The 1,125,069-nt window shown below is 38.1% G+C and overlaps 3 protein-coding genes, 9 long non-coding RNA genes, 1 other non-coding gene and 4 pseudogenes across 61 annotated transcripts, besides 52 other annotated features; 6 read left to right on the plus strand and 11 right to left on the minus strand.

The window, feature by feature from the left end:
• Nucleotides 15,441-15,520: a silencer, noted in NCBI's record as "silent region_17560". NCBI's record gives its function as "represses an Ori minimal core promoter by ATAC-STARR-seq in GM12878 lymphoblastoid cells {active_cell/tissue: GM12878}" and the evidence as "EXISTENCE:reporter gene assay evidence [ECO:0000049][PMID:35858748]".
• Nucleotides 15,531-15,590: a silencer, noted in NCBI's record as "silent region_17561". NCBI's record gives its function as "represses an Ori minimal core promoter by ATAC-STARR-seq in GM12878 lymphoblastoid cells {active_cell/tissue: GM12878}" and the evidence as "EXISTENCE:reporter gene assay evidence [ECO:0000049][PMID:35858748]".
• Nucleotides 17,943-17,992: an enhancer, noted in NCBI's record as "active region_25099". NCBI's record gives its function as "activates an Ori minimal core promoter by ATAC-STARR-seq in GM12878 lymphoblastoid cells {active_cell/tissue: GM12878}" and the evidence as "EXISTENCE:reporter gene assay evidence [ECO:0000049][PMID:35858748]".
• On the plus strand, nt 36,055-39,627 carry LOC105378010 (uncharacterized). 2 transcript variants are annotated; one of them, XR_943010.2, is made up of 3 exons: nt 36,055-36,174; nt 39,250-39,346; nt 39,529-39,627. It is a non-coding gene; the product is annotated as an uncharacterized LOC105378010 (long non-coding RNA). The 2 variants fall into 2 exon arrangements; XR_001743891.1 differs by lacking the exon at nt 36,055-36,174 and adding an exon at nt 36,591-36,753.
• Nucleotides 92,576-92,645: an enhancer, noted in NCBI's record as "active region_25100". NCBI's record gives its function as "activates an Ori minimal core promoter by ATAC-STARR-seq in GM12878 lymphoblastoid cells {active_cell/tissue: GM12878}" and the evidence as "EXISTENCE:reporter gene assay evidence [ECO:0000049][PMID:35858748]".
• Nucleotides 99,572-99,788: a silencer, noted in NCBI's record as "fragment chr6:135491500-135491716 (GRCh37/hg19 assembly coordinates)". NCBI's record gives its function as "represses an EF-1alpha promoter that drives an FKBP-Casp9 reporter gene in an ReSE screen in phorbol 12-myristate 13-acetate-treated (for megakaryocytic differentiation) K562 erythroleukemia cells {active_cell/tissue: K562(+PMA)}" and the evidence as "EXISTENCE:reporter gene assay evidence [ECO:0000049][PMID:32094911]".
• Nucleotides 109,637-109,746: a silencer, noted in NCBI's record as "silent region_17562". NCBI's record gives its function as "represses an Ori minimal core promoter by ATAC-STARR-seq in GM12878 lymphoblastoid cells {active_cell/tissue: GM12878}" and the evidence as "EXISTENCE:reporter gene assay evidence [ECO:0000049][PMID:35858748]".
• Nucleotides 110,187-110,236: a silencer, noted in NCBI's record as "silent region_17563". NCBI's record gives its function as "represses an Ori minimal core promoter by ATAC-STARR-seq in GM12878 lymphoblastoid cells {active_cell/tissue: GM12878}" and the evidence as "EXISTENCE:reporter gene assay evidence [ECO:0000049][PMID:35858748]".
• Nucleotides 110,307-110,526: a silencer, noted in NCBI's record as "silent region_17564". NCBI's record gives its function as "represses an Ori minimal core promoter by ATAC-STARR-seq in GM12878 lymphoblastoid cells {active_cell/tissue: GM12878}" and the evidence as "EXISTENCE:reporter gene assay evidence [ECO:0000049][PMID:35858748]".
• MYB (MYB proto-oncogene, transcription factor) lies at nt 110,518-148,382 on the plus strand. Of its 18 annotated transcripts, NR_134965.2 has the most exons (17): nt 110,518-110,746; nt 115,113-115,230; nt 117,044-117,115; nt 119,001-119,093; nt 119,337-119,557; nt 121,534-121,768; nt 123,048-123,128; nt 123,566-123,670; nt 124,170-124,291; nt 124,958-125,212; nt 128,118-128,260; nt 128,736-128,791; nt 129,295-129,409; nt 129,500-129,625; nt 130,849-130,959; nt 132,427-132,534; nt 147,074-148,382. NR_134965.2 is itself a non-coding variant. In NM_001130173.2 (16 exons), the coding sequence occupies exons 1-16, from the start codon at nt 110,724-110,726 to the stop codon at nt 147,188-147,190; spliced, it is 2,286 nt and encodes a 761-aa protein (NP_001123645.1). In that variant the 5' UTR covers nt 110,518-110,723; the 3' UTR covers nt 147,191-148,382. The 18 variants fall into 18 exon arrangements, 9 of the variants coding, with proteins under 9 accessions (NP_001123645.1, NP_001155130.1, NP_001155128.1 ...); NR_134958.2 differs by lacking the exon at nt 128,736-128,791; NR_134961.2 differs by lacking the exons at nt 124,170-124,291; nt 128,736-128,791 and adding an exon at nt 125,936-126,118.
• Nucleotides 110,587-110,636: a silencer, noted in NCBI's record as "silent region_17565". NCBI's record gives its function as "represses an Ori minimal core promoter by ATAC-STARR-seq in GM12878 lymphoblastoid cells {active_cell/tissue: GM12878}" and the evidence as "EXISTENCE:reporter gene assay evidence [ECO:0000049][PMID:35858748]".
• Nucleotides 111,686-111,765: a silencer, noted in NCBI's record as "silent region_17566". NCBI's record gives its function as "represses an Ori minimal core promoter by ATAC-STARR-seq in GM12878 lymphoblastoid cells {active_cell/tissue: GM12878}" and the evidence as "EXISTENCE:reporter gene assay evidence [ECO:0000049][PMID:35858748]".
• Nucleotides 112,006-112,055: a silencer, noted in NCBI's record as "silent region_17567". NCBI's record gives its function as "represses an Ori minimal core promoter by ATAC-STARR-seq in GM12878 lymphoblastoid cells {active_cell/tissue: GM12878}" and the evidence as "EXISTENCE:reporter gene assay evidence [ECO:0000049][PMID:35858748]".
• Nucleotides 112,226-112,455: a silencer, noted in NCBI's record as "silent region_17568". NCBI's record gives its function as "represses an Ori minimal core promoter by ATAC-STARR-seq in GM12878 lymphoblastoid cells {active_cell/tissue: GM12878}" and the evidence as "EXISTENCE:reporter gene assay evidence [ECO:0000049][PMID:35858748]".
• Nucleotides 112,846-113,065: an enhancer, noted in NCBI's record as "active region_25101". NCBI's record gives its function as "activates an Ori minimal core promoter by ATAC-STARR-seq in GM12878 lymphoblastoid cells {active_cell/tissue: GM12878}" and the evidence as "EXISTENCE:reporter gene assay evidence [ECO:0000049][PMID:35858748]".
• Nucleotides 113,376-113,555: an enhancer, noted in NCBI's record as "active region_25102". NCBI's record gives its function as "activates an Ori minimal core promoter by ATAC-STARR-seq in GM12878 lymphoblastoid cells {active_cell/tissue: GM12878}" and the evidence as "EXISTENCE:reporter gene assay evidence [ECO:0000049][PMID:35858748]".
• Nucleotides 121,001-121,295: a silencer, noted in NCBI's record as "tiled region #12483; K562 Repressive DNase matched - State 5:Enh". NCBI's record gives its function as "represses a minimal TATA promoter and a strong SV40 promoter by Sharpr-MPRA in K562 cells {active_cell/tissue: K562}" and the evidence as "EXISTENCE:reporter gene assay evidence [ECO:0000049][PMID:27701403]".
• Nucleotides 125,105-165,405, minus strand: LOC105378011 (uncharacterized). 2 transcript variants are annotated; one of them, XR_001744368.2, is made up of 3 exons: nt 165,230-165,405; nt 144,609-144,710; nt 125,105-125,210 (listed from the first exon to the last, which is right to left on the minus strand). It is a non-coding gene; the product is annotated as an uncharacterized LOC105378011 (long non-coding RNA). The 2 variants fall into 2 exon arrangements; XR_001744367.2 differs by lacking the exon at nt 165,230-165,405 and adding an exon at nt 146,091-147,102.
• Nucleotides 163,283-163,442: an enhancer, noted in NCBI's record as "active region_25103". NCBI's record gives its function as "activates an Ori minimal core promoter by ATAC-STARR-seq in GM12878 lymphoblastoid cells {active_cell/tissue: GM12878}" and the evidence as "EXISTENCE:reporter gene assay evidence [ECO:0000049][PMID:35858748]".
• Nucleotides 163,453-163,522: an enhancer, noted in NCBI's record as "active region_25104". NCBI's record gives its function as "activates an Ori minimal core promoter by ATAC-STARR-seq in GM12878 lymphoblastoid cells {active_cell/tissue: GM12878}" and the evidence as "EXISTENCE:reporter gene assay evidence [ECO:0000049][PMID:35858748]".
• A 2,964-nt stretch (nt 165,406-168,369) lies between the features above and the next one.
• On the plus strand, nt 168,370-168,466 carry MIR548A2 (microRNA 548a-2). Its single transcript, NR_030317.1, has one exon. It is a non-coding gene; the product is annotated as a microRNA 548a-2 (primary transcript).
• Nucleotides 178,972-180,171: an enhancer, noted in NCBI's record as "MED14-independent group 3 enhancer chr6:135570900-135572099 (GRCh37/hg19 assembly coordinates)". NCBI's record gives its function as "activates an origin of replication core promoter dependent on BRD2, BRD4, P300/CBP and CDK7 cofactors, and independent of MED14, by STARR-seq in HCT116 cells {active_cell/tissue: HCT116}" and the evidence as "EXISTENCE:reporter gene assay evidence [ECO:0000049][PMID:35650434]".
• Nucleotides 178,972-180,476: a biological region, named in NCBI's record as "MED14-independent group 3 enhancer GRCh37_chr6:135570900-135572099".
• Nucleotides 179,964-180,476: an enhancer, noted in NCBI's record as "OCT4-NANOG hESC enhancer chr6:135571892-135572404 (GRCh37/hg19 assembly coordinates)". NCBI's record gives its function as "activates a minimal SCP1, AML or CMV promoter by ChIP-STARR-seq in naive H9 embryonic stem cells {active_cell/tissue: H9 hESC(naive)}" and the evidence as "EXISTENCE:reporter gene assay evidence [ECO:0000049][PMID:30033119]".
• Nucleotides 181,114-181,614: an enhancer, noted in NCBI's record as "H3K4me1 hESC enhancer chr6:135573042-135573542 (GRCh37/hg19 assembly coordinates)". NCBI's record gives its function as "activates a minimal SCP1, AML or CMV promoter by ChIP-STARR-seq in primed H9 embryonic stem cells {active_cell/tissue: H9 hESC(primed)}" and the evidence as "EXISTENCE:reporter gene assay evidence [ECO:0000049][PMID:30033119]".
• Nucleotides 181,615-182,115: an enhancer, noted in NCBI's record as "H3K4me1 hESC enhancer chr6:135573543-135574043 (GRCh37/hg19 assembly coordinates)". NCBI's record gives its function as "activates a minimal SCP1, AML or CMV promoter by ChIP-STARR-seq in primed H9 embryonic stem cells {active_cell/tissue: H9 hESC(primed)}" and the evidence as "EXISTENCE:reporter gene assay evidence [ECO:0000049][PMID:30033119]".
• Nucleotides 185,979-187,178: an enhancer, noted in NCBI's record as "CDK7 strongly-dependent group 2 enhancer chr6:135577907-135579106 (GRCh37/hg19 assembly coordinates)". NCBI's record gives its function as "activates an origin of replication core promoter dependent on BRD2, BRD4, P300/CBP, MED14 and CDK7 cofactors, with strong dependence on CDK7, by STARR-seq in HCT116 cells {active_cell/tissue: HCT116}" and the evidence as "EXISTENCE:reporter gene assay evidence [ECO:0000049][PMID:35650434]".
• Nucleotides 193,079-193,281: a silencer, noted in NCBI's record as "fragment chr6:135585007-135585209 (GRCh37/hg19 assembly coordinates)". NCBI's record gives its function as "represses an EF-1alpha promoter that drives an FKBP-Casp9 reporter gene in an ReSE screen in phorbol 12-myristate 13-acetate-treated (for megakaryocytic differentiation) K562 erythroleukemia cells {active_cell/tissue: K562(+PMA)}" and the evidence as "EXISTENCE:reporter gene assay evidence [ECO:0000049][PMID:32094911]".
• Nucleotides 200,020-200,914: an enhancer, noted in NCBI's record as "OCT4-NANOG-H3K27ac-H3K4me1 hESC enhancer chr6:135591948-135592842 (GRCh37/hg19 assembly coordinates)". NCBI's record gives its function as "activates a minimal SCP1, AML or CMV promoter by ChIP-STARR-seq in primed H9 embryonic stem cells {active_cell/tissue: H9 hESC(primed)}" and the evidence as "EXISTENCE:reporter gene assay evidence [ECO:0000049][PMID:30033119]".
• Nucleotides 200,441-200,735: a silencer, noted in NCBI's record as "tiled region #8645; K562 Repressive non-DNase unmatched - State 23:Low". NCBI's record gives its function as "represses a minimal TATA promoter and a strong SV40 promoter by Sharpr-MPRA in K562 cells {active_cell/tissue: K562}" and the evidence as "EXISTENCE:reporter gene assay evidence [ECO:0000049][PMID:27701403]".
• Nucleotides 209,770-212,124: an enhancer, noted in NCBI's record as "VISTA enhancer hs1351". NCBI's record gives its function as "enhancer in: eye[8/9]" and the evidence as "EXISTENCE:transgenic organism evidence [ECO:0001131][PMID:17130149]".
• AHI1 (Abelson helper integration site 1) lies at nt 212,742-426,950 on the minus strand. Of its 23 annotated transcripts, XR_001743480.3 has the most exons (31): nt 426,793-426,950; nt 426,398-426,459; nt 425,024-425,108; nt 421,438-421,501; nt 419,833-419,957; nt 396,791-396,844; nt 395,024-395,583; nt 392,335-392,516; nt 386,704-386,923; nt 384,944-385,136; nt 382,551-382,646; nt 377,500-377,685; nt 376,218-376,370; nt 371,792-371,924; nt 367,585-367,708; nt 362,237-362,466; nt 360,418-360,524; nt 359,092-359,210; nt 357,839-357,969; nt 356,377-356,517; nt 340,558-340,754; nt 334,161-334,187; nt 323,986-324,106; nt 287,342-287,397; nt 252,372-252,534; nt 247,729-247,826; nt 245,112-245,250; nt 231,922-232,027; nt 230,618-230,749; nt 229,710-229,768; nt 219,696-219,735 (listed from the first exon to the last, which is right to left on the minus strand). XR_001743480.3 is itself a non-coding variant. In XM_011535910.4 (30 exons), the coding sequence occupies exons 5-30, from the start codon at nt 421,445-421,447 to the stop codon at nt 214,855-214,857; spliced, it is 3,591 nt and encodes a 1,196-aa protein (XP_011534212.1). In that variant the 5' UTR covers nt 421,448-421,501; nt 424,749-424,919; nt 425,024-425,108; nt 426,398-426,459; nt 426,793-426,950; the 3' UTR covers nt 212,742-214,854. The 23 variants fall into 23 exon arrangements, 19 of the variants coding, with proteins under 19 accessions (XP_011534212.1, NP_001337432.1, NP_001128303.1 ...); XM_011535910.4 differs by lacking the exons at nt 230,618-230,749; nt 231,922-232,027; nt 245,112-245,250 and adding exons at nt 212,742-214,857; nt 424,749-424,919 and having other exon boundaries at nt 219,633-219,735; NM_001350503.2 differs by lacking the exons at nt 230,618-230,749; nt 231,922-232,027; nt 245,112-245,250; nt 426,398-426,459 and adding exons at nt 212,742-214,857; nt 424,749-424,919 and having other exon boundaries at nt 219,633-219,735.
• Nucleotides 252,056-252,195: an enhancer, noted in NCBI's record as "active region_25105". NCBI's record gives its function as "activates an Ori minimal core promoter by ATAC-STARR-seq in GM12878 lymphoblastoid cells {active_cell/tissue: GM12878}" and the evidence as "EXISTENCE:reporter gene assay evidence [ECO:0000049][PMID:35858748]".
• Nucleotides 252,537-252,684: a transcriptional cis regulatory region, noted in NCBI's record as "LH13598/TSS87020/XLOC_042889 sgRNA range targeted for CRISPR interference". NCBI's record gives its function as "positively regulates MYB gene expression in K562 erythroleukemia cells {active_cell/tissue: K562}" and the evidence as "EXISTENCE:mutant phenotype evidence [ECO:0000015][PMID:27980086]".
• Nucleotides 252,594-257,175, plus strand: LOC124901407 (uncharacterized). Its single transcript, XR_007059783.1, has 2 exons — nt 252,594-252,644; nt 256,496-257,175. It is a non-coding gene; the product is annotated as an uncharacterized LOC124901407 (long non-coding RNA).
• Nucleotides 253,841-254,135: a silencer, noted in NCBI's record as "tiled region #12318; HepG2 Repressive non-DNase unmatched - State 24:Quies". NCBI's record gives its function as "represses a minimal TATA promoter and a strong SV40 promoter by Sharpr-MPRA in HepG2 cells {active_cell/tissue: HepG2}" and the evidence as "EXISTENCE:reporter gene assay evidence [ECO:0000049][PMID:27701403]".
• On the minus strand, nt 259,843-260,778 carry BTRCP1 (beta-transducin repeat containing E3 ubiquitin protein ligase pseudogene 1; annotated as a pseudogene).
• Nucleotides 355,147-355,347: a silencer, noted in NCBI's record as "peak6137 fragment used in MPRA reporter construct". NCBI's record gives its function as "represses an SCP1 promoter by STARR-seq MPRAs in K562 erythroleukemia cells {active_cell/tissue: K562}" and the evidence as "EXISTENCE:reporter gene assay evidence [ECO:0000049][PMID:32103011]".
• Nucleotides 365,637-365,837: a silencer, noted in NCBI's record as "peak6138 fragment used in MPRA reporter construct". NCBI's record gives its function as "represses an SCP1 promoter by STARR-seq MPRAs in K562 erythroleukemia cells {active_cell/tissue: K562}" and the evidence as "EXISTENCE:reporter gene assay evidence [ECO:0000049][PMID:32103011]".
• Nucleotides 393,814-393,923: an enhancer, noted in NCBI's record as "active region_25106". NCBI's record gives its function as "activates an Ori minimal core promoter by ATAC-STARR-seq in GM12878 lymphoblastoid cells {active_cell/tissue: GM12878}" and the evidence as "EXISTENCE:reporter gene assay evidence [ECO:0000049][PMID:35858748]".
• Nucleotides 393,957-394,157: a silencer, noted in NCBI's record as "peak6140 fragment used in MPRA reporter construct". NCBI's record gives its function as "represses an SCP1 promoter by STARR-seq MPRAs in K562 erythroleukemia cells {active_cell/tissue: K562}" and the evidence as "EXISTENCE:reporter gene assay evidence [ECO:0000049][PMID:32103011]".
• Nucleotides 394,588-394,637: an enhancer, noted in NCBI's record as "active region_25107". NCBI's record gives its function as "activates an Ori minimal core promoter by ATAC-STARR-seq in GM12878 lymphoblastoid cells {active_cell/tissue: GM12878}" and the evidence as "EXISTENCE:reporter gene assay evidence [ECO:0000049][PMID:35858748]".
• Nucleotides 426,661-426,720: a silencer, noted in NCBI's record as "silent region_17569". NCBI's record gives its function as "represses an Ori minimal core promoter by ATAC-STARR-seq in GM12878 lymphoblastoid cells {active_cell/tissue: GM12878}" and the evidence as "EXISTENCE:reporter gene assay evidence [ECO:0000049][PMID:35858748]".
• AHI1-DT (AHI1 divergent transcript) lies at nt 427,011-645,265 on the plus strand. Of its 5 annotated transcripts, NR_152842.1 has the most exons (6): nt 427,011-427,210; nt 427,614-427,727; nt 571,403-571,486; nt 601,504-601,639; nt 618,833-618,946; nt 645,032-645,265. It is a non-coding gene; the product is annotated as an AHI1 divergent transcript (long non-coding RNA). The 5 variants fall into 5 exon arrangements; NR_152844.1 differs by lacking the exon at nt 645,032-645,265 and having other exon boundaries at nt 618,833-620,048; NR_152845.1 differs by lacking the exons at nt 427,614-427,727; nt 645,032-645,265 and adding an exon at nt 447,803-448,040 and having other exon boundaries at nt 618,833-620,048.
• Nucleotides 427,071-427,290: a silencer, noted in NCBI's record as "silent region_17570". NCBI's record gives its function as "represses an Ori minimal core promoter by ATAC-STARR-seq in GM12878 lymphoblastoid cells {active_cell/tissue: GM12878}" and the evidence as "EXISTENCE:reporter gene assay evidence [ECO:0000049][PMID:35858748]".
• Nucleotides 497,714-497,763: a silencer, noted in NCBI's record as "silent region_17571". NCBI's record gives its function as "represses an Ori minimal core promoter by ATAC-STARR-seq in GM12878 lymphoblastoid cells {active_cell/tissue: GM12878}" and the evidence as "EXISTENCE:reporter gene assay evidence [ECO:0000049][PMID:35858748]".
• Nucleotides 529,286-530,485: an enhancer, noted in NCBI's record as "MED14-independent group 3 enhancer chr6:135921214-135922413 (GRCh37/hg19 assembly coordinates)". NCBI's record gives its function as "activates an origin of replication core promoter dependent on BRD2, BRD4, P300/CBP and CDK7 cofactors, and independent of MED14, by STARR-seq in HCT116 cells {active_cell/tissue: HCT116}" and the evidence as "EXISTENCE:reporter gene assay evidence [ECO:0000049][PMID:35650434]".
• Nucleotides 529,521-530,020: an enhancer, noted in NCBI's record as "H3K27ac hESC enhancer chr6:135921449-135921948 (GRCh37/hg19 assembly coordinates)". NCBI's record gives its function as "activates a minimal SCP1, AML or CMV promoter by ChIP-STARR-seq in primed H9 embryonic stem cells {active_cell/tissue: H9 hESC(primed)}" and the evidence as "EXISTENCE:reporter gene assay evidence [ECO:0000049][PMID:30033119]".
• Nucleotides 529,817-530,014: a silencer, noted in NCBI's record as "fragment chr6:135921745-135921942 (GRCh37/hg19 assembly coordinates)". NCBI's record gives its function as "represses an EF-1alpha promoter that drives an FKBP-Casp9 reporter gene in an ReSE screen in K562 erythroleukemia cells {active_cell/tissue: K562}" and the evidence as "EXISTENCE:reporter gene assay evidence [ECO:0000049][PMID:32094911]".
• On the minus strand, nt 548,177-549,452 carry GAPDHP73 (glyceraldehyde-3-phosphate dehydrogenase pseudogene 73; annotated as a pseudogene).
• On the minus strand, nt 557,997-563,891 carry LINC02524 (long intergenic non-protein coding RNA 2524). The gene is made up of 3 exons (NR_183501.1): nt 563,698-563,891; nt 559,167-559,643; nt 557,997-558,266 (listed from the first exon to the last, which is right to left on the minus strand). It is a non-coding gene; the product is annotated as a long intergenic non-protein coding RNA 2524 (long non-coding RNA).
• HMGB1P17 (high mobility group box 1 pseudogene 17) lies at nt 565,320-565,923 on the minus strand (annotated as a pseudogene).
• Nucleotides 651,666-652,865: an enhancer, noted in NCBI's record as "P300/CBP strongly-dependent group 1 enhancer chr6:136043594-136044793 (GRCh37/hg19 assembly coordinates)". NCBI's record gives its function as "activates an origin of replication core promoter dependent on BRD2, BRD4, P300/CBP, MED14 and CDK7 cofactors, with strong dependence on P300/CBP, by STARR-seq in HCT116 cells {active_cell/tissue: HCT116}" and the evidence as "EXISTENCE:reporter gene assay evidence [ECO:0000049][PMID:35650434]".
• Nucleotides 699,888-700,388: an enhancer, noted in NCBI's record as "H3K4me1 hESC enhancer chr6:136091816-136092316 (GRCh37/hg19 assembly coordinates)". NCBI's record gives its function as "activates a minimal SCP1, AML or CMV promoter by ChIP-STARR-seq in naive H9 embryonic stem cells {active_cell/tissue: H9 hESC(naive)}" and the evidence as "EXISTENCE:reporter gene assay evidence [ECO:0000049][PMID:30033119]".
• LOC105378012 (uncharacterized) lies at nt 725,609-735,381 on the minus strand. The gene is made up of 3 exons (XR_943034.3): nt 733,838-735,381; nt 731,774-731,968; nt 725,609-725,799 (listed from the first exon to the last, which is right to left on the minus strand). It is a non-coding gene; the product is annotated as an uncharacterized LOC105378012 (long non-coding RNA).
• Nucleotides 735,382-736,354: 973 nt separating this feature from the next.
• Nucleotides 736,355-739,067, minus strand: LOC101928326 (uncharacterized). Its single transcript, XR_245604.4, has 2 exons — nt 737,071-739,067; nt 736,355-736,528 (listed from the first exon to the last, which is right to left on the minus strand). It is a non-coding gene; the product is annotated as an uncharacterized LOC101928326 (long non-coding RNA).
• Nucleotides 754,649-754,840: a silencer, noted in NCBI's record as "fragment chr6:136146577-136146768 (GRCh37/hg19 assembly coordinates)". NCBI's record gives its function as "represses an EF-1alpha promoter that drives an FKBP-Casp9 reporter gene in an ReSE screen in K562 erythroleukemia cells {active_cell/tissue: K562}" and the evidence as "EXISTENCE:reporter gene assay evidence [ECO:0000049][PMID:32094911]".
• Nucleotides 755,637-756,136: an enhancer, noted in NCBI's record as "H3K4me1 hESC enhancer chr6:136147565-136148064 (GRCh37/hg19 assembly coordinates)". NCBI's record gives its function as "activates a minimal SCP1, AML or CMV promoter by ChIP-STARR-seq in naive H9 embryonic stem cells {active_cell/tissue: H9 hESC(naive)}" and the evidence as "EXISTENCE:reporter gene assay evidence [ECO:0000049][PMID:30033119]".
• Nucleotides 780,698-780,935: a silencer, noted in NCBI's record as "fragment chr6:136172626-136172863 (GRCh37/hg19 assembly coordinates)". NCBI's record gives its function as "represses an EF-1alpha promoter that drives an FKBP-Casp9 reporter gene in an ReSE screen in K562 erythroleukemia cells {active_cell/tissue: K562}" and the evidence as "EXISTENCE:reporter gene assay evidence [ECO:0000049][PMID:32094911]".
• On the plus strand, nt 780,911-1,124,784 carry PDE7B (phosphodiesterase 7B). The gene is made up of 13 exons (NM_018945.4): nt 780,911-781,229; nt 876,674-876,734; nt 1,037,941-1,038,024; nt 1,076,561-1,076,712; nt 1,078,297-1,078,360; nt 1,080,370-1,080,465; nt 1,083,285-1,083,385; nt 1,084,837-1,084,968; nt 1,103,007-1,103,098; nt 1,108,207-1,108,351; nt 1,110,437-1,110,533; nt 1,116,246-1,116,326; nt 1,120,824-1,124,784. The coding sequence occupies exons 1-13, from the start codon at nt 781,209-781,211 to the stop codon at nt 1,121,048-1,121,050; spliced, it is 1,353 nt and encodes a 450-aa protein (NP_061818.1). The 5' UTR covers nt 780,911-781,208; the 3' UTR covers nt 1,121,051-1,124,784.
• LOC101928373 (uncharacterized) lies at nt 783,246-810,050 on the minus strand. Of its 4 annotated transcripts, NR_187606.1 has the most exons (4): nt 809,979-810,050; nt 801,548-801,641; nt 785,445-785,504; nt 783,246-785,217 (listed from the first exon to the last, which is right to left on the minus strand). It is a non-coding gene; the product is annotated as an uncharacterized LOC101928373 (long non-coding RNA). The 4 variants fall into 4 exon arrangements; NR_187607.1 differs by lacking the exon at nt 801,548-801,641; NR_187609.1 differs by lacking the exons at nt 785,445-785,504; nt 801,548-801,641 and adding an exon at nt 785,817-785,946.
• Nucleotides 809,679-809,848: an enhancer, noted in NCBI's record as "active region_25108". NCBI's record gives its function as "activates an Ori minimal core promoter by ATAC-STARR-seq in GM12878 lymphoblastoid cells {active_cell/tissue: GM12878}" and the evidence as "EXISTENCE:reporter gene assay evidence [ECO:0000049][PMID:35858748]".
• Nucleotides 914,979-915,230: a silencer, noted in NCBI's record as "fragment chr6:136306907-136307158 (GRCh37/hg19 assembly coordinates)". NCBI's record gives its function as "represses an EF-1alpha promoter that drives an FKBP-Casp9 reporter gene in an ReSE screen in K562 erythroleukemia cells {active_cell/tissue: K562}" and the evidence as "EXISTENCE:reporter gene assay evidence [ECO:0000049][PMID:32094911]".
• Nucleotides 920,491-920,992: an enhancer, noted in NCBI's record as "NANOG hESC enhancer chr6:136312419-136312920 (GRCh37/hg19 assembly coordinates)". NCBI's record gives its function as "activates a minimal SCP1, AML or CMV promoter by ChIP-STARR-seq in naive H9 embryonic stem cells {active_cell/tissue: H9 hESC(naive)}" and the evidence as "EXISTENCE:reporter gene assay evidence [ECO:0000049][PMID:30033119]".
• Nucleotides 963,725-964,096, minus strand: COX5BP2 (cytochrome c oxidase subunit 5B pseudogene 2; annotated as a pseudogene).
• Nucleotides 967,014-967,514: an enhancer, noted in NCBI's record as "H3K4me1 hESC enhancer chr6:136358942-136359442 (GRCh37/hg19 assembly coordinates)". NCBI's record gives its function as "activates a minimal SCP1, AML or CMV promoter by ChIP-STARR-seq in naive H9 embryonic stem cells {active_cell/tissue: H9 hESC(naive)}" and the evidence as "EXISTENCE:reporter gene assay evidence [ECO:0000049][PMID:30033119]".
• Nucleotides 967,515-968,015: an enhancer, noted in NCBI's record as "H3K4me1 hESC enhancer chr6:136359443-136359943 (GRCh37/hg19 assembly coordinates)". NCBI's record gives its function as "activates a minimal SCP1, AML or CMV promoter by ChIP-STARR-seq in naive H9 embryonic stem cells {active_cell/tissue: H9 hESC(naive)}" and the evidence as "EXISTENCE:reporter gene assay evidence [ECO:0000049][PMID:30033119]".
• Nucleotides 973,062-1,002,037, minus strand: PDE7B-AS1 (PDE7B antisense RNA 1). The gene is made up of 4 exons (NR_149042.1): nt 1,001,759-1,002,037; nt 1,000,405-1,000,505; nt 999,434-999,541; nt 973,062-974,143 (listed from the first exon to the last, which is right to left on the minus strand). It is a non-coding gene; the product is annotated as a PDE7B antisense RNA 1 (long non-coding RNA).
• Nucleotides 996,869-997,413: an enhancer, noted in NCBI's record as "OCT4-NANOG-H3K27ac hESC enhancer chr6:136388797-136389341 (GRCh37/hg19 assembly coordinates)". NCBI's record gives its function as "activates a minimal SCP1, AML or CMV promoter by ChIP-STARR-seq in naive H9 embryonic stem cells {active_cell/tissue: H9 hESC(naive)}" and the evidence as "EXISTENCE:reporter gene assay evidence [ECO:0000049][PMID:30033119]".

A 1,125,069-nucleotide genomic window follows, 5' to 3' on the forward strand; every position in this document is an offset into this window, starting at 1 on the left:
ATGCTTGCATCACCTCTTTATAAGGAAATTTTTATAGATTGCAGCAAATAATAAACTATATCATACATTCTGATTTCCACGTGTAAAAAGGTGTTTGAAACATTTATCTTCATATTTATTTTAATAATTATTTTAGAATTGAAAATGTTGCCCATTTTTCTCTGTCTTTTACTATATATTATACAAATGAAATGTAAAGGACAACACAGTATCCGTTTCAAAGTTGTTTATAAGCAATATGTTCAAATTTGGACATTAGATAAAATGCAACAGTTATTTTAAATAACTATCTTAGTCCACTTTCTGTTGCTATAACAGAATACCATAGACTGGGCAATTTATAAACAAAATAAGTTTATTTAGCTCATGGTTCTAGAGACTAGGAAGTCCAAGAGCATAGCACCAGCATTTGGCGAGGGCCCTCTTGCTGCATCATAACATGACAGAGGACATCGCTTGGTAAGAGGGCAAGAGCAAGAGAGCCAGAGAGCTCACTTGTATAAGAAACCCACTCCCATGATAGTGACATTAATTCATTAATCCATTCATGAAGAGAGAAATTAGATTTCCAACACATGAACTTTTGGGGGATACATTCAAACCATAGCCATAGCCAAATAAATGTTAAAGGTGAAATAAATGTGTACTGGAAAATGGATGAAAGGAAATGTTATAGATTGAGTTTGTCACCCAAAAATTCATGTTAAAATCCTAATCCCCAGTGTGATGGCATTAGAAAGTGGAGCCTTTGGAAAGTAATTAATTCATTTGTTTGGAGCCCTCATAAATGGGATTAATATCATTACCAAAGAGATCCCAGACAGCTCTCTGGCCCTCTTTCTGACATATGAAGACACAGAGAGATGAACTAGGAAGTGAGCCCTCATGAGACACCAAATCTGCTGGCATCATGATATTGTTCTCCTTCAGCCTTCACAACTATGAGAAATAAATGCCTGTTGTTTAGGTCATCCAGTCTGTGGTATTTTTGTTTTAGCAACCCAAGTGGACTAAGATGGAGAACCATGAGAATCAGATGGTTACACACAGTGGCATGAAGACTGACAGTTAAGGACCAAGATGATGTAAGATGATGAATACCATGTTATAGAAAAAAACATTGAATATCTTGGAGCTAATTATATTAGAGAGTAGAAGGCTAAAGGATGACGTGACTGCTATCATCAAATAGCAGTCTAAGCCATCACGTAGCAATTCTAAGAACTATTCTATAGATTTTAGAATAACTTTATTTTGTGTTGTCCTAGAAGAGTGGGATTTATAAAGACAAAAGTCTCAGTTGAATTTGAGGGAAATGCACACAAAGCTTTTTGTTTGTTTGTTTTTGAGACGGAGTCTCGCTCTGTCGCCCAGGCTGCAGTGCAGTGGCGCGATCTTGGCTCACTGCAAGCTCCGCCTCCCGGGTTCACGCCATTCTCCTGCCTCAGGCTCCCAAGTAGCTGGGACTACAGGCGCCCGCCACCACGCCCGGCTATTTTTTTGTATTTTTTAGTAGAGACGGGGTTTCACTGTGTTAGCCAGGATGGTCTCGCTCTCCTCACCTCTTGATCCACCTGCCTCGGCCTCCCAAAGTGCTGGGATTAGAGGCCTGAGCCACCGCGCCCGGCATACAGAAAGCTTTTCAGCAATGGAATGAAGTGTCTCAATGAATTTCCCATTATGAGAAGCATCCTGTTGAGAAAATTTTAAGATTTTTTTTTTATTTGAAAAGACATTGGACCAGATGTTCTTTTAAGAGTTCATTCAACTCTAGCCTGTGATTCTATTTTTAATTAAATAGTAAGTTAAGGCAGGAAAACATCTTGAGCATAAAATAGAGAGTGAAAGAAAACTCTGCACTGGGAAAATAATAGGATATAAATGGGAAATTAAACAGAAAAGAGAATATGAAATAGGAAAAGACAAGATCAGTAAAGAAATTTAGCCAGGCATAGTAAAGCATTTTGACCTTCAGGATGAGGGTTAGGTCTCTCAAGAGTGTCCATAAGCCAAGTGAGAAAAAAATGTCAACCACTAAAAGAGGTCATATCCATGCTCCAAATTTCTCCCTTTTCATATATTGAGTCAAGGGGCTTGATACGCAACAGGAAGTTGACAGATTAACCAGAAAAGTACAAATAGAAAGTTGGTTTGTCCTCCTAGAGGATTGTGGTTAATGATTGTTAAAAGTGCCCTTGCTAACGGTAGACAGCATCCAATGAGTTTGAAGCAATCGAGGTGGGAAATGACAAGGATGTGGGCTAAATCCCTGACCATTTGTTTCTGTGTAATTTATGCCAATGAGATATATGATGGGGGAGAGAGAGGAAGACAAGAAGTTGGGAAAAATGGGTGGAAAGGGAGATGTGAGAAGCTGTTGTGAAGGTAAAGGAGAGCTTTCCAAAAGCCCTGCAGAGTTTCCACATCATGTTTTTGTACAATGTTACTTCTCCATCAAGAAAAAGGGAATCCTTTTCTGGAAAATAAAATAAAACCGGGGCCCTTTACACACCTGTACTTTAAAAGATCATACAGTACTTCAGTGGGAAGGTGTGCTAATACTCCTACATTTTGGTTAAACTCCAAGTCAAATAGTTTCATTCTATCTACCTAAATCCTCTACTGTTTAATTGAAGGAAGTCATACTTCACTCCACTTCCTTAAAAACTAATAAAACATGTCTGGAGTTGTTTACACTATTATACTATGTGGTATAATGTGATTCTTAGATTTTTAAATGCCTACAAACTCTTTATATCCCTCAAAAAAGGCTCTTTAACTTTTGGTTGTTAGCATTTTTCCCAGCAGTAACACTTTGGATCTTTATTATATTATTAATATATATTTATGAAGGATCATGATTAACAAATATAATAGGATTATTTTTATATAGCAATATAACATCTTCTCTAAAATTACATTGATGGGATGCATCTTTTCAACTTTTCTTGTATTTTATATGGTTCTCTTTGGAATGCTTTTTAGGCTCACCACAGAAATCCAAGAAAACATCAACTTTTGCTTGCTTCTTTACTTCACCTCTCCTTTGTCAGTTTTTCTGAATTCTCTTTATATTAAGGCAAGACTTAACTTGGTTTGGTTGTTGGAAAACCCTGGCATCACCTGGCCTCATAAGAGGGCAGAAATTTGGCCCTAATCCAATAAACTTTCATGACAACACTCTTTCAGCTTCATTTTGGTGACTTGATCTGATAGCCAAGAAGAAAAGAACTACTTAACAATATGTCAGCTTACTATGTAGTTTGGTTCACATGTCTAAAGTATAGAAATCTATCACCTATTGCTAGGATAAATGTCATATCTTGCGAAGACTAATCTTGTTCCAACGGACATACTTTTTAAATGCATAAATCTACTTGAAAACTAATCTGATAACAAAGACATGCCTGCAGAAGGATGATTCAGTTGTATCAATGTACTTGTCACTCAGACCTCAGCCAGAGAAAAATAATATGATGGGGCTGGTGGGTGTTAAAAGTATGCAAAGTCTTGATAATCAGACAACATTAACCACAAAATGAAAAGAAGAAACTTTTTTTTTTTAAGTTACAGGAAAAAAAGGTCTAATGAGTTTTTTTAGACTTTAAGACATGAGTACGAAGAGACAAACTGCCAATTTGCCTGAGAAAGTAGTAAATCTTAAAAAAAATGTACTTACTTTGGCTGTTATCATTATTTTAAAATTAAGATTATACATATCATCCTGGCTCATTCTCAAATGAAATTGGGAATATAACTCTTGAAATTGGGACTATACCTCTTACTTATTTCAAATATTAGAGGCATTTTTGTACACCAGTGAGAAGGGAGGGCTGTCTCTTTACTTACAGAAGTTGTGTTCTAGCTCCCCATCATTTCCTAGTTTTCTCTTATTTTTTTGCCTCAGAGACTCTATTTAGTTATTTGTGAGTAAATTTATAATATGGCTTTACTTCTAGAAACCACTGGCTAAATTCAATATCCTGTAATTGAAAGTAAAGTTTATTTTTGTAAACTCTTTAATGCTTTATTATTTTAATTTAACTATGTTCAATTTCAAACATGAGAAACTGTTCCTTTGAAATCTAATTAAGCAATTCTAAGGTAGAAACATTTTTAAAAATTTGAAAGTCTGGCCCTAAAAGGCCACATTTTCCTAATTAATTTAACCAGCTCCTCCTTATCTCAGAGACCAGATCCATGCATATATAATTAAACAAGAGTATTCAATTATATATTGGTTAGGGTACTCCTACTAGTCCCAGGACCTAATTTTTTAAAAAAATTACTGAATACTAAATTAGGATCTCTATTCTTACTTTGTAAATGGATAATTAATTGCTCTTCACCTGACTTTTCTCACTTGTGGTTGACCTTGGCGTGACTTTTTCATGACACTAGGTGGCAGGAATAGAAGTTTTCCTTCCTTCCCTCCCTCCCTTCCTTCCTCCTTCTTTCTCTTTCTTACCCCCTCCTTCCCTCCCTTTGTTTCTTCCTTCCTTTGCACTATGTACTCTAGTTAAGAAGTTAGCAATTTATCTAAAGCCCTTATTTTGTTTTGCTTTTTAGTGCTTTTTGTTTCATTAATTATTGATTATTATATGTTTGTGCTTATTTGTTTAGTTAGGAATTTGACTATGGAATAGTGAAATAACTCATATGCTATTTTATTATTATATTCATGGAATAACATTTCATATCTCACATTTTTAAGAATTTTGTTAGAAAACTTCATGTATAGACCAGTAAATAGCTTTCCTTTCCTCATGGCCACTTAAAATATGAACATAAAAGTATTAAATGAATTAAATGAATGCTTTCTACTTCCATTTTAGAGAACCGAGCAAACAATATTGATATTTTGTATTTGAATGTTTTAGGCAAAGCTAAAACATGACAACATCTGATTTCTCCTTTAGAGGTCCTGGACCTGGCTCAGTGAAACTTCACATATTAGTGTTGTCTCAAAATGTTCTATTATTGACTAAATATGACTCTATGCAATATTTCTTTTTAGGGGGTAGAATCTTTGGTGTATTTTTGTTGTTGTTGTTCATTTTGTTTGCTTGTTTGTTTGTTTTTGAGACAGAGTCTTGCTCTTGTTGCCCAGGCTGGAGTGCAATGGCACAATCTTGGCTCACTGCAACCTCCGCCTCCTGGGTTCAAGCGATTCTCCTGCCTCAGCCTCCCGAGTAGCTGGGATTACAGGCACCTGCCACCATGCCCGGCTAATTTTTGTGTTTTTAGTAGAGACGGGGTTTCGCTATGTTGGCCAGGCTGGTCTTGAATCCCGACCTCGTGGTCTGCCTGCCTCAGCCTCCCAGAGTGCTGGGATTACAGGCGTGAGCCACCGCACCTGGTCTTTTGTTCTTGTTTTTTAGCTGAGGTCTTGCTCTGTCACCCAGGCTGGAGTGCAGTGGCATGACCATGGCTCACTGTAACCTTGAACTCCTGGGCTCCTGTCATGGCCTCTCAAAGTGCTAAGATTACAGGCATATTTTTGGCTTTTTTTTTTTTTTTTTTTTTTTGGAGGCAGAGTCTCGCTCTGTCACCCAGGCTGGAGTGCTGGAGTGCAGTGGTGAGATCTCAGCTTACTGCAGCCTCTGCCTCCAGGTTCAAGGGATCTTCCTGCCTCAGCCTCCCCAGTAGCTGGGACTACAGGCACATGCCACCACACCCAGCTACTAGTTCTTTGTATTTTTAGTAGAGATGGGTTTCGCTATGTTGGCAAGGCTGGTCTCAAACTCCCGGCCTCAAGTGATCTGCCAGCCTTTTGTCTCCTAAAGTGCTGGGATTACAGGTGTGAGCCACCATGCCCGGCCAGATCTTTGGATTTTAAACTGAGCTTCCTAAAACCAAAATATCTAGACCTACCAGTATGAATACCTACTAGATGAAATCACTGTTGCCAAGAAAATCAATGAGTTTCAATATTTTAGGAAAAGGAAAAATACATTCACTCATACAGTTTTTATATATTTATTGAACACCTGCTATGTGACAAGTCTTTCATTGGAAACCAGAGACACAAAACCGCAAAAGGAAAAATAATATAAAAATAATGGAAAGGAAAAATATAATAATACAAAAGGAGCCTACAGTCTAGAGAAAATAATATTATCACTGAATATGGCCTATGCTGTACCTGGAATACTCTTCTTCACTCTTCCTTCTCCTAACTCCTCCTTTACTCACAACTGTCCCACATCCCTCTTCACTCCTCCATCCCACTTTCCATCACCTGCTTAACTCCTATCCCTCCTTCAGGTTTCAACTGAAACCTCACTCCTTCAGGAAGGCATTTTCCAACTCCATAGACTTGGATAAATATACTAGCTATAAAGTGGCCATTTTTCCATATCATAGCACCCAAGAATTTTAGTACATTACTTGCTTAATGTCTATCTTTGGAGATTTAAAGACGGAAACCATCTTGCTTTTGTTTGCTACCGTAACTCAAATACCTTGCACATTCCTGGGCCCATAGTACGTGCTCAGTCAATATTTAATGAGTGAATAAATGAATGAAAAGGTGTTGTTTAATATCTATAAGTATATTGTGTCTTAATATATAGTATACAAAGAAAAAATTAAATACTTTAATAAATTGGTAGAGTAAAATAGAATATCCTTTGTTTGTTTGTTTGTGTTTTAATTCCTGAGTCTCTGGAGAAGAATATACTTATTAAAGCAAAGGAAAAAAATGATAGTATTGTGACTCAAGTGTTACAATTTTGTGCCTGCTGTTTACAGTCCATATGCACTTTCAAGTCTCTTTCCACTATATCTTACAACTAAGTTCTATAACTCCATCTTTATTAATTTCTGATTGCTAGTTTTAGATTCCTAGTTTCAGATTATATAAACATCAAGTTAATTTGAAAACTATGGGCATATGTTCAAACTTTCTTTTTCACTATTAGTCAAGAAATAACTAAGTACATCTCCATATACATATTCAGGACAAAAACAATGAATACTTTGGATTCTGTGAAATGCCTCTCTTCCTAGCACCTAACGTCGTATCATTGAATCCCCAAGATTAGTCAAAAGTCCAGTTGGGATCACTAATAATTAAAAGCCGTGGTCAAAACTGTGTGTGTCCAAACCCACCCTTTCTACTCTGTTTTGTGATGCTGGGGCTAAGCCTCTGTAAAGAGCTTTTCTCTTTTGTCCTCCAACTCCCTGCTAGGCTTGGCCAATAGAAGATGCTGGAGGTGCCAGGTGCGGTGGCTCACACCTGTAATCCCAGCACTTTGGAGGCTGAGGCGGGCGGATCACGAGGTCAGGAGATTGAGACCACCCTGTCTAACACGGTGAAACCCCGTCTCTACTGAAAATACAAAAATTAGCCGGGCACGGTGGCAGGCGCCTGTAGTCCCAGCTACTCAGGAGGCTGAGGCAGGAGAAGGGCATGAACCCAGGAGGTAGAGCTTGCAGTGAGCCGAGAGCGCACCACTGCACTCCAGCGGGAGCGACAGAGCGAGACTCCATCTCTTAAAAAAAAAAAAAAAAAAAGATGCTGGAGGCAGGCAGGAAAGCCAGGTTGAAGAAAGGATTTGCATCTTCCTGTTTGTTCCACAGTGTTATTTCAGCAAAAGTCTCAGCCTGGCAGAGGCCATGTCTCCTGCCTTTCTCAGCACTCCCAGAGCCATCCTCATGGTGCCACTACAATGATACCACCAGGACCCAGTCAAAAAAATAGAAACTACACTAGTTTAATATAATGAATGAAATACAATGAATTTAGTATAATGAATGAAAGATTGATCATTTAACATAACGAGACCATTTAATGTAATGGATGAAAGACTGATCAGGTGTTAGAGAACTAAAGCAAAAAGGGAACACTAAGGTAACACAGAGATAAGTCACCCCAGGAAGAAGCTACCACTCTAGGGCAAAAAGAAAGACATGGGTCTTGTCAGAACCTAGAAGCCCAGAAGAAGGACCAAGCACAGCCAGGACTCAGGCCTCTGAAGAGGAACCACCGCAGGGCTGGTGCTGATGCCTGGAAGATCAGAGGGAGAGGTTTATGGACCTGAGACTCAGACCTTAAGGTGGGTGTGCTGCCTGACTGGTACACTATGTATACAGGAAATCTGTGTGAGCCTAGACTATGTCCACTACTGTGGTTCACGAATATCTAAGCACATTTACTGAGGCTGTAAGATGGCCCAAGAGAAGTCAATCTGTATAAGTTGATATATTTATTTATTTTGATTGGTTATCTATCTGCTTGTTTCTTTGTTTCAGCCCAAAGATGAGGAAATAGATTTTAGTGACTCAAGGGGGAGGAAATAGGTGACCAAGTACATAGGGAGAAAGATTGGAGAATAAAGAGCATAGCATGTGGTATGCTGTGCCACATGGTTTGGCTGTGTCCCCACCCGAATCTCATCTTGAATTGTAATCCCTGTAATCACCATGTGTTGAGGAAGGAACCTAGTGGGAGATGATAGGATCATGGGGGTGGTTCCCCCATGCTGTTCTCGTGATAGTGAGTTCTCACGAGATCTGATGGTTTTATAAATGGTAGTTTTTCCTGCGCTCTCATACTCACTCCCTCTGGCTGCCTTGTGAAGAAGGTGCCTGCTTCGCCTTCCCCCATGATTGTGAGTTTCCTGAGCTTCCCCGGCCATGCAGAACTGTGAGTCAATTAAACCTCTCTTCTTCATAAATTAACCAGTCTCAGGTATGTCTCCACTAAAAATACAAAAACTAGCTGGGCGTGGTGGTGCACACCTGTATTTCCCAGCTACTCTGGAGGCCGAAGCACAAGAATCACTTGAACCTGGGTGGTGGAGGTCACAGTGAGCCGAGATTGTACTACTGCACTCCAGCCTGGGTGACAGAGCGAGACTCCATCTCAAAAACAAAACAAAACAAAACAAACAAAAAGAAACACATAATAATAATAATACATAATCCTAGGATGAAATTTTGATTCTGCTAAAATATGTGCTAAATGAATTAAATATTGCAAATTATGTGAAATAAGGGAAATACAAGTCACAAGTATTGAGATGAATTTAGTATTTAATTTAATATAATAATACTAATTTAATATTTAACTTAATATTGTGCTTGTATTCACAATATCTCCTATTTTTTGGGAGGCTGTTCTCCCACTTACTTTCTCAGGTAGGGAACCACAAAAGTCAGCAGCTTTCATACACTAATCATGTGTTCTGCTATGAAAAGTGGTGCGCTAAGATCTCTAAAAAGAAACATAGAAGCTATGCCACCAAATTCTAACCATGAATTCCCCTTAAAACCTTTAAATCTTAGATTAAATACTCCTTTATGAATGCTTTTCATAGTTTGTATCTTTAGAAGTTTAATTCTAAAGATCATTAAATGTTTAATCATGCTTTGGGGTATACACAAAAAGACATAGAAAACAACAGAATATTTCAAAATGTTCTGAGACACTGCCACTCCATATGCTGGAGTGCACATTGCAGTATTATAATGAATTGTTGAAAGTGTGGACTCACTGTAACACTTTTTATAATAACAATGATATTTAAGCAGTCTGTTCAAGACTTCTGCCGGCTCAATTATTTACACTCTAAATCTAATGTAAGCCTAACACATTTATTTCTGTGAACAGCAGTATTTTACTGTGAAAAGAAGGTGTTTGTAAGCATTGCCACATGGTTCTTAGAATGTCTGAGCACAGCAAGATAGTCATTTTTTTAAATTGGAAAACAAACACAATGCAAAGACTTGAGGGAACCAGTGTTGGGTTTTGTTGTTTAAAGATGTTTCAGGGATTTTTACATTGCTTTTAATTTAAGAAACAGAAGATACGTAGTATAAAAAAGAATTCCTTTTTTACATAATAAAAATTCTCTATTAGAGTCAAAAGTGAGCCTCGACACACACACAGATGTGTGCATACACACGTGCCTGCACACACACACATAGCATAGCTTTTCAGCAAAGTATAGTAGATATACTATTCAAGGCATTAAGGAAATCCTGGATTAATCACTAGCTGACCACTAAGCTAAACAAGCAGAGCTTAGTGGCCACAAACAACAACAACAAAAGACTTTACAGAATTAGTTTGGAAAGTCATTAAACAAAGAAACAGCAGCAACAACAGCAAACCCTTAAAAGGGAGGGACTCTGATTACCAGAGTTGCCACAATGTAATATTTTAAATGCCGTTTTGACCAAAAAATATCACAAGACACACAAACAGGAACACATGGTTAATACACAGGAAAATAGTAGTCAATAAAAACTATCTCTGAGGAAACACAGACAGTAGACTACCTAAATAAAGACTTTAAATCAGCTATTGCAAATATGTTCAAAGGACTAAAGGAAACCATAGGTAAAAAATTAAGGGAAAGTATGAGAATGATGTTTCTTTCTTTCCGTTTCTTTCTCTCTCTCTTTCTCTCTCTGTCTCTCTTTCCTTCTCTCTCTTTCTTTGTTTTTTTTTTTTTTTTTTTTTTTTTGAGACAAGGTCTTGCTCTGTCACCCAGGCTGGAGTGCAGTGGCCAATCTTGGCTCACTGCAGCCTCCACCTCCCAGGCTCAAACGATCCTCCCACCTTAGTCTCCTGAGTAGCTGGGACTACAGGTGCATGCCACCATGTCCAGCTAATTTTTGTATTTTTAGTGGAGACAGTGTCTCACTATGTTGCCCAGGCTGGTCTCAAACTCCTGGGCTCAAGTGATCTGCCCACCTCAGCCTTCCAAAGTGCTGGGATTATAGGCATGAGCCACTGCTCCTGGCTGAGAATGATGTTTCATCACATTTTAAAAAAATCAATTAAATGGTAGAAATTATTTTTAAATGAACCAAATAGAAACTCTAGAGTTATAAAGTACTATAAGTACAATGAAAATTTCACTAGAGGGGCTCTAGCAGATTTATACTGGCAAAAAAAAGAATCAGTAAACTTGAAGATAGGTCAATTGAGAGTATCCAACCTAAGAAACAAAAAGAAAAAAGAATGAAGAAAAATCAACAGAGCCCCAATAACCTTAATTGTACTTAGCACAATTGAGTATCAATTATACTAAGTAAACATAATGGAAATACCAGTGGGAGAGGAGACAGAAAGAAGCTGAAAGAATATTTGAAAAAATAATTGTCAAAAAATTCCAAAATTTGATGAAAAACATTAATCCCCACATTCAAGAAGCTTAAACTCTAGGATAAATTCAAAGAGATCAACACCTACATATACACTGTCATAAAGTCAAAAGACAAAGACACAGTCTTGAAAACACAAGAGACAAGTGACTCAACATGTAGAAGAGATCCCTAAAAACAGTAGTATTTTGATTTCTCATCAGAAATCATGAAGACCAGAGGATGGTATGATGCCATATTCAAAACACTGAAAGAAAAAAATTGTCAACCAAGAATTTTATATCCAGTCAAACTATCCTTTAAAAACGAAGAAATGGAGACATTACAACATAAACAAAATACAAAAAATACTAAAGGTAGACATGTAAATTGAAATGAAAGAACACTAGATAGTAACTCAAATCCACATGAAGAAAATCCACAAGAAGGAAACTACATAGATTAATATAAAAGACAGTATATATGCATTTTGAGGGTAACTCTTTTCTTCTATTGGATTTAAAAGACAACTGTGTAAAGCAACAATTTTATAGTGTGCTGATGCTCTTATAATCTATAAAGATGTAATTTGTAGCCACGCAGGGTGACTCACACCTGTAATCCCAGCACTTTGGGAGGCCGAGATGGGTGGATCACCTGGGGTCAGGAATTCAAGACCAGCCTGGCCAACATGGCAAAACCCTATCTCTACTGAAAATACAAAAATTGGCTGGGCATGGTGGCACATGCCTGTAATCCCAGCTACTTGGGAGGCTGAGGCAGGAGAATGGCTTGAACCCAGGAGATGGAGGTTACAGTGAGCCGAGATCATGCCACTGCCCTCCCGCCTGGGCAACAGAGTAAGACTCCATCTCAAAAAAAAAAAAAAAAAGATGTAATTTTTATGACAATAATAGCACAATGGAGGGGGGAGGAAAAAAGATATATTAGAGCAAAATTTTTGTATTCCATTTAAATAAATCACTAGTAATTGAAATAAATTATTTAAATTTATATGCTAATTATGATCCCCAGGGCAACAATTAAGAAAATAAAAACATATAACAAAAAAAGAAGGATTGTAATGTTACACAAGAATATACCAATTAAACACAAAAGCAGGTAGTTATTAAATTCCATTTAACTTTCTGGTTTAAGGCTATGAAACTAAGTACTGAGTTCCTATTAGCTATGGTGACCATATAGTTCATCATTCAAATCAAAGTAGTTTGAGGACATTATTTCTATCAGGACAGATGACATAGACTCTCCCTGGCCAACTTTGATATAAGACCACCCTACTTTTAACAGAAAAGTTTAGGTATTTTGAACAATCAACTTAGTTTGCATTGTATCAAACACTGTTTAGTATTCATATTTGGCTACTAACTTGTAGGGCAAATTAAGCACTATGTTTTAGCATTCTGGTACAATCTGATTATGAGAAATTGTTTTCAACGATTTAAATCTGGTCACTATCATCAAGTAAATACTGTGTTTGGGATTGTATCGGTTCTATAGATTGATCTGAGGAAAATTTTTTTGTAGTTTTCATTTCATTATACAGGCCTTACATATATACTGTTAAGTTTATCTCCAAGTATCTCATACTATTTATGCTATTATAATCGGTTTATTTTCTACTTGTGTATTGCTAATGTAAAGACAGAATTGATTTTTGTATATTAACCTTATATCCTGCAACCTTGATACATTTGCTTATTAATTCTAGCATTTTTTTCCCTAGATTTCATTTTACCCTGTCAGGTAAGACTAAAATGTGAAAGTATGAATGCTTCCACTGGTGGGAGGCAGAGACATAGTATTTGGAAATGTGAACTATTAACAACCTTTTTGGAAAGCATTTTGATAGCATCTATTAAAATTTAAGTGAAAAAACACATTTAGTTTCAGCTCAGCAATCTCACTGCTAGGAATCTATTTTATAGCCAGCATAAGGATATATGTGCAAAGATGTTGATTGCAGTCCTCATTTGTAATGACAGAAACCTGGAAATGAAGTGAATGATCAATAATAGGTGAGTGCTTAAGTGGTGGTACATCCACCCTTGGTTTCAGCTGGCTTGAATGGGTTTATCAGACTAGTAGAAATAACCCATTTCAGTAAAGGACTATATAGTACAAAATAATATTTCATTTTTAGATATGGTTATGTATTGCTGAAAACTAAAAAGGTTTAAAGATCTATTACTGTTCAGTGGAACTTTCTTTATTCCTTCTAAAGCTTTGTCTTGCTGTGAGAAAGGTATCCACAGTCTGCAAAACAAGCCGTTGCTCCTTTCAAATTTGCATAATGTGCATGCAGTTACAGCCGCTCAATTTTTTTTCTTCAATTGCCAGAAGATTTCCATAACTTATTCAATAGAACTCACTCAAATACAGCAATTTTTATTTATCCTTCTACTTATCTTTTTAAAACTCTGATGGCTATGTCTCTGCCATTGTTACTTCTTTGAAAAACAAAATAAACAAAAAGAAAACATTATTCTGACAAATCATGAGATTACCATGATTTCTGCCTATTTGTACCACATTATTTTCATAAATACTTTTAACATTGGATGTGATCTGAAATTATTCATTGTATCACTGTGTATCACAGTAAGTGCCTATTTTATTGCTATAAAGACTTTATTGCTCTTTGGAGAAATGCACAAATACATTTGTAGTAAAAGTAAAGGAATAAAGTAAAGGGGTATAATGGTCAGATCTTCTGCAAGGCCATTAACAGCATACCGTGAATCAAGCATGACTTGACATACGAGAGGAATGATTTATAGCAAATTCTTGGAACAACTACTATCTGTAGGACCTAGGAGAGAGAAAAAAATACAAAGACATAAAAGAACTCAAAACATAAGCCACTTTTGCATAGTCATTAACTGCAGATTATATGACTTATGCTCTTACAAAGAATCGTTTGAAGCATCAGATGAAGAGGGAAGGCAGAGCAGTGAGAAGTCTTTGAATGAGACCTTTGAGCTTGTATTGCAGACTTGGGAACTCACCTCATGTAATGGGGAAAACAGGCTGATTATTTAGTTCTTTTTTATTAAAAAAACTCTATAATTATAATAAAACCCTTTTTAATTTATTTACCTAATATCCCCTTGCCTGAAATGTCTTTTTTTTTTTTGTTTTTGTTTTTTGAGACAGGGTCTGGCTCTGTTGCCCAGGCTGGAGCTTGGCTCACTGCAACCTCCACCTCCCGGCCTCAAATTATCCTCCCACCTCAGTCTCCTGAGTAGCTGGGACTACAGGCATGAGGCACCACACCCAGGTAATTTTTGTATTTTTGGTAGAAACAAGGTTTCACCATGTTGGCCAGCTGGTCTCAAACTCCTGGCCTCAAGCAATCCTCCCGCCTCAGTCTCTCAAAGTAATCCTTCAGTCTAATCACCAAAAGTAATAGCTTGTTTCTGCTGTGAAGGAAATCTACAATAATAATTATATTGAGTGTTTTCATACATTTGATTAGTATAACCAAATAATTTCAATAAGTATAAAGATTTAAAATGAACATTTCCTTAATGTTGTTTAACCTGCATTATAGGTTTTATTTACAACTCAACCCTTATCCATAAATAATAGTCTCAAATATTTACTAAAAGTCAATATATTTTGTGTATGATATCACAGCCATAAAAACAATCAAATTAGAAGTAGCATTTACAGTATTAGTCACAGATAGGAAACCATAATTTAGTGAAGAATAACAAAAATAAATAAATATAGATTGACAGATACATAGTTAGATTCTGAAATTTAACTTTGGCTTTACCCAACCTTGTTGAGAATGAAATCATGTATGCAGGGTGCCTTAAAGGCACTTTTTTCCTAAAAATTGTATATATTGGAAATAATTCACCAAGAAAATCCTAAGAAAGAAAAAGAGTTTATGTGATTGACTTTGGGTTATCAAAGCAAAGACTATCCAGGGTAAATAACAGGCAGAGGATAGTGATTACAGCTCATTTATTAAAATAGCAACATTGGTACATATCTGAGTCAAGCCTGGAACTCCCCCTCCCTCTCAACTAGACAAGTTAGGCTTTAAAATTACTGTAAAAATTAAGTCAAATTGCCTGTGAAGGTAAGCTCTTAGAAGAATTTTTTAGGTAGATGATCTACATAACAAGACATGCACCAACCAAATCTGCAGTCAAATATTGGGGGAAAAAAGCAACAACAGTAGGTTTGTGTTTATTGCGATGTCTGGAATATTTTAAAAATTAAGCTCCTGGCCTCAGCCTAGGGATTTCTAATCAATTCCAGGAAATGTACTGTATCTTTCCTTGAGGCCAGCAGGAAAGCCCCTTGGCAAGGGTGTCTGGAATGGCCACTTGACATCCCCAGCACACCTCTTGCCAAAGTTACCCATGGCTGCTGACAGAGAGACTGATGTGCTGCCACAGATTGACTTTAGGGATGAACAGATCAAGATCAACTAATCTGGGCAGATGCATTAAAGTGTTTCTGTGTATTTAAGCATACCATAGAAAGACAAATTCAACAGCTTTCACTTTGCTTTCATACAACGTTGTTCTCTTACGTGTTTTCTATTTTTGTTTATATACTAATTTCCTCTAGATTGACTGGGTTCTAAATTTATTATGAATTTGGTAAAGCCTCTGAACTTTGTGTTTCTATATTACACACCTTGTGTCTGTGACTACTGTTGTGGTTATACACTCGGGATTTTGAAGTCTCAACGATAATCACCATAAGTCATTTTTAGCAGCTCTGTTTAAAAGATTCCATCAGTAGAAATTCAGCACGGGTAACTTTCACTTAAACATTCCAGACCCTCAGAATCCTTTACATTTAAGTGATGTGTTAAAAACAATGGCACCTCTTTTTACTTAATTTCAGTCACATTTGGAAGAAGATAAGAAAGTTTATTCTGAACTCCATCACTCACTATTACTGAGTTTGCTTCATTGTTGAAACTAGGGAAAATTAGTCCGAGGTTTCAAAAAAGCAGCTAAACAATTTTTTTTCCAAATTCTTATCCACCATGACTAGACCATGGCAAAAAAAAAAAGAAAAAAAAAGAAAAAAGAAAGAAAAAAAAGGAAAAGAAAAACAATAAAACACAAACAAACAAAAAACCCAGAGAGACAAAAACACACTTCAGCATAGTAGAAAGAAAGCAGATATACGTAGACACAAATCCCCAAGCTCTCCACTTACTGGGTAAGTGGAGCTACTTAATATCACTACAATTCAGTTTCTTTATTTATAAAATAGAGATGACACCTCCTTCATCGCTTTGCTGAAGGATTACAGGATGATGGGTGAACTGTAATACTTGGTACATATTATACATTCAATATACATTAGGAGGACCCCTTTCTGCTCATTATGTGGACAGAGGTAAAGTACCAGGCCAGGGTATTTATGATGACTATGTGGAAAGACTTTGGCTTCTATGGGGATGACATGGTTATAGGAATCAAAACTTTGACATTAAAAACTTTCATATCCCTTTATGAAATTCAATGAAAAAGAAAGAGCTGTTGATGCTGTGGGCTAAACATGAGGACAGTAATGGTTGGATTAACACAGCTGGACCACAGAGTGCCAGATGGTGGAAGACACCCTTCCCCTTCCCCTTCCCAACCCATAAATCCTAGAACCCTGAGCCCCCTAGTGTGAGCTTTGTGCATTTGTGCTTGAGGCAGCGAGGTTCTCCCACCATAGGTCCCAGTTGGCATATCCACCAACAGCTCTCACCAAATCACACTTGTGTCCTGCCTTCCTTTCCACATCCGCCTGCACTCTCACCACCCCCAAAGAAGCACCTTTACTGTATATTACAGATATGTTTGATTTCTCTAAGCAAAATGTTCTCATATTCTACGTACAATTGCATTCAAAACCTAAGTTCCACTATCTTAGAGATGATTGTGTTGTTGTGTTTTTGTTTCCTTGAGGGAATATTACCTCTGTAAACCATATGGCAAAGGGACAAGATGGAACATGAGTCACTGTACACAAGGGAACAAACATCCAGACATGAAGGCAGCGTCACAACAACTCCAGAGGCTGGCAGTTTCTGGGCTTCAAAAGGAAAATAACTTTTTTTTTTAACTCTGCAAACCACAGCTACTTGTGTGGTTGATGTGTAGCTAAAGGCCACGGGTCTCCTATCACATGATCTCACACAGAACTGGAGTTCTTCCAGTGAGCAGGTGTTAACGGTCCCTGAAAACCAGTTTGTAAGAGATCGTAGCTGTCATCCCGGAGTGGTGTGTTTTAATAGAAAGAAACCCATGTTTCCCAGGAAATTGCTATCAAAGTTCAACAGAGATTCCAGTGCATGAGCGGAACATAATTTACCCACCATTTATCTTTAATGAGCACCTACTGTGTGTCAGGTACTAAGCACCTGCTAGCTTTGTCTATTTTAATCCTGCTGTTCCTTTAAATCTCAGGCAAACATCACTTTCTTACAAAAGCCTTCCCTTACTTCCCTGAGTCAGATCCTCCTTTTACACACTCTGGTAATATGACATCTCTGTCTTTCACGGCTCTTAACCATGGCTGAATTTTACAGTATTTATGGCATTCTTTTATTAACATTTGTCTCCTCCAGCAAGCTGTAAGCACCATGAGGGCAAGTACTGTGTCTGACTTTAGTCAGTACTATATCCACAGCACCTAGAAGGCACTCATGTATTTATCAACAAATGCAGGTCTTTATGTTGTCTGCAATCTTACATGCTCCTGAGGTAACAGTTCAGCTGACCTGATTTAGGGTCAGCTAGGATAAAATGAGTAAATATTAATTAGGAATAAAGTGCATATTTCTTTCTTTGGGAGACATAGATTACCCACACCAGTGGTGAACTGGTAAGCCAGCTCTCTTGAAATTAGTCAGTCAATCAATCAATAACCCTGACTGGTATTGTTTGCCAAATTCCTTGGTGCAAATACTCTCCCCATATCCAATTTCAGACTACCGGTATGAAGTTATTGGACCTGAGTTGGGAAGAAATGCACACAATCAGCAATCATGAGCCAATTTGAAGCAGCACTAGCATACACTGCCTCACACCCCACAGATACTCTGAACTATTGCATCACTCCCATGATTTGTCATAACTGTAGCCACAAGAGCAGCCTACGATACCTTGTGTCTTCTGGAGGCATGTAATTAGAGACCCCATGAAATAAAGTCACATACAAATGATTCACCAGGAAAAGCCAACATCACTGGGAATGGAATGTTAATTTTTTAATCTGCATAAGATTGAAATTACAGTTAAGATCCTGTTTGACGGAACATGGTTTCACATTTGAACTCTGGAGAAAAAATAACCTGGGGACATGGGTTCTCATTTTAGAATCTTATTGATAAGTGAAATGATAACATTTACTCTCTAAACCATTGTCTTGACCTGAATGGGTAGCAAAAACATCACCCTAAAAAGTCACCACAAAATGAAGACCTGAAGGCTTCAAATAGGAATTTTTTTGCCCTAGGGTGTACTCCTGAGATTCTACCATTAGGGGTGCTATTCTTTGATTTTTCTAAATCTTATCAGGACATTAAAGCCACTGTGAAAGTGAATATTCTCCATGGACAGCTGCCACTTTAATCCTTTATCAGCCAACACCTTCACTATAAGTGAGAATAAAAACCAGCAGAAATAGGCTTGGTGGGCCCCAGTGGATGGGAGCAGAGGCACTGGAAGGGGAATTGGAAATTTGCATAAACAAGTTCTGCTTCATGATATTTATTTATTTATGCCAAATCTAGCCAGTCACTTCTCTTTAGGTTTTTTGCCATGCCTGGTATTTTATTTTTAAGTCATGTATTTGTTCTAATATTTATTGGACAATTACAACTGCTGATAAAATCCAAAGGGGCTGGGGATTTAGATATAAAAGATGATTAGCTTTTCTCACAACTTTCATGCAAACATAACTAAAAATTAACACTATTGATTTTTGCTAAATAAAAGTACCAAAAACCTGTTATCTACATGACTTGTTTGCTTAAAAGCATTTGCCTTGGGAGGCAATTACTTTTGCACCAACCTAAAAACATCCACCAAAGCGTTTGGGGCTTCCCAGAGCCTCCATGTTAGCAAATCTTGGGCTAACATGAAGAGGATGTGATGTTGTTGGATATGGCCAATACCATATGAAGCTAAGTCTAGCTGAGTGTTAGCCTGGGGGATACTGCCAGGAACAAATGAGGCCCAGCTCCCAGTAATGGGATATGTGTCTCCTGGATGCACTCTGAGGATTAAATTCCGTGCGCTGACACACACTAAAGCCTCTAGCAAAGTCTTCATTTAATTAACTACAAACTTAGATATATGAAACAAAACCTCTGTAAAAAATCTTAAGGTCGAGAACATACTATATAATAGGCACAAGACTGAAGCAGTGTGGGGCAGATGTGATGATAGAGTCTTTGATGTTGATAGAAAAGCAAACTGGAAAATATTCATTCGTCCTCCAGAACCTCAAATCCACCCACACTGGAAATTGTCACTAACATACTCTTGCTCAGGAATAACACATACTCTGACTTGTAACGCTTGTCTTATTCTTTCACTTTTATCATAGAAAGAGGTCAAGGGGCAAAAAGAGGACAGATTCTAGTTCTAACAAAGCCAAGTTGAAAAACATCAGTACTTAACTAGGCTGAACTAATTCAGACACTAAAATAGAGAGAAGTTATGTAGCTTAGATTTTAAGCAGTCTAGAAAATCATTATCCCTCTCATATCCTAAGTCTCTATCAGTAAATCCTCTTGGACTGGAAATATCTTATATCCATTCTGAGAACTGGGCAAAATCCCCTTCACTTTAGTTGCACTGGTTGGTTTTTGGTAAAATCTTCCACATACATCTCAGTAATAACATTGAACATAGTTGTACCTACTCTGTGATAACTTCCTTTTTGGGGACCCATAGATTATCAATTGTTGCTTTGCTGTGGTCTTTGTTCAAAAGATGAATTTTTGTTTTAACACTGTGGTGAGCAGAATAATGGCCTCAATAGGTGACCGATTCCCAATCCCTGGAACCTGGAAATGTGTTAATTTACATGGGAAAAGTGAGTTTGCAGATGTAATTAAGGTTAAGGACCTGGAGATGGCAAGATTATCCTGGATTATCTAGGTGGACCCATCCCACTCACATGAGTCATTAAACTTGAGAACCTTTCCCAGGTCAGAGTCAGAGGGAGATGTGTAGACAGCAGAAGGGTTCCATAGATGCGATGTGAGTCTTCTACCTGCTGTTGCTGGCTTTGAAGATGGAGGAAAGGGGCCATGGAATGTGGGCAGCCTCTAGAAGCTGGAAACAGCAAGGAAACATATGCTCCCCTAGGGCCTCCAGAAAGGAACACAGCCCATCAACATCTTTATTTTAGCCCAGTGAAACCTCCATCAGACTTCTGACCTATGAAACTGTAAGATAATACATTTGTGCTATTTTAAGCCACTACATTTGAATAAATTTGTTATAAAGAGGCAATAGAAAATGAATGTGGTTAAATATCAAATGTATATCCCACAGGTTTGTTTACATGCCTTTCTTTGTACACACTTACCTTTACTTTCAATACATGCTCTTTTAAAAGACATCTTATATGGCAAGTAAATCATCACATGTAGTGTCAATAATGCATGTCATTAAATTGAATCAACCATAATACAAACAGCTATGATAATAACTTCATTATGATCGCCACCTCACTGGCAATGACTATAGGGTTATAAGATGCACCCCAATTGCAAAAAAATTAAAATGTGAACAAAGGCTGAGGCAGGAGGATCACTGGAGCCCAGGAGTTCAAGACCAGCCTGGACAACATAGTGAGGCCACATCTCTAATTAATTAATTAAAACGTGAACAATAGAATCTACGAAAAATGGAAGATAAGAATTAGGCTCTCCAGTTCACAGCAATCCCCATACCACTCCCTACCAACTCCCTATGCTCACTGCCTTTTCATGCCAGGTACTTAGGAGCTCTGGCTTGACCTCTCAGTTTCTTCTTTCATCGACAGGAGGAATGATAGCCAGCCTACAGGTCCATTATCATAAGAGTGAAGGGTGTAATCATATCATGAAAAAAGAGAGCTTTGAACACTGCAGAGTATTAGGCAGGTGACCCAGCTATCCTTAGGCATCTAGTCACCAGACTAGAACCTTGGTGCCCTCTTTGTCTTTGCTCTCCCCTCCTCAATCCACATCAGTAGGTCCCCACACTTTCCTTTATTTTTATATTTATATTTTTATTTTTTGAGATAGAGTCTTGCTCTGTCATCCAGGCTGGAGTACAGTGGCACGATCTTGGCTCACTGTAGCCTCTGCCTCCTGGGTTCAAGCAATTCTCCTGCCTCAGCCTCCTGAGTAGCTGGGATTATAGGCATGTGCCACCATGCCTGGCTAATTTTTGTATTTGTATTTGTAGTAGAGATGGGGTTTCACCGTGTTGGCCAGGTTGGTCTCAAACACCTGACCTCAAGTGATTCACCTGCCTCAGCTTCCCAAAGTGCTGGGTTACAGGCGTGAGCCACCATGCCCAGCCCACACTTTTCTGTCTCTCTTTTTCTTTTTCATAGCCCATTCCACATGCTAATGCTCAATTACCTTAATAGCCTCCTAATGGTTCTAACTCTGGCTGCTGTTTCTCCTCTCCTTCAGTCAGCCTTATCAAGAGCCACATGGCTAATTTTTCTAGAATAAAGACTTACCCATGTCTGTCCTCCATGACAGGCAACCCCAAGCTTCTAAATTTTGGGTGAAAAAGTACAGACTCCTTAGCCGGGTATCCAAGGCCCATAGCAATGTTGTTTTCTACCAAAACACACCATAAACCCAGCATACTTTACCAAGAGCATTCTCCCAGTCTCTCTTTCCCCTCTATGCATAGGTGAGGTCTAAAATTTCATTTGAATTGAGCTCTAGATTTAGATCCTCCATGGAACTTTTATCAACATACTCAGTTTTCAATGGCCCCCACTGATCCCCCTCTAACTCTCTGTAGAACACGTCTAATATCTCTCTGAATTTTTTGACATATCTAACTCCATGCCCTAAATCATACAAGATTGTGATTGCGAATGACCATGGAAATCTTCCCTTTATATTGTCCCTTGACTATGTTATGCTCATACTTGTATTGCAAATTGCTGATGCATTTCACTTTGCCTGAAACACCTTCCCCTTCCACGCAACCTGTCCAAATCCTATTCACCTTTCAAGGGTAAGTTTAAGTTTTTGACCTCTCTCAAGAACTTAACAACCACTTTAGCTCATGCAGTGTGCACTGCTTGAATTTTTAATTTGAACAATTGAGTTTGTTCTGTGCCACATCTATATTTATCTGCTGATGTGTGTTATTCATGATTTTTCCTTCAAGCTCTTTAAGATAGGAACTTTTTTTTTTTTTTTTTAGGCACAAGGTCTCACTCCGTTGCCCAGGCTGGTCTCAAACTCCTGGGCTCAAGCAGTCCTCCCACCTCAGCCTCTCGAAGTGCTGGGATCACAGGCGTGACCACACCTGGCCAACATAGGAACTTTTATTATACTTTTTGGATATTAGAATTCTGCCCCTGGCATATACTTACTCTGTGGCCTTGGGCAAGTCACTCAATCTCTAAGAGTCTCAATTTCCTCATTCGTTAAATGGGGAAAATGTACGAAAAGGGACCTATCAAAGTGCCTGGCATACAGTAAGTTCTCATTAAATGTCTGTTATTTACATAATAGTTTATAAGCTTCTATCGCATCCCATTCCTCGCCAGTCTGTCCATGTGTACATAAAGACTACTCGTTGCATTAATTATTTCATCCTTAGACTGGTGCAGTTCTAATCTTTAAAATGGTTTGTTGCTCACCACAGTGACCACAACTAATGATATGCTATCCAGGGGACAAACACTCCCACAGGCTGGTGCTTTGTAAGTGATATATTGAAGGAAAACATCGTCATCTTTTCCATGTATAATAACATCTGCCTCCTTAACAAGGGTTTTGTGAGGTTCAAATGAGATAAACCATGTGAAAGTGTTTTATAGCTATTATAAAGTACTATAATAGATGTTATTATTATTCCAATGTCCTTATATATAACTTTCTTTCAATTCAGTTGCTTTCCCAGATGCAGTAAAAGAGGCTGCAAACCATTCTCGAGGACCCCTCATTCATTCATTCATTCTCGTTGTTGACAGATCTTTACTGATCTCCTATTAGAGACAGAGTAAATGTGCTAGTCACAAGAGGGGCATATGAAGATGTAATATCTCAGCCGGGTGCAGTGGGTCATGCCTGTAATCCCACACTTTGGGAGGCTGAGGCAGGAGGATTGATTGAACCTAGGAGTTGAAGGCTGCAGTGAGCCATGATCGTGCCACTACACTCCAGCCTGAGCAACAGAGTGACAGCTTATCTCAAAAAAAAAAAAACAGTTATAATACCTGTACCCTCAAAACACTTCATATTATCCTTTTTTTCCTTCTCACCTTTTACCTTAAGCCATCCTGTTTATCAACTGAACATTTTATGTGTCTGCACATGAGACAGGATGGGGTGGGGAAAGAAGCTGAGTAGGTGACACCGAAGGGGACTCATCTATATGATCAGCCCTGTTGTACCATGTGAACCACAAGAACTTTATTTATAGGGTACTGAATCTTCTAGAGATGAAAAGTCTCAGCCCCAGAAAGCAATGCCAAATTATGAAAAATCTGGAGGAAGAAGAAAACCACCAAAGGGTATTCTTAAAAAAAAAAAAAAAGAAGAAGAAGAAGAAAGAAAAAAAGGTATACCTACTGAAGACTCTGACCACATATCATTATGACTCATAGTAAAATGGGTCTTGGTGATTCACTGCTACTTATTTGTTTTAAGCATGATAATTATCTTTACTGCTTAAATTAAGCTTTTCTTATTTCCAAAAACAATTTTTTAAAACCCTTGAGGCTTTGTTGGATTTTTATTCCATTGTTAAATAAGATTAAATACTCTGAGCTTTTCAGGTCTAACATTAGACTTGGTTACATTTTTGTAATACAGGATGTCTTTTGAGTTTCCATTCTAGATCACTTTTTGAAAGAATAAGATTTTTAAAATTTCTCATCAACTGTAAAATAGAATTGTAAAAGATATTGCTAAACAATGCTATTTCAATGTTTTTCCAACACTGAGCCTGTGAAGGTAAGCAAAGGAAGAGAGAGAAGTAAAAGGTGGGAGGGAAAAGTCTTTGCGATATTTTCACTGCCTTTACTTAAATGAGTATTAACTGATTTCAAAACCAATATCAATTTTACAGTAAATGAGTTTTGACATGTGCATGATTATGGTTATATTCTAAGTGAAAATGGCCTGGCCTGGGGCTGAGAATCTCCTGAGACACTAACCACTTCAGCTATTCTCACTACTATACCTGTTCTTTAATGGGTGAATTCATCTGATAGGTAGGTTGGATACAACTGAACTCTCCATTAAATAATTGGGTTTATGTTTTAAAATGCTAACAATTTCTGAATTAGGAAAAAATTTAATATACTCTAAAGAAATAGCAAAAGCCTAGCCTCCAAACACCAGATTGCTTCCCTTGCCTGGTCCTTGCTTTTGTAATTCTAGGCTTCTAGCATAGTACTTGGCACACACAGCTTGCTGTTCAATGAGCTACTTTCAAATTACAATGAAGTCATATAAAATGAGTGAAATTAAGAGATTAAGTATGTGTTTGTGCATATATATTTTAACAATCTCATCTGACTTGGCACAAAACTGTACTTTGCCAAGAATTTCATTATTTAATTAGCATTGCTGCTAATTTACACCATGCGCTTAACCAAGTGACTTACCCCTCTTTTTTTAAATATTTGTTTAATAATTCTCTCTTTTATTTATGAAATAGGACCGTCTTTTCTGCCTTTATAAATGTCTCAATATATTCTTTGTATTTGCCAACCTAGACAGGGACACATAATCAGAACTTTGTATGATGTTACAAAGTCATTGAAAGGCTAGTGTTCATGCATATGAAAGTGCTAAAACAATAACTACTCAGAATTCTGTAAAATTTTAGTAAAACGTCTATTCACATCATCTTGCATGTCTGGACCATACTTAAAAGAAACAGTGTCTCACACACTGAGGACACTATTGTGTTATTAAAAGTTAATTCTAGATTTGAACCTAATTATGATTTTAGTCCTTTTCTTTCCTCTTCAATCTCTGTGCCTACAGAAAGCTACTGAGTAGAAAATTAAATGATCTACTACTAATAATATACATATATTTATATATTTTTTCATATAAAGTGCTTTTAAATGTCTTCTATCATTTAACCTAGCCAATGAAGTAGTGAGTTTAGAAATGTTACCGATTGCATTTTTCAGATAATGTAACAAAGAGGAGGACCAGGTAATAAAAGACATAAGTTAGTTCAATATATACGCAGGGCCATCGCTCATGAGAAATGTGGCTAAAAGAAATTACACATGTATAAACTTTGAAGTAGACTAGTAGTTCTATCAGTGAATGCTATCAACATTATCTAATTAGCCACTAGATTGGTTATATATTTATATATTGTTTCATTAGCACATATCAGTACTTAAGAACACCAAATATCAGTCTCAGCACCATACATATAATTCTTTTAATCCTTGTAGTAAGTTTTGAGATGGTTATTAATCCTCTTCCCATTTTACAGATAAGGAAGCTGGGGCACAGTGAAGTTAAAGCCAAGGTCCACACAGCTAGTATGTGAAGCACTTAGGATTCATATCCAGAATTCTGGATTTTAAGCTTCTAAAGAGTGGACTATTTTCAACAATGGTGTATCTTGCCATAACTAACATAGTATGTTGTATTTAGAGGCATTTATTAATTATTTCCTGAATAGAATTATGGCAGCAGTGAAAAATTTTTGGTCAGAATAGTGAGCCTTTCTTTGTGAGCCACACCATTAGACCAATGCTTCCAAAGTAAACAAAAGCCGCTGCCTTTAATTGATGTTTACTGGGGCAATCAGAGCTTTAGTGAACTATACAAACTGAAAATGTCATCACACCTTGCTCTGCAACTTACAAGCTGGGTAATCTTGAGTAAGTCAACAAGCTCTCCGAAGCCCAGTTCTTTATTAGTAAAATAGGGATATTAAATAGCCTGAGAAAGAAGTTGTGAAGATTCGGGATAATACAACAAAGAACTACAGAAAGTAATATATAGTAACCACATGATTAATAATAATAATGCATGCGATCATTTTTATGGCGATGATTCTCATTAGCCCCAAAGCACACCTCTAACTGATGGAACAAATGGAACTGCAACCTAGTTCTCCAGATTTCTAATCTAGCCCGTCCAGACACTCATTGTTATTCTTCTCCTCTATGGTAACCGGAGCAAATTGAATAACTTTTACATCCATTTAATGGCACCATCATGGTTTCAGTGCATATCATTTTTAAGTTCTGGTTTTAGGCTCGGTTGTGAAAATAATTTTGTGATGTTGCAGAAGAACAAAGCAATTTGGTTTTCCCGATTAAGAAACTCTACTGACACAACATCAGGATTAAATTCACTCTGGACAGCAGATGTTACTATATCAAAACCACAAAATGTTATCAGGGCGGTTCCCTCAGAAGACACTTACTGGCAAAAACTTCTGGCATTTACTATTGAAAAAATTAACATTTTTCTCTTATAAGAGTTTATGGTAGAAAATTCAGAAAATACAAAGAAAAAAAAGAGTAAAATAGAAGTCTCCAGAAATACCATCACTGAGAAAAGCATAAGCCTGGGGTGGGTTTGGGGTGGGAGAAGAAATAATGGAATTATATTGGATTATATGCAATATTTGTAATTTGTGTTCTGCTTCTACAATAGACATTTTTCATGTCATTAGATATTTTGTACAACATCACCTTAAAAGGCGGTATTGTATGGATATACAATAATGTAATTAACTGAACATATGGTTATTTACAGTTTTTTCACAAGCAACCCTGCTGTATTTCTGTGCACAGATATAGTTAAAATCTTGGGATAAGTTCTGAAAGTGGAATCACTTGAACAAATGTTTTTAATGCTTGCCAAAGTGCTTCTGGCAGTGAATTAACCTTGTAACAATAAATAGTATTACTGAAAACAATCTTAGTCCATTTGTTATTGTTTTACTTTAAATGGTATCTTGCCAGGTTTTTAAAACTCTGTATTTCTTTTGTTACTAATGATACTCAAATTTTAAAATATATTTATCTTTTATTTTACTTTCTTTTGTGAAACACCTTTTCATATACTTCATCATTTTTATACTGGGCATTTTTCATTATTCATTTCTGTGGATTGTTATGTAGTACTCCTTTGTTATACATGTAGCAATGTCTTTATCAGTCTTTTTTCTTTTGATTTTTATTTTTTACTAATTTATTTTTGTTTGTCTTTGCTTTTTTTTTTTTGGAGACAGAGTCTTGCTGTGTCACCCAGGCTGGAGTGCAGTGGCACAATCTCATCTCACTGCAACCTCCGCTTCCAGGGTTCAAGCAATTCTCGTGCCTCAGCCTCCTGGGTAGCTGAGATTACAGGCGCATGCAACCACACCCGACTAATTTTTTGTGTTTTAGTAGATACGATGTTTCACCGTGTTGCTCAGGTTGCTCTCGAACTCCTGAGCTCAGGCAATCCACCTGCCTCAGTCTCCTAAAGCATGATTACAGGTGTGAGCTACTACACATGGGCAGATTCTTAATTTTTCATGTTTTAACATAAAACAGCTCTCAAAGTTTTAAGCTTTATGTAAACTAATCTGCTACCTTTGGCACCAAACTTAGAAATTCTCACTCTACCTGAATATTGTAAAAATATTAACAATTATTCTCTGGTACTCAAAGGTTTTAGTTTTAACATTTGAGAACATGATATCTCTGGAATCTGTTTTGGGGCATTGTTTGAGTTAGAGAGACACCTGTATAGGATATAAATAATATATTTTATATTTTGCCCTCAAATGATTAGCCATTCATCAAAACACTATCGAATAACTATCCTTTCCCCATTGATTAGAAATGCCATTTTGTTCATATACTTCATTCTTCTTTCTAGTCATGTCTGTTTATGGGCTTTTTGTACTATTGCTCTGTTCATACTTGTACCAGATTCACAGTGTTTTAATTATGATGGCTTTATATTCCTTTCTAAAAATTTATAGGACAATGTCTCCCATTGCTTTTCATTTTCTTAGCAAGTTTCACTCAGTTTTTCTTCCAAGTAAATTTAACAGTCATTCTGACATACACTTTTATAGCTAAAATCCACTATTTGTCCATTAGTGACTTAAATAGAGATTGTTCTTCCATAAAGATGCTTAAAATTGCAATAATTGTGACTGGTAAAAGGAAACAGGGTTGTAAATTACAGAACATGATACTAGAGACAGCCAGGGATTGTTTTCTCCATGTCTTTAATTGTAGGATAGAGTCATTTAGATGAAGAGGGACATGAAAACAAGGCATTGGATGCATTCTTTGTTAGTCATAAAGTTTCATTAATTTTCCCACACAGTATTTCTGAAAGTGTGACCTATGTTGTCCCAAAATCATGCTGTGTTTAAAATAGTGCAGCTTGTGAAGCAAGAATAATTTTTTTAACTCAAAACTCATGAAAGAGACACACAAGTTATGTCCAGATAACATTCAAGGTGCTGCTAACGTTCCCTCCATGACAGAAAGGCTATTCCCTTCAGACCTTGGCGTTCTCTTTTTCACTGAGAACTGAGATTAGACTGTCCCTTGGTATATATTGGTTTTATTGTTGAGGTGTACGTGTGTGTGTGTGTGTGTGTGTGTGTGTGTGTGTGTGTGTGTGAGTGTGTGTTTGGTGTTATATATATCCAATCTCTCAAGGGCAAATTGCAAACACCCTACCAGCCGAGTGTCCACCCGGAGACAGTATATCATCAACATATGTCCTTAAAGGGTCATTTCCAATCCTGTGATTCTAGGTTTTTGTTTTGTTTCCTCCAAGATTACGCTACCTTTTTTTTTTTTGGAGATGGAGTCTCCCTCTGTCACCCAGGCTGGAGTACAGTGGTGTGATCTTGGCTCACTGCAACCTCTGCCTGCCAAGTTCAAGCGATTCTCCTGCCTCAGCCTCCCAAGTAGCTGGGATTACAGGTGTGCACCACCACGCCTGGCTAATTTTTGTACTTTTAGTAGAGACAGGGTTTCACCATATTGACCAGGCTGGTCTTGAACCCCTGACCTCAAGTGATCCACCCGCCACGGCCTCCAAAAGTGCTGGGATTACAGGTATGAGCCACCGCGCCCAGCCTATGCTACCTATTTAACTGTAGTCATAATTTCATTGCAGTCTGGCATTGGTCTTTAATTATCGCAACACTTGTTCAACTTAAAATATCAAAACTTTTATAATTAATCAAGACTGATTGAGTCATGTCAGTATAGGTCATCCAGGAATCTTTACTGTGGAGATATTTTTTAAAAAAGACTTCTGGGAGAAAATTTGTGGAATAAAGCAGGATCACTGAATCTCCCTTCCAAGCAACAAAACTAGGAAGAGTGGATAAATTTGGATTATAAAAATTAGATTAAGTGGTGAACAGGAGAGAAAAAAAGATTTTAATGGGGCACAGCATGGCATTGCACAGCTTCTAATTCTTCCCAGACACAAACAGAGAGGAGTAAAAAAAGATGAGCTAAAAATTTTGTAGAGTGTGCTAAGTACGGGTGTCTCTCTTTTGTTTCTGTTTTTTGTTTTGTTTTGTTTTTTTGAGACAGAGTTTTGCTCTTTTTGGCCAGGCTGGAGTGTAATGGGGCAATCTTGGCTCACTGCAACCTCCACCTCCCGGGTTCAAGCAATTTTCCTGCCTCAGCCTCCTGAGTAGCTACGATTATAGGTGGCCACTGCCACACCTGGCTAATTTTGTATTATTAGTAGAGGTGGGGTTTCACCACGTTGGCCAGGCTGGTCTCGAGCTCCTAACCTCAGGTGATCCACCCACTTTGGCCTTCCAAAGTGCTGGGATTACAGGCGTGAGCCACCGCACTGGGTCAAGGGTGTCTCTTGATAGCGGTGGGAAAAGTCATGAAAAATTCCTCAAGAGTAGCAGCTCCTAAAATTATCTTAGAACCCAGATTGAGACAAAAGGCTGCAAGGACTTGCCATCTCACAGATTGCCAGGCTGTCTTGCATTGTGAGCCCATGGATGGGATCTACCTCTGGCTGATTGGGGTAGGCCATAGGACAGGACATTTAACATCCCCAAAGGACCCTGCAGAACAAGATTTGTCAGCCAGGACTGCACCAGCCCAGATTAAGCTTACTCTCTTTCTCTTCCTTCATCTCTTTGTCCCTACACCACAGAAAAGTGGATTGAAAGAATGAAACTATCCTCAAACATTAGCTCATAAGGGAAAGAACAAATATGTCTCAGAGGTAAGTTAAAATAGAGTTAGGGAGAACAAGCCACACTATATTATAGAAAGCAGAATTTTGAACTAAGCTTTAATTCAATTTCCAGTTAAATTCAGTATAAACAAGAGGAAAAGACTAAATTTACCATTTTAACCTTGTTTTTTTTGAGACGGCGTCTCACTGTGTCACCAGGCTGGAGTGCAGTGGCACGATCTCAGCTCACTGAAACCTCTGCCTCCCAGGTTCAAGCGATTCTCCTGCCTCAGCCTCCCAAGTAGCTTGGACTACAGGCACGTGCCACCACACCCAGCTAATTTTTGTATTTTTAGTAGCGACGGGGTTTCACCATGTTGGCCAGGCTGGTCTCGATTAAGTGTACAGTTCTGTGGCATTAAGTACATTCATATTTTGCAGCCATGATCATTAACCATCTCAGAACTTTTTCATCAGAGTTTCCCAAAATGAAACTCTGTATCCATTAAACAGTAACTCCCCAGATCTCCCTCTGCAGCCCTTATTAACCACTATTCTTTTTGTCTCTATGGATTTGCGTGTTCTAGATCCCTCATATAAATGGAATCATTCACTATTTGCCCTTTTGCATCTGGCTTATTTCACTTAGCACAATGTTTTCAAAGTTCGTCCATGTTGTAGCATGTATTAATTTTATTTCTTTTTAAGATGGAATAATTTTTCACTGTATGTATACACATTTTGTTTATCCATATGTTTATCCATTTGTTCATGAACATTTGGTTTATTTCTACCTTTTGATTACTCTGAATATTGGTGTACAAATATCTGTTCTAGTTCCTGCTTTCAATTCTTTTGGGTATAGATCTAGAAGTGGAATTGCTGGGTCATATGGTAATTCTATATTTAATTTTTTTGAGAAATTGTCACACCATTTTTCCAAAGCAGCTGCACCCTTTTACATTTCCATAAGCAATGCACAAGGGTTTCAATTTCTCCACTTCTTCTCCAACACTTTACAAAATATATACAATGAGCATTCTAATAGGTGTGATGTAATATCTCATTGTGGTTTTGATTTGCATTTATCTGGTGATTAGCAGTATTGAGCCTCTTTTCATATGTTTATTGTCCTTTGTATATCTTCCTTTTAGAAATAGCTATTCAAGTCCTTTGCCTATTTTTGAATTGAGTTGGTTTTGTTGTTATTGTTGAGTTGTAGTTCTTTATATATTCTGGATGTTAATCTCTTATATGAGATATGATTTGCAAATGTTTCCTGCATTGTGTGAGTTGCCTTTTCACTCTGCTGATTGTATTCATTGATGCACAACAATTTTTAATCTTGATGAAATCCAATTTATCTATTTTTTCTTTTTTAGACTGTACTTTTAGTGTCGTATCTTAAAATAACTGCCAAATTCAACGTCATGAAGTTTTTCCCCCATGTATGCATCTAAGAATTTTATAGTTTTAGCTCTTGTGTTTAGATCTTTCATCCATTTTGAGTTAATTTTTGTATATGATGTAAAGGAAAGCCCTCACTTCATTCTACTGCATTTAAAGTAATAACTTTTAAATAAATGTAATCATCTAGCAGTTTAACCTCTGACATTGAAGTCTTACCTGGGAGAAAGGTCACTGAGGACCTAAGTGCCCAGATGTACCACCATGACGTAGTGACCCAGAGCGTCCAAGGGGCTGGTCTTTCCATGGCCCCCCCTCATCACTTCCTGAAGCCTGCTGTAGACTGCTATAAGAGCGGCCCTCTCTCTCTCTTTTTTTTTTAAACAACTAGAGGCACCTGTTCTTTGAAGTGGGTGTCAGCTGCAGATGTAACACCCATTATCACATGACATCTGTTTTTAGTTAGTGAAAAATGCTGCGATGCTTTACTTATTTGCCTCCCTGCTTAAAAATCCACAAGCTTCAAAATTTCCCACAAGGGGGATCATTAATTTTTTTCTCAAATACTTTTTTTATTTTTTAATATCAGAAGACATCTTTTTGGTATTTACATGTACTGTTTTCAATCTCCTCTATTTTAAGTGGAAATAAGTAGAATGGCATATTTTAAAACAGCATTTTATATGCCATTTTTTCAGACAGGAAACATCAAAGATTCCTGGCAGCCTCCCAATTATACAGCCAGATGAATGATCAATTAAAAAGCCACTAGCAGCTAATAGGGCACATGCCACAAAAACAGAACATTACAGGTCGACTATGATGACAAATATGACTTTTTGGCTAGCATTCCATCAGTGTTTTTCTGTTTTTGTTCTTTTTTTTTTTTTTGAGATGGAGTTTCACTCTTATTGCCCAAGCTGGAGTGCAATGGCGCAATCTCAGCTCACTGCAACCTCCACCTCCTGGGTTCTAGTGATTCTCCTGCCTCAGCCTCCCGAGTAGCTGGGATTACGGGTACACACCACCACCCCCGTCTAATTTTTGTACTTCTAGTAGAGACGGGGGGTTTCACCATGTTGGCCAGACTGGTATCGAGCTCCTGACCTCAGATTATCCCCCCGCCTCAACCTCCCAAAGTGCTGGGATTACAGGTGGGAGCCACCCCGCCCTGCCATTCATCAGTCTTTTTCTAGTTAGCATCAACTGTATTTTTTCCTCTGAACAAAACAAACTATAAACTATATAGTTCATACATATGTATACACACACACACATATATATCAAATGTTTTCATATTTGTGCTAAGTAATTAGTGCCATGAAATATTACTAAATAACTTATTTCTGTTTCCAATGTGGCTGCATCTGAGACAGGAAATGAGCACTCTTAACTAAAGTAGACTGTGGGAAGACCCTGAGAATTTCTTAGTGAGCCAGCTCTTTAAGTCTTATTTCTCTCATTCTAAATCCTTAATATTCTATTATTCTTCCTGAACTATAGTTCTTGACTTTTCCTAAACTGCAGTGAGAAACTACGGAATGAACTTAGGCTTGCTTACGTAATCTGTGAGGCCCAGTACAAAATTAAAATGTGGGGCCCCTTGTTCAAAAATTATCAAGAATTTCAAGATGGCAACAGCAGAGCATTAAGGCAAACACAGGGTCATTCTGAGCGTGCGGTCTGTGCAGCTGCACAGGTTTCACACCCATGAAGCTGGCATTTTGTGTGCTTGTTTCTGTGTTCAGCCATTTCTAGGACTCAACTGCAGATACTGATTCTCAGATGCTGCCAAGGAGTCATTTTCATTTTCACCTTAATGTATCTTTTATTTCTTTTCCTTTTTTTCCCAACATCATCCTGGAAGTCCTATTAATGCAACCAACTTGTCTCCTCCTGATTGGTGATAGCGCCTTCCCCTTGCTGCTCAGCCAACTTTCCGTCATCTGTGAAACTATGCCCTAACTGCCCCCATCCAGCTTTTTTCTACACATGTATCCAGAATCTGCTATGAATATTTCATTCAACAATAACAAATATTTATTTTCTAATTGCCCCAAACAGACCTTGAGATAAGAATTTGAGAGTGAATTATTTACTTGAGAAGTAAAAACCAGCAGGGGAGGGGGAAATGATGCAGGGAAAGAAGGCAGCCAACACAGGTGTATTATTAGGACAGCTACCAAAGTCTCAGAACAACTCCCCTCCCCGCTTTTCCTTACTCCCATTCTCCTCCATTGAAGAGCAAGGCAGCTGTAGTATTTATGCATCAAATGATGAGAATCATTGATTGAGGGCTGCTCTGTGGTAGTGATGGTTGTAAATCCTGAAGTGTGATGCATAGAATAGGTAGAATGGTCTTATATATCATTTCTAGAAAGCGTCCTGGAGCTTGGAGATGCAGATACAGGCAGTTTGAAGTTGGCCAGAGCACACTTGAATGACAGAATCCAAGGAACCTAGGAGGATATGACAGCATCTGCTATGTTTGAATACCTACTTTGTCCCAGGTATTATTCTAAGTGTTGGGATATAGGCCATAGACAAAAATCCAAGCTCATGAAGTCTATATATTCTGGCTGGGGGAGACAAATGATAAACAAACATATAGCAAAAGATGGTAAGTACTATAAAAAAGTAAAGCTGGTTATGGGAATAGAGAGTGATGGGGGTAAGAAGGAAACCAGTTTAGAAAGCGTGGCTGGGGAAAGACTCTTTGTAAAGTGATACATGAGCAGAGAACTGAGTAAGTGAGGGAGATAACCTAGTAAGTATCTGGGGACAGGGAGATCCAGAGAGAAGAGTAAGTTCGAAGGCCCTCAGATAAGAGTGTCCCAGCATGTTTAGAAAAGAGTAAGGAGGCTAATGTTACTGGCTAGATTATAGGGAGAAAGAAAAAAATGGCAGCTGGTGAAGTCAGAATATTGGGTAGCAGTGAGATCCTGTAGGGCTTTGTAGACCACAATAAGAACGTGTTGTTTTATTATATTATGGTGTTATATTATATTGCAAGATAGATAGAAAGAAAGTGGAGGCTTTTGAGCAGAGAAGCAATTTGATCTGTGATGTTGCCAGTCAAAATTGGTGATTGCCATATTGTTTCTGTTCTTCACTCTAAAACACCAAAAATAGTAAAGCAAACACATGATCACCCATCCATTCATCCATACATTGAGAAAGCCTTTCAGAGTTGAGTAATTCCGGCTCCCTTTCTGCTACTGCCATCTGGGACAAGCTGCTGTGGGGAGGTAGTAACTGGGAGGTAGCTCATATGAAGAAGACAGGCAGAATGAGAAACAAAGACGAACAATGTTGGCCAACCCAATGATCACCACTCTTCATTTTTTTTCTTTTTCTTTCCTTTTCATTTCTTTTCTTTGAATCTCTACCTTAAAGAACTACACATAGTCCTTCACATCAGAAGGTGACACTATAGTTCTTGACAGACAGAAGATATTCAAGAAATATTAATGAACTCCTAAAATCTGTGTTAATTTATGGCATGTAACTGGTGCAGGGTTAAAAAAAAAAAGACCAATAATGACATAAAATGCACATTAACATAAGCAGCAGAATATACACAGGTTAAACCAAACAATCACACAGGGGATTTACTTGTGCCCTGGGAGGCTAAGACCATAGGCCAGGGATCACCATGGTGAAAGTTTATTCCTCTTTTGCTAGGAGGTTGGACTATCGTGCTCGTTGAAAATGGGGGCGAGGAATCAGGAGACAGAGTTGAGGTTTCCCCCTATTGCATTGTAAGGTATCTGTAGAATGTTCTATAGACACCTTTTCAATTCAATTCCTTGTTCCAGGAAGAACAAGAAGCATTTCCACCAGGAGAGCTACATCCTGAAAACGTTAAATTTTCATGGTGCAGAGTGGAATAAAAGAAAAAACCGACTTCAATTCTCTATTCCATCTGTGAGAAGAGAGCAGAGAAGTTTAAAGTGTGTGACCTTGAGACGGATTTTTCTTTTCTGTTCTCTGTCATCCGACTAAAAGCAGGAAAGCAGAGGAGTCATCTCTACACCTCTGGAAAAGAGCACCCATTGTGACAATGACAAAGGGCAGTTTTGTCCATCGCAAACACGGGCCTCGGGGCAGCAGTTCTGGTGAAGGGGAAAGGAGAAGCCCCAGAAAGCTTCATGGTCACGCCACGTATGGGATGCTCGGCAGCTGCCCTGGCTGGGATCTAACAACAGGAAGCCAGCGGACCTCACGGGGCCATTCCCAGGCTTAGATTGAAGGGAGTAAGTTGGGGAGTTGAGGGTAAAAGGAGCAGCAGTGAGGGTAGGAGACCTTGTCAGACTATAGTCTAGGATTTGCAGAGGAAGATATTTGAGGGGCAGCACTCTCTTTAGTAGTTTGCAAAATGCAGGGGTAAGAGAAAATTACCCTCTGCCTGGAATAACTAAGGAGTTTTGAGACGGAATCTCACTCTGTCATGCAGGCTTGAGTGAAGTGGCGTGATCTCGGCTCACTGCAACCTCCGCCTCCTGGGTTCAAGTGATTCTCCTGCCTCAACTTCCCAAGTAGCTGGGATTACAGGCACCCATCACCACATTGGGCTAATTTTTGTATTTTTAGTAGAGACAAGTTTTCACCATGTTGGCCAGACTGGTCTCGAACTCCTGACCTTAGGCAATCCGCCCACCTCAGCCTCCGAAAATGCTGGGATTACAGAAGTGAGCCACCGCACCTGGCCCAAGGATTCCTATTTGGATTGAATATCAAGGCTTGCTAGGAAAGACAGCCAACAAGTCACCAAGTTAATAGAAGGACAATGATGCTTCCTTTTTCTCCTCAAAATCTTCCTTCGCTACTAAAAGGTGTAGGCACATAGTTTCATCATGAAAAAATATTAATCAATAGAATCTCCTCTTATTTTTCTTAATCTTATTCAGCCGCAAACTTGATATATTTTTCCTAGGTTGTAATCTCTCTGGTTTTGCTAACTTTAGTCAACTTTCTGTTTTGTACAGAAAGCAGTCCAACAAGTCTAGTTCTCAAGTTAAGATTCCAATTGAAGACCAAACTGAAGATCACTCTGAGACTGCAAGCATAACTTCTTGTTTAGAAACTGAAGTTATAACACACATAGGTGAATAGTCTCCACCTGCATGGATATCTACCTCTGTTCTTATAGATACAGCACTAAGTTGGAAGTAGAAATGGAGAGAGAAGTTACAATGATAAATACCATTTGACAGCTTTTGTAGAGAGTAGAATTTCTACTGATAATAATAATAAAGTCCTAGCTAGTAATACACTTTAAACACACTGTTAATCATTTAATAGGGGAAGATCATTTCCTTTTTTTTGGGAGGGGGGTGGGGGGGTGGAGTTTTTTGCTCTTGTCACCCAGGCTGGAGTGCAGTGGTGTGATCTCGGCTCACTGCAACCTCCACCTCCTGGGTTCAAGCGATTCTCCTGCCTCAGCCTCTCAAGTAGCTGGGATTACAGGTGCCCACCACCATGTCTGGGTAATTTTTTGTATTTTTAGTAGAGACAGGGTTTCACCATGTTGGTCAGGCTGGTCTTGAACTCCTGACCTCAGGTGATCCACCCACCTTGGCCTCCCAAAGTGCTGGGATTACAGGCGTGAACCACCGCGCCCTGCCGGGAAGATCATTTCTGAAACTGCCTTGACTAAGCTATTTGTGTGTCTAAGTGACAACACATCTATATTACAGACAATCAGAATTTTTCCTTTTATTTTCATTCTTACAGATAAAAAGATGAATTCTTTTACTACTACGAGAAAGGCCTCTGTTTCTTTCCTCCAACAAGTTCTAGAATAAAAAAGGAATTCAACAGAGAAATATAGAGGGAAAAAAAAAGATCTTTGAATGTACTCCTCATATTCAAACTTTATTTAAAAACTTCCTCAGAAAGGCCGACTTGCATCTAAGTTTATATCATCATTATTTGTAAAAGATCTCAAATAGCAATAAAACATTTTCTTTTTATCAAATACTAGAAACAATAAATCAGAGTCTTTATAAAAAGCAAAAATAAGCAGCATTTGTTTAATAAGGTGCAGAAAAATCCACCTCAAATATGCATCATTAAGCTTACTGTCTCCATGGTCTTGGAACTACTAATTTTCTTGGGAATAAAGAAAAGAGATTGGGAAAAAAGTCCTTGGTTTCCTCCCGAAAATAGTGTGCGTGTCACGAGAGATAAGAAAATGAGGAAATGTGGTATGCGTTGACTAAACCCTTTACTTCTTTAGCGGAGGAACCATGTCTTATTCAATTTGTTCTTTTCCAAATCATTTTCTAAATTTCCCAATAACATTTATTACCTTTCTCCCTTAGATTTAAATTACCATATTTCTATACAAGTAAGGTTGAATTCTTGGTTACCAATTATTTTCTCTTTTTATGTCCACTTCAATGCCCATATCATATTATTTTCATTAGTAAAGCTTATGTTTTCCTCTATAGTAATGCAAGGTCCAGTGATTGTGATTTTCCCCCATCATTTATTACGTATTTTTGCATAATTTCTCCGTGAATTTTTTAATTATCTTCTGGAGGAATTTCTGAATTAAACCTTATTAAACATTTTGATAATATTTTAGTTATGATTGCATTAAACTTATACATTAATTATATAATTAAATTTTTTTTACAATATCCAGTCTTCCCATCTAAGAACATGGCTTATCTCTACATTTTTTTGAAGTCTTCTTTGACAACCTTAAGAAAAGTTTGATTTTTTTGGTTATAGGTGTATTAAAATTTATTATTATAATTATTACTAAGTATCTCATTTTTCATTGTTGCTACTGTAAATGGGGCTTTTTCCCTTTTATGTTTTCTTATATCTGGTATATAGAGCACTTTATTTTTGTATGTTAATCTTGTATCTGGCCACCTTAATGGACCCTTATATTGTTATTATAGTTCATCTATTGAGTTTTTTAATATCTGTATAGGTGATCCTATCTCCTGTAACTGGCACTTTTATCCCTTCCCTTTCAATATTCATATTTTTAATTTCTTTCTCTCAGAGTATTTTTCAGGATCTTCAGTACATATTTAATGGTGGTAGTTTTGCAAAAATCCTTGTATTTGTAGGAATTCTTCTGATATTTCACCAAAAGGATGCTTGCTACTGGTTCTTGGTAAAGTCCTAGGCTATTAAGATTTCTATCTTTATGAGTTCTTGATTGTTTACCAGTAAATGTTATTTTTCATATCTGTTGAGATAATTATATATATTTTCTTTTTATAGATTTGGTCTTAATAGCTTTTCTACGAGGTTGTAAACGTTATTCCCAAAGAGGTTTATAACTGGCACTTTTTCTTCTTTCACAGATCTAAGTTCGGGAAAACAATTGGTACAGGATGTGCAGCTTGAAGAAGCTGAGGGGATGAGTATACTAAATATGCCACACTGTCTGCACCATGCCAGGTAGTCTAGTATGTATTGGGTTCCATTGAGACTGATGCTGCATTGAATTCTGATGATACAGTTCGCTGCGCTTGTCCACTCTGGTCTGTAGGAGAATTGCCACAGTCTTATGAATATAAGGCTGGGTTTGGAGGGGGTCAGTTGAAATTTTAGGAGTTTTCATATGACTCTTACTCTTTCAGATTTGCTATCTGCAATTGCACATCTGCCAGTGACCTCTGTCTGTTACTGAAGAAGGCTGCTGGCTTCTTTGCTGTATATCCTGATCACGCTGACTTCCTTCTGCAACTTCTAGATAAGTAAATTTTTTTGATTTATCAGGAAGTGTCTTTGGTCTCTCAGTCAATTCGATTCTACTACTGACATTTATCAACATGGTGGGTGTGATATCTTTTAATCTAATGAGCTATATAACTGCATTTTCTTTTTGTTGTTGTTGTTGTTTTTTGAGATGGAGTCTCACTCTGTCACCCAGGCTGCAGTGCAGTGGCGCGATCTTGGCTCACTGCAACCTCCATCTCCCAGGCTCAAGCGATTCTCCTGCCTCAGCCTCCCTAGTAGCTAGGATTACAGGTGTGCGCCACCATGCCCAGCTAATTTTTGTGTTTTAAGTAGAGACGGGGTTTTACCATGTTGGCCAGGCTGATCTCAAACTCCTGACTTCAAGTGATCCACCCACATCAGCCTCCCAAAGTGCTGGGATTACAGGCGTAAGCCACCACACCTGGCGCATAACTGCATTTTCTAATGCTGAATGATTCTTGCATTGCTGGAATAAATCCTACTACTTTACGAGGTTTGTGTTTTTTGTTCATATGCTACTGAAACCAAATATAATTAGAAATTTATTACATAATAAATGTTCCTTCTCAATTCAGTGTGGAAAAGATGGGGTTTTCAATAAATATATGGTGTGGGGAAAGTGGATAAGATATGGAAAAATACTAAATTGGATTCATCTTTTAAATATATATCAAGGTACTCTACACATGTGTCAACAATTTAATGTACACTATGATACAAGAAGATAAAGATAAAAGAAGAAAATATTTATACATTTCTTTACAACTAAAAAGCCTTTCTAAACCAAGTCTCAAAATCTGGAAGCCAAGAATTAAAAAAAAAAAAAAAAAAGACTGATCAAGTAGACTGCATAAAAATGGAAAAATGCAACATGGCAAAAGACACCACAAACAACTGTACAGACAAATGACAAATTGAGATAAAGCATTTGAAATTCGTAGCAGAAGCAATACTCTAAAAGCCCCTCCATACCATCCCTAATACTTTAAAAGCCGCTAGAAATTGAGAAGAAAAAAAAAAAACCTGAAAGAAAAACTATTGTTCACAGAAAAGAAAATACAGATGGCCCTAACATATGAAAAAAATGTCCAACCTTGTTTATAACAAGAGAAACACACATTAAAACTACACTAAGATAACATTGTTCGCCTGACAGATTTGCAAAGTTTCCACCAGCAAGTTGGGGGAGAAGTCCTATTCAGGGTAGGTGTGCAAAGCAGAGCAACCACCATAAAGGGCAATTTGGCCAGATATAAGAAACTGCAAGCTGCACCCTACTTCTGCAGTGTTTTCTCACAAATACACTGGCCTGTATATAAAATTCTGTATTTACAAGGCTGTCCACTACATTATTATTTATTATAGAAAAAAATTAAATGGGACAGGCAGAATTCAGAAGAGAACTGCTAAACTCAGTTATAGTCAATGCAGACAATGGAAAAGCAGGCTATTACAAAAGCAAGTGAGGAAGCTTTCCTTATATTTGTGTGGAAAGATCTTCAGAATACATGGTTAAGTGGAAAATAGGCAAGGTGAGGATGAAGTGTATAGTATGCTACCCGTACTGGTATTAATATCAATCAGATATGGAAATAACCACTTCACAGCAGTGACTCTCAAAGTGTGGTCTGGGGTCCATGAGGTCAAAACTATTTTCATGATAATATTTAAAATGCAGGCTGGGCACAGTGGCTCATGCCTGTAATCCCAGCACTTTGGGAGGCCGAGGCGGGTGGATCACCTGAGGTGAGGAGTTTGAGACCAGCCTGACCAACATGGTGAAACCCCATCTCTGCTAAAAATACAAAATTAGCCAGGCTTGGTGGCGCATGCTTGTAATTCCAGCTACTTGGGAGGCTGAGACAGGAGAATCGCTTGAACCTGGGAGGTGGAGGTTGCAGTGAGCCAAGATTGTGCCATTGCACTCCAGCCTGGGCAGCGAGAGTAAAACTCCGTCTCAAAAAAAAGAAAGTATTTGCTCAGACTAGGCAAAAAGAACAAATCTGGAGGCATCATGTTACCTGACTTCAAACTATACTATAAGGCTGCACTCACCAAAATAGCATGGTACTAGTATAAAAATAGGCACACAGACCAATGGAACAGTATAGAGAACCCAGAAATAAAGCCAAATACTTACAGCCTACTGATCTTCGACAAAGCAAACACAATATAAAGTGGGGAAAGGACACGCTATTCAACAAATGGTGCTGGGATAATTGGCAAGCCACATGTAGAATGAAACTGGATCTTCATTTCTCACCTTTTACCAAAATCAACTCAAGATGGATCAAAGACTTAAATCTAAGACCAGAAACCATAAATACTTTAGAAGATAACATTGGAAAAACCCTTCTAGTCTTTGGCTTAGGCAAAGCGTTCATGACCCAGAACCCAAAAGCAAATGCAATAAAAACAAAGATAAATAGATGGGACGTAGTTAAACTAAAAGGCTTCTGCACAGCAAAAGAAATAATCAGCAGAGTTAACAGACAACCCACAGAGTGGGAGAAAATCTTCACAATCTATACATCTGACAAAAGACTAATATCCAGAATCTACAAAGAACTCAAAGAAATCAGCAAGAAAAAAAATGAACAATCCCATCAAGAAGTGGGCCAAGGACATGAATAGACAATTCTCAAAAGAAGATATACAAATGACCAACAAGCATATGGAAAATTGCTCAACATCGCTAATGATCAGGGAAATGCAAATCAAAACCACAATGTGATGCCACCTCACTCCTGCAAAAGTGGTCATAATCAAAAAATCAAAAAAGAGTATATGTTGGCATGGATGTGGTGAAAAGGGAACACTTTCACACTGTTGGTGGGAATGTAAACTAGTACAACCACTATGGAAAACAGTGTGGAGATTTTTTAAAGAACTAAAAATAGATCTACTGTTTGATCCAGCAACTCCACTACTAGGTATCTACCCAGAGGAAGAGAAGTCATTATACAAAAAAAACCCCACATGCACATGCATGTTTACAGCAGCACAATTCGCAATTGCAAAAATATAGAACCAACTCAAGTGCCCATCAATCAACAGGTGGATAAAGAAAATGTGATATATATATATATAATGGAATATGACTTAGCCATAAAAAGGAACAAAATAATGACATTCACAGCAACCTGGATGGAATTGGAGACTATTATTCTAAGTGAGGTATCTCAGGAATGGAAAACCGAATATCGTATGTTCTCACTCGTATGTGGGAGCTAAGCTATGAGGATACAAAAGCATAAGAATGATACACTGGACTTTGGGGTATTGGGGGAAAGTGTAGTGGGTGGCAAGGGATAAAAGACTATACATTGGGTACAGTGTATACTGCTTAGGTGATGGGTGCACGAAAATCTCAGAAATCACCACTAAAGAACTTATTCATGTAACCAAACACCACCTGTTCCTCCAAAACCTATTGAAATAAAAAAATTAAAAATAAAATGGGTGTATTTGCTCAACTTTGCTTTCTAATATTTAAAAAACATATCAGTGAAAAAATCCAGGAATAAAGGCAGCCTTGGGCTGATTCAAATTAATCTGGTTGACATTTCCCTTGCTCTGTCACTTACGCCTGTGCCATTATCATTGGCATTTAGGTCCAGCCGTGAAGAAATGAGTAGGCACTGCCAGGCAAGTCTAAGAAAACAGACCACAACCACTTGCTTTTTGAACCTTGTCTTTCCCATAAAGAAATTTACAAAAAGAAAAAGAGGATCACAAAATATAAAATACTCCCAGAAGTCTAGTCCAAAAATGTCTATCAAAATTAAACTTTTTTTTCCCTTCAGACTTGTAAGGGCAAAAGTAAAGCAGATAATCCATGTGAGTTCTAGATCATAATAAACAAAAATTCAAATGGGCAATTTATTTTTCTAAGTGACAAGTAAGTATAGATCTACTAAATATAGGATTTGTGGTCATTGCTATATGTAGGTAGGGACCAGATGCTTGGTCACAAGGGATACCGAATGAGAGTGAAAAGCCACTTCTACTATTCAGACACTCAAAAGCATGTGGCATTTGCTGTTTATAAAATGTTTTTCCCTTGTGTGAAATATTTCTGAACCGTGGTCTCCAGGGCACGCACGTTGCGCTGTTTTTTCCTGGAGTCGTGTTTCGTTTGCACAAACTAACCCACATTTTCTTCTGTGATTCTTCATATGACTAATGAAGCACAGCTCTGAGGTTATGATTTAGAGGAATATCTGTAGCCATCAAGGGTACAACACTGACTGGGCCCATACCCTGAGTATAAACATGATCTCACATACTTAGCGGATCAGCCTTCCTTCTCCTCTTTTCTTTTTCATTTTTGTTTTAAAAGATAGTCTATTTAGCTATAATTGAATGGTTTAAGAAAAAATGGTGTTTTTCTGCACTGGCTCTCTGACTTATGCCTCCGATAAAAATGTGTGGCTCATCATTTCTTCGGGTTCTGCTCAGGCTTTTCCCCAAGAGATGGCTCAGGCTTCATGGCTTGATGCTCCACCCATCTATCAGATCCTTGCATGCCACAGCTGTCCAAGACCACCAAGTAATTTGAAGAGACACTGCAGTATACACCTTGAGAATTTGTTTCCCTTCCTGCTCACACTCACCTAATTTACCCATCCTTGTATAACAGCTCCTTAAGTTTATATATCGATAACTTACTTGCATATACCAGTAAAATGAGTGCATGTGTTTGTAAATAATTTGTGTGTGTTTATTTGTAAAATAATAAAACAACATGAAGAGTAAATGCATTTCAAATTCAGAAGTTAATATACAGCACTCTTTTTAAGGATATATTAAAATCTTATTTGTATGTCTTCATCTATTTAAAAAAAGTACAAAGCACACAAAAACACAAAAGCTAATGGTTTCCTACAATTGGGACCTCCTTGTTCTTTAAACGGGTAGGATAATTATAGTATCACAAGGACCTCAGAGTTTGATTTCACAGAAAATCACCTTTCAGAATTAAATAACATTTCGATGTCCAGCACCATTCCATTTTCAGCTCCTCCGTGGAGTCTAAAATATTGTATTGTTTGTAGCATTTATTTTTAGACATTGTTTTAGAAAAGATATTGGGACTGCCTACATATTGTGAATGTTTGTGTGAATGGCTTAGTCAGGACTGGATTTATAATCTCTGACCTAAGATGGAAGTTTCTGAATGACACTGGCACTTGGTGGAGGTGATCTAATTCTCATGATGAGTCTGAACACCTCACTTAGAAAATGTGTCAATTAATTATAGAGAATCCAAAAGATACAAAAACAAGAAAAAAATAAAACCATCAGTTGTGATAAAGTGTATTAAATCTCATGCAGTAATCCTGCCCTTTACCAGACTATTATCCTGAAATTCTCACATCTATACTTTGCTTCTACTGTCTCCAGATGTAACTTTCTCCAGCAAAGCCTTCTATAAATCCTCTGTGTTAGGGACAGATAGGGCAACCCATAGTTCCTTTTCTTTCAAGGCTTCCTTACTCATCAGTAAGCTGAAGGTAGAGAGTGTTGCCACAATATATGCATATCAAGGAGTGAAATGAAAACAGTTGAGTTAATTTTGTGAAGCATTTCCACCTTTCTGGTAAGAATGAAATGCGTATGTATGTGTGAACTACAAACTACGAATTGCTCAATTTCGGTAATTCCGCAATACTAAGGCAATGCTCTTACGTTTGCTTGTAAGACTAGCCATGCACAAAATAAAAATGAGCAGTAAAATTCATGCTAATGATTTCAAGTTTTAATTTTTCTTTACATAGAATAACATTAATTAGAAAATAAAAAACATTGTAAGTAGAGAAAGAGGCCCTAGAAGAAAAGAAAAAGTCTTACATTTAGTACCTTTTACTGCACTTTTTCCTGCTTTTGGAACAAGGAATCCTGCATTTTCATTTTGCACAGGCCCCCACAAATTATGTGACCTTGGTTATAATGATGCATCAGACAAGATCCTTTGAGACTGAAAAAGTTCACTATCTTTCAGAATGCCTAACATATAGAAAGATCAGATAGTGAGATAGATATTGTTTGTTCATTATGTTAAAGCAGCTACTGTGCAAGTACTTGGGAAGCGTAAATACTTGGTCCATCACTTCCTTAGAATCTGCTTACCAATAATGATTGGCTTTATGTCGTTTATCGTTACAGGAATAGGAAGTTTTTTTTTTTTTTCCAATACCGCACCTGTGCTGGCCTTTCTCAGGGGCTCCAGGAGCATTTCATCACAGGCATGTAGAGTGCTCAGTGACCTTTAAGGGAAGATCAGGTGGTTCCTCTGTTCTTCACACGGGGGAAGGAAAGACCTGCTTGTAAAATGTAACAAATGTTTCCTGGGTTGAAGCCAATTTATTTTTGATCTTCATTTGATCTTTATTTTGACTAATCCTTTTCTCTTTGTGTGATTTCCTTTTGTTGATATGCCAACATTCTGCCAGCCTGTTTCCTTTCTCGAAAAGCCCCTCATTTCTGTTAAGTTTAATTTAGTATTCAGGCTTGTTTGCCAAAACTAAATTAGATTCCCTCTGCCCTAGCACCCACCCCTATTCAGGTCAGAAGAATATCTTTTAAAATATCTTGGAAATTGGGTCATCTATATGCTTATTGTGCCTTTACCTTTTAACGACAGTCATATGTTGGTCTTTATGGATGTGTTTAATGGAGGCGGGGTGAGGGGAGGAAACTCAGGATTTTCTTTCCAGTTATTCATTTTCACAAATAAGATAATATTTTCATGTCACTGTGGTCAACTATCCAGGTAATACATTCAGATTTCATTTGAATTAAACAAGATGGCTTTAATGTAAATTCAAGGATGTGATATAGGAACTTGGTTAATCCATTCCATAGGCTACTTAGAGGACTCTAGTTGGCAATCTGGCATTATAGGAATTTGTTGCAGGCAATCTATCGGCAAGCCCAAAGTCCTCTTGCAACGCTTTACTGAACTGTGTACATACTACAAGAAAACTTCTTTTTCCAGATGAAACCCTCTTCAGAGGTTTAAGCAGAGCAAGGTGAAGCACCAATTTGTACTGTTAGCTCAGCATTTTCAGCATGCAAGTTCTGCTTCCAAAAACCTCCCTTTGAGCCCGAGTTTGCAAGAAGTACAGATCTCCTGAGTTTCACTTTGAGTGTCAAGTTCAAGCAGAACCAAAAGGAAACTCAAAGCAAAACCCAGTTTGGACCCTTTGAGTTTCACCTGGCTTCTACCTGAAAGAAATACCCAATGTTCCCTTGAAACTTGGCCCACGTTCGCATGCAATTCAACTGAAATCCAATTCAGCATTGCTGAAAGGTTTGCAAACCTCCATGAAATGAGCTGTGAACTCAATGTGGCCTTTGGGTATCTAAGGAAGTTTCCCAACATTTCCAACAAACTTAAACAGGACTTTTAGGACCTGGTGATGACTCTGTTATATTTTAAAGTATAATTCATCCCCAGGAAATCTATGAATCACATAGAGTTGGCCCCCAGAGATAAGTTGTCTACACTTTGAAAAATTATTTTTTATCTCTGTATGCTCTTAAATTGGGAGAATTCTGGTTAATTGATCAGAAGTTAGGGAGCTTTCAATACATGCTGTTTTCACCTCACCACACCACTGCATACAATGAATTCCACAAGCTCGGACATATTAGGGAGCATTTGCTATAAAGTGGCCCCAAGAATCTACACATTTCTAATGGTAAACAGTTGAGATAATCCAATATCTTTGCCCAACACAATGGGTTGGAACAACCTGTCACATAAGACAAACTTCCACTTCTAATGAAGATAAAACTGCGCTTATTCTTTCATTCGTTCTTTAGGCAAAGTTCCTTCCCGTCTCATCTGTGCCTTGCCCTCCACCCTCTGCTCTCACCACAAAGCCCTACTTGTGCCTTCTGATAATCCTCATCCACTCTCCCTTCTCTAACCACTTAACCTCTTCACCTTCAAGCCATTTTCTCCCTCCCTCAATTCTGTATTACCTGCCTCACTCCTCTTCTCTCTCCCAGTCCCCCCTGCCCTTTCTTCATCTGCCCCTATTCTAAAGCCCCCTAATGGTTTTCCAACCAGCTTCCAACTGCACTGCTCGGACAGTGTTGTAAATGGGTCTCTACTACCTCTCTTCCACTGTTCCTGTGCCTGTCCGGGGCTGCTTATTTCCACTCTTGTGATCCTTATTTTCTGAACTGGCACTTTGGAAAGAACCTCTCAAGAGAGGAGGTTGTAAGGCTGTCCTCAGCCCCTGCCAGTGGAAACACCTGGCAGCAACTATGGATGACAGAGTGATTTTCTGTCCTATCAACTCAAACGCAAACAGGAGAGAGTAAGTAATATATAGTGAAACACGCATGGGTTTGGGAGTCAACAGACATAGGTTTGAATAGCATCTCTGCCTCCACAACCTTGGACAACTGACCTAACTTCTTGGAGCTCTGATTCCCTCACCAGTGAAACAGGGACACCAGTGTCTACCCCAAAGTGTTAAAGGAATAAATAAAATAACATGCTTCATAGGGGCTCAGTTCACATTAATTCTTTAACCTTAAGAGTTCATTAAGAGAAGATGCTGCATTTTATATTTTAAGCTTTAAGCAGAATGATTTAGTGGGAAATTTAAATACTGCTTATTTTTAGCCTGGAGAACAGGGAAGTAGTGTAACATCTCTGTTCAATGTCCTAAGCTACGTGGTGTTTTTGCACAGAGGCACAAAAGACACCAGACTCAAGGAAATCTCATTTTCTCATTTGGGATGCATTTTCCAAAGTGCTCATTTTGCTGGAGCTAGCGTGATTTCAGGCTATCTGCTTGATTTTAATTAGAGTACTTGTCTCACAAAGGAGAGTGTTACTACAAATAATATATCAATTACTCACATCTGTGCATTACTTTGCAAATAGAAACATTGGTTGTTAAAAATTACCTGAAAAGAAAATCAAGCTAAAACTTAATAGTGCTTATAATTGTATATAACTTAATGACATTATCGTTATTACTGTTAACATACTAATATTAAAATGATAAGACTCGTTCTGTTGAGGGTTGAAGTCAGAAAGACAGAAGTAAGGAATATTCAGCATTGTTTTTGACTGTGAGTTACATAAAAAGCTATAATTTTTTTTGACTCAACAAGGATCTTAATCTCTTTTCCATTCACTTTAACATACATTGTTTTGTTGTTGTTGTTTCCTTTTTTTTTTTTTTTTTGAGGCAGAGTCTTGCTCTTGTCTCCCAGGCTGGAGTGCAGTGGCACGATCTCGGCTCATTGCAACCTCTGCCTCCCGGGTTCAAGTGATTCTCCTGTCTTAGCCTCCTGAGTAGCTGGGATTATAGGTGCCCGTCACCACGCCCAGCTAATTTTTGTACTTTGAGTAGAGATGGGGTTTCACCATGTTGGCCAGGCTGGTCTCAAACTCCTGACCTCAGGTGATCTGCCCGCCTCGGCCTCCCAAAGTGCTGGGATTACAGGCGTGTGCCACTGTGCCCGGCCCTTTTTTTTTTTTTAACTTTATATTCCAGGATACATGTGCAGAATGTGCAAGTTTGTTACATAGATATATATGCGCCATGGTGGTTTGCTGCACCTCTCAACCCAACATCTAGGTTTTAAGCCCTGCATGCATTAGGTATTTGTCCTAACTTCAACATACATTGCTTTTCGAAACTTTATTTTTCTGCAAATGTGTGCACTTTAAGATAAGTCAGATTCCTCATGGACTTTTCAATATGTTTTGTGCAGTTTGTTGGTTTTTTTTTTTTTTTCCATTTTGGTAAACACATACAACCCCCAAATAACACCTGGGTGAAATGTACTTATTATTATTCAATTCTTATTGTGTCTGTATAAAGCTTCAGACCTAAACAGGGTCAAATGTCTGAATCAAAAATGGAGAACTCTGTTAATCATTCAGTTTTGTTTTGTTTAATTTTATGAGGACATCGTACTTAGAGCCAATGAAACAACGTGAGTCAGAGTTTGGTGCCATGTAAATTATACTTCAATTAAAAATGCCTGCTAGGTTTAATTTTGCACAAAAATTAATTATCCAGTATTATTTGAAGGGTGTTAGATGAAATGTATAACAATGTTTGCTTTCCCAGATTCAGTAGAATTTAAGAAACTCAAGGAAAAATAGGAATATGTGAAAAAAGAAAAGGTCTGCTACCTTTATTATCATGTATGGAGCTTGATACACTTTTGTTGAATGAATAAATATTATAATAAATTAATACTTGAACCATTCAGCCCAGGAGACAACACTGACCTAGCAAATGGCAGGGAAGGAGTGAGCTGGAGAGATGGCCATGCCCTCCCTGAAGCAGGTTGGGCAGGCTCATTGTAGGGCTCACTAGAGGACAATTAGATAGAAGCAGGACACAGAAGGTGTCATGAAGGTGACAAGGAGCAGATGCAGCACTGCAAACCCACACCAGAGTCTGGTAGAGTGAGCTAAAGGTAAGAAAGAAAAAAGATTACATAAAGATGCAAAGCATAAAGGGGTAGGCCTAGGAACAAGACTGTAAATGTGACAGGGAACCAAGAGCCAAGAACTATGGTGGAACTGAATTCTCAGGGAAACAGGGCAAGCATGCAAGGACAGGAAGATGACCTGATTACATGTTTTAGCTTTAGTCCCTCGGTCTTATCAGTAATGGTTTGTATTTTGGATTTACAAGCTGCCATAGAATTTCCTAGATGGAAATAAATAATAGAAGAAATCAGAGTGAAAGGGTCAAGGTAAAGGAATGGAGGGAAGATAGGAGAAAAGAAATGAAAATAGGAGAAGACAATATGAAGTGAAAAGGAAACAGACAGAGGAAGGTAAAACCAGAGAAATTGGACAAGGGCGGGAAGGTGGGAAGGAAAGAAATTTTCCAAGAATTAGGAGGAATCTTGACTATTTTCCCACTGGTCATACAGAACACAACAGTACATTAGTTCATTTGTTCACACGAATTTCCCAGTGTGTCCAGCCAGGCATCTTTGAGGGTTGTAGCTTTGGCACAGAAATGGCTCTAGTCTCAGAAGATAGCTCTGAAATAAAATGAGGGATGTTTCATTATAACCACAAATCCGTAAGAGTGAAATTCAAAGATAAAGGAAAATGAAAATATTATGTTTTGTTTTAAAAAGTCTGTCCTGAGGTCATTATCTAACAATGATTCATTTTACCCAGCAAGGAAAGTTAGGGGTACCCCTTTCATGAGTCAAAATCTTTTTCTTGTGGATTTTCTTTGTTTTGAATAGTTTATTTCTTGATCTGTCAAAAAAAAAATAGTGTCAGGTGACATAATGAAAAAGTAGTTGTGGCCATCACCACAAAGTAAGGTTAAACACAGGGGCATCAGTCTTGTAGGGTACAATTGATAAAGATCACTAAAATTTTTATCTTCTTTATCAATAAGTTGTTAGCTGGTAGACAATAGCAATAAAATGCTTTTCACACCACTACTAGATCTTTATTTAACTCCAGACTTCAACTTTCCACTGAGTTTTCGATATGTCACCTAGAAGATAACACTGGAGGAAAAAACTACTACTTTTATCTAACAGAGAGGAAGATAGACTCTTAACAGTGGCCTGGAATAATATAATGGCTTGGTAAGGACTTAAGAGAAAATAGTAAGTGAAAGATCCCAAAAGAACTCTCAGGAATAGTTGGGGACACAGGTCTTCCATAAAACAGCTCTTGGTGCCACTGTTTAAAATACTGGAATACCATCCTGAAAAGATAATTGTTATGGACCATTAGTACTTATGTTAATAATAATGTTAATAAAAATAATAGTTTATATTTACTGAATATTTGCTAGGCATGGGGAGCTGTTTGAAGCACTTTGCAAATTAATGCATATAGCCAATCCTGAGAACAACTCTAAGTGGCAGATTCTTGTTATTACTCCCCTCCCATTTTGGTGAATCTATGAGCCTAGATTCATTTTCAGTGAATTAATCAAATACAAGTTACCAAATCACAACCATTGTTAGCAATAATTATTATTGGTAATTCAGCAAGACGGTAAAAACTGAGATTATTAAGTTATGAAACTTTCCATTAACTGTTTTTTTAAAAAGCTCCTAAGAATTAGGATATAAACAGTAAATTGTTTCAAAATTTTAGAAGACTATATAGGAATATTTTGAATAAAACATTTTAGCAAGTATTCTTACAAAATCTCAGTGGTTTACACATGCACATCTGACCTAGGAGATCTCAATCCAAAGTTCAATATTTCCTACACGTGTGGTAACACTGGATCCTAGAGCTTGTTTGCTGAAAGTTGTGCTCTTGTTGAAAGAGTTCAGGTCAGGCACCCAGTCTCTAACGCTGTGGAAACACTGGGTTAGAAACAGGAGCCCTGAGCAAAACTCTTCTCTTCCAGCTCTGCTGTGTCACCTTCCTCTTGAAAATGGGGCATGACGGGCCAGGTGCAGTGGCTCACACTTGTAATCCCAGCACTTTGGGAGGCCGAGGCAGGTGGATCACGAGGTCAGGAGTTCAAGACCAGCCTGACCAAAATGGTGAAGCCCCGTCTCTACTAAAAATAGAAAAATTAGCTGGGTGTGGTTGTGCGTGCCTATAATCCCAGCTACTCAGGAGGCTGGGACGGGAGAATTGCCTGAACCTGGGAGGTGGAGGTTGCAGTGAGCCGAGATCACACCATTGCACTCCAGCCTGGATGACAGAGTGAGACTCCATCTCAAAAAACAAAAAACAAACAAAACAATGAGGCATAACAAATTTGTCCACAACTGCACAACTTTTTGTGAGAATCAAATGAGTTACAGATGCAAAAGAACTTCTTAAACCTTTACCATTTTCAATAATTCTAAGCATGAGCATAACATGATGGAGAATTAGGAAATACATTTGCTCAAAGGTGATAAAGATTTTGATTACTCTTTTTTTTAGCATTTAGTTGTGTGTTCATCTTTGATAAATGAGATAACTACTTATCTTGTAACTATGATAATCAATGGGTCCTGAGTTAGCTACAAGATGCTGTATATGATGTGATAGTTAAGTGAACATTTAAGCCAGACTTGCCTGTGTCCAAATCCAAACTCTCTACACTTACTACCTATGCAACTTTAACCAATGTTCTTAACTTCCCAGTGTTCTCATTTATAGAATGGGAATAATAATAATATCTATCTTATAGGGTTGTAAGAATTAAATGAATTCCTCAATGTAAAGCATTTAGAATTAATATGTAGCACATGAAATTCATTATATAAATGATTGCTATTATGAATTGTAACATAAATTCATGTAAAGGCAAGTTACATTATTATTTTCCTGAATTACCCCATACTCGTAATCATGACTTTCAAAGGCATCATTATATAATTGTTTTCAAGTCCTTTAAACAAACATTATTACACACATACTACTCACCGAGCGCTATGTTTAGGCACTACAATAACAACAATAACAACATATATAATCCAGCTGGGATCAGGGGAGGAGAAGGTACCAAATCATTGAATGCCAAAATAAGTTCTTTGGACACCAAAATAAAAAATCAGTATTTGTTTTGTGGTGCAGAAAAGAGTCACTATGGATTCTTGATCTTGAGAGTTACATAATGAAAATGGTGTCTGATGAAGATTAATCTGGTAGTGGGGTGCTCAAAGACCTAAAGATTTTTCTCCTGTATTCCCATACTTAGTTGGTGGCAACATCAAGCACCCTGTCACCCACCCAGAAACCTGGGAGCTCAGTCAGTCTCCAAATCCTGTGAGTGCGAGAACCCAAAGATCTTTGCAGGTCAATTCTACTCTGAATGAACTGCCCTCTCTTCTGTAAACCAGGAGCATGGCTTCCATCTCCTCACTACCTTCATGACCACCACACACGCCGTCTCTCGTCTGGCTTGGTGCAGTTGCTTCCTAGTCTTCTTGCTGCCTTTGGACTTCTCAAATCAAACTAATTATTACATATCATATACCTAAAATTTATATCTGACCATTCATTCACTCATTTACTCATTCATTTACTCATTCACAGATATTTATTTAGTGCTCACTGTCTACAAGGCAGAGTACAAACAATTGTTGAGCAAACACAGATATGGTCTATAAACATTATGAAGACCTCGCAGTGACAGACAATAATCAAATTATCCTCACAAACTAATGTTGAGTTTAAGACAACGTTGAATATCATTTTCTAAGCTTCTGGTTTCCCATATTTGAACAGGAGTAACACAGCCTACCTCAAGAGTTTATTATGAGGATAAATAAGATTACTGATATGAAGGACCACAGAGTGGATGCTTGATTAACATTTACTTTGCTCTCGAAATCAAATAGCAGCAGCTGGTCCAGAGGATAGCGTTACAGAGAAAGATCAAGAAGTCAGGGGTGGAGGATAAGTGGAGATAGAGCCATAAGAGTGAAATGAACTCTCCAAAAGAGAAAAAGTTAGGCAGAGAAAACTAAGATTCAAACCCTAACTCTAGTGAGGTGGAAGGAGGAAGAGGAGTCATCAGGAAGAGACAAATAATTTGTAAAAAGACGGCGCATAAAAACCAGGGTCTACTGTTATTTTGGAGCTATAAATGAAGGATGTAGTTCTCCACTCTGCAGTGGTTTGCTTCCACACTAGTCCTGTGCTCAATATTCATGACTTGTTGGGAAAGATTCACTAATTATCTTCTATTTGTTTGAGTTTTAGATGTACCCGTTCATATAGACAATAATAACCACTGAGTTACCATATGAAGGAAAAATATGTAAACATCATAAATTATGTCAGGACCCTTAGCTGGTCTACCAAGTGTTCCATGCAGTTAACTTTGACTCAACTCAGGCAGAGAAAGAGGCCAGTCTAAACTACTGAAAGCTATGAATTATATGATATTCTTTAAAAAAATAAAATTTTATTGTCTTATATCTATCCGATGATGTCCTCTTAGGCCAAAAAGAGTGCCAGCAAGTAGATACTCTCATAGACTTGCTTTCATAAATAACAAGAATTACTTTATTCATATATAAAATGAGAATACATACAGAGAATACAGATGATATCATATTCCAAACTTAAAAAATGTGTTCTCTGAAATAAATTAAGTATATCCTGGCAACTTTTTACACCATTTTTTGCTTACTAAATCCACTTGACACAGATAAGCCAAAGACAATCTTTATCTTAACCCCATCCCAACTACCAAAAGTTCTAAATCGGCAACCCAGAGTAATGAGTGAGGTTTTACCATACACAGTGCTCAGGCTAACCCATCAGTATTCTCCTTTGCAGTTCCATAGTTATATTTAAACTGTTTCTCTCTAGACCAAATTTTCTATAGCTAAGTGAAGATCTTGAACCCAAGAAATTTGTTTAATTTCATCAATGGTTTCTCTTATAAGAAATAGGGTATCTGTTCTAAGAAGGAAGGCTAGTACTTCCATTCTTTACCCTTCCCCCCAACCTCTTTCAGGGCACAGTTGGAGCACTATGTTTAGTTCTGAGTATGAAATTTTAGGACAAATGCTAATAATAAAACATAGTTTGAAGAGAATAAGACTTGGAGCTATTTCCTATGAGGGGCAGTTGGAAAAATTGGGGAAACGGTTTGGAGAACAGATGACATGGAGGAACAAAGAGATAACAATAACCTGTCTCCATCTATCTGAAGGACTAGGATGCAAAAGAAGCATTGGCCTCATTATTCCCTTTAGCTTTGGAGCACAGATCTTCAAACTTAAGCTTATGAAAGCAGGGATCTGGGCTCCACAACCACCAACTGTCATGCAAAGGGCCTCACATGGAGGGTGGAAAGACTTCATTTCCAGGAGAACCACAGGGGGTGCTTTCGGAAGCACTGTTTCATAAGGTGAACCAGTACAGTGGGCCAGGGTCACAGGATGTAGATTTCAGCTCAATATTCAAAGACCTTTCTCACCACTGGAGCTGCTCTGAAGTGAGGAGACTTGTTTCACATGGTTGTGCATTCCCTTCAATGGCCGGGTCCAACCAGACGCTGGTTGACCACAGTCAAGACATCATAGAAGTGAGTGTTCAGCGCTTGCTGCTGTAAATGCCACAAGACAGCTGAAAAACTCTGAAGACAAAAGACATAAGCTCTTGGGAGCTCTATGGCCCTGCCCATCACCTGGGACACCCGAGGACCCATTCTGGCCAATGTAGGGCAAGATTATATCCCCCTTTTACTACTGCGGCTGGTGCTGTATGGAAAGTGCCACTTCCTGACTGGAGGCCAACAAACCTAAGCCATTATAGCAACTCAAAACAGAACAACCCTGTCCCAAAGAAGGAGAAAACAACAGCTAATTCCACTGCCTGCAACACTCTGGCTAACCAGAGGTCCTGAGTCCATCCACATGACAACTTCACTGCTAGCATAACTAGCATTCAAGAAAACCAGCACACTAAACAAAACTACACCAAGGACTCCCAGAGTACACTTCACTCCCCTGCGACCTCTACTAGAGCAGGTGCTGGTATCCACAGCTGGGAGACTGAAGACAGATCACATCACAGGACTCTTTGCAGACACTCTTCAGCACCAGCCTGAAGGCCAGTAGTGCTACTGGGTGGCTAGGCCCAGGAGGGCAATAACAATCACTGCAGTCTGGCTTTCAGGAAGCCCTATCCCTAGGAGAAGGGGGAGGGGACCATATTAAGGGATCATCATGTGGGACAAAAGAATCTGAGCAGCAGCGCTTGAGTTCCAGATCTTTCTGCTGAAACAGTCCACCTAAATGAGAAGGAACCAGAAAAGTAATTCTGGTAATATGATGAAACAAGGTTCTATAACACCACCAAAAGATCACACTAGCTCTCCAACAATGGATCCAAACCAAGAAGAAATCTCTGAATTGTCAGATAAAGAATTCAGAAGGTCGATTATTAAGCTACTCAATGATACATCAGAGAAAGGTGAAAACCAACTTAAAGAAATTTAGGCCAGGTGCGGTGGTTCACGTCTCTAATCCCAGCACTTTGGGAGGCTGAGGTGGGCAAATCACCTGAGGTCAGGAGTTTGAGACCAGCCTGACCAACATGGAGAAACACCGACTCTACTAAAAATACAAAATTAGCTGGGCGTAGTGGCGCATGCTTGTAATTCCAGCTACTTGGGAGGCTGAGGCAGGAGAATCACTTGAACCCAGGAGGCAGAGGTTGCGGTGAACTGAGATCATGCCTTTGCACACCAGCCCGGGCAACAAGAGCAGAACTCCTTCTCAAATAATAATAATAATAATAATAATAATAATAATAATAATAATGGCATTTGCAGCAACCTGGATGGAGTTGAAGACCATTATTCTAAGTGAAGTAACTCAGAAATGGCAAACCAAACATCATATGTTCTCACTCATATGTGGGAGCTAAGCTATGAGGACTTAAGGCATAAGAATGATAGAATGGATTCTAGGGACTTGGGGGGAAGGATGGGAGAGGGGTAGGGGATAAAAGACTACACATTGGGTACAGTGTCCACTGCTCAGGTGATGGGTGCACCAAAATCTCAGAAATCACCACTAAAGAACTTATCCATGTAACCAAACACCACCTGTCCCCCAAAATTATTGAAATAATAAAAAATTTTTTAAAAATTTAAAAAAGAACTGAGTGCTTAACAGACAGACGATTGTGCTGCATGGAAGCCAAGGAATTCAATCCATTATGAGAGTGTTTATTTCTGGATTTATTAAGTTAAGGTGTCAGTTCTGACCATTATCCTTTATACAGAAGTTGCTTGGAAGTGGATCAAATAAGAAAGCAGAGAAAAAGAAAAAAAAAGTCCTGAAAGAACCCTAAATTAAATTAGAGGGTGATTATAATGGAAATATTAGATCTTTTATTTTATAATCACACATTATCTTTATCACAAAATATGAATTCTCGAGCCTTGTGAGTAACTTAGCATGTGTTGACCAAAGAGGGTTAGAAACCATTCCAGGAACAATTACCTGGAACAAAGAACTGAGCTTGTAGTAGCCCAGGGTGGCAGGGTGGGGGTTACTATACACATGTTCTATGAGGAGGGAGGCATAGAGAGATGAAGTGGAAAGAAATAAAGTAAAAAGCATCTTTTATATTTGTAAGTGGCTGATTTTTCTTTCCAAATTTCACTGCCAGCACTAAATTTACTATAAGCCAAGACTTCAAAGTCAACCTTAATTGTTTTAAAGAGAATGAAAAAGAAACAGGAAGAGAAATGACATCTTTTCACATCCTGAACAAGCCAGTTTTGACATTGATAGGGAAAGGGGGTTGATTCATAATAGGTCAGATGTGATGGGAAGCCAATAGTGAGACATTAGTTCCATTTGTGGTTTGGCTGTGAACTGCCAGGCTGCAGAGTGTGAGAGTGAGCCGCAGGCCCCGATTCTCGCCTTTTCCTCTTGTAATATAAAATGTCCTCATCTGTGGGACAAAAGTAGATGCATTTTAAAAACAGGGTTAAGAGTTTAAGGGAAGAAGGATATACATGCATCTCTTTATGTCTGAGAACAAGGAAAGTTACACCCATCATTGGAAGGCCTTTCTGAGAAGGTGACATTTGAGTTGAGCTCCAAATGACCAAAAAAAAAAAAAAAAAAGATATTTGAAGATCTCAAGGACAGTGTAGGAGACAGAGAGACCAGGCAGAGCCAAAAACAAATATGTCCCTCAAACACATACAAAAAAACTTTGCTGAGGGAGCAGCAACTAGTTTCTAGGTTTGAGAATATCTAGAAGAATCCAGGCTCCAACAATACAGCTCAGATTGTTCCTGTGGCTGTGAAGCCACAGCTGCCGTAGCCGCTGTAGCTAAAGAGGAAGGAGCCACCATGTAGGGCTGTGACTGACAGAGACCACTGGACCTGCACACTGGCTTGACTGGCCTTGTGGAGATTCTGGTTTTCCTAGCAGCTGCCCAGAGGGCCAGCTAATGCAGCTCTTACAGGTGGTGGAGTTCCAACTCCATAGGTCTACTTTGACCTATGAAAGAAAGGAGACAGGAAGGAGCCGACAGATGAATAGCTTGCTCTTCCTCCTTTCTGAGGGCCTGTTTCTAGATGTTTTCATACAGCCTTGGAGCAGTTCTGTGAGACCAAGTGATCAGGAAGACGGGCCAGCAGCGCAATGCACCCTCTGTATTTGCTCTCCCTCCTCTCCTGTCTTACATTCCTTTTCCCCTCTCTTGCCTCCTGGGATTGCACTCCCTAATAAAAAATTAACACAGAAGCTTTTGCCTTAGGCAGTTTTCCAAGGAACCTATTCAAAGACACATGCATTAATTCATTTCATCCTCACAGAAAGCTCATGAGGCAGGTACTCCTTTTTTGTTTTTTTTGTTTTGTTTTTTTTTTTGAGACAGAGTCTCAAGCCCACACGGTCGCCCAGGCTGGAGTGTAATGGCGCAATCTCACCTCACTGCAACCTCCACCTCCAGGTTCACACGATTCTCCTGCCTCAGCCTCTCGAGTAGCTGGGATTACAGGCAAAAACACCACCATACCCAGCTAATTTTTTGTATTTTTATTAGAGACAGGGTTTCACTATGTTGGCCAGATTGGTCTCAAACTCCTGACCTCATGATCCACCCGCCTCAGCCTCCCAAAGTGCTGGGATTACAGGCATGTAATCTGAGACAGGTACTCTTAATATCCCCATGATATAGGGAAAGAAACTTAGCACAACAGTTGTGCAACTTACCCAGAGTCCTGCAAGTGCTAAGTGGGCCAGCTGAACTGCAAACCCAGGTGATCTAGCTCCATAGCCTCTATATTGTACATCATGTAGACTCAGGCCACTCTCACAGTATAGGGGCTACATTCAAGATGGTCCTGCAGATGCTTTGACTTCGTAAATGAGCCTAGTATTCTCAGGGAGTGCTGCCCGCCTGTCCCTACCTTTTGGGAGAAAGGTCATGAAGTAAATTGTTATGACTCCTTGGCCCACATCGCTGGACTCGTTGCATTGGAAGGGACCTGGCCTGCATAAGTGTCGAATCTCTATCAGTGGTACCATTAACCTCTTAACAAACATCTATTCTGTGTGGAGTACTGTTTCAGGTTCTAAGCATTTCAACTAATCAGAGATGGCCATGATACTTACCCTCGAGAGTTAGGGAAACAGCAAATACAGAAAAACAGGCTAGGGCTAGGCACAAAATTGTCTTGTGCACCAAATTTAAGGTTGTGGGGGGTGTGTCATAAAAAACAAAGTCATCCAGGGAAATAATATTCTAATGAATAATTTTAGAAATCTGAATTAACACACAAAAAATCATGATGAACAAAATATTAAAATTTTAAATGCAGGTAAGATCAGTATCAGTGCCTTCCCAAACCATATTGGAGCCTGAGGCAAAAAGAATAATCAGAGGTACCCACTCCTCTCCCTAGTCCCGCCCTGTAGGAAGGAATCAATAATTCAAGATGCATATGTCCATTTCTTTGGCCCTCAGGGCCACACTCAATCCCAGAATAGAATCAAGACTCTCTTTTAATAACTTCAGTATTAAACTTCATTCGGATGCTTTATATAGCACTAAAATGGACAATTACCATCCATTCCCAGCATGATACTCTCCCACAGCCATCGTGTGGGCATAAAATAATATTCAGAATTGAAATAATCTAATTAACCTTATCTTTAAAAATGGGATAAACCACTATTTTCTTATCGATTTTTAAAAATCTTTGAGTTAAATAAGAAGTAGGATTACAGGTGACTGAAAATGTCAAGATTCAGTAATATTCTGTAAATGAGGAAACTGAAAATAGAATATAAGCACTAGCTTATATCTTTATTTTTATCCTATTATGATAAGTGATAACAATATAACTATATGCAATAATTTAAATTTTGAAATTCCCAAACTAAATGTAAAAAAAAAAACTATGAATTTCTAATGAAAAATGAAAAAGCTAAGCCATGTATGGTGGCACATGTCTATAGTCCCAGCTACTCTGGAGGCCAAGGTGGGAGGATCACTTGAGCCCAGGAGGTTGCAGTGAGCTATGATGGTGCCACTACACTCCACCTTGCATGACAGGGTAAGACCTTGACTCTGAAAAAATTTTTGGCCGGGTGCAGTGGCTCATGCTTGTAATCCCAGCAGTTTAGGAGGCTGAGGTGGGCGGATCACCTGAGGTCAGGAGTTTGAGACCAGCCTGGCCAGCATGGTGAAACCCCGTCTCTAACAAAAATACAAAATATTAGCCGGGCATGGTGGCTGGCATCTGTAATCCCAGCTACTCGGGAGGCTGAGGCAGGAGAATTGCTTGAACCCAGGAGGCTGAGGCTGCAGTAAGCGAAGATCTCACCACTGCACTCCAGCTTGGGCAACAGAGTGAGACTCCAACTCAGAAAAAAAATAATAATAATTAAATAGAGACAGGGTTTTGCCATGTTGTTCAGGCTGGTCTTGAATGCCTAGGCTCAGGCAGTCCTCCTACCTCAGCCTCCCAAAGTGCTGGGATTACACGCATGAGCCACTGCATCTGGACAAAAAAAAAAAAAAAAAAAAAAAAAAAAAAAAAAATTTAAAAAAAATATAGCAAAATACTATAAACTAGGGGGAAACATAACATAAAGAAGATTAAAATTACAAAGCTATATGTCTTTATGTATGCATATTTTGAGATAATCAGATGAGAAAATGTTCTTCTGTGCTTGTTATATTATCTTCTGGGTTGAGAAAAAAAAGATTCTTTGGATGATAAAGTTCTCCCTGAATTGTTGTACTATATTCAAATACATCAAAAACTTAGCTCAGGCCTGGATTCAGTCAAAGGTGGGCAGCCTAGGAAAAGGCTTATATGCAAGTTGTTCCACTATTGAGCTGGAAGCAGCAGGGGAAGCAAGGAGAAAGGTAGGGAAATTCCCACCTCTGGAGGACAAGAGGGAATATCCAGAGAAATCAGTGATAACTTGGCATAAATCTAACTTCCTCTTCCTAAACATGCCGAAACACTTCTTAAAATCAAAATAAAATAGAGCAACAACAACAAAAAACCCTTCTCTTCTTTCCTTTACAGCTGAACAACAGTGATAATTGTGAGACTGCTAAACCGTACTTTCCCAGCAGGTCAGGCTGTAACTTGATTTAACCGCTTTTGCACTGGGACAAACTGAGGGGAGGCAAGTACCCTTCCCCATGCCATCCAGTCTCTTCTGTGATTTGCCAGTTTTTATAAATATGCCACATTGTTGGTGCTTTCTTCTTACACCTGTAGCCTACGGTCATTCTGGAAGTTCTTTGGTTTTTCCTAACCCCTTTATTTATATGCCACAGAGTTGATAGGAGTCTTGAGTGTACCAAAAAGATAAACTCTCTTCTCGGTTTGGGGGGAAAAGTGCTTCTTAATGAACATTCAAAATGAGTTGAGCAGTGAGATTTCTATTATTAGGCTCCTGTGTGCATATTATAAAGGTTTGCTAATCAAAAGTCTAGAGCACAAAAATTAAAATAACTGAGCTTTGAGGTCTTTAGCTATTATGCCTTTGATTAGAAGTTTAGTCAGTGTAACTATTTCCTTAACAGCCAGTGCACACACATACGCATATATAAAAACATGCACATTTTTCAGAGTTCAAGAAAACCTCCAAACTTCTATTCAGAGCAACATTCTGATATTCAATGTGTCATTCTTAGTCCAGAAGAACAGTTTGAAAATTTTACGAACATTAATTTACCTGTGAGCTTACAGATTTTTCTCCTGATCTAGTCATACACATATGGTCCTAGAGAAAAACTAGGAGTCAAAATTTTAGCACTTTTGTTCCTGCACTTTTAGTGTCCTGAAACAGAATATTGAAAAAAAAAAACCACCATAATAAATCTTCATATTCTAATGAGTATATGTTTAAAAGCCTAGTCCAGATACATAGTAAAGCCTCCAGTTCTTCATGCCTCTAGTTCAGCCACAGAAATTCTTTCGGAATTCATCTTTGAGCCAAACTTACATTTACAGGGTGAGGGCAGGAATGTATGTTCAATTCATGTGTTTTAAGTTTCATAAAAGTTCTGCTCCATGAAAAGTCTCAAATATAACTTAACAAACCCAGTCTGGGCGCAGTGGCTTATTCTTGTAATCCTAGCACTTTAGGAGGCCGAGGCAGGTGATTGCCTGAAGTCAGGAGTTCGAGACAAGCCTGGCCAACATGGCAAAACCCTGTCTCTACTTAAACTACAAAAATTAGCCATCTGTGGTGGCACATGCTTGTAATCCCAGCTACTTTGGAGGCTGAGACAGAAGAATTGCTTGAACCCAGGAGGCAGAGGTTGCAGTGAGCTGAGATCGCACCACTGCACTCCAGCCTAGGCAACAGATCGAGACTCTGTCTCAGAAATAAATAAATAAATAATAATTTAACAAACCCAAAAAACCATAATACCTATATAGTGAGTACTCTTCTAGATATTTAGAGCCAAAAAAGAGAGTCCACACAAAACTCTGCACACTGATGTTTATAGCAGCTTTATTCATAATTGCCAAAACTTGGAAGCAACCAAGATGCCCTTCATTGGGTGAAAGGATAGACTCTGGTACACCCAGACAATGCAATATTATTCAGTGCTAGAAACAAATGAGCTATCATGCCATGAAAAGACATGGCAGAAACTTACTGCATATTACTCAGTGAAAGAAGCCAACCTGAAAAGGCTGTATATTGTATAATTCCAACTACATGGCATTCTGGAAAAGGCAAAACTGTGGAGACAGTAAAAATATGAGGAATTAGATGTTGGGAGAGGGATGAATAGGCAGAATACAGAGGATTTGGGGGGCGGTGAAAATACTCTGTATGATACTATAATAATGGGGACATATTATTGTACATTTGTCCAAATCTACAGAATGCACAATACCAACAGAGAACCCTAAGGTAAAGAATGACTACGGCATATCAATGTACATTCATTAATTGTAAAAATGTACCACTCTGGTCGAGGAGGTTGATAATAGGGAGCCTATCCATGTGGGTGGGAAGGCAGGAGATTTATGGGAAATCTCTACACTCTCTGCTCAATTTTGCTGTGAATCTAGGCCAGGCGCAGTGGCTCATGCCTGTAATTCCAGCACTTTGGGAGGCCGAGGCAGGAGGATCACTTGAGCTCAGGAGTTTGAAACCAGCCTGGGCAACATGGTGAAACCCAGTCTTTACCAAAAATATGAAAAATTAGCCAGGCATGGTGGCACGTGCCTGTGGTCCCGGCTATTCAGAAGACTGAGGTGGGAGGATCGGTTGAACCTGGGAGGCGAAGGTTGCAATGAGCCGAGATCGCACCACTGCACTCCAGCCTGGGTGACAGGGTGAGATCCCATCTCAAAAATAAAAAATAAAACTGCTTTAAAAATTTGTCTTTTAAAAGAAAAAGTGAAATCATTTTTCAGATGTCATATATCTGGCAGAAATTGAACAATTCAGTTTTGAATGCTGTCATTAGCCTTTCTCCCCCCAGAGGAAATAGTTTTTCATGCTAACAACAACAGCAACAGATTGACAATCTCACTTTATAATCTGTAACATTTATATCTCCAGATGTGGAGTTGGATTTGGGGCAGACAGACAGGATATAAAGGAAAAGGAAAAAAAATTTAGAATAATCTTCTTCCTCCACCTCAAAAAAATGATAATTATATGAATCATTGGAACATAGACTTTCCAGCTACAAATAGGGACATTGTTTGGCCTAATAACTGCTATAATCTCTGAAACGTTAAGTATGTGTGGTCAATGGATAGTTCTTTTTTATTTTCATTCTCATATGTTTGAGGGAAAAGAGGAGCTACTACAAACTAAAGAACCGATCACTCCCTAATAAAGTTAATTAAGTCCAGGAGCACATATGATTCATTGAAAACATTGAATAAAAAACTAACCTTTAAATCATGTTTTTATTTATTAACTTTGGTGTTTTTTGTTTGTTTGTTTGTTTGTTTACATCACAGTTCTCTCTCTCTCTCTCTTTTTTTTTTTTTTGAGATGCAGTCTTGCTCTGTCACCCAGGCTAGAGTGCAGTGGCACAATCTTGGCTCACTGCAACCTCCACCTGCTAAGTTTAAGTGATCTTCCTGTCTCAGCCTCCTGAGTAGCTGGGATTACAGGTGCCCAACACCATGCCTGGCTAATCTTTGTAGTTTTAGTAGAGACAGGGTTTTGCCATGTTGGCCAGGCTGGTCTTGAACTCCTGACCTCAAGTGATCTGCCTGTCTGCCTTGGCCTCCCAAAGTGCTAGGATTACAAGTGTGAGCCACCATGCCCGGCCCACAGTTATTTCCCTGTGGGAGAATTGAGAGGGATGGCTGTGCTCAGTCCAGGATTCAGACATGTCTCTTATTCTAGATTGGTTGCCTACTAGAAATCATTTAACTGAGAGTCTGACATACCTCTTGGAAGAAAATCCTTCCTTAAAAAAAGCAATTGAGACAAGCACAATACAGTCGTGATCCAATTTTTTAATAAACAGCACTAGTGATCAGAAGAGAAGCAGCACTGTGCTACTTCTAAGAGCAGCACAGTGATCAATCCTCAATTTTCTCCCCTGACCCAGCCCCCAAGTGCTATGTGGGTCATGAAGCCATTACACGATAACTTTGTGACATCAGGACACAGGAAGAAAAGCCACGGAGAAAGATGTAACCTGTAGAGAGGAAAGTCCCTGCCAGCCTCCACCAGCAATTCCAGCTCCATACACAGCTTGGTTGTAGTACTTTGAAAACTCAGAGAACACAGGGCTCTTAGGCTCCATGAGGAACCCAGCACACCAGCGGCAGTGGTGGCCATGCCTAGAGCCCAACAACTGTGCCTGGTGGAATGATGATCATGGGCAACACAGGCAGCTGTGGCAGGCACAAAGAGGTGAGGGGAAAAGCTTGAAAAGGAAGCAAATGACAGAACCATATGATAGCTAGTAGGTCTTCCTTGTGAGTACAAATGAGACTTCTCCTTAGGCCTCCTAGGAATTATAATTGTGTCTGAATGAGGGTCATGGAATAATGACTGAAAGAAAGAATCAAAGACACATGGATTTGTGCATACCTTTACTGCATTAAAATCATATAAATTCTATAGTAAATATAATGATGGACTACTTTGCATATTTTGAAATGAATCTGGATAATACATTTATTGATTAACTTTCATATTTGTACTTATGAATGTCAACATAATGGACATAAACTTTACTCTCTGGAATGTATGTGATGCGGACTATTTTATCATATGCTGTCACTTGAAAATGCATTATTTCATCTAATCCAGCAGTCTTGTGGGGCACACACTTCTAATATAGAATATCCTCTTTTAAAGAAGAGGAACTAATTCCAGCAGGACCAACAACTTGTTTAACATCACAAGTAAACAACAGAAGGGTTAACACTCAGCCCCTTGGGCTCAGGATCCTACTCTCCTTTCATAGCCCTATATGACCTGCCAGTTGTCTAACTGCTCCTTGATGATTCTGGGGTCAGCATACAAAAGCTCTGGGCCACCAATTGGGAAACCCCAAATTGAACCCTCCTGGCTCTTGTTCAGCTTCTCTTTGACCTTGGGAAATTCACTTAACTTTCTATTTTATTTCCCCATCTGCAGAATGGGTTGGGTATTAATAACACCTGCCCCACCCAACCTTACATGAATGTAAGAGGAAGAATTAGATAATGTCTGCACTGAGGTTTGCTCTCCTTAGAAGAAAGTCTCTATAAAACACAGGACAGAAATTCATTTGACTTTATGAGGGCTGATGAGATCAAAGCCTGTGGCCATGGGCTGGGGAAGCTTTTCCCTGCACAGAGAACATTTACTGCTCTATGCTCTAATAACATTCCTCCCTCAAGATTCTAAAATGATTTGCAGATAGTCACTAAGTAAATCTTGCTGCCCTTAAGCAACAAGCAATTTGCACCATAACAGCCTAAAGGTTTATGGAAATGAAATCTTAGGAAGAGCAAAGGTAGAACTTTAAAAAATAATCCAGGACTTATGATCCTTCAGTCTATTTTCTAATCACCTACTCTTTAGATCCACAAAATATCATTTATATTTAACTATTTAGTTTTCTTTTCATAGCAGCTAATAGCACCATTACAAGCAGATCTTGTAGTGGGAGAACCTAGGCATAAATAAAAGGTAACAAATACTCTTAAATATCAGTAACTTTTAAAAGCTTTGGGCAACTCTAAAGCTTTATATGCATCCCCAATTTTGATACTTGCCCTAACCAAAAATACTTCTCCCTTATTTTGTGTGCAAGTCCTTTCCTTCAGAAAGTGGATAAGGTCATCAAACCACAAAAGAACCCACTGTTCAGCTTTAGGGAATCCATCTTCCCAAAGCGTGAAGATCCACTAATCAGGTCTTGTGATGTTTGCATAATGTTGCTGTTAACCTCATTTTCTGATGTCTCAACTTGACTGCATTTCATTTTAATTTACTAACCTATACTGGCAAAGTCTCAGAGTAAAGTGCTATGCTATCTTATTTTTGAATCTACATGTTAATCATGTCTAATTGGCCTTCATTTCCATCTGCACAGATCTCTAGTCCTCATTTCTGGAATTAGTAGACCAAATTTCCCAATCCAACCCCAGTCATGACCTCATGACGTTTATTTGACTTTGCCTCAATAGTCTTATCAAAACCTTAAGATGTAAGATACCAGTGTGAGCAAAGACCAGGTAATAAAATGACAAGTTTCAGCATTTGTAGTATTTCTTGTTTGAATTAGATTTGTTCAAAGGCAAGGATTAATAGCACTGAGGACCCTTTATTTTCAGGCATGACCAACATATGCTGTGAGTGTTTTCATTCCTTTTTTTTTTTTCTTTTTTCTTTTCTTTTTTTGAGACAGGGCCTCACTCTGTCACCCAGTGGTGCAATCACGGCTCACTGCAGCTTGGAGTGGCTGTAACCACAGGTGTGCACCACCACACCTGGCTAAATACAAAAACATTAGCTGGGTATGGTGGTGCATGCCTGTAGTCCCAGCTACTCGGGAGGCTGAGGCAGGAGAATTGCTTGAACCCAGGAAGCAGAGATCGTGCCACTGCACTCCAGCCTGGCAACAGAGCGAGACTCCATCTCAAAAAAAAAAAAATTTTTTTAGAGACAAGATCTCCCCATGTTGCAGGTCTCCACCTCACTCAAGCAATCTTCCTGTCTCAACCTCCCAAAGTGCCAGGATTACAGCAGTGAGCCACTGCGCCTAGCCCTGTTTTCCTTCCTTTATGGCTGTTTTAGAGTTTATTGAGATGAGCGTTAGGGCTAGTATTGATGAGTAATACACATTTATATTAATAAAAGATTGGATAGAAGATACTACCTCCTTTCTCTCAACCCCTCTCAGAGATTTTACCTTAAAAAAGAGGGACCAATTCAATCTAGTTCTAAAAAGGGAAAACTGACTTTATTCATCAGTGCTGAATTCATTACAATAGGGACCTCTCTATCCAAAAATCACAAGCCTTCAATTTCTGCCCTCATATTTAGTCTCAAGGAGTGACCCACTGAGTGGGGAAAATAATTTCAAAGGTGTCACAAAGGTACCTTTTCTTTCCCTTTTTTTTTTTTTTTTTTTTTTTTCAGACAGAGTTTCACTCTTGACACCCAGGCTGGAGTGCAATGGCGCAATCTGCAACCTCTGTCTCCTAGGTTCAAGTGATTCTCCTGTCTCAGCCTCCTGAGAAGCTGGGATTACAGGCGCATGCCACCATGCCTGGCTAATTTTTGTATTTTTAGTAGAGACGGGGTTTCACCACATTGGCCAAGCTGGTCTCAAACTCCTGACCTTAGATGATCCACCCGCCTCGGCTTCCCAAAGTGCTGGGATTACAGGCGTGAGCCACCGTGCTCAGCCCAAAGATGACTTTTCAACATAATTCTTCTCCATCCAGTAATAGTATTTCCTTTAACTAAATCCTTTTACCCTAATGAAATGAAAATAGCTCTAGAAATGATAATGTATTAAGTCTTGTTGGTCATTTATACCTTAGTGTGAACGAATTGAACAGATTCTGTCGGGGTGGAAAAGAGACTGAAAGGGAAAGCCTAAGGAAGTCTGAAGCACCGAGAAAAAAACTCTGTAACTTTAAACTGGCCAGGTATTTTCTCAACAATAACACAGCCTTCCTTCTATTCCCTCTAGCAGCTTCTTTCTTTTATGGCTGAAATGGCACAGATAACCTTTTCTTTAAAGTCTACAGAGGAATTCTGTGTTAGGAGAATAAGAAGATGAGAAGAAGAGAAAGGTGCTAGGGTTAATGCTTCCCCTGTGCCCAGCAGGGATGCTGTTAATAGCTTGCAAGCTGGCTGTGATGGTGAAGAAAACCTGCAGCAACACGCCAGCAACCAGGGTTCCAGACCCAATGAGGGGAGGAGTGCAGAATGTCTCATTCTAATTATGCCAAGGAATCTAAACTAAAAAAAATAAAATCTCTGGCATGGCATAGTGGCTCACGCCTGTAATCCCAGCACTTTGGGAGGCCGAGGCGGGCGGATCGCCTGAAGTCAGGAGTTTGAGACTAGTCTGGCTAACATGGCAAAACCCTGTCTCTACTAAAAATACAAAAATTAGCCGGGCATGGTGTCGGGCACCTGTAATCCCAGCTACTCAGGAGGCTGAGGCAGGAGGATCACTTAAACCCGGCAGGTGGAGGTTGCAGTGAGCCAAGATTGCGCCACTGCACACCAGCCTGGGTGACAGAGCAAGACTGCATCTCAAAAAAACCTGTCTCTACTAAAAATACAAAAATTAGCTGGGCGTGTTGGTGGGTGCCTGTGATCCCAGCTAATCGAGAGGCTGTGGCCCTAGAATCGCTTGAACCTGGGAGGCGGAGGTTGCAGTGAGCTGAGATCGCACCACTGCACTCCAGCCTGGGCGACAGAGTAAGACCCCGTCTCAAAAAGTGAAAAAAAAAAAAAAAATCTCAGCAACACTGGAAGATTGTAAATTGCAGTCTAAAATGAACTGGCCTACCAACATTCAGTTCAGGGAAGAGATAGTGTTTCCAGCTCTCCACTTATGACAAACTTGCCATTGTGAAGGAAAATTAATGTTCAAACAATAAAAACCCAAGGCTCAAGATCATAGGTTGGTGAAGTAGTGAACACTGCTTAAAAAGACAATCTTGGCCAAGGAAAAGACAAATTATAATTACAAACATATTGTTAGTTTATCCTACTGCTGAGGGTCAATCTGGGAGACTTTTCTTTTGTTTAGCCAACAACATGGTGAGCTTTTGTGATATGCAAAGATACACATTGAGCCTAATCTGGAATAAAGTCTGCAAACTTAAATTTTCCAAATCCTATTACAGGAACCGGGGTATGGAAGGTGGATGCTAGGGCTTTGAGAGCCCCAGGAGGAAAGACCATCCAAAGCCAGAGCTTAGGGCAATAAGGACTTGAAGTTCAAGGTGGTTTCTTTCCTGTGCCTGGTGCTGGTGCTACTTTGGGGAATGAAAGAAGAGAGGTGTGCCGGGCGCAGTGGCTCATGCCTGTAATCCCAGCACTTTGGGAGGCCGAGGCAGGCAGATCACAAGGTCAGGAGTTTGAGACCAGCCCGACCAACATGGTGAAACCCTGTCTCTACTAAAAATACAAAAATTAGCCAGACATGGTGGTGCATCCCTCTGATCCCAGCTAGTCAGGAGGCTGAGGCAGGAGAATCGCTTGAACCTGGAAGGCAGAGGTTGCAGTGAGCCAAGATTGTGCCATTGTACTCCAGCCTGGGTGACAGAGCGAGACTCCATCTCAAAAAAAAAAAAAAAAGAAGAGAGGTAGTGGCCTTGAGATAGGTGATGACCTCGTTGGGGTAAAGCAGCAAGCAGGGGCAGCAGGCGGAAGAGTGCATAGAGAGAGGATTCAGCTGGAGCTCAAGGTGAGAGGGGCCATGAGGAAGAGGCATCCATCCTGGGATTGCAGGGAGGAAACTCGGCTTCCTCCAGTATTTGGTATGAATGTTGCGTCATTTAAATTTGTAACAACAGAAAGGGAAGGGAAGGGAAGGGAAAAGAAAAGAAGGAAAGGGTAAAAGCACAAGGGCAGAAGACAGTCCTCATACCTAACTAGTTTGCTCTGGCTGTATAAGGCATGATAAACACAGAAAGTCACAATCTTGCTATCTCCCAAGATGTGTCTCTTCCCTGCTTCAAATCTCAGACCCCAGACCATCTGGAATGGTTGGATTTTAAATCTGGACCTAGCTCCACATAGTCCAATCCAGTGGTGTGCTGTTTAACCAGCCAAGGGGGTGGAAAGGTAGGGGAGCTGGCTGATTTTTACTACGCAAATGCATCCACCTTGGCTAGTTTCAAGCTACAAACTTTACATCCCTGAAGGTGGAGCTGGGAAGAGATATGTGTGGAATCATGCTCACAGAAGCTAGTACAGCCAGCTCCAGCACACCACTGGCTCAATCCACATGAGGGTAATTCACTCCACTCTGTCACAGGACTGGCCACCTGGCCTTCTTTCAATTCCCTTTACTTGCTCTGCTTCCTCCTGCAACAGGACTTTTGTACTTTCTGTTCCTTCTGCTAGGATGCTCTTTCCTTCCTTTACACCTAATCAATGTCTACTCATCCATCTGTTCTCAGCACAACTGTGACTTCTTTAAGCAAGATTTTCTGACCTCCCTGGCCAGGTCAACTACCTTAATTCTGGACTCTTGCTTTGTACCATGCACCTTTCCTTCCTAGGGCATGTCAATTGAACAATTTTACACTGTTCCATTGATCATTTGATTAATGTCTGTCTCCCCTCCTTGATGGTAAGCTCTGGGAGGACGGGCCCTGAATGCTTCTGTTCCCATGGCATCCTTGTCACATAGCCTGGCAAATAACAGAGGTGTGATGACAATTTGTTGAATGAATGAGCATCACAGATCATCCCCAGTCCCAGTAAATCATCAGCTAGTCACTTTTTATTTGAAGGTGGAAAGTGTGAAGTGCAGAGTTAATCTTTCTGTCTTTCTTCTCCACCAACACCATACCTGACTGTGCTTCAGATAAAGGAAGCACTCTTTTTTTTTTTGAGGTGGAGTCTCCCTCTGTTGCCCAGGCTGGAGTGCAGTGGCACTATCTCAGCTCACTGCAACCTCTGCCTCCCAGGTTCAAGTGATTCTCCTGCCTTAGCTTCCCAACTAGCTGAGACTACAGGCCCACGCCACCACACCCAGCTAATTTTTGTATTTTTAGTAGGGACAGGTTTTCACCATATTGGCCAGGGTGGTCTGGAACTCCTGACCTCAAGTGATCCACCTGCCTCTGCCACCCAAAATGCTGGGATAACAGGTGTGAGCCACCACGCTCGGTCAAGGAAGCATTCTCTTGATCAGATTCATTTGAATGTGAGTCTAGTGAGTCTACAGTAACTTCTTCATCTGTGACGAACCACCCAGTAAACTGGCAGAGGTTTAGAATTCATTTTGTGTAATCTGGAGCTACATAACAATGTCTTGCATGGTTATCTGGTAGAATCTTCCTCAAATAACCATATTTTATTCATTCTTTTCTATCTACACATACTCGCTCAATACACTTGGATGTATCCAATTCAAATTAAATTGGCCGGGCATGGTGGCTCACACCTATAATCCCAGCATTTTGGGAGGTTGAGGCAGGCAGATTGCTTGAGCCCAGAGTTCGAGACCAACCTAGGCAACACGGAGAAACCCCATCTCTACAAAAAATCAAAAAATTAGCCGGGCATGGTGGCATGTGCCTATAGTCCCAGCTACTCAGAAGGTGAGGTGCGAGGATTGCTTAAGCCCAGGAGGTGGAGGTTGCAGTGAGCCAAGATCGCACCATTGCACTCCAGCCTGGGCAACAAAGTGAGACCCTGTCTCAAAAAAAAATTGATTTAATATGGAAAACAAGAAGAGAAATGTGTACTTTTTAGTCTACACAACTTCCACTCCTCAGAGTATTAACATTTCATTGGTGAAGTTACATCAGCATTTAAATAATGAAAGTGTATGTCATGTAGCAAATTGAAAGGACTTACAAAAAACTGTTAAATCATAGCTGAAGTTATGTGGAGTACCCATATAATAAATCCTCATACAACTTTATGAAGCACAGAAAGGTTGAGCTAAGGGTTCAAGGTCATACAGCCAGAAATAGTGTAGACTTGGAAGGCACTGACTCGGACACCGGTGCTCATGCTTCTGCTTACTAAGCTGTGCAGCCCAAGATCTTTCCAAGGGGAAAAGATCAAATACAAAATAAATACAGTGATTCCTCAGTCAGGAAAGAATAATACGGGTCAAACATGTAATAGAATTGGAAGAAGCCAAAAAAAAAAAAAAACAGTTAACAACCATGTTAGGGTAAGAGGCTAGGATGATAGGTAGATATGGATTTTTTTGTTTTTGGTTTTTGGTTACTTTTAACAGTTCATTTAAGGTTGTTATAAAGCAATTTTTGAAGGAAAAATAAACCCAGCTTGCATCATTTGACAATGGAGCATGCCCACACACCATCATTAGCATCTTGCTGAGGATTGTAAGAGAAAAAGTAGATTTTAGTTTATTCCTCTGTAGACACGTGAGCTGTATCCTGGCCTAGTCATAGTCGTAGGAGCATATTTTGGCAGTAAAATCGTAGTTAAATTTAGTTAAACTGCTTAGCTATGCATGAAAAGTCAAGAGTTGACTATATGCAGTTCAATTTAACTTTCTGTAAAGAATCCATTAGGGACTAAAGCCAGGCTTCAGCAAAAATTAAAAAGACATTTCCTGAAACCAATAAACATCACTCACTACAGTTGCTACTCAGTACAATTCCCTTTACCAATAGCAATTTTAACGTTCACAGAGAACTTCCCATGTGCCAAATGCTAGGCTCAGTGCTAGGGCTGGGTGTGCATGCTTTCTCTTCATTCTTATAAGCCCCTGTGATTTACCTGCTGTCATTGTCCTCCTTTTAGAGTTGAGAAGTGAAGTAACTAGCTCAGGTTGACACTTTCAACCAAAGGGAGAGCAGAATTGTGAATGAAATTATTTCTCTCTGATTCGCTGCACACATTTCATTGAAAAATACAAAAAGTTCAGGAGGAAATGTTCAGCTCTGACTGGCCAGTGGCAGGATTTGGTCATTTGGCCATGTTAAGTCTCGACAATTTCTCTCTGGAAACCCTTTTAGAACTATATTCCATGAGGGAGCTTCTGCTTTGTGAGAAACCTGACAAAAGCAGCCTCTTTGCTTACTGACAAAAAACCAAACAAACCAAAACAAAAACCTGCTCTAAGAAATAAAAAGCTGCAAAATCAATAGCAGTAGTTTTTAATTCTAATACATTTGAATCATCTGGAGAGTTTTGAAAAAATACTAATACTTGAGCCCCATCCCAGACCAATTAAACAAGAATTTCTTGGGGGTGGAGCCTGGGCCTTAGTGAGTTTTTAAGAGCTTCCTGGGTGATTGTAATGTGCAGCAAAGCCAGGAACAGTTTGCTTGCCTGTTATCAGAGTGCTGAGCTTATTCAAGACCTCGTATCTGTCTTCTCTGCCTCCTCATCCCTAACCATGCTAGGCAAAAAAAAAAAAAAAAAATGTGCATTGCATAATGAAAGTAATGGCAAATGAATTCGATGTTTTAAACAATATTTTTGCGAATAGGCTTAATTTGTAAACGTATACAACTGCTTGAATTGTTGTTTATTTTATAAATTTACCTACACTCTGCCACCAGAATTTTCTAATTTCAAAGTCATACCAAAAGGCAACAGTAGATGGCCCACCTCTCTCAGAAAGAGACAAGGCTGTTTGGCCTACCTGTGGAGTAGCCATTCTTTTATTCCTTAACTTTTATTAAACTTGCTTTCACTTAAAAAAAAAAGAAAGAAAGAAAGAAAAAGAAAGATCAAAGAGCCAACATTGTGTATTAAATGGAAGAGCCAAAGCTTTCCTTGTAAGTTAACGTGAGGTGGGAGGTGAATAAGATCAAAAAACATGATGAGAAAAATAACTCAGAGACTTTCTTAGAATAATTGAAGAGTGAGTTAAAAGAATCACTACAAAAATAAATGCTAGGAATGGAAATGAGCAAAAGTGATTCCAGGGTATGCAGTCTTTGATACTGATAATGAAAGTAGTGAAAGTTAGAACAGGGAAGTTGGCAAACCATAAAAATTGAGTCCCAGAGTTCCCGTTAATTATGGATATCTTTTTTCCCCTTTTTGGGTGAAAGTGGGAATGGAAGATTTGGGTTTATATGGACAACATCTGTGAGGAAACTTGGTTATGCCTTTCTCTGACTGCCAATGGGCAGCATACAGAAGGGTGAGAAAGCCCAGGAATTTTCCATTGCCTCATCTATTCTTAAAATTGTTTTCATTTTCACTTTCACCATTTGTATTATACTCCAGAGTCACCAAATAAACATACCACTCATTAGAAATTAACTAAAGTAAAAGTCTAATTAAAGACTAACTTCTATCTGGTTCATCTTCTAACATGAAGTATTTGTTATAATTAAAGCAGAGTTGAAGAGGATTGTCTTTTCTTTTTTATACAAGGGTAATTTTTAACCAATAAAAATAAGAATCGGCGCCATCAAGAACTTTTCGCCTGCCGATCTCAATACACACTCAAGGGATACTCACTTCCATCAAGTAGGAAAGTACAACAATTACTTCCATTTTACAACTGGACCAACTGAGAGAGAGACAAAAGGTGATTTGACAAAGACCTTCAAATGAAGTTAGTCTCATCACTCCTAATCCACAGTTCTACTTTTAAATGAACTTTCCTGCTTTATTACCTCTGGGCTGGTAGAGATTTGAAGATTCATTTTCCCCTTAAGGATAGTTATGTCCTAGTTCTAAGACCTACTATGACTAAATGCTCCAAGTATGATTTTAGTCATTAGTTTCAACTTTTGACCCTAAACTCTGTCTGGACCTGTGTAAAGCCAGAGACCCTACTTAAAGCTCCAGTGAAGAGGAGGCAAGAGAACACATCCCTCCTGCGGTGCTTATAACTCAGCTCGTAACTTGATGCCAGGAACATTAAACCCCACTACAAAGTCAGACTCCTCCATATACAAGACTGTAGATCATCGGAGTCTCATTTCAGCATGCTGAAGAAGGGGCTGAATTTTAATGTAGACCTACCATCTCGCAGTATGTGCAGCTATGGCAATGCATTGATCCTCTGGTAGAAATTAGAGATCTCTTTCCTTTAAGCCCATTCATTACCAGGCCTCGGCGTGTAGAGAGAAGGGAGTGGTAGAGTGGTTTAGGTTAGACAGTGGTGGCCAAAGCAATGCCAGTAGCCATGGCCATGATGCAGGTAGACAGTGTGTGATAGCCCAGTCACTTCCTTCTGGCATGAGGTCACCCCAACTTTGACCCAGCTCTATGCACAAACAAGTAAAAGTCTAAGGAAGTGTTCTGTTGTGTTTATTCTAGCTGCGCATGTCAAATTGCTTTTAGCAAGGCTGAATCTGTTTAATGCTGAGAATGGGAGGTGGCTGACAACCCTTTTTAACAGTACAGACAATTCTGGCTGAGTACCCAGTTTACACAATTGCATCTGTAAACACATGTGGTGGAGGTGGTGGTAATAGACTTGTATTATGGTTCGCTTAGTTCCTGAGTACGTGATTAATACTAATTGTAACTACAAACAAGTACTGAAGCTACTCCTCTGCAGACAAAAAAAAAATATATATATATATATATATATATATTTTTGTCTTTAAACCCATTTATTACCAGGCTTCAGTGAGTACAGAGTAGTAGGGTGGCCTGGGGTAGACAGCTGTAGCCAAAGCAATGTCTATGCACACTATCTCTATGAAGAGATCATATAAATCTATATTCAGAAATTTTTTAATACAAAAAATCAATTACTATTAACATTTTCACTAAGTTATAATAAATCCAATCCCAATGTTTTCTACATTAAATTGTTTATTGTTCTCTGTTACATTTAAAATGAAATCTAAACTGCCAGTATAAGGAATCCAGTATCTTTTACAAACTATCTCCAACATATCTCCCCATCTTTATCTTAAACCACTACCTACCAGCTCTCCTGTTCCCCAGAACACACTCCCTGATCGTGCTATCCAGAACTAACCATTTTCGGAGTGTGTTATTGGCCAAGATTGCCAACTGTAGGTCTGTGGGCCCATCCATCCTGCAGACATGTTTTGTTTGGGCCTGAGAGTGTTTAAAAAGATTTTTGTTTGGACATTTTACAGAACTTCTATTTTTCTCTCCTTCCTGTAGAAGATAGCTAATTAAAAAAAAAAGAACTTTAATTTTTTTTTGTAAAGAAATGGAAGATTCACTAACATTGGGCCCACATCCTGCATGGCAGCAAACAGTCAAAGCTAAGTAATTGCTGTTTGCTTGAAATGTGGCATGTTCTCTAGTTCTCTACAATCTCCACCCCTTTTCATTGCATCATTCTTAGCTGGTCATTCATTTTCTTTATCTGATTTGTCTCCATAGGGTCACACACTTTATAATTCCATATTGTTCCCTCATGCTAGTTCCTCTTTGGGAAATGTTCTGAGTTTCTCTCCCATATGCTTCTACTAGTGCCAACCCAGTATCTCCTCCTCTGTGAAGTCCTTCATTTGTGATCCTTTCTCATTCGTCTGTGATCCCTGATACACACTGTTAGCATAGGACTGACCACAATATATCAACATTCATTATAAACAACAACTCCCTGACTACTGGTCTCCTCAAGTACAAGAATCTCTGTTACTATTTATCTCTGTATCACCAATATTTAGCACTGATGATAATGAATGAGTAAGTATACAAGACAGTCATAACGTGATATAGAAAAGTCTCAATAAATTCCCATGACATTGAAGGGAAAGTGACTATTTTTTCTGAGTCAGGCGTCAATTGGGTTAACAGTGGTTGAAAGTGGAGCAAAAAAGTAGGGTAGCAATAAAGTTAAGAACACAAGCAGAATCCTTGCGTAAGAACAAATTCAGAAAGCAGTACATACCTTCCAAATACAGATAGGTAAAATAGAAAAAGAAGAAGAGAGGAAGGAGAAGGAGGAGAAGATGAAGGAGAAGAAAAGGGAGAAGAAGATGAAGACAACATGAGGAAAACTGTGAAGGAAACAGAGACATGAGGAGAGTATTTGTATTTACATTCTGTAGCTAAAACCATTTTCAAATGAAGTCGTATTGTTCTTACAATTAAGGAAAGTCAATTTCAGGAATTGTTTATAAACCAATTCCTCTACATTACAGAGATAAGAGGTTCAAATTGCCAAATGTATGTTATGGAAGGAAAAACAAAAACAAGGAGAAAGTAACTCCCATTTTTTTAAACCTTTCACTAAAGAATGAAGATGGGGACCAGGGGAATAGTGAACCCTTAACATCTGAAGGGTTTGACTGCTAGGGAGACCAGAAGTTAACTGTATTTTCCTAAAGCAACAATTAGCATTACAGGGTTTTAAAATCTCTTACGTTTGCATCTTAAATTAATTCTAGTAAGCAACAAAAATATGAAGGAACTGGTGAACAGTTGTTGACTGAATGAGGCACCTGAAAAGTAAAAATTATTTGCATGCATCATAACAACAAAACGAATACCCTGTGCTAGTAAACAGTCTTCTGGTGTGTGTAAAGCAGTTCTTTACTACTCTAAGAGGTACACGTGCTCTCATCTTCTTAGAGCACCTCCTTTAGCTTCTAAGCGAAGTACTCTGACAAATGCATGCCTACAGGTCTTTAAATGTATCCTTCATACCACCTATTATTAATGTACTCTGCCTTCTTTTCTATTAGCTGCTTAAAAAGGAAGAAGAAAGAGGCATGGAGCACTTGACCTAGAAGGACAAGTTGCCAATTTTTTAAATGAAAGAAAGGAAGTGTAGTGTCTGCAAGGTGACAGGTTTATGTGGGAGAGTTATTTTTGAATGACTTCAAGGTACCTCATATCGTTCTGGTATAACATCAACTGAGTGGTGTGCTCTTAATTTTTAAAAGTTTTTTCTCTCTTACAAAATCCTGTTGAAAATAGAAAACATGCACATGTAAGTATAAGCTACTAATTTCCTCAAGTGTCTTCTATGGAGTTACAAAACTCATGATGAAATAACAGCCTCTTTAAACACTGTGTTCAATATCTCTGACTTCAGTTTGTGCCGTTAGACGGTCCCCAGCATCCGAACATTCGTCCCCAATCCCATGCCCCCACCCCCAAAACCTCTGCTTTATAAGCAAATAAGACGTAGAAATGCTAAGAGGAAGAACTGAAATGGTTTCTGGGAGGAAGAAAGTATGTCTCCACATTATCATTCTAAACCATCTATGATCACGGTCAAATCCTTTCCTGTCACCAGTTTTTAAAATTAAATGTTTTATTTTACTTGAATGAACAGCAAACTGTATAGGTTTCACAGTCTATAAATATATATATTTTAAAACTGGTTCCTTGACTCTGTTTTCTTCATCCTAGGGATCTAAATTGCTTCCTTTGGAAAACTGACTAAAATTTCACCAGGACAGTTAAGACAAAGTAACATTAGTTGTAGTTTTATTTTTTATAGTTATATGCAATAGCTATAACTTATTATAGTCTGATTATAATCTTCTATTCCTGTTCTTTGCCATAAGCGATTTTGACTTTTAAGAGACTTTTGACTTGTAAGAAGAATGCAAAATTTATTATCTATTTTCAATAAATTAGTCAGAATAAGATCTTACCTATTATTTTCTTTTTTTTTTTAGGCATCCATTAATTTTATTCAGTAGCGAAAAGTACTTGGAAATAAATTTTGGAATTTTTCAGTTCATGCCTTATTTGGTACTGGATATTCTGCAAGTTTATCCAGGACTTCCTGGACTTTTTGTATCCTGTGCTTACAGTGGGATGTTAAGGTATGAACTATGACTCTAATAACACATGATTTCCCGGTTGTATCTTTCTTTTTTCTTTCTTTTTTTTTTTTTTTTTAAATTACACTTTAAGTTCTGGGATACATGTGTAGAACACGCAGATTTGTTGCATAGGTATACACATGCCTTGGTGGTTCACTGCACCCATCAACCTGTCATCTACATTAGGTATTTCTTCTAATGCTATCCCTCCCCTAGCCCCCAACCCCCAACAGGTCCAGTGTGTGATGTTCCCCTCCCTGTGTCCATGTTCTCATTGTTCAACTCCCAATTATGACTGAGAATACGTGGTGTTTGGCTTTCTGTTCCTGTGTTAGTTTGCTGAGAATTATGGTTTCCAGATTCATCCATGTTCCTGCAAAGGACATGAACTCATCCTTTTTTATGGCTGCATAATATTCCATAATGTATATGTGCCACATTTTCTTTATCCAGTCTATCATTGATGGGCATTTGGGTTGGTTCCAAGTCTTTGCTATTGTGAACAGTGTTGCAATAAACATGTGCATGCAAGTGTCTTTTTAGTAGAACGGTTTATAATCCTTTGGGTATATACCCAGTAATGGGATTGCTGGGTCAAATGGTCTTTCTGGTTCTAGATCCTTAAGAATTTGACACACTGTCTTCCACAATAGTTGAACTAGTTTACACTGCCCCCAACAGTGTAAAAGCATTTCTATTTCTCCACATCCTCTCCAGCATCTGTTGTTTCCTGACTTTTTAATGATCGCCATTCTAACTGGCATGAGATGGTATCTCATTGTGGTTTTGATTTGCATTTCCCTAATGACCAGTGATGATTAGCTTTTTTTCGTATGTTTCTTGGCCACATAAATGTCTTCTTTTGAGAAGTGTCTGTTCATATCCTTTGCCCACTTTTTGATGGGGTTGTTTGTTTTTTTCTTGTAAATTTGTTTAAGTTCTTTGTAGATTCTGGATATTTGCCCTTTGTCAGATGGATAGATTGCAAAAATTTTCTCGCATTCTGTAGGTTGCCTGTTCACTCTGATGATAGTTCCTTTTGTTGTGCAGAAGCTCTTTAGTTTAATTATATCCCATTGGTCAATTTTGGCTTTTGTTGCCATTGCTTTTTGTGTTTTTAGTCAGGAAGTCTTTGCCCATGCCTATGTCCTGAATGGTGGTGCCTAGGTTGTCTTCTAGGGTTTTTATGGTTTTAGGTCTTATGTTTAAATCTTTAATCCATTTTGAGTTAATTTTTGTATAAGGTGTAAGGAAGGGGTCCAGTTTCAGTTTTCTGCATATGGCTAGCCAGTTTTCCCAACACCTTTTATTAAATAGGAAATCCTTTCCCCATTGCTTGTTTTTGTCAGGTTTATCAAAGATCAGATGGTTGTAGACGTGTGGCACTATTTCTGAGGCCTCTATTCTGTTCTATTGGTCTAGATGTCTGTTTTGGTACCAGCACCATGCTGTTTTGGTTACTGTAGCCTTGTAGTATAGTTTGAAGTCAGGTAGCATGATGCCTCCAGCTTTGTTCTTTTTGTTTAGAATTGTCTTGGCTGTACGGGCTCTTTTTTTGGTTCCATATGAAATTTAAAGTAGTTTTTTCTAATTCTATGAAGAAAGTCAGTGGTAGCTTGATGGGGATAGCATTGAATCTATAAATTACTTGGGGCAGTATGGCCGTTTTCATGATATTAATTCTTCCTATCCATGAGCATGGAATGTTTTTCCATTTGTTTGTGTCCTCTCTTATTTTCTTGAGCAGTGGTTCGTAGTTCTCCTTGAAGAGGTCCTTCACATCCCTTGTTAGTTGTATTTCTAGGTATTTTATTCTCATTGTAGCAATTGTGAACTGGAGTTCACTCATGATTTGGCTCTCTGTTGTCTAGTTTTGGTGTATAGGAATGCCTGTGATTTTTGCACATCGATTTTGTATCCTGAGACTTTGCTGAAGTTGCTTATCAGCTTAAGGAGATTTTAGGCCAAGACAATGGGGTTTTCTAAACATACAATTATATCATTTGCAAACAGAGACAACTTGACTTCCTGTCTTCCTATTTGAATACGCTTTATTTCTTTCTCTTGCCTGATTGCCCTGGCCAGAATTTGCAATACTATGTTGAATACGACTGGTGAGACAGGGCATCCTTGTCTTGTGCCGATTTTCAAAGGGAATGCTTCCAGTTTTTGCCCGTTCAGTATGATATTGCCTGTTGGTTTGTCATAAATAGCTTTTATTATTTTGAGATATGTTCCATCAATATCTAGTTTACTGAGAGTTTTTAGCATTAAGGGACATTGAATTTTGTCAAAGGCCTTTTCTGCATCTATTGAGATAATCATGTAATTTTTGTCATTGGTTCTGTTTATGTGATGGATTAGGTATTTTGATTTGCATATGTTGAGCCAGCCTTGCATCCCAGGGATGAAGCCCTGGGATAATGGTGGATAAGCTTTTTGATGTGCTGCTGGATTCAGTTTGCCAGTATTTTATTGAGGATTTTTGCATTGATGTTCATCAGGGATATTGGCCTGAAATTTTCTTTTTTTGTTGTGTCTCTGCCAGGTTTTGGTATCAGGATGATGCAGGCCTCATAAAATGAGTTAGAGAGGAGTCCCTCTTTTTCTATTATTTGGAATAGTTTCAGAAGGAATGGTACCAGTTCCTCTTTGTACCTCTGGTAGAATTTGGCTGGGAATCCGTCTGGTCCCAGGCTTTTTTTGGTTGGTAGGCTATTAATTACTGCCTCAATTTCAGAAGGTGTTATTGATCTTTTCAGGGATTCCACTTCTTCCTGGTTTAGTCTTGGGAGGGTGTATGTGTCCAGAAATTTATCCATTTCTTCTAGATTTTCTAGTTTATTTGCATTAGAGGTGTTTATAGTATTCTCCGATGGTAGTTTGTATTTTTGTGGGATCAGTAGTGATATCCCCTTTATCATTTTTTATTGTGTCTATTTGATTCTTCTCTCTTTTCTTTTTATTAATCTGGCTAGCAGTCTATCTATTTTGTTAACCTTTTCAAGAAACAAGCTCCTGGATTCATCGATTTTTTGAAGGGTTTTTCATGTCTCTATCTCCTTCAGTTCTGCTCTGATCTTAGTTATTTTTTGTCTTCTGCTAGCTTTGAATTTGTTTGCTCCTGCTTCTCTAGTCCTTTTAATTGTGATGTTAGGGTGTCGACTTTAGATCTTTCCTGCTTTCTCCTGTGGGCATTTAGTGCTATAAATTTCCTTCTAAACACTGCTTTAGCTGTGTCCCAGAGATTCTGGTACGTTGTGTCTTTGTTCTCATTGGTTTCAAAGAACTTATTTATTTCTGCCTTAATTTCGTTATGTACCAAGTAGTCATTCAGGAGCAGGTTGTTCAGTTTCCAGGTAGTTGTGTGGTTTTGAGTGAGTTTCTTAATCCTGAGTTCTAATTTGATTGCACTGTGGCCTGAGAGACTGTTTGTTATAACTTCCATTCTTTTGCATTTGCTGAGGAGTGTTTTACTTCCAATTAAATGGTCAATTTTAGAATAAGTGCAATGTGGTGCCAAAAAGAATGTATATTCTGTTGATTTAGGGTGGAGAGTTCTGTAGATGTCTATTAGGTCTGCTTGGTCCACAGCTGAGTTCAAGTCCTGAATATCCTTGTTAATTTTCTGTCTCAATGATCCATCTAATATTGACACTGGGGTGTTAAAGTCTCCCACAATTATTGTGTGGGAGTCTAAGTCTCTGTAGGTCTCTAAGAACTTGCTTTATGAATCTGGGTGCTCCTGTATTGGGTGCATATATATTTAGGATAGTTAGCTCTTCTTGTTGCATTTATCCTTTTACCATTATGTAATGCCTTTCTTTGTCTTTTTTGATCTTTGTTAGTTTAAAGTCTGTTTTGTCAGAGACTAGGATTGCAATCCCTGCTTTTTTTTTTTAATTTCCATTTGCTTGGTAAATATTCCTCCATCCCTTTATTTTGAGCCTATATGTGTCTTTGTATGTGAGATTGGTCTCCTGAATACAGCACACCAATGGGTCTCGACTCTTTATCCAATTTGCCAGTCTGAGTCTTTTAATTGAGGCATTTAGCCCATTTACATTTAAGGTTAATATTGTTATGTGTGAATTTGATCCTGTCATTATGATGCTAGCTGGTTATTTTGCCTGTTAGTTGATGCAGTTTCTTCATAGTGTCGATGGTCTTTACAATTTGGTATGTTTTTACAGTGGCTGGTACCAGTTTTTTCTTTCCATATTTAGTACTTCCTTCAGGAGCTCTTGTAAAGCAGTCTCTCAGCATTTGCTTGTCTGTAAAGGATTTTATTTCTCCTTCACTTATGAATCTTAGTTTGGCTGGATATGAAATTCTGGGTTGAAAATTCTTTTCTTTAAGAATGTTAAATATTGGCCCCACTCTCTTCTGGCTTGCAGGGTTTCTGCAGAGAGATCCACTGTTAGTCTAATGGGCTTCCCTTTGTGGGTAACCCAACCTTTCTCTCTGGCTGCTCTTAACATTTTTTCCTTTATTTCAACCTTGGTGAATCTGATGATTATGTGTCTTGGGTTGCTCTTCTTGAGGAGTATCTTTGTGGTGTTCTCTGTATTTCCTGAATTTGAATGTTGGCCTGTCTTTCTAGATTGGGGAAGTTCTCCTGGATAATATCCTAAAGAGTGTTTTCCATCTTGGTTCCATTCTCCCCATCACTTTCAGGTACACCAATCAAACGTAGGTTTGGTCTTTTCACATAGTCCCATATTTCTTGGAGGCTTTGTTCATTCTTTTTCATTCTTTTTTCTCTAATCTTGTCTTCACACTTTATTTCATTAAGTTGATCTTCCATCTCTGATATCCTTTCTTCCACTTGATCAATTTGGCTATTGATACTTGTGTATGCTTCACGAAATTCTCGTGCTGTGTTTTTCAGCTCCATCAGGTCATTTATATTCTTCTCTAAACTGGTTATTCTAGTTAGCGATTCCTCTAACCTTTTTTCAAGGTTCGTAGCTTCCCTGCATTGGGTTAGAACACACTCCTTTAGCTCAGAGGAGTTTGTTATTACCCACCTTCTGAAGCCTACTTCTGTCAATTATCAAAGTCACTCTCCGTCCAGTTTTGTTCCTTTACTGGCAAGGAGTTGTGATCCTTTGGAGGAGAAGGGGCATTCTGGTTTTTGGATTTTTCTGCCCTTTTGTGCTGGTTTTTCCTAATCTTCATGGATCTATCTACCTTTCGTCTTTGATATTGATGACCTTCAGATGGGGTTCCTGTTGGCCATCCTTTTTGTTGATGTTGAGGCTATTCCTCTCTGTTTGTTTGTTTTCCTTCTAATGGTCAGGCATTAAGACCTCTGCTGCAGGTCTGCTGGAGTTTGCTGGAGATCCATTCCAGACCATGTTTTCCTGGGTGTCACCAGTGGAGGCTGCAGAACAGCAAAGATTGCTGCCTGTTCCTTCCTCTGGAAGCTTGGTCCCAGAGGGGCACCCACCAGATGCCACCCAGAGCTCTCCTGTATGAGGTGTCTGTCGACCCCTGCTGGGAGATGTCTCCCAGTCAGGAGGCACGGGGGTCAGGGACCCACTTGAGAAGGCAGTCTGTCCCTTAGAAGAGCTCAAGCGCTGCGCTGGGAGATCTGCTGCTCTCTTCAGAGCCAGTAGGCAGGAATGTTGCTGAAGCTGCGCCCACAGCCACCCTTCCCTCAGGTGCTCTGTCCCAGGGAGATGAGAGCTTTATCTATAAGCGCCTGACTGGGGCTGCTGCCTTTCTTTCAGGGATGCCCTGTCCAGAGAGGAGGAATCTAGAGGCAGTCTGGCTACGGTGGCTTTGCTGTGCTGCGGTGGGCTCTGCCCAGTCCAAATTTCCCAGTGGCTTTGTTTACACTGTGAGGGGAAAACTGCCTATTCAAGCCTCAGTAATGGTGGACACACCTCCCCCCACCAAACTCCAACATTCCAGGTCAATTTCAGACTGCTGTGCTGGCAGCAAGAATTTCAAGCCAGTGGACCTTAGCTTGCTGGGCTCCATGGGGATGGGACCCACTGAGCTAGACCACTTGGCTCCCTGGCTTCAGCCCCCTTTCCTGGGGAGTGAACAGTTCTGTCTTGCTGGTGTTCCAGGTGCCACTGGGGTATGAAAGAAAATTCCTTCTGCTAGCTCGGTGTCTGCCCAAACGAGTGCCCAGTTTCGTGCTTGAAACCCAGGGCTCTGGTGGCATAGGGAGCTGAGGGAATTTCCTGGTCTGTGGGTTGTGAAGACCATGGGAAAAGCATAGTACCTGGGCCAGAATGCACTGTCCGTCACAGCCCAGTCCCTCACAGCTTCCCTTGGTTAGGGGAAAGAGTGCCCTGACCCCTTGTGCTTCCCAGGTGAGGCAATGCCCCACCCTGCTTCAGCTCGCCCTCTGTGGGCTGTGCCGTCTAACCAGTCCCAATGAGATGAGCTGGGTATCTCAGTTGGAAATGCAGAAATCACCCACTTTCTGCATTGATCTCACTAGGAGCTGCAGACTGGAACTGTTCCTATTCAGCCACCTTGCCAGCTACCCTCTTTTCTATCTTACCTATCATTTTCTATTGAAATGAACCACCTCCCAAGTATAGCAGTGCCCACCATAATTCAACTTACTTAACTGAGCTTATGTTTTTTGATAAAAGGCTTTGTTTTGTTTTGTAGCTTTATTTATTCTGTATTGGAACTTATTACATTGCCTGTTAACACGTGGTCCAAACCATTTACAAGGAGCTCCAGTCTTACATATGGATATAGTTCTTTTTTTTTTAAGACAGAGTTTTGCTCTCATTGCCCAGGCTGGAGTGTGATCTTGACTCACTGCAACCTCTGCCTCCCAGGTTCAAGCAATTCTTCAGCTTCCCAAGTAGCTGGGATTACAGGTGCTTGCCACCATGCCTGGCTAATTTTGTATTTTTATAGAGACGGGGTTTCACCATGTAGGTCAGGCTGGTCTTGAACTCCTGACCTCAAGTGATCCACCCACCTCGGCCTCCCAAAGTGCTGAAATTACAGGCATGAGCCACCATGCCTGGCTGGATATATTTCAAATATAGATCTGGGTGTATGAGAAATGATAGCAGTATTGAGTCCCTTTAACTTACTAGCTGCTGTGATCTTGGCCAAATTTCTTAACTTCTTTAACATTCAATTCCATCATCTCAAAAGGAAGGGTATATAATACCTAAATTATAGTGTTACTGTAAAGATTAAGTGGGATAGTGTGTGTCAAGTTCCTGGTCTAATTCCTAGAGCATAAAAAAGTGATCAATAAGTGATAATGACAACAAAGATAATGACAACAAAGACAATAGTTGATAATGGGAGATAGAAAAAAATAGAAGAGGATGATTTTGGTTACTCCATATCCAACCCATGTATACTAGACAGAATTTACTAATTCTTCCCACTCAATCCAGGAGCTGTTGGGAAGACAGTAAGGGTTTTACATCTTTTTGAATGGTATCGAGGGATGACAGAGAGTCTATGGACAAGCTGTGCAGAAGTGACTGTGTCCTTTCTCTTCCTTCATTCATCAATTATTACTGTGTGCCCAACATGTGCCAGGCCCTTCTCCAGGCACAGGAGATACAGCTGGGGGAAACGATGCCTCCTGCCCTCTCAGTTTATATTCTAGAGGCAGGGGAGACAATTAAAAAGATAAATAAGTCCAAATAAAGTGTTTAAACGTTGAAGAGAAAAATTCAGCAAGGAAGAGGCATTGGGAATGTGGGAGCGGGGAGCTTAAATACTGATGTGTACAGGAGGATCATACAGCAAAAAGAAATTTGAATAAAGACCTAAAGGGGCAGGGTGTGGTGGCTCATGCCTGTAATCCCAGCACTTTGGGAGGCCAAGGCAGGTGGATCACTTGAGGTGAGGAGTTTGAGACCAGCCTGACCAACATGGTGAAACCCCCCATCTCTACTAAAAATGCAAAAATTAGCCTGGCATGGTGGCACGCACCGGTAGTCCCAGCTATTCGGGAGGCTGAGGCAGGAGAACCGCTTGAACCCAGAAGGCAGAAGTTGCAGTGAGCTGAGATACTACCACTGCGCTCCAGCCTGGGTGATGGAAGGAGACTCTGTCTCAAAAAACAAACAAACAAAAAAGACCTAAAGGCTGTGAGGGAGCAAATCACATGGATAGAGGAAAAAAACAAAAACATCCAGGTTAAAAAAAAAAAAAAAACGAGCCAAGGTCCTGAAGTGGGGCAAGCCCAGTAAGTCCAAATTCAGCCAAGTGGCCACGGTGATTGGAAGCCCTGAGCAAAAACAACAGAAGGAGGTACAAAACCAGTATGGTGGCAGCAGCTGGTGAATCATACATAACTCATTATAGGAACCTAGGTTTTTACTTTTGTTAGACAGGGTCTGGCTCTGTTGCTCAGGATGGAATGTAGTGGCACAATCTTAGCTTTACTGCAACCTGAGACTCCTGGGCACAAGAGAACCTTTCACTTCAACCTTCTGAGTACCTGGGACTACAGACGCAGGCTACCACGCCAGGATAATTTTTTTTTTTTTTTTTTTAGTAGAGATGGGGTCTCACTCTGTTGCACAGGCTGGTCTCAAACTTCTGACCTCAAGGGATCCTCTCACCCTGGCCTCTCAAAGTGTTGGGATTATACGCAAGAACCACTGTGCCTGGCCAAGTCCTATGTTTTTACTCTCAAATGGGAAGCCATCAAAAACGGTTTGAGAAGAGGGGTGACATGGCCTGATTTACCTGTTAAGAGGATCATTCTGTCTGCTGTGTTGAGAATAGACAGCAAGCTGCCAGTTAGAAGAACAGTATAATATTGTAGGTGGGAGATAACGGTGGCTAATAACAGAGCAGGAGCAAGAGAGGTGGGGAGGTGTGGTCATATTCTGGATATTTTTTATGGGTAGAGCCAATAAGATTTCTTAATGGATTATGAAGAGAGAAATCAAGGATAACCCCCAAATGTTATAACTGGGCGAATGAAGTTGCCATTCAACAAGCAAGAAAAGACTTAGAAGGAGCTGGATGAGAGAGAAGGGTTGGAAAATGAGGACCAGGTATTTAGCTACGTCAGTCTGGAATTGAAGAGAGAGATCCAAGCTGGCTTTGGGAGGCTGAGGCAGGAGGATTCCTTGAGGCCAGGAGTTCAAGCCTGCAGTGAGCTGTGATCGCTCCACTGTACTCCAGTCTGGACAACAGAGCTAGACCCTGTCTCAAAAAAAAAAAAAAAAAGAAAAGAAAAGAAAATTCAGAATCATAAGAATATAGAATGAATTTAAAGCCATTTGTAAGGAGCTGTAAAGCAAGGATGGGATAAACACCTAAAACAGACTTTGATCGAGTAGAGCAGAGGAGAGCAGGGGAAAAGAACACAGAAATGGAAAGCAATGGGTAATGATGGTTCCTGCAAGGGACTTCAGGGTCAAGCATGCCAAGCACAGCACACTGTGACAGGAAACTGGCCATGGGGGCAGGGCTGTGAAGGCAGATGAGCAATTCTGCCTCCTCTGTGCTCACCAGTGTGCCCCGATGATCTCACTTTACTGGTTCTTACACCTCGACCTACCCTCCACAGTCAAGGGACATTTGCTTCATTATTTAATTCTAACTTAATCTTTCTATTAAAAAGATAATAATTTTCTAAAGGGTTTACTATATTTTAAAAATGTGAAGAAAGCTTAGAAAGGAAATGTTTATCTACCCATTTCATATGGAAATAAAATTTCATGCTTAAATTGCCATTTGGTTGTGCTTGTTAGGAATCCCTAACATCCCTAAGGATTTATTAAAGCAGGATCTTCGAGGGGGTCTATCCTCAGTTATCATAACTCATGACCTGTGACATGGGGTGAAACTTGGGGCTTTGGGGGCTTTTTTGCCTGTGCCTGGTCTTTGCTAGCTTTCCCCTTCCTACCCTCAGGAACTCAGTTTTTGGCCCTTTTCCCTTTTCATCCTGTACACACACTCTCTCTGGGAACTCCAACACTCCATATAACCACCACTTATCTGCTGAGGCTCCTCATTTTGCCATTTCTCAGCACAAAGCTCATGAAAACAATGCTTCACCAGTTATCTCCCTTGTGTCACAGGCATCTCAGAAGCCACACATCCCAAACCATTCATTTTTCTCCAGACATCCTCTTCCTTATCCAGAATTCCCTCTCCCACAAGCTTCACCATCACTTATGAAGTCTCCAGAGCCAAAAACCTAGGAGTGACCCTAGACTCTTTCACTCTCCCCACTTCAACCTAGCATCCAGTTAGACTTGTTAATTCTACAATTTAAATATTACTTTCTCCCCTACGCCATTTCTGCAATTCCTGCATACTTTTTTTTTTTTTTTTTTTTGAGATGGAGTCTTCTTTCATCCAGGCTGGAGTGCAGTGGCGCGATCTTGGCTCACTGCAACCTCTGCCTCCCAGATTCAAGTGATTCTTGTGCCTCAGCCTCCTGAGTAGCTGGGGTTACAGGTACACACCACCACACCCAACTAATTTTTTTATTTTTAGTAGAGATGGAGTTGTGCCATGTTGGCCAGGCTAGTCTGGAACTCCTGACCTCAAGTGATCCACCTGCCTCAGCCTCCCCAAGTGCTGGGATTACAGATGTGGAACACCATGCCCAGCCCTCCTATATACTCTTATAATTCCATATATCCAAAGATTTAGCAATTATTTACTTGTATGTCTGTGTCACCTGTTAGACTGTGAATTCTTTGAGGGAGATTAGTGAATCTTATTGTGTAGAGGTGAACTAACTAATGCCAGATTTCTGCAGGGTGAGACCAGTTGGTAAAGATGAGGGTATAGACATCAGTGGCTGCAGCAAGAGGCACTGTAGAAGGGGCAGATATTTGTAACAGTAAAAAGCCTTGCAAAGTTGATGTTGGATGATGCCCCCTAGAATTGTGTGTATGTAGCCTGCACAATCGCATGCAGAGGTCCTGATTAAATATTCCTGAATCTGTGAATGAGAATTTACTGAATGCCTGATATCTGGTGGGAGATAAAGTATCAATCACAGTTCTTCTGTCCTCCAGGAGCTTCCATGTAGTTGGAGAGAAGAGGTGGATGCACAATACGTGACAGTGTAGAATTGTTTGATTTTCATAGTGTAGGCTGTGTCCTGGAAGATAAAAATCAATGAGATTAGAAATGAAAGGCTTCTTGCAGGAAGTAAACCTAAGAGGGGCTCAAAAACTGGTAAAATCCAGTAAAAAGGAAGACAAAAAGGAAATAAATACATGGATTTAGAAGTGTGTTCACAGGACAGTCAAGAGTCTGGCCTGACCAACAGAGAGGTCTCATGCTGTGGGATAGCAGGACAGAAAGTAGGGCAGGTAAAAGACAGAAAAATTAGGCAGAGCATGAATGTGCAAAACGATGAGTCATTGATTTAAGCAAACTGGAATTAAAATTTGACCCTATCCTCTACATAAGGCTGATATTTCTTTTGGCTCAGTTGGATTTCCTTAGGTCTTCTTCCACAAGAAGCACCAAGATATGGATCTAGTAGTCTGCAAAAGTAAAGGAAGTTAGAGGGCGTGCCTGATGTCAGCCAATGGAAACACACCAGCTGATTAAGGAGGGGCATTATTTCACTTAAAAAGGGGCTCTTGCTTCTCTCTAAGGACTCAAAGGCTGATCAATTCAATGAGAAAGACAACATTGAAAGGACTTGAGTGGTGGGTAACCAGAACTAGAACTCCACAGGAGAACATCAATTGTAGTCTTTACAAATATGTGTTTAACTACAGAAAGAGTGCTTAAAGGACAGTCCAAAGAAACATCTTTGTGTATGAGTGTGAAGGAAACAGAAGATATCAGTTAAAGAAAGGACAAGAAAGGAAATGAAAAAGAGGTGTGAGATTTGTCAACCTTTTCCCTAAGCGCCCTTTCCAGTTCTCAGTGAGTGCAATATAATAACTACCCAACATGACAAAAAAACTCATCATGAAACTTCAGCCAGTGGCAAAGCAGAATGAGCAATTTCATAGAACACAACCAACAACTGACATGAGGTCTGCAACAGAACTACAAAAGGAAGACAAGTTAACTGTTAAACCTCCAACAGTTATGTTCTGCTGGGTTAGGAACAACAAAATTTAGAGGCCACATAGTCTTACATTTTATCCCAAGATGTAAATGTTTTCCTTCTATAAGCTTGCTTAGAAATTGAACACACCAAACTATAGAAGATTTTTTCCTGTAATTTGTTGTGCATTATCAGCTATTTACGTAATTACTCTAATTAAGCTAGTTACAGCAGTTCCTGTAAATATGTGAAAGATCACTGAAACATGTAATTATGTCCTTATATCATTAATTAAACTGTATCAGCTGGGAAAATTACTATAACTATGTCTGGAGGTGTCATTAGTCTGTGTAATGGAGACATAGAATTCTTTATTGAACTATAATAAAGTGTTCTGCATTAATAATACATTTAAAACACCACTTGTGATTTTTTAAAGTTCCAGATCTCAGCATAAAAGAAATATGTATCTTTTACTCCACAATGATTTGAAAAACGGACGCAGGTTTTAGGCTTTTTTTATTACCAACTTGGGTAGAAGGCAAGTTGACAAGTGGGCCCAGTTCCCTAGTGGCCATTCTTGGCATTGCAGCAGGAGCGGCAGCATCAAGCCCTGGGCTCTTCCTCCTGGAAGAGGCTCAGCCAAAGCTCATGCTGGGAGAACTTCCCTGCTTCCCATGCTGAACCCGCCCCAACTGTTCCCTCCTAGGTTCTCATGCACCCACGAACCAACCTCTTTTCTCATCGTTTATATGTAAATAGATGTCCGAATGCCCCTAGCCAAAATATTAGATTAATAATAGTAAGAAAAGGAGTAGAAAAACTTCAAAGTAGTACATTTTTTAAAATAGAATTTCAGGCTGGGCATGGCGGCTCACGCTGGTAATCCCAGATACTCAGGAGGCTGAGGTGGGAAGATTACTTGAGCCCAGGAGGTCGAGGCTGCAGACAGTCATGATTACACCACTGTACTCCAGCTTGGGTGACAAAATGAGATGCTGTCTCAAAAAAAAAAAAAAAAAAAAAAAAAGAAAGAAAGAAATTTAGACATCATGAATATGATAAGTGCAGCTGAGAATCCAGTCTTTCATGCCTTCAAATCAGTCAGTTTCTGTCTCCTTCTGAGGCTGGCCCTGCAGTCAGCACTTGGAGATACCTCAAGCCTTATACCAGGAGGCAGCACCCTGATTCAGTCAAGAAAAAACGCAGATCGCTCTGCCAGGGGATGGCATACCGTGGCCACAGACACTCTTATTGGTTCAAAGGATGCTCAATATGAAGAAAAAGGTGCCTAGGACTGAAAAGATGAGGGGATCCCCAGAACTTCAGAAAGACACACAGGAAACCCCCTCCTTCAGAAAATAACAAACAGAGAAAGCTTTCAGTTCTTCAAGTGCAAAAAATAAAAGCTTATGACTAGAATTCTGATTCTCTTTAGTTTAATGTGTATTTCTGGGGAGAGGAAAAGATTAACGTTCTTATACCAAAATCTTACACAAGGTTTCATCTTTTTTTGGAAATCAACAACTACATTTTAAAAGCAAATTCTTTGAACTAGAAGTTTCTGACTTTTAGCAGAAAACTACACGATTTAATTTTTAATAATTATAAAATACAATACTTAGATTTGTCTCCAATCTTTGTATGTAGCAAATAACATACTTGACTATGGTTCCATCAAATTCACATTTATGGATGAAATAGTTGTTTAGAACTAGATTTAAATTAGTTGAACTTCTTTCAGCTTCATTCTGTAAGGCAGAATTAGGTTGATTCTACAAAATGGCACATAATAAGACACGAGTGACTCCTCACTTTTTGGGTCCAACAGTAACTTCATGAATCTAATGACTGCTATGGAAACTCTCGCCTTTAAAAAACGAAAACTTGAATATATTCATTGTATTTTACATAAAATTTTGTCTCCTAAAGTCTACTCACAGACCTAAAATATACATTGAATTTTTAATTTGTATGAGTGTTTTCTATCAGGAGCACTGAAGTAGAGTGAGAACTTAATTAAAAACGTTTATTTATTTATTTGTTTATTTATTTATTTAGATGGAGTCTCGCTCTGTTGCCCAGGCTGGAGTGCAGCGGCGTGATCTCGGCTCACTGCAAACTCCACCTCCCAGGTTCAAGCTATTCTCCTGCCTCAGCCTCCCGAGTAGCTGGAATTACAGGTGTGCGCCATCATGCCTGGCTAATTTTTGTATTTTTAGCAGAGACGGGGTTTCACCATGTTGGCCAGGTTGGTCTTGAACTCCTGACCTCAAGTAATCTGCCCACCTCAGCCTCCCAGAGTGCTGAGATTACAGGAATGAGTCACCGCGCCCAGCCTAAAAACTTTTAAGGAAAGAAAATCATGGCAGATAATCACATGCCACATAGAATACTGGCAATATTTTAATGTACACACTGGTCAGGAAATTAGACCAACTTTTAGTACACAAACACTGCAAATATTGCTACTTCTACTTCCCATCCTTCCTTCCTTCAATTAATTTTCATATAGGTTCAGAATGTTCATTTTATGTATATATACATACTTTTATGTATACATATATATACACATATACTATTACATATATATATATACACACATATACTATTTTATATATATTTCTATTTCCTAACATATTCCTGAGGTAACACTGTCTTTCCGATCCTGCAGGGTTGCCATCACTGACTCCCAGGTGATGCAGCCTCTGCAGATCTATCCGCTGGCTCCAGATTGTCAGCTTCTGTCTTTAGTTCTGAATTCCCCCACCTTCAGGAGTTATCTGGTATTCTCAAAGAGAAGGGTGGCTAAGAAGGGAGGTTTCTTTCCAAAAACTCCCCTTAGGCAAGGCAGGCAGAACTGTGAAGAGAAAACAGAAAATAGGAGAGCTTGTTCTTGTTTTCTGAATCCCAAAGAACGTCACCCCCAATGCTGTCACTCACTAAATGGAGCATCTCAGGAGGAGAGATGCTGCAGCCAGTCTCAGAGGAAGGATCTCAGTCTCCTGGACATATCTGTTGCTTTCTTTCACTTGGTGATAGACAAGCCACGATCTCATTTCAAAGCCTTCAGTTAGGCTATGGGATGCTACCTTCAAAATCAAGCTTCTCTTAGATCTATATAGAGGTGGAACACAACATGAAGATTGGATATCTAATATTGGCCTGAGGTTTTCTTTGTTCTGGGAAGTAATCACTGGAGCGACTCTCTTGGTATGACATGCATGGCTGCAGAGTTCCTCCCAGGAGACTGGACAGTCAATGGAGTCCCTCATGCCACAATGGATTCACTCATCTCTTTTAGGTGAGTAGTTGCTCTCAGAGAGCAGTTCAAGAGGCCTTGGCATGATTGTTTACAGTAAGGAAAACAAGAATCTATTTTTTAAAAAACTTTTAGGTTCACAGGTACGCGTGCAGGTTTATATAGGTAAACTTGGGTCATGGGGGTTTGTTGTACAGATTATTTCATCACCCATGTACTAAGCCTAGTACCCAATAGTTATTTTTTCTGCTCCTCTTCCTCCTCCAGCCCTCCACCTTCAGGTAGGTCCCAGTGTGTATCGTTCCCCTTTATGTGTCCATGTGTTCTAATCATTTAGCTCCTGCTTAAAAGTGAGAACATGTGATATTTGGTTTTCTGTTTCTATGTTAGTTTGTTAAGGATAATGCCCTCCAGTTCCATCCATGTCCCTGCAAAGGACATACTCTCATTCTTTTTTATGGCCACATAGTATTCCATGGTGTATATGTACCACATGGAAAATAAGAATCTAATACTACAATTCTTAAAGACTTCGATGATAGCCAAAAAACTATATGTCTTTGAAGAAATTATTTTTAAAAAGCACTTTATAACATGTTGAATATAACATGCATTTATGAGTACTATATTTATTAGAGAGGCAGAGCAAAACTGAAAAAGTCCTCTTTCCAAGGCTACCAAATGCAATACACTTGCTAAGATTTATCACCTACCTAATGAGGTTAATTGAGATTTTTTTACTCCAGAGTCTCATGTGGGCCTATTCTTGACCAAACCCCCGCTCAAAAACTAATGTACACCAAGAGGTAATGGTTACAAATGGATCAATGTGGTCATTTAATTCAAAGCAATGGTTGGAACAGGAGTCTGACAACACCCTAGGGTTATTAAGTGTCAGAACAACAGGGAAAGTAACTTTGCTCAGGGCAATCTACTGAAAACACTTAACATTGTGCTGTGCACGGTGGCTCACACCTATAATCCCAGCACTTTGGGAGGCTGAGGAGACAGGATCACTTGAGCCCAGGAGTTTGAGCCCAGCCTGGGCAAACATAGGGAGACCCTGTTGCTACAAAAAATAAAACTAATTAGCCAGGCATGGTGGCACACATCTGCGGTCCCAGCTACTCAGGAGGCTGAGGTGGGAGGGTCACTTGGGCCCAGGAGGTCAAGGCTGCAGTGAACTGTGATTGCGCCACCGCACTCCAGCCTGGGTGACAGAGCAAGACCCTGTCTCAAAAAGAAAAAAAAAAGAAAAAGAAAAGAAAAGCCTGGGTTACATAGGGCAAGTGCTCACCAACTTCTTACCTGGTTGTTGGAATTAAGAATAACCCAAGCTCCCTTGGACAGAACTTTATGCACCTTGTATGGTAATTACTACATGCTGGTTTCCTCCCACTAAGCACCTCCAAGGGCAGGTACTTGTCACACTCATCTTTTGTCTGCAAGCTCCTAGCAAGTGCTTGTCACAAAGTAAACCCTCCTTGAGTGTTTGTTGGCCTCCAAAGAAGTGATAAATTGGGAGGCCGAGGCGGGTTGATCACAAGGTCAGGAGTTTGAGACCAGCTTGACCAACATGGTGAAACCCCATCTCTACTAAAAATACAAAAATTAGCCGGGCATGGTGGTGGGCACCTGTAATCCCAGCTCCCAGCTACTCAGAAGGCTGAGGCAAGAGAATTGCTTGAACCCGGGAAGTGGAGGTTGCAGTGACCCGAGATTGCGCCATTGCACTCCAGCCTGGAAGACAAAGTGAGACTTGGTCTCAAAAAAAAAAAAAAAAAAGAAGAAGTGATAAATGCCCTATTTTTGTGATATGTCCAACACAGCACCATGCCAACTATGAATCTTGAAAATTATTTTTGAAATCCCAGAAGGAAAAATAAAAGACAGATACATTTCTTTTTTACTATATGGAGGCAACATAAATTTTCTAGGTCCTGTTGTTAGAGCTCCCTTGCATCCTTTTTGGTACAAATCAGTGATCCAGAGGATATCTAAATAGCTTAAATAAAATGAAAGCCCTACCTTTTGGATTTTTTGGAAGCTGATTTCAGCATGGTGATACTCAAAATATCAGAGGTGCTGATTTGTTGTTGATTCCCTTCATTGCCTTCACTAACACCAAGTCATATATTTCATAAAGGAAAAGCTTTTACATTTTACATGAAAACTGACCATAATACTACTAAATCCCAGTTGTTTTCTTAATTAGTTTATGCCTAATCATGGCCAACTAAGTCCTACAGCCCCAGGCATGACTCAAAGCCAGAAATGCCAATAATTACTGACCTCAGTAGGTCACGTATTCTTTCTTTGGAAAATTATCTGGAGTAAATTCTTATTCAAAAATCTCTGTGGAGTTACTCTTTATTCTATTTGTTGCAATGAGTTAACCCTCTTATAGGTCTGGAATTTCACAATCCCTCTTAAAATAAGTAGTATTCTCAGTTCACTCATTATTTGCAATACTCATAGATGAACTATTCAATTACTGAAAAGAAATCTAGGAATAATATCACTTTAAAAAAATCTCCTAGGAAGTCCCTAAGGTTTTGTGATCATAAAAGCCTGGGTTCAAAACCTAGCTCTAAACTTTAAAGGTTGTGTAAATTTGCACATGTACTTAAACTCTCAACTGCTCTATTTCCTCCTCAGTCAAATGGAGATAAGACTCACTACTGGCAAGGATGCTTTGAGGGTTAGCAATAGTCTAAAAAAGTGGCTGACATATAGCAAATGCTTAATAAATAGTAGCTATTAATCTAGTGTCTCAGTCTATTAATTACAAACCATATTTGTGTTCTTGTAGTAATTTATCCACAGGTTATGAAACACTTGGACATATATTATCCACTAGATCCTCACTCTGGTTCTGTGGGGTCATGCATAGTACACGTACCATTTCTCTTATATTGATGAAGATTTAGGGTCAAATATTAAACATTTTGCCCAAAGCTGCACAGTGAGTTTGGGAGCCCTAGGACTCAAGCTCAGGGTCTCTGACTCCAAGTCAGATATGTACGTCCTGCCCTCCTTCTACCCTGCCTGCTATCACTGACTCAGGCAGCCTACACATCCATTTAAGGTAAATGTTTATTGTTTGATCAAAAGCTGAATATCAAATGATCTAACTGGAACCTATTGGGATAAATCTTTTTATTTTCCAGCACTCAGGAATTCTACAAATTTGATCTTTAAGAAAATGATGAAGATGAGTATGAATAGCTTGAAGACAGCATAATACCTTAAGCCAAGGTATCTGACCTTGAACAATTCCATGCCCTACAGCTGTACTGTCTAATATAGGAGCCATAACTACATATGGCCATTGAGCAATTGAACTGCAGTTTGTGTGGCTGAGGAACTGAATTTTAAAATTTATTTATTTTTAATTAATTTAACAATTATTGATTGTTAATTTATTGATAGTTAATGACTAACTTATTTATAATTAACATTAATTAATTTAATATTAAATTTAAAACTGACAGTTGCTTTAGTTACAGGAAAACTTTTAAGTATAAAAAATTTTAAGTATGTTTTAAACAACTTGGGTATGCAATCTACTTTTTCAACTATACATTTTATGAATTCTAAATTTGTAAATAAAGTATTTCTGATGAGTATTGAGTATCTGAATTGAGTTGTGCCATGGGTATAATATATACACCAGATTTCAAAGACTTAGTACCAAGAAAAGAATGTAAAATATCTTCTTAATAATTTTTATTATTGACTGCACCTTGAAATGATAACATTTTGTATATATTAGTTTAAATAAAACATATCCACCCCTCTAATCCCAGCATTTTGGAAGGCCAAGGCAGGTGGATCACTTTAGGTCAAGAGTTCAAGACCAGCCTGGCTAACATGGTGAAACCCTGTCTCTACTAAAAATACAAAAATTAGCCCGGCATGGTGGTGTGCACCTGTAATCCCAGCTACTCAGGAGGGTGAGGCAGGAGAATTCCTTGAACCAAGGAGACAGAGGTTGCAGTGAGCCAAGATCACGCCACTGTACTCCAGCCTGGCAACAGAGCAAGATTCTATCTCAAAAAAAAGTATGTATATACATATGTATACATATGTGTATATATGTCATCACAATTAGGGATATTTGTTTCTTTTTTTTTAGGGATATCTGTTTCTTTTCTTCTTTTTTTAGCATGGCACAAAAAAATTTTAAGTAGATATATGGCTCGAATTGAATTTTACCTGGCAGCACTGTCCTAAAGGAAACCCAATGAGCTATGTAACCAGAGAAAATCACATATAATGTCACTTTTTATTTTATTAACCAATTTTCATTTTTGACAGGCCTGAGTCTCAGATTCTTCACTACTGAGGGTTTTCAAAGATGCTACTTTCTCTGAGACAGGCAGACAGAGGGCAAGAATGTGGGATTTTCTTTGGTGGGATAGGACTGGAGAAGTGAAAAGGCCTAAAAATACTGAAATTGACATAACTCTTGAATTAAAAGCTATGCTCAGTTTAATTCATTGCCTCAAACATTTATGGGACATCTACAAAGTGCAAGTGATTTGTTACGTGAAGGTTAATAGAGCCCAAAATTCCAGCCTCTAAGGTGCTTATATCCAAGTGCAGTATTTCTCAAGACGTGGTCCAGAAACCATCACGTCAGCATCACCTGATTCTGCCTGTTAAAAATGCATATTCTTAAGTCTTAGCTAAGCCTATTGAATTCAACTTCTGGAGATGGTTACTCAGGAGTCTGAGTGTTAAATGGTCATTCTTATGCCACTAAAATATGATTCCCTCTTTCAGAGGGCAAGAGTGAGACATGAAACAGTGGATATTGTGTAAGTACTCTGCTGGAGGCATGGGAGCATTCACAGTATGCCATGAAAGACCTTTTTGAGCAGCAGGTTTCTAAACGAATTTATAATGACGAGCAGGAATTAGTCACCAAAGAAGGCTGGGAGGAGAGTAGCAAGCAGAGGCTCAGAATGAGTGAGATATCTGGGCACAAGTCCTTATGGCATATATGAGGACCTATGAGAAGTGCACTGTTACTAGGGCATAAGTGTAATATGAGGCTATAAAAACCTTAGATGAAATGCTTTAATCTTTAGAGTAGGGGTTTTCTTAGGGTGAAGGGGACATTGGTGGAAGAAATAGGGGAGGCATGTGTAGTTTGAAGACAGTTTCCAGATGACACTGATATTCTGCTCAAGAGCCACTGCTACCAGCAGCATTTTAAGCAAGGAGTATTATAGCCAGGACTGTGTTTAGGAATTTTTCTGCCTGACAGGTGAGAGGAAAATGGCTTTGAGAGGGGCTAGCCCAGCACAAGGGAGTTGATCATTCTCTAAACTAAAGTGATGGTAAGAGAGATTAAAAAGGAGGGAAATAAAGCAGTGAACTTAGCAGGGCTTTGAACTTGACTGAATGTCGGTGAGGGGAGAGTTTAGGGCGACTCCAAGTTCCTGGCTTGACTACAACTGAAAGGGTGGTAATGCCATTCACTGAGAGAGAACGTCAACAACCAAGCCTGTTCTAATTTCAAAACTTTGCTTGGCATGTTCTTTTGAATGAGTCATTACATGCAAAACCTGTTGACAGTCTTCAAAAGGAACCAATGAAGACATAACATGGCACAAGATTGTACACCACTATGGAGGAACTGCATCAAGTTTTTATTAATAAAATCTGTTCCCATCTTATATTTTCAAAGAGACCTACTTATGACAAAATGTTTTGTGGCTTTTCATCAATATTATCATCATGAAAATTTTGATATTTACACACTGAAAGGTACCTTTAAGTGCAATAGAGTGAGGTTTTTTTCAGAGTTTTAAATATTAGTAACACCAACTTTATATACATGTACGTCAAATCATTGAGAAAAACATGTAACAGTGTGAAGGTAAAAGGTATCTTCTTTTAAAAAGTATTTTGCATAGATATTGTTCTTTAAATGTTCCATGAGGATATCCTTAACTACCAGTTATTTAGAAGAAAGAAAGAAGCAGCAAAAGAGTTTTCAAAGAAAAAAAAGTATATGCAATCTAAAAGCCAGCTAAGGTGCTATGCACACCCTCTAAGTCCCAGCTGCTTGGGAGGCTGAGGCAGGAGGATCACTTGAGCCCAGGAATTCAAAACCAGCTTGGGCAACATAGCAACATCTCATCTCAAAAAAAAAGAGAAAAAGTTATCAAAACTCCATGTAACCTAGATTAAAACATAATTAGAAATTTTATACATATATCAAAATGTCATATTGTTCCCCATAAATATATACACTTATAATTTATCAATTATTGATAAAGAAATAAGAGCTTTTATATCACGATTTTGGTGTACCTGACATTTTTCAAACAAATTCCGCCTTTTGGGGCCAAAGTGCTCTCTGTCAAGCTCCATACTAAAGGATCAAATGAGCCTCCCCAAGCTCCCAGCAGAACTAGCACTTTGGAACTTTGTCAAAATTTTAAGACAAAGGATTATAAACACTTTGATATAGTTTCCTTAGAGGCTGAATGTTTTGCTTAACACAAATATTTAAACCAAATTAAGATAACTCAAGAACTGATATGTTTCATAAACTGATTGTTTTTATTTTTCTCAGAACCGTTACCTTAACTGAAGAGTAAATTGGAATAAGCAATTTCTATAGATGTCAAAACTTTGTAAAATTGATTTTTTACATCATCCACAAACTTTGTATTTCTAGCAACAAATGTAAAAGAAAGAGTAGAGTTATGGTACACTTCATCCTAACAGGGTTCACATTTAAAATCATGTAGTCCACTTCTGTGAAGGGCCCAAGAAAAATAACTCCCTTAAATCCGTTCCTTTCTTCTTGTTCTGTTCGAGTTAAAAACTTTATTTTCTTAGACTTTGGTTAAAAAAAAAAAAAAAAAAAAAACAAGGAAAGACATAGTGGTGATTAAAAAACATGCCATTTCTTACCAAATGGTTTTCACAAAGCCTAAAAAAACCTACAGTTGCTGGAATTAAGCACTCATTCACTTATTGATTTTATGACTAATTTTAAAATGGATGGCCCATTGAGGTAAATTCAATATTATATAAAGATGTAGTAAAGTCAACAATCAGATAAATATACAATGATAAAGTAGGAGAGACAGAAATAAGATTCAGAAAAATAATATGTGAAACATCATGCTTTAAAAGAAAAACAGTTCCAAAGTCATATTGCCAAACAGACAGAAATCTATCCAAATCATAGAAATAAAGCACTACAAGTAAGCTTAAAATTATGATTTTGCTATCATTTGTAAGGTTATCAACCTTTATCTGAGGACAGAATTGAATCCCTTTGAAGGACTCACAATACAGGAAGAATTACAAGAACATAAAGGCATAGGAGTTAAAAGTTGAAGGCTGCCAGAGAGTAGCGGAAAGAACTTTGGATTTGGAACAAAAAAACCTTCATTTAAACAGTCCCAGCTCTGGTAAATGTTATCTGTGTGACCTTGTGCAAATTACTTCACCTGTTTCAATTTCAGTTACTTGACCTGGAATTGAGGAAAATAATACCTGCGGGGGAGACATAGGCAGAAAGGCATGAACTGCTGTGAGGATTAAATGATATAATATATGGCACAGCCTGTTGTAATCTCTAAAGCCAAATATAACGTGCTAATAAGTATATTAAATAAAAAATAAATAAAACAGCTCCAACTAGTTCTCATCAGTTGTCATCAGCACAACAAAGATTTATGTACGTACTTATGTTCAAGACCCCGTTCTAGGAACTGAGTAGGTAGAAAGGTAAAAGATACTGTCTCTCCTCTCTGACCTATAATGAAGGCTCCAGATGAAATAAGACACATTTATAAATAGATAGATAGATGATGCTTAGATAGATAGATAGGTAATAGATGACAGATAGATAGATAGATAGATAGATAGATAGATACATAGATAGATACATAGATAGATACATAGATAGATAGATGATAGCAAAGAAAGGTAACATAGGCCATACACTCAACAAGAGTCAGGGAAGGTAGGTATTAACACAACTCACAGGTGGGAGAAATGACTGTGGATTAGCAAGGTCCAAGAAGGCTTCAGAAGGAAGATTTGGACTTCAGCAGGGCCTGAAGAATGGGTAGCACTTACATAAGCAGAGAGGAGAAAGGAAGGCATTGCAGGCAGGAGGCATGCTTGTAACCAAAGGCCTGAGATTGCCAATGGTTTTTTGGGGGAGGAAACAGAGTGAACAGAGTATGATAAGAGATAAGGCTGAAAGGTAGGTTGTGTTCTAAGGCAAAATGGCATGCAGTCAGTGTGCCCGTCAAGCCCTGCAGGTTGTCTATAGCCAGGCCCACTCTGATTGGCCAATACATGAGCCACTTCAGGTATTAAATACTATCACCCCTGGGGGTAAGGTTGTCTGGGCACAGAGGCCAGAGCAAGCTCAGTATAGGGAATGCCAAGTTAAGGAGTTCAGATCTCTATCTTGTCAACATTAGGGAGCCAGTTAAGGGTATTTAAACAGATGACTAACATGCTAAAAGTGAGTATAATGAGATTATTGAGCAGTGGGATGCAGAATGCATGGGGGAAAAGTGGCCACAGGGTGGAAAATTAATTAGGGGGCTGTTATGGTAGTTCAGGGTGAAGTAATAATAGCCTAGAAGAAGGTGGTGACAATAGAAAGAGAAAACAGGCCCTGAATGTGCAGGAATCATCTAGTAAAAGTTCCACTTCTTTCTTTCTGCAGGCCCAAGCCTTGCACAGTGCCCAACACTAAGTAAACACATGTGTTTATCAACTATAAGGAACTATGGAAACATTGTCAGGGATACAAAGGTAAATTGAGAGACCTGAGTATTTAAGAAAGAAACAGAATATTAAAGACTGGAAACATTTTTAAAGATCTCTACTGCAGCCTCCATGGATTGAAGGTTTGAAATATGAGGCTCAGAGAAACTGTGTGCTGCTCATACATTTGATGAACCTGCCTTAAACACCCTGTTATTTGTTATTCCAATAAGCCCCTAAATGTTATTAATCTTTTGTTGTTGTTGTTTCTATTAGCATTTCTACTAATAAAAGCTTACTGTTTTGTTGACTAACTTTGAAAGCTGCTATTTTACATTTATAACATATGTGGGAAAGTATAGAGAAGGAGGGGAATTGACTAAGAACAGTTGTGAGAAGAGATAAGAGAGAAATTACATCTGTAGGCCGGGTGCAGTGTCTCACGCCTGTAATCACAACACTTTGGGAGGCCCAGGCAGGCGGATCACGAGGTCAGGAGTTCAAGACCAGCCTGGCCAACACAGTGAAACCCCGTCTGTACTAAAAATACAAAAATTAACTGGGCGTGGTGGCAGGCGCATGTAATCCCAGCTACTCGGGAGGCTGAGGCAGGAGAATTGCTTGAACCAGGAAGTCAGAGGTTGCAGTGAGCCGAGATCGTGCCATTGCACTCCAGCCCAGGTGACAGAGCTAGACTCCGTCAAAAAAAAAAAAAAAGAAAGAAAGAAAGAAAGAAAGAAATTACATCTGTAAACTGGTCTTGAAGAATTTCCCCGAAAGCTTTAAAAAGATAGGACTGTCACTTGGAGAAAAGTTAACGATTCCATAAAACAGATATTCTAAAGCAGAAAGAGGTAAGACCTTCATCCTCTACAGCAATGTTTTTCAAACTGCGATTCACTACCTATAAACAGAGCACGAAAACAACTTTGGGATCCTGACCAGAATGAAGAGAAGAGAAGAGAAGAGGTCTCAGATTGCATGCTTGGTAGTAAGGGGTAAGTATTGTTTTGTGAAACTTTTAAAAATTATTATTTAATAGGGACAAGGTCTCACTATGTTGCCCAGGCTGGTCTCAAACTCCTGGTCTCAAGCAATCCTCCCACCTCGGCATACCAAAAAAGTGCTGGGATTACAGGTGTGAGCCACCACACATGGCCAGAACTTTTCTTAGCTCTGTGTGTGTGTGTGTGTGCGTGTGCGTTGAGATAGGATGTAAGATGTGCTTCTTATCGTGTCACATATAAAAATATTTGAGGCCGGGTGCAGTGGCTCACGCCTGTAATCCCAACACTTTGGGAGGCTGAGGCGGGTGGACCACCTGAGGTCAGGAGTTCGAGACCAGCCTGGCCAACATTGTGAAACCCCGTCTCTACTAAAAATACAAAATATTAGCTGGGCGTGGTGGAAGGTGCCTGTAATCCCAGCTACTCGGGAGGCTGTGGCAGGAGAATCGCTTGAACTCGGGAAGCGGAGGTTGTCGTGAGCCAAGATCGCACCATTGCACTCCAGCCTGAGCAATAAGAGCGAGACTCTGTCTCAAAACATATATGTATATACGTATGTGTGTGTGTATTTGAAAGCCACCTTTTCCTCAAATAAATCAAAGCCTTTCAAAATCAGTTGAAAAAATACAGAATTTTATTAAAAGAAGAAAACATTTGTGTGTGTGTGTATATATATATATAACTTTCTTTATTCCCCAACAGGTCTCTCCACCCAGCCTCTACCTCTCAGTCTCAGCCCTGTCTTTTAACCTCTTAAATATTATCCAAAGACTTTCCCTTGGTCAGATCTCTACATTAGCAACTCTATGAAATAGCACAGTTGTTGCCTTCATGTAAATAAACTCTTAAATAAAGCATTTATTTGATGTGCTACTGGTGAATGTTTAACAATCAGTTTTCCAATAAGAAAAAGCCCTTATTTGTAGCACTTGCCATTTCCTGTGGTGTAAATACTCCAACTAGAGCCAATTTCAAGTTACTAACATTACATCACTACATATGAAATTGGAAAGAGATGCACAACAGCACATATTACATTGTGTGATAGACATAAATAACCTCAAGTATGTAGATAATAGGAAAATGTCATAAAATAGGAAGTGATGAGTTTTGAATATTTATTGTCTTTTAAAATAAAATATATTTAACTGTAAGTTTATATAATTTACTTTTTAATAATGGCTGTGTCTAACAATTAACTCACAAAATTTAGCTCCCGTGTATTCCTGACCCAGCTTGACTTCGCCAGCAGGCTCTGATCCCACACTCTCTACCACCTGCTGAACAACTCTACCCGGATGTCTTCCATAAGAAACCACAAATTTAACATACCGAAATCTAAACATGCTTTCCTCTTTGAATCTCCCAGTGCATACTTCTCTTCGCCTCTTGACTTCCCTATTTCTATTAATGGTGCCTCTAATATCCTTAGCAACCCAATCAGTTGCTAAGTCTTGAAGGCTCTGCCTATGTTCTTCTGATCTGCCTCCTCCTTTTCATTCCACTTACGGTTACTGTCCTACCCCAGACAATTACCTAGCCTCTTCCCCTTGTCTCTTCTCACTCCAATCTATCTGACAATACTGATAGATTAATCTTCCACACACACAGCTCTGATAATATAGCTTTGCTATTCAACGCACATACATGAATCCGGCCTTCAAAGCTCTCCTTGCTTCAGGCAATCTGGCTAGCTCCTTCTTTCCTGTGCTGGGAACATGCCTTGTGGATTCTGATTGTGTGATTTTGCTCTCACTTTTGACTTTCTCTGGACTGTCCTTCCCTCTTTATGGAAAGACTCATAACTTTTATACAAGACAGCTCAAACAACAATAAAAATATGTGGGTTGGTTGTCATAGGAATATGTAAGTTGATGAGAATCTGGAGAGCGGAAACAAACAAGAAGTGCCAAATCCAGGAATCATTTTAAAATAAAAATTTATTTGGTCACTATCTGTTATGGAGGTTCTATGAAACATACTACACTGTTATGGAGGTTCTATGAAACATGCTACACTGAGGTAGCACTTAGTCCACTGTCATTACTAAAAGATTTTCTGGGGGAGTCAACATGAGATTTATCTCAAAACTATGGATTTCAATTATACATGCCACAGCTTTTCTTCATTAACTGAAATAATTAAGAATTGTCTGCATTTTAACCATTTACTGTAACTATTTCCCTCTTAATGCCCTGAGCCAAACTGGGTTGAGTGGGTGAGGAAAGGTGGGTGGTAGAGACATGGAGCCCCTAATCTGGTCTGTTTTCACCATTGATGAGCCTGATTCATCTTTGGGATGTGGATCACGAGGATTAAAGATCCACCACGTGCCCAGGATTTCCCAGCAATTAGAAGCAAAGAAACTAGAATTTGTATCTTTTATATATATTTTGTCCTTCAGCCCTTCTCCAGTGCTTAGAGTAAAATAAAATCCCTTAAGTGCTTGCTTTTTTCAGCAGGAGAATCCTAATGATGAGCAGCATGTGATCAAGCGATTCCTTTTCCTTCAAGCTGAGGTTGAAGTTCAGTAGCGAAGGAAGAAGGAACAGGCAGCTACAGCCCTCTGGTCAGCAGCACCAACTTTCTCACGGAGTTAAATTAGTTTGGGTTATGGAGAGCCTGAATCTTTAGCCCAGGAGAGGTGAAAGTGAATGAGGGAGAGGAAGGCGGTGAGAGACAAATGGCAAAGGTAAAAGTGGGCTGGGTGCAGTGGCTCACAACTGTAATCCCAGCACTTTGGGAGGCTGAGGCAGGAGGATCAAGCGCTTGAGCCTAGGAGTTTGAGACCAGCTTGGGCAATATGGTGAGACCTCTTCTCAACAAAATATTTAAAAATTAACTGGGCATGGAGGTGCATGCCTGTAGTTCTAGCTACTTGGGAGGCTGAGATGGAAAAATCACTTAAGCCTGGGAGGTGGAGACTACAATGAACTGTGATGGTGCCACTGGACTCCAGCCTGAGCAATAGAGGGAGACCCTGTCTCAAAAATATACATATTTTTTTATTTTTAAAAAAGGTAAAAGTGTATCAAAGCAGTCTGCCTTCACTCTGATACTGAGATTATCAACCAGTGCTCTGCAGACCTTCCATGAAAACTACTGTTAAAGATGCAGATTGTTAGGCCTCATCTCAAACCTACTGAATCATGGTCTCTAGGGGGACAGCCTGGGACTGTGCATCTTTCATGGGTACACCCAGCAATTCTGATACACTCGAAAGCAAGTTTGTCTAACCTGTGACCCGCAGGCTGCATATAGCCAAGGACAGCTTTGAATGCAGCCCAACGCAAATTTGTGAACTTTCTTAAAACATTATGAGTTTTTTTGTGGTATTTCTTTAAGCTCATCAGCTATCGTTAGTGTTAGTATATTTCATGTGTGGCCCTTCTTCCAATGTGGCCCAGGGAAGCCAAAAGATTGGACACTTGGGCTCTAAAGATTGAGGATCACTGCTCTAGTGTTGGCCAACTACTCTAGTGTTGGCCTGCAGACTCAATACAGCCTTTGAGCTAAAAACGGTTTTTACATTTTTAAAGGGTTGTAAAAAAAGACAAAAAGAAAGACAGACAAGGAAAGACACAGAAGAATATACAACATAGCCTACAAAGCATTTACTATCTGGTCTTTTACAAAAGAGTTTTCTGACCCCTTTCTAGTGCACTGCAAATGAAAGGCTGTACCCAAATTTAGCTCCAGTGCAGCCCTGCCACAGCTGAAATAACTGATGTAGCAAGCAGATCTTAAAAAAAAAAGTGATGAAATGTGTAAAGTTGTCATCTAAAAATACTTTTGTAATAATTATAAATGGAGAGAGAAAATGTATAAATACAAACATTCTGTAATGAGTTTAAAAATATAGTTTCATCCATACAAGAATTTTGATAACTCCATTTGATTCTGTTTTTCCATAAGCTTATCAGATAGCAATATATCCAACATTAGCCTAATAAAATTACTGCATGTGAATTCTTTATTGGACTATGCATATTCCCAAACATATTATTGTCATACAACTGAGGGAAAAATGTAAAACTATATCTGGGAAATGAAAAATTATAAATTCTCAAAATGATACATAGGAAAATGATTTACAAAGAAAAAAAGGAAAACTGAACTTAGTATCTTTCTACTTTAAAGGGGTTCAAGAACTTAGGAGTAGTTACACACCTCCTAAAATCTTGAAAAAGAGGCTATGAACTCACTTCACAAAGGGTTCAGATACTCACATTGTGTCCAAGAGACTCAGCAATTGGGAATCTTGCCAGTTAGATTCATAAAGCAATCCGAAAGCCAGAATGCAATTTCTTTAGGGGTGGTTTCTAGATGTTTATTCTAGATATTTTTAAAAGATTTTGTTTATTTTTGATGTGAAGAAAGAAAATTATTATAGAATCTAGAAATAAATATTGGCTTTAAAAGTATTAATTTGCCTTGTCCTTTGTAATTGTGATCCGAAATATCTCACAATAATTTTGTTTCAGTGTTATTTTCTTCTCAGGAGGAAAGGAATGTTAAAACCTTACTAGCAACTAACACTTGATAAAGATTTAAACTATATAACAATTTTAAAGAAAGTCTAAAACACCAGATAGTCTTGAAACCTCGCATGCTTCACCGTTTAATAAAATTATGACTCATTTTAGTAAGAACATGCTTTTTTAGTAAGAAAAAATGCTTTCTGAGCTAAGTTTGAACTGCTGGGGCACATGGGACACCCACAAACCCAGTCAGCAGAAGTCTCAAACTCCTAAAAGATTAAAGGAAAAATACATTAGTGTGTACAGAGAATGAAAAAAAAATCCCCAATGGTTCTAATCTATAAACGGAAGTAAAACTAAAACTCCCCTAAAATCCCCCCAGTCATCAATCCTTATAAATTCAGCACTTATCTTCTTCCTTTACTTCTGGAGACCCTCATTAAACAACACGAAAGCCTTTGCTGACTTTTATCTCGTAAAATAGAGCCCTCAAATGACACTAAGCAGGGATACCGACCTCCAAAATCACAAACTGTTTTACTTCTAAAACCATGCATGCAAACGTGGGGTTTCCTGAGTTCTGCTAGGGGCGGGCTGTCTGGACCCCCGTGTATTTTTTTTTTTTTTTTTTTTTTTTTTTTTTTTTTGCAGGTGTGCAATCCAGGGTGCGCGCTCTGTGCAGGGAGGGGAGCAAAGGTGTGCGGTGGGCACCGCCTGGGCCGGGCGGGGCGGGGTGGGTGGGGCCCGGGTGTGTGCTGGGGTGAGAGTGAAGGACATGTGACAATACGACGGTGGCGGCTGCAGGATCCGGGAGGGGAGTGAAAGCTCCGCTGGGGCGCTCCATTAGTGAGCGGTGATGGTTGCCGCCCACTTGTATTGAAGCGTCCTTTGTCACTAACAAGTTAAATTAGAGATGTTATTTATTTAAGAAGAAGGAAAAAAAACCCTAGCCAAACAGCCTATGAATACATATGCTCACATCCCCTACTCCTCCAACTCCTAATTTCCCCGTCTCCAGAGGGCACAGTTGTAAACCTTGACGAAAATCCAATCTTCTGTGCGGGAATTTCCCCCCACCGCTTGCCGCCCCCGCGACAGTGAGTGGGAGCTGGAGGAGCTCTGGTCCCGCTGCCCGGGAGCACGCGGAGCCGGGCGACCGCGGTGCGGCAGCCAGGGAGGAGGGGAGGCGGCGGGACTGGGCGCGGGTCGGCGCCGCCGCGACCCGGGAGCGGGGTTTGCTCAGGAAAAGGCGCCGTCGCGGCCCCCGGCCACCCCTCCCTGGCCCCGGGCTCCCTGCCCGCGCGCCTCCCGGGCCTCGCGGCGCGCTAGGCGCACCGCGGCGGCGCGAGCGCCGAATGGGAGCGGCGACCCGGCCAGCCCGGCAGCCCCGCGGGCGGCAGCCAGGGCGACCGCGGAGGCGGCGGGCAGGGCGCGTGCGCACTGCAGGGGCGCCAGATTTGGCGGGAGGGGGAGTGTCCAAAGCTCTTTGTTTGATGGCATCTCTGTTTACAGAGTTTACACTTTAATATCAACCTGTTTCCTCCTCCTCCTTCTCCTCCTCCTCCGTGACCTCCTCCTCCTCTTTCTCCTGAGAAACTTCGCCCCAGCGGTGCGGAGCGCCGCTGCGCAGCCGGGGAGGGACGCAGGCAGGCGGCGGGCAGCGGGAGGCGGCAGCCCGGTGCGGTCCCCGCGGCTCTCGGCGGAGCCCCGCGCCCGCCGCGCCATGGCCCGAAGACCCCGGCACAGGTAACGGGGAGCCGGGCGGGCGGCCGAGGGCGGGGGCGCGCGGGGGCGCGCGGGGCGCCAGGCTCCCGGGAGCAGGTGGGAATTCGTTCCGGGATCATCTGAGGGGCTGTCAGACCCTCCGAGGACCTGGAGCCCCTGCCTCGGCAGCAGAAGCCGCTCCAGAGACTGATGAATGGAAGAGTCTTTGCGGGAAATGTATCCGGACGTTGGGAAGCACGCCCTGCGGCTCATTTTGCAAGTTGCATGGGGATACATTTTTCTTTAGGGGGAAAAAGAAAGCACGTTCCAGCCGAGGGCAGAGCGGTGCCCACCAGCCCCGGGGAGCCCACCAGGTGCCTGGCTTGATGCCGCGGGTGTCGGCGAGGGATCCGCAGCGTAATTGCTGGATGCATTGAGATATGTTTGGACTTGGAAGTGCAGAGCATATGGCAGATACAGGGAAAATGCTGGATTGTTTAGTAGCTGCAGGTAGTTCATTTAAATTTCATTCATTCTTTATGGAGGCGAGGACCAGTGTCAGCTGACAGGCGGCTGAAAAGCAGATTTTAGGGGGATAAAGGGGTCTCTACTTTTGCAAATTGTCTTAAGACCTGGTTTTGGAGGTTCGAATCATTTTTCTCTGAAAGGCTTTTACTTCCACTGCAAACATTGCACGCGCACCCACACGCGCCGCCGTCGCACATGTCACTGCACTTAGGGAGGCTCGCCGGGAAGATGGGTGCAGTCCCTTCACATTTTTGGCCGGACAGATGGGAAGAGGGAGAGGAGGAGGAGGAGGGAAATCCTCGTCCGAACTGTCAGTTGCTCGTTCCCCAGTCTCCACCGGCCTCTGGACTTTCCCAGCAGCACACGCCGGGGCTCCCTGCGAGCGGCGGGTGCCAGGGCTAGCTCGGCAGCCGTCGCAGTCGCCACTCGGCTCAAGGGGACAGAGGCCGGCAGCACCCAAGGCCGCTGCCGCGCAACCGGGACGCGATCCCCGCGGGCTCTGCCCCCAGGCGAAAGGTCCCTGCGCGGCGCGCACACGTGGATGCGGCTGAGGTCGCCGCGCCTTCTCGCACCCTCCTTCAGCCGCCTTAGGTCGCCCCGGCCGAGGCGCGGTGACCGGACAGACCCTCGCGAAGGAGTTCTAAGGCGAAGTCCATGGAGGCAAAGCAAATCCATTCGCCTTTCCTTAGATTGTTTGATTTTCTCCTACTGGTTTGTTGTTGAGCCTGCGGGCGCTGGTCCCCGCGCGGCGCTGGGAAGTTGCAAAGAGCGTGGGTGGAGACCCTGCAGCAGCACCCGCGGGCTGGGCTGGGCGGGGAGCAGCGCCGGGGCTTGGTTGGGCTCTGGGGACGAGAGGGCGACTTGGGGGAGCTCCGGGCTCCCTATGCCTACTCCGGAGCCTGGCCGCGCAGGACGGTGTGCTGCCCCTCGAGGGCTCCACTTTTCGCCTTTAGGACTTCACAGGACAGCTACCGGGGTCATCTGTTTTTTTTTTTTTTTTTTTTTTCGAGAGCTGAAACTGGCAGCAGGAGGAGGGAGTCGGGCAGGGGTGCTGGGAGGAGGCGCGGCAGCGGCTCCGCGCCCCGAGGTCTCGGCCGCCCCCGCGGGGCGGGGCCGCGCAGGTTCCCTGAGGCTCCAGGTAGCCCAGAGGGGAGGCGGCTGGGAGGGGCGGGAGCCTTGAACCTGCCTCAGGGGAAGAGAAACCCGACTGCGGGCTCGGAGCCGTTTCTTGCAAGGGCGAGCGTCAACTCGGCAGGGATTATATTAACCAGGTCAGCGAAATGAGTTTGAACCCCTCCGAATCACAGTAGCGGCCACAAGGCACTTCCTCCCGCTCCCCTCCCTCTTCCTAACCCCCAGCACCTCTTTTCTTTTTCGTTTCTTTGCACGGTTTGTTTCCTTGACAGAATGTAACATTCATAGTTGTACTCTTGTAACCACACCGGGTCTAGCAGGTGGGGAGTCGAGTGCATCAACCCTGAAATCAGCCTTTGAAAATCCTCTGACTGTTGGGTCTGAGATCTTGTCAGAGCAGATAAAGGAAAAGTTATTTCAGGTTCCTTAGTAGAAATTAATCATGCTTCTAGGACGACTTAGAGCAAGCAAATCGCATGCAAAGTTCAAAGGCGAGCCTGGGTGGCCAGCCTGGCAGGGAAACTCAGGAGCTGGGCGCGTGAGCAGCCCCGGACTCGCCCTGCTGCGTCCTGGCCCCTTCAGGTCCTGCAGAAGTCACTCTCCACCTTGCCCCCAAGACCTTAGTTTTGCACATCTTTGCCTCTGTGCTTAGCTTTTAAGAGGCACGGAAGGACATGGCATGGTCATGTATTAGCGCTGGAAAGTACCTTAGAAATAGGATCCAAGCAAGCCCTTATTGTAAAGGCGAGGAACTGAAGTCTTGAGAGAGAGGAAGTGATTTGTCCAAGTCATACAGCTAGGTGGAGGCTAGACTAGAACCTTTGCCTCCAGAACCCTAGTCCTGTTGATTCCCGTGCTCTCACCTGACGTTGGCTGCCCCCTGCGGGCGGCTGAATAGGTTGCTTGTTCCTGGGTTGTTAAACCGCTGCGGAGAGAGAGGTGCTCAATGACTACTCTGAAAAATGTGCTCAGTTCTGAAAATGTGACCTCTAGATCCAGCCAAACCTGAAAAGTTAATTCGACTTGAATCTATGACTGCAGTTTCAGATTCCTCTGGTTTTCTTGGTGTCTCTCACATTTCACAAGGGACTGCATTTGGGGTCTTTCCAAGGAGTTCCCTATGAATCTTTCAAAAGATGCAGACTTACACCTCTGGGCTTTATAGCTTTTTTTTTTTTTTTTTTTTTTTGCTTTATCATATCGTGTTTTACATTTTTGTAGTTCTTGTTCAGAAGTTGTTTAGTGCCTCCTGTTGACAGTGGAAACAGAACTAGGCTATTGTTTCAAAACACAGACACTAAATGAAAGGAATTATTACAGATTATAAATATATATTTCCTGGGATTTTATTTGGTGGTGGTGGTATTTTAAATTTGGATTACATCATGTCGCCATTCAACCTGGACTATCAGATTGTTGCTTAAAATAATAGCTTTAAATTATGAGAACCCCCAATTCAGGATTTTTGGTAAGCACTTCAGCTTCACTTGTAGGGGGCTGGTAATATGCATACCAGTGAGTTAGTTTGGGAAGACAAAACCTGTAATGAATATAACTTTTCTTTTTAAAAACAATGATTTACATTATGATATGGCTTTATATCATTGTTTTTATTGGTCTTAGTTTAATGGGTTTCCCAACATTGCAATGACAAATTTTAGTGAAGTTTCTAAGATAGTATTTTTCCTATTTTAAGTTTTATAAGAAAAACTATAAAATAAACCGTGTCTGTAAAATTATTGTCATCTGATCAGTTGATTAGATTAACAAACATTATGATTATGATTAACAAACAGTAAGCATATAGTTACTTCTTCAAAAGTCATAAAATTTCCTAGGTTAGGTTAACTAAATAAAAGAAAAAGCTTTCGAAAATAGTAATGGGTTCTTTTAAATCCATGGCTTTTTTCTGGGGAAATCCCTTCTGGATTAGGTTACATTTTATAATATTTCAAACACCATTCCATCAGAGACAGAAAAAACAAGAGTAAGTAAGACTCTGACTAACAAGTGGCCTAATTATTCACTTAGTTACTCTAGAAACTAAGTATTGTAAACATGGGCACAAGTTGGATCAACCAGGCCTGGAGTTGTGAGCAATTTGGTATTAATTTTATTTACAAAACATTAAAGCTTGATCACTCAATGTTCTTATCTTTGCTTTGGTTTTAAAATCCTTTCCTCTTAGATTCTCCTAATCCTCTAGACTTTATGGGATCACTATAATTCTGTTTTGCGCTGTACTACTTCTTGATTTTTTTCTTCTTTTAATAAAACAAAAACCCCATTGGAATAGCATAGTTGAATTGTTTATTATGTTTGAGAAATATTATTTAAACGATGTGACAGATGCCAAAGATTTTGAGTGTGCACTTATATAAAGGACATGGGTTCTTGTTCCTTTTCTTATCCTTAACCTTAAGTTTTCAACTTAAACCTTCACTGGTTGGAAGGTGGCCAAATGTGTAACTTGTCCCTGGTCTAATAGTAACAGCAGGTTCAGACATGCAGGGGAATAGGAAGGTGCCAGGTCCTTGGCCGTGTCTGTGGATACCCATAACAGCAGAACCAGTTTACAATACTAGAGCAACAGAATGCAGCAAACAATCTTGTTGTGCAAGTTTTCAAAGTTTTGTCTTCATAACCTTTGAAAAGATTGTTGAGGAGTTTTGTGTAAGTTTTGTAATCCAGTAGTAGTCTAAATCCTCTTGTTTCAGCCCACGTCTACCCATTCTTATTTCTGCAGCATATATAGCAGTGACGAGGATGATGAGGACTTTGAGATGTGTGACCATGACTATGATGGGCTGCTTCCCAAGTCTGGAAAGCGTCACTTGGGGAAAACAAGGTGGACCCGGGAAGAGGTAACTAATCATTTTATCAAGACGCAGAAAATAGATAGAGTGTATAATTTATAAAAAACAAAATTTCAACTAAACTACAGGTGCTCAAGCTCATTAGCAGGCTCCTTGAGATCTTATCCTAGCCCGCATGTGCAGCGTGCCCTATGCCCCCCACTTCATTATATTATCCATTTCCACACTATTTGCAGTTCTTTGAATGTCCTCTTCTCATTTTAGGCTTCATCTGTGTTTCCTTTTGCCTGTTGAGTTCTCATCCTTTTGTCCCACCTCTTCTTCCTACTTTTACATTACCCATGAAGGCATCACCTCTTCTGTGAAGCCATCCCTGGCTTCGCCGGACAGGATTGGATGCATCCTCCTGTGATCCCATGCATGGGTGCATGTTCTACTTTATTGTTGCTGGGACATATATACCTCCTCCAGCTGACTGCAAGTCTGTTGAGGGCAGGGCTCTTGTCTATTCATCTTTGTGTTTCCTGAATTCACAAATGCTTGGACCCAAAATAGGATATTAATAAATGTTCTCTCAATAAGTGAATGACTTGCTACTCCCAAAAACAAAACAAACAAAAGAATAAAACAAAACACTCAGAGAACTCATCTTTTTACAGTGTATTGATTTAATATCCTTGATATACTTAACAGAGCCATCTATATGAAGGTATGTTTTAAAATCATCCGATAATGGATGGAGACACATCTGCTTCTCCTGTTTCTTTTTCGGCTGGCTTATCAAAAGTTTGATTTTGTAGGAATGGAAAAATATTTTAGAAGCAAAATTATTAATATGTGGAGAAAAGTTTCTCTAATGTTCTTAAAATTTTTGCAACTAATTTTAGATGATTCATGTTACAATAAATGGTATTGGCTCTTCTTCAGTTTCACTGTTCTCTGCTTCATTTAAACCAGAGCTCCTTTTAACAGGCAGGTAGGATTCCCAGAGAGGCCCATAGGAAATTCATATTTTACCTATTAAGATTATCCACTTGGATAATCCTTATGATACGGAAATTCTGTTGTCAACATTGGTTTCCTAATTCTTGTGTCTGTATTGTACCAGGGACCTCCACTGTGTGTGAATGTTACCTTTGCAGAAACATAAGAAGGAATGCATTTATATACTTATGAACTGGTAGGATTGTGAACAGCATATAAACTAAAAGAACTGATTAGCTGGAAATGTTTAATGTCTTTTATGTTCTAACACATCTGGCCTATCTAAATCTAACTGATTTTCTTATATAGCTTTCAAATTTAATTTTAAAAATGGTCTTTATTTCTTTATAAAAAGTTAAACTAACTGGAAATATTCTATTTCTTGCTCAAGATCCTATTTATTACCATAGGTAAATGTGTACTGAATCTAGCACTGGAATGCATTTTTTCCTAACAGAGTAAAGCAGTTATTTATAATAAACACTCAATATATGCCAGGCATTATGATAAATGTTTTGCAAAATTGCCTCATGTAATCCCCAAATAACCCTGTTAATATCAGCCTCATGTTAATAAATTGCCCCATGTAATCCCCAAATAACCCTGTTAATTTCCATTTTATAGATGGCAATACTAAGGCCCAGAAAGGTAAAATGGTATACCCGCTTTACACAATTAATAGTTGAGTCAAGATGCCAACTCTGGTCTGATTCTAAATAAATCTATACTCCCAAGTCCGTATATTACATTAATATCTCCTGTATTCGGATACTTTAGAGAGACTTTTTATTCTAGATTCGTTCCCTCATTCACTTTAACTTGAACAGAGTTATATAGTAAATAACTGATATCCTAGGATTACCTTTAAATGTCTTAGGATGAAAAACTGAAGAAGCTGGTGGAACAGAATGGAACAGATGACTGGAAAGTTATTGCCAATTATCTCCCGGTAAGTTAGTAAGTTTTTCTTATAACGAAAGGAAAGCTTCTCCCAAAGATTTCTATAAAATATTCTAGGAGGAGTTATTAAGATAGTGTATAATTTACTCACATTTAAGAAGTGGGAGAAATGCCCTACCCATAACTTATATTTTATATTATAATGCATATAATTAAATTATTAGAATTTAGATTATTAGAATCGATTATTATAATTTAGATTATCAAATTTTAAAAACAGTTGCTTCTTGTTTTATCTTTTCATTTATAGGATAATTAGTATTTTGATGATTTGTTACATGGTAGTTGATTAAACTTGATATTTCCTCCAAGTCAGTTTTTCCTGAATTCCCTATTTTTGTCAATAGCAATACTTTTGGCACCAAGGTTTAAAATTCTGAAGACCTTTCTTGACTTATCACATTCCCCCAACCCCTACATCTAAGCAGTTACTAAGGACCCTGGAATTCCTTTATAGTCAGTCCCGTCCTTTTCATTCTCATGGCTGTGCTGAAGGTTGGGCTCCTGCCCTCTCATTTGGACTATCATATAACTTCCTAACTGGCTTCCCCACTTGTAGTTTTCCATTTTTCTTTCTTTTTTTTTTTTTTGTTTTTTGTTTTTTGTTTTTTGAGATGGAATCTAGCTTTGTTGCCCAGGCTGGAGTGCAGTGGCACGATCTCAGCTCACTGCAACCTCCGCCTCCCAGGTTCAAGCGATTCTCGTGCCTCAGCCCCCTTAGTAGATGGGATCACAGGTGCCCGCCACCATGCCTGGCTAATTTTTGTATTTTTAGTAGAGACAAGGTTTCACCATATTGATCAGGCTGGTCCCAAACTCCTGACCTCAAGTGATCTGCCCACCTCAGCCTCCCGAAGTGCTAGGATTGCAGGCATGAGCCACCGTGCCCAGCCAGTCTTCTACTTTTCCATTCATCCCAAACACCATTGGCAGGTGGAACTTCCTAAAATGCAGCTGTACCTTATCTTTTCAAAACCAACCACAGTGACAGAATCTCACAAATTAAGTAAACTGCCTTGACTTGGCACACAGAGGCCCTCCTCTATTGCCCCAACTTACAGCTCCAGTTCTGTTTCCTGCTTCCTCTCTCTAAGCAGGTTTGCTTGAATTTATTTCTGCTTTACCTCCTCTGGGCTTTTGCTCCTGGTCTTCCCACCTCCTAGAATATTCTCCCTTTATGTCACCAATTAAAGTTCTGTCCATCCTTCAAAGTCCTTATGAAGAGCTCTTCAAGACTCCTCCCAAGGAAACCATTTCTCCTCCTAAGAAGATGCTTCTCTCCTCACTTCAGTATCATTTTGCTTTGGTCTTTTCTTCCAAGTGAATCAAATTCAGCATCTGTGATAGTCAGTCATCTACTTGTCTTTTCCTTCTTATAAGTTTACAAACTCCTGTAACATAGGACCTATCTTTTATGCATCTTTTTTCTTTCTGCAATATAAATACTTTGGTCCTGGATTGAAGCACATCTCTTGTCTGAATGGGAAGCAAACTTTAGTCTTTTAGGGTGGTTTCCATGAAAGCCTGACAACATAGAATCTCTATCAAGCCTCAGGCTATGTAGATACTCTGCAAAAGTATCTGAGGTTAAGGTTAACTTGGCAGGCACATGTGTAGTATGATGGTCCTTTAGATCATGTGGCAGGAATGTTTCCCTCAGGAGGCAGAGTGTCTAATTTTAGATGCAACTTTGATATATTACTTGCATGTTCTGTAGCCTGTAAGTAATGAGGGATAGATGGGCTCTAAACATGCTCTAAAATGTTCTTAAATATTTTCACTGCATATGGTCTATGTGTGATTCCTATTACAACAAAAAATTCACGTGCTTATCACATCATATCTTTATGGTGGTGCATACTTTATTTGTCTAGAATCGAACAGATGTGCAGTGCCAGCACCGATGGCAGAAAGTACTAAACCCTGAGCTCATCAAGGGTCCTTGGACCAAAGAAGAAGATCAGAGAGTAAGTTCTTTCTTCATTGGTGTGTGACTCATAATTAAGAATATTCCCAAAATGCTAATATTTTCCTATTTGAGGAAGCAGGTAAAATGGGCAAACAGGAAGTAGAGGACTCTATTCCCATATTTCCAGTGAATGAAAGCAAATTTTGGAAATTTTCTAAAGATCTTGTAACACTGAAGAATGATTATACTGACTCATTACATAACTTTAAAACATAGGTTATTTTTGTGTGTTTATCTGAAGGTGATAGAGCTTGTACAGAAATACGGTCCGAAACGTTGGTCTGTTATTGCCAAGCACTTAAAGGGGAGAATTGGAAAACAATGTAGGGAGAGGTGGCATAACCACTTGAATCCAGAAGTTAAGAAAACCTCCTGGACAGAAGAGGAAGACAGAATTATTTACCAGGCACACAAGAGACTGGGGAACAGATGGGCAGAAATCGCAAAGCTACTGCCTGGACGGTAATAATATGTCAAAAAATATATTGATCGGGAAGAATGAGGGAGTGGGTATTGAACATTCTGCTTTAAATGTATGGTGAGTAAATTATATTTCATCAGTCGTAAGTGTTTTATTAGATAAACCAGCTACATAGCTTTTAGAGATTGAAGACATCTTAGAGTTTATTTGGTTGAGAACTTCCAGGATCCACCTGACAGTGAGCCCTGGGTGAAGACATTTAGCTTTCCCCAGCCTCAATTTCCCCATTTCCAAAATGAATCATACAGGGCCAGTGTTAGGATCAAGTAAAATGAATGTCAAAGGACTTGGTAAACTATAAAACTCTAAATGCATAGAAAGAAACTGAAGACAGTTTGTCTCTGGCAGTTCACGTAGCTGGTTAAGTTACTCAAAGGAACTCAGCTACCATTTTCCTGATAACCATCATTCATTTCTTTTATTTTTTTTAATTATTATTTTTTAGAGACAGAGGCTTGTTCTGTCACACATGAGTGACAGAGTGCAGTGGCATGATCATAGCTCAATACATCCTTGAACTCCTGGGCTCAAGGGATCCTCCCACCTCAGCTTCTTGAGTAGCTAGGACTACAGGTGCACCCCACTACACCCAGCTGATTTTAAAATATTTTTTGTAGAGATGGAATCCTGCTATGTTACCCAGGCTGGTATCAAACTCCTGGCCTCAAACAATCCTTTCACCTCCCAAAGTGCTGGGATTATAGGCATGGGCCACCATACCTGGCCACCAGTATTCATTTCATTATACCACTTTGCTTAATTTTTTACTTCATTGATTAAAGAAATAATGTATTTCTTGAATTCTCATACTACTTCCAGGTTTTTAAATAATGTCAGGGTAATAATGCTTTCTTTTTAATGAACAAGGCAAGAAAATGACCTCATTATGAGGGATAACTATGGAAGCTCATTTTGTCCCATTTTTCCCACTTAAGTAGTATATAACAGATTTTGTTCCTTTGGAAAGCAATACTTTTAATGATAAATCTTGCATTAAAATGATGTAGATCAAAAATATTAAAAATAGTTTTATTCTTGAGCTTCATAATCCAGGAGAAAGTTTATATAGTATTCTCTAGTGATGCTCCAAAGCATTTGCACCCTTGTGGTTCAGTATAAACTTAGAAATTTTAAGAGGTTGGTAAAAAAAGGCCTTTCCTCCCATATGGCCTGAGAGGATACACTGCTGATTCTTCTCAAAATTAACAGGGCTATTGAACTTCCTCTTTCTTTAGCATACATTCCCCCACCCCCATTGAAATAGAAAAAGGGAGACTTAAACGGTTTTTTTGAATTGAGAAACTGTTTTCCTGAGAATGGAAAGACTTTAGTAAAAATGCGTTGCCTTTTGAAAATATACTGGGGGTTAGGATCTTTCCCTTTGGGATCCCATTTTCCACTCTCGTCTCTGTCTGATTCAGAAAACAATTGGGGTGGCTTTCAAAGAGTAGGAGGTTTTTTGGTCTCAGAAGTTCTCACTAGTGCTTTGAGAGATAAAGAGTGAAGTATTCTTCATCAGCAGCATCTTATCATCCACCAGACTTCACCATGTCCCTCTCGTGGTGTGTAGGCCCTGCTGTGCCACATTCAAAGGAGTAATTTCCCCAAGGCAGCTGGAACTTTACATTGTGTTGGAGTCTTGTACCGCGACCGGTCAGAATAAACATGAAGCGTTATCGTATTGAAAATACTCCTTTACCAAGGAAATGGAATGGTTAAAAGATACTGATATTTCTAGAAAACGACATGCATTCCAGATTGTGTAACTAAGAGAAATCTAACTAGGCAATAGAGAAAGCCTGATCTCAGAGGGTGGAGAAGAAGGAAACAATTAAAAAGAGAAAACAACTAATAGGCCCAAGGGAAAGGTCTCTGTTAGAAACAGTTTTCTGTCAATTCACTTTAATCTGAATTGAAATTTTTGTTTGTGAAATTTGTGTGATATATTTCTGTGCAGAACTGATAATGCTATCAAGAACCACTGGAATTCTACAATGCGTCGGAAGGTCGAACAGGAAGGTTATCTGCAGGAGTCTTCAAAAGCCAGCCAGCCAGCAGTGGCCACAAGCTTCCAGAAGAACAGTCATTTGATGGGTTTTGCTCAGGCTCCGCCTACAGCTCAACTCCCTGCCACTGGCCAGCCCACTGTTAACAACGACTATTCCTATTACCACATTTCTGAAGCACAAAATGTAAGCCATTCCTGTGAATCTAGTTTAATGAGAGAGACGGTTAGTTTAGCTCCAGGTAATAATCATACTTTGCAGTTGTATACTTTTCAGAGAACTTTCCTGAGCATGATCATGGCCAGTCTTCACCTATGCCCTTTGAAGTAGATAGGGTGTAGGTATGGTGTGTTACCCCTGGTTTATGTCTCCAGAAACGAGGATGGTAAGCGCTTTGCCCAGGGTGACACAGCTCATAGAGATAGTGCTGACTAGAAAACGAGCTGTCCGATTCTAAATTGCTGCTTCAAATCTAATTTGAAGGCAACCTTTGAATGTAAATTTACTTAAGGTACTATTGAAGAATAGGGGAATGGAGTCGCATTTGTAGATGTAATGTTTTTCTCTTCCAAAACGAAAAGGGAAGGTAGTATTATGTTTAAAGAGGAGAGAGTTTGACACTGAAATTCAGTGGTTATGGTATGTTTCATTCTGGCAGTGATCAGGCAGACATGTCTTAATTTATTCACTCAGTAAGTGTTTACCTTCTTACTCTGAGTCAGGAGCAGAACTTTGTGACATTCATTTTCTGATGTCTCCTTTTAGTCTCCGTTGGATCAGTGTGATCCCTTCCTTATTTCTAGATATTTATATTTAGGGAAAGTGATAATCCATAATAGGTGGAAAAAGAAGAAGAAAGAGGAAAAAAATCGAGAAACTTTAATCTTAAGAATAACAATATTAAATGATAAAACTTACCCAAGAATAGAGAGCTCATATGCAAATTATATGCAAAACATGTTCATAAATAGTTTTTATTCTTCTCTGTCCATGGATTTGACTACAAACTTTACAGAAAGGTCTCAGATGAATAAATTATCATAAGAATTCCTGTGCTTTTTATTAAAACTCAAAATTATTCCAAGAAAAATATTTTTATTTACAAACAGCTGGTGCCATCAATTTTTCCCATAGAAACAATTTTGAAACATTCATTAATGTATTTTATAATATATTTTTTATTGTTTTTTTCATTGTGTTTTTCTCTAATTAAGGAACACTTCCCAAAATTTAAAGTGCTCATCAACACCTCCCAAGGATTTTTCACCATGTTCCTTTAGCTGTTTAGCCATTTTAAAGGCCTGGCTAAATTTCACATTAAAAGGTTTTAAAAATTTGTTTAGTGTATTTTATCAGTAAAGTGTTTTTTTTCTCTCAGTCCCAGAACGAAACCTCAGGAAGCCAAGTCCCCTGAAGCATATGTAGCCCTGAATGACGTGGCCTTTGTTTTGTCTTTTGCATCTAGGTCTCCAGTCATGTTCCATACCCTGTAGCGTTACATGTAAATATAGTCAATGTCCCTCAGCCAGCTGCCGCAGCCATTCAGGTAAGATCATTGATCATTCACTGTTCAAAGCACCACTTTTAAGAAATGCTTATTTCTTTCATCTAAACACATATTTTTACCTGAGCAACTAAAGTAAAAAGGAAAGGGAACATGGAGAGGAGAGCAGAGTCTTGGCCAGCAATCTATTAATCTTGTCTTCTAGAATGAGTTTGCTCTGGAATTTTCTGATTCTTTGATGTTGCAAGGTGAAATAACTCATCAGTCAGCATCCACTCTAGCCTGAGATTTCACATCACTCCCTTAAGTCTGAAATAACATTCACAAAGATTTCTGCAGGAGCCAAATTTGGTTGGTGGTGTTGTCACAGTGAGGCTCTTTGGGCTGTGCGGCACCTCATGACCATATTGGCTACACCCATTGTATTTGCAGCTTCCAATCAGACCTTTGTCTTTATTTCCCTTACTTTGTAATTTCAGAGACACTATAATGATGAAGACCCTGAGAAGGAAAAGCGAATAAAGGAATTAGAATTGCTCCTAATGTCAACCGAGAATGAGCTAAAAGGACAGCAGGTGCTACCAGTAAGACTGTCATCATGTGCTTGAATGAGGGGATAGCAGCTTTGCCTCAGTTTACCTAAGCGCTCTTCTCTTCTAAATATTACACTTAGCAAGGCTCCATATATCCATTCAGAATGTCTCAACACAAGAAGTTGCTTGTAGTAAAATGTAGTTGGTATCAGATTATATGCTGATTAAATTGGAAGCAGTCTTTTTGTAATTGCAATAAAAATGCAATATCCACTTATGATTGTTATCATCAATTTTTTTCTTCAGAAGGACTATAATCAGTTTAAAGACTAGCAAAGATAAAATGAATGAAAATCTGCATTTTCTACAGAGCTATGTATCTATATGGTACCATTTTGGTTTTTTTCTATTATTTTGTTAACCTATATTTTCATATTTTATAATTTCAGACATGATTTGATGCATGTTCAGTATATACATGTAAAAGGTTATATATAAAACCTCTTCATAAATAACATTAGCTGCTCTCTTTTATTTGCATGTGTGAAAGTTATGTGGGCCATTACTGAATTCTGACATCTTTAGCGACTGGGCAGCCAACTGGGATGGCTCCTTGTGCTTTGCAACATACATAGTTAACCAACAAAGACAATAAAAGAGAAGTGATGCCCAGTAGGTATTCCTAGGGGTAAATTTATTTTTTGTTAAATAATAAGATGTTTATGTGCACATGCTAGTTCGACCACTTTTTAACTTTAGTTAATGTTTTGCAATTTCTCCTGTTGTGTGGTCATACTGTAAGGAGACTTCTGTTAATTTGCTCTTCTGCTTTCCTAACCACGTTGATTTGGCAGTGCTTCACTGCATCAGTGCAATCTGTAGCATTAGAAAGGGATAGAAGCAACAAGAATATGTGTAGATCAAAGCAACTCTAACTCCTGAGTCCTCTAGCTTTTTTGTGGTTAGAATGCAAATAGGACAGTTCTTCAGTTCTTCACTCACAGCAAGCATTTATGGACCTTTGGCAAATTATATTAAAGTGGAATTTTAAGACAATATGATAATTATACTTCGAAATATAGACCTATGATTTGACATTTTTACAAAATGATAACAAGGTAATCATATAGGTACAACCTCTAGCACTATTAAAAACAGGGTCTTGCATTGATAAAAGGAAACATCTTGACAACTGTTTCATAGGCGTAAGTTTGGGATGATGCAACTACTCTTATCTTTCCTCCAACAGCATCTGATACCTTGTGCAACTTCATTGCTAAGTTCCTTCTCCCTTTCTTCTGTCCTCTCTTTATTTCTACACCCTTCCCCCTTCCTTAGACACAGAACCACACATGCAGCTACCCCGGGTGGCACAGCACCACCATTGCCGACCACACCAGACCTCATGGAGACAGTGCACCTGTTTCCTGTTTGGGAGAACACCACTCCACTCCATCTCTGCCAGCGGATCCTGGCTCCCTACCTGAAGAAAGCGCCTCGCCAGCAAGGTGCATGATCGTCCACCAGGGCACCATTCTGGATAATGTTAAGAACCTCTTAGAATTTGCAGAAACACTCCAATTTATAGATTCTGTAAGTAGAATTGTGAAGGGAAGTTAACGATTCTGGAAGATAAATTAGAAAACCCATTTCTTAAATCATTGCCATTTTCTATAGCCAAGCTGTTATTAGCATATATTAATGTAAAGGTAGAAGTATGATTTTCATCTTCATGAATATGTTTTTTCAAAGATCTGATTTCATAGCCTACCGAGAGAGACAAAAGTATTTATAAATACTTACAAAATAGGACTTTTGAAGGAAGAGTTTTTTTTCACATTTTCACACTTTTCCTTCAAAAGTCATATTTTTAAAAATAGTCAGATTGATGACTTATAAAGCAGAGCTTGGATTATGGGAACGGAATGGTGTTTGAGTTACTTTTAACTTTTTTTTTTCTTTGCTTACTTCATGGTGCTTCTCTAGAATTTTGTCTTGCTTTTGAACAGCACATTAATGATTTGGCTTACTCAGAGCTGAAAGCAATCTTTTAGTGTATTTGAAGTAATAATCAGCTCCTTGGTCATACCTGGCTCTTTCCACAAAATGGTGATTATTGATTACTGGTCCCATTGCTTCACTGAGATGAATCATCTTTCGTGAAACAAATTTGTATTCAGCACCTCCTCAGCGAACACTTGGTTCCTTTCCCAGTTGATTAAAAATCATTTATTGCACACTCATTGGTTAGGAGATGACCATTGCCGTAATATGCCATCTAGAAAAGGTCTTCATTTTGCTTTCCATTGCATGCAGATGTAGAGTGTCGGGAGGTCCCTGCAGCACATCAGAGGGCCAGCCTTGAGGCAGCCCACTAGACCCTGCTCTACTGCAGTATAATAGAGCAACTGCTCATCTTGAAGCTGTTGCTCAAGAAGCCAAACCAACGGGCCTAGTGTTTGCTTTGCGTTGAGCATCTCTCTCTCAGTGCTGTTTCAGGTGATGATGGCACACACTATCTCAAAGTTCTGTGCCTCCCACATTGTTTCAGGATTCTTCATCATGGTGTGATCTCAGCAGTTTTGAATTCTTTGAAGAAGCAGATTTTTCACCTAGCCAACATCACACAGGCAAAGCCCTACAGCTTCAGCAAAGAGAGGGCAATGGGACTAAACCTGCAGGAGAACCTAGCCCAAGGGTGAACAAACGTATGTTGAGTGAGAGTTCACTTGACCCACCCAAGGTCTTACCTCCTGCAAGGCACAGCACAATTCCACTGGTCATCCTTCGAAAAAAACGGGGCCAGGCCAGCCCCTTAGCCACTGGAGACTGTAGCTCCTTCATATTTGCTGACGTCAGCAGTTCAACTCCCAAGCGTTCCCCTGTCAAAAGCCTACCCTTCTCTCCCTCGCAGGTAGAACACAATTTCTGCACAGCTGTTACTCATTTTCAACAGACACCTGAGCCTTAATAATCTAGAAACTAATACTTCGGAACAAATGACTAATTACTGCTGCCTTTGCTGATTTCATTCTGTCGTTGAATCTAGCTGTTGCTAAGTTATACTGCCTCCCAAAGTTTAGGCTGTCTGCAGGCTAACTGTTGATTTTGGCATCATTCTCTCTCTTTTACTTTTGGGTGGTTTTGAAAGATAGTTGCATGAAACGTACTTTTATTTCCTTCAACACTAGAGTTTAACATTTCTGTCCCTTTCTTTTTCTCCCATCTGATCCCTCCCTTTAAAATTGTTAACATCATTTCTTCCTCGTTGTTCATTTATTCTTATGCGATTCACTGACCCAGGGGAGGAGGGAACCAAATTGTGTTTATATAACATTTGGGTTGCAACTAGAAAATTTAAAGCTAGAAAATTTAAAGGTTCCAATTCATCTTTAAATGGAAGAGTTTGGGAAGAGGATGAGAAACAAATGCTTAAGGAAAAGAACATATTTTTAATTTCAGTTTCTCAACATTGGCTCTTTTGAGTTGTGCCATACTATTTTACTAGTGCAGTTTTTGCCAAGGAATATTTTTATTTCATACAGCTTTTTTAAGGCATGAAAATCACAATTCTTATCAGAGATTTGTGTTCCTAAATTATTTAAATAATTAAATTAATAGATAATTTGGCACTTTAAAACATTTTTCCAATTGTATCTGTTGAATTTGTTTTAAGAACAGATTTAGGTATGATATAGGTATATACATTTGGGAAACACTGAATCAAACAAAGTTACAAGTAGGTTTCTTAGCTGGGCATAGTGGCATGGGCCTGTAGTCCTAGCTACTGGGGAAGCTAAGGCAAGAGGATTGCTTAAGCACAGGAGTTCAAGTTCAGCCTGGTGAACATAGCGAGATCCCATTTCTTTAAAAACTTTCTTTTTTTTAACTGCAGGCCTTCTCAGAGTTATTAATATGCCGTTGTGCCTTGTGAATTTCCAGGAGGAGATTATGATATGTTGTGTTTCCCAAATTTATTTTACCTTGGAATTGTTTAAGGAACACCTAGTTTTTTCCCAGAACTTTAGTGTTCTGAGAGACACAGTTTATTATTCAAGAATTTTCCATATAATGTAAACCTTCTGTAATACTAATTTTGGTTCATAGATTATTAAAGAGAAAAAACAAAGTATGAAAGGAAACTATTAATTATTAACTATTATTTTCCCCAAAATCACTAAAGCCTTTTAAATGTTAATAAAGAACACATCTCATTCTCTTTAATGACAAGTGTCATTTATTGAGAGTATTTTCTCACAGTTTTGCAAGTTTTTCAGCAATGACCCTAAATTTTATTTCTTGGAAACCACACCCAAATCCTGGGTGCTCAATTGAAATAAAACAATACCCTAGTCAATATAACATGCTTGTTAGCATCTTTATTATTTAATATAGTGGGTCAGGAAAACATTCTTGTTATCTAGGTGTGATTTTTAAATTGGGGAGAATAAAGAATTACCATCTAATCTAAGTATTTTTTCTTTCTCTCCATATTTAGTTCTTAAACACTTCCAGTAACCATGAAAACTCAGACTTGGAAATGCCTTCTTTAACTTCCACCCCCCTCATTGGTCACAAATTGACTGTTACAACACCATTTCATAGAGACCAGACTGTGAAAACTCAAAAGGAAAATACTGTGTAAGTCTTTGGTTCAGGAATAAAATGATTTATCTTATTTACTTATATTTAATTAATGGAATATAGTTCCCAGATGTCTGATCCACTTGTATGTGCATAATTTTACTGACCATTTATATATAATCATGTCTATTCCCACATTGAATATATCTGTCCTGGGCATATTACAACTACCTACAGGTAGAAGATGGGAAGATAAACTAGATTCCTTTTGTAACTTACTCCAAAATTTCCTATATATGCACAAGTAGTTTTCATAAAACTTTTCCATTCGGTTTGTTTGTTCCCTCCATAAGGCCTTCTTATGAAAGCCAGATTTTCAACCTCCTTTCCTCTCTAATTGTAAGCTTCAGAATAAGAACGAGTATGGTTTCTTACCTAGTTTGTATTTTTATTTAATTTTATTTGTTTATTATTTATTTATTTTTAGTTTGTATTTTTTAATCTTATTTTTTCTTTTTGAATTTATGTGTAGATAGGACCTCTTCTGACATCCCCAGGAATATTATATGATTAGAAGCCAAGGGATGAGTAAGCAGTCATTTTTATTCAATAAAGCCTTAATCAATTCAGAGAAATGGTAGAGAAAGTGTGAATTATCAGAAACCTTGAAAAGAAATGCACTGTTATTTCGAAGTACAAAAAGTAAATTTTAAAAGTTTAACATGTTTTGTAGTATGGGCTCTGTTTTCATGAATAGGGAAACCTGATTTGTAAATGACATCAGGTCTTCTTGATGCTCATAGTCTTATACAGATCATAGGCACTACATGTGTCTTCAGAGCCATTAAGGAAAGATGTTAAATCATTTAATGCTTTTAGTCTTCGAGGTATAATATTTTGAAATATTTGAAAATATGTGATATGCATATTCTCTTTTTCTTAACGAATAACGTGATTAATCAGCACACCCCAATTCCATATCCGGAACAGAGTTTATTGTATTCAGTGGAAAAATGTTAAATGTAACAGGTAAAGCCATGTAGGGACATTTATTCTTTTGTATTGAGCCACTGCTTGTTTTCTTTTTAAAGTTTTAGAACCCCAGCTATCAAAAGGTCAATCTTAGAAAGCTCTCCAAGAACTCCTACACCATTCAAACATGCACTTGCAGCTCAAGAAATTAAATACGGTCCCCTGAAGATGCTAGTAAGTTCTAGAAAAGTTTTTGGATTTCATTGGTTTATTAGTCCCATTAGGAGTTCTCTCTGATGCAAAAATACCCACTCTTCCGTTTAGCCTCAGACACCCTCTCATCTAGTAGAAGATCTGCAGGATGTGATCAAACAGGAATCTGATGAATCTGGAATTGTTGCTGAGTTTCAAGAAAATGGACCACCCTTACTGAAGAAAATCAAACAAGAGGTAAACACGCAACCCTTTGGAAGCAACAAGCTGAGAATCCTGCCCCCTTTATTCCTTGTGTGCAGCTTGATGTGTCTGCCATTGGCACTGTGCAACACCACGACTTTTCGTGCAAGATTTTCATACAAGGTGCAGCGAAAAGGTACTGCCAGACTGTAGGCATCATCAACCTTTCCTTTGGGAAGCCAAGCCATCTCTATCTACTTCATGTTTGGACAGAAAACATACTAGAGAGTATCAAGAAAAGGGAGGGAAAGAGGTTTTTAATGTACTTTTAAACATTACTGATTATATAAAGTTGATATTTCATTTTTAGATGTGAAGAATTGGAATTTAAATTAAAATAATAGTATCTTTAATTAATTGTATTAAAAAAAGGGAGGCTGGGCGCGGTGGCTCATACCTGTAATCCCAGCACTTTGGGAGGCTGAGGTGGGCAGATCACAAGGTCAGGAGTTCGAGATCATCCTGGCTAACATGGTGAAACCCCGTATCCACTAAAAATACAAAAAAATTAGCTGGGTTTGGTGGCGGGCGCCTGTAGTCCCAGCTACTCAGGAGTCTGAAGCAGGATTATGGTGTGAACCCGGGAGGCAGATCTTGCAGTGAGCCAAGATCGTACCACTGCACTCCAGCCTGGGAGACAGCAAGACTCCGTCTCAAAAAAAATAAAAATTAAAATTAAAAAAGAGAATCTAACCTGCAAGGATCAAAGTTTTAGCTTGTTGGCAACAGCTGTTTTCCACCAGGTTAGATACAGTGCTTCTTGAATTTATTTTCATGTAAAGATAAGTATTTTTTTTTATAGCTAAAAATCTGATTTGATTATTTAGTAATGGAGAATTTTACCAGAATGTGATTAAAAACCAGTCTTTTGTCACCAAAAGATCTTTTATGTCACCAAAATAAAATCCTTGACGGATACAACACTACTAGGTGTATCATTAAAATATATTCTTAATAGAATAAACACCTAGAATCAGAACATTGGTTGAAAACGTAGGAGCTTTACAGGGGCAGTAAATTTGGAGCTAGTCACATTTCAAATTTGCCATCAGTGTTTCTTTGTTGAATCCAGAAGATAGAGCAAATTGAGCTGATAGTGTAAGTTAGCAACATAGTTTTATAAAAGTATTTGAGGGACTGGCCAGAAATATACTCCTGACTGTACATGTTTCATAGGAAGTTCTAGAAACAACAAAGCACTTTCTATATGCTTTTAGGTGGAATCTCCAACTGATAAATCAGGAAACTTCTTCTGCTCACACCACTGGGAAGGGGACAGTCTGAATACCCAACTGTTCACGCAGACCTCGCCTGTGGCAGATGCACCGGTAAGTACGTGTGCACCAGCCCCCAAGTTGTTATGTGACACTGGTGCCTCATGAAATCCTGTGTGTGGCATAGGGCTGCTGCGGTTTCAGCACTCCCTCTTTAACACATCTTATTTCTAAATGTTCTCCTGCACATGATTTTTAAAAAATGATTATTAATGTAGAGTATAAAGTTGAGATTTTTTCATGTATTAGAAACATTGCAGACTTTTTCATTATTTGTTTTCTCATTATTTGAGTGCCTTGGCCATTTAAAAAAATCTACATGGATATAAAAACTATGTTCATTTATATATTTTCCTTTATTTGTCTTCTAAATAATATTGTCTTCTTGTTAAGTTGTCTCTTGTTTGGTTTGTGTAGCATCTCATATGGTATCAACCACGTTGTCTATAGTAGATGCCCAGTATTGTACCCAATTGCTTTGGGTTACTACCACCATTTTTAAAGTTTATAATTTGTGAAGGGTTGTCCTTATGTCTTAAGGAAAATCAGAGCTAATAACAGCTGCTAAGATTTATTTAGTAGGTACTAAGTGGTAAGTACTGCTCTAGGGGCTTTCGATGAATTGATTCAGTTAATTCTCACAATTATCCTGTAAGGTTGGTATTATTTTTATTAATTTTTATTTTTTTTGAGACGGAGTTTCGCTCTTGTTGCCCAGACTGGAGTGCAATGGCACGATTTCGGCTCACTGCAACCTCTGCCTCCCGGGTTCAAGCGATTCTCCTGCCTCAGTCTCCCGAGAAGCTGGGATTACAGGCACCCGCCACCACGCCCAGCTAATTTTGAATTTTTAGTAGAGACGGGGTTTCTCCATGTTGGTCAGGCTGGTCTTGAACTCCTGACCTCAGGTGATCTACCCGCCTCGGCCTCCCAAAGTGCTAGGATTACAGGCGTGAGCCACCGCGCCCGGCCAGGTGGGTATTATTATCATTTCTATTATGTCAACTGGAAAACAGAGGCACAAAGAGGCTTAGTCATTTGCTCAAGATTGTATACCTAATAAGGGATGGTGCTGGGTTGGAACTCAGAAGGTCTTGTTCTAAATTCCCTACTTTTCACCATTTTTTGCCAATAATTTATAGCTCTAAAATATTGATAGTTCTGTACCAATATATGAAATAAAGTGTTCTCTCCCCAGAACTTAGTAAATCTTCTATTTTGAAAGGCATGTATTTATTAATTCATTTAGCAGATGTTTTTTGAGTGCCTAACACATGCCTAGAACTCTGGGATCCCAAAGGAGCTTTGTGTTGTGGTGATGTTTGCCACAATGGGATTAAGGTTCAGACATAGTTGATTTCTCCTTTTAGCTCATAGTGGGGAGAATTTCTGGCAGATGACTGCATTTTTTTATGCTAATGTGTATCATCTCATAGTAATCTACTCTCCACAGTGTTAGAAAAATGTGGCTCTCATATTATCCAACCTCATTTAAATTTCAAATTATTCTCTTCCCTTTAGAATATTCTTACAAGCTCCGTTTTAATGGCACCAGCATCAGAAGATGAAGACAATGTTCTCAAAGCATTTACAGTACCTAAAAACAGGTCCCTGGCGAGCCCCTTGCAGGTAATTACTATTCCAACATTGGTATTTTAAAATTCATTCACTGAAAAACTGTCATCTTTGGTGGTGGTGGTGGTGGTGGTGATGGTAGTGCTGGTGGTCTGTTTTTCGTTTTCAACATTTTAGACATAGGGGAGTAATGCTTTTATACAATTCTTGATGTCTAGAAAAATCCAATAATTCCTTTTTGCTACTCATATGAGACATGCTAGAAATTTTTATCAGTGCAGATTCCCCAAAGCATGATGAAATGAAACATTTCTTACTGTGACTGAGACTAAGATGTATTACACGTGTGTCACTATCTTCTTCTGCCCTCAAATGTTTTATAAAAATATATCAATATAGTTTACTTTATGTTCCAAATTTTTTATTTTTTATGCTGTATCCCTAGGCAACCAAAGCTCAGAGACTGTTCCAATTTTAAATGAAGTCTGAAATTAGTCAGACAGAAAATAATTGCAATGTATTTGACTGTCAGAATAAGAAAGTCAACTGTCAATGTTGTGAGGCCGATCTGAAGTTGACCATCTGCTGTCAGGTTTTAATATCAAAAGAGATTTCCCTTGTAACCCTAAAGTGGGTGTGTGTTGATGAAATATAACCAATTCCAAATTAATCCTGAGCCAAATGTAAATAAGAATGCAAATTTTGCTTCCCTAAATTATTTAAAGCAGTTTCTGACATTAAATAGCCCAATACCCAGCCACCTGCAGAGCCCTCTCCTCCATCCCCCTGTGCCATGCAGAGGGAAACTTCATAACCCTAGAGGAAGTGAAGAGCCTGGATTCAGAAGCTGAAGGTCATATTTCTTGCTGTAAGTTAAATGGCACGATCATAGGACAGCAGCCTTTGAGTCTGCCCATTACCTTAAAGGGATTTCCCATTCTTGTGATAGTTTCTCCTTCCAAATTGTGAGAATCTGAAAACTTGCCCGGTAAGTATTTGTGATGCTTAGTTTTTCAGGGTTTTTTGTTGATGTTGCTTTGTTTTTTGAAACAGGGTCTTACCCGGTGGCCCAGGCTGGAGTGTAGTGGGGTGATCTCGGCTCACTGCAACCTCCGCCTCCCAGATTCAAGTGATTCTTATGCCTCAGCCTCCCAATTAGCTGGAATTACAGGTGTGAGCCACCGGCAACCCAGCCGTTTTTTTGTATTTTTGGATAGAGACAAGGTTTTGCCATGTTGGCCAGGCAGGTCTCGAATTCCTGGTTTCAAGTGATCTGCCCACCTCGGCCTCCTACAGTGCTGGGATTACAGGTGTGAGCTACCGCACCTAGCCAGTGCGTAGTATTATTGTAAAATAAGGATTGCAAGCACATTTTGTTTAATTAAATCAGATTGCTTCCTTCCTGGCCTCTCTCTGACAGCAATTGTTTTGGTAAAATGGCTGTGGACTGGAATGTGAGACAGGGAGTCAGTATTTATGGGGAATCTGGACAAGTTCCTGCGTCAGTGAGGCTGGAGTTGGCCCCGTGTGGAGAAGACTCAGAATACCACAAAGAGGCCAGACGCAGTGGCTCATGCCTGTAATCCCAGCACTTTGGGAGGCCAAGGCGGGTGGATAACTTGAGGTCAGGAGTTTGAGACCAGCCTGGCCAACACGGTGAAACCCCATCTCTACTAATCCCAGCTACTCGGGAGGCTGAGACAGGAGGATCGCTTGAACCCAGGAGGCAGAGGCTGCAGTGAGCCGAGATCATGACACTGCACTCCAGCCTGGGTGACAGAATGAGACTCCATCTCAAAAAAAAGAATATCACAAATAATTGGGAGATGAGGAAGAGAATGAACTCCACCCAGACATAAGAGGAACCCAGAAAGGGAGTTACAAAGATTTCAAGGCAAAGGGCAGCCATTTCAAAATTTTCCTGAAAGCTGTTCTTAGGTCCAGAAGAAAAGCTTTTGCTTTTTTTTTTTTTTTTAATTATTCCCACCTAAGTTACTTGGCTCTTGGTTTCTAGAGAACAGAATTCAACTACTGCTATTCGTGTTTTAATTAAGTTAGATTAAGTTTTGCATATATTTTCTAACCTAGTCTGGGGCCAACTTGTATTTGTAGTAGTACAGAAAAAGTCTGTTCTAAATTTCAAAAAGCCAACACATCAATATACTTGGGGACAATTACCATTACATAAGTTGAAACCCATAGTTCAGTATTGAGCTTTATCAGTATATTTGTATTTTATTTAATGGAAATATTGGTTATCTTTGAAACTCAAAATTAAGTTATAGCTCTATTTTATTAATCTGTATTCTCCTGTCTATCAGTGAGTCATATTGGCACTTTATGAATTCTAACATCTGTACACTGAGATTAAGTTGTGTATGGTGAAGGTAATATTTGTCAATTCTATCAAACTGAATAATTGAGACTTGAAAGTTAATTTTAGAGTCAATACTCCTGTCTAAACCATATAGTTTACTGGTTTACACTGACCAGATATATTTTAATAATCTGCTATAAAGCCAGGCTCAGTGGCTCATGCCTGTAATCACAATACTTTGGGAAGCCAAGACTGGAGGATAGCTTGAGACCAGGAATTTGAGACCAGCCTGGGCAACATAGTGAGACTCAGTCTCTATTAAAAAATAATTAGCTGGGCTGGGCGTGGTGGCTCACGCCTGTAATCCCAGCACTTTTGGAGGCCGAGGTGGGCGGATCACGAGGTCAGGAGATCGAGACCATCCTGGCTAACACGGTGAAACCCCGTCTCTACTAAAAATACAAAAAAATTAGCCGGGCGTAGTGGCGGGCACCTGTAGTCCCAGCTACTTGGGAGGCTGAGGCAGGAGAATGGCATGAACCCAGGAGGCGGAGCTTGCAGTGAGCTGAGATAGCGCCACTACACTCCGGCCTGGGTGACTGAGCGAGACTCCATCTCAAAAAAAAAAAAAAAAAAAAAATAATAATAATAATAATAATAATTAGCTGGGTGTAGTGGTACATACCTGTAATCCTAGCTACTTGGGAGGCTAGGGCAGGAGGATCCCTTAAGCCCAGGAGTTCAAGGTTACAGTGAGCTATGATTATACCCCTGCACTCTAGCCTGGGAGACAAGACCAAGACCTTGTCTCTAAAAAAAATTTTTTAAGGCCAGCCGTGGTGGCTCACACCTGTAATCCCAGCACTTTGGGAGGCAGAGGCGGGTGGATCACAAGGTCAGGAGTTTGAGACCAACCTGGCCAACATGGTGAAACTCTGTCTTTACTAAAAATACAAAAAATAGCCAGGCGTGGTGGTGCGCACATGTAATCCCAGCTACTTGGGAGGCTGCGGCAGGAGAATTGCTTGAACCCAGGAGGTGAAAGTTGCAGTGAGCCCAGATCGTGCCATTGAACTCCAGCCTAGGCAATAGAGTGAGACTCTATCTCAAACAAACAAACAAAAATTTAATCTGCTATAATAGATACTAATTTATTTTAAGAAATACTTAGTGAATGTTGTTCTACATACTTGCCAATTGGGAGGAAAAAAGAAATATTCACTAAATGAATGAATGTTATACACCAAGTATCTCCTTCATTTTATGTCATGGAGTTCTAGCTTCTGATATCACAGAAATATGTGATTTCTAAAATGTTTCAGACTATTGTGATAAGTATTGGAAAATGCATCAAGTGACTCTAAATATTTAAACATACATCACCTATATTTCATATAATCCTGATTCAATAATATTTCTATAGATTTTTTATGCAATTTGGTAATTTTGTTTGTTTGAAACACAGTGCTATTTCATATATTTCTATTGATAATCCAATTTGACCTAATTAGGCATATTTCTCACACATGGTATTATTGAACATATTGCACATTTATTAAATGATATGTATTTTACTTAAGAGTACTTTATATAATCTATAATTTTTGTAATTTGTACTTATAATAAATCAAATATTAAGTGGGATTTTAGCCAAACCATCTAGACATTTTTGTCATAATGTTTTTATTAAAACAGCAAAATAGGAGTTTCAAAATATTTTAAAATTTGAATACTTCTAAAATGTAAAATGTTTGCAACTGGTGTAATGCAGTTGATTGTCTATCCCTCTAAACTGTCTAAATAACTTAGGTTCAAGAACAGTTTATTGAAGAACATAGGAACTGCGCAATTCTGTGTTTTATCATTTCAGTTTTAATCACCCCGGCTTGATTATGGCAACAACATTTTAGACAAGCAATTATTACTATTTTTGAGGCCCATATACTGGGCCATTATGGTTTTGCTTCTAACGTACATATAAATGCACATGCAATATATATAAATTATGTTTGCTGTTTTAAAATTAGAAATGCCGAGAAGCTATGTGTTTGACATTTTATTATAAATTTTGTACACACATAGATGTATGGAAAATATACTATGTTCTAGAGTCAACAATTGTTATCATTTTGCCATATTTACCTCATCTCTTTTTTTTTTTTTTTGAGATGAAATCTCATTCTGTTGCCCAGGCTGGGGTGCAGTGACGCAATCTCAGCTCACTGTAACCTCTGCCTCCCAGGTTCAAGCAATTCTCCTGCCTCAGTCCCCTGAGTAGCTGGGACTACAGATATCTGCCTGGCTAATTTTTGTATTTTTAGTAGAGATAGGGTTTCTCCATGTTGGCTAGGCTGGTCTCGAACTGCTGACCTCAAGTGATCCACCTGCCTCGGCCTCCCAAAGTGCTGGGATTATAGATGTGAGCCACCACGCCTGGGCTACCTCATCTCTTTTTTATGAAGTTTTTATTTTTATTTTTTAATTTTTTTTTTAATTTTTTTTTTTTTTTGAGACAGCGTCTTGTTCTGTCACCCAGGCTGGAGTGCAGTGGCATGATCTCGGCTCACTGCAACCTCCACCTCTTGGGTTCAAGTGATTCTTCTGCCTTAGCCTCTCGAGTAGCTGGGACTACAGGCGCTTGTCACCATGCTAGCTAATTTTTGGTATTTTTAGTAGGGACGGGGTTTCACCGTGTTAGCCAGGATGGTCTCAATCTCCTGACCTCATGATCGGCCCGCCTTGGCCTACCAAAGTGCTGGGATTACAGACATGAGCCACTGCACCCGGCCAGTTTTTTATTTTTTATTTTTTTGAGACAAGGCCTTGCTCTGTCACCCAGGCTGGAGTGCAGTGGCAAGATCATGGCTCACTGCAGCCTACCTCCTGGACTCAAGCAATCCTCCTCCCTCAGCCTCCTGAGTAGCTGGGACTATAGGCACATGCCACCATGCCCAGCTAGTTTTTTTTTTTTTTTTTAGAGATGGGGTCTCCCTGTGTTGCCCAGCCTGGCCTCAAACTCCTGGGCTCAAGCAATCCTTCTGCCTTGACCTCCCAAAGTGCTGGGATTACAGGCAGGAGCCACCCTGCCCAGCCTGAAGTATTTTAAAGTAAATTCCAACTAATATAACATTTTATTCTCATGTACTTCCAGATGTGTCTCTAAAAATAGACATTTTTATATATAACCTAATACCATCATTACATATTTAACAATAATTCTTTAATCTTCTCATTCTCAGGTATATTTAAATTTTCCCATTAATCCAAAAAAGAATCAAAATTGAAACAATTTCACACATTGCATTTGGTTAAGCCTCTTAAATCTCTTTTACTCTCTAGTCCAGTGCTGTCTAATAGAACTTCTACAGTGATGTGAAGGAAATATCTAATATGCTGCTATCCACTATGATAGCCAGTGGCTTTTGAGCACTTGAAATATGGCAAGTGCTGCTGAGGAGCAGAATTTTCAATTTGAATTAATTTAAGTTGCTTTAATTTAATAGCCACATTTCCTTACTCTCTTACTGGAATCAGCCATTTCCCCATGGTGCTCTGAATCCTCTTAGTGAGAAATGGTACATAGACACCAAAATCAGGGTGCTAAGTCTGTCCATTGTTATGTGGTTTGTCATTGAGATACAAATAATTTTTTTTGTTTTGTTTTGAGACAGAGTCTCACTCTGTCACCCAGGCTGCAGTGCAGTGGTACAATCTTGGCTTACTGCAACCTCCACCTCCTTGGTCCAAGCTATTCTCCTGCCTCAGTTTCCCAAGTAGTTGGGATTACAGGCACCCACCACCACACTCAGCTAATTTTCGTATTTTTAGTAGAGACATGGTTTCACCATGTTGGCCAGGCCAGGCTCAAACTCCCAACCTCAGGTGATCTGCCTGTCTCAGCCTCCCAAAGTGCTAGGATTACAGGCGTGAGCTGCCACACCTAGCCAAGACTCAGTGAATTTTAATAATCCAGAGCTCTCCATGTATCCCCTAATCTATAATCTACAGTGCTTAAATAGAGGCTTTTATAAGCCATTATGTACACTCATGTTATGTTTGTTTTTTTAATTACTTAGTCTTTTTCCAAAAGGAATTTGCAACAGCTACATAATCTTATAATTGTTATGTTTCTTTTATATTTTCACAGTTGTTTTAATTTTAAATTGTAAAAGCAAACAGGATATTCTTATAATAAAAATGTTCTGAGATGTTTTTCATATTTGTGTCTTTCATGTGGCTCAGAATATATGAGATTTTCATGTCATATCATTGTCAGTATTCAGCCTTTTCTCCACATTGTGTGGGGTAGAGGATAGAGTCTAGAAGCTTATAAAATGGTCACAAATGAGGAAGTAGAGAAAACATTCAGCCTAGAAAGCGTGCATTTGTGGTATGAAAGGCACTGTGGAATGCTGCTGGATTCTGCCCTTCAGTAGTTACCCGAGAGAGACCGAGGCAGACGCATAGCTCCCTCCTCAGCAAGGAGAAAAGAGTTGCCTGCTTTCCTCAGCGTGCTTTCCATTTCCTTTGTTTTGAAAAAAGCACATTATGCTAATCAACTTTCCTTAAGGTAGACATTTTTATTGGTAGATCAAAAACCGTGCTTTAAGTTATAAGCCTTCTGAACTTCTGTATTTTTCTCTTAAATTATAATTTCCTTTTATTCCTATTTAAAACCCAAGTGTAAAAGATGTGTTCATAGGCTTTCTACTCACTCACTTGCCTCTTTTTCGTAACCACAGAATGACAGCCTTAAATTTTAATTTCCTGACTTGGCTTGCCCATGGCCTGACTTTTTTAAAACAAGGAGTTTAAGTTAAAGAAATTTCTCCAGCCATTATTATTTAAACACATTTACACAGTATCAAAGAATTTAAAAATGTTGCTAGCAGTTGATACTCCCCTCAGCTTTCGGTTCAGCGTGTTTTAGATTGCTCCTATTTTGTTATTTGTCTATGAACTTTTATATTTTTCAAAAAAATAAGGCAAGCCCTTTTTGCCTGATAGGCACTGCTGAGCAGTATAATAAACAAGCATGGGGGCAACAGAACCTGGGTTCCAGGCTAGACTCCACTGTTTTCAAACGGCATGACTTTAATTCATCAAGTGAACACAATTAAGCAAAGTATAAGTTTGGGACCATGGAATATCCTTCACTCATCACACAGGTTACTGTGAAGATCAAATGGATATAATATTGCTTTCAAGATGGCGGCACACTTGCCACTATACACAGGTGATATTATTAGGCAGAGTCGCCACATAGTCCCTGTCCTTGAAATGCAGGCAAGGAGCCCTCACCAAAGGCCAGGGTGGTTTTTTGTTTTTCGGGTTTTTGTTTGTTTTTTTCATTGTGGTATATTATTTCCTCTGGCATGCTATTCCCTGTCCCACTCTTACAGAACTGTGTCAGTGGGTCACCAAAAGAGAGAGCTGATTCAACTGATTCCTTGAAATAAAGGTAGTCAGACCTCGCGGTATGATGGAGATGAAGCAACTGATTTACTGGTTTTCTCTATTTTTCTGCTGTTCGTGTTGTCATTTAAACAGACATGGAAACCGTCTGCACACGACAGAGATCTTTCCGAGCCTTTTTCATCTAGTGTGCTGTGCTGACCCGCTCCCCTGGATGCCTGCACACTCATTTGGTTCTCCCTTTTGGTCACTTTTTTCCACTTACCCTGGCAGAAATTCACGTGGCTGTCAGTAGTAATTCAGTGACCTGCTTTCAAAAAATGTTATAAATTAAGCAGCTTTTCTGTGTATAGCTTTTGGGTTGAACTGAGAAGGGCTAAGTGAAGGGAGAAGCTATGTTGAGCTCAGAGTCAGAATGCCCTGCCCCAGACATTTTGAGATGTGAATTTTTCATTTGTTTTGTTTGGTGACACTTAGAGAGAATAAACATTCTGAGATAAAAATCTTCCTTGGGCAGGCCAGCAAAGATAGAATTGCTTTAGAGCAATTTGGCACTTGGTCTTAATCTTAATAGTTTGGAACTCATATGTGACTAAGGAAAAGGATATTGCAAAAAGTTGTGCCACCCTAGGCTATATGATATAAACTTAGAAAGTCTATCAACGTGAAAGGTGAAGAGACCTCTAGAGACATCGGGGACAAACTCCAAATTTGGGAAAGGTCCATCCACATTTGCAATTGTTAGTTAGGCTTGGGAAGTGGAGTCATTGGTGGATGAGGCAACTTCCAATCACCATCTCGATTTTTATTTCCCTAACTTTTAAGATTATTTTCTATAGAAAATCAGTAGTGCTGAAGTTGGAGTCATTTAATTGATTTGTGCCAACCTAGGGAAGCATTTACTCTCGAGAAAAGTTTGGTAACCATTAATCTTACCTTAGCAACATTTCAGTTTAAGCTTATCTCTGACTTTCCAAAGACAACTAAAGATTTCTACAGTCTCTCTTATAACTGATCCATTTTTTCAAAAGATGTCCCTTTGGGAAGGAATTCTCATTTTTAGAATTTTAGTCCAGAGGAAGTATTTTTTTTTCAGATAGGTGAAATAGAATAAGCAGAAAATTCTTATTTTTTACTGTTTTATATACCATTGATGCCTGCTTATTTTAAAACAAAACACAATAAAAACATGATACCATCTGATGAGTTGCTTTGGTTTTACTTTTTTTTTTTTTTTTTTTTTTTTTTTTTTTTTAGTTTATACAAGTTTCTTATTAGGTCAGCAAATTGTAAAACACATAATTTGCCAAGGCTTTTGAAGCCAGCAGATACTGGGTGAAGTTGCTGTATGAATATAATAATAAGAACCGTTTTTGTTCAGCTTGATGAAAAAACTATTCATGTTCTAAATGAAAATGTGAAGATCATCTAATTCTGACAGAAAACCACCTGTGGACATGGTCTTGTTTCTTTTTATTTCTTCTGTTTTCTACAAAAGATGGCAATATTTATTTAAAGTGCTTTAACAGGATATCCCAGTTAAAGCTTTGACAGACTGTTTATAGTTCACTTCTGCCCAGGGGCAATTAAAGGCACATTACAGGATAAGCGAGATGACTCCCCGGCCACAGGAGGAGGATGTGTGGGTAGGATTATTAATGTTGAAATGAATTATGATAGAGTGACATGTCTGCAAGAGCACCATGGGTTAGTAACTTAACAAGAATTCATATGCAGAAACCCATAATTCTCAGCAGTTCTTTAGGGTAAATGAAACTAAAGTTTAGGGAGAGAGAACAAGGAGAATTTGCAAAGATATGTATGACAGTATTTAAAAATGTTCTTCCAGCACAAAGACATTAATCTTCCTTTGTCAAAATAATTCTTTCTGCATGAAAAGTTGGCATGGGGCTCCCAGGCTTCAGGTAAGATGGGAGAAAGGGAGCGTTTCTTTTTTTTTGTACCAAAGTACTCAATCTTCTGATCTTCCTTGACTTTCACGACATAGGCATATGTCTACTCTGACCAGTTTGTTTCATTTATTGTGGTAAGATGTGCTTGTCTTGTGCTTTCCTGGTGCAGAAAAGGAGCTGCCTCGCTCATGCTTGGTGGCCTTTTTGTTCCTACACACAGTGGTTCTCGTACATGGTGGCTACCACATCCTGGTGTTTGTCTATACTGGGAGAATCAGGCGTTCCAAGTCATCTTGGCTGCCCTAGCTCTGAGCTTCAGGGGATATATGACTCAGAAATGCTATGCTTTCTGGAATTTGGATATTTCATTTTTATTTGTTTCTTGGTAAATTCTCTTTTGACTTAGGAGAAGCTAACTATTTGGAAAGGTCTCTCAGAACTCTAATTACAAATATATGGTACCTTCTTTATATTGATCTCATTTTTAAATACCTAGTCCTGGAGGAAGAGCTAAATATGAATACAGTGATGAGCTGTGTAGGGGATCTCACAGGAACACAGTCAGATTTCAAGTTGAAAATAGATTCAGTTGATAATACTTAGTACTAGATTCTCCTGAATCGACTTTGGGAATTCTGAGTCAACCTAAGGACTATATTACAAAGGATCAGACCTTGACTTTTAGGCCAGGTGTAGTGGCTCATGCCTGTAATCCCAGCACTTTAGGAAGCCAAGGCAAGTGGATCACTTCAGTCCAGGAGGTTGAGACTAGCCTGTGCAACACAGCGAGACCCTGTCTCTACCAAAAATACAAAAATTAGCCAGGTGTAGTGTAGCACCTGCCTGTAGTCTGAGCTACTGAGGAGGCTGAGGTTGGAGAATCAACTTTAACCCCGGATATGGAGGCTGCAGTGAGCTGTGATCATGCCAGCCTGGGCAAGGAGCAAGACCCTCTCTCAAAAACGAAAACAAAAAAGACACAGAACTTGACTTTTAACAGGAGGCATAGTAATAGCAAGCATAAGATTGTTTTAACATAGCATTTAAGATAATTTACGCATTTAGAAAATTAATTCTGGCTGGTTGTAGTAGCTTATCCTTAATCCTAACCCTATGAGAGGCCAAGGCAGGAAGATCACCTGAGGCCAGGAGTTTGAGACCAGCCTAGGCAACATAGCGAGACCCCCGCTCTCTACAAAAAATTTTTTTTAAAAAACATAGCTGGGCATGGTGACACACTCCTGTAGTCCCAGCTACTCAGGAGGCTGAGGCGGGAGGCTTGCTTGAGGCCAGGAGTTTGAGGGAGCTGTGATCACGCCCCTGCACTCCAGCCTGGGCAACAGAATGAGGCCCTATATCTAAAAAAAAGAAAAATGGACAAGAAAATTCTATATTGATTGAAGCCCAGCTAAATAGAAAAAAAAAAATTCTAATAGGCCATTTTAAAGACTTTGGAAAAATTCTTAGCTAGAGTAAAACAGAAGCAATCCTTTCTTTCCTGGTTCTCACATCTCCATTCTCACCTTCATTCCCCTTCCCCTCCATTTGTTTCAAGTATTTTTCTTTTCTATGTGTGTCTTTATGTAAATTTAAATTTACCTACAAGATATTATGATATTAAGATATTTCATTCTGCTTCCTGTTTTGTCACTTGTTCTTTAAGATCCAAGTCCTTGGCTCCATGTGCATCTAATCCTTGCCATAAGCCCTGCATCGTACTTCATATTCACCATATTGAACTATTCACCCTCAAGTAGTCACTATTAAATGTCACACTGTTGTAGCGACTACAAATGCAAGCTCAGTAACTGAAAAGATAACATTAAATTTTGTTTTTTAATTGGTTTCCTGTGTCAATTTCATGTTTCGGGAATTTGTATGGACAGATAGACACCAGAGAGATATGCGTATTTCACCTGCATGCTTGAGGCTAGAGAAACATGATTTATTCAGAACTATTTCAAATACTGTAACTAACCTGGTAATTTTGTTTAGGAAAACATTAAATTCGGAATAGAAGGCAATTCAGAATACCTGTCTGTTATCTTTGTCTTGTCATTTTTGAGATACTCAGTTCCTGGAAAATATTATGATAATCCATCTTGCTATGTAGTATTTCAAGTTATATGTTGAGCCTCTGAGCTTGCAGAGTGAACATTTCTATTCATAGACAGTGCTGTTGACATCAGTGGGGAGATGGCACAAGCTTTGTGCCCTAGGAAAGTTTAAAAGCTAGAACATTACACTGCAAACCCTATGTCAGGAAACTTTGTTGCAGCAACTAGGCAAGGAAACCCTACCACTGTACCCATACCTTGTTTTAGTAGAATTATGTTTCTTTGCTAAGAAGTCTGGTGACTCTCACACCCCATCTCAGCACTTTCCTGGATTCCAAGGCCCTGGTGCCCTGAGCACACAACTTCCCAGGTTCCTTTTATTGTTTCTGATAAGAACTCGAATTAGAGGCAGCGTCTGGTACTCACCAGGGGTGTGGTCCCATGGGTGACATTCTTGCTCCATCATTTCTTACCCAGGTAACCTTGAGTATGGCGCCTAAATCCTCTCTTCCTTTCAAATTGCCTGGTCTGTAAAATGGATGCAGTGAATGGTAGCTATGCCACAGGTGTTTTGTGTGAGAATTAAATGAGAGGAGTTATATCAATAACACTTAGAGGCATGCGGTGCCTATAGTGAGGGCTTGTTTTATGTTGTCGTTTAACCCTTTCTTTCTCAGCCCTCCCCCACTCCACATCCCCTCCCACTGGCAATGTACAAATTGCAGCTTCCTGCCTCTTTCCTGCTATCTCGCTCCCTGGATGACATCCCTGCGTTTCCACCTCTCTCTCCCCTAATCTTAGCTGTTTTCACCCTTTCCCCACAGCATTGCCTTGACAGTTCCTCAGTGTCCCATCCCCTCTTCCCATGGACAACACCACAAACCTGCGCACACGGCCTGTTATTATTCCTCCTGTTTCACCTGTGTCCATTCTGTCTCATAAAGGACACTGTAGGCTCTGAACAGCTAAGGCCTTTCTTATTCTTTTGTCCCATGGAAAATAATCCCTCCAGATAGCAATACCAGGAATAGTGCCTTTTCTAACCCACTGGTTTCCTTTTGAGCTTACAGCCACCAAATCTTATATCTGTTTGTTTCTGTTCCCCTCTCTGCATTGACTGCTAGAGAGATCAGAGTCAAGCAGGAGGTTACATCTAGCTGGGGCACTGTGCTTTATGCTGGTGTTTCGTGTGCAAATCTCATACCATCTTCATGTTACAGTTGTTCCTTAGTGTCCATGGGGGATTTGTTTCAGAACCCGCAAGGACACCAAAGTCCAGGGATGCTCAAGTCCCTGATATAAAATAGCATTGTGTTTGCATATAATCTACACACATCTTACCATATAATTTTTTTTATTATTTGTATACATTCGTGGGGTACAAGTGTAATTTTGTTACATGGATGTATTGCATAGTGGTCAAAGTCGAGGCTGTGAGTGTATTTATCGTTGGAATAATGTACATTGTACCCGTTCATTCCTGTATACTTTAAGTCATCTCTAGATTACTTATAATAGCTAATACAATGTAAATGCTATGGAAATAGTTGTTATATTGTTAGGGGATAATGACAAGGAAAACACCTATACATGTTCAATACACAGCAATTATTTTTTTCTGAATATTTTTGATCTGCCATTGATTGAATCTATGGATGTGGAACCCACAGATATGGGACCCACAGATGCAGAGGGCCAACTGTGTTTATTTTTTCCAAATTTGTTTCCCTGTTATGACTCTTCTTTATACACATTTTTAAACTCTGTTGTCTTGTATTTCTTTTCTAATCATCTTACGTCCTTTTGGAAACCAAGTGGGGCATAAATAGTACATGTTTGCATTTGAGGCAACACAGAGGCATCGCAGGAGCTGGAGACAGCAAAGTTCAAAGCCAGTCCACCACTTACCTACAGAGTGGCCTTGGGCAAGTTACCTCCATTTTCTGTCTCCATTCTCGAGCCTGTCTAGAGAGAGAATGAACCTGCCTCCCGAGGTGATGGTGCTGTTTTAATGAAATAATGCATGTGAAATGTGAAGTGCCACTGTCCCTGGCATGGAGATGCTGTCCTTAGATATTAGGTCCATCTTGTATCTTCTAGTGTATCTTTAAAAATTAAACTATACTGGCTTCATGCCTGTAATCTCAGCACTTTGGGAGGCCAAGACCGGCAGATCACTTGAGTCCAGGAGTTCAAGACCAACCTGGGCAACATGGTGAAACCCTGTCTCTACAGAAAATACAAAAATTAGTGGGGCTTGGTGGCACGTGCCTGTAGTCCCAGCTGCTTGGGTAGCTGAGGTAGGAGGATCACTTGAGCCCAGGAGGCTGAGGCTACAGTGAGCTGTGATTGCACCAATACCGATCAGCCTGGTATGACAGAGCATGACTCTGTCTCAAAAAAAAAAGGAAAAAAATTAAACTATACTGATAAATATTTCTAAAGTAATTGATGAAAACATATATATGACACTTAGCAGGTGTTGATCAATTCCAGTGCGTGCATGAGCTGCTTTGCACTGTGGCTACAGCACTCAGCAGTTTGCTTAGTGAGTAGATGGCCATAGCTCACTTTAGGTATCTGGAGAATAATGCTCATTCCTGTCTCCAGCTTTGTAAAATTGCCTAATAGACGGAAGGCATTAAAATATGAAGATGGGATTATATCTTATGAAGCTGCTTGGAATGGGTTTTCCCTCTTAACAAATAATTTCTGATCATCCATATCCCTTAAGAACACCGGATTTCTGGGGGCCAGGGAGGTAAGATTCTATCTGACAAAGCCTTCCTGGTGTCAACCACTTGCCATCTGTTGGTCAGTGCTGGCCCTGCTGGGTCTATAGAATGAGCTTCTTTGTCTGACGCTCCTGTTGCCATCCCTTTCTCCATCAGCCTTGTAGCAGTACCTGGGAACCTGCATCCTGTGGAAAGATGGAGGAGCAGATGACATCTTCCAGTCAAGCTCGTAAATACGTGAATGCATTCTCAGCCCGGACGCTGGTCATGTGAGACATTTCCAGAAAAGCATTATGGTTTTCAGAACACTTCAAGTTGACTTGGGATATATCATTCCTCAACATGAAACTTTTCATGAATGGGAGAAGAACCTATTTTTGTTGTGGTACAACAGTTGAGAGCAGCACCAAGTGCATTTAGTTGAATGAAGTCTTCTTGGATTTCACCCAACTAAAAGGATTTTTAAAAATAAATAACAGTCTTACCTAAATTATTAGGTAATGAATTGTAGCCAGTTGTTAATATCTTAATGCAGATTTTTTTAAAAAAAACATAAAATGATTTATCTGTATTTTAAAGGATCCAACAGATCAGTATTTTTTCCTGTGATGGGTTTTTTGAAATTTGACACATTAAAAGGTACTCCAGTATTTCACTTTTCTCGATCACTAAACATATGCATATATTTTTAAAAATCAGTAAAAGCATTACTCTAAGTGTAGACTTAATACCATGTGACATTTAATCCAGATTGTAAATGCTCATTTATGGTTAATGACATTGAAGGTACATTTATTGTACCAAACCATTTTATGAGTTTTCTGTTAGCTTGCTTTAAAAATTATTACTGTAAGAAATAGTTTTATAAAAAATTATATTTTTATTCAGTAATTTAATTTTGTAAATGCCAAATGAAAAACGTTTTTTGCTGCTATGGTCTTAGCCTGTAGACATGCTGCTAGTATCAGAGGGGCAGTAGAGCTTGGACAGAAAGAAAAGAAACTTGGTGTTAGGTAATTGACTATGCACTAGTATTTCAGACTTTTTAATTTTATATATATATACATTTTTTTTCCTTCTGCAATACATTTGAAAACTTGTTTGGGAGACTCTGCATTTTTTATTGTGGTTTTTTTGTTATTGTTGGTTTATACAAGCATGCGTTGCACTTCTTTTTTGGGAGATGTGTGTTGTTGATGTTCTATGTTTTGTTTTGAGTGTAGCCTGACTGTTTTATAATTTGGGAGTTCTGCATTTGATCCGCATCCCCTGTGGTTTCTAAGTGTATGGTCTCAGAACTGTTGCATGGATCCTGTGTTTGCAACTGGGGAGACAGAAACTGTGGTTGATAGCCAGTCACTGCCTTAAGAACATTTGATGCAAGATGGCCAGCACTGAACTTTTGAGATATGACGGTGTACTTACTGCCTTGTAGCAAAATAAAGATGTGCCCTTATTTTACCTACTTTTGTTTTCTCTCTTATTTGTCACTATGGACAACAGTTACACTTTAAAGAAAATGGAGCAGACTCAAGGCACTTTCCTCTAATAATTGCACACCATATGCACTTCGTGTGAAGAAGCCAGGAATCATTACAATGGAAAAGAAAGAACAAGCAAACTGAGTTAAATAGTTCACAAACAATCACATGGACAATGGGGAGGAATCTTCCAGAATGCATCAGTCAGGGTCTAGCGGCATTTGAGTGCGGATGCTGTAAGGGGAATTCGTTCACAAATGTACTGATACCACAGATGTGGGCAGGGGCTAGGAGAGCAACAGGGTGCAGGCCTGAAGGCACCTGGAAGGCCGCCTGGAGGGGGACAGTCAGGAAAGCAGGAGCCCTTGAGAGGAGCACTAGCCTTTGATGAGACCACTGCCATCGAAGGAGACCTCACAGGGAGGGAGCCAAGGGTAAACCCTAACTTTGTTTCCCCATTTCTCCTATCTCTGCCTAGGGGTCCTCACTGGCAGAACCAACCAGAAGCTGGAGGACAAGGGAGCTCCCATATGGGAGCCGGCCTGTGAGCCTTCAAGGGTATGCGGAGTCGTTTGTTCAAAATAGCCCCATTTCACAGATGAATCTCTACTGGCTCCATCTTCAGCTTAGTGTTCTCTTCACTATGCTGTAATATCCCTTTTAACATAAATTCCTTTAAATTTCCTTTACTCACTCTGTTCCAATTCTGAATTCTCATGGGCATGATACACTTGGTGTTCATAGAGCCAAGGATTTGTTACGCCTAATTACTAGTTTTTGAGTCAATTTGGTGGACTTTTACTGTCCTGCTGATAGATGACGTGACACGTCTTCCCAGTGTTGGGAAGCTCTTTATATTCATGCCCTCTCCGAGTATTTTTCCAAGCGCTGACTCTGCCACTTACTAGCAGTTTGAACTTAGACAAGTCACTCACATCTCTGAGCCTTTTTTCCTTATCTGGGCAATGAGTTCTTTCCCACAGTGAAACTTTTATTAAGTAATGCACTATACAAATGTTTGTTATTATGTACACTTTCCACAGTCCAGTGATGCTTGCTGTGTAGTGTGTTGAATGCCCATCTTGCTGATAATGTGCACTGCCAATTACACAGTTATATTGAGAGGTCACTTAATTATTAATGACAAGAGTGAACTCAACATCTTACAGAACTGAAATAGATATTTATATTTCCAACACGCTTGTAACCCAATAACTAGAGACTAAAAACCTAACTTCATGAAAAGGAGTGTAAATTTAGCTGTTATGGTCAAATACTCACACAGCACACCCAGTTCACAAGCATCTCCAAAACGTTGATTGTTCTGATCAATTTTGAAAATCATCCTGCTCTCTACAGCAGGAATTCAGGTAGTACAAGTGAAAACAGTATTATATACTACTTAAATGAAAGGCTGCCCTTGTGAGTTACTGTGTGTGAAGTTGCTTCTGCGTATGTCCATCCAGAGAACAGGAGAGACACTGAGAAGACTGATGTGTCCCCGACCTCTAGATGGGACTGAAAATTCAAGATAAGAGAGATGCCCAGGGATAAACTTCCTTCTTTCTTTAGAAATTATACAATATTAGAACTGAAAGGGACATTAGATATCATCAGGGCTTCCCATAAGGGGCTCACTGTCTTGCTTTATTGAAAGAAAATCAGTTTTGAAGCCAGACCAATCTTTTTTTTTCTTTTTAAATATAGGTGGTGTCTTGCCATCTTGCCCAGACTGGTCTCAAATTCCTGGGTTCAACCAGTCCTCCCACCTCAGCCTCCCAAAGTGCTGGGATTACAGGTGTGAGCCACCGCACCTGGCCACCAATCTTGATTTGAATTCAGACCCTACCCTTTACCAGCTGTGTGACTTTGTATGTTTTACTTAATCTCTCAAAGCTTTATTTTACTTATATTTTAATTATACTGGAGATAAAAATGCATTTCAAGTCAAGGTTGTTATTGTGAAGATTCTGCAAGTAAATACATTCTTGCATCTCTGTAAAATGTTGCCGTGCCTGTTGATTAGATAAGTCACCATGATGACTTATGATCAATTAGAGAAAAATGTCTGTTACCCAGCGATGGGAAAGTGAATACCTCCGAGACCCATGTCCCCAATTGTGTGTTAAAACTATTCTATGTTAAAAACTTACTTTAAAACTCAATTATATCTTCTCAAAATATTACTAATCATTCTAACATATTTTAGTTAATATGTTTCTCCTTGTACAAATATATATGTGGGAAGTAGAGGGCATATTTTTCCTTAAGCTTGCTGCTTTCTAATCCAAAAAAAATGTGATGTGCAGGTCTATTACACTCCACTTAAAATACTTACAACTTTGGGGCTTATTTTTCTCCTTTGAACCATTACTATTATAAAAATCAATTCTTCCTTAGTCACCAAGTCCTCATCCTTGAGGAAAGGAAGTCAGCTAAAATACAAATCTCTTTGTAAAAGTAAAGTTTAGCGACTTGGGAGGCTGAGGTGGGAGGATCCCTTGAGCCCAGGAGTTTGAGACCAGCCTGGACAACACAGAGAGACCCCATCTCTGAAAATAAATAAATTTCAAAAGTAAAGTTTACTTATATACAATTATACCTAGTAACTTTGCTCCCTATAGCAAAAGGAAGCTAAACTATAAATCTTATGGAACTTGTTAGTGTTCTGGTAATAAACAGTTAATAATTTTTTAAAATTAATATTCAGTGAAAATAATCTTGGCCAGGTGCGGTGGCTCATGCCTGTAATCTCAGCACTTTGGGAGGCTGAGGCAGGTGGATCACCTGAGGTCGGGAGTTCGAGACCAGCCTGGCTGGCCAACATGGCAAAACCCCATCTCCATTAAAAGTACAAAAATTAGTGGGGTGTGATGGTGCGTGCCTGTAATCCCAGCTACTTGGGAGGATGAGGAACAAGAATCACTTGAACCTGTGAGGCGGAGGTTGCAGTGAGCTAAGATTGCACCACTGCACTCCAGCATGGGCGACAGAGGAATGCTCCATCTCAAAAAAAAGAAAGAAAAGAAAGTAATCTTGATGCTAATATGGAAATGAAAGAGGTGGTTTGATATTTGTCTTTACACTATATTTCTTTAATTCAACTAGTACATGTCGAGGCTCTATTTTGTGCCAGGTGCTGTGTCAGAAGTTGGGGTTAGAGCTCAGAACAACATAGATCAAAGTCCCTGCCCTCTGTGAGCTTATGTTCAGATGGGAGATACAGATGAGTAAAGGTTACTACAATATAATCAGAATAGGGATAACGGAGACCACGTAGAGCACCAGATCAAGACGTGGAGGAAGAAGACAGGTTTCCTACAGAACTGACACCTAGGCAGGACTGACAGATAAAGTCAGGCAAAAGTTGGAAAGGACAGTAGAGTAAGATGTGACATCTTAAACTTGCTGAATAAAAACACCCAAATATAACAAGTTATCTTTAAATTCATGATGATATATTGTATTTGGACATTCAGGCAGTTCTACTACCTGAGTATATCTAGTTAGTAAATTTTTTCCCCATGCTCCAAACAACAGTTTCACACCCCTTTCTCTCAAACTCTCCATCCCGTTTCTACCCAGTCCCCGCAGATAACTTTGACTCATACACGAATGAGAAAAGAGAAGCCGTCAAGAGCCACACCTGCATGCCTACTCTGTCTCTTGTTAGCATGGGTGAGCATGCCCAGCTGCAGTCATGGACTGGCCCATCCATCTGGCCTCTGCAAGCCATTCCTCTGTATCCTCAGGGGTTTCATCTTGTGAATACTCTCTCTCTCCCCGACATCATCATTGTCTTCCTCTCTCCCAATTATTCCCTCACATTAACATGGTCTACAACTTCCAGCAGGAAAGACAATGTTCCCTCATCAGTATAGTTTAATTTTTTTTCTTTTCTTTTTTCTTTTTTTTTGGGGGAGTGGGGACAGAGTCATGCTCTGTCATACCAGGCTAATCAGTATTGGCACAATCAGGGTTCACTGCAGCCTCAGCCTCCTGGGCTCATGTGATCCTCCTACCTCAGCTTCCCAAGTAGCTGGGACTACAGGCACGTGCCCCCAAGCCCCACTAATTTTCGTACTTTCTGTAGAGACAAGGTTTCACCATGTTGCCCAGGCTGGTCTCAAACTCTTGGACTCAAGTGGACAATATCCCCTTATATACCCCATCATACCACCCCATTTATCTGCTCCTCAGCAAAACTGCTTAAGGGAATTCTGTATGGCAGGTCCCCACTTCCCCAGGTTGCCTCCCCTCTGCCCACTCCACATGAACTTTCATTGCCCCCACTCCTCCATGCCTGCCTCTTCAATGTCACCAGTGACCTCCACTTCGCCAAATGCTGTAGTCACTTCTTGGGCCTCATTTTACTTTACTTATTGGCAGCAGTCAACAGAGTTGACACCCCCTCTTTCTCTAACCATTTTTCTCTCTTGGCTTCAGGCATGACTCTCTTGGTTTTCCTGCTTCTCACTGGTTCCCTCTGTTTGCTGCTCCTCCTCACTTTGGGCCTCAAGTGGCCCTTTCCTCCTTCTCTCTCCATCATTCTTCCTAAAGGATTTCATCAGTGCTGTGGCTTTAAATACCATCTCTTCACCCCTGAGCCCACTCTGAAATTCTAGACTCCTGCAGCCTATTCCATGTTAACATCTTCCCCATATAAGCATCTTAGATTAAGTATGAACAAAACAGAACTCATAATCATTTAAATGCTTTTTTCTCATTAGCAGTAATTGGCCCTTGTATCTTAATTTCTTCATTTCTCAAGCCAAAAATTTGTCATCCTTGGTTTCTCTCTTTACCTTATTACCCTCCTTACACTCAAATGCTCAGAAAGACCTGAATATTCTATCTGCAAAATGTATCTTAAATGTGTCTGCTTTTTCTATTACCTGTAATAATCTTGTTAGTAATGACACAATATTTATGAAGTGCTCTCAATATGCTAGGGAAGAAGAAAGAGGGAGAGAGAAAAGAAGAAGAAAGGTGATGTCTGAGAGGTGAGTTTTGAGAAACTGAAAGAGAAACCTGGAGGAAAAAAAAAGATACGAGGCCGGAGAGAAAAGCGGTGTAAATAGAGCTTGAACTTTGTCCGTAGAGATATGGGGAGTTATGGAATGGTTTCTGCAGTGATATAAAATTACTTATTTATAGCTGATTCATATAAATAATTTTGTTCAAATCCCTTTTTCATAGACAGTATAAAATTAAACCTTAGGTTAGCAGGGCCAAATGCTGGCAGGGCCTGAATCTTATACTCAGTTAATTGGATTGTACATAGTGCACTTCCTACTGCTTCTTAATTTCAAAAGAATGTGCTTTAATCCCAGAAAAATCTTATTGAAAACATATCTTTTGATCCGAAGTTCATAAGGGCTGTTTTCACGTTTTATAGTCCATAAAGTAATTAGTTCAGGAAGAACTGATTACTTAAAACTCTTTTCTTTTTTAAGAGCAGAATATTATCAACAAATAATTTCTCTAAAAGTTTCCTCATCATTTTCAAAAGCCAAATCTTCTACTGAATTTTTCGTATGGAATAATCTGATTATATTTTGATATTTTGGTCATTAAGAAATTCTGCCAATATTTGTTCTTGAAGGTGTTCTTAGCTTAATTTTATATTTTCTTTTACTCTTTAATCTAGAATGCATTTGTAGAGTCAATGATCCTCAGAAACACATTGGAAATTTGTTTAAAATGGAGATTCTTGACGTCACCCTCGGATTCTGATTTATGAGTCAGGTGTAGACCTGGGAAGGTTTAACAAGCTTGCAGCTGATTCTAATGCAGGTGGTCTGAGAGGACCACACCAAAACACCCTGCCTTACTCCCCCAACCCTGTGTTTTCTGTCTAAACACTCCCCAATAGCTTTCAATTCCTTTGGGGCCCATAATTTTTAATTAAAATGCCCATTTGTCTATAGAGTATTAGAAAAATATTAAGACCCTAACTATAAGTAGATTTTCTTAAATCCAGGGAATTATTATGTTCCAGATGTTGGTACTAATAATGGCTAACCTCGGCCGCTGATCCATCTTTTGTTTGATTTTTATAATATATGGGGAAGCATAATTTTGTATATATCTAAACCTCTTTAGAAATATGGTTCAATTGCATATGATCTGTCATAAGGGAATTTATATCTCACGAAGTTAAGCGCATAAACAAAACAAGACCAAACACACACACACACACACACACACACACACACACACACATTTTCATTCAGAAATCCTTGGTTCTAAACCAGTCTCTAATCAACATGCCAAAAACCCTTGTTTCAAATCACTTTACTCCTCTGTGCTTTGGGATTTCTATTTAAATGGGGTAAGTATTTAATCCTGTATATAGTTACAAAGCCCAGGGAGAACCTCAGATCAAAGACAAAATTGAAAGAAAGCTTTAGTAGGCCAGAGACATTGGAGTACCAAGGATATAATTGTGAGGTTTTCCTGCTAGAAAACATCCTCTGAAATGAACTTATAAGTTAACAAATCACCCTTCGCCTGTGTTTGGGGGCAGATGTTAGGCAGAGTCAGGATTTGTTTCCATTCGGTCACTTTTCTAAAGAATACAAATCCATCCACCTATTCTTTAATGGTCCTAAATAGCTAACAATGGACAGACAACTCCCTTCCCTTCCTTGCCCAGTTTCCGAGTCAAGGCGCGCAGTGTTCAGTGTATGACCTGAAGCCTTCTGGAAAGTGGTGATTGGTTAGGGTACTCGCCAGTTTGGCCTTACTTTGAACATCCCAAATTTATTTCCTTCCCCATTTCAAATATTCCGAAATGAAAGACATTAGGAGCACGTATTCTGGTTAAATACGGTGATTGAAAATACGAATGAATGCCACTCCATCATGAAATTTCACTAAATGACAATGAGTCAGCAAATAAGGGGCATAAATATACAAGTTAAAGAGAACAACAGGTAAGAGATTATTTGTCAAGAGCCTGTAACTCATTTATTTATTCAACAAATATTTACTGAGCACCTCCTCTGCAAGCAACACAGAATTCAAAACAATTAAATATGTATTACATATACAGCATATATGTTTACATATAAACAATATATAACATATATAAAGTTACTGGCAGAGTAATATTTTCTTGGATAGTCACAGATGTATTAAGAAACAGGCTTGTTTCAAATTTGCTTTTTTAATAACCATATTTCTTTAACATATTCTTTTTCATCTTTTACCATTTCTGACATCAGATTGTGTCTTTAACATGGTCTGATTTTTCTTTTGTTGTAAACTTATTAAACCCATAGAGTCTTATAATTGATGATACCATAAAATAAAGGAAAAGCTTGGAAATTAACCAGCAGAAATTTCAGAAAGGACCCCTTAGGTTTCTTTTTTTTTTTTTTTTTCTTCTGAGACAAAGTCTCACTCTGTCACCCAGGCTGGAGTGTGCAGTGGTGAGATCTCAGCTAACTTTCATCAGTAATGAAACCAGCAGGTGTTCTGCTCCCCAAAAACTTTGTCCACTGTCTCCAGACACTCAGAGCCACATGCTTAACTGTGGCTCATGGGTTAATGCATGTCTGAACTTTTTCAGGGTGGAAACTCCCTTTTTTCTTTAGTGTCTAACCCAATGCCCAACATGACATAAGTGCTCAGTAAATATTCAGACAATCCACGTATGAATGTGGTTGAGCATCTGTGAGTGGTCTCACCTCCACCCTACATGTGTTACTATGGTCAACCACTTCATCTCTGTGGGTCTCTGCTTGCTCAGCTATAAATTATTTGGGATCAGCTCAGCCATAGATTCCCTCCAACTCTAATTATCTCTGAGTAAATGAAGTCATGAAAATATGGGAAACTGAGGCAGGAGAATAGGGTCTAGAGGCAGGGAACCTAGGGCTGATTCACAATTAATTCCTAGAACTAAATCAAAAGGAAAACCCCCAACTTGCCATGCCCAACTATCAAAAGGACCAGAGGCTACTCCCTTTACAACCCCCCAACTTTTTCCGCATGGCAGATGAAATATTGAAAGTACCTCTGATTGGTCCCCTTCTGCAACCAATCAGGTTGGTCATGGGTCAAGTCTTCATTTGCATAGGAGTATAACTTTGTATATACTCTATTTTATCCCCTCCCACAAGCAATCAGACTGATCATGGGCCACCACTTCATTTACATAGGGTGTACACCAAGTAAGCAATGGGAAACCTCTAGAGGGTATTTAAGTCCCAGAAAATTGTGTAACTGGGCTCCTGAGCCACTTGCTCAGGTCTGCTCCCACCCTGTGGAGTATGCTTTCATTTTCAATAAATCTCTGCCTGTGTTGCTTCATTCTTTCCTTGCTTTATTTGCACATTTTGTCCAATTCTTTGTCCAAGACACCAAGAACCTGGACACCCTCTACCGGTAACAAAACTACAGTGATTTTAGAGGGTTTGTTTGAAGTGTGTATTGCTCATGAAGGTAATGCCTTTGATGATAACATTTGCTAAACACCACGTAAAGGAAGGGAGGCATTTCCACACTTTGGGTCTCCTCCCATCTCTATCCCCAAGCCTTAAAATTTCTGCTTAAATGGGAGTCGAAGGAACCCAACAATACTCAGTTGTGTCACTTAAAGGCTGTGCAACATCGGGAAGCTTTCTGTATGTCTTACAGCTAGTTCATATCACAAGCCAGCCGTTTCATCATGCAAAAGTCTAAAACAACTTACACCTACTTTCTAACATTCTTACGGAAAAACCAATACTGTTGAACAGAGGTGGACAAATTATAGCTCCTGGCCAAATCTGGCCCACTTCCTGTTTTAATAAATGCAGTTTTATTGGAACACAGCCACACCCTTTTATTTCCCATATTATCTATGGTTAGTTTTCTGCTGCAATGGTGGAGTGAAATAGTTGCAACAGAGACCATGTGACCTCCAAAACCTGAAATATTTACTATCTGGCCCTTTACAGAAAAAAAGTTTGTGACCCCAGCCCTAGAAGAAAAGTAATCAAAAATCACAATGGCAGTATTAGTGGTGAAGATAATGGATTCTGCTTCAGTTAAACAGTGTAACTGAGCTTATGATTTTTCTTTTCCTTCTTTTTTTTTTTTTTTTTTGAGATGGAGTTTTGCTCTTGTTGCCCAGGCTGGAGTGCAATGGCGCGATCTTGGCTTACCGCAACCTCCACCTCCTGGGTTCAAGCGATTCCTGCCTCAGCCCCCTGAGTAGCTGGGATTACAGGCATGCTCCACCATGCCCAGCTAATTTTGGATGTTTGTAGAGATGGGGTTTCTCCATGTTGGTCAGGCTGGTCTTGAACTCCTGATCTCAGGTAATCCACCTGCCTCGGCCTCCCAAAGTGCTGGTATTACAGGCGTGAGCCACCGCACCCAGCCGTGATTTTTCTATTACCTAGGTCCTTTTGTTGGCTACACACCATGACTGCTTCTGTTTGGGAGTTGAGAACATCTGGTAGGTTAAATTGGCAATATTTGACTGATTTGACCTACAATATGTGGTCAACTTCATGTGACTCAACCTAATACTTTGGCTTCCTTCAGTGTGTTCAGTTTCAATTCCCCGCTCCCTTTGTAGTCTTCCAGCTACCTCAGTGATTCTTAATCTTAGCTGTGTATTAGAATCATCTGAAGAACTTAAAAAAAAAAAAATCAATGCCCAGGTCACACCCAGGACCAAGTGAAGCCGAATCTCAAGGGGGAGAAACCAAGCCCTTGGTAATTTTGGAAAGCACCCCAGGTGATTCTGAAGTGCAGTAAGGCTTGAGAACTATGGAACTACCAAGAGCTTTTGGCAATACGCATGTGCTAGGTGCTATAGACTCCTTCCAATTGGAGAAAAGAATGTGGACAATTGTAATAAATAATTGGGGCAAGCCGGCATAGTGGTTCTCAAACATTAGCATGCAACCAATCACCTGGTGGGCTTGTGAAAACACAGATTTTTGGTGCCAACCCCTCAGTTTCTGATTCTGTAGGTCTGGGTTGAGGCCCGAGCCTTTGTAATTCTAACAAATTCCCGGGTGACGTTGATACCATTGGTCCAGGACCCACACTTTGAAAACCACTGTACCATTACCATCTTCCGTGGGCCCAGTGCCTAGCTCATAGTAAGTCCTTTGTATGTGTTTGCTGAACAGATAATGGAATTCTGGCGGAGTCTATGCTGGCAATTCGTCTGTGTTAGATGCTAGGATATAGCAGTGAACAAGACAAACAGTATCTGTCCTCATGGAACATACACTCTAGAGAGAAATACATGACCTCAAGAGTGGGTATGAATGCTGCAAAAGGGAAGCATGGAATACTGTAGTGGCCCATAGAAATCACTGAGCCCAGGGCTTCCTAGCCTTCTGAAAATCCCTCTTTTAAATAGCATTTTGCCAAGGTCTATCATCACTAGGTCAACTGGAAAACAGGGAGAGAATGCTCACTTGGAAAGATTGTTGAGTTGTGTGGGGGCAGGAAGACAGAGAGAGAGAGAGAGAAAGCACGTGCACTGCTTGATAAATAAAAAGAAGAGTAAAAAGTGAGCCTCACCAGGAGTCAGATTTAGGTTCCTACTTTGTTCTTATTGCCACTGGCTATAAACATAGGCCTATTTAATCAATTATGAAATTAGATTGCCTCTAATATATCTATAGTCCTCATAATTCCCAAGAGGAAGGCTATGGAGGTGTGAGTGAAGATTATATAGCTCTTTCCTCTGCCCCCCTCACATACATACAGTGTCCAGAGTGCTAGCCCATCTTAGAATTAGAGGTCTCCACTTCCAGTTATTTGAGCTACTTAAGATTGCAAAGACCCAAGACACATTCAGACTCAGGTGGTCTCAGCTAATGGGGCCTTTCTGTAAGGACACAAAGAGAAGTGTGGGAGAAACAAAAAGGGTTTCAGCAGCAACAATATTCAGGCCTTGAGCTGGTAGGTTGGTTAGCTGGGATACTGCGGTGATTCTGATGGCACAATTTCCCCTTTAATCTTCATTTCCATGGCTCAGTTGCTGTTCCCTCTGCCCACGCAGGTCTACAGGCCCACTAAGAGCACCCCCTGTCTCTCAAAATGGTTACAGCCTCATATTATCTTCATAACCAATAGGATGACAGGATTGTTTTTGATCTGGGCTTAATTTTTGAATTTTTTTTTTTTTTCTTGAGACAGAGTCTCACTCTGTCACCCAGGCTGGAATGCAGTGGTGCAATCTCAGCTCACTGCAAGCTCTGCCTCTCAGGTTCAAGCGATTCTCCTGCCTCAGCCTCCTGAGTAGCTGGGATTACAGGCATGTGCCACCACACCTGGCTAATTTTTGATTTTTAGTAGAGACGGGGTTTCACCATGCTGGCCAGGCTGGTCTTGAACTCCTGGCCTCAGGCGATCTGCCCACCTCGCCCTCCCAAAGTGCTGGGATTACAGGCATGAGCCACCAAGCCCAGCCGATTTTTTTTTCTTTTTTCTTTCTTTTACAAACTAGTATCAGAGGCCCTCATGTTTTTTTTTTAAGCTAAAGTCCCAGTAATCTTGTCCACAGGGAAATCCATGAATAAAGTACTACACCAATAATAGATTTTGGTGGAGTAGAATTTTTCCTGACTGACTACTGCAAGACAATTAGTAAGTTTCTCCACAATTCCCTCCTTCCATCCTCTTCCCATTCCTCTAGTTGTTTTCCTCTGAGTGCTCTCTTAATAGGTATTAACATTTTTTAAACGTCTTCTTATCTCCAAGCAGGATGGTGGTGGTTTTAGCAGGGAGAGGAGGAGTTGCAGGACTACGCTCACTGGAGAAGCTCCCAGCAACCATAATCAGGCAGCCAGAGAGCTCACCCCACCCCATCTACAAAAACAACCAGTATATATTGAAATTTGTGGAGCTCCCTAAGTCACAAGTCTCAAATCTATTTATAATACTGATTATGGGGTCCCTTTGGTTCAATTATTATTTAAGAGAGTAGTCTGGGACATGAAGTAGCATGTGCTTGGGACATAAAATCAATTATAGGGCTATGTGGGCCTTATTCTAGTTGAAAACAGTTGTGGAGTATTTCCAGGGCCCCACTTCCAGAACTCTGCCAGAACCCCAGCTCTGTAGCACATGCTGACTGCTCTTCCTCCTAACTTCTATAATAGCTGAATCATTCTTCTGGAGTTGCCTTGCCTCTTCTCTCCACCACTATATGTGTTTTTTAGTTTTCTCTACTCAGTGGATTTCACCCTCTGTCCCAGATATCTAACCCCTTTGGCAGAGCCGTGAGATAATCTTCTACCCTTCTACAGACCCCTAGTCCATGATTTTCTTTCCTTATCTTTTATCTTTGTTTGTATCACTATAGAGAAGGAAGTCCCAGGAGTTTAAAAAAAAAAAAAAGAAAGAAAGAAAATAAAGACAGACCCAAAATATGACTCAGAATTAGAGCTTCAATGAAGGAACACTCTCTGGGCCACCAGGCAGGAGTTGCATTCTTGCCAACCCTTCCTATGAGCAGGCAGGCAATGCCACCATTCAGACTATGTAAGTCATTTTGAAACTGATTGCAGTTGGCGCTTTTATTGGTGTCCTTCCTTTGAAGTTGACTTACAGATCATTGGTGGTTTTGTCTGCAGAACCTGGTGCCAAGGTGAAGTGAAAAACCTTTGCTCACAAAGCAATATTCTTAACAGTCTTTTGTCCTGGGCTACCTACCTATCCAATTAAAGGTGAATACAGATAGGTTGGTGGATGGATAGGGATGGCTAGATGATTTGATGCTATGCTAGAGCAAGTAGTGTAAGATGTCAATTGTAGATCTAGGCCTAAGTGTATGGGTGTTTGCTTTAAAAATCTTTTGACTAGGAGCAGTGGCTCATGCTTGTAATGCCAGCACTTTGAGAGGCCAAGGCGGGCAGATCACTTGAGGTCAGGAGTTCAAGACCAGCCTGGCCAACACTGGCAAAACCCCATCTCTGCTAAAAATATAAAAATTAGCCGGGTGTGGTGGTGTGCACCTGTAGTTCCAGCTACTCCGGAGGCTGAGGCAGGAGAATCACATGAACCTGGGAGGTGGAGGTTGTAGTGAGCTGGGATCTCACCACTGCACTCCAGACTGGGTGACAGAGCAAGACTCTGTCAAAGAAAAGAAAAAACTTTTGATTTTTCTGGACTTTTAAAATATTCATAATAAAATGTTGACAGGAAGGGTGAACGCCATGCACTAGTAACGTTAGTGGTACATTATAAACATTTGAAAGCTGAGCATACAAGTAAGACTGGAGAGAACTTATGGGATTTTTTGTGGGGTTGTGTGTGTGTGTGTGTGTGTGTGTGTGTGTGTGTGTATGTGTTTGTGTTTTTTGGAGGCATGGTCTGGCTCTGTTGCCCAGGCTGGAGCATAGTGGCACTATCATGGCTCACTGCAACCTCTGCCTCCCAGGCTCAAGCTGTCCTCCTACCTCAGCCTCCTGAATAGCTGGGACTGCAGGCATGCGTCACCACATGGGGCTAATTTTTGTATTTTTTGTAGAGACAGGGTTTCGCCATGTTGCCCAAGCTGCTCTCGAACTCCTGGTCTCAAGTGATCCACCTGCCTCCACCTCCCAAAGTGCTGGGATTACAGGTGTGATCAACTGGACTTGACCTTTTTAAAAAATTAAATGGCTTATACTTATAAGTTAATGATTTCTTTACTCCGTATTTTCTAAATTAAAGACAGATGTTTGACCGGGTATGAAGGCTCATGCCTGTAATCCCAGCACTTTGGGAGGCCAAGGCGGGTGGATCACCTGAGGTCAGGAGTTCGAGACTAGCCTGGACAGCATGGTAAAACCCCATCTCTACTAAAAACACAAAATTAGCCAGGTGTGGTGGCGCGTGCCTGTAATCCCAGCTACTCAGGAGGCTGAAGCAGGAGAATCACTTGAACCAGGGAGGCAGAGGTTGCAGTGAGCTGAGATCGCACCATTGCACTCCAGCCTGGGCAACAAGAACGAAATTCCGTCTCTAAAAAAAAAAATGTGCAAGAAGAGAAATGATTAACATTTTGAAGGCCTTAAAGGAAATATACTATCTGATGCCAAACCTCTGATCATTTACTAACATGCGGAAAAAGGATGAGTTTTGGTGTCAGATGGTAATAAGAACATGCCCTGCCTCTTCCATTATGGGAAGTGACTTCATCTCTCTGAGCCTCAGTTTTTTTCATGTATCATGTGTGTTTTGTGGGGGAGGGTTTGGGGGATAATACCTACATCTTAAAGTTATAAGGTTTAAATGTTCTGTAAGAGATAAAGTAAAAAAGATAAAGTACCCTGTAAATATTACTTAAGAAAAGAAATCAAGTAAAATAATTTTTAACCTAAAAAGACTTTTTTGTTATCCAAACATTTCAGACACGACCCCCAAAATTTGGCCAATGCTGTGTGAATGGCACCACTAGAGGATTTTGAAAGATCAGAGGTCCTGAAGACCCTCAATTAAATTCTCCTTTAAGTCTGAAGCCCCTAAAATGTATCACACATTTAATGGTTTTTTTCCACTCTTAGGAAAAAGATGGAAATAAAATATTGTGGCTTTTAACTGGAGTTCTTCAGTAAATTACACAAAATCTGAGTGTGACTTTCACAGAAAGATACTTTGCCTGTTATTGAAACATATGGAGTCTATCATGCTCGTGAAGTTTCTGTGAGAAACCTTTGTCCCAGACTACTGTTTAATGTTGCTCCCAAGAACAGGGTGGGACTTATCCGTTTGACCTGTCTCCGAAGAGAAATGGAACTATGAGCATATTAGCAAAGCAACCCAAAACTTAGTGTCTTAAAATAACAGCCATAAGTTCCTTCTGGTGAATCTCTAGTTCTGCTGACCTCAGATGCCTTCCCTCAAGCAACTGCCATCTGCTCTGCCTCTGGATTGGGCTGGATGAGGAGCCTGGGCTGTTTGTTCACAAGGCAGCTCAGCAGAGTTTGAAAGGGGCAGGTGGAAGCGTGCATTGTCTCTAGAGATGAGGGCTCAGCACAGACAGTCACTTCTTTTGCAGTCTCTTGGTCTAAGCAGGCCACAGGATCAGCTGAGAGTCAAGCGGAGTGGACACAGACTCCACCACTGCAGAGGGAGCTGAATAATTGCAGCCACTTTTGCAAACAATCCATCAAAGCTAGCACCACAGCAATCCTCTGCACCCTGAAAGGTGCCACCAGAAGGGTCAGCATGTCTTCCCCTTTAAAGCATAAGCACAGTTGTTGAAACAGAATCCAGTTTCAAGATTGCTCATCAAAAGATGAGAAACCTGAAACAAGGAAATCTTGTGAGCAGATGGAAGGCCAGTAAGATAACATCTGAACATTCTATAATATTACTTTGGATGGAGAACAAAATAGCAATAGATAATCTGTTCACTAGTCTCTGAGTCTCCTGACGTCATGAAATTGATGACATCATGATGTCATGATTTATTTTTTAAATATTCAAAATTAGGTCTAACTCAGAAAACAGAGTTATTCCTGTGTTGGACATCAAAGGGCCTTTTATATTCTGCAGTACATTCATGTGCATATTCTAGAGAAACCTTGAGAAACAGCTTTTCCCTAGCTGAGATGTGTAAGTCCTGAGTGCCTGGTCTGCAGGCTTCTCCTCATGAGCAGGAAGCCCATGGAATCTTCTGGACTCCTGAGCTAGAAATAATCCTTCTCCCCTCTCGCCTCAAAGAACAGTTTATGAATATTTTCATCTCTCTTTACCCTTTATACACATACTTCATCTTCCTCACAAGATTTATTTATTTATTTATTTATTTTTTGAGACAGGGTCTCACTCTGTCACCCAGGCTAGAGTGCAGTGGTGCGATCACGGCTCACTGCAGCCTGAAACTCCTGGCATCAAGTGATCCTCCTACCTCAGCCTCCCAAAGTGCTGGGATTATAGGAATGAGCCGCCATGTCTAGCTTCTCATAAGATTTTTATGTCAGACCGCTTTTTTTTCTATTCATCTTGGTGTCTCCCATAGCACTTAATACAGTGCCTCCTATATACTGGAGCAGAGCAGGGCTGTTATTTAGCTGTGTGTGTCACTCATAGTTGGTGTCCCTTCTGATTGCTTAGTAACCATACCATATCACTAGTAAATAAACACACACACGCATGCACGCACGCATGCACACACACACGGGGAGGGAGAGAGATTCATTTGATTAATAAAGAATCTGTGGACATTGAATCTATTATTATATGGGATTATATACTCCAAAATGCCCTCCTAGTCCAATATAACTAGCTCCTGTATACATTTCAACAAACATACTTTTAAAAAGAATTTTTAGCCTCGGAAAAATGTAGGCGGAATCTCTAAACCTCCCACCCAAGGAAGACAAAAGAATAAGAGGACAGAGAGGCCTAGCAGACAAAATCCAAGCCATACGCAGCAAGTAACCCCAGAAGCGGAAGCCACCCTGGCAGAACATACTCTTACCATCTCTGGAACATGGAGACCTCCACATTCATCCGGGACCCCCAGAGGGGACTAAAGTGCTTCCAGGTTGGTAGCTGTGGTGCGCAGAATTCTAAAGATGACCCCTTCATGCAGAGTCCTGTGCCTTACTTATGCAAATGCTAAGCTAGGCACAGCTATGAAAGAGTTTTGCAGTTGTCACTAAACTCCCGAGTCAGCCACCCTGCATGAAGATCATACTGGTGGGCCTAGCCCAGCAGGCAAGCCCTTTAAAGCAGAGAATTTTCTCTAGAAAGTAGCAGAAGAGGAAGTCAGAGAAATTCAAAGCGTGAGGGGATTCACGCCTATTACTGGCTTTGAGGATATAGGGGTCCTCATGCAAGGAACAGAGAAGCCCCTAGAGCTGAGAGTCACTCCCACCTGACAGCCAGCAAGGAAGGGGTCCTCCGTCCTCACCAGCCACAGGATCTGAATTCTGTCAACAGCCTGAAGGAGGTCGAAAGCTGATTCTTCTTCTCAAGGACGTCCAGATAAGCGCGCCATCCAGCATCTGCCTCCATTTTGACCCTGTGAGACCCTAAGGACCCAGCCCTCTCCTAGCCTGTGGACCACATCCCTGTGAGCTCATAAAGGAGGGTTGTTTTAAGTGGCTAAGTCTGTGGTAATATGTTATGTAGCAACATGTGTGACTATGAAGTTTAAAGGTATGAATTTTAAAGGGGAAAGGGAATACAAGCCGCCTACTCCTGATAACTGGTTAAAAGGAAAACTGTCACCAGATAAAATCAAGTCTCAGTGAAGGGAAAGAGATCAGGCAGCACTGAAGTTTGACATGTGCCTGTCAAAATGAGAAGATGATAGGATGACCAGAAAGATGCTCACAAACACAGTTATCAAATATCAAGTTCTCCTCCCTTCCTTCCTTCCTACATTCCTTCCTCCCTCCTTCCCTCCCTTCTTCCTTCTTCCTTCCTTTCTTCATTCCTTCCTTTTCTTCTTTCTTTCCTTCATTTTCTTCTTTCTTTCCTTCCTTCTTTCTCCCTCTTTCTTCCTTTCTCTTTCTTTTTCTGTCACAGGATAGAAGATTACATTCATAAAGCTACATGAAAAGCACATATCTCTGCTTTTCATAAAGCAGAAAATACCACAGTCAGATGGAGGTAGATCTTCCTACTTCCCAAAAAGTTTCCCAAAGGGATATATAGCTGTAACTGTACATTCCTACCATCTTAGAGTGAGGATTCTGCCAGGCATGAAAAACTCCTTTGTCCCCTCCTGCCTGATGCTGATGGAAACCCCGCCTTCCTGCCTCTCCTAACACCTTCCTGTTTGCTCTAGATGCAGCGAGATGAAGGCAAATGTCCCGAGAGCACCGTGAGCAGGCTTAGCTTCAGGCTGGTCTGAAACCCAAACCCATAGTTGGTTTTTTTTCGTTTTGTTTCGAGACAGGGTCTTACTCTGTTGCCCAGGCTGGAGTGCAGTGGTACAATCATGGCTCACTGCAGGCTCAAACTCCTGGACTCAAGCAATCCTCCCATCTCAGCCTTTGGAGTAGCTGGGATGATAGGCACGTGCTGCCTCACCCAGCTAATTTTTTTATTTTTTGTAGAGACAGGCTCTCGCTATGTTACCTAGGCTGGTCTCAAACTCCTGCCCTCAAGAGATTCTCCTGCCTCAGCCTCCCAGAGTGCTGGAATTATAGGTATGAGCTGCCATGCTCAGCACCATGAGGGTTTCTTGATGGTTGAAGGGGAGCTTCAGAAGGCTCAGGGAAAACAATGTGAGGTGCATCTGAGAAGTGAACTAGCACTCAGAAATGTGGGGCCGGGTGCAGCAGCTCATGCTTGTAATCCCAGCACTTTGGGAGGCCAAGGCAGGAGGATCGCTTGAGCCCAGGAGTTCCAGGTGGTAGTGAGCTATGATTGTGCCACTGTACTCCAGCCTGGGCAACAAAGCAAGACCCCATCTCTAAAAATGAAAGGAAGAAAAAAAGAAATGTAGGCCCTGAACATGACTCTGTCATTTTGGGCCTGATGGTGTTAAGCCATTTAATCTTTCTGACATAATGTATTGTGTGGGGGGTGGGGTCAGGGTGCTGAAGGGGGCAGGGCAGGGAGAAGACAGGAGCTTTCCCAACTATGCTGAGAGAATTGTTGTTTTTTCACTTGGACACATGAAAAAATGACAAAATTCATAAACTCTAGGGGAATTGTCGGATTTAAGTCATAGTTCTATTGATCTTACAATAGTGTAAATATTTTTTCCCAATCAAAGATGTACTACAGTCACTTCCACGTTGCTCAGTGTGAGATGATAGGCCAGACACAGTGGCTCATGCTTGTAATCCCAGCATTCTGGGAGGCTGAGGTGGGAGGATCGTTTGAGGCCAGGAGGTCATGACCAGCCTGGTAAACATAGTGAGACCCCGTTTCTACAAAAAATAATTAAAAAAAAAAGAATGTGAGATGATAGTCCAATGGTCCAGTGATACATCTTTCCTGCCTCCTACGTTTTCTATTCATGTGAATATTTGCTTTTTTTTTTTTTTTTTTAGATGGAGTTTTGCTCTTGTTCCCCAGGCTGGAGTGCAATGGCGCCATCTCTGCTCACTGCAACCTCCACCTCCCGGGTTCAAGCAATTCCCCTGCCTCAGCCTCCCGAGTAGCTGGGATTACAGGCATGCGCCACCACACCCAACTAAATTTTGTACTTTTAGTAGAGACGGCATTTCACCATGTTGGGCAGGCTGGTCTCAAACTCCTGACCTCAAGTGATCTGCCCACCTCGGCCTCCCAAAGTGCTGGGATTACAGGCGTGAGCCACTGTGCCCGGCCATTTTGGCCATTTGCACAGTTTTGAATATGTACTCTGCTTGCACATACTTTTTTTTTTTAACTTCCTTATTTATTGACTTGATCAGTTGTGATTTCTGTGATGGTGACTGTGTTTACTTGGGGAAAAAACCCAAACAGAAGTCCTGTTTATTGTTTTTCTCAAAAACGTCTAAGAGATTAGCAAGGCAAACTCTGTTGTCAGGAAAAGTCATGGGCAACCCAGAAGTATTTAATGCTTATAAAATTGTAAGTGTATGTAAGATGCTAATATAGTTGAGCTAAACTATAAGGAATGGGACTGTGTACCCCTGCAATTGCATACAAAGTTATGTATAACTGTGCTTTTCTCCACGAAAAGGGTCTTTAGGATTTGAGAACTCTTTAGTCTTGACCCCTTTAGTTACGGTTTTCTTGGATGCAAATGACAGGAACCTAACTTAACTATCTCAGCCACATCTTCAGAAGGTAGGAGTGGGGATAGCCTCAAAGGCAGCTGGAGGCAGAGACTACAATAGCATCAGTGTTGTTTCTGCTTCTTCTGTGGGTCAGCTTCATTCTCTCAAGCCACCAGCAGCTTCAGACTCATATCCTGATAAGCTTGCTACCTCCCAGCTCCAAGTATGAACATCTCAGGGAAAGACACTCCCTTACTGGCCCAGCCTGAGTCCATGCTGCTTGGGTCAGGTTCCCTAGAAGTAGACCCTGCCATGAGGCTGTGTGTGCGCGTGTGATGTGTATTAGGTTTGTGCAAAAGTAATTGGGGTTTTTTGCCGTTAAAAGTAATGGCAAAACTGGCAATTACTTTTGCACCAAACTAATATAATGAAAGTGCTCTAAGAGAAAGGAAATGGGAGGTAGGGGGCTCGGGGGAAGTACAGGGAACAGGACAGGGAATGGGGAAGAAGCCAAGCAAGGGTATGATTTCAGGAAAATTCCAGACTTAGCTTTATCCTGCAAGGTCACTGTAGTGTATAAATGATGCTCTGAGTTATCCAGACACCAGACAAGTTTCCTGGGCTTTAAACTCCCAAAGCAGTCAGGCATTGGCCAAAGGCCACCCCAGGGAGCATGAATTTCAAGTGCTTCTGACTCTTTGCACTTGCCTGCAGGCAACGCATAAAGGCAAAGCATCTTCAGTAGCCTAGGCTAGACCTCAGAAAAGAGTCACAGATGTGAGCTCTTAGACAAAAAGCACATAGAGCCAAGAGCACAGGCATGCAGAAATGGGTACGCCAGTGGAGTGGCACAAAGAACCAAGAGTGTCTGTTACACGAGGCTTTTTCAAGTGCCTTGGAATTCCATGTATCCTCTGTTGATTCAAGGTCTCTCTTCTTGAACAGCGATGTGGCCAAGAATGTGGGGTGACATAAATGATGGCTGCTACCATTGGCTCTCATGGCTAAAACTAGGAGAAGAAGTTCCTCCAAAGGAATGTGATAGACAGGTAAAATATAATTGTCTACTAAAAATACTTCTAAAAGATTAAGAACATGAAAGCACTTTCAAACTGGAATTCTGCAGATAACATTGAAGTTTCAAGGAGTCTTGGTCTTGAGATCTAACATTGGAATACAGTATTATAATGGATGCAACATTCAGTTCTTTATGACACTTGTTCTTTTAAATATTTACTCATGGAGATGTCATTTGTAAAAAGAGTTTCTAATAGAAATAAAAAGCACTGGAGAATTTCAAAAACCATTCATAAATAAAATGTGTTTGGACTCATAGCAGCGTTTGAGTAAAGACAGATCTATGGGGAACTTATCTGGCTGTTCTCTGCTATCTTGATCTCGACTGAAGAAAATGGAATATACCTGAAATTTTTTGTTGAAAATATTTTAGTCTTAGAAAACAGTGTTTCACGTTAAGAGAGCATCATGTCTTCTTTATTTTTTTAAAAAAGCAATTTTGAAGTTGGAAAATTATTAAAGGTATATATTATGATTTACAGCTGATTCCAAGAGTACACATTTTGAAACAAAATATTACAGAATATTATAAAGCAAATGTTTCTTCAACCTATTAAAAAATACAGAATGAGGCAGCTGCAAGGAAAGAGGCATTCTCAATTTGCTGGAGATTTTTACAGAATTCATTAAACACTGAGATCACATTGAAGACTGGAGAAAGCTCAGAGATGCTTGGATTTCATTCATGAGGACAGTTTACAATGGATCAGAAAAGCTTATTTCCAGTTTACAAAAATGATAGCCAGGCACAGGACAATACTGCTAAGATGAAGGGAAAGTCAATGGAGTTGTAGAAAAGTTCCAGGAGGAAGAACCAAGGGTTTGCTTATGCACCAATGGCCACGTAGCACCTGTTTTCTGGTCTATTCTTGCTCCTTGGTTTTAAATGTCTTAATAGTCTTCGTACCTTTCAAGGCTTGACTCACTCCCCTTGGACCTGATTCTTGACATTTCTCTCTGATATGGATCTACAGTCCTCTTATTGGCTATGATGTATATTGGCCTCTCCTTTCATATCTGCCTCAGGCTGTTCTGAGCGAAAATTCGTGTAGTCCAGCTTGGCTCACAATATCCATTGCTAAAATATTCCAGTCATCGTTTGTTACTTTATCCCAGGTAGCACAAGAAATAATTTCTCAGGTTTAAAGCAATACCACCAAATCCCAACATGATGCTTTAAAGTTGATGATATGATTTCAAATTTCATTTAAAAGAAGGAATATGTTAAATATCAAAGAATATTCTAGAAAAGAAAAAGATGAAGAAAGCCAGCACTGCCCTATAAGGGAGCATATTCCAAAGCGACACTAAATGCGTATGTAGCACTGGGTTGAGATAGCTCTGTGTTTATAAGAATTTAGTATATCATAAGGGAGGCTGCATAAAATGACCAGGAAAGAAAGGAACAGTGGTTAGTGGTTAGTAATTGGAATAAAAAATCCATTTATACTTGTATCATATCCTACATGATATAGTAAAAAAAAAACTAAATATTATTTTAATTTATAGAAAAAGTTGAATATTTATCAAATAGTTAATCACTGGATTACTTTATTAACTTTGGAAGATGAAGTCACAATGCCAAAAGTCAATAAATTTAGCTAAAGAAATGAGCTGGGCATGGTGGCTCACACCTGTAATCCTAGCACTTTGGGAGGCCGAGGTGGGAGGATCTTGAGGTCAGGTGTTCAAGACCAGCCTGGCCAATGTGGTAAAATCCCATCTCTACTAAAAATACAAAAATTAGCCAGGCATGGTGGCATGTGCCTATAATCTCAGTTATTCAGGAGGCTGAGGCAGGAGATTCGCTTGAACCTGGAAGGCAGAGGTTGCAGTGAGCTGAGATTGTGCCATTGCACTCCAACCTGGTGACAGAGCGAGAAAAAAAAAAAAAAAAGAAATGTTGAGGCCTGGTGCAATGGCTCATGCCTTTTAATCCCAGCACTTTGGGAGGCCGAGGTGGGTGGATCACTTGAGGTAAGCAGTTCGAGACCAGCCTGGCCAACATGGTGAAACAATGTCTCTACTGAAAACACAAAAATTAGCTGGGTGTGGTGGCGTGCACCTGTAATCCCAGCTACTCGGGAAGCTGAGGCAGGAGAATTGCTTGAACCTGGGAGGCGGAGGTTGCAGTGAGCACAGATTGCACCACTGCACTCCAGCCTGGGCAATGAGCCAGACTCCGAAATAAAAAAAGAAGAAGAAAGAAAGAAAGAGAGGAAGGAAGGGAGGAAGGGAGGGAGGGAGGGAGGGAGGGAGGAAGGAAGGAAGGAAGGAAGGAAGGAAGGAAGGAAGGAAGGAAGGAAAAGAAATGTTGAAAGCATTTACATCTCAAAAAAAAAAATCTTCCTTAACCAAAGTAGAAAGTCATACAAGAGGCTGTGAAAACTGAATATAGCAAAAATGTTAAATACAGCAATTCTTTACTATTTAAAACCGTTATACAAGCTGGTAAGAAAAACACAGAGATCCTAGTAGTACAGCAATTCTTTACTATTTAAAACAGTTATACCAAGCTGGTAAGAAAAACACAGAGATCCTAGTAGATCAATGAATATTTCAACAAAAGAAGCATAATTAGTAAATAAAAGACTTAAATTATGAACCTCACTAAAAATAAAACATATGTGTTGAAGTGTGAGGATTTTTTGGCAATTCAAACTGTTAAAAGAGGGTGTGGAATTTGTTACTCTCATCTTCTGTTGCTGGCAGTGTGAATTGCTACAAATATTTTGGAAAACAATTTAACAATATTATATAAAGAACAGTAAAAATGTTTATTTGCCTTGAGACAATAATTCCACTTCTGGAAACTTGGTATAAAAATGCCAAAATAAATAAGAAGAGGTAGGATTTAGCACAGGAAGAAAGGAAGAAGACAGGATTTGAAGTTAAGAAGTTGGAAGAAAGGAAGAAAACAAGCTATATATTCAACAATAAGACATTAATTAAATTATGGTACAATGAAGCCATTTGAAATAAGACCAGGTGCAGTGGCTTACATCTGTAATCTCAGCACTTTGGGAGGCTGATACAGGAGGATTGTTTGAGCCCAGGAGTTCGAGACCAGCCTGGCCAACATAGCAAGACCTCATCTCTACAAAAAAAATTTTAAAAATTAGCCATGCTCAGTGGTGTACAATTGTAGTCCCAACTACTCATGAGGCTGGGGCAGGAGGACGGCTTGAGCTAGGGAGGATGAGGCTACAGTGAGCAGTGATCATGCCACTACATTCCTACTCCTGCCTGGGTGGTAGAGCAAGAACCTATCTATGTTTTAAAAATTATATCTATCTATCTATCTACCTATCTAGTAGCCTACAAAAAGGTGGTAAAATGGCCACTGTGAAATGTTCAGTAAAGGAACACAGGGTCTATCATTATGCACATATGAAATAAGCTACCATGTAAACAAATGAGAATGCCTAAGAACTAATATTAGATGGAAATTTTCAAAAGGGAAAATAGTTGGGATTTAGTGAGTCCATCTTCCAAATTTTCTTTACTGTTACTTTATATCCCTAACAATAGTAACAAATCATAGACAATGATGAGAAGGAAACTAATGCAAACCCCAACACCTCCAGGCCAGCAGACAGGACCCACTCTTCAGTGTTCACAAGGAGACGAGCAGCTTTTCATTGACCCTGCACATTGCTAGAATATGGATGACAAAGAAAACATAGGAAAATTAAAAGAAATAGACCTGGTCAGGCACAGTGGCTCATGACTGTAATTCCAGCCCTCTGGGAGGCCAAGGCAGGTGGATCACTTGGGTAAGGAGTTCGAGACAAACCTGGCCAACATGGTGAAACCCCAACTCTACTAAAAATACAAAAATTAGCCAGATGTGGTGGCATGTGCCTGTAGTCCCAGCTACTTGGGAGGCTGAGACAGGAGGATCACTTGAACCTGGGCAGTGGAGGCTGCAGTGAGCCAAGACTGAGCCACTGCACTCCAGCCTTGGTGATAGAGTGAGACTCCATCTCAATAAATAAATAAATAAAATAGATCTATTTATGTATTCATTTAAGCCAGGAGATGCTGAAACACATCCCCTTTCTACATACACATGGAAGAATATTATTCAGGTAAACGATTATTCATATTTCCGTGCAAGCTTTTAGCAAGCACCTGATAAAATCTTCTGACTAGGGATTGAGGATTGAGTCACTTATTGGCACTTTGTTGCATTAATCACCACCATCAAATAATAAACTATCAGTCACTCAGTTGTACAGGCTGCTATGCGGGCCTTTATCTGATAACAATGCACTTCACCGTAGTTACAAAGGTACTTTTTCGAAGAAAATAGGATAATTTGGCCTTTGAACAGGATTTCTCCCTCTTCCTATCTACCTTACCCTTGTTTGATTGCTTTGGTGCCTGAATTTGGTCAGAAGGAGGGGAGCAAACGGACTCACTCCCTGCTCTAGGTTTTTGCTGTTGGCATCAGGGAACAGGCTTTCCTTTGTAATGATTAATACCAACATGGTGGAATTTTCCTATTGTTCAGTTGTCATTTCTAAGCTCTGTGTTGCTGTCAGCCTGGCAGCCAAGAAAAACCCCTCTAACAACCCTAGAAACCACTGCCCTGGCTTGGAATCAATGGGCAGCAGTGTTTCTGAGCTGACAGTTTCAGGTGGAAGAGACAGCAGATTTTCAGCTGTACCTGCTTTGGCCTCCTCAACTGTGAAACGCTCCAAGTGCCTATTTCCTTTCAATACCTAAGCCCAAGACTACAAGTAAAAAAGGATCTCCATTTCCTGCCCCTACTTCTCAGGTTGCAAAACTGTCTTTTGACAGATTATTAGAATCTTTAAAGTTGAGAGGTGAGTTTGGGTTAATTTTTTTCACTTTTTCTTTTCCAGTGCTGACACTGATGGTTTTAGAACATCTGAAAATCAGGGTACAATTTAGTTTCTAGGATGGCATTCAACTGCGCGTCTTTCAGAATTCCACTGGCCCTGCGGTGGAGATGCTGGGAAGGGACACTTGGAGGAAGCTGTGGTTGTTAATTAGCAAAGTGTTACTGCAATCTGCGTTTTATATAAGGAATACGGGCCTTTAAAATACTTCTAGTACAGTTCTGGCTTCAGACTGACAGCTTGTTTACTGTTCTATATTGTATAGCTAATATAATTTGGGTCTTGGTAAATAATTGACTCCAGCTGGGCGCAGCAGCTGATGCCTGTAATCCCAGCACTTTGGGAGGCTGAGGCAGGAGGATTGCTTGAGTATAGGAGTTTGAGACCAGCCTAGGCAGCACAGGGAGACCCCATCTCTACAAAAAAAATAAAGAAATCAGCTGGATACAATGGTTCACACCTGTGATCCCAGCTACTTGGGAGACTGAGGTAGGAGGATCACTTGAGCCCAGGTTGGCCCAGGTGAGCTGTGATTGGGCCACTGCATTCCAGCCTGGGTGACAGAGCAAGACATTGTTTAAGAAAAAAGAAAAAAAGAATTGACTCCCTTGTAGACACTGATGTGAGCAATAAACTGGAACAAGACAAGAATCCTGACACTCTGAATATTGTGCTGAGGCCACAGATCATTTAAAACTTACGTATAATACAATGACAGGATTCAGGACATGCTCTCCTAGATACGGTACCTTGCTTGGCACTTGAGAAAACAGCAGAAGCAGGAAAGCCTCCCTCACCTTCCCCACACTCTTCTTTCTGTAGCAGGTCATAACACTCTCATTCCAGGGATGCTGTTCTATCCCATAGGGAAAGAATGTCCTTGTCTCTGAAGACACAAGGATATGGAGAAGAATCTGAACAAACAGCCCTTGCTAAGTTCCCCCCAGTTTATCACCATTTGATCATACCCCTTTTGTCCAATCTCTCTTCTCCACAAGGATCCACTTCTTCATCAAACTTAACATGAAAATGCACAGGTTTCCTTGTCTCCTTGGGTCTTTATTTCTGAAGCCTCCTGTGTCATATAAAACTTACATTAAATAAATTCATATGCTTTTCTCTTGTTAATCTGTCTTCTGTGTAGGGCCTCAGCCTTGAATCTTGATGTGATGAAAAGATATTACTTTTCTCCTCTACAGTTTCTGGTGCCCAGCGTGGGGCAATGGAGACATCACACTCCCTCTGAAGCCTGCAGAAAAGATCCTGAGACAACCGACAAAAAGCCAACAGAAGGTAGGAATTCTCACCTAGGTCAGCTCTCTGCATCTCTGTCTATAATGCCCAGTCAAGACAGGAGGTAAGGCCGGGTGCGGTGGCTCACCCGTGTAATCCTAGCACTTTGGGAGGCCAAGGCAAGTGGATCACCTGAGGTCAGGAGTTCAAGACCAGCCTAGCCAACATGGTGAAACCCCGTCTCTACTAGAAATACAAAATTAGCTGGGCATGGTGGCTCACACCTGTAATCCCAGCTATCTAGGAGGCTGAGGCATGAGAATCGCCTGAACCTGGGAGGTGGAGGTTGCAGTGAGCCACTGCCCTCCAGCCTGGGCGACAGAGCAAGACTCTGTCTCCCAGAAAAAAAAAAAAAAGACGGGGTAAAAATTTCTCCTAGAACCTCCTTTCTCAATTCAGGCCAGCAGGAGAAAACATTTGTTTGGGTTGTGGTATTAAATAAATCTGTCTGCTCTTTTTCTTGTTAATCTGTCTTTTGTTATAGGTATGTTAGGGTAAAGGGGTCTGGATCCAGATGCCAAGAGAGGGTTGTTGGATCTTGCGCAAGAAAGAATTCAGGGCAAGTCCATAAAGTGAAAGCAAGTTTATTAAGAAAGTGGAGGAATAGAAGAATGGCTACTCCGTAGATAAAGCAGACCAGAGGGCCGCTGGTTGCCCATTTTTATGGTTATTTCTTGATAATATGCTAAACAAGGGGTGGATTATTCATGCCTCCCTTTTTTAGACCATATAGGGTAACTTCCTGACGTTGCCATGGCATTTGTAAACTGTCATGGCGCTGGTGGGAGTGTAGCAGTCAGGATGACCAGAGGTCACTCTCGTTGCCATCTTGGTTTTGGTGGGTCTTGGCTGGCTTCTTTACTGCAACCTATTTTATCAGCAAGGTTTTTATGACCTGTATCTTGTGCTGATCTCGTATCTCATCCTGTGACTTAGAATGCCTAATCATCTGGGAATGCAGCCCAGTAGGCCTCAGCCTCATTTTACCCAGCTCTTGTTCAAGACAGAGTTGCTCTAGTTCAAATGCCTCTGATAGGTACCTCAGCCATGGACCTAGTGATGGGTGAGAAAAAGATTGGGTTTTCTCCCTTACAACCCAATCAGGCAAAAAGATGCAAAATTTTGTTTTTTATGTAGATTATCAGACACAATTCTTTATCTGCCTCACCGAGGCAATATTTTTTAGAAAATATTGCCTGCATTACAGTAGTCCCCTGTTATCCACAGTTTCACTTTTTGAGGTTCAGTATTCACAATAAGATGTTTTGAGAGAGAGACCACATTCACATAACTTTTATTACAGTCTATTGTTATAATTGTTCTATTTTATTATTAGTTATTGTTGTTAATCTCTTAATATGCCTAATTTATACGTTAGACTTTCTCATGGGTATGTATGTATAAAAAGAAACAGAGTATATACAGGGTTTATGCTATCCAGGGTTTCAGCCACACACTGTGGGGCTTGGGACATAATCCGCCAAGGATAAGGGTGTGAGGGACAGGACTAGCTGGCCGACTAAGAATCCCTAAGCCTAGCTGAGAAGGTGACCGCATCCACCTTTAAAAACGGGGCTTGCAACTTAGCTCACACCCGACCAATCAGGTAGTAAAGAGAGCTCACTAAAATGCTAATTAGGCTAAAACAGGAGGTAAAGAAATAGCCAATCATCTATTGCCTCAGAGCACAGGGGGAGGGACAATGATCGGGATATAAACCCAGGCATTTGAGCCAGCAACGGCAATCCCCTTTGGGTCCCCTCCCGTTTTATGGGAGCTCGGTTTTCACTCTATTAAATCTTGCAACTCTATTAAATCTTGCAACTGCACACTCTTCTGGTTCGTGTTTGTTACAGCTCGAGCTGAGCTTTTCCTTGCCGTCCACCACTGCTGTTTGCTGCTGTCGCAGACCCACCACTGACTTCCACCCCTCTGGATCCAGCAGGGTTTCCCCTGCGTTCCTGATCCAGGGAGGCGCCCATTGCGGCTCCCGCTTGGGCTAATGGCTCGCCATTGTTCCTGCATGGCTAAGTGCCTGGGTTCGTCCTAATTGAGCTGAACACTAGTCGCTGGGTTCCACAGTTCTCTTCCGTGACCCACGTCTTCTAATAGAGCTATAACACTCACCGCATGGCCCAAGATTCCATTCCTTGGAATCCCTGAGGCCAAGAGCCCCAGATCAGAGAACAAGAGGCTTCCACCATCTTGGAAGTGGCCCGCCACTATCTTGGGAACTCTGGGAGCGAGGACCCCCCAGTAACAGGTGGACTACTGTATTTAAATTTTCCCCTCTTCTCCCATAATGTAAACATCTCACAACATGCAGGTGCTTCCAAGAAATGAGAACAATTTCCAAATGGAATCATGACACTAAAGAAAATTCAGAAATTCAGAAATCTTTAGGTTCATATGGATACAATTTGTATTTTAGACAAAAGAAGTTTGGTTTCCCAGGAGCAACCACAGGATGTGCCCATGATGTCTTGGCAGCCTTTCCTGGTGGCTTCTTCAGTGAGGGCTGATGAGTATCTGCTTTTACTGGGGAACTTGACAGCTGACTTGGGCCTTCCAGGATCCAAACTCCTTATGTGAGGTTACTCAGGCCATCATTCCACAGGAGAGTATCAGAGAAGAGGCCATAAAGGGCAGGAGACCTCAGGATCTGCTCCACTGTGGGGCCTGCTCTGTAGCAGACCCATATACTTTCTTGTTCATGTTCCTTTCTCAATGTAGATGGGCCTCAGTGTCCTCTTGGGTAAAATGGAGATAATAATTCCACCTAGCCGGAGTGGTGGCTTACGCCTATAATCCCGGCACTTGGGGAGGCTGAGGTGGGCGGATCACCTGAGGTCAGGAGTTTGAGACCAGCCTGACCAACATAGAGAAACCCTGTCTCTACTAAAAATACAAAATTAGCCCGACGTAGTGGCGCATGCCTGTAAATCCCAGCTACTCAGGAAGCTGAGGCAGGAGAATCGCTTGAACCCGGGAGGCAGAGGTTGCAGTGAGCCAAGGTCATGCCATTGCACTCCAGCCTGGGCAACAAGGGCGAAACTCCATCTCAAAAAAAAAAAAAAATAATAATAATAATAATAATTCCACCTGATGTGATTGTTTTGAAGAATAAAGATGTTCCCATGAGTCAAACGCCTGGCACAGTGTATTGCCGATAGAACGAACTAAACAATAGCTAGAAATAATGAAAAAATGTAAATATTATAATCAGGATGTGAGGAAAGAGTTTAGTTAGAAAGTCTGTTCTATGTTTCCTACAGGAGATAGACAATCTTTTACAAATCTTGAGTAGAGTTGCGGTCGGTTGCAATACATAAATTTATTCTTACTTTGTACACCTAAACCTAGGGGCTCTTGAATTAAGATGAAAGGTTATGCAAAACTGTATTTTATTACCAGGGCCCAGATCCCTTTTTCTTTTTTTAAAGTAGAACTGCAGGATCCAGAAAAAGCTTAAAAAGACAAAGCACCCTATTCACTTCCTCCCACAGACCTTCCCATTTCCTCTGATTCCATCCCACAATAATTGAACAGCTTTTGTGCAAAGAAAGGAACAAGTGGGTCTCCTTCCTTCTTATCTCCATCGTGCCTGGGCTCAGCTCTGAAAGAAGAAAGTTCTTTTCCAGTAGGTTTGATCTCTTTCCTCTCCTTTCCTTCTGCTAACCAAGGCTTAGTCTCACTCATACCTTCCCTGACGTTTTTACAGATTTTATAGTGTTCGGATTTAAAATATCTCATTCTTCAGGAATCATCTTGCTCTCAAGGCTGAGTTAGAGTTAAAGTAAATGGATTTTGTATTCACGGTTCTGTGTTTTTAACCTCTTTTGGCTACTTTATTTTCTTCAGAGAAGTATTGTTTGGTTCACTGTCTTGATATTTTACTTTTCATTCAAACTCTCTTGTCAATGGGTTAAACCGCAAAGTGCAATTTACAAAATGTTGAGAAATGAAGTATTATTCACTAATAATACAGAGGATAACTGTCACGCACGTCTGTTTGAAGAGACCACCAAATAGGCTTTGTGTGAGCAACAAGGCTATTTATTTCACCTGGGTGCAGGCGGGATGAGTCCGAAAAGAGAGTCAGCGAAGGGAGATAGGCTTGGGCTCAGAGGCCTGACAATAACTAAGGTAAGTTTCTTATTTTGTTGAGCTGGTTCTAGAAGGTAAACAAAAGTTAGTTTAAGTACAGTGTTTCGTTCACATTTATGCAGGGCTCACTCTAGGTGGAGTTCTATTTTGGTGACTGTGGGAAATCACCAAAAATGTGGGAAAAAATGACCCACACACGAGTGACTCATGTAAATTAAATGGGGTGGGGACTTTCAAGAGAGTTTTTTTGCCCAGGTTCCCTATTTCTAAGTATGTCTATAGTTATGTCAATAAATAAGTAATGTCACCCGTGTTCCCCTGTCTGTGGATGAGGGATGCTAAAGTGCGTGATTGCATAACCGCTTAAGATTGTTCTGGAGTGAATGAAGAAGTGTGTGTGTGTGCGCGCGCGTGTGTGTGTGTGTGAATGATACTTGACCATGTGTCTACATCATTTCCAGGGGCTTCAGTGAAGGAGCCTCATTCATTCCATCTCTCTTGCCTCTGGTGTTAGAAACATCTCTGTGCAGGCCTGCCTTGAACAAGGGGTAGACACCGCCTTAGGGAATTAAAAGGTATGTTTTCCAGTGCTTGAGATATAGTGAAGAAATGTGTCAGCTGGTGAAAAAAGCTTGGTCTTCTGGTGAGGTCCCAAGTGGGCCCACAGGCCTTACGGGGGCAGGGCCAGCAGCAGGTTCTTTTCTGGAGAATGCGGGGAGGATACTCCCAGCAAACAAGTGAGGCCTCCGGTAATGCAATCTGACAGTGTTCCCAGTGATGAGTGGCCAGCGGGGAGGGCCAAGAGAGTGCTGGTAGTTAGGGAAGGATTTGCATAATTATATTCACCTGAGGGACTCCATTTACCCAACAATGCGTCTCATTGTGGTAAAGCCAGCAGCTGGCCATACAGTTAGAACAATGTGAGCTTTGGCCTTATTCTTCCAAAACAAATGCTTGGACTTTGAAAAAAAGTGACAATTAGCATTTCGAATGGTATAGAGTTATGAATAGTACACATGTTAGCATGATGTGTAGCACTCTGTATTGTGAGGCGTGCATTTGTATGCAGGACTTACGTTACTTCGCACTACAGCAGAAGGATTATATACTAGTAACAGTACTACATTCCTATGTGCATGACCTACACTGTATACATTTCATATAATAACATACCATATACTTGAGATTTATGCATTAAATGCCCATGAACAAGTGAGATGACTCCTGAAATAGGCATTCTCTCCCAATGTTTGGTAGAGTTAGATATTAAAGGCATTTTCAGTGTAAGGCACTTACTGTTTTAAGCTCAGTACAGTGGCTTTTGTTTTCTGACTGTGAAGGATTACAATGGATTTGAGAGATGTGAATCAGGATTTCGAGGAGGTGCTTTATTGAAGAGGCTGCAGGGTTCACACAGGGCTGGCTCTCTGGCTGGGGGCATGTTTACCTAAGACTCCAAATAGACAGAGTGGAGATATGAGGACCTAGCGCAAATATTGTGCCCGGCTCATTTCCTGGTATTGCCCACATTTACATTCAAAAGGGAGGTGTGGGGAGTGAAGGCTGTGTAGGTTAAGAGGCAATTCTTTTTATTATGCCCAGTAGTTGTTACATTTTGTCCCTCAAAATGAGAACGCAGGATGCATTTCTAAGGGAAGAAAGCCCCTAAAGGGGTTTGTCTATTCTCAACTTTAATGAAGTACACGTTTTAAATATTGCCTTTGTAAGCACAGCAGCATTGGAATTTCTTTTCAGCATTTTATTGAAAAGTAGGGAAATATTGGAGCATTCCAACTGGGGAAGGAAACTAAGCTTCTCCTTTGAAGCTCCAGCTGCACTTAGGTCTAATGCGAAAGGCAGTATTTGCTTTAGCCACTTCCTGACTTTCTGATGAGATGTGGAAACTAGAAGTCAGCAGGATTCCAAAGCTGGGAGTCAAACCCTACGTCCAATCCCTTGGCTCAGTCCCTGTCTTCCAGAGATGGCATCCTGAGTAAAGACAAACACCGCTGGTTTTTCTCTTCCTCCAGATCAGGTAGTGGAATGACAAGTGACTGTCATTCTGCTGCTATGGAGAATGTGCACTCAGAGGAAGAGAGCGGTAAGTCATACATTGCTGGATGGCGGGGCTGTGGTACCTTGCACACACAGGAAGCCTCCTCGGGAGGGCCCCATATGGCAGGCCCCGTCAGTTCTCAAGACCCGGCCTCCCTCTGTGCCTCATCAGCCTGCCACCACCCTGCCACCAAAGTGAGCATTCTCAAACAAAAACTGTCTCCTTGAAATTCCTGTGGCTCCATGACTTATGGCAGTGGTCCTGAATCCTGACCACACATCAGAGCCACCTGGACACAGCCGCACCCCAAACCGTCGCAAACAGAATTCTCAGGGACAGACAGGACACAGAAAGAAAATCTGTGTTTGTAGTTTACTTTTCAAGTCTTTCACCTTTTCGGAATCAGAGACATACTTCCAGCCACACAAAAGAACTCAAGCTTCCATGATGTCTATTTCCAGAGGAATTCCATTTTCCTCCTGAATTGCCTCTGAGGAATCCTGGGTTAAAGGAGGGGAGTGATAGTTCAATTTTCCTTGATTTTTTTCTTTTTCCTGTTACACCAGCTGAGACCTCCTGTCCTCAACTTTTTCCTTGATCAGTTTGGAGGTCTCGATATCTGTCTTTGTATCAATTTACCCTCTTCTTTCCCCAGGACATCCCCACCACCAGGCTGTCACTGAGCAGTGGTATAAAGCTTAACTAATAACCTGGTATAAAACTTAACTGAAGACCTTAAGGTATAAAGCTTAACTAATGCTGACACTGAGCAGTGGTATAAAGCTTAACTAATGACCTAATGATGAAAGACAGCAATAGGAAACAACATAATATTCCATACCAGACACCACTGCTCCTGCGTGACTTGGCCCTTCCCACCATTAGACAAGTTAGCGCCTGGCCATTGCTGTCCTGATGCCCTGACCTTATCTGCCCCCTGCCCCTTCTTCCCCTCTTATCTCCTGTCCTGTACTCCAGTTTCAAGGTCTTTCCCTTTCTCTCTAACCCAAAAATCATCTCCGACTTCCTCTGGGAACCACCCAGATGATGCCCAAGTTGAAGGCATCTTCCCCACGTTCTGACCACCACCCTTTGTTTTGCAGAGCAGCTTTGCACTTTTGGCATCAAGCTCCCCCTCCAGCCAAGCCCCTCTGAGCCTTGTATCTAAGAAACAATATTAGCATGCATTTCCTAAAGAAAGCATTCTCTGAAAACAAATTCTTTCATTTTCTCTACAGTGTCAGATTTTTAAAATTGCAAATATCTTTCTTGCCGGAACTGATTCTCAAAAGCTCTCCAGATGATTCTGCTACAGCTGATCCCCTGAAGGTGTCTGGGAACCAGGGCCTTCTTCTCTGTGGAAGTGTTACTGGAAAGGGGGTCCCTACCAAGACCCCAAGAGAGAGTTCTTGGATCTTGCACAAGAGAGAATTCTGGGCGAGTCCACAGAGTAAAGTGAAAGCAGGTTTATTAGAGAAGTAAAGAAACAAAGGATGGCTATTCCATAGGCAGAGCAGCCCCGAAGGCTGCTGGTTGGCTATCTTATGGTTGTTTTTTGATCATATGCTGAACAAATGATAGATTATTCTTGAGTTTTCTGGGAAAGGGGTGGAGATTCCCCCCCAACTGAGGGTTCCTCCCCTATTTAAGACATATAGACTAAGTTCCAGATGTTGCCATGGCATCTGTAAACTGTGATGGCACCAGTGGGAGTGTCTTTTAGCATGCTAATGCATTATAATTAGCATGAAACGAGCAGTAATGACGACCCAGGTCACTTTCATGGTATTCTTGGTTTTGGTGGGTTTTGGCCAGCTTCTTTACTGCATCCTGTTTCATCAGTAGGGTCTTTATGACTGACCTGTATCTTATGATACCAGTCCCGCCAACTTCTTATCTCATCCTGTGACTAAAAACGCTTAAACTCCTGGGAATATAGCCCAGCAGGTCTCATCTTCATTTTACGCAGCCCCTATTCAAGATGGAGTCATTTTGTTTCAAATACCTCTGGCAGAATATGCTAATGAGAGCCTAGGCCATCTTGTAGATGGACTCCTGCTTATCCCAGGAGAATTTTTTCCACCTTTTGCTCCATGTAACATCAATGTAACTTTTCCTTTTGTCACACTGCTATACTTTGTACCTATCAGTCTGGAAGCAGTCATCTTGCAGTAAGGGGATTTAGGGGTTGTCACTTTCAGACTTCCCAACTGGTCCGAGAGCACCTTGAAAGCAAGTCTTGCTCATTATGATGTCTCTGGCAGTTCAGTATGCTTGGCACAGAGGGGAGTCTTCCACAGTGTTTACTGAATGAAGATGTGGAATGATAATGCATGCTGGATTAGGCAATAAGGAGGTCATTAGTGACACTGGTCAGTCTCCAAGAGATGCTCACTAGGGACAGGCTGCTCCCAGAGCTGCTGCTGTTGGGACCTGTACACAAGTGCTTAACTGATGGGATCCTCCCCACCTCCACTCTCTAGCCACACCCTCTGATATGGCCTCAGCCCTAAGGAAGGATGTCATATACTTACTGATCTACACAGACGGTCATGGTTTTAGTTTGTCAGTGGGAGGAGGCCCCTGTGAACTCACTCAGAGGCACTGCCCCTGTAGCAGAGTCCTTGGCTGCTGTATTGCTCCCATCTCCTGAGATAGCAGTCATGATTAGAACCCTACTGCATCACTGTATTCCATTTTCTCTGTGAAGGGGATAAACCTATCACAGAGTGAAAGGAAGGTACTTTAGGAAGGCCATCATCACCTCACATCTGAAAAATGTTCAAAGAGCCCAAGATGTTCCACAGGCAATTCAAACTCCACATGTGCAAAACACAAGTCTTCACCTCTCTTGGGCACATCTGCCCTCCTCCTGCATGTCCTTCATTGGGTACACCTGATTGCCAACCTAGAAGTCCTTTTGCTTCACCACTCCTCTCAGTCTGCCCACAAGTATTACTGGGTTCACCTCAGAAGGCTAGTTCCCATTACCACCTCCCCTTCATTCTTCCCTCACTGCCCCGCCTTGGTCCAGCATCCTCCCGTGATTAGATAATGCTTTCCTCACAAGTTTCATTTCCAGATGCCCTCCAGATATCCTCTAAAAACAGGATCTGATTGCCCTGTGGTATGGTTTGGCTGTGACCCCACCCAAATCTCATCTTGAATTGTAGCTCCCGTAATTTCCACGCATTGCGGGAAGGACCTGGTGGGAGGTTATTGAATCATGGGGGCAGGTCTTTCCCATGCTGTTCTCATGACAGTGAATAATTCTCACGAGATCTGATGGTTTTATAAATGAGAGTTTCCCTGGACACAACCCCATCCCTGCACACGCTCTCACTTGCTGGCCGCCCTTCATAAGACCTCCCTTTGCTCTTCCTTCATCTTCCACCATGATTGTGAGGGCTCCCTAGCCATGTGGAACTGTAAGTCCATTAAATCTCTTTCCTTTATAAATTATCCAGTCTCAGGTATGTCTTTATTGGCAGCATGAGAATGGACTAATACACCTTGCTTTAAACACTTGCATGTCCCTTCTTTACTCTCAGCCCACTGGACGAGTCCTGACTCTCTAGTTTGGTATACCAACCCACTGACTTCTGTGCCCACCTACCCCTCTGGGCTTTTCAGCAGCGCCTGCACGGGAACAGTGCTTCAGCCAGTTTCCTGAGCATGACCAGCTCCTGCAGCCTCCCTGGCTTTGCACACGCTGTTCCCTGTGCCTGCACCCTCCCCCCTGTGTGTTGGACTCATCGCCAGCTGACTGAATCCCCCTCCAAGTTCTCTGTGCCTTCGCTGTGCAATTGTGCACACCACATTGTCACACTTAGTGTCCACGTGCAATCATTTATTTTATCTTCCCCACAGGACCTTGGTGTCATGAAAGGTGATGAGTTGTTCATTTTTCTCTCCCCACAATCTGTTGAAGTGTCTAGTATGTATTTGGTACAAAGTAAATCTTTATCAAATTGAAAGTCTATCGGGGCTGGGTGTGGTGGCTCACGCCTGTAATCCCAGCACTTTGGGAGGCCAAAGCAGGCAGATCACTAGAGGCCAGGAGTTCGAGCCTGGTCAACTTGGTGAAACCCTATCGCTACTAAAAATACAAAAAAATTAGCTAGGCGTGGTGGCATGTGCCTGTAGTCCCAGCTACTCAGGAGGTTCAGACAGGAGAATCACTTGAACCCGGGAGGTAGAGGTTGCAGTGAGCCAAGATTGCACCACCGCACTCCAGCCTGGGCAACAGAGAGAGACTCTGTCTCAAAAAAAAAAAAAAAAAAAAAAAAGTCTATCAGCAGGGACCTCAACAGCTGTACAATGGAATAATGGAATAGCAGGCAACTACCAAGAATGAGTTAGCTCCACACATATTGATGATAATTTCAGGGTGGTATTCACAGTGTACCCTTATTTTTTGTAAAAGTAGAAAAATAACTCTTTACATTTGCTTTTGCCTATCTGAATGTAGAGAAACATATGGAAGAAATGCTTGATTGACCCAGTGAGCGAGATTGGAGGAAGGAGAGGAAGGGTGATTTTCTTTATAACTCTATTGTTTGACTCCTCACAAAAAGCTTTATTGCTTCTGTAAAACCAATTAGGCAAAATCAAGTAAATGGTTGCTGGATGAGTAAATAGTAAACTTCAGGAAAGAAGTTTTCAGAAAAGGAGGAACACTGTTTCTGTTTCCTCTGAAGAAAACCAAAATTGGCAGAACATATAATTACAGTATTATTATTCACTTTGCAAAGGAATTTTCTCTCCCCTAAAAGGATCTTCGTGGGCTTCTTTTTAAAAGGCAACTCCAGTAAAGCTCTGACGCATTTCATCCTCTTCGTCATGACATTAACTGCAGTACTTGACAGAGGGTGGGGCTGAGAAAGAGAAAGTTTTAAGAGTCGGTGCCAATTGAAGATCAATCTGCAATGAGATAAGCTCCATTGATATTATAATGTAATTATGGGGGAAATTATTACATTGAAAAAATTCAAAGTTCACCTAGCTTTTCTGGAGGAGAGGCACCAGAGGAGCCCACTGGGAGGAGAAGGGAAGGTGTCCTGCTTCCCAGGGCTGGGGACCACAGGCAAGGCCATGGGCTTGAGGGCACTTCTCCAAACTCTAGCAGATAAATTATGCCCAAATCCCACATCTTACTGAGAAAGCAGGTGTCTGCAATTAGTCACAGAAGGGAGGTGGGTGGTCGTGGGCAGAGAAGAAAAAATTTTTTAATAAAAAAATAAAAATTAGGCAAAATAGAACTTGACAGTCACCATGCAAACAGAAGAAACACTACGAAAGTGACATCATTAGCATGGCTGTGGGCCTGTCTTATCCTTTGGTCTCTAAAGCAGGAGACAATGAGAGCTACTTACTGACTCATTTTTAGTATTTGATAAAAGAAAAAAAGTCAATCAATCAGGCTTACCTTATTGACTTACTAATGTCCTTGTCACTAAGGGATAATTTTAAAAAGGATTTTTCTATCAAAAGAAGAGAAATCAATTCATAGACCTCTTTGGGCTCCAACCCACAATTCGTATAGGATAAAATCAAGTTTAAAATAGAGAGTGCACCCATAAGGTTGAGAAGACATCTTGTGGTGACTCCTTTGCATAACATGAAACAAGGTTGGTTGGCCTTTCTCTGTAAAGAGCAAGATAGTAAATATTTCAGGCTTTCTGGGCCAAGAAATACAATCAAGGATATTATGTAGTTACTTGTATAACAAGAGCAAAACCATTTTTCCCCACAACTTTTAAAATAGATCAATTTCAAAATTTTATGACCAGTACAGTTTGCATTTTATATTGTTTTCATGTGTCATGAAATAATATTCTCATTAAATTTTCCTGCAAGCATTTGAAAATGGAAAAAGCATTCTTAGCTTGTGGGTCACATAAAAACAGGTTGTGGCCTGGATTTGGCCCTGGGGCCATCATTTGCTGACCCCCAACATAGAACACTTCTGAGTCATGTCAGGGTCCTTAATCAGTTAGGTCATCCAAGCTCAGATTGAACTGGGACATGGTTTCAGAATCCTTCTCAACACTGCATGCCTGCCATAATGTGGGTAGGGAGAGGCTGTTGGCTCTGCAGTAGCCACCTGATGGCTGCTTAAAGGACCGTGAACTCAGTTATCACCAGCATTTTCCCTACTCTTTCAGATCTGGGTGCAGTTGGCTCAGTCCTCCATCCCCAGCCTCGGGAAAGTCTCTCTCCCAGATTTCCGCTCCTCCTCAACAAGCTTGCATGTTGTGCCAAGGAGCAATCGCTTCTGCTGCTACGAATTCACTTGCCCTTGTGAATTCACGTGCCCTTCATCCTTGCCTCATCCAGAACAGAGAATACAATTATTTTAATATTTTATGTATTTTTTATAAGCCTACAGAGTTTTAATGGAAGTTTGGAGAGACAATGGCAGTTTACACAGCAGAAGTAACAGCATCTGCTCAGTGTCATTGTTTAAGTCATCATCATAGCTAACACTTCCAGGAAATTTATTTCTTTTGCCAGGAGGTTTTCACATGTTATTTAATCCTGCAATAATCAGTAGAAATAGGCTTTTTCTTTTTAACAGTTATTATCCTGTTTTACAAAAAAGAAATGAAGCTTAAGAGATTGAGCAGCTTGCTAATCACAGAGCAAGTTAATGATAGAGATGAATTTTGAACAGTCAAGTCAGGCAGTGACTTATGCCTGTAATCCCAGCACTTTGGGAGGCCAAGGCAGGCGGATCATTTGAAGTCAGGAGTTCAAGACCAGCCTGGTTAACGTAGTGAAACTCCGTATGTCTTAAAAATACAAAAATTAGTCGGGCATGGTGGCAAACGCCTATAGTCATAGCTACTAGCTAGGCTGAGGTGGGAGGATCGCTCAAACCTGGGAGGTGTAGGTTGCAGTGAGCTGAGATTGCTTCATCTCACTCTAGCCTGGGCGGTAGAGTGAGATTCCATCTCAAACAAACAAACAAAAACCACAATCAATGACCCAGAATGCAATCAATGACCCAGAGCCCATGCACCTAAACACAACACAGTTATCCCTCTACAGCACTTTAAGTGAACATCAGACTTTGTTGTTGTTGTTGTTGTTGTTGTTGAAAGTTCTTCTATCACCTCCCTGGGAATTCTCACTGGCCTGACCACCTCATAAAATGTCCTGGCTTCTACCCACGCTCCTGGCTCCTCTCCTTGCCCATGTCTTTCTCACCTCTTCTCCCAGATTGTTTTCATGAACTCTTAATACCTTGATCCAATTCTTTAGAGTAATTTAGCTCTTGCTAGCTCATGTTCCCAAACTGAGCTCTAGCAGAAGCCTTCTGAGGGACATAATGTCATTTTACAGGAAGAAACTATTGATTGGCCAATTGCATGTGGAAAACTAGGAGAAGGCCCATAAGGAGAAGGTGGAAGAAATGAAGCACACTAGAAAATCAGAAAATTGCGGGATGTTTTTCTTTCTGAGAGAGAAGAGGGACAGTAAACAAGTGAGAGTGCATGAAGGCAGAGAAGATGTAAGACTTTTTAAAAAAAAGAGGTTGCTTTGCCCCAAACTATTTAGTCAGGTCTTCTACACACAAAAATGCCTTGTGAGAAAATGGAGAATGTGGGAAATCAAGAAATGAAGAATTCGCTGGAGATAAATGGTGGGAAATGAATGTAAGCTCCCTGAGCATTTAAAGAAGTTCTGTAAACTTTCCATATTGGATTTTTGACACTGGACTTTCTACAGGGTACATTATTGTTATCTAAATCTTTGGAAACAGGGTGAATCTACATGATAGAGTGGAAGCCACAAAGGAAGAAGAAGAAGAGATTCTATCTGGGTATGGAGAATGAAAAAAAAAAAAGGTGTAAAGAGGGTGAGTGTACAGTCATCTGGAAGCCATGTCACAGAGAGGAGGGGAGAGATTAAAAGGGATCTGAATAAGAGCAGGATGGTGGGGCTTGAAAGGATGGGATGAACATGAGAGACGTGATGACACTGGTCAACAGAGATCTCTCTAGGGATGTCAACCAGAAAGGGATGTAATGTAGGAAATTAGGTGTTTTTACACTTCTTTAGGAGGGCAAGAGAAACGGGCTCTGGGCTGAACTCCAGGAATGAACAACATTGCAGAATGGCCCTCCTGGGAATTGCACCCCTGACTCAACAGTAGTAGGGTATCAGGAGACCACTTTTAGCACAATAGATTTCTGAAAGAACCCACCCTAGCTGAGGCAGGTACTGCGGTCACTGCAAGTACTAGCTGGAGAGCTATGCTAGGCTGCTCCATGTGCAACAGCAAAATGTGTAGAGCCCAGCCCCTGCCTTGCAGCCCCCATTGCAGCAGTGACTGGACACAGGAGCACCATTGTGCTTGACAGCAGAAACCAGCAGAGAAAGATCTCTTCCGCTTCATCCTGCCCTTCAGATTCCACACGAGTGCTTCTTATGGGGGATCTTAATTCCATTAAGAACCCTGCCCTGCCAAGCCATACTGGAGTCAGAGGCAAAAGGAAATGTCAGTAATACTGCGTTACTTTTTATTTTTATTTATTTATTTATTTATTTATTTATTTATTTATTTATTTATTTTGACAGGGTCTGGCTCTGTCATCCAGGCTGGAGTGCAGTGACTCAATCATGGCTCACTGCAGCCTTAACTTCCGGACCTCAGGTGATTCTCCCACCTCAGCCTGTCAAGTAGCTGGGACTACAGGTACACACCATCATTCACAGCTAATTATTTTGTTTTTTTTTTTTTTTAAATAAAGACAGGGTTTCACCATGTTGCCCAGGCTGGTCTCGAACTCAAGAACTGAGCTCAAGCAATCTGCCTGCCTCCATCTCCCAGACTGCTGGGACTACAGGTGCAAGCCACTGCACCCGGCTACTTTTTAATTTTTCAAAATACTGCATTAAGAGTATTTATCTTGGCTGGGCGCGGTGGCTCACGCCTGTAATCCCAGCAGTTTGGGAGGCCGAGGCGGGCGGATCACGAGGTCAGGAGATCAAGACCGTCCTGGCTAACACGGTGAAACCCCGTCTCTACTAAAAAAAAAAATACAAAAAATTAGCCGGGCGTAGTTGCAGGCGCCTGTAGTCCCAGCTACTCGGGAGGCTGAGGCAGGAGAATGGCGTGAACCCGGGAGGCGGAGCTTGCAGTGAGCTGAGATCACGCCACTGCCCTCCAGCCTGGGCAGCAGAGTGAGACGCCATCTCAAAAAAAAAAAAAGTGTGTTTATCTTGATTACTGAGTTTTTTGATGCCCCTTAAATTTTGTGCCTGGGGTGCCTTGCTTGCCTCATCCTAGACCTGGCCCTGTTAAGAACCCCAGTTACAAGGGAGTCTTAGAAATACCGTTTTTAGCTTTTCATCCTCTGTGGTACTGACGGCACCATGGAAGAGGCTGGGATGAAGGTAGCACCATCTACGAGAGCCCTGTCAACTTGGCTAGGGCTGTAGAATCCAGCTGTTTGGTCAAACACCAGTCCAGATGTTGCTGTGAGGTATTTTAAATAAATATTTTATTTTGTAAGAAAAATAACAAACTTTTTTGGAAACAGTCTCTCTCTGTCACCCAGGCTTGAGTGCCATGTCCCTATCATAACTCACTGCAGCCTGGAACTCCTGGGCTCAGGCAATCCTCCTGCCTCACCCTCCCAAGTAGCTAGGACTACAGGTGTGAGTCACCACAATCACCTAGTTTCTTCATTTTTTGTAGAGACGGGGTCTCGCTATGTTGCCTAGGCTCGTCTTGAACTCCTGGCCTCAAACAATGCTCCAGCCTCGACCTCTCAAAGCGTTGGTATTACAGGTATGAGCTACCATGCTGGCTGTTATTTTTTAGATGTGACTGACATTTAAATCTCTGAGTAAAGCAGGTGACCCTCCCTAGTGTGAGTGGCCTCATCTAATCAGTTGAAACCTTCCATAGAGAAACCGAGGTTCCCCTCACTCCTAAGAGGAAGGAACTCTGCCTCCAGACTGCCTTCTGGCTCAAGACAACATCAGCTCTTGCTGGAATTTCCAGTCTGCCCTGCAAACTGCCGGTTCCCACCATTGTATGAGCCAGTTCCTGAAAGTAAATCTTTATCTCTATTTCTATTTCTGTCTCTGTCTCTATTGTCTCTATCCCTATCTCTATCTCTCCTCTTTGGTTCTGTTTCCTGGGAGAACCCTGACTAATACACTTGGAGGAGGTGACAGAGGTGAAGGGCCAGTCTGCTAGCTCTACCACGGTGGAGATGGAAGTAACAATACTGGGTAAAAATACCCTTCATATAGTAGGAGAGAAGGAAGAGGCTAAGTTGGTTCCCAGGTTCCTGTGTGGGTGACCGCGATAAGGACGACAGATGCAGTACCAGATATCTCCATGAGAAAACAGAGCACGTGCTCGTCGTCTTTGGAAGATGCCATTCCCTGATCTCCCACATGCAGCTCTGTTCCAATGCATGAGATCCACCCTGTGTATTTCACACGTTGGTTGCCTGGGACAAGTAATTTGGTTATTTGCTTGCTTATTCATTCATTAAATGCATGCTTATTAAGTGTGTCCTGTGTCAGGTACTATTGCAGGCTTGGGAGAAACAATGGTGAATGAAAGCTGAGATGGCTTCTTTCATGATGTTTTCAATCTAATTCAGAGAGATGTGACAAACAAACACAACACAAACAAAGGGAACAGTGTCAGATAGCGATGTGTGCAGCCGGAACAGTGAAACAGGGCAGTGTGATGGAGGTGCAGGGAGTAGGTGCTGCCTGACACGGCCACTCACGTTGAATATGCCAGGACCTCCATTCCAGCATCACATATGGTCTAAGTGTGGGGGAACATTGACCTGTCCTGTGTGTAATCAGCTAGAATGAAAGGAAAGAGCCCCAGCTTTATATGACAAGTTACTAAAGGAGAACCCGAGCCCAGGACAAATGTCTGTGATGAACACCTTCTTCCTCTCTTAGTCTATTCAGGCTAAAGTACCATAGGCTGGGCAACTTAGAAATACAGACTTTTTTTCCTACCCATTCTGGAAGCTGGGTGCCGGCAGATTTGTTGTTTGGTGGGGGCCTGCTTCCTGGTTCCTAGACGGTGTCTTCTAATGGTATACAAATGTGGTGGAAGGAGTGAGGGTTCTCTCTTGAGCCTCTTTTATAAGGGCACTCATCCTATTCATGGGAGCTCCACCCTTATGACCTAATCACCTCCTAAAGACCCTGCTCCCTAATATCATCACCCTGGGGGTTAGGATTTCAACATGTGAAACTGCAGGGGACATAAACATGCAGGCCATAGCCGTTCTCCATGCTGATAGGTAATGGGCAGTCACTGAATGAGTCTCTGTGAGGCAATGGAGGGGGAGCTGGGTGGCAAGGCCCAGGCCCAGGCTGAGTCTACAAAGAGCAGCATCAGGATCTGCCGGGAGACAGAAGCTCTTTGGGGTGAAGGTGATGCCTCTTCGTTGTTGTGTTTCCAGCAGCGACACAGCATTTGGCACATGGCAAGTCCTCTGTAAATACTGGTTGATGAATTAAGGAATCCCTTGGCTGAAGGTGGAGGGGACCGGCTACTGCGGGACCAGGGAGCCTTTGCATTTTGGATGATTTCTTCATACTTGGGAGAAGTATTTTCCTCCTTCCATAAGACAAGTCCCAGAGCCTTCCAGGTGGGAAGGACTGTCTGGCCAAATGACTCTGACTTTGTCTTTTTTATTTCAACACTTGCTGTTCCCTGGGGGACTACGATTCACTTTAATGCTCCCACCAAAGTGAGGCCAGCTAGTCCTTCCCGTCTGGGAGGCTTTCCTTAGGTTTGCCACCTTAGCACAGCTGAGATGGCCCGGGAATTTAGGAAGCCTTCTTTAGCTGCGAAGGGAGTGGAAAAGACGACTAAGCCAAGAGCATGCATGAGGAATAAAAGCGGTCAGGTTTCTGCTGTCTGGTATTCCTCATCTTTCTATAATTTTCTGGCTTTGGTGCTCCATGCTATGCAGAAAGAACACCAAAAGATGAGTACAGTTTTTCAGACAACCTGACTCAGCCCTAGGCCCATCTTCACAAATAGGGAACAAATCTTACTTCCCTTCCACACTGAAACGGGTATTTGCCATTAAGAAAAGATCACCGGATTCAACAAATCAAAGTATAGGGCACTCAGTTAAATTTGAATTTCATGTAAATAACACAGAATTCTTTGATATAAATATGTCCCAAATATTGCAAGTTCCAAATGTGGCACGAGGCATATGTATCTTAAAAATGATGTACTGTTTATCTGAAATTTAAATTTGACTGGGAGTCTTGTATTTTATCTGGCAACTCAAGGAAAAGATTTGAACCCTGCCACTAGCATAGGGCCTTTCCATTCAGGGCTCATCCCGGGTTCCTGCCTGAGGCCTCCACACCTCCCTCCAGAGTTTGGTGGAACTTTTATAACTGTTCCAATAAGTGGCTTCTCCCTTGACTGGAGACCCTACCCACCTCCATGCCTACACGCGCAGGGGTCCTCGCCTGTCTGGACAGAATCTCAATATCTGAATCATGCATGGAGCATACCAGCCACACAACAGGAATTACACACTTCATCACAGTTTATCTGGTAGGCGTAGAAGAGCTTCGTATTTTTCTTTGGGAACACAAAGCTCAGTTCCCCCAATGACCATGCTGAAAAATCCCAAGGACAGTAAGCTTCATGACAGATACAGTGGCTATTCAGAGGAGAACACATCAATTTCTCTTACATATCAGAGGATTAAATAGTCAGCCAACCCTAAGACATGCCCAGGAGGGCCGGGCACGGTGGCTCACGCCTGTAATCCCAGCACTTTGGGAGGCCGAGGCAGGCGGATCACGAGGTCAGGAGATCGAGACCATCCTGGCTAAAACGGTGAAACCCCGTCTCTACTAAAAATACAAAAAATTAGCCGGGCGTAGTGGCGGGCGCCTGTAGTCCCAGCTACTTGGGAGGCTGAGGCAGGAGAATGGCGTGAACCCGGGAGGCGGAGCTTGCAGTGAGCCGAGATCCGTCTCAAAAAAAAAAAAAAAAAAAAGACATGCCCAGGAGCTATTTTCAGCTCTGTTTTAACCTGTTGAGCTCCAAATAGAAACTTCTATATTTTTATCTTATGTTACGCCTCCCTTGAGGGAGTCAGTCTATAGGGTAGTGAGGTTAAAAAGAAATAACTAACAACTTTCAAGAAAACAATCTAAAATAAGCACCTGTGTGGCGATTATAAAAATATACAAATTTCCTTTGCCTCTAGTGGTCATGTTGAAGCCCACACATTTGTGATGTGCATTGAGCCACACAGTTCTTTTCCATTTGCCCTTTTAGGTGAGATCTGCTAGATTTCCTCCCTCCCCCTCACATGATCAGTGCAGGATTTCTTGCTTTCTCTTGTTGAAGCAGAGTGATAATACTGTTTAACCCTTGATTCAAATATCCTGGGTAATGGCCACATGCCCCGTAATGAAATACGTCCAAAGATTAGCTGGAAGTCCCGGGCCTGCTTCTCTTACTAACTCTGGCTGTCTCAGTAGTGTTTACAAGTGTCTCTAGTTACCTCCCTTTCTCCTTTGCTTAAGTGGGCACGAGATTTTGAATTCCTTAATAGATTTTAAGTTCAGCAAGAACAAGGACCTTGCCTTGTTCACTGTTCTATTGGTTTGCTAGGGCTACCATATAAAATATCACACACTAAGTGGCCTAAGCAACAGAAATTTATTTTCTCACAGTTCTCATAGTTCTGGGGGCTGGAAGGCCAAGATCAAGGTGTTGGCAGGTTTGGTTTGTGCTGAGGCCTCTCTCCTTGGCTTGTAGGTGGCCGCCTTCTTTCTGTGTCCTTACATGGTCTTTCCTCAGTGCACGAGCCTTTGAGTGTTCTTGTCCGTAAAATTTCCTCTTCTTAAAAGGACACCAGTCAGTTGGATTAGGGCCCATGCTAACAACCTTATTTTAACTTAATAGCCTTAAAAATTTTATTATTATTTTTATTATTTTAGAGACATGGTCTCGCTCTGTCACCCAGACTGGAGTGCAGTGGTGCAACTATGGCTCACTGCAACCTTGAACTCCTGGGCACAAGTGATCTTCCCACTCCAACCTCCTGAGTAGCTGGGACTACAGGTGTGCATCACCACATCTGGCTAATTTTTAAATTTTTTGCAGAGACAGGGTCTCACTGTGTTGCCTAGGCTGGTTTTAAACTCCTGGCCTCAAGTGATCCTCTTGCCTTGGCCTCCCTAAGTGCTGAGCCACTGCGCCCAGGCCTTAATCATGTTTCTAAAGGTCCTATCTCCAGATATGGTCACATTCTGAGGTTCTAAGGGTTAGGGCTTCAATATATGAATTTCAGAGAACATGTAATTCAGCCCATAACAGTCACCATTAGTCCAATAACTAATGTAGTGCCTGGTACATGATAGATGATACATCTTTTTGTACTCATTTGTTGAGTGAGTTCAAAAACTTTGATAATGTCATTGGTGAGGCACATTTACTTAGAGCTTCTTGTTAAGCCAGAGCATCGGGTTTTTAAGCTTCTTTCCTTCCTACACACCTTAATGGTCATCCGTTGTGTCATGGAAAGTCATCTGGTCATGTATATAACTTGTATGACACCCTCCCTTCCACAGAGGATGCTGTATAGTAAGCGTGTGTCTCACACTCGCAGGCAGAGAGCCTGTCCTATCCACGTCGTTGCCACCTGCCCTACGTGCAGCAGGCTGCGATGGTGACCCAGGCTCCCAGCTGTCATTCTCCAGCCCTCCTTTTGGCAAATGCTTGACATGCATCTCCACATTTCCTTTATTTCCTTCAAATTGGGAAGAAAAAAAAATAGAATCTGTCAAAGATCTCCTGCTACTTGTGTGGGGAGAAGGGGAGCCTCAACAACTTACCCATTGTCTAGGCGTTGCTCTACCAGTCTTTCAGGAAAAAGAAAAAAAAAAGCCCCAAAACTTTGATCCCTGGGGAGGTGAAGCGGAAGTTGATCTTCACCATTAAATTTTTTTATAGATAGCAAAGTCCATGCTTCCACCTGCATCCAAAGCACAGAGGCAGCTGGCAGAACAAAGCACCAGAGAAAAATAGCTGACCAGAATCTCTTAAATTGCCTGTGTACAGGTGCAGCTTGTTTTTCATCTTGGTGGCAGCCACTAGTGATTGACAATGTTTTACCCAGAGGACTTAACCCTTTTTTTGCCTAGATGAGCCAAAGAGACCAGTCTCATGGTTTAGAAAACAGTTCATACCCCTCTGTAGGTTCTAAGCATTCAGCCCAAAGGCATGGGAACTGTACTTCGAACTAATGCCACCTGCAACAAAAGAAGGAATGACACGATGTCAGAGAAAAAGTTTTAAAAAAATATTGCTAGGTCTCTCCAGCTTTGAAGCCAAGGCTGGGGCATGTCTTATTTTTTTAATCAATAGATAGATGGAGACAGCATGTGACGAATGTGCCTCTGGAATGGGATGCGTTACAAGTTGAACTCTCTGGGTGTTAAGTCTTAAGCTACCTGTCCCAGAAAACCAATCCCTTTATGCCCTCAGCTTTTTTTTTTTTTTTTTGGATTACCATTAAACAAATTATTTTAGATGGTAGCAAGCAGTAGAGAGGAGACAACATCGTGCGGCCTAGTTTAAAAACCTCCAAAGACAGAGAACTGGGCAGCTTCACTGGTCCTGAGCTGGTTCGGTTGTGTTTCCCCCAGGATTCCCATTGCATCTCACCTGGGTTACTTTTCATAGTTGTGTGCAAGGACATTTGCCACTGGGGAGTCCCCCACCCAAGTGGTTGCATTTGTGTGGAGACCAGACAGACAGGACTATAGGGAGAATGCTCTCTCTCTGGTGGTTTTGAGGGAGCGTTGATGGAGGAATGAATTGGGAGATTACACTGGGATGTGGGCAATCTTTATTAAAGGAAGAAGCAAAAACTGTGAGTACTGCAGGAATGGCTCTCAGGACCATCACAAGAGTTAAACATTTGGAAAGAAGCTAAGCACAAGGGAGGAATAACCTCCTAAACACTGAGCCCTCCTAGGGAGAGAAGGGAAGTTGGTAACTGGTGATTATAAGCTAGCACTTCAAGGGAAGGCCCCAGAGCTGTTGGGGTGGGGGCGGAGGTGCTCCTCAGCAGGGTCCTGAGGCAAGGCAAAGAGCTTGCTTTAAAAATATATGTATTACTTTTTTTAGAGACAGGGTCTTGCTGTGTTGCCCAGGCTAGACTGCAGTGATGCAATCAGGGCTCACTGCAGCCCTGACCTCCCGAGCTCAAGTGACCCTCCCACCTCAGCCCCCCTGAGTAGCTGGGACTACAGGCATGTACCACCATGCCCAGCTAATTTACTTTATTTGTAATTTAACTTTTGTAGGGATGGGGGTGTCTGTATATTGCCCAGGCTGGCTTCCAACTCTTGACCTCAAGCGATCCTCCTGTCTTGCTTCTCAATGTGTTGGGATTACAGGTGTGAGCCACAGTGCCCAACCAAGAGCTTGTTAATGAAGTGTTAGTAGTGTGGATCCCATGGCTTCTCATTCTGGTAGCTGCATTGTAAATCACCTTCTCTCAGCACAAGGAACACTACAGATGACCATTCTTGATGATGAACATGCCCGAAACATACCGTAACACAAGCACAGAGCATGAGCTCAATAACTCACAGCCATGGAGCAGTGTTTTGGCTTCTGAATGGAAAAAATGACATGTACACAACTCTGATACTTCCTTAAAGAGGCTTAGTAAAATCATCACACTTGCCCAGCCAGGGAGCTCCCCATTCTATGTCTTTGGCTTTGACATGGCCTTTGAAATGAGTCCATGCGAGGTTGAAGGCATCTGTCTAGATGTTCAGGTCTCCATACTCACACCTGTTAACCTGGCAGTAAAATAATCAAAGGAACTCTGTGGCCTGGAAAGCAATCCATCTCATTGATAAATCAAACCTTTTGTATGAATCTTGATAAAACTGTGTGGCCAAAAGTGATTGAATTTAAAAATTTTGAATTTTCATGAATTGTTTTGATCTTAGACATAGATCACACCTGTTAGTGATTGTGCATGAAATAAACTACCAGGATTATGTGGGAATCATAGCCTTGGCACCATGGTGGTAATCAAAATGAGGCAGACGCTTGGATGCAGGTCAACTTCATCAGAACAATAGGTGCTGTCAACCAGACAGAGATACTGTAAGGAGTAGCCTCAGACATGCTACAAGCCGAGGTCAGGAGACGCACCTCCTCCCCGTCGGAGTCTAGGGTAGGCATATCTACACCAAGCCTCTGCTTCCATCCAATTCACAGAAGCTGCATGAATGGTAAGAAGATCTCTTTAAGTTCTGCTTCAATATTTATCCCTTTCACTTGTACTGCTGTCACCACTACAAGCTGGAAGCAGAGAACTCCCAGGCCCAGAGAGGCCCATGGGGACACTGAGAGCTGCTGATTTTCTTTTCCCTTTGGCCATTTTATGAGGGAGACACCACGCACATTCTAACAGATTCATGCACAAGGGGTTATAGTATGCTCTATATTCTTGGCCTTGAAAATTTTTTTTTTAAGTTTGTAAAGGTAATTATGATTGTTTACAGTACTGAGGGCAAAGCCCCACCCTGGGCTCCAGGCCAGGGGCTCTGGGAGTTGAGTGTAGTGGGGTGAGCCAAGTCCAAGACAAAAGCACAATTATGCTCACCTAAAAACCCACACTGGTGGTAGGGGGATGAAGGAAACACCTACACAAATGGGAGGTGTGTGGAGGGAGGGGCTTCCTTTGAAGTTTTGCATAAATCGTATTAATTTTTTTCCTATAGAGCTGGGAATGAAGATTCTTGGTTTTCATCCTGTATCTCTTATTGAGTATTGAGCTGTGCCATAAGGAAATGGGCTTCCTTCTTACTTGATTTGCCAATGTTTAAAACTGAACTTTAAAGAAAAGAATTTTGGAAGAATTAAGAGGAAAACAGGACACCTTGTACAAGGTTTCATAAAGCTTTCTTAATTTTTTTGGCCAAAAGAAACAAGTCAGCCCCGGTGCAGTGGCTAACACCTGTAATCCAAGTACTTTGGGAGTCCGAGGCAGGCGGATCACCTGAGGTCAGGAGTTTGAGACCAGCCTGACCAACATAGTGAAACCCCATCTCTACTAAAAATACAAACCAAAAACAAAAACAAGAACAATTAGCTGGGCGTGGTGGTGCGCACCTGTAATCCCAGCTACTCAGGAGGCTGAGGCAGGAGAATTGCCCGAACCCAGGAGGCGGAGGTTGCAGTGAGTGGAGATCGCATCACTGTACTGCAGCCTGGGCAACAGAGCGAGACTGACTCAAAAAAAAAAAAGTACTCAAGTCAGACACCAAAAGACTCTCTTTTTTAAGCCCATCTCCCTTCTTTCTGATCCAGGTCCGTTTTCTACTTATGAAAGTTTAAACACCACAGGGTGAAAAATTGTTGCTACAGTCTATTGGGTTCGCTGGGTCAGGAAATAATTAGCAAATACTCAACTACTTGCATACGTTACCTTCCTGTTAACTCTGCTGTACTTTTTCTGCCTGCCGGGATTAAGGCCAGATGATTATTTGTCCTAATGTTATGAATCATTGACAAGAAAAGCTTGTAATGGCAGTGTTGACATGCCTTTACATCCATTGGCACCACAAGGTAACCAGGAGCAATCAGTGACAGGGAAAACTGGAACATATTGTGGAGGAAGCGGGGGCGGGGCCCCCTCCCTGGCCTCAGAATGGCTGGAGCAGGAATTCCTCACTACCTGCTTCAGTTCCCAAAAGGCAGGCTCTAGAGATTTGGTACCACAGTTCAGAAGAACAACCACAGGGAGAAGAATTTTCCCCTTTAGTCCAGGAGGAATATGATTTTTAGGAAACAGACGCAGAAACCTGACCTTGGCTCACAGCCGCCTTGGTGAAGCCAAGGGCTAAGTTTCGGGGCACTGGCCTGCCCTTCATTGCTGCACACACCCAGATACACACACCTGAGAGAGCTTGAGCAATCGGCTCTGTACGCCCAGCTCTGCACTGCCTGGCAGCAAAGAGGAAAGGGGAATTACAGGCAGGCTTGACTTGAAACACTGCTCTGGCCCCACCTGAATTCCAGGTGCCCCAGGGAGTCCCTTCAACCACCTGGAATTGAGGCTGTTTCAAGGTACAGATGCAGTGTGTGTTTGTCTTGCTTTTGTTTGCACCTTCTACCAGCTGGAAGCCAGAAGGTGTGGGGCTCTGCAAACAATTTTGATGTAAATAAAGAGAATGTAAGAATTAAAAAGACACCTTGCAGCTGAGCCCAGGGCAGAGGGGCGGGGGTACAGGCTAAGAGAGGAGGGAGGTGGAAAGCGGGGAGGAGTGGAAATAGATTTCCTCTAGGAAATAGAAATAGACACAGGGCCAATGTGGGATGATGTGATCCTACTGCATATTTTCCATATGTTAATATCCCTCCATACGATTCCTCCTCAGATCGGTTATTGATAGATAGAAAATAAGCCTGTGGGCCTAGATCTGCCTCTGCTCTTTATTTATTGAATGTGCCTACTATGTGCCAGCACTAAGGTAAGCACTGGGAATAGATGTGAAAACACATTATCATGTGACAGACAGCAAATTAACACCTACGATGAGGCTGTTTATGGTGCAACAAGGGCTGCGAGTGACAAAGGGCCATCTCCGTCTCCTTAGGACAGTGAGAGAACATGCCAAGAAGGAAGATCTTCCACAAGGACCTCTCCTTTCATCCCAAAGCAACCCTAATAGTCATAATTCTTACAAGGGTGTGGAACGCATTGGGGATGGTCTTCTATTCACCATTCTTTTTGGACTAGGATAACTTCTCTGTATCACATAAATTTCGAAGAAAAAAAAAAGTTTACTTAAACGTTAAAGGTTTTTTTGTTTTTGTTTTTTTCTTTGTTACCCAGGCTGGAGTACAGTAGCACAATCACAGGTCACGGCAGCCTCGACCTTCTAGGCTCCAAGCGATCCTCCCATTTCAGCCTCCCAAGTAGCTGGGACCACAGGCACATGCCACTATGCCTGGCTAATTTTTTTGTATTTTTTTGTAGAGACAGGGTTTCAACCATGTTGCCCAGGCTGGTCTCAAACTCCTGGGCTTAAGCGATCACCCCGCTTTGGCCTCCCAAACTGTTAGGATTACAGGTGTGAGCCACTGTGCCTGGCCTAAATGTTAAAGGTTGATGTAAATATATAAATATTTCCAGAGCAATATGCAACCATGAGATCATTTTGATCAACCTATTTTGTTGAAGATTGTTTTGTAAAAGGTATTAGAAATTTGGAAAATACTAAATGTTTAGCTTGCTTCACTGTTTTTCTTTTTCTTTCTTTCTTTTTTTTTTTAGAGACAGGGTCTCACTGTTACCCAGGCTGGGGTGCAGTGGTGCGATCATGGTTCACTTCAGCCTTATTCTCCTGGGCTCAAGCAATCCTCCCACCTCAGCCTCCCAAGAATCTGGAACTACAGGTGTCTGCCACCACACCTGGCTATTTTATTTCTTATTTTTTGTGGAGACGAGGTCTCACTATGTTGTGTAGCCTGGTCTGGATCTTACTCATTTTTTAATAATAAAAAGTTACTTTTTGTCAACTGTGAGTGGAAGAAGCATTTAAAAGAAGCTAGTTCATTTTAAAAGAAATACAGTGTATAGTTTGGCACACTCAAGGGCAGTAACCTAATGATTAAGAGGGGAATTTTGGAGTCAGACATCCCAGAAATCTGATCCTGACACCCCAACTTAAAAGCTGTGTGATCTCAGACACACTGTTTAACCTTTCTGAGCTTTAGGGTTTTTGTTTTGTTTTCAAATGGAAGTAGTAATATCTACCTTGTAAGTTTATTCTGAATATTAAATGAGATAGTGCACATTTCCTAACAAGAATCCTAGTTTACCTAGTGTGTGCTCAGCAGATGCTAGCTATTATTAAAATTAGTCTATAATTATGAATAATTATAACAATAAACACTTTTTCTTTTCCTGATAAATTATGACTCTGTACATAGAACAAAGTAAATTGGAATAATGGCAATTATTTTGTGAACTTAATAGCTGCAGCCTACTAAAGTGGTTAAATAAATTTTTAAGCAGAGTGATGTGGTATCACTAAGAGTAATTTATTTATATTATTTTATTTTATTTTATTTTATTATATATATTTTTTGAGACAGAGTCACCCTCTGTTGCCCAGGCTGGAATGCAGTGGTGCGGTCTCGGCTCACTGCAACCTCCACCTCCTGGGTTTAAGCAATTCTCCTGCCTCAGCCTCCTGAGTAGCTGGGATGACAGATGCTCGCCACTGCACCTGGCTGATTTTTGTATTTTTAGTAGAGACGGGGTTTTGCCATGTTGGCCAGGCTGGTCTCGAATTCCTAGCCTCAAGTAATCCACCTGCCTCGGCCTCCCAAAGTGCTGGGATTACAGGCGAGAGCCACCACGCTTGGCTAAGAGTGATTTATTTAATATGATAAATGCCAAAATTACATTTCTCTGGCTGTGTAGACAGAGTGGGTGCCATAGTGAGGTTACCCACAATGGCCTCCATTCTTAAGGAGCTGACCAGACTAACATTGATACTTAGAAGTATAGTTACACAAATCCTCAGAAGGAGTATAAACTCAAAAGTTGAAAGCACATCAAGAGTAAATTAAAGGTGTTCAGCAGCATTGCTGTCAGTCACATAGAAACCCGAGTGACAGTGCCCTGACCATGAGCAGATGAGGCTGAACTAAACTAGTGCCAGAGGACGTTGAGTTCCATGTCTTTCCTCCATCCAGTCAGTATAAGCGTGACTTCTACACCTCTGCCTCGTGGTCATCAGGGTGCTCTTGAAACTTTTTTTTTTTTTTTTTTTTTTTTTAGATGGAGTCTCGCTCTGTCGCCCAGGCTGGAGTGCAGTGGTGTGATCTCATGGTAACCTCTGCCTCCTGGGTTCAAGTGATTCTCCTGCCTCAGCCTCCTGAGTAGCTGGGACTACAGGTGCATGCCACCATGCCTGGCTAATTTTTGTATTTTTGGTAGAGATGGGGTTTCACCATGTTGGTCAGGCTGGTCTCGAACTCCTGACCTCGTGATCTGCCTGCCTCTGCCGCCCAAAGTGTTGGCATTACAGGCGTGAGCCACTACATCTGGCCAAAACTTCTAATGTCAACACTGCTGGCTGGGCTGGATATTGGGCTTGCTTGTTGAACAAAGAGTTGTTCGAAGCTTTTAGATTTTTTTTTTTAGATTATAAAAATATGGGTGATGCAAAGGACTAGGTTCACTTAATGGCACGAAGACTAACCCAAGGAACTGTGAATCCTTATCGTTGGATGATCAGACTCAGCCACAGTGATGCTCTGGACTTTTGTTTATGAATCTAGGAATCTTTTCTCTCAGATAACTATTGAAATTGTAAATAAAAAAGTGACCGAGATATCAGATTCACAGGCAACAATGTTTAGATATACAAATTTTTAGAAGTCTTTTGAGGGCTATTTACCCACAAATGAATGAGAATGCAAAATATGATGCAAAGCAGATTTAACCTTCTGGCTAATTTGCCTCAATAAAAAAAGTTAAAGACATAAAAGGAAGATTACATCCCACATTTTAAGATTGTGTCTTTATGTAAATAAAAAGTTACTCAGCATGCACTTCAGGCATGAGTGAAGGTCTCTAAGTTCACAGCGTGGAAGGGACTGCCGTCTGGGATTCCCCAGCATCAGGAGCAGACTGAGACAGTGATCAGTAGTCGTGTTAATGGTTAAATTTTGAGTTCAGTGAATGCTACTGGCTGAAGTCAGGCAGAGAAGAAGAAAAAAGGGAGCCAGAAATGAGAAAAAAAGAGAGTGTGATATAGGGAAGAGAGAATGAAAAAAGAAAGAAGACAGCTGTGACCACGGGAAGCTATGGTAGAATGACTAATGAAATACTTTTAGATTTCTCCATAAATTCCCTATTCTTGCTGGGCATTTAGAATTTTAAAAAGATTATATTCCATTTGAGAACATTCTGTGATACTGAGCAATTATAAGAATTGTCTCAGGCAGAAAAGATATATTGAATAATACATGTTGATTGATAGATGGAGAATATTAGTAGATTGTTATTTCAGCCTTTCTATTGTGATCCACACCCAGGTCCGAACAGCATTTTCAGCCTCCTACTGTGTGCCAAGTCAGTGGCTGGTGTCATGCATACAAAGATGTGCATGATAGCATTTCTAACTTTCGTGAGCTCACAATCTATAGGTATGTCAGTTTCAATGTTCTGTGCTAATGTCTTGATAGGCATTAGGTGTAGGGCATAATGAGAACACTGGGAGGTAACTCACCCAACGTTAACAGATCAGGAAAGGAATCTTAGTGCATGTGACATTTGAGATGAAACCAGAATGGTAATACCCAGGAAAGGCACTGGGAAAAAACTGTTTTCAAGTAGCAAGAACTCAAAGGCTTGGAGTGTCAATGGTCATCGGAGGGAAGTAGTATGGTCCTGCTGCCATGTGAGCAGAGGACTTCCACAGCAAGCCAATGAACCTGGAAAAGCCACAGGAGTGGATCCTGGAGGCTTTTGTCCACACTGCTGAGCTGCTTGTACTTTTTCAGCTGAGATCGGGCACGTTCAGGGTGGTATGGCTGTAAACGATACTTGGACTTTTACAGGTATCAACCAAGTTTCTTAATTTTTCTGTCACTTCCAAGGTGACTGAATTTCATTTGTGGTATCAGAGGGCACAAAGATAGATGTATAGGAATTATTCTAGGCAAACAGGAAGATCTCAATGGATTTAGGATAATGGATGGGGCTTCAGTGTGGAGTTTTAAGGAGGCTGTGGTATGGTCAGGCTTGCATTTCATGAAGTGGTCTGTGGTACTTCCAGCCTGGTGAGTTGATCTAAAGAAGCCTTAGGTCAAACGGAAATATATTACCCCTTAATAGAAAACACAATTTATTTGCATTTGAACAATAACTATTGGATTTGAATATACAATGCATTAAATGATTGTGTTTTGTTTGGCTCATAAAAAGTTTTCGAAAAAGGAATTCTGGTCTTTTCTGCATATCTCTTTTTCCCATTTACAAAACATAAAACTTAAATGCTCTTACTTGATACAAAAACATAAACTGTGGAAAGGACACCCTGTTTCATAAATGGTGCTGGAAAAACTGGATAGCCACGTGTAGAAGAATGAAACTGGATCCATATCTCTCACCTTATACAAAAATCTACTCAAGGTGGATCAAAGATTTAAATCTAAGACCTGAAACCATAAAAATTATAGAAGATAATGTTGGAAAAACTCTTCTGGACATTGGCCTAAGCAAAGAATTCATGACTCAAACCCCAAAAGCAAATGCAGCAAAACAAAAATAAATAGGACCTGATTAAATTAAAAAGCTTCTGCACAGCAAAAGAAATAATCATCAGAGTAAACAATGCACAGAATGGGAGGAAATATTTGCAAATTATGCACCTAACGAAGGACTAGTATCCAGAATCTATAAGAACTCAAACAAATCAGCAAGAAAAAAAAATCCCATCAAAAAGTAGGCAAATGACATAAATAAACATTTCTCAAAAGAAGATATACAAATTGCCGGGAAACATAAATAAATGCTCAACATCACTAAACATCAGGGAAATGTAAATTAAAACCACAATGAGATATTACCTTACTCCTGCAAGAATGGCTATTATTACACTTGATCTTAGCCAAAAGGCTGAGAAGCGATAAGAATGGCCATCATTAAAGTCAGAAAACAATAGATGTTGGCGTGGATGTGGTGAAAAGGTAACAGTTTTACACTGCTGGTGAGAATGTAAATTAGTACAACCTGTATGGATAACAATATGGAGATTCCTTAAAGAACTAAATGTAGATCTACCATCAACCCCACTACTGGCTATCTACCCAAAGGAAAATAAGTAATTAAATGAAAAAACACATGCACACACGTTTATTGCAGCACAATTCACAGCTTCAAAGATATGGAACCAACCTAAGTGACCATCAACCAATGAGTGGATAAAGAAAATGTGGCATGTTGGGCTGGGCGCGGTGGCTCACACCTGTCATCTCAGCACTTTGGGAGGCCAAGGTGGGTGAATCACCTGAGGTCGAGTTCGAGACCAGCCTGGCCAACATGGTGAAACCTTGTCTCTACTAAAAATTCAAAAAAAAAAAAAAAAAAAAAAATTAGCCAGGCATGGTGGCAGGCGCCTGTAATCCCAGCTACTCTGGAGGCTGAGGTAGAAGAATCGCTTGAATCAGGGAGGCGGAGGTTGCACTGAGCCGAGATCGTGCCATTGCATTCCAGCTTGGGCAACAAGAGTGAAACTGTCTCAAAAACAAAACAAAAAAAACAACAAAAAAAGAAAATGTGGCATGTATACACCATGGAATACTACTCAGTCATAAAAAGGGACAAAATAATGTCTTTTGCAGCAACTTGGATAGTGCTGAAGGCCATGATTCTAAGTGAAGTAATTCAGGGATGGAAAACCAAATACCATACGTTCTCACTTAAAAGTGGGAGCTAAGCTATGAGGACATAAGGACATACAGTGATATATTGTCTTTGGAGACTCAGAAGGGGGAAGGTGGGAGGAGGGATGTGGGATAAAAAACTATATATAGGGTACAACGTACACTACCTGGGTGATGGGTACACTAAACTCTCAGACTTCACCACTATATAATTAATCCATGTAACCAAAAACCACTTGTACTCCAAAAGCTATTGAAATAAAACATATTTTTAAAAATTCTCTTATTTGACCTGTGTTGGGATTTCATATTTTAGATTCTTGCCTAAAAATAAAATACACAAACAGAGAATTGCAGCAAAAACACAAACATAAATGACTACAGGAAGAGACCATAAGTTGATTCCAAAAAACATATATCTAAATTAGCCTTACTAATTCATAGTTGTGTCTTACACAGGGAACACAGATTGGCTTGTCTTATAATTTATTTCCACATTTCTTCGATGTCAGTAAAGAATTTTCCTGTTTGGAAAAACATAGCACTGGGCAGAGGGCACCTGGGTTCTGATCAATTGTTGGTCTAGTCATTTGACTTCTTTGTAACTGGTTTTTAAAAGTGGGAGAATAATGCTTTTTTTTGTCTACTAAAGATTGTTAATGAGGCTCAAGTTTGGTAGAGTATGGAGTTCCTCTGACAGCCACTGTAGGGTGACAGCAGCCATAATAAATATATGACAATTTCAAGGTGAAACAGAGTAGAAGAGCCAAGGCTCCTGGTTCAAGTGTCTGTCAACAAACGGGCATTCAGCAATTAAGCTGTTGAGTAAGTGAATGTGTACACATTCACATTTTGACATACACATACATTAAAACACATATTTAAGTGTTAAAATTATTGAGGATCCTAAATTATAAAAATATATTTAGGAAAGTAGTCCTTAATTCCAGCTACTGGTAGGTAAATAGAACTAGTCACACTATCTGTATCCAGTTGTCAATATAGTCAAAAAATGAAAATAAATGGTGGGGAGGGCGAGAGGAGGGAGAGCATCAGGGCAAATAGCTAATGTATGCGGGGCTTAAAACCTAGATGACAGGTTGATGGGTGCCGCAAACCACCATGGCACACGTATACCTATGTAACAAACCTGCATGTTCTGCACATGTATCCCGGAACTTAAAGTAAAATAAAAATAAAAAAAAAAACCTAACATCCTCCCGCCATGTGTGCATAGAAATGTCATTTCTCCTGACTCTCTGATGCCACCTTGTTTACATTTTTTACCTACTTTTACCCTCATTTATTCAAACTCATCATTTGTAATAACCTGGTTTTATTTTTTATTTTTTTTTAATTTTCTTTTTTCTTTTTTCTGAGACAGAGTCTCATTCTGTCGCCCAGGCTGGAGTGCAGTGGCGCGATCTTGGCTCACTGCAACCTCCGCCTCCTGGGTTCACATGACTCTCCTGCCTCAGCCTCCCGAGTAGCTGGGATTACAGGCGCACACCACCACGCCCGGCTAATTTTTTGAGTATTTTTAGTAGAGACGGGGTTTCACTATGTTGGCCAGACTGGTCTCGAACTCCTGACCTCGTGATCCGCCCGCCTCGGCCTCCCAAAGTGCTGAGATTACAGGCGTGAGCCATCGTGCCCGGCCTATAATAACCTGGTTTTAAAGTGGGATTTATCAGAACATAGACCGTGTTCTATGAGGGATATTCAGTTTTAGTTGTGTAGGAGGTTGAGAAAATACAGGACTTTTCAGCATTAGGATTTGATGATGCCGCTTTAGGTGAGAATGTCCCCTAAACAGCGGGAGTTGGCAGGAGGAGGCAGGGTGCTGCCACGGGTGTCTGTGGTCCTGGACAAGTCACTTGTGTGAAAGAAGGGTCTTCGTTCTCATGTTTTTGGGCACACCCTCCACCTGATTTCCCAACTGTGACATGGAATAGCTCTGGAAGGGGACCTTCTGGTGGAGGAAGCAGGAGGCCACACAAGCTTCTCCTCCATGGTCTCTCATTTACGTTTCCCTTGAGCTACTCAGTTTGGGGATCTGCTGGATGCTTTTCTTTTAAAACTTAATCCCAAGCAACAAACCTCTTAGGTCTTCCGAGACAGGATCCGTTTCCAATAGTAAGGATAAAGAAAGAAAATACAAAGAACACACAACTAGTCAAGTGTTTACAGTTAACCTGTAGTAAGCAGGCTGGGACCACTTGAGGCCCCTTGCCCAGCTTCTCACCTCTTTCCCACTGAGCAGGACTCATTCTCCATCCCTGGGACCTTTCCCCAACATCTTTTCCTTCTCACTGAAATGTCCAGATTTAAGGTTCTCAGACCCCCTTGACTCCACTTGTTTGTAGACTGAGAAACTGATCTTCTCTAGGAAATGGGCAAGGCTGTGGACCGTCATACAATATAGATCTCACTTTTCATGGGAAGTAACTTCACTTCACTCCTGGAGCAAGAAGCCTCGTTTACTACATAGCTCCATCCTTAGCGTCAGTCACTATTTCACCTGCATCAAATTACACACATCAAGTCAAGAGCGGCTCTGTCTTTCACACTGATATGAACCAACAAATAACATATTGTTAGATAGGATCTATTTTGGCCAAAAACCCCACAAGCTTTACATTTTCTTCTTTCTCTGGATTGGATGGGGTTGGAGCAGGAATAATTTCTGTATCATTTGTACTTTAAGTTTGCAAATGGCAGGACTGCAGCTTCCAGAAGAGGCTGGCACACAGAAGCTGGTCTTGTGAGCTTGGCTTACAGGAAAAGAATGTGTTTGAGAGACAACCAAGAGAGAACTGATCTTCAAATCTTCCAGGAGAGAATCCATCCTATCTAGCCCGAGGGACACATGCATGGGAAGCGCTGACCAAACTGTATCGTTCCCCTTCCCAGGACTGTCCCTCTTCAGGAAAAGACCACACATGGCAGAGAAAAGACTGAACTCATGATTTCAGTCTGGGATATTTTCCATATTCTATATATTGTTATTTTGAAATTCAAAAATTACAATCTGTCCTTGGCTACAGGGTACTCTAAATATTAACAGCCCTATATTCATGTATGAAGGCAAAAAAAAAATCTACCTTCACTTAATGTGACTACAGGATCTCTAACAACTATAGTATAACAGTCTGTCGCAAGTGTATTGGATGTTTCAGTTTGCCAGACCTGTCATGATAAATTAATTACAGGATGTTGCAGAAATGGCAACGCTCCAGCAGCATCTTGCATAGTTTAATATAGACCCATTTCCCCATTTCAATGTATTTGTGGTTAGATAAATCCTCAGAAATTTACAGCTGCTATAGACTAGTTTATTATGTACTCTGCCTGCACACATGATAAGTATAAGAATTCGATGTGCTTAAAGTGCATAGATTTTACTGATATTTCTTTACCACCATGGAAATATTTAGTTGCTAAAAGTAGCTTCAGTAGACACGTCTGAACATTAACTTTTGTATAATAGGCAGGGATGGTTAAACACATTACTGTGCTTAACTTTTATTAAAGAATCATAGTTCAGGAAAAGTTATGTGGAGCATTTATACAGAATGGCCCTGTGAACAAATTTAAGACCAAAAAAACACCTTAACTACTGATTCTCAGCTGAAAACATCAAAAAACCAAACTGAAGCTACCAAACTTTTCTCTAGGGAACCTTCTTCCTTTAGTCTTGTGACCGCTTTGCGCAAGCTTCAGTTGCTTATTTTTGCCCTGGCAGCAAGTTATGTTCCTCAACTTCTTGCTTTTTCCTCCTTTCAGACTATTTTTTTCTTATCTTCACTAACATCTCCACTCCAAGCAATGTTAAGAAATCATCCTTTGATTGGCAATATTTGAGTTTACTTACATAAATGTTTTATAAGGAAACCATTCTTAAATTTTCTTCTATTCTTTCATTGGGCTCAAATCATTTTTATGAAGAAATGAACTACAGTGAGTAAAAATCATATTGCTTAGTACTTTTAGAAATAACACTGAAGTATGTATTGGAGCATTTTGACCTAAGTGATAAGAGGTAGAACATGAATTATGTGTGGTGTACATATCCCTTTTTTAGATTGACGAGAAACTAAAATTGATTCTTAGCAGCATTAGCCTCCCTAGCTTTTCGAGACGAAAATAACCCATCTATAATCAGTATGAATTTGAGGTGTTAGAAGAGCAACTTTAGAAAACCCACTGCTCACAACATATGCTTGATGTAGATTTGAAGGGGATCATTAGAAAAATAGCATTCTTTGTGTTTACAAAACAAATGTTTTTGTTATCCAGTTCCCGCCTTAGCTTAAAGTATTTCCTATTCACAATAATTAGAGCAGAAGGATATGAAGAATGAAGTGCCTCATTACCAAGTTTGCTTCCTGGGCCTCGGCAGAGAGTAGCTGTCTGCTTTTGCCTAGTTAGTCCATTGTTAACCCTAAATGATGCTGACATTCAATTCTCCTGCATATAATTGTGTCCATCCATAGAATGAGTTCTCCAGTCAACACAGCCTTTTGATTGACATGCTTCTTGATGTTTTTATTCTCTCATATATGACTGGAATGGCGCCTTTTCGGTTTCTTGAATAAAATGTTACTGTACATGTAATTAGTTTGATTCTACAGAATCTGTTTCTTAAGGAAACATAATTATAGTATGGAGTAAAGATTTACTAAAATAATTATGATAAACAAATGATCAGTTTTTTTTAAAAAAAGTTCACTCAGATATATTTTATTTTATTTAGGTCACTGTTGAATGACAAACATTTGAGATGTTTCTAGTCCCTGAGTGTGGTCATAGGCACATGCCAACTGCTTCCTTACTCTTGTGTGTGTTGTCATGTCCAAATATCAGCATTTTCCTCTCCACAGCAACTGAGATCCAGTACTTTACAGATCACCCAGTGGAGTCTGATATCTCCATTTGCAACTAGCAGTGGCTGGAGTTGTGCAGTTGGAGAAGTTACTTAACCTTCAGAACTTGGTTTCCTTAGTTCTAGAGCAGGGAAGATTTTATCTATCTCATAGATTTGATGTGAAGAGTAAATGAAGTCATGTACATAATAAAGTGAGGATTTGGGGACTATTTTCGGTACAGTTCAATTAAATAGAAACGAACAAATATATAGCTTAAAACATTTGGATTGCTTAAAAGTGTTTCCATAATTCACTAAACAGATATGGCCATCAGATGGAAATCATTTGAATACACATAGAAGTGTAAGGTCACAAACTTTTGTTATAGTTTCTAGAACTTCCTAACTCTTAAAAATATTTGTGGCTAAATATATGACTAAAGTGACAACATGTCACATGAAGCTATAAAATGGTAAGTTATTTCTCAAATATAGTCTTGCTGAGCTTCCTAAAGACATCTTTCTTTAATTAAATTCTTCTATAATTTAAAGATAATATTAAGGTCAAGTATTCATTTGTATGTGATAGAAACCCTGCACAAGATTTCAGAAGTACCAAGCGTTAGCCATTTAAAAGCACTGATTTCATTTAAAATATGCATTTTAAACATAAATTTGCATTCACTGTGTAAAATATTTCATGTTTTAAATCTTTTAAAAACTTGATTTTTATTCTAGCTTTCCAAGTCCTATACATAGTATCATTTCAATACTGAAGAAACATTAATCTTCAAGACAGAGTTGGATGAATAACTGGGCAGTGCATTTCCAACAATGGTTTAAAAATATTATTTAGATATAGAAGAAGACAGTGTCAAATTGTTACTTGTTTGGAGAAAAGAGATGACATGGGATAAAATTCAGTACTTTCAGAATAAAGATAAAACAAACCCAATTTGTTATAAGGAAATGTTTAATGCCGTACATCATCAAATGGATTCTGGTGTCTGATTTTCTGCTTGATTATCAGCTGGATCTATTGCTTGGAGGGCACTGTCATGATCTCCCCCACCCCATCTCATCTCAGATTGTGTGGTAAAGAAACATCTTTTATTAATCTATTCATGAACATAACCCTAGTCTTACTTTGTCAGCGAGACAAAGGGGAAAAGGACTGGGCTTTCAGTAGAGCCAAATTTTCCTGGTGTTTGCTTCAACTGCTATTTTTCTCTTTAGTAGTTGCAATATAAAAACAACCCTTTATTTTTCATATAAACATCAAGAGCTTAGCAAATGCTTAGCTCCCCCTGACATATTTTTCATTCATCTTAAATTATTTCTAAACTTGTTGAAATTCTTGGTGATTCAATCAGAAAATCAACACATATCTCAAAATTATTAGCTGAAACTGCAGAGAAACAGATATTTTTATTTTTAAATTATCAAGTGCATTCACAAGACAGAAAAAAACAAGCTTGTACAAGAGTGACTCAAGCTGGCTGGGCCCAGCTGTACCTGACACACAGACTTATACATCCAGAACAATGAAAACTCAGTGCCATCAGAACAGACTTTTGGGCGGATGGCTGTAGGCTTCACCAGTTATCAGTGCCACTCAACACTTTCAAAAATGCCTTTTTTTTAAAGTTCTACACAGCGGGACATGTTTACCAATTTTTATGCCTCTACATGTGCAGGGATAAGAGCCAAATATATTTTTATTAGAAGATATTTCACACTGGGTATACATCTGGGCAAAATTTACACCTCAATGCCCAACATTGTTTTTCTCACTTCTTATTTTAATGGAATTGACTGTCTAATTTGGATAGGTCTTTCTAATTTTATATTAGTTTTCACTTTCTTGGGGTTAAATATTTTATCAGCAGACCTTATCACACACTTGAGAAAGGAGTCAAGAAAAGAACAAAAAATGAATATCCCATTATAATATCAAACTTCAAAACATATAGTCTATAATAATGACACTATTATTCTGGAACTTAGAAAAAATAAATAATGCAATATAATAATGTAAAAATATTAAGATTAAAATAAATATTAAACAATGTAAGTCTACAAAATAGGTATGTGCTTAAATATGAAAAGCCTTTTTTAAAAAGTAAAGACATTGGGAACATTGTTGCCAGTCCAGCCAAAAATCACTTTTAATTTAGGTCTATGAAGTTACCTATATGATTTGATCTTAAGAAACACAAAATTTTAATTAGAAAGTAAATTGTTTTCTTTTAATGTCTTTGTTACTGAGACTGTTTTGAATGCGCCATATTCTAAAGCTGCTTATCTTTTTTGTTTTTTGGAGATAGAGTCTTGCTCTGTCCCCCAGGCTGGAGTGCAATGGCGTGATCTTGGCTCACTGCAACCTCTGCCTCCTGGGTCAAGCAATTCTCCTGCCTCAGTAGATGGGATTACAGGTGCCTGCCATGAGACCCGGCTGATTTTTGTATTTTTAGTAGAGATGGGGTTTCACCATGTTGGTCAGGCTGGTGTTGTTGAACTCCTGACCTTAGGTGATCCACCTGCCTCAGCCTCCCAAGGTGCTAGGATTACAGGCATGAGGCACCGTGCCCAGTCAGCTGCTTATCTTTTAAATAAAGTGAATTTCAAAAACAGATACTTCATATTCTGGGCATAGCATCACACATACAACCATTACCAATATAATAATATTAAATGATTACTTAACAGACATCCTAATAACGCAAACACCTTTTATTCACATTTGCTGAGTAGCAATTACAGTGTTTTCTTCATTAGTTTTCCAACACTGGTAATGTAATTATGATGCAATTACTAACAATATAAGTACCAATACTTTGACCAACAATAGTCACAATGGTTTATAACAACTGAACTCAAAGGCCACGTTGATTTTTCCACCCACAACTTGATTCTGATTTTTCTAGAGTCATTCATAAGAACAAGAAGTAGTGGATCCTTTCTTCCTCCTTAGTATCTGAAAATTCTGAACTCTGAAGAGAAATTCCATTTGGTTTGTCATTTTCACCTCTGTGCATTTCGGCAGCTCTTAACTTTTCTTCAATTCTTTACTGGAAAGAAAAATACACAAAATGTACTAAATAAACTTGAATAATGTCTTCTGACTACAACCAAATCTTAGTGTGCTCAGGCAACAGCACAGGTAATAAAGGACATTGTGTAAAACACAAACACATACAAACACAACTAAAAAAGACCAAAATACTAATTTCCTATCTTCTAGTTTGCCTCTCAAACATTGTTAGCATCTTTTTGTATCATTAGCAATTGTTTAAGGCCTGCTCCTGCATTGACAGGTTAATGTAAGCAAGAAAGAAATAAAATCCCCAAATATAGACACTAAAAACTCCAAACCATAAGTAACTTCCAGAAATGAAGAGCAGGCAATCAGAGTATATGAAATTCTTCATTGAATGGGAAAAAAAGTCCTCATGGATGATATTCAGGGTTAGTGATTCGGAAGGATACAGATAATTTTATTAAATAGCATTCTTTCATTTAGTCTATGGCTATGCCTACTTTTATATAATTAGGTTATTACATTTTTCAAATCAATTAAAAAATGGGCTGTCTCATTTTTGACCAAGATAGTAACAATCAAGCATCCAGATGTGGCTTTGATGTAAAACAAATTATACAATTCATAAAAATCAAGAACCAATATGCAGATGAAACAAGAAGTTGCTTCCTTAGACAGCATGTAGTATTTGCACTACAACTAGTGTGAGATAAATTAGTGGGGCTAAACCTAACATTTTTTAATGCAATCATTCATACAGCATTGATAAGTTCTGGACTTACACAGAAAGGTTACTGTCCTTCTTCTAAAGAGAAAGGCTTAACACCTGGTTGTCCTTAGAAAACACACGGCAGTTTCAGAACGATGGCAAATCTGGTTAAGGTAGCAGTCAACTCCATCGACCACTCCTGAGAAAAGTGACAGCTGGCACACTGTGGCAAGAAAGGGCAATGGCTAACCATTCCTGAAGGGCTTTCCCTGGGGGCACAGGAGGTGTAGGGGACACCTGTGCTTTAAGGAACAGGCCCAATCTTAAATCAATGGTCGCACTATCTTTTCATATAAAACACATTTACACATGAGGGGCAAAAATTCTTTATCACTTGATGTTTCTTGATTTTAAATTTGTTAAACAGAGCTACTCCAGGTAAGCTTGTATCATATATAGAAGCCCAAAAATACGTTCTAGTGAAGCTCATGAATGCACATGAAGTTGAGTATAAAAATGGTACAGAATACGGCATGCCAAGGTATAATACCACTAGGGGCAAAAAAAGTCTCCCTGTACATATACAGAAAAAGTACGTAAAACTTTCACCAAATTAGGATCTGATAAAAATGGAAAAGAAAGTAGTTTCAATGAAGGCTGGGCTAAAGTCACAGAGAGACATATAAACTTCTGCAAAAGGCAGTGAGGAGGGTAAAGGATCTTACAGGAAGAATAAGGCAAAACAAAGTGAGAGGAAGAGTTCATGTTAGTGGGAGGACAAAAAAGAAGAAGAAAAACAGAAAAGGGAAGGGGGAGAAGGGGAGAAGAACAGCTGGAAATTAGTGAGATGGATCCTGCACGTGCAGAAGATGTAGGACAAGTGAAATCAATCAGGTGGTGACTGCACTGTGAGAAGTAAACAGAGAAGCCAGACGGACCTTCAGGAGAAGAACCCAAAGAGAAATTCAACTCGAAAAATCTAAAGTAGGCAGCAAAGATAACATCTTTGAGGGAAATGATTCAGACTCAGAAGAGGAAGAAACACACTGGATAGAGAATGACAAAGATGGCGCATAAAAGGGAGAAAAGAGACAGAATAAAGATGGTCATGTGCACCCTTCGGACACTGGCGGCTCCTCCTGACGATGGGAGGAAAATCAAGAGTGGCACACTGGCTTGATGAACGCTAACAGCAAAAGGACCTGAAAGCTAGGAGACAGCAGGGATGTGCTGAAAGAGGGAGGAGAAGACATCTAACCAAAAGACAAGGATAAATGCAAAGCCATTCCTTCTCTATCTTCTCATAAAGTATCTCTGTAATCTAACAGAGGAAGAAAGTAACGAAGCAAAGCCCTTTTTAAAGGCTCTTGTGATGAAAAGAGAAAGAAACATTCTTCTTAGCAAGCTTATGAAAACAAGTATGAAACTAGGTTAGTGTTTGTGTGTATGTTATGTCTGGGGAATAAGATTCATAAAAATACCGGGCCGTGGCCGGGCATGGTGGCTCATGCCTGTCATCCCAGCATTTTGGGAGGCTGAGGCGGGTGATCACTTGAGGTCAGGGGTTTGAGACCAGCCTGGCCAACATGGTGAAACCCCATCTCTACTAAAATACAAAAATTAGCCAGGTGTGGTGGTGGGTGCCTGTAATCCCAGCTACTCGGGAGGCTGAGGCAGGAGAATCACTTGAATCCAGGAGGTGGAGGTTACAGTGAGCCAAGATCGCACCATTGCAGTCCAGCCTGGGCAACACAGCAAGACTCCCTCTCAAAAAAACAAAAACAAAACACAACAAAAAAACCTGGACCTTACCCCACAAGACATTCAATCCAATAGATCTTTCCTGAAGGTTTACTTCTGTGGCAAGACACCAGGCTAAGTGCAGGGGAGGAAAAAAATGTGAGTATGTATTAAATAATAGCCCCTGACTGGAAGCACTGGCCATCTAATCAGAGTTAATATACAAAGCAATGTGTAAGAGAAACAGCCCTGAACTTGGGGCAAGAAGATTAATTCCTAGTTCAGGTACTTTGTAGCTGTAACTTTGAAACCTTGGTTTCTTTAAATGTAGAAACAACACGCTGTATTAGAAAATTTCTAAAAATTACATTCATTTTGAAAGAAATGATCAAGTAGTAAATATACAGTAAGTAGATAAATTAGAAAATGCACAAAGTTAAAATAGAAGAAAAAAATTACCATAATCTTACTACTCAGATAATTATTCATGTCTTTTGATGTATATTATATAAACTATTTTATAATCATTTTTTACTTAAAAATCATAAACATCTTTTCATGTCCATAAAAATACTTCCATAATATGATGAATAACCATATGATATTCTGTTATATAAATATTTCATATTTTAATCAACCCTTTATTTTAAAAACACTGCTCGAAGGAGTAGCCTTTTAACTAAATCTCTCCATGTATACTTGAATACTTTCCTATAAGAGATTCCTTGAAGTTGAACTGTCAGGTCAAAGAGATGCACATTTTGAAAACAAAACAAAACAAAAAAAAAACCCTAACATATTACCTAATTATACTTCACAAAGAATGGATCAATCTTATAGTATTACCAGCAGTGTAAGCGGGAATCCACATCCCATTTTCTCATCAATACTAGGTATGTATCATAAGTTTGAAACTTGTCATTTTGAAAGGGTAAAATACCATCTCATTTTATTGTTTTAATTTTCATTAATTTGATCAATGGATGGTAAACATTTTTCATATGTCTGTTGCCATTTATATTTATCCCTTTAAGAATCCTTTAAGAATGTCCTGTGTATATCTTTGTCCCGTTTTTCTACTGGTGTATTTTTTTTCTTGTTGAAAAAGCTCCTCTTAGAGCTTTTTATTTGTTAAGGGTATTACTCCTGGCCAGGTGCGGTGGCTCACGCCTGTAATCCCAGCACTTTGGGAGGCTGAGGCAGGTGGATGGCTTGAGGTCAGGAGTTCAAGACCAGCCTGGGAAACATGGCAAAACCCTGACTCTATTAAAATACAAAAATTAGCTGGGTGTGGTGACACGTGCCTGTAGTCCCAGCTACTCGGGAGGCTGAGGCAGGAGAATCACTTGAACCCGGGAGGTGGAGACTGCAGTGAGCTGAGATTGCACCACTGCATTCTAGGCTGGGTGACAGAGCAAGACGTCTCAAAACAACAACAACAACAAAAAAAAGAGTATTACTCTTCCATGGGTAAATCTCTTCCATCCCAGGTTATTGTTCATTTAAAAATTCTATGACTTTTTTTCTTTTTGACCTGCATAATTTTAAAGTTTCCATTATTTAAGAATCTGTTTTATAATGTTTTCCAATTCTGGTATCAAGGTTAAAAATAATTCCTTAGCCCATGATTACATAACTATGCATCTATATGCTTCTGTACAATTAGATTTTAGTTTTCTACAATGGAAAAATAAAAATATGAAAATTTTGACTCTAGTTCCTACAAAATGACAAATTTATAAATGTGGACATGAACAGCTTCGTAACATTTCACCTTGAACAGAAACTTCACTTCTACTTAATAGAGAAAAGGCCTTCTGGCAGGCCTTCCCTATACCCCAACCCCTACCATCCAAACACATTTTCCCACTGGCGTATCTCGGTGGAAAAAGTGGCCCACTCTTGAGCTGTAATCCTCTGGAGTTCCTTAGGCCCCCAGGGACTATCACTCTGCTCCGACACCGCAGATGGCTCCTTCTCAAGTGGCTCTTTCCTCTCAGTTTGTAAATATTCTTGTCATTCCCCTCTTTATAAAGATCTTGTCTATACCCTGTGTTTTCCACTAGTTACTGCCTAGCTTTTTCTTTCCTTTAAATTCCAGCTTCTAAAGAGAATAAGACTATTCTTACAGTCTTTTTCCCTTTGGGCTGGAGACAATCTGATTTATGCTTCCAGGTTTCTCCATCAAAACTATCTTCTCCAAGGTCGCAAATGGCCTCCCGGTTACAGATCCCAAATGGGACTTGTCAGTCCTTATTTTACTTGCCTCTCTCTGGTATTTGTCCTTGCTGACCATGCTTTCCTAAATCTTTTCCTGTTGACAACATAGCGCAACTTTCTATTGGTTTTCCCCTTACCTCTATTAGAGTGACTTTTCTGCCTGCTTGCTTGTTCTTCCTCATCCGTGTATCCATTATGTGTCCTTGGTCCTCATGGCTCTGTTCTTTTCTCATTTCAGAACTATAGGAGGGAAAGATCAGAAACAAGGAGCCAGTAAAAGAGAGCTGAGCTAAAAGCTCAGATGAGGCTTTGATCTAGGGCCGTGGCAGTGGAAACAAAAATGGGGATAAATGTGAGGATATGACAGAGAAAAACATCCGGCAGAACTAATGAGTATACACGGGGATGAGAGACAAGGAATTGCTTAAAATAACGTTAACAGACAAACCTTTGGCTGGTTGGGCTCCTTCTTAGCCATGATAAAGGGACAAGAATAAAATAAATTTCAAAATCTTAAACAATTATCTGTGGACTTACAGAATAAAATAAATTTCATCTGTCTCAGAAAAATATTAGATGCCTGGGAAAAATCAGAAAGTTCTATCAACTTAGGTGGAAACACACACAAACACACACACACACACACACACACACACAAAAGTATAGGACATTCATTCATGACAAGAAAAGAAATGAAGGAAATTTATATATAAGAAAGCTGTAACATCCTGATCTGTGGAATGAACAATGTAGCTTTCCAAATGATTCAATGGCAATAGCAAAATATAAAACAAATGTTTTGTGGATGAGTGTGTAGTAATGCACTTTATATTAGGAGAAAGAAAACACAAAAACAATGAAAAAAAAAGGAAAACTGAAGAATGGAACAGAGTATCTTCTAAGTTGTCTAGGAATGGTGAGAAACACCACAGAGGAGCTTGAAAAAGATACAAGAATTTCAAAATCAGGTATTAAATAGGACTGAATAGAGATTCTTGTGAACCAAATGATATTTCCCCAAAATTCACATGTTGACACCTGAACTCCTAATGTAACTGCATTTGGAGACAGGGGCTTCTAGGGAGATAACTAAGGTTAAATGGGGTCAGAAGAGTGGGGTTCTAATCTAATAAGACTAGAGTCCTTAGAAGATGGAAAGATGAAACCAGAGCGTGCTCTTTTTGCACAGAGAAGAGGCCATGTGAGGACACAACAAGAAGGCAGCCACCTCCAAGCCAGGAAGAGAGGCCTCACGGGAAACCAATCCTGCTGGCACCTTGATCTTGGGACTTCTAGCCCCCAGAACTGTGTGAAAATAAGTTTCTGTAGTTTAAGCAATGAAGTCTGTGGTATTCTCTGTGGCACCCTGAATAGACTAATGAAGAAATGTGTAAGTAAGTGAAATGAAGTCAGATGACTGAGAATGAAAAGGTCAGAAATTACAAAGAAGAAAGGACAGTAAATTTAGATAGAATGATAAAAGAACAAAGGAAAGGTTAAGCTCTGAAAAAAAGCACTGATAGCACACAATCTTAATCTTTCTGAAGTGTACCCTTTTGGCCTTATTTCCAAGGAATCTATATTCTAGACTGATAAGGTGAATAAGGGAAGCAAGCCAAAGATAATACAGCAGAGACAACGATACAATGGACTGTGGCAAACTGGAGAATGGATGACTCATCTAAAGGAGGCAGTCTATCTCAGCTCATTGATGGATGTCATCAAAGAATGTAGAGCTGTGGTCCAGAACTCTGGATTATTTTCAAGAAGTCAGAAATCTGTATTTCTTTTAGGTGAAATATGTAAATATCTGGGCAGCTAATTACACACACACACACACACACACACATACACAAACACACACACACAAAGACCCCATGGATACTTGCTGGTCTGAGGGTATCCCAGGCACTGCCCTACTTTTGTGCCTTAGCTCCTGACTTCTAGGCCCTATTCTTCTTGTTTACCCCGTCGTGTCTATATGGTCTTAAATTCTGTCTTCATCTTTGGCTTTCTCTGACCACTAAAGCCCACTCTAGGAAGATCAGACTGTAGTGATCCTCTTTCTTCTTTTATCTCTCACAATCTATATACAATCTATCAAAAGGCTACCTTGAAAATACATAGAACATCTAGACCTTTGCTTGTAGCCCAGATAGAGTAGGAGGAACCACATTTACCTCTTGTCTAAAACAACAACAACAAACCTGAACAAAACACATGAAACAACAATTTTCAAGATACTGAGCCACAGACGATGAAGATCTGCAAAAGGTCCCCCTCAAGTATCCAGCAGTGAACTGATGAGTGCACACATCTGGGAAAATCACTTGAGGCCCGGAACAGTGTTTATTCCCACTAGCAATGAACAGAACTGTTCCCGAGGAAGCCCAGACACTGGCCTTACTAGACAAAGACTTAAAATCCGTAATTAAAAATGTGTTCAAAGAACTAAAGGAAATATGTATAAAGAACTAATGTATGAGCAATGTCTCATGAAATAGAGAATATGAATAAAGAAATAGAAATTACACAAGGAGGAAGTAATACTAAATCTACACAAACTATTCTAGAAAATTGAAGAGGTGGGAATACTTCCCAACTTGTTCCATGAAGCCAGCATTATCTCCTCATCAAAATCAGCTTAAGATGTTACAAAAAAATTACAGACCCATATTTCTCATGAACAAAATGCAAGAAGTTCTAAAGGAAATTTTAGCACATCAAATTCAACAAGCACTATCCTTTATAAAAAGGATAACACACCACTAAGTAGGTTTTATCCGAGGAACGCGAAGTTGGTTTAACATTTGAATATCAGTGTAACTCACCATATTAAGAAATTTAAAAACAAAAACCATAGATTACTTAACTAATGCAAAAACATGTTTGAGAAATCAAACATCTATTCCTGACAAAAACTCTTAGGAAAGGGAAACTACCTAATAAAGGGCATTTATAAAAAACCTAGAATAACATCATACTTCATGGTAAAAGATCAAATGCTCCTATTCATTTCCCACATGATCAGGAACAAGACAAGAATGTCTATTCTGACTAGTTTTATTCAACATTGTATTAGAGGTTCTACCCAGTGTTAACAGGGCAAAAAAAAAAAAAGAAAAAAAAAAAAAAAAAAGAAAAAAAGAAAGAAAGAAAAGGCGCCCAGATTGTGAAGAAAGAAAACTGTCTTTTATTTGCACGATTGTCTGTCTACACAGAATATCTCGTGGAATCCACTAAAAGCTATTACAACTAACAAGTGAGTTTAGTAGGTTCGCATAAAACAAGATCAACATACAATAATCAGTAGTATTTCTATAAACTAGCGACAATACCATTTACATATGAAACATGTAGGAATAAATCAACCAAAGACCTATACACTGTATGTCCAAGACCTATACATTGAAAACTAAAAAATGTTACCAAGAGAAATTAAAGAAGTTGTAAATAAATGCAAAGATATATCATGTTAATGACTCAGATGATTGAATATTGTTAAAATGTCAATTCTCTCCAAATTAGTATCTGGATTAAATGCAATATCAATTGGAATATGCTATAGAAATTGATAAGCTAATTCTAAAATTCACGTGGAAATGGAAAGAACCCTAAATATTAAATAGCCAAACCAAATTTGAAAAGGACAAAGTTGGAGGACTAATATTACCTGATTTCAAGACATACTACAAAACTACTCAGTAATTAAAATAATGTGGTAGTAGCATAAAGACAGAGGAATAGAAAAATAATGGGCTGGGTGCCTTGGCTCACACCTGTAATCCCAGCACTTGGGGAGGCTGAGGCGGGTGGATCACTTGAGGCCAGGAGTTTGAGAACAGCCTGGCCAACATAGTGAAACCCCATCTCTACTAAAAATACAATAAATTAGCTGGGTGTGGTGGTGTGCACCTGTAATCCCAGCTACTCAGGAGGCTGAGGCAGGAGAATCACCTGAACCCGGGAGGCGGAGGTTGTAGTGAGCCGAGATCATGCCATTGCACTCCAGCCCGGGTGACAGTGCAAGACTCCATCTCAAAACAAAACAAAACAAAACAAAACAAAACAAAACAAAACACCCAACATTAGCTTGTGTAGTGGTGTACGCTACTTGGGTGGCTGAGGCAGGAGAACTGCTTGAACCCTGGAGGCAGAGGTTGCAGTGAGCCAAGATCACGCCATTGCACTCCAGCCTGGATGACAAAGGGAGATTCTGCCTCAAAACAAACAAACAAACAAACAACCCTCCCCCCAAAAAAAACCAAAAGAGAAATAGAAAAATAATAGATAGACCATAAACAGACCCACATATATATTAAGAGCTGATTTCAGCAAAGGTGCAAAGGCCATTCAGTTGAGACAGAGTTGTTTTTCAACAAATGATGCTAGAACAACAGGATCTCCAAATGCAAAAAAAAAAAAAAAAAAAGAAAAAGAAAAAAAAGAAAATAAACTCTGATCCAAAACTCACATCACATATCACACATACAAACTAACTGAAAACAATTCATAGTCTTAAATAAAAAATTATAAAACTTCTACAAGAAAATATAAGAGAAAACTTTAGTGGCTTTGGGTTGGCAGAGGTTTCTTAGATATTATACTAAAGCATGATTTGTAAAAGAAAAATTTTGGTAAACGGAACTTCAACAAAGTAAAAAACAGTTTGCTCTTCAAAAGTCACTGCTAAAAGAATAAAAAGGCAAAACACAGATCAGGAAAAATATTTGAAAATCACATAGTTGATAAAGAACATATTTAGAATATATAAATGACTCTTAAAATTTAATAAAACAAATAACCTATTACAAATGAGCAAAAGATTTGAACAGAAATTTCACCAAAGAAGATGTATGCATAGAAGGTAAGCACATCAAAGGATGCTTAACATCATTAGTTGTTGGGGATATGCAAAATCAAACAACAATGATATATCTCTACATGTATTGGAATGGCTAAATTAGAAGGACTGACCATATCAAGTATTGGTGAGGAAGCAGAACTCATACATGTTGGTAGGACTGTAAAAAGGTAAAACCGTATGGAAAACAATTTGGCAGTTTCTTAAAAAGTTAAGCATAAACCAACTATATAGTCCAGCCATTCTACTTCAAGATGTCACCCAAGAAAAATGAAAGCATAACCTTCTTCAATGCCTCTTTCAGTGATATGATGTTAAACAAACAAAAAAAACCCCTATGTTCACACAAAGACTTGTATATAAATGTTGATATTAGCTTCATTTGTAGTAGCCACAAAAACTTGTACATAAATGTTGACATTAACTTTATTTGTAGTAGCCGCAAAGTGGAAATGATTCAAAGGTCCATCCACAAAGGTACATGAATAAACAAACTGTGGTATTTAAAACTCTAGACAGTGAGAGAAAGTAGATCAGTGATTATCAGGGGATGTGGCTCAGGGAAGGGAAGAAAGATGTAGGAGGGCAAAATTACAAAAGAGCATCAGAAGTCTTGGAGAGATGGGTATGCTCATTACCTTAATTGTGGTGATGGTTCATGGGTATTTACCCATGTCGAAACTTAAACCGTTTATTTTATTTAATTTCATTTTATTTTTTTGAGATGGAGTCTCACTCTGTCTCCCGGGCTGGAGTGCAGTGGCACGATCTCGGCTCACTGCAATCTCCACCTCCCGGGTTCAAGCGATTCTCCTGCCTCAGCCTCCTGAGGAGCTGGGATTCCAGGCGCCTGCCACCATGTCCGGCTAATTTTTTTGTATTTTTAGTAGAGACAAAGTTTCACCATGTTGGCCAGGCTGGTCTCGAACTCCTGACCTCAGATGATCCGTTTGCCTCGGCCTCCCAAAGTGCTAGGATTACAGGCGTGAGCCACCGCGCCTGGCCGCAATTTATTTTATATCAAGTGTATCTCTTTATAAGTTAGAAATATATATGCATACATAAAATCTGACCTCTTTTCACTAACTTCATGGCTCCCACTTTTTTCCGAGGCACCACCACCAAGTCTCACCTGGATAATTTCAATATTATTTTAACTGGTCTCTCTGATTCAACCCTTGTCCATTAATGTCTATTCTTATCTTAAATGTCAGAGGGATTCTGTTAAATTGTTAGGTCACTTCCTGTGTTTAATGGCTTCCTACTTCACTTGGTGTAAAAGCCAGAAGTCTTATAATAGTATATAAGGTCTTATTACTGTCTCTGATTTTATCCAATCTCTCCCAGTTTCTTACTCTACTCTAAAAAGCCTAATTTCCTTACTTTTCTTTGAGGGTAACAGGTATGCTTCTGCTTCAGGGCCCGCTGCACTTGTGTTCTACATACTCACATTACTCAATTCCCTGCCTCCTTCCACTTTTCTCAGGCCTTCTCTCATGCTCCGATTTACAACTGCAACCTTCATGTCTCCTTTCCTTTCCCCTACCCATGCTTTATTTTTCTCCATACTGTAGCACACATCTGGTATAATTAGACATTTTACTTATTTTGCATATAGGTAAATAAAATGTTAGCTCCTTATAGCAGGGATTTTTTATCTGTTTACTGCTGTACCCTCAGTGCCTAGAACACTGTGTGTGACACTGTAGGTGCTCAGCAAATCTATATTTAGCAAATGACTATTACGTGTCTGTCTTCCTTGCCACACTGGGCACTTCCACAATGTACAAGTTGTGTATCATATCATTCATCACTGCATTTCAGTACCTAGTATAGCACCTAGAACAGAGAGCAGATGATCACATTTTCCCAATTGGACTGATGCTCACAAATGAACTACTGACACCTTCAAAGGCTAATCCTGACCCTTCCTCTTTATGGCAGTAGCATCGAGGTCTAGGACAAGACCAAATTCTTGATACAGACAAATAATGTTTGCTCAGGCTCATGTAAAATGCTGGGCAAATACAGCAAGACATGTCTCCTGGCCCCACCTTCCAATCATCAGATGCCCTCAAGACACTCACATTGCATTCTTCTAGAGCCACAATCTCTATCCTGTTTTTTTCTCCCACTGCAATTCCCCAACTCCAAGACACTAATCAGTCAGTCTCCTCCCACTCTCTCCCCTCTCTTCATAGCCGTATGCTCCTTTAAACTAGTTCTTTCCCACATCACATCCAAATGCCCTCCCATGAGGCAGACAAAAACTCAAGCCTTACCTTTATCTAGAGGCCTTCTCTAGCTATGCATATTCCTCCTGCCTTCTCATTCAGCTCTCTTCTGTAATTACAATTTGCATCACATCATTTTGCACCTAATTATATAATTGGTTGCCTTCTAAATGCTTCTTATTTCTATTTCCTCATCTGACCTGTAATGCTTCTTTAATATCTCTCAATGCATCTAGCTCACTGCTGGGCACACTGTGAGGTCACACACATGACAATAAATGCCTTTAATTTTAGAAATTGGGGGTAGGATGAGGATTAAAAAAAGGCAGAAAACGGATAATAAAAGTAAAAATTTAGAAGAAAAGTGGCAAGTAGCAGGATTATTTTAGAAAAAAAAATGTGGACTATAAACTACCTCCTCATAAAGAGAAATGAAAGAGCCTGGAATGGTTATTATAAAGATGGAAAAAAATATACAGTGGAGTGACAGGATGCTTGGAATTGACATTTATAGCCGCACCATATTAAGAAGAGATTTCATTCATTTAGTTCAGATTTCAGGGTTAATAAGACTTTAATATGATTAACTATATGAATTAACCTCTCTCTGAACAAAGCTGTTAATGAAATAAAGGTTGCTATGTTAAAAAAAACCCAACAAAATTCAATACAGGCTATATTAGTTAACTATGGAACATTAATACTACTTGTTAAGGATGACAGCATATTTATAGCAGCCTCATTACCAACTCTGACTTAGGCAGCAGATAATATATGAAGAACATCACAGGGCATGCGGTACAAAATGTAGAAGTTTAAGATTTTCAGGAAAATACTTTTGTTAAATTAACCAATAGAAGTTTCTTCTAGATACCTTAAAAAAGAGAATGTAACTTTACTAAAATGTGTATAAATTGCTTGCATAGAAGTGACTGACATTTCTCAAAAAAAAAAAAAAACAAAAAAACAAGACAAGAAATTCAAGTGGAAAGTAGTAAGAGGCTGTCTATGTGGCTCATTTACATATATTGGTCAACCAACTAATAAGCAAAAGTTACAAACTCAAAGGCAGGGCTGCAAAGAAACAAAAAATTAGCCTCTGTCCATTTACTTGGGTACAAGAAACTCATTTAGGTAAATCAAAGAAATGACTTCTTTGTACATGCTGGGCTCTAGTGTTTCCACCATCAACTCGCCTACAGTTTTCAAGTCATGAGAAATCTATCTTAATTCATCCTTACTTCTAAGAAATTGTAAGTAGGGAAAGTCCAAAAGCTTTAGATGAACTTGGGCATTTAGACATATCTGAACTTCTCATGAAAATTTTTATTTTCAGAAGCATCTTCAAAAAGAGAAGCTGAGCTATACTGACATCCTTTAGAAGCTGAGATGTTTGTGAGGTTTTATTGAACTTTAATCTGGAGGGCATGACATGGATCTCTGTATCTCGTGAAAACTGGTATGAAATGTAGACCGAGTGAGGAGTATGTAGGAGACATTTTTTCATTTGCGTAATATTAAGTAAAAAGTTCTAAAAATTTTTATGAAATATGTTCAAAGACACCAAGAGCACTGTTCCCATGATGTGTTAAACATGGTCATTTTTTTTTGGTTGTTGAAACAGTCTGTGCTTATTGTTTCTAGTGTATTTTGTTGTTGAGTATACGCTCCTTAGGGTCAGTGACTGTTTATCTACTATTATGTAAAATTTTAAATGTCCAGAGACTGGAACTAAAAACATATCTGACTGATAACAGTAAAACAAGAAACTATAAAACCTGGAGAGATTATAGAAAGAATTTCTAAGGTATCTTCTAGATCATGATTCTGTGACTCTTAAAAATTACATTTGTCTTTCATCTGTACAATGAAATACTGTCTTGTTAAATGCTGCATGATTTTATTAGACAATTCCTGTAAATAACTGTCATCTGAATCAGAATTTTTGTACTGGAAGAGACATATTATTCTTCAAATTGCCAAAGCATATAGCAGGGTTAACTTGAACAAATATTTTCCCCAAGGAAGCTCAGCAGGGATTGTCTGTGTGCATGTGTGAGTAAGCAAGCACCCAGCAATGTACGTGGGGGTGGTGGTGATGGGATGGGAGGGTATGATAGCTAAGCTGTTCAATGCTGTCACACTTCCGTTATATTTTGTTAGTAATGTAATTTGAATATAAAGTTTGGACATAATGTTAGGTCCAAAAGATAACTGAAAATGATAAAAATTGAGAAATATGTTGGGAATGTTTTGATGTAAAATTTTTTTTTGAGGCAAAAGAGTGACTTTTGATGGGTACATTAAGTGACACAGCAAGTACTAATTAAAAATATAAAAACTTTCCAGAGTTCTTTTAAAATAAATACTTCAAAATAAATTACCCAAATACATTAAGCATTTATAGAAAATATATAATGACAATGTTCTGCTTATTAGCTTTTTTCTTAATGCTTCAAAAAAGGCATTCATAATTTTACTTTTAATACACGTTCACTTGTTTTCAGTTAATGTTATTTCAAAATAGTACTCAAATAAAAATAAATGACAAAATAGGTCCTCTAAAGTTTTGTGTGATACTAGTTTAATAGGATTTCTTATAACTTTGTAATAATACACATTCTCAGAGTCCAACTATTAAAATATTCATTGTTTAAACAGCCAGGCATGGTGGCTCATGCCTGTAATTCCAGTACTTTGGGAGGCCGAGGCAGGTGGATCACCTGAGGTCAGGAGTTCAAGACCAGCCTGGCCAACATGGTGAAACCCTGTCTCTACTAAAAATACAAAAATTAGCTGGGTGCGGAGGTGCGTGCCTGTAATCCCAGCTACTTGGGAGGCTGAGGCAGGAGAACTGCTTGAGCCCAGGAGGTGGAGGTTGCAGTGAGCTGAGATTGTGCCACGGCACTCCAGCCTGGGTGACACAGCAAGACTCTGTCTCCAAAAAAAAAAAAAAAGAAAAAAAAATCGTAAACAAGCTAAACTCCTTTAAAATCAACTATCTGAAATTTAACTTATAGTTTGATAATGTTATAAAAATAAGAAATGGAGAAATTATCCTTAAAAGAAAACCCCAACCATTTATCACTGCAAATTATTTTGAAGAAGTTGCTTACTGTGTCATAGATTCTGAGCCTAGTCTGAAGTCCTGGGACTTGTTCTTATTGATTGATTGCTGTGGAAGAAGAGGAAAAACAAGTAGTAAGTAAAAAATGAGAAAAGACAACACAGTCAATATTCACATGCTGAAAACCCACCAACTTCCTGAATGGGGAGAGAATATGCCTGTTCTGAACAGGAATATCTATGCCTGTCCTGAACATATATTGTCTATCAGGACAATATATTTGCTCCCATGAAAAACCAAGGAAGTAGTTCTCCAGAGAGTTCAAACACTCATTTATAAGTAAAGTCAGCTTTCAGGTATGTGACCAAAAAAAAAAAAAAAAAATCAGTTGTGAATCAGTTTAAATTAATCTCCCAATACAATGTGGTATATTACTTAAGCTCTAAATATATCTTTTAGCCTGCATCTTTCCTTCATATTCTTTATAGTATACTCTATATTTTCATAGTAATACACATTGATCTGTATGCAAGAGTTTGAATTTGAAAGCTCTTTAAATCTACAAAATGTGTTCAGTATATCTTGTTTTATTAATGGCACCTTCGTGAGAAAAACAATAAGCACTTTCAAGGGTACCAAATTTTACCCTGAGCATCGGATACTTCCTTTAGAATCTGAAACATTAACTTCATATTAAAGTATACTGTGGGAAATTGAGTTTGATATGATATATAATCTATAAATCAACCTAATGTTGCTATAAAACGAATTGCAATTTTTTTTAGAGATAATCACGTTATGGAAAGGATTCGTTTAACACTCACAAAGAAAATATAAATTGTTACTATGTTTAAGTTCAATAATATACAAATGAAACAGATATACCATATGTTCCTAATTATTTCAGTAATCCAGAAAACATAAAAACAAAATGAAATGAAAGAAAAGGAATACAACCTTCTCTTTCAGTCTTGTTTGAGTAACTGCTTTCCTGGTGTTATCTCTACTGAAGCTTGTTTGGCCTTTTTAGATTTCCTTCTTCACAATCAGATTTCTGCAAGATCATTCTTCAGCAAGATTTGGCACTATCTTTAAACAAGCATTACTTTTCTTACAGATTTCAAGAGGATATTATGCTTTTCTGGACCATAATTATATGATTATTACTGCTAGCTGTAGAGCTTTAAGTCAAGCATAATAAAAACAAGAATTAAAGAGCAAGGAGACTTTTTGGTGAAAGGTGAGTGTTGCAACAGGTGACCCATTTGGTAGAACAACAAAAGAACCCATGACATCTTAATTTTTCTCCACCAGTGGAATTGCTCTGACTCAGTTAAAACGTGTTTGGGAAAAAAGTACATACACACGGGAAATTTCAGATTCAACTACTAATTCAGACTGCCCTCATCCAATAGAACAATAAGCAAAGAAAATCATCAAAACCTCAGAAAGCACCATCATAACAGAAATTATCCTGTTTCTTTCCAGACTTGTGAAATAAATTCTAAACACAGCAGTCAAATTAAATGTGAAATGTTTTATTCTTTTCTTTTTTTTAAGAGATTGGGTCATGCTTTGTTGCTCAGGCTGGAGTACAGTGGCATGATCGTAGCTCACTGCAGCCTTGAACTCCTGGGCTCAAGCAATCCTCCCGCCTCAGCCTTCTGAGTTGCTGGGATTACAGGTGTGCGCCTCCATGTCCAGCTATTCTTTACAAGGTCTCAGTATCATTTTTCTCTCTTTGCCCATGGCAAGACCAGCAACTTACCATCAATATAGGTATATATGAAACTTGATAAAACTTTTCAAAAAACTCAACATTAAGGGCTCTAATCAGAAATTCTCATCAATTTGAACCTATTCCAGAGGTTGAGGGGAGAGAAGTCATACTGAACTATATACCAGTGTTAAGCCAATGTTACTTTTAATTATTTTTTGTTATCCTGAAAAATGAATAATATGTTGCCATGTGCAGGTCTTGCCAATTCTGCTAAGCCTGTTCATGTGAAATGGATGCTGTGATATCCTCAGAAAGTTTGTCTTAGGTATGTTAAACATGGTCCCTGCCATCTTTTCTACTGTGTATTCCTATCACTGGCATACCCAAATCCTTTTTAATGATGCAGAGGCAGCTTAGCCTGTGTTCAAATTATATGAATCCTAAGTTAGAAGGGGGTCCACATTACAAAGTTTACCACTTACTTGAAAAGGACACTTACTTAACTAGGACCAATATTTGACTTCCAAACACCTTTACTCACTCATTCCTTGGTCTCAGCAGCAGCACGTCATATAGGTAGTTACTCATGGAGGCAGAAGCAGGGGGAAGAAGGAGGTGTCTCTGTGAGCTGTTTTGTTTTATTTTACCTTTAAACGAAAAAGCCCCCAAGGCTGGTGTTCAATCAGCCCGCAAATAACCCCCACCATCGACAACGCCAAAGAACATGACTGCCCTTCTTTCCACACACACTTGTTAGAAAGTTGTTTTATGACTTTGTTTCCTCTTCATGGATATCATTGATTTAGAGAGGAGGGGATGAAGAGAGGAAAAACGAGCAAAGAAAAAGTGACGAGTGAAAGGACCAGAATCTAGAGACTTGCGCTTTCCAAACCCTCACAACTTGTTAGTGATGCTTTTAAATTTAAATGCAATGATAGTTAACATAAAATAAATGATTAATGGAATGATTAAATGCTTCCACTGATTATGTGGAAATTTATAAGGAAGAAAACAACTCATAGATAGCTTTGTAAAAGAGAAAGGGGCTATGCAAACAATTCCCCCAAATATTTTTATAAACTTGAAGAATGAATATAAAATTAGGTTAATGTTCAATTAATGTATGTTACATCTAGCACACGAGACTTAAATAAGGCAAATTTATGATACGGTATAGTTCTATTTTTACATGCGGCTTATATACCTCATGATAGATATACCTTTTCCATATAATTTCATAGTTTGTTTATATCTACTTTGTAGGAGTTTTTAAAAAAAGGATGTGAGAGAGGAAAAACAACTAAAGTTGGTGGTTCAATTCTTGTCTTGGTTCTGTCATTAACTCTGTGTGGCCTGGGTAAACCACTTAGCCTCTCTTGGGGTCTTTTTTTTTTTTCACTTGAAAGTAGGTGAGGGTTCAAAATAAAAACATAAGCATCATAGCACCATTCTCTTATTTTACAGACCAGGAATTGGAGGCCCAGAGTTACCAAGGTTATAGAGGTAGTCTGAAGGTTATACTAGTGTTTTTCAAACTGATTTAATGGCAAAACTATTTTCAATACAATTTTATTCAAAAGGCTCATGTATAAATATGTGAAAGAAGAAATACTCTGGGTGAAACTAGGTTTGCATGGCCTGGCACCCCCTGCTTCCCAACCCTATGCCCCCAGATCCCTGAGGAATAGGGCTCTGTAAATGACAGTTTACAAACTACTGGAGTATACAAGCTCTAAACAAGACTAGAAAGGTTTCTTTTATTGCTACAACTCTGTTTCCGGGAGCACAATTTTAGGATTTTAAATATTCACATAAGTTTGAAGTTTTCTTTGACTTTAGAATGTATGTATGTATATATTTGTTTATTCACTTACTTTCTAATTTGAGACAGGATCTCGCTCTGTCACTCAGGCTGGAGTGCAGTGGCGTGATCATAGCTCACTATGGCCTTGACCTCCTGGGCTCAGGCTAACCTGTGGGCTCAGGCCAACCTGTGGCCTCAGTCTCTTGAGTAGCTGGGACTACAGGTGTATGCCATCATGTCTAATTTTTTTGATTTTTTAGTAGAGATGAGGTTTCACTATATTGTCCAGGTTAGCCTTAAACTCCTGGCCTCAAGCAATCCTCCTGCCCCAGCTTCCCAAAGTGCTAGAATTATGGGCATGAGCCACTGGGCCCGGCCTGATTTCAGAATTACTGATAATGTATCTGGTTTACTTGATGTTAAATCCTCCAATTATAATGCTCTTCCTTAAGGGAAAAAATTCTTCTGTATTAAGATGCAGTTTCTAGAAGCATACTGTAACAAAAAGTGAAGACCGCCGGGTGTGGTGGCTCACACCTGTAATCCCAGCACTTTGGGAGGCCAAGGCAGGCAGATCACAAGGTCAGGAGTCCAAGACCAGCCTGGCCAACATAGTGAAACCCCGGTCTCTACTAAAAATGCAAAAATTAGCCGGGTGTGGTGGCGGGCACCTGTAATCCCAGTTACTCGGGAGGCTGAGGTAGGAGAATTGCTTGAACCCAGGAGGCGGAGGTTGCAGTGAGTCAAGATTGTGCCACGGCACTCCAACCTGTGAGACAGAGCGAGATTCCATCTCCAAAAAGTGAAGACCATCCTGATCACGATTTGTAGTTTTGGATACTAATTGTGCCAATTAAAAACAATAATAAATACTTATCTGTGGGGCAGCATAATTAGGAGGGTGTTTTGGAAGATAAGGCAAAATAGGTGAGAACATCTATTTAATCTTTGAGGGGTAAGACCTAGATAAAAACTTACGAGATTTGGACTTTATAGACAAATATGGAGCCAACTAAGATTTATGCACTGGTAAGTCACATGATTTGTTTTCTATTTTAGGAAAGTATCTTCAGGAGGCAGGTAAAAGGTGCAATGAAGACTGAAGAATGGGAGAATGGATACTGTTATCAGCAGAGACCAGAAGGCTATATACCAGGCAGTGGCTGTTACACAGAAATATCCTTCCCAAGTTCGTTCCCTTCAATTCACTCTAAAAAAAAATGGCATTCCTTAAGTCCCCGTCTTCTACCCTTTGTCATTTTCATTCTTGACACTCCTCTATTCCCGTGGATTCAGATATCAAGTTTTCTTCAGAATGTAACAACTTAGCAATGGTTAGTTTTCAGCAAAGCAAGTTTAAATATAGCAATTTTTCTGGAAATATACTTGGATTCATAAATTGTAATCAAAACTATCTTGCAAATATGAGTTTTCAGCAAATCTCTCTTGAGCCTCATAGATGTCTGCAAGGTATCTGCAATTGGTTGTTGCAGGTGCTATGAACTTTACATGTCTCAAATTGAAGTCCTTCCTACATTCTTAAACACTGAGATGTTTCAATTAGAAAGTCAGATTTCTTTTCCTTCACATGGATTTAGTCACCAATTCCTAGCTCCTTATTATTTTTGGCTTGAATTATTGCAACAGCCCCTTCTGGTCTTATTTCTTTCAGTAGGCTTTTCCCAGTCTTTCAGAGCTTCTAGAAGGAGCTTTTGAAACAACCAATATGATCATGTCATCCCCTTGCTTTAAATACTTTGATGGCTCCTTACTACCTTCAGGATAAAATTCACCTCCTTAACATGCCAGCCAAGGACCTCCTCAATCCTGTCCACTTGTTCAGGTCTAGCTTTTTCTGCTTTCAACCTTGCATCCTAAGCTGCAGCCATGATGAAACATTTCTGGCCACAGCAGGCTTTTGCACATGCTGTTTCTAATGCCTCAAACAAATCCTCCCACCCACCCGGCTCCTCTTAAAACCTAATTCATCCACTTCTCACCACATGGTCTCATAGTTTCCCTTCACTATCCTTTTATTGCTTTTATGTTTCATTTTGTGACTCTCTGATTAAAGTTACTTTCACCTGTTAGACTGTAAGTTCCATAAGTGCAAGGACTATTTTTGTTTTATTGACCATTATACCATCCAGACTGTCTTCTACTACAGTGCACAGAAAACCAGCAGGCACTCAAAGTATGTGTTAAATGAATAAATAAAAATGCCAATGCTGGTAGGTGAGTGGGGATGGGGATCACTGATTGAATAAGGACCAGAAGAATGTGAGAAAGGAAAATGACCAAAAGCACAACTGGAGAGGTCTGCCATAGAAAGGAAAAGCAGTTCCTTCTCTGATACCTGAAAACAGCTGCAGGAGGGTAAAATTACAGAAATATAGAGAAAGTAGGGATGAAAATGTGAGGGGATTCATATTATATGGCCTCTCTTCAAGAAAGCAGAAGACCAAGTCAACTTGGAGTAAGAAATCAGCAGCTTGAGTGAGAAACGTGGACATTCTTTTCTGACCTGCTGCTGTAGAGAATGGGGTAGAGTCAGTAGGGAAAAACAAAAAAGATGACCAAGACCACGGGCCTCGCTGAGGAAAGTAATCACAAATCTCATGAAGAGACAGTGTCAATACAATACTATAATTTTTACAAAAGCTATGGTTAAATACCAGAGTAGAAGTGAGAAAAATGGGCAACTTGTTGTGCCCCCACCAATCCTGGGCACTAGTGAAAGAAATGGACAACTAAATGTCCCCCCACCAGGCCTGGGGATTGGTGAGACAAGTGAAACACTCCAAGTGCTAATGATGCATCTGGCATCATATTGCTAAATAATCCTGCTTTTATTTCCTAGTGGTCTGAGAGGCCCGGTTTGAGAAGAATGAAAACTGATTGCAGACAACCACGGAAGCAAGAAGCACCAGAATGCACTCCCTTTCTTAGAATTCCTGCAAACTGAAGGGTCATTGGGTTACCCACTTCCTCTTTTGGGACTAAACTATTTCCTAATCTCTTATCACTAGGGAATAGTTCTTCCCAAACCAGGTCACCCAAATACAGTGGTGTGTAAGAGGTGGCTGCTTAAAAACGCCTATAGCAATGGGGAAGCGGTAAGAGAGGTAAAAAGAGAACAGACTCATTAAGTACAAAAAAATTCAAATAAAAGAGTAATAAAAGCAAATTTGTTCCAACATGTTGAAACATCTTTTATTGTATGCATGGCTTGTCTGAATAAAAGACACACTTAAATAAGAAAAAGTTCTTCCCTTTTTATGTACCTAAAGGGGAACCATATTAAAATGAGAGACCAATATGACCCATTACTGTGACTGCTAAGTAATTATAAAAATAATAGCATACAGTTGATTTTCCATAGTTTATGAAAAGATTAGCGTATGTTTAACTTCTGAAACAAAGGAAATTAACATTAGTCAATAGATATCTAAATTTAATTATTAGACATTTTATATATACTCATCACTTTGAGTCTCACAAAGCTGGATATATCTTTATGTAAAATTCTTGTTTTTAAGTAGGGTAGTCTACAGCTTGTTTTTAAGTAGGGTAGTCTACAGCTCATATACAACTACTCATATACTGGCAGTTAATGGAATAATGTAAGCAAAATTTCATTACAGGATCTTAAAATGAAAAGCTTTTTATTTTACTTATGAGTGTTTTTTCCTTTAATTACAATATTTATAATATGTAATTCCTTTAATACTTATAAGTGTTTTTTCCTTTAATTACAATATTTATATTGTAATTTATATATATTATACATAAAAATTAAAATATAGCAGTGGTTCTCAACTGGAGAGTGAGGGGTGATTTTGACCCCTGGGGAAATCTGGCCGTGTCTGAAAGACATTTTTGATTGTCACAAGTGGGAAGAGGTGCATCTAGTGGACAGAGGCCAACAATGGCACTAACCATGTTATAATGCACAGCATATTCCCAACAACAAAGAATTATCCAGCCCCAAATGCCAACAGTGCCGAGGTTGAGAAACCCTGGAATAGAATGGTTGACAAAACAAGAGGACAGCAGAGTTAGGGTGACGGAGAACTTCCAAAAAAAGGTCATGCTGCTTGTCGAGTCAGAAGACACAACGACTGATACTAGTCAATTTGGCCACTGTCTAAAGGACAATTTATGACTAGGAATGATGGGTGGGAAGTTCTCTCAATAACATCTTTCACATTTTAGATCTGTAGCAGACTTTTAGAGGGATGTTACTGATATTTAGGTTAATCCTCCGCTTTTTTTTTGTGACACAGAGTCTTGATCTGTTGCCCAGACTTGAGTGCAGTAGCACGATCACTGTTCACTGCAGCCTCATCCTCTCAGGCTGAAGCGATCCTCCCACCTCAGCCTCCCAAGCAGCTGGGACTACAGATGCACACTACCATGCCTGGATAATTTTTGTACGTTTTATAGAGATGGGGTTTCACCATGTTGCCCAGGCTGGTCTCAAACTCCTGAGCTCAAGCGATCCATCCACCCTGGCCTCCCAAAATGCTGGGATTAAAAGCATGAGCCACTGTGCCCTGCTGAACCTTTGAAAAAACATCATGAAGAGCAAATATGTTACCTGATAAAAACAAGCCTTAGAATTTGAGAATTTATAGTATTCTCTAAACTAAGTTTTAATGGAAGATCTGTGTAAGAAAATGAGATGTGGCAGAGACTAAGCTCAGAGACTCAAATCAGCTAAATAAGGAGTGGGTTGCTAAACAGAAAAGCAATTCATCCCTAGGTTATTCTGTGAAACTTTTAATTAACGAGAATTTAGGAAGATATCGAGGAAATGACACATTCCCTAAACCTTGTTCTGAAGTTAAACTACAGGGGGATTCTCTCATGTTCCTTTCATTTCAGAACCACTGGCAATTATCTAGGTCCTGCCTTCAGGCTGGATAAACTGAGAAGATAAGCAGCCTGCAGGGTCTCACCTTGTAGAGAGTTAAGAGGGTCCTGGAAATATGGAGAGCACTTGCCCAAAGTGGCAAGAAACAGGGCTGTTGTGGGAGAAGAGACACAGTAGGGGCTGAGGTACATATATCAAATACAATGGCAGAGGCACAGGTGGAAAAGAAGCAGTCAAACAAGTTGCCAGACCTTCAAGAGAATAAAGGCCTTATAAGTTCCTTTCGGAGTAGGAGAGAGTCCCTATTAATTTCTTGAGGCTTTGAGATTCCTCTGCGTAGGTCATTTCAGGACTCTATTGTTGGGAGTGGAATCTATGGGTATGAGGTAAAGGTAACTCACACAGGCTTTGCTGTTACATCACTGGGATACCACCCACCTTCTTTATGGGACACTTATCTCTCTAGACTCCAGAATAACACATATTATTCAAATGTAAATAACATTTATATGAAATTAATACTTTTTTCTCAAAATAGGTGTTATAAGTTATTGAAACAAATTAGGGGAAAGAAAAAACATATTAGTGCTATCTGCATTGAAATTCTTCCTGGGACACAAATAAGCACTTTAGTTTTTTTTTTTTTTTTGAGACGGAGTTTCACTCTTGTTGCCCAGCCTGGAGTGCAATGGCGTGATCTCAGCTCACTGCAACCTATGCCTCCTGAGATCAAGCGATTCTCCTGCCTCAGCCTCCGAGTAGCTGGGATTACAGGCATGCGCCACCACACCCAGCTAATTTTGTATTTTTAGTAGAAACGGGGGTTTCTCCATGTTGGTCAGGCTGGTCTCGAACTCCCGACCTCAGGTGATCCACCTGCCTTGGCCTCCCAAAGTGCTGGGATTACAGACGTGAGCCACCGCGCCCGCCCGCAGGTTAGTTTTAACTTACTTATAAGGTAAGGCTTCAGGTCAGTTTCATCACTATCCTTGATATATACAAAGTTAGTTTTGATTCAGTTCTCTTCAGATAAAGTAAGAAAACTTCAAATATTACAAAAAGTTTAAAGCAAATCCAAGCATAAATTAATTTTATTAAATATAATAGAAATAAATCACTGTATTTTCTTTGAACAGAATTACTAAAGTAAAAAAATACAAATTGATATTATTCTTTAGCAATAGAAAAGAAGCAACAATTATGACCATATTTCCAATGATTTAGTATATATTAACTAACTACTGGCTATTTGGAAAACCTGTTTCACCATAACAAAAATCTGCACTGTCTATTATAAATTTGTTGTTGGACTTAATATAATAATAAATCATATTATTCCTATGATTAACAATAATTCAGATTCATTCCTGGTACAGGGATCAGTAAATGGAAAAAAATTTTCTCTATAAAGTGATATTTGAAAAGTGTTATACAGCACAATTATTAGATACTTTGAAGACTAAGAAAAACACATGCACATTGAGGGCAATATATTTATTGCCTACCATTTTTCTGAGAGGCTGACAGATTTACCAATGTAAAATTTTGCGTGTATGTGTGTTTGGCTGGAAGAGGAACTACCATGAAGTTATCTAATGCTTTTGGGTTCTCTGTTCTTGTTTTGAACTAGGCAAGAAAGCAGCTGTTCCTGAAAATAACCAGAGTGTACACTTTGGTTTAGAATAGTCTGTCCTTTGGAATTAAGCCAGCATGCTCTTATTGACTCTACATGCTTAATAAAATAATGAAAATTATTAAGACATTCCTCTGCTCATGTGAAGATTAGCTATAATAGATATTTTTATAATTATCTTGAATAGCAAAACCAATAACTGTTATTCATTTAGTGAATTTTTAGAGAAGAATATAAGCAAAAATAACAGTAGTTTCTCCACATCTTCAAAAATAATCTAACATTTCTGTGCATACTTATTACTGTACATCTAGCATTTATATAAAAACATACTTGACTGTATTAATGTTGAAACACTAATAGAAGGTAAATAGTACTTTACTACTTTGGGTTTTGTTTTTTAGAAATAAAGAAAAAAGAAAACAGCATTTTCAGGAATTAAAAAAACAGATTTTAGGAATTAAAAAAAGAAAACTGGGTATTTTGGTACCTAAAAATGGTTAAAAAATAGGATTGTCTCTGCTAATAAGAAAAGAGGCCAGGAGTGGTGGCTCACACTTGTCATCGCAGCACTTTGGGAGGCTGAGGCGCGCAGATCACTTGAGGCTAGGAGTTTGAGATCAGCCTGGCCAGCATGGTGAAACCCCATCTCTACTAAAAGTACAAACATTAGCAGGGCATGGTGGCCCACATCTGTAGTCCAAGCCACTCGGGAGACTGAGGCAGGAGAATCACTTGAACTGGGAAGGCAGAGGTTGCAGTGAGTTGGGATCCCATCACTGCACTCCAACCTGGGTGACAGGGCGAGACCCCGCCTCAAAAAAAAAAAAAAAAAAAAAGATGTCAAAGATATATTGAAAAAAGAAAAAGCAGAATCTTAAGTATGATCCTAGTTTCATAAACATAAAAAATAGACAAAGACGTGTATTTATATATGCAAGAACATTTTTGTAAGCATATGTAAGAAACAGAATGAGCATAAATATTAGCAGGACAGAAGACTAATTTTTCGTTTTATACTATTCTTCACTGGTTAAAATTTTAAAACTATGAACATGTTATTTTTTATAGTAGAACAACTCTAGTAATTAAAACAAATTTTAGTAATAACTTTCCTCCCCAAATAAATGGATCATAAAGGTTAATGCTTAGGCTAGCAAAAATAAAAAGGCTAAAAAGCAAAAAAAGTCCAAAACACAAAAAATAGAACAAAGTTTGTCAGCACTACTCGTTTTCAAAGCTTCTGAGTTTCTCTCCTTCCTGATAATACTTATATTCTCTTTTCTGTTAGATGCAATTTGTAGCACACCTTGGTAAAAATGTTCTGGAATGAACTTGGAGGAAAACATTTTCCTGCTCCCACTCCCCTGTGGTATAAGTTGTTACTGATTTGTTTCGGGATGATTAACTCATCTCGTCCCCTCCTCCTCCAGTGAAGAGCCAGCAACAAATGCTGCCATCACCCACTAACATTTCAATGAACCAGATGAAATGCTGGAAGGTACCTGGCACAATTAGCAACAGAGCAGGTGTGTTCCACTTGGAAGAACATGTAAGATGCAGCAGCTGCCAAGCTATTAAGAGGTATAATTTTGCTTCTTATTCTATAGCTTGAAAATAAATAATTTTAAAAAGGAAAGAAAATGATTGAGGTTTGTTTCCTTTTTTCATTAAAAATATAGAGTACAATTCTTAAAACTTACACATGAAGAAGGGTACAATGAAACAAATACCAAACAGGGATGTGGGCTGGGCACGGTGGCTCATGCCTATAATCCCAGCAGTTTGGGAGGCTGAGGCAGGCGGATCATTTGAGGTCAGGAGTTCGAGGCCAGCCTGGCCAAACTAGTGAAACCCTGTCTCTACTTAAAAATACAAAAATTAGCCAGGCATGGTGGTGCACGCCTGTAATCTCAGCTACTTGGGAGGCTGAGGCATGAGAATTGCTTGAACTTGGGAGGTGGAGGTTGCAGTGAGCTGAGATCTCACCACTGTACTTCAGCTTGGCAATAGAGTGAGACTGTTTCAAAACAACAACAACAACAAAAAAAACCAACCAACCAACCAAGCAACCAAACAAAGAAAACAAAAACAAACAAACCAAAAAACAACCAGGGATGTAAAAAACCAGTGTGATACAGAACCTGGCTAACTGTGCAGGTACCAACTGTATGTGTGTGTTGCTAACTAGGTGGTGGAGGAAAATGGGCACTGGCCTGAGAATATGGAGGCCATGCTCCTAATTAGCAGCATCATTTTAAACGAACTTCTTATAGCTTCCCGGATCTCAATTTCCTGTAGAATGAAGGAGTTGATCAGAATCACCAAGGATGTTCTCTAAGGTCCTTTCCATGTCACTAGTTCTGTAATTCTATGAACTTAGATGCCCCACAATTTTAGTCACTTTATCACAGACGACTTTTCATGTTCTTTCTTAAAAAAAAGTGATAATAAAAATAAGACTTGAACATGAAATTAAATATCTGATAGACTCTGTGGGAGGTTTATAAGGTAAGGTCTTGATAAAATCAAACCATATATATTTTAATAAAGGAGCTAAATTTAAGAAATGCAACTAGCCAGGTGCTAAGAAGCTCAGTTACACGTTTCTCAAAAGTTGGCTGTTAGTTCCATGACTCAGAGTGCACTCAAATCATTTTAATTACTCGAGGCAACATTATATTTCTTAGGGGCTTCTTTTCCATAAACATAGATCATTTGTTATACCTTCTCTCACTGGGAAGTAAAATACTGTCTTACACACATAGCACATTCCTAAGAGAAAAAAATATATGCAGGATTCTACTCTAACACGTGGATTCAGATAGAGAAGATCAAATCATGTTCTTCAACAAAAGAAATCCACGCATCTTAAGATTTAAAGCCTAATTTGAGTTCCATATCCTCCATGAGAACATTCCTACTCCCTTGCCCAAATGGAGTTTTATCCTCTGCCACTCCTTTACATGACTCTAAATTCCTTAAATCTATTAGAATTAAGGTTTGGGCATCAGTGGGATTAGCCTGAAGTAGACCTCAAGGGTGACTGACGATGGTATCTGAAGAACTGGTCTGCTGCAATATGAATATGAAGGTATGTTTGAAGCATGGAGATCACTCTATGAGGGGCAAAAGTCATAGGAAATTTGAAAAATCAACTACAGTCTAAACTAAGACTATGATGCAGTGAGTCCACCTAAGTAGAGTGGCACAGGCAGTGAGAACTGGGAAGTTTTGGAAACAAGTAGGAGGTCCCTATCCATAAGAACACAGGCACATCAGGAAGAGGAAGGGGCAATACCAACTTCACAGGTAAGACACTGACAGAGTTCTTTATGTTTCCTCTGGCAGAGTCAATGTTAACTCAAGGGTAATAGAAACATACTAAGGGAGGGGGGGTCAGGTCACCTCAGTTTCAAAGGTTACCGTGTTGCAGAGTCAGGGACATGAGAAAAATCACAAAGAGTAAAGACTGTATGTTTCATAGCATCACACAGTTTTTAATACAGACTAAAAGTATTGTTAGCTGTCACAGCAACCCTTTACACCAATGTTATAAATGCTTCCACTGCATTAAAGGTTTTTATGTTGTAAATTTAGACCTCAGGTTTGTGTTATGTTTGTGTTAACCTTATGTTTATGTTATGGACCTCATGTCTGTGTAACCCCCAAATTCATGTGTTAAAATCCTAACTCTCAACAAGATGGTTGTTAGGAGGTATTTGGGAGGTAATTAGGTCTTGAGGGCAGAGCCCTCATAAATGGTATTGGTGCTTTTATAATGAGAGACACAAAAAAGCTTGCTTCCTCTCTCTGCTCTCTGCCCAGTGAGGATAAGTGAGGTTGCAAACCAGGAAGGAGACTTTCACCAGACCCTGGATCTGCCAGCACATTGATCATGAACTTTCCAGCTTCCAGAAGTGTGAGAAAAAAATTTTGTTATTTAAGCCACCCAGTCTACATTTGTTACAGCAGACACAACTAAGACAAGCATTTTCCTAAATTCTTAAATCTGCTGCTGAATTACAAACAATGGGTAATATTACACTTGTAACATTTGCCCATAATCAAATTCCTGCCAATCCTCTTGACTGTATCCCTTACAGTCCTTACATTGTTGTAGGCAACCATCACCATATATCCTTGCTTATTTGAAACTGATGTTTTACCAAGAAACCATTTTTCTTTCAGTTCCTTACAGCACAGGCTACTCATTCTCACATAGTTCATGGTTCTCTCATGAACCATGAGAGCCGGGAGTTAACAATGGCCTCCTCTTAGTTCCCTACTGCTGATTTTAGGGTATTGCAATGCCAAAGCACTTTTCCTTGGGTGCTCTGACACCTGGCTATTACATCTCCTGCTTATCTTTGCATCTGTGATCTGCAGACCTTGTGGTCATTCTAACACAATGGCTGTCAATATTGGCTGCACATTAAAATTACCTGGAAAGCTTTTGAAATCTGCCCTTGCCTACGTCCTATTTCACCAACTAAATGTATTTGAAGGGGTGGAGATTGTAATCCATATCTAGTTTTTTAACTGGTTTGGTGATTTCAATGTGAAGCCAAAGTTGAGACCTTTGTTCTAACCTAAGAATTAAGTATGTCAGCTCTTTGTTCATCAGTTTCCTCTTCATCCTAACTCTTGCTATCATCCTGGAATCTTAATGTTCAAGAGTACAACCTGTCCAACACTCTGGGTCCTAGTTCCTTGACCAGTTCAACTCTAATAACATGTTCCTCAATTTCACTTCAGCTTTTATACATACTTTATGAATTTATCATAACCTGAGCTGCCTGACATCTGAGATACTAAATAAGCAAAAGAGTTTATGGCCTTGAACTCTATAGTTCTAGCTTGGTGACTCCTTTTCCGTGTGATGCTATGCCTCTACCTGGGCCCCGGTAGCTTGCTGTAACCTTGTAGAGGAGAACGTGCTTTCTAACTCTGCCAATCTTCTGATTCTACGTCCTTTCCAAATGGATAATCCTCTATGGTGCATCACTCTGGTAATTCTTACCAATTCTATCAAGTCTCTCAACCTCTTGTGTTCCTTTCACATTCACAACTCCAATTATATATTAAACCAAATCTGCCTTCTCTACTGCTATGCCCTAGATGCTGAGAAGAGACTACTGAAGAAGAAAAAATCCAACTGTAGATTTATGCCACCTCCATTCTTATGGTATCCAAAAGAGCAGCTCCCAGAACTACTAAGAAATCTTTTTATATGTCCTAAATGAGCCCCTATTTTCCTTACTCAGATGGTTATTATTCTTCTTGTGCTCCTATCTCACTCCTTTGCCACTCGCATTAGAAATGAACCTTGCTTTTTGTTTTGGAGAACATAAAAATATCTTTAATTTCTAGACTTCAACCCTTTATTAACTTATCTGCATCCCTATCCACACTTACCTGTTTAGAGGGGCACTGCTCTAAGCTCCATCCTGTTGACATTTTTGGCCAGAGAATTCTTTGTTGAGGGGAGCTGTCCTCTGCATTCTAGGATACTGAGCAACATCCATGACCTCTGCCCACCAGTATTATCCCCCACCTTGTAGTTGAGAAAACAAAAAAACATCTCCAAACATTGCTAAATGACTCCTGGATGGCACAATCACTCTCACTTGAGAACCCTCTGCTTGGAGCAAGACTGATCTGTCAACCTGTCTTTCCAATAAAGTACTTCCTGCTTCCTCCAAGATCCACTGTGTCCTTGGTGTCCTTTCTTTATCTGTCTTCAACCTGAACCTGTCTATTGGCTTTGTCTCCTTAATATATAATTTTACATCTGTCCATTATTTAAAAAATCATTCATGGACACCAGACCTCCCTTTAGCCACTGAGGAATCTTTTTTTATTCTTCAAAGTGAAACTTTGAGAATGGCTTCCATGAGAGTTCACATGCTGAGGCCTCATTCCACCTTTACTCTGCTCTTTAATCCTTGCCACTCTATTGATACCGGTACAAAGCTACCAGGGTCCTCTTGATGACCAAATGCTTCGACAACCTAACTGCTTGGCTGTTTCCAACTATACTCTTCTTGAACCTCTCTACCTCTTCTGGCTTCCAGGGCACTTTTTTCTGTTTATTATTTTTTCTTTTTTTCCTTTTCCTTTATTCTTTCTTAATTTTCTCTTCCTTTGACTGTCCCTTAATACTAGTGTTTAATTAGGTTCTGTCCTTGGCCTTCTCCTCTTATAGCTCTATGACATACTTTCTGGGCTCTGCCTTCATTACAAGCTTCCACTTACTGATATAATAGAACTAACACACTAATTCTCATTTGATTTTGAAGCTCTACATTCTCTCAAATTCCAATCCTGCATTTCTGGCTCCCAGTGAATATTTCTATCTGGGAGCACTACAGATACTACTAACAAATTGAGATATCTAAAACTGAGCTTATCATATCTTACTCTGCAAGGAATGGTGATTCCTTTTCCCTGTCTTCCCAAATCTTTCTTATTTATTTCATTACTTCTATGGCACCACTATTTATTCAGTTGTCTAAGACCCTTAGCAAAATCCTAGATTCCAACTTCACTAATAAAATCCAATCAATCATAAAATCCTGTCAATTACAGCTTATGTCCCCTGACCTCCATCCCCCCTAGTTCAGGTTTTTGTATTTTATTTCCATGGATTCCTAATTTCCTTGTGCTAGGTCCTTAGCTACCTCAAATTCAGCAACTATTCTGCTGCACTAGAATGACCTTTCTAACATGCAAATCTGTTCATGTCATTCCCTGAATTACGTCCTTCAGGGGATCCCCTTCGTCAGGAGTATAAAATTTAAGTGTTTTAGTAGAGTATGCTACGCTCTTCTGTGGCCTGGTTCCTGGATTTCTCCTGTACTTCTCTCTATTAGAACTTATGCCCAGACATAATCATACCATCCCATAACTTACTCACGTTATTCCCTCTGCTGGAAAGGTTTTTCTAACTTCACTGACCTAACACATATTTTTGCATCCTAGATGCCTCAGGTCAAGTATTTCCTCCTTGGGAACTCTTCATGGACTCCCCCAGGGTATATTTAAGAGGCTTTCTTTGTATGTGTTCCCAATATACTGTGTACATATCTGCATTATAGTTTCTACCAGAGTCTACTGGACTTGCTTGCTTGCAGGTGTGTGCACCAGCCTGTAAGCAACTTAAGGGCAAGTGCCTTGCCTACTCCTGAAACTCCTGTTTCAGTGGGGATTAATAGAGCGCATGGATGAAGGCATTCAATAAAACATGCTGACTGACTGAATGATATACGTCAGGTTCAACTGTCAAAAAACTTTATTTTGACACTGTAATGATATGTACATGAAATGTATTTGTAAAAAAAATCTATGTTGGTTCATGGAATCAAGAAGCAGTGAGGTTATTCAGTGTAAGGGAAGAGCTAATTTAATATAATAAAACAAGTTTAGTAAGCAATATACATGATAGTACAGTGCTTATTAAACCTTTCTACCAAAGTACTGCTAACAACAGAAGAATACTGATTAATATCCCTGAAGGGTCTGATGACACAGACTAAAATACATGACATTTCTCTGGCTACTCTGGCTGGTAATACATCCACATTCATTTTAACGTAAAAACATTTTAAATTATTTGCAAGTAAAAGGAATGCTCCAGAAAGACAGAACTTCTTAATTTTGTGAACTCCAGTGAGCTCTAGCATAAATGTTTACCTCTCAGGTGGGGCTGATGACACTGTCAGTATCACAGTTAAAGAAATAAGTGCAGAGTAGAAACAGCACACCTAAAGCCACAAGTTCTACTTTGGGTCCTTGTCCCATCACTTAGGCTGTGACTTGGAGTCTACTTTAACCTCTCTGGGCCTCCTCAGTTTCCTTATCTGGAAAATGGCTATAACGTTTGCCTTATGTATTTCATAATGATGTTTGTACCAAGACATAAAAAATAATGTGAACAATGAAGGATAATAAGCATAAAAAATAAAGTAATATTTTATCCAGAGAGAGTGAAAATCAAAGTACATATGTAATACGTATGCTCAAAAACATTTACCTTTTGAGGAGCTGGAGATTTTTCTATTTTAGTTTTTTCCTCAGGGCTTAAAGGAGGGGATCGCTCCTTTATCTCAGGAGGCAGTTCTTGATACAGTGCTGAAATTGGAAAAAGGAATTCATGTAATCAAATTGAGGAGCACTGCTCCATGGGGGAAAAACAACGATGGTAGGGGCAAATATGAAATTAAAGAAATCGATATTCAATTCCTTGGTGTACCAATAAGATACCTAAAACTTACTTGTTACGGCAATTTGCAATTTTACTCATTAGTTATCAAAAGAACTATGATTGGAAAATTTTAATCATCTGGATTTCAGAAATGCAGAAGGTGTCATTTTCACTTATTATCTGGTCAGACAGATGCTTATTTTATTTTATCTCAATACACATTTACCAGGGACCTGCTAAATGCCAGGATATCTGCTAGGAACTGTTGGAGAACATATGGAGATCATCAAAAGATAGTCTTCATTAGCAAGGAGCTTACAGTCTGGTCAGAGAAAGACATGTTTACAAGTAACCATAAAATAAATGTGACATTATTTGAAAGTGAAATAATTACAAAGACAAACTCTGATGTGGGGATGGAAAATGCTTAATGGAAGAAGTGGTAGGTGTATCAGACTCTGAAGACTAGGTAGGATTTTACCAGTCAGAGGTACGCAGAAAAACTAATTTGGGGGCAGGGCGCGGTGGCTCATGCCAACACTTTGGGAGGCCGAGGTGGGCAGATCCCTTGAGGCCAAGAGTTTGAGACCAGCCTGGCCAACATGGTGAAACCCCATCCCTACCCAAAAATATAATAATTAGCTGGGCATGGTGGCGTGCACCTGTAGTCCCAGCTTTGGGAGGCTGAGGCATGGGAATTGTTTGAACCTGAGAGGTGGAGGTTGCAGTGAGCCAAGACAGCGCCACTGCACTCCAGCCTGGGAGACAGGGCGAGACTCTGTCTCAAAAAAAAGGAAATGATAATTTGGGAAGACGATATGAAATCAATAAGCATGGAGTTAGGACTATATATGATATTGAATCTATATACAGTGTTGAATTTAAGATTCTTACAATCCAATATTCTATATAATCTATTGAATCTACATAGGGTATTGAATCTAAAGAGCTATGTGCAAATTTTAAAGGGTTAAAACAAAAATATATTTTGGTTAAGAACATCTCTGAACTGAAAGAAATTGCTGAGATATACTTGATCAAAATTGTACAACTAAGATTATGAGATATACTAATTGTCTTTGTATGTGGAGTGATTTTATTATTGGGTTTATCTCATATTTTGAGGGTGTTAGATGTGATGGGGGAAGCTGATCATGTTGTTCTTTACAGTGCCTTAAGATACAAAGAGAGTAAGTTCCTTGTAACAGTGGGAGTACGAACTTCTTTTATTGTGTTGTTCTCTTAGAGGACAGGCTCTCTTAGAGTATCTGCTTGTATACTTCCTTAGATTCTGCTCTTATACTCCCTTAGATAATTCACTTTGCATAGTTGGCTTCAGATAAAGATCAAGGACAATTCTTCCTACTATTTTTAGACTAGAATATGCTACTGACAGTCATTTTTTTCTCTAATGTTAAAACTGGGCAATTGAGTTTTTTGTTAAATTCAGGTAAAAAAAGGATAAAAGGGAAAGGGAAATAACCCCTAATGAAGTGTGAGAGTTCAATCATTACAGTCGCAGATTTTTCTAAGTTTTTTTTTTTTGTTTGTTCTGGTCTATACAAGGCTTTTTAAAGCAGTGACTGATGCCAAAAGAAAACATAAATTATTCTGGGATACAATAAGGAATTATGGCAGTTGAAAGATGGTCATCATTGAGACAAAGAATTTATTTCTGTACGTAGCCATCAACTCATCACTGCAATATGCTTCAGAGGTCTGGCTTTGATCATCATGGAAGAAGAACAAATTTTATTAGCTTTTAAAAAAAATTTATCTTTTGTGGAGATGGAGTCTTGTTATATTGCCCAGGCTGGTCTCAAACTCTTGGCGTCAAGTGATCCTCCCTCTTCAGCCTCCTGAAGTGTTGGGATTACAGGTATGAGCTGCTGCATCTGGCCTCATTAGCTTTTTAATTCACTGTAGCTCAAATATCTATATCCTCTCAAGATCTGCAAGCCTAAGAGGTTATTTTTGTAAACTACATTCTCAAATTAAAGCACTTAATCCCACCCTGCCTAGAGATACACAAGGGAGAAAATTTAAAAAATATTTCCATTTGTACATGAAAAGAGTAATGGATTGTAATATTTCGTTAAAATGAGGCATACTCCAGAGTGACTACCATTGTGCCAGCAGCTCTTGATTTAAAAAGCTTGATTTAAACAGAAGCTACTCCTGTTTAACCTCAGCTGTTGACCCTGTGGGAGACCCAACAATGAGAAGAAGGAACTTGGCTATTTTAGATGATCTGGAAGTTAGAAGTGCTGAGCTTATGGAACTTATATGCTGTCTTATACCTACATGGGAATTAACTTGCCCTAAAATTTCTTCCTTTCATACGGCCTATGTTTTTTCCATTACACAACCTCTTCTAAACACAAAAATATACCTCTAACAGAGTTTAAGAGTTATGTGTCAAAATCAGCTGGGCATGGTAGCATGCCCCTGTAGTTCCAGCTACTCAGGAGGCTGAGATGGGAGGACTGCTTGAGCCCGGGAGGTCAAGGCTTTAGTGAGCCGTGACTGCATCACTGCACTCTAGCCTGGGTGACAAAGTGAGGCCCCGTCTCAGAAAAAAAAGAAAGAAAGAAAAAAAAAGTTATATGTCATTCACTACTTACAAGAAGGTAACTAAAACAGCTACACAGAAGACATTAAGAATTTTATGAGAGTGAGAAGTGGTACAATTTTTGAGACACATAGAACTTTTTAGGGGAGGAGTCTGCTGACTGTGGCAGATAAACTGAAGAAGGGAGCTGCAATGGGACTTAGGGCACTTGAGAGACTGGGGAGGGGAGCAATGGGAAGGACCTGGCTGAAGACAAGGTCGTGGGAAGGTGCCAAAGACAGATAATTTTATCTAGGCTTAGCCCAGCATCCGGTAATCACGAAGGAAATTCTTCCATTCCTTCATCTCTTTGGCTGTCAAAATTGAAAACTTAGGTTAGAATCAATAATATTTTTGTTTAGTCGTAGTTTTGGGTTAAACAGTTTCATGGACTAGCCTGAAAACCAATTATTATTTATAATAATTATTTCTTTGCAGAAACAAAAGACTTAAATATTCAAAACACAGATTGTTCTCAATTTCAAGGCTGCCTATACTACAACTTTTTTTTCTTTTTTTTGAGACAGAGTTTTGCTCTGTTGCTGGGCTGGAGTGCAGTGGCACGATCTTGGCTCACTGCAACCTCTGCCTCCCGGGTTCACGCGATTCTCCCGCCTCAGCCTCCCAAGTAGCTGGGATTATAGGTGCCCACCACCACGCCTGGCTCATTTTTTGTATTGTTAGTAGAGACAAGGTTTTGCCATGTTGGCCAGGCTGGTCTCGAACTCCTGACCTAAAGTGATCTGCCTGCCTCGGCCTCCCAAAGTGCTGGGATTACAGGCGTGAGCCACAGTGCCTGGCCCGCCTATACTACATTTTGAATCAGAACCAGAATTTTTGTGCTTACAGAAGAAAAGCTTACAGATAATATCATTTAATTCCTTCATTTTACAGAAGGTAACTGGGGCGTATGAGTGTAAGATGTTGAGCTGAGGTTAGAAGTCAGTTTTCCTGACCCCTGAGTGTTGTGCTTTTCCTAGCATGCTATCAAGTTAATTGTGGATAGAATGCATTCTTCTCAAGAAGCACTACTGTACTTCTCCCCTTTAATGACAGTTTTAAGTTATTATTATTTTTGTTTTCAGGCTCTCTGCGTTCGTTCTGTTTTCACCTCTCAAGGCCTAGTGGTGAATCTACAGCTTTCAGAAACTCATATTTAGATTTTCTTCCCTAGCTCTTTTTTTTTTCATTTTAAGCTATTATTTAATGAACAAAAACCATTATTAAAACACGAAGTAGAAATTAAAATACAAGAAAGGTTCATACAGTCTTGTCACATCACATGGTAAGTTCTAGGCTTTGTCAACACGTGCACATAACTTTTAAATAATTGTCATTTATCAACTTTGTGCTTACATATTTTCAGCTCTGGCTCATTTTTTCCCCCATAAATGAGGGCTAAATTTACTTGAGAATGAAACAACTTATTGTAGTTTTGTTTTCACAGGTAACCAGATAGGACTGAGGTATACAAAGTAAAAGAATGCAGTTGGGGAACTAGAAGCTCTTAAGATGCCAGTCAGCTGAGGAGGCACTGTGGCTAGAGAAGAACTGACAGAACTGTGCATGAGGCAGGTGGCAGGGTCAAATGAGTTGAATAAGAAAGCTGGTAGCTAGAGGGGCAGGGTCCCCGAGGATAAGAAGTCCATGAAACAAACATTCCAATCTCAGAATGGAGCAGCTTCTAATGTACTAGTGCCTCCTCTTTTTATTTTTTTACATCATGAGAATGAAAAACAATACCCATTGGTAAACATATGCAAAGGTTACAAAGACAGTAAATTAAAGACTAGAAAATGATAAAATCTTGGACTATCAGTTATACCATACTAGTAAACCAGGAAGGGAGCATAAAACTTACTTTCACTAGCCACATGATTAGCTGGAAAATAACCTTCCTGTCCCTTTCCTATGCTGCCATACCACCAGTCTTCATTATCTTTGAAAAACACTCGGATAATGTCTCCGCGATGGATGGTTAGTTCATCTGATCGATTCGCTGTGTAGTCATAAAGAGCCACTACCTAAGAGAGAGATAAGACCACCACAGCTTTATCACAACTGTACCACAGAGAAAACCCCCAACATTCACTTCCTCTTGCAGAAGAGCAGCTGAAACCAAAGCAGTACTTTGGTAAGTGTGAGGCTGTCTCAAGGTTTGCTAATGGGATGAGGGGTGGTGGGAACACAGCAGGAGAAGCAAGATAAAAGACTGTGGGATTGAGAAATGGTTACGAGCATTCAATACACTAAGATTAGCTTCAAAATAGCAGATGTTAATTTTTTAAAGTAAATTACTTGTGAAGCAAATAAAAAAAAGCTCACACACCATTTACTTTTTTAGAATTGTTTTATACTACCTTTATGTCTCATTCTCTGTGCTAAGCAGATGCATCTGAAAAAAAATTCTTCAGAAGGTCTACAGTTTTACAAAAAGGAAAAACTCAATGGAACAATCTGATTGTATTGCTTGGTTTACTGTTAATGTCTTTTTTTGAGATAAATTTCTCTACACACATACATATTTTTTGATGTTTTATATCAACAACTTAAGCCTTCTATCTTTAAAAAGTATCCATATAAGTTATTTTTACTTGATACGAATTTAAGAGGAAAAGCCTTTTCATGAGAATCCTCTTCTTTGTGTTACAATAATCATTATATTTGACTTCCTTTTCTTTTGAAAACCCAAGTCAAAATGATATGGCAGTGGCTGCACAGGCATTTAAAAATCCTTGGCTGGGCATGGTGGCTCATGCCTGTAGTCTCAGCACTTTGGGAGGCCGAGGCAGGAGGACTGCTTGAAGCCAAGAGTTAGAGATCAACCTGAGCAACAAAGCCAGACCTCCATCTCTATATAAAAAAACAACAAAAAAAATTAGTTGGCTGTGGTAGTGTGTGCCTGCAGTCCTAGCACTCAGGAGGCTGAGGTGGGAGGATCACTTGAGCCCCAGGGTTTGGAGGCTGCAGTGAGCTATGACTGCACTACTACACTTCAGCCTGGGTGACGCAGGAAGACCTTGTCTCTAAAAAAAAAGAAGAAGAAAAAAATCCCTTATAGTAGTTAAAGGCAGGAAGACCTCAATTCATTTTAGATTTAGATCTGATACACTGTATAAAGTAGGACATAATAACATCTATACTAAATAATACATTTATGCTGTTTTCCCCTCTACTTAAACAGTATCTGAAAATGTATAGGTTATACAACTACATATGTAATGGAAAATTACATATATAGTTATATATACATATATATATATATATATATATTTATAGCATGTCTCAGTGTGCACAGCACGTGAGAGTCCAGGGAAGAGAAACCTAAGAGTCCCATGTGGTGGGAACCCGGCATTAGACGTGAGAGCTGAGATAGAAGGTTAGGAGAAGCTGAGGCTCATGGAGTAAGCAGGGCTCAGATCATGCATGTTGATAAAGTTCAGACTCAATAATATGGCCAATGGAAAGGCACAGAAAGGTTTTAACCAGAGGATTCCATTACAGTTCACATAACTGTTTCTGATACCTTTTAATCCATTTAACAATATTTATTAACACATCAGGCAATTCTAACGAATGAGTTTGGACTTAACTGCTGTCACCATATAAGGGCAGTAATGATAATTTAATTCAACTGGCTCAAATGCAATGCCTATTGTACAGCTTAGCATAGTATCTAATTTACAACATGCGATGCAGGGTGTTATTTAAGGTTTACAAATTACAATTTTTTTTTTTTTTTTTGAGATGGAGTCTGGCTCTGTCGCCCAGGCTGGAGTGCACTGGTGTGATCTACACTCACTGCAACCTCCGCCACCCGGGTTCAAGCGATTCTCCTGCCTCAGCCTCCTGAGTAGTTGGGATTACAGGCGCCCACCACCGCGCCTGGCTAATTTTTGTATTTTTAGTAGAGACGGGGTTTCTCCATGTTGGTCAGGTTGGTTTCGAACTCCTGACCTCAGGTGATCTGCTCGCCTTGGCCTCCCAAAGTGCTGGGATTACAGGCGTGAGCCACTGCGTCCGGCCACAAGTTATAATTTTAGTATACTGATGTTAAGTCACTTACATACAAGCGGAACTTTAACTTTTCTCTTTGTTCTCCAAATTTCTCTTTCAGTCTCTTACCTGGTACTATCATAGGAGAGGAAAGCTAATTAAAATGTGCTGAGTGCTCACCATGTTCTCGATACCATGCTAGCTGTTTAGGTGTTATTCTGCTTAATCCTTATGACAACTTGGTCAGGCCATGTATCTTTATTTCCATTTTACAAAAGAGGTATTTGATGTCCAGAGAAATTTAGGAACTTCTCTAAAGTCAAGTAAACTAGTAAGTGATAGAATCAAGACTTAAACCCAGTCTCAATCTCTTTCCTTCCTTCCCTTCTTTCTTTCTCTTCCCCTAGTTCCAGGAAACTCTGTGATGGTTTGTTCCTGTTGTTCCTTATCCTGGGTGTGGTACAAAACACAACTTTAATGAGTCTCATGCAAAGATGAGATTAATGTATGCTTATTTGTCTGGAGCCCTAGGTGGCTGCTGGGAAGGATTCAGCTTAGGCAACAGAATCACTTACGAAATCCTACATCAGGCTGTGTCACTGTGTGAACCTCGGAAAGTCTGAAGCTTATCAAGTGAAGTCTGAAAAATTTTCCTGAATTTTACACACAGGGGTGTCTTGATAAAAGAATCCCTTCAGAGGCACAGGGGTCCAAAAAGCCTATGAGAGCCCACATTACACCTTTTCTATTACAGTACCTACTGATTATTCTCTTACAGAACCAAATACACACATCAATTTTGCATGGCCCACTAGTATCTGTAAACATGTTCTGCATTCTGTGACTGTTATGGACTGAATTGTGTCACTCAAAATTCATAGGTTGAAGTCCTAGCTCCCAATGTGAATGTATTTGAAGACATGGCCTTTACGGAGGTAATTCATGTTAAATGAAATCATAGGGGTGGGGCCTGGATTAACAGGACTGGCATTTTTATAAGAGGAAGATACAGTGAGAAAGTGGCCATCTGCAAGCCAGCAGGAGAGGCAGTAGGAGAAACCGACTGTGCTAGCACCTTGATCTTGGTCTTCTAGCCTCCAGAATTGTGAGAAAATAAATTTCTTCTTCTTCTTCTTTTTTAAAAAAATTATTTCAATAGCTTTAGGGGTACAAGTGGTTTCTGGTTACATGGATGAATTGTACAGTGGTGAAGTCTGGGCTTTCAGTGTACCTGTCATGTAAATAGTATACACTGTACCCCACAGGTAATTTTTTTTTTTTTGAGACAGAGTCTTGCTCTCTTGCCCAGGCTGGAGTGCAGTGGCGCCATCTCGGCTCACTGCAACCTCTGCCTCCCGGGTTCAAGCTATTCTCCTGCCTTGGCCTCCTGAGTAGCTGGGATTACAGGCACCCGCCACCATGCTCAGCCAATTTTTGTATTTGAGGTAGAGATGGGGTTTCACCACGTTGGCCAGGCTGTCTCAAACTCCTGACCTCAGGTGATCCGCCTGCCTTGGCCTCCCAAAGTGCTGGGATTACAGACGTGAACCACTGCACCTGGCCCCCGACAGGTAATTTTTCATTCTTCATCCCTCTCCCACCCTCCTTCCACTCTTCTGACTCTCCAATGTCCATTATACCTCTCTGTATGCCTTTGTGTAGCTTAGCTCCTACTTTTAAGTGAGAACACGTAGTATTTGGTTTTTTGTTCGTGAGTTACTTCACTTAGGATAATGGTCCCATTCCCATACAGGTTGCTGCAAAATACATTATTTCATACTTTTTAAAATGGATGAGTAGCAGTCGACATACATATACATAACACACTGAGAAAATAAATTTCTGCAAAACCACCCAGTCTGTGGTATTTTGTTAGGGCAGCCCTAGCAGGCTAGTACACTTTTAAACCTGATGGTGTCAGATGAACCACTTACTACCACCCCAGCCTAAAACTACAAATGTGTAATGCCTCACTTGTATCCATTTCAGGTCCTCAGCAACTTACAGAACCGTTTTCCACACTATTAAGCTGTCATCTCCGGATGTAGAAATGTCTTTGTCATAAAACTCTACAACCAGCATCCTTGGGAGGGTGATGACTGGTGAGGCTACGTTCTCTAAAGCAAAGAAATTGGAGCATGTCATCGTAATACCATTGTTGACATTCAAGTACACGCAGACCTCATTTTATTGTATTTCACAGTGTGGTGTTATAATATGTATTATGTTTCTGTTTGCAGGTCCTGGTTCATAACTCCCATATCCCTTGTTACAGTTTTTTGGTTTAATGGTGGGTATGTTAGGCCTTAGGGGCAGGCCTCAGAAAACAGAATGTCTCTGATCTCCTTCTGCTCTCCTTTTACCTGCCCCAAGGTAGGGCTCTAATCACCACCCCCTACCTTTCTGACTGTAGGTCTTATGAGCAATCAGAGGGTCCTTCCCCCCTCTACCCTGGAGGAAGGAATGCTGATGTCGCGGAGCTTCCACAAAAACCTAAGAGGACTGGGTTAGCAGAGCTTCCAAATAGCTGAACAAATGGAGGTTCCAGGAGAGTCATGCCCCAGGGAGGTCAAAGAAGCTTCCCCTCCTTCCTTCATAGATCGCTCTACGTATCTCTTCATCTGTTTCCTTTGCAACATGCCTTGTAATAAATCAGTAAATATAAGTAAGTGTTTCCCTGAGTTCCATGAGTTACTCCAGCAAATTAAGTGAACTGGAAGAGGGGGTTGTGGGAACCCCAACTTGAAGCCGGTTGGTCAAAAGTTCTGGAAGCCTGTACTTGTGAATGGTGCCTGGGGTGGGGGGCAGTCTTGGGGACTGAGCCCTCAACCTGTGGGATCCGACACTGTCTTCAAGTAGAGGGTACTAGAATTGAATTGGAGTACATCTAGCTGGTCATGGAAGTCTTCTGTGTTAATTGTGGTGTGAGAACACAGTGAAAACATGGTTGGAAAGTTTTTCCCAAACATGTAGATACTGCATTTTTTTGCCAACTGAAGGTTTGTGGCAACCCTGCATTGAGCAAGTCTATCAAGGCCATTTTTTTCCAACAGCATGTGCTTACTTGTGTCTGTGTGTCATATTCTGGTAATTCTTACAACAGTTCAAATTTTTCCTTTATTATTATATCTGTTATGGTGATCTATGATAGGTGATCTTTGATGCTACCAATGTAATTCTTTTGGGGTGCCATAAACCATAGCCATAGAAGACAATAACTTAATTGATAAATGTTGTGTATGTTTTGATTGCTTCACCAACCAACCTCCACCCTCTTACCCCCTACCACCAGGTCTCTCTCCCCTTCTCCTTGGGCTTCCTATTCCCTGAGATATAATGGTATTGAAATTAGGCCAATTAATAACTCTATAATGGCCCCTAAGTGTTCAAATGAAAAGAGTTGCAAGTCCTTCATTTTAAATAAAAAACTAGAAATGATTAAGTTTAGTGAGGAAGGGATGTAGAAAGCTGATAGAAGCAAAAAACTGGCATTTTGTGCCAAACAGTCAAGTTATGAATACAAAGGAAAAGTTCTTGAAGGAAATTAAAAGTGCTACTCCAGTGAACACATGAATGATAAGAAAGCAAAACAGCCTTATTGCTGATATGGAAGTTTTAGTGGTCTGGATAGAAGATCAAACAAGCCACAACATTCTCTTAAGCCAAAATCCAATTCAGAGCAAAGCCTTAACTCTCTTCAATTCTATGAAGGCTGAGAAACGTGAGGAAGCTACAGAAGAAAAGTTGGAAGCTAGCAGAGGTTGCTTCATGAAGTGTGAAGAAAGAAGCCATCTCCGTAACATAAAAGTGCAAGGTGAAGCTGCAAGTGCTGAGGTACAAGCTGCAGCAAGTTATCCAGCTCTAGGTAAGATCACTAATGAAGGTGGCTATACTAAAGAATAGATTTTCTCAATGGAGATTTAAACAGACTTATATTGGAAGAAGATGCCGTCTATGACTTTCATAGCTAGAGAGGAGAAGTCAATGACTGGCTTAAAAGCTTCAAAGAACAGGCTGACTCTCCTGCTAGGAACTAATACAGCTGGTGACTTCAAGTTGAAGCCAGTGTTCATTTGCCATTTCAAAAATCCCAGAGCCCTTAAGAATTATGTTAAATCTACTCTGTCTCTCCTCTATAAATGGAAGAACAAATCTAGATGATAGCCCATCCATCTACAGCACAGTTTAATGAATATTTTAAGCCCTACTGCTTTGTGACCTTCTGCTCAGAAAAAAAGATTCCTTTCAAAATATTACTTCTCACTGGTCTACCAAAGAGCTCTGATGGAGATGCACAAGGAGATAAATGTTGTTTTCATGCCAGCTACAACAACAACCATTCTGCAGCCCATGGATCAAGGAGTAGTTTTGACTTTCAGGTTTTGTTATTTAAGAAATGTATTTCTTAAGTCCATAGCTGACATAGACAGTGATTCCTCTGATGAATACGAGCAAGTAAGTTGAAAACCTTCTGGAAAGGATGCACTATTCTAGATGACATTAAGAAGATTTGTGATTCATAGGAGGACATCCAATTGTCAACATTAACAGGGGTGTGGAAGGTTTATTCTGACCCTCATGGATGACTCTGAGGGTTTTAAGACTTCAGTGGAGGAAGTAACTGGAGATTTGGTGGAAACAGCAAGAAAACTAGAATTAGAAGTGGAGCCTGAACACGTGACTGAATTGCTGCAATCTCATGATAAAACGAATGGATAAAGAGTTCTTTCTTATGGATGAACAAAGAAAGTGGTTTCTTCAGATGGAATCTACTCCTCGTGAAGATGCTGTGACTCTTGCTGAAATAACAGAGGATTTAGAATATCACATAAATTTAGTTGATAAAGCAGCAGCAGGGTTTGAGAGTACTGAATCCAATTCTCAAAGTTTTACTTTGGGTAAAATGCTATCAGACAGCACTACATGCTACAGAGAAATCTTTTGTGAAAGGAAGAGTCAATCGATGTGGCAAATTTCATTTTTGTCTTATTTTAAGAAATTGCCACAGTCACCACAACCTTCAGCAACTATCAGTCTGGTCAGTCAGCTGCCATCAACACTGAGGCAAGACCTGCCTCCAGTAAAAAGATGACTTGCTGAAGGCTGAGATGATCATTGGTATTTTTTAGCAATCAAGTATTTTTTTCACTAACGTATGTACACTGATCATTTAGACATGGTGCTACTACATACTTAATAGACTACAGTAAACATAGTTTTAAACATAGTTTTCTATGTACTGAGAAACCCCCAAATTTGTGTGGCTTGTTTCACTGTGATATTCACGGTATTGCAGTGGTCTGGAACCAAACCGGCAATATCTTCAAGGTATGACTGTACAGAATTGCTACGCAATGAGGAATCAGGGTGGTTTCACATGCTACCATCTGTCCACATGCCGGCAGCCGAATCTAACCATTCAGTTAGGATTATTCCCTTAACACACTGAAGGACAAAAACAGCGTGGCTCACGGGAATCTGCTTGTATTTCAGCGTTTTTATCCAATGTGCTGTGAACTTCTCATATGAAGATCACTTACTGTCTTCTGATCATCATATTGTATGTAGTAAACTTCTTTGCTTGTGTTAATTTGGCAGTGGATTGTGAGTAAATCATAACTTCCCTATGTCCAATTAGATTTTATTATTTCAATATTTTATAATAAATTAAAGTTCTATAAAGCAGTTAGGTGGCACAGTCCTATCCAGAGGTTTGTTCTGAAGTAACAGTCTATTTTCTCCTTGTTCAGTCAGGCATCACTATAGAAATATCTTTCTTGACCATTCTTTTGATGAGTGTCTTTTATAACATACCATTTCTTGCACCCTGTGGTTTGGCATGTAGGAGAATATCTTCAGCAATATGACTCAAATCTTGAGCTGACAGAGTAATTAAGAAATCTTTCTGTGACAGAAGTTTAAAGACACGAGCTAATATGTCCATCTTGGTAATGACAGGACTAGAAAAAGAGATGTTTCACAAAATCCACGTGGTCAAATTTTGACCACTGTTCACATATTTGAAATAGAGTTCTTCTTTTTCTCAAAGCTTGAGGGGTTGCTTGGTCATAATCATGGTCTCAGTGTCACTGGATTGGCAAGTTTTGTTTTTTTGACACACTATTTTCACTCTTTTCCAGCACTGCTGGAAACACCATTTCTTGATTTAGGCAGAGTCTGCCAGGCTGTTGTAAGACATTAGGGGAATTCCTTTCTGTATTATCTTTCAAGGGATTAAATATTATTATAGTGGTCTCTGAAGAATTCTCAGTGACGCCTGGTCAATGAAACCAGTGTACTGAGGGAACACCAACCAGTAGAGTTCAGCAGCATAGCTGTTCCTTACAGTTTTATCCACAATGCAATCCAATAATTGATGTTCGTAATACCTCCAAGTCATTCGACAAGCTAAGCACTGAATAAATTCACACGCTTGAGCACTTTTTCCTTCAGCCCTACTTCAATTGGGCCCATAATCATTTGGGAACTTCTCTGTGCCAGTCTAATAAGGCAATATGGCATCTGGATCCCACCACCTTCTTTATGCTTTCTCCTTGACTAACCTGATTTCAGACTCCGGGCTTCCAGAACTGTGAATGAATAAATGTCTTAGGTTTTAAGCCACCAAGTTTGTGGTAGTTTGCTACAACAGCCCTAGGAAACTAATAGACACGATTTTTACTTTGGTGAGTGCTGGATTTTCTTCTATTTCTTTAAAGAGTGTTGGACCTTGGTCTGGCATGCCATTACTTGATATCCGTTTTCAGGTTTAGGTTTTTTTTTTTTTTTTTCAGACGGAGTCTCACTCTGTCACCCAGGCTGGAGTGCAGTGGTGCAGTCTTGGCTCACTGCAACCTCCGTCTCCCGGGTTCAAGCGATTTTCCTGCCTCAGCCTCCTGAGTAGCTGGGATTACAGGCGTGCACCACTATGCCCAGCTAATTTTTGTATTTTTAGTAGAGATGGGGTTTCACCACGTTGGTCAGGCTGGTCTCGATCTCCTGACCTCGTGATCTGCCTGCCTCGGCTTCCAAAGTGTTGGGATTACAGGCGTAAGCCACCGCTCCTGGCCCAGGTTTAGGTTTTGATAGAGCATATTCAGAGAAGACTTTACTCTAGGGATAAATTAACCCCACTATCAAGGTGTGACCTTCCTGATGATTCTACCTGATGCCCCAGGTATATTGAATATTGAATAAAAATTACAAGCCATTGGACTAAGCTCCTGAACTAGGCCCCAACAGACCAGACTAACAATCAAAATGAAGTCACTCGTGCTGAAGTTCTATGTCATCAAACCAAAACTAACTTGTTAATTCACCTTCCAAGAAATTGGGAGAGAAAGAGAGCCAACTTCCCAAACAGGCCAGTTTAAATTTCCAACCAGTATGGTAATGAAGCTCCCTCTGTTTTAATCTTGACAACAAAAAGTAACCTGAAGTTAACCAGTTATTCTTCTGTTATTCTGTTTTCCTTTTCCTGATATACAAGGAAAGGAACTTTAAAAAACCAATCTGCTCTTTATTCTTTGTTTCTCCCCCCGTTCCTTCTCTGTCTATAAAACCAACTTCTTTTGCTCAGCTCACTGGAACATATATTCTATTTTATGGAATGAAATGCTGCCCCATTCTGGCAAATAAGCCAATTAAGATCTTTAAATGTATTATAATTTTGTCTTCTGACAGAAGGTTTATCATTCTGGCTATCAGAAATGCGAATTTTTGCCATCCTGTTGTTGTGTCTTCTACTCTCTGATGGTCCTTTTCTTACGAAGTTTTGCTCCACACATGTGCAGATCAGCACTCAGCCAAAGACTTCAGGGTACTCCTTAGGATTACTGGTACAATTATTACCATTTAATATAGAGCCAAATATAAAGTAATATTTTAGTAATTATTTAAAAAGTGAAATAAAATACGCTTTAAGAAAGTCTCATTTCTCAATAATGTCAAAGATAAAAAATATTTGTAGAAAACCAAATTTAACAATAAATCCTGAATTGTACAGAAGCACATTATTAAATATTAAAATGCTTCCTTTACTAATAGTGACACTAGGACTATATTTTATTTCATAAGAGGAATAAAGAAACATATAGCCCTATTTCTAGCATCATGTGGTAGAAACATACAGTCCCTTACCATTATATCCAGGGACAACCCTAAAGATATTTATAAAAAAGAAATCAAGGTCCTATTATTTTTAACTGATCTTATCTGGATAATAATAGATTAAGAAAACAAAGATAAAGAAAGTAAATAATTGCACACAGTTTATTGCCTCTGTATCAGATAAATGATCTGTTCCTATCTTGCTGTATAATGCAACGATAAGTGAAACTTAAAAACTTCAAACAAGCATTTGAAAGCATTTAATTCCAGATATCTTCTGATAAAATAATGACTAAAGGTGTTGGAAAGAATACCAAACTAGAAATCAAGAGAATGAGTTTCCAGTCCTGTGTAGGCCTCCAAGGTTTAAGTACTCAGATTATATATCTGTAAAATAAGAGGTCTAGACAAGATGATATATGGTATACCTTCCAGCTTTAAAATTTTACCAAACTAAGTACTCAATTATATCAAAAGAACAGCATTCATAGATTTTAAGGTAAATTGAAAATATTAATTTATTGGATAACATCATAGCTTTATTGTTTGTGATCACACATTAACTGAAAAAGCTTTTGTCTGATTGCTGCAATAATATATAGGAAAAGCCTCTTAGTAATATTAGACAACAATAACGATAAAGCATTTCCTCTGAATTCACCATTTGGAAATACTTTTCTTATTCTTTGACAAATAGGGATGACTTTCCAAGTTAGACTGAACTTGACCTTTGGGCTTCAAAAATAAAGCTACTTTACATGTGAAAGCTCATTTTTATATGATGGTGATATCATCTGAATGTTTGTGCCCCTCAAATTCATATGTTGAAACTTAATCATCGATGTGATGATGGGGCCTTTGGGAGGTGATTAGGTCATGAAGGCAGGAATGGAATTAAAGCCCTTACAAAAGAAACCCCAGAGAGCTTCCCTGCCCTTTCCACTTGTGAAGACACAGCATGATGATGTCATCTATGAACCAGGAAATGAGCCCTCATCAGACATCAAATCTGCCAGTCCCTTGAGCTTGGACTTCCCAGTCTCCAGAAATGTGAGAAATAAACTTCAGTCATTTATAAGTCACTCGGTCTATGGTATTTTGTTACAGCAGCCCAAACAGACTAAGACAATTGGTATGAATTAAACCTTTTCTTACTGCGAATCACAATTCACATACTTTATTATAAGAAATAATCGGTATTACATTGAAAAAGTTTCTAAAATAACATCTTTTTATTGGCTATTCCCTAAAAATAAATCAAGAGAATTCTGCAGACCTTTATACATTGGACTACAGATTTGTTAAGAGAAGAAAAAATCATAGTGTATTTTCATTTTCTTTCTTGGGAGGGATAATCTGCTCACTATAAAAAGAAAATTATGAATCACTGATTTAGATTAGGGTTCTCAAAACGTATTCCCCAGACCTGCAGCAGCAACATCACCTGGAAACTTGTTAGAAATGTAAATTCTTGGGCCCTATTCCAAATCAAGTGCATCATAAATTCTGGGGATGGCCCAGTAATCTGTGTTTTAGCAAGTCTTTCAGCAATTCTGATGTACCTAACGTTTAGTTAATACTTTATTTTACTGGTCTACTTTATAAGACATATATACTTATTTCTGCACATATCAAGTAGTAACTGAATGGGTAAGAAAGATAATTTAAAATATAAAGTCGAATCTTAGAATGTTACTGGCCAAACTTACGAAATTAACCTACTCTTGCTTTCTGAGTTATTAGCTTTACTTATCTTGCTTAGTTTCCCACATGTCACACTGAAATGCTCACTAGCTCCAGATTTGGTCAATTTAACATCTACTTTGTCATTTTTTTTCAACAATCTTATGCTCAAACTGCAACTAGGAGTATAGTATATAATTTTTAGGTTTCCTTACAATCTCTTAAAGATTAGCCAAATTTTAAAATAGAAAAATATGCAAACTTTAAAAATTGAATCTGTTCATCCAACAACAATCATCAGTTACCTATTATCAAATCTCTTACAGGCTAAGGAGAGAATAATGAATAAAAGAAATTTAAAAAAAAAAACCACTCTCAGAGAGCTTCCATTTTTTGGGATGTTACATTGTATTTGGTTTGGTATTCCTTTTCAAAAAAAAGGGTACCTCTAACATTTGTACAAGTTACTCTTCTGTTTTTCTACTTTTATGTTGCTAATAAATAGTACCAAGGTGCATGCAGATATATAATATTAAAATAATAATTTGTGCATGAATTATTTCAGAAAAGTATAATGAATTATTTTAAATTCTCTTAATGAACTGTAAGCTGTAAGCAAATGTAAAATTACTAGTAATAGACACAGACAATATTTTTAAATGAGAATAAATCCAAGTATTTGTAAATAACATCCTACTCATGATTTACAGATACAGTTTCATTAGTTATAAAACATTTTAGAAATATATAAACAGGACCGGCGTGGTGGCTCACGCCTGTAATCCCAACCTAGGTGGGTGGATCACCTGAGGTCAGGAGTTTGAGACCAGCCTGGCCAACATGGTGAAACCCCATCTCTACTAAAAATAGAAAAATTAGCTGGGCGTGGTGGAGCACGCCTGTAGTCCCAGCTACTCAGGAGGCTGAGGCAGGAGAATCACTTGAACCCAGGAGGCAGAGGTTGTAGTGAGCCAAGATCGCACCACTGCACTGCACCCTGGATGACTAGAGCGAAACTCCGTCTAAAAAAAAAAAAAAAAAAAAAAAATTCCATATTTATAAATACAGACATACACTACATAATAACATTTCAGTCAATGACGTACTGCATATATGACAGTGGTCCCATATGATAATGGAGCTGAAAAATTCCTATTGCCTTCTTACATTATAGCTGTCATAATGTCACAGCACAATTAATTTTTAAATAAATTTAGTGTAGCCTGGGCTGGGGGTGGTGGCTCACACTTGTAAATCCCAGCACTCTGGGAGGCTGAGGTGGGCGGATCGCTTGAGTCCAGGAGTTCGAGACAAGCCTAGACAACATGGTGAAACCCTGTCTCTACTAAAAATACAAAAATTAACCAGGCATGGTGATGCATGCCTGTAGTCCCAGCTACTTGGGAGGCTGAGGCAGGAGGATAGCTTGAGCCCTGGAAGTCGAGGCTGCAGTGAGCTGAGATCATGCCACTGCACTCCAGCCTAGATGACAAAGTGAGACCCTGCCTTTACAATAATCTCCTGTATCTTATGAGATATTCTGTTTCTTAAACATCTCATTTAGATGCTTTAATTTTATTCAACCAAGGTTTTAGAACTCATTAGCTCTAAAACAATCATACAGACCTCAGTTGGGTTTTCTCTCAGCATTGATGTTCATTTACTGTTACTATTAATCATCTGATACATTATAGACATGCCTGTGTATCTGTCTAGATATATTTAGGAATATAGGTATCTACCATTTACTTAATGCTTGCTATGTGTCAGGAAGGTGTTAACCATTTTATACTATACATATATGTGTGTGCACATATACACACACACATACACATATATTCATAACTACCCCATTTAGTATTTATCATGCCTTAGTTTCCTTAACTATAAACTAAAATAACTGTTATTTTTAAGTTACACAGTTTAGCAGAATAGAGATGTAAGCAAGTCTGCTTTTCTCCCACGTCTATGCTCTTCTTAATCACTAGACTTACATTATAAGCCCTCATGGAACCATGGGAACACAAACCTGCTTGGTTCACTGCTTGTCACTTTCCTTAAAATTATGCCAAAAAAAAAGGGTCTTAAAGACTTGGCATTTCTTTATTAATAATGAAGACACCTGAAGAAGATCAACAAAGTACTTTTCTTCATACTAATTTCTCACTCACAATTTGTTGAGGCCACCAAACAAGCAAGCTACATGGGAAATTGAAATTAGACCAAGGTGGCAGCATACATGTACCACATACACATATATGTATATATTAACATACATACATATGTACACATTAACATTTCTGTCCATTTGGTTACTGAAGTTGGTATTTAGGGTGCAGGAAATTACTAAAATGATAGAAGAAAGTTACTGTGGAAAGGCTGTGAAGAGGCCAAGTGCAGTGGCTCATGCCTGTAATCTCAGCACTTTGGGAGGTCAAGGAGGGAGGATCACCTGAGCCCAGGAGTTTGAGACCAACCTGGGCAACAAAGTGAGACCCCTATCTCTACAAAAAAATTAAAAAAATCAGCTAGGTGTGGTGGTGTGCATCTGCAGTCCCAGCTACTCAGGAGGCTGAGGTAGGAGGACTGCTTGAACCCAGGAGGTCAAGGCTGCAGTGAGCCGTGATGATGTTGCTACTGCACTCCAGCCTGGGTTACAGAGTGAGATTCTGTCTCAAAAAGAAAAAAAAAAAAAAAAGGCTGTGAAGAAATCTTGAGTACTAAAATTAAATGAGAAAGAGGATAGCCAGATATCAGTAATTAACTGCTTATTTTACTAAAATACCGAGGCTTATCTAATTCCAAAGTCAATCCAAATATTCTAGGAGAAGTTCGCGTACATGCATATGAGCATTTGGTTTATGGGGAAGAAGATAAGGATATAATAAGAGAAAGGATAATGAAGAAGCATAGTAGAAAACATCCCTGGCTGGGCGCGGTGGCTCACGCCTGTAATCCCAGCACTTTCGGAGGCCGAGGTGGGTGGATCACCTGAGGTCAGGAGTTCGAGACCAGCCTGGCCAACGTGGTGAAGCCCTGTCTCTACTAATAATACAAAAAAAATTAGCCGGCATGGTGGCGCACACCTGTAATCCCAGCTACTCGGGAAGCTGAGGCAGGAGAATCACTTGAACCTGGGAGGCGGAGGTTGCAGTGAGCTGAGATCGCACCACTGAACTCCAGCCTGGGTGACAAGGGTGAAACTCCATCTCAAAAAAAAAAAAAAAAAAAGAAAGAAAAAGAAAAGAGAAATATCCCTGCGTTAGCACGTTAGCATATAATTCTAATTGTGATACATAAGGAAATGTAGACAGTTGATTAGGGGACTCTAAAACTTATCAAAAAGCATTTTCAATGGCTAAATAGAAAGTAGCAAATAGAATCTTCAGAAACAAATGGAAAACTCTGAGCTTAAGGATAAATGAGTAAAGGGGAATCACTTCCAGAACAGTGAAGCAGTGAAATGGGCTCCTCCAACAATGCAAGAACACTGGGATTAACTGTCAAAATCAACTTTATCAGAACTCTGAAAACTAACTAAAGGCTTGCAATAATCTCAGGAGTGTGATTTTAAGAATAACAGCCAAATAACAGTAAAAACAGCAAGCTTTGTGGAATTTTAATTTTCTCTATTCTTATCATCCCCTTGCCAACTCCGTGGTATCCTTACAAGTCAACAATCTCACAACTATGGCTGCTGTGAAAACTAGCAGCCTAGCAGTTACTAGACAGGGCAGAATGGGTCTGGAGCACCTCTAAAACCCAATCGCAAAGAAATGTCACTTTATGACCTGTGTAGCAGCTCCCTGAAAAGCTCCATTCCCAGAGCTCATCTTTCCTTTTTTTTTTTTTTTTGAGACCCAGAGTCTCACTCTGTTGCCCAGACTGGAGCGCAGTGGTGCAATCTCGGCTCACTGCAACCTCTGCCTACCGGGTTCAAGTGATCCTCCTGCCTCAGCCTCCCAAGTAGCTGGGATTACAGATGCCCACCACCATGTCCCAGGGCTCATCTTTTTAAGATGTGACTCACAGCATGCTGTGAATGATTATATCCCTAGGGCATTTGTCAAAAGCAATTAATGGTAACTGTTTAACACTGCACCTGCCTTAGGTGGTGATATGAGTTAGGACTAGAGAAATTAATTTCCAGTTTGCCACATTATATAATCTCAAATATCCTCTTATCAAAAAATTACGAAACATGCAAGGAAAGAGGAAAGTATGTCTCCATATGGAGGCAAAATAGTTAACAGAATTGCTTCTGAGAAAGCCCAGATGTTGGACTTACTAGACAAATATTTTAAATACTATTATAAGTATGTTCAAAGACCTAAAGGAAACCTTGTCTAAAGAATTAAGAGAAAGTATACATGTACCTCACCAAACAAACAAACAAAAAATCAATATAGAGATATAATTTTAAAAAACAAGTGAAATTCTGCAGTTGAAAAGAACAATATTCACTAGAGGGACTCAATAGTAGGTATAAACTGGCAGAAGAATCAGTAAACTTGAAGATAAGTAAATTGAGATGATTTAGTCTGAGGAACAGAAGGAAAATAGAATGAACAAAAATGAACAGAGCCTCAGAGAATTATAGGATGCCATCAAATGTACCAACATATGCATAACAGGACTCCCAGAAGAAGAGTCAGAGAAAGGGGAAAAATGACCCCAAACTTCCCAAAGTTGATGGAAAACATTAATCTGCACATTGACAAGCTAAATCAACTCCAAGTAGAATAGATTAAAAAAGATCCATATCTAGACAAATCATGGTCAAATGACTGAAGGCCAAAGATAGGATCTCAAAAGCAACAAGAATAAAAAACTCATCACACAGAAGTGATTCTCAATAAGATTAACAGTAGATATCTCATAAAAAAATGTGAAGGCCAGAAGTTAGCGGGATGATGCTTTTGATATTGTGTTGAAAGCAGACTCAACCAAGAGTTCAAACCATCCAGCAAAACACTCCTTTAAAAAAAGAAAAAAGGAAGGGGCCAGGTGCCGTGGCTCACGCCTGTAATCCCAGAACTTTGGGAGGCTGAGGCGGGTGGATCATGAGGTCAGGAGTTCAAGACCAGCCTGACCAACACGGTGAAACCCTGTATCTACTAAAAATACAAAAAAATTAGCTGGGCGTGGTGGCACATGCCTGTAATCTCAGCTACTGAGGAGGCTGAGGCAGGCGAATTGCCTGAACCTGGGAGGTGGAGGTTGCGGTAAGCTGAGATCGCACCGTGCACTCCATCCTGGGCGACAGAGCGAGACTCTGTCTCAAAAAACAAAAACCAAAACAAAAACAAACAAAAAAAAAAGGAAGGATAAGCAGTGTCCTGGGTTACTGAAAAAATAAATTAAAAAAAGGTGAAATAAATACATTGCAAGATAACTGATAATTCAGAGAGTTTGTTGCTTGTGGACCTGCCCTTCAAGAAAAACAGAAGTCCTTCGGACTGAAATGAAAGAGCACTGACAGTAACTAAAATCCATTTAAAGAAATAAAGAACACTGATAAAGGTAACTACACAAAATATAAAAACCAGTACATATATATACATACATACATATATATATATATATATATATATATATATATATATATGTTTTTGTTTGTAATTCTTTTCTCTCCATCTAATTAAAAAAAACTTTGTAAAGAAATAGTTATAAAAATAAGTTGGTGGGCTTAAAATGTATAAAGATGTAATTTGTATAAAACCAGCACAAAGGAGGCAGAAGGGAAATGAACTATCTTGGAGCAAAGTTTTTATATACTACTGAAATTAACTTGGTATTAATCCAAACTAGATTGTTTTGAGATGTTAATTGTAATTCTAAGGGCAAACACTGAAAAAACTCAAGAAAATATACTAAAGGGAAAAGAAAATTAAAATTATATAGTAAAAAAATACTAATTTAATGCCCAAAAGTGAGTAACGGTGAAACAAAGGAAAAACAACAACGATAATATATCAGACATATAAAACTCCAAAACCAAATTGTAGACATCATCCTATCTTATCAGTAATTTCACTAAGTGTAAATAGATTAAACACTCCAAATAAAAAGCAGAGATTATCAGAATGGATAAAATAAATAATCCAATTACAAGCTATGTACAAGAACACTTCAGATTTAAGGATACAAGACTGTTGAAAAATGGAAAAAGACATACCATGCAAATGGAAATCAAAAGAGAACTGGAGTGGCTATTCTAATATCAGGCAAAATAGACTTTAAGACAAAAACTCACTCACTAGAGACAAAGAAGGACATTGTATAATAATAAAAGGGTCAACCAATCAGGAAGACTTAAAAAGTATAAACATATAAGTACATGATACAGTCTCAAAATAAAGATCAACATAAAAATAGAAGATTTAATCAATGCTGTAATAGATGTCTATAGGATGCTTCACTTAACAAAAGCAGAATACATATTCTTGTCCACAGAACATTCTCTAGGAGACAATATGTTAGGCCCCCAAATAAAACTTATTTAAATAAATAAATTTTAAAAACCTGAAAGCACAGAAAGTATGTTCTCCAACCATGATAAACTGAAAAAGAAATCATTCACAGAAAATTTCATAATGTATGGAACGTAAACAACATACTCCAAATAACCACTGGGTCCAAAAATAAAACCCCAGGGAAATTACAAGAGAATAAATGAAAAGAAAAACACGATACCAATATGTATGGGGTGTAGAAAAAGCAGTAATTTGATGAAATTTTATAGCTGTAAATGTTTTTATTAAGAGAAAAAGATATCAAGTGAATATTTTTACTCTGTACCTTAAAATTGTTAAATAAAAATTAAACCCAAAGGAAGCAGAGGGAAAAAAATTTAGAGTGGAAATAAATAAAACAACAAATAGAAAAAGAGTAGAGAAAATTAGTGAAATAAAAATTGGTTCTTCGAAAGATCAAGAAAATTGACAGAGCTTCAAATAGACTGGCCAGGGTAGAAAAAACAAAAGGTAAGATCCAAATTAATAAAATCAGGAATGAAAGAAGAAGTATCATTAACTACTTTAGGGAAATGAAATGGATTATAAGGAAATGAACTATCAATTGTATGTTAACAAATCAAATAGCTTATATGAAAGGGACAAAAAAATCCTAGAAAGATGCAACTTAAAACTGACTGAAGAAGAGAGAAAATGTGAATAGGCCAATAAAGAGATTAAACCAGCAATCAAAACACTGCCCAGAATGCATCATTGGTGAATTGTACCAAATGTTTAAACAAATACCAATCCTTCACAAACTTCCCTAAAATAAGATAGAAATGAACATTTTCTAATTCATTCCATGGGATCGGTATTACCATGATCCCAAAACCAGACAAGAAAATTACAGATCAATGTCCCTTATGAATACTGATGCAAAACCCTCAAAAATATACCAATAAACAGAATCAACATATGAAAAAGATTATATTATACATCATAACAAGTGGGATTTGTCAAGGGAATGACAGGTTGGCTTAACATATGAAAATCTACCAATGTAACAGACCATATTAATAGTATTAAAGGTAAGATCCACAGAACAAACTCAGTAGATATGGAAAATCATTTAATAAAATTTAACATCATTTCCTAAGAAAAACACTCAACAAAAGTAAGAACACAAGGAAATGTCCTCAACCTGATAATATATAATAACCTGATATATAGCCTATAAAGGCTATATATAGGCTACACACACACACATACATAACAGCATAGCTAATTTCATAATTAATGGTAAAAGACTGACAGTTTACCTTCTAAGATTAGGAAAAAGACAGGGACATTCATACCACTTCAACATTGTACTGGAGGTTCTAACTGGAAAAATTAGGCAAGAAAAAAAAAAGGCACCCGGATCGGAAAGGAGAAGTAAAACTATCTCTATTAGTAGAGTATGCAGACAATCTCAAAGAACTGATCCCCCCAACAAAATCTGAAAAAAAACAAACCCCAGAAAAACCTGTTAGAATATACAGATTCAAAAAGGTCTCAGGATACATGAGCAATATACAAAAAACCACTTGTCTTTCTATACCCAAGCAACAAACATCTTTACCTGAGTAATGAACAATCTGAACATAACACCAATTCCATTTGCAATGGCATACAAATAAATTTAACAAAAAAAATGCTGAAAACCACAAAACACCATTGAAAAAATTTAAACAGACCTAAATAAATGGACCCATGCTAAAAGACTGGGAAGACTTAATGTTTTCACAATTTAATCTATGAATTCAATGCAATTCCCATAAAAAATTTTGCAAAGGCTGAGAAGGTGATCATAAGATTCCTATGGAAATGCAAGGGATCTAAAATAACCAAAACAATCTCGAAAAAGAACAAGGTTGAAGGACACACCCTGATTTTAAAACTTCTACAGATACAGTAATTAAAACCGTGTAATGCTGACCATAGAATAGGCGTGTGTATGGATCAATGCAAAAAAATTCAGACTCTAAATATAAACTCTTACATTTTTGGTCACCTGATTTTCAACAAGGGTGCCAAGACCATTAAAAGGAAAAAAAAAAAACACCAAAAAACAAACTAACAAAAAACCCCCACTTTTTTCAACAACAGCTAAATGCGAAAGAATAAAGTTGGATCCTTAACTCACACCATCTACAAAAATAAAGTCAAACTGGATTACAGACCTTAAAGGTAACAGCTAAATATATAAAGCCCTCATAAGAAAATCTGAGAGTCAATCTTCAGATCAGGCAATGGTTTCTTAGATATAACATCATAGGTATAAGTGACAAAATAAAAAAGTAAACTAAACTTTATCAAAATCTAAAAAATTTTGTGTGTCAAAGGATATGATCAAGAAAGAGAAAAGACAACCTACAGAATGGAAGAAAATATTTGCAAATCATATACAGTCAACCTTCGGTACCCTTGGAGGATTGGTTCCAGGATTCCCCTTGGACAACAAAATCTGTGGATGTTCAAGTCCCTTATATAAAATAGTATTTGCATACAACTTACACAATCCTCCCATACACTTTAATCTCCAGATTTATAATACCTAATACAATGTAAATGCTATACAAATAGTTGTTATACTATTTTTATTTTCAAATTGTTATTTTTTTTCAAATGTTTTCCATTTGTAGTTGGCTGAATCTGTGAATGCAGAACCTACAGACACGGAGGGCTAAATGTATCTAGTAAGAGACGTGTATCCAGACTATACAAATAACTCTTACAAGTCAATAATAAACAGGTTAACTTAATTAGCTACAAATAATATAAATATATTTACATTAAAAATTTATATATATTTTACAAAATTTTACAATTTATTTTTATATACTATATAGGTATATTTATATACTATATGCCTGGTACATATTAAGTACTCAATAAGAGTTAGGTATAATTATTATTAAATTCCTAAGTTATTTGACTATTAACAAGGAATGATGTTTTCTGCAGAATGCCTATAGCTATGTGACCATATTTTCCAAACCAAATATAGATTTGTTAACTTCAAACCCTCCCTCCCTCCCTTCCTCCCTCCCTTCCTTTCTTCCTTCCTTCTTCCCTCCCTCTCTCTTCCTTCCTTTCCTTTTCTTTCTTTTTCTTTCTCTCTCTTTCTTTCCTTTTCTTTCTTTCCCTTCCTTTCTCCTTTCCTTTCTCTCTCTCTCTCTTTCTTTTTAGAATTACAGGAGAATCCATAAAGTGAAAGCAAGTTTATTAGGAAAGTAAAGGAATAAAGAATGGCTACTCCACAGGCAGAGCAAGCCTACTTCAACTCCATTTCTGAAAACCAAAAATTATTTCTCAGTTTATTGAAATAAGCTCTGATTCACACACACACACACACACACACACACACAGTATATTAAAAAAATCTAGTATACATAATTATATAACAAAACATAATTATAATCTCCCCAATTAGAAAATGAGCAAAGAATTTGAATTAGACATTTCTCCAAAGAAAACATACAAATGTCATTTCAGAAGATGCTCACATTATCGTCACTGGGAAATGCAAATGAAAATCATGAGGTGTCACTTCCTATCCACTAGGACAGCTATAATACAAAATCAGTAACAAGTTACGATGTGGGGACACTGCAACACTCATTCATGTCTGGTGTGATCGTAAAGTGGTTCAGTTGCTTTGGAAAACATTTTGACAGTTCCTCAGAAGGTTAAACAGAGTTACCATATGATGCGGCAATTCTACTCCTAAATATATACACCCAAGAGAATGGAAAACTTACGTCCATGCAAAAACCTGTACATGAATGCTCACAGAGTAATATTCATGGTAGCTAAAAATGGAAACAACCCAAATGTCCATCAGTGAATTAATGGATAAAAAATGTAGCATATCCATATACTTGATAATATTTTTGGTCATCAAAAGGAATGAAATTCTGATACATGCCACAACATGGATGAACCTTGAAAACATTACGGTAAGTGAAAAAAGACAGACACAAAAGGCTACACAGTGCGTTTATATAAAATATCCAGAATAGGCAAACCCATAGAGATGGAAAGTTGATTAGTAGTTGTTAGGGGTGAAGAAATGGAAAGGATCATTGCTAATGAGTACGGGATTTCTTCTGGGGGGGCAACGAATGTTTTAAAATTAGATAGAGGTGATGGCTGCAAAACTATAAATATATTAAAACCCACTGAATGGTACACTTTAAAAGGGTGCATTTTATGCCATGTGAATTATATCCAAATAAAGCTGTTATAAAAAAAGAACATCATGGAAATGATTGTTAAAGGAAGTGTAGTTGGTTATGATGAAGAAAGAAACAGTGCAAGAAAAAATACACGTAAGGAGACCATATTTCTCCATGTCAGAGAAGACAACCTTGATTCTGGCCATGGAAATGGACAAAAGAGGTGAGACTGTGGAAATATAATCAAAGGAGAAAGCAACATCTGTGGGATATAAGAGAACTAGCTAAGCTTAACATATTACACCAAAGTATTGCTCATAAGACCAAACAGCTGGTAGTACCAATGACAGAAAACTAAAGTGGAAAGGCCCAGTGAAGGTCCTGGGGAAGACAGGAGTTTTACTGAGCTGTGCTTATTTTTATTTTTATTTATTTATTTATTTTTTGAGACGGAGTCTCACTTTGTTGCCCAGGCTGGAGTGCAGTGGCGCGATCTTGGCTCACTGCAAGCTCCACCTCCCGGGTTCACGCCATTTTCCTGCCTCACCCTCCCGAGTAGCTGGGACTACAGGTGCTCGCCACCATGCCCGGCTAATTTTTTTTATTTTTATTTTTAGTAGAGACGGGGTCTCAGTGTGTTAGCCAGGCTGGTCTCGATCTCCTGACCTCGTGATCTGCCCACCTCGGCATCCCAAAGTGCTGGGATTACAGGCGTGAGCCATCATGCCTGGCCAAGCTGTGCTTATTTTTAGGTTCTTTAAATTACCAAGTGGTAACAGTCTAAGTATGGATTATAAAGATTTTTTTTCTAGTAAAAGAGAAAGAAAAGAATTAAGATTAGAATATGAGCTGGACAGTCATTCATGCTTGAACATGAGCTGAAACTTAAGTGTATACAGTGAGCTTACCAAGTAGGTCTCAAGGAAGAGATGAAGCAGCCCCATCACCTCATTCTTGGGGGATACAAACAATCACCTCCTCATTCCTTCACTCCTTTTCTTCAAGCAGCTGTCTGTGGCATGTGGGTAGCCTAGTTTGAAGTATAGCAGGTGTTTGTAATTTCCTTTCTCAAGGTCACAGGTGACTCTGCCAGTGCACTTCAAAAACCACAGCTTCTGGGCCCCTTTCTTCCCACCAAACCCCAAGATCCCCTTCTCACATCCAGATTACTCTGTTACTTACACATCTTTAACCCACTCCACAGCTATTAGAATTGAAGTGCCCCTCTTCCCAGGAAATTGACTAAGGTTCTATCCACTAGCCTCAGATCGTTATCTGTTTGAAACTTCTTTGTGGGCTGATGGAATGTTTTCCAAGAAATGTTTTAGAAATTGGCTTTCTTAGATAATTTCCATGGTGGATTTATTAAGAAGGAGGAAATCAAGGTCATCTGTTCTTTTTAGCTGCCATTCTGGTCAGCCTTTCCAGTGGTGCCTGTTGTCTCCAACCTTCATTATCACATTCCCTGCCTAATCCCATTGAAAGTTACAGTTATATTACAAAGATCAGATGAGATAATATATAGTATGTAGCAGGGCTTTTAAAAATATACATTGTTTCATACATGTTAACTGCTGTTAATACTACCTAAACTGCTCTCAATTTTCACAAAATTTGCCTTGTGCCACTGAATGACATTAGAGTTTAATGGTTTATTCAGATAAACTGATTCTGCTTTTAGAGAGTTAATATTTTTGGCTCATTTATCATAATGAATTAACATATTAAATCTAAATGGTTCTAGAAGACGCTTGAAGACCTTTTTTCTGTTTTCCCTTTGGCAAACGGTGATGATAATAATAATTTATCTCATAGAATTATTATGACATTCAAGTGAGATTATCTGCTTTGCACAGTGCATAGTAGGTGCCCAATAAATGTTAGGTACAATTATTATTCAATTCCTGAAGTTCTTCAAATTATCATAGAGGAAAGGTGTTTTGTAGCGAAATATTTCTGTAGAACACCCACAGCTATAAATGTGATCATATTTTCTAAATCAAATGCAGATCGACTAACTGGAATTCCTCTGCTGAAAACCAGGATTTATTTTCAGATTTGGTAAAATAAGCTCTGAAGCCAAAAAGTACTCCCAGAGAAGTCTGCATATGTTGCCATAAGATAGTGCCAGCCAGAGAGATTCTGACAAGAAAACTTTATGAAGTTTGATTTAAACTACAGAATAAGAAGGGTTTTTTCCCCCTCTACGGATTTATTTTACTTAATCTTTATGCATCTAGCTAATCTGTGACCCAATTATGTAGTTATACCAAGGGTGTCTGTGTTAGTGACGGCCGTGTGGCTATCTCTGTCAAAGACTAATCTCACTGCTGGGGACACTGAGATGACAGGATAGAGTATCACAAGAAGATGAAACTTGGTGAACTCACATGTTTATCACGGTAAAAAAACAATCTATGGAACATTAGTAGTGGCAGATGGTAGATGTCCATCTAGGCAGGAAAACCAGGGTACTAGCAGTTTGATAACCTTTGATTAAATTTCTCCCCAAATGGAAAGTAATGCTCCATAATAATGTGTGTTAAATTTTTTCTTTTCCAAATAATTGTTTCCTTCATTTCATAGCCTGTTAACTCAAGGTTTGCTTCCTGCTAGTGACTATATTACTGCTTCCTTAGAGTGGTTAAATTTTATTTTCCTTTTGGTAAAGGAAAATTTTAAGTAACCACTATATCTTATTTTAAAGGCATGCAGTAAATGCTTTGTTAAAGCACAATAAACACTGAAATTACTATTAAGTAGTAACACTCCTCATGCAAAATTACTTAAAAATAAAAACTTAAATTGCCTGCAGGAAAAAAAATTGTTGCCATTTTGATTTTGTGCACTGTTTAACATTTTTCTCATGTTTTTGAATAAAGAAAACTTGTATGAGGCATTATAAAACTCGTTAATGCTACAAAGTTTGGAAGGCAGCTATTAACACAGTTGAAAAAATCAAGATTCAAAAGAATTTTGACAAGCAGGGTAGCGAGTCAAAAATGAATCTATGAAATTCAGTAAAAAGAAATGGACAACATTGCAGTTAGGGTTAAATAGTAATAGCTAATGGCCGAGAGATTACTGTGTGTTAGACACAGTATTTAGTACTTGAAACAATAGAATAATATTAATAAGGCAGACACTATTATCATCTTCTTTCCAGATATAAGGATGGTATGAGGCACAAATATATAAATAATGAGAAGACTTGTCTCAACAACATATCTTTAAAACATCAAGGAGTTATGTTCAATAACAAACAAAATATCCAGATAATAGAAACCAATAATACCTAGTCTTGAACTCCTGGGCTCAAGTGATCCTTCTGCCTCAGCCTCCAGAGTGGCTGGGACAACAGGTGCGTGGCACTGCACCTAGCTAATTTAAAAAAAATGTTTTTAAGAGATGGGTTCTTGCTATGTTGTCCAGGCCAGTCTTGAACTCTTGGCCTCAAGCGATCCTCCCGCCTCAGCCTCTCAAAGTGCTGGCAGGCATGCGCCACCACACCTGCCCCTTTTCTTATATTAGAAAAAATAGTGAGAATTTATGAAATGAAGAAAAAAGATTACTGGGTGTTCATTCAATAGAACACTAGGCAGCCTGACCAGTGCCCTCCCTCTTTCACGCTATATACTACACGTGTTCTCCAACCCATCTGCTGGCTAAATTGCACAGATATCTGGATCCCACATCCCACTGCTTAGCATTGTTTATCAAGCACTGAGTTTATGAAGGTGGAGAGACTGGGCCCTATAGTGAAGAGACTTAGATTCTGATCTACTGACAACAACTAACCTATGCCCACTTATTAAGCGGCATGAAGTTTTCAACAAAAATGGTGGTGGGTGTTAACTGCCACATTATAACATAAGGAAGTGAATTCTAACTGAATCCTAAGAATAAATAAAATGATAAGTGAGCATTCAAAGGATCACCACTAGAGATGTGCTTCATTTTTCTGCTCTAATATATTGTCTTTGAGCAATAAGAGCAGCTGAAAAAGATGCATAGAACTTTAGACCCAAAAGTTGACTTTAAGATCAATTTTTTCAACTTTTGTCATTCTAGCAATTAGAAAAGTAAGTCCCTTGGCAAGAGACCTTGCCACAACTGACCTACTCTACTCCTTTGTCAAATGCTAAAACCCAGTTTGCATCTTTCTCCTGCCTCATTCATATTGCTGGATCTTTCCTTCCATCTGAGAAATATTTATTTTGAATGGAATACTGTTGTATAATTACCCAAACTGTACTTTTCACTTTCACAGAACAAGGAAAAAGAAATCTTTATTTCACATTCTATATAGGTTTATCTCATGGCAGTCCTTTTGGCAAAATGCTTTCTTTTCTGAAATAAGTCAGTAACATATCCACAGGGCTAAATTAATTGCTATTCTATTTTCCATCTCCTCTCATGACAAGCCTCTTCAATTGCTTCTGATTCATCATGCCTCCTAGTGTGACCATCCAGCTTCCTTTCTGGGCCCTGTTCTCATTCTCCCAGAGACAGCATAAAAACACACTCCATTTCCATACTTGCATTGGTTTCCGAGATGCTACATTATCCCTGATCTCCTGCCTCCCTTTCTACCATTTGTCTTCTTTGAGGGCTCTTCTTCCAGCTTTCAAAATATGAACATACATCTAGGCCGGCTCTCTGTTCTTACTTATTCTTACAGTTTCATCATATATACATTTATTCATTTAAGCAGTATCTACTGAAGGCCTATAAGTAGTGGTGAGTAAGATGGACATAGTCCATGCTGTTATGGAACTTACATCCAGTTAAGGAAGACCAGATAAGAAAATAAATAAAAAATTCCAAATTGGGATAACTGCTAAGGAAAAAAAAGAAAGTGTAATAATAAAGACTAATGGGGGTGAAGGAAGGTCTTTTGAAAAGTTAACATTTACCTGGGATCTCAAGAAAAGGCCTATTATGCAAAAGGTTGTGTATATTCAGGGGCAGAGAGATCAAATGTTCGAAGGTCTTTGGGTGAGTGGGAGAAAGGTTGGTTGTGTTCAAGAAACTCAGAACAGAGAGTACCATAGGATGATGCTGAAGAGACAGACAGACAGCAGATCATGCAAAGCCCTATAGGCCCTAGGAAAGGGTTTGGGTTTTATCCTAAACATAAGGAGAAGTTACTGAGGGTGTAAAGCAGGAGGTTATCCCATTCTGACTTATAGATCACTTTGGCTATCATGACTTACAGAACTGATGAATAAGGTGATCATATATTTAGGGTTGCCCGAGATAGTCCCAGTTCATGCCTATTGTCCTGGCATAACTGAACTTCTGCATTGATTTCAGGGAAGAGTCACAATATGCAATAAACAAATACATACATAAATAAAACAAAAAACAAAAAAAACAAAAAAAAAAAAAGAAAGAAAATTGACTAAGACACAAACAAGCTGTGGGAGGCAACATTCATCAGGTTTCCTTGTTCCTGATCTCCTTGACCTAACTGGGATCCTTCCTTGGGTGCTCCCTTTGATTCTTGAACTAGTTTTACTTCTCAAGCTTGAAATATGTTCTTGTCCTTAATATCTGGCTATCTCCTGTAATTAAATAATATTCAGCAGCTGGTATACACAAATATATCGAGTGAGGTCCTATTTGCATAAACTCATTCCTCATAACATTCCATGAAGTAGGTATTATCCCCATTTACAGATGAGCAAACTGAAGCACAGAGAGGTAAAGAAACGTGACTAAAGACAAACACAGCCAAAGAATCAGGACTTGACACCAGGTAATTTGGTTCTGGAATCAGTGTTCTTTACTTCTAACATTGCTTCTCAATGTGAGAAACCGTAGGCATATTTAGGAACTGCAAATAGCTCAGAGCGGCCAGAGTGAGTACTGGGACAAACTGGAGGTAAGTTTAGAAAAGTAGCAGAAGGGTTTCAAATGACATGCAAAACAACTAAGTTTTCATCTGACAGGTGATGGGGTACACCACAGGATCTTAAATACATGATCATATTTGTGCTTTGGATAAACAGCTCTGTGGAATAGGTGGAATAGAAGGTGGGTAGGAGGAGAATGGTTCCTGACTCAGCTTTTTCTAAAGACTGGACCTGCGCCTCCTTCCTGGATGGGGCCTTTGGATATCCATTGTGAAGAACCTGCATGCAATTATAATACATGACTTCCCACAACCTAGGCCTGGGCCTTCCAATGATGGGATCTCCCTTTTTAACTACAACTTTTCCTTTGAGTCCCTTTCATCAGCTCTCATCTCCAAGTCTTTTTATAAGCATACCTCTATTTCCACACTGATCCCGATAGTCTCCTTATTTAAATCCTTATCACCACAAATGTAGATTTCTGTAGCTTCACAGCTCAGTTACCTTCTTCCTAACGCCACCACCTGCAATTTCATGAGCTGCTTTTATTTTAATCCTTTTAAAACATTACTCCCTTCATCATATTATTCTCATGATCAAATACCTTACTATTGCTTATACAGATAGTCTTAACTGTTAACCTAACATTCAATGATCTTTATAAATGATGCCCAAATCACATTTTCCAATCTTCTACTATCTCATCTACGCTGCTGCAGTCAAATTTTCTACCCATCTATAAACTGTGTGTACACAGTGTGTCTTTCTATAATCTTTGGTCACACTGTTACTCTGGTCTAGCAAAACGCATTCTTTTAAAAATCCCATCCTTTCATGATCTGGTTTAGCACTTGCCGACTCTAAACAGCCTTCCTAAACCACTCCAGTGCTGGGAATTCCTACAGCACTCAAAGCCTTACACCATATTCCTATATTTGGGCACAAACTGCCTCAGTAACATGACATCCCTTCCGTTATTGCTCTGAATTTTTTATTCATTTCATATATTAGGATTTAGCTGTTTACAGGTCACTTTTCTAATGACATCAAGAACTACTCAAAGACACATTGTGTGTGTATATATATATACACACACACACACACACACACACAATATATATACACACACATATATATATGTGTGTGTATACATATATCTAAAGACCTATAAAACCATGTTTTGTGGGTTTTTTTTTTTTTTGGTATTTCTACTTTTCCCATAGTATTTCCATACCTCACCAGTGCTAGGTATGGTACTATCCTATGTATATTGTATACCTCATGTTTCTTGATAATTTAGAAAATTCAATTTATGCTGCTGTTATATCTTCCAGTAATATAAAATTTTCAGAATTTTAAGAGTTTTTCAGGTAGAAAAATTTAGCAAAACCAAAAGAGAAATGGAGGAAAAAAAGTCTAAGAAAAACATAAATGCCAGTGGAGTATGCTAATGGGAAAAAAATCAACATAAGCTTCACAATTTACAATGTCTGGAGAAATAAACTGATGTGCTTATACTTAAACATGTTATATTACGGAAGACTACAAGTGGTTGTTAAAGAGAACCTATTTTGCATTTATATTTGAATTTCGATAGAACTGCTTTGAATTGCTACTTTATTGATAAGGGAAAACAAGTTCTTTTATGACAAGTTATAAAAGCTTATAGTTTATCAGTTCCCTCTCCACCCTGCAATTACCTACAGGAAGAGATTGGCCATGGGTTCTATTTTATGAGTTTTATAGGGGCCCATTCACCCCAGTTTACATACTATGAATTCTTGGAAAATGCAATAGATTGTAGAAAATAAAGTGCTTCCTTTGAATAAAGGACATTTCACTTAAACTCATACATGTATCTACATACAAGCTGTCCCAAATATTATGTTAAAATATGAAACAGCCATATTTTACATGAATATATGTATAAAGTATACAAAAGTATAATACTGCAATAGGTAGCAATCTTGTCAATCTACAGAATTGGCTAAACAATGATAACAATCTAACAACAATAACAACCCAACAGCTATTGAGTAAGTACAGATATTATATAATCCAAGAGATTCAGGATAAAATTTAATTTATATGATTCAGATCAGTACATTTATGAATAAGTTTAGTGTTAATGGCAAACAATATTACAAACATCTCAGAAATATTTCAGAATAACAAAATAAGACTAACGCATATTAAAGTTTACTACTGATGAAATACCATGTGACAAAAATTCATTCAGCCCTTAGAAAACTTTGAAGAAAGGTAACTGCAGAAGGAATAAATTAATAGCTTTTAAAATTGGTCTTATAAATATGAAGAATAATGAATCAACATTTAAATTTCCAATCAGGTTAGAATGCTTTAAATTCTAATAATTAAAGGAATACTTAAGACACATGGCAAGCGTTTCATAGTTGGTATAATCCTGATGAGACAGTCTGAATTTTATTTCAACCTGTTGTGATAGATGTGTAGGCCTCTGTGAAAATGCAAGCTGTAATTTTATATACTGCCCAAAATCCATTTGCTAAAAGAAGCTTTGTTCTCTCTACCGGGGTTACAGGGTCACTGAATAAAAACTAAAAATATTAATATTAGTGTTACAAGTTTGGAATGTAGGAGCTTTACAAAAATTTAAGTTATTCATTCGAATAGGCCATATTGATGTCATTTGAATTTTATCATATTAGTTTTCACTGGAAGAGATTCAAAAACAGTACTCAAGACACTAGAAATTATATATTCAGTATGGCTTATCATGTTTCAATGTATTTTACATGTATATTAATTCTGCCAGAAAATATGAAAAGCTATGGGATTTGCCAAGCATATGACTGTACACTGAAAGGTAGATATGTTTTAACTATGTTCCAGGGGGAATACTTCCTTATGCTAGTTGCCATTTCCCTTTGATTTGCAAATAAGTCCTTCATTTAAAGTAAATACAGGACTCAAACTTGTGCTGACTTAACAATTAACTAACTTTTACACCTGCCTTTTAGGGTTCAGACAATAACCTCTGATTAATCTGGGCTGATATTATCCTTAACTTACTATAGGCGATAAGCAAGTGCAGAGGGACTAATTCTTAAAGTGGCATGATGTAAGTCTTTTCATATAATCTAACATCATGATTATCTCATGTCTTATTTACTTTTTCTATTATCAATAGTACAGTGTCTGAATGAATATCATTCAGGACAAAAATTAGTGAAAAGAAAGCCACACATTTAACCATCAAATCTGACCTAGGACATTAGGTATAAAGAAAATAAAACAATATCTATAATATACGAGCAGGCCACATAGGTTCCTTACACAAGAGAATGACTAGCAGTCTGATGTCCAATGTCTCTTCTGCAATACTAAACGCCAGAATGCAAAGATAATCAACTTCCACAATGTTTTGAGGAGAAAAGGTTAAGTTCAAGTAATTAAAAATCTTGGCAAGCTGTCTAATAGTAAAGGCAATTGACAAGTATTTAAAAATATGCAGACTCAGATAATTCACTTCCCATTTTCTAATTCTTGAAGAACAACTAGAAAATGTACTCTGAGGTATAAACAAAATGAAGAGCTCAGCATGCCAAAAAAATTAAGTGATTATAGACAGTTAAAAATAGAGGTTTGATTCTTTTTGACGAAAGGGGTGTCACATCATGTGGAGATTTTTTTCACTTTCTATTAAAGGTATCTCAAAAAAACAAATATGGTACTATTTGTAAGAAAGAAAAAAAAAACCCAAACAAAAAAATCAAAGTTCATGTAGTAAATGAAAAACAAAAAGGAAACAAGTGAATTAAAAAGAGAGTGAGAGGTGACATGGAACAAAGGGACAGAGGTGGTTTTGTTCTCAGGCTGATCTTTATTTACTGAAGGGACACTGGATTGTATTATAGTACTATAGAATCAAACTCAAGTTTGATTGACCATAACCATATATTTACTGAAAACTTCACTTAGAATTCCAACTTGGAATGTTAAGAAACATATCGGCTGGGCGCGGTGGCTCATGCCTGTAATCCCAGCACTTTGGGAGGCTGAGGTGGGCAGATCACGAGGTCAGGAGTTTGAGGCCAGCCTGACCTACACGGTGAAACCCCATCTCTACTAAAAATACAAAAATTAGCTGGGCGTGGTTGTGGACGCCTGTAATCCCAGCTACTTAGGAGGCTGAGGCAGGAGAACTGCTTGAACCCGGGAGACGGACATTGCAGTGAACTGAGATTGCGCCACGGCACTCCAGCCTGGGCAACAGAGCGAGACTCTGTCTCAAAAAAACAAACAAACAAACAAACAAACATATCTTTCCCTTGAAAAGAGGTCTGATAAATTCTCATTTGCTCACTTCCCTCACCCATTTAATGGCTGCAACTAGCATATACCACTCTCCTAGAACTGCCATTCATGGCAGTACTTGGAGCAAGGGGAACGTGGGCATGAAAATGGGTAAAGAAGTAAGCTGGGAATTGAGGGTTAGGTCTGGGGTCGAGAAGTCACTCAGGGTCCCAGCCTCAGCTATTCTAAAATCCTGGCCCACTCCCTTTCTGTTTTTTTCTCAGGCTCTAACAGATACTTAAATCATGGTATCTCTTCTTTTTTTGGGTCAGTAGAATACAAAATTTGGGGCTACAAATATTCCACTTTGATAATTTTTAGACTCCTTTTTTTCCTCCCTAAACATTTTCTTCTCCTAAGCCCTTTAAAGAAAATAAGAGAAGATAGGTTCAAGGATGGAAATTAGATAAAATTACATTTCTGTGAAAATCAGACTTTACTTGTCCTGGTCTGGGACCAGAGGGCACTGGGCAATAATAATGAACAGACTTATGATTCTATTTAGAGGTTATGGAGAAAGGGCAAAGATTAAGTGTTGGAAAGCCAGGGGCTGTTGGGGAGAGAGGTAGTAACATCCTTACTTTGTAGTAGAGACACAGAAGGAGAAGAGTAGCCAATCCTTCCTCAGAAAAATACATCAAAAAGGACTGAATATATTATTCAAATACATTAAAATAATAAATTTTTCTTAATTGCCATTCTTTAATTTTTTAATACTAAAGAATAAAATTTATATCATGTTATGGCTACTCTTTTAGCATACTTACTAAAGGATAACTGAAACATACATACTACAGTCAAGTTCTTTTTAATGATTATGCTAATTCCTCATGTACTGGTCTTTTCTAAAGTCCCACATATTAAGTTATCAAACATGTTAAATCAATCATAGGGATTTATTACAAATAAAAAATAGAGTCAATTTGCTACTGAGGCATATATTAATCATCAACACAATTCAAATACTTTAATATTACCTTTATTTATTTATTTTTGAGATGGAGTCTTGCTCTGATGCCAGGCTGAAGTGCAGTGGTGCAATCTCGGCTCACAGCAACCTTCACCTCCTGGGTTCAAGCGATTCCCCTGCCTCAGCCTCCCGAGTAGCTGGGACTACAGGCATGCACCACCATGCCCAGATAACTTTTTGTATTTTAGTAGAGATGGGGTTTCACCATGTTGGCCAGGATGGTCTCAATCTCCTGACCTTGTGATCTGCCCGCCTTGGCCTCCCAAAGTGCTGGGATTACAGGCGTGAGCCACTGTGTCCGGCCATCTTTATTTTCTTAATTGGTACAGTTTGACTATCCCTAATCCAAAAACCTGAAATATGAAATCCTCCAAAATCTGAAACTTTATGAACATTGACATGACTTTCAAAGAAAATGTTCATTGGGACATTTTGGATTTCTAATTTTTGGCTCAGGGATGCAGGAAGTGTAACACAAATGTTCCAAAATTTGAAAAAGACCAAAATCCAAAACACTTCTGGTCCTAAGCATTTTGGATAAGGGATACTCAACCTATATTACCAAATCTTTCTCACAATAGGAAATGGAGAATCACAGGAAGTACTTGGAAGACTTATGAATGCAAAGGATAAGAAATAAGAGTAGGATTAGGGAATGTACAGTGTACTCTATATCATCTTATGAGTCTTTCAATTGCAAACTAGCAACTAATATATGTTTCACACAAATATCATATTCAGAGACTAAAAGGGAAATCTAATAATTATCTTCCTTCTATTAATACAACTTTTTAAATATAGTGAATAGATGCTATAATTGTTAAATGCCTTTTGTTGAGAAGAAGGATAAAAGATAAGACTTCAGTTCTATAATAATAAAGCAAAGTAACCTATAAGAGAAATGAAGCATAATGGCCTTTTTTCACTATTATAAAACATTCACTTTAAATAATGATGCTAGTGCACAAAATAACATTCATTTTTAGAAGGGTAAAAATCAATTTGCACAAATACTTACATTACATTATCAAAACTATAAATTATTTCTAAGTTAACAACATTAATATGAACAAATCTTGCAGGGATATAACTTTTGGCAAAAAGGTTTTAAGAGTTTTCTACAATGGCACTGTAACTATAACCAGTATAATTTTGTACTTTCTTAACACTTTTAACAACGTAGCAACAGACTGTCTTACCGTTGGTGCTGTATCTACCTGATGGTTACAAGGCTTTCTTTCTATGCTGATAATCCCTGTGGAAAGAAAACATTGTGAGTATTTGGTTATTAAGCCTGTCCATTTTATGTTGAAAATATTCATGCCATTTTATTGGAAAAACATTTATTATGACTCACACAGCTTCCAAGAAAAAAGTCTCACTTGGAAGGCAAGATCCTTTTAAGATGTATCATGAATTCTTTGGTCAGAAACAGTTGGTCTAAACTGACTCAAGGTTAGCTAAGCCTTTTTTCCCATTCAAGTGATGTCTAGCAATAGCGCAAGATGTGTCCACATCCTGCTCTCAACTCAAAAATTACACCATTATCTGGGCTCTGCTGCTTTTCTTCCATGAAAGTTTTATTTCTGATTCAAGGATATGAAGTTTTTAAAAAGAAGTATCACAAGGGCTATGAAGTGAATCACTACTGTCTTATTTTCTCAAAAGAATAAATAAATCCATCTGAATTTCTCTTTGATCATCTGACTTCCTACTATGACATACTCTATTTATTCAATCACCATGAGTATCTGAAGAAAAATGTTCCCCTGATTCCCTCCTTTAAAATGATAACACAGATGGCTAATCTTGAGAAATATTCTTTTATCATGTGTGGATTTATCTTTTTGTTCCCAATGTTCTCTACTGCATTTCTTTGTAATAAACACCCTTTCAGGACGTGACACAGGGGATCTCATCTGTAAAGATACTGGTTCAAAGTCTAACTCAAGTTAAAAATGAACACAAGTGTGGGTCTTGTTTAATTCCTAATTTCTGGCCACCAGCAAACTAACATATAATTTAGGATATTAACATAGTTTGTTCAAACAATGCTAAAGGCTGTCATATGCAGGACAAGAGGCAAGAACTACAATGTCTGTTAATAGCAATTAGTAAAATTCCTAGTTTAAATGTTAGTTTCTCTTCTACAAGCATATGACTCATTTTTCTTAAAGTACGGTAAAGGATTAAGTGAGATCAACACAAACAATCACTTTTTATCGCTTTGCAAGAGTATTTTCAAAATGAATCATGAAACATGCAGTTTTTGTTTCATTAATTTTTTGTAACATTTATTGTTAGCCAGTGAAGTATAAAGCACTATACTACCTTCATTCAATTGACTAATATTTTTGAGTGGTTATTCTTGGTACTCAGTGATAAAAGATGAATATATTACAGTTTCTGACTATAAGAGTCTAGTAAAACATGGATATCCTTTTCTGAAGAATTACCACAGAGCAAATGAACAGAGTTTCATCTTAAGTGTAATAAAATCTTTAAGGTAATTTTGATGGAAAGACACTCTTATTCATAGAGTAACACCAGTTTTGGGTTAATTTTTTTTCAAAGGGTACAACATGCAGGCAAATAAGTAATGTAGATTCCTATTGTAAGATTTTAACAATATAGAAATATAGAGAGAATAAATTGAGAAATCCCAACTTTGTCAGCCCCTACAGTCTCACAATCCTAGCTGCAAACACTGAGAATAGTGTGGCATGGCAACTGGCTTTCAAATGAGAGTGGTCATGCCAGAGTTCAGCAATTAACAACATCTTACACACGTCTTCTCACTATTGTAATCTGACTGTTATAAAATTGACCTAGGCTGATTACTGATTTTTAAATTCTTATCTAAACAGAAAGTAATTTTAATTGGAGAAAAGGAACTTTAAAATAATAAAAACCAAAGCAAACCAGGCAAAAATCTATATATACAGTTTATACAATACCAAGAAAAAAACAAAAAAAACTCTACAGATTTTAGTGTTTCCATTTTAGGATAAGAATGTGTTGAAAATTAGAATTTCAAAAACTGGATTATCCAAAGTTATAATCTTAGTTTTAAATTTAGATTACATATATAAATAATATTTGGAAATACAATCATGCATGTTTGTTCAAGCTTGCAGTAAAAAATATATAGAAAGGAATAAACTTTAGAAAAAAATGTATCAAAATAACTTCCTATTTTAGGTAAATTTTACTTAAAAATCTGTATTTGTATCTCATTTCACTTTTATTAATGTATAACAATAATTGAAAGCTCATAATAAGTAGCATGCTATAATGGTTAGTATTATATGTCTACTTAGCTAGGCCATGGTACCCAGATACTTGATCAAACATTATTCTAGATATTTCTTTGAAGGTTTTAGATGGAATTAACATTTAAATCAACAGGCTTTGAGTAAAGCACACTGCCCTCCATGATGTTAAGTGGGCCTCATCCAATCAGATGAAGGCCTTAAGAAAATGACAACTCACCTGAGAGCGAGGGGATTCTGCCAACAGGCTGCCTTCAGACTGGAACTGCAACTCTTTCCTACGTCTCCCTCCTGTTGGCCTAGCCTGCAGATTTTGGTCTTGCCAGCCCCCACAATGTTTGAGACAATTCCTTAAAGTAAATCTTTCTCTCTCTATGGTCTTCCTACTGGTTCTGTTTCTCTGGAGAACCCTGACTAGTAATATACTTACTTTCTGGGACATATGAAATAAATAAAAATGCTATTGCTTATACTCTAAATTATAAATGTTATGTTCATTCAACATAATTGTGTAGGAATATAGTTAAAATGTTGATGTTAGTATGAAATATTTTAAAATCTGCATATATCCGAATGAACTCAGGAATATATAGATAGAATAAATCGACCTATCAACAAATAAAAATGAAAAAAATTATAAAAGCAGTCTGTCAGCAGAATAAAGAATCAATCTATCAATAAATATTACTGCTAGGTTGTCCAGTCTAACAATCTCTGCCTTTCAATGATTTGACTATTTACATTTAATGCAATTACTCATATGGCTTTGCTGAAGTTTAGCATTTTGCTATCTTATTGCATTTCTTTTTGTTCTTTTCTTCCTCTTTTTCTATATTCTTTTGCAATAGTCAAATAGTTTTACTCTTCCATTTTATGTCCTCTGATGGCTTTTTAGTTACATCTCTTCATATTTTTTAATGGCTAATGTAGAGATTACAACGTACCACTGTACTATACCTTGAATTAGGATTTCTTCTACTTCAAGAATAATATAAGCAACTTAAAACAGTGTTAACCCCATTTATTCAACCACCCTTTATGCTTTTGCTGCCTTATATTTAACTTCTATATGTTATAAACACCACAATATATTGTCAGTATTGTTGTTTTAAACTGATATATTTATCTTTATCCCTTCTTGCAGATCCAGGCTTTCACATGAGATCATTAATCCCCTGTTATTTTGTAGTGTAAGTCTGCTGGTGACTATGTTTTTTCCTGAAAAATCTTTAGTAGGGATTCATTTACAAAGAATGTTTTGCTGGGTATTGAAATCTAGGTTAATAGCCATTTTCTTTTAGAAAATGATTTCATTCCATTATTTCTTATGAGAAGGAAGTCATCATTCTTACTATGATTTCCCTGAACGTAACACTTTTCCCCTCTGGCTGCTTTTGTAATTTTCTTTTTAGTTTAATCAGGAGGTACCTAGGTATGGTTTCACACACACACACACACACACACACACACACACACACACACACACACACGTGTGTATATTTATACTCTAAAGGAATATAAATTTTTCATTTTCTTCAGTTTAATTAGGAGGTATCTATGGTTTCATTTATATATATGTATACGTGTATGTGTGTATCTTTGGATTTTGCTAAGCTTTTAAATTTTATTTTTTTTGATTTTATTTTTTATTTCAATAGGTCTTTGAGGAACAAGTGGTGTTTGGTTACATGGGTAAGTTCTTTAGTGGTGATTTATGAGATTTTGTGTATCTGTCACCCAAGCAGTGTACACTGTACCCAATGTGTACTCTTCTATCCCTCACCCCTGTCCCACCCTTTCCAAGTCCCCAAAGTCCTTAGAATAAGAGTCTCCAATTCTATCCAGGTTGCTGTGAATGCCATTATTCCATTCCTTTTTATGACTAAGTAGTATTCCATGGTGTGTGTGTGTAGGTGTGAGTGTGTGTATATATATATATGTATAAAGAAAATGTGGTGTATATACACATATATATACTTGGTGATTGATGGGCATTTGGGATGGTTCCGTATTTTTGCAATTGCAAATTGTGCTGCTATATATAAACATGTGTGTGCAAGTATCTTTTTTGTACAGTGACTTTTTTTTCCCTCTGGGTAGATGGTAGCGGGATTGCTGGAGCAAAAGCGCTACTTTTCTTAGGTTGGTGCAAAAGTAATTGCAGATTTTGCTAATTGAAACTAATGGCAAAAACTGCAGTAACTTTTGCACCAACCTAATAGTTCTTTAAGGAATCTCCACACTGTTTTCCATAGTGGTTGTACTAGTTCATGTTCCCACCGGCAATGCAGGGATGTTCCCTTTTCACCACATTTACACCAACATCTATTATTTTTTGATTATGGCCATTATTGCAGGAGTAAGGTGGCATCACATTGCAGTTTTGATTTGCAGTTCCCTGATCATTAGTGATGCTGAGCATTTTTTCATATGCTTGTTGGCCATTTGTATATCTTCTTTTGACAACTGTCAATTGTCTATGCATGTCCTTAGCCCACTTTGTGATGGGATTTTTTTTTTCTTGCTGATTTGTTTGAGTTCCTTGTAGATTCTGTATAGTAGTCCTTTGTCAGATGCATACTTTGAGAAGATTTTCTCCCACTCTGTGGGTTCTCTGTTTACTCTGCTGATTCTTTTGCTGTGCAGAAGCCTTTTAGTTTAAGTTCCATCTATTTATCTTTGTTTTTGTTGCAATTGCTTTTGGGTTCTTGATCATAAAGTCTTTGCCTAAGCCAATGTCTAGTAGTGTTTTTCCAATATTATCTTCCAGAATTTTTATGATTCTGGGTCTTAGATTTAAGTCTTTCATCCATCTTTTTTTTAAATTTTATTTTATTTTATTATTATTATTATTATTATTTTTATTGATCATTCTTGGGTGTTTCTCGCAGAGGGGGATTTGGCAGGGTCACAGGACAATAGTGGAGGGAAGGTCAGTAGATAAACAAGTGAACAAAGGTCTCTGGTTTTCCTAGGCAGAGGACCCTGCGGCCTTCCGCAGTGTTTGTGTCCCTGGGTACTTGAGATTAGGGAGTGGTGATGACTCTTAAGGAGCATGCTGCCTTCAAGCATCTGTTTAACAAAGCACATCTTGCACCGCCCTTAATCCATTCAACCCTGAGTGGATACAGCACATGTTTCAGAGAGCACAGGGTTGGGGGTAAGGTCACCGATCAACAGGATCCCAAGGCAGAAGAATTTTTCTTAGTACAGAACAAAATGAAAAGTCTCCAATGTCTACCTCTTTCTACACAGACACGGCAACCATCCGATTTCTCAATCTTTTCCCCACCTTTCCCCCCTTTCTATTCTACAAAACCGCCATTGTCATCATGGCCTGTTCTCAATGAGCTGTTGGGTACACCTCCCAGACGGGGTGGTGGCCGGGCAGAGGGGCTCCTCACTTCCCAGTAGGGGCGGCCGGGCAGAGGCGCCCCTCACCTCCCGGACGGGGCGGCTGGCCGGGCGGGGGGCTGACCCCCCCACCTCCCTCCCGGACGGGGCGGCTGGCCGGGCAGAGGCGCCCCTCACTTCCCGGACGGGGCAGCTGGCCGGGCGGGGGTTGACCCCCCCACCTCCCTCCGGGACGGGGTGGTGGCCGGGCAGAGGGGCTCCTCACTTCCCAGTAGGCGCGGCCGGGCAGAGGCGCCCCTCACCCCCCGGACGGGGCGGCTGGCCGGACGGGGGGCTGACCCCCCCCACCTCCCTCCCGGATGGGGCGGCTGGCCGGGCGGGGGGCTGACCCCCCCACCTCCCTCCCGGACGGGGCGGCTGGCCGGGCAGAGGGGCTCCTCACTTCCCAGTAGGGGCGGCCGGGCAGAGGCGCCCCTCACCTCCCGGACAGGGCGGCTGGCCGGGCGGGGGGCTGACCCCCCCACCTCCCTCCCGGACGAGGTGGCTGCCGGGCGGAGATGCTCCTCACTTCCCAGACAGGGTGGCTGCTGGGCGGAGGGGCTCCTCACTTCTCAGACAGGGCGGTTGCCAGGCAGAGGGTCTCCTCACTTCTCAGACGGGGCGTCCGGGCAGAGACGCTCCTCACATCCTGGACGGGGCGGCAGGGCAGAGGTGCTCCCCACATCTCAGACGATGGGCGGCCGGGCAGAGACGCTCCTCACTTCCCAGATGTGATGGCGGCCGGGAAGAGGCGCTCCTCACTTCCTAGATGGGATGGCAGCCGGGCAGAGACGCTCCTCACTTTCCAGACTGGGCAGCCAGGCAGAGGGGCTCCTCACATCCCAGACGATGGGCGGCCAGGCGGAGACGCTCCTCACTTCCCAGACGGGGTGGCGGCCGGGCAGAGGCTGCAATCTCAGCACTTTGGGAGGCCAAGGCAGGCGGCTGGGAGGTGGAGGTTGTAGCGAGCCGAGATCACGCCACTGCACTCCAGCCTGGGCACCATTGAGCACTGAGTGAACGAGACTCCGTCTGCAATCCCGGCACCTCGGGAGGCCGAGGCTGGCGGATCACTCGCGGTTAGGAGCTGGAGACCAGCCCGGCCAACACAGCGAATCCCCGTCTCCACCAAAAAAATACGAAAACCAGTCAGGCGTGGCGGCGCACGCCTGCAATCGCAGGCACTCGGCAAGCTGAGGCAGGAGAATCAGGCAGGGAGGTTGCAGTAGGCCGAGATGGCAGCAGTACCGTCCAGCTTCGGCTTGGCATCAGAGGGAGACCGTGGAAAGAGAGGGAGAGGGAGACCGTGGGGAGAGGAAGAGGAAGAGGGAGAGGGAGAGGGAGAGGGAGAGGGAGTGGGAGCGGGAGCGTCTTTCATCCATCTTGAGTTGATTTTTGTATAAAGTGAGAGATGAGGATCCAGTTTCATTCTTCTACATGTGGCTTGCCAATTATCCCAGCACCATTTGTTGAACAGGGTGTCCTTTCCTCACTCTATGTTTTGTTTGCTTTGTCGAAGATCAGTTGGCTGTTAAGTATGTGGGTTTATTTCTGGGTTCTCTATTCTGTTTCATTGGTCTAAGATCAGTACTATGCTCTTTCGATGACTATAGCTTTATAATATAGTTTGAAGTTGGGTAATGTGATGCCTCCATATTTGTTCTTTTTGCTTAGTCTTGCTTTCGCTACATGGGCTCTTTCTTTGGTTCCATATTAATTTTAGGATTGTTTTCTAGTTCTGCGAAAAATGATGGTGGTATTTTGATGGAAATTGCATTGAATTTTTTATTGCTTTTGGCAGTACGGTCATTTTCACAATATTGGTTTTACCCATCCATGAGCATGGGATGTGTTTCCATCTTTTTTTGGTGTCATCTGTGATTTCTTTCAGCACTGTTTTTTACTTTTCCTTGTAGAGATCTTTCACCTCCTTGGTTAGGTACATTCCTAAGTATTTTATTTTATGTTTTGCAGCTACTGTAAAGGGGGTTCAGTTCTTGGTTTGATTCTCAGCTTGGTCACTGTTGCTATTTAGCAGTGCTACTGATTTGTGTACATTGATTTTGCATCCAGAAACTCTACTGAATTAATTTATCAGATCTAGGAGCTTTTTGGATGAGTCTTTAGCGTTTTCTAGGTATACAATCATATCATTGGCAAACAGTGACAGTTTGACTTCTTTACTGATTTGAATGTCCTTTATTTCTTTCCCTTGTGTGATTGCTATGGCTAGGACTTCCAGTATTATGTTGAACAGAAGTGGTGAAAGTGGGCATCCTTGTCTTGTTCCAGTTCTCAGGGGGAGTTCTTTCAACTTTTCCCTGTTCAGTATAATGTTGGCTGTGGGTTTGTCACAGATGGCTCTTATTACCTTAAGGTATGTCCCTTCTACATCAATTTTGCTGAGGGTTTTAATCATAAAGGACGCTGGATTTTGTCAAATGCTTTTTCTCTTGAGATGACCACATGACTTTTATTTTTAATTCTGTTTAAGTTGTGTATCACACTTATTGACTTGCATATGTTAAACCATCCCTGCTTGATCATGGTACATTATCTTTTTGATATGCTACTGGATTTGGTTAGCTAGTATTTTGTTGAGGATTTTTGCATTTATGTTAATCAGGGATATTGGTCTGCAGTTTTCTTTTTTTTTTGTTACGTCCTTTCCTGGCTTTGGTATTACGGTGATACGGGATTCATAGAATGATTTAGGAAAGATTCCCTTGTTCTCTATCTTTTGGAATAGTGTCAGGAGGATTGGTAACAATTCTTCTTTGAATGTCTGATAGAATTCAGCTGTGAATCCATCTAGTCCTGGACTTATTTTTGATGGCAAATTTTTTATTACCATTTCAATCTTTGTGCTTGTTATTGGTCTGTTCAGAGTTTCTATTTTTATGCTGTTTTATCCAGAAGGATAGTATATTTCCAGCAATTTATCTATCTCCTCTAGGTTTTCTGATTTGTATGCATAAAGGCTTTCACAGTAGTCTTGAACAATCTTTTGTATTTCTGTGGTTTGGTTGTAATATCCCCCATTTCATTTCTAATTGAGCTTATTTGGATCTTCTCTCTTCTTTTCTTGGTTAATCTCACTAATGGTCTATCGATTTTGTTAATCTTTTCAAAGAACCAGCTTTTCATTTCATTCATCTTTTGTATTTTTTTGTTGTTTCATTTAGGTCTGCTCTGATCTTTGTTATTTTTTCTCTTCTGCTGGGTTTGGGTTTGGTTTGTTCTTGTTTCTCTAGTTCCTTGAGGTGTGACCTTAGTTTGTCTGCCTGTGCTCTTTCAGATGATTGTAGGCATTTACGGCTATGAACTTTCCTCTTAGCACTGCTTTTGCTGTATCCCAGCAGTTTTGACAAGTTGCATCACTATTATCATCCAGTTCAAAGAATTTTTAAATTTCCATCTTGATTTCATTGTTGACCCAATGATCATTTGGGATCAGTTTATTTAACTTCCATGTATTTACATGGTTTTGAGGGTTCCTTTTGGAGTTCCTTCATTTATGAAGCTTAGTTCCTCTGGATACAAAATTCTTGGCTGATGATTGTTTTGTTTAAGGCGGCTAAAGATAGGACCCCAATCCCTTCTAGCTTCTAGGATTTCTGCTAAGAAATCTGCTGTTAATCTGACAGATTTTCCTTTATAGGTTACCTGATGCTTTTGCCTCACAGCTCTTAAGATTCTTTCCTTCATCTTGACTTTAGATAACCTGATGATGTGACTAGGTGATGATCTTTTTGTGATGAATTTCCCAGGTGTTCTTTGAGCTTCTTATATTTGGATGTCTGTATCTCTAGCAAGACCAGGGACGTTTCCCTAGATTATTCCCTCAAGTATGTTTTCCAAACTTTTGGATTTCTCTTCTTCCAGGAACACCAATTATTCTTAGATTTGGTCATTTAACATAATACCAAACTTCTGAGAGGCTTTGTTCATTAAAAAAATTTTTTCTTTGTCTTTGTCGGCTTGGGTCAATTAGAAAGCCTTGTCTTTCAGCTCTTATGTTCTTTCTTTTACTTGTTTGAGTCTATTGGTAAGACTTTCCAGTGTATTTTGCATTTCCCTAAATGTGTCCTTCATTTCCAGAAGTTGTGATTGTTTTTTTTCATGCTGCTTCTCTGGAGATTTTTCCATCCATATCCTGTATCATTTAAAAAATTTCTTTAAGTTGGTATTCACCTTTCTCTGGTGCCTCCTTGAGTAGCTAAATAATTGACCTTCAGAATTCTTTTTCTGGCAATTCAGAGATTTCTTCTTGGTTTGGATCCATTGCTGGTGAGCTAGTGTGATCTTTTGGGGGTGTTAAAGAACCTTGTTTTGTCATATTACCAGAATTGTTTTTCTGGCTCCTTCTCATTTGGGTAGATTATGTCAGAGGGGAAGATCTGTGGCTCAAGGACTATTGTTCAGATTCTTCTGTCCCACGGGATGCCCCTGATGTGGTGCTCTCCCCATTCCCCTAAGGATGGGGCTTCCTGAGAGCTGTGATCGTTGTTTTTCTTCTGGGCCCAGCCACCCAGCAGAGCCACCAGGCTCCGTGTTGGTACTGGGGAGTTTCTGCAGAGTCTGGTGATGTGATCCGTCTTCAGGTCTCTCAGCCATGGATACCAGCCCCTGCGCTGGTGGAGGTAGCAGGGGAGTGAAGTGGATTCTGTGATGGTCCTTGGTTGTAGTTTTGTTTAGTGTGCTGGTTTTGTGTTGGTTGGTTTCCAGCCAGAAGGTGGTGCTTTCAAGAGAACATAAGCTGTGGTAGAATAGGGAGGGTACAAGCTTGCCCTAGGGTCACCTGGATAAGTATTCAGGTTTCTTAGGTGGTGGGCAGGGCCACAGAGCTCCCAAGAGATTATATCCTTTGTCTTAAGGTACCAGGACAGGTAGAGAAAGACCATGGTGGTGGTGGGGGGCACCCGCAGGATTAGGTATGTCTGAACTCAGACTCTCTTTGGGCGGGGCTTGCTGCAACTGCTGTGTGGGATGGGAATGTGGTTCTCAGGCTGATGGAGTTACTTTCCCAGGAGGATTATGGCTGCCACTGCTGTGTCATATAGGTCACCAGGGAAGTGAAGGAAAGGCAGTAGTTACAGGCCTCACCCAGTTCCCATGCATCCCAAAATGCCACTCTCGTTCCCACTCTACCCCTCAGTAGCAAAGAGTTTATTTCCAGGCAGCCAGTGAGCAGGGTTGAGAACTTGCCCCAGGCTACAAGCCTCCCTTCTGAGAAAGCAAGCAGGGCTTTTAGGTTTTGCACCTTCCCACCTGCTGTGGATTCTGTGCTCATATCTGCACTCCTCATTTGCTCCCTCCTTTGGATTCTGTCCAGGAAACTTTGCCTTCAGTTGAAATTGTTACAGACTTCAGCTAGAAGTTTCCTTCTCCTTGTTGTCTTTCTTCAATTCCACTGGCAGCCCTCCCCAAGGACTCCTGCAAGACAGTCAGGAATGCAGGAATGGCTTCCCTGAGGACCAAGAGTGCCCACAGGGCTCTTCCCACTGCTTCCTCTACCCCTATATTTCACTCGGCTCTCTAAATTTGTCTCAGCTCCAGGTAAGGTCAAATCCTTTTCTGGTGATCTGGACCTTCAGGTTCCCCAGTGAGGATGTGTGTTCAGGGGTGGACATTCCCTCTCTCACTCTTTGGGCACTAAGTTTTTCAGCTGTCTCACAGAGCATGTAGCAGCAAGCTGCCCCCTCTAACAGGTCTGTGGATTCTCTTGGCTTTTCTGGTAGTAGTTCTTGGAGCAAAAGTTCACAGTGTGATTCTCTGTGCACTGCTCTGTCCGTCCAAGTGGGAGCTGCAAGTTAGTCCTGCCTCCTATCTGCCATTTTGAGACAGCATCAACACAGTTATGGAAACAAGCTTTAAATGCTGATGACTGCTTCTCCTTGCTAAGCTTTTTATGTCTATAGGTTGTCTTTAATTAGAGGAAAACTACTAGCCCATTATTTCTTCAAATATTTCTTCACCCATATTTTCTGTTTTCCTTCTGCAATTCCAGTTGCATGTTTAATCCATTTCACAGGGACACACAGATATGACTCTTTCTTCTTCCCATGCCTCCTCTTCATCTTTGTTTCAATTTGAATAATCTGTATAATTTTTATTGTTTTGCCCTCCAGTTCAGTGGTCCTTTCTTTTAAGGTGTCCTATCTGTTGTTATCTGCTGTTATCTGTTGTTAGGTCCATCTAATGAATTTTCATTTTATCTGTTATAATCTTCAGGTCTAGACTATAATTCATTTATTTTTTAGGATTTCCATTTAAGAGAAATGGAAATCCTGACTTCCATGAAATTCTCCATCTTTGCACTCCTTTTGCTCATGGTTCCTCATAAGTTATTTAACATATGTGTAACAGATATTTTAAAATTCTTGCCTGCTAATGCCAACATTTTGATTATCTGTAGGATTCCTTTTATTCATTGTTCTTTTTCTTTGTTATGGGTCATCTATTTCTGCTAATTCACATGCCTCAGAATTTGATTATAGGTTAGAACTGCCAGACATGTAATCAGTAGACTGAAATAGCAAACGTCTTCCCTCAGAAAAGGCTCACCATTTCCTTTTTCAGAAAGCTAGGGTGAGGGGTAGATCTCTTTTCAAATCAGGAGCTGACTTGGGTTGGGACTGGGCTGTTGCTTAGTTAATTTCAATACACCTATTATAACTCTCCCCAAAATGAGATGAGTTATTCCTTCTAGGGGGACTTTGGGATTTAAACTTCTAGAGATTATGGGAACTCTCTCTGCCTTACTCCCAGTTTCCTGTCAGTGCTTAAGCTTCAAAAGTCCTCTTGGGGAGAACTGATAGGCGGAGAGGACTGAGTGACATTTGGGATCTTTCAGATTCCAATCTATCATGCCAGTCCACATAGTCCTTAGAAGTTCAGCTAATCTCTCCTTGCCTCAGCAGTAGCTCTGATTATAGAAGGCTTGCTCCTCTGTTTGCCTGGTTTCTATCTCAATAAATGTTCCCATGTATTTAAGTGACTGTTTGTCTTTACTTCTTTATGCAGTAGGGTTCATTTCTCTTTGCAATTTATTTTGTTTAGAATTCTCTGTGACCACATCTCTTTGATGGCTTTTTAGTTTATGTGAGGTCTTCTCAATAATATGGTAAGAGTGATGATCATTACAATGTACATATTAATTAGAAGCAAAACTCTACTTCCAATTATTTATATGGTTGCTTTTTAAAATTTTCTTGTTTTCGGTCTATTTCAGTGGATACTCCTTTTTTTTCTTGCCTGTTGATCTTGAATTCTTGTTTTCAATTTTACCAACACTTAAAATCTGCTATTAGTTCCCTTCTGGATTCTAACAGTAATAAATACATTTATTATTTATCCAAATAAATTTATGTCTAAACCTCTCTCCAACCAAGATACTATACATACCAATATCTCCTTGCTCCACATCAAGATTAAACTTTTAGAAGGCTTTTATTTCTCTATTCTTTTTATATAGTTAAGTTTAAAGAGATAAAAATGCATGGGAATTTGTAGAAGTGCTAAGTGTGAATTTATGAAACAAAATGATATAGTGTAAGAAAACACCTAATTTTTTCCTCTATGCCTAACAGAAAAATCTAATGTTTTCCTCTGTCTTGAGATTTCTGTTTCATTGAATTGTCATTTGGTTACAGTACTCTCTAAATCCTTGTATATCCAAATATGCCTTCCTTTGGATAAGAAACCCTTTATCTTGGTTGCCTATATGTTATTCCACTATCAGCCAGCTTCTAGTGTTTTAGATATGTCAGGTGCTCATGTGATTTTCTTTCCTATGTAAAGAACCTGTTCCTCCTCTATAGAAGCTTGTGATATTTTTCCTTTACCTAGGAAATCAGGAATTTCACTAGAGTACGGCTGAGTGCCTTTGTTATCATTAATCTTTTCCCGGGACTTGATAAACCCTTTGACCTGCAGAGTCTTATCATTCTTCTGCTCAGGGAAATTTTATTCTATTATTTAATTTTATAGCTCATCTTTACCTTCACAACTTTTATCTTCATGATAATCTTTTCAACTAATCTTCTATGTGAACATCCTTTCTACTCTAGAGATTTTAACATTTGAAGTCATATAGTTTAGTTTCTTTCGAAAGATCTACAAAGACTAAGACAAGAAGGCTAGCAAACCCTGGAGTATATATCAGAATGAAGTTTTCCTGGGATCTCAGTGCCAATATGTCAAGGCAAAGGGTTGGGGTGGGAGGACTTTGTTCTACTCGGTGTTGAGCAAGGATCTGTGCAGGGTAAGCAGGCTTTTTCCAAAGGTGTGAGTAGAAAATTAAGTTTTCAGAGTTCATTGAGGGCTTTCAGCCAGCAGAAGCTATAAATCCCCTTGGAAATGGGCAATATCTGTAAGTTTAATGTTTGTAGTACAATAAGGGCCTAGCAGATCCTATGAATCATAATAACCCTAAAAAGGGTCTATACACCTGGAAGAAATGGTTTCTGGAAGAACTGGCATTCAGTCCCAGTCATTGGGAGATGGCTGTAACTTGCAACTGATGAGACTTGAGAAGAGAGCCTTACTCCTGTGCCCCAGCAGAGGGGTATCAGTTGGGCAGGTTTGATTTTGCTACAACTCAGACTTCCATCAGTATAGCTGGGGCAATAGACCATGAAGAGGCAAAGAAAATAATTTTCTTCAAGAGCCTCAGTAGCCTGAAGAAGAAGAAATAAACTAGAACTGGTAGTGATACTGATGACAATAGAAGAATTAGAGAGTCTTTTAAATTAAACCAAAACAAACAAAAAACAACTATTAAGATTTCTTGCCAGGTGCAGTGGCTCATGTCTGTAATTCCAGCACTTGGGGAGGCTGAGGCAGAATTGTTTAAGCCCGGGAGTCTGAGACTAGCCCTGGCAACATAGCGAGACCCTGTCTCTACCGGAAAAAAAAAGAAAAAAAAAAAAGAAAAAAAAAATTAGCTGGATGTGGGTGTGCATGTGTAGTCCAGCTACTTGGGAGGATGGCTTGAGTTGAGCCTGGGAGGTCAAGGCTTCAGTGAGCTATGGTTGCACCACTGCACTCCAGCCCAGGTGACAGGGTGAGACTTTGTCAAATACACACAAAAGTTTAAGTTAATTACTAAACAACAAGATAACCCTATTTTAAAGGAAGGAAACAGTGGCTTTCAGAAAGTAAATTAGAAGGTAGGTAACATTCCTAAGGTCATATAACTAAAAGCAGCAGTACCTGGACTGACACCCACACCTCTAAGCCACAAACCCTTCAGACCCATTTATGTGTTTGTTTAGCCCCTGTGGTTGGGACCTGATTTTTTTCATCTTCATATCCACAGTGCCTAACCCAAATGCTTAAAATACAGAAGGTCTTCAAGAATTGACTCAAATATTAACTGAATGAATCTATTCTCCTATGCCACATTCACCAGATTCATATGCTACAATGCAGTGTTAGGTGTATTAGTCATCAGAATGCCTGAGTTAACGTACTAGGACTGTTTTAAAAAACGTTAATTTACCCTTTGGTAATGTTCCTAAACTTAGTGCAAAACTGAAATGTTTTACAGTCATGTGCTGAGTAATGATGTTTTAGTCAATGACAGATCGCATATACAATGAGGGTCTCATAAGATTATAATACTGCATTTTGCTGTACCTTTTCTATGTTTAGATACACAATTTTTACCATTGTATTACAACTGCCTATGGCATTAGGTATGGTCACATGCTGTACAGGTTTGTAGTGTAGGAACAGTTGGCCATACCATATAGCTTAGGTGTAGTAGGCTATACTATCTAGGTTTGTGTAAGTACACTCTATGATATTTGCATAATGAAAAAAATCACCTAACTATGCATTTCTTAAAATGTATCGCCACTGTTAAGCAATGCGTGACTATACTTAAACATTTCCCTAATTTCCCAGATACTAATACAGTCTAGAGAAGATAATAAAAGAAATTTTATGTTTCTTGGGAGACACTTTTAGTATTTATTTTGTAGAAAATCAGATCATGACATTTTATTCCATTGTACCTAATCTGAACAGCTGAAAGCATACATTTTTTAGTTTTCCTAAACCCTACCAACCTTTAACTCAGGACTACGATCAAAGAAAGAAGAACAAAGACAAACAGATAGGCTGCAAAACAAAAACAGACAGGAACATGTGCCAAGTTTTGAAGACAGAACATATGTCCAGCAATCTTATGTATCATTACCAAGTGGTTACAAGCTACTTGCTAAGCACAAGGCACTGTTCTGGGAACAGGAGAAGCTCTAACCTCCCTTTCATGACATCTTAAGAGTTACTTGTTTCGGGCAATATGATACCTATGCATCCTATGTCAGTTTTGGCAATCCCCGGGGATCTTTCTATATAGAACAGAGATAGAATTATGGTTTGATTATCTGTGCCTATGAAAACATGAGATTTATTACATTCCAGTAGAATACAGTTACTGAAGGCAGAGATCTTTTCTGCTAGTTTATATATACATATATATATATATATATATATATATATTTTTTTTTTTTTTTTTTTTTTTGAGATGGAGTCTTGCTCTGTTGCCTAGGCTGGAGTGCAGTGGCGCAATCTCGGCTTACTGCAAGCTCCACCTCCAGGTTCACGCCATTCTCCTGCCTCAGCCTCCCGAGTAGCTGGGACTACAGGTGCCCGCCATCACGCCTGGCTAATTTTTTGTATTTTTAGTAGAGACGGGGTCTCAGTGTGTTAGCCAGGCTGGTCTCGATCTCCTGACCTCGTGATCCACCCGCCTCAGCCTCCCAAAGTGCTGGGATTACAGGCGTGAGCCACCGCGCTCGGCCCTTTTCTGCTAGTTTAATGTGAAGAAGTTATCTGTACTGAGACTGCAAGCCTTTCTTAAGAACTGGAAAAGAAGGTAAACTATGTTTTGCAGATAATATAATTTTATATCTAGTAAGTCCAAAAGAATCAATGCTAAAATTAACACAATCAGTACCAGAACTAATAAACTGGAAAGTCAGCATCATATAAAATTTAATATACAAACGTCAATTTCTCTTACATATTCAAACAAATTAGAAGATACAATGAAAGAGAATATTTCACTTATAAGGGCAATATAAATAATAATATGAATAAATACAACAAAAAATGTGTAAAACAGTATGAAGAACACCTTAAAATACTTCTGAAAAACACAAAAGTCCAGGTGGCCCTTGACTTATGAAGGTCTGACTTAACAATTTTTCAACTTTACCATACTTTGAAAGTAACATGCTTTCAGTGGAAAGCATACTTTGAGTACCCATACAACTACTCAGTTTTTCACTTTCAGTGGAATATTCAATAAACTACATGAGATATTCAACACTTAATTATAAAATAGGCTTTGTCTTAGATGATGTGGCCCAACTGTATGCTAATGTAAGTGTTCTGAGCATGTTTAAGGCAGGCTAGGCTAAAGTATGATGTTTGGTAGGTTTGGATGCTTTTCTGACATATTATGGGTTTACTGGGCTATAACTCTATTGTAAGTCGAGGAGTATCTAGTTGGAACATCCCATGTTGTGTGACAAGACAATGTAGCATCATATAAATGTGAGCTCTCCCCAAGACAATATATAAATTTAATATGATTTTAATTTTTAAAAAGTTTTTTTTTCCAGCACTAGACAAGTTGATTCTGAAAATCATATAGAAGAACATGTAAGAATACCTTAAAAAAATCCCGAGGGGAAAAAAACGAGCAACCACTGGAAATAAACACTACTCAATATTAGTATATATCATAAAAAGCCTCTGTAACTAAAATAATGCAATATTAACACGAGTAGCCATGTAGATGAACAGAATAGATTAAAATGTTTAGAAAAAGATTCAAGTACATACGGTTTATGAAGAAGAAGAGATGTTTTCATATACATGGTGTTGGGACAATATGTTGGGGACAAGTGGATGGACATTTTGAAAAATAAATTGAATCCATACTTTGCAACATTTGTACTGCAAAGTCAAAAGCCAAATGACAAAATGGGAAAAATATTTGTAGCCTTTATTATTGATAAATGACAAGGCTCCCTATTATGTCAAACGAAAGCATACAAATATACAATAAAGACAACTGGGAATATCAATATAAACTTGATTTTGTAAAAATATATTTTCAAGTTATGTTCACTGAAAGGATCTAGAAGGAATGATTCCCCAATAGCAATGAGTGTACTTAGTCCCAGATTTTAGTTTCTAAATTGCATTACCTACTAATAGTATCAGAGTTCTTTGGAGAAATGACTGATTCCAGCTCTGGGGTAGGGATAGTACCAGATGAACTTAGGACATTATAAGCACAGAAGTGCTCAAAGGCTAACTGGTTCATATCAAAGGACATAAGAGCAGGAATGAATGGGCTCTCCTTTGCCAAATTGGGGACAATTTGAGCCACACTCAAAAAATGTTAGAAAAGTAGTACAACAAATTGAATGAAAAAAACCCATAGTACTCATATAGAAAGAAAGACAGGAATGGGGGGCGGGGCGGGGCGCAGTGGTGGGGGCAAAGAAAACACTCTACTGAAGAATAAGGTGATAACAGCACTAGAAAACACCATTTTGTATCCTCAGCCCACTACAATAATTATTTCAGGCTAGGATCATCAATGGACACTGAAATCACTAAGTAGGGTTACTAAGCCCACTAAGTAAGGAACACACACAAAGAACAAAGGAAGGTTGGGAACAAGATATTCACATGGCCTTAAAGTATCATTCCACAGATTATTCAACAATTACAAAGAAAAGAAAATTAATTTTTACAATGAAGAGATCTGGTGTTCACCACCTTAATTAAGGACTAAACTTGACAACACCAAAAGTGGGACAAGCTGACATGATATGCACCCGATATGATGCAAACCATTTACATGTACTTTGTAGATTTTTTTTATAGTATTTTTGCCAAAAAAGTTTAGCCTGAATATAATCAGGATGAAATACATTCAAAATGTTGGACATTTTATAAGACAGTGGGTCGAAGGCCGGGCGCAGTGGCTCACGCCTATAATCCCAGCACTTTGGGAGGCCAAGGTGGGCAGATCACGAGGTCAGGAGTTCGAGACCAGCCTGACCAACATGGTGAAACCCCATCTCTACTAAAAATACAAAAATTAGCTGGGCTTGGTGACGCATGCCTGTAATCCCAGCTACTCGGGAGGCTGAGGCAGGAGAATCACCTGAACCCGGGAGGCAAAGGTTGCAGTGAGCTGAGATCGCATCATTGCAATCCAGCCTCGGTGACAGAGCGAGACTCCATCTCAAAAAAAAAAAAAAAAAAAAAAAAAAAAAAAAAAAAAAAAGTTGGTCCAGTTTGACTCAAAAGTCAATGTCATAACAACCAAAGAAAGATTCTAGATTAACTGATATTAATGACACGACAAGCAATTTAAGTATGAATCTGGACTGGATGCTGAATAAAATAAGCAAGCAAACAAAAAACTGCTTGAGACTTATTTGACACAATTACGGAAATCTGAATACGAACTGTTTATTAGATTAGAATCTTGGTTATTTTTCTTAGGTATGATAATGGTACTGTGGTTAGACAGTAAAATATCCTTACTTTAGCAAATGTATGATGAAGTTTTGGGAAGGAAGAAGAAAATGCAAATTTAGGGGTTTTATTTTACATTTTTCCAATTTTTTATGGTTAAAAAAAATTTCAAAATAAAGTTGGGGAATAATAGGCCCTGAATAGACATTTAATTATCTTACAGTAGGCAAACTGAATCTTCAACAGTTTTGCCTGAATAGACGATTATCTTACAGTAGGCCACCGAATCTTTAACAGTTTTGAACACTGTAAAATATTCCACATAAGCAGAGTAATCTGGCTTTGAGTTATTTATTTATTTATTTATTTATTTATTTATTTATGATACAGGGTCTTGCTTGGTTGCCCAGGATGGAGTGCAGCGGCATAATCATGGCTCACTGCAGCCTTGATCTCCTGGGCTCAAGTGATGCTTCCACCTCAGCCACCCGAGTAGTGGGACTACAGGCATGTACCACCACACTCAGCTACTTTTTAAATTTTTTTGTAGTAACGGGGTCTCACTATGTTGCCCAGGCTTGTCTTGAATTCCTGGCCTCAAGCAATCTTCCTGCCCCAACCTCCCAAAGTACCAGGCGCATGAACCACTGAGCCCAGCCTGAGTTCTTATTTTAAAAATGTCTCAGCATTATTAAAAGCAATTAGAAAACAAATAGAGCACTCCTTCTCAACTCTGGATTTATCAGATCACCTTCCTAAACATAAGAGAAAGCTAAAAAATTAATGCATGAATGAATAAATATTATATATTTATATTCTACATGTTGACTGCTCTATTCAATAAATTTACTATGTTTATTGAAAAATAATGTTTTCTGGGAAAATTACTGTCCCAACCAGAGATATCAGTTATTTATAATTCTCCATGATTAGTATTTGTTCCTTTACAATTAGAAAAAAACATACTTCAAGGGATAATTTATTAGTATAATATGCCCTGACTCTGGGGCCATTCTGCATGTATTAGAAGACTGGCTCTGACAATTGTTAGATATGTGATCTTGGACTAGTTATTTGCAACTCACATCTCTGGGAAGACCTTCTTGGGCTATGCCAGTCTTTAATAATCTGTATTATTTATTCCCAAATATTAGTCAAAAATAAAATTCACTGATAAAATGAATACATAAAGTTAGCAGATTTAATAGACTTCTAAACTAATGCCCAAATAATTTAATTGTGCTAACCAATAATCAAATACCAACTATACTAATTTCTACCTAAAACCATAAAGAGTTGCCTACAATTTTTAGTATTTGATAAATTTCCTCAGTAAACTCTAATATGGATTGAAGTCTGTTCAAATCGTATCGTTTGTGACATGCTCTATATATTCTATCTGAGGCTAGCAGGATGTGTTCCTAATAAAGCCTGCCACATATTTATTACACTGGCAAAGCCAACAAACTTCAATTCTGTGTGTTCAATCCTTAAAATATAATTTAATATCTGTCTTTAACATTATTTTAACAATAATGTTATAGATTGAAAGTAGATTAACAATAGATTAACATAGATTTAACAATATATTATGGACTGAAAATCAAAAGTATAAATATAACAAGGATAAGAAAGGTAAATTTATAATTTCAGTATTTCCTTTTTACTGATTTGTTATTACAATGCAGAGTTAAAAAAATACAACAACAAAAGAAGCTTCTTGTATTTTCTTGTTTCCTCCTTTTTTTCCTTACTGTCTTTCTGGGTAAGAAACATCCAAGTTATCCACCTCATAGTCACCCCTAATAGTTCTTAGTTTCTTTTCACTAAATAGCCTCTTCCAGCTTATCTCATTAACTCCCATGGGCTCAAATACCACACATATACCAATGACTCCTTCATCTATACTTACACTCTAAGCCTATATTCCAAAATACACTGTATAGTTCCTAGCACAGGGCTTGACTCATAGTAGGATATTTAATAAATGAGGTTCAAATGATTGAGCAAGCTATTAGATATCGTGTTTCAGAAATGCCATAATATCTTGTAGGCATTTCAAACTTAATATATCTAAAATACAATTCATTATCTTCCTCTCAATATTCCTGTATCTCCTATTTTCATTTATGGATTGCTATCCACTCATTCACCTAAATTAGAAGCCTCTGGCACCCTCAAATTCTACTTCTCTATCTTCACTCACATTCTAGACCTCCACGTTAATGATTTAACATCTCCACTCTCTTACTTCAACCCCCTTCTCCTACCTCAATTATTAAATCACCTTTTAACTGGCCTTCCTAGCTGTAATGCCCTAACACCTTTTATGATTCTTCTCATCTTACAATTAGTTCACATACTGTCTTCTCTATGAGGCCTTATTGTCTTCTTTAACACAGAATTTGTTACTATATCATCTGCATTCTCTAGTACACTTTGTTCATTCCTTTTACAGCAAATATCAAACTATGCAATCCCATCTACCTACCTATTTAAAAATAGGTTTCCAGTGAATACTAGCAGTGCTAGGGATGGGGCTGAGTTCTGCACTTCATTCCTACAAGGTTCTGTACAATCTGGGCCTGCTGCTACCTCTCTGAACTTACTGTTTTCTACTCTCCTCCTTGTTCCCTCCAATCTAGCTATACTGACCTCTTTGCTGTTCAAAATGCATACCAAGTACATTCCTGTTTCAGGATCTTGGATGGGGATGCTATTCTCCCAAACAACTTACAGCTTCCTAGCTTCCTTCCTTCCTAGCTTCCTTTTTTCCAAGCTCCCTTCCCTTTCCTTCCTTCCTTCCTCCCTCCCTCCCCCAACTCCCTCCCTCCTTCCCCTTCTCCCTCCCTCCCTCCCCTTCACCCTCTCCCTCCCTCCCCTTCCCCTCTTCCTCCCTCCTTCCTTCCTTCCTTCCTCCCTCCCTCCCTCTCTTTCTTCTTCTTTGTCGTCATCTGAATTTTGCTTAATTCTCAGCTACTTTGTGAAGCTTTCCTTGACCACTCCATTTAAACAGCAACCCAACCCTACTCCTCAGGTGCAACTCCCTTCCCTGCTTTGTCGTTATAATGTTTTTATTTAACAGCCCTCTGCATCCATGGGTTCTGCATCCACGCATTCAACCAACCATGGATTGAAACTATTCAGAAAAGAAATGCATCTGTAATGAACACATAGACTTTTTTCTTGTCATTATTCCCTATACAATACGGGACAACTATTTATACAGCATTTACATTGTATTAGGTATTATAAGTAATCTAGAGATTATTTAAAGTATATAGGAGGATGTACACAGGCAATATCCAAATACTGTCCATTTTATATTGGGGACTTGAGCATCCAAGGACCTTGCTATCTACAAAGGGTCGTAAAACCAACTACCCAGATACTGAGGGATAACCAGACTACATTTGCTTAATGTCATTCTCCACTAGAAGGTAAGCTACACAAAGATGTGGAGTTTTACCAGTTTTGTTCACTGATACGTTCAGAGCATGTATAAAAGTGCCTGGGACACTGTAAGTATGCACTGGGTACTTACTGAATGTATAAATGCTCTTGCATTCCCAGTACCTGCATGTGTACAAATTAAACATCTTTTTAAGTAAAATAACCCCCCCCCCCCCAAAAAAAAAGTACAAAGTTAAAACAAGAAGGGATTTAATGGTGGAAAACATTTTTTGGTCCATTACATTGGTATGGTATTGAGAATGTGAGATGGTGTGAACCCATTTTTTCCAGGTCTTTCCATAAAAGAGACATTTTAAGTTCTAGGGAAAACTTTTAAATTTAAACTTTGAACATAAGCATGATGATTTAGAAAAAGATTTTCATATCCAAAGCAAAGAGAAGTTATTTTTAAAAATATGCTTATTATGTTATTTTTTCCCTGCAGTAGTTCAGTGAACATTAAGCACATTAATTTGCCTGTTATATGTGCATTTATATCTGCCTTTTACATTAGCTTTTAAAGTGTTTTACTTTCAACTCTTCATTAAATCTTCACTTCAAAATCAGACTAAAAAGACTGAGATAACATTATGCCTCATAATGTCACTACTGAAGAAGGGAAAAAAAAAGGAAAAGTGGACTCCCACAAAAAACAAGCTTCACTGATTCTAAGTTGGCCAAAACAAAACACCTGTTCATGCCCTATATTTCTCAGACAAATTTAACAGCAATGAGATGTAAAAGACTTGATTCCTTTTAAAAAAAGTGGCAAGTATACACAATAACACATATACATACAAACACCCATATAGACATTAATATGAAATACAAACACACCCACATAGACATTAATATGAAATAAACTGGAGTCCTACTAAGCATAAACTCACTTATTCTCAGAATGCCGTAAGATCCTTGGGAGGCAGATTTGAAGAAAGCATACTAAGATCATTATATGACTTGTGACACATGAGCCTTACAAAAGGCCAGCAACGAAATCCAGATTCTGAGTTCTAAGCTATCATTTAGAGAACTCCAAAATAGATGATACTGTTGTATACTGCATGGGCAAGATAAATTTCTAAACAAGGCCATAAAACTAAGTGCACTTTATAAGGATGATACATGTAATCGGACTTACTCTCCCCTCTGTGCTGCCACAGTGTTTTATACGCATGCCCTGTTGAATTTACCACCATCATATTATAACTATTTCTTTGCCTGCTGGACTCCCCAGATAGACTGGAAAGCCTCTGAGGGCTTTCATCTTCCATTTCTCGCAGTGCTTGGCAGAGTCTCTGTTACATAGTAGGCTCTCCATAAACAATGCTTGATGAAATGCTTCAATTAACTTTTGAAAATATTAAAAATGTTTTTATTTTTTAAACTGAATAACAGTTTTCATTAGAGTACTTCTATTAAAATGTGTTATTTCTGGTTCTTCTCAAAAAAAGGATGGAAACCAGTTAGAAATCATTCTTAACTTTTATTCCTTATGAATTACAGTTGAATGTTTTCTTAGAGAAAGTTGAGGAAAAAAGTAAATTGTCTGAAATAAGAACAATGTTCCACTTTTTACTTATTAACCATTTATAACACAAAAATCTCTTACATTGTTTAAAAAAAAATGACCAGTCACGCATATAGTCATTTGTCACTTTCCGTATTTCTCAGTAACTTTGCTCTCACACTGGTAGGCAAGTTGCTGACTAAGAACAACACAGTGATTCTTTACATTTTCATTCACTTTTCATTCAAGGAAAAGGCTTCTTAAAAATGTGCATTTAAAATTCTAGAAAATACAAATCAACATTATCTCTAAGTCTCTATCATTACCAGAAGGTCTGGTTCCTAAACCTAATTTCCATTGTTAGTTAACATCTTCAATAAGTGATGGATATTCATTTCCAGAAAACATTACCAGTAAATTCTATTATATCACAGACTGTTCACTATCCAGACCAAACTGACTAAACCACAAAATGCAAAAGTATGCACTTCACTTCTCTAAGGGAAACCTTAGGGCTATTCTGAGTATAGTTTTAGCAGATTATGACCTAAGGGTAAATGAGAGCTTAATTAGATAGCCTCCTTCTGAATTTCCAGAGCTTTCAGTAGACACAAACTAAAATGTTTAAAAACTAAAAATTTCTTGTCACAGATTTAATTTTTTAAAAAGTTACTCTGAGACATAAGGATTTACAAAGGAAATAAAAAAAACTGTTATTTTTGTGATACAAGTGCTATTTCATTTTTCCCCCAGAGGAGGAAACATGAAGAGCTGCTTGCTTGGTTCCAGGCGGTGCCCATCCTAAGCAAAATTAGTAAAAAAAAAAAAAAAAAAAAAAAAAAAAAAAAATATATATATATATATATATATATATATACATATAAAATAATAATAATTTTTTAAAAATTGGATCACTTACCACAGAATCACAGAATATAATGGCTGAAATGAACACTGATGTGAAATATGCGAAAACAAGTATATATGATTAATTTGGAGAAAAAGACCTTTTATTTTGTGAATTAAAATATTTTTCATTATCAGAAATGTGTCCAACATTTTGTATATATAAATATATACACTGTAATAGTGAAGAACTAAAGATGGCTTAAAATTATGATTGATTGATTCCTTCCTTCCCCCCTCCCTTTTTTTTTTTTTTTTTTTTTGAGACAGGGTCTTGCTCTGTCACCCAGGCTGGAATGTAGTGGTACAATCATGGTTCACTGCAGCCTCAACCTCCTGGGTTCAATCGATTCCCCTCTGCCTCAGCCTTCTGAGTAGGTGGGACCACAGGCATGTGCCACCACTCCTGGATAATTAAAAAAACATTTTTTTTAAAGAGACAGGGTCCCACTGTGTGGCCCAGGTTGGTCATGAACTCCTAGGCTCAAGTGAATCACCTGACGGGATTACATTGGTATGGTATAGAGAATATGAGATGGTGTGAACCCATTTTTCATACCCAAAGCAAAGTGTTGGGATTACAGGTATGAGTCATCTTGCTCAGCCAGAATGGAATACTCATTTTCTTCAAAGGCATGTATTAAGTGTATTATCAGAAAAAAAAAGTTATAGAAAAACCTATTTTAAAATCTAAGTATTTGGAAATATATTTTATAACAACATCATTTTATATGCCCAATTATCTTAAAAATTGAACTGTCCATTTCGATTTGAGATTACAAAATTATAAAATGCATTTTATGGTTGATAGTAAACTATATTAATGTAGTCATATCGTCAAACTATAAAAAAATAAAGTTATGCCTGGTCAAAATAATTTAGCTACTTTATAACCAACCCTCTCATCTCACCTGTTGCAGCCATATGGCATTGTTGTAATTCTTCCTTCAATTCTCACTTTTGAGTAAACTGATTACTGAGTTTCCTTTACCCTAGAGGCAAAGCAGTGAGTTGCAAAACATTTACTACTTTCACCACGGTATAAATTATGTTCCGATAAAGTAGCTGAAACCTTTCAAGTCTTCTACTTTATATAATAAAAACCACTTATTGAAATGTTTTCAACAGTATGCCTGAAAGTTATATTTAGAAATAATACATATGTACCACAGAAATATAGATTTTAACATAAGACATTTACTAGGTTTAGTTCTAAGAACATAGTGCTTTCCCTTTCTAAAATTTAGTGGGAAGTTAGATAAATTTAAAATAAAAACATTCAATGATTAAAGTAGTTCTGAATATAGTTATAAAGATACAATCTATTATTCCTATTGCACTGTAAGACAAACAAATTTTGGTATTTAAAACCTTTCACTTGTAGTAAACATTTTCCTGTCCTCTATTTTCAAATGACAAGTCTCTGAAATGAAATAATAACTTGCTCAAGTCACAGCATTAAGCAACAGAATATGGATCTAAATACAAATGCCTCTGACCTCCGGCTAAGTGCTACCAGAATCTCATGTATTTATTTAAATAGGAAAAATAAGACACTTCTAGAGTCCCTATTCAAGCTAATCAAAATTGCTTATTAATAACATCTTCAAAATCATGATGATGAAATGCCACCACAAAATCTTCAACATTAGGCAAGTTTTATTATTAAAAGTGTTATTTGCATTCAGTTTTTTAAATGGTAATCTATTCTTTATATTGTAACATCTGATTTGCTGGGAGTCAGATAATGAAGTGGATTTTATAAACTTGCACTGGCCCATATGGTACCTGCTGGCTAGATGTGGTTTTTAAAATGTAAATTGGACAGGCATGGTAGCTCACACCTATAATCCCAGCACTTTGGGAAGCTGAGGTGGGCGGATCACCTGAGGTCAGGAGTTCAACACCAGCCTGCCCACCATGGTGAAATCCCGCCTCTACTGAAAATAAGAAAATTAGCTGGGCATGGTGGCAGGTACTTGTAGTACCAGCTACTTGGGAGGCTGAGGCAGGAGAATCACTTGAACCTGGGGGACAGAGGTTGCAGTGATCCGAGATCGCGCCACTGCACTCCTGCCTGGGCGACAGAGCAAGACACCATCCCCCCCACCTCCCAAAAAAGTAAATTAATTAAAATGAAATAAAATTAAAAATTTAGTTCCTATGTTACACCAGCCTCTAGCTACCATGATGGATTGTGTACATCTAGAGTTCAGAAAAGAGGTATGGGTTGAAGATAAATATCTGAAAATCACTGGCATATGAGTTAAAGTCATGGGATCACTAAGGGAGTGGGCATATATAGGGAATAAAACAGGGTCAAATTGCAGTGAAACCATCTTATAAGACATGGAAGAAAAGAGGAAAAATTAGCAAAGGAGAATGAAGAGTGCCTAATGAGATAAGAGGCAAAACAAGAGAATGTGGTATCCCAGAAACCATGTATTTAGAAGTGATCCAATGTGTCAAATGCTGCTGATAGGTTAAGCAAGATAAGAACAAAGAATTGACCACTGGAATTAGCAATGAAAAGGTCACTTTTGAGCTTGAAAAGAAGAGATTAGAGATTTCAACAAATTCATAGAAGACGGAAAACGATTAGAAACATCTGTCTGAAAACATTATTGGAGGGCTGTAGTAGATATAGAAGCTATCTGACTATGAAACCTGTGAATTTGGAATCAGCATATTTGTATGGGGGAAAACCTGACTGAAAACCAGGAGAAGTAACAGAAGATTCATTTGTACAATACGTAAGCTAAACAGGCTGTGAAATCCCTGGAAAGTGAAGGATGCCCAGCATTAACAGCCTGCCACAAAACAAAAACAAAAACAAAACAAAACAAGGAAACATTGATTGATTTAGGAAGGTGTAATGGCAGAAATCAGTGTCTTTAAATTCTTTCTTAACTTACCCCAGACACATAAGTCTGAGGCTTTAATATATTCACAACATTTTTACCATTTTTATGATGTTATAGCATTTACCAATGGGAGAACACTGATCACACTGTAGTGAGTAACTGTCTACTTCTAACAAAAAACTGTTGACTCTTGAAGGCAGGGTGTATAATTTTTAATCTGAACAACTAGCACAAAACATATCGTCTGGCCTACTATAAGCAGTTCAGAAGCTGAATACAACAAGTGGTTTCTGAAGGATAAAGGCTGAATTAGAAATTTGGTGTTAATTCCTAATCTGAAGTTCATTCCTCCACGTATCAGTGCTTCTGTCAATAAACAATTGTAACAAAACATTTTTGGTAAAAAAAAAAAAAGCACCTTTTCTTCCATTTTGATGTTATCTACTATAGAAAAGTGTTTTGTTTTTTTTTTTCTTTTTTGAGACGGAGTCTCGCTCTTCCGCCCAGGCTGGAGTGCAGTGGCATGATCTCGGCTCACTGCAAGCTCCGCCTCCCGGGTTCACACCATTCTCCTGCCTCAGCCTCCCAAGTAGCTGGGACTACAGGCACCTGCCACCGTGCCCAGCTAATTTTTTATATTTTTAGTAGAGACGGGGTTTCACCGTGTTAGCCAGGATGGTCTCGATCTCCTGACCTTGTGATCCGCCTGCCTCGGCCTCCCAAAGTGCTGGGATTACAGGTGTGAGCCACCGTGCCTGGCCTAGAAAAGTGTTTTTTCTTTTCTTTTTTTGTTTTTTTTGAGACGGAGTTTTGCTCTTGTCATCCAGGCTGGAGTGCAATGGCGTGGTCTCAGCTCACTGCAACTTCCGCCTCCCAGGTTCAAGTGATTCACCTGTCTAAGCCTCCCGAGTAGCTGGGATTACAGGCGCCCACCACCATGCCTGGCTAATTTTTGTAATTTTAGTAGAGACAGGGTTTCATCATGTTGGCCAGGCTGGTCTTGAACTCCTGACCTCAGCTGATTGGCCCACCTCGGCCTCCCAAGGGGATCATAAGGCATGAGCCACCCCACCTGGCCTTTTTTCTTTTTTCTTTTTGAGACAGGGTCTTGCTCTGTCTCGACCTCCAGGCTCAAGTGATCCTGCCATTTCAGCCTCTTGAGCAGCTGGGACTATAGGCACATGCCACTACACCTGGCTAACTATTTTGTATTTTCTGTAGACAGAGCTTCGTCATGTTGCCCAAGCTGGTCTCAAACTCCTGAGCTCAAGTGATCTTACACCTCAGCCTCCCAAAAGTGCTGGGATTACAGGCATGAGACACAGCACCTTGTTGAAAAGCATTTTCTTAAGAGAGGAAAAACTACAGGTTGCAAAATGGAATTATATGAAGTATCTCAAGATTTTTTGATACCTCTGGGGATTATGTTCTTAGAGATGGTCAAATTCTAAGAGAAACAGAGGCTAGCAAATGGAGTTCTGTTGTTGCTTTTGTTCTATTTTAATGTCTGTGGAATAAAGGATTGTCCCCCAACCGAACCCATGCCCTGTAGATTTTGGCCAGATTACACAGATGAGAGAATACTTTGATTTTAATCATCTTAAAATCTCAATGTTATCTCATTACATGCCAAAGACGGCTTAAGGGTGGTACTCGTGTAGAAAGCTAAAGTTTGGAAAGTTAAGTGTTCTAGTGGATTACTCAAGTTTAAGATGCTTGACAACTTTCTTCTTGAAATTACTTCATCTTAATGCCTTTTTTGGCATGCTTCTAAAAATACTATATCCATTATTTGTCTCTTTGACATGTTCCTTTTCCTATAATCATCACTTAACAAATTTTATTAAGTTGTATCTTAAAATATCTTCCACTCTTTTGGCAATAAAACAAACTGTATAATTTCAAACTAAAAAAAAAAATCAAAAAAGCCTCCCATAACCTCATACTGTTTATTCTCCCAATATTTTATGAGTTTCAAAGTATTAAATGTATTGTGTTGATTCTGACAATTCTATGAAGTAGGAAATGTGGAGACATTTATCCGAAGAGAGAAAGTGAACTACCTAACAAAACAGTTAGGAAGTGGTGGGATCCCAGGTCGGCTCAGTTCTTCTGGCTGGCTGACCCTGAGTCTAGTGCTTTTTCCACCATAATATACATGTGTTGAATTCAGCAAAGTGACTGTCTGGAAAACAAATTCTTGTCGTTAAAAACTGCATAATAAAAACATTTTTGATTCTTTTTAGTACCATAAAAGACATTTAAGGGCATCTGCCTATAGAAATCAGTTAATTTTGTAGATTACCTATTAATCTACAATAGTGAATTAATGCCTTTTACCTATTGTACCACCTGAAACACTGGAATTTTGAAAGTCTGAAACCAGAATTAAATCAAACATTCTTTTTCAATTAACAGTTTAAAGTTCATGAAGTAATACTAACAGAAAGCTCTGCCAATTCTGACGAGATGAGAAAGTCTTTGAAGCTCATTTTACCTTCCTTAAAATGGAAACCCCCTTATACCATCAGCTGTGTTTATTGAGAGTCATTCTAATTATTAATTTTTGCCAAAATGTTTTTTCTTTGAAATACAAGAATCATCATGCTTCCAGCTTAGATGTAATCTACCTTCTACAATGGCTTATACAAGAATATCACAGAATCTCTGGTGAAATTATGATCCAGGATTCATTTCACATTTCAGTTGTCTAAAAAGTTTTACATTTCTCTATAAAAAATTAAAACTTCAATATACCAAAATCTTAAAAACAGTAAAAAATTTAACTGGAACAATGACTCTCAATTTTAAGAGCTGGTCAAGGGAATGTAAGTATATACTTTCAAAGACACACAAAATGAATGAAAAAATGCAGTTCTTCGACCAGATGCAGTGGCTCATGCCTGTAATCCCAGCACTTTGGGAGGCTGAGATGGGCGGATCACTTGAGGTCAGGAGTTCAAGACCAGCCTGGTCAACACGGTGAAACCCCGTCTCTACTAAAAATACAAAAATTAGCTAGGCATGGTGGCAGGCGCCTGCAATCCCAGCTACTCAGGAGGCTGAGGCACGAGTATCACTGGAATCTGAGAGGCGGAGGTTACAGCGAGCTGAGACCGCGCCACTGCACTCCAGCCTGGGTGACAAGAGTGAGGTTCCGTGTTAAAAAACAAAAAATACGGCCAAGTGCAGTGGCTCATACCTGTAATCCCAGCACTTTGGGAGGCCAAGGTGGGCGGATCACGAGGTCAGGATATCGAGACCATCCTGGCTAACATGGTGAAACCCTGTCTCTACTAAAAAACACAAAAAATTAGCCAGGCATGGTGGCGGGCACCTGTAGTCCCAGCTACTCGGGAGGCTGAGGCAGGAGAATGGAGTGAACCCGGGAGGCAGAGCTTGCAGTGAGCCGAGATCGTGCCACTGCACCAGCCTGGGTGACAGAGCAAGACTCTGTCTAAAAAAAAAAAAAAAAAAAAAATACAGTTCTTCAAATATTATTCAACATGTCGATGCACAAGAGTTAGCTTGACAGATCTCTTAACCAATACCACAGTCACTGAATAATTTTATGATCTTGTTTAAATCAAATATTTTCACTGTGAAGGAAAATAGGATATGGCAAAACATTCGATTAAATGGTTGGTTATCAAGTTTAACATAGTTTTACAAGGTCTAACGGAGAACACAAATAAAATTTGGAGAAGGCAGAAGCTATTCATAGTTTTAAAAAATCATGTCATCCCTATCACCACACTGTAAGTTTACAATTAATAAAGATAATATGAAGAGTGCATGAATAAAGTCATATTAATAAAATGATTCATTTTCTTTTGTTTGACTCGACTTATCGATTTAATATGAATTAAATTTAATTTAGAGCAATGCTGTGAAAATATATACAAAGTCCATAAAAATGAAATATGCTGTCCTTCAAATATAAACATGCAAAGATGATACAACTACCACATTGCCAGTAGTAACACTTCCTGCTAATTTCTCTCCCCTACCTACCCATAACAGTGATTTTTATTACTGAATAATCCACATTTTAAAACTTAGTTTTACAGCAAGCTTGTCCAACCCATGGGCCACATGATGACTTTGAATGTGGCTCAACATAAATTCATAAATTTTCTTTAAATATTATGAGTTTTTTTGTGTTTTTTTTATTTTATTTTTTTTAAACTCATGAGCAATCGTTAGTATTAGCGTATCTTATGTGCGGCCCAAGACAAGTCTTCTTCCAATGTGGCCCTGGGAAGCCAAAAGATTGGACACCCCTCTTCTATAGTAGGGACTCTTGAGATGGTTGAGTGTGATCTTGATTCAGATAAAATAACATAGAATAAAACTTCTCTGTACAGAGCCTGTTGTTTGGACTGGAGACTACATACCATAATTACTGGAAACCAAGCCTTAAAAAAGTCTAACAATTGACAAACATAATTATATTTAAAGGTTAAAGAAAGATGTAAGTTCATTAATCCTCAGGAAATAGGATGTCCTCCTTGACACCTCAGTCTCAAAAACCACACCTTTTCCAAAGAGTTATACTGTTTATATTATTACTTTGCAATATATCTTAGAACTCTAAAGCTAGTAAAAAAAAGAAGGTAATACTCATAGCCAGAGGGCCCACTTAGCAATGTGGCAGGACAACGAATGAAGGAGTGGCTCTAGACAGTCTCCCTGAGGGCTGTGAGCAGGGAGCCCACTTCATCTCCCTAAACATGTACCGTCGTCTAGGAATAGGCAGTTTGGTATGGTGAGGATAAGAAGTACTGAGCTAGACATGACTGCCACTAGCTATGTGAATTCTAACATGTCAGCCTCTCTGATTCTCGGTTTCACTGTACAGAAATTGAGTAATAAAAGTTTTGAGGTCCCAGAAGCTCTAAAATGATTTCACTCCCTATGATTTTCATGTTTACTCTACTTTTCAGAGAGTTTTGTTGAAGATCAAATAAGGATATATATGAAAGCACTTTATAAATTTTCATACAAATGCAAGTTGCTGTTATTGTTTCATAGATTTTCTTCATTACACTAGAAAAGCATGGAAACAGTTTTGAGATACAATATAAGATGTTTACTACATGGTAAGGCATTTAGATGGGCTATGCCCTAAAATTAAACAAAAAATGTTAAAATTGTAATTTTTTTCTTCTAAAAATTACTCAGGGAAGATGTTATAGTTTTAATTTTTATAGGATTATCTGATTTGTTAAGAACTTAGACTAATAGCTTAATGAACAGTTCCTAAAATAAGCATCTCATAGGAGCTGTATCCAGCTTTTCTGGATACAAGTAACCTATTACTCACATAGATGCCAGCTGTATTCAAAGAAAAAAATACATTTTAGAATCCCTTTCATATTCATTCCTTGGATAATTCTTTTACCTAGAGCAGCAGTACCCAACTTTTTTGGCACCAGGGACCAGGTTCATGGAAGACAATTTTTCCATGGACTTGGGGGCAGGGGATGAGGAAAGGTGAACGGTTTTGGGATGAAACTATTCCACCTCAGATCAGGCATTAGATTCTCATAAGGAGCTCACAACCTAGATCCCTACGTGTGCCGTTCACAGTAGAATCTAATGATGTCACTGATCTGACAGGAGGCGGAGTTCATACAGTAATGCTCCCAGCTCTACCACTCACCTCCTGCTGTGCACCTAGGCGTGTGGGTCGGGGGTCAGGACCCCTGATCTAGGGAATAAAATGTGAATTCCTCAGTGCGGTATGATTTGACCCAATCTACCTCTGCAAACTTAGTTCGCCTTAAACACATTCATCTCACCTTTTCCAGTCAAACCAAGACTCAAACCACTCCCCAGCCATACCAAGCTCTCTTCTAAGTATTGTTAAAAAAAAATTATTCAATGATACTTGTTAAAGCACAGTAAGAAAGACTTTATTCAGGGCTACTGCAGTAGGTACAGGGACTACTGCAATGGGATTTTGCAGTTGGGGAGAAAGATTGGCTGAACTCCAAATACAGCATGGGCAAGTGGGAAAGAGGAAAGTCGAGAGAAAAGGAGTAATCACGAGTGGCTCCTAGTTATCTCTAAACAACTGGGTGAATGGTGCTGTGGAATACTGGGATTAGGAAAACTTGGTAGTAGGGGAAGTGGAGGTGGAGGGAAGGGTTTTTGGGGCAAAAAACCCAAGAGTTCCATTGGAACACATAAAGTTTGAGAATATTTTAGCTCTCCTATTCCTCTTTATTCTGGTGACACTTTGTTTACACTGTGATTTCAGAATTTGTCACATTCTGACTTAATTTGGTGCATACTTATTTGTCTCCCTAGCCAGACTAGAGGTTCCTGAAGGCAGAGACTGTAACATTTACTCCACATGCTAAATAGATGGCCTTAAACAAGGTGGTCACTTAAAATGATTTTAGAATGAATAAATGAAGCATTCTAGAAATTGTGAGGAATACAAATCAAAGAAGAGAGAAATGCTTACTTTTCTAGCAGTCTCCGTTACCTAGAACTCACCTTGAAAAAGATCAATAAAAGTTACAACAGAACATAAACCCACTGCAGAGTCTAGCACTCTAGCATGTAAACCCACTTACATATATATAAAATCAACCCCTACTCTTAAGTCTCCTAGCATGAGCGCTAATGGGCTCATACTTACTAGCTCTGTGTAAATAGCTTTCTTTTATACTGTCCAAAGGCAAATATCGACAGATGTGACTTGTATATTTCAGATAGGTTTTCAGTGAGATTTTTATTTTTAAACATTCTATTTACATGATTTGTTTTTGTAGTCATGTATTTCAGATTCTAATAGATTATTCGTACAATCAACACTTAATTATTTATCCACTTTACAAACTGATTTGAACACTGAATAGAATCACAGAATTTTTAAAGCAGAAACTCACCATAGCCAGAGCCCTCATTTATTTGGAGGGATGAGAAAACTCTGGCCTGAAGAAACTGCTCAAGATTCCATGTTTAGAAATAGAGTTAGGTCTGAAAACTAGCTCACCTGGTTCCTAAGGCAGGATTTTTTTTCATAAACACTGGCTTCTTAATAAAAGAGATTAATTTGGCCATTTTGAGATGGACCACATATTATGCTTTTGAAATTTTTCTGTTCAGTGATATCTCAATGACATTTCTAAGAAAGATACGCCTTAAAATGAGGTTAGACATATTAGTAACCAAATGGCTTAATGGTCATGCTTCTGAGATAGTATGTGCAGGGATATAAATATCCCTCTTATGGCCTACATGGCCATGGAAACTGAAGCGAAATGGAGCCAATCCTATATATAATTGTGAAGTCTGAAAGGCTTGCCTTTATCATATCCCTCTTTCCCTTTAATTTGTCTCAGTGGTAATCCTTCTTCCCATTTCAAAGGCCTTCCTACCTATTCCCTCTGCTCTTTCCCTTTACAAAAAATGAAAAAAAAATTTGTATGTATTATCTATATCTTGTTGGCAGACAGACATAAGATACTGCTTAAATGAATTTTAAACAATATATTAACTCAACCAGATATTTACCTTCTAAGCTCTTAATCCTGAATTGTGGAATGAAAAGTTTGTTCCCAGACAGCTGGTAGGGATAGAGTGGTGGAGAGAGGTTCCCTCCCTCCTAGTTATAAGAATGACAAGGTCTGAAGCCAAGCCAAGTATCTATTTAGGGCGAAAAGAATAATCTAAAGAAGTAGTACATGACGCAGCTCCACTGGAAATAACAATAGCCCACACTATTACTTTAGTTTCTGGCAGATATCTGGAACACTAGAAATTAAACATTTCTAAGGTTTGAGATAACTGTTATTAATTATTATAGTGACTTGAAATTAGATTTCAAAGTAGTTCAAAGTTAGCTTACACATATTCATCATGTTTACAATATAAATATGTTATATTCACATAGCACCTTATGCTTATAGTGTTTTCATATGTGCAATCTCATTTAAACTTCAACAATATATAATATAAATATCATTTTCAGTTTTCAAATGAAGAGTCTAAGGTTTGCAGGTAATAAGGGTTATAAAAGGCACAGCCAGGGTTGAGCATAAGAGTTGTGAATCCAAGCATTTTCTCACTATAACATGTAACCTATACAGCAATATTAAAATAACTTGTATATGTAAGTTCCAAATACTTTCAAGGTAAAAAAGTGGTATATATTGTCCTCAAATTTCTAAGTAAATTATGCTGATCTTCTCATACGCAAATTTTCTTTTTCATATAATTTTTGTAAAAGATAATTGTTATTTTCAGCTTTCTTACCTTTCTAAAAGAATTCAGTAATAGAAAAAATACTGTCAAAAACATATAGCTAATGAACAGAAAAAGTCATCTTTCAATACCACAAAAACATTTCTCACTTAGATGTTTTTCCTTTGACATCCTTTAAAAACCTTATTGAAACTCATTTAAAATATTTGCCAAAACAATTGTATAGTTCACTTCAGTGATTCAGTATAGTTATGTAACAAGCTTTTTTGCATATTTTGTTAATTTGCCCTTTAATGGGATGTGATATCACTACAGGTTACATCCTATTTCTGCCAAAATGTATTTTACCTTGGCTTTCCTTGAAATGAATTATAACATGGGATTATCCATCTATGATGGGTTCTTTATCTAATTGGGAAACTGAATCAGATTTAACATCATGCAGGTTTAAAACTCACGTGTTTTGCTAGTTTTAAATTATTATCTGTTAATAGCACATAGGTTCAGTGTATCTACTGTTACCAATTCCAAACTTACTTTTGAAATAACCTTGGTGATTTTAAGGACAAAAGAGATGCTAGAATATAATTTGTCAAGTGTAAAAACCGACCATTATGAGCTTTATTTCTAAAGAAATAAGTGATATTCATCAACACAACAAGCATCTGAACATTTAAAAGAATTGTCAAAGTAAGAAAGGGGCTCACCGGTCTGAGTGAAACCAAACTGATGTAGAATCTCTTGAGCGGTCAGCATGTTTGACTGCTTTAACTTAGACTGTTGTGAGGAAACTGCTGGTGGTGAAGTAAATGAGAGATTTTTGTTGACCTGTATTAGGAAAACAAATCAGAAACTACAGTGTAATTTCCTGGATTACTAATGCAAAAACTGGATGAGAAATATTTGCTTATTATACAAACCAGGACACATGATAGGTCAAAAGGAGTGGTAATGATGTACATGGTTAGTTTGTAAACTTTACAAAAGAGAATCATTTTCATCAAGAAAAAAATATAATAGTAATTAGAACATAGCTATATGAAAATAAATCAGCCTTACTGAAGTTTACCATGGACTTGACATTATTAATAACTTAGAGTGGTCTTAAGTTATGCAAAGTAATGCAAGAAATAAAAATGACTCCTTGACTGGTTCAATTAAGGAAGGGTAAAAATGTTTCATATTCACATTTCCCTAGCATTTTAGTGAAATAGCAAGTACTTCCTTTTCAGAGATACACAGAAAACACCTGTACTACTCATGTTTATATACATCATGGTGACACAGATAACACAGCTGTAACCTAGCTTGCCATGTGAAATAGTATCCATTGCATCAAAACACCTTACTCAGGATACTGTTTAAAAATATCATTAAAATAAGAAGGAAAATTTCTGTAAGTAAATACAATGTTCTATAACATACAAAACCTAGTATGATTATCTGAGTGCACACTAGCCTCACAGAAATGAAATGCATAATAAACACAACATTTTAACTATAGCTCTTGTAGGAAAATAAATAGTTCACTGAAAAAGCTTGAAATGTTTATAGGCAAATTCATCTTGTAAATCAGAATTCGTTTCAGAAAAAAAATCTATCTTTTTTTCATTATTAACAAATCAATCATTTAATCTTTTTCATTACTTTCAAAAAGCACAATAAAATGTGATCTATTTTGGAGAAATTGACAGTCTGATTCCTAATTCACTTCAAAAATGTAATCTGTAAATAAACAAAATGATAATTTATGGCATATAAATATTACTATATTAAAACAGCCCCTTTCCCATTTTTTTGTTAAATAATGAAAACCATACAGAGGACTTCTACTGTGCAAGCATTTAAAATTTTCCTTTTGATGTTCTGTATAAGACAATACTGGGCTCTTGTTACATGCCCTTTATCTGATTCATTATTTACATGTTTGTAAATTTTTTTTTCTATTTTTTGCTTTTAAACAGTGATAATAAACAGTATATCTTAGTTTAGGTTTTTCTCTTAGAGCAGAGTTAGCAAATTCAGTGAAAAAGTCAATTAAGACCATATGTTAATATGGTTTTAAAGTAACTAAACTATTATGTCATCTCAATAAAAAATAAAAGTATTTTCCAAAGTAGTTGGGGGGGTCAAATACCACATCAGTCCTAAAATATCACCCAGCTTTAAAAATTCTATCAAAATCCATTAAATACAGATCAAAACTGACCAGTTATAGTGATACAATACCTAAAACAACAAACTCATTTGATATCTTTGAGCTTCACTTTCCATCTTTAAATGGAGATAAGAAAAATAATATCTATACTTCAATGCGAATGTGCCAGGAAAGCAATAATGATGAACGGGTATCATAAAGTGCTATTCATATGTTAACCATAAAGCACTAATGAACATTAAATAAGAAATAGATTAAATAGAATATCTTGGCAAGGGCAAACCATAAAGTAGTATACAAATAAGGTGTTATATTAGTTATTATTAACATCACTAGAAGTAAGGGTAATTAGGTATTTATGATGTCATATGATGATGTAGCCAATTTTTCAGAGTTCTGTGCTTTCAAATGGAAAAGAACATATTTATCACTTAACTATTTAATTCACTTCTTTTTGGAATCATTTCTCAGTTTTACTTCCTGAAAATTTTTATCTTAAAATCAAGTAATGCATTTAAAAATCTGGTGCAAACAAACAGGTGTATGCTGGAGAAATGAAGATATATCTATATACACACACATCTTTGCACACACACACACCTACATATATCCATATCTATAGATATAGATATATCTATAGATACACACAATAGCCATTTATAGTCTTCTTCTTCAGAAATTTGTGTTAAAAACAAAAAATACCTGGAAAGTTAAAATAGGATACTTAAATGCCTCTGTTCAAACAGAAAGACTTGTCATTCTTTTACAACAAAATTTTTTTTTAAAAAACCTGTAATCTATAATTATATGTTCTTCCTAAACATTTTTATAATTCTGATCTTTCTTGACATAGTTTTTTACAGACTATTCAAATGTCCATAAAGTGATGAGAGCAGCAACGTAACAGAGCAGATAATTTCTAAAGTTTGGGGTAACTGTTAATTATTACTGTTATTATTAGATATTTGTTTTGAAATTAGAACTCAAATCATTTTCAAAGCAAGCTCGTACATATTTATTATTCCATTTAGAGGAAGAAAAATAATAATAACCATTAAATAGAGTGAAGCAATATCTATTTTTGAAATATGTGCTGCGGAAAAGAATTGCTTAATAATTTTACAACAACAGAAAGGTTGGTTAAGATAGTCTACCCTACACCAATCTACCCTCTTTTCACAACACCCTTTTCTGTTTGCTTCATGCAAAAACCACAGTCTGCCAAAGTCAGTTTAATACCTCCATATTGGAGAAAACTAAAAGCATAAAAATTTAATGAAATTCATAATAAAGAAAAAAAATCATCTGGAACTTCTGCCAAGTTAATCATAAAACTGTTTTGCCTACTCTTTTAGGGTATAAGCAGACAAGCAAAATATGCAAATACTAATTCTCTAGACGGGGGTTAATTTTCATGTTAAAAAACTTGCTGCTCTGAACATGAAATTGAATGCACAATATTAAGCAAGCTGACAATTAGTTTCTCTTTTAGTGATTAGTTAAAATTTAAAACCTTTGGGAGATATATAGTACTCATTTCCATGTATACTTACAAGTCTACCCTTTTAGCTAATTTTAGATAACACGCTACATTCACCTGAAGAATTGTTTATGAAGTTTCAAGCTGTGATGATATCATATCTCAAGTTGGTTTTAAATTATAACCGAAAGAATGTTAATGCTGTCTGTATACTTAAAAGTTCACAAATTCATCTCTCTCCCAGACAGCTGTCATATTTTTCCACTAATATGAATAATAATGCAGATAATATTTTAATCTGATGGCAGTTCTGGTGGCATTAGAAAAAAAGAAACCAATAATACCCAGGATGTTTTTTTTTTTTTTTTTTTTTTGCAAATCATGTATCTGTTGTAAAAATTAAAATATCAGTATTAAAGAAAAAGTTAAACAGAAAACTTGAGCCAAAGTGAGGTTCAAGATATTTGAAGTCAGGTATCTTTTACATTCTCATAATATAAATTTTAAGAGTAGCTTATGCTCTTGTGATTTCTAGCTTAGTAAAGTCTAAGCAATGAGTAGTCTATGGTATTATAAAGAGCAATTCAAATATGACCCCTCAGTCCTCAGATGTTTTCTTTACAAGCCAGGACAGAGAAGTGAAGGATTTGGAAGACAACACTGTAACTGTTAAAGAAAAATTTCTACAGCAATAAGATACCAGAAAAATCTTACCCCCAAACCAGTTCATTACTACTACATTAGCTAAAACCAGTATTCAAATTTGAATCAGTCACTATAAAGTTTTTTGGTTATATTTAATCGTGATTTTTGACCCTCTGATAGGTACCAAGGACTGGTGGTTCACAGATTACTGATATGACACTTTCATGTCAATTTCAAAATTAAGATCTAGTCCTGGCTCAAACCAATTATCCAGCAATATTCTTTAGGGTAAAGCAATTTACCTCAATGCATCTTGGTTTTCTCAAAACCTTTACCTCCTTTTCTCTCTTAGTTCACTGCCTTGCTTCACAGAGAAAATTTGGTCTTGAACCCCTGAACTTCTCATTTCCAAACTTATGAAAGAATGGACCTCTCCCACCTATCCTTATGTCTTTACTTCTAGGGTTAGAGGAAGAGGAGCATTCTGTTCAAGATTCATCCCTCAGTCCCCTTAGGGTTATCCTTAAAGCTCTTCCAAATTCTACCTTCAGGCCAGGCCCAACGACTAATGCTTATAATCCCAGCAATTTGGGAGGCTGAGGCAGGAGGATCACTTGAGTCCAAGAGTTCAAGACCAGCCTGGGCAACACAGTGAGACCTCATCTCTACAAAAAAATAAAAAATTAGCTGGGCGTGGCAGTGCACACCTGTGGTCTCAGCTACCCAGGAGGCTGAGGCAGGAGAACTGCTTAAGTCCAGAAGGTCGAGGCTGCATTGAGCTGTGATGATGCTACTGCACTCAGCTTGGGTGACAGGGAAGACCCTGCTTCAAAACGAAAAATTCTACTTTCGAATTCCTACTGGCTATTTCCCTGCAGGTTAGAAGCATAGACCCTTCTATTTTAGTACAAAAACAAAGAGGAAACAAACCAACTAAAACTCTCCCTCTGATTCCGTTACTTCCTTAAGCTTCGTTAAAAGCTAAACTCCTTGAAAAACAGCACACAACTGCAATCCATATATCTGAATCCTTCAGTCTTCAACCGGGTACAACAAAGCTTGTCTCCATGATAAAACTAAATTGGACTTATGGTAACCCTGGACTTCAAATGATCAAATTCAGCAGATTCACTTAGGCCTCTATCCTTCTATCTTTGTTTCTGGGGAGCCATCTTCTCTTGGTTATCCTGCTATGTCCAGCCATTCCTCATCAGTGCTATTTGTTAGATCCGCTGAGCTCCTCTTCTTCCTTCACGTCACATAATTACACTGGGCAGAAACATTTGTTTTCATCAATTCATCTGCCTTCTAATGCTGATGTTTCTTAAATCTAAAACACATCTCCTGATCATTAAGTTCAAAACTAAACTAACCTTTGCCCCACTGTTTACTTTCTTAGGGAAAGCCATCATTCTCCACCTACTTGCCAAGGCCAGAAAGCTGGGACTCATACTAGATTGCTCACCACGCTCCACATATAGATTACTATAGTTTGTACTACTCTTCCAGTTAAGCCAGTCTTCCAAATAGTGCCAACATAATAAATCTTTTTTTAAAAACTCTTCTTTTAGGTCCAGGGGTGCATGTGAAGCTTGCACAGGTAAACTCGTGTCACAGGGACTTGTATGGATTATTACATCACACGGGTATTAAGTCCAGTCCCCAATAGTTATCTTTTCTGCTCCTCTCTCTCCTCCCACCCTTTGCCCTCAAGTAGACCTCAGTGTCTGTTGTTTCCTTTTTGTGTTTGTAAGTTCTCATCTTAATTTGCAGTTATCCAGTTTTGGAATGCCACGAAAAAATAATTATGTTTTTAAAAATTATTTTTTAAAAAAACCTTTCCAAATAATTGAAAAACACTATTCTACTCAAATCTCAAAAATATCCAAATATACGTTTTAAACAGAAAAATTAAAAAAATATTTTCTCTGGATTCTCTATTTTCTGAACCTTTAAAAAAATGTTTTCAGTGAATAATATGTTCCGAGGTGGATTCGACTACAATATACATTACCACTTTACCTTTACAGCACTCTTCCACTAAACATAACTCAATAAACTTCAACTTGGCTGAATTTATATTCATCTAGGGTAGGTGATGTAATACTTCAAAAAAAAAAAAGATGAAGTTTCCTGGCTTCAAGAAGCTTACAGAGGTGTGTGGAGGGACAGATACATAAAGATTAGAAGCGAAAGCAGTTATTATGTAAAATTTAAAGAGACAGAAAAAGAGAGTGTGTGTTATTCCTCCCTGAGGTAATTTATAATCTAATGTCAAAAAGAAAAAAATTAAGCTGAAAGCTAAGTCATTCAAAGAGTTCCTTTTCTTTTTATTCATAAGCAGATAGCTACAGATAAAAGGTTAAATATCTCCGCAGGTAGCTTTCATGTTCACCTTATCTTTTGAAAAGTGTCAATTTACTGAGTGTGAGATGAATACATAATTGACTATCCCCCTACATGCATCTTTTCTCTTGCAACTTGAGGATTCAGTAATGTGACCATACCTTTCTTTTCTCCTCCAGCCTGTTTTTTTCCCTTTAAATATTGAAGCCCCCAAAATCATCTTTGGAGAAAGGCAGACCCACAGACTGTGTCTGTGATTCTTGTTTTTTCTTCTGGGTCCTATCCTTAACCTCAGCAAAATAAACTTCTAAATTGTTGAGACCTGTCTCAGATACTTTTTGGTTTACAATTGTTTCCCCTTGCTTGCTCACTACACTACTTAAGCAAAGTGGTCTTCTTTCTGCTCTTTGAGCATGCCAGTTTTCTTCCTAGATGAGGATTTTTGCAGGACATGACTAGCTCCTTGTTAAGTGTTTCTCTCAGCAAGGCCTTCTATGACCATCCTCTTGAGAGTAGCTTCCCTTCCCAGTCATTCTTTGTCCCATGAACCTATTTTATTTTCTTCACATCACTTATTATCTGAAACTACCTTATTTGTTTCCTTTTAAGATTATGTGTCTCTCTACAATAAAAGGTTCTTGTTCACTATTACATTCCAAGCACTTAGAAAAATACTTGGTAGATACTCAATAAATACTTGCTTAAAGAATGCTAATGGAAAAAACAAGCGAGCCTTCAACAATATAAAAATACTGTAGAAGGGCAAAAACTTATGTAACGGACACTTGGGAAAAATTTATTATCCTAGATCTAATAGATGATAAACTGCATAAATACACTCTGTTGTTAAGATTAAAGATTTTTGACAAGGGTGCCAACACCAGTCAAAGGGCAAAGCACTCTTTTCAATAAGTAGTGCTGAGACAACTGGATAGCCTCATGCAATAGAATGAAAGTGGACCTATCCATCATACCATATACAAAAATTAATGCAAAATAATCACAGACCTGAATGTAAGATTTAAAACTATAAAAATCTTAAGAAGAAAACATAGGAGTAAATCTTTGTGACACAAGGCTAGAAAATGGTTTTTTATTACAACACAAAAAGCACAAGTGACAAAAGAAAAAATAAACTGAACCTCATAAAAAAACCTTTTTGTTTCAAAAGACATCATTAAGAAAGTGAAAAGACAATCCACAAAATGGGATAAAATATTTGCAAATCATCTAACTCATAAGACACTTGTATCTAGAATATATAAAGAACTTAAAAGTAAACAATAAAAAGACAAAAAATCCCAATTTTAAAACCAGGTGAAATATTTAAACAGACATTTCTCCAGAAAAAAAAGTACAAATGGCATATAAAAAACGCTCAACATCATTAGTCATAAAGAAAACACAAATCAAAATCACTATGATATAACCACTTTTCACCCACTAGGATGGCTATAAAGAAGAGAATACAAGTGTTGGTGAGGATGAGAAGAAACTGGAACCTCATTCGTACACTGCTGGTGGAATTCGAAAATGGTTCACATGCTCTGGAAAAAGTTTTGGGAGTTCTTCAAAGTGTCAAACATAGTTACCATATTACCCAACAGTTCCACTCCTAGATACATATCCCATAGAAATGAGAATATATATCCACACCAAAACTTATACACACAATGTTTGTAGGAGTATTATCTTAATAGCTAAAAAGTAGAAACAACCCAAATGTTCATAAACTGATCAAATATAACAATACGTAACCTATTCATACAATGAAATCTTATTTGGCAATAAAAAGTAGTGCAGTTGACCCTTGAACAACATGAGTTTGAACTGTGCAGGTCCACCTATAGGTGGATTTTTTTTCAGTAAGTTACACCAAGAGTGCCTGCCTCTCCTGCCTCCCCTTCCCACTTCTCCACCTCTTCTGCCTCTGCCCCCAGTGAAATAGCAAGACCAAACCCTCATTTTCCTCCTCAGGCTATTCAATGTGAAGACAAAGGAAGACCTCTATGATGATTCACTTTGCTTAATGAATAGTAAATGTACATCCTCTTCCTTTTAATTTTCTTAATAACATTTTCTGTTCTCTGGCTTACTTTAAGAATATAGTATATAATACACATAACACATAAAATATGTGTTAACTGTTTACATTATCAGTAAGGCTTCCAGTCAACAGCAGGCGATGAGTACTTATTTTTTTGGGGAGTCAAAAGTTATACATTAATTTTTGACTGCACAGGTGGTTGGTCCCCCTAATCCCTGTGTTGTTCACTGATATATGTTACAAATAGAGGAATCCTGAAAACGTTATTTTGAGTAAAAGAAGTCAGTTATAAATGACTACATACCATCTGACTCCATTTATATGAAATGTTCAGATTAGACAAATCTATAAAGCATATTAATGGCTGCCAGGAATTTGGGGTATGTTCCAAGAGTTTGTATTTGGAGTGTGTATGTGTAGGAATTGGGAATGACTGCTAAGAGATATGGGGCTTCATTCAGGGGTGATGAAAAACTCTAAAATCAGATAGTAGGGATGGCTGCAAAACTTTGTGAATATGGTAAAAACCAGTGAACTGTATATTTTAAAAGAGTGGGCATTACGGTATATAAATTATAGCTCAATAAAACTATTATAAAAAAAGAATAACTGAAGATACTAGTAAGGTTAATTTTTCCAGACACTGATTCATTTCCAAATTAATCATTTTTTCAATGAGTATTTATTCTACCTTTATTAAATACTAGGGATATGAAGATGAATGGCATGATCCTTCACCCTTGGGGAGTTTCCAGATTAGTAGAGGCTGTTCTCCATAAAGCCTTGCTCAATCTGTGCAGGACACTTTATTCTCTGGACATTCAGACAGCATTCCAAAAGAAGAGTATGCAGTACATTTGTTAAATAAAGAGAAATAGCTTTGAATTGCTAGTCAGAAAATAAATTGTATTTTTGCCTCTGATTTTATACACAATGAGTACTTCAGAAGGTTTAGTAATCTTGGAGCTACAATCATTACACCAATCATTGCTATCAGGAACGTTTCCTGAACATCTGCAGTACAAGTCAGAATATAGCTTGTTCTCTTTTCCCCCCTCGTCTTCCTTCCCCTTGTCTATATTCCATATCCTGTTGACTTGTGATAATTAGGTATAAAAGTGATGGGTTCTGTGACTGATGCTGGACAGCTCAGTGATGGGGTAAGTCTTGTATTTTCTGACATGTTCCTCCCTCCCTAACATGCCCCATCAGGAAAGCGACAATAGCCTATTGCATTCCAAGTGCCTACTACCAAATGGTAGTAGGTGCCCACTGAATTAAAAAAAAAAAAAAATTCCATTGCACTGACATTATATGAAGCAGTCTCTAAATATACTAACATTCTAATTCTTTCCTTCTGGATGTTTTACCTTCTCTTTGTGATATGTAATTATATTTGTTAAATGAATAGACGTCTAATTATTCAACTGAATTTTGGGAGTGGACAGAAGAGGGAAGGATGAACTCATGTTGCCATTCCAACTCCTTATTTTCCCAACACCTAAATTAAAAGTTACACATAAAATAACCTTGCTTGTAAAAGAGGAAAGCTGCTGTGTTGAAAGCATATAAGATACAATTTAGTTGAAATTGTTTACTAATCGAGAGCCTTTTTGTACACTACCATTTTTAGACTAACTTGGGACCTTGGGCAAATCACTCAACCTGAATAAACTTCAGTCTCCTCCTTTCTAAAATTGGAATAACAATTATATCTAATCCATCTCTCAGGATTATTATACAGTATAGTTAAATGAGAAAAGAAATGTGAAAGACTTATAAATGAAGGAGAGCATTATCAGTACAATAAATCATTTATGTACAGCTTGCATGCATTTCAATGCTTATACAGTTTACTCAGCATATACCTACTGGAACTATATTGACCGGTGTCTTATACAAATTAAATATCATATAAAATTTTTCTCAGAGAATGACATGACCTTGTTGATCCTTTACTGAAAGTATCTCCATCACTTAGTATTCTTAAATCTTTAAAAATGTGAAGCTACTTGCTAAATGATCACCCTTACTAAATTATCAGCTTCCAGTATTGTAATTCTGTGATAAAGCTGAGCTCCAATAATGAAAGTACACATCAGATTAACTCTTATAAAGGTTCCAAACTCTATGAATGGTGCATTCCAGTTCTTTGGAGCATCACTATACCTTTGAAGTTATCTTCCTGGTAATAAAAACTACTTACTTTTGCAGCACAGGAACGTATCACCTCCTAAAAGAAATACAATAAAATAAGGAAGTATTCATAATTTCATTAAATATTGACTGTTTGCAAAACACTCAGATGTTTATCTTCTAATAACCTAAATCAGCATTTGGAAGTTTCTTTATCCATTATCCTGCCGTTGTCACTCTGCATTGTTTCCAATGAAAGAGACTTAATGACATGTTCAAGGTAAATCTAACTTGCCCAAACAAATGGCACTGTGAAACTCCCGAGGGCTCACAGGTTATCTGCCTCAAGAAAAACTTGCTCTTCAATCAATAGAATAAAATTCTATACTAGAACACTAACAGGTGTAAAAGACACATGCTGAGTTAAATGCAATATATAATTATCTCTATAAATAATAATAGCCATAACTATCATTCCCATATTATTTGTATCAGATGAAATCTAATATTAAATAGTAAATACTACTAAATGATAAAATATATGACTATTATTGAAAGAGCTACAGAAAGGAACTCTGTACAATTCATGGTACACGGCCAAGAAAAGATCATTTTGAAAGAGAAACTAGTAAAAGTCGATGTATTATGGACAATTTGAAAATCTGCTGCTAAGGAGAGAGTAAAAATACTCAAGTCTGGCCGGGTACGGTGGCTCACGCCTTGTAATCCCAGCACTTTGGGAGGCCGAGGCAGGCAGATCACGAGGTCAAGAGATCGAGACCATCCTGGGCCAACGTGGTGAAACCCCATCTCTACTAAAAATACAAAAATCAGCTAGGCGTTGTGGCGCGTACCTGTAGTCCCAGCTACTCGGGAGGCTGAGGCAGGAGAATCACTTGAATCTGGGAGGTGGAGGTTGTAGTGAGCCAAGATTGCGCCACTGCACTCCAGCCTGGGCGACAGAGTGAGACTCCAACTCAAAAAAAAAAAAAAAGAAAAAAAAAAGAAAAAGAAAAAGAAAAAGAAAAAAAAATACTCAAGTCCAGTCCAATTAGGAGTTAGCCAGCATATAGCATCAGCCTAGTACAGTGCTAGTGAAAAATGGTCATAATCAACATGGAGTTTAGGAAAAAAAAGAACTGAAAAAAATAGATACTTCTCAGTTATTGGGAGCATTACCATTTAGTCATAATATAAATCATTTAATTATTTATCAGCATACTTGACTGCATGTTGCTGCCACAGCAATACCTAAAAGCATTCTGCAACCTAGGTAAGACCTCACAGGTGGACAGTACCTTGAGAACATCGGTATATCTCATTCTAAGTTTTTAGATCCAGAAATTTGATTTTATCAGTGCATCCACAGTTGCTCAAAATCTGGAATACCTATTAATTTTTTTATCTATAAATTTCTAAGAGCCAGATACTGTATCTAAAGCGTATCAGTAATTCAGTCACTAAAAGGAGACAGTTAAACTGACTGTGGACATGGGAGTCCAACTACCTGGGCTGAATCCCAGCTCCAGTGCTTACTACTTGTGTGATCTTGGTTATGTGGCTTGATCTCTGTAAGCCTCAAAATCCTCTTCTGGAAAATGGGAATAATACTCAACCCTATAGGATGGTTTGAGAATTAAATACAATAAAATGTAAAGCCTTTAGCACAGTGCCAGAAATATATCAATTATTACTAATAATTAAGCAGATGTTAGTTATCATTAATCAATATATACGGTGGTATCTCCTGTGGGGTAGAGAAAATTAATCTTTTTTCAAAATTGGCATAAAACATTTTCGAACCCATTCAATCCATACTCCTATGGCTCTACTTAGCAATCAACTCTGTGATCATTAGCCTGGGCTTCAGGTTAAATTTAGACAGGATGAGATCTTGAGTGTTCAGGCTGCCAGAATGGTCTACCTTTTATTATATTATAAGGTGTATTTTCATGGATTCTCATTTGTTAATCAACTTTTTGTAGGATTGATTAATCTTAATAGATACTACAGATTCTGAGCAACCCTGGATGCACTGATAAAATCAAATTTCTGGATCTGAAAACTTAGAATGAGATTTACCAACGCTCTCAAGATACCCGTGAAGTCTTACCTGGGTTGCAGAATGCTGTTAGGTATTGCTGTGGCAGCAACATGCAGTCAAGTATGCTAATTATGAAATAATTAAGTGATTTATATTATGACTAAATGGTAATGCTCCCAATAACCGACAATTATCTATTTTTTGTATCTTTTACTCATTAATGCCTAAACACCTATTATATACCTGCTGAACTGAATTTATTATGCAATTCACTCACACATACCCCACAAAAATTACACCCTAAACCTGTACCATAATTTATTAGAAAAACATTCCTATTGTAATAAAAAATAAATAAAAAAAGGAATTTGGGGTCTACTGAAATAAATGGCAAGAAACGAGAAAAGGCATAATGACAAAAGGTGGGAATTCAGTCAACCTAAATGTTTGCACAATATAGAATGAGGCTGCCATGGGAATAAAGACGACACTTTGTTTTTATTCCCATACATACTATGTACATTCTGAAAGAAAATACATTGCAGATAGCATCAGAAAAATAAATTCAGTGAATTCTCTCAACAAAGGAAAAATAATGGTTTTTAAAAACCAAAGCAAAACTTTCATTTCCAAAGGCAGCTTCTATCTACCTCAATACCAAAGCAGACATATTCTCTAAATAATTTTAAAAAGAAATGATATGCTAAAAGCTAAATAAAGTAATAATTCAAAGTAAATTTTTTTATAATAAATTATCAATTTGCTTCTCTCTTGCGTTTGATTTCATTTCTTAAAAAACATTTTTCTGCCGGGCACAGTGGCTCATGCCTGTAATCCCAGCACTTTGGGAGGCCGAGGTGGGCGGATCACAAGGTCAGGAGATCGAGATCATCCTGGCTAACACGGTGAAACCCCGTCTCTACTAAAAATACAAAAAGCCTACTAAAAATACAAAAAAAAATTAATCGGGCGTGGTGGCGGGCACCTGTAGTCCCAGCTACTCGGGAGGCTGAGGCAGGAGAATGGCGTGAACCCAGGAGGCAGAGCTTGCAGTGAGCTGAGATCGTGCCACTGTACTCCAGCCTGGGCGACAGAGTGAGATTCCGTCTCAAAAAAAAAAAAAAATTTCTGATTTTATTTTTCCTTTACATCTACTTTCTTTAGTTCTTACATCCTTTCATTTATCTGAGGATGACAGGTATATAAAATGAAATTAGAAAAAAGCTACAAGACTTAGTTGATTCCAGGATGTTAAGTTTTACAGAATAAAGACGGATAGACTGTAGGAAACTTGTTTTTATAAATCTGTTGGTGAGTTGTTTTTATGCCTGTAGATGAAGTTACTTTGCCATGCAAGTTTTTAGACAAGGAACACATTTTCTTTTTTTTCCTAGTGAAGAAATATGTTTCTCTTCATCTTTAAAGCTCAATGTATCTATTCAGACTTCCTTTTAAAATCTGGAACAGCATGCATTATTTGATTATATTAAAAATGTTAAAATACAAAGAACTGCAATATTGAAATAAATTTATTAATTTATAGTTATATATTCTAAAAGTTAACTAAGAAATATATATACTTTTCTATATTCCTACATTTATTCTGGGTTTAGGTTAAATCTAAACCCAGAGATGGAATGTAATCTGCATCCTGATACACCTTCAAGTCTCTAACTTTAGAAAGAAGAGAGAGGAAGAGAGCATAGTCAGAACTAAAGCTGTCTCAATGTAGTTCCTTGTATAGTTTAAAACTAATCAAGATATCTATCAAGGAAGCAAGAAAAGGGATAACATTTATTAAAGAAGGTAAGAATAAAACAATGAACAAGGGTGCACAGCCCCTGTCTTCAAGGAGCTCAAAGTAATTCTAATAAAAGGACTTCCACTTAATTCTACTAGAAGTATGGTCAAAGATATTTCTCAGGATGCTTAGGCTTCTTACTACATTTGACCATTTATCTTTGAGAAAAATTTTCTAGGAATTTTCACTAACAGAATGCTACACTACCTTTAACAAAGCATCTTCCTCCTCATCATTTTCATGATCTATTTTCCAATTTTATGGGAAATACCTGGTTTATGTGGTACTTTTCTTATGAGTAGTGAGATAGAACTTTTAAAATATGCCTATGAAACATTTCTATCTCCTCCTTTTAGAAGAACAGTTTATTTCTTTCACTCATTTCTTTGTTAAAGATTTACTATTTTTCTTCACTGTTTAATTATTTGCATGTTAAAAGGGCTGTTTCTTTAATACATTTTATATAAACATTTCCCCAGGCTGGTGTTTGTTGCACATATATGTGTGTGTTTGTATGTTTTGTATATACACACAAATATACACATCCTTATATTTTTAAACAGAGAAATTTAAAATTCTATGTCAATAATCTATTAATATTTTGGGAGAGGATCTTCCACTGCTTTTAAAATTAGTATGTTTTCATTCATTTGAGAAATAATTGCAAGTGTATTTCCCTAGTTTTTAAAAAGATCTGGATTTTCATATTTAACTCCTTGGTAAATGAGAATTTGATTTAGGTGAGTGACCTAAGATATATATGTAAATGGACTGTATTTTTCAGTTAACTCATAGTTAACAAGGTTTCCCAACACCATACAAGGGAACAATTCTTCCTTTCCCCACTGATTTATCTTTCTATCTTAGTGAATTTCAATTATACTACTAGTATTATTTCAGCTTCATTATTACTTTGGCTCTCATGGAGAAGTTCGAAGGTAGCTTAGTTCCTATGTAGATAACCAGTCTTTTTTTCTCCCCCCCATTATATCTATGATTTTTCTTTAAGAAATCTTTAAAAATCAAGCGATTTCACTAGGATATTTCTAAGATACTGGCATCTTTTCATTAATTGGTCTGGTAATAGATACTTTCATTTTATAGATTTTGGGACTTTAGCACAGGAAGGCCTTTTGTATTTGATCTTTGTTATCTCTTTTCACACATGCTGGTCTCTTCTTTAACAACACTGATCAACTATATGCACAATCTATCTCATATTCATCTCTTCTCTCATTATCAACAATAATAACTAACATTTATCAGTGGCACTATGTATCAGACACCCTGTTAAGAGGTTTACTTTTAGGGTCTTACTGAATCTTAAAAATCCTGTAAGGTAAGAAATACTACAATCCCCATAATGGCTCATGCCTGAAATCCCAATACTCTGGGAGGCTGAGGCAAGAGCACTGCTGACTGCTTGAGGCTAGGAGTTGGAGACCAGCCTGGGCTACATACCAAGACCCTGTCTCTACAAAAAAAATTTTTTTAATTAGCCAGGCCTGGTGGTGTGTGCCTACAGTCCCAGCTACTCAAGAGTCAGAGGCAGGAGAATTGCTTGAGCCCAGGCGTTCGAGACTGCAGTGAGCAATGATCACACCACTGCATTCCAACCTGGGCCACAAAGTGAGACCCTGTCTCTAAATTAAAACAAAACAAAACAACCAAAAACCACCTCATTTTATAGATGAGGAAAACTAGGTTTACTTAAACTTCTCCAGTCAAAAAGCTGGCACAGGTTGGAGCCTATGCCATTCCTATGCCTAAGCAGCTGGACCCCAGAGCTACACTCTAAACCATAGTTTTCACCTATCTCTTTTTTTCTGTATTCTTGCGTGCTTCTGAAATTAGTTCTCTACGCTACACTATTGATCTGGTATTTTAAAGTGTCAACTTTCTCTTTTACCATTTGCAATGTGGAATTAATTGAAGCTTACCTTTTGATTTTCTTTAAATTCATTTTATCTTAGATGTCTTTCTAAAATCAAAATCTTGGGACTCTCATCTCTTCATTAATAGAAATTCTGTTTTCTTCTATTTTACTGAGAACACACTCTAAATATTCTGTTTCTTATAGCAAAGCATTTTAAGATACGCTTTGCCTTTACTTATTTTCCTTTTTTGGGGAAGCAGGGACACAGTCTCATTTTGTCACCCAGGCTGGAGTGCAGTGGCAGGATCTCGCCTCACTGAAACCTCTGCCTGTCTGGTTCAAGTGATTCTTGTGCCTCAGCCACCTGAGTGGCTGAGATTACAGGTGTACGCCACCATGCTGGGCTGATAAAGTCACAGCTTCTCTTTCTTTCCTAGGAGATGGAGTCATACCTGTATGCTAAGTCCTAGGTGTGGTCATCTGGTTCAGAGCCCTCCCTTATCACTAGGTGCTGGGCTAGCCTTTACAGAGATATCAAGTCAGAACAGCATGATAGATTATCCTAAATTCAGGTTGTCTGTTGCAATTAAGGTTTTAGGAATAAGTACCTGAAAGGAACCATAAAAGTATAGGAAGGTCTAATTTTAAGTAATTAACTTACTTCATTAAATGAATATTTATTGGCATGGCAATGTAAAACAGGATAGAAATAGTTTTAAAGTTTCAACTGCATAAAATAAACTTACTGTGACAGTTTCAAGCCTCTGTTTTACTAGCTGCATCTTCGTTGAAGAACTTTCAGTGTGGACAAATTCATCAATCTGAAAAGAGCCTTGATGGGGTAGTTTTGGACAGGTACATAGGGCATCTTGACTTTGGTGTATTCCAGGTAATGGAAATGTTCCATTGTAGCGTTTGAACATTTCAGCCTCCTGCTGGGCAACTGAAGAAATGAATCCATAATTAGTTAAATCATCATAGCAAAAGCATAATCAAGCCCTAAAACTGTAGCATTCAACAAATAATCAGAAACTGCATAACACATCTTAAAAACTGGGTAATAATAAGACACCATAACTAGCAAAATTTGAAATTATTCAATGCTATAAAATCATAAGGAAGCAAATAGAATTTCATGTCAGGCAGCATTATAATTGAGCTGTGAAGGCCATGTAAACTGGGATGGGAGACTAACTTTAAATATATGTATATAGAAAAATAATACTAAAAAATCAAAGGCATAACAGAATTAAGGGAAATGCTAAAATAATATTTATTCACAAGCCTCTCTAAAACAACTATTTTCATATTTCTGTACCCTTCTTAATTTTTACACACACATTCTATATATCATAATGTAAATACAATTTAACATTTCTCAATTTAAATGCAAGTATTTCTTACATTTCTACAATGACGTAATTATAATTATTAAATGTTTTACAGTATCTCATTTAATGAAGCACCGTAATTTTTTTTTTACACATTCTCTTATACTGAATACAGTTGGTCCACTGTATCTGTGGCTTCCCTATCCATGAATTCAACCAACTATGGATAAAAAATATTCAGAAAAAAATAACAATACTATAAAAAATACAGTATGATAACTATTTACATAGCATTTATACTATATTAGGTATTGTAAGTAATCTACAGATGATTCCAAGTATGAGAGAAGATGTCCACAGATTATATGCAAAAACTATGACATTTTATGTAAGTGACTTTAGCATCCATAGATTTTTGGTATCCCCAGGGGTTCTGGAACCAGTCCTCTATAGATAACAAGAGATAACTCTATTTATAGTGTTCTCTGTTCTCCCTTATAGATCATGCAAGAATAATTACTTTCATAGCTAACTTTGTTTCTTAACATCATTCTTATTTTGGATTTAATTCTCTAGAGTGACGAAGATGGCTCAAAGGGTGAATGTTCTGATGATGACTGATCATGATGATGATGATAATGAGCATGGTAGCATCTGTGCTGCACTTTGTATTTTTTGGGGTGCTATCACATACATTACCTCATTTGATCATTTAAAACACATGAACTTGAAAAATATTAAATGTCTGTCTATATATACAAAGGAGAAAAAATATATAAACTCATCATTTAAAAAAGTATTTCCTTAGTTACATAATCTTGAAATGGAAAGCCTTCCTAAACATGACATGAAAGAAATAAATCTCAAAACAGGGATTCATAATATGGAATCAATGGATAAACCTTCAGGGAGTCTATGGACTACTGAAATTACTATGGAAATGTGAGTGTGTTTATATAAGCATTTCTGGAAAGCAGATTCATAATTTTTATCAGGTTATCCATCGAAGGATTACATGAGTCAGAAAAGGTTAATAATTGTCAACATTCTTATGGACCAATGAACAGATTTTGTAACATGAACATTTAAAGAGTCTTCATTAAAATAAAAAAACTTGCCAGGCACAGTGTCTCATGCCTTAATCCTGGCACTCTGGGAGGCTGAGGTGGGAGGATCACTTGAGCCTAGGAGTTTGAGACCAGCCCTGGCAAGATAATGAGACCCTGTCTCTATAAAAAATTGAAAAATTAACCGGGCAGGGTACCATGTGCCTGTAGTTTCCAGCTACTGAGGAGGCTGAGGTGGGTGGGAGGATTGCTTGAGACTGGAGGTCGAGGCTGCCACTGCATTCCAGTGAAGACTGGATGACAGAGCTAATGTGATTTTTAAATCATATTTAAGACTTAAATATATAAATAAACTACCACAACAAAAATTAAAAAGGAAATGATGTAATAGGGTTCTTCCATTTCTGACCAAAATGGAGTAGGGACTAGATTTACTCTGCTGCTTGAAACTACCAAAAAATGGACAAACTGTATAAAAGAAAAAAAAAAAACTGTCTTTGCAGACATGATTGTCTAGGTAGAGCTAAAGTGGAGTAAGGCAAGTGAGGCACACAGGCAGCAAAATTTAAGGAGGTTCTCACTCTGAGGTCCTGGCTCCATATCTGTGTAAAAATTCTAAATGGAATCTAAAAAAATAAGGCACTAGAATTGACTTTAGCAATGTTGTAGGATTGAGATCAAAACACAAAAATCATCTATATGTCTATATACAAGCAATTAAGAACCAAAAATTGAAATTAAAAAAAAAAATGCCATTTACTATGGCATAAAAAAAGTGACATACTTTGGGGAAAAAAAGGAGAAAGATGTGAAAGACCTGTATACTGAAAACTAAAAATACTGCTGAGAGAAACTGACAAAGCAATTTGTCATTGTGTTCATGGGGTGGCATACTCAATATTGGTAAGATGTAAATTCTCCCCAAATGATCTGTAGATTCAATGCAGTCCCACTCAAAATTCCAGCAGGTTATTTTTGGAGAAATTGTAAAATAAATTCTAAAATCGACATGGAAATGAATATTACCTAGAACAGCCAAAACAACTTTGAAAAAGAAAAGAATACCTGACTTCAAATCCTATAAAGCTACAGTAATCCACACAGTTTGCTACTGGCATAAAGATAAATAAACAGATCAACAGAATAGTATAGAGTGCCCAGGGTGTATAGACAAAGTATAAAGGCCATTCAGTGGAGAAAAGACAGTTTTTTCCAACAAATGGTGTTAGAATAGTTGGATATTCATATGTGAAAAAAATGAACTTTGATCCATACTTTACAACATGTACAAAAGTAACTCAAAATGAACCACAGATCTAAATGTAAAACCCAAAGCTGTAAGACTTCTAGAAAAAAACAGAGAACACCTTTGTGAGCTTGGGTTAGGCAAAGATTTCTTAGACACAACACTAAAATGCATAAAAGAACAAGCTGATAATTTGAACTTCATCAAAATCTCAAACTTCTGTTCTTTAAACTGTTAAGACAATTAGAAAACAAACCAGACTGGGGGGAAATACCTGCAAATCATATGCCTGATAAAATACTTGTATACACAAAACACAAAGAAATCTCAAAACTCAATAATCAGAAAACAAATAGGACAATTTAAAAAATGGAGAAAAGATTTGAAAAGACAATTTACTGAAGAAGCTATATGGATGACAAATAAGCATGCAAAAAAAGGTGCTCAGTATCATTAGTCATTAGGGAAAAGCAAATTAAAACCACAATAAAATAGCACTGCATGTATATTAGAATGGCTAATATTCAAAAGATTGGCCATTTCTTTTTTTAAATTTTTTTATTTATTTTTATTTTATTATTATTATACTTTAAGTTTTAGGGTACATGTGCACAATGTACAGGTTAGTTACATATGTATACATGTGCCAGGCTGGTGTGCTGCACCCATTAACTCGTCATTTAGCATTAGGTATATCCCTAATGCTATCCCTCCCCCCTCCCCCCACCCCACAACAGGCCCCAGAGTGTGATGTTCCCCTTCCTGTGTCCATGTGTTCTCACTGTTCAATTCCCATCTATGAGTGAGAACATGTGGTGTTTGGTTTTTTGTCCTTGCGATAGTTTGCTGAGAATAATGATTTCCAATCTCATCCATGTCCCTACAAAGAACATGAACTCATCATTTTTTATGGCTTCATAGTATTCCATGGTGTATATGTGCCACATTTTCTTAATCCAGTCTATCATTGTTGGACATTTGGGTTGGTTCCAAGTCTTTCCTATTGTGAATAGTGCCGCAATAAACATATGTGTGCATGTGTCTTTATAGCAGCATGATTTATAGTCCTTTGGGTATATACCCAGTAATGGGATGGCTGTGTCAAATGGTATTTCTAGTTCTAGATCCCTGAGGAATTGCCACACTGACTTCCACAATGGTTGAACTAGTTTACAGTCCCACCAACAGTGTAAAAGTGTTCCTATTTCTCCACATCCTCTCCAGCACCTGTTGTTTCCTGACTTTTTAATGATTGCCAAGATTGGCCATTTCAAAGTTGGCAAGTACACTGATATACTAATGGTGGGAATGTTAAATGTTAAACGGCACAATCACTTTAAAAAATAGTCTGGCAGCTTCTTAAGAAGTCAAACATACATCTGCAATATGATCCAGCCCTTCTGCTCCTAGAAATTTGTCAAAGAGAAATGAAGCATATGTCCATACAAAGACTTGTATGTGAATATTTGGAGCAGCTTTATTTGTAATAGCTAAAACCTGGTTACAACCCCAATGTCCATTGACAGGTGAATGGATAAACAAACTGTGGCATAGCCATACAATTAAACAACACCCAACAATATAAAGAATAAACTACTGATAAATGCTAAAACACAGATTTATCAAAGTAATTATAAGTGAAAGGAGCCAGATAAAAAAAGAGTACATGGTATATACAGTTTCACTTATATACAATTCTGGAAAATGCAAACTAATTTATAGTGGTTGCCTGGGATAAGGGTGAGGAAGGAACAGAACACAAAAGGGCACAAAGTAACTTTTGGGGATGAAATATGTTCATTATCTTGATTGAGGCAATAGTCTCCCAGGTTTATAAATGCCCAAACTTATCAGATAGTACATTTAAATAGTTCAGTTTATAATATGTCAATTATACCTCAATAAAGCCATTCACCAAAAAAAGCAAATGACAAAATTGTAATGAAAGGGGTAATTAATCTTACTATGCAGAGTTCCCATGAAATCCATTAAAAATTAATAATCGAACAGAAAAATGGGCAAAGAACCATTAAAGAAAATTCACAAAAGAACTGTGTCCAATAAAAATATATTTAACTTCACTAAAAATTAATTAGTAATAAAAATGCAAATTAGAAAGTGCCTTTTTTTTTTGCCTGTTTAACTGACCCATTGTACCTCAAGACATTATTTCCTGAGGAATGTAAGGGTAGTTAGTGTGTACTGAAGCACTATCTAAATGTTGAAAAAGATATAACAGTATAATTGTGCAACAACAGTTGTTTAAACTACGGTGTATTCATTTAATGAAAGGGAATTTAGCCACTAAAATTATGTATAGAAATGTAATTATCACAATGGAAAATTGCTCATATTATTCATTGGAAAAAATAATTTATAAAACAATATAGACAGTATATACAAAAGGACGACCACTTTTTCAAGTTATAGGCCTTGGTTTCATGAACTATGAGTCTGAGATGATGCATATAAACAATATTAGGTATTTGATCTTTATATTCATGTACTATTTCATTCAGGCACTCTAAATGAAGACCAGCTCAATAATAATTGGTGTTCTCTCCCTGCTAGTGAGTACCAAAGGATATTATCAAGGGAGAGGACCTGCTTACACTCCACCCTTTTAGTGATGTGCATTCCTCAATACTAATTACTGTTTTTAAACAGAAGTGTAGCCATTTCTCTGTAGATTGTTGTGGATTTGACTATTATTTTTCATTACACATTTTGAACTTTTCTCCAAAACAATCAGAACACTTATTACCCTCAACTATTCAAAGACTGCTTACAGAACAAGAGAAACTTTAAAGCTGTAAAAGAAAATAAGTGCTCCATGAACTGGAATTTGGAATGTTTAACATTAGTAGGTGGGTTTCAGGAATAAATAAATAAACAAATGCATATCATGTTTCATGATCTTTGTCTTATTTGCTTTTTAAAATTGTCCCTTCAACATTTAATTGTGTTTTGCTGCTATGAATGGAAAATAAAACTGGGTTAATTATTTAATGACATTTTTTAACTCCCTATATTTTCTCTGAGATTGTGTACCTACCAACCATGATTTCATTTTAATATGAGTGAGCGAACATGCATAGAAATGGCCCAGAAGCACATACACCTACGTAAGTAACAGTTACATAGGTTAGTAAGATTTCAGTATTTTTCATTTTACTCTTTTTGTCAAACTATTTTCTAAGTATTATAATATGCTAAACATGTATTATTTTTCTTTCTTAAAAATGACATTTTTAACTGGAAAAAAAAGTAACAAAAAGCAGAGCCTAATTATTTATCTCTTTATTTTTCCAGGTATTAATATGCCTTTCGGAAGGATTAAAATGGCCCAAATGGAAGCGGATAACACAAATAAATACAAACAATTATGAACACTTGTTTTTTTCATCTAAAGGAAATTTTCTATACAGAAGCCAACTGATTGGTATTCAAGGGGTCAAATTAAACACCCTATTTTATCTTTAACACCTTTAGTTCTGTGAAGGCAGCCACAAAAAAATCTGCAGAAATATTCATAAAGACTTAGTTTCTCAGATACTAGAAACAGAAGCCGTTCAGAAGTTCTTCTGCTCTTCCCCCTCCTCCAGCCTCCACAAATACATACATCAACTTGTATCAGACTATATAGATTTCATTGTAAAATATTAATAGGATTTAATACATGACTTCTGATATTCCTTCAAGCTCTATGCTTTTAACATTTCAGGGGTTTCTAAAACACTTTGACATAGGCCACAGTTGGAGTATAATTTTGCAATTAAATAACTCTTTCTTCATTTTGTCATTACTTTTTGTGTTAATTTAACTTTGCATATTTAAAATTTAGCTCTACTCTAACCTGGTATGTTTAAAACTCATAATTTTAACAGTCTCACTCCCATCTTTTCCTCACTTTTTGAAGAGCTGTCATGTACCATGCACTAAGCAGATTCTGGGAATACAGACACTGGCCCCACTTGAGGTTTCGACCTTCTGAAGGAGAATAAATTACTGCAAGGTGCTAAGTGGTATAGCAGAGGAATGCACAGATGATGAGAGCACAGAGATGGCAACTACATTTGCTTAAAGAAATGTTATATCCATCAAAATCCTTCTAAATTTACTTCTAATAGGCTATCATTTGGGATTCAAAATTTTACAAAATTAAAAAATTCTTAAAATGTTTTTATGATGGAAAATCCTTTGATTTATATAATAAGCTTGGTGCTTTTGTGTATGTTCTTGAGTTAAACAATTATGAAAAAATAATGTGGTTTTCTCAAGAGATTTTTATCTTTACAGGAGGAAGGACGGAGGAAATAAGATATTTTAATCCACTGCCCTTTGCATTTGAAGCAAATGCAAACTTTGCTATTATTACAATCTATGTACTTACATTATTGACTTTATAATGAAGTGAACCTGGAATCACAACATATTCTTTCTCTTACATTATATTAACAATAAGGTTCCCCTTTGGTTCACCGTTTAATTCCTTTGTTCAAGACATTTCATTATATATAGCCCTGTTACTTTATATGGTCATCTTACTGGATACCTAATTTCTTTAGCTATAAACTATTATATTTCCAGTTATAATATCATCCCTATAAGTTGGTAGTTCTACTTAGTTTCCCAGCATTTAGCAGTTATATAGCATTCTCCTTCTCTAACATCTGCAGTAAATGTTCAGTACTTATAATTTTTTTTTTTTTTTTGTATTTTATCTGGCCTGACTTGTTCCTCCTTCAGCTAATCTTGAGATACTGAGGTGATGGATCCAAGAAGTTCTATAGACTTAACACTTCAATTCTGGTAGCCTGTGTTTCAGGGCCTGTTAGCAATTTTGTATTTCCTTGACACACCTTGTAAGTCAATTAGAACTTTGAAGTATTACTAATAAAACTGTTCAAAATCTATAGAGTGATGTGTAGCAGATTCAAGTCTCACAGTCAACCAAATGAGACAGCATCTACCAGCATCTGGCAAATTCATTAGCTGGATATAAAAATTGAATCAACTATCTGCAAATTCCCTGCAGTACATGCTATTCTGCTCTTGTTGGTTCCTATTCCATTATCAATCATCACACAGAATGTTATCCAACTGAAAATGTGTCATACATACCCTGCTACAGAGAATAGCTACAATTTCCCGACTGCAGCCTAGTTCATGAACTCTAATAACACAGGCATTACTCAGAGATATGGCGGGTTTGGTTTCAGACTACTGCAATAAAGCATATATCTCAATAAAGAAAGTCATATGTTTTTAATTTTCTAGTGCTTATAAAAGTTATGTTTACACTATATTGTAGTCTATTAAGTGTAGCATTATGTCTAAAAAATCAATGCATTTACCTTAAAAACTATTTTATTGCTAAAAAATGCTAACAATCATCTATGTCTTCAGTTAATCATAATCTTTTTGCTGATGGAAGGTCTTGCTTTAATGTTAATAAAGGGTCTGCTGACTGATAAATGGGGTGGTTGCTGAAGGCTGGGGTGGCTGTGGCAATTTACACAACAATGAAATTTGCTGCACTGATTGGCTCTTACTTTCACAAAAGATTTCTCTGTAGCATGTGATGCTATTTGATAGCATTTTACCCACAGAAATTGTGTCCTCTCAAACCTTGCCATTGCTCTACCAACTAAATATATGGAATTTCCTAAATCTTTGTTGTCATCTCAACAATGTTCACAGCGTCTTCACCAGGAGTAGATTCTCTCAAGAATCTACTTTCTTTGCTCATCCATAAAAAACAACTCATCCATTCTAGTTTAATCATGAGATTGCAGTAATTCATTCATATCTTCAGGCTCTACTTCTAATTCTAGTTCTCTTGCTATTTTCACCAAATCTGCAGTCACTTCCTTCATTGAAGTCTTGAAGCCCTCAGAGTCATCCATGGGGGTTGGAATACACTTCTTCCAAACTTCTGTTAGTGTCCATATTTTGACTTCCTCTTATGAATCATGAATGTTCTTACTGGCATTTAGAAAGGTGAATCCTTTCCAGGTTTTCAAGGTACTTTGCCCAGCTTCATCAGAGGAATCACTATCTATGTCAGCTATGGACTTACGAAATGTATTTCTTAAATACTAAGACGTGAAAGTCAAAATTACTCCTTGATCCATGTCTTCTCCTCTTTAGCTATGAAACTACTGGAGGGCATCTTCCTCCATTAGAAAGCTGCTTCATCTCCATTGAAAATCTGTGGTTTACTGTAGCCACCTTCATCAATGATCTCAGCTAGATCTTCTGGATAACTTGCTACAGCTTCTAGATCATCACTTGTTGCTTCACCTTGCACTTTAATGTTATGGAGACGGTTACCTTCCTTAAACCTCATGAATGAGCCGCTGCTAGTTTCAAACTTTTCTCTTGCAGCTACCTCACCTCTCACAGCCTTCACAGACTTTAAGAGAGTTAGAGGCCTTGCTCTAGATTAGGCTCTGGCATAAGGGGGTACTGTGGCTGGTTTCATCTTTTATCCAGATCACTAAAACTTTGTCCATATCAGCAATAAGGCTGTTTTACTTTCCTGTCATTTGTGTGTTCACTGATGAAGAACTTTTACTTCGCATTCACAACTTGGCTAACTATACGGCACAAAAGTCTTAGCCTTTGCCCTATCTCAGCTTTCCCCATGCCTTCCTCACTGACCTCAATCACTTCTACCTTTTTATTTATAATGAGAAATGTACAATTCTTCCTTTCACTTGAATACTTAAAAGGCCACTGCAGGGTTATTAACTGGCTTAATTTCAATACTGTGTCTCAGAGAATAGGGAGGCCTGAAGAGAGGGAGAGAAATGGGAGAACGGCTGGTGGGTGGGGCAGTCAGAACACTGAAAACATTTATCAATTAAGTTCGCCATCTTATATGGGTACAGTTTGTGGTGCCCCAAAGCAATTACAATGTAACATCAAAAAGCACTCACCGCAGATCACCATAACAGACATAATAATGAAAAGGTTTGAAATATTTTGAGAGCTACGAAAATGTGACAGAGAGACACCAAGTGAGCACACAATGTTGGAAAAATGGCGCCCACAGACTGGCTTAACATAGAATTGCCACAAACCTTCAATTTGTAGAAAACGCAATATCTATGAAGCACAATAAAGCAAACACCAGTAAAACGAGGTATGCCTGTATTTATGCTTCATGCCTCATTTTATAGTTTCATTTTATCCTTTGATAAAAATATTGATATAAAATAGAATATATGCTATTCTAATTTTACAAGCAGAACAAAACAAGTGCAGAAAGGTAAATTATTTGATCAGGGTCAAATACAGAGTGGTAGTATTTTGTCTAGAATGCCAGCGCTCTCTTACTCCAGTCTTTGTTGTTGTCTATTTTACATCATATCATTCATGCATTAGTGCAATTAAAAACACCACTGTAAACATTAAAAAAAATGTCTTAAAGAGGAAGTCAGGGCTCTGGTTTATGCTCAAAACTATCAAGTTAAGTTTTCCATATGTCTTGAGTTCTTGAATGATATAAACTTTCATATCAAAGTACCTATTATGTGAATAATATTAAAATAGGTACTTCAGCATATAACCAAGAAACAGGTAGTTTTGGCATGTCTTAAAATGTGGCATTTCTATCTTTTAATTTCTCCTACCAGGCTAAAAATAAATATTTAAAATTCTGCCCTACTATTAGGTATATTTTAATGACATAATCTTGTATAAGTATGAGAATTATGTTATCTGAATGTGCTTTTGAACTATTCATAAGTATTACAAATGAATGCCATATAGAACGTAGAAAACAAATGTATTTCTACATTTGTAGATGTATCGTATGTACATCGTATTGCAAATGAATACATACAAATAGCTATCTCCAATATAGAAAACCACTACATCGTATCTATATTGTACAGAAAACTGTGGATATTAAATTTATTTCTACTAGACATTATCTGATTTCAAAAATATTGTAAAAGGAGTTATATTAAAATTTAATGAGGCCAGGCATGGTGGCTCACGCCTGTAATCCCAGCACTTTGGGAGGCCAAGGTGGGCAGATCACTTGAGACCAGGCCTAGGATTGTCTCAAACATGGCAAAACCCTGTTTCTACAAAAAATACACACACGAAATTAGTCGAGTATCCTGTGGTCCCAGCTACTCGGGAGGCTGAGGTGGGAGGACTGCTTGAACCCAGGAGGTTGAGGCCGCAGTGAGCTGTGATTGTGCTACTGCACTCCAGCTTGGGTGACAGAGCAGAGACTGTGTCTCAAGAAAAAAAAAAAATTAGTGCTATATACTAAAGAATATTTGTATTTTAAACTATATTGAGAACATAATGGCTTATTACATCATAATTATGTTACTCCTCAAAGTTTTATTTTTATGTATGTATGTATGTATGTATGTATGTATGTATGTATACATGTATGTATGTAGAGATGAGGTCTCACTATGTTGCTCAGGCTGGTCTCAAACTCCTGGCCTCAAGCGATCCTCCTGCCTCAGCCTCCCAAAGTGTTGAGATTACAAGTGTGAGCCACCACACCCAGCCACCCCCCACATTTTTAAGGGAGTGAACTATTAATAATACTAGATAAGCAAACTTCCTTTCTTAAGGGGTTCTCCTAAATGTTGAAATTGAAAACCAACAACACATTTTACCATAGGAATATTTAGCTACTTTTTAAATTTACTTCATGATCAGGAAATGCAAAGACTAAATAAGTGCCTAAGACAGATAGCTTAATGCACTGAGAACATGGACTCTGGAGTCAGCTTAGACAAAATGGTGGCTTTACACCAACTGTGTTACTTTAGGAAAATTATTGTTTTCTCTGTGCCTCCGTTTCATCATCTGCAAAATGAGGATAATAATGGGACCTACAATGAAGAGTTTTAGAAGGATGGTATGAGATAATATATGTAAAATGCTCATAAGATTGGTAGACACAGTAAATGCTTGATAAATGTTAGCTACTACTACCACTGTTATTAGCCCCAAATTTACTGATGATGCCTCTCAGCATATATTTTTATAAAATTTAAGGAAAAAATGCTATTCTATAGGATTTGTAATTGTTAATGCCAACATTTATTCATTTATTGCATATTAGTAACATGCCAGGTACTATGTTAGACATATGGCATTCTAAATATCACACGCTTCTAGGCAGTGAGCAACTTAAATAACAAATTTTATAGGAAACTAAAGGTACATGTTGCCCTGAACTCTGGTAAAGTGTGCCACAATATAAAAAATAAGTTTGTCAACAATGACAACGTAGGCTATCATTAATTAATATGAATTGTGTTAATAAAATCATGTCAGTAGTAGAAACTGCTTTTTGGTTTAAATTTCTTTTAGAAATGTAATCAACTACTTAGGAAGTACAAAGGACTAGAAAAAAGAATGGTAATCTGAGTCTGATTCCTGTGTTTCATAACACAGCTCAACTTGACACACAATAGGTGCTTAATAAAGATTTGTCTTGTCTAAGATACTATGACTATGTGTCCTCTGAACCAGAGTTGATACTCTGTTATTAACTCTGGTTAATATACTCTGGTTAATAAACTCAGTATTAACTCTGGTTCAGAGGAGACATTGCCACCTAGCGAAAAATCAGCCTCATTACCTAGAATTATCAGACAATGCTGAGAACTTCTCAAATTAGACTTGACTCCACTGACTTGACTCCACTGAAAACACTACATGCATATTTATTATGTGTCAGTATTCAGGGTAGGTACTAGTAGGAAAAAGATGAACAAGCTTCCATCTTTGCTTCTTACAACGTATAGAAAATACAAGGAAACCACATACTCCACAGAGAAACATAGAAAAAACTGTACTGTAGAAAAAACAAGGTTTGATTATTAGACATTTAGAAACTAGTATTTCAAGAAATTTGCTGAAAAGGAAATTTAGTGTAGCAAATAAGAGCATGGACTCCAGGAGCAAACTGCATTGATTTAAAGCCATGGCTCCTGTAAAGCGAGGATAACAGCCCCTATGTCATAAGATTATTGCAGAAACTTAAATATATGTAAGGTAAAATGCTTAAAACAGAACCAGGAACAAACAAAATGCTATGTAAGTATTTACTAAAATTATTATTAAATCTAGAACAATATCCTAGAGACTGAGGTGAATATTGATTAATAACAACACATTAACTGAAGTCTAGCTTCATAAATTTAATTCAGTAGAAGCCGTTTCTCTGACTAGTACTCTGTTATTATGGGAATCCTAAAAGTACATTATTTGTGGTACTCTGTGACTAAATTTTGTATTACTGGATGATTAACCCTTTCAACATCAGGCAAATAAAACTGCCTTCTGAAAGTAAAAATCATATTTCTTACCAAAAAAAGCAAAAAGTCAGTAGAATGAAAGACCCAAAAGACCACAACCTGAACATATGTTTACCAGGGAAAGATGCTTGCTAACTCTTCACAGATTTTGCTAGAACTGAAAGATGGATGATACATTTAGTTACCACTGTGGTCTCATTCACAACTTGTTTAGCTTATAAAAAAAAATAAGCTTGCTCCATTTTCCTGGAAAATTATCTGATAATTTTTTTTAAACACCACTTAAAAATCCCTTAAGTCTTTTGTGTTTTTTGAATTTTATACTATTAAAATATTTATGTAAAGCCATATGTAAACTTTATTTTCAACCAAAAAATTATGAGCAAAATATTCCTGTATTAAAAAATAAAACATAAGACAAAACTCTAATAGGTTGGTAATAAATATTATACTTTTCTTATGGATCTATACCATTCACAAGAACTCTGCTCAATCTTAGATGGCTTAAGATTACTTAACTTCTTCCTAAGCTTCCTCTTTTTAAAAATAGCAACGAGTTGGGAAAATGTGTTGAAACATTTTTTAGTTTTAATTTGTTTGTAAAGGTGTGTTTGCATATCAAAAATTGTGTTTGTGATATATTGCACAAATAATTTAAATTTAATGTGTCTACTATTTGAATATTTAGATTTCTAAAATGCTCATGGAAATCCTTCCTCTTGCACATTAAGATAGTGTGGAAATAACATTATGTTTTTAATTTTATGCATTTATATTCTAATAAATTGACCTGGAAAGAAACATACTTTAATAAATAAAAGACTGACCAACAGAGTAAAAGAGAGGAGAAAAAACTCTTCAACTGCTTTCCATATAGAGATGCTTATTAGCATATTAAAACAGAAATTCTTACATATAGTCAAGCATATATTGGTTGGATGGGCATAACAACCCATTTTATCTTTTGTTTCAATATTGTGCTTATCAATTTACCTAGTACTTTCACAGTCATGGTCTCATAGTATCTTCACAAATACCTCTCTTAGGTAGGACAGGTATTAGTACTGTAGTACCTTTTCATAGATAAGAAAATGGAGCTTCAGGAAGGCAAGAAGCTTGTGCAAGGTCACTAGAGTAACAGAATGGAGCCTAAACCCCATTTTTTTAGACTCCTAAAATGCTTAGCTCTTTCTCCTACTAGGCCTCTAGAATGGACTTCTTTGCTTACTGCCTAAAAACCAAACTGGCAAACCTAACTATCCTGGGCTACTCTGATGATAAAATCCTGTCAGTGACAAAAAATAAATTGCTTTAAGAAAAGATAGAGTGCAACTTTAATGTGTATGTGTAGTGAAAATTTCAAAGGCATAAAAAGCAAATTAGAAATTGAATGAAGACTACTGTAAAACCTCTTAAGAGTCTGAGGAAATAACTGTGCTGCCTATTTCCTGTATAACAGTTCCAAATATAAAGTACTTTGGTATAACTCTTCATTTATGTGAAGATTTAGAGTGGGTACAAAGAGAGAACTGTTTCAGGATACATGGTGAAACTAGACACCAGATTTGGACATTGAATGATTTGAGGAATCCATCTATTTTTTCCTATAATCAGGCAGTGTTTATCTTTGCTAATGTCTGCTTGTAATAGTAAATGGTACTGTGTTGCTTGGCAATTCTACCATTACTAACAGTGTTCTATAAATCTGAGTATGCATTGCAGAAATGATTTCTTCTCTATAAAATTCTTTAAAATAAGATTACATTTTGACTTTACACATTATTTTCTAGCATAATTTACCCTGGAAGGCATAATATAATCCACACTGTGATCAAGAACTTCAGATTTCTAACTTAATTGCCTAATTACTTAGTATTTATCACAACCATTAATCAATTCAATCTATATTAACTTAATACACTTAACTTTCCATAAGCAAATCAAAGAAACTAACAAAGACTTTTCATTTTTGTACAATACTATATGAAGAAAATAGAAATGCAATTTTGAGAATGACAGCACTAATAGTATAATATAGAAGAGTGGAATCCTAATTTCAGGATAGAAATTAAAGAAATATATGAAAACCAGCATATATCCAAAGAATTCTTAGAATACCATACTGTCCCTGAAAAATAATGTATCCACACTTTTTATTTCCTTATTATTTCTCAGAATGATAGAATAGTGTAATTGCGGACACGAAAGACATTAGATTTCTAATTCCAGGTGATGTTTTCACTGATGTGATTTTCCCCCTACTTTTTATGTTAAGAAACTCTCAAAACTACAATTTATTAAAACTATGTGCTTTAGTAACAACACAGGATAAAATATTAACTCAACAGTCAACTGAAAACATCAAAGATCTGTATTCCCTAAGTTTTATTTACCTTTTAAATTTAGTTAACATATTCCAAATAATTTTTAGGTGAATTCTATTTACTTAAATTGATTTACAAAGAAACTTGTGGCTAGCTTTCTGTGATTCCAACATAAGGGCACAATTATTATGTGTACTTTTGTCAACATTTGAATTCCAGACAGATTCCTGGTTTAGTCTAAATGTAAAGGTTACTCTAAAAATTCTTTACTTATCAAGTGGTAGACTTACCATGGAAATCGTAAATATACAGAAGAATTGGCTCATTTTGCCCAAATGCACAGAATGCAACCATATTTTCAAATGGATGATAAGAAATGTCTCGAATGGGTGACTTGAATGGCAAGTCAGAATACATGGCTACTTGTTCTCCTAAATAAAAAGAGAGATTCAAAAATGTATATCAGAGCATATCTGTATCGATAAATCTTCTCACAAGATTATTCTGCCATTTATTAGAAAATATTTATAGCAATGATGCTCACATTATTTATGTGAAAACCTCAAATATTTAAAAATGTTTGAGTAACAATGTATTAAATTATCTTTATTTTACATTCCACTGACCCTCCTCCTTCTACTTTCTACCTCTTCAATGAGGTTTTCAAGGCACAAAATAAAGACAAAGGGCACAGACGGAAGTAGAGAGGTATATGACTCTAAGATTGGAGATTGGACAGAGCTAAGCAAACTCCAAATGACAGAGAACTCTGGGTAGAACTACAGGAGAAATTACAGGACTCTAAAACTAAAGAAACTCTAGTTGGGTGAGCTTTGGTGAAGGATTAACTTTTCCATTTTTTTTTTCCCAGATGCTGTTTGAGGTACCCATTTGCTTGAAAGATACCTATGACTATGGCCTAAAAGATGTCTAAAGTAGAGATCTGTGGAATCCAGGAAAATCAGTCAGGAGTCAAAAAGCAAAGAATCTAGATTCATTTATTGAAGGCGAGACTTGTTGCTACTGAATTGATGCTAAAGCATCAAAACACGGTACAGGAAACAAACAATCAAACAAAAACCTAAGTTACCTGACTAGTCAAAATGCCTAACAGAAAGAATAAAAAAAAAACAAGGAAAAAATCAAATACTGTTCATTAAAGAAATTTTAAAGTTAGTTTTATGAAACTCTCTCAATTTCTTATTAAAAACATTCATGTAGCTTTAGCTTTTCTTTTGAAAAGCAAAGGTGAGGCACAAGTGAGCTTCCCAATGTAATTGTTTATTGGAAAAAAACTGAACTGCAGTATTTCAGGCAACTTGCTATTTAAGTTTCAGACATCAAAACTTTCACAGGTATGTTTCCGTTACTAATGAAAATATAGATGTTTAACAATTTGTCTACCTAATCATATTCCAAATTCAGCTTGTAACATTTTGTACTTTGTGTTAGCCTCCATTAAACGCTTTTCTAAGATCAGCAATGTCTCATTATAGGCCATGAAAGAACAAACCTTGAATTATAATGTGAAATTCTAAATCCATAAAGATATTAAAGCAATAGAGAACAAAATTTAATACAAGTTTAGACTGTAGCTGAGTTCCTTTAAAGGCTTTCTAATCTTAAAAAACATAATTGAAAACCCAAAATCAGAATTTCCTTGAAAATTATTCCATAAAATGGTAGAATTTTCACACTTCTTCAAACCCCTGTACCTCCCCAAATGATTTTTAAAGTTCAATAAACATTCACCTGTTTCTGGGTTCCAAACATACACTATACCATCCTCACTTCCAGCAAACAGAAAAGTCCCACATGGAGTCAAAGTACTATGAATCTTCTCCCGATAATTTGCTGCTCCTACAAACTTCCTTGCTACTAATCTACAAGCAAAAAAGATTTTACAAATGTAACTGTCTTAATCATGTAAATGACTGGTGGTATAAAATCTTTTCTCTTAAATACTTAATTTCCATTCAACAAACATTTTTTGAGAATCTGCCATATGGGAGACATTCTATAATATAATGGATGCAGAATAAAGGAGAGCTAGTCCCAAGAGCCCAGGGAGTTTATAATTTAGCAAGAGAGGAGAAACATGTCAACGTAAAATAGAAGGTGGATGTAGAACATACTGCAAAAGAAAAACAGAAGAGTTCTTTTCAAACTTGGACAAGAGAAATTAATTCTAGCTATAGAGCAAGAGAGACTACTTTATGGAAGTAGCATTTGAGCTGGTTACTAAACTAATGGATAGAATTTTTATACTCATATATTCTTCTGATGAATTTTTAAAATAATACAAGGAATATTTGATCTCTGAAAAAAAATTAGATAAAACATATTATTAAACCATCTGCTAAATATGGTACATAGCCTTCCATATTTTTTCACTCACGAAAAAATAGTAAACACCATTTCAGCACACACTTTGTGCCAGGTAAGTATTATTATCATCTCTAACATCAAACAAAAGTGCACTAGAAGTCCATGTTGATTTTCCCAGAACACTGCTTCCACCTTTTTCAGGAAGGATATTTCCCTACATTTGCGATTATTTGGAAATAAACAAAAAAACAAGGACATATAAATCAAAAGCCCTCTCCTGTAGTTATATCATATTATACTAATGCTGTAACAGTATCATAGTGATAATATCAGTATCAATCAATATCATTGTTGAAGGTAGAAGTTTCTTTTTTTTAATTGTGAAAATAAAAGCAACTAACTACATTTCAGCCTCAGAACTACTCACATTTTGGGCTGGATAATTGTTTTAGGGGGACTGTCCTATGGGCTGTAGGATGCTTAGCAATATTTTTTATCTCGACTCATTAGATACTAGAAGCAACATAAAAAAAAAAAATCTCCAGATACTGCCAGATGTTCCTTGGTGAGTGTGGGGACACTGCTTAGTTGAGAACCACTACCGAATTTTATAAATATAATTTAATTCATTACTTACTCTGTGAGTACTTATCCTGTCAACACTGAAATATACTTACATCCGGAGATCCATAATTCTCAAAGTACTGTCTTTGGTATGGATTAACAAACGTTTTCCATTGGGATGAATCTCCAAATAACTTATTGGAATTCCCTTAAACTCAGTTTCTTTAATTTCCTAAAATGATTAAAAAAAATACTACTACTGAAAAGTTTGTCTAATGTTAAACTTTTTTGGGGGTACAAAATTAATCTTAAAATATCATTTCCAATTCCACTGTATAGGATGCTTTAAAATTGTTAGCAAAAGGATTCTGAGTAACGTCAGTTTAGGGCTGAAAATAAAGCTGATGAATTGTATTTCTGTGTTGTTATGCAATGTGCAAATGCACATTTAATTAGTATGTGTTTTTGTAGTATGTTCACTTTCCCAAAATTTGGTCAGTCCCAAACAAGAAGTACTTCCAACAAACACATCTTGTAACATTACATTTTTTGTTTAAAATCATGTAAGAAGCTTCCAATTTTTATAAATTCAAAACCACATGTAGAAATAATTTTCAAGTTTCTATTCTTATTTAGATAAGAATTTCTAACAACAGAATGAACTGCTTTTTCAACAGATCTGATAGACTCAACAGATTTAACTAAAATTCATGGAAATTATTTTTCACTTAGGGTGTCTTTTTTCAACTACTATCATAATTATATTATGAAAAATTGAAGAAAAAGGTATAATATGTTAGGCAGAAACTGAATCAATTTATATAGAACAAATTCAAGTTTAATGATTCATTTGTATTTTTAAATAAAAAGTAAAAAATGTACACTAACAAAACTGCTTAACATACAAGCTGTCTTAAAAACACTCCAGCCCCCAAATGAAAGAACTTATTCATTTGTTTCTATTCGGCAAATTTCAAATGAAACAATTATTGTGATTAAATGACAGATCTTCATAATAACCGCATAACTCTGAAAGACACCAGTGTTGATAAAATACTGAGAACACTGTTTTTAGAGATATAATTGGACCAAGGAAAAAGGATATAATAGGAAATATAAATTATTACTTATCGATGGTAATATAACATACATCTCATTTTAGCATAAATGTCACCCAATGGATTACTGAATGCCACAGTGCAAATGGGGTATAAAAAAGTGAAATTAACACCTGGCCAAAATTTTAAATCTTCACTAAGTCGTTATATCATCAGTCAGCCATCAGGAGGGTGTGCTAATTAATTATTGATAACTAAGAAAAACTGTTAATTTTTTGAAATGAGAGAACAGAATGTCCTGACATCCTATCTTAAAGTCATGTGATTGGATTTTTCCAACTTCTTTAATTAAATCCCAAAATATAAAATATGATTTTATACCTTATTTATAGTCCAGTGGTGCACTGAATGTTCCAAATCATTAATCTTGACATAGGTATTCCAAACAACAATCACCCCTGTACAATCTCCTGAATACATATGATGACCTATTTAAAAAAATAAGATCACTCACTTATGAATGTCACACAGAGTTAGAAACAAATAATAGGAAATCGGGGGAAACTATACCCCAGTAAAACAGTCAAAGAATTGAAGGGCTATTAAAAGGTATTTCAGTTTAAAAAAGCCAAAAATCAAAATGTAACTCACAAACAAACCCCAATTATCTTTAAATGAATTCTTTACTCTTTTAAATTATTTTTGATGACTTCTTTCCCTTTTTCACTTACCTGAATTTAACTATAAAAAGAAATGAGCCTCTCAGTACATGTGTATATGGCTTATATTCCAAAGCCAAATAATTTGAACCATCCGACATGTAACATTATTTCTCATCTTTATTAACCCATAAATCTGTTTTGGATTCCTAGAAAAATACCTATATTCTAATATGCACCAGTTTAACATCAATTCTTTGGAGTCAAATAATCTTAAAATTGAAAGACCTCAGAGACCATTAAGTTCAACTTCATACCCACTCAGGAATATCTCAAACACCACCACTAACAGATGGCTGTTCAGCAACTGTGAATTCAGTATTTTATAAAACAGCTATTCAACTGGTGAACTGCTTCCTGTATTAAAATATTCTTTCTAATTCTGAACAAAGAAAATCTATCTTCTACAGCTTTGGCCCACCTCTACCCACTGGAGTAACATGGACCAATTTCCTTTTTTTTTTTTTTTTGCACATTTGGATATCGTATGGCCAAATAGTTGAAGAAAGTCTTTATGTCTCTTTTATAATCTCAACTACTGCTATTATGACAGAGTTAGTTTTCAGATACCTTTCTATTCAGAGTCTTTCCTGAATATGTTCCAAATTTATTAACATCCCTACAGCTGAACTGAGTAAATCAGCAGTATTATCCTTTTGATCTGGATCCCATACCAATTAATTATAGCGCTAGCCTACATGCCCAGTCTCTGAAATTATGTAAAAAGTGACTATTTAATAGATACAATAAATTTCTTCATTCTTTCAGATAATAAAATGATTTACGTTTTACATCTTTAAAACATACTACATTATTCTTTTTTTTGAGATGGAGTCTCACTCTGTCGCCCAGGCTGGAGTGCAGTGGCGCGATCTCAGCTTACTGCAACCTCTACCTCCAGGGTTCAAGCGATTCTCCTGTCCCAGCCTCCCAAGTAGCTGGGACTACAGGTGCATGCCACCACACCCGGCTAATTTTTTGTATTTTTAGTAGAGATGGTGTTTCACCGTGTTAGCCAGGATGGTCTTGATCTCCTGACCTTGTGATCAACCCACCTCAGCCTCCCAAAGTGCTGGGATTACAGGCACGAACCACCGCGCCCGGCCACCATATTATTCTTATATCAAGATAAAACTTTAAATAATTGCAAATTTCCCTTCTATATGTTTGCAAATTTTAAGGTTCTTGAAGAAAAAGTAAGAATGATAATCACCAGTTCAAAGAAATATATTTATGCAATTTGGCACATGACTGGTTGTTATAGCAAAGATTAATTGAATCTAAATGTTTAAGAATTTAAAAACTTAAAAATTACAAACAGAAGTCCCTTAGTGTCATATCTATCATATGACCTGCAAAATAAGCATAAACCTAAATATGCGCAATCATCAGTACATAACCCTCTCAAGCCTAAATAACTATTATTCTGGTAAAAAAAAATTCTTCACATAGCTGGTCTTCATTCATAGTCTCTGACATACCTTCAGTATCAAAACAAAGTGAGTTGATAAAACTTTTGTGAACATCAAACTGTCGGACCAATATGGCAGAATCTTCTCTCATCTCAACTTTCCATATCCGTATCATGGAATCATAGCATCCTGTAACTACTAGCTCTCTTACAGCTGGATGGAATTTAGCCGTGTAAACAAAAGAAGGATGAGGTAAAACTCTGAAAGTATTTGTATTGTTTATTTCATTTTTCCATATCCTGGAAAAGGATAAGAAGTTACATATTGCTTCTGAAAAGCAGAAGTTTCTTTTAACAGTTTTTCTAAGAACCAACACAGCCAATGAACCTTAAGCAAGCAAGTGACAACGACCAATGGTAAACCAAGTTTTAAAACAATGAAAAATATAATGATGATCTCATATTTGATGACTGGAATTTTCACATGTGACAAAGTTATTTGTTATAGTTATTATCCAGCATATTATATCCACTAATTGTAATCTATACTATAAAATTAATAACTTTTTAAAACCTACCTATTTTGCTGTTGGTTAAACACACATTGAACAGTTGGTAAAATATTGCATTTAGTACAATATACATAAAAAATATATAGGGAGAAACTTTAATGATTTCCCATTTAGGTTGTGTATACCACTTTTACAAAGTGTTTATTAATGGGGGTTTAGAGAATAGAATAGTCTATTAACTTTTATATTTGTAATTTCAAAGCCTAGATAGTAAAAATGAAGATCTCAAAGATTTAAGAGATACTAAAATTATTATATTTTGAATTCTCAAGTAAAATAAGATTAAAATAATTATGACATTTTGATAGAAAAGACTATCCTACATTAAGCACGTTCTTTTTGTTTAACACTCATTATCCTGTCCTCTAAATAATGGCTAACTAAAAAAAATTAAGATTATTATCACTGCTACAGTCTTGACAAATGAGTAAACCCTTAAGGGTTAACCTCTTAGATACTCTGCATTTCTAACAATGTATAAAACTAGGTGAAATCTACCAATATACAGGTGCTATATAAGTGTGAAGCATTGGATTTTTAAATATATTTTGTTAAATTATCAAAATTAGAAGAACATATTAATTTTAAATATGGGATTTGTATTCATCCTTTTAATTACTGCTTGAAAACTAAAGCAAATTGAGTCTGTTACAAGATTACTGATAAGAGAAAAAAAAACAGTTTCTATTCAAGAAAAATATTCTATGAGTTTCCTCAGCAGCTGCTTACAATATAGGATATGATCTTCAATTACTAAGAATCCAAACTAATAATAGAGGAAGTGAAAGAACATGTTTTCGAGTAAAAATAAAGCCCATGAATGAATCAATTGCACAAGCATTTTTACCACAGTGTATTCTCAATAAGCATATTTATATGAAATATGATGCCTATTAAAAGAAAAAACCACTAATTTTGGGAAAATATTAAAAAGATAGATGAAAAACTCAGTTGTTTGGTAATAAATCTTAGTAGCATTATTTAAAATACTATATAACAGGCAGAAATGAAGCAAATACATCTTCAAAACAGCTCAATATAATTAAAACAGACATAATATTAAAAAAATAAAAGTAAAGCTTTTTGTGTAAAAACTGAACTGGAATCAATGATGGTTTCTGTTACCCAGGCCATGGTAGAATCTGAGATTAAAATAAATATATAAATGGGTTTGGGGAAAAAAAATCAGACCAGATCATAGAGAACAAAGAAATACAAATTTGTAAAGACTGAATGAACACACACAAAAATTACTAGATTTGGGAAAGAAAAAACATAAAGTTAAGCCATATGTTTGAGAAAAGGGAATAGTGGGCACATATAGGCCTGTGTGGGAGCCATTACATATGGAAAAGCCTCTCTGACTGTATTAGAAGTTGTTGATTTGAGAAAAACACAGATTATTCCAGGGATAACTAAAGAAGGGTATTTAGGATAAACCCATATGGCAGAAAGCTAATCAAGTGGGAAATACTTAGGAGACACTAACAATAATATGTGTCAGGGATCCTCAGGAATAAAGAAGGAGAAGACATGGACAGAAATTCATACTTCTGCCACTTGTGAGCATTTGCAATTCTAATTCTCTTTCTTTGGACAACAGCTCCTTTATTACAAGTATTCCTTACCTCTTTCAAAACTCTCCTTGTCATTTTGATGCTAGCCACATGCTTCTCTTTTCACTCAGTTAATGCTTTCACAATACTATTTTAATGATGTAAAGAGTCCTAAATTAGTATCAGTTTTAAAGATAAATAAGGAAAAAATGTGTGCTTTAGCATAATATACTACATATTGTGTGCAGAAACCCAAGATAGCTTCAAGAAATAATAGAATTTGGGCTGGATTTTAAATAATAACTACAAACCTATGAGAGCTCACAAAAGGCACTTAATTTTTGTTGAATGAATAAGTTATTCAGGAAGGGTAGGAGAAGGTCATTTAAGTATAGGAAAAGTAGGTAAGTTTCAAAGGGCAGGAAGATGCCAAAGAAGATAAGATGCTAGGGTGTTTCAAAAGATTACGTGGGTAAAGCAAAGGGTACAAGGGAAGCGCATGAGAAAAGAATGTTGGGTCAATGAGGAACATGCCTGTTAGGCCATGCTAAGGAACTGGAAAATTTTTCAATGGGCAATGGGTAAAGTCTTTTAAAAAATTAAGGCATTATGAAAGATAGTTATGGAAAGATAATTTTAGCACAGCAGAGACAGAGGACTTAGAGACTGAACACTGAGGTCAATAGCAACAATTTAAGCAAAGAGTAATAGGGCTTGAATTAAAGCAAACGCAATAGAGAGGACGTGACAAAACTGTGAGCCTTTTAGGAGGGAGAATTGGCAGACTTTAGTGCTAGTTAGATGTGAAAGAAATGATGGGAAAGAAAGAAGAGATGAACACCACTCTGAGTTTTCAGCTTGGGAGATGGTGGATAAGGATGCCATTAAAATATATGTAAGAGAATTAAAAGAGGAAAACAAAATTTAAGGAGGTGGGTAAGTTTGGTTTTGGATTTGAGGTGGCAATGGGCCATTCAAATGGAAACGTGTAATAGGAAGTCAAATTCATAAAAAAGGTGTGCGCTAGAAGTCATTAGCATATCAGCAAGAGTCAAAGCTGGGAAAGGTAAGAGAAACTAGGATAAGCATATAAAACCAGGAGATGATCAGCTAAAGGATCCTGGGGATAAAACATATAGACGATCGGCAGAGGAAAATAAATCAGAGAAAGACAATGGATAGAACTGGTCAGAGTAATAAAAAGAGAAGAGAAGAGGTTGTCAATGAAAACTATGAATTCAAAATATTTCAAGACTGGTCAATAATCAATTACTACAGTGAAGGCAAGCAGAGCAGGAGTTAAACTGTCCAAATGGATTTAAAAATAGCAAGAAACTGCCAACCTCTGAAGAAAGAAGTTTATGTAGCATGGTGGGAAAGAAAGCCAGAATAACTGGGCTGAAGTAAAGACAGTATGTGTAGAATACTCCTGATGGTGTAGAAAAAGAAAAATAATGGGCTAGTCTAGAAGGCAGGAAGAACTGAAAATGATGTTTTTAAGATAAGGCAATTTGAGCATATTTCTTTTTTCTTTTTGAGGCAGAGTCTCAATCTGTCACCCAGGCTGGAGTGCAATGGCGCAATCTCGGCTCACTGCAACCTCCACCTCCCAGTTCAAGTGATTCTCTTGCCTCAGCCTCTGAAGTAGCTGGGACTACAGATGCAGACCACCACACCCGGCTTATTTTTGTATTTTTAATAGAGACAGGGTTTCGCCATGTTGGCCAGGCTGATCTCGAACTCCTGACCTCCAGTGATCTGCCCACCTCGGCTTCCCAAAGTGCTGGGATTACAGGCATAAGCCACTGCGCCCGGCCCATTTGAGCATATTTCTAAGATGAGAGGACACAATCAATAGAGAGAAAGATATTAATCAGACTAGTAGATGTAATACAAATTTTCAGGGACTGAGATGAAAAGTACAGGTCAAATAGCCTTTAAAACGTCAGTCACGTGCCTCTTTGTTAAAAGAGATGGACAGAGATTAAAAATGGACATATCTATGGATATTAGGAGGGAAATCAGAGGGAAATATACGAAGATCATGTCTGACTAAATTTCATCTAAATTGAAGATAGTCATCTAATGAAGTGGGAAGACTGTGATTTACTGTAGAGAATGTTCATGGTAAGTTTGGATCTGCTGCCAGAGGAAAAAGAAAAGGAAGCTGAGTAAAGTAAAAGGATTCCTCAGCAGAGATGACAGCTTAGGTGACATTAAGACTTACAAATCCAAAGTCACCCCTCAGCAAAGTTACATATTTTTCTCTAGTATGGCCTGGCATTGGACAGAATGGCTGTGCTAAAAGAACAGATCAGATAGTTTCTTGAGGATATTGTCAAAAAGGAGTAATAGTAGGTTCCCAGCATGACCAAGAAGGAAGTCAATTGTTACTAATTCTCATCTTTTTCATTTAAATAAAAACTAACCAATAATGGTAACATCTTGATTAGATATTTTATACAGAAAAGGAGGTTGGCAAGATCAGTAGAAGAAGTGGTCTGAACACTAAAAGTAACACGAAGTGTTAAGAGAGTAGAAGGCAGAAGTAAATGACAATGAATTCAGCATGGATCTCAACTGTTTACATGTCAGTTTCGTAGTGTGTGGAGAGAATAATGTCTTACCTAATAGCTGTAAGAATCAAATTAAGTGATGTATCTAAAAGCACCCTGAAAACTAACAGTATTTTTAGAACACATTCAAGGTAGAACAAGCAACTAAAAAAAGTATAAATGAAACTTTTAAAGTTAGCTTTTAAAATGTTTTATTGTGATACTTATTAAATTGAAAAGGGATAAATTATTTTTAAGATTGACATTCTGAAAAATGTAAATGTTTAACCAATCTATAAAACTGTTAAAATATAAGGTACATATTTGTTTCCTCTACTGTGATATACTGAGCACCACTGGATTCTACCCTCTGCAAATCCAGCCAATAGTGAAGACAGTATCCCTGCCACCAAGAGCTTATGCTCTAGGAAAAAATCTCAAGTGTTTAATAACCCCTAACCCCATCTCAAAGCATTAATCAGTTTACATAATGATCATTTAAAGATGGTGAGGACTAGAAATATTATATGCTACATAAATAAAAGACATTTAAGAAAAATGTCTTTAAAAAGTGTTACTATAATTTATGGAATCAGTCTGCATGATGCATATTTATGACAGTCCCTTCTTGGGAAAATACGACTGGAGCATAAGAGTAGTTACATCAGTTTATATTCTCTTTGCTTTCCTTGACAGCAAACAGCATGCACATAAGTACTTCTCAAGGATACTAACCTGGCAGTGCCATCAGATGATGAAGTAAGGATGTAGTGATCATCTTTTGACCAGGAAAGATCATAAATGATATTGAGGTGGCCACACAATTCTCTCATGAAACGTCCAGAAGGAATTTCATATACTAATGAAAATATTTAGAAATTAGGTTTCCAGACAGAAGATCCTTAATCCAATAATATACAAATATATAATTTAATATTATTTAGACATAAGCAGTCTATAACAAAATTATAACCAAAGACATTTGCAGCACAGAGAAAATTTCAAAATTTACTTAAGAATAGTTTTTCTTTTGCTTTACACAAAAATTCACATGCAAAATTTTCAGTTATAATTTTGCTACAATTATCAATTATTTTCATCTCTTTAAAGAAATCCCCTAAGAATCTTTAATAATAAATTTATATCAGTTGAATAATAACATTTACATTGCAATTCACTTATATTCTATAATTTAGGCTTTCATTATTATTTCACCTGAAAATCAACTAAATGCCAACCAAAAATTTAATTATTTGAAGTAAGGAGAAATTTAAATTGTGCTATTGTCAAAAGTAAATTTTAATACTAAAATGAACAGGGATAGTAATCAGGGATAGTATGGGAATTAACAATGACTCAATCAGACACACAAAGCACTGTGGTATTTTACTATATGTTTAAACATACAATGAAATCTAAGATAGTAACACGGAAAAACAAAGTTTCCAAGTCTCTGCTTCCATCTAGTGGTAAAAATCAATTGCCCTTTAAAATACTTAGCAGTTCAGAAATAACAGCAGTCCCCCCTTATGTGCAGTTTCACCTTCTGTGGTTTCAGTTACCCGCAGTCAACCATGGTCTGAAAATATCAAATGGAAAATTCCAGAAATAAATAATTCCTAAGTTTTAAAATGCACATCATTCTGAGTAGTGTTATGAAATCTCATGCCATTTAGCTCCATGTCTCCAGCATGTGAATTATCCTGTGTTCAATGTATCCATGCTATAGATGCTGTCTATCAGAAACTTAGTAGCTGTCTCAGTTATCAGACTGGTTGTCACCCAGTGCTTTTGTTCAAGTAACCCTTATTTTACTTAACGGTCACAAGGTGCAAGAGTAATCATGTTGGCAATTGGCATATGCCAAAGGGAAATGATAAAGTACTTCCTTTGACTGAAAAGGTGAAAGTTCTTGATTTAAAAAGGAAAGAAAAAAAAATCATATGTTGAGGTTGCTAGGATCTACAGTAAAAATCTTCTATCCGTGAAATTGTGAAGAACGAAAAAGAGGTTTGTGCTAGTTTTGCTGTCACACCTCAAACGACAAAAGTAATGGCCTTTAGTGCATGGTAAGTGTTTTGTTAAGATGGAAAAGATATAAATCTGTGGGTGGAAAGCATGAGCATACATGTGTTTCTACTGATGGCAATCGGGTTCAGTACTACTTGAGGTTTCAGGCTTCCACTGAGGGTCTTAGAACATATACCCTATGGAAAAAGAGGGACTACTGTACTTGTGGAATAGCAAAGTAAGAATCTTAGAAAAAATCTCCTCCCCACAGAAGCAACAAGAACACTGGCAAAAACTGGCAAAAATCAACATTCTCAGAACTCTGAAAATTAAGCAAAGCTTACAAAAATTTGAAGAGTATTTAAGAAAAATGGCTGAATTTGGTAAGAACATTGAGCTTTACGGTGTTTTAACTTGCTATGTTCTCATTCCTGTCTCAAACTTTAAAGGAGCCTTAAAAACCAATAAAAATCAAGAGACTGGTTGGGGCAGAACAGGTCTGATGCTCCCTAAAAGCCCCATCCCCAAAGACTTCTCACTATTTGACAGTCTGGCCCTCCAGGAAAGATCCACTGTCAGGGCCTGCCTTTATTTGACCTGGCTCACAGCATGCTCTGGGAGGACAGCCCTAACCCTAAGGTGCATGTCAAAACAACCCGTGGCATCATTTAATATCACAGCTGCAAGTGAGGCTAAGAAGAGGCTCACCAAAGAACTTAAAATAAAAACAAAAAACAAAATGAAACAAAACAAAACAAAAAACCGGGCATGAGATGTCCATAGGGGACACTGATAAACTCCAAAATATTCCTGGGTATCTAGAAGGATTCCCATCCATGTATGTGAAGGGAATATGCACAACCAAGAAAGACCTGACAGGCTTTACTTCTCACTCGGGCTGACGTGAGGAGGCTCAGGACAAACAGAAAGTAAAGCTAAGGCAGAGCTGTAGATTGTGTACCGAAGCATTGAAGGTATACCCCAACACACACAGAGTCTCTTGGCAAAGACCAGTAGACCTATCCACTCAAGTATTTAAAAATCTCTGTCTAACCACAACGGTGGTCTCTGTCTGACCACGAACTTAACCGAGCACAGACATCAATGGCAACACATGACAGACAGTAAAGACTACAGAATTAGTCCAAAATCACAAAGCTAACTGCAAAAATAATAAATCTTGGGTGGGCGTGAGGGGAGAAAGGAGGGCATCTGATTTCCAGAGTTGCCACACTGCATTATTAAAACATCCAGTTTTCAATACAAAATTATGAGAAATGGAAAAAACAGGAAAGAGTGGCCCATACACAGGGGAAAAAAGTCATCCACATAGAAACTGAGGAAGCCCAGACGCTGGGCTTTCTCAACAAAGACTTTCAATCCACTATTATAAATATATTCCAAGATCTAAAGAAAACTATATCTAAAGAATTAAAGTGTGAAAAGGATTTCCCACCAAAAAAGAGAGTATCAATAAAGAAATAGATATGATTAAAAAAAAAGTCCAACTAGAAATTTTACAGTTGAAAAGTACAATAACTGAAATAAATAATTCACTAGAGGGGCTCAAAAGCAGATCTAAACTGAAAGAATTACTAAATTTGACAACAGGTCAACTGAGATTATCCAGTCTGAAAAAAGCAGAAAAAGAATGAAGAAAAATAGAAAAGTTTCAGAGACTTGTGGGACACCACCAAGAGTACCAACACAGGCATAACGGGACTCCCAGAAGAAGAAAGAGAAAAGGGCCAAACAGAACATTTCAAGAAATAATGACTGAATACATCTCTAATTTGTGAAAAACACTGATCTGCATATTCAACAAGTTAAAGGAATTCCAAGTAGACACATCATAATCAAATAGTCAAAAACCAAAGACAAAGATTCCTCTTCCTCCTCTATTTTTGAGATTTAAGCAATATCTCAATCTACATAGCATTTTAAAGCAAGTTTATTTAAGCATAAAGTAACATATTTATCACAGAAGCTTTTAAAACATAAAATCGGAATAAAATAATTCTTTCACTATCCAAAAGAAATAAATTACTATTAATAACTTAGGAGCATTTCCTAAGAACCTTTTTTCCCTCTACATATGGGTTTTTGGTGAATTTTAAAAATAGCATAGTGGTAATCAAACGACACAAGTGATTTTTTATTTTTAAAATTTATTACTATTTCATGGGGAGCAATATCTACTTAATAAATGCCAATCAAGTCAATTATGAGTCCCTGATTAAAAAAAAGGGAATCAACCAATTAATAGCAAACTGTGTTAAGCTGAGGAAAGTTCAATAAGATCTAGTGTTTAGGGCAGATGCCCACAAGGAGCTGGCTACTTCTGCAGAGGAGAGCTGGTTTTATTATTGAGTCAGAAGTAAAGGAGAGAGTATTTAATGCTTCTAAGTCTAGAACAGTATGATAATGCTCACTTTAGAATGTCTCTAAAGCAACAGAAATAATTGCTTGGCCTCTCTGCTGACTTCTCTATCATAATGAGAAGTTTTCATCTAGGTACTCTTGAGTCAATTATTGGTATTCCACTACACAGCAAATCTGGAGGCTTTTGTAACTCAAATCATCACTGCTATCAACTAGCCACATTGGACTAATGTTCCCCATGAGATTTATTCATCCTTGTTTCCAAATTTCTATATTTAAAATACAAAATGTTTACAAAAATCCTCCTGCATGTTTTAAAAATAAATTTACCATCTTTCATTTGATCAATCTCATTCTACTTACGAACAGTTACTGTATAGAAAAGTGTAAAATTATTACAAAAGAACTTTCTTTGTTTGAAGAAATCCGTTTTCTTTAATTTAGTAGTACAGGGGATTACTCAAGTTAAGATTTCCATGAATTTAAAAAAACTAAAGAATGTCCTCCACGTGGACTACAATCAGATTAAACAGGTAGGATTATTACTCACAAATAATTGGATATCCATCCCGGCTGGCACAAGCTGCTGCTAATATTCTTCCATTGTGGGAGAAATCAAGACAAAAACATCCTCGTTCTCCTGCATTTAGTGAGAAGAGGTGTTTGTTTGGGATACGGCAAGCCTAAAAAACATACGTTTAAAAAATATAAATTAGCAAACATTAAAACGCGAAGGCTAGTTTTTAATTTCAATTACTGTAGTTCTTTTAAGTCCTTTTATGATGCAGAGAAAGAGAAAAACAAGTACGCAGAATGGTGAAAAACCATAGTAAATTGCTTTGTAAAAAGAGAATCAGTGTCCATGAAATTTTTAAAGTGGGTTTGTTCTTCATGTTTAAGTAGTACTTAATTCACCTAAATATGAATAGAAAAATTTCAATATCTGATACTCTAAAGCCATCACTGCCACACTGCTTCTATATAGCTACTAAAAGAATGTATGTCACAGCCTTATTCTATGACAGCACTAGTAAGTCACTTTTGTTAAAGTCACAAGCTTTTTTTAAGACCACAAGTACCTATGGGGCCTAGCTTAAGCCAGAATGTATGAATGCTTATTCTCTCTTTGCCTATCTTAAAATAATCACCTTTTGTGGCTGCCTTCCAAAATGTATTTTCAAAGTAATCAATCGGCCCTTATTGGTCTCTCATTCATTATTACAATTTCTTCAAAATTTTAATGTTTTCACCCTCTTCTACCAGATGAAGCCCAAATTTTCTGGGTATTAATGTCTACTGTAGAAAATACCAGTTACGTTTATTTATCCTAATTCTATCTCTTGCAACCTTCAGTGAGCCTTAGTTCTTCTGTTTCTTATAATTCAAAAAGTTGAAGTAAACATATACTGGGCTCTTACTATATGTCATGAAAGTTGTACTTTATTACAAAGGTCTTTGAATATATTCATCACAGCCACCCTATGAGTAGCTATTACTAGCTAAGAGTAACCATTATTAGCTCTATATGGCTAAGAGGGATTATTCAAAGGGTCAAGCCTAGCTTAATGGACCTACTCAAAGACTGTTACTTCAAGGGCATGCTTTCTAGACAGGTACCAGGTTTTTCACAAATAGTACCAAGATCTAGCAGTTCCTCTGGAGACAGCATTATGACCAGCTACTAGGAATGTGAAAAATTCAAAAGAATTTGTTAAGTGTCAATCATGTACCAGACTCCATGCTCCCCATCCTTTCTCTGCATTCTCCAGACTCCATGCTACCCATCTTTTCTCTGCATCCTCCAACCACATAATTAAGAAAAGGGAGAGGAGGGTAACAAGGTAACAAAAACTGAAAGAAATGTCAGGAGGCTTTATAACCACTTGCTGCTGCTCCTAGAGTAGGAAGTGTAATTAAGGAAAACTCTGTGCCCAATCACCTAGGCTGAAAATGAAAACATTGAACCCACTATCATGTTCTTTGTATTCTCAGGGTTTGACTCTGTGCCCTATCCACAACAGACACTCAATGAAAGTCTGATAACAACAATAAAGGTCCTCAAAAGCCTTGACTGTTTCTCCTCCTTTACTACCTTGTCAGTCACTAAATCATGCTGGTTCCTACTTTCTGTCTCTCGTATTCATTAGACCCTCATCACCTCACACATCAATGACTGCCATCTAATTCTGATGTTACTACTTCAAGATCTCCCCATGCCACTGCCTGCATTAATTCATCCTCAAATACAATTGTTATTTTTCTCACTCACCCGAAAACCTTCCATTATTCCTCACATCCCTCACAATCAAGTATTAGGCTACCATTTGAGACACTCCACAATGTGGGCCTCATCCAGTACACTACTTTATCTCCTCTTTTACAAACTCTGGTTTCCAACCAGCTAAGCTTTTGAGTGCCTAATGAATACAACAGGTCCTTTCCCACTTATTTGCAACTTTGCCTTCATATGAAATACCCGCCCTTGTCCCTCCTTCACTCACCCCTACCTTGAGCATCCTAGTCTATCTCAAGCTCCACTGTTGAATGAGCCCTTCTTCCACCATTGTAGTTCAGTCTTCATATCTGCAATTCTCAAATGTTTTTAGTTTCGAGATGCTTTACATTCTTGGAACATTTTTTTGGAGGCTATTTGGAGTTTTCATAAAAATAAAATAAAAGTAACTTGCTAACTTTAAATGTCTAGCTGAATAAAATCTAGATTTTCGTAAGTGCCTCTGCTCTCTTGTGATATCACGTTATTTAGCCTCTAGAAAATGCTAGTACATACTTGTAAGAGAATGAATCTGAATGAGACTAGTAACACCTTAGAATCATTATGAAAAGAAGTTGACTTCAAGAACCCCCTGAAAGGGACTCAGAACTCCCAGAGGTCTCCAAACTACATTTTGAGAACTGCTGATCTGTACAATCATCTTTATACCTACATTTCCTCATTTCATCAAGACTTCTCTGAAGCATATCTGAAAATAAACAACAATGTAACTGCTTTCTTTTCCCACCTAACTTGGAAGTTCCCCAAGGGCATAATCTAAGTGTTATTCTCTCCATATCATGCTTAAAGTATTCTAACTCAAAGTGATTTTAAAATGTATCTGTAAAATCAGCCTCAAAAAGAAAGTCAAATGTGATATAAAATATAGAAAATGAAGATGAATAAGTAAGAATAGTAAGCTCTTATTTCTACATTAGATGTTTGAATAAATTAAGATTTTGGATAAATTTCATCTGGTAGCAGCTCATATGCATAAAATAAACCACTTCATTCTTTATAAAAACAAGTAAAACATTGCAAAATTGTATCAGCAATGCTTCTTGCCACTGCATAAAATGCTAATCTAGTAAGAACACTTTAGTAAAAGCTTAAATTCTGCTCAGCTTGTGGCAGAAGTATATACATGTACATATCTCTATCAAAGTGTGATTCAGGAAGAAGCCAGGTGCTGTGAAGAATTTCATGAATCCATAAACATTAAGAGATATACATCTTACAGACATCAAAAAATTTTTTTTTAAATTTTTAATTCTTTTTCTTTTTAAAGAGATGGGATCTCATTCTGTCATCCAGGCTTGAGTGCAGTGGCAGAATCATAGCTCACTGCAGCCTTGAATTCCTGGGTTCAATCAATCTTCCTTCCTCAGCCTCCCAAGTAGCTGGGACTACAGGTGCATGCCACCATGCCCACCTAATTAAAAAAATTTTTTTTAAAAGAATGGGTCTTGCTGGCCGGGCACGGTGGCTCACGCCTGTAATCCCAGTACTTTGGGAGGCTGAGGCAGGCGGATCACGAGGTCAGGAGATCGAGACCATCCTGGCAAACATGGTGAAACCCCATCTCTACTAAAAATACAAAAAATTAGCCAGGCGTGGTGGCAGACGCCTGTAGTCCCAGCTACTCCGGAGGCTGAGGCAGAAGAATGGCATGAACCCGGGAGGTGGAGCTTGCAGTGAGCCGAGATTGCACCACTGCACTCCAGCCTGGGCGACAGAGCAAGTCTCCGTCTCAAAAAAAAAACAAAAAGAGAATGGGTCTTGCTACATTGCCCAGGCTAAAAATCTATGTTATCTGACTGCTGTTATAGGCTGAATTGTGTCCTCTCTCCTCCCACTCACACCCCCACCCCTTGTCACCCAAATGAATATGCTAAAGCTCTAACCCCTAACACCTCAGAATGTAACAGTATTTGGAGACATGGTCTTTAAAAAGGTAATTACATTAAAATGAAATAATTATGGAAGGGTCCTAATCCAATAGGGGGAGAGACAACAGGGGCGTGCATGCACAAAGATCATGTGAAGAGGCAGCAAGAGGGCAGCCAACTGTAAGCCAAGGAGAAGCCTCAGAAGAAATCAACCCAGTCATCACCTTGATCTTTGCTATGCACTGAATGCTATGTCCTCTCAAAAACTGTATGTTAAAGCTGTAATCCCCTATGTGATAGTATTTAGATGTGGGGGTCTTTGGGAGGTAATTTGGTCCTGAGAGTGAGAAGCTCATGAATCAGATTCGTGCCCTTATAAGAAAAGACGCGAGAAAGGTGATCTCTCTCTCCACCATGTGAGAATATAGTGAAGAGGAGGCGGGCTCCAAGTCAAAAAGTGGACCCTCACCAGGAACTAGGCTGGCTAGCATCTTGATCTTGGACTTCTCGGCCTCCAGAACTGTGAGAAATAAATGTCTGCTGTTTAAGCCACCCAGTCAGTGGTATTTTGTTATAGCAGCCCAAGCTAATACAATTGCCCAAGTGCCCAAAGAATGTAAGATAGTGCTTATATACACATGCTAGGCACTCTATTATTATTTGTCAAATTAATTAATGGAAAGGCAAAATTGTGGTTAAAAACAAGGATAAATAGCAAGCATTTTAAGTAGTAAGCTAGATATCCTAGGAGTTATTGGAGTTTTTAAGGTAATAAGTAAACATCTAAATAAATCCACTATTATCAAACACTTCACCTGCCCAGGGAGTCGTTTCCACTTTATTACTTCCTTTGACTCTTCTAATCCAGGTTCTGTGTCTACTGAGCTTGACTCATGGTGACGTTCACAATGCACTGGTTTACCTTTTTCCTCCTGAAGAGCCATCATAGAGCGGTAAGATGGCTTTATCTAAATATGCATTAAAATATGAAAATTTATATACCATGTTCACCTTTTTCTTTTTCTAGCATATAGTTTTTAAAATACTGAAACAAATAATATGAAAATATTTTCAAAATGTAATCCAGAAAAAAATTCTACTTTTATTTGTACATTATTCTAAATAAAATAAAAAAGCTGCTTAAAACTACAGTCCTGTAACCAAAAAGCCATAAAAATTTTGGAGGAAAAAATATGACCACAAAGGTCACATGAAATGATTTTAATAACTCTATCCTTTGTTTCTGCTTCTTCACCAATACTTATGAGTTATGCCATGGCTCTGATATACTATCATATCTCTGGCTTTAATATCACAAAACTAGTATCATAAAAATCTCAAGTTTTAAAAATCCTCATTTCTCAAATAATAGATTTAACTCCATCCAAACCAATGCAAATCAGCCCTGTGGTGACAGTACATATCAGCTACAGAACGTGCAAATGACCTGAAAAATTAATGTCTTACAAGAAACTAGACAAAAGCAAAACTTTTTTATTTTAGGGCCAATTCTTTGCTAAGATTATTTATAATATTAATCTATGGAAAACAGCAGCAGTAGAAACATTACATACTGATTATTTGAATAATATTGTGAAAAATGTGCCCAGAAATCAGGAGTCTGCAAACTGCAGCCCACACACCAAATCTGGCCTACTACCTGTTTTTGTAAATAAACTTTTATTGGAACACATCACACCCATTTGTTCAGTTATGGCCTACATATGTCTATGTAGCTATTTTCACACTATAAAGGCAAAATTGACTGAAACTACAGGGCCAAAGCCTAAAATATTTACTATCTGGCCCTTTACAGAAACTATTTTTCAACTCCTGCTTTAAATCAACCTTTTATCTTTAATTTTTGAAAATCAAATTATAACAAAACATTTTTCCTAATACTAAAAGCCACATTTCACATTTAAAATTCATTTAAGCATCTTTTAAATATCAGCTATTACAGGCTTAATATATAACCCCAGAAATCTATTAAAATTATTATTAGAGGCCTTATCTTTTTAGAAATGAAAAACATGCTATGTCACCATTTAATTTCAACACTAGATGATATACACTTAATATGTACTATTAACTTACACAGTCTGGAACTTTCAGTCCTCTTACAGTTACGTACAGTGTTGATGGGTAATGATTTCTTGGACATTTTGACCACCATTCAAATGCCTCAACAACACTTAATGGGGATCGAGGCTTAGTAGGTGGGTAATATAGCTGCAAGCGAAGTTTTGAGTTGATGTTTGCATTTCCATTGGCTCCCAGAAGCTTAAAATAAGAATTCATATAAAATGTTACCTTCATTGAAAATAAATATATCCAATAAAGCAATAGCATAAAGTCAGAAACATTTTTAAAAGATTAATATGGCATGCTGAAATTTCTTAGTTTTAAAAAGCAAAGAACATTAAATAGTTAGTTAAGCACACTTCCAGATCATTTTTGACAAAAGGTAGCCCAAATGGCTTTTAAAATATTTTCCTGATAGCTCTCTTTTCACGTGTACAACAATTTCAGACTGTCGGTACAGCATTTACATTACTGTGCCAGATTTCACGCTGAACAAAGGAAGTGATCAATACACATGTTTGAAATAATTATGATAAAGACTAAACTGTATATTTACACAAGACACAAATCTTCCATTTGTTTAATATCAGTATTTTTAATGGTTAAAATTTTATGTTTTAAATTTTTAAAAAGTTAAAATCATTTCAAGATAATTAAACTCATTCAAGCCATTCGTTACATTTTTTTCAGTATTTTAGTATATCTTCTTTCAAAGGTCTATTTTTAAAACCCTATTAAACAAAACTTATATTTAAGCTAACTAAATGGAGGTTTTTGTCTCTTTTTTTGGGCAGAATCTCGCTCTGTTATCCAGGCCGGAGTGCAGTGGCAAAATCTTGGCTCACTGCAATTTCCACCTCCTCTGGGTTCAAGTGATTCTTGTGCCTCAGCCTCCCGAGTAGCTAGGATTACAGGTGCATGCCACCACACCTGGTTGATTTTTGTGTTTTTAGTATAGTCAGAGGTTTTGCCATGTTGGTCAGGCTGGTCTTGAACTCCTGGCCTCAGGTGATCTGCCCACCTCGGCCTCCCAAAGTGTTGGGATTACAGTTGTGAGCCACCACGCCTGGCCCTAAATGGAGATTTTTATGAGAAACATAAAAATCTTACCAACTCAGAATACGTTCTCTTTCATTAGACCATGACTCAAAATAGGAAATGAAACGTCTTTCTAACCTTTATGTCTTCTGCAAATTAGGAGCAGAAAGATAGTTTGAACCCTTTGCAACAGTTCACACAAAACATGAAGTATCTTAAATTAGAAGAATAAGCACTGAGTGCCCGGAAGGTATTTAACAACTGTTACTTGTAGACTCATGTAACTTAATATCTTAAATTAGAAGAATAGGCACTGAGTGCAGGGAACACATTTAACAACTGTTACTTGTAGACTTATGTAACTTGGAAAGTAAAAAAAAACAAAGAGGCAAGAAAGGCTCTAAGATAGTATTGTCCAAGAGAGCTTTCTATAATGATGGGAATACTCTAACCAATTTGTGCTAACCAATACGGAATCCACATGTGGCTACCCTGCACTTGAAGTATGGCTAGCACAAATGTGAAAGTAAATTTTTAATTATATTTAATTTGAATTCAAACAGCCATGTGACTTGTAGCTACCAAAACAGTGTAACTCTAAGTTCGTAAATCTGGGAGAGTGGACAGATGGTGGTACCACCAATTGAAGTGGCAGAGAGAGTAGCACGGATACTCAGTTTGGAGGAATCTGACATATCTATAAGTCATCCAAGCTGAAATGTCCAGCAGGTGACTGAATTTACAAATCTGAAGCACAGGTGAGAAAAGTGGTTCCAAGAAAAGTGGGTTAAAGATGAAACCATGAGTAAGACTGATATTAAGGAGGTAGGTAGAAGACCATGAAGGAAACTCAAAGAATGGTATAAGAAAAATTAGGAGAGGATGGTGTCAAGAAAACCAAGGTAACAGAGTTTCAAGAGTGTGATATGTTAAATGCATAGATGTGACAAAATAACTAAAAAATGTTCAATATATTTAGCAAACAGAAATCACTAGTGATTTGGTTGGAGAAGCTTTAGTGGCAGAGGCAAAATTCAGAACGTTGTTCAGGAATGATAAGTTAAGGAATGATGCATCAACAAGGAAAAAGAGATGGCAAAATATAGCCCATCTTTTCCCCTACCCCTTTAGGAAAGAATGTAAAGACAATGGAGGTTATAAGCTGAGCGGGTGACATTGTGATTAGTGTCAAATGACACACAGGGGTAAAGAACCATTCCCAATTGAGTAATAGATATGTTCAGTCATTAAATCATAAGCACTCGAGACTCCCTTGATAAACTCTCCTACAGCTCCCCAAAGCTTATCACGGTAATTTTAAAAAGATATTCCCCAGCTTCTAAATCATACTTTCCATAGATTAATTTAAACAGGCAATTTAGTTTACATTAATACGTTGCTTAGCCTGAGTAAACAACTAAGATTCAGCCAAGACCCTGCCATTATGGTTATAAATTATATAATGTAGAGCTCAGATAAATAAGGCTTTATTACTTTTTAGTTTAAAAGAATAGCCACATATATGTACTAAAAGAACTGAAAGTACCTGAGAATCTGAGGCATAGCTGAGAATTAGGATAAAGTCTCATTTGAATTACTGTAATAACTTAACAATTATCCAAGACATCCCTCGTACCAACAGGATAGGTAATAAAAGATTTAAATTTTAATTGTCTTCATGCCACTTCCCTTTTTTTTTGAGATGGAGTCTCACTCTGTCACCCAGGCTGGAGTGCAGTGGTACAATCACAGGTCACTACAACTTCCATTCCCTGTGTCCAAGCAATCCTCCCCGCTCAGCCTCCCGAGTAGCTGGGATTACAGGTGCACACCACCACATCTGGCAAATTTTTGTATTTTTAGTAGAGACAGGGTTTCACCATATTGGCCAGGTTGGTCTCAAACTCCTGACCTCAAGTGATCGGCCCACCTCACCTCCCAGCGTGCTGGGATTACAGGAGTCAGCTACTGCATCCGTCATGCCACTTTCTTGAAGATGAATTTTATCCTTGCCACTCTTTCTATCATCAATGATTAATTCCCTCAATATATATTCACCAAACACTTTCTATGTGACATTAATATGCTGGGAGCTGGTGATATTATAGCATGGAGTTTCAAGAGAGTGACATATTAAATGCAAAAAGACCTAGTAAAATAAGGACTAAAAATGTTCAACATATTTACCCAAAAGAAGTCATTGGTGACTCTAAAAAGCTTACAGTCTAATGAAGAAGACAGGTAAGTGTTAGAAGACGTGAAGCACATAGAATACCTTACTCTTTCTGGGGGGTGGGGATGGGATAAGAATTCTTGACTGCCATTTTTGCCAATGGCATAAGATGAATAAATAAATAAAAATCCATATAGTACTTAGAGGTAGAAATGCCCTGAAATATGTTACTGCTTCCTAAGTGCAACTTACAGTAAATTCTGCAGGTCTGCACAAATCTTAGCATAAAAGAAATGCAGTTTCTAATAAAACCACACGATGGCACTGTTTACTATGTGAAAGTGAGTTTTTTGCTTTTTTTTTTTAATGGCTTTTTTTCTTTGCTCTAAATCAGTATGGAAGGTGTTATGGAAAAAGGCATTAACAGATTTATAAAAGGGTGATCATCGATAGCACACTGGACCAGGTGATTGCTAAGGCCACTCTCAAATTACTTACTCACCATAGCCAACCTGGTGGCTGTTCAGCCCTTTGACTATAAAACTTCTAAAATCTCTCTCTAACCTCCAATATGGATTAAATGTCTCAACTGGATTTTAACAGCATCTGTTCTATAGCACATAATAATGTAGGTAACAGGTCTGTATAGAAATTAAATTGGAGGGCAGCTATATACAATGTCTAATTTATCTATGAATGTACTGAATTTAGCAGACTGTCTCACATTTTATAGATCATATTTGTTGAATGAATGGATTCACAAATGAAAATGTTTTTATAAGATGGTACAAAATAATTACTCAAGACTTTTCATAATTTAAATTGATGTTTGAAGGAAAAGATAATTACAAAATTAAAATATCCTTTTTTAAACATCAATCTACGCCTTTCATCTTTGCTGAAACATCTCGTCAAAGACATCCTAGTCAGAGACACCTAGTCAAAGACAAATGTACAAAGACATTTTTTACCTAGACTACTGTTAAGAATTTCCTAATGTGATTTTCAAGTATCTACATTTGCTCCCTCTAGAATCTGTTCTCCACATAACAGAGTATATATCTTTCTAAAACACAAATCAGATTATTTTATTCTTTTGTTTAAAATCCCACAGTGGCTTCCCATTGCTCTTTAAATTCTATAATGGCTTCCTCTTGCTATAATGACTGAGAAGACCTCATCATAATTAACATCCCGTTGACCTTAGCAACCTCTTCATGCACCATTCTTCTCCCCTTAGTCTCTGTCCTCCAATCTTGGTGGCCTTCTTTTGATTTTCTGAATTAACCCTGCTCCTTCAAATATCAGGGTTTTTGCATATATTGTACCCTCTACCATAGACCATTTCTTCCCCACCGGTGGCAATGTGTCTCTTCCTCAGGAATGTTTTCCCTGACCCCACAGTTCATCATCCATCCTATACCTCTTTACGATATTTATAAAAATTTATAATTAAATGATAAATTGTGAAATCAATTGTTTTATGTTTGTGTTGCTGGAATATGAAGTCCAGGAGTTCAAGGAATTTGTCATCTTTGTCCACTGACAACAGTAGCTGGCACATAGAAAAGTCTTAATATTTTTTGAACTGAATAAATAATGGCATGGCTGTTTGTGTCTTTTTTAATGCTACATCCTCAGAACCAAATAGTGTAACTGGCACATACTGGGCCATCAATAAATATTTAAGAATCTGAATGAGCATAACCTGAGCTTGAATTAGTAACTCTTCATCCCTACAACATTACCTTAGATTCTAATTCCTTATATGAGACCAAACTGATTTGGGAGAAAGCAGCCAACTAAATTTGAAGACTAGTTTTAAAGTGTTTAAAATGGATGAAAAACATACCTTAAGAAATGCCCAGGCAATTTTCCGAAAGCCACATTCTTGGTTTTGAACCTCAGAATTATTCTTAATTTCATCCACGCTTAAGAAATCAAGAATCTGCAAATAAATTCACAGAAGACTAAGCTACCTAAAATTTAATATTTTCTAATGGTACATTATTAAAACTTTAAAAAATCATTTGTATAGTGCTTAAAAACATTAACCTTTACAGGGAATAAAAACATTTTTATCTCATTTCATTCACCTTAAAGTTAACTCATTCAGTTAGGGAGGGTCCATTTTCTGACTATTTTATCTTTCATTAATAAATACTATGATTTATTTCAAATCCAAAGCAAAGTGTTAATCACCTCAAATATAACCTAGGTACAAATATAATAGGCATAGAATTCTTAAGCTTTCATTGTTTTTTATGTATCACAGCAGACTTTAAAGGATTGTTTGTTTAAAAAACTCACAACCCTATTTCTGGGTCTTTGTCTTGGATCACCTTCCTGAAGTTGGGGTTTTTCTCTTTGGATGTATGTTATAATTAGGCTTCTCAAGAGGATTTCTTCCATTCCTCTATCCTGTCTGGACATTAAAGCTCATGGATTTGCAACCAACCTGCCACAGAGATCGTATTCTAGATATTTATCAAAGGCTATCACTTCAAACTTACTGGTGCTTATTAAAAGCTCAGCTGCGAAAATGAGATTTTTATAGAAAGAAGACTGCTTAAGAAATGATACAGACTCCAATCATCTGTGCTTTTTGGATACCTAAATCTTTTTTACAGATATAATACATGCTCAGTGAAAACATAATATAAAAAATATATAGATCCAAAGTAAAAACAACTTGTAATCCAGACCCATAGATGGTCACCATTAACATCTAGTTTGCAGGCCAAATCTTTTTCTGTGCATTCCTAAACATATGTGTGGAACTACAAATCTAATAATGCTATTTCACAAATTATTTTCATATAGTATGTAGTGAATATCTCTTCATGTCAATACATACACATGAATACCGTAATGTTAATGACTGCCTACTATTCTGTCACAAATACCATAAATTTAACAAAAATTATAACTTATTTAACCAAATCTCTTACTGATCTAAATGTAGGTTATTTTATCTCCCTAAAATTTTTGCTATTATAAACAGTGCTGAAATAAATATCCTTGCACACACATCTTCACGGACTTGTCATTTTTTTCCTTAAGATAAATACCTAAGAGTAAAATAATGGTTTTAAAGACTGTGAGACATTATCAAGTTGTCCTCAACACTTAAAAAACTGAGATCAAAAAGCAGTTGCATAGGCAATAACATATTACATTAAAACTTAAGAAGCAACCAAAAGCGTTTATAATACAACAATCTATCCTTCTTCATCTCTTAATACTAAAATGAATACAGAAGAAAATTGTAACAAATGACAAAGTTTGAAGACAAAAAATTCCTTAAGATACAAATTATATCAATTTTTCAACAATAACAGCTTTATGTAAATCACACACAACATAATCACAAATGTAAATATTGGAATATTTGTATCATAAATACAAATAGACAACCTGAAAGTCAAGGATCATAAAAACAAGTAATTCTACAAAATGAATCTTCGGCACTGGTTATGCCAAGTCCCCTGCTGTTCCCATGCTAAACTTCTCCATCTAGCTTACACTGGAAGGGGGCTTTCTCTATTGTCCTTTGCTTATGGAGACAGAACACATGATAGAGTAAAGAAATGTGGTATTCTAGGTTCAAACTATCTGCAAACGCATTTTTTTTAACTTAAAATTCGAGTAACTTTGGGGAAATCACTTTTATTCCAAACCTTGTTATCATTTTCAGTAAGAAAATTATATAATAACAACTAGTCAGCTCAAAAGCCATGTATTCCATAAAGCTTTCCCTGACTCCACTGACCCGCCACTAACCCTTCACATATAAGTTCTACATCATTTTTGGTTACATATTAAACTGCATTAACTGATCTGTGTACATTTATCTTTATTTATCCAGGTGGTACACATATTCTTAGGGTGCCTGACATGGTTAAATGAGTTTATGCTTTGTGAAATGGGTTTAAAATGGAGAAATGCATTCATATCGAGTGGATTCATCACTTCACTACAGTTAACAGTCACAGAGCTGTTGTAATTATTAAATTATACAAAGTAGGCCAAATGGTTAAATAGTAAACACTCAGCAAATATGCTATCACTGTTTATAAAAGGGCGTCTCACTTGATTCCACAGCATTGGAAAACTAAATCCTAGAGATTAAATTCTCACACAACTTTTTTTTTTGCCTTACTGGACTACTAAAAATAATAGCTTACATTTGTGCTATTAAATATTAACTATCGTTTAATTTGAATTGGTCCATTCAATTCATACCTCAAAGAACAGGATGACTTTAGGACTCTCATCAGAGCCTCGAAGCAAATAGGGAAAATTTTCATTAAATACAATTTGTTCTTCCCACTCTGGAAGTCTTGATTTTAACTGTTTAAAATCATATGGCTGGGTCATAATAGGAAGAATATAATCCACATTCTCTTTTTCATAGTAAGATGAAACAGGCCGTCCACTGTACAAAAAAAGATACTTCCATTAACACAATTTTCATAATTTTGAGGTGAGAAAAAAATATATAGTGTACAAGGTGAGGCAACCAGAAATAATGAATAGTCATAATAATACAAAAGGAAAAATTATTCTGAGTGTCCATCTAGAAACTTACAAATTTTATAAGACTTAAAAGTAACAGTCCATCTTATATTTGTCTACTATCAATTGGTTTCACATGATTATTTTATTATAGAAATATAAAGTGAGAAGTATGATTATACCTTTGCCATATAAAGCTGGGATAAACTAACTCCTTCAGAATTTTGTAAGAGTTTATAATAAAATAGACATTGCCAGGCACAGCGGCTCAAGCCTGTAACCCCAGCACTTTGGGAGGCTGAGGCAGGTGGACTGCTTGAGCTCAGGAGTTTGGGACCAGCCTGGGTAACATGATGAAACCTCGTTTCTACAAAAAATAGAAAAAAAGTTAGCTGGGCATGGTGGCACATGTCTGCAGTCCCAGCTACGTGGGAGTCTGAGGTGGGAGGATCACCTGAGCCCAGGGAGGTTGAGGCTGTAGTAAGCTGTGATTGCACCACTGCACTCCAGCCAGTGAGACGCAGTGAGATATTGTCTCAAAAAAAAAAAAAAAAGACATAAAATTGATTTTACATAAAAAAGGCACAAGACTGTAAACCCTTTGAGTTGTCATATTTTCTTTGTGTGCCCTAAGGCAAATGAATAGGTGAATGGGCTTTTTTTGGACAATCTTCCTGTTTCCATTCCCCACTGGCTTTCCAAACAATTTTTTAAAAAATTCTAGTATAAATGTGTATTTCATTGTACTTTTCATTTGGGATTTCAAGCATGCATTAGCTATAGAAGTACTCTTAGAAAAAACATTCAAGATTCATTTACCTTACCTGAAGCCCAGATAACATTACTTTCAAAAGAAAAATATGAGGTTAGACAATTAAAGCATTTACAATGCAATATAAAATATTTACAATGCAACTTTATGTCATAAATTACATCTACTAAGCTGGCAGAAGCTCTCTACCACTTAAAATGAATTATTCCCTTCCACTTAAAAGTAATTACTGAGCCAGGCACGGTGGGTCATGCCTGTAATCCCAGCACTTTGGGAGGGTGAGGCAGGTAGATCGCCTGAGGTCAGGAGTTCGAGATCATCCTGGCCAAACCCCGCCTCCACTAAAAATACAAAAATTAGCCAGGAGTGGTGGCGAGTGCCTGTAATCCCAGCTACTTGGGAGGCTGAGGCAGTAGAATCGCTTGAACCCAGGAGGCAGAGGTTGCAGTGAGCCAAGATTGAGCACTGCATTCCAGCCTGGGCGACAAAGCGAGACTCCATCTCGGAAAAAAAGTAATTACTGAATTAGATGTTCTCCATTTCTTCTACAACATTCTGATCAATGTTAATGACTGATGAACACCTACAACTAGTAGACTATTCTCTAATACAAATCCATAACTCTATTCCCACTGACTTTCAACTACCAATGGCAGAAAAAAGACTTCTACTAGTTTCAGTTTCAAGAATTAGTTGTGCAATTAAAAAAAATTACCTATCATCTTTCTTGACATATTGACCAGTATGCTCATCAACCACATGAATTTTTACCATTGGGTGAGAAATCATAAAATCTGACTTAAGTCTATCAGTTCGGTGAATGTAAACTCCCAAGACAAGGTCATCATCAAGCAAACATTTGGGATAAACCGGGCTATCTCGGCTTGTTATTTCATGAACACCATCACCATCAACATCTTCATTATTATCTGCAACTACACGCATGGAAAAAAAAATCAATGTTATAATTAGTTGTTCCCATAGTAGTATTTACATATAACCTAATCTTTAAGATCTGTGATGATCTCACTGTGTTCAAAGGAACTTCAGGGGGAAAGAAAGAAAAAGCCAGACAACAGCAAACCATAGTGTGAAAGTAAAATACTACATTTGCTAATACATTACAAATAAGGTGAAAAATCCTTGTTTATATTTTTCCTAATAAGTAGGAGAAACACAAAAAGAAAAAAAAGAGAGTCAAAGTCAGAAAAGTAACTTTATCCAGGTATTTTCTAAGTAGAATATATATGACAACTAGAATTTCTAATTCTGGGTGGGATGCAGTAGGATGCAGCAGGTAAACACTTTGGGTAACAACTGGAAAGAGCCAAATAAATTACAAATATCTTATTTTAAATTTTAAAGGCATCAGAAAAGTACAGAAAGAAGATATAGTAGACAGATTAAAATTCCAGAAAGGGAGAATCAGTCAGAGGTCAGCTGATGGACTGGCAGCTGTTTTTGTCTCTGGGGACATTTGCTGATTCAGGGTGTGAGCTGAAGATGAGAGTTTGGCTTAGGCAGAAAGTCACTGCCAGGAGAATGAGAAATAAGCAAAACTTTTAGTGATTCCACAGGACTAAAATGATAAAACTGGAGATTTGAGAAGCCTCAAACACATGACCAATTCTTCTCACAAAACTGAATTCTGATGCTACAGAGAAGCTAGAGAGGTAGTGAAATCTCCCAGGCTTGTGGTGCTAGCAGACCATGATCTGCCAGGGGAAGGGGACCAAAACAAAATAGGCAAAGGTGAAGCCCTGGAGGGTGTGGTCAATTTACACTAAGGACCAAGAGCAACTTTTCATCTGGGGTCATCTACCAATTCTGGTCACAGTTCTAGGTTGATAATCCAGGTGTGATTTCTGGCAGAAGGTTGCTACTGAGGGACAGAGAAACCAGCGGATATTTTGGCATGCTTGGGGGCTACAGTGACAAAAATGGATACCTGAAGGATGTCTAACATATAGCCAGTCTCCTGCTCAAAGAATTTGCCAAATTTTGAAGCAGCATGAGACAGAAGACTAAATGGCTAAGTGGAAAAGCACTGAAGGGCAAAACTGGATCTCCCATCGTATTTAGGGCTATGAATTATTAGAGATAAAGAAGGGCGCTGCATTATGATAAAAGTGATAACTTGACAAGAGATACAAGAAAAATAAACTGAAAATCGGAATGGAAATGTTAATACCTCTCTCAACAGCTGACAGAATAAGTAGACCAAAAAAATTAATAAGAAGAACTGAGCACAATTAAACTTGACCTAACTGACATACATAGGACACTGCACTCAACATTAGAAATTGCATTCTTTTCAAATGAGCATGGAATATTTACCAAATCTGACCATAAAATGGTCATTAAAAAGGCCTCAATAAACTCAGAGGATTGAAATCATTCATAATATGTTATCTGACAACAATGGAAGACAGAAACCAATAAAAGATAACTAGAAAAGCATCTGCTGCCTGAAACTAAGCAACATACTTCTAAATAATGATCAATTAAAATGGAAATTAGAAAATATTTTGTGTTAAATAATAAAAACACACAATATTAAAAATTTTGGAGATGCAGGTAAAGTAGTACTTAAATGGGAATTTAGTCTTAAATGCATATAAAAGAAGACTGAAATCTTTCTTATAAAACCCAATTTTAAAGCTAGAAATAAGTAGCAAATCAAACCCAAATAAGTACAAAGAAGGAAAATACAGTTACAAGAAAAAAAATCACTAAAATAGTACATAAATGTACAACAGAGAAAATCAAAGCTAAAGGTTGGTTTTTGAAAAGACTCATAAATTTAAAATCCTAAGGCTGATCAAGAAATTGAGAGAAAACAAACTGCCAATACCATGAATGAAAACATGGGACAGCCTTTCAGATGCTATAGAAATGCAAAATTTGGATGAAATAGACACATCCCTCAAAAACTACAGTATATCAAATAGCTGACAGAAGTAAAAAAAAAAAAAAAAAAGATTGATAATAAAGAGATTAAATCTTGATTTGTATCAAGGCAAGCAAAATGATAAGGCATAAGGACTGAAAAAGAAGCGATAAAACTATCGTTATTAACGTATTACATGATTGCATATGTAGAAAAATCCAAACAATGTAAGAATAAACTCTGTGGGCCGCGATAGCTCACATCTGTAATCCCAGCACTCTGGGAGACTGAGGTGGGAGAACTGCTTGAGCCCAGGAGTTTGAGACTAGCCTGGAAAATGTAGTGAGACCTTGTCTCTACAAAAATTAGCCAAGAATGGTGGTGCATGCCTGTAGTCCCAGCTACTTGGAAGACTGAGGTGGGAAGATCGCTTGAACCTGGGAAGTATAAGTTGCAGTGAGCTGAGATCACGCCACTGCACTCCAGCCTGAGTGACAGGGCAAGACCCTGTCTCAAAAATAAATAAATAAATAAACTCTTGCAATAAGTGAATTTAGCAAATCAATGGACACAATGTTAAAAAATTTTAAATACATTTCTACATATATGTACCAGCAACAAATACAAAACAAAAATTTTTTAAATGCCATTTATAATATCATTAAGAAACATCAAATCCCAGGAATAAATCTAAGGAGAGATTCTGCTGAAATGTATATTGCTGGGATATATTAAATAAGATGCAAATAAATGGAAGTGCATACCAAATTCATAGCCTGAGAATCAATACTGTGTAAAAATGTCAAGTCTCTTTAGAGAGTTGTTATGCTGTGACTCTTTAGATTCACCCAGTCTAGATCAAAATCACAGCTTGCAAGACAGAATGAGGGTAAAAAGGAAGAGGGAGAATGGAGAAGCTCTTCTAAAATCCATACAGAAATGCAAAGTAAAGAATAGCCTAGACAATGCAGATGAAGAAGGAAAAACCTAGAGTATAATACTAAATAGCAAGACCTATTAAAAAGCTACAGTATTTAGACATGGTAGTGTTGGTACAAACTGTCTAATTTAAAAGAATAGAGACTACAAAAACTGATCCACATGTAACACAGTCATGTTATTTATGGGAAAAGTGACACTGCAACACAGAGGGAAAAAGACACTCTCTTCAGTAAATGGTACTGGGTCAATCATAATATATATTCACATGGATATCTTGATCACTGCTTCCTATCATAAACATAAACCAATTCCTGATGAACTGCATATCTAAATGTGAAAGTAAAACAGAAACAGTAAAACTTTTAGAATAAAACTTTTAGAAAAATATCTTCAGAACTTAGGAAAGATTTCTTAAATCACAGCACTTACCATCAAAGGAAAAAAATGGATAAACTGGACAATACAAAAATTTCTGTTTTTCAAAAGACACCAATGAGAGAGAAATAATCAAACCAGAGTAGGACGACATTTGCGATATAAATGTGGGTAGGTATTTATATCTGAGAATAATCTCATATTGAGGTATATAAACCTATCACTACAAATCAATTAGAAAAAGACAATTCTGTGTTTTAAAAAATGCAGACAACTTGAATATATTTACAAATGTCAAAATCTAAGTAGTTAATAAACATGAAAACACTCAACTTCAATAGTTACCATGGAAATAAAATTAAAACCAAAATGAATATCACTATACATTCCTGAAGAATGAGGAAAATTTAGTCACTCCTAAGAATGACTAAAACGTTAAAAAACAGTATTACATGTTGGTAAAGATGTGGAGTGACTGGAACTCTCAAACACTGCTAGTGTCAACTGGTAAACCAACTTTGGAAAACTGGAAGTAATTATTAAAGCAAAAAATATACATAATCTATGACAGCAATTCTACTCCTAACAATATGCCCAAGATAAAGGTATGCATGTGCTTACCAAATACGTGACTGCAATGTGAATTACCGCTTTACTTATAATTGCCTAAAACTAGAAACAACTCAAATGACCATCAATAAAATAGGCAAATTAACTGTGGTATATTCACACAATGGATATCTAAATAATACAAAAACAGAATTAAGAATGAATAAGCTCAACTGTATGCAAGCAACAGTAGTATAAATCTTACAAAATTAACATTGAGTAAAAAAAGTCAGGCACAAGGAGCACAGTATTTATCATTCTATTCATATTAAAGTATAAAAATAAGCAAAAATAAACTCTGTTAGATGTCCAGGTAGTGGTTACTCCCACAGGGCAACTAACGGGAAGGTGATTTTTCTGGGTGCTAATGATGTTCTGTTTCCAAATTTAGGTAATGATTTTATAGGTATGTTCAGTTTGTGAAAAAAACTTTAAAAATATGTATATGAGTATACTGCTTAGTGCTTTATATATATAGAAACACATAAAACAAGTATACTGCTTAGTGCTTTTCTATATATATCTATATACACATTATGCTTCAACAAAAGATTTTAAAATTTTAATTATAGAAACCACAAAACATCATCACTTACATCTTCTAATGAATAAGTACTATAAAATCTAAAATTGCCCATTTTAATCCCAATTTTTGGCCAATCAAATGGAAACTGAAAGACTAAAAAAGGATGTATGAGTAGAAAAGAACATGTAAAGAAAAATAAGAGAAAACAAACAAGAAAAGAAGAAGACAGAAATCAACAAGGCAAAGAGAAAAGTTGAGAAAGGAAAGAAGTGGTATTAGGCTGACGAATTGGGAGGATACCATGTTGGACAGGATGCAGCCTTAACATCAGAAATGTTTATTGGCTGCTGACCATTTATAGCTTTCAACAACTGAGTCCTAACCATTTAGAGGATGTAAACTCAATGGTTTAAAGAAGAAATCCTCTATGACCCAATAGCAACTACAAAGTCAGTATCATTTTAGAGTTGAATTTAAAGTATGACAAGAATCAGAGAAGGTCAGGCATGGTGGCTCATGCCTGTAACCCCAGCATTTTGGGAGGCTGAGGCAGGTGGATCACTTGAGGTCATGAGTTCGAGACCAGCTTGGCCAACATGGTGAAACCCCGTCTCTACTAACAATACAAAAATTAGCCGGGTATGGTGGCATGCATCTGCAATCCCAGCTACTCAGGAGGCCGAGGCAGGAGAATCGCTTTAACCCGGGAGGTGGAGGTTGCAATGAGCCGAGATCGTGCCACTGCATTCCAGCCTGGGAGACAGAGTAAGACACCATCTCAAAAATAAAAAAAATCAGAGAAGACTCAAGTGATACAAACTCATCAGAGACCTACAGCTACAAATACATGTGTGCTTTAATCTAGATGAATTCAAGAACAAGTACCAAATATCCTATATTGAATTATTTTCAAGTATACCCATCAGTTTTAAAGGGCTAAAATTCCTAGAATCAAGTTATTTCTACCAACATACACAATTTTTCATTTAATTTGTATAGCAAACCTGCTTTAGTCTTCTTTTTTGTTTTTTTTGGTTTAGGTTTTGTATCATCTTGCATGCTGTCTTCTGTGCTTTGTTCCATTGAGCTTATTTCATCATCTTGATGAGAATCTGAAGAAACTGATCTAACTGAAGATTCTTTCTTTTGTTCACCTTCAACTGTGTCACCAGAGATGGTCAATGTACTACAAATATAATCCAAGTATCAGCCATTACAGATATATTATCATTATAATTATTATTCATGATGCAACAGAGTGAACAGTAAATAGGAGCAAAGATAATCCTAAAATCACTATTATTGTCTCTTGAGAGATGCATGTATTTTCTTATACACTAAAATGGTTAAGTGTCAAATAGGTATCATAGGTGGTATTTTATACTTCGTGAGGAGTTACACGATTCAACTAAAACTGAGCTCTAAACCCCAGGGGAAAGGGAAATTGTATTAATATTTTATGAGCAATTGATCTCTCTTTACATAGGACTTATCAAAGCATGCCCACCCTGCTGCCAAGTAAATGATTTATCAACCAATTTTTAAATTACCTTATTTAAAGGTATAAAAAGTATTCTAGGTTTGTTCCGTCTTCAAGAGGCTTCACATGCACAACTTTTGATTTCTCTTTTTTCTTTTCTTTTTTTTTTAAGACTGGGTTTCGCGCTGTCGCCCAAGTTGGAGTGCAGTGGTACAATCATAGCTCACTGCTGCCTCAACCTCCCAGGCTCCAGCAATCCTCCCACTTCTGCCTCCCAAATAGCTGAGACTACAGGCACCATACCTGGCTAATTTTTGTAATTTTTGTAGAGATGGACTTTCACTATGTTGCTCAGGCATGGATTTCTAGGTAAAAATTAATTCCTTGGTGAGTCACTACATTTTCAGAAGGCTATTACTAAAATTAAAATCTATATCACATGAACTAGTAAATGGTAAGAAGTAGCAACCCAGAAGCATACTGAGTTTAAAGAAAAACCAGCCTACTAACATTTTAATGTATCTAGTAAAAAATCTGCATGTAAATAATAAAAAATTAATTTCCAATATTTTTAGTCATATTTCAAAAAAAAAATGGGTTGAGGAAAGTAAGACTAGAGAAATATTTCAAATTAGTCATTCCAGAAAGCCATTCTATTTGATCACATCACCAAACCCTGTTCTTTAAGGAGAACAGCTACCCTTTGCGTGCCACTGTCACGTGTTATTAAAAATTCATGAGCTAACCCTATTTCATATTGACTATGGCTTACCAGTCTACCACAGAGGTGGTAGCTATGAGAAGGAAGATTTATAGTATACTATGGTAGGAAGCCTCTAAGATGGACCTTACTGATCCCCACCTCTTCATATTCATGTCTTTGTGTAATCCCCTTTCTTTTGTGTGTGGGCTGGACTAGTGACTTACTTCTGACAGACAGAATATGATAAAAGTAATGAATGCCACTTATAAGATTAGGTTCCAAAAAGACTGTGACTTCTGTCTTGCTCTCACTCTCTCAGAGCCCTTGGTCTGGGGAAGCAAGTGGCCATGTTGTGTGTAGACCATATGGAGACAGTCCATGTGGCAAGGAACTGGTATACCGGGCCCAAAGCCAGTCAGGACCTGAGGCCTACCAACAACCACATGAATGAGCTTAGAACTGGATCTTCTAAGGCCTTCTAACAGCTATGTCACTTGACAGATCCTCCCCCAGTCAAGGCTTGAGGTGACTTCAGTCCCAGCTAACATCCTGATTGCAACCTGTGATTGACAGAGACACCCAGTGAAGTCACTCTCAGATTGCTGGCCCACAGAAACTCTGAGACAGTAAATGCTTGTTGTCTTAAGCTGCTAAATTCTGGGATCATCTTTTTAATGGAGCAACAGATAACTAATATATACTATCATGTCCCTGCAGCAACTTGGTTTGCCGTATCTTTATTACCACCGGTCACCTAGCTTTTGAAAAGAGGGGAATTATTTTTGGCTGAGGGCTTTAGGGGAAATTGATGCTGAATGCCAAAGAATAGTCACATATAAAATGTTCCCACCTCAAGTTGTTTCTCTAGAGGAGAACTGCAGGGGGGAACAAAGTTAATTATAGCAGTTAAAAAGCATTTTTACCTTATTGTTTTCTCCAAATAGAAAACATATAAATATGTGTATGTTCACTTAACCTCACACTCTATATAGAAGTACATACATATATAAGCATCATATAGAGAAAAAGATTAGAATACCAAATTGCCAATAGTGATTATCTTTGAATAGTTTTTCTACAATGAGCTAATGTTATCTGTATAAGAAAAAAAGTTATATTTATATATCCAAACAGGTATTTGTAACTCAAAAAAGGGGAAGTAATTAGGTTTCTATTACTTTGAAAGCAGATGTAAGTGAGTAGTTCAGGGTAGGGACAAGGATCTGGCTCAGCCTCTTACTAGTTCTGTACTTCCATTTCCTCATCAGCAAGATAGGAAGAATATTACTTTTCCTTATAAGATTGTCATAAGAAATAAATGAGTTAATTCTCGTAAAGCACCTAGTACATAGTAAGGTGTTATGTAAAAGTTAGCTGTTCTTATCTTAGTGACAATGTCTCCAAATAAAAGCGTAAGAATTTTCTTTGTTAAACCACAGATAATATTCAAAACCTGAAAATAACAGTGTTTTTCTAAGAGGATATTTTACATTTATCAATGCAAAAATACCTTGTTTCAGCTTTAGAGAAGACTGGAACTTCCTTTTTCTTTTTCCTTTTTTCACTGCTTAGTTTGTCATCATGGAATAAAGTATCTGAGGGAAAGTAAGTCAACTGTTCTTTCAGTTTCTTTCTTATTTTCCTCTTAATCTCCTTTGCCATTTCTTCAGTTACATGGCACTGATATGCTTGCATCAATTCTTCATCCTCTTCTAAATCAGTCTCTTCTCTTCCCTCATTTGCCTTCTCACTTTTCTGATGATCAACGCCTGGCTGTGGCTTTGTATGTGTTTTCTGGTGTGTAGAATCAACCTTATTCTCAGGAGTTTCCGGTTTCAGGTCTTGTGTAGTCAACTGGGGCACCGTCTTTATCACCTTTTTATTTGGCTTTCCTTGTTTGTCTTCCTCTACACTAGCATCACCATTAGGATTTTCAGTTGCTAACTGTGTGTTCCTCAATTTGTTTTTAGTGACTCTCGTGCTCTTCTTCAGGTTGTTAGTGTTAGCAGCACTTACATCATCACTTGTAGTTTCTTTAATATGGGGAAGATTGCTTCTAATAGTGTCGGGCTAGGAAAAGAAGACATGATAACAAAGTTTCAGTTACACATAGATTAGTTATATAAAGAAAAACCTAATAATTAATATTTGACAATGTGGAATTATTGGGAGGATTATTTAGTTTTTCATCTGGACATAGTGACACTATTTTAGAGCATATGAGTACTCTCATAATTTATGCTTCCAGAATTTGATTAGTAATCTCTGAATGTAACTTCAGATTAAATGAGTTAATTGACATGGGAAAAAAGTACTTAAGGACCTATAAGAAGTGAATTAATTGCTCAAATCTCAAATGCTATTTTCCTCATACATATTTTCCTCATGATCTACACTCTAATAGATATTCGAGAAATTGCTAAAAGAGCCATTGAATGTGACATTTCAGGTCACCCAATAGGAAATATACATGGGTCATTTATTTTGCTTCATAATTACACTCTAAAAGCAAAAGTCTACAGCTCTAAGATCACCCTGCAGTAAATCTAAGTGTATCACTAAAATGCTGCTAAATATTACATATTAAGTTAAATCCAATGACAGACTAAGCACAATCTTGTACCTCCTTCCCCAATTAAAATTATTTAAAATGAGATATATTTTTAATAGAAAAAAATAAATAAGGATAAGAGTCAAGTAATACAAGGAAGAGGAGGAGGGGATAAACTAGAGGATGACCAATCGAGGAGCTGGGATGAACAGCTCTGTTTCCCACCTCCATTTGTGTTGACTTTCACCCATGGGATTAAGCATCCCAGCAAAGAGAGAAAGGGCAGTATGCTTCAGGTAGGTATAATTCCCATAAACTGCAGAGGCAGACCATGTTAAAAACAACTAACAAGGAAGAGAAGAGAGATTCTCAAATGTAAAGATGGCTTGACAACTGAAAATTAACAAACACTAAAGGAAGGTAGCACAATGAAGGAAAGCCACCAAATCAAATACAATAAATAAATGAACACCAAAGGAAAATACATATCATATGTAAGTATTTAAAACAAGTATAGTTAATATTAATAAAGAAATGCAAAAGCATACTGGAGCAAGAAAACCCAACTGCTGATATTAAAATAAAATTCTGAATGATAAAAATAAAAGTTTAACTGATGTGTTGAAAAACAGAATGGACAAAAACCATTGCTGACTGTGTATTCCTCAATTTGTTTTTAGTGACTCTCATGCTCTTCTTCAGGCTGTTAGTGTTAGCAGTACTTACATCATCACTTGTAGTTTCTTTCATATAGTGAAGATTGCTTCTAATAGTGTCAGGCTAAAAAGGAAGACATAATAAAGTTTCAGCTAAGCGTAGATTAGTTGTATCAAGAAAAACCAATAATTAATGTTCAACTATGTGGAATTATTGGGAAAATTATTTAGTTTTTTTACCTGGACATAGTGATACTATCTTAGAGCATTTGATGAGTACTCTCATAATTTATGCTTCCAGAATTTCATTAATAATCTCTGAATGTAACTTCAGATTAACATTTTGGATTAACACTTTGGATTCATTTTGTCATGCACAATGTCACATTGTAATGTATGCACCTTACATGTTAACATTCGGTGCTACAAGATGAATCTAAAATCAAAATAAAGAAATGTGCCAGAAATGAATAAACTTAACAATACATACTGGGGTTTGATCTTTGAAACTCCCCATATTTTAAAAGTAGTTAAAAAATATCCAATGTATATAAAAAGGTGATTTAAAAAATGCTGAAAGAACTAGTATCCCAATACATATCTAAGATTTTACCAACTCTAAGACTCTTTTGCTCACCTAAAATATATTTCCAAATTCTATCTGTTCTTTGAGGGTAAATTATGGTGCCACAGCCTCCAAAAAAATTCACTAATCAAATCTAATTATATTCACATGTTCTGTTTTAGAAGCAATATTTAATTTAAAACAGTAAAAATAAATAAATAAGGAAAAAAACCCCCAGAAAATACACACACACAAAACCCAAAGCTAGCAGAAGACAAGAAATAACCAAGATCAGAGCAGAAATAAAGGATACAGAGACACAAAAAACCCTTCAAAAAATCAATGAGGCTGGGCATGGTGGCTCATGCCTGTAATCCCAACAGTTTGGGAGGCCGAGGTGGGTGGATCACATGAGGTCAGGAGTTCGAGATCAGCCTGGCCAACATGGTGAAACCCTATCTCTATCAAAAATACAAAAATTAGCCAGGCGTGACGGTGCACACCTGTAATCTCAGCTACGTGGGAGGCTGAGGCACAAGAATCACTTAAGAGAAGAATCAAATAGACACAATAAAAAATGATAAAGGGGATATCCCCATCGACCCCACAGAAATGCAGACAACCATCAGAGAATACTATAAACAACTCTATGCAAATAAACTAGAAAATCTAGAAAAGATGGATAAATTGCTGGACACATACACCCTCCCAAGACTGAAGCAGGAAGAAGTTGAATCCCTGAAGAGACTAATAACAAGTTCTGAAATTGAGGCAGTAATAAACAGCCTAGAAACAAACAAGCAAAAAAAGCCCAGGACCAGATGGATTTACAGCTGAATTCTACCAGAGGTACACAACAGAACTGGAACCATTTCTACTAAAACTATTCCAAATAATTGAAAAGGAGGGACTATTTCCTAACTCATTTTATGAGGCCAGCATCATCCGGATACCAAAACCTGGCAGAGATGCAACAAAGAAAGAAAAAACAGTTAAGGCCAATATCCCTGACGAACACTGATGCAAATATCCTCAATAAAATACTTGCAACCAAATCCAGCAGCACATCAAAAAGCTTATCCACCACCATCAAGTCAGCTTCATCCACGGGATGCAAGGCTGGTTCAACATACGCAAATCAATAAACATAATTCATCACATGAACAGAACTAAAGACAAAAACCATATGATTATCTGAATAGACACAGGAAAGGCCTTTGATAAAATTCAACATTGCTTCATGTTAAAAACTCTCAATAAACAAGGTACTTATGGAACATACCTCAAAATAAGAGCCATTTATGACAAATCCACAGTCATACTGCCCAAAGTAATTTATAAATTCTATGCTATTCTTATTAAACTACCATTGACATTCTTCACAGAATTAGAAAAAACTACTTTAAAATTCATATGGAACAAAAAAAGAGCCTGTATAGCCAAGACAATCCTAAACAAAAAGAACAAAGCTGGAGGCATCACACTACCTGACTTCGAACTATACTGGAGTAACCAAAACAGCATGGTACAGGAACAAAAACAGACATACAGACCAATGGAACAGAAATAAGATCTCAGAAATAAGACTACACATCAACCATCCTGTATTTGACAAACCTGACAAAAACAACCAATAGGGAAAGGATTCCCTATTTAATAAATGGTGCTGGGAAAACTGTCTAGCCATATGCAGAAAATTGAAACTGGACCCCTTCCTTATACCTTATACAAAAATTAACTCAAGATAACTTAAACACTTAAATGTAAAACCCAAAACTATGAAAACCCTAGAAGAAAATCTAGGCAATACCATTCAGGACACAGGCACAGGCAAAGATTTCATAACAAAAATGTCAACAGCAACTGCAATAAAAACAAAAATTGACAAACAGGATCTAATTAAACTACAGAGCTTCTGCACAGCAAAAGAAACTATCATCAGAATGAACAGACAACCTACAGAATGGGAGAAAATTTTTGTAATCTATCCATTTGACAAAGGTCTAATATCCAGAATCTATAAGGAACTTAAACAAATTTGTGAGAAAAAAACTAAACGACCCCACAAAAAAGTGGGCAAAGGATATGAACACACACTTCTTAAAAGAAGACATTTATGGGGCCAACAAACATGATAAAAAGGTCAACATCACTGATGGTTAGAGAATGCAAATCAAAACCACAATGAGATACCATCTCACACCAGTCAGAATGGCAATTATTAAAAAGTCAAGAAACAACAGATGCTGGTGAAGCTATGGAGAAATAGGAAAGCTTTTACACTGTTGATGGGAATGTAAATTAGTTCAACCATTGTGGAAGACACTGTGGCGATTCCACAAAGACCTAGAACCAGAATTGCTATTTGACCAAGCAATCCCATTACTGGGTATATACCCAAAGGAATATATGTCATTCTATTATAAAGATACATGCATGCGTATGTTCACTGCAGCACTACTCACAATAGCAAAGACATGGAATCAACCCAAATGCCCATCAATGATAGACTGGATAAAGAAAATGTGGTTCATATATACCAATGAATACTAGGCAGCCATAAAAAGGAACGAGATCATGTCCTTTGCAGGGACATGGATAAAACGCAGGAACAGAAAACCAAACACTGCATGTTATCACTTGTACGTGGGAGCTGAACACCGAGAACACATGGACACAGGGAGAGGAACAACAAACACTGGGGCCTGTCAGGGAGTTTGGGGGAGGGAGAGCATCAGGATAAATAGCTAATGCATGTGTGGCTTAATACCTAGGTGATGGGTGGAGAGGTTTGTTACCTATGTAACAAACTTGCAAGTCCTACACATGTATCCTGGAACATAAAATAACATTTGAAAAAATTGCTATTTGTTTCAGAATCTTCTTTTTGTTTTTTATGACTTTTATTCATACCTCAATAACCTTGAATTTCCATTATGTTAAAATGGGGCATATGCAAATTTTTGTTTCTACTTTTTCAGTGAGTACCAATAATGTAGCACCAATATATACAAATTGTGAGGATACTCCTGAAAGAAATAATTAGAAAAAAGAGCTAATCAAGAATTAGAAAGAGAAGAAAGATTTATGGTCTCAAGGAAAAAATTTTAAAATTGAAACTCCAGGCAAACTAATCAGAAAAGGCTGTTTTTTGTTTATTTACCACTGATCTGTCAGCCTTTGCACTAATAACATTAATTTTATGACTTTATTATTAATTTGTCTTTTTCTTTAGTTCTGTTTTTTAAATACAGCAATGAATGAAGTTTCCAGAGTATCTTCAGTAGCATCTCTACCTTTCATAGCATTACACTGACATTTTCATTACTTTTTAAATAGCCTGATTTTGTGGTTTTGATTTCCTTTTTCCCTCTAACAGCTTTATGGGATAAATTCCCAAGTAGTTTGTAAATTATAAACTTTTGTTAACTTCTAGTTGTACTGTACTATTTTTTTTAAAAAAGTCTCCTTTGTGGAATTCAGCAGTTTCATGGATCAAATTATGTTTGAATTTTGAAACGTCCCAAATACATTTGTTCATTCATGTTCCTATTATACCTTTGCCAATTTTTTACCTCTTTAAATGATTCAGGTTTTTTTTTGCTTTGGTTTATCTGCTATTAAAATCAGCTTTATTAAGATATAGCTTACATCAGGCCGGGCGCGGTGGCTCACGCCTGTAATCCCAGCACTTTGGGAGGCCGAGGCGGGTGGATCATGAGGTCAGGAGATCGAGACCATCCTGGCTAACAAGGTGAAACCCCGTCTCTACTAAAAATACAAAAAATTAGCCGGGCGCGGTGGCGGGCACCTGTAGTCCCAGCTACTGGGGAGGCTGAGGCAGGAGAATGGCGTGAACCTGGGAAGCGGAGCTTGCAGTGAGCCGAGATTGCGCCACTGCAGTCCGCAGTCCGGCCTGGGCGACAGAGCGAGACTCCGTCTCAAAAAAAAAAAAAAAAAAAAAAAAAAAAAAAGATATAGCTTACATCAATAAAATTTGCCAATTTTAATTGTATAATTAAATGAATTTTGGCAAATGTATGCAGTCATGTGACCACCACCATAATCATGACATTGAACATTTCCATCATTCTACATGTCCTGTTACACAGTCAATGCCTTCCCTCCATGCTCTGACCCTACTCAACCACTGATCTGGTATCACAATAGCTTTGCCTTGTCTAGACTTTCACATAAATGAAATTATACCATCTATAGCCTTTTGTGTCTGGTTTCCTTCATTCAGCACAAAGCTTTTAGGATTCATCCATGTTGCTTTATTCATAGCAGTTTATTCCTTTTTTGTGGAGTAGTATTCCATTGTACAGTTATATGCCACATTTTGTTTCTCCATACACCAATTAATAGATGTGAATTATTTCCAGTTTTGTGCTAGTATTAGATATGTTTTCATTTCTGTTGGGTAAATACCCAGAAGTGGAATTGCTGTGCTACATGGTAAACAGATATTTAACTTATTAAACAATTGCCAAACAGCTTCTCAAACTGGCTGTACTATTTCGCATTTTTATCAGCAATTTCTAAGAGAGTTCCAGTTACTTACCATCCTTGTTTGCACTTAATACTGTCAATTTTTGTTTTGTAGCTGTTGTATTAGGTGTGCAATAGTACCTCAGTATTGTTTTAAACTGCATTTTCCTAATTACTATGACAGCAAGACTCTTTACATGTGTCTATTTGCTATCTATAGCTGTCCTTTCGTTAAGTGTCCAAATCTTTTGCCCTTTTTAATTAGGCTGTTTGTTTTCATATCAGTGAGCTGTAAGAGCTCTTAAAATATTCTAGATACAACATTGTATCAGATAGTGCTTTAAAAATATTTTATCTAAACCTATAGCTATAAAATATTTTCATTTTTGTAGCAATGCTTTCAATTTTCACAAAGTCCAATTTAGCCCTTTTTTCTTTTATGGTTCATGTTTTTGTATCCTGAGAAATCTTTGCTCAACCCAAGGTTACAATTATCCTATGTTTCTCTTATAAGTTCTACAGTTTTAGCTCTTAAATATGTCTTTGATCCACTTCTAGTTAATTTTTAAACATGACATGATCCCAAGTTTATTATATATGAATATCTGATTGTTCCAGGACCATTTGTTGAAAAGATTATCCTTGCCTTTAGTGAATTACCTTGGCAACTTTGTTAAGAGTCAATTGAACATATATATTTGAATCTATTTCTATACCCTATTCTGCTCTACTGATTTATATGCCTATCTTTATGACAATTCCAGATTGTATTCATCACTATTGCTTTATAATGAGTTTTGAATCAGAAAGTGTAATTCCAACTTTGTTCCTTTTCAAAATTGTTTTGGCTGTTCTAGGTCTGTTGTTTACAGTTCCCAATAAATTTCTGGTTTTTTGACTACTTCTATTAATTTCTGAGAGAGGATACTGACATATCTAACTGTAATTGCTGATTTGTCTATTTCTCATCTAGATTTTAAAGAAAAAGAAGTCTCCTGGCATTGATTAGGATTGAATTTAACAGATCATTTGTCAGAGAACGGACATTTGACAATGTTGATTCTTCTGATCCATGAACATGAATATCTATTTACTTAGGTCTTTATATTCAGCACTTTGAGGGGTTCAGTGTACAGCTCTTGCACATTTTTGATAAATTTATCCCTGAATGCTACACATTTTTTCTATTATAATTTTAAAATTTAATTTCAAGTGATTCATTACTGGTATAGAAATACAATTGGTTTTTACACATTGACCATATATTCTGCTAAGCTCCCTAATACAGACGGTCCCTGAATCACAATGGTTCTATTTATGATGGTTCAACGTATGATTTTTTTTACTTTATGATGGTGCATAAACACGCATTCAGTAGAAACCATACTTCCAAGTATCTATACAATTATTCTGTTATTCACTTTCAGTACAGTATCTAATAAATTATGTGAGATATTCAACACTTTATTACAAAATGGGCTTGGTATTAATTTTGCACAACTGTAGGCTAATGTAAATGTTCTGAGCACACTTAAGGTAGGCTAGGACAAGCTCTGATGCTTGGTTGCTTAGGCGTATTAAATATATTTTCAACTTACAATACTTTCCGTTTAAAAAGGACATAATCCCATCATAAGAACCACCTGTAACTTCTAGTAGCACTTTTTTTGTAGATTTTTTTGGGATATTAACATAGACGATTATGTCATTTGTGAATACACAGTTTACTTCTTCCTTTACAATCTGTATGCCTGTAAAAATTGCATTACCGCATTCGTCAGGGTCTCCAGTACAATTGTGAATACACACAGTGACTGACACATGCTCAGCTTAGAGCAAAAGCATTCAGTTTTGTGCCATTAAGCATGATGCTAGCTGCATATTTTTTAGATGCCCTTTATTAGGTTGAGGAAGTTACTGTCTATTCTTTTTTTTTTTTTAGACTAGTCAAATGCAGTACTGAGAGTATGAGTAGAACAAGGAGTTCAATCTGTAACTGACTGTGAAAAATCCCTTGAGATAACTCATTACCTTAGACAAGTCTCATCTATTGCTGGTTTAAGAATGAGTAATAAATGTTGTCAAGTCTTTTTTCTCCATTTATTGAGATGATCTCATGGTTTTCTAATTCAATCTTTGGATATGGTGAATTACATTGGATGCTTTTTCTAACACTGAACTGACAGTATATTCCTGACATAAACTCCAGCTAGACATGGGGTATTATCCTTTTCATAAGATTGATTTTCTAATATTTTGTTGAAGATGTTTGCCATCTATATTTAAAAGGATTTTGGTATGTATTTTTCTTGCAATCTTTGTCTGGCTTTGGCAGCTGTGTAATTATTGCCCACAAAAAGGAGTGGACAAGGATCACCTCTTATTTTACAGTCTGGAAGAGTCTGTATAGAATTGGCATTATTCTTTCATCAAATGTTTGAGAAAAGTTACTAATGAAGCCACCTGGGAGTAGTTTCCTTTGACAAAAGATTTTTAACTACAGATTCCGTTTTTTTAAAAGATATATAATGTTCGAGTTATCTATTTCTTTTTGAGTGAGCTTCAGTAGTTTGTGCCCTTCATGTAATTTACACATTTCATCTAAACTGCTAAATTTATTGTCATAAAGTTACTCATAATACTCTTATTATCCTTTTAAGGTCTGTAGCATCTAAAGTGAATACCCTCTTACAATCCTGATATCGGCAATTTGCGTCTTCTTTCCTTGTTTCCCAATCAGCCTGGTTACAGGTAGTACAGAAAACAGTTAATTCATGAGCCTGGGTTGCTAAAAAGCTGCAAATCCCAAGAAGGGCATATTTTTAGGACCAGTCCTTGAAATGTTGTGCTTGATAAGAGTGTTTCTAAATGCCTGAAGCCTTGGGCCACACTGTAACAGTTTTGCCAGAAAGCTTATGTTAGCAATGTGATTTATGGTGAACATGTGTTTTTGCTTTGGGGGTTTGGAGTCTGAGCAGCTGAGGTCGGTGACACAGGCACTGAATGCTCTGCCTCTACACAAAGCCCACATAGCCCTCTACACAAAACCATGAACATCAAGGCTTGGGTTGAGCTTCCCTGGGTGGCAACACTTTGCACATTTTGTCACATGTTGTTGGAGGAATTAAGTGAGTCCCTTGCAACTCTACTGGGGGGTGTACCTGAAAGCTTGCACCTGGTTTCTCCTGGGCTGTGTCCCATGCACCTTTTCCCTTTGCTGATTTTAATCTGTATCCTTTTACAGTAATAAATGGTGTGGGTATAACAGCTTTTGAGTCCTGTGAGTCTCTCTAGTGAATTATCAAGCCCGGGGGTGGCCATGGAAACCCCCAACACATATGATAACCAATTTTATTACTCTTTTAAAAAATTACATTTGGATTTACTGAAGGTTTTCTATTTTACTGATTTATACTCTTCTTATTTCTATCCTGTGTTTATTTTGTCTAATTTGTTCTTCACACTTTTTTAAGGTGAAAGCTTCAATGATGGATCTCAGACCATTCCTCATTTTTAATGTAATGCTACAAGTTTCCTTCTAAGTAATGCTTCAGCAGCATTCCATAAATTTTGATATGCTGTAATTTCATTTTTAGTTAGTTCAAAATATGTTCTAATTCTTTTGTGTTTTCTTCTTCAATACATTGATCTGGGGTCTTATTGAACTTCCAAATATTTGGTGATACTGCAGATAACTTTTGGTTAACTATTTCTAATTTGATGCTGTTGTGGCCTAAGAAAACATTTTGTATTATTTTAAAATTTTCTTTTACATTTAAAATTTTTATTTAATTTTTATATATAAAATAAAGCTATGTAGACTTGTTTTATGGGCCAGAATGATGTCTGTCTCGGTGAATATTCCATATGCACTAGAAAACAATGAGTATTCTGTGTTTGTTGGGTACAATGTTCCCATAAAACTCAACTCAAATTTGTCAGTTACTGAAATCTACATTCTTATTGATTTTTTGACTACTTGTTGTATCAATTTCTGAAAGAGGATACTAACATATCTAACTGTAATTGCTGATTTATCTATTTCTCATTTCATTTCTATAGGTTTTTGCTTTGCATATTTTGAAGCTTTGTTATGAGTTTCATACACAGTCAGTTATATCCTTGATACTGACACCTTTATCATTAAAAAGATTCCTTTTCATCTTTGGCAATATTCTTTATTGTAAAATATACTTTCTCTGCTATCAATATAACAACTCCAGTTTTCTTTTTACTAGTGTTAGCATGGTATATGTTTCCATTCTTTAAATATTAACCTACCTATGCCCTTACATTGAAAGCAAGTTTCTTATAGTCAACATATAGTTGGGTCTTATTTGCCAATCTGACACTTTCTACTTTTTATTTGGACCATCCACATTTAAATTATTCTTGATATTGCTGAGTTTAAATACACTATTCTATTATTTCCTTTCTGTTTGTCCTATTTGTTTTTTGTCTCTTTGTCCTCTTTTTTTTTTTCTTTTTTTTTGAGACAGAGTCTCGCTCTGTCACCTAGGCTGGAGTGCAGTGGTGTGATCTCGGCTCACTGCAAGCTCCACCTCCCGGGTTCATGCCATTCTCCTGCCCCAGCCTCTGGAGTAGCTGGGACTACAGGCGCCCAACACCACGCCCGGCTAATTTTTTGTATTTTTAGTAGAGACGGGGTTTCACTGTGTTAGCCAGGATGGTCTCTATCTCCTGACCTCGTGATCCACTCGCCTCGGCCTCCCAAAATGCTGGGATTACAGGCGTGAGCCACCATGCCCGGCCCTCTCTGCCCTCTTTTCCAACTATCTTTCTCAATAGATTTTTGTGATTCCATTATCATTATTGGCTTTTTAGCTATCCTTTTAAAACAAATTTATGAAGACTCTAGGTTTTATAATACACATATTTAGCTTCTCATTGTTGATATGGTTTGGCTCTGTGTCTCCACCCAAATCTCATGTTGAATTGTAATTTCCATGTGTTGAAGGAGGGGCCTGGTGGGAGGTGACTGAATCATGGGGACGGATATCCCCTTGCTGTTCTCGTGATGGAGTTCTTGCAAGATCTGATTGCTTGAAAGTGTGTAGCACGTCCTCCTTCGCACTCTCTCTCTCTCTCTCTCCTGCTCTGGCCATGTGAAGTCCATGCCCGCTTCCCCTTCACCTTCCACCACGAATATAAATTTCCTGAGGTCTCCCCAGCTATGCCTCCTGTATAGCCTGTTGAATTGTGAGTAATTAAACCTCTTTTCTCATAAATTACCCAGTCTCCGCTCTGTTGCCCAGGCTGGAATGCAGTGGTGTGATCCTGGCTCACTGCAGCCTCTGCCTCCCAGGTTCAAGTTGTTCTCCTGCCTCAGCCTCCTGAGTAGCTGGGACTACAGGCATTTGCCACCACACCCGGCTAATTTTTTTTTTATTTTTAGTACAGAGAGGGTTTCACCATGTTGGCCAGGCTAGTCTCAAACACCTGACCTCAGGTGATCTGCCCACCTTGGCCTCCCAAAGTGCTGGGATTACAGGCATGAGCCACAGCGCCGAGCCTCAGGTAGTTCTTTAGAGCAGTGTGAGAACGGACTAATATGAAAATTGGTACCAGAGAAGTGGGGCATTGCTATAAAGATACCTGAAAATGTGGAAGTGACTTTGGAACTGGGTAACAGGCAAAAGTTGGAACAGTTTGAAGGGCTCAGAAGAAGACAGGAAGGTTTGGAACTTCATAGAGACTTGTTGAATGGTTATGACCAAAATGCAGATACTGATATGAACAGAGATGGCCAGGCTGACGAGGTCTCAAATGGAGATGAAGAACTTATTGGGAACTGGAGTAAAGGCCACTCTTGCTATACTTTAGCAGAGACTGGCGGCACTGTGACCCTGCTCTAGAGATATGCAGAGCACTGAACTTGAGAGAGATGATTTAGGGTATCTGGTGAAAGAAATGTCTAAGCAGCAAAGTGTTCAGATGTGGCCTAGTTGCTGCTAAAAAACTATGCTCATTTGCATAAAGAAAGAAATGACTTGAAGCAGGAATTTATATTTAAAAGGGAAGCAGAGCACGAAAGTTTGGAAAATTTGCAGCCTGATCAAGAGGTTAAAAAGAAAAACCAGTTTTCTGAGGAGGAATTCTAGGCTGCAGAAATGTGCACAAATAAAGAAAAGCCAAATGTTAATAGCACAGACAATGGGGAAAATGCCTCCAATTCATTTCAGAGACCTCCACAGCAGCCCTTCCTATCACAGGCCTGGAAGCCTAGGAGGAAAAAATGGTTTCATGGGCCAGGCCCAGGGCCTCACTGCTCTGTGCAGCCTTGAGACATGGGGCCCTGTGTCCCAGCTGCTCTGGCTCCAGCTGTGGCTAAAAGGGGCCAAGATACAGCTCAGGCTATTAATTCAGAGGGTGAAAGCCTCAAGTCTTGGCAGCTTCCATGTGGTATTGAGCCTGTGGGTGTGCAGAAGGCAAGAGGTGAGGTTTAGAAACCTCTGCCTAGATTACAGAGGATGTATAGAAATGCTTGGATGTCCAGGTAGAAGTCCACTGCAGGGGTGGAACCCTCATGGAGAACCTCTACTAGGGCAGTGCAGAAGAGAAATGAGGGGTTACAGCCCCCACACAGTCTCCACTGGGGCACTGCCTAGGGGCACTGCCTAGTAGATCTGTGAGAAGAGGGCCACTGTCCTCCAGACCTCAGAATTGTAGATCCAGATAGTTTGCACCATGCACCCAGAAAAGCCACAGGCACTCAATGCCAGCCAGTGAAAGCAGCTGCAGGGGCTGTACCCTGCAGAGCCACAGGGTAGAGCTGCCCAAGGCCTTGGGAGCCTACCCCTTGTGTCAGGGTCGTCTAGATGTGAGACATGGAGTCAAAGGAGATTATTTTGGAGCTTTAAAATTTAATGACTGCCCTGCTGGGTTCTGGACTTGCATGGGGCCTATAGCCCCTTTGTTTTGGGCAATCTCTCACTTTTGGAATGGGATCATTTACCCAAACCCTGTCCCCACATTGTATCTTGGAAGTAACTAACTTTTTTTTTATTTTACAGGCTCATAGATGGAAGAGACTTGCCTTGTGACAGATGAGATTTTGGACTGTGGAATTTCGGGTTCATGTTGAAATAAGTTAAGACTTGGGGAACTGTTGAGAAAGCATGATTGTGTTTCGAAATGTGAGAAGGACATGAGATTTGGGAGGGGCCAGGGGTGGAATGATATGGTTTGGCTCTGTGTATCCACCCAAATCTCATGATGAATTACCACATGTTGAAAGAGGCACCAGGTGGGAGGTGACTGAATCATGGGTGTCAACTTCCCTCTTGCTGTTCTCATGAGTTCTCCTGAGATCCTGTTGTTTGAAAGTGTGTAGCACTTCTCCCTTTGCTCACTCTCTCTCCAGCTCTGGCCATGTGAAGACTGTGCCTGCTTCCCATTCCACCATTATTGTAGTGTCTGGAAGCCTCCCCAGCCATGCCCCTCCAATACAGCGTGCTGAACTGTGAGGTGACTAAATCTCTTTTTTTCATAAATTACCCAGTCTCAGTTAGCTCTTTATAGCAGTGAGAGCAGACTAATACAATTTTCTACCATTAAATAATGCCACTTCACATACATTTTAAGAAATTCAGCCAGGCGTGGTGGCTCACGCCTGTAATTGCACTTTGGGAACACAAGGCAGGAGGATCACATGGACCCAGAAGTTCAAGACCAGCCTGGGCAATACAGTGAGACACTGTCTCTACAGAAAAAAACAAAAATTAGCCAGATGTGGTGGTGTGCACCTGTAGTCCAAGCTACTGAGGGTGTGGAGGTGGGAGAATTGCTTAAGCCCAGGAGGTGAAGGCTGCAGTGAGCTGTGCTCTCACCACTGCACTCCAGCCTGAGTGACAGAGCAAGACCCTGTCTTAAAAAAAAAAAAGAAGAAAGAAACTCACAAAAGTATACTTCTATTTATTTCCTCCCATACTTTGTGCTACGTGGGTCTTACAGTCTGAACATTTGTCCTCTCAAAAACTCACGTTAAAATTTAGTCCTTAATTTGGCAGTATTGAAAGTTGGGGCCTTTTAGTGGTGATTGAGTAATGAGGACTTTGCCCTCGTGGGTGGATTAATCCATCAATGGGTTAACCAATTTATGGATTAATGGGCTAACAGATTAGGGCAGGGGTCCTCATGCCCCAGGCCTCAGACCAGTACTGGTCCATGGCCTTTTACAAATCAGGCCACACAGCAGGAAGTGAGTGGTGGGTGAGAGCATTATTGGCTGAGCTCCACCTCCTGTCAGATCAGCAGCAGCATTAGATTCTCATAGGAGCAACAACCCTATTACAAATGACGCAGGCAAGAGACCTAGGTTGCACGTTCCTTATGAGAATCTAACTAATACCTGATGATCTGAGATGGAACACTTTCATCCTGAAACCATCCCCCCCGGCCCACTCCATGGAAAAATTGTCTTCCACAAAACTGGCCCCTGGTGCCAAAAAGGTTGGGGACGGCTGGATTAGATCATCATAACGGTGGGGCTGGTGGCTTTATAAGAAGCAGACTTGAGCTAACACATTCAGCCCCCTTGGCATATGATGCTCTGCACTGCCTTGGGACTGTAGAGTCCTCACCAGCAAAAAGGCTCTCATCAGATGTGAATCCTTGACCTTGGACTTCTCAGCCTTAAAACCCGTAAGAAATAAATTCCTTTTCTTTATAAATTACGTTTCTGGTATTCTGTTATAAGCAACAGAAAACTAAGACAGTTGTTAAATCATTTACTTCTACAAATAAAGGTTGAATATCCCTTATACAAAATGCTTGAGACAAAAAGTGTTTCAGATTTCTTTGGATTTTGTATATCTGCATTATATTTACTGGTTCAACATCCCTAATTTAAAATTCAAAATCCAAAACGCTCAAATGAGCATTTCCTTTGAGCATATTCATGCTCAAAATGTTTTGGATTCTTGACCATTTTGGATTTCAGATTAGGGACACTCAACGTTTATTATAAATCCTATTAAAAAAACCTAATTATTCTTGCTTTTATAAAATATCTTTTAAAGAGATTTTTAAGTAAGAGAAAAATCCTTCTATATCACGTTTACTATTTGTTGTGCTCTTCTTTTTTGTAAATCAAAATTTCCACTTGGTATTGTTGTCCTTTTTTTTTTTTAACACTTTTTTATACTACAGGTTTACTGACAAATTCTTTCAGCTTTTGTGCACCTCAAAAAGTTTTTATTTCGCCTTCATTTTTGCAAGGAGACATATCTTGCAAAAATGAAGGCGAAATAAAAACTTTTTGAGGACCGAGAATTTTAGGTTGACAATTTTTTTTTCATTCAGTATTTTAAAATATTGTTCCATTGTCTTTTAGCTAGAATAGTTTCTGATGAGAAGTCTGCTGTCATTATTCTCCTATATAAAATGTCTTTATTTTCTCTGGCTACTTTTAAGATTTCCAATTTATCCTTCATTTTCAGAAACTGTAGTATGATTTTTTCATATTTCTTCATTTATGACCTGTTGAGCTTCTCTGATCTGTGGGTGTATTGTTTCCACACAGTCTACAAAGTTTTTAGTCATTATTTCTTCCAATGTATTCTGTCCCCACTCCTCAGGTTTCAAGTACACATAAGTTAAAATGCCTAATATTGTCCTATAGGTCATTGGTGTTCTCTTCCTCCTCCTCTCCAACTCCTATTCCAAAGGCCTTTTTTAGTGGTATGCTGTTAAACTCTCCAGTAAGGATAGGGCAGTATAAACAAAAAGCCTAGTCTAGTGTTTACCAACTTCCATGATGTAAGTATTCACATAAATAGCCAATTTCAAGTTACTAATGGTTTAACAACCAGTTTACAAAATTCCCTAATATTTAACAACCAGCTCTTATAAACCTGGACAGGCCATGCCAGCCCACCACTGTTTTTTTTTTTGTTTGTTTGATTTGAGTAATTTATATTGTTATTTCTTGACATTTACTGATCATTTTAATGCACTGTCCAGTATGCTAATTGCATACAGTCAATTTAAAATTTTGAATACTTTTATTTTTTTAATCTGTAGAAGTATAATTTGGTCTTTGAAAATATGTTCTATTTCTTTCTTTTACATCTTTTTTATGTTTTCCTATTCCTCTCCTAGAGTCTGTTTCTATTGATTGACTTATCTTTTGGTAATGGGTCGGGTTATCTTTCTTTTTTTAAATGCCTGGTAGATTTGACTGAATATCTGACATTATCAATTTTATATTGTTGGTGGCTGGATTTTGTTGGGAATCCTTTAAATACTGCTGGGCTTTGCTCTGGGATACAGTTAAATGACTTCAACCAGTATAATCCATTTAAGGCTTTTTTTTTTTTTTTGAGACAGAGTCTCACTCTGTCACCTGAGCTGGAGTGCAGTTGTGAGATTTCAGCTCACTGCAACCTCCACCTCCCGGCTTCAAGTAATTCTCCTGCCTCGGCCTCCCAAGTAGCTGGGACTACAGCTGCCTGCCACCACACCTGGCTAATTTTTTTTTTTTTGTATTTTTAGTAGAGACAGGGTTTCACTATGTTGGCCAGGCTGGTCTTGAACTCCTGACTTCGTGATCAGCCCACCTTGGCCTCCCAAAGTGCTGGGATTACAGGTGTGAGCCACCACACCCAGCCCATTTAAGGCTTTTTAAATTTAGTTACCCCCTGAAAACACTAGGGTTCTAAACTTGTTTTTGACACAGCCAAGGTAATTACAGATTTATAAGCTAAATCCAGGCCAGCACTTATATAGGTGAATGAACACATGAAAGATATTATTAATACCTAGGAAACCATGAAGATTTTCTACCCTTTTAAAATCAATTCACTGCACAAAACAAAAAGTTTGAGAGAATGTAATTCATAAGATGAAGAAGCTATCACTTCTACAAAAGAACTATTATAAAAATAAAGTGAGAGAGGATAAAATCAAGATAATACGGTATACACAATAAAAGTGAGGAAATTTTGGCTCAACTATCCCCTTTTAAAAGAATGTATACGCAACTTCATAAATAATTATAGCTACAATTTGAGTGCTTACTCTTAACAATTTATATTTATTTGTTCCAGTTACTATTGCTGAGTATCAAACCACTCCAGACTTAGCAGTGTAAAATAATAAGCAGTTTATTATGCTCTGAGCCCAGTATATTCTCTTTATTTATCAAGCCCCTCTTATCTAATTCCTGATGCTTTGATTCCACAATCCATCACTTCAATCATCACCCGCCATTTTCATGTACTTCCTATCCATACACTTGTCTGGTAAAACTGCAGGCACTGTTCAAATTTAGTGAACTTTACTTCCATAATTATAACCAGGCTATTGAATACTGCTGGAAAAACCTGAACCACTTCAAAGACAGTGTATTAGTCCATTTTCACACCGCTGATAAAGACATAACTGAGACTGGGCAATTTACAAATGAAAGAGGTTTAATGGACTTAAAGTTCCACATGGCTGTGGCCTCACAATCATGGTGGAAGGCAAGGTGGAGCAAGTCACATCTTACATGGATGGTGGCAGACAAAGAGAGAGCTTGTGCAGGGAAACTCCCATTTTTAAAACCATCAGATCTTGTAAGACTTATTCACTATGATGAGAACAGCATGGGAAAGACCTGCTCCCATGATTCAATTACCTCCCATTGAGTTCCTCCCATGACACACGGGAATTTTGGGAGTTACAATTCAAGATGAGATTTGGGTGGGGACACAGCCAAACCATGTCACATGTTGTACTGTTACCTTTCTACCAGCATTCTACCAAAAAGCCTTGCTCGCTACCTTACTACTAATAAACTTTTAAATACCTTTTTGATAAGCAAAAATATCTTGGTATTCCAATCTGAATCTCTTTTAAAATATTACTACATTTTATTAGTCAATGTTATTTTCTCTTGTATCTGGTTTTATTTTTTCATTCCTTTTGCTCACTTAGCTGTTATCTTAATATTTATGACATCAATTTATGCAACTTCTTTACAAGTTAACAAAAGGGATGAAACTTACTCATAATTTTGTTCCAAGGATTATAGGATAATTATAAAATACTCAGAAGGTCCTTCTTATTCCACATTATGTAGCTGCTCAATAAGTATTAGCAATTATTATCACTAGCTATATGTAAGACTATTAATGCTATGACTATAAAAATATTACATATTTTTCTCAGTGAGTTGGTTTTTGACCAAAAAAAAAAAAACTTATACATTAGATTTATTCATTCATTCAACAAATACTTATTGAGTCTTCTGTGTGCAGGCAGAAAATGCTGTCTTTATTTGGGAGGTCTTTTATCCCTTTTAAGAACAGAATATCTTTCCACACTGGAATGTTAAACCAGCCAGCCATTTTTAATTTCTTATGGAAATATCTGCCTATTAGATTTTTACATTTAAGTTTGTTAGTTATCTGAAATGTAATTTTTAGTTTGTGAGATAAAATTCCTTCCCTCAAAAGCTAAAGCAACCTAACAATAATATTTATTAATTATATGTACAATTTCTTTTTTTTTTTTTTTTTAAGACAGAGTTTCGCTCTTGTAGCCCAGGCTGGAGTGAGGTGGCATGATCTAGGCTCACTGAAACCTCCACCTCCCGGGTTCAAGCAATTCTCATGCCTCAGCCACTCAAGTAGCTGGGATAACAGGTACACAACATCATGCCTGGCTAATTTTTTGTATTTTTAGTAGAGACTAGGTTTCAACATGTTGGCCAGGCTGGTCTTGAACTGCTGGCCTCAAGTGATCTGCCTGCCTTGGCCTCCCAAAATGCTAGGACTACAAGTGTGAGCCACTGTGCCTGGCCTTTTGTTTTAAATATTTAAATATTTCAGTTAATCTTCCTTTTGTATTTTTCTGCATTAACTTTAGCCTAATTTTGCAACTAAAGAAATCATCCACTGGAAACCATTACAATTGGATTAAACCTAAAAATTAATCTGGAAACAACTGGTATATATAAAGTGCAACCTATGTGTAATATCTACTAATAAATTTTTTCTATTTGAATCTGTATTTTTGGAAAATTTACTTTTAAGATCTTTCAGGACTTTTGTAGTTTCTATGTAGGTGATATCTATCTGTTAATTTTTGTATTTTTCTCCAATATTTTCTTATTGTTTCTAGCTATAATCTTTAATTTTGTATACTTATTTTGTTCACACAGGTTGATTCACATAGGTTTTCTAATATTTGCATTCAAACCATCAATAATGATCATTTGTTCTCCTCACTAAGTGTCACATTATTTGTCCACACTGTACACTACACACTGGCATAACAGGGAGCCTGTTATGGCTCACACCTGTAGTCCTAGCATTTTGGGAGGCCAAGGCAGGCACATCACCATAGAATCAGTAGGACCTGGATTCACTATTATTAGTTATATGATCCTGGGTACATTTCTTAACCTCTGTGCCTCAGTTCTTCAGTTTATACTGATTTTATAGGATGCATGTGAGAATTAGATGAGTTAATACATGTAAAGCACTTATTATGGTGCCTGCTATGCAACAAATATGGACAAATACCTATTGAAAAAAGCTATCATATCTTTATGTTTCATGCCTTAACATATTTACTTCAAGATTATTAAACAGTTACGATGAAAAGACATCTTCCCTTGCAGGTCCTGATTTTAAAGGAAGAACCTGTAGGCTAGGTGTCTCCCTTTCCAAAGGGACCCATGGAAAACTATCGAAATCATACATAATATACCATGTATACTGTGGATTTAAATTTTCCTAGAACCCCACAGCATGCTCTAGGTTTGTTGCTCACATGTATGGTTTTAACACACATGAACACCAATGTTCTAAAAAATCCATTACTATCCTATTTCCAATTAAAATATGATAGCTTTTTTCCTTGTTATTTTTATATTATATGGTTTTATTCAATTTATTTGCACTAACATCTTAATATTGACTGATATCCAATTATTAAGCAGTTCTTGGGGGGAACTATCTGGCTGAGATAGGTTATTCTTTTAACAAGATTAATTTCAATGTGTTCATATATTTATATAGAGTTTTTTGTTCTCAACACACATTCATAAATGAGACAGCTATAAGTTTCTTTTCAGGAAGAAAAACATAGACAACTGTCTATATTTTTGCACACTTTTACTTTTAAACTTTATGTCATTTTGTTTAATGTGTGAATCTTGCAAGTAAAATACCTGATATTTTATTTTATTTATTATTAGTATTATTTTTGAGATAGGATCTCCCTCTATCACTCCGGTTGGAATGCAGTGGCATGATTATGGCTCACTGCAGCCTCGACTTCCCAGGCTCAAGCAATCCTCCCACCTCAGCCTCCCAAGTAGCTAGGACTACAGGCGCATGCCACCATGCCCAGGTAAGTTTTTATTTTTTGAGAGACAGGATCTTATTATGTTGCCCAGGCTAGTCTTGAACTCCTGCACTCAAGCAATTCTCCCACCTTGGATTTCCAGAGTCTTGGGATTACAGGCATGAGCTACCATGCCTGGTCCTGATATTTTAAAAGTCTATTTTTGAACCCACTTTTTAAAATAGGAAGCTTAAACTATTTACATTTATTGTCATGACTCAGTTTGCTCTTACTTAAATTTCTTATTTCATTACATTCTTTTAAAAAAACTCACTTAATTTTTTTAACTCTGACAACTTAGAAAGTGTAATAATCTATTTTATATATATACTTGTTTTATTTATTTCAAACTCTAGGATGAAATAATAACTTTTAACTATACGCTAGGGACAAGAGTAATGGTTACGTGACTTTTTCTTCCTAAGCTAGGATGCTTTGCTCAATCTTTGAAAACAATTTGGTTCTGTTCTCTCACATTATCATATACATATATCTAATGTAAAATCTTCAGGAATTATTCTGGACATATATAATAATTAAGAAAGTTCTACATATTTAACTGATTTCAAAGTTCATCCAATGGTATTTTTGGATCATAAATTTCCCATCAAAAAAATTTTTAACTGATACATAATAGTTGTACATATTTTGGGGGTACATGTGATATTCTGACACCATATACAGTGTATAATAATCAAATCAGAGCATCTGAGATACCCATTACTCCAAGCATTTATCTTTTATGTTGGGAACATAAATCTTCTCTTCTGGCTATTTTGAAATATACAATAAATTATTAACTGTAATTTCCCTACTGTAATACTGACTACTAGAACTTATTCCTTCTAACTATATTTTTGTACTCCTTAACCAACTTCTCTTCATCCCTTCCTCTAAGATCTTAAGATGTTCTATTCTTAAATTCTTAACTTTGATTCATATCTAGAAATGGTACTACATCTTTAATAAATCTTAAATCTTTTTTTTTTTCCAGGGAGGGAACACTGATATTTCTCTAATAATGCACATATGTTTACAACTACCATCACAAATGACTGACAACTTAGGTGACCAGATTCCTCAGGCTACAATTTTTCTCTTAGTGCTCTAAATATTTCTCCATTGTCTTTTGGATTTAGTGTTTTTACAGAGAAGTCTCAAATGTACTATATGTTTTTGTGTTTAGGTGTCTGCAATATTTGACTCTTAAGATACAAACAAAAGAATTTTCTAGATATAGTTCTCATCTCATAAATTTTGCCTGGAATGCAGGATGACTCATCTCTTCAGAAATCTCAGCAAGGTTTCTTCATCATGCTCATTATTGTTTCTGCTCCACTAGTACTGTCCCGGGATACTTATTTGTGGGTCAAATATCTTTCTATGTCCTCATCATTTATTTCTTTCATTTTAGTTTTGGTCATTTCTTCCCACCTCGAATTTGTCTCCCACTTCACTGATTAGATTTTTCCGTAGTGTCAATTCCATCATTTTAGGCCTGAGATATAGTTTTAAGGAAGCAACTGAAGAACATGAACTTTAAAATTGCAGAGACTGTGGTCTTAAATCCCACTTATCCTATTTTAGACTAAATGACCTAAGGAAATCACCTAACATGTCTGTTTGTCTGTTTATAAAATTTCTCATGTGCAAAAAAAGAATCCCAATATCTATCTTGCATGATTAACATGAGATTTAGAAATAATATTTGTAAAACTCTTATTATTGTGCCTTATATATAACTGGAATATAAGATGAACCTGCCATTATTATGAATCCCTATTTTGACTTTTTTCCTCGCTTAATTTTATTTCAGACTGCTCCATTTCTCATCTCAGCCTGTTCTGTACATAGGACTCCCTGTTCTTCTTTCAAGAAGAAGTCCTATCTTTTCAAATTTCATTAAAATAGATAATATTGGGTTGTGGTTAAGGCAGTGGATTCTGCACTTCCACTCAGTGTTTGAATCCTGGTTCTACCATTTACTATGTAACTTTCAGCAAGTTACTTAACTTCTGATGTAGTTTTCTCCTGTACAGAAATAAAACCCTGTAATTTCGTCGTTTGTATTAAACGACTAAATATATATAAAGTGTTTAGAAGAGTGCCTAAAGATAGAAAGCATTAAGGCATCTAGCAAATGAAAGCAGCTATTCCTCTTTTACTTCCTCAAGTTAATCATGTCAAAAATATTTTGTTCTCCTCTAAGTCCTTTAGAAATATTCCTGTTCTTTTGAGCTGCGAAATATCTTCCCAAATATTTGTTCCTAGTGTACTTATTTCTGAAAGAAAAGAAGCCTATTCAGTCCTGGTGTTTGCAAAGAGAGGCTGGATAAATTATGCTTAGTCACCTCACACTTATGTGCCCCTCAACATTTAAACTGGACCTTAGGTAAATGGACATAGCCTCTGCCTATTCTGATTATCCATTTAATTTAAACCTTGGTCTAAATTGCATTTTGTTCATGGCTCACAACTCCCAGTTCTTTAATACTAAGAGACAATATGAGGTTCTTCTCTGAGCATAAAACATCTCTGCAGACAACTGTTTCCAGGGTTCTTTTTGCTTTTGCCCAACATAAACCACTCCATCTGAGGGGAGCGCATATATCAATAAGCAATGTTTCATCCTCCATGTCACTATTCCCTACCATATTGTGCACTAGTACCACCAGAAAAAGCACATGCTATTTCAGAGCAGCAATCACTATGGGAGTGCTAATCTGTCCATTCTGTCAGTAGTTCGAAATTTTTGTGCAGTCGTACACCAGTGTATACACTATGAACCCTCACATATGTGCAGCTGGATTTTGGTCAATTTTACTACTTGTTTTTGCCTCACTTCAGAATTTATATTGTTACATTGACATCTGCCAGACAGAATACTAAAATGAACAGGTCTTAAGAAAAAATGGGGTAAATCTTACTACAAGCAAAATGTAGGATTATAACTCATTATAAAACTCCTGCCAAAAAAAAAAAAAAAACTATGTACCATTTACACAAGAGCCTGTTTATTTTTTTCTGTGAGGACAGAAGAGATAATGGTCAAAGTAGTAAAAAGTGCAACTCAAGTAGGGAGATAGGTATAAAGAGGGCATAGAGCATTAACTGTGGATGCCAATACAGACTCTTTATGATTCCAAGGGGATCAGGTTGTAGTTAGTTGCTGATTTGCTTAGTCTTTGAGCACTGTATTTTTAATTCCTTCAAGTGTGCTGCCAAAGATTCTATCATTTGAAAGTGTGCCTCAAACATAAAAGGATAATTATTACCATACGGCCATTGATTTCTCCTGGTTCTGTTGGGTAGAATCACACAGAAATAGTTTAAATAAGCACAAGCTATTCAATATCTGAAGTTAAGATACTACTTCCTAAGTTCTTCACAATTCTGGGTTAAAAATATTTTCTTCAAAAATGTTATCATGGCTAGTTTTGAGTTTCCCCACTATCTCTGGTCATTTTCCCCACTGTGTGTGTGTTCTTCCTGTAGGACAGCACTCAAGAATGAAGTCAATATTCTCACAGTGATGTTGATTCTAATATAAACTTTATTTTTACCACATGTTATTGACCATGACATAGTGTTACTGTTTTTAATTTTCAAAATTCCTTAGAATTTTAACATAAAATGCAGCCATATCTGCATTTTATGCGCATATGTAAATCACTATTACCCAATGATCATTTACTTACTGAGATGTTTTCTTCAGACCTGACAAGTTTTTTCTTCAGTTTTTTCTTTTCACGCATTAGATCACTGTGGGTCTTAAGCAATTCTTCAAAGCGAACTTTGGTTTTTACTTTTGCTTCACTCTCAGCTACAAAAGATACAGCCATGTGATTTTGTAAATGACTCTATCATAACACACAACCTACACTACTAGGATGTTAAGAAATAAGTTCTTGTAAATATCGGCATGAGTTCTCTAGCTACATTAGAAAAACTCACCTATCTTTCCTTCTTAAAATATTTTTTATTTTGACTTTAGTGACACAACATTCACCTGTATCCCTCTGACCTTTTTGGCCACTCACTCTAAAAGTCTCCTTTGCTAAGTTAACTTTTTATTTCTGATAAACAGTAGCATCTACCACTGTTAGTTACGTGTTATGTGGCTTTAGACAAGTTACTCAAGATCTCTAAACTTCATTTTCCTTATCTGTAAAATCACAATTATCTTATGCCAAAGATCATTTTGCATGAAAAATGGCTAAGGTGTGCCTAGCCTGTAATCAGTATTCCACAAATATTAACAGGTTTTTCCTTTAAAACATGAAGAAGATAATGCTTAAGCCCCTGAAAATTTCCCAATACATTTAGGATAAAATAAGTCTTTTATATGCCCTACAGGGCTCCATACCTCCTGATCTATCTCCAGGGCTTCAAATCAAGACAAATATCCCCTTAGATGCCTATGTTCTAGCTATAATACCCTTCCTTTAGCTCCTCCGTCACAGCAAGCTCCTTCCCACATGAAGCTGTTTCTGAGGCAAGCTTCCTCTAATTCCTCACCTGGCTGGTGTTAACCTGTCTGTTTAAATGCTGCCTGTAAATAAAACACCTCCTGACAAACTCATCTAATTTTCCCTTTTCTCACATAGCAGGTTGTTCTCTTCCTTCACAGCACTCAACCCAAATGGAAATTATATAATTATTTTTATATCTATATAAAGAAACATATTTTCTGTTTCCCCCATAACTACATCCCCAGCTACTATTATGAGGTCTGACATAGTGTACATAGTCATTATGTTTTAAATTAATAAATGCTGAATGAATGGGTGCTCTAGAGCAAGTGTCGGCAAACTATGGCCTGCAGGCTAGTCACTTGTTTTTGTAAAGATTTATTGAAATCAGACATACCCATTTGATTAAGAATTGTTATAACTGCTTTCATGCTTTAAAAGAGACAGAGAGACAGAGTTGAGCAGTTATAGCAGAGACTAAGCCTAAAATATTTACTAGCTAGCCCTTTTAGAAAAGATTGCCAATGCTTGTGGTGGAGTAAAACATTCAATTTTGATGATAAAGAATAAAAACTAACCCTATGTTGTAATCATTATTTACCTTGTCCATCTGAGTCCCAAACTACCATCCATTAAATACATACTAACCTTAATCACAATATTAAATAGAAAACTGAATACAAAACCAATAAGTATCTCTAAATGTAGTATATTTGGTCAATGACATCTACTGTATTCATTAATCTGTTCAAGAATCCCTTAAAATAAACCAAACTTAAAAGTAAATGTATAAAATATAAATTTTATACATAAATTTCATAGAAGTCTTACCTGTAGGCATCTCTCAGCTTTATGCAGAGGACTGAGAATGCAAAGCATTGACTCAATCAGGATCCTATCGAAACAAAGGAGATGTATTTGTAATATGGAACTTCCAAATAAAAATTATAAAACGTTCTTCACACAAGATCATGCCATTGTATGTCCACTACTTCATTAAGTTTATACCAATAAAGCTATGTTCCCTTAACCCAATCTTATGCAAATGACTTGGGTACATTTGAATCAGTTTAGGGCTCTAAAATCAAGGGAAACAAACTAGATCATATCTGAATAAAGTATTTATATATTTGAAACAAAAAAAACATTTTGAAGGCAGTGCACATCTAATGTGGTATGTTAATAAACTTTTTAAAGTGTTTTAATACATTAATGAACATTTCAACGCACTTTTAAGAAACCAAACTCCATCTCAGGATTGACTTTCCTAAGAGCATTCAATATTACATTAAAGCATGCTTGTGGGTAGCACACTCACAGTGAATTTAAATACCTCTGTGTCTGCCACTGAAAATTCTGCTACAATAGAGAAGGATAGTACAAATATTTGCACCATCTTTCTTTAATAAAACCTGGATGTGTATTACTGTGTCAGAACTACTCAAAACCATGGTTCAACTCAGTATGTATATTACTAAATTGCCCATTTTATTAAAAAAATCGGTGTATGTCTAAAATGAACATATTCTCACATTAGAACATTTAGAATGTAATATGCATGTTTTTGAGACTAAAACTGAAGAGTGTTAAAAAAAAAGCTGGTTCAGGAATTATTGATTTGTTTGTTTTTGAGATGGAGTCTCCCTTTGTCGAGTGCAGTGGTGTGATCTCGGCTCACTGCAACCTCCGCCTCCCAGGTTCAAGCGATTCTCCTGCCTCAGCCTCCCGAGTGGCTGGGATTACAGGTGTGCGCCACCACACCCAGCTAATTTTTGTATTTTTAGTAGAGACAGGGTTTCATCATGTTGGCCAGGCTGGTCTTGAACTCCTGACCTCATATGATCTGCCCGACTCAGCCTCCCAAAGTGTTGGGATTACAGGCGTGAGCCACCACACTGGGCCCAAGGCATTATTGGTTAATGCTCCAATTCCCTGGACATCCACATTCATGTTCCTCTTGCAGAAATGTCTAAGAAATTCTAAAAAGAAAGGAATGATTATGTAAACATACCTAACTATGTCAGTTAACTTAGGCAACAACTACGTGGCACCCAGTCAAAACAGACATCACTAAATCCATGGAGTAAAAATTCCTATACTTTAGTGATAGGAGCCTGTATTTACTCCTTCTAGCAGTTATAAATTTAATAAATCTAGTCTTCTACTTTCTAGTCTATATTAAATTAGAAAAGAGAAGCTGCAAAGGCAAGTGCAATGACAGCATGAGTAATTGAAACCTGAGAGCACGGAAGTAGAAAAATCATAAAACAAATAAAAATTTAATATTTATACTACTCGATGGTCATCTAATAGGCCAGGAAAAAGCTGACCTATATTATGACTATGATTCATCAAAAAAAAGCCTGCTGGGCGCCGTGGCTCATGTCTGTAATCCCAATACTTGGGAAGGATAAGGCGGGTGGATCACTTGAGGTCAGGAGTTTGTGTCCTGTCTGGCCAACATGGTAAAACCCCATCTCTACCAAAAATACAAAACTTAGTCAGGCGTGGTGGTGGGTGCCTGTAATCCCAGCTACTGGGGAGGCTGAGGCAGGAAAATCGCTTGAACCTGAAATGTGGAGGTTGCAGGGAGCCAAGACTGCACCAGTGCGCTCCAGGTGATGGAGTGAGGTAATATTTTAGAAAGATTAAATAACTAATGAAGAGGCAGGAGAAAGAATCGGAGATAATTCCCATGTTTCTAGAACTAGAATAAGTAGATTAGTAGTATCATTACACTGTAATATAATGCAGTACAGGGCAGTAGTTTAAAATCCATGTCCTAGAATTAGTTTCCATAGTCACTTGCGTGACTTTTGTTTCCTCATCTATAAAAACACCCTACCAGTGCCGACTCAAAGGGTTGTTGTAAGGGTTAAATGATTTAGAACAGTACCGTAGACAGAAGAAGCAACAATAAATGTTAGCTATAACTGTAACAGGTTGTTAGGGTGCAGTCACTGAGCTTAGTATGGGTCATGTTGAGTTGGGTATCTGAAGGGCACTGAGCAGCTACAAGCATCAGCTCCATTTTCAGATCCTTGGATCCAAATACCAGTTCTATCTGCCAGCAGATTCACCTCTATGGATATCAACTTCCTAATCTTTCACAATAATAAGAGTAAATCACTCACAGTGTTTTTATAAAGATTAAATGAGAATATGCAAATAAAATACTAGGCACAATGCCTAGCACATGGCAAGCCCTTCAAAAACAACAACTGTTATTACTGTCACGTGTGTGTGTGTTTACGTATATAATCATATTATGTTTGTTAGGCAATCTACTAATCCAGCAGGGAGACAATAGGCTGAAGATTTGGGAGTTATTTATAAATATGATAGTTCCAAGAAAATAAAAAGCCAATGAGAATCCTGTGAGCCTACAATATAAAGTAAAATCAGGGAGATAGGTGAAAAACTGGGAGATAGAAGCATTACAGAAGCAAACCCAAGTTTTAAAGGAGATGTTGCCTATATACTGTGTGGCATCAAAAGGGGCTGGAGGTTTTGAAGAAAGTCCACTGAATCTGCAAGTAGGAAGTCACGTGTGTCAAAGCTGTTTATAGAGGGGCAGAAACTTAGCAGGCTGGGGCTAAGGAATGAATGGAAGGTGACACCTGTAGAAGGGACATGTAGACAATTCTTTACAGAATTCTTCCAACTGTCTTCCCATCACCCCCAAAGGCAGTGACATGAGACAGTAACTCTGAGGGACAAAAACACTGTGGAAGGATTATGCTTTTTGTTTTAAGATTGTTTCCACGCCGCTATCACCTTTCCCTTAAAAAAAAAATCATCATCTACACAGCAACTAGTGTAATTTTCTAAAATTCAAATGTGATGGTGTCGTTTCTTCGCTTAAAATTCTTCACTAGCTCCCAATCGCACATTGAAAAAAATATCAAGTCCTTACCAGTGAGGTCCAAGGCCATTTATGAAATGTCCCCTTCACACATCCACTGTGTTCCAGACATGTGAAACTACCTGCAGGCCTTCACGTGTGCCAAGTTCTCTCTTGCTTTTGTATCATTACACACATATCCCCTCCCCTGAAAAATGTGCTTCCTCCTTTGTCTCTCTAACAAACTCCTCACTATCCTTTAAAGGCAAATGATATCTTCTCTAGAGAGCATTCTCACCTTGAAGGGCATTTAAGAACTTCTCTTCTGTGCTTCCAGGGTGCCTTAATCTTTGTAGCTCCCTCTACCTCAACCTTGAATTTTCACCCTGGTAAAATGTTCTGTAACTCCCACCAAACTGCTAGCTTTGGAGGACCAAGCCAATGCTCTCTTATAGTTATGTATCTGCCACTATGAAAGAAAAGAGAGGAGAAGAAGAGAGAAGCGAAGTGAAGAGAAGCAAAAGCAAAGCGAGTAAAAAAGACTCAGGCTTGAGCTCTAGTGTCACCACTTACTGATGTGTGGCCTTGGGCAAGCTACTTAATTTCTAATCCTTGGTTTTTCCTTGTCTGGGAATTTAAAATGGCACCTATTTTAGTACTGTAAGGAGAAGAGAAAATACCAAAAAGCAAAGTAATCAGTACATTGCAATAAAATTACTTTATGTCCATTATTATTGTATTAAAAATAAGTAAATAATTACAAATAAAATATATAAATCATATACTTATTTACTATTAACAGCTTAATACACAACTAAACTAATAAATACTAATATTATGTAATGATAACACAGCAAATACAGTACAGAAATCATCTCTAATTTTTTTTTTTTGGAGACAGAGTCTCGCTCTGTTGCCCAGGTTGGAGTGCAGTGGCACAATCTCAGCTCACTGCTGCCTCCGCCTCCTGGGTTCAAGCAATTCACCTGCCTCAGCCTCCCTGGTAGCTGGGACTACAGGTGTGGGCCATCACACCCAGCTAATTTTTGTATTTTTAGTAGAGATGGGGTTTCACCAACATTGGCCAGGCTGATACTGAACTCCTGACCTCAAGTGATCCACCCACTTTAGCCTCCCAAAGTGCTAGGATTACAGGCGTGACCCACTGCGCTCAGCCATCTCTAAATCTTAATATGTACTACAGCAAACATGATAGAATTAACGGCTAATATTTGATTAGTAACCTCTGCAAAAAATCAGATAGGACTTTAAAAGACACCTCTGATTCTTATATATTCCATTATTTTACAACTTCTCCCTCACAAACCCTTTCACAGGAGCGTCTAAGAGATATTACACAGGAAAATTAAATGGATTACATTTCATCTCATTTTATTTTACAGACAACCTGATTATCAGCCAATATGTGGCTCAATATCATTGGGAGAAAAAACTGAGAGGCTTGATAATTCGCTCCTTAACCAAATGTTATCGCAAGGGAAAAAAAGACAAACAAAAATCCTGTATACAAAATTCAATGAATAAATCAACAAGATTCTTCATAAGTAAACAAGATTCTAACTTCATAAATATTATTCCTCATAAACAAGATTCTAGGTATGGTTTAAAAACACTTTTGGTATTTGAATTTCTTTCAAGCATTCTTTAAAAAATTTCCCAGAGTACTCATAAGAAGCAATCTTCCTCCTAACGCCCAAGCAGTAACAGCAACTGTTAATGCAACAGGTGAAAAAATCGTTGGCATCTCTTTCTCAAAAGAAAGGGGAAAGCTTTATTTTCACAATAGATGTTTTTACAGGAATGCTAAACGCAGCACAACCTTTGATAAGGATTCTTAAATGGTCTACATTTTTGTTCTATTTTTATGCATCTCGAAACAACCCTATTAATATAATTTGGCTCTTATAAATATAACAAATTGATCACCTTTTCTCAGACATAATTAAGAAGGCTTTGACAGGTTGAAGATTCAGCCCCAGGTTGACACTCTAAAAGGAAATAAACACACTCAGTACACATCTGATTTAAAAGCATTTAAATAAGAATCGGGAGTAGGAAAGGCAAAGATTGAATTCTCTATCAGAGCACCATGCTCAACTCTCCGGGGACACGGAGACCAGTGAAAGAAGCGCAAAAGTACGGTGAGGACTCTCAGAAATCGCATTCCCCCGGGACACCCGGCCCACGCTCGTCGGTCACTACGCTATCAGCCTCCGCGCTCTCGGACTCCAGCAGCCCCGACACGCCGCCCAGGAGAGGGCCGGGCAGGCCGAGCACCCCGGCCCGCGCTCCCGCCACCAGCGCACCCATGATGTACTCACGGAGAGGGGTACGCAGAACCGCCCGTCCCGCCGGAGCCGACACCCGGAGCAGTGCAAATCAACTCCCCCAGCCTAGCGGCGCGTGCGCGAAGTGAGGCGGCCACGCAGCCACCTAACCCGCCAGCGACCCGTGTCCTGAAAGCAAGCCGCGGCTCTGTGCCGCAGTGCGGACAGCGCGCCGCCTGCTGACGTCAGCGCCTGCCTACGCCGCCGTTCCCATGGCGACCGATGCGTCCCGCGCTCTAGGCGAAGACCGCGGCCCCGTCCCCGCGCCTCCACCGCCTTCTTCCAGGAGGAGGGGCCGTGCGGCGCCTGCCCGGGGGCCCTCAGGCCGCAGGCGGGCGCGAGCTTCAGGGAACTTAGGGGGCTCCCGCCTCCCCGGCCACGCGAGCGGGAACAGTCTCCTCCACTCGGAGCGGTAAGGGACCCGGAAATGCGCGGGTGCCCCTACAGAGTCTTGAGTTTTCCCCGCCCTCACCTCCGAAAATGCTCTTTTCGCCTTAGAATTGTAGCTAGCGCAGGGAAAAACTGACTGGGCAAAGGAAAACTGGGGAGGCTGTCATGGAAGCCGCCCAGAATAAGAAAATGAATGAATGAGGCAAAGAAACAGATTTGTCACTCCCCACGCGATCGCGCCCACAAAAGAAAACATGGTTTTAAGGCGTGGAAAATGAAGTTGTACTACAGACAAAATTTTAAGAAAAAATTATCCACTGTTCCTTTAGAGCTATCTCCCTGTGTGTGAAAAACAAAACAAAAGTTAAAACGCCATCCTTTTCTACACCTAATGCTCCCTCCCACTTTTCTGATTTCTGCCACAGGCGCCATCTTCAGCTCTGAGTCACCAGGGCTGGAAAAATACTAGATGCGCTACTCGTGGACTCGTGAATACACTCGTGAATACAGGCCATTTCCTGTACCTACAGCCACCCGCTGTAAGCTGTTGCTTCATTTGTACAGTAAGAGTTTATGGAGGCCAGCTTTTCCATTCTTACTGACATTGCCACACCTTACAAACTATATGTCTTGTGCTTCCCTAAATCCTGTGAGGAAGCAACGAGAAAGATTACTAATCCAATGCGTACCGAACTGAGCTGTTCAACTTTCCGTTCTAAACATACTCTCCTAGATTTCTATCTTGCTGTAAGCCACCACAATCCTCCCAGTGTTTTAGTAAGAACAGTAGAGTATCCTAAATGCATCTTATGCCAAAGCATATCCATTCTCTCTTTTTAACTTCCTCAGATGGGCCCTTTACCAGTTCTCTGACTCCAGTTTGACTCTTAAATTCTCCACACTGCTATCAGAATGACCTGACTAAAAATGTAAATCGGATAATGGCACTCTCCTGCTGAAAATTTTTGAAAGGCAATCTGTAAGAGAAAATGATTACTTTGCCTAGGATACAAGATTCTCCATCTCCCTGACTAGTTTCATCTCTCGTTAGCTTCTTGTTCCAATTTTATGCAATATTGAATCATGTGTACCATGCAGTTTTATGCAACATTGAATTATGTGTACCATGAAAAACAATCCATAGCCTTTCACGCCCCGTCCTTACTCATATTGTCCTCTCTTCCTGAAAATTCCTCCTTTTACACTCCTGCATCACAGCCAAATGTTGTCCATCCTTTGAATCTTAAGCAGGTTGACTGACTCCTTCAAACACTCCTACTCCCTATTAGACTTCGGATACTCATTCTATATATTAGACTTTGGATGCTCATTCTATAGTTTCATAGTTTACTTTGTATTTTCTCTATCCCCAGCATCTACCACAGTGTCTATGAAATAGTTGGCATTTCATGAACATTTGTTGAATGAATAATGGATAACATATATTGAGCTCCTTCTAGGAGGTATGCATTGTAGGTGTTTTATGTACTTTTCATCTGTCCTCACAACTGCATTTAAGTACCTGCTTTTCCAAAGGGAAGTTATAACTCTGACTGCTCATTCTTAGTAGGGTGTTAGTTTCAGAATACAATCCCCAGACTAGCGGATGTGTAACCCTGTTATCATCTCTTGCTTCTCCATTTACAGTAGCATGCAGAGGTGCAGTGGGGTGGGGGAGGTCAGGGAATATTTCATAGCAGAAGTGACATTTAAGTAAAGACCAAAATAATGTGTAGAGTTGTCCAGGTTAGGAAGGGTTTCCAGGTAGAAGAAGGTGGCGTATAGTGTTCACTACAAGAAAGTTTGGTATAATACAAGAACTGGAAGAAAAAAAAAAAAAGTTCAAGTTGGCTAACTAAAAGGTAGAGAATGAGACTAGGGGCTTTTGGAGGAGACAAAACAAGAGAGTTAAACAAGCTATGAAGAGACCCAGACAGTATTGGTCAGTGGAATACCACTATAGAATTTTATGGAGTGAAATTTTCAAATTTTAATATCATAAAGATAACTCTGGCTGCAGGGTGGAGAACAGACAGGAAGGAAGCAAATCTAGATCTGGGAATACCATTTAAGATGCCGTTGCTGTAAGCCATGTAAGAGACAAAGGTGGCATGGTCAAGGCTAAGAAAAATCAGAATGGAGAGAAATGGACCAATTTGAGAAATTTTTAGGAGGTAAAAATGTCAGGACTTAGTGATTGATTGGATGGAAGAGTGAATGATAAGAAATAATAAAAAACGATGACCAGCTGTTTTGCCTTCCCCTTGGCAAGTAAAGAGGTGGCAAGCATGAAAGGGGAGTGAGGAAATAAATATGTTGGGTCTAATGGGAGCCAGGTTTCTCACTGACAGAGAAGGACGTTACAAATTGAGAGAGGAAGAATTCCACAGTGACCTTTGTGGTGATGTTGAATTGGAATTGAATATGTCAGTGTCAACTCATAGTTTTCAATATATACATAAACATATGTAAAAATAAATATAGAGGAAAGTATGTCTGTATGTGTGTGCGTATCTATCTATTATGCTCTTCCTAGCTCTATCTGCTGAAAGGGTTTCAGAGTAATGGTATACTAGAAGCAATGAGCACATGTGCCTAGATCTTGGTTTCTGAACAGTATTATTCACTAAAAGTAACTGGGTCCCTTGGAGAAATGGTTGATTTTAGAACAGGAGCCTGGAAAATTCTTGTTGCACCAGAAGTTAAGGAAGTTAATACAGAATGAAGAAACATATCAAAAGGTCACAGAAGCCAGCTTGAAGGAGCCACCACTGGCCACATCTGGGTCAATCTGAGCACCAATATAATGTTAATGGATTATAGTCCGCTAAATAAAATAGGAATATTTGAGCCCATACTAAAATGAATAAATGATTTTTTTGAAAAATCAGGATAAAGAAAAGCTCTGCCTTACATAAAAATGCCAACTAAATGTAATGAATGTAGACAGTGTTATATGTAGAAACATCATTATTTGGCAGTCATGATAGTAACAGTTGATTCAGACTAGAATCATCAGTGTATGCTAAAACTAGAGGGTGAGAGTATTAAGAGACATATAATATTTATATAGTCTCAAAGTATCTCTCCAGCAAATACTTATTAATTACACAGAGAAAAATTAGAAAACTTGACAGTGTAGAAATCTGGCACTGGTGAGCGAAGTTACCATCAGCAGTCATGAGACAAATCAGCATCGTGTATGTCCTGGTTAGAGGCACTTAGAATACACTTCTGTGACATTCCTGCCAAAAATGTGTAATCCGAATCAATCGTGAGGAAAAAATCAGACAACCCAAATGTCCCAAATTGAGGGACATTCTACAAAATAATAGACCTGTACTCTTCAAAGATCAAGGTCATGAAAGACAAAGGAACAACTAAAGAACGTTTTTAGATTGAAGGAGAATTAAGATACATGACAATTAAGTGGAATACATGATTCTGAATTGAATCCTTTTGCTATAAGGATATTATTGGGACAACTAACAATTTGAATGGGGTCTCTGGATTAGATGGTAGTATTTTAACAATATTAATTTCCTGATTTTGATGACTATAGTGACATAGATATTTTTGGTTTTAGAAAATACATATTGAAGTATTAAAGGTGATGAGGCTTCATATCTGCAACCTATTCAAATGGTTCAGGAAAAAAGTATACATAAATACTGTAAATAAATATAAACATAAATAATATACATAAAGAAAATGATAAAGCAAATGTTAACAGGGAATTTGGGCGAAAGCAGAAGTTCTTTATACTATTCTTGCAATTTTTCTGTAAGTTTATAATTATTTTAAAACTATAAAAGAAGTTTGAAAGGTGCCGAGGTTTCTGGCTCAGGTAACTGGGTGGAGAATGGCTAATCAGTTAACGACAAAAAATCAGGAAGAGCAAGCATGGAGGAAAAGATGTTTAGTTGCAATGGGATGTATGGAGTGGGATGTTCAGCAGGCAGTTGAGTATATACTAAACATATTAATGAGCCCCATTCAAACTGAATAAAGCAGATATGTTGCTTTAGCTCTCATTAGTCGAGAGTGCAAGACCAAGGGCACTCCGCTATCCTAGGAGAGGCAAACAATTAAGAGTGGTAGTATGGTAATAATTCTAAAAATTGGCTGAGTATCCATGAAAAAAATTGTGTGTATATATATATATATACACACACATATATGTATAAACATATATACACACATATATGTATAAATATATATCCACATATATGTATATATATACACACATATATGTATATATACACACATATATGTATAAATATATATACACATATATGTGTATGTGTGTGTGTGTGTGTATATATATATGTATGTATATAAATTGAACCGTTTAGGAATAAAATAGATTTAGGGTATTCGACACATTTAATACATAATGAATAGTGAATTTCTTGAATAATATAATGCCTAAATGTGACTGATATGCAAAATATTTAAATCCCTTACAGGATGTGCATTTACCAATCAGAACAGATGTTGGCTTTACTGCTTGTATTAGTTTTCTGTATTAGTTTGCTTGTATTAGTTTGCTGGGGCAGCCATAACAAAGTACCACAGAAATTTATATTCTCACAATTCTGGGGGCTAGAAGACTGAGATAAAGATGTCTGCAGGGTTGGTTTCTTCTAAGGACTCTCTTGTTGGCTTGTAGATGGTTGTTGTCTCCCTGTGTCTTCACCTGCACTTCCCTCTGTACCTGCCCGTATCTTAATCTCTTCTTATAAGGACAGAGTCATATTGGATTAGGGCTCACCCTAATGACCTCCTTTTAACTTAATTACCTCTTTAGAGACTCTGTCTTCAAATACAGGCACATTCTGAGGTACTTTAAGGTTAGAACTTCAACATATGCATTTGGAACTGGGGCATAACTGAGTCCATGACACTATTGGAGAGGGTTCTGGAGCCATAACAGATGGAATGAATGGGCCTTGTTTGGATTCTAATTTAAATAAACCAACTATAGAAAAACATGTTTTAGGCAATCAGATTTTTTGTTATGGGCTAAATATTTAGAAGATGTTAAGAAATGTTTATTAATTTCATTAGGTAAAATAATGTTGGTGTGGTTATGTAGAGTATGACTTACGTGCACAGAACAGAATGATAAGGTGTCCAGGATTTGCTTTAAAATATTCTAGATTTTTTTAAAAGGTGAGAGGAAATGACACATGTATATCTAAATTTTGATGGTTGTTGAAGCTGGCTGGTAGGTACCTAGTATTTCATTATACTTTTTCCTTTGTGTGTTTGGAAATTTTTATAATAAGCAGGAAAAATAAAAGTAAGAATATATGTATTATAGATAATTTGAAATATGTAGAATCATGAAAAAAAGGAAAAAATACTCAATACCACTACCCAAGAGAATCTAAATTAACTTTTTTGACAAATTTCGTTTCAGTCTGTTTTCCATGCGTATTTTAATTTTGGTCATGTTGTGTGTAAAATGTTTATTTCTGCTTACTTGAATGAACATTATGTTGCAATTTCATTTCCATGCTATTACAATAGTGCCCCCTTAACCATGGTTTTGCTTTCTGAGGTTTCACTCAACAAGCTTGGTTTGAAAATTTTTAGAGAGAAAATAAGAGATTACATTTACATAATAACTATTAATACAGTATATTGTTATAAAAACTTTATATTGTTATTAGTTATTGCTGTTAATCTCTTACTGGGCCTAATTTATAAATTAAACTTTATGAGAGGTGTGAAAGTTGATTATAGAAATTGGGTCATTCTTGTTGTACCCAACTAAATCAGAGTGAAGGGCCCAGGGGAAAAAGCATTTGGGGCATATAGCATCTGCTCCAAGAATTAAATTTTCCACAAGCCCAGCTACTGAAACTGCCTGTTGTAATCTGAAATCAGTTTTATCTGATAGCTAATGAAATAACCTGCTGTGACACTAAGATTAGTTTTACCCACTGCCATCACTCGCCAATCAGAGCTCGCCAGCTCCCCAAATGTTACCCATTGTTTCTTTGCAAAACAATGGGTAACATTTTTCCTTTTTATAAAACCTCCAACCTGATCTTTGTTTTTCAGACATACTGAAGACCACCCATTCTGTGTGTTTGCCTGGAAATGCAATTCTCATTTCCCAAATAAAATGTTTGAAATGTGGAAATTTGACTCTATGTTTTATTTGACTTTGAGAAAGGCATGCAAGTATAGTAAATACAGGCTTTGCTACTACCTGTAGTTTCAGACATCCACTGGGGATCTTGGAACATATCCCATGCAGATAAGAAGGAGATGCTGTATATATCACCACTTAATCATCACTGGAAATTCTAACTTTGTTAGTAATGTTCTTATGTGCACGTGGAAAAATTTCAAACAATCGTTCAGATATTTATAATGTGGTAACCGAAAGTCAGCCGTGTTTTTAATCACTGATCAGTCTTCTATACATTCTTTCATACTTCCATTCATACATATACTAAATATACTAAATTATAAAGATAACTTCTTACCATAGATTTTGTCCTGTCATCTTGTTTTTGTCCTTTATCAAGTATTATTATTTCTAAAAGGCTTTTTATGTCAGTAACATATATCTACCCCATTCATTTTAATGGCTTTATGCTATATCACTTCTAATCCAAAGTGTTTTTAAGCAATTATAGTGAAAGTGTCAAAAGGTGATATGGTGGCTTTTAAAAAATAAGATACTTTTCTTATAAGTCTCTCATATTATTATTTATTCCTCAGCATTTTATAGATTTTTGGTGCTATTTTGAATGCATCCAATTCTTATTACATTTTCTAACCGGTGATTGCACATTTTCCTGCTTTTCCTCTTTCTAGGGCTCCTTTACTAGTTCATGCCTATCACCTTGACCTCTTGATATTGGAATGTCCCAGAGGTATGTTCCTGGACTTCTCTATCTACACGTACTCACTCAGTGATTTCTTACAGTTCTATAGTCCCACTGTCATGTAGACTACTCCCAAATATATCCCTTCTGCCCATTATTCTTCCTTGAACTTCAGACTCATAAATCTAACTGTATATTACATGTCTCCACTTAGATGTCCGACATATTCTCAAACTTAACTTTTCTAACACTGAATTCCTCATCTGCCTCCTCAAATCCCCACTTTCTCCATCTCAAGCAATGACAACTCCATTCTTCCAGTTACTCAAGCCAAACACCAAATACATTGGAGTAACTGTTAAATCAAGCTTAGCCTAAAACTACCTCCTTACATATTTTAAATTCAGCCTAAATGTTTCTTTGTACATCTTAAACTATAACAAGTAGAAGTGTAACCAGATGTAGCCTACACTTGGGCCAATCACCAAGTTTTGGCCAATCAAATGTCGTCAACTATTCAAACCATGTTTAAATAAGGCAAACACAAAGCTGTAACCAATCCAGCTGGTTCTGTACCTCACTTCCATTTTCTGTGCCTCACTCCTTTTTCTGTCCATAAATCTTCCAGCACATGGCTGCGCTGGAGTCTCCGAGCCTACTCTGTCTGGGAAGGCTGTCTGATTTGCAAATCATTCACTGCTCAATTAAATTCCTTTAAATTTAATTCAGTTAAAGTTTTTCTTTTATCATAACCTTTGACCTTTCTCCTTTTCTTATACCCCATATCCAACCTATCAGATTACTATAGGTTCGAACCCAAATCCTATGAAACAGAGGATATGGTTATAATTTTGAGGGAAGATTTTTTTTTTCTCTACCTGAACTTTAGCCCCTACAAACAAACTTCCTTGTTTATCTTTGCTGCTGTAATCTTTTAAGGGTTCCACTTTTATGCAAACATCTTAGTTCTCACACTGAGCAAGGCCTTGAATCCTATGCTTTGGGAGGCCATTGCATTCTAAGACTACATTCCTGGCATCAGCAAGTGCCCCTCTAGTAAAAATGCCCTCAGCCCCTACTTTCCACTCTTGTTTTAGTTCTTTCTTCTCTTTGGCCCCCGAGGAATTCAATGATGCAATTTAGTCAGCATTTCTAGCTGGTTTTCAGGTTTTTTTTTTTTTTTTCAGAGTATCTTTGTGACATATTGGGAAAAGAGGAATTCCTTCTCTCTCAACTGTTAATACATGTTGAAAGGAATTTTATGAGTAATAGTAATGGCTTTGTAATAGTGATTGTTACTCAAATTTAGCAGATGACTTACTGAAGTAATTAAACCTTCCTTATACCCTTTCTGTGGGTGGCATGCCACGAAAACTCGATCAACCTGTATACATGGGTTAGGTAGAACCCACTGAGCTTTCCATTATGTATAAAGCTGTCTGTAGATTTACTGGCTGTGTATAAATACCATTTTATTAGGAAAATGTTTTGGTTTAGGTCTCAGAAGGTCCCATGAAAAACAGTAACTTCTGCAGAGACTAAGGGGAAGAGTTAAAAAATAGTAATAATTTAAAAATCCATTTCAGCATATGATTAATTCAGTTGTCTAAAGCAATGAGCACTAGATGGCAGCATATCAATGTGTATCGTTACCTGTGCCTGAAAGACCTCATTTTAAGGGTGTGTAAGGTCTTATTGCTGTTTTACCATGCACCAGTTTGCTATCCTGAACTATTTACTTTACTGTTTAATCTGTTGGTTTGAACTTATAATAGTTGATGAGATGTATTTGACACCAGGTTTGAAAATAGAGTTTCTAGATTAATAAATATACAGGATGGTGCCGGTACCACCAGTCTGTCTAGCAAAATATGCAAGAATTCAGAGCCCTTTCCTGTCATTAAAGGCCACCCTCCAGAGAGCTTATCTTTCATCTATGATAAGAGGTCTTCTGGTTGGACAAAAAGCACATTTTGGACACTCATTCCTGTCTTGAGTTTCAAACCTTTTGTGGCCGCTAATGTTTAACTTTTCATCTTACTATTCAAATGGCATCTCTTTACTAGATTGGAAACCACTTTCGTATCTCTTACCAAGTGTGAAAATAGGGGCCTCCCAAACTCTGTTGTGGGTAGTTACCAGGTCTTCTTCTCTAAAGGACTCAGGTCAGATATCTCTGTCACAGATGAGAAAGGAATTTCCTTCTTATCACATTTGATTGTATAATTAGTATTTAAAATGTAAAAAAGAAAAAATGACATAACTTTAATGTATAATTTAACTGGATGGCTCCATTTTTCTCTTGTTAACTCAGATCATTTATAATTTTTTTTCTTTTAAAATGTTTAGAATAAATTATTAAAGTACATGTTAATAATACAGGAGGGGGCTGGGCACAGTGGCTCATGCCTGTAATCCCAGCACTTTGGGAGGCTAAAGCGGGCGGATCACTTGAGGCCAGGAGTTCGAGACCAGCCTGGCCAACATGGTGAAACCCCGTCTCTACAAAAGTACAAAAAGTTAGCTGGGCGTGGTGGTGTGCGTCTGTAATCCCAGCTACTCGGGAGGCTGAGGTGGGAGGATCGCTTGAACCCAGGAGGCAGAGGTTGCAGTGAGCCAAGATTGTGCCACTGTACTCTAGCCTGGGTGACGGAGCAAGACCCTGTCTCAAAATAATAATAATAATAATAATAATAATAAAAAAAAATAGATAAATAAAGGGCTTACAAGGAAAAATTCCAAATCCCTGCTTCACCTATTCCTTGCCACAGTACTGTTCCTGAGACCAAATTGGCTTAAATAGCTTCTGTTTTTGTTTCTTCTGATGATTACCCATCTCTTACTACTATTTCTTGATTCATCAGTTTTAAATATTGTCTTAATCTATTGTGGAGAGAGATGGGCAGTGATTTAACTCATTAGCATTGCCTTCTACTGTCCCTATCCATCTCTTCCCAATAAAGTCATAGAAAGAGGCACAGCAGTATAATAGATAAGAGCACAGACTCAAGTCCTACTTGCACCACTTGCTGGCTGTATAATCTTAGGCAAGTTACTCAAGCTCTCTGAGCCTCTTTTTTTTCTCATGTGTAATATGGGGATAATAATAGTCAATTCCTTGGAGGATTATTGTGAGGATAAATGTGTCAATAAATTTAAAGCACTAAACAAGTGTTACTATTACTATTACTACATTTAATTTCTCTTTGCATGTTTAAATAACATACTTGCCCCTTTGTTTTTGAGCCCTGTATGTATTATCTCTTGATACCTCCCATCGTAAGAAGATATTGACAACTTTATTCTTCCCTTCACTCCCGCCCTCTTCTGCATCTTAATCTCACCTTTTATTCCATCTCTAACTGCTTTTCTATTCTCTGGGAGATTTTTTTAAACTTAATCTTCTAACCATATATTGAAAAATTTACTTTAGCAATAACATTTATAATTTCTGAGAGTTTTATTTCTAATGTTTAATTTTATAGAATTTAAAGATTCAGTATTTTCTTGACTATTGTGTTAGAGTTCAGTCAAAGAGCAAAAATGACCACACCCATAATTTGGATAGGGAAGATAACTGTGAACTAAGTAAAGGATGTATTAACTACTAAGAGAGAACTGTAAAATATACCGAGGTAGTAGCTGCAAAAAGTACCTGCTACTCCTAGGATTGAGGAAAAATTGAATAAGGAAGGAAACTGGAATCTCCAGAGGCAGAGATTCAGGCCTGAGTGGGCATGGTTGCCGCAGGAATGCCCCTCTGCTGCTGTGAGAAACACCGGAGGGACCCTTGCATGCCTGACAAGAGGAAAAGAACACCAGAACAAAAATTGCCTCTTGATCATGGCTTATGATCCTTTGGATGTGCTGTGGAATTTGGTTTGCTTGTCCTTGGTTGAGGATTTTTGCATCTATGTTCAACAGGGATTTGGGCCTTGTCATTTCTTTTCTTGTAATGTCCTTGTTTGGCTTTGATATCATGCTAATGCTAGCCTTGTGAATGAGTTTGCAAGTGTTCCCTCAGCTTCAATTTTTTGGAAGAGTTTGACAAGAGTTGCTGTTACAGTAATTACCAGTGAAGTGAAAGAGCTTTGCGCTTTTTGTTGTTGTTGTTAGGAGGCTCTTGATTACCGATTCAATTCCCATACTCATTATTGGTCTGTCAGATTTTCTGTTTCTTCATAATTCAGTCTAGGTAGGTTGTATGTTTCTAGGAATTTATCTCTGTCTTCCAGTTTATCCAATTTGTTGGCATTTAATTGTTCATAGTAGTCTCTTAGAATCCTTTGTATTTCTGTGGTGTTAAGTTTTAATATCTCTTCTTTCATTTACAATTTTATGTATCTGAGTCTTCTCACTTTTTCCCTCAGTTTAAGTCTTGTCAATTTTGTTTATCTTTTCAAAAGATAAGCAACTCTGAGTTTTGTTAATAATTTCTATTTCTTTTCTAGTGTCTATTTTACTTGTTTCTGCTCTAATCTTTATTGTTTCCTAATTTCTAGTAATTTTGGGCTTAGTTTGTTCTTTTTCTAGTTTCTTGAGGTGTAAAGTCAGATTGCTTATTTGAGATCTTTCTTTTTTCTAAATTATTATTTATTATTATTATTATTATTATTATTATTATACTTTAAGTTTTAGGGTACATGTGCACAATGTGCAGGTTAGTTACATACGTATACATGTGCCATGTTGGTGTGCTGCACCCATTAACTCGTCATTTAGCATTAGGTGTATCTCCTAATGCTGTCCCTCCCCCCTCCCCCCAGCCCACAACAGTCCCCAGAGTGTGATGTTCCCCTTCCTGTGTCCATGTGTTCTCATTGTTCAATTCCCATCTATGAGTGAGAACATGCAGTGTTTGGTTTTTTGTCCTTGAGATAGTTTACTGAGAATGATGATTTCCAATTTCATCCATGATGTCCCTACAAAGGACATGAACTCATCATTTTTTATGGCTGCATAGTATTCCATGGTGTATATGTGCCACATTTTCTTAATCCAGTCTATCATTGTTGGACATTTGGGTTGGTTCCAAGTCTTTGCTATTGTGAATAGTGCCGCAATAAGCATACATGTGAATGTATCTTTATAGCAGCATGATTTATAGTCCTTTGGGTATATACCCAGTAATGGGATGGCTGGGTCAAATGGTATTTCTAGTTCTAGATCCCTGAGGAATCGCCACACTGACTTCCACAATGATTGAACTAGTGTACAGTCCCACCAACAGTGTAAAAGTGTTCCTATTTCTCCACATCCTCTCCAGCACCTGTTGTTTCCTGACTTTTTAATGATTGCCATTCTAAGTGGTGTGAGATGGTGTCTCATTGTGGTTTTGATTTGCATTTCTCTGATGGCCAGTGATGATGAGCATTTTTTCATGTGTCTTTTGGCTGCATAAATGTCTTCTTTTGAGAAGTGTCTGTTCATATCCTTTGCCCACTTTTTGATGGGGTTGTTTGTTTTTTTCTTGTAAATTTGTTTGAGTTCATTGTAGATTCTGGATATTAGCCCTTTGTCAGATGAGTAGGTTGCGAAAATTTTCTCCCATTTCGTAGGTTGCCTGTTCACTCTGATGGTAGTTTCTTTTGCTGTGCAGAAGCTCTTTAGTTTAATTAGATCCCATTTGTCAATTTTGGCTTTTGTCGCCATTGCTTTTGGTGTTTTAGACATGAAGTCCTTGCCCATGCCTGTGTCCTGAATGGTAATGCCTAGGTTTTCTTCTAGGGTTTTTATGGTTTTAGGTCTAACATTTAAGTCTTTAATCCATCTTGAATTAATTTTTGTATAAGGTGTAAGGAAGGGATCCAGTTTCAGCTTTCTACATATGGCTAGCCAGTTTTCCCAGCACCATTGATTATATAGGGAATCCTTTCCTCATTGTTTGTTTTTCTCAGGTTTGTCAAAGATCAGATAGTTGTAAATATGCGGCATTATTTCAGAGGACTCTGTTCTGTTCCATTGATCTATATCTCTGTTTTGGTACCAGTACCATGCTGTTTGGTTACTGTAGCCTTGTAGTATAGTTTGAAGTCAGGTAGCGTGATGCCTCCAGCTTTGTTCTTTTGGCTTAGGATTGACTTGGTGATGCAGGCTCTTTTTTGGTTCCATATGTACTTTAAAGTAGTTTTTTTCCAATTCTGTGAAGAAAGTCATTGGTAGCTTGATGGGGATGGCATTGAATCTATAAATTACGTTGGGCAGTATGGCCATTTTCACGATATTGATTCTTCCTACCCATGAGCATGGAATGTTCTTCCATTTGTTTGTATCCTCTTTTATTTCCTTGAGCAGTGGTTTGTAGTTCTCCTTGAAGAGGTCCTTCACATCCCTTGTAAGTTGGATTCCTAGGTATTTTATTCTCTTTGAAGCAATTGTGAATGGGAGTTCACTCATGATTTGGCTCTCTGTTTGTCTGTTATTGGTGTATAAGAATGCTTGTGATTTTTGTATATTGATTTTGTATCCTGAGACTTTGCTGAAGTTGCTTATCAGCTTAAGGAGATTTTGGGCTGAGACAATGGGGTTTTCTAGATATACAATCATGTCGTCTGCAAACAGGGACAATTTGACTTCCTCTTTTCCTAATTGAATACCCTTTATTTCCTTCTCCTGCCTAATTGCCCTGGCCAGAACTTCCAACAGTATGTTGAATAGGAGTGGTGAGAGAGGGCATCCCTGTCTTGTGCCAGTTTTCAAAGGGAATGCTTCCAGTTTTTGCCCATTCAGTATGATATTGGCTGTGGGTCTGTCATAGATAGCTCTTATTATTTTGAGATACGTCCCATCAATACCTAATTTATTGAGAGTTTTTAACAATCCGAGTCTCTGATAAAACAGACTTTAAACCAACAAAGATCAAAAGAGACAAAGAAGGCCATTACATAATGGTAAAGGGATCAATTCAACAAGAAGAGCTAACTCTCCTAAATATATATGCACCCAATACAGAAGCACCCAGATTCATAAAGCAAGTCCTGAGTGACCTGCAAAGAGACTTAGACTCCCACACAATAATAGTGGGAGACTTTAACACCCCACTGTCAACATTAGACAGATCAACGAGACAGAAAGTTAACAAGGATTCCCAGGAATTGAACTCAGCTCTGCACCAAGCGGACCTAATAGACATCTACAGAACTCTCCACCCCGAATCAACAGAATATGCATTTTTTTCAGCACCACACCACACCTATTCCAAACTTGACCACATAGTTGGAAGTAAAGCTCTCCTCAGCAAATGTAAAAGAACAGAAATTATAACAAACTGTCTCTCAGACCACAGTGCAATCAAACTAGAACTCAGGATTAAGAAACTCACTCCAAACTGCTCAACTACATGTAAACTGAACAACCTGCTCCTGAATGACTACTGGGTACATAACGAAATGAAGGCGGAAATAAAGATGCCTTTTGAAACCAACGAGAACAAAAACACAACATACCAGAATCTTTGGGACACATTCAAAGCAGTGTGTAGAGGGAAATTTACAGCACTTAATGCCCACAAGAGAAAGCAGGAAAGATCCAAAATTGACACCCTAACATCACAATTAAAAGAACTAGAAAGCAAGAGCAAACACATTCAAAAGCTAGCAGAAGGCAAGAAATAACTAAAATCAGAGCAGAACTGAAGGAAATAGCAGCAAAAAAAAAAACCCTTCAAAAAATTAATGAATTCAGGAGCTGGTTTTTCGAAAGGATCAACAAAATTGATAGACCGCTAGCAAGACTAATAAAGAAAAAAAGAGAGAAGAATCAAATAGATGCAATAAAAAATGATAAAGGGGATATCACCACCGATCCCACAGAAATACAAACTATCATCAGAGAATACTACAAACACCTCTATGCAAATAAACTAGAAAATCTAGAAGAAATGGATAAAGTCCTCCACACATACACTCTCCCAAGACTAAACCAGGAAGAAGTTGAATCTCTGAATAGACCAATAACAGGCTCTGAAATTGTGGCAATAATCAATAGCTTACCAACCAAAAGGAGTCCAGGACCAGATGGATTCACAGCCGAATTCTACCAGAGGTACAAGGAGGAACTGGTACCATTCCTTCTGAAACTATTCCAATCAATAGAAAAAGAGGGAATCCTCCCTAACTCATTTTATGAGGCCAGCATCATCCTGATACCAAAGCCGGGCAGAGACACGACCAAAAAAGAGAATTTTAGACCAATATCCTTGAAGGACATTGATGCAAAAATCCTCAATAAAATACTGGCAAACGCAATCCAGCAGCACATCGAAAAGCTTATCCACCATGATCAAGTGGGCTTCATCCCTGGGATGCAAGGCTGGTTCAATATATGAAAATCAATAAATGTAATCCAGCATATAAACAGAACCAAAGACAAAAACCACATGATTATCTCAATAGATGCAGAAAAGGCCTTTGACAAAATTCTAAATTATTATTAAAGCAGGCTTTATCTCTATAAACTTCTCTCCTAAAACTAATTTTGCAGCATCTCATAAGTTTTGGTATGCTGTGTTTTCATTTTCATTTGTCTCAAGTTTTTAAAATTTCTTTTTTGATGTCTTCTTTGACCTATTGGTTGTTCAAGGGTTTGTTGTTAACCTAAATGTCTACTGACAGATGAATGGATAAAGAAAATGTGGTCTATACATACGATGGAATATTACTCAGCCTTAAAAAAGAAGGAAATCCTGCCATTTGTGACAACATGGATAGACCTAGAGGGCATTATGCTGTGAAATAAGCCAGACACAGAAAGACAAATATGATCTCATTTATGTATGGAATTTAAAATAGTCAAACTCATAAAAGCAAAGATTAGAACAGTGGTTTCCAGGGACTAGGGGAAGGGGGAAGTGGGGAGGTGATGATTAAAGAACATAAAGTTTCAGTTATGCAAAATAAATAAGTTCTGAAGATCTACTGTGCAGCGTAGTGCCTATAGCTAAAAACACTGTATTATATACTACAAATTTGCTAAGGGGGTAGATCTTATGTTAAGTGTCCTTAGAACAAAAAAAAAAGGAGTGGAGGGCAGAAGAAATTTTCCAAGGTGATGAATATATTTATGGCTTTGATGGTGGTGATGGTTTCACAAGTATATATTTATTCTCAGACTCACTGAGTTTTATACATTATATATGTATAGCTTTTTATATATCAATCATACCTCAATAAAGTAGTTTGAAATAAAATTAAAAACACCCCCTCCAATTCTGACCTCAGTGTCCAACCTTGCAGTTTCTTCTCCCAGTGACCTCTATTAACAGAGCCTACATGGAACCAGCCGGCAAAGACAAGTTCCACTGTCACAACTAGAGAAAAGAGGATGGGTTTGGAATTGAAAGGTAATAGATTATTAACTGGCATAACTATCTGTGAAAATATTCAATAAATAGACTGTTTCCTTCAAATCCTTGAATCATTTCAACTTTCTCAGTGGACTTTTTAATCTTGGTTTATCTTTACTGGCCTCCCTTTAATTCTGGAGCCTTTAAAAAGTGTCCAGGGTTCCTTAGTTACTTGTTAAAAATAAGGGAATGAAAAGTTGATTGGTTGTGGGCTGGGCTTGTCCATTGATCAACTTTCCTTTAGGGTGTTTGGATGGGAAACAAACATACTGACTGCCCGGCTTTTGTCCATAACATGCAGTTTGTATAGAGAAGAATCTTCTGCCTTTTTGCTAGAGTGGTAAATCCCTGGGTTCCCACTTCTTGGGGTAAGGGAGTTGGGGGGCAATTTTAACCAACACTAATTTTCAATTAATACCTTCATTTTCTACTATATGCTTCCAATTGGTGTTTTCTGAGCTTCTCTGTATTTCTGCAAGGCCAATTTACTCAGCTTCCATAGAAACCATTTGCATTAATTTCTTGTGGCTACCTGTAACACATTGCCACAAACTTAGCAGCCTTTGGAACAATAGAAATGTATTCTTTCACAGATCTGGAGGCCAGAAGTCAAAAAAATCAAGGTGTCAGCAGCCTAGAGTTTTTGACTTCTGGCCTCCACACCTGTGCAGCCCTCCCTTCAGAGGCTCGGCAGGGAATATGTTCCTTGCCTTGACCAGCTTTTGGCAGCCGTTGACATTCCTCAGCTGGCAGCTGTGTCACTCCAAATCTCCGCCTTTGTCTTCACAGGCCCTTCTCCTTGTCTATGTAATCTGCTCCCTGCCTCACTGTTAATAAGGACAGTTATTGTTGAATTTAGGGCTGCCCAGAAAATCCAGAGTGATCTTCTCACCTCAAGACCCTTGACTTAATGATATCTGCAAGACTCTTTCCAAGTAAGGTAACATTCACAGGCTGAGGAATGAAGACATGGACATATCTCTTTGATTACCACCATTCAACTCACTACACCACTCTTCTAACTGCTTAATCTCTTTAGGAAATTTGATGACCTTTCTTGTTTGCTAATGGCCTGCTTTCTGTCCTTTTTATTCTTTATTGATTTTGTGTATTTCTCTCTCTTGCTCTTTCTCTCTCTCTTTCTCCATATATATGGAGAAACACACACACACATACACATATAAAGTATATATAACAACAAATATATATACATACACACATATATATAAAATATACATAACAACAAATATAAAATATGTGTGTATATATGTAAATATATATAATAATTGTGTATGTGAATGTGTGTGTGTGTGTGTATGTATCCTTTATAACCACTTACTGGGTTATTAGGAATAAAATAATATAAATGTGTGTGGTTAGTCCACAATCTTGACTTTCACATATATAGTTTATTTCAAAAGAATTTTTACTAGGTAATCTCTGAATAAAATCAAATTAAGCTAAAGTCTGGGAAAGTACAGAACAAATAAGTTAGGTTATGTAAAAGAGCTTAATTTAATTAGCAGTTTATGTATCTCTCCTCTCTCTTGCTCTCTCTCTCTCTCTCTAGCTCTCGCCTCTTAATATTTTTCAACCTGTTCTGTCATGATTCCACAAATATTCAAGTCCTTCATGTTTCCAGGGTAACAGTAAGTATTCGGCAGTTTATCTGACACCTTCCATTTAAGATAGGAAAAAAATAATAGAAAGAAAATGTCATTAATGTATGCAAGGCTGACCATTATGACATTTGGCTGTCTGTTATCTTTACAAATACGTTCTCTTCTTTCCCATGTTTCTGGTTGCAACTTTCTGACCAGTGATAGGAATAGGTGGCATATATGCTACCCACTTCTCCAACTTGCTCTTGTCCGTGATTACTAATTGGTTATATAATTCATTTTCGGTAAGCCTGGATATAGGTTCAAAATTATTTTCTATACAATATTAAGGAGGCATAACAATTTATTGGAGCTGGCATGTAAATTGAAAATTGCTTGCTGTTTATGCTCCAAACTTTCTACCTCACAGATCTCATGACTCGAATATATTTTACCACTACAGTTTTCTCCCATAGTTATAATTTTGTCATTGCTTCTGCTCTAACCAAGCAGTTAGAGAAGGCAGTACAATATAGTCAAAAGAGCACTAGATTGGGTGCAAAAAAGCTTGAGTTTTTGTTCTATATTAATTACTTGTGTTATAGTGGATAAATTATTTATCCTTCTAGATCTCAGTTTTCTTGCTAAGGCAATAAGGCAATTGGACTATGGTAATTCCTAAGATACTTAACAACTCTAAAAACTTTTAATATCCAGCAGCCAACTAGATATTTCCACTTAAACGTTACATCATTACCCAAAATTCAACCCATCAAAAAATCTTAATTCAATGCCCTAAAAACATCTTTGCCCCTTAGGTTTGGTATTTCTCGTACTTTGCACTCTAAATTCAAAATCTTTTAGTCATGTTTACTTCTCATCTTTTATTTACCTTCTATAGTTTATCTATTACCAAGTACTATAAATTCTTCCTTAAAAAGGCCTTTGGCTCTATCCATTACTTTATATATCAGCTCTCACTACTCTGACTCAAGAATTTATGTTCCCAATAAACTTGACCTTTCACTTCCCTTGTTAGCCTTATTTCTAGATATTTTATCTGTTTTTGTGGCAATTGTGAATGGGATTGCCTCTCTGATTTGTCTCTAGGCTTGGCTGTTGTTGATATAAAGGAATGCAGCTAACCAGGGAGATGGAAAATCTCTACAGTGAGAGCCACAAAACACTTCTCAAAGAAATCAGAGATGACACAGACAAATGGAAAAACATTACATGCTTATGGATAGGAAGAATCAATATCATTAAAATGGCCATACTGCCCAAAGCAATTTACAGATTGAATGTTATTTCTATCAAACTACCAATGACATTTTTCACAGAACTAGAAAGAACTATTTTAAAATTCATATGGAACCAAAAAAGAGTCTGAATAGCCAAGGTAACCCTAAGCAAAAAGAACAAAGCTGGAGACATCCCAGTATTTGACTTCAAACTATACTACAGGACTACGGTAACCAAAACAGCATGGTACTTTTTTACAAAAGGAGACACATAGACCAATGGAACAGAATAGAGAGCCCAGAAATAATGCCAGACACCTACAACCACATGATCTTTGACAAAGCTGACAAAAACTAGCAATGGGGAAAAAGCTCCCTCTTCAGTAAATGGTGCTGTGATAACTGGCTAGCCATATACAGAAGATTGAAACTGGACCCCTGCTTTACACCATGTAAAAAACTCAGCCCATGATGAATCAAATACTTAAATGTAAAACTCAAAACTATAAAAACCCTGGAAGATATCCTAAGCAATACCACTCTGGTCAGAGCAACAAGCAAAAATTTCATGAAGACACCAAAAGCAATTGCAACACAAGCAAAAATTGACAAATAGGATCTAGTTAAGCTTAAGAGATTCTGCACAGCCAAAAAAAAAAAAAAAAAAAACTATCAGCAGAGTGAACAGACAACCTACAGAATGGGAGAAAATATTTGCAAACTATGCATATTACAAAGGTCTAATATCCAGCATCTATAAGGAACTTAAACAAAATTACAAGAGAAAAACAACCCTATTAAAAAGTGAGCAAAGGACATGACCAGATACTTTGAAAAAGAAGACATACTTGCGGCCAACAAGCATATGAAAAAAGCTTGATATCACCGATCATTAGAGAAGTGCAAATGAAAACCACAATATCATCTCATACCAGTCAGAATGGCTATTACTAAAAAATAAAAATAAAAAGATGCTGGCAAGGTTGTGGAGGAAAGGGAACACTTATACACTTGGTGAGCGTGTAAATTAGTTCAATGATTGTGGAAACCAGTATGGCGATTCCTCAAAATCCTAAAAGCAGAACTACCATTGTGCCCAGGGATCCCATTATTGAATATCTACCCAGAGGAATATAAATTATTCTGCCATAAAGACACATGCATGCAAATGTTTATTGCAGCACTATTCACAATAGCAAAGACATGGAATCAACCTAAATGCCCATCAGTGGTAGACTGGATAAAGAAAATATGGTGCATACATATAAACAAATATTATGCAGTCATAAAAAAGAACAAGATCATGTATTTTGTGGGAATACTGAATAATCCTTACTGTCCCATGAAGTAGGTTCTAATTATAGATAAGAAAACTGAGATACAGGGAAACTGAGCAAGTTGCCCATGATAGCTAGTAATGGATGGAGACATAATGTTTGAACTCAGGCAGTTGGATTCAGAGCCTGGATTCCTAGTCACTGCACAGTGTCAATGCCTGACAGATAGATGTTACGAACGTTAACTGTTATATTAATTGCTGTACATTTTATCAACTAGATATCCATTCCATTCTCTCCACAGCCACTCATCATGCCTTACCTGGATGATGCAGAAGTCCCTGGAAACAGAAGGTCTCACCCTTCTTTATCTTTCTCATGGCTTTCCAAGGCTCTTTATCATGTTACTTTCCTGCTCAGAATTCTTTAATGACTTGCCTCAATGACCAGATACATGTGATCTACAGTCAGCCTTCCAGCCTCATCATTCCTCTTCCATTTCCTCCCCAGAAACACTGTACTTTATGAAGCTCCTCCAAGACGTAAGTTTCTCTCATATTTAAAGGAGAGTTATGCCATATGCTCTCATAATCATGCATATTTCCTTGTCCACTTGCCAAAATCCTATTTCTCCTTCAAGTCTCCTTGTAAATACCATTTCTCCTTTGAAGGAGATTCAATTCTCGATTCCCCAGGGTAGACTAGGTATTAATACTTATGCTATGCTCTAATGGCCTTTGAACACACATGCCACAATACATTTATATATACAATGAATGCTGGTATTTTATATCCCTTTTTTATGATAAGCACCTTAAGGACACTGCTGATGGGTATCTGTCTTAGTTGTTTTGTGCTGTTGTAACAGAATATCTGAGACTGGATAATTTATAACAAACAGAAATTTATTTCTCATGGTTCTGGAGGCTGGAAAGTCCAAGGTCAAGGTGACAGCAGGTTTGGTGTCTGGTAAGGACCTGGTCTTCATTTCCAAGATGGCACCTTAAACTCTGTATCCATGCCAGAAGAGCAGAAGAGAGTGAACCCATTCTCCAAAGTCTTTTTTATAGTGGCATTAATTCATTCATGAAGGCAGAGTCCCCATGACCCAAACACCTTCCATTAGGCTCCACCTCCCAACACTGTTGCATTAGGGATTAGGTTTTAATGTGAGTTTTGGAGGGAACAAAAACATTCAAAGCATAGCACTGTCCATCTTTGTATTTTCAGTATTTGTCACAGCACTCTGCACAGAGTAGGCACTAACTAATTACTGTATACCTTAACTGACTTTCATTCTTTCTATACCACTCAGAAAACATCAAAGCCATAGAAACACAAAGCCTCCCTCCCACTAGGTTTTTATTTTAATCAGCAGTTCTCAAAATTTTAAGAAATGGGATTTCTTGGAAAAATTCAAAATATTTTGGGGAGAAACCACAACTGGGTTTGCTAATAAATGCTGATATCTAAGTACTGAGCTAATTCTAACAAAATTAAGATTTGATTAAACTGACCTAGACCAACTGTGAGACTTGGGTGGGATGGCAGAGAATAACAAGAGAGAACAGAAGAAGGTACTCTTGGGCTGACCACTGGTTCAATATTCCTAGGGTGCCCTTGCTGTCCCAGAATAATTATCATGTTCTGGGCTTTGTTCTATGAGTTATAGCTACTCCTTTTTTCCCACTTGTGTTTCTCGCATCTGAATCTCCCTCCTTTAAGCCTTATTTACCCTGTTGATAAAGCTAAACTTCTGTTTTATCTCCAATCTCTTGTAATTTATTTATTTATTTATTTTAGTAATCTCAGACCTCTTATAGAATTGAGCCCCTGTTGTGTTCTTTCTAGCCTCTTTTCTGTAAAACTACAGAAATTCTCCCAATCTTAGCTTAGTTGCCAAGTTCCTGCCTTTAATGGACACACTAACTAGAAAAAGAACTTCAAATTGCCTGCATTGATAATAGCATAGTGGACGTGTGTGTGTGTGTGTGTGTGTGTGTGTGTGTGTGTGTGTTTTCTGCCCAGCATCCCTTTCCTCTAGTTTGGTAAAAATACGTTCATTTTAATATGAAAAATAATCCCCTCACCCTCTTCCATTGCATGTGGTCTTACAGGGGATGTCAGTGAAAGAGCCCTACCCAAGGCATTGACACTTGGCCTAAGCAAGAACAATCCATTATTTCTCTGCAAACTAAATCTGAAATGGTCTTCAACAGTTAAGATGTTAGTGATGGTTAACCATCTTTAGGGAGCTGCCATCACAGTAACCATCACTAACCATCTTAACTGTTTAAGAAATGGGATTTCTTAAATATAGAACCTAGCCCAGAACATGGTAATTAACTGTTTAAGATGGTTAGTGATGGTTAGCGTGTGCTGGCAGCTCTTTAAAGAGACTATTCATTAGTCCTGAATACCAGATTATTGGGGTCGTCCTGTTTCCTGTAGTATTCTACTTAATGCTTGATTGTTTAGCTTTTTATTTAGTTCTGTGAAAGACTCCATACCTTTCCAATAAATTATTTTTTGTGCCCTTAAATTAGATAGGGTTGGTTTACATTTTAAAACCCAAATTGACAAATGTAAATTCCTTGTTGCAGTGCTCTCTCAGCAGCTGGGACCCGGTCTTGGAATCTTAGTGTCAACTATGATGAATCACCAACACTAACAAAAACATTATCTTTTATTGGGTTAAATAGTTTCTACTCTTCCCAAGACTGGGAACTGATGTAACAGGCTTCGTGCTTTCTTCCCAACAAATTGATTCTGTGTGGTCAGCTCCTGTCATGATGATAGAACCCCCTGTATTGATTTATACTTAGGGGTATATCAATGTCAGTCTAAACTTGTCCTACCTACTTCTACTGCCTGATGAATCTTTTTATTTTAATCTTTACTAAGGTAAAACTTACATATTACAAGAGTCACCAATTCTAAGTGTATAGTTCAATGATTTTTAGTACGTTTATACATTACATAACCATCACCCCAATCCAGTCTTAGATTGCATGCCCAATCTTGTTGTGTGTATTTTCCATGGCCATTGATGGATCCTAGTATCATGTACTGCACGGGCTATACCAATATCAGGCCCAAGATGTGTAGCAGTCAATCCTGGAGGTCTTGTGGTGCCCTTAAATATAATGTAAGGGGAGAGTGTCAGTGTGGTGGATTCAGGGGCAATTACTATGCTATTGAAGAAGCACTGCCAAGGGCCAAATAGAAAAGACACTGGGCTCAAATAATAAAAATCAGCAAGGCAGACAAGACCACAGGAAACAGGGCACTTGGAAGAAATGCCATAGAGTCCAGTCAGCTGCTGCTGGATAGATCTGACTGCTTTTCATAGATGTAGCACACATCTGCTTGATGACGTCACCTGATGCCTTCTATGCCACATGTTTCAACTTCATTTAATACAAATTTTTTCACAAATTAGAATTAACATTTTAAATAAAAGGGGTTGAAAATATTAACAGATAAAAGATTTGCCTTGGATTGAATTTTTTTATTCCTCCTATTACCATTCATTTTAATGTGAACCCATCTGTGAGAAAAGTGGATAATTTATGTGAATAATGTAATGATGCTGTATTCTCCTAGATAATATTATACTGTTTTTGAAATTATCTCCTGCCCCCATTCCAAACTTATTGATGAATGGCACTGTATAGGAGTATCAAAAAACTAAGTTTGCAGATTCCTGAGACTGAGTATAGAGGGCTGATGTTAATCATAAGAAGATCTCATATTGAAACAGAACAACTGCGGTAAATTTGGAAGAGAATAACGCTTTTTTTTTTTGGAGACAGAGTCTTGCTCTGTCACCCAGGCTGGAGTGCAGTGGCACAATCTCGGCTCACTGCAACCTCTGCCTCCTGGGTTCAAGTGATTCTCCTGCCTCAGCCTCCTGAGTAGCTGGGATTACAGGCGCATGTCACCACGCCTGGCTAATTTTTTGTATAGTTAGTAGAGACGAGATTTCACCATGTTGGTCAGGTTGGTCTCGAACTCCTGACCTCGTGATCCACCCCCTTCAGCTTCCCAATTTATCACTTCTTTGGAGGCCAACAAAGTGCTGGGATTACAGGCGTGAGCCCCCACGCCTGGCCAAGAATAAAGCTTTTAATCTTTCCCCTCCCCTGATCTCTTTGCTTTCTGAAATAATCTCCTCACAAGGAGGTGAAACATTGAGTGGCCAGCCTGGCCTTGCTGTTGCTTCTGTATATCCCAGCCTGTCACTCTTAGGAGCACGATGAAGATCTATAAGTATCTCTACTTTGGTCCAGCTACACCTCCCCTTGAGGAATATAGATTGGAAAGGGTACAGAATATGTTTCCTCATTGGTAATGTTAACCTTTTATTTCTTCTGAATAATTTAATATTTGATGTGAAAGGCTATTTTTTGAAGTATCACATAATGAAACAACAGCCCTGAACAATATAGACATTAGAAGCATTTTTTTCTTTTACCTTACTACATGCGTTACCAAGGAAACAAAAGAAATTGGAAAACAAAGAAAACCAAAGGAGATGTAGCAATATTGGGGGTTATAATAACTTTGTGAAAAAGTTTCTTGCAGAGGTAAGTTCAGTTAAGGCACCTAAAAGCATCTTGACAACTGATAACTCACACTGCATGGTGGATACAAAATGTCCAATGAAATTCCCAAGATTTTTTAAAGCAAATGGTGTCTGTTTCTCACCAAGGATGCAAATCCAAACTGTTATCCAAGTCTTGTTCATAGTGCTTTCTAAATATCTCCAGAATGCATTGATCTTTATTATTTCTTGATCTCTGTTGCGCTTTCTCAAGCCTTCACGACAGTGTATGTCTTCCCTGGATTACTGTGATGATCTCCTACTAGACTCCCTGCCCTCAATCATGCCTCTGTAATCTGTAGTGTGCATGGTTGTCAGCAACTCTGTTCATGGCCACCATACTTAAATTTTTAAATTTCTCATGTTTCAGAATAAGGAACCCTTTAACTTGACATATTAGGAAGACGCTTCATGACCTAATTCCTATGTAATCTTTCCAACATCATCTCTCACGGCTGTCCTGCCTTATACTAGATGTGTCAAATGATGCAATTACTTCATTTGTTTATCTACTTAGCAAATATTGACTAAGCATTCAACATTGTCAGGCACTGTTTAAGTGTTGCAATATAATGGTAATACTTTCAGTTTCTAGAATAAGTCCTGGGCCTTATCTCTTATCTCTGGGCCTGTGCATATGTTTTTCTCTCTCCCGGGAACTCTCCTCTTCCTTGAAAGTATAAATTCTGCTAAGTGCGCTACTGCCTTACTTCTGGTAAACCTTCTCTATTACCTAGGCTGAATTAGGTGACTTGCTGGGTCCCCTCAAAATACCCTTCTCTCTCATGCATTTATCATGCTACACCTTTCACTTCTCTGTCTGCTCCACTAGAGTATAAACTTCTTAAGGCAATATGCCTTTTTCATTTTTGTATTTCCAAGACTGTGCCTTGCATATTATAGATGTTATTTATGGGATATCCTCTGAAAAATCTCCAAGTGAGTCCTAAGATCCTAGACATTGCCTAGTAATAATTTTTCCTTCATGAGGTAGCAGATGGATCTAATCTATTTTTTATTTTATTATTATTATTATTATTATTTTGAGACAGAGTCTCGCTCTGTTGCCCAGGCTGGAGTGCAGTGGCACGATCTCCGCTCACTGCAAGCTCCGCCTCCCGGGTTCACGCCATTCTCCTGCCTCAGCCTCCCAAGTAGTTGGGACTACAGGCGCCTGCTACCACACCCGGCTAATTTTTTGTATTTTTAGTAAAGATGGGGTTTCACCATGTTAGCCAGGATGGTCTCGATCTCCTGACCTCATGATCCGCCCGCCTTGGACTCCCAAAGTGCTGGGATTACAAGCGTGAGCCACCGCGCCCGGTATTTTTTTATTGTTTTTAAAGTGACTTATGCAAAGGTGGCTATGCCTTTTTATAAAAGATTAGCACAAAGGGAGAATAATAACATTTGCAAATTATTTGCTTGAAGCTTTTATTTAGAAATCTGTTACATGTCCTTTTTTGATATATATATATATATATATATATATATATATATATATATCTCTATAGATCTGTAGCTAGATTAGGGAGAAATTTGGGCCTAAATTTGAACTTTTATACACCAATTAAAGCAAGTAGAATTTGTAATATATTTCACCACAGGCCACAATTTCTGCCCTGGAGAAGGGGTCAGATCGTGGTCTCCATCTAGGGGAGCAGTTACCTGATAGTCACATAAACTGCAGGTCAGGCCCCTCTGTGGTCTGCCCCTGTTCAGGTTGGATTTCCAAGAAAACAGGCTCTAAGGAGAAGGTTTGAATATGGAGATTTATTTAGGAAGGCTCTTGGGATCCATCCTTGGGGTGGGAGTGAACAGATGGGGATAGAGCGGAGTAAAAAAATACAGAATTGGGTGGAGGGAGAGAATGAATAACAACGCTGCCATAATAAACACCTCAACTAATCCTATGGGGAAGACTGGGGCTGGGATGACCCCAGCTTTGAGAGGCAAAGGGGGCTGTGCCTTTATGCTCCTGCACAGACCAGTCTCCCAACCCTACCCAACTGCAACTTGATGAATGAGGGCCCTTTCTTCAACTGTGGTCAATTCCCAAGAAGGGAATCAGATGAGTACTGGGGGAGTGCTATAGTTTGAGTGTACGTGTCCCTCCAAAATTCATATGTTGAAACCTAATCACCAAGGTGATGGTATTAGGAGGTGGGGACTCTGGGAGGTGATTAGGTCATGGGGGCTCCAGGTTTGTGAATGGAATTAATGCCCTTACACAAGAGACTTCAGAGATCTGCTTCCCCTTTCATCTCCTTCATCCCTTCCACCATATGGGGAAACAGAGTTCATCCAGTCCTCCATGTTAGGATGCAGCAACCAGGTATAATCTTGGAAGCAGAGACAGACCCTCACCAGACACAGTCTCCTGGGACCTTGATCTTGGACCTTCCAGCCTCTAAAACTGTAAGCAATAATTTTCTGTTATTTATAAATTACCCAGTGTAAAGTATTTTGTTGCAGTAGCAGGAATGGCCTAAGACATGTAGTGAGTGTTTCAGTTCTGAAACTGCAAGTAGAGATCCTGGTTGTGGACTCTAAGTTCCTAAACCTCCTCATCACTTATTGGGAAAGTCAGTTTTGGGGCTCAGGACCATTAGGAAAATTCAAGATTCCTGCCTCATTCAAATGGAGGGCTAAATGCAGGGTAGGAATAGCAAGAAGGTATTTTCTTTCAAGCCCATTTCCCTCTTCTTTCAGGCTGTTAAAACATGTTCACTTGTTCACCTGCTAGTGGCCATTGGCTCAGGGAAAGTGAATCAGATCCCTTGTTCAAGGGGATAAATTTAGTTACTCTTAGCCAATCATGGTGATTCTATTCTGCTTTTCAGAGACTGGTTTAACAAGAGTCATGTGATCTTTCTGGTCAATGAAAGATAAGGGGAAGCCAGCCTGGAGTTGCTTCAGAAAGGCTGCTCTTAAACAGAAACATATTTGAAGAAACAGTAACTTTATTCTGACTCTTTATGTGTGTGGCGGAGGAAGTGATGCCTAGAGCTACTACAGGCACTTAGGCCATGAGGAGAACCAGTGTAAGTCAGCAAGCCAAGATGCTAAAGACAGCAGAATAAGAAAATGGCAAGAATCTTGTCCTTGATGCTGTTGAGCTACTGAATTAACCAGGGCTGCAACTCCCTGTATTAGTAAGGATTCTCCAGAGGAACAGAACCAATAGAATGTATATATAAGTATATAATAAGGAATTAGCTCATGCAGTTACAGAGGCTGACAAATTCCAATATCTGCAGTTGGCAAGCTGGAGACTCAGGAGAACTGACGGTGTAGTCTAACGGCTAGCAGGCCCAAGAACCAGGAAAAGCTGATTAAAGTTCAAAGGCGGGAAAAAAAAACCCAATGTCCCAACTTGAAGGCATTTAGGCAGGAGGAATTCCCTCTTATTTATGAGACTGTCAGCCTTTTTGTTCTATTTAGGCTATCAATTGTTTTGATGAGGCCCACAACATTAGAAAGGGCAGTGTGCTTTGCTCAGTCTATCAATTTCAACGTTAAACTCATCCAGTATAATGTTTGATCAACTATCTGGGTATGCCATGGTTCAGTCAACTTGACACATAAAGTTAACCAATCGTCAAAACCCCCTACTTTTGGTTTCTTGATAAATAAAATAATATTTATCTTCTGTTTTAGTGGAATAAAGGTATGGAAAACGCTTTGATCAGTTTCTGTCTTTTGTTGATCTGGAATTGCAGTATCATTGTGATTAAAGAAACTAAAATACAGTGTAATTAGGGGATCACATCCAAATTTTGCAAACCCTTTGGTAATGTTTAGAATATATTTGATTAATTCATTTTCAATTCAACAAACACCTGTTAAATACTAACTATATGTCAGCTAGGTACATGTTATATGTCAATGAAAAAAAAAAGAAAAAATTCCCCTTGTGGGGCTGACATCTAGCATATAAACAAATGGTCAATTTTAATATAGTTTTGGGTTTATTTAAGCTTATTACAGAATAAAAAAATAGTGCCCCAAACTGACCACTCTTGCATAGCCATGCCCAGCAGCCAATACTACATAATGTCAACCTACAACACAGCACCATCAAGTTGTTACTCAAATGAGACCTAGGCTTGACGGGATGTTAGGAGGTCCATTTCTATCAATCAGAGTCTGGAGTTCATCCATCGCCCTAAGCCTGCTATTGAGGGAGCCCTATGTAAACATTTATGTGGCCACCAATAAATAGTAAGCCCCTCAATCCCAACCCTAACCTCACTGTGTTTCTAGATTCTTGCCTCTGTTCTTTGTTTGCACTTTATTCTTTGCTGGTAACGGATTCTAGCCCTGAACTCCAGCCAAATTGTCTGGGCCTACGAATTGACTAGTCTTGCCAACCTCTTCTCTCTGGGGGATCTGGATCCTATCCCAATTTTCTCCCCTCTGCAGCCCACTGGCTAAGGCCCTATTACAACCCAGACAACCTCTCCCATTCCGAACATAAAACTGTCATCTGTTGGATAATAACATTTCCCACATAACCAGTTCCTGGTGCCATGCTCCCACCTGGCTTGAGATGGTGACTGTCACCATTAATCTGGTTTGGATTCAGGTTTGGTATGTCCTGTTAGATGCTGAGACTTGGGGGAGCTTATAGTCATATACCTCAGACCTCCCCTATCCCCACCAGTCTTGGCTTACTTCTCTCTCTCCTACAGATCTACAGCTGGGGTTCTCTTCTGGCTCTCCTGCCAAGGCCAATCAGATCGCAATACAAAAAAGTAACACTTTCCAGCATTCTGTAGAGTCTGATTTTCTAAACAGTTCTTTAGATTTTAATGCATCTCAATAATAGTTATAAGTAACATTTTATTTTTTTCTGTGGCAGATTAGGCCTCCTGCAAAATAGTCATTTTCAAAAATTGTCTAAGATTCAGATGCCGCACCCAATGTTTATGCTTTTTGCAGCAATATGGTCCTAATTCAACATCATGCAGCGTGCAAATCAGTGTTTCTTCTAACTTCAACAGTGATAAATATTTATTAAGCCTCCACTATGTTCATGGAACTATACCAGGTGCTGCTATAACTATTTTTCCTTTCCAGGAAAAATAAATTCAAATATGGAATAAAAAGCCCAAACTCATGAAACTGGACTGACTTTGCTTCTTAAAAATTCAACATGCTGCAGCTGCATGCTTAAACCTGGTTCAAACAGGATGATGAAATAAAACATTATTATTGTGGGAATATAACACTGTCTAAATAAATAGCCAACATGAAAACTGTCTCTAAAACCCATAGCATCTGTATGTGCAGACTGTAAGTAAGTTATATAATTCCTCCACTATTCTGTAACATGGCCAATTCAGAATGTCTTACCATTAATCTTGAAGACATTTAAAGATGTTCACTTTTCTAACTCTTCCCTTTGAAAATATATTTGAACCTTATTTGCAATAAAAATCTCATAATATTGTATTACTTTTTGATGTGTCATTTCTGTTAAATGGTGCCTGGAATAAATCAGCTTTGACTTTTCAGATTACATGTGTTGTTCCAGAGTTTTAGTAGTTACAACATACATTTACATTTTCTAATGTCCTCACTATAATGAAGATAAACACAGGGGTAATTTTTCTCATGTCATGTGTATATAGGATAAGATTACCAGGCCAACAGTGTCACTATCAGATTTCTTTCAGAAAGTGTTTAATGTTGAATTTTAATCACATGCTTGAACAACTAGGACTTTTTGGGTTTTATTTTTCAAATATGTGTTAGTAAGAAAACAGACTGAAATGTGGAATGTACCAGATAAATCTCTTTGGTGATTTTACATATCTGTATGATCATGTTTGACTTAGAAATACCAATCTTTTGATCTTACACTTCAAATGTTACATCTGTGAACATAAAAATCTATATGGCTATAACTTTCCAGGAAGAAATCTTGCTCAAGTAACTAATAAATGATCCAAGTTTTAGATAATTCTGACATAATTCCAACATATTTCCTACAGTATTTTGCTTTAGAAGACTTTCTGACCCAGATATTTATGGCTAAAGTCCATATTTTATAGATCAAATGATAATTACCTTGTAGAGGAAAGCATTTGTTTTTGAATAGTGCCAGGAGCAAGTAAGTGTAACTAATATTACACGATAGATATTTCTGCAGATAAGTGAGCTTAACTCTCGTGGTTAAAACTTATGGTTAAATTTCCACAGATTAGTAAAAGTTCTCAGTTTTATTAACAATTCTCCATTTTCATTAAAAGCCCTACTTTCCTGATAGTTAGGCTGATGAGAAGTTAGTTCAGAGGGCTGCTCATTCCCATATTCATCACTTTTTATTCAGTAATGTTATTTTATGAATAATAATTTTCTTATTTGTTGAGGCGTATATCATGATGTTTAGATGTACATTACTATTTGTCCAATGCAACTAATTAGTTAAATAGGAATGAGTTGTAATGATCAGAGGTAATCCCAGAAAATATTTTTTCAAGTTTACAAACTTATAACTTTATAACTTTACAAGTTATAAAGAGACCTTCATAACAGTTAATTAAATCAAAGAATCCTTTAGTTGGACCATAAGCACTAACAGTCGGCATTCCGTGAATATTTGTTATATGTTTGGTATTTTGCTAAGCACTTCATTTTTTTTAAGTGTCATTTAATTTTCACATGAACCCTATGAAATATGTATCATTATTAGTCTTATTTAAATGTTGCTGAAGCTGATGCTTCAAGGAAAAGTATCATGCTTAAGGACGAACAGCTACCAGGTGGGGAACCGGGGACCTGAACTGGGTAATCTAACTTAACTTCTGCTTCAGTATCATTTTAGTTATATCTTTCTTGTACAAGTATGTCTCATCTTCCCTGTTAACTCTTCATTGATAGGAAAGACCATCTTTTTTTAATCTTTATGTTCCATTACTTGCCTTGGGCACAGTAGAGACCTATAAATGTTTGGTGCTCACATTTAATAAAAATGTAGTAATAATAGCACTATGATATATAGCAATAATTTTTTTTTTTTTACTTTTTAAGGGTTAAATAGGGTCAACGTGATTGACTCACTTGTTTTTGCTTATTGTACTTAAACGTCTAATATGTTAGATTAACTCTATTATTAATGATTTGGCCACGTAAAGTCAACGGCTATTCTGAAATAAACAAAATGGTCTGTAAATCCCTTGGTATATTTTTGCTGCCAAAGAGTACAAACATTCATTCAATAAATATTTATTGAGTAGAATGAAGTGAAATCCAAGTGCAAGAAAACAGCAAAGAAGTAACAGAGGTGATTGAGAAAATAGAAAACAGTAGTGAGATTCAGAATGACAGCAGTGGCTTCCACTTTAGTGTAGGTAGTTGAAAAAAGCCCTACCACAAAGTTAAACTTCAGCTGAGACTAGACGGGTGAGGAGGACATGAACTTGGCCAGTTTGAAGGTAAAGATGGATGATGTGGCTGGAGTATAGTGAAATTGTAATTTCTACCAATCTAAAATCCAAGGCAAGCTTTGCCTGAGCCATTCCAGACTTCCCTGGTGGATATGAATTAGATCATTCCAAGTCAAATGTTCATGTGTTGAAATCTAATACTAAAGATCCCTTAAAAAATTTTTAGACTAATTTCAATGACCTTCCATTCTGGTCACTTAGGATAATGGGCTAAAATAGAAATCCCTCTGAAACATTATTCTCTCTTACTCTTATGGTTTTCTGTCTTCTCTGGATCAACACGAATGGTACTCCCTCCACTGCCCCAAATATTTTAGCCGCAACTTGGAAGCCCATGGCACATCCTGTGTGTATTAAAAGAGGGCTCCATTGACTACCTGGTAATGACAGATGCTTGGTTCTCCTTGGAAAACAATTCTTCTAGGTCACTCACTTTCTCCATTCAAGACTCTGACACCTGGGTCACAATTTCATCCTCTGCTAAATCCTGTTATTATCTTCCCTGACTTCAAAGGTTCTTCCACCTCTCCAACTCCAGTGATTTTCACATACCTTTGTCACCCCACAAAATACTGGCAACTGTGGATATACTCTGAACTTTGTTATTCCCTACAATTGTCCTGCCCTCTTACTTCCAGCTCTCTCCTCAGACCTTACTCTCCATAGATGTCTCTCTGACACCACAGACATCTCTTATCTCATGGCTCTGTTACCCCAGTTTATCTACCACATTGTTCTTGTTTATATCCCTCCCCAGCTTGAACCCTATAACTTATTGATGGAACCACTTTTTTGTACCAACATCCCCAAATCTCTGAAACCTTGGACTTTCCTATGCATATACCTTGGCTGTTGAACAGTCTCAGAAAAAGGTCACTTGGTATTTGCTAGGGGCCAATATAATATTTAACTTAGCTGGAGTCTAATCAATGCTTGACTGTCCTATGCTTTGTTCTTGGTTAGTAATTCTTGCCACCCTTCCCAAGAACTTCTTTAGATTCCTGCCATTCCCCCTTAAGATCCTTTTTAACTTTTTCTTGGTGCCTTGGCCTTTTATTCTACTGACAATATTGAGATGTTGAAGAATGAAAACTTTCAAACACCCATACCTTCCCTCAAATTTTGAACCAGAATCATCCTTGACTCTCTCCCACCAATCTCAGTGGAAGCTCTCTTGCCTTCTTCCCAAGGCCAGGCCTTCCAGTTAGGATCTTGATTAGGATACTATTCTGTCTGTTCTCCAATTTTCTTATATGCCTTCAACTTTTCTGCTTCTCTTCATCTGTCTTTTCTTAAGGCTTATGGAACTCCCATTTAAAAAATCTTTGAATTTGTGTGCCCCTTTAATGTTAGCCATGTCTGTATCAGCTAACCTTTATCAGCTGTTTTCAGAAAGAATAGTCTGCACTTGACCACCACCACTTCTTGAATTCCCCATTCATTCACCTATTAAAATCGGGCTTCCTCCTCTATCCTCTGCGCTGACAATATCTGGCTAACCATAATTGATCTTACTATTTTTAAATCCATTTATTTTATTTAGCATACTAACCCATTTCTTGAAACCACCTCTTTATTTCATTAATGCCCTCTTCTGTCATCGAAACTCTCTGCCTATTGCTTCCTTGTCCCCTTTTTCTATCTTTTTTCTTTGCATAATTCAAAATGCTGGTACTCTTGGAGGTCTTTTTTCAGCCCATTGCTCTTATTACTCTGCATATGCTTCTTCAGATAGGGGCAGACAGGATGTGGTTCTCATTTAATTTCACAGTATGTATTATCACCTATAAGTTGACGCCTCAGATCTGCTCAGCAACTTAGGCTTCCAATTGGAAGGACCATAACTTAGTGAAATAAACATACTCCAATTACTGAAAATTTTCTACACCAGGTTCCCCTGCCACTCTACATACTTCCTCACATGATGGTGCCAGCATGCATTAGAAACCAAAGCCAGACCGCTTGGAGTCACTTGAAATGCCTTCCCTCATGCTCACCTCATTTAGTCACTACATCTTGCTGATTTCACTTCTAAATATTGCTCCTCTGCTTTTCCTCCTACTTTTTAGCTTTGCTGTTACTCCTCTAGTTCAGGCATTCATCTTCACTCATGTTGATTATTGTTTTGGCCTCCTTTGTCTGCCTCATCTTTTCTGGCTTTGCACTCACAGTCCATCCTCCTTCTTCCATCATGGCTGTCCATTTAAAGGGCACATCCTCCTGTAGCAGAGGGATGACAAAAAAAAAGGAGAAGGAGAAGATGAAGAAGAAGGACAAGAAGCAGAAGAAGCAGAAGCAGCAGCAGAAGAAGCAGAAGCAGAAGAAGCAGCAGCAGAAGAAAGAAGAGGAAGAGGAGGAAGAAGAGGAAGAGGAGGAAGAAGAGGAAAAAGAAGAGGAAGAGGAGGAAGAGGAAGAGGAGGAGGAAGAGGAAGAGGAGGAGGAAGAGGAGGAAGAGGAAGAGGAGGAAAAGAGGAAGAGGAAGACGAGGAAGAAGAAGAGGAAGAAGAGGTAGAGGAAGAAGAAGAAGAAGAAAGAAGAAGAAAGAAGAAGAAAAGAAGAAGAAAGAAGAAGAAGAAGAAGAGGCAAATCCCATAACATCACTCCCCTGATTGAATCCTTAATGGGTATACCTTCACCTGCCCACTGCTAGGTGCTGCCCACTGCCAGGTGCCCCATGCTTCTCTTCACAACAGTTACCACATTGATTGCAGTCCTGTTGCCCAGATGTAGCCAGAAGCACCTCAGTGGCCAACACCTTGCCTCACTCATTCTACAGCCTTGGTACCTGGGATACTACCCAGCACACCATAGGCATTCAACAAATGTTAAACTAAACAGAATAGAGTTAAATGGAATATATAACCAAAGTTAATTCCATATTGGAGAAAAACAAACATCATGGCAAGTAATTATTTGGGGAACACCTAATGCATACCAGCACTGTGTTGGAACTTCACACATTTTATGCTGATTTACTAGACATCTGTGTTACACAGCAGGGTGAAGTGGTGTAAGGAACATGACTTTTTAAAGAGAAAGATCTTGGGTTACATCCTGACTGTGCCACTTCATAGCTGTGACCTCGAGAGAACTACTTAACATCTAATTTTTAATATCGCACTATTCAAGGGATAGCAATGCATTTCTCACAGGGTAGTTGTGCAGACTAAAAGAGATTAAAAGGACCTAGAAAATGTGTGGAGGTTAAACATGAATGCCACTGGGGCTTGAACCTTTCTCATAATTTGACAACTGCTGAGAAGGGCAGGACTTTTTGGCATGTTAAGGTCTCTGAGTTCAGGAATGAAGGGGCCCCCATGAGTCCTGAGTGAGACTTGCTGAGGCCCAGCGATATTGTGTGAAACAGGATTTAAGAGTTTTTACTTTCCAGAAACCAAGGGTAACAGAAGTCTCTGTATTGTAATAGGAGGTCATACCTGCTTAAATACATAGATAGTAATTTAGTATTTGCTGGTGTAAATAGTACAGTACTATTGGGGATACATTAGAAACCTTAGGAACATTTATTAAATGAAATCATAATAGACAAAACCCTTCAGAGTGTGCCATCTCTTTTTTTTGCTGTGACGCTGACAGCTCTTACACTATTTCAAAGAGATTTGGAACAAATTATTGGTAACAATAAAGCCCCTCTAAAACTTTTATATGGAGATGTTTATTGCAACATTATATTCAATAGCAAATAATTACAAATAACTTATGAGATCATAAAGTAAATGATGAGTGATGTTATACCAATATGATAAATAAAATATTATTTATCTCTACAGTAAGGCTTATGAAGACTGTAGGAAATAGAAATAAAGTGCCCAATGTGGCATGCATCTAATTCCATAATTATAGCTAAGAAAATGTAAGACTATCTTTGGATAAGGGCTAATAAAAAAAAAATAGGTATAAGGTAGTATGCAAATATGAATATAATTAGGTTTGGGCAGTAAAATCTACTGATTTTTTTTAATTTTGGAAGTTTACATAATTAAAAATTTTAAATTATTTTAAATGATTTATGAGCATCAGTATCAGAATATTAAAAATATATAAACCAAGATAAATGCTCCAAGCAAGAGAAAAGCAATTACTGACTTACCAAATTATTCTTCTGACATCTTAATTATAAAACCTAGCCATAATTTATTACCAGACCCTAGCTTCCCATTCTTATAACACAGAAAATATTATTTTATGACTTACAATCAAGGCACAATCTCTTAAATAATCTACTTTAGAATCAACTATAAGCAAAAGAAAATTTATCTACAGAGCTATATTATTAGATAACCTGGTTTGTAGCCTTGCAATGTGTATTCAATTGCCTTTATGTCTATTTGCCTATCTCCTAAAATACTCAAATTTCGGATTTTAGCCTAATACACTCACAATCATGAGACTGATTACATAACTGGATTTCAAGGAGAAAAAATAACAAAGAGGAATGAATTAATTATCTGAACTTTAGTTATATATTAGATTTCCTAAACAAGAATTACAGACAAATTTGTTTATTAAGAAAACACTGTTGAGAGGAACATGTCTTTGGAATTATGAAAAATGATCTTCCAGAGTATATGGAAAGTAAAGACATTCTGAGGAAATGTCCATTATGAAAGTCCAAGTGACTATGCTTAAACCACTATAACCGTAGATCTGATTGCTTGATGCTATAATTCAATTATCTTCTCACTACTTTACCTCTCATCTGATAGTGAAATACAGCCCTATTTTTTCCTCTAGTATTTATTCAAATATTTTTCCAAGTATGACACAATGACTTTATCTCCTCAGTCAGTTGTCATTCTTGAGGTATGTAGACTCATCAACCACTAAACCACTGTGGCGAGGACCCTGGTCCATTTGGCCAAAAATTCTGCCCTTGTTCTTCATCCTATTAACCGTAAATATATTAGGAATCTAGCTAGAAGATGTCCCAATTTATTATTCATTATAGCTCTAACAATATTAATGTTAACTATTAAGTATGAAGATGATTTTTTTTTATTTTCCATTAAGTCATTTATTGAGTCACTTACATTATGCCTGTAGTTTAGGTAGGATTAATCCATAATTTCTTCCCAAATTCCCCTGTGATTCGATTCCTTGCAGAGGACCATTAAATATATGATGAGTGGTTGGAAGGTTCCTTCTTATCCTATGGATAAAAGGCTCTAAATGTCTTAATATATTTAATTCTTCATTTAAATCACTTCTGATGTGTGTTTATTATATAGGTAGGCTCTCTTGAACATATAGTCCAGTGCAACTATTAATGCTTTATTTATTTTTTATTTATTTATTTTTTGAGACCAGGTCTCACTGTCGCCAAGCCTTGAGTGCAGTGGCAGGATCACAGCTCACGGCAGCCTCTATCCCCCAGGATGAAGTGATCCCCTTTCTTCAGCCTCCCAAGTAGCTGGGACTACAGGTGTATGCCACCATACCGTGCTAATTTTTGTATTTTAGTAGAGACAGGGTTTCACCTTGCCCAGGCTGATCTTGAACTTCTGAGCTCAAGCCATCTGCCCGCCTCTGCCTCCTAAAGTGCTGCGATTGCAGGCATGAGCCACCACATCTGGCCAACACTTTATTGATAACTGTATGTATGTATAAGCATTTCTAGGTTGTAACAATCCATTGGCTCTCAGTAGGCCCACCAGAGGAGTACTGCACCTGCAATGAAAACCTGTCTCAGATTTCAATCTGCAAGTGTTTTATTATGGGCTGCTAGTAAATTATCCCACAAGAGGTCGCTAAAGCTCCGGTTTTTTTGATGTGTGATTTTTCTGACTTTTTCTCCTTCCTGCAAAGGAATTGCAAAAAATTTTCTGTTTCCCGGTTTTCTATTTCCCAGTCTGTTCCAACTTGACATGAAGGTAGTCAAGAATTAGGGCTTAGTCATGGGCAAGGCAGCTTACTTATGGAAGTTTGTAGCCATCTAGGGTTGCTCAAATCCATCACGTGAACTTCAGAGCATTTCTTACCACAATTTATACTTGAAAAGGAAATACAACCAGGCACCTTCTGACCTCAATAACTAAACTCTTTTAGCTGTAATGTAGACCCCTTTAAAGGCACATTACCACTTTTCAGGCCCTGGGTTGACATTCCAGTTTTCTGCACATACCAGAATGATAGAATAGACATCTAAAAGAGGCCTGCACTCAGTAAATATCTCCTTAGAGAAGATCTAATAAATAAATGCTAGAGGTACCCTCATTAATGGAAAATTGCTGCTACATCTATTTCTTTGGAGGATTTTTAGACTCAAGCAGGCAGATTCCTGTAAAGAATTTGGTTTAAAACAAAGCTGATATTTTAGAAACAATCTCTATTTTCTCCACAGAAAACATAAATATTTTTTAACAAGACATTTAAAATTGTGTTTTAGAGAAAAATCGGCTTAAAATTTGAGAATATTTTCGCCCATCCTTAGAAGAATTTTCTCTTCCCCTTAGAAAAATATTGCCTGAATATAAAAAGGGAATCTTACCTTGATTTCTCCATCTCTCAAATCTCAGAAGAAACAATGCCACTTTTAGCATTCTTGACTAGTAAGATTATTGGCTATATATTTTCTTAGCAAGGGTCACATGTTACATTTTTAATAGGTTCTATTACATAGGGCAGAGGTTATAGGCAAAGACTTCTCTAATGATCTTTCCACTTCCCTTCTCTACGGGGAATATTTAACTTAAAATATTGTGATTTAATCATATATAAAGAGAGAAGTGTTATTGTGAATCAAGCATTTGAACAATTTTATGTTTTCATATGAATATAGAGTGTTAAAATTATAAATAACATTTTAATTATACGGATGGAAAAACCTGGAAAGATCTCAACCCTATGAACATGAAGGATTTATACAAGATGATTTTGGAATCATCCCTTCTAGTCCTAAAATGTAATGACTTTCCTTAAATTCTTATGCTTTTGGACTATAAAAGCCCATTTCTATTTTAATGAGATAACTTTAAGTGGAGGGCTTTTCTTATTTGAATAGCTGTCCTGTTACGATTTGGGAGTTAAATATCAGATAATTAAAATTTAGTTGTTTACAGTTACTGAGATTTTTGCATTATTTCCTCAGCAATAATTTTTTATATTTACAACCTCTATGTTAATGAACACACTATTTCATGAAGTGCTTTTGTAAAATGCTAACATAATTCTTTCCTCATGTCTTTTTGGAGGTAGGAGACTCATATACTTTTTATCAGAGATGCTCATGAACTTGAAGGCCCAAATGAATAATAATATACAGATAATGAATTTCTACTTGACTTGAGCCATATCGCAATAAAGAAGGAAAAATGAAACAGGCTAGCCAGGAGGGTAGGAATAGACCAGTCACAATGCATCAAAAGGCAAATGATAGTAATCAGAATCTCAAAGAATCATACAATGAGTCTTTTTAAAATACCACCACCACCTACTCCACTACTCTGGGCTTGTGTTAGCTGACAAGGCACATTGGTTTTCCCGTTTACTCACATTAAGCCCTGGGTAGGCACAACCAGAGAACATTTCAAATATGTATGGGTTATGAATAAGTGTGAGTCACCGACTTTTAGTCCAGCTGAAACTACATTGTCAGAAGAGTATTAAGCTGGCATTTGCAACCCACATACTTACCTTGTGCCTGACACTGTGTTCTGTATTTAGGACAAAGGCTTTTCTAGTCCATGCACTCAGGTAACTCACAATACAGTTGAAGAAAAGAGATAAGAACACAGACAACTACAGTATTGCATCAGTACTAAGGCATGCATAGCACCCCCACCCCCAGCTGTCTTACCTCTTGGAAATCAGGTTGCATCTTACAATTGATGGTATCTTGCAAATGCCATGTCTAGGCTGCTGTCATAAGCAGTCTTGGTTTGTGTGGGTGCAAACTTGGTCATAGCTGTTGATCTTGTCTTCCCTTCATTGAGGTATGTGCACTGTTGATAATGCATGAGTTGAGTGAATTGCCATTTAAAATGCTTTAAATGTTACCTTATAATTCAGTATTAGAAAAAAAATTGTGGTATGTGCAAGAAGGGCTAGAAACAGTGCAGTGGGATGTATATTTAATGTCACTGAGGTAAATATTTACCATTGGAAGGATGATTCTCATTTCTTATTTTCTTGCAAACCCATAATAAAATAATAATTATGGGTTCTAAGAAAGGAAAATACATGTTGAATAAGTTGTGTAAAATGTGGTGACTATGCTATGTGTCAAAGGATTGTCTATCACCTTGCTACAACCAAGTGTGGTCTCTGGATCAGGTACAGTCTCTGCATCAACATTACCTGAGAAGTTGTTAGATTTGGAGCATCTCAGGCGCCACACCAGACTTACAAAATCAGAATCTTCATTTTAAAGTCCGTAAATGGTTCATATGACATAAAAGTCTGATAAATAATTATGTCACATGCCAAGCAATTCAATGAAAGTCAGGAAAAATTGCCTTTGAAGAGATGAAAGAAATTTCAAAACAACAAGGAGTTGATGTGACCAATTCACTCATGCAGGACTATCATTAAGGTGTCAAACTTCAATATCAGAAACTTCCTGCTGAGTTTGAACAGCAGTTGCCTAACTTCGTGTGACATGTATTTTGATTGAAGAAAAATGAAAACGATCAGTTTATTGAATAAAAAATGCTAACAAACCATGGGCTCTTTGATATGTCTCAGAATCACACTAAAAGAACCCTTTCAATACATATAAAATAAAAATTCTAAGTGATAAGGCTGTGTAATAATTTTACTGGCAGCTTTTTTTGTTCCTTGATGTTACATAAACTAATAGTGTGTTTTATAATTGATGGTGGCATAGACTTGATGAAAAACAGTATAATACAGTGTGATAGGTGCTATAATAGGAAGAAGTGGGAGATGCTATGGAGTAAATAGGTGGTGGTCATATCTCATAATCAAGGTTTGTTACCTTGAGCAAAAGTCAGTCAGATGGAGATGGGAATGAATTGAGGTGGGATGCAGGGAAGTTATTATTCCAAGAAGAGAGAATTACACATGCAAAGCCATCAAGGCTGTTTGTCAAGAAGCAGGTAGAGGGATTGAATCAGTTTTTAGGGGATGGGGGAGTTGGGATGCTGGATTGTGTTTTGCCTTAGCTTTGGTGTTACAGAGCAAAAGCAAAGGGAAATAGTACCTCCACATGTCAAAGGAAAATTTGGTGTCCAAAAGCTCCCATTCCCGCTAGGAGAACTGACCTTGTGTATTAGGGTTCTCTAGAGGGACAGAACGAATAGGATAGATGTATATACATACAGGGGAGTTTATTAAGGAGTATTAACTCACACAATCACAGGGTGAGGTCCCACAACAGGCTGTCTGAAAACTGAGGCGCAAGAAAGCCAGTCCAAATCCCAAAGCTGAAGAAATTTGACTCTGATATTTGAGGGCAGGAAGCATCCAGCACAGAAGAAAGATGGAGGCTGGGAGGCTAGGCCAGTCTAGTCTCTTCACGTTCTTCTGTCTGCTTTTATTCTAGCTGCACTGGCAGCTGATTAGATTGTGCCCACCCAGATTGAGGGTGGGTCTGCCTTTCCCAGTCCACTGACTCAAATGTTAATCTCCTTTGGCAACAACCTCACAGACACACCCGGGAACAATACTTTGCATCCCTCAATCCAATCAAGTTGACACTCAATATTAACCATCACACCTTGTCTGGGATCAGTTTTGTGTAGAATTAGGTTCACGGATAAAGTTAGCTTTGTTCTCTTCCAGTATTTTCTTGAATGAGGATGGTTTCCACTTAAGGAATAAAGACATTAGTTTTGATGGCTAAGAATGGAGTTTTCACTCAATCCTGTCTGCACATTGCCATCACCCCAAGTAATGCCTTAGCCACACTCACAGAAGTTTGATTAACTTGCTATGGAGAAGCATGAGCATTGGTATTTTTTATCCATTGTCTCCATGATACTACTGTGCAGTTTATTTAAAAAAATGGGCTTATGGTCAGGGAGGGTTAGGGCAGATGAACAGCTGGTCAGCAGAAAACAGGAACTGCAGCACCTATAAGGCTACAAATGAAGCAAAGCATCAGTCAAACACTTGGCCTCTTAGGGGAAACCATTTATTTGGGCAGATATGGTAGGGAAATGCGGGATAAATTTCTGCCATCATATGATAAGCCCTAGGATTTACCAAACACCTTGGATCATCTTGGAATCCTCTCATTCTAAGATAACAGATCTCTCTTCTGGCCTCCTATGGGTGTTTGGATATAAAAGACAGATACACAACTTTCACATCCAGGCCCTCAGATACACATTTCCCAGGGTAGCCCTGAGGTGGTGCTGCTGTACTTGTGGTCACATCTTGGTTTGAAAACGCTGGTAGAGAGAGTGGAACTTTTCCCTTCTTTTCACAAAGAGTATGGGGCTTTTGCAAGGCCAAAAATAGAAAAAAAAAGCCTAAAGTTGGTGCCTACATGTTTGTGTGGAGCATTTAAGCTCAAACAGGGCATATATATGTTGGGTAAGAAAGTGGATATTCATCCATAATGACAGTATACTGGTGATATCTCTGCTATGTCTTGACATAAATAGGATTCCTATAGTTTTACCTTGCTCAGTTGCAGGAGTGGGAAAGGCAGCTGAGTGGGGAAACTGAGTCAATATATACAATGTTAACAGTAGACTTTTGAGCCAAAGGATGGGGTGGACACATTCAAGAATGAAAGGAATAGTGGGTTTGCAACCGTAGAGGCTGAGAGCAACATTAAGTAACAAGTCACAGACAGCACTGTTCTCTCAACTCCCTCTGTGCAGTGCTAGTGTATATGAGTGGGGGTCCCCTGATAATGTCTACTCACACAGGAGCCAGCTTGAGTCAGTGGACAGCTGGGCTGACCCTACCTGCATTTGTACTTCAAAGCTATGTGATACTTTAGTGTATTATAGGCTGCACTTGGAGGTGTGTTGTTTTGAAGACAGATTTGTGGCACAACCAGTGGAATATTCTCTGCCCAAGAGTGGCGGCTGAGGCATCTAGCTTATTAAAAAGGCCTCCAAACTGGTCTCCCTGCCTCCACCCTTGCCCCTCACAACTCTACTCTCAACAAAACAATAGAAATGATCACTTGAGAATCAAACTCTGTCTTCTCTACTCAAAAACCCTTCTATGGCTCCTCTACTCAGGCTGAAAGTCAAGGTCAGTACCATGGCCTCTAAGGCCCTTTGTGATTTGTGTCCCCTCCCCTACTCCTCTGACTTCATCTCCTCTTACTGGTCCACACTTCTGCCCCAGGGCCTTTGCATTTGCTTGTCTTTCTGCTTAAAATACTCTTCCCTATATATTTTGGGGAGCTCATTCTTCTTCTCCTTTAAATCTTTGTTTGAGTGTCATCTTTGCAGAAAGGCTTTCCTTGACCACCGATTTCGATTTAAAGTGACATCTGACTGAGCCAGAAAGAAATAGATTCCCTGAATAGATAAATAATGAGCTCTGAAATTGAATCAGTAATAAATAGCCTACCAACTAAAAAAGCCTCAGGATCTCATGGATTCATAGTAGCATTCTACCAGATACATAAAGAAGAGCTGGTATTATTCTTACAGAAACTATTCCAAAAAATTGAGGAGGGACTTCTTCCCAACTCATTCTATGAGGCCAGCATCATCTTGATACCAAAATTTGGCAGAGACACAACAAAAAAGAAAACTTCAAGCCAATATCCTTGATGAACATTGATGGAAAAATTCTCAACAAAGTACTTGCAAACCGAATCCAGCAGCACCTGAAAAGGTTAATCCACCATGATCAAGTAGGCTTCATCTCTGGGAGACAGTGTTGGTTCATGAATAAATGTGATTCATCACATAAACAGAACTAAAGACAAAAACTACATGATTATCTCAATAGATGTGGAAAAGACTTTTGAAATAATTCAACATCCCTTCAAGTTAACAAGTCTCAAAAACTAGGTATTGGAGGAGCATGTTTCAAAATAATAAGAGCCATCTATGACAAACCCACAACAAACATCATAGTGAACAGGCAAAAGCTAGAAGCATTCCCCTTGAAAACTGGCACAAGACAAGAATGCCTTTTCTCACCACTGCTATTCAACATAGTATTGGAAGTCCTAGTCAGAGCAATCAGGCAAGAGAAAGAAATGAAGGGCATTCGAATAGAAAGAGAATTCAAAGTATCTCTGTTTGCAGAAGGTATGATTCTATATCTAGAAAACTCCATAGTCTCAGCCCAAAAGCTCCTTCAGCTGAAAAACAACTTCAACAAAGTTGCAGGATACAAAATCAATGTACAAGAATCACTAGCATTCCTACACACCAACATCAACCAAACTGAGACTCAAATCAGAAAGGCAATCCAATTCACAATTGCCACACATACAAAATAAAATACCTAGGAACACAGATAAGCAGGGAAGTAAAAGATCTCTACAATGAGAACTACAAAACACTGCTCAAATAAATCAGAGAAGACACAAACAAATGTAAAAACATCCCATGCTCATGGGTAGGAAGAAGCAATATCTCTAAAATGGCTATACTGCCCAAAGCAATTTCCAGATTCAATGTTATTCCTATCAAACTACCAACTTCATTTTTCACAAGGCTAAACAAAATTATTTAAAAATTTATGTGGAACCAAAAAAAGAGCCCGAATAGCCAAGGCAATCCTAGGCAAAAAGAACAATGCAGGAGGCGTCATGTTACCCGACTTCAAACTATTCTACAAGGCTACAGTGACCAAAACAGCATGGTACTGGTACAAAAGCAGGCAAATAGACCAATGGAACAGAATGGAGACCCCAGAAATAAGGCTGCATATCTATGACCAACTGATCTTCGACAAAACTGATAAAAATAAGCAATGGGGAAAAGACTCCCTTTTCAATAAATGGTGCTGGGATAACTGGCTAGCCATATGCAGAAGATTGAAGCTGGACCTCTTCCTTATACCCTAAAATCAATTCAAAATGGATTAAAGACTTAAATGTAAAACCTCAAACTATAAAAACCCTGGAAGACAACCTAGACAATACTATCCTGGACCTAGGAATGGGCGAAGATTTCACAACAAAGACACCAAAAGCAATTGCAACAAAAGCAAAAGTTGACAAGTGGGATCTAATTAGGTCAAAGAACTTCTGCACAGCAAAAGAAACTATCATCAAAGTAAACAGACAAGCTACAGAATGGGAGAAAATATTTACAAACTATGCATCTGAGAAAGGTCTAATATCCAGCATCTATAAGGAACTTAAACACATTTACAAGAGAAAAAACAACCCTATCAAAAAGTGGGCAAAGGACGTGACCACTTTCAAAAAGAAGACATGCATATGGGCAAGAAGCATATGAGAAAAAGCTCAATATCACTGATTATTAGAGAAAAGCAATGAAAACCACAATAAGATACCATCTCACATCAGTCAGAATGGCTATTATTAAAAAGTCAAAAAATAACAGATGCGGGGGAGGTTGTGGAGAAAAGGGAATACTTTATTACACTGTTGGTGGGAGTGTAAATTAGTTCAACCATTGTGGAAGGCAGTATGGCATTTCCTCAAAGAGTTAAAAGCAGAACTACCATTTGACCCAGTAATCCCATTACTGGGTATATACCCAGAGGAATATAAATCATTCTACCATAAAGACACATGCACGCAAATGTTTATTGTCTCACAATACCAAAGACATGGAATAAACCTAAGTGCCCATCAGTGACTGACTGGATAAAGGAAATGTGGCACATACGCACCATGGAATATTATGCAGCCATAAAAAAGAATGAGATCATGTCTTTTGTGGGAACATGGATGGAGCTGGAGACTGTCATCGTTAGCAAACTAACACAGGAACAGGAAACCAAATACTGCATATTCTCACTTATAACTGGGAGCTATATGATAAGAACTTATGAACACACAGAAGGAAACAACAGACACTGGGGTCTACTTGAAGGGGGAGGGTAGGAGGAGGAAGAGAAGAAGAAAAGATAACTATTGGGTACTCTGTTTAATACCTGGGTGGTGTAATAATATGTACAACAAACCCCTATGACATATGTATATCTATGTAACAAACCTTCACATATACCCCAAAACTAAAATAAAAATTAAAAAAATTAAAAAAATTAAAATTCATGAAAAAAAAAGTGACACCCAACACTTCCTAACCCATGTCACTGCTTTATTTTTCTATTTTCTTCATTCATTCATTCATAAGTTCCATGAGAGCAGGGCTTTTTCTCTTTTGTTTTCTGCTACAGGAACAGTAAGTGCCTAGAACAATAAGTGGTGATTAAGAACTAGCTCCTTGCTGAATAAATGAAAGAATATGTGTATTATCCCAAACCATAATGTTTCTTGGTGTCAGTAACACTGGGAGTGGGCACTGACCACGTGGTCCACATGCAGAATATGCACAGCTATCCTCGCTGGTGACCTTCTTGCTTTGTGGATGTCAAAGAAAGTAGACAGCTATATGGACTCTGCCACCTGGATAACTCTAGAGGTGAGTGGTAGGGGTTATGAACAGCACTGAGGAGCTGGGAGTGGCTGTTTGTTGGGTTTCTAGCTTCAGGACAAGTTCTATGAGTTTCCTGAGCCCTCATGATCTAAAACTATGAAGCATGATGGTGCTGGGGTGAATACTCATTGTGTTGCTTGCTCGGTACTCACTATCCTAACTTTGTTCTGAAGGACCCATTTCTCCCTCACTCTGTGTGTTTCAAGTAAAATATGTACTGAAGAAAATGCCACCTATTTTTATAAATACTGTGAACTAAGAATGATTTTTATATTTTTAAGTGGCTTCAACAAAAATCAAAATAATAATATCTAAATTTCAGTGCCCATAAAGTTTTATTGTAACTTAGCCATGCTAATCCATTTATGCATGGCTGCTTTTGCTCTACAATGGTGGAGGTCAGTAGTTGTGACAGAGACCATGTGGCCTGCAAAGCCATAAATATTTACTATCTGGTCCTCTATGGCAAAAGTTTGCCAGCCTCCACCTCAGACTGTCGCTGTGGTTAGAGTCCTATGATCACAGTGGGTGGTTCAGCACAAGACCCAGGTTTAAACGTCTGGTCTTTTCTTTGAACTACTTGGGAAGCTAGCTCTAGCTAGCTAGCTAGCTAGCTAGCTCTTCTGCTGCCTCAGGTGAGAAACTGAGGATGTCAGGAAGCATCAGGCAGCCCCTAAGGATGAGGTCGTAATCAAGCTTGATTGAAACCATTCCAACTCTAGAATTTTCAGCTGTGCCAATCAATACATTTTCTTTAATCTTAAATTAGCTAGCATTTTAAGATCTTTGTTGCTTACAGCCAAAGAAACTTAACTGATAAAGTCATTTGGAAGAAATCCTACTCCAGGTATACAGGGAACAGAATTAATGAGTTCCCAAGATGATTGCCTTATGGTGGCAACAGCAGTTGCCTGGCAGAAGATAGGAAATCTGTCTTAATAGTGCCTTCTAGGACCCAAATTTGTCCTGCTCTGGTAGAAATCCTAGAAGATCAGGAATACAGGAGATGCAATTAGTGTTTAGGATCTTCATTTAACAGCACACATCTGTGTCTTCCCTTGGCATAAATACTGGGAGAATGCAGTACTCAGGATTTTTATATCCTCTTATTGGAATTACCCACATAATATATGATTTATTGCCTATAGACTTCTCAATTTCTATGTACACAATAGCAGCACTACCATATTTTTTAATTCAAATGAAATGCATGAAGATGTTTGGGTAGAAGTAATAGAAAAGTTTAGTAATGAATAATGTTTCATTATTCTGTCTATTTTCTGAACATCAGTCATTATCAAATATAGACTCATAATCAAATAATAATACATACACCTACAATATTTTGATTATGATGTTTTTAGAAACATACATCTCTTTTCCCTCCTACTGATTAATCTCCTTGCTGTTTAAGCAGCAAAGCTGCTTTCCACTCAGTATCTCAGGGAAAGGATATGACATGGTAGACAACAGAAAACAAATGAAACAACTCCCCCACACTCCCCAAATTCAGGAAACTTCCTGGCAAAAAGCTCACTCCTTTAGGACAATAGAGAGTCTCTGGGTAGAGCCAAATTATATAAGAGAAACATCAAGGGTGACTGTTGCTTTCGCCTTCTGGAGAGGAAAAGATTCCCAGGGGTTTATATAGAAAAGGAAGGGGAAAAGAGGGAACAGGGAGGATGTGGTGGCAGTGCGTTTGGATGGGTTTCAAAGAGGGAGCCCCAGTTCCATCAAGGACCTTGGAGCCCCTGGAGGCTTCTCCCTCGGGTTCTGTGGGGCCAAGGAGAGGCGTCCCCTCAATCCCACCTGGATTCCCTGCTGGATCAGCCCTAGAAGGAAGCTTCCTGGGGCTGCTCCCACTTCTGCTTAAGTGTGGCTACACCGTGGAGGGTGGGTCCTTAGGAATGTGGCAAGGGCAGCAAGATTGAGGGGGCCATAGTGGTGCGGGCATGTGGAGGGGGCACAGGCTTTGGCCCGCGGGCCTGTGTTCCTATCCCTCCCTCTGTCGTTCCCTGTGACCAATGGGCGGAGGGCCCATTCTTGGCAGAAACCCAGGGAAGTGGCAAAATTCCCAGACAGTGTTGTGAGAGCAGTAGAATGTTCACAACCTCCTACCCTTGCCCTAGCATCAGGGTTTGACAGAAAAATTAGATTGAATGAAATAAAAATATTTCTCACCCACTTGCGTTCATGGATGGAGATTGATGACCTTCTAGGTCAGACACATTTGTTTCCATTAGTGTGGAAAATCAAGAGTTGACTTCACTCCTCAGTTCTTCCAAGGGTGACAGTTAAATTTTGGCTGCACACCAGCAGCCAATGGCATGCAAGTGTTAGAGCAGGTTATCTGCATTTCATGTGCTGGATTTTGCTTCACTGCAATGCACTATTGTTCATTTTGAAGAACTGCTTTTTCTTCATTTGATTATGAAGTCCATTCTTCACTGAGAAAGGGTGAATCACTGGGTTTCATTATGGAGCTCTTGAAGTTCAGGGAGAGCGATTTTCATACTAAGTTCATTTTCTTTAACATATAACCAGTGAAATAATAGAACAAAAATACATTTATCTTTTATAATTGTTTCCCTCCTCTAAGACATAACAGTATTAACATAACAGCTATACTGCATAATTCTTCTTCAACCAAAGAACAAGAAGATTAATCTATTCTATTTATTTATAAAATCTCCTGATATTTCTGATACTGGTTTTTCCCGTCATTCACCTGGTGGAAAAAGCAAGGTGGGGAAATAAACGATGGTGACAGCTTTTTGCTGGCAATGCAGAATGAGGCCCTTGATGTTATTGTGGCCCAAGGGAAAGTGTGAGTACTATATTCATCAGCAGTTCTCAATCGGGCTATTTTGCACATTAGGGGCTATTTGGCAATTTTGGGAGATATTTTTGATTGTCAAAACTGGTGAGGTGGGTAAGGTGGAAGGTATGCTACTGGCATCTAGTGAGAAGCGAGATGAAGCTAAACATCCTACAATGCAGAAGATAGCCCCAGCCCCTGGCAAATAGTTATCTGGCCCAAAATGTCAATAATAATTCCAAGGTTGAGAGACTCTGATATAAAGTAATCAGGAAAGGAGGAAAGATCTGAGTATGTTAGGATGATTGGCAGGGTTTTTGCAGACTGAGAAGAGCCATATGGACATTTGTTGAAAAAGGGGGAAAGAGAGACACCTGAAGAGTTGGATAATTCTTTTATACTATGTAAGGCATATTTTAAAGGGCTACCGTTTTTAGAGGGTACGTTCTTACCAACTTTTTAAGGAGAGGATAAAATTCTGTGAAATCAATATTATGGTTATTAAAAGCACAAAAGGACCATAATTGTTTCATGATTTGTCTTGCTAATTTCACATACTATGATGTTTTATGTGCTGAGTGGAGATAAATGTGTAAACAAAAATACGAAGGTGACAAAGCATGGTATATTTCTACCTGGCTAGGTTGTATAGGCCAGTGAATGTCTAGGGGAAGGGTGGTCCTGGAGCCAGGTGAGAGAGATCTTGAATGGAAAGTTACAGAGTTTGAATCAATTCATTAGAAATGGAGGCAGGTGTATTATAGGGTTCTCCAGGTAAACAGAATCAATAGGGTGGGGAGGGAGGGAAAGAGAGAGAGAGAGAGAGAGAGATGAGAGAGATTTAGTTTTCAATTGAGGGAGCTGGCAAGTCCTAGATTTGTATGACGGGCAAGCTGGAGATTCAGGTCAGAGTTGATATTGCAATCTTAAGTCTGGAAACTCTTCTGCATCTGGAGGCAGAATTCTTTCTGAGGGCAGTGAGAGGCAATCTATTCCATACTTCTCACCCAGCTTCTTGTTGTTTACTGATCATTTTTGGCGTTCCTTGTAGAAACATCACTCTTATCTCTGCCTTCATCTCATATGATGTTTTCCCTCTGTGGTTGTCTGTGTATAAATTTCCCCATTTTTTTCTATAGACACCAGTTATATTGGATTAGGGCTCACCCCAGTGACCTCATGTTAACTAATTATAGCTTCCACAGCCTTATTTCCAAATAATGTCACATTATGAAATACTGAGGGTAAGGACTTCAACATATGAATATGTCAGAGGCAGACAGTTTCACCTGTAACAGGGGGTTTGCATAGAGCAGTGACATTTTCTGAATTGTTCCATGCTGGCAACATTGCCCAGTTTTCTTCTCAGGGACATCAGTTATAGGAAAATGCTATAGTGAAGGCAAATGGGACAGAATCTTAAAATATTTGTGAATCTTTGTTTTTTCTTGTTCTAATGATAATGTAAATGTAGAAAACACTAACACATTGTAAAACACAGAAAGCAAAATAGGTATTATACTGCTCAGTTATGATACTGCTCATAACCCAATTTATCAGTAATAGTATGTCTATATTTAAATATCTAAAAGGACTATTTTTTAAAAAATATGGGTCTTGCTACTTTGCCCAGGCTAGAGTGCCGTTTGGCTATTCACAGGTGCAATCATAGTTCACTGCAGCCTTGAACTCCTGGCCTCAAACAATCCCCCCACCTCAGCCTCTCAGCCTCACGCGCAGCTGGGGCTACAGGTACGCTCCACTGAGCCCAGCTATGGAATATCTATTTTTAATAAAAATGTGAATCATAGCATACGTACTGTTCTGTTATTATCCCTTGTTTTCTTTTGGACATTTTGGACACCTTTTCGTGTCAGAACATAAAGACCTACTAATTCTTTTTTATTTACTGCCTAGTATTTCATTGAATGAATGTGCTATATCTGTTTAACCAATCCCTTATTGAGTGCCATTTGGGTTATTTCTAAATTTTTACTTTTACAAGAAATATTACAGTGAATGTCATTGAACATATATCTTTGTACAGTAAGTAATTTTTTTTGCTGGGTATTTTTTTTTTTGCTGGGTATATTTTTAGGGATAGAATTGTTGAGCCAAAAGGTGTGATCATTTTAAACTATAACAGACATTTCAAATGCAAAAATGCTGCATCAAATTTTTTTCCCTCCCACTAAAAACATATGAATTAGATTAGTAATTCCTACATAGAAAGAATTAAATAGACTACACTGATAGTGTATTTAATGACACTATGCCAGCACAATAATTCCTGTAATAATCAAAGAATAGTTACCATTGTTTTATTAATATACACTTATTTGTCCTCCATAGAGCTCTTGTTAATAAATCTTAGCTTATTGCTAAGATTTGGGACTTCTTCCAGATGGAGTTTATGATTAAATGCTAATCACATTGTTACCGAAGTGTTCAGCTTTATTCATTATTTGTTTGATGTTTGCCATAAAAATTACAGCCCTTATAACCCATTATTTTGGTTTCAACTTCTCAAAATAAATTGAAATATATGTTAAAAACTTAATGTTTGATTACTGTTTAAAATGCTAAAAAATATGATCCAAAGTATCAGTGCTTAGAACTAGAAAACCCAAATAGCTTTAATCCTTTTTGGGGGCTTTCTTTTCACCCCCGTGATGTGTGGGTGTGTCAAACGTGGATTCCTTCCTGTTGTTCTGTTTGCTGGAGCAAAGAATCATGTCTTGATAAATTCACAAGACTAGTGAATTTCATCTAGTGTAATATTGAGGAGTCCAGATCATGGAGAAGGTGTGGCTAGGACTGGTACCCCCCAAATACTGTCATCTCCAATCACAATTCTGGAAAACAGTTTGATATAAGAACATCAATGAAATGGTAATTTATTACACCAGTAGAGTGGAGCTCAGCTATGGAGACACAAAGCCTGGTGAGACTTGGAAATCCTGGGCTTAGGCCGTCAGTTTCTGGGGTCTGTTAAGAGGATGCAGAGTGCCAGCCACAGAGCTGAGTGTCAGAGAAGGGCTATAGAATAGGGGAGGAGGAATAGAAGAGCCACTTGGTGTTCTTGTTGTAGGAGGCACATTAACACATCAGAAATGTTCCAACAGAGACCAAGCTAACAAACTGGAGACCATGAAATGCAGATAGTCTCTGGAGACTACACATCCAATGTCTGAATTTTCTAATTTACTTTTCAAGGCAAAGTCATTGATACCATGTTTTTCTCCACAATATTTTTGCCTGTACCAACCAAGAGATAACATACGGCACTTCCTAAAACAATACGATTGCCTTCTGGATTTTCTTCCAAATCAGTGATACCTGTTCTCCAAGTTTTGATGATGACACTGTCTTTAGCTTATCAGAAGGTGGCCATGGAAGATGCTCAGTCAACGAGCAAGATTCATATTTCTTCCTGAAATGGTTTTGAAATAGTTGTTGCGGGAAATGTGAAGGGATTGTGGTCATGCAGTCATGTCACCAGAAATAACCAAATTTATCCGCAGCTGTTGTCAGATACAATCAATAGCAAGATAAGCCTCAATTTCAAAGATATTAAAATGTGAAACTTAGAATTGAATGAATTATTAAAATGTGAATCTTAGAACTGAATGAAATATAGTAATGTGAAAAAATTTAAAATCGAATAGAGCTTTTTTTTAAAAACATGGATCTTGCTGTGTTGCTCAGGCTAGAGTGCAGTGGCTATTCACAGGTGCAATTATAGTTCACTGCAGCCTTGAGATGGCTTCATTAATTATTTCCTTTAATCATTCAGCAAATATTCACTGAACATCTTTATGTACAAGACCTTGTGGTAAAACTTGCCACCCATTTTTATTTGTTGCTTATGCCTCCTTCTAGGTTTCTTAATTAGCTTAGCTAATAGTTTATGAAATGTATTTTTTATTCCAAAGACTGAACTCTTCTATTTCTCTATTAGTTCTGCTATTTTCTATTTCATTATTTTTGTTTTAATTCTTGTTTCCTTTCTTTTATGTTTTTTTACAACTGTTTAATTTAAATGTCTTATAAACTTAGTTGTAATCTTAATTATTTAGATATATAAGTATTTAAATACATACATTTCTCTCTGCTCTAGCCATATCCTATTATTTCTATTATGTGGTATTTGAACTACTGGTATTTCCTAGATGCCTTACTATTTTGATTTAGAGTTTTTCCTTTGATGCAAAAGTTGTGTTAGAGAGAAATTAAACTTACATGTAGCAGTATATTTTGTTTTTCTAATTTTGTGATTAATTTCTATATTTGTTGTAGTAGAGGATGTTATCTACATGATTTTTACTTTCAGGAATTTATTCTTTTTTTTGTGGTTTGACATATGGTCAATTTTGAATATGTTTAATGTGTAATTGAAAAGTGCGTTGAGTTTGATTTAAATTAATGTATCTATCTTATTGATTAGGTCATTTGGCTCATTATTTTTTCTTCTACTTAATCTGTATCATGAAGAGATGACTTCGTCTCCCATATTTACTTGTGTTTCTGTGTTTCTTTTTGTATTTCTTGTTTCTATGAATTTTTTTATTATTTGTGCACAAATACTCATAACTGTTAGATTTTTATTGTGGGTTGTAGGAATTGTTCCAAAGTACCTCTCTTTGTCATATTTTGCACTTTGTGAGTTGAATTCCACATTGTCTGATATCACTATCTTGACCCTGCTTCATTTTGTATTTGCCAGGTAGGTCTTTATTGATTCTTTCAACTTTCCCATGCCGCTTTGTTTCAAACTTAGCTTTTCAGTACACCATGTTTTACTCTGTGATCTCTTTTTCTTTTATTACCTTTCTATTTATTTTCTCTAAAAGATATAGTCTTTGGTTTCTAATAGGTATTTTTAATAGCATAACATAGCTACACAGAGCATTATTTAGACTGTACATGAGTTACTTGTTTTAAACAACAATTATCCCTTCTTCCCCTGACCCCTCACCCTCCCTCACAACCACCTTCCTATTTGGATGAGTCCTCTGTACATGGCATGGCCAATGGAGTCCACAGACTGACCTGTCACTGCCATGGCCACAGCAGTTCTACATTCAAATGGATTCATGTTCACTGCCTCCACTTTTGCCATAGCTTCTTCTTCCTTTTATTGAATGGTTGAAGTTTGTTTCTTTAAGAAGTCTTCACGGGACCATAGTTCTTAAATTCATCCATGTTTGAAAATGTCTACTGTTTGTCTCTTTATGCCTGGAGAACACTTTATGCCTGGGGAAAACTTTATGCCTGGAGAACTATAAAAATCTCTGAAGTGCATAATCATTTCCCTGAAGACTTGACAGAAAGTTGAAATTTATCTGATTTTTTTCCCTTATAGATGACCAGATTCTTCCTTTATCTTTGAAATTTTATATATTCACCAGAAAAGATACATTACCAGTTTGATCGCTTTCATGCATTTTTGCTGAAACATCATGTGACATTTGAATTTGTAGATTCAAATATTTATTTAAAAATGATTTTTAAGTTATATTTTTGAGTACCTTTCTGGGTCTTATTGTTTTCTGTTTCATGGACCCTAAATAAATGTATACTTCATTTCTTTTGTCTGTCTTCCTTCCATAGCTTTACTTTCCTCTCTAGTCCTTTTAAACTCTTTTGGTTTGGCACAGTATTCTCAAGCTTGTTCTTCAGGTCCTTGAATTTGTTCTATCTGTCCTCCTTTCCGTGATATCTAAATGTGACATTCATTTTTGTGATGGTCTTATTTTCCCCTTCCATTTCCACCTAAGTTCTAGCATTTACAGAGGTGGTTCTTTCATTAAGTTCTCCTATCCAGGAGGACAGTTTAAAGTTTTCATCAGCTTCATGACAATACATTTGAGGTATGTGTTGTGGGCTTGTATCTATTTTTGGAAGAGGTTGTATTTCTTTTCTTTTTTAAGAGTGTTTTTACTTTGATCTCATGCTTTAAAAAATATCTGATCTTTGAATGAGAGAAAGTCTTTTTCTCAGCTCTTAGTTGAACTATAGAATAGTGCTATTTTACCCTAATCTGTCTCTAATATGATTATTTACAATGGTTCAAATGCATTTTCAGCAGAAAAATTGTTTTTTTGAATAAGTTCCAAACTTGCTTTCCTTATTAAAAGAAGCTAGTTGGAACTTGGGTCTGTGTGCTTAATTTTTAAGCAAAATGGAGCTTTTGCTCAAAATGGAGCTTCACTGCTTTCATTGGTTATAAAATTGAACCTCATGGGAAGTGTAAACATAAAAAGCATAAAGAAGAAAGCAAGAATCACCCATAATTTTTACCACTTAGAGATAATCACCATCATTTTGATGTATATAAGACTGTAATTTTTAAAGTATGTAAATTTATGTGACACATGTTTGTATATATAGTGTGTATACACACATACACAGATAAATGGCAGATATTTGCATGTGTGTGTATACACACACATTCATACATATATGTGTACTTAGTATATATATACACATACATGTGCTCATACTATACATACGTAATAAAGTGATCTAACTTTGCTTTTTCCCTAAAGGTCAGAGCTGATGTTCTCAAACCTTGCACAGAGGTCAGCCCTAGGGCACAAGAGCAAATTCATAGGGTGGGTGCCATGGGAATTGAAAAAAGTTTTTTCTTTATTTTCTCTAATTCTGATCCTGACCCTGACCCCAAACCCTAACCTTAACCCTAACCCTAACCCCTGGAATTTTAAAATTATTGAGAAAAATATAGTGAATGCTAGATGACCAGTTAGTGGGTGCAGCGCACCAGCATGGCACATGTATACATATGTAACTAACCTGTGCAATGTGCACATGTACCCTAAAACTTAAAGTATAATAAAACAAACAAACAAACAAACAAAAATATAGTGACATTGATATCTTTTAGATACTTTTTGAGATACTAAATGGAAGTAGTTCATTTTATAGTTCTGTCTTTAGATTGAGCTATGTTCCTTTCAATGATGTTATCTTTGCAAATCTGAGTTGATGAAATTAAAAGCAAGTAAATACCCTGTGAAAATTATCTGGGAACAGGAAACGAGGGTGGCAGTATTCATTCTAAGTCCAAGGCTTGAGAAATTGTGCAGTGCCCAACATTAAACAGATCCCATTAATAAGTAATTTGGTTAAGAATGACATAAAAATAATATTTCAATTTATGTGTATTATTTCTTTCAAGCATGGAAATCTGTGCCCGGCAAAACCCTCAATCAAATATATGGCATAAAAAAGATATTTTTAGACCCCTAAGATCTTAAAACAGTTACCTCTCTTCTAATTGGTCTAAAAACTTTCTCAGGAACCTGTTGGAGAATGTACTCCTTGGAAATAAGGAAGAAAGAGGATCCAGGGAACAGGAGTTTCACCACAGAGGAGCAGGAAAGGGAATTCCCAGTATGATGGCAAGTTGCTAAATTAAATGTTTTGCCCATTATTTTTTACTGGGCTGTTGGTCTTTTTCTTATTGACTTAAAGAACTCTTTATTATAGGAGATAAACCTTTGTTGTGTTGCAAATTATTTCTTGAAATGTTTTTACCTCTTGAATTTGTCTTTGAGTTTCTTTTTTCTTTGCTCTACAGAAACTTAAAATATTTATTTGATCAAATTGATTAACGTAAGGATAATTTTAACTCTCAGATCCTGTGACCCTATTAAGTTAGATACTATAACTTACAGAAACTAAGCCAGCTGTCTGACTTCTTCGGACTTTAGATTTGTTATCTGTAACATGACGAGTCTTCTGCTAGCTATTTGTGAAGTCCCTTCCAACTGTGATTATTGATCAGTATTGACTTCATGTGATGGGAAGCTTTTGACAACAAATTTAAATTAGCTCCTGGAAAAATTCTAGAAACAATCAACAACAGGATTTTAGATAAAACCATGATATTAAACATCATAAAACCACAAAATATACAGATTGAAGTGGCAGAAAAATTCAGTGACTACTGCTGAGACGACATGGAGAAAGAACACTTCCTCATTTTGTCTGAGGCCTGGTGATTCAACGGCTGTGTGAACGGAAGGTAGGGCATCAGCAGGCCTGGAAATATCAAACTGGTCTCTACCAAGCTTCTCACTAGCAAAAAGGAAAGAGACGGGAACTTGTTGAAACTCCCCCTGCAGCATGTTTTGGACACAAACATTTCTTATTGTTTTTTTTTCTTTTTTTTTTCTGTGAGTGACAACTCATTCACAAAAGAGAAAGGTGACCAGAGAGCTTTGAAACTCATTCACAGGCTATAGGGAACTTTCCTCACTCTCTGAGCTCCTCCTTAGCTCAGGTAGGAGATGGGGAAGGAGTAGGTGATAAAAGGGAGTTCATATTGCCATGCTTTTGCAACTCTTTCCCCTTCTCCCTAAATTGCTACCCCATGGAACTTTGGTTCATCTGCTGTCCTTATGTAATGCTCTGATCTGGATGCAGCTTTCATTAGCAATATCTGCAAACAGGAATGAGACATTGCATGCATTTGTTCTGAAATGATACTAATTTTAAAAACTATCTGCAAATAAATACAAGTGCTTCTCAACCAGTGTACATCTTTCACATTGCTTTGTCCAGAACATGATCAGTGAAACTAAATCTCTAGCCTCTGCACTAGACTCTTTTTAAATTTTTCATATTTTCCATTGCTGGTTAGTATTTGTTCTCACATGTATATAGAGATAAAAGCATCACAGCTATATAGCTTGTGAAGATTTCGTTTGGCCCTGTTGAAAATTACACAGTCAGAACCATTTCATTAGTATCAAGCCTCTGTCAAGATGTATGGTTAGAAATTGAGTAAGCTTGGAAATCCGTTGTATTTGCACACATTTGAGACATCCAGTGGGGCACCAGACTATAAAATAGCTGGCTTAGCAGACTAAATGGAGTAAATGCATTAGGTTTTTGCATTTAGAATCTAAGAGCATTTAGAATCATCATAGATGAGTTCCAAATGAGAAAAATAATATATATGCATTTAAAGCAAACTAAAACGTATTAGAGAAACTCTATGTGTTAGAGTAAATATTTTGATAGTCATTGTAAAGCTGTTTTAATAATGATTTTATATGGCCACATGATGCCAATTACTTAAACATGCTAGATATCTTTCATTGTAAAAATAATGCAAAAATGTTACAAACTATTCAAATATAAGGAAGAACACAGTGTGACTACCTTAACACACCGTTGTGTACATTTTTCTGTCCATCCTTACAGGTATTTGCCTTGTGCAGATTTTTTACATAGTTGTAGTTGTATAATTCAAGCACCTTTTTGCATTGGCTGCATTTTTACAACTTTATTTATAAAGGTAGAAATAGCAACAATCTTTACATATTTGTAGTGTAACTTGCTTAAACATTACTCTTATGTTGGATATTCTTTTATTTTCTATTAAAATATCACTACTATAAATATATATTCATATATATACACATAGAAAATAATTTTTTACTCAATTTAGATTATATTAATAGGAAGCATGATTTCAAAGTTAAAGTGTAACATATTTTTTATGGTTCTTGATACATATAGCTAAATTGCTTTTGGAAATGATTGTACATATTTAGAATGCAATTAGCAATGTATAAAACTGCCAGTTTCACTGCACCACCATCAAAACATGATTTCTTCAATAAACTATTTAATAGATTTAATACTTAATAATACCTTCCTGGGTTTTTTTGGTTTTCTTTTGTTTTAAATTAATGCCTTGGCAGAATAGGGTCAATGCTGCTGTGGAAATATAGTCATGGAGCAAGAAATTCAAGACTTTTTTTTTTTTTTTTTTGGTGTAGTTTAGCAGGAAAGGTGCAGAGAGTGTGAGAAAGAAGCCATTTCATCTGGGTGCGTGGTGAAGTATAGAAGGGTTCCTATTTAAAAATCTAGGGTTTTTCTCCTACTTTTTAAAAATTTGGCCTATTCTCCTATTTCCTTATGACTGTGTAAAGAAAAAATCCCCACCACCTGCCACTTTAATAAGAAATGTACTATTTTGTTCCAAAGGGCACTTGTTTTGCATGTGTCAGCTGAAGACAGAGGCTCATGTGAAGCTTAATCTGGACGGAACTGTGCAGTCCCTACCACCATCACAGCTCTAGAGCCATGGAAAGTCCAACAACTAATTTCTGGGCACAGTTTACTGAGGAGGAAACTTTTGATTCTATAGTCTGTCTTTGGGGACTCCAGTAGATTTTTTTGAAGTATGTTTAATAATGTCTGGTACGTGGAAGTCCTGAGACTTCAAACAGCCTCAGACCATTTGGCTCTTGGTCAGTTAGAGCAGGTGATTCAACTGCTTCTGCAATAGGTAGCAGGCAGGACACAAAAGGAGCTAGCCAAGGACTTATTGCAGTTGAGACAGGAAGGAGAGACTGCAACAGCCTGCTACCATGAAAGGTGTATGTGTGTGTGTGTGTCTGCATGTGAGTTCATTGGCCGGGGTAGTAATGGTGTTTAGGACTACATTTGTTATCTAGGTAATGTAGGGGCAAGGGAAATGAGATAGCCCTGTTTTTGTTTTCAGTGTTTTCCTTCAAGGCCTGTTTTTCTCTCTGGGTTGAGAACTAGGACCATTTTCCTGGTTACTGTTTCTACTACTTAGGGAAGTGTAGGGAGAACATACCTTCCTGTGTGTGAATTAGAGCAAAGGCCAAGTCTCTATGTGTGCATGTGCCTGCACATGCCAGTGTTCTGCATTTGAAATAGGTCTGGTGGGCCATTAAAAGGGACACGGGCTTGAGCGTTTTTGGTCTTAAAGGTAGGGGTGACTTAAGCAGTTATAGCCTTTGTAGAAAGAGTCTATAGAACCAGACACATCGAAGGTCTAGGAGAAGAAAAAATGGTTCTCCTGGGAGAACAACATTCCTGGGAGATAGTTTACCTACTAATGAAGATATGGCTGATCAGGCAATAAGAATTGAAGGAAACAACCCTTGATGGTGAAATTGGAAACCACAAGGAAGAGAAAATGATTGAAGTCATGGGGATGGTGTACTTGTCACGGAAAAGCATGTTGAAGATGGGAAGAAATAGAAACAAACTTAGATGTGGAGACCTGAGTGGAAGGAGCAAGTAGAGCAGAAACTCACAAATGTAAGGTCAGTTTTACATTTGTCACTTTAGAAAATCAGAATTAAATTTATGTTTTAGGAATTTTAGGATAAAATAAATAGGCATTCTTCTATCTTCTTAAGAGTATTGTGAGCATTATAGTAATTCAGTTTCCAGGTATATGCACCAAAGAATTGAAAGCAGGGATTTGAACAGATATTTGCACACCCATGTTCATAGCAGCATTATTCACAATAGCCAAAAGGTGGAAGCAACCCAAGTGTCCACTGATAGATGAATGGATAAACAAAGTGTGGTACATGGCATATAACCCAGTCTTAAAAGAGAGGAAATTCTGATACATGCTAAAACGTGGATGAACCCTGAGGACATTATACTGAGTGAAATAAGCAAGTCACAGAATGATAAATACTGTATGATTCCATGTAATCATAATTATATTCCATGTAATAAATACTGTATAATTCCATGCACTCTAAGTAATCAAAATTCATAGAGATAGAAAATACAATGGTGGTTGCCAAGGTCCAGGGGAAGGGGGAATAGGAAGGTAGTAGTGTTTAATAGATACAGAGTCTCAGGAAGATTAAAAAGTTCTAGAGATGGAAGATGGTGATGGCTGCACAGTAATATGAATGTACTTAATGCCACTAAACTGTATACTTAAAAATCGTTAAGATGGCAAATTTTTTGTTATGTGTATTTTACCACAATGAAAACAAGTGGAGGGCTCAAAAATATATACATTTCATAAAATTACAGTAATCTGACAACCACAGTTTTCGGACCACTAGAGTTCATTAATAGTGATTTAAATTTTTATAGCAATTGAAAAAATCTGAGATCTTTCACAAACACAAGATTTAGTTTAGTCCTTTATAGTTGTTCCTAAAGTTGTCTATTAAAATTACTTATTAAACTCCATAAACACACAAAATACAAATGTCTGGGCCCTGCCCCAGACCTATTGAATCATACTCTCCAGGGATAGATGCCAAACATTCACATCTTAACAGGTGCTTCAGAGGACCCTTATGCAGCAAAAAAATACAAGTGCCCCCCCACACCCAAATTACTCTTCCCTCTTTAGACCTGGGGGTAGGCCTCTTGGGGATCATGCAGAGAAAAGATCTTTTAAATTTTATCCTTTCAACAAATGTATGAGAGGCTAGTCTGGGGAAATAATACTTCTTAATCACCTTGATAATTTATAAAAATGCATAAGCATTTTATAAAAGGGAATAAGGGAGGACCAGTAATAAAAGATGTAATTATTGCCATCTTTGGTGAGTGGAAGTTTAGTGTCAGGTATTTGATTTAGAAAAATAAAGAAATGTGACAGTCCTACCACTTCAAGCATTGTAGAAGTATATATATGTCTGCGTGTGTGTGTGTGAAATATATATTATATATATTACTATTTTTTCCATTGCCTTTCATTAAAAAAATTTTTATTTTACTTTAAGTTCTGGGATACATGTGCAGAATGTGCAGGTTTATTGCATAGGTATATGTGTGCCATGGTGGTTTGCTGCACCTGTCAACCCGTCATCTAGGTTTTAAGCCTCACATGCATCAGGTATTTGTCCTGATGCTCTTCCTCTCCACCTCTCCCATGACAGGCCCCAGTGTTTGTTGCTCCCCTCCCTGTGTCCATGTGTTCTCACTGTTCAACTCCCACTTATGAGTGAGAACACGTGGTGTTTGGGTTTCTGTTCCCGTGTTAGTTTGCTGAGGATGATGGCTTCCAGCTTTACCCATGTCCCTGCAAAGGACATGATCTCATTCCTTTTTATGACTGCATAGCATTCCATGGTGTATATGTGCCACTTTTTCTTTATCCAGTCTATCACTGATGGGTATTTGGGTTGGTTCCATGTCTTTGCTATTGTAAATAGTGCTGCAATAAACATACGTGTGCATGTATCTTTATAGTAGAATGATTTATATTCCTTTGGGTATATACCCAGTAATGGGATGGCTGGGTCAAATGGTATTTCTGGTTCTAGATCCTTGAGGAATCACACTGACTTCCACAATGGTTGATCTAATTCACATTCCCACCAACAGTGTAAAAGCGTTCCTATTTTTCCACAGCCTTGCCATCATCTGTTGTTTCTTGACATTTTAATAATTGCCATTCTGACTGATGTGAGATGGTATCTCACTGTGGTTTTGATTTGCATTTCTCTAACCATCAGTGATGTTGACCTTTTTTTCATATGTTTGTTGGCTGCATAAATGCCTTCTTTTGCGAAGTGTCTGTTCATATCCTTTGCCCACTTTTTGATGGGGTTTTTTTTTTTCTTGTAAATTTGTTTAAGTTCCTTGTAGATTCTGGATATTAGACCTTTGTCAGATGGGTAGATTGCAAATATTTTCTCCCATTCTGTAGGTTGCCTGCTCACTCTGATGATAGTTTCTTTTGCTCTGCAGGAGCTCTTTAGTTTAATTAGATCTCATTTGTCAATTTTAGCTTTTGTTGGAATTGCTTTTGGCTTTGTTGTGATGAAATCTTTACCCATGTCTATGTCCTGAATAGTATTGCCTAGGTTTTCATCTAGGGTTTTTATGATTTTGGATTTTACATTTAAGTCTTCAATCCATCTTGAGTTAATTTTTGTATAATGTATGAGGAAGGGGAGTCCAGTTTCAGTTTTCTGCATATGGCTAGCCAGTTTTCCCAGCACCATTTATGAAATAGGGAATGCTTTCCCCATTGCTTGTTTTTGTCAGGTTTGTTGAAGATCAGTTGGCTGTAGATGTGTAGTGCTATTTCTGAGGTCTCTGTTCTGTTTCATTGGTCTATATGTTTGTTTTGGTACTAGTAACATGCTGTTTTGGTTACTGTAGCCTTGTAGTATAGTTTGAAGTCAGGTAGTGTGATGCCTCCAGCTTTGTTCTTTCTGCTTAGGATTGTCTTGACTATATGGGCTCTGTTTTGGTTCCATATGAAATTTAAAGTAGTTTTTTCTAATTCTCTGAACAATGTCAATGATAGTTTAACAAGAATAGCATTGAATGTATAAATCACTTTGGGCAGTATGGCCATTTTCATGATATTTATTCTTCCTATCCATGAAGATAGATTTTTTTTCCATTTGTTTGTGTCCTCTCTTATTTCGTTGAGCAGTGGTTTGTAGTTCTCCTTGAAAAGGTCCTTCACTCCCCTTGTTAGGAGTATTCCTAGGAATTTTATTCTCTTTGTAGCAATTGTTAACGGGAGTTCATTCATGATTTGGCTCTCTCCTTGTCTATTGTTGGTGTATAGAAATGCTTGTCATTTTTGCACATTGATTTTGTATCCTGAGACTTTGCTGAAGTTGCTTATCAGCTTAAGGAGTTTTGGGGCTGAAATGATGAGGTTTTCTAAATATAGAATCATATCATCTGCAAACAGAGACAATTTGATTTCCTGTCTTCCTATTTGAATACACTTTATTTCTTTCTCTTGCCTGATTTCCCTGGCCAGAACTTCCAATACTATGTTGAATAGCAGTGGTGAGAGAGGGTATCCTTGCCTTGTGCCGGTTTTCAAAGGGAATGGTTCCAGCTTTTGCCCATTTGATATGATATTGGCTGTGGTTTGTCATAAATAGTTCTTATTATTTTGAGATATATTCCATCAATACCTAGTTTATTGAGAGTTTTTAACATGAAGGGATGTTGAATTTTATTGAAGGCCATTTCTGCGTCTATTGAGATAATCGTGGAGTTTTTGTCATTAGTTCTGTTTATATGATGGATTAGGTTTATTGATTGGTGTATTTGAACCAGCCTTGCATCCCAGGGATGAAGCTGACTTAATCGTGGTGGATAAGCTTTTTGATGTGCTGCTGGATTCAGTTTTTCATTATTTTATTGAGGATTTTTACATTGATGTTCATCAGGGATATTGGCGTGAAGTTTCTTTTTTTGTTGTGTCTCTGCCAGGTTTTGGTATCAGGATGATGCCAGCCTCATAAAATGGGTTAGGGATGAGTCCCTTCTTTTCAATTGTTAATGGTTTCAGTAGAAATGGTACCATCTCCTCTTTTTACCTTTGGTAGAATTCAGCTGTGAATCTGTCTGTTCCTGGGCTTTTCTGGTTGGTAGGCTATTAATTACTGCCTCAATTTCAGAACTTGTTATTGGCCTATTAAGGGATTCAACTTCTTCCTGGTTCAGTCTTGGGAGGGTGTATGTGTCCAGGAATTTATCCATTTCTTCTAGATTTCCTAGTTTATTTGTGTAGAGGTGTTTATAGTATTCTCTGATGGTAATTTGTATTTATGTGGGGTCAGTGGTGATATCCCCTTTATCATTTTTTATTGTGTCTATTTGATTCTTCTCTTTCTTCTTCTTTGTTAGTCTAGCTAGTGGTCTATCTATTTTGTTAATTTTTTCAAAAAGCCACTCTTGGATTCATTGGTTTTTTTGAAGGGTTTTTGTTTGTTTGTTTGTTTCTATCTCCTTCAGTTCTGCTCTGCTCTTAGTTATTTCTTGTCTTCTGCCAGCTTTTGGATTTGTTTGCTCTTGCTTCTCTAATTCTTTCAATTGTGATGTTAGGATGTCAGTTTGAGATCTTTCTAGCTTTCTGATATGGTCATTTAGTGCTATAAATTTCTCTCTTAACCCAGCTTTAGCTGTGTCCCAGAGATTCTGGCACGTTTTCTCTTTATTCTTATTGGTTTCAAAGAATTTTCTGATTTCTGCCTTAATTTCATTATTTACCCACGAGTCATTCAGGAGCAGGTTGTTCAATTTCCATGTAGTTGTGTCGTTTTGAGTGAGGTTCTTAACAGGACTGTTTGAGTGAGGTCCTCTCACTTTTGTGATTTCAGTATTTTTGCATTTGCTGGGGAGTGTTTTCCTTCCAATTACGCGGTCAATTTTAGAATAAGTGCCATGTGGCACTGAGAAGAATGTATATTCTGTTGATTTGGGGTGGAGAGTTCTGTAGATATCTCTCAGGTCCACTTGATGCAGAGCTGAGATCAAGTCCTGAATATCCTTGTTAGTTTTCTGTCCCGTTGATTTGTCTAATATTGACGGTGGGGTGTTAAAGTCTCCCACTCTTATTGTATGGGAGTCTAAGTCTCTTTGTAGGTCTCTGAGAATTTATTTTATGGATCTGGGTGCTCCTGTATTGGGTGCATATGTATTTAGGATGGTTAGCTCTTCCTGTTGCATTGATCCCTTGACCGTTATGTAATGCCCTTCTTTGTCTTTTTTGATCTTTGTTGGTTTAAAGACTGTTTTATCAGAGACTAGAATTGCAACCTCTGCTTTTTTTTTTGCTTTTCATTTACTTGGTAAATTTTCCTCCATCTGTTTATTTTGAGCCTAGGTATGTCTTTGCATGTGAGATGGGTTTCTTGAATACAGCACACTAATGGGTCTTGAACTCTTTATCCAGTTTACCAGTCTGAGTCTTTCAAATGGGCCATTTAGCCCATTTATATTTAAGGTTAATATTGTTATGTGTAAATTTGATCCTGTTCTCATGATGCTAGCTCGTTATTCTGCACACTAGTTGCTGTGATTTCTTCATAGTGTCATTGGGCTTTATATTTTAGTGTGTTTTTTTGCAATGGCTGGTACAAGTTTCTCCTTTCTGTGTTTAGTGCTTCTTTCAGGAGCTCTTGCAAGGCAGGCCTGGTGGTGACGAAATCTCTCAGCATTTGCTTGTCTGAAAAGAATTTTATTTCTCCTTTGCTTCTGAAACTTGGTTTGGCTGGATAGGAAATTCTGAGTTGAAAATTCTTTTATTTAAGAATGTTGAATATTGGCCCTCAATCTGTTTTGGCTTCTAGGGTTTCTGCTGAGAGATCCGTGCTAGTGTTATGGGCTTCCCTTTGTAGGTGACCTGGCCTTTCTCTCTGGCTGCCCTTAACATATTTTCCTTCATTTTGACTTTGGAGAATCTGATGACTATGTGTCTTGGGGTTGATCTTCTCATGGAGTATCTTAGTGGTATTCTGTTTTTCCTGAAATTGATTGTTGGCCTGTCTTGCTAGGTTGCAGAAGTTCTCCTGGATAATATTCTGAAGTGTGTTTTCCAACTTGGTTCCATTCTCCCTGCCTCTTTCAGGTACTACAATCAATCACAGGTTCAGTCTTTTTACATAGTCCCATGTTTCTTAGAGATTTTGTTTATTCCTTTTCATTCTTTTTTCTCTAATCTTGTCTGTCTGTCTTATTTCAACAAATGGTCTTCAATCTCTGATATTCTTTCTTCCACTTGATTGATTTGGCTATTGATACTTTTGTATGTTTCATAAAGTTCTCATGCTGTGTTTTTCAGCTCTATCAGGTCATTTATGTTCCTCTCTAAACTGGTTATTCTAGTTAGCAGCTCCTGCAACCTTTTATCAAGGTTCTTAGCTTCTTTCTTTGGATTAAAACATGCTCCTTTACCTCAGTGAAGTTTGTTGTTAGCCACCTTCTGAAGCCTACTTCTGTCAATTCATCCATCTCATCCTCCATGCAGTTCTGCACCCTTGCTGGAGAGGTATTGCAATCATTTGGAGGAGAAGAGGCGCTCTGGCCTTTTTAGGTTTTCAGTTTTTTTTTGTTGTTGATTCTTTTTTTTTTTTTTTTTTTTTAAGACAAAATCTCTCACTCAGTTGCCCAGGCTAGAGTGCAGTGGCATGATCTTGGTTCACTGCAACCTCTGCCTTCCAGGTTCAAGTGATTGTCCTGCCTCTGCCTCCTGAGTAGCTGGAATTACAGACACATGCTATCATGCCCGGCTAATTGTTTTGTATTTTTAGTAGAGACGGGGTTTTGCCATGTTGGCCAGGCTGGTCTCGGACTCCTGACCTCAGGTGATCCACCCACCTCAGCCTACCAAAGTGCTGGGATTATAGGCGTGAGCCACCTTGCCTGGCCTCACTGATTCTTTCTCATCTTCATGAGTTTGTCTAGTTTCAGTCTTTGAGGCTGCTGACCCTTGGATGAGGTTTTTGTGGGAACATTTTTTTTGGTTGATGCTGTTGTTTTGCTTTCTGTTTGTTTGTTTTTCTTCCAATAGTCAGGTCCCTCTTCTGTAGGGCTGCTGTGGCTTCCTGGGGTTCATTTCAGGCCCTATTCATCTGGTTCACTTCCATGCCTGGAGATGTCACTTGAGGAGGCTGGAGGACAGCAAAGATGGGTGCCTGCTCCTTCCTCTGGGATCTCTGACCTCAAAGGGCACTGACCTGATTCCAGTAGGAATGCTCCTGTACAGGGTGTCTGACAACCCTTGTTGGAGGGTCTCACTCAGTTAGGTGGTATGGAATGCAGGACCCAATTAATGAAGCACTTTGGCTGTCCCTTGGTAGGGGGCTGGTGTGCTGCCATGTGGGGGAAACCCACTCATCTGGGCTTCCTGTATTCCTCAGAACTAGCAGGAGGAAACACTAAGTCTGCTGGTTCATGGAGACTATGGCCACCCCTCCTGCTAGGGGCTTAGGCCCAGGGAGATTACGGTTCTGTCCCTGAGCCCCTGGCTGGAGTTGTTGGAGTTCCTGCAGTGAGGCCCCACCCAGTGAGGAGGGATGGGTCAGGGTCAGACCTGAAGAGGCACTCTGGCTGTAGTCTGCCACAGCCGGTGTGTTGGGCTGTGGGGGATACCTCTTGGGACCAAGCCATCCAGCCTCCCTGGCTCCAGCAGGGGAAAAGCATGACCTGGAGCTATGGAGATGGCTGCTGCCCTTCCCTTGCCCTGGGGGCTTAGTGTGTTAGGCAGCTAGCAGTCCCAGTGTTGGCTGCCATCCCTCCCTCAAGGAGCTCAAATGGCTTAGACAGCGGGAAGCCGCAGCTGTGGTGCTGGCCGCCCCTTCCCCCAATAACTCTGCAGGCTTAGGCAGATTCTAGCTGAGTGGCTGTTGAAAATCTATGTGGCTTCATGGTTGGGACCCTAGACCTGGGTGGCATGGGCTCATGAGTGGGATCTTCCATTGCACAGTTCCATGGGAAAAGCATGGTTTCCCAGGCTGAGTAGCATGCTTGCTCACTGCCTTCTTGGCTGGTGGGTGGGGGCTCCCCTGACCCTTGTGGGTCTCAGGTAGGCCGCAGAACCACACTGGTCTTCCTTTCTCTTGGTGGGTCATGCCAGCCGCCTAGTCAGTGCTGATGACAGAACCTGGATACCTCGGTTGCCAGCACAGGATTTGCAGGCTGTTTTGTTTCTTTTTGATGCAAGCCTCCAATTGTGGCTGCTTCTAGTCATCCATCTTGGGCCTGCCCCCCAGTTGCCTTTCCAGACCTGTGTAGGGCAGAGCCTTTGGGTTTATGTATAGAAAGAATGCAAATGCAAAACATTAAATTTCAAGCCAGTAGATAATGGTTCTCAATCCTTTTAACTGGATGCCCCAGCAGATCACAGAACAGCAACATGAGTTCTAGAACAAATGCAAAAGGTGCTCTGGTAGAGGACTTCCTGCCAGAACAAGTTTTCAATGACAAATATGACCTGTTTTGGATAAGACGTATTCTAGACTTTTATTTACTCTGCTTTTAAGTATTATATATATTTAGCCCTTAATTTTTTGTTCCTGTCAAACCTTTTATTTTCCACGAAGAAGTATTGTCAACCAACCATTCTGCCAGCCCCAGAACTTTTCACATGCAACTTTTTCTCCCCATGGTTGGCAAGGGATCACTGTAATTATTTCAGGCATGAAAATAAGCATTTATACACTTACTTTTCATTACCTTAAGAAAAACTGAACAAGTAACTGGAAGCATTTTAATAAGTGTGGCAGGGCAAGGTATTAATAATTTACAGGAGCAATATCCCTGTACACAATCCCTTCCTCGCCCCATTGGAGTAGTCTTATCAGAAAAAAGAAAAAATAATAAGAGCTGATTATTCCCATGGAAGATTGTCCTGAGGGCATTTGTAAAGGTAAAACTTTGAAGCTGCAGTCTTGGCACCTGTAGTTGAGAAGATGTCTCACTGAAGGGACCTGGGACAGACCCATCTCTGATTCTCTATGGGCTGCTATGTTACCAGTTCTCAAAGATGGGGGAAGAGAATTGTGCTCAGGCTGAGTTCTGCACTCAAATGAGGAACGGTAAGATGGCAACCACAATGGAATAAGAACCTGCCCTCCCCCACCCTTTTTCTCTGGACCTTGTCAGCCCTAGGATCCTTGTAAAGTCCCTCCCTTGAAGGGAGTGGAAGTAAGTATGTACCAATGACTGATATTGATCAGCTGCTTTCCTACCTAGGTGAGCAAGGGCTCAGATTGCAGAGTAATTTGATATAGAAAACTAAATTGAACAATTCTAGCACCTTGTGTTATGCAGGAACTTATTCATGTTATATATGATGATGGATATTGCCTACCATTTTTTAATAAAATTGATTTCCACAAGACCTGTTTTTTTGGGGGGTTGGGTAGGGGGGCTTGATTTTTCCTACAGGAAGATGAGTCTTTCCCTGGATCAAGTGTGGGAGAAAGAGGGGAAGACCGTGGAACTGGTTCTGAGCAAAAGTGTAAGTTACACTATTATGGAAAAGATCTATGCACATTTTGAAACTCGAAGGTTTTCCAGAATTATTGAGTTTATACAAATTCTGTTTTTAAGGCTGAATTAGCAGCTATCAGAATCCATTACAATTTTTTTGTTTTCTTTTTCTTTTTCTTTTTTTCTATAATAGAATAGGCTTGCTGTTGAGGAAATGTGTGAAAATACCAGTGGGGGAGCAGATTTTTCTAACTGATTAAAATATGTGGAGCTGCTGCAATGATTTCCTCTGTGTTTCCTTTGGCTACAGATAATACCACAAAGCTAACTCAGTGACGCACATGGCCAGCTGATAACAGCTGACACATGTGAATCGAAAGCCAAGTGTGTATTATCAGAAAGTGAGTTAAAAACCCATAAAACTCCCCACTGTCTGACTTGAAAACATTCCTCTTGAAATTTTAATGACATGGTAGGTAATATTTTTAATTCTGCGTGCTAAAACACTTCCAGTGAAATCTGAGAGTAAAAGCATGTCCCTTTAATCAATATGAGCTAGATATACAACCTAAGTATTAATATATTCCTGCAATAGCAGGATTCCTGAGAATTGCGTAAAATTGGTATCATTCATTAGGATGTACAACTAAATATTGGACGATCTTGATTTGCCTTTTAAAATTTAATTTTAATATTGTAATCAAACATTGACAAAGTTAAAAAACTCCAACAGTACCATAGCTTTAAAAAGAAAACCAGCAGTCCTCTGCTAAAACCCTTCCCATCACAGATTCCTGTTCCCTGGAGATACTTTCAATTATTGTAGTCGTTATGTTTATTGTTTACTGTAATATTTTAAAATAATCTTATACTATTATTTCTTCAATTTTAATTCATAAAAATTATCTAATGACTTCATATTACTGAAGATATGAATTTTGGTCTCTTCTACTGCCCACTTCTCTGTTCACACTTTCCTTTTCCTATCCTTCCAATGCGACTTTTGATGAAATCAGTTTGGTACATTTTTCTTGGTTAAATTCCCTGCTTATTATGATTATTTAAACATAATTCACCACTGAGCCATAGTGAATTATGATCCTATTTCTTTCTTATACAGCTTTTCATTTTTCATACTAATTGCTTTTTGTCAAGTTTAGTCTTCTATGCAGCCATCATTAATTTATTCCCAAACTTCCCACAGGACTTCAGATCTTCTCTCATCTCTCAATATGTTAAAATACACCTAAAAGTTAAATAAAAAAATAAGCTAATAGGTACTAGGCTTAATACCTGTGTGACAAAATAATCTGCACAAGAAACCCCTATGACACAAGTTTAGCTACATAACAAATCTGCACATGTACCCCTGAACTTAGAATAAAAGTTAACTAAAAAAAAAAAGTCCACCAAATGTGGGCCATGAAGATGCGCAGCCCAGATCTCCTTACAGAGTCTGCTATAGGACACATGGGGATTGCCTTCAGTTGCTGCTCCTACAGCTGCTTAGAACATGCTTCCCCTAGGTTGTTCTCGGCCAATGACTGAACATGGCTGGGGTATTAGGGCCTAGTCCTGTCCTAGTACCAATGAACAACTTTTGTGTGGGACTCCCCTCTCCACTGGCCTGGCTACAACTTTCTCAGAACTGTGCTGTGGTCTGGGGCTTTTCTACCCAATCCTCCCTTCCCTCTCCTTTCAAAAGGTCATATCTGCAAACAGTTATCCCTGCCTAATCCTGGTCTGGCCCCCTTTATCCTTCACAGACATTCCCCCCAGTAAATTTCTTGCACATCCAATCTCATCTTGGCACCTGCTTCTCAAAACGGGGCCCTGAGAGGAGTCTGAGAAAGCAGGCTCTAAGATGGACATGTGGATTGGCTTACTCTTTGCCCTGATGGTGGTAAGGAGGACCCCATCCTGAGAGTAATATGAGGTCAATGGAACCTGGTACAGTTGGAGGCTCAATTACTTAAATCTCACTTGTGGTGATTTGGGAAAACAGCCAGAGGGCTGATGATTGCTAAGTTATATTGATGTCCTACAAAGGATAATGAAAAACTGAGAGTGATTAACAAATAGTGAAAGGCTAAATGTAAGTGCCAGAGGGACTGTTGGTAGTTCACAAATAGGTCCTTATCTTCCACAGTAGAAGAACATACACAGCTGAGAAGCAGACATGGGATTTTATAGTTAAAGTCACAAAGCCTCAGAAACATTTAAATGCTCAGCTGAGGCAGGTTCTGGAACCCTGACACATGCGATAGAGACATCTAGGAGAATGCCTTGAGATTTTTTTTTTTTGAGACGGAGTCTTGCTCTGTCACCCAGGCTGTAGTGCAGTGGTGCGATCTCGGCTCACTGCAAGCTCCTCCTCCTGGGTTCACGCCATTCTCCTGCCTCAGCCTCCCTAGTAGCTGGGACTACAGGCACCTGTCACCATGCTTGGCTAATTTTTTGTATTTTTAGTAGAGATGGGGTTTCACCATGTTAACCAGGATGGTCTCGATCTCTTGACCTCATGATCCGCCTGCCTCGGCCTCCCAAAGTGCTGGGATTACAGGCGTGAGCCACCGCGCCTGGCCAAGGGTCTTGACACTACAGATCCCCTGAACCCTCAGAGCTTACGGAGACATCTCCTTTTTCCATAGCAAGGGCTACTGCTTCCTCTAATTGGAAGATGCTGGAGAGGCCTCTTCCCAATCAGGCAAGCGCCGCCTCAGGAATGCCTCCATTCCTGAGGGTCAAATCCCAGTGCAGCTTCATGGGGAATGTGCTGGGCCTGGTAAGAAAGGAAAGAAACCATGTACTAAAGGAACAGCAGGAACTAGTTAGCATGAACTAGCAGAAGCCAGGGGAGTATATTAGTGATTGGATTTTGAGGAGGTGATATGGTTTGGCTCTGCGTCCCCATCAAAATCTCATCTTGTAGCTCCTATAATTTCCACATGTTGTTGGGGGGATCCGGTGGGAGACTATTGAATCATGGGGGTGGGTCTTTCCCATGCTGTTCTCATGATAGTGAATGGGTCTCACAAGATCTGATGGTTTGAAAAACAGGAGTTTCTCTGCACAAGCTCTCTTTGCCTGCCACCATCCATGTAAGATGTGACTTGCTTCTTCTTGCCTTCCACCATGATTGTGAGGCCTTTCCAGCCACATGGAACTGTGAGTTCAAGTAAACCTCTTTCTTTTGTAAATTGCCCAGTCTCGGGCATGTCTATATCAGTAGCATGCAAATGAACTAATACAAAAGGCTTGATCAAGGGGACCGAGAAATGAAATTGTATAAGCAAAATTTATTGACTTGGGGGTACTTTCTTGGGACATAGGATCCTGGCAAGGACCCCAAGTGATGGAACAAACTTGTTGCCAGCATGGACCTTTGAAACCTGGAAAAAGCAATGGTCTGAATGAAGTGGAAATGCCAGACATCAGAAGAATTACAAAGGCTAAGGGAATCAGGCAAAGAGTGAAGACTTTAAATCAGATGTTAATGCCTACCAGAAAGCATACACCATGGAAGAGGCACTGAACAACTAAATTGACAAAATAACTTGGTCATTTGGCATTATCCAGTCTTCATGATTGGTCACTCTGGTACTAATGGGAAAGGAATAATAACATAGTGGTCATCATGGTGGCAGAGATGAAAGATATACATGGGCCCAACAGTGGGAACTTTCCCACTTACCAAGGTCAATCTACCTACTGCTGCCTCTGAACATCCAGTTTGTCATTAACCAAGATCAACACTGAGCCCTGATATGGCATTATTGCTCTAGGGGACCAAATAACCACTTGGTGGCAAACCAACCAAATTGGGTCTCTTATCTGGTGGATGGACCAGCAGTTCGTCCACTCTGGGACAGATACCTATTCTGGGTATGATTTCCTGCCCACTGAGATTCAGCTAACACTGTTTTCTGGGGGCTTAAAGAATACTTGACTCATAGGCATGGAATCCTGTACAGCATAGCATCAGACAGGGGACTCACTTCACAGTGATGTAGGTGTGGGAGTAGGGCTATGACATGGGATTCACTGATCCTATCACCTACTGCATCATTTAGAAGCAGCTGCTCCATAGAGGGTTGGGATGACTTTCTAAAGGCACAGTGAGAGTCCTAGTTAGGAGGCAATACTCTGTGAGGATGGTGTATCATTATTCAGGATGTAGCATATGCATTAGACTGGAGAACTTCATATTGTATTGTGACCCCAGGAGGACGAATACATGGATCTGGGTACCAAGGAGGTGGAACCAGAAATAGCTCCATCCCAGTGATCTGCTGGGGGCCTTTGTACTTTCCATCTTGCAACTTTGGGCTCTGCATGATTGAAAGTCTGTACTAGTTTGGGTTCTCTAGAGAAACAGAACCAATAGGATACACACACACACACACACACACACACACACACACACACACACACACCCCTTCCATTCCTGAGGGCCAAATCCCAGTACAGCTTCATGGGGAATGTGCTGGGCCTGGTAAGATGTGTGTGTGTATGTGTATTTTTATATATAATATATGTCCTATATATTTAGAAGTACATATATACTTCTTATATATTTATATATACTATTTATTTACTTATATATATAATCTTATGTTCTATCTATTTAGAAGTATGTATATGTCCTATATATTTAGAAGTATATATTTTTATATACAATATATAGTCCTATATATTTACACTTTATATATACACATTATATTAAATATATATACATTATATGGTACCTTCATATTAAATACATAAAGTATATGATATACTTCCTAATATATAGGACATATATTAAGAATATATGTTTTTATATCTCTCTATATATTTATATGTATAGAGACATATCCTATATGTATATTCTTAGTATATATGTACTATATAAAGGACATATACAAATATATATGGTTTTTTTAATAAGTTTTTTTTATTTTTTAGTTGTATTTTAACATATTGAGAGATGAGAGAAGATCTGAAGTCCTGTGGGAAGTTTGGGAATAAATTAATGATGGCTGCATAGAAGACTAAACCTGACAAACAACAATTAGTATGAAAAATGAAAATATACAAATGTATATGTCCTTAATCTATATAGGACATATATATTAAGAATATATCTCTGTATATCTCTTATCTTTCTATCTATGGAGGGATTGATTTATTATAAGAAATTGGCTTACAAAATTATGGAAGCTGAGAAGTCCCATGACCTGTAGTCAGTAAGCTGAAGACCCAGGTGATCTGGTATTAACGGTATAGTTTCAGTCCAAGTCTGAAGGCCTGAGAACCAGGAGAGCTGGTGGTGCAAGTTCCAGTCTGAATGCCAGCAAATACTGATGTTGCAGTCTAAAAATAGGCAGAGGGAGTGAATTCTCCCTCACACTGCCTTGTATTCTACTTAGGCCACCAACAGATTGGGTGAGGCCCACCCACACTGGGGAGGGCAATCTGCTTTACTCAGTCTGCTGGTTCAAATGTTAACCTCATCCAGAAAGACCCTCGCAGACACACCCAGAATAATGTTTAACCATATATCTGGGCACCCTGTGGACCAGTCAGGCTGATACATAAAATTAACCATCACAAAGTCTATGTCCCCAAAGGGAGTCATTCTTGCAAAGAGACACAGTAAAGGTCTCCTTGAATTATAAGCTACAGCTACTGCCAGACCACTTTTAATTTCCTGTGTCCAAGGACCAGAAATTGGGGACAGGAGGCACCATCTTGGCAGGGGCAGTTGGCAAGAGAAGGTAAGACTGCTTTCCCACAATGGGAGCAGGAAGGAATTCATGTGGAACCAGGTGGTCCTCTGGGTACCGCGCTGCCCAGTGTAACTGTGAGTGGGCACATGCAGCAATCCTAACCTGAAAAGTCTCTGATTAGAAAGAGCTCAGGCTCCTCAAGAGCAAAGTTTTGGGTGAAACCACCAGGTCAGCCTGAAGACTTTCTGAGGTGACAGCTGAAGATTAGTGGAATTCTGAGTAAATAACGATGAAAGGAGAGGACGAGTGCCCATGGCATCCCTAAAACCACCTGCAGTGACGCAACCATCATGCATCCCACCAGCTTTCCTCTTCTCAGATTCCTTTCAAGAAGAGAGGCCCATGACACTTTGGAGGAACTGCTCCTCAAATGTGCCTGAAATGAATCTTTTTTTTTTTCCCTTGGCTTCAGCATCCCAAGTAGCTGGGATTACAGGCGTCCACCACCATGCCTGGCTAATTTTTGTATTTTTAGTAGAGACGGGGTTTCACCATGTTGGCTAGGCTGGTCTCGAGCTCCTGACCTCAGGTGATCCACCCGCCTCGGCCTCCCAGAGTGCCGGGATTACAGACATGAGCCACCGAGTGCAGCTGAGAAGCGAATCTTTCAAGAAGTGTGGCTATAATGACAACAAGAGAGAAGGGAGAAACCATGTCAAGAAACAGTTTATTTAATATGAGGGAGTGTATTTTAAAGAACGCAAAGTGGGAGCGACTTATTGAAGATATAAGAGAGAGGGAAGAGATAAGTGATTGACAATAAATTGTCCCTGAGAAGATAGGAAGAAATAGGACCTTGGCAGAGGAGTGGTCAGGAGAAAAGAGAAAGATGCTCTACTGTGATCAGAGAAAAGAGTCAAAGGAGAGGTATGAGCCTACATTTATAGTTTTGGATGCAGATGGTGAGGGCATTCCTATGTGATGGGTTCTTTTTCTATTTGAAGTTTGAGGCAACTTTGCTTAGACTGAATGGCACTTGGTAGCATGAGAGTGGTGTGAAAAGAGAGGTGAGGTGATTGTGGGAATAGTAGGTGCAATTGAGATATTTGTTCAAAAACAAGTGGATCTTTAAAATCATTTTTTGAGCACTAACAATGTCAGGCACACTACTGAGCTCTTTTCCGCATTATTTCTAATATTTAAACCTATCATACTTACTCTGAGAATTAATGAATATTGCCTTTAATTTATTGGAAAAGAATGTTTTCTTACTTGTCCAATTCATTCCTTTACTTGTTTAACATATATTTACTGAGCTTCAATTATATGGCAAGCACTGTTCTCAGCATAGTAAGTAAGTGTATCAGTAATGCAAACCAAGGGCTGCCTGATTTCAAAATCCAGTTTCCTTATAGTATGTCAATAAAAATGATCCAACAATACAAAATATTGACTCTGTGAGCCCTCTACCGGGTTCACCTATTCTAATGAGACAGGGAACTACTACTTTATACAACAAAGACAGATTGATTATTTATAGTTGTTTAAATTATTTCAAGTATATTTTCAATGATAAGTTTGGAAGTTGAATTCCAATATAATTTCTTTATGGTAATTAAGAAGATGAATTAGTATCTTATTAAAATGTATTTTCCTTACATATTCAAAAGCAACATCTTGAATATTTGAAAACGCTTATGGTAAAATTATGACTAATTCATGATTTAGTGCATCGCACTTCAGCTGAAATTTACATTGGCATTTACTTTGAAGAAATAATTTGATAACCAATGTAATAATTTGCACAACATTTAAAAAAGGTTTGTGAGTTTGAGGAGTGGTTGTGGTTGCATTTAACTCATCCTTTAAAACCAGCTTTTTTTAATTGGTCAGCATATTTCTTTGTTAGTAACTCCAGTCATTTATTGAAGCACACTCAAATGATATTTACTTGCACAAACATATTAGGGTTATAATATACCTTTTCTGTTTTTAAATTTCTATTTGTTGCAATTGTAGACAGATAAACGTTATTGGCCCCCTGTGCACATGGGGCTTTTGTGGGAAAAGTGCAATGCTATAATACATTAAAAGCCATAAGCTTTTACATTAAAAAGCAGTGATGATGGGATGAGGGTAAGTGCCATCCCATGGTGTTATTGCTATAGCATCAGCTGTGGCACTATTTTCATGAACAGACTTAGAGTTGAGTACCTCTCAAAGCAATTTTTATGTTTGAACAAATACAGTGATGGATCAGCAGAGTGAGTTACTCATCAAGAACTTGGCAAGAAGGATGAGTTACGCTGAGCAAAAATGCTGCTGAGTTTAATGACTCTTTGGGAACATGTAGGCACTTAAGTCTCTGGGGTCTAAATCTGGTTAATTCACAAGTGTGAAATTGTCAGCCTACTTAAAAGAGGCAGAAATTATGCAATGCTTTTAGAAAGCAATTTTAATGTAAGAGGAGCACTGGAAGCCAGACAGGGCATAGTAGTATTATATTAATGACTTTTGTTTTGTCATGGTAGAACAGTTAATTGATTCCATGAGGAAGATGGAACAAAAGAGACTTTCTAGAAATTTCATTCTCCTTCTAGGAGAGAAGAGATAATCAGGGAAGGATTTCTCATTTTAAATCTCTGAATTAGTTCTTATTCCTGATTCAGGAAAGGTTTTCTCTAATAAGTATGCACTCAGAGTTTGAAGAAAAATGTGATGTGACTAAAGAGAAAAAACAATAATATGAAATGTCTTTATTACCTTAAATAAGTAAAATTAGATTCAACATACCCATTTGTTAGATACTGGGATTTTTGAAGGGATGATTTACCATGTATAACATGTTCTCATTTCTCAATGTATTTCACTTCCTTGGCCTTCAAATATTGCACTTGTTACTATTCTTACACTTTACCAGTGAAATTAAATCAAGGCAAATAAGAGTTTTTTTAACATGTTTTTAAAACTTTTTAGAGATAAATGTGTTCCTTCCACTCCTATCGAAAATGGAGTAACAAGGACTTTCTACCAGAAGCAACTAGAAAACCAAGATATATACGTCTGGTTTTTAAACCTTGAGCCTAAGATATCATAGGCCTGTGATTGCTTCAAGAAAAAAAAAAAAGAAAGTGCGCTCTAAAATTGCATTTTTTTTTTTTTGCATAGCAGGTAGTACAGGGAGGATGCATTCAGAGACCAGAGATTCTGCTAAATTGAAGAAAAAGAGGAACTAACCCACAAAGGCCAAATTTGTTAGAATTTGCAAGCAGTCTACCAGTGGGGAAGGAACAGCACAAAGACAGAGCTCTAGAAATCTGCAGAGAGGTTCCCACAAGTCTTTGGATGAATACTGATCTCTATAATGCATGAGAAGAAACTATCTGAGATTGGAGTGGGTGGAACACCACAAATAGAGTGAGGAGAACAGTTTCAGAGCTCAAACTGGCTAGAAATAGTTCATGTTTTCACCATTAAAGTGGAAATAATTTGTCATACAAAGAGTATTGGGTAGAATGCTCAGAAAACTGTCACCTTTGTTGTGGGGATAAACTGGCTCTATGCTAAAGGCTGCTCTCAACACACACAAAGCTTAAGGACAAGCATCAGAATGATTTAACTGGTTCCAAGCAACTTAACTGCATGCCAAAGCAAAGTCTAATGCTATTTTAAGGAATACAACAAAACTCAGTAAAGAACAACGTAAAAATCACAATGAATGGCATCCAACAGAAAACTACCAGGCATACAAAAAAAAAAAAGAATATGATTCTAGTAAGATAAAAAACAGAAACAAAATCTACAAAATAGACCCAGAAATGAAAAAAATAATAAAACCAGCAGATAAGGATGTTAAAATAGTGATTATAAATATGCTCGATATGTTTAATAAGGTAGGTAACAAGGAGATAAATAACCTAAATGGAATTTCTAAAGCTGAAAAACACAGTATCTGAAAGGGAAAATGCAATTGAATGGGGTCAACAGCTGATTAAACAATGTAGAAGAAAAGATCAGTGAACTTTAGGATGTAGAAACTATCCAAAATGAAGCCTAAAGAAAAAAAAATGGTTAAGACAAATGGACGTAACATCAGTGACCTGTGGGACAATATCAAACAGTCTAACATGTTATTACATCTAATTGGAGATAAAGAGGTGGGAGACATAAAAATATTCAACAAAAAATGGCCAAATATGATTCCAATTTGATTATAAACAGAAATTTTGAGAAGAAGCCAGAGGGGGAAAAAATCTTATCATATACGGAAGAACAAAGAATTGTCACAGATTTCTTGTCAGGAACTGTGCAAACTAAAAGACAAATTTAAAGTTCTGAAAGAAAAAAACTTGAATTTTGTACTGTTGAATATATGTTTCAAACAAATGCAAAAGGAAGACTTTTTACACACACACACACATACACACACACACACGCTCTCTTGAGAAAATTTGTCAAAAGTACACCTGTACAAGAAATGTTAAAGGAAGTTCTTTAGGGCAGAAAATTCATAACTGTTTTTTTTTTTATTCATTATGCCTTTTTATAAATGTTGACATTTTTCTTTATTGTAATGTATTTTTACCATGAAATTTACTTTACCTGAAATCAATATTGCTATTTTTATTTATTTTACCTGATTTTTGTCTTAATTAGCTACTGTTTTTTCTTCATTTGTAATATTTATAATATATTTATTTAACATACCTTTTCTAAGGTGGAATAGTTTGAATGCTACTTTTTGAATTATTCTGTGTTTGTCTCTTTTTGAATTGAATTTAAGCAACTTGAATTTAGTTATAACAAATATATTTAGTCTGTCTCCTGTCATTTTGTTTTATATTGTCTAAGGCTTCATTTTCTATGCCAATACTTTCGTATTCTAAATTTTAGGGACTATTAGTTTATGTATGGGTATGTGTGTTGCTGTTGCTTATATGGAGCATATTTTGTTTGCTTTTATAAATTGCCTACTGCATTAGAAGGCATCTGTAAGGCTTAGGTCCAATTCTATTAGTGATCACTTTCACATTCAAAACTATGCTTGAATCTTTTTTTAAATTTCCCTATTTCTGAATTTCAAGAATGAAAAAAAATTGCTACCTGTAATATTACATGAATAATTTGATGTATTTCACCATTCTTCTAGAAAATATACTCATTTTTGCTATTTCATTATGTTATTAACTTTTTAGGAGACTATCAAATTGTTTGCAACGTGATGATGTCATTTCATAGTCCCACCAACTATATAGGAAAGATGTACTTGCTATTGTAGCCTTAAAAATTTTTAGCCTTTAGAAGTTTTATAGTTTTAGTATTTATATTACGGTCTGTAATCCATCATTTTGAGTTAATTTTTTAAAAGGTGCAAGGTAAAGATTAAACTTCATTTTTACCGTATGGATATCCAGTTGGTCTAGATCACTTGTGGAAAAGACTATTTTTAACCCTGTTGAATTATCTTGACACTTTGATTATCTTGAAAATCAATTGACAATATATGTGTGGGTCTATTCTGAATTCTCAGTTTGGTTCCATGGATCTATGTATGTATTCTTATGTTGATACCATATTCTCCTGATTACTGTATCTTTATAGTAAGTCTTGAGATTAACAAGTATAAATCTTCCACTTTTCCCTCAGCTATGCTGAATCTTTTGCATTTCTACATAAGTTTTAGAATCAGCTTGAAAATTTATGTCAAAAAAGCCTGTGAGAATATTGATTAGGATTGCATTGAATCTACAGACCAATTTGGATATAATTGACCTTTTGACAATTTCAGTTTTCTAATTCATAAACATGTATGCCTTATCTTTTTGTGTATATCATTTAATTTTTCTCAAGGATATTTGTATAGGTGTTGCACAAAATTTGTTAAATTTCTTCCCTGTCTCAAAGTAGAAAATAGAAAACAATCACAGAGATGCCATTATAAAATATATAGATATAGCAATCCTCTAAAATTCCCATTTAACTCTGTAGTTTGACCGGAATGAAAGACGGCTATCTTGGAGAATGATGTTAGATTAATCAAGTAGTCACTCTAATAATAGCAACTGTTCCAACTACCATCTCCATATTGAAATCCTACAAATGTTTCCTCTTTAAAAAAAAAATTCAAAACAGAAGAACCAGCAGCATGTCTTTCACTAACTGATTCAGTTAGCTCCTGGGGCAGTGATCATCTCCCTATTTTATAGGACATCATACTCATCCGTTACATTGAAGATACCATATAGATTCTTGGATAGAATAAGAAAGAGAGTGCTAGGTGCCTTAGAGTACATGTACTGATGAAAATACAGGAGCCTGACACTTAATTAAATTTTTTGGAATTTAGGAGCCTTGGTCAAGAAAGATAGATATCTTTATTAGAGTAACTAATTTTTTTTTAAAGAGATGAAGTCTCACTTTATCACCAAGGCTGAAGTGTAGTGGGCACAATCATAGCTCACTGCAGCCTAGAACTCCTGGGCTCAAGTGATTCTGCCACCTCAGCCTCCTGAGTAGCTCGGACTACAGACACATGCCACCATGCTCAGCTAATTAAAATTTTTTATTTTTTGTTTTTTATTTATTTTTATTTTTATTTATTTTTATTTTTTATTTTTTTTTAGAGATTGGATTTCAACTATGTTGCTCAGGCTGGTCTCAAACTTCTGGCCCCAATAGATCCTCCCACTTAGGCCTCCCAAAGTGTTGGGATTACAGGTGTGAGCTACCATGCTCTACAGCAATGATTTGCTGAACCTTGTCCATCCTTCAATGTTTAGGGTATCTTTTAGATTTTGTAGGCAACTTATCCCATGTATAGGTGTGTGCTGCCTAATTTATTAACTGAATGACCTAAAAAGCTTCCCCATTAAGGCCCAGAACAAGGGAGGGCTTTCCTGATGGCCCAGGCTGCAGTGTAAACAGCTAAACTGTTTGGCTCCCATGTTGCTTAAAGTGTCTATGGAAGATACGAATGCTGTGGCAAGTCCTATAAGAGGATTGCAGAAGAGACTGGTATCTTTGATTTGAGATGCAGCTGGAATGGAAATTTGTCTCACTTCACTTTCTGCCTCATGTTTCCTCCATCACCAAGGAAGCTGGTAATAACTTGGTTGGTCTGAACCCATGCACAGCTCAGAAGTGTGAGTGAGTTAATACCCCCAAGGAAAACTTTTGACTAATTGGGGGAAGAAAGCAGATAGATAAATGCTTCTCCTGTTTCCCTCCTTCTGATAGAAAATTCAGGGAGGTATCTGGAAACTTCTCAGGAGCCCTCAACAGAACAGTGCATTAATATACTACAGCCAAATACCACTAAGAACACATCTGTGGCAGAACAAGTTCGGCTCAAGGTTCATTGCAACAAGGGAGAACTCCCCTCATAGGGATCTTTGGGACATTTCTGTAAGATGGTGTTAAAAGGACGTATAGGATTTTTAGCTATGCCAGGTATTTTGAGGAGAGTTCAAGAATGCAGGGCTTTGTTATGGATTAGATGCTGTCAGGAAGTGAGGATAATTCTGACTGGGTGTCTTAAATCTTTACAAGGTGAGAAGACTAAAGTGAGGGTAAATCTAATTGATAAAGAATCATATTAGCAAGGTTAGGGAGACGCTTGGTCATTTGTATGGTTTGGATAATGTTGTTTTTAATCTGTGTTCAGATGTGATTACGAAGTGGTATTTTTGCTCTAATTCATTACAGTTGTGGTGTGGCCTTGTTGATGTTGATGTTCTAGGAAAATTGTTCACATCCAACAGGAGAATGTTGAGACCTAGCTGTGAATGCCAGGCCAGCTCTTAGCAAAACCAAAGTCTAGCTGGTAGTTCCAGGCTATTCTTATCAGTTAAGAGCTATTTTTCTCTCTCTCAAGAACCACTGGTTTTCTGGAAGGAATAGCTTCAAGAATACCCTCTTATAATGGCTTTTCATCCTTCCTGTTGCATTCTTTCTGGCCTCTCACTCTGTCTCAGTCTATACCTTCAGCCTTCTGTAGGCATGGTAACTCAAGTTGAGATACTCTTTCAGGAACACAAACAATATTCTAAATAGTATTCCCCTTTTGAAAAACAGCTGCCCATCATGAACTGTGCTATATGATCCATCTGGCCATAAGGTCGGGACGTGCTAACTATGCTCCATCATTAAGTGGACGTAGATATTCTCAACAGGGCTCAATTGTTCCTGAAGGCAAAAGTACCTTTCCTGAATAGGACATTCACATGTCCAGTGTGCCTTCACTTTATTACCCTTCAGTTTGCTCCTGTGGCCTGTGGACATTCCCAATGACTAGTTGGCTGAGGAGGTATGGCTGTGAGTCTGCTTTACAGATGGCTCTGCATCATATGGCATCATCTGCTATAACTGGCCAAAATAATTATGAAAAAGTTCAGCTCCATTCAGGATTGGTTTAGAAAGGACATTCCTGAGGAGGCAGAATTTGAAACAGAAAAACTCATTTTCCCAATTGTATCTTGAGCTAAGGATATAAGGATGGGACAAGGATGGGGAAAAGTTCAGAGCTACTTCCTTGGCAGCAGTTTTCTGTGGCAGCCATGTCAGAGGACAGTATCATGTTGACATCAGCAGTGGCATCAATCAGTCTCATCCTGGGTTATGGTGATGGAGGACCAGGTACCTACATGCTCCACATCTTTCCCGATGCCTTGGACTTACCTAAACCTCTGAGATGAAGCTAAAATCCTGGAAAAAAAGGAAGTATGTAGGAAAACCTTGATTTCACTGAGGAAAAAATTAGAATAAACCACATTCACCATATATTGACTAATATTATGTTTTTACCACCAGAGAGGCTTGAGACAAAAAATAAGTTCAGTGATCAAGAAAACAAAGAAAATATCCACTCTCAAATTTGTAGCCTGATAATTCAGACCTGTAGTTAGAAGTATTGACAGTGGCTTTCTAGATAGAGACACTAAGAGAGAGACTAGGAAACTTAGGTTACTTAAGTTTTCTTATTTGTACTATTTTTCATACATGTAACAAAATTTTTTACAACAAATATGTATTACCTCTATAATCAGAAAACTATAAGCATTGCTTTAGAGGAATATCATCAAGGCAAAAACACTACTGAAAGTCAATGATGAGTATCTGTGACTAGTATTACTATGGTTATTATTATTACATTTAACCTAATAGAAATGGTACTATACATTTACTATTATAAACCTTATCCTAATAGGAGTTATAGTTGATTAAAACACTTAAATTTATCTTGTTGATATTTTCTTAGCTAATAATATTATACTATAAAATTAATACTTCTCGGTCTTTTTTGCAAACTCTTAAAATATGAAAGACAAAATTCTTACCTCTTGGTCATGTGAGTCATCAATGACTGTGGAAGCTACTCATGAGCTCATGCTTATTTATAATCTTGAATATGTGCTCACACAGATTATATAACATTAAGCAAGAAGCAATTCACTGGCAATGCCTAATATTGGGGCAGATAGACACTTATATGAGTTACACAGAAAATATTATTACTCACTTTTGTGGACAGTGGGGGCAGAGAGGATTTGTTTTCAGCTCTAACTTCAGTCAGGAAATGTCTCTACTGTTAACAAGAAAAGCTCTAGACTTACTAAAGTTAACAGCATTTATTTGAGCAAAGATTGATTCATGTATTGGTCAGCACTCAGAACCAGAAGACGTTCAGAGAGCTCTGCTCTACAATGTGGGCAGTGAGTATTCATAGACAGAAGACCATGGAAGCACAGAAATACCTTAATTGGTTACAGCTAGGCTTTTGCCTTGTTTGGACATGGTATGAATAACTGGCTGCTTGTCATTTGCTGAAGCTCTGCTGCTTGTGATTGGTTGAGATCCGGCTATTTTAACTCCTAAATTAGATTGCCCTACAGGTTGCAGTTCTTTAGGTAGGAACTTCAAGTATACAGACAGCCTCAGGCTAATGGCCTTCTGCTTATTTAATGTAGCAGTACCAAAAGAAGTTTCATTCTACCATATCCCCTTTCCATTACTGCAGTGTATGGAAAGCCACATTTATCCCACAGAGAGAATAGGGCTGGAACAGAGGGATCTGACCACAGTGAGAGGGCAGATCGCAGAGACTGAATAGGAGTACGGTGCTGAGTGTGTAGACAGGATTCAGAACCTTCCACAGCAATCAGCTGATACAGACTCACCGCCTAATGATTCAGAAAATGAGGGATCAAAGACTAGAATGGAGAGAGAAAAAATGAAGTGTGGCAAGAGCAACAAGGGGTAGTGGGATGCACAGAAAGGATCCAAAGGACATCAGCACTAATCCCTCAGTTGACAATAATGGCTATCTGGAAGCCACCTACCCCTGAGAAATTGTGAAGTACATGTGTAGATCTCATGACACAAAAGAATACTTTTAGTATATTGCTGCTATAATCAATATGATTAAAAGGTTAACTACAAATTTGGAGCATATTGGTCACAAAACAGCTGACATTTCTTTCTGGATATGTACCAGGTAATGCTGAGCAGTTTATATGCCTTGGGTACATTTAATTTTTCCAACAACACTATGAGGTAGGTACTGTTTTCCTCATTGAGAAAAGTGCAGAATGACCAAGTGGCTTGCTTAAGGTCCACAGCAAATGGTTGGCAGGGCCAGATTCAGGCTGAGATATCTGACTTCAGAGTCTGAGATGTTAATTACTGCATAGACTTCTTTTCCAAACTGACGGATCTCTGTGAGGAGCATCATCACATCTCTGTTAGGAGCAACTGTTAATTTATTAAAACCTACTGTAGGCTGGGTGCAGTGGCTCACACCTGTAATCCCAACACTTTGGGAGGTCAAGTTGGGTGGATGATGAGGTCAGGAGTTTGAGACCAGCCTGGCCAACATGGCGAAACCCCATCTCTACTAAAAATACAAAAAATTAGCTGGGCGTGGTGGTGTGCACCTGTAATCCCAGCTACTTGGGAGGCTGAGGCAGGAGAATAGTTTGAACCTAGGGGGTGGAGGTTGCAGTGAGCCGAGTTTGCACCACTGCACTCCAGCCTGGGTGACAGAGCGTGACACTGTCTCAAAAAAAAAAAAAAAAAAAACACCAAAAAAACCACCACTGTATATTCCTTAGAGTTTAGATAGTATGACTGAGTGGAGAAAATTTTAAGAGTGTGGATTCAGCATCTTCAACAGAATTTTTGGTTCTGTTTTCTTAATTTATCCTATAGAGTAGTTTCAGGTACTGATATTTGTGGATACTTGGACCAAATGGACCATATCAAATATTATGCCAGAGATTCTGATCCCTAAACTAAGTAGAATAGGCACTTGATTTATAATTGTGTCTTAACAACATCGTTTCTCTCTTATCTTGTGTTACTCTTTGTCATTTATTCCTCACAGGAAGAAAGAAGTACCTAAGGCCCCACCATTAGAACCTGACTCTGTGTTTCTAATGCTTCAGGCCAAGGAGGAAAACACTGTATTTAATGCGCTTGCAGTATTTCTATTCTTGCAAAATACTTACTGTTCCAAGCAAGTGAGTTTTCAAATAAAATAAGAAAAGCATTTTCCTATTTTTGCTGCTTACCTTATTGCTCTATAACCCTCTACAAGTGTATCTATTTCCAAATCGTTTTCTCTGGGGAGGCTACATTTCACACTTCTACAACATAAAATACTACCACAGAGATTCTTAACAGTTGACATTTGTAGACCTCCTTGATTGAAAGGTTGTGCAGTGAATACATTTGTTTTGGAATCAAATAAATATTATTTAAATTTGGAAATAGATACACTTGTAGAGGGTTATAGAGCAATAAGGTAAGCACCAAAAATACGAGAATGCTTTTCTTATTCTATCTGAAAACCCACTTGCTTGGAACAGTAAGTATTTTGCAAGAAAAAAATTACCTCAAGCATTTTAAGTACAGTGTTTTCCTCCTTGGCCTGAAGCATCAGAACCATAGAGTCAGATTCTAATGGTGGGGCCTTAGGTACTTCTTTCTCACCGTGAGGAATAAATGACAAGGAGCAACACAAGATAAATAAACCTGTTCTAATCTAGAGCTAATATGATATAATTTACAAATGTTCTGGTTTTAATTTTAAACAAATTATTCTGCCTGACCCCATGTTTTTCATTGCACACTAATATTGATATTTGACACATCAGATTATTAGATATTCATAACATTTGATTCCTTTGGCTATCATGGATCATTCTTTTATTCAGTAAATATTTATCGAAAGCCTTAAATGAGCCAAACTCTATTCTGATTCTGGGAATATAGTTGGTAACAAGACAAAAAAGATCACTGTTCTTGTGGAGTGAATATTCTCATGAGGAAAGAGAGACAGTATTCAAAATGTAAGAGGAATATGTTAGATAGTGATGAGTGCTCTGATGACAATAAGGCAGAGTCTGATGATAGGGAGGGACTTGGGGGCTCCTTTGGAGTGAGTAATCCAAGAAGACTGGAATGGCAAGCAGGGACCACTGCTGTAAAATCAGTGAAAGAGCATCCCAGATACAGGGAACTGACAGAGCTGCAGTCAACAACCTAGAACCAGGCTGTTCAAGGCAGAGAATGCACGAATCACAGATTGCTTTATCTAGACAAAATAATCAAAAGATATCCTGGCATTCCCCCTTCTGTTGGTGAGGCTCCAAGACCAACCTCACAAGACAAATGGTAAGACTGGTTTGTTTGGTAAGACTGGTTTTATTAACTACTCATAAAGATGGCAGAAGCAACAGAATTGACTTTCTTGCATAGTAAACAGGAGACTAGTCTGTGAGTGACCTGGAGAAGCTTAGTACGGCTGTGGCCAGTTTGATAGTTAATAGGTTAATTCTGATAATTATCAGCTGAGTTGATAGTTAATCCTATATTGAAATCCTGGAGGAGAAAGAATACAAAAGAGATGACATGGAAACCAGCTTCTTGTTCGCACTTGTTACTGAGAAAACACACTGCATAACACACAGGTTAAACGCTGTTTGCTGTTCATGGGGCTTTAATTGGAGGGTCACTCTTCTGGATGTTTGTATCACAAGTGCATTCCAGTGGCACTGGCCCAAGCTGTTATTTCCACCTTGTAGCTCATGTGGTTTTGCTATGGTGCTGATGTGCGTAAATGTGGTTGTTTCTGTGGTTTTCTTACAGGTCCTGGAGAATTACATATCATGCAAAAGGTTATAGGTCAGCTTATCTTTGCAGATATAGAACTAGGTAAAACTCCCCTAAAATACCGGTGCTTAGCAAAGTAACCTTGCAAGTTTACTTTGCCCTTCAATGATCAACAACAAAAACCAACCAACTAAACAAACAAAAATTAGAACTCATTAGCTTAACGATCCATCATTCATTAATACTCTTGAGCTTATGGAGAAAACAACCAATATATAAAATATTCTTCAATTGTACCTGCTGCTTTTATTTCTTTTAGAAGTATTTTTTTAAGCTGTACTTTTCCTAAAGCCTGAGAATATTTTGTGTTATTTTTGATGCCAGAAAGGATAATATAATACACTGTATGTCTTTAATTCGTTGTAACTGGTGGAAAAAGAGAAAGATAATTGAAACCTTAAAACAGCAGAGATAAGTGATCTAAGTTGTAAATCTGTTAGTAATTCAAGAACATTTAGAAATATCTCCTGATAAGGTTAATTGAAGGAATATTCTAATGAATGTAGTAAATTAGTTGTTCCCAATCTCAAAATCTTTTAATATTCTGAAAGAAATTAAGATTTTAGTGAGAGATATTCCACTTTATGGAACTACTTCTTTCTCCCTTTATCTCTTTATGGAAAATTCTATCTTAAGGAGCAAGGTGAATCTTTCTTGTTCTCTTTTACTGCAAAATATTTGTTTTTAATATGTAACTAACCTGCACATTGTGCACATGTACCCTAAAGCTTAAAGTATAATAATAGTAAAATAAAAAAAAATTGTTTTTAAAGCAAAACAAACTTACATAGAATCAATAATTTCTGTTATTAAATTATAGAATGGGAAGATGTATTGCTTATTGTGATGACCCTCAACCCTGGCTGCACATTAGAATCTCCTGGAATGGGGCTTCCAAACCTTAGTGTGCTTGTGAATCATCTAGGGAGTTTGTTAAAATGCAGATTTTGATTTAGGACTTCTGGGGTAGGACCTGAGAGTCTGCGTTTATAACAAACTCACAAGTGATGTTGATGCTTGATTAGCCTGTTCTTTCATTGCTATAAAGAAATACCTGAGACTGGGTAATTTATGAAGAAAAGAGGTTTAATTGGCTCCCAGTTATGCGGGCTTTGCAGGAAGAATGATGCTGGCATTTGCTCAGCTTCTAGGGAGGCCTCAGGAAGCTTCCAATCATGGCAGAAGGTGAAGGGGGAGCAGGCACATCACATGGCAAAAGCAGGAGCAAGTGAGAGAGAGTGGGCCAGGGGAGGTGCCACACACTCTAAAATAACCAGATTCCATGATAACTCACTATTACAAAGACAGCACCGAACCATGAGGGATCTGCCCCCATGATCGAAACACCTTCTACCACGCCCCACCTCCAGCACTGGGGATTACAATTTAACATGAGATTTGGTTGGGCACAAATATCTGAACTATATCCTGCCCTGCACCTCCCAAATCTCATGTGATTCTTACATTGCAAAATACAATCATGCCTTCCCAACAGTCCCTTAAAGTCTTAACTCATTCCAACATTAACTCATTCCAAGTCCTTAACTCATTCCAACATTAACTCAAAGTCCAAAGTCTTGCCTTGAGACAAGGCAAATCCCTTCCACCTATGAGCTTGTAAAATAAAAAAAAAGTTAGTTACTTCCAAGATACAATGGGAGTATAGGCATTGGGCAAGTATTCCCATTCCAAAAGGGAGAAATCGGCCAAAAGAAAGGGGCTACAGGTCCCATGAAAGTTTGAAACCCAGCAGGGCAGTTGTTAAATCTTAAAGCTCTAAAATAATCTCCTTTGACTTCATTTTCCACATCCAGGGCACACTGGTGCAAGTGGAGGGCTCCCAAGGCCTTGGGCCGCTCCACCCCTGTGGCTTTGCAGGTTTCAGCTCCCAGGGTTGTTCTCACAGGTTGTTAAATACTTGCAGCTTTTCTAGACAGAGGGTGCAAGCTGCTAGTAGAGCTACCATTCTTGGGTCTGGAGGGTGGTGGCCTACTTCTCACAGATCCACTAGGCAGTGCCCTAGTGGGGACTTTGTTTGAAGGCTCCAGCCCACATTTCCCCTTTGGCACTGCCCCAGTAGAGGTTTACTCTGAGTGTTTTGCCCCTGGAGCAAGCTTCTGCCTGGAAGCTTTCTCAGGCATCCCCTGAAATCTAGACAGAGGCCCCCAAGCGTTCATCACACTCTCACATTCTGTACATCTACAGGCTTAACACCACATGGGAGCCACCCCAAGGCTTATATACTCCAAAGTGGCAGCTGGAGCTATACCTGGGCCTCTTTGAGCCACAGCTGGAGCTGAGCTGGAGCAGCCAGGATATAAGGAGCAGAGTCCCTGGGCCTGGCCCACATAACCGTTCTTCCCTTCTAGGTCTCTGGGCCTGTGATGAGAGGGGTTGCTGTGAAGGTCTCTGAAATGCCTTTGAGGCTTTTTTCTTGTTGTATTTGTTATCAGCACCTGGCTCCCTTTTAATTATGCAAATTTTTAATTTTGCATCAAATTAAACCAGCAAGTGGTTGCTCCATAGCCTGCTTGAATTCTCCCTAAAAAGCTTTTTCTTTCTCTGCCACATGGCCAGGCTGTAAATTTTTCAAACTTTCATGCTCTGATTTCCTTTTAAATATTAGGTTGATGCCAAACAATCACAGTTTGCAAAAACAATTACTTTTAATTGCAAAAACTGCAATTGCTTTTGCACCAACCTAATATAAATTCCAACTTTAGGTCATTTTTTTGCACCCACATCAGAGTGTAGGCTGTTAGAAGCCACCAGGCCACATCTTGAACACTTTGCTGCTTAGAAATTTTCTCTTCCAGATACCTTAAACCATCACTTTTTAGTTCAAACTTCCACAGATCCCTAGAGTATAAACAGAATGCAGCGAAGCTCTTTGCTAGGGCATAACATACATGAGCTTTGCTACAGTTCCCAATTAAGTTCCTCTTTTCCATCTGAGACCTTGACAGCCTGGCCTTCACTGTCCATATCTCTGTAAGCATTTTGGTCACAACCATTTAACCAATCTCTCAGAAATTCCAAACTTTCCCTTATCTACCTGTCTTCTTCTGAGCCCTGCAAACACTTCCAACCTCTGCCTGTTACTCAGTTCCAAAGTTGCTTCCACATTTTCAGGTATCTTTATAGTAATACTCCACTCCTGGTAACAATTTTCCTTATTAGGCCATTCTTGCCCTGCTATAAAGAAATACCTGAGACTGGGTAATTAATTTATTTATTTATTTTAAAAAGAGGTTTAATTAGCTCATAGTTCTGCAGGCTTTAGAAGAAACATGGCACTGGCATCTGCTTAGCTTCTAGGGAGGCCTCAGGAAGCTCACAGTCATGGTGGAAGACGAAAGGGGAGCAGCCAGGTCACATGGTGAAAGCAGGGGCAAGTGACAGAGAGAATAGGTAGGAAGGTGCCACACACTTTGAAATGAGCAGATCTCAGAAGAACTTACACTGACTATCATGAAGAGATCACCAAGCCATAAAGGATCCACTCCCATGATTCAAACATCTCCCACCAGTTTCCATCTCCAGCACTGTAGATTATAATTCAACATGAGATTTGGGCAGGGACAAATATTCAAACTATATCATGTAGGCTTTACAGGAAGCATGATGCTGGCATCTGCTTTCTAAGGAGGCCTTGGGAAGTTTTCAGTCATGGCAGAAGGTGAAAGAGGGAGCAGATGCATCACATGGCAAAATCTGGAGCAAGCAATAGAGAATGGTGGGGGAGGGGGACGACACACACTTTTAAATGACCAGATCTTGTGAGAAAGCACTATCATAAAGACAGCACCAAGCAATGAGGGATCTTCCCGCATGATCCAAACACCTCCCGCCAGACTCTACCTCCAACATAGAGGATTACAATTTAACATGAGATTTGAGCAGGGACAAATATCCAGACTATATCAATGCTGTTGGTCTGTGGACCATAATTTGAATAGCAAGGAGAGAGAGCTTTTAGAAATTACCAATACAAAGGCCAAGACACCCATATATTTGGATTCATGGTATCTAACACGGGGTCCAGAAATCTGCATGTTAACAGAAACAACATGTGATTGTAATGCATATAATCCACAGATGGGAGTTTGGTCTGGCTAGAAGGCAGTACTAGCCCTGATTGTGTACAGGATTAGAATCCCATGCAAATCATTAAGGCTGTAATTCCTGTGCCTCTGTAGTCTTAATATTTTTATAGCAGATGCTGATGTAAAAAACCACTATTCTGGGCATTCAGGAAAGAACACTATCATTGTATGAACTTAGTGAAATGATGTGGGAATTTTGAGTGTATGCACAATCATAAGGTTGTGGTTCATAGCTATTAATTGAATCTTTCTTAAAATGTTTTTTTGTATAAATATATGGGATACAAGTGTAATTTTGTTACATGGATAGATTGTATACCGGCTTGTATACTGGTGATGTCAGGGCTTTTAGGATATCCATCACCTGAATAATGTACATTGCATCCACTAAGTAATTTCCCATCATCCACCCACCCTCCCATCTCCCCACCCTTCATGTCTCCATTGTCTATCATTCCACACTCTATGTCCATGTGTACACATTGTTTAGCTCCTACTTATAAGTGAGAACATGCTCTCTTGCTACCAATTAATTTTTTCTTTAAGAATTTTCAGATTTTACTTTAGATATATGTGCAGGTTTATTATACAGGAATATAGCATGAGGCTAAGGTTTGGAGTATGGATCCTGTGGCTCAGATAGTGAGCATTTTACCCAATGGGTAGCTTTTCAACCCCCATTCCTCTTCCTCCCTTCCCACCTCTAGTAGTCTACACTTTCGATTGTTTCCAAATTTATGTCCATGTGTGCTCAATGTTTAGCTCCCACTTATAAGCGAGAATACATGGTATTTGGTTTTCTGTGTCTGTATTTGTTTGCTTAGGATTATGACCTGCAGCTGCATTCATGTTGCCGCAAAGGACATGATTTCATCCTTTTTATGGCTGTGTAGTATTACATCTTGTATATGTACCACATTTTCTTTATCCAATCTACCACTGATGGGCACCTGAGTTGATTCCATGTCTTTGCTATTGTGAATAGCACAGCAATTAACACATGACTGCATGTGTCTTTTTGGTAGAATGATATATTTTTCCTTGGGTATATACCTAATAATTGGATTGCTGGATTGAATGGTAGCTCTGTTTTAAGTTCTTTGAGAAATCTCCAGACTACTTTCCTCAGTGACTGGACTAATTTGCATTCCTACCAAGAGCATATGAGCGTTCCCTTTTCTCTGCAGCCTCACCAGCATATGTTGTTTTTTGACTTTTTAATAAGAGCCATTCTAACTGGGTGAGATGGTATCTTATTGTGGTTTTGATTTGCATTTCTCTGATGATTTGTAGTGCTGAGCATTTTTCCATGTATTTGTTGGCTACTTGAATGTCTTCCTTTAAGAAGTGTTTGTTCATATCCTTTGCCATTTTTTAATGGGGTTTTTTTTTGCTTGTTGATTTAAGTTCCCTATAGATTCTGTTAATAGGCCTTTGTCAGATGCATAGTTTGTGAATATTTTCTCCCATTCTGTAAGTTGTATGTTTACTCTGTTAATAGTTTCTTTTGCTTTGCAGAAGCTCTTTAGAAATAAGAAATGTTGCCAATTAAATAATGAGATACTAATTATGAGAAGACTTAATCTAATTTTAAAGATGTTAAAAATTTTTTAAATATGCCCTGGAGTCAATGAAGTATATTATTCAATTATGGAAATTCTCTGTACATAGAACAGTTCAGGAACACAAAGTTATCTAAAGAGAGTTTGGATTTTTACATAGCTCACCTATTTTTTATTATAATGTTTCTCATATGGACAATGTATAGTCAAGGTGAAAACACAGTTCTAATTCTGTTCAGGGAAAAAAATAGTAGAAATTAGTTTCCTCCATTCTGTTCTATATTACTATTTAAATTTAGTTTGTTAAAGGCTTAAAGTTTAACTTCACAAACATACAAAATCATAGTTTTTTGTTAAATAACAACATTTGAATTGTATAAATATATTATTGTATTTCTTAATTTATAAACTATATTAGCAACTAGAAAGAAAAAAAAATGACTTAGAAGATATTTTACACATTTACTTACATTCTTTATGCAACCTGAACCCTCATCTCTTTTTAACATTAGGGATGACAGTGGGTGGACAGTGGGTGGATCTGAATTTTTAAAGTTATTCTCTAGCAACTAGAGGAAAAATCTTACCAGATTATATAGGCTAGAACTCTTGATTGAGAAGACAGAGTATTATTAAGGTTCTGAAAGAAGAGCTTTTCATTATTCACCAGCAGGTTTTACTATCTAAAATAGAATTACATGAATTTGTAAAATTTGTCACCAAAAGCTTCATCTACTTGTAAATAAAAAAATCCTCTCAATTTTTGGCCAGGTGCAGTGGCTTACACCTGTAATCCCAGCACTTTGGGAAGCTGAGGTAGATGGAGCTCTTGAGCCCAGGAGTTCTAAACCAGCTTGGGCAACATGGCAAAATCCCGTCTCTACAATAACTGCACCCTTAAAAAAATAGCTGGTGGTGTATGCCTATAGTCCCAGCTACTTGGGAGACTGAGGTGGGAAGATCACTTGGGCTCTGGAGTTCAAGGCGATACTGAGCTGTGATTATGCCACTGCACTCCAGCCTGGGCAACAGAGCAAGACCTGTCTCAAAAAATAAATAAATAAATATATAAATATATAAAATAAAAAAATAAAACTTCTGTCAATTTTGGATAGGTATAAACATCATGAAAAATAGTTTGAAAATTTATAACTGAGAAGTTGCTGAAAATCCTTGATCGGATCTCTGCTTGCAATTTCTGCATAAAAGATTTTGAGAATATATGCAATGCAAAATAAAGCATTCCATATTTTAAAAGAAAAATATTTTCTTGTCTTAACTATGTATACTTTTTTTATTTGAGAGAAGTTGCTCAAATATAATATAGTTGTTGACTCAAGAGAATCAATAAAAAAAATCTACTGAATAAATAACACAGTTTATAAAATGGTTAGTTATGACATCATTGCCTTCCTCATACAAAGAATGACCTGTTAGAAATTCTAATAAAAAAGAATCCTCTTGTAGTAGCAACAAAAATTATAAAATGCCTAAGAACAAATTTTAATAGAGATATAGAGGCCCTATACAGTTAAAAATTCCAAAATGTTAATAATGAGATTATAATACTTGAATAATTTTTTAAAATACGTTTAATTTTTCCATAGGTTATTGGGGTACAGGTGGTATTTAGTTACATGAGTAAGTTCTTCAGTGGTGATTTGTGAGATTTTGGTCCACCCATCACTCGAGCAGTATACACTGCACCCTATTGATAGTCTTTTATCCCTTCTCCCCTCCTACCTTTCCCCTCAAGTCCCCAAAGTCCATTGTATCATTCTTATGCCTTTGCGTCCTCATAGCTTAGCTCCTATATAGCAGTGAGAACATACGATGTTTGGTTTTTTATTCCTGAGTTACTTCACTAAAATAATAGTCGTCAATCTCATCCAGGTTGCTGCAAATGCCGTTAATTCATTCCTTTTGATGGATGAGTAGTATTCCATCGTATAAATATATATACCACAGTTTCTTTATCCACTCGTTGATTGATGGGAATTTAGGTTGGTTCCATGATTTTGCAATTGCGAATTGTGCTGCTATAAACATGTGTGTGCAAGTATCTTTTTCATATAATGACTTCTTTTCCTCTGGGTAGATACCCAGTAGAGGAACTGCTGGATCAAATGGTAGTTCTACTTTTAGCTCTTTAAGGAATCTCCACACTGTTTTCTATAGCAGTTGTACTGGTTTACATTCCCACCAGCAGTGTAGAAGTGTTCCTTGATCACCACATCCATGCCAACATCTATTGTTTTTTGATTTTTTGATTATGGCCATTCTTGCCGGAGTAAGGTGGTATCACATTGTAGTTTTGATTTGCATTTCCCTGATCATTAGTGATGTTGGGCATTTTGTCATATGTTTGTTGTCCATTTGCATATCTTCTTTTGAGAATTGTCTATTCATTCCTTAGCCCACTTTTTGATGGGATTGTTTGTTTCTTTTTTTGCTGATTTGTTTGAATTCATTGTGATTCTGGATATTAGTCCTTTGTCAAATGTATAGGTTGTGAAGATTTTTTCCTACTCTGTGGGTTGTCTGTTTACTCTGCTGACTGTTCCTTTTGCTGTGCAAAAGCTCTTTAGTTTAATTAAGTCCCAGATGTTTATCTTTGTTTTTATCGTATTTGCTTTTGGGTTCTTGATCATGAAATCTTTGCCTAAGCCAATGTCTAGAAGGGTTTTTCTGATGTTATATTCTAGAATTTTTATAGTTTATAGTTTTATAGTTATACTTAAGTCCTTAATTCATCCTGTGTTGATTTTTGTATAAGGTGAAAGACGAGGATCCAATTTCATTCTCCTACATGTAGCTAGCCAATTATCCCAGCACCATTTGTTGAAAAGGGTGTCCTTTCCCCACTTTATGTTTTTATTTGCCTTGTTGAAGGTCAGTTGGCTGTAAGTATTTGGGTTTATTTCTGGGTTCTCTATTCTATTCCACTGGTCTATGTGCCTATTTTTATACCAGTGCCATGCTACTTTGGTGACTATGGTCATATAGTATAGTTTGAAATCGGGTAGTGTGATGCTTCTAGATTTGTTCTTTTTGCTTAGTCTTGTTTTGGCTATGTGGGCTCTTTTTTTGTTCCATGTGAATTTTAGAATAGTTTTTTTCTGGCCAGGTGCAGTGGCCCACACCTGCAATCCCAGCACTTTGGGAGGCTGAGGCAGAGGGATCACCTGAGGTCAGGAGTTTGAGACCAGCCTGGCCAACATGGCAAAACTCTGTCTCTACTAAAATTACAAAAATTAGCCAGGTGTGGTGGTGGGCACCTGTAATTCCAGCTACTGGGGAGGCTGAGGCAGGAGAATAGCTTGAGCCCAGGCGCCAGAGGTTGCAGTGAGCTGAGATTACACCATTGCACTCCAGCCTGGTGACAACCATGAGACTCTGTCTCAAAAAAACAAAACAAAACAAAACAAAAAACCAAAAAGAATAGTTTTTCTAATTCTGTAAAGAATGATGGTGGTATTTTGATAGGGGTTGCGTTAAATTTGTCGATTGCTTTTGGCAGTGTGGTCATTTTCACAATATTGATTCTACCTATCCATGAGCATGTGATATGTTTCCATTTGTTTGTGTCATCTATGAATTTTTTCAGCAGCGTTTTATAGTTTTCCTTGTAGAGGTCTTTCACCACTTGGTTAGTATATTTCTAAGTTTTTTTTTTTGCAGCTGTTGTAAAAGGGGTTGAGTTCTTGATTTGATTCTCTGCTTGGTTGCTGTTGGTGTACAGGAGACCTTCTGATTTGTGTATGTTAATCTTGTATCCAGAAACTTTGCTGAATTCTTTGATCAGTTCTAGGACCTTTCTGGAGGAGTCTTTAGGGTTTTCAAGGTAAAGGATCATATCATCAGCAAACAGTGACAGTTTGACTTCCCGTTTACCAATTTGGATGTCCTTTATTTCTTTCTCTTGTCTGATTGCTCTGGCTAGGACTTCCAGTAGTGTGTTGAAGAGTAGTGGTGGGAGTGGGCATCCTTGCCTTGTTCCAATTATGAGAGGAAATGCTTTCAACTTTTCCCCATTCAGTATTATGTTGGCTCTGGGTTTGTCATAGATAGTTTTATTACATTGAGGTATGTCCCTTATATGCCGATTTTGCTGAGAGTTTTAAGAATTTTAATCATAAAGGGATGCTGGATTTTGTCAAATGCTTTTTCTGCATTTATTGAGATGATCATGTGATTTTTGTTTTTAATTCTGTTTATGTGGTGTATCACATTTATTGACTTGCATGTGTTAAACTATCCCTGCGTTCCTGGTATAAAACCCACTTAATCATGGTGGATTATCTTTTTGATATGTTGTTGGATTTGGTTAGCTACTATTTCGTTAAGGATTTTAGCATCTGTGTTCTTCAGGGATATCTTCAGGGTCTGTAGTTTTTTTTTTTTTCTTTCTTTTTTTGGTTATGTCCCTCCCTGGTTTTGGTATTAGGGTGATGCTGGCTTCATAGAATGAATTAGAAAGGGTTCCCTCTTTCTCTATCTTGTGAAATAGCATCAATAGGATTGGTACCAATTCTTCTTTGAATGTCTGGTAGAATTCTGCTGTGAATCCATCTGGCCCTGGACTTTATTTTGTTGGTAATTTTTAAATTACCATTTCAATCTTGCTGCTTGTTATTGGCCTGTTTAGGGTATCTATTTCTTCCTGATTTAACCTTGGAGGTTTGTATTTTTCTAGGAATTTATTCATCTCTTCTAGGTTTTCAAATTTATGTGCATAAAGGTATCTCATAGTAGCCTTGAATGATCTTTTGTATTTCTGTGGTGTCAGTTGTAATATCTCCCGTTTTGTTTCTTATTGAGGTTATTTGGATTTTCTCTCTTCTTTTCTTGGTTGATCTTGCTAATGATATATCAATTTTATTTATCTTTTCAAAGTACCAGCTGTTTGTGTTTCATTTATCTATTGTATTTTTCTTGTTTCAATTTCATTTAGTTCTGCTCTGATCTTGGTTATTTTCTTTCTTCTACTGAGTTTTGGTTTGGTTTGTTCTTGTTTCTCTAGTTCCTTGAGGTGTGACCTTAAATGTCAGTTTGTGCTCTTTGAGTCTTTTTGATGTAGGCATTTAGGGCTATGAACTTTCCTCTTAGCACTGCCTTTGCTGTATCTCAGAGGTTTTGATAGATTGTGTCACTATTGTCATTCAGTTCAAAGAATTTTTAAATTTCCATCGTGATTTTATTTTTGACCCAATGATCATTCGGGACCAGGTTATTTAATTTCCATGTATTTACATGGTTTTGAAGGTTCCTTTTGGAGTTGATTTCCAGTTTTATTCCGCTGTAGTCTGAGAGAGTGCTTGATATAATTTCAATTTTCTTAAATTTATTGAGGCTCATTTTGTGGCCTATTGAATAGGCCACATGTGCTGTTGAATAGAATGTGTATTCTGCAGTTGTTGAATGAAATGTTCTGTATATATCTGTTAAGTCCATTCATTCCAAGATATGGTTTAAATCCATTGTTTCTTTGTTGACTTCCTGTCTTGATGACCTATCTAGTGCTGTCAGTGGAGTATTAAAGTCCCCCACTATTATTGTGTTGCTGTCTATCTCATTTCTTAGGTCTATTAGTAATTGCTTTATAAATTTGGGAGCTCCAGTGTTAGGTGCATATATGTTTAGGATTGTGATATTTTCCTGTTGGACAAGGCCTTTTACCATTATATAATGTCCCTCTTTGCCTATTTTTTCACTGCTGTTGCTTTAAAGTTGGTTTTGTCTGATATAAGAATAGCTACCTCTGCTCGCTTTTGGTGTCCATTTGCATGAAACGACTTGTTCCACCCCTTTACTTTAAGTTTATGTGAGTCCTTATGTATTAGGTGAGTCTCTTGAAGGCAGCAGATAGTTGGTTGGTGAATTCTTATCCATTCTACAGTTCTGTATCTTTTAAGTGGAGCATTTAGGCCATTTACATTCAATGTTAATATTGAGATGTGAGTTACCATTCCATTCATCGTGCTATTTGTTGCCTGTATACCTTGGTTTTTTGTTTTTGTTTTTGCTTTTTAAATTGTATTTTTATTGTATAGGTCCTGTGAGATTTATGCTTTAAAGAGGTTCTGTTTTGATGTGTTTCCAGGATTTGTTTCAAAATTTAGAGATCCTTTTAGCAGTTCTTATAGTGCCAGCTTGGTAGTGGCAAATTCTCTTAGCATTTGTTTGTCTGAAAAAGACTGTATCTTTTCTTCATATATGATGCTTAATTTCACTAGACACAAAATTCTGGGCTGATACTTGTTTTGTTTGAGGAGGCTGAAGACAGGGCCCCAATCCCTTCTAACTTGTAGGGTTTCTGCTGAGAAATCTGCTGTTAATCTGATAGGTTTTCCTTTATTGGTTACATGGTGCTTTTACCTCACAGCTCTTAAGAGTCTTTCCTTTGCCTTAACTTTAGATAACCTGATGACAATGTGTCTAGGCGATGATTTTTTTTTTGCAATAAATTTCCCGGGTGCTTTTCGTGGCTTCTTTTATTTGGATGTCTGGGTCTGTAGCAAGGCTGGGCCGTTTTCCTCTGTTATTCCCCTAAATATATTTTCCAAATTTTTTATTTCTCTTCTTTTGCAGGAACAGTGATTATTCTTAGGTTTGGTTGTTTAGCATAATCCCAGATTTCTTGGAATAAGAATATTTTCTTATTCTTTTTTCTTTGTCTTTATTGGATTGGGTTAATTCAAAGACTTTTGAGCTCTGAATTTCTTTTTTTCTACTTGTTCAATTCTGTTGCTGAGACTTTCCAGAGCATTTTGCATTTCTATATGTGTATCCAATGTTTCCTTAAGTTTTTATTGTTTTTTCTTTATGCTATAGATTTCCTTGAATATTTCTCCCTTCACTTCTTTTATTGTTTTTTGGATTTCCTTGCATTGGGCTTTGCCTTTCTCTGGTGCCTCCCTGATTAGCTTAATAACTAACCTCCTGAATTCTTTTTCAGGTAAATCAGAGATTTATTCTTAGTTTGGATCCATTGCTGGTGAGCTAGTGTGATTTTGGGGGATGTTAAAGAGCCTTGTTTTGTCACATTACCAGAGTTGTTTTTCTGTTTCTTTCTCATTTGGGTAGCCTCTGTCAGAGGGAAGGTCTAGGGCTGAAGGCTGTTTTCAGATTCTTTTGTCCTACGAGGTGTTCCCTGGATGTAGTACTCTCCCCGTTTACCTATGGGTGTGGCTTCCTGAGCAGAGCTGTAGAGATTATTATTTCTCTTCTGGGTCTGGCCACCAATATGTCTTCCAGGCTCTGGGCTGGTACTGGGGGTTGTCTGCACAGAGCCCTGTGATGTGAACTGTCTATGGATCTCACAGCCGTGGATACCAGCACCTGTTCTGGTGGAGGTGGCAGGGGGGTGAAACAGACTCTGTGAGGGCTCTTAGCTTTGATGGTTTAATGCTCTGTTTTTGTGCTGGTTGGCCTCCGAGGCCAGGAGGTGGTGCTTTCCAGAGAGCATCAGCTGTAGTAGTATGGAGAGGAACTGGCAGTGGGCCAGGCCCTTGAGCTCCCAAGAGTATATACCCTTTGTCTTCAGCTACCAGGGTGGGTAGTGAAGGACCATCTGATGGGGGCAGGGTAGGCATGTCTGAGCTCAGACTCTCCTTGGGCGGGTCTTGCTGTGGCTGCTGTGGGGGATGCGGATGAGATTTCCAGGTCAATGAAATTGTGTACCTAGGAGAATTATGGCTGCCTCTGCTGAGTCATGCAAGTTGTCAGGGAAGTGGAGGAAAGCCGGCAGTCATAGGCTTCACCCAGCTCCCATGCAATCTGAAGGGCCAGTCTCACTCCCATTTTGCCCCTGATAGAGCACTGGGTCTGTTTCCAGATAGTGGGGAAGCAGAGCTGAGAGCTTGTCCCAGACTACCTGCCTCCAAGCTGCAGAAGAAAAGGAGGCTTCTCAACTGGTTCAAATTGTTACGAAGTTCAGCTGGAGACTTCCTTCTCCCTGTGGCATTTATCCCGTGCCACTGGACCCCCTCCCAAAGTATCCCTGTGACACTCCCATGGTCTTTCCTGCTGCTTCCTCTACCCCTGTATTTCACTGGGCTCTCTAAATTGATTCAGCTCCAGTTAAGGTTGGAATCTTCTCCCACAGACTAGACTTTTAGTTTCCCCAGTGTGGGTGTGAGTTTAGGGGTGGAGGATCTCCCTTTCCCACTTCCGCAGTTTGGGCACTCACAGTATGTGGGGTGACTTCTGGGTCCTGCAGGAGCAGTCCGTTTCCTTCAGAAGGTCTGTGGGTCCTCTTGGGATTCCTGATTTATTCCTGCAGTCATTCTGGAGCTAAAACTCATGATGCAAGCCTCCACATGCTGCTGTATCCATGCGAGTCCAAGCTGCAATCTAGTCCTGCCTCCCATCTGCCATGACGATCCTAGGTATAGTCATATCTAATACCTGAATCATTTAGAATATATGTCATATCTCTAGATAAGAAGACTAAATATCATAAAATATCTATTTTCTCTAAATCAGATCCAAATGAATTTTTTTCAAAACTCAAATGCTTTTAAAATTAATTTGCAAGAATAAATTTCTAAAATGTCATACACAATTTTTGAATTAAAACAAATAATCAGTGTAGACTTCCTCACTAAAATTTAAAATTTCATAAAGTTTATCTGATAAAAAATAACTCACAGGAGCACTTGCATAGAAAAAGACTAATAACTCAGTGACACACAATATATAGGAACAAATGCAAGCATTTTGGGAGAATTTAGTACATGATGCACATATTATTTAAAATTGGTGGAATTAAGATGAATTATTCAGCAAATGTATTGGAATAACTGGCTATTAAAAATAACATTCAATTTTATACTTCATATTTTTACTCCAAAATATATTCCAGATATAATAAATATTTAAGTGTAAACCCAGAAACAATGTAAGTACTAAAAGGAAATATAGGTGAATATTTTTAAAATCTTGGGATGGGAGGAAGGTCTTTCAACGTAGGTGATCAAGGACAAAGTTAATAAGAATATTGATAGATTTAACTGAATGATTTTATAATCTTTGCACTAAAATCAGCATATAAGGATAAAATACAAATAATATGCTAAGAAAATATTTCAGGGTATATAACAGATGAGATGCATCATTAATAGGAGTTATTACAAATTAATAATAAAGTTTACAATTCTAACAAAAATGATCAGTGGCATGAGCAGGGAAGCCATAAAAGAAATGTAAAGGCACAAAAAACATGAAAAGTAACCAAATACACTGAAATTAATGGAGATCTTGTATCAGTTAGCTATTTTTGTGTAACAAACATTCCCAAAACTCAATGGTTACAACAGCAATTATCTGTTGTAATAATTTACATTTCTTTTTGTTGTCTGAGGGTTTGTTGGCTGCTTTAGGATGAGCTTAACTGAGCTTGCTCTTGTTTCTGTATGCAGGCTGGGGGCCTGTCTCTAAGTTGGGCTTTCCTGGGACAATTTAGCTGGGGCATTCCTGCTCCATTTGTCTTTCATACTCTGCAAGGGCTCCATGTATTTCTCATCCTTTTTCTGGGACCAATGAGCCAGCCCAAGCATGTCCTTCTTGTGGAAATGGCAGAAGTACAAGAGTGCAAGCCTAGCTGGACAAGTGTTTCTTAAGCTGCTGCTTGTGTCACATATGCTAACATCCCATTGGCTAAATGGCAATTACATGACCAAACTCAGAATCAAGGGGAAAGGAAATATATCTTGTCTTTTAATAGGACAAACTAAAAAGTCATATGATAAAGGACATGGATACAAGCAAGTGCAAAGATTTGGGGCCATTAATACAATATACCAGATGCCGTCTTTTGCACGTTGGTTAGTAGAAGTGTTTTGTTTTTGTTTTTTTTTTTTTTAACCTTGCTTGTAATAGTCAGTGTCGTCAAGAGTGTTAGGAAATGAGTACTCCCACACACTGCTGAAGGTGGGAGTCTAAATGGCTAATTGGAGTGACAATTTGAGTGTGTGTTTCAAAATTTTATTAAAGGTGTGTGTTTTGGGCTCAATACTTCCATTTTTAAGAATTTACTACAGGAAAATAATTAGGCAAATGTGCAAAGGTTGTATAAGTATAAACCTGGTTAATATAGAGCCAGTTGTCATGGCAGCAGGAGGCCATGTGGAGCAGCGGCTGCCATCAATCCTGGCTGCAGCAGAGAGGTGTGGCTTTGGCTGTATGCTTCATGGAACTGGTGGGAACTGGGAACAAGTGGGAGCCCTGCCCCTTCTGAGTTGGGGCAGGAGCTCCCTGGGTGCCACTGAAGATGCCCAAGCCACAGCAGTAGACCTGGGCATTCCTGTGCTCTTTGGGCCCAGGAGCAGGCGGGAGGCTCACCCTCCTGGGCATAGCTGCAGCCACTCAAACTGTGGCTGCAGGCCCATGCCTCCTGCTCCATGGAGCAGGCAGGAGCCCCATCCCCCAGAGTGTGGCTGCAGCTACCCAAACCGTGGCTGTAGACCCAGGCATCTGTGCACTCTTAGGCGGTCTTGAGAAGGCCCCCACTGATCTTACGGGCTCAGAAGTACCTGTTCCCACTGCCTGGTTTCTCTCTGCTGTTAGCACCTGCTTCTTTCTTGGAGCAAAGATAGGGCCAAGCCCAGGCACTGTCACAGCCCAGCTGGGTGTGTGCACACTTGGGGCAGTGCTGACATGCCAGCCCCTGGTCACCTTAGCCCCCTCCAGACTTTGGGCACTGATGAGCATAGGAGGAAAGCTGAGGCAGGCTGAGTGCAGCTCAGTGCTGGCCTGCAGGTACCCCTTGGCTTCTACAGCCTGGGTGCCCTGAATGACAGATTGAGGTAGACAGGTTACTGGATGGAAGGGGGCAGGTCACAGGTGAGGTCCCAGCCTTCAAAGAGAGCCTGAAGGCTGGGGACTAGGCTGCCAGTACCGCCGGACTGGAGTGGAAACTTGTGGTGCATTTTCCGGGCCTGCCCATGGCCACCCATGGACAAATTGGTGTACACTTCCTCCCCTCTGAGGCCCATAAAAACCCCTGGCTTAGCCAAAGCTTAGCAGATATTGAGGTGACCAGCTGCATAGAGGAGCAACACACTCTAGGGCCTCCTCTCTGCTGAGAGCTATAGAGACAATGAGATGACCTGCCTGCAGAGAGGAGCTACCCACTTTAGGGCCTCCTCTCTGCTGAGAGCCACAGAGATGAAGGAGAGATGACAGGGAGATGATGGGACTACCTGCCTGCAGAGAGGAGCACCCCATTCTAGGGCCTCTTCTCTGCTGAGAGCTGCACAGACAATGGGACGACCAGCTGCAGAGAGGAGCTACCTTCTCTGCTGATACCTGAATACTTGTCAGGATGACTTGCCTTGAATACTTGTCAGGATGACTTGCCTAGCAGAAAGGAGCAACCCTCTCTGCTAGAAGCTGAACACACTTTGGGGAAACCCTGGCTGTGGAAAGGAGCTGCCCTCTGAGGGTTTCCTCTGAGCCATTTTATTGCTCAGTAAACCTCCTCTTCACCTTGCTCACCCTACACTTTGCTGCATACCTCATTCTTCTTAGGTGTAGGACAAGAACTCGGGACCCACTGAATGAGGCTAAAAGAGCTGTAACACAAATGAGGCTGAGATATGCCCCATTGCTCACCACATTGCAAACAAAGAGAAGGAAAGAAGAGCTGCAGCCTTTCAGAGAGCCCAGACCTGTGAGCTCCCCAAGCCAGGGCTGTGACTCCCTCTTTGGGTTCCCGGCATTTCCAAGCTACTGGGCATCACCATGTTCCCTGGTGCCAGCTGCGGAAGCTGCTTTCGGTGCACCTGGTCCAGCCGCAGCCTTGTGGAAAGCCGACTCTCATGCTGGCACCTGGAGCTTCCTGCCTTGCTGCAGCAGCTGGCATGTCTGACTGCACAGTGGCTGGACCCCATGCTCACTCACATATCCCTTGTGCTCCACACAGTCTCCCTTGGCAGATGTGGGATCCAGGCTGGTAGTGTGAGCTGAGCGCATCCTGCCAGGCCAAGTGGGCGGAATGAGCCCAGCGGGCCTGAGTGAAACTCAAGGCAAAGGCATCACTGGCCACAGAGGTTTCTGGCCAGAAAAGTGACACCCCAAAGATCCTGTAACAGTTGCACATGTAAGGCTATACTTTTTAAAAAAGTTGACATCAATTTTGATTGATTGATTGATATTTCAGCCTGTTATATATTTTAAATATCACCTCTGAGTTCAATGATATTAATCACTAGATTGTTTATAATAGTAAACATTTGGAAAATTTCTAAGTTCCATTAATATAAAATTGATAAAAATAAATGTTGGTACATCCACACAATGGGTTGCTATACAACTGTTAAGATAATGATGCTTGTATTTATTGTCATGAAAGAAATCCATGCCATAATGATTAAATGTAAGGTAGGGGCTTGTTTCAATAATATATATGGTTGTATGTTCATTAAATATATGAAAAAGTATTTATCAGGGTATTTCTATGTGGAAAATTATGGGTGCTTTTATTTTCTTATTGTGCTTTTTAATGTTTTATTTGTAGTGTCATGCATTAACAGGCACTTTTTATGACCATTAAAAGACAGAAAGTCTACTTCTATTTTTGAAAAGTGATATTGAGAATTTAATTGTAATTAGTTTCAAGGAAAGCGTATGAGTAACAATACTCTGTTACAAAGTCAAAACATTCCGTAGAAAATAGCTATGAGTCTTAAAGGAAAGACTTCTCTAGTCATATCATAAATGATGTCTGTTTCCCTTTTGAGCAAAGAGACACAACTTAATAAAATTAATAGGGGAAACTCAAATGTATAGAAAATAGAATATGAGTAAGAAAGGCATGGATACTTTTATGCTGTTTATATACACATGTACACCCAGCCATGCTTTCTGTAAAAATAGTGCTTGCTTGGTTCTGTAAAAGGAGGAAATATTTCAGAGTTTATGGCAAAATCATTTTGGAAGTACAGAAGGTTGGTTTGGAAAGGATTACACATTTGTCATACTTTCTTTCATGCTTAATAAAAAAAGTGATTCTGATCTGATGAATGGAACATTGTTAGAAGTCAGAAAATATTACTGTTTCTCATTATACTTTTCATTTGTCACATGACTTTAATGAAGGACCCTCCTGTTAGCATGAGAGTCATTATCAACCAAAGGTATATAGAACGTTTCCTCTTTAATGCAGACATTTAACAAACTAATGAATACTAAAAATAAAACTCTCTAAAAATAATGTTGCTTATATACTGTGAGGATCTGCTAAATCTTTTCTGCTTTTGAATACACAGTAAGAAAATTAATTTAGAGCTTAATCAGCCATCATAAGCAGCAGCAGGTAATTTTATTTAATTTTTCAAAGCAATGAGAGACTATTGGAGTGGGAGCAGGCATGCAGGTAATAAAGAACTCTTTGATTTTTATTGAAACATCCATAATTTAAATGACAGGTTTTGCGGATTCAAGACTAGTGGTTTGCAGAGGGTGCTCTGCAGAGCCTCTTGGGTTCCATGACATTACCTTGGGGCCCACTGAGGGTGGTGGTTGGAAGAGGAGGAGGCTCCTGGCTCCCATGTCCACATCCTCCACTGTAGCTCTAATTTCATAGGTTTTGTATTTCAATGTTCTGTGTGAGTTGGCGTGAAAAATGAGTTCTATTGCAAAAATAGTTTTGAAAACCTTTAATTTGTTCCATCTCCACAGTGTGTAGATGAAGAAACAGATTCAAAGTAGACTCCTGCTCTATTTTAGTGATTATTAACTCCTGGTAGGTGTAAGAATGCACAAAATGCTTCAGTCATCACACCAATCCTGTTACCTAGGCTGAGTAAATATCAGCACCATTGTTTGCCAGATTAGGAAATGGACACTCAGAGGGTTTCAACAATCTGCCCACGAGATGGTATGCCTAACTCCTAGTCCTGCTTCTCCTCCTTCTATTCCTTCTTTAAAGTACTTTTTATCTGACCAGGCTGTGTGGTTCTCTATGTTTGTACATGTTCCAACCCAGAGAAGTTGTAGTGTATAATTGATAGTATTTTAAAATGATTCCACTGAAGCTGCCATTATTAGAAATGATTGATCTCTAAACAGCAGCACTATGTATGAATATGTCCAATAATGACAAACTCTAACCAGTAAGTGCTCAGAATAGTGTGAAAGTTTTATTTAGCAATTTTACAAGATTGGTGTGGAGAATATATACAAATTGCTTTCTGTGTTTTTCTTTTTTAGCAGGTTTTAATAAATGATATATTTATAATTTTAAAAGTTATATTAAAGACCTATAATTTGAACATTGTAGCATTGCAAGCATAAATGTTCTTTATGTTTACAAAAAACCTCAATGGTATTCTTGATTTTAAATTGGTCTTTGTGTATATTATATTCCTCTCAAGTGCACTAAATTTCTATAGATTCTGTATGTTCATTAAAAATATTTGCTCAGTTCAATTACAGTTATTGGGATTAGGGGTAGCGGGTGGGGAAAATGTGTAAGTTCCTGAGGCTTCCCTAAATGGGATGTCCTCTCTGTGGATTGAGACATGTCCAAAAACCCACATCGAACCTTCAAGGATCTATTACTTGAGGGGCCTGAGAGTCTATGAAAAACAGGCATTTTAAGAAGAGTCCTGGCTCAAATTTTGTTTCATATCTCGTCATATCAAAATAAATAAGAATAAAAAATTACAATAATTGTGTTATTTTTCTATGTGAATATATATACACACAGCAGATTTTATTTAACCATTTCCTCTGTTATTAAGGAACTTAAAACATTTAAGATATTTCCGAATCTTCGCCATTGTTTAAAATAACACTGAAATGAGCATCTGGGTGCATATGTAATTGCATTCATCTCTAATAATTTCCATTGGAAAGATTCCTATTAATGACATTGTCGTACTAATTTACTCTTTCATCAATTTAAAATAATCCTTATACTGCCAAATTTTACTAATATTGAATTATACATTATTTTACTAATATTGCTGATGAAAAATTGTGTCCTGGTGACTTTTTTTCATATATCTACCAGTATGTTTTTGTCATCTGTAAGTGGCATGGAGAGCTTATAATTTTTGACATCTCTGATTTATGTAAAATCATATATGGAATTAGAGAACCTATGACATTAAATTAGGTTATCTCTGGATTGAGAAATGGTGATATTTGTTTTCCTCATTCTTTTTGTGAGTTTCTGCCCATAAAATATTTTATAATAAAAATGCAAAAAAGATGAAGGTATCTTTTTTTACAAAACAGCATACAGTAAGACAAGATTCATGTGTATTATCTAACATTTATGAAATTTTATTATTAAGTGTTTTTAGAGGACTTATTCAACATATGAAGGATTTTAGTCAGTAGACACAGTGCCTCTTCACCTGCACTGGAGGCGTTGTTTTTCTTCTCTGTAGCAGGGTGAATGGGGTAGGATGGTAAAAATTTCCACTGAGAATGTAGCAAACTTGATGTCTTCAAAACAGCTCCAGCATTTGTGAGATGATGAATACTCCACATGAAAGAGGAGACACAGCGCAGTGGTTAGTGCACAGCCCTGGAGTCGAAATCCTTAGATATTACTCCAGGCTTTACCACTTCTTATGTGACCTTGAGCAAGATAAATTTTTTATGCCTCAGTTTCCTCATCTGTGAAATGGGGATATAAACAGAACCTATATCTTAAGGGTATTATAAAGATTAAATGAGGTAACTATGCAGAAAACGTTTAGAAATTCTGACAATAAATTGTTTTAAAATGGCAATTATAACTTTAGTAAGTGGTCTCATATTCTCTCTTTTTTTAAAAATTTTACTTTAAGTTCTGGGGTACATGTGCAGAACATGCAGGTTTGTTACATAGGTGTACATGTGCCTTAGCAGTGTGCTGATCACGGTCTTCTTATGCACATTTACCAATTTCAGTTTGTTGAAAGACACAATTATCAGATATTTGAATGTGGATGAGGTTTGTTGTAATTACAATTTCACTTGCCTTTTGTGAATGTTTCTGTCACACCAGGGCATGGGGATGACATGAACAAAGGCAGAGCAGTGGAAAAGCATAAACTTGTTCAGGGAATAGTAAAAAATCTAGGTAAATCCACAACATAATGCTATTGTAACATACTATTAATTATGTTAATTAAACAATTATTCATGTTTGGTCTTCATGTCAAGATGAAATATATTTAAATACTTGACTTTATAACATATATAATATTGATGTAATATCATAAAATATTTGTAAAATAAACACAGTTATATACCATGTAAATATATTTCATGTATTCATTCTAATCTACCGCCAAGTAGTAAAGTTTCAGATTTTTTTTTTTTTTTGAGACAGAGTCTTGCTCTGTTGCCCAGGCTGGAGTGCAATGGCATGATCTTGGCTCACTGCAACCTCCGCCTCCCAAGTTCAAGCAATTCTCGTGCCTCACCCTCCCGAGTGGCTGGGATTACAGGCGTGAGCCACTACGCCCCACTAATTTTGGTATTTTTAGTAGAGACGGGGTTTCGCCATGTTGGTCAGGCTGATCTCGAGCTCCCGACCTCAGATGATCCGCCTGCCTCGGCCTTCCAAAGTGCTGGGATTACAGGCATGAGCCACTGCGCCCAGCCTTGGATAATTTTTAACTCTGGAGGAGCAGAAATGAAGCACTGTCCGGAATAATTTTCCTACTAGAGAAGCAAGTGATGACCCTGCGTTACAAGGGGTTTATATGCTGGCCTAGTATCTATGTTCTCTAGATGGCAGTGGTAGGATCTCACTCCCATAACACCCAAGAGTCACTGCATTATAAGGAACCTAGAATTGCTTTCTTTTTTTTCCGAGACCGAGTTTCACTCTGTCACCCAGGCTGGAGTGCAGTGGCGTGATCTCGGCTCACTGCAACCTCCGCCTCCTGAGTTCAAGCAATTCTACTGCCTCCGCCTCCTGAGTAGCTAGGATTACAGGCGTGTGCCACCATGCCTGGCTAATTTTTGTATTTTGAGTAGAGACGGGGTTTCACCACATTGGTCAGGCTGGTCTCGAACTCCTGACCTCGTGATCCGCCCACCTCGGCCTCCCAAAATTCTGGGATTACAGGCAAGCGCCACCGTGCCCAGCCTAGAGTTGCTTTCTTAAAAGCATCCATTATGTATTAGAGAATACATTACAACATTTGCGATGAATAATCAAGCAAAGATTCAATATATCACCCTGTTTAAAGTGGAAATCCACCTCCAATGATTTTGCTGATAATGATAGAATGATATAATTTCAAAAATCATTCTTTTAATTTTTGCATTATAAAAATTTTTGGGCCATGTGCGGTGGCTCACGCCTGTAATCCTAGCACTTTGGGAGGCCTAGGCGGGTGGATCACTTGTGGTCAGGAGTTCAAGACCAGCCTGGCCAACATAGTGAAACCCCGTCTCTACCAAAAATACAAAAATTAGCCAGGCATGGTGGCGGGTGCCTGTAATCCAAGCTACTCTGTAGGCTGAGGCAGGAGAAACGCTTAAACCCAGGAGGCAGAAGTTGCAGTGAGCCGAGATTGTGCCACTGCACTCCAGCCTGGGAGACAGAGCAAGACTCCGTCTCGATAAATAAATAAATAAATAAATAAATAAATAAATAAATAAATAAATATTTGATATGAGTGATGGACTAAAAATCTCAACTAAATATTCCTGGGACTCTTCATTCTGTTCTCTAACAGAACCTTCAAAGTGTATTTTGGAAAAATTCCATTAACACGCTGCCTAGGCTGAAATAATTTCATGATCAGTTTCATTTTTGCACTCACCTTGTAAATCCAGACCTCCAGGCAGGTGTCGGGCAGTTATCAGTGGATTAATCTGGTCAGCTGCTTCTGGTTGCTGTTTTAAGGTTACTACCTAATGTGTACTTTTAGAGACTCTCCCTAGTGTGCTGTCACAAAGAAGTCGATTGGATTTTTATGTAAAGAAGGGCTCGGTGAGCCTCTAATCCTTAAATCATTCCTTTGACCACATTTTATTTCATTGTAAATGGAGATTACCACACAGAGGAATATCTGATGCTGTCTGGCTGATCCATTTCTAACTAAACAATTAAGTCACTTGTATGTCAGAGCATACTCTCAGCAACTGGCATTTCCATTACTTCAGGCTTACCCTGAGACTATTTTGGAAATATTTCATCTTCTGCTATTTTTTTTCTAGACATTTGTTATTTTATTTTTAGATTGACAGACAAAATTGTATATCTTCATCTGTACAACGTGATGTTTTGAAGTGCATATGCATTGTGAAATGAATGAATGTAGCTAATTAACGTATGCATTACCTCACATAATCATCACGTTTTTGTGGTGAGGACACTTAACATCCACTCTCTGAGCATTTTGCAGGAATACAATATATTGTTATTAACTCTGGTTACAATGTTGTACAATAGAACTCTTCAATTTATTCCTTCTATTTAACTGAAATCTTGTACCCTTTGACCAATGTCACCCCAAGCACCCCACCTGCAACTGCAACTGCCCCCACTCCTCTACTCTCTAGTTCCAGGAGATTAATTTTTTTACATTCCACATATGAAGGAGATCATATATTTGTCTTTTTGTGCCTGGCTTATTTCACTTAACATAATGTCCTTTAGGTTCATCCATGTTGTTAAAAATGGCAGGATTTCCTTCTTTTTTTATGGCTGAATAGTGTTTCATTATGTTTCTATATGACAGTTTCTTTATCCATTCACTGATGGAGTCAGGTGGATTCCATTTTTTTGGCTATTAGGAATAATGCTGCAGTGAACATGAAAGTACAAATAACTCTGACATACTGATTTCATTTCCTTTGGATATATACATGATTATATCCACCAGTGGGATTGCTGGATTGTATGGTAGTTCTATTTGTAATTGTTTTGAGAAACTTCTATATTGTTTTCCATAATGGTTGTACTAATTTTTATTCCCACCAACAGTGTGCAAGGTGGGTCATTCACATCCTGGCCAACACTTATCTTTTGTCTTTTTGATAATAGACACTAATGGGATTTTCTCATACACATTTACCAAACTTCAGTTTGCTGCAGAACACAATTACCAGATATTTCAGTGGGGGCAAGGGTTGTTGTAATTACAATTTCACTTGCCTTTTGTGAATGTCCCTGTGATACCAAGGCATGGGAATGACATGTGTAGAGGCAGAACAATATCACTCCATAAAGATATCATCTCTCATTGTGATTTTAATTTGCATTTTCCTGATAATTAGTGATGTTGAGCATTTTTTTCACATACCAGTTGGATATTTGTATGTCTTATTTTAAGAGATGTTTATTTAGGTCCTTTGCCCATTTTTAAATTGGGTTTTTCGTTTTCTTGACTTAAGCCCCTTAAATATTTTGGCTATTAACCCTTTATCAGGTGTATAGTTTGCAAATATCTTCTCCCATTGCGTTGGTTGTTTCTTCACTCTGTTGATTGTTTACTTTATTGTGCAGAAGCTTTTTACTTTGATGTAATACTGCTTGTCTATTTTTGCTTTTGTTGCCTGTGCTTCGGGGGTCATATCCAAAAAATCATTGCCCAGACCAATGTAATAGAGCTTTTCCCCTATGTTTTCTTCCAGTAGTTTCATAGCTTCAGGTTTTACATTTAAGTCTCTACTCCAGTTTGAGTTGATTTTCGTATATGGTGTGAGAGAAGAGTCTATTTTCATTCTTTTGCATGTGGATATTCAGTTTTCCCAACACCATTTATTGAAGAGATTGTCCTTTCCTCACTGTGTGTTCTTGGCACTTTTGTTGAAAATGAGTTGGCTGGAAAAGCCTGGATTTATTTCTGGGCTCTCTATTCTGTTCCACTTGTTGTGTCTGTTTTTATGCCTGTACCATGCTATTTTGATTACTATAGATTTGTAGACTATTTTGAATTCAGGTAGTGAATACGTGCTAATTTTCAATTAGCAGAAAGCTCAAGCAAAACACCCTGAGTATAAATGAAGCAGCTCTTTATGTGGCCTTCACGAGGATTGGACTCTCATAGGGCTTGGTTTTTGTATAACTCTTAGTTTTAACTACATCCTAAGGTTCTAGAGAAAATTCTGGAGCTGAGACTTAGCTATGCATTTGTACAACTTCCTTGTCTGCCAATCTAAAAGTCAATCTTACTGATAATCCCTATTTTTCTTTTATTCTTATTTCCTCTTACCATTGTTTAGTAGCTAATATACTATGTATTTCACTTGCTTATGTGTTTATTGTCTGTCAACCCCATCATAGCTCCATGAGCATAGCACCACGGGGGCAGAAATTATCTACTTTGTTCATTGTCATAGTCACAGTGTCAAGAAAAGTGTCTGGCACATTGCATGTGTATAATAAATAATTTTGAATAACAGCCAGTCACCCTATTTTATATATCCTATTTTAGTATCTTGGCATGGGAGATAATTTCATGAGTATTTATATATTTGCAAACTTTGGAAGAAAAAAAGAAAAAACACTCTATAGAAGGCAAATTGAGAGGACTGAAAGTTTAGAAGTGACAAACAACCTAGAAATAGCTACACATTTTTAGTGATCAAAATCAATTTTTGTCATTAATCTGGATTTACTAACTTCTCAAAGTTATCATGGATGTAAAAGTGGCTTTAATCTGCTGATGCTCTGTGGTGTTCTACAAAATTGCTAAATTGCTTTTATGTGAAACTGGATAAGACATAACCCTTCTCCTACCTTTTATATTATTTTTTAGCCATGAGCCAAATTTTTCTAGCTAAGCCAATTTAAAAAATATTAGAAATGCAAATGTATTGCCATTGTTCTAAAATGTAGTTTTAAAATTCCATTTTTCAAGGTGGGATTTGTGATTATGTGTGAGGCGCTTCATTGTCTCTCAGCACTTCCCAACCAAAATCAGTCCATTTTGCCACTCCTGAGGAAAGGTCTGCTCTGTGTGACTCACAGTTACTTCCATGAATATTTATCCTGCCTGTACTGTTGGAATCACCTTGAGATCATGTACAATTAGTTAGGGTTGATAGAATTAGTAATGTTACTGGTTGTGTTACAGCATCTACGGGTCTCAGTGAAGTGGGACTCAGTCCCTTCTCCCCATTACTCTATTTTCTGTCCCTTCTTGATTCTGCTTGCCATTTTGGGGGTGCCAATTTATTTCCTTAGTAAAAACAACAGTAGTTATATATTAAGATACAACTGTATTATTTGCTTTTTTTCTTAAATCCACTATTATTTTTTGTCTTTTCATTGATTAAACTTCAGGCAAAACTCATTTGGCTGTGTTGAATAACATTTTGCAATTTTCTTTTCCCTGTGTCTTTCACACTTTGTAGCATTGTGCTCATGTATACTGTCTTTGTAAGTTCGAATCTATTAAGTGATGGTTCGTCATAAATCCTGTATAATACTTGATTTTCATCATTTATTTATATTTTGTCACCTGTACTCTCTTGTCCTGAGTACAAAGAATACACATTCATCTCTGTACCTTTTTTGTTTATTGATAGTTTATACTTTCTTTGGACAACTTTTAAATGTATATTTATTTATATTTGCTTATCCAATCTTATAAAGAACAATTTCACAAGTAGTTAGTCCCTGCTCATCTTCTTTTGATATTCCTAATATAGTCTTGTAATGGATTACTTGGGATATTTATTCCTCTGTATTTTAAAATCATGAATCTCAAACATCTCTATCCACCAAAGAATCTTTTGAACTAAAAAACGCACACAGACAGACCACATTTTTGAAGGATTCAATTTCAAAATAAAGTTAGTTCCTACTTAGCCTTGCAAAATGAGGTATCTTCTCTTGATAAAGTTGTGCAAATAATGAATTTCAATCATTGAATATTCTAAAAATGTGTTATCTTGCCTAAGTAATTGTTTCTATGCCTTTAGCTATTAAAAATATGAAAACATAATCCTTTATAAAAGCACATATTTTTACCTTCCATTTGAGTAATTTTTATTAGTCAAGGAATTTTGTATAGGTATATATTTGGTGAAACTTTTTAATAAAATTGTGTTTTTCTGGTTATAAAATGATGCAGTTTCATTAAAAACATTTATAAAGCAGAAAAATACATAGAATATAAAAATCATCCATATTTTCATAGCCAGCAAATCATTGTTATCTTAAAAGTACATGTCTATAAACAATAATTTTTAATGGAATTGGGATCATTTATAAGTTCATTTACTACTTGTCTCTTAACAATAATGTATAATCTAATGGTTAGTGGAAAATTCATCATATGATGTTTTCACTATTTAATAAATTCCTCATTCTTAGACATTTAGATTGTTTTCATATTTTTCACTGTTATATATAATGATGTGATGAACATTTTTGAAAATAAATAATCATAGGGTTTTCTCTTAACTGCCTTACATACTTCATTTGGAGTTAAATCACTGAGTAAAAAGATTCACATCTCCTCCCACACTCTGCCTTCTCTTATGTGATTTAGTACCTTTTGCTTGCCTTAATCTCTTTCTGCAAAGTAAGAAAGTGATCTGAAAAACTAATTTATATACAGTGTTGTTAACTTGTACGTGTTTTCCTGCCCCTTTCCCTTGCTCAGCTGTCCTAGACCAATTTTGGGAAGCAGACTCCACAGACAGAGGTTTATTTGCAGGAGATTTAGTGGGGAATGTTGTCAGCAACAATACAATTAAGGGAGTAAGGGAAGGGGGTTGAGCAGGAGAGGCTGAACTCGGGTGCAATAACAGGAAGGTCTCCAGCCATCCCAAGGGGAGCTCTGGAGCTCAGAAGGACCCTCAGAGTGTTCTTGAATTGAAATACATCTCTGAATCCAACTTCCTCCTGCCACTCCCATTGACCAGTCCTTAGTTTGGTATAGGGTGCCTTGGGCAAGGCAGTGGACATGCTCAGTAGCTGGGTAAGATGAGGACTTCATCCCAAAGTGGCCGTCTGGGCAGTGAACCACTGGGTGTTCAGCGTATCAGCCTCGTGGATTTTGTGTTATCAACCAATAAGGGGAGAGGGGGTGAAGTGTAAGTCAAAACAGATGATTCTCCACTAGGAAAATTTTAGTCTTTCTTGCCTGTTACCTAAATTGGAAAATGTACATGAGGAGGATCTTCCTCAGATCTTGTCGGCCTCTTTCTCATAATCCTGCTCTAGAACTCGAAATATCCTGCTCTACGACTCAAAACCAAACAAACATTGTTATTTGTTGGTGAAGGGGGCACCTAGAAGCATTTACTGACCGAGCAGTGACTTTAACATTATTTTATGTATCAATGTCACCAGTTTAGAGGATTTCACTATATTAACAAGTCCTACTGTGAAAATAACTATAGTATTACTGATTATATAACAAGGTGAAATACTATATTTTGACCATTAAACTATTTTTTTTTAACTTGGGTGACATTTAGCAATTTACCATTTCCAGCAATCTAAATGTTTATGTCACAGAAATCACATATTAAATTATCTGGAAATTTATTTCTCAGGAGGATCACCAAGGCATCAGAAAATAATAATAATTAATAACACAACTATAACAACTTGACGTTTTATAAGGACAAAGTATACAGGTTAATCACTAATATTGTAATTTTTTTAACAGCCATTGAACTAAATTTTGACAATTGAAAAGAATTTAATTATGAACTCCTGATGATTTGCCTCCCACCTCCAAATAGTCCACCCATCATTCTTTATGAAATATTTATTGTATAGGGGCTGGGTGTGGTGGTTCACGCCTGTAATCCCAGCACTTTGGGAGGCCAAGGCAGGAGGATCACTTGAGGTCAGGAGTTTGAGACTAGTATAAGCAACAGTGTGAGATCCTCTCTCTAAAATATATATATATAATTTATTGCATAGGAAGTATTTTGGGGGGATAGTTTAATTACTGTTGTACCTGGTTGTACTTGATGAATATTCACATTTTTTCTGCTCTCTAAAATGAAAATTTAGTATCATTTAACAACACTAAGAGACATCATGGAAGCACAATTCTTTATTGCCGTATTTTGGAATAGGGGTAAATAGGATGAGAGTTGTTTAAAATACATTTTACTCTGTCTCTCCCACTGAGTGAAACTATGCATCCTGGACAGAATACATAAAGCAGATATTTGAGGAATCTAAAAAATAAATAATAGCAGATGTAGTGGGAAGAAGACCAGAATTTGTTCATTTTTTCCTCTGGTATCTTCTGGCTTAGACTCAAGGCAGCCTGACACCTGAGAGAGCACCTTGTCATAGACACACAGCTGCAGACGCCATTTAGTTCAGACTCAAAGAGCATGAAAGTGACCTCTTGTTAGTGGCAGTGGTGGCAGTGAACGCTCTCAGAGGCTTTAAATTCTGAAGGAAGAGAACTTTGATTTGAGGAAATCTGGTCCCAAGATGGCAGAGCAAACTTTCATGCTGTTTTTCTATCTCCATCCTCCCATCACTTAGTGTGGATGCAGCGGCAGGAAGTAGGTGGCAGAGAAGGGGGTAAATAAAACCCCAGCTTTTTGGCTGCAGGACTGAAAAGAGGAGCTCCTAGGAACCAGTAAGTAGGAAAGAGATAGCACAGAGGGAGAAGCTTGGGAAAGGGGCCCAATGGAGTTGTTTACAAATTTCTGAGCTCTTTTTACGGCCACAGTCCTCTGGTGAGGACTGATAGTAGAATAGTATGCTTGTTTATGTCCTTATCTGGTTGGATGCAGCCTTTATTATTTATTTATTTATTCAGCAAAACATCTTGTCCTTGTTGGCAAGATGCTCTGTGAAATGTGATGGAGTCTTTTTCTAAGGCAGAGTGACTTATGTTCAAAGGCTCTCTTTACATATGGGCTCCTTACTTAGTTGCTCAGCATCTCAGGCTTGCCATCTAGAAAATGGATAGAATTCTCACTACCGTCAAGAAGTGTTATGAGGATTAAATGAATTAATGTACACTAAGCAACTGAACCTAACAAATGTTTCTTTCCCTGTGGCATTTGGTTTTTAGCTTTCCTATCCATTTCCTAAGTATCAGGCCCTTAGGTTTCATGTTTAGCACTCCTTTAATCTGTCAAGTTTACTAAGTTGTAGGATAATTTAGAAGCTTCCTAAGAATCACATGTTAAATAAAAAAAGAACAAAGGTCTTAAAGGAAGGAGTGCTAAGATAAAACCTATGGTAACCTGCTGCCCTTTTTCTTACTTCTGAAGAGTTGAGGTTGTCAGAAAACTAATATTTAGATATGGGCTTATCTGGTTCATAATATTCTAAACAACACTGCTACCATTACTATTATTACCAACTAAAACTATTTAGGATGTGTCAGGTATTGACATTCTACATATATTAATTTATTTAATTCTTACAATAACATGATAAGGTGGGTACCATTATTATTCTAATTTTACAGAATACATAACAAAAACATCACTTTATTGCCCTAGTCTTGTTATTCATATTATTAAAAAAACAACTATTGTGTACTGGTCTTAAATTAACTATAAAATTAGTTAATATTTGGTTATCTCTTTAGGATAAAAACTCTAGCTAAAATGAGCCTTAATATGGGCAATGCTTTTTTTCCTGCTCCATAAAACAGACCAACCCTCCTTGCAAGCTTAAGGCTAAAAACCCAGAATGTAATAACAACTGGAATGTTGGAGATGCATCAAGGTTTTTGCAATGTAAATTCCTTCCATTACCTTAGTTCAGGTCCTAAGCTTCTCTAGTTTAAATTATTACGATTGATTTCTTTTTATTTATTTATTTATTGGTTTTGAGACGGAGTCTCGCTGTCTCCCAGGCTGGCGTGCAGTGGCGCGATCTCAGCTCACTGCAACCTCTGCCTCCCAGGTTCAAGCGATTCTCCTGCCTCAGCCTCCTGAGTAGCTGGGACTACAGGCACCTGCCACCACACCCAGCTAATTTTTGTATTTTTAGTAGAGACGGGGTTTCACCATGTTGGCCAGGCTGGTCTTGAACTCCTGACCTCAGGTAATCCACCTGCCTTGGCCTGCTAAAGTGCTGAGATTACAGGCATGAGCTGTTGTGCCCAGCCTATTACAATTGATTTCTTACTGAGCATACCAATCTCTTCTTCATTGACTGCATACTCCACCCTCACTGCTTGAATTATTTTTATTATTTACATGCCTGGTTTAAAAAATAATGGCTGCTCAATAAAGTAGGACCTTTTTCTTTCTTTTTTTTTTTTTTGACTGAGCACAGGGGACTTTAGTAATAGGACGTGACAAGGTGGAGCTCCCTAGGCCCCTCCCTTTTCAGGTGGTCTGTGTGGAAATTGTGAAGAGGGGAGATCCTCAGTGTTGTGAGGTCTGAGTGCAGCAGGGACTCCCCAGCAGCTGGGGGCCTCTCTCTTCCTCTTATACTCTCGCTGGGGCTGGTGGTCCGGGGGCCTTATTCCTTGGAAGCCATGTGGGCCATGAGGTCCACCACCCTGTTGCTGTAGCCAAATTCATTGTCATACCAGGAAATGAGCTTGACAAAGTGGTCGTTGAGGGTAATGCCAGCCCCAGCATCAAAGGTGGAAGACTGTGTGTCACTGTTGAAGTCGGAGGAGACAATCTGGTGCTCAGTGTAGCCCAGGATGCCCTTGATAGGATCCTCTGAAGCCTGCTTCATCATCTTCTTGATGTCATAATATTTGGCAGGTTTTCCAGATGGCAGGTCGGGTCCACGACCAACACCTTGGCAGTGGGGACATGGGAGGCCATGCCAGTGAGCTTCTTGTTCAGCTCAGGGATGACCTTGACCATTGCCTTGGCAGTGCTAGTAGATGCAGGTATGATGTTCTGGAGAGCCCTGTGGCCATCAGGCCGCAGTTTCCTGCAAGGGCCATCCACAGTTTTCTGGGTGGTAGTGATGACATGGACTGTAATCATGAGTCTTTCAACAATACCAGAGTTGTCATGGATGACCTTGGCCAGGGGCGCTAAGCAGTTGGTGGTACAGGAGGCATTGCTGATGATCTTAAGGCTGTTGTCATACTTCTCATAATTCACTTTCATCATGAACATGATGGCTTCAGTAGAGGGGGCAAAGATCATGACCCTTTTGGCTCCCCTCTGCAAATGAGCCCCAACCTTCTCCATGGCGGTGAAGATGCTGGTGGACTCCACAACGTACTCAGTGCCAGCATCGCCCCATTTGATTTTGGTGGGATCTTACTCCTGGAAGATGGTAATGGGATTTCCATTGATGACAAGCTTCCCATTCTCAGCCTTGATGGTGCCATGGAACTTGCCATGGGTGGAATCATACTGGAGCATGTAGGCCAGGTAGTTGAGGTCAATGAAGGGGTCATTGATGGCAACAATATCCACTTTACCAGAGTTAAAAGCAGCCCTAGTGACCAGGCACCCAGTATAGCCAAATTCGTTGACTCTGGCCTTCACCTTCACCATTGTGTCTCAGGGATGTGGCAGGCGCTGTGCTGCACAAGAAAATGCGGCTGTCTCTAATGGGAGAAGGGAGCCAAAATAGGGCTTATTCTATGCTTCTAAGAACTGAATCCTGGCCTCACTTATTTCTCTAATGCTGTCTCCTCTGACTGAAAGTAACAAACAGAAAGCCCTTGTCCAGTCACACAAATACAGTCATCATTCATGCCTTTGCTGCAGAATGTATCTGTCACTCTTAATTAAGTTGTGATAATAATTTTATTGTTTACTATTTATTGAGGACTTACATTGTACCAGGGTTTGTTCTAAGCCCTTTATGTGGACCTATTTTATAGATAAAAAAGCTGAAGTTTAGAGAAATAGTTTGCCCAGCATCATACATTCTGTAAGTGGGGTTGCTGAGATTTGAACTCTCGGCATTCTAATACAAGCCTGAGTTTTTAGCCATGATACATATTGCTACCTGTTTATTTCTCACATTGAAGAATGGAAAGGATCACACTGACACTGCAAACCTAACATATACATCTTGTTTCCAGGAGGCAATAAGATAAATTGCATGGAAGGTCTGTTGGGAGGAATTTGGATGTTGTTACTGTCCCTTACCCTGAAGGTAATTATTAGGTCTTTTGAGCCCAGAGCTTGGTAACAGTTGCCAGTGTTGATAAGCCAAAGGTGGGGTATTTTCCTTTTTCCTCTGGTTAAAGATCAATTCACTTCTTTCATGTTTTCTTTTTAGCTGATGATAAAGGAGAAGAATAAAAGGATGACAGATGTGAATACTTAATCACGTTGCTTAATATTATGGAGTGACATAAAAATATGGTTTGCTTTATCTAGACAGATGTGGTTTTATAAAATAATCATGGTCTTTTTGTTTGCCATGTAGAATAATTATGCACAAAATGGGAGTGTACATTCTGGAAAGGTCATCTTGACTTTTAAAGGGTTTCTTTAGGCATTCATGATTGTCACTTTCTGATCAGTATGGGACAAGTTGGGATACATAAAACTCTATTCTGTGTTAAAGGAATATTTCAAAGATTCCATGTTTAATGAAATAAAGTATTGCCTAGAAATTAGAGACTTGTGATTACTTGCACTGATTCATTCTGAAGTTTTCTGAATGCTCTTTTAAAAATCTGTAGCTCTTAGTTTCTTATTTCTTTCAGATATCAAGAAATGCGGATTTCCAATGCACTTAGCTTATGCTCAATATTAAGTGAAATAATTAATTTAGCATGTCCATGATGATACTAAATTAGTAATTCAGGGTAGTTAAAATTGCAGTGGATGCTGAACTGATCCAAGAAACAGTTTCAACCTTGTGAACTGGTTTGGAATTAGTAGTCTATCATTAAATAGTAATTAAACATCAAAGGCTTGAAATGGCCCATTATGTGCAACAGAAAGTTTGTGTGTTAGAATAAGACACTTGAATTAATATATATTTCATAATTTTATATAGCAATTATGTGGTGATAAACAGTATAATTATTTTATTTTTTATGAGTTCATTGTCTACATTTTATATTTTACATAGTAGTTATGGAGAAATTGCCTACTCTGTGATGATAAACAGAAGACTTTTTATTATTTTTAAACTCACTTTCTAAAAATATAACACAAAATTGGTTTATTTTATTTTATTTATTTATTTTGAGACAAGGTCTCACTCTGTTGTCCAGGCTGAAATGCAATGGCTCAATCTTGGCTTGCTGCAACCTCCACCTCACAGGCTCAAGTGATCCTCCCACCTCAGCCTCCCAAGTAGCTAGGACTACAGATGCACCACTATACTCAGCTAATTAATTTTTTTTTTTTTTTTTTTGGAGAGACAAGGTCTCACTGTTTTGCCAAGGCTGGTCTCACACTCCCAGGCCCAAGCGATCCTCTCATCTCGGCCTCCCAAAGTGCTGGAATTACAGGCATGAGCCACCATGCCCGGCTAATTTTCTTTTAAATCCCTATACAGAATGTAATTTGAATATGGATTTTGTTTTTGTAACTCATATTTGAAAAATGTCTCCTTTAAAAAAATCATACAAATATTGAAAGTATTTGAGATTTTTTAACCTAAATCAGGAATTTGTTTTAACATCTGTTATCAGTCATCTGAAGCCACAACACTTGGTTTTTAGAGCCATTCCACTTTATGATGTGAACATGCATGATGCATGCAAGGAAGAGTAACATTTCATACTATGTGCAAAATTGTCAAACCTTGTATCTTTGGTATGTGGGAGATTGGGGAAGTGAAAAATGAGTCTGTTTTATTAGGGGCAGTGGTATATCATGGTGTATGGGTCATCATTGTGAATCACAGGGAAAGTGGCATAGCATTTGGGATTGATCCACATGCCACCAGTAAATCTTGGCCCAAATCAAATCGAAATAGCACAGGAATTAAGATAGTTAACATTTGGCAGGGCACGGTGGCTCACGCCTGTAATCCCAGCACTTTGGGAGGCTGAGGTGGGCAGATCACAAGGTCAGGAGATCGAGACCATCCTGGTTAACACGGTGAAACCCCCTCTCTACTAAAAAAAACATACAAAAAATTAGCTGGGCATGGTGGCATGCACCTGTAGTCCCAGCTACTTGGGAGGGTGAGGCAGAAGAATTGCTTGAACCTGGGATGGGGAGGTTGCAGTAATTCGAGATCGCGCCACTGGACTCCAGCCTGGGTGACAGAGCGAGACTCCATCTCAAAAAAAAAAAAAAAAAAAAAAAAAAGCTAACATTTATCAATGGTTAATTATGTACCTGGCACAGTTCTAAGTGTTTAAAGTGTATTAAATCATTAATCCTCACAAAAACCTTTTAAAATAAATACTGTTATTAATTAGATACCAGCAGGGGTGAGCATTGTATAGAGGAGCAAACAGGTATGGAGTGGTTGAGTAGCTTGCTACACAACTAGAAAGTGGCGGTGCTGAAATTGAACTCGGGCAGTTTGGCTACCCAGTCAGCACTCCTAACTATTTTATTAAATAAATATCTCCCTCGGGACTTTGATTGAGGTCTAAGTCATAGAAATGGTCTGTTTTCCTGAATTTTTCTTCGTTAAGATGAAAGTTCTAACTTCCTGCCAGTAAATGTCTAATTTATCTGGAATTTGTATCTTCAGGATATTTGAGTCTTAGAGTTTGTTTCATTGTCCCAGTGGTCAGTCTAATGTTGAGCTTAAGTCATTTATGAATTCAGCCCTTTTGTTTTTATGAAGATGTAGAAAATATTCTATGGCTTTCTTTTCCTTTTCTTTTTGTAGAGACGGAGTCTCGCTCTGTCGCCCAGGCTGGAGTGCAGTAGCGCGATCTCTGCTCACTGCAACCTCCGCTTCCGGGTTTCAAGCAATTCTCCTGCCTCAGCCTCCCCAGTAGCTGGGACTACAGGCACTTGCCGCCACACCCAGCTAAAGAAAATATTCTATGGCTTTCCTGTGGGTTGCTCCTAAGCTTCCTCCAAGATATTTCTTCTTTCTCCTCTTTCCAGAAGCACAGTCACCCATCTAGCTTGGGCTCTCTTTAGCCTCCTCTGTAGTAATCCTAACTCTAGTCTCCTTACAATTTATTTTCTAGATTAACTTAAGCAATGTTCTGATCACAAACTTTACTATTGTCTCTCCATTTATCATTATATACAATCCAAGTCCCTTAATGTGATAGCCCAATGTCTTGTTGCTCTGGATCTACCTTTCTTTTCTTATCTTAAAATTCTTAATCATCATGGAAGCTAACATTTATTGAGCACTTACTATATAACAAGCACTGTGCTTACTTCCAAACATACAAAGATGAAGAATAGAACCTACTTTCTCCCTTTGTGATTATCACAGGGATTATCTCACTTAATCTTTGTGGAAACCATATGAGCTATGTAATATTATTAACTCCATTTTAATGAAGAGGAGACAAAGTCTTGAAGAGTTTATGTAACTTATTCAAGGTCACAAGAGAACCATGTGGTAGATCTGGGATTCACACCCTCACTTTTAAGCCCTATACAATACTCCCCATGTCATAAATTTTCTAACTCTAACCCATCTTTAGACGTATGGGGCTACTCACCACTCCCTTTATATCCCTCACTTTTTTCTCTTCATTATCATGTTTTATGTCATTTTATTCTCCTTGTATGTAGGTCTCAATTTTTTTCCTTATTTCTGCCTATTGAGTAACAACTGCCTTCAACCTGTGGATATAATTGACCTCTCCCACCACAGAACCAAAGCTTCATTTATTTTCTTAACTCCCATAGTGCTATAACCTTGTATGCTGCTTATACAGACTATATGATGAGCTTTATCGAGTGCTAAAATTTTTTTTAAGAGTAAACGCTTCTAATTATGTGTCATAAGTAAGTTCTCAGAGAAGCTGATTCAGACTTTCCACCAAAGGGTTGTGTTGGTACAGAAAACATAAACATCAACCACATTTTAGCACAATTTTCATCATTCTCTTGTGGTTTGACTTTTCTGATGATGTCTAAACTTAGACATAAAAGGAAACCCCGCCTTATATGGATGACATGGAATGGAAAAGAAGCTCCATGGCTTTCCTGTTTCACTGGTGGGTTTGACCTTTTCCACACGTGCATTTGCTTTGAACTCCTCCTAAGTTAGGTGCTACGTGAATACAAGTTATAATTAACATGCTTTCTTTGGGTCTCCTTGAACAAAATGTTCTCTCTCATGATATGCTATGCATATTTACTTTGAATGAATAATAGTTTTGAATTTGGATTTAGAAAGCAGATAATGTGACTGAAATCCATGTTTCTTCTTTGCCTTTAATCTAGGGCTGCAGGATGGGGCCCAAATGTGAAGGGAATAAAACATGAGAGAACCTTGTTTAGCCACGAGATAACCAGGGATAAGAGTTTAGCTTATAGGCTCTAATCAAACGTGTTATTTTTCATTGAAAACTGGCGTATGGTATCACTATGCAGCTGTTAACCAGCTGTTTCCTTTCTACTGGGGTTCTTGTGTGCTCTCTGCTTTAAATTTATGTGTTGCTTGGGATCCCGAAGGATAAAATAGTACTTGTAGGTTCAAGGTAGTGGTTGGAATGGTTGTTTGCATGTTTTTAGATTTTTTAGTTTAAAGCAACATGTTTAAAATGTTTTCTTCTAATTGCTATTGTGAATATGCAAATGTTTATTTAATCATGCTCAAGTGAGAGAAGATATAGAAACAATTCATAGGCTAATTCAAACCATGTTTTTCCCTCTCTTGTTTGCCCTACACTAATCTGCCAAGCCTGTATGATTGTCTCAGTTCTCCATTTAGCACCGAAGTTAGTTTTGAACCCTGAAAAAAGAGACATTTATATACTTAATTATTTACATATAATAATAAATATCGTGGTCATGTAATGGCTACTTCAGTCATTTTATTTCCGGAATTGGTTCCTTCCAGTGGGTTCTTGGTCTCGCTGACTTCAAGAATGAAGCCATGGACCCTCGCAGTGAGTGTTACAGTTCTTAAAGATGGTGTGTCCGGAGTTCGTTCCTTCAGATGTTCAGATGTGTCCAGAGTTTCTTCCTTCTGGTGGGTTTGTGGTCTTGCTGACTTCAGGAGTGAAGCCACAGACCTTTGCAGTGAGTGTTACAGCTCTTAAAGGTGGCGCATCCAGACTTGTTCATTCCTCCGGGTGGGTCGTGATCTTGCTGACTTCAGGAGTGAAGCCACAGACCTTTGCAGTGAGTGTTACAGCTCTTAAAGATGGCATGTCCAGGGTTGTTTGTCCCTCCCAGTGGGTTCGTGATCTCGCTGGCTTCAAGAGTGAAGCTGCAGACCTTCGCAGTGAATGTTACAGCTCATAAAGGTAGTGCAGACCCAAAGAGTGAACAGCAGCATGATTTATTGCAAAGAGTGAAAGAACAAAGCTTCCACAGCGTGGAAGGGGACCCCAGCGGGTTGCCAGGGCTGGCTCAGGTGGCCAGCTTTTAGTCCCTTATTTGGCCCTGCCCACGTCCTGCTGATTCGTCCATTTTACAGAGCGCTGATTGGTCTGTTTTTACAGAGTGCTGATTGGTGCGTTTACAAACCTTTAGCTAGACACAGAGAGCTGATTGGTGCATTTTTACAGAGTGCTGATTGGTTCATTTACAATCCTTTAGCTAGACACAGAGTGCTGATTGGTGCGTTTACAATCCTTTTGCTAGGCAGAAAAGTTCTCCAAGTCTCCAGCTGACCCAGAAGCCCAGGCAGCTTCACCTCTCAATTTCATGCCTTCACTGGCCCGATGACAGAGTTTCACCAACAGAAGAAAATCTTTCGGTTTGTCACAGTGTGTATGGTCTGTGGTCAGATATGTCAAAGAATGGTAAACAAAGGCCTGTAGACAGTATATCAGTGCTATGGTTTGAATGTGTCCTCCAAAGTTCATGTGTTGGAATCTTAATTCTCAATGCCATAGGTTTGAGAGGTGGGACTTTTAAGAAATGGTTAGGTTATAAGACCACATCTGGTCTCATGAATGGATTAATGCCATTAGTGCAGCAGTGAATTAGTTGTCACAGGAGTGAGTTCCTGATACATGGATAAATTTGGTCCCCTTCTTCCCCCTCTGTCATGCTCTTTTGCCTTCCTGTCTTCTGCCATGGGATTACACAGCAAGAGGGTCCTCACAAGATACAGCCCCTTGATTTTGGACTTCCCAGCCTGAGCCAAATACATTCATGAGCCAAATACATTTCTTTTTTTATAAATTACACAGTCTTAGGTATTTTGTTAGAGCAGCATACAACAGACTAAGACAATTGGAATTCCTACTAAGGATTCACATGGTATGGAGTTTAAACATAATGGAATATGTTTGTGTTATCCTTTTTATTATTGGAAGGTTGAGATTTTATTATTACAAGGTTGAGATTAGGAAAATAATACCTAACAATTATAACACTTACTACACACTAAGTTTTCTACATGTATTAATTTATTTAACCTTCTTGATAAGTACTGTTAACATCTTTGTTTTATAGGTAAACTGAGACAAAACATGTTAAGAAAAGTGTACATGGTTACACAACTTGTAATAATCAGAGAAGGATTTAGATGTTGGTAGGTTAGCTCTTTACTCTGTACTAGACTGCCTTGAGTTGTTGCAAGGAGTTAATAATTAATCAGATTACTAATTTCAGAAGTAGTCCAGTGGCATGTGCCTCTATAATTCCTGTGTTTGGTATGTTTGATTAACTTCCCCTAAACTTTTAGAACTCTTTTTCATGATTGCTGGGGAGCACCAGTGTGGGGGCAGCAAAGCTTCTATCTAGAAGATCAGTTAAGTCAAGATAAGGAATTCACAGTAGGTGTATTAGGATATATCAGGGTGTACTAGTCAATGTCAACCAAATGCAGAGTGAGTTGAGCTGGGATTACTATATCATGCTCCAACAATTCAAAGTTTTCATGGGGATCTCTCTTTTCTGAAACCAAGTCTAAAACTCTCATACCTCTCATGTGAATTTATGTTAAATTTCAGAGCATTCAAAGATTTTCTCACCCTAATGTTCCCTTGAATTAACTAGATCAAACTGCTGAGCTCATAGGAGGGGCTTCTGAAATATGTTTGCTTGTTTGCTTTTGCTTTTGGATAGATGGATAAGTGGATAATTGAGAGAAAGAAAAATAAAGTTCATATTAATAAAATTGTAACTTGCCATATTTCATTTTGTTACCAGGAAGTAATGACAGTCTTTAAATGACTTAGTCTTCCTCCAAGGCATTGTCTCCTGCTAAGCCTCAATAGGCAGGTAGGGAAGAGAAGCTATTGAGAGAGGGAGTGCTCTATAGATAGTTTTCTTTTTTCTTCCTGACCACAGTTAGCACAGAATATGGAATCATTTAATCTCCATGTTATCTTTGGTGGGGGCCAGGAATATAAGGAGGAACAGAAGCTAAAATAACACCACCACCACCAACACAGAGAAGCTAAAATGAAATTACTGAGTTAATGACTGAGTCCTCTATAACAGCAACTTAATATATTGGCTGTGTAGGCCATGTTATTAAATTGTGGTTCCAGTGAGTATCTTAGAGCAAATAACTATAGCAAAAGTACTATTAAATTCTTAGCAAACCAATAAATCCATACCTGCCAGTTAAGGGCAAAAGATATCTAATTTACACATTTAAGATGTATACATGCTACATTTGGTTTCAGAGCATTGGTTTCCTTGGATTTAAAGTGCATTTGTACATTAACTAGAAAAAATTGGTAGACTTTAACAATAAGGTGAAATACTCAAACCTGGGAAGAAATCAGTAGGCTTTAACTATAAGTTTAAAGAGCCAAAACAAGCCACCAAATGAAAAAGTGAAAGCTCATGTGTGCTTTACACATAGCAGACGTGCTAGAAATAATTGAGTAAATGTAGATGGACATGAATAGGTGGAGAAAAACCTATGAATTAATGGCACCAAAATCTCAGGTTCTACTTGGGGAACGAGGCTCTGCCGTCTGGGGAGGTAAAGTGAGCTAGTAAAATGACATGATCAACCATTGCTAGGATAAGCTGTTTAGTCAGAACACTAGCTAAGGTCTCAGCTAAGGAGAATGAGTAAGTGGTAATCATATTTGAGTAAGTGGTAATCATATTTAAAGACTCAGAGATCAACAGAAGCAAACTCCTTTATTATTTATTTGTTATTATTATTGGGGATCTCACTCTGTCACCCCGGCTGGAGTGCAGTGGAATGAGTATAGCTTACTGCAGTCTTGAACCCCTGGGCTCAAATGATCTTCCCACTTCAGCCTCTCGAGTAGGGTGTAAACCATCATGTCCAGTGCAAAGTCCTTTATAAGGTGGCATACTTGCCTTGGGTAAAGACAAAGATGACCAGTGTTGGTGAGCAGTGTTATCCAGTAGATCCAGATGTTTTGCTGTCAAGATCAAGAAAGTAGGTAAGGCAAAAGAACGGGCCCAGTCAGAGCAGAACACAGGGGCTGCCCTTGGGAGAAAAGTGGGACTAAACAGCATTTGGGATCAGAAAATCATTTTAATATGATGATTCAGGGTATTTTACTAGCCCACTTTCGAATTCTCTTCACCTAATCATTATAAAGACTCCTATGGCTGGTGATTCAGAGAGCTCACAAAGTCTAAATTGCATGTACAAAAGGATAAATGTAAAATTTTGCACTTAGCTTAAGAAACAAGTGGATGATGGGTAGGGAGAACAAGCTCAGTCACACTTTGCAGGAAAACAAAACAAAACAAAACATTGCATTAGGAATTTTAAAATTTAATCTTAACTGCCACAAGTCAACTGTGTGACTTTTGGCACAAGATCTTTTAAAACCTTAATTTCCTTATCTGAGAAAGAGGATGTTGGAAGAAGATCGTCTCTGAGGTTCTTCCTGGATTTAATTTTGTAGTTCTATGGCGTCGAGTTTTCTTTTAAGTACCAATTCATATGAAGCAATGTTGTGACATGTGATGCCAAAAATCTAATTCATTAGGAGAAATACAGAGACTAGATTATCCTACTGTATTCAGTGTAGTCGCTTCATTTGGCTGGACAATCAAGTTATGGTTGCCATATATTTTGAAGGATATTAAAAAAATTATAGGAGATCTAGAGGAAGTTGACTGAGGTGTTTATTATTGTAGAAACAATTGTATAGAAGAAAACATGAGATGAACTAGGGTTCATTAGCCCAGGCCAGAGAAGAAGGGGGCACTCAGTAACTTTCTTCCAGTATCCCCTCTCATAGCTCTAGATGGAAGGCTGTAGGAAGATTTTCCCTAAAGGCTACATAAAAAGAAATAAAAAGACAAACCTTCAAATAATTGCAGTGTTCCAGTAGTAAACTGGATTGCTTTGTGATGAAACGATTTCCCTCACAAGGATGATGTTCAGGCAAAAGTTGAAAGACCATCTCTGCAGGGAAAGCTGGATTTGATGATCTTGAGGGTCCCAGGCACTCACAGGTGCTTCCATCTTATGATTTGCTCAGTCTTGACATTAGTTTTGAAATTACAATAAAAACAAATTTATGTGCTAATATCAGAAGTGATAAATTTTTATGGCAAACTATTTTCTGATTAATCAGAAATAAAATATTATAATTGTCAAAACTCAGACAATTTCATTTAGTTCTATATAAAGAACTATTGAAAACAGCAACATGATCTGGAGGTTTTTACAGTTCCTCTTGCTCCTTGGCGTCTTTATCCTTCAAGAGCATTTCTCTGAGTGTATTTCTTTCACATCTAATTCTGTCTTGGTGCCTGCTTCTTGGAGAATCTGAGTTGACCTAGTAATAAACACACAATAAATATTAGCAATTTTCTCTTACTCTTTCCTCTGTGACTCAAAAGCAATTTGTTTTCTTCCTGTGAATAGTTTGTTTACTGTTGGTGGATATAGAATTAAAGTGAGTTAGAATTTTATGTTGTTTTTCCTAACGGAACCATGGAAACGTTCTTGCTGTTTGATAGTTACAAAATGCCTCCTGATTTTAGGCGGATAGTAACAATTTAGAATTGAATTGTAAACAGCATTTGGGACCAGAAAATCATTTTAATATGATGATTCAGGGTATTTTACTAGTAAAAATACTTAATATCACTTAGTATTTAGACTTCACATCTAACTGGACTAGATGACTATTTATGTGTAGACAGGACTTAGAGGCGGAACAGCAGGAGGAAATGTAGAAAGTCAAACACCTGGCTAGGGAAAAGTCCTTACGCTGTCTGGATTTGGTGTCAGCCTCCGCTCTGTCTCCACCACTAGCATTTCCAGCCAATGCATCCCTGATTACTCAAAGCCAAGCATTTCCTGCAGAGTAGCAGGAGGGATAGGAAACAGCATGTGCTTCCTGGTCTGGGAGGTGGCACAGGACTGCGGGGCAGCCAGTAATAGCAAACACCTAAAGCGGGAAAGGATTTGGTGACCCTGTGAACAGAACTTTGCTTTTCAGCAGAATGACACAATCATCTGTAGCATTTTAGTCTGGATTTAAGTCATAACTACTGAGAACACACTCACTGTAGAATCTTTGCTTTTGGGGCACCAGTGTAATAAGGTAGACAGGACTGATACTGACTTACTCAGGGGAGAGAAACAAAGATACACCCAGCTCTTCCGGAGCATGGGGTGCCCTTGGTGGAAATAAGCAAACATTATTTTTTTGCCCTGGGGTCAGTTAAGGTCATTCAGGAATCACTTCATTGAGAAGGACAGTCTTGAAGAGAGTCCAAGAGAAAAAGCATAAAGTTATGCTTTGAGTGGAGGGAAGGGTATAATCATTCCAGTTAAAGGGAATTGCTGTCGATCACAGCTCTGAAGCAGAGAGAATGATTTGTTAACCAGGGCCGTGAACTTAGGTTTACCTTTGAAGTTCTTAAACACTGTATAAAGCTGCATATTTTAAGAAGTAGAGTGAGCCTTAAATATTTAAATTATTTAAATGTGTATCTCTCTTGTAGGGCATGGGAAGAGGACCATAGTTTCTGTGGCCTCCCTAAGATGGCCTGCCACCTCTCCTGATGCTGGTGACTTCTTGTGATGGTGGGGCAATATTAAGTGTTTGAAAAAGGAAGAAGTTCTTATTCCCAAGTGAGAGACCATATAAACATAGAAATTAAAGACAAGGGATTTGGATGAGGTGTGGATATGAATTACAGTTTTATTTCTTGCTAGTCATGTCACCCTGGGAGAGTTACTTCATCTTTCTGAGCTTCAGTTTCCTTATGTAAAGGAATGGTGACAATATTAGCTCCTATCACAAAGGATTTTTGTGAGAATTCAGTGAGATGTGCCATGTACAATGTTTAGCACACAGTGCCAGAAATATTTTATGGGAGCACAGATTCAAAAATGACTAATTAGAGCAGTTACTGAGGCGTCTCAGTGCAACAGCTGTGTTTATTATTGAATTGCCTGCAAAAATGGGCACACATGGCTTTTTAAAATTTTTTATTAAAAGTTAGTAATTTATGATGGCTTTATTAAAATACATGACTAGTGTAACTGGCTTTTATCACATAGAACAGTTTATGTTTTCATTAGTGAGACGAAAAGAAAAAGATTTCCTGCATCCTGAATTAGAGCTATCATCTGTTAAAAATATTTATGACTAAGAAACAAAAGATACTTGTTTTTACAAGATAGGAGCTCAATATATAATTACAAAATGAATAGATTCACCTATTTATTAAATACATATTTGTTTTAAATAATGATAAGTGCTAATGGGGGATATGATAGGGATTGGGCTGTGTGTGTTTGTAGATATTGTAGTGTTCTGAAATTTAGATTGGGCACTAGTCTTAATGTCTAAATTCCAAAATTACTTGAAAATTGCAACTTCTATTAAGTGTGCTCAACCTAAAAGTTTCCAGAAGGTTTACGATAACATTCAAGTTTAAATTCAACATAATTGCGAAAAGTTGTATTTTGTTTATTTTCAGAGTTTATGAACTTTTTCTGATGTTTTCCTAATATATGAAAATGAAATTGGGAAAAAAAGTTAGTTTCAGTAATTGGACCTACATCCTTCAGCGTGGATTTGTTTCCCCGTTTGGCTAATGTTTCATTGACCTCTACAAGGCTGGCATTTCTAGAATACCAACCGAGTAAATTTTAGACTCTCCACAGTTGATTTTTGTTGAAGCTATCAGAAACCATCAAGAACTCATTTGATAATTATAAGTTTTTGTGTTTGTATAGTAGTTAATTTGCAATCATGTGCTGTTTTGTTGAATGTTTGAAGTTGGCTTGCTATTGATGTCCTTTTCTAGGATGCATTTTCCACATAGAAAAGAATACATGCCTGAGTTCTCAGGTTTATTTGTTCATTTAAAAATAATTTATCAAGTGCCTATCATGTGCTACATGGTTCTAGTATTAAATTGAACCCCATGCCACTGTGGGTATTCTATCCTTTTTAACTCAAAAGTCAGAAATTTGATATAGTTCAACTTATTCAAAAACAAGTCCCCTTTAAAGAGCTTTCAATCTAATATAAGGTTTTAGGTGTATAAAAAAAGAATGCCTCTAAAAGTTTTTATACTTCATTAAAAATTTTGTGGCCATGGAATTCTAAAATTCTGTAGATCAGAAATATTTCTATATAATGAAATATACAATGAAAATATTTCAGTATAATGAAGTTATTTCCCTGATGCAAGGTCTCATTTAGAAGAGTTTGTTTTCTGCATGAAGCATCCAAAGTAATAAATGATTTCTTCATCCTTGCGCCGTGCCGTATCATCAAGAATTACTTATTTGTCCATTTTGTTGTGATTTTTAAAGCTAATTTAGAATCAAAACTGAAGTGAGAAGTTGAACAGTAGCCCAGTTTTGTTCCTGCTTGGAAGAAGTAATTAATCTTTAACTTCCCGTATTTCTACCTACTCTCTTTCAAAAGCACAAATAATTTTCCTTACCAGAAACCTCCTAAATTTCATAGCATTCACAGTATACACTGACATGATGTAGGAGAGGTGACATGTTATGTGCTTGAATTCAGAGTTTTTTCCCCCGTTCTTTTTGATTTAATGCCTGAAAAGAGTAGTGGCATATGGACTCTGTTCTTATTCAAAGCCCAATTATGGTATGATTCCTGGCAAAAACGTTCACCATTATACAAGTCCACAAAGGGCTTTGAATTATTGACCCTACTCAGTAAACAAGAGAGCTCCTTGTTGTTGGTCCCACTGGGGATGGGGGAGCACAGGCAAGGTAGTGGAAGGCATAAAAAAGGAAAGCAAGGAGAGATGAATATGCAAAATGCTGTTATTTTAAACCCTCTTGTTTTAGTTTACATTCAAGGAATTGTATGTAATGGAGAGGGCACAGAATTAAAAACTAAAATGATGGGATTCCAAGCAGGCTAAACTTAAAGTACCTTCCTAACGACAAGCCTACCTGCCTCTGTACCCATTGTTTCCCCCTCCCATTTTGGTTGGAGGTGACACTCCTTGCCATTGGGCCAATCCTCTTACCAACATCAGAAGCCCACTTCTTTCTTATCATGTTTTTATCATCCTCCTTCTCTTCTATATCTTCTCCTTCTCTCTTTCTACTGGATTTTCCTCATCAGCATTTAAACATATGGAAGTCTTTTAATTTATAAACATCTCTTTATCCTATTTTCCCCTCCTGTTACCACCCTAATCCTTTCCATCTTTACCTGTGCATAAGAAGTAGCACAGCAAGGCAACACTTGTCTTTACTCAACAGCTCCATTTCCTTAGCTCTCATTCATTAATTAATCTTCCTCTGAAAGGGCTAAACCAAAGTTATCAATCATCTCCCTGAAGCTAAGTTCGACAAACATTAATAAGTTTCTTATCACTTACCCTCTTATCAAAGCACAACAAAGCTGACCATGCCACTCCAGTAGATCCTCCACTGACTTGGTTTCCATGATACTAGATCCGTTTGGATTGTCTACTGCCTCTTCAGTTGCTCCTTCTCCTTCTTCATTTACCAGCCAGTGCTCCTCATCTGATCTGAAACGCTGGACTTCTTCAAGCTTCAATCTTCGGCTCTCTTTTCTTCTCCTTAGACCAAGATTTCTCAATAGCTTTTGGGTCTTAAAGAATCCTTGACAAAAAATTATTGCTGAACTTCCAGTATATCAGCATGATCAGTAAGTTGCAGACATAATAAACTAAAAATACTATTAATACTCTTTTGGAGATAGAATGATAGTTTTCTATGGATATGTTTATTTTGGCTAATATTATCAGCCCACTCATTTTGTGTGGTTCTCCTCCCACTAAGGATATCAACTTGAATGTAAGTCAATAGTATGAGTAGCGCAAACTTTAGTTTTTCTTTTTTTTTTTAAATTAAAATTTCTTCTGGATTTTTAAAACCTTATCCAATTAGACTTAAAATTCTTATTACAAATGTCTACTATGTAATTAGTATGTAATCTCAACATTTTAGGAGGCTGAGAAAGGAGGATCATTTGAGACCAGGAGTTGAAAACCAGCCTGCTCAACATAGTGAGACCCTGTCTCTACAAATTAAAAAAAAATTAGCCAGATATGGTAGAACTTGCTTGTAGTCCCAACTACTTGGGAGGCTAAGGCAGAGGATCACTTAAGCCTAGGAATTTGGGGCTGCAGTGAGCTATGATTGTGCCACCACACTCCAGCCTGGGTGACAGAGCAAGAGTCCATCTAAAAAAAAAAAAAAAACAAAAAATGACCAAAAACCCCCCCAAACCCATACATTCTACTATAAAAAATGCAAACACGGTATGGTATGTGGTACATGGTGAATGGCAAGAGTGCTTTTTCCCTATTTACAACTAAAGATGACTTGTTAGCTAACCTTTCTTGAAAAAAGAAAGGCAATAAGCTTAGCTTGTCTTTTAAAAATTTAATTCCTTTATTTTCAATAATTCTTAAAACCCATGGGTTAACATAGTAAATTTCTGTTAATAAATAACTGGCTTAAGCCAAAATAATTTTTAAATTGTATTTACTTAGAAGCATTCAAAATGTCAACAACATGGCTGCAACTGTTTTTTTTTTTTTACAATTATAGAGTTGTATTCAGTTATCAAAACAACAATTATTTTGTATAAACTGCATCAGAGACAACTGAAGATGAAAGAACTACCATCTCCACATATAACTAATTTGTGCAGTGCACCAGAAAGAACCTGTTTAAATTTCCATGCCAATTTGCAACCCCCATACTGTGCCAGGTAAGGTTAGTGGCTATTGAAAATACTACCTGGACAGGGCTATCTAAAGACACATTGGATAGTGTGTTAACTATATAAAAAAAGACACTGTACAATTTAAAAACAAATTTTATACAGACTTACATTTCAATTTGTTTCTTTAAAAAGTAGTCAGTTGTGTACAGGGGGGTTAAATGCTTTTAAGACAAGAAAAACACTGCACTAGAACCAACTTATTAACATTGTCATTATCTCCTCCTCCTCCTCCTTCTCCTCTTCCTCCTCCTCCTTCTTCCTTCTTCTTCTCCCTCTTCTTCATCTTCATCTTCTTCATCTTTTTTTCATCTTCCTCCTCTTCCTTCTTGTTCTTACTCCCTTTTTTTTTGGCTACATCAGTCTTTCCTTTAGCTTACTGTGCAGCAATATTCTTTGGGTATTTTTCCTTCAGCCTTGCATCCTTCTTTTTATAAGGCTGCCTGTCATCTGCAGCAGTGTCATTCCATGTCTCTCCCAGTTTCTTTGCAACAATGGATAGGCTGGGATGTTCTCTTTCGATTTTTGGGTGATACTCAGAAAAGAATGAGGCCAAAGGAGGCCTCTTGGGTGCATTGGCATCTTTGAACTTCTTTTTTCTTTCTTCTTTAGGAGGGACATGGGTTTCATTTCTCTTTTGTAACGAGTATTGTCTACCTTTGCCATGTCTTCAAATTTTTCTTTCTTCTTGGCAGACATGGTCTTCCACCTATCTGGGCACTTCTTAGAAAACTCTGAGAAATTGACCGAACATTTGGGTGCTTCTTCTTCTGCTCCTCCCAGCAAGTTTACACAAAGAATGCTGTGAAGATATTTTGCCTCTTGGCTTCTTAGGCTCTCCTTTGCCCAAGTTTAGTTATTTTTCCTCAGCAAGGCACAGAATTATCCAGAATCACCCAGTGCCCATCTGGTTCTCACTTGCCCTGGCATTGTCTTTATGCAGCTCAATGAACTACAACTGAGATTTACTTTTTTAAAGGTAAACTTGATAGATTTAATTAAATAAAATTTGTCAGTTGAATTTAATTAATATTATTTACAACACAAAGATTTGTTGGGAATGCTGAATAGTAAACCTCTTAAAATAATAAGTCAAAGCAGTGGAAATAAAAATACAGCTTAGGACATATATAAAAGTCAAAGTCTTACAGATTGCTTGTTGGAATGTAAAATTGTGTTGTCACTTTGGAAAACAGTTCTGCAATTTCTCAAAAATTAAATATAGGTTTTCATGTGCCCCAACAATTTCACCACTAGGTATATACTCAAGAGAGCAAAAACATACGTTTACACAAAAGAATTGTACATGATGTTTATAGCAGCAGTATTTATAATAGCCAAAAATTACAAATCTAATTGTTTATCAACTAATAAATGAATAAATAAAATGTGATATATCCATAAAAAAAAAAGTCAAAGTCTTTAGTATAAAGCTGTAACAAATCATTTTCTTTGTGAGTGACATGATTAGGCTCAAATATAGACCTAGAAGTTACAAAATTGTTATGCAGATGTGTGTTGGTTTTCCAATCTCTTTTATAGGCCTAAATATTTTTAAAAGTATTATTTGAACCAAAAGGAAAGAATGAAATTTACACATGTAATTTCAAACTTGGTTTTTGCTGCAAAAATACTCAATTCTAGGTCAAATATATGAAGTAAGCATTCAACTACTTCATTTTCAACTATGATCAGACAATTTCTGTCCTTGTTTTTGGTGTTTCTTAAATAAGAAAATGTTGCTCATAAATCAAAAAAGTTGAAAACCACAGCAAAATATTCACTGCTTCACTGTAAATGGCAGGATACTCTGTCTTCACAGAAACCCAGAACTCATATAGGGGCAGAACTCTTATTGTCATTTGTAAGAATAATCAGACTTCATCTCAAAGTTCTTCCTCTTCTCTGAAAATCAAGTTCTCATGTGAGGAGAAAATCTAGAGAAAGCATCCCTCACCAAGTCAGACACTTGGATTGAAGGGAAAAGTACACTCAGTGTTGCTCTGCAGTTCTCTGGATGGTTTTCAATATGCTCATATCCTCCTTCAATTTCAAGCCCAAGCAGCAGTTGAAACATTTCACAATTTCCTTCTGTGACTTGTTTTTTCCTAAAGATTCAATTTCTTTAAATTCAAGAATCCTGTCATTTGAAACAAAAAAAAAGTTTCTGGGCCATACAAAGACTTGTTCATCTGGATAAGGTGATGGAAAATGGCTGCTAAATAGCCTAGTTTCTGCAGCCATTCTTTATCTTGAAACCCTCTAGCAAAATCTGACCTACTAATTTCTTGAAAGTGCTACCTTTCGGTTCAAACACCCTGTTGAGAACTCTTCCTCTGCTAACTCACTGGATGTAGAATAAGGTTTGTTAGGTGGCCTCCAATATTCTCATACCATCTTCAAGCCATCTTCAGTGAACTGGTCTGTGTTTAATAGTAATCATCCTTGTAGCATTACTCAGATTTTTTTTTTTCATTTTGTATTTAAGAGTTTTCAACACCAGTAGCTCTCTGGAAATAAGTCAGTGTCTTGTGATGTCAGTGTGAAGGTGAATTTTCTTGGGGCACCATCAACGCAGATGCCAGTGCCATTCTTGCAAAATAGACTTTCTGTTTTCAGATATAAAGATGAAGAGAAAAAGTATCTTGTCCTTTACTTGTTTTGGGCAACATCCTGCAGTAGAAAAAAAATGTTCTTAAATTTCAACATTATTTATAAATCTTACAAGTGCTACAGCATGATGTTTATTGGTGAAATTTGTTTATTCATCAAAATGGACAAAGAAGCTGTAATTTTTCAATGTATTATAAAAATACCTTCAGCATCATGTGGCATGCCATCAGTATGTCAGCTTATTATGCTGATTGAGAGCGTGACTTTTTCAGTTGCTTGTATGGAATCTCATTCTAGCATTTTCCTAATTATGACCTTACCTGCTATCATTATTAAGTTCTCACCAACTATGCAACTTTTCCTTTTCTAGGCTACACTTTGTGCTTTGGATAACTCCAAAATAACTTGTTTTCAGAGCCTTTTCCTTGAGTGTGACTGTTTTTTAGAACAAAATATTTATTTTGTTTGTTTGAGATTCAAATTATTGTTTAAAATAATCAGTATCTTTATTTGTTAAATGGCTGTAATTTGTAGTTAAATGTCTTTTCAATTTTGCTAGTTATTGCTGCATTTTTAGTTGTTTGGTATTGACTGTGCACAATAGAATAGATCAACTTGGATGTAAAACTCATTGTTAAGTAGCTTTCATTGTAAAGGTGAACTTTCTTTTGGATTCTCTGCACTGGGGGAGTGAATTGACTCAAAAGATTTTATTTCCTTATCCAACCTTATCAAAACTGTCCAGAAGCCTAAGCCTAGAATCTTTCTTTTCTATCTCATACTTCATCTTCAGAAATCATCAACCCAATGTTCAGATATATTTGTGAAACACAAATGCAGATAAAATATAAAACAGAAAGGTACAGCAGGGCACAGTGGCTCACGCCTGTAATCCCAGCACTTTGGGAGGCCAAGGAGGGCGGATCACAAGGTCAGGAAATTGAGACCAGCCTGGCCAACATGGTGAAACCCGTCTCTACTGAAAATACAAAAATTAGCTGGGTGTGGTGGCACACACCTGTAATCCCAGCTACTCCGGAGGCTGAGGCAGGAGAATTGCTTGAACCCGGGAGGGGACATTGCAGTGAGCTGAGATCATGCCATTGCACTCCAGCATGGGCGCCAGGGCCATACTCCACCTCAAAAAAATGAGACAAAACAAAACATAACAACAACAAAAAACAAAACAGAAAGGCACAATACCTGAGAAAATCTCAAGAAATGCAAAACCTACAATACAGTCTATTTTTAACTTACCGAATTCACATTCAGCACTTATTACAACAACAAGCAGCAGGGATCAGATGAGTCTTGGTATGTATAAGTATCTTCTTTAGGGTGAAAAGGTCCCACTGATTGTCTGTTACACCTGTAGAGCTTATTTTTTTCCTTGTCAGTAGGTTGTATATAAAGGGAGGTGGGAAAGGTAACTTGGAGGGAGAAGGTGGACATCATTTTCCTGCCTTCCTCACCTTTGTGCAGCATAACACTCAACAGATATCCAAGGCCTCCCTCACCTGGCATCAATATCTGAGAATGGATGTATCTAAATAAATATTGTCCTATGTACATTAGGACAAAATCTGATGTTTAATATCTCTGCAATCAGTATTTCACATGGAAGCTCTCGAGACATTTAGCAGCCCACTAGGATTCTGTAGAACTTCTGTTGAGAAAACTTGTTGAGACAATCTTACCTACACTCATGGCTTCAGTTATCTAATGCTTTCAAATTTATGTCTCCTGTTGGTTCTGGATTTAAAATTGCTGACTCGCCATCTCCTCTTGAACATTTCATAGGCACATCAAACTCAGAATGCCTAAACTTAAATTCTCAATTGTGTCTCTACTCCCTCCCCAACCATGCAAAAAAGAAAATTGTGAGCCACTTCCAGTGTTGTTCCCCTCAGCAAATGGCACCAATGTCCACTAACTGCACACCCCAGCAACCTGGACATCATTCTTTACTCATTTCCCTTAACTGTACCTCCTATTCCATGTTTAATCAGTCTCTAATTCCTGTTGATTCTGTTTACTAAATGTCACAACATTGAATCTTATTCTATATCCCCACCACTCTGAATCAAACTATTCCCTTTTTTAGGGCTGAATTTCCAGAAGAGTCTCTTAACTGGTCTTTGTTATCTACTATGAAACCAGTCCAAGTCATTCTCTACTTTGTTGCCAAATCTTATCACGTTTCTCCCTGCTTAAAACTTCTCAATAACTACCAGCACATTGCTCTTAAGATGAAGACCAAAATCCTTAATAGGACATACAGTGATGTGCGTGATCATCCCCTGCTAACCTCTTCTCTGCCTTCTCCCTTCCCTTATTGTATTCCATCCATGAAGACTTATCAATCCCCTCTTTTAAGAGGCTCCCTCACGCTGTCCTCCCTCTGTTTATACACCTCCCACTCCTTTCATCTCACTCTTACTCATCCTTCAGATCTGAGTTTAAATGTCATTTCCTCAGAGAAGCAAGAAGTTCCTTAGTACTGTGTATTTCTGCCTAATTTCACTTACCACAATTCTAATTGCACAGTTTGTTGGTTATTATCTATCCCTGAAGCAACTCTGATTGCTCTTGAAAGGCAGGGAGTGCATTTGCTGTGTTTACCACCTATCTCCAGCATTAACACACAATAAAAACAATTGGTGGGACAAATGAGTAAATGAATTATTAAATTCACTAATTTGCTTCTTTCATGCTATTGCTCTCAAGTTTAGGAATAAAATTACTATACTCATTACATAAAAGAAATATGAATTTCTAATTTTAGGGTTTTTTATTAGTTGAACTTTTTACTATAAGCAAAATTGCTTAGCATTTGAAATACCTTTTTAAAAAATGTTGCCTAGTCTACCATCTCATGTATGTTGTAAGTTTTATGTGATTAAATAAGTTTTGATATGCAGCAAAATAACAACATGAAATTGTAAATTATACTAATAGTCTGTGACTTAATTAGCATGAAAAATCTTCCCATTTATTTATAAGACCAAATAAAAATATTAACTTGAGATTAGCACTGCAGCTGTTGAATATTTCAGTGCTATTAAATATTGGAGGACATAATTTAAAAATGTACAAAGATCATACACAGATCGTTTTATAGTTTTATTTTTCTTACTATTATTTAGAAAAAGACATTTTGAAATCAGTGTTTCCCACAAAGAAAAATACTTAAATATGTAATTTTAATACATGCATATGCCAAAATTAATATTTATTTATTTTTGTTTGGATATAAGCCAACATAGACATGAATGTAGCTCTTTTCTCCTGAGATAGAAGAACACACTATTGAAATTCAATCAGAGCATCCAGATGTAAATGAGCTGTTCATCTATAGCCCACAGGATGTTCACTTTGGCTTCAATCCTTCCAGACTGGATCCATACCAAGACTTTCTATTATTACTATTAATTAGCAGTTCTGGCAAAATTAAGGAATATTGTTATGTCAGCTTGAAATCCTTTAGACTGACTAGTGATCTCAAAAAAAGTTAAGACTTGATCGATAATTATTCCAAGCATGATGATTAAAAATTAAATTCCTGATGTGATCCATGATTTTTTTTCCCTCTCTCACTCTATTTTAGAAAAACAGGGTAGGTATTTATTAGAGAGGAATCTAAAATCAGAGGTAGAAAAGGGCATGGATTTTAAGGTCTTCTCTGTCTTCATTTAGTCTTCCCTTTCTTTCCACAGATTATAGATCCAGACTCCTGTGCCTGACCACTGCCCATGGCCAACTCTCTGCTGATGACTGGACTTGACTACACAAGTTGTTGGGTACTTTGACTAGAACACCAACCAAGTCATTGGAAATATAATGCTTTGTTCTTTCTAGCTCCAAGATATGAACATGTGACAACCCAAACAAACAAAATCCCAACAAGGTTGTCAGATATGCAAATTACAGTTGACCCTTGAACAACAGAGAGGGTAGAGGTGCTGATCACTGGCACAGTTGAAAATTCAAAAGTTTTGACTCCCCTAAAACTTAATTACTAATAACCTACTGTTGACTAGAAGCCTACTGATAATATAAACGATTTATTAACACATATTTTATATGTTATATGTATTAGGTACTGTATTATAATAAAGTAAGCTAGAGCAAAGAAAATGTTATGGATAAAATCATAAGAAAGAGAAAAGATATTTACTCTCCATTGAATAGAAATGGCTCATCATAAAGATCTTCATTCTCACCATCTTCAAATTGGGTAGGCTGAAGAGGAGCAATAAGAGAAGGGGTTGGTCTTGCCATCTCAGGTGTGGCAGAGACGGAAAACAATCCACGTATAAATATGGACCCATGTAGTTCAAACCTGTGTTGTTCAAAGGTCAACTGTATTTACTTTAAATTACTTGTCTGACCTGAGATTTTCCTGACCATAATCCAAGAGATTGACACCTTTCTAAAGTTTGTTCTTATGTTTTCCAAAATGACAACTTGTTTTCCAGAAGTTAGCAGCCACCATGTTTTAAGACAGAAACAGCCTGAGGTTCTCCCAAGGTCTATTGAGCATAAGAGTTTTTTGCCTTCTAGTAAAATAAACCCATATTCGCAGAGTGTCTGGACCAGAAAATCTTCCACATTATCCTGTGTTCAAGTATTAGGATTGTGCAATACATTTCTTAGAAGAATTCTGCCTACTACTCATGCAAACACCAAACAGGACAAATACAAAGGCGACCACATCTAGACATGTCATATTCAAACTGCTGAAAACTAACAACAAAAAACAAATCTTAGAAGGAAAAGAAACCTCGCATGGGGAAACAATGATCTAAATGATAGCCAACTTTGCAGGCCAGAAGACAGTGAAATGATACCTTTGCAGTACTGAATGAAAGACAAAGTCAACATAGAATTCTATGTCCAATAAAAATATCCTAAAAAAGAAGGCAAAATAAAAACATTTCTAGTAGGCAAAAGCTGAGAGCACTAGTCTTTGGTAGATTTGTACTACACAAAATGCCATAAGGAGGTTTTCAGGCTGAAGAAAAAAATACCAGTTGCAACCTAAATGAAGCATGAAGAGTACTAGAAACAGCGAAGATTAAAGACTATTTTAACATCTTTATTTTTAATACATATGTACCTATAAATTTTAACTTCTTCAAAAAATTGACTTTTTAAGATATAAATAATAACAATGTATTGAGCTGCAGCATATGTAGAAGTAAAATGTGGGAAAATAACAGCACAAGGACCAGAAGCATAGATACATAGAATTATATATTTACCAGGTTCTTACATTGTTTGTGAAGTAATATAATATTATTTTAATGTAGATTGGGATAACTTAAAGGTATATATCTTTAAGATATCATATATTCTATATATCATATATATCTTTAAGATATCATATATTCTATACTGAGCAATCTATAAAAAACAAAGAAGCATATCTAAAAATTCAATGGATGAGATTAAATTAAATACTAAAAACTACTCTATTAACCCAAAATAAGACAAGAAAAAAGGGATGAAATGAGAGACAAATTTTGCAAATAGAAAATCAATGGTAGGTTATAACCCAATCATATTAATAATTACACTGAATATAAATGAACTAAGCGCTCACCCCAAAAAAAGTGATTGTCAGATAGGAAAAAAGAAAAACCTATCTATATGCTCTTTATAAGAAACATATTTAAGACAGGGTGCAGTGGCTCGCGCCTGTAATCCCAGCACTTTGGGAGGCTGAGGCAGGCAGATCACGAGGTCAGGAGTTTGAGACCAGCCTGGCCAACATAGTGAAACCACATCTCTATGAAAAATACAAAAATTAGCCAGGCATGGTGGTGCACGCCTGTGGTCCCAGCTACTTGGGAGGCTGAGGCAGAAGAATCACTTGAACCCAGGAGGCAGAGGTTGCAGTGAACCAAGATCATGCCACTGCCCTCCAATCTGGGCGACACAGCGAGACTCCATCTTGGGGAAAAAAAAAAAAAAAAGAAATGTATTTAAATAAAGTGACACAGTCAGATCGAAAGCAATAGGTTGGGGAAAAAAAACCATGAAAAAATGAAGTATAAGAAAGCTGGTGTGGTTATATAAATATTAGTCAAAGGAGATGTCAAGACAAAGATTATTACCAGAGATAGAGAACTATATGCATGATGATAAATGGATTGATTCATCAAGAAAACATAACAATCTTAACTGTGCACCTAATGACAGAGCATAAAACAAGAGGTGATAGATAGGACAAAAGGAGAAATAGGCAAATTCTCATTTAGTTAGTGTGATGGTTTGGTTTATATGTCAACTTGGCTAAGCTACAGTGCCCAGTTATTTAATCAAACACCAATTTAGGTGTTGCTTTGAAGATATGTTGTCCATGTGGTGAGATCTACAATCAGTTGACTGAAAGTAAAGGATATTACTTGATGATGTGGGTGTGGGTTCACCTAATCAGTTGAAAACCCTAGAGTAAAACCAGGTTTCCTGGAACAGAAGATATTCTGCCTCAAGATTGAAGCACTGGCTGGGCGCCGTGGCTCACGCCTGTAATCCCAGTACTTTGGGAGGCCGAGGCGGGCTGATCACGAGGTCAGGAGATCGAGACCATCCTGGCTAACATGGTGAAACCCCGTCTCTACTAAAAATACAAAAAAATTAGCCGGGCGTAGTGGCGGGTGCCTGTAGTCCCAGCTACTCGGGAGGCTGAGGCAGGAGAATGGCGTGAACCCCGGGGGGCGGAGCTTGCAGTGAGCCGAGATCGCACCACTGCACTCCAGCCTGGGCGACAGAGCGAGACTCCGTCTCAAAAAGAAAAAAAAAAAGATTGAAGCACTAACACCTACCTGAGTTTCCAGCCTGATGGCCTATCCTATTGATTTCAGACTCGACAGCTCCTAAAATCACATGAGCCAATTCCTTTAAATAATTGTCTTAATACATAGATATGTATATCTTCTATTGTGTCTGTTTCTTTGGAGAACCCTGACTTACATAGTGCTGTTAACATCGCTTTGTCTAAGTAGACAATATAATCAGTAAATATAGAAAAGATTTGAACAGCATTATTAACCAAGTTGATCTAATTAACAAATGCAGATATAAATTATTTCAAGTACTCATGGAACATTCATAAAGATCAACATGTGCTGCATCAAAAAACACATCTCAACAAATATCAAAGATTGAAGTGATACATAGTATATTTTGTGACCACAACAGTATTAAAGTGGAAATTAGTAATAAATGTAAGTAGAAAATCCCCAACATTTAGAAATTCAGCAATATCCTTTTAAATAACCCATGTGTCAAATGAGAAATTATGTTGGGGATTAGAAGATTGTTTGAACTGATTGATAATAGAAAACATTATAAATGGGTGAGATGCGGCTAAAGAAGTGCTTACATGGAAAGTTATAGCTTTACATGCTTATGTTTAAAAAGAAGAAAGGTTTACCATCAATGACCTACTTCTACTTTAAAAACCTAGACTAAAAACTTCTCTGGTTTCCATTGTAACATGTAAGGAGTTTGGAAGTCATTACTGCATCCTAACAACAAACAAAAAGCTGAAAAGGGCCTGGAAAATAAAAACTTGTCTCAGATCTATCAGAGAAGTGAGGTCACAGGGCAAACTACTGTCCTAAAAATTAGAGAGACTGAATACAGAGAATTACAACTTAAAGGAGAAGAAACCCACAAGCAGAAACCTCCACAGGAACCAGTGCTGGGCTATATAAACCTAAACTCTAATTGACAAATTCTTAGAGCCTTAGTGTAGAGAAATCTAAGAGTTAAAACACCATGGGAACCCAGTCATATGGGAACCCACACACCTTCATGAGTTTACCATTCAGAGATTGACCCTATTCTCCCAGTAGATATTGAAGAAAAATCCTCTCATGCTTCTGTCAGGGGAAGGGGGAAAGTAATCATTTAAAAGTATACCAGAGCATGCCATTCTTCTTAACAAGGCCTGTCCTCAGGAGAAACTATTTTTACCAGAGCCTAACCTATTGGAGTTTTTCAGAGCCCAACTGACTGAGGGAAAGGAAATATTCAACTCTACCCCACTCTAGCCATCCTCTTCTACCTAAAAGGGGAGAAAAGTGAGAAGCACATACAAACTTCACAGTCCAGAGGCACAGGCTCACTAAAACATTGAGTGCTCATCACAGTACTAAAGAAATCTACCCTGACCCACACTGTCCCACCACATCACTAAAGGCCTATTTACTGCAATTCCTTTTACCCAGTCCATGTTCACCTTTCAACAAAGAAATTATAAAGCATACTTAGAGGCAAAATGTGCAGTTTGAAAAAAGTAAGCATCAGACCCAGAGTTGGATATAGCAGGATGTTGCAGTTACCAGATTAGGAATTTTAAAAAATTATGATTGATGTGTTAAGGACTCTACTGGACAAAATAGAGAACATGTAAGAATGGATGCATGATGTAAGCAGAGTGATGGAAATTCTAAGACAGAATAAAAAAGAAATACTAAAAAAAGAAATGCTAGAGATAAATAACCCTGTAACAGAAATGAAGAATGACTTTGGTGAGCTCATTAGTGGACTGGAGATAGCCGAGAAAAAAAACTGTGAGCTTGAGGATATGTCAGTAGAAACTTTCAAAACTGAAAAGCAAAGAGTAAAATACCAAAAACAATGAAATGGAATATCTAAGAAATGTGATAAAACTACAAAAGGTGTGAATACATGTAACGGAAATATCAAGAGGAGAAAGAGCAAACAGAAGCAATAATTGAAGCAATAAGGACACAGTTTTCCCCAAATTCCTGACAGATATCAAACCGCAGATCCCGGAAGCAGAGAGAATACCAAGCAGGATAAATGCAAAAAACAAACAAACAAACAAAAAATACCCAAACCAAAAAAAAGCCTATACCTAGGCATATCATATTCAAATTACAGAAATCAAAGACAAATTCTTGAAAGAAGTCATAGGAAAAAAATACCTTATCTTTAGAGAATCAAAAGTAAGAATTACATCCAATTTTCTCCAGGAATGCATGCAAGCATGAAGAGAGTAGAGTAAATTATTTATGGTGTGTATTAGTTCATTTCATGCTGCTGATAAAGACACACCCAAGACTGGGTAATTTATAAAGAAAAATAGGTTTAATTGACTCACATTCTATGTGGCTAGGGAGGCCTCACAGTGATGGTGGGAGGCAAAAGTCATGTCTTACATGCAGCAGAGAAGAGAAAATGAGAGCCAAGTGAAAGGGTTTCCCCTTATAAAACCATCAGATCTTGTGAGACTTACTCACTACCATGAGAACAGTATGGGGAAAACTGTGTCCATGATTCAGTTACCTCCTATAGGGTCCCTCCCATGACACATGGGGAATTATGACAGCTACAATTGAAGATATGAGATTTGGGTGGGGACACAGCCAAATCATATAATTCTGCCCCTGGCTCATCCCAAATCTCATGTTCTCACATTTCAAAACCAATCATGCCTCCTCAATGGTCCCCTAAAGTCTTAACTCATTTCAGCATTAACTCAAAAGTCTCATCTGACACAAGGCAAGTCCCTTCTGCCTATGAGCCTGTAAAATCAAAAGTAAGTTCGTTACTTCCTAGATACAATGAGGGTACAGGCATTAGATAGATACACCCATTCCAAATAGAAGAAATAGGCCAAAATGAAGGGGCCAAAGGCCCCATGCAAGTCTGAAATCCAACAGGACAGTCAAATTTTAAAGCTCCAAAATGATCTCCTTTGACTTCATGTCTCACATCCAGGTCAGACTGATGCAAGATGTGGGTTCCCATGGTCTTTGGAAGCTCTGCCCCCATAGCTCTACAGGGTACAGGCTCCCTCCCAGCTGCTTTCACAGGTTGGTGTTGAGTGTCTGTGGCTTCTCCAGGCACATGGTGCAAGCTGTCAGTGGATCTACCATTCTGGGGTCTGGAGGACAGTGGCCCTCTTCTCACAGCTTCCTTAAGCAGTGCCCCACTGGGGACTCTGTGGGGGCTTCAACCCCACATTTTCCTTCTGCACTTCCCTAGCAGAGGTTCTTCATGAGGGATCATCCCTGCAGGGAACTTCTTCCTGGACATCCAGGAGTTTCCATACATCCTCTAAAATCTAACCGGAGGTTCCCAAACCTCAATTCTTGACTTCTGTGCACCCGCAGGCTCAACACCATGTGGAAGCTGCCAGGGCTTGGGGCTTTCACCCTCTGAAGCCACGACCTGAACCATACCTTGACCCCTTTTAACCACGGCTGGAATGGCTGGGACACAGGGCACCAAGTCCCTAGGATGTACACAGAAGAGGGGCCCTGGGCTCCACCCGCAAAACCATTTTTTCCTCCTAAGACTCTAGACCTATGATGGGAGGGTCTGCTGCAAAGGTCTCTGACATGCCCTGGAGACATTTTCCCTATTGTCTTGGTGATTAACATTTGACTCATTATTACTTATGTGAATTTTTGCAGCTGGCTTGAATTTCTCCTCAGAAAATGGGATTTTCTTTCCTATTGCATTGTCAGTCCTCCAAACTATTCCAACTTCTGTCTGTTACCCAATTCCAAGGTCACTTCTGCATTTTTGGGTATCTTTTCAGGAGCATCCCACTCTACTGGTACCAATTTGCTGTATTAGTCTGTTCTCATGCTGCTGATAAAGACATACCCAAGACTGGGCAATTTATAAAAGAAAGAGGTTTAATGAACTTACAGTTCCATGTGCCTGGGGAAGCCTCACAATCATGGTGGAAGGCAAGGAGGAGCAAGTCACCTCTTACATGGATGGCAGTAGGCAAAAGAGAGAGCTTGTGCAGGGAAACTCCCCTTATAATATGGTCAGATCTTGTGAGACTTATTCACTATTATGGGAACAGCACAGGAAAGACCTGCCCCCATTATTCAATTACCTCCCACCATATCCCTCCCACAACATATGGAATTCAAGATGAGATTTGGGTTGAGACACAGCCAAACTATATCAGTGCATTAAGGATTGTCATGTCTTTATGGGGTATTGACCCTTTTATCATTTTGTTATGTCCCTCTTTATCCCTGATAACTTTCCTTGTTCCGAAATTTGCTTTGTATGGAATTACATAGCTACTCCTGCTTTCTTTTGATTGGTGTTAGCATAATTATCTTCACTCGTTTTCTTTTAATCTATATGTGTCTTTATATTTAAGATGAGTTTTTTGTAGACAACAATAGTTTGGCCTTCTTTTTTGATCCACTTTGATATATATATTTTAATCAGTGTATTTAGACCATTGAGTTTTAAAATGATTGTCAATGGATCTGGACTCATATCTACCATATTTGTTAATGTTTTCTATTCATTTACCTTGTTCTTATTTTGTCTTCTTTTCTGTTTCTGCCTTTTGTGGTTTTAAGTGAGCATTTTATATGATTTCATTTTCTCTCCTTTCTTAGCATAACACTTGTACTTCTTTTTGTACTTTTTAAAGTGATTCTCTTAGTTTGTAATATACATTTACAACTAATCCAAGTCCAATTTCAAATAACACTTTACCACTTCATATTATTACCAGTACTTTGTAATAAAATATTCCAAACTTCTCTCTCCCATACCTTATATTATTGTTGTCATTTATTTTACTTATACATAAGCATACATAAGTATCATAAGCTTAAATATATCTATATCTATACATATGTACCCACATAAGCATACATAATAAAATATATAGATTTTTTAAGCAAACTACTATGTTAGATCAATTAAGAATAAGAAAAAATAAAAGTTTGCATTTTACTTCCACTTATTTCTTCTTGATGCTGTTTTTCTCTTTTCATAGATGAGAGTTTCTGAACTATATCATCTTCTTCTCTCTGAAGAACTTCTCTTAATGTTTTTGCAAGGCACTCCTAGCAACAAATGCACTCCATTTTTGTTTGCTGAGAAAGTCTTGATTTCTCTTTCACATTTTCTTTTCTTTTAATTCTTCACTTTTGAAAGATAATTTCACAAGGTACAGAATTATAGGTGGTGGTGGGGTTTCTCTTAACATCATGATATGATTTGGTTGTGTCCCCACCCAAATCTTATCTTGAATTGTAGCTCCATGAGCGGGGCTCTCATGAAGAATCTATGCTAGGGCAGTGAGGAAGGGAAATGTGGGGTTGAAGCCCCCACACAGAGTTCCTCCTGGGGCACCACCTAGTGTAGCTGTGAGAAGAGGGCCACCGTCCAGACCCCAGAATGGTAGATCCACCAACGGCTTGCACCATGTGTCTGGAAAAGCCACAGACATTCAACACCAGACCATGAAAGCAGCTGGGAGGGAGGCTGTACCCTGCAAAGCCACAGGGGCAGAGCTGCCCAAGACCATGGGAACCCACCTCTTGCATCAATGTGACCTAGATATGAGCCATGGAGTCAAAGGAGATCATTTTGGAGCTCTAAGATTTGACCACCCCGCTGGATTTTGGACCTGCATGGGGCCTGTAGCCCCTTTGTTTTAGCCCATTTCTCCCATTTGGAATGGCTGTATTTACCCAATGCTTATACCTCCATTGTATCTAAAAAGTAACTAACATGCTTTTGATTTTACAGGCTCATAGGCAGAAGGGACTTGCCTTGTCTCAGATGAGACATTGCACTGTGGACTTCTGAGTTAATACTGAAGTGAGTTAAGACTTTGGGGGACTGTTGGGAAGGCATTACTGGTTTTCAAATGTGAGGACATGAGATTTGGGAGGGGCCAAGGGTGGAATGATATGGTTTGGCTCTGTGTCGCCACCCAAATCTCATCTTGAATTCCCACATGTTGTGAGAGGGACCCAGTGGGAGGTAATTGAATCATGGGGGCAGGTCTTCCCCATGCTGTTCTCGTGATAGTGAATAAGTCTCACAAGATCTGATGATATTATAAGGGGAGTTTCCCTGCACAAGCTTTCTCTTTTTGCCTGCTGCCATCCATGTAAGATGTGACTTGCTCCTCCTTGCCTTCTACCATGATTGTGAGGCTTCCTCAGCCGTGTGGAACTGTAAGTCCATTAAACCTCTTTCTTCTGTAAATTGCCCAGTCTCAGGTCTGTCTTTATCAGTAGTGTTAGAGCAGTCTAATACGTGCACATAAAAACAGAGTGTCAAAATATGTAAGCAAAAACTGATACAAGTGCAAGGAGAAATAGTTAAATCCAGTATTATTATTGGAGATTTTAACACACCCCTCTATTAGAAATGGACAGGTCCAGTAGGCAAGAAGATCAGTAACAACAGAGTTGAACTCAACAACACCATCAATCAACTGGTTATAATGGATATCTATTGACTACTTCATCTAACAACAGCAGAATACACATTCTTCCAAGCTTACATGGAACATTCACCAGTATAGAACATATTCTGGGCCAAAAAACACATACCTTAACAAATTTGAAGGAATAGGAATCATACAATCAATGTCTTCTCTCAGACTGCAATAAAATTAAACTAGAAATCAAAAACAGGTAGTTGGAAAATCCCCACATACTTAGAGATTAAACAACATACTTCTAAGTAACACATAGGTCAAAGAAGAAATCTCAAGATAAAATTTTAAATACTTTGAACTAAATGAAAATGAAAACACAACTTATGAAAACTTGTGGGATGCAGCAAACATCTCACAAGTTTTTAAAATGCGTAAAGGGAAATATACACAGTAGTACTTCCTCATTTGCAGTTTTACTTTTTGTGGTTTCAGTTATCTGTGGTCAACTACAGTCTGAAAATATTAAGTGAAAAATTCCAAAAATAAACAATTCTTAAGTTTTAAATTGAATACTGTTCTGAGTAGCATGATAAAATCTCTTGCCTTCCCACTTCATCCCCTATGAGATGTAAATCCTCCTTTGTTCACCTTATATACATTCACTACCTGGCCATTAGTCATTTAGTAGCAGTCTTTTTTTTTTTTGAGACAGGGTCTCACTCTGTCACACAGGCTGGAGTGCAGTGGCACTGTCTTGGCTTACTGCAACCTCTACCTCCTGTGTTCAAGTAATTCTCCTGCCTCAGCTCTGCCCCCCTCCCCCCAGCCCCCCACCGTCCCTGAGTAGCTGGGATTACAGGCAGGCCACCATGCCTGGCTAACTTTCGTATTTTTTGGCAGAGGCGGGGTTTCACCATGTGAGCCAGGCTGGTCTCGAATTTCTGGCCTCAAGTGATCTGCCTACCTCAGCCTCCTGGAGTGTTGGGAATACAGGCGTGAGCAGTCTTGGTTATTAGATTGACTATTGTGATATGACCGTGCTTGTGTTCAAGTAACCCTTATTTTACTTAATGGCTCCAAAGCACAAAAGTAGAAATGCTGGCAATTCAGATATGAAGGAAGCCATAAAGTACTTCCTTTAAGTGAAAAGGTGAACATTCTTGACTTAATAAGAAAAGAAAAAAATTATATGCTGAACTTGCTAACATCTACGGTAAAAATGAATCTTCTATCCACGATATTGTGAAGAAGGATAAAAAAATTCATGCTAGTTTTGTTGTCACACCTCATGCTGCAAAAGTATGGCCACTGTAAGTGCCTAGTTAAGATGAAAAAAGCGTTACATTTTGTGGCTGGAAGACAGAAATAGAAACATATTCTGATTTACAGCATTTAGGCTGGGTACTATCCAAGGTTTCAGGCATCCACTGGAAGTCTTGGAACATAGCGCCTGTGGATAAGGGGAAACTACTGTAGTATTGAATGCATATATTAGGAAAGCAGAAAGATCTAAAATCAATCATGCAAGCTTTTACCATAGAAAACTAGAGAAAGGGCAAATTAATCCAAAGTAAGCACAAGAAACAATAAATATTAGAGTAGAAATTAAAGAAATTGAAATAGGAAATCAATAGGGAAAATTTTTGAAACCAAAAGCTGGGTCTTTGAAAAGATAACAAAACTGATAAGCTTCTAGCCAGGCTAGGAAAAAGAAGGGCACAAATTACTACTTTTGGAAGGAGGAGATTTCACTTCAGAGCCCATGGACATTGGAAGGATAATAAAGGAATACTATGAATAATTCTGTGCCCACAAATTTGATAACCTAGGGGAAATAGATGAATTTCTTGAAAAATAAAATCTGATAAAACTCACACAAGAAGAAATAGACAATCCAGATAGGCCTAGATCTATTAAAGGAATGGAATTAATAATTAATAACCTTCCAAAACAGAAACCATGAGACCCTGATCAGTTCACTAGTAAATTCTACCAAATACTTAAGGAACAAATTATATCAATTCTCTACAGTCTTTTCTAAAATATAGAGGCATATGGAATATTTACTAACTCATTCTATGAGGCCAGCTTCACCATAATGTCAAAATCAGACAAAAACATTATGAGAAAAGATCAATATTTCTTATGAATATAGACACAAAAGTCCTCAACAAAATATTAGCAGACTGAATCAAGCAATGTATAAAAATAATTATATTCCATGACTAAGTGGGATTTATCCCAGGTATGCAAGGTTGGCTCAAATTTGAAAATCAATTACTGCAATCCATCACATCTACAGACTAAGGAAGAAAAATGACATGGTTATATCAAGAGATGCAGAAAAAGCATTTGTCAAAATACAACACCTATTTGTAATAAAAACTCAGCTAGAATTTTAGAGGGGAACTCCCTCATCCTGATAAAGAACATCTACAAAACCCCTACAACTAACATAAGACTTAATGGCAAGAAACTAAAAGCTTTTCTACTCAGATCAGGAACAAGACAAGGATGTTCCTTCTCACCACTTCTTACATTTTACTGGAAATCCTAGCTAACACAATAAGACATGAAAAGGAAATAAAAGATATATTGATCGAGAAGAAATAAATAAAACAGTCTTTGTTCATGGATAATATGATTGTCGAGGTAAAAAATCTGAAGAAATCAACAAAACAATTCCTGGAACTGATATGTGATTATAGCAAGATTGCAGGATACAAGGTTAATGTACAAAATTTAATGTCTTTTCCATATGCCAGAAATGAAAAAGTGGAATTTGAAATTAAAGACAAAAATCCTTTCAGATTAGTGCATCCCCAAAATGAAATAGTTAAGTACACATCCAACAAAATATGTACAAGATCTATATGAAAAAAAACTACATAACTCTGATGGAAAAAAAAATCAAGGAACTAAATAAATGGAGAGAAGGCCAGGTGTGATGTCTCACATCTGTAATCCCAGCACTTTGGGAGGCTGAGGCAGGTGCATCACATGATGTCAGGAGTTCAAGGCCAACATGACCAACATGGCGAAACCCCGTCTCTACTGAAAATACAAAAATTAGCTGGGCATGGTGGTGTGCACCTGTAATCCAAGCTACTCGGGAGGCTGAGACACGAGAATAGCTTGAACCCGGGAGGTGGAGGTTGCAGTGAGTCGAGATCGCACCATTGCACTCCAGCCTGGGTGACAGAGCGAGACTCCATCAAAAAAAAAAAAAAAAGAGATAAATTAAGAGATATTTCATGTCCATGCAAGGAAGAGTCAATATTGTTAAGATGTCATTTCCTCCCACATTGATCTACAGATTCAATGAAATTCCAATTAAAATCCTGACAAGTTATTTTGCAGGTATCAACAAACAGATTCCAAAGTTTCTGTGGAGAGGCAAATAACCTGAAATAGACAACAAAATATTGAGTGAAGTTGGAGTACTGACATTATTCAACTAGGTTACAAATGAAATGGGAAAACAGTTTCATAGTTGGCTTTGTTCTATAGTTTACATTAGGGTTAACTCTAAGTGTTGTACATTCTGTGGGTTTTGGAAAATGCATAATATGCTGTTTTGGTGAAACCAAAAGCAGTAAGTGAGCAATATATGCCTTAGCAATCTATCTTTATTAATTCACATATTTAGAGCTGACTTATTCATATAAAGCTTTGCTTCTTATAAGAAATAACTGGCTTTCTCTTTAAAATAAGCTGAAGCTGTGTGAGATTGTATAAAACATTATATATTGACTAATAGGGAAAAACTTTCTTGTGTATACAGGATTTTGTAATTAAGGTTGAAAATGTAATCTTTAAACCTGAAAGGCTTAAAAAAATTTTTAGCCCCCACATGTAAAGTGAAAATGTGATGTTTGTCTTTCTGTGCCTGCTTTATTTCATTCAGCATGAGTTCCATCATGCTCATTCATGCTGCCTCAAATGACAAGATTTTATTATTTTTATGCCTAAATATTATTCAATTGTGTATATATACCACATTTTCTTTATCCATTCATCCTTTGATAGACAGTTAGGATGATTTTATATCTTGGCTATTGTGAATAGTGCTCCAATAAACATGAGAGTGCAAATATTTCTTTGACATACTGATTTCATTTCCTTTGGACACATACCCAGTAGTGGGGTTGCTTGATCATATGGTATTTCTATTTGGAGTTTTTTGAGGAAACATCACACTGTTTTTTATAATGGCTGTACTAATTTGCATTCTTATCAACAGTGTAAGAGTTCCCTTTTCTTTGCATCCCACTTGCGTTTGTTATTATTTGTCTTTTTCATATGAATAATAGCCATTTTAACTGGGGTGAGATAATATCTTATTGTGGTTTTGATAGGCATTTTCCTTATGATTAGTGATGTTGATCGTTTTTTATTATACCTGTTGGCCATTTGTATGTCTTCTTTTGAGAAATGTTCATCCAGGTCCTTTGCCCACTTTTTGATCAGGTCATTTGTTTTCTTGCTACTGAGTTGAGTTCCTTAAATATTTTAGATATCAACCCCATATCAGACATATAGTTTGATAATATTTTCTCCCATTCTATAGATTGTCTCTTTATTCTGTTGATTGTTTCCTTCTCCGTGCAGAAAATTTTTAGTTTGGTATAATCCCGTTTGTCTATTTTTGCTTCTGTTGCCTGTGCTTTTGAGGTCTTACCCAAGAAATGCTTGCCCAGACCAATGTCCTGAAGCCTTTCCCCAGTGTTTTTTCTAGTAGTTTCACAGCTTCAGGTCTTACATTTAAGTCTTTAATCCATTTTGATTTTATTTTTATATATTATGAGAGAAAGAAATCTGATTTCAAATTTCTGATTTCTTTTGCATTTAGATATCTAGTTTTACAGCACCATTTATTGATGAGACTGTTCTTTCCCTTATATATTCTTGGTGCCTTTGTTAAACATGATTTGGTTGTACATGTCTGGATTTACTTCTGAGTTCTCTATTCTTTTTCATTGGTCTATGTGTCTGTTTTTGTGTCAGTACCATGCTGTTTTGGTTACTATAGCTTTGTAGTATATTTTGAAGTCATAAAGCCTATGCAACTATTATCAATCTGGGCACATGGATGGCATTCAATATACATTTTTTCTTTCTTAAGAGTCATTCAATCATCAAAATTTGGGAAGTTTTTGGTAAATATAGGACTTTAACTTTTGTGAAAGTTAAAAAAGCAAAAGAAGATCTTCCCCCAAATAAGAAAGGATCTAGTGTTGGAGAGAACAGAAACACAGCTGAAAATATTCATGAAAAGATGTGGAACGTAAGCTCAGGGTCAACCAAGGATATTAATCAGACTATTAAATGTATTCTCTTCTAATTAGATCTGAAGTGTGTTTACCCTGCTTAAAAAAGTGGACCAGCTGATAAGTACCAAACAATTCTGGAGCGATATAAAGAGAGGCATCACCCAAAGAAGGTCATGAGTTCACTGGAAAAATGAAGTAACACTGTTGTCATGAGTGGCCACAGTAATAGCCAGAAGAGATTGAATGTGCCTTAAGTTTAAGGATAAAAATGTAATTGTGATGGGAGGTTGGAGAGGAAGCTAGGCCTGTAGCCAAAGTATGGAAAAAAAAAAAAAAGGAAATACAGACAAAGGTAGCAATAGAGTTGGGTGATTTAGGAAGCTAGGTCTGTGAACAAAGGGAATGTACCAGGTTCCTCCCTTCATGCGGTGCCCAGGGAACACTTTCCAGGGCTCAAGTGCCCTCTAAAGGCATCACTCTGCCAGGTTGGACTCAGAGCCAAATGTAATTGTGCTGCTCTCTTCCATTCAAGTAGGTGCCTTTGTTTAACATAAGTGACCACTTTTAAAGAGCTCAGTCTTCTTGGTTCCACTCTTGAACTTTCAGTGTTATCAACAAAAACCTGTTTTGTTTTCGCATTTTCCCCTCAGTGCCTTAGCATGGTGTCCCAAACACTTCTTGATGATTTTTAATACTTGGATTATACACATAATGCCCTTCTCAATCTCCCTTTTACTTCCCCTCAAATAAAATAAAAAATTTAAGATACTGCATTCCTGAGTCCAAGGATTGTTACAGTTGTCACCCCCAAAATTAGGACAATAATCACACAAATTACAATTCTTCTATTCAGAACATAAATCTGATATTCTTGAGCTCATTTGATAAATATTAAGTATCCTCATATGGTTTCTGGTTTACATACATTTGCCATGTATAATATCCATAAGCCATTCTGGGTGTGTGTCCCTATTTTATAATCTCTAGTTGGGAGGGAGAGCACCAAGCCTTTAAATTACGATCTCATGCAGAATAACAGCTCAGGGTCAACCAAGGATAATGATCAGACCATTAAATATGTTCTCTACTGTTCGGATCTGAAGTGTGTTGACCCTCTTAAAATAGTGGACCAGATGATAAGTACCAAACACTTCTGGAGGGATATAAAGAGAGGCATCACCCAAAGAAGGTCATGAGTTCACTAGAAAAATGAAGTAAAACTTATTCATTTCATGTCAGCTGCTAAAGGATGTGCTGCAGGGTGTAGGGTGTGGCTTAACTGATTACCCATTACGGTGATCCTAATAGTTTTCATCAATGAGAATATTGTCACCGAATCTTAGCATTTTTGAAATGAAATGTTGTGGCTCTATTATGTAGTTCTTTTTGCCAGTCTCTGAAATCAGTTTTTTAAATAACTTACCTCTAAACTCTCGCTCTGCATTTCCTTTTGTTTCCTGGATGTGAATGTGGATTCATTGGTAGATGTTAGGCAAAGGCTAACTTATCAGTCATTTCTAGGCTCTTCAAGGTGAAGCAATGCCCACAGACAGTCTTAGAAGGGAATTCTGTTCTCTCCTTTCCTTATTTATTCAAAGACTTTCAGATTGTATTTCACTATTACTAGAGAATTCTTTAGTAAAGCTGGATGGATTCTTCAATGCATTGGGAACATTCATTCATGGAAATTGGCTCTATTGCAGTGTTTCTCAGACTTGTGTATGCATACGAGTCCCCTGGGGATCTTGTGAACATGCAGGTTCTATCCTGTAGGTCATTTAATTTCACTGAATTTGTGCAATGCAAAAAGTCCCTTTCTGAACCTGAATCCACAGATACCAGCATAACCTGGAGCCTGTTAGAAAGGCAGACTTTCGGATCCTACTCCAGATCCATAGAATCAGAATCTGCGTTTTAACAAGATTCCAGAGGGAATTCATTTGTACAAAATTTGGGAAACATCATCCTGAAAATCACGTAGGATCAGCTATGTAATGGCAAAAGCAAAAGCAAACTTATGGTACCTTCTCTTTTTTATGTTATTCTCTGATTATTCCCTGAGGATGCAGCTGCATATAATACGGAATCATTCATGTAAAGAGAAGCAACCTGTCCAAAATACCTTCCTTTTTGTATTGAATCTTGAAACAGTGATGTCATTTCCTATAATATACCACATACTAACAGTTGCAAATTGGTATCTGAGGGCTGTGTCTAGACAGAAGATATGTTTTGTTGGTTATTTTGTTTGTCCTGTGGATGATTAAAAGGCAATGTTATTGGGCAGGTGTGAGCAGTTAGCAGCTATTTTTTCACATGGAGAAGATAATACAGAGGTGTTATGCATAGTATCTATAGGCATTTGAGTCTGGAATCCTTAAGAGTAATAATTCCCAACATAAATTCCATGGAACAGTAATGTAAGAATGATTAACAGGTATTATTTGAAAAAATAAAAAAAGTTTCTGTGATGCGTTGGCATGATAAACAGTGAAACAAAAGAAATTTGGGGGGAGGATATTACAGAGGCTTTATATCATAATATGCAGTTTGAACCTCCACTGCAACATTTCTCAAGCTTATTTACTCAGGAAATTCTGTGTCTCAAATGATTAGAGTTCTATAGAACATACTTTAGAACAGGAGTCAGCAAACTATAGCCTGCAGACTAAATCCAACCTGCCACCTGTTTTTGTACTGCCTACAAGCTAAGAACAGTCTTTATGTATTTACATGTTTAAAACCAAAAGAAGAAGAATATTTCATTACACATGAGAATTCTGTAAAATCCAAATATCGGTGCTTATAAGTCAAGTTTTTTTGGAACACAATCACACTCCTTGGTTTACATTTTGCCTTTGGCAGCGATCATACTATAAGGGCAGAGTTGGCAGCTGAGACAGTGATCACATGGCCTGTAAAGCTGAAAATATCTATTATCTGACCCTTTAAAAAAAAGTTTGCCAACACCTACTTTAGAGCACACTGCGATTCGATTACCGCAACTTTTTTTTTTTTTTTTTGAGACAGAGTTTCCGCTCTTGTTGCCCAGGTTGGAGTGCAATGGCACGATCTCAGCTCACTGAAACCTCCACCTCCCAGGTTCAAGCGATTCTCCTGCCTCAGCCTCCTGAGTAGCTGGAATTACAGGCACCCGCCACCACACCCTGCTTATTTTTGTATTTTCAGTAGAGACGGGATTTCACCACGTTGGCCAGGCTGGTCTCGAACTCATGACCTCAGGTAATCCACCTGCCTCAGCCTCCTAAAGTGCTGAGATTACAGGCGTGAGCCACCGTGCCTGGCCTGCAATTACTTTTGCACCAACCAAATAAAAAGGCCTGGCTTCCTCAAATGGGAAATGATAATGATAACATAGTGTCTTTTTTGATGAGTATAAGTGTACTAACGATAACATTGTGTAGCAAATAAATATTTTCTCTTGTAGACACTTTGAAATCAATGTAAAATCATATCAAATATTCATTTTACTACATTATAATAAGAATTCCTTTCTGGGGATTACCACTGTTTTCAGACTTTTAAGAAATAGAGTTTAGATTTGATAACAAATTTTTGCAATTTTCAGTTATTACAACATGTGCCTAAGTATATTTTAAGCTGATTAATCTTTTCAAACTTTTTAGTCTCAGGAGCCCTTTACACTCTTAAAAATTATTAAGGGCCTCAAAGAAATTTTATTTTTATAGGTTATATCTATCAATATTTCAGAAATTAAAATTGAGAGAATTTAAAAAAGTATTACGCATTTTAAAATAATAATAAACCATTTTATATAAATATCAATAACATATCTCTTGTGAAAATAACTATATTTTTCAAAGAGTGGCATTTTTGAAAAAATCTCATTAACATCTAGTTTGATAGGAGATAGCTAAATTCTCATATTACTTCTTTATTTAACTGTTGTGCTATTACACCTCATTAGGCCCCTGGAAAACTCCACTCATTCTTTGTGAAAGAATAAAAGTGATCTCAAAAAATTTTTTAAAAATAAATCGCATCAAGTATCTTATCTGACCACAATGAAAAAAACCTAGAAATAAATAATAAGAGGACCATGGGACATTTGGAACTGTGCAAATACATGTAAATGAAACAAAAAGCACCTGTCCAACCAATGAGTGAAGGAAGAAATTAAGAAGGAAATGTAAACATTCCTTGAAACAAACGAAAATAGAAACACAACATACCAAAACCTATGGGGCACAGCAAACATAGTATTAAGAGGCAAGTTTATAGCAATAAATTTTTACATAAAAAAGAAAGATTTCAAGTAAACAACCTAATGATATACCTCAAGGAATTAGAAAAGCAAGAACAAACTAAATTCAAAATTAGCAGAAAAAAAGAAATAATGAAGTTCAGAGCATAAATAAAATCGAGACTAACCAAATAGAAAAAAACTCAGTGAAACAAAAAGTTGCTTTATGAAAAGATAAACAAAATTGACAAACTATTAGCTAGACTAAGAAAAGAGAGAAGACCCAAATAAATAAATGAAATCAGATCTGAAAAAAATGACATCACAACTGATGCCACAGAAATACAAACGATCATTAGAAACTATTATGAATAACTATATACCACTAAATTTGAAAAGAGGGAGAAAATGAATAAATTTCTGGACACATACAACCTACCAAGATTGAACCAAGAAGACAGAGAAAACTTAAACTTACCCATAATGGGTAACAAGATTGAATCCATAATAAAAAGTCTCCCAATAAAGACACGCCCAGAACCAGAGAGCTTCAATGCTGTCTACCAAACTTTTAAAGAACAAATACCAATTGTTCTCAAACTATTCCAAAAATTTGAAGTGGAGAGAATTCTTCCAAACTCATTCTATGAGGTCAGCATAACCATGATACCAAAACCAGATGAGGACACAACAAAACAAGAAAACTACAGACCAATACCCCTGATGAATATACATGTAAAAATCCTCAACAACAGACTAGCAAACTGAATCAAACAGCACACAAAAATTTCAAACACCGTGATGTAGTAGGATTTATCCCAGGGATGCAAGGATGGTTCAACATACACAAATCAATAAACATGATCCATTACAATAATAGAATGAGGAACAAAAACCATATATCATCTCATTAGATGCCAAAAGAGCATTTAATAAAATTCAACATTTCTTCATGATAAAAACTCTCAATAAACTAGGTAATAGAAGGAAAATACCTCAATACAATCAAGGCCATATGTGACAAACCCATAGCTAACAACATACTGGACAGGGAACAACTGGAACAAGACAAGCCACTCTTACCACTCTTATTCAGTATAGCACTAGAAGTCCTAGCCAGAACAATTAGGCAAGAGACAGAATTTAAGGGCATCCAGATTGGAAAGGAAGAAGTCATATTGCCTGTGTTTGCAGATGCCATGATCTTATATATAGAAAATCCTAAAGGCTGTACCAAAAAACTCTTAGAATTGATAAACAAATTCAGTAAAGTTGCAGGGTACAAAATCAACATGTAAAAATCAGTAGTGTTTCACACATAAACTAGCTGACAAACAAATGAAGAGAGTAATTTCATTTCCAATTGCTACAAATACAAATTACCCAGGAACAAATTTAACCAAAGAGGTGAAAGATTTCACAAGGAAAACTATAAAACACAGATGAAAGAAATTAAAGAAGTGCACTCAAAAAAGGAAAGACATCCCAAATCATCCCAAATTCATAGACTGGAAAAATTAATATGTTAAAATGACCATACTATCCAAAGTGATCTATATATTTAATGCAATCCCTATCAAAATACCAATGATAGTCTTCAAAGAAATAGAAAAAAAATCTTAACATTTGTATGGAACCACAAAATACCCTGAATAGCCATAGCAATCCTAAGCAAAAATAACAAAGCTGAAGGCATCACATTACCAGACTTCAAAATATACTATAAAGCTATAGTAACCAAAGCAACATAGTACTGGCATTAAAAACAGACACATAGACCAATGAAACAGAACCCAGAACCCTGAAATTAATTGACATATACAAAGCCAACTGATTTTTGACAAAGGTGCAAAGAACATTCATTGGGAAAAAGACACTCTTTCAATAAATGGTGCTGGAAAAACTGGATATCCATATGCAGAAGAATAAAATCAGATCCCCGTCTCTCACTATATACAAAAACCAACTCAAAATGGGTTAAGAGCTAAATGTAAAACTTGAAACTATACAACTGCTAGAAGAAAACAGGGGAAATGCTTCAGGATGCTTGTCTGGGAAAATATTTTGTGAATAAGACCTTTAAAGCACAAGGGACAAAAGCAAAAGTAAACAAATGGAATTGTCTCAAACTAAAAACCTTCTGCACAGCAAAGTAAACAATCAACAGAGTGAAAGAGACAACCAACAGAATGGGAGAATATTTTTTCAAACTATTCATCTCACAGGAGATTGAAATTCAGAATATGCAAGAAACTCAAAGATCTCAATGGCAAACAAAAAACCTCCAATCAAAACATGGGCAAACTATCTGAATAGATAATTTTCAAAAGAAGATAGACAAATGACCAACACATACATGAAAAAGTATTCAACATCACTAATCATCAGGGAAACAAAACTAGAACTACGATGAGATATCATCTCATCCCAAGTAAGATGACTGTTATCAAAAAGACAAAAAATGACAAATGCCAGCCAGGATGTGGAGGAAAGGGATTTCTTACACACTGTTGGTGGGAATGTAAACTAGTACAGCCACTACGGAGAACAGTATGGAGGTTCTTCTAATAAATCAAAATAGGACTACTATATGATTCAGCAAGCCCACAACTGGGTACTTATTGAAAGGAAAGACAATTATTATATTGAAAAGACTTCTGCACCATCATGTTTATTGTAGCACTATTCACAATAGCCAAGATATAAAGTCAATCCAAGTGTCCAACAACAGATGAATAAATTAAGAAAATGTGGTATATACACAATGGAATACTATTCAGCCTTTAAAAAGAATAAAATCTTGTCATGCATGGCAACATGGCTGGAACTGAAGGACATCATATTAAGTGAAATAGGCCAGAAACAGAAAGTTAAACATCACATGATCTCATTTCTATATGGGAACAACAAAAAAAGTTCTTGGAAGTAAAAAGTAGAAGAGAGGTTACTAGAAGCTGGGAAGTGTAGGGGAAAAGGGGAGATGAGAAGAGATTTGTTAAAGTATACAAAATTACAGCTAGAAAGAAGGAATAAGTTTTAATGTTTGATAGCACTGTGGAATGACTATAATTAACCATAATATATATTTAGAAGTAGCTAGAAGAGAGAATATTAAATGTTTCCAACACAAAGAAGTGATAAATGTTTGAGATGATGGATATGCTAATTGCCCTGATCTGATCACTAAACATTGTATATATCAAAACATCAATATGTGCCCCACGAATATGTACAATTCTTATGTGTCAATTAAAAACATAAATTAATTAAAAAATTAAAAAAACTAGTTAGTGTTGAGAAGGATGTAGACCATATGTAATTTTCACACATTGATGGTGGAAATACAAAATGGAACAGTTATTTTGGAATACAGTTTAGCAGTTCTTTATAAAGTCAAACATATATTTACCATATGCCCCAGTCATCCATCTTCTAGGTATTCATCCAAGATAAATGAAAGCATATTTTTGTACAACAGTTTGTTCCAGAAGCTTCATTCTAGCCACAAACTGGAAACAACTCAAATGTCTTATAGAAGATAAATGGATAAACAAACTGTGGTAAATCCATACAATGGAATACTATTCAGTAACAAAAAAAGAACAAAATACTGATACACATAACAACATGGATAAATTTCATTTCTGTTAAGTGAAAGAAGCCAGACGTAAAAGATACGTACTGTATAATTCTTTTATGTGAAATTCTAGAAAGCGTGTAAGTATAGTGAGAGAAAGCAGGTCTGTGGATGCTCACAGCCAGGAAAGAAGGGGTTACCTATAAAGGGCACAAATGAACTTTGGGGGGTGATGGAAATATCCTATACCTTGGTCGTTGTGGTGATTGCACAGCTACATACATTGATCAAAACTCACCAGACGTATACCTAAAGTTGGTCAACTTTAGCCTATATAAATTGTACCTCAGTAAAGCTGATATTAAAAATCAATCACATGGCTATACAGCAGTGTGAATGTACTTGATGCCACTGAACTGTACAATTAAAATGAATAAAATGGTAAGTTTTATGTCATGTATATTTTATCTCAATTAAAATACATGGATAATATCCCTCCCTAAAAATGAGAGTGAAAAAGGCAAATAATGTCTTAGAATTGTTATGGGCCCTCTGAAGGTGTGTCAGGGGCCCCCAGGGTTCCCTGTACCACACTTTGAAAAGTGTTACTCTTTTGTAACTAAGAATGAATAATCATATACATCACACACACACACACACACACACACACACACACGTGCACACTCATACACACGTTTATACTGGTAAAAATTATCAACAATCTTCAATTTAGGAATGAAGTGTTTCAATTGTTTGCTTATAAGTATCCTGTTTGCTTGTTGAGCCCAATTGACTTGTACTAATAGTATTTCAGAACCCATCTGTTTAGGTATTTGTGATTCTGTGTATAAATATAGAGAGAGTCCAACCTGGGTGACAGGAACATGACTCCCTTCTTGCTGACTAGTAATGGTGCTGGAACCTCTATCCCCGCATCACTCCTTACCTGTTAGTGAAATTTGGGATTTCTTCAGCCCCAAGCTACTACTGGGGTTCCCCTGGCCAGGGTTGGAGGTAAGAACCTGATGAAAATAGGGACTTGGGATATGAGTAGGTAGGTGTGAAAAACTTTTCTTTTATGAAATGCAGGGATTAGTGCAACATTTTTTTCACCCTCTTGCTTCTGTGTTTTGGATCAAGTCCTGTCTTGTTCTCTCCTGTTTCCCCATATCCTCCTATATTTGTTAGACCTCTTACAATTCAAACTAGCTTACTTAAAGACAAGATAATTTGTTGGTTCACATTCCTTGAAAAGTCCAGGTATAAAAGGTAGAGGAGCTAACTTCAGACACGTTTAGATGTCATCAGGACGTTTTCTCTCTGTGTCTCTAAACTCTACTTCTCTGTGTTGGCATCATTTCTAGTTAAACTGGTCCTTTCCGTGTGGTGAAAAATAAGGCTAACTGAATGCATAGTCATCGTGGAAGGAAAGAAACCTGCTTTTTTACCAGTGATTAAATCAGTCCCAGATTAAATGATGCCAGCTGGCCAACCAGGGTCACAAGCCAGTTTCTTAGTGGAAAAAGGAAGTCCTTGACTGGAAACCCCTCCAGAATACATGGAAAGGTGTAGGAGAATTGGAGAAGGGATTCAGGGGAGACAGCAAGGGAAAAATTTGTCCTGCAATTCTTGTTTCTAAGTGAAATCAAGGACCTTTTGAAGTTTTCTGAATGTCTTTGCAATTTTTAAATTTTCATTGACAATTTGAATTAATTTGCTATAATAATTAATTGCTTTGAAGGAAACTGAGAAATAGATTCCAAACTGTAGATAAGATACAGACTTTTAGAAATGTCACTCTTCAACTAACCTAGTATTCTTCAACCCCAGCTAATCATGGCTGCATGCTCCTTAGCTTCATGATCAATGTATGTAGCTGTCTGTTTCTGTCTTGATCATTTCTGAAGCTGCTGTTTCCTTATGTTTTCTCAACACAGAGGCTACCATGCCTTTTTTATTGAGGGGGAAGCTGAGACTTAGTGAAGTCAAATAATTTGTCCAAGGTCTCCATTAGTAAGTGACATTATAGAACTGAATCCTTTTCACCCCAAGCTAATTTTCTTTCCACCATAGGCTCTACCTTCCAATTAAACCTCTTGCTAGCCAAATATGTTCTAAATTTGTTTATTCATTTTCCAAATATTTATTGACAGGCACTCTTCTGGACACTGAGGGAGGATACACAATGAAGAAAATAGACAAGTTCTTGTTCTCATGGTGTGAATACCCTAGCGGAAGGGCAGAAAATAAGCAAATAAATATATATGATGTCACATGGCAACACTACTGGCAAGAAGAGGATTGGAAAAGTGTGCTTTTTAATTAGGATGATTAAAGATGACGTCTTTGAGGTTACGGTTGACCAGAGCCCTCATTGAAGCCAGGAAGCATGGCAGGGAGATAGTGAAGGAAGGGCATCCCAGACAGGAGAACTGGAGGACAAAGGCTCTGGGTGTGAAAGTCTTTGGCATATTTACAGGGAATAGGATAGAGGTGGGGGGACCTGGAACTGTTAAGGGGTTGGGGTGGAAGCAGCAGGAGATTAAATCAGAGAGGTAGCCAGAGGAGGTTTTATCCAGAGAGACCAGAGAGATGGCAAATATTCAACTGTGTGTTCTCATTCTCTGGAAGAAGAAAACACTTTATCATTTTACAGTGCTTACCTTGAGAATATGAAAAAAGAGAATCTTTTATCATTTCAGTCATCTATAAGTGAGTATTCAAATTTATATGTTCAATCATTTAGTAGTTCATTCTTACAGTCAACATTTACTAGGCACCCACTGTACCCTAGATACTCCGCCAGATGTTAGAGCTATGAAAAAGGAAAAGAGATACCATTTTCTATCCTCCAGAACCAGATGTGAGTATGTTGTATACAACTGGAGGATGATCAGGTTGACAAGAGCATCTTGTATTACTGTCCACACATTTTTTACCCCCCAAAATGTGTGGTTTCCACAAGAACTAGCTGGAAGCCTGCCATTTACTGACACATTGCTACAAATTTTTAAATTAAATGTTTTACTAGAAATGGATTCAATGTGGTAACGGATCTGTCTGACTACGTTTCAGAAGGGTTTAAAAGCATTTAATTTCCATGTCACATCCATTAAAAGTTAATGATGTCATGCACTCCAGGGAGCAATCCATTTCATAATTTAAAGTGGAACCAACAAAACACGACTCAAAAGGGAAATGAAGGTGACAAGGTACAGAATAACATGAACCAGTGTAGCTGCACCTGTCATGACCCTTCCCGGGGTTAACCTGGCAGAGAACAGAGAGTTTAAGGGAAATGAATCAGAGAACCAAGCCACATTCCATCTTCCTCAGAGAGAAAAGAGCATAAATCAGGAAGAAATAAAGTTTATGTGATATGCAGCACACATTTTTAGCGTTGGTTTCCTTCACACTGAAATGAGGAAAACAGAGCATAAGGAAAGCCACGTGAGGGGACTGCATAATGAGCTGTGGGATTCCAGAGGATGTAGATCTCCACGAACCCTCTGACTCCACACTTGAACTGTGAGGCCAACTGGCACCCTCCCTCCGTCTCCACACTGCCTGAGGCTCTTTCCTGTGCCTGCGCTTCTGAACAACAGAGGAAACCCAGGGATACGCTCTTCCCAATACTCACTCCCCTGCCCTTCCAGCTCCTTCCACCTTGTTTACATTTGTACTCGCGTATTTCATGTGGGTTGTGAAAGCTGGTAACGTTATGGCTACAGAGTGCTCTATTATATTTTCAAGGGCGGAAAAAGGCTGTATGTGAAGCTGCCAAATCAAATCCTTGCCAAAATGGTCCAAGCTAATGAGAAGGTTTGTAAATTACAGTTCAATGGATGAGACGTGGAGGACAAGGAATATCATGCCCACCCAGCAAATAGAATCACTGAGCATCACTAGCTTTTTTACTGGTATATATATATATATATATTATATATATAATATATATTATATATATAATATATATATCTTTTTTGCACTATATATATTTTGCACTATATATATACTGCAAAATACATATATACATATTTTGCACTATATATAGTGCAAAAAATATATATACATATTTTGCACTATATATATAGTGCAAAAAATATATATACATATTTTTGCATGATCTTAGTCAAAGTATTCAAAAATTTAAGCATTTATAGAGTAAAGTTTCATCAATTCCTATACATTTAAGCTGGAACTAGATCGGGTGTTACTTAAACTGACAACTAATGCAATGTTTTATATAATACAGATGATCAATAAATTTCTGCTTAATGAAAGAATAGGTGTCTACAAAAATAAATAGACACATTTAGATTGCAGAACCAATAATTAAGGGCAACTTTACCATTTGAGTCTACTTCCTGCCCCACTTCCTCCCCACAGTAAAGTTTAGAATTTTCCACATATTCTGATATGATTTAATTTTAACTAGTCCTATCACTTATCAGCTCATTTCTAGACTGATTAATGGACATCGACCAATTTTAATTTATAAATTGGTCTTTTCCCTGTTTCTTTAGATTTTGGAAGTTTTGTGTGCATTTGCTTTGGAGCCAAACACGAGAAGAAATTTTAAAAATCACAGCTCTTTGAGTCTTTAAACATTTTTCAAGTTATAAAGTCATTTAGTTTCAGAGACTTTTCCATTTTCTAGCTGAAAGCAATCAACTTTAAGAATCCCTATATAAGAATTCCTAGAAGTGCCTGGTCAGAAAATTAAAGCAGAGGAAGAATTGATTTCTTTGTTATAGTTTCCATAATCATTTAATCAGAAACAATACAAAAAATTAATCCATTTCTTAAAATGTTTACATGACACTTTCTATGCATATTCATTAAAAAGTATAAAATATTTTTGTAATGGATCAAAATTTAACAAAATTTAATTTATTTTATTAAACTAAGTTTTTTCTTTAATAAAAACAATCATGATAATTAAGAAAATAGAAAGCATTCAAGTTAAAATAAAGCCAGTAATATTCCACACTATCAAGCTTAAAACATCATTATGAAAATTTTGAAGACGTTAATTTTAGATGTAGGGAATGGTAATTGCTTGGGCTTTGCCTGCACATCAGTAGCAATGATAGTCAGATACAAATTTAGACTTTAACTTAATTCCTCTTTTCCTGCAGGTCCTTTCTCCTGTATAATTATACTCAATCATTAAAAAGAAATGAACTCAATATCTTAATATACATGGAATTACTCTGTTGTATCTACAAGAAGCACATTTCCTATTTTCAATAAGTTGAGTTGAAAAGAAAAGAATGCAACTTTTTGAATTATTTTGTAAAATGCAGTTAGTAAAAGCTTTAGTGTTGCTTTTTGTCTTTAATTTGTTTTGTTAGTTGTTTCTTTCTGTGGTATTCACTATGATGCATTTTGTGTTGCTGGAAGCTAGTGGTAACAATGCAATAGACAAAAATACAGGGGAGTAAAGAATGAAGGGAACAGAAGAAAAAAAGGAACTATGAGACTTTTCATGTGACATGTTCTAGAGCTCAGTACAGAGTACTGTGGAGTTTGGTTTTAGGTGGAGTTACCTCTGCCTATTGGAGTCAGGAATGGCATCCACATAAAAAAAATGTATCTGAAAAATGTCCAAAGCAATCTACAGATTCAGTGAAATACCTATCAAAATCCCAATTTTCTGTTTTTACAGAAAAAGAAAAAAACAATTTCAAAACTCATATGGGACCACTGATGACCACCAATAGCTAAAGCAATCCCAAGAAAGAAGGACAAAGTTGGAGGCCTCACACTTCTTGATTTCAAATTACATTACAACGCTGCAGTAATTAAGAGTATATACTATCATAAAGATGGACATACTGCCCAGTGGAACAGAATGGAGAACCCAGAAATAAATTCACACATATATGGTCAACTGATCTTTGACAAGGGTGCCAAGAATACACAACGGAGAAAGGCTTTTCTCTTCAACAAATGGTACTGGGAAACACACAAAAGAATGAAATTGTACCTTTCTATTATATACAAAATCAAATCAAATATATTAGAAACTTAAACCTAAGACCCAAAACTGTAAAACTCCAAGAAAAACATAGGGAAAAACTTTATGACTTTGTCTTGGCAATGACTTCATGGATATAACACGAAAAACACTATCAACAAAAACAAAAACAACATGAGACTACATCAAACTAAAAAGCTCCTGTGCAGCAAAGGAAACAATCAACGGAGTGAAAAGGCAATTGATGAAATGAAAGAAATATCCATGAACCATCTATCTGATAAAGGACTAATCTCCAAAATATATAAGGAACTTCTATAATTCAATAGCAAAAAAACCACATGACCTGATTTAAAAATGAGCTAAGGTTTTGAATAGACATTTCTCCAAAGAAGATACAAATGGCCAACAAATATAAGAAAAAATGCTCAATGTTACAAATCATTTGGAAAATGCAAATAAAAACCACCATGAGATTTTACTTCACACCTGTCCAGATGGATATCATCAAAAAAAAAAAAAGGACAAAATGTACTGATGAGGATGTGGAGAAATAGGAACGCTGGCACACTGTTGGTGGAAATGCAAAATAGTGAAGCTGCTACAGAAAATACTATGAAGATTCCTCAAAAAATTAAAAATAGAACTTCCATATATATGATTCAGCTATTCCACTTCTGGATATTTATCAAAAGAGTTGAAACCAGGATCTTAAAGAGATATCAGCAGCACTATTCGCAATAGTCAAGATGCAGAAATAACCTAAATGTCCATTGACAGATGAATAGATACAGAATATGCGATATATACATTGAAATATTATCAGCCTTAAAAAGGAAGGACATTCTATAATATGCAATGACATGATGAACCTGGAGGACATCAAGCTAAGTGAAATAAGCCAGTCACAGAAAGACCAATACTGCATTATTCCACTTATATGAAGTATCCAAAATAGTCAGATTCATAGAATCAAAGAATGAAATGGTGTTTGCCAGGGAATAGCAGGAGGGGGGAATAGAGAGTTATGAATCAACAGGCATAAGGCTCCAGTCAAGCAAGATGAATGAGCTCTAGAGATTTGCTGTACAACATTGTACCTAGAGTCAACAATACTGTATTGTCTGTTTAAAATTTGTTAAGCAGTAAGTCTCATGTTAAGTGTTTTTACCACAATAAAATAAAATAGTAAAATAAAATGTACCTGAGATGAGACTTGCAGTCCTGTGTGAGGGACAGGAGTTTGCCCACAGAGGAGAGTGAAGATGGAGAGAATGTTACAGACAGGCCACAGCCTGCTTTGGGACCTAGAAGTGAGTAAACAGGCTCCCTACAGGATGTGCAGACAGCTGGGCCTGGGGAGAGAGTGCCGGGGATGCTCTGAGGGCCACTGGGAGGTGAGGCTGTAAGGCAAGTTGTGGCAGACCATCACAAGCCCTTCATAGACCTGCAAGAGACTTCCAGGTTTATGGTTTGCCTAACATGAGGGGCTACTGAAGAGTTTTGTGCAAGACATGTGATGAAGTATTTGTGACATGATAAAATGTCGTTTCAGCCATCTTAAAACCACTCAAAGTTGACGGTCTCCTCTCCTGCCTCCTGCGGCTTCCATTACCATGGCAGAGACTGTGGTGTCTGAGGTGGTGTAGCGTACTGAAGCAAGGCTGTCTTGAAGAAGAGGAGACAACTCAGTAAGTATGTTAGTCAGCATAAGCTAGGTTATGATGCAGTAACAAACAATGCTTACATTTCAGTGGCTTAGCACAACAGGAGGGTATCTCTCACTCTTTCTGGATGCCCTACAGAAGACAGCGGGAGGTGGGGTGGGTCTGTTCCACAGTGTCACTCATGGACCAGACTCTGCCATCTTTTGACTGCACTATCTCCAACACACGACCTTTTTAGTCACCACATCAGGGGAGAGACAACTGCAAGGGTTTGCAGTGGCTCCTTTATGCTTCACAATGGAAGTAACACATGCCATTTCTTTTTGTAGTCACAGCCAATTCCGTAGCTTTGCCTAACCACAGGAGGCTGGAAGACGGGGTGGGGGGGAAGCAGATGGGTGCTTGCTGAGCACTGCAGTCTCTGCCATGGTAATTTCAGGTAGCTAGATGGAAGCCACAGGAGGCAGGAGAGGAGACCATCAGCTTTGAGTGGTTTTAAGATGGCAGAAACATCAGGCCACAGAGACTGAGGCAATTTGGTGGGGGTGAGAGAGGAGTGGCATAGGGTGATTGCTGGGTACTCACTGGTGGCAGCATACTCAGTGAGCAAAACTGGCAGAGAGTAGGTGTAGGGTAGAGATAAGGCTCATCTTGACCAGCACTGCTATCTGCGAAGCCTAATTAAACATGTCCACGGCCGGTCGCGGTGGCTTCATGCCTGTAATCCCAGCACTTTAGGAGGCCAAGGCAGGCGGATCATGAGGTCAGGAGATCTAGACTATCCTGGCTAACACAGTAAAACCCCGTCTGTATTAAAATTAAAAAATTAGCCAGGCGTGGTGGCATATGCATGTAGTCCCAGCTACTTGGGAGGCTGAGGCAGGAGAATCACTTGAACCCAGGAGGCGGAGGTTGCAGTGAGCTGAGATCATGCCGCTGCACTCCAGCCTGGGCGACAGAGCGAGGCTCTGTCTCGAAAACAAAACAAACCAAAACAAAACCACAACAACAGCAACAACAAAAACCCCAAAAACATGTCCACTAGGAACTGCAAGTCAGGAGTGCAAAATAGAGTCAGGCCTAGCTATTGATATTTGGACATCATCACCCAGTTATAGGCAGAGGTTGAAAACATGTAGGTGAATGAGTCTCCCAAAGGAGAGAATGTATAATAAGATTAGGTGAGAGTTTAAAAAGTTGAATTGCTCGTGCAGTCTGGATCCAGAGTCATCGCACCCAGATGGATTCAAGAAATGGAGGGTCAGAAGGTCAGCTTCCACAAGTCTATAATTAACTGGGTTTTGATGTATGCTTGCAGAGGCTAGAGACACACTGAGAGATTTATCGAGTGCAATATTTGTTTGACATCCAAAGAAATAAGACAAGCCTTCTTATGAACTCTTGGCAGAGATTTACTTTAGATAGCGAAGAACAGCTTGACACTACAGATTATTAGACACCACAAGAGTTTATTAAATAAAATGGGTGGAAGCATTGATTCTACATCTTAAATATATCTCTTTGGTCCAGGGGTTGTCAAACTGTGTTTCTTAGGGGGGTCTCAGGGGCTGCTGCAGGATGCCAGGAGCTGGTGCAGAGCAGAGTGACTCACGTCTTCCACCTCTCCCTCCATCAGCTCTGCGGTTACTGGTTTTATATTGTAATGTTTCACATAAGATTTCATTGGAGAAAAAATTCTGCACCACAAAAACAAAAAGTTTCCTTTCCATCTCCAATGTTAAAAAGCCTTAGGCTGAGGCTTTCATCATTTCCTGCTTGGATCGTTGTATTTTTCTTCCCTGGGGGTCTGTCTCGCTGCCTCTGATCTCGTCCCTTTGTCATCCACCCTCCGCATGGTTCCCAAAGTGATCATTCTCGAACACAAATCCAAATCTGATGTTGGCTTCTGGGGCATTTTTGACTTCCTATCACCAATTGTAGAAAGTTATACTCTAAAGAATGGCCCCAAGAAAGCATTTCATGATTTGGCCTTCCCTTACCTTTCTCCAGCCCCCTTTTCAGGATGTCCCCTTTTGTTCCTTGTGCCTCAGCCATAAACAACAACTCATGCCTGCAGTGCGCTGAAGGTATAGAAGGCCTTTGGTTTAGTGAATCCAACTTCTCAGCTGCAGCTTCAGCATAATGACATCTTAGAAGACTCCCCAGCTTCCAGTAGTTTAGTTAGAAGTCCTCCTCTGGGGCTCCTGTCATGAAGAATGTGTACCCCTCTGACAGCACATTGCCCGCAGTCTTGTGTTAATTGATATTTAGTTTATCTCCCTACTGGATAATCAGCAATTGCCTTCAGGAAACGGACTGGCTCATCAGCTCTATCTCCTCAGACTTTGGCTCTGCACTTGACCCTCTACCATGTTGTTAAACAAGAAATGAGTGTCCTCCTTTCTGGAAATCATTAAAATAATGGTTTTTTATCTGCTTTATTCATTTGAAAAGCTTTGGTCTATGAATATAGACTATACGGCTCCTTAAGATTTTTGTCTATATTATTTTTGATTTTTTTGTTTTTTAACACCTTTAGAATTTCACAGCCTTTATAAATATAATACTTAAAAGTAACATTTCAGAGTATTTGGAAATACTTTTTGACTATTTAAAACAAAATATGAAACATGAAGTATAGTAAAGATATAAAACGATAATTTAGATAAAAATTCTTTCTTTCATGGAAAACACCACTGCATTATTCCTGTTTCAAATGTCCTACAGCATTACATTTTTTTTTTTTTGCAGCAACTCCACTACACATTTGTTCATGGTGTTCACTTCCTACAAGATACAGTCAAAACTCCTTAGCCTGATTTCCAGAGCCTCTGTAATCTGACCCAACTGACTTTCTCAACCACATTACACACTAATCTTTCACAGATTTTTTTTTGCTTTATTTAAACCTTTTCCCCTCATATTTCTATTTATTCTTCTTAGCCTTTGGTGAATGCTTTCTATCAGAGGATTTGTACCTTCGGATTTTTGGAAAAGTCTGTACCATTATATCTTAGCATATTGCTTATTTGCTGTTTGTTTATTTATGTCTTTGGAATTTCTCTGAGGCAGATACTAGAGCATTTATGATTCCTAACTTCTGTTTTATATCCTCCATTCCTTTATTTTTGTCCTCCATGTCACAGAGATGTTCTGTTCCATCTTCTAACTCATCTTCAAGCATGATTTGTCTTGTATAATCCATTTGCTTAGATTTCTAAAGAGATTTAATGACTGTACTTACACTTGACTTTTAAGAGCCTGTTTCATAACTTGCTGTTTTTATTTTACAGATGCCATTTCTTCCTTTATATTTTAAATACTGTAAACATACTTATTGTCAGCTCTCTTTCATGTTGTTCTATTCTTGTTGGTTCCTCATGTCCTGTAAGCTGTCTTTCATGATGCTAAGTGTCCTATTTTTTAAAATTCTGTTTTATTTTGCTTACGAGTTTACTTCAGAAGGAAGTATCTTTTCTAGAGATCCGGATAACCACCTGGGGTGGTTTCCACTGGTGTTCCTGTCAGCACCTTCAAGACACACTGATTCTGAATTATTTTTTGTGTTAGTTTTTCAGCCTGGAATTCTGAGTCTATTCCTACTCCCACCTGTTGTTCAGTCTTGGGGTTCTTATATCTCTAGAAGACTCCTATTTTACCCACATGGTGGGGCTATTGGCTCATTTCCAGCAGTTATCTTGGGTATGCAGGCAGAGATGATCTGGTTCCTTCAAGGTTAGTGCAGTGCTTTCTAGGGTTCTGATTCTGCACAGGAAGCCCAGTTCTTATTCCTTCTATAAACATATTTTCCTGGCCAGCTTCTGGCCTTGAATAGCCATGAAAATCCCAGACTTTGAGACCTGTAATCTCCCTTAGTTCCAGATACATTGTCATGTTGGCTCTATGTTCTAGCATTTGGAGATTTCCTTTCTTGCTTTTGTGTTCTGCTATATATTTAATATGTAAAAAAATGCTTTTAATCCCTATATCTAAATGTCTGGAAATGTTGTGTTCAATTCCATCTTATCCTGTTATTTCTTGACTGTCTGAATATGTAGTTCTTATTTCTCTCGTTCTCTCCATTTTGAATAATCTCCCAAATGCTCTCTGCCTTTTGCAAATTCACTCATTCTTCCAGGACTTGAGGAGTCACTGAAGGTAATGCTTTTTTCCTCCAGGGACCAAATTAACCCCTAGGAAGGGTCTTCTATGAACTCCTTTGACATCCATTTGACACTTAATCATTTTCTGTTATAATTATTATATGGCTATTATTTGTTTTCTTGTGAAATTATAAAATCTTTGAAATTTGGGGCCATTTCTTAAGCTTCTTGAATTTCTTCACCTGGTCTCACAACAAATTCTTCCTAATGGAAGAAAAACAGAAAAGAAAGACACACTAGGATAGAGTAATTTAAAATGTTTTAGACTTTATTTACGAGGGTCCAAGCACCTAGGAAAACAGGATTTGTTTAAATTTTGCTTACTCATTTTATTCAGGATTCATGAATTTATAAGGCCAGAGAGATTTCATATAAGATCCTAGATTACTAAAGGAAAACTGAAAGATTTTATGTCAAGCAATATAAAATTAATATGACAGATGCAACCTTAGAAAATGTGTTTCCTGAGATTCCTAAATTAGCTACTTTTGTGGGTGTCTGCTTAGTATTTGGTCCTGAGTAAATGAATAAACAAACAGCTACTTCTGAGAGCTACTTTCACAGGGAAATGTTTCTGAGTTCCAGTTCATGGGAGTTTAGGAAGGTATGGGATGCAAATTACATTTCAACACTGAACCAGCCAATCAATCCTTGAACACTTTTGAAGTCTTTAGCTTTGCCTGTGAACATGGGAACACCCAAGGGCACCTTCAAATTAAAAATAAACATACATTCTAAGGAGTCCTAGATGTGTAATTTGGTAGAAATTTAAGGGGTGTCTTTTTATAGTAACGGAGTCTATAAAGAAAATACAATTCAGGTGAGGTTACATCCTTTCCAGTCATAAAAGTGTATGTGAATGACATTTAACTCGAAATTCAAGTACTTTGGGCATATCATTCCCGCTCCCTGCCCCAATCCCATAATTTCTTGGTAGAAACTCATAGTGCATTTTTTTTTCAGTTCCAGCCAGATTTTTATATCTATTGGATGGATATTACATTAATAAAAAAATAGCTAACACTTATTGTATGATTGTCTAATGCCAAGCTATGTTCGTATAATTATCTAATATGTTGGTATGATTTGACTCTGTGGCTCCACCCAAATCTCACCTTTAATTGTAATCCCTTATGTTATGGGAGGAACCTGGTGGGAGGTGATTGGATTATGGGAGCGGTTTCCCCATGCTGTTCTTGTGATAGTCAGGGAGTTCTTACCAGATCTGATGGTTTTAGAAGTGGCAATTTCCCCTATGCACTCTCTCTCTCTCCTGCCACCATGTAAGACATGCCTTGCTTCTCCCTCCCCTTCTGCCATGATTGTAAGTTTCCTGAGGCCTCCCCAGCCATGTTGAACTGTGAGTCAATTAAACCTCTTTCCTTCATGAATTACCCAGTCTCAGGTATTCTTTATAACTGTGAAAATGGGCTAATACCCAGATAACCCTATGGTGTTGCTGCTGTTATTATTCTTCCCTTGCAGATGGGGAAAACTGAGATGAAGAGTTAATTAATTTACCAAAGTCAAAAGAGTAGTCTTAAACTACTGTGAAATTTCTGTAGGCCTCCTTTTTTTTCCTTCAAAACCTTTAATATGCTAATACACATTTTTGTATTTTTTTTTTAATTATACTTTAAGTTCTGGGATACATGTGCAGAACATGCAGGTTTGTTACATAGGCATACACGTGTGATTGTGGTTTGCTGCACCCATCAACCTGTCATCTACATAAGATATTTCTCTTAATGCTATCCTTCCCTTAGCCCCACACCCCACTGACAGGCCCCGGTGTGTGATGTTCCACTCCCAGTGTCCATGTGTTCTCATTGTTCAACTCCCAGTTATGAGTGAGAATATGCAATGTTTGGTTTTCTGTTCCTGTGTTAGTTTGCTGAGAATGATGGTTTCCAGCTTCATCCATGTCCCTGCAAAGGACATGAACTCATTCTTTTTTATGGCTGCATAGTATTCCATGATGTATATGTGCCACATTTTCTTTATCCAATCTATTGTTGATGGGCATTTGGGTTGGTTCCAAGTCTTTGCTATTGTTAACAGTGCCACAGTAAACATACGTGTGCATGTGTCTTTATAGCAGAATGATTTATAATCCTTTGGGTATATACCCAGTGATGGGATTGCTGGGTCAAATGGTATTTCTAGTTCTAGATCCTTGAGGAATTGCCACACTGTCTTCCACAATGGTTGAACTAATTTACACTCCCACCAACAGTGTAAAAGCATTCCTATTTCTCCGCATCCTCTCCAGCATCTTTTGTTTCCTGACTTTTTAATGATCGCCATTCTAACGGGCATGAGATGGTATCTCATTGTGGTTTTTATTTGCATTTCTCTAATGACCAGTGATGATGAGCTTTTTGTCATATGTTTGTTGGCTGCATAAATGTCTTCTTTTGAGAAGTGTCTGTTCATATCCTTTGCCCACTTTTTGATGAAGTTGTTTTTTTCCTTGTAACATTTTTTAAGTTATTTGTAGATTCTGGATATTAGCCCTTTGTCAGATGGATAGATTGCAAAAATTTTCTCCCATTCTGTAGGTTGCCTGTTCACTCTGGTGATAGTTTCTTTTGCTGTGCAGAAGCTCTTTAGTTTAATTAGATACCATTTGTCAATTTTGGCTTTTGTTGTCTTTAGGCCTCCTTTCTATTCATGTTTCTACTTTAGAAGACATATATATATATCTACATATATATATATTTTATATATCTATATATGCCTTCTAAATATATATGTCTACAAATATGTATGTCTTCTATATTTTATATATCTATATATGCCTTCTAAATATATATGTCTACAAATATGTATGTCTTCTAAAGTAGAAACATGAATATATGTATCTAGAAACATATATGTCTTCAGAAGACAAATATATATGTATATGTCTTCTAAAGTGTGTGTATGTGTGTATGTTTATATATGCGTGTATATATATATGTGTATATGTATTTGTCCAGAGTTCTCCTGGGGAATCTATATTTTATTGAGATGAGAAGGAAACGTGGTAGTGTTGGTTAACTTATCACCACCTGGTTGCTGTCTAAACTCAACCACTTCCTATTGTGTCATGGTTTGATTATAAATTTCCTCTAAGCCTCTTTTTCTGGACACTCGCTTATCACCGCTAATCCTACATACAAAAGGTTGAATACTGGCCACTCTGAAAGTTGACAATCTAATATGGATTAAATGTAAAAATAAAGCTAGTGACTCCAAAACCCACCACTAGCTGGTTCATCACAGTTGTATATTTTTACACTTTCTCAGTCCACCCTCTAACCCAACTCATCTTCTTGTAAGCCTAGCACCTATTGTTGGCTATCTAGTGGCACACTGCAAAGGATCTTATGTGCCTGGAGCCCCGGTTTGCAATTTTTTTTTTTTTTTTTTTTTTTTTTTTTTAGAGATAGTGTTGTATACTTAAATCTTGACAAGCAAAAGAAAAAGAATGAAGTTTGGAAACCATCACTTCTAAAAAGCTTGTATTTTATTATTTAGAACAGACTTGCTTAAGGGAAAGATAAAATCAATACTTTTTCCCCCTGTTTTCAATAAGTGCCTAGATATTAGATTTTATGTTTGTTTGTTTTAAACAACGTTTTAAACTTGAGAGAATTTTGGGTAAGAAAATAAATAAATAAGTTGGATAGAAATAAACCTTTTAAAATTAAATTCTCTTCACTAAAGAATGTATTACTGGGAAAGGTTTTAAAAACTTCACTAGAGGTCCCTCCAATTTTTTTCACCTGTTTCCTCAAGATGGGGTAGTCGAGGACAAATTGATTACTGTTTTAAGCTTCCTTCCAAATTTCCATTGCTGTTATTTATGGTTCTATTCCAAATGTAAAATTTAGGCCTTTCCAATATTTGTTTTTAAAATGAAGAGACTTTCTGATTCCTATGAATAAAAATACTCCATGCTAATGGAAAAATCAAGAATCTTGGTGCCAAAGTGCTTCATTCAAACTCTTAGACAATAAAATAAGCAAGACATTAAATTATAACAAAGGTTCCAACCTTTTACTAAACTAGACTCACCTTGAGGAGCTTATAAAAGTACAGATTTCTAAGTTTTCCCAATCTACTCTTTCTTCCCATCCCAAGATTCTGAAATTAATTGGTTTGGCTGAGCTTGATCCAACACATTTTACTAAATATATATGTTTATTATATATAGTCTATATTATAAAATAAATATAATTATAACAGAATAAATATAATAAATATAGTATAAAGTATATTTATTATATAATTATTTAAGGCTGAAGATCAGTGTCCACAAAGGCATTTCTTGCTCTTTGCTAATGCCAGACAAATTAATGCAAAAGAAATGGTTGGATAAGAAGAAAGGAAAATGAGAAATAATATTCCTATTTATAATTTCTATCTATTTTCACAAAAATCACAAGTAGCTAAAGGTAGTCATTTTGCCTCAAATTGCCAATCAGGTTTAAGAAGTTTTTTGTCTGAATTTCCTAATTCTAAGTGAGAGACTGAAAATGCAAATGAACTATGACCAGACCACCTATGACAACAGAACCCTGACCCACAATCTCTGTGGCCACCAGCCCAGGAAGCAAAACCCCACTTCTGTGGCCTTCAGCCCAGAGTGGTCAGGGCTTGGTCAATGACTGCCAGCTTTCCTTTTTTTTCTTTTTTTTTTTTTTTGGCTTCTGCTTCCAACTCAGGACCAAGGAGAGAAAGCCAAATATGTTACCCTTCTCTAAACAATCACTTAGGATGCCCCACTTCTAGTTAGTGCACTTCCAGCTTCCCTGAAGCCTTCCTTTTTTTTTTTACTGTAAAACGTTCCCATTCCCATCTGTCTTTGAGTCTTTGTCAAATACAGGTGATGGTGGCTGACTCACTTGCTATGGCAAGCTCTGAATCAATAGCTTCTGTTTGTTCTCATTTTGGTGGTGTTTATTTAGTTCCACATAGCTAAAAATGGGGAAAATAAAAATGGGAAAAAATAAATTATCCTTGTGCATACATGTAAGGTTATTTATACCAATTTATGCAATTTCAGAAAATGAGAGGAGAAAGCAGATACCATCACCAAGGCAAGTGTTCAAAAGGGCAATAATTACAGTGACAAGAGGAATCCCAATAACTTTTATTCTCAGTAAATATGGCTACACAGTCAAGAGTGTTGAGGACCTGAGAATGGGAAGTCACTGCTTTGGCTCCTGTGATTCCACCAATACTTGCCTGAATTCTCTTGAATCAATGAATCAGGCGTGGAAGACTAGAAGCAACAAAGAGAGGAGCAGGTAGTAGAGGGGGTAACTTTTAGAAGGCTGTAGAGTGGTCCCTTGATATCCACAGAGGATTGGTTCCAGGACCACCCACATATACCCAAATCCATGCATACTTAAGTCGTGCTATTGGGACTTTAGAATCCAGGTATATGAAAAGTCAAATGTGTATATGTGTGTGTATATATGTGTATATGTACATACATACATATATGTATATATATACATATACACACACATATGTGTATATATATATACACACACAGAGACTTTTTCCAAACAAAAGCAGATCAAAAATACTGTATATATATATACATATATGTATGTGTATATATGCATACATATATACAGTATATACATATATACACATACATATATGTATATATGTATGTGTATATATATGTATGTGTATATATATGTAGTATTTTTGATCTGCTTTTGTTTGGAAAAAGTCTGTGAATAAGTAGACCTGTGCAGTTCAAACCCATCTTATTCAAGAGTCAACTGTAATTTCAATATTTTGTAACAGTTTAGTCACCAATATTGAAGTTGAGAGAAGGAAGTTCTCTCTTGTGGACAATATGGAATGCTCTAAAACTTGAATCCAAATGTACATTCTTGGCATCACTCAAATAATGTGAGCGTGTAACATTTATGATATATTCAAGAGGCAAAACCCAATTCTTTACACTGTAGACCTGTTTTGTTGTTATTTTAGTTTTGTGAAGGCAAGGTTTTAAGGCAATTTAGTTCTAAAAGCATTACTGAGTATTTACTATTTGCAATTCACTGCACTTGGTAATAAACTAGAGGGAGATGCAGAAACTCTCTTTTCTCCACCAATTCTTCGAAGGAAAAAACATTTCCATTATCATTAGGTGACAATCTACACAGCTAATTGTACATATGAATTGACTGATAATTTACAGTTGCAATATGGTGTCATAAAAGGAGTCATAAAACTTTGTGACTTCGTTTGCTTTTTCTCTGTAAGATATGTGCTGCAAATGCAAACTAACATCAAATAAATAACTCCTGTCTTTATACATACATGATCTAATACTTTCCACAACTCTGATATTTAAGGTACTTCCATTATGACTAGTTAATTGCATAAATTCAATAATTAATTATATTCTAATGATCAAGAAGAATATTTATCAAAAATAAAACTTGCAGACATTGGGGAGGAATTAAGGCATGTTAACACATTTTCTATATCAATCAGGTACTTTTAGTGTAAATGTGTTATCAAGTGAACTGGAACATTAAATAGAGGAATTTGGTATCATTGTGGGAAAAATAATCTAATCACTTTTCAAACTTGGCTGCCCTTTGGAGCCATTTGAGAAATTTTTGAGAAGCAAGATACAGGTATTCTAATTTACTTGGTCTGCAGTGTGGCCCTTGCCAGGTGATACTAACATGTGGCATAGAGTGAGAACCATCATTATATAATCTAGAATTTAGTGTATTACTCCTTCAATATTATACTTCTCCTCCAGCTCTTGGGACTTTTCCTGATTTCATAGGTTGGTTGAGCAGTTTTTGTTATTGTTGTTGTTTGTTTTTTTAATGTTGACTTGTTTTCCCAAGTAGGTATTCTTCCTGGAAAGAGATAGTACTCACTATAAATAATTAATTGACTTCCTAGTCAAATTAGTCCTTGATGAGTCTAAACAGTGGGTGGTAGACATATCTCATCTCCCCAGTTTGATCACGCCATCCGTCCTTAAGATAACAGACCTATAGAGCTAGTAGGCCAACCCTAGAAACAAAAAAGGCAACAGTTATGTCCAGGTCATTACAGCTTGTCAATTTGCTTCTCCCAAATTACTGCACTTCTTGTTTCTTCATTGGGTTACACGCCTGCTTATTCACGTCCCTCGATCAGTTTTTCCTCAATCCTGGGTACACAACAGCATCACCTGGGGAGCATTTTAGATGCCTAATGCCTAATTACATCAGTCTCTGGGGGTAGTACCCAGTTATCAGTGTTCTTTAAAGCTCCTCAGAAGACACTGTGAACCATTGCCTTAGGCTGTAGTGCTCTCAATATTTACCTAAGACATTCATGAATCTGCATTTTCTTTAGTTGATATTACAGAGCTACAGACCAGCTCTGACCCAAGCTCATTTATATAATGGCAGATAGATACTATTAAAAACCTAAAAAAAAATTTAATAGAAGTCTTTGGTAATGTACTTACAGAGCCCTTGTACTTTGGGCCAGGGGCTCTTGTAAGCACTGTACATAGATTGAATTATTTATTCTAGCCACATCTTACAGATGAGAAAATTTCCCAGTGTTACACACTTAGCGTTTGGGCCAAGATTCAAATGAGGCACTCTGGCTCCAGAGTCACCAGTTAACCACAGGTGACCAGCAATGTGGCTGTTAAAACTACTAGATGTGATTTGATAGGTGATATTCTTACACTTCCATTTTACAGGTAAAGAATCAAGGTACAGAGAAAGTGTCCTAGGATCACACAGCTAGTAAGTGGCAGAGCTGGGATTTGAACTCAAAACAGTCCCACCCTAAAGATGATGTTCTGTTAATAATCTAGCCTTTTTTTTCAGACAAATATTCAACTGACCCAGCTTTCCATAAATTTATATTACTGCAGATTGGAATTTGGTATTGCAAGTTTCATTTGCACTTCTGAACTTATTCTTCATGTTTTACCCAGAAATTTATTAAAAAAAAAAAGAAATAAAACTGGTGGATTTTTCACCCTACTACAACTGACTGCACTGGAGAAGCAATTACTACAGAGATGCTACAGCTGCTTTCTTGATATTAGTCCACGGTTTTAAAATGTTTTTGATTTGTAAATATGTTAGGCACCACAAGTCCGTCAAGATGGTATGTAGAAAGAAGAAAAGATTCTCCACTCCAAATCTTTATGTGCCTGAAAATCCCTTTGATTTCCCTTATTAGTTTGGTATGTCTTTAATTTTATATTAAAAATACAGATTTCTTCCAGTTATGGGACATTGTCCCACTTCAAACTTTTAAAAACAAATTAATCAGAATTTTATGGTAATTGTTATGTAAATAGGACAAATATATCTCAGCCCTTTGGCAAGCAGCCTTGACAACTGAAACAGTTTCACACTGTGGATTTCAATCAATGTAACAAAGTTACTGAGCACAGTCTAAAATCAATGAATTCTAGAGTGCAGGAGTTTTTTAAAAGTTTCTTGCTTCTCGCATTTTAATATAAAAATCATCCCAGGCTATTGTTAAAATGCAAAAATCTGATTTGGGAGGCTTTAAGTGAGATGCTGGACTTCATATTTCAGTAAGGTCTCAAGTGATGTACATGCTGCTGGTCTGTGAACCACACTTTGAGTAGCAAGGACACAGTGCTGGTAAACTCGTTCTCCAAAGGAGGAAAACAAAGCCTTGGCTTGTAGTATTTGCTAATTTCCATGATATAAATGTTCCCACAAAGACCACATTCAAGCTACCAACGTGATGTCATTGAAAATGGAGTTGGGAAGAGACATTCAGCACGCTGCCCACAATTAGCTCTCCAACCAGGTACAAGCCAGTTCCAGCACACCACTGATCTACATAAGTATAAGTACATGCACCTTCAAGATCCCACAACATAGCTGTTTCACTCTGCAAAGGATTTCAGGAGGTGAGGGAGAATAAGAATGTCACAGGAAAAAATGACAAGATTAATTACAAAGTTTTCAGAATAGGTGCAAAATAATCTAGTTCCAAGGCTATATAGGCTGATGAGAGGGCATGTTTAAGAAGTTAAAAGACGTGTGTGGCCAATAATGGAGCCTTTGGGGAAGATCTGAACCCGGTTTGGACTGTGATGGGTTTGGATGAGTGGGAAAGGAGAACACGCACAGAAAAGGAAGTGGGATAAACACTAGCAAAATGTCTGATGCTAAACAAAATTGAAGGAAAACTTGGAATTCCTAAAGAGTTGGGAGTACAGTCATTGGTCCAGCAGAATGAGGGCATCCTGCTTTCACAAATGTTTTATTCTCTGGCATGATTGAGGAATAACATATTCAGATTAATCAAACATCCAGGTTAACAGAGAGTTGACATATGTACCAAAAAGAGATGCCAATGTTTAAAGTAATAGAATATATTAGAGTACACAGAACCTAATTTCTTTCTTCTTTGATGAAGAAAGGACTTTGAGATCTTCCATGTCTCAGAGCCATGGCTTTGAGCACCTTTGGTCCCTTCTGGTAGGGTTCTGTGATGGAGCCTGCAAAGTTTTGTTTGCAGTGTCCTGTAAGAAGAGTGTATTTTCAAGTCTTTCTCTAGGGCTGTAGAATGAGAGCATCCTAAGAAACTGACTCCCTTGGAGAGAATTTCTAACTGGCAGAAATGCTCTGCCTTGTAGTGCATTGAGTGGTTAAAAGCCCAGACTCATTTCCACATCTGTAATTGGGGCTAATAATACCAATCTCATATGGTTTTGGTGATTATTAAATGAAACTTGGTCAAGAAATATTGGTGCTCAATATTTGAATGAGCACTACAAATTAGTGCAGGCGTTGTAGCCAGGCATACACCGTTACTAATTTTTAAATCAGAATTGCTTAACAGACACTGATTGTCTACAAGGCCATAAACAGGATGAGGCTGTGGGGAGAAAGTATGGACTGGTCCCCAAGCCTGCAGAGCTAAGGTTTCTGCATTCTGCACACATCTTTGAAAGAATCTATGACCACCTGTGCACAATGTTTAAATGCCTAGGAACCTTCCCTTGCTACCCAGGGAGAGGTTTTCCCTAGACCCTCTGACAGTTCCCTCAGTCAGCAACTATATGAAAGAATTTTCTTACATTTCTGAAATCTGAATAGAGGTTTATTTGGGAAAAAATCCTTTTCCCTCCTGTCTCTTGGAATAAATGTACTATTTCGTTTTCTTAATTTGTACTATGTTAAGAACCAGTAGAGGGAACTTAAGGTCAATCTGTCTCTCAGGTTGAGTAACTCTAAGCTATAAGCTCCAGAATCTTGTCTTTGTCTCTAATTCCAAATGGGCTTGTGGGGAAAAGTGATATAACCATGAGATCACTGTGTTCTTTTAGATGATTTCCTGTTTCCTGTGTATTTAAATACACAGGGAATAATCCCGCTATTAAAATGAGACCCTGTATGTGTGTATGGGCAGAAGTTCAATGAAAAAGGAAGAAAAATATGCTTGCTGAATACCAGATGTAGAATGCATAAATCCTGTCAGAACAAGTGGGGAATAGCTTTTATGGCTGACTTGCAAGAAACCTAAGGGAATTGGGAAATCAGATAGGCATGTGTCAAGCAGACTTATTTAAATCATCCACTTCCTCAGCAAAATAAAAGTTTGAGAGGGTTCTGCTTCCTTTTGTGGTTTGAAATTACAGTTGTAGGCCTCAGAAGTCCTGCTTGATTGAGGGCTTCCAAGCAAAGACGTTATACAACCTAGTTCAGGCGCCCGACAACACTGGGGTCACCCAATGCCTCTCCCTGAGGTCTCCAACCTTGCCTTGTTTGTACTTTGTGTCCTTTGTCATCTCAGAAGCAAATTGTAGTGCAGCTGACCACTGCTTCATGGACCTCCAGCTTGTCCCTACTAAAAGGCTTTTGCATCTGAAAGAGAAAGATGCCCACTGGCTTCCTTCTTAGACCACTGCTGTAGATCCTGAGCACAAACCTTAGCTCTGCAGGCTTGGAGACCAGGCAATGCTTTCTCCTTGCAGCCTCATTCTGTTCACAGTTCGCACAGGGTTTATGGCCTTATAGACAATCAGTCTGTGGTAAGCAATTCTGATTTAAAAACTAATAATCTGTGTATGCTTGGCTACAAGGCCCACATGAATTCGTAGTGAGAGATAAACTAGATACCAATTATTTCCAGGTATAATATCCTAACAGGTAAGTTTTTCAGGAGGCCACATTGTAGTTCAGCAGGTTACTGGTGTGTATAGATACAAAGCAAAGGTATTTAAGTACAAACCATTTCCTTTAAGGTGTGGTAGCTCCCTAAATTGTTCTTCTCAGGATATTTCTGTTTTAAAATGTCCTGTTAAATATATTATTTTTATGTACAGTATAATTTTTTAAAAGCATGCTGACATGGGAAAATCATGGACTTTGCAGACCCAGGTTTAAGTCATTCCAAATCTACCACTTACTGATGTGTGAACTTCAGCACGTTACTGTACCTCTTTCAGACTCATTTCCTTATCTTCTTGCTGAGAATGTGTGTGTAAAAATATTAATATGGAATCTAGCATGGTGTCTAGCCCTTTGTGAAACCCTGACAAATTCTTATTCCTCACCATTCATCTGTTCATCTGTATTAGTTTGTTTTCACGGTGCTGATAAAGACATATCCGAAACTGGGAACAAAAAAAGGTTTAATTGGACTTACAGTTCCACATGGCTGGGGAGGCCTCAGAATCATGATGGGAGGCAAAAGGCACCTTTTTTTTTTTTTTATGGAGTTTCACTCTGTCACCCAGGCTGGAGTGCAGTGGCACGATCTTGGCTCACTGCAACCTCTGCCTCCAGGGTTCAAGCAATTCCCTTGCCTCAGTCTCCCAAGTAGCTGGGATTACAGGTTCCTGCCTCCATGCCTGGTTAATTTTTGTATTTTTAGTAGAGACAGGGTTTCGCCATGTTGGCCAGACTGGTCTCGAACTCCTCACCTCAGGTGATCCACTCACCTCGGCCTCCCAAAGTGCTGGGATTACAGGCATGTACAAGTATGCCCAGCCCCAAAAGGCACTTCTTACATGGCAGCAACAAGCGAAAAATGAGGAAGAAGCAAAAGCAAAAACCCCTGATAAGCCCATCTGATCTTATGAGACTTATTCATGACCACAAGAACACTATGGGGGAAACTGCCCCCATGATTCAGTTATCTCCCACCAGGTCCCTCCCACAACACGTGGGAATTATGGGAGTACAATTCAAGAGGAGATTTGGGTGGGGACACACAGTCAAACCGTATCACTACCCATCCATCCATCCATTCATTTATTCCTTCACTAAATGCCTGTTGAACACCTTTTATGTGCCAACCACTGTCAGTTAGTGGAGGCACAGACAAAAGTGAGAGGTGAACTCAGTTGATGGTATGTAGGTGGGTCTATTTCTGGGCTCTCTATGCTTCTCCATTGATTTATTTGTTTATTTTTTTCTCTTTGTTTGCCAAAGACTTTCTTAATCTTTAACAATGTAATTCCAGTGAGAGAAAAAGAAGTTTCAGAAGTAATATACCAAATCATGGGATGGGACTGTGGGGGTGGTGAGTGAGTTCAGGAGAGTGAGTGAGTTCAGGAGAGAGAGAGAGAGAGAGAGAGAGAGAGAGAGAGAGAAAATGAAGGCCATATAAGGTAAAGTGTTGAATGTTACGTGCTCTGTTGACTGTGGGCCCCAGGATGTGTATGATGGAATTTACTGAAACAGAATTTGCACATTTATAAAAAGGATGCAGTTTTAGAAAATAGCTAGTTATGCTAGCATCTTGTTTCTTCATTGATGCTGCAATGTTATATAAGCACTGAATCCTCCCACATTTCCAGCTCTTATCTAAAAGCCAGAATGTGTACCACCTGGGTTGAGAGGAAGATGAAATGAAATTGGGGAAGTAAATGGTAAAAAGCATCCTGAAAGAAACCAACTAGATATGTTCAAGTCAGCAGGTTATTTAGTATTTTGAGTTATTTAGTAATTTGAGTAATGTGTAAGGGGTGTACTGACATGCTTTTTCTCTCATTTTCTCCCTGTTCTGCCTGTAGCAATTCTACCACCTTTGTTGACCTCTTCTTCCCCCCAACTTATTGCTGTAGAGGCTACCTGAGCTCATTGTCCCTGGAGATGGACCAAATAGAAGAATAAGCAGTGCCTGTGTGGTGAGCTTCAAGAGGCATCTGTTCTCTGGGGAGTGGGTGGGTGGTAAAGCAAAGACGGGAGATGTGTATATTAGCTATCCATTACTGTATAATTAATTATACACAAAACTAAACTATACACTAAACTAAAACTTCACAGCTTAAAACAGGAAATATGTATTATCTCACACAATTTCTGAGAGTCAGGAATCTGAAAATGGCTTAGCTAGTTTGGTTCTGGCTCAGGGTGACCTATGGAGTTGCAGCCAAGATGTCATCTGGGACTACTATCATTGGAAGGCTCAGCTGGGGCTGGAGGCTACACTTCCAAGATGGCTCACTTATAGGGCTATTGGTGGGAGGCTTCAGTTCCTCTCCACATGAAACTTTCCTCATGCCATGGAACTGGCTTCCCTCAGAGTGAAAGACCCAAGAGAGAGACTAAGACAGAAGCTGCAATGTTTTTATGACCTAGTCTTGGAAGTGACTTACTGTCATTTCTACTGTATTTTATTCATTAGAAGCAAGTCATTAAGTCCAGCCCACATTCAAAGTAAGAGGATTTAAGCTGAACCTCTTGAAAAAATGGTATCAAAGTATTTACGGACATTTTAAAAACTACCACAATACATATAGGTGAACTTCACAAGGTGTAGACATGGGCTGAGACAGAATATTGGATAATATCTCATTCTGCAAACAGCAGCCTCATCTGTAATAAAATCCCAGCATTCAGAAATTATCACGATCAAGTAGGAAAAGGGCTTGTTGGAAAAAACTTATCAAAGATGTTACTTCATTTATCCATTTATTCTGAGCCATAGCATAATAGCGACAAATTGTGTGTCCTGTGTAATTTGGATACCTCTGCTCAATAATAGCTGAACAGATTTTATCCTATTTTTAGAATAGTTAATATATACACATGGCACAAAATTTAAAAGGTATAAAAGTTTCTGGTTCAAAAATAAGATTCCCTCATTTTCTTTTTTTCTGATTCTTTGAATGCAATTCGATTTACTGATTTCTCATGTAGCCTTAGAAAGTATTCTATGTACTTACAAACATATATGTACACATATTTTTTCTTTCCCACAAATAAAATACTGTATGCATTGTTTTATTCTTGGCTTTTTTTCAATGGACAGTATATCTTCAAGGACTTCTACAATAGCACATATAGACCTGCTTTATCTTTTTTTAAATGTCTGTCTAGTACTGCATTATATTTATTTAAGCAGTCATCTATTGACAGACGACATTAGGTTGTTTCCAGTCTCTTGTTACTATGGACAAAGCTGCAATGACTATCTCTGCACATTCATCATTTCTCACACAGGAGTAGAATTCTTCTTCATTTGTAACATTGACAGATATTGACAAATTTCTCTCCAAAAGGGCTTACCATTTTGCTCTCACTACAATATGAATGCCTGTTTCTTCAACCCTTGGCAGTACAATAGGTTACCCACTTTTTGATATTTGCCAATTAGGTAGGCACAAATGGTCTGCAGTTGCAGTTTTAATTTTTATTATCTTTATGAATGAGGTTGGGCCTCCTTTTATATGCTTAAAATCATCTGCATTTGCTTTACTATGAATTATTTGTTCTTAATCTTTACCCGTCTTTATATTGAGTTGGTGGGTTTTTATTTTCCTTACTGATGAGTGGGAGTTCCTTAGGATTAAAGAAATTAGCTCTTCTAAAGAATCGGTATACATGGACAGACAGAGTGGAATAATAAACATTGGAGACTCTGAAAGGTAGGGATAAAATACTGCCTACTGGGTACAATGTACGCTATTTGGGTGATGGGTATGCTAAAACCCTAGACATCACCTCTATGCAATACATCTATGTAAGAAAACTGCACTTGTACCTCCAAATCTATTTCTTTTTAAAAGAAATTAGCTCTTCATCTAGAGTGTGAGTGGCACGTATTTTTTCAAGTGTGTTTTTTCCATTTGTTTTTTGACTTTTTATTGGTTTTCTTTTTCTTTTTCCATGTAGTAATTTTAAAAAATATTTTTCTGTGGTCACATTTATCAGTTTTTTTCTCTTATAGTTTCTGGGTTTGCATCATTCTTAGAAAGTCTTCCCACTCCTAGGGTTACTAAGAATCCTCTTAAGGTTTCTTTTAGTACCATCATAATTTGATTTTTACATTTCAAATTTGACTGAATTGGTTCTTTTAATGCTTTACACTCTACCGAAGTATAAAATACTGCACTGACCATGTTTGTTTTGTTTCTGGTTCAGATATTTCTAGTTTATTCTCAGTTTTCTTCGTTTGTGAAATAGAGATAATAAGTATTACTGAGTACCATCCATGACTTTTAGTGGAGAGATGCCATCTTGATGACTGAAAGCTAAACCAGAGTTTTCTTCCTCATTCTCATTACTTAGAAACCTTTGCTGATGATTAGGTTTGGTGCCCTAATGGGACAATTGAGACTAACACGGTCTATAAGATAACTTGCTTCAATTTAAAAAGGCAAAATCAAATTAGCCATTTCATATCTGCCTACATAGGGGCTACTGCTTTCATTTGTAATGTTTAATTACATTTTTTTCCCCAAGAATACATACACACGGCTATCACTTCTAAAATAATTTTGGCTCCCTATGAAGCAGAATTGGAAAGTGTCTTAAAGTTAGTTTTGAATTGGTTATTTGGAATTCAAAATGATACTTCATTAAAACAATACCTTAAATATTGGTTAGGTTCTTGAGCCTTATTACAAATTCCATACTTATGTATTTATGATTCAGAATAGGAGGAATGGTGCTATGTCAATGACATGTAATGATATTTAATAACAGTGTGTCCCTGTTAATATGTGTCTGAGTGGCATATCAGGAATCCCAAATATGTCTTCCCCAGTCCTTCCCGTGCATCCTAGCAGCAGATGTGAGAACCCCAATAGCCCACTGGGAACTGGTTGCAAGGCCAGAAAGGACACTCTGGTCAGGAGAATACCTCTTTATATTAGTACCAGGGAAAGCTGTTTTCTAATATTTGGCAGTTGTCCTGAATAGGATAACTAGAGAAATTAGGTCTGTGGTGTAGAATTTCAGAGGCGTATCATATTTTTTCTTGGCAAATAATATGGTTTTGCTGTATCCCCACCCAAATCTCATCTTGAATTGTAGCTCCCACAATTCTCACGTGTTGTGGGAGGGACCTGGTGGGAGGTAATTGAATAATGGGAATGGGTCTTTCCTGTGCTATTCTCATGATAGTGAATAAGTCTCACAAGATCTGATGGTTTTATAAGGGGAAGTTCCCCTGCACACACTGTCTCTTGCCTGCTGCCATGTAATACGTCCCTTGCCCTTCCGCCATGATTGTGAGGCCTCCCCAGCCATGTGCAACCGTGAGTCAATTAAACCTCTTTTCTTTATAAATCACCCAGTCTTGGGTATGTCTTTATTAGCAGTGTGAGAGCAGACTAATACAGCAAACAATTAGCTTTAGGGAAGCTGGCAAGCATGAAATAGCGTCTTAGCCATCAAGGTGGGTTTTAAGGGAAGGGAGGTCCTGGAGAAGAGAAGGCAGAAGGCAGATCCCCAAGACAAGGATTCAGCCATACACAGAAAGAAGATAGCAATGTAGGTGTCTGGCATGGGAAGCAAGGTGGGAATTGAGGCTCGAGAATAAGAAAAAATCTAGATATCAGGACTAAAGTCTAAGACTACCTAGAAGAGTGAAATTATGCTGAGCCCCACACTGATGGTTTGGAGATAATTCATCTCCAGTGTTTAAGGTAGGGACCTGGGAACTGGGCCAAAGCATGGGTGAAAGGTGAGAATGAAGCGGGTCTGACTGTGGGGCAAGGAGAGGACAGTGGCTGATTATGGGACAGGGAAGATGTTTACCACCTCTGAGTGGAAGTTTATCACCACCGAGAAAGTGGATGACCATTATTTGGTGAACTACTTATACTGCTGTATTTTGTGTATAGTACTAAATATATATATATATTTGTTTCAGGATTATTTAATGGTTTTGCCCATGTGGAAAGAGGCATATGCTTATTCTATTTCTCAATGACATTTATGAGTGCTATAATTATAATAACAATGATGAAAGTTTGACTAATCAATATGTAAATAGTACTTATAGTGAGCCAAATCTATTAGAAAGCCAGCCAGTCTAAAAGAGAATAAAGTTCCCATATTGCAAATACAAATTATGATAGTTTGGAATAAAAATCAAATTATATTTTGCTCTGTGATGCATTGTGCATGCTATCTATGTTCTTTGCGTCTCCTTCCATCTGTCTTCCCGCTGTTTCCCTGCTCATTAACACCTCTACTAGAAAGTGGGCAGGGTGATGACAAGAAATAAAAATACAAGTTGAACTGCAACTAAGAATTTAACATTTAAAAAATGCCAACGTAAGAATGATATAAATATCTCAATTGTGAAAATAGACTGCGACCCTGGTTAGTATATGGTATTTTAAATATGTGAAAAATGTGAGGAATTGGAGCACATCCCATAAAAAAGAACAAGTTCACAGAATGTTATCAAGGGAAAGGACTGCAGAGATAGACTGCAGGAGCATCTTTCCATACAGGTGGGAAATGCAGAAAAATTCATTAAAAAAAAAAAAACGAATTAGCAAGTACGCGTAAACTCTGAAGACCTAAACACATTTCTGGAAGCTAACTGCAAAGCTTGGCCTAAACATGGAAATGCTGAGGTCACTTGCTGGAGTCAGGTACGGCATCTGCAATGGAAAGATTTTTTTTTTTTTAAAGAAGGTTATTTCAACATTTTCAAAAAGGAGGCTGGGGTGGAAATATATGACACTAGGTAAATATACATCAAAATATTTATATCATAATAGGCATGTAGTTTATTTAGGCTACTTTTATTATGTTTATACTTTACATCTCAAGATTTCTACAATGAACATGTATCAATTTTATTATGGGAAAGTGGGCTTTAAATAAAAAATTTATGTTCTGCTCTCATTTGCTTATCTGTCAGTGGAGTTTCTTCAGTGAATTTTACTAGTCAACCCGTTTTTACAATGGGATTGAGACAGGGATCAATGCTGGGAATTTCTGACATGCAAATGATTTTAATGATGAAAGCATGGAGTTTAGTCCCAATGAGGTCATGTATGCATGCTGATTAGATTTATCAGACTGCTTCTAAGCAGGAAGGACTTTTAAAATTTAAAGATTGAGCGACCCAACTTATAGGAAATTCAGTGGCTCAAACTATATTTTCCAAGTGGTGTGATAAGATAATTAGACACAATTAACTTGCAGCTAGAAGACAATTACCACCACAAAATGTTAATTGTTTGTTCTAGAAATTCCTGCATTCAGTCTCAAATTAGAAGTATGTATTAATATATATAATATTATACAAATATATTATTCATTACATATTACATGTAAAAGCTAATTGAGTATTACACATATTATTTATTAGTGAATCTCCCTGAGCTTCAAGGAAATTATAGACTTCAAAAAATTTTTGTGGCCTTTGGTACAAATGAAGCCGATTTTAGAATTTCACAGATTCTTTTATGAGGATAAATAAGTTTTTGTTTATATTTTTGTGGTACAAACCTAATAAAGTGCCCAAATCATCGGCCTAAACATGGAACTTATTTCAAGATGTATTGATTGATTTAATAACACAAAGTTGCTGAAGTTTTTAAGATATATTATCTGAAACCAACTGGAAATTTCTGATTATATTTCCAAATCTGGGCAAACTTTGGTGAACCCTATGTCTGTGAAAATGCACACTTGCTTATGAATCTGATAAGCTTTATTCTGAGATCCACTGTGAGTAATGCAAAACTGAATTCAGAATTGAGGATGTCCTGAGTTTACCCCAGAATTCACCAAAATATTCTAATTTGTTAAATACAAAAACTCTCATTGAAATGGATGAAAATGATCATGATTAGCATTAAAGCCGTAAGTGTAGATTAAGTAGCTTTCTGTTTAATGCTTCTAAATAGAATGCTTCTAATGGTACACCCATGTTATTTTCTATTAAGATATATTCCACTCATGTTTATCAATAAAAGCTATATGTATCACACACATACTGATTTCTGAAAATTGAAGTTTATACAAGTAAAGTAATTTTTTCAAAGTTACAGCATGGCTGGCTAGAACCTAGGTATGCAAAATCATACATAATCAGTGGTCATTCTACGAAACAATGCTACTTCTCCCTGTCGTTAGAGAACTAGGAGGGACCTTTGAAGGAATTTGATAGGAACTGAAAGTATTGTCATGTATAATTATAAGAAAGAAAGGTTAAAGTGTTTCCCAAAATAATTTTTACTTTATAAATGATTGATTACAAAAAGATTAGAAGATAAGATTAATTAGGTTTGTATGCCTCTTTTACAATTTATTACTTGTCATTGTACAAGTTTTAAAATTTCTGCCTTTTGCTTTTCATTTTTAAAATGGGGATAATAACTGTGCCTGTATCACATGGTTGTATTGGTGACTATGATTTAATAATATAAAAGGCTTGGACAATGCAATATATCAGTGTAGCAAAATTTCATTTATACCCCATGATTATATACAAATAAAAAAGAGAAAAATAACAATAATAAAATTAAAATAAAATAAAAAATAGCTTTGCAGTGAAAAATAATAATATAAAAAGCTTGGGACAGTGTTTGACACATCATAAGTGTTCAAAAAACATTAGATGTTATTATCACTATATGTCAAGCACTATGTTTTGCCCTTAGTATACATAATTTTAATCATTCCTTACAACAGCAGTGGGAGGATAAATATTATCATTCCCACATGGCAGTTTTCGTAAGTGACCATTTTTGCATGGCTAATATGATTAAAAGTCAACATTCATACCCAGATCTGTGTAAGTCTAGAACAGCAAGTTGGTAAATTAAAAACTATTTTACATTTTCAAAGAGTTGTTAAAAAAATGGGACAGAGACCATCTGTAGCCTGCAATGCCTGTAATACTTACTGTCTGAACCTTTAGAGAACATGTTTGCTGACTGCCACTCTAGTGCAGTTTTTTCTTCTGTAATATCAGACTAGGCTGCCTCCTGAAAACCAGATGCCTATTTTAATTGATAAAATCATTCATGTTTTCATTTATTTGACAGATATTTATTGAGTACTTGATATTTGTGAGGCGTGTGTCAAAGTTTGTTCAGGCTGCTCTAACAAGATACCTTAGACTAGGTAATTTACAAACAACGGAAATTTATTGCTCACAGTTCTGGAGCCCAGTAAGTCTAAGATCAAGGCAGCAGCAGATTTGGTGTCGGGAGAGGGTTCATTCTCTACTTCATAGATGGTATCTTCTTGCTGCACCCTAACATAGTAAAGGACAAACAAACTTCTTTGTCCTCTTTCATAAAGGTACTAGCCCCATGACCGAATCACCTCCCAAAGGCCCCACCTCTTAAAACTATTGCCTTGGGAATTAGGTTTCAACATACAATTTTTTTTGTTGTTGGGTTGGGGGATACAAAATTTAGATCATCACGGCATTTTCTAGACCTGTGGGTACCAGGTCTAGGAAAATGAGTGAGATAATAACATTTCCATCAAGAAAGTTGCAATCCTGTGAGGAAGTCTAAGAGAAAATAGACAATCATGGGACAGGGTGAAAGGTATTTTGGTTCAATATCACAGGCTTCTGTGGAAACACATAGGAGGGACTTTGAATGTAGCATTAAGGAGTCAGATATACCTTCCTGGTGGAACTGATACTTGAAATAAGTCCGAATTTTTAGTTTAAGAGTAGGTATAGAGTATTCTAAATTACTGGAGAAGCAAATAAGTACAATGCAAAAAGAAGTATGAGAATCTGAAACGTAGTTGAAGTTTATGGTAATGGTGGAACTTAGGAGGAGGGTCCCTGTTAAAAGAGAGGGTGAGAAAGAAAGAGTGCAAAGTATAAATATCATGCATGTCGTGCTACTGTTTAAAATTTATCCTGAAGGCTATGAACATTGTCACACTGTGGGATTATTGGAAACTTTCAGCAGGGAAGTGACACACTAAAATTTACATTTTCGAATGATCCTTCTGGAAGCATGGGAGATGAAGAACAAGGATTCAAGAGTGAGGACAGGGCTTGCAGCCATGGAGTTAAAGGGCCTGGATTTACCCTCATGTCTTGATCAACTCTAACATTACATGAAGAAGACTTCTCCTCAGACATTGGACAATAGGCAGCACAAGAAGGACTGTGAATCTCGGGGGAAGAGAAGTAAGTGAGGTGAGCCCTGCACTGCAATTGCCTAGGATTTTCGCCTGGAGGCACATTTTAGACTGCAGAGCAGAGAGGGAGATTCCAAGCAAGGAAAAGTTGTCTTATATAATTGAGGAGGCAGAACTTGAAGTTTAGGAAGTCTGGTGTCTGTAAATGGTGAGGCAGAGATCTACAGAGTAGGGAGCTACACAGAAAACGGGCTTGAGAAATATACACAGTGGGTCCCATGAGTCTGAAAAATATCAAGACAATGCACAGCGTGAAATGCTACAAGGCTGGGCAAAGAACAACTGTGGAGTTATGAGAGGAGCGTATTTCCACAATACACACAGACTGCGGAATCATTTGCATTACCACCAGATAGCATGGAGAGCCCTCATTGAGCCTCTTTACTTGGAGAATGCAGTAAAGACTCCATCCAGAAGGACTACTCTGCAGTAGTGGGCTAACCCATTCCTAGAGGAAAGGTTTCTCTAGCCCTGCCCAAGCACAACTTAAAAGCAAGTCTCAAAACCATCTAACTAAATACTTATATTAGAAAAGAAGTAGTATCAACAATCAATGATCTAAATTTATTAGAGTCTAAATTCCCACCACAAGAGGCTGGAAAAGAGAAGAAAAGTTAAACCAAAGTAAGCAGAAGGAAGAGAATAAAAATGATAACAAAAATAGAAAACCCAAGACAAACTGAGAAAATTTATGAAACCCCAAGCTGGGTTTTTGACAACATCAGTAATATTGGTAAATATCTAGCAAAACTGATACAGGAAAAAAAGGGAAGACAAAAAATTATCAGTCAAGAATTAAAGAGGGGACATCATTAACTATCCTATAGATTTTACCCAGATAATAAGGGAATATTAGTAACAAATTTATAATGACAAAGTTGGATTGTTGGGAAAAGCATCCTGTGGTAGCAGTAAGTAGCCATCCAACAAAAGCCACTATAACAATAACAAAAACACATCATTCATTAACCAATTTTATGTGGCAGGTCCTGGTTAAAGACAGTGGAAAGAAACCAAAACCAACTAAAGAAGAAAAGCAAGGATTATTTATTCAGTGTTTGCTATAGCAAGGGGAGTCTGCCACTGTCACTTGTGTTTTGGGAGAGAATCAAAGGCAAGCAGAGGAGTGGGAAGCTTCATAGTGAGAAATAAAGGGAAGGCTTCAATCATACCCTGACTGGAGGCTGTTGTCTTGGGGAAGTTGGAGGTAGGCTAACCAGAAGCAGAACATCCTCTGTGATTGCTTAGGGGTGCATATTTGGCTTTCTCTGGTTTGTCCTAAGTTTGGAGTGGGGACAGATATTGGGAAAGCTGTCAGTTATGAATCAAGTCCTGGCCATTTTGAGCCGATTGTTACAGAAGTTTTTGCTTAGCTTCCTATATTGTTTCTACAGATAGCAGCCTGACTTATAGCAGGCTGGCTTCCTGGACTATTTATTGAAGTTAACAGATTGGCTTTCTGGACAAGATTCTGGAGGTTGATGGTCAAAGTTCTATTTTTATACATGGATTAGTTCATGTCAGTTTGTATATTCAGTCCCTCAGTAATAAATGATATAGTGATACCCAATTCATTCTGAAAGCATAATGAAAAGAGTGACCCAGTCTTCCTGGGAGCATCCGAGAAGCCTTTACAGTGAAGCTAATATTTGAAGTTGCCTTAAATTCTGAGGCAAAAAGAAGATGAGAAGAAATTGCTACCAGAGATGACCACATTAAAAAAAATAATAAGCAGGTGGGTGGGTGGTGTGTTTGAAGATTAGTGACCTTTTAAAGAAGCTTGAACATAGGCGGGTGGAGGCAGACAGCCAGGAAAGAAAGGTGGAACCAAAATGTAATGGACTTTGAGTGTTGTTCTAAGATGTAATCTTATGGGCTCCAAGGGAGACAGGATGCTTTAAAGCCAATAGTTATAATATTAGACTTGTATTTTAGGAACATGATCCTTTTGATAGTGGAAAATATGCATGGGGTGGGTCAGGAAACTGGAAACTTGCACACAAGCTAGGATGGTATTTTACCAATTGGAGGAAGTGGTGGGAAAGGCCTTGATTTGGGCAGGGACGGTGGGGATACAGCAAAGGGCAGATAGAACAACCAGGGCAACATTTTGGACATGCAGTGCGTGCTCCGTAAATATCTGTTATATTTTTAAGTGAATAAATGGGACATTTAGGAAGTGGAATGGGTTAGGTTTGGTGACTGATTGGATATTATAAGGACAGGAAATAGTCAAGAACTACTAAAGTTTTTAGCTTCAGTGACTGATTGTATAGCAATGCTATCAGCCAAAGTGTGAAAAATAGGGGTGTGGCAGTTTATGAGTGAGGATGCCAAGTTTCATTTGGGGCATGTCTTTAGGGCTTATAAAATTGGAATCAGGGTTTGGGGGGGTCACTGATGGCACATAGGTAATAGCTGGAATTATGCAAAGAGGTGGGATTGGTCAGAAAGACTTTCCAAAGCTAGGGGAGAGGGTCCAGTCCTTGAATGCACTGATTCTCACTTTTTAAAATTATTTATTTATTTTTTTTGAGCCAGAGTCTCACCCTGTTGCCCAGGCTGGAGTGTAGTGGTATGATTTCGGCTCACTGCAACCTCTGCCTCCCAGGTTCAAGCAATTCTCATGCCTCAGCCTCCTGAGTAGATGGGACTATGGGCACATGCCCAACTAATTTTTGTATTTTTAGTAGAGATGGGGTTTGGCCCTGTTGGACAGGTTGGTCTCGAATTCCTGACCTCAAGTGATCCACATGCCTCAGCCTCTCAAAGTGCTAGGTTTACAGGCATGAGCCACCATGCCAGCCTGCACTGATTTTTAAACAGTGGATAAAAGAGGAAGAAACAGTGTTTGCCATTAAATACTGTTGTGTGCTACTTCTTTGGAATTTTTCCTTTAGTTTCTTGCACACAGTTTAACCATTCATCTACTTGTATGTAGGGAGATGAAACAGAATACCTTTTAAGGAAAACTATGGAAATCACATTGGGTGGAATGTACAGAATTCGGAGACTCTGACTCTTTGAGTCCTGAGCTTTGCGTGAGGGTGAATGACCTGTTGCACAAAGGGACCTGAGTTAAAATCCAAGCTCACCTAATTTCTGTGACCTTGGCCACATTACTTTTCTCAGTTATACACTGAGGTTAATGATATCTATTTTAAAGAGTTTTTAGGATTAAATGAGATAATTCTACATAATATATGTAAAGTGCCCACTGGTGTCTTGCATGTAGTTTGTGCTCAATAAATATAAGTTGTTATTATTTTTGAAGACCTAGAAGAATGACACTCAAGAAAAGCCATCAATGCAATTTTTTTAAATAAAATAAAATTATGGTATTATTTTTGTTGTTTATATTGCAAAGTTGATCATGTGAATTTCACATTTCTCTCTTTTAATTCTCCCCTACCTAAGAAAAAACAAAATCAATTTTTTTTCTAGAGAGGGATTTTGAAAAAGTTTCAAAATAGCATTTTCAAAATAGCATTTTATTATTTCTTTGGTTCAACACGTGTTTATCCTTATCTAAAATTACCCTGAAGATTATTTCCTAATATGGAATAAATGCTTCTAGGTTACAAGCATTTATTGGGTGCCTTACCATGCATCAGTTACTGTGCTCAATGCCAGAATACAAAGATGAGTCAGGAGACTTCTCTTGAGAAATTCATTCATTCATTTACTCAATTAATTATTTATGTAACTCCTTCTAAAGGGCAAGTGCTTATCTCAGTGGTAAAGGTAGAGCAGGGATAGAATAAATGCACAAAAAGACTCGGAGCTTTGGCAGACTGTATTAAAGTGAAGGGAGACATGAGAGAAAATAATAAACAGGTAAATCGAGAAGGTAAGTTTAGATGTTGCTTAGTGGAAAAAAAGTGAAAAGAAATAATAGGTAGAGATTGATTGGAAGAGAACAGCATGTGTGGCCAGATGGCCTCTGGGGATTGGGGTAGGATTGGGGAGGAGGATGAGAGAAATGAGTCAAAATAATTATTATAAAACAAAAATATTGCATAATTGGGAGCAAAGGAAATTATAGACATCACGCACACAAAAAAAAACAGCCCAAGGAGGAAAAAGCTATAAATGCTTAAAATATATTAATTTGGAATCACATTTTAATCATTTTAGAGGTTTTATATGCTCATGACTCCCACTTTAACCTCATTCTTGAACTAATGATAATACTTAAGGTAGGGGGAAAAAAAGATCTCTTTCTCTGTTCTCCCAAATACTCACTTTGGGTAAACATCCTGATTGCAAATTAACCTCAGTCATGTTGGATAGAATTTTTGTTATAAGTAAGATTTTTGTGTTGGTCATTCTCCCAACCAAGTAGATCTTCATTATCTGTATCCTTGAAGTTCTAGCTACGGTCTTTAAATTATCCAACCAGCATGTAGAATCAAAGTGATACTGAAAGTCATAAGACTTTGAAACTAGAAAGGACCATTTTGTCTAATTCATCCTTAATTCGCAGCAGGTGGAATGGAGGCTCAGAAATAAATAACAGAGAGTGAAAAACAGTAATTGGCAGAGCAAGAACAGAAACCCTGGTTTCATATCACCAGATTCATTGATTGAGATCTTTCCAGTCTTCCCATCTATTCAAGAAACTAGCACTTCCTAAATGCCAGGCACTGTAAAGCTCTGGGTTCCTGGATGAGTAATAAGTTTCTCTGCAAGAAAACACTCTCTCATTCCCTAGAACATTGTAGAGTACTAAAAGATGTCTCAATTAAGCAAATGATAATTCATAACCTCTCAAAGTACAATAGACATTATTGAAAATGTCTAATTGTCACTTGAGAGCAAATCTTCGACATGCTTATTCTTTACCCTTTTGCATCAAGAGTTTTAAAAATGATATTTCAATGGAGAAGGCTTTGGAATGATAGATTTGGAGCTTAATCTAGACTGAGACTTACCACCTTTTGACCTAGGAAAAGTTGTTGAGCTTCACTTTCTAGTGGCAAAATGTGACCAAAGTTACCAGCCCAATGCCAGGGACTCATAGAACTTGGTGTGTTGATGGAACTGTCCTTCAGTTGCACTGCTTGAGGTTAGGAGGCTGCAGGAGGTTGGGCTGAGAAGGCCCTTGGGCCCACAGTCTTCAAACCCCAGTACACCCAGCTCTTCTCTACTTCCCCAAAGCTCTCAGGGCCCTTTGCAAACAAGAACTCATGCAGGACAGTGAACTCTGCCCTACATCCAAGGGAGAAACCTGAACTTGGGAGTTGGAGGTTGCAATGAACACTACATCACCGGCCACTCCTACTCAGCCTCTGTGATTAGTTCTTCTCATCTCTGATCTCTGAATGCTGTCATGTTCCAGGGCTCAATCTCTGTAGTGCTTTTCTTTTCTGTCTACATTACCCTTTGTCATATCATCCAGCCTTCTGATTTTAAATGCCATCTATACATAATTCTGATGTATATATTAACTCTAGAGTTGGAAGTCTCAACTCATATTTGACTACCTCCTCTTGGTTGTCTAATAGTCAATTCAAAATTAGTAAATCCAGATCGAGCTCCTGATTTCCCTCACCAAACTTCCTCCTGGGTGGTCTTTCCCAACTCACTAACATGGCAACTCCACTTGTTTTTTCAGTTGCTAAGGTCAAAAACTGTATTCTTGATTTCTTTTTCTTACATCCAACATTCAACCTATCAGGAATCTTGTTGGTTCTATCTTCAAAATATGTTGAAACCTATCTTTTAACCACTTTCACCACTAAGAGTCTGGTTCAGCCCCCATCATCTCCTGCCCAGATGACGCAAGAGCAGCGGTCTCAGTTTCAGTGCTCAGTCCCTCTGTTTCTGTATTTTCCCTCTTACTGTCTACTTTCAAAAGCGGCCAGAGTGATCAGAGTGAAATGGAAATCAGATGTTCCTCTTCTGCCCAAAGTTCTCTACTGGTTTTCTATCTCACTCAGTGAAAGCCAGAGTTCTTAGAATGATCCCAAATGATTAACAGGGTCTGTCCCATAACAATTCTTTATTTTTCTCTGCTGTTATTCTCCTACCCAATCTCTCTACTTCAGCCACACTGGTCACTTAATTTTTTTTTTTTTAACATTCATGGAAACTTCTGTCTCAGGGCTTTTGCACTTGCTGCTGCTTTTGCCTGAAATGATTTTCCCTCAGAGGTTTGCCAAGCTCTTCTTCCCCACCTTCTGAGTGAGGAATTTCCTGACTATCCTATCTGAAATTGCAAAGCTCCCTCCAACCCCAGTACCCTCCAATTCTCTTTGTAACTTTATTTTTCTCTCTATATTATCTGCCTATGTATCTATGTATCTATCTATCTACCTATCATCTATCTATTTTTCTATTTATCTGTTGTTTATATTTCCCCAATAAAATATGAGCAATGTTTTTTTCCTTTGTTTTCCGTTTTATCCATTTCTATATCCCTAGTGCCTAGAGCTAAGTCCTGATGGGTGGGAGGTGTTTTGTAAGTATTTGTGTGATAAATAAGTGGTGTTATCCTTAATAGTTGTACAATATTTTTTTATAAAAAGGCATTTTGGGCCAGGCGTGGTGGCTCATGCCTGTAATCTCAGCACTTTGGGAGGCCGAGATGGGCGGATCACGAGGTCAGGAGATCGAGACCATCCTGGCTAACACAGTGAAACCCCGTCTTTACTAAAAATACAAAAAAAAATTGGGCGCACGCCTGTAGTCCCAGCTACTCAAGAGGCTGAGGCAGGAGAATGGCATGAACCTGGGAGGCAGAGTTTGCAGTGAGCCGCAATCGCGCCACTGCACTCCAGCCTGGGCAACAGAGTGAGACTCCGTCTCAAAATATAAAAATAAAAAAATAAAAATAAAAAGACGTTTTGCTTCATTTTTAGTTTATCTGTTTTTAAATAAATTCTAATTCTTTAGATAATAGTGGGCTTTAGGGTCAAGGATAAAGTGGGAGGATATATCAAAACCACCTGCAACACACCAAAAACAGAAAAAATCATAGACAGTGAATTTTGCAAATGTTAAAAATAAACCATTCTACTCAAAAAGGAGAGAGAGAGAGAAGAGGGAGAGAGACAGAGAGAGAGAGAGAGAGAGAGAGAAATTCCCAGGGGCTAGAACAGAGAAAGTCCATCAGAGTTGGGGTTAAAGTGTCATGCCCAATGGCAAAGAGGACCAAATTAGGAAAAAAGGGACTGAGGTTTCAGTGCCTGTTCAGGAGGTGGAGTTAAGGGTGTGTTGGCCAAGGTGGAGGACCACAGTGGAGCCACCAGTGGAAGGCTGGAGGTGGGCAGGGGTGAGGTGTTGAGTTAGTTCCAATCGATGTAGAGGAAGAATAACCCATGAAGGGCTGGAGCCTGGCCCATATCACTTGCATGGGGCCCCAAATTGCACAATTCAGGTGGAGCAGTAGCCTTCAGGTTCTAATTTCAGGGTGGGTTTAGAGCCCTGAAACCCAGAGAACCAGACTGTGCACATCAAACTCATGATGGTCTTGCCTCTAGGAAGGGTGGGGAAGGGAGGTGGCAAAGAGGACTTTACCTACAGTGTTTATTGAAAGGAACAATACAGATGTGAAGAAATTGTTATCAATTTTCAATTATTGTGAAAATGTGGATTTTTTCTGCCATTCTAAGTACTTTTCTGTAATTATTTTAATATCACAATTATTTTCAAAAGAAAAAAATTAAAGAAATAGGGTAGTCTTTTAAAACTAAGAGTATCTAGTCTTTCTGTGATATTTCTAGTGACTTAGGTCCACTTCCCATATACTTTAACTGGTAGTATCAGGAGTGATTTTAAAAAAGAGCAAATGTCTATTAATATATGTTTTTCCTATTTTGTTTGAATGATAATATATGACAATCTGTTAAAAAGTACTTTCTTGGGTTAAAAGTAAAAAAATGAAATCTGATTTTTTCCTTTTGTTACCTTGATCAATTGTGATAGCACTGACTTAGATAGAATGCAAACCATAGGACAACTCATACAATTCCCATCCTATGGCATTTTATAGTGAAGGAGAATTAAAGTCAAAAGAGGCAGTCAAGTATCTTTGGATATTTATACGTAATTGTCAAGTAGACTTTATATTAAGTGCATAGTTGTATGTGTTAGTGTATTGCTTTATTATTTATTTATTTATTAAATTCCATTTTTATTTTAGATTTAGGGGGTACACGTGCAGGTTTGTTACAAGGGTATTTTGCATAATGCTGAGGTTTGGGCTTCTATAGATCCTGTCACCCAGATAGTGAACATAGGATCCAATAGAAAGTTTTTCAGCCCTTGCCCCACTCTCTCCCTCCCTCCTTTTGGAGTCCACAATGGTGTCTATGGTTCCCTTGCTTATGTCTCTGTGACCCCAAGGTTTAGCTCCCATTTATAAGTGAGAACATGCAATGTTTGGTTTTCTGTTTCTGCATTAGTTTGCTTAGGATAACAGCTTCCAGCTGCATCCATGCTGCTACAAAGGACACAATTTTGTTCTTTAAATTAAAATTTAAAACATTTTTTAAAAGAAATAATCCAAGATGTTTTCTTGCTTAGTGAAAACTGCTCAGGTGTACATCTGGAATATTTATTTGCTGTAAGACTTCCTGGAAATTGCTACTGGATATAATAATGTACTATTGATATGGTTTGGATGTCCCTTCCAAATCTCATGTTGAGATGTAATCCTCCTTGGTGGGTGGACAGGCAGGGGGCCTGGTGGGAGGTGTTTGGGTCTTGAGAGTGCATCCCTCATGCCTTGGTGCTGTCCTCACCATAGTGAGTGTGTTCTCATGAGATCTGGTTGTTTAAAAGTGTGTGGCTTCTCTCCCCACCACCTTGCTCCTGCTTTCACCATGTGAAGTGCTTGCTCCCACTTTCCCTTCCACCATGAATGAAAACTTCCTGAGGCCTCCCCAGAAGCAGATGCTGGCATCATCTTAGGAAGGATGCAGCCTGCAGAACCATGAGCCATTAAACTTATTTTCTTATCCAGTCTCAAGCATTTCTCTACAACAATGCAGAACAGCCTAATACAACTATTAATCCATATTCATGTCTATACCAACAGCAATACTTTGCTGATAGCAAACGGGTATGTATGCTAACACTCCTGAAAAAAAAACACCTTCCATTTTCCTCAAGGCCAATTTGGAATAAGAGAGGCATTGTTATTCTGCATCATTGCATCATACATCATGCTTTCAGATATGGGATTTCGCTCTTGAAATTTCACCTTTTAAAAGAAAATTCTCTGCTTTTCAAAAATAAAGGTATTTTCTTTGGAGAAATAATCTCCACTCAAAATGTAATTTAAAAAAAAACATGCTTTTGAATCACACTCTTGCATCCCCTTTTCACTTTTTGTTTTGGCTCACTGCAGATTTGAAAGCTGCTAAACAGATCTTACTCAAATTTTCCAAAACAATTCTTTATTGGAAAAAGATTAGGAATCAGAAACGTAAAATTATGAGCCCAAGAATGCTCTTCTAAATTTTAAGAATTTGATGAATCTAGATATTTAAAATAAAACTCCTTCTCTTGTATACACTTACTTAATTTTTCCATTGTAATTACTCGGCATTTCATGTAGATGCACATATAGTCAAATTTTTATATGATCTGCTTGGTTCTTACATCCAATCTTGGCAACTGTGGCCTGGGATGAAAGCCAAATCTGTTCCTAACAGAGTGATTATCCATTCTTCCATTACTTATTCCATTTAGAGTATGTGGATATGTTAATGTCTGCAGAACATTTTAAGATGTTCAGAGTAAAAGAGCTTTATTAATTCCAGATTTGTGACCAAAGATGGGGATCTTTTAAATGGAAATGGCAATTGGGAAATCCAGGACATAAAAGTAGAAGGGGCATTTTAACCAAGGAGGGATGAGAAAGGTTATGAGAAATAGAAATAGAGAGATGAAAATATAAAAAGAGATCTGGATCTAACACAATCCCAGGAGTAACATTCCAGGAGTTCTAACAACAACTGATAATGTCTTAACATTGATATTCTCATCAATCGTAACTGTGCTTGGAAGTCATACGAGACACTAATAATATAGTACTCGTGATGGGCTTAGGTTATATGCCATTCTCTTGGAATTTCAAAGGGTTAGAATAGCTTTCATGAAGTGAGAGTGAAGCATGTATGCTTGTCTTCAGACCATCACAACTGAGAAAAATAATTATATTAATAAAAGGGCTTAATTAGAAAGGAGCCATTTGAGAAGAATTAAGTCACTTTGATTAATATAATTACCTTTCTCACAGAATTAATCAAGATTTAACTTTAACATATAACCCCAGATCACTTGCTAGAATTCTGTGTGTCTGAAAACCAAGTTTTGAAACTCACTTTTCATGTAGATTCATTATCCTGGTGTTCCCAAACTTAGTTTATCAGCTGGAACAACTGTGGAGCTTTGGCCACCACCCCAGACCACTAACTCAGAATCCCTAAGATGGAGACTGGGAATTTAGGTTGCTTGCTTAACCCTCTACATCAGAGGTCTTTAACCTTTTTGGCACCGGGGCCCGTTTGATGGAAGGCAATTTTTCCACAATGGGGCAGGGAGAGGGGGATGGTTTCAAGGTGAAACTTCCTGATTCTCAGATTCCTGAATCCTCAGATTATCAGGCATGATTTAGATTCTCATAAGAAGCATGCAACCTAGATCCCTCGCATGCACAGTTCACAATAGAGTTTGCACTCCTATGGGAGTCTAATGCCACTGCTGATATAACAGGAGGCAGAGCTCAGGCGGTAATGAACGCTCACCTGCCGCTCACCTCCTACTGTATTGCCCAGTTCCTAACGGGCCACGGACTGGCACAGGTCCACAGCCCTGGGGTTGGGGACCTCTGCTCTAGGTGTTTGGGCCCTTGCATGATGGGGATGAGTTTCAAATATCAAAACATTCAGCACTTTGAGTAACTTGTTAATCTTTGGTATATAACATAACAATAAAATCTATCATTTATTGTTGTATACTATGTGCCAGAGGATAACGTGCATTTTCTCCATCCACACCTTAATGCTTCCAGGCATCATTATTCCCATTTGACAGATCAGAAGTTAAATAGCAGAGCAAGTCTCTGGTTTGCCTAAGGTTTTACAGTTAGTAAAAGGCAGAGCCAGGATTCCGGCACAATTCAGCCTAACTCTGGAGCTTGTGAGCTTCTCAGAGTAGCATCCATAGGATGTTATGATCCTTCATACAATGGCCTGCCCATGTATATGAGGTTTGGTGTTGGCATATTTAATAAGAAGAGTTTTATATTTATTTCCACAAAGTCCCAATAATTTTCAGCTGGTAAGAATTCTGAGTTGTGAGATGGTAACAGAATTCTAAGCCTGGTTGTCTCACAATCCTTTAGCTGATAAATGCTTTGAGATTTGCATTTTAATTATAACAAGGACAAAAATATGGAAAATACAAAATATATTTTCTCTCTTCATATGGAAGGGAGAAGAAATGTCTTCTCCCTTAGGAGCTTTGTAGTAAATGAAATGTCCCATTCTTAAGCTTTTCTCTCTTTGCCTTCTTCTTACTCCCCTTCCCACGCTAGGTTTCAGTTCATTCCCAACAGTGCAGGTGGCTGTAGGAGGTACAACTTGGCTGAGGAGGAGAAAGCCCATTGGTAATGTTCTCATGTTCTTCTGTAGATAGAGTAAGCCTTTTCCACATCTAAAGGGCTTTGAAATTGGCAGGAGGATTGGAACCTCAATCCTCATTCCTAAGTAATACTTCTAGGTTTCCAGCAACTCATTTAATTTTTGATTCCTGTGATCCATTCTTATATAAGGTTATCTGCAAATTTGATGTAATCTGCATTGTACTTCAACAAACCACAAGTCAAGGGTTTCTTACTGTGAGTTTCCTATAGAAAGATAATGCTGTGAATAAAAATCCTACAAGAAATAAAAAATCATGGCAGGCTCCGTAGAAGCAGTGAAATATATCCATCTTTTAAATATAAACATCCTAAAATGTTAACGCAGAAAGAGTAATAGAAAATACGTGAATATTGAAATGAACCAATTACGCTTGCTAATAAAGGTAGTCTTGCCAGTTTGCATCAAGCTTTTGGTTCTCAGGACCAGCCTGCATGTGTGTTAAGAGTTGCTTTGTTTATATTTTTATCTCTCTGCTACACGCTACGCATCAAGTAAACATGGACAATGCCTTGAATTAGAGGAATGAACATGTTTTTCGGGCAACCTGGCAACCGTGCTGAGGGAGTGTATTTCACATTCACTTTCTCCACTCTCCTGAAGTTGTCAGGCTAAGTGCCTACCAGCTGGGTGTTTACACTTTGGGGCTAAGGAGGGGAAAATGTTTTGGCTTATACACACTGACACCAATGGCTCAAATCCCAGTAATTTGAGGGACCCCTGTTGTTCCGCAAATTCCTGCCCATTTTCTAGTTCACTTAAAACATGCTGACAATTGTCTTGTATGTTCTATCAGAAAGGAGGACTCTGTCATTGAAGCAAAAAACCATTCTGTGCACAAGCAGAGTGTGTGTGATTAACTCACATCTTTCATACAAATATGTATATATAATTATGTTTAAATATTTATGGAATAATGATCACATTTCTATGTGAGAGAGGAACAAAAATAGCAATTAGATTGCAGCTTGGCTGTGGGGCATGTGTAATAAAGCTTATCCTACCCTTCACCCCTGCCTCCAGGCTATCAGAGCAAACTTTTTTGTTCAAACTATTGTATCATATAAAATTTTAATAATATTTTGAAAGAATAAAGGGCTGTCCCTTCTGTGGCATTATTCCACATCCTGACCTCATCTTTGGTAGGATTTCTTCTTTAGAGATATGTACTCTGGCATCATTTGAATTACGGAGCAGAACAATTCTACTAAAATGCCCAAGAATACAATAATAAAATGTAGAAATTTTAACTTCTTAGAGACAGATGCAAATATTCACTTCTCCATGCTCACAGATGAAATTAGTAAATAAATGAAGAGCATTGATTTTTATTTTGTTCCTTTTAAAGAAACTTAACAACTGCACAGGAATGTAAAGATGTATGAAGATGTAATTATAGCACAAGCCAGCATATGATAAATACTACAACAATGGTACAAGAACAGTCATAGGAGATTACAGATTAGGGGGCCTCTGTTTCTAGCAACAGGATAGATGAGATCGTCTAAAAACTTTCCACACAATACATTAGAAAAGCTGGATACAATTATGACAAACATCTTTTTAAATGCACAGTTAATAATTTGTGAAAATAATGTAAATTTCTAAATAGAGAGAATGAGAAGGGGATCTTGAAACCAAAAAGATGACCCCACACCATGCATAAAACTGTCCTGGGAAAATAAGTCACTCTTAGCAAACTAGAGTCTTGGATTTGAAATGGGTGCCCATGTGACCAAGAGCCAAAGCCTTTGGCATGTGCAAAGTGAAGAAGTATATCCCTGTATAAAGCTAGAATTCTTCAAAAGCTACACATTAGACTGGTGCAAAAGTAATGGCAAAAACCACAATTGCTTTTGCACCAACCTAATATTTAGCCAGTGAAATGGTGAATTACCAAAACAAACCCCCAAATAAAAAATATAGATTAGGAACACGGAAGACAAGAAAATGTATTTCTCTTCACAGGGGGTCTGGATGAGTGAAAATCTCCTTCAAAAATTGATAACTGCAGGACTGTCCTTGTAGGGCAATTTGGAAACCTGAAGTGGAGAAATAGGCTTGCTAAGACCTTGCAGGATTTAGAGATAAAGCCCAGAAAAACATGAGTTAGCAATAAAAAAGCAAGCTTACTCTGAGGAATAAGCAACCTTGAGCTTGTTTGCTCAAGCACAATTTGACTACAAGGACTTCAGATACTGGACTTATTATATCCAAAATTTAAATATATTTCAAATATATAAATATGTGATGCAGAGATTTAATAACATTAGCAAGGAAAAGAGTACTATAGATCGAGTATCCCTCACTTAAAATGCTTAAGACCAGAGTGTTTTGGATTTTGGATTGTTTTCAATACTGAATATTTGCATATACTTAATGAGGTATCTTGGGTATGGAAGCCAAGTCTAAACAAAAAATTCATTTTAGAAAATTGTTTTATTTTTATTGATTTTTTTTTAGAGACAGAGTCTCAGTCTCACCCAGGCTGGAGTGCCACGTGGCGTGATCATAACTCACTGCAGCCTCAAATTTCTGGGCTCAAGTAATCATCCTGCTTCGGCCTCCTGAGTATCTGAGACTACAGGCATGCACTGCCATGCCTAGATAATTAAAAAAAATTTTTTTTTGTAAAAACAGGATCTTGCTATGTTGCCCAAGCTGGTCTCAAATTCCTGGGCTCAAGCTAACCTCCTACCTCGGTCTCCCAAAGTACTGGGATTATAGGCATCAGCCACTGTGCCCTGCCCATTTATGTTTTATATATACCTTATACACATAGTCTGAAGATAGTTTTGTGTGATGTTTTTAATAATTTTCTGCCTGAAACAAAGTTTAAATACTTAGGAATGGAATTTTCCGCTTGTGGCATTATGTTGGCACTCAACAAGTTTTAGATTTTGAAGCATTGTGAATTTTAGATTTTTAGATTAGGGATGCTCAACCAGAATAAAAAAGACTGATATATAGATGTGTAAGAATCAAATAGATCTTCTAGAAATTAAAACAAAAATGTCGAAATGAATTTTCCATTGGGTGGGATAAACAGAAAAGATACAGCTAAAGAGAGAATTAATGAAGTATAATATAAATTTAAATATATTTCCCAATATGCATAGGAGAGAGACACTAAAACATAAGAACCAAAAAAAGAGATTAAAGGACATAAATAATAAAGGATATGGTGTAATAAATGTCTCAGTAGTTCAAAAAATAGGCCTTTAGAAAAGGCAGTGAAGATTTTGATTTTCAATTCGGGAAGCAGAACAAATCCCAATAAGACAAACTAAAAGAAATGCACACAAGACACACCACATTGAAATATTATGGTAATATATGCAGACTATCACAGACACAAGTCAGATTACGAACAGTGAGAAAGATTATCTGCAAAAGAATGGCAATTAGGCCAAGAGCTGACTTCTCAATAACGATAATGGAAGCCAAAAGTGGTCCAATAATACTTTCCAAATCTAGAGAGGAAAATTGTCAAACTAGATTTTTATACCTAGAAAACCAACTTTCAAGATCGAAGGAGAAATTGAGACATTTTCAAGTAAATCCAAACTGAAAGTTTATCACTAATGATACCTTATAACAGATATTTCTCTGAAAGAGGAAAAGTAATTCCAGAGGAAAAGTCTGAGATGCAAGAATAGGGAACAAAGAAATCTCTAAGTTTGTAGGCACAGCTAAACAAACATGTTATAATATGCACAATCTTGGAAGGTTAAAAAATATAAGACAGCATGGTAGGCAGAATAATGAACCCCCAAGGATGTCCATGTCCTAATTCTCAGAATCTGCGAATGTTGTTATATGACAAAGGGAAATTTATTTACTTATTTTTCTCTAAGCAGTCCCTCCTTTTTCATTTGCTTAATTAATTTTTTTAAAATGTTAATAACTTTAGGGGTGCAAGTGGTGTTTGGTTATATGGATGAATTGTATAGTGGTGAAGTTGGGCTTTTAGTGTACCTATCACCTGAGTAGTACACATTGTACCCAATAGGTCATTTTTCATCCCTGAGCCCATCCCACTCTCCCTCCGAGTCTCCAGTGTCCATGATACCACTCTGTATGCCTTTACATACTCATAGCTTAACTCCCACTTATAGAAGTGAGAGCATGCAGTATTTAGTTTTCTGTTTCTGAGTTAATTCACTTAATTCGTTCTTTTTTATGGCTGAGGAGTATTTTATGGCACATACACCATATTTCTTTATCCACTCATCTATTGATGGGCACTTAGGTTGATTTTCTATCTTTGCAATTGTGAATTGTGCTGGAATTAACATGTGCACTCAGGTGTCTTTTTTATATAATGGCTTCTTTTCCTTTGGGTTGATACCCAGTGGTGGATTTGCTGGATCAAATGGTAGATCTACTTTTAGTTCTTTAAAAAATCTTCATATTGTTTTTCATAGAAGTTGACCTAATTGAAATTCCCACCAGGAATGTATAAGCATTCCCTGACAAAGGGGAATTTACATTGCAGATGGAATTAAGGTTGCTGATCAGCTGACTTTAAAATAAGGAGATTATTGTGGATTATCTCCTGGGCCCAGTAAGATCCAAAAGGGTCTCAGAAGTGGAAAAGAGAGACATAAAACAGAGTCAGTTAGAGAGAGATGTGACTACAGGTGAAGTCAAAGTCAATGCAATGTGAGAAGTACTCGACCAGCAGGATGAAATAGAAATAATAAAATAAGGTAGTATAAATCATTCCAAAAAATCAGTAGTAATGATAAAATAAAAATATATTCAACTCACTAGTTAAAAAATATAGATTGTCAAATTGAGTAAAAACATCAAAATCTAGCTGTTGCTTTTTATAAGTGACATACCTAAAGTGTAAGAACATGGAAAGACTAATGGCAAAGTTATAGAAAAATTATGCTTAGAAAATACTAACAAAGCATGTGGCTGGTATAGCTAGATTAAAAGCAGATCAAACATTTAAAAGTAAAAATATTAGTAGTATCAAAGAGGATTACTACATAATGATAAGAAAGTATAATCTAAAGAAATATACAATCATTTCAAACTTTCACATGTCTTAATAACATGCAGTACTTTGAAAATTCCCAAAGCAAATCTTGACAAATTTCAAAGAGCAATTCATAAGTCAACTGTTGTACTTGAAAGTATTAATACTTCTTAATGAATGGCAGTTCAAGCAGAAAAATTAATAAGTAACTTGAACAATATAGTTAACAAGCTTGAGATAATAGACCTACAGAGAAGCTAAACTCAAAATCACAAAACACATATTATTCTCAATTACACGTTAAACATTTATAAAGTGTTACCATTTATATTCATAAATAGGTTGCAATAGACAAAAAATTATATAGACTCAATTACCTTATCAACTCAAATTAGTAATCAATAACAAGAATATAACTTAAATGAATCTATTCAGAAATTAAAGTTAAAAATTTATAATTAATTTATGAGTTAAAAAAATCATAATGGAACTTAGGAAACAGAACCGTATGCTTTTTTAGACACAATATTGAAATTTGTGAGGCAGAGCTAGAGTATTAAATACTTGCATTAGGAAAGAAGAAAAGTGAATACTAATGAGATAAACATACAAATTAAGAATTTTTCTTAAAGAACAGAAAAATAAAACCTCAGGGAAAGTTGAAAGAATTAATAAATGTAAGAAGAGAAACTCATTTAGTATGTAACAAAGGAGAGAAACACAAAGTCAAAGCTGTTTTATAGAGAAAGCTGATAAAATAGATAAAGCTATAGTAAATTTGAGCAAAAGAAATAAAGGAAAGGTACAAATAAACTATTAAGAATAAAATATGCAGCATAACTACAAAAACAGAACAAATTTACTCTTTCAGAATTAATACTAAAAACAACTTTGTGGCAATATATTTTAAAAATGAGAAAAAAAATCCTAGAAAAGTATAGCTTACAGAATTGATTCAAGAAGAAATAGAAGACCTAAATGGAACTATAATGAATATGGCAACTGACAGTAGTTACAGGGCAGAGATTATTGGATGCTTACCAATGCTATTTCCTCTTCCCGGAAGTACATCTGCCTTGCCATTAGATTGAAGCTACAAGTTTGGTACTAGTCAGTGGAATGAGGGCGAAAAAGATAATTATAGGACTATCCTCCAAAATCTTTCTTTCTTAAAATCTTTGGCTTGCTTTCATTTGCAGCTGAAGGTAAAGAAATTTCATGTGGTGGATTCCTACAAAAGAAAAAGCTGCAAAAGAGTCAACCAGGAAAGGTGCTAGACACACATCCAATGGCTGCTGAGTGATGAATGAGAAAGAAACCTTCGGTGTAGTAAGCCATTGAAATTTGGGGGAAATTTGTAATAGCTGTTGCTGTAAACCTCCGCACTGCAAAACACACACATCCTAGATAATTAAAAGACAACTTCTACCAGATGTTGAAGGGCACATCATTCCAATCTTATGTAAATTATTCCAGAGAATAGACAAAGAGGAACTATTCCTCCAACAGATTTTAGGAAGCCAAAATAACCTTAATACCAACACTAGTGGAAAACAGAGTAAGAAAGGCACAACATGATTTATATGAGGAAATCCTAAACAAAGTATTAGCAAATTGAATCCAACGAAAAATATACTTGAATTGTGTGCACACATACGAAATCATTCTTCAATTAACAAATATTTTTAAGCATCTGACGTATGCCAAGCAGCAACATAACACCTTGAGACGTCAGAGATCTTTGCCCTTGTAAACCTACATTCCAGCAGAAGAAAATAGAGAATCTATAAATAATAGAGACTTCCTAGTGTCATCCTTGACTGAGGCAATCTTTTTCTTGGTGCTGCCTAAAAACGCCTTTGTTTTTTAAAAATTGTATATTATTGATGACTCATACTAGCTTATAGTTAAAAGGAATTCCCCAACCTTTAGAAAAGTATATAAATCATTATAAGGACCAGTTTACTTATTATGATGTATGTTGAGTGTTCAAAACAGCAAAAAAGAGTAAAATAATAAATACCACATCCACCCACAGCTTATAAAAGAAAACTCTGCCCATTCTCCTGTATATTTCTCTGTGCTGTTTCTTTCTTGCCACATAGGGTTACCACTAACCTACATTGTTTTCCATTTTTATTGCACGCTTATATGTATTTTTAAGCAATAGAAGCTATTGTTTACAGGTTTTAGAACTTTATTAAATACGTTTATGGACAGTAACTAATTCCATTTGTTTAAACGGTTTGGCATAAAATAGTAAATAATTCACAGCTAGTAAAACCAAAAAACAAAGAGATAACAACTATTTGCTGCTTACAAGGAACAAATAAAATAAAAAACTTTAAATATTTAATTGAAATCACAACCATCCTGATATAATAAACATACTAGCTGTAAGACAGAGTGGTCATGCTGGACAGCATCTTCAAGAAACCCTCCCTGTGGTTTTTATTTGATCCCCATAACATCTATTTTAAATCTTCTTAATGGCTTTCAATAACAACTTATAATTATATTTGTAAAGATCAGGCTCACTTTTTTAACAGATTGCTAAGTCTCATATAATTCATTAGGGCAAATTATATTGTTTCCAACAGTTCATTTTTCTGTTGTTGCTGGTGATTTCTATTGATGTAATGAATTTCTATACCGATTTATATCCAGCTATCTTCCAAAACTCTCTTGTATTAATTCTAATAATTATTTTGTAGATTATCTTGGGTTTTTCTAAAGATATAATTACATTTTCTGCAAAAACTAATAGTCATGTTTCTTTATAATTTTTATAAATTTTACTTCCTAGTCTATTCTTATTGGATGACCATTACTTCTATTTAAATGTTGAGCAGAAGCAGTGCAAGAAGGCATTCTTTTTTTTTTTTTTTTTTTTTTGAGACGGAGTCTCCCTGTGTAGCTCAGGCTGGAGCTCAGGCTGGAGGGCAGTGGCGTCGCGATCTCGGCTCACTGCAAGCTCCGCCTCCCGGGTTCACGCCATTCTCCTCCCTCAGCCTCCTGAGTAGCTGGGACTACAGGCGCCCGCCACCACGCCCAGCTAATGCTTTTTTGTATTTTTAGTAGAGACGGGGTTTCACCGTGTTAGCCAGGATGGTCTCGATCTCCTGACCTCGTGATCCACCCACCTTGGCCTCCCAAAGTGCTGGGATTACAGGTGTGAGCCACCGCGCCCGGCCAAGGAGGCATTCTTGTGTTATTCCAGATTTTAAAAAGAACACTGCTAATAGTTCAGTTTTAAGTACATTTGTTACAAATTTTATCAGGTTAAGAAATTCCCTTTATTATATTACCAATAATTGTTCTCATACAAGTTATTTTTATTTCCGCTGATTTTACAGATTTGGAAAGTGAGGCGTACACAGGCTAAATAACTTGCTTAATGAAACACTGGTCACAGAGTCAGAATGTGAAGAACAGGTTGTAGGACTGCAAAGCTCTTGCTGGGACTGTGGTCGTAGGCTTGCTCTCCGCTTTGGGCCCCACTACGTGATTAAAAATGAAGGCTTAGGATATGTTTACTTGGCAAATATCAACAGGAAGCAGTTGGAGCAATATAAATTTCAGACAAAGTAAAATGAAGCCAACAGCATTAAAATGAGACAAAGAGGGTCATTTTATGTTATCAAAAGTTATGGCTCAGAATGGTATAAATTATGAATTGTAGCATATCATCAAGCTATCAGACAAATACATGGAAATTAAGAGAAACAAAACTCTGTAGGAGATTTTAACATTTCTACCTCACCCTTTAACAGAATTAAAATAATAAAGAATAAATAATGACACAAATTATTTGAATACCATAATTAATACATTAATGTTATATATCATTTTCTCTTGGACATCTCAAGTATTAACACCATTAACACCCCAAATACAATCTCAATAAATTCCCCAAATCAAAAATTATACATATATTTCTTTCCATAAAGCAATAAATCTAGAAGTTAATAAATTTTTAAACAAAATAGTTTGTCTAAGAAATTTTTTAAAAATCACTCTTTTAAAGAACTATTGTGTCTGGGTGCAGTGGCTCAGGCCTATAATCCCAGCACTTTGGGGGGCCGAGGTGGGCGGATCACTTGAGGCCAGGAGTTCGAGACCAGCCTGGCCAACATGGTGAAACCCTGTCTTTAATAAAAATACAAAACTTAGCCAGGCATAGTGGCGGACAGCTGTAATCCCAGCTACTCGAGAGGCTGAGGCAGGAGAATCATTTGAACCCGAGAGGCAGAGGTTGAAGTGAGCTGAGATCACACCACTGCATTCCAGCTTGAGCAACAAGAGTGAAACTCCATCTCAAAAACAAAAAACAAAAAACAAAAAAACTATTGTTTCAAAAATGAAATAAAAACTATAGTTGGTCTTTCAAAAAACAATATGTTTCAGAACACTAAAATTTATAGACTATAGATACATTGTAATTTAAAAAATTTACAAGCATTAGTGATTTTGTCATTAAGCAATAAAGAATTAATATTTCATGAACTAAACTTTATATTCAAAAAGTTTAAAGAATCAGCAAAGCTAAAGAGATAAGAAAGATAAAGAAAAGAAGAACAATAAATTATGGAGAAAAGCAATAGAGTGTATAGGGTTAAAAACTGGTTGTTTGACTCTCAATAAACTTGGTAGTGATGGAATGTATCTCAAAATAATAAGAGCTATTTATGACAAACCCACAGACAATATACTGAATGGGCAAAAGCTGGAAGTATTCCGTTTGAAAACCGGCACAATACAAGGATACCCTCTCTCACCTCTCCTATTCAGTATAGAATTGGAAGTTCTGGCCAGGGCAATCAGGCAAGAGAAAGAAATAAAGGGTATTTAAATAGGAAGAGAGGAAGTCAATTTGTCTGTGTTTATAGATGGCATGATTGTATATTTAGAAAACCCCATCATCTCAGAGCAAAATTTCCTTAAGCTGATAAGCAATTTCAGCAAAGTCTCAGGATAGAAAATCAATGTGCAAAAATCACAAGCATTCCTGTACACCAATAATAGACAAACAGAAAGCCAAATCATGAGTGAATGCCCATTCACAATTGCTACAGATACCTGGGAATCCAACTTACAAGGGATGTGAAGGACCTCTTAATGGAGAACTACAAACTACTGTTCAAGGAAATAAGAGAGGACACAAACAAATGGAAAAACATTCCATGTTCATGGATAGGAAGAATCAATATCATGAAAATGGCCATACTGCCCAAAGTAATTTATAGATTCAATGCTATCCCCATCAAGCTACCATTGACTTTCTTCACAGAATTAGAAAAAAACTACTTTAAATTCCATATGGAACCAAAAAGGAGCCCATATAGCCAAGACAATCCTAAGCAAAAAGAACAAAGCTGGAGGCATCATGCTACCTGACTTCAAACTACACTACAAAGCTACAGTAACCAAAACAGCGTGGTACCAAAACAGATATATAGACCAATGGAACAGAACAGAAGCCTCAGAAATAACACCAAACATCTACAACCATCTAATCTTTGACAAATCTGACAAAAACAAGCAATGGGGAAAGGATTCCCTATTTAATAAAAGGTGTTGGGAATACTGGCTAATGGCTAGCCAGTACTTCTTCCTTGCACTTTATACAAAAATTAACTCAAGATGGATTAAAGACTTAAACATAAGACCTAAAGCCATAAAAACTCTAGAAGAAAATCTATGCAATACCATTCAGGACATAGGCATGGGCAAAGACTTCATGACTAAAACACCAAAAGCAATGGCAACAAAAGCCAAAATTGACAAATGGGATCTAATTAAAGTAAAGGGCTTCTGCACAGCAAAAGAAACTATCATCAGAGTGAACAGGCAACCTACAGAATGGGAGAAAATTTTTGCAATCTATCCACCTGACAGAGGGCTAATATCCAGAATCTATGAAGAATTTAAACAAATTTACAAGAAAAAACAACTCCATCAAAAAGTGGGTGAAGGATATGAACAGACACTTCTCAAAAGAAGACATTTATGTGGCCAATAAACATATGAAAAAAAACTCATCAACACTGGTCATTAGAGAAATGCAAATCAAAACCACAATGAGATACCATCTCATGCCAGTTAGAATGGCGATCATTAAAAAGTCAGGAAACAACAGATACTGGAGAGGACGTGGAGAAAAAGGAATGCTTTTACACTGTTGATGGGAGTGTAAATTAGTTCAACCATTGTGGAAGACAGTGTGGTGATTCCTCAAGGATCTAGAACCAGAAATACCATTTGACCCAGCAATCCCATTACTGGGTATATACCCAAATGATTATAAATCATTCTACTGTAAAGACATATGCACATGTATGTTTATTGCAGCACCACTCACAATAGTAAAGACTTGGAACCAACCCAATGCCCATCAATGATGGACTGGATAAAGAAAATGTGGCACATGTACACCCTGGAATACAATGTAGCCATAAAAAAGGATGAGTTCCTGTCCTTTGCAGGGACATGAATGAAACTGGAAACCATCATTCTCAGCAAACTAACACAGGAACAGAAAACCAAACACAGCATATTCTCACTCATAAGTGGGAGTTGAACAATGAGAACACATGGACACAGGGAGTGGAACATCACACACCGGGGCCTGTCGGTGGGGTGGGGAGCTAGGGAAGGAATTGCATTAGGAGAAATACCTAATGTAGATGACGGGTTGATGGGTGCAGCAAACCACCATGGCACGTGTATACCTATGTAACAAACCTGCACATTCTGCACATATATCCCAATACTTAAAGTATAACTTAAAAAACTGGTTATTTGAGAAAAACATGAAATAGACAAATATCTATAAATTATAATAAAAGGAAATACAAATTTACAAAATGAGAATTGAAAAGGCAAAAAGAGGCACAAAGTAGAAATACAAAACACCAATGAAAAGTGGAAAATATGCTCACTAGTAAGCAAAATATAGACACTAAAGTACTGTTCTTCACTATTAATATAAGAAATTCTGGCTGGGCATGGTGGCCCAAGCCTGTCATCCCAGCACTTTAGGAGGCTAAGGTGGGCAGATCACGAGGTCAGGAGGTCAAGACCAGCCTGAACAACGTGGTGAAACCCCGCCTCTATTAAAAATTACAAAAATTAGCCGGGTGTGGTGGTGGGTGCCTGTAATCCCAGCTACTCAGGAGGCTAATGCAGGAGAATTGCTTGAACCTGGGAGGCAGAGGTTGCAGTGAGTGGAGATCACACCATCGCACTCCAGCCTGGGTGACAGAGCAAGTCTCCATCTCGAAAAAAAAAAGAAGTGTTTATAATAATACTGAATTCAAGATCATAGTAACGTGTCTGTTTTTTACATGGCAGCTAGAAGTTGGCACATCATTTCCCAAAAGGTAGCTTTTAAAAAGTCACACATTTTGACTCAATATGAATCTAACCCAAATAAAAAATTAAAATATCCCAAGACTTTTGCACAAGATCCAATTTTAATTTTTTATTTATAAATGAAAATTAGGAATAAATCATTATGTACAATAATAGAATAATTGAAAATTAAATGAGATAAAACCACATGATAGAATTTTTAGAATATGACTGATGCAGGAAAATGCTTACTAAATAGTTTTTAGTGAAGGAAAAAGTAGGACACACCTGCTTTTTACAGTATGTACAGTAGACTCATGGCATTTAACATTGTAACCTTTGATTACTTAACATTGGGTGGTTTGTGATGGACCTCTGTGATCTATGGTGAATAATATGTTTTCATTTGGAGAGAGAGCATATAAAAGATTACAGATCATTTCCTAGTCAATGTTTATATATATGTCTCATACATAACAACTTATTTGTTTTATAAAGCTCTATAAAGGCATTCCTAAATTCTTTGATATGAGAATACTCAACAGATATGAGTATTTGACATATTTTGTTTTTCCTACAGAACATCATCATCCAAATCCCCTTTTCCCCTCCCTGACTCCAAATATTTATTAGAACCTGCAGCATAGGAGTGGGTGTGCTGGGCTGGATACAGAACATTAGGCTGACAGATTTTGACTGTCAGTTAATGTAGGAGATTTCTGATTTGATCTCACAATGTCCCAGCACCAAGTTAGTGAGGATGTGGCTGCTTGGGGTTCGGGTAAGCGAGTGTCCTGGTAGAGCATACTGTTTTAAAGCTCAGCAACTGTAGAATGAAAGAATGCTCCGAAGCTAAGACCTCTTGACTCATTATGACTAATACATCTCAGAGCTGTATCGTAAGGCAAATCAGTTCTTTATAAATAATTAACTTGGGTCAACCTGAGGTCAGAGATAATTTGAATGCTACATGACTAAATGTTTCCTACCATCTAGCTAGTCTTGCTGACTCCTTGCCAAAAGCTGTGGGAGCCCACCTCTTGTATCAGCGTGATCTGGATGTGAGACATGGAGTCAAAGGTGATCATGTTGGAAATGTAAGGTTTAATGACTGCCCTGTTGGATCTAGGACTTGCATGGGGCCTGTCACCCCTTTGTTTTGGCCAGTTTCTCCCATTTGGAAAGGGTGTATTTACCCAATGCCTGCACCCCCATTGTGTCTAGGAAGTAACTAACTTGCTTTTGATTTTACAGGTTCATAGGCAGAAAGGACTTGCCTTGTCTCAGATGAGACTTTGGACTTGGACTTTTGGGTTAATGCTGGAATGAGCTAAGATTGTGGGGGACTGTTGGAAGGGCATGATTGTGTTTTGAAATGTGAGGACAAGAGATTTGGGAGGGGCCAAGTGGGGAATGACATAGTTTGGCTCTGTGTCCCCACCCAAATCTCACCTTGAATTTTAATAATCCCCATGTGTCAAGGGCAGGAGCAGGTGGAGGTAATTAAATCATGGAGGTGGTTTCCACTATGCTGGTCTCATGATAATGAGTGAGTCTCACAAGATCTGATGGTTTTATAAAGGACAGTTTGCCTGCACAAGCTCTCTTGTCTACAGCCATGTAAGACATGACTTTACTCCTCCTTCACCTTCTGCCATGATTGTGAGGCCTCTCCAACCATGTGGAACTGTGAGTCCATGAAATCCCCTTTTCTTTATAAATTTCCCAGTCTCAGGTATTTCTTCATAGCAGTATGAAAATGGACTAATACGCTTCTCTTCCCACTTCAGGCCTCACTTGAATGCCATTTCTTCCAAAGAGCCTCCTTTGACCCCCCAAGAGAAATTGTATTCCCTTCTTATGTTCAAGAGTTTTCAGTTTCATCACTGGCATCTCTTATACATCTTCATTCGGACTTAAATGCTCATAGAGTGAAGAAAGGATGGACGTATTGTGTTTACTTAATGGTTCCCAGTTAGTTCCATCTTGGGAATTTGAAGCTGGGAGTAGATATTTGATCTCTTGATTCTGCTTGTTTGTAAGAGTCTACAGTGTTAGTTTTCTGGAAGGCAACCCTATTGTTTGGGGCAACAAACCACTAGGAAACATTAGGACTGAAAGACCAGGTGAACTTGAGATTACTATTGCTGAGTAGGATCATAGGGTACACTTTAGTATTTTGCTTGTGCTTTTCTTATTATCAATTTAATACAAGTTCATTTAAAAATGTAGAAAGAATATACAATGTAAAGAGGAAGAAAATACCTCATATACCTTGTATCCAGAAGCAACCAGGTCATCTCTTAGCATTTTCATTTCCTTTCCAGCTGGTATAAAAGATTTTCAGTACTGAGAGAGCTCTTAGAATTCCTCTCAGGCTCACTCTAAGTCAGGACTCTCATCTTCCTGTCTGTTATCCTTTCTATTACTTCATAATACCTTATTTTAAAAAATTAAGGAAATTACAGGTTGGAAAAGATAAACCAGGCTGGAAATATGGAGAGTATGAAAAGTGGTAAAGAAAAACAAACCCTTTAACATCTATTTTCTCAGCATCACAGAGAGTTGAACTTGTATAGAGTTTGAACTCCCCTCAATTAGAACCTATAGATAAATAATTACAAAATTCAAAATCCAAACATACCACAGCAAATCAAAGCAAACTAAATCACTCCAACAGCCTGCCCTCCCACCCACCAAAGTGACCTATAAGAATTATCTACCAAATTTATACTATATCTTGATTATTAAGTCCTTAAGTTAAAATTACTGCAGACAAATTTAGTTACTTTACTTTCCTACATTTACACAATATTTCATGAGCTTATAACAAACACTTTGATTAAAACTCAATGGTCAATATGTTAGCGATTTTGGACAAGGTAATTTTAAAAGATGTAGGATAATTTAAAGTGATTATGGTAAATAAACATGGATTATACAAAAATTTATTTCCACAGCAGTAGTAATTATAGAATAAAAAATTAGAAATAGCAAAAATATTTCACAATAAAAGCTTGGTTAAATTCCTACATTTCAATAAAACATGATGTCATTGACTGTTGGATAGTGATATGGTTTGGCTGTGTCCCCACCCAAATCTCATCTTGAGTTCCCATGTGTTGTGGGAGGGACCTGGTCGGAGGAAATTGAATCACGGGGGCAAGTCTTCCCGTGCTGTTCTAGTAATAGTAAATAAATCTTGCAAGATCTGATGGTTTTAAAAAGAGGAGTTTCCATGCGCAAGCTTTCTTTTTTGCCTGCTGCCATCCGTGTGAGATGTGACTTGCTTCTCCTTGCCTTCTACCCTGATCATGAGGCCTACCCAGCCATGTGGAACTCTAGTCAGTTAAACCTCTTTCTTTTGTAAATTGCCCAGTCACTAGTACGTCTTTATCAGCAGTGTGAAAACAGGCTAATACAGTACATTGGTACCAGTAGATGGGGTGCTGCTGAAAAGATACCCAAAAATATGGAAGGGACTTTAAAACTGAGTAACAGGCAGAGTTTGGAACAGTTTGGGGGGCTCAGAAGAAGATGGGAAAATGTGGGAAAGTTTGGAACTCCCTGGAAACTTGTTGAATGGCTTAGACAGAAATGCTGATAGCGATATGGACAATAACGTCCAGGCTGAGGTGGCCCCAGATGGAGATGAGGAACTTGTTGGGAACTGGAGCAAAAGTGACTCTTGTTATGTTTTAGCAAAGAGACTGGTGGCATTTTGCCCCTGCCCTAGAGATTTGTGGAAATTTGAACTTGAGACAGATGATTTAGGGTATCTGGTAGAAGAAATTTCTAAGCAGCAAAGCAGTCAAGAGGTGACTTGGGTGCTGTTAAAGGCATTCAGTTTTATAAGGGAAGCAGAGCATAAAAGCATGAAAAATTTGCAGTCTGACAATGTGACAGAGAAGAAAATCCCATTTTTTGAGGAGAACTTCAAGCTGGCTGCAGAAATGTGCTTAAGTAATGAGGACCTGAATGTAAATCCCCAAAACAATGAGGAAAATATCTCCAGGGCATGTCAGAGGTCTTCACAGCAGCCCCTCCCATTACAGGCCTGAAGGCCTAGGAGGGAAAAGTGGTTCTGTGGGCTGGGCCCAGTGTTCCCATGTTGTGTGCAGCCTAGGAACTTGGTGCCCTGCTTCCTTGCCATTCCAGCCATGCCTGAAAGGGGCCAATGTAGAGCTCAGGCCACAACTTCAGAGGTGCAAGCCCCAAGCCTTGGCAGCTTCCATGTGATGTTGAGCCTGTGAGTGCATAGAAGTCAAGAACTGAGGTTTGGGAATCTCCACCTAGATTTCAGATGTATGAAATGCCTGGATGTCCAGGCAGAAGTTTGCTGCAGGGGCAGGGCCCTCATGGAGAACTTCTGCTAGGGCAGTGTGGAAGGGAAATGTTTGGTTGGAGGCCCCACCCAGAATCCCTACTGGGGCACTGCCTAGTGGAGCTGTGACACAAGGGCCACCATCCTCCAGACCCCAGAATGGTAGATTCACTGACAGCTTGCACCATGCACCTAGAAAAGCTGCAGATACTCAACCCCAGCCCATGAAAGCAGCCAGGAGGGAGGCTGTACCCTGCAAAGCCACAGGACTAGAGCTGCCCAAGATAGGAACCCACCTCTTACGTCAGTGTGACCTGGATGTGAGACATGAAGTCAAAGGAGCTCATTCTGGAACTTTAATATTTGACTGCCCTGCTGGATTTTGGACTTTCATGGGGCCTGTAATCCCTTCGTTTTGGCAAATTTCTTCCATTTGAAATGGCTGTATTTACCCAATGCCTGTACCCCCATTGTATCTAGAAAGTAACTAACTTGCTTTTGATTTTAAAGATCATAGACAGAAGGGTCTTGCTTTGTCTCAGATGAGACTTTGGACTGTGGACTTTTTAGTTAATGCTGAAATGAGTTAAGACTTGGGGGACTGTTGGGAAGGCATGATTGGTTTTTGAAATGTGAGGACATGAGATTTGGGAGGGGCCAGGGGTGGAATGATAAGGTTTGGCTTTGTCTTCACTGAAATCTCATCTTGAGTTCCCACATGTTTTGGGAGGGACCAGGTGGGAGGTAATTGAATCATAGGGGCAGGTCTTTCCTGTTCTATTCTCATGATAGTGAATATGTCTCACAAGATCTGATGGTTTTAAATCCCTGCACAAGTTTTTTTTTTTTTGCCTGCTGCCATCCATGTAAGATGTGACTTGCTTCTCCTTGCCTTCTGCCATGATTGTGAAGCCTCCCAAGCCACATGAAACTGTAAGTCCATTAAACCTCTTTTGTAACTTTCCCAGTCTCAGGTATGTCTTTATCAGCAGCATGAAAACAAGACTAATACAGATATCATGGGACTATGATCACAATATTTGAACTAAAAAGCTATTGTCAAATACTATAAGCAATATTATTCTATTTGTGGAAAAATATATTAACACTTGGAAAAGAGACTGAAAGAATATTGATCAAAATCTAAAGCAGGTTTATTTGTGGGTTATGAGATCTGGTGACTTAATATTTTTATTTGTGCTTTTTAATATTTCCCAAATTTTCTACAATGAGTATAGATTGTTCAGTAGATTGTTCTGAACATAAATAAGACAGATTATCTGTGTGAAAAATATTAGAATATTTATGGAGAACAATCTACATAAACAGATTGTAGATTGTAGAATTATTAACCTAGAGTATTTGGGCTCCTCGAATGCCCATAAATGGGTGTCAAAGAGTCTGTGTACCCTGTGGAATAATTTGTATGTGTTTGTATATATTGTTGCTGATGGAAGGGGATCCACATCTTTCACAAAATTCTCAAAGTGCTCTGTGATCCTCAAGACCTAAGCAAAAGTACTTTGCAGCAACCTGTTCTAAATCTTGTTTATGACAATTTAAAGTCGGTGTCTCTAGGCTCCTCATTTCAAAGATTGTGCATATATAAACTGTTTTGGCTCATGGGCCATTCACAGTGAAAGCATTTGGGTTAAAGCCAGAATATTTATGGGAGTAAATAAAATTAGTATCCACTTGAAATGACAGCAGAAAAGGTAAGTTATTTTTTGTTTGATAAGAACTGTATCTTACTACCAAAACTCTCTAATACATCCTGAATTATTCAAAATTAAGACTCAAATTTTCACATTAAAGTTGACTAGTGTAATGATGTGTTTCTGTTAAAAATCCTCATTATGAAATACATTTTGAAACATTACCTACTGAATAAACATTCAACTTTGCTTTCTTTTGATCCCTACTTAAATCACCATATAACACTGACGTCTTACTCTGTAAGTCTTCACATGGTCTTTGATCAAAAGCAGCGTAACCTGAAAATGACCTTTATAAATGGACTTACATTTTCCTCTTGTGAATGGAGATAGAGAGGGGCTGAAAGCTGCTCTGTGCTTCTTTGCCTAACAAGCCTAAAAATCTTATGGGAAAAATGTCAACATCACCCAGACATTTGAAACCCTGAAGGGCATTGGTTTGTCATTTATTCAAAAATTAAGTTTTCTTTCATTTTGCCTTTACACTTTCATTTTGGATAATTGTGCACATAAACTTACACACACTTCTTTCATTCATTAACTGAAGAATTGCACTCTGGTTACAAAGACCACATCATAAGTACTTACTAAGTTATAAGTTAAAAAGAAGTGGATTCATTTTTAATTTATTATTCAATAAAATTCTTATTTCCCATTTGGGACAGATGCAGAATTTGTGGTTCTTTTAAAATAGCAGCCTGCAGGCTTATTTCTATCCAGAGAACAGTACAGTCCTTTTGAGTTTGACCCTATAAAATGTTTTGCTTATTTACTTTTTAATTTCAGGGTTGATCGTTGCAGTCATTACACACACTGGTTCATGGTGAACATTGGAAGCTTGCCTCCATATTCTCTGACCAAAGAAGCCACGTAGTGGTTCTCCCTTTTAAAAAAGTTCTTTACAATCAGCTGCAGCCAGTTTTTGATTTTGGAGAACTTTATCTAGAACTGTGACATTTTGTGGAGTTTTATACATTGGAATGTCCTGTTCACTAACCCATTGATAGGAGAGGGGTGCGACCCCCTTGCTGCAACTCACTCACTGCTTCTCATTTGGTGATTGATCAAGTTCTACCATATAGACTACTGAAGTTTTCATTATGAACTGTCAACTCTTAAGGATAAAGAGCATTGTTCCAAAAGACATCTTTTTAAGAACTAGGAAGAGTGGGAAGAATATTAGCCTCCTCCAAGTCAATAATAAGGATTCTTATTAGAGGATTCTGATGAGGCCACTTACACATGTATAGAAAGACAGGGCCAGGTGTGGTGGCTTACGCCTGTAATCCCAGCACTTTGGGAGGCCGAGGCAGGCAGATTACTTGAGGTCAGGAGTTCAAGGCCAGCCTAGTCAACATGGTGAAATCCCATCTCTACTAAAAATACAAAAAGTAGCCGGGCATGGTGGCAGGCACCTATAATCCCAGTTACCAGGGAGGCTGAGGCAGGAAAATTGCTGGAACCCAGGAGACGGAGGTTGCAGTGAAGCCAATGTACTCCAGCCTGGGCAACAAGAACAAAACTCCGTCTCAAAAAACAAAAAGAAAGACAAAAATCAAGGATCTACAACATATGGAAGAAGAAGGGGTTCCCTGAAGATACATCTGGTAATTTCACTATGTTTTGCAGGCCAAGACTTAATAGTGAAAATAATTCAACTTTTCAGCTTAAAAACAAAAAACAAAAAAACAATTTTCTCCTAAACATGTAACTATTGAAAAATCTAAGATACAGGGAATCAGAAGCAATGTATGAGAGAAGGCATATGTTTGGTTAATGTGTTTCATTATATGTTAAATGTAGTTCCCCACTACTGATGTTCAATAGATAAAAAATAAGCAAAATGTGTGAAATAAAGTGCTATTATAGAATAGTGCAAAAACTTTCCAATGGTAGGCTCTTGTCTCTTTTCTATAGACTTGTGATCTGTGGGGATGTGCTCTCATGCTCTTCATTAATACCCTGCTCCACCCCATCGTTAAATATTCCAGACTTTTCTAAGTAAATACCATCCAACAACAGAATACGCATCTTTCATTGTCACAGTTAGCTGATATCTATGGAACGCTCCACATTTCTCCATAACTTCAATACTGAAGCATGTGCCTATTCGTCATTCTTTTTGCCAACCCAGTGACTTCAACACTACTCTTGGTTTTCTTGGTTTTCCTTCTCTGGCTTACCCCTATGATCGTTACAAAAACCACGGTTTCCATCTCCATTCCAATTTAGCCACTATGTTTATAGCCATAATTTAAATCTAATCATCAGTCAAGATTACTTTATTGCTAACATCCTAAATTCTAACATTTCCTTTTTTTCTTCCACAAAGTTTTGTTTTACTGCTCCATTCATTTTCTTAACTTTACTAATCAAATAGTTATCCTTCTTTTCTACTTCAGTTCCTTATTGCTCCTCTGATTTTCCAATCCAGTGGCACTCAAGCTTTGGCATACATTAGAATCACTTGTTGAAACACAAGTGTAGATCGTACCCTCCAGAGTTTCTGATTCTGTAGGTCTGAGATGGGGCCTGAGGATCTGCATTTTAACGGGTTCCGAGTGATACTGATGCTGCTGGTATGAAAACCACACTGAGAAAAATAATCTTTGTTCAATAAAACTCTTGTTCCATTAGAGAAATAAGTGATTGGGAAGTGGAACTTACAAGGGTGGTTCAACATATACAACTCAATCAATGGGCTACATCATATCAACAGAATGAAAAACAAAAACCATATGATCATTTCAATTGATGCTGAAAAAGCATTCTCTATCTCGTCTGTTTTTTATATCATCCATCTTTTAAATTTTGGGGAACCTATTGGGTAAAAAATAATATCTTACTCTTTAAACTGGTATAGTATTTTTTTCTATCATGACTCATGTGGCTAAGCATGTTTTTCATATTTGTTGTTTGTTTGCCTTTCATTTATGTGAATTGACTACTGAACTCATTTCTGTTTATTTCTTTCTCAGTGAGTGATAGGAATTTTTATACATTCTGGTTGCTAATTCTTCATTTGTTATTATACAACACAATTTTATTAGTCTTTCACTTGTGTTTCAACCATGAATAAGTATTTTTTATATATTTTAATTATTTTAATATAATCAAGGTTATCTATTTTTTTTACACTACCATTTTTGGGTTTTTATCCTAGTTAGCAGGGCCTTCCTTATCCTGGGGTCATTAACGAATATTAGACCTCTTTTCTTTTCTTTCTTTCCTTCTTTTCTTTTTCTTTCTTTTTCTTTCTTTCTCTTCTTTCTTTCTCTCTCTTTCTTTCTTTTTCCTTTCTTCCTTCCTTTTTCCTTCCCTTCTTTCTCCTTCCTTTCTCTCTCTCTTTTTCTCTCCTCTCTTTCTCTCTTTGTTTCTTCTTTCTTCTTTTTTCTTTGAGACAGAGTCTCACTCTGTCACCCACGCTGGAGTGCAGTGGTGCGATCTTGGGTCACTGCAACTTCTACCTCCTGGGTTCAAGCTATTCTCATGCCTCAACCTCCCAAGTAGCTGGGATTACAGGCATGCGCCACCATGTCTGTCTAAACTAAATCTTTTCCTGATGCTTTTAAAGATTTAAAAATTTTTTGCTCTACTTTTTAAACTTTCCGAAATTATTTTTTCTGTATACTATGATGTAAAAAATCTAATTTTAATTTTGTCCTTATTAATAGTCCATCTTTTATTTATTTCCAGTGCTACCCCTCTCATAGACCAATACCCATTATATGTGAGTTTATTCTATTTGATTGGACAATTTACCTAATATGGCACCAATGCTACACTATTACTATAGCTTTATTAAATGTTTTGATATCTGGTAGAACAAGTTCTCCCATTTACTTATTTTTCACAAATTTCTTTTTTTTTAAATGATAGCAAGTTTATTAAGAAAGCAGAGGAATAAAAGAATAGGCAAAGCAGCCACAAATTTCTTATATTCTCTTGTAACTTACTTCTCTGTGTAACTTTTAGAATAGACTTGTAAAGTTCCACGAAAAATCTTGTTGAGACTTTTGTTTGATATTGTGTTGAATTCATGCATTAGTTTAGAGGAAATTCACATCTTTAAAAGTGTGGATTTTCTCACCTACACACATCTTAACCTCTCCACCTATTCCAGTGTTCTTTTATGCCCATCAGGAATGCTGTATCATTGAATCCACAAAGATTTAACCCTCTTGTCATTGTTAAATTTATTCCTAGATACTTAAGATTTAACTGAAAAAGAAAACATTCCTTTAACGTCAATCCTCTCTCTTGATCTAATCCTGACACTCTAATTTCTTAAACTGTCCATTTTTTGAATGACCTGTTTGGAGAGTCTGTTTTCTCCATTTTCATACCACCTGCTATATTCCCTTGCAATATGGCTTTCTTTCCTGACACTGTAGAAAAAGTATTCTTTAAAATGTTGCTGATGATACCTGAATTGCCTAATTGCATAATTTTTTCTCAGTTTTAATCATTCTCAATTTCTCTGCGTTACTTGTCGTTATTGATCCCTGCACCTATGTCAATACTCCTCCATTGCTGTCCATGGCATTTCACTGTCCTGTTTTTTTTTTTTTTCCTATTACACTCTCATTGCTTCTTATCTAGCTTTTTATTCTCCCACTCTGTGAACATACTGTTGTTGTGACCTCTTTCTATATGCTTTCTTCCCATGCATTTGAGGATGACAGGGATTTCTATATGCTCCCAACAATGATTTTCGTGCTTGGCAGGTTATGGGTGGTGAATAAAGGTTTCTTGAACAAACGGATCAACCTAATCATAGCTTTCAAATGCTTATTAACAGGAAAGTCAGGTCACTATTGATTATTGGGCAAATTTGAACTCTGTTTACCATTTCTGAGGCTACATTATGGTCTCATTTTACTTTCAGTCGTATTTTTCTCCTCCACTGTAATCAAACTGTTAACTGCTTCATAATATTGCCTTTGTTCCTGAGGTTTTCTCTACCTGGGATTCCTTCCACTTTTATTTGTTGAACTCTTGTCCATTACTTAAGAACTATATCATCTCTCTCCTTTTCTTGGAAGTCTTTTCTCATTCTTCCTGGTTTGATGTAATCTCTTCCACTTTTGAATCTTCAGAGACACTGTCTGATTTCTGCTACTCTCATTGCATTTGTATTCATTAATAATAAAAACTGTCTTTAAAATTGGCACAGATTAAAAAGAACGATAATTCCCAATCTTGGCAAGGTGAGGGAAGAGAAAGTTTCAAAAATTCTTGATAGGAATTTCTAGAGCATAATTTGGCAACATGTGTCAAAGCCTTAAATATGCAATTAGTCCATGGTGCAGCAATTTCCATTTCCATGAATTTTTCCTAAGGAAATAGTCAAAGATATGTGCAATATTGCTCATTATAACATGTTTTTGTAAAAGTAAAAAAACCTGTAAAAACCTGTGTCCAATAATCTAGTTTTGGCTCAGCAAACCTTAGCATATCTATAATAGAAGACAACAAAACCAAAATCATTTTATAAAAGAATATTTATTTACATGGGAAAATGTTCACAATATGAAAAATAAAACAGGACATACAACAATTTTTCTAGCATAATGTCATTATTTCAGAGGAAAATAAATGTGCTTAGAAAATATTAGAAAGACATTTAAAATGCTATTAATGGTTTTGTGAGATTGTGGTTGATACGAATTTTTTTAAAGTTCTACTTTTCTATCTTTTCAAAATTTTCATATGTGTGCATTTTGTTTATAATTTATATCCAAATGGACTACATGATATGTTGCCCAGGTTCCTCCTCCTCTCTTCTCTACCCTCATCTATTAAGACGTAGGCTCTCATTCACCTGCTGCTGGAGGACTGAAGGCTGACCTCCCCGTGTTGAGACCCAGTTCTCCAATCCAGCAACTGCCCTTCACTGAGCAAAGCTGCCACTGGAGAGAGTTGCCTCTTCCAAGGTCACATGCCCTTCCCACAGGAAGTCTGCATCTAGTGACTGTAGTTATAGGACTCTAAACTCCTATCCCCTTTACCCCAATTTGAGAGAATGCTACAGGGCCATCCAGCTTCAGATTTCACTCTGCAATTAGTTGTGGGCTTTCTTAAAACTTCTTCACGACCCACCTTCTCCCTCTGTCTGATCATGGTTCTTTCCTTCCCCCTACAGCTGTCAATCCTGAGAGCCCACCCTAGTAAACTTCCTACATCTGCTTTACAGGGAAGCTCACCTGGAACATCTGTTTGCTTGGCACTTTACACTTATTACCTCCCAAAACCTTGCAATAGGATTTTAGGGCAGTTATTGGCGTCTCTGTTTTTCAGAAGAAGAAAACTACATTCAAAATGTTTATGTATTTTATGCAAAGGTACACTATTAATAAATGTCAGAGCCAGGTTTGAAAGTAGCTGTGTTTGGATATAAAAACTATGCTTTTTCCATTAAGCCAAATGGCTCTCTGCAGTCAGTTGTGTGCTTTATTATTTTTGTGCTTTTCTAGTTCTCTCTGGTAGATGGTAAATTCGTTGGCTGCAGGGATTTTATCTTATTTGTCTTTGAATCCCCTGCAGGGTATTGCATAGTACCTTACACATAATAAGTGCTCCATGTTTTTAGAATTGACTTGAACTAGTTGAGGCTTGAAATGTAGTTCTACTTCTGTTCCACAAAAAAACAGATTCCCTAGCAGGAAAAGAAAATCATGATGGTAAGATTTAGAAATTGTTTTTTGATTTAAATTTCATGAAATAATCTCCTAAAAAAGAGTGATACTAATTTTCTTCTCTTTGCTTAATATTAGATAACAAAATGCAATTTTCCAGAACTTTGCTTATAATTACTAAAATAAACAAATCAGTGAGTGTAATAAACTTATACTGAACTGTGATGGCAAATACTATGGTTTTTACCTTATATCCCTGATTCAGGGTTCTCTGAAATCTAAGTCATTGGAGAAGAGAATCTACTAAGAGTAGAAAAATGTAACAAGGAAATAAGCTTGCTCCTTACACAAGAATTGAAAGTATTCTAAGAGTCTTAAAGTTTTTGTGGCAGCAGAGATGCGTGAGCTGACATTTCCAGCAATCAATGGAATTTGCAAGTGCGAGATGAATTTTCCTTAATTAAAATCTACCAGATTAATCATATTTTAAGTACAAGTAAAATGAATGTATAACTAATTAGTTATGCTGTTAGGAATAAATGACATTAGGTTCATGTTTACATTTAGGGAGGCAGACATTTGAAAGTAAACTACAAAGACTGCTGCTATGGTCTGAATATGGGTGTTCTCACAAATTTATGCATTAGAACTTAATTCCCAACATGATAGTATTAAGAGATAGGGCCTTTGGGAAGCAATTAAGTCATAAAGGCTTTGCTGTCGAATGGGATTAGTGCTCTTATGGACAGTTGAAGGGAGTTGCCTCACCCCTTCCACTCTGTGAAGACACATAGAAGCTGCTATTATGAGCAACAAGCCCTCCCCAGACACTGAATCTGCTGGCTCCTTGATCTTGGACTTCCCAGACTCCAGAACTATGAGATATAATTTCTGTTGTTGATAAATTACCTAGTCTGGGATATTTTGCTGTAGCAGCCTCAACAGACCAAGACAAACACAGAGTAGAGAAACTTTCCATATTGACTGAGTTTTATTGTTCTTGCACTCCAGAGAATCAACATGAAAGGATATGTCTAACACCAAATAGGGGTTAATTAGTTGAAGTTATTAAAGCCAGAAGGCCCTGGCAAATGGCATAACATAGCTACAGCATGCATGGTTGGTAACTGACCCAAATTATGCTATAAAAATGGTCAATGCTACAGCCTGGATATTCTCCTAGTGGATAAAATATGAAGCCACCTAGGTGAGATGATTTTAGGTGCCACCACACTGAGTGGGTCAAACACCATGAGTCCTAGAATTCTACTGTTAGAAATTTATCACTTTGGTTGACCACTTTAGCTCCTATTACAATATGTATTTCCCAGAGAAGCTAATACTCATCAGTTCCTTAACACAGATATGCCTTTTATTGAAAAAAAAAAAAAACCTACAGAAATAGAGGTCTGGAAGCAAGAAATATAGTTTCAAAAATCAAATGGGACAGGCCATAATTATAATTGCATATGGTTATGATCAATGCTGAACCTTAAGCCTGAGACCTAAAATCAATCTAGCTTTCAGTCAACTTACTTTAGTCTGTCTCATCATATTATTTCCTTTTATATTAGCCTGTTCTAGAAGTTCTGTAAACATTTCCTTGAAAAGGTAAGCAACCATCTCTAAGGCTAGAAGATCAATCTCATTGATTATATTTTTCCCTGAACTCTAGTTCTTCCTTTTCAGCAGAAATATTACTGTCCTTAGTGGCTCAAGCCTGTAATCCTAGCACTTTGGGAGGCTGAAGTGGGTGGATCACCTGAGGTCAGGAGTTCAAGAGCAGCATGGCCAACATGGCAAAACCCTGTCTCTATTAAAAATACAAAAATTAGCCAGGCGTGGTGTTGTGCACCTGTAATCCCAGCTGCTCATGAGGCTGAGTCAGGAGAAACGCTTGAATCCGGGAGGCAGAGGTTACCGTGAGCTGAGATCATGCCACTGCACTCCAGCCTAGGCGGCAGAGCGAGACTTCATCTCAAAGAAAAAAAAAAAAAAAGAAATATTACTGTCCTAGAAGAAAACCTCTTTAACTCTTATTTCTTTCCCCTCTATTATAAAGTGCCAATAAAAAAGGCTTCCAGAGCATATAGGTATTTATATTAAAACAATTAAAACTACTGTTTATCTATTAACTCCATATATTTTCAAAAGACCACTATTAGGTTACCCGCATTCTGTCCATAGGCCCATCCTGATAGAGGCTTTCCTTCCAGTTCTAAGGTGAGATTAATGTCTTCTTGAAAATGCTTAGAAATTTTGAAGTTTCTGTTTTCAGTTGAAATTTCTCAAATTGATAAACCTTTTCAACTAATAATTATATTAGTTTGTTTTCATGCTGCTGATAAAGGCATACCTGAGACTGGGAAGAAATCAGAGGTTTAATGGACTTACAGTTCCATATGGCTGGGGAGGCCTCATAATCATGGTGGAAGGCAAGGAGGAGCAAGTCACATCTTACGCGGATGGCGGCAGGCAAAGAGAGAGGTTGTGTAGGGAAACTCCCATTTTTAAAGCCATCAGATCTCATGAGACTCATTCACTATCATGAGAACAGTGAAGGAAAGACCTTCCCCCATAATTCAATCACCTCCCACCGGGTTCCTTCCATGACATGTGGGAATTGTGGGAGTTACAATTCAAGGTGAGATTTGGGTGGGGACACAGCCAAACCATATCAATAATCATTCCTTTTAAAATTGCAAATACCATCAGTAAAGTCAATTGTAACTCTTTGTTATAATTTACATTTACAAATATGTTGTATTAATATTAGAAATTATAAGTTATATTAATATTTATAAATATGTTTGTTTACATTTATTCTGTTACAGTTGACTACTGATGGTATTTGCAATTTTACCATTTGTAACATAGAGTCATTTGTAAATTAATACAAACTATTTTAAGCCTTTGATTTCTTTTAATTCCTACCTTAGGGCATTCACTGAAAGAATGAGATTAACTTGAGGGAAAGGGAGAACACAGAGAATGGGGTGGTAAAAAGATATTGCTATAAAAGTCTTTGGGTAGCAGAAAAAGACTAGCATTGGGGCATAGGAAAAGACATGGGGTAGTGACAGACAAGTGTTTGTATCGAAATTCTGCCTTAGGTGGATTTTGATTAGGATGGGAGAGAGAAAGAGTGAGAATGAGAATAAGAATCACACACGCGTGCGCACACACACACACGCACACACACACGCAGAGCAAGCTCTTTGTTACTTCATTTCTGCCTTCTTTCTATCTTCACCCAAGACAAGTGTCTTTTTTGCTATGCGAGGACTTAAACTAGGCTTTTTTAAACCGAATTTGAGCTATACTCTGGGCTAATTGATTCTTGCAAGCTAGTCTGGCATTTATGGTGCCTGCTTTTGAGAAAAGATGCCTTTGCAAATCTGAACAATAAGCACTTAGGAAGCCTCTTACAACAAATTGACTTATAAATCAGGCACACAGTTACAGATAGCGTTTTAACAAGAGAAAGCACCTACTAAAGAAGTCAGCTGCCCATCAGATGATGTGAAATAAATGTTTCTTATTGAGCAAGTAGAAAAGAATGGTGAGCTCGTTCATTTTACAGTCAGACCATCCCCATGTGGCAGGGTGGGCCAACTAAAGAGGGAAATGTGAGCCGTTAAATATTTAGTAATTATTTGGTGTATAAAAACTCTAGCCATGGAAATAGCTTATCCACTTAAAATTGTAAGTATATTTTGTAGGAATTTTAATGATGTGTATGCATTTTGGGATCAAAAGATACATATAGAAAATAAAATGAAACAATAAACACATTGTTCAACACACTCAGAAAAGCTACTTGGCACCATTTTAAAAAAATATATGTTACGTTCATTTTGCCTTTGGCTCCTTCATCTTGTTCCCTTGTCAATTACCTGTCCCTCTCCAAATAGCCCTTTTCTCTTTCCCTATTCTTAGAAGGCTCTTTTCCCTAAGATAATTCAGCACTCTCTTTCCTCACTCCTGTATCTTTCTAGGGAGTATGGTGTACAGGGTGATGTTTTTCTCTGCTCAAGTCATTAACTTTGTTAGAAGAGCACCAGACAGAGTCAGTAGGATTCTTCCCTTCTCAGTATTAACTAAGCACCTGTCAAGGTTATGTTTTCAGGCAAAGTTTATGGTTGGTACACAGAGGGTTAGAACCTTAACCATGACATTATGGAGCACATGGAACCTGAAACTTCTGAAGGAAACTTTCCACTTCAGCTTTTGGCAAGAAAAATAAGACGGAGAGAAGAGAGGGAATTAGATCATGACACATGTTACTCAGAGAAAAAAAAAAGCAGGAGGTAGTTTAAGAAAATGGGGTGAAGGAAAGCCTAAGAGACAAAATTCTGGCATCACTTTCCTACCTAGGAAAGTGCTCTCTTCTTTCTTATATCTGGCTTCTAAGCTAATTTTTTAATTATTCTTACTGCCTCTATGTTCCTCAATACTTCATTTTTAATGAAACACATGTTTAAGGTCATTTTCATTATTTATTTTTCTAGGGAGTTCTTTCTCCAACTTCAGAACTCTCTCTAATATTCTTGTGGTTATTCAGTCTTCTTTGATTTTTAAGGGATTGTCAAGGTTCCTGAAGCAATGTATTTTCTTGTTCAGCACAGTTTTCAGCTGTGCTCAATATTTGGATTATTCAAAAGAGAGTATTTTGTTTTCCTTCTGGCGTGATTCAAAGTATGTAGAGTAGTCCCCTCTTATCTGCAGAGTATACGTGCCAAGACTCCTGTGGATGCCTGAAACCACAGAGAGTACCTCACTCTCCATCGACACTATGACTTTTTGATCTGATAACTGAGACAACTACTAAGTGACTAACCGGTGTGTGGTGTACATGGCGTGGATCCACTGGACAAAGGGAGGAATCATGTCCCAGGCAGGATGCAGTGAGATGGCATGAGGTTTCATTACACAACTCAGAATGGCGTGCAATGGAAAAACGTATGAACTGTTTATTTCTGGAATTTTCCATTTACTTTTTCAGACTCTGGTTGACTGAAGGTAACTAAAACCACAGAAAGTGAAAGCGCAGATGGGGAGGGGGAACTAATGTATAACTATACTTTAATAACACAAAAATTAATGATGTAGTATATTTGCTAAGCAAATCTGGCAACAAGAAGGAAGATGGAAAACCTCAGCATCCTGAAGAGTAGTTATTTATCTCAGAATGAAATTAAATTTTCAAGAGGGTGGGAAATTATATTCCAACGATAGGATGAAGAGCAGAAGGAGGGTTAATGTATGCTAATATTTTAGGGAATATGAGATATATGAATTTGGGTAAGCTTTTTTGTTTTCCCTTTATCGTAGGAGAAAATAATGTTGTGTATGCATTGAAAAATGCCCATTGAAACCATATTTTACGTAAGATGTATACAATGCTGACAAAGATTAGTTTATTAATTTATAATGAGTAGAACTTTCATGGAATTACAAGATAAAACACTATTTCTGGTAAAAAGGCAGAATTAAGTAAAGTAAAAAAATTATCTTTACATTTTATAAATGGTCTTGGAATTCAGAAACTTGGTATATGTAAAGTAAAAGAAAAACAGAACTGCATGTTGGAAAGAAATTCTCTAATATAAACTGTAAAATAAGGAAGATTGTTTTTTAAAATCCTGGATTAAATTACATTTTGATAAAATATTTGACTTTTTCAAATGATGCTGGTATCTGCTTCCATCTAAAGACAGCATATGCTTCAGCTTGAAACACATCTATTTCTGTTATTAGATTCTCCTTTTACCATAATTGTTCTTGTTTAAATCACCATTTACCTACCTTTTCATCACGACTTTAAAAATTCCTGTATTGATTCAATATTATGATATGAGACCTTTTAAAGAAGTATCTTTTTTATAGAAAAAAAATCTGCTTATTTGGAAAATGTGTAAAATGATGGAAGAGGATACTAGTTAGTCATCAAAACATATTTCCTCTTCTTAATTAGCACACAGTTATGCCACATTTCCAAGTCTCCCTTGCAGTAAGGTGCAGCCATGTGACTGAGTTCTAGCCAGTGAAATGTAAGCAGAAGAGATATATGTTATTTCCAGGCCTGGCTCATAAAATGCACCCTACATGTTCTCTTTCCTGCAACTTTCTTCCTTCAACTGATTGTGGTGGAAACAACAATACAAACTTTGGAAGCCTCATTTTGAGGGTGTCAGAACATTCATCAGAGATATAAATATTTTTCTGTAAGGTATGAGGTATTATACATTTTTAGAGTCGTTTTATATAAGCTTAGCCTAGAGTTATTAATAAACTACCTCAAGATAAATACCAAAATACAACAATATCCAATTTTATATAATAAACAATCTTTCTGTTAAAACATTCTCTTTATAAATATAATACAATTCTGTTGACTTTGACATTACTTAATTTCATTATACTTTTGCCTCACTATTAAAACCAGATATCATTAGACTTCTCTGATAATTTGTAGGTTGTCTTTCTAAAATTAAACCAATGGTCAAAGTAGAATTGTTTCCATTATACTGATATGAAGCAATAATGTAGGTTAAGAGCTCAGTAAGAAGGCCAGATATACTGATATTGAAAAGCTTACAGGACAGTCTCCATAGCAACCTCGTGCATATTATTTTATTAGTTTCTTACAAAAAACGTATACCTGAAAAGTACTATGGAAATGGTGACCCCAAATGTCTGACTTTCCCAAGGCCACAGTTAGAATGTAACTGAACCCAGTTAGAACTTGATATTCTTTTGAAAGCTATGCTAGGAGGCTGGATAAGTCCACAGGAGAATTCATAATATCCTGTCTAATTGCCATATCTATGCTTGATTTGGGTAAGAAAATTCTGGAAGAGAACCCATTGACAAAAGGCGTACAGAACCTATCAATTAACACTTTGTTAAAACCTTTACCTTCCTACATAAAATCGTAGACTTTTAAACATGAGGATACATAGAGGCCATTTATTTCAACATGCTTGACAAAATAAGAGCTCAAAATCTATCTCTGATAAGATGTAGTTTTTCTAGTTGTCTATCTTGCACATGAATATTTACCTGTGCTAAAAAGATAGTCCATTCCACTTTTAGACAACACTAATTGTTAGAAATTTTACCTTATGTTAATTGAAATCTACCTCCCTGGGACTTTAAATGCTCAAAGGCAATCAGATTTTCCTTTACTGTAGCTTTTTTTTTTGTATTTTTTTAAATTTTATTATTATTATACTTTAAGTTTTAGGGTACATGTGCACAACGTGCAGGTTTGTTACATATGTTTACTGTAGTTTTACTCTGCTGTGCTTCAAATCCTTTCTGACCACATTTGTTGTACCCTTTTCAATTTGAAGATGAATCTCCTTGGGAGAGAAGAAAGAAGCAAAATCAAAATTGAGTGGCTTTACTTTCTCTCTGTCATTGAATAACATCTTCTTCAAGCAGGAGGGCTATTTTTTTCTTATTATCCTTATTCGCACATAGCTTTTTAAAAAGTTTGCTGTTCCCAGTACTCTTCAATAGGTCAAGGAGTCTCCAAATATTTGTGCACGGCCATTATTTTGGTATCTTAAGAAAATAAAATGACTCCTCTTTCATCTTCTTTGAGTGATAGGGTTATTCTTTCAATCGCAGCAACCAGCAATGCTTAATTGTTTGTTTGTTTGTTTTTTAAGTCACACTAAACTTGAACATGACCTGTAACTCATTTTAGTGGCATCAAATTACTATCTCATGACAAGTAGTGCAAATGCATTTGTGTCCTATGCTTACCAGGCACTGTAATTCAGCCCATGCTGAATGAGCTTTAGGAGAAATTCATATCCTGACCCTGGTACTGTCTAAAAACTCAGTGCCTTTGGCATTCATATTTATATCTCTTGAGGATGCTGATCATTAGGCACATGTATATTTTATGACTTATTGTAATTGTTGCTTCAAACTTTTCTTCACGTGCTAGAAGCTTATATATGTAGCATTTTTCCCTTTAATTAACTAGATCTCAAATTATGTTCTCTTTACAGGTCGAGAACGCATTCATCACAATACAAGACCTGGGCACCATTTGTATTAAACTTGCACTTAGCCGTATCTGATTTAATTTCCAATTCTTAATAGGTATATTAGCTTATATATGAAACACAAGGCATGCCTAAAACACAAAGCATGGCATATATAGCTTTGAATTGCCCTGATCAAATAGCTAATGATCTGACACTAATTCTCATATTTCTTTTTAACCATGGCTATTTTGTTTTCCATTTAATATATAGGAAATGAAAATTTGCATTTGTATCTCAGTAGATGGTTTAAAATTGACTTTCATATACATCAAATCCTCCCCAAACCCTGTAATATAAGCAGGGTTGGTATTGCTGACTTCAAATCCTCCCCAAACCGTGTGATATAAGCAGGGTTGGTATTGCTGACTTCTGTGTTTAGAAAGAAACCAAAGCTTAAAAACTGAAAGATAAAATAAATGAACGAGGACTCTCCATCAATCCTGTTGAAAGATTTTCTATTATTATAATAGTAATTAGCACTGAAATAACACTATTTTCAAGGACCATTCTAAGTGCTTTACATATATTAACTCATTTCTTCACAACAATCTATGATGTAGGTTCTATTATTGTTATTCTTATTTTACAGATAGAGAAACTGGGGCACAAAGTCACACTGCTATTAAGAACTGAGTTTTGAACCAAACTATTCTGTCTCTAGAGTCCATAGCCTTATTTCCCATATTTTCACCTTGGTAAACATTTATCGAGAACATGATCTGTGCAAAATGCTTTGTTATGTACACTGAGAGCTATAACAACTAACAACATGTTTGAAGGGATAAATATGACTGTAACTTTAAAAACTGAAGCTATCGTAAAAATATTACAGAAGCTTAAATGTTTTTTCCCATTGGTATGAGGTGGGAAGAAAGAGCCCTAGTGGTCAATCTAGGAAACCATTTGAAGGAGATATGATTTGAAGCTCTTTGCAATCTGAGAAGACCTTTGCAGCGTGAGAAGGACTGTGACAGGTGGGCACCTGGGCAAGAGCATTGCAATAGGACAGCCTACGTAGAGGCCCAGGGAATGAGACTGTGGGAGTGAAAGGTGAGATTTCTCATGTGGTTGAAGTTGAGGGTGTAGGAGTGAGGCAGGATTTAGTAACAGATAAATTACGAACATAGCCTCGAGCCAGATTGTGGAGAGCCTTGAACACTAAACTGAGAAGATTTGAATTCCTTCTATATGCAGTCTGGACCCAGGAAAGGTTTTTAAGGACACGAGTTACATAATCAGATAAATTTTAGAATGGCATCTCTGGCAGCAAAGTATAGGCTTAATTGGAGAGGGCTGGACTAGAGAAAGGAGAACCAGAATTGGATAAAGACACAATTGTCCAGGCAAGAAAGAGGCAATGAGTGTCTGAACTAAGCTAGTGAAAATATGAGTCAGGAGCCTTTTACCAAAGAGAAACTTGCTCAGAAATAGGATAAACTAGATTTGGAAACTCATGGGAAGGAGAAATAGGAGGTTACCTCACATTTTATAGTCTGAACAGTGGAGAAGTTGCCCCTGTAGTCACAGGAGACAAATATATGGTCAGTTTTGGGGATTTTGTGAAAAAGCCCAGCCCATGATAATCTTTCTTCTTGAATTTTAACACTCAGCTTTGCACAGTTTGGTCCTCTGCTTGTATTATGTGTATCTCAGTGTGTGTGTGTGTGTGTGTGTGTGTGTGTGTGTGTATGTATATATATGTTATATATGTGTAATATATATGTTATATATGTATAATATATATGTTATATATTATCTGGCATGTATATATACACACACACATACATCTCATATCAGATCATCTCTCATAATGTCAGTGTGTATTGTAGCTTTGACTGCCTGGTTAACACGTGAATCTACTCATCGCTGTATCGGAAATCTCTCTGATAGCCCAAATCATCTCTTACTATTTTCATAGGTCATGCTATTTTTCCTAAAACACAAGTTAATCTTTCTCTCTTCTTGAATATTTAAATATTGATATAAATTTGAATACAATTGGTAGGTAAGATCAAGGGTTGGGTGATTTTGATGGATGATAACAATCTAGTGAAAGTATTTTTAGACATACGAGTTATGATTTTTTTGCATAATTCTTGCGGAAGACCGTGTGATAGTTTTCTGTGTGTCATAAATTATTTCAAACCCTTTGCAGTTTCAGTATGAAATATTTCTAATGAACAACTCCTTTGAATTATACTAGCAACATTCTATGTGGCTATTTCAGAGGATAATATGTCTACATTTTTGCTGTATGTTTTTGTACTCTTAACCACATTTAAACCATTGTTAACCTTGGAACATCCTAAGATCTGGCCCTGTATTTTTTACATCTTTTAAAGAGGTGACACACCCTTTATAATGTGCATTTTTCACTTTTTAAACCTACCATTTACTTTTTAAGACATTTTGAACGTTTATTTCATCCTATTGTGATTTTTAATTTTTCTCCATTATCGCTTACAATGTTTATATATAATTTATGATAATAATGTATATTTGCAATGCATATAATTCACCTTTTTGCCAATTGATCTTCATTAAGTCAGTCAACAAGAGAAGCTTAATAATGTTCATGTCCTTTAAGATGCTATTTACCTTCATGGTTCAGTCTATAAAAATTGGGTCCAAGACAAAGGAACACACTCCAGATTAGTCAGACAATCCTAGCAATTGTTTTGTCAATTCTATTATTATTCATATGTTGCTTACTTTTATTGAGTCTTTCTCTACCCTTTCCTTTCTGAGCCCTAAAATAATACTTGCTGCCCCATTGACTTCAGGCTTGGCAACACAGCTCGTTTGGCCAATGAAATGTAAGTAGACATAACATGTTGCTCTTTAAGCAGATCTTTGAGTTATTGTCTGATTTCCTCCAACTTTTTTGTCCTATCTTTCTGTAGGCTAGCACATCACAGATAGAGGCTGCGACTTCAGCCTTGATCTCAAAATAAAGTGCACCTGGAGCAGAACCTCAGTCAATATGTACCCATACAATGTAGTGAAATATAAACCTTTGTTTTTGTGAGTTACTGAGACTTGGAACTTATTTGTTAATTGCACTACATTTAGCTTAAACTAATGCAAATAACTTTCTGCATATTTTATTCTTGTTTGGTGTAGATCATTGTAGACATTTTCCCTACATATTTTCTGAAAAATTTAGTATATTTTTATTAAATGGTATAGTATTATAAAATAATTGTTGTAAACTTTAAAAAGTCTTTATTCTGGTTAACAGTGTATTGTGAGCATTAAACCAGATGACTAAATGTATACTTGCCTCTTTAATGATTTAATAGTGTTCTGTTTATGGAAAGTGGCATAGTGTAGTGGTTAAGAGTACAGTCTCTGGGACATAAATTTCTGGGTTCAAGTCACTGTTCTACCACTTACTAGCTGTGTGACCATAAGATACTAAATTTATTTGTGACCTTAAGTAAGAGACTTATTTATCCTATGAAATAGTAATCCAATCCCTTATTTTGTTAAATAAATGACTTTTTCTATTATAAAAATATGGTAAATAATATCATGGGTGCCACCCTCTCCCTCATCCTCACTTCTGGCTTACCTCAATTTCTCATGAGCCTTTATTATTATTACTTTTAAATAACTTTCATAACTTTTTAATGATTGCCATTCTAACTGGAGTGAGATGGTATCTCATTGTGGTTTTGATTTGCATTTCTCTAATGACCAGTGATGATGAGCTTTTTTTCATATGTTTGTTGGCCACATAAATGGAAGGGGAACATCACAAACCCAGGGCCTGTCGGTGGGTCGGGGGAAGGGGGAGGGAGAGCATTAGGACAAATACCAAATGCATACGGTGCTTAAAATCTAGATGACGGGTTGATAGGTGCAGCAAACCACCACAGCACATGTATACCTAACCTGCACGTTCAGCACATGCATCCCAGAACTTAAAGTAAAATTTTAAAAAATGTATATATATAAAATACCTTTTATATTCCTCTTTATATCTAGTACTACCACAACTACTTTAATAAAAAATATTAATACTTTGATCTCTTACCTGAAGTGTTAGTCTACTTTTATCACTCTTATCATACTTTAATCTGCTCTCCATACTGTAGCCAGAATGACTTTTCCAAATCGTAAACCTCATCATTCATTCATCTTCTTAAAACTCTCCAATGGTTTCCATTTTCTCTTAGAATAAAGGAAAAATTTCTTACCAAGTCTTAATTATTTTCTTAGTCTGGTCTCTGCCCCTCCACCTTCATATTTTCCATATTCCATCATGCTGTCTGTGCTCCATTTCTGAAAAATTACAAAAAAGAAAAAAAATCAAATTATATATATTAGATTAATCAGGACTCCATAGAAAAACATAAGCAATAGTATATAGAGTCATGCATTACTTAATGATGGGGATATGTTCTGAGAAAGGCATTGTTAGATGGTGTCCTTGTTTGAAGATCATAGAGAGCGCTTACACAAACCTAGATGGTATAGCCTACTACACGCCTAGACTATATGGTATAGCCTATTGCTTCTAAACTATAAACCTGTACAACATGTTACTTTACCAAACCCTGTGGGCAATTGTAACACAATGCTAAATAGTTGTATATCTCAATGCAGAAAAGGCATAGTAAAAATACAATCTTATAATCTTATGGGACCACTGTCCTATATGCAGTCTGCTGCTGACCTAAATGTCATTATGTGATGCATGACTGTGTATGTGTGTATGTCTGTCTCTGTGTGTGTGTCTGTCAAAAGAGATTTATTATAAGAAATTAGAAATTGGCTCATGCAATTATGAAGGGTGAGAAGTCTCAGGATCTGCAGCTGGTAAGCTGGAGACCCAGGAGAGGCAGTGCTATAGTTCTAGTCTGAGTCCAAAGGCCTGAGAACCAAGAAAATTGATGTTGTAAGTTCCAGTCCAAGAGCAAGAGAAGATTGATGTCCCAGCCTGATCAGTGAGGCAGAGAGGGCAAATTTTCTCTTACCTTGCCTTATGTTCTATTCAGGCCTTCAATGGATTGGTTGAGGCCCACCCACATTGAGAAGGGCCATCTGTTTTACTTAGTCTACGGATTAAAATATATGTCTTAACCAGTGCTTGCTTCGGCAGCACATATACAAATATATATCTTGTCCAGAAACACCTTCACAGACATGCCCAGAATAATGCTTTTCATTTGTTTTTGTTTCTTATTATTTTTAATTTTTGCAGGTACATAGTAAGTGTATATATTTATAGAGCATATGGAATATTTTGATACCAGCATAGAATGCATAATAATCACATCGGGTAAATGGGGTATCCATCACCTCAAGCATTTATCCTTTCTTTGTGTTGTAGACAATCCAATAATAGTTATTTTTAAATGTGTTATTTAAAAATTATTATTGACTGTAGTCACCCTGTTGTGCTATCAAATACTAGAGCTTATTCATTCTATCTAATTATATTTTTGTACCCATTAACCATCCCCACTCCACCCACCACTCTCAGCCTCTGATAACCATCATTCTGTTCTCTATCTCCATGAGTTTAATTGTTTTATTTTTCAGCTCCCACAAATAAGTGAAAACGTGTGATGTTTGTCATTCTGTGCCTGGCTTATTTCACTTAACATAATGACCTCCAGTTCCATCCATATTGTTGCAAATGACAGGATTTCATTCTTTTTTGTGGCTGAGCAGCACTCCCTTGAGTATATGTACCACATTTTCTTATCCATTCATCTGTTGATGGACATTTAGGTTGCTTCCCTATCTTATGAATAGTGCTACTGTTATGGATAGTGCTACAATCTATGTGGGAGTGCAGATATCTCTTCGATAAACTGATTTCCTTTCTTTTGGGTATTTACCCAGCCGCAGGATTGCTGAATCATATGGCAGTTTTATTTTAGTTTTTTTGAGGAACCTCCATACTTTTTTCCATAGTGGCTGCACTCATGTACATTCCCACCAACAGCATCTAAATGTTCCCTTTTCTCCACATCCTCATCAGCATTTGTTATTGCCTGACTTTGAAATAAAAGCCATTTTAAAACTGGCATGAAATGACATCTCATTGTAGTTTTGATCGCATTTCTCTGATGATCAGTGATTTTGAGCACCTTTTAATGTACCTGTTTGCCATTTGTATGTCTTCTTTTGAGAATTGTCTATTCAGATCTTTAGCCCATTTTAAATCAGATTATTAAACTTTTTCCTATAGAGTTGCTTGAGCTCCTTATATATTTTGGTGATTACTCCCTTGTCAGATGGAAAGTTTGCAGATATTTTCTCTCATTCTGTGGGTTGTCTCTTCACTTTGTTGTTTGTTACATTTGCTGTGCAGAAGCTTTTTAACTTGATGTGATCTCATTTGTCCATTTTTTGCTGTGGTTGCCTATGCTTGTGGTGTATTACTCAAGAAATCTTTGCCCAGAATAATGTTCTGGAGATATTCCCCTACATTTTCTTGTAGGAATTTCATAGTTTGAAGTCTCAGATTTAAGTCTTTAATCCATTTTGATTTGATTTTTGTATATGGTGAGAGATAGGGGTCTAGTTTAATTCTTTTGCCTATGGATATCCAGTTTTCCCAGCACCATTTATTAAAGAGAATGTTCTTTCACCAGTGTATGTTCTTGGCATCTGTGTCAAAATTGGGTTCACTGAAGGTATATGAATTTATTTCTGGGTTGTCTATTCTGTTCCATTGGTCTATGTGTCTGACTTTATGCCAGTACAATACTGTTTTGCTTACTATAGCTCTGTAGTATAATTGGAAATCGAGTAATGTGATTCCTCCAGTTTTGTTCTTTTTGCTTACATCCAGAATAATGTTTATAAAATATCTGGGCACCACCAGACACACTAAAATTAATGATCACAGTATACTAAATTTGGAATATAATAATTTATATTAGGTCTTTGTCATTATAGAAAAAATTTACTGAAATGAACAATTTTGGAGGAAGTATAAATTACCAAATAAAAGCAAGAAGAAATAGGAAACAAAAATCTAACAATGTCCATGAAGAAAAATTTTTTAATATTTCAAATAATTACTTCAAAAACTAGTCCTAGGATTTACCAGTGATTTATTTCATGTTTAAGAAACTGAAAATTTATTTGCCATTTGTTTTTAGAATATTAAAAATTACAGAAAGTTATATAATGTGTCTTATAAAACCAACATAAATCTGAGGCCAAAATCTGACATAGAGAGCAAAAGAGGACATTCCAATACCTGTGAGGATAATCAGAATTTTCTCTCTCTCTCTCTCTCTTTCTGTGTGTGTGTGTGTGTGTGTGTGTGTGTGTATGCCTAGTTTGAAAAAGTTTTTTCATTCAGGAGATTCCTCTATATATTTATTATCACAATTAATGTGTTCCTGCCTTGTGAACAGTGGTTTAGAAATATAAATATATATTCAAAACCTCAAAATACTAATAAATAAGATTTAAAAGTATTTTCAGGCTTCCACTTCTTTCTAAGAGTGACTAATAAGCACTGGATTTACTGTCCAACCTGAAACAATTGAAAAAACAGAAAAAAAAAAAAAAAAGAAACAATGGCTTTCAAGACACTGGACATCAGCCAGTGAAGACCAGTGTTTTAGTTTGGTAGGGCTGCTATGTCAAAATACCACAAAATTGGTGGCTTAAGTAACAAAAATGTGTTATCTCCCATTTCTGGAGACTAGAAATCCAAGATCAGGTTGTCGGCAAGGTTGCTTCCTCTGAGGACTGTGAGAAAGACTCTGCCCCATGCCTCTCACCTAGCCTCTGGTGCTTTGCTGGCAATCTTTGGTGCTCACTGATTTCTAGGAGCATCACTCTGATCTCTGCTTTCATCTTCATATGATGTTCTCTGTATGCGTCTGTCTCCAAATGTCTCTTTTTTTTTTTTAAAGAACATCCATCATATTGGATTAGAAGCCCAAGCTACGCTAGCATGACCTTGTTTTAACTGAACTAATTAGTACTGCAACAATCCTATTTCTAAATAAGGTCACATTGTGAACTATAGGGGTTAGAACTGCAACAAAAGAATGTTAGGGGACACAATTCAACCCATAATTGATAGTGATCCCTGTGGATTGAGACATTAACTAAAGAAGTCCTATGATGGCTCCAAGTTACTTCCTGAAGAGAATTTCCTTCTCACAGAGCAGAAAGAGAAAACCTAAGTGAAGGTCAGTGATCTCCCTGACTTGAGACAAAGCTGGAAGTCCACGTGGGCCAAGGTGGCTAGAGTGGTCAGGACAGAGTCTTAGAAAGGAGACAGTAGCAGAAAGAGGAAACTCCAGAGCTTCCTCTGAGTTTTCAGCTGAGCGCCGATCAAGGTATGGGTGTGAGGAAAGTACCCCAGGCCACAGAAAGAACCATTCTGAATGACTGAAGGAAACAGTTCTTGAAGATCTCACAGGGTCAGGAATTGTTCCTCTTCCCATCAGCCAGAGGAGAAAGCCTTCATACATGGAGCACTGGTTAAAGTACCTAGAAGTGTTTTTCCTTAGTGATGGGGAAAGATTAGCCTTAAACTAAACACTGCTGTGACCCCACCTAACAATGCTTTAAAGCAGAACCTAAATGGCTCAAACATTTTATAAGTAACTTCTTTAAATCTCAGAACAAAGCTCAAGAATATTTATAGAAATACAGAAACATATAGCACCCAAAGAGGCAAAATTGACCAGATCTAGCATCCAATAAAAAAAATTACCATGCATGCAAAAAAGCAGGAGAATCCAACCCACAATTAGGAGAAAAATCAATTGATACCAACCCAGAATGACACTGATGATAAAATTAGTAGACAAAGACATTAAAACAATTATTATAACTAAATTCCATATATTCCAAAAATAACAGGAAGATTTCACATGTTATACAGACATGTGAAAAACCTAAGGATCTAAATTGAACTTCTACAGTGAAAAACTACAATGACTAATTATTAAAAATAACATTTATGGGATTAATGGCAAATTAGACTTTGCAGAAAATAAGATAAGCAGACATAAATCATAGAAACTATAAAAAATGAAGCATGGAGAGTAACAAACTAAAAATATATTTGAAGAAATAATGGTCCAAACTTTTCAATTTTGACAAAACTATTAATATTCTAAAAGAAAACATAGGAGATTTCTTAATTAGGACACAAAAAATGTAGTCCATACAAGAAAAAAGAAATAGATTGGACTTTCTAAAAATTAAAAACTTATGTTATTTGAAAGGAACTATTAGGAGAATGAAAAGAAAAGCCACTGACTGGGAGAAAATATTTGCAAATCACATATTGGATAAAGGAATTGTATCAAGAATATATAAACACCAAACTGGGAAAAAGGTCCTTGCAAACCAAAAATCTGATAAACAGTTAATATCTAAAATTTATAAAGAACTCTTACAACCTCAATAGCAGAAAAACAAATAACTCGATTTAAAAGTGGGCAAAGGACCTGACTAGACATTTCTCCAAAGAATACATAAAAATGGCCCGCGAGTAAATGAAAAAGTGTGCAACATCACTAATCATGAAGGAAATGCAAATTAAAACCACTGTGAGATATCACCCTGTATCCTTAAGGATAGCTATTATCAAAAGGTCAAAAGATAAATGTTGGTGTGGGTGTGGAGAAAAAGGAACCCTAGTACACTGATAGGAGGAATGTAGATTGGTACAGCCATTATGGGAAACGGTATGGAGGTTCTTAAAGAAATTTAAAATAGAGCGACCATATGACCCAGAAATCCCTCTCTGAGTATACACGAAGGAGATGAAATCACTACCTCATAAAGACATCTGCACTCCCATGTTCATTGCAGCATTATTCACAATAGCTGAGATATGGAAACAATCTAAATGGCCATCAATGGATGAATGGATAAAGACAATGTGAGGCATATTTACCACAACATGAACGGACCTGGGGGATGTTAAGCTAAGTGAAGTAAGCCAAACACAGAAAGGAAAATATTGCATGATCTCACTTATATGTGGAATTAAACGAAAACAGAGAGCTCAAATACACAGAGATAGAAGATGAAACAGTGGCTACCATGGTGGGCAGAGGAGAGAGGAAATGGGAAGATTATAGGTCAAAGGGTACAAAATAGCAGACACGTAGGATAAAGAAGTCGAGATCTAACGTATAACATAAGGACTAAAGTTAACAAAATTGTATTGTATTAAAGATTTTTGTTAAGCAAGTATATTTTAGCAGCTCTTGTCACAAAAAAGTATGTGAGATGGTAGATATGTTGACAGCAAATCTACATATAGACACCATTAGCTTTCCTAGCACAAATAAAAACAGAACTATATGATGATCTCAGTATATGTTAAAAAGCATGAAACATTTAATAAAAGTCAAAAGCTATTCTTTAATTTAAAAAACTCTTAGAAATTAGTAAAAAGAAAAAAAGAAACATTAACATCAGAAAGACTATCAGACAACATATTCCCTGCTAGTGAAACACTAACCATCTTTCATTAAAATAAGTAGGACAAAGATGCCATCATTTACACCAGTACTGGAGCTAAAAGGCGTCCCTCTTGGAAAGATAGATAAATAGACTCTGCTGTTTGGAATACCCTGAGTTATGAATAAAATGGTCTTCAGAAGCTGCTCAGAATGCCTTCCTGAACTATTCCATTTTATTCTTCGTGCTATCAACTAAGCATAATGCTTCCTTTGACTATGAGTTGTGAGTCATTTTCCATTCATGCTCTAAATCTTTGGAACTAATAATGATTTTCTATACATCAGTAAGTACACATTGATTTGCTTCTCTTCCCCAGATGGGGAGGTTGTATTGAGTTGGTCCATGTAACAGGAGTCCCATGTCCCTGGGACAGAGACAGAAATGCCTCTCGGTCTCCTGAGGCTGTAGTTGTTCGGATTAAAGGAGGAAAGAAGGAAGTATCAGGCTGAATCCTGGCTAAGGATGGAATCCTGGGAAGCATGACTGAGTGTTCTTTACATCTGGGAAGGCCTGGAGTTGTTCTTTCAACTAGGAAGAGCCAGGTGAAAGAGATAAGAGGGATGATCACTAAAGGAATGTTGTTTGCTCAGATGGAATCTAATCCAAGGCCAATTATTTGAGCAAAACAGTTCCAAATTCACTCAGAAAGCTTCCTGTTATAACACGTTTACATTCATCTCAGGTATGCTCAGGGTTCATAAGTTCATTGCTTATCCATATTAAAATATTGCAGGGAGTGTGAGTGACCACCAGAAAAGTTAACTAAAGGAATATATCAGCTACTCTGATGGACAATTTGAAAACAAGAAGAAAAATATGCACTATTAATCAATGTTTTCAGAAGTATCTAATTTAGTCTGGCAGCAGAACAAGGGAATTCAAAAGAAAAATGGAATTTTGTTGGAGGGGGTCAAAGTAGAAATGTTTCTTAAGTGTTACAGTGTGAAAACAGAGAAATGTTAAACTTGATGCTGTCATACAAATAACTTTGACCTCAAAAAGCCAGAAACTTTGAAGAAATCTTGATGAGTCCTACAGATTCTATCATCACCTACATATAGATCTCGATGCCAAATCTCAAGGCAGGGTACCCAGCAGAGAGCTTCTGGGACATGTGTCCACTGGGGCTGCAGCAAAGTTTGTGTTACATAACACTGCTGGGGAGATTAAGCACACAGCGAGGAGGGTAGCAGAACTGTAGTCACTGCTGTGAATACTCTCCATTAATCAATCGATCAACCCACAGGTAGATCCCGAGCACCTCACCTGTGTACAGGAACCAGACTTGCACAAGTTCGCCAAAGTGTTTCACAGAAAAACCTAAAACCAGCTTTGGCTTATGAGTTTGGACAGCAAAGGGCGAGAAAAAGAAAATTGTTGGGAAGAGGCAGAGTTACCAATAGAAATAATTACCCCAGCCTCTAACAGAAAAATAACCCTTATATGCAACTTGTGTAGGAAGTATTTAGGATTCAATATTGTAAATAGAAATCACCATGTAAATTCAAATGCAAAGAAAAATATTAATTTATTTTATTATACAATCGGGTCATTCTACATGTGCAAGACACAACGCAGTTTTATACTCTGTATAATTTTTTTTTTTGAGATGGAGTCTCGCTGTGTCACCCAGGCTGGAGTGCAGTGGTGCAATCTTGGCTCACTGCAAGCTCCGCCTCCCAGGTTCACGCCATTCTCCTGCCTCAGCCTCCTGAGTAGCTGGGACCACAGGCGCCTGCCACCACGCCTGGCTAATTTTTTGTATTTTAGTAGAGATGGGGTTTCACCGTATTAACCAGGATGGTCTCGATCTCCTGACCTCGTGATCTGCCCGGCTCGGCCTCCCAAAGTGACAAATATTTTTAAAGACCTAGAATTTGGCCTGACTTTCTGTATAATGTGATATTTTCTAGCTCTGTCTTTAAATGGAATTAAACTTCTTAGGGATGTTTGATTTAGCTCTGAGCAGATTTGTTATAACTCTGAGGATTTTTTCTAGCTGATTTTTCTTAAGTTCTCATGTTGAGGGTTCCTGTGAACTCAAAGGCCCAAACTCTGTTCAAATACACACCAAGGGAAATCTTGCCACTGATGACACAGTAAGTAAAAGGTGCCAAGGGAGAGATTCTGGCTAAGACTATTTCTTCTGTGAGAGAGGACAGAGTCTGTGTCAGTTATGATGGCAACTGTTGGATAAAAAGCAACACTTTTACAACAGAAATCTTTTTTTAAACAATCAAATGTCATGGCTGCCTGCACTTTCTGTATGTGTTGTGAGCAGTCATCTAATTCCAAAACAGCCCTAAGCGTATGTCAAATCAGTCTACAAGTTTCCTACCTGTCTTCATTAGGTTTTTCTGATTTGTCTTTGAATTTGCTGGAAACTCAATATGGGAAAGAAATTGTGTAGGACATCTTTTAATTTTTTATTCCTTGGCTCACACCCTCTGTCACTGCAGCCACCACTTTTACTCAGGTGAGGCTTGACAGTCCCTTGTCTCAGCTGCACAGAGCATCTCTTTTTTCCAACCTTGGGGTTCCTCTGCCACTATCTGTGTGTCTCCTGTAAACTTGCTATGATGGTTAATACTGCGTGTCAACTTGATTGGACTGAAGGATACAAAGTATTGATCCTAGGTGTGTCTGTGAGGGTGTTGCCAAAGGAGATTAACATTTGAGTCAGTGGGCTCGGAAAGGCAGACCCAACCTTAACCCGTGTGGTCACGATCTAATCAGCTGCCAGTCCAGCTAGAATATAAACAGGCAGAAAAATGTGAAAGGAAAGACTGGCCTAGCCCCCCAGCCTATGTCCTTCTCCCATGCTGGATGCTTCCTGCCCTCGAACATCGGACTCCAAGTTCGTCAGTTTGGGAACTCGGACTGGCTCTTCTTGCTCTTCAGCCTGCAGACGGCCTATTGTGGGACCTTGTGATTGTGTGAGTTAATACTTAATAAACTCCCATATATATATATGTGTGTGTGTGTGTATACACATATATATACATACACATACACATATATTATATATATATATGTATTGCATTGGTTCTGTACCGCTAGAGAACCCTGACTTGCCCAGACATTCTCACACAGGTGCAAAATGGAAGGGCAAAGACATACTTAACATACTTGGATGGGTGACCATTGACTAATGTAGGACAGTAACTGATTGATAAATTTTCCTCTCTTGAGAACTCCTTGTCTCAGGCAGGCAGTTCTGTGGCTTTGTCTGCATGCTTCCTTAGAGTTTACAGGCAGAGCTGTGTTCAACATTTGTAGCCTTGGAGTGGTTTTCCTTCCTTCTCTGTCTCAAACTTCCCTTCTCTCACTTCTATTCCCTGGGATTTCTTCCCAAAATAAACTACCTGTACATACACAAGGTCTCTTCTCAGGTTCTGCTTTTAGGGGAATTAAGAGAGCAACTAAGTATTTTAGTAGCTATTTGGTTGTTTTAATATGCCTTTGTGACAAACCAGTAGGTCATACAAGTATGACCTACTGGTTTGTCGATGGCTCGGTACAGTGGCTCACTCCTGTAATCCTAGCATATTTCAAGATGGCTATTCAGAGGGCTGGAAATACAAGAATGGCTGAAAAGCGTTCACAGACAGCAACAAACAGGAGTTGTGGGTGTTTCCAACAAAAAAACAAACTTGGGTTACTTGAAGCCACTAAATTTGTGGTAATCTGTTTCAGCAGCAATAGGAGACTAATACACCAGCCTGGCCCCAGTCCCCAGATGATACACACGGCTGTTGGCTAGTAGAATTCCAGTGGTATTTTATGTTTTTAACAGTTTTGAAAAGCATGTTTTTTATATGAAGCATCTTTTCCACCCTGTTTCCTCCACATCTCAAATGTCCTTGTCCAATTAAATGCAAGCTGTCATAATAAAGAAAAACAGTTTGAAATCTTTAAGATTCCCAGTCAAAAGAGAGACTCATAATTATATATAAGTGAATGCAGAATCTATTCTAATGGAAAGATTTGGAGATTTCATACACACATGCACATACATATCTATGTATACACATACAAATCAATATATATTCCAGTACATGTAGTACATATTAGAGAATACGAACATATATGCATATGCATGCTTTAGTTTGTATGTGTATATGTGTATATATATGTATATTTGTGTACATCTATTTGTATATCTGTATCTATATATCTTCAACTAAGAGGAAAAAAGCCAAGCCAAAGATAATCAACTTCCATATAGCGCCATGCTACCAATAACTTTTTTTCAAATACTATTTCTAGAAGGCAATTTGTCAGTACCTATTAAATATGAAAATGTGTACCTCTTCTGGCCTAACAATTCACTGTTCAGGAATTTAATCTAAAGAAATACTTTAAAAAATGTGTAAAGATATATGTATATATTTAATATTAATTGCAGTATGTTGTTTTCTAAAAAATAAAATGAAACATATCTGTCATTATTTAAATAGGTTTTAGTTTATTCATTAAATGCAAAGAGTGAGATTAGGATGTATGGGCACCAAAGCATATCCATGAAATATTGGGTGAAAAAAGGAAGTTTTAGATTAAAATATAGAAGATAAACCATAAAAATACATGCATTTTGATGTAAAGGTTTTCTTAGGAGCATAATTACTTTAAATATATATATATTTAAAACACAAAGAGATGGTGCTATCATCAAGATCAGAAGACAAAAAAACTTAAGTCAGTGGATTTTAGTTTCCATTTCCAGAGTTAAAGTCATATACATGCTGTACTCTATTTCTCTGTATGTATGTTTTTTTCTCTCTCTTTTCTAAAGGAGAGAAAATATAGATCTTTTTGCATTGTGGAGTTTGGGAAACGGTTAAGTCTCTGAGTACTTCTGAGCATTTTAATCTGTTGATCTCACCAAAGGTCATCAATTAATGCTTTTTATTTATAAATAACTTCTGTTCTTTGTTTTTGAGCTCAAAATTTAAGAATAAAATCAAACTTTTTTGAGGAGGTTGGGATTCAAAGTGTTAAGGACTTTTACTAAGTAAATGATTATTTGTTTCTTTTTCCATTTTAAGTGAGTTTCCATTTATAGGTGAATTACTTCCTTATGCAAGCCAGCTTTTAAAGCAACTATTTAAACGAAAATAGATAAATAAAATTTTTGAATTTTTTTTCCAGAAAGAAAAGAGGAAACATGAATGGAGTTATACTGTGTGCCAGCCTTTGTCCTAGTGACTTAAAAATGGTATAACATTTAATGTTCATGAATGCCTATTGAGCTGGAATCATTTCTTAGATCTTTCCGAGGAGACACAGGGTCCATGAAGCACAGGGTCACTTTGCCACACATTCATTTTTTTAATTTTAATTAATTAATTAATTAATTAATTAATTAATTAATTTTGAGGCAGAGTTTCACTCTGTTGCCCAGGCTGGAGTGCAGCGGTGTGATCTCGGCTCACTGAAACCTCTACCTCCCAGGTTCAAGCGATTCTCCTGCCCCAGCCTCCTGAGCAGCTGGGACTACAGGCACCTGGCACCACACTCAGGTAAACATTCAGACATAGAACTCATTACTCTTTTCTGTAACATGGAACATAAAATATTCTATGGTTTTATGTAGGCTATTAGTGGAATTATTTTTCTTAAGCCTATGTTGGCTAAACCCGATCACTTATCTTGGGCAAGTCCTGTTGGTAATGTACTAACACAGAAAGTGCAGCTATTTAGAACATCTAAAATGATAACTTATGAAACTGTATTGCTCTAAAAAAGAAGAGGATAATTTAAAATGTATACCTTGAACATTTTTCTCTTGAAGACTATTATTAGACATTTAATCTTAGATGCTAGGAGATTAGAGCTTTCTATATCTTTTTGCCAAATCTATATCTGTCAAAATCTGACTTTAGGCATATACCATTAACATAAATTGATATTTTTGGACAAAGCTTACATTATAACAGATCTTTCTAATACTAAGTAAGCCTCCAGATATTTTGCTGTTTAGTTTGGATCTTACATTTGTTCTGTAGTTGGATAAATACATACCTGAAATTTAGCAAGGAGTATGTAAACACTTGATAATATTATTAGTGTGATATGAATAATAGCATTGCTCCTTCTGTAAGAACTAAATGCCCACATTTATCAGAGTTACTACCTAATATTAGAGCTAGAATCACCTAAAGAGATTAAACAACAGGAGAAAAAAACCCTGCTCTCAAGGATTTCACAGTTTGGTGGGAGAAAACCTTTTCCATTAAAACAGCACCCTACTTCAGTGCCTAGTATATGCTAGGTGTTATTGGGGTTACCTTCAAATTTGCTCATTTGGTCTTCATAATAACCTGCCTTTGGAGGGGGATTTTCCTCCCCCAAGAATGTGCTTGCTTTTTGGTCCTTTGGAAACTCCTATTCATCCTTCAGAATTTGTTGAGATAGCTTCTTTATGAATTCTTTTGGCCAGGTGCTGTGACTCGCTCCTGTAATCTCAGCTACTGGGGAGGCTGAGATGGGACGATCATTTGAGCCCAGGCATTTGAGACCAGCCTGAGCCACATAGCAAGACCCTGCCTCTAAAAAAGTAAAATAAAATAAATGAATTCTACCTTGGCCTGCCTCCTCTCAGCTGTCCCCTATAGGATTAATCTTCCCATCTCTTAATGATTTCTGCATATATTTCTATAACAGAAATCACCTTGAGCTGAAATTTCATGGTTATCTCTCTGTGACACAACAGTGAGATCCTTTGAGGAAGAGGATTTTGTCCTATTTTGCTCATTCAAGTCAACCCCAACACTGTTCTACTGGATGATCCATTCAAATCTTGAAAGGCGAACGTCTCCCCCTCACGGACAGTACCGGAATTCAACAAGTGAAAGTTCAATTTTATTCTAGGAAGCTTCTCTAGTGAGGCAGATTTGCCAGTGTCTGTATCTTTGTCAATCTTCACGGCAATCTTCTGAAGTCATCCCTTTGCTTTCTTGCATCCTCCACTAGACAGTTGGGTGAGAGATGACTCTTATTTGATTCTCTCTCTATCTAAATAGTAACTGAAGCCTGTGGACAGTCTATAAGTGTTTACCAAAATAAATCCTCCTTACCCTACTCCATTTTTTAAAAATCAACTTTATTTAGGCATAATCTACATACAATAAAATCCACACATTTCACACGCACCGGTTGATGACTCAATAAATATATACTTCTGTACATTCATTACTCAAATCAAAATATAAAATACTTCCATTTCCCCAGGAAATTCCCTCATGCCCTTTTGTAGTTAATCTCCCCCATTCAGCTGCCACTCCAGAGATGAGAATCTCCTTTTGTTGCAGTAGTATAGTTTTGCCTATTCTACATATTCATGAAAAATTGAATCTCATGATATGTACTCTTTTGTGTCTGGCTTCTTTTATTCAATTCGATGTCTGTGAGGTTCATCTATGTTTTGCAAAAGGAAGTAATGTATTCTTTTTTACTGCTGAATAGTATTTTACTGTCTGAATATATGACAGTTTCTTTAACCATTCACCCATTAATGACATTTGAATTGTACCCAGCTTGGCTACTATGAACAAAGATGCCATGAGTATTCATGTACAAGTTGTTGTTTTTTGTTTGTGTTTGTGTTTGTTTTTGTTTTGTTTTGTTTTGTTTTTTTAGATGGAGTTTCTCTCTTTGTTGCCCAAGCTGGAGTGCAGTGGCATGATCTCGGATCTTGGCTCACTACAACCTCTGCCTCCCGGGTTCAAGTGATTCTCCTGTATCAGCTTCCCAAGTAGCTGGGATTACAGGTGCCTACCACCACGCCTGGCTAATTTTTGTATTTTTAGTAGAGATGGGGTTTCACCATGTCAGCCAGGGTGGTCTCTAACTCCTAACCTCAGGTGATCCACCTGCCTTGGCCTCCCAAAGTGCTGGGATTACAGGCGTGAGCCACTGCACCTGACCTCATGTACAAGTTTTTTAAAAATGGATATTTGTAACTTTTCTCTTGGGCAAATACCTGCCAGTTAGTAACTTAATATGGTAACTATATGTTTAATTTTATATGAATATGAAACTGCAACGTGTTTTAAACATATCTGCAGTATTTTACACTCCCATCAGCAATGTAGAAGTTTCAGAAGCTCACTGTCAGTCCTTTTTCCCACTGCTGATAAAGACATACCTGAGACTGGGAAGAAAAAGAGGTTTAATTGGACTTACAGTTACACATGGCTGGGGAGGCCTCAGAGTCATGGCGGGAGGTGAAAGGTGCTTCTTACATGATGGTGGCAAGAGAAAATGAGGAAGATGCAAAAGCAGAAACCCCTGATAAACCCATCAGATCTCATGAGACTTATTCACTACCATGAGGACAGCATGGGGGAAGCCGCCCACATGATTCAAATTATCTCCCACCTGGTCCTTCCCACAACACATGGGAATTATGGGAGTATAATTCAAAATGAGATTTGGGTGGGGACACAGAGCCAAACCATATCATTCCACCCCTGGCCCCTCCAAATCTCTTATTGTCACATTTTGAAACCAATTATACCTTCCCAACAGTCCCTCAAAGTCTAAACTCAATTCAGCAGTAACCCAAAAGTCCACAGTCCAAAGCCTCGTCTGGGACAAGGCAAGTCCCTTCCACCTATGAGCCTGTAACATCAAAAGCAAGCTAGTTACTTCCTAGATACAATGGGGGTACAGGTAATGGGTAAATACAGCCATCCTAAATGGTAGAAATTGGCCAAAACAAAGGGATTACAGGCTCCATGCAAGTCCAAAATCCAGCAGGGCAGTCAAATTCTAAAGCTCCAAAATGATATCCTTTGATTCCATGTCTCACATCCAAGTCACGCTGATGCAAGAGGTAGATTCCCATAGTCTTGGGAATCTCCACCCCTGAAGCTTTGCAGAGTATAACGCCCCTCCTGGCTGCTTTCATGTGCTGGCATTGAGTGTCTGCAGCTTTTCCAGGCACATGGCACAAGCTGTTGGTGGATCTACGATTCTGGGGTCTGGAGGACAGTGGCCCTCTTCTCACAGCTCCACTAGACAGTACCCCAGTAGGGAATCTGTGTAGGGGCTCTGATCCCACATTTCCCTCCAACATTGCCCTAGCAGAGTTCTCCATGAGGGCCCTACTCTTGCAGCAAACTTTTGCCTGGGCATCCAGGTGTTTCCATACATCTTCTGAAATCTAGGTGGAGTTTCCCAAACCTCAATTCTTGACTTCTGTGCACTCGCAGGCACAGTACCACGTAGAAGCTGCCAAGGCTTGGGGCTTGCACCCTCTGAAACCATGGGCCAAGCTGTACCTTGGTCTCTTTTAGCAATGGCTGGAGTAGCTGGGACACATGGCACCAAGTCCCTAGGCTGCACACCACATGAGGACCCTGGGCCTGGTCCATGAAACCATTTTTTCCTCCTAGGCTTCCAGGTCTGTGATGGGAGGGGCTGCCATGAAGACCTATGACATGCCCTGGAGACATTTTCTCCATTGTCTTGGTGATTAACATCCTTGTTACTTATGTAAATTTCTGCAGCCAGCTTGAATTTCTCCTCAAAAAATTGGTCTTTTTCTTTTCTTTTCTGCTCCATTGTCAGGCTGCAAATTTTCCAAACTTTTGTGCTCTGTTTTAAAATGGAATGCTTTTATCAGCACCCAAGTCACCTCTTGAATGCTTTGCTGCTTAGAAATTTCTTCTGCCAGATACCCTAAATCATCTCTCTCAAGTTCAAAGTTCCACAAATCTCTAGGGCAGGGGCAAAATACTAAGAGTCTCTTTGTAAAACATAACAAGAGTTACCTTTCCTCCAATTCCCAACAAGTTCCTCATCTCCATCTGAGACCACCTCAGCCTGGACCTTATCATTAATATCACTATCAGCATTTCTGTTAAAGCCATTCAATAAATCTCTAGGAGGTTCCAAGCTTTCCCACATTTTCCTGTTTTCTTATGAGCCCTCCAAACTGTTCCAAACTCTGCCTGTTACCCAGTTCCAAAGTTGCTTCCACATTTTCAGATATCTTTTCAGCAACACTCCACTCTACTGTTACCAATTTACTGTATTAATCCATTTTCACACTGCTGATAAAGATATACATAAGACTGGGAAGAAAAAGGGGTTTAATTGAACTTACAATTCCACATGGCTGGGGAGGCCTCAGAGTCATGGCGGAAGGTGAAAGGCACTTCTTACGTGGTGGCGGCAAAAGAAAATGAGGAAGATGCAAAAGCAGAAACCCCTGATAAACCCATCAGATCTCGTATGACTTATTCACTACCATGAGAACAGTATGGGGAAATGGCCCCCATGATTCAACTATCTCCCACTGGGTCCCTCCCACAACCCATGAGAATTATGGGAGTACAATTCAAGATGAGATTTGGGTGGGGACATAGGGCCAAACCATATCATTCACTAAAAGTTTGGTATTATTAGGCTTTCTAATTTTAACCATTCTAGTGGGAGTATAGTGGTATCTCATTGTGGTTTTTAGTTTTCCCTAATATCTAATGATGTTGAGCATCTTTTTATGTATTACTAGCCATTTATGTATATTCTTTTGTCTATTTTAAAATTGGGTTGTCTTATTATTGAGTTGTAATAGTTCTTTATTTATTCATCGTATATATGTGTCTTTAATCATATATATGTGTTCCAATATTTTCTCTTTTATTTCATACATGTGTTTTATCATATACATGTATTCCAATGTTTTCTCCTAGTCAACAGCTGGCTTTTTATTTTTTGACAGTGTCTTTGAAGACCAGAAAGTTTTTATTTTAAAAAAGTTCAATTTTTCCTTTATGATTAGTATTGTTTGTGTCTTATCTAAAAAAAAACTCTGCATATATCAAGATTAAAAGATTTTTTTTGTTTTCCTCTAGAAGTGTTATAGTTTTAGCTTTAATAATCAGGTTTATTATTACATTTTAAATTAATTGTTTTGCATGGTGTTAGATAAGCATTATGTTTTATTTTTCTTCTTCTTCTTTTTTTTTTTTTTTGAGATGGAGTCTCACTTTGTCACCCAGGCTGGAGTGCAGTGGCGCAATCTCAGCTCATTGCAAGCTCCGCCTCCCAGGTTCATGCCATTCTCCTGCCTCCCAGGTTTACACCATTCTCCTGCCTCAGCCTCCCACCATTCTCCTGCCTCAGCCTCCCAAGCAGTTGGGACTACAGGCACCTGCCACCATGCCCGGCTACTTTTTTTTTTCTTGTATTTTTGGCAGAGATGGGGTTTCACCATGCTAGCAAGAATGGGCTCGATCTCTTGACCTTGTGATCCACCTGCCTCAGCCTCCATTACAGGCATGAGCCACTGCGCCTGACCTTATTATTCTTCTTATACAAATATCCAGTTGCTTCAATATCATTTATTGAAAGAAGTATCCTTTCCTTATGAGATTGCATTGCTGCCCATGCAAATTATCAATTGGCCATTATGTGTGAGTCTACTTCAGGACTTTCTATTCCATTGATCTATGTGCTTATATTTAACTTTACCACACTGTGTTGATTAATGTACTTTTTTACTACACATTGAAACTGCCAACTTTGTTTTCTTTTTCAAAATTATTTCTCTGTTCTGGTCCTTCACATTTCCAAGTAAATTTTTGAATTATTATGTCAATTTTTACAAAAGTCTTCTGGAAATTTGACCAGAATTAAGTTAAATTTGTAGATCAACCTAGGGAGAATAAACATCTTAACAATATCAGGTCTTCTAATCCATGAACAAGGTAGACCTCTCTCAATTTACTTATATCTTCTTTAGTTTCTATCCATAGTGTTTTATGGTTTTCAGTTTTCTCTGAATCTATCATGATATATCATTTTCCCCCATTTTTCTCTTAATATGATGAATACATTGAATTTCTTTTGCTAGCCTCATCTTGCTTTCTTGGTATAAAGCTTACTAAGTTATGATGTATTATGATTTTTACATATTATGGGATTTAATTTGCTAAAATTTTGTTAAGGATTTTTGCTTCAAGACTCATAAGGGACTTTAATCTGTAATTTCATCTCTTGTGCTATTTATGTCTGGTTTTGATATTAGAACCTTGTAAAATGAGTTCTGAAACGTTCTGTCCTTGTCTTGTTTCTGAAAATGTTTGTATAGGATTGCTACCAACTCTTCCATAATGTCTTGAGTTATGATTGAGTTAGCAAATGAAAAAATCTGTGCCTTTAAGTTTCATCATTATGATAGGACTTACTACAAATTCAGTTTCTGAATAGGCTTTCTATTTTCTCTTGTAACTTTTGATTATTTAGAATTTTTTTAATTTTTTTAATTTATTATTATTATACTTTAAGTTTTAGGGTACATGTACACAATGTACAGGTTAGTTACGTATGTATACATGTGCCATGCTGGTATGCTGCACCCACCAACTCGTCATCTAGCGTTAGGTATATCTCCCAATGCTATTCCTCCCCCTCCCCCCATCCCACAACAGTCCCCAGAGTGTGATGTTCCCCTTCCTGTGTCCATGTGTTCTCATTGTTCAATTCCCATCTATGAGTGAGAACATGCAGTGTTTGGTTTTTTGTTCTTGGGATAGTTTACTGAGAATGATGATTTCCAATTTCATCCATGTCCCTACAAAGGACACGAACTCATCATTTTTTATGGCTGCGTAGTATTCCATGGTGTATATGTGCCACATTTTCTTAATCCAGTCTATCATTGTTGGACATTTGGGTTGGTTCCAAGTCTTTGCTATTGTGAATAATGCCACAATAAACATATGTGTGCATGTGTCTTTATAGCAGCATGATTTATAGTCCTTTGGGTATATACCCAGTAATGGGATGGCTGGGTCAAATGGTATTTCTAGTTCTAGATCCCTGAGGAATGGCCACACTGACTTCCACAATGGTTGAACTAGTTTACAGTCCCACCAACAGTGTAAAAGTGTTCCTATTTCTCCACATCCTCTCCAGCACCTGTTGTTTCCTGACTTTTTAATGATTGCCATTCTAAGTGGTGTGAGACGGTATCTCATTGTGGTTTTGATTTGCATTTCTCTGATGGCCAGTGATGCTGAGCATTTTTTCATGTGTTTTTTGGCTGCATAAATGTCTTCTTTTGAGAAGTGTCTGTTCATGTCCGTCGCCCACTTTTTGATGGGGTTGTTTTTTTCTTGTAAATTTGTTTGAGTTCATTGTAGATTCTGGATATCAGCCCTTTGTCAGATGAGTAGGTTGCAAAAATTTTCTCCCATTTTGTAGGTTGCCTGTTCACTCTGATGGCAGTTTCTTTTGCTGTGCAGAAGCTCTTTAGTTTAATTAGATCCCATTTGTCAGTTTTGGCTCTTGTTGCCATTGCTTTTGGTGTTTTAGACATGAAGTCCTTACCCATGCCTATGTCCTGAATGGTAATGCCTAGGTTTTCTTCTAGGGTTTTTATGGTTTTAGGTCTAACATTTAAGTCTTTAATCCATCTTGAATTGATTTTTGTATAAGGTGTAAGGAAGGGATCCAGTTTCAGCTTTCTACATATGGCTAGCCAGTTTTCCCAGCACCATTTATTAAATAGGGAATCCTTTCCCCATTGCTTGTTTTTCTCGTGTTTGTCAAAGATCAGATAGTTGTAGATATGCAGCGTTATTTCTGAGGGCTCTGTTCTGTTCCATTGATCTATATCTCTGTTTTGGTACCAGTACCATGCTGTTTTGGTACCAGTACCATGCTGTTTTGGTTACTGTAGCCTTGTAGTATAGTTTGAAGTCAGGTAATGTGATGGCTCCAGCTTTGTTCTTTTGGCTTAGGGTTGACTTGGCGATGCGGGCTCTTTTTTGGTCCCATATGAACTTTAAAGTAGTTTTTTCCAATTCTATGAAGAAAGTCATTGGTAGCTTGATGGGGATGGCATTGAATCTATAAATTACCTTGGGCAGTATGGCCATTTTCACGATATTGATTCTTCCTACCCATGAGCATGGAATGTTCTTCCATTTGTTTGTATCCTCCTTTATTTCCTTGAGCAGTGGTTTGTAGTTCTCCTTGAAGAGGTCCTTCACATCCCTTGTAAGTTGGATTCCTAGGTATTTTATTCTCTTTGAAACAATTGTGAATGGGAGTTCACTCATTATTTGGCTCTCTGTTTGTCTGTTATTGGTGTATAAGAATGCTTGTGATTTTTGTACATTGATTTTGTATCCTGAGACTTTGCTGAAGTTGCTTATCAGCTTAAGGAGATTTTGGCTGAGACAGTGGGGTTTTCTAGATATACAATCATGTCATCTGCAAAGAGGGACAATTTGACTTCCCCTTTTCCTAATTGAATGCCCTTTATTTCCTTCTCCTGCCTAATTGCCCTGGCCAGAACTTCCAACACTATGTTGAATAGGAGTGGTGAGAGAGGGCATCCCTGTCTTATGCCAGTTTTCAAAGGGAATGCTTCCAGTTTTTGCCCATTCAGTATGATATTGGCTGTGGGTCTGTCATAGATAGCTCTTATTATTTTGAAATACGTCCCATCAATACCTAATGTATTGAGAGTTTTTAGCATGAAGCATTGTTGAATTTTGTCAAAGGCCTTTTCTGCATCTATTGAGATAATCATGTGGTTTTTGTCTTTGGTTCGGTTTATATGCTGGATTACATTCATTGATTTGCATATGTTGAACCAGCCTTGCATCCCAGGGATGAAGCCCACTTGATCATGGTGGATAAGCTTTTTGATGTGCTGCTGGATTCGGTTTGCCAGTATTTTATTGAGGATTTTTGCATCAATGTTCATCAAGGATATTGGTCTAAAATTCTCTTTTTTGGTTGTGTCTCTGCCCGGCTTTGGTATCAGGATGATGCTGGCCTCATAAAATGAGTTAGGGAGGATTCCCTCTTTTTCTATTGATTGGAATAGTTTCAGAAGGAATGGTACCAGTTCCTCCTTGTACCTCTGGTAGAATTCGGCTGTGAATCCATCTGGTCCTGGACTCTTTTTGGTTGGTAAGCTATTGATTATTGCCACAATTTCAGATTCTGTTATTGGTCTATTCAGAGATTCAACTTCTTCCTGGTTTAGTCTTGGGAGAGTGTATGTGTCGAGGAATTTGTGCATTTCTTCTAGATTTTCTAGTTTATTTGCGTAGAGGTGTTTATAGTATTCTCCGATGGTAGTTTGTATTTCTGTGGGATCGGTGGTGATATCCCCTTTATCATTTTTTGTTGCATCTATTTGATTCTTCTCTCTTTTTTTCTTTATTAGTCTTGCTAGTGGTCTATCAATTTTGTTGATCCTTTCAAAAAACCAGCTCCTGGATTCATTAATTTTTTGAAGGATTTTTTTGTGTCTCTATTTCCTTCAGTTCTGCTCTGATTTTAGTTATTTCTTGCCTTCTGCTAGCTTTTGAATGTGTTTGCTCTTGCTTTTCTAGTTCTTTTAATTGTGATGTTAGGGTGTCAATTTTGGATCTTTCCTGCTTTCTCTTGTGGGCATTTAGTGCTATAAATTTCCCTCTACACACTGCTTTGAATGCGTCCCAGAGATTCTGGTATGTTGTGTCTTTGTTCTCGTTGGTTTCAAAGAACATCTTTATTTCTGCCTTCATTTCTTTATGTACCCAGTAGTCATTCAGGAGCAGGTTGTTCAGTTTCCATGTAGTTGAGTGGTTTTGAGTGAGATTCTTAATCCTAAGTTCTAGTTTGATTGCACTGTGGTCTGAGAGATAATTTGTTATAATTTCTGTTCTTTTACATTTGCTGAGGAGAGCTTTACTTCCAAGTATGTGGTCAATTTTGGAATAGGTGTGGTGTGGTGCTGAAAAAAATGTATATTCTGTTGATTTGGGGTGGAGAGTTCTGTAGATGTCTATTAGGTCCACTTGGTGCACAGCTGAGTTCAATTCCTGGGTATCCTTGTTGACTTTCTGTCTCGTTGATCTGTCTAATGTTGACAGTGGGGTGTTAAAGTCTCCCATTATTAATGTGTGGGAGTCTAAGTCTCTTTGTAGGTCACTCAGGACTTGCTTTATGAGTCTGGGTGCTCCTGTATTGGGTGCATATATATTTAGGATAGTTAGCTCTTCTTGTTGAATTGATCCCTTTACCATTATGTAATGGCCTTTTTTGTCTCTTTTGATCTTTGTTGGTTTCAAGTCTGTTTTATCAGAGACTAGGATTGCAACCCCTGTCTTTTTTTGTATTCCATTTGCTTGGTAGATCTTCCTCCATCCTTTTATTTTGAGCCTATGTGTGTCTCTGCACATGAGATGGGTTTCCTGAATACAGCACACTGATGGGTCTTGACTCTTTATCCAATTTGCCAGTCTGTGTCTTTTAATTGGAGCATTTAGTCCATTTACATTTAAAGTTAATATTGTTATGTGTGAATCTGATCCTGTCATTATGATGTTAGCTGGTTATTTTGCTCTTTAGTTGATGCAGTTTCTTCCTAGTCTCGATGGTCTTTACGTTTTGGCATGATTTTGCAGCGGCTGGTACCGGTTGTTCCTTTCCATGTTTAGCACTTCCTTCAGGAGCTCTTGTAGGGCAGGCCTGGTGGTGACAAAATCTCTCAGCATTTGCTTGTCTGTAAAGTATTTTATTTCTCCTTCACTTATGAAGCTTAGTTTGGCTGGATATGAAATTCTGGGTTGAAAATTCTTGTCTTTAAGAATGTTGAATATTGGCCCCCACTCTCTTCTGGCTTGTAGAGTTTCTGCCGAGAGATCCACTGTTAGTCTGATGGGCTTCGCTTTGTGGGTAACCCGACCTTTCTCTCTGGCTGCCCTTAACATTTTTTCCTTCATTTCAACTTTGGTAAATCTGACAATTATGTGTCTTGGAGTTGCTCTTCTTGAGGAGTATCTTTGTGGCGTTCTCTGTATTTCCTGAATCTGAATGTTGGCCTGCCTTGCTAGATTGGGGAAGTTCTCCTGGATAATATCCTGCAGAGTGTTTTCCAGCTTGGTTCCATTCTGCCCGTCACTTTCAGGTACACCAATCAGATGTAGATTTGGTCTTTTCACATAGTCCCATATTTCTTGGAGGCTTTGCTCATTTCTTTTTATTCTTTTTTCTCTAAACTTCCCTTCTTGCTTCACTTCATTCATTTCATCTTCCATCGCTGATACCGTTTCTTCCAGTTGATCGCATCAGCTCCTGAGGCTTCTGCATTCTTCACGTAGTTCTCGAGCCTTGGTTTTCAGCTCCATCAGCTCCTTTAAGCACTTCTCTGTATTGGTTATTCTAGTTATACATTCTTCTAAATTTTTTTCAAAGTTTTCAACTTCTTTGCCTTTGGCTTGAATGTCCTCCCGTAGCTTGGAGTAATTTGATTGTCTGAAGCCTTCTCTCAGCACGTCAAAGTCATTCTCCGCCCAGCTTTGTTCCATTGCTGGTGAGGAACTGCTTTCCTTTGGAGGAGGAGAGGTGCTCTGCTTTTTAGAGTTTCCAGTTTTTCTGCTCTGTTTTTTCCCCATCTTTGTGGTTTTATCTACTTTTGGTCTTTGATGATGGTGATGTACAGATGGGTTTTTGGTGTGGATGTCCTTTCTATTTGTTAGTTTTCCTTCTAACAGACAGGACTCTCAGCTGCAGGTCTGTTGGAGTACCCTGCCGTGTGAGGTGTCAGTGTGCCCCTGCTGGGGGGTGCCTCCCAGTTAGGCTGCTTGGGGGTCAGGGGTCAGGGACCCACTTGAGGAGGCAGTCTGCCCATTCTCAGATCTCCAGCTGCGTGCTGGGAGAACCACTGCTCTATTCAAAGCTGTCAGACAGGGACATTTAAGTCTGCAGAGTTTACTGCTGTCTTTTTGTTTGTCTGTGCCCTGTCCCCAGAGGTGGAGCCTACAGAGGCAGGCAGGCCTCCTTGAGCTGTGGTGGGCTCCACCCAGTTCGAGCTTCCCAGCTGCTTTGTTTACCTAAGCAAGCCTGGGCAATGGCGGGCGCTCCTCCCCCAGCCTCGCTGCCACCTTGCTGTTTGATCTCAGACTGCTGTGGTAGCAATCAGTGAGACTCCGTGGGCGTAGGACCCTCCCAGCCAGGTGCGGGATATAATCTCGTGGTGTGCCGTTTTTTAAGCCGGTCGGAAAAGCGCAGTATTCGGGTGGGAGTGACCCGATTTTCCAGGTGCGTCCATCACCCCTTTCTTTGACTCGGAAAGGGAACTCCCTGACCCCTTGCGCTTCCCAAGTGAGGCAATGCCTTGCCCTGCTTCAGCTCGCACACGGTGCGCGCGCCCACTGACCTGCGCCCACTGTCTGGCACTCCCTAGTGAGATGAACCCGGTACCTCAGATGGAAATGCAGAAATCACCCGTCTTCTGCGTCACTCACTCTGGGAGCTGTAGACCGGAGCTGTTCCTATTCGGCCATGTTGGCTCCTCCCGATTATTTATAAATTTTTAAAAATTTATACATTTTATCTAAGTTGTCAAATTTATTTACATAAAGTTCACAATGTTTCCTTATTATTTTAAGATTGGTGAGATTAGTAGTGTCCTTTTATTTCTGATATTGGTATGTGATTTTTATCTCTCATTTTCTTGGTTACTCTTATTGTGTCATTTTTTTCAAAACACTAACTATGGCTTTATTTTATGTATTGTTTATCTGTCTTCTATTTTACTGATTTCTGCTTTTATCTTTATTATTTGTTTCTTCTACTTATGTTCAGTTTACCATTTACTTTCCATTTACTTGTTTGCTTCTTAAAGTTAAATATTAAATCATTAATTTTGACCTTTCTTCCTTAATATAGACAATGATGTCTGAAAAATACCTTCTAAGCCATGCTTTATAAGCATCCCAGAAACTTAAACACATTGTGTTTTTATTATTATTCAGCTCAAAATACTTCTTTATTTCTCTTGCAACTTCTTTAATCCAGTGTGTGTTATACAAAGTCCAAATATTTGAGGCTTTCTGCCATATTTTACTGATGTCTAATTCAATTTCTTTGCAGGCAGTGGACATAATCTGAAATCATTCAATAAAATGTACTGAGATTTATTTCATGGGCCAATGTATGATTTATTATTTCAGGTGTAATTTTGAGTTTTTGGATGTAAGGCCTGTAATGTGCATTAGATACAGTTGACTGAGAAGATAGTTTAGATATTATATTTTCTTACTAATTTTTGTCTACTTATCTTGAGAGGTTTTTAAAATCTCTCTACATAAATGTGGATTTGACTATTTATATTTTTATTTCTGTCCATTTTACCTCATGAATTTGACTCTTTGTTATTAGTTGCATATATATTTAGAATTGTTATGCCTTATTGGTGAATGGCTGCTTTTATCATTGTGTATACTTAAAGTCTGCTTCACCTGATATTAATATAGCTCCTCCACCTTCCTTATGTTTACTCTTTGTATAGTGTAGCTTTCCTACCTGTTTATTTCTAACCTACCTCTGCCTTTATTTTAAAAATACACCTTTTACATGGCACATTAGGGTTTTGTTTCTTTGATTTTAAATTTTTTATTTTTGATTTTTGTTGGTACATAGTAGGTGTGTATATTTATGGGGTACATGAGATGTTTTGATACAGGCATGCAATGTGAAATAAGTACATCGTGGACAATGAGGTATCCATCCACAAATCCTCAAGCATTTATCCTTTGTGTTACAAACAATCCAATTACACTCTTTTAGTCATTTTTAAATGTATGATTAAATTATCATTGACTATAGTCACCCTATTCTGCCATCAAACAGTATGTCTTACTCATTCTTTCTATTTTTTTGTACCCATTAACCATCCCCGTCTCACCTTCATTCCCCACCACCCTTCTCAGCCTCTGGTAACCATCCTTCTACTCTCTATTTCCATTAGTTCAATTGTTTTGATTTTTAGATCCCACAAATAAGTGAGAACATGTGATGTTTATCTTTCTGTACCTGGCTTATTTCACTTAACCATCTCCAGTTCCATCCATGTTGTTGCAAATGACAGGATTTCATTCTTCTTTATGGCTGAATCAGACTCCACTGTGTATATGTACCACATTTTCTTTATCCATTCATCTGTTGATGGACATTTACGTTGCTTCCATATCTTAGCTATTGTGAATAGTGCTACAATCTACATTTTCTTTATCCATTATCTGTTGATGGACCCTTAGATTACTTCCAAATCTTAGCTATTGTAAACAGTGCTGCAACAAACATGGGAGTGCAGATATCTCTTCGATATACTGATTTCCATTCTTTTGGGTATATATACCCAGCAGTGGGATTGCTGGATCATATAGTAGCTCCATTTTTATCTTTTTGAGGAATCTCCAAACTGTTTTCCATAGTGGTTGTACTAATTTACATTCCCATCAAGAGAGTATAAGGTTTCCCTTTTCTCCACATTCTCACCAGCATTTGTTATTGCCTGTATTTTGGGTATAAGCCATTTTAACTGAGATGAGATGATGTTTCATTGTAGTTTTTGATTTGCATTTCTCTGATGATCAATGATGTTGAGCACTTTTCATATGCCTGTTTGCCACTTGTATGTCTTCTTTTGAGAAATGTCTACTCAAATCTTTTGCCCATTTATGGATTCAATTATTAGACTTTTTCCTATAGAGTTGTTTGAGCTCCTTATATATCTGGTTATTAATTCCTTGTCAGATGGATAGTTTGCAAATATTTTCTCCAATCCTCTGGGTTGTCTCTTCACTTTGTTGGTTATTTCCTTTGCTGTTCAGAAGCTTTTTAACTCCTTGTGAACCAATTTGTTTATTTGTGTTTTTGTTGCCTATGGTTGGGAGATACTGCTCAAGAAATTTTTGGCCAGACCAATGTCCTGGAGATTTCCCCCAATGTTTTCTTGTAGTAGTTTCATAGTCTGAGGTCTTAGATTTAAGTCCTTAATCTAGTTTGATTTGATTTTTTACATATGGCAAGAGACAGGAGTCTGCTTTCTTTCTTCTGCATGTGAATATCTAGTTTTCCCAGCATCTATTGAAGAGACTTTATTTTACCCCAGCATATATTTTTGGCACCTTTTTTTTTTGGTCCAGTATGAAAATCTCTGTCAGTTGATGGGTATTAGTTTATTTACTTTTAACATAATTGCTGATATGGCTGAATTCCTATCTTGCTCCTAACATACCTTCTTTTCGGTTTATCAACATTTTTTAATACTCAGTTTTTACTTGCTCTAGTAGTTTCCTAACTATACCTCTTTTATTGTATTTTAATTGGTTTCTCTATGGCTAACTGTATGCATCCTTAACTTACCAGAATTAATTTAGAATTAATATTGTACCTTTTAAAACTTCAACATATAACACAATACGTTTGACTTTAACCTTTCTACTTTCCACTTCCCAATATATACTTTCCACTTCACAAATATAATGACCTTGCAACGGTATAAATCCAATACTTGTCTCCTAATTCTTTGTGCAAATGCTATCGTAGCTTTTATTTCTATATACATATAAATTTCTGCTTCTAATATTATTTTTGCTTTAAACATAAATTACATTTTAAGTACTTTTTGAAAAGAAAATAAACCTAGTCTTTTGTATTTACTCATTTATTTACTATTTCTGGTGTATTTCATTCCTTCCTGCCGATCCAAATTTTCTTGGGGCATAACTTCCCTTTGGCCTCATGGTTTTCCCTTTAGAATTTCTGGTCATGGCAATTGCTGGTGGAAAATGTACTCGGGTTTTATTCTGAAAATGTCTTTATTTTACCCTTATTTCTGAAGAAAATTCTCGCTGGATATTGAATTCTCTATTGCCAGTATTTTCTTTCAAGCTTTCATATCTTACATCATTGTTTTTTGGCCTGCATTTTTTAAAAATGTGTAATAAATTTATCTTTTTTTCCCTACAGGTAATGTGGGGTTTTTTTTTTCCTCTGTCTGCTTTCAAGATTTTTTTTTTCATTTTTGTTTTTTAGAAGTTTGACTATTATGGGCATAACTATAGATCTCTTTACATTTATTCTTAAGTAAGTTGTAATTTCATCAAATTTGGAATATTTTCAGCCACTATTTCTTCAAATATATATTTTTCTGTCTCATTCACACTCTCCTTTTCTCAGGGACTCAAATAAATGTATTTTACACCATTGATATTGTTCAACAGACCCCTGAAATACTGTTCATTTTTCTTTAATCTTTTTAACCTCATTACTTACATTGAATAAATTCTATTGATTGATTTTCAATGTTCCTGACTCTTTTTTTTTTTTTTGCTGCCATCTTCAATCTTCTGGCCCCATCTAATAAAATTTATTTGTATTTCAATTACTAGATTTTTTATTTATAGAGTCTCCATATGATTTTTTTATAGTTTCCATTTTTCTGTGGAAACTCCCTATGTGTTCACTCATTAAGATCAGATTTTTCTTTAATTTTTGACCATATTTATAAAAGCAGCATTAAAGTCTTTTTCTATTAAGTCCATTTTTTTGGCCATCTTGGGTTTGTTATCTATTTTTTTCTTTTTTTTTTTTCTTGACTGTAGAGCACTGCTTCTTTGTATGACTAAGGAGTTATGTACTGAACACTGAATATTGGCAATCATATATCTTAAAGATTCTGGATTTTGTTAGTTTTCTCCAAAGAATGTGGATTCTTATTTTAACAAGGAATTCATTTGTTTTTAACTCATGTAGGGTTTGGTATAATTGTAAGCCTCGGATGGTCCTGCCTGGTTGCAGGTATAAGTCCAGCCCTTATTCATAAACCAGCAGAGGACCTCCACATACACCTTGAGGACCACTCTCTGCAATCTCCTTATTTTTCCGATGCCATATTTCACAGACTCTAGCTATTTCAGCAGCCCTACCCTCTGAATTCTGCCTCCTTAGTTCAGTTAGACTGTTAAGCTATGCTGGGACCCCTGTTCTCTGTGCAGCAATTGGGAAATTGTTTATAACAGAGATTCAGGGAAGTGATGGAACTAATCTTGTGAGTTGTCTTTCTCTAGGGGTCACAGTCCTCTCTTGCCCGAGTTCCATTGCCCAAAAACAGTTGACTCACATATCTTGTCTAATTTTATAGGTGTTTATTGTGGTAGGGCTAATTTGGTGCCAGTTTTTTCATTCATGTCTAGAAGTGAAGTTCCACTACTTCTGTCTTTTTTTCCCCCTCATGGCACTTATTACCCTCTCACATATTAGAAAATTTACTTATATGTCAGACATTAATAGATTATTATCTGCCTCTTCTCACCACCTTACCAGAATATAAGCTTCATATGAATAAAGGTATTTGTCTGTTTTGTTCACTAATGTATCTCAGGCACCTAGAACAGTGCCTGGCACGTAGTTGGTGCTTAATCAGTATATTATCTCAGTCATTTTACAAATAGGAGATGGCTCAAAGGGTGCATCTATATGTATTTTTTAACTTTCACATTAATAAGTGGTAAAACTTGCTTTTGCATTTGTTCTCAAACTTCTGACTCAAAAACCTATGTTCTTCTCACAGTAGCCTTCTTCTTTTTCTAGTTTCTAAAGTAAGACAGAGAAGAGGAAATATTAAGGAATAAAAAAACTCGGAGGCAAAATGCACAACTATGTCTCCATGAACTTCCTAAGAAGAGGCTAATTATAGGTTTATTTACTAACTAAATACAATTTATTCTACATTCTAGGTGGAAAGCTCTGTACACAATGATTAAGACTTATTCCTGGGTAAGGATATTAGTGAATCTGATTTTGGAATTGTAGTTTTATAATCTTATTTATTTGTGTTTTACTTTTTAAAAACTAAATATGATTTTTGAATGAGAAATTGGAGAAATTGAAGTCTAGTCATGGCCTAGTCTAGTCATCTATCTATTAGCTGTGAAACTTTGGGTAAATAGTAACCTTTATAGACCTGTTATTTTCCCCCAAAATTGTTCTAGTAATACATGTTTATTCCACTACTTCTTTTTAATGTAGATGAAACAAGAAAAGGAATTCCAAATGCTTTGAAAATTATAAACTGCAATGTATTAAATATTATCTGAGCTGTTTAAAATTTAAAGTTGGTAAGCCTTTATAAGTAGTATGTTAAAGATTACAAGTAAAATGATATGTAAAGAGCAGCAGCAGTATTGAAGGACATGTGTTTATTTTGTGCTAAATTGAACTTTGCAGCAGGCCTTAATAAACCTAAACCAGAAAAGAAAAATTTCTTTTACTTATTTGCTTGAAAAGAATGTTATAAGACAAATTTACTTCAGATTTCTTCAAAACTTTCCATTAAACTTGTTGTGGGTATAATGAGGGAAACTTTTACTAATATAAAAATATAAGACATAGAGTAAAAATGAAAAGCTATTTCAGGGTACAATTTCAGAAAAGGATTTAAGAGTTTGGATCATGTTTCCACTTCAGAGCTCCTTCAAGGGATTGAGGGGAAATGGTGTAGTTTTGTTTTCAGTTACAAATCGGCATGATATACATTATGTAAAAATTATGCGAGATTAAACACCTTTTAGTTGCCCAAGGAGAAATGCTTCTTTCTTTCACATATAAATTCAACCTTGGCCAGGCGTGGTGGCTCAAGCCTGTAGTCCCAGCACTTTGGGAAGTCGAGGCAGGTGGATCACTTGAGGTCAGGAGTTCGAGACCAGCCTGGCCAACATAGCGAAACCCCGTCTCTAGTAAAAATTCAAAAAATTACCCGGGGGTGGTGGCATGTGCCTGTAGTTCCAGCTACTTGGGAGGCTGAAGCAGGATAATCACTTGAACCAGGAGGCAGAGGTTACAGTGAGCCAAGATTGTACCACTACACTCCAGCCCGGGCAACAGAGCAAAACTTCATCTCAATAAAAATAAAAATGAAAATAAAAATAAATTCATCCTTAATAATTTTCTTTGTTGATATGAATACTTGTTCTGTTTGATTTAGAAAGTCTTGCATAATTCAGTTGTATTTCTCTTCTCTTCCCTTGGGAATGCAATGAGGAACTGGTTATATATATACTTTGTAAAGAAAATGTGGTATCTTAGACTAAAACTACTTTAGCAAATAGTAGTTGGTAAGTTAACACCAACTACTCCCATCCAGAAAGAACCAACCACATAATTCTGGGTTTAGTATAGCATTTATCTCGGCCTCTGAGATCACATTTTAAAGTGTTAAAATTGAATCTTCTCTTTGGGATGTTGCGGTGAGAATTGTTTTTTAAGGGAAAAAAATGGAGAAAAAATGGGCAAAGGAAATTAACAAGTAAAATCTAAATAGCTTGACCAAAATAAAATTCGTTTGAAAAGAATAAAAATTAATGCTTTCAACCTAGTACAATAACTGAGAACTAGATAAATCTATGGACTAAGAGGTCCTTGTAGATACTGCATGTGCTAGGATGAATAAAAGAGATTGGAATTAGCAAATAGATTATGTGTCAGTAAATATATGCTTTTAAATTACTTGAAGGCACACAAAACAGTTTGTTTAAAATAACTTGAAGATCTTAGACATTCCCTCTCAAATGTTATTTACCCACTGCCTCGCTTTGTTTCAGAAAGCTGTATTCCATTCTTTTGCTAGAATGTAAAAGTACACCCATCATCTTTGTCCCTGGTCCTTTAAGGTTAAGTAGAACACTGACAAATAATATTCCTCTAATGGAGTCTAAATTAGGAGTAACACCTTCTCTTATAATGATAAAATGAGCACTGAGACCTCAAGATTTTAAAAAGCCATCATAAGGGGTAGTAAAAACGGTTACAATCACTATACTGCATTGCAAATTGTGGTGACTTTGGTTTGGAATATAGTAGTATGTCAGCAACAGATACTGCTTACTCTAAATCAACATTCCTTTTTCTAACTTACTAAAGAATCTCAATTTTCTACAGGTATCCACCTATGCCTCATGTTACTTGGGGAGAGGTGACCCTATCCTTGCCTCAGGGGCAAATATTAGTTGGGACAAACCAGTTATGATAGGTAATCTCATCCTCATCTGCCAACCCTGCCCCACTGACCCAGAGTTGGGTCCCATGCCCAGCATGGGAATATGAGAGCAGGTTTTTTTTGCTTTTTGGAAAGGTTTCCTTCTTTTTAAGACAAAGGTGCTAGAAGTAACGGCATCTTTGTGCTTCCATGTGGATGTAACGTGAGCTGCGATAGCTGTCTTGCAACCCTGGGGAGAGCTATCTGTATCAGTTTATTAGGGCTGCCATAACAACGTACCATGGACTGTGTGGCTTAAATAACAGAAATTTATTTGCTCACAGTTCTGAAGGCTGGAAGTCTAAGATCAAAGTGTTGGCAGGGTTGCTTTCTCCTGAGGGCTCTTGCCTTGACTCTTCTCATTGTGTTCTCACATGGTCTTTTCCTGGTGCACGTGTGCACCTGTTGTCTCTTCTTGGGTGTCCAAATTTCCTCTTTTTATAAGGATACCAGTAAGATTGAAGTAAAACCCATTCTAATGACCTCCTTTCAACTTCATCATCTCTTTAAAGGCTCTATCTCTGAATAGTTATAGTCTGAGGTACTGGAGGATAGGGCTTCAACATATGAATTTTGGGGAGAGGCAATTCAGCTTATAACACCACCCATGGGACAAATGAGCTCGCTGACAATGGTAGAAAATATCAATGGAAAAAATCTGGGTCCTGGATATGAGATAATATATATCCTTATGCTGTGTAAGCAAGTTGAATATGCATTTTCTCTTACTTGAAATTGAAGACACATACCTTATATCTAAGAACCATGGAACAAACAAAAAACCATCAATGTCACTCCTCTTCCTAGACTGCAGAGTTTCACCAGTTAGTCTGTAATATTGAAAGAGCATCTGGAAGTTCTTCCAGTTGGAGAAATAGCTGCATGTGTTGAAGAACCTTCTCAAGTGGCAAGAAATCTTCCTCTTGTAGCACTCCCCAGGAAAGATTTGGTATTCTTTGGACCCAGAGAAAATGCTTCAAGTTTTTGAAGCTGCAAAAAGACTCAAGATAGTTACATACAGATTTAAAGTGTGCCAATGGAAAGAATGTTGTATTCGGGAAATACTTAGTTTCTTTTATGTGCATTTTCCCCATGACAATGCATGAAATGTGAATATTAATATTTAGACAGCCCCTTAATGGTTAGATAGCTAGCAACCAGGCTCTGAATACTACAAGTAAAAAAAGTTCTACAGAAAGCTATTTCTTATAAATATTTTATTAAATGGCTAATGAAAAATAAATAGTCTGCATTTATCTAGTTATTGCACAAAACATTTTCATGCGCATTATTTTAGTGAATCAGTACACCAGGGTGGGATTTTTGTGGACTTATTTTGCATACCAAGAACTTACATTAAATTGTCCATTCAAATGAATAATAAGAGTAGGAGCCAGGAACCACAGGCAGATTTTCTGTCTCTAATAGGTAGAAATCCCAATTTGCAAAACAAATACATAAACAACAAAACAAAATATAAAGCAACCATAAGCATATTTTTAAAGATTCTTTTATCAAATGACAGGCATTTTTGCCAACTGGGAAAAAATAATATGGAAAAATGTTATTTGGCTTTAAAAGAAATGAAAGGTATAAAAGTAGAATCATGAAATTTCTAAAGTAAAAAATGTCTGGATTCGGGCAAGATGGCCCACTAGATGCAGCCAGGTAGAACTGCTGCCACTGAGGGACTGGGATGACTGGCACACTCCTAAAAGATCTTCAGAGGGAAGGCACTGACAGTGAATGCAGAAAAAAACACAGAAACTGGGCTGAAGGGGAAGAAGCTGGGAACCATGTGTGGGGCTTCTGCACACCAGGACTCATTCTTGGCCCCCAATTACTCCAGGGGAATGGGCGAGTTGAACTGGCAGCAAACAACTCGCTCTAGCCATGAGCCTCTGGAATCCCAGCAAGAGGAAACCCCTCAACCACTAGGGACACTTGAGTTGGCAGGGAGAGCTGCTTAGAGAAGTGGTAGGGGCAGCAGGCCAGCTGATGCAGAGCCTACAGGGCTTGCTGTAGGAGCATTTGTAGTAGAGTAGGGCCAGGGGTGCCCATCCCTCCAGGATCAACTTGCTCCCATAGGAGACTTTAGCCCTAGGGGAACTGTTGGAACAAAATTCTGCAGTGTTGTCTTGCCCTTCAGATGGGGTGGTGTGACCTGAGCACCCCTTGTTCCACTGGTTTCTTCTGGGTTCCCAGCCTGGCTGCACCTGTTTGCATTGCAGCCTCTGGTGCCCTGGGGGCCTGCATCATAGCTTCTGCACTGGTAGATCATTCCTGAACAGTGGACAGCTTCAGTAGGGCAGTCCTCACTGCCATACACCAGTCTGCCCACTCCCCCTTCCCACTGCAGCTTCCCCAGGGTCCATGGCCACCCCCATATTGCTTTGTCACCATGTGTGGTGGGGGGACACTTTGCCTTCCCTGCCCTACCAGGGCACATGGATGTGTGGACCCTGCCAGCAGGAGTGCACTCTGCCTTCCCTCACCCACCATACTGCCATTGAAGTTGGAGCCTTGGCAAGCACAGAGCCCACTAGCCCCACCCCTGCACCAACACTGGGAGTGAAACTAGGCACACAGAACAATAGACCCTCCCCTGCCCTGAGCGGCCACAGAGGGTACACAAAGACCTGTGCCCGCCAGTGCCCCTCCTCTGTGCTAACACCACCAACAATGCAACCATGCATACAGTCACCAACAGGATGCCCCCTGCCCACACCAATCATACCACCTTTGCCACTGCTGTGAACACCTGCATGAAGGCAGGCACCCCAACATCCACTAGCATCCTGCGACAGCCGACGGGTGTGCACCCCACCACACTGCCACTGCTGCTGGCACATATGAATGAGAATGGATCGCACTGCCATCACCCTATGAAATGCTTTGTCTGGCAGCATGTATCAGAATGCAATCAACAGTGGCCAACAAGCACTTAGGCACCCCTGCCCCATGCAGTGGATTCCTAACCTCAAGGAACCAGAGAACAAAGTTAGGGCCTGTTATAAATCCTCCAGAGGTAGAGCACACAGTCTAGGAGTTGGGAGATGACTGTTGGTCCCCTAAAATCTTCCAAAAATGAATCCAGTAGACTGGACCCACCTTATACCACAAGCAAACCCTCAATGCCATCAAATAGGATAAAAGAAAAAAATCTAAAGGACAGCAACTTCAAAGATTGAAGGAACACCAGTCCAGAAACATGAGAAAGAACCCGCACAAGAAGCCTAATAACAAAGAGCCAGAGTGCCTTCTTTCCTCCAAACAACCACACTACCTCTCCAGCAAGGGTTCTGAACTGTGCTGAGATGGCCAAGATGACAGAAATAGAATTAAGAATATGGATAGGAACAAAGATCATTAAGATGCAGGAGTACATTGAAACCAAATCCAAGGAAGCTAAAATCACAATGAAACAATACAGAAGCTGACAAACAAAATAGCCAATATTAAAAAGAACTTAAACAACCTGATAGAGTGGAAAAATGCACTGCAAGAATTTCATAATGCAATCACAAGTATTAATAGCAGAATAGACCAAGCTGACGAAGAATCTCAGAGCTTGAAGACTGGCTTTCTAAAAATAAGACAATCAGGCAAGAATACAGAAAAAAGAATAAAGACACATAAACAAAACCTCCAAGAAATATGGCATTATGTAGAGGCCAAATCTATGACTCACTGGTGTCCCTGAAAGAGATGGGGAGAAGAGAATCAAATTGGAAAACACATTTCAAGATTTCAGTCATGAGAACTTCCCCAATCTAGCTAAAGAGGCCAACATTCAAATTCAGGAAATGCGGAGAACCCCAGTAAGTTACTTCACAAGAAAATCTTCATAATTATCAGATTCTCCAAGGTCAAAATGAAAGAAAAAATGTTAAAGGCAGGGTGAGAGAAAGGTCAGGTCAGGTCACCTACAAAGGGAAGTCCATCAGACCAATAGTGGATTTTTTAGCAGAGACCCAACAAGACAGAAGAGATTGGAGGCCAATATTCAACATTAAAAAAAAAAAAGAAATTCCAACCAAGAATTTCCTATCCAGCCAAACTAAGCTTCATAAGCAAAGGAGAAATAAGATCCCTTTTCAGACAAGCAAATACTGAGGGAATTCGTTAATACCAGACTTGCCTTACAAGAGCTTCCAAAGGAAGCATTAAATTTGAAAGACTAATCAGCCACTACAAAAACACACTTAAGTACACAGACCAATGACACTGTAAAGCAACCATACAAACAAGTCTGCATAATAACCAGCAAATATCACGATGACAGGATCAAATCCACACATATCCATACCAACTGTGAATGTAAATAGGCTAAATGCCCCAATTAAAAGGCACAGAGTGGCAAGCTGGATAAAAACGCAAGACTCAATGGTATGCTGTCTTTAAGAGACCCATCTCACATGCAGTGACACCCATAGACTCAAAATAAAGGGATGGAAAAAGTCTACCAAGTAAATGATAAACAGTAAAAAGCAGAGGTTGGAATTCTAATTTCGGACAAAACAGACTTTAAACAAAGATTAAAAAAAAGACAAAGACATTACATAATGGTAAAGGGTTCAATTAAACAAGAAGACCTAACTATCCTAAATATATATTCCCCTAACCGAGGAGCACCCAGATTCATAAAGCAAGTTCTTAGATACCTACAAAGAGACTTAGATAACCACACAATATTAGTGGAAGGCATCAACACCACATTGACAGTATTCAACAGATACATCGAGACAGAAAATTAACAACTCAGCACTGGATCAAATGGGCCTGAGAGACATCCACAAAACTCTCCACTCAAAAACAAAAGAATATGCATTCTTCTTATCACCACATGGCACATACTCCAAAATTAACCACATAATGAGACATAAATCACTCCTCAGCAAATGCAAAAGAACTGAAATCATAACAACTACTCTCTTGGACCACAGTGCAATCAAATTAGAAATCATGACTAAGAAATTTACTCAAAAGCATATAATTACATTGAAATTGAATAACCTGCTCCTGAATGACTTCTGGGTAAATAATTCAATTAAGGCAGAAATCAAAAAGTTCCTTGGAACTAATGAGAACAAATATACAACACATCAAAATCTCTGGACACAGTTAAGGAAGTGTTAAGAGGGAAATTTATAGCACTAAAAGCTTACATCAAAAAGTTAGAAAGATCTCAACTTAACAACCTAATATCACAATGAAAAAAACTAGAAAACCAAGAGCAAGCCAATCCCAAATATAGCAGAAGACAAGAAATAACCAAAATCAGAGATGGAGACATGAAAAACCATTCAAAAGATCAACAAATCCAGTAGGTGGTTTTTAAAAAATATTAATAAAATAGATCACTAGCTAGACTAATAAAAAAGAAACAAGAGAAGATCCAAACAAATACAATCAGAAACAACAAAGGGAATATTACCACTGACCCGACAGAAATACAAATAACCATCAGAGAATATTATGAACACCTCTATGCACACAAACTAGAAAATCCAGAAGAAATTAATAAATTCCTGGATATATATACCCTTCCAAGTGTGAACCAAGAAGAAACTGAATCCCTGAACAGACAAATAATGAGCTTTGAAATTTAATCAGTAGTAAGTAGCATATCAATCCAAAAATCTCAGGACCAGACAGATTCACAGCTGAATTCTAGCAGATGTACAAAGAAAAGCTGGCACCATTCCTGCTGAAACTATTCCAAAAATTGAGGAGGGGGGACTCCTCCGTAACTCATTCTATGAGGCTACGATCATCCTGATACCAAAACCTTGCAGAGACACAACAAAAAGAGAAAACTTCAGGCCAATATCCCTGATGAATATTAATGCAAAAATCTTCAAGAAAATACTTACAAACTAAATCTGGCTGCGCATCAAAAACAATATCAACTAAAATCAAGTAGGCTTTATCTCTGGGATAAGGTTTAGTCAACTTATGTGAATCAATAAGTGTGATTCATCACATAAACAGAACTAAAGACAAAAACCATGTGATCATCTCAATAGATGCAGAAAAGGCTTTTGATAAAATTCAACACTCCTTCATGTTTAAAGCTCTTAATAATAAGAGCCATCTATGACAAACCCACAGCCAACATCATACTGAATGGCCAATAGCTGGGAGCATTCCCCTTGAAAACCAGCACTAGAGAAGGATGCTTTCTGTCACTATTCCTATTCAACATAGTATTGGAAGTCCTGGCCAGAGCAATCAGGCAAGAGAAAGAAACAAAGGGCATCCAAATAGGAAGACAAGAAGTCAAAATATTCCTGTTCACAGATGACATAATTCTATATCTAGAAAACCCCATAGCCTTGGCCCAAAAGCTCCTTAAGATCATAAACAATTTCAGCGAAGTCTCACGATACAAAATTAACATGTAAAAATCACTAGTATGCCTATACACCAACCACCATTATGCAGAGGGCCAAATCTGGAATGCAATCCCATTCACAGTTGCCATGAAAATAAAAAAATACCTATGACTACAGCTAACCAGGGAGGTGAAAGAGCTCTACAATGAGAACTAGAAAACACTGCTCAAAGAAATCAGAGATGACACAAACAAATGGAAAAACATTCCATGCTTATGTATAGAAAGAATCAATATCATTAAAATGGTCATGCTACCCAAAGCAATTTATAGATTCAATGCTATTCCCATCAAACTACCAAGGACATTCTTCACAGAACTAATGAAAACTATTTTAAAAGTCATATGGAACTGAAAAAAAGCCCAAATAGCTAAGGCAATAAAAAAAAAAAAAAGCTGGGGGCTTCACGTTACCAGACTTCAAACTATGCTACAGGGCTACAGTAACCAAAACAGCATAGTACTGGTACAAAAACAGGTAAAGCAATGGAACTGAATAGAGGGCCCAGAAATAATGCCATATGCCTAAAACCATCTGACCTTTGACAAAGCTGACAAAAACAAACAATGGGGAAAGGACTCTCTATTACAATAGCAAATCCTGTTTAAATGCCCATTAATGGTAGATTGGATAGAGAAAATATGGTACATATATACCATAGAATACTATGTGGCCATAAAAAAGAATGAGATCATGTCCTTTGCAGAAACATGGAGAAAGCTGGAGGCCACTATCCATAGCAAGCTAACTCAGGAGTAGAAAACCAACAATGCATATTCTCACTTACAAGTAGGAGCTGAATAATGAAAACAGATGGACACATAGTGGGGAACAACAAACACGGGGCCTACAGGAGGGTAGAGGGTAGAAGGAAGGAGACGATAAGGAAAAATAACTAATAAGTACTAGGCTTAATACCTGGATTACTAAATAATCTGTATGACAAACCCCCATGACACAAGTTTACCTTTATAACAAATCTACACATGTACTCCTGAACTTAAAATAATTTAAGTAAAAAAAAATAAAAAATTTGAACTGAAAAATTCTCTGGATGTAATACATCAGGGAATATTTTAATATTTTTTTTGAAAACTAATAATATAAGATATCTTAATAACATAAAGAGAAAAAAGACATTATAGACAGGGGAGCTAAAATAAGAATGATTACTGAACTGAATACAAGCTAGAAGGCTATAAAACGACTTATTTCATGTAACAGAAGAAAAATGGGCCAGGTGCAGTGGCTCATGCCTGTAATCTCAGCACTTTGGAAGGGAGGCTGAGGTGGGTGGATCACTTGAGGTCAGGATTTCAAGACCAGCCTGGCCAATATGGTGAAACCCTGTCTCTACTAAAAATACAAAAATTAGCCAGGCTTGATGGTGCATGCCTGTAGTCCTAGTTACTTGAGAGACTGAGGCACAAGAATCACCTGAACTTGGGAGGTGGAAGTTGCAACGAGCCAAGATTAAGCCACTGCACTCCAGCCTGGGAGACAAAGTGAGACTCCGTCTTAAAAAAAAAAGAAAAGAAAAAAAATTGGAAAACTCACAACTGTCAAACAATAATCAATAAGAAGCGATTAGATCTGGGACCGAAGATCTTATTAGAATTGTGATCAAAGAGTAAAACTCAATCATTAGAATTTTATTTGGTTCCCCTTCACAGGTACCATGTAGGAGGTACCAAAGAACCAGACATCTGTAAACTAAAATTTTATTTTTCTGTTCTCAACTAATTGTGCAACTGTCTTACTGTCAAATCTCTAAAATAGGTGGTCAAACTAAATCTTAGACTCTTCTAAGATTCTTTGAAATTGTGATGTGGAGTAGAAGCAAAAAATATCAAAATTAATGCCTCCTTATAGAGCATCCAAAAATGTTTTCTAACTGCATATTTGATGCAAATGTACCCAAAGAATTTATCGTATTATCCAGACAAATTATATTCAGGCATATATATGTATGTGTGTATATATGTGTGTGTATATATACATATAGATATATATGTTTTAACATTTGAAATGTAATTCATGACATTGGAACCATTTTTGTATTGAATTAGATGTAAAATAAATTGATACTGATTCCATTTTACAAAAAAGTTACCATATAGTTAAACTATAATAATTTCCATTGATGGAAATTAATGCCACTGAATTATGTAAAACTGTAAAAAATATAGGCATGTTCCTTTTGTTTTATTTCAGAACATATTTCTATACCAATGAGTAAATAATAATTTTATGTTTCTTTGTGGTAATCAGAAAAAAATACACACTACTCTTTTATTTATGCGGATTTAATTACCATATTTACATATTTTCTGCCTTTTGATTGGTTCATACATCTGTTCTTAATGGTTCTATGAAAATTATATTAAAACCACAACGTCAAGGTTTTGATGAGTAGCTCAGAAGCAACCCAAGTACAAGACAAACATTAGAATATAATGCTTTTCATGGCTAGTGATGGAGTGGGGCCATTTATCATAGAGCCAAAAAAGCAAAAAATTAGAGATACATCAGCTTCCATGTTTGAGATTTTTAAAAATAGCTAAATGCTTCCAAATGTGCAAGTTTACCCAAAGCTACTTTAATTTTACTCTGTTTCTATACTAGGAATAAAAGTTTCCAAGGATAGAGTAATACTTTCTTATGAAAATTCCAACTGATCATACTAAATATCAGGTCAAAAATCCTGTTTAAAAGATATGAGATGGTAGTGATTTTCTTGCATGTGAGCAACATGAAAATATAAAGACAGATCTTAAGAACTATTCAATCAACACGTCATAAACAGTGTGTTCAAAATTTAGAAAATATATTTGACTATCTTTTGAATTTAGGCTGGTTCAGATAGTAACCTATCAAGAAAGAATGAACCAGTTTAAGGACCATGGAATAAGGGAATTAGGTAAGATGTAAATTGGAAATTATAGATAGCACTGATTGCTTAATGCTGAAATAATCAGGAATACAAATTTATCCTGTGTCTTCTTGAGTGGTTCAAGTGCTTCTCCCAGATGGAACACTGAAGTGCCATCCTTCAGCTTCACATCGCTAATATGTGGAGATTCAAGTAGCCAGGTACAATAGACTCAAATACCATTATTCTGTTATTCTAAGATACATAATCTAAATACAGAATAATAAAGCAAATGAAATCTCATTATAACTTTCAATTATAAGATTCTTGGTCATTGTTTGATTTTGTTTTGTTTTATTTTGATACTGAGACAAAATTATAACTAATATAAGCACCAAGTCAACAGGAAACTGAGTATTCACTAAGAATGGCTACCATTCCCTAGTCACCTTTCTACCATCACCATTCCAAAATTAGTTAAATCAAGAAAGAAAAGATAAAAGGGAAAAAGGATTTATTGTTTATCAGTTCTTATTCCCTATCCTTTCCTGTTTAATACAAATGGTATTAGACACATGGAAATTTTTTTAAAAAATACGTAAAGAAGGATATGATTGTATGAATTGGTTCTACCACTTTGGAGAGCAATTTGGCTCAATGACAAATATCTCCAAAACATTATATTGAGAGAAAAAAATTGACAGCATATTAAATCTTATTATTGGGTACATACCAATATAAGAATAAAACATGCATGTAAACAATAAACATGAAATCAGAATGGTGTTTATGTTGGGGAGGAAAAGAGGAGTAGAATATCCAGAGAGAGAAAAACACAGAAATATTTTATTATGTTTATAATGATTAATATTTTTATACCAAGTGTTAGGGGTGTTTATTACAGTACTATTTTACATTTTGGCATTTCTAAAATATTCCATAATAAAGTTTGAAGAAAGCAAGACTATTTAGCTAGAAGCTAGAAGAGTGATTTAGTTTTTATGTGAAGCATGAGAACTAGCTGTTTTCTGCCTCCATAAATAGAATTGGAAATTTAGGCTAACTACAAAGTTTACTTTCCCACTTTAGTGAGTTCTTATAGGTTGCAAAGAAAATTTATGTGGCTTTCTGTGAACATCGTGATGATGAGGCTGGATTCTTATCTTTCTTAAGGAGCTTGGGTGGTCCTGGTTTAAAGTGGGCGACATCGCCCCTCTGCTCCTCTCTGACTTTTTAGTTCTTATTGAGAGATTACAATCGTTTAAGATGAGTAAGCAGAAAAGGGAGGAAAGAAGATGTATGAGTATAAATATCAGAGATTAAAGCCCCCAAATGAGGCCAGATAATAAACATCAGAGAAATGGTCTCTTTCATTTTTGTCCTTTATTGTAGCACATTTCTAAGCCGACTAGATTTATCTTCAATTTTCATTTCATTCAATGTTTTGAATCTTTTTTTTTATTGTAGAGGCAGTCTCCTGGAAAAAGACCTTAAAAATATCCCCAAATATTCAGCCAAATGACAGAGTCAGTTGGAAAGAGTGCAGTCATTCACTTTTCCATTTCTGTGTCCAGTTGAGATTGTTGCAGGCAATGCCCGTGTTCATTATCTCTTTTACTGAGACAAGATTTAACCTCACACAACATCTGGAAATATCAGACCTTTTACTTTCTGGTATTTCTGGATGAGGGACCACATGCACAGACTCTATTTTGTAAGTACTGTATAGGAAGAGCAAGCATTTTTTCAATACCATTTATCAATTGTTAATGCTTAAATTTCTGTTTTGGTGTGACATTTCTGAAATTCAGCCTCTTCTGTTACATGTTTAGAAATCAATGTGCATGTTTATATGGACAGGATGGAGTTTGTTTTATTTCTTACCCCCTGAATATTTGCTCACTAGGTCTGCTAGGGGACCTGCCAGTTAGAGAAAATGACCATTATGAAACTAAGGTTTTTTGCATTAATTCGTTATGCAGTATAGACATATTTCCCAGAAAATCAATTTTGCCAACCCGGAAATAATGCAAGCACCATGACTGCCAGGATTTTTGTCTGTTGTGTGTGTGGCTTTTTTATTCCCACTAGAAATAAACAAAAATCGTTTTGACTTCTCAGTAATGAATGTTTAACCTAAATGGTAAGGGATGAAGTCATTTTTTTAATGTTAGTGGAAGTTGGAAAATCCAGAAGTGCCTATCATATAATCTCAGTTATTTCTACAATAGTACGAAGTTTGCCGTTTTCTTGCATCTTGTACACACACACACCCCCACACACATATCTGCTAAGGAGGAAAATAACATATAGCATGAACCAGGTTATTCAATAACAATCTGGAAAATTTCTAACTTCTTTATGCTAGGTCTTCCAAAATATTAGCTATGTATTTATTCCTGATACTATTCTGTTTCAATATGCTTCTCCATGGGTTTGGCTTAATCCACGTGTATATGCAGTGCAGTTAAATGGTAGAGATATTTTAAGGCTTTTTCTAAATTTCTTTCCCAAACAATAAGACTTCGGGTTCATAAGTGAGCTTCATTCCTCTCTGTCTCCAGCATGATAACAGTAGGATGATACTCAAGACCACACAAAGAAGAATCCAAGAGAAGAACTAGAGAGAAACAACACAAGCATGAGATCCCAGTTGACTGGGGAGGTGACAGTAATGTGGATTGGACTCTGGAAGGTCTGAGTCTTAATTCTGCATTTGTCAGAAGTCAGTTGATGAACTGGGAAGTTACTTAGCTCAAGGAGTTTACTCTTCATCTGTATAAAGTTTGGGAATAAATAGTCTGAGGTTCTTATAAGTTCTCAAATTCTGTGAGCCTATTTCTACTCCACTTTTATAAAAAAAATAGAAATTATCCAAAGCAAAATGTTGCCCTTTTTTAAGACACTTTTTCTTACTTTTTTTTTTAAATCAGCTGTCCTTCAGGTTTTTAAAAAATCTGTCAAAATTATTTTTAGTTTTAGTAAAAAATAAAACTTTAACTTCTAAATTTTAAGAAATTCTTATTTGTAGAATCACAAATCAAAATTTCCTGAGATTCTTTAGTTTATTTCTTTTCTTATTTATTATTAAATCATTTTTTACAAGATGCAAATATTCTACAGCCTGTTCTTTTAAATTGGTATGTGTAATTGTTCAGCATGTTCAGCTTATTAACTGCTAGGAATAAGGCTGTCATTCATTTTGATCAATAAAACAAGTATCTTTACTTTGGAGGAATAATGTATCCAAAACAATCAACAAAGGGGCACTTGTCAACCTTTTAGCTTTGGTTAAAAGAAAAAAAGTAGACTCATAACACACCACTCTCGACCACAGTGATCTTTCCCCTGAGCTGCAACGATTGTGAGGCATATTTTGTGAAAGCAACTCGTATGCTCTCCTCCAGTGGTTGCCATCTACACTTCAATGTCCTAGTCCTCCAGCACACTGAGATGCACCCCTACTCTCGTGTTCCTCTAGAAAAATTATTATTATAAAAACAAAATGGACTATGAAAAATAGCCTCTTTGAACACAAATTAATTTGGAGTAGACTTTATATAGTTATGAGTCAATTTTTCTTCCACAGCAAAACACAATTCCCTTTAAAATATAAACAATTGGTGGATTTTATAATAATTTTAAATCCAAAACCAAGTAATACCTTTGTACATGTATATGTGTTATTTACACATGTATATAGTATGTATATGTTATTTACATGCTATTTACACAGAAACAGAGAGAGAGATTTTAAGAAATGAAGGAATGGTTCATAAAATTGCCGGGGCTGGCGAGACCAAAATCTGCAGGACAGGCTGCAGGCTGGCAAGACCTAGGGAAGTGTTAATGCTGCAGCTCCATTCTGAATGCAGTCTGAAGGCAGAATCCCCATTTCATTAGGGGACTCCAGTATTTTTCTTTTTCTTTTTTTTCTTTATACGTTAAGTTTTAGGGTACATGTGCACAATGTGCAGGTTTGTTACGTATGTATACATGTGCCATGTTGGTGTGCTGCACCCATTAACTCGTCGTTTACATTAGGTATATCTCCTAATGCTATCCCTCCCCGCTCCCCCTACCCCACAACAGACCCCAGTGTGTGATGTTCCCCTTCCTGTATCCATGTGTTCTCATTGTTCAATTCCCACCTATGAGTGAGAACATGCGGTGTTTGGTTTTTTGTCCTTGCAATAGTTTGCTGAGAATGATGGTAGCCATAAAAAATGATGAGTTCATGTCCTTTGTAGGGACATGGATGAAGCTGGAAACCATCATTCTCAGCAAACCATCATTCTCAGTATTTTTCTTTTAAGGCCTTCAAGTGATTAGATGAGGCCCACGTACATTAGGGGGGGTAATCTGCTTTACTGTGCTCTATTGATGTAAATGGTAACTTGAGCTAAGAAATACCTTCACAGAAACATTTAAACTCTGTTTGACCAAATATCTGAGGACTGTGAGTTGACACATAAAATTAACCATCACAGTGCTCAAGCTAAATAACATTATTCTTTGCTAATTTAAGAAATAAACTGGCCAGTCACAGTGGCTCATGCCTGTAATCCCAGCACTTTGGGAGGCTGAGGTGGGTGGATCACAAGGTCAGGAGTTCAAGACCAGCCTGGCCAACGTGGTGAAACTTCATCTCTACTAAAAATACAAAAATTAGCCGGGCATGGTGGTGCCTGTAATCCCAGGTACTTGGGAGGCTGAGGCAGGACTCCAGCCTAGTCAACAGATTGAGACTCTGTCTCAAATTAAAAAAAAAAAAAAGAAAGAAAAGAAAGAAACTAACACATCCAGCAAATGTCAGTGTGGTACAGAATCTATGGGTGGTTTAGGAAATAGTTACCAGAATGAAACTTTTCTCCTCCACACATTAAGCTTTTTGCTCTAGCACACTCTATAAATATTTGTAATTCTGAAATGTTTTTCATGAATTCTGAAACAAGAATTTTGAAGGAGCATATGTCTTCTGGAATAATTTTTCAACACTGGAAATACTGATTTACTTATGCTGTACATGAGGAAGTTCCTAGAAATGCACTTTTAACTGAAAGTGTTCAAGGGCTGAGGGAGAGATGGGCTTTTTACATTGTATATTCCTTGATTCTAACTCAATTAATTTAAAATGCAGGGAGTTTAGTGTGTTAATAAAAGGGATTTCAGGTGTTATGGGAATAGAGTAAAATGATAGCCAGCCTGTGAGGGAGGGAACAGGGGAAGGAGGCTGTCCAGGGACCTGCACATCTGAGCTGAGAAACTGTAAATAACATGGTGGTTATTAAAGTGGCTCACGAGTTAGGTCAGCTAGGCTCAGATCCATGCTCTGGTACTAAATAATTGTGTCTTCAGAAATTTATTTAATTTTTCTAGTACTCTGTCTTCTCACCTATAAACATACAGTTTCCAAAGTGTAGAAGGATTAAATATGAAAAGTACACCTAACGTACCTCACGCCTTGTAGTCAGTGGCACATAGTGATTAATATTATTAATTATTATTATTATTGTCACTAGGTAGAAGATGAGGGACTAAAATGAGCATGTGCTAGTTACATTGATTTGTTTTCAGTGTCTACATGGGATTGGATATAGGTGTCAGAAGACACAATCGAATCGTAAAAGAAGAAGAAAAAAAGGAAATGATTTTCTGAAATCATTGTACATTTTAATGTGTTTAAAATGTTAAGTAGGAAGGATGTTTTTGTAAGAGACTATTCTGTAAGATGTAACTTTAGGCAAAGTACAATTGCTTTTAATAATTTATGATAGGAGATTTAAATGTTCCAGTTAATATATCTCTTTTAGATAGTCACCTGGAAAGTAGCATTTTTATTCTAGAGATGCCTCCATTGACCACAATGTTTTTATGTCATCAATTTTTCTGTTTGTATTGTTTCGTTAGATTATGTCTTTTATGTTTCTTCGGTGTCAGGAAATTGTTTACTTTTAAATGCAATTCTGAATTTTGCGAGCTAAAAAACCAGCTGGAAACAAATAGAGTGAACAATATGGATTATGTATTTTTTTAGTTTTTAGTTTTTGGTCATGTGGCTTGGTTCTGATTTCAAGGAGTGGCTGAAAAATTAAGCAGGAAAGCAATTTTCAAGGAAGTTTAAAAAAACATTTTGTGGTAGAATAGTTGGAATATGTCTTTAATATCAAAATGTAACAAACTGGAAGATACATAATAAATACCCCTTGTTTTGTTTTTAAAATAATAATTTCATTAATTTATATAGAAACAAACATCCTTTTATTCCTTTTTATTGAATATATACAATTTAAGTAACATTACTCATGGCAAAACGCTAATGGCCAAACCAGAACCCTAAATCCAGCAGCAAAAAAAATTCCACCTATGCACGTGCTTTTTCCTTTCTCACACAAACTTATACTTTATTGACATCGAAAAGATATAATCTTAAATTAGGATGGACTTATTATTTTTATATGCACAAAGTGTGGCAGCCTTTGCCTATGTCTAACATATTGGAAACATAGTTAATAGGAGAATGAGCCCTGGACCAGAAGCCAGAACACCCAATTCCGGCCCTTGCTCTACACGTCTCAGAGTTATCAGGAGCAAGATGCTTAACCTCTTGATGCCTCAGTTTACTCATCTATAAAACCTGGCTAACAATATATATCATCATTCCCTCCAAAAGTTGTCATAAAAATTAAATGTAGTTGTACATTTTGAAAGTCTGAAAAATGTAAAATACCAACCAAATGCTAGGTACTGCAATATATGTTCTTCATACCTGGGAAAAAAGAGTCCCAACTAACAAATGCATTTTATAAGCCCCTTTATTTCTAAAATTAAGTAGATGAATTATATCCCAGTTATTTTAGTTTGTTTTCTCTTTGTCATCACATGTGTAAAAAGTTGACCTGTTTTAACTGTAGTTAAAGATACAAAAAGCTCAGGTTTTTTGACACAGCCTTTTTGAATGTAGTAAAATGCAGAGGCCACTCACACTATCAAACCAATTCTGTAGGTTGAAATAGTGGTCTACACTAATTAGGTGTGTCAATGTAGAGAGAAAGTCTGTATGCTCTGAAGCCTATCTATTCATGGAGTATTATCTATTTTACCCACAAACAGGAATTTCCCCACAATGTACTGTCATCACAGAGCAATTAAATATATGGTTTGCATACTTCTCAATGGTAAATATTTTGCCTGGTTCATAAGGTCGTATATCATGCATTTGTTTCTATTTCTGGCTAGAAGAGATGGATATAATAATTATATTCAATAAAACTGGAATGTAATCCCACCTATGGTAATTTTTTTTCAAAACACATACATATATATATATTTTCAGGAGAGTTATTTTATTAAAATAACAAAATTTAGAAATCAGTAATTTTTTTTTTTTTTTTTTTGAGACAGAGTCTCGCTCTGTCGCCCAGGCTGGAGTGCAGTGGCGTAATCTCAGCTCACTGCAACCTTCACCTCCCGGTTCAAGCAATTCTCCTGCCTCAGCCTCCTGAGTAGCTGGGATTACAGGTGCACACCACCAAGCCCAGCTAATTTTTTTGTATTTTTGGTAGAGATGGGGTTTCACCATGCTGGTCAGGCTGGTCTCGAATTCCTGACCTCGTGATCCGCCCACCTTGACTTCCCAAAGTGCTGGGATTACAAGCATGAGCCAGATAATTTATTTTTAAATATCAAATTTATAGCCAGAAATTTGGGTTTTGGTTTGCTGTGCTTACCTGTCCTGAATTATAGTAGAAGCAAAATAAAATATTAGCATGTTTTAACCTATTTATTTGTTCTCTCAAAATAACATATTTTGAAGAACATCTATCACCCTGCTAACTAATGCTTAATTATTCATTAATAAAAATTCTTTATAACTTGAACTTTGTTGACTAATTATTCGGACTACGAAACTCCACCAAATATTCTCATTAATGTAACTCATGTTTTGGATGTAATAAAAATAGTGAATTCTGTAATTATCCCAGGTGCTATTAACATTTGTTGAACATGCAGAGCAAGGGGACTACAGACTTCTGCCAACACAAAGACAAGAGAAATTTGCTTTAGCAAATTTGCCTTCTATTTCTTTATTCAATCTGATTGAGTATGGTAGCAAGACAAAGACTTTTTTTCTGTTTCTGGTGAATTAATTGCATTGTTAGTGTTTCAGAACCATATGAAACAATTTCCCTTTAAATTAATATAAACGAGAAAATGTACCACAGTCTCTTTGTATCTTTTGTTGTTTCTCCTTTAGAGCCCAATGTTTCATGGCAGTCGAGTTTCTGGAATTATAAAAAGTATAAAATTATTTTAAAAACAGTAAAAAAGATTGTGTATACAAAAATAATTCTTCTAAACCCATTAAAAATAGAATTACCTTTCTCTCAGAACTAATAAGCAAATAAAACTAGCTGAGATTACAATCACTCGATGTAAAAATTCTAATCTTACATGATTCGAAGACAAATATTTTTCCCAAAGGCATAACAATAAGCATATCCAAATGTTCTTTCCAGCAGAGAAGAATGAAATAAAGCTACACTCTATAAACTTCAGTGCACGATGTGTCAACTCAAGGATTAGTGTGTATTTCAGAAAATAATATTGAAATTCGTGTTTTTATTACTTAGAAAAATTCACTTCTGTAAGTCAAATTTATTCATATCTTTTTATTTGTTTACTAAACGCTAAAAGACTTCACATTAACATCATCACAAATATTTAGCCAAGAATGCCAGCTGTTGATTATGGGCCTATGACAGAGGACTTGGCATATTTCCAATCAGATGCTTCTACTGTATCCCAAACAGAGCATTTTAAAATACAGTGCTTCTCTGCTAACGGATGTTAAATTTTCAAATGAGCATATTTGGGAGAATGCATCTACGTATTGACACAAAACCACCAGACATGGGCATTGACATACAGCTGAGAGGCAAGGACATCTCCTAATGATATGGCACTGCCAAAAGCCAGAGAAGATGGGAGTCTCACACATACAAACTCTCATATATTCATGTCCAGAACAGTGATAGCTCGTATTTCTCAGTATTTGCCCTGTCTAGCTAAGTGATTTATATTGACTAGCTCATTTAATCCTTTGAGGCAGGAACTATTCTTCTCACCATTTTAGAGATGAAAAAACTGATGGCACAGAGATGTCACATTATTTGTCCAAGTTCCCAAAGCCATTTTAACTTCTAAGCCCACACTTTAAATCACTATGCTATGAAGTGCTATCTCACACACACTGGAATTCAGACACAGGGAAAAAAGATCCCAGTGAGACAATTGCAGCATCAGATTAGGCATATGGTACTTCGAGAGTGCCTTGTCTAGCATGAAGTCAGAAAACAAGTTGAGTGGCCTTTATCGCTCTGAGTCTTCCGTCTTTTGTTTAAGCATCACTGTGCCCAGAGTTGGCATTTATCATATGGCTACATTTAACTAAATAAAAATATCATCCTTTTTCAACATATGAAAATCCCCAAACTTCAAAGTTGACTCCAAAATGTGCTTGTTTTTAAAAATTGGCACTCAAGTATTTAGGGATAAAGGCTCTTTATGTCGGCAACTTATTCTCAAACAAGTCAGAAAAATCACTCATACACACACACACACACACACACACACACACACACACACAAAGAAAATCTGATAAAATATTAATTTGGGAATCTAAATGAAAGTATAGGATAATTCTTTGTGCTGTATTTGTACTTTTTCTGTAAAGTCTAAAATTAAAAAGCTGCCTGGAGATTCGAATAGTCAAAAAAAATTTATTGAGAAACAGCAATAGGAAAATTAAGGATACAAATATATCCAGATTGGCATGTCCAAAATAAAACATTACTCATTTTTTTCCGGCACATGTAGAAGACTGCTTAACACCCCCTATCTTTTTTGCAATATAGACTAGAAGAGAAATTAAGACCTAGATTATGTTTTCCTTTCTACCTAAGGCCTCTATTTCGGTTCTAGCTTTCTATTTGTGGGGTTTTTTCCCCTTCTAGGTCACACAATCTCCTTTCTACAAGACTGAGTTGCATTTGAAAGTTTTAACAGATAAACAAATTAGAATGCAATAAAATAGCCCTAATATCCACAAAAGAAATATAATAGATTCACCTTTCTACATTGAGGCTAAAATTGAATTTCAAGGCATTAGGTGAATTAGTGTATAGCCAAAACTATCCTAGAATAACCTTTACATAGCCCATCAAGTAGGGGATCATTGTTTTGTATAGTAATGATTATGCACAGTAAATTTTGACAACCGCTAACCTGAACAAAAGGAACAAAATAAAAACTTACATGCAAATGTCTAAGCATTCAAATGATTTTGCTTTTAAGATAATTATCAAATCCTCAGCAGTATAAGGTGAGGAATAGGGGGGCAGTGAGAAGAAAATTTTAAGTGATTTTGCTTGATGTAAACTTTATTCCATTTGGTTTCATGTTAACATAATATATGTAAGTAGATTTGTTTGTCAGGGTTAAATAAGAGTACAGAGATAAATTTTGCTTCCAGCCATGAGGAAGGAACTCACATCATGGTAGGCCTTCTGTCACAAGCCATTGTAAAAGAGGACAAAATGTGTGAAATCACTGCTTTTAGACATTCAGCAAAAGACACCACGTGACTATGATCCCTGAAAGAAGGGCAAAAACATGAGATGAGTCCTGTAATTGTACCAGCTTTCTGCCTGGTGTCACTTCCTAGGCTGTGGTTCAGAGATGGTGCCCAAACCAACACAGCGGTGCCACATAGCAGAGGAGACAGAGATTAGAATTCAGGGCCAGTGAGGTGACTGGAATTTGTATTGCAGGATCAAGAGAGAAGCGAGCTGAGCAGAGGAGGAGTTCCAAAAATCTGCATAGAGGTCCCTTTGAGTCTTTGAATAGCAAGCTGTTTATATTCAGATTGAAACTCTCTGAGGCAGGACAAAGTATAACTATTAGGAAGAGAACAAACACAGGAGAACTGTGAGTTGAGCTCTCAGAGCTAGACAGAGTGTGGAGATATTTGCATTCTGACTTGCCAAAGTGAAAGCACCTTACTAAACACTGTAGGTACAATATTGCTATAGTTTGGAGCTTTGTCCCCTCCAAACCTCATGTTAAAATTTGATCCTCAATGTTGGAGGTGGGGCCTAATGGGAAGTGTTTGGATCGTGGGGGCTGATCTCCACTAAATAGATTAATGCCTTCCCTGGGGGCAAGGTGAGTGAGTTCTAATTCTATTAGTTCCCTGTGAGAGCTGCTTATTAAAAAGAGCCTGGCACCTCCCTCCTCTCTCTCTCTCTCTTGCTTCCTCTCTCACCGTGTGATATCTGCACATGCCAGCTCCCCTTCACCTTCTGCCATTAATGGAAGCAGCCTGAGACTTTCATCAGATACTAAATCTTCCAGCCAGCAGAATTATGATCCAAATAAACCTTTTTTCTTTACAAATACCTAGTTCCTAGTATTCATTTATAACAACACAAATGAACTAAGACAAGCGACACAAATGGACTAAGACAAGTAGAAACTCCACACAGGCCATACCTTAGAAGTAGGGCTAATCTAGTCCTACAAGAAAGGTTATTCTTGACCTACCTTAACAACAAGACTTGAAAGTATCAAGCTCATCTACAGGTAAGTTAACTGCCTATGGGAAAAAAACTTAACACTCTTATTAAGGAAGATGATAGAAATCCAGTCAACAATGAAGTATCCATAATGTTTAATGTATAATTTTAAAATGACCAGTCATGCAAAGAAGCAGGAAAACATGATCCATTGCCAGAATAATAGTCAGTCACTCAACAAGAACAGACCCAGAAATGACACAGATAATGAAATTAATAGACTTGTCTTTAAAATAACTACTATAAAAATATTCAGGAATTTAAAGAGAGAAGACAACGAAAAATAGAAAATCTCAACTGGGAAACAAACTATAATAAGAAATACTAGAGATAACCAGAAATTTAAAATTCACCAAATAAGCTTATCAGCAGATTAAATACTGCAGAAAAAACTATCAGTAAACTTGAAAATAGAGCAATTTGGAAATTACCCAAACTGAAGCACAGAAAGAAAAAACAGCTGAAAAATAGTAATGGATTATCAGTAACTTATGGTAGAATTGCAAGCAGATTTAAGAAGTTAAACAATGCCTAAGCAGGAATAACACAAAGAAGACCATACCAGGGCCTATTAATTAGGGTTCCATCAGGTAAGTGGAACGACTATAAGTGATGTACAGTCAGGGATTTATTTTGAGGATTAGACCTTAGGCAATTGTAGAAGCTTCTTAAGTGGTCTATATAAGGCTATCAACTCTGTGCTAACATTAGGCCTGAAGTCAGCAAGGAAATATAGACATTAATTAAGGGGGATCCAAGAGTGAACCCTGAGGGAACTTGTGGGGGAAAAGTGAAATCTATAAGGCAAAACTAGAACCCACGAGAACAAATAGGAACATGTATTTGTCCCACTCCCTCCAATCTTGATAATGTAAGTGAACTGAAAACAAAGCTGGCACTCTTCCCTGTGAAACTATACATGACTTGGCCTGGGATTCAAAGATCTAACAAAGTATTTCTGGTTAGAAAAACTAAGCCCAGGTTTTGCTCCCCATTACCAGTGAGGTAAACCAGTAGATCAGTAACAGTATGCATGAGCTACAATAGTACCTCACCCCGTGCCAACCTTCACAGTGTTAAAGACCAGCTGTTACTTCACTTCTACCTTCCCAATCTCACACAAGTTTCTGTTGTGACCCATCATAAACTGGAATGATACAGTGAAAGGATTCCTGAGAAACATTCCAGTTTAGCTATACTGAACTGTTGCCACAGTCCACCCCCTTACAACTTGGCACTCCCATATACACCTTTCAACAATACTTAACTTCTAAATGAAGACAATAGTAAAATTATCTTTTTACATAGCACAATACTGATATATACTAAAATACTGATATATAACTAAAAACATGCTAAAACTCTCTGAAAAGATGATACAAAATCCCTTTATTCAATTTTGGTTAATGTTTATTTTTCTTCTAATCGAATCACACTCCCCCTAAGATATATTATAACTTAAATACTGAAATATAAGCTCAGTTACTATTAATACTTCCTATGTTATATGTTAGGGAGATGGAGGGAGGGAAAAGATAGTTGGATGGAGAAAAAAATGTATAAATATCTTCATATAAAAATAAGAAAGAAATTCTCAAATATTATGGTGTTCATTTCTGCAGCTGGTGACATGATTTCAGTTAATATTTGTTACTTCAGTCTTCTACTACCCACTCCTATTCCCTTTGTCTTCAGTAAGCACTTTGCCTGGTCATAATTCTTTGCCTAATGGGGTAAAACAAGCCTTCATCCCTGAAGTGAGATAAACTGCTAATGGCCCAGCCATTTGCAGTTTTGCTGTAGTTTTTCTTTGACTCTTATCACAGAGCATGGAAGTATTAAGATGTGTCCCAAGATATTTTGTGAATTACAAACACATTCCTCCTTACCACCATAGTGCAGTCAAAACTTAATTTCCTCTTGATGGTCAAAATCAGTCATTGCAGTCAGTATAACCTCCCCTTCTCTGCCCATTGATTTACCACCATGAGAATCCCTAAGTGGTCATATGACAGCGTCAAATTTTCATGTAATAGAACCATTGCTATGTCCCCTGGTGGAAGCATTCCTCTCTTGAGAACTAAGACCTCTAGACAAGATGAGCCAAGGTTGCATAGATAAGAAGCAATAATTTTGTTAGTAATGGATTAGGGGTAAGCAAGGAGATAAGCCATTCACTTTCATTTCCACTTCTTGATTCCCAGATCTGTGTAATGAGAGAAAAACACTACAAATTGGACACAGATTCAGAGCATATGCTCTATTTTGGATGACATTACTCAAGCCCTACAAAGTGTTGCCATGCATCTGGCACCATAATTTAGTCTTCAAAAGGCCATTCTATCAGGCCAGCTGCTTCAGAGTGATGGAGAACATAATAATACAAGTGACGTCCATGTTCACAAGGCCATTGCTGCATTTTGTTAGCTGTAGAATGAGTTTCCTGGTTAGAAGCAATGCTGTGTGGAATATCATGTTGGTGAATAGGGCATTTTATAAATCCACAGAGGGTGATTTTGGCAGAAGCATTGTAGGCAGAAAAGGCAAATGTATATCTAGAATGAGTTTCCATTGCAATGAGAACAAAGCATTCCCCCTTTTATGTTAGAAATAATTAACCTACTTGCTACCAAGTCACAAGCTGGTCCTCCTGGGGGCTCAGTATCCATCTCAGGTAGCAGGTTGGGCACTCAGCAGTGGCAGTTGTCAGATCAGCTTTGATGAGTGGAAGTGAACATTGCTTAGCCCATGCATAGCTTCCTTCGCTGCTGCCCATGACCACTTTGTTTATGAGCCAATCGGACAAAGATAGATGTAGCTGCAGAAACAAGTTCATTTATATCCATAGAATGGACCACTATGCCCACTTATTCATCTGAAGTGGCTCTTTGGTGAGCCTTGATATCGGACACAAATATCTTCATGATCTATGCCTGATGTGATCTATGCCAAGATTCACATACATCTTTCCAGACCTCATTATCACCAAGTCACCAGTCATGTTCCTTTTAATTGAGAATCATTCAGCCAAACTCTTAGCCACACCGTTTAAACTAGTGGATATCTGACCATATCTCTTCCTCCAGATAAAACTTTACCCAAGGATTACAACAGGCAAAAATATATTTTTTTGTGTTTTAATCAGTGCTATAAAACCAGGAAATAAAATAAATTAAAAACATAAATGTTGGAAAGAAAAAAAGTATACTGTCTTTATTCAAACATAACATGGTTGTGTATGGTAAAAACTATAATTATCTAAAAAATATACTACTAGAGCTCATACATGATTTTAACAATGCCACAGACATAGGTTAACATTAAAATAACCATTGAATTTCTATACACTAGCAAAGAATGGGAAAACTAAATAAAAAATCCAATACAATTTAAAATAGTATCAATGGACACAAAATACTTGGAAAACTTAAATAAAATATGTCTAAGATCTGTATGCTGAGAATAAAAAACATTGCTGGAAGAAATTAAAGAATATTTAAATAAATAGAAATATATACCATTTTCATGGATTTGAAGACTCAATATTTTTAAGATGCATTTTTTTTTTCTAAATTGATCTGTAGAGTCAAAGTATTCCCAAACAAAATCTTAGGTGTATTTTTATTTTGGTAGAAATTGACAAGATGTTTTTAACATGTATATGAAAAGACCAAGGCTGGGCACAGTGGCTCATGCCAGTATTCCCAGCACTTTGGGAGGCTGAGGCAGGTGGATCACCTGAGGTCAGGAGTTCAAGACAAGCCTGGCCAACATGGCAAAACCCCAACTCTACTAAAAGTACAAAAAAATATTAGCCGGGCATGGTAGCCCGTGCCTGTAATCCCAGCTACTTGGGAGGCTGAGGCAAGAGAATCGCTTGAACCTGGGAGGTGGAGATTGCAGTGAGCCAAGATCATGCCACTGCGCTCCAGCCTGGGTAACAGAGTGAGACTCTATCTCAAAAAAAGAAAGAAAAGAAAAGACCGACTACTCAGAATAGCCAAAATTATCTTGAAATAGAAAAATACTTTGTAGTACTTATATCACTTGATTTCAAAACTTATTAAAATCAAGATGGCATGATATGATGTAAAGATAGATTAATAGTTTAACAAAAACGTTAGTGAGTCCAGAAACTGAACCACATTTACCCAGTCACTTGATCATTTTTTAAATGAGTCATCAACATAAGTTAATAGGGGGAAGAAAAGTCTTTTTGACAAAAGGTTCTGTAAAAAATGACTACTTATAAGAAAAAAGTTGCGCCTCAAACTCTGCACCATTCATAAAAATTAATTCAAGAAAGATCATAGTCCTGAATGTAAAAGATAAAATTCTAAAACCTCTTGAAGAAAACATAGCAGATTATTTTTGCAACCCTGTGAGAGACAATCCGAGGCCCTGAACTGTGGGTTTCCATGTCTGTTTTTGCATTGCCCAATTTTAGCAAAAATTCTGTCAAATTTGTTTAACCAGAATCTCTCACCCTTCATATCTGATCATTGTCAATATTTGACCAAATTCCTTATCTCCCACCACCTCCCAGATGATATCTGATTACTCTGCCCTGACTTCAGCAAGAATCCTGTTAAGCTGATTTAACCAGAATCCCTTCTTACTCCTCATGTTTCCTCTTAGTAATTTTCCATCCACTGCCCCAACTTGCTTCTTGTCTATAAATGCTCACTTGTCTTTGCTGGACTTTCAGAGTCTGGAAGTCCAAGATCAAGTTGTGAGCAGGATTGGTTTAGGGGCTGGACATGGAGAATGTGCCAGTACAGTGGTCTCTGATGTCCCTTTTTATAAGGACACTAATCCTGTTTGATGAGAGCCTGTCACCATTATGACCTCGCTTAACCTTAATTTCTTCCTTAGAGGTCTCATCTCCAAACAACCACACAGGGGATTAGGGCTTCAACATATGAATTTTGGGGAGATACAAACATTTTGTCCATAGCAGTCATAAAAATGTCAGTTTGGATTAACTCTAAAATAAATAATGCATTGTTTTACTTAGTAAGAAAGAACCAATCTCTGATTCTCAAAGCTTGGGTTCTCATCAGCAACCGAGGCCATTGAGTCAAATAGAAATAATTACACATTCAAGATGTTATCTAAATATGATACAAATTGAATATTAGCGTAACCTACTGACAGAAGCTTGCCTTGTTAACAGTACTTACTTACAAAAAAAAAATTTGAGTGTCTTCTATGCAATACCCAATATATTAGGAACTGTTATTAAATGAGGTATAATGATATGATAACAACAAGCCATATGGTTACAGACATACTTCACTAGCTGTTCTGCAGGATGAGCATGAACAGTAGCGTTGTATAAACAATTTAGCATTGCCAAAATGAAGTAGTGATTTGAAGTGATTGTATGGATATATCAAAATAAAACTTGCTAAATGGAGTAAGACAGGTTTTAGCATGAATTAACGACATAATTATTTCAGCTTATACTTTAGCTACCAAGTCCTGGCATAGGTGTAATAGGATAGAGTGCTAGGAAGCACAAGCCTCTAAAAGTGAGAACTCAGATGTTCAAACACAGAAACCCAACAAGCCTGAAAAATATTGCCCTACGAGAAATTAGAACTCCAAAGAGTTGCTTTCCAAAGTTAAAATTTCTGTGGTACAACATTTTCATTCTCATGAAAATGATAACTTCTTAGAATGGATACCAAAAAATAGCAACTGGGCACAGCTGGATGGCTGCCTGGTCTTTAGTGCAAGAGTCCTGATGTTTTTCAGACAAGAGGCCAGTTGTTATTGAGTTTCAGAGAGAAAGAATTATTTAGTGCAGGTATACTCCTTACCCATTTGTGTATATGCACGTTTTATGTATAGCTCTGTTCTATAACTGAGAGCTTATGACAGAGAGTCATAAGTCTCTTGAAGAAGCAGGAAGAAGAAATGATAAAAGGGAAGCCAAGGAAAGCCCTGCCTGACAAATAGAACACCTGTCAGGTCAACGTTCCATGGGATCTAACAGTACACACTGGTGCAGGCCCAATTAGCTAGGCAAATGATTTAGGTATTAAAGGGACATAAGTCATGAGAACAGAGTGTTGGTCAAAGTCAAGTTTAAAAAGTGAGACTTTCCTTCACTAATGAAATATTTCCTAATAAATTTCCTAATAAAATATTTCCTAATGAAAAAGGTAAAGGGTATTAAGAATCTTTGTTTTTATTTATTTATGTATTAGAGACAGGGTCTCACTCTGTCACCTAGGCTGCAGTGTAGTGGTGCAATCACAGCTCACTGCAGCCTCAAACTCCTGGGCTCAAGCAATCTTCCTGCCTCAGTCTCCCAAGTAGCTAGGATTACAGGCACACATTAGCACTCCTGGTTAATTTATTTATTAATTTTTTTTTTTTTTTTGCAAGTACAGGGTCTACTTATGTTGCCCAGGCTGGTCTTAAACTCCTGGCCTCAAGCAAGCCTCCTGCCTTGGCCTTCAAAAGCACTGGAATTACAGCCATAAGTCACTACACCCAGTCAAGAATCTTTTCAAACTGATACCCGTTACAAGGAATTTTAACCACTTGGACTGCCAGTCTGATAAAACTTCTGTAACAGCACTAGCATGTGAATTTTTGTTTGTTTTTTAAACAGAGCTTTAGTTACGTAGATCTGAAGGAACGAGATCTGTAGAAAAGCCATTTGATCCAGCACTCAAATAACAGTTCTTGACGGAAAGAATGAAGTTCTAAACTATAATTATTAGCCAAAATGTCATTATACATTTTAAAAATCCCATCTTTCCAGACAAAATAGTTGGAAAAAAAGAAATGAATCCAATAAAGCATTGTCTCTAAAAAATTCATTGGTACTGCTAGCATGATTTTTAACATAATTCATTTAAGATTTTATAATAGGTAAACTGGACATAGGAATGCTGCCATGTTTATAGGCCGCTCAATAGGAAAGATGAAACTCATCAACAAAGGCAGACATATTGCAGCCACCTAACCTTGTCTGCCACATAATAGTTTCCCTATAAAGATTTGTTGATGCATTGACTGCTTGGTTTAAAGGCCCTAATAGTACAGCATTAATTTCTTATGAAGTACTTTCTAATATCTTGCATTTAAGTTTTAAGTGTAACCTTTGCTATATTATGGGACTGACTCTTTTATTGCATTAAAACTAACGGATGCATATTGAGTAATTAGCTTTGCCTTTCTTTCTATACTTTCTCTTAAATCTTTATAAGGGATAGCACGGGAACTATATTTTTATCTCCAAGTTTGCCTCCAAGTCCAGCTGTGTAGTGAAAGGGCAGCAGGAAACTTCATGAAGTATGCCTTCAGCTCAGAGTCAGAACCCGCATTCAGAACTTTGCTGGGGATGAGAGAAAGGTCAAACCTGTGGGTTAAAAGAGAAAGAGAGAGAGATGAGAAATTTACAGATTTTTATGAAGAAAGCTACAATAATTTGTGCTCTGGACACAGACGGACTTGGGTTAGGGTCCTGGCTGTACCACTTAACCTACATAGGCTTAGTTTCTATATTAATAAAGCAGGGCTGATGGTGAATATAAAGATTTTAAAGGCTCTAGAATATAGCAGGCACTCAAAAAATGTTACAGTTATTATTCCAAAGAACATTTGGTGACATAAAAACATGAGGATAAATATCATCCAGGAAAAATGGAAGATTCTGCGTAGGTGATAGTCCAAACACCATTCAGAAAGCCAGTGCATGGGCAAATTGCTTTGGAGCCACAAAAAGCTAGGAATTAATGACGTCTTGGGCTTCAAGGAAATAGTGGGGAGCTGATCTCCCACAGGTGTGGGAGCCTATCCAAACTCTCTGTTTTCCTCCGTGTCCTCTGACTGATGCCCAAATCCAACCTGGATGACTTGTCACACCTGTGACACTAGCACCCACCCAACTCTGATACTCACCAGTTTAGCAAGGCCCTCTTCCATGTTCAGGTACCTAAACTCCAGACCCCTTGGGACACACTGACTTATACTTTGGGGCACTTTGTCCCACTGGAAGAATATGGGAGTAGGGAGAATAGAGAACAATGGTAAGAGAAGCTTACTCTCCCAGCCTCATCATCTCCGGCTTTCTCTATCACTGAACCCTTTCCTCATAGACTCTCCAGGTCTCATGAGCTTGATTAGGCGACTCATGAAAAATTCTCATTACTGAAGCCTGAGATTTCTCCTTTGCCTGCCAGTCACCCTCTGTCTCTCCAGAGTCAGAACGTTTGCAATTTCCATCTCAATGATTATTTTAACAAGTGAATTAGGTTTGTTGCCCACTCTGTAGATTTAGGAAGGACCCTTATCTATGAGTGATTTCGGTCTCACATCCCAAAAGTCCACATTTCTACTTCAGCAGGCCACATCATGTTTGTTCCATGGTTCAGAATATCTGAACTTTTAGTTTAGAACTGGCTGGTGGGGACCTGGAGTTCATGCAGGCAGTCTGCTCTGGAGTCTGCGTCCTTATTCCCATTCTAGTCCACATCCCTCTAACTAGAGTGGATGGGGAGGGGAGAGGAATGGAACAAAAAAGGTAGGTTAAAGTTGGATTGAATAGAATCTTGAAAGCTAAACCAAAGAATTAGAATCTTACTATGTAGGCAGTCGGAATTCAGAGAGATTAAACAAAGTGGTTTTTGAGGAATAGTAATTGGTTGGCAGAACACAGGATTGAATAGAATAAGGAAGATATTAAAAGATTAAGAGACTGTTTAGAAGGTATTACATTAATCTAGGTTTAACAAGATGAAAACTCAGCCTAGGAGGTAACATTGGGAACTAAAAAGAAGTGATGGGCATGAGCCAGTTAACATCAGCATGACCTGGTGGGTGATTGGAGTGGAGAGTAAAAGCGATAAGTCTGGTTTTAAGAGTAGATGATGAGGAGATCTAATTACATACACACACCCATAACTAAGGAGTTGTATCTGATAAATTATTTAATCTGAACCTAAATATTTTTATTCCTTAATTTAAACCTCCTCCCTTTTTTATCTTCAGCTTAAACATTGCTGTTTAAATCCTCCTTAACACTTTACGCTTAAGACTAAATGATCCTGATATTGTTTTTTCTCATTCCTCCACTTCTTAAATACATATATATATATATGCTAATTAATGGGCAGAGTTGGTATGCATGTACTGTCTATATCTCTATAGGTGAAAGCAAAAAACGGATTCTGGAGATAAAAATAAGAATGATAGCTCTCCTTTATTGAACACTTATTATGTACCTACTTCTGTGCTGAGCTGCTCATATGTATTATCTATTGAATGCCCATAACAACCCTAAGAAATAGATACCATTATTGTCTTCATTTGCCCAGGAGGAGGCTGAGGCTTGGAGGAGTATAAGAACTTGCTGACAGTCATAACATCTGAAGGGGATTAGAATATGTCACGCCAAAATATGCCACTTTGGCATAATAATTATTTTAAGTTGAAGGCAATTGAGAAAAAGCAGACACAAGAAGAGCTCTTTTCCCTCCCCTATCTGCCTAAACATAGGGCATAAAGCTTTCTTGTGAAAGTATTTCCCCACCTTCCATATCAGGAAAGGGATAACAAACTGTACCACTGGAAATGGAGACAGCACCTAAATAAGTCTGTATAGACAAACCTTACTACATAACCTTTATCTAGCAGTTAATTTCCCCCATATATTTACCTTCCCACAATTTGCCACTCCTAGAAAGCCAAGCCCCTTTCTTTTGTGTAGTCACTTCTCCATAATTTATCACTCTTTGTTAAAATGGTGTATAAGGCCAAGTCTAGTCACTTCTTTGGGCTGTTTCCTTCTGTTTCTTCAAAGCCCATGTACATGTACAAAGATTAACATCCAGTAAATTTTGCATGCTTTTCTTCTGTTAATCTGTCTTCTATTAATTTAATTCACAGGCCCCAACTACAGAAGATAAGAGGGCATAGGAAAAGTTTTTCCTCTCTACAAGCCAAAAGTCGCAAGGCTAATATTTACTCCCCTGATTCTCTCCTCCAGAGCCCACACCCTTCATCACTACTGATAAAGGTATGATAATGAATTCTAAATTCCTTTCTTAAAATCTGCTAATTGGGTAAAGAAGTAAAGAAAAGTTTGATATTCTCCTCCATATAATGGCTTATTTATAGCTATAACTTACTTGTCAAATACAAATGCTACCGTGGTACTATTTATGTGACACGTGATCCAAAGACTGTTACCACACACTACACTAAAACATGGATATGACATATTTCCTGTGAAGAAGAATTTGGTATGATTTAGAAAATCTTGAATCATATTCAATAACTTAATTTTTTATCCAGGATATAAACATATAATTGTTTCAAGGTATAAACTCCTGTACAGAATGTCAGTGTATTATGGCACACCCCATAAAGAGACTGTAAAAAACAATTATAGTTTTATGCTCAATTAAAGAGACGGAAATTTTTAAAAGGGGCTATGTCAATCAGAAAGAAAAGTACCTAGGGCTCATTAATTTAAAGACAGTAATTGATACGCTGGCTTCAGGAGTGTTTTTCATATTATCATTAATCAACTCTTCATTTGAAAAACACACACGAGGGAATTACTGAAAGAGTAGGTATCACATTTAATTTTTTCCACTATGTTTTTCCTAGTTTCAAATATGTTTTTCAAATCTGGCATTCATGGTTGCTACTGCACTGGAATAATGGTAACAACAGGCTGATGAGAATCTTAAGTGGCACTTACTCAGTGGAGTAATTGGAAGCGGCAATGGTTATACAAATGAATGCCCCTCAGAGGGAAGAAGGAGAGATTTGCCTTGAAACTGCGGCTGTAAAAAGTTAGTGCTGGTAAGTGAAGAAACAGAAACTAAGTGATAGAGAATGGGAACTAAGGTAGAAATAACTAACAAAGATCACTGTGCAGAACCGTAGTGGTGTTCAGAGTAGATGCGCAAGTCCATATGCATGTAGCAAATACAAGTCTCAACCCACAAAATAAAGTGAAGATGAATATATTTTAATTTTGTTAATAAAGTTATTTTAATTTCTGTTATAAGCTCTCTTCCACCAAGACAGAAGCACGGTCACATGCCTGGGTAAAAAGAATATCCCAGATACCCAAGACTAGACAGCATGCAGGGGTGACAGGCTTATTAACTTCACACTCACTGGGCCATCAGTACTTTACTTATAACCTCATTCATGGTTTTGAAGTTTTAAAAAAATGTTGCCACCTTGTTATTTTGTTACTCCTCTCTTATAAGTGATTTTCAGATAAGCAGAAACACATTAAAGGGAAAGTTTATTTGGTTCATTTGCAAGGCAGAGTCCATGGATTTCTTTTGGCTATCCCTTTTTGCACTTTCAATGGAACAAACAGTGCAATTTTTATCCCTTCTGTTTTTAGAGCAGCAGCTGTAAAAGTAATTAATGGCTAAAGAGACTCTAGCACATCCTACTGAAAGGCCATTCTGGGTTCAGCAGGAGCTCTGGACCCCAGGCTCCTGCCTCTGCACGTTCACAGACTTGCAGAGAGCACTCTGATGAATGCTGAAGGACCCCCCTCCCAAACTTGGGATCTCCGCAGCACCCTGATCCATTTTGACCACTGCCACTTATAAAGAAAACTGGTGTCAACAGGTGTTTTCATACTATTTCCAGTGATGACTTTGGTGCATATCCAGTATTCTTTTTTTTAATCTCTGGGAGTTGACAATGTTCTCATGAATTCTATTAAAAAATGAGCATTTCCCCTAATATGTTTTCTCTTCCTTTCAGCCTTCACTTTCTTCTTTTTGTCTCTACCTTCCTTAAAATAGCATTGTGCAAAAACATCCCTGAGGTTAAATAATAATCATGTATAATGAGGAAGCGTTCTGTGTGTGCCCTCTGCAGAGTCAGAGGCCTGATGTGGGACTGAAAACACAAGCTGGCCTCCAGGCCTGGTGAGGGTCATGCTCCCTGTGACCTCGAGTCAATTGCTCGACACTTTGGATTCTCAGTTTTCTGATCTTTAAAATAAGGATGACAGTACCTACCTGGGCTACTTCACAGTGTCCTTGAGGGATCATGAAAGTGAGTGTATTTTGTAAACTGCAGTGTTCCATAGGGACATAAGGAATGTTGGTCTTATTGATTTTGTTAGAACAAGACTCTTCAGAAACAGTGGTGAGAGAGAGGAATCAGTCCGGGATTCCTCTTTTCCATCTCATTGACTCATCTGATAACACTGAGATAGTGGCTTGCTGCTGCATATTCCCTAGCGGACTGAGAGAACACACATTTGCCAAATATGGAGGGGAAGATGAGCTTTCTGAACACCCTCCTATTGTCTGCACTGGAGCTAAGCCAGGCCACATCTTCAGGATAATGATCTGAGGACGGTCAGGCTCAATTCATTCTGCCTGAGCTTTGCTGCTGCCCCTTCAAACTACTTACGAAAGTGGTATTAGGTTGTGATGGCTGCTGCCCCACCCTTGGGAGAATGCCCAGGGGATGTGGACTGCCCTAGGCAGCCACAGGAAACTGGACCAGAAAGTGCAGAGTCACTGTGTGCCCAGGCGCCTGCAGGCAGATCTTTCTCCACCACATACATTTTTAGTGGGCCCTCTCACAAATGCCTGATATTTAACATTTGAGAAAGTCAGCAAAATGTTTTGTTAGTCTTTTATTCACCATTTTAAGAATATAACGTTTATCCAGTTGGTGTCGGATAAAATCGGGAAAGAAAAATATGACTGCACTATAGACTCAGGGCCCAAAATTATTCTGATGATGGCCAAGTAAAAACATTAAAAGCTGAAAAATATAATAGCATCCAGGATATTACTGAAGATTAGTTTTAAGCTTAAGTTTTTTTCCCTCACTTATCCAGATTTGAGTATGAGAAGATTTAAAGAATTCTATAAAAACTGTGAAAATGCATCTGCTAAATTAATAACAGTATTTATTTCACAAAAATGTCCTAAGTTTTGTAATGCCTCTAAAACAATTCTCAAACTTCTTGGTCTCAGTATCCCTTTAAAATTCATACATTACTTAGGACCCCAAAGGGCTTTTGTTCATGTAAATAATATCAATATGTATTTATTGTATTAAAAGTTAAACCTGAGAGTTTTTAAAAATTTATTTACTAATTCATTTAAAATTAACAAAAACAAACATACTACCTGTTAACATCAGTGCAATGATGTCGTCATATTGATGCCGGATTTCTTGCTCCTTAGCTCAGCTAGGTCTGGGTTCTTGTCTCATGACCAGGAAGAAGTAGGCACCTGGGCACTCTTAGAGTGAGCAAGGCAGGAAATTTTATTGAGTGATGAAACAGCTTTTTCAGGAAGGGGACGGGGATGGTCCCCCTATCCAAAGGCAGGAGAGTTCTCAATATAACCGAGCCCAGGGCTTTTTAAGGGCTCAGAATAGGGAGTGTGTGCTGACTGGTTTGTGAGTATGCAAAAAAGGTCAAAGCAAAGATGCCACTCAAAGGTGGGCACGACATTGTAGAAAATCAATTAGGAAAGGGTAGGTATGTGTAAAATGGGTGAAGGGTGGAGATCAATCAGAGGAAAGCACACCAAACAGGAAAGCGGGTTCTCAATCTGGTTCGAGGAGTTAACTTGTAGCTTGGCTTTCAGGCTTTAAACTGTCTTTGGCTTGGACGTGGGATTTCGCTGGGGACCCGCCCCTACATGCTTAGGCATTTGGCTGCCTCCTGCTGCTCTCAATATTTCATATAGCTATGGAAAAACTCTACTCATAAGGAAATGAGAGTGAGAAGGGCAAATGACTTCTTAGTGCTTGCTTGTCAAGGGCTTGTTTGACAATGTTTGCTCTAAAATATTTTGATCTCCATGAAAAAAGTGTTAAAGAAAATGAGGAATTACAATTTTATTATCCTAGGATTTTTAAAAGTCTGTTTCATTGATCTTAAAAAGTATATTTGTATTGTTCAAATTGTGGGCTATGAGTTTGAATCCTCATCCTGTCATGTACTGGTTGAATGACCTTGGACAAGCTATTTAAGTTTTCTGGACTTCAGTGTCCTCACCTGTAAAATAAAAATGATAATTGTATACCTTCCCCTTGGGGATGTTGTGATGAGCAAATTACTTAACCTTATGTATGTCATGGTTGTCTAGAGGGAAAAAAACATATATATAAAATATTGGATATGTTCTATATATGTGTGTGTGTGACAGAGATACACACACACAAACACACACACACACACACAGAGATTTATGTTAAGGAATTGGCACACGTTACGGAGGCTGGCCAGTCCAAAATCTGCAGGGCGGACTGGCGCCTGGAGACCCAGGGAAAAGCCAGTGTTGCAGCTCAAGTCCAAAGGTCATTTGCTGGCAGAATTATCTCTTGCTCCAGGGAAGGTTAATCTTTTGTTCTGTTAAGGCCTTCAACTGATTGAATAATTATGGAGGGCAATTTATTTTGCTCACAGTCCACCAATTTAAATGTTAATCTCAAAAACACCCTCAAAGTAACAACCAGAATAATGTGATTACATATATGGGCACCATGATCCAGCCAAGTTGATATAAGACATTTTCGTTGACCAAAAAAGCCAAACTCTATAAAATATTTGAAGATATTTATTCTGAGCCAAATGTGAGGACCATGATCTGTGACACAGCCTCAGGAATTCCTGAGAATATGTGCCCAAGGTGGTTGGGTTACAGCTTGATTGTATACACTTTAGGGAGACAGAAATTACAGGCAAAAACATAATACATATAAGATTCACATTGGTTCGGCCTGGAAAGGCAGGACATCGAGGGGGGCCGGGGAGTGTGACTTCCAGGTCATAGGTAAATTCAAAGATTTCCTGATTGGCAATTTGTTGAAAGAGTTAGGTTATCTAAAGCAAGCTTGTCCAACCTGCAGCCTGCAGGCCACATGCAGCCCAGGACAGCTTTTAATGCGGCCCAATACAAATTTATACACTTAAAACATTATGAAATTTTTTTGTAATTTTTTTTTTTTAAGCTCATCAGCTATGGTTGGTGTTAGTGTATTTTATGTGTGGCCCAAGACAATTCTTCCAGTGTGGCCCAGGGAAGCCAAATGATTGGACACTCCTAATCTAAAGAGTTAAAGTCAGCAGAAAGAAATGCTTGGGGTTAAGACAAGGGGGGCTATGGAAGTCAAGGTTCTTGTTATATAGATGAAGCCTCCAGGTAGCAAGCTTCAAAGACAGTGATCATGGTAAATGTATCTTATCAGATCTTAAAATGTGCCAAACTCTTAATTAAATCACTCAAGGATCAGGAAAAGACCTGGAAAGGGAAGGGGATTCTCTACAAAGTGTAAATTCTTCCCACAAGAGATAGCTTTGCAGGGCCGTTTCAAAATATGTCAAAGAAATATATTTTGGGGTAAAATACTTTGATTTCTTTCAGGGACTGCCATCTGTCACGTGATGCTATACTAGAGTCAGGTTGGAAATTGGTATCTTATTGCTACAAAGAGTCTGTTTCCTCAGTCTTAAGATCTCTGTTTTAATGTTAATGTGAGTCGATGGTGCCTGAATTCCAAAGGAAGGAGAGTATAACAAGGCACATTCAAACCTCCTTCCCATCATGGTCAGAACTAGTTTTTTAGATTTCTCCGAAATCCCTTTGACTGAGAGGATGGGGTCCATTCAGTTAGTAGGTTGGGGGGCTCAGAATTTTATTTTTGGTTTACACTTTGAATGGTGCCCGGCATATACAAACTCTAAACAAATGTTATATATTCTTAATATTGTATTGAATATATATTGTTTTTAGGTGTTGCATGAAAAAATCAAGTAATACGCAAAGCAAATTTTTATTTTTATGGAGAAAAAAACCATAAAACCCAGGAAACAAGTAATAAAGGTTAACATGGCTTTTTATACTTAATAATACTTCATATTTTGAATTAATATATAAGAAGATTCAGAAAAACCAGTGGGAAAAATATGTAACTGTTGATGAAAAGAGTTAAACTCCGTACAATATTTGAAGAGATTTATTCTGAGCCAAATATGAGTGACGATGGCCCATGACACAGCCCTCAGGAGGTCCTGAGAACATGCATCCAAGGTGGCTGGGGTACAGCTTGGTTTTATATATTTTAGGAAGGCATGTGACACCAATCAAATACATTTAAGAAATACATTGGTTTGGTCCAGAAAGGTGGGACAACTCAAAGTGGGAGGCTTTCAGGCTACAGGTAAATTTAAACATTTTCTGGTTGACAATTGGTTGAGCTTGTCTAAGACTTGGGATGGATAGAAATGAATGTTCACGTTAAAAATAAAGGATTGCAGAGACCAAGTTTTATTGTGCAGAGGAAGCTCTCAGATAGCAGACTTCAGAAAGAACAGGTTGTAAATTGTTTCTTACCAGACTTAAAAGGATGCCTGGCTCTTAGCTGATTGTCTTCTGGATCTGGAAAGAAAGGAAGGAAAACAAAGGGGAAAAGGGATTCTCTACAGAATGTGGTTTTTTCCCACAAGGGACTTTGCAGGGCAATTTCAAGATATGGCAAGGAAATATATTTTGTGGTTAAATATTTTTTCCTCATCTTATAATGTTATGCCAGAATCAGATTGAAAAGTCACAAAATATAGGGTCAAATGAAATCCATCTGATGAGAACTTATGGTTTGTAGGGCATGACTCCCTAGACCCCTTAGGTAGGAATTTGGGTAACATAAAAAAATCAGAGCTTAGTCCTCATAACCCAGAAACAAATCTTATCATATACAGTGATATGATAAAAATTGGCATCACAATGTGAAAGGTGAGTTAATCATTCAGTAAACAGTGTTTAAACAATTGTTAATTATTTGTTTAAAAAAATTACTTTATATCATCACTTTAACCAAAAAATAAATTCCAATTCTATTTAAGAGTGAAATGCTAAACATACACATACACACACACACACACACACACACACATTACAGAAAATAATTTATAAATTTATCTATATCTATATATAGATAAATATTTAGCTTATCTTTGGGTAGGATTTTAACTCAGAAATCATTGGAAATATTACTAAAACATTAAAACATTGATTACATTAAAATTACCAGTGTTAAAGGTAACAAATTGTGAAAGAACATCTACGCAAATGTAACACAGAATCGTTAGTATATGTAAAATATTGCAGGCTTACATAAATTGATAGGAGCAATATAAGATCCCACTGGGGAAAAAAATGGCAATGGTATCATCCTGGTCTGTCAGTTTCCTTTGAGTCACAAGGATAATAGAAGTACAGATTCTTTAAAGTAATGGAAATTTATGTAGAATTCCTCAGAATGCAGAGTTAGAGAGAAAATCATCCCTTAAGTAACAGTCATCTGGGACCCCAATGTCATCTTAACTGGGATAAAGTGTTGGCTTCAAAGACAATTATGAGAACTGTCTTGTTTAGGACAATCTCTTGTTTGCCTTTCATTTGTACTTCATAAAAACTGAACATGATTAAATTGTTTGGTAATAATAGATGGATTGAAGAAATTGATTCATGGGAATACATTTTGGACTAGATTTGTCACACCCACAAATGAAAAATGGATATTTTCTAGACTTTCACTTATTTTAATTGATGCACAATGGCTTATTTAAAATGTTTCAGCCTTAATCCTCCCTCTCCCTGCTTTTTGTGAGATTTTCTGGTCTCACCAACTACAGTTCTTTCCAGGTTTGGGGATGGAAAAAGCGTGGTACCTTTTCATCCCATCATAAGGGTCACAGCCAACACTCCTATAACAAAAAACAGGTTAACATGAGAAAAGCATAACACATTTCTTTAATCAAAGTTTTATATGACATGGGAGGCTTCAGAAATGAAGACCTAAAGACCCAGGGAAAACTGTCTATTTTTTTGCTTAGGATCAATGAAGAATGGACAGCCATGTAGAAATGTGATTGGACCAAAGGTTGTGATCTAATGGTGATAGGTTGCAGGGGAAACCCAGCAAGGCCTGACTGTTCAGATTCTTCTTGGCCTCTTTGTGTGGTATTTCTTTCTCCTGGGTATGCAGCAGGACCCCTCTGGAATGAGGGTCTTATGACCTGCTTTCAAGCAAGGTAGGTCAGATGGCTTCCTTGTGGCCAGCTCCTACACAGAAAGTTTAGAGCAATATTTCTAGTTTCTATGACCCACCTTGGGAAAGAGGAATTCTAGTTTCTATGGCCTGCCTTGGGGAACAGGAAAAAGAAAGGCAGGAGAAAGTCAGAGACAGACTTTGATTCTGAGACCCTTCCAATGTCCTTCGGTTTAAAGCACTCAGCATGCCAAAGTGCCATGCTGAGGTGGTTCAGAAAACCCCCAACACAGGACTGTGAGCTCATGGCTGGTGGGGACTTACTGTCTATGTGAGTCTGTGCCTCACACAAGTGCATCACACCCCCATGCCTCAACACCACATGTAAAGACAACTCCCTTGAAGGATTAATTGGCACTTTAAAAAGGATGTTGGAACAGAGAACCAAATTCCGGATACTTTCTTTCCCCTACTATTTCCACAAGAGGCACCATGCAGGTTGACTCTTAGCCCTGGTTGTCCCAAACCAGAATGAAAGGTCTGGCTTGACTCATGGAGATTAGCTTAGGCTGCTGGGCAAAAGAACCAAACCCTGGTCCTGACTGTTGCATTGGAGCCTTCTGTGTGGTCTAGTGGAGAAAATACTTGCTGGGAGCCAGAAATTGAGATCTGCTCCTTGTCCAGTCTTCAGAGCAGGTGGCGGGGCCAGCTTTGCCAGAGTCCAAGTGGGGCACTTATGTTTGCAGCCTTCAGATTTCCCTAAAAATAGCAAGACCTCTGCATCCATGTATCTTTTGGTTGAGTCTCAGTCACTTGTAAGCTTCAACAATTAAATTTACCTCCCTGAACCTCAATGTTCTCATTTATAAAATGGAAGAACTGCTTACATCATGCCCCTTAAGAAGATTAAATAACATTGCACTGCGCACATAGAGCATGTGTTTGGTGTATAATAATCTCAAGAAATGAACTTCTCTCCCCCTTAAGCTTATGTCACCATCTTGTTTCCTAACAGATCCATTTTTGATTAATTTTCAGACAGGAAAGGATCATATATATTCAAATGGTGTTTTATTAGCTAATAAGGCAAACTAAATGTTCTCTCCCAAGCATATTGGTATTTTAATATGGAAAAATGGGAAATTATGCTGTCATGGTGATACCTGAGGCAGCGAGGAGAAGCCAACAAGGACTGTATCCAGAGATTCAGGAGAAATTATCCAAGAATTCTTTGCTTCATAGCATTTTTGAATCAATCTTTTGATTTAAGCCTTCTGAAACTTAACTTGCCAATATTTTGAAAAGTGAACTATCAAGATTGTTGTCAATCACACCCTAGTGTGGTTTAACTTTCAGATCCCTTTTTGGAAGGGAAGTTTTATTTAATCCATGTGTTGAGAAGAGGAGGATGCAGTTCATATAACCTGGATATTTAGAGTGAAGGGAGAAAGAAGATACAGTGAATATGAAATGAAACTTTCACATAATTCACACATGTACCCAGAGTTGCAAGGAGAAAACAAAAGTATTGGTACATAAGTACTTTTACGTGAAATGATTTAAAATGTTTGTATATGGTATTTTTTGTTGTAGTTTCTGAGATGGAGTCTTGCTCTGTCCCTCAGGCTAGAGTGCCGTGCCACGGTATTTTAATTTATTTTTCTTTATTTTGAATTTCTCTACTCAAAGGTACATTTTAAATACCCTTAATCATCATGATGATCCCACACTTCCTGCAGATTCCCATAGAAAGTCACACATCTTCCTCCTGTTGAACTATTGCTCCACAAATCATAGTATTTGCCTAGGATTTTGCTTTTTAAAGTTCCATTGCCACATTTGTGGTAAATTCTATTGTGTATGGTAACACATGATAACAACAATGCGTAGCGCCTAAAAGCTCTAATGACCAGCAATTCTGTGGTCAGTAAAAGGAAATTACATAACATTAGTAGCCAATATGCTGTTGAGGGAAAAGTCCTCACATTTCTCCTGACCATCCCTGCCCCTGTCACTTGCCACTAATAGTAGGTTTTGCAACTAGGTTTGGGGGTGAGTGGACCCTGGAGTACTATTCTCTGTACCCCCAAACCATGCCCAACCCTTCTACTTGGTTATTTCAACTCAGTGGTGGTCAAGTTTTGTTGTATTTAACTCCTACACAACTTCACTCTGTCTGTTCTATCATAAACCATGTGTGTCTAGTACTATCAAGCTAAGCATTTTCATTATTACTTTATTTACATAAAACCCTTTTAAAAGAATAATTTGACCTAAGATACAGGTCATCCTGGACTTTCCACCATGTATGTCTGTTAGTGGTGGTTTGTCTTTTTTGGGGGGGATATTTTGTTTTTTGTTTGTTTTGTTTTCAATTTTTTGAGTATTTACTATTTAAATAAAAAGCAATGGCAGCAAAGGTTTCTATTTCCATGTCCCTTTGAGCTTTTTCCTTGACATCCACTTCTCTCACAAGGATCTGGCCTTCATGCCAAGTCTCTGCTGATCTTCACTGCGGAGGGCAGCTCCTCCCAGGAGAGGGTCCAGCCCCTCCATTGGCTGGTGCCGGCCTCACATTTGTCCTGACCCTGTGTCTGGCTTGTGCTGCCCGTGATTATGGCTCCTGCCGGCCGCTCAGTGGCCCATGGGATTGTGGAGCAGAAAGCAGAAAAGGAATTTTGGATTACGGGGGGGAAATGATGCTTTAAAAAGGCAACAGTTTTCTGATGTCTATTTTTTTTTCATTCTAAGATAGTTTCATAAATTTCCTCTTCATTTCAACCAAGTACGCTTGGTTACACTTCCTAAGGAATTTTGTTCAACTAGATGGTATGTTTTGGTGAATTAATCCAAGAGGACGCTACTGAAAAAATATTATATATATGCAGCTTTCTTCACAGAACATATAACAGGATATATATTTGGGATGTTAATTTAAAAAACAATTTTAAGGTTAAGGAATGATATAGTGTGCTAGATTAAGATGTATTGAGCAAGTCATGCTTTACTTTTTGTTCATTTTACTAGGTCATTTAAATTCCTTTTATGTGCTCCTCAGGGCAGTTAACTCTTTACATGTTTGATTCAGTGCTGGAAAGGCTATAGGTATTGAAAGGCTCTAAAAAGTTAAGTGATTAAATAATTATGCTCATTATCTTTATCATATTTGATGTTTTAAATACTGCTAATAATTCATCTTACTTTATTTGCACTAAAAAGCTATTCTTGGATTTAATATTTCTAGTAATAAAAAAAGCAAAACAGATATTCTCTCATTTGTGTTCCTCAAAGTTAATTCTTTATTATCTTCCTTCTCCTCAAACATGAAGTTTTATCAACGGTGATGCATTTTCTTGTGTGTTTCTTACTCTATCAGACTTGATCCAGTCAGACTCACACACCTGAGATGAAACCCAGGCTCCTGGAAGCTATGAAATTGTTCAGTAATGTAGCCTTATAAGTAAGCAATTAAAGCAGGCCTGGAGTCCAGTAAGGCCTATGCCATTCATACTGGCAACAGGCGATGTATTTTCCATCACTCTTTCCCCTTGCCCAGATAGCTTCTCTCAAAATAGATGGTATGTTTTATTCTATCAAGCATTTATATTACCTTTTCCTTCCTAGCCATTTTAATGGAAATGGGTGGAGAATAAACAGTAACTCAATAAGAAGTCATAATTGCTCATTGTAGTACATCATTGATTGTGTGATTTTGTAATATAATTGTTATTGGGCTCTTATTGACTGGATTCTGGGTTTCTCCTGTCCTTGTTAGGTTTTGTGTTGACTATTTTCTCTTTCTATTTTTTTCCTAAGACTTTTAAAGTGTTTCTCAAATTATGGTCTTTGTTAAACTTTCTGCATCCCGTAATGTGGATGTTCAAAAGATTCCTGGTCCCCACTCCCTACCCACTGCCAACAGAATCAGATTCTCTGGAAGTGCGAGCTAGAAAAATACATTTTGAATAAGTACTCCTCCCCTCCTTAGGTGCTTCTTATGCATGCTGAAGTTATAAAACCATTGAGGAAAATAGACCCACCAGCATCATCTGAAACACAATTATCCTTCCAATTGTGTTTTTTTCCCCCTACACTTTCTCCTTTTTTTTAATCTATCATCTCTTCCATTTTCAAGACGATTTGTGAGTCAATGTAAATCTGTATTGCTGGGCCCTATCCACCAAATCTACATCCAGCCTTAGACATTACCAATATCAGGAATCATCTATGGAAAGATTCAGGCTTATTCCATAGCCATAAATCCTGGAAACTGTCCTTAGTCATTTAGCACAGTCTTAGAGGAGGCCTCGGCATTCTGTGGCTAGTATTACACCATCCTTTAGCATCATGAATGTCAAAGTTGTGCTGAGATGAAGTGAAATGTACCTGAAATAACAAAAATAAACAAACCAAAACTACTTCCTACTTGTTGAGTTTCTCCTACTTCCAAAATTACTCTGTTTCCAAAAGTTCCAGGTCCTACAAGTGCTCTAGATTCTATCCTATGCCTCTTTCCCATGAGGCTTTTGGACATCTTCAGGCTGTAGTTCTTTTTCCTACTCCCCTACCCTTAGAACATAGTAAGTAGTTAAATATGTTCTTGTTATTATGCTCATTCTCATTGTGTTATTTATACATGGCAAACACAACGGTGTCTTGCACATGTGGTCTATAATCTATAAATTTTATTTATCATTATAAATAATCTTCAAAACTATATTCAAGTAACATCTTGGGTAACAGAGCATATCACAGATAAACTGTGAAAGCCCAACACCTATTTAACTGATTTATCAACATGCTGGTGGATACTTAAAGGATTTGGAGTTTACTACATATTAAAGTGTATGTTATGTTATTATCAACTCAAACTAATTAATAAAATTAGCCAGGTGTGGTGGCTCATACCTGCAATCCTAGCAACTTGGGAAGCTGAGGCAGGAGGATCACTTGAGGCCAGGAGTTCAAGACCAGCCTGGGCAACATAGCAAGACCGTGCCTGTTAAAAAGTAAAAAATAAAATAATTAGCCAGATGCGGTGGCATGCTTCTGTAATCTCAGATATTCAAGAGGCTGAGATATGAGGATTGCTTGAGCCCAGAAGTCCGAGGCAGCAATAAGCCAGGATCGTGCCACTGCACTCCAGCCTGGGCAGCAGAGTTAGACCCAGATCCTTAAAATAAACTAATAGAATTTTCATCAACCTAGTTCTTCCTATTCTGGCATGACCAGTTCAGAAGTTTCTGTCCTACTTTAGTGTGTAATCATATTATTTAAAAATACCATAATTTTTAAAGGTGGGTGTTTGGTAACTCTGACATTTAGTGGAAAAAGATCAAAACAAATCCTTCCTTCGATTCTGGGCAACTAATGTCCACCCATCCTATGACTTTTATCCAGTCTGGCCCATCTGCATACTTGGCTAGCTTTTCTGGTCTCAGCACGGGTAACTTCTCTGTTGAGAAACTTTCCTCATCCAGCAAAATCTAGGTTTGGGGAAGCTCCCACAGGCTCTCACAGCATTCTGCCTCCTCACAACACCAATGACATTTGTCACTGCCTCCTGGGCAGTCTCTGAATCTAAAGTGTTTCATATTATAACTTCAGTACCAAGACAAGAGCCTGGAACACAGGTGGATGCCTTGATCAGTAAATTAATGCAACCTGTACATGTGAAACCAAACCCTGTATACTTTAGCATCATTTATGGCACAGAGAGCCCTCTTCGCTTTACTCTGATTAAGTGGCCATTCATTCTCCTTTTGTTTGGCTCCTGCTCTTTTGTTATGGCCCCCAGTTTCTGCATCCATTCTGCACCATGAATGTATCAGTTAATTTCAGTAATCCTGGTCCCATCTTCTGGAGCTCTCAGGGGACTCTGGTTCAGGCTCAACACTCTAGAGATTCCCAGTTTTCACAGCTTTAGAACAATCCCCTGCTCCAGCCTCTTAAGCCAAACCCTGAGGGCCCCTTAAGAGAGAGGACCAAACACTCTATGTCCTTATGGGTGTTTTCAATCTAGCATTCTAACCTCCTTGAAATCATAAAAACACATTTTTTTTCTTTGATTCATTTTATCTAAGTGTCTTGGACATTTCCATAAATGGATCTGTTGACAATAACTATGAACATGTTTTCACTGAAACTATCTCACTGATGAGTATTTGGTGGCTTTAGAAAGAGAAATGGTTGAATATTAGCATGGGGTATTAAAACCTGAAGGTTAAATGGATGAAGAGGACTTGAATGACCTTACTGAGGCAACACCGTGTGAAAAAAAACTCTTAACATTTTTTAAAGTCTTCTATTTGGTAGGTCCACAGAAAGGCATTCATCACCCAGAACTGGCCTTTGGAAGGACACAGACTTATATTTCCATATTTTCAATCACAGGTCAACAAAGTTTCCAGACTTTCCAAAGGTGAAAAACTGTACCTTAGGCTTGTTGAGTAGTTAGAGCAGAAGGAACAAGTTTGTCATTTGACTGGTCAGTAAACCTGTTTGGTGTCTGGCCAGACCAAAAATATTTTTTGAAGGGGAGTTCTCTTTGCCATGTTATTCTTAGTTTTGGCCCAAATTGTCTTTTATATTTTGTTGGCATCAAGGTGGGCTGCCAAGGAGAAGACCCCAGACTCTGAGCAGACCGCTAGGCAGAAGCAATTGGAAGAACACAATGAGCCCTTGATCTGAAAGAACTGACAGAAGAATTCAGGGAGTGACAAGAGCTGCTTCTATCCAGGAGGGCTAGTCTGAATGCAACGATTAAGCCATCCTGGGGCACAGTGCAGGGCGCTTGGTATTGATTCAATACATTTTTAAAAAAATAAGTGAATGGGGCCAGGTGTGGTGGCTCACACCTGTAATCCCAGCACTTTGGGAGGCCGAGGCAGGTGGATCACAAGGTCAGGAAATCGAGATCATCCTGGCCAATATGGGGAAACCCCGTTTCTATTAAAATACAAAAATTAGCCGACATGGTGGTGGGCGCCTGTAGTCCCAGCTACTCCAGAGCCTGATGCAGGGGAATCACTTGAACCTGGGAGGCGGAGTTTGCAGTGAGCCGAGATCGTGCCACTGCACTGCAGCCTGGTGACAGAGCAAGACTCCATCTAAAAGTAAATAAATAAATAAATAAATAAATAAATAAATAAATAAATATGTGAATGAATGAGAAATTTTATTTATGTTAAATTTTTGACCAGAGCATATGGCTCTATTACTGAGCCAGTCGGAAATGGCTCAGAATCCAGCAGTCAGCAACATCATACTATTCAGGGTCTTCAAATACACCCTCCAGTTTGACCAACAATTCCAGGAAGTGACCAGCAAAGTCTGCCTTTATCCCCTTCCATTAAGCACGTCAAGGCCAGTTTTGTGAAGCAGTTGATTACAATCCCCAACCTCAAGCAACCAGTGGAGAAACCTGCAGCTGAATCCCTTGACACCACTGAATATGAACTAAGGTGTTGGGCCTGGCCTTGTCTGTCTTACCCTTGAAAATGTACCCAAGAGACAATTTGGTTGGGACTGCTGCTATTTGGGAGACCTGATTCCACCCTGGGTAGATTTTTTTTTTAGACGGAGTCTCCCTCTGTCGCCCAGGCTGGAGTGCAGTGGCACGATCTTGGCTCACTGTAAGCTCCGCCTCCCAGGTTCACGCCATTCTCCTGCCTCAGCCTCCCAAGTAGCTTGGACTACAGGTGCCCGCCACCACGCCTGGCTAATTTTTTGTATTTTTAGTAGAGACGGGGTTTTGCCGTGTTAGCCAGGATGGTCTGGATCTCCTGACCTCGTGATCTGCCCGCCTCGGCCTCCCAAAGTGCTGGGATTGCAGGTGTGAGCCACCGCGCCTGGCCAATTTTTTTTAAGTGAAATTAAAGGCCCCTGACTTCAGGATGGGAGTCTTCTCTTCTTACTGATGGGCCAGCGTTCTCAGTGCACTGTCTTTGTGGCACCATGGCTACAGATTTGCTCTGGGCTCTTTGTGCTAATAAAGGCGAAGGGCTAGAAAAGATGGACCTTGTAACATCTTAAAGGCTCTAAGAGACAATTCTGCATAGGGTAAGAAAAAGGAAATTGGACAGCTAGACCTATGGTTCTTACTCCATTCTTAAAGTGGACTTGTTCCTTGGATACCAGGGAATACAACATTGACATAGTATAGTCCAATGGCTAAAAGTGACCTTTCTGAGGAGCATGATGCATTCAGGATACTTCTGCTTTGTGTTAATGTTTCTTCCCTTCTAATCTATTATTTCCAAGCTCGCAGATCAATGAATAGCTTTACTATTTAAGATTCCAGTTGAAGGGGGGGAAGGCAGGAATGTAAATTTGTAGGGAGGAGGGAAGAGCAATCAGCCACTCTAAGGTCCCATGGGAGCTGGCAAGCACTGGACCACAGAATGGAATGGGATGTGCTGAATGAAGCTCTGTCTGTCTTGTACACACCAGTCACTCCAAGGAGGGAGCCAGGAAGCAGGCGGCAGGGTATGTGGGCTGTCAGAGTAGATTCTGCTGAGAAGACATGTGTAAGGGAGAACTATTGCTTTACCAGAAGCGTTGACAAGAAATAGAAGCTGAGATGTCATTGCAAAATAGAATGCACCCAGAGTAGCATTTGAATGTGAATGCAATCATTGGAGAACCTACGGAGAGGCCAGGACAAAGGAGGGAATGTGTGAAGCTTGTTTGAGAGTTGCGAGTGAGAAAAAGTTGTTTGCTGCGATGAGTTGACAAAAGGAGGATTTTTAAAAAACAACTACTACTCTTTCCAAGGGTGACCAGTAACTATCTTAGAGAGGCAAATTTTATGAACCAGGCCATGACGGGAACTGAAGAAAATGCCTGCCAAAGTCAAATGTCTAAAGTAAATATACTTTTCATAAAGAAAGTACATAGTATTTGTGCATTTTATAAAATATATTTTATAAAGAAAATGTAAAGTACATAATATGTGCATGTGTGTATTTCTTTAAAGACTTATTTATAGAACTAGCAATCTTAGACTTTTTTGGTCAAACTCTTTGGTCATATTAGACTATTTAAAATACAAAAAGAAATAGGCATATTGGTGTATATACAATTTTCTAGCATTGCTTCTCTAAGTATTCTGTTTCTCTGTCAGTCTCTCTCTCTCTCTCACACACACATACACAAACACACACACACACACACCATGCACAACTATTAGCAGAACTGTTGTTTTGCAAAAGTTTGATGGTTTTTACTTCTTGGAATTGGGTCCTACCAGTTTGTCTATTGCCCTTCTGGGAAATGTGTCCACCTGTCATGGATGAAAATATTGCAAATGTGTCTTCTGTGTTACCGAAAGACCTAAGGGGGTGAATTCTATTTTGTAACCAAGAAAAGACTAGAGCCAGTTCTTAAATGCTTCTTCTAGAATTCAAATAAAAACTTAGAACATATCTACTGGCCATGTTGTTCTAATTAAAATATGTCAATATTAATGCCAACTATTACCGTGGGTACCCACACAGAAGAAAGTCACCAAAAAATGTGTGCAGTTTCCATATAAAGGCTGTTTTTATCACTATTTTAATTTAAAATGGAATATGGAGAAATGCATGAAAATAAAATGCTGTTTCTACCTTCAGTATTTATACTTATCACTCTTGGTACTTTTTCTAGAAACCCTTTATAGGACTCTTGTGTTTTCCTTTCCATCACTCTCCTCACTCCTCCAGGGCACCCTTTTCTTCTGAAGGCCAACTTGTGGAAACCCCAGGAGCTAGCTACCATGTTACAGGAGGCTGACCATCATCTGGACTCTCTCTTATGTCAGACTGTGGAATGTAAATTTTGGAAGTGCCAGGAGCTATAGTTTCTATCATGTATACAAAACTTCTCTGAAGTGAGAAAGACTGCAATTGACATACCAAGAAGAGCACAGACAGGACACAAAGGTATAGTCTTGTCAGTGTTCAAGCTCCTGGTCCCACTTATTTCTCTGAATTACTACCCATCCTGGGATTTAATTGTCCTAGAGTTCTTTGGGTTGCATGAGCCAACAAATGCCCACTTGTCCTAAGCAAGTATTGCTTGGGTTTTCCATCATTTCATCTTCTATTCTATTCAGAAGATTCAGAAGATTTAACAAAGTCCTAGGTATGAATAAGGAAATAAATCTTAGGACAGATTATTTCCAGGAGCAGTAATTAGAAATATTAAGCTGTAGCCAGACATGTCCATGGCATGATGTATAGTTAGGATATGTACCATTGACCACAACACAGGTATGGTGGTTTTAAAAAATATGTTGCAAATTCTTTGACACTGATTCTCTTTTCATTAGGTCAGATCTAATTCCTTCTCCTTTTGACTATGGACTTGACTTAGTGACTTGTTTCTAACAAATAAAATATGAGAGAAGTGATGTTATATAACTTTTGAGACTAGGTCTTAGATAGTTTCAACTGGCTTTCTTTCTCATGGATCACTTGTTCTTGGAGAAGTTAACCTCCAGGTCATGCAGACAGGCAAAGAACCTGGAGAGAGGCCTATGTGGAGAGAAACCGAGGTCACCTTCAACAGCCAACACCAACTTGCCAGCTATGTAAGTGAGCCATCTTGAAATGGATCCCCCAGTCCCAGTTAAACCTTGAGATGATTGGTCAACATCTTGAATGCAATCTTATGAGAGACCATGAGCCAGAGCTACCCAGCCAAGCCACTCTTGAATTCCTAACCCACAGAGATAATAAAATGTTTACATTTTTAAGCTACTAAATGTACGGGAAATTTGTTGTATAATAAGATAACTAATACTATGTCCAAGATTAAGGGAAATTACTTTGAAGAGGTTCGTCAATTAGCATCAGTCATAAGTGACGGCAGGAGATCCCAAATAGGCAACTCAGTCATAAAAATAATTGGAGTTCATGATTACAGGTTTGGTCCCCAGGAAATAGAGCTCCAGGTAGAAAACATTGTTAATGAAGAACACATGGGAATAGAATCACTTAATCATATAAAAAGAGTGATAGAATAATATAATGGCTAAGATAAAGAGTTTGAGAGTTAAACAGATTTAGATTCGGATCTTGGCTCCACTAGTTTCTGTTTGAACTTATTACTTGTCTGTATTTTTTAGTTTTATTTTGGGATAGTTTTAGGCTTACTAAAATGTTACAAAAATTATCAAAAGAGTACCTATGTACTCGTCACCCAGCTTCCCCAAATGCATAAGAATTTCGCATAAGAAAAAACAAAACAAAACAAACAATAACAAAAACATAAGAGGCCTGGTACCAAGTCCCACGAGTGACTGAAATCTCAATTTGTATTCATAGAAAGTCTATTCATACCACCTTATCCTGTTCCCTTTTTCTTGGTCCTACTTTTTCCAGGACACCTGGGTTGTCCTCTTCTCCCTTCTGTGCCAAACTGTCCTTTCCCATTGAAAATTAATGTATTCAGGCTCACTTCTCTCTTTAAAAGATGCAGTCAGGAGCTAAGAAGCCAGCCTGAAGTTTCTCAACCTCCGTTTCTTAACACTTTAGCAAAAACATTTCCAAAATGAATGACCCTCCTCCATCATGCCCCACACCAAGAAAATGTGAGAAATGGATCATAAATTTCTCAGAAAAATGATAATTCAAGAAATTTCAAAATATAACAAACTACCAATATATGTATCATTTAAAGAAAACATTCTTTTTGCTCTCACATCATAAAGTAATTTGTCTTCAAAACTTGAATTTGAGAACTATTCAGGGCATAAAAATGAAGACATCAGAGTCACATCATATGTATGTGCTGGTTGCCTACCCGCCTTCCCATCTTGAAGGTAAGCTTCTTGCAGGCAGAGCCAGCATCCTGAGTTCTCTGTCCTGTCTCTAACACAGTGCCTGTCACACAGAAGGCATGTTGATTGACTTTGATATGATAGAGAAATTTCCTCTTAAGTATTCCATTTTTCAGAATTCATTCAAAAGTCAAATACCCATTCTTTAAGACATCTTGCTAAGAAAGGAAAAATTCATTATAAAGGGTCATTTTGAACATTCAGAAGGAAGACCTAAGTGTTGAGTAAGTGAACAGACCTTTCTGCTGATGTACTTACAGAGACAGAGGTCCGGGCCAGTTCCCCATCACCCCTTACCCGCAATGTTACAGGCTCTTCTCAGAGCTTTCTCCATCTGGGCTCTTTCTCGGTAGCTTGTTTTCACATGTGGCTGCAAGACTGAACACAGTTAATCTGGTTTCCCTGCCTTGCTGCACAGAAGGCCAGTCAACAGCTCTCTTTTGACTTATCTTTAAACATTTTTTTAAATGTTCATTATTGAGGAGAAATAAAAAGGAAGCAACAGAGGCACAAACAGAGTGAAACGATAAGGCCTAGGAAATCTTACATTGTACTTTTAATCATGGACCACATTCTTTGTTTACCCAACTTGCCTTTGAGAAGGAGTGTCGCACCCTGTGCTGGGCATCTGATCCTGCACTGCTCTGTGCTCTACTGGGTTTATTTCCACATAGGTTCACATGGCCTTGGGGCGCCATCATGGAGGGTCTTGTTCTCAGTGGACATGGCACAAGGCAGTATCCTCACATAGTAAAGGTTCAATCAATAGTTGTTGAGTTAGTAAATGAATGACTCATATGGCTAATTTTTTACCGATCTGATGGGTGGATGCAATCCAACATTGCCAAAGTGAAGGGTTACACAGTGGGAAGGCCGTGGGGGTGGATGTATTTGGCAGGCGGCAGAGAGAGGTACAGGACGATCCCTTACATTGTAAATGCAAAACATTCTCAGTGGAATTTGGCTTTCCCACATAGTAATTATGTGTCATAGTGTATACATGCTCTATAGCTTATTTCTCAAAACATATTTGTGGGTATGTTTTTGCCAATGCTATTTTCATAAGACATGTCTCACAGAAATGGCCAGGAGCAGCCAGAAGCAAAACCCACCAAGTCCTGTTTCGTTCTTGTTCTTTCTTTGCTAATATGTGCAAGACTTAAGATAACTGAACTCATACTTTTCCTACCTAGAATAGAATTATCTTATAAATTCTTCTGTTAGTCTACAAGTAATCTGCCTTGATCCTATGGAATTACAAGCCAGTAGAGCTGCTGTATTTTGCTTGAGTGTGGTTACCACTTGGTTGGCACACACTAAGGATATTTTTGACTCTCTCTTTGCTGACATGAGCTACAGAGCCTGGTTGAGAAAACCCTCTGAATGAAAACAAACAAAAACCTACCAGAACAAATTAGGGACAGGGGAACTTGGAAGCCGTGTAAGAGTTGTGAAACCATCAGAACATTAGGATTTAGGGTGTCCCTTTAAAGTGTTTTAGACTTTCTGGGAATACTCCCTGGGAAATGTTGTGTTTTCACAAAAAAGTTGTTCTGTGCCTGACAGCACGAAGAAGCACGTGAAGACTGGAGACTGTGAGAATGTTTTCAGCAAGAGCCAATCTGGTAGCAAAAGGCTAAAAATTGCATTTTCACAGCTCCGCCAGAATATGCAAAAATTTCTTGTCCCTATCTATTTTATGACATTAAAAATGATTTAAGGCAATTGACACTTCTATTTCTTCCAAGGGGAAAAAATAGATTTTGTAGAGTTCTGGCATATATCAGTGCATGATTGTTTCAGATCATTGTAGCTGGAATGGGCTGTTGTACCAAAGCTTATCTAATATACTTTGTTCATTCATTCAAAAAATCTTTACTGAATGCCTGTTAAGTGGCAGACACTGATCTCTTACTGGGTATATAGAATTCAAGAGGAGAGCCATGGTCAACTTAATCAAGAAGCAGTTCTAAATTTTTATCAAGCAACCATAGTGAAGAGACATGATAAAGTCAACCCAGTTCTAACCCCACCACTAAAGATTAAGAAGGAAATATTTTAGTATATGAGTTAGGTAACCTGGTTATTAGTCATTTAGGGTATGAAATAGGACTTGGAAAAGGTTATTAAGATTTTGAAGTAATAGACTGAAACAATCAGACTTGGGAAAGAACACAGATCTCATTTTTCTGGATTAGCTGCATTTGGTTGCTTGCGAGGTGAAGCTTTAGAGGAAAAGGAAAAAGGAAAAGCATTTTGGCAATCAGGTTACATGAATAGCAGGTTTCAGCAGATCTAAGTAGTCCCAGGCAGGCTGGGCCAGAATGTCCTTAGATAATCAAGTGCGGCTTTACTGGTATGGTTATTATCCCAAAGGAGACCTACTAGAACAGGCTCAACTCTGCTGCTGTACAGCATGACCTTTGGTGCTTTCTCTTTTTTATTTCTCCTGTAGGAGGCAAGAGCTACAGCTTAATGGATAAGAGCCCATGCTTTGTGGCCAGCCATGCCTGGGTTTGGGTCCTGCTCTGCTACTTACCAGACAGCCCTGTGATTTGAGTTTCACAGCCTCTCTAAGCCTCTGATTCCTGCCTCATAAAAAGGGCATGGTGATCGTGTGATACTTCATAGAGCGAAATGAGCTTAGACTAAGCACTTAGCCCAGAGCCTGACACAAGGCAAGGATCTAATTCTTTCTAGCTAGTATCTCTTGCAAGGACATCAAGGCCATTTCTTGTTAATCAAAGTGAGCCAGCTGGCATCACGGGTTGGAAATCCCTTAGCAACTGGTTAGCACTCAGTACAAACTCGCTTAAAATTGGTATATTGGCAGTTAGGAAGTTACCACTAATTCTGTCACACTTAACCATTTCATAATGGTGATCTATTTAGAGCAGTGATTGGAAAACAAGAACTTTAAATTTGGTAAAGAAGCTTTATGTTGCTTTATTTGTTTCAGAAAAGGACAATACCTGAGTCATGTTCTAAGAAAAACATGAGCATTTTTGAAAGTACCCTATGTGGACTGAATAGTGAAAAAGGAAAGGCACGTGGAAAAGGACATTATTATTTTAAAATGCTTTGAAATCACATTCAAAGTCGTCAGCTAAGTTTCGTGGTGTTCTGGCCACTGAGGGACTGCCAGGCTCTGTCTTCCTTTTTTGCCCATAGAGACCCCAGCCCTGCAGTACTGGTAGTGAGGCTCATGGTAGCTCCCACTCACTGGACTCATTCTGTCATTTTCAAAAGATGTTCAGTTCTTAAAATAAACTGACAATAAATAACAGATCAAGTATCTTATGATCTAAAATAATTCAATGGAAATTTGGAATGAACATAAAACTATATAGATCCCCATCTTCCCTGGCTGATTCTCTCAGATTATAAACATATTAAACTTATCCCCAGCCTAAAGTAGCCTGCTTGGGAGTTGGCAGTCTCTCAAGCTGCCCTTGCCCCCTCTGCTCTCCTCCACAGCCAAGAGTACATAAGAAGTAGTCCTCCCTGACTCTATCCATTTCCTCCACTCCCATTCACTGCTCAACCTCCTGCAGTTCCCGCTACTCCCTTAAAATTGCTCTCTACCCAGCTAGAGGAGAGCTGGCAGCTCAGAACTTACCATAGGCTTAAAGGAGAAAAACTTGATCCAGCCCCAGGAGAGCTCTACACTATCCTGGGCTGATATCAAAGGAACGCAACTTTCCAACCCCATCAGTGTTCACCCACTACCAACCCCTGCTCTCCAAGGCAGGAAGCAGGTGAGCTGAGACAAGGGATGAGATGGAAGCAGTCATCATAAAGGAAAAAAAAAAAAAGTGACAACTCTGGAAGTCACAAAGTTACCAGTCTCAAGAGGAAATATTGATTATCTTTTATAAAAATTAGCGTTCATTCTCCAAGAACCCATTTGTATTTGGAACAATCTGAATCTCAATTATCTGAGTTCCTTAAAGCTACAATGATCATATTCACTTAATTTCCATAAATAGATACACTTGTTTGCTTTACAATAGCACCTAGGTTTTCATTAGAGAAATTTCGAGGAAGCACCCCTCTGTCTTTAATTGGCTTCCTAATTACACTAATTTTATTTGATTGATATATTAGGCTCTGGAGGAAAGGGAAAAGAGGGGAAGAGAGGTCACAATACAGTCCTTTATTCTCAGCTCCAGACAGCACAGGAAATCCTCAATTAAACTATACCACTTCCCTCAGCATGCCATAAAACCCATGCATTATATTTAATATCTTTAAGCTCATTTATAATAATGGTTTTATGTGATGTGGTGAAGTTAACTCATTCCTTCTAGACTTTCTTTTCATTATTATTGCAGAACAAGGCATGCTTCTTGTGAAAAAAAAATCAGAAGTTCAGAAGAATAAGTCCTGAAAAATTAAAGTCCCCCGTCCCCCCGCCCCGTCCTCCTTAGGTTTTCTTTAGAAAACTTCCCTGTGACAATTTCCCTCCATTTGGAGAGGCAGACAAGAGGACATCTCCTCACTCACAGCCAGGACACTGTGCATCTCATATCGTGCTGGGACTTTTTCTTGACAGGATTGAGGGAGATTCAAAGTTCCCCAAAACCAGAGAGGAACAAATGCATCAACACAGCATCTCAGACCCTGGAGAAAGTCCAGCCGTGGCCATGGTTTTGCTGTAGAATGTTTTCTTCTAATGCAAAGTCTGACTTAGAACAATGTCTTCCTTGTGCCTTCCCTTTAAGGAAGGGTTGGCTGGACCCCGACAATTAGTAACTTAGGACAAAGCCTTCTGAGTTGGTGGCCCCATAAGGGCCAGAAGGAAGTGGTTTTCCTACAACCTCTGTTCCTCAGCCCGGCCTGGGCCACAGCACAGGTGAAGGTTATTGGAGGAAGAGTTGTTTCATCTGGGAGGCTTTTCCTTCCCTTATTATCCACACCTGAGCAGCACACAACCTAGAGGCTCAGGTGGATCATAGTTGTGGGATGCCTGTTTATTTTGTGGTGAGCATCTGAGAAGCGTCATCCCCACCTCCAGAGACTGCTCAGCTCCCCATGAAGGGGTGGGCCAGTTCTGTCTAGTTCCTCCACTCTCTTCCCTGCATGGTATCTAGGAGTGGCACTTCCCCCTGAACTAGGAATATCTGACCCTCTGTGTCTCCCTGTGAAGCCCGTTGAGGTGAGTATTAATGTCTCTGATCTGACCGAGCAGCGCCGGGTTTGCAAGCTCAGCTCCCAAACAGCTTTAAGCTTGTTCCCATCCAGGCAGAGAAAGGGAGATGTTAGAGAGGCTTGGGACCAAAAATGGAGAAAGAAGGCAGAGGTTCAGGGCAAAACTCTATCCAGAAGTGCTGTTTATTTAGCTGAGTATTTTCTCTCTCAGAATGATAGATGACTATTGGCGGGGGGCGGGGGAGTGGTGGGCAGGATCCCTGACAAATATACCCTCTTCATATGCCGCCGAAACATTCTTGGAGATTGTGCTCTAGGAATCCCCCTGATTCTGTGATTTTCCACGTTTCCGTGACTGCTTGAGGGTAGAATTAGAACAAATGGCTAACAGGATACCATTCCTTACAGCTCAATAATGCTGATTGTCTCTGGATTCTGAGTAAGAAGGAAACTGGGAAACATCAGTATCTAAGTACCTCTAGTGATTGGGACAGAAATTTAGACGTCTGGCAAACTTTCTTTTTCTATTTCTTTTTTTTTTTTTTTTTTTTTTGAGACGGAGTCTCGATCTGTCGCGCAGGCTGGAGTGCAGTGGCGCGATCTCGGCTCACTGCAAGCTCCGCCTCCCGGGTTCACGCCATTCTCCTGCCTCAGCCTCCTGAGGCAAACTTTTTATTTAACCTTCTCAAAGAAAATTTAATTAATTTTAATGACTTTTTAGCCTCTGAAAATTATTTGCTTACAAAATTAGCTTAATAATAATGATTACATTGATAAAGATATTATTTTAGCACTAAATCTGAGGGGAGAAAATTACCGTGAGTTTCAAAATATATTATTTTTGACTACTTCAAAAGATGTTTGAAGTGTTAAAATTATTTTTACAGTTTCTCTTACACCCAGAATATTGTATTGTCTTAGTCCATTTGTACTGGGACAAAATATATAGCAAAATACCTGAGACTGGGTAATTTGTAAAGAACAGAAATAAATTTTCTCATGGTTCTGGAGTCTGGGAAGTCCAAGGTTAAGGCACCAGCAGGTTTGGGTGCCTTGTGAGGGCTGTTCTCTGCTTCCAAGATGACACCTTGTGGCTGCCTCCTCCAGAGGGAAGTGACACTAAGGTAGAAGAGCAAGCTCCTCAAATGCTGTGTGAAGCCTTTTTTATGAAGGCACCTGATCCCGTTTAGGCAGAAAAAGTACCCCTGGTCTAACCACCACTTAAAGGTCTCACCTCTTAAACCATCACATTGGCTACACCTGAATTTTGGAGAGGATGCATTCAAATTGTAGCCCTGATCTGTAGGAATCAGATTATTGATATCATGTCTAAGCGGCCCATTGAAAAAGTGGTAGACATTTATCTTTCTTGTGCTCTTTCGTAGTCTAAGTGCACGTTGTACATAATGAATACTCAATAAATAATGACCAGACCTCTTAGACCTGATTTATTAGTGATTTAAACTTCATAATTTGCTTTTGTGTTTAGAGAAGAAAGAGAGGAAAAGTTATGCTGTTTGGAGAAAGCAGCACTTGAGCTTAAATTCTAGCTCTAACTCAAGTGATTTTGGACAGGTTAGTAAACTCTCTGGGACTGTATCTGCTTATCAATAAAAGGCAGATAATGATCCTACTATCTCATAGAGTTATTATGAGGACTATGATCACACATGAAAACACCAGCACAGGACATGTTCTTAGTGTGTACAAAATGCCATTCCCTTCCTTGCCCCTTTACATGGTACAATTGACCTGACATCTACAGGTATTAACAAGAGTTCTAATAAACATTGAGGCAATATGTTCTTTCCCTGTAAGTGACACTAGAAGGATTATATATGTAAGTATATATTCATTCATATGAATATGAATGAATTATATATAAATATATATTATGTAAATATATGAATTATATAAAAATATATATTATGTAAATACTATATGAATTATATATATTATATAAATAATATATGAATTATATACTTATTCATATGTATTGCATATGAATAAATAGAAACATTTCATTCATGAGTATGAATGATTTATATGAATAAATATATATTCATTCATGCATCCCTCAGCTCATCCACTGAGCTTTTTACAAACATTTTCCAAGTACCTATACCTGCCAAACAATAAAGTGAAGCAATGGGGCTTACAAAGAAATATAAAACATGATCCTTCCTTGGAGGAGCATCTTATGAATCCTCCTCACTGTCAGCCATCTGATTTTCTACTGTGGAGACAATGGAGAAGTAGACCAAAGATTTGGGGGTAGGGACTGGTAAAGGTAAAAACAGAAGAAGTCCACCTTTGTTATATTCTTGAAAGCTGATTGGTATGAAAATGAAGATTTTTGTTAAAAAGTAATAGAACAAAATTATCTTGTTTATAATGGAACAGAAAACTGTGGCATCACCTTCTGTCTGCAGGAGTTAAGCAAAGTTGTTATCCTTCAGTTTGAGGAATATACACTGACATTTTCACTGAAGTGAATAATGTTTTGCTGTTTGTCCTAGTATAATTTTTTGAGTGTTTCTTTAAATTGTTCTTGTGTGAGTTGACAGATATTTTCCAGGATATAATTACTCGATATCATCCAATTCATAAACTCTTCCTTCTCAACAAATGTTCTCATCATTGTGGTGAGTAGCATCACGTCCTTGTACATTTCCTGGGTGTGTTAATATTGAAGGCAGGATATGCCCAGGCTGGTGGCTTCTTCAGTTTTCTTTATACATTTTTGCTATCTTTTGAGAAAGTCTTTTTGCAGCTTTAAATTTTGGATCAGGAACACAGTCTGTACCTTGCTCAGACATACCTGGTGCTGACCTACTACTGAATAAAAAACATTTGGACTTCTGTTTTTGCCTAACTTGGAAAGGGAAAGAGGTATTTGTTAGAGTTGTTTCAGAATGCCAAAGGGGATAGCATAAACAAGAATATTCCCCCAAATTCCTTTCTGCTCCCTCTACCACCCCCGCAATGTGGGAGGGAGCTTGATTCTGACAGCCGTCTGCAGGGAGGAATTTTTAGCCAATCTCACCTGCAGTTATCTGTCACTGTTGGTAGCATGATTTCTGAATAAGGAGATGGTTCCTTTTTAATGGAAAAAAATTCTTTATATCCCAAACTTGGCATGTATTTTAGTGAGAAAAAGGAAAAAAAAAGTCTGATAATGAAGGCTATAGTTGGTCTTAAACCCTATTTTTGGCCATAGCACAATCCTAACTGATCCCTAAAGACTGCAGTCCCCAGTAGGCTGCCTTTCCTTTCTGAGAGCCAGTACAGCCCTTCCAGAAGGTCTCCACTGACTTCGTGCTGGGTGCTAGTGGGGCTAAGGAGTAGCCTTTATGCCACGCTCAGGCTACGGCTGCAGCAGTCCCATGGCCTCTGGGAAGTACTTGCCTCCTTGCCATTTTTAGTTTTAGTCTCTTGGGTAACCATGCTCCTGCCCCTCAATTTCTTGGTATGGGGGTCTTTGAACAAGGCAGTCCTATCTGATTTCTCACCCAGTGGTCTGAGATCTCCTTTCCCTTCTTAGGTTCAGAACAAGCGAATAGCCACAATGAAAACATATCAGAAATTAACTTCAGTTTGTCTCTTGCTCTTGGAGCAAGTGTAGGTGTTAAAATAAAACATGCAAACCAACAAACAGATAAATAATGCATTAAGTTTATTTTCAGTTTTTAAAAATCATCAATGATTCTGTATTTTTTTTGTCAATGAAGACAATTTTGAGAGATTTCATCTGCAAAGCAGACTGCATCCTGCATTAATTTTTACCCCCTACTCAGGTTTCTCTTCCTATCACACAAATATATCCCCTTTTACTATAGTAATGAGTGTTTTCTGTTCTTCTTACTTAACAATAAAAGTAACAAGCCACTAGAGCATTCAACAGCACAATGTAGTAAACAGTAACTTGCTAAGTTAATAAAGTTCCAACCAAAAATAAAGAACTTGACAATTTTATTGCTCTGTGAAGTCTTATGGTTTCAATTTAGCTTTTGAGAATTGTAAAATTGCTCTAGAAACTGCTCCCCCACCCCCCCGCCGCATTACTGTGGGATCCCTAGTTAGAATTTGTCAAAATGGATTTAGGCTTTTACCTTCCCATTTCCTGTAGCAGCTTCAGTTTTCATGGTTTGATGTTCACCGAGTAGTCAGAAAGATACAAACACAATGTCCTGTGATCTTAACGCAAGGGTGTTCTATTGCCATCATGTGTATCAGGATTTTTGTACTACATGGCCTGGGACGGAAAGTACAAGAGAAAAGAGGGTCAGGAAGAGAAGGACCTGAACCAAAAGAATGAGCAAAATTTGACTTCCCCCTATAGATTTTTTCACTCTAAGTGCCATTCACAGAAATTTGGTATCCGTGGAAACCAATGCGGTACATGCTGAAGTTACATTTTCTCTGCAGATACAAAAGGCTAGCTATCTAAGCTGATGTTATGCTTAGAATTAGCAGAGAGAAAGTGTTTGAGAAAAGTATAGAATAATTAACTGGATACCTATCATGTGCAGGGAACCATGATTTGTACAATGAAGGATACAAAATATACAAGAAAGGATGATAGATATGGGACAATTTATTTCCATGTAGGAATGTTGACAACCTTTAGCATTCTGGCTTTCCTTAAATTTATAATGTTACCTATGAAAATACGAGAAAATGTTCCTGTCACAGATTTAGATTATATCCTCTGCTTTGGTAAAAAACAAAATGTTGTCAAACAGAAGATGGAATTTTCCTGAGACTTATTTTATAGTTGAATGATAAACAAGAAAGATTCCCAGAAATTGAATAAGATCATAACAACCTTGCAGGCTGTTGACCAGAAATGAGGCAAAGCTGGGGACAGAGGGAAACAACTAAGAGAAGCGAGTGTTTGACAGCATGTTGATTTAATCAGGGGTAAAAGAGCTGCCACCGCAATAAGAAAAGAGTGTGTTCAGAGGAAGAAAGTGTGAGGAACGATTTGGAAACAAGAACCCATTCAACGAAGTTGACGTAGGTTATGACCAGGAACGGGAAGTTCATGGCGACTTCTGTGAGTCAGGGGAGGTGCACCCCTGGGCAGGGTAGATATTCACTGTGCTGCAATTCTGCCTTAATTCAAGGGTAAACCATAGAGAAGCCAACTAAAAGTAACTTTGCTTTCTTTACTATCAGTAGAATTGGGTGAGAGAGTGCTGGCATAGCCTTGGGGAGTGAGCCTGGGTGTCTAGAAAATGGTGAAAAATGAAAGAATTAAAAGCTTAACACTGTTCTAATTGGACTCAGGGAATGATATGTTTGGATCAGTTTTACGAGTTAAGAAACTAGATAGTTTCTTACCCCTGCTACATATTCACTGGTCAGCACAAGTGCAATGTGAGTGCTCCTTTACTCCCTAGCAAACCCGGAGAAGGTGGTAAAGTCAGGATTGATTGGAAATCCTGCAGCATGGGAAATGTGGGGTTGGTTTGTGGCATGACAACAAGCAGGCATGGGAGACACTGGGGGAAAAAATAGGCAACGCTAGAGAAAAATGCATCCACGCTTCCAACCTCTTGCTGAAACGTATTCCTAGTTATTCTTTAGTTCTGAGAATCAAGAACATTTTCTTGTTGACGATGTCTACCTCAATAAATAAGGTGAAAGTACCATCTGAGGCACTTTAAATGCTGCACATGTATGTACGCTAAACATTAGAAATAGTTTTCAAGTTACAAAATTAACTTTACATGTGATTCGTTTAACATAATTTAACTCAAACATTTCATTTTAAGTGTTACAAAACACGTCAGTTTTAGCCAACATGGCAGATCCGCACTATACCCAGGCATGGCCCCTTGCTTCTCTCTTTAAGCATGTGTTCCAGGTTGCCACAATGTGATTGTGAGTCCGAAGAGAAAAGTCACCCCACAGCTCTGTGGTCTTTGCCAGAAGGATTGTGTAGTGTAAGCGGTAAAATCTCAATCGTTTCTAGGTGGACCGGATAATATTTAAAGCTGGTCATCACCCTAGACATGAAGCACAAGATGCAGACATTTGTTCTATTTCTTAAATGATTGGTTAAAGCCATTTCAGAATGTTAAGATGAGAGATCTGAGGTAAATAAACTGTCTCTGCTAAGTATCTGTTTCTCAGGGAGTGTTGGTAAATAAGTATTTGGTTTGCTATCACTAGAAGCTCCTATTTTTCATTTTACTGTCTACACCCAACTACACCAACTCTGCGTATATTTTAATTGTTCTTCCAAGGTCCCCAAAAGAAATATAATGAGGGAAGTTCCTGCTGCTAGCAACCCTCTCTGAGACATAATGTCTTCTAGCTCTTCTTTAATGCTAGGTGCAGCATCTGTTTTACTGCCCTGCCCATCAAAATCTTTTTCCTTTTGCAAAAGAAAAGCCTCATGTCTTGATCATTCAATAAAGTGTCCATTTTCTTTCCCTTGAGTTCACATAATCTGCCCGGTTTAACTGCTGGGTTATTGGGTATGTTGTTGTAAGGACCCCCTTTTAGTCTCTTTGAATTACATGTTTGACTTATACATAACTTCTCCAGCAATCTCTTTTCCTCATCAATTCAGTCATTAGACAACTATATATTGATGGTCTATTACATGCCAGGTACTGTGCTAGGTGTTGGGAACACACTGCACAGCTTTTTAAGTTTGGTCCAGTGGCCTCAAAAAGCTTACTACCTAATAGTGGCCTGTTACTGAATTCTTGAGAAGTATTTGGATGGCTATGTATGTGCTTTCTGAAAATACAGGTAAAGTATTTCCCTACTCACTAGAAGACTCCTAAAAAACAATGTGTGAGTTAAACTTCTGTTAAGTGGAATTCAGGTTTTTTTTTTTTGTTTTTTGAGACGGAGTCTTGCTGTCGCCCAGGTTGGAGTACAGTGGTGCGATCTTGGCTCACTGCGGGCTTTGCCCACCGGGGTTCTCGCCATTCTCCTGCCTCAGCCTCCCAAGTAGCTGGGACTACAGGCACCCGCCACCTCGCCCGGCTAATTTTTTGTGTTTTTAGTAGAGACAGGGTTTCACCGTGTTAGCCAGGATGGTCTCGATCTCCTGACCTCGTGATCTGCCTGCCTCGGCCTGGAATTCAGGTTTTAAATGCTGTATACAGCTTGCTATTTTAGAGCCTCCTGCAAAGTTAATAAGCAAACTCTGATTTTTAATATGAATTTTAACTTTAGCACTGATACATTTTCTTAATGTTGATCAATATTATAAGCACTCAAAACTCTCAAACATTTTAAAATGCATAAAACGAAAACCTTTGTAAATGGAATCTCTATTTAAATGCACTAAGAGTAAATGCTATTTAAAGGAATCCTGATATAATATTGTAAGGAAAGTGGTTAATCATTAACTTATTTTTTAAATGTGGACTTTTATTGTAATTTCTATACTGTAGAAAGCAAAACTTCTAGCAATACAAAAAATGTAACCAATAAGAAAATACAAAATATACTTCGTTATAATAAAAAGAACACACGAGTAGTAGGCTACATGAGACCCTTTACCTGTTGTGTTCTGAAGAAGAAACCTTTCCCCAGAGCGTCTGCCTCAGAGTCTATGTTGTGGCATGTATTAGTTTGTTGGTGCAGCCATAACAAAATACCCCAGATGAGTGGCTTAAATAACAGAAATTTATTTCCTCACAGTTCTGGAGGCTAGGAATCCAAGATTAAGATGTCAACAGGATTGATTTCTTCTGAGGCCTCTCTCCTGGGCTTATAGACGGCTGTCTTTTTTTTCTGTCTTCACGTGGCCTTTCTTCTGTGACTGACTGTGTCCTAATCTCTTATAAGTGCACCAGTCATATCGGGTTACAGCCCACCTGCATAACCTCATTTTACCTTATTTAATTACATCTTTAAAGACCCTATCTCCAAATAAAGTAAGATTCTGAGACACTGGGGGTTAAGACTTCAACATATGCATTTTTTGGTTGAGGGAGGGACATGATACAGCCTATAACATGGCACATCTCTAGATTAGAAAATTCCAGTTTGCGAGTAAATAGCCAGAGGAGTCACAATGCAAACTTTTTTTCTCCTATAAAAACTTCAGCATGGATTAGGTTATCAGATAACTGCTATGTTCAGAATAGGCATTTCTAAAGATTTGTTGATGATATGATGACAGCTCTCACCTTGAAGAGCAGAGGGTAAAGGAATAGAAAATGAACCCAGAAAATGGGTGGAAGATGGGGTTGGAAAAATGCCAGAAGGCACTGCTTCAAGAAGGCATGCTCACAGTGGCTGAGTGGAGGGCAGGGGAGGGCTGCAGATAGCTCCTGAAGCCTGCAGGCTAGCGGGGAGCTCAGTTACACAAGATGAAGGGGGTAACCAAAGCCAGGTTGTGATTTACGAATTTGCCCTGATGGAGAATATTTGATGATAAGCATTAAATAGCAAAGTTTAGAAGAAGTTTTTTTCTTCTTGTTTTCCAATTGTTCTTTCTATTGGACAGTTTGCCATGATTCTGAGCTAAATTAGCCCTTTGGAGACATGGTCGTAAGATAGTCTGTTGATCTGGAAAACAGTTTTCATGAAAAATGAGTAGGTGGTAGAAGGAAAAGAGAAATAATTTGAAATGCAAAGCACTGTAAATGCATACGAGAAAAATGCAGTAGTAGGGCTGAATAGCTTTTGCTCATCAAATTTTAAGCCATTCATTCTTAATGTATTTGGTTGTTAATGACATAAGTTACGAATCACAGTAGCCAATAAATATTTGTGAACATTATTTACATTATCATTATGGAATGACTTTTTGGTATGGTAAATGAGTAACAATTCTTTTTTTTTTTTTTTTTTTGAGACAGGGTCTTACTCTGTCACTCAGGCTGAAGTGCAGTGGTTCAATCACAGTTCACTGCAGCCTCAACTTTCCTGACTCAGCTTCACAAGTACCTGGGACCACAGGCACATGCCACCATGCTCAGCTAATTTATTTTTATTTTTTGTGGAGACAGATTCTTGCTATGTCACCCAGACTGGTCCCAAACTCCTGGGCTCAAGTGATCCTCCCGCCTCAGCAATCCCAGAGTGCTGAGATTACAGGTGTGAGCCACCATACCTAGCCCAGTTCTGTTTTCAAAGGGATTAAAATGTGCTCTGACTGTATCACTATCTTATTGCCAACAGGGAGGAGAATTCAGATGGACAATAGGGTTATAATGAAGTGGAAAGAAGTTGGTATAAGATACAGCATCAGTTGGCAGAAATGACAAGTTGCTAGATAGACTTGGATGGGTGGCACATGCCAGAGGGTCAGGTCTAGGACTAGGTTTGAGAAGAGCATTGTACTGGGAGGAGGGGCTGAGAGCATGAATGATGAACTGCCCCAGCCCCCACTGAGGATGTTAGAGATTAAGTCTGTATAATCTTTTGAAAGCCTTAAAAATCCTGAATTTTGAAACTCTGTACTACCCTTCAGAAATCTCACAAAGTCTGAACTCTAAAACCCTGGTCCCAAAGGTTTTAGATAAGAGGTTATAGACTTGGACCAGTTTCCATTCCCACCTGCAGTGTACAGTAGTTCCCTTGGCCCCATATTCTCATCCACATTTTTTATAGCCAGACTCTCTAAGTTTTATAAAGCTAATGGAGATACATTAATGTACAATTGTGTATCTCATTATTTTTATACAGGTTCAGATTTCTTTCCATTGATCCTTTGTCTTTTTACTCTATAATATATTTGATCTTACAGGAGACTATGATTTTGATGTTAGCTACTTTGCACATTTTCTTTGTGGCCTTTGCTTTTGTGTCTTTTATAGGAAGGTCTTTTGCTTTTGATCATTGGTATATCCAATCAAATATTTTCTGACAATTTGACAGTTTTGGTTTTTCATGTTTAAGTCTTTAATTGCAATTTATATTTGTATAATGGATTTTGGAATGAATCTAAGTTTAACTTGGTTGGATGTTATATTTTGCAGATGGCTAGCCTTGTTCTAACATCATTTACTAACTAGTCCATTTCTTCTCCACTCATTAAAATATCAACTTTATCTTTTAAAGTTTTATATACATGATGATTCACTTTTAGACTTTTTTCTGTTCCATTTTTTACAATTTATAGATGCCTACACCAATATTGCAATACTTTACAATGTACAGCTATTTAATTGCTGTAAAAGACGTCTTCTTCTATTTTTCTCTAAGCAGATTTAAGATTGCTGACTATATTTTACATCGTTTTCCTTGTATACTGTGATACCACATCCTTCTTTTTATCCTCATATGTTGCCACTTCTCGATTTTTTAATAGGCTTCTCCTCCTTTCAATACTGGTATTCCCTTCAATTTTCCCCCAGACCCTCTTCTCTCCTCACTCTAAGCACACTTCATGAGCTAATGTAGCTTAATTTCACCAATATGATGCTACTCAAAACTGTTCTTCTAGCCCAAGTTTCTTTTGTTTTGTTTTGCTAAGTTTCATAGCCACATATCCATCTTCACTTTGATGTTAGGTTCAAAAGTGAACTTATCATCTGCCATGCCTGATATAGTTTAGATATTTGTTCCCTCCACATCGCATGTTGAAATTTAATCCCCAATGTTAGAGGTGGGGCCTAGTGGGAGGTGTTTGGATCATGGCAGCAGATCTCATGAATAGTTTTGTGACGTCTTTGCAGTAATAAGTTCTTACACTACTCGTTCTTGCAAGAACTGATTGTTAAAAAGAGACTGTCAGCCATGATGGCGGCACATGCCTGCAGTCTCATCTACTTGGAAAGCCAAGGCAAAAGGATTGTTTGAGCCCAGGATGCAATGAGCTATGATCACACCACTGCACTCCAGCCTGGGCAGCAGAGTGAGGCCCTGTCTAAAAAAAAGGAAATAAAAGAAAATGGTTTTGGCCAGGAACAGTGGCTCACACCTGTAATTCCAGCACTTCAGGAGACCAAGGCAGCAGGATTGCTTGAGGCCAGGAGTTCAAGACCAGCCTGGGCAACATAGCAAGACCCTCTCTCTCTAAAAAAAAATATTTTTTTAATAAGAGAATATAGACAGTTGAATTGCAAAGGAAAGAAAATGACTAAAAATGGTCATTTCTATGAGTGACAGATCATGGGCTATTTAAGAAGAAGATTTAGGATGAAAGTGAAAATAAAAAAGTTACTCCTTTTAGATTATAACTAATAAATTACAGAAAGTGGGGTCATTTCAAATGCTGTGCTTCAAAGAATACTTTGAAGTATTTATTAAATAATAGTACCTCTGCAGATGAGTGAGTGTTTTAAACCTAGTAGTCTTAGATTAATATTACTGTGTTTGGTGGAGATAATTAGATAGATACTGGGAAAGACATAGACATAGACATGGACATGGACATGCATATCGATACAGGTGTAGGTATATCCTTAAAGTTTTCTCAAGCTGCAAATGGTGAAGTATTTGTATCATGGGAGAACACAGTCAGCAGTTGCCTCTAGGAAACAGGGACACTGGACACTGAATTTGTTAAGACACTTCCTATGATGAGCAACAGAAAGCCAACTTAACCTCAGACAAAAAAGAAAATCCATTGACTATCATAACTGACTGTCTTAGTCTGCTTGGGCTGTCATAACAAAATACCACAGACTGAGTGTCTTAAACAACAGAGATTTATTTTCTCACAGTTCTGGAGAATGGAAGTCCAAGAATAAGATGGCAGCAGGGAGGTATCTGGTGAGGGCTCTTCTCCTGGTTTGCAGACAGCCACCTTCTGTCTGTGTCCTCACATGGTGGAAGGAGAGAGACCTCTTGTGTCTCTTCCTCCTCTTATGAGGGCATCAGCCCCATCAGATTAGGAACTCACCCTTTTGACCTCGTTTAAGTCAGTTGTCTCCTTATAAACCTATCTCCAAATACATTGGAGGTAAGGACTTCAACATATGACTTAGGGAGGAGGCATAATTTAATCCATAGCACCAACTGTTTGAACTTGATTTCTGAGAGACCATTATCTTGGCTGTGCATCTGCCTTCAGGGCACTCCTTCTTGATCTTCTTTGCTGGATCCTTCTCAATTTCCCATTACCTAAACAGAGTTTAGCCTTGGGTCTATTCTCATTTCCTAAGTGATCTCATGCCCTCCCACAGCTTTCAATACTATTTCATCGTCCTTGGTGCTCCAGAATGCTATATAAGCTGCCTACATAAGATTCATATTTGGATGTATCATAAATATTGCAAAGGTAACATGCTATCTAGCATCACGTTAGTTAATGACAACCAAACTCAAATAGGCCCTAGTACTCTTGGCCATCATATTATATTTCTCTGGTAATTTAGGCTCTTTACTCTGGTGGATGACATTTTATACCTCCTTTCCTCAAACCTCCATCACCTCCCCGTCCCCTCTCTTAGACAATTGTCATTTCACTGAGAAATTAGAAGTCACAGAGAATGTTCACATACAGTGACGGTTGCACTGCCATTGCAACCTGCCTACCAACACCTGTACCATTTACTCTGTTTTGCCTTCTATGTCTATGGATGAAACATCCACACTCTTTTCCAAAGCCAATAACTCTGCTAGTTATATATCACTGCTGAAACAAACTAACACAAAATATATTAGTCCCTGTTTCTCTAGGTGGGTTTGGCTAGGTACTTTGCTTAAAATCTCACAAGGCAAGAAAACAAGGTGTCAGCAGGGCTGTATTATTTTCTGGAGGTTCCAGGGAAGACTCTGTTTCCAAGTTCATTCAAGTTGTTGGCAAATCCAGTTCCTTGCAGTTGTAGGACTTAGGTGGCTATTTTCTTGCTAGCTGTTAGTTGGGGGTTCACTCTTTGCTAGTAGAGATCTCTTTTGCATCCTTGCACACGGGCTCACAACTCAGAGACAGCAGCATCGTGTGAATTCTTCTCAAACTTGGAACTTCTATGATGTCTGCTGCATCTCTCTTCTGCTTCCAGCCAGAAAAATCTCTCTGCTTTTAAGGGTTCATGTGATTAGATTGGGCACACTCAGAAAACCCAGGATAAAATCTCCCTACTTTAAGATTCATAACCTCAATTAAATCTGCAAAGTCCCTTTTGCCATGCAATTAACATGTCCCCACGTTCCAGGAATTAGAGTGTGGACTTACCTGGAGGGCATGTAGCCTACCACAAATTTGATTTGTGCCCCAGAAATTTGCTCCCTCTCTTCCGCATCACCAATTATTCCCCTTAACTGCATTTTTTCCATCAGTGTACAACATGCTGATATTCCTTTTCAATGACTGCTCCATTTCTCTGCTCTCTTTGGGGCAAAACACCTTGAAATAATTGCCTATACTCTTTGTTCCCAATTCTTCTTTCGTTTTTCTTAACCTTTCAACTTTCTACTACACTCAACCTTCTTTTGTTAAAGACACAAATGATTACACATTCTAAGTTTAAGGGTCAATTTTCAATCTTCATTTAAGTGTCATTTTACACAGCTGATCATTGAAATAGTTAATTTACCTTCTAAGGCACCATTCTCTCTTGGTTTTTCTTATACTTTCTGGAGGCTCCTTGTCAGCCTTCCTTGCTAGTCCTTCTTTATATTCTTGACAGCATAATCGTGGACTGCCTGCAGCTCTTCCATCTGCATTCATTCCCTTGGTAATTGTATCTAGTTTCATGGCTTTAAGTTCTACAGGTATACAATGACTTCCAAATTTATATCTACAGCCCAGAACTGTACCCTAAACTGCATGCTTATATATTCCACTGCCTAGTCAACATCTCCATGTAGATATCTTACAGGCAAGGTTAACAAATTCAATATCAAACTTCATCTTCCCCACAAAACCTGCTTCTCCCGCCATCCCTTGGTCAGTGCTAGCTCTGTTCTTCTACTTGATGGAACCCCAAATTTTGGAGATGTCATTGGCTCCTCTCACTAATCTCCCTCCTTTGTACTTAGCACCCAATCCATTTAACAAGTCTTATTGTCCTTAACACCAACATATAATTGGAAGTAAACCACTTCTAGCCACCTCCACCAAAGCATCGTGGTAGACACCACTAGGATGTCTGGCTTGTTTATTGCAATATATCGTTTATTAGACTCTCTTCTACCTTGACCTCCACATGGTAGCCAGAGCGATCCTGTCAAAAAGTAAGTCAGATTGCCTCATTCCTCTCCTTAAAGCCCTGTTTCATGCAGACAGGAAGCCAAAGTCCTTACAATGACCTAGAAAACTCTCCTTGATCTGTCACCTCTGCACCCATTGCCATATCCTACTACTTACCAGCCAAATACTCCAGTCCCCAGAGCCTTGCACTTAATGTCCTCTTGTTTAAAATGCTCTCCCTATGCCTCCCTCATCAACTTCCCCTTTGTGTCCAACATCATCTTTGCAGTGGCACCTTCTCTGCATACTCACTTTAAAATTGCAAGCCTCTATCTGACTAGTGACCCTTCCCTCTCCTGTTTCTTCTTCACAACAGTATTACCACCCGATATCCTATATAAATTTTTTATTTGTTGTTATGGCCATTCTCCTTTCAGAAGAATCTAAGTTTCGTGGGGTCAAAGAATTACGTGTTGGAGGGTGTGTATGTGTGTTATATGTTTTCACTGCATTCTCCCCAGCACCTAGAACAGTGCCTGGTACAGAGTACACAATCAAATATCTGTTGCTGTTCAGTGAAGGTCCAGAACTGTTATTTATTTCACCTCAAAACCAGGCTCTTCTCCCAGTCTTCCCCATGTCAGTAAATGGCAACTCTAGTCCAGTTTGCCCAAGCCAGGAACCTGGAAATTACTCTTGATTCCTCTCTTTTTCTCACACCTCTCATCTTCAAATACTGCCAACGCTCTCTGCAAATACACAGGCCCCCTTCCAAAATCTGGCCCTCCCACCTTCTCCACTGCTCTCACCCAAGTCCGAGCCATGATGTGCTCTCACTTAGGTTAGCACAGTGGCCTCATTTATTGGTCTCTCTGCTTCTACTCTTGCTCCCTAGGAGTCTATCTTCCACAGAGAAAAGAGAGAAATCTCTTCAGAATTCGTGTCGAATCATAGACATTCCTCAGTTCAAAACACTCTGATAGGTAGGTTTTCACCTTGGAATAAAATCTAAGTCGTGTGCATGGCCTGTAAGACATGTCCTGATCTTGTCCCAGACATACCTTCTGAAACTTATTTCTTCCCTTTGCTCATTCTCTTCCAGCCACTCTATTTCCCTTCCTGTTCCTTGGCTCTGCCAAGCACTCATGTGTTGTGGGACCTTTCCATGGCTTCATCTGCATGGAAGGTAGAGGCACACAGTACCTGCTATGTCCCATCATTCGGGCCTCCGCTCCAAGTTGCTTTATCAGAGGGCTGCCCTGATCATCTTTCCTAAAATAGCACACACACCACACACACACACATGCACGTGTACACACACACCTCATTCTCCTTACCTTATTTTGAAGCCCTCATTGCCAACTGACATTATACGTTTACTTATTTTTCTTTGACAATTTCCCTGCTTCTCCAAAATGTAGACTCCATGGGGGCAAAGAACCATCTGTTTTGTTCACTATTGTAGCTTCAACACCAAAGATAAACCCCAACAACTACAGGGATGCTTAATCCTAGCGCCTAGGCTCTTAGGGATACATAAATACTTTCTTTCTCAAAGAAACAATATTAGTATTTGAAAAAGGAATGTGGACATTCTTTAGTGTTGCGCCCACCCCTAAAACATAGTCTGCCTCGGAGCAATGGAGAAATCTGATTGGCCCCTGTGGGTCCCATGCCCCCTTGTGGCTCTGTCGTGGGAATGGGGCTGGGGGCAAAGTCCATGCAATCCATAGAAGATAGAGGAAGGAAAGTTCCGCCCACCGCCCACCCAAAAAAGGTCTGTTAGCAGAATTTAGGATGGGGATGGGGAAAAGGAGGAGGATGTGGGGGAGGCAGAAACAACAGATGGCAACTATGGGGATTTTTCCAGAGTGGGAAGTGTAACCCAGGGATAAGCTGGGGTCCCTGGTAAAGGAAGTATCCCTAAATAACTGGACCTTCATACTCTTTGGGAAAGAACAAGCTGAGGCCCCAGGCACACCTGCATGGCATCACCATAGCCTTGCTTCTTGAATGACTCCTGCTGGCATCAGGAGGCATCTCCCTGGCAGGAACAAGCCTGAGGCTTCACCACGGAAGCTGGAGGAAACGCAGGGACCCATGGCACAAACTGACACAGGAGTTCTATGTTTCATTGCACATCATTTTGTTCACCAGTGCATTTGTACGATTCTGCCTCTATGGCTATCAAGTTTAATTAACAACTCATTTTTAGGTAAGAGTAAAAATGAATTAGGTAAAAAAAAATAAGCAACAGCTGCCAAGTGAGCATGGAGCACATACACTCACAGATGGAAAAAATCTACATCTTGCTGCTATGATTTAGCTCAGGGTTTTATATTTAATTTTTGTTTTGTTTTGCTTTTGTTTTTATACACCTCACCACAAGGTATTTTAAATTCTTTAAATGTATTCCCGAATATAGAAAATGTTTCTTGGGCTCTCCTGAGAGTGGGGTGCCCAGGCTGACCACAGGCACACACACATTCTTCCCATAGTACAGTACTTTAAAATTAATAGCACATGCAGAGGAAAAACTAAACCCTTTGACGTCACTCTTGAAATGAGGAAACATAAACAGAAAAGGCTCCACTCCAGTAAGCTGCCAGAGTTGAAGCCGATTGGTCTCTGCTTTTCCTTGCCTGTGGCAACTGACAGCACCTCCCAGCCTAGCAGGCCGGCGGCTGCTCACCCAGCCAGTCAGTTGGTCTGGGCACTGCAGCAGGCTCGGCTCTGTCCCAGCACTTGTCTGGGAGAAAAGTGGTGTTACTCACCCAGGGAGAGTCTCTCTTTCTACCTTCCTTCTTTCTCGATCTCCTTGTGTGCTTTTGTGTTTCTTTATTTCTTTTCCTTTTTTTTCTTTTTTTTTTTTTGTTACTTAATTATATTCCTAATCCTGGATGAAGTTGCTGGATTCTGCAGCACAAGTCTTCATGAACAAGCAGCACCGCTCAGAGATTTCACGGCATTCAAAGGTCACAGAACTGCCACTATGGTTAAATGTCTTGTTTAATGGTTGAGGTATGTACAACAAATTTAAGCGGCAAGCTCAGTTTTCTTGAGAGAATAGAGTCACAGAGAGATGGCAGGATTTTTATTTAAAATGAACCTGTACATATATATGTTTTTTGTCTGTGATTGTTACTACAGCAACCAGCTTTTGAATTTCCTTCCTTTTTCTAGGCGAACTGACTAAACATTATCACTTACCCTGAATTAACCGTTTAAGGGCAGCAGGGTTTCATTCCAACCAGTGTAATGAGACTCCGGCATTTTCACTGCACTTTGAGCCCACACTGAGGTGGTCTTTAAAAAAAAAAATAAAGAATGCAATATTTTTTTTCTCCAACATAAATCTTGGAGTTGGGTAATTTTCATTTTTGGTGGGACAGGATAGGAAAATGCTGGTAAAGGGATTGGTAAGGTTTGTGGAACAGGGAAGAAGGAAATTAGTTTTTTTCTTGAGTTTTTCATGTTGGTTGATAGCAGACTTCAAGATGAAGAAATTAGTGGCAAGAAGGGAAGAAGCTGATAGTGAGACTGAAGGTAGAAAAAAATCAATAGAAGATGTCCAAAAAATGAGCTCTGAAGAAAAATCCTTCATCACCTTGTTGCATTTTTCAAAAAATGTTTTGGATTCAGAAGTCCAGGAGAGATGCAAGTACTAAGTTACATGACCAGAAATTTAGATATTATTATTTATAAAGGAAAGTAAAACTTCTTTATTACCACTGCAAATTTGCTAATTATCTTTTCCTACAATAGTTGAAAATGGAGTCAGATATTCAATTAGGGGCTTAAGTGATTGAGCCTGGGGACTAATTAATCATTTAAAAATTCTGTTCTTCATGTGCTCTAGCCAGAGTGACTATTGCAATAAGAGTAAACCTCTTTGCACCAGAGACAGGCATAGGCATTCATATACAGTAAACACACTAAATGCTGCAGGAAGATTGGCAATTCAATACAGGGCTAATGTTGTTTTCAGTGGCACATTATTATGTCTTAAGGAGGATCCCTGCTAAAAATCATTCCTATCCAAAGAGTCGGTTTTTGTAACAGCAATTTAAGTAATATATGGTTACCATGGATTTCCCTATTACCCTTCTCAAAGTTATGCAATAGCAAATAAGACAGGATTATTTGAAATCCTTACCCTGTTCCAAAATTTCTAACCGATTTTCTTAAAGTTTCTATTCTCAACATTGAGAACCTGAAAGCTTTAAAACTGGGTCATGTTAGCAGTAATATTAAGCACGATTTCAAACATGAGGTGTATTTCAAAGGGTTAAAAAAATTAACTGCATAAGACTGGAATGTACTAAGTTAAGAACTGCAAAAATATTAGCTCTGAAATGCAGAGGATGTGCCGTGAATGGACAATTGCTTTTCTGCAGCGCCTAGTGGGAAAACAAGGACTTTGTGTGTTGCAAACGCATAACTGCAGCTCCTCCATTTCCTCTGCTTTATCTTTTATTACTGGCTGGTGAAACAAAGACAGGTGTCAGTAGTTACGTCTTGATTGACATTTTCTCCAATAAAATGAAGTCACTTTTGTCTCAAGTAGAAGCCCACAGTTAACTAGTTGCAACTCCAAAAACTGTCTCTGCCTTGTAAGAATTTTTACCTGACACTGTAAGCTGTCTAATTTCAGAATGTACTCACTCTCTTGAACAACATGTGACAAAATCAGTGGTGACTATATGTCAGCAAATTAGCTGGGAGAATTTTTTTTTTTAATTAAGTTATTTAGGGCAAGGGTGGAAAAGTCTAAGATGTGTCAGGGACAGGCATTAATTTAGGGAAAATAATTACACGAGTGCATCATTTAATGCCTTACACAGGGTTCAGCACAAAGCTACTCACTGTCAGTTCTCCATAAAAACCTAGTTAAAATGTTTGCCTAGAATTTACTACCTTTCATATATTGTAAATTATTTAAATAATTTTGGTCTTTTCATGTGTTTTTGAAAAGCACTTTTGGTGTCAGTCCAGCCTGAAATATTATCTAAAAATCAAGTCAATGATACAGAGAAGGACATTTCAAACACTGACACTTTATTTTCAGCCTAAGGACATCTTAAATGCAAAAGTAAAATGACCAAGTTTCCTCAAAGTGGGAATGTACCACCTGGAAAATGCCTCAGCCTAGTAATTATTCGTCTGAAGTCTAACTTGTTGTTAGCCAGGCCCAAATCACAGGAGGAAGCTGTTTGTTGACTCACAGAAGATAGTGTTGGAAGGAATTTATTAAGTGGTAAGCTAATCCCAAAGAATACTAAAAGGGCTTTGTTTATATTAAAGAGAAGTGTCAAATTTAAGGATCAGAACAGACTTTGAAACATCTAAATGTAGAAGCTAAGAGGTAGTCTAAGTAGTTGACCTCACATTGTTGGGGTACATAATTGATTGGAAACTCTCTATCTACAGAAATTCTTATCTGAATAATCCACTATCTTATGGATTCAGCTCTGTATCCCCTCAAAAATCTACAGCTTAGTAGGTATCTATGTTCTAGGGGGTACATTTGACTGAGGAAGAAAGGACTTGGCATTTGGAAATGTGAGGTCTCTCTCACAGCACAAAGACCATCTCTAATCTCTATTGACACCTCCTCATGGCGGCAGCCCCATTTCCCCTAAGAATGTACTTTGGGGAGCACTTCCACTGTCCACAGGAGAGTAGCTGTGGGATCAGCACCACTGGCTTCTAAAGACATCCTCAGTGGCTCTAGGAATCCCCTCTTTGATTCATGAGATGGTGCCTACTTTATATATTAGCAGTCTTTAATGTGGTTTACATGCAAACTTGAAGAAGAGAAGGAGAAAAGGGATGTAGAAACCCAAATCAACTGAATACCTATTATGTACCAGGCATTGTTAGAAATTTCAGTACAGAGAGTGAAATATGTCAAAGTTCTTATGTGTGGTCAAGGCATTTATACTTTCTACTTTCTCAAGAATCATTTAAGTATCTAAATGAGTTGATGTGTACTTAGAGAGTGATTTCATGAAGTGCACTAGAAAGGGCGGTGAACAGAGGTAGTGAACCAAGGTGGTTCATTCAGGCTCTAATGAGCTGGGTGACTCTGAGCCACTCACTCATTCTTGACCTCAGTTTCCTCAATTGTAAGAGCAACTGGTTGCGCTGGGTTATCTCTAACATCCATTTTAGATCAAAATTTTTATAGTATTCTTATTCTCAACCTAGAATTTTTTAACTCCATTTACATGTAAATGTAGAAGTGTCAAACCTTTATTCCAAAAATCATTACTACATGTTTTCAGGATGTCAAGGGCTGTGCCTGTGAATAAGCAATGATTCCCACATTAGGAAACGTATTCTGGTTGAGTATGAATATTTAAACAAATGACTGGAGTCTGTACAAAGAAATGAAAAAACAAAAGGAGAAGTCTGAGAAGGAGGCAGTGATGGAAAACTGCAGAGGAGGCAGCTCTATGCAATTTGGAATTTAAGAAAAAAATAAATTGTATTTCTATTTAGGTATTTATTTTTATATGATGATCTATAATGTGATTAATTAAGTGCATTGTTATTATTTTGGAAATCATGTATTTGCAATGGTGTTCTCAAAAATTAGAATGTTAAAGAGAGCCAAAATTTTCCCATAGGTTGATTCAGCTGCTGTACAGGCCTGATTTGGTAAATCAAATCCGTACATTGGCGTCCTCTTCATCATTCCTTGAACTTAAAACTGTAGGAGTTATGGAAAGCTGGAGTCTTTAGAGAGCACTATGGGCAGCCAAGGTCCCAGCAGGCATCTGATACAAGCCAACAAGGTTCATAGCTGTGATGGTCTTGAACACTGGCGCAAGGTGGTGTCAACATGGTAGGAAATTACCTCAGTGTCAGGAAAACTCTCATGGTGGCTCGGAACTTCAAGATTACTTGTGGGAGTGAAGACACATTTCTTCAACTCTGGAGCTTCCATTTCTTCATCTTTAAGGCTGTTGGATGCCCTTTTTCTTTCCAAATTCTGTGATTTAACCTGACAAAATTAACACTGAATCATTAGCATGTGTTTACTTTTACTTTTCCACCTCTCCCATTCCTTATTTCCACTACTCTCTGTGTAGTTTGCCTTTACTCAGTTGTCCACATTTACACAATTTTACCTCCAAGATAATCTCATTGCCAAGGAAAAGCAAAACAAAACAAGGACTTGGGTTTGAGAATTCCTCCCCAGAAAGACTATCACTCCCCTGAGACAGTCACCTCTCCTCGCTCCATTTCTCTTGTATCAGGTTGATGTGCCCCTCTGTGGCTGTGACACTCCTAGAGAAAGCAAAGAGGCATGCTTTGTGAAAATTGTAGCTAGAAACTTTAATATTACAAGACAAACGTCTTTTTCCTAAATGCCAATCACTGTCCTGGATTTTCTATATTACTTCACTTAATATCTTCTCAATATTAATTCTGATTTCTTTAGAGAATAAATGAAAACCTGTTGATAACTAAGTTGAGGGAACCTTCAGAAGAAAGTTTTGGTGAATTGATTGTCCATTGAGTATCTGCTCTGAGACCTTGCCCTGCTGGTACAGGGTTGCTGCCCCTTACTAGTGATGGGATTTGATGCAGTTCAATCACCTTAATCGAGACATTTCTGGGATTCTGCGTGGCTCAGAGCATTCCAGCTGGTGTCTGCTCTGAGTGAGAGTTTACATTTAACACCTCAAGCATGGAAAATAGGGAGCTGGTTTTGTAGTTTTGGATAAACCTAAAAACAACGTAACAGAAAACACACAGACATCTATTAAGCAATATATAATTCTTGATACTACTGTATAAATATCCCAACATTTTAAAAGCTTAAATCCTTTCATGAATGGTTTACATATTTATGTGTATACAGTATAGAAGTATGAAAATAATAGCCACAGTCAATATACCAGTAAAGAAACTTTGTCATGCATTTGAAGTTCCTTCCTTTCTGCCCTTCCTCCCTCCTCTCTTCCTTTCTTCCCTCCTTCCCTTCCTTCTTTCCTTCTGCCCTCTTACTCCTTTTCCTCCCTCCCTCCCTCCCTCCCTCCCTCCCTTCCTTCCTCCCTTCCTTCCTTCCTTTTCATTCTCCCTCCTTTCCTCTCTCTCTTTCTCTTTCTTTCTTGAATCTGTTAAGGAAAGAAGGGAAAAATAGATTGGTAATGAGGTTTTGAGGAGTTTTCCTTGTGTAAAGTTTGGAGTAATACTTACTTTTTTTTCCTAGTGGTTGGTGAATTCATATAGTTTTTCATTAAATTTCCTGCTGATATTTTTTTCTTATTAATACCTTCTGTGTTCTACATAGTCATAATTCACATATAAATAGGAAGTATATAAAATATTCTTTCTACAAGATGAAAATTATTCCCATTGCTTTAGAAGTGCTCAAAAAAGGATTCTGTTCAAAAATGAAGTTTATACATGACTTAAATATACTTAATCTCTAAGAATCTTCTTTTGTTCTGGCGTGGGGGTGGGGTCCAGGACTAGTATGGTGTGAGGAGTATGTTTCCATAGGTCCAGGCATAGACATGGAGAGGCTACCATATGCCTGGATTGGTCAAAATTTGATACCTGAAGGTACCAAACGGTCAGTGTTTTACATTCTCTTTGACTCTAGCAAATCTTTGTCTAAGAACATATAGAATTGTTTATTTTTGCATTGTTTGTAACCTAAACAATATCAGAAACAACTTGAGCCCAATAATAGGTGAATTATTGAAAAATTATTGCAAAATCATACAATAGAACACCATACAGTCATGTAAAAGAATGAAGTACCTCTACATGCAAAAATCTGGAATAATTTTTCAGATGTATTAAGTGGAGGGGGGAAGCTACATTAACAGTGGTATAAATACATAGACACATTCATATATACTTTTTAAAAATTTCTGGAAATTTGAATTAAAAACTTAACAAACAATGCCTTGGAGAACTTGGAGTATGGGATAGGAACAAGGCTTACTTTTCTTGTATATACTTTAGAATTGTTCAACTTTCCCCTCCATAAATGCATTATATTTATAAAGGGAAAAAGTTACTGACATTTATTTATTGTGTGATATTTTAAAGTGACCAGAAAAATTTGAAGGTAAAAGAAGAAAGAGTTCTATTTTATTTTATGTTTTTCATTTTATTTAATTTAATTACTATTTTTTTGTTTGTTTTTGAGACAGAGTCCTGCTCTGTTGCCCAGGGTGGAGTGAAGTGGCACGATCTTGTCTCACTGCAACCTCCACCTCCCAGAGTCAAGCGATTCTCCTGCCTCACCCTCCCAAGTAGCTGAGATTACAGGCATGCACCACCACACCTGGCTAATTTTTGTATTTTTAGTAGAGATGGGATTTCACCATGTTGGCCAGGCTCGTCTCAAACTCCTGACCTCAAGTGATCCACCCGCCTTGGCCTCCCAAAGTGCTGGTATTGCAGGTGTAAGCCACCACGTCCAGCCTGAGTTCTGTTTTGCTTTAAAATTTCTTCATTAATTTCTTTCTTTGACCCTTACTAAATTTCTCCCATGTACCTTTGACATGGCTAGGGAGCAGAGAATTCCCTGGAAGTAAGAATCCTGGAAGCCAGGAGATAGGGAGCCCATCATTCTTATTTGAGTAACTTTGGGCCAATCAGCCCTCTGGGCACCAGCTTTCTCATGTATAAAATGAGGGGCTTGGTCAAGCTCAAAGTTCCTTTGATCTGGGTCTAAGAAACTTTGGCCTGTTACACGCCCAATTATTTGAGATCTTTCTCCATAAACAATAAACATATTTTACCATACATATTTTACTGGTTTGAACATCTTGACTAAATTTTGTTTTAGAATTGATCAGTTCAGTTTAATTTTTCACATTAACTATACATGCAAAATTAGTATTTATTCAAACCGTGTTTAAGGAAATCACATATCATAGACTTTTAAAGGAAAATTATACTATAATATCAGTTATTCATAAAACAGTAGAAAACATTATATTAAGATGTACAGCTTGTGCAGTTATGCAAGCAAGTAATGCTTCTTCTGTTTGGATATGATTTATACATTTCTTGGTTTTCCAGGAGAGAAAAAAAAAAAAAAGACCTTCATTTCCCTTTCTCATTATGCCACTTGCCAGCTGGGTCCAGTTAGATGAAAGAACTCAGTCATTCACAAAAGTGTAGAAAGCATTCTTGTAAAAGGAGATGCTGCAGTAATACAGAGGTCTAAAGAATGCCTTGATTTAGAAAAGGTCATTAAATCTAAGAAAAAAGTTATTTTCTATGTGACAGAAATATAGTGTGTTTCCATGTTCTTAAGATGAGTGTTCATGCTTTTCCAATTAAATAAAAACCTAATTTCAATTGGGTTTTTAGCTTCATTCGGAAAAGTGTAGGTATTGCTCATTTTCCATATTTAGTAGTTTTTATTTTCTGTTTTTCTAGATCTTCATTATTGTGTTTGGAGTAAAAAATAATCTTTAAGTTAAAATAATACAAAAGGAATAAACATAAAACAGGAATTTGTGTGATAGCAGTTTGGAATGACAAAGACTAACATTCTAAACTTTTCCCTATAAATCTCTTTTAATTATTAAAAATCACTAAGTATTAGAAATATAGTTCAATGGCTTATAAATAAAATAATTGAGAAATATTGTTCTCTTTTTCATTGAATATGTTGCCCCAAGTGCCCATGTGTGGGTGCATGAGAGAGGCCCTTCTTAAACTTGACAAAATGCATGTAAGAGCTTTGTATGTAGTAGTAATACAAAAAAAAAATCAAAACATTGAGTTGGAGAATACAGCCTATTTAAAATATATTGTCTCCTTTAATGTAAGTCTTTAGAAACCAAATAATCAAATACATCTATTGGATTAAATGGCAATAATGAGTAATAATTTAAAATTCAATTTGCTTATTTTGTGTGAAAGGAGAAAAGGAAAAGCAGGAAAAAAAAATGAGGATTCCATTTTTTTTCCAGGAGCATTGAACTTGTAACCTAAAGCCCCGAGTTCAAGTTCCAGATGCTAAGAATGATACTGTTGGCAAGTTATTTAACATTTTTAGATTTCAGGTGTCTAAAATGTAAATGTAAACCTTTAGGTTCCAAAATTTCTGGCTTTCCTATGTAAGTAGTTACTCAGTTCATAATACAAATGTCCTGTAACTTTCTAGAACATTCCTGTTAGATCGGGATTTGTTATGCCCACTTTAAAGGCAAGGAAATTGAGACTCAGATAAATTGCGGCTAATAGTTGAAATGCAACTTCAGCTTTTTGCTGACAGTTTTTAATTGTTTTTATATGCTTAAAATCCATCCTTAATCATTCTAAGAATGAGTTAGGAAACATTTTTAAAATACACAAAATATAAAAATGTCTGTTTTGAAAATGTTAATCTACCCACTATATTTTTATACAAAAGTTCAAATATACAGAAAAACAGTATTATTTCATTTTAAATGGATTTAAATTGATTAAATGGATTAATCTGATACTTTAAACTTCAGAAATTTTGCTCTGAGAGGCAGTAGAGTGCATTGATCAACAGTGCATAATTTGGCGACATTCAGTATGGTTCATTTATTAGCTCTGTGACCATGAAGAAGTTACTTAATCTCTCTAGGCCTCGCTCTGCTTATTTGTTAGATTAAGGTGTTTCTAATATCTGCTTCTTGAGAGAATTCTTGAGAGAATGGAATGACTTTTTATTTGTAAAATGCTTAGAACAGAGTATGAAAGAGTAAAACTTAATGTTAGTGTATCAACTGGTATTATTTGCTTTCAAGTTTTAGAAATTATTTCATGGAATTATTTTGTTTACAATGTTGTTGGTGCTTTAAACATTTAAGATAAATCTTGTTTTAAATTTTTTTTTTTACTTTCTGAATTAAACTATAGCACACATAACAGAAAATTATCTAACATATAATTATGCACCATTGAACCCCTACATAGAAGTCAAGAGAGTCAAGAAATAGAACATTATTACATGTTTGGCACCTGAGGAAACCCATCATGCCTCTTCCATTCTTTCATGCAGTGTTATATCTGAAGACTAGATAGGTTGTTGCCTATCATTGTATTTTGTTCATTTTCATTGTTGCATGATGTTTAATTATCTGAATACACGGTATTTACCATTCTACTGTAGAAAGCATTTTAATTGTATCCAGTTTTTAACATTATGAATAATGCTGGCCTGAGTATTCACAGGCCTGTCTTTTGGTGCACATGTACAGGTATATCTGTTGAGGTTATACCTAGGAATAAAGTTGCTGGGCCACAGGGAATGTTTATATCCAAATTTAGTAAAAAATTCAAAATTGCTCAAAGTGGTTAAAATAATTTACGCCCCCACCAACAATACATGTTCAGTTACTCTACTTCCTCACTGGTAACTTATCTTGGTTTTAATTTTCACTTCCCTGTTTACTAATGGTCTGAGCACCTTTTCACATGTATATTGGCCATGTAAATATCTTTTTTGTCAAGTCTCTGATCAAGTTATTTTGTATATTTATAGGATATTATATATACTTATATATATATAATAAACATATTTGATACCTTTGATTGTTATATATATTACAAACATTTTTTCCATTGGTAAAATCTCATGTTTTATTCTTCTCAAGATTGTTTTTATCATTTTTGATTCTTTACATTTTCATAATAATTTTAGAATTAACTTAAGATTCTTCCCTAAAACAAAATACTGTTGGGATATAGATCAATTTGGGAAGACTGGCATCTTTTCTGAGTCTTCCAATTCATAAACATAATGTATCCTTCTATTTATTTAGGTGTTTGTTAATTTCTGTCAGTAATATCTTCTGGCTAGCTTTTGGTCATTTTACATATTCCTTGCTAGACATATTACTGGGCACTTAGTATTTTGATGGTATTCCAACTGGCATCTCTTCAATTTCTATTTTTAACTTTTTGTTACTGATACATAGAAAAACAATCAACTTCTGTATATCAATTAATTATCAGCAACCTTGCAAAACTCACAAATTCCAATACATTATCTATGGATTATTTTGCTTTTCCATAGAGGTAATCAGAGCATCCAGAATACTGGTGGTCACCGATTTTCCTTTTTAATGCTGATAACTTTGTTTTATTGTACTGGATAGGATTTTCAGTATATTGTTGAAGGGGTAATCGTGGCAATATTATCTTGTTTCCAGTCTCAGAAAGAAAGCTTTCAACATTCTACCACTAAGTTTGATATTTTCTATAACATTTGAAAGTTTCCTTTTATTCCTAGTTTGCTAAGCATTTCTTATTAAATGTTCTTTAAAATACTTTTCGTATGACTTTTCCCTTTTATTCTGTTTATAGGTGATTGATTTTATAATTTCAAAACTGAAATCCTAGGATAAATGTAACTTGGTCATGTTATGTTATGCTCATTTTCAATATCACTCATTACTCTGTTTCTGAATTGCTAATAATTTTTAGGATTTTGAAACTATGTTGATGAAAACCATTAACCTAAAATTATCCTTTTTTGTTATGGCCTTATCAAGGTTCCATTGACTTTATTAAATTAGTTAGGAAATATTACCCTAGTAAAAATGTTCTGGGACAGTTTTGTAAGTTTATATTATTTTTTTTCCTCAAATATTTGATAGAAATTGCACATAAGTCCATCTGGGTCTGAAATATTTTGTGGACAAGTTTTTAGTTACAGTTTTAATTCCATTTATTTTTATGGGCTATTCAGATTTTCTATTTTCATTGTCAGTTTTAGTAATTTCTCATGGATTTGTTGTTGTTGTTGATTATTTTTCAGTGTTTCTTCTTTTTGAATATATACATTTAAAGAAGCAAATTTATTTTTCACAGTTTCAGCTGTCTCCCCTAGGTTTTAAAATTTACTGTTTCTATTAGCAGTTAATTCAAGACAATTTCAATTATAATTTGTTTTTCACCTGTGAATTATTTAGAAGTATATTTATTAATTTGCAAACAAATTGGGATGTCCTAGTTCTCTTTTTGTCTTTGTTTCCTAGTATAATTCTACTGTGCTTACAAGTCATACCATTAAGATCTTTGAATTTTTTGAAACTTGAATGTATAACCGAATATATAGTCAGCTTTTCTAAACGTATTACATGTGCTTGAAGTAAATGTATTCTGCAATTGTTAGGTATAGTGCTCTATAGATGTCAATTAGAAGATTTATTCATCATATCATTGAAATCTTTTGTATCTTTATTGATTTTCTTTGCTTCTATTACTGAAAGAGGTATATTTAAAAACTTCCTCATGATTGAGAATTATTTTCCTTTATTTTGCCATCATTTGCTTATATATTATATTGAACAATGTAAAATTGCCATTTTTTTAGATCAAGGTTGAATATCAGCAATTTTATAAAATTTAAACTAGTATTTTGATACTGTGCTGTTATATGCTGCCTTCACAGTAGGGGCAATACTTAGTTCTTGGGGAGCCAAAACCCTTAGACATCATAATGGTTTGTGACCTAAAAAGGTTCAGCACATAAACAGATATTCAGTCAAGTTGGCATTAAAATTTCCTTGACTGGGGGGAGTGTGATTAGGGAAAGAAATATCTATAATGGCTCCATAAGGGAGGAGGATGATAATGGAAAAAAGGTTGAGAATTCCTTATAAACAATTTTAGAACTGTTGTAACTTCCTGGCGAATTGAAATTTTACCATAGTAAAACATCCCTTCCAATTTTTTTTTTTTTTTTTGCCTTCAATTCTCCTTGGGCTGATACTAAAATCTATAAAGCTAGCTTTCCATTGCTTAGTGGTTGCATGCCTTATCATTTTTTATTCTTTTAGTTTTAAATTGTCTATATGTTTATGTTTTAGGTGTGTCTGTTTACAAGCAGCAAATAAGTAAATTTTCTTTTATCATTCAGTCTGACTATATTTGCCTTTTCAGTGAATATTTAATCCTTTTATAATTAATGGAAGCAGTGATATATTTGGGTTCAAACATGCTGACTTACTATGTACAATTTATTTATTCTTCTTGTTCTATATTTCTTTTTCTCTCCTCACTTTCCTAATTATGAATTAAGTATCTTTGTAATTGCACTGCCCCCTTTCCGTTAGCTTTAGCTTGTTACTTTTACATTATTTTACATTGTTTTACTGGTGACTATTGCGGTTACAGGATGCATCTATGACCTAATACAAGCATAATGCATATTAGTACTTTTATTCCTTTGTGGCAAATTTGAGAACTTCGGAATGCCTTAACTACTTTTGTATCCCTCCTAAATTATATGCTATTGTTAGGTATTTAACTTTATATAATGTAAATCTTTGAATAATTATATATTATTATGGTTTCTTACAATTACACATCTTCTTCATTCTTTCCTGCATCTCTAAGGTCACATATAGGATTTCCTTTAGTGCAGTGATGATTTTGTTTAGATTTTGGTTTTGTATGAAATGGCTTTATTTTACCTTTATTTCTGATGTGTACTTTTGCTGGTAATAAAATTATAGATTGTAATCCCCCTCCTCCTTACTTTAAAATATTATTGTATTGTCTTATCACTTTTATTGTTTCTGTTGATAAGTCAGAAAATAGTCTTTTAAAAGCAATCTGTCCATTTCCTCTGTTTGTAGCCCTATTTTCATGTTTGATTGCTTGTTTTGCCATGATTACTTAGGTATGGTTTTCTCTGCATTTATCCCAATTAGGGCTTGTATGGTTTCTTAAATGTGTGTCGTGATATTGTTTAACAATTTTGGAAAATTTTCATTAATTATCTCTTTCAATATTGCTTCTGCCCCATTATCTCTAGCCTTTCTTTTTTTATTATTATTATTATACTTTAAGTTCTAGGGTACATGTGCACAATGTGCAGGTTTGTTACGTATGTATACATGTGCCATGTTGGTGTGCCGCACCCATTAACTCGTCATTTACATTAGGTATATCTCCCAATGCTATCCCTCCCCCCTCCCCCCACCCCACAACAGGCCCTGGTGTGTGATGTCCCCCTCCTGCATCCAAGTGTTCTCATTGTTCAATTCCCACCTGTGAGTGAGAACATGCAATGTTTGTTTTTTTGTCCTTGCAGTAGACGAACAATGATAGACTGGATTAAGAAAATGTGGCACATATACACCATGGAATACTATGCAGCCATAAAAAATGATGAGTTCATGTCCTTTGTAGGGACATAGATGAAGCTGGAAACCATCATTCTCTAGCTCTTCTTAATGGGACTCCAGTTACATGTATGTTCGAGTTTTGAATGTTCCTACTCCCATTACTTACCTTCAATCTCTTTGTTCTTCATTTTGAAGATTTTCTTTAGACCAATATTTTTATTTCCCTAAGTCTTTCTTCATCTGTATCTAATCTGTCATTTATCCCATAAAACAATTTGTTAAGTTATGATATTCTTCGGTCTTAAAATTTTTAGGGATTTTTGGTCATTTCTAGCTTTCTGTCAAAATTCTCAATCTTGCCTCTCATATCCTTAAACATATTCTGCAAATCATTATAAAACTTTTGTTGCTTTTATTTTGATCTCTTGAGTGTTTATAGCTGTTGTCTGCTGCTGCTGCTGGTTGAATCAAAGTGGCTGGTTTTCATATACCTGGTTATTTTTGATGAAGCACTAGGCATTGTGTGTGTGTGTGTGTGTGTGTGTGTGTGTGTGTATGTGTGGAGAGAGAGAGAGAGAGACAGAGACAGAGAAATTACTTGAGGCCTAGTGTGATGTTATCTGTCTCTAGATAGGATCTACATTTGCTTCAGCAGTTATCAGTGGTAATAACAATCTTGTCTTAATCTGATTTCACATTGAATTAATATATATGAGGTGATTGAAAGTGGTTGGCACTTAATAAGAAGTCTGCAGCTATTCATTTTTATCTATTATTGTTTTCTTCAAAAGATAGGGAAAGAGAGTAAGGGTAGTGAGGAGTAGTGAATAGTGCATAGTGAGGAAAACACATATAGTATTAAAAGACTCCAATATGGACTAGAAGTAAATATTCAAAAATTTTTATTACTTTGCTGTATTTTATCTTGTATTTGAAACAAATTGTATCTTATTTTGTTTTCAATTTAGCAGATTTATTTTAATCATTAACTTTAAAAAACAAAAGTAGAACACACATTAGAAAATTCCAACTGTTCAGAAGGGCATAAAATGAAAAGTAAAAATCTTCCTCTTCCTCTCACCACCACCATTCACCTCAATCTCTATCTAAAATTGTTTAGAATTTTTTAATATATTCATAAAAATGCATGTTTTATTTGTACCCACATCTACATGTACTCACCTACCCTTTTGTACAATTAAGAAATAAATTTTAAAATGAGAAGTATTTATCAAAATCATAAACTAAGTAAATAATAATATGTTCACCTTCCATATTTCATTGTGGCCATTATAATATTATGCGAACATTTCTTTACAAAAGCATTACAATCTCATCAGAGTAATAACGTTAGTTTGTAATTGTTACTTGCCAGTAGTACTTTAACAAAGTATCATTCTGAGGTTGCTAATAGGCTAGGGAGATCTTAGGTCAAAGAACTACTTGTTACAGATTCTGCCTTTCATCAGTAGCTCACATTTTCCATCAAATATATTTGGCATACTACACTATTGAGCTCCTGATTTATGGCTTTCGTGCATAGAAGTTAGTGTTTTCTTGTATAGTCGCTGATATAAATTAGCTAAAATTAGCTCATAGCAACTTTCTTCATTATCTAAATTGTTTCACAGTTTACAGTTCTGTACAAGCTAATGTCTCAGAATGAAAATGATAGTGCATACGTGTCGTAAACACATAAAAGATTATTTCCAGGACACTAGCCATGTCCTGTGGAAATAGCAAATAAATTATTTAGATGATTGCAAATAATATAAACCCTAGAGTAAGCTTAGCTATGCTACGGTAAAATTCTGGTCTAGTTATGTAAAACTAGGTCTTTGGTGTTCTGTATTTATCTGTTGCCTCTGGCGGTTTGTCAGCTTTTCTTGGGTGCTTGTGTTTTCCTAATACTTTATGCAGGTTTTTCCTGTGTGGGGGATCTTTCGAGCACAGGTGAACTTGAAGTTACAGCTAATAAATGTAAAATATGCTAAGTCCTTAGCCTAGAGTCCAATCATTAATAATTTATGAGCAATTTGAGCAATTTACAAGTAACTTGAAAGTATATGTGTGTAGAAGAGAAATAGTAAACAGTTTTAAAACTGTGTTTGCTATAACTTTTTCAATAGGACAGATTTTCTTTATAAAAAGATACATATTTCTAGTTTTTGTAATATTATGCAGTATTTTTGTTCCTTTTCAAAACAGAAATTAGAAAATTAAAATTTTTGAGAGAGTCAATGTTCAACAATTTTAATAATATATGTTACTAAATGTATGCTAAAACATTAAATTGAAAACATGTTAATACATCGTAAGGTTTAAAAATTTTTTTTAACTTTTAAGGTCAGGGGTACATGTGCAGGATGTGCAGGTTTGTTATGTAGGGAAACGTGTGTCATGGGGATTTGCTGTACAGATTATTTCATCACCCAAGTATTAAGCCTACTACCCATTAGTTATTTTCCTGATCCCTCTCCTTCCTCCCACCCTCTACCGTCCAGTAGGCCCCAGTGTGCACTGTTCCCCTCTTAAATGGTAAGTTTTATGAAACGTTACTCTTCTCCGTTGATAATATTATACCTTACAGGTAACAGTAGAAGCTAAGGAAAAGTGACTTAATATTTAAGCCGAAGGACTAAGTACATTTTAATGTGTTACTCCATGAATTTTCTTAACTGAGAAAATATTTTTAACTTTGGCATATTTTTAAGTAATAACAAAGAGTTATCACAAACTGGAGCTGCAGAAGTAGATAATAGCACTAAGATACAGTTTTTAATTGCTACTTTCTGTGAAAAGGTGTATGAGTTGTTCTCTTTAATACAGCAAACATTTACAGTGTTTCTTCTTTAAAGTAATGCAAAAAGGTAATCTAAGGAATCCACAAATAAATTTTTCAAAGCTCATTTTATGTGTTGAATTAAAAAAAATTTATAAGTCTGATAAATTTGACATGCATTTAGGTTATTCATACAATCTTGAGTAAGCAAGATGACATTTATTTTCTAACTATGAAGTGAATCCCAAATTATGTCATTTATCTCCAAAGAGGTCTCACAACATAGCTTTTTTTTTTTTCTAATTAAATTTTCAGGCTAGGATAAGTTCTTTGGCACTACCAAGATGAGTTTCAAATTCTACATGGCAGAGGGTTCTCTGAGTTTTTGTCCTTGTCTTGGGCCATTGTTCCACAGGTAGATGCCAGCATGGCCATATCAATCATTCACCTCTGGTCGAGCTAATGGTTAAATATTTTTACTATCACCATCACCCCCACTCCAGTGCCTGTGTTTTATCAGGATGATGGTGGAAACATCAATTGGGGAGATAAACTTTTTTTTTTTTTTGAGACGGAGTCTCGCTCTGTCACCCAGTCTGGCTGGGGTGCAGTGGCACTATCTTGGCTCACTGCAACCTCCGCCTCCTGAGTTCAAGTGATTCTCCTGCCTCAGCCTCCTAAGTAGCTGAGACTACAGGCAGGTGTCACCATGCACAGGTAATTTTTGTATTTTTAGTAGAGACAGGATTTTGCCCTGTTGGCCAGGCTGGTCTTGAACTTCTGATCTCAGGTGATCTGCCTGCCTGGGCCTCCCAAAAGTACTGAGATTACAGGTGTGAGCCACCGCGCCCAGCCTTGGGGAGTACTTGTGTAATGAACACAGTTCTGATGGTGCCTGTGCACTATTCATTAAAAATGATTCTTACTCCTGCTTAACTGAAATTGAATTTTAGGCACAATATTTTACATTGTCTTGTTTAGTATGTCCGAACCTTAAGTACACTGGCTCAATTGTTTTTTGACTATGACAGTCTCAGATAAATCATCACATGATTCTGTGTTTCCTACTGCTGAAGGCTGTGTACATATGTGTGTGTATAAATATACATATATTATATCAAGCCATTGAAATGATCATCTTTTGGCCAAAAAAGTAAATATCAGCAATTTCATATGGCCCAATCGTGTGTGTGTATGTATACTTGTACACATATGAGGGCATAAAACCAGATGACTGGTATATGATGTTAGTCTTTTAATTAATAGAATCTAAAATTATAAGTAGTTTCCTTAGATTTTAGGATTGGGGTGGATAGAGACTGCTTTCGATGGTGTGAAAGTATCTGTAATTTGCACATGTGACAAACTATTAATCAGCCCCAAATTTTAGTATAAATATATACATATATTTAGTACATATACTATTACTGCATAGTATATTTATGAAGTCTTGAGAAAAATTCTGATTCCTGCTTAAATCTCTCAAATAATCTCAGAAAATCTCTAATATATGGATAAAATTGTCCCCATCTTGAAGAACAAACTCAGACTCTCATTACTTAATTAGCATAAAGTCAGTACTTTTAGGTGAGAGAGCCTAGATTTATTCATTCAACCATCAGGTATTTGGGGCCCTAGTATGGTCTAGGGACTGGAAATAAGTAGAAAAAACAAAGTTCCCATCCCCATGAAGCTTGCATTCCAGTCAGAGATGACTGACAGTTACTACATAGACTAGTAGTTGTGACAGTTAATTTCAGAGATTGCTAAATCTACGAAGAAAGTAAGACAAAGTAATGAGACAACAGGTTGCTGGCTGTGGAGACTTGGCTCCATAGCCAGAAGAGAGCCCAATGGAGTCTTTTCTCTACTGAAATGATTGAGAAAGAGACAGCCAAACCTGGAAAAAGAGTGATCCCGGCAGAGGAGAGAGCAAGAGCGAAGTCCTGAGAAGAAAACATGTTTTGATGTCTGAAAGACAGAAAGGGCAGTGCTTTTGGAGCAAAATGAGGTGATGGGATGGAAGGAGATGAGCAGGCATGGGAAGGTGAGGCACAGGGCATGCAGATATTCACAGGGCGTGGTGGAAATTGTACTCTTCTCACAGTAAATGAGAAGCCACTGAAACCATGTAGACAGGGAGGAGAGACCAAGTGATTCATGCTTTAAAAGGAGCACTCTGACTCCAGTGTGGAGAATGGGTTGTCAGCCTAGGCTAGGGACGACATCATAAGCAGCTGGTGGGTGTTGTAGGCAAGATGGGAGATGACGATGGCCCGGAGTAAGCTGAAACACTAGAGTGGTGGACAGTGTTCAGATTTGGGTATTTACTATAGGAATATAGGACCAAATGGTGGATTGGATGAAAAGAAGAGGCAGCAATACACAATGCTGTGATTCCAGATTCTGGAGCTGGGCTCCTTGGTGGCATGTTCTGGCTCTGCCCCCTATCAGCTTTGTAACCTTGGTCAAATAGCCTCTTCTCAGTTTCTGCATTGGTAAAACTGGTGGAGGGTGCTAATAGTGCCTACCTTAGAGGATTGCCATAAGGATTAAATGTGTGTGTGTGTGTGTGCACACAGGCTTAGAACTGAGTTCAGTAGTAAGTACTACCCCTATTTATTTAGGTGATATGTACTTGTGAAATGTACATTTCACAAGTACATATCACCTAAATAAACTAAATTTGAGAACAATTGATTATAGATTTTTGGCCTACATCACTAGGTGGTACCATTCACTGAATTAGGGAAGATCGAGGGAGGATCAGTTTGGAGGAGGGGAGATGCAGGAAATAAGAGTTGTGTTTAGGACACATTCAGCTTGAGAGGCCTATCAGTGAAACAGAGATGAAAAGTCTGGAATTCAGAAGAGAGATGAAAACTGAATTTAAATTTATCAATATATATGCTATTTAAAGCCTTGGAACTGGATGAGCTCACCTAGGAAGACAATGTAAAGAGGAAGAGGGTGGAGAATGAAGACTCCCAGAAGCGTGGGGAGGTTGGGAAAGGAGGAGGAGCAGGAAATGATTCAAATGCATCCACATCTGGTTTTCCCATAGTGCTGCCTATATTATTGGAGCCCTGCCCGAAGAGCTCATGCTACAGAAGCTTCTGTAGACATGAAAGCCTCTTTAGACATTCTTACTGGTAAGGGGCTGAGGCTTCCAGTTTGGACCCTGATGACAGGAATTTTCCATTTATACTTGAGAGTAGCACAAAGAAGCTGTGGTAGGAATCTGCTGCTCTCTATTTACTCTGAGATGTTTTTAGTGCAATCACAGTTATATGTGGCCCCTAATGATAGATCAATTGTTTTAAATTGTGTCATTATTATATATTTTACTTTACATGAAGAGATGGGCATCTTCAATTTACAAAGTTGATTAGAACTGAAAAAGAATGTTTCCATGGACACTGTACTATTCATTATCATTTGATTCCCAGTCAGCCCACAAAAGCCTGTGTAACCCACAAGGACGTGAAATCAAAGTACAAAGACCACATAGATCCCAAACAGCAGAAGCAACAGGGCTTACAGAAATATTTGCTTAGATTCCTTAAGATACCAGAAAGACATTTTCTTCTCCTCTTATTTGGGCTCAGCAAAGCAAGGACAGAGAGTTGCCTATTGGGTGGGGTGGGAGGAGCTAGGGAAGGCACTTCTGTGGCCAGTTACTCACATGGGTAGTCAATGACTGTAGAAAACATAAATGTTGAATTGAGAAAAAGAATTCTGGGGAAAGACAGGAAACTGGAAATCTACTCTTAGCTTTGACAGCTACCTGTGCTATGGCCTGAAGGAAGTCACTAACTGTTCCGTGCCTCAGTTTTCTTTCATTTTATATTGGCTACAATAATCACTTTCAATGTTGTCGTAAGGATAGGTGTATACACACACACACACACACACACACATATAATATACACATTCATGTGTGACCATGTGGATGGTGGAAAGATCTAAGTAACTATTAACTATTGTTTATTATTATTGTCTTGTAGCCTCATATCATCTCTTGGTTTTTAATTTTAATTAATGATTCTTAGGAAACTATGAATGGCAGGACTTTAATAATGTGGAGCAATAATAACAGAAATGAGATTTAAAAGAAAACAACAAATTCAAGCAATGCGGGAGAAATTTTATTCATAACATTGTGATTAGGTCACCTAGTTTCTCATTAGCTCTTCCAATTTTTCCTAACAGATGCCTCAGTGAGTTGTCAAAAATGATCTAATTCCAGCCTTTTTAAAGGCTTGGTGCTTGCAGCAAAGAGTTCAGTTGCTTTAGCAAGTTATCTTATGTAAATATGGCCAGTAGCATCCTGGTAATTTGCCTCCAGAAAGTAATCTAGAATTTCATTATAAACTCTTATTTATTCTCACAGCATCATTCAGTGTACTAAGCAGGGAGAATTCCTGTTTAAGATTTTCATAATTTTATCAATGACTTACCAACATTGCTCAGGCTTTTCTTGTAGAGTATCATCCACAATACACTAACATTGCAATTGTCTTTTTAAAAATATTTTCAATTTCACATAAGACACTGCAAAAAAAATCATACAGAAAAGATATATTTGAGCTTTGCAGTTTGTATAGCTTCTCCAAAGAATGCAGTATGTCAAATGCAAGTGTTCACAGTATATTAAAAATTGGTTAGGAATCAGTGTTTCCTTTCTATACTGTCAGATTAATGCTCTTTGCTTCAAGACCACACAGAAGAAAACCCAACATTGTGGACCCTCCCTACCTAACAAAGTCTCACAAGGTGAACTCATTCTATGTTTGAAGTGAGTCTGTTGGATAAAGACTATCAAGGACTATGTAGACACATTAACTGAAGTCTATTATGGAAATTTTGTCTGAAAATTTACTTTTCTGCCCACTTAATCAACTTTTTGATAAGTTAATATATAATAAAATGCATTCAGTATACATGTGAACCTTGGAAAACATAACCTTATTTAATACTACTCATTTATATAGTAGTGAGTGTGTGTGAATGAGTGAATGTGCTTTATTTCTCATTTCTCCACATCCAAATCTTTCTCTTATGTTCTGTTTTTGAAAACTTCATAATCAGCAGATTAAAACTATCTTGAACTTAGGGATGATTTTTCTCAGTTTATACTTCATTCTGTAAATAGAAACGTTCTATGTAACGAATAATTTTTGTATACATGGACGGTCCATGTATACGATTGCTCCATACTATGAAGGTTCCTGATTTTGAAGCTGGGTGAGTGAGCTGAGAGCGAAACAAATCTAGTGATCTGTCATTAAGTGGCAATTGTTGTTTAACTCCCTTCACTTTTCTCTACCACAAGTTTCTAAATTTCTGCTGTCAAGAACACACCTGAATTTCTAAACCATTCACAAACACAAAATGACATGACAGACACAAATATCTATGAATGGGGGTAAAGATGCCTTCCCAATATCTTCAAGTGTCTGCTTTGTCTCCAGGTTTTGCAAACTCAATATTTGAGTCCACAAATATGCACAAAATTTTTTTCACTGAAATAATACGGTGTCTTGTGAGTAGTTTTATTTTGGAGTTTTTGGCTAAATTGTTTTTGAAGGATTATTGAATTATCTTTTATATAGATCTTTAATATAGTATGATGTAGTTCTGGTAGTTTTATGAATTCTGGAAAATAATGGGTGCTTGGAGACAATAGTAGAATTTACTGAATATATGAGGTAGGCATATATGATTGATTTTGGAGGGCATTGTTTTTATCTTCATTGTGATTGCAATAGCAACATAAACATGTTGTAAGTAGATAGGCAAATAAGAAAATGTAAATATTGATAATTTTTAACTTATAATCAATATAAACTTTGGTTTATATTCACAGACATAGACAATGTTTTTATATTAAAAAGTTTAAAATTTTAATTGCAAATATTTCAAATATAAGAAAACTATCAGAAATAATATGACAGACATCCATGTATCCACCACACAGATGGCCATCTATTCATTAATTCATTTATTCATTCAACAAATATTTATTGGGAACTACTAAGCTAGATGTTGTTCTAGGCACCTGCAGATTCAGCAGTAAGCAAAATAGATCATAATAAATTCAATCCATATGTAAAAGATGGTGGTTGCTGATGATTGCTATAGAAAAAAGAAGAGCAGAGAAAATGCTAGGGAATGTGGGAGGATGGGCATGAAATTTTTAAGAAGGTGCTTGGGAGGTCTCACTAAGCAGATAACTTCTGAGACTTGAAGGAATTGAGGGAGTAAACCATGCAGATACCTGGGGAAAGAATGTTCACAGCAGAGGACACAGCAAGTGCAAATGCCTGGAGGTGGGAATGCATCTGATGTCGTGAGTCTCTCTGTTATCTCTCTGTCTGCTTCATTAATTTCTATCCTTGGTCTAATGGTTTTCTTTCTTCTACTGATTTGTGGCTTACTCTGTTGCTGAGTTTTCTTCTTACTTTCTTTCTAATTTATGCCTTGCAAACTATAAATTTCCCTCCAAATGCCTTTTTAGCTGAACATCACAACCTTTGAAAGAGGGTATATTCACTGTGGTCCATTTCTAAATATTTTATAATGTCTACAATTTTATTTCTACTCAGTAATTATTTGAAGTGGTTACTTTAGATTTCTTAAGTGTGACAAGTGGAAAGGAGATTGCGGTCTTTTATTATTGATTTCCAAATTTAATGCATTGTATTAAGGGAATGCTGCTTATGTAAAATGATTCCTAGATATCTTTGAGGTTTGCTTTGTAGCTTGTCACTAATTTTTATTTTAAAAAATCCATGTAGAAATGAACATATTTTCTGTAATTGTTGGAAACAGTGATTATATGTAGTCATCAGAGCAAACTTGTTAACTGTGTTGTCAAAATTGTCCATTTGCTTACACTGGGAATAGTCTATTCCCTTACTTATTTGCCTTCTGGGTCAATGACTGTAATAGGTAAATTAAAATTTCCTGCTATGTTTATAGATTTGTAAATTTCTCCTTGTAATTCTGTCAATTTTTGCTTTGTATACTTTGAAGTTTGCCTGGTAGATAAATGTAAATTCAGAGGGATAATCTTCCTGGTAATTGTTACTTTTATTTCTGCTAAGAAGTCTATTCCATTTATTAAAATATTAATAATATTCTAATATTAAAAGCTTCTATTCCAGTTCTCTTTTGGTTACAGTTTTCCTGATAGATCTTTTTTATCCTCTTACTTTCAACATTTCTGTGAGTGCATATTCTTGGTGTGTCTTTTTAAAACAATATATAACTGAATTTAGTTTTTAATGCAATCACTTTCTTTTAACTGTCAAGCTAAATCCATATATGTATTAAGAATTATTTATTTATTCACATCTAACTTTGTTTTGCTATTCATCCTTTTTTTGTTACTTCTTTGCTTTTTTCTGCTTTCAACTAGATGGATTGAGGTTTTAAATATATTTTCTCTTATTGGTTTAGAGATTAGACATTTCATTTTTTGTGGTTTCAGCAGATACACTCACATTTTTAGCATTTTATACTAGAATAAAAATATAAATAAATTTATGTGTATTTAATATCCCTATCATACCCTAGAAAAATATAAGAAACTTACTGAAATCATCTTAAATGAGATCATGTCCATCCCTAGAACTGTTATTGTTATATATATCTGAGCTCTACTTTGTTTTGAAACCCTGAACTATTATCTTTTTAAATTTTTATAGCAAATGCTTATCTAAATTTCCTCATGTGTTTCCCAATATTGCTCAACATTCCTTCATGAATTCATTTTTACTTTTCAGGTTCACATTCAATCTTGAAGGGTATGTAAGTGGTAAATATTTTCAGTGTTTAGACTAAAACGTATCCTTATTTAACCTTTGTTCTTGAATGATAATTTAACAGGATCTAGAATTCTCTAGGTTTTCGTTATTTTTTCTGAGCACTTTGAGGACAATATTCACTTGCCATTTGGTCTCTATTGTTGCCAACAAAAATTCTTTTGTGAGGCTAATTGGTGTGACTTTGTGGTCATCTGTTATTTCTGGTTGCTTTTAAGGTTTTCTCTCTGTGGTGGTTCAGGTCTTCTGCAAAGGACACACCAAGACAAAATTAGAAACAAGAGATTTGGGGAGGAAAGTGGCTGTGAAGGACAGAGCAGAACGGGAAAGGAATAGATAGAGACAGCCTTCAGACCTCAGGGCAGGTGTGACCCGATAAAAGGGGAGGGAGAAGAAAGGAATATGGGGTAGGAAAAGGCTCAAGTAGCAGTGCAGCCAGGCTCCTGGGGACCTGCTAAGTAGAAATGGCTGTGAGAAGAGTTTGGCATTAGCAGGAAGGCCTCAGCTGTAGTACCCCACCATGCCTAGCACAGAAGTGGAGCAGTCTGGGGAGAGAGTGGCCTCCGCACACACCTGTGGATCTGAGGCTGTCGGCTGTCAGCTAACTGCACGCCTGGTAGCAGCTCCCCTTTAAGAGGAGAGCTGAGGGCCACCACACTTGTCTTTCATGTTCTACAGCTTCACTAAAGTGTCTAGATTTACTTTTATTTTTCCTACCTTATAATCTTGCATTTCTTCTCCTACATTTCATATATTTCATCATAAGCTGGTGAAATTTCAGCCATGCTTTCTTGGAAAATGGCATCTCCTACCTTTTCTCACTTTCTTGAACTTATATAGTCGATAGATATGTTCAATATCCTCATTCCAGGCTGGGCGTGGTGGCTGAAGCCTGTAATCCCAGCACTTTGGGAGGCTGAGGCAGGTGAATCACGAGGTCAGGAGTTCAAGACCAGCCTGGCCAACATGGTGAGACCCCCGTCTCTACTAAAAATACAAAAAATTAGCTGGTCATGGTGGTGGGCACCTGTAATCCCACCTACTCAGGAGGCTGAGGCAGGAGAATTGCTTGAACCTGGGAGGCGGAGGTTGCAGTGAGCTGAGATTGCGCCACTGCGCTCCAGCCTGGGTGACAGTGAGAGACTCTGTGTCAAAAAAAAAAAAAATTCCCATCCATCATTATTTCTAAACCACCCTTTCATATTTGCCATATATTTATTTCACTATACTTCATTGTGAAAATGTCCTTAGATTTCTCTTCCAGTTCAGTATTTTATTGAACTGGGTCTAAAATACTTTTGCTTCATATTTGCGTTTTCATCTTTAATTACCATATATCTCATTTCTAGAAGATACATTTGTTCTTTAAAAAAAAATCTACCGAATTCTATTTCAGTGTCCATTCTTTCTCTATAATTTTGATCTTTTCCTTTATCTCCAGTAATCTGCAACCTGCTTGTTTTGTGGATTCCTTGACATTGTTCCATTAACTTGTGTTCTGAAACTTCTGTCTGCTGACTCCTTCTTGATGGATTTCCTTTCTTTTTTATTTTTTATTTTTATTATTTACTTCTTTTTCATGTCATGTTTTGGGATTGCTTCCAAATAGTTTCCCAGAAATTTTGCCATTCTAGAACCAGTTTACACATTCCTTTTTTTTTTTTTTTTTCACCTTAGATATCCTGTACCATTCAGATGTCAGTTTCAGATTTGGGCTTTCAATTTTTTATGTGGGTTGCTATTTGTTTCCTTTTTCCCATCCTGGGATGACAGAAAGAAATTGGCTTGTCACTTCCCTGGAATGATGACCTTTTATTTCTCCTTTCCCTGAGGGGCAGCCCAGGGTCATGCTAATGCAAAGCTCTAGGTTCCAGTTCCTTCACTTTGGCTTCTAATTGGACAATAAAACCCTAACCCTATACCAGAGGTCTCAGAAGTCATTAATATCTTTCTTAGATTTGGTTCGCTCAGAAGCAGATCCTGAGACTCAAGGGCATTCCATATTCTTTGGGAAGTACACAGACCTCCAGGAAAACAAAACAAAACAAAAAAAAAAAAAAAGGGAGGGGCAGGGAGACAAAGGAAATCAATAGACTGTTTTTAAGCCAGCAACGTCAGTGGATGATTAAAGTGGGAAACGGGAAAGAGTGTAAAACACGTGCTTCAGAATTAAGCCACCCAGAGGGCTGAAGGAGCTCGTATATTTATACACCCTATCTGGGGAGTCATTGGTTGAGGGTTACTAGAGCAGAAGCAGGAGATAGTCTTTGACATCTCCAACGTGCCACATGCAATTAGAGCAGGTTTCCAGAGTTCTGGGGAAAGGAAGCCCTAATTTATAGAGAAGGAAATCCTGGCAGTTCCAAGTCAAAGGGAATACCCTAAAAGGCCCAAGGGGTATGGACAGAGAACTTTCATCATCTGCCGCAATATCCTGTTAGTTGCCACGTTTCTCTCATGACCATAACACTGAATTTAAGTTACTTCTTTGCTATGGTTCTTAGAAATTTTATTTTCTTTGATATTTGTTTAATAAATCATTTACATTTTTATTACATATTTTATCAGTCTTTTTTTTTAAAATAGTGTGTTTATAGTGGGAAAGAGGTCTGCTTACGTCAGTGCTCATGTTGTTAGAACCAAACTTTCAAAATATTTTAATGTACACTTTAACTTTATAAAATAATACTAAATATGCCATCACAACTTGCCTTAATATTCAAAATAACTTTGACAACTTTTCCATAACCATAAATGTAGGTCCACTTTACTTTGTAAAATGTATTTCTCCAAATTAATATAGATATTTGTCTACAGATGTCGCTATTACAAAGAATGCAATAAACATTATTTTACCTATTCTTTCATACGTATGCTTGTATATCTTTGGTATAAATTCCTAGTACTAGATGGCAGGGATCAAAACTTTTAGCACATTTAAACTTTAACTGATATTTGTGAAATCTGCCTAAATTGCTTTTAGCATTCTTTATTCTCACCCACAGCTTGGGAGGGTATCTTCTTTTCTATCCTTACCAAAAATCTATAAACATCAGTCATTTGATTCTTTGATGATGTGATGAGTCAATAGTGATAGATCACTTAATTTGTTTTATCTTAATTATTAGAGAAGGCAAAACATTTTATATATTCCTGACAATTGATATTCACATGTACGTATTTTTATGGGCCTGCCCCCTTTTTTTATTTGATTTGTAACAGCTTTATATTATGAACACTAGCCCTTTGTCATATATCTTGAGTATATTTTTTGAAGTTTATATTTCATTTTTTGAATTTGTTTATTGTGACTTTTTACCCATGTAAAATTTTATGAAACCAATTTCATCCATTTTTGACTTCATGGTTTCTCATTTTTCAAATCACACATTTAAAAAGCCTTCTATAATTATTAATTATAAAAAGATTTTATGCAGTTATTGGACGCCTCCCATGAATTGGATATACCATGGCATGAGGGGAAAGGGACAGAGATGAATAAGAAGCCTTTTATTGCTTCAAAGAGTATCATATTAAATATAAAATATTTTTTTCTCTAGAAGGAATGAAGTAAATAGACCTTTTCCCCTCTACAAACAAACAAGGGAACAGATAACAAGTCTCTAAACTTGTGTATCTTTTTTAAAAGAAAAACTCCAACCAGTCAAAACATCAACAAATATAGTAAATAATAATATTCAGAACTGATCAGCGAGAAAGCCAGGCCTAGAACTCAAGGTCTGTTTATATACTGATACTGTAAGACTGGCAAAAACAGTGCCACTTCATTAGCCAAGGCATACTCTGCAGGACCTACAAAAAGTGGTTTTTTTTTTCTTAAGAGTACTTTTAAAAATATTTAACCAATACTCGTCTCAGTAGCATTTGTAGACAACTGTAATGACCATAATTTGCTAAATGTTGATGCAAGAAAAATACTTTTTAAAGACATAATCCCTGTCCTTAAGGAAATACAGTTGGAGAGGCAAACTATATATGAATGAAACAGCCTAAGAATGATATGAAGACCAGACAAAACAATGTGGGATAGATCTTGTGCTTATGGTCAGAGCTTAGGAAAAGGGTCCTCAGTGCCCCTGTGGCAATCAACAAGTATTCATACTAACTCCATGTAGAACTTCCTCAAGTTGTAATCTTATAGATTGTATTGATGCTTGCTGATACAAAGAACTCTTAGACATTGGGAATGATATAAATCTAAATAAAATTATGTATGTACATAATTATGCAAAACTATAAATATCTACCCCCAAATTAAATAAGGACAACCCCCAAGTCTTGATGTTTTAAATGTTAATGTAGTAGAGCAGAAAAGTGAGCAAGCCATGAAGGCAGATGCTCTGGAAAAATCACTCTTGTTTTCATACGCATCGTAAAACATCACCCCACAAACCACATCCTGACATTGCTGACATTCACCCCTCCTATACATGCTCAGCCTGAGCCTGTTTGGCTTGAGTTGCCTGACAGTAAAACAGGATTCAGAGGGAAGATGAAAGGGAGAAAGCAGTGGACTACAGATAATCCACTAAACAGAAAATCAACTCAGGGAAGTCTCCGCTTGGGGCCATGTACTTTGGGAACAGGAATGTTGGTGTATAACTTGAGGTCTCATGAGTTTATTCATCCAACAAACACTTATGAAATACCGACTACAAGCCAAACATCATATGTTTAGATGGGTGGAGTCAAGAGGCACTTTTTAAGCAGTTAGGGAAGGAAAATCTCAGGCAAGGGTACGGTAAGTTGTATGTGTAGAACTAAGGAAAACATCACAGACATAGTCTGATGGCTGGGAGGAGGCCTCAGATTGGCAGTAGAAAAACTGAAAGTAAAACAGGATTGAAAGCAACGCTTGAAAGCAACACCATGAATATAAAGAAGTAAATTTGTCTTCATTCCCCTGTCCTGGGACTTAAGAAAAAGAGAATTTGGAGCTGATCTTCCACTGGGCCCTGAAGTTGAGAGAGGCAGAGGAAGTTAAAGCCAAGATTGCTATGCAAAAGAAATCTTTCAGCAAAGGGGATTTCAAAGTACTGACCTGAATAATTTCCATTTGGGGCTGCTGAAGAGAAGCAGTTGTGTTCACGGGGTGAAGCAAGGAGGAAATGGGAAGTTGTCTGGATGCTTTCTTTGCAATCAAGATAATACTAGAGCTCAGTAAGTGAGGAAAGAAAATTATAAGTTTGCTAATAGTTCTAATCCCAGAGATGCTGAAGAGAAAACTCTTTTTCTTTTCTAGGCAAGAGTCATCTCAGGGTAAATCTCAGACCAGGTATGAAGTTCGCACATTTCTCTCAGTCAGTGTATTTCAGAGCCTGGGAAATACAGAGACCCCATGGGGAGGGTAGGCACCATTTGCTTTTATTGCATTTAAGTTTTTTGGAACATGCAAGTGCCCTATGCTGTTGTATGAGGCTACATGGGAGCATATCTTTGAGACTCAGAAACTGTTGGAATCACAATGATGTATAAAGAAACAGTAAGGGGCCAGGCACGGTGGCTCACAGCTGTAATCCCATCACTTTGGGAGGCTGAAGTGGGCGGATCACAAGGTCAAGAGATCGAGACCATCCTGGCCAACATGGCAAAATCCCGTCTCTACTAAAAATACAAAAAAAAAAAAAAAAAATAGCTGGGTGTGGTGGTGCATGCCTGTAGTCCCAGCTACTCAGGAGGCTGAGGCAGGAGAATCACTTGAACCTGGGAGGCAGACGTTGCAATGAGCTGAGATCGTGCCACTGCACTCCAGCCTGGTGACAGAGCAAGACTCTGTCTCAAAAAAAAAGAAATAGTAAGGTCAGTGTTGGAGTCTGCATGCTAATAGGCAGGTCCCGCAATATATTTTTTAATAACAAACACCTACTGCAATGACCTGTTAATGTAGAGCAGCTGTAAGCCTGAAGACTTAAGGGAATAGAAGCTAATAAACCCAGGCCAAAGTGTACTGTAGATAAGGCAACTTGTACAGACATCAGAATTGAATCCATTTGAAGTCACTAACATCTCTCTAGATTATTTCCTCTCTTTCTCTACATTACATGGGATTTTATTTTAGAAGAACTCAAAATACTCTAGAAGAAGGCAGTTGAGGTTACTGCATTGTATAACTGAAATAACTGTACAATTATATTTGTTACACATTATTTAAAAAAAAACAGACTTGAAAATGTGTTGGAAACAAACTTGAGAAATACCTGTCTACCTCAACCTCTTCCATCTTCCCACATGCGTGTTTAATTTGTAGACTGGGTTGAGGTGTAGTCTTTATTTAGTAGAGGTGAAATTCTTTTGCCATATTTTTCATAATATGTTTTGGCACCATTCTTCAATTTAGATTTAAATTTGCAAGAAGTTATTAGGCTTGGGATGAGAAGGAAGGCTGGCAGGAGCAGCTGGCCTGATTTATCTAAGGGAATTACTCAAAGCCTGTTAGGTATAAAATTTGTGGTGAATTTTCCTATTGGATATCCACAGCCCACCAAATTCTCATTTATTACCATGTGGTGTGACCCCCGCTGAGAACAAAGACTTCGATTAAATTATTTTCTGTTTCCCTGAGTTACTGACAGCGCTAAAATATACTATGAACCTCATGTAAAAAAATAAAAAAGTCTTCAACTAAGTAAAAATTATTTCCAACTTTCTCTCCCTCTGTGTTTTTCCTGCTTCCTGGCTCTCCCCTTTGTTGTTTCCCTTCAATATCAAATCATATTCCACACTGTTTTTCTCAGTTTGAACATTCTCACTTTCTCCCTTTCCATTCATCAATCTTTCTGCCACCTTCCCCTTAAGTATTTCCTCAATTTAAACCTTATTCAATAAATACATACACTTCACAGACTGAACAGATGGATTACAGGACTTTTTCCCTTGAGATTTCCATGTATAGCAATTTTCACTTCTCAAAGAAAATAAAGGTGATGATGATAGTGTCTATGCAGTTTTTTAAAGTAATTTTTGTGCTGTGTGAGCTCTGCAACTTCAGAAGGCAGGCTCCTTACCACACTTGACTTGTAATTTCTATTTTGTTAACTATATCTGTTATGCTGAGAATAACAGATTGTCTTCCCCTATTTGAACACTTTCAATGACCAGTGGAGACCTGAATATTTCACTAGATGGCCGGTAGTTTTATGGTTCCCATTATTATAAAGTTTTCTATTACAAAGAGCTGAAATCCATTTCTGTTTTTCACCATTGGTACAAAAGAGAACAAATATAATCTCTTTTTTCATAAGGTAGACATTGAAACATCAAAACACAAATCTCCTCTTTTTCAGACTACATATCCTCAATTACTCCAGGCATTCTTCAGGTATCAGGGTGTCCAGGTGCCTTGAGTTCATGGTTTCTTTTTACTAATACACTCCATTTGGTCAAGTTTTCTCTTTAAATCTTGTCACTGATCTTGAGGAATGGCTTAGTCATACACAATTTATGTCCACCACTAAAGTACTAATGTGTATTCTATATATGGAAAATCCCCCTAAAGCCTGTTAAACATGCGGCTCAATTGGACATACACTAGGTGTCCTAACAGCTCTGTTTAACAAGGTGACACTGAGCCCTCATGAGAAGGCCTTCAAGCCTGCCCAGCTCACATTTGCTTATGTTTTCTGCTGCTTAAATAATAACAATTCAGCAAAGTTAAGTGAGGACTGTCTCTCAATGTCTAATATTTATTAACGAGCTATGTTAATTCTCCTAGGCCATCAAGTCCTAGGAAAAGAAAGTAAATTTCTATGAAAAGTAATTTCTAAGTGTGTCTGCAAAATCCGATGATGTTTATTGCTTAAAATATGAGTCTGCAATAGACGGTGCTTTAGTCAACAAGACAATTACAGTAAATAAATGTTGTCAATGAGATCAACAAGAAACCTGCTTTATTCAAAGAACTTTCATCAAGTGCTCACATGTGGCTGGCACTGAACTAGGCTGTGTCCTCTGTCTTTGGTCTACACTCTTTGGGCTTTCAATTTGGGTCAAAATAAAGAGAGACCTCATATTTCCAGGTCACTGAATGTCCTGCACTGACATCTAAAGCATTTGTTTCAGGGCCTCCCTTACCATGCCGAAGCTCTTTCCTGCTGGGGTGCCTCACTCTGATGTACTCAGATCACCAGTGAAAGGAGCTGGCTTCTATTAATTATCAGGTTCTGCCCAGCCTTGCTGGGTTAAATGGACATGACTAAATTTGCATGGTTGATTTCCCCATCGGCAAAGTCATCTGGGTTTCAGCTTTGTTTTGCGTTTGGTAGGAAGGACTCATTTAATACACTGAATATGACTATATTTTATAAATGTTTCATGTAAAATAATCTCTGAAGCTTAGTATGTATAAATAAATTCCTGCCATTTGAATTATAGCAGCTCATATCCCACACATCTGCAGAGTTTGCTTGCCAGTACTGTCCATGTGGGATAAATAAATATCGCTATATATTTAATGGGTCTATGTTAGCTTCATATTTTGCTTAAATAATGGGTGAAATTAAATATTCCAAATTCATTTTTTTAAAAGTAGATTCTACTAGTAACCACTTAGTGTGTATTGACTTGTCAGAATTTTCAGAATTTAAAGCATGCTCCAGTGGCGCAATCAGCTAGTGTGCAGTACTTGGTATCACAATGTGCAAGGTATGTAGGTTCTTTCTTCTAGTCATCACATATGATCATTACAATTCTATTTTGTGCTCTTTTCAACCAGTCTTTCCGGCAGAATTTTCAGAATTTTCCTGATTCGATATCACAGAAGTCCTTTCTATGGCTTTTTGACTTCATGTCCTTGAAATCTCTATCCTGGTCCCAGTACTTTCTTAAGGTCACTAGCATCCTGTACACCAAATCCCATAACACTTGCTGGTCTTATTCTCTATTGACTATGGCATTTAATAGCATTGACAGTCAGTAGTATTTATAGAACTCTCTTCTCTTGTTCTTGGGGACACCTATATTTCTAATTTTATTGATTAGTCAATAGATATTTATTGAACACTGGGATTGTATCATGTGTATCTTTCTTCTTGTCTCCTTCCACTGCTCTTTTCGTGATCCCTGAACTCAAATCCAGTCTTTGTCTTTCACTGTTTTTCTCGAAGCTGTCTGCCTATGAGTCAAATTAGTAAAATTACAGGAATTTTGAGTTAGAAGGGACTATAGTGACCAGTTAACTTAGTTAGCATTCTACAGATGAGGATATTACACCCATTAAATTAAACGTCTGCTCTAAGATCTCACAGCATGTCAGCGGCAGAGCCCACATCAACTCATGGAAAAGCCAGGGGGATTTCCATGCCGTCACTTAACTTGTGTAGAACCTGATTCAGGGTCTTCTGAAGCCCTGATCCAACCCTCCACTCTCCTGGTTTTCTAGTTCTGCCATCATATTTCTATTCTTCTCTATTTCAGAGTCTAGATTTTAGTAATATTTGATATCTCTCAATTTCTCACTTCCCCCTACTCTTAGAGCCAAATATTCATGATGTTTCATAAAGCCTGTTATCATGATGCCTCATAAAGCCTGTCATCATGATGCCTTGAAAATGTGGGGAGGGTTTTGTTGTTTGTTTGTTTGTTTTTTGTTGTTGCTTGTTTGTTGTTTTTTTTTTTTTTTATCTCACTGCCACTACCGTGGCCCAGGGCTGCATCTGCATAATGGTGTGCACCTTTCCAGTGATCTCTCGGGCATCATCAGTCCATTCTACACTCAAATGTTTGAAATACCACTCTTCCCACATCAACATGTCAGAAAACCAGTGCTGATCTCCATTTATAAACAGTTCTCTTTAAATCTTTGTAAATGTTCAGAAAAATAAGAGAGTCCTTTGGAGAAGCAATGTCTATTGCAAATGAAAAATACACACATTCTGCTATTAAGTGTAACCCCATTCCAAGAAATTAAGCTTTGAAGAAGAGGAAAACAAACAAACAAGCAAAAGTAAAGAGGTTACTGAAAGAAAAGAACTAGCTAGCTGCTGGAAAGACTGGTTGAAAAGAGCACAAAATAGAATTGTAATGATCATATGTGATGACTAGAAGAAAGAACCTACATACCTTGCACATTGTGATAGCAAGCAATGCTGAGAAAACATGTGAGATGGAAAAGCAAAGCTGAGTCCAATCAGTTGTTTCTCATAACTGTTAAGACAAGATGCTCTGGCGGACTCCTGTTAATTCACAGGCATGCAGGCACATTTTGATCATGTGTAAAAACTTAGTCTATAATAGAGGATCCTTACTGCTGTGGAGATTTCTGTCAGCTTTGAGCAAAACGTACAACTTGACTCAATTTAGTTTGCTGCTAGTTTCTTGCCTAACCTAATATCAACCCCCGTCACATTTTCTGAAACATACAATGGCCTTGCTTCAATCAGGACAGTAAACAGCAGTAGTCAAATGGCAGCTGACTGAAGAGTGAAAAATACTAAGATACCGTTGAGTGCTTTTAAGGACACCATAAGGTGTCCTTATATTGTAGTTGTAATGAAACTTTTCCTGAGTGTAGGGTTGTGAATCAATAGCACCTTTATCATGCAGGTGTGCAAGAAGCCAAGGACCTCTGCAGGATGATAACAACATGTTACAGCAATATTTCCTTCCCTTTATCATCTTTTTCCTACCTTTTTTCCCTTAAGGAATATTTGCAAATTTTTTTATTTCAGTAGTTTTTTGGGTATAAGTGGTTTTTGGTTACATGGATAAGTTCTTTAGTAGTGATTTCTAAGATTTTAGTGCACCTGTCACCTGAGCAGCATACACTGTACTCAATATATAGTCTTTTATCCCTCACTCCCCTCTCAACCTACCCTGAGTCCCCAAAGTTCAAACATCACACTTATGTCTTTGTGTCCTCATAGCTTAGCTCGCACTTATAAGTGAGATTATATGATATTTGCTTTTCCATTCCTGAGCTACTTCACTTAGAATAGTGGCCTCCAGTTCCATCCAAGTTGCTGCAGAAGACATTATTTCATCCTTTATGGCCTAGTAGTATTCCATAGTGTATATATACTACATTTTCTTTATCCACTCATTGGTTGATGGGTACTTAGGTTGGTTCCATATGTTTGCAATTGCAAATTGTGCTGCTGTAAACATGCTCGTGCATGTGTCTTTTTTGTATAATGACTTCTTTTCCTTTGGGTAGATACCCAGTAGTGGGATCGTTGGATTGAATGGTAGTTCTACTTTGAGTTCTTTAAGGATCCTCCCTATTGTTTTCCATAGTGGTTGTACTAATTTACATTCCCACCAGCAGTATAAAAGTGTTCCCTTTTCACCACATCACACCAACATCTGTTGTTTTTTGTCTTTTTAATAATAGTCTTCTTGCAGGAGTAAGGTGGTATCTCATTGTGGTTTTCATTTGCATTTCCCTGATGATCAGTGATGATGAGCATTTTTTCATATGTTTGTTGGCTGTTCGTAAATCTGTTGAGAAATGCCTATTCATGTCCTTTGCCCACTTTTTGATGGGATTATTTGTTTTTCTTCTTGCTGATTTGTTTGAGTTCCTGTGGCTTCTGGATACTAGTCCTTTGTTGAATCCATAGTTAATATTTGCAAAGATTTGCTGAGCATTTATACTGTGCAAGACCTTTTGTTAGAGGCTGGAGATATAACAATGAGTCTTGCTTTCAGTACTTTATAATTGCTCTGCAGATTAACTGTACAGACTTAAAATAATTTTCCCTAACCTGTAACCCTACCAGAAAAATAATTAAGAGAATATGAAAGGATCTGCTTAAATCAGAAAAGTGAACGTATCAGTTAGACTAAGTAATGATGGTGAACCCAATATTGACAAAGATACTAAATATACACTTAAGTTTGATATTTATTTAAATGTTGTGTACTGTATTCTGCTTTCAAAATTATTAAGCAAAGATTTGTCCTTAGTAGTTACCCAGTATTTACAGAGAATATATTAATTAGGGGCTTTATTTTATTGAAAAGGCTTAATTGGCTATGCAAATCTACACCCTCTCAATTATCTACATTTGGAGCAAGTTTACTTAGTTGGTCTAAATAAGCATAATTTGTGGCAGTTACCTTGGTGTTGTCAAATCTAAACCTTTAAACAAAAAATAAATCTCATGTGACCTTTTCTGAATGAATTCTCATTGTTTCTAGCAGCCACCTCAATCTTTCAGCCCAATGTTTAGATTCCCCTGTAATCCAATCATGATTTACCTTTTGACAGTTTACTCCCTACTACTCCCCAATTCTTTGTTCTACTGCGCTTACTATTTCCCTGGACATATATTTGTGATTATTTACATCATCTTTCATCTTGCTATGTCATCTCTTAATTCTCTCCAACTATAGTACTATTGGCATTTAACAAATTCTTACTACCTGTGAACTACTGCATTGAGTGCTTTTGCCTATATTATCCCACGTAATTGCTATGATACCTCTATGACCTCAGTGAGTTTCGTTTTAAAGACTTTTATAAACTGAGGCTTACAGACACTGAGTAACCTCTTTACAAGAAGAGGACTACTTAGTAAAAAAGAGGACTAAGTAACCTGCTCAAGGTCACACAATTAGTGTGACCTTCAGTTAGTTATTGAACCCAGATCTAACGGCAAATCTAGGTACCTAACCATTATGTTCTGCTGCTTCCAAGGACTTAGAGCTATGCTACTGGATAATTATCTTTGGGACCTCAGATAAAGTAACTGACATTTCTGAGCTCCAATAAAGCTGAAATACACACGTGTGTGTGTGTGTGCATGTATAACACCTTAAATAGGTGTGCATGTATAACACCTTAGAATAGGTTCTTGTTATTTTATTTATACTTATTATAGGTATAAAATATAGGTATAAAATAAACATCACTGTTCTGGACTATTTAGAAATATAGATCCAAGAAGAACAACTAATGTCGACAGTAGGTGTACTAGTTTAAAAAATAAATATTATAAAAAATAAGTAGTATAAAAAATAAATATTATAGGTATAAAATAAACATCACTGTTCTGGACTATTTAGAAATATAGATCCAAGAAGAACAACTAATGTCAACAGTAGGTGTAGTAGTTTTGGTTTTCTGTGTTTATAAATATTTTTTCTAATTATATAATTCTGGTGTCCAGAAGATAAATGTGATTAATATAATCTACCACAAGCACATGCCCTTAAGGAAAACAAGCAGAAATAAAACAATAAGAAATACTATAAATACATCTAAAGTTGTGTGATTTCTATAAGTTACAAGTGAATTTTACTAAATATCTAGTCTAGATGATTTTCCCAGTGATTCATCCCTAACTTCAGTTTTGAGCAGAAATTCAGTTCTAAAGTTTGCCTAATAATATAAATGGAATCTTTTACTCAGCAGGTTGATCTTCCAGGGGTCATGCCCAGTTAATAGATTCTTGAGGACATCTTTAAATTCTCTTAAATTCTAAAGGAATCCTGAGGTTTGAATACAATGACCCACCAACAGATACCCCAGGCCTATGTTAGAGTATAGGTCTAATGTGACTCAGGCTCTCACTGAACCACCTTCAACCTGACCTGGGAAGACCCTGGCTCTCTAGATCCACCATGTCCAGCTGTCTCCAGCTGAACAATTTTTTTTTTTTTGACAGAGTCTTACTCCGTCACCCAGGCTTCTGACCTCAAGTGATCCGCCTGCCTTGGCCTCCCAAAGTGCTGGGATTACAGGTGTGAGCCACCGCACCCGAATGGTGCTACCAATTTTTTTTTTTTTTTTTTTTTTGAGATGGAGTCTCACTCTGTCATCCAGGAGTGCAATGACGCAATCTCGGCTCACTGTAACCTCCACCTCCTGGGTTCAAGTGATTCTCCTGCCTCAGCCTCCTGAGTAGTTGGGATTACAGGCGCCCACCACCAGGCCCAGCTAATTTTTGTATTTTTAGTAGAGACGGGGTTTTGCCTTGTTGGTCAGGCTGGTCTCGAACTCCTGACCTCAGGTTATCCGCCCACCTCAGCCTCCCAAAGTGCTGGGATTACAAACGTGAGCCACCGCACCCAGACGGTGCTACCATTTTTTTTTTTTTTTTTTTTTTTGAGATGGAGTCTCACTCTGTCACCCGGGAGTGCAAATGACGCGATCTCAGCTCACTGCAACCTCTGCCTCCTGGGTTCAAGCGATTCTCCTGCCTCAGACTCCTGAGTAGTTGGGATTACAGGCACCCACCACCACGCCCAGCTAATTTTTGTATTTTTAGTAGAGACGGGGTTTCACCATGTTGATCAGGCTGGTCTCGAACTCCTGACCTCAGGTTATCCGCCCACCTCAGCCTCCCAAAGTACTGGGATTACAGGCATGAGCCACCACACCCAGATGGTGCTACTTTTTATATCAGTCTCAGTGTGTGAATTGGGCAGGGACATGAGTGTACCAATTGTTTGATGTATATAATTATTTTCTACTTCGTATGATACATGATTCACAATAATTTACAAACTGATAAAACAATAACATTTTAAAAAATGAATTTCCATTATTAGAGATTTCTGAAGAAACATAATGTTGGGATATGGTGGACAAGCGAAGAATTTCCTTACAAAATTATTCTTTACTCTCTGATTGTTTTAACACCGTAAGTTTATCAGACAGGTTCTAGATATTTCCTATGGTACTTAGAGCCACATGCAGATTGTTTGTGCGTTCAAACTGGTCAAAGTTGCGGACCAGAGTGCTGCTATTGATTTGTTTCACTCCGGTGAATGTAAATCATTCATGTTTGGCAGCATTTGTCCTACTGGAGATAAAACATAAGGAATATGTGCACAGCTTCAAAGGTGCAGCTTGACTGTGATGGTAACCCAGCACGCAGTGGGTATGACTGGCATTTTTGAGAATACATCATAAACTCTCCAAGGAGTCTGCACCATCTTCCCTGAGATCATTATATATCCACCAAAATGAGGAGAAGGAGAAGAATGTGGCAAGAGATCAAAAGAGGCAGTCACTATAAACTCACCTATTTTGTTGATGCAAGGCAAGTTGCACTAAGTTTAGGAAAGCAAAAAGATACTCTTCGAGGTCCGGGGAGGAAATGCAGAAACTGCTAATGGGAAAACGAGCATGGTCCATATAGGACTCTGATATTAGAGTTGTTTTTTTTCTACCGAGGCTGCTCTACCCATGAGTATCCCCATCTTCAAGAAACTACTAAAAGTTGAAGTGTTTATTCACGTGTTATTTTCGAACAGTTAACTGTATAAAAGAAAGGCATATTTTCTTTTCCTGCATCCATAAGCCATGTGCCAAAAAAGCTCTTGTTTAACATGCTTCTTAGGATTAAAAGGGTTTCTGCTGCAAACAGGTCTGAATTACATACGCATCTTAAACATGCCTCAGCTTTAAAGGGACACATTCTTCAAGTGAGGCTGCATTTACAGGCGCAATAGATTTTTCCCTCGGCATAAGCCAAAGAGCAGAGACATACTTTAATATTTCTGACAAGATCTGAACTATAATATTGTTCTGTTTGGAAAATTAGGCTTCAAAGCAGAAGCCATACATTTATTTTCAAGATGAGAACCCAAAGAGTAACAAAAATGATTAGAAAAAGAATCTGAAAGAGTGAGACTCATTAAAATGAAAATCTTTGTGTTGATGACTGCATATAAAATCATAGATCATTAGGGCTAAAGGAAGAATGTATTTGCCAGATGTTGAAATGGCAAGATAGTTTCATCTCTCCCTACCATCTGTTAAGAATTCCATCCACAGGTCTCATTAATAATCCTTGGGAAAACAAGGCAACCTTCAGGAGCATTGGGAAAATTATGGATGCATTATAATGAAGTCAGAGCAAAACTGAGGTGAGAAATTCAAACACCTTCTAAACGCGGAGCTCCTAACCAGTGGTCCACGCCAGAATCATCTGAACACAGTGTTTCAAAATGTGCATTCTCAGGCTCCACTGCCAGCCATTTTCATTCATTTGGGTGTGGAATGAAACCTAGGCATATGAATTTTGAAAAAGCCTTCCAAGTGATTTTGATGATAATTCTGGTTAAGAAGAGAAAGCATGTTCTACCTTGTCATTATGTATCTACTACCTTTCCAGTAGATTGCAAACTCTTTTGAAAGGATTCTGTCATATTTACCTTGTGTCCTCTGCTGTCTGTAGCATAGCTGGACTGTAAGCTTGAGGAAGGAAGAGAGCATGCTAGTTTTGTTTATTATCATAATTACTCCTGCCCACCCCTCCCACTCCAGTCCACAGCTAGAAGAGCACATGGTCTATAGTTGGTACCCAAGAAATTGAATTAAAAAAATGAATACTAGGAATTTAATTATATCCATATGGATTTGAATTGATTTTCCTCTTTTCTGATATTATTGTTTACTATGTACCCAGTGAGTTCTCAAATGCTTATTGAGTGAACACACTGAATTTTGGAAGTTAAATATGAGTCACTTTCAGGGGCTTTTGAGTGGTATTTGTAGAAATAAGTCTCATGACTTTATATTCCTGCCCTCTTTCTTTGGGCTTCTATGAAATATATCTTTGGCTTATCCTAGACTTGCTGAGAGCAGCTTAATTATATCGGCTTTCAGAAACGTGAGAATCAACTAATCCAGACTAACAAAACAAGCAGATACAGTTGATCCTGTGACTTCAAGTACCTTCCCAAGTGGCATTATTAATAAATCTTGACTCACAGTACTAGCATAATGCATTATTTTTATAGCTAATGCATCAAAAAGTTATTTGATCCATATGACCATATGATTTCTAAGGTCCTATAATCTGAGTTCTATTCTGAGGAGATATTTCCTATACTTTCTAGTGAAGCATATGAAAGGAAATGAAGCAGTTCTAGTCATTAAATAATTACTTCCATCAGTACATACATAGTATCGGGTAATAGGAATATATTATAATAGCTCACCTCTTCTATATTATTCAAATACCATTTGCTGATAACTGGAAATAAGAAAGAATGCTAAAATTGATTGACATCTAACATGAGTTGTTACTTATTATGGGTCAGCATCGAAGCTCATATATAGAAGAGACGATTTGAAATGTTCAGCTAGCCATCTTCATAGGAATTACAATAAGTTGAATATTTCTCAGTATCTTTAGTAAAGATGCCTATGCCTTATTTACAGTGTATTTGCAATGGACCAAGCTGAAGCTGTATAAATGAGACATATGCTTTGTTTCCATGTTCACTGTTGAACTTATGCTCCAGAAAGTCTTCCTTATTCTCTTCTACCCATAATCTTGCCTCTTTTTGAATCCACATGGCATTGATTTTAGAGCTCATTTGTGCACTTTTCTTGTTCTGTCTTCTTTTAGATTTCTACCAAATTGTAAATACCTATAGGGATAGGAGCCTCTTTTTTTTAATTATACTTTAAGTTCTAGGGTACATGTGCACAACGTGCAGGTTTGTTACATATGTATACATGTGCCATGTTGGTGTGCTGCACCCATTAACTCGTCATTTAACATTAGGTATATTTCCTAATGCTGTCCCTCCCCCCTCCCCCCACCCCACAACAGGCCCCAGTGTGTGATGTTCCCCTTCCTGTGTCCATGTGTTCTCATTGTTCGATTCCCACCTATGAATGAGAACATGCGGTGTTTGTTTTTTGTTCCTTGAGATAGTTTGCTGAGAATGATGGTTTCCAGCTTCATCCATGTCCCTACAAAGGACATGAACTCATCATTTTTTATGGCTGCATAGTATTCCATGGTGTATATGTGCCACATTTTCTTAATCCAGTCTATCATTGTTGGACACTTGGGTTGGTTCCAAGTCTTTGCTATTGTGAATAGCAGGTGCTGGAGAGGATGTGGAGAAATAGGAACACTTTTACACTGTTGGTGGGACTGTAAACTAGTTCAACCATTGTGGAAGTCAGTGTGGTGATTCCTCAGGGATCTAGAACTAGAAATACCATTTGACCCAGCCATCCCATTACTGGGTATATACCCAAAGGACTATAAATCATGCTGCTATAAAGGAGCCTTTCTTAATCATCCTGTGTCTCCTGCTATGATAAGCACATAGCAGGTATCTAATTGTAGACTCTCTGAATTGATAATCACTTATATAGAAATTAATAATGACAATATCTTCTTAATCCCAAGAATAATTACACCATCGTCATTGAAGTGAAAAGAGAACATTTAATTTCAAGTTTTGAAGTCTTTTAAAAATAGATATTATAAGCTGATTTAAAGTAGATCTTTTAACCTGTCACCAAAAGCATTTATTCCAGTTAAAAACTTGATCCGTTTATATATTCATGCATAATTTATATTCCACCCACTTCCAAAAATTAATTGAATAGGCCACTAAGGTGATAGGTGATGCCAGTTAAGGAAATTACTAAAATATCAGTAACAAAACCTACCATAAAAGTTTTATTCCCAAAATCATCTTGGTATTTTTAAATGTTTCTAGGTTAAAATGTTAACCACATCTATATGCTTTATTTCTGTACCAAATAGAGTTTGGGAAGGCTTATTTATTAGACGTTTTAAACTAGTTCCTAGTTTATTATGTGATTCTATCTCAAACATAGCATTTTATATTATTTTTCTTTTAATTGACACTGTTTTGTAAATGTTAAGAACTATAGAGTGAATTTAAATGTATATTTAAAAACCTACGTGAAAGATACTTTAACTCCCGCCTTCAAGTGAATTCAAATAAGGAGAATTCCAAGGAGTGGGGAAATTAGCCAAACACTTTTCCGTCTCAGGAAAGCCATAATAACAAGAATTATAACCTGTTCCTATTTTTCTTAATAGGTGATTTGGGGTAAGGACTCCAAGGAAACAAGAGCGTTCTGTTCTAAGACAGAAACATGAGGCAAATGGAGACAAAAGGAGAGAGGAGACCCCAAGGACAATAGCCTCCCACATTCTCTCCATCCAAGGCACACATGCCAAATTGCATTATTCCAATGAGCTCTGCACAATTAACCTGTCCAAAGGGGTTGCGTGGCTGATGTTTAACTTTCCACCCAGCTACGTTGAAATGTACAGTACATCTTGAACATGTTATTTAAATTGAAAATGAAACATCTGGACACATCAGTACGAGACGGGTCCCACTAAATATGGGAACATGTTTACCCAGGTGGGTTCAATCATAATTTCTACTCCGTGAAATAAAATTTCAATCTCGCCTGCAAAAACTAAAAATTAATTTTAGAGTTTTCTTTAAGGAAATTTTTCTCACAGAAAGAATCATATTTCAATTTTAAATATTGGATAATTTGATCAAATGCCTTTATATTAAATGTGCTAAAAAGGGTTTAAGATAGGATTACAATTAGAATTTATTAATAATAAATTTCTATAAATAGAGTTATATATAAGCAGTCAAATCAGAGAAGGCAGGCAAATCCTGTTTGTCCAATAAAGATAATCATGTGATGAAATAAAAAAAAAAGGAGTTAGATACAACTTTTTTGAGATGTACATTGCCCATTGGCTTTTAGAAGGCACATGTAACAAAAGAACTTTGTCATTCATAAAGAAATCCATAAGTAATTGGGCATCCACGAATAATGATAGTGAGCGGCAAAAGTTAAGGACTTCATTTTCAAAGTCAATGTTGTTTATCAAGGCCTGGAAAATAAACCCCTGTTTATTTCTAACACGCCAAATGAAATCACTGCCAAGTGTGAGATACTGTGATAACCTGGAACGGGGAGAGAAAGATCTGCTTGTAGACTGGAAAGAGACCTGGTGCCCTGACCTCTCTCTGATAGCTGCCAACATTGCCGGGTCTACGAGTAATTCAGTAAACTAGTACGCTCCTTCTCAACATCCCCACCAAAAAAGTCCTTTTTCCAATGTAAGTTCAGTGCTGGTCGGCCTGTAGGAGTTTCAGCAAAGATGAGAATTAAATGTGCTTGCAGGCAAAAACATTTCAGAAATATTGGCTAAAAAGTAGACTCATTGCAACCTGGGAATAGAAATAAGGTCTCATGAAAACACTTAAAAGGACCAAGCAGAGCTTTCTACTTGTAAATAAAGGCTTCTGTTGTGTAGTACAGACAGGGCTTGCCAAGCCTTTAGCTTGAGTGTTCTTGGAGGGGCAAAGGGAAAAAAGGCAGAAAGGGAAAAGAATACAAGGAGGATTTGGGCAATAAAAGAGACAGCCTTGTATTTGTACTTCCTCCTCCACCACCACTGATTCCATCACACTCCCTAGCTCACCCTAGGCTCTCCTGAAATCTGCCCCAAGGGTTCCTTCTTCTTTAGTTGTACCAATCTTCGTATTTTCTGTGAATGGTGTCTTGAGAATGCCTCACAATTTTCTATACATCCTTCTCTGCATTTGGTATATTTTGTGTGACTAGCTGCAAACTCAATGCTATTTACAAGAAGTTTAACTGTCAAACACATAGAGGACAATTCTGGAGAGGTTGAGCCTAGAACATGCCAAACAACAGGTATATGAAAACGCGGGGAGAGAACAGCCTATTCTCCTTGTGCTGATGAACTCAATCTAGTGAAAAGCACAAGTAGCAAGGTGGATTAGGGCTGGAGGTAGAGCTAACATGTATGAGCCTTGGTTCCTATGAACTTGTTCATACACGAACAGGTTGAGGACTGGGTCTCTGCCAGAAAAGAAAAGAACCTCCCTTGGTTCCTAAGATAACTACTCCAACCCATAGTTGCCTAGGATTGGCCTGATCAATGCCTTCCTAAGCACTCTGTAACACCTCATAACTTTAGCACTAACACCCACGGCCTTGATCTATTTTTCTGCACCCGTTCCTATCTGACCAGGCTAATCTGCTTCAAAACTTTGCTACCATTTATTGGGTAGCCACTGTATGCCTGCTCATGTGTTAGGTGTTTTACATATATTTGCTGTGATCCTTGCAACTTATATTGTTGCAACTGTAAAGTGTATGTTACTGTCCCCATTTTACAGATGAAAAAAAGGAGACGCAGAGAGGTTAAAAAAATTAGCCTAAGCATGCAAAAAATGATGGTATAGCTGAGAATCAAACCAAATCAGTCTGGCTCCCAAGTCAATGTTCAACGCACCAAACCTTAGACTACCCAACAGATCTTCAGTATGCTTTCCAAAGCCTTCCACGATTCCACTGCTCCTTCCTTCCAGCTCCTTCCTTCCAGCTCCATCTCTGACCCTCCTTGTGGAGGCAATAGTTAAATACTTGTTGTCCACCATCCCCCATCTCTTCAGTGTGTTTATTTATGCTCTTTCCTCTGCCTGAAATACCACTCTCCAATCAAGCTTAGCACCTCCTCCTCTTTCCAGATGTGGTTTCCTCAAGAAAGACTCTCTGATACCTCTCTCATACACAAGCACCCTAAGCCATCTTCATCAGATCACTTTCAGTAGTCCACTGCCACAATGATCAACTTTAGGTGTGTTCCCACCTACACAGTAGCCTTCCAAGGTAAGAAACCTGTCTTTGTTAACTTTCACATCTCCAAAACCAGGCACAATGCTTGGCATAAGCACAAACTCTGAGGGTGCTTGTTGAATGGAATTCATCTGAAACTTCAGAAGTGCCTTCCCATTGTGTCAGGGTGTGTGTGTGTGTGTGTGTGTGTGGGTATGTGTGTAGGCGGAGGAAGGAGGGACAGTGTGTGTTTAATCTTCTCAACTAACTTTCACATTTTTTTGAGAGTAGGGTCAATGTCTTCTACTTTCATTAGTGTGCTTGTCTTTCAAAGCTCCTTGCCTACTGCAGACAGCAGAGTGAATGGCCCTATTTTCATGTCATGTTAAAGACACCCATGAAGGTGAACTGAACTATACAGAAGAGAAAGGTAGCCAGGGAGCTGATAACAACAGAGAAAAATGAGAATTTACTCAGCAGGTGGATCTCACCAACTTGCAGAAGGCTTTAAGATTCTAACAAAATTAAACAATATAAGGCTAGACAATTAAGAATAAATATTGAATGGAGACAGCCTAAAAAGAAAAGTAGGTATTAATAGGCATTTGAAATGAACCACTTACTTCAATTTAGGCACTAAATTTAGTAATGCTTCCTGACAAATAAAACAAAGTCAGAAGCCATTCAGTACCATGACTTACCAGTATTCGTTCACAGTGGTTTAAACATGTAAGGGCTCATTCCTCTCATGGGGATCTAAAGCCAGTGGCCACCAGCCCTGATTCGGTAGCTGGATCATGTCAGGGCCAGCATCTCTGCAAGTCTGTTGGTCTTTTCCTTGAGCTTCTTGCGCTGCAAGACAGCTGCTGCTGTTCCAGACATCACATCCAGGTTTAAGGCATGAAGAAGGGAAGGAGGCTTAATAAACCATGTCTGATCCTTATATTAGGAAAAGCAAAAGCCTTTATAGACCACTTCTGATGTTTTACTGATTCGAACTATGTCACATGGTCACTCATAGCTGGAAGAGGGTTTTAAAAACATGGCTTACTTGCAGCTAGGCACATTGCTGCCCAGATCAAAACTGGCATTTTGTTCGCAAGGAGGAAGAAAGTAATATGTACTAGATTAAAAACTACACTAATTGCAGATTGTAGTTTTCATTGTCTGCTAAAAGACTTCATGTAAACCCCAGAAGAAATTTATTACACACTTTAATAACTAGTTGATGAAGTAATAAATACATGTTTGGTCACCTAACTGAATTCTTTGGAAAAAACACAAACTTTTTCTTTATTTTTTATAAAAGTACCTGTGAAAATTTTGGAAAATAAATTATAAAATATAAGAAAATAGTGACCTGTAATCATGTCCCCCAGAGACAGAATATTTTGTTTGAATGAAGAATGCAGTTATATATGTCATTATAGAATATTTAGAAATTACTCAGCACATATAATTAATATCTCATAATTCTACCACCCATAGAACATAGAGCAATTTTGGTCATTTTGAAAAGAGAAAATAACTTTTCACAAAATTTTAAATTATATACTTTCTTTAAAAAATACAGACATTGAACCAAAATTTTCTATAAAGCGTAAATAGCATGGCCATAAATTTGTGTACAAAATTTAATCTGTCTCCTATCATTGGACATCTAAGTTGCATGCATTATGAAGAACCCTAGCATTAACATTATTATAGATAAATTTAGGGACAAATTATTATTCTTTCCTAGGGAATAAATGCTAGAAGTAAAACTCTAGTGGCAAATGTATTAAACCTTTTCAAGATTTTTGATACATGTTACCAAATTACATATGATATGGTTTGGCTGTGTCCCCACCCAAATCTCACCTTGAATTGTAATAATCCCCATGTGTTGAGGGGGGCGCCAGGTGGAGATAATTGAATCATGGGGGTGGATTCCCCCATGCTGTTCTCATGGTAGTGAATAAGTCTCCTGAGATCTGGTGGTTTTATAAATGGGAGTTCCCCTGCACAGTTCTCTCTCCTGCCATCATGTAAGATGTGACTTTGCTCCTCATTCACCTTCTGCCATGATTGTGAGGCCTCCCCAGCTATGTGGAACTGTGAGTCAATTAAACCTCTTTCCTTTATAAATTACCCAGTCTCAGGTAAGTCTTTATTAGCAGCATGAGAACAGACTAATACATCATGTCAGAAGAGTTCTACAACGTTCATCTTAATAATAATAAGACGGCCATTTTTCCTGAAACCTGGGTAATGTCTATACATATGTATCTGTGTGTATTTATGTATACTTACATGTATCTTATCCAATGGCAAGGTTATATATGTCTATATATAGATTATTATGTATATATAATATAGATATAGATATATATGAGATCTATATGTAAACTTGCAGTTAGATAAGTTAAAAACTGGCATTAAATAATTTTGCTTAAATTAGTTTTTCTGTGATTACTTGTATGAGTAAACATGTTCTAAAGTGGCTTATTAAAAATGTGTGTCTTTTTCCATATTGCCTGTTTATATACTCGTCTGTTTTCCATTGAGATAGTTATATTTATTTGTATGTGTAGCTTCCTATATAAATAGTAATTCTTATTTATGAAAGAAGTATACAAATATAATAATTTATTTTTGGATTTCTAATTTTGTTTATGGTAGTCTTGGATTTCTCTAATTTTAAATATAGATCTTTTTGGAAGCTTTTAAAGAAACACCCATGGGTAGTATATTTTCAAAGTCATTGCACATATGATAAAATCTTTCTATTGTCTTCACATATGCCATGGACGGCAACTGTCTGGATATATGATTTTTTGTTAACATCCTTTAATGTCAAAATTCTAGTTACTTCCTTATATAACTTCTGGAATTCTGTGTTGTATACAATTCTTTGTTAACACCCTTTTAAACTTCAAATTCTAGTTATTTCTCTATCTGACCTCAAGAAATTAATGTTGTAAACAAACTGTCTAAAGTTAGTCTGACATGGTTCCTTTGTAGCTAACTTTTCCCCCGTGTGTTCTGGTTTTTTTAAAAAAACATTATCTTTTAAAAAGGGAAAACCCCTGAGAGGTAGTTTGTTAGCATGAAGTCTTCTCTTTTTTATTAAAATTTAATATCTCGGGGGCACAGTGAGCATGTTTAACCTTAGCATGTGAATCTTTTTAGTGCAAAAAATATTTCTTTAGCTATGTCTTGGTCATTGCTCCTTAAATAGGTGTACTTCTTTAGGAATACTGGTAAACTTTAAGTGGGTTTTTTATATGTTCTTTTATATCTGCTATATTTTACATCCTTGTCCTCAACTCTTTGTCCTTTTTAGCTACATTCCTAAAGATTTCCCAGTGTTTTCTCTAGGTCTTTGATCCAGTTTTCTATAGTATTAATTCTGACCTTCATTATTTCCAATGATAATTCAGATAAGTCTATTGCACTTACAGTTTTCTTTCAATTCTACCCTATTTTACCCAATTCTTGCTTGGTTTTCATCCTGATTTTTTTTTTCCATTTCTTTCACGTCTTTCTGCTCCTGTGTCATGAAAGGCATGTCTACTTGCTGCCTATTTCAGGAGCCAAATATTAAATATCTTCTTTTAGCCATGACAGTAATTTATTTTCCTATGTGTCCTTAGGATAATTTCCTTATTCTGTATTTTTTTTTCAAAATTCTCACATATAGGATAGACTGACATACTCAGTATTTCCAATTAACAGGATATGTGATTGGCCTCAGAGCTCTCACTTATTTCAGTGTTGATCGTGGCAGATTCTCCTAGCCCCCTGTCCAGTGTCTAGGTAGCATTCAACTGGAGTAGTTATGCTAGATTGGTGTGATATCTTTTATTCTCAATATCTGGTTCTTTGATCCATAAATTTGAATGCTGTTGGCCCTTCTAAAAATTTTACCAAGTGTTTTCCCCAAAGAGTTTTGAATGCCACCTTGGACTTCCACTTATAGAACTGCTAGAAATGTGACCATCACAGACGTTTAACGAAGAAATTAAAGTAGCAACCGCTGCTAAGGTTTTTGAGCTGGCTGGCCACAGAGGGGATGACCTTCTACCTATAAAGAATTCTTCTCTTTAGGAAGAAGCAGAATGAAGCAAAGCAGAAATAGAAAAACTCTACATTCATACTTGGGCTTCTCCTATGGATTTAAATTTACAAACTAGCTAAATAATAAGTAACAATGTATACTCAGGAGCATAATAAATCTAGGCATTCTCCTATATGATTCATCTATTCACTATTGACTATAGTGTATATGGGATCTTGGTGGGGGAAATTGTAATTACTCATATTTTAATAAAGACAGTGGTACTTTATTAAAATATTTGAATTTGAAAATGTTTTCAATAGGCGGAAAGCCACAGCCCAGCTCATAGCAGATGACTGAATGAGTACAGACCTTTTTTTGCAAGAATAAACCTGAAAGGGGTGGGAGCTGAGATGGAATTGGGGTACTCTCTTCTTCCTGTCTCCAAGAGGTAGCCTCTCAGCGATTGGAAGAGCACATTGAGCTGAGAAAGCTCTAGGTGGACAAGTCAAGCTCCAAATTGACCCGGCAGCACACCCCAGGGAGCAGCTGTATGCAGAAGCACTTTATGAGTTTCCAATTGTGTCCACAATCTATTCAATTCCAGCGCACTATGCTTATTTACTGTACTTACAGCAATTGGTAGTTTTACTGTACACAAAATTCCTAGTTTTCATGGACAGTTGCCTCAGTGCTTGAGATTTATATAATGAGAGAGAAGTGTGCAGACACAATGATTATTACACATCCCGTTGTCCTGAGCTGAGCAATGAAATAGAAAGCAGAATGCCTACATTCTAATCCAGCCTTGGGCCCTGTCTGACCTTGGGAGTGTTCCTGAATCTCTAAGTTTCAGCTTCCATATCTGGTTGAACGATATCATCTCTAAAGTCCTTTCAGCTGTAACACCCTACGATTCTCTTTTCAAATAGAGAGGACATCCTTCCTCTTACCGGACACTAAGAGGGTTTACTTTGCAAATGTGGCTCTCAGAATTTTATAGTTGTTCATTTGAACGTAAACAGAAAATTTGTTTATGATGTTCTTCTCCATACTGTAGTTTGGGATAAGAAGGGTGCATTTTTTCAATATGTTCAACTTTCAAAAAGACATGCTGGAGGAAGTCAGCCAATTTCTGCCCACACAACTTCCAAGTGACGTCAATGGAAGCAGAGCACACAGATCTCTAGGCAAGTTTTGGCTCATTATGTGAAGGTTTTTTTTTTTTTCTTTTTTTAAAGAACAACTGCAAAAATGATTGCTCTCAACTCAAATTACACAATTTGTTCTTCTTTGTGCCCTGAGTCAGCAATAGACATAATGTGGAAAATAAAGCAAAATCTCCTTTTTACACATCAAATAAAAGAGTCCATAGTTATCTGAAACACAGAATATTTGAGATTTTGAGCACTCTCTAAGCAATATTTCCTCTTGCTGTGGCCTCTGCTTAATTTCAATATAGAAGGTTGATCAATGATCATCAGATGGACAACTGGAAAAATATATCTACTTTTTCTTATTTTGATCCTAGATTTGTTCTTCAGTCCTGCAATTGATCTTGTATATCATTGGCTTATTGCTTAACCCTTGGAAGTATTTTAAAGGACTTACCTGACAAGCAGATATAACTGGTGTTTTGTTAGCTCAGCTTTTCACAAATAAGTCAAATAGTTCTGTTACTATGACTAGAAGAAGAAAAATAGCTAATAGAAATGTAGCTGTTAGTATATAATCGGCACATCCTGGCTCAATTATCACAGCAACCCTGGAAAGTTGATGTTGTTATTCTCCTCATTCTACTGATTAGGAAACAGGATGAGAGAGGTTAAATAATTTTCACAAAGTCACAGCACTGAGTAAGTGGTATTTAGATTCCAAACCAGGCAGTCTGGTTTCAGTATCTGTATTCCTAACCACAATGCTATCTAGATAATAATTTATTCTTCTAATCAAAAAGCATTTAATGATGCCTAATTATTCTAGGCTCTGAGTAGAGTCAGTTACTAGGTAATGTGGAATAATGACATGGGAACAAAGGGCAAAGATAAGGGAGGGAATTCAGATTTTCTTTGCACCTAAACTGGCCCAAACACTGTACTCAACACCTCACATCTATTTCGTCTTTGCAAAAACTGTATAAGCAAAGGTTGTATCAGTGGCATTTTATGGATGAAGAAACTGAATTGTAAGGAGGTTATCACTTGCTAAAGATTGCACAGCTGGTAAGGCTTGGTAAAGGCTTGAGTTCTAACCCATCTGTGTGTTTCTACCACCTACACTTCCTGTACTCCAATATGCTGCTTCCAGGAGTATGTGCAAGTGAAATACTCAGTTTAGTGTCTGAGCTAGAATGAGGGGCACACAAAGTTTCTCCTAATATTGGGGAAGCTCTAAAAGTTGTTTAGGGGTAATGTCAACCAAACCAAATTTCTACATTTCAGAGCTTCTCCTATAGTATTCTACTTTAGTCTGCATTGCCCAAACTGTGCTGGAAGGACTGCCTTCAAGTTCAGGGCCAAAGAGGTCCATGAACAAATTGGGACATAATTCCAATGAATAGCACACACATTAGAATTAAAATAGCATCAAAACATTAAATTCCTTTTTAAAGTGGTAATAAATGAGTTCAGTATTTTATGTACAAAATCTTGTATTTTTAGAGAAATTAATAGAAAACTTTTGCATGAACTTGCATAGCTTTTCATGAGCATGTACAGAAATGAAAACTGGCATCCTCTATAGGGTGCCCTAGAAGGACCATTCTGTAAACATTAGAAGGTGAAATATATGAGAAATCTGTAAGAAAGTACTTTTCATTTTTCCAAAGCAAAATGCAATATAGATTTAGAGTTGCTTTATTTTTCCCTTTTTTATTTGAATAGAATGCTTTTCCTAAAAAATATTACCAACTAAGTAAGAGGCAGTTTGGATTTAAATTGTTCTCCTTTCAGAGTTTGTTCCCATCACATCAAATGTCTTATTTATATTCAAATACCACAGGGAATGGGCAAGAAATTGTATGTTTAAACTGGACTTTTTCAAGGCTTTTAAGGCCAGAATATTTTCTTTGCCAAAGACTAAATTATTGCAAAGTGGGGCAAGCACCTGACCTTGTGGCAAGTCAGAATAAGTAAATATCTCCACCTGGAATTGGAAACCAATGCTCCCAAGACCCCAGAGCATCATTTATTAGCCTGATGGCAGCTTTCTGCTTGTTGCTGGCTGAGCCTGATTATACATATGAAAAATGGGAATCACCCAGAGATTCTCTCACCCTAACACAGAGCCCACTTTGCTTATGTACTTGCTCTTGCAAATTCCATTACCTTCCACGCCACCACAACCCCTTGAAAACCCAGAAATACTTATAGACAACAGATTACCCCAGTCCATCCTTTCTCCATTTCCAAATGGGCATTCTGATTACATTTCTAACCAACTGTCAATCAAGGGGGTCTCAATAAATTCTCTTTCCAACCATCTCATGGTAATAGTATGATATTAACTATATTATATCAAACACTGTGATGTAAAATAACTTTGACATGTGTAGGGACATAGTCTTACTTTTAGTCATAGCATCGACAAAATTTTAATGCATTTCTTAACTTGACTCTCCTTCATGGGGATATACAGGGTCTCTGAAGAGATCTGTGTATACCTGATCAGAGACTGGCCATTCCTATCCATCCTGCATGAGTAACACAAGATATGACTCACTGCTGTTCATTAACCTCATAGAGTTCATTTACCTTCTGCAGAAGTAAAATTGATTTGCTCTTTGTAAAGCTGGGTGACAGAACTTTTAGGATTCCTGGAAGTCACATTCAGGGGTGGTTCATGGGCATGGAATCTGTGCAGTTGCACAGGGTCCCATACTCAGAAAGGCTCATGTTTGGTTGGTTTAACGTTTTGCTGTCACCATCTTGAAATCATTAATAACTTCTGAACAAGGGGCCTTGCATTTTTATTTTGCAGTAGAATCTGCAAATTATGTGGCCACTACTGACCACATTATAGTATCAGTGTAGCAAATACAGTTGATTGAAAATAAAAGAACTAAAAAATCAACCAAGTGCCACTAACATATTTGAGAGTTTTTTCCAAGTAAGATGTTGCATTTAGTAAATTGACCTGAGTTTTATTTTATTTTTTGGTAAAATAGTCCCGTTTTTTAGACTGATGTAATTCTCAATGTGTTATGATGCATACATACATGCGTGTGTGTGTGTATGTGTGTGTGTGTGTGTGTGTGTGTGTGTGTGAATACATTTTTAATGGTTGATAAGAAAATTGAGCAGGAGGGAAGTGACAAAAGAGAAACACTAACCAGATTCCAAAGTCTTTTTACTTAGTTGTGGCTAAATGCTTAAAACATCCAATACGGTCTCCTTTCACTATAATCATCACGTTGCCTCTTTCAGAGAATTCACATTCCTGTCTTATTTTTGGATTATTGTAATTTATAAAAATATTGCAGATGTGCAATATGTCACTAAAGCTGAGCTTGAACATGGCCGAACATCGTGGAAGCCTAGTACCTGAATGCCTTCCTAACAGTCAGCCGAGCACAGCCCGTCTTGCCATGTTTCTCTTTCTTTCTCTGTGTGGGTGCGAGGGTGTGGGGAGTGGGCCAGCATGACGCTAAACGCACTACGCAAAAGCCAGCATGAATCCCAGGCCTTTTTCTGGACAGAAAGGACTGATTGTGTGGCGAGCAGCTGGAATGCGTGCCAGTCACTTTTGGAGTGGTGGTCACAGGCATCGTTTTGCTGGATTGTTTGAGGAGAAGCAGGACAGAAGGGAGCTCTCCTGCCCTGTGCTGCGGTGACCCTGTAATTTTCCTCCTCTTCTTTGTTCAAATTATAAAGAAGAGTCCCACATGTTCGGAAAACTTCAGCCCGGTTTTTTCAATTGGACGCTGCTGTTTCAAAAGTACAACCTTCTCTTTCTGGTTGCTTGGAAGTGACGGTTCAGGAAGTGTGCCCACAATGACATGAGTTAGGGAACTCCGCAGAGCAGGCCTATGGTGGAGACTCAGGATATTTTAGTCAGGGTCTGTGGATAAGGCCCATGTTAGGACAGTAAAAAGCTTGAAAAAGAAGCATTTTAGAGAACTTATTGTATAAATGGTTAACGAGAAAGCCAGAATGATTTGTGATATCTTAAAGTTTATTTTAAAAGTTTCAGATTCTTTACAAAACAAGCAAAATCTTTACCCGTTGAACTACTTATAGATCTACTGGCTATGATTTTACAAAGTTAGGGAAACTGCAAGCTCTCCCTTTGTCCTACTGTTTGATATTTAGCTATTATCCCATCAGTCGAGGTCTCAGTCTTCTGAACAGTCATCATTTTACACCATTCCCAAATGGATATTCTGATAACAGAACTTACAGCTCTTGCCCACCCAATCTCACCTACCAAGAATAGAGATTATAGATGATTATACCATATAAGAGGAAGACGCTAGAAATGTCTTCCCTATTTTGTTATTTTTGTTGGATTTTATTCTTCAAATTAAAGTAAGAGAGACTTGAAGTTCTGGATTATATATAAATTCTCTGCAAGCACTTGCTTGACTAAATGGTATGAACGTACTTATATAGTGTCCTGATGTAATGACTCATACAAATACTTTTCATAGCAGAAACATTTACATGTCTTCTTTTGACTCAAATGTTAATGAGGTTTGTTTTTTTTTTTTTTTTTTTTTTTTTTAATCCTCTAGGCTTTTCCCAGGATGTCATTGTGGAAAGGTGGTTAATGAGAAATCGTTTGAGTCTAAATGCATTTTTACCTTTCATATTATATAGTTGGTAGGGTAACCAAACTTAACCAGCTAAATTGACCCCTAATTGCCCACCTACCTATTCTTCCCAGCTCATGAAAATCTCTGAAATGACATGGCAAGGTCAGAGGAAAGCAACTGATGAATGCTGGTCCTTGGTGAACTGCAAACTCTGTTCCTACATCCAGGAAATCTCTGCTGAAATCTCTGCTCAGCTCTCATTTGGCCTCCTAGCTACAGCTTTCTGCTGCTGCTTTTTATAAAATTCCTGGAGACCCTCCCTGCACATGCAGGATTTAGGAGTCAGCCAACAATTTAAGAAGACTTGGTAGAGAGATTTTGACATTCCTTCCACCTGGCTCTTCTTTGAGACTACCTTCCATTTCCAACTCTTCTAGCAGCCCTAAACTCTGACCTCTGTTTCCTTAAACCAGTAAAATTGTGCCTTTCTACTTGGATTCTCTCCCCTGGCACCCCAAAGAATTACAGAGCTTAGTTTTCACGGATCAGGCCTCTTCCAGTTTCTGCTTGCTTTGGTTGCTCAGCGGTGCTTTTAGTCAATTATTTGTTTATATTTTGTCTAGTTTCTATAGTTGTTATCAGAGGAGAATTAGTCCAATACAAGCTACTCTGCTATGCTCAGGCCTGCAAATCTCAAATTACTATAATTAATAAGAGAATATTAGAAATGTGCTGGTTAAAAATTGAATGTACAACATTAACTGTTTCTATATGCCTAGAAAAAGTAGTTAGACAATGTAATTTTAATTTACATTTACAGCTTAGTACAAGGATATAAAGTACAGAATAATATTCCTAAAAATACATGTAATACTCTTATAGATAAAATTATAAAACTTATTGAATAAACAGTTTTGAAAAACTTTGAAGAAAACCTTAATAAAGACAGATATATCCTGCTCTTGGATAGACTTGTTATAAAGAAGATATTCATTCCTCCTATAGGGAGGAAATGGGCAAAAGATTGAAAAGACATGTCATATCAAAGGAAATAGAAGATGGCCCCTAAACATTTGGGAAGATGCTGTAACTGAAAATCTCAGGAATGCAAAATTAAGTTCTTAGGAGATATTATTTCATATTTACCAAATTGGCAGAAATTTGAAAGTTAGATAATATTTTGTGGAGTATTATGAAGAAACAAGAAGGTTTGTCAACTGCTTTTTTTTTTTTTTCTTGAGACGGAGTTTTGCTCTTGTCGCCCAGGCTGAACTGCAGTGGTGTGATCTTGGCTCACTGCAACCTACACCTCCTGGGTTCAAGCAATTCTCCTGCCTCAACCTCCTGAGCTGCTGGGATTACAGGCATGTGCCACCACGCCCGACTAATTTTGTATTTTTTTTTTAGGAGAGACCGGGGTTTCTCCATATCGGTCAGGCTGGTCTCGTATCCCAACCTCAGGTGATCCTCCCACTTTGGCCTCCTAAAGAGCTGGGATTACAGGCGTGAGACACCGCACCCGGCCTATCATCTGCTTTTAGGAGTGTAAATTGGTCCAATTTCCTTAGAAACTATTGTCATCACCTATTTTACAATTCAGTAAGTTTACTCCTAGATATTTACCTAAAGAAACATTTACATGTATCTGTATAAAAATATTTATAAGAATATGTTAAAAAAAACAAAAATGAAACACTGGAAGCAACTGAAATGTCTACCAAGAGGGGAAAGGATAAGTACATTGTATTATATTCACACATTAGAGTACAATACCACAGGCAAAATGAATAAAATAGAGCTATATCTCAAAATGGAGGAAACTTGAAAATCTAAGTTTGAAAGAAGGAAGCACAAGTATCCAATTTGTTCCCATTTGCAAAAAGTTCAGGCAACATACAATAATATGCTGCTTGGGGAATACCTATGTAGGTGGGTCTAGTGAGAAAGAAAAGAAAGAGAATAAGATAAATTTCTGAATGGTCAAAAAAACACCAGCATCAAGTAGAAAAGTCTGTTATAGTATGAACGAAATCACAGAGAATTTACCACAAGTTTACCTGGTATCTCCAGTACCTAGAAATATTTGCCTTTTTCAATTATTATAAACTAATCTATGCATGATCAAGATAAGTGGATTTTGTTAGTTAAAGCATTAAGTTATCAAAGTGAACTTTGGATCTTATGTTAGTTATGACAATATTTGAGAATTCAGTTATGTTCCTTAACTTTTAATATAAATGACTTTGTGTTTTGAATTGTTGTGGGGCATGTAAAATTGTTGTTAAATTACTGTGAAATTTTAAAAAGAAAAAAAAATTCGGAGTGGTCATTTCCTCTGGATAGATGAAGAGGAATGCGAGTGTGTAGAGAAACAGAAGGGATCTCAGAGGTGTGGTGCTGTCATATCTTCTTTCGTGCCCTGAAGATGGGAACATGGGTACTCTCTGATCATTCTTTAAATTGTGCATTAATAGTTATATATTCTTCCTATAATCCCAGCACTATGGGAGGCCGAGGTGGACGTATCACTTGAGGCCAAGAGTTTGAGACCAGCCTGGCCAATGTGGCGAAACTCCAAAACTACAAAAATTAGCTGGGAGTGGTGGTGTGCGCCTATAATCCCAGCTTCTCCAGAGGCTGAGGCACGAGAATTGCTTGAACTGGGAATGTGGAGGTTGCAGTGAGCCGAGATCATGCCACTGCACTCCAGCCTGGGCCACAGAATGAGACCCTGTCTCCACAAATAAATAAATAATAAATAAATAAATAAATATTCTCTTTGTATGATAGTTCATAATAATCATATATGTTATTTTTATATTTTTAATTTTATTTTATATTTCACCAAGTAGAATTTTTAACTGCTTTCTGGAGTTGCTGCGGGAAGATCAAAGTGTCTACGCAAAAGTGGCCTGGTGATAGGGTGGGGCCCAGAGCCCAGTGCTGGTGGAGACAAAAGTGCAAGGTACAGCATTGCAAGGTCAGCAGCCGTAGACTCGGATCCTCGGCAAACGCAGGTGTGATCTTGGGACTAGCTCTAGGCTGAAGAGCTCACATCTAATTCTCCAGCACTATGAGCCAGCTAGTCTTGTAATGGCGCCCTCTACTGCTTACATTTGCAAGAGACTGTTCCTGTTGCTTGCTACCTAAAATCCTGACAGGTGTATTGCTTTTGTAGTGTCTGTGGGAATAGGTGAGGATATCCAATAAGGACACTTGAAATATGAGTTTGAAATTTAGGAATGATGTCTGACATGCGATATAGCTGTTACCAATATACAGTCATTTGTGAACACAGCTAAGTTCACCAGGGAGGGTGTGAAACTCAAAGAGTATGAACCTCAAAGCTTACCCACTACAACATCCAAGGGGGATCCAACTCCTCACTTACCAATATCTGTGCTTAGATGGTGTTGGGACAATCTTGGTATCCACAGGTCCCACTCCTCTAGAAGCCAGTATCACAGTCAGCACTTTAGAACTGTCAGTAACACCGAGGTTATACAAGTAACTACTCACTAATTGTTTGTTTTTTGTTTTGTTTTGTTTTTCACTTTTAAAGACTTTCTTTTTTACAGAAGTTTTAGGTTCACAGCAAAATTTGGAGGAAGATATATTCCCCATAAGCCACTTGCCCCCACACAGGCATAGCCTCCTCCATTATCCACATCCCCCACCAAAGTTTGCTACAGTTGATGCATCTACAATGACACATCATTATCATCCTAAGTCCATAGAGTCCCTTAGGGTTCACTTTTGGTGTTGTACATTCTATGAGTTTGGAAAAATGTATAATGATATCAATCCTTCTTTATAGTGCCATATGGAGTATTTTCACTGCCCTAAAAATCTTCTGTGTTCCAGCCACTCATCCCTCCCACAACCCCGGCTCCACCCACTACCTTCACCACCCCCTGCCCCCGCATCTAACCCCTGGCAATTTTTAAACTTTTTTTATTGCATTATCTCGACACAGCCAAGGAGATTATTTTATGAGAATATTAATGAAAATTTCCCCAAGAGTAACCCCATATTCTTAGAAAATATCTGACCATCATTCTGCATGATTAACCTACATTCTGGTCTCAGAAGCATGACTAAGAAGGAGTTTAAAAAACAGATTGGTGGGGCAGTAATTATGCAGTTGATAACACAAGGCTCTACCCTGTGTACATAAATCTTTCACAGGAGGAAAAATATTTAAAATGTAAGAATTAAAAAGCAAAAACATTTGGCTATAAAAAGGGATTCAGTAATTACAATGAACATCTCATTAAACATAGTCTTTATTTACAAGAAGGCTGGGAGAGCTCTAATTAACTCATAAGCTGTCCCTATGAATCATTAGCTGTGGCAGGAAAATTCTAGGTGATCCATTAAATCTCCACACCCACAGCTGTTCAGGGAAAAATATAAGCAAACCCTAACTGCCCTTATTTTGGATGGTTGGTGAATTTTCTTCAGTGACCAACTGGATGACCTTGGCCACCACACATCATATATTTCTTCTCCCCAGGGGAAACTGAAGTCCTCTTTTTCTATAACCAAGGATAGGATTTTCTCAACACTCAACAAATAGTTTGTCCATCTTTGAACAAACTTTTAAACCAACGTGATATAAACAATTTACAAAAGTTTATGGTAGACTTTAGATGCAAATCCTTGAGTTGACCCAGAAACATTCTGCTGTTTTATTATGTCAGTTTCCTAAGTCTGTGTTTGAATATGATTTTTCACCATGCTATCTATGTGTTTTTGTGTTTGCTGTGTATGAGAAGACATGGTCTAATTATTAGGGGCCAGGCACTGTGAACCTATGCAGAAAACCACAAAAGTCCAAATCTGCACTATCCAATATGGTAACTACAAGTCTCTTGTAGATTTTGAGCTCTTGCTGTGAAGCTCTGAATTGAGATGTACTACAAGACTTCAAAGAGCTAGTACAAAAAAAGTAAAATATCTCATGAAAAATTGTATAATATTTTTGACTACTAGAAATATTTAGCTGCTAGAAATTTTTAAATTTCATATATGTGCCTTGCATTTGTAGTATACATAATATTTATATTGAATGGCAGGACAAGTGGCCACTGTGAGCCCAAAGTACACATGGAATATTTTTGAAAAGAAGCCAGGAGTTCTAGAGCTATAGAATTTCCTATCTGGAAGAGATTTCCAAAAGTAAATAGTGTAAAAGTGCTTATATTTGTCCAACATAGCCCTCACTTTCCACCACACACACGTTAACACATGTAAATGTCCATGCATGCAACACTGTGACCAGCATAAGCGAAGAGTTGCTATACATTAAGAGTTTGGCATCACTGGAAGAATCTCCTACCTAGTACAGTTCTCTCTCTGTATCCCTGGGTTCCACATCAGCAGATTCAACCATGGCAAAATGAAAATATTAGAAAAAAATGAAAAATACAACAATAAAAAAATACAAATTTAAAACTCAATAGAGTATAACAACTATTTACATACATAGCGTAGCATTTACTTTTTATTAGGTATTATAAGTAATCTAAAGATGATTTAAAGTATCCAGGAGGATGTGCATAGATTATATGCAAATACTATGCCATTTTATATTAGGGACTTGAGCATCTGCAGATTATGGTATCTGCAGGGGTTCTGGAACAAATCCTCCATGGATACCAAGGGACTATATTTCTAAATGTTGGGGATTTAAAGGAAGAATATACCTGAAAGAAGAAACTGAGAGAACAAGCAGGAGAGATCACTGGCTGAATGAATGGAAAAGTGAAGGACATTCCAGAAAAGGAAAATAAAATGAGCAACAGCTGAGAGGAAAAAATAAACATGGGTCTTTAGGAGAATAGTGACAGTTGGGCTATTAGTAACAATAATTAATATCTGAAAATAGCTTTTAATTTACATAGATTTCATCACAGGCATTATTTCATTTCATCATGATAGATATCTATTTTTATCATTCCCATTTTACAGATAAAGAATGAGGCCCAAATTTAAGGAGCTTGCCCAAGATCACACAGTCGGTAGTGCCAGAATTTAGGGGATCAACCATCCTGTCTGCCCTGGGCTGGGGTTTCCAGCACTCAGGACTTTCAGTGCTAGAAATGAGAACATCCTGGGCAAAGCAGGGAACTTGCTCACTCTACCCTTGAACCCATGTCTTCTGACTCTAAATCCCATTCTCTTTGCATTGATAATAATGACAAACATCTATTGAATACTTTAGGTGTACCACGAACTTTGTAATAAGAACTTCACATAATTATCTTTTTAATCTACAAAACAACTTTATAAATTGAGTATTGATTTTGCACTTCCTCCTCCTACCACCCCACATAGTCCAGATATAAAAAAATTAAGTCTCCCAGATCATTGATAACTTACCCAATGTCACACAGCTGGTAATGTCTGGATTTTAACTCAGGCCATTCCAGTCCAGGGCCTGTGCTGCTAACCACCATGAAAGATGCCCAGCCTGGTGCTGCCACCTCACCTGCTTGCTAAGGCCCAGGGTTCCTGCTGGACCTTTTGACCCACTCCTTTATTTTTTCATCATGTTAGTATGAAAACATAGCTTGACTGGAATCCAGCGTCCACTACTGCGGTCACTCTTTAGTGCATAACACCTATGCCTCCTGGCTTTGATCTTGCCAGTCTTCCATTTGAAATGACCTCTCATATTAACATCCTACCAATGCCTGTCCCACCTTTTAGTAGGTACCTTGATTCAAAAAGAGTTCTTAAAAAGTAAAAGAAAAAAAGTTTCCTTTTCATTTAACATGTACTGGCAAGAGTTGCCAGATAATTTGTCTTTAAAATTAAAACAATTATGCTTTCTTTAATAAAACCCTAGTTTTTTGTTATCACCTTTGATGTAATTTTTAAAAAGCTGTTCTTTGAAAGAATATGCATTATTTTTATATGGCAGAACTTTACACCATTTGAAGCACCAGAACAGATATAAAATGTTACTTCATGTTATCATTCCCAGTATGAGAATGATGAGCTTGTCATTTTCCTAAGACCGTAAATTCCTGAGTAAAAACAACTATGCCACTTTTTTTCTGTAACCCACACATCACTGACATAGTGATTGACATATGTTTTCCAGAAATGAATTGAGTGGAGTATAGCGTTGAGTGAGTGTGAGATCTCACTGGCCTCACTGGCACAGGGTTGAAGCCAGAGGATTTTGAGTTTCTTATTGTCTGTGGCTTTAAGCCTTGTCACTTCTTCCTCCTCATGCCTCAACCTTCCACAGGCATGTATTCTAAACAGTGTTGATATGTAGTTGCCACTTCAGAAAGAGAAACTGATGTTGGATATTTAAATTATTTACCTTTTCATTGACATATAATTTATATACATTAACATTTGTCCTTTTAAATTCCTTGAGTTTTGACAAGCATATACAACTGCATATAGAACACAAGCAGAATCTAGAACATTTCTATCACTTTAGAAAGTTCCCTGTGCTCATTTTTTGTCGACCCCTGCCCCACCCCACTTCCCAGCACTGACGTGAACTGCTTTCTGTCCCTATAGATCTGCCTTCCCAAGTCATGGAATCATACAGCAGATAGCTTTTTGGACTGGCTTATTTCCCTTTTTATAATGCTTTTTTTTTTTTTTTTTTTTTTTTTTGAGACGGAGTCTCGCTCTGTCGCCCAGGCTGGAGTGCAGTGGCGCGATCTCGGCTCACTGCAAGCTCCGCCTCCCGGGTTCACGCCATTCTCCGCCTCAGCCTCCCGAGAGCTGGGACTACAGGCGCCCCTACCACGCCCGCTAATTTTTTGTATTTTTAGTAGAGACGGGGTTTCACCGTGTTAGCCAGGATGGTCTCGATCTCCTGACCTCGTGATCCGCCCGCCTCGGCCTCCCAAAGTGCTGGGATTACAGGCGTGAGCCACCGCGCCCGGCTATAATGCTTTTAAGACTCATTCCTGGCCTGGCGTGGTGGCTCACGCCTGTAATCCCAGCACTTTGGGAGGCCGAGGTGGGCAGATCACGAGGTCAGGAGTTCGAGACCAGCCTGACCAACATGGTGAAAGCTCATCTCTACTAAAAGTACAACAATTAGCCAGGTGTGGTGGCAGGTGCCTTTAATCCCAGCTACTTGGGAGGCTAAAGCAGGAGAATCACTTGAACGCAGGAGGTGGAGGTTGCAGTGAGCCAATATTGTACTACTGCACTCCAGCCTGGGCTACAGAGCGAGACTCCATTAAAAAAAAAAAAAGGATTTATTCCTATTGTTGCATTCATCAGTATTCTTTTTCATTGCTGATTATTATTCTAATGTGTGTATACCAAAATTTAACTGCCTATTCCCCAGTTGACGGACATTTGGAGTTTTGTCTGTCACATATAAAGTGGCCAAAACAGCACGTAGGTCTTCGTGTGGATGTATGTTTTCACTTCTCTTGAATAAATTCTTCGGAGTGGAATTGCTGGGTCAGAGGGTGGGTGTATGTTTACCTTTATATAAAACTGCCAAATTGTTTTTCAAACTCCTTGTAAGACTTTGCATTCTTGCCAGCAACATATGACACTTCCAGATAATCCACATCTTTGCCAGTATTTGATGTTGTCAATCTTTTTAATTTTAGCTATTCCTGTAGGCAAGTCTAATAGGTGTATCTCATTGTGGGTTTAATTTGCATTTTCTTGCAAATACCTTTAATAGACCTTTTGGGGGGTATAATTCGTATACTGTACAATGTTCTCATGTGTCAAAGTTGGTTTAGTTTTGGCAAGTGCGCACCCCTTATGTAACACACACCACGTCCAGGTATAGACCCATGCCAGGCCCCCGGAAATCGCTCTATGCTCTGTCCAGTCAATTTCCTCCATCACAACCAACCACTGTCAACGATTTTTTCCACCATAGATTAGTTTCACCTGTTGAAGAACTTCATCCATGTAGAATTATACGGAATGTGCGTCTGTCTGTGGGCTGGCTCCTTTTCTCAGCCTGATATAGTCTGATGGTCATCTGAGCTGCAGTCTGGTACTGCTGTGCATTACCTTTCTTTGCTAAGGAGCTTCCCTTTGGATGGATGAACCACAATTTGTTTAGCCATTCTCCTGTTGATAGGCACTTAGTTGTTCTCAGTTTTTGTCTACTATGAATAAAGCTACTATAAACATTTTTGTGCAAGGATTTTTGTGAAGGCATGTTTTATTTCTCTTGAATAAGTAGCTGGGGCAGAACTACACAGTCATAAAGTAGGTAAATTTTATCTTTATAAAAGGTCACCAAGCTGTTTTTCCCAGTGACTTTCCCATTTTGCATTTCCACCCACAATGCATAAGAGTTTCAGTTGCTCCACGTGCTGCCACAGTTTCTTCTGTTTTGTTGTTGTTGTTGTTGTGTTAAGTTTAGCCATTCTAATGGGTGTGTGGTGGTTTTAATTTATATTTTTCTGATGAGTAATCATGTGCTTATTGCCCATTTGTATTTATTCCTTTGTGAAGTGTATCTACTCAAGTCTTTTGCCCTTTTTTTCTTTTCTTTTCTTTTCTTTCTTTTTTTTTTTTTTTTTTGAGATGGAGTTTTGCTCTGTTGCCCAGGTCGCAGTGCAATGGTGCAATCTCGGCTCACTGCACCCTCCGCCTCCTGGGTTCAAGTGATTCTCCTGCCTCAGCCTCCCGAGTAGCTGGGAATACAGGTGACCGCCACCATGCCTGGCTAATTTTTGTATTTTTAGTAGAGATGGGGTTTCACCATGTTGGCCAGGATGGTCTCGATCTCTTGATCCCATGATCCACCTGCCTCAGCCTCCCAAAGTGCTGGGATTACAGGCGTTAGCCACCGCACCCAGCCTGTTTTGCCCTTTTTTATTGGGTTATCTGTTTATTACTAACTGTAGTTAATTGACTGGCTTGTAGTTTTAAAAAATATATTCTACATACAATTTCATTGTCAGATATATATTCAGAATGTTTTCTTCCTATCCATGGCTTGAGAGAAGTATAATATATCTTCATGGTTTATAATATATTTTTAATATAATTTATAATACATATTTAATGTAATTCATATCTTATAAAGTATCTGATGAACGGATGTTTTAATTTGGCAGTTGAATTTATCAAAAAATACTTATAGTTCATCCTTTCTGTGTTCTATGTAAGAAATCTTTGCTTAACCCAAGGTTGCAAAGATAATCTATGTTTCCTTCTTTGTAGTTTTCACTTAATTTAGGTCTACAATACATAAAATTTTGTGTGTGTGCATGGTAAAGTAATACTACATTATTACGATGATTGCAGCTTTATAGCAGGTTGTAAAATCAAACAGTTTCCAACATTAGGTTTCCTTTCAAGATGGTTTTGGCTATTGTAAGTCCTTTGCATTTCCATGTGCATCTTAAAATTAATTTGTAGATTTTTACAAAAAGTCTGCAGGGATTTTTTTCAACCTTTTCTTATTCTTTGTTTGCATAGGTTATTTTTTTTTCCAAATTTTCCACGTCACTTATTTTTTTCTTCTGCAGCGTCACGTCTGCTGTTAAGCCCTACCCAATGAATTTTTAACGTAGGATATTATATTTTTTAATTCTAAAAGTTTCATGTGGTTGTGTTTTACAGTTTCCAGTTTTCTACTAAGATTTGTTATCTGTTTACCCATTATATTTCTTTGGAATCCTTAAATGTGCTGTTAATAGCTATTTTAAAGGCTTCATCTGCTAATTTCAACATTGTCATTTCAAGTCTGCCTCTATTGATTTGTTGTTGTTTTTTTTTTATTGTTGTTGTTGTTAGTTAAATTTTTCATTTCCTTTGCACATCCAGTAAAATTTTTTGATATGCTGGATACCGTGAATCCTAACTGGAGAATCTGGATTTTGTTGTCTTCCTTTAATAATTGTTGGATTTTGCCCTGGTAGGAAGTTAATTTACTTATGAATCAGTTGCTTCCTTTAAGGCCTGTGAATAAGCTTTGCCAGGACATAGTCTGCAGGGCTAAAGTGGCCTCCCTCTTAAAGTATGGTGATTGGAGATCTCAGCTGCATGCCCAAGGTGTCGGTGAGCCCGCTCTCCTTTGGTTGGCCAGAACTCTTGTGACTCCCAGCTCTTTGTGGCCCTGGCATCTTCATTTCACTCACAGCTCCCCAATAGAGCTACATTGTTGTACCTTGTAGTTTTTCCCTGGACATGAACGAGGAGGTTAATATTTGTCCAAGTCTTAAAAGAACCTTTATGCAGATTTCTGGTCTTTCTTCTCTATGCAGTTTCTAGTTCTCTTCTCTCTGGGTGGCTGGTTCAAAATTCTAGCCTCAAACTCAAAGTGTGTTCCTCCTCAGGTCAGCAAGATCCCTGGGTTCTGCTTTGGCTCCTCCTCCCTGTGCCTAGACAGAGAGCTGGGGCAACTGGAGGGCTCTTATCATGGTATTCCTTTCTCCTAGGAACCATAATTCTGCTCTGAATGTTTTCCAACATCTGAAACAGTTGCTTCAAACATTTTGTTCAGTTTTGTAATAGTTTATGGCTGGATGAATTCATCATTACTGATTATTTTGTCATGGCTGGGAATGGCAGCTACCCATATCATTATTTATGAATCTAAAAAAAATAAGTATACTAGGCCTAAGACATTTTCTTTATCTTTCACATCTGGTGTCATCTCTGAAACCAGAATTCCAGTTTTGTTTCTGTACCACTACTAGAATATGTGCAGCTATGAAGCAGAGTGAAAGTATTTGCAAAAGACAGCGTATCCCCTCCTGTAAGATGAAAGTCCATTAAATAAATTAAATAAATAAATTTTAAATAAATTAAAAAATATTTGGAATTTCAATTTTATTTAAAGCAAGTTTACTTTTTTATTATAAAAGATAGCTCCTGTGGGTGACTTATGCCACACAGGTGTTTAAGGTGGAAATACAATATCTTATGGCATTTTAAGGCATTCCATTTATGCGTGGACAGGGATTACTATCAGATTTCTCTCATGTTTGAAATATAGTATCTAACATTTTATAATGAACAAAGTGTTTCCGATCAGATTATCACTATAAGTTGGCTAGTATGTTTTCACATGGGAATTGTTTTGTGTTGTGTTTATTTCCTCTGCGGTATTATGGGAAATTTTTAAAGCTAACTGCCTTATGTATTCATTTTAAAAACTCCCCAAATTATTATTCCTAATAAAGGGAAATATGAAAGTATCAAAATATTATTATATCACTTTTTCAGTTCAACTGAGTATGGGAGTTACTCTCCCGGGTAAATGTGTGTTCAGCTTGTGGAAAGAATCATAAATGTCTTCTCAAAACAAAAGAACTCCTCTGGCTATAATAGGCAGAGAGAACAAGCCAAGCCAATCTTTCCACTTGTGCTACCGAACGCCTCCTTTTTTGAAAGTTTTCAGTTTCAATGGAAAAATAAGGGCAGCAGATAATGAACCCTTTATTCATTTTGACCTAACAAGAGGCCTTTTAGGAGGCTTACCTAGGGAACCAGTCTTCCAGATGTTACCAACGTGACTCTGTGGCTTATTATGACTTCTTGAAGAACTTTGCTAAGAAAAAAGAAATATCTAAGATACTGCCACCCAATAAAATGTTATGAAAAATTTCTACACTTAATCATGTCCTCACTGTGAATCGCTCTATTAGTCCCTACAACCACATATAGATTTTCTCTCAACATGACAGTAGTACATCCCTACTGTGACTACATAATCCTCATTAGATTACTTGTGTCATATTTATTACATAGGTGGTCTTTAGGCAAAGCATACTATATTTTCTTTTTCCTAGTGTTTCAATATGAACTGCATGGGCAGAAGCAGCACAAAATAGAAGAGAGTTTAAATTCTGATCCTGCCATTTACTAACCAAATGACTTTGAGCAAATTATTTAACCTTTCTATGATTGACTTTATATGTTAAAGGGTTGTTAGGATAGTATCTGATCCACGAAGGAGTTGCGAAAATTAAAGGAGTTAATACAGGACAGAACAGTGCCCCTCACATTGTAAGCACTGAAGAAACTCTGCCTCATCTGTTGTTTTTATTATTATTATCATTACTACCACTACTGTTTAGAGAACTCTTTAAAATTAGCTCATTTAGCCTTCACAAGAAATCTTTAAAGTAAATATTGCTATCCTTATTTTATAAATAAGAAAACCAAACTTAAACCTAGGTCTCCTGACCCTAAAAGGTTATATTCTTGTCTTAAGTATCCTAGATAATGTTGAAACATTCAGATTTTTTAAAAAGTGATCATGAGCCTTCACTAATTTTAGCTTAGTCATTTTCTTTAATAATTTTATAAGAATATTTGTCGTGTCATCCAAAAATTTCATTGGCAAAAGAGAATTCAAGATCATAATGCATTTCTATAAATAGAAAATGTGCCTATATCTGCTTCATATCATTTCCAATTAGAATAGAGAACACATAGATTATAGAATGAGAAAAAGTTTAAATATTTAACACCTAGGTTGGCATATAGCATGTCAAGTCCTCCCCATGCTTCTTTTTCCATCTAAATACATGTATCCTAAATTTCTGATCTCTTAGTCTTTTGAGAAGTTATTTCTTTGATCCTAGTTTTCAACATCTAGGTATACATGACCCTCCCCATCAATGTGGGCAGTTTGCTTTTCAAACCATTTGCAGCTCCACCTCCTAAAAGACCAGTCTCTCTGGACTATTTTTGTGTCACCCATATGATAGTGAATGTTTTTCCATTCCTAGAGCAAAGTCTCCATGAGTCTAACGATGTTTCAGAAAAAGAGTCACCTAAATGCCAGTAATTACATCAAGTTATCAACCCACAGAAAAATAACCACAGCATATGAAGTTCTCTTGGAATCTTTTTAAGAATCAACTTAGCCTGAGTCTGTGATTTAGGTTCCTTTCCACGTCTTTTAAGAGCTAAGCACAACCTAAGTAGAGGAAAAGTCTTTGAAGTACAAGCTGGTTGACCATTTCCTGCGCAGAGTATCCAATCCCATTGAAAATGTCTTGGAATTGTCCCTAGCTTCATCAGTAAGTGCTGGGGGATGACGTCACTGCGGGATTTCAACCGAACTTTATGTTCTGATAAACAATGTGGTGCTGGTAGTGGCCACTGGTGAATTCTTTTTCTCTTGGGAGGTGCCAGCAAAGTTCCTTATAAATTTTCAAGCTTTGTTAAAAGAATAATAGAGGGTAAGACAGAAAGAGCTTGGGGGTGGTCAGGCCCCGAGGAGGATCGCCTATTAAAGTCAGTGAGTGTAGACGACAATATTTTGGTTTAGTGCCACACTTCTTTGAGTATAAAATAAGAAAATAACTGTCGTTTCTTGGATAACAGGCTATTTCCAACTTACCATCACTTGTCTCGTGTGTCAGTCTTCATCCTAACCATGTGGCAGCATGCAGATGACAAGGGTTATCTTGAATTTAATCCTTTTCTTAGATGGACAGATATATTCAGGAGGCTGTAGAGTTCAAAAGTGGTGGTAAAAGCCCTTCCAGTGGCAACAATAACGATGAAAGAACCCAACAGGCAGTTTTGTAAGCTTTACCCTGAACAAAAGCCAAGAGAACATTGCTTGTAACCAAACAAGGAATAAAAATAATACTAGAGTTTCTACAGAAATCAGTGCATGGAAATTCCCTGCTTATTAAGCTGTTTCCATTATGAGATGTTCCCCTATATTAAAATTTTCATAGCATAATATATCCATCATCTGGACATTCTGAAGATTTTTTTTTCAAGGAAAACTACTTCAGTAATTCTTTATAAAAACAGGTTTCCATTTTCTTTAAGAAACAAGGCTGATTTGCCAATGAAAATAAATAAATAGAATATATCTCCTAATTTTTATTCTAATACCTTCACAGAAAATTAAACCAGGTACCAAAAAGTCATAGCTATTGGGTAGGTTGTGAGTGTATCAAATTTGGACGAATATTATCAGATCCTAAATTAATACAATCAGAGTCTCTTTCTACCCTGTTCTCCACATCCCTTTCTACTATAAAAAAATACCCCTTATACTTTCATCCCAACCTCCTATCCTTCCCAAAAGCATCCCCAAAACAATGAAAAATAAAACTTACTGGAGTAGACTGAGAACAAGCAGTTTAGAACTCTCTCCCTCATTCAATTCAATGTACCTGAAATGAGCATTAGTATTAGAACTCAATTCATGAGGGTTATTTTTACTGTAGTTATATGAAATAAATCTTGGGGATTTACCTTAGAGATTGCATAAGGTCAATCTTGCATCCAAGTTTTTACTAACATTGTTTATTCTAACTCCTGTTTCCTTTTACCCTCCTGTAAACTGCCACCTCAAGATCTCTCAAGCCTTTATTTCCTCACATACAACTCTGGGTAAGGTAAGAGAAAACACAAGCCCAGAGTGGCATTTTATATGAGTCAGTAAGGTACACCCATGTATCAAATGGCATGGGAACCAGGGAATCATTTTGAGTTACTAGGTTCAGTAGTGAAACTCTGTAGTTTTCTTGGCCCTTACAAAACCAGGTCACAGCTGCCTGGCTTCCTAATTTGGTTTGATGTACTGTGAATTCCCAAGGGGGTGAGTCACTCTCTTATTCATATGGAAGTACAGGAGCCATTCCAAAACAAAAACCAGTCTGGGTTTATTTATGATTTTATATGCCCTTTACTGCCCCACTATACAGATGATCCAGAGTTGACTTTCAGCTGTTAATTACCATATTGGAGAGGAGATACATGGCATTTTTCATCTTTTGAGTTACAAGACTTCTTTAATGTGAATATTCCCTAAGTGCTTGCTTGCTTCTGCTTTTGGAATGCTTTACTGAGGCTGGATATATATTATGAAACAATGAATGCAAAATCAATCACACATGGAGAAAATCAAAGTAGTAAAATTAACAACATACCTTAAGAAACAGTCTATGTTAAGTCAGTGTAATAGCATCATTATACATTACTCTTGTTACCTATTAAGTGCTCAAGAAAACCATAAATACCTTGCTTTATAGACTTGATGAGGCAGAAAAACCTTTCCTGTGGGTCATCAAATTAAGATGCAGTATGACTTTACGATTTGTTCCATCTTAGAATTTGGCTGTGTTCTATCTTTCTGATTTCCCAGAGCCGTCCACTTCAGGATGTTTGGGCTTCTGCCAGTGGCCGTGGCACAGATGCTTTTAATAAAGGGATCCAACCACCTTCTGGAAAACCTCCCTGCTTCACTAGAACTTTCAAGAGATATCAATCCTGTTTTATTAGTGTTTATTTAAAAAGAAGAAGAAGAGAAAGAAGCTGAAGTAGCCAACACGATCTATGTAGTCTACTTTATGTCCCTTCTTTTGTCACACAAAATAGAATATTTCTCTTGAAAAAGGCTCATACAATTCCGTAGCTATATACTGAGTGCCTACTGTGTGGCAAACTCTGCACTAGGCATGGAGACACCAAGAAGATGCATGACTTGCCTTAGAGCTATTACACAGACGCAGTATTACTTTGTAAAAATATCTGATAACTAAAATTAATCTGTAAGGTATATAGAGATCTTTGTATAAATATCACATTTCATAGAATATTAAAAATATGTAAAATTGACACTAAGTGATTTGTATTATATATGAAATGTTTAGTATATGATTAGTAAAGCTTCATAAACAATGGGAAACTGATGGGTCATTCAAAAAATGGTATAGGCAGAACTGACTTTTTAGAAAAAAGTAGGTTATACCAATCTCAGATAAAACATAAAAAAGTAGATGAATAGCTGTTTGTATTAAGAACAATATAAAATAGAAAGAAATGAACACATATAGTGGTCTTACCACACAGAAGGAGTTTCAAGGTATAAAAGTCATGAATGAGAGAGCAAATGTCAAACTTGACAACATAAAAATGTAGAAATTATACATGGAAATTTTATAAAATTAAAACACAAGTGACAAACTTGATAATATACTTGTAAAATATGACAATGAATTAATATCCTTTATAATCAAAGAAACTGTATGAAACAATTACTATTACCAACCAGTTGTTACCAAGAGTAGAAAAATAACAACTGAGATGGTTAGCAGTACACAGTAAAAGAAATTCAGAGAAATGATGGACACAAACATATATTAAACTTCACTAGTAATCTAAGAAATCTAATGAAAGCAATAATAAATACATTCTTGCTTATCAAGTTGACAAATTTTTTTAAATGTAAAAACAATTAGTGATAGGAAGGTGCACAGGCAATCTCATTCAATTCCGGCCAAAATTTGAATAAATTTTCTAGACCTGTGTTTTACAGAAAGTATTTAGAAAAAAACTAAAGTTATTATTCTTTCATTCAATAATTCTTATTCCAGAAAAATTTCCTAACCTAAAAAACATGTAAAAATACATTCATCACAATGCTCCTTATGACCTAAAAAATTGGAAACAATTTAATTGTTCTGATGTAGAGAAATAGATATAGTCTATCCAAAGGATATTGTACCATATGGTAGAGCTTTGAGGGTGGCCCCACATTCTGCTCCCTCTAGATTCTCTCTGTTCCAGCTCCATCCTAGCTTCCTCAATTTCCCCAGAATGCCATAACCTGCCCTGTGTATAGGTGAGCAGTCTGAGAGCCTGAAAAGCAAGGTGACGTGTCCGAAGTCATACCATCTACTTGGTGTATCTGAAACCAAACTCAGGTCTTCTGGTAGCAGGACCAGAAATTGTTCTACCACATAATGCTTGCTTAGAACAGTGAATTTCAAACTCTGAGTAGTGGAATCTCTCTCTCTCTCTTTTTTTTTTTTTTTTTTTTTTTTTGTGGGATGTCACCTCTAAGTATTTTTGTTTTTCTTTTTTTTTTTTTGAGTGGCAGAATCTTATGCACAATTTCCAATAAATGAAAGAGATCAAAGTATTATAGTACTATATAGTTTTTAATGTAAAAGTATATTTACTTACAAAGTCAATCAGTGAGTAACATAGGAAAATACAAGGAAAATTTATTAAGTGTTTGTCATATAGTAGAAGTGGTTAGGTTGAGTGGGTAGGTTGGTTTTTAAAATACCAACAACAAAAAAAGATGCTGTTCTAAAAACACAAACATTTGAAGGCTGGGTGATGGATATAGTTTTATATCAACGTCAGCACACACTGTATTTCTATATTTGGGTGTTTTTTTTTTTTTTTGTAAAATGGGGAAAATCTTGTTTCATATGAATAAGTAGCTGAAAATGATGAACATTTTTAATAGTTTATATGCCAACCTGTCTCAAGATATTATTCAATTAAACTGAAACAGAAGCTGAAAGAAAAGAAGTAGAAAATTTAATATTTAAAAAATAAATCATTAAAAATACCCAACAAACATTATGTTCCCTAACTGCCAAGGGTTCAACTTGGAAAGAGTCAGTAACAGGGTCCTCAGGCAGTTTAGATCTTGAGTGAACACTGGGGAATGTTATAACATTATAAGATGTTCAACTTGTCAGTTGAAATCCCTCACATTATCCAAAAAGGGCATACCTCACTCTCTATCTCAGCTAGATAGTCACTTTAGCTTTCAGTCAAATTTATTTCATTGCTGACACATTATTTAAAATTTTAAGTTTGACTACAATGTGATCTTACATTGCAAAACTGAGCTTCTTCTGTTTACTACAAAAAATCAGCAAGACATGCAAACTAGTGAAATCAGTTTTTTGAGAACTATTTCACTAGATGAAATTCAGTGAAAACGAATTTTTGCCAGTACCTTGCCACAAAACACCCAAGGGACTTCAGCATGAAAAAAAAATTCTGAAATGAATACTGCGCATATTGTTTAAATAATTCTTAAAAGACAACAAAAAAGCAAAAGCCCTGGTTGAATAACATTTACAATTAGAATGATCTTAACGCCTTGCTTGAAAGATCTTAACAGCTTATGCTCTCCTATGCCACCCAAATAGCTTTTCAAAAATAGTGTTTCTGAAAGGCACTAGCCTGACTATTTTTTCCCTGATATTCATTTTACACAAACTACATAATTTTTTTTAAAAAATGTTTTGCCCTTTTGTTCGTTTGTGTGTTGAAAATTGTAGGTGAGAAGCAGTGGATTTCCCTCACCCATCGCTAGGTTCATGGCTGAGGCCACTATAATAGAAGACAGATTAACAAAAGAAAAGAATATAAATTGGTTATATAAGTTTTACATGACACTGTAGACTTCTTTAGGAAATGAAGCCTGAATAATGAGGCATGCTTCTGTTTTTTCTTTTTTTTGGGGGGGGGGGGGGGAGGGGGGATGGAGTTTCACTCTGTCGCCCAGGCTGCAGTGCAGTGGCGCAATCTCGGCTCACTGCAAGCTCCGCCTCCTGGGTTCACGCCATTCTCCTGCCTCAGCCTCCCGAGCAGCTGGGACTACAGGCACCCGCCACCACGCCCAGCTAATTTTTTTGTATTTTTGGTAGAGACAGGGTTTCACCGTGTTAGCCAGGATGGTCTCAATCTCCTGACCTCGTGATCTGCCCACCTTGGCCTCCCAAAGTGCTGGGATTACAGGCGTGAGCCACCATGCCCGGCAAACCTCTGTATTTTTTATGAAAGGCTTGAGGAAGAGTGGGCGGTCACAAGGAAATATGATTAGAGGACAAAGGGTGTGGTCTAATGGTACTGAACTGCGGGTGGGGGGGGCTTAGCAAAACCTGTGTGTTCACATTCTTCTTGGTATCTCTGTGTCTTTGGCTCCTATACCCCGGGTATAGGGAGAGCACTTTTCAAAGAGGGTCATATGACCTGCTTCCGGTGAAGATCAGAAAATCCCTCCTAGGTTTTATGACCTCCTTCAGGAGAGAAGAGCAGGGGTAGAGGGTGGTGGTCAGAAAGGCCTTCCTGTTTCTACTGCTTTCTCAAATGTCACGATGTACCACATTTTGGGGTGGCATGTCCTGAACCCCATCCAAACCAATCTAACGACTTCTACTGTGCGGCAAGTGCTTAATAAATTTTCCTTATCTTTTCCTGCATAAACCTACTGAACAAAGAAGAAAAATCAGCAGTAGTGATACTCTCAAAATGTTGACTCATAAAGATTCCGCATAATCTTTATGAATTCTTTGAATTAATGTAGCTGCTTGAATTAATGAAGTATGTTGAATTCATGTTCTTATTAAATATTCTTAGGTTATAGCACCATAATTCTAATTGTTTCTTCAATAGCAGCCTATTCATCTAACATACTTGTTAGCATATAGTTTAATGAGCTTTTTCTGGAGAAAATGCGTTTCTTCTTCACAAACAATACATTTTGTCATTGCTTCCATTTTTTTCTGTAACATGTATGCTAAATTAATCTGATAACCTTATTTTTATGCTCCCTATGCTTTGTTTTAAAATCATTTAACTTTATGTCTGGGTTCTCTATTCTGTCCCATTGGTCTATGTGTCTGTTTTTGTACCAGTACCATGTTGATTGGTTACTGTAGCCTTGTAGTATAGTTTGAAGTTCAGGTAGTGTGAGGCCTCCAGCTTTGTTCTTTTTTTCTTAGGATTACTTGGGTGACTCAGGCTCTTTTTTGCTTCTCTATGACTTTTAGAATAGTTTCTTTTAATTCTATGAAAAATGATGTTGGTAGTTTGATAGGAATAGCATTGAATCTATAAACTCTTTGGGCAGTATGGCCATTTTAATGATATTGATTCTTCCTGTCCGTGGGTATGGAATGTTTTTCCATTTGTTTGTCTCTTCTCTGATTTCTTTCGGAAGCATTTTATAATTCTCATTGAAGAGATTTTTCACCTTCTTAGTTAGCTATATTCCTAGGAATTTTATTCTTTTTGTGGCTATTGTAAATGATAATACCTGAAACTATAAAAACTGTAGAAGAACACCTAGAAAATACCATTCTGGCATTACATTGGCCTCAGCAAAGAATTTATGACTAAGTCCCCAAAAGCAATGACAACAAAAGCAAAAATTGACAGGTGGGACCTAATTAAACTAAAGAGTTTTTGCACAGCAAAATAAACTATGAACAGAGTAAACTAACAACCTACAAAATGGGAGAATATATTCCCAAATTATGCACCCAACAAAGGTCTAGTACCCAGAATCTGTAAGGAACTTAAACAACAAACAAGAAACCAATAATCCCATTAAAAATTGGGCATCAGTCATGAGCAGACACTTCTCAAAAGAAGACATACATGCAGCCAGCAAATATATGAAAAAATGCTCATCATCAGTAATCATTAGAGAAATGCAAATCAAAATCACCATGAGATACCATCTCACACCAGTCAGAATGCCCATTGTTATTAAAAAGTTAAAAAAACAACAGATGTTGGCAAGGTTGCAGAGAAAAGAGAGCACTTACACACTGCTGGTGGGAATGTAAATTAGTTTAGCTACTGTGGAAAGCAATGTGACAGTTCTTCAAAGAGCTAAAAGCAGAACTACCATTTGACCCAGCAATCTCACTACTGGGTATCTACACAAAGGAAAATAAATCTTTCTACCAAAAAGGCACATACACTCATATGTTCATTGCAACACTATTCACAATAGCAAAGATACAGAATCAACCTAGATGTCCATCAATGGCAGACTGAATAAAGAAAATGTGATTATATATATATATATATATTTATTTATATATATATTTATTTATATATATATATTTATTTATATATATATATTTATATATATATATTTATTTATATATATACACACACACACACATACACACACACACCCCTATATATACATATATACACACACATACACATACATACATATACACCATGGAATACTACTTAGCCATAAAAAGGGGCAAAATCATGTCCTTTACAGTAACATGAACAAAGCTAAAGGCCATTATCCTAAGTGAACTAACACAGAAACAGAAAACCAAATACCACATGTTCTCAATTATAAGTGGGAGCTAAACATTTAATATGCATGGACACAAAGATGGGAACAATAATAAACAGTGGGGACTGCTTGAAGTGGGAGGGTGGGAGAGGCAGTGTGGGTTGAAAAACAACCTATCAGGTACTATGCTCACTACCTGGGTAACAGGATCATTAGTACACCAAACCTCAGCATCATGCAAATTACCCATGTAACAAACCTGCACGTGTACCCTCTGAACCTAAAATAAATAACAGAAAGTATAGACCTACTATGCAAAATTTTCACAGCCTAAAATACAGTAAGAACTGGGTTATTTTTATACCTAATAACACTCAATGCAATTACCAAGTGCTATGTGGAAGGCCCTTCTGCATGCTACTTTTGTTTTGCACAGTGTTGGTGTGGTAAATAACGGTGAAAGAATCCAGTATATCAAGTCATTGTTTTTGTTCAATACATGGTAAAATTTTCTTTCCAAGTTTTCAGTTTTAAAAGTGACTTGTTTCTAATTTCAGAGTCTTGTTACATCATATTTTTTTTTTACAAAAATGATTCAAGAATACTTAAAACTTACAATGAGCGTACGGGACATGCAAAATAAAACAAACAAGCGCTTATTATTTCCTGTAAGAGTTTTATCTATAACTATGCTGTCTAAACATGGTATGGAGCACTTGAAATGTAGCTTGTTAGAATTGAGTTTTGCTATAAGTATAAAATATACTGCAGATTTCAAAGACTTAGTCCAAAAAAGTAAAATACTTCATTTTTAAATTAATGCTAAAATGATAATATCTTAGATATCTTAGGTTACATGAAATATGTTACTAAATTAACTTCACTGGGGTTGTTTGTTTTAGTTTTTTCCTGTTTTCTTTTCCTTTTTATAATGCAGCTACTAGAAAACTTAAAAGTACATATGTGACTTGCTTTATATTTCTAATGGACAACACTGAAAAGAAGTTAGAGGCCTTCCCTGATTTGATACTAGGAAATTCCATCTGTGTGATTGATGCCTCAACAGATGGTGCTACGAGGGCGTTTAGAAGAGGCATTTGACAGAACAGTGGAGGTTCATGAAGGCCTCCAGGAGGACCAGGTGATACCAGAGCTGTAACCTGAAGGGCAGATAAGGGGAAGCTCCTAAGAGAAGTGCAGGGGCTCAGAGGTAAGGAGGAATAATGGGCACTAGAAAGTAGCTCGGTAAACCTAGAGCAGTGTGTGACTAGGGAGCAAGAGCCAGAGCTGAAGGCCTTGTGTGCCAGACTAGGAATTCTGGGTTATTTTGAGGGAAAAGAGTAGTCAGGTGTATTAGTCTGTTTTCACACTGCTGATAAAGACATACCCGAGACTGGGCAAATTACAAAAGAAAGAGGTTTAATGACTTACAATTCCATATGGCTGGGGAGGCCTCACAATCATGGTAGAAGGCAAGAAGGAGCAAGTCACCTCTTACATGGATGGCAGCAGGCAAAGAGAGAGCTTGTGTGGGGAAACTCTGCCTTATAAAGCCATCAGATCTCATGAGACTTACTATCATGAGAACAGCACAGGAAAGACCTGGCCCCATGATTCAGTTATCTCCCACTGGGTCCTTCCCACAACAGAAGGGAATTATGGGAGCTACAAAATGAGATTTGGGTGGGGACACAGAGCCAAACTATATCACCATGGAAGGTTGTGGAGCAGGGATGTGACTGACTCAGGCAGTAGTAGATCACTCTGGCTGCTATGTGACAATTAGAATGGAGTGAGGCAATACTAGGAAAAGAGGGTCCCTGGGGCAGCTGTGCAGAAATCTAAGCATAGGATGAGAATGCAGTGAGGACTGAGGGCCCATGGTAGAATAAGGAAAGCCAAATGGATTTGAGAAGTAGAAGTAAAAGGACTCGGCAATGCATTCAGTTGTTTGGAGTTTGGAGGGAAGTGGAGGAGGCAGGCAATGAGAGAAAGGATTAAATCAAGTGAGACCCTAGGATGCTGGGTTGTGCAGCTGAGCTGGAAAATAAGAATAATCAACAATGCTATAAAAATTATTTTCGAGATATTCAGCTTCCGTATATCTTAATGGTACATGGGTGACCAAGACTACAATATACTTTCATGATTTGCCATAAGATTTCTGAGGCTACTTGGAGTTCTATGTGTCATTGAAAGTTTGCATAATAGTTCATTTTTCAAAAGTATCTTTTGCCAGAGCCCTTTGACTTTATTATTCTGATAATCAAAATAGTTTCCTTATGAAGAAGTATTCTTGCCAACTAACCTAACCACATATTTGAAACATCAGATGTTAATAGGTTGGCTGATATTTTATCTTTTGTGAAATTTGCCTTACCTTAAAGGTTTTCCACTTTAAAGGTCACAAAAGAGGTTTGCTTTCCTTTTTAGAAAGTAAAAACCACATACAGGTTCAAATTCGAAGATAAAGACTAGTAATGATTTCCTATAACTAACACATATGCCCAATGAGTAGTTAAAGATACTCAAGACCAGATCTTGATTTTAAACCTTTACATGAATCCATTCCATAATTTTACTCCTTTATTCCTCAATTTCACCTAAGTGATCTCTGTAAAATAATATTCTTTGATTATCCAATGCGAGTGATAGCACATGAATTATGTATGATCTGTTTGTATAGATGACATTGAGAATGTTATTTAATAACAAGATCATGTTTTTGAAAATAAAAATTACCCTTGGGATTTAGATGCAGAAATGTTTCACTAACAAAGGGCTCTGAAAGAATGTTGGCATCAGTTAAAGTGAAGGTATGAATGGTGGCAGGCCAAGAAAACAACTGAATATTAGTTTCTTGATTCCAAAGGTTTAATATTTTCATTTATAATAAATGAGTAACAATGATAAAAATTTTTTCCCAGAAATAAAAACAATGGAATATATTATGGGAAGTGTTACAAGGGAATGTCTCCTCTCTTAACAACTTGAAAATAAATGAGAGATTTTTCAACATGAAGAACATAATTCCACAATGATAGCACGGTGCACAATACATCATTTTTTGGAACATTTTGAGGCTTTAAGACTTTAGGTTTAATACCCTTGGCAATATACATGTGTGTACATGTGTATGGGGAATGGTAATCTGTGTACAAACATGCACACAAACAGAAATGTACATTGAACTAAAAATCTTTGTACAATGAGGTGGCGGGAGTGGGGAGCAAGATTTTTAAAACTTTTTTGTTACCGCGCACACACACACGCGCGCGCACACACACACACACACACACACACACACATAGGTATATACACTATTCCAAAAGCAGAGCCGAATATATTAATATAAATAAAGTAGACCTGGATTCAGGCCCTAAGGACCTCGTGGCTTAATAGACAAAGAAAAAAATGTAAAGTAGAAAGTGGCTTAAAAAATTTATAGGAAATTCAGGAAAGAAGAATGTTAACTTAGGCTCAAAAACAATCAGGAAAGTGTCATAAAAGATTGCCATTTCAGATATAAAAAAATAGAAAGAATGAATCAGCCCTACTATTTGATAGCACAACAGGGTGACTATAATCAATAATTACTCAACTATACATTTTTAAATAACTTAAAGAGTGTAATTGGATTGTTTGCAACTCAATAGATAAATGCTTGAGGGGATGAATACCCCTTTCTCATGATGTGCTTATTTCACATGGCATGCCGGTATCCAAACATTTCATACACCCCATAGATGTATACACCTACTATTTACCCACACAAATTAAAAATAAGTTTAAAAAAAAATCACCATTTCAGCTAGACCTTGAATAATAGGAATAATCTGAACATATGGAGAAGGGGAGGCAAACATTGAAGTTTTAAAAAATGGAGAAAGAGATAGATAAATATATAGATGCACACATTCATGAAATCGTACTATTGAGCCAGGAGCTTTCCTGATCATATCTAACCCCAGGACAACCTGTGAGGCAGAAAGTTTTCTTCACATTCCAGAAACAAGGAAGCAGGTTCAGAAAGTCTCCTATGGTCACCGGACTGGGAAGTGCCATGCAGGAGCTGTTGGATCCAAAGCCCACGTTCTCTGGCTCCACTTGTTTACACTTGCTTAATGATTTGGAGACATGAGCTTGTAGGACAAAGGGAAGAGCAAAGCTTCCCTTTGATTGGAGAGCAAGATAGCACAATATCCAAAGTGGAAAGTCAGGTTTTTCCTTCTTCATCTGTTTTACCTGACGAGGGCCAGAATTTAAGGGTCTATTAGTCATAGATGGCATGGAGTATGCACTCCCTGTGTTCTGGGCGCTGTGCTGAAAACCTTCTGTGTGTTATCTCATTTGATCTCTTAGGGGCTCTGTCTCCATGGTTTTTGGTGAAAGCACAGAGGGTTAGAATAAGGTCATTTCCAAGGTCAAAGAGCTAGGATACAGTGGAGTTGGGATTCAAACTCACTGTTACTAGACTCCACACAAGAACCTGGGGTCCTAATCACTAAACATAGTGCACTACAAAGCACAGTTATGTAACATATGTCATATGTATCTGTGTATAAATATGCATGTATACATATATATGTGTTTACTTTGTGTGTACACACACATACCTGCACAAGATACACCCCTTAAAAATTTCATACCTATCAGTGATCTCCAAGTATGCTTGTGTTGACATGTTTGAGTTTAATACAATTTGTTTAACTAGTGATCATGTTACTTGGTGATATTTTCTTCATTTGGCCATGAATTAAAGAGCATTTACTGGGCACCTGCTTTAAGCCAAACATTCTGTAGACAGCAGGATTCAAAGCTAAGATATAACTCTTGCCCTTAAATAAGCTGGTAGGTTTAATAAAATTGGTCTATATGTGTTGCATTATTTTGAAAGTTATTTGCTATTATTGTGTTCAATTTATTTTTTGGTTTGCTAAGAATACATAGAGATAACAGTTATAAATTACAAGGTTAAAAAATTCGAATAAGCAAAAATCTCCTAGTTTGCTAACTATCAGTTAAATGATAATCATTGTTAAATGATGAATATGTCATATTGCAATGTCAGTTTCACAGGCAGATTTACTAGGAAGCTAATGAAGTATGATCTTCAAGATTTCTCAATTTCATTGACACATTCTAAGACTCCATTCTTATTTTTGTGACCATTCATTTGTATTCCTTTTCTTAAGAGTCCTCCCTTTATATTTTATAAATTTTAGGATCTAAGAGGACCAAATATGCCCCTGGTCAGTCTTTAATAATTTAAAGGCAACCCAATGATTTGGGATTGATTTCACAGTCCACAAAAAATAAAGAACTATTTCTTTCCTATACCTCTGTTGGTACTCACCTCTATTTGGTATTTGCATTTTAGTTACTCCAATAGATACCCATACTAGAGCGTAAGTACTAATAAAAATTAAAACTCATGTCAATGATTATCTCTCCTTATAAAGAAGCCTACAGAGGGTCTTGAAGCAATAAAGTAATTTGAATGAAAACTACAAACCATGAATAACATGACACCTACTACTTCAAATAATCCCCAAGTGACCTTTATATAATTTTTCTTCTTGGACATTTGAAACACTTTGGTAGTTTAACTCCTTAACCCTGTACTAATGAGATAGAATATAGGTATTCCCTCCATTTACAGGATACGTACTCTGACCAAGGAGATTTAAAACAAATTTTATTTATTTATTTAATTTTGGTAATATTTGTCAGTGAAAAAAGCTGCTGTTTAAAATATATATATATTCGGGCCCAGTGCAGTGGCTCACGCCTGTAATCCCAGCACTTTGGGAGGCCAAGGCAGGCGGATCACCTGAGGTCAGGAGTTCGAGACCAGTCTGGCCAACGTGGTGAAACTCTGTCTCTACTAAAAAAAATACAAATATTAGCTGGGCATGGTGGTGGGTGCCTGTAATACCAGCTACTTGGGAGGCTGAGGCAGGAGAATTGCTTGAACCCAGGAGGTGGAGGTTGCAGTTAGCTGAGATTGCACCATTGCACTCCAGCCTGGAGACAAGAGTGAAACTCTGTCTCAAAAAAAAAAATATATATATATATATTTTTTAAATATATATATATATTTATTATATATATATTTTAAATATATATATTTATTATATATATATTTAATAAATAAATATATATATTTATTTAAATAAATATATATAAAAATATATATAAATATTTATTTAAATATATATTTAAATATATATAAATATTTATTTAAATATATATTTAAATATATAATATATATTTATATATAATATATATATTTCTCTATATATTTTATATAGAGATGAAGTATATATTTATATATAAATAAATATATAATATATATTTCTCTATATATTTTATATAGAGATGAAGTATATATTTATATATAAATAAATATATAATATATATTTCTCTATATATTTTATATAGAGAGAGATGAAGTATATATTTATATATAAATAAATATATGAGACAGAGAATTTTATATATATATATTTATTTATATATATATATATATATATATATATTTTCATGATTCTTGCTCTCCAGGAAAAACATCTTTCAAAAACATTGAAAGATATTTCAACACTGAAAGAATGGAGAAATCTTTGCCTTCAGGTTTGACTCCACCTAAAGCATCTGTAATAGATTCACTGCATGGCCTCAGATGCTAACTTCTTAGTGGAGTAATGGCATCAAAACTTGTAATCTGAACTAATTTAAGTATAACTTTATTCACATATTCTTCTCTTTAAGGATTTTCATCTCACGGATTTTAATTGCAGTAATAAATGGATTCAGTGTATTTTTGCCCCAGATTATGTACTCATTCTTTCAGCTAAGCAATATTTATTGAGAATCTATGATGTGATGGATATTGATCCTAGTGCTGGAAGCAGCAATGAATGAACTATACAGAAAGCCTCTACCTTCAGGAAGTGAGGGAGAACCTTGAAGAGGTGTCTTTCAAATATTGATCTTGCCAAAGTCTGTTGTGGAGTTTAGTAAACTGTACCAAAGCAGTGTATGACTGTTAGCAAAATACACATAATTTCATTTTCACTTGCAGCTTATAAAACCTGTCAGTCATTTCTCCAAAATATTGGATTTTCTAGCTCTAGCTTGGGATTTCCATTGATTGCCAGTAGAATTTAAGGAAATTTCCTTTCTGAGGCCAAATGCATGTCTCAGCGCTGTCCATGTGGAAATGGTCAATACAATTTGACCAGTAATAGTTTTTTGATTGTCTATGGGAACATCTGGATCTTTGACCTCACAAGTAGTTAAACAACATGCCCTTCTCCCTATGCAAAAGTGTTTGTTCGTTTGTGGCTCAGAGGCTCTGCGTTTGCATGTTGGGCTTCATGTTCTGGAAGTCATTTTCTCTAGCAGTGAGGTTATTTAATTCCAAGGACTGGTTTGAATTTCTTTTTAAACTACAAGTGTATAGGATTACATTTAATTGTTGGTTTATGTACAGGAGCATTGCTACACTGAGCTGCAAGGAGCACATTATAAAGTACTCGTTTGTCCTGAGTAAATATTCATTCAGTTACAGGCTGGATGAGAGCCCATGCATCTCTGAATCATGATGTCTGGAGATCTGGACATCAGATAGGCAAATATCTGGAGATATTGCTGATATTATCTATTAACCTTTTGCTATCTGTAGGGTCTTATAAAGTAGCTTGACAATTGCAGTGTAAATCAGGAAAACGAATGCCTAAAGCTTGGACACATCGACCAGATGGCTGGAGTTTAACAAGTGTGAGTACATATTTGTTGGCAACACACAGTCAGACAAAAAGGCGCTTGTCCTGGCAGCTCACAGTGTCGTCTGTCCAGGGGCGGCAGCAACACAGACTGAGGCCTTGCTGCACATTGTATCAGGCTCAGGGGCAGGAACATAGGGTCCTTTTCTGGGTCAAATCTCCCTCTGAAGGTGAGAGTCAAGTCAAGGAATGATTTTCTTGAAGTGCAGCATGCTCTTCCAGCAGTTTCTGAGAGGGAGATGTCCCTAAAAGGGTGAAGAGAGGGCATTTGTTCCAGGACCCTGGTTCCTCCACCTTCCAGGATCCAGAGGCCTGACTGTTCATCACCACTTTCAGTGCATTCTCAACGCTCACTCTCTGCATGATTCAGAAGGCCACATTCTTCATAATACAGTCATGCTAGACTTGGAATTTTGACAAGCCATGTTCTCATTTCTGTGATCTATGCTTCATAAAGACCATATGGAGTATACTAAATCTAAAGAAATCTATCTGATTGTGAACACACTGTGTGAGACACTACTAAGAAGGGAGTCAGAGTGAGGAGGGCCTCTGGTGGCATTTTCCAACTTGGCTGATTGACACAACTAAAAGTGTTAGACATAATTGGGAGTATGTCATTAGACACTCACTAACAAGGTGGTACCCCACTTAGCAGAACCCTTTTTCCACCTAAGGGTCCTGTTCAGTGTGGTGAGGAGCGACATTGGTCAGCAAACGTGGCTGCTGCGTGTGGTACTCATGTTACAGAAACTTCCTAAACCCTTTTGGGATCTCTCTATTGCCTTGAACAGATGGCCTGTGAGCTGCGGGGCCTTCTTCCAGATCCACGGCCTGCAGCATCTAGGCTTGTGCCCAATCACTAAATGGAGTCCTGCAGGGCCCTTCCTGATCTGGCCCCTGCCAACTTCCCCAGCCTTGCGTCTCTCCACTCTCCAGTTCTCCTGGTTATCTGAATCCCATTCCCTTCTAGCCATTCTTCATTTCCTTCATTTCCTCAATTGCCTTTAGAGTTTTGCATCAACAGTTTCTCATTCTTAGAGCAAACACCCTCCCAGCTTATCTTGCACCTCCAACCTTCACTGAAGACTTGTTTAATACTAGTTTCTCTCTCCCCTACTTAATCAGAATACATTATTCAGAAAGTTTTCCACAACCCATCAGGATGTAGCCAGTTTGGCTGATCACCTAGAAGGGACCCCTTTTTCCCAAATCTAGGTTGGTTCTTCCCGCTTCCTCAATGCCAAGGATAAGGGCACATCAGACAGAGTCACTGCCTCCATCCTGCCCCAATGACCTCTGCTCTGTAGACCTCTGGTCCTGCAGGCTAACCTCTGAAGGACCAGGGCTCTCCATCATGGGAGGAGCAAAATCTTCCCCTCATAAAACCCCATGATTTACATGGTAGAACTGTGCTTTGTATCTTGTACACACTACCACCAAATGACCCTATTCTGCTTCTACCTTCTTCCTTCCGCAAAACCAGATACACAGCAGGCCCCATTATGGTTTTAGGGTATATAAGATGGTTTCTCATATATTACATTTCTGTAGAGGAGTGAGCATTGTTACTCCCTGTACTCTACAATGAGTTTTGAAAGGAAAAGTCAACTCTGACTAAGATCACACAGCTGTTGAGGAATAGGTTTGGGATTTGAACCCCGATATACTCAGTTCTTTCCATTATGTCCACCAATCTGTTTTCTTTTCTTTTTTGTTCTATATTGCCTCCTGTTTTCTCCAACACAAAGTGTCTATGGACTTCACCTTTTAAAAATGACTGTATATAAGTGAAATGTGTTTGGCTTTAGTTGTTTGCCTTCACAGCTATCTTTTTGAAAACAAAGTGTGGCTAGGTGTAAACCCTTGGGATTCTGAGACAATAAGTAAAAGATGAAATAGCATTGCAAACTTCTGACATTTTTGAACTGTGTATCAAGATTTGTGGCATATGTATTTGAGTCTGCTACAGGAAAATTCCCAGAGCACATACCACAATTATTCCCAAAGTACCTTGAACTGAGATGCCTAGTCAGTTCCTATAACTGGGTGCACCAGAGATCGCACTGTACTCCATGCCATAAGCCTTCACAGGTACAGGTTTTTCTAAAATGGAGCTTGTGCAGAGGCTATAGTCGTTTTGCACAATGAAAGAGGCTGTCTTCAATGTGCATTTCGATGTGTGCTATGGGAATCAGGACTAACCACGACCCATGGAGACAATGCTGCATGACTTGGAGAGTGCAACGTAAGACGCAATGACTCTGAGCCTGCACCACGCCATCTGACCTCAGGATCTCCCTGCAGGGATACGAGGAGATCTTAGCCATATAGCCTTTCTATTGCCCTCTACTGTCTAGGGATAAAATGACAGAAAACACAGTTCTGCATTTTGGAAGTTTGCTTAATAACTAAAAAAATAAAAATAAAAATTACTCTTGGGCTGAAAGCAGGTTTTCCAAGTTTTGGTTCATAATAAGTAGTTTTTAAACATTTAAAAATAGGGGTATGTAATAAAATGCTGAGAGACTCTCTGGAGACCGCTGCTGCTGGCACTGCTCTAATAGAAAGCATACGCCATTGAGCTAACATTCTGTTCTTTGACTGAAGAAGAAAACAAAGCTGTTAAAAGCTGGTAAGCTCATTTTCCAATAGCAATAGCATTAATATCTTTCAAGTCACTCCTAACCATACCTAATTAGAGGTTTATAAGGGATGGCTCTTCTGGAAGGGTCACCTCAGGTTACGTAGCCCACAGATTTGCTGTTGATTGTTGGCAACAATGGATTTGTGTAGATTTTCTGCTCAGCTCGAGGTGATTATCTTTTTTCTTTTTTTTCTTTTGCTGGTGTGTCTCTTATTTTGACTGGCTGAGGTTGGGCTGGACGATGAGGCCCTGATTTGAAAGCAGTGCCAGGTTGTTGCTGGAGATCTGCACTGACAGATTGTTGAAAACTTATTAGTCTCTGACGTTTTAACAGCCTGCAATGGGATAGAAATCTGCTCTTTCACTGGAAAAGCTTAAAAAGGAAAACATGAGCTCGAGCTGAAATCAGCCCCAGTTCCAAATCTGCCGTCCTCTGGCACCGGAGTGCTGAGGGCTGCCACAGTGTGTAGAGATTGAGGCCTGACTATGCCACCCACATGGTAGACAGGACTCTGCATAAAATGATGTGGCCCTGGGCCACTGTCACGTAGGAGACCCTGAAAATGTATCTTCTGGGAGCTGGGGTGTTCTCAACACTGGGTGCTAATGGCTTCAGCAGTAGGAGAAATCAGCCTCACTGAGGTTTCAGCTGGGTGGCTGGGGGGATTCTTTTGGTCATAGCCATTCTATAAGATAATTCAAGAAAAAGGACTAAGAAACACTTCAGCTTGGTATCCTCTTTGGGGTAACTTCTACCTCAAATGGGCAAAATGATGGCAGCCGGTATCACTGGTGAGAGACATCTGGAGCCAATTAAGAGCTCTAATACAGAGATAGCTATATTGTAATTATTTGATACAATGCTAGAGTAATTCATTAAGCATCCTGGTTCTTCGAAAGCAAACCAAGCCTCTCCAGTCCAGTCCATAAAGATTTTTTTTTAAATCACTATTGACCCCAATTTTTCTCCAATCCCCTCTGTGACGACCACTTTGATTAAGCTCTCTGCTTTCACCCCCAGCAGTTTTGCTCCCATCCTTGGCAGCTGCTTTCAAGATCTTAACCAAGGTTCTGGACTTTGCCCAGACAGCTACCTATGCCTAGAGGAGTCCTCTCTTTTACCAGATAACTCTTTCCTATGCTCCAGACTCAGGCCTGCGGTCATGTCTTTCAAAGCCTTCTCCAGTAACCCCAGTCAGGGGTGGGTACCCAGCATTGAAAGTGCCCATAGCCTTCTATGTTCTGACTTCAGAGTAGGCTACAAACTTCTTAAGGAAAAGACCTGGCCTGAATCTCATTTCATTTTGTATCCACACTCATGATACACTGTTAGCACAGAGTAGGCACTCAGTAATGTCTTGCTGACTGTTCACTTATTCATTCACTCACTTGATAGACATTAATGGAGATCCAAACTTCCAGGCACTGTCAGGGAGTTCAGTTTCTTAACAGGAGATATCTTTTTATGCTCTACAGACCTAAACTACTTTCTCTCCAGGCCTATCTTCTAGGGATCTGTCTTTGATTAGTACCATTCAGTTCTTGGTTGGGGAAAAGTGTGAGATGAGAAGTGACCCAGATGTTTGGAAATGTCATCTCAATGTCAGGTTTCGCCCTTCATCAGCCCATTGCAGCTGCACATCATGCAGCTGCATCTATGGCAGTGCTTACTGGTGTATATGCAGAAATGTCCTGGAAAAATAATCTCTTCTCATGCTACCCCAGAAAACTTCAGAATAGCCCACAGAATTACGGTAAGGAATTATTCATTCATTCATTTAATTAACATTGGGAGCGCCCATTATGCATTAGTCATTGTCCTAGACATTTAGGGATTCAGTGGTAAGCAAATAAAATAGATGCAATCCCAATAGATATATCAGCATACAGGCATTTGCCTTGTTTACCTAAAACCTCATTTGGGAAATTCATGTATTATATGGCAAACTTGCAGATTCGAAGTAAATAGAAAGGAAGTGAGGGTGGGGGTGAAAGCAGCCTGTGCTTAAGCTATGCCTACTCCAGATTCCCTTTGCCACTCTTGGGACGGACAAGATGTACTTTACTTTCCACTAAACTTCAAAAACTTCCCCATAGACTGATCATGGTTAGCACTTTTTCAGCTCAAGAAACTTAGGTTTGATTTTTTTTTTCCCCAAAAAATGACTCTAGTCATATGTCAGGGGTTCTTTTTGTTCTGGTTGATTTTGTTTTAACATGCTATCTAGCACAGTCATGGAGTGGGTGAGTTTTTCTGCATTTCTGCAATAGCATTCAGTGTTTAGTTCCCAGCTTCATGGGTATCAAGAGGCAATTGCACCAATAAATTTCTAAACCCTGGATCACTGCCACAGTGCTGTGTTCTTGAAGTCAACAACTCAGTGATGCTTCCTAGTTTTCCACTTTCCCAATTGTGGCCCACTGGCCTAGTAAACTCCCAGCTTGGTGAGTCAATTTCACAGTGTGGTTTTGAGTGTCATTTCTGGAGGTCTAGCCTATAGCCTAATCCTCCAATAATTTCATAAACATCTAATTCCCTTTATTAAATTCCTTTCTGCTAAAAAACAATTATAAATGTGAGAAGAAAATAATAACCATAGCCTATTAATTTCTTTCTGATAACATTTAACATTACCTACTTGCAGAAAACTGTTATCTTCTCAGCTGACACTCAGGCAAACCTCCAAGCATCAAGGATTTCTGTCTTTGGTTTTATTTGTTTGCTAATGTTTCCACTGTTCTGAAGATATCAAGACACATTCTCTAAAAAGATTAGTTGCTGGAGGTCTGCTGAGAGAATAATAAATTCAAGTTATAGTAACTACTCAGGAAAATAAAAAGATATATGAAAGCTTATCTGAAGCAGAAAAAACATTAACTGGTTTAAGAAAGCTGGAAGTGCTGTCGATTGAACAATGAGAACAAAAACGTGAGCTTTTCACTGTTTTTAATAACTCCTATTGAATGTGATGTGGGACTATTATCAGTATTTTAATATTGTCAATTGGATATAATTTTTCTTTAAGGAAAAGAGGTTCATTTAATACTTAAGGGTGATTTTAAAAATGACTCCTAACATCAATTTTTTTATAACTAAACGTATGGTGAAAGTGATGATAAAATTCAGTTTACTTAAGAGAAATATATTTTGTGCACATTTTGCTAGAACATATTATTTAGTTCATGGAAATTATATTATTTTAATTTAAAAATTGTCTTAATGTAAGGATAGGTGCAGTAATTTTTATTATGTTTAAATGGCAAATTAAAATTATATATATCTATTGTGTACAGCATGATGCTTTGAGATATGTGTACATTGTGGAATGGCTAAATCAAGCTAATCAACATATGCCTTACCTCACATACTTAATGTTTTGTGGTGAGAATACCTAAAATCTACTCTCTTAGCAATTTGCAAATATACAATACATTGTCATTACTATAGTTGCCGTGTTGTACAATAGATTTCCTGAACTTATCCCTCCTGTGTAAAATTTTGTAATATTTTACCAATATTTCTTCAATTTCACCCTCTAACCTCACAACATCCCAAGCTCCTGGTAAATATTGTTCTACCCTCTGCTTCTACAAATTCAATTTTTTTGAATTCAACATAGAAGTGAGATCATACAGTATTTGTCTTTCTGTACCTGGCTTATTTCATTTAACATAATGTCCTCCAGATTCATCCATCTTATCACAAAAGACAGGATTTCCTTCTTTTTTCAAGAGTTAATAATATTCCATTGTGTGTGTGTGTGTATCTATATCACATTTTCTTTAGCCATTCAACTGTTGATGAACACTCAGTTGGCCCCACGCCTTGGCTATTGTGAATAATAGATGCAGTATTTTATAGCATTCATCTTTCCCTTCCTGAATAAAAGTCCAATTTTAGATTTAATGTGGAAAATTCTTAATAAATTAGCAACCAACTTGTGAAATGTTGTGACTTTTAAAATTAGAAGAATTTCTTCATTTTCAATCCTAAAAACTAATATGGGAATTAAAATAGAATTTTACTGGATCAGTTAAATTTGTTAATTTTTATTTTTGTTTTACAATCTTATCGACAATAATTTAAATCAGTACATTCTTGTGCATAATGAAGTAAAAACTAAGCTTCCAATGATACTGTGATGTAGATTATATTACCCTGTTTTACAGATAAGAAGGCAGATTTGCAAAACTAAATGCCCATGATAGTACAGTGATAAGAAGAGGCAGCGACAGGATTTGAATTTTGATCAGTCTGATCCAAAGCCCGTGCTCTACTAGATGGCAATTCTTGCAAACAGCCAGTGGTTAGTGGGTGAGAGAAGGGGATAAAAGTAAAGATAGTCTATTTGGCCAAGGCAATGAGCAGGTCAAAAGTAGCCAATATTCGAGAATCTATATATCTCAGTCAAACATCCAGTAAGCTGTCAACATTTATTCTATCCATCATTGGAGAAGAGTATTCCATAGTGAGTGGTACTGCCTGTGCCTCAATTTTCTACTCTGCTAAAAGAGTACAATGCGAGTGTGAAAAGTAGAGGCACAGCACTTAGTACAAGGCTTAGCCCATAATGTGGGCACAAATGTTAGCAAGTCCACAGATATTTAGTCTACCTAATCCACAAAGATTTATGAAGGCCCTGGTATGAACAAGGCAGCAGGATTACAATAATGAGGCATGTTAGGAACACTAACAATGGACATAGTTTGACTCTTTATGGTCTCTGAGGGCAACAATGGACATTACACACATGAATTCATATCCTCTGTGCTGTGGAAGGAGATCATGTGCCAGCAGGATCCCTCTGTTGCTAGCAGAGATCCAGCCCCTTGGATGAGTTCTTCAATAACTATGCCCTATTATCTGAAGGCAGTGTTGGCTGGGAGAGATGGGCACAAACAAGGCAAGTTGGTCTCGATATTTCAGGCACAGAAGACAAGACAAAGATAGAATCCCTAAGGAGAGATTGGATCCTGAGAATTAGGCAGAATCCTGGTGAGCAGCACCAGGTACAAAGTCAGGGTCACCTGGCAGCAGGGTGCTTGCATGGGGACTCCCAGCAAGCTTGACTAGAGCATAGAAGGAGGAGGGTTGCAGCACCCGATAATCCAGCAGGGCACAAGACGTTCCCCCAGGACAGATCCTGCAGTTTTCTGAAACGTAGACCCTGTGGCTTAGCCCAGTTAATCTCGTAAACTGGGTCATCACCCTGGGTTGCACAGCAAGCAGGAGCCTGGCAGCGAAGGCTGGATAAACACTGGCATCAACAGGAAAAAGCACTAGAAAGAAACTGGTTTTTTTCAAGCCCTGAGAACAATCAGATTCCCTCAGGTATTGCTTTCAAATCTGTTACCATCATCAGGTAACTTTACAAAACAGGGCAATTAAAGAGCTAGTTAAAGGCGCCTCAGCAATTTCCCAGACCTCCAGGGAGGTGAAGACAAGGAAGAGGACCACCTCATTGTCATTGGAAGGGCCACCACACCTGTTCTTGCTATTTGGTGATGAGCTTGTCTAGCCAGTGAACCCAGGCAGGCCATGACTGTTAAGGAATGCATGCTTCACAGGAGTTTCAAAAACTCCTCCTGAATTTGTTTATGGCCAAGAAAGAGAGCAAGACCCCAGCTCCTGTGCCCATATTCACACCAATGTGCCTGTTGAGTGGCACATATAAGGCTGCCCTTGGGCTATGATAGCAAAGAGAAGTTATGCAACCTCAACCCATCAACCCCTGCCCCTAGAGGCCCTGCAAGGAAAGTAGAAAAGCTCTTCCTTCACAACACATGTCTGGACTTTTTCCATAGCAAATGGCAGGGGAGCACCCTAGGGTCCTGGAGTTATTTCCTTGTAGGACTCAGAATGTGAATTGATAGAGCTTCCTAGCACTTTGTTTTGCCTAGAAGTTTAGAACATTTAGGAAACCTCTGATCCTTCATTTAAAAATATTAACACTTTCACTTTAATCACTTTAAACATAATCACTTTAAAATACAGGTAATGCAGAAAATGCATCCCAGTAATTTGAAAAGGTTTAATGTCTTCCAAAACAACGAAATAGGAACAAATACTATGATCAGACTCCATGGGTCGTTAATCCTCACATTTGCTTCTCTGACCTGACTTGGTGGCATACATTGGCATCCCCATGTTACTTATGAAGAAATGAAGCATGAAGAGATTAGGTGAAATGATAAATATGACACGAGGTGAGCAGAGTAGCTGGGAAGAAAGCTCAAGATCTAGGATCTCCATTGAGAACTCAATGCTCTTTTGCACCCTTAATCTGTATCCAACCTCCTTCCTCCATGGTCCAGCCTCTTGACTCACAAAAGCAGCTTTCTTTCTTTTCATATCACTGAACCAACTGTCCATCTCCACATAATGTAGGCCATCTTAAAAAAAAATGGATTGATTTGAATGTAACAGCATCATCCTTTCTCCTCTCAACTTGCCCCTCTTTGTACCAGAGGATGTCATAATCAGGTGTGAAGAACATGAATTCTCACATCCAGGAATTTTTTCCCCTTAAATTTCTTTGTCTTATATAATGTATAGTTACAACAAAGATTGATGGGAATGGAATTAACCAAGTTGTGAACTGTAAAAGAAAGAGGAAAATGAGTGAATGTAGCTCATCTTCGGTCTCCTTAAGGGCAAAGGAAATATGTAGTGAGAACAAGTTATTGATGAAGACAGTCCAGTCTGCTACCAAATGGCCTCTCAAGGAAGACAGGTGCAGAGATGTATTGTACAAAGGGCCATTTTTATATTCAGAGTTGTGAATATGAGGACAATTCTTATTTCAAAATATTTGAAATGAAGGAAAACATTCAGAGAATAATTTAAGGGACACACCATTATAGAAAAAATTGATAGCCCCAGTGTGCCCTCCAACATTTCATTTCTCAACATTTCTTCCCCCTACCCTAAATTTGATGCTTCATTATTCATTGCATGTTTTTTGCTTTTTCTATAAATTAATGTATCCATAAATAATATGTACTATTTTCAGATATTTTCAACTTCATAAAATATGGACAATTGTTTTTGGCTTAACATTATACTTTTATGTTTTAAACATTATATATGTCTTATATGATTGGCATATTATATATTTTATATTATTTGAATATTCCAGATTTTTAATATTATGTATTTCATATATACATATTATATATATATGTTTTACAGTATATGTAGCTCTAATTCATTTTAACTGTTGTGTAGTATTCCACTTATGAATAATACTTATTTGTCTGTTTTGTACCAAGACATTAAAGTTGTATATGAAATTTCTCTACTTATAAATCTAGAAGACAACTTGCTATGTCATAGGGTATGAACATTTCATCTTTGCTGGATTTTGCAAATAATTTTCTAAAGCAATTGTATCATTTTATATTCCATCCCGCAATGTGTGAGAGTATCCATTTCTCTACAGTCTTGAAAACACTTGTTATTGCCAGACTTCTAAATTTTGTGAAATTGATGAGTTGAAAATAAACCTCATTTTATCTTTAATTTGCTTGCTTCTGATCACAGCTACGGTTAAATATGTTTTCTATGTTTATTGACCATTCAGATTTTTCCTCGTCTATGAATTGCTTGCTCATGTACTTTATCCATTTTTCTATTAGATTTGTTATGTTCTCACTGATTTGAAAGATTTATGTATACATTCAAGTACTAACGCTTTGTCAATATACTCATCATACAACTGTGGCCTGTTCTTAAATAACTGATTGTATCTCTGCAGGAATTTGCCTTGCACAAAAGTTTTAACAAGCAAGTTAAAACTAAGATATAGATAAGAAAGTTGATATTTCCGTAAGTCTGTGAGTTCAGGAAAAGCATTAGGAATGCCAGTTTTTCATTATTTATCTACTTGTTTTTCCTTCCAAGTTCAGAGAGATAAAGTATAGGCCACCTAGCTTTATGTTTGATAGTATCTGTGCTTTGCAGAGTGGGTAGTGTAGAATAATATGGGAGATGAATAAGGACCAATTTTGAGAATAATTAGCCGCAGATTATTGGGCCTAATAGATTGCATATCTTCCACTGAAATAGAAACTGTTTCAAACCAAATGCATCTCTAGTCGTGACTTCACATGGGAGCACATAGAATCTGCTCTATGCAGGGGCATAAGGCATGCAGAAACAATCTATTCCAACTTATCCCTCAAATATTTTACTACCAGGCAAGTCTCTGCTCATGACATAAGTCCCTAGACTCAGGTAACCAATGAAAACAAAAGTAGAATAATGTTATGGTAATGTCAGGTCACATGGATATATTGTCTTGGGAATCTTGATATGAAATCTTAAAATAACCTTGGCTATCTTTCTATTTCAGAGGTGTGGCGAAATCTTGTTTGAGAACCCCGATCAGAATGCCAAATGTGTTTGCATGCTGGGTAAGAAGGCTTCTCATTTTAAATATATTAAGCATGTTGATGTCATGTGGAGTTATCATTCTGTTGCCTTTTTGGCTGTCTCTCATTCTGTTTTGAAGAGGCTGATAGGTTCTTTTGTGGTTATGCAGACAGCTATAACACATTTATATGTGTAACACTTGATGATGAGAAAAGGTTCTGATTTTCTTAATTGTCAGCCAGTCAAGGACCATGCTTCTGAGTCTTTCAAAAATTTTCTTGGATCATCAGCATAACATAGAATTAGGTGGTTTGTATTCAGGCAGCTATGATGAAAAGGTAAGAACCATGTTGTAATTCCTAAACCAAAGATGGATGATAAGATAGACAAGTAAATTATTAAGTCCTTACATCACAGTACAAAACCCTTACTTAGAATTTCTGGAAGAAATGTATATTTGAACTACTGTAATCTGAAGTCAGCACAACTATTATCGACACAGCATTTGTAACAAAATAACAACATTGTAATGAATAATCATTTGTTCTTGTAGGATGATATATCATCAATGCCTTTGACAAACTCTTTTAATATATACTGTTAGGTAATGAAGTTGGTATTATTTTCCTCATTTTATAGGTTAGAAACAATTATAGAGAATATAAGTGATGCACTTAACCTCAAAGTGAGAAATGGTCCAAATCATGATATGAAAGTTTCTAAACAGTAAAATTTTAGGTCTAGTGTTTAGATCTTATTTAAGCCACTAAACTATGTCCAATAAAGTTGCAATTCATTATAGTAATAGAAGTAAACAGTAGCATGGATAAATAAAAATAATTTCTAAATTTTATTTTCACCAAATTTTTACCTTTGTAGATTCTAACCTTGAACTATATTAATAAGCAAAGAAAAAAATTATTCATTTTAGCATTTTCTATTTACTCTGCCCACTTCATATATTGACAGTCTAGATTATTGGTGAAAAGCAGACAGCAAGTTAAATAGAGGCAGGCAAAGATCTTGGTAATTTATAATTCAAAATAATCATGTAACAAATAATCAAAGGTGGTACACGACTTAAGAAACAAACAAAAACCAGACATCATATTTTTCTAGCCTTCTAATCTTTCTTAAATTCTTTACTGATTTTTAAATCTCTCTTTGCAGTTCTATGTTTTTATTTTAATTAAGATGGTGGCTATATAGTAATACATTCATTGAAAAATGAACGTTTTACTAGAAGCACATGAACGAAGAATATAGCATTGCATCCATACACCCATTTCAAATATCCAATATTCCTTCCCCTTGAAAGTGTGAAATGAAAATGTCTCCAAAGTTCTAATATTTCAGGTACTAGATAGATAGATAGATAGATAGATAGATAGATAGATAGATAGATAGATAGATAGACAGACAGACAGACAGACAGACAGACAGACAAAACAGGTACAGATGGAAGCAGAAAAAAAATCCTTTGTTAAGCCATGTGTCCCAGTTTTGGATTTGGGAAACTGTTTTACCATCACATCAAATAATCTATTCAACAATTAACTCATTTAATTTTCCACAATAACAAGATGAGGTTGGTGCTATTGTTATCTTCATTTTATAAATAAGGAAATTGAGGGAAATGGTTGAATACTGCAGGTACCTTACTACCACTGAAATATTATTTGATTGTAGCTTTCACCTGGTCTAGTAACTTGAATCAATGTTTAACTCATGATAATTTTAAGCACATGAATGCATCATCTATTTTGACTGAATGTTTCTGTGTCCTGTCTTCCATGTAAGTTGATTGATTAGTTTATAGCTAGAACAGTAAGAGACTTTCTACTACTGCCTATAGATTTGAATTCACTTAAAGTAAGATCAATTATCTTTCCATCTCTTCTAGATTATGTGGTATGGTTTATATAGCTGCCAGAAAACAATCCTGACCGCCAAATATGTCTCTAATGAATCTGCCAGATTGCACAAAATTCTAAAATTAGAAATGCATTTATATAAATCAGTTTTATGTTGCTACCACTGTCATAATAATTACAGTTAATTGAGCACTTAATATGTGGCAGGTGAAATCCATCCCAAACACCTTACATAATTAGATCATTTATTCTAAGTAAATTAAGAGAAGCTCTATCTTTCAAAATATAGATATCTCTAGCAATAGAAGAGTTTTAATTAAGCTGATACTGGTTATTAACCTTGTAGATTTCATTAGTTTGTTAGATTTCCCTTTTTTTCGTAATTCAGAACTAAATAATAAAAGGAACTGTGAGAATGGAAGTTTTTATTAGTTTCAGGACACATAGGAATAACAAGTATACATTTTACCTTTAAGATAGACAGTAAATAATTAATGACTATTCAAAGATAATATTATGCTTAGTGAGTTTGAGTTGCTCACATAGTGAAAATTGTGCCCTTGAGGAGCTTATATTTAAGACGGCTTAGATTTTTTAAGAGAATTGCTGCAACTTTTAATTCAGACACTTATGAAGTCCTTTGAAATCTTAGATGGAAGAATACCAAAATAAAATCATTATGGATATCAATACACATGGATCAACCCCACCATTAACATGCATCCACCTGAAGCCCAAGGACTGCCACTTCACAGCAAAATGATCCTAGATGATAAAAGAAAGAAGTAAAGTTTAATGGTTTATTCACTTAAAATAAACAAGAGAAATCAAATTATGAGCACGTAAGTCCCTAAAACTGAGACCACATCTTGTATTTCTTCAAGAAAGAATATCTATATTAACACAAAAAGCACCTCTTCACCACTGTCTAAGGTATTAATTAGTTTGTTGCTATCTTCAAAAGGAATCTCAGATAATGTTCTTATGATTTCCTAAAGCATTTTTTGAGAAAACTTTACATCTCACACAAGAAAGTATAAGGAGTCTCTGATATTGTAAAGGACTATTGTGTTTTATAAGCCCTGCCAACCATAAATGTAGTTTTTATTTTTGTAGGTAATTTTATAACATTTTTATGAATAAATCAAAATTTCTAAATGAGAAAACCAAATATATGGGGCCACCTCAATATTCAGATCCCTGATGGGGACCAACCTGAGACATCCTCATCTTTAACTGGTCAAGCCCTTGGCTCACTCCCCTGGAAACCTCCCTCTCTACCCACTCACACTCCAGGTTTGGGTGCCTGCTGGATCCTAGCTGTGTACTGGTTTCAGCACAGTTGGGGTGGAATCTGGAGAAGGGTCACTAGCCAGGGACTCCATTTGCATTTCCTTCTCTTCCATTGGCGAGTCCCCATATCATTCTGAAAAGTACTGTTTTTATGCTTTGTGTTGTCTACCTCACGACTTCCATGAATATGCCATTCTTATGGAAAATTACACTTCTGACTCATTCCGTTAAATGAGACATAAGTGTAAAATTCACCTCGAGTTACTCTGGTGCGCCGGATTCAATGCAGCTTTAAATGGAACCAAACTACTGTCATGTATGAGTCTTGCAGGGAATTATTTCTGGCTTCAAGAGAATAGCTCATGTTGGATATGAAGGTAAATACAGGTGTACTGCAGAGCTGACTACACGGAGTGTTAACTATTTATTCCTTACAATTGTTCAGAGAGAGCAAATGTGGATGATCAAGTTAAACACCAAATTGTAATATATGTTGCTTTCTTTTTTCCTTCAGGCTTAGGGAAATGTGTGTAGAGCTTCTGCCTCCCTGTCCTCCCCTCTCCACCTTCCTTTTTATAAATTTAGCCATAAGATTTCACTCAAGTTCAAATTGGCCTCAGAAGTTTATATAATTATATCAATGGATATACAACTGTATAGCAACACTTTTACCTTCTTCAGGTCTCATGAACAGATACTAAAAGAAAGAGGAAGTGGAAGAGACATTATCTCTCACTGTATAATTAATGCATGAAGTATGGCAAGTTACAAAACAGAGTTTACTTTTCAAAAGCATAATGAAAACTGTTGGGCAAAAAGAGCCCAGAATATTTAAAGAAATTATGTAAAATGATCAATGTTGATTCACTTCTCAGTTCATTTGTGAACCTTGCTCTGTGAAACGATAAATCATGGGAAAAGAAACTTTCAAGAAGAAATTGCTGATCAGATTTAGTGCTTCTTTGTATCTCCTATTTTTCTTATTATTAGAATGGGATTTTTTCAAATTATAAGCCTTAATTTTTAATTTATGATATTTTGTTGGCTCAATTTCTCCATCCTCTTTATCAAGGTTTAATTTTTTTAATTTGAAATTTTCATTGGCCCTGTTTTTGTCTCATGTATGATTTCTTTCATGCTGATGAGTATCATGACTATTAGAATGTACAATAAGCACTTTCTTACCTGCCATAACTTAGAAGGGAGTATTCATATTAGTCAGTTTTCTGGTTGAAAATTATTATAAATGATTTAAATGATTGCTAATCTTCAGAACAACAGAACACCAGAAAATCAATATTTTATTAACACTCAACATAGGCATAGAGGGACTTGCTTTGTAGCACTAGCTCTGAAAAAATTAACTGTGTACTCACAGAAGTTGCTTCATCTCTCTAGGATTCAATTCATAGTTTTCCTGCAAAGTGGAAATAAAAACATCTGTCCTTCCTAGCCCAGGGGTTTTTCTGGTGAGAGAATGAGATGTTCTATGAGGAGAAGCCTGTTATGATGTCTGCCCTAAATATTGTGTATGCATCAATAAGTTGATGCATAAATGATAAATAATTGAAAATGTAAAAATTGATAATAAGCAAATATAAATAAGCTAATAAAAATTATTACTGATGATACCAATGGTGTTTAGAAAAGCAATCGAAAAGCTAAAACATATGAATATAAGGACAATTTTTTAAATATTAAATACATTCTTCAAAATTGCATGGTGCCTCCAGGGTAGAACGAGACCTTCATCTAATTTTAATTAATCGGATGTGCATCAAGCACCTACAAGGTCGTGTGCTTAGCATTGAGAATCCAAAGACCAGTGGGGCATAGAGTCTGCCCTTAGAGGGTTTATTGTTCAGCAAGAGATTGAGGTCCTGAAGCCCAATGTATGCAACACCAACTCGACTGATAAAGGCTACAGAAGAAATAAAGATAAACTACACTGGACTTCAAAACATGGATAGAGTGCATATAGCAGGGATGTGAAGACTCATCTATCTAGATATGAAAGTTGAGAACGTGGCAGCACTCTAGATGGATGCAAGACCACTCTCAAAAGCTCAGAGATAAACTGGGGAGTGTTTCTGGGGCAGTGTTTCAGGCCACGAGGTAGATGAAAGAATAAATTGAAAAGAAACTTGAGACCTGATTACAGAGAGCTTTACTGTCATCATTGGCCCTAAAAAGGACAGAAGTACCAGATAAAAGAGAGTTCTGGTCTCTTTTATTTAGTTAGAGAGTCTTTTCGATTTAGTTATAGCATATCAGAGAATACTCTATAAGCTCCTAGGTACTGGGTAGTATTAAGTACAGCCATTCATCAGCTACTTGTGAAATTAAATAATTTTAAACCAATGCATATTTAACCCAATGCGTATCTGACGACCTGAATTCTGGTTTGATTTTTTTTAAAAACATGTTAATTCTATTTTTCCTCTTCATATCAAATATTATAGTATTTTATTAAGCAACAAGATAATATTTTCATCTGTGACAGTAGAGAAAAATGTTTTTTTCACTTTTTTGGAACTTTGTCAGCTAATAAAGTTGGGAGTTATTTTATATCTATATTTTGCTCTTATCACTTGCTTCAGCTTTTGGTTTTTGCATGTGGACACTTATGAGACCTATATACTGTTTCTTAAAAAAATAATACACAATCTGTTTTAAGGCAAAATAAGATTTGGTATCAAAGTAGGCCACTGTGGTGTTGGTAGAAAGAACAGGGCATTGAAAGACCTGGTACCAGCTAATAACTGTGTGAGCAGAGGCATGTCATTTAGGGGTTGTAGACCTGTTTACTCTTCTCTAAAACTGAATAATAAGCAATAATAACAATATTATTGTCTACCTTATTAGGGCTGTTGAGGATTACGTGACAATAAATATTAAAACATTCAGTGAACTTTTAGAAGTACTATAAATATAAGTTATTATTTTTATTAATACTCAATTTTTTCTAAGTCCTTGCACTTCATTTTATATTAGTAGTATTTTTATAGCAAACTGACAGTATTGTAGATTTTAAATATTAAATGATCTCAATTTGGTTCAAGTGAATAGATATTTTCAAGTGCATGTTGGCAATTTAGTAATGAACATCCTTATAGGTTATGAAAGAAATATTATTGTAAAGATTATTTTGCGTGCACTTGACTTAACAAGTAAAGACTGTGTTGAAAGACAGACGTTTTCAAGTTGCTCGATTTTGATTTATTAAGGTTAGAATGCCTCAGGAATTTGAATTAATTTTAACTTACACTTTCAAAGCTCTTCATTGCTGTCACTTGGATTCATCAATTCACTCTCTCTATATGCGTGCTCAGACAACAAAATTGCTGAATGATATTTTCTTACTCTGCCCAAAGAGGGTAAATTGAACCTGGATATTCTCAAGGGAGGATGGTGGAAGCATCATTCCCCATCACTCACCCAAGGCCCTGTCTTGTTTCACTTTTCATTGCACTTATCACTAAAGGACATATTTTCTATTTGTCCATCGCTGTTCCCCAGCCTTGCCCTGCAACACACCCATACACGCAGAATGTGATTATCACAGAAGTAAGGACTCCGTTTCATTCACTGTTGAGTATCCAGCATCTGGAACATCTAGCTGCCCAGCCCCTAAGAGGAACTCACTATTTGCTGAATGGATACGTGCTGATGTGTTTGTGAGAACAGCAGTCATCCGGAGTGCATCTCTCGAGTGTGTCAAAGATCGGTTGGCCTAGTATTTAAAACTCTCTGCTAACATAGCCAAGGCCAAGGGTCAGCTCCTACATTAACTAACTGGTGGCTTCCCAAGCACACTACTCCAGGTTACAAGATAAGAAAAAGTGGTTCCCTTCAAATAGGCAATGAGGAACTATCCTAAGAGGAAGATTAACATGCATTCATTGAGCACTGCTGTATGCCCAACCCTCTGCTAGGAGTACTCTGAAAGTTGATATAATAATGAGCAAGGTAGAATCCCTATTGCCACAGAGTATATTCTTGGGCAGATGGAGCATTGTGCTGAGAATACAGGAAGAGGCCCATTATTTTGTCTTCTGTTTATGGGAATATACAGAAAATTTTTTCACCTTGAGGGTTATGGTTTAAAAGGCATTCCACATTATCCTACTGCCTTTTAAAATTTTGGAAGTCAATATTGCTTTGTGTAAGAAAAACAAGTTTCCTAGCTTGAAGGTTGCTTTCTGTGGAAGGTTGCAGCATTTCCACAGCAACAGAACACCTCATTTTTGAATGCAGCTGGAAGCCAGGGCTCAGATGAGAGCTACCTGCAGAATAACAACACAAGCGAAGTCCAAACTATCAGAACTGAAGTTGTCAAGCCCAAAAGTGATAGAAGTGTCAGTCTTGTATTGAGTTAGCTTCATTTTCTGTCTAAAGCTAGAAAAAGGGAATTCAATGAGACCTATCAGCCTTACACAAAGCTACACTTCAGAAAACATGTTCAATCAACAAACACTTCATAGATACACATTGTGTGCCAGAGTAGGGATGCAAAGATATTGAAATTCTATCCTCAGCAAGCTCCCAATCTAGTGACACAGGGACGACCACACAAACAATGACAACATAGCATGATAAACCACAATCAGGAGAGCCCAGGTCTTACGGGAAGGGGAAGGGGAAGGGTGGAGTGGCATCAGGAAAGACCTTGTGCAAGACATGGTAAGGAGCTGAGTGTCAAAGAGAAGCTCCAGACAGCCCTGGAGCTTGCACTGAGGACAGCCCATTGGGAAAGGTGTTGTTGGTATTTCTAAGAGCAACAGGTACCGGCAGCTTAATGTGACCAATTAAAAACTGTAAGAAAGTCTTTATGCCTGGAAAATAGAGTAAGAGGAATGAGATAAGACAATCGAATGTGGACAGGAAGGCAGGAGAGATTATGAAGAGCCTTATAATAGGACAAATAACCATTGAAAGATGTTTAAGCAGAGGAGCTACAAGGGGAGATACACACTTTAGACAGATCATCTGTTTAGAGTGGAGAATGCACAGGAGGAGGATATCGCTGAAGAAAGACTAGTTTAGGGAACAGTGGTATCTATCAGGTGAGAAAGGATGAGTCCTACCTGAATTGAGACAGTGTCAGAGAGAACAGAAGGTGCAAAATACAGGAAACTTTTCAAGAGGGTGATAGAACTCTACAATGGGTTGAGTGTATGAAGTGTTATTAAACAGATCGAGATACTGCCCTGTCCCGCAAAGAAGAGTCCAAGAGAATTGAATTTGCATGGGGTGGGGAGAAGTTAAATTTTAGACACAGTAAATCTGAGATGCCCAAGGAACTTTCCACTGCAGCACAGCTCAGAAGGAGGGCTCTGCAAGTCAGTGGCGGTGGCGACATAACAGAAATGAGATCACCCAGGGAAAGGTGAGGAGTGAGATGAGGTTGTGCTTTGGAATGCCCAGAAGCATCCCCAAAAGGGTTGGGCAGGTTCAAAAGGAGCCTATGGAAGCCTAACTAGGTAGGAGACTAAAATAGAGTGGGCAGAAAGATAAAGGAAAAGGAGAGGATTGTACCTTAGCCATCTTAGCCTAACTAGGTAGGAGACTAAAATAGAGTGGGCAGAAAGATAAAGGAAAAGGAGAGAATGGTATCTTAGCCACCTTAGCCAAGAGGAGAGAGTTTCAAAAGGTGGGGCATAATACAAATGTAAAATACTGTAGAGGTCAAATGAGATAAAGCCTAAAAAGTGTTGCTTGGACTTAGCAACCTGAAGGTAACAACAGCAAGAGCATCAGCAGCAGAAGGTGGGGTGAGGTGGGTAGTGTGGAGCCAGGCCACAGGGAGCTGAGGGCACTCCTCTGTCAAGAAATTGGTCTGAGAGGGCTGAGTGCAGTGGCTCATGCCTGTAATCTCAGCACTTTGGGAGGCCAAGGCAGGCAGATCACTTGAGCCCAAGAATTCAAAACCAGCCTGGGAAACATAGCAAGACTCCATCTCTACAAAAAATACAAAACTTAGCCTTGAGGTGATGGCAGGTGCCTATAGTCTCAGCTACTCAGGAGGCTGAGGTGGGAAGATCCATTGAGCCCAGGAGGTCAAGGCTGCAGTGAACCATGATGGCACCACTGCACACTCCAGTCTGGGTGACAGAGCAAGACCCTCTCAAAAAGAAAAGAAAAGAAAGACAGAAAGAGCAAGAGAGAAAGGAAAGAAAGAGAAAGGAAGAAAGAAAGAAAGAAGAAAAGAAAGAAAGCAAAGAAATAAAGACGGAAGGAAGGAAGGAAAGGAAGGAAGGAACGAAAAGAAAAGTCAGAAAGGCTGGTGGAGGATATGACAGTACCTCTCAAAGTCTGCCGTCAGGAAGGGTTTCTTAGGATAGGAAGGATTTGAGAATGTTTTGATGGTGAGAGGAAAGAGGAGAAGAACTGGCTGAAGTTTTATGAAGAGAAATGGAGTAGTTGTGAGCCTTAAACCTGCGATTGTGAGAAGATGGTCCCCGTGGGCGAGGAAGCATGGAGATAGAGACAGGTGTGCCTGGGTCCGGCCAGGCAGAGCTGGAAGAGTTTCCATCTGATTGCTTCCCTTCTTTTTAAGAAGGAAATATGGTGTTCTGATGAGCTTAAGGAGAGGAGCAGGTGAATGCAAGCATACAGAACTAGGTTAATTCAAAACTAATGTTACAAGAAATATAAAAAAACTGAATAGAGGTGTTTAAAAAAATGTGGAGCAGTTTTGAGGACCCAGCTGAGTTGGACACTGTAAATATCCAGGCCTATTCTTTAAAATTAAAAAATACAGAAAAGACAAACTATGTGTTCTTAACACTCATTTCAAAAGAGTAACTGTCCCATGCTCATAAAGACCCTTCCCTTTATTCTCCTTAACTGCTTCCCGGTCCTTTCCCTATGGCCAGCCAAGGTAATCTGCAAGGGGATGCCTTGAACCCAATTCACAAATCCCTCTCCCTGGTATTGTACATGTGAAGTTGCTTCTCCACTTCCCCAGTGAGCCTGCACATTCCGGGTAATAGGTCTCTGATTTAATTTTCTAGCACCCTGTGTTGGCCTAGAATTCCAAGAAAACACAAAAAATAATTCCTGATGAAGGTAGACAAAATGTCTAAGGTTATATATTCACCCCTAACATTCTCCCACCACCCATGGTGACTCTAGAAGGTTATTTTTTGACCTGTCTTGGCCTAAAAGGGGATGCCTCTACATCCACCTCCCACTTTGTGAAGGAGACCAAAGGTGCTAAGCCATTTGAGCTCTGGGAGTACAAATGTCCCCTGAGCTGGGCCCACCCCTGTCCAATCACATCAAAACTGCCTCTTCCAGCCAGAACAGTGGTTCACGCCTATAATCCCAGCACTTTGGGAGGCCGAGGTGGGCGGATACCCTGAGCTCAGGAGTTCAAGACCAGCCTGGCCAACATGGCAAAACCCCATCTCTACTAAAATACAAAAAACTAGCCAGGTGTGGTGGCACGTGCCTGTAATCCCAGCTACTCAGGAGGTTGAGACACGAAAATCACTTGAGCCCAGGAGACAGAGGTTGCAGTGAGCCTAGATCGCGCCACTGCACTCCAGCCTGGGTGACAGAGCAAGACTCTGTCTCAATAAGAGTTAAGAAAACTGCCTCTTCCTCATCCTCTCTAATTCTGGTTCATTTTCCGCTTCTATAAATTGGATTCAAAACTTCTTGCTTTCAAGATGAGTCCATCTAGGAATCTTTGTATACATCAAACTGTACTTTTTAAAATGTTCCAGAGACAATGTCATTTTTAATTTTGACCCCAAAACAATGTTAGGCTTTCTATTGGAAGGAGTATAGATTATAGTTATATTTCATTGTAAATTCATATTTTTTAAACAAATTATTAATATAGGTTTATGAGATCTCAACCTGCCAATCTCAAACCACCTCATAAATATATGAGGTTTTCTAATATTCATAAATTATAAATATTCACAAAATATAGAAATTTTCAGAATGAGACAAATTACGTGTATTACAAAGGATGCACAAGAACAAATGTTGAAGTATTAAATAAATAAATACTTGTTCTCATTATATCAATTGCTATCTTTGAACTGTAGCATTTCTTTTTCATATCTAATTGCCAAAATATATTTTGTTTTCTTACCAGGAGATCCATTCTAAAGAAGTAGCTAGCTGATGGTATAGAAAGCTCAGTTTTCATAAACCCAACATTTTCCCCTCTCACTGAATAATGCATGTTTTTGTGACTCTAGCATGAACGCTATCAAGCTTACTGATTATTTCTTACTATAAAAACCTTAAAGGCAAATCTAAGGATATTTACAAATGAAAACCAAATGTGTAGAATTTTTTTGCCTACTTCAAGGTACCCAACCACATAGGAGCCTAATTTGATTTGTAGTCAACATTTTTTACATTTTCTGACTTGTAATTTAAGGAGATAGTTAACATGAAATCTTGTACATTGCCATTTTAGCTTTACCTAAATTCTGGGATTCTGGGAGCTCTAGTTCTTTGTGACACAATAGAAAAATTGAAGACATCATTCTAAACAAGGACCTGACATTCTGAAATATAAGAAAATAGTGCCAGAAATGCTAATAGGATATAGAATTCCATGAAGTTGGTGAATAGCACCATCCTCATTTTTTCAATGATAATCATATACTACAAATCTGAGAGTTTGGGAATATGAATAGTAAATATAAGAAAAGAGTTACTATGTCAAGCTGCTTTCTAAAATTTATGTCGAAATGTAAATTTCAGAAAAAGGCATTTTAATATTTTCTCTTCTTTTAGAAAATCAAGTATTTAAAAAAGAAATTGAACATCTTGGAAGTATATATTGAACTCAAAAATACATTTTCCTTGTTTCTGAGGAAAAAAATTAGCATCATATTCCTGAATTACTGCATTGTTTATAGAATGGGTTTGTTAATAATTAATTACACCAGGCAGTCTACGGAAAGGTACCTTATTTTGTCTGCTATTTCACTCTTTGTGTCAGGAAAAATCTTCCCTCATGAATCATGTTTACAAGATGGTTGACTAATGAAATGCCAAGAGGACTCTGGGTAACAGTATATGAATGACTATGATCATGTTTTGTATAATTTAACAGACATTTGGAATATCACAGAGTCTTTTCTTAAAAAAAAAAAGTTTACATTTTTGGAGGCAGAGTCTCAGTTTGTTACCCAGGCTGAAGTGCAGTGGTGTGATCAGAGCTCGCTGCCTCCTGGAATTCCTGGGCTTAAGCAATCCTTTCACCTGACCCTCTCAAGTACCTGGGACTACAGGTGTGCACCACCACCCCTGGCTAATTTTTAAATTTTTTGTACAGATGGGGTTTCACCATCTTGCCCAGGTTGGTCTTTAACTCCTGGGCTCAAGTGATTCTCTCACCTTGACCTTCATAACAGAGTCTTAAGCAAATCTCTGAATATCTGAAGGGGCTTAGTTCTTTCAAATATTGCTTTCATGGGACTTTAAGGTTGCAGTTCAAGTAAGAGGTAGATGATAACTTCTTCTCCCAGACTGGTCTACTTCCTAGGATTCTAGAATTTTGACGGACAGGTCTCCAACATGTGACCATACAAATTTGTGTAAATTTCTAGGACATAACAATAAATAAAGGATTTTTTCCCTTGTAGCAACTGTACCATTGAAAATGGAGAAGTGTTTGACTAATAACAAAACATGTGACTGCCATGTTTATTTTGTTTACTTTCCTATGGAAAAGTTTCTTAGAAGATCAGTTTCAAATGTTAGCATCTTTAAGAGAGAAAATTTTCAATTACTGTATTTAACATTAGTAAGTATGAACCAACAATGTGCATACACATGTGTAAGCTTATATTTACCAGTAGCCTGATGTGCCTCAACAATTGAAATGGTAGTTTATATACTTACTGGCACCTCTAATTCTCCTGCTATTCATTTATTTAGCTATTGGTTTATTTTGATTTAAAGTGGGGTTTTTAACTTTTTAATTGAAATACAGCTTAAATTCTGAGAAATGTCTAGTTTTTAAGTGCAGCTCAATGAATTTTTACAAAGTTAACGTATCTGTACAAAACCACATGGATGAAAACAGATAGTTTCCCTCGTACCGCCTCCTAGACATTACCTCCCAAAGATTCCATTCTGATGCACTGAATTCTATCACCATTCCCTAATTTTGAAATTTATATAGATGAAATTAAAGAGTATATTCTTTGTCCAGTCTGCCTTCTTTCACTCAACACTGTCTATGAGATTCATGCATGCTGTTGCATATAGATGTAGTTCATTCTTATTTGTTTCTTTTGCTATAGAACAGAAGTCAGCAAGTCACAGCTCTTGGGCTAAACCTGACCTGTCACCTGTTTGATTAGAACACAGCCATGTCCATTCATTTACATATTGCCTATGGCAGTTTTCATGCTACAAAATGGTAGAGTTTGGTCATGATAGAGACCATCTGATCCCCAATACCTAACATATTTGCTATGTGTCCCTTCACAGAAAGAGATTGCCGATTACCACTATAGTGTCTAAATATTCTTATACATGTCTTTTTGTGCAAAAAATTACACACATTCTTTCAAGTATCTACCTATAATTGCAAATTGCAATTGTTGGGTCATAGAGTGTATATGTGTGTGTGTGTGTGTGTGTGTGTATGTGTGTGTGTGTGTGTGTGTGTGTGTGTGTGTAGTTCAGCTTTATTCTGCCAAAAAGTTTTCCAAACTGGCTATACCAATTTATCCTCCTACCAGCTGTGTACAAAAGTCCCACAAATAATTTAACACTCAATGATTAACTTAAGTAAAAGTTAGAATGCATAATTCATCATTTGACTCAATAAAAACAGTTTATGTAATAGCCTGTAATGAAGATCATGATTATCATTTAAGTAAACAAATCATCAGGTGTTACCATCAGGTTGATGATGGTAGTAATAAAATGAGTAAATTTTATTTGCTGATTATCCATGAGCATTAAAGAGTTGATGAAGTTTGTTGCATAAACTGAATTAATAGTTATTCTTTGTTGAACACTTGAAAATAAATGTCCCACAAATGATCCTAGTAAGTGCTTACTCACCCACAGGGAACTATAAACAAAACCCTGGTTCATAAATAAAAACTGTTTTCTGTCGACCTAATTAATTTTCATTTTTTCTTTCTCAACAAAATATACAACTAACTATATTTTACAGATCTAAAGTTATAATATGAAAAGTTATGATTAAGGGAGTGAGGGCTGAATAGGAGGAACACAGAAGATGTGTATGGCAGTTAAAATATTCTGTATGATACTGTAATGGTAGATACATTTGTCTATAGAACATGCAACATCAAGAGTGAACTGTGATGTAAACTGTGGATTTGGGATGATAATGATGTGTCAATGAAGGTTCATCAATTATAACAAATGGACCACTCTGATGGGGGAGGTTGACAATGGGAAAGTTTGTGATGTGTGGTATGTGGGGTATATGGGAAATTGCTTTACCTTCCTCTCAATTTTGCCCTAAAAAAACCAAAGACTTAAAAGACTTAAAAAATAATAGTTAAGGCATCATATTTGGAAAAATCGATAGTTTAGTCCTTTACTATGAAATCATATAGCCTAACACTTCTAAACTTAACCTTCATGTGTTGTTTTCATGGACTTTATACATACTTGCTCTAGGAATGAAACAGCAGTGTTTTCAATTGGCCTTTTTTATCAGTTTCTCTCAGTATTGGGTATGTGCAGGTGGGGAGGGTCACCTTTAGCTAGTATCAGAATTGAGTTGAATGCGAGAATTATAAATTTCGTATAAAAAAATTCAAGAAGCGTTTTTGCTACCAGGTGGTAAAATCATGCATATTTTTTATTTCCCTTTTTTTGTCTCTTTATATTTTCCAAGTGTTCAATAAAATGTGGTCATTCATTTTTCTAATAAAAGAGATTTTAGGTTATTTCTCTGATTTCTAAGAGTACAAAGGGTGTTTCTTATTGTTTGTTTGCATTACTAAAACCTACATCTCCCAAGTATAAAGGTTTTGATAACTGACTCCCATGGTGGAATATGCATAAATAGAGAGGTGGTTGTGACTTCAACTGTGCCTTAAGGTAACCACTACACCAGTTGCTGCATCTTAGAGTTGAGTCAGGGCTTTTATTAAACCTCTCTCACAAAGTCACCTGACCCCAAACAAATGGAATTCCTGAGATCAGCCATCCTTTTGCAGAGGGCATGTGACCCAAAAATCCAGTACCTTGTATCATAGATCAACATGCCACCCATTGACATCCAGCCCATGACATAGCACAGAAGTTGCAAAACAATAGGAAAGTCAAGTAACTGAGGTTTGTGGTTCTGCGGCAAATGGAAGCCTTCCAGAACCAACACACTAAGAGTCTGTTGCAGTAGGGATGGGTGAGAGCTCATTGCACAAATGATATCAAGTAATGTGGAACAAAACACTGTGGAACTTTCTGAGGTTCTCAAAATCGAAACATGTAACACAGCCACACTAGTACACATGCATGCACGTGCACATATACACATGGAGACACAGCCTGCCTCTGCCTCAGAGACATCCTCAAGATGTTATCAATACATGTTTCAATTATGCCAGGGGAATTTGCAGTTTTCATTAAGCTAAGAGACAAACAAAAGGCAATTGCACATTTCCAAGTTCAAGATCTCTATTTTCTTCCTTTCTTCTCAAATTGGACCCAAAAGGCATAGTTTTGTCTGAGGGAATAAAGGTACAGTTATTTTGTGCAACCAGTTAGTTTACTTTCACTGTTCAGAGAAGAAACGGAGAGAAATGCTATATAACTCTGAGTGTCCTAATGTCTGCCTCAAATATATGAAGATCCTGCTGATACAAAACTCTATAAAGAACTACAAATACAGTGTGATTTTCCAAAGATGAATGGTTATGTATATGTGCATGTGTGTATAGAACCTTAAGTGGTAAGAAAAATTTTAATTTGATTTGATTCGTCGTATTTTGTCCTGCATTTTACAGCTTTTCTACCATCAACATGTATTACTTTCATAATAGAAAAAATAAACATGAGAAAGAAATAACCTGTTGGTAACTTTTTTTAAAAAAACATGGAAAGGAAAGGTGATTGGCAATCTCATCCTTAGAACACTTCCCTCCTCGGGGAATTCTTTTTATACTTGATTTGTCTTTAGAGTGACTTTTTTCTATTTTTAATGAAGGGGGCTACCTCTGCTTCTGTTTTTTCTCTAAAAGGGGATAAAAAGAAATGGGGGAAAAAGCTGAGAGCAGTGTGCAGCTGAGGTCCAGTGAGCTCTAAAGAGGCCCTGAAAGGTTGTTCAGGGACAGCATCCTGTTGTAGAACTTTCCCGAGGACAAAGAGACAGGCAAGTCTTTGTTCAGGCTCTATCATCTAGTTCATTGTTCTCTCATTGAAAAATTAAAATGTGTTGTGACCACTTGTTTTTAACATAAAAAGCTTTTTCTGGGTTTTTTTTTTCTTTTATTTTTTTTGAGACGGAGTCTTGCTCTGTTGCCCAAGCTGGAGTCAGTGGTGCAATCTCGGCTCATTGCGACCTCCGCCACGAGGGTTCAAGTGAGTCTCCTGCCTCAGCCTCCTGAGTAGCTGGGACTACAGGTGCACACCACCACACCCGGCTAATTTTTATATTTTCAGTAGAGACAGGCGTTTCACCATATTGGCCAGGCTGGTCTCGAACTCCTGACCTCAGGTGATCTGCCTGCCTCAGCCTCCTGAAGTGCTGGGATTAGAGGCATAAGCCACCATGCCCGTCCCTCTGGGTTCATTTTTAAAGTAAATCATCATACTGGAGGGAAAATCAGTGGCTTCCCAAAAGTATATAGTGTCTTTAATTGTACCCATAATCATTGTGACTCCAAAGAGCAGTGTCAAGTAACAGTCATATACTAGGATTTCTAATGTACAATTATAAAGTAATGATAAGGAAAAAGTTGATTTGTATAATATTTTGCTTATACTCTGAGCCTGGATAATCTAGAGCGTATATAATATTCTATAGCTATATGATCTGATAATGATGGATTTGTCCAGTAAAAGTAGATAATGAGTTCCAACCAAATAGGTGCACTCTTCTAGGCACCAGAAAAACAGTAGTGAATAAAACAGACAAAACTTCTGTCCCAGGAGCTTAGATTCTAGTAGGATGTGGGGGTGCAGTAAATGGACAGTAAACAGTATAAAAAATTAAATTAGATATTGCAGGCTGGGTGCAGTGGCACAGTGGCTCATGCCTGTAATCCCAGCACTTTGGGAGCCTGAGGTGGGTGGATCACCTGAGCTCAGGAGTTTGAGACCAGCCTGGCCAACATGGCAAAACCCCATCTCTACTAAAAATGCAAAATTAGCTGGGTGTGGTGGCGTGCGCCTATAATCCCAGCTACTTGGGAGGCTGAGGCAGGAGAATCACTTGAACCTGGGAGGTGGAGGTTGCAGTGAGCTGATATTTTGCAGTTGCACTCCAGCCTGGGCAAAAAGAGTAAAACTCCATCTCATAAATAAATAAATGAATAAATGAATAAGACATTGCATTGTTTTAGAACATGATGGACTATAAAATAAATAAAGCAGAAGTATCTGTGAGAAATGGAGTAACAGTGGTAGAGGCGGAGGTGAGGGTGCTGATTTGAGAAGGTGAACAAGGATCTGCTTGTTCAGGAGCAGCAGGATCTGCTCAGGATCTGCAGCAACTGTCCTAGGTAGAAGGCACAGCACCTGCCAAAGGCCTGGAGCAGGAGTGAGCCTGGAGAACCCAAGGAACAGAAAGGAACAAGTGTGGCTAAAGCTGAGTATGTTAATCTGTTCTCAAGCTGCTGATAAAGACATACCCAAGACTGGGTAATTTATAAAGAAAAAGAGGTTTGATGGGCCCACAGTTCCACATGGCTGGGGAGGCCTCACAATCATGGCAGAAGGCAAAAGGCACATCTTACATGGTAGCAGGCAAGAGAGAACTTGTGCAGGGAAACTCCCCTTTATAAAACCATCAGATCTTATGAGACTTATTCACTATTATGAGAACAGCATGGGAACCGAACCTCATGATTCGGTTACCTCCCACTGGGTCCCTCCCATGACACATGGGAATTGTGGGAGCTACAGTTCAAAATGAGATTTGAGTGAAGACACAGCCAAACCATATCACCAAGGAATGAGGATTAGGAGACAAGAGGTCATGGGAGGCAGAATTGAGGAGTCCTCATGAGGACTGTAGATTTATTCTGCATGAGATGAGGAGCCAGAGGAAATTTTTGAACACTAGTGTCATGGAATCTGACTTCCTTTTTAAAATACTGGATATCTTAGGTTGATTTTGAAAATTAACAAAATAAGGAAAAAGTGCCTGCAGTATATTGCCATTGTCCTTAAACAAGCACTGAAAGGATATGTTTAGGGTAATAACAATAAAGAGATTTAAAGCCATATGTTATATATGCTCCAGATAAGTAATATGGTAATTAATGTTCATCTAACATAGAAAGTTCAACTAGAGAACATACCACTTTAAAGGAGTTAGGACTTAGAAAGGAAAAGTGATTGGCAATCTCGTCCTTAGAAAACTCCCCTCCTTGGGGAATTCTTGCCGTACTTGATTTGTCTTTAGAGTGGCTTTTTTCTAGTTTTAATGAAGGGGGCTACCTCCGCTTCTGTTTTTCTCTCTTTGACTCTCTACCTTTCTTAAAGAATAGCTTGGTATCATAGTTAATGGCTTACTCAGGAAACTAGTTTTACTAAAAAACAAAGGAAAGAGAAGCCTCTCCTTTTTCCATGATCTTTAAGGTAGGTGTTTACAAATGCTAGCAGAGTTAAGCAGGCTCCAGAGTCTCTTTATGACAGAGCAGGGACTCTGCATTCTCAGAAAGTTGTCTACTGACAACATTAGTGGTGCCATTGACCTAGGCTAGAATGAGTAGCGCTCCCTAGGGTTGCGATGTGGCAGCCCTGGGCATGAGAGATTGGTTCATCACAGACATCAGGCTTTGGCCTCTCTGATGCCCTTTTTGTCTGAGAACCATGGACTGACCCAAATACCCTCTCTTTGATTTATTCAGTCAGAAAGTGAGAATACCAGCATTTCTCTACTCCCATCCCCTTTAATTTTACCTCCAAGGAAAAATTTGTGTGAATTTTTAAAGAAAGGCACATCTATACAGAATTTATAAGGTAACTCGGTGAAAAGGAGACCCAAAACACAAAATATAATTGTCCACTCAGTTTGGCCAGCAATTATTGAGCATCTACTGTAATCCTAGAACTATGCTTGGTAGTAAGGATAGGAAGAAATGAGTGTGGCCCCATCTCCCGTGTTCTGTTTTCTAGCATTATACAGTCAGCCCCCTCTGCTCTGCAAGAGAATGAAACAGGACTGGCCCTTTCCCTGCAGTGGCATTGTTTTACAAACTCATGGATATTCAGGTACACACATCAGCCTGGAACCTGGGCCTCCTCTATGAGTTGTTTCATGCTTATCCTGGTCAAAGCATTGATAGGCCCAGAAAAGTCTATAATGGGTAGATTCAATTGACAGTCTGGAGACTTGATTTTATGTCCTGGCTCCTTCCCCAGATTGTACACCATAATCTCTCTCTGTCTCAAATTCCCCATCCTTCAAACATGTCCAACAACCCGCTATGTAACCCCAACTTTAACTGCATTGCTTATGAGTTTGAATGAAATAACAATATGAGTAAAGGACACAGGAAAAAAAATCAACTGTCTATGCCAATATCAGGCTTGTAAAGGGTATGGTCACTTTCTATCAAGAAACCTTGGTAGTTGAGTGAACCACATTTTTCTTTAGTGTGCCTTTAGTGAAAAATGACTAATTGAATAGAATTGCTAGCACCAGAACTTCAGCTTTCAAAATACTAAGCTATCGCTGTGAAGGAGACAGTCCTGAAATCTGTGACCTTGGATCAGGCACAACAACCTATCTGCTCTCAGGCACCAAAAGCAGACTTGCCAAGCAAATATTCCTGGAGTCAATTTCCTGATGAATTCTTTAGGGTCTATGTCCATAACTGTCCTTCATAAGAATGAGGGATGCTTAATTTTGTAGGATACTAAATGGTTTGGCTTATCTGCTTTCTCCAAAATACATGCTGAAACTGTAGGAAAGCTCATGGCCGAATGAATACTCGTATAAGGAGAAGACTAAAGAGGTCATGGGCAAGAGCACATAATAGATATCCACAAGGGGCCAGCGCCACTTGGGCAGGACCTGAAGGCCAACCAAGACTGTGAATCCCCAAGCCAAGGTAGCTGAGAACAGAGAAAGTCAATGACTCCTGTAGAAGCATTCTCTTCATCTCTTTGGAAGCCTTGGCAAGGGTACTGTGGCTATTGAAGAAAGGTTTGCTTTTTGGCAACACTGAAACAGATTTAAATTCATATTGAAACAAATGACGCAAGCATCTCTAGTTAAAATAGCTTTGTTGGGAGAACTGGCTAGCCATATGCAGAAAATTCAAACTGAACCCCTTCCTTATACCTTATGCAAAAATTAACTCAAGATAGATTAAAGACTTAAATGTAAAACTGAAAATGATAAAAACCCTAGAAGAAAGTCTAGGCAATACCATTCAGGACATAGGCACGGGCAAAGATTTCATGATGAAAATGTCAAAAGCAATTGCAACAGAAGCAAAAATTGACCAATGGGACCTAATTAAATGAAAGAGCTTCTCCACAGCAAAGAAACTATCATCAGAGTGAACAGGCAACCTACAGAATGAGAGAAAATTTTTGCAATCTATCCATCTGACAATTCTAACATCTAGAATCTACAAGGAACTTAAACAAATTTGCAAGAAAAAAAATTAAGAAAGTGGGCAAATGACATGAACAGACACTTCTCAAAAGAAGATATTTATGCAGCCAACAAACAAATGAAAAATAGCTTGACATCACTGATCATTATAGTAATGCAAATCAAAACCACAATGAGCTACCATCTCAGAACAGCGATTATTAAAAAGTCAGGAAACAACAGATGCTGGTGAGGCTGTGGAGAAATAGGAATGTATTTACACTGTTGGTGGGAATGTAAATTAGTTCAGCCATTGAGGAAGACAGTGTGGTGATTCCTCAAAGACCTAGAACCAGAAATACCATATTTGACCCAGCAATCCCATTACTGGGTATATAACCAAAAGAATATAAATCATTCTATTATAAAAACACATGCACACATAAATTCATTGCAGCACCATTCACAATAGCAAAGATGAAATCAACCCAAATGTCAATCAATGATAGCCAGGATAAAGAAAATGTGGTACATATACACCATGGAATACTATGCAGCCATAAAACGGAATGAGATCATGTCCTTTGCAGGGACATGGATGGAGCTGGGAGCCATTATACCCAGCAAACTAATGCAGGAACAGAAAACCAAACACTGAATGTTCTCACTTATAAATGGCAGCTGAACAATGAGAATACATGGACACATCGAGGGGAACAACACACATTGGGGCCTGTGGTGGATGGTGTGGAGTGGGGGTGTTGGGTGGAAGGGAGATCATCAGGATAAACAGCTAATGTATGCTGGACTTAATACCTAAATGATGGGTTGATAGGTGCAGCAAACCACCATGGTACACGTTTACCTATGTAACAAACCTGCACATCCTGCACCTGTATCCTGGAACTTAAAATAAATAAAAATTTAAAAAATAATAAAATAGCTTTGTAATATACATTTCACATATTAAAATATGCATTTTTCTAGGGATAGCTTTGAAAGAAACTTCTCTATAATGAGGAATGAATCAGAGCTTGTTAGCATGAAATCATATTTCAGGGTCTTCCTTGGCTCATTAGAGAGCAAAAGGTCTCATAGATCAAGAGAAAAAAACAAGCAAAGGGGAGAGGATTCCCTATTTATTAATGGTGCTGGGAGAACTGGCTAGCCATATACAGAAAACTGAAACTGGACCCCTTCCTTACAACTTATACAAAAATTAACTCAAGGTGGGTTAAGGACTTAAATGTAAATCCCAAAACTATAAAAACCCTAGAAGAGAATCTAGGCAATACCATTCAGGACATAGGTACAGGCAAAGATTTCATGATGAAAACATCAAAAGCCAAAATTGACAAATGGGACCTAATTAAAGAGCTTCTGCACAGCAAAAGAAACTATCATCAGCGTCTGAGTCATTTTTAATGTACTGTATAATGGAAAAGGACCCCATGGCTATTCAGAGATGAAGGAAGGAAATGAGATGATAGGAAAGAGAAAATAACCCAGGTGGGGAAATGATGAAGATGGTGTTGAACTAGTGAAGTGCCATGCTATAGCCAACAGTTGACAAGAGTGTTTTACTAGAGAAAATAGTGACTGAGTCAGTGCAAAAAAAGTGACCTTTCTCATATCAAAAATCCAGCAATTTATTGTTTCTGTAAATATTTATTGAGTATCTAGTACGTGCCAGCCATTCTTCTTTACCTGCGTGGAAATAGCAGTGATGAAAATAAACAAAATCCCTTGGGTCTCATAAAGTTTACACTTCATTGGTAGAGATAAATAAAGTCAGGCAAACACATACTTAAATCATTTCAGGTCGTGATACAGACTATGGAGAAAAGAAAAGCAGGATAAGGGGACAGGGAGTGACATGGTGGTGGCAGGTGGGTAGCTTTTGTGGAGAGGCTGGTCTAAGAAGGCATTCCAGGCAGAGAGGGCAACAGGTGGAACAAGAGGAAGGCCAGAGTGTGGAATGGGATGAACAAGAGGAGAAGCAGTAGGAGGAGATGAGTTCAAAGACCCCAGTGGGGCAAAATTATGTGGGGTCTAGGCCAGTGCTTCTGAAACTTTAACATGCATGCAAATCACCTGGGCATATTGCTAAAATGCTGATTTTGATTCAGGAAGTCGAAATGGGGCCTAAGATTAGGTCTATTTAACAAGTTCCCACTGATGCTGATAATGCCAGTCCCCGGTATACATTGTGAAGAGCCAGTTCCTAATCCATAATGGAGAGTTTAGATTTCATTCTATTATATGTGCAGTGTTCTGAACAAGGAGTGGCATAACTTATATTTTTAGAGATCACATTTGCTTTTGTATGGAAAATAGATTCTACGTGGGCACTGGGAAAGAACTACGACATTCGTCAGGGCTGGAAATTAGTGGTTTGGCCTAGGGAGACTGTAGTGGGGCAGCGAGACGTTTGGATCCAGGCAATATTTTGAAGGTAGAGCTGATAATATTTGCCAATGAATTGGAGGTAGTAAACAGAAGAAAAGAGGGAAGCGTGCATCCTTGGCTTAAGCAACTGAATAATGGTGATGTCATCAGCTGAGATGGGAAGAGGAGGGTAAGGGATAGTGGATGGCATGGCAGCAGAGCAGGTGGGGGTATGGATTGAGTTGTGTCCTGCCAAGATTCCCATTCTGAAGTCCTATTCCCCCGTACCTCAGAATGTGATCTTTTCTAGAGCTAGCCGTCTTTACAGAGGTAATCAAGTTAAAGTGAGATAATTAGAATGGACCCTAATGCAGTATGACTGATATCCTTATAAACAGGGGAAATTTGGATACACAGACACACATATAGACATCTTCACGCAAACATGAAGGCAGTCATCGACAAGCCAAAGAGAAAGGCCTGAAACAGATGCTTCTCTGAAGGAACCCTCAGAAGGAACCAACCCTACCAATATCTTGATCTTAGACTTCTAGCCTTCCCGAACTGTGAGAAAATAAATGTATGTTGTTTAAGCCACTTAGTTTATGGTGCTTTGTTACAGCAGCCCTAGCGTCCTAATATAGTAGCGGGAAAGAGAGATTGCTCTTTTAGGCAGACCCCGTCAGAGAAGGAGTCAATTTTAATGATCAGGGGAAGGAGCTTTCCAGAAAGAGAGAGCAGCATGTGAGCATGTGTGAAAGCTGTGATATAGGAACAGATGGTGTAGAATAAAAATTTTATTTTGAACCCAAAAAGTAGTGACATTACTGAATTGGAGTGTTAAAATAAAAAATTCATTGGACTAGAATTCAAAAGACATTGGTATGAGTTCTAACTCTGCCACTTACTCATTGCATATGGTTAAGCAAGTGTCTTAAACTCTTTGACCCTCAGTTTCCTCACTGGAGATAAACTACCCACGGCACCTATCCACCAGGCTGCTGTGAAGTCCAGATAAAATAGAAATACATGTGAAAGTACCTTACAAAGTATGAAACCTTATGTAAATTTAGTTGTGGCAGCTGTTTTCTCATTGTTGCTGCAGCTGGTGTTATTGTTCCAGCCATAATAGATAATAATGTGCATAACGCTATAGTAAACAGGGATGTGCCGGGCACGGTGGCTCATGCCTGTAATCCCAGCACTTTGGGAGGCAGAGGCAGGCAGATCACCTGAGGTTGGGAGTTCAAGACCAGCCTTACCAACATGGAGCTACCCCATCTCTACTGAAAATACACAATTAGCTGGGTGTGGTGGTGCCCACCTGTAATCCCAGCTGCTTGGGAGGCTGAGGCAGGAGAATTGCTTGAACCTGGGAGGCAGAGGTTGCAGTGAGCCAAGATTGCACCATTACACTCCAGCCTGGGCAACTAGAGCTAAACTGTTCTCAAAAAAAAAAAAAAAAAAAAAAAAAAAACCCAAAAAACAGGGATGTGTCTGCTCCAGACATGCAACTCATGGGTCATGAGCTTTGATGTTACAAGAATGCTTGAGAGTCTGTTTTGGCTACTGTCAAGTCATCCATCTTATTTTTTAGAAGCTAAAAAATCCAAGTTCATGTGATTTTAATTATAACCATACTTTTATTTAAAGTGGGAAGGAACAGAAGATTGTGGTAGCATAAATCATAAGTCATCTAATCTCATTTAGGTTATATGAAAACAAGATGGAAACCTTTGAAGTTAGTGTGTTTATTTGCTAATCTACCTCCCTCTTCCTGCTGCACACATCACACTGTGGTTCTCAGAATTGTTCAGATGGGAAGTATTTTTTTGCAGAAATTTTTATTTTAAAAATAATAACTTCAGTGTCTGCTCTAAATCAATATTCCGTTGGTCAGAAACGAACCATCTTAGCTACCACTGTTGCATCAAATTTTGCAGCTCATGGAAATAAGCCAAGAGGTTTTTATGACCATTGATAATGGACTAAAAGAAAACCCAAGACAGATAGATGACAGCTGCAATGTTCTTGGCACAGCTAAGGTGGGTTGGGAGTGGGTGTGAGGAGAGAACAATTCAGAAATACTTTTTAAAAAACAATCTTTCACCCCCACAATGTTTGGGGGCTTGTTTATATGTATCATTTTGTATTTTTGTAACATATTCTATTTTAATTTTACCTCATTGTGGTAAGACCACTTAACAGGAGATCTGCCCTTTTAACAAATGTTTGAGTGTATATACAGCATTATTGACTACTGGTGCAATGTTTTACAGCAGATATCTAGAGCTCATTCATCTTGCATAACTGAAACTTTAAGCCAGTTGATGAGTGATTCCTGATTTTCCCTTCCCCGTACACCATGGAAACCACCGGTATTCTACTATTTGATTCTATGAATTTGACTAGTTTAGATACCGCATATAAATGGAGTCATACAGTATTTGTCTTTCTGTGACTGGCTTATTTCACTTAGCATAATGTCCTCCAGGTTCTTCCATGTTGTCACAAATTGCAGAATTTCCTTTTGAAGGCAGAATAGTATTCCATTGTATGCGTCTACCATATTTTATTTTTCCATTCATCTGTTGATGGATCTTAGGTTGTTTCCATATCTTGGCTATTTGAATAGTGCTGCAATGAACATAGAGGTGCTAATATCTCTTCGAGGTCCTGACTTCTGTTCTTTTAAATAAATACTTAGTAATGGGGTTGCAGGATAGTATTATAGTTCTATTTTTAATGTTTTGAGTAACCTCCATACTGTTTTCCATAGCACCTCACCATTGTGCCTTCCCATCAATAGTACACAAGGGTTCCAGTTTCTCCACATCCTCACCAACATTTGTTGTCTTTTTTCTCATAAGAGCCATCCTGACAGGTATAAGGTGATCACTCATTGTGGTATTGATTTGTGTTTTCCTAATAATTAGTGACACTGAGCATTTAAACAAAATTTATTTGTTGGCCATTTTTATATGTTTTAGAGTTTAATCTATTTCATATTGTCCTCTTTTCTGTAATAAATTATGTTTTGTTAGAAGATGCCCATTTGAACGGTAACACTTTAGTTGGCCAGTAGAGAGTTATTTCCAGACTGAGTCACCATCAGCTGCATGTGCTGCCTTGCTATTCATGCCCCCACTCATAAGAGCAGGAAGACAATTCAGTCTCCATGTACTAGGGGTCCTCTGTTCCTCTGCTGATATTCAGACTTTATAAACTGAAGAATGACATGAATCAATGAACAAGACTAAACCATTCCTAACATCTTGGTAATGCAGTGTTCAAAAGATGTTCTTTTCAGATGCCTAGAGCAAGGCTAACCAACTGTTATACACTAACTAGTAACTGATCATCTATAACAATAGATAACATAGACTGGACACTGTTATGTGATTCCCATACATTATTTTGTTAAATCTCAAAATAACCCTGTAATATTTTAAGTGCTATCAATATCCTCTCATTCCAATTAACCAAATCTCTCTGTGTGTCTATATACATATATATATATCTTATAAATGTGTGTATGTGTGTGTGTATATATATATATGTACATATATAAAATTCAATCCTCTCTACAAAATACTACACTTTTCTTATTTTCATCATATGGGTGTTATGTTCCCTGAAACACTGACCTTGAGAAATAATCAGCCAATTACAGTAGAAAATTTTAATGATTTATATTCAAAGATTGAAGTCTTACTAGATGTAGCAATTTCTGGTGAAAGAAAAGAAAGTAAATGATTTCTTCCCAAATGGCTCAAACAGAAAAAACTTGGAAGTAGTTAGTGTTGCATGTGCAATTCTCTGACTCTCTTTTCCAGGCTGATCATTTCTTGGCAGCATGCCTGATTATATCTAGGCAGTTACACCCCAGAAGGTATATTCTCATAGTCAGGAATATGTGACAGACACCTCTCGTACTTTAAGTCAAGATATTATAGCTATCTTTACAGCTACACAATCATCATGATCTTGCAAATCTGGAGTCCTCCTGGTGTCACCTTTTCTGATCCAAAGGTTCAAAATCGCTTCAATTCTGTCAGCATGTCAAGTGCTTACAGTTTCTGAGATGGTGCTGGTGGTTTCTAAGGGTGAATTTGCAAGTCTCCAAAACTCCTCTCTGGAGCTTCTTCTGGAGATCACACACTCAAATGCCTCCAGGAGCCAAAAGGGTGAGGTGCAAGAGTGAGTGAAGCCAACTGGGTTCAATACAAGAGACAGTGATGGTGCTGAGGCCCCTGGAGAGTATGTGCCCCCAACTAGAGCAGCAGCTGCTGCTCTGCCACTGCCACAAAATGTCATGAGGGAATGCAGGCTCTGTGTGGCCAACTCCAGTCGTTTTTTTTTTGTTTTGTTTTTTGTTTTTCAAGAAAACCTGGAAATTCAGATGTCTGTGTAAAATATACTGATTGATAAATGTTGGCAACTAATACAGATTTCTTTCTTTTAAATACAATGCAGCAAGTTCACCAGGCCACTACTTTGCAACTTACACTTTAGGGGTTCTCAGTGGGGAAGAAAGTGCCAAAATATTCTCCTGCACTTCCCTCAGCAGCTTTTCCTCTCTGACCTCTCACAACCAGAAGGATATCATAAGCAGTACTTCCCTTCCACTAGGAAGGATATGAGCTTTGAGGAAAGTGAGGAGCAGGTCCTTCAAAGAAAATCTTGGGCTCCCAAATCCAGCCCTTTCCCTACTGCCTTTGGACAGAGGAGTATGTAACTCAAGATCATCATAGACAAGAATGTGTGCATATTTGGGTTTCTCCAAGGAACTACAGCCTTGTAGAGCACTGCAGGGCCTCTGGCTGAAATAAGGAAGTTGGGAAAGTAAAGAAAAGGATTCTATTTTCAATGTTCTGGGCTTAAGAGAACAGCAAAACTTCCAAATTAAAACAACTTAAGACATTTTGGGTAGATTCTCAATGAGATTTAAGACTAAAAATTATATATTTGGCAGCTATAAAAATAGAAGTGATATACTCACTCCCCCAATGGGGATACCTTAGGTGCCAAATTTGTGTCACAGTCAGGACTGGGACAGTTGGTAAATTAACGTGGACTAGAACCACCCACAGCAGTGAGACCTTACAGTGAGCTGGAGAGGATGTCTCCAACCAGGCCATGGAGTTGGAGACAAATCCTCCAACCAGAATGCAGGATTTGGAACCTTGGAAACTCCTAGGTGATTCTTTACAGAAAAGCAAAGTCTAGCCTCAGGGAACCCAGAAATGGTGGCGTTCCAGTATCCAGACCTGCAGCCGATACCACAGAAACCTGTGTAGAGTGGGACCATGAAAACAGCCCACTTACTAGATCCCAGATAATCAAACTAGTTACAAATGAGTTTGGCAAACTCTTAGAAGGCAGGGAACTATGTAATCCCTTAGAAAAATTCTTATCAAATGTTTCAGATGAATCCCTTCTGAACTTTTACACTCTATTCCTCAAGCAGCATTCTCCACAGTTCAACTTTTGCTTTCCTGGGCCACTTGAGGAAGGAGCAGGAACAGAGAGAGCAGCAAAGGTCCTCTGGTCATCACAATAAGTTCTCAGCCCCCATAAAGGCCCTCAAGGGTCAATTGTACTGTTTCCCCAATGGCGCTGCTGGGAGCTGCTTGATTCCACACCTCTACCTGGGGAAGGGCTGCAGTGATAATACACCTGTTTACAGGGCAGAGCGGGAGTAAGTAAAACAGACCTCAAAGAAGATGAAGGACAGCTTTCCATTTTTTCTTCCTTAGGTCTTTAGAATTCATTTGTTATACCTCTCTCTAAATGATTCCATAAACTACATCTTGACCACTTAAAAAGTAAAATGGGGAAGACAGCTTAAGCCATCTTTTAAATCATAGCAAATGCCAAGAAATGTCTCAGAGGCCCTGTGATATCCCTTTGCTTAGAGCTATTTTCATTATTATTGTTATTTGCCTTGGCAGTCAAATTCTTTACAAGCAGTCTGATCTGCAAATAGTATGATAATAACTTTGGGGATGTCAGCCTTGACATTTTATTGGTTTGGGCTTCCTGCTGGTTCACCTAGGCTATTTCACTTTCTAAAACCACACACTTTCTATCCCATTCATTATCTAGAGGTCCCCACATCCAGGCAGCAGAGAATGGGCATTGATGTCTTTACCTAGTGTAGGACCTCTATACATCTGTCCAGATATGGGGAAATAGAAATCCATCCTCTGAATTCTGTGTATTCTGAGAGAGCTTGAAGTCAGTTTGTCTGACTAGCAATATCCTGGTCAACACAGGGAGGGAGGAAGTGAGATGAGACCAGCCAAGCAGAAGCATTGGCCCTTTATAGCAAGAAGCCAACAATCTATATCATCTGGTCCAAAGAGGTAGAATCCTCCCGCTTCAGGTTAAGACAACAGTAATGGCCAACCATAGGAGTAGATGGGCAGGGGCTTCTGAGAGGCTGAGGGCGCTAATGATGTCTACACGATCATAGATCTAGGGATCCAGACCTGATCATGGAGGATGGGTGGAGATATGGTTCACCTCCAGAGAAATGGGATTGAAAACATTTGATGAGGGGCCAGGATCATTTTGCCATCAGCTTGGATTCAGATTCGGTCCCAGCTCCACCCATGAAACTTGAATAGACTCCAGGGCCGAAAGCAGAAAACTACTCAAACAGTCTGCTTTCTCTTGGCATTAAGGACACTGCCTCCAAGGCATGCTGACCTTGAGGGTTATGATCTCCCTCAAGTCACCAAAGAGAAAGTACAAGTGGAGTAGCTTCCATACCCTTGTCAAAGGAGGAGATGGATCTTTTAACCTACAGACCTCACTTTCATTGGGCCAAGGTGGGGACCGAGACCAATTTATTATCCCTAAGAGCTGCCTAGGCCAAGAACAGGAGCAATAAAGAGGCTGAGGTAGGAAAGGAGAAAATGAGAGAAAGGGGGTGGGTTATTATTAAAAACATTGGCTAATTCAGATGACCATCTTCAAAGTGTCCCTGACTTAAAGTGAAATTGCATGGGCCTAGCATAAAAGCTATTAGGTGGGGGCAAAAGTAATTGTGGTTTTTGCCATGAAAGTAATGGCAAAACCGCAATTACTTTTGCACCAGCCTAATAACTCCAACAGATTGAGAACAATACTATAATTCATGAGTTAAGAAGTATATACATGTGTATACTGTAATATACACATAATGAGTATATTATAATTTATGTCTACCTGGGCTAAAGCAGGCAAACCTGTACGGTAATGCATCACTTAACTGTGCGGATACATTCTGAGAAATGCATCACTAGCCTATTTCATCATAGTGTAAACATCAAAGAGCACACTTACACAAACCTGGATGGTATAGCCTACTACGCACCCAGGCTATGTGCTCTAGCCTATTGCTCGTAGGCTACAAACCTGTACAGTATATTACTCTGCTGAATACTGTAGGCAATTGTAATATAGTGGACAGAATTTGTGTATCTAAACATAGAAAAGGTACAGTAAAAACATGATACAAAAGATTTTAAAATGTTACACATTTCTAGGGCACTTACCGTAAATGGAGCTTGCAGGACTGGAAATTGCTGTGGATGAGTGAGTGAGTGAGTGAGTGAGTGGTGAGTGAATATGAAGACCGAGAATGTTACTGTACACTTCTGTAGTCTTTATAAACACTGTACACTTAGGCTACACTAACTTGATAAGAAATTATTTCTTCAAGAATAAATTAACCGTAGCTTACAATAATTTTTTTACTTTATGAACTTATTACTCTTTTATAATTTTTTTACTCTTATAATACTTTTTTACTCCTTTATAATAACACTTAGCTGAAAACACAAACATACGACTGTACAAAAAAATTCTTTATACCCTTATTTTATAAGCTTTTTTCTATTTTCAATTTTTTTAACTTTTGAAACTTGTGTTAAAAACCGAGACACATTGATTTTGTATCCTGAGACTTTGCTGAAGTTGCTTATCAGCTTAAGGAGATTTTGGGCTGAGACAATGGGGTTTTCTAGATATACAATCATGTCGTCTGCAAACAGGGACAATTTGACTTCCTCTTTTCCTGATTGAATACCCTTTATTTCCTTCTCCTGCCTAATTGCCCTGGCCAGAACTTCCAACACTATGTTGAATAGGAGTGGTGAGAGAGGGCATCCGTGTCTTGTGCCAGATTTCAAGGGAATGCTTCCAGTTTTTGCCCATTCAGTATGATATTGGCTGTGGGTCTGTCATAGACAGCTCTTATTATTTTGAAATATGTCTCATCAATACCTAATTTATTGAGAGTTTTTAGTATGAAGCGTTGTTGAATTTTGTCAAAGGCCTTTTCTGCATCTATTGAGATAATCATGTGGTTTTTGTCTTTGGTTCTGTTTATATGCTAGATTACATTTATTGATTTGTGTATATTGAACCAGCCTTGCATCCCAGGGATGAAGCCCACTTGATCATGGTGGATAAGCTTTTTGATGTGCTGCTGGATTCGGTTTGCCAGTATTTTATTGAGGATTTTTGCATCAATGTTCATCAAGGATATTGGTCTAAAATTCCCTTTTGTGGTTGTGTCTCTGCCCGGCTTTGGTATCAGGATGATGCTGGCCTCATAAAATGAGTTAGGGAGGATTCCCTCTTTTTCTATTGATTGGAATAGTTTCAGAAGGAATGGTACCAGTTCCTCCTTGTACCTCTGGTAGAATTCGGCTGTGAATCCATCTGGTCCTGGACTCTTTTTGGTTGGTAAGCTATTGATTATTGCCACAATTTCAGATCCTGTTATTGGTCTATTCAGAGATTCAACTTCTTCCTGGATTAGTCTTGGGAGAGTGTATGTGTAAAAATCACAAGTATTCTTATACACCAACAACAGACAAACAGAGAGCCAAATCATGAGTGAACTCCCGTTCACAATTGCTTCAAAGAGAATAAAATACCTAGGAATCCAACTTACAAGGGATGTGAAGGACCTCTTCAAGGAGAACTACAAACCAGTGCTCAAGGAAATAAAAGAGGATACAAATGGAAGAACATTCTATACTCATGGGTAGGAAGAATCAATATCGTGAAAATGGCCATACTGCCCAAGGTAATTTATAGATTCAATGCCATCCCCATCAAGCTACCAATGACTTTCTTCACAGAATTTGAAAAAACTACTTTAAAGTTCATATGGAACCAAAAAAGAGCCCACATCGCCAAGTCAATCCTAAGCCAAAAGAACAAAGCTGAAGGCATCATGCTGCCTAACTTCAAACTATACTACAAGGCTACAGTAACCAAAACAGCATGGTACTGGTACCAAAACAGAGATATAGATCAATGGAACAGAACAGAGCCCTCAGAAATAACGCTGCATATCTACAACTATCTGATCTTTGACAAACCTGAGAAAAACAAGCAATGAGGAAAGGATTCCCTATTTAATAAATGGTGCTGGGAAAACTGGCTAGCCATATGTAGGAAGCTGAAACTGGATCCCTTCCTTACACCTTATACAAAAATCAATTCAAGATGGATTAAAGACTTAAATGTTAGACCTAAAACCATAAAAACCCTAGAAGAAAACCTAGGCATTACCATTCAGGACACAGGCATGGGCAAGAACTTCATGTCTAAAACACCAAAAGCAATGGCAACAAAAGCCAAAATTGACAAATGGGATCTAATTAAACTAAAGAGCTTCTGCACAGCAAAAGAAACTACCATCAGAGTGAACAGGCAACCTACAAAATGGGAGAAAATTTTCACAACCTACTCATCTGACAAAGGGCTAATATCCAGCATCTACAATGAACTCAAACAAATTTACAAGAAACAACCCCATCAAAGAGTGGGCGAAGGACATGAACAGACACTTCTCAAAAGACGACATTTATGCAGCCAAAAAACACATGAAAAAATGCTCACCATCACTGGCCATCAGAGAAATGCAAATCAAAACCACAATGAGATACCATCTCACACCAGTTAGAATGGCAATCATTAAAAAGTCAGGAAACAACAGGTGCTGGAGAGGATGTGGAGAAATAGGAACACTTTTACACTGTTGGTGGGACTGTAAACTAGTTCAACCATTGTGGAAGTCAGTGTGGCGATTCCTCAGGGATCTAGAACTAGAAATACCATTTGACCCAGCCATCCCATTACTGGGTATATACCCAAAGGACTATAAATCATGCTGCTATGAAGACACATGCACACGTATGTTTATTGCGGCATTATTCACAATAGCAAAGACTTGGAACCAACCCAAATGTCCAACAATGATAGACTGGATTAAGAAAATGTGGCACATATACACCATGGAATACTATGCAGCCATAAAAAATGATGAGTTCATGTCCTTTGTGGGGACATGGATGAAAGTGGAAATCATCATTCTCAGTAAACTATCGCAAGAACAAAAAACCAAACACCGAATATTCTCACTCATAGGTGGGAATTGAACAATGAGAACACATGGACACAGGAAGGGGAACATCACACTGTGGGGACTGTTGTGGGGTGGGGGGAGGGGGGAGGGATAGCACTGGGAGATATACCTAATGCTAGATGACGAGTTAGAGGGTGCAGCGCACCAGCATGGCACATGTACACATATGTAACTAACCTGTACATTGTGCAGCACATGTACCCTAAAACTTAAAGTATAATAATAATAATAATAAAAACAGACTATTAAACAGACTACTGGTATTTTGGTTTCTTTTGTTATCTAACAAAAACATCAAATAAAATTACTACTTTTCAATTTCAAAAAAAAAAAACCGAGACACAAATGCACACAGTGATGTTGATCATCTTGACCCTGGGTAGGCCTAGGGTCAAGATGATCAATATCACTGTCTTCCACCTCCACATTTTTCCCACAGGAAGGTCTTCAGGGGCAATAACACACATGGGGCTGCCATCTCCTACTATAACAATGCCTTCCTCTGGATACCTCCTGAAGGACCTGCCTGAGGATGTTTTACAATTAACTCTTTTTTTTTTTTCAGAAGTAGGAGTATACTCTAAAATAAAGTATAATATGGTAAATACATACACCAATAACATAGTTGTTTATTCTCATTATCAAATATCATGTGCTGTACAAAATTGTACATGCTATACTTTCATATGCCTGGCAGAGAAGTAGGTTTGTTTACACCAGCATCACCATAAACAGTGCGATGCACTGTGCTACAATGGTTACAATGACTATGAAGTCACTAGACGATAGGAACTTTTCAGCTCTATTATAATCCTATGGGACCATCATTGTACATGCAGTTTGTCATTGACCCACACGGTCTTACACAGCACATGACTATACTTATCCTGACCCCCCCTCTTTCTAGGTCCATGTCATACTCTTGCCACCCATGTTTGTTAAGAACTCTTAGTTTCATGTATCAAGCATATTGCCAAATTGGCTTAAGCATAAGGAGGGGATGTATTATAAGGACCTACCGCTTTGTAGAACTCAGGTTTAGTAAATCTCTTGCTGAGACTTGGAAGGGAACTGGAAGTAAGAACAAGAGCCTGTTTCTGCTTCTCTGAACATCTGCTTTATTTTTTTCTCTCGGCCCAGACAGGCTTTCTCTGACTCTCAGGTTCACATGTTAGCTCTCTCTCTCTCTCTTTCTGCTACTTTCTTCTCTCTGTCTCAACTTCCAAACACAGGGAGAGAATCTGTCTGGCCCAGCTTGGATCTGGTGCGCATCCCTTGTTCAATCAGGAACTGCTAAGGAAGGGGCAGTCTATGTATTACATCATGACCCAGAGGAATCTTAGTGACCTGTGTTTCTTAAACTTTGACATGCATATACATCACCTGGTCATCTGCTTTAAATATAAAATCTGATGAAGTCTGGGATGAAGCCCAAGATTCTACATTGTTAATAAGCCCCCAGTTGATACTACTGCTACTGGTCTATGAATCACATGTAGCAAAGTTCTAGAAGATGGGTTGTGGCAATTCCCAGAGATCATGAAGCCATTTTTTTTCTGTGCCAAATGCAACACGTGGCCTTTTTATGCCATACTTCTGGCTCCTGGATACTCATCACACCCTGTCACAGAGTGAGGTTTCTTCAAATGTGCTTGTCTTCTCTGAGTGGACCCTCATGTCCTCTAAAGGCTTCTCCCTTAGACTCTTCTAACCACCAACCTCAGAAGAACTCCCAGTCTCTGTTTTGTCCTCATCTAGTTTTCATGGAAAAAAGTGATCTGATGAGCACCATTAATGGTAGTCTAATCCATGAGTATTCAATCAAAAGTATTTATGAAATATTGATGTATTTCCTTTTTTATTTACAAAAATAAAAATGCCATATGGCTAAAGAAATGAATCTCTAATGAGGGAATTTCAATCATTGTGGTAGGTAGACAAAAAATTTAAGACACACACAGTGCTACCCAATTGTGCTTTGGGGTCTGGAGAAACCGTGGATACTGGTTGCCACACTGACTGACTTGTTGTTGACTCAGCAGTGGGCTGAGTTCACCCCTACCATGGGCTGAACTGACTTCAGAACCAAGGGCAGTGACCAAAGAGACCTGTCCATGTCCTAGCTAAAATCATTCAGGTAATATATGTGAAATTAATCGTCTACATTCAAAATTACATTTTGTTGTGTGTAATATCAGTTGAGTATTTTCATAAAGAAAACTACCTACATTAGATAAACACTCAGCCAACAGAGGAGTACAGATGGGCAGTATCGAGTACTTGAATCCTTAGTGTTGTGCAGGGTATAAGAAGTGTCCCAATTATTACATTTGTCTTAAAGCCTATAAAGGTTTTTTAAAATTCAATTGAAATAAGTTGGTTATAGCACTAAAGTTTCCTAAATAGGAACTGTCTTTTTGTGTCTCATACGTGAGCATTTATTGAAAATACTCCCCCAGTATCCTATAGGCATTTCTCTAAGCCTTCCCAAGAAAGTGATTCTCTGCAGTCTATGTAAGAAGGATTCATTGATTTCTGAAGACAAAAATGTATTGATCTTCTATATAAACACCCAGAATCCATTTGAAAATGCTACAAGATTTTGTTGCCTCTTGTACCCAGTGGCACGAAAGGAAGATGATAGCTGCTTCCAGCAAGGCCCTATGTTTACTCAGGTTTCTTCATTTCCCATATGTGTGTGTTTGCACACCAAGCTGGGAGCATGTATTCCCATCATTAGTAACCTCTTACAAAATAGACTTCCTCAATTTACTGCAAATTCTGAAGGAATAAAAATGAAGCAAATAAATGTGGTCCATCTTTCTTCAGGACCTGATGCTCCTGCAGTGTGTATCTGGCAATTCTTTCATCCACCTATTAGACCAGCTGGAATGGGGAAAGAGGAATGCTTTGAATAAGAATACAACAGTTGCAGGAAGATTTTTCATCAGCCAGAGCTGTTGATAAAACAGTCAGCTTGAGGTTAGGAGTGACGCATATTGGAGTCTCTGCCTAAGACATCGAAGTTATTCATCGGAAGACCTGAAAGTAAATCATAGTCTCCCAATTGTTTTGTTTTTTTGTTTGTTTTTTTTGTTTGTTTTTAAGCTAGTGTCATTCAGGCAATAGCATGCATCCAGGCTAATGCTAACCTAGAATTTGCCAGCTCATAATTCTACTAATAATTTTTCAAAGTATTGCCATCTAATCTCAGAGAGATAGACATTTTCAATTTGAGTAGTTAATTCCTCTAGTTACAGAAATTGCTTGCCAAATGTGCATATTAATTTACCAATTAAAGGAGTCACCTGGATGATGGCCAGCAATGTCTCACGTGGCACATGATGGCTCTCCTACACACCCAATCCAGGTCTATTCCAGGAAAAATACCTAATTTTGTGTAGAAAATAAGACTTAGACTGGGGTTTAATATGAGAAAAATGAGAAGAAAAAAGACAATTTCTTACTGCAGTGGTTGCAAACCTGGATCCTGGAATCACATATGAACTTGAATTGTGATGATAAAACTTCCTTACTTGTGTTGTTTGAGTTTGTCACCCACAACATAGAAATGGTTGCTGTGAGGTACACTGAGATCAGGTGGGGGACGTGTATACAGAGTCTGCACACGGGAAGAGCTCAGAGCTTAGAGCTGTTGCTACACTTTTCTGATCCCACCTGCCCAGCTCTACTCAATCTTCACCAGCCCTGAGGAAAAGAGAACAGAAACAAACAAAAAAAATGCAAGCAAAGGCTACATGGGAGAGAGAATGGGAAGAACTGTGAAGAACTTTCTAGAACTGTTGGCATACCCTCAGAAATAATGGAATGAAGTTAAAGTCTTCTTTTCACTTGCTCTTTTGCAACTAGGCTGACCCAGTCTGAGCACCAGACTTTACACTTTATGTTTGCATTTCTCTCTTTGTGACTATTCTCGTAAGAAAAGGACTGTCATGCTGCTGTGTTTTCCAAAAGTTCAGGGGTAAATGCCACTGAGGGAAAAAAAACCCTCCATATAGCTGTTTCCTTATTCAACCATGACTGTCCTGTAGTGCCATCTGCCCTCACAGCTGAGCTGAACAGAGCTCTTGGGAGCTCCACAGGCCCCTGGGATGCAGCTTTCTGAGGTTGGATAGGACAAGGCAACTAGAGGTTTCCAGACTATTCTAGAAATGTTGTTTCTTTGGAGGTCCAAAGTTTTCCATCATTTTTTCTACATGAGTAGAATAATGAAAATGAGTGTGAAGAGGAGGCTGAGGAGGAGCAAAAAGATAAGTCCAAGCATTATTTTTCTCATCTGCAAAGGGAACAATTTCTTTGGACATAGACTCCACTTTGACAAAGCTGCTGCATCCAAATTCTATACTGTGAACAACTTCCTGTCATCTAGCCACATTTCTGGCATACACACAAAAGGTGACAGATATTCATAGTTTGGAATGCCCAAAAGTATTTCTGTCCTTTAGAAGGATTTGGAATGTAGGAAAAACAGAGCAAGTTACTGTTCAGTTAGTTCAAGCCTGGCTTAATTCCAAGCATTTCAAATTCAGAGCATCTAGAACTTTCTTCGACGTACTACCAAGTACAGAGCTTAGAGAAGCATGCACTTTGATAGTCCCAACCAGGGTGGCCGTATACAGTGCCACTGAGACCTTGACAACGTGTTTTCTGTCTCCAGATCCCTACAGCCAGGTGTTTGTGAGGCTGGTTGCTCAGGCACCGGGCGATGCTCTCCACTCTGCTCCCAGCCCGCTGCTAATAAAACCCATGGGAGCCAATTATAATGCTGTTACTCCTCCAGCAGAGGTTCAGCCTGTGTTTTATAGAAGGCACTCATATTGCTCACTAGAGACCCTGGAATCAGAGTTCTGTTCAGCGTTTGCTCGTATTCACTAGAACTATCACATTACTGAATCTGCAAAGAACACAAAACTTGCCTTTTTTTGAGTATATGTGGGTAAGGCTCATTGATAGTGAGTGTGAGATGCATTGACTTGTTTACCAAAACATCTTTGAAATGAGAGTAATTTCAGTAACTGAAGTGATGACATTTTGTTTTAGCCCTCTCCTCTGAGTGGATTATGTGAAAATGTCTAAACAAGCAAAAATGCTCTTTCTGTACATTGCAAAATGGCAGCCTTTAAAGCAACTACTAATATTGTTTATTTAAAGGAAAACATTTAGGAAAGTGTAGTAGCCATGCAATTAAGCAAGATTTTAAAAAACTGCATTCTAAGGAGACTCAATCCAGCTTTAAGAATCTACAGAACTGGAACAGAATAGTGGTTAGAAAGTTAAAATGTGGTTATGTTTTCAGTGTGGACATCCTAGCTCGATGGATCCCAGCAAGATGACACAGGTATGCTGTTCACATTTCGATTCTAAATCTGTCCTGGACAGCTCTGTCTGCCAAGTCTGAAAAATGCAGGTGTGAGAAAAGATAAGGAAACAGTCACAATTCTTCATACGTTTTCTGAATCTCCTTTATGGGATGAACCTGTATTAGTGTTACTTTCTTCAACAAGTTTTCTTTCAGAAAGGAGTTTTATGATTAGGATAAGTCCATTTTCTCTTCCCAAAGCTTTGATCTATCACAGACCAAGAATCTGATGAAATGGATCACAATGTTTTGAGAAGAGACTGAAATATTCCCATTGTGTGACCAGTGCCGTCCTAGGTTTAGACTTGTGGAGCAGAAGAAGTGAGAAGGGAAGACCTGATTGTTGTTTGTACATTTTTCACCTGCAGATAGCCTTGAAGCCTCTTCAAAGAGAGAGCTATTCTGATCCTGTCAACTTTCTAGCTTTCTGTTATTAAAGGAGGGTGTGTATAGACCTCATATCTGTAAAGTAATACCTTTATCCAAAATAAATTATCTTTGCAAGTAACTACAACTTGCCTTCCAAACAACAAAGTGATCCTTAACTTTGAGACAGGTCTTGCTGCAGTAGATGACACGCCTTGAGGAGCAGACAATAAAGAACAGAATTTGGCACTTTTTAAATGATTTGGGATAATCTTCTCAGCTCAGGCGAAAGCTGTTCAGAGTCACAGGGAATGTCTCTGGGTTGACAGCAAGAATAAGGTGATGCCAGTTCATAGGAGTTGAGAGCACCAACCCTCTGGACTCTGTATTGAGTAGGAGTGGCCCCTGCTCCCAAGTATCTGACTTGGGAGATGAAGGGCTCCTGGATTTGCTGACTAGGGGGTTTCTCTCTACAGTTATTGCAAAATTAGATGCAAACACTGGCCTCGTGTTCATTCCATTTGTGATTGTGGTATCTCAAATGGAGGCCACCAGAACTGAGCCTTCTTCCCTTCAGAATAACACTTGAGTTAAGTCGCATAAGACAGATCCCACTTATTCCTGGAGATGTCTATCTGTCCCAAAAGCAGAGAGCAGAGTGTGCTCGTGATCACACCAACGAGAAGGAGCCCCTGGTTGCAGGAAGTACTCCCACTTCTTTCTTCTGAAGAAGAAAGAATAAGACACTTTTACTAAGCAGGGCCTTTACATTTCTCTAAACAGTGTTGCTCATCTTTTTGCTTTTATTCACTAATAAATACATGAGAAGATGAACATTTGCTGAAGAGGAAGCAAATAATAAAGACACACACACACACATACACACACACACATATATAATCACCTCCCAATGACCCTATCTCCAAATACCAACACACTGGAGGTTGGGAATTCAACAAATGAATTTAGGTGGGGCAAAGGGAGACAAAAATATTCAGTTCCTAATACATGCCTATCACATTTGTGAATTACACAGAGCCCCAAGGGAGACTATGCCCTGTAATTTTGTGTCCAGTCTGAGCTCTGTATATCATGTGAGAAAATTAAAAGCAGAATGGTATTTAGAGGAAATAAATTAATTGGGCAATGTTCTAGAAACCATATCATAGAACTAATTGAAGTTAAAGAAACCACAGTTCCTTATCATTAAGAAAGAACTAAGAGGGAACACAACCCACAAATATTATTTGTGGATACTTGGAGAATTGCCTGTAGAAGAAGGATTTGACGTCTCTGTGGTCCCAGCGTGTGGAATTAGTGAAAGTTAGAAGGAGGTAGATTTTGGAAAAATAGAAGGTAGAACTTCCCAGTAAAGAAAGCTCCTCAAAACTGTAAATTAGTAAGCTCTTTAGCACTGAGCTCATTTAGGCAGGCAATCCTCTTTCAGAGACATTCTAATGGAAATATTTAAATTAGACAGAATTTGAAACTAGATTTCTCCACATTCTGACTCTAAGATGTTACATTTTAAGAGCCCACTGTTTAATAATAATCAATCTTTAAATGATTTGTATAGGTATAGAAGAGAGAATATAAAGACCGAAGTAATCTATAATATTATTTTTGTGTTGAATGAAGGGTAAGAAGGGAGATACAAAATATGTTCTTCTTCCTTAGAGATACAGTTAAGATGAAGCATTCAAAGGAAATGGAAGTGTTCTGATCAAGTGGGTAAAAGGAATTATAAATTTAGGAATGAATTGATAACTAGGAAAATCTCACCTCAGGGAAATCGTGAGATAAGAGTTTTGTTGTCACTGTTGCTTTGTTTTGTTTAGGGGCCTACATTTTGTTTATCACATGGCTGTATCTCTTTTATAGAAAAGACAGACTGATGGATGTTTATTACCCAATAAATAGTTGGTAAGCTTGTTGCAAGGAAACTTAATCTCAATCGAAAATAAAATCGATCTGTCTGTTAATTATCTGCCATCACTAAGGAAATATAACCCTTACATAATCTTGCTTTTATGTAATCAGTTTCTACACTATAGTCCACTGTCTCTTTTTTTATGTTGGGAATATATAAAAATTCATTTTCTCCTAACAATGATATGTGTTTCAGATTAATTTGCCTTCTCTTCTGAAAATTAAGTTCTATGTAATTAAACCAACGGAAAATACAAACAACCTAAAAGATATCAATTAGAAGGAACTTGTTAAAACACTTGTGGATACAATGGTTGACTAAACTTACTAGAAAATGAGATGATAAGGGCAGGACAGTATCTATTTTATCCGTCACTATATTGCTTGTCCTTCATGGTGACTGCTACCAGGAGGTCCTCAATAAAAATGTACGTTATCAGGGCCGAGCGCGATGGCTCACGCCTGTAATCCCAACACTTTGGAAGGCAAAGGCAGGTGGATCACCTGAGGTCGGTAGTTCGAGACCAGCCAGACCAACATGGAGAAACCCTGTCTCTACTAAAAATACAAAAATTAGCTGGGCATGGTGGTGCATGCCTGTAATCCCAGCTACTCAGGAGGCTGAGGCAGGAGAATAGCTTGAACCCAGGAGGCAGAGGTTGTGGTGAGCTGAGATGGTGCCATTGCACTCCAGGCTAGGCAACAAGAGCGAAACTCTGTCTCCAAAATAATAATAATAATAATAATAAATTTATGTAATCAAATAAATGCAAAATTATTTTCAGGGAAATATTAACTCAGTTGATGAAATATATGAAAATATATCAATCAAATTCATTCTAGAGAATTGGTTTAATTACAATGGTTTATGTTGGTTTTTCAGGAGTTAACTGCCCACTTGGTGGGTTTCTGGTTTCTCTCTATTTTCTTGGTTCTGTTTGCTGTTTTGTTATTGCATGAGCAACAGATGTTTAAGAATATATGAAACTCAAATTCAATTTGAATATTGATTATGTCTCAAATGTAGTTATAGATTTTATTAGTAGAAAGTTTGCTTTTATGGAACCCTTATGGGTCCAAAACAAAGAATATCTAAAGCAAATATGTGGATAATATGGATTATGTGGGGAATGCATTGTTGCAGACTATGGTCAGAAACTCTGGAATTGGGACTCAGCAATCTGTTTTGATTTTTGGGGTTTTTTTGTTTTTTTTTTTTTTTGAGACAGAGTCTCGCTCTATCGCCCAGGCTGGAGTGCAATGGCACCATCTCGGCTCACTGCAACCTCCACCTCCTGGGCTCAAGCAATTCTTCTGCCTCAGCCTACCAAGTGGCTGGGATTACAGGTGCCCGCCACCACACCCAGCTAATTTTGGTATTTTTAGTAGAGACGGGGTTTCACCATGTTGGCCTGGCTGGTCACGAACTCCTGACTTTGGGTGATCTGCCTGCCTCATTCCCCCAAAGTGCTGGGATTACAGGCGTGAGCTACTATGACCGGCCAGCAATCTGTTTTGAAAATCCTTCAGGTGATTCTGATGAATACTTAATTTTGAAGACCATGAGCTTTGGGTTCTTTGGGAAACAAGTGGTGAGGGTTTTCGAGGCTCCTTTTCCCCTCTGCTCCCAACAGCTCTTGAAACAGAACCTGCTACAACCTGGGCGGCAGCATCCTGCTAGCCAGGAGTTGAAGTTAGACGTATAGAAATAGCAGCTGTTTTTTCTGGAGATATATTGTGCAACATGGTGACTATGGTTAATGACGACATATGGTATGTTTGAAAATTGCTTTAAAAAGCAGATTTAAAATGTTCTCACCACAAATAAGTGATAAGTATGTGAGGTAATGTTACCAGAAAGGGGTCCCAATCCAGACCCCAAGAGAGGGTTCTTGGATCTTATGCAAGAATGAATTTGGGGCAAGTCCATAGAGCTAAGTGACAGTAAGTTTATTAGGAAAGTAAAGGACTAAAGAATGGCTACTTCATGGGCAGAGCAGCCCTGAAGGCTGCTAGTTGCCCATTTTTATGGTTATCTCTTAATTATATGCTAAATAGGGGGTGGATTATTCATGAGTTTTCTGGGAAAGGGGTGGGCAATTCCTGGAACTGAGGGTTCCTCCCCTTTTTAGACCATATAGAGTAACTTGCTTATGTTGCCATGGCATTTGTAAACTGTCATGGCACTGGTGGGAGTGTAGCAGTGAGACGACCAGAGGTCACTCTTACCGCCATCTTGGTTTTGGTGGGTTTTGTCTGGCTTCTTTACTGCACCCTGTTTTGTCAGCAAGGTTTTTGACCTGTATCTCGTGCCAACATCCTATCTCATCCTGTAACTAAGAATGCCTAACCTCCTGGGAATGCAGTTTATCAGGTCTTTTTCCCAGCCCCTACTCAAGATGGAGTTGTTCTGGTTCAAATGCCTCTGACAGTAATGCATGTGTTGACTAATTAGGTTGATTGGTCCTTCCACAATTAATACATATTTCAGAACATCACGTTGTACACCACAAATGTATACAATTTTTGTCAATTAAAATAAAATTTTTAAAAAAAGAAAGAAAAAGATAGTTCTCTTACTCTTCTTCATTTCTCCTCCCTACAACTCACATTCGCCAATACCAGCAAATTGTTCTCAAGTGGCTACTTCCTGCTTGCTGATGGCTGAAATTCCTTCTGCTAGGAGAAAGCCTTTGGGTCCACAATTAGATTAGTATTGTTATATATTTATATGTTAATATTAGGTTAACAATATACTAATAATATAATGAGGTAATTTTTCTTCGAATGCTTTTTAGTCATGCATAAAAAATTGCTTTTTAAGTGTGATATCAGACAAGACAAAACCAGCTGAAGGCAGAAAGAATGATGAGGGCCATCAGAGAGCTGCAGAGAGAAAAAAGAGGCTGTGAGCTTTCAAGACTTTATGCCTATGCCTTGAGTTACCTTCAACATGCATGTTGATCGAGGAGACATGCATGAAGATAGATTATTTTCCTGTAGGTACAAAATCAAACTGTTCTCTTTCATATGATTCTTGAAGGTTTTTGGTTTGTTTTGGTTTTTGTTGTTGCTTAATCCACAAAAGAGCTTCCTTGCTGAAATATATGTTAATCAAATGTTATTATATCCATAGTTTATTCCTCTTCATCATCACTATGAGAAAGCAAAGGTCAAAGGTGGCTGCCCCTTCATTCCTTTCCACAAACATTAGACCAGGGGTGTCCAACCTTTTGGCTTCCCTGGGCCGCTCTGAAAGAAGAAGAATTGTCTTGGGCCACACATAAAATACACTAATACTAATGATACCTGATGAGCTAAAAAAAAAAAAAAAATCGCAAAAATCTCATAATGTTTTAAGAAAATTTACTAATAAGTATTGGGCCACATTCAAAGCTGTCCTGGGCTGCATGCAGCCCTTGGGCCACGGATGGGACTAGCTTGTTCTAGATATTTTCACCATAGCAGTCTCTTAGATATATTCCACTTTCTAAGTATTCTGTTTGAGGTAACATTTCTGTTTCATTTCAGGTTTCAAATATATATCATTAATTTGCATTTCAGGTTATTTTTAGCTTATAATATGTTAAAGTTCAAATCAAGCCAGCACTGCACAGTGCCTAACACTGGGTCTTGGGCAGTAAACACTTAATAACACCTGTGATGATACTTCAAATTTTTTTTTCCAAGTTTTTATGCATTAGAATAAACAGATTAACTTTCCTTTTTACTTAATTGTTCCCTGTAGCTAGAGTTTGTGGATGGTTTATATTCAGGATAAATGATAGCAAATGAAGGAAAATGTGACTCAAAATATGTGCTACATGTCCATTTATGTTTCATCTACGGATATTAAAATATTATTTCCCAGTGTTTGGTCCATGGAAAGAACACACTTAATAAACTTCAAAGTAACTCTGTTCCATAAGTGGGAATAGTAATTTCTATGAAGTATGAAACTTTACAGTTTATAAAGTGCTTTCAAGTACACAATCTCATGTGCCCCTCCCAACAGCCCTGTGAAGTAAGTGTAGGGTAATGACTTCTTATTTACTTGGCTGGAGAATATGGTTGGAGAAAATTCAGTGACTTGCCCAATGTCACACAGTGAGTTGTGAAACCCTTTAGTGGTCCAAATGCTCCTATCATCACGCCCAGTTGTTACCTTCTCCATCCTCATTGTGAGCTGAACTCCCCGTCCTCTGCAGTCTGGTCAACCCCTGCTACATTGGGCCAGGTCACATTTCTGTAGGTGGCATGAAAAAAATGGAGACAACTCTGATAGGTGGACTCAACTGGTGAGAGGTGAAGGCTATCCTGAATGTGACTCTAAAGATAAACATCAAAAGTTCAGCCTTAGCCAACATCTTAGCATTCCGCAATAGAGTTGAAGGTATCACCTATTTCATCTTTCAGAGGAGTGTCTTCTTGGTTCTTAACTCCATCGTTTTCAAGCCTGGCTAACCCTTGGAATTACCTGGGAAGATTTTTAAAATTCAGATGCTCCAGTCTCATCATGCAGTGATTCTAGCATCAGGCTCAAGCACTGATATTTTTGAAAGCTCCCCAGGTGACTCTAACGTTCAGCCAGGGTTGAGCGCCCCTGATACAGCTGAGAAGGCAGCAAGACTGTTATAAGCTGGCACAGAAGCAGCCTTCTTCTCCCTTAAACTAGGTAAAAAGAGCATGTCTGTTGACAGTCCTAACCATTTCTATGAGGAGGCCTTGTGTAATTTCAAAGCAAGCCAGAAACTTGTGTCTACTCAGGAATTCCTGTGGGACATTATTAAAGGGTTTATGGTTAACTGATGGGCTGAATTAATGGTGAGCATTAAGGCAGATTGAACCTCAAAATTCGGGCAGATTAACAAAGTGACCAAGGTAGAGGTAGAGATTTCAAGCTTAACTTTGAGTTTCCTATCTTTCATAAGACAAGTACTGGTGGTAATAAAAAGCATGCTTTCTTTCCTTCACCAGTCAAGTGGATGTGGACCAGCCCTTATAAAAACTCGGGTCTATCCAAAGAGACATAGGAGGAGAGGTATAATTAACTTGAGTAAGCAAAGTAATAAACAACAGCAGCCTGAAAAACAGCTTGCAGAAATCTAAGAGGGATCCCAGTTTCTCAGTTCTGTTTTTAAACTACCCCTTCCTTTAATCTCCTGCAGAAGTAAACTCATAGAAATTATACTAAGAACTAAAGTTGCCTGTTCTTGTATTGGATCTGTGTGTGTGTGTGTGTGTGTGTGTGTGTGTGTGTGTGTGTGTGTGTGTTTTATGTATATTAAGAAGGGAGGTGGGAAGGAGAGGACATTGGCCTAATTACCACTGAGATTGTGTCTTGTGAATTCCATTGAGGAAACACTTCAGAATAAGCACATTTGTTAAAGTGGATGAGTTATTTTACACTTCATACGAAAATGAAAAGATGAATGTATCATTCACAGTTATATTACTAGAGGTGAAAAAAATAGTATGGTTCTCCTCAACAGGGCTGAGTTACACAAATTTTATCTGAAGCTTCTATTTCACCAAAGATACATTTGACTCCATCCTACCTAGAGTAAGGAAATATTTAATTATTAATTAATCTTTTGCAGCAAAGCACATGTATAAATGGATTCAGAGTTAGAAAGCCATTAAAGCCAACTGAAATGTCTCCACAATTTATAGAAGTCATGGATACAATAGAGCCTATAATACACTCAAAATCCGATTGGAAGAGACTTTTTAAACTCAAGAACACTGTCTTTATTATATTAGAAGACTAATGAATCTCATTTATTCAATTATATTCAACAAGCACTTATTGAGGATCTAGCACAGGTTTGGCATTGTTGAGAGTAAAGAATAAGATAGCAACTCCTCATAATAACTACAAATACGTATTAAACAATTCGAGAATGCTAAGAATTATTATATTAGCATGTACTAAAGCTCTCATTTTAAAAAATATTACTACAGAAAATGTGGCATAGAAACAGTGAGTGCTATCAGCAATTCAAAGGATCTAAAACAGAGTTAGTCATAGTCATAGGGCTCAGTTTTTATCTTTCCTCATGCTCTCAAATCTTCCTAAAACAGCACTTTCATCAATAGTAAGCACTGGCTTCCCCATAATCAAAGATTATTCAGAATGAGACCTATCCATCCTGCTTCTTCATGTCCCCTCCCAACTCTGCATCCTCTTATCAGTGAGGCCAAGTCCCTTCATGCTGCCCTGGGACCCTTTGGCCCGGGCCTTTGGTCACACAAATCCTACAGGCCTCCAGGCCCTCTGGCCACCAAGTTCATGTCCCAAACCTTAACCCTCCCCCGGCCCCACGCTCCATACATATGTACCACCGCTACTCAGTCCATACTAATCCATCTAAATCCAGCCACAGACATGCAACTTCCTCTGACAAATCCAGGAAAAGGAAGCATGGTGTGTATCAATAGAAATGTGTCTGAATCCCACTATCTTGAAAACATTAAAGATTCTAAAAAATATATTTTTTAAAGGTTTACATCTGAAGGAGATAAAAATAGTATTTTTTGTTGTTGTTGGCAGAACAAATTTCTGACTCATGCTTAATCAGCCAGTGAAGACACTGATGAGTATGAGTCGATTCAGGGGTAACAGCAGAAAATGAAAGCCAGTGTGGACAAATGGGAAGTTGGTCTCTTCTGAGGAGAATAGAAAATTAGTGTTAGAAAAAGACCGTTGTGGTGAAGTTCTTAAAAGTGACCAGCATACCTATATGTTCTGTGCAAAACAGGTTATCTTCCTCTGCTCTGCTTAGCTGATTAGTCTGAGAGACGTTCTTACCAGCCCAGGGATACCAGCGCAAAGCCTTGCCCATATCCATTAACTAAAGACATTTCACAACAAGACAATTTGAGTGAATTATAAATAGTCTAAACTTATTTGTAAATGGAATAATTGGAACTACATTAAAATAAAAATTAATGAAGAGAATTAACATAAACATAAAGAGGTTTTTTCTTTAAAAGCCTATTATAAGGAATTGTTTTATAATTTAATTGTTAATTAACACCATAAATTTCTCAGCTTTCTTTAAATAAATGGATACACACATGCACACACACAGAGAAGGAGAGAGAGTTGGTGCTTTTTATTTTTATTTCTCAAAGTTAGATCAAATCTCATGAAAAGTTTACCATTGACTAAAATAAAACCTCTACTTGATGGTGATACATGCCTAGACACAGGATCTTTACCAAGAGAACATCAATTTCCTAGTGTCAAATAGGCAAACCTAAATAAATATATTGAGAATAATAGCATATAATTTTCTAATTTCAAAATTATGACTTTATATTTTGGCATAATTATTGGTCCATTTGTAAACAAGAATGTCTTTCAAACTGGTTTTTCTAGATTTCTAGATTTGTTTATTCAAACAAATCAAGCAAGGATACTTGCTGTTATATAGATCACAAATATGTTTGAGCTAAAAATTAACTTCAGTCAGAAATTCACTGATTCACCAAATGATTCAACTACTAATATGTGATAGATTTAGATTCCCTTTAACTTACATATTGTATAGACTCCCTACCACTAAGAAGTAACATAATACCGTATTAGTTTTCTATCCTTACAAAAGGCGAGAAAATAACGGAGGCAAAAGCACAGATTTTTATCAATATAGAACAAGGAGGACTGTTTTGTAAGTTTTTCTCACATTAACCCATTTAGACAATCTAGCTTTGTTGCTGAGAGAAGTATCCGTTTCTCTTTTTAACTCATTCTCTGTCCCTGTGTCAAATGCTAAACAGCAGAAATATGTTCATTTGGTCCAACTGTAGTCTTTTATCTTAGTCTTGTTTTGATCCAATACTGAGAAGAAAAATCCATCTAGTTACCCTACTTCTTTTCCAGTATGCACAGCACTTGTGTGAGTAAATATGAAGGATCCAGGGTAGATAACAGCAAATATACTGTTTGGTATTTTCTCCTTCCGAGAAATAGCAATACCCACTTAGAGCACAGGGATGCTGTGAAGATTAGTCACATTAAATTTGAGTATAGTCCATTGGAGATATGCTACTGTGATCAACTGTTAAATCTGATAAGAAACACTGAGACCATCATCCACTCCTCTGAACTATCCTTTAATAGCCCAGTCCCGATGGAAGCTGGAGGCCATCATTCACTTCAAATCTGTGACTTTATTCTCGGTTTTTTTGTTGTTGTTGTTTTATTTTTTATTGACCATGTGGTAATTTCAAGAAGCAGGCTGGGCACAATGGCTCAACCCTGAAATCCCAGCACTTTGGGAGGCCAAGATGGGCAGATTGCTTGAGCCCAGGGGTTCAAGACCTAAGCAATATGGTGAGGCCCTGTCTCAACAAAAAATCCAAAAATTAGCCAGGTGTGGTGGCATGCACCTGTAGTCCCAACTACTAGGGAGGCTGAGTGGGGAGGATAGCTTGAGCCTGGAAGGTCAAGGCTGCAATGAGCCATGATCATGCCACTGCACTCCAGCCTAGCTGACAGAATGAGACCCTGTCTCAAAAAAAAAAAAAAAAAAAAAAAAAAAAAAAAAAAAAAGCCATAGAAAGCAGTTTCTATAGTAAAAAGAACTCATATGCATTTATTCTTTTTCTGAAATTTCACTACTAGGAATCTATCATAAGAAAAAAATCTAAAATATTGGAAAAAGCTCTTTATACAGAGATGTTTCTGCAGCATTATTTATGAGCACCAAGCATTTAATAACAATCTACATGCCTATGAATAGAAAAGAGATGAATTTAATTATCATAGAAGCATATGTTGAAACATCATTAAACACTATATTTGCAAAAAGTTTTTAAGAAAAGGAGAACTGTTTTTCTTACAATGTTAAATGGAGAAGGAGAACACAAGATGGTATAAATGATACAATATCAACTATGTAATATATATGTAGGGATAAGACTCGAAAGATAACAGAGTATTAGCAATCGCCAGTGGGTGGGAGGTTATTATATGGTCATTTTCTTTTTAATACTGCCTTTTTACTCCTCACTTACTATAAGGATCATTTAGTACATTTTACAAAACAAACAAACATACACTAATGGAAATGGAGTCAGGAAACTTATTTTCCAAGCTACTCTACCACTGTAAATTTTACGTTAGGCAAGTCTCTACTGCAGTGTATTGATAGAATATGGCCATTTTACCTTCTAAGACTCCTATAATTAACTGATGTAATGTATTTGAAATCACTTTTTATTTTAAAAGTCCAATATAATTACATAATTATATTTTTTGGAGGAGAAAAAGAGAGATTTTCATAGTTTTTCCAAGTAAAAAATACTTATTTACATAGTGAAAATAGAGGTTCACTATTATTCTTTCTGCCACCAGTTGGAATTCAGTTTTCTGGATAGTTTTTTACACAGTTTTTTGTGTAGACTATGGTATAACACATTGTTCGCCTTGGTTCCTGTCGACTAAGTAGAAACATATATAATGCAGATTATTTATCTTATAAAAATATGTCTTGGTTTATTTAAGTAATGTGATATTTATCTTGAATTATTTTTCAACCTTGCCTTAAAATTGACAAACATAATTAAAACTCCTGGCCAGGCGTGGTGGCTCACGCCTGTAATCCCAGCACTTTGGGAGGCCGAGGCGGGCAGATCACGAGGTCAGGAGATCGAGACCATCCTGGCTAACACGGTGAAACCCTGTCTCTACTAAAAATACAAAAAATTAGCCAGGCGTGGTGGTGGGTGCCTGTAGTCTCAGCTACTCAGGAGGCTGAGGCAGGAGAATGGCGTGAACCCGGGAGGCAGAGCTTGCAGTGAGCCGAGATGGCGCCACTGCACTCCAGCCTGGGTGACAGAGCAAGACTCCATCTCAAAATAAAAAAAAATAAAAAATAAACAAAAAAAAAACACTCCTTAAAGTGATACTTAGACATTACAATTTTCACTCTTTTTCCATCACTGACTTAAATAGTGAAAGAAAGAAAAAGAGAAAGAGAGAGGAAAGAAGGAGGAGGGGAGAGAGTGAGAGAAAGCAATATGGCTCTCAAATTTACTACAAGGGAGAAAATTTGCAAGGGAGGTTGGGAAAACTAATTTTGCTAATATAATATAATATATGCTGAGAAAGAGGAAGAGAACGGTGAATTTATCACCTTTTCTCTGCCACAGACTCCTAGGCAAAGAGAGAAGAAATGTCTCCTCAGACCTAGAGGAATCAGAGAACTTCAGTCAATAAGTTGTCTGTGGTTCAGTCTAGTTTGGGAAGGACATAGATATTGTATATCCTAAGAGATATTTCTGAAAACTGTCACAAATCATCAGATAACATTGAGAAAAATCACAGGCTTCATAAGCTATAGAACCTTTGTTTACCTTTTTTTCTTGTAACTTTTATTTTAGGTTCTGGGGTACATGTGCTGGTTTGTAACACAGATAAACTTGTGTCACAAGGGTTTACTGTACAGATTTTTTTGTCACTCAGGTACTAAACCTAATACCCAATAGATACTTTTTTTTCTTCTCTCCCTCCTCTCACCTTCCACCCTCAAGTAGGCCCCAGTGTCTGTTGTTCCCTTCTTTGAGTTCATGAGTTCTATTTACCTCCCTCTTATAAGTAAGAACATGTGGTATTTGGTTTTCTGTTCCTGTGTTAGTTTGCTAAGGATAATGGCCTCCAGTTCCACCCATGTTTCCACAAAAGACATGAACTCATTCTTTTTTATGGCTGCATAGTATTCCATTATGTATATATACAACATTTTCCTTATCTAGTCTGTCACCGAGAGGCATTTAGGTTTATTCCATGTCTTTGCTATTGTGAAGAGTGTTGCAATGAACATATGCATGCATGTGTCTTTATAATAAAATGATTTACATTGCTCTGGGTATATAGCCAGTAATGAGATTGCTGGGCCGAATAGTAGTTCTGATTTTAGCCCTTTGAGGAATTGCCACAGTGCTTTCCATAAAGGCTGAACTAATTTACATTCCCACCAACAGTGTATAAGTGTTCCCTTTTCTCTGCAACCTCACCAGCATATGTTATTTTTTGACTTTTTAATGATAGCCATTCTGACTAGTGTAAGATGGTATCACATTGTGGCTTTGATTTGCATTTCTGTAATGATCAGTGATTTTAAGCTTTTTGGCCACATGTATGTCTTTAGAAAAGTGTTCATGTCCTTTGCCTACTTTTTAATGAAGTTGTTTGTTGTTGTTTATTTTCTTGTAAATTTGTTTAAGTTCCTTATATATGCTGGATTTTAGACCTTTGTCACATGCATAGTTTGCATAGTTTTCTCCCATTCTGTAGGTTGTCTGTTCAATCTGTTGATAGCTTCTTTTGCTGTGATGAAGCTCTTAAGTTTAATTAGATCCCATTTGTCAATTTTTGCTTTTGTTGCAATTGCTTTTGGTGTCTTTGTCATGAAAACTTTGCCCATTCCTGTGTCCAGAATGGTATTTCTTCGGTTGTCTTCCATGGTTTTTATAGTTTTGGGTTTTATGTTTAAGTCTTTCATCCATATTGAGTTGATTTTTGTATATAGCATAAGAAAGTAGTCCAGTTTTAATCTTCTGCACATGGCTAGCCAGCTATCCCAGCACCATTTATTGAATAGTGAGTCTTTTCCCCTGTCTTGTTTTTGTCAGATGGTTGAAGATCAGATGGCTAAAGGTGTATGGCCTTATTTCTGGGCTTTCTATTTTGTTCCATGTATCTATGTATCTGTTTTTTTGTACTAGTACCATGCTGTTTTGGTTACTGTAGCCCTGTAATATAGTTTGAAGTCAAGTAACATGATGCCTGTAGCTTTGTTCTTTTTGCTTAAGATTGCCTTGGCTAAGGAGGCCTGCCTGCCTCTGTAGGCTCCACCTCTGGGGGCAGGGCACAGACAAACAAAAAGACAGCAGTAACCTCTGCAGACTTAAATGTCCCTGTCTGACAGCTTTAAAGAGAGCAGTGGTTGTCCCAGCACGCAGCTGGAGATCTGAGAATGGGCAGACTGCCTCCTCAAGTGGGTCCCTGACCCCTGACCCCTGAGCAGCCTAACTGGGAGGCACCCCCCAGTAGGGGCAGACTGACACCTCACACAGCCGGGTACTCCTCTGAGACAAAACTTCCAGAGGAACAATCAGACAGCAGCATTTGCAGTTCATGAAAATCCGCTGTTCTGCAGCCACCGCTGCTGATATCCAGGCAAACAGAGTCTGGAGTGGACCTCTAGCAAACTCCAACAGACCTGCAGCTGAGGGTCCTGTCTGTTAGAAGGAAAACTAACAAACAGAAAGGACATCCACACCAAAAACCCATCTGTACATCACCATCATCAAAGACCAAAAGTAGATAAAACCACAAAGATGGGGAGAAAACAGAGCAGAAAAACTGGAAACTCTAAAAAGCAGAGCACCTCTCCTCCTCCAAAGGAACGCAGTTCCTCACCAGCAACGGAACAAAGCTGGACGGAGAATGACTTTGACGAGTTGAGAGAAGAATGCTTCAGACGATCAAACTACTCCGGGCTACAGGATGAAATTCAAACCAAAGGCAAAGAAGCTGAAAACTTTGAAAAAAATTTAGACAAATGTATAACTAGAATAACCAATACAGAGAAGTGCTTAAAGGAGCTGATGGAGCTGAAAGCCAAGGCTCGAGAACTACGTGAAGAATGCAGAAGCCTCAGGAGCCGATGCGATCAATTGGAAGAAAGGGTATCAGTGATGGAAGATGAAATGAATGAAATGAAGCGAGAAGAGAAGTTTAGAGAAAAAAGAATAAAAAGAAATGAACAAAGCCTCCAAGAAATATGGGACTATGTGAAAAGACCAAATCTACATCTGACTGGTGTACCTGAAAGTGATGGGGAGAATGGAACCAAGTTGGAAAACACTCTGCAGGATATTATCCAGGAGAACTTCCCCAATCTAGCAAGGCAGGCCAACATTCAGATTCAGGAAATACAGAGAACGCCACAAAGATACTCCTCGAGAAGAGCAACTCCAAGACACATAATTGTCAGATTCACCAAAGTTGAAATGAAGGAAAAAATGTTAAGGGCAGCCAGAGAGAAAGGTCGGGTTACCCACAAAGGGAAGCCCATCAGACTAACAGCGGATCTCTCGGCAGAAACTCTATAAGCCAGAAGAGAGTGGGGGCCAATATTCGATATTCTTAAAGAAAAGAATCTTCAACCCAGAATTTCATATCCAGTGAAACTAAGCTTCGTAAGTGAAGGAGAAATAAAATATTTCACAGACAAGGAAATGCTGAGAGATTTTGTCACCACCAGGCCTGGCCTAAAAGAGCTCCTGAAGGAAGCTCTAAACATGGAAAGGAACAACTGGTACCAGCCACTGCAAAATCAAGCCAAATTGTCAAGACCGTCAAGGCTAGGAAGAAACTGCATCAACTAATGAGCAAAATAACCAGCTAACATCATAATGACAGGATCAAATTCACACATAACAATATTAACTTTAAATATAAATGGACTAAATGCTCCAATTAAAAGACACAGACTGAGAAATTGGATAAAGAGTCAAGACCCATCAGTGTGCTGTATTCAGGAAACCCATCTCACGTGCAGAGACACACATAGGATCAAAATAAAAGGATAGAGGAAGATCTACCAAGCAAATGGAAAACAAAAAAAGGCAGGGGTTGCAATCCTAGTCTCTGATAAAACAGACCTGAAACCAACAAAGATCAAAAGAGACAAAGAAGGCCATTACATAATGGTAAAGGGATCAATTCAACAAGAAGAGCTAACTCTCCTAAATATATATGCACCCAATACAGGAGCACCCAGATTCATAAAGCAAGTCCCTAGTGACCTACAAAGAGACTTAGACTCCCACAAATTAATAATGGGAGACTTTAACACCCCACTGTCAACATTAGACAGATCAATGAGACAGAAAGTCAACAAGGATACCCAGGAATTGAACTCAGCTCTGCACCAAGTGGACCTAATAGACATCTACAGAACTCTCCACCCCAAATCAACACAATATACATTTTTTTCAGCACCACACCACACCTATTCCAAAATTGACCACATACTTGGAAGTAAAGCTCTCCTCAGCAAATGTAAAAGAACAGAAATTATAACAAACTGTCTCTCAGACCACAGTGCAATCAAACTAGAACTCAGGATTAAGAAACTCACTCAAAACCACTCAACTACATGGAAACTGAACAACCTGCTCCTGAATGACTACTGGGTACATAACGAAATGAAGGTAGAAATAAAGATGTCCTTTGAAACCAACGAGAACAAAGACACAACATACCAGAATCTCTGGGATGCATTCAAAGCAGTGTGTAGAGGGAAATTTATAGCACTAAATGCCCACAAGAGAAAGCATGAAAGATCCAAAATTGACACCCTAACATCACAATTAAAAGAACTAGAAAAGCAAGAGCAAACACATTCAAAAGCTAGCAGAAGGCAAGAAATAACTAAAATCAGAGCAGAACTGAAGGAAATAGAGACACAAAAAACCCTTCAAAAAATTAATGAATCCAGAAGCTGGTTTATTGAAAGGATCAACAAAATCAGTAGACTGCTAGCAAGACTAATAAAGAAGAAAAGAGAAAAGAATCAAATAGACGCAATAAAAAATGATAAAGGGGATATCACCACCGATCCCACAGAAGTACAAACTACCATCAGAGAATACTACAAACACCTCTATGCAAATAAACTAGAAAATCTAGAAGAAATGGATAAATTCCTGGACACATACACCCTCCCAAGACTAAACCAGGAAGAGGTTGAATCTCTGAATAGACCAATAACAGGCTCTGAAATTGTGGCAATAATCAATAGCTTACCAACAAAAAATAGTCCAGGACCAGATGGATTCACAGCCGAATTCTACCAGAGGTACAAGGAGGAACTGGTACCATTCCTTCTGAAACTATTCCAATCAATAGAAAAAGAGGGAATCTTCCCTAACTCATTTTATAAGGCCAGCATCATCCTGATACCAAAGCAGGGCAGAGACACAACCAAAAAAGAGAATTTTAGACCAATATCCTTGATGAACATTGATGCAAAAATCCTCAATAAAATACTGGCAAACCGAATCCAGCAGCACATCAAAAAGCTTATCCACCATGATCAAGTGGGCTTCATCCCTGGGATGCAAGGCTGGTTCAATATACACAAATCAATAAATGTAATCCAGCATATAAACAGAACCAAAGACAAAAATCACATGATTATCTCAATAGATGCAGAAAAGGCCTTTGACAAAATTCAACAACCCTTCATGCTAAAAACTCTCAATAAATTAGGTATTGATGGGACATATCTCAAAATAGTAAGAGCTATCTATGACAAACCCACAGCTAATATCATACTGAATGGGCAAAAACTGGAAGCATTCCCTTTGAAAACGGGCACAAGACAGGGATGCCCTCTCTTACCACTCCTATTTAACATAGTGTTGGAAGTTCTGGCCAGGGCAATTAGGCAGGAGAAGGAAATAAAGGGTATTCAATTAGGAAAAGAGGAAGTCAAATTGTCCCTGTTTGCAGATGACATGATTGTATATCTAGAAAACCCCATTGTCTCAGCTCGAAATCTCCTTAAGCTGATAAGCAACTTCAGCAAAGTCTCAGGATACAAAATCAATGTACAAAAATCACAAGCATTCTTATACACCAATAACAGACAAACAGAGAGCCAAATCATGAGTGAACTCCCATTCACAATTGCTTCAAAGAGAATAAAATACCTAGGAATCCAACTTACAAGGGATGTGAAGGACCTCTTCAAGGAGAACTACAAACCACTGCTCAAGGAAATAAAAGAGGATACAAACAAGTGGAAGAACATTCCATGTTCATGGGTAGGAAGAATCAATATCGTGAAAATGGCCATACTGCCCAAGGTAATTTATAGATTCAATGCCATCCCCATCAAGCTACCAATGACTTTCTTCACAGAATTAGAAAAAACTACTTTAAAGTTCATATGGAACCAAAAAAGAGCCCACATCGCCAAGTCAATCCTAAGCCAAAAGAACAAAGCTGGAGGCATCACGCTACCTGACTTCAAACTATACTACAAGGCTACAGTAACCAAAACAGCATGGTACTGGTACCAATACAGAGATATAGATCAATGGAACAGAACAGAGCTCTCAGAAATAACGCTGCATATCTACAACTATCTGATCTTTGACAAACCTGAGAAAAACAAGCAATGGGTAAAGGATTCCCTATTTAATAAATGGTGCTGGGAAAACTGGCTAGCCATATGTAGAAAGCTGAAACTGGATCCCTTCCTTACACCTTATACAAAAATTAATTCAAAATGGATTAAAGACTTAAATGTTAGACCTAAAACCGTAAAAACCGTAGAAGAAAACCTAGGCATTACCATTCAGGACATAGGCATGGGCAAGGACTTCATGTCTAAAACACCAAAAGCAATGGCAACAAAAGCCAAAATTGACAAATGGGATCTCATTAAACTAAAGAGCTTCTGCACAGCAAAAGAAACTACCATCAGAGTGAACAGGCAACCTACAAAATGGGAGAAAATTTTCACAACCTACTCATCTGACAAAGGGCTAATATCCAGAATCTACAATGAACTCCAACAAATTTACAAGAAAAAGACAAACAACCCCATTGAAAAGTGGGTGAAGGACACGAACAGACACTTCTCAAAAGAAGACATTTGTGCAGCCAAAAAACACATGAAAAAATGCTCACCTTCACTGGCCATCAGAGAAATGCAAATCAAAACCACAATGAGATACTGTCTCACACCAGTTAGAATGGCAATCATTAAAAAGTCAGGAAACAACAGGTGCTGGAGAGGATGTGGAGAAATAGGAACACTTTTACACTGTTGGTGGGACTCTAAACTAGTTCAACCATTGTGGAAGTCAGTGTGGCGATTCCTCAGGGATCTAGAACTAGAAATACCATTTGACACAGCCATCCCATTACTGAGTATATACCCAAAGGACTATAAATCATACTGCTATAAAGACACATGCACGTGTATGTTTATTGCGGCACTATTCACAATAGCAAAGACTTGGAACCAACCCAAATGTCCAACAATGATAGACTGGATTAAGAAAATGTGGCACATATACACCATGGAATACTATGCAGCCATAAAAAATGATGAGATCATGTCCTTTGTAGGGACATGGATGAAATTGGAAATCATCATTCTCAGTAAACTATCACAAGGACAAAAAACCAAACACTGCATGTTCTCACTCATAGGTGGGAATTGAACAATGAGAACATATGGACACAGGAAGGGGAACATCACACTCTGGGGCCTGTTGTGGGGTGGGGGGAGGGGGGAGGGATAGCATTAGGAGATATACCTAATGCTAAATGACGAGTTAATGGGTGCAGCACACCAGCATGACACATGTATACATATGTAACTAACCTGTACATTGTGCACATGTACCCTAAAACTTAAAGTATAATAATAAGAATAAAAGAAAATGGATTGTCTTGGCTATCTGGGCTCTTTTTTGGTTCCATATGAATTTTTAAATCATTTTTTCTGGTTCTGTGAAGAATGTCATTTGTAGTTTGATAGAAATAATATTGAATTTGTAAATTTCTTTGGGAAGCATGGCCATTTCAATGATATTGATTCTTCCTATCCATGAGAATGGGATGTTTTTCCATTTGTTTGTCATATCTAGTTTCTTTGAGCAGTGTTTTGTAATTCCCATTGTAGAGATATTTTATCTCCCCTGTTAGCTGTATTCCTGGGTATTTTATTCTCTTTGTGGCAATTGTGAATGGGATTGCCTTCCTAATTTGGCTCTCAGCTTAGCTATTGTTAGTGTATAGAAAAGCTGGTGATTTTTCTACATTGATTTTGTATCCTGAGATTTTGCTGAAGTTGTTTATCAGCTGAAGGAGCTTTTGGGCTGAGACTATGGGTTTTCCTAGATAGAGAATCATGTTGTCTGCAAACAGGGACAGTTTGACTTCCTCTTTTCCAATTTAGATGCCTTATTTCTTTCTCTTGCCTGATTGCTATGGCCAGGACTTTCAATACTATGTTGAATAGAAGTAGAGAAAGAGGGCATTCTTGTCTTCTGTCAGTTTTCAAGAGGAATGATTCCAGCTTTTCCCTATTCAGTGTAATATTGGCTGACGGTCTGTCATAGATGGTTCTAATTATATTAAGGCATGTTCCTTCAATACATAGTTTATTGGGAGTTTTTAACATAAAGGGATGTTGGATTTTATCAAAAGCCTTTTCTGCATCTATTGAGATAGTCATGTGGCTTTTGTCTTTACTTCTGTTTATGTAATGCATCACATTTATGGATTTGTATATGTTGAACAAACTTTGCATCCTGGAGATGAAGCCTACTTGATTATGATGGATTAGCCTTTTGATGTGCTGCTGGATTCAGTTTGAACTATTTTGTTGAGGATTTTTACGTCAGTGTTCATCAAGGATATTGGCCTGACGTTTTCTTTTTTTGTTGTGCCTTTGTCAGGTTTTGGTATCAGGATGAAATGGGCCTCATAGAATGAGTTAGGGAAGAGTCCCTCCTCCTCAATTTCTTCCCAGTTTATTATTGGTATAACATACAGGAAGGAACTAGTTGTGACACCCTCAATAAGTTACTTAATCTCTCCTAATCTTAGTTCCCCTTTGTGTAAAATGAGGATGACATGTAGCTGACAAGTCTGTGTGGAAGATCAGACTTTTAGCACTGTGTCATATGAGGTACTCAATAAATGTCCCTTTCTTGGTGAAAAAAAAAAAAAAGAAAATCAATTTCTTCCTGGTTCAGTCTTGGGAGGGTGTATATGTCCAGCAATTTATTCATCTCTTCTGGGTTTTCTAGTTTGTGTGCATAGAGGTGTTCATAGTAGTTTCTGATGGTTATTTTTATTTCTGTGAGGTCAATGGTAGCATCCTCTTTGTCATTTCTTCTTTTTTTTTTATTATACTTTAAGTTGTAGGGTACATGTGCATGACGTGCAGGTTAGTTACATATGTATACATGTGCCATGTTGGTGTGCTGCACCCAGTAACTCGTCATTTAACATTAGGTATATCTCCTAATGCTATCCCTCCCCCATCCCCCCACCCCACAACAGGCCCCAGAGTGTGATGTTCCCCTTCCTGTGTCCATGTGTTCTCATTGTTCAATTCCCACCTATGAGTGAGAACGTGCAGTGTTTGGTTTTTTGTCGTTGCAATAGTTTGCTGAGAATGATGGTTTCCAGCTTCATCCATGTCCCTACAAAGGACATGAACTCATCATTTTTTACGGCTGCATAGTATTCCATGGTGTATATGTGCCACATTTTCTTAATCCAGTCTATCATTGTTGGACATTTGGGTTGGTTCCAAGTCTTTGCTATTGTGAATAGTGCCGCAATAAACATACATGTGCATGTGTCTTTATAGCAGCATGTCTTATAATCCTTTGGGTATATACCCAGTAATGGGATTGCTGGGTCAAATGGTATTTCTAGTTCTAGATCCCTGAGGAATCGCCACACTGACGTCCACAATGGTTGAACTAGTGTAGAGTCCCACCAACAGTGTAAAAGTGTTCCTATTTCTCCACATCCTCTCCAGCACCTGTTGTTTCCTGACTTTTTAATGATTGCCATTCTAACTAGTGTGAGATGGTATCTCATTGTGGTTTTGATTTCCATTTCTCTGATGGCCAGTGAGGATGAGCATTTTTTCATGTGTCTTTTGGCTGCATAAATGTCTTCTTTTGAGAAGTGTCTGTTCACGTCCTTCGCCCACTTTTCGATGGGGTTGTTTGTTTGTTTCTTGTAAATTTGTTGGAGTTCATTGTAGATTCTGGATATTAGCCCTTTGTCAGATGAGTAGATTGCAAAAATTTTCTCCCATTCTGTAGGTTGCCTGTTCACTCTGATGGTAGTTTCTTTTGCTGTGCAGAAGCTCTTTAGTTTAATTAGATCCCATTTGTCAATTTTGGCTTTTGTTGCCATTGCTTTTGGTGTTTTAGACATGAAGTCCTTGCCCATGCCTATGCCCTTAATGGTATTGCCTAGGTTTTCTTCTAGGGTTTTTATGGTTTTAGGTCTAACATTTAAGTCTTTAATCCATCTTGAATTAATTTTTATATAAGGTGTAAGGAAGGGATCCAGTTTCAGCTTTCTACATATGGCTAGCCAGTTTTCCCAGCACCATTTATTAAATAGGGAATCCTTTCCCCAGTTCTTGTTTTTTTCAGGTTTGTCAAAGATCAGATGGTTGTAGATATGTGGCATTATTTCTGAGGGCTCTGTTCTGTTCCATTGGTCTATATCTCTGTTTTGGTACCAGTACCATGCTGTTTTGGTTACTGTAGCCTTGTAGTATAGTTTGAAGTCAGGTAGCATGATGCCTCCAGCTTTGTTCTTTTGGCTTAGGATTGACTTGGCGATGTGGGCTCTTTTTTGGTTCCATATGAACTTTAAAGTAGTTTTTTCTAATTCTGTGAAGAAAGTCATTGGTAGCTTGATGGGGATGGCATTGAATCTATAAATTACCTTGGGCAGTATGGCCATTTTCACGATATTGATTCTTCCTACTCATGAGCATGGAATGTTCTTCCATTTGTCTGTATCCTCTTTTATTTCCTTGAGCAGTGGTTTGTAGTTCTCCTTGAAGAGGTCCTTCACATCCCTTGTAAGTTGGATTCCTAGGTATTTTATTCTCTTTGAAGCAATTGTGAATGGGCATTCACTCATGATTTGGCTCCGTTTGTCTGTTATTGATGTATAAGAATGCTTGTGATTTTTGCACATTGATTTTGTATCCTGAGACTTTGCTGAAGTTGCCTATCAGCTTAAGGAGATTTTGGGCTAAGACGATGGGGTTTTCTAGATATACAATCATGTCATCTGCAAACAGGGACAATTTGACTTCTTCTTTTCCTAACTGAATAAATTGTGTTTATTTGTGTCATCTCTCTTTTCTTCTTCATTAGTCTAGCTAGCGGCCTATCATTAATATTTTCAAAAAACTAACTCCTGGAATCACTGATCTTTTGAATGGTTTTTCATTCCTTGACTACTTTCAGCTCAGCTCTGATTTCGATTACTTGTCTTCTGCTAGCTTTGGGGTTGATTTGTTCTTGCTTCTCTAATTCTTTCAGTTGTGGTATTAGGTTGTTAATTTGAGATCTTTCTAACTTTTCTATGTGGGCATTTAGTGGTATGAATTTCCCTCTGAAACATTGCCATGTCATATCTTTGTTCTCATTTGTTTCAAAGAACTTCTTGATTCTCTCTTACTTATCCAAAAGTCATTCAAGAGCATGTTGTTTAATTTCCATGTAATTGCATGGTTTTGAGCAATTTTTTTTATTGTATTCTATTCTTATTGCGCTGTGGTCTGAGACTATGTTTGGTGTTTGCTGTTTAAAGCCAATACTTCGAAACAATCTATACCAGGTTTTAGGAATTCTAACCTGCAGGGGGTATGGCTAGGCATTGGATGTCATCCCATTATTCCCTTCTTTTTTTTTTTTTTTTTTTTGGTTTTGTTTTTTGAGACGGAGTTTCACTCCTGTTACTCAGGCTGGAGTGCAGTGGTGCAGTCTCGGCTCACTGCAACCTCCACCTCCTGGGTTCAAGCGATTCTCCTGCCTCAGCTTCCCGAGTAGCTGGGATTACAAGCACATGCAACAACACCTGGCTAATTTTTGCATTTTTAGTAGAAACAGGGTTTGCTCCCCTTTTAGATGTATTTTTGCTTGTTTTTTTCTTTTTCTGTGAGACAGAGTCTCGCTCTGTCACCAAGGCTGGAGTGCAATGGCGTGATCTCAGCTCACTGCAACCACTGGGTCCCTCCCTTGACACATGGGGATTACAATTTGACATGAGATTTGGGTGGGAACACAGAGCCAAACCATATCAGAGGTCAAAATTAGAGATTAAGGAAAAAGAACCATAGTCCTGGTTCCAGGGTTAGAACAAGGTCAGGACAGAGAAATAAGTCTGAGTTCTGATGGGCTGTTGAAAGGCTGCACCGGGTGCTCCCAGAATTACTGCAAGGGAGGTTCATTCACCTGGGATTATACTTCATGCCGTGTGGGAAATTACATGCTCTCTAGTCAACTGTTGACATTACCAAGACCCTCAGCCTTGGAGATTTACATTTTACTCACACCTCAGACATAGACACAAGCTGGGGTTCATTTGTTTGTTTTACTTTTTCAGATGTTGGATGAAAAAAGAGATTCTTAATAATGGGTTTTCACTTCTAACTCCCCCTTTCTCCCCATCAAAAAAACAAAACAAAACAAAACAAACCTCAAAAGACTTTATTTTCCTTTCCCTTTCTTTATAGCAGAGATCAGGGTATCAGGGTATCAAGAGAGCAGGGTATCAGGCTGCTCTCTTATCCAAATGGCAATACTCAAAGGTTCCCAAGATTTAGTCACCTCCCTTCTCAAGTGAATATAAAACGTGGAGCATCTTTCTTTGCAGAGTAAGACTGACTTTAGGTCATCTTGAGCCCATTTATCATTATTTGAAACATTATAGAATCTATTGGATCATATAGCCAAAGTTATAGAAAATATAATTTTCATTTTTAAACAGATCTCTTATTATGAATGGTTACTTGGGCTGCCTGGCCTTGGAATATCTCTTTTGCATGATTGCAATATACTTGTGTCCAAATGTGGATCTTGGCCTCTTAAGTAATGTTCTCACATTTTACCCAAACTTGTCGGTGTTGGCTAACCAGAGGTTTAATGTGGACTAATCAGTGCAGGGAAGCATCCCAGTATGTGTATATTTCTAAGTGCCTGAACTAACATGGGGCAGGCACTATGCATAGTTGCTAACCTGATGAAACAGCTTCAATTAGAGCCTCATCGCTGACATTCCAGAGTGGCTGCACTTGGAATCATAGGATGTGCAGGTATCTGTGGTCAGATTTTTACTTAAAACAAAAAAAAAGGAGAAGTTTCAGAGTATAAGTTTTATTGGATTTGGGGACTTGGAGTTCTTGGAAAATGATAATGATTTAGAATATAGTTTGTACATCTCCCCTGGGTGAAACTTGAGGATCTTTGTTTTGTTTATGTCTTTCTCACGAGGTAGAAGATCGATTCTAAGTCAAGAACACATTTGTGGCAATGTAATTACAAGTGAAATATACAAAAAGGCTCCTGAACAACCCCTTTAACTTCCTTGTTCTACTTGCCCTGGCTCAAACTATGCTGCTTCCCTCCTGTCTCTCAGCACCCCTCCCCAGACAGAGCACCCACTCCCTTCCCAGCCCCTGCCTACAAGCTCCCTTCCCACCCTTTGAATGCTCAGGAGGAACCACTCACAGCAAAATTAGGCCTCCAGGCTCCCTTCTTCCTAGGCTCCCTTTCTTGAGGTGTCTCTGCTGGTTTGCTCTCTCTTGATCTGTTTCTGGCCCCCACACTGTGAATTTTAGATCCTACTCTTTATCAGCAATGTCTGGGTAAGAGGAGAAATCAAGATTCCTGCAAAAAATGGACATGCTGACTCAGCCTAGAGTTATGGAGCTGGACTGGCTTAAGTCACTGCTTCCTTTGTCCTAACTTACTCATTTTACTAATACAACCATTCACAAATAGTTGCAGTCATGATATGGAAAAGTTAAGGAACGAGGAATATGTGTTTAATGTCTTTTCTATTTCCCTGTGAGTGCTTATAGAATCCATTCTCTTACATGGCAGCAGGAGAAAGAGTGAGCAGGGGAAATGTCAGACACTTACCAAACAACCAGATCTCCTGAGAACTCCCTCACTATCAGGAGAACAGGAGAGCAGCAAGGTTTTCAGCAGCTCAGTCATTTTAGCTGAGAAATGAGGAAGGGAAGTGTTAAAGCCTACATACAGAAAGAGGTAGTCAAACATATAAGGAAAAGAAGAATATAATTCCTCTAGTTAAAGAGAGTGTTCTGACAATAAACTCTAATATGAAAGTAATTTCCCCCCTTTTAATTAATAGCAAACATCTGTATTCAAACATGAACTTTTTTCTGTTATCTTTCACTGTGGAGAGCAGAATTAGCCCCATTCTACAGTTAGAAAAATGGAGACATGAAACATTCAAGGATTTCATCCAATATAACAAGACCACCAGACGAAAGCTAATGGTTTACAGATGCAGGGTATTTTTCAAAGAAGAAGGAGAAATCATGTTATCTTTGATGTAACATGTGTAGAACTAACACAAGTGTTTGCCTTTGAGAATTACAATAGTCAGAGGGGAAAAAAAACTTTTTTCATCTTTTTTATTTTAAAATTCCTATGTGTATGTAGTCACTTCTCTAAGACAGGCCAAGGTATTTTTTTATGAATAACAAATTTTACTAAATAAGTTATGCAATAAGCTAAATCAAAATTTCCTCATAATAAATCTTTAAAGTTTCTCCTTCTTTTCACCAGTTCTTTTGTGGAAGAAAAACACAGGCATGCTGACAATGGCCAAGACAAAGGTGTTCCTCTTTCTTTCCAAATCCTGTAGACTGGAATAGTTATGGAACTGAGAGAAGTCACAGCAGTCCTGATCCAAAGTGTCACACTAAACTATGTGCCAGGCACAGGGATCTCCGCTCTCAAGTGACTTTCAGGCCAGAGGTGGTGGACAAGATAAGCATGCTGTTAGGAATGAATGTGGGGTGGCCACAGTAGCACATGGGAGGCCGTTGAACTTGGCCTTGGGGACCAAGATGTGATTTCTGGAACATAAGAGCAAACTCATACCTAAGATACGTGTAGGAATTAGCCTGGTGAAGGAGTGTTCCAGGAAGGTGGAACAGGACATGAGAAAACCTGGAGTTGATAGGGCTTTCAGCAGATGAGAAGAACTCGAAGCAATCCAGCATGTCAGGAATAATGGGCAGTAGGGTTAACTTGACTGCCAGAATCTTCCTTTTGTACTTTTCGTGTGCATTAAATTTATTGACAGTAGTGTGCTACATTGAAGAGACAAGGCTAGAAGTAACTGCTTCCTGACATACTGTACAAACTTGTGGATAAATATGAAAACTTTAGGTCTGGGCAAGGACTAAATATTTTCTTAAATGATAGGTTTTCTCTGAGCGGTTCTTCCTGTTGTAAACTAAGTTCAAACCCAAGTATTCTAGGACTGGCACTAAATTTGACCAATTCATTTATGTCTCACCCCAAACTTGTTCTTTTAGAATTCAAAGGAATTTTTCCTTAAAAGCCCCATTTAAATTTTACCTGAGTAATTTCCCCCTTTCAAGTTAGTTTTTTAAAAGATATTTATTGAGATTATTTTCATAATTTTGCAAGAATGACATGTTCATTTTAGGAAACTTGAAATATAGAGGAAAGCTATATCAATGAAAATAAAATCACTCACAATACCACTAAGGTGATAATCTTTGTCAATATTAACTTGTACAGGGTATTTGTGATATAATTTTCTAAGTTTTTCTATGAAGATATTTTTTAACAAATATTTCAACAATTTATATGCATTTCCTGTTTCTGTGTGCATGTATACACATGATATATATTCCACTCATTTTAAAGTTAATTTGAATTATTTAATTTATGAACACACTCTTATTTGCAAGTTTTTGTAGAACTATTAACATATCTAGTGTGTGAACTTTTAGCCCTGTTGAAAATAGCTTGCAAGCTGTAAGCTGGTTATATTTCAAAGAGCTAGAGGCTCCTGTAGTTCTCTATTCATTAGTTTTAAAGCACCTCTATGACATGACATAGGTGGCAGTATTATTATCCCTATATTGCAGAGGGGGCAGCCAAAGCAGACAGCAGTTGCATAACCAAGGCCGGGGTAGAAACAGAACTGGGGTTCTTTTGAAAGTAGGTAGAGTAAAAATTACACATAAAATGAAATATTGGTGATTTGTACCTCTATTCAAAGCCTCATCTCTTTGAAATGACAATGCGTAAAACACATTGGCCCTCTGTTATTTTTCCATCAATTCAGAACTGAATCTGACCTTGGAGAGTCCACACAGATATCAGTGGAACGTCTGGCCGATTGCATGTGAGGAGCTGCTGCCAGAACTTTGCCTGAAAGCTTAAATACCCTATGAGAGCTGCAAGGAATTCTGAAAAATTACGTTGAATATCGATGTTGAAGTTAAAATACACATATATGCGTGTGCGTGTACGTGTGCAAGCACACAGACACGCACACAGAATTTTAAGCCCAAAAGCAGCACCAGAGCCAATTCCATGATATTTGTATTAGTAATCTTTACTTGGGCAGAATTCACTTGAAGCTGGTGGGATTCTTTTTCCTGAGTCAAGCCTGCAGAATGAAGCCTGCTGGGAGTCAGCAAACCACAACAGACGTCATCAGCTTTCTCCTGCTTCAGGATATACATACTGATCACTGCGGGGGTCGGGGGAGAATTTTATTTTTGCTTGCGCAGGCTTACACAATTGTCAGCGGATATAACCCTTGCCTTTCTTTGAAGTGTGAGCTATCAAAAACTAAATAAACCAGATGGAGCCATTTTCTGATTCAAGGTGACAGAGCAGACCAATGCCTGAATAATATCTCTTTTTAAAGATGGAAATAGAATTACAAATTTGCTACAACTAATTTGCACTTTCCTTTGAAAAGGTGGAGCCCAAAAAGAAATTTTTCTCAAGAGGCTTTTCCGCCTGAGAATAAGTAATATTTAAAATAAGAGAAAGGTTGGAAAATTGACCACACAATACATGAAGTTAGCAAGAGAACGAGGGGGAAATTGTCAACTATGAAAGTGACAAACACTGAGTCGCTGGCATTCAGATAACCCCTCTTCTCCTTGCAACCAGATAAATATACATTCTTGATTCCCGGATTCCTTCCATTCTTGGTGCAATACTTGAAAAAAAATTTGACCAGGTTTTTGGCATTTTCATCTTTTCTGGGAATACTTCTAAATGACCTAGGGGAAATTTTCTAAACCAAAGAACAGTTTTGGCAGCAAAAACAAGCCTCAGTATGTATTATGATTGAAAAAAAGTAATTTAGCCTTTAACTCATGCAAGGATCTACGAGAACATCTATGTCAAACAGAATAAAATGAATTTGATATCTTTATTTTTAATGTATGGAAAAGATGATGTTTTTCACTTCATTATTTTAACTCTATAAAAGAAAAACTTCTTTGATGATTTACTAAACAAGGAATTAACTAGATTGTTAATGTTAGTGTTATAATTTACTCTTACAGGATTGAGTTTCTCAATTGTGCTAAATTTGTTCTATTCATCTCACGGCTCCCTCTAATACGTAGGAAAGTATAAAAACAACCTATCTGGGTCTTTATTTTTCTCATCTGTGCAATAAGGATAATAGGTCCTATTTCGAAGCATTGCTGAGATGATTAGATGATACAAGGAAAATGTCCAACCTAGTATCTGTACATGGTAGGTTCTTTCTGATTCATTCTCTTCTACCTTCTTTTCTATGGCATTTGAATATTGTGTGTGGACTTCAGCAGACTGATTGTGTGAAGTTCAACTAGTAAGGGCACAAAGCCAGGTACGTCTGAAGGACCTAATGTTTATATGAGTGCTAACTACGTACCTGGCACCTAATAAGCGCTCGATAAATATTAGCTATTGTTGTATCACACACCTCACTTTATCCTCGCTACAACTCTGGAGAGGTTTTATTTTCATTCTCATTTTCCAGTTGTCAAAACTAAGTCTTGGGAGGCAAAGTAACTAGCCCAATGTTGCACAGCAGGACTATGACGGAGCCAGAATTCCAGCTGAGATCTGCTCCGGAGCTCCTGGTCTCACTGCTGCAGCATGCCACACCTCTCCCTAAGTATGGGGTGGGCAGGCCTCGGACAAGTTCAACCACCTGCAACAGAACTGGAAAGGCAGAAGGACTTCTGGGAGAAAAAAAAAATGGCTGTTCTACTCATCTGCACATTCTAAGGGAAATTCTCTTAGATACACCTAATTTAATTTCTCAGCTATGTTTAGAAATTAACTCTAAGCCTATTTATTTACAAGAATAATGCAGTCAAAGACACTGTTAACCAGCTTGGTTATCTGCCTTTGCAGCTTCTGGAAGATTCAAAGCAGTTGAATTGAAGGTAGGGACAGTTGCTACAGTCAATTGCCTTGAAAACAGTAGAAGTGACCTGAAAACCTGCCAAATGCTGACACAAAAGCTTTGAAAGCCGTAGTAGCCTGGAGCCATTTAGCATAGCAGCAAATAGCCTGAAACCCTCAAATAGTCCTTGAAGTACAGTAATTGATATCATCATAAGGTCATTTAGATTATTAAACAGGAGTATATTACACATTCATAGAACTAGAAATTTCATCCAAATATTATTTTTTAAGTTCAGTAACTTAAATAGGAAGTATTAGTGAAAGAGAAGAATCACTTAAATAAAACACCTCTTCTATTGAAACTACTAGCGAAATAAAACTAGTGATAAAACTAATTTTTTCAGCAAACCTGAAAACTTTTTTTTATTATTATACTTTAAGTTCTAGGGTACATGTGCACAACGTGCAGGTTTGTTACATATGTATACATATGCCATGTTGCTGTGTTGCATCCATTAACTCGTCATTTACATTAGGTATATCTCCTAATGCTATCCCTCCCCCTCCCCCCACCCCACGACAGGCCCCGGTGTGTGATGTTCCCCTTCTTGTGTCCATGTGTTCTCATTGTTCAATTCCCACCTATGAGTAAGAACATGCGGTGTTTGGTTTTTGTCCTTGCAATAGTTTGCTGAGAATGATGGCAAACCTGAAAACTTAACCACGTAAACTTTAAACTCTGGATTTGTTGGTCTTTTTTCTATCATATATAACTTTTTGAATTGGGTGACTGAAGTTACACCAAAGATGGGTGTTATGTTAGGCATACAATGAATCATTCAAGCATCTCTAATTAGCATAGGAAATGGGTTCTTGCTTGGCTTAAGGAGTCAGCAATTTTCAATATAAATTTTAAGAGAATTTTAATCTAAATATGATCAAGAAGGAAATTAACACATTCTTCTGGAAATACACAAACATACACACATACCCTAAGCATTCCTACATGAAGCATTGTTGACTAATGTTATATTTCAACTTACATTTACTTACAACATCAGTTCCATAGCCCTGGGAAGTTGGGGACTATGATGGTAGTGGATAAGGTAGCCAGGGAAAATTTCAATAGCGTCAAACAGTAATTTGGGATTTAAAAAGTCATAGCTGTCTTTTGGATTTTATCTATAGTTTCCATGCATCTTGGGACAAATCATTTGAATCTCACAGGAATCCCAATTTCAGCATGATTGGCAGGATGGAACGATTGGCAGGATCGAGGCAGAATACCTTCAGTCCCAAGTAGCAGATCACTAAATCCAAAATCAGTCAGAGAGATACAGCCCTATCCCCAGAGACCTGTCTCATCTTTGGGCAGCCCATAAATTAAGAGTCAGGCAAAACCACACTGCACCTGAAAGACAGACTGATTTTCCTTTTTGAGTTGACTTCCTGGATGGTCTTGGATAGATACAGAAATATGATTCAGTAAACTTAACACCTGAGCATTAGAGCTAACCCGATTCAAAATGAGATCAACTCCTCAACATCACAAACAATCCTGAACCCAACTTAGTCAGGAAAAGAAGGCCAACACTTGGCATGTGTCTGGGCCATCGTGACATTCAAAGTTAAAGGAAAATCTTGGAACAGTCTAAGCAGTGAAAAGAACATGGTGCCTCCTCACCACAAGTAACTCAAAACAAAATAATACAAACTCTTAAATTACCGTTAAGAGGTCCAACAAAGTTTTTATGTTTTTTAAATATATTTATTTCCACATTTATGGAAAGATAATAAATACGTGTACAATTTGCCTTTTGTTAAATATATTTATATATTATTTATACATATATACATATCTATACATATACGTGTGTGTGTTTGTGTGTGTGTCAAAAGCCAAATCCTTATTTCAAGAAACTTTGGTGATCTTGCTTCACTGATCTCCTAAATATGGGCTTAGCCTGTGTTTTAACTGATTTTTGTGGCCAAGCATCTCCCATGTTCAGCAGTGTATGACTGGGCTTCCCCCTTCCCTCTCTCCCCGACTAAGCCCAGAAATGTCTCATGGCCACCCACCCAGCTCAGACTCTATTTTATTAAAAGGCAGTCTCTGCTTGTACTGATTTCATAGAGACAATATGCAAATTACTAAGTGGCTTATTTAACATATAATCCTGGAAGTAAATACTGCAGAAATGCAAAGTACTTATTAAAATTGATCTTCCTCTGAGATTAATAAATGATTCTTTGGGAATAAATTGTTCAACCAAGCAAGATTAATAAACTTAAGGGCCGTTAGCCAGTTTTCTTGTAGTAAATTACAGGGTGCTTTGCAAGAATTGCATTATTTCATATAAGTTAATTCATTGAAATTAATTCATTGAATATATGTAATTTTAACTTTATAAGTAATGAAAATAACTAATAAAGAAGTTGAACAGCTAGTACAGCTGAAAAAAAAAGAAGGAAAAAGAAAAGGCCATCAAACTGTCAAAGCATACCTATCAGGGCTGGCATCGACACTGTAAATATGCAAGCCACAGATACACAAAACAGGCACTACCAAATATGCTTTTTGTCATTTTGTCCCCTATATACTCCATGGTTTGAAATATTTTGTCTACAGAACTGCATTAACTTGGCAATACAGTTGATCCTTGAATAATGAGGGGGTTAGGAGAACCAGCCTCTGCATAGTGGAAAATCTGTGTATAACTTTTGAGTCCCCCAAATCTTAACTACTAATAGCCTATTTTGACCAGAAGCCTTACTGATAGCATCAATAGTCAAGTAACATGTATTTTGTGTGTTTTATGTATCATTTACTGTATTCTTACAATAAAGTAAGTAGAGAAAGGAAAGTGTTATTAAGAAAATCATAAGGAAGAGAAAACATATTTACTATACATTATGTGGAAGTGGATCATCATAAAGGTTTTCATCTTTGTCATCTTCAAGTTGAGTAGGCTGAGGAGAGGGAGGAAGAGGAAGGGGGAAATTTGTTGTCTCAGGGTAGCAAGAAGAGACAGAAGAAAATCTACTTATAAGTGGACCTATGCAGTTCGAACCTATGTTATTCAAGGGTCAACTGTAATTATTTTGTTTTTCCTGTTTTTTCACCCAATCAGAGATTCTGCTTGGTAAGGCATAACAATATCACTTCACTGAGTTGATATAATTACCCTCTTCAGTGTGTCTCTTCTTATTGTGCCATAACCAGGTACTGTGACCTCATGCCTGGTTTTCTTAGCTCTTGTGAAGGTATTTCTGTGTGTGGATAGTTGTTCAAATGGATGTTTCTCGTGGACGAGGGAGACAATCACTAGAGAGCCCCATTCTGCCATCTTGCTCCACCTTCCGGCTGACTTGATATAATTAAAGAATTTGACTTTTTTGGCAATCTGCATAATCTTATTAAAGCTAAAGATTTCATTTCTACTAGCCTTTTTATATATGTGTGTATCTGCATATACATTTATAAATATTTACATACGCATATGTTATACCACTTAATACATTGAAATATGCATGATAATATAATATAGCCTTTAAATATATTGAAAAATATATTCTTATGGATCTCCTTTCTTACCATACCATCTCTCTGAGACAGGAGACTGCTGATTAAATTCAAGCCTCTCTTTTCACAGAGGAGCATGCCATGTCCCAGAGCAGTTATTGCACTGGCCAAGATCAAACAAGCCATTGAAGATTGAATTTTCTGTTGTCCATATAACACTTCTACAACAAACTCCATCTGTTTGCTATGGTCTCTAAATAAGCACCTATATTAAGAGCAAGGGACTCACCGAAAATTATTCTAGTGAAATAATTATCTTTCAGGTCACCTCTTGTCTCTGCTGTCCCAGACACTTTTGGGCATAAGTACTTGTTCTATAACATAGCTTTCTTTATATTTATGCCTACCTCCATTTTACCATTGCATTATAACAATAGTATTGTGCAATAGTAATAATGCATTTTACCATTGCATGATAACAATAGTATTATGGCCTGCCTCTCCCTCTATTACTAGTTCCTACAAGTGCAAGAGCTACGTCTTTCTGATCTATTTTTCCTTGGCACCTACTGTACCTAGTTTCCTAAGGGTTGATTTAGGGTGGATGAGATAAGATTGATCTGGCACAATGTTTTGTTTTCTTATGTTTAAATACCTTCTGTATGCCAGTAATTTTCCAAATTCATAACCAAGGACTGGCTTTTCCCCTGTACTCTATACTCAGACTACCTACTTGACATCAACTTAGGTATCTCATCATTCCAAACTTAAAATATCCAATCAAATGCCTGATTAAATATATCTAAGTATATTTCTTACTATCCCAGCAAATAACACAAGAGCCGCTGCTCTTTTTCCTTCACATGCCGATCCATGTGTTTGTTCTAAAAATCCTACCTGCAAAATATTTCCTAGCTGGGTGCAGTGGCTCACGCCTGTAATCCCAGCACTTTGGGAGGCTGAGGCAGGTGGATCACCTGAGGTCGGGAGTTCGAGACCAGCCTGGCCAACATGATGAGACCCCATCTCTACTAAAAATACAAAACTGTCTGGGCGTGGTGGTGCATGCCTGTAATCCCAGCTACTTGGGGGGCTGAGGCTGGAGAATTGCTTGAACCCAGGAGGCGGAGGTTGCAGTGAGCTGAGATTGCACCACTGCACTCCAGTCTGGGTGACAAGAGCAAAACTCTGTCTCAAAAAAAAAAAAAAATCCTGAAACTGTTTATTTTTCCTTCAGTCTCACAGCTACCACCCTAGCCAATACATCATTTCTTCTTTCTTGAATTGTATTAGCCTCCTGATTAATTTCTGCTTCTATTCTTGTTCCTATGCAATTTCTTCTCCACAGAGCTACCAGTGTGGTCTTATGAAAACTATTATATATTAGATCACATCACTCTTCTTCTGAAAACCTTGTAATGGCTTGTCATCACACTTGGAGAGACATCCAAGATCATTCTCTAATCTACATAGCCCAGCATTGTCTGGCCTGGAATCTCATCTCATGCCACCTTTTCCCTTGGTCACTGAGTCTCTGTCACTGCCTTCCTTTGTTTGTCACTGGCCTTCTTTGTTTCTTTAGACATAGCAGCTAGTTCTTGCTTTTGGGTCTTCCCAAGGGTTGCTTTTTCTGCCTCAAGTCCTCTTCCGCCAAATCTCTGCCTGGTTGCCTTCTTGTTGTCCTTAATTTTCAGCTGAAACGTCACTTACTTCAAGAGCTCCCTTTTGACCATACAATTAAATTAGTTTCTTAGCCACTATTTTGTTAATTATTAATTAAATTTTTGTTTGAGAATTTTCTGGTTAATGTTTTTGTGTGCTTTTCAACGTGTTTACTTCCTAATTCTCACTAATATGTGAAGTCTGACTTGTTCAAAACTTTGTTACATGCTTAGACCATGACTGGCCCACAGACGGTGCTTAGTGTTGGATGCTTAATGATGTTAAATTCATTTGCCTGCCTTTAACATCCCCAAGTACAAGGAGAATAAATTCTTGTGCTCAGAATTCGCCTGATAAATATTTGTCATCTAGGGTCAAGGACCTCATCTTTTTTCCATTTGGGGGCACCTATTTATTATTGCTTCTGTGGAGGTTGATATGTTAATGTGTAGTAACCTTTTGCACCCAGCAGTTCCATCCTTTGAGCTCTACCATTGATTTTTCTCATCTTTGTGCCTGAAGAGCCAGATTGATTCCTTTTTTCCCACTGTCCTGACAGTTTGCAGTGATACTCACTGTGCAAGTGGGAGCCATTGCCCTTCAGCTATCAGAAGGCTGGCCCTGCCCCAGAAGTGCAGGCAAGGAGCTTTGTACAGCAGCTGTTTGTGTCTGTGCACAAAATGGTATCCCTTCTTCCAGAGTTAGCCCATGGTCTTGGAAGGGTGGGACCCAGCTCCTTCTGGATCAGATTCACTTACCTTGCCAGGAAGCACTGGCTGAGAGGGTGGGAGAAACTACAAAGCAATGTTTCTATTAAGTCTTCGAGATTAGAGATGGAAACCAGAAAGAGGAAGAAAGGGAGAGAGAGAAACAGAAGGGTCTCAGAAAAAAAAAACCAGCTCACTCTTCCATTTTACCCCTCTGCCAAGGGACTCTAAAACCCTTTTTCCCAATTATCTATTTGTTAGTGCAGTTCCACACTGGCTGAGTCTCCATCAGGCACTGTGAGACCCCACCTGTTTCCCAAAGTAATTTTAGATGCCCATGAGGCCACTTGGGTACACAGTCACTTATTCCTTAAGTGAGTATTTACTGCACCAATGAATAACCTGCTCTGATTAATAGTTATAGCAGTAACATCACTCTTGGCCCAGGCTCATCTCTTAGTGCAGAAGATCCCAGGACGAGCAGGACATAGACAAGGTGTGACAAGCCCAGAGACATTCTACAACCCCAAGCTGGAATCTTGCCTTTACTAACCAGGCAGGACCCTGAAAAGAAGCCAGTACCTTGGATCATTTTATCTAAAGCTTTCATGTAGCAAAGGGGCCACCAAATCTCTGAAGTTGTCCCCAGTCCCATATCACATTAACTGTATCACACTCTTTCTTCACTCCTCAACAGAGAGGCTGAGGAGCAGATAATTCAGAGTGACTCCATAATGATGGCTCCCTTCTGCCCTTCGAGCAGAGCATCTTTCTTTCTCCATCCTGATTTTCTGAAAGTGAGGAAGAAAGCTAGCTATTTTTTGACTCTATCAGTCTCTACAGTCTCTTTCAGTGCCAAAGTCAGCCATCACTCTTACAGGAAACTTCATTATAGGAGCCTCATGGCAAAAAAATAAATATCTATAGCTATAGAAATAGATAGATACAGATATAGATATCAATATAGATATAAATAGATATATCTATATATGTAAGACTTTCGGGAGTTGCTTTAGTTTTTTAGGCCACAAAGACCTAAAAGAAGAAAATCACTACTTTCGTGCCCAAAATGATGTTCTTAAGGCCTGAAAAGGTAAGGAGCTTCCCAGAGAGCATTATCTATTTAGCAACCAGGAGCAGGCTTTTTGCAATGCCATTAAGGATTGACTTACAGGTGACAATGCCTTACCAAGAAAGCCCTTGATAATTCAGTAACCACATCCTTTGATGGTGATCTAGGAAAGGATGACATTTAAAAAAAAACCTCCTCTAGGAATAATTCTGTTATAATGGGTTTCTAGAGATTTAGGGAGAAACTAATTGGATATTCACTGTTGATGGCTATATATTTAGATCACACTAGAAAAAAATAATGTTCATCCATGTTTTATAGAAATGGATCCGGAGAATTTTGCAGATGAACTGAAACACATGTTAAAAGTTGAAACATAAGGAAAAGAAATGGCAGCAGATCAATAGTGAGGTAAAGGGCCCAGCAGCCGATCGCCTCCAGGGGCTAGAATTCACCTTTAGCATCATTGCTAGCGGAAATCTGCACTTTTTTTTCCTCTTTAGTTTTTATGTTACCTTTATCATCTTTTTCTTTCATCTCCTGACCACTTCCCACCAAACATATATCCTTTATTTTTCCTTTCTTTTTACCTTTACTATGTGTTTCCCTTTTTCTATCACCCTTGTCTCATGGCTGCTGGTTCCACTGATGGCACCTAAGACTGAAGGGGTTACCAATGCCAGCTCCACAGAGAAGGGAGCAGATACTTTGGAGGTGATGTTAGTGGCTGGATTTCATGGAATGCCTACTTTGTGCCTGGCCTTGTTAGAGATGCTTGTCATGTATGCTTGCATTTCATCCTCTCAGTTGTCCTAAGAACTCAGTCTAATATTATGCAACACCCTAGTTCAATTCGAGAATAAAAGCAGTTTTGTTTTGTTGTATTTTGTTTCTGAAAAACTCTGCCTCCAAAGGTTCTAGAGAAAAAGCCCCCAAGAAATGCCAACTGGAAGATGGAAGTGGGAGGTTTGACCAACAGGTTAGAGATAAGAAAGTTGCAACAACTGGGTAAATTTCTGAAACCACAAGCTGATTTCTATGACCAATCTGTTTTCTACGACCAATCTGTTTTATTTGCACGTTTGTGCTCTTGGGGGAAAACGTGACTTTACCAACCATGTTAATGGGGGAAAAGTTCTAACCCTTCAATAATTTCAAGAAAACCAGAATATGGTTTAGGTCAAAAAAGAGTACTTGATTTTGCAACACCAAATATCCCTTCTGAGGTTTCCCAAAAATGCTGTGGCAATCCCACACGGAACTCTCTCCATATTTTTACCATAGAAACAATAGTGCTAATTCAGCATGCACTGTGATTTAGACCACTTTGGGCGGTGCTTTAAGGAAGATATCAAAGAAATGAATACCTGCACTCTTATAATATCTTAAAAATGCAATACAGAATATACCAAATTTCCATGTAAAATGCTAAATAAAATAAAATGCATTGATTATAATGTGTTTCAGAAGTGTAGAAAAACAAATGGAATCATTGGACTTCACTAGGTTTAGTAGGTCAAAGATTTAGAGTATCTACTATTAGATACTTATTCAAATAAGTACATGGGCTTATTAATAAATTATTATTAGGGACAGAAACGAGGAATGCAAAAAGTAGTTGAAGATCCTAAATGTCAGAATGATTTGCCTGAGGGTTTAGACTTTCCTTCCCTTAGGGATATTACACGGGAACCTAGCCTTTCTATCACTCTGCAACACCTTTGAAAAGAAGGAGCTATATAAGGGTGATATGGAATTTTTAGGTTTACATTGCCCTAGTAGAACTATAAATACACATGACTAGGTAACCAGATTTACCACATGGAAATAGAAGAGATGCCTGATCCACCAGACACAAGTCTGTCTTCAGCTTCATCTCTGCATCTACTACCCCAGGACAGAAATCAGCCTAGGGCCAGACTTGAATATCTGTTGTCCATGCAGAAAGTGACCCAAGTCATTTCCTCAACACTCAGAAACATTTAAAGCTCTTTTTTTTTTCTTTTCCATTTCTGGCCAAGCTGTTTAGAAAGCACAGATGCAGCTGGCACTGTGATATTGTAAGCAGCCTTGCTAAATGGCTCCAAAAGGAAAATAGCTGTCCAATGTCTTGGGTAGATCTGTGAGCTCCATTCACCAATGTCACATCATCATTCTCTGGTTCTTCAGACCCAAGAATCGAGGTCAGAGACAGCGGAGTTGCTGCTGCAATTTTGTTTACATAACAAGGTAAAGACTACTCTGATAACCCTCCATTGCTAGCCCCTTTTCGTAAGAAATAAAGTTACCTTAGTGGTTTAGCATCTGATTTGAAGAAACCACCCCATTACTGAAGGGAGATCAGATGTTCCTTTAATTTTTTAAAATGTTCATGTGAACCACGTGCAACATGTTCTTCCTCTCTGGTCACGATGAGAGATGAAGACTTTTTTCAGCATTTTTTTGATAAAGGTTGTGGCAAAGATCTAAAATCCACCCTGCTGGTCACAGTCATGACCCAGGTGGCAGTGAAGATGTGACTTTGGCTTGAGAAATATGAGATGTAATCCTGCCATGAAGAACAGCTATAGAAAAAGGTGCTGGGGTGTGGTAATTATTCTTCCTTTTCTTCAATTCATCGGACTTAAATGTTTAGCAGCCAGATATGATGATAAGCTGTAAATCAAGCAGAGTTTCTACTGCTTTATACAATATCCCAACCACACAGGCAGTACAGCAGAGTGCTAAGAAGGTGTGCTTATCACCCTTCTAAAGCCTGATAGTATCTGCACCCTGAACAAATTACTTTCATAGGAGATCATGATAATGCCTACCTTTTGGGGGATTCTTGTCAGGATTCAATAAGGAATTGCATATGAAATGCTTAGTGCTGTATCTGGTACATAAGCATTCAAAGGAAGTGCTTGGGCTCAGGTCTGTGGGAATCTGAAGCTTCTGTTTTCTGGATCATGCTTCATTATTAGCAAAATTAGAAAATAATCTGCTATTCACTGAATGTGTCCCTTCAAAATTCATATGTGTTGATACCCTAACTCCCAATGTGATGGTATTTGGAGGTGGGACCTATGGGAAGTAATATGGATATAATGGTAGAGCCTTCGTAATTGGATTAGCACCTTTATAGAAAGAGACACCAGAGAGCTTGCTTTCTCTCCCTCTCCCCACCATGTGAGGATACAGCAGGAAGGCAACCACCTGGTAGCTAGGAAGAGGGCCCTCACCAGAATCTGACCATGCTGGTGCCCCAACCTCAAACTTCCCAGCCTCTGGAACTGTGAGAAATGAACTTCTGTTGTCGAAGCCATCCAGTCTATGGCACTTTGTTATAGCAGCCCAAGCTAACTTAAGATGTGATCTAATGGAAATAGTCTATCTCTGAAGTCCCTTTAAACTCTCACATTATGTGATTCCTCTTTCTTTGCTTTGTGGTAATAAAACACTTTTCTTAAGCTCCCAGTTTGCTAGGAACACAGTAACAACTCACCTGAGGAAAGTAGTAAGAATGTTCTTGAAGTCTGACAATCATTAGAGCTAAGCCTTTAAAAATTCTATCAAATAAAAAATAATCAGCAAAAACATAATTAACCACCCATGTTTTCCTAGCTATGAACAAATTCTATACTATATAATTTCTATTTTTTAAAGTGTGAAGTAAAAATTTCTAAGACACTGTTTTAGTTGTCAAGACATAAAAAAAGAATGAAAAAAATTGGTTATCATTTTTTAATATTTATTTATTTATTTATTTTGAGACAGAGTCTTGCTCTGTCGCCCAGGCTGGAGTACAGTGGTGCTATCTTGGCTCACTGCAACCTCCACCTCCCGGCTTCAAGCAATTCTCCTGCCTCAGCCTCCTGAGTAGATGGGACTGCAGGCACGCACCACCATGCCTGGCTAATTTTTATATTTTTAGTAGAGATGGGGTTTCACCATGTTACCCAGGCTGGTCTTGAACTCCTGACCTCAGGTGATCCAGCTGCCTCAGCCTCCCAAAGTGCTGGGATTACAAGTGTGAGCCACCACGCCCAGCCTGTCATTTTTAATAACAAAAACTAATTTGGATATATTGCATCTATATTTATATTACAGCACTGTAGTTCACCATGCTTTATAGTTAGTTGTATATGTGTCTGTCTCTCCACCAAACTTGTAAACAATTTTAAGAGAAGGGAGCATGTTTTTGTATATCAAGCACTTAGCGTAGGGCAGGCACAATTCACCACTCAATAAATGCATGTTAAATGAATTAATGAATGAATTAAGGGCGCAGCACTGAGACGTTAAGTTAAGAAGTATGGTTCAACAGCCTCTGCAATCCAAAATAAAGACAGGCCAGAGCATCAAAGGCAAGTAGTGACGTAAGTGAAGTTACATCCCAGATGACCAAAATGGATAAGAGGTCCTGCTTTGTTTAAATAGAAGAGTCAGCTTTAAGGTGGGGCACAAAGACTTCATGAAAAAACATGGAATTTTATTTGGATTAGAGAAGTGGAAAAATCTTTCCCAAGAAGAAGGACCACGTGAGCAGTAACATAATATATTTGTTTCCTATTGCTGTTATAACAAATCACCACAAATTTAGGGGCTTAAAACAACACAAATTCATTATCTTACAGTTCTGGAGGTAAAGTCAAGGTGTCTACAGGTCTGTATTTCTTTCTGGAGGCTCTAAGGGATAATCTGTTTTCCTGCCTTTTTTATCTTTGAGAGCCTCCTCCCATTCCTTGGCCCAAGGCCCCTTTCCATCTTCAAAGTCACCAATGACCAGCTAGCTGAATCTTTCTCACATCACATCACTCTGACGCTGACTCTTCTGCCTCCCTCTTCCACATGTAAGGACACTTGTGAAATTATTTTGGTCTCATCCAGATAATCCAGATATTCTCTGTATTTTAATGATGGCTGATTAGCAACCTTAACTTCATCTACTACCTTAATCTCCTTTGCCATGTAACCTAACATATTCACAGGTTCCGAGGACTAGGATGTGGGCACCTTTGGAAGGCCATTATTCTGCCTACTATACATAATGTCAGATGCATCTGACATGTTTGTGCAACAATATGACTTCCACAGAAATTTTGCATATTCAATGTAAGTTTGAATGTGTTTACAGGACTAGGTGAGTGGGAGCCTATTTTTGAAAGTGCTGAATGCCCAAGAAAGGGATTTGAACTAGTTTTATAAGTAATAATTATCTTTGCATCAAATTAGTATTAATATTGCCATTACTTTTCATGTTACATGTTTGAAAATGACATGATTATAAATTATGTTCAATCCAGAATATCATAACTTTTAAAGGTAAATAAGACTTAACTGAAGTTTTCAATGATTAACGAGAGACTTGAAAAACACAATTTAATAGTAGCCTCATCAATTGCCTCCTCAAAGTTTGAAAGCAGGAAAAAAAAAGTAATAACAGCATTTAAAAGGCATTTATTAAAAGCCCAGTTATCTGTGGCTTGAAGTTGACTCTTGATATTCTAATTGAGACGCACAAACATAAAATCAGCAAGGTATGTGAACATATGCAAGTCAAAGACAGATGTATGTTACCTTGCACCTAAGTGGACAAAAGAATGTTAACGTCAAATGCAAAGATGTCTCAGAAAACACAGAATACAAGAAATCTTATCAGCAGACCACAAAATAGGTCCAGGAAGATCATGGAGGACAAAGAGTAGATAGACCCAGAGGTCCAAATAAGCAAATAGAGCAGGATCAGTTAGTATGCATATCCTATAAATAGAAAGATATGCAATCATTTTAAAGTAATTTTCAAAATAGAAGGAGAAAAATGTAGTTAAAATTTCAATGTGGGATGAAAAAAAATTACCAAAGTGAAATTCTTAGAGAATCTTTTGATAATAAAGATCTTAGACACATGTCAAAGTTGTCAAATATTCTAGTGTGCTGGGCTTTTTTCCCTTGATTATGGTGCAATAATTCTTCTAGCAACACTGCATATCAAACAAAAAGGGTCCAGTAGGAATCCCTGTACTGTACCATGCAAAGAATGTGTTGTATACATACTACATGTTAAATGGCCACTCCTTTAATTTTCACTCTAAATTCTCCTGCCATTACCGGGGAAAACAACTCCTAAAATTACCAGAAATAATAAAACACTCTGTATACTAGTTTTTAATGCAATATCTTCCAACTTTCTCATTATTTAGTTACTCCCCTGGATTATATATATCAGGAAATATTGGTGTTCATAACCATAGCAAAGCACTTAGCCTTAGAAAGAATCAGGAAAGACAATGGAAAAAATAACACAGTGAACTGTGTTTCCAATTACCAGCAGATGCTTTCATTTATTCTAAGCGTTCTTGTTTAGTTAACTGTACATATTTTTAATCATAGAAATCTGGTAATGTTCTAGACCCATGCTCTTAGTTACCCTGGTCTTCCAGCTGATTTCACATGTCTCTTGCTTCTGGCATCATTTTCCCATAAATACTGTGCCTAGGGCGCATGAATTCCAGGTGAAACCTGTTAAAGAATGCAGCCTATTGCAAAGTTTACTTGATTCAACTTTTGTGCTGTGTGTGCATGTGTGTGTGTGCATGTGTTGTGTGTGTGTGTTTCGCTGAGACTGACATTGCTGTAGATTTCTCTGAATCAGCAGCACCATTAGCCACTGGCTACAGCACCATGAATGCCTGCTTCCTTTTTTTTCCATCTTTATCTCTTTGAGGAATCATCTGGTCACCATTCACTCATGCCTGGAATATCACAGTGGGAAAGATTACCAGGCTTCATGGAAAGACTACTTTACATAAATCTTTAATAAACCAAATGAAAGAGCAGGTCTTGCTGAAAGTATCCCTGATGATGGAGATCAAAGACTCAGAGCCTTGCCTGTATTCCAACCATTCTGAAAATAGCAGGAGGGGTGCAACAAAATGCTGGAAAGAAGGAGTCATGGAGAAACTGGCCTAACTAAATTGCATTTGACATTTGATGAGAAAAGACTGTCAAAAATAGTATTTGTTTATGAAATTCTTTAAGATTCTATCACATATATTTATTGCATGGGCTTATAGTTGATAGTCAACCTTATCTTTAAAGTTAACCCATAAGGGGAAAAAAAGAATAAAAGAAAATTAACAAGCTATGGTTCAATGTCCCCAGATACAGCCTTTGTTCTTACATAGCAGTTCTGGTTGCTTCTTTCCATTGAGAGTATTTGGCCTGCGCCAGCATGATTGTTTTTAGAAGTCCTAATAGGTGTATCTGGAAAGACTGGGATGGTTGCTGCATTTTCTTTCATAAATAACTAATATGGAACAGGCATAAAATCCTTGCCACATGGTTATACTCTAGCCTTGCTATTCAGAGTGTGGTCATGACCAACAACCTTGACATCCCCAGGAAACCTGTTAAAAATGCAGAGTCTCAGGTCCCGGCCAGACTTCTGGAATCAGAAATCTGCATTTTAATGGAATCCCCAGGTTATTCAAATGCACATTAATATTTGAGAAGCCTTGATCTAGAATAGCCTCTAGGAGATACCATTTGGCATAGCTGTTCTATGTAATTCATAATTACCAGGAGGGGCCGGGCGCGGTGGCTCACGCCTGTAATCCCAGCACTTTGGGAGGCCGAGGCGGGCGGATCACGAGGTCAGGAGATCGAGACCATCCCGGCTAAAACGGTGAAACCCCGTCTCTACTAAAAATACAAAAAATTAGCCGGGCGTAGTGGCGGGCGCCTGTAGTCCCAGCTACTTGGGAGGCTGAGGCAGGAGAATGGCGTGAACCCGGGAGGCGGAGCTTGCAGTGAGCCGAGATCCCGCCACTGCACTCCAGCCTGGGCGACAGAGCGAGACTCCGTCTCAAAAAAAAAAAAAAAAAAAGAAGGCTTGATTCCTCATCATTTTCTCACTTTCCTTTTGTTATGTCATTTATATAAAAAATCTTTCTATATCTTATTAGTGGTCTAGTTTATTTTTATTAGATTAAGAGGAAAGAACCCTCACTCAGGCATTTTCCAGCAGTTTTTTGAGTATGTCTGGATAATCTCTCCTCCACTCTCCCTGAGATCTTCTTAACCTGGTCAAATTCTTGAGAGCGTTCAAAATTTATGCATCTCACTTATTTTAAAAAATTAACATATTTCAGACTTTGTACAGGCCACTTTTTAAATATCACATTTGATTCTGCACACTACATTTCTTTTAAGCACACTTACAAATTAAACAGAGATCAGTTAGGAGCAATCAAAGTTATAAAAATGTTTGAGAAATAAAGACTCCAAACAAAACACTGAGGCCCTCATCAGTTTGTCTAGGGAAATGAGGCCAGTAGGGGGCCTGAAGATACATGTTCACTACCACAGCATATGACACAAAGCTGCACAGCTCATGAACATCAAACACATTTTGTGTTTAGTCACTTTGGACTAAAAACAAAATTCCCTATTAAGAGAACCTATACAGCATTAACTAGGGCACTAAATAATACATGGTAAAGATCATGCAGGATGAGACCCTAGACATGATTCCTGGGCTTTTATCCCTCCAAAATGCACTTACAAAGAATATTTATCTTATGAGCCACATACATTGTTCTGTATCTGTCTATTCTCATTCATACTTTCACCAGGCCTACCTTAAGAACCTTGCTACCATCAAATCTCTTACTGTCTTCTGCCACAGGTCACTCCCCAGTACCCTATATCCAACAGCCCTGCCTTTGATTTCCTTTACTCCTGCATTCTCGCTGGGGAACCCAAATTTCCGAAGTGAGACCTACTTCAAGGGTTGAAGGGCTTGACTTTCCAGCTTTCTAACATATCCCAGGGAAGGATAGCCAAAATTTGTGTTTAATGAACTTGTCAACTGTGATATCATATAGCTTAAAAATAACAATATTAAATTTTTATAGCACATTACAGTTTAAAAATAACTGACATTCTAGTCTTATTTAATCCTTTCAAGATCCCAGTGTGATGGATAAAAAGTTGCCATCATACCCATTTATAGATAAGGCCCCAAATTTGGGGCAAAGCTCAGTGGTGAGTATAGATCAAAACCCAGTTTTTGTAACTCTCAGATAAGTAGTCTTAGAGAGTGACTTTAGAGATTTCCTTGTTGTAGCTGTTTTCTAAGAAGTTGACAGACTCGAATGTGAAATTCTGAAAAGTGTACTCTACCACCACTGTGACCTTTCACAATCAGAAATAAGTCCTGAAATCCTAGAAAGGCTATAGTCAGAGGGTGCCAGGGGCACACACCGAAGTATCAGATGTTCAGTAGTGGGACAGAATAGGAGGCTGTATTCATCAGCAGGCAGGAGCTGAGTAGAGAAAATCAAGTCTTCCTGCCATGTTGTTCTCAACCTTTTGTCTCACTGGACCCATTTTTTTGGAAAATTCACAGAGACAGTAAACTTAGCATTAGTTAAGATCTTTAACAGCTAACAGGATAGAGTGTGATGTTAGCTGAAATCCTAGTTTCTCTCTTAAAACATACAAAAATAATTGAATAAGTAAAGGAGGGAGAGGTCACTCACACTGAAAACCAGAATTAGGGCACAAGAGGCCGGGCAGGTCCCCAGTACCTGAAAAAGGACCCAAAGGCTAGCACAGAAGGTCTTCCCTTCTGCTGTTGCTCCCACAGTTAATATTCATTTGCAGAGTGAACAAGAGAATGATTGGGTATGGTTTAGACACTCCTCCTACTTCGCCCCACCTGTCTTTCCTCATCTCTCCCCACATGCTTTCCCCCTTTCCCCATGACAATGGAAATATGTGCTGCCTTGTAGGGTCGGTCTGTAGACTAAGTCGTTTTTCCTACTTGCTGGCATTATTTCTTGAGATTAGCTAAGGCCAGAGTTATCACATTTCTATGTCTCCTAAATTGTTTGCAGTTCTTCTACTTGGACTGTATAGAACCAAGTTGAAAGACCTGTTTTTACTTCCCTGCTCATTTTGAATTTTTTTTTTGAATTGCATTTGTAAAAGCAGAGTGGTCGTGTGTGTGCATGTGTGTGTGTGTGTGTGTTTACACATCCATACTTGAACTGATGGAGAGGAAAGTTCAGGACAAAATAAATAAACTCCCTCCATAGTTTGCATTTTTTTCCAAAAGATAGGCCACAGATAAGGGTCAATAAGGGTATAAAACAATTCCAAAATATCTGAGTGAGAAAATTTTTATTAAACTTTTTGTTTTGTAAGAATCTATTAATAGATTCAAAGTGAAAGAAAATGACAAGGGATATATGTTTCTAAGTTTCCATTTTTTTGAAAGGTACATTCTCTAGAATTGTTAGAAATATTTAACATTATAAATGCCTTATTTTACAAATCATGTATAATAAATGCTTATCTGCCTAGTGACTGGAGCACCCATAGTCTACAAGATTTTTACATAGCCCTCAGAACACCAAAAATTCTTCAACATAATCCAGGTTCTAAATCAACTATATATTTGACACTTTTCTTGGTTGTATACTTTAGTATCGGGGTTATCAATTCTTTTATAGCTCCAACCACAAAGCAAAGTCTTTTTATTTTTAGTTTTTGGAAGAAGGAGCCAATGCAATGGCTAGTTTTTATTAAAAAGAAGAAACTTTTTAGCACATTTTGAGTAACTTAGTGCAGGGGCTCAGTGGGCCCACTGGTGGGGCAGCTTGTAATAGTTTCCAGTCAGGGCATCACCGGGGCTCACCTTTGTCCAGCCAAAACCAGATGATGGCACTATTCTCTTCACAGATGCTGCCCACTGCTGGTGAAGGAGGGGGGCTAAATTAAGGTCCTCTTTGGTACCTGAAGCTGCCTTTGGGGGTAGTATATTATATGGGTCCAGTCCCTTCCGTGCAGCCATCATGATATCCCTCTCCAACCCAGTCACCTGCTCATTGTCAGTAAGAACATCACCTCCAGATGCATTGGAGTGCACTTCAACCACCCCTCAGGGACCCTGGGCCCTCAGGGCCCGCACAGCCGGCACCCCAGCTCCTCAAAGTAACCTCGAAGCCATGAAGCCATCACACCCTCAACAAGTAACAGTACTTCCAGGAACAGCAAAGTCTTTTTGATACAAGTAGGTGTCCATTGTCCATTGGAACAAGCTGTTTTGACTTTGTTAGTTCTCATTATTTTGGGTTGATTCACAATGCCTGAAAAAGAACTTGGTTATTTTGAAAATCTATCTTAAAATGTCCTGTCTGCAACCCATTAATTACTGATATTAACATGTGTAAGAATCCTCACAAGTTACCTAGATGGGTCTTCTCTGTTCCATGATTCCTTTGATCACATAACAACCCCACCCTTTCCCCACCCTCAGTGATCCAAACTTCTGGCTGCAGATACCATATCAAGATGAATGATGTCCACTGAGTAGTGAAAATTATAGGTTTACAGGCATGTTCTTCTAAAGTAACTATCTGAAAAACAAAAGAGATCCCAGCCTATGAGATGTTAGCTACGAAATGTAACAAAACCACCTTTCAGATAATTCACATGGTAGAGAGGTTTTAGTCCAGCAAGTACTAGCCTCGCATCAGTTTGTCCCAATCTCTTGAACCTGCAGTTGAGCCAAAAATTTCCGAGCCAAGCTTTCTCGCAAGATTTCCTGTACTTCCTGTTTCTATGTGAGCCAGAAATACCATGAGAATGACCTTTCTTGTGGTATTTTTGCCCTTATACTCCAGGATGAAAATAATCCCATATTGGGGGAACTTTTTTTAAATTGTGCAAATATTTCCAGGTTTCAAACCTTCAAATGAAGTAGGTTCCTCCTTGGGAATGAAAATGTGAAATGGTGATGGCTTGGCCCTGACTCATCTCCACTAGGAAGTATTCGTGCTCAGTGATCCAACATTTTGTAATTTCTCTAAGATATTTTTACAAGGAACTAGATAAAATAGTACAGAGGATACAATGGAAATGTATATCCTTGGATTTTTTTTAAAAAGTCATTCTTGAAGAAATGAACAATGAAGTGTTGTGTTCTTAGTACATTAGTGTATGTGATATATGATATCACATATTTGTTTTCTTTGTTCTTAACCCCTTTGTTCCAAGGGTCAGGATATCCTGATGCTAAGTACTATTGCAAAATAACTGAACAAAAATAAAAATAGTCAAACACTTAGGAAACTCTTCAGTTGTTATGTCAAGGAAGTTTGTGACTGAGGAGTGAGTTTAAGACATTATTCAGGAAATATGATAATAAAGCAAACAGTCTACATGTGATTATTAAATAAAATCATCTCAATCCTAGAGAGTCTTGATGCCCCCAGCCTGATGGAAGGGTAAGATAAGGACTGGACGGGCTGTCAAAGTGGTGGAAGTGTTGAACTGATGGTGAAATCCTTTCATCTCTTATCAGAGAGGGAAAAAGGAAGGGCACATCTTTCTAATCAAGTAGACCGCTGATTATTCCCTAATTGTGTTGTATGTATATCTGGTTGTTATAGAAAGAGCTGCTAGATCAATATTTTCATAACAAAATTCACCAAAAGCAGTGTCTTCAATGTCTTTATTATTGTTTTATACCCTCTTGCCCCTTCTTCACCTGTTAGGAAGGAGAGTAGGTTTGCCAGTATGCTTTTCCATCCAGAAAAAAGAAAATTCACTTAATCCAGTATGGAAAACTAAACTTATTAACCATGGATTTAGAGAAATAATAAAACAACAATAAAATTACAGTTGTCTTTGCTGGTTTCAACTTTAAAAAGAAATGAGGTGGGAGTAATGAAAATAAAACACACTCTACAACGATCTTTCTCCTCTTCCCCAAGTTTCCTCCTCTCTCCCATGAAGAAATATCAAATAATTGTGTGATAAACCAGCCTTGAAAGGAATGTAGAGCAGAAGCAACAGATTATACACCAGCAAAATGGCATGCCAAGCAAAATAAAGCACTTTGCAATGTGGAGACGTGAAGAGAGGAAGATGGGATTGTTACAATGTTCTCCAAGAAAACAGGGGCTATTCACTTGAATGTGCAAGTTCAAATTGTTCCTACAAACCCAATTTGCTGGCAAAAGTGCCAAATACAAAACTACCCTACTTTCGTTTCTGTCCAAGGCCTTTCACATAAGCTACAGGGGGCATCGCCTTTTGTTGAATTGGTTCTTACTTTCAGGGTTAGCGCCTCCATCTCTGAGACTAGGAACAAGAGGCATGGCCCACAGTTGATGTTGCCCTCGATTCAACCACTCTCAGGTCGGGGACACAGTAGTCAGTGGCCCACATAATAAATCAACAGTGCTCTCCCTCCAGAAGGTGAATTGTTAACATTCTTTTCTTTCTTTCATTGCCATTTATGTCCCCTGTGAACATCCTTTAAAATGCTTGTTCCTTTGAAAATGGGTTTTGAATGAGCCTGAGCCACATATCCAGGCTATGCAGGCCACTGCCCATACGCATGAGGATCTTGATGCTTCCCGAATTCGCATCTTTCGGAGTTAACTGTGGAATGTGATTCAATGTTATTTCCCTTCCAGCTGAAGGGCAGCTGAGGTTATGAAGGGATTTGACTAATAGGTCATAACCCAGATAGGTTTGCCGAGAACCAAATGACACAAGGGGGAGGGATGTGGAGAAGGAGCGAGAGTGATCAAACTGAGGCACTGAGGATCAACCAAGCCCATCCCAGCACTGGTCTTGGTGACTGGGCAAGGTGCCCCCCAACCCCCATCAGGCCCTCCAGAGAGAAGCAGCTGCAGATTGGCTCTGCAGACTCTCAGCTTCCTCTGTTTTTTTGAGAACTCCTTGGGGCTTGCAGGCCTGAGCCTGTACCACAGGGGTGACTCCTCACCTGACACCTCCAGATAACTGGCCTCCAGCAAGGGGGGAGCCCCTCTGTGAGGTTAGCAAAGGGGAAGCCCCGCTTCTTTGCCTGAAGTCCTTAAGAGCTAAGCCGACAAAGAGCTAAGAGTCAACAAACTTTGACAAGCACCAAAAGAGAATTGAGAACAAATAAATCAGAAGAAAGAAGAGGAAAAGCAAATGCTAGAACCTCGATGGCTTTTTTTTTTCTCCCTGCTGTCGTTCCAGCTGTAGCCTGGGATTAATTAAGTGCTGTGAACTCAGTGCCAGAGAGAGGAGGGGAAAAAAAATGCATTCTATCTCTAAGGAAGGAGTACAGTAACAGTTTCTCACCAGAGAGAAACCTAGGGAAGTGAATCGCTCTCGTCGGCAGTGTTTGTGGAGGGCCTGAAGAGACAGGGAGGTTGTGCCAGGCTGGAGGAGGCTTGTCTTTCCGAAGCTGGAGAGGATCTTACGGGGGTTCGCTTTTCCCTGCCTGGGAAGAATTTCCCCTGTGGTAGCAGCAGCAGCAGCAGCAGAAGCAGAAACAGCAGCAGCAGCAACAGCAGCAGCAGCAGCAGCACCACCACCACCACTACCTCCTCTTCTGGGGCACAAGACAGAATGCCTGTGCTAGAGCGATATTTCCACCCAGCAGAGCTAGGCAGGAGGTGGACAGGCCCAGAAGGTGTGCTGCCCTCCTCCCCGGGAAGCCGGCCGGGGTGCCAGCAGGGGCCGCTGCCCTGGGACTTGCCAGAGATGATCAGGATGGTAAAGCTGGTTTGGAAATCCAAAAGTGAGCTGCAGGCGACCAAACAGAGAGGCATTCTGGACAATGAAGATGCTCTCCGCAGCTTTCCAGGTAAATTGACCATGGGGTGTAATAGGTCACAGGACCAAGTCTGATAACTAACTCCCTTTCTTTGTAGAGTCCAAGCCATAGGGAGGAAAATGAACTGTGTAGCATCAGGTCTGAGGGCTGTGACTTCCAAATGTCTGCTGTATGATAGAAATGCATCTTGAAATTAAGAGTGATTTAGTAGGAGGAGCATTTGACTGGAAATCAAGAAACCTGGGTCCTGGACTCAGCTTGACAAATGCTTGCCCTTTGGGCTTGCACAAGCCAAATTTCCTGAGTTTCAGTCCCCACCAAGGAGGGGGTGGAATTGGATGCTCTTTAATGGCCATCCTGACTCTAACATTTCTTGTCAACAAGTTAGAGATATCCCTAGGAGAATATTCTCCTTGGGTGGCTTTTTATCATTCTTTCTATAAAGTAAAATACATTTTCCAATTTTTAACTATGCCATTTACAGCATGTATTATGTTCCCAGCACTGAGTTTGGCATGCAAGCTTTTTATGTCCTGGGCAAGTTGGTAAACTTTCTTGACTTGGTTTCCCCTTTGGCAAATGTCAGCAATATAAACACCTTTATTGATATCAACTCACTCACAAATGTGGAAATAATGATTCCCAGGGACTTTGTCTTGTCATAAGAATGTGCTGTGTTTGGGACGGTTGTGGAGAACTTCACTGTGTTTCTGACAGTGGATACAACCACCACCAAGACACCCAGCATGCCTGGGAAGGATCCCAAGGGGCTTCGTAAACTAAGAAAGCCACAGCTGACTACAGGGCACTCTCTTTCTTTGAGGAATATGTTGCTAGATATTTGGAAAGTGGTGGGTTCACTTCAGAAGAAAGAACATGAGTGTGTGTTTATGCATCTGAAGTCTTGGCTAGGCCTATGCAGTGGAATCCTGGCGTGCCATTGGCGGTGAGGGATGGGGTAGATGGAAAAGATACATCAAAAATTACCTCTCCCTTTCTCGTGGAAACAGAGTAGGAAATAAAAATCTGGCTAGTTTTGATTTTAATGATTTATGCCAGGAACTTTTTTTAAGTTATGACTTAATAATCTGTAAAGAATATTATTAAGAAGTTAATACTCTGGGAAAAGAAAAGATTTAAAAGGGAGAAAAAAACAGGGTTGGTCTCCAGTAAACAATGAGTCCTTGAGTACATAGGAAAGTGAGGGAAACGAATAAAACTGAGGTTTATGTGGCAATTGGGAGAAGGATGCCCAGGGAGATGGGTCTTGGTCAGATGAAATGAGGTAACGCTAAACCAGTGTTGCATGTGAGTAGGGTAAGAAAAATGGAAAAACCCACCTGGGCAGAAAATTTTACTCTGACACTTCAACTCTTAGCACTTTAGGTTTGTTTCAGTCAATTAAATGATTAAAATTCATATTACAAACTGCACCCTTTGATAAAACTATCTAATTCAATAGTTGTTAGCATGTCTGTGGAGATAGGTGTACATTATTATTTATGTTCTATATTAGTGAACATCTAATTCCTGAAAAAGCAATACTCTGGAGAAAAAGCAGAACTCCTGTAGCTTCTTATTACTTAAAAGGCACACTTTTCTGGACATGATGAAGCAGAGCTTGTTGAGTCTTACTATACCTCTCTACCACTGCCTCACATTCAGTGGAAACTGTCTCTGAAGCCACTTGGATTCCCAGGGAAGCTGCACCCTGGTCTGCTGTTGAGGTTGCCTGCCTGTGTGGAGACAGGCTTTATAACACCTTTCCAAAGGATGTGTGTTTGCCTCCTGTTCTTCCTCCTGTGCCTCCTCACTCTCAGGGAGATGAGGGCTCATCCTTACTGGAATGGGCATAAAACCTTTTCATCATCATCCATCTATGCAGCAGCAGGTCATAGGATGCAACCCCAAAGATGAGTGGCTTCACTTTCCAAACTGTCTCTTACCTTCTTCCTTACTCATCCTATTCCTGATGCTGCATTTCCTCTGAGCATCAGGTGTCTTCAGCTGCATCATTTTCACCACAGCAGCACAACAATGGGGCCCTCAGGAACACTTACAGACTATTTCAAAACTTCTGGCATTTTTTTGTTTGTTTTTAGAAAGTGGTGATTTAAGCTGTTTTCAGTTCCTGCACAGAGGCAGAGGTTTATGATAGACAGCTCTTCAAAAAACAGCAAGACACGGTGCTCCCTCGCTCTCTCTCTCTGTCATTTCATCCTTGCCTCAGTCTCCTCAATTTATACTTTCATAATCCTTTTAAGCAACTGACTATGCATCAGGTGAGCCTTGCTTTATGCTTGAAATGTTTCTTCCTTGGCTCAGTCAACTGAAAATTTTCTATTCAAACAACAAAGCCCAGGTCAAGCATCTCTCTCTTTAAAATGCCTTTCCTGATCTCCAGCGGCCTCCCGTCTCCCCCAGTGGTAATCTATTCCCTCCTCTTTGCTATCTTTACCTGTAGTTACTTAACATTTTACATTTATAGCACACATATTTTTGCTGTGCTAGTAACTAAAAACAGGAAAATTAAATGTTATAACATTCTGTGTATATTTTGACTGCTTGTGGTAATGAATTGATTTAACTTTTTTTAAACCATGAAATTGCAGAAATTCTGAATCGAACCAACAGTTACTTTAGAGGACTTTAAAGATGGTGTCATTGGCTCTTAATGTGTTTAATGGAACCTTAAAAGTCCCAGTGTTTCTTTTCCTTAGCAAAGGGCATCATTATTTTTACGCACCCTTCTTCAACAAGACTGGAACTTTGTTTCTCACAAGTGAAGTAGAAAAATGTTCTGAGATTTGGCTAAGGTAATAAAAGGAGAGAATAAAAAAAATATGGGAACATAAATATGTGTTCGTGAGAGATTTTAAGGTGAAATACGCTGAATTAGGAGTATGGAATGGAAAGAACAGTCCCCTGGAGAAAGTGGGGGAGTGCCAGAGAGAAGGTGATACATAGAAACGTCTTCCACCATCTTCAGACTGGCATGCTCTGCCGACTGTTGGGTGGCTGTCCAAAGCAATAGACTGTAGGAGGGAATGGGAGATGATAGAAGGAAGGAAGAGGAGCTTGTCACCTTCACATGTTAGATCTGTGCATCTGGGAGTGCCCCCAAAGCTGGGCATTGGCCAAGGCACTGTTCACCCTAGCAAGGGGCTCTGGAAGTTATCAGCATGCTTGAGGTCCAAGTGTCAACTCTGTTCTTTGAACTGTACCCAATTATTTAATTGTGTTAATACTCACATCTTTTTCCCTTTATGAAGCAAACAAAGGAATTATCTAATTATCTAGTTAACCCCTGTATTTTGGAGATGAGGTAAATAGTTCAGAGAGACTCAATAAGGCATCCGGGATCACACACTGAAACTGTATCAGAACCAGACCAGCATTTCGATTGCCCAACTCTGGTCCACAGAACTCATGTGGTCAGGGTACATGCTGGGTAATAGAAATTTAAATTTAAACCAAGACATGGCTTTATTGATTACATGTAGATGGGGCAAAATGAGAACTCATGATGTGATATAAACCTTGGTCAAACCAGAAAAATAGTATTACCATGCAGAACAAGTCAAAGGATTGTGTCTCGTATACATTTTCTACTTATTCTGTGGGCTTTAGTCTTATATCCAAGCTTCAAATACTGCAAATATCCAAGGAAAGATCCCCAACTGTTATCAATAGAAAGTCAGCTTACACCATTGCAGTGACAGCATGCACCCATGTGGGGAGTGGGGAGAAGGATGAGGATAGAAAATAATTAAGTAGCTTCTCAGATGCTGTGAGGACAAATATGATGCTAATTATAATTCTAGTCAGCAACCTGTTTAAGACTAGATATCCCTTAGCAGGACTTGTTCTTAGTTGAATAAATAATTAGATTTTGGAATTCAACCAAATAACCGCAAACTCTGCAACTGGGAAACTTACCTTTCATTTCGGTGTCTCTGGTCTAAATTTTGCATTATAGTTTACTTATTTATTAAGCTCGTTCCCATTTCAATAAGCTTTGGTTCTAGGAAAATATAAATACACACAAATCGCTCAAAGAAAGAAACTCATCTTCCCCATAGCCATTGTAACGTCTCCTGCCTTTCAAGGAGAATACAAAATCAGAAATTTTCTTTATGCTCAGACCTGAATATCAAATTATTTCAGAGAAGAAAATCTCCAGAACCATTCTCTGATTCCAGTACTCTACAATTCAAATTAACATTTAAACTACTATTTCAAAATGTCTCAAGTATCAAGCACAATATAAATCAAATATGTTGAAGAATGAACATTTCGATCATTATAATCAAGAAGCATTTATGGGATGCTTAGTGTATACCAGGCACTGTGCTAGGCACCAGGGACTCAGAGATGAATCAAAAGCTTAATGAAAGAACAATTGTGGATTTATGAATCAGAGCTCTGTCTACAACTACAGTGTGAAAACAAGCACTTGTTAGTTTAAACCTGTCAACTCAAACTACTGGCTGTAAAACTGGTAAAATTCAAAAACACTTGTAAAAATTTATACACACTTTCAAATACTCATTGGTTCTAATGATTTCATTCAAAGCAGGACAAATTGCTTTGAGCAAGGAATCAATTAGTCTCAATGGCAGATAAGTATTAATTCATAATATTTTTCTAAAACTACTGCTTTTAGCAGCCTGTTTTCACTCTGTAGTGATGCTGGATAATAATCATTAATAATTTAAAGCATCTCTTAAATGTGAATGCAAATTGAGTCAATACTGGAGTACATCATCTCACTTTGAACTAAACCTTCTCCTTCACCTGACTTATTTTCATGAATGACTCATGAAAGGTTCAAAACTGCTAACTCCAGCTCCCCAATTCCCACTAGTTCTAAGTCCATAAGAGAGGCTAAGGGTGCCAGAGTGTGGTTGCAATGTTGAGATCTTAAAAGTTTTAAATTCTGCATCTCCATTACTGAACTGTGTGACCCTGGGTGGGTACTTCACCTCTCGGTGCCTCAGTTTCTTCTTATGTAAAAAGAGAATTAATAATAGCACCTTTGCTTAAGGTTGTTGTCGGGATTAAATGACATAATAGCAAAAAAAAAAAAAAAAAAAAGTGCCTAGAATAGAACCTAAGTTCCACCACACTCTCAGTAAATGTATACTCTCATAATTACTGGTGTTGGTGTTATTTTTCTCAACAACTTCTCTCATTCATTATCTTTTCTCTGTTCAGTTGCATGGCCCTTGGTCAAATCTCATGTTGTTTTGTCTATAATCTTGCAATAGCCTTCAACTCTCTCTATCCATTGTCATTCTATTCTGTGATTTAGATCAACAGTGTTAAAAGAAAAATCAAGATATGTCTCAACCCTTCTTCAAAATCCTTTAATAATTCTCTAGTGTCTACAGAGAAAATCCAGATTCTTTCCTCCTGCATTCAAAGTTCTCCATCTGGCACGAACTCATTTTTCCAGTCTTATTTGTCATTATTGCCCTCTGAGTACTCATATTCCACCCAGACAAGACAAACCTCCCACAGCATCCTACTTGTTTTCTGCTCATTGTTCTCAATGCTTAAAATGACTTTGCTCCATGTCCCTAATTTATCCCATTCCTTACTTAATATCCCGCTCGTATGCTAGCCCCTTCATGAATCCCTCCTGAGATTACTGAAGGAAAATATGCCTTTCTCTTCTGAAGTTCCACAGAACTTTCTTTGTATTTATTTAACAGGCAAATCACTTAATTTTGTTACAATTAGTGTACATTTCTTCCTCTCCTTCTAGATTCCAGCTCTTTGAGAGTCTGGAGAACATTCTGTTTTTTTCATGTTTTCCCTAAGATCTGTTGCATGTCAGCCACTCAATACATTTTGATATGTGAAAAAATAAAATTATCAGAAGGAATAAAATAGCTTACAAATTGCCATCAGATGCATGAATGAACATCTTTTTAGGGACAGATTACTCAAGAAACATGAATTCTAGCTCTTGTTTTTAATGGAATCCTATTTAAACATATTCCAGCAGAAGATCAGGATTAGTCATTATAGCTTTTAAAATAAAAGAATACACAAGAGTGAAGTTCAGAACTATTAAAAAAGGTATAAGTGCAAAACTAATATGAGACAGCTCTCTCTTCCTATAGAGAACTTGTAATCTACTGATAATTACAAAATTTTAGAGCAAATGCATGCATTTATAGACTTTTAAAATAATTACTCTGTTCATGCATTTTGGAACACTTTACATAAACTAAAATTTCAAAAGTGGCTTCTTCTACAGATAACAGTCTGTAGACTCCTGAACATAATTTCAAAAATAGAGTGCAAAAGGTGTGTGTTTACCCAGCCCTACGAATGAGCTTTTGAGGGGCTGGCTCTCAATGGAGGATGGTATTCCCAAGATCTCTGCTCGTTCTCTGCAAACAGTTTCTTTTTTCTTTTCTTTCCCTTTAAAAAAAAAAATTAAACAAGGCTGGTTCAACTGGACAGAAAAGCATTGACTTTTGCATCAGACCAATTCCAAAAAAAAAAATTAGTAGCTTTATTGTGAAAAGCCCGAAAGTTTCAAGTTTTTTTTTTTTTAACTCACGAAAGTAACTGAAACTGTGTACTGTCTTCTATCTGATTTTTTCCACTCTTTAATTTTCAGTACTCTTGATAATACATACTAGGTACATCTCATCATATCAGAAATAGTAAGCAGAGCTCACGGAATTTGTGATTTAATGCAATGCTGTAGTCTTGATATACACACAGTGTGAACTTTATACTTCATTTTCCTGTTTATCCCTGTCTGCCTTTCCATACATTTCTCTTTGGAATTGACTTCAATCTCTAAAATGCCAAAAGACCACCCCAAGAAATGAGTTTTGTATCTTTGAACTTGTCTTAAATTTCCTGAAATTATAAAATTATTAGAGGCCCCTTCTTCTAAGCACTTCTTCTTACCTAAAAAATCCACAGGACATATATTTTAGAGCTTATAAACCAAGTCGCTGTCCTGAGCATTTTGTTACTTCATCTGCTGTAACACAAATGCTGAGGGGTACTCCAGTGAGTAGGTCACAATTCTCATCATGAGTGACAGGAGAAAACTTGTCAGCCTTGTATGCAGTTGGAAGGCATGGCTGACAAAGACAAAGCAGGGTTTAGTTGTGGAAAGCCTTGGGTCCAAGGGGCCAAGCTTACTACAGAAAAATAGAATCACTAGAGAGAAAAGAAGGACAAATTTCAAGAGAGACCGAGTCGCAGTTGCATGAATGTGGTAGTAGAAATTGAAAGGTACAGGAGCCAGAAAATTGTAAAATAAAATCACAGCTAGAGCTATGATGGGAATGAACGTAAATCTTCCGTAAAGGTATCGAAAAGGAAAATTAAATAACTAAGGGTAATAAGACACATATCATGCAATAATTAGAATTTTAATGCTTCTTAACCTCTGGAATTAAAGCCAAAGCTAAAGAAAGATTGTCTTTCTTGCTTCCTTCTCCAAATCTTTTTGGATGACACCCAAACATTTCACACAAATCTATAAACGTAAGTGACAAGCACTTCAGAAAACCTGCAGGACATTACATTTAGAGGATCTGTGACAGTCGTTCATTCAAAGAAGTCGATAGTTTGCTGAAGAAAATAATTTAAAAAGAAAAGAAGAAGGGACAGGCAGACAGGCAGGCCTAGAGCACCCAGGAAAAGGAAGTCAGGTAAGGTCACTACAAAGAAACATTCAAATATAAGAAGTGTAATAAAAAAATACATACAGAAGTGAGAAGGAAACAGTCACTGTTTAAAACATTTGTAACAGAGATTTCAAGTTTGCGCACTCAAATATGTGATGAAACGTAGCCTGAGTCTCTTCTTCAACCAAGAAAATTATCCTCTTGAGCCCACCCTGATGGGGAATAGGGAAATTTAAACTTGTTAATTAGCACCATGGTGGTCAGTCTCTTCTCGATTACTTCTTTTGAATAAATACCTTGCCACTCTTTGCTCCTCTCCAAGTTGGCATCTGGGTGAATATGTGCCTTGGGTTCCCACATACCTATCCAATGTTTCTCCTGCACACGCCTGAGAGGTGCCAACCTCAGAGGGAGAAGCAAATGTATGTTCATGTGCCACTGGGCTCTGCCTGTGACGCTTCCCTGCAATTCCCCAGGGTATCAGGAGTAGACTTTGCAACTGTCTCTTTGACATGACCTTACCCTGTGCCATATCCTCTTTCCTCCCAGCAGAAGGAAGCCTCAATGTGCCCATATCTATAGACCCACCTCTTAATATATTAAAGGGATCTAATAAAAGAATAAAGAAAATCCTTTCATCTTTCCACAAAGACAAGCTGTTAAGATTATTGTCCTTCTGCAAACTCACACACAAAACAAAACCCGAAAACCTGTTACTCTGAAGGCCAAACAATGAATATCAGCTCCCTTCTTTTCTTCTCATTCTTGCTATAATATTCCAAATGATCTTCCACGTATGCCTCTAGAGGGGTGGAAGCAGAGGATATGCACAAGAGAGTGCAAAACAAAAGAAAATGGCCCACGGACATACATCAAAAAACATTATCTCTATCACACACTGGTTAAGTTACTATGTGCTAGGCCCTATCCTTGAGCATTGCGTATTCAACATGATTTGTCTGAGTTACATTCCCATGTAACTAGAAGCATCAGCTAGACCTGATTCTTCTACCCTCTCTACTACCACTCTTTCTCTGTCTCTCTCTTAAACACATACATTTCCACAACCATCTCAAAATGTTGACACTGAAAAGTTTGACCAAATGACTGTAATACATGAAAAAAGATGTGTACAAATCTCACCTTTCTGGTTGGTTTTCACATTGAGAGCTGAGCTTTTGTATCTGCCACTAATTGGAATTGTGGTCCTAATCATACAATGTATTGTATTCTGGTCAGGTCTGATACATTTTCACTGCTTAAATGTGCTAATTGGAAATTCTGAGAGCTCTTCTCCTCCTTTCTTTGGCCCTCATCCCCTAGAAAGAAAGTGGGGAGGGAATGTAAATAGACAAAATTGGACTAAAACAAATTTTGTTTTGAAAAATTTTTGAAAATGTCTCAAATCCTCCAAAAATTGTTAGAAACATACTAGGAGGTCACAAAATGGAAAATGATGTTTCAATGTTACATACAAATACTGAACTTCTTATGCTAAACAGTAAGCATCAACCAAATAGGTGTTATTTCCAACTTAGAAATAGAAGAAATTGAGACTTCTATTTACTGGTTATTTATTTAAGATATTCAGAAAGGGAAATGAAAAATTCAAATTTCTAGTTTTCTTTACTCAGTGCATAGCATTGTGCTTTCTGTCTGGGACAGAATAAAGGATATTATGACCTATTAGAAGAGACAGATACAGAAACAACTCACTGATATCAAGGCAGAATGGCATATGCTTTACAATAAAGTGGAAATAATACTCTATGGGAACGTAGAGGAAGAATCAAAAGTGTTTATTCAACTAAGTTTGTTTGGTGCCTATCATGTGCCACATAGTTTCTTCATTCCTTAGAAAATAAATATTCATGAACCAAGAATGTTGAGGTAGATGGATGGATGGGTGGATGGATAGATAGATAGACAGACAGACAGACAGACAGATAGATAGATGTGATATATAATATACTAAATGTGCATACACAAAGTCTGTGCCAATTGCCAACACATAAGACAGTGATTAATTCTGCCTGTATGATGGTGGTAAAGGAGGTGTCAAGAAAGGAGATGATGGGCTGGGCGCGGTGGCTCACGGCTATAACATCAGCACTTTGGGAGGCCGAGGCAGGTGGATCACCTGAGGTCAGGAGTTCAAGACCAGCCTGGCCAACATGGTGAAACTCTGTCTCTACTAAAAATACAAAAATTAGAGGCGTGGTGGTGGGTGCCTGTAACCCAGCTACTCGGGAGGCTGAGGCAGGAGAATCCTCGAACCCAGGAGGTAGAGGTTGCAGTGAGCCGAGATTGTGCCATTACACTCAACACAGGACCAAATGCAACAAATTCCAGGGAAGGCCAAGTTATGGGGTATAAAATGAATCAGGGGAGGGCTAGGATAAGACTAGAAAGATAGGCTGGGGGTCAGGTTGCCATTGGCCTCATCTGTCTTTCTGAGGAGTTTATCCTATAGGGATAAGAAAACTTCAGACAATTTTAGTGGGAAGTGATATGATAAATTTTACATTTTAGAAAGATCATTCTAGCAACAGTGGCTGGTGAAGAGGTGGAGTTAGGGTGAGCATACTAACGAATATGTATAACCATAGTGGCATTCATTGACCATATTTGTAAGATGTTGAAAATTTTGAGATGCTGAATATTTTCTCTTCAACTTACAAACCAAATTTCCCAAGTGCTATAGTATTTTACACAGAGCCACAAGAAATAATATAGAAATAATCAAGCCAAAGCCCTTGACACATGGTATCATCCTATCATGAAGGATTTATATAGCCTTCCATCTAGACATGCTGTTCCAGTCATGTTCATCTCTTCCCCAAATGCAGAACACAGGTTGTCGCCATAGTCTCAGAACAGTCTATCCTTCTTACATCGCCAACTCACATTTCTTCCAGTACTTAGATTGCCTGTTTTGTTTGTTTGTTTGTTTTTGAAATGAGGTCTTGCTCTGTCACCCAGGCTGGAGTGCAGTGGCTCAATCACAGCTCACTGCAGCCTTGAACTCCTAGGCTCAAGCAATCCTTCCTCCTCTGCCTCCCAAGTAGCTGGGACTATGGATGCACACCACCACACCCAGCTAATTTTTTTATTTTTGTAGAGACATGGTCTTGCTACGTTGCCCAGGCTGGTCTTGAGTTCCTGGCCTCAGGGGATCCTCCTGCCTCTGCCTCCCAAAGTGCTGGGATTACAGTTGTGAGCCACCACACTGGCCCTCCATGTTTTTCTAAGCAAACAGTTCTTCCCACACTAGATGCCACTGGATGGATGAGAAAACATATAAGAAAAATATGGTTTTTTATGTATCTTATAATGTAGTGTGTTAAAGTTACATCCTCAAAAACAAACCAAGTGTGATCAGTACTCCATGAGGATTGGGCATTAACTGACTCTTTGTTGGTTGACCCAGGAAGGTTCTGTGATGGACTGATCATTACAGCTATGACTTTAGGATGGTTAAGATCTCAACAAGATGTGAGAAATTTGGTGAGGGAATAAACGTGAACATAGGTACAAGGCAAAGAAGCACAGGAAATGATTGAGAATGGAGATTAGTCAAATTGGCTTGGCACAGCATTAGGAGTGAAGAAGAGTGGGAAACAGAAAAAGACATTAGTGGGACGAGACTGCATATGGACAAGAAATCTTAACTCTTGTAGAACCATTGAAAATCTTTAAATGGAACAGTAAAGGGTACTTTCACTTGAATTTTTTAATGAAAATGGGTCTTTGAGAGGATCTAGTTAAATCACTGCATTTTTTTTTATGGTGAGAAAGCTGAGACTCCACAGAAGTTACACAACATATGTGGGGCACAGAGCTAGTTATTGACTGCACAAGGGCCAACTCGAGGTCCCTTGACATCCAGCCATGCCATTGACTCAGCCACGCTGCTGGTCATGGTCTAACCCTGAAGCCGCTCAACTCCAGCCGAGGCTTCTCTAACATGATAATCTCTCTAAATCCAATTTTCTGTCCTTTTCACTCCCAAATACTTAACGTCTCCGTGATGCGTGATGGCACTATATAAGTGTGTAGTGTCCATCTTTCCATGAGCAAGAGTTAGATGTTTACATGTAAACCTACATGTGATATGTATACACACATTTTTCTTGTTTCCAAACTTAGATTAGAAATTGTCTAGGAGAGTCCCAAGCCCTCTCTGTGAATTTTCCCATCTACATTGCCTGCAATGTACTAAAGAGATAGACGTTCACCAGAAAATTAAAAAAAAAAAATGCCAAAGGTGAGAATTTCACCAGGATTGTGAATTAACAAAGTTATATGTAAGAGAGATAGATAGAGGTGGTAGCTGGTAGTTGCTTAACCATTATAAATAAAATGTTACTGTGGTCCTTTTCAGGAGTTCTGCTGCCTTCTGCATTGTTGCCTGGAGGTAGAATTTCAAGCAGGGCCAGTGTAAGTGGCTATTGTGGCTTGGGTCTGTGGTACATGTGCCCATAAGCTACTGAGGATCAGCCTTTCAGTTCCTCAGGCTCTCTTTGCAAAAGTAGTGGTGACCATGATTCAGGGCCTGTACTCAGAAAGCAAGTTGAAGATTTAGCTACATTTAGGCAAGATTTTATAAACTGGACAGGCCTAACTCCCACCATTTGTTTTTCTTTCCTGCTTCTATAAGGTGTTTGTAGCCCCGAAGGAACAGTGTAATCTTTGATGACCATTTTTCCTCCTTTATCCTCTGAAACTTTCTCCTCCTCCTCCTCCTCTTCCTCCTCCTCTCAGACGCTTCCCAGGCTGCCTGCTAATGCCGTTCAGAGCCTGTCTGTTTATGACTACCCAAATAAGTCAATAGTTAGAAATACAATTGAAGTGGCTTCTTCTTTTAAATCAGCAATAGACCTTGTTCCATTAAAAATAAGATCCTACTCTGAACCATTGCAGAAATTTTTTTTGTTTCTTATAAAGAAATGACAGTGAGTGAGGGGAGTGGGGGCGGGCAGAGATTTCTGATGTTATTCTTAATTATTTTTACTCCATGCTCTCTGTACCTTTAGATCTAGCTGAGGCAGAAACAGTGAAATGCCATAAAATAACCCTCTCTCGAAGTATATTTGGCCTCACAGGAAACAGGAAATACCAGAAAAGATCACAAGAAAAGCTGTAATCATAAGATTTCTAGCCTAATTCTTTTGACGTCAGCAGTTTAGATAAGTCAGATAAGCAATCGCGAGCATCCGCGAGTTCTTGAGTGCCAGTCCAAATACCCACAGTGCATCTTCAACCCTTTTGAACTCTCGCATTGTTTAGCCCCTGCGAGGAGGCTCTCCTCTCTTCCCTGCAAGAAGCATATCCTGAAATTGTGAATTATGGATTTTATGTCAACATTAAGGTGTTCAAAGACATTACACAGAGCTTCTAAATTGGTCCCGTAACCAATTCAGCTTGCTGGATGCATTGTAAACCCTGGATGGGGCCGAGTGTTAATAAAACAAAGGAAAACCAAGCCTGGTTCATCTCAAAGGGAGTTTGCTTCCTGAAGTTTAACTTTTCCAGTCTGGGCAACTCATCTACGGCCATGTAATGTCTTTGATAATATGCTAAAAGATTTCTTACCATATCCAAAGTATTTAGTAACTCCTTCATTCTTCATTATTTCCACCTTTCGTTCGCTACCACCACCTCCATTGCCCACCACAACAATATACTTACGGGCTGGTTAGATATAAATGATAATGAGGAATACACTCCCCTTCGAGACATTTTCCTAACTTCAGAACCAGGACCATGGAACTTGACCATTATATAATAAGCAGAGGCACATGTATGGGCTGTTCAGAGGGATGAAGTAGGAGTTTAAATAAAGATTTAAATAGATATTACATTACATGTACATTTAAAGTAAAAAAAAAAAAGGCTGAGGATAAAAACTTCTTTGCACAATATCTACCTATTTCCAAAAAGACTTGTAAGCTTATATGAAGCTTACAATAAAATGTAAGTACACAAGCACATAAAACCATTCTGTCAGGATGAGAGATAAAGCCATATATAAAAAGTAGGAGGAAAGAGAAGAGTTACGCAAAGCAGTTGAGCAAAACTGGGATCAGAACTTCCTAGCAGACAGGGCAAAGGGGAAGCAAAAATGATTACTACATTCATTATCTCCAGGAAGATTTGCTGGGAAGAAAGATATTTTTCCTGGCTTCGGGTATGTGGAGCAGTTTTTGATGAGGACTGTCAGTCTGGTACTGGAGAATGTCCTCCTGAAGAGTTGAAGTAAATGGGAAGAGGTGAACCAGCTGGGGAGAGTTTTGCAGGCTCTTGTAGTGAAAGACAGTTCCATAAAGAACTGAGGAGTTCCAACTGGGGCCCATCCCATTGGCTCCCCATGGAAGAGTGCAGCCATGTGGGAAAAGTGCAAGTCTCCACCCAGAGCTCAGTTCTTGTGGGTGTATAAAGTTAGGGTACAGCCCCCCCCCACCCACAGCATGCCGAACACATGCTGCTAATCCCATCATGGGCATACCTGCCATTATAGTCTTTAAAATGGAAAGAGAAAAATTAAGAAGCAATGCTTCCTTTTAGATAGCAGAAGTGTTTTTGTATTTGCCTTTGGTCTGTGCCAGGCATTTCACTTCAATTATATACACATTGGTAAGGTGCTCTAACTAACTCATAGGTGGATCCTGAGTCTTCTACCTGGTTTCTAACCTGGCACTTCCCTCATATGACTACACTCTTCCATCCTCATTCCCCCCAGTTGCGGACATATTCTTGATCCCTTATGTCAGACCTGTCCCAAGGCACAAGCTGGGTCCTATCCCATTGGCTCCACTGAATGGTCTCTATGCTAATAAAGACATACTTGAGACTGGGTAATTTATAAAGGAAAGAGGTTTAATGGACTCACATTTTTTTAAAAAAGTTATACTTCAAGTTTTAGGGTACATGTGCACAATGTGCAGGTTTGTTACATATGTATACATGTGCCACGTTGGTGTGCTGCACCCATTAACTCATCATTTAGCATTAGGTATATCTCTTAATGCTATCCCTCCCCCCTCCCCCCACCCCACAACAGGCCCGGTGTGTGATGTTCCCCTTCCTGTGTCCATGTGTTCTTATTGTTCAATTCCCACCCATGAGTTAGAACATGCGGTGTTTGGTTTTTTGTCCTTGCAATAGTTTGCTGAGAATGATGGTTTCCAGCTTCATCCATGTCCCTAAAAAGGACATGAACTCATCATTTTTTATGGCTGCATAGTATTCCATGGTGTATATGTGCCACATTTTCTTAATCCAGTCTATCATTGCTGGACATTTGGGTTGGTTCCAAGTCTTTGCTATTGTGAATAGTGCCACAATAAACATATGTGTGCATGTGTCTTTAGAGCAGCATGATTTATAATCCTTTGGGTATATACCCAATAATGGGATGTCTGGGTCAAATGGTAATTCTAGTTCTAGATCCCTGAGGAATCACCACACTGACTTCCACAATGGTTAAGCTAGTTTACAGTCCCACCAACATTGTAAAAGTGTTCCTATTTCTCCACATCCTCTCCAGCACCTGTTGTTTCCTGACTTTTTAATGATTGCCATTCTAACTGGTGTGAGATGGTATCTCATTGTGGTTTTGATTTGCATTTCTCTGATGGCCAGTGATGATGAGCATTTTTTCATGTGTTTTTTGGCTGCACAAATGTCTTCTTTTGAGAAGTGTCTGTTCATATCCTTTGCCCACTTTTTGATGGCGTTGTTTTTTTCTTGTAAATTTGTTGGAGTTCATTGTAGATTCTGGATATTAGCCTTTTGTCAGATGAGTAGATTGCAGAAATTTTCTCCCATTCTGTAGGTTGCCTGTTCACTCTGATGGTAGTTTCTTTTGCTGTGCAGAAGCTCTTTAGTTTAATTAGATCCCATTTGTCAATTTTGGCTTTTGTTGCCATTGCTTTTGGTGTTTTAGACATGAAGTTCTTGCCCATGCTTATGTCCTGAATGGTATTGCCTAGGTTTCTTCTAGGGTTTTTATGGTTTTAGGTCTAACATTTAAGTCTTTAATCCATCTTGAATTAATTTTTGTATAAGGTGTAAGGAAGGGATCCAGTTTCAGCTTTCTACATATGGCTAGCCAGTTTTCCCAGCACCATTTATTAAATAGGGAATCGTTTCCCCATTTCTTGTTTTTGTCAGGTTTGTCAAAGATCAGATAGTTGTAGATATGTGGCATTATTGCTGAGGACTCTGTTCTGTTTCATTGGTCTATATCTCTGTTTTGGTACCAGTATCATGCTGTTTTGGTTACTGTAGACTTGTAGTATAGTTTGAAGTCAGGTAGCATGATGCCTCCAGCTTTGTTCTTTTGGCTTAGGATTGACTTGGCAATGCGAGCCCTTTTTTGGTTCCATATGAACTTTAAAGTAGTTTTTTCCAATTCTGTGAAGAAAGTCATTGGTAGCTCGATGCGGATGGCATTGAATCTATAAATTACCTTGGGCAGTATGGCCATTTTCACGATATTGATTCTTCCTACCCATGAGCATGGAATGTTCTTCCATTTGTTTGTATCTTCTTTTATTTCCTTGAGCAGTGGTTTGTAGTTCTCCTTGAAGAGGATGGACTCACATTTTCACATGGCTAGGGAGGCCTCACAATCGTGGTGGAAGATGAAGGAAAAGCAAAGGGACATCTTACATGATGGCAGGCAAAGAGAGTGTGTGCAGGGGAACTACCCTTTATAAAACCATCAGATCCCATGATACTTATTCACTATCACGAGAAGAACACAGGAAATACCTGCCCCCATGATTCAATTACCTCCCACCAGGTCCCTCCCAAAACACATAGGGACTATTACAATTCAAGGTGAGAGCCAAACCATATCACTGTGGAACTGTCTTTCATTGTGAGGGTCTGTAAAACTGTCCAGGTGGCTCATCTCTACATATGTGTATAGAATTAGAGCCAAATGTCTGGCACAGACCAAAGGCCAATCTAAAATCATTTCTGCTATCTAAAAGGGAGCACTGCTTCTTAATTTTTCTCTTTCCATTTTAAAGGTTATAATGGTAGATATGCCCATGATGGAATTAGCAGAACATGTTTTATGTGTGGGGAGTGAGAAGGGCAGGGAGATGATGTACTCTAACTTCTGTGCTGTAAAACATGTGGATTTGCCTTTCCAGTAGTAAACCTTGAAAGTATTCTTTACTTCTACTTTTTAATAAAACTTTTTGCTCTCTACCTTGAGTACCAGCACTGAGTCTTTTACTTCATTGGTAGTCCCTCAGTGTAGGAACACATGTAGATGGAGACACTCAAAAATTCAAGTTGTGTTAAAAGTTCAGAGTAAATATCTGAATACATTTTTCATTTTATTTGAACCCATTTCACACACTTTGCCCAACATTCTTCTCAGTGAAAATCCTTTTAGTATTTCCCAAAGATCCAGAAAGACTGGAAAGAATGTGCATGTTTAGATTAAAAGATAAATATTACACTGAAAGCAGCACAGTAAATATGAAAACAAGTGGATCCATTCCTATTCAGTACAAAAGTGAGGAGCAGCTGGGTGCTAAGTGTACCTAGATCTGCAGTCCAGACATTGTTTCTGAGACCACTTCCAAAGAAACTTACAGAGGAGGGCTGCCCATGTGGCATGGGCAAGGGGGCGGGGTCTAAAGGAACCAGATTAACAGCAGAAACGAAACAAGGTTCTTGCTCCTTTGTACAAAGAACAAGCTTCTTTCTTTGTATTAGTAAGACACTGGACAATGATCCTGCAAGATAAGGAAGGAGAAGAGGGGAAGACTAAAAGATTCCAGAAAGTATAATTTCCAAAGTAACACCGGCTTTTTAAAAGAACAATGGAGTTCAGAAAGGAAAAAGAAGACGGGAGCTAGATAATGCCAGAGGTGGCACAGAGAATGAGGGGAAACGTAGAAGGAGGAGGAGGAATCTGGATGGCACTAGAAAGACATGTTCTGTATTGTGTGTCTTAACTTCTTAGAGGTGAGCTGCTCCTATTCCTGACAGCTCACCAAGGTCAAGGTCGACAGTTGCTATACGTCTTCAGTCTTCCCCACACTAACCATGTTGAATAACTTTGTCCCTTCATTGGAAACCAAGCTTTAATTAAGGGCCAGCCAAGATATGTGCATACACAGGTGAACTGTTTATTTATAACGGTGATATGACTTCTAATTATATTAATGTGTTTTAAAGGCTTCGTGGGCCATCTTAAAAACTGTCAAGTTCTTTCTGCAGTTCTTGCTTTTTGGCAATTGCCCTACAAAGCTGAAAAGTTAGTTAGAGGCACACTTTTCAGTAAGCCTTCAATTCTGAGCTCCTTTGCAGATAGAATCCTTTTTTTTTTTTTTTTTTTTTTTTTTTTTTTTTTTTTGACAAGAGTTTTGCCCTTGTTGCCCAGGCTGGAGTGCAATGGCGTGATCTTGGCTCACTGCAACCTCCGCCTCCTGGGTTCAATCGATTCTCCTGCCACAGCCTCCCAAATAGCTGGGATTACAGGCACCTGCCACCACACCCAGCTAATTTTTGTATTTTTAGTAGAGACGGGGTTTTGCCATGTTGGCCAGGCTGGTCTCAAACTCCAGACTTCAGGTGATCCACCTGCCTCGGCCTCCCAAAGTGCTGGGATTACAGGCGTGAGCCACCGCGCTTGGCCGACTCCATCTTTTTTATGTTTGTGGTTCTGGTTTGTATTCTTTTTTGTTAATCTTATGAAAAATTAATAGCCTTCTATTTCCCTAAGCCCCTCCCCTTTGGCCCTATCATTAGGCATACTTCTCTTTAATTCATTATCATGGTTAAAAGATGAGCTCTGGAGCCCAATGGCCCTGTATCTTTACTAAAGTCTTTGGACCTCGGTTTTCTCATTTGTAAGATGGAAATAACCAAAGAAACTGCATTGTGGTGCGATTGTGAAGGTTAAATCAGTTAATCCACACAAAGAACTAGCACACTGCTGGTACATAATAAGCTAAGTGATGTACATGCTAATGGTTATTATCCCACACTATTCTCATTTCTACTGATTACCCAGAAATATTAAGTTGCCTTTTTATCTTATCCTTGAAGATCAGGAAGCACTAACTCAATTCACATTCCCTCATCCATGGTTCATTACTCTGAGTGATAAATAGTGGAAAGAAAAGTCATAGAACAGACTTTTGGCTTAATTATATTTGCAATTCCCATGGTAAATCTTGAAAGTATCCTTCTATTTTTTAATCAAACTCTCACCCATTATACATCAAAGTATACAATGAAAGCCTAATACCTCTAATCATACAATTACCAAAATGTTCTGAATGGTTTAGGGTGGAGATGCAGAGTTTAAAATTTGGTTGTGTCAAATTACATGCAAAAGTAATTTTGTACACACAATGTTGAATTTGCCAGTATTTGGTTGTCAACTAAATCCTTAGTTAAAAGGAGAAGTTTGTGTTCTGATTTTTGAGTTGTCAATTATTCATGGTATGAATGGCCACTTAAGTCAAAAACCCATGTCATCACAAAGCTTTTACTTGAATCTAGATTCTAGATCACCATTTTGTTGGGATGATATCTGCTCACAGTTTTTTGTTTGAGACGGAGTCTTGTTCTGTCACCCAGGCTGGAGTGCAGTGGTGCCATCTCAGCTCACGGCGACCTCCACCTCCCAGGTTCAAGCAATTCTCCTGCCTCAGCCTCCCAAGTAGCTGGGGTCACAGGCGTGCACCACCTCGCCTGACTAATTTTTTTATTTTTAGTAGAGACGGGGTTTCACCATGTTTTCCAGGCTGGTCTCGAACTCCTGACCTCAGGTAATCCTTCTGCCTCGACCTTTAAAAGTGCTGGGATTACAGGCATGAGGCACTGCGCCCGCCTCTGCTCACAATTTAATAATGCAAAAAGACAATCTATAACACATTGCCATTAGAATTCCAACCACTGCTTTTTAGGAATCAAGACTGATCACTCTTGACAAGTGGCAGATCTTTCCAAAGCACCAGATAGGGGGGAACTCAAAAATCAGGGGTTTTGTAAAGAGATCAACATACAGTAATAGTTTATCTCCTAATGAAATTGGCAGGGGTCAAGGTCTTCCAGTTATGTTCAAGAAAAACCATTAGATATCCTCATGAGATTTCAGAGTTTGGATAATCTTCAATTGGAAATAAAGGACACCCTGAAAACATGTAACATCTGCTCACCCACAAATGTCCAAAGGAGGCTGAAAATATTCAGAATTCCCAGCATGCTCACTGGACAAAAACTATGTCCCCATCCCACCTCCAGTGTCTATTTCCTGGGAATTCAGTAGCAAAGCAGAAACAATAACCAAAGGGAATTAAGAAAAAAGAATACCTGGTTAATTACTTTTAAGGTAATAAGACTAGTAAGAATTATCTGAGTTTTGGATGTACTATTCATTAGCAGCCCTAGTTTATGATATTCCAATGTTTTAAGCAATGGTAGATTCAGGAGGCTTATAAACCTCATCTTTTATCAACACACATGTTAACTGGTATCCTTCTGTGCTGTCAAACATGTGGATTTGGGGAAAATGTAAGAGAGGGGATGAGGAAGAGAGATTTTAATGGGTGGTATTTTACAGAATTCAGGGGGAAAAATAGTATACCATGTCCATTTACTAGAACTAAATGACTACTAGAACCAAAGTCATTTACTTTAAATAACTACTCAACCATTGAGGACACTGATTTGGGGGGAAAAAAGTGATTTATATAACGAATAGTTTAATAGAAAGTAAGCCTTTTAGGTTCTGCTATGGAAATAGCAGAAATAGGATTAGAGAGTCAGCAACTTAAATACACATAATCCATGATTATGTCTTTTTAGATGCATGAATTATGAATGAGTCAGTCTGAACAGTTGTTTGGCATGAAGTGTGTTGACAGGTCAAGTTGACCTGTGCTTTGGGCCAGGGGTGGTCTAACTAACAGCAACTTTACAGTTTAGGAGTTAACCCATTTATGCCAGAGATTGCAATTTATTTTTGTAAAAAATCAGACCTTGGTGATGACCTTGAGCAATAGGATATAAATAACTCCCACAAGGTTAGTCTTCCAATAATGGAACACTAGGCATAAATGGGTTGAGTGACTTGTTTCTGAGGCAGAGAAAAGATGGAAGAATGAATGCAGACTTCATCTCTGACCCCAATTGCTTAATAATTCCTCAATGCAATTATACAAAATTAATCAAATCCCTGGATGGAGAATCAAAAGGCAATCTTCCTACTTGCTATGCCGATGTAAACTTTCCTTCTCTGTGCACCACAGCCAGACAAACTGGATGCTGTGGAGATCTGAGCTGTGGTGGAACCCTGCCAGGAAGGCACAGTCGCTTGAAACAGAGCCCGCATTTGATTTAAGCTCAGAATGACAACTTTGGCAAGGAGGGGTGGTGGCTTTGCTGCAGTTGAGCGGGAAAAGCCTAGATGCTAGGCATAAATTTATAAGTTTTAATTATGCAAACTCCAAGAACGTAGTAGCTGCTTGAATACTATCCCAAAGTCTACTCGATTAATCTCCCCAAAATCATGCTGCTCAGTTTTCATGACTACTTCACATTCAAAATTTTAACTCTTACCTCCTCACAGTTGAAATAAATGGATTGCTTCCATAAGTAAAAGGCTAATCATCCTACACCTTAATTAAGAAAATAGTGAAGGTGGTGGTTGGAACATTGAACATCACTTTATAGGAAGTATTTGCCATAAATTAATCATTCCTGATCCACCTGAACTCTGCCAAGCTTGGAGAGGGATAGGAAGACATACCAATTACAGCCCTTCCCTTTGAGAATTTTCAACCCAGTTTGGAATTGAGGAACCAGGCATGAAGAACTAAGTAAAATTCAAACCCATGTATTCTAATGTGGAATGTTAATCTTGAAAAATTGGAAGACACATATATCAGAATGAAAATGGATAATTATTTTAAATCTAGTTTATAAAAATGAATAGCTAATATATCCCTCCTTCTTCTTTAGCTAATCATTATTTTGCAGAGCATTTTTCCTGAATAAGGATGATTTCTAAATCTAGGTCATAATCCCAGACCTTCACCCTGTTCCTGACCTTATGGGGAAAGGGAGTGATTCTTTTGGCTCCCATTTGATTTGTTATTTTTTCCTCTCCTTGTACTTTCTCTTCCAGTTGTCTCCTCTGCCCTTTCTTCTTTTCTGCCCACTTTAAGGAAACATTATATTAAAATTCAAATGTATAAACAGTAGTATGCATGAGAAGTATGTAAGTAAGAACCTAAAATCATTTTATTAGCTGAGTAAAAATGCCATAAATCAGAGAAAAGGTGTAAATTACAAGAAAATCTAAATTGTGGTAATATAAACAATAGTTATTATAATAACTTTCATGAGACAGCAATTTAGGATGTACAAAAATCATTTATTTAGATTAGCTCCTTAATTCTTATAACAACCCTGTGAGGTAGACACAGAATTAGTACTCCACTTTACAAATGGGAAATTGAGGCTCAAGTCACATAAATGACTTGTCCCAGATCACATAGCTAGTAAAAACCTAAATAAGAAGGCTTTGTACAGTATCTGCCACTGTCTGTGCTGAGTAAATTCAAGGTTATATCACTATGTGACCAAGCTGAGATTCTAATCCTCTCCTCCTGATTCTAAGCCTAGAGTTCTTTTCACTTCATTTGCTTCATTTGATATATTCCACTTCTTTTTAAAAAAGAAGTCCTTGGAGTTGTATTGGCTGCTCTCTCAGTGAAGGCATCAGTAGGAGAATTGTCATACTATTTTCTGGAACATTGTGCCATGCATAGTGACTGTTGTGTAATAGATGCTCAATAATTATTTACTGAATGCATGAAGGTAAATGAATAAGGCAAATACTATGAAGTTGGCTGGCACCCTCTTTTATGTTACTTTAAAATAAATTGTTATTATCTAGTAGCACAGCAAACAGTTTTATTTTCAAATGAATCAATATTAGTGTCAATGGCATTGTTTGCAGGCGTCAGAGATCATAAAAAGTTCTGCATGTGTGTGTGTTTCTGTGTGTATGTGTTTGAATTCTTTCTCCTCTCATCTGGCTGATATATTGTCTTCACTTGTCCAATTCTTAACAAAATATTCACACCGTTACATTTAGTTGACTAGATACATAGTTTGGAATTCTTATTGATGAATTAAACACTTTCTTTAAAATTAAATATAGATTTGAATACTCACAAAGAAAAGAATCAAAGAAATTTGGCACAGTTCAAGGAGATTTGTTGTGGGTGAAGAGGTCAAAGGACAAGTCTGGATCAGGAATTCTTGGGCAATTAACTTTTAATGATTCCTCTTCCTCTCTCCCACCCCCATATAAGAAATAAGGGCAGTATTGCCTGCCAAACATGAAATTCAGATGTAAAAATTGGGACAACAATACCTCTCACTGCCTTCAGCTACTTAGTACCCTGCAGAGGTCATATGTGTCCAAACTCAACCACTCATAGAGTAGAAGCCATCAAACCCATTCGTCAAGTACTAAATAAGCATTGAATCAATGCTGGGCATAGTACCATGTTGGGTAGGGCAGTGACAGTTCGAAGTGAGGGGATAGAGGGATTACAAAGACTAAGATAGTGCAAGTGGAGATTGAGAATGCAACTCTATACCCAGTGCTGAATCTTGATCTGGCTCTTGCTACATATGTGATTTTTGGCAAACTAACCTCTCAGACCTCAGTCCTCTCATTTTTAAGTTAGTACAATTCCTGGTACATTGCCAGAACTCAAACATGGGATATTAGCATTACTGTGCCAGTCCTTATGGAGCGTGCGATCTAGGGATAAGACAGAAATTGAAACAGTAAAATAGCATGTGATGCTTACTGTGATAGAGCCGAGCAAAGCTCTGTGGGATCGCCAATGCATGGAGGCCTAACCACCTCTAAGGGTATACTGGAGTGGTTGTGAACTAAACCATGTTCTAAAGCTTTGCAGGCAATCCTCACGCCATCCTCATAAGGTAAATACAGTACTATTATCCTTTTTTAAAAATTTTTTCCACCTTTATTGAGATATAATTGACAAATAAAAATTGTATATGTTTAAAGTAGACAACATGATGTTTTAATATATGTATACATTATGAAATAATTACCACAATGAAGCTAATTAATATATCCATCACCTCACATAGTTACCTTTTTGTGTTTGTGTGGTGGTGGGTGGTGGTAGGAATATTTAAGATCTAAGCTCTTAGAGAATTCCAAGTATAGAATACATTTTTTAAATTTATTGTTATTTCAATAGTTTTGGGAGTACAGGTGACATAATGCATTATTATTAACTATAGCCACCATGCTGTACATTCAGTCTCCAGAATATATTCATCTTACAGCTGAAAGTTTGTACCCTTTTATCTTACTTGTGGATAGGGAAAAAGAAGCATCAAAATGTCAGGACAGATGTCAGGATCACTGAGGTACCAAGTAAACAAGATGGAAGAAGATCATTACAGGCACGAGAAGAGCAGCTCTAGGGTCCTGAAAGATCCCTTCCTCTCACCACCTCATCCTTTCCAGCTCCAATGCCCAGTTCGCCTGTGACCTGACCTAAAAGACCAAATTGCTCTCTGGAGTGAATCTGGAGTAGTTTCCAAGGCCCCAGATTGAACTGAAGGCTGAGATTGCTCTAGGCATGCACTAGAATCTAGCAGTTGATTCTAGCCCATCTCAGATTCTTGTGGAGCAGAGTAGACAGGAAGAGGAAGCAAGGAGAGCAGAGACTGTTAACACTGACCCATGTTTAGATTTTCTGCTGTCATTCTAGATTCTCAAGATATTAGTATGGGTTTGAATCTTCAAAACTGAGACAGATTGAGAGACAACAATAAATAGTGATGAGAACCTTTAATTGAATATTTGCTAGTATAACTTTGATCAGGCTTTTCTGTAAAATTAGACTAGTATTAGCGACCCTGCCTACAAAAAACAAGGTTCTAAAATAGCAATATGTGAATCTGAGTCTCAAGTAAATATGGGTAAATATTATCGCAAGGCTTGCAAAATTGTAGGCAGTGACCTGGAAGAGCATGTGGAGTTACTTTAATGAACAGCATCTGATTAACCAGACCCATGGAGACTCTGGCTCAGTGGCTGATAAAGCCCTTAGATACATACCATTTTAAAACCACAATGGGATATCTTGAGGTTAAAAGTAAACCACAAATATCTCACAAAAATCAAAGGAACTATGTATACTCATTAATATTTTTCCCATCCGTATCCTTCTGACCATTTCTTCCACCACCTTGGTAAGTCAGGACCTCCTCATTTTGCACCTAGACTACTGCAGTAGTCCCCTACCTGTGTTCCCTGCTTTCAGCATGGCTTAAAGATGAACCCATCTTAATACAAGTTACTCTTTCCAAGGCACAGCTCTGCTTATGCTATTCTCTGGGAAATCTTCCCGTGGCTCCCAGCTAACTTAGCATCCAGGGCAGGCCATAAGGCAGCCCCGCCCCTACTTTCCACTTCTCCGCCTCACTTTCCCTGCACACCAACAAAACCGCACAGTTCGTGTTTCTCATATTCACTGTTACTTCTGCCTCTGAACGTTTACTCAAAATTGTCCTCCCTAGACATTCAAAACCTCATATCCAACCCTCTCATTTCCAAATTCCCTTATCCTTCAAGAATCAGCCCTACCCCGTCACCCATAGCACCTTCTAGCTTATGCTATAGTTATTTTTCAATATTCCATATCTTCCTGGCTAACATAATAAATTCCCCTCCAACACCCATTTGTCCAGTCCAAGGTAGCTTCTCATTAAAGTTTTTTTTTTACTACATAATTAATAATGTTGACTGAAAAATATAATTCTTTTTAATGCAATGTGTGGAGTATCATCTGGCTTTGGATTTTATTAACATGTGATAAAACTATGAAAATATTCACAACTTCTTAATTGAACAGCTTTTTACTCTGGGATTTGTTTTAGCGTGCAATGGAAGACTATTAGTATTTAAAATTTCTCTGAGAGTGCAGCTGTATTAACATTACAGCTATAAAGGAAAAGCACAAACAGGCCAAACAAATGCTTTGAGAGAAGAAAAACAAGCCAAATTACTTACGATTATTTTCTCTCTGTGCACAAGGAGCCAAAAATTACCAAACAGTAGGCAAAAATAAAAACTTCAGTTTTTTAATCTCTTAAATGCAAAAGCTACCCACCTGCTTCTCTGTTGGTGGCAAGTTCATTGAATGCCAGGCTAGGAACAAGCTGCTCAAAAGAAGGAATCCGTAGGAGACCACTTAGGCTGTTACCCAGTGTTCTCAAATGTGGGGCCTTCATGGAGACAGTTCCTCTCCTTAAAGCTTGAGTGTCTCAGGTTCACTCTCATTCGTCCCCTTGCCTGGTTCTGACCCCTCTCTCAGCTGTCTCTTTTTGTTTTCTCCACCTTCATCTTCGGAACCTTCACCAAGAACTTTACAACAGAGGTAAGACAATCAGCTCCATCCATTTCCCTTCCTTCTGAAAGCAAGTCAATTCCCGTGGCCCATAAAGCATGGTTTTCGTTGTCTTTAGCTTAATTGTCACTCTTTCTGGAGGGCCTTTCCTGATGTCCCGATTAGGAAGTTAGGCACCTACCCTTCATTCTCCTTCATGACATTCATAATTATGTTTCATTTCTGCCTTCCTCTCAAAACACTGTAAGCCCCCCAAGAGCAGAAACAGTATTTGTTACTGCTCTATGCCTGGCACTTGATAGAGATGCTCAATAAATATTCATTGTGAATGAATGAATAAACAAATGCAAGTAACAGAGTCCAACAATTTGTAGGTTTACGAGGGTGGCATTTGTCTATGTGTGCAAATGCATTTATATCTAATCATTGCCAGAGCACAATTTCATATATGCCTAAAAGTCAAGGAAGAGACATCTACTTGAACCTCTCTGGGACTAGCAGGACTTGACAGCAGCTACCTGGAAACAAAATACTACAGCTCGTATTTCTCAGTTTGCTTGTAGGGTTTTCTCAGTTTGCTTTGAAGATGCCATAAAATTATGTTATTAACCATTTCTCCTATACAATTATTTACAAATCAGCTTATCAAATTAGACGTTTGCTTCACAAAACCACCTTTGAGGCTAAATCACAGGGCTAGAATAATATAAAAAAACTGAAATTGTCATCTTTTTTCCTCATCTGAGAAGTCATACTAATGATTATGAGTGTCTTGCTAATTTAAAAAGAGACTTTGGGCTTGATTTGGCTATTTCATAAACTTCTATTGTAGTTAATGGTATACTCTGTAGCCAGGGAGTGAGAAGGCATCACAAAGCATCTAATTGAATCCCAGGGTGCCAGGAATATTGCTGCTTTAACTTCAATTTCAGAAGCATTGTAGGATTCTGCTTAAAATCGGCTCACCCCTTCCATATACCCTGAAGCCATACATGTTGCTTTCCAAAAAAACCAAACCAAACCCAACAGCAAACAAGAAATTCAGGGTATACAACCGTATATCAATTAATATTAAATTATAGAGTTCAGTGTCTCAGATTCTATTACATGGTGATCATGTAACGTTTTCATCTAAATAGTTTAGTTTATTCTGGATTTTTCAAAGTCTGATTAGGCATAAATTTCAGAAAGATCAGATTTCTAGAATAGCAGCTATTATGGAACAGTTAATATTTCAGATTTTAACCACTAAGATATGCTCTTTATTTTTTATCAGTTCTTAGTAACAATGTGAAAATAGTATTTCCCCCTGTGATCTTCAGAGTTCTAACTGGTGGTTTACAACAAGGTCACCAATTTTACACACCACTGCCAATGGCTTCCTCAAAGTTCACAATCCAGTGATTTCCATAAAGGCTTTTTTTGTTTGTTTGTTTTAAGTTTTATCCAGGCATGTCTATATGTGGCTCTTTCCTTATTTTTAGCCAGTCTGACTTAATAGCAGTTCAGAAGGAAAGACTCTTCTACCTGCGAGGCAATACAGCAATTCCTGTTTCCATTGCACAACAGCACAAAGGCCTTGCCCATAATATTATACTTAATGCTGGGAAATGTGACTGACTCCCCCAGGATGACTCAATAACCCTTAGAGCAGATGTGCACCTTGGATTCCATGTTTGCTGTTTGGGTTTGGTTTGGTCCTTTTAGAAGGCAAGATGCATGGTCTCAGAGTAGATAGGAGAGGTGGGATGACTCCGAACCAAATACTGAACAGAAATGAAACGTTATTGATGCTCCTTTACAAAGCCATCATTTTCTTATTATAGCACCCACAAATATGAGAGATTCAAAGCCCTTAGAGAACATGAATGTGGCACTTTGGATCTTTGAATAAGTTAATGAAATAGGCATAGCCTGGGCAACTGCAAAAGAATAGATGTTCAGCCCTTTCGCTATGCAGGTGCAAACCAGTTATGAAAACAGATATTTAAAGTTTTTACTAAAAATCCTTTTTAGGATTTTTAAAAAACCTTCAGGTATGCAATATATCCTGTTACACAAAGTCTCATGATAAATACTCTTTAAAAAGAAAAAAAGTTGAATATCACTTAGCAACCGAAGAACAAAAGCAGAAGAAATGGAGAGACAGAGCACAAAGCTGAAGCTAGGGAAATATGAATACTGGTTACATCCTTATCAATGACTCCCTGAGTATTCCTTTGGATAACCATAACCTTTTTTTTTTTTTTTTTGAAATGAGGCCTCACTGTGTCACCCAGGCTGGAGCACAGTGGCACAATAGATGGTAGCTCACTGCAGCCTAGAACTCCTGGCCGCAAGTGATCCTCCCATCTCAGCCTCCCAAGTAGATGGAACCACAGGTGTATGCGACCACACCCAGCTAATTTAATATTTTTTATAGAGATAGGGTCTTGCTATGTTGCCCAGGTCTCAAATTCCTTACTTCAAGCAATCCTCCCACCTCAGCTTCCCAAAATGCTGGAATTACAGGTGTGAGCCATTGCACCCAACACAACAACCATGTTTTTTCTCTGTAGGAATTCCTCCACACATTGGGAATGTATCTTTCTCCTTCATTCACAGAAATGTTCTAGATAATAAGATGAGGCATGCATGTAAAATTTTCAGCTTAAAGCATCTTCAAAGGAACAATTTACCCATTTTTCTCCAAACCAAATAATCCCAATTCTAAGTGAGACTTTATTGAATTTATTTCTGTTTCTCAGCCCTAATCATCTGCCTTTGCTGATTTCCATTGCCCACTTTCAAATCCCTACTAGACTTTATGAAGACCTGTATACCCAAAGCCCAGTGTAAATATTTTTAATTGAAATGAAGGCATGAAATGTGTTAGAATTTAACATAAAACCTAAAACTACATAGGACATTCTAATTAAGACTTGACTAGCAATATCTAGGGACTTCTATGCCGGAAGCATAACTAGAATTAAAGTGTTTGACTTCTTCTTTTTAACTTTTTTGGTTTGCTTTGGTTTTGTATTCTATTTCAACTATTCTAAGTGTGATTTTTGACCAGCATTTAATGTTGATATAGATGTGGCTTCACATCTAAGCAAGGAAGGTGTTTTTCAAGTGCTGGAAGTGAGCTGCCAGTATTTCCCACACATCAGGCCTTGTTTTTTCAACACCTTGTGGATCGCTAATTGGAGTTTGCATAATCTACCGCCAAATTGCAAGCATTCCTTTGAGATGAGTGGAACACACACTTCCCTTCCAGAATCAATGAAAAGAGAAGGTCAGGAAGAGGAAAAGCAGCAAACAATGATCTAATTAATTTAGAAGAAACTGAATTTCTGGTTCTTGATTTCCTTCAGAAGAAAAAAATGAAATGCCACCTGAAAGGAATGTTTGTGATTCATGTTTTAATCCCCCAAACAGTTCAATTGTTAGCTGCTGTCGACGAAAAAGAGTTAAGACTCTGTAAAATATTTGAAGAGAGTTAGTCCGAGCCAAATATGAGTGACCAACGGCCCGTGACACAGGCCCAGGAGGGCCTGAGAACATGTGCCCAAGGTGGTCAGGCTACAGCTTGGTTTTGAGCATTTTAACATAAGACATCCAACAGTACATGAAAGATGTACATTGGTTCTGTCCGGAAAGGCAAGACAACTAGGAGAGTTGGGGCTGGGAGTGGGGGCGGCGTGCCAGGTCATTAGTGGATTCAAAGATTTTCTGATAGGCAATTGGTTGAAAAATCTAAAGACCTGGAATCAATAGAAGGGAGTGCCTGGGTTAAGAGAAGGGGTTGTGGAGACCAAGATTCCTTTTTTTTTTTTTTTTTTTTTTTTTGAGACGGAGTCTCGCTCTGTCTCCCAGGCTGGAGTGCAGTGGCGCGATCTCGGCTGACTGCAAGCTCCGCCTCCCGGGTTCACACCATTCTCCTGCCTCAGCCTCAAGAGTAGCTGGGACTACAGGCGCCCGCCACCACGCCCGGCTAATTTTTTTGTGTTTTTAGTAGAGACGGGGTTTCACTGTGTTAGCCAGAATGGTCTCAATCTCTTGACCTTGTGATCCACCCGCCTCGGCCTCCCAAAGTGCTGGGATTACAGGCGTGAGCCACCGTGCCCGGCCTTCAAGATTCTTATTACACAGATGAAGCCTCTGGGTAGCAGGCTTCAGAGAGAATCGATTGTAAATGTTTCTTAATCACACTTTAAAAGGTGCCAGACTCTTTAGTTGATTCTCTCCTGGATCAGAAAAAATACATAGAATGGGTCAAATATATGTCAAAGCAATCTGTTTTGGGGTAAAATACTTCGATTTCTTTCAGGGCCTGCTATCTCATGTTAGTATCTTATTGCGACAAAGCATCTGTTTTGTCAGTCTTAAGGTCTCTGTTTTAATGTCAGTGCTGGTCACCTGTGCCTGAATTCCTAAGGGAGGAAGGTATAATGAGGCATGTCCAACCACCCCTTCCCCTCATAGCCTGAACTAGTGTTTCAGGTTTACGTTAGAATGCCCTTGGCCCAGAGGAGGGATCAATTCAGTTGGTTGGGGGGCTTAGAATTTTATTTAGGGTTTACACTGCCCATAGCAAAGGAGAAAGAAATAATTTTGAAATAACTTTAAAATGTGCTTTTGCTTTAAAGGCTGAGGAGCTGGAAGCAGTAAGCAAGCGGGGACAAATCATGAGGAGAAAACACTCTCAGCATGCAGTGAATCATCTTTAAACCATTCACAAGCACGTGCATAAGTAAATATGTACATGTGAGGCTACACTGATCAAATCCATGGAGGAATTAGAAAATAATCAGTAGTGAATGCATCCTCCATCAACAAGTCCTAATGGTTTCCCCTTCAATTCAGTCCTTGAAATTGTACAGTTCAAAACTGTCTCAGAAAAGCAAGGCTAATATTCTTTAAAAAGCATTTGATTATATAAATGTGCAGAGTTTTTAAGGCATTCAAGAATACAGTTATTGCCTATTTTAAATTTTTGAAATTAATATCTAGCCAATTAAAACAAACTAGGTCTTTTAAATGAGTCATTTTCAGCTTTTTTAAACACTTAGTTCTATAATATACAGTTATAAAGTGTGAAAAATTATCTTCAATTTTTGTTTGTTTTAAATTACTGTTAAAATCACAATATCTTCATCAGAAAATAGAGCAGAGATGAATTGCCTTGGTAAAAATATCACAAAAATTAATGTTAAAAAATTCAGAATGGTAAATGAAGTGCTTAAAGAATCAGTTTAAAAGATGGCAAATCTCTTTTTCTGTCTATTGATCAATGAAACTATCTCTAATCCGAGTCATCATTAAAGTGTTATGCAAACAGAAATCTGAATTCAAATGAGCACAAAAGACCCCAAAACTTTAAGTATATTAAACTGATAAATATCAAAAAATTAGAAATTCCCCCAAGAGTCAACTCTTTCTCAGCATACATATTAAGTTGCAGGGAACTGATCAGTTGAATAGCTCAACTCAACTATATTCAACTGTATTCAGCTGCACTGTATCTTAAAGTATGAAAGCCTATATAAAAAAAAAAAAACAGAAGATTTAAAATGAATTTTAAGAAACAGCTACTTAAACTCAAAACCAGTTGATAAACATACCTTTTGATGCAACAACAGGAACAGTGTAATTAAAAGTGGATTAAGTCCTTGAATTCCAATTGAACAGGAGAGGAAATCCAATATATTTGAATTCTTTTGGGTTAGAATCTGTCAATGATATTAAGGCAAATTATTTATAATTTCACAATGATATCCAGTTAGAATATTTATTAATCTTTATAAATACCCATCCAATTTGCTTTCAGGCCTATATTTTTCACATTTTATATGACTATAATATGTCATTCTCAAATAATATTAGCATAATCAAGTCTCATGAATAACAATATTGTTGAAAAAATATTAAGTGTTCTCTAATCTGCTTTTTTTATTTTAAAAGGTTAGTTAATGGCATTGATCCAGATAGAATAGCATTTTAGTCCTTCTTTCATGATTTAATTCATTTAATTTAAAAAACATTGAAAATTTTTTAATACGTTAAGATACTAGAAAACACACTCTCATTTAGAATGGCATTCTTTAAATGTATTGTTAATAATTTGCAACATATTGACTTTTTTATTATGACCAAACTAAAATACCATAATAGATTGATTTTCTTACGTGATAATAACAGCAAAGATTTGAATCAAAAAAATCTAAAGTCAGTATAAAACAAACTACTTGGGCTTACGTAGGAACCAAACCCAAACTCTTGTCCAAATGAACAATTGAAATTCCTGTTGAGGTTTTGAAAAATCTCCACCACCCCATCAAGTGCCCTACTTTTCATGCAGCTCAACACTTCCAAACAGAGCCAGCATGAGGAGCCCTGAGATCCCTGTGGTCGGCCCTTTCCCAAGTATTCCAAACCCACGCCTGGACCAAGAAGCTCCAGGAATCTCATCAGAAGCCTTGACTCCAGGAGGTTTCGAGTTAGATTTCCAAACCAGAGAGGTTTGGAAAAGAGCATGTTGAACCTTCGACCCACTCTTGACTTGCCCATCTGTATTTCAGTTACAGGCACTCACCTAAGAGTACTGACTTCTCTCATGACAGCTGCATAGTTAATGTGCCATTTCCACTGTAAGAAACTTGGCTGGGGCCAGTCAAGATGGTTCAGTTTAACAACCTAATAAATATATTGAAAATAACCAGTGAAAACAAAATTACAGAGACTGCCTTGTAGCTCAGCTGCCATCGTCTCTGTAGCCAACCTCAGCCTTCACCTCAGCATTGCACAAAGTTCAGAATCACTAACATATCAGAAAGGTTGGACAAGAGGAAAAGTAAACTGGAAACACACACACACGTGTGTATACATAAGTTTAATTCTGAAGTATTGAGAATTTTATTTTCAAAGTGCTAGAAAGGCAACAGAGAGATAGTTCATTTCACCATTACAGAAACACCAAGAAATTATAAACTTCTCTGGATGTCAGTTTTCTTACTGGAAAAATTATGTTAAAATTATATCACTCTAGCCAAGTGTAGTGGTGCATGCCTGTAGTCCCAGCTACTAGGGAGGCTAAGGTGGGAGGATCGCTTGAGGCCAAAAGTTCGAGGCTTCACTGAGCTATGATCACACCACTGCACTCCAGCCTGGGCAACTGAGCAAGATTCCACTCAATAAATTAATAAATGAGTGCAGCATTCTAATGTTTTAAGGATTAAATGACATGATCATATAACAATGCCTAACAAGGTACACAGTGCAGTAACAAGTAAATGTATTTTAGCTTTTTTCCTTGGTTTCCATTAACATTTTTTTCCTTCAGTTAGTCATTCTAAAAATATTTATTAAGCATCTATTATGTTTTAAGAATTAAATGAGGTGACCCTACAACAGTGCCTTAAAAGGTACACAGCACAAAAACTAAATATATTTTAGCTTCTTCCCTCAGTCCCCTTTAACATTTTTTTCATTCAGTCAGTCATTCTACAAATATTTATTGAGCATTTATTATGTAGCAGGCATCATAATTTGTCTTGAATATATAATGGCAAATACAATAAACACAGTTCCTGCCCTTAATGGGGAAAACAGAAAATAAATAGGCGGGGAGGCGAGGAGAGAGAAAGACAAATCGAAATTGTCCTAAGTTCTGTGAAGGACCTAAACAGGGTACAGGGAGAGGAAATGGTGGGAGAGGGGCACCTGGTTAGATAGCTCATGGCATAGCTGATACTTTAATTTTGTTTTTTAAGTAGAGATGAGTTCTTGCTGTGTTGCCCAGGCTGCTCTTGAACTCCTGGGCTCAAGCGATCCTCCTGCCCTGGCCTACTAAAGTGCTGGGATTCTGGGTGTAAGCCACCTTGCCCAGCCCTGTTTATTTTTCTATTGATCTTAAGAAAGAAAAAGATGTCTTCTAATAACTATTTTACCTTAATCAGTTTTAAGACAAGCTTTGCAGAGCTCCATGACCCTCTGAAGAGACCGTGGCCACCTTGTAGGTTAGAGTATTTCGGACAGATGGCTGTACTACTGAGAGCTTTTCTGGACATGGCCGTTCTGGCTAACTTTCATCTTGTCATTACATTTCCTTTTCTGAGAAAGGTTGCAAGGGTGGTTTTGACAGAGTGATGCTGTTGGTATTTAGAATCCTGACTTTCTTGATCCTTTTCGGTGGAGCTGCGGGACACATGTGCGATGGAAACTGGCCTGGTTGCCATGGTGGATAGTGTTCTGACAACAGTCACATGGGTCAGGTGTCCGTTTTGGATCTTTCAGGCCTGTCAGCAGCTCCTGATAAAGCTAGCCATGTGGTTTTTCTTGGCTCACCTGTATATCCTGGTAGGAACAGCTAAGAGCCACTCAACGCACCCTTCTCTTTTTGGAGAAACCCCAGGGAGTTGTGTTGCTTGGGGCTGGGCCGCTTGGAGACCATGTTCTTTGTCTTTTTGGCCTGCTCTCGGGGCTAAGGAGCATTGATGGAATATCTGAGATGGTGGCGTCGGCAGGGATGGCCATGCTGAAGTCTGTTCATATCACACAACTAGGGCCACAAGCAAAGTCCTCCATCTGAATGACATTCAGGGACAGTCCATAAACTCAACGTGTGCACAGAGTGCCTCCGTACGCCATGCATTGTGACAGGTCCTGGGGTAACAGATCTGAAAGACTCCTTCTTTGTGTGTAAAGAACATGATTGGGTTAATTAAGTAAAAGTGAATATTTTCTTTACTGAGTCATAAAATTACGGGCATATGTCTTAATCAGCTAAGGCTGTCATAACACAGCACCATAAACTCAATGGCTTAAACAACAGAAACTGATTTTCTCACAGTCTTACAGGCTGAAAGTCCAGGATCAAGGCATCTGTGGAGTTGGTTTCTTCTGAGGCCTCTCCCCTCGGCTTGTAGATGTCACTTCTATGGTCTTCCCTCTGGGCCTGTGTCCTAATTTTCTCTTCATACAAGTGCACTAGTCATAATGGATTAGGGCCTACTCCAGTGGCCTCATCTAACTTAACTGCCTTTTAAAAGACCCCATCTCCATATAGGTCACATTCTGAGGTGCTTGGGTTAGGATTTTAACATACGAATTTGGCAGGGGACACACTCTAGCCCATAACAGCATTTTTACAGCCACACATAGTAAAAATCTGGAAATACACCACCACATGTATCAGAGTATAAGTGGCAAAGGTTGATCATGATACGTATCTCTCAGTTGAGAATTTCAGCGTGATTTCTAAAAACTTGTTGTGAAAGTACAATGCGCAGAAAACTGAAATTTCACCAAAAGTCCCATATCTGAAGCAAATAAAAAAATTTAGTTCCCATATTCTTTCCAATAGAAATAATTCCTTCGTGGAGAATTTATGCCTATCTCGTTCCTATGACAAAAAGGAATTTGGCCAGCCTGGCCAACATGGTGAAACCCTGTCTGTACTAAAAATACAAAAAAATGAACTGGGCACGGTGGCACACACCTGTAATCCCAGCTACTTGGGTAAAAGAATTACCTGAGGTAAAAGAATCATTTGAACCCAGGAGGTGGATGTTGCAGTGAGCCAAGATCGCACCACTGCACTCTATCCTGGGTGACAGAGAGACCTTGTCTCAAAAAAAAAAAAAGGCGGGGGGGATTTGGGGTTTTTTTGTTGTTTAAGGGTTTTTTAATTTTTAATTTTTGTGGGCACATAGTAAGGGTATATATTTATGGGTACATGAGATATTTTGATACAGGCATACAATGCATCATAATCGCATCAAGGTAAATGGGATATCTATCACATCAAGCATTTATTTCTTTCTTTGTGTTACAAGCAATCCAATTATACTTTTTAAGTTATTTTTAAATGTGTGATAAATTTTGTTGACTGAAGTCACCCTATTGTGCTATCAAATACTAGATCTTATTCACTCTATCTAATTATATTTTTGTACCAATTAACCATTCCTCCTTCCCACTACACTTCCCAGCATTTGGTAACCATCATTCTACTCCCTATCTCCATGAGCTCAATTGCTTCATTTTTAGCACTGACAAATAGGTGAGAATATATAAAGTTGATCTTTCTGTGCCTAGCTTACTTCATTTAATCTAACGACCTCCGAGTGAATCCATATTGTTGCAAATGACTGGATCTCATTCTTTTTTATGGCTGAATAGTACTCCATTGTGTATGTGTCCCACATTTTCTTTATCCATTCATCTGCTGGTGAACTCTTAAGTTGCTTCCGTATCTTGGCTGTTGTGAATAGTGCTGCTGTGCACATGGGAGTGCAGGGAGCTTTTCAATATACTGATTTCTTTTCTTCTGAATATATACCTAGAAGTGAAATTTCTGCATCATATGGTACAAAAAATAATTTAAGGGAATCTGGATTTCTTTTCTCTATGCAAGATCATTCAATTGTTTCCTCTAGTAAGGAAAAACTTCTGAAACAAATTCACAAAATTAATCAAGATTTTTGTTAATGAATAAAGTGTTCTCAAGCCACCGTCTCAGTCTGTCTTTCTGGGTGCTTTACCTACTGTCTTCTCTTGGGTGCTTTCCTTCTGACATAGCAAGAGCATATTTCAGACAATTGTAGACTCAAATATTTCAAAGCATTAAAGGAAAAAGGGGCATCTGAAAATTATCTTGATGTTCTCTGACAGCTCTAATACTATATAAATTATTACTAATGTACTAAGATTTCAAAGTGCTAGGCAAAGCGTCCCCAACCCACTGCAGATTCTCACAAAAAGGAAAACATGCTGAACTGTATTCCTTGGAGCTGTTGATGACTTCTCTTTGTACGTAATGAATGAGATGTTGTAGAAATAGCACAATCGCTGGAACACACTCAGGAATATGATGCTCCTCAGTCTCCCACACTTGATACCAAGGATCCTAGCTGTCCCATTGTCTACCTCAGCTGTAGGGGGTTTGTGTGCTCTAATTTGCCCTGGCACTGCTTTATCATTTAAAAACTTAGTTCTGGGTGAAGTGTGGTTGCATATTGCAATTCAGAGTGCCTTCAATGCATACTGTTTCATGGCCATCTCTTCTCCCTTGTTTCCCCTTCCCTTTTATTCTTTCCTTCTTCTTGGAGTCCCTCTTATTTGAGTGATCCCTGAAAAGGGTACTCACTGCTAAGAAGAACGACCTGGGTTACATAACAAGTCCTTACAGAACAATGCCTCAAGAGGAGGTACGGCTAGTCAAGGCACAGAAAGCAAAATCTAGCCCTAACGACATTACTCCTTTACCTAGGATCTTGATTATGTATCTCATTTTCTGTGACTTGACTTCTACATCTTTGCAGGGATGACATGTTTTGTCTCCATTTTTTATACGGCAGATAAATGTGGTAGGTTGAATATACCTGCTTACCCCAAAGCCTTTGATAGAATAACAGTAAAAAATGAATGAACTCACAAGAATAAAGAGTGGAAAAGGAAACGTCAATCAGCCAGAGGTACAATGGGAGGATGGAAAGTGGATAGATGTATAGTGACTGAGTTATATTTACTTCTTGGTACCACTAAGTGCCTGCAGAAGAGAGAAGCCTAACCAAAATAAACTGATGCAGCCGGGCATGGTGGCTCATGCCTGTAATCCCAGCACTTTGGGAGGCCAATGCAGGTGGATCACTTGAGAGGTCAGGAGTTCGAGACCAGCCTGGCCAACTTGGTGAAACCCCGTCTCTACTAAAAATACAAAAATTAGCCAAGCATCATGGCAGTTGTCTGTAATCCCAGCTACTTGGGAGGCTGAGGCAGGAGAATTGCTTGAACCCAGGAGGCGGAGGTTGCAGTGAGCCAAGATTGCGCCATTACACTCTAGGCTGGGCAACAGAGCAAAACTCTGTCTCAAAAAAATAAAAATAAGCTAATGTGTGCCCCCAAAACTTAGAAAGCCTCAGGAATTGAAGGCAGCAAGGAAATGTAAAGACAGGAAACAAGAGAACTGGGAGAATGCTCAAAATAAAAGAATTGGTTCGAAGTCTTTATGAGTTGCAGTTAGACGCCCAGATCTCTTCCCCCACCCCACACATCCAATCAGATAGTCCCTTTCACCCTGGCAGAAGACTAAGATGTATTCTCTGAGGAGGCTGAGTCAGGGAGCTTCTGAACTTAATAATGCACTCCATAATGTTGAAAGTATGCTATTCTGGACAATGGCAATGGGAACACCTGGGGAAGGAATGATGCACTATTCTAAGGTCATGGGAATGAAGGCAAAGATGTGTACTAAACGACAGCACCTAAAGCCTTTCTCCATGGAAAGTGGTCACCCAGGGAAAAAAACTAAGGTTATTGACATTTGTTCAGGGGTCCCTGAACAAAATGTCTCTCTCGACCCCTGACAATAAGTGAAGGTAAGAATACACCATATGCGGGTATGCAAGATGTCAATTTCTTTCTTCTTATGTACCCTGTGCCAGGGAGCCTGGAGGATGTGTTCCACCAAAATCAGGATATAAACAGAGAAGTGGGAGGTGGGGGTGGGAAGAGAGGGAGGGATAGGAAGAGAGAGCATCTAGCACAGGAGAGAAGAAAAGAGAAGGACCAGGAGGACAATGACAAATAGCTATAGGAAGTAGACCTATAAGCAGAATAGTCCTGAGAAGAAAAATCTCCGATCCACTGTGCTTGACAATATTATTGTATTTTACCATTATTTCAAACACACAGAAGAGTGAGCAAGCTAAAAACATAAAGATGTGTGGTTTTTTTCAATAAATAAAGAAAATGTAAACATAGTATCCAAGGTGGCTTAGCTGTGAATTATGAAGACTATAATAATGAATGTGATTTAACCCTAAATTGGAATGATTGGGAAGTTGTGGGTGTAGGGAAAGGTGGTGAAAAAAGGGAAATGTTTTGGATCATTGTAAGCCTTAGAGTGTTAGTTGGCTTTTTAAACTATGTACAGTATTACTTAGATAAAAACTAAAATTAAATTTCAAATATAAGGTTAATTAACCCATGTGAAGCACATACTTCAGCATGTATTTTAAAATGCAAAGGTATTCTTAATGAATATTAATCTTAAAGGCTTCAAGGTCTTCCAAAAGGCAGAATTTTACAAATGTAAATTTTTAAAATTATTATGGTATTGTATAATATTCCTGCACTAATATGTGTTAAAAGGGTTCTATCAACCCTGGATTTTAATTTTTCAAATGTATGACATAGTTTCTTTTGTTGTTTATGGAAAAGCTGAGCAACTTGGTAACGAATGTGAATATGTTTGGAAGCCCAATCCAGCTCATGTAGATGCATATTTGTTTCCATGATCATTTGAAATTCTATGGAGTCACCACTGCTGATTCAAACCTGGCCAGGCTTCCTGATTCTAATCTCATCCCAGGGTGAATTGAGGTTAGCTGCTGGAGGGAATGTTCAGTTCAGTTGAATGTAAATCTAGCGCCAAGCCACATGTGAGCTGAGTGTGCCAGGATGCCAAGTGATAAATCGAGGAAAGAAAGATCACATGAGGCTGACATCTTAGCACTGACACATGGCCCTCTTCTGCAGAAATACTGGGCAAAGAGTTGTGAGTCAGCTACAAGGAAGATAGGGCTTTCCACTGAAAAAGGCAGTGTTCAAAGGACTCATTCGTCAGGAAAAAGAATTCCCATGTCAATGAGAGCTGAATGTGAGCTACACTCATCTTTGGATAGGTATTTGATGAATACTCGTATTCTTGGAGTGACTTTCCAACATTTAACTAAGACCATTCAGCCTTCACAACCCATTTGACTTAAAGGGCAAAAGTGCCTATCTGACAATTTTGATGATCAGACATTGCCTTCTTCCCCTTCTACTCCTGCTAGATCCATTCTAGTCTCTGTCTAGTTAATTCCTTTAAAAACCTCCATGTTAAAGTAGACTTCAATATCTAGCATACTAGTTCCAGAAAAATGATACCAAAAAGGTATATTAGATTGCACATGGTGGTGAAAATGTTTAAAAATCCTGAAAAAAAAAAAGGTATTATGTAAAAGAGACAAAAGAGAGGAAAAAAGCTCTTTGGATTTTTTGATTAGCAGAAGGTACACATCTTTATGTGCAAAAAACCTGCCGTCTCCTAAATATCCTTATTTGGGGTGGTGTAGGTCATAAGGGGTAGAATTTATATTTAGAAAGTACATATACATTTTAAACTTAATAATGTTGAAAGATATGCACTATACACTCATAAAATAGCCTTATAATTTAAAAAAATCTATATGCACTTATTACAAGTATTTTAAATAAACCAGAAAAGTCTAAATAAAAAGTAGCCCAAATTCTGTCACCCAGGGAAACTCTATTTTATTAATATCTTTCCAGACAGCTCTGTATGGCCACACATGCAATTTTATAATGGGATTATAAAATTGGGGTTATACCCCTCATACTGTTGTCCAACCTGGAGAATTATATACAGATGCTCCTCAATTTATGATGCCACTGCATTCCCAATAATCCATTCTAAGTTGAAATCTTCAACTTACAATGGGTTTATCTGGGTGTAAGCCCATTGTAAATTGAGGAGTGTATTGAATATATATCACTTTCACATCATCATAAAGTCAAAAAACTGTAAATCAAACCTTCCTAAGTCAGTGACCCCCTGTACCCTTAAACAATGAGATAAACTTCCATCAAGCATGGCAGTACTCTGGCTTTGTTCTCCGTTTGAAAAACCGTCACTTTATAGGCTTAATATATCTATTTTACACATTAAGACTGTACCTTCAAACTGTGTTGTTCCATACAGTAGCCCTAGTCATGTGTGGCTAAACTTGAATTAACAAAAATTGAATAAAATTTAAAATTCAGTTCCTGAGGTGCACTAATAACATTTCAATGGCTCCAGAGTAACATATGGCTGGTGGCTACTGTATTAGACAATACAGAATGGTTTCATCATCACAGAAAGTTCTGCTGGACAGTGCTGAGTTGGAACCAGGTGTTCTTTACACACAGACCACTTAAAGACTGAGGTTTTATTTATACACCTGAGTTTTCCAAGCACTTTTATCTTTGACTGTGGCCAACATTCTATAGGGCTAAATCCCAACTTTAGCAGCCGGAAGTCGCAACTGAAGAGACCAGCCATTTGGATTAGGAAGACAAAAAAAAAAAAAAAAAAAAGACTTTCCCACTGTTTCCAGTGACTTCTCAAAGGGTATGGCTTCCAGCTATTCTGGTGACCAGAATGACACTCCCCTTAACCCTGAGCTTCCTTGGGACATGACAGCTCTTGCTCACTGAGAATGAGTGTGAGAGTTTGAGGGTGGATCCTCCTTTGTAGATTGGGACCCATCCTACGTCAGCCTGGGAAAATCACTCCAAATATCAGAAAATAAATAAAACAAGGACAATTAAAGAGCAACAAGGTCTGGGAACTGGATCCAAACCAACCACCCACCTGCAGTTCCTCTAGATCTTACGCTATCACGAGGAGAGGGGAAAAAATAAATGAAGAAAAAAACCTCCATGTGTCCAGTGTTAAGCTCTCAAGCTGAGCAAATAAATAACCCTCTCCCCCTTTTGGGTTCCCTGTGTCTCTAGAGAACAGGATGCAAAATTAAATTCCAAGCTCGTTCCAATAATTTGAGAAGATAAACTTCCAATTTCTTAGAATTTATGTTCAATTTGAATAAGCACCTAAAGTTACAGGCTCTCCAAACTCACACAAGTCCCCTACCCCCAGCTTTAAATCCCTGGAGGCTGAAAGTTTGGCAATGAGAACAAACATTCTCACAATTTCTTATTCTTCCTTCTTCCACTTAAACTTTAACTTTCTCAACAATGCCCTTCAGAGGTTTCCTTTCAGCACGTCTTCCTCCAGTCCTAGGAGGAATGTGGAAATATGAGAAAAAGAAACTAACAGCATGAGAAGAGATTTTCAATTTCTGTGGGTCCCCAAAATGGTTCAGTCTGAAGTTCGTAGGAAGATGTGGAATCATTTCTCACTTGTTGTAAACTGTCATATCTCTGCTTATGAGCCATTTTTGTTCAGTAGATACCCATTCGACATGGAGATCTATCCACTCTCTATCCTAAGGGGCAGACTTTGGAAGAACTACTGGTTTTATTTTCAATTCGTTCATTTATTTGCTCAATAAACATTAATTGAGCAGCTGCTGTGTACTAGGGACAGAGCCAAGTGCTATGTTGACAAGCATTAATAAGAAATGGCTCCTGTCCTTAAGGAGCTCTAAGGAAAAAGAGAAGCAAGATATGGCGATGAATGCTAGGATGGAGAGCTGCATGGAGGAAGGGCACCCATTGCAAAAGGGGCGAGGGGAATGTGGTCTGGGAAAGCTTCCTTCAGGAGAAGATACTTGAACTGAGTCTTGAAACATAGCTCTAAATTAGCCACACAGTGAAGGTAGATAGAAATATCCCAGCATAATGTTTGTGGAGGGACAAACAAATCAATGAGGTTGGCACAGCATAGTGGCAAGAAATAAGGCTGGAGAATTGGACAGAGTCAGATGAGGAGAGGCCCTTTATTTCACCCTGAAGGTGATACAGTCATAGAAGGGTTTTTAACATGGAATGATGGGAGAGGGTCATCATTTCAGAGAGATTACTGCAGTATGATTTTGGGAGATGGACTGAAAGTGAACACACATGAGGAGAGAGAAACACCATTGTAGATGTGACAACAGTGCCTCGGGGAGAAACTAGGGGACTACTGAAGATCTAGAAAGGACCCAATGAGAGGAATCCAATAAATATTGAGGCAAAATTTTCAAGATCTGATGACCAAATGGATAAATAGAGGGAGACTACAGTGGCTTCTAAGGGCAATTGAGTGATTAAAACATAAACTAGTATTTTAAGATTTGTTTGTTGGGGGGATGGTGGTTATTAACAGAATATCTACTCTGGCCTCTGACATACACACAAACATTCCTAAGACAGGAAAAAGAGGACAAACTTTCCTATGAGCCTCACAACTGATTCTCATTATTCTAGAAAGCCTTGCCTCTCGCATTAGTGTTCTGTTTTCTAGACTTTGCTGACTCTTTCAAAACAAACAGATAGGCAAAGAAATCTAAGATATCATTCACTAGGTAAAATAATTTGAATTTTGGCATCAACCTAAATGAGACCCTTTCAGTTATTTAGTCAACAGTGTTTACTGGGATTTATTCTGTGCTGAGCACTGCAAATACAAGAAGAGATAGAACCCACATTCAAACTTCTTCATTAGTCCATATTCTTTGTACATTTATGTTTTTATTTGTTTGTTTGCTTACACCTGGTTATGATCATACATTTCAGCAGTGGTCCTCAAACTAGAGCGTAAATAGGAATAACTTGGAGAGGTGGTCAAACTACAGCTTCCTGAGCCCTGTCCCCAAAGTTCATGACTCACTGAGTCAGTCAGGGTAGGGCCCATGAATTTGCCTTTCTATTAGTGCAATTTCTAGTACTACTGGTGGGAGGCCCACACTCTGAGAAGCATTTATTTACGGCTTTGAGCGAGAGTAACTTTGTGAAGCAATGTAAGGTTGTTTCCTGTGGTCCTGACGCATCCGTAATGTGGAATTGATGTCAATGGGAATTACACAGGCCACAGAGGTGTCACACACAGGCCTTAGGTGCTCATGACCAACCTCTCACCATGGAGCTGTTGCCTCCTGTTTTTCAGTTGCCTCTCCCATTGGGCATTGCTGTCGCTGTTGCTCCATACGTTGCTGCAGTTACGGCACTTGAGGAGGTCAAACAGTCCCTGTTGGAGAGACTGGAGAAATGGGAGCAAACCTGTCTCTCTCTAAACTTCTGTTATTTTATCTGACCTTAAGAGTAAGATTAATAATCTGATCACCTAATCATCTGGAGAGGACAGCGAGATTTGCCAAATATTAACAGACATGGGAAAGGCTGTGATGTTCAGCTGAGGGCCAGTCATGCAGTTAGCCTGGACCACAAAAAAGATAAATGGGTAAGAACCTGCCTTGCAGTTGCATTGTGAGTGTAATAGCTTGCCAAATGCCTCGGCTATGAATGAGTTTTCTTGTATGGGTCTCTTCTAGGTAGAGCAAAGTCCCTTCTGTTTACTTACAACATTCAGGAGTGTTTCTGATATTTGCCTTTAGGTATATGCTTTTCAATCTCACATACAGGAAAATCATACCGGAAGTTATTGGGTAATTCAAGTATCAAATGAAGTGAGAGCAATGGGAGTGGAAAGAAGATACAAATTTCAAATTTAAAGAATGTTGGAAAACAAACAGTAAAAGACTTGTTTTCTACAACAGAGGGCGATGTGAGACGAGAAAAAAATAGTTGAAATTAACTCCCAGATGTCCACCTCTTTTGACCAGGAAAAGGATGGCATCAATTACATAAATATAAAGATTGAAGAGGAATTGGTTTAAAAGGTTGAATTCTGTTTTAGACATCCAGGTGACAGTGGGACAGCCAGGTAAAAGTATTTTGAAATATTTGGAAATCCAGGACTGGAGTCTGGGTGAGAAAGGTGGCTTGGAGGACAGTGTTAGAAGGCCCCTGCTTAGCTGTCACTTAGAATTGATAACTGAGGCCTATCAGTGATGAACTCACTGAGAGAGGGTCTGTGAGAGAACAGTCGGAAGACTGAGGGTGGAACCCTGATATTCCTTCCAGAAGGGTTCCAAATAAGTTCTTCTTGGATTTGATACCTTTGTGCATTCTCAGTTCACTGTTTCAGTTAAAATATAGGTGGTATTCCTGGAACATAGTATGGGGCTGCCTTTGGAGACCTCCTCAAGTACCTGAGCATGTGCGCATGACTACTTGCATCTATGCCCACCTGTATAGAAAAAAAATGGCTTTTCTACTCATTTTAGAGGGTGAATTGGGGCATTTTCAATTCTCTCAGAAAGACGTAACAGAAGTGTCTGAAATGGCATGCTAACTACCCTTAAAATGTCTGTAGCTTTTCTCTTTTCCATATTATTCATGCCATGTGATACTGACCTGGGGATACTTCCCAGCCACATTTGAAAGCCTCCCCTGAAGTTGCAAACCCAATGGTTTGGAAAAGATATTTTGAATAACTTAAAATATACAGTGTAAACAAACTGGCCTTTTAGTATGAAGTGTACTAAATTAAAGAAACCAGATGCTTTGGTTGGCTTGGAACAGCTGAATTATGATTGGCTCTCCTTCACTAACCATTTTCTTTGGGGCCTCCTCTCTCTGCTCCTTCTTCCCCTCTCTCTCTCTCCTCCCACATTGATATTTTTCTTTTTTTTCAGAAAGCCATAAGCTCATCAGATACAAGAGACATAGCTCCCTAATATCAGCAACAAATGATTTCTGAAATTAGCATTGTTGTAAATTTAAATTGTTTGCCTGTACTCACTGAAATTTGCTTATAAAGACTTGATGTAAGAGTGAGTCATCCTTCAATTAAAGTTCTACATGCAAAGGACTTTTCTATGTAACAATTTTGACTTCAAAATTAAATATTCCTCTTTCAACTAACTACCAACTGGGACATTGTGTAAGGTCTATAGGAAATCATTTCGATCATTTCAATCCCTAACTCTCCAAATTATTTATCCATATGAAATCAAGAAGCCCCACAACCCTCTGAGATAGGGTTCCAAACCCAAATATCCCAATTCGCTAAAGTTAGATAAACCTCCATGCAACCGAGTAGCTTTCCCTGACACAGGATGGCCAAATTTATGCCATCTCTAATCAATTGATACCTTGGAAAATTACTAGTTAATGCAAACTGAAATCTGCTTTCATCTGAAATATCTGCAGAACTGTGCCAGAAATATATATTCAGCTTGGACTCTAGGAATAGAATCTCTAGAAAGGGAAGGGGATGAAAGGAAGGAAAGAAAAGAGTAGGGAAGGGAAATTTTACACAGCCCAGTAGCAGTAAAAATAGATCAACACTATTACCTCAATGATTAATATGCCACATAGTTGGGAAAAACTTTGTGTTTCTGTGATTCAAGATAAACACTAGCAGTCTCCGTCAGAAGGGTCAATTATGGCTTAGCTAATACAGGTAGTTGTGAAACATTTTGTAAGTATAGTGTTCTTATTATAAGTATTAGGTGTAAAAGGCAAATTGCCAGATGCCATCTCATAATTGTTGGAATCCTACTGTATTTGAACTGGATAAGGGAATCTTATCTTAGATCAAGGCATCTAAAAGGTACTTATCTTTATGTTCTCCCTTTAAGGATACCTTTTTATTGTGCTTTAGTAAATCAAGTCTCAGAATGGAATTGGTTCCAAATAATTTGCAGGGGGTTCATTTCATTTCAATTTCAAGGTGGTGAAAAAAAATCACTCCAGAAATTCTCCATGACCTCTTTTTTTTCTTCAAAACACCCATCTCCTCCACCTATCCCCTTCACCCCTCTTTCCCTCTAGGTCTCGACTCCTAGCCGATGGCTGGCCCCTGGGGCATCTGCCACTTGCAGGAGAGCTGGGTGGAATGGAGCAGGCACACTCTGGGATGAACGTTCCAGGGTTTTTCCCATCCTAGTCGAGCCTCACCGAACTTTTCCAAAATGTGCTATTGTATTAGATACATTTAAGAGGGTCTTAAAGTGGTAACTGGCTCACCAGAGTTACAGGATCTTTTTGTCATCAGCATTTTATTGCACAGTCTGACTTCACTTCCCAGTTCTGAGACAGGAAAAGAAAAATGGGTCTACCAATGTTTCCTGCCGAATCACTCAATGCTCAAGGCAGGGGAAAATATATATATATGTTTTTGCTAGAAACTTCACATAGAAAATGAGTCAGGATATTCTATTTTGTGTCTTGACTTTGCATCTTTATGCCAAAGTGCTGTCCTGGTATTAATCTGTTTTGAAATGTGTGGGGATTTGTGAAAAGCAAAGGCAAAACTTTTAAGCCTGGTAGCCCAGTTTGTCTTGCTATTCTAATGTGCCGGAGGGGGCTGAGTGTTCAGAGAAACAGCTCTGTGCCTGGCTGACTTTTGGTTGATGGAATCAGTTAACATCCACAGGCAGATATGGAAATCTTGACTTTCATCAGTAGGTTGCTGGCTATCTGGGGATGCAGCACTGAAGGCAAAGAGTGGAGGCAAAGTAGTGGAAAGAAAAGTCAATACTGAAAAGTGCAAGGAATTTACGAAGCTCTCACCCATTGTCCAGGACAGCTCCACTTCCAATACCGGGAAGTTATTGCCCCCACATTAATCCCTGGCTCCGTGGTACCGTAACTGACTAGGCCACAGGGAGATGAGAGTGTGACTGAGGAGCACAGGCCAACAACAAACACTTCAGGCTCAAGCAGTATTTTACAATTCATTACATCTTAGGGTCATTATTAAGCACTGAGCTTTGTGGGTTCTTTCTTTGGATTACTCATCCTTAGAATGTTTGCCCATCATACTCTTACGGTTTTGCTTTATTGGCCAAGTTTTACAATTTCTCCAGGCTGTGCTTCTTTCTTGCATAGGTATTTTTAACCTTTGTCCAACAGATAGTTATTCTGCAGTACTTTCTAATAGTTCCCACCAAAATGCCTCTTTGTCAAAGGAGAATTCTTTCCATTATTCTGTTTTCTGTAGTTGGATTGCGTGTCTGGGTAACTGGAGTTATAACTCCTGTGCTTGGCGAATATTCTAGTACTCAGTGTCATCCTGAGCAGTTGATAACTTTTCTTTTGCATCTACTCTTATATCAGTATCCCTTTCCAGTTCCATTGTGAAGCTACTTGTCCATTCAGTATCTAATGCTTTTCTTAATGGCTTTTATTTATTTTATTTTTTGGGGTGGGGGGGATTTAAGGAGTGGAAAATAGGCAAGAAAGAAGGAAGAGGCTCCCCCTGTACAGAGACAGAGGGAGGGGGGCTCCAAGCTGAATGAGGGAACCCCCTTGTTAATGGTTTTTAAATATTCCCTTATTCTATCTGCTGTTTTTCCTTCACTCTCCTACTCTTAAGCCACTTTGGCCCCATACTAAAACTTTTCAAAAAGACAAACATCCCAATAGTGGTATATGTGGGAATCCAGTTTCTCTTTCCCCCATCAACACATCCAAAATAATTTTCAAAAACCTCGACACCAATCTGACTATGAGCGTGCATTTTCTCTGAGGGTGAATTTTAGTTACATCTCCTTTGGCTAAGGATTAATGATGCAGACATTTTACTCAGAAGAAAAAACATAAAATGGAAAATACTGTTATTAGAGACATTCAGCAACAGCTTGAGAATGTCAGTAAGTAAAGCAGTGTGTGTACGGTGCCAAGATAGACGGAGCAGCTGCTTCGGAAGAATATTGAGAAGCCAGCTGTTATTCCCATTGGCACCAGAACGTGCCAATCACCACACAAACTGTGGGCATCGTGCGCCAGATTCTGGGGGAGAGAGCGCCTTCACAAGCCAACTAGAAAAGGGCCCTTGTTGTTTTTATGTGTCAAAGTTCTATCTGCCGTTACTTGTATACTATTCTTTATCTACCCATTCTTCCTTCATAGGTTGGTTAGAATGAGAAAGACAGTATACTGAGGAGAGAAACATCTTTCTCTTTCACTTTACATTGTTATAACAAATAATTTTATGGTTTAATTGTTGATTGTGGCACGGCTGGGCATCTTACGTCGATTAATGGAGCAAACATGAACACATCCAAGTGAATTTCAGAGGGTGACTAATTCACCATCTGATATGGACCAGTCCATTTTCTAAAGCTCTCTATCTGGGAACCAGAAGTTTTGGCTAATAAAAAATAGTACCTCAAAATACCTGCACAATGACAGACATAAGAAAAATATAAGAATAAAAAATTAAAAATATATATCCCTAAGAAACTTTTTTACTTCCAAGCAAAGAAAGAAAAAAAAAGTTGTTCCCTAAATTTTATTATCACAAAGTAAGAAGAGCAAGAGACATTTTCCCCCAAAATTTATTCTGACTTGGAAATTAAGTTAATACCATAAAAATGTGGCCTAGTTAACTTTCACTTTGGCTTTCTATAAACAGGTTTTTGAGACCTAAAATCATTAACCTAGATAAGCAATTAGAAAGCAGTAACTTCATCCTCCTACTTTTCAGTATGCTAAGGCATGCAAAGCTTTCTAATTAAACAGCATCGGCTTCTCTAGAAGGAAGGTGAAAAAGAATACACCTCATATCTACATATTCCTAGTTTGAGAAATATATGTATATACATAGTCCTACTTTGAGGGCAGTGTTGTTCTCGCATTCTGGTTTAGGGGTTGTAATGCAACGTAGCCATGTGGCAAGCAGAGTTATGTTCTAGTTGAAATTGGGAACATTCTTGCTCTTAGAACTATCTATCTTGGAAATTTAAATAAATAAAATAAATAAGCAAAAAAATATATATTATCCATGGTTTCAACAAGTCAATACCAGTGGGAGAAAGCCTTTTTCTCTAAATCACGTAAGGAAGAGTGGACAATCAGTGGCAAATCTGTGGGACCATCCATCCCATCGGCAGTATACCAGTGCTACAAGACTAAAGTTCAATGTCACTCTGAGTGTTTCTTTTACCAGGGACATCTTTAAACCTAGTAAGTAGACTGCGGCTAAGGAGCATTCCTGAAACATTGCACAGGATGGAGCTAGGAGCAGATGGAGATTGATGTCATCAGAACTCAGCACAGGAAATAAAGATCTGAGTTGTAGCAGGTTATAATATTACTATACCGGGGGCGGGCAGAGAAAGAGAAGAGGCAGCCCCACAAGGGGGGAGTGGAGCTGTGGGATATCCCTTACGGAAATATTATAGACAACTTCTGCAGAACATCAACAATTAGTTCATAAATTTACAAACACTCATTGAAGGTGTGCTGTAAGTGATGCACTAAGCTGGATGCCCCTGAATCCAGGAGAACACAGGCCTAGAAGGAGAAAAAGCAGGGACACATTAAAAGTCTTCAAACTTTTGAAGACAGCATTACCACCAATATCATAAGGCAGAATAGGATTAGAAGTCAAGTGGACAAAAGACCATATATTGTATTGTTTGCATTTATGGATATGTCCAGAAACGGGAAATCTGTGGAGATAGAAGGTAGAATAGCAGTTGCTTAGGGCTTAGGACTAAGGACAGTAGGCTGGGGGGATAGGAAAGTGACAACTGAAAGGTACAGGGTTCCTTTTTATAGTGATGAAAATGCTCTAAAATTGACTGTGGTGATGGTTGCACGTATTCTGGGAATATAGTAAAAGCCATTGAATCGTACACTTTAAATGAGTGAATTGTGTGGTATGTAAATTATATCTCAATAAAGCTGTCATTTTAAAATGTGAGGTAATAAAATTTGGCAGGGGGTGGAGGGGGAAGCCAAGTAAATTGAAGGAGCAATAAATACTCCAGAAGTGGATCCTCTTCCTCAGGTTCCCATCCCCAGCCTGTATGCCTTTCCCCCGCCAAAAAAAAAAAGAAACACGGGGAACTATCAGATATTCTTTCTCACCTAGAAACCGCAAAACACAAGAAAAACTCTTCAGAGAACTTCAGTACCTCATTTTCTATTACATTTGAAGCCCACTTAAATGTGAGACATGATAAGGTCCCACCTCAGTCCTAGGAGAACTGTGAGCTTGTGAATTATTGTTCAGAGCCTCTTCTAGACAAAAGGGCTTTAGCTCATAACAACACTAACCTCTGGATAAAAAGAGGAGACTTTCAAGCTCTGTGAGGCCCTCTCATAAATAACAAAAAAGATTGGCACCAGGTAGGTCATTCCAGAGACTACAGCATTTACAAAGTTCTTCTATTTGAATTTATTTCAAGCAGTCAATAAATAAATGGTTCCATGCTATTAAAAATGGAGAAAAGAGAAGACTACAAACAAGTGCTTCTACCTCCTGCAATTTGGTCCATTTCTCCAGCTCCCATCTCAGAGAAAGATGCAATTGTTCATTTGATGACCCTGGTACTCAGCGTATTTTCTTTGGGGCCATCTTTTGAATATTATTTTTGCATAAAACCAAGTAAATGAATGGGAAAGTTGAAAAACATAATCAGAATGTTATATTGACACTGTTGTAGATTTTCCGAATGTTGAAAAACAAGAAATGAATGGAAATGAGTTTGCCAAAGTGAACATTTTATGCATCTTTATATAGGGCATATTCCCAAGTGGAAAAACATACACTTGGATAAAGTAAAATGGCAAAATATTTTTGAAAATTTCAAATTTATGCCAGTTATTGGTCATAATTAGGCAGAACTCTTGCCCTCAAAAACTTACATTTTAAATATTCACTTCTTTGTGTGTGTCTTTTTCTCCTTCCTTATTTTCTGTGTCTAGTGTTCAGAGAAGGCACTTTTAGCTATTTTGTAGGAGCTACCATATTCTGCCCCACCACAGGAATGTAATCTTTCCTATAGCCATCTGTCTTTCCAAAGCATCTATCTTAGTGATACACACGGTGATTACTAGCGATTGTGTAGGCCCTCTGAGATACCGAAAGACACCAAATTAGATTGTTGTGGGTTTTTTTTCAGTAACTCAAAAAGTGCTGTATTAGTGTTAGCCTTGAATGACTCACAAGCGACTGTTCTTTTTTATCATCAGAGATACAATCAGGGATCATCTTCTTCCATTGGGTGGGGTAGCTTGGGTTCCTTCACGTGGCTATGAGAAAGGCTGAACTGTGGAGCATCACGATCTGGGGAGAAAGCCATGCTAAAAGGTCCAGAAAAGACCCAGGAGGATGTCTTCCATAAAGTTGGTGATCAGTTATTATCAAAGGAACACTACAAATGTAAAGTTTCTCATTTAGGAATTTAGAGAATTTGTGCTTTTAGTTGAAGGGATTGTTGGGATATGAAATGGCTTCCCAGATGCTATTAAAATAGGCTTTGCATCATGACCTGGTTTTTTCTTTTTCAGAACTTGCATTGCGCCTTCCCTGTAGTAAATAATATGAAATGAACATACATCTTATTGTGCTCTTAATGTCATCGATAAATATTTTTCAACAGTAGTACATTTTATTATTTTTGTTATTTTGCTTTGAGTGTGAGTACACATTGTTGTCAAAGTCCTTTCTCAGCTCTGGTTTGGGCAATTCAAGAAAAGTGTGCCAGTTACCCTCTTAGTTTGAACCAGGTTATATGCAGAGTGCCTTGGGTTTTGTTAAACAACCAAGTCTCCTAGGAGGGCCAAGAAGTTTTCACCACAGATGCCCTAACCTCCCTGTCTCTGTCTCCCACTCCTCTGCCTCCCAAATTATCTCTCACCAAACAAACCACTGTACCACCTATTTCTTTATGCCAACCTCTAAGAAGTTCATACTCTATCAATCACTACATTTTTCATTTCAAAATACTCTACAAGTCAATTCATTTCACAGAGCCTCCCCTAACACACCAGAGCAATGCTAATCCATTCCCCTAGCCAAAGTGTCCAAATTCCAACAGGACACAATTCACAAATGACCAAAGATGATGCATATTATAAATATTTGCTTTCTGCCCTATTTGCTTTTGCCTCATGTGTCCTCTCTATTTTGTGCTTTGGGTGAGACCTTTAACATGTGGGTTCGGTTACAAAGTGAGATAGCCATCAGTGGTTCTCAACATCTCCCCATTGAAGTCACTAGGGAAACTGTAAAAAATATGCCCAGATTCACTCCTGCCCAATTAAATCAGAATATCTAATTGAAAACAACTGATCACAGATGGTTATGAAGGAGAGTAGAATGTTAGCCTAATTTCTTTTTTCCTCCCATACTGGGCTGAGGGGGAAATTCCTGGCCAGTTTCAAATATAATGAAAAAAAGTAAAGAAAATGTTCTGATAACAAGTTAACAACTGCAGAATCCTGTGATTAGAAGGTTAAAGGTGGGCAAAAGCTTATCTTTTTCTAAGTCGCTGCATGTCAGACCAGAGAAATATAAACATTTGTTTTAAATAACGGTTCCCTTTTTCTACTAACTCTTACTATAAAGTTTCCATGACCCACACCTCACCTTACTTAACTGCTGTTGATGAGTAGTAAGATTCTCTGAACATTGATTCTATGAAGTGTGTTAACCTCAAGAAGTATATGTTCTAAAAAATCAAACATAGGATAAGCGATGCTTGAGGTTTATTTGCAGGTAGTATTGTCTTAATTGTGTAGCTTAGAATTTTGCAACCAATGTGCTGTGAATGAATCTCCAGTGTGCTGAAATATTCAATTCCCTCAGCCTCCTGGGTGGCCAGGCAGGCCTGGGACAGCCAAGACTGGGAATCAAATATTTTTTTTTTAATGTGTGGGAGCCATGGAAAGATACAGATGGTAGAATCTTGAATGTTTGAAGTAAAAAGCAATACAGAGTATCAAGTTTGTGCTCTATGTAGAAGACATTATATACTACACATAAATCCATTCAACAGTTACAATTATACATATAGGAGTAAAGCCATAAGCAGTAGCATATCACTTATGAGAAACTAAGCAATTCGTACTAAAAGAAATTGTCCCCGATTATCATCCTGTAGCATAAAAATTACTGTCATTACTTTATATTGCTCACAGTCATAGTAATCTCCAATATAATAATACATGAGTATAACAGACTTAGAATAGGTATTCAATGAAGATTGACTAAGAATGGACATTGCTGTTTACCATCTCCAAAATAATTTTTCAGTATATATGTAATAGTTTTTCAGTTCCAATTCTCAAATTCAAACATTAAAATCATGTAATTGGGTTTGGACATGAAGAACTACTTCTCTGGGTTCAATTATCACAAAAAAGGGATATTTGCAGATATGTTTGCAAAACTCCTGTCAATAATCTAGTGGAATTATGAAGAGTGAGAAAAGTGTCAGAAAACTGGAAAAAGGCAAAAATTGTCTAAATTTTCAAATAGGAAGAAATGGCAGATTCAGTTTTTTAAAAACTGAGAGTGAAGGCCGGGTACGATGGCTCATGCCTGTAATCCCAGCACTTTGGGAAGCTGAGGCAGGTGGATCACCTGAGTTCAGGAGTTCGAGACCAGCCTGGCCAACATGGTGAAACCACAACTCTACCAAAAACACAAAAATTAGCTGGGCGTGGTGGTGGGCACCTGTAGTCCCAGCTACTCGGGAGGCTGAGGCAGGAGAATCGCTTGATCCCAGGAGGCGGAGGTTGCAGTGAGCTGAGATCGTGCCACTGCACTCCAGCCTGGACAACAAGAGCGAGACTGTCTCAAAAACAAAACAAAACAAAACAAAACTCAGAGTGAAATGGGGAGATGTTGCTCAAGGGGTACAAAGTCTCAGACAGGATAAATAAATTCAGGAACTCTACTGTACAGAATGGTGACTATAGTCAATAATGAGGTACTGTATACTTGAATATTACTAAAAGAGTAGACCCTAAATGTTCTCAACACACAAACACACACACAAGATTTCTATGTGAGGTGATGGATGCATTTATTAGCTTCATGGTGGTAATCATTTCACAAGGTATACATTCATCAAAACATCATGTCGTATACCATAAACAGATATAATTTTCATCTGTCAATTATACCTCAGTCAAGCTGGGAAAAAACACATCAAATGATCTCTGTAAAGTATCTCCACTTCAGTTTAATTACCCAGTATGATGGCTGTGAAAACAAACGATGCTGCTTGTCAGGGGTATGTTTAATGCACAGTGGAGGTCTGACTTGGCAAATTAATATATGACCCAGTCAATCCTATCGTGAGTTAGTGAGGCCCAGTCACAGAAGGGCAGGTTTCAGGGACTATTTCGCCCATGGGCAATGTTGTCTGAATTTTATATGCTTCCCAAATAGTCCTTTCCAAATTTCAAGAATATATGCTGCAAGGTCTTTCTTCCAAGGATGTATCTAGCACAGTCCAGCTTAATTAATTTTATGGATAAAGTACTCCAAAATACACCTCTCCCTAAAATACATGTATTTGTATGTTATATACTTATAAAATCGATGGTAAACTTGTGTGAATGAACAGACCCATGGCCATGTGCCATGATCCATTTTCTGCCTTCTCTGTGCAACCAGGAGAATATTTATGGTGGCTTAGTTCCCTTTTCCAGAGAGGCCCATGAACACATAGGCCCTAGGAGAGTGTCTACACCACTGAGTGAGAAAGCCATCTCTGGGAGCCATGAGCAGAGAGAGAAGGGGGCACAGTAACAGGACTTGCCACAAGTGGAATGGGAAATGCAATGCAGGACCTGGTTTACAGGGAAAGATAAAACATTTGTTTGGGGATCTATTTAATGTATAAAGTGCCCCAACAGTCTGCTCTCAACAGAGCAGCCAGTGCAATCCTTGAAAAACCTTAGATCATGTCACTTTCTCATTCAAAATTCTCCTGTCTTCTGTTTCACTCTAAGTCTCTAAACTATCTGCCACTCTCCTCCTTTCTTAGTCTAGTCCCTTCAGACTGCTATAGCCAAATACCTTAGACTGGGTAATTCATAAACAAGAGAAATTTCTTACCTGTGGTTCTAGAGGCTGGGAAGTCCAAGATCAAGGTGCCAACAGGTTCTCTGTCTGGGGAGGGCATGCTCTCTGCCTCATAAGACAGCACCTTCTATGTGTCCTCTTGTGGTGCAAGGGGCAAGCCAGCTCCCTTCAACCTTTTTTATAGTTCCATTCACGGAGGGCAGAGCCCTCAAGACTTAATCACTTCCCAAAAGGCCTCAGTTCTTAATATCACCTATTGGAGATTAAGTTTCAACATGAATTTTAGAGGAACGTGTTCAGACCTACTACCACCTTCTTCACACTTGTTAACTCCTTGCCCTCATCCCCTCACACTCCTGCACCTCACTCTCCCTGCTCCACCATGTTGGCCCCCTTGCTGTTTCCAGAAAGTACCAGGCATGTTCCTTGTTGTCCTGGATTTGCTGTTCCCTGAGCCTGAAATGCTCCTCCCAGATAGTCTCTTGGCTTCTCCCACATTTCATTCAAGTCTTTGCTCCATGTCACCTCAGTGTGGCCTTCTGAGGTCCTGCCCTGTTGAAACTGCAGACCTACCCCACCCCTGCACAGTGGAGTCCACCCAGCACTCCCTCATCCCTTCCCTGCTTATTTCTCCCCATAGCACTTACATTATTTCCCTATAGAGGGCAATTTACTTATTGACTTTGTTTATTGTCTGTCTTCCCCACTAGAATCTCAGTCCCACAGGGGCAGGCACGTTTTATCTGTTTTGTTCACTGCTATATTCCGAGAATCTAGAACAGAGCCTGGCACATAGTAGGCAAACAAAAACATGTTTGTGGAATAAATGAATAAACATCCAGTTGGTCTACAGTCCAAAAAAGAAATTAGAACCACAGGTATAGACCTAGTCATGCAGACAAGGATGCAAAGGGTGATGATACCAGAGAATGGAGCTAGGGGATCTCTAAGTATTTTACACACACACGCTCCACATACAGCAGTATCTACCTAATTATTTTCCCCAAAACAGTCATCTCAGCAGAAACTTGGAAAACACGTTTCATAGATGAATGTATTTGAGAAATGCTATATGATCTCACTTTCTTGGCTATTCAGTACACATTAACATACTGAAGCGTCTGAGAAATTCTACAATTAAAAAAATTAATTTTGATAAACCTGCATGTTTCCCAAATTTGATAACACCCTTTAATTCACATAATGTTTAATTGCTTATCAAATAATGTTCTTCCCTTTAAACACACTTTAACACTGACCTAGATTTTTATAACAGTATCAATAATATGATTTATATGATATATAAAGTATAATATGCAATATCAAATTTATGTAATACATATGTTCTATATTTATATGGTAATATCAATAAGAATACTCTTAAAAATAAAATTTTATTACAAAGTGATTGGCAAAGCAGTTTTATCCAGTTTTACCCATGTGATTTCATTGATTCATACCCTCTGTGAGGTATACAGAGCAGATCCCTACTTAAAGAAACAGAGGATCGGATGAGGCCCAGAATGGGTAGGACTTACCAAGGTCACAGAGGGAATGGATCACTTTTCATGCCATTGACTTCTTTGTGATACGATTTCAAAATACTATGTATTAATAATACTCATCCTCCCTTAACAATAGATCATGGCTGTCAGCTCAAGACATCTTTAAACAGAGATTGCACCACATTAGTTAAGGGCACAGGCTGTGGAGCTAGTCACCTTAATTTCCGGTCTGTCTCCATACTCACTGGCCATGTCATCTGGGCAAAGTAATTTAACAGCTTTGTCTCTCAGAGGATGATATTGATAATAGCACTGATCTAAGGGAGCTGAGACGATCACATGAGTTAATTCAAGAAAAGTATTTTAAACTATTACCTAGCACACACTCAAGGTTCAATAAATGCTTGCTATTACTATAGAAATATATGTTACTGTGTTTAATAACTGCATTCTATAACATGGGTATAATATAATCAATTCAATCACTTCCCTACCAAGTCTAGGTTTTTCCATCTGTTTCCTTCCTGAAAAACAAACAAAAAATGAACAACACTTGGAGTTTAAAAGAATCCCAAGTGCCATGTTGGCACAGATGTCTGGAATGAAGAACTCCCAAATACTTCCTGGTGCTGAGTGGGCTCCAGCGGAGAGTGTGGTGGTTGACTGGTCCTTCTCTGGTCAGCAGACTTGGTGTGGAAGTCTCCTAAGAACAGACTATCTCCTGGGACTTGGAGTATTTCCTATCCGTGATCAGCAACATCTTTTCTTGCAGTATTTGGCAAGTTTGTCCTTGTTCCCGGCCAGAATCAGGAAGTTCAGAAGCACATAAAAACAAACAATACATAAAAATGCTTCTCTCAAATTATTCAAAGTTCAAAAAAACAAGAAATTATCCATGATATTGGGATCTACTTGGTATTTTATCTTACTAGTTATATTTATTCTCATCAATGTGCCCATCTTTTCCTTCCCAATGAATGCTTTTTTTTTTTTTTTTTGGCAGTGTTTTTCATTGTACTTTTTTTCTTGGAGTATATTTAAAGATAGGAAGTGGTTAGACAGGTTATCACTGTATTTTGCAAAAATTTACAGGTATTTTCATGACATAAACTATTCTAGCCTCAGTTTTCAAATTATATTTTATTATTAATAATATTTTTAGAAATTACTATTATTCTTAAGATCAGCATAATTTTCTAAGAATGTCATTTCAGTGATCATAGTTGACCAATTGCAAGCCAATACAATAAAGTGCTGCTTTTTGAAATTTTACTTATCATTCAAGATCCATTTAAGTATCAGCTCCTTAATAAAACCTTCCTTGTTCCCCAATTCCATGTGATGCCCAAAGGACTATGCTTCTCTCTCTCTCTCTCTGTGTCTCTCTCTCACTCACTCACTTCAGTCACTCAACTAAATCCAATGGACTTTGTTCAATCACCATTTCAGTTGTGCTTCTTCCACAAAATCCATCTGGAAACCTCTCCCTTGCTCTTGAAGCACTCTCTTCCATGACACAATTCTGGTTTTCCTCCTATCTCTGACTCCCACTTCTCCTTTACAGACTCCTCCTCCTCCAACAAGTGATTAAATGTTACAGATACTCAAGGCTGGATGCTAGACCCTATTCACTTCTCGCTCATTTCCTAGGCAACTTCATGATGACCCATAGTTTTATTTGATTTATAAATTTGTATCTCCATCCCAGAAATTCCCCCTAAGCCCCAGACCCGTATGTCCAACTGGTTACTTGACATTTTTGCTTTGAAATCTCTTGAGGGCATGTATTTCTTTCCACAAACTGGGTCCTTCTAGAATTCCCTTTTTCTGTGACTAGCACAATCAGTCATCCAGTTATGCAAACCAGAAATCTAGGAATGATCCTTGATACTTACCTCTCCCTCAGCCCTCATATGAAATTTCTTACCATGTCAGTTTTACCTCCTACACATCTCTAAAACCTATTCACTTCCCTCTCCCAGCATCAGCACCCTACAAACTACCATCTTTTCTCACCTGGACTCTTAAAATGATTTCCTACCTAGTCATTCTTTACCCTTCCATTCCTTTCTCCATACTGCACCCAAAGTTGTTTTTAATACACAAATCTGAACACATTATCCTTCTATTAAAATCATTTCATGACTTTCTAATTCTCTCAGGAATTCTCTTAAGTCATCCTAAGTCTTTTCTTTAATCATCCTAAGTCTGTTAAAGTCATCTTTTAGAGCCTATCCTACAAAGTACTAACACTTCTCCAGCCTCATTTTGCACCGTGTCTCATCCCGCCGACCTTGTTCTCCTTGCTATGTCACACTTGGCTTTGTTATGATCTCTCCGATAAGCCATCCTCCTGCCACAAGTCCTCTGAATATGCCCCCACAGCCTAGATTCCTGCACTCAGGGTGACCATGCAAGGTATGTTCTAAAGCAGAATACTTTTGAGTGTGAAGGTGGCACTATAACTAATTATGCCAGACAAGACAACATATGTTCACCTTAAATTAACTCCTGTTCATTTACCAGCTCTCAGATCAAACATCACCCCTTAAGGGAACCTCACAGCAACCTCCCTGGCAAAGTGAAGAAGAACATTGTTACTTTTATAACACAATATAACTCTCTTTAGTTCCTGGGGGGGGGGGGGGAAATATATGTATATATATACACACACACACATATACAGGAAGAGAAGTGGGGAAGGAGAGAGAGGAAGAAGGCAAAGAAAGGAAAGGAAGAAGAGAGAGTAGACTACAAAGAAAATGGACACTCAAAATGGAGAGGTAGTACACTCATCAGATCAGAAGAATATCTTTTCCTAATAACATTAGTTTCTGAAAAGAGCATTATTAATTTAAATTGTTGGCCTATACTCAGAGAAATCTGCTTACTGGAGACACAGTGTAAGAGTCTAAGTAAATCTTTGATCATCAATCTAGAAGAAGGACTTTTAAATGTAAAAATTATATTTAGTTTTAAAATTTAACAGTAAATGATTTTCTTTCAATTCTAATAAGAACACTTTATGGGATTGCTAGGGAGCCATTTAAACCCAGATATTTCCAAGTTACTTATCCATATAAAAATCATAAAGCCTCACAATGCTTCTGAGAGAGGAACCCAAACCCAAATATTTCAGTATCATTACAAGTGAGACTTCTCCTAGCTTATACCATATCGACTCACTTATGTGACTGTCTTCTGGATTGTTAATTATCTGAGTGCCAAGAGGACATCTTATGAACCTTTGCATTTCCCTTTTCCTCACCTACTTTTCTTTTTTTTTTTTATTATTCTTAAAGTTCTAGGGTACATGAGCACAACGTGCAGGTTTGTTACATAGTTATACACGTACCATGTTGGTTTGCTGCACCCATTAACTCGTCATTTACATTAGGTATTTCTCCTAACACTATCCCTTCCCCAGCCCCCCACCCCCCAACAGGCCTCAGTGTGTGATGTTCCCCTCCCTGTGTCCATGTGTTCTCATCATTTAACTCCCAGTTATGAGTGAGAACATGCAGTGTATGGTTTTCTGTCCTTGTGATATTTTGCTGAGAATGATGGTTTCCAGCTTCATCCATGTCCCTGCAAAGTACATGAACTTATCCTTTTTTATGGCTACATAGTATTCCATGGCATAAATGTGCCACATTTTCTTTATCCAGTCTGTTATTGATGGACATTTGGGTTGGTTCCAAGTCTTTGCTATTGTGAATAGTGCTGCAATTAACATACCTGTGCATGTGTCTTTATAGCAGCATGATTTATAATCCTTTGGGTATATACCCAGTAATGGGATTGATGGGTCAAATGGTATTTCTAGTTCTAGATCCTTGAGGAATCGCCACACTGTCCTCCACAATGGTTGAACTAGTTTACATTCCCACCAACAGTGTAAAAGCATTCCTATTTCTCCACATCCTCTCCAGCATCTGTTGTTTCCTGACTTTTTAATGATTGCCATTCTAACTGGCATGAGATGGTATCTCATTGTGGTTTTGATTTGCATTTCTCTGATGACCAGTGATGATGAGCATTTTTTCATATGTCTGTTGGCTGCATAAATGTCTTCTTTTGAGAAGTGTCTGTTCATATCCTTTGTCCACTTTTTGATGGGGTTGTTTTTTTTCTTGTAAATTTGTTTAAGTTCTTTGTAGATTCTGGATATTAGCCCTTTGTTAGATGGATAGATTGCAAAAATTTTCTCCCATTCTGTAGGTTGCCTGTTCACCCTGATGATAGTTTCTTTTGCTGTGCAGAAGCTCTTTAGTTTAATTAGATCCCATTTGTGTATTTTGGCTTTTTTTGCCATTGCTTTTGGTGTTTTAGTCATGAAGTCTTTGCCCATGCATGTGTCCTAAATGGTATTGCCTAGGTTTTCCTCTAGGGTTTTTGTGGTTTCAGGTCTTACATTTAAGTCTTTAATCCATTTTGAGTTAATTTTTGTATAAGGTATAAGGAAGGGATCCAGTTTCAGCTTTCTACATATGGCTAGCCAGTTTTCCCAGCACTATTTATTAAATAGGGAATCCTTTCCCAATTGCTTGTTTTTGTCAGGTTTGTCAAAGATCAGATGGTTGTAGATGTGTGGTGTTATTTCTGAGGCCTCTGTTCTGTTCCATTGGTCTATATATCTGTTTTAGTACCAGTACCATGCCGTTTTGGTTACTGTAGCCTTGTAGTATAGTTTGCAGTCAGGTAACGTGATGCCCCCAGCTTTGTTCTCTTTGCTTAGGATTGTCTTGGCTATGCAGGCTCCTTGTTGGTTCCATATGAAATTGAAGTAATTTTTTCCAATTCTGTGAAGAAAGTCAGTGGTAGCTTGATGGGGATAGCATTGAATCTATAAATTACTTTGGGCAGTATGGCCATTTTCACGATATTGATTCTTCCTATCCATGAGCATGGAATGTTTTTCCATTTATTTGTGTCCTCTTTTATTTCGTTGAGCAGTGGTTTGTAATTCTCCTTGAAGAGGTCCTTCACATCCCTTGTAAGTTGGATTCCTGGGTATTTTATTCTCTTTGTAGTAATTGTGAATGGGAGTTCATGATTTAGTTCTCTGTTTGTCTGTTAGTGGTGTATGGAATGCTTGTGATTTTTGCACATTGATTTTGTATCCTGAGACTTTGCTGAAGTTGCTTATCAGCTTAAGGAGATTTTGGGCTGAGACTGTGGGGTTTTCTAAATATGCTATCATGTCATCTGCAAACAGAGACAATTTGACTTCCTCTTTTCCTAATAGAATACCTTTATTTCTTTCTCTTGCCTGATTGCCCTGGCCAGAACTTCCAATACTATATTGAATAGGAGTGGTGAGAGAGGGCATCCTTGTCTTGTGCTGGTTTTCAAAGGGAATGCTTCCAGGTTTGCCCATTCAGTATGATATTGGCTGAGGGATTGTCATAAACAGCTCTTATTATTTTGAGATGTGTTCCATCAATACATAGTTTATTGAGAGTTTTTAGCATGAAAGGCTGAATTTTGTCTAAGGCCTTTTCTGCATCTATTGAGATAATCATGTGGTTTTTGTTGTTGGTTCTGTTGATGTAATGGATTACATTTATTGATTTGCGTAAGTTGAACCAGCCTTGCATCCCAGGAATGAAGTCGACTTGATCGTGGTGGATAAGCTTTTTGATGTGCTGCTGGATTTGATTTGCCAGTATTTTATTTAGGATTTTTGCATCAATGTTCATCAGGGATATTGGTCCAAAATTCTCTTTTTTTGTTGTGTCTCTGCCAGGCTTTGCTATCAGGATGATGCTGGCCTCATAAAATGAGTTAGAGAGCATTTCCTCTTTTTCTATTGATTGGAATAGTTTCAGAATGAATGTTGCCAGCTCCTCTTTGTACCTCTGGTAGAATTCGGCTGTGAATTCATCTGGTCCTGGACTTTTTTTGGTTGGTAGGCTATTCATTATTGCCTCAATTTCAGAACCTGTTATTGGTCTATTCAGAGATTCAACTTCTTCCTGCTTTAGTCTTGGGAGGGTGTATGTGTCCAGGAATCTATCCATTTCTTCCAGGTTTTCTAGTTTATTTGTGTAGAAGTGTTTGTAGTATTCTCCAATGGTAGTTTCTATTTCTGTCTTCGCCTACTTTTCAACATTTTGTGTAATGTTTTGCATAAGCATTTGTTGAAATGAACTGAATTAGTTTAGGATCCCCTCAGCCTGCCCAAAAACTGGCCCCTTTGCTGACTCCCATACCTAAATGTTCTACCAAACTGCAAGATACCTACACACTCCAGTGGAGTCTACATCTTCCTGTAGTCTAACCTGCACCACTAGGGGTTCATGGGTCCCGAGCTGTGGTCCACAGCACACCTGTTGTCCTGGGCTTATAATGTTGCTGTGAAGAAACACCAGGATAAATGTTCGGTTTTCCTCAGGACATAGTTTTGGTGCTCACTTTTATTAACCCTGTCATGTCCAGCAGAGAGAGAAGAAACATGGCCTGGGAAGACTGAAGGGACCTATGAAGTACATCATGCGTAGTTGTTCCTGGTCTCTGTTGTGGAGAATGGAGATGCTGGCCACGTGCAGGAGTGCTTTAGAGAGCAAGGGCTCCCGAGGGCACCTGGAATCCCAATTTAGTCACTTTATAAGCTCTCTGTGCTCCTCAGGACAGTGGGGATGATACACACACCTATGCCTGGGGCTTGTCACAAGGACTAAAGGTGCTCATACACATAAAGCCCTTCAAACAGATCCTGACATTTAGAAAATCCTCCTAAAAATACCAACAATTAAGGAGCTGGTAGGGGGTGGGTGGGGGTTTGGGAAGGAACACAGAATATCCATCGGAAGAATGGTAACTAAGTAAGAACAATAGCTACTGGTTTTTGAATACCAACTATGTGCCAGGCACTGTGCTAAGCAATTTATATATAATGCATTTCTAAAAAACAACGAACTTTGCTTGGTGGAAATTCTGGAGATTAAAAGTATTATCCCAGAAATACGTGAATGATGCGTAATCTTACACCCATCCGTGTTTTCATTACTGAAGGCAGACCCAGATTTCATAGTCCCCAAGTTGACTCCTCAAGTTGTTCTCCTTCTACCCAACCTTTATAAAAAGACATGTCTTTGTGTTCTTTTAAGGTCTTTTACAGCTTTTGAAATTCTCCTTGGGCATTCCCACTGCTTCTTGTTCAGTATCTTTTTTTATGAGACTCCTATGTTCCTGGTGATTGAAGCTTACTTTTTTCTCATTTTCCCTCTGAAAAACTATCAAGCTCAAAAATGAGGATAGCTCTTGTTGACACTAGTCTAAAACCTGCCTTACCTTCTTTAGAAAACAAACACACTACTATTTACATATTCACTTTTCAGCATTCAAGTTCCAAAATGCACATTTGTCAGAAAGTCATCATTCTAAGCTAAAGATGCAAGGTGATGCAGTATTGTTTGGCGACTCTAACTTAGTGAAATTTCCCTTTTCTCTGATTTTTATATGCAAATCAAGATTTTTAAGAAGAGAAGAAAGAACTTTTTTCACATGCAAAGAAAATTGTGTTTCATTCCTTTTGCGAAAAATGTGGTTTCTGGACGACTAACTCCTGGTTTGCCTCTTTCCTACATACAAAGCTCTCTCACCGACAGCCCAGGAACACACAGCTAGTGAAACAGAACAATGGACAGGAAGCCTCCTACTTAGCCAGTTCAGCACATAGTCCTTGATGACCAGGCAGGCCCAGTGTCACTCAAGAAAGTGGAAGATTGAACGCCCACAGGGGAAATTTGGGTCTAATCAGCCATCTTGGCTCCCTCCTGTAAGATCATGGTACTCGGAACAATAATCTCTGCCTAAGTTATCTGAACTGGCTGCTTGTGCTATCCCATAAATCTATGGAGTGATTAAATTGCACAACCTTCCTCCTCTCTTTTAGGCCAGATAAACATCTTAGGAGAAATCGTTCACTTAGTTAATTTGGAGAGTAGTCAGCTGAAATAAACAAAGCTTCTAGCTGAGATGTGCAGTATGGTGAAAGTTGTCTGAGATTTGGGATCTGGATTTTCTCTGTCTTTATTTTGCAAGTGGTGGCAGTGACATGAATTAGTAATGTGCTCAGCAAGCTCAGAGGAATACCTTTCATGAGAGCTGCTTCTTTCCCACCATATTTGGGCTGCTTTGCGGCTTCACCTTTCTGATACCAGCACTATCTCATCTTCCTGGTTCCTTAGTGATGCCCCTGCTATGAATCTCTATCCCATATTCCGTGCAACCTGTTTATACCAAGAACGTCACTATCTTCTTCATTCATCTCAGATGCCATGGAAGCCCAGTAGCTACTGCTCTGTCCCTGACACCTTTTCCTCACCCTGAAATGACCTTGACATACCACGACAGGGGCCAGAGTCTGGTTCTTGTCACATGGCCTGTGTTTCAGCCACTGTAAGTTGTCATCGCTGTCAGAGTCTCCACCCTCTTTGCCAGTTACATAAGAGGCTACATAGACATCTGCTTCCTAGCACAAGCTTTTATTAACCAGAGGCAGCGTGAGAGGCCAAGTAAGCAAGAGGTCCATTCCGGAGCCCTGTCCTCAGGGAGGGTGAGGGGCTGTCGTCAGGTCAGGTCGTGGCTCCTGGGGCAATTCAGCTCAGCTCTGAGCCTGTTTGCAGCCTTCAGTACAGGGGATGACATGTGATGTTGTCAGCCTGAAGGGGCAAAAAAAAGCAGCAGCCTTTCAAAATCAGAATGCCCCTGCTGTTTGTTTCCTTTTGGAACACAATAAGAACAGACTGGGGACATGACTCTAGGCTGTCAACGCTTCCTACCAGCTTCCACAGCACCTTTCATATGCCAGAAGAAAAAAAACAAGTTGCTTAAGTTAAACAAGGACTCAATGAATAGTCAAAATAATTGTTTAGCTTGGATATAAGGCCTTAGGTAAATAGATGATTGCCTGAGACCCTGGGCCAGGAAAAGCAGCTAGGCAGGACACCGCTTGTTCTGTCCCTCAGAAAACAGCCCAGTAGCCTCTGCTCCTCTGAGGACTGTTGTTACTGAATTAATTCTCTCTTCCCACCAGCGTATTAAAGCAATTTAATATCAGAACAGGCTCCTTAAAGCAGGGAGAAGGAAAGAAAACTTTCTATATTAGAAATATACCATTAACACATAAATCTTACTACATGAGCGCTTCCATTAAATAGAATGCTTCAGATTGGGAATGTCTGGTGTGTTTGTATTGAACTGTTTTCATGTTGTGAAATTTCTCAGATGCATTGTTAGCATACTTACAATTGTCCTGCCTCCTGCCTTACTGGTATTCTTAACATGATTTCATCCTTTTGAAAATGATTATTTACTACACCAAAGGGGCATTGTTAGGTTTATGAGGAATCAGCTTCTCAAAGTGCAGTGTAGTTATGGACAGTGTCAGCACTGAAATGGAATCTTCCAGGTATGGTTTCCTTATTTGTTGTTATTGCCGATTTGTTTGGGTTTGTTTGCTTGTTTAGGTATCTTTGCTCTCACCTAGCTCCATTGTTACTTGTCTCTTCTTCCCAAAGTAGGGTGCAGTGTGAAAATTTGTTGCCAGCTAATTTCAGTTCTGCTGAAGAATATTTTTAATAATTGCTTTCTTACTTAAAAGTAATAGATTCCTTGTTGATCCAGGACAGGATTTGGTTGTCTTGCTTGTACAGCCCATTTCCACTGAAATGCTCTTTGATTGAACCGTGAACTCATCAAGGGAGTGGGATTCTCCTGGTATTCTTTTTCCACAAATCATCATGACTGTACATTTGGTTTATCAGCAAACAGCAATCAAAGCATACATTACGTAAGAAAAAGTTAATGCTGACCTGTTTAACCAATTTTTCATCTTGATAATATAGGAAAGTGGTTAAGAACATGAGGTTTCAAGTCGGTTCTGAGTTTAAGCATAAGCTCTGCACTTACTAGCTCTATGAGTCTGAACAAATTATCAAATTTCCATTAGCTTTGCTTCCTCATCTGTAAAGCTGTCAAATAATAATAATAACAGCTACTTTGGGTTGTTGGGTTGATGATGTGAGATAATACATGTAAAATCCTCAGCACAGTATAAGTATTCAATGAATGTTATCTACCATATTATTTTCACATACCTTATAATTTCCTTACAACAACTCTGTGATGTAGATAAAATTGCTATGATTTATGCAATTTAAATATTAGACAACTGGACTTCAGAGTGATTACTGATTCATCCAGGGTTACCCAAGATGGCAAAATGTTCGTCCTGTCAGTACAGGAGCCCCCAAGTTCCCAGTGTATTGCCCTCCCTTCATCCATTTGGCCACAGGGTACTCTTCCTCAGTTTCCCTAAATCTAAAACTTTACGTAATAATGGGCCTCCGCTGCCCTAGATTGTCAGGTGAAGACCAGGAAGAAATCCTGTCACAGGCATTAAAAACTTCATCAATATTACACAGTGATTTCCAAAAGGTGAGCGTGAAAGTGCTGGAAGGAGCCCATGAGATTACAGCAACAGGTCAACAAATCCACAAGCCCAGCCAGCTTTGTAGATAAAATCTATACAGTTCCTCTTTGGTAATACTGAGAAGAAAATACTAATGGAGAAGTGATTTCCAAAAGGTGAGCGTGAAAGTGCTGGAAGGAGCCCATGAGATTACAGCAACAGGTCAACAAATCCACAAGCCCAGCCAGCTTTGTAGATAAAATCTATACAGTCTCCTCCATGCATCATTTTTACTGTATATGTCTCCCTTCTTACCATTATAAAACATAAATTTATTTAAAGTCAGTGAGTCTATCATTTTAACATGCTGTATTTTCTCAATTGATATTAAAACTACAACTACTTTTATGTGAGGATCTAAGATTTTCATTTCTTTTTTCATTTTAAAAACCAGGTCTACACACTCCCTAAGGTGTGTGTTTCTAATCATAAGGTTAGAAAACAACGGTATTGTAGAAAGAGCTCTTCCTATGAAGTCTAACAGCCTAGATTTAAGTGCTACCCCACTGACTATAAGCTGAAAGCACCATAAACTTAGGCAGCTCAATTAAAGTCCATAAATATTTACTATATCAGGACTTTAAGGGGCTTGTGCCCTTAACTGGGACTACAGAGCGAATAGTAGTCCTTCACAACCATTCTTCTCTGAGCCTCTATTTTCTTACTTATAAAGTAAAGAGAATAAAGGTGTCTCTCCTCACAGGGTTATTATGAAGGTCCAATGAGAAAAAACAAGAAGATAAATATACTGTCATGTTGTGAAAGTGCTTTGTAAACATAGGGTGTTCAAGACAACTGCCGAGGAGAGAAAAACACTTCAACTTTTCTTGGTAGCTTTCCTTTATTGACCAGCCACCCCATATTAAAGTACATAAGTACATTTTTTTTAAAGCTAACAGCTTTACCCTCATTGATGTAAGTTTATATTCAGACCTATAAAAGTACTTTTCCATCTATTCCTCTTCCTCTCACTTTGGTTTATAACATTTATCCATAAATTACAATATTCTTTCATATCAATATGGCAATGTAATATCACATTATACAAAGCATTGAAGAAGGCACCAATGTAAAATTCAAAGCAGAGAACAGCCCAAGAGCTCATGGCTTGCACTTTACAACCCCAAGTACACTCAAGGCCCATCTATGAGGGACATTTTAAGCATATCAGTTGCATGAGTTGCAGCTGATGGGGATCTCACCCAGGCCCTGAGTTCCTCCAGGAATTAGGAAAGGAAGGAGAGAGGACTGTTCTTCCTTTCAGCTCCCAGGCTGGGGCCCCAGTGCCACCTTACTTCGGGAAAAAGGTGATTTATGGGAGTGTACCCATTACTACTGGAATTGAAACCTTCCCTGATTCAGTTCTTCCAGAGATACATTATGTCTCACATATTTCTACCTCTCCTCTGATTCCATATTATATATAATAACTGGTGAATTTGGTCTTTATTTCTACTCTTGTCAACAGAGAACATTCACTTAGAATCCACTAAGTACCAGACAGCATTCAAAGTGCTATTATGGAGAAATGTAAATAACATGATATGCATGATCCCTGCTTTGCAGGAGTTTAGAAGGAAGCAAACCAGCATTTATTGCCAGGCAGTGAGTATTATTTTAGCTTCTCTGACAAGGACACTTCGAAGTGGGTCTTAACTTTATTTTATAAATGAGGCGTCTGAGGCTCAGAGAAATAAATCTGCCAAGATCACACAAGTAGCAAGCGTCTGGGCCAGATTTCTCCAAGGCCTACCGTGTTCTAAAGTCCATGCTCTTTCCACTCTACTCCATTACCTCCCCTGATGAGAAAGGCAGGACACATACTAAAAAGGAAAACGAACACAGATATTAAATATTAAAGGAAACCAGCCAGGCGTGGTGGCTCATGCCTGTAATCCCAGAACTTTGGGAGGCCGAGGTGGGTGGATCACAAGGTCAAAAGATCAAGACCATCCTGGCCAACATGGTGATACCCTGTCTCTACTAAAAATACAAAAATTAGCTAGGCATAGTGGCGTGTGCCTGTAGTCCCAGCTACTCGGGAGGCTAAGGCAGGAGAATCGCTTGAACTCGGGAGTCAGAGGTTGCAGTGAGCCAAGATCGTGCCACTGCACTCCAACCTGGCAACAAAGCGAGACTCCATGTCAAAAAAAAAAAAAAAAAAGAAAGAAATATATATATACATATAAAGGGAACCTACAAATAAATAAGTACTAGAAACTCGACAGACTGTCCTGTGTGCAAGAGTGGCCAAGTGCCTGGAGCAAGGCTAGCCTGTGAGCCGATTCTAAAGCACATTAATGATACAATCTGGAAAAAAGAAAGGTGGATGCCAGTCAGAAAACAATTGTGTTGGAACAAAGAAAAATTATAGTCTGGGTGATTAACACTTTTAAGAACGAAAGCTACAATGCAACACCCATTTGTCTTTCTGGATTCAGAGTCTTTGTCTCTGTGGCCCTGGGAAGCATAAAAAGACTTTTGTCTTTTTATGGAAATTTGTAAGTTGCTGTGATTTTCACAGACCCATCTTCTAAGCACATACAAGAGACCTGTGTTCCTTGTTAGTGTATTGCCAACCTCATTACACTCAGTATTAAATATTCCTTTCCACATAGCACTCTTCAGTATGGTGAATGGGAACCATTTTTCTCCTGACATCTGGGGTTGGTTTCATTGAGGATTTACAGGGGAAAAGTGAATGCACGTGGCAATGTTTTCAAGCCTTTGTTTGGATTTTCTGTTTTCTAGGAGATATACGACTAAGGGGTCAGACGGGGGTTCGTGCTGAACGCCGTGGCTCCTACCCATTCATTGACTTCCGCCTACTTAACAGTGAGTAATCAAGTGTACCTGGAAAGGAACAAACGTTTTCTTCAAAAAGAAAAAAAAAAATCCTCATTTCCCTCTGAACTTCGAAACCTTCTGGGGTCTGCCTTCCTTCCTGAATCTCTCTTCTGCCAACTAGAACTTAACCCTTTGTCTTTGAGTTTCCTCACAAGTGAAGTAATTCTGGCCCTGCACTGCCTCTCAGAGCTCCACTGAGGGTCAAATGAGATCAGGTCAGCTTTAAAAGTATAAATCTCTGGCCAGGCATGGTGGCTCACGCCTGTAATCCCAGCACTTCGGGAGGCCAAGGTGGGAGGATTGCTTCAGCCCAGGAGTTGGGCAACAGAGTGAGACCTTATCTCTACAAAAAATCAAAAAATTAGCTGGGTATGGTGGCACAGCCTGTAGTCCCAGCTACTTAATTGGGGGCTGAGGTGAGAGAATAGCTTGATCCCAGGAGGTCAAGGCTGCAGTGAGCCAGGATTGCACCACTGCCTTCCAGCATGTCTCAAAAAGAATAAAATTTTTTGTATAAAAAGTGTAAGTCTCAAAAACTGTGATGCCCTATACAGGGAAGCTACTATTTTCATTTTCCAGCACATTCTCTCTACCTTCAGCCAGAGCTAGACTAGGTGAGATTCCATTTTGTTTTTAAAACCCCACAGGGAAACCTCTTCTACAGTTGCCCTTAGTAACCTACCTGTTATGGAATTCTCACTTCTTTGTCTAATATAAATCCTTGAGGTCTATTCTTGCCTTCCTGGTAAAACTCTTCACCAGGGCAAAATCCAAAGCACTTGCTGCTTTCTCCCTTGAATCTTACAAGTTCATTGACTTCTACCTTCCCCTCCCTAAACTGCTCCTCATCAGTAGTTTTGCTCAACCTTTGGTCCACAATTTTCTTAATCTTAGGTTTCTTTGCAAACCCAAACCAGTGACCAGTCATCCCTCCAGATTTCATGCCTTATAACGATCATAATCATCCTTCACTGTAGACTTGTGGGGGAGGTGGAAGAGCAAGTGGATAAATTTCACAATTTGCTCCAAGGTTTTCAGTGTTTGGTTCTCATATCACTTCCCATCTATAAATTTCAAAGTGCTAGATTATACCCAAAGAATATTACTTTCCTTTGACATAAATAAGCTCAGCTAAAGAGGCAATTTGATTTACTTCAACCCCTGGAAATTACTAGGAGAAATTAGAACCTGTTATTTCTGATCCTTCGATCCTTGAGAGGCCAATAGTAGGTGGCATGTTTGTATTTCTCCTGGCTTGTTAATCTCCCATATCAATGTGCAATGTCTGTTTTTTTTAGCACTTTCAGGGACACAGAGACTTGGAGTAATTCTTTCCACACTAGAGATAACCTTCCCTACCCAGACCCTCAAAAATGCTTTTTGGAAGACCGAATTGAGCCATTAGACCAATGCAATATGGGATACAGCCTGCGGGAGCTCTATTGGTCTCTCTGACCTTTCCTTATACCCTGAATGGGCTGTTCCAGCTACCCACGGAAGTTACACCTTTGACAGTCTCTAGACTGAGTGGATTTCCAGGTCCTAGGCATGTGGTTTCTCCAAGCAGGACAAGGATGAGCAAGGGGTTCCATTTCACTGTTTCATATAGACCAGAACGCTCCAACGGCATCCCATTTTGAAAGTCGGAGGGAGAAAACAACCGAAAGGCCTCTTTTCAATAGTAGATGAGTGTTAGTTCATGGTTTCTAATATGAACCACAAAGGAATTAGGAAAATAAGGGGATATTTCTGTTTATAATTCCAAAGTTTCATTATTTTAAAACCTTAATCCCAGTGTTAATAAGCAACTTTACTGCTAATGGTGGTTATGTTTGCAGGTGGGACAGTGGAATATTTAATTATCTACATCATAGGATTCTGCAACATTTTTTTTTTTTTTTTTTTTTACAATTTGCCTCTTTTACTTTTGTAATCTGAAAAACAACTGCAAAAATAAATAACATTTAAAGAGAAACTCATTGCAGATAATAATTCAGTGTCATATTGTTCACCACGTAAGAGATCATCTGCCAGCAGCTGCTATCCTGTCTTCCCTTTGCTGGAGATCCTCCAGGACTTCTGAGCACCTGGGCTCAACCCCAGCCTCATTTCCCTGGCCCTGGATGCTGCCTGCCCCTCTACCCCCATTTCACCCCACCTGGTACTCACAATCCTCCACTCATCGAGTGACAGTGCTGGCCATCCACCCGGAAATTCCCTTTAGGGTCTCCTCAGCATTCCATTCCGGATAACTCTTTCACCCATGTCTCTTACTCTGTAACATATTGCAGATGCAATATTAATTTTCCTTTAGCATATTTTCCTTTATAGGTGGTCTCCAGTTTTTTTAATGTATCAAAGACACCCCAAAAAGACTATAAGATCCTAAAGACAGTCTTCTCTTTATCCCTAAATAGACTATCAGATCCTAAAGACAATCAATTGCTATTGATCATTTACTAACTATAGTTAACTGACCAATTATTAAAGGGTCTCCTCGAAAACATTATATTAAATAACTATGAATGTAAATCATCCCCTGTGTTTAACTGAACAACACGGGTAGGAATGAAGGCCTCTAAGATTTTCCTTTGTGATACGATTTACCTCTTGGTATAATGCACCAAAGACCCCATTGGTGAGTTGAAACTAGAACAGATAACATTACTGTGGTCGCCCTCCACGGTTCCTAACTTAGTTTGCAATTACAACAGCTTGTCACCATGGAGCAGAGATGTATGAACATCTGTGTTATGCACAGTCACATAAGGTATATATGGCATATCTCCTACTACTTCATATACTGTCTATTTAATTCTCTTTAATATCATTCACGTCCTTGTTGTGGTTTGCCTGAGTTGTTAGTGTGTGCTTTATGCCTAAAGGGAAACATCTTGGGACATTTGGGGATTTTCTCGTAGAACTTTTCTTTTTACCAGCTCATTCTTATTCTACACTGTAAGAGCTGAACTAGTTTAAAGTGATTCTTTAGATCACTTACCTTAATTTTGAGTCAAGTTTTTCCCAGTGTGGGCACAGACCCCAAACTTCATTTTCCTTGGGTGCTTGCAGTTTTGTTCTCTCTCCCACAGTAAAATCTAATCTAGGATTTTTTTAAACCATTTATAGGAAAAACCAAATCACCATAGCTGTCACTCCCCAGCTCTGCATCCCTGCAGCCTTCCTTCCAAAATGTTAGTGAAACCCACACAACTGCCATCCCCTTTCCAAAGTGTCGCTGGGTGGGTGTCCCTCCCCCACCCACCTCAGTATATGCATTGAATCACTGGAGCACGCAAGAGCAGAAATGTATACTAAATAGTGAGGCCCATGCATTTCCCCATTGGTCCCATTAGTCACAGCCCCAGTTTGTCACAGGAGGGCAGAGGACATCAGAATTAAAATCTAAAATTACTTGTCTTCAACCAGAACAAAGTTTCTAGGCGTTAAAATGGATAACTAGAACAGAAGTGGACAAATGACTGTCCACACACCAAATCTGTCCCCTCCTCCTGCCTGTTTTGGTAAATAAAATTTTACTGGGATATTGCTATGCCCATTTGTTTATATGACATCTATGACTGCTGTCACTGAAACAGTGGCAAAGTAGTTGCACAGAAACCGTGTGGTCTACAAACCGCCCCCCACAAACCCCAAAATACTCACCCTATGGCCCTTTACAGAACAAGGTTGCCAATCCTTAACTTAGATTTTTTTAAACAGATTTAAGAGAGCTTTTTGACAAAGCCACAAGCACATTCAGTCCAGTGTGTTTATCTTTGTTAATGTCTTTTTTTTTTTCTGTTCAGTTTCCACTGCCATCACTTTACTTTCAAGAATGGACTCACATTGACTAAATTTTTATGAACAGAAGAATAAACAGAGAGGGAACCTCTGTTATTGATGCAGATTTTAAATTCCAATTTAAAATTATAATTTCTACTTGCACATTCTTCTGGAAGAGATTATTTTTGCGGGGAGGGGAAGCACATGTTTGGGGCAGAGGGAAACACAGTACTACCAATTTCATGTACCTGTTTTCTGCATATAAGGTGACTCTTGGTTTGCCTGGCATAGTCCTAGTTTGCACCTGTTGTTCAGGAGTATTTATTAATAGTGCCATTTTTCATTCCCAGAGTGTCCTGATTTGGACACTAAATTACAAGGCCAACTGCTTATATAGGTTTTCCCAAAAAAGAGTATTTAAATTTAATGTTTCTCAAAGATCACATGCAGGAATAAGCTTAAAAGATCTATTGTATAATATTGTGACTATAGTTAATAACAAACGTATATTTGAAAATTGCTAACAGAGTAGGTTTTAAATGATCTCATCACAAAAAATAAGTACGTGAGGTAATGCATAAGTTATTTAGCTTTACTTAGCCATTCCACAATGTGTGTGTGTATATATACATATAGATCTTGAAATATGTTGTATACCATAAATATGTACAATTTTGTTAAAAATAATAATACCATATCATATGCATTCCAGGAATAAAGATTAGAAAATCATTTTCATAAGAGATTCATCTAGATCAATAGAAATACATAACACTCATTAAAAGCTAATTTCGTTCCCTGTTTCTATTTTACACAATTTAGAAGAGAGTCATCTCTATGAACTTCTTGAAGCTTCTCTGGATAAATAGCAGGAAACTGTGGCCTCAGCACTGTTTGTGTGGGACATAGGAAAGATAGATCTTTAAAGACTGTTATCTTTACACCTAAGCATAGAGAGCCAGAACAGAGAGAAAAGGGGGAAAATTGTTTTTATTCCAGATGATGTCCTAACACAGAGAACTGGAGGGACGGAAAAGTAACGGCTGTATTCTCCCAATGTCGATTTCCTATAGATTTATTTCATTTACTAATTCTGTTTGTAGGGGGGAAACAAAGGAGGAAAAAATGTAGAGAAGAGTGTTCTGAGACTTGTGGACCCAGAGGGGAGAGTTGCAGAAGCAATTACAACCTTCTGCAGAGCAGGCGGCTCCAGCAGCCCCGTCTACAGCTCTGTCTCCTGATTTAATATAATCAGCAGCCTGAGTAGATAATGACTAGGTTGAGATGTTCCCGTGGCAACCATCTCAGAGCAACACAAAGTGATTTCCACACCGGCTCAGCAGAGGAAGTGACATACAAAGAAAACGTGCTCAGGGACTGTGGAGCTTGAGGAAAAGAAACAGCTTCAGCCTGAGGTTTTAGGGCACCAAGTATCCACTGCTACAGAGAACCCAGAGCTCCAGACCAGCCCCTGGGCTTTGCAGTAGTAGGTTAATTGGCTATTTGGCTTTTCCTGACTGTTAATTTGCTAATCTTGATCTTTAAAGCTCTATTCCTTCAGACTTGACTCTCCTGTCAGGGTCATCTTAACTGCACAAGCATGAGGTCATTTTAGTAGAGCTACAAAAATATTTCCCTTTACTTATTATTTCCCAAATGGAACCAATATATACAAACATATATATTTTTTAACCTTTCTATGAAGAAGTGACCCAGAGACTCAAATATTTTTTTAAAGCTGCCATCTAAAACATATTATACCCTGCAGCCATTCTTTCTTTGACATATAAAACACACTCTCTTTGACATATAAAACACACTCTCGATGAAGGACTGTTGAACAAAAGCCACTCAGTATGCTGGAAATCATCTGGCCCTAAGTGATAGCCCCATCTTAAAGATGGAGGGACAGTTTCCTTCCAGACTCCATTTCCTATGAGAGAATTCTTGGCAGACAGTTACAGCCTTTTAGTAACCTTACAGATACCTTTTCCTGTCACCTATAAGAACTACACAAAATGCAAAGAATCTGAACTAAAATGTCATTGGATGATTTGAATTCAGTCATGCTGAGAAGATGCTATCCCACCCCCAGCCCTGTGTTCCCCAAGCGGAGAAGGGAGGTGTCCGCTGGGACTTGTTCAGACTTCTCCTCACACTTGTGAGTGCCAAGGTAACACCCTACAATTTCAAAGTTCAATATTTACCTTCCTCTAGAAGAAAGGCAAGGCACTGGCTGTGGTAGTGGTGCTTTCTGGCTCAGCTGGATCTTGCTCCATGATGGTGCACTCAGGGCTTCTGGCTGCAAGCTCCCAGCACTTCAGCTGCGGAAGTGCCAGGGCAGCAGGATGGTTAACCACTGAAATGCCCACTAGCTTGCAGAAGACAGAGTTGGCGATGTCCCGACTCTCCCTATTACTACCCCTCGACGGAGCACCTCCTATGGTAGGCATTGTACCAGTGCTGGAGATACAAAGATGAATGAGACATGGCCACTGCCCTTGAGGGATTTACAGTAGCATAAGCTACTGTATCTACAATTTATTTACAAATACATTTTGATGTGGTGTGATACACCAAATAATACATGCCTGTATAATAACAGCATACATAATATGAGAAATATATGCATCTACGGGATTCAGAGGAGTTCGAGAAGGGAATAATTAACTCTGTCTTGGAAATTAAGGAAGTCTTCCTGGGAGAAGTTAAAACACAAGCAGATTATGGAAGCAACAGTGAAATAAAAGAGGGCTGTATGCTAAGGTCAACTATTAGGGCCATTATAAAATACGCTTTAAGACTTAAGAAACCAGGAAAACATTGTCAACAAGTTTGCTCAACTAGATAAAAGTGTTATTGAAAGACAAAGTATTCTAGTGGGATCCAAGCAGAGAAGTCAGGAAAAATTATACAACATATGTCTGAGAAAAAACATATTCAAAAAGAAACCATTTTCACCTTCTACATCTAAAAGTGAAAACAGCCATTGCCTTCTGTTAACCTGTCTGACATCATTTAATGGATTACTTTTTATCTGAAGGATGAAAAATAGAAAATTGAGTTAGGGAGTCCAGTACTTCCTCTGGGTTTTCATTCATTTATTCAGTCAACAAACAGCACCTACTCTATGCCAAGAAGGCCATGAAACCCAGGTGCTCTGAGCCACACCAACCGCCACAGGACTGAGATAGCCTTTTGTATGATGGCTACCTTCTGTCTCAGACAGCAGTGGGACTGGGGTCTACCAGAGACACCAAACAAAAATATCTGAACAATTCCTTTTAAGTCAACAAGGACCGGGGAGATGGGGGAGAAACCTGCTATATGCTATATCTGGGCAGAAAATTCTGAGGGCTAGAAAGGAAACTATGAGATATTCTGCTACCCTCAAAGAGCAAACAATCTCATTACATAGACAAGGAAAATAAACATTACACCAAGTACCATACAACAAAGTAAATGATCTAATTCTAAAATAAGTAACAATAATCAGAGACAAGAGAAGGCAGAGATTACTGAAGTAACCTGAGCAGAAGAAGGCTTTATGGTCTTGTGCTAAACACTGAAAGATAAGACAGTGTTGACTGATTAAGGAGTTGCCTATAAGGGAGACTGACCTACATATGAGGACATAACGTCATTAAGTAGGAAGAAGGTCCAAAAAGTAGCAAATAAAGTTCATTAACTAGAGAGAAAGGCTTGGAATGCCAAGATAAAGAATTCAAACTTGTCTCATTAAGAAGAGGATCTCTAGAGAATTTTGCAAAAAAGGTGAACCGTATAAAACACTGTTTGAGAAAATTAACTAACATCCATATGTAGGAGACACAGTTTCAATGAATCCAAAGAAATGTAATCAGGCTGCAGACTGTGATGGCTGTAGAGATGATAGTGTAAATCCACAGATTTCATATAAAAGAAGACATAAAACTGGAGGATACTGAATATTGGGAGAGCCAGAGTTGGTCTGGCCATCTGAAAAATTGGAGCTGAGATCAACAGTCAGAAAAGTTAGAGGATGAGTTAGGGGAAAGATGGTAAGCTCCACTGGGACAGGTTGAGTTTGCAGGAGAATCGAGTGGAAATGTCCGGAAGAAAGCTAGAAATAATGGACTAAAGTGCAGAGGAGAGGTCTATTTTGGGAATTCCACTTGGGAATCATAATCATTCATGAGCCATCTGGCCAGAACAGGCGTCATGAAGTCAACCAACTACTTTTGTTCAGGGGCCCCTGTATTTTTAGTTTATAATAAGCTTGATTTTGAAAAGCATTACAAGACTGTCCATGAGAAATCCCACAAAGAAATTAGTTTCCTTTAGTGAGAAACTCTAAATTTTTCTCTGTGAGAAACTATTTAGACATAAGAGTTCAGGCACCACCTCACTCCCTCATGATGGATTCTATTGAGTACAAAAGTGACTTGTGTCAGATCCCAGCGGATTTGCTAACTCACCTGAACACAGCACAGAGAAATGGCCATTTTCTACTACAGCACTTCCTTGAGCGAAACTCTAACCCACTCAAAGTATTTTCAGCATAGTGGCTTCTTTGGATTTCTGGAGACATTAAAATATAGAGGGAAGCAGAAGTAAATTAAGTTTTTTTTACTGAAGTTACCTATGAGTCACTGAGCTAAAATGACTTGTTTGTTCAATAAAATTAAATTCAACCTCCTACCCAGAAACAGGCAGAGCCTATCTCTGTGACCTCATTAATAAACCAAATGCAGGGCTATTTTTTTCATTGCCATCCCACCTTCAACGTTTCAGAATATCTAAGGGATTCACTGTGGTCCCCATTCTACTGTATGTATGAAAAACCAGAACATGGCCCCATCCTTAATATCTTTTGTATGTTTTCAAACTGAGATCTCAGGGTTCACACACAAGATCAAAAAGACCTTTTTTTCTTTCTAACTAGCAGACCAAATTGCCTTGGGGCATCTGGGTCCTTTATTACTTTTAAGTAAGCTGGGGAAGAAGGGCAGAAGTTATGGAGGAAAGTCCCAAGAAGAAGGTGGCCAATGCCACTATATCTAACAACAGCCACCATAACAGCTCTAGTCTGAGAGGTGCTTAACCCCAGGCACAGGATGTACAAGGCCAGGTGTGCACCCCTCTTAGGCAAGGTCCCCAGGCTATAGGTCTCTTGGAAGCCTGGAAGCACAGGAGGATTGCTGTGAATACTAAAAATAAAAATGAGTCCCTTCACAACCAAACCACGGCTGCCTCTCTGCCTCTTCTACCATGGTTGCCCCACCCAGAGCTCCAAGCTCACTAAGTCATCATCAATAGAGGAGCCCACAGAAAGACCATGAGCTTTGAAGTTAGACCTGGGTTTGAATCCTACTTATACTGTGAGCTTGAAAAAGATGCCCAAACTACTTAATGTTCACATACATGCAAGATTTTAATTTGATTGGGTTGTGGTGAGGAGTAAATGAGATAAATGTGTCCAGAAGCCTGCCTTGCTTATAATAGGTCCATAATAAATACAGTTGAGTTTTGGATGTCCCTTCTCTCTCTGCTGAGTACATCCCTCTCCAGCCACCTCTTCTCCTAGGAAGCATCTGTTCACCCTTCAAGCCCTGGCCCCATCATTATGTCCTTTGTGAAGCCTTCTTCAATCCTCCCAAAGGAGTGAACTCATCATTCTCTCTGCACTCCCACTACATCTCCCAGAAAGCATTATCACATTGTAACTGCGAAGTCATTGAACCTGAATTTCTGGAGGTAGAGCCCAGGATATTTTCAAAACAGCCTCAGGCAACCTGAAGCAACAAGCCTGGCTCTGGGCCTTCCAGGAATATTTGGGAACCACTATATATGTCAATTATGGCATACAAATTATATCTATGCTTTGCACAGTTAGACTCATTTAATCCCCATAAACACCCTATAAAGTAGCCACTACTATTACAGATGAGGAAACTGAGACTGAAAGAGGAGAAATAACTCAACCAAGGTCACCCAGCTTGTAAGCCAGAATTTAAACCCCAAATATATAATCGCAGAGCACAAGCTTTTAACCATAGTAAAGTATAATCCTTTTTATATATGAATTTTAATATTCAAAGGCAATATATGATGCAGTATACTCCTTTTACAATGAACATATATATGCCAATTATTCCTTTTAAATATTTTTTATAAATTATGAAAATTTTCTTTTTATAGTACATTTAGATTATTTCCTTTTGGTATTAAATGACTTCAGTATCATTGAACAAATATTCCTATAACTGAATGAGAAAATATGAGATTAAACATCTAAAAAATCAGATTTTGCAATATTTCTACTGTATTTTCTAATATTCCTGCCACTCTGGTGGAAGACGCCAAATGACAGACTGCACATTTCATCGCCTGACCTTGTGTTCTTTGATAAGAAAGAAAAGGGCGTGGTGGTGACAACTGAGGATACTTGTAAGCTGCCCCCAAAGAAGAAGGAAATGGAATCGCTATTGTGACAAATTAAAGTCAGATTTGTAGCTGCCACCAGTTGCTTTAATTTTTCTCAAGGGGGAGTTGGTTATTTCCTGTCGTGCAAACCATGAATCGCTGAAAGAAACAATTTCTCAAAATGTTTATAACATATTAGATAAAAAGCAGAATAGAAAAGTCTATATCCAAAAAGAAGATCTCAGTTATGTTTATTAAAATATGCCAAAATCCGAACAAGGGTTCTTTCTAGATGATTATTGTTCTTCTGGTTTTCTATTTTTTTCCTACTGGAAGCATGTATTCCTTTTATAATCAGAAAAAAATGAGATTTTATTTTTAAAAATTTCAATGTCCGCCAGAAAAAGAACCTTTATTTTTCTTCCAAAGGAATATCAAGATGCAGAAAATGAAATTGCAGCCATAGGCCAGAAAACATTATTTAACAGGCCTAAATTGGAAAATTGGTTGGAAATTGTGAAGTTGGGTGTTTCTCAAAAGCTATGTAAGCTACTTTGCTTGTCATTTTAAAGTGAAATTTATTCCAAAGAGCACAAAATCAAAGTTCTTATTCACATTTGAACAGCACTTTAGACTTTGCAAAGCTTTTAAATGAAGACACTCAAAAAATCATTGAGCCCAGTTTTTCATTTTATAAGCAAACAAAAACAAAAAACAGGCCAAGTGATTCAAGCAAAGCTATGAAAGAGTTAACCAGGGTTGGGCTCTTCTTACATTCTGTCTTTCCACTCAACCATATAAGGCTTCCTTATATAAGCCTTACCTTCAAGATATAAAATAACTTTTACCACTTGCAAAAAGAGAAAATAAAACACCAGGATTCCCCTTGAAGGTGGTTGGTGTTGGCTCCAGAGCCGGCTGCCTGGGTTTAGATTCCAGTAGCAGTTGCTACAGGACTTTGATCTACTGACCCCTGGTCCTCTGATTCCTCCGGGCTAGAAAAGACGATTCACAAGTGCACATCTCATGGGTTATTGTGGGAAGTAGTGAGTAAGCGTGCTTAGAGTGCTAGTGTAATACCTGCCATGGTATCAATTATTTTATTATTACAGATATTAGTATTCCCATTTAAGAAGGGCATAGGACACATAACAATATAAAGTACTTGACTTATAGTGAAGTAGAGAATGGCCTATTAACCCTTTTCAGTTTTCCATTCTATAGTTTTATCTTTTTTCTGACAGGTATTTACTGAGCTCCCCCTACAATGCCTGCAGCATTGCTTTCCAACATGTGGTTGTTAATAAATTGGTAGAGAGACTGATGGCTGGAAAAGTGAGGCTAGGGAAGGTTGTTTTGTTTTGTTTTTCACAAGACATTGAAGCAAGCTGAAATCATGGTGAGAAGGATCTAGTTGAGAAAGAACCATGGAATAGACCAGAAAAATCATAACTGAGAATAAAGTGTCCTGAGAAGATGGGAGGGGATGACTGGCCTGAGAAAAGGAGGCAACTCTCCTAACAGCAGGTGGGAAGAAGGAAAGAAGGGATGCAACGCAGGGGGTTTGGTAGGTTTCATAGCAGAAAAGTAAGGAATTTCCCATCTAACAACTTCTCGTTTCTCCATGAAGTAGCAAGCCAGGTAGAGAACAGTAGAGATGGGGCAGCCCGAGGGGCCACCAGAGCTTGGTGGTCTTGCTTTTGTGGCACTATATGTCAGTATAGCCCAGAGAGATAGTTCTGTGCTCCACCTGGCCACCAGCAGTCAATGTCATCAAAAGCATCACAGGGAAATTCCATCAGCAGTGTGGTCGCCTGGCTCAGCCTTGGTCATCTAAGTCTTTACCATTGTTTTCAGCTTTCCCCTCCTCAGTTTGGGCTAGTATAGACAAGCCTACCACTATTCCCACCCTCCCCTACATGTCCACATCTCCCTTAGCAATGCACACTGAAAAACAAGAAAAATTATAACCTTGTGTCTGACTCCCCTCTCCTTCCTGAACTCATTTGTGCTCTGTGGGTAATATCATCTATAAGGAAGGTCTAGCAGTGGAAACAAGTTTTCCCTGTCCCTCGGTGTCTGGGCCCTGGCACACCCACCCCATCCACATGATCATCCACTACTGGTCACTCATCACCTGAAGCCAGCTGTGACTGCAGCTAGTTCACTTCTAGGCAGGGGTTGGGAGATGTCCCCTCCTTGCTTTCCTGTGATTCTGGATCCTATAATGCTAATCTTTTCTCCCAAGAGATGCCAAGAAATTAGGCAAGTAGAAGCCCAGTATCCCCTTCCCTCTCCTACCTACCATTTTTCGACAATTCTTTATGTGTAAGGAAAAGAATTCCCCATCTCCCATCTTCTTTTCCCATTCTTTCATTTCATGTTCTACCACATTAGCTTTATTTTCTGTTTTGGAGAGAATTCTTGGAAAAGACCAGAAAGCTAAAAATGTATTTTTAGAAAGTCCTCCTTGGAAGACCTAAGATCATCCCTTTTTAAAAAAAGGAGAAAGGGTAAACTAGATTACACTATTCACATTTATTGAGCAACTACTGTGTACCAGGCCATAAGTGCTAAAAGAAATAAAGGATGAACAAAACATTTTGGGAAAGGGCTGATACAGAACTCACTAGAACACCAGCTAAATTGGCAAGTGTCACGAGGTTCTAATGGAGAAAGCACTGGACATTCTAGTGAAGGACCTTGTGGAAAGGTTGGCATTGGCATTTGGACAATGACTGGATTTTTGTAAGTAGAAGTTTTTTTAAAGTGCATTCAAAAAAAGACCAGGTATGGGAAAATGCTGAATACGTTTAAAGGGTGAGCACCTCAGATTCTGCGGTGAATGTGTAGTGCTGAAAGGGTATTGCATAGTTGGAGGGACGGTAATCAGAATTGATGTAAAATTAGGCTGAAACCCTTACTAAATGTTAAGGGTTGGTTAGAACCAGACCAGTGATGGTCTTGAATGCCAATTTATAATCTTTTTTTTTTTTGAGACGGAGTCTTGCTGTGTCACCCAGGCTGGAGCGCAGTGGTGTGATCTTGGCTCACTGCAAGCTCCGCCTCCCGGGTTCACGCCACTCTCCTGCCTCAGCCTCCTGAGTAGCTGGGACTCCAGGCGCCCACCACCACGCCCGGCTAATTTTTTGTATTTTTAGTAGAGATGGGGTTTCACCGTGTTAGCCAGGATGGTCTGGATCTCCTGACCCCATGATCCGCCTGTCTCGGCCTCCCAAAGTGCTGGGATTACAGGCGTGAGCCACCACGCCCAGCTATAATTTAATCTTTTTTAAATGGAGATTTCACTTAGGGCTTGTGAGTATAGACAAACGCATTTTCTTTCCCTCATATCTTATATAGCAAGTGGTTGCTCCTGCTTAATATTAAAACTAAGTTACAAAGAAAGAGTCAGTTTTTCCTGGGTATACAGTGAAAACACATTCCCTCTTCAATCCCCTAACCCAACCTTCTATGCCTAAGATCAAGAGTGCTTTTACAATATGCTTTATAAAAACCTCAAAAACTCATCTCAGTATTCAATTATATTTCAAAATTGTTGCCTGGAAAGCCCAGGATCTCAATCCATTATTGGTGTACAATCTATAATTGTATATTGGAATTCTAAAATTAGCTGGTATCTATTGAAAGTGTTCTATGTGCTAAGCACTTTATATGTATAACATTATTTATTCCTCTCAAAAATGTGTAGATTCTGTAAATTATTATCCTCAAGTGACACAAGGGGCAACAGAAGCACTAAGGAAGTAGAGAGGTTCAGTAGCTGTATGGGAGCATAGTCAGGTTGCAAAGCTTCATGGAAGACTCTAGAGATCATCCTCTGTATCTCTCTGCAGGCAGCTCCCATCACCCTCCCTGCTGAGATGGATGCTCTTCAGGCAAGCCTCCAGACACACTAAGACTGCTGGGATATTCTTATTCATTCATTTATTCACTCCATTCGTATTTACTGAGCACCTATGTGTCAGGCGCTCTTCTAATTGCTTAGCTCTTACAGTGGAAAGTGAACAAAGTTCTTTCATTTGAAAGGCCTCTTCTCCATCTAGGTGCGGTGGCTAATCCCGCACTTTGGGAGGCTGAAGCAAGAGGATCACTTGAGGCCAGGAGTTCAAAACCAGTCTGGGCAACATAGCAAGACTCTATCTCTACAAAAAATAAAAATAAAACAATTAGCTGGGTGTGTGATGACGCGTGCCTGTAGTCCTAGCTACTCGGGGGGCTGATGTGGGAGCATTTGAGCCCAGGAGTTCAAGGCTGTGATGAGCTGGAAGATACCAACTCTATAAAGTAAAAGACCTCTTATTTTCTCTATCACAATTATGCCTCTTGATTATAACAATAATTATTCTTTTAGAGGAAATATTAGGTCTCCAAAATGTCAACAGTGTTCTTCATATCACTGCCAAACTATCTCAACGTTCACATAGAAAATCATTTTTACAGGCAAATAGATTATAACATCTCAGAAGGAAATGTCTTCAAAGATAAGTGCTGCCTAATATATTAAAGGACAAGCAAGTTCTAGTTGGTCAAATGGTCTCTTCGCTGGGAATTGCCAAACAAGGATAACCTGTTTTGAAAGAATTATAGCATAATCAAAAACTCCTAACACAAAAGCTATTTGAGGCATAACTTAACTCTTCCCCAGTGACTCATGACTTCTCAGAATCTTAGAATGTTTCAGAGTCAATTAATTTAAACAGCAATTATTAACTGGAACTTCAAAACAATCTTTGTGAAGAGTTTAGCTTTCTTATTGTTGCAATTTCCATTTGCTGAACCAATTAAGGCCAGTGGTACCACCTGAGATTTTGAAAATAAATCAGTGGGTTTTTATTTCAGCTGTTTGGAAATGACTAATAGAGTAATACAATAGATTAATTTTATCTAACATTAATAGCTGGATGTATAAGAAACACCCACTCTCTAGAAATTAAGACATGTCACCATAGTCTTATGACAAGAGTGAGTCTCTTATTTTTGAACTTTCTATTGAACAGTTCTCACCATCTTAAATCACCCTTTGTTATGAGTTTTTAAGTGTCTTAAGTAGAGAAGGTTAAGAAAATGAATACTTATACTCCTTTAAATACTAATTAAGAGGCCCTGGTAACCATTTATCAGTAATATTAATGGCATGAAAATTGAAAAAGTATGACTCAAAGGTGAATTCAGGGCAATTTAAATTATATATAAAAAATAAAAACTTAGGTGGAAGAATTTAAAAATTTTAAAATTCTGCCCAAATTGTGGAGTGCAATTTTATACACTGGGAAGAAAAATGACAGCAATAAAAATTTTAAAAAGATGAAAAATATTTTTTAAAAAATTGTGCAACCCAATTTTAAATGGGACTGAGAAATATAAGCAAAGCATCGACAAAATAGTATATTGTTAGAAAAGCTATGCAAATGAAAGAACATTAAAATCACTTTGCTATATAAAACAATGTCAAATGACAGTATCAAGTGTCCACATCCCCTGAGGCCAAGTTTCAGTCATCTAGTCCATATGGAGAGTAATGCTGTGCCCTCAGCTATTTCCTTCTTAGGACTAATGGAAATCAAATTAGCTCCCTTTTCATATTATGTGAATAAAATATAAGTTCCACAAGGAAAAGGACTTTATTTTGTTCATTGCTATATCCTAGTCCCCAGAACAATGCTTTTTTTCACATAGCAGGATCTTGACAGATATTTGTTGAATTAATAAATATTGAAGGCATTTATTCAAAATGACTTGTTGCTATGGATGGCGTATTTTATTTTTACTAAAGTTAAATTATATATAACATGCTGACAACAGCAGCTGGAGAGTTTGCCCTATTGTGTGAAGTTTTTCCAAGAAGAGTTTAGCAAACAGCATATTTGTGAAGATTATCAATATGTGGAATGGGTGTGATATTACATACATATCAAATTATTTGTATTTGTGATAAAACAAATATTTAAAGTACAATATTGAGGATTTTAGTAAAAGGAGAATTTGTCTTTTCTAAACAAAGAAAATTATAGGGTGTGACTAGATCATCCTTTATCCTTAAGTCATATTTTCCAAATCTTTAATCCTTTATAGCACCATTTCCCAAAGCGTGGTATGGGAACACAGGCGATATTTTTGTTACAGAAACAACCTTTTATCTTTTACTATAATCGTTACATGTATATTTTAACATGTACTAGAGAAAATGTAATTAGCACGTCAAATCTGTTTTTTATTGATACTAATTTTATATAAGTTATATGTAAGTAAGGGCCCGGGCATGGTCACTCACACTCGTGAATTAGCACTGTGGGAGGCCAAGGCAGGAGGATCGCTTGAGGGCAGGAGTTTGAGATCAGCCTGGGAAAAGACATCTCTTAAAAAAATTAAAAAATTAGTCAGGCATGGTGGTGCACACATGTAGTTCCAGCTACTCAGGAGGCTGAGGTGGGAAGATCACTTAAATCCAGGAGGTCAAGGCTACAGTGAGCTATGATACAATTGCTCCAGTGCACTCCAACCTGGAGACAGGGCAAAGATCCTGTCCCTAAAAAAAATAAATAAATAAAGAATACATATATATATATAGGTAAAAATGAATTTATTTGATTTTTTAAAAAAGATATTATGTAAGTAGTGGTATAGGCAGATATGGTAAAAACCCTACTAAAGGCAAGAGCATGACTGAAATTGAGGAAACTCTGACCTTAGTTTCTACTTGGAGCAGTGAGACTCAGAGCAAATACTCCATTCTTCTTGTAAAGGTGTTCCCAGGCTTCAGACAGGAACCCATTACACAACAGCCTTCCCGGGGCGTTTTTACCCAGCAGAAAGACTTCTAACCCTCTCAGACCCAATGCCTCCTTTTTATAGCACATTTTATAATCTTTACTACCTTGATAGATCCTTTACCCTCTTGAAAGGAAATCTACAGCCTACTTATTCTCATAAGTTAAAAAAAAATCATAATAAGGCCCTAGCTTTTAATACACAAGAAATACAAGAAAAGCAACTTATGACAAATAATGTTTTCAATAAGTAAATACTTGGGCATAATCACCCTTGAAGGCCTACGGATATGGTCTATATTGCACCCACATGCAGAATCCCTGTGAATGTGACAGTCCAGTGCAGATCGATACAGGTGTATTATGTTGGAAATGCAGTCAACTATCATAAGCAGTCTTGCCACTGGTAATTTCCTAAGAAGGCGAACAACTTCTGGGAAAGTCATGTCCACCACTCCCTCCTCTCACCCACAACCCCCCAAAAACAACATTCTTTCCTTAGTTTGCATAGTAGTTACATTTCTGAAAAGGGAATACTTGTATTAAAACTGTACAAGAGAACAACCACTATGGAAAACAGTGTGGAGATTCCTTAAAGAACTAAAAGTAGAATGACCATTTGATCCAGCAATCCCACTCCTGGGTATCTACCCAGAGGAAAAGAAGTTATTATATGAAAAAGATACTTGCACGTGTATGTTTATAGTAGCACCATTTGCAACTGCAAAAATGTGGAACCAACCCAAATGCCCATCAATTGATGAATGGATAAAGAAACTGTGGTATATATAAATGATGGAATACCACTCAGCCATAAAAAGGAATGAATTAATGGCATTTGCAGCAAACTGGATGGGATTGGAGGCAATTATTCTAAGTGAAGTTACTCAGGAATGGAAAACCAAACATCGTATGTTCTCACTCATAAGTGAGAGCTAAGCTATGAGGATGCAAAGGCGTAAGAATGCCACAGTGGACTCTGGGGACTCGGGGAAAGGATGGGAAGAGGTTGAGGGATAAAAGATTACAAATTGAGTTCAATGTATACTGCTCAGGAGATGGGTGCCAAAATCTCCCAAATCGCCACTAAAGAAATTACTCATGTAACCAAATACCACCTGTTCCCCAATAACCTATGGAAATAAAAATTTTTTTAAAAATTATACAAAAGAATACTTTGTGATCTCCATGAATATATACATACCTACTATGTACCCACAAAAATTAATGATTTTAAAGAAAACAAAACTTTGAGCTTACCTATCAGAGAAATGGGGTTAGGTTCTAGGTTCAGATCATTATAAACAGGCTTTTCACCCATATGAATACCTGACCAGCCATTGAAAAATTGAAGGTGATACAGGACAATCCTCTGTTGTGTAGAAGAGCCCCATATACTTTGCGACATCCCACATCCCTGGCTCCCTTCCATTAAATTCTGTTCTGGCCATTTCTATCATTTGACAGCCAAGAATGCCCCCCCAACATTTCCCCAATGCCTCCTAGGAGGTAATGCCTCCCACATTGAACTCATAAATCCCAATAGCACTCAAGGATTTATTTTTATTTTAAGCTATCCATTACTATCTGACATGTAGTCATTAAGTCCCTTTGGGCTTTTTATTTATCAGTGATAGCTTTTGGTTCCAAAGTGTCTTAAACGTAAGAGATGATGGCTTCTAAGGCTATTATCAGTAATATTCTACTATTATTACAGAAGTGTTATTGTTTATGGCTTGTTATTAACCACAAAGTTTCTCTTTTGGCTTAAAGTTGGTAAAAATAAATATTGTTAAAATAAATTTCAGAAAGTTTGGTTGCTCTTAAGAAAAACACTCAAGAGTTAGGGGCTCCTGAAAAGTCTGAAATTCGATATAATTAGAAATCTGGTTACTGAAAACCAGATACTTTAAAAATTAAGCCTCTCAGGGCTGCAAATTTTAACAGCACAGTTTTAAAAGCAGATTCTTGGCATAATGTTGAGGGGGTTTTGACCAAGTCATGCTGAGAAATTTGCAACTGCAGCATTCACTGGGGTGAACGCAAAAGAGAAAAAAACACATTAATGAAAACTTTCCAGGATGAAAGACCTTAAACTTAGCTTAACTTCTGAACTTTTTGCTCTGCTGTGATCTTTCTGACACTTTGAAGAATGATTCTGGATGGGCTCCAAATAGCACACTCCTCACTCCTCATTCTTAAACAGTGTGAAATCTGTCAACCCAATCAGGTCATCAAGAGGGCAGACTGCCACTTGTCATTACTGAGAGGGGTGTTCTCTAGGACACTGAAAATGTCGGGCAGGTCTTGCTTTTTACCAAGAGCTAGGGCCTGGCATTTTGAGAAAGACACTTATTTCCACTCATTGGGAAAGCTAGCTTAGCACCCGTGTGCAAATCAAGTATGCCCTATTCAATTTACCAGAGTGATGCTTTGACATCATTCCCCTTAACAGAAAGCTGACAATCAACAATAGCCCACAGGGCTTTATTTGCAAAGATGGAAAGCTCAAAACAGTTGCCTCAGCTCAAGATGGAATCTAATTTTTTAAATTAATTCTAATGCATGAGACAAAGAAACAATATCAGTTAATGAGAAGCATGGGAACTGTTTGAATGCCTGTTCTTCTACTTGTTACACGTGTTTTACTGAGTGTCTTAATCTTTTGGTACTCTCTTTCTCTGCTTATAAACCTGGAATAATGATAGGTATTATTAGCTCTGGTTATTTTGTTGTGAGAACTGGGACCCCCCCACCCCTGGGCAAAATTACCAAGTGGATTAAGTTTTCCTTTGACTTTTACCCCTTCCTTACTCACACCATTGAGCTAAGCACTAGGGATTATAGGTAAATAAGGCATAGGCCCTGCCCTCAAGGAACTAACAGTTTAGTGGGTGAGAAAGACAAGTAAATATGATAACGCATATATGGCTGAAGAACTGCTTTGCTGAATATAATTAGGGTGGGGTTGCTTTGGAGCCCAGCACAAAACACTAGCCACCATGGGGAAAAGACTAGGAAGACTTTCCACCCAATCACCTTCTTTCTCCTCTCTCTGTCCCTTTGTCCCACCTTTCTGCTCCCCCCAAAGCCACCACCCCATGACTTCCCTTCTGAGATAGAACCCCAAGCTTTAGACTGTTCCTTCTGCCCCCTTCCATCAGAACTTATCCATCCAGCATTGCCTACCTAATTGCAAACTAATTCAAGCTAAGGCATTCATTGATTCATTAACTCTTTCTGAGTGATATTTGCATTCTGACTGGAGCTGTCCTTACACACTCTACCAATCTGTATTGGGCATATACCATGTAGATTCATTTCAATCTTTTACCTAAAAGACTGATAAGTGGAAGAACCAATCCTTGAACCTCATTCTAGGCCAAGTATCCTTTTCTCAGAAATAGTTTCTTATTCCATTTCATCACAGTCTGCAGGCTCTGCCTAGCTTGTCAGCACCTGTAGCAGAGACTCCGTGTACAGCAATAGGATGGTGCTAAGTCTCATCTATGTGGAGATGAGACATATACCAGAGAGAATGGAGAATACTGTCATGGCACCATAGCTGCTCCTGGAGGTCCCAACCCCATGAGGGCACTGCTTAGTTATCCAGCCACACTACTTGCCCACTAGAAGGGCAGCTGGAAGTCCCAGGAGAGGGCAGAGATTTCCTCCAACCACACCCCTCCCCACTCCCCACCCGAAGGCCACTGTTTTTGGCTCTTGCTGCTATGGAAGGACAGGAGTGAGCTCCCGCTCTTGACAGGAAACTCTCCAGGAGCAGAAGCTGTAACTTCCTCATCTTTGCATCATCAGCACCCAGCCCAGTGTCTGAGCCAAAGTAAACCCTCAGTTAATGTTTGGAGAAGGGGAAGGAAAGGAAGGGAAGGGTGAGCTGTTGAGACAATCGAGGATAGTTCTTCTCTTTGGCCATTCTAAAAGTACTCAGCTAAATTTATTCTAAAATGCTAGGTCTCCACCTTCTGCTTCTCTCTGTCCCCTCCTTCAGACACAGCAATTAAACTCTTCATTCTGAGCAATCCAGTGTTAACCTAGGATGAGAGAAGGCAAGAGAAACCTCAGTGCCAACAGTGCACATCCTTTTTTGTGCATTTCTATGCCCCCTCACTTTCATCCCCTGCCAGTTGCATCTCCACAGGTCCCACCTGAGTGGGTTTCTCTGTGGCTTTAGCACGGTATGTGTATATTCATATTTTTTCCAATATAGGTGTATGTAAGCTTGTTCTCAGAGCTCTATAGTTTCCATAGTCGTAAGAATAAAAACATTTTTCTGACCGACCACTCCATCCCTGCCATGATGCTTTACCTCATCTGGAAGGGTGTGCAGGACCCAGTCCATTACCAGAAAGGATACAGTCTCATAGAGCGCAACTCTCAAGCCCATATGGGATTCAGAGGGTGGCGCCAAAAACTTCTTACATTTCCTCTCAGACTACCTTTCACTGGTACAGAAACCTCCTCCGATGGGTGCTTGAATGTCTCTTCTCTCTTGATCTCCCTTCCTCATTCCTTTTCTACTGCTCTGTCTCCTCACCTCTCTACCTGACCACACCCCCTACATATATACCAGGTGCCATCTTGCCTCTATGCCATGTGGAAAGAAAGGCTTCTGACTCCATCAAGTGTGAGCGGCAAAGTAGAGCATCACTTTCTTGAGAGCAGAGCACCCGCTAGACAAATGATCTTTCTTTTTCTTGCTCATATTTTTTGCTTTATACAGTATTTTAATTTCTAGGCACTTTTATACTAAAACCTTCCTTACCTGCCACAGCTGAAGTGGAAACATAAGTAGTGAAGGGGATAAAGAGCCAATCCCATCACCTTCCTCTGGGTAGTTGAGGACAGAAACACTCACTTAAATCTTCTTGTATGAGTCCGTTTTCATGCTACTGATAAAGACATACCCGAGACTGGGTAATTTATAAAGAAAAAGAGGTTTAATGGACTCAGTTCTACATGGCTGGGGAGACCTCACAATCATGGTGGGAGATGAAAGGCATGTCTTACATGGCAGTGGCAAAAGAGAAGTGAGAGCCAAGTGAAAGGGGTTCCCCCTTATCAGACCATCAGATCTCATGAGACTTATTTATTACCATGAGAACAGTATGGGGAAAACCACCCCATGATTCAATTATCTCCCACCGGGTCCCTCCCACAACATGTGGGAATTATGGGAGCTACAATTCAAGATGAGATTTGGGTGAGGACACAGCCAAACCATATCCATTCTGTATATTCAGGTACCACAATGCCTTGCACAGAGCAGGTGTTCAATGGATATTTATTGGTGGAGGCTTCCCAGTGTTCATCAGACTACAAAAAACAAATAGCCAATTCATTCCTCACCTGCTTCCAGTTCATTTGACAACTACCAAAAAATATTATATATTATAGCCATTCCTAATTAAAACATTATGCAAAATTATCAATGTAGGTAGAGATATTTAGAAAACACATAAAAGACATATGTGTTTTCTAGAGGGAAGGTAAGAAGAAAACAATGCCCATGGGCCATGTTAAGCAGCAAGGAAAGGTTTTGGATTATGCCCTGACACCATGACTCTATCAACAGATGTCCCTTCAGGTAAAATTTCAGGAGACTATAAGGCTTGGCTCCAAAGGGTTAAACACAAGGCCTGTATGCATCCCTGTGCATCCTGGCAGGTTTTTTTTTTTTTTTTTTTTTTTTTGAGCCGCCTGTTTGCCCAAGTAACTCCCACTCTTTCCCTTCCCCACAAGCTGCTGCTCCACTCTATGTACACAACAAAAATATTTGTCTTTTCCAAAGCTGGGGGCACTAACCAATGTCTGTGAATTTCTTTGTATAATAACATAATAATCAAATCACATTAAGTCAGTGTCAAGTGAGACATGTGTTTTCAATTTTAAAACCCACAAGTGATTATTTATTCCTTAATACTTCATTTGTACATTTAGTGAGAGAAATAGGAAAGTCACACATACATAGAATCGCTTCCAACCTTTGCTATGAAGTTATTTCTCTAGGTGTTTTCTAGTTATTTTACAAGTTGTCTTTCACTATTAGCATTACAGTATTTCTCACTCTCTTGTTCACTGATACCAAGTTTAATTTTCAGCCTTTACAACTTTATTGATTTTTAAACACTCGTATTTATGAATTACACGGTTAGAAAGAATGAATAAGAAATGTCCTCTTATTGGTTTTGTTTTACTATACTTTTTATGTGGTAAATAACTCATAATATGAGATCTACCATCTTAGCAAATTTTTAAGTATATAGTACAGTCTTGTTAACTGTAAGTACAATGTTGTACAGCCGACCTCTACAATTTTTTCATCTTGCATGACTGAAACTCCATACCCCTTGAACAGTGATTTCCCATTTCCACTTCCCCCAGCCCCTAGCAACCACCATTCTACTTTCTGCATCTATGAGTTTGGCTACTTTACTATACCTTTTTTTTAAAGTACCAAAACTTTAAATCCTTTGGGTGCTGATACATCATTTTGGATCCCTATACCCCAGAGAAAATAGGGTCCTCTGCTAGACTGCCTTATGTCTCCACTCTTTGCCCTTTCCTGTAAAGAGCAGGATATAATGAGCAGAGCATCATCTTCAAGGTCAGAAAGACCCAGGTTCCATCCCTGCTCTGTTACTTATCCATTGCATGACTTTGGGTAAATTATTAAACCTTTCCAAACTCATTTCTTCATCTGTAAGATGTACCTATTTTAATATCAACTTCACAATACCTACTTTTATGAAAATCAATTGGATCACAAATGTAAATTACCTAGTAGGTGCTCAATATTTTGATTCCATCACCCCAGCTGCAAACCCTAGCCTCGTATGGATTGAATACATGGAATAGGAGACCCAGTGTGTTTGTTCTAGATGAAATACATGAGATATGTCTTTGGGATCCATTCAGACATGCAGGTGGACACTGCAGTAGTCATCTAAAACAATTCTTTCTTCTCTCTGAACTAGTTCAATGTGAAAATATATAGCTTTCCATGCCCTGTTAATGTCTTAATGAAACCTGCTTCCTTAAGAGTGTCCTGCACCAAGAATACAGACATGATTAGTCCTAAGGTGCCACTACAATCCATAGAGCGCCGTGGGCACTAAGAGAGAAATCTCAATGCACAGGTAAATTTCTCAAGTTCTCTGAGGAACTAAGGATATTTACACTTAAAGAGTTATATTCCAACCACATATAAAAAACACATAATTAAATCACAGAATCCACTCCAGTGAAATATAATTCAAGCAGCCTTTGTAACCTATAAAGAAAAAGGAATTAGCTTCCAGTGCTTTCCCTTTCTAAAGCATAAAGCATAAAGCAGCATGGCACATGTATACATATGTAACTAACCTGCACATTGTGCACATGTACCCTAAAACTTAAAGTATAATAATAATAATATTAATAATAATAAAACAAGAAGGGGCTGCCAAAAAAAAAAAGCATAAAGGTTTTCTTTCTGGAAGTTTTTAGAGATCAAAGTTTCTATCTAGGCCTCTACCAATGAGTAAAGTTAGTACTAATCTACCATCATTCTAAAGATGCACTTATAATCATTTAGGAAAATCCAACAAATTCAGAAAAGAAATAGAGGTTCAAGTTCTTCTACACAGGGGATCATCCCTGTTATCTGATGTGTTAGATGAGTGAATCTTGCTTGTTCTGGACAATTACTTCAATTCAACAATTACATGGTAGCACCTATCATGAGCCAGATAATGTACTACAATAGACAGAAGAACAGCTTACACTTCAATAAATAGTCATCTCATTCCTTCATTCCTTCTTTCAGTAAACACCTTTTCGGTAAGCTAGGCACCATAATAATAATAGGTAAGACATGGTCCTAGCCTAACAGGGTTTACAGCAGCGTGCAGCATCTGCCACATAGCAAGTGAGCTAAGTTACTGCAATACTAGGAGGAGAGCTGAATGCCTCTGACCAGGAGCCCAGGAGGAAATACTTGAGGTGGGCTGCCGAAGGACAGATGGCATTTCAACAGGTGGGGAGAATATTCAATTGAGAAGGAATGTGGGAATCCAGATAGAAACAGAAAACTCTGGGGGATGTGGCATAAAAACAGCAAAAGCAGAGATCTGTTTATCTGCAGGGTACTTTTGGGAGATAAAAATGGAAAAGTAAGTTGGCCTCATATTGTGGAGGGCCACGAATGTCAGAATAAATAATATAAATTAAGGAGACATTGTGGGGGCCATTGAAGGACTTGGAGCAGGGGGCTGACATGGTAGGAGTTGTGCCTGAGGAACGAATCCGTTGGTGGTAGGTGAGATAGATTGAAAGGGATGACTAAAGGCCCTCAGAGGGGTTAATCCAATATCCTGGGACAGGGAGTAAACTAGCAGAGACACTGAAAGGAGAGAAGCAGTTGTAGTACGTTATGGCACACATCTGGAACTTTTGCAGTCAAATTTGACAGTCCAAACATATCTCCCAGATAAAAGACCACACTTGCTTTAAATGTATGCTGAGAACTACAGAGTTAATGCAGCAGTTTTTAACCTCTGGAGACTTAGAATCAACTCAAAGTTTGGTCACTTCAATTTGCTCACCACAAACCGTTGCCCTCAAAACTCTGGATTTGCTGTAACATTTCAAACTCTGAGAAGCGGAGGGTTCAATAAAACCACATTGCGCCTGGCATGTATTTCTTCTTTAGGACTGAGGAAACTTGATCTGCTTCTTACTAATTCATTTAAATTTCATTCAAACTGGGATTTTGAAAAACGTTTCGATTGCCCAGAGAAGCTTAAGAGCTTACTTTTAAAGCCTTTTTTCCCCTCCTTACAAAAAGGAAACAATAGTTTTCCAACCAACCCTGAACCCCGGATGTCAGAGATTCAACCCATTCGTTGGGATGGAGTTTATGGTAGGCAAAAAAAAAAAAAAAAAAAAAAATTGACTAAAACCAGCAGATTTTGCCAAAAATCCGTGTGTTGCATGGTTAAGGAGACAAGCATTTGCTCCTCTTGAACACCTACAAGCGATGCAGCAGGGGTGCAGACAGTCAGCTAGGAAGGAGCTCATTCTATTCCATGACTCAAATCAGCCATGTTGGTTTTCCCTTCACTGTCAAGAACATAAAGGAAAAATGGCAATTGAAAAAAAAAATAAGCATGTTAAAAAGGAGAGTGAGAGAAACAATTTCACTCTGCCTTAAAGAAGACTTTCCTATTCCTCCCCCTGCTCCTCCCACTTGGTGGCAATGTTGAAACAAAGCTCTTCTTCTAGTGACAGCCATCAAGAAGTCGTGAGTATTTTTTGTACACAGAAGAGCTAATGACATAAGGCTTTAATACATTCTATTCAAGACCTGAGTTTGGAGAACTTAAAATAACTTTTGAGTTCCTTTAAGCTCAAACAGATTTTCCAACTTCAAATTAAATTTTAAGATGATGGTTTGCTTTATTTTGGTTTAGGTTTTTTCTCCCTTTCTTACTTTTTTCCTCTTTTTGGTGGTTTTATTATTGTTGTAGATGTTTTGTTGTATGTGTTTTTGTTTTCTAATAGTTACAACTCATCTTCTTTTCTATTAAAAACTAAGCCTAGCAAATGCCCTAAATGTTAAGAAATTTGTTTTTATCTTAAATTGCTCAGAATTTCAAAGTCATTTATAATGACTTTGTCTTAAAAATATGTCCACCCATGTGAGGAAATCTCCACACTTGATGATGTTAAGGGCCAAATAATATATTTGGTTGTCATCAGTTTCTACCCATCATTTTCTGACCACTGAGAATAGACACAGTAAGAAATAAACAAATATGGCCTCTTATGACCACTGGTGATTTCTGAAAGACTGGGGGAGTCATAGTATTTTATTTTAAAAGGTTTTCTGGCAGCTATTTTATGAATAAATGAAACTTTAATGTCTAGAGATGCTAAACTGTGAAAGGGATGATTTGAATACTGAAGTCATTACAACCAAGTCTAAGTTATTAAATTTGCTAAAAGCACGTGAAAGTGAATCGAAGTGTTTAATACATTGAAGGGAGCACTGGTCTCATCCAGAGAATGACATCCTTAGCACCTCGTCAAAGTCCGTACTGTAAGTTCTGGAAATGACTCAATATTGTTTTCTACACACAACCTCTTTAAATTTTTTTAATTTCTTAAAGTAGTCTATATAAAAATTATTTTTACAGGGCAACTGCATCTTAGGCTAGGTTACTTCAATCTTAAAATCCTCATGTATGCTTTCAAGAAAACTGTCATCCTAGACAACACTAACCTTTTAATTTTACAGGGATCCTGAACCCTGAACTAGTAGAATGTGTGAAAGAGTGAAAGAGCTGTGCTGTAAATCTGCTACTTCTGCTTCAGGACACTGTCAAACTAATTAACAGTTTCTCCTGTTTTTTAAAGCTGCATATTGAAAACTAGAATTTCACCCTGCTTTCTCCAGAGTTCCGCATTCTTGAACTTAGATGAGAGCACACACATCAGGAAAGTAATTTAATTCCATCAACATGTATTTCACACCTACAACCTGCAGGACTTTGTGGAAATTCAAAGAAAATTTAACAGAAATCTGGTCTCCAAAACCTTACAGCATAATAAGAAAGTCAGATATGTGAATAAGAGTGAACTTTGCAACCACACGAGGCACAACTGAGTGTTACAGCAAAAGTCAAAACAAGCAAAGGACAAAGAGGGTGACTAGGGTCAATAATAATTGTACATTGAAAAAATAACTAAAAGAGTATAACTGGATTCTTTGTAACAGAAAGGATGAATGGTTGAAGGTATGGATACCCCATTTTCCATGATGTCATATTACACATTGCATGCCCGTTATCAAAACACCTCATGTACCCCATAAATATGTATATACCTACTATGTACCCACAAAAATTAAAAATAAAACAATTATAAGAAGTGAAAATAAAATAAATAATGAAAAAAAAAAAAAGCAAAGGACAGTGGCAGTGGCAAGAGGGCCTGGACCCTGGAACTCCATTTTGAGGTTGACTCAGAAAATGATTACAATGTGTATGTATAAGTTTTAGCATCTCCACTTAACAAATTGGCTTATTGTTCAAAAAGAGCATTTAACAGTGATATTTCTGTAAATGAAGAGAATTTATTCCAATTTAATCAACAAATTTTTTACTGTTTCCATTACATGTAAGATTATTATACACTAGATACCAGGGGTCAGAAAGGCTGATTAAATGGTTTCTGACTTTGGGGTGTAATAGTTGTTCACCAATAACTGTAGTACAAGACATATGAAAAATCCTGTAACAGTTGGGTGTAGTGGTACATATGTATAATCCCAGCTACCCTGGAGGCTGAGGCAGGAGGACTGTTTTTAGGGCAGGAGTTTGAGGTTGTAGTACACTATGATTGCACACCTGTGAACAGCCACCACACTCCAGCCTGGGCAGCATAGCAAGACTGTCACTTAAAAAAAAAATTCCTATAAAAGGAAGATAAACAAAGCCTATGAATAGCCACTAACCAAGCAAGAAATTTTATTAGAATTACTAGCTCAATAATTATCAAAGTAGGGCTTAATAACACATTATTAAGAGGTTCAGTTGGACTGATGCTCGAAAGTGCTAATATTAGGTTTATGTAGTTGGATCTCCACGGGTGCTTAACAGTCAGCTCTGCTCACTTAAACACAAAGGCTTTCTTTGTTCTCAGTATCACCCTAGCTACTTCTGCACCAGTTAGTCACTACTCGACTTCTGGAAACAGTTGACATAGACCTATTTCAGGGAACCAGATATACAGTTGACAGAAACAGCCTTATAATATGGATATATTTACAGCTTTCTTAAATCTCAGATATTTATTCTAGATTTAAGGTTTCTCCTGGTACCAAAATTAATCAGCCCCTATACAGAGACTATTCCATAAAGAAGGTACTCAAAAATGAAAATAATTTTTATTAACATATTTTTGCATTTAAGCCAACCCCAACTTGTAAAATTTAACAATTACTGTACCAGCAGTGCCAATACAAACTTTGTATTCCTAAAATTAGCACCAAAGTAGTGCAAAAATGTGTTAATATGTAGATATCTGTGATATTTACAAAAGAAAAGTGAAAAGAAAATGAATTTCACAGTTCGGGTCAATGCTCACATGGATTAGGCAATGAAACATTCTGGAACACCTTTTTATAACTATTCCAAATGAGAATTTGGAAACCATAAAACAATAAAATCCAAACAAAGGTGCATTAGGATAACTGTAAATGCCTTTAAGTAATGATTTGTAAAATTGTATAAGGGTCTTAAATAAACCTAGCATTTTATTACCAGGCACACTGTTAACATTCCCCAGATTTTTACAAGAGGAATTTAGCGAGCTATCTGTAAGATTTAGCTTAGCTAATCATTTACGTTTCTACCCAGAAATACATATCAATACATTATCAAAGTAAATATGGTAGCTATGCACTGGGAGTCCTTTTGGAAACAAATATATCAGATCTTTATCAATAATTGATTAACACATTTAAATACTTCAAAAACCAGGACCTTGTACTATTATACAGAGGGTGCTTTATTCAGATTGTTATATGAATTTTTTTCCTCCCATCTTCAGCTTCTTATATCTTCGTTTTTCTTTATCTCACAAAACACAAATTGCTCCCTAAATAACACTCGATAAGTTATTAATGTTAGTTTAAATAAACTTATTTTTTCTTGGATTGTTGCACGTTCTTCCCCTTTAGAAAGCTACCTTGAGGATTTTTTTTCTGGTTAGCTTTATGTATGTCCTCAAATAAGAAAGTTAAGTGCTATTGTTTTCGCAAATGGCTATGTAGCATTGGTTCTGAATCATTTGCTTGTTAATTAAAGGATAACCCAGATAGAAGTTAAACGGAGTAGTCATGGCCTGCCTTGCTATTTTAGAAAATATTGGCCACCAGTTAACACTGCAACTTGTCAGATATCTACTTGCCCATCTGAGAGGGCAGGTTTGAAAGTACACAAATAAAGAATACACATCATGATGACCAATTCATTCAAAAACTTTGAACATTTTTAGGGGGAAAGACATTATATGCTACATGTTTTAACCTACAAGGCATCATAGAAAATTAACTATGAAAAGATTTGTTGGCTAGCTTTATTTAATTACTGGATTTTTTTGTTGTTTTTTATTATACTTTAAGTTTTAGGGTACATGTGCACGATGTGCAGGTTTGTTACATATGTATACATGTGCCATGTTGGTGTGCTGCACCCATTAACTCATCATTTAACATTAGGCATATCTCCTAATGCTATCCCTCCCCCTTCCCCCGACGCCACAACAGGCCCCAGTGTGTGATGTTCGCCCTCCTGTGTCCATGTGTTCTCATTGTTCAATTCCCACCTATGAGTGAGAACATGCAGTGTTTGGTCTTTTGTCCTTGCAATAGTTTGCTGAGAATGATGGTTTCCAGCTTCATCCATGTCCCTACAAAGGACATGAACTCATCACTTTTTATGGCTGCATAGTATTCCGTGGTGTATATGTGCCACATTTTCTTAATCCAGTCTATCATTGTTGGACATTTGGGTTGGTTCCAAGTCTTTGCTATTGTGAATAGTGCCTCAGTAAACATACGTGTGCATGTGTCTTTAGAGCAGCATGATTTATAATCCTTTGGGTATATACCCGGTAATGGGATGGCTGGGTCAAATGGTATTTCTAGTTCTAGATCCTTGAGGAATCGCCACACTGACTTCCACAATGGTTGAACTAGTTTACAGTCCCACCAACAGTGTAAAAGTGTTCCTATTTCTCCACATCCTCTCCAGTACCTGTTGTTTCCTGACTTTTTAACTATCGCCATTCTAACTGGTGTGAGATGGTATCTCATTGTGGTTTTGATTTGCATTTCTCTGATGGCCAGTGATGACGAGCATTTTTTCACGTGTCTTTTGGCTGCATAAATGTCTTCTTTTGAGAAGTGTCTGTTCATATCCTTCGCCCACTTGTTGATGGGGTTGTTTGTTTTTTTCTTGTAAATTTGTTGGAGTTCATTGTAGATTCTGGATATTAGCCCTTTGTCAGATGAGTAGATTGCAAAAATTTTCTCCCATTCTGTAGGTTGCCTGTTCACTCTGATGGTAGTTTCTTTTGTTGTGCAGAAGCTCTTTAGTTTAATTAGATCCCATTGGTCAATTTTGGCTTTTGTTGCCATTGCTTTTGGTGTTTTAGACATGAAGTTCTTGCCCATGCCTATGTCCTGAATGGTAATGCCTAGGTTTTCTTCTAGGGTTTTTATGGTTTTAGGTCTAACATTTAAGTCTTTAATCCATCTTGAATTGATTTTTGTATAAGGTGTAAGGAAGGGATCCAGTTTCAGCTTTCTACATATGGCTAGCCAGTTTTCCCAGTAGCATTTATTAAATAGGGAATCGTTTCCCCATTTCTTGTTTTTGTCAGGTTTGTCAAAGACCAGAGAGTTGTAGATACGCAGCATTATTTCTGAGGGCTCTGTTCTGTTCCATTGGTCTGTATCTCTGTTTTGGTACCAGTACCATGCTGTTTTGGTTACTGTAGCCTTGCAGTATAGTTTGAAGTCAGGTAGCATGATGCCTCCAGCTTTGTTCTTTTGGCTTAGGATTGACTTGGTAATGCAGGCTCTTTTTTGGTTCCATATGAACTTTAAAGTAGTTTTTTCCAATTCTATGAAGAAAGTCATTGGTAGCTTGATGGCAATGGCATTGAATCTATAAATTACCTTGGCAGTATGGCCATTTTCACGATATTGATTCCTCCTACCCTTGAGCATGGAATGTTCTTCCATTGTTTGTATCCTCTTTTATTTCATTGAGCAGTGGTTTGTAGTTCTCCTTGAAGAGGTCCTTCACATCCCTTGTAAGTTGGATTCCTAGGTATTTTGTTCTCTTTGAAGCAATTGTGAATGGGAGTTCACTCATGATTTGGCTGTTTGTCTGTTATTGGTGTATAAGAATGCTTGTGATTTTTGCTCATTGATTTTGTATCCTGAGACTTTGCTGAAGTTGCCTATCAGCTTAAGGAGACTTTGGGCTGAGACAATGGGGTTTTCTAGATATACAATCATGTCGTCTGCAAACAGGGACAATTTGACTTCCTCTTTTCCTGATTGAATACCCTTTATTTCCTTCTCCTGCCTGATTGTCCTGGCCAGAACTTCCAACACTATGTTGAATAGGAGTGGTGAGAGAGGGCATCCCTGTATTGTGCCAGTTTTCAAAGGGAATGCTTCCAGTTTTTGCCCATTCAGTATGATATTAGCTGTGGGTTTGTCATAGATAGCTCTTATTATTTTGAGATACGTCCCATCAGTACCTAATTTATTGAGAGTTTTTAGCATGAAGGGTTGTTGAATTTTGTCAAAGGCCTTTTCTGCGTCTATTGAGATAATCATGTAGTTTTTGTCTTTGGTTCTGTTTATATGCTGGATTACCTTTATTGATTTGCGTATGTTGAACCAGCCTTGCATCCCAGGGATGAAGCCCACTTGATCATGGTGGATAAGCTTTTTGATGTGCTGCTGGATTGGGTTTGCCAGTATTTTATTGAGGATACTTGCATTGATGTTCATCAGGAATATTGGTCTAAAATTCTCCTTTTTTGTTGTGTCTCTGCCAGGCTTTGGTATCAGGATGATGCTGGCCTCATAAAATGAGTTAGGGAGGATTCCCTCTTTTTCTATTGATTGGAATAGTTTCAGAAGGAATGGTACCAGCTCCTCCTTGTACCTGTGGTAGAATTTGGCTGTGAATCCATCTGGTCCTGGACTTTTTTTGGTTTGTAAGCTATTAATTATTGCCTCAATTTCAGATCCTGTTATTGGTCTATTCAGAGATTCAACTTCTTCCTGGTTTAGTCTTGAGAGGGTGTATGTGTCGAGGAATTTATCCATTTCTTCTAGATTTTCTAGTTTATTTGCGTACAGGTGTTTAGTATTCTCTGATGGTAGTTTGTATTTCTGTGGGATCGGTGCTGATATCCCCTTTATCATTTTTTGATTGCGTCTATTTGATTCTTCTCTCTTATTCGTCTTGCGAGCAGTCTATCAATTTTGTTGATCTTTTCAAAAAACCAGCTTCTGGATTCATTGATTTTTTGAAGGGTTTTTTGTATCTGTTTCCTTCAGTTCTGCTCTGATCTTAGTTATTTCTTGCCTTCTGCTAGCTTTTGCGTGTGTTTGCTCTTGCTTCTCTAGTTCTTTTAATTGTGATGTTAGGGTATCAGTTTTAGATCTTTCCTGCTTTCTCTTGTGGGCATTTAGTGCTATAAATTTCCCTCTACACACTGCTTTGACTGTGTCCCAGAGATTCTGGTATGTTGTGTCTTTGTTCTCACTGGTTTCAAAGAACATCTTTATTTCTGCCTTCATTTCGTTATGTACCCAGTAGTCATTCAGGAGCAGGTTGTTCAGTTTCCATGTAGTTGAGCAGTTTGGAGTGAGTTTCTTAATCCTGAGTTCTAGTTTGATTGCACTGTGGTCTGAGAGACAGTTTGTTATAATTTCTGTTCTTTTACATTTGCTGAGGAGTGCTTTACTTCCAAGTATGTGGTGAATTTTGGAATAGGTGTGGTGTGGTGCTGAGAAGAATGTATATTCTGTTGATTTGGGGTGGAGAGTTCTGTAGATGTCTATTAGGTCCTCTTGGTGCAGAGCTGAGTTCAGTTCCTGGATATCCTTGTTAACTTTCTGTCTCGCTGATCTAATGTTGACAGTGGGGTGTTAAAGTCTCCCATTATTATTGTGTGGGAGCCTAAGTCTCTTTGTAGGTCACTAAGGACTTGCTTTATGAATCTGGGTGCTCCTGTATTGGGTGCATATATATTTAGGATAGTTAGCTCTTCTTGTTGAATTGATCCCTTTACCATTATGTAATGGCTTTCTTTGTCTCTTTTGATCTTTGCTGGTTTAAAGTCTTTTTTATCAGAGACTAGGATTGCAACCCCTGCCTTTTTTTGTTTTCCATTTTCTTGGTAGATCTTCCTCCATCCCTTTATTTTGAGCCTATGTGTGTCTCTGCACATGAATGGGTTTCCTGAATACAGCACACTGATAGGTCTTGACTCTTTATCCAATTTGCCAGTCTGTGTCTTTTAATTGGAGCATTTAGCCTATTTACATTTAAGGTTAATATTGTTATGTGTGAATTTGATCCTGTCATTATGATGTTAGCTGGTTATTTTGCCCGTTAGTTGATGCAGTTTCTTCCTACCCTCAATGATCTTTACAATTTGGCATGTTTTTGCAGTGGCTGGTACTGGTTGTTCCTTTCCATGTTTAGTGCTTCCTTCAGGAGCTCTTTTAGGGCAGGCCTGGTGGTGACAAAATCTCTCAGCATTTGCTTGTCTGTAAAGTATTTAATTACTGGGGTTTTTTAAACACCATCTGAGTTTATGTTTCAAAGACTGGCCCAATATGGTAGCTCACACTTATAATCCCAGTATTTATGGTAGGCCTAGGCAGGAGGATCACTTAAGCCCAGGATCATCAGCCCTGGCAACACAGTGATACCCCCATGTCTATTATATTTTTTTTATTTAAAAAAAAAATGCAAGACAGGCTAGAGTCAGGGGAATGAGGCACTAGCCTTACTTAAAATTTAGGGGAATACCAAATAACTTGGTGATCACAGTGTATCATATCTTAATGTAATATTTTTAAAAATCAAAATTAAAACCAAAAAAAGTCATGAGAAACAATATATCAAAAATTTAAATAAAGATCCAAAGAGGTCTGCATTCTGTCATGTTGCTGAACTAATGTTACTATTATTCATTTGACTCTAGGTGAAGAAAAATAGGTAAGGAATCATGCTGTTTTCTTCTTTGTTGTAAAGATAAAAACAGATCTAAACTTAATATCTCCAGCTCATGGCATCATTAGTTTAGTAATATTTTAGTCAAAGTTAGTGAATAGTAACCATTATTTCCTATCATCTACACTTAGGATATGTCACTTAATTTCAATGTCATTATCTTAACTATGAATCTTCCTAAAGTACTACACTACTTGGAAAACTAAAGGGAAGTTTAAGAAGTAATCCATCATTTCAATTTGCTACATTTGTGGCATATTTCCATCATTCAGGGCTATTTTACTTGCTTCTGAGTTTATTATATAAATATAGGTATACTCTCAGCTACATAAGACATTTTCTTTTAGTATTTTGAGATGGGGGAATTTTAAAGAATATGAAAAAAAGGAAAAGATCATCTATATTTTCTTTTAGATTTTCCTTATACGTAACATAGGAATAATTTATTTATTGAATAATTGATTTCATTCTATATAGAGCTATCACTACATTTCTTTACTTTCCTATGTAGCAAAACTCCTTAAAAGAGTGGTCTACACTTGATATTGTTTCAAACTTCTTCTTCACATTTTTTCTCTTCTTAAATTTTTTATCATAAAATAACTTCAATTTATCAAAAATCTGCAAGAATACTCATATACTCTTTCTCTATATGCACCATTTGTTATATTTTGCAATCTTTGCCTTACTGCACACATTTTTGCTTAACACTTTATTGTACATATGCTACTTTATCACTAAATATTTCAGCATGTATTTTCTAAGAATGAAGGCATTCTTTTGTAACCACACTTCAATTATCAGACATTCAAATAATGTGTTTGGGGTATTTCTGGACAATCACTGTGATGTCAACATTCAAGTTTTGAAAGGCACATGTGAAATGAGTATTAAAATATTTATAAATACTGTCTCATGCATAAATCCATATCCAAAATTGTGCTAATAATGTCATTTATGACATTTTTTCTGATACAGAATCCAGTTAAGGGTCATGCATTGCATTTAGTGCACTGTCTCTGGTATTCATTATTATGAAACAATACCTAAGGCTGTCTTTGTCTTTCATGATATTGACATTTTTTAAGAGAGCACAGGCTGATTGTTTTGTGAAGTGTCCTTCAACAATTTTTTCTAATGTTTCCTCTTTATTAGAATCAGATGTGCATTTGGGGCAGGAACACAATATGTGTGAGGTTGTATCCTCAGTGCATTACATTAGGAAGAGCATGATGTCAGTTTCTGGTGGCATTAACTAGGGTTACTTAGGGAAGATGATGCCCCCTCCACATTTTTCCACTAAAAACTACCCATTTTTTTCTTCTCCAATTAATAAGTCTTCTGTGGGTAAATGCTTTGATATTGGGTAATTACCCCATTGCTTTTTAAACTTTCATTTAATAATTTTAGTATCCATTAATGATTCTGGCCTGAATCAGTCATTACCATATCGGCTGCAAAATGGTAATTTTCCAGCTCTATTATTTCTTCTACATTTATCAGTTGGCACATTCTACAAGGAAGAGATTTCACTTTTCCTTATTTATTTACTTATTTACCTTATCACCTGTATGAACTCATTGGTTCTTACTTCAGCCAATGGTTTACAATCCATTCTTTCGTTATTCATTTTGAGACTCAAATTTCCCGTATTTTCTCAGAGAGATCCCTTGATGTTGTCACTTCTGTCATTTTTAAATGATTCCATCATTTTTTGAGCTCCCCCTTATTCTCTAGTATAACAAGGTGCTACAGTTCATCTGATACATTTTCCATCCCTGCCCTAGAATTGGCCATTTCACCAAGATAAATCTGGTTCCTATTAGCAAAAAGTCATATTTAAAAACCAGAATCTGGGTGCTAGAAGTGCTCGTTGCTACTTCTAGGCACTTCTAGAGTGTTGCTGCTTCTAGGCACACAATACAATGTGCTCAAGTACTGTGAATAGTTCATGGCCAACTCTCAGTCTTCATGGTACCTGACCCATTAGCAGCATTTAATTTTAATGATCGCATCTTCCTCCCAGCAATACAATCTTCATGAAGCTTCTAGGAAATGATGCTCTCTTGGCTTTCCTCTGTCCTTATGGAATACTTCCCAGTCCTCTTTAATTTTCCCTACTTTTCTCTAAACCCATCTAAAGTCAAGGTAGAGTCTAGAACTCAGGACTTTTTGATCCTTTTCTCATCTGTATCTATACTTACTCCCTAGGTAATGTCATCTGACAACTTTCAAGTTTTTATCTCAAGCCCAGTCTTCTCCCTCAAGCTCTGGATTTTATATCCATTTATTTCTACTTAGCACCTTCACCTGAATCTCTGATAGATGTCTAAATACAACATGTGTAAAACTGAACCACTCCAGACCTGGTCCACCTATAGCCTGCCCTTGAATTATGCCTTTGCAAGCATAATGCAGCCTAAATAACAAACTGATTTTGGTCACTCACTGCCATCAGGGAGCACCCATTGTTTCCTCTGCCTCTGCCATCTGTTGTGATTTTTGAGTTCCACAGAGGAAAGGGGGAGATGGGAGAAGGTAGGACAGAAGCCCAAATTACTTTACATATGAGCCGTACATTTCCTACTAGACTGTTAAACTGACTCTACATTCAAAATTGGCAGCAGACGTCACTAATGTGGCCTTAGAGTGATTCATATAATTTCAGCTGAGATAAGAAATATCTTGACAGACATTCAAATAATGTGTTTGGGGTATTTCTGGACAATCACTGTGATGTCAACACTCAAGTTTTGAAAGGCACATGTGAAATGAGTATTAAAATATCTCTACTGGCAAGATTAGATTTTTATGGCAACCAGTAAGAGAGAATACACCATTAGAAAGTAAACACTCTCTGCTTCTTCTCAGGGGCATCCAGGTCACTTTTTGTGCAAGATTATTGATTCCTTTGCCAATTATGTTCCTGGAATATTAGAAACCATTTCCTCATGTGTAAACTGGTGTATTTACAACCCTCCTAATTCAGGTGGAAAAATTCATCATACAAGTAACAGTGTGGGATGAGAACTTGGCCTAAATGTTTGAGTCTCAATTCTGCTGTAGTAGAAAAAGAATAACTGCTCATTTCAAATGCAGGCAGAAGTGTGTGAATTTCACTTAGCATACCAGCATCATTAACAAGAAAATGAAATTCTTAATTCATATATTTCATGGCCTTCCAAAATTACATTCTGAAACACCTTGACATTTTAGTAAATGTAATATATAAGAAATACTAGTTAGGCCGGGTGCAGTGGCTCTCTCCTATAATCCCAGCACTTTGGGAGGCTCAAGACGAGCCTGGGCAACATGGCAAAAACTTGTCTCCACAAAAAATATAAATATTAGCTAGGCATGGTGGCACATGCCTGTAGTAGCATCTACTCAGGAGGGTGAGGCGGGAGGATCGCTTGAGCCCAGGAGGCAGAGGTTGAAGTGAGCCAAGATTGCACCACTGCACTCCAGACTGGATGACAGTGTGAGACCCAGTCTCAAAAAATAAATAAGTAAAAATTAAAAAAAAAACAAATATCAGGTATGTTCATGAAACATTTCAAATGTAGAGTTCAATAGACCATATTTTTAAAAGTATAGAAAGCATCTTTTAAATTTCTCTTCTTTTAATGCATTTATTTTTACAGAGTGGAGAAAATTGGCTCTCTTTTAAATATATAAATTTCTTGACTTGATGACTTTCCACAGGTACAACATACTCAGGGGAGATTGGCACCAAGAAAAAGGTGAAAAGACTATTAAGCTTTCAAAGATACTTCCATGCATCAAGGCTGCTTCGTGGAATTATACCACAAGCCCCTCTGCACCTGCTGGATGAAGACTACCTTGGACAAGCAAGGGTAAGCTGACTGCCCCATCTCCTCACAGCAGGCCAGTGGCCAAGAGCATGTGCCTCAGCTGATAGCACTGGTGTTGGAGTCCTACTCTGCCTCTGAGGAGCTCTGTGACCCTGAGCTCATTATTCCATACATCTGGACTTGTTCCTCTAATAGAAAATGAAATTAACAGAAACATCCCCCTTATGAGGTGCACGAAGTAAACCATGTTTATGTGCTGAATATACCCATGCCTAACACATACTAGCCATTTTCATTTTTATAAAGGTACAAAACATATTTGCACGATACTAAGTAAAGCAAAATTTTGGACTGGCAGATTACTAATGAGGGAATAACTAATTTTTTTAATTTATTAAATTAGCTCATCGTAACAGCTACACTAAAAATAACCCAATCACTATCAACTCTTAATTCTACTTTAGGCTATTGATGCACTGCATTTTCCTTTTCATAATTTTTAATTCATTTGAATAAATTTTAATAACTCTACAATTACTTTAGTAATACATTGATCTGACTGAGGGTGGAAATTAATGTGTGACCATCTGAAAAAAGTGTTCAGGTTATGTCTACCCCAAACTGCCAAAGGAATTTAAATTTCAGCAATAAATGCCCCAGTTTAAACAGAAGTCGAAGATAGATTTTACAGCTTGCATGCTAAGTGATATTATACTATTTATATACTATTATGAAATATATACCACTGGCAAAGCACAGTGCCTCATGCCTGTAAATCCCAGTACTTTGAGAGGCTGAGGCAGCAGGATTGCTTAAGCTCAGGAGGTTGAGGCTGCAGTGAGGTATGATGATGCTACTGTACTCCAGCCTGGGGTACAGAGTGAGACCAGGTCTCAAAAAGAAAGAAGGAAAGAAAAGAAAAGAAAGAAGGAAAGGAAAGAAAGAAGGAAAGGAAAAAGAAGGAAAGGAAAGGGAGAGAGGAGGGTGGGAGGGAGGGAGGGAAGGAAGGAAGGCAGGCAGGCAGGCAGGCAGGCAGGCAACTAATATATGCCGTTAGAAAATGAACAGCAAGTAATGTCAAAAGAGCTAATTCCCAATATTAGGCCTCCAAAAGGATAAAAAAATCATTCCTAACAGCTTAAGGTCTGAGATTGGGAAATTTTTGAATGTTTGCTTGTTTGTTGAGAGGAGAACAAGCCTTAACTTCCCCAGCCCTGGAATGTCACTGACAGAGCACTCTTGGCGGTGTCTCTCCTCTAAGCAGCCACCTCTCAAGAAAGGTGGTGTGAGATGTGGAAAGGACAGAGGGCTGGAAGTCCAGCTATCACAGGCCAAGTCCTAGGGCTGTCTTTAATATTGTGTGAGTTAGGTAAAAGTCTCACGCAATCTAAACCTCAAAAATAACCTAATATCCCTTCATTTTTCTGACGTGTTGTGACGGTCTTTTTGTGTCACGCTGAGGCATTTGGATTTTATTGTAGGACATAGGGAAACCATTCATTTGCACTAGATGGTAGTATGCTAGGATTTTCAACTTTTTAATTGTTTAATCCACTATATCCCAAAGTAAATGTTTGAGTCTCCAGTGTGATTCATTTGCGTGCTGTTTTTTGTTTGCCTTTTCAGCATATGCTCTCCAAAGTGGGAATGTGGGATTTTGACATTTTCTTGTTTGATCGCTTGACAAATGGTAAGTTACCCAAAAGAATTCTCACTAAAATATACACCATAAAGTGGGATTAATTTCATGAAAAACAAAATTTATTTTTAAACACTGCTATTCCTTTTTCCTTCTTTCCCCATTTTCATAAACCTACAGCTACTGAAGAAGGACCGGGGTAAGGGAAAATCAACTCAGATGAAAAATAAGGACTGAATTTGACCTTAGAATCTTAGGACAGTTTCCTTGTGACCTTGATCATCCCAGAGGAATTTAGAAACCACAGATTAGATTCTTTTCTTGCAGAATATTTTGGCCACATCCAGAAGTAAGGAGTTCATTGTTAGTTGATGAAAACTAGAAACAAAAGCACATCTGATCAGCCCTGACTTTTACAGGGCAGGGTGCTTATGCAGTTTTATTAAGTGAGCTAAATCTGCCCTGTTGCGGGTATTGCTCAAATGTGTTTGACATCATCAGAAGAAAACAATTGCCGAGGAAAGAATATAAAAGCTTAGGCTGCAGCCAAAGGGAAAAGCAAACATCTTCACTGGTGTCACTTCTTAAGTTTTTGTGCCTATAAAGACCTTCCTTAAGAAAATAATAAAAAACCTATTATATTTTTATCTGGCCATTAAACAAATGCTGATGAGCTTTGAGAGCCAATGAAAGACATCACATTTAATGCTGATGTTGATAGGTCTCTTTTAAGTCATTATATATGGTTTTCTCATCATTCTATTACTTGGCAAACAATATGCAGTTGAGAGAAATATAGCCTAAGACCACGAAATGGACCTTTACAGTGTGGAAAGAAAACTAGATCATGGAGAGAAGAATCCCATAATTTTGCATGTCATTTTGTTCAAATCAACTGAGAAACGGGTACTGGTAAACTAAGTTACCTGTGAACAAAAGAACTTGTTCAATGGTATTTGTTTAAAAGAGAATATAATCATGACCCTCATAGACATATGAAATGACCACATGACAGAGATTTTCTTTAACTCAATTAATTAGAGATCCAGTAAGATGCTACAACTAGTTCAAAGGAGAAGTCAAAGAGCCTCACAAGTATATGAAGTATATACCACACATATCTAAGAAATGCTGAAATTGATTTATAAGTAGCCGCAAAATCGACAGGGGGAAATAAATTGTATTTCCACCTAACTGATTTCATTTCCTGTATGTTTTCTTCCAGTAGTTTCATAGTTTCAGGTCTCATGTGTAAGTCTTAAATTCATTTAGTGTTGATTTTTGTATATGGTGAGAGATGAGGGTCTAATTTAATTCTTCTGCATGTGGATATCCCACTTTCCCAGCACCATTTATTGAAGAGACTATCCTTTCCCCAATGTGTTTTTGGTGCCTTTGTCAAACATTAGTTGGCTGCAGAAGCATGAATTTATTTCTGGGTTCTCTATTCTGTTCCATTGGCCTCATTGTCTGTGCTTTTAAAATTCAAAATCATTATTCCTAAATAAACAGTATTTCTTGAATGCTTACAAGTCATTACAGCTTCAATTTTGCATCTCTGCTGACTTGAATTCTAAAATAGCTCATAGTCAGATCTCCTCTTGAGTGATTTTCCATAGGAAGAAGAATAGGCTGTGACTATCAAGCAATATGGTGGTTTAGATACACCTGTAAATGGAATAGTCAATTGGAAGTGACTTAAGGAACATTTCAAGTGGCCATAAGCTCTGTCTTTAAAAAAATACACATATACACATGTGTGTGTGTGTGTATGTGTATGTATCCCTGACACCTCAGTAGGCAGATTCTTTCTAACTCTTAATGTCTTCATTGTCTTTGGTGAAGGGAGAAGGTCTGAGCTAATTTTACTTGTACAATAAGAAAAAACCTAGGATCAGATCATAGTAATAATATGCTCTATCCTTGAATAATTTCACTTCTAAAGGGGAAAAAATATTCTATCACAGAAACTTTATTACAGAGACTTTAGGTCTTATTGTCAATCTTGATATTTTAGTGGTGATCAAAATTAGTTAAAGGAAGTGACTGTTTTCCTGCAGGAAACAGCCTGGTAACACTGTTGTGCCACCTCTTCAATACCCATGGACTCATTCACCATTTCAAGTTAGATATGGTGACCTTACACCGATTTTTAGGTAAGTCCTTTTTTTCACATTTCTAGCCCCATTCTCTTGAATAATGGCAATGCATAATACTCTTTAATATAAAGTGGTAAGATCCATAGGATGATAGATGCATACCTCCAATTAATCTTAAATGGTCTCATCTTACTTTTAAAATATGGCTTGTTCATCCTAAATCATTTAAAAATTGTTTACTTGATTACAGTTGATCCCAAACAACTTGGGGGTTAGGGGTGCTAACCCCCTGTGTAGTCAAAAAATCTGTGTATAGCTTTTGACTCTCAAAAACCTAACTACTAATAGCTTACTACTGTTGACTGGAAGCCTTACCAATAATAAACAGTTAATTAACACATACTTTTTATGTTCTTTGTATTATGTATTGTATTCTTATAATAAAGTAAGATAGAGAAAAGAAAATGTTCTTTTAAAAATTACAGGGAATCCTAGCACTTTGGGAGGCGGGCGTATCACAAGGTCAGGAGTTCGAGACCAGCCTGGCCAGCACAGTGAAACCCTGTCTCTACTAAAAATACAAAAAAAAAATTAGCCAGGCTTGTTGGCAGGTGCCTGTAATCCCAGCTACTTGGGAGGCTGAGGCAGGGAGAATCACTTGAACCCGGGAGGTGGAGGTTGCAGTGAGCCGAGATTGCGCCACTGCACTCCAGCCTGGGCGACAGTGCAAGACTCTGTCTTAAAAATAAATAAATAAATAAATAAATGACAGGGAAGAGAAAATGTATTTCCTATTCATCAAGTGGATGTGGATCATCATAAAGCTCTTCATCCTTGTCATCTTCACACTGAGTAGGCTGAGGAAGAAGAGGAAGAGGAGGGGTTGGTCTTCCTGTCTCAGGGTGGCCAAGGCAGAAAGAATCTGAGTACAAGTGGACTCACGTGGTTTAAACCCATGTTCTCAAGGGTCAAGTGTAGTTATGTTTATAATAAATTATATATAAAGAAAACCATCAGGAACATACCGTTTTCAAAGAAGATACTGGTCTGCTGACATATTAACAAACCTCCAGCAGCATGCGCCTCAAATAATTTTAATCAGGACATGAGTTGTTGAAAATTTTCAATAGGCTTTTTAAAAAATAATAATAACTACCATTTATGTAGTGCCCACTATGAGCAGAGTACTTTTGGCAAGTTATTTCTAACCATTTAAACAAATCTGCAAGTAGGATATTATTATCACCATTTGTCCCATAGTTTAGGAGAGGTACAAAGAGGTTTCATTACTTGCCCAAGGCCAACAGCTAGTAAGTGGCAGAATATGAGCCCAAGCCTAGCTCTGTCGACTTGGGAGTCCACCATCTTTCCACTGAACTCCATCATTACTCTGTATCAAAAGGCAGCCTCAGTTCTTATTTAAATGTGTGCATATTCTTATTTATCTGCCAGTGAATTTTTCAGGGGACATTTCTAATCACCAAATGACTTTCCTCTGCCATTTACATGTTTCTGGCTTCTTTTTGACTTGCCACATGGCTGTACTTTGATTTTGGAGGCTGACTTAATGCCATCAGAAGAAAATAACAGGCGTGACAATAATAATGGGAGCCACAACCAGGTTTCTATGGTGCTTACATCTGCTGGAAGCTCTTCCAAGGACCTGCATATATTAATAAACACATTTAATCCTTACTCCACTTTGAGCTCAGAGCTATTGCTATCCCCATTTTACAGAGGAGGAAACTGAGGGAACTTGCAGTTAAGTAACTTGCCCAATACAGACATTAAAGTGATAGAGGGTTTAAATATAATTGTCAAATATACCTGCTGAATAAAAAGTATGTGCAACACAACAGAAATATTTGAAACCAGCCACAACATGGCTAATTTCCAGAAATCCAAATAACCTCAAGCTGATTGTATTTCAATTGATTGAGCAAAGAAATGGCCATGCATAGGGCCAAATAATTTTGATTTGTCTGAAAAGGGAGATACAGATATAGATACTTTGGACACGTGTATCTACCCAGAAAATATATAAAGAATACAAAGACTTGACAACAGAATTAACACTGTAATCCAGAGCCAGATTCATAGCAATGGGCTGAGAGAATCTGGCCACACTTGCAAATCAGGACAGTCTATACACACTGAATATATTGCATCCTAAGCATCGCCTTGGTTATGAGCTGAAGCAGGTTAGCGTCTTCCATAAAAAGCAAACCAAAATCGCCTTGCCTGTGTCTCTACTTGGTTCCAAGAGTACTCTAAGCCTTACATTAGACTGCAGGAGCATGAAAGATGATACTCTAACTTGAATAAGGTAGAAATAAATCCAAGAAGTCCACAGTTGGATCAAGGCAATACCCTGAATCTCTGCCCTAAGAGGCCCGGATTTGCTTTCATTGGTATTTGTTATTCAAGTGTTAAACCAGTCTTTGGATATCAGTATTCTGATGCTACTTGGGCTCTTTGAAGGAAACCTCATTTGTGGCATATTATTTATAAACAGCAGAAACTCAATTAAACTATAGTGTGAGATAAAGTTGTGCTTTTCCTACATATTTATTTTTCCTATGAATGACAGCCTTTATGAATGTCAGAAAGGGGGGATTTATGAAGGAGGTGAGAAATCCCAACGCTTCACAAATCCTTTTGGCCTTTCTCCCCTCTGCTGTCCATCTCTGCTCTCTGCTAAAAACAGCCTAGCAGAACTGCCAAGCTTGCAAACCACGTTTATTTTTAAAGCATCTCTATGCTGCACATTTTGGAGGCACTGATATTTTTAAGCAAAAAGCACCCACAGTAAGTCTAAGCTAGTATACCACTCCTATTTGGGTTTTAGTTGATTGAGTTATCTGTTTACCTCCCAGTCATGGTTCAAGAAGATTACCACAGCCAAAACCCGTATCACAATGCTGTTCACGCAGCCGACGTCACCCAGGCCATGCACTGCTACCTGAAAGAGCCAAAGGTAAGACAAGACCCAGCTGCCTCCTCAGCCACCTGGAAATGCCAAGGAAACTACCTGCTAGGCCCAAGTTACCCAACATATCTGAGTAACTATGTTATGTGTCATTAACAATGTGAACACAAATTATTGATATTAAGGTTCCAGTATCAGCTCTGAAAATCTTACAATGTTCACGAAAAAGGATGAGACTCATCTGAGGTTTTCTTTCATATTTTGTATATTTTTGAGGCTGTATTTGGACAAAAAAAAAAAAAAAAACTTCCTCTCTATGGCAATCTACATCTTAGATACCTTCAACAGTCCATAGAACTAGCTCCGTGCCTTAGATCTTTGCCACAAACAGCACCAGCATTGAACTTTGTTGGGAAAAGTCTCCTACTGCATGAGTTTTGATCAACAAATGGAATCAAAGCTCCTCAAGTCTGATGTTCTATTTCCTACTGAACCAACTGGATATCCCGATTCAGGGCCCAAGAAAACTTGTGAATGTCAAAGACCTCTTAGCAAGCATGTTCTGATGCAATAAACCAACCCAAAGTTAAAAATTAAAAACATTGTAATAATGCTCAATACTCAACATTCAGGCAGTCCTTAGACTGAAAGTCTGTTGGTACAAGGTACAGGATGAGTTTTCTTAAGGTTTCTGGAAAATTATATTCTAAGACTGTTGAGTTCAATCTGTTTTTAACATCCCCCTACATATGCGGATGCTTTGACAGCAACAACTAAATATTCAGATGTCAAACAGGCACTCTCAGGGCAAAGCTGGGTGGGTGCCTCATCCCTGCAACATATCCCAAGGACATTAATGGCTCTGTTTTTTAATTTCCAAGTAGTCTAAACATTGTACTATGTCATACAGTTGTATTTTTAAAGTTAGTATTGGATTCCCGTGTCTCTGCTTATTTTCCTAGCTAACCAGAAAATCACAGATTCTCATACATTCTCCCACTATTTATTACACATTGAAAAAAATGCAGATCTTGCAAGTCGGCCCACTTCTTTCAAAGTGGCAAAGATATATTAGACAGTTGAAATACACAAATGATTTTTAAGTAGGTCCATCATGTGACCAACTTTTTTCTTCATTTACACATTTCTCTAGGAGCAAGGCTGATTTCAGGCCCTGTCTTCTACCTATCCACCCAACAGCACTGTTGCCAACCAGCAATGCCATCACAACAACAAAACAAAACAGAGTGGAATAGGAAGAAGGGGATACCAGAATAATCTACACAATTTGAGTTTACCCAATATTTTCCACACAGTCCTTTCCTTTTTGCCTGTGATTTCATGTGACTATCACCTCATTTAATGCTTCAAAGGGTAAAGGTCTGGCTGATAGGCTTAAACAATGCCATGATGATTCATTGTGTTTGATTTAGCCAAAATGATTATGAGCCTATTTGTGAAAATACACCAATCAATCTCCCAATTTGTTTTTTTAACAGCTTGCCAGCTTCCTCACGCCTCTGGACATCATGCTTGGACTGCTGGCTGCAGCAGCACACGATGTGGACCACCCAGGGGTGAACCAGCCATTTTTGATAAAAACTAACCACCATCTTGCAAACCTATATCAGGTAAGGGAGCCCAACCTGGAGCCAGCCACAGTATGGTCAATCGCCTTAGGCCCGGTGCTCAAGCCTGAATCTTGCCCATGGAGAAAGCCTTGTTTTAGGGTCCTAGAAGTTCAAAGACGAATGAAACACAATCTCTGCCCTCAAAAATTTGTTCAAACTCAGATGCTCAAAATGAGCAAAATCCAAGCAAACTTAATCCCAGTTTGAAAGAGGTTTGAGGAATTAGCTCATGTCGATACAATTGTTTTTTAAAATCTCTAAAGAGTAAATACTTGTGCTGTTCTTTGTATCCAAAGACCTTACTAGAATAAAGTGAGCCGCTGTTTTTCTTTTCCCATCAGTAAATTTATTCTCTAATTCTCTGGCCTTGTCCCTGTAAGGAAAGAGAAGAGAGAATGATCCAAGTGTGTGTGTGTGTGTGTGTGTGTGTGTGTGTGTGTGTGTTTTCAGAAACAGGGTCTTGCTTTCTCACCCAGGCTGGAGTGCAATAGTGCAATCATAGCTCACTGCAGCCTGGAATTCCTGAGCTCAAACAATCCCTCCACCTCAGCCTCCCTAGTAGCTCAGACTACAGGCACGTGCCGCCACACCTGACTAATTCTGTTTTTCATAGGGACAAGGTCTCACTATGTTGCCCAGGCTAGTCTCGAACTCCTGGCCTCAAGTGATCATCCCACCTCAGCCTACCAAAACACTAGGATTACTGGCATGAGCCACCTGGGACTACAGGCATGAGCTACCATGCCCGACCGAGAAGGATCTCTTTGATTATGACTAGGGAGAAATTGGGGTATAGGTCTAGGGACCACATTCAGGATACTACCTATATCAGTCACCTGTTCAACTGGTCTTAGGATCTCTTGGAGGCTATAGATCCATGTCTTTTAAGATTTAGGGACAAAGTTGAAGGCAAAGCAATATCACATAGTACCATACAGATATCTTCAGTGTCCTATAGCTGGCTAGAAAAAAAGCTGAAACTTTTCTTAGCCAAATTGGTGCTTGTCAATACTGAAAATAAAAATTGTTTAAAAGGACTTGAAAATAATAGGAAACTTCAATTTTGTCAAAAAATTGTGATCCCTTTATTTTTGGCTATATACCATCACTATTAACTATACTAAGGAACATCAAAAAGATGAAAAAAATTTCTTTTAAAAAGTTCAGTTCAACAAACTGTTTAACTAACCTTTATTCAACACTTACTATGACCCAAACACTGTGCCAAATGCCTTTGATGTAGTATATTATTAATCTTCACAATAGCCCAGTGAGGTGAGTACTATTATCATACCTATTTTCCACAGAAAGAAGAATTGATACTTGGGAAATTTAAGTGTTTTTCCTGAAAATAAACAGATAATTAATAGAACTGGAATTAGAACTCAACTTTTTGGTTTCCAGAGCCAAAGTGCCTAAGAACTATGCATCCTGCCTCTGAAATTCATATTGATCACCTACCGTGTACCAGAAACTAACAGCTCTCCTACAATGCTCCTATTGTAGTAAGGCAGACAAGAGGGTTCTAGAAAGTGATCGAGGCCTGGTGCAGTGGTTCACACCTGTAATCTCAGCACTTTGGGAGGCTGAGGCAGGCGGATCACTTGAGGTCAGTAGTTGGACAGCCTGGCCAACACGGTGAAACCCCGTCTCTACTAAAAATACAAAAATTAGCTGGGCATCGTGGCACATGCTTGTAATCCCAGCTACTTGGGAGGCTGAGACAGGAGAATCACTTGAACCCTGGAGGCAGAGGTTGAAGTGAGCCAAGATGGCGCCACTGCACTCCAGCCTGGGCAACAGAGGGAGACTCCGTCTCAAAGAAAAAGCAAAGGAAAGAAAAGATAAGTGATCTAAAGTGTGAGAGGCTTGATAGATACTTTAAAGTATTTAGCTACAAACAAATGTGATGGGAAGATGGGGGAAGGAGAAACTGATTCTGCAGATAGTTGCAGCGGGAAAAAAAAGAACATAGAAAAAGAATGCTATAAACTGGGCCTTAAAGTGTGAGTAACATTAATAGCTGAGATGAAAAGAGGGCATTAGAGTCAGGATGAGCTGATGTACTTTTGGGATTAAATTCCACAACTCCAGAATAACTGAAAATGGAATGTCCGGTGGCCTTTAGCTGAGTATGGTCCTGCCATCTACAGCTCCGTCTCTGATCAGTGTGTTGTGCATATCATGATTCAGTGCATACGCTCTCTTTTGTAGTAACTTCAGATTAGTTGTACAGGACATGACCTGGATCAAGAAATCTTTACTCTGCATTAAGTTATAGATGAGGAACTGGCAGAAATCTTCAAGTTTTCAGTATCAAAGGAAAAAATCACGTTACATAATATATAAGCTGAGCAAACCCATTAACGACACATGGTATTTAAAAATCTTTGGAAATGTAGCCTTTTAGCCTCTCAAGGGCCCGTTTGCTGAGACACAAATGGGCTTTCAGGGAGCTATTTGCAAATTTTCATAGGATGTTTGCATGCACATTTTCCTAGGGAGAGGGTCTATAAGTTACTCTTATCAAATTTTAAAATAAGTTGCAGATTCTGAAAATGTTAAGAACCATGGTAATGAATGAAAAAAATATATGTACATATACGCACAAAAATTATGCATGCGCACATGCACATTTGGTCAACAAGAATACCGTAGAGAGGATGTGCCAGGAATTATGTGGCTTGGGGAACACCCTGTGCGTGACTTTGCCACAATCCAGACTTACTATAAATGAGATAAAATGGAAGAGGGCTTCCTCTCCCTCCTTCTGTTGGCTGTGCTCTTTTAGTTCTAATAAATAAGAGGATCATTGCATAACATCCAGCCTGTTATTCTACCCTGAGATAAAGAGAGAGCAGGGCAGCTGGAGTGAAGGCCAGGTCAGAGGGCTCCCTCCCATGGTCTGTTCTCTGGGCCGGACTCACTCGCTGAACTGCCAACCAAGTTCAATATGAAGGCACTGAAGGCACTTCTACTTGGCACCTCTCTCATCAGACTGGAAGCAGTCCAGGTGTCCAGGGTGGACTGGGAGGAAAAACAGCATGTGAGAAATAGAACCAAGAATTTACTTTCTGTTCCTTCACCCTCCAACCCCACACATACAAATTTAATGGTGGGCTTAGCAACTGTGCAAAGTAAGCATTAAGTTACATACAACGTTGGTGATTATAAATTGTAAAGGAATAACTTTCAGTTCAATTTTAAATTCAACTCCTTTCAATAGAGTCCAACAACATGGACTCTATCATTTACTCATGACACAGCATCCTTAAAATAATGACTTTAAAAAATTGTCCCATAAACATTTATTACACTCTATAATGTCTTGCAGAAGTTTATAATCAGCTTTCTTAGTCATTTATCACAAGCACTTAGAGGGGGGTCAGCATTTTGAACCACTTGTTATTCTTAATGAGTCTGAATCACAAACATGAAGTTGACCCAGCCAGGAGGAATATTCCTTCCACGTGGTCCTATGACCCCACCCCGTCCTCAAACAAACATCTGCAAAGACTAACATAAGCTCACAATTTCTACAGTATGAAAGGTGTTTTTGGAAAGTAGTGCTAAAATTATAAAAGGAGCCTCAAATTTGACTTTCTGTTCCATAAAGTTTCTGCCATCCCCAATCTGAACCCCAGCCTTCCCTGCAGACAGCAATTGGCATCCCCGCTCCCTTCTCTCAGCTATCTTAGGCAGATGCAGAACAAACAAGAGAAAGACATCTTCAAACAGGCATTAAACAAGGCAGTGCTATCGTTTCTTCAAGGGCCAAGGTCTTGTTTAGGGCTCAAGGAGCTTCTATTCCACTGAGACCTCCTAGGCTGGGGCTCTCATAGTGTTACCAAGGAGACCATTGGCTTGTTAGGGAAGAACTCAGCAGCCTCCATTATCTCCTAAAGTCTTGCACCTTGTTTCATGAGCAATTAAAAATGAAAACACAGACAATGTTCCTGTTGTTTTTCTTTCTGTATCCTCCGGATTTAAAATGTTCAATTAACTCTGGTTCCTGGTACCCCAGATTCAGTTTATCATCATCATTTGAAGTATTTTAATCAAAGAAAGTGTCCAACAAATAGAGGAAAAAAACAGTTTAAATCTGCCTTGTATGATAGCAACTCTGCTCTGCCAGATTCTGTTTGCCAAATACCCTCTTGACTTAATTTGAAAACCTGTGTTGGTGGTGTATTAAAGACCAGGTGTGCTATTAGCAAACAAAGGGATTGTTTTGTTTTTAGGGTGAAAAATACTTGATAATTCAGGCACAAAGGGAAACGAAGGTTTTGCCTTAGAAGTTGGAAGGGTTTTGTTTTTTTCAAATTAAAGTTCTAATAGGTTTTGTTGTCACAAAGGTAGATGCTTACTCCTTCAACTTTAAGATGAAGATTACTCTTAAAACTGCAAGTAGGAAGGGTTTGAGCCACTAGAACACATTGTCATCAGGATAATGTGAAATTACTGAACCGATACTTCTTAAAGATAGACAGACATAGTACCTGATGTGGTATTCTAGAACCGGTTAGGGTTTCAAAGGATATTAAATGGTATCCTCTCACCACATGTTTAGATCTCCATGACCATTTCTGATGCTTTTCTTCTTTTTCTCAGTCTACCTTTGGTTGATACGAGTCACTGAGCCTCTGTGAAAGATGAGTCTGTAGGAGTAGAGCTGCTTTTTGCTAGGGAGGATACAGCATTCTTATCTCTGGCAAGTCACTAAGAAACCCCAGTGTATGCAAGCCTGCTCGCCACCCTTTGCCTCTCCCCTAGGTTCAGGGCACACCAGCATCATCCTCTCATCCACCTACTCTCAGCCTTGCCTGGTTTCAGCCCTTTTTCCACTATGAAGACAGAAAGAGTTTCCTGAAACTCAAATCTGACCACATCGATTCCTGCTTAAAACCCTACCATGCCTCAGGATTGAGTCCAAATGACTTAACACAATTTACCATCCCCGTTCTGATCTGACCCCTGCCAGTCCTTCCAGCCTCACTTCCCACCATTCCCCTCCCAGGCTTCTATGCATTGAGGCTGAACTTCCAGTTTCCCAAACATATCACTCAATTCTTTATCCATTCAGCAGATACATACGGAGTGCTGAATACATGCTAGGTGCAGGAGTATAGAAGATGAACAAAACAAATAAAAAAGTCTGCTTTTTTCTAAGGGAAACAGAAAATAAGTAAAATATGTCCTCTATTAGAAAGTGATAATTCATAGATAAAAACAAAACAAGATAAAGATATAAAGTATCCCTCTTGCTTACAGATCTTCACACCCATGCTCTTCCTTCTGCCTATTTGAATAAAATGTAGTATTCCATGGTATATTTTACTCAAATATAATATACAATAGAGTATGTTGTCTGTACTCTCTAATTCCTCTCTTACTTGCTCATCCTTTTGATCTAAATTTGGACATATTTCCCTCCTGAAAGTCTTCTTTTTCTCTAAAAATCCATCTTACAAGCCCCTCCTATGAGATTTTCCAGTACTCTCTTACTTCCCTTATCACAGTATGTGTCACTCGAATCGCTATTGCCTGATTAGATGTCCACTTCCCAGACAGATAGTACATTTTTGGTCACCTAACTCATTCACTGTGATATCCTCAATACCGAGAACAGTTCTGATGTCCAGGGAATATTTAATAGCTTCTCCTGCTTATTATTGCAGTCTTACTAAGAATACACAGAGAGTACACCATGCAGAAGGAGTAGCAATGATTAAAAATTCTTGGAATGATCTTCTCATTGCATCTTGGAATTGACAAATGCAAGCTGATACATGTTATTTCTTGAGTCCTTTACCTAATCTTGGTTGTCTGCAAATGAGTAGTGGGAGGGAACCCATTGCAGTAATAATTTTAAAATTTCTTTGGATTTTACCTAAGTCTAAGGATTTCACTACACAAGATCCTAAATCTGGCTTCTATCAGATATTGACCAAAAATTCAAATAGGACTCTTTTTCTTTTAACAGTTCTTTTAACTTTTGTAGCTACTGAACTTTGGGGTTTGGGGTATCAATTACTCAGTACCCATTCAACAAATATTTACCTATTTAAGTGGCACTGTGCCCCATACCATGGCACAAAGATGAATACAATACGCTCCCTGCCCTCAATAGCAGTCACGTAGGGCCACAGTTTTCACACAGGGTATGTGTGCCCATGGGGATATGTGAAGACTTTCCAAGGGGTACACAGGCATAAATAGTGTTAACAGAATCCATTTTTAGGTCCTTAAACTGACTTGCCTGGAATGTGCTTGCGGGGCAGTGAAGCCAGTTCCACTTTTCCACTTAACTTTCACAGTCACCCTGTTTCCACTTTACAAAAGACAGACACATGTCTGACTCATTCTAAGTTATATTTCATACTGACCTAGGTATAAAAATAGCAAGCAACTATATTAGTCCATACTCAACGCTGCTATAAGGACACATCTGAGACTGGGTAATTTAAAAAGGAGAGAGGTTTAATTGACTCACAGTTCTGCAGGGCTGGGGAGGCCTCAGGAAGCTTACAATCATAGCAGAAGGGGAAGCAAACACGTCCTTCTTCACATGGTGACAGGAAGGAGAAGTGCTGAGCAAAAGGGAAAAAAAACCCTTATAAAACCATCAGATGTAATGAGAACTCATGCACTATCATGAGAACAGCATGGGGGACCACCCCCATGATTCAGTTACCTCCCATCAGGCCCCTCCCATCACATGTAGGGCTTATGGGAACTACAATTCAAGTTGAGAATTGGATAGGAACACAGCCACATATCATTCTGCCCCCAGCCCCTCCCAAATCTCATGTCCTCACATTTCAAAACACAGTCATGCCTTTCCAACATTCCCCAAAGTTTTAACTCATTCCAGCATTAACCCAAAAGTCCAAGTCCATAGTCTCATCTGAGATAAAGCAAGTCCCTTTTACCTAGGAGCCTGTAAAATAAAAGCAAGTTAGTTACTTCCTAGATACAATGGGGTCACAGGCATTGGGTAAATACACCCATTCCAAATGGGAGAAATTGGCCAAAACAAAAGGGTTACAGGCCCCATGCAAGTCCAAAATCCAATAGGGCAGTCATTAAACCTTCAAGTTCCAAAATGATCTCCTTTGACTCTGTGTCTCACATCTAGGTCACACCTGATGCTGGGCTCCCATGCCTTGGGCAGCTCCATTCCTGTGGCCTTGCAGGGTACAACCCCCTTCCCAGCTGCTTTCATGGGATGGCATTGAGTGTCTGTGGCTTTTCCAGGTACACAGGTGCAAGCTATAGGTGGATCTACCATTCTGGGGTCTGGAAGACAGTGGCCCTCTTCTCACAGCTCCACTAGACAGTGTACCAGTGGGGACTCTGTGTGGGAGCTCCAATCCTACATTTCTCTTCTGCACTGCCCTAGCAGAGGTTTTCCATGAGGGTTCTGCCCCTACAGAAACTCATGCCTGGACATACAGGCATTTCTGTACATCCTTTGAAATCTAGGTGGAGGTTCTCAAACCTCAATTCTTGACTTCTGTGCACCCACAAACTCAACACCATGTGGAAGTCACTAAGGCTTGGGGTTGCACCTTCTGAAGCAATGGCCTGAGCTACACTTTGGCCCCTTTTAGCCACGGCTGGAGCTGAAACAGCTGGGATGCAGGGCGCCATGTCCCAAGGCTGCACAGAGCTGGGGGCCCTAGGCCCTGGCCCAGGAAACCATTTTTACCTCCCTAGGCCTCCAGGCCTGTGATGGTTCGGGCTGCCATGGAGGTCTTAGACATGCCTTGGAGACATTTACCCCATTGTCTTGGTGATTAACATTTGGCTTGTTACTTATGCAAATTTCTGCAGCTGGCTTGAATTTCTCCCCAGAAAATGGGTTTTTCTTTTCTATTACATCATCAGCCTACACATTTTCCAAACTTTTTTGCTCTGCTTCCCTTTGAATGCTTTGCCATTTAGGAATTTCTTCTATCAGATACCCTAAATCATCTCTCTCAAGTTCAAAGTTCCACTGATCTCTAGAACAGGGGCAAAATGCCACCAGTCTCTTTGCTAAAGCATAGCAAGAGTCACTTTTATTCCAGTTCCCAACAAGTTCTTCATCTCCATATGAGAGCACCTAAGCCTAGACTTTATTGTCCATATCACTATCAGCATTTTGGGCAAAGCCATACAACAAGTCTCTAGGAAGTTCCAAACTTTCCCACATTTCCTGTCTTCTTCTGAGCCCTCCAAACTGTTCTAACATCTGCCTGTTCCCCAGTTCCAAAGTCACTTCCACATTTTCAGGTATCTGTATGGCAGCACCCAAATCTCAGTACTGTATTAGTCCATTCTCATGTTGCTATAAGGACATACCCCAGACTGGGTAATTTATAAAGGAAAGAGGTTTAATTGACTCACAGTTCTACAGTGCTGGGGAGGCCTCAGGAAACTTACCATCATAGCAGAAGGAGAGGCAAACACATCCTTCTTCACATGGTGGCAGGAAGGAGAAGTGCCAAGCCAAGGGGATAAAGCCCCTTATAAAGCCATCAGATCTCATGAGAACTCACTCACTATCATGAGAACAGGTTGGGGGACCACCACCATGATTCAATTACCTCTCACCGGGTCCCTCCTGTCACATGTATGGATTATAGGAACTACAATTCAAGATGAGATTTGGATGGGGACACAGCCAAACCATATCAAGAGCAATTAAAAATATTAAAGGAAGTCTCCTGTAACTGAGATATGATAACTCCCCCATCCATCTCATAAACAGACACACGGCCAATAAATTATTATTCTTGAGCATAATTATTCTTTCCAAATTTGCAATAAACATGTGTTTTGACCAATGAGTTTCTGGTAAGGATTATACTATAAACTCAAGCTGGAAAAGTATTTAGTACTTAGAGCCTGATGTTAGGAAATTTTTTTAAAATCAAATTTCAATTTAGACTTTCATTGCAGAGAAATATGATAGGATGACAATAAAAGATTTTCACATATAAAATTATATTACATTAAAATAAAAATCTACAGAGAAATAGAATGAAAATACAAACTCTAGAGGGAAAAGAATTTAATATTTCTGACTTAAATAATAAGTTAAATTATTCATGTGGATTTTTTTCAATGGGTGCTGAATGGGCATTAAATGCCATTGTTATTAGGTTCCCTTAGACACATTTAATACCCAGAAGAGTGATATAGTAAGTTTATATTAAACTACCAACATTCACTAATACACTGGACATTACATCTTTTGTAACCACTTATATTTATGATTTTTGAAAGTTTAGATATCAACTCTGAAAAGTGTGAGGAAAGTATAGTTTTTCAAAATTCACTGAATGAGCAGACCACTGACATGTGGGAGCAAGGCCAGTGAACAAAGTTGTTATAAGGTGTTGTAGACACTAGGATAGAAGTTTCCTGTGGGTGTAGAAGGTCTGGAAGAGGAAGCTGTCAGTTCTGTTGAGAGAACCAAGAAAGGCTTTCCAAGCAGATCAATGATTTGTCTCAGAAATAAGTAGATAAGGTCGTGTGTGTGTGTATGTGTGTTTCCAACTTTATTAAGGAGATTCTCCTCACTCTTTTTTGGAGTTATGTAATCCTTTATTATCATTTCCTATGCCCAAACCAAGCCTTATTATAAATCAAGACATTGAAAAGGCCCTCTCTCATTAGCTCTTTCAGGATGACATGGGAGACAAATTAACTTTAAATCAACTTGGTGTATTTGTGATTTAAACAAGATAGAAGTTTATTCCTAACCTTCATAAAAGTTGGGCAGTTGGAAGTCCAAGGAAGGCACAATAGCTCCACAAAACATTAGAGACCCAGGATTCTTTTAGTTCTACAATCTGTCATCTCTTGGTAGGGCACTTGTCCTCCTCACCCAAGGTATCTGCTGGAGGTCAAACCATTCCTGCTGCATTCCAGTGAGAAGATAGAATGGGGAAAAGCAAAAGAAACCTCTCTCAGATGACTCCACCTTTGGTTTAAACAACCTTCCTGGAAATCCCACGCAACACTTCTGCTAACATTTAGTAGATCAGAACTTCATCAAATGATCCCACCTAGTTATAAAGGAGGCTGAGAAATGCTGTCTTTCTTCTGAATAGCCATAAGCCCATTTAAAAACTGAGGTTCTGTGAGTAAGGAAGAAAGGAAATCAGAAAAATGGGATGAACAAACAGGAGTCTCTGTCATACGTGATGCTTAATCTTAAACCTAAGGCCATCAAAATGATGACTTGGTGTGATCCTTCCCTTTATGTAACATTCTTCCTCTAACCCACCAATTACTACAGCACTTACATGACCATTGTGTTTTCCTTTTATTGTTGTTACTGCTTAGGTTATTTGATATCCCCACTGTGCTGCCATGTGTCTAATGGCACCTCAAACTCCACATGTCCCACACTGAACTCTACACCTGCTCCACTGCAGCTTTCCCGTCACGATTAATGGGCACTCCATCCTTCTGTGCTCATACCAGAAACAATGGAATCATCCTGCAGACCCAGAAATCAACCACCTCTGATGCTACCTCCCCCATCCACATCTCCATCACCTCTTACCTGGATGAGTGCTATTGTCCCAAACAGCCTTCCACTTGTATATTAGTTCCTTCTCACATTGCTATAAAGAAATACCTGCAACTGGATAATTTATAAAGAGGTTTAATTGGCTTATTGTTCCACAAGATGTACAGGAAGCATGATGCTGGCATCTGCTTGGCTTCTGGGGAGACCTTAGGAAATTTACAGTCATGGCAGATGGCAAAGAGAGTAGGCACCTCACACGGCTAGAGCAGGAGCAAGAGAGAGAGTGAGGGCAAGGTGCTACACACTTTTAAACAAGCAGATCTCATAAGAACTCACTACCACAAGAACAGCATCAAGGGGATGGTGCCAAATCATTCATGAGAAACCACACTCATAATCCAATCCCCTCCCACCAGGCCTCACCTCCACTATTGGGGATTACAATTGAACATGAGATTTGGCTGGGGACACAGATACAAACCATTTCAACCTGTTTCTCCCCTTACCCCTACCAAAGTCTGTTGTCAACATACACCAAAAGTGGCCTTATTTCAATGTAAGTCATAATTTTACTCCTCCCAAACCCTTGCAGTGGCTCCTTATTTCTCTCAAAGTAAAAACCAAAATGTTTGTAATTGCCAGAAGGCTGTGCCTGGTCTGGTGTCTCATGACCTCACTGACTTCATGTCTTCATACTTCCCCTCTCTCGCTGTGCATTGACCTCACAGCTGTTAGCTCCTCCCTTGAGGCCTTTGCTCCAGCTGTTCTCTTTAGAATGCTCTTCCCCAGGCAGGAATGACTAACTCCCTCCTGCCTTCAAGCTTTTGCTCAAATCTCACATTTCCCCATGACTACCTTACCAGCCCTGACTATATCTGAAAGTGGGGACTCTCAGATGCCCACTATTCTGCTCTTCTCTCCATGCATTTACTATCTTCTAACATGCTATCCAACTCTTTCCAGCATGAAAGTATTTATTATGTTTATTGTTTATTGCCTGTCTCTCCCCATCTGATATGGTTTGGCTGTGTCCCCACCCAAATCTCATCTTAAATTCTGTGTCATGGGGGGGAACAGTGGGAGGTAACTGAATCATGGGGGCAGGTCTTTCCCATGCCCTTCTTGTGATAATAAGTCTCACAAGATCTGATGGTTTCATAAAGGGGAGGTTTCCTGCACAAGCTCTCTCTCTTCACCTGCTACCATCCATGTAAGATGTGACTTGCTCCTCCTTGCCTTCCACCATGATTGTAAGGCTTCCCCAGCCATGTGGAACTGTAAGTCCATTGAACCTCTTTCTTTGGTAAATTGCCCAGTCTTGGGTATGTCTTTATCAGTAGCATGAAAACGGACTAATATACCATCTCTACCACCACTAGTTTCTTGTCTGTTTTGTTCACTGATGTATTCCAAGCACATATCACAGTGCCTAGAACATAGTAAGTGCTCAATATATTTGTTGAATGAAATCAAGTAATTTGTTCTCTTACTTAGCAAATTTATAGAAACTCTGTGTGAGGCATAGATTTGAGTGGATACAAAAGGAACAAGGTCGGCTGCCTACTCATACCTAGCTTATAATGTAGTAAAAGATAAAGAACTCTAATAGACATCAATGGGACTGAGTTTAATAGGACACAGGACTTCCGGAATGCCAGAGAAAAATTCAAAATGAGTATAAGACTCAGAAGAAAGCACATTTGCCTTTGCCTGGAATGATTGCAGATGGCCTTGTGGAGTATTTGAAGTGAACTTTGAAAGACAGGGGCTGGTTTGATAAGTGAACATAGAGAAAGAGGTGTTTGCAGATAATAAACCACCTTGGAAGGTATTAGGGTTAGCAAAAGGAAAGGACACCATCATATATTAATAATTTAATATTTATGTAAGTTATAGTCTTGCTAACATGATATTTATTTGGACTATAAGAGCTTTGTTGGAAAGGAGAGGTAAAGGTATTGAGTTATCTCAAACATTTAGGAACAAAGTGATATTTGGGACAATTTCATAAAGCATTGAACGTCAAGCTAAGGAATTTGACTTAATTTGTCTTACAGGGATCCGTTGTGGGGTTTGGAACAGGGAACTGGGGCAGGTGGATAGCATGATCATACCAGAGGCCAGCAAGCTCCTTGAGAGCAGAGATTTTGTCTTATTTATCCTTGGATCCCCAGTGCACACCACAGAACCTGGCATATTAGTGGGTGATTGATAAATATTTTTGTTTCAACCAGTGATTAGGGAGAATGTAAAAAATTTTGTCAAATAAACAGGTCACATTCTGGCAGCTGTAAGGAGGATGACTTGAAGAAAAACAATGAAAAAGGATGGTAAAACTCTGAAATAGGGTGGCTTCTATGAAAGGAATGATTGGGCACAAGTGACACTATGTAGGAAAAACCAAAAGGATTCAGACACTGATTGCAGATGAGGGTTGAGAGTGAACAATGAGTTCTCCCCCAAGACGACCTAAATCTACTCAATCATTATTCAAACCACAAGATTTTTAGCAATAGAACCAGATTCAGAGGTAAATGCAAGAATTCCAATGTGGGTTTAGAAACTAACATCTAATTAGAACAATCAACCTTAGTTTTTTTTGAGCAACAACTATAGGTAATTTTGGCAAATTCAGTATAATTCCAGGTATTTATCAGCTTGTAAATTTCAGGCTTCTGATGCTTGGATGTGGTAGCACAGAGAAAATTCTTGGGAGGCAGCAAGGGCTGTATGCAGAGCTTAGGTTTGAGTCTGCAGGCATAAGTGAGGCCTTCCTCAGCTACTCACTAGCTCTGTGGCCTCCCTAAGAAACCTGAGTTTTTTATGACCTATGAATTCATGATCAAAATAGTGGAGGGGTATGTGAGATTTAGATGAGGGCATGGAAAGTGCCTGGCACAGAGTTGGTGTTTGATAAATGTTAGTCTCTCCTCTCTATGCTGTTCTTCTTTTCTTAGTCTCTGGAATCCACCATGGTGCCCCTATTTCCACCGCGGTTCTGGCCAAAACATGCTTTCATGCATAATGACTCTTCCACAAAGGCTGTGTTTGCAATCATCTACTCTATTGTCTTTTAATCTGTACCAGCTTCCAAGCTAACCCAATTTTCTAGCATTTCCCTGGTGCTCATCTCCAAATACAGTTTCACCAGCAAATTTCCTAAGTATCCTTTTATTCTGTCTTCAGGAAGATTATTAATGAAGATGTTAAGTCAGGCTGGCATACATCACCATGCTTAAGGCCATCTTCCAGACATTTTTGTTCCACTACATGGGGATATGGTGTCATTTATCATTAGATCTTGTTACAGCTTTCTGGCCCTTGAAAAACTCATGGGAGGGCACTCATGTCCACATCTACTTGAATTAGTCTTGCAAGTGAACACGTGAGCGACTGAATTAAATGTCATCACAGGATTGAACATCTGTTACATCACACTAATCTATCACTCTTCTCTCCTAAATCTTTTCAATCAAAACAAATTAGTCTAGCATGTGATTTTCAATCAGCCTTCTCTTTTGTTGTGTGTAGCTCATGCCCAAAAGGAAATAATAGACCAGTTGATAAAAGTAACAAAATTTCATTACTGCTTCAAACATGGTCAAGTGGTAAATAAAGAATAATGACTCCTTGGCAATTAGTGAAATGAATAGCAATAGGACAGACTCTACAGAAGATGGATATGAGACTCAGTCAGCCTCATGAAACTTACCTCATAACAAAGCCTTGGAGATAAATGAGTGTGTGGTTTTAGAATCAAGAATAGTTTTAGAATCAAGAATAGTTGCAGCTTTCCTGACTTGTGTTTTCCTAATGGAGCATTGATTGTGTCACTAACAAGAGATTCTCCTTCCTCATTTGCTGAAAAAGTTGAACATCGTATGGGTGGCTCAGATACAGTAGGGGCATAATATAATGGGATGGTTTTTAGCCGCACTTCTGACTCCATTTCGTCACCAAATTATTTTCCTTGCTTCTTTTCCCTTACTTTTTGTTTAATTGTGGTAAAATACATGTAATATAAAATTTACCATCCTAACCATTTTGAAGTGTACAATTCAGTGGTATTAAGCACATTCATAATGTGCAATCATCACCACTACCCAACTCTAGAACTCTTTTCATCTTGTAAAACTAAACCCTGTGCCCATTAAACAATAATTCCCTGTTCCTCCCTCCCCTTAGTCCCTGGCAACCACCCATTCTACTTTCTGTCTCTAAGACTGTGGCTACTCTAGGTACCTCATACACATGAAATTATACAGTGTCTCTCACTTTTTATTGAATGTTATTGTCTTAGTCCATTTTCTGTTGCTTATAACAGAATACCTGAAACTGAGTAATTTACAAGGAAGCAAAATTTATTTCTTACAGTTATGGAAGCTATGAAAGTCAAGATAGAGGGGGCTGTACCTTGGTGAGAGTCTTCTTACTAGCGGAAACTCTGTACGGAGTCCTGAGGCATCTCATGGCATCAGAGAGGGGGCTGAGCATGCACAAGTGTTAGCTCTTCTCTCTTCCTCTCTTATAAAGCTACCAGTTTATCTTCCATGATAACCCATTAATCCATTAATCCATTAATAGATTACTCCACAATCCAATCACCTCTTAAAGGCCCCACCTCTCAATACTGTCACATTGTGGATTAAGTTTCAACGTGTGTTTTGGAGGGGACATTCAAACCATAGCAACTATCCTTTTATATGTTTTGTAAGATTATAACTACTCTTGAAACCAAATGGAGACTGAATAAACAAAATATTGCCTGAGGTCAAGAGGAGTTCTATTCTGTATCTATGAAGTCAATGGTACAGACATAATGTTTCCTAATTAGAACAAAACACAATTGAGTATAAGAAATATTCATCATTTAAATGGTTAATTGTTCAGATAAAAAGCATATTCAAAATAACAGGTCAAGGGAGAGATTGAATATAACACAGGTTCCCTCAAGGACAGGAATGTTAAGATAATTGAGCAAGGAAGCAATTGTAGATTCCAACTCACAGATTTAATCAGCTAAATGCCAAGGTGCTGGTCACAAAGATTACCGGCAGAGCTGCCTGCAAGGTAATGGTTCTCAAACCTTAGTGTACATATGAATTTATTACCACAAGCCTATCAAATCAGAACCATAATGACTGCGACTCAGGAGTCTGAATGTGTCACCAGCTACCCTGGTGGTTTGGGCTTAGGAGGTTCTTATCAGCGTTGAGAAATGATGGTCAGTGCAGTAGATTAGACCAGAGATTGTGAGGCTTGCCTCCATTCAGTTTGCTAGTATAATCTTGGATTATGTTATGACTATAGTGACATGGTATCCATTACTACCTATTTCACTGCTTCACTTTTTTTTTATTATTATTATACTTTAAGTTTTAGGGTACATGTGCACAATGTGCAGGTTAGTTACATATGTATACATGTGCCATGCTGGTGTGCTGCACCCATTAACTCGTCACTTAGCATTAGGTATATCTCCTAAAGCTATCCCTCCCCCCTCCCCCGACCCCACAACAGGCCCTGGTGTGTGATGTTCCCCTTCCTGTGTCCATGTGTTCTCATTGTTCAATTCCCACCTATGAGTGAGAATATGCAGTGTTTGGTTTTTTGTTCTTGCGATAGTTTACTGAGAATGATGATTTCCAATTTCACCCATGTCCCTACAAAGGACATGAACTCATCATTTTTTATGGCTGCATAGTATTCCATGGTGTATATGTGCCACATTTTCTTAATCCAGTCTATCATTGTTGGACATTTGGGTTGGTTCCAAGTCTTTGCTATTGTGAATAGTGCTGCTATAAACATACGTGTGCATGTGTCTTTATAGCAGCATGATTTGTAGTCCTTTGGGTACATACCCAGTAATGGGATGGCTGTGTCAAATGGTATTTCTAGTTCTAGATCCTTGAGGAATCGCCACACTGACTTCCACAAGGGTTGAACTAGTTTACAGTCCCACCAACAGTGTAAAAGTGTTCCTATTTCTCCACACCCTCTCCAGCACCTGTTGTTTCCTGACTTTTTAATGATTGCCATTCTAACTGGTGTGAGATGGTATCTCACTGTGGTTTTGATTTGCATTTCTCTGATGGCCAGTGATGGTGAGCATTTATTCATGTGTTTTTTGGCTGCATAAATGTCTTCCTTTGAGACATGTCTGTTCATGTCCTTCGCCCACTTTTTAATGGGGTTATTTTTTTCTTGTAAATTTGTTTGAGTTCATTGTAGATTCTGGATATTAGCCCTTTGTCAGATGAGTAGGTTTTGAAAATTTTCTCCCATTTTGTAGGTTGCCTGTTCACTCTGATGGTAGTTTCTTTTGCTGTGCAGAAGCTCTTTAGTTTAATTAGATCCCATTTGTCAATTTTGGCTTTTGTTGCCATTGCTTTTGGTGTTTTAGACATGAAGTCCTTGCCCATGCCTATGTCCTGAATGGTATTGCCTAGGTTTTCTTCTAGGGTTTTTATGGTTTTAGGTCTAACGTTTAAGTCTTTAATCCATCTTGAATTAATTTTTGTATAAGGTGTAAGGAAGGGAAAAATCACAAGCATTCTTATACACCAATAACAGACAAACAGAGAGCCAAATCTTGAGTGAACTCCCATTCACAATTGCTTCAAAGAGAATAAAATACCTAGGAATCCAACTTACAAGGGACGTGAAGGACCTCTTCAAGGAGAACTACAAACCACTGCTCAATGAAATAAAAGAGGATACAAACAAATGGAAGAACATTCCATGCTCATGGGTAGGAAGAATCAATATCATGAAAATGGCCATACTGCCCAAGGTAATTTATAGATTCAATGCCATCCCCATCAAACTACCAATGACTTTCTTCACAGAATTGGAAAAAACTACTTTAAAGTTCATATCGAACCAAAAAGAGCCCGCATTGCCAAGTCAATCCTAAGCCAAAAGAACAAAGCTGGAGGCATCATGCTACCTGACTTCAAAATATACTACAAGGCTACAGTAACCAAAACAGCATGGTACTGGTACCAAAACAGAGATATAGATCAATGGAACAGAACAGAGCCCTCAGAAATAACGCCACATATCTACAACTATCTGATCTTTGACAAACCTGAGAAAAACAAGCAATGGGGAAAGGATTCCCTATTTAATAAATGGTGCTGGGAAAACTGGCTAGCCGTATGTAGAAAGCTGTCACTGCTTCACTTTCTTTCTTACATTTAGCGTGGCCTGACTGAGCTATTGGAAGAGGGGCAGAGGCAGGAGTGAATGATGCTGGAAATAGATCCTCATTCAACCCTGCAGCAGAGGGTGAGCCGCAGGCCCTGCTGTTCTCCCATCATCATCACAGCCTTGAGACTAGACCTCATGGTTGTTTTATCTTTTGGGTTTTTTTTTCCTGGTCTGCCTCTGGGTCATCAAGTACAAACTGGAGGGAAAATGCTAGCGTCCGTGGAGCTGTGTTCAGCATGAAAGATCAGTATCTGGCTTCCCTCTCATTTATAACTCTTATTTTCTTTCTTTCTAGAATATGTCTGTGCTGGAGAATCATCACTGGCGATCTACAATTGGCATGCTTCGAGAATCAAGGCTTCTTGCTCATTTGCCAAAGGAAATGACGTAAGTGCTGCCGAGATGAAACATACTGATGTGCATGCAGTAAAGATAAGCCACTTTCTCTAGGGCAGGCTTGGGACCTTTTGCGTGAATGGCAGAGAGCCCCCCGGCTGTACTTCCTGCCTGCACTGAGCTGTCTATCAGAGGAGATTTGGTGTCAGTTACAGCAACCCAGAAACCAAAATCTCTCTGTGTGCTTTGAAAGGGCCTTGCAGAGTCAATGACCTACAGTCAGGAAAAGGGATAATAAACAGCTCTCAGTTTTCACACGCTTCAGTATCAGTGCTCGACTTTGCCAAATTCCCGACCTTTAGTTTAGCAAAATTGTCCTTCCATGTAGCTCCAAATAGTAAATATTTATCAAGAAGGAACCCAGGCATTCTAAAGCTAGAGTTCAAAAAAGTATATTTTGTAATTGCTAGTCTCAGCAAAAATAGAAGTCAGAAATTCTTTTCTAAAATGTCTTTTGCTAAGTAATTGAAATGGCCCTAGCATTTTTTTCACCAATTAATTTACCTTACGTCTCTTGCACTTTAAACAGAAGGGGAGACACTCATTTTCTGGTTCACTATTTGATAGCCATGGTATGTAGGCTGAGTCCCACTAAATCTGAGGCCATTGTTTCATTTTCCTGGTGGCCCCAAGTTAGCTGCTAATACTGTCTTCCAAGGCCACCATTAATTCTGATCTGTTTAATGAACACGTGCAGAACCCAAGAAACCTAGGTGAAAAGAGTACATAGATTGCTGTACCCTTCTTCAAGACAAGCACATAACTTGAGGTCAAGGACCAAGTGCTGTCTCCCAACTGAACAAGCAGTATACTCTGGGTTGTGGATTGATTCCTGGCCCTCTGATTTGATCTCATGCTGTTTCCTAGCACCCAGAGGAATGTGAAATTTGCAGGAGGAATTTCAGTTCTGATAAATTTTTACTCCCTGGAACTAAATAAAACCAGTTCTCGTGCATGGAATAAAAACTTATGCCTCTTACTAGAATAATAAATTGCAAAGATTGAAAGAATTAAATGCAAAAAGAACTAAAAACTAGAGCAAAAGATCAAGTGAGAAGAAGAAAAGAGGAGGTAAGGAGAGAGACAAGGAAGAAAGAAGGAGAAGGAAAGGAAGAATAGTGAGGACAGGAAAGAAGAAAATGCAAGGGAAATGGGAAAGGACTCTGGGGTGACCAGACTTCTCCTGGTCAGTACCTGCATTCATCCTGTTTGTTACTCAATATTTCTTTCCTAAAATATTCATTTCACATCTATGGATTCCAATGAAAAATATATTTTTATGTGTCTTTGTGGAACACAGTGTTATAAATTGTTTTTGCCAGAAGAATAATTGTTATACAATAATATATGTGAAAACTTTATTACAAAAGCCATTATCATAATCATTATTATTCCTTCTATCACAGGTAAATGCTTTAATGTCATTTTTCTGATTTTAAAAGTAGGGCAGGTTAATTGTAGAAAGTAAGGAAAATTCAGGAAAGTGTTAGTTTGAACTATGTGAAGTTGCTCTTTTTAAGGGCCAAAAACAGGAGACTTTTAGCACTTTCATATGTTTCAGCTTGATATGAAAGAGAAAACTGAAACTGCTAGTAATCCTGCCATCCAGGTATAGTTCATGTTAACCTGGCTAGTTTATTTTCTTTTAGTCTTTTTTCAATACAAACTTATTTTAACAAAATATGATTATATTTGGGGAACTTATTTTACAGTTTACGTCCTGAAATTTTTTATTTACAATAAAGACTTTTTTCCAAATCATTAAACCTGTTAAATTAAAATGATTTTGTCAGCCGTATGGCATTATTGTATACCACTACTGCCTTTCATTTGGAATTCAAATGGTTTCCAATATCCCAAACTTTGATACTCTGTTTTCTCAGGAAGTATTTGTAGATAAAAATTATTGGTCAGAAAGGTCTGAACTTTTAAGTTTCTTGTATATTATCCAGTTGTTCTTCTAAAAGGCTGTATCTACCTGTATTCCAACTGATGGATTGTAAGAAAATGTACCAATGTACCATCACCAAAATTGAGTTTATTTTTATCTTTTTAAAATATTTGCAAATTTGACATATATGTATGTATATACACAAATATATATGTAAAGTGGTTTTCATTAAATTAGTATGCATCCTTTACTTACAACCAAGATTGAAATTTTTCGTATATTTGCTGATCATTGCTATTTCTTTAGAGAACACATTTTTATATTTGGTCTCTTCCTATTTTCCTATCAGTGTTATTCATTTGTTAGAACTCTTTGTATATTAACTACAGTAACCATTTGTTATATGTGGTAAATATTACTTGAAGTTTTTAGTTTGCCTTTTGATTCATGAAACATTTCACCTAATTAAAATAATTTTATTTTCCAATTATAAATTCAGTAAGTATTCATATCTTCAAAGAATTCATATAATTTTGAGAAGTATAAATAAAATATCAACCATAATCCCATTATAGATCTTTTCAGTTTATTTTCTGTGACCATAGAGATCATGCTTTACATGCTTTGCATTTTGTTTGTAGCATTAAAAAGATGACATTTTTCAATGTCAATTACTATAGCTGTACATTGTACTTCATAATTGCACAATATGAATGTACCATGGTTTATTTAACTAATCTCATAAATTTTTGTGATTTTTTTCCCCCACGGAATGCTTCATTATTGTAAATAACAATAGAATACGCATCCTTGTAACATATCTTTACTAATTATATCTTTACTAACATGTTAATGTTAATTTGTAGATGGACTGTTGGTCAGATTATTTATGTTCATCAAATGCTTTTTCCACTAATTCCTAAATTACCCTCCAGAAACATTGTACTAATTTATACTCCCTAACAAAGAATGAGGGGAACCATTTTTCTCGTACTATTGATAGCATTGGGTATTACAATCTTTCAATAATTCAGCAAATTACTTAGCAGTTACTTTTAATCCTCACCAATAAAAATGGGAGAAATAATATCACATTGTGGTTTTAATTTGCTTTCTGCTATACTAAGAATATTTAATATCACTTTATTTTTTGAGATATTTTGTATTTCTCTTGTGAATTTTCTGTTTTATATAATTTTTTATGTTCAGAACTGGATTAAAGATGTAGTATGGCTTAAAAACAAAAATGTTTGTGGTGAAACTATAAAGCTTTTAGAATATGATGTAGGGAAATTTTCATCAGAGTTGGGAAAAGTTTCTTAAAGAGGAAAAAAAAAACTAGCCATAAATAAAAAGATTTATAGATTAAGCTACATTAAAAATTAAGACTTCCTGGTGGCACTGTGGTTCATGCCTGTAATCCTAGCACTTTGGGAGGTGGAGATGGGAGGATCACTTGAGGCCAGGAGTTCGAGACCAGCCTGGTCAACATAGTGAAACCCCCATCTCTATTTATAAATTTAAAAATAAAATTAAAATGATAAAAATTGAGACTTCATCAATAGACATCATAAAGACAGCTAAAAGACAAACCACAGACACAATATTTGCAACACGTAGCTGACAAAGGACCAGTATTTAAAATATGCAAAGAACCTCAGAAACAATAAGAAAAAGACAACTTAATAGAGTAGACAAAAACTAGAGTAGAAACTTCACAAAAGAAGTACAAATGGCCAATAAAGACATGAAAATATGTCTAGCCTCATTAGTAAACAAAATTCATATTAAAACTACAGTGAGTTGCATGACATGCCCATCAAACTAGCAAAAAATGTAAAGGGTAAGAATGTAGAACAATGAGAATCTCATCTGCTACTGCTGGGAGCAAAAATTTATACCATCATTTTGAAAATAATTGGCATTATCTAGTAAATTGAAGATAAACATACCCTGTCATCCAATTATTGCATTCCCAAATATAGACCCCAGGGAGACTTCTGCACATGCGTAACTAGAGGTATATAAGAATATTTACTGTGGCTTTTTTCATAGTAGCCAAACACTAGAAAAAACTCAAGTGACCATGAAAAGTAGAATGGATAATGGAATGGATTTCATTATCAATGGAATTTTATACAGTGGCATACACTGTAACAAAAAAGGATCAACTATAGCCTACACATCATGAAGGAATTTCAAAAACATAATGTTTAGCTAAAGAAGTCAGTCACTGATACATACCATATAACTTAAAGTTCAAAAGCAGTTAAAATTAAGTTGCGTGGTTTATAGATGCACTCACAGGTGGTAAAATCATAAGTAACAAGAAAATTGTTAAAACAAAGAGCAAGAAAGTGGTTACTTCCAGGCTTGAAAGGAAAGGGGATGTGATGAGACAGGCAACATGACCTCTGGGGTACTGGCAGGCAGTGTTCTTGACCTGAGTGGTGGTTACAAGGTGTTCATTTTCTATTTATTCATTAAATTATGTATGTATTCCCTATGCATTCTACTTAAATATATTTCATTTTTAAAGGTAAATTTTACAAATATTTATGGATTGTTCCTTTATTACTTTTTATATGTGAGGGAAAGCTCCAACTTGCTTTACCTTTCTAAGATATCCCATTTTCTCTATACCATTTGTTGACTAATATATCTCTTGCCCACTGGTTTGTAACAGTGCCTTAATTAGTTTTTGTGTTTGAAGTTCCAGAATCTCTTCCTGGCCTATGTATTGTGTTCCGTTGATGGATCTTTCCATCCCATGGTACCCTTTACTATTATTGTCTTCATTTTTATTACTATTGTTATGCCCTTTTCTCTCTCCGTGCACATCTTCATGTTTGAACTCTAAAAACACACCGCCAATCTCATGATTCTACAAGTCTTTTGTGTCCTCCCTAAAACATGCATTTCTATTTGGCTTTCAGATTTTTTCACCCATAGAAATGTCTACACTACCACAACTTTGTTTTTCAAGGTTTCAATCACTTTATACAGTTCTTGGCATGCTTCCTGTCCAAGGACGCAACTGGTGGGTGGGAGACTTGCTCTCAGGCAGTGAAGGACTGGCACATTGTGTAATAAACAGAATCAAAGGCAGAAATTAGATTACAAGCCACCTGATGATGATAAAATCAATCACCCTCATCAAAGGGATTTGCTTTGTGTGTGTTTTTCTCTTTCATTCTTGTGGATGCAGACAGGATATTGAACAGCAGCTGGGCTCCTTGATCTTGGCAACAGACATCAACAGGCAGAATGAATTTTTGACCAGATTGAAAGCTCACCTCCACAATAAAGACTTAAGACTGGAGGATGCACAGGACAGGCACTTTATGCTTCAGGTAAACGAAACAATAAAAGCCATTCTTTTTGCTGAGTGAAAACACTCAGCTGGGCTGGGTGTGGTGGCTCACATCTGTAGTCCCAGCTACTTGGGAGGCTGAGGCATGGGGATCACTTGAGTCCATGAGTTCAAGGCTACAGTGAGCTATGATTGCACCACTGCACTCCAGCCTGGGTGACAGAGTGAGATCCTGTCTCTAAAAAAACACAAAACAACAACAACAAAAATCCACTCAGGGCCATGATCAATAATTTTAGCACATTTGAGAAGGAGTTATCTCCGATGGTATGAGTTAGAGCAGTGACCTATTTTAGTAAAGGCTTTGAAATGCATGAAAGTTATAAGTGGTTCCCAACTAAGCAAAATCTGGGTTTTAGGTCAACAAGTTGATAAAGCTCATTTTTCTTGTTCAGTAACTGATTTATCACAGAGTAATCCCGCTGGATGCAGTAAAGGTCTACCGCATTTGGTGGCTTGGTATAAAATCAGCTACTGCAATACCCACACATTTTAAAAGACTGTTTCTGAAACACAAAAGCATATTATATTAACTATAGTACATACAAAAATTGGAAAACAAGTGACCTCCCTTTACCTTAAACCTATTTAACCTGCTTTATTTCCTTTTACTACCTAAACTTCTATTTTCATCTGAGTCTTAAACATTTTTATCTGGTCTTATTTTTAGGCAGCAAAAAATAAAATTGAACTGAATTGAATTACATTGGATCAAGTCCATTCCTTTCTGTTTTACTCCACGGCAAGAAGCCATTTGTGACATGACAAATTACATCAGGGCAGAGTGGATGTCACAAATAAAAATGTGACCTGGTATCCAAACCAGAACCTTCTTTCTTGATCTTCCATTTTCTCTTGTCTTCCTTCTTTTCTTTTGGTGCAAAAAAACATAGTGAATGGACCTAGACTCATCTAGATAGATGAGATGGAGCTACACCTGGAGATTGAATGGTGCAGTCTTTTTTGTTCCAGGCTTTCATGCTACCCTTTGTAGCTGTCCAAAGTGCTCCATCTTTGCCAGGAAATACCCTACTCCCAGCAGTAGAACTATGACTCCTTCCTTATTTCTTTCCAAACTAGGCTTCTAGTCCCTGAATGCCACAAGGATCAACCAGGTGTCTGATTTGAGTGACTAAAGCCAAGTTGTGAATAGCTGAAAGATTTGGCCTTGAACACTTGCATTTCGAAAGAAAGCCTTGCTAACTCAAATGCATTCCTTAAGGCAGAGGCTGGAGGAGGCTTCTCTGACACTTACCTCTACTTCAACATGTACTGGTACCCCCACTAACCAGGAAATAAATATAAACAACTAAATTTGCAAGTTGATATGATCCAAGGGTCTTCCAGACCCCAACATTGCTATCTGTTCTGTGATGCCAAGGAATTGGGTCAAACCAATGGACACTGCTGGTCTCTTGGTAGCAGGTGGTGGTTAAAAGAGAATCTGCTTCTCTGGGAATTCAAGGTAACCCTCATAGGGTCATCATTACTGACAAAAAGCTGGCATCTCAGATCCAGACCAGTGTGAGGCAAGTCAAGAAGGCCCTAATTTAGCTGTGCAAACAAAGCATTCCTGGGTTTGATACGACTTCATTCCCTGACTGGCAGTCTGAGCTTACACATGCAGACATAAATGCCAACACACATAATTTAAGTGATGTATGGGGTTTGTCAGTGTGGCTACTGTGAGAGTGAGGTCCAGATGACCTCACTTGAGCCTGGCCAGGGACCATGCAACCTCCCTGCATGCAGGAGGTGGAGCTACAGAAGGAGCCAGGCCATGGCTTTCCTTGGCCTGCCCACCCAAGTCTCTTCCAGCAAGCTCCATGTCCTTGGACTGTGGCTCTTCTCTCCTCACTGCTATAAAGCCAGCATTCTCAATGCAGGCTTTGTATCATGGTGAATAAGTGCAGTTTCCTGAAGAGGCATGTCAGGGAGGTACTCTGTAAATATGGGCCTGGTACTGTGAGCAGACTGAACAGCTTGATAGCCTCTTTGGCTTGGGGTGCTTTTGCAACTGAAAGAACATCCTCTCACAATTTCTCCCCGCCCTGTCATTTCTCAGATCGCCTTGAAGTGTGCTGACATTTGCAATCCTTGTAGAATCTGGGAGATGAGCAAGCAGTGGAGTGAAAGGGTCTGTGAAGAATTCTACAGGCAAGGTTAGTAGTGATCCAACAGCTGAGATTTCATTGCCCTGTCTTCTTTTAGGCATTTATCCTAATAAAACAGGAAATGGCTGATCTATCATGACATTTGTTCTCTCATCAACTCTTGTTATCCTAACCTTTCTCTTTTACTCTCTTGGAACTCATCCAACCCTTTTTCGGAAAAAGTTAAAAATAAATAACATTGACGTATTGACTTACTACAGAAACAGGTAGTAATGAGGCAAAATAAAAATGAGCAAAAGTGGGACATTGATTATAAATGGCTCTCCTCTGTGGATATAAGAATGTGTGGGATAGTTTGATTTTGACTTTGACCTTCATTTTAATGAGCTGAGTGCAGCCTAAAGGCTAAATGTCATTTGAGGTCAATGTTTTCCACTCTGACAGAAGGACTTAGACTCCTTTTGTATTCCTTCTCCTTGCTTTCTTAAAAAAAAAAAAATAATGAAATTGGACACAGCTGACCAAAAAGTGAGTTCTTCCTTTCAAATATAGTTTCAACAGTGAGGTAGAAGGATTTTGCTGTGAAAAGACAAATGGCCCTGAATTAGGGTATAATTTTTAAAAGATTAACCTCATTCAGAAATAAAGCAATGAATTAGCAAGCAGGATCTTGATGTTGGGTGGGGTATCAACCTTTAAATACAGCCTTGTTTCTTCAGGCTGGGTTTCAATGTGCAGGATGTTTGTTCAGGCATCAACAGTGCCCTCATGCTAGTGACAGAATCAGGTTTGAGAGGCTGAGAACAAATAAAGCTTGAAGTGTCCCACATACCAGCTCTGTGGGGAGGTCAAATAGCAACAGTGAGCCTTTTGGAGAAGGCACCATTGAAAGATGTGTCAATGACATCGTGATGGCCCCAAAGACAGAAGAATTGATTGAGCTCATGTGGGGCCAGAAGTCTCTACTCACTGTATCTTTCTCTCAGAATAAAAGTGCTCATGTAACTCCTACAATTCTGTATATAATTTCACTTGAATTGAGTAAAAGTGGTTAGAAATCAAAATCTCAGCTCTAGTTGCCCCTAAATAAAATCTCCAAGGAAGGTAAGACAAAAGGAAACATGATGAAATTGGAGCTAGGGGGCTTTAAATTAGATATAATCAATATTTTCTTTACTGTTTGATATGTTGAATATTGAAATAGCATAGTGAGAGAGGGGCTAAGATCTCTGTCCTTGCAAATCAAACAATGAAACAGAGGAAAGAGTCTACTCTAGCCCACTTGGTTTTGACTCAATCATGCCCAGCATGATTAAAGTACACAAGTCAGCATCGACTGCAGTGTAAACCTTTTATTTTCTCATCTTGCACCTTATTTGGATTCTGAGCACCTTGGGGCAGGACCATGTCACTTATGTAGATAGTAAGGCCCATAGTGCCAGTAAATCAAAGTTGTCAACTAAGTACAGTAAATGGTATCAACCAAGAAATGTAACCTATAAGATCTCTTTTCTTGGGCCTGGTGCAGTGGCTCATGCCTGTAATCCCAGCACTTTGGGAGGCTTAGGCAGGTGGATCACCTGAGGTCAGGAACTTGAAACCAGCCTGGCCAAATGGTGAAACTCAGTCTCTAATCAAAATACAAAAATCAGCCGGGCGTGGCGGCACAACCTGTAGTCCCAGCTACTCGGGAGGCTGAAGCAAAAGAATTGCTTGAACCCAGGAGGCGGAGGTTGCAGTGAGCCAAGATGGTGCCACTACACTCCAGCCTGGGCAACAGAGCAAGACTCCGTCTCCAAAAAAAAAAAAAAAAAAACCCTTTTCTCAAAACTGCTTATTGTCCTAGTAATATATGCATGCATTATAAGATGGAAAAACCTAGAACATTTGTAACACTGATCTCTAAAGGCAGGCTTCCATGTACCTTCCTCTGGCATGTTTCCTGGCAGAGGAAGAATAGAAAGTATATCTAGTCCTTTTTATTTAATAGCCTTATGGTCTAGTAGAAATTCTGCTTGTTTTAAGAGAAGATTATAGGCTGGGCATGGTGGCTCACGCCTGTAATCCCAAGACTTTGGGAGGCCAAGGCGGGCGGATCATGAGGTCAGGAGATAGAGATCATCCCGGCTAACACGGTGAAACCCCGTCTCTACTAAAAATACAAAAAAAAATTAGCCGGGCATGGTGGCGGGCACCTGTAGTCCCAGTTACTTGGGAGGCTGAGGCAGGAGAATGGCATGAACCCGGGAGGCAGAGCTTGCAGTGAGCCAAGGTCACGCCACTGCACTCCAGCCTGGGTGACAGAGCGAGACTCTGTCTCAAAAAAAAAAAAAAAAAGAAAAAGAAAAAAAAAAGAGTAGATTCCCTGGTCATCCAAACTGCCTGTCCTCCCTACTGAATTATTATTTTTTTAATTCTATAAGGATGACTTGTGTCATTTTGATTTATCTTTCAGTTTAAGATTTGGACTCATCTCAGCTCATTCCAGCCTGCTCCTGGCAGGCAGGCTTCCACAGACTACTAACTGTCCTGGACAAAGTACCTTTAATGTGATTCATGATGTTAAGCAAAGGAAAACCCTTAAAATCAAGGTTGAGGACACAGGGGGAAAGGAAAACAAGAACCCATGAATTAGAAAAACTGTTTCATTCTCAGAACAGAGATTAGGACTCCAAATACCATATATCTCCCTCCTCTCCCCGAAAAAACCTTAAAAAATTAGACTTTGTCCTCTTGTAACTACAGATTGATATCATCTCAACCTAGTTTCCTAGAACATTTTATTGAACATCTGCTTCCAGCCTTGTCTAATCCTCAACAAAACTGATTATCCTATGTGCAAAGCCCCATTGGAGATATTATGAAGAATGCAAAGAACTACAGGTAGTCTATGCTTTGTACTCTCAAAGTACTAATTAGTATAGTTTCCAGAGGAAAGAAACTATGCAAATTTCCCCTTTATATTCTCTACATTGGTTAGCAAAGTGTCTGAAACATAAACGTGTTGAATAAGTGAATGAATAAATGATCTAATTGGAAAACCTCTAATGATAGTGGTCACAGGAGAAGATCCAGTACCTTGAAAGGTAGAATCTGAGCTCAGTTTTGAGTGATGTGCATTGTTCTATACTTTCCAATATGGTAACAAGACACATGTGACTGGTTAAATTTAAATTAAAAGTTAATAAATAAAAAATAGAGTTCCTCAGTCTTGATCATATTTCAAGGGGCTGCCACAGTGGGCAACGTAGAGAACATCTCCATCATTGCAGCAAATCCCATTAGAGAGCGCTGGTCTAGATAGAATGGAATGGAAACCACTGAGGCCGGGATGCACCCTGCCTTGTAGACCAGCTCAGTCTCATAGAAGATAAGAACGAGAGGATTGTGGAGGCCCCTGGGCACCAGGCTACAGTAGAGAACATGACAATGGGAGTTATCTCAGAAAGTGCATTTAGGGCAATATATACAGTTGAAGTGGAAGAAGAATTGGAGGAAGAAAACTAGCTAAGAAGCAACAACTAAGAATAAATTATCAACACACCAGACCAGGTTAAAGCAGAGTGAAAGGGGGCAAAAAAAGTTCTTCTAAGAGGGAGAAACAGGATGTGAAACAAGATTTAAGAGGAAGAAACAAGCAGGGACCCTTGCAGGGTCCCCAGCCAGGCTCAGATGAGATGGAGGGTGAAGGGAAGGGAGAAGTCAAAGACAACTCCTCCAAAGTGTCACACTTGACTGAAAAATCACTATTAACAGAATTACGGAGGTGAGGAGTGAAACTGGCTGTAGGAGAGTTTGTCTTAATATTATATGGTGTTCTGGCCTGCCCTCAGAAGGCTATGATCATCTGGAGTTGAAGAGTTAGGGTGGCCAGACTGCCCTGAACCACTCAGGTTAAGCCCGAATGATTTCCTCACTTCAGCCTTGAGGATTACCAGGCACAAGAGACCCCAGGAGGCAGACTACAGTCTTAAAATGACAGAACTGCAGCCTCTGTAGGGCTTCAGCTCAATGGTTAAGTGCAGACACTTTGAAGCCAAACTTCCTATGCTGGAATCCAGGCTCCCCACTTTACTAGTGGTGTGACCTACTAGCAACATACTGGGTCAGCATTTAACCCTCCCTGTGTCTCAGTTTCTTCATCTGTAAAATGGGGATTATAATAAGGTTGTTATTTGGATTAAATTAATTAACATATGCCTGGGAGGAGGGCTCACACCTGTAATCCCAATGCTTTGGGAGGCTGAAGCAGGAGGATTGCTTGAAGCCAGGAGTTTGAGACCAGCCTAGGCAACGTAGAGATCCTATCTCTATTTAAAAAAAAAATGAACAAAACAATATTAGCCAAGAGTGGTGGTACATGCCTGTAGTCCCAGCTACTCAGGAGGCTGAAGCAGGAGGATCCCTTGAGCTCAAGCGTTCAAGGGTGCAGTGAGCTATGATGACACCACTGCACTCTAGCCTGGGTGACAGAGTAAGAGCCTGCCTCTTACAAAAAACAATGACAATTTTTTATTAACATATGTAAAATGCTTAGAACGTGCCTGGCACACGGTAGTCACTATATAAATGTTGTGTTTTTATCTCTTCTACTTTAGCAGAGTAGATTCATAACTGAACCTTCCACTCATTAACCAGATTGTTTTTTCCAACACAAAAATTACTCAATTTGTTATGCTCAGGAAGGACTGATGAAGTATTTCAATAAAGTTTTGTACAATACATTTCTCCTTTGATCTTCTATTAGGTTGGTGCAAATGTAATTGTGGGTTTTGCCACGGAAAGTAAGGGCAAAAAAAACACAATTACATTTGCACCAGCCTGATAGCTGACCAAGGCATTAAAAAAAAACATTTTGAGCTGGGTGCAGAGGCTCACACCTGCAATCCCAACAGTTTGGAAGATGGAGGCAGGAGGATAGCTTGAGCTCAGAAGATTAAGACTAGTCTGGACAACATAGCGAGACCTCATCTCTACTAAAAATAAAAATTTAAAAATATACATTAGCCGGGCATGGTGGTGCATGCCTGTAGTCCAAGCTACTTGGGAGGCTAAAGCAGAAGGGTTGTTTGAGCCTAGGAGTTTGAGGCTGCAGTGAGCCAAGATCATGCCACTGCACTCAAGCCTGGGTGACAGAATGAGACTCTGTCTCAAAAAGAAAAAAAGAAATACCATTCTGACCTTTATACTTTTTTTCACCTTCAGTTGCATTAGGTAAAATTCTAAGGAATCAGAATGGGAGATTCTGATTAATTTTGTGGTTACAGAGTGAGGTGCTACTCAGATGAGATCTTTCTAGTCCTTCTACCTCATTTCCTACCTACTTACTGTTCCTGGTTGTCCTCAGGTGAAACAAGACTAGGGTCAGGCAGCGTGAAAGTAGAGGAGGGAGAAGGAAGGACAAAACCTGTTTTCTTAACCTGTCACTTAAAGCCATAACTTTTATTTCATGTGAGGAAATTTCTCATTTGTTTTCTTGTTTTTGTAGGTCTTGTTCAAAAGTTTATTCTAGTCCCAGAGCACACCTACTAGCAATAAGCCATTATGAACGGTCATTGGCACTGTGGTATTTTAAATTTTTACGGAAACTACTGAAGTAAGGCAGAGCAAGTCGGTGCTGAAGGGTCCCTAAGGGATAACAAGTCAGGAAACAGTAATTCCCAGAATAACTTCTTCCGACGAGGTCATTAAAATTATTAATACTCATTTTATAAGTTCTAGATTACCAATGTGTTTTTTTCTTTCTTTCTTTCTTCTTAGGTGAACTTGAACAGAAATTTGAACTGGAAATCAGTCCTCTTTGTAATCAACAGAAAGATTCCATCCCTAGTATACAAATTGGTGAGTTGAATTCAGTGTTAATTCCAAATAAATACCTTTGGCACATCTCACAAAAGTGACAAAGAAAAGATCTAAACACAGCTTTCAAAAGATCAGCACTGGAGGTTTAATCAACATCCTTTTGAATGGCTGAGTCCAAATTAATACTTTAATCATGACTAATCTACTAGCTAATTATCTATTGAGAACTTATGAAACCTAGGATCGAAGCTTTGTTATAGGCCCTTAACTAACTTGTATTATTTTAATTTGGTAGTTTAGAATAGAATCAAAACCAAAAAGAGTAGAAGAAAAGTAACAGGAATCAACTATTCATACTCTCTGCAGGGCTTGAAGGTGGGAATCAGCAGAATCTGCCTTTAGGACCCTTCCAATCTGGGTCGCTACCCCTCATCCCTAATGCTCGCTCCCAAGAACCCAATCTCTAGGCCTAGAGCTTGTGAGCCATGCTATCCCGCCGCATCCTGGGATTCCCAGTTTCACTAGTCCTTCCTTCAAAACTTATTTTCAGGTTATTCTCCTAAAACCACACTCTCTTTCAAGTGTCACTGGTGGGAAACTGTTGAAGTATGATGCCAATGCATCCAAAATAATTATTGCTTTATCTAATTAAGTTATGCATTAGACCAAGAAGCAAATCAAACTGTGGAAATTTTAGGCACTTTAGCGGAGGAAATATTTTTGCTTCGGTAAGACTTTCTATCACACCTTAAGACACTCCATCACGTCCACCCACCTTTAAAGCAAGTCTTTCTTTTCCTTGCAGTTCCCTTCCATTGAATCCGAACTCAGAACTTTAACTCTTTTCCTTATAAACTCTGACCCTGACATGTACCAGTTCATGTTTTATACCTGTTCCTATAGACTTCAGACAGCTGAACGCATTCACAGTGCTACAGACCTTTGCAAGGCTCAAAGTTTAATGCTTTGACATTGGTAGGGAAGGGGGTATCTGAAAACATAAGCTGAAAATTAAGAAAACCAGGGTAAGTTAGAATTACATAATATCACTGAAGGTCAAATCTAATCCACCGTCCCACAGTGGAGTCATAAAATCATCCTCAGGAAATAAGGACAAAATAAATCTAGCTATAAAGATTTCAATGGAATATACAACTATTAAAATAGGTATGTTCGATTATTGAGCATTTTTTTTTTTCAAATTGTCCTTAATATTGTTATGTAGTTTTCACAATCAAACCAATTCCTCCACCCCAAAGCTGGGAGCTGGGGATGGTGGCATAGAAAAAATACAACCCAGAAAAGATAATACAGAGTTGCTGGGTGGCTTGCAAGGGAATATCAGCAACAGAAATGCAGCCTCAGCCTCCTGGGAGGCAATTCTCTCCTATCAATTGCCTTAGCCATGGAGGTTCTGCAGACGTGATTCAAAATTAGATGCTAACCAAAGTCCTAATCCTGAGGCTCCCTGTGTTAAGCTCCAGCTGGAAAGAAATTTACCAGGCAACTGTCAATGACATTTTGAACCCCCCAAACAAAAGGACTCACGTGGTTCAGCACACAACCTGGATTTGTGAGACAGACCTGATTTCAGAGATTCTGTCCTGTTGTTGTCATGAGAACACACTTATTTTGTCAGATCATATGTCCTGATTTTCAGCTCAGGAAAATGTGGTTACCATAGATACCTCTTTTAAAAAGGGGCTGGGGGTTGAGTGAATAGGGAAATCCTATGGATGCTACACCAGCACACCAATAATAAAGAGAAAGGGAAGGTGATTATAAAACAATCCTTAGTACATAGATCTTTCTCTGCCTTTGCTCCACATCTGCCAGCTCGTAGAGGTTGAGGGTTGGGAAGTGGGGTGGCAGGGACAGATCAGGCTAAGCCAGAAAAATCCAAAGAGATAAATGGAACTTGGTGGATGCTACAGGCTCTAGCCCCCAAGACAACAATTTTTCCAGTGGGTCTTCAGTAATGCAGCTATTTCCTCTGTCCTTATTCCTCTCTGACTGAAATGTTCCCCTGTTTTTCCTGCCTCAATCCAAAATGAGAATTTTCTGAGATCTACTCTCAGGCTTAGATCTGATTTTTCTTTTTAAGTAATTTATATCTACCCAAGTGGAACTAGGGCTTAATATCTCCTCCCCAACTCCACGCTTCCCTCTCTCTACCAAATTCTACATTTTAAAAGGAAGATATTAGCCAGGCGGGGTGACTCATGCCTATAATCCCAGCACTTTGGGAGGTTGAGGCGGGCAAATCCCTTGAGGCCAGGAATTCAAGACCAGCCTGGACAACAAGGCAAAACCCCATCTCCACAAAAAATACAAAAAAATAAAATTAGCTGGGTGTGGTGGCATGTGCCTGTAGTCCCAGCTACTCAGAAGGCTGAGGCAGGAGGATCACCTGAGCCCAAGGGGTCAAGGCTGCAGTGAGCCATGATCATGCTACTGCACTCCAGCCTGGGCGACAGGGTGAGACCCCATCTGTTAAAAAATTAATTAATTAAAACAAAAAAAGGTATTAAATCAAATGAAGCTCTAATTGGTGAAATCTATAGAAGGCTAAAGAGAAAGAGGTTTTCCTTCAATCCTTGTCTACTCTGAGGCTACCATTCCTCCCTACTCCCCCTTCCTCCCCGCAACCCCCCGTCACCCCACCATCCCTCCAGGAGGACAACAGCCCAGCAATGTCAGCTCATCCCTTGAGAAAAGGGAGGTTGGCAGAACACACTGATGGAACAGGTTTCCAAATCTGATAATGTGGAAGCCTTCCTTAATTTGAAAAACTGCCTCTTGGTGTCTATTCAGACTTTAAAATCAGTTTCCTACCTAGCATAAGAAGTCTTTATATCTGAAAGTATAAATACAGATATAGTGCCAGGGTCACTTAAGAAAATGAGGCTTTTCTTTTTTTCGAGTTGGATTTTAAAATGTTGGATATTTAACTTTTTTATACTGAGATAAACTTGATAAATATTCACACTTTGAACTTCAGAATAGTATAATTTTGCAAAGCGTCTTTTTAGATATCTAATATCTCATCTCTTTGAAGGTGAATGATATTAGAAATTAAATATGGAGATTGTGGAGGAGGTAAAGAAAATTCAAGAACAGCAAGCAAAACGTGAAATCCTCATCTGCTGACACCCTGTACAACCTTACCAAAATTCCAAATACAGACATCAAGTCACTGGTTTAACTTTCCCCCTCCAGTTCAGGTTCTCTACTATGATCTCACAATCTTTAAATCATATTTCACATAAGATGAGACAATGCAGAAATGTACAATAACAGTGTGTATTGCTGCATCCCTCTTCCATCTCTATGGCATTCTCAAAGGCCAAGTGTCTGCTGTTTGTCCAACAGAAAGATAATCAAACCTATCCTTGTAATTCACATGCCTGTAAACATACAGGATTAGTGTTGGAAATTTTTGTTAGGCTGAAAAACATTTGCCTTTCTCCCCACAGCTACACATCAAGGAAATACAACAAAACCTAAATAAGTCCAAGTTTGTGATGATTCCAACAGTTCTTAGACTGAAAGCTATCTTTTCATAATAAACAAGTCATGTTTATTATGAAAAGCACATTAACGCGGCAAAACGCGATTAGAAAGTAACAAATCTTAAATATGTAAGAGAACAGACATGCAAACAAAGAAGTCTCATATCAAACAATCTTATCTAGTCATTAAAGCTGGACTTTCATACAGGTAAAAATCTGTATTGAAAATGAGTGAACTTTAAACTTAGTTATTTAACATAACTGAAAGCAAGACAGAACTGTAAAATGATCATCTTGAAAAAGATATCCCACAGGGTAAGGGTATGAATTATGCAGCTGATCTAAATTCGTGAGGTGTCCTTTTCTGGTGTCATTTGCCCTCTCCATCCCTTCTCCGCCTGCCTTCTTTAGCTCCAGCATACACTTTTTTTTTTTTTTTTTTTTTTTTACTTATATGTCTTTCTCCCTCTGCAAGTAATAGCCAGTATTCACTGGGAGTTTACTATGTGCCAAGAGTTTTCTAAGCATTGTACATACATTAAGTCATTTAATTGTCATAACAACCCTACGAGTTTAGTATTCTCTTTAGCGTCTTTTTGCAAGTGAGGAAACTGAGGCACAAAGCCATTCAGGGACAAGCCCAAAGTGACACATCTTATGCTCCTAGGCTGAGGGTAGCCACCATTATCTTGCTTGCCCTTCTGGCCCCAGAGCTGGAAATTTTTATTAGGCTGAAAACATTTGCCATTTCTCCTCACTGGTACACATCAAGGAAATACAATAAAACCTAAGTAAGGCCGGGCACAGTGGCTCAGGCCCGTAATCCCAGCACTTTGGGAGGCCGAGGCGGGCGGATCACTTGAGGTCGGGAGTTCAAGGCCAACCTGGCCAACATGGGGAAACCCCATCTCTACTAAAGATACAAAAATTAGCCGGGCGTGGTGGGTCCCCAGTCATGCTCGGGAGGGAGTAAGGAGCGGGTTTCACCACGCTGTGATGCTGAGCCTTGACTTGCCTGTTCTAGGTTTCATGAGCTACATCGTGGAGCCGCTCTTCCGGGAATGGGCCCATTTCACGGGTAACAGCACCCTGTCGGAGAACATGCTGGGCCACCTCGCACACAACAAGGCCCAGTGGAAGAGCCTGTTGCCCAGGCAGCACAGAAGCAGGGGCAGCAGTGGCAGCGGGCCTGACCACGACCACGCAGGCCAAGGGACTGAGAGCGAGGAGCAGGAAGGCGACAGCCCCTAGGGGCCGGCCCAACTTAGACGCGGCTCTCCTCCGGCAGGGCCCCCAGAGGGCAGAAGCAGCGTGGAGGGGCCCTCACGCAGCAGCCCAGCCACTTTCTGAGTGTTGTCCTGGGGCTCTTTGGAACGCCATCTTCCTCCCACTTACCTGCCTCCCCTCCTTTTCGCAAATGTACAGAAGCCATTTGTCACCTCAGCATTCGCTGCCGAAATGAGCAACTCCATTCAGTAACGTGGGAGCTGATCCCACGGGCAGGCTCTCCCTGCTCCAGGAGAAGACTAGGAGGAAGAATGAGGTGCTCCTGCCGTGTCCGCCTTGTTCCGGGTCGCACTGGAACAGGCAGCAATTCCTAAGTCCGGAGCGTTTGAGCGTTTGCTATCTGACTGCTGATCTGCGTGACAGAAACACCAGCATATTTGCAACGCCAAGGATATTGGTCTTAAGTGCAAGAGCACAAATGAGAGTGTGAGAGAAAGTACCTTCTATTTTAATAATAATATTATTATAAAAATAATAAATCTTTTTAACTTTTATATTTTATGCACTAGACAATGGATCTGCAACTTTGGACTAAGGTCATTCAATGTACCCAAACTTGAACAGGGGGTTCATTGTTTTGCTATTGACTTTATTATGCCACTTTGGGGCAGAGACTTGGCATCTTCGCAGTTTAAGAAACCACGTTTCCTATCCAATCCGAAGGGAAGGTGCTGTACAGTTCATTCCTTTGCACCATTAGCCAATCTGTCTTTTATGGATTCTGTGACATGTTTATATTCACCCATGTACATTTTCTGTAAATACCAAACGCTACTGATTCCCATGCCAAAATACATGAGTATTATGGGATTGCTACCTGTATAAACAATGGCACTGTGAAAATACTGTTAGTTTTAATACAAGAGAATGCATTTGTAAATATGGTATAGAGTTTATTAATATACTATTGTTTGCAGATAAAGGCCTTAACTTTAAACATCTTTCATCTTCTGAAAGCTGCCCAACTTAAATCCTCATAGATGTCTTTCTCAACTGCCTTCCCATGTTCATCTGTATGTTTTCCAGCTAAGGTCACAAACCAAAACTGAATAAAGTCTTTGAGGAAACATTTTGGAAACTTCACATGCATTCCGCTTGAGACCATAGTGTTTAATCTATGGCACCAAGCATCGTTTCCTCAGATTAATGAGACCCTTCAACAAGCCTGAATCAGTCACTTTTCAACACAGCGATGTTTTAACAAGCCAGCTGCTAAGCTTGTGTTTATGTGACTCTTGTTACAGATCATGGCGGTGCGTCAGCCTCACAGGAGACATAGCAGGTCTCAGAAACCTTCTATGACCCTGTCATCTAACCATCAGGGAATTCCCTGCTCCCATGCCACACATTTGTCTATTATGGCTATAGTACCAAAGTACTTTTGGTGTTTGGTTGGTGTGCATTTCTTTAGTGTCGATAGTAACTGGATTTTTCTTTTTCCTTAATCTCATGTGAACAACTACCCAACTGTTTAGCTGAAGTTCATATTATTTAAGTAAAGAAAATATTTCAGTTTTATAACAGACTTTACCTTCCTGGCAGGTCATTGTAGTTAATTATGTCTCTAGCTTGGAGTGTCACCTTGGAATTTCGTTGCCATTTTTTCTCAGACACCTGGCCGTAAAATCAGTTTGTTACAGCATTCTTCTCTAGGCTGCTAAACGCTGTGCATTGAACCTTTTCTTTAGAAGTTTCAGCGTAACTAATGTTAGATGAAAATTGTTGATGCCCCTTTCTTTTTACTTTAAACAATGTGGTAGTGGGAGAATGACTGTTTCTGCCACTATCAACCTGATCCTCATGCTGATAGAATGACAGCTAGCACTTATTTCCTAAGTGCAACTGTTTTAGAGATTTTTCTCCTAACATGCAAAGGAAATACTGATTGGCCTATAATAAGTTCCTATAGGGAGACTGAGGCTTGCAGAATTAAGGTTCAGGGGAAATTTTGGAAAGTTGGTTGTATTTTCATTGAAGTAGGAGAGATTATCAGATGGTGCTAAAGAAAGTGTGAAGATCTTATGAAATAGGTGGATGGTAAGTTGAAATTATTGATGTGGGTAAGAAGGGAGGTTGTGGAAAGTTAACACTAGCTTTGTATTTTTTTTTCTGTAAAACTGTGAACTGATATATTTTCCTTTATCACTTTAGTATTCTGCAGTTCTCAGCTTGGTGAGGCTCCAAAAGAGAATATGTCAGATGTATTCCTACTTCCAAACCTGTCTTACTTTGGTTTGATGGTACACATAGGGCTTTTGAACAGTCTATTTTTAATGTATATGAGGTCAAATCAAGGAAGGCAATTGCTGGGGACAAGAAAAGTAGAGGTAGGAAAGAAGACACTATTTTAGCTAATGGGGTTTCTTGGGACTAAAAAATGGCTTTGTTTAAATTATAATTATATAATAATTTAAATAAATGAGATTGGAGGTATTCTTAGTAGTTCTGAGTTGATAGTTTACATTACAATTAGGTCTTGAAGAAGAGCTCACAGAGAAAAAACTACCAAATATCCAATGGGTAAGCCCATGATGTAGCCACTAGTACAATAAAAATCTGAAGTAAAATGAGGCATAAACTTGATGCAGCTGCCTCCCTCATTCAACTGGGGAGTTCTTGAGTTCCTCATTTGTTGGTAAAAAGAAAAAGAATGTGAAAATGTCTCTTTTTTTCTTGGCTATTAGTGGCTGTCTTGCAATATTTCAATAGGAGTCCAATTACTAGTTAAAACACTGGCGGGGTGCGGTGGCTCACGCCTGTAATCCTAGCACTTTGGGAGGCCAAGTTGGGCAGATCACAAGTTCAAGAGATCGAGACCATTCTGGCCAACATGGTGAAACCCCGTCTCTACTAAAAATACAAAAATTAGCTGGGCATGGCAGTGCGTGCCTGCAATCCCAGCTACTCAGGAAGCTGAGGCAGGAGAATCGCTTGAACCTGGGAGGTGGAAGTTGTAGTGAACTGAGATCGCACCACTGCACTCCAGCCTGGCAACAGAGCTAGAATCCGTCTCAAACAAACAAACAAAAAATCCCACAGCTATTGGATCATCCACAGATTTTTTCTTTACAATCTTGTTCTCCTTGTCCATGGACCATCAATAGTTGACTTGCCAGGTTTAATTCTTTCATTGCTTGAGAAGAAAGGAATCAAAGGACTGTGTGTAGTAAGCTGACGGTAAAGTTAAGATTAAATTAAGACAGAGAGAGAATACATATCACTGCCAGGCCTGATAGGAAAAATCTGCTCTTCCTTTTAATAACAGTGATGAATTGTCAGGACCTTATTTAGGAAACCCTGACCTACCCATAACTCCCTGCTAGGCTAAGTAGAAACCAGGTTATTTCTCCCTGCTTATGGCTCCCCGCAAAGGGACTTGCAGCGTGTCCTGCAACTTTGTCTTCAGATAGTGCTTCCTACAAAACTAGGTCTTGTTTTGTAATCTTTTCTCGTGTTGAATCAGATCTGCTTACTTATTTAGGTTTGGTTATGAGCTTGTATCTCACTGTATTTCTCATGCTTTGTTCTTTTAAACAAATCCTTTAAACTGTGTCATTTTGTATACACATGTGAGGTTTGAAAAAAAAAAAAAAAAAAAAAAGAACTACCTTGTGAGTTTTGCTCAAAATGTGGCCTAAGTAGCCATTGGCATGTCTAGATGAACAAATAAAAATAAAGATAATTTCTTTAAAATATCACAAGATGAAAATATCCTAATTCTCACCAGGTAACATGTTACCAGTCAATGAATTGGATTCAATAAAAGGATCCCACTGCTCAGGAGAGGAAACATTCGAGGAAAGAACACAGATGCAAACATGGCCCACGTGACTCATTCCACTTTGGGGGCTACAGAAACGCCCATGTCCATGAAGGTATCACCTGCTCGTTAGTGCCAAGTTAGGGAAACAGGGCCACCATTCAGCTTTACATTTCCCCAGAGTCCTGATATTTTTCTGACTCATATTTGTCAAACTCATATG

This window comes from Homo sapiens, chromosome 6 (genome assembly GCF_000001405.40).
Source record: "Homo sapiens chromosome 6, GRCh38.p14 Primary Assembly".
NCBI lineage: Eukaryota > Metazoa > Chordata > Mammalia > Primates > Hominidae > Homo > Homo sapiens.

Coding starts and splice junctions, on each gene's coding strand:
- AHI1 (NM_001134830.2), bottom strand. Junction 362,467..367,584: donor TCATCTGATGGCACTGCCAG/GTTAGTATCCTT, acceptor ATCCTTTTCCAG/GATATGGAAAAATGAAATAA. Junction 340,755..356,376: donor GTATATTTACGATTTCCATG/GTAAGTCTACCA, acceptor TCATTTCTTCAG/TTGCCCAGCAGGAGGCTGAA.
- MYB (NM_001130173.2), top strand. CDS start 110,724: ATGGCCCGAAGACCCCGGCACAG. Junction 119,094..119,336: donor CCAAAGAAGAAGATCAGAGA/GTAAGTTCTTTC, acceptor GTTTATCTGAAG/GTGATAGAGCTTGTACAGAA. Junction 123,129..123,565: donor CAGCTGCCGCAGCCATTCAG/GTAAGATCATTG, acceptor TTGTAATTTCAG/AGACACTATAATGATGAAGA.
- PDE7B (NM_018945.4), top strand. CDS start 781,209: ATGTCTTGTTTAATGGTTGAG. Junction 1,080,466..1,083,284: donor GACCTTACACCGATTTTTAG/GTAAGTCCTTTT, acceptor TTTACCTCCCAG/TCATGGTTCAAGAAGATTAC. Junction 1,084,969..1,103,006: donor ATCTTGCAAACCTATATCAG/GTAAGGGAGCCC, acceptor CTTTCTTTCTAG/AATATGTCTGTGCTGGAGAA.